The sequence below is a fragment of the Callithrix jacchus genome, chromosome 3 (assembly GCF_049354715.1).
Source record: "Callithrix jacchus isolate 240 chromosome 3, calJac240_pri, whole genome shotgun sequence".
In the NCBI taxonomy this organism is placed as follows: domain Eukaryota; kingdom Metazoa; phylum Chordata; class Mammalia; order Primates; family Cebidae; genus Callithrix; species Callithrix jacchus.
This window is the reverse complement of record NC_133504.1, coordinates 83,420,438-84,533,896: the sequence shown is the minus strand read 5'-3', so window position 1 is coordinate 84,533,896 and position 1,113,459 is coordinate 83,420,438. Positions and strand designations below refer to the sequence as shown.

The 1,113,459-nt window shown below is 37.3% G+C and overlaps 3 protein-coding genes, 2 long non-coding RNA genes, 2 other non-coding genes and 6 pseudogenes across 105 annotated transcripts; 9 read left to right on the top strand and 4 right to left on the bottom strand.

The window, feature by feature from the left end:
• The first annotated feature begins 32,915 nt into the window (after positions 1-32,915).
• Positions 32,916-33,402, top strand: LOC100896256 (oligosaccharyltransferase complex subunit OSTC pseudogene; annotated as a pseudogene).
• A 38,222-nt stretch (positions 33,403-71,624) lies between these two features.
• LOC118152467 (U6 spliceosomal RNA) lies at positions 71,625-71,731 on the top strand. The gene has a single exon (XR_004741229.1). It is a non-coding gene; the product is annotated as a U6 spliceosomal RNA (small nuclear RNA).
• A 20,351-nt stretch (positions 71,732-92,082) lies between these two features.
• Positions 92,083-93,090, top strand: LOC144581765 (small ribosomal subunit protein uS5 pseudogene; annotated as a pseudogene).
• A 48,261-nt stretch (positions 93,091-141,351) lies between these two features.
• On the top strand, positions 141,352-142,188 carry LOC100399393 (nuclear transport factor 2). The gene has a single exon (XM_002745458.7). The coding sequence runs from the start codon at positions 141,411-141,413 to the stop codon at positions 141,792-141,794; it is 384 nt and encodes a 127-aa protein (XP_002745504.2). The 5' UTR covers positions 141,352-141,410; the 3' UTR covers positions 141,795-142,188.
• A 20,972-nt stretch (positions 142,189-163,160) lies between these two features.
• Positions 163,161-752,219, top strand: ANK2 (ankyrin 2). 50 transcript variants are annotated; one of them, XM_078366618.1, is made up of 52 exons: positions 163,161-163,321; positions 241,467-241,526; positions 546,025-546,126; positions 566,044-566,142; positions 568,720-568,818; positions 595,769-595,867; positions 600,019-600,204; positions 600,620-600,643; positions 603,786-603,884; positions 605,409-605,507; positions 612,611-612,709; positions 618,892-619,089; positions 621,509-621,607; positions 621,772-621,870; positions 628,212-628,310; positions 639,589-639,786; positions 642,746-642,844; positions 643,353-643,451; positions 647,842-648,039; positions 653,023-653,121; positions 653,802-653,900; positions 658,382-658,480; positions 659,427-659,525; positions 668,539-668,611; positions 670,334-670,387; positions 677,220-677,364; positions 683,586-683,688; positions 684,399-684,502; positions 689,300-689,335; positions 695,731-695,955; positions 697,462-697,560; positions 698,542-698,696; positions 702,102-702,313; positions 702,813-703,017; positions 705,225-705,321; positions 708,702-708,930; positions 710,024-710,149; positions 713,814-713,936; positions 716,183-716,215; positions 718,147-718,168; positions 720,962-727,327; positions 728,853-728,927; positions 731,355-731,486; positions 733,334-733,477; positions 736,116-736,401; positions 738,084-738,375; positions 741,092-741,184; positions 741,670-741,753; positions 741,865-742,029; positions 743,311-743,493; positions 746,605-746,696; positions 749,951-752,219. In XM_078366618.1, the coding sequence occupies exons 2-52, from the start codon at positions 241,506-241,508 to the stop codon at positions 750,132-750,134; spliced, it is 12,549 nt and encodes a 4,182-aa protein (XP_078222744.1). In that variant the 5' UTR covers positions 163,161-163,321; positions 241,467-241,505; the 3' UTR covers positions 750,135-752,219. The 50 variants fall into 50 exon arrangements, with proteins under 50 accessions (XP_078222744.1, XP_078222747.1, XP_078222751.1 ...); XM_078366621.1 differs by lacking the exon at positions 670,334-670,387; XM_078366613.1 differs by lacking the exons at positions 163,161-163,321; positions 241,467-241,526 and adding an exon at positions 406,491-406,646.
• On the top strand, positions 171,292-172,534 carry LOC144581766 (transcription initiation factor TFIID subunit 4B pseudogene; annotated as a pseudogene).
• On the top strand, positions 216,189-217,556 carry LOC100399031 (developmentally-regulated GTP-binding protein 1 pseudogene; annotated as a pseudogene).
• On the bottom strand, positions 322,115-324,406 carry LOC144581767 (uncharacterized). Its single transcript, XR_013532984.1, has 3 exons — positions 324,271-324,406; positions 323,473-323,559; positions 322,115-322,251 (listed from the first exon to the last, which is right to left on the bottom strand). It is a non-coding gene; the product is annotated as an uncharacterized LOC144581767 (long non-coding RNA).
• LOC118152396 (uncharacterized) lies at positions 376,720-395,908 on the bottom strand. Its single transcript, XR_013532985.1, has 3 exons — positions 395,686-395,908; positions 384,602-384,713; positions 376,720-376,855 (listed from the first exon to the last, which is right to left on the bottom strand). It is a non-coding gene; the product is annotated as an uncharacterized LOC118152396 (long non-coding RNA).
• On the top strand, positions 434,071-434,721 carry LOC128931578 (small ribosomal subunit protein uS15-like; annotated as a pseudogene).
• A 31,998-nt stretch (positions 752,220-784,217) lies between the features above and the next one.
• LOC118152663 (U1 spliceosomal RNA) lies at positions 784,218-784,380 on the top strand. The gene has a single exon (XR_004741392.3). It is a non-coding gene; the product is annotated as a U1 spliceosomal RNA (small nuclear RNA).
• A 22,328-nt stretch (positions 784,381-806,708) lies between these two features.
• CAMK2D (calcium/calmodulin dependent protein kinase II delta) lies at positions 806,709-1,113,059 on the bottom strand. 50 transcript variants are annotated; one of them, XM_008992781.5, is made up of 23 exons: positions 1,112,242-1,112,635; positions 1,111,380-1,111,467; positions 1,109,704-1,109,798; positions 1,015,798-1,015,857; positions 957,539-957,593; positions 898,705-898,770; positions 895,440-895,512; positions 884,734-884,836; positions 878,057-878,140; positions 863,521-863,615; positions 860,932-861,054; positions 860,018-860,101; positions 859,515-859,557; positions 855,843-855,880; positions 854,412-854,444; positions 851,187-851,246; positions 849,145-849,186; positions 846,688-846,736; positions 819,785-819,860; positions 814,363-814,457; positions 811,589-811,817; positions 809,980-810,075; positions 806,709-808,802 (listed from the first exon to the last, which is right to left on the bottom strand). In XM_008992781.5, exons 1-22 carry the CDS (start codon positions 1,112,408-1,112,410, stop codon positions 810,009-810,011), a joined length of 1,827 nt encoding a protein of 608 aa, XP_008991029.1. In that variant the 5' UTR covers positions 1,112,411-1,112,635; the 3' UTR covers positions 806,709-808,802; positions 809,980-810,008. The 50 variants fall into 50 exon arrangements, with proteins under 50 accessions (XP_008991029.1, XP_078222706.1, XP_078222707.1 ...); XM_078366580.1 differs by lacking the exon at positions 895,440-895,512 and adding an exon at positions 894,430-894,502; XM_078366581.1 differs by lacking the exon at positions 895,440-895,512 and adding an exon at positions 894,430-894,502 and having other exon boundaries at positions 855,843-855,877.
• On the bottom strand, positions 867,823-868,539 carry LOC144581764 (small ribosomal subunit protein uS12 pseudogene; annotated as a pseudogene).
• Positions 1,113,060-1,113,459: the final 400 nt, after the last annotated feature.

The window sequence follows — 1,113,459 nt, the reverse complement described above, 5'->3', positions numbered from 1 at the left end:
ACTCGGGAGGCTGAGGCAGGAGAATTGCTTGAACCCAGAAGGCGGAGGTTGCGGTAAGCCGAGATCGCACCATTGCACTCCAGCCTGGGTAACAAGAGTGAAACTCTGTCTCAAAAAAAAAAAATCTTGGCTGGGCCTGGTGGCTCACGCTGATAATCCCAGGACTTTGGGAGGGCGGATCACTTGAGGTCAGGAGTTCGAGACCAGCTTGGCCAACACGGTGAAACCCTGTCTCCACTAAGAAAAATACAACGATTAGCCAGGTGTGGTGGTGCGACTATGTAATCCCAGCTACTCGGGAGACAAGAAGGAGAATGACTTCTTCTCACCCAGGTTGGAGACTGAGGCTGCAGTGAGCTGAGATTGCACCATTGCACTCCAGCCTGGGCAACAAAGTGAAACTCTCAAGATTTTATTTTTCTTTTAATCAGGATCTCATTCTGTCACCCAGGTTGGAGTGCAATGGCTCAATCACAGTTCACTGCAGCCTCTAACTTTTGGGCTCAAGCAATTCCCCTGCGTCAGCCTCCTGAGTAGCTGGGACTACAGCCAGGTGCCACCATGCCTGGCTAATTTTTAGTATTTTTGGTAGAGACGGTTTTGTCATGTTGACCAAGCTGGTCTCAAACTCCTGGTCTCAGGTGATCCTCCTGCCTCTGCCTCCCAAAGTGCTGGGATTACAGGCATGAACCACTGCTCCTGACCTGACACTCTGTCTCAAAAAAAAAAAAAAAAAAAAATATATATATATATATATATATATATATCAGTACATGCTATGTATATAAATGTTTTATGATATTTGTACATACGGATGGATCAATTATACATTTGTTATAATTATATACTTAGTCATTTACACATGTAAAAGCACAGAGCTAAAAATAAAAGTAACTAATCACCTTATGTTGCATAACATTTAATTAAGTCCTACAAAAAGCTACTGCATTGACAACTATCTTTTCAACTTCTCATTGAAGTAAATGATATATACTAAGAACTCTACAAAAAGTTTAGCAAAAATCTATGAACTTTTACAAAAGGAATGTACCAGGGTAACTACACTCAAATCAAGAAACAGATTACTGTATGCCAAAGAGGCACATCAGGAAAAAAAAGAAAAGAAAAGAAAGAAAAACATGTTAATAGCTGGGCAAGTTGGTAAATGACCATAATCTCAGCTACTCAGGATGCAGAGGCAGGAGAATTGCTTGAGACCAGGAGATTGAGACAAGCCTGGGCCACATAGCAAGATCTGGTCTCTTATTAAAAAAAAATAGCCAGACCAGATGCAGTGGCTCACACCTGTAATCCCAGCATTTGGGAGGCCAAGGCAAGTGGATCACCTACGGTCGGGAGTTCGAAATCAGCCTGACCAACATGGAGGAACCCTGTCTCTACTAAAAATGCAAAATTTGCCAGGCGTGGTGGTGCATGCCTGTAATCCCAGCTACTCAGGAGAATTGCTTGAGACCAGGAGATTGAGACAAGCCAGGGCATGAGATTCACTTCAACTGGGAGGTGGAGGCTATGGTAAACCAAGATTACACCACTGCACTCCAGCCTGGGCAACAAAAATGAAACTCTATCTAAAAAAAAAAAAAAATTAGCCAGATGTGGTGACACATGTCTGTAGTCCTGGCTACTTAGGAGGCCAAGACTGAAGGATTGCTTAGTCTAGGAGTTGGAGGTTGCAGTGAGCTGTGATGGTTCCACTGTACTCTAGGCTGGATGACAGAGTGAAACCCTGTCTCTGAAAAAAAAATTATATCAGCCTTGGAACTGATCAGAAAAATGTGATGGCCAGGCATGATGGCACATGCCTGTAGTATCCTACTCAGGAGGCTGAGGCAGGAGAATTGCTGGAGCTCAGAAGTTCAAGACTACCCTGGGCAATATAGTGAGAGTCTATCTTAAAAAACAAAAGCACACACAAATGGCCAGGCACAGTGGTTCACTCTTGTAATCACAGTACTTTGGGAGGCCAACGCGGGTGGATCACCTGGGGTCAGGAGTACAAGACCAGCCTGGCCAACATGGTAAAACCCCGTCTCTACTAAAAATACAAAAAACTAGCCAGTATGGTGGCAGGCACCTGTAATCCCAGCTACTCAGGAGGCTGAGGCAGGAGAATTGCTTGTACCCAGCAGATGGAGGTTGCAGTGAGCTGAGATAACACCATTGTACTTCCAGCCTGGGTAACAAGAGGAAACTCCACCTAAAAAAGAAAACAAAAGGGCCAGGCGCCGTGGCTCATGCCTGTAATCCCAGCAATTTGGGAGGGTGAGGTGGGCAGATCACCTAAGGTCAGGAGTTTGAAACCAGCCTGGCCAACATGGCGAAACCCCATCTCTTCTAAAAATACAAAAATTAGCCAGATACAGTGGCAGGCGTCTATAATCCCAGCTTCTCAGGAGGCTGAGGCAGGAGAATTGCTTGAACCAAGGAGGCAGAGGTTGCAGTGAGCCAAGATTACGCCATTGCACTCCAGCCTGGGCTTCAGAGCAAGACTCCATCTCAAAAAGAAAAAAAAAATACCCCACAAAGAAACATTATTATCAGCAACCCCTCCTTCAGTCATTTCCCAAGGGAGAACTCAACAGAATAAATTAGTTGGATCTGATTTGTGCTTTATATAAACAGAATCAAACAATTTAGATGATTTTTGGTGTCATTAGTTTGCTCATTACAATATTGTTCCTGAAAGGGAAAAAAAAAAAAAAAACACAAAATCCATAAAAAAAAGACAAATTACTTACATGATAGTATATTTATACAAGGAAATACAACACTCAGCAGTGGTTACAGTTGAAGTGGAGGCTGGATACAGTGGCTCATGCTTGTAATCCTAGCACTTTGGGAAGCTGAGGCAGATGGATCACGTAAGGTCAGGAGTTCAAGACCAGCCTGGCCAACACGGTGAACACTGTCTCTACTAAAAATAGAAAAACTAGCCAGGCTTGGTGGTGCATGCCTGTAATCATAGCTACTCTGGAAGCTGAGGCAGAAGAATCTCTTGAACCCGGGAGGTGGAGGCTGCAGTGAGCTGAGATTGCACCACTGCACTCCAGGCTAGGTCAAAGAGCAAAACTCTGTCAAAAAAAAAAAAAGGCCAGGCATGGTGGCTTATGCCTGTAATCCCACCACTTTGGGAGGCCAAAGTGGGCGGATCACCTGAGGTCAGGAGTTCAAGACCAGCTTGGCCAACATGGCGAAACCCTGTCTCTAACGAAAACAAAAATTAGCTGGGCCTGGTGATGGGCACCTGTAATCCCAGCTACTTGGGAGGCTGAGGCAGGAGAATCACTTGAACCTGGGAGGTGGAGGTTGCAGTGAGCTGAGATCGAACCACTACACTCCAGCTGGGCAACAAGAGTGAAACTCCATCTCAAAAAAAAACAAAAAGATTGAAGTGGAAAAAAAAAAGCTATTCCAATTCAGTACATATGGTATTAGCCTATCTAGGTAAACATATTAAAGAGAATAATCTCCTTTTAAGAAGCATATATCATATATGTGCTGTTATATACATTAAACATATTTTAGATTAGAATAATATAGGAAATTAGTGGTCCCTTTTTTTTCTTTCACCACATAAGATGTCCAAGTTGATAACAGTGGTTACTTTGTTGAAGAACTGAAGCAAAGATGGAGACTTCTTTCTAAATTTAGTATTTGTGTCCTGTTTGTGTATTTTAATAAAATGCATTACTTTTATTTAATGTATTTTAAGTAGAAAAATGGAAAGTTGAGGAATCTTTCAAATACAATCTTCATGTTTCATATGAAAGCCTTTGTTGACAACCACACAGTAAGACGTTGGCCCTTGAACTTAAGTTGCACTGTTGAAAAAATACATGAAAATTCTAGGAGAAATTGGCAAGCCACAAAAATTGTTCATTTTAGCTTAGAATCAGTCCATTTTTGCAGTCATCATTTTCGAGCCCTTAAAATAAAATTGGACTGGCAATTAGTATGCATATCTATTACTCAGGAAATCCAAACAGTTTTAAAAGAAAGGAATGAAAAAACAAATAGAAAAGAATGTTTGGGAGCGTTAGCTGCCATTACTAAGGAAACCAACTCTAATTGCCCTCTCTAGTTTAAAACACAAAGCCACAAAGTTTGATAAATAGTAAGAAAAAAAGGCTTAATGAAGGAATGAAAATATACTTTTAAATTATCTCAAGTACTAACAAAAGCATAAAAATATAATAACCTTAAAAATCTAGTTAGAAATTACTTTCCTTATTTCAATTACTCAACAAAAATTTATTGTAAAAAAAATTTATGAGCCGGGCGCGGTGGCTCTCCCCTGTAATCCTGGCACTTTGGGAGGCCAAGGTGGGTGGATCACCTGAGGTCAGGAGTTCAAGACCAGCCTGGCCATCATAGTGAAACCCCATCTTAAAGAAAAAAAAAAAGAAAAGAAAAAAATTTATTCTGAAAAAAAAAAACTAGAAAAAACATAAGAACAAAAAAGAAAAGCATCAAAATTCTATACATGCTGTAACAGTTTCATAACTTCCTTTGTTTACTGAGGGATACACTATAAAGATTTTTGTTTCAAAAAGCATTACCCCCTTGAAGTCAGGTTTTTAATTGGTAAAACAGAGATAATGTTAGCTACCATCTCTCTTGACAGACAGTAATCATTCAACTGCTAATCCACTGCACCTTTGTCTGTCTCTAAAATTGCATTCTTTTCGGTTTTGATTTTGTTTTTGAGACAGGGCCTCCCTCTGTCACTCGTGCTGGAGTGCAGTGACATGGTCATAGCTCACTGCAGCCTCAACTTCCTGGGGTCAAGCAATCCTCCCACTTCGGCCTCCCAAGTAGTTAGGACTTACAGGCACAAATGCCACCATGCCAGGATAATTTTTGAAAATTTTTGGCAGATTGGCTCTCCCTATATTGCCCAGGCTGGATGATGATGATTTGTAGAGATGGGCTCTTGCTTTGTTGCCCAGACTGGTCTTGAACTCCTGGCCTCAGCCTATCCTCTCACCTCAGCCTTCAAGAGTGCTGGGAATACAGTTCTGGGATTACAGCCTCTACCACGCCAGCCAGGCTGGGTTATTTTTAACAGGTGTTTAGTATGCCATTATAGGTATCCATCATAATTTATTTATTAATCCATTATTGCTTGACATTTCTTTTTTTTATTATTTTTTATTTTATTTTATTTCTTTATTTTTGAGACGGAATCTCATTCTGTCGCCCAGGCTGGAGTGCAATGGTGTGCTTTCCGCTCACCGCAACCTCCGCCTCCTGGGTTCAAGCAATTCTCCTGCCTCAGCCTACCAAGTAGCTGGGACTACAGGTCTGCACCACCACGCCTGACTAATTTTTGTATTTTTACGTAGAGACAGGGTTTCTCCATGTTGGTTAGGCTGGTCTTGAACCCCTGACCTCGTGATCTGCCTGCCTCAGCCTCCCAAAGTGCTGGGCTTAGAAGCGTGAGCCACCACACCCAGCTTATTTATTTACTTTTTTAGACAGGGTCTCACTCTGTCACCCAGGCTGGAGTATAGGGGTACAATCACACCTCACTGCAGCCTCAACCTCCTGGGCTCAAGTGATCCTCCTGCCTCAGCCTCCTGAATAGCTAGGACTTCAGGTGCCACCACCACCATGCCCAGATAATTTTTTGTAGAGATGGGGTTTTGTCATGTTGTCCAGGCTGGTCTCAAATTTTGGAGCTCAGGTAATATGCCTGCCTTGGCCTCTCAAAGTGCTACGATTACAGGTGTGAGCCACCACACCCAGCCTTATTTTAATTCTTAGAAGAGAATTAGCTATTTTTGATTACTGAAGAAATATCCATTTACATGCAATTGAGATATTGATTTCAAATTATTTCTATTTAGTGACATTGTCTTGCACTTTGTTAGTTCATCTTGAGGTACTACCAAAGAATGTATGCCAAAAGAGAGAATATATTTCTTTAAATTATTCTTTTTTTTTTTTTGAGATGGAGTCTCACATTGTTGCCCAGGCTGGAGTGCAGTGGCACAATCTCAGCTCACTGCAACCTCTGCCTCCCAGGTTCAAGCGATTCTCCTGCCTCGGCCTCCCAAGTAGCTGGGGTTACAGGCGCCTGCCACCACGCCTGGCGATATTTTTTTGTATTTTTAGGAGAAATAGGGTTTAAATATTTTGGCTAGGCTGGTCTCTAACTCCTGACCTCATGATCCGCCTGCCTCAGCTTCCGAACGTGCTGGGATTACAGGTGTGAGTCACTGTGCCTGGCCTCCTAAATTATTCTTTTAATCAGATTTTATCTAATTCAGATATCTTTCTCCATTAATCTTAACTTGAGGTTTGACATCTATAAAGTATCATAGAAGTGTATTAAATACCCGGGCGTGGTGGCTCAAGCCTGTAATCCCAGCACTTTGGGAGGCCGAGGCGGGTGGATCACCAGGTCAAGAGATCAAGACCATCCTGGTCAACATGGTGAAACCCCGTCTTTACTAAAAATACAAAAAATTAGCTGGGCATGGTGGCGCGTGCCTGTAATCCCAGCTACTCAGGAGGCTGAGGCAGGAGAATTGCCTGAACCCAGGAGGCGGAGGTTGTGGTGAGCCTAGATCGCACCATTGCACTCCAGCTTGGGTAACAAGAGCGAAACTCCATCTCAAAAAAAAAAAAAAGAAGAAGTATATTAAATATAGATTTAAGTTATTCTACTGAATATTTCTGATCATAGTATCTTGGTAGGATAATTAGAGTATCACATGATATTTATGACTCTGGATTTATAATCTAACCCTGCCACTTACCATTTAAACGTTTTTGGTAAGTTACTTTACCTTTCTACACTTCAGATTCCTCAACAGTAAAACAGGGATTTTGTTTGCTTTGTTTTGTTTGTTTTTGTTTTAGAGAGGGTCTCACTCTGTCACCCAGACTAGATTGAGGTGGTGCAATCATAGCTGACAGCAGCAACTAACTCCTGGCTCAAGTGATCCTCCCTCCTCAGCCTTCTGAGCAACTGGGACTACAGGCACGTGCCACCGCATCCCTGCTATTTTTTTAAATAGGGATTTGGATAATGTCTGGTTTTACAGAGTGTGCAGAGAATTAACTTAGTTAATAGGTATAATGTGCTTAGTACAATACGTGGCATGTAGCAAGTGCTTTGTTCATTGCTGTAACAATCAAAATTGAAGCTGGGAGTGCTGATACATGCCTGTAGGCCCAGCTACTGTGGAGGCTGAATCAGAAGAATTGATTGAGACCAGAAGTTTGAGGCTGTAGTCCTCAGTGATCGCATCTGTGAATACCCACTGCACTCCAGCCTGTGCAACAGAGCTTGATTGACCCTGTCTCAAAAAAATAATAAAAATAATTTTTTAAAAAGATTAGAGACCAGCTGGGTTGGCTCACATTGTAACCCCAGCACTTTGGGAGGCTGAGGTGGGCAGATTGCTTGAACTCAGGAGACCAGCCTGGGCAACATGGTGAAAATCCATCTCTACAAAGAAATTCAAAAATTAGCCAGATATGTTGGTGTGGACCTGTAGTCCTAGCTACTTGGAAGGCTGAGGCAGAAAGATTGCTTGATCCTGGGAGAGGAAGTTTGCAGTGAGCTGAGATCATGCCACTGCACTCCAGCCTAGGTGACAGAGTGAGACCCTGTCTCAAAAAAGCAAAAACAAAACAAAAACAGACAAACAAAAAACAGTTTCCATTAAGAACCAATAAAAGAAAAGGAGACAAACAAAACTCATAGTCTCAAATCTACATCAAACGTCAATTTAGGGCCAGACACAGTGGCTCACATCTGTAATCCCAGCGCTTTGGGAGGCCAACGTGGGCTTATCACGAGGTTAGGAATTCAAGACCAGCCAGGCCAACATGATGAAACACAATCTCTACTAAAAACGAATACAAAAATTAGCCGGGCATCGTGGTGGGCAGCTGTAGTCCCACCTACTCAGGAGGCTAAGGTGGCAGAATCACTTGAACTCGGGAGGCAGAGATTTCAGTAAGCCAAGACCAAGCCATTGCACTCCAAGATCATACCACTGCACTCCAGCAGGGGCGACAGAGCAAGACTCTATCTCCAAAAACGAAAAAAAAGTCAATTTAGAAAACTATAATATCTATAATATTGGATTAAAATATTAAATAATTATCATCCTTTATGCTTACTCTTGTGACTTAAATGGAAAATTAAAAATCGCTCTTCTCTCTTGAAACTGGAGAACCTGAGCATGGGCTAACTAGGTTAAACTTTTTCTTTTTTTTTTTTTTAGACAGAGTCTCTCTCTGTCACCCAGGCTGAAGTGCAGTGGTGTGATCTTGGCTCACAGCAACTTCCACCTCCTGGGTTCAAGTGATTCTCCTGCCTCAGCCTTCCTAGTAGCTGCGATTATAGGCACCCACCACCATGGCTGGCTCATTTTTGTGTTTTTAGTAGAAACAGGGTTTTACCATGTTGGCCAGGCTGGTCTCAAACTCTTGACAGCAGGGGATTCCCCCCAGCTCGGCCTCCCAAAGTACTGGGATTACAAGTGTGAGCCACTGTGTCCAGCCCTAGATTAGACATTTCTATTGATGTTTCCAAATGTTCCGATTCTTTCTGGAAAAGGAAGACTGCACTAGGAATAATCATAGAATCAAAACTCTCATGTTCAAGAAAGACATATGACCGTCATCTAGTAAATATTCCTTCTTGTTACAGATGAGAAACAGGTTGGGCACAGTGGCTCATTCCTGTTTACCCATTTTGAGAGCCTGAGATGGGAGGATCACTTGAGCCCAGGAGCTCGAGACCAGCCTGGACAACATGGCAAGACCCTGTCTCTACCCAGGCTGTACTCCAGCCTAGGTGACAGGGTGAGATGCTGTCTCAAAAAAAAAAAAAAGAAAGAAAGAAAGAAAAAGAAAAGAAACAGAGACTTAGAGATGTTCAGTTCACTTTCCTAAAGACATAGGACAAGCATAACAAGGAGAGTCATCCCAGGTGTTGGGTTAGGTGCTGAAGCCAGCAACAGGGGGAAATATCAAATAGTTAAATTTGTCCTGAGAAAATATGCCCTGCTGGAAAAATGTATTATTTAAACCCAACAGAGCCAATTTTTCCACCATTATTAGAGTGCTCTATATTTCTTTAGTTGGATGCCAATATGCATAAGGGTCATTTCAAACGAGAAACATGAATCTTTAAATCCTGCATCACACTCAAATATACTTTGATGTTCACACCTCCCCTCAAGAGGAGTCAGCCAGGCACAGTGGCTCACACCTGTAATCCCAGCACTTTGGGAGACTGAGGGTGACAGATCACCTGAGGTCAGGCATTCAAGACCAGCCAGGCCAACATGGTGAAACCCCATCTCTACTCAAAATACAAAATTGGGCAGGCATGGTGGCGCACACCTGTAGTCCTAGCTACTGGAGAGGCTGAGGCAGGAGAATCGCTTGAACCCGGGAGGCGGAGGTTGCAGTGAGCTAACTGCACTCCTGCCTGGCTGATAGAGTAAGACTCCATCTCAAAAAGTAAAAAAAGGAAATAAGAAAACTGAGGAGTCTAGGAAAAGCATATTCCCATTTACCCAATTAAGCAGACCTTCCCATACCAGCTAAACTACTATACTCTCCAGCCTACAATACCATCTCTTAAAAGAATAGCTTGAGCCCTTTTTTCTAAGTCTTTGTTCAAGACTTAGAAAGACCAAGCAACCGAGTGAAACCTCATGTCTACAAAATTAAATATTAAAAAATTAGCTGGGTGTGGTAGTGTGTGCCTGTAGTCCCAGCTCCCCAGGAGGCTGACACAGCAGGAATGAGCTATGAGCTATGATCACTGTACTGTAATCTAGCCTGGGTGACAGAGCAAGAGCCTGTCTCTAAAAACAATTAAATAAAAATAAATAAATAAATAAATATCATACTCTCTTTCCTTTCCTCCGCCCCCCCTTCCTTTTTTTCACTTCCTTTCTTCCTTTTCTTCCTCTCTGTTTTCTAAGCTTGTAAGGCTTTGCTTTTTTTTTTTGAGGCGTGGTCTTGCTCTATTGCCCAGGCGGTAGTCCAGTGGTGCAATCATAGCTCTCTGCAGCCTCAACCTCCTAGGTTCAAGTGATCCTCCCACCTCAGCCTCCTGAGTATCTGGGACTACAGGTGCATGTGACTACACTCAGATAATTTTTTTTAAAGAGTCATGGTCTCCCCATGTTGCCCAGGTTGGTCTCAAGCTCCTGAGCTCAAGCAATCCTCCAGCCTTGCCCTCTCAAAGTGCTGTGATTATGGTAAACGAGCACACCTATTTATCTTGTGACTCCAGCATAGTTGATCGGCTGACAGGACAACAAGAGGAATTGGAATAATGAGAACAGAGAGGAAAATACAAGACACATATGCATTTACTAGGGAGGGTACTACCTAGTGATTTTCTTTGGTTTTTATAATGTATGAAATCCTGACACTTCCCTTCTCAGCATCCCAATTACTTACTTCCCCAAACGTGTCCTCCTTTCCCAGTACTTAAGAGTTTAACCGCCGGGCGCTGTGGCTCACGCCTGTAATCCCAGCACTTTGGGAGGCCGAGGCGGGTGGATCACGAGGTCAAGAGATCGAGACCATCCTGGTCAACATGGTGAAACCCCGTCTCTACTAAAAATACAAAAAATTAGCTGGGCATGGTGGCGCGTGCCTGTAATCCCAGCTACTCAGGAGGCTGAGGCGGGAGAATTGCCTGAACCCAGGAGGCGGAGGTTGCGGTGAGCCGAGATTGCGCCATTGCACTCCAGCCTGGGTAACAAAAGCGAAACTCCGTCTCAAAAAAAAAAGAGTTTTAGCCAAAAAGTTAGTGCCGACTCTTAAACATTTTGAAGTAAATCCATGGGCTCTTGTTTTCAATACATTGCTTTTCTTAGCTCTTAAAGTTCTTGACAGGTTTGGAAAGATTTCACTCTGAAATCATTACTTCCTAGGCTATCAAGCCTTGGCAAAATTCCTGCACTGATTTGCCATCCATCAACTCTGCTCTTGATTTAAATTCACCATGATAGACCTGAATTATATGAACCCCAGAGTGAACAATTATGGCTCAATTATAGATGGATTTTTATGCATGTAGAATATTAAAATTAAAAAGAAAAAATAGAACTCAGTATTGGAAAGTATAGCATCACATTTCCTCTTTTATTTGATATCTTTGGCATATTTAAAATATTAAAAATTTTTAGAGCGGAAGGCAGCTTGATTACTGTCCCAGTTAAAGACAATGAAATGTGAAATTAGATGCAAGTTGCCTTAAATGAAGCTGACAGCAGATGCAAAAAATATAGCAAGCACGGACTTCACTGGTTTGACTAGGGTTAAGTCGTACTGCCATTATAGCTCAGTGCTAGTTGAGTGGGTTCAGAAACATGGTACAGAAATACAGTGTTAGGATTTGTTCAAGAAAATCTAAATTACTTTTGCATGATAGAAATTGGTGTGTCAGCCGGGTGCGGTGGCTCATGCCTGTAATCCTAGTACTTTGGGAGGCCAAGGTGGGTGGATCACAAGGTCAAGAGATTGAGACCATCCTGGCCAACACGGTGAAACCCCATCTCTACTAAAAATACAAAAATTAGCTGGGCTTGGTGGTATGCACCTGTAATCCCAGCTACTCAGTAGGCTGAGGCAGGAGAATCGCTTGAACCTGGGAAGTGGAAGTTGCAATGGGCTGAGATCACACCATTGCATGCCAGCCTCGCAACAGAGCAAGACTCTATCTCAAAAAAAAAAGAAAGAAAGAAAAGAAAAGAAATTGGTGTGTCAGCTGGGTGCAGTGGTTCACACCTGTAATCCCAGTACTTTGGGAGGCCCAGGCAGGTGGATCACTTGAGGTCAGGAGTTCAAGACCAGACTGGCCAACATGGTGAAACCTTGTCTCTACTAAAAATACAAAAATTAGCCAGATGTGGTGGCATGTGCCTGTAATCCCAGCTACTTGGGAGGCTGAGGCAGGAGAATCTCTTGAATCTGGGAGGTGGAGGTTGCAGTGAGCTGAGATCGTGTCACTGCACTCCAGCCTGGGTGACAGAGTGAGACTTCTTGTCAAAATAATAATAATAATTTGGTGTGGTGGCTGAGCCCAGTAGTTTACACTTGAAATCTCCAGCACTTTGGGAGGCCCAGGCAGGTGGGTTGCTTGAGCCAAGGAGTTCAAGACCAGCCTTGGAAACATGGTGAAACCCCATTTCTACTAAAAATCTAAAAATACAAAAATTAACAGGGCATGGTGGCATGTGCCTGTAGTCCCAGCTACTTAGGAGGCTAAGGTGAGAAGATGACCTGAGCCCGGGAAGTGGAAGCTGCAGTAAGCTGTCCCACCACCGCACTCCAGCCTACCTAGAAAAAAGGGATTTGATATGTCAAGGGCTATTTTCTAGCACAAATAATTTACATTAGGATTATTTTACAGTGGGCTGGGTGTGGTGGCTCACCCCTGTCATTCCAACACTTTGGAAGGTCAAGGCGGGCCGTTCGTGTGAGCTCAGGAGTTTGAGACCACCCTGGGCAATATTGTAAAACACTGTCCCTACTAAAATACAAAAAAGTTAGCTGGGCCTAGTGGCGTATGCCTATAGTCCCAACTACTCAGGAGGCTGGGGCACTATAATTGCTTGAGCCCGGGAGGCGGAGGTTGCAGTGAGCCGAGATCATGCCACTGCGTTCCAGCTTGGGCTACAGAGTGACATTCCGTCTCGAAAAAAAAGAAATTATTTTACACTGTGATGCTGGGTACACAGACAACAGAAGAAAGACATAACAGTGTAAATAATTATATCTTATTTACAAAACATTTTTTTTTGCTTTAAATAGCTTCTATTGCCCATAAAATAAACTCGTGGATCTTAGTTCTTACAGAATATTAATTTGGGATATCAGTTTTTATTTTTGTTTTTTTTTTTTTTCATATGATACTGTAGTTTTCATCACATCATTTTCTCATTTGTGAATATATTATTTCCCTGTGTACTGATTGTTGTATCTCTAGGCTTAGCGTTCTGGGCTTGCTGTCAACTCTCCAACCTCATTTTTTGTTATTCTCTAACATGACCTTCTTCTTAGGCCAAGTTAATTGGCAGATAGCACACAGCACATGACTAGCTACTTCCTTTCTTTAGGCCCTTAGAAAGATCTGAAATGGGGCCGGGCGCAGTGACTCACGCTTGTAATCTAGCACTTTGGGAGGCTGAGGCAGGCAGATCACCTGAGGTTAGGGGTTCGAGACCAGCCTGGCCTACATGGTCAAACGTCATCTCTACTAAAAATACAAAAATCAACCAAACAGTAATCCCAGTTATTCAGGAGGCTGAGACAGAAGAATTACTTGAACCTGGGAGGCGGAGGTTGCAGTGAGCCGAGATCATGCCACTGCACTCCAACTTGGGTGACAGAGAAAGACTCTGTCTCAAAAAAAAAAAAGAAAAAGAAAGACCTGAAATGGCTTTTGTACTCTCTGCCAATATGTATCCATCACTTCCTCCCAGTCTCAATCTAAAATTTAATTTTCTTCAGGGAGCCATCCCTTTCTGAACATTTCTTGACTTCCTATTCTCTGATCACTTAAGCTCTCTGATCACTTAAGCTCTCTGATCACTTAAGCTCTCTTTTTTTTTGAGACGGAGTTTTGCCCTTGTTACCCAGGCTGGAGTGCAGTGGCGCGATCTTGGCTCACCGCAACCTCCGCCTCCTGGGTTCAAGCAATTCTCTTGCCTCAGCCTCTCGAGTAGCTGGGACTACAGGTGAGCACCACCATGCCCAGCTAATTTTTTGTATTTTTAATAGAGACGGGGTTTCACCATGTTGACCAGGATGGTCTCGATCTCTTGACCTCGTGATCCACCCGCCTCGGCCTCCCAAAATGCTGGGATTATAGGCGTGAGCCACCAGGCCTGGACTCTCTGGTGCTTCTTTACGTAGTCCTTGTTAACTTCTTCAAGTGACTATTGTGTCTACAGAACTGAGACTGTTCCTTTATTTCTTTGCTATCTGAACTGAACTGAACACATAGTGGCACTCAATGCTGTCTTCAAGAGAAGATTCAGATGTTATTACCACTGCTTGTCATAAAAGTTATAATTTAGTTTTTTAATAAGCCACTGAGGCCAGGCCCAGTGACTCACACCTGTAATCCCAGCACTTTGAGAGACTGAGGTGGGCAGATCATGAGGTCAGGAGATTGAGACCACCCTGGCTAGCATGGCGAAACACTATCTCTACTAAAAGTACAAACAACTTAGCTGGGCATGGTGGCACACACCTGTTATCCCAGCTACTCGGGAGGCTGAGGCAGGAGAGTCACTTGAACCCAGGAGGCAGAGGTTGCAGTGAGCCGAGATCATGCCATTGCACTGCAGCCTGGGCGACAGAGTGAGACTCTGTCTCAAAAAAAAAAAAAAAAAAAAAGGCAAGCATATAGATAGACTGATAAAGCATAATAAACACAAAATAAAAATACCAAATATCACAAAACAGTACATATATACTGATTTCAACTCAGTAAAATATGTATTGTGTACAATTACTTTGTACCACGTAAATTGCACTAGAGATGAAGATGACTTTTCTCCTGTAAATTTGTTGGAATATAATAAAAATGAAAACATAAGAAATTAGTGACAAAAGTTACGAGTTCTGGTTCCTTGGTATATATATAGAAGTATATTCCTTCCCTTTCTCCCTTCCCTTCTTCCACAAGTCCACAAGAATCGATGAAGCATTTATTTTATTTTATTTTGTTTTGTTTTTTGCAACAAGGTATTGCTCTGTCACCCAGGCTGGAGTGCGGTGGCGCAATCACAGCTCACTGCAGCTTCAACCTCCCATGCTTAAGCAAGTCTCTTACTTCATCCTCCAGAGTAGCTGGGAGTACACAGGCATGTGCCACCACGCCTGGCTAATTTTTTAGTTTTTGTTTGTTTGTTAAGATAAGGGTCTCACTATGTTGCCCGGCTGATCTTGAACTCCTGGACGCAAGTTATCCTCCCAAAGTGCGGGATTATAAGCATGAGCCACTGTGCCCAGCTCTGAAGTACCTATTCTGTACAGGGCATCAGAGGTGGTGATCCATCACCAGGTGATTATTCTATGCTCTTTAATGCTGCAGAACCACTGCTCTAAGGCACAGAATACACTAGTTCAGTGGCTTTCAATTTTTAGCATGCATAAGAAAGACCTGGAGAGCTTGTTAAGCTTGTTGGGCTCTACCCCAGGAGTTTCTAATTCAATAGTTATGGGGTAGAATGAGCATTCCCAGCTCTAATAGGTTCCCAGGTGATGCTGATACACTGCAGATCAGTGAAAACTTTGTGAAAGAAATTATTGCATATTATTTGGCTGCTTCTACTTGCTTAAGCCCCACATCATATTCCCTTGTGAGCTAACCTATTGTCTTACTCCAATGTACCTCCCCTCTGTTTACACTTAATTTTTCTTCCTCTACAGCTTCTATGTAAAAAGACCACCATATTGTAAAAAGAATAACTTCCTGTCTAACTTATTTACACCAAGAGAGCTATAATTAAAAGTTTTCCAGAGCCAGGCACGATGGCTTATGCCTGTAATCCCAGCACTTTGGGAGGCCACGGCAGGCAGATCATCTGCGCTCAGGAGTTGGAGATCAGCCTGATCAACATGGCAAAACCTCATCTCTATTAAAAATACAAAAATTAGCCAGGCAGGGTGGTGGCTAAGTGTAATTCCAACTACTCGGGAGGCTGAGGCAGGAGAATTGCTTGAACCCCGGTAGGCGGAGGTTACAGTGAGCGGAGATCGCACTACTGCATTCCAGCCTGGGAGACAGAGCAAGACTCTGTCTCAAAAATAAAATAAAATAAAGTTTTCCAGAGCAATTTTTTAATGACTCTGCTTTATGTACTATCCAAGGTGAATGTTTAATCCTAGCATTGTGAGACTCTGCACCCACCTAAAGTGTTTAGTTTCACTATAGCTCTAGCCTCAAACTGCTTATCATTGACATGTAATCTCTTCTGATTTTATCCCTAACTTTGCAGTGATCTGAAAAAGCAAGAGGAGGCTTAACACCTTCCTTATGTTGTCTGAAAGGTTCTTGAAAATGGACTTTACAAAGACACAGAAACTATAGCAAAGGGTATGCACACTGGTTTGAGAGTGTGCGACCTATCAGAAGTGAGAAGAATGCTGTCACCACATGACAAATGTTCCTGCGGCAGCTGGGAAGACGTACATAGCTTCCAGTATGATACAGTATATTTTTGTCTGCAGTCACGTAGTCCCTGACTTTAAATATCCAGGTTGCTCTTTGAAAGGACAGTCCAAATACCAGATCATTTATGATTTCTATATTACATAAGCAATAGAGAATTACAAATCTGTTTCTTAAATTTTCCTATGTCAAGGTTGAAATCAGGAACAACATAATATGTTCCTCATTGATGGGATCTTATTTTGGCAGAGTTACACAGTCTTTATTTCTTACAGTATGATGTGTCTATATTTAGGTAGTTGTTCCTTTCTGGGCCCTTGAAGCAACTTTTTTGGCTTTGCTTCCCTTAAAGGAAAAGGAGAGCTCTATTAACATGAATGAGAACTGGCCACAAATGGGTTTTTAAAAAGCAATACAACTTCTGAGATGAGGTTTAGGTTTTCTTCAATTGCCAAAATTGATGCGGTATTGTTGCTGACCCAGTGAAGAAGGTTAGCCCTCTGCAAAATTATCAAAAAGACAAATTTGTCTTTAGACCTCTAGGACTTCTTTATTCTGAATCCTTCACCTCCTTGAGTGGTGTCATCCTGATTCTCATATCCCCCACATGATTGCATCTTTATAAAATACTTTCCTAAATCTTCCATTACAAGATAGAGGTATCATTCATTCATTCCTTCATTTAGCCAATATTTAATATGCAACTATCAGGGGCCAAGCATCAGTAACAAAATAATAGATCTACCCTCACTGAGCTTTTACTCTAGTGTTGGGAGATAGCAATAAATAGATGAATACATGTATATGTATTATTATATCAGATGATAATACAGGCTATGGAGAAAAATAAAAATCGAAAGGAACTTGTGATTGTGTAGGTTAATACTTAATAAACTCATATATATATATATATATATATATATATTAGTTCTGTCCCTCTAAGAGAGCTCTGACTAGTACAAACGGTAATGGGGGGCCAGGCACAGCGGCTCACGCATGTAATCCCAACACTTTGGGATGCCGAAGCAGGTGGATCACCTGAGGTCGGGAGTTCAAGACCAGCCTGACCAAAATGGAGAAACCTCATCTCTACTAAAAATACAAAAAAAATTAGCCAGGCATGGTGGTGCATCCTAGCTACTCAGGAGGCTGAGGCAGGAGAATTGCTTAAAACCGGGAGGTTGCAGTGAGTCAAGATCATGCCATTGCACTCCAGCCTGGGCAACAACAGTAAAACTCTGTCTCAAAAACAAAACAAACCCAAAGGTTAATGGGGGCCAGGTGCAATGGCTCACACCTGTAATCCCAGCACTTTGGAAGGCAGAGGCAGGTGGATCACCTGAGGTCAGCAGTTCAAGACCAGCCTGGCCAACATGGTGAAACCCCACCTTTACTAAAAATACAAAATATAAATATATATATATAATATTATATATAATAAATATATGTTATTAATATTATATTAATAATATTAATAATATATATAATATAATATATATTATTATAATATATAATATATATATCCAGGTGTGGTGGTCCATGCCTGTAATACCAGCTACTCAGGAGTCTGAGGCAGGAGAACGGCTTGAACCTGGGAGGTTGCAGTGAGCCGAGATTGCGCCACTGCACTCCAGTCTGGGCAACAGAGCAAGACTATCTCAAAAAACAACAACAATAACAACAAAATACAAAGCGTAATAGAGAGTTCAAAGGAATGGTGTGTGTGATGTTGCAAGTTTAACTACTTAACCTAGAGTCTGGTCTTGCTTAGAAGATAGCATTTGAGCAAAGACCTGAAGGAGGTAAGATAGAGAACTATTTGCAGTAAGATTTGAGAGAAGACTTTCAGGCCCAAGGATAGCAAGGGCAAAGGCCCTGAGGTGTGAGTGTGCCTTCTTTCCTGAGATGCAGTAAGGAGTTCAACATAGCTGGTGTGGCATGAACAAGAGAGTGGGTGGTAGATGAGGCCAGAGTCCTGGAGGTCAGATGATACAGGACCTTGGGGCTCACTGCAAAAAAAATTTATTTTGATTCTGAGGGAGATGAGAAATTACTGGAAGGTTTTCATCGGAATGACACGATCTAAAACAGCTTAAGGTATGGTCCTTTCCTGGACTGCAAAGTTGCAGAGATAAAATGATGACTATATTATTATGTTTAATATAATGATAATAGAAATAACCATCTTATATTGAACAATTAGTATGTGCAGGCTCTGTGCTTTTGTGTGTGTGTGAGCCAGAGTTTCTCTCTTATTGCCCAGGATATGCAATGGCATGATCTTAGCTCATCACAACCTCCGCCTCCCGTGTTCAAGTGATTCATCTGCCTCAGCCTCCAGAGTAGCTGGGATTATACGCATGTACCACCATGCCTGGCTAATTTTGTATTTTAATAGAGATGGGGTTTTTCCATGTTGGTCAGGCTGGTCCTGAACTCCCAACCTCAGGTGATCTGACCGCCTCGGCCTCCCAAAGTGCTGGAATTACAGGCGTGAGCCACTGTGCCCAGCTGGAATAAACATTTTACAAGGAGATTCTGAAACATAATTTCAGGGATAGGATGATACTTTTCCGCAGGGGATGTCTTTCTCCTGAATCATTTCACTTTCTCTCTTCCCCTGCCTACAGATAAGAACAGCCATGCAGTGCCCTGAATTTTGCTGGTGATGTGGGAGTTAAGCTACTCTTTACAGAAAGAGGTAATATAAGAAAAAGTTTTAGATTATGTTGTTCCAGAAATATTATTCTTTCTGTAAACCCATCATTAAAGAGGAAACCATCATTGCTAACTCACATTTTTTTAAAATGCTGTCCAATTTTAGCACTTCATATGCATTCAATGCTATGTGCATGTCTTGGATGAGAGTAATTCTTCCTCTTTTTTTCCCTTTCTAAATTCTTTGTTGGAACCAAGATTTATATTGAGAGTCTCTTGCCGGGTGCAGTGACTCACTCCTGTAATCCCAGCCCTTTGGGAGGCCAAGGTGGGTGGATCACAAAGTCAGGAGTTTGAGACCAGCCTGGAATGACCAGTAGTACCCAGACCCAGGAATTTTGCAGCATGCTGCCATAGAGCCTGCATGATTGAATTGACAGCAAAGTTATATCAGACTTGCATTAGTTTCTCTCTCTCTTTTTAAACTCATGTTTATTATGTGCTCATCTATTTAATTCAGTTGCAACAAATACCCATGAGACACCATTCTAGGTCTGATAAGAAACATGGGTTGGGCCAGGCAGGGTGGCTTACACCTGTAATCCCAGCACTTTGGGAGGATGAGGCGGGTGGATCATGAGGTCAGGAGATCAAGACCAGCCTGGCCAAGATGGTGAAACCCCGTTTCTACTAAAAATACCAAAATTAGCTGGGCACGGTGGCAGATGCCTATAATCTGAGCTACCCAGGAGGCTGAGGCAGGAGAATCTCTGGAACCGGGGGAAAGAGGTTGCACTGAGCTGAGATCATGCCACTGCACTCCAGCCTGGGTGAAAGAATGAGACTCTGTCTCTCACACACAGACACACACACACACACACACACACAGAAAAGAAACAAGGGTTTAAAAATCTATCTCCTTGGCACTGTATTAATCCTTTGGAATATATTATTTTATTTAACTTTTACAATTGGAGTTACATATTGTTAGCCCCATTTTGCCTAAGGAAATTGAAACTTCGAGAAGTAAAATTGTTTGATGAAATTCTTACAACTACTAAGTTGCAAAGTTAGGTGTAAGATTTCAAGTTTATCCAATGCTAAAGCTCATGTTATACCAGCACAAATGGTAACATTAAAAAAAAAAAAATCACAGCAAGAATCACAGAGAAAAAAAACAGAATTCAATATCAAGCATACAGTCTATACATAATTAAACTATTTAAATTGTGTATCACTGTGGCAGAGATCTCTTCAATCTTTTATTGAGGCAAAAATGTTGCCCAACACAAGAAAGCTCCCTAAGGCAATACTGATTACTAGCAATCCTAAGAAAGCAGCACTAGCTGGAATGTCTTGGGCATTTTTGTTGTAGGGTTAGTAGGAAGAGTGGGAGTTGAACCTCAGCATGTCTTAATGTGGGTCTCAAGGACAGGATGGAGGAGGGAGGTAAAGGGCAGGCACTTCTTGTTGGGCAGGGGTCCAGATGCAAGATGAGAAGCAACAGCAGCTGAGGACTGAGTAAGAAGACACATGTGCCTCTGAAACCTGTCCTCCCTCTTTAACCTTGACTTTCTTTTTTTTTTTTTTTTTTGAGTTTCGCTCTTGTTGCCCAGGCTGAAGTGCAATGGCTCACGGCAATCTCCGCCTCCCAGGTTCAAGAGATTTTCCTGCCTCATTCTCCCAAGTAGCTGGGATTATAGGCACACACCACCACACCCGGCTAATTTTGTATTTTTAGTAGAGATGTTTCTCCATGTTGGTCAGGCTGGTCTCGAACTCCCGACCTCAGGTAATCCACTCGCCTCGGCCTCCAAAGTGCTGGGATTACAGGTGTGAGCTACCATGCCCTACCAACCTTGAATTTATTTTTCTACTTTCTTTTACATTCAGTATCAACCTTCCCTCACTTTCTTTTCTGTCCCCTAAACTAAATAGATAAGGCTTCCTAAACCTCTCTGAGAAAAACATCACCAAGATATGAAATCTTAATTCAAGGATGCCACTTTTTTTTTCCCAAAATGAAAACTGTGAGTTCTCTCCATTTTGTTATGACAAGCAACATGAACAAGTAGAGGTGAAGTTCAAGGGACATATATCCATACATGTACATAAAAGAGAAAGGATATAAAACGGTATATGCTAGGTGTTAGTGTTTTTGCTTGGATTACAGCACTTAGATTTCTTTTTTTTTTTTTTTTTTGTCATTTTAAAACATTCTTAAGTAAACATATATTTCCTTTTTCATAATTATAAAAAATATTTTTAATTTTAAAATATGCATAAATGATTACTTACCAATATTGAAGGTGAAAAGCTAACAAATAAGTTGGAAAGGCTGTGTTAGGACAGATGCAGCGCCACGATATTATTACAGATGACCAAAACAATAGGTGAATAGCTAAGGAAAACCTGTAGAGGATCTGCTATGGAGACTTCTGCAAACCCACCTCAGCTCTTTGGGAAAGTCTTCATGGAGTGCTAAGGGAAGAGTAAGACATCCATTTAGCTTCCCAGATCAACTTAAACTCTGTGATGGATGGGTCAACAATAGTCAAAGATAGATCACATTAATATCCAAGTAAATTCCACAGAAAATGAATAGATGAAAGAAATTGGGTAAGAGAGTAAGTAAAACTGGCTCTCATCTGTTGTACGTGCAATGTGCTAGATGCTGTGCTAAGCACTCCATTACCGATCCTTAAACTGACTGCCAAGAAAGGTACCATTATCACCATCAGCATTCTTTTACAGCTGAGGATTTCTTTTATTTATTCATTTATTCGTTTATTCCATAGCATTTTTGCAATCATCAAAAAGATATGTTCATTAAAACTTTATGGAGAGAAAGATTAAATGAATAAGTCAGGATGCAAAATTGTATTTATAGTAGAAATACAAATAAGTTTTAAAAAACATAAAAATAACCTGAGCATTAAAAAATTACTGGAACGAGGGTGGGGCACGGTGGCTCACACCAGTAATCCCAGCACTTTGGGAGGCCGAGGCGGGCGAATCACAAGGTGAGAAGTTCGAGACCAGCCTGACTAACATGGAGAAACCCTATCTTCGCTAAAACAAAATACAAATTTAGCCAGGTGTGGGGGCACATACCTGTAATCCCAGCTAGTTGGGAGGCTGAGGCAGGAGAATCGCTTGAACCTGGGAGGCTGATGTTGCAGTCAGCTGAGATTGCACCATTGTACTCCAGCCTGGGCAACAAGAGCAAAACTCCATCTCAAAAAAAATTACTGGAACAAGATCCACCAGGAGTTTAGCAATCACTGTGATTGAGTGGTGGGACTGAGTAAACTGATTTCCAATTTTTATCTTTCTGTATTCCTAAGATTTTTAAGACTCATGTTATCTTAGAAGTAAAATGGCTGGGCGGAGTGGCCTGTGCCTGTAGTCCTAGCTATTTGGGAGACTGAGGTTGGAGGATCACTTCAGTCCAGGAGTTCTGGGCTGTAGTGCGCTATGCCCATCGGGTGTTCGCACTAAGTTCGGCATCAATATGGTGACCTCCCGGGAGCAGGGGACCACCAGCTTGCCTAAGAAGGGGTGAATCAGCACAGGTCAGAAGTGGAGCAGGTCAAAACTCCCGTGCTGATCAGTTGTGGGATCCTGCCTGTGAATAGCCACTGCACTCCAGCCTGGGCAACATAGTGAAGGAGGGGGAGGAGGAGAGGGGAGGGGGAGGGGGAGAAGAAAGAGAAAGAAAATGAACAGGACTGGGCATGGTGTCTCACATCACCTGAGGTCAGGAGTTCGAGATCAGCCTGACCAATATGGTGAAACTCTGTCTCTACTAAAAATACAAAATTAGTCAAGTGTGGTGGTGCATTCCTGTGGTTGCAGCTACTTGAGAGGCTGAGGCAGGAGATTTGCTTGAACCCAGAAGGCAGAGGTTGTAGTGAGCCGAGATCGTGCCATTGCACTCCAGCCTGGGCAGTAAGAGCGAAACTCCATCTCAAAATAAAAAAAATTTTTTTTTAAAAAAAGAAGTAAAATGAATAAAAAACGAAGGTAGTAAAATTTAGAAAATAACCACCGTAAAATAATTTGGGAAACACTGTTCTTGTGATATTTTTGACTGTAAATTTAAAAGCCTAGACTTCTTTTTTTTTGAGACAGAGTTTCACTCTCTTGTTGCCCAGACTGGAGTGTAGTGGCACAATCTCGACTCATTGCAAACTTCACCTCCCAGTTCAAGCAGTTCTCCAGCAGGCATGCATCACCATGCTTGGCTAATGTTGTATTTTTAGTAGAGATGGGGTTTCTCCATGTTGGTCAGGCTGGTCTCAAACTCCTGACCTCAGGTAATCTGCCTGTCTTGGCTTCCCAAAGTGCTGGGATTACAGGTGTGAGCCACTGCGCCCGGCCAAAAGCTTAGACTTCTATAGAATGTTTATGTTTACCAAGTTTTAGCTTAATTTTTATCTCAGTTTTATAAATATTGAATAGAGGGATATAATTTAAATGAATTTCAAGACATTAGATAACACATTTGTTACTTTTTTTTTTCCAGGCAGAGTCTTACTCTGTCACCCAGGCTGGAATGCAGTGGTGAGATCTCAACTTACTACAACCTCCCTATCCCAGGTTCAAGGGATTCTCCAGGCTCAGCCTCCCAAATAGCTGGGATTACAGGTGCCCACCACCATACCCAGCTAGTTTTTGTATGTTTAGTAGAGACAGCGTTTCACCATGTTGGCCAGGGCAGTCTGAAACTCCTCACCTTCGGTGATCCACCTGCCTTGGCTTGCCAAAGTGCTGGGATTACAGGTGTAATACCATGTTGACCTGATATTAGAATCCCAAAGAAGGAACACTCCTTCAGTGCTATTTATTTTACATTTTATCTTTAAAATTATTTGTATTTGTTTTTTATTTTTACTCTGCTAGTTATGATAAGGAAGAATTGGAAGAACCTGCAAGAGTAGTTAAATTGTGTTGCGTACACCCTGAATTAATAACCATTATAAAAATGAATTTTGAAATCCATGTAGACAAAAGGCAAAACTGAATATGCAATATGGACCATAGGTTATTCCCAATACTTTATTATGTAAAAGTAAGTATGCATCTTGCAAAGTGCTAGGAAAGGAATACACAAAAAAATAATATTAGGCTTAGAGAGGTATGATTATGGATTATTTTCCTCTTATTTTCTAAATCTGTTTTTTAAAAGTTTTTTTTTTAATAAATGTAATTTATAGCCGGGCATGGTGGCTCATGCCTGTAATTTCAGCACTTTGGGAGGCCGAGGTGGGTGGATCACCAGGTCAAGAGATCGAGACCATCCTGGTCAACATGGTGAAACCCCGTCTCAACTAAAAATACGAAAAATTAGCTGGGCACGGTGGCTTGTGCCTGTAATCCCAGCTACTCAGGAGGCTGAGGCGGGAGAATTGCCTGAACCCAGGAGGCGGACGTTGCGGTGAGCCGAGATCGTGCCATTGCACTCCAGCCTGGGTAACAAGAGTGAAACTCTGTCTCAAATAAATAAATAAATAAACAAACAAACAAACAAATAAATAAATGTAATTTATTTAAAAATTATAATTGAAACTTTTTTTTTTGAGACAGAATCTTGCTCTATTTCTTGGCTCACCACAACCTCCGCCTCCTGGGTTCAAGCGATTCTCCTGAGTTGCTGGGACTACAGGCACGAGCCACCATGCCCGGCTAATTTTTGTATTTTTAGTAGCAACAGCCATATCTTCTACAGCAGTACAGTAGCAATCTTGAGACAAAGTTAACCAGAGAGTTATTAAGAGAGCTGGCGAACTCGTTGGGCTAAGAATACTTTGGCAAAGGCAATGTAGGTTAAATTCAGTTATTTCTTCGGTTTCTCTAATCTAGGACCTTGATAGTTTATCCAAGGATGATCGTGTGCTAAGGAAACTAGCTCAAGGTACTCAGATTCACAGGCCATAAAGACATTTTGTTTATTTTTTAAAAAGTGACTCACTAGTTACTGAATATGTGTCCTATTTCCAGATCACTCCTTTCCCATTAACTAGATATCTGGGTAAGCAGCTTAATAAGACATTCAATAAGTTTATATTGACAATATGAGTAGATGATAAGTAATACATGATGTTTCCTTTTAAGGCTTTTACAGTCTCTTGGGGACCAACAGAACTCCCAAACAACTAATTGGAACATGCAGACAATGAAGGAAGCACAAAGACAAGGAAGTGAGAAGGATGTTCGCTGAGCACAGATGGGGAAGGGCAATTAGTTGATATTCAACTAACCCTTTAACCAGTCTACTCCAAAGAGCATGAATTTCTTGTGTGCCTCCAAATGCTGTACTAATGCCATTGCAATGTCACTATTTTTCATTTCAATGTACTTTTGCAGCATTTTTTTTAAGTTTAGACCTCTGGGTGCATTATCAGAGTGCCGATCACATCTAGAGGGGCAGAGCTATGTTGAGTCTGGAGCACTTTTATCTTTGGTAGCCCCTTCCCAATATAAAAACTGTATTCTATGACTGTGTTGGCATAAAGACAAATATGTTAACAGCATTTATAAAAGTATTTCCTCCAACTTAAAAGTCATGTTTTTCTTTTGATTTTAAAATAACTTAAAATATATTTGTGTGACCCCCAAGAGTACTGTGAGCCCTAGACACTGCCATCTGCACCTACTGGAAAAGTTAGCCCTGTATTGCCTATGTTAATCTTATCAGTAGCCAGTTCCTATGCAGGAAACTCTCTTATACACAGCTAACCGCACCTGCAGGTGTAGATTCCTATCAGTCTTAATCAAAGCGAATGACTCTTCTCCACCTTCAGATTGCTGAGTGCACGGTCACTTAAAGAAGGTTTAATGAATAGATGGATAGACAAAAGAAATTAGAAAAGAGAGTTAGTAAGATAAGCTCTCATCTGCTGTGCCTACTACGTACCAGATGCCATGCTAAGCACTCCGTTACTAATCCTCAAATTGACTGCCAAGAAAGATACCATTATTACCACCAACATCCTCCTTTTAAAGATGAGGAAACTAAAACTGGAAGAGGTTAAGTGACTTATCCAAATTCACACAGAGAACAATTGGTCAAGCTGGACTCCGACATGCTAGGAGAACCACAGTGAGAGATAAAAATATCAGATGCAGGCCCAGCGTGGTGGCTTCTGCCTGTAATCTCAGCATTTTGGGAGGCTGAGGCAGGCAGATCACAAGGTCAAGAGATCAAGGCCATCCTGGCCAACATGGTAAAACCCTGTCTCTACTAAAAACACAAAAATTAGCTGGGTGGGTTATCAAGCTGGGTGGATTATTAGCTGGGTGGTGCCTGTAATCCCGGCTACTCCGGAGGCTGGGACTTTTAGCCATGTTGGCCAGGCTGGTCTCAAACTCCTGGGCTCAAGTGATCCGCCTGCTAAGCCTCCCTAAGTGCTGGGATTGTAGACATGAGCCACCACACCCAGCCAAAATTTTGAAATTTTAACATATAATCCACTTTGAAATTCTTAACATATTCTTTCTATTTGTAATTTATGTATTATCGGCCAGGCACAGTGGCTCACCCCTATAACCCCAGCACTTTGGGAGGCCAAGGCAGGTGGATCACGAGATCAAGAGATCGAGACCATCCTGGCCAACATGGTGAAACCCCATCTCTACTAAAAATACAAAAATTAGGTGGGCATGGTGGAGCACGTCTGTAGTCCCAGCTACTTGGGAGGCTGAAGCAGGAGAACTGCCTGAATCCAGGAGGAGGAGGTTGCGGTGAGCCGAGATCATGCCATTGAACTCTAGCCTGGGTAACAAGAGTGAAACTCCTTCTCAAAAAAGAAAAAAAAAATTATGTATTGTCTAAGATATATGTAACATAATATAATTGGAATCATACTTCATATTCAGTTTTGTACCTGACCTTTTTTTTTTTGAGACAGAGTGAGACTCTGTCACCAGGCTAGAGTGCAGTGGCCCAAAATCAGTTCACTGCAACCTTCACCTCCCGGGTTCAAGGGACTATTTTGCCTCAGCCTCCTGAGTAGCTGGGACTATAGGCACATGCTACTACACCCAGCTAATTTTGTATTTTTAGTAGAGATGGGGTTTTACCATGTTGACCAGGCTAGTCTGGAACTCCTGACCTTGTGATCCACCCTCCTTGGTCTCCCAAAATGCTGAGATTGCAGGCATGAACCACTGCACCCACCCCTCAGTGGAGACTTTAAGTTTTCTTTATATTTTATTTTTATCTTAAAAACATCTTCAGTGGATAGTAAAATCAGAAAAAAATATTTTTGAAATATGTGCTTGTAAGATCCACTAGACTGAAAGTGGATCTGCTCTTATCAGCTCAGCATGTACCACATTTACTGGCATTCTGCTAGCATGCAGAAATACTGGATAAAGAAATATCTGAAAGAATAAATGAACAAATGAACAGATGAAATAAGATAGTCATGTGCATTCAGGCCACTTGGTTATCTTTTCCCCATGCCTCACATTCAATCCATCTTCAGATTCTGTCAGCCTTACCTTCATTTTTTTATTTTATAATTTTTAAATTTATATATTTTTTAAAGATGGGGTTTCACCATCATGGCCAGGCTGGTCTTGAACTCCTGCCCTCCGGTGATCCACCCACCTCGGCCTCCCAGAGTGCTAGGATTACAGGCGTGAGCCACTGTGCCCAGCAGTCTTGCCTTCATAAACAACACAAATCTGACCTTTCTCATCTTGAACACTGGTACCATTATAGTCTAAGCTACCATGCTTGCTCAACTGGACCACTGCAATAGAATCTGACTGGCACTGCTACTTCTATTTCTGCCGCCTCCAACTCTCCACAATAAAGCAGGTGGAGAATGACAGAACTTAATCACTCCTCCCTTCTAAAACCCCAAGTGACTTTCAATGTCAATCATAAGGAAGTCTAAAGTCCTTCTGATGGACCATCAGGCCTGTGTATCCACCCCCACCCCAGGCCCCTCTGACCTCATCTTCTACTGGATCACAGCACTCCAGCCACATTAGCTTTTTGCTCTTGCCTTAGGTTCTTTGCACCTGCTTGTTCTCTGCCTGGAATGCTCTTCCTCAAAATAACTGCAAGCCTTGCTCCATCACCTCATTTAGGTCCTGTGCAAATGTCAGCATAACAGAGAGGACTTCTTAGATTCTCCTATTAAAAATAGCACCATTCCCCGCCTTCACTCCCCTGTTATTCTCTGTCCTCTTACTCTGCTTTGTTTTTCTTCATAGCCCTTAAAACCACCTGATATGATGTATATTTATTTATTTTCTCATACCCCACTGGCCAGAATATAGGTTCCATTAAAGCAAGGGCTTTTCCTATTGTTTTCTTTTTCCTCTGCTATACATAAGATTAATTCCTTATAAAAGTAATTTTTTGAAAACTAAAACACAAATACTGTCAAAAGATTAATGATACGTTCTCCTCTCTGAATTATCTCAAAGATTCATAATAAGGACCTCCTATCTTCATGTCCTTCTTAACCTCAACTTGGAAAGCTGAAAGGTTCCAAAATGTCCAGTTGTTATAAAATAACGTGTTAAGCCTAGCTGCACTATGAGAATTACTGGAAATATGGTATAGAAGTTACCATAATGTACCTTACATACCAAATTATAAATATTTTAATTGTTACATTATTAAAATATTTTATTATATAGTTAGCATTAATTTATAATGCAGATATTTTAACCAGCTAAGCCACAGAGCCTATAATGCAGATATTTTAAGACCACCTGGTCCCAGTTCTGCCTCTGACACTAGCAGGTGACCTCAGGCAACTTGCTTAAACCAGCTCTGTCCCATGGAAGCATAATGTGAGACACATAAGTAATTAAAATTTTTCTAGTAACCAGGTTAAAGAAAGTGAAAAGAAACAGGTGAAATTAATTTTAATAACATATTTCACTTAAGCCAACATATTCAAAATATTTCAATATGTAATTAATGTAAACCAATGCTAATGATATAAAGTCTTTGAAATCTAGTTTGTGCTTTACACTTAGATCACAATTCAGACAAGCCACATTTTAAAATTAAATTAAATTTTATTTTTTTGAGACAGAGTCTTAGTCCATCATCCAGGCTGGAGTGTAGTGGTATGATCTTAGTGGTGTGATCTTGGCTCACTGCAACCTCTGCCTCTTGGGTTCAACTGATTCTCCTGCCACAGCCTCCTGAGTAGCTGATATTAAAGGCGCCCGCCACCACGCCCGGCTAGTTTTGTGCTTTTAGTAGAGATGGGGTTTCACCATGTTGGCCAGGCTGGTCTTGAACTCCTGACCTCAATGATTCACCAGCCTCGGGCTCCCAAAGTGCTGGGATTACAGGCATGAGCCACCATGCCCAACTCAGACAAGCTGCATTTCAAGAGTGCAATTGCTACATGAGCTAGTGGATATAACATTGGATAACATAGGTTCAAACTTCTTTCTCAGTTTTATTATCTGTTAAGTGTGTATAATAATAGTACCTGGCCAGGTGCAGTGGGTCATGCCTGCAATCTTAACACTTTGGGAGGCTGAGGTGGGCGGATCACCTGCAGTCAGAAGTTCGAGACTAGCTTGACCAACATGGAGAAACCCCGTCTCTACTAAAAATACAAAATTAGCCAGGCGTAGTGGTGGGCACCTGTAATGCCAGCTACTCAGGAGGCTGAGGCAGGAGAATCTCTTGAATCAGGGAGGCAGAGGTTGCAGTAAGCCAAGATCACACCATTGCACTCCAGCCTGGGCAACAAGAGCGAAACTCTGTCTCTAAATAAATAAATAAAAATATCTGTCAGCTGCGCGTGGTGGCACACACCTGTAATCCCAGCTACTGAGAAAGCTGAGGCAGGAGGATCACTTCAACCCAGGGGTTCAAGGCTTCAGTGAGCTATTATCTACCATGCCACTGTACTACAATCTGGATGACAGAGGCAGACCCCATCTCTTAAAAATACATATATATATGTAATAAATCAATTAATTAAGAAAATGCTATCTGTTTCATATGATTAAATTTGAAACAACAAAGTGCTTAGGATACACTCAGAATTTTATTTTTTTAAATTTTTTTTGAGATGGAGTTTCGCTCTTGTTACCCAGGCTGGAGTGCAATGGCGTGATCTTGGCTCACCGCAACCTCCACCTCCTGGGTTCAGGCAATTCTCCCACCTCAGCCTCCCAAGTAGCTGGGATTACAGGCGCATGCCACCATGCCCAGCTAATTTTTTTTTTTGTATTTTTAGTAGAGACGGGGTTTCACCATGTTGGCCAGGATGGTCTTGATCTCTTGACCTCGTGATCCACCCGCCTTGGCCTCCCAAAGTGCTGGGATTACAGGCTTGAGCCACTGTGCCCAGCCGATACACTCAGAATTTTAAAAGCAAAATGTTATTGGCCGGGCACGGTGGCTCATGCCTGTAATCCCAGCACTTTGGGAGGCCAAGAATGGTGGATCACCTGAGGTCAGGAGTTCGAGACCAGCCTGGCCAACACAGTGAAACCCGTCTCTACTGAAAATACAAAAGATTAGCCAGGCGCAGTGTATGTACCTGTAATCCCAGCTACTCAGGAGAGTATTGCTTGAACCCGGGAAGCAGAAGTTGGAGTGGGCTGACATTGCACCACTGCACTCCAGCCTGGGCGACAGAGGGAGACTCTGTCTCAAAAAAAAAAAAAAAAAGCAAAACGTTGTTAGTGGCTGGAGGAGCTCACTGGTCAGAGGCTGGGAACCACCCCATATCATTTCCTTAGCTTGCTTCATGCAGGAGGATAACTGAAGACGCTCTGCAAGAGTGACCTGCTGGTGTAGAGATGAGAACCTTGTCAGAGTAGAGGAGATCTCATGACAGGAGGATCAGCAAGGCTATAATCACAGGTCAGAAAAGGTCACACGGGCACTGATAGCATACATTTGAAAAAGATCGCAAGATTTGCCCAGTAAAACATTAATGATTTTGTTGAGAAGGTTAGCGTTCTCTCTTTAATTACTGATACATAACCCTCTTATTTTGGAGTAATTTCTGCAATAGAAAGTGCCAAATAAGCAACTGCTCTTCAATTATTATTATTATTTTTGAGATGGAGTCTCACTCTTTCATCCAGGCAGGAGTGCAGTGGCACAATCTTGGCTCACTGCAACCTTTGCTTCCCAGGTTCAAGCAATTCCCCTGCTTCAGCCTCCCGAGTAGCTGGGACTACAGACATGCACCACCATGCCCAACTAATCTTTGTATTTTTAGTAGAGATAAGGTTTTACCATGTTGGCCAGGATGAGCTCAATTTTTTGACCTTGTTATCTGCCCGCCTCAGCCTCCCAAAGTGCTGGGATTACAGGTGTGAGCCACCATGCCCAGCCACATTATTATCTTAATCTATTTCAAACAACTCAGTTAAAAAAGACAAAGTGTTTTTATGTCCATTTTTCAGATTAGGAACTCTATAGATTAAATCAAGGGAAAATAGCAAAGTTACCCAAAGGTCACACAAACAGGGCAGAACAAAGCTTTGGTTCTGGGTTCATCTGTTTCCTAAGCTCACATTATTTTCATTTACTAAAAACTGCCATAGATTATGCCAGATCTATCAAATAGATTTTAAAATGTGTTTTTTCATAATAGCATATCTTATCACTATTTCCTATATAGGTATACGTTCAAATATTAATTCTTCTTGTTGTGGATTTTATTTATTTATTATTTTTGAGACAGGGACTTGCTCTGTCACCCAGGCTTGAATGCACTGGTGCTCACTGCAACCTCAAACTCCCTGTTCAAGTGATCTTCCTGGTATAGCTGGGACTGCAGGCAAGCACCATCATGCCTGGCTAGTGTATTTTGTCTGTTTGTTTTTGTTTTTAATTTTAGTAGAGATGATGTCTTGCTATGTTGCCCAGGCTCATCTTAAAATCCTGGGCTCAAGCGATTCTCACACCTTGGTCTCCCAAAATGCTGGGATTACAGGTATGAGCCACTGTAAGCCTCAGCCTTTCATGAACTTTAGTTTTTAAAATGGTACTACATTTTACACACACACACACACACACACACACACACACCAGTTTTTGGTTTTTTTTCAGATAGAGTCTCTTTCTGTCTCCCAGGGTGGAGTGCAGTGGCACAATCTATTACCCCAACCTCCACCTCCCAGGTTCAAGTGATTCTCCTGCCTCAGCCTCCGGAGTAGCTGGGATTAAAGGCACCTGCTACCATACCTGGCTAATTACTTGACCATAAACTCCCTGGGTACAGATTCCATTTGAACACAGTATCGAATGGGTGAATGGTTAACAGATGGATGGATGGATGGAATCTTTTGATGGTAGCTGACAGGGTTCCTTACAAGCTCAAATTTTTTTTTTTTTTGACAGATTTTGATTTGTTGCCCAGGCTGGAATGCAGTGGCGCAATCCTGGCTCACTGCAACTTCTGCCTCCCAGGTTCAAGCAATTCTCTGCCTCAGCCTCCCGAGTAAATGGGATTACAGGCTCCCACCACCACACCCCGCTAATTTTTTTTGTATTTTTAGTAGAGACGAGGTTTCACCATCTTGACAAGTCTGATCTTGTATTCTTGACCTCGTGATCCACCCACCTCGGCCTTACAAAGTGCTGGGGTTCCAGGGGTGAGCCACCACACCTGGCCTTCCAAAATATTTTTATAGTAATCATTGTAGGTGGGGAGTCAACTGTTTTTCCTACTCAGAATACTTCTTTACTTCATGATTCTTTGGGCTCTAGACAAATGTGGTATTAATATATGAAATGTAGGCCAGGTGCGGTGGCTCACACTTGTAATCCACAGTTTGGGAGTCTGAGGAGGGTAGATCATGAGGTCAAGAGTTCGAGACCAGCCTGACCAACATGGTGAAACCCTGTCTCTACTAAAAATACAAAAATTTGCCAGGCATGGTGGCATGCACTTGTAATCCCAGCTACTCAGGAGGCTGAGGCAGGGAATTGCTTGAACCTGGGAGGCAGAGGTTGAGGTGAGCTGAGATGGTGCCATTGCACTCTAGCCTGGGCAAGAAGAGCAAAACTTTGTCTCAAAATAAATAAATAAATAAATAGCTTTCTGCTACCAACATGGAGACTTAGTACCGCATCCTGTTCTTAGTACTCAAATGTCCCAGCCTGAAGCTGAAGAAGCCACCCTGGCTGCACATGCCATTAGCCATGACTGTGTATGCTCTGGTGGTGGTGTCTTACTTCCTCATCACTGGAGGAATAATTTATGATGTTATTGTTGAACCTCCAAGTGTTGGCTGGTGAACATGGGCATCGGAGGCCAGTAGCTTTCTTGGCCTAGAGAGTAAATGGACAATATATTATAGAAGGACTTGCATCCAGCTTCCTGTTTACAATGGGAGGTTTAGGTTTCACAATCCTGGACCAGTCGGATGCACCAAATATCCCAAAACTCAATAAATTTCTTCTTCTATTCATTGGATTCCTCTGTGTCCTATTGAGTTTTTTCATGGCTAGAGTATTCATGAGAATGAAACTGCTGGGCTATCTGATGGGTTAGAGTGCCTTTGAGAAGAAATCAGTGGATACTGGATTTGCTCCTGTCAATAAAGTTTAAAGGCTGTACCAATCCTCTAATACGAAATATAGAAAAGAATGAAGAGCAGCAGTAAAAGAAATATACAGTGAAAATAGAGGAAGCATATAGACGCTTGGAGTAGGCCAGGCATGGTGGCTCACACCTATAATCCCAGCACTTGGGAGGCCGAGGCAGGTGGATCATGAGGTCAAGAGATCAAGACCATCCTGGTCAATGAGGTGAAACCCTGTCTCTACTAAAAATACAAAAATTAGCTGGGCATGGTGGTGCGCGCCTGTAGTCCCAGCTACTCAGGAGGCTGAGGCAGGAGAATTGCTTGAACCCAGGAAGTGGAGGTTGCGGTGAGCTGAGATTGTGCCATTGCACTCCAGTCTGGGTAACAACAGCGAAACTCGTCTCAAAAAAAAAAAAAAGAAGCTTGTAGTAGAACTTTTTCTTGGTATTAAAGAGACAAGTTGATAACAATATTTTTTTTTCCTGCTGACCTATTGCTATACCAACGATGTTGAGTAGCATTTTCTTTTCAGTTTTTCATTTCTTAAAACATACTCCATATTTACAATTATAATATCAAATAAAGTGATTATTTTTTTACAACCCCCTTAACATTTTTTGGAGATGACATTTTTTATTTTCAGAAATTAACATAAAATCAAGAATCAAGATTCCATAAGCTGAGAACTCTGGACAGCTGATCAGCTTTACCTATGCTGCTTTGCCTTTAACTAGAGTGTGTGATGATAGATTATTTCAGATATATATGCAAGACTATTTCCTGGATGTATAAAAGGAGCAGAAATAAATACTTTTTCTAATTAAAAATACATACATACATAAAAATAAGGCCAGGTGCAATGGTTTACGCCTATAATCCCAGCACTTTGGGAGGCTGAGGCTGGTGGATCATTTGAGGTCAGGAGTACGAGACCAGCCAGGCCAACATGGTGAAACCCCATCTCTACTGAAAATACAAAAATTAGCTAGGCATGGTGGTGGGCACTTGTAATCCCAGCTACTCAAGAGGCTGAGGATGGAGAATCACTTGAACCTGGGAGATGGAGTTTGCAGTGAGCCAAGATTGCGCCACTGCCCTCCAGCTTGGGTGACAGAGCGAGACTCTGTCTCATAAATAAATAAATAAATAAAACTGGTATTAGCCGGGTGTGGTGGCATGCAACTGTAATCTCAGCTACTTGTGAGGCTAAGGCAGGAGAATCACTTGAACCTGGGAGGCGGAGGTTGTGGTGAGTGGAGATTGCACCATTGCACTCCAGCCTGAGCAACAAGAGTGAAACTACGTCTCAAAAAAAAAAAGACTGATGCAGGTAGCCGCCCAGAAGAGGGCTTTTGAGCTGTGTTTCATGAAAGTAAGGGAAACATTTGAATAATAGGGAGCAGGATATTGGAAGGCAAAGTGGAGAGGAAGACTAAGATATATTCAGGGCCCTGTATGTAGTGCTGGAATTGCTGGTCATGAGGCAGGAGCCACAAGCTCGGACCACATTGTGAAGATTTTGTGTATTAAGCTGAAGAATTTGGATTTTCTTGAATCCATTATATCCAATTCAAGTATTTATTGAATACTTGGAGTAGGAGCGGTGTCACCTGGTTAAGACTTTTGTTTTAGAAAGATTATTCTAGAATAGATCATAGGATCAGAGTCAGAAAGACCACTCAGGAAGTCCCAGTCCATCTCTAAAATGAGGGTGGTGGGAGAAACGGGGGATAGAGAGAGTGTGAATAAAACAGTGGCAAATGTGAAGGCAGAGAAGGGAAGTACTACAAAAGATGTTGGTATGAGGAGAATTCAATGACTGTTGTGGGAAAGACTGGAGGGAGAGAAGGAGATTAGAATAATTCCTAAAATTCTAGATTTCATGTGAAAAAGCAGAGAAGCAGCTGAAGTTGGTTTTGGACACACTGAGTTTGAAATGCTTAATGGGCCTGAATAGTTGACTTTTGCAGTATGTTTTATCCTCATCCTGGTCTTTTAGCATTATTATTCTAAATTTGCATGGTTAAAAAAAAAAAAAAGCAGAGAGAAGGAAAGAAACTTCCTTTTTTTTTTCTTAAGACAGGGTTTCACCAGGTTGGTCAGGCTGGTCTTGAACTCCCGACCTCAGGTGATCCGCCCGCCTTGCCCTCCAAAGTGCTTGGATTACAGGTGTGAACCACTACGCCCGGCCAAGGACACAAACTAAAATGTTGAGTCCTTTCAAGGACACAAACTAAAATGTTGCTTGCATGTTAAACTGAGGAAAATATTAAAGTAATTATCTTAAAAGTTAACATGTAAAGTACTTTGAGCAGAAATAGGAAAATAATTGTTAAGTTTTGGGGCCTAGACATTGTTTTCTTTGTCACTGTATAAATTATTCTCCATTTCTCTCCTGTTCTCTCTGATCTATTTTTGCAAAGTCACATTTATGTGCCATCTGCAAACCAATGAAATTTGCTATTCAAATGTTTCTAGTTGCCTATAAATATTCTGCTCCCATTTACAGATCTTTAGATCATATTTTAATTTATAAAAATCATAAAGGGTCAAACATACATTTTTTCCATCTAAAAACCTATGTCTAACATTATTTCCTCTCCTCATAGTCTCTCCAAAAACTAATACTTTGAAAGAAAGACATTCTATCATATGGCAAAATACCTTTTTTTTTTTGGAGACCAGCTCTCGCTCTGTCACCGAGGCTAGGGTGCAGTGGCACGGTCATAGGTCACTGCAGCCTCGAACTCTGGGCTCAAGCAATTCTTCTGCCTTAGCCTCCTGAGAAGCTGGGATTACAAATGCAAGCCACTGCACTTAGCCCAGAATTTACATACACACATACACACACACACATATATATAGTGCTTCTAGGCTGGGTGCAGTGGTTCACACCTGTAATCCCAGTACTTTAGGGGCTGAGGCAGAAAGATAGTTTGAGCTCAGGAGTTTGAGACCAGCCTTGACAACACAGTGAAACCCTGTCGCCATCAGAAATACAAAAAATTAGCCAGGTGTGGTAGTATGTGCCTGTGGTTCCAGCTTCTTGGGAGGCTGAGGTGGGAGGATGGCTTGAGCCCAGGAGGTCCAGGCTATAGTGAGCCAAGATATGCCACTGTACTCCAGCCTGGGTGACAAGGTGGGACCATGCCTCAAAAAAAGGAAAAAAAAAACAAAAAACAGAAAAGCACTTCTTGACAGAGTATTATTTCCTTTTTCCAGAAGCTTCTTACAAAGCTGTTTCAACAACTGTGAGGTTCAAAGTGTCCTGAATTTGCAGTTTTCCTCATCCTTCCTTGTCCTTCACAGTTTCCTAACGCCTCTGAATAGGCAATATCATCTTAATCCACTAAGATAATTTTGTCCTGCAAAAGGAAGTTGTTCTAAACACCAGAGAGAGGCCATAAAAGAGTACTATACCCTTTTGACCTACTCAAATAGCTGGTTTGCACTTCGGCTCTTCATGTACCAGGCATGCTACCCTGGAGGAAATGGAAATTATTCCCATGGAGAAGAACCCAGAAGCTTCTTCTAGAGGTTTCATTAAATCTAGGATTACTGTTCTTGTCCCTTAAGGTCAATGTAAGTAGTGTTGACCAAATGATTAAATACATACAAGCACAGTGGTATTTCCTAACTTTACACATTTCCTATTGGAAAGACTGTCCTGGGCTTCACCCAGGGTCATATTCATAAAGTTACCATTACACAGCTGAATACAAAACTAGGCCTATATTTATTTCAATGCAATGTTTGACACTTAGAGTCACTTATATTTAGTTCTTTTTCTTTCTCTTTTTATTTATTTATTTATTTTAGAGATGGACTCTTGCCCAGGCTGGACTGCAGTGGCTATTCACAGGTGCCATCCCACTACTGATCAGCACGGGAGTTTTGATCTGCTCCGTTTCCGACCTTGGCGGGTTCCCCGCTTCTTAGGCAAGCTGGTGGTCCCTCCCTCCTGGGAGGTCACTATTTTGATGTCGAACTTAGTGCAGACACCCAATTAGGATAGCGTACTACAGCCCAGAACTCCTGGGCTCAAGCGATCCTCCCACCTCAGCCTCCGGAGTAGCTGGGACTACAGGCACATGCCACCGTGCCCGGTTATTTAGTTTCCTAAAATGTATTCTGGGCCAGGCACGGTGGCTCATGCCTGTGATCCCAGCACTTTGGGAGGCCAAGGCGAGTAGAGTGCCTGAGGTTGGGAGTTCAAGACCAAACTGACCAACATGGCGAAAACCCCGTCTCTACTAAAAATACAAAATTAGCTGGGCATGGTGGCACATGCCTGTAATCCCAGCTACTCAGGAGGCTGAGGCAGGAGAATCGCTTGAATCCGGGAGGCGGAGGCTGCAGTGAGTCGAGACCATACTATTGCACTCCAGTCTGAGCAACAAGAGCAAAACTCTGTCTCAAAAAAAAAAAAAAAGTATTGTGATAGAAGATGCTGTGGTGTCTGAGGTTAACACAGTAGCTGGGCGGATAGGCCTGGCTAAATTAGAATCTTCATACTAGACACCACAGCATCTTCTATCACAATAAGGAGAATCCTTGAGACCAGGAGGGCTGTAGTGTGCTATAATAATCAGGTGTCTGCACAAAGTTCAGCATCAATATGGTGACTTCCCGAGGTCAGGGGATAACCAGGTTACCTTGGTAGGAGTGAACAGGCCCAGGTTGGTAGGAAAGTAGGTCAAAACTTCCATGCTGATCAGTAGCGTGACTGTGCCTGTAAATAGCCATTGCACTCAGCTCGCGTAACATAGCAAGACTCATTTCTTAAAGAAAAAAAAAACAAATTCTAATTGATACTACTTTACAATAAAAAGGAATGAACCACTGATGCATGCAACAACTAGAATGAATCTCCAAGGAGTTTTGCTGAGCAAAGAAAGCCAATCTCAGAAGGTTACCTATTCTATGATTCCATTTATATAATATTTTTCCAGATATTACTTCGATAATTTAAAATTTTATTTTAAAAGCACATACACAAATATTCATCAATACATGGAATAGTATTGGAAGAATCATAAGAAGCTGGTAGAAACAGAAAACTTTGGGAAATTTGGCGATAAAATGGTAGAGATCAGAAGACTCATTTTTTACTGTATTCCTTTGTATCTTTTTGAATTCAGTACCATGTTAATTATCTATTTAAAAATAAATTTGGGCCATGAACGGTGGCCCATGCCTGTAATCCCAGAACTTTGGGAGGCTGACGCAGGTGGATCACCTGAGGTCAGCAGTTCAAGACTACCCTGGCCAACATGGAGAAACCCTATCTCTACTAAAGATAAAAAAAATTAGCTGTGCTTGGTGGTGCATTCCTGTAATCCCAGCTGCCAAGGAGGCTGAGGCAGGAGAATCACTTGAACCCAAAAGGCAGAGGTTGCAGTGAGCCGAGATTGTGCCACTGCACCCCAGCCTAAGTGACAGAGCAAGACTCTGTCTCAGATTAAAAAGAGAGAGAGAGAGAGAGAGAGAGAGAGAGAGGTAGGTGTCCTCCAAGTGCTAAGTTTTATCTAAGGGAGCATAGATCCTGTAGCTTCCATATGCTGCTCTAATCTCCTTAGTTTGGCTTAACATCCTTTGTGGCAAAAATGTATCCTGTGTTGTGATGAGACATGGAAGCTGGTGCCAGGTCCTCCATGGCGCTGCTGCTGTCTTCCCTGTCCTGTGTTCTTTCTGGAAAGTAAACTTGGTGCTGACTAAGCCTGTGGTATCTGTGAGCTTGAGTAAGTGGAACCTGAAATCCACTCTGGTGGTCTACATACAGCATGACAATAAACCAAAGGACTGCAACACTTAGCCAAAATAATAACAGGCCACTTACTCAATCATGAGGGAACATGAGAATACAAATATGATCTTTTATAAAAGAGTGATAGAATTTAGCTCTATTGTGCTATGGTTACTCATGTAATGAGCAAACCCTCTACAACACTTGTCAGCTACAGATTCCTAATAGCAAATAGGTGGCTATAGGGGAGAACGTCACACAAGAAAATTAGGAAAAATATATATAAAAATAAGTTTAGCAGAGTTATGGTTTATGGGCCAAACAGATTTCAGATTAATTTAATCAGGTTTTCTAATTTTTTTTTTTTTTTTTTTAGAGGCAGGGTTTTGCTATGTTGCCCAGGTTGAAGTGCAGTGCCTATTCACAGGCGTGATCCCACTACTTATCAGCACAGGAGTTTTGGCCTGCTCCGTTTCCAAGCTGGGCTGGTTCACTGCTCCTTAGGCAACCTGGTGGTCTTTTGATCCTGGGAGGTCACCATATTGATACGAAACGTAGTGCAGACACCTGATCAGCATAGCGCACTACAGCCCAGAACTCCTGGACTCAAGCAATCCTCCAACCTCAGCCTCCCGAGTAGCTGGGACTACAGGCACATGCCACCACGCCCGGCTCTAAATTTGTTTTTTACCTCTTTCCATTCAACAGAGCATAAATATTAAATGCTTATATAAAATAGATTTCATTTGAATGCTTTAAATATAAAATTTGAGCACAAAGCAATGCATTATGGTCTCATTAATAAATTAACAAAACATTGTAATGAAAAATTAACAGCTTCAAGTAAGTAGATAGTACTATACAAATGCTTGTCCAACAAATAGCATTCTAAACAGAGGAAGAAAAAGCGTTCAGTCTGGGTAACATGGCAAGACCCTGTCTTTACAAAAAATACAAAAATTAGCCAGGTATGGTGACAAGCACCTGTAGTCCAAGCTACTTATGAGACTGAAGTGGGAGGATCACTTGAACCCAGGAGGCAGAGGCTACAGTGAGCCAAAGATGGCCTACTGCACTCCAGCCTGGGCAACAGAGTGAGACCCTGTCAAGTAATTGATAACTCCACAAGACCATCTGATAGAATGATGATGGCACCTGGCAATTTGCAGAAAGCAACACTTCGCTCGGCGTACTGGCTCACTCCTGTAATCCAGTACTTTTGGAGACGAAGGCAGGTAGATCACCTGAGGTCGGGTGTTCCTGACCAGCCTTACCAACATGGAGAAACCCCATCTCTACTAAAAATACAAAATTAGCTGGGTGTGGTGGCACATGCCCGTAATCCCAGCTACCTAGGAGGCTGAGGCAGGAGAATCGCTTGAACCTGGGAGTCAGAGGTTGCGGTAAGCCAAGATTGTCCATTGCACTCCAGCCTGGGCAACAAGAGGAAATTCCATCTCAAAAAAAAAAAAAAAGAAAAAGAAAGAAAGCAACATTTATAACCCATTTTATCATTCCTAATTGAGCTGTCTGTGCTTTCACATGAGTTTTGAGCCTATTCGTCATCTTGTTCATCGTTCTTTCCAGTGTGGGGGATCTGGCAAACTCGTTCACCATATTGACGGTGGAGAACTTTTGCTTCATATCCTGGATTTCTGCTCTCATCTGTGACTCCTGCTCCGCATCCTTGCGCTGCACCCTGGACATAAAAGAGAAGGTTGAGAGTAGGATCTGAAGGACACTGTAACCAAACAGGAAGCTGAGCACCAGAAGCCACCCCCAGCTGTTAGCCTTGGTCCTGCCCATGTCAGACTCTCCTGGTGGTATAGGCACCATTACCTATGGTAGCTCCATGGGGATCATGTTGACAGCAACCTATATAGCAGTTCTGAAATGACAACATTTTAGAAATGGAGGACAAAGTGGATGCCAGAGTTTAAGGAGAACTGCTTATAAAAGGGCAACACAAGAGATCCCCTGATGCTGAAACTATTGTTTCAACTTGCCTGTGGTGGGTGAATACACGAATCTACGAAGGTGATAAACTTGTATGGAACTTAATACACATACATTCACAAGCAGGGACGAATAAAGATAAGCAACACTGGAAAAATCTGAAGAAAAATAGTGGATTGATCAACATAAATATCATGGTTTTGGTATTTTTTTTGAGACGGAGTTTCACTGTTGGTACCCAGACTGGAGTGCAATGGCACGATCTCGGCTCACCGCAATCTCCGCCTTCTGGGTTCAAGCAATTCTCCTGCCTCAGCCTCCCGAGTAGCTGGGACTAAAGGCGCGCATCACCATGCCTGGCTAATTTTTGTATTTTTAGTAGAGACGGAGTTTCACCTTGTTGACCAGGATGGTCTTGATCTCTTGACCTCGTGATCCACCCGCCTTGGCCTCCCAAAGTGCTGGGATTATAGGCGTGAGCCACCGGGCCCAGCAGATGTTTTGCTTTTTTTTTTGAGATGGAGTGTAACTCTGTTGCCCAAGATGGAGTGCAATGGCGTGATCTCAGCTCACTGCATCCTCTGCCTCTCGGGTTCAAGCAATTTTCCCACCTCAGCCTCCCGAGTACCTGGAATTACAGGTATGCACCACCATGCCTGGCTAATTTTGTATTTTTAGTAGAGACTGCGTTTCTCCATGCTGGTCAGGAACACCGCACCTCAAATGATCCACCCACCTTGGCCTCCCAAAGTGCTGGGATTACAGGTATGAGCCACCACGCCCAGCTTTTTTTTTTTTTTTTTTTTTTTTGAGGCAGGGTTTCTCTTCGTTGCCCAGGCTGGAGTGCAATGGTGTAATCATGGCTCACTGCAGCTTCCATCTCCTAGGCTCAAACAATCCTCTCACCTCAGCCTCCCGAATAGCTGGGACCACAGTGATATGACACCATGCCTGGCTAATTTAAAAAATTTTTTGTACAGACGGTTTTACTATGTTGCCCAGGCTCATCTTGAACTTCTGGGCTCAAGTGATCCTCCAGGCTTGGCCTTCCCAAGTGCTGGGATTACAGGTGTGAGCCACCATGTTTCATATAATATTTTAATTATTATATATTTGTTATATAAGGCTTTTGTAGGTATCAAATACTATAATAAAAGTGAAGTCAATTTACACATATTGATATGGAAACATGCTATATTGTAAAGTTAAAAAAAAGGGCCTTGTCAAGTAGCATGTATAATATAACCTCCAAAATACATTTGCCTTTGCAAATACATGTGCTAAGAATTTTGAAAGGATAAAAAAGAGGCCAGTTACGGTGGCTCACCCCTGTAATGCCAGCACTTTGGGAGGCCGAGGCAGGTGGATCATGAGGTCAGGAGACTGAGCCCATCCTGGCCAACATGGTGAAACCCTGTCTCTACTAAAAGCACAAAAATTAGCCAGGTGTGGTGGTGTGTGCCTGTAGTCCTAGCTACTCAGGAGACCAAGGCAGGAGAATTGCTTGAACCTGCAGGGGGTGAAGGTTGCAGTGAGCCAAGATCTCACCACTGCACTCCAGCCTGGATGACAGAGTGAGACTCCATCTCAAAAAAAAAAAAAACAAAAGAAAGAATGCAAAAGAAGCAGATTACAGTAGTTACCTCTGGGGTATAGGAGTACAGGACTAGAGAGTGAAGGACACTTATTTTTCACTTTAGATGTAATTATTTCTTTTCCTTCCTTCCTTCCTTCCTTCCTTCCTTCCTTCCTTCCTTCCTTCCTTCCTTCCTTCCTTCCTTCCTTCCTTCTTTCTTTTTTTTTTGAGACAGGGTCTTACTATGTTGCCCAGGCTGGAGTGCAGTGGCATGATCAGGGCTCATTGAAGCCTCAACCTTTCTGGGCTCAGGTGATGCCCCAACCTCAGCATCCTGATTAGCTGGGACTACAGGTGTGCACCACCACACCCAGCTAATTTTTGTATTTTTAGTAGGGATGGGATTTCTTCATGTTGCCCAGGCTGGTCGTGAACTCCTGGGTTCAAGCTCTCTGCCTGCCTTAGCCTCCCAAAGTGCTGGGATTATTGGCACGAGTTACTGTGCACAGCCCATTTTCTATTTAATTCTGTAATGTATGTATGCTTTTTACCATGAGTATGTACTACTTTTATAATTAAAAATTCTACAAAAAATATTCTAGTTTAATAGCAATCTAAAATCTTTTTCTTTTTTTTTTTTTTGAGATGGAGTCTTACTCTGTCGCACAGGTTAGAGTGCAATGGCAATCTCAGCTCACTGCAACCTCCGCCTCCCAGGTTCAAGCAATTCTCCTGCCTCAGTCAGCCTCCTAGGTAGCTGATATTACAGGCATGCTACACCATGTCCGGGTAATTTTTGTATTTTTAGTAGAGACGGGGTTTCACCATGTTGGTCAGGCTGGTTTCAAACTCCTGAACTCATGATCCACCCACCTCAGCCTCCCAAAGTGCTAGGATTACAGGCGTGAGCCACTGCACAAGGTACAATCTAAAATCTTAAAGGCAATAAGGTAGCCACATGTTGTCACCTAAAGACCAACGTGTTCTTCAAAATTTGGCTGCTCTATAAACTCTATCAGTTTGAAAAAGCCAAAAATGACAGAAAAGGGAGAAAAATAATTCTTTTTTTTTAATACTTATGTTAAAAAAATGCTCTTTTCATTTTTGGTGATTTCCTCAAATCATGAGCAATTATTATTTATTTCATGTCTATATTCACAGAACACATGCTGAGGTTATAAGCAAGCATATGATACCACCTCTGACTTGAAGATGTTAACAACATAGCTACTGGAAAATAGGGCAAATACATAAAAGATAAATAACTGTACACTATAAACTATTATGTGTATTATATAGGAACTACATAATATATTATATAAGCAATACAAAAGTATTATGTATATTATTTGGTAGATATAGACAGTAAGTATTCATAAATGATCATAGGATAAGGTAATAGCAAAAGTATAGGAAAATCCAATTGTGCTTTTAGTAGAAGACAGAATAAATTTGGGATTTTATTTCAGATTGAGTAGACTGATTCAGCTGAAAAAGGTTTATGTAGAGAAGAGAAAGGAAATAAAGTTGGAAAGAAAGGGTGAAGTGTTAATATGAAAAGTCTTGAATATCAACCACCTGTCAATCAGTCTATATTTAATATGAATAAAACTTGGATCAAGATTCCTTTAAGCTAGAATATCTAAATTTCAGTCTATTGATTTGTTTTGTGTAGCTGAAACTCCTACCCATTTAGTTTTAAGATTGTTTTGAACCTAATTTATATTGATTTAAAATGTTTATTTGGGAATGGGCCCAATTCTCTTTAGAGATTTATTACCCCTCTCGATTTTGCACAGATGTCAGTCAGGTGAAGAAGAGAGGTGAAGAGGTTCCAGGCAGATGGAACCCAGGATATGTAAGGCCAGAGTCACAGGCAAGACTGGCTTCTGAGGAAGGAGAACGGCAGGAACATAGCATGAATGAACAGCAGAAGGAAACCAGCTCAAAAGGCCAGTTATGGAAAAATTGGAAATGTCACCAAAGTGAGGCTTGGGTGGGGGCAACTAATAGCTTGAAACAATTTTATTATACAAACAATGGAACCAGTAATATTTGCTTAAAATATTTTGTCTGGGTGCGGTGTCTCACACCTGTAATCCCCACACTTTGGGAGGTGGAGGAGGGCAGATCACCTGAAGCCATAAGTTCAAGAAACCAGCCTGGCCAACATGGTGAAACCCCATCTCTACTCAAAAAAAAAAAAAAAAATTAGCCAGATGTGGTGGTGCATGCCTGTATCCCAGGTACTCGGGAGGCTGAGGCAGGAGAATCACTTCAACCCAGGAGGCTGAGGTTGCTGTGAGCCAAGATTATGCCTTTGAACTCTAGCCTGGACAATGTATCAAGATTCTGTCTCAAAAAAAAAAAAAAAAATTTAATTGAATGGCTGAATAACATTCTATTCTACATCCCAATATATGGAAGTTTCATAATGTATGTACTCAATCCTCTCTTTTAGAATATTTAGCTGATTTCCAGGTTATTGTTTATTTGTTTATGTTTTGTCTATTATAACCACTGCTACAGTGAAAATCTTTGCTAGGGTCCATAATCATTTTCAAAGGCAAAGAGTATGTACGTAAATCTGGGAACAATGGCTCACACCTGTAATCCCAGCACTTTGTGGGGCCCATGTGGGAGGATTTCTTGAGGCCAGGAGTTCAAGACCAGCCTGGGCAACATATCGAGATTCCAGCTCTACAAAAAGGAAAAAATTAGCCTGGTGCGGTGGCATACACCTGTGGTACTAGCAACTGGGAGGCCGAGGAAGGCAGATCCATTGAGCCCAGGAATTCAAGGCTACATTGTGCTATGATTGCTTCACTGTGCTTCAGCCTGGTTGACAGAGCCAGACCCTGTCTCTAAAAATAAAAAAAATTAAAAAAGAGTATGTACATTTTTAGGTTTTCTAATGTAGAGTGAAAAACTATCCTTCAGAGAGTTTGTGCCAATTTACATCCCTATTAACAATGTCTGAGTACCCTTTCTAAAGCTCTGGTGAGATTTTCATTACTTAAAAATCTCCATCAGGCCTGGTGGCTCACGCCTATAATCCCAGAATTTTGGGAGGCCGTGGCAGGCAGATCACCTGAGGTCAGGAGTTCAAGACCATCCTGGCTAACATTGTGAAATCCCGTCTCTACTAAAAATACAAAAATTAGCCAGGCATAGTGTCATGAGCCTGTAGCCCCAGCTACTCAGGAGGCTGAGATAATTGCTTGAACCCAGGAGGCGGAGAATGCAGTGAGCCGAGATTGCACCACTGCACTCCAGCTGGGTGACAGAGTGAGACTCCATCTCAAAAAAAAAAATTCTCCCGTTGGGCTGGGCCCAGTGGCTCACGCCCATAATCCCAGCACTTCGGAAAGCCAAGGTGAGTGAATCACTTGAGGTCTGGAGTTGGAGACCAGCCTGGCCAACATGGAGAAACCCCATCTATAAAATTATCTGAGCATAGTGGCACATGCCTATAATCCCAGCTACTCCGGAGGCTGAGGCAGAGGAATCGCTTGAACCCAGGAGGCAGAGGTTGCAGTGAGCCGAGATTGTGCCACTGCACTCCAGCCTAGGCAACAAGAGTGAAACTCTGTCTCAAACAAACTCCTGTTTAAACAGCCCTAATGGCTTTTTATTGCTTCGAGATAAAATCTGCATCCCTTTGCTTTGAAATAAAAGCCCTTCTGAATATTGATATACTTTTTGCATTAGGAAAGATATTTGTAAAACTGAGAGTTATTTAAATATTTAAAAGGCCAGGTGCAGTGGCTCACGCCTGTAATCCCAGCACTTTGGAGGCGGAGGCGGGCTGATGACCTGAGGTCAGGAGTTCAAGACCAGCCTGGCCAACACGGCGAAACTCGTCTCTACTAAAAATACAGAATTAGGTATAAAATACAGGTGGCGGGTGTCTATAATCCCAGCTACTTAAGAGGCTGAGGCAGAAGAATAACTTGAACTTGGGAGGTGGAGGTTGCGGTGAGCCAAGATCACGACACTGCACTCCAACCTGGGCAACAAGAGCAAAACTCTGTCTTTAATAATAATAATAATAATAATTAGCCAGGCACAGTGGCGGGTGCCTGTAATCCCAGCTACTAGGGATGCTGAGGCAGGAGAATGACTTGAACCCGGGAGGCTGAGTTTGCAGTGAGCTGAGACCTCGCTATTGCACTCCAGCCTAGACGACACGGTGAGACTCTGTCTCAAAAAAAAGAAAGAAGAAATGTTGAAAGACTATTCTACATATAACCATAAACATTTTTATTTGTTTTTTGAGACAGAGTCCATTCTGTTGCTGAGGCCCAAGTATAGTGGCAATGATCTCAGCTGATTGCAACTTTCATCTCCTGGGTTCGAGCGATTCTCCTGTCTCAGCCTTCAGAGTAGCTGAGACTACAAGTGAGTGCCACTATGCCTGGCCAATTCTTGTTGTTGTTGTTTTTTTTTTAAGACTGAGTCTCGCTGTTGTTATCCAGACTGGAGTGCAATGGCACGATCTCAGCTCACCACAACCTCCGCCTCCTGGGTTCAAGCAATTCTCCTGCCTCAGCCTCCCATGTAGCTGGGACTACAGGTGCTCACCACCATGCCGAGCTAATTTTTGTATTTTTTTTAGTAGAGATGGGGTTTCACCTTGTTGACCAGGATGGTCTCGATCTCTTGACCTCGTGATCCACCCGCCTCGGCCTCCCAAAGTGCTGGGATTAAAGGCGTGAGCCACTGCGCCCTGCCAATTCTTGTATTTTTAATAGAGATGGGGTTTCGCCATGTTGGACAGGCTGGTCTCCAACTCCTGACCTCAAGTGATCCACTCACCTCAGCTTTCCAAAGAGCTGGAATTGTGGGCGTGAGACACTGGGCCCAGCCCAACAGAAGAATTTTTTTTTTTCCAGTTGAAGCCTCACTCTGTCACCTATGTGGAGTGCAGTGGCGTGATTTCAGCTCACTGCATCCTCCGCCTCCATCCCATCCTCGGTTTGATCTCGGCTCACTGCATCAAGCAATTCTCCTATCTCAGCCTCCCAAATAGCTGGGACTACAGGTGCATGCCACTATGCCTGGCTAATTTTTGTATTTTTAGTAGAGACGGGTTTTGCCATGTTAGCCAGGCTGGTCTCAAACTTCTGACCTCAAGTGATCCACCTACCTTGGCCTCGCCGCAAGAGATTTTTTTTTTTTTTTTTTACAAAGAAAGTTACTCTGGCTGAATTATGCAGGGTATTCTAGGATAGGAAGAACTCTGTGGGGTCATTATTAAGAAACTGCCGGCTTGGCACGGTGGCTCACACCTGTAATCCCAGCACTTTGGGAGGCCGAGGCGGGTGGATCATGAGATCAAGAGATCGAGACCATCCTGGCCAACATGGTGAAACCTCGTCTCTACTAAAAATACAAAAAAATTAGCCTGGTGTGGTGACACGCACCTGTGGTCCCAGCTACTCGGGAGGCTGAGGCAGAAGAATCGCTTGAACCCAGGAGGCGGAGGTTGCAGTGAGCCTAGATTGTGCCACTGCACTCTAGCCTGTCAACAGAGCAAGATTCCGTCTCAAAAAAAAAAAAGAAAGAAAGAAACTGCAACAAAACACTGAAAGAGTGGCTAAAAGCCTGAACTAGGCCGAGCATGGTGGCTCATGCTTATAATCCCAGCACTCTGGGAGTCCGAGGCAGGTGGATCACTAGGTCAAGAGATAGAGACCATCCTGGTCAACATGGTGAAACCCATCTCTACTAAAAATACAAAACTTAGCTGGGCATACTGGTGCAGCCTATAGTTCCAGCTACTTGGGAGGCTGAGGTAGGAGACTTGCTTGAACCCAGGAGGTGGAGATTGCGGTGAGCCGAGATCGCACCATTGCACTCCAGCCTGGATAATAAGAGCGAAACTCCGTCTCAAAAGAAAAAAAAAAAAAGCCTGGACTAAAGCCAGGAATGTAGAAAAAAAAGAAGAATTAGGACACTACCGAATTAGAATTCACAGAGTGTGGTGAGTCATCATAGAACCTGAGAGATCTAGAGAGGTCTAGGTTGACACTACACTTTCTAGCTTGAGTGCTTTGGTTGATGGTAAAAGTCTTTAGGCTACGAATGAAGAGGATGGAGCAGGTTTTGATAATTTGTGTATGTGGATGCATAGGTAGGATAGATGATGGAGAAGGGTTGCATCGTATTTTAAATCGCTCATATTTTTTGGTACTGTCACTCAGGCTGGAGAGCAGTGGCACAATTTCAGCTCTCGGCAGCCTTGATCTCACCGGTTCAAGTGATCCTCCCACCTCAGACTCCCAAGTAGCTGGGACTACAGGTGTGTACCACCATGCCTGGCTAATTTTTGTATTTTTTGTAGAGATGATATTTTGTCATGTTGCCCAGGCTAGTCTTGAACTCCTTGCCTCATGCAATCCACCTGCCTCGGCCTTCAAAGTGCTGGGATTACAGGTGTAAGTCACTGTGTTCATCCCATTAGAGGATTTTTTTTTTTAAGATGGGGTTTTGTCATGTTGCCCAGGCTGGTCTTGAACTCCTGAGCTCAGGCAATCCACCCACCTTGGCCTCCCAAAGTGCTAGGATTACAGGTGTGAGCCACTGCGCCCAGCAGAGTTTTTTTTGTTTTGTTTTGTTTTTTAACTGAGTCTCACTCTGTCACCCAGGTTGGAGTGTAGTGGTGCGATCTCAGCTCACTGCAACCTCCATCTCCTGAGTTCAAGTGATTCTCCTGCCTTAGCCTCCAGAGTTGCTGGGATTACAGGCACCTGCCACCACGCCTGGCTAATTTTTGTATTTTTGGTAGAGAGTGGGTTTCACCATATTGGACGGGCTAACTCCTGACCTCAAGATCTGCCTGCCTCGGCCTCCCAAAGTGCTGGGATTACAGGCATGGCCATTGTGCTTGGCCCCCATTAGAGAATTTTAAGGAGAAATATGACATGAAAGGCTGTTAGAGAGGTAGTACATATCTAGCTTTATACATGCTTAGTCTGAGATGCTTCCTAGATTTCTAGGTGGAGATGGAGAGCAGTCAGTTGGCAAAAGGAGAAGCTGCAGGGCCAGACATCTGATTTGGGAGTTGTCAGCTATAGACAGTATTTAAAACAATGGGAATATGTGGGATTAGCTATGGAGTGAGCATAGACAGATAAAAGAGGTCCAAGTACTGGGATTGTGGATTTTAAAAAAGCAGCCCACGAGGCAGAAGGAAAACCAAAACAGTGTGTGGAGTCCTGCAAGTCAAGTGAAGAAATTTATGTCAAATAAATATTTTTGAAAATAGCCAGGTGCAGTGGCTCACACCTGTAATCCCAGCACTTTGGGAGGTTGAGGTGGGTGGATCACAAGGTCAAGAGATTGAGACCATCCTGGTCAACATGGTGAAACTCTGTCTCTACTAAAAATACAAAAAATTAGCTGGGCATGGTGGTGTGTGCCTGTTAATCCTAGCTACTCAGGAGGCTGAGGAAGGAGAATTGCCTGAACCCAGGAGACAGAGGTTGCGGTGAGCCGAGATCGCGCCATTGCACTCCAGCTTGGGTAACAAGAGCGAAACTCCGTCTCAAGAAAAATAAAAGAAAATAAGTCAGACAAGAACTGACTAAAATTGGCCAAAGCAACATAGATGGAACTGGAGATCATTATGTTAAGTGAAACAAGCCAGACATAGAAAGACAAGTATTGCATGTTCCCACCCATAAGTGGGAGTAGAATGGTAGACAATAGAGATTTTGAAGGGTGAGGGGTGGGAGGAGGCTAGAGGATGAGAAGTTATTTAATGGGTACAATGTATGTTATTTGGGTGATGGATACCCTAACAGCCCTGAATTGACCATTATGCAAATAACAAAATTGCACTTGTACCCTCATAAAGTTATACAAATAAAAAAAGAAATCTGCCTGGCAAGGTAGCTCAGGCCTGTAATCCCAGGACTTTGGGAGGTCGAGGTGGGCGGATCACCTGAGGTTGGGAATTCGAGACCAGCCTGACTAACATGGAGAAACGCCATCTCTACTAAAAAAAAAATACAAAATTAGTGGGGCTTGGTGGTGCATTCCTGTAATCCCAGCTACTCATGAGATAGAGCAGAAGCATGGAATTACAGAGGGATGGGGGTGTATGCTTATGGGAATAAGCCAGTAGAGAGGGAAAATAGATGGTAATGGAGAAAGTGAGAGCCGGAGGGAGACAGAAGAGGGAGAGTCCTTGTAAGAACGATGTCCACAAGTAAATTTGAGGAGATCTGATCAAGTGCCCAAGTGGAGGGCTCGGCCTTTCATAAGAGCATGCATAATTCATTCATAGAAGATAAGGGACATCGTTCAGGGTATGGGCAGATGAATATAATGGTGATGAAACTATGTGGAAGCTCTCTTTTGAATGCCTCTGTTTTCTTGGTGAAATAACAAGGTCATCAGTTGAGAATAAAGAATCCAGGGCAAGGGCTGTGGCCAAAGCCGGTGGACTGCTTGAGACCAGGAGTTCAAGACCAGCCTGGTCAACATGGTAAAACCACATCTCTACTAAAAATACAAAAATTAGCCAGGCATGGTCGCATGCACCTGTGATCCTAGCTACTCCAGAGGCTGAGGCACAAGAATTGCTTGAACCCAGGAGGCAGAGGCTACATTGAGCCTAGCTTGCTCCAATGCACTCCAGCCTGGACAACAGAGTGAGATCCTGTCTAGAAAAAGAAAAGAATTCAGGGGCAGCACTGGAAGTTTGAGGAAAGAGTTGTTAATGATTGGAAAGCAGGAGAATGAATTTATTAGGGAAACACGATAGGATTACTACACACCAACAAGGGCCCGCTTGAAATTAGTGTCCAGCTGCAGTGTGGCTCACGCCTATAATCTCAGCATTTTGGGAGGCTGAGACTGGTGGCTAATCTGTGGTCAGGAGTTTGAGACCACTCTGACTAACATGGAGAAACCTCGTCTCTACTAAAAATACAAAATTAGCTGGGCATGGTAGAGAATGCCTATAATCCCTTTCTACTCGGGAGGCTGAGGCAGGAGAATTGCTTGAATCCAAGAGGTGGAGGTTGCGGTGAACCGAGATCGCACCAGTGTACTCCAGCCTGGGTAACAAGAGCAAAATTCCATCTCAAGAAAAACAAAAAAACTAGTGTACAGCAACACTGAGAACTAACTTTCCAGGTATACATTTCATGGGTGCAGGCTTAGAGTAGATGGAAAACTGGATATAATTGAGATTTCATTTTGCCAGGTGAGTATGGCAGAGGGAAAAAGAGGCAAGTTGAAGAACATACAAGGCAATGGTTATAATAATATAATAGGCCTGGTGTGGTGGCTCAGGCCTGTAATCCCAGTACTTTGGGAGGCCGAGGTGGGCAGATCATGAGGTCAGGAGTTCAAGACCAGCCTGGCTAACATGATGAAATCCCATCTCTACTAAAATTACAAAAATTAGCTGGGAACCGGGAGTTCTCAGTGGAGCTGAGATCGCACCACTGCATTCCAGCCTGAGCTATGGAGTAAGACTCTGTCTAAAAAAAAAAACAAAAACAAAAACATATATATATATGGTGGTACATGGAATCCAAATCATGCAATGGAGTAGGGATAGTGTGAAGATAGTAGGGCTGAAGGGTTGGAGGTTTCTGTAGAATAACAGAATTATTGGAAAAGGGTAGTATAGGCAGTCAGTTAGAAACAAAGTGATCATCAGAGAATAGAATGCTTGATAGTGGGGTCATAGAGAGGGTACAAATATCAATAATGAAAAACCCTAAGGTATGAACATGGGAGTAGACAGTGAATATTTGAGGTGGGATGGAGGTCAAGGTCATTGCAGGTTAACAGGAGCGTTGTCTATGTGTATTTTTTTTTAATGGAATCTCACGCTGTCAACCAAGTTGGAGTGCAGGGGTGCAATCTGGGCTCACTGCAACTTCCACCTCCTGGGTTCAAGCCATTCTTCTCCCTCAGCCTCCCGAGTAGCTAAGATTATAGGCATGTACCACCATGCCTGGCTATTTTATTTTATTTTATTTTTTTAGAGATGGAGTCTCACTCTGTCACCCAGGCTGGAATGCAATGGCGCAGTTTTGGCTCACTGCAACCTCCACCTCCCAGATTCAAGCAATTCTTCTGCCTAAGCCTCCTGAGTAGCTGGGACTACAGACATGAGCCACCACACCCAGCTAATTTTTGTATTTTTAGTAGTGATGGGGTTTCACTATGTTTGCCAGCCTAGTCTCGAACTCCTGACCTCGTGATTCTCCCCCATCAGCCTCCCAAAGTGCTGAGATTATAGGCCTGAGCCACCGTGCCCAGCCCCAGTTTTTATATTTTTAATAGAGATGGAGTGTCACTATGTTGGTGGGCTGGTCTTGAACTGCTGACATCAAATGATCCAACTGCCTTGGCCTCTCAAAGTGCTGGGATTACAGATAGGCAGCCAGCTTATGTGGATTTTTAAAAAATTGACAAGAATTATGACAAGGATATTTCTGAAGAAAAAGAAAGTAAGGCTTTTAAGGTATTCAGGAAATGTAAATGTGTGCAACAAAAAGAAATTGGGGTGGTCTAGTATGATTTTCAAAGCAGTTGGAATTTTTAGGGGAGGAGGTAGGGACAAGAGTCTAGAGGTAGCAGTTACAAGCAAAGATGAAGCGCATCCCAGGGTCTGAGCGAGAAGGAGAGCTGTCGGAAGATAAACAGCCACTACCCAAGAGGACTACAGAGACCACTACAGTAGTCTCCATTTTGCGTAGTTTCCTGGTAAACCCAAATGGTGCCTTTCCTGGAGCACTCTTTACTGTTGTGGAAAGTGACAAGAGAGATTGAGAAGATGGGAGAGTCGCGATGGAGATATTCACTTGGAAGTTAGTAGAATAGATATCCCATATAAAGACATGGAATTGTATGAGATTGAAATGCAGTGAGATAGAGGAGAGCATGGGGACTAGGACTGACCCTTTTGATATTTCAAAGTTTAGAAGTCTAGAAGATAAGAAAGAGTCAGTAAAAGATGGGTGAAGAAGATGAGGAGAAGCAACCAGAAAGGTAAGAAGACAATTGAGAATGGTGTCTCAAGTCAATGATGGAAGCCGTTTTTCAAAAATGAAGGAGTGATTTTTTTTTTCTTTTTTGAGACAGGGTCTTATTTTGTTACCCAGGCTGGAGTGCAGTGGCACAATCATGGCTCATTGCAACCTCAAATTCCTGAGCTTAAGTGATCTTCCCACCACAGCCTCTGGAGTAGCTAGGGACTATAGGCATACACCACCACACCCTGCTTATTTAATTTTTTCTTTCTTTGTAAAGACTGGGTCTCACTATGCTGCCCAGCTGGTCTCCAACTCCTGGGCTCATGTGATCCTCCAATCCAACCTCTCAAAGTGCTGGGATTACAGTGCTGGGATTACTATACCAGGCCTCACCTGGCCTCCCCTCCCCTCCCCTCCCATCCCTTCTCTTCTTTTTCTCTTCCCTTCTCTTCTTTCTCTTTCTCCTTCCTTCCTTCCTTCCTTCCTTCCTTCCTTTCTTTCTTTCTTTCTTTCTTTCTTTCTTTCTTTCTCCTTCCTTCCTTTCTTTCTTTCTTTCTTTCTTTCTTTCTTTCTTTCTCCTTCCTTCCTTCCTTCCTTTCTTTCTTTCTTTCTTTCTCCTTTCTTTCTTTCTTTCTTTCTTTCTCCTTCCTTTCTTTCTTTCTTTCTTTCTTTCTTTCTTTCTTTCTTTCTCCTTCCTTCCTTCCTTCCTTCCTTCCTTCCTTCCTTCCTTCCTTCCTTCCTTTCTTTCTTTCTTTCTTTCTTTCTTTCTCCTTCCTTCCTTCCTTCCTTCCTTCCTTCCTTCCTTCCTTCCTTCCTTCCTTCCTTCCTTCCTTCCCTCTCTCTCTCTCTCTCTCTCTCTCTCTCTCTCTCTCTCTCTCTCTCTCTCTCTCTCTCTCACGCCAAAGGAGGATTTAGCCGCATGGAGGGCATTGGGAACCTTGCCAGGAGAAAGTTTGCTGATATAGGTGAAGGAAAGCCAGAATAGACTATGTTCAATAGAGAATGTAAGGAGAATAGGAAATATTGAAACTTTGTAAAGGCTCTTGCTGAAAAGAGATGTACAGAACTGGAACACTAGCTGAGGGAAAGGAGGCTGAGGTAAAGGAAAGTTTTGCTGTGTTTTGTTTTTGAAGGTAGGTGTATATTTCTATGGAAATCCATAAGAAAAGGAAACTGATGATGCATGAGAAAGGAAACAATCTCAGGAGGGTCATTTTATCTGCAAAAAACTGTGCGGTGGCTTACGCCTGTAATCCCAGCACTTTGGGAGGCTGAGGCGAGAGATCACCTCAGGTCGGGAGTTCGAGACCAGCCTGACCAACATGTTGAAACCCCGTCTCTACTTAAAATACAAAATTAGCCTGGTGTGGTGGCACATGCCTGTAATCCCAGCTACTCCGGAGGCTGAGGCAGGAGAATCGCTTGAACCCAGGAGGCAGAGGTTGCGGTGAGCAGGGATCGCGCCACTGCCCTCCAGCCTGGGCAATAAGAGTGAAACTCCGTGTGTGGGGGTCCATATATATACCATAATCCACCTCAATAGGACAGCTGAGCCAATGAAGAAAGACAGCAATCAGATTTGGAAGGTGGTTTGCAAATCCATGGAAGTTCTATACTCCCGGGAAACAGGGAGGCAAACAAGGTTGGCCCCTGTGCGGGATTTATGACTCCTGCCACAAGCCCTTGATCAAAGGTCTGCAAAACCTGGTCCGTCTTTTAAGTTGTTCACGGAGCTACAGAAGAGGTGCTCTCTGCCTTGGTGAGGGATGGGGCCAAGTCCCTACGCTGGACGGTAGCTTGAAGATGCTTTCTCATAGTGAAGAAGGTGGATAGATCCAAACCTCTCGAGGGAGGGGGAAACGCCCAACGCGTGAAGGACACACCGCTTGGGGCACGTCATCCACCAGCCCGCATCTGACGGGGGGTTGAGTTCCCGGTGGCATTCCATACCACGTTCACTCAGCAAATTAATTCACCCTTGTCAATAGGGAGCACTTGGCAGAACAAAGAATGTGTGCGCGTGGAGGCTAGAGGTGGGTGGGTAGGTGGGTGGGTGCCTGCAGAACGCCAAGGGGAGAGCGAGTGCGGAGAGGAAACGTGTGTATGGCATGAATGGAAAGAGCCGAGAGTGAGTGTGGAGATGGGCAGGGAAGAGCTGGACGCGCCCCAGCAGCCGGGGGCCTCCCGAGGGAACGTCCGCCAGTGATGCGGGAGCGCCCGCGGAGGAGCCTCCTTCTCCCCACCCACCTCCCGAACTCCGGCAGTCAGTGGTGCATATAGACATATTTCTGGGAGCTGTCCATGAGCTCATCGCTCTCCCGGCGAGAGCGGCAGCGGCGAGGAAAGCAGCCGCCTTTCTCCCGGCGCCGCAGCTAGAATAAGTCCGGCCGCTCGCAGTTCGACCACTCGCGCGGGGCGCGGCGCTGGGAAGAGGCAGCCGCCGCCCCGGCCCCGCGGCCAAGGTCGCGTCCCACCCGGCCCTCCGCTGCCCCGAGTCCGCCTGCCGGGATGTAGGTGGCGCGGGCAGGGACTCCGGGCGGGCGAGCGGAGGGCACAGCCGCCCCTTCCACTCTGCGGCGCAGGAGCCGCGGCGGGTCCGCGGGTCGCGGCGGCTGCAGAGACTCCGGGCTGGTCGCGGGGCGCGGGCCGCAGGCCCGACGCTGAGGAGACTGAGGAGACGCGGGAGACCCGGGCGTGACAGGAGGAAGAAACCCGGAGCCGCAGGAAGATGGCTTCTCCCACCTCCCCGGCCCCAGAAGGCGGGGCCTCCACCCCGCCGAACCCGCCGCGGATTCGTCAGGTGGGTGCACAAAGTGCGGGAGGGGCGCCGGCACCCCATTGTCCTCGCGCCCCTAAGGGAGGGGACCTCGCCCCCAATGCAGAGGCTCTCCAAGGAGCGGGGCCCAAGCGAGCCGACTTGGCTACATCGCCCGGCCCGGGACCATTCTCTAAACCTCTTTTCTCAGTCTGACTTCACACACAGACACACACGCAGACAGCCCTAGAAAAATACGCCTTCCAAAACCAGACGTGTAACTTCTGAACGCACACACTCAACTCACCCCGCAAACTCATCGCTTCCACCCCGCACAGAGGCACACACCCAGCTGTCACATGACCCACTGCAGAGCTATACCGTTATAAGAAACCAGGGTGCCCCTAGGGGGAATGCTACCCCAGACCCAAACTCCCTGAGGACCTTGAGAAGGATTGATTGCTGGAAGCATTTACTTCCACCCATAGGAGAGCAGGAACCTCGTCTAGAGATTACTCACCATTTCTCAACTTTCGGGTAGAGCTACACCCAGCAACTGCAGCCCTGTATCCTGCATTAGCCCTGTAGTACAGAAAACATGTGTTCCTGGTCTCTCCACGTCTATAGAGACACAAACAGCTTCCCCCGGCACTGCAAGGAGGAATGCACGTTTCTTTGACTGTTTGAATAAGCCTGTATTCTGTTTATATGGTAATATTAAAACAAGGGAGTACTCCATCTGGTTGTGATCTGTGATTTGGTATCTAGATTTTTTTTTCCTCCTGCTACCAACAGGAACTATAGCATTAGCACTTTAGGTTATCACAGTAGTAGCGATTGTGCACTTGCTGTGTTCAGGGTAGTGCATGAGTGTGATAATATGATCCATTGACTGCAAATAGGAAACCTCTTTACCGAAGAGAATTGGATTTCTATTTAGAAATAGGGTTAAAATTGGTTGATGAATACTATCTGTGCAGAAAAATAATGTCCAACAGAATGATCTTTCTCCCTGGCAGTGTGGAAATTTTTAAAAATAAAAGAGACTCCAGAATTTATAAAAAAACATGACAGTAAAATCAGTTGATGTCGAACAAAGTCACTTTTGAATTTTAATATGTGTAGGTACTGTTATTTTAGGGACAACCTTTGTTTATGGGTATTTTGTAATGCAATGAATAAAAAGTAGTGTGTATAATCTTTGTGGCAATCTGCGCCCCAAAGAAATTGTTAAAGTTTTAAATCCTTATAGAATCTAGGACTCTAATTTTATGACAATGCATTTTTAATTGCACTTGGAGGTATTCTTTTTTATTTATTTTATTTTGTGGAAGAATTGTGATAACAGATATCATTAAATCTGTATTTGTGATACACATTCAAGAATGAAGGTGAAAGTATTGTTATTTGCAATACAAGAGAAATCATTTTGAGCAAAAAATTATTTTTATATTTGTTTGGCTAAATATATACATATGTACACTTATAAATAAACACTGAGGAAGTAAAATTTGTTGTTATTAATAAATAGAATATGTGCACTCAAAAATTTCTATAAAATCTTATTCTATAAAGCACTTTTATTGATCTAGCAAATAGTATGTGTGAAAATAGTTATAGAAAAATTGTGCATGGAAGGTTATTGTTATTTTGCAGACGACACTATTTAGAGAAACTCATAATTAAAAGCTGTGTAAAATGACATAGTGCTGCAACATTCAAGTTATTGACTAATCTCCTCTGTTCAGGCTTTCATTTATATGACCTTACAGTAGCACTGTTTTAGTGATTGGTGCATTAATTTACATAGGATGTAGAAATAGGTTACGGGAATTATTGGTCCTTCTAGTCTACCTGATTCATCCAGTCAGGTGGAACAGAAGTACTGACAACCTCTGGCTGCAGAATCACCATTTGCTTGAAAGTGATTTTGAGCAAATTAGAAATAGAAAAACCAGAAGTGATAACTGTGTTGTTCTACTAAGTGGTGAAATGTTTTCGGCCCCATTCACATTGTATTTTAACTATGTCACTGTTTCTTGGACATGTTTTTCCATGTTCATTAATAATTCTTTTTCAAATCAATTCTGAATTAAATTGGAATTGTTTTACTCTTTCTGAACCATGGAAAAATTCAGAAAAAGCATAATTTTAAAAAGCACAGAAGTCCAAGGGAGTAAAAGATTTTAATGTGGATTTTAGCAACAAATCTACTGGTCATACTCTTATTTACATAATGGAAATTTAGAAATTAAAATATTTTAGAAAACCTTTTGGTGAATATAAACATAACTGGCAAATTACTAAATTTAACTACTAATTTCAATGAAAATAACCTGTGTGGGGATTCATTTATTCAACAAACATTTATTCAGCATAAAGTAATGTTTCGTGCTCTAAAGATAAAGAAATGAAAAGGACAAAAAACCCTACCCATTACAGGTGTAGAGATTTGAAGCCTCAAACTATTTAAAATTTGAATTACTTATAGGGTTTTTTTCCATGTTATTTAGACAAAATAGTTATTTATCAGCTTTTTGTTTTGATCATTCCTCTAATAATAAGCCTAAATAATATATAGTTTGTATGTACCTAAAATGTCACTGTGTGATTGATGTTTGCATTTATTTGCTATATTTCTGTTCTCATTTAATTTCATATGTTATTAGAATTACATATCATAAACTATATGTGTTATTTTTTACAATTTGATATTTTGAACGAAGATTTTTTAAAGCTTTTGGAAAATGCTGATGTAGCATGAAATATCTAAAGTGGGCCAGTACCTTCACACAGTGTTTTCAAAAGTGGGAAGGACAAGGACAAATGATCTTTAAATTCATTCTGTTAAAGGAGAGAAACCTTTATCAGTACGCCATCTTTTCAGGCTTCTTAGGCTTTAGGTATTTCCTTTTCTTCTTCTTCTTGTAAGAAAAGGGGTATTTTTATTTTATATCCAAGATAAAAAGTTACAGAAGCTTCACATACTTTTTCCAACTTGTAAGTCAAATTAGTTATTAAAATAGAGATTTTGTGAACATCAGCCCATGTTTATTCTTCATTCATTTTCTAACTTTGTTAAAGAGAAGATTAAGAAATGGTAGTTTTAGCCAGGCGCAGTGGCTCACGCCTATAATTCCAGTACTTTGGGAGGCCAAGGCGTGTGGATCACGAGTTCAAGAGATCGAGACCATCCAGGTCAACAAGGTGAAACCCTGTCTCTACTAAAAATACAAAAATTAGCTGGGCATGGTGGTATGCACCTGTAATGCCAGCCACTCGGGAGGCTGAGGCAGGAGAATTGCTTGAATCCAGGAGGCAGAGGTTGCGGTGAGCCAAGATTATGCCATTACACTCCAGCCTGGGTAACAAGAGCGAAACTCCGTCTCAAAAAAAAAAGAAATGGTAGTTTTGCAACTGAAATTTTAAATAGTTTGTCTGTATATGTCATATACATCAAAGGACCCATATGACACCTATGGCCATTTCCAGAGAATTTAAATCAAAGCTAAATGAGTACTTACTGAGATTGTGAAGTATAAGATAGGCAAGGCATGGTGGCTCATGCCTGTAATCCCAGCACTTGGGAGGCTGAGGTGGGCGGATCACCTGAGATCAGGAGTTCCAGACCAGCCTGGCCAACATGGTGAAACCCCACCTCTACTAAAAATACAAAAAGTAGCTCAGCAGGATGGCGGGTGCCTGTAATCCCAGGTACTCAGGAGGCTGAGGCAGGAGACTGGCTTGAACCCAGGAGGCAGAGGTTGCAGTGAGCCAAGATCATGCCATATCATGGGACTGATTCCTGTGAGACTTAGAAGAGGTGTAAGACAGTCTGTCATTGGTGCCAGAAAACTTCACTGTCATTCTCTTGTTTCTTCATCAGTCCTTCCCCGTGGTCTTTGGATAACGATGTCATTTCATTTATGGCAGCAAATTAGTTTTCCTTCTTTGTTTGCTGTGGAAATGTTGAGAAATCCCATGTGGTAATATTGAAATATTTACAATGAGCCAGGCATGGTGCTGAGTGAGGCATAGTTTTCACAACAGTCCTATGAAGGAGATGTTATTCCCATTTTCTAGACGAGAAACCATGCATTTAGAGAAACTAAGCTACATACCCAAGTTCATAGTTAATTAATTTGGAAATCAGTGATTTAAAATATGGTCTTAATGAGGCCTTACTTCACAATCACTGTTATTTACTGTCTTCCTCTTCTAATTTTCAGGCATTGTGACTATTAAAGGAGCTCCTCTGTTACTCCTAGTTATCTATAATTATTCTCATGGAGCTCTGCTTTGAATTACTTAGATTTAACTATAGTATTTACAGTAGAGTTCAAGTGATTTTCACTACTCAAATCAATCAGGAGAATAGCTTGAGCTGGGCATGGTGGCTCACACCTGTAACCCTAGCACTTTGGGAGGCTGAGGTGAGTGGATCACTTGAGGTTAGGAGTTCGAGACTAGCTTGGCCAACATGGTGAAACCCCATCTCTACTATGAATGCAAAAAAATTAGCTGAGCTTGATGGTGGGCACCTGCAATCCCAGCTACTCAGGAGGCTGAGGCAGGAGAATCGTTTGAACTTGGGAGGTGGAGGTGGCAGTGAGCCAATATTGTGTCAGTGTACTCTAGCCTGGGTGATGGGAGCAACACTACATCTCAAAAAAAAAAAAAAGAATAGCTTGAATTCCATTTTTTCTTCTGTATTCTCTTAAAAAATCTTTTTTTAGCATCTTGGTTGCTGAGAGGGGAGACTAAACCCTTCAGTTAGCTTTTGCTTCCACTGGGAGCTCCTCAATTCTTTCTGCTGTTTCTATGATGGTCTTGAGAAAAACAATTCTGAGAATGAACTGGGTTAATGGATAATCTTCTTGAACAGGCATATACATATATATATATACACACATATGTTTACATTTCATTTATTTATTTATTTATAAAGATGAGATTTCAATATGTTACCCAGGCTAGTCTCAAACTCCTCAGCTCCAGTGATCCTCCTGCCTCAGTCTCCCAAAGTGCTAAGATTACAGGCATGAGCCATTGCACCTGGCCAGGCTTACATTTTTAAAGGGTTTTTTCAGCTTTTTCTTTATTTTTTTGAGTCGGGGTCACTTGGTGCAATGGCTCACGCCTATAATCCTAGCACTTTGCGAGGCTGAGGCAGGAGGATCGTTTGAGCTGAGGAGTTTGAGATATTGGGGTTTTTTTTAGACAGGGTCTAAATATATATATTAGCACACCCCCCCACACACTTTTTTTTGAGACAGACTCTCACCTTGTCCTCCAGGCTAGAGGGCAGTGGTGCAGTCTCAGCTCACTGCAACCTCTGCCTCCTGAGTTCAAGCTATTCTCCTGCCTCAGCCTCCTGAGTAGCTGGGACTAAAGGCGTGTGCCACCATGTCCGGCTAATTTTTTTATTTTTAGTAGAAATGGGGTTTCACCATGTTGGCCAGGCTGGTCTGGAACTCCTAACCTCAGGTGATCCACCCATCTTAGCCTCCCAAAGTGCAGGGATTACAGGCATGAGCCACTGCTCCCAGCCAAGATGTTATATTTTACATTTTTATTTTTTATAAAAAGTATTTGAGGCTGGGTGCAGTGGCTCATGCCTGTAATCCCAGCACTTTGGGAGGCTGAGGTGGGCAGATCATGAGGAGTTCGAGACAATCCTGGCTAACATGATGAAACTATGTCTTTACTAAAAATACAAAATATTAGCCGGGAGTGGTGGTGGGCACTACTCGGGAGGCTGAGGCAGGAGAATCACTTGAACCTGGGAGGCAGAGGTTGCAGTGAGCCGAGATTGAGCCAGGGCACTCCAGCCTGAACAGCAGAGTGAGACTCCATCTCAAAAAAAAAAAAAAAGTACTTGAGTTACAGTACAGGATAATTTATGTTAGAAAGTGAAGGGATGAAAGTCAGAGGCAATAAATAAACATAGTTATATTTTGACATTAATTTAGGTTTTAAAATTTTGTTTTTTAATTTACATATAGAAAAATTTACTTTTTATATAGTTAAACACTTAGAGTCATATAACCGTCACCACAATCTAGGTAGAGAACAGTTCTATCTTCCTGAAAGAGTTCCTCATGCTAATCCCACTGTAGTCAAACAAAAGCTCTTTCCACTTTCAATTTCTGGTAGCTACTGATCTGTTCTCTGTCCATATAGTTTTGCCTTTAAGAATGTCAGCTAGGCCAGGCGCGGTGGCTCACACATATAATCCCAGTACTTTGGGAGGCCGAGGCGGGTGGATCACGAGGTCAAGAGATCGAGACCATCCTGGTCAACAAGGTGAAACCCTGTCTCTACTAAAAATACAAAAATTAGCTGAGCATGGTGGTACGTGCCTGTAGTCCCAGCTACTCGGGAGGCTGAGGCAGGAGAATTGCCTGAACCCAGGAAGCGGAGGTTGCAGTGAGTCGAGATAGTGCCATTGCACTCCAGTCTGGGTAAGAACAGGGAAACTCCGTCTCAAAAAAAAAAAAAAGAATGTCAGCTAAATTAAATCACCTAGACTATAACCATTTAACATTGATTTTTTCAATCAGTATAGTGCCTGTAAACAGGTACCTTGTGGCCGGGCATGGTGGCTCACGCCTATAATCCCAGCACTTTGGGAGGCCGAGGCAGGTGGATCATAAGGTCAAGAGATCGAGAGCATCCTGGTCAACATGGTGAAACCCTGTCTCTACTAAAAATACAAAAATTAGCTGAGCATGGTGGCGCGCGCCTGTAGTCCCAGCTACTCGGGAGGCTGAGGCAGGAGGATTGCTTGAACCCAGGAGGCGGAGGTTGTGGTGAGCCAACATCGTGCTATTGCACTCCAGCCTGGGTAACAAGAGCGAAACTCTGTCTCAAAAAAAAATCAAAAATAATAATAATAATAATAAAAACAGCTACCTCTAAGTTCTTGCATGTGTTAAAATTTTGTTCCTTTTTATTGTTGAATAGTATTTCATCATATAGGTGCACCACTGTTCAGCCGTTCACCAGATGAAGGACATTTGGGTTGTTTCCAGGTTGAGGCAGTGATGAATGAAGTTGCTGTTAAACATTTATATGGGTTTTTTGTGTGAACCATGTTTTTATTTTTATTTCTCTTGGGTGTACACATAGGAATATAATTACTGGGTCATATAGTAAGTATATCTTTAACTTAATAAGAAACTGTGAAACTATTTTCCAATATGACTGTGTTGCTTTTACATTCCTTCCAACAATGAATTAGAGTTCTCATTGCTCTGCATCCTTGCCAACATTTGATGTTGGCATTTTTGTTTTGTTTTGTTTTAGTCATTTTAATAGGGGTGTAGAGATACTTCTTTGTGGTTTTAATTTGTATTTCCCTAATGACTAATGATGCTGAACGTTTTAAATGTGCTTATTTGACATCCTTATATTTTATTTTATGTATTTATTTATTTACTTACTTATTTTTTTACTTTGAGACAGAGTCTCACTCTGTCACCCAGGCTGGAGTGCAGTGACACAATCTTGGCTCACTGCAACCTCTGATTCTTGGGTTCAAGCAATTATCCTCCCTCCCAGGTAGCTGGGATTACAGACACGTGCCACCACACCCAGCTAATTTTGTATTTTTAGTAGAGATGAGGTTTCACCATGTTGGTCAGGCTGGTCTTGAACTCCTGACCTCAGGTGATCTGCCTGCCTCAGACCCCCAAAATGCTGGGATTACAGGCATGAGCCACCACGCCTGGCTGAAAAGATTATGTTTTATCCATTAAATTGCCTTTTTATCTTTGTCAAAATTCAGTTGACATATTGACATGAGTCCATCTCTGGACTTTCTCTTCTGGGTTTCAATATTTTTAATTTTTTAGATTTTTTGTATGTATTATATAGATTTAGAAAATCTTAAGAGCATTAATATGCAATTTATCTTGGCTTTAAAATTTTTTGTTGTAGTTGTTTCTGAGATACAGTCTCTCTGTTGCCCAGGCTGGAGGGCAGTGGTTTGAGCTCAGCTCACTGCCATCTCCGCCTCCTGGGCTCAAGTAATCCTCCTGCCTCAGCCTCCCAAGTAGCTGGGACCAGCATGCACCACCATGCCTAGCTAATTTTTGTATTTTCAGTAGAGACTGGGTTTCGCCATGTTGGCCAGGCTGGTGTCAAACTCCTCACCTTGAGCAATCCACTCACCTCCCAAAGGCTGGGATTACAGGCATGAGCTACTGCACCGACTTAAAATACTTTTTATACAATTTCCCATCTAAACATCCTATGAATCTACAAGACAAGTACTCATTTCTGGAAGGAAGGCTATTTATGAAAGTGAAATGCAGCCAATAAAACCCTATCAGCCAGGCATGGTGGCTCAAGCCTATATTCTCAGCACTTCGGTAAGCCTAGGCGGGCGGATCACTGAGGTCGGGAGTTCAAGACTAGCCTGGCAAATGTGGTGAAACCACATCTCTACCAAAAATACAAAAAATTAGCCAGATGTGGTGGCAGCCTCCTGCAGTCCCAGCTACTCAGGAGGCTGAGGCAAGAGAATCACTTGAATCTGGGAAGCAGAGGTTGCAGTGAGCCCAGATTGTGCCACTGCACTTCAGGTGGGCAACAAGAGTAGAAAACTCTGTCTGAAAAAAAAAAAAAAGAAAACCTATTATCAAAAAATCAGATGGAAAAAAGACACAGTAATACGTGACATCTTCTTACAACCTACTTGATGAATACAGAGTTCCCAGAGGCTTTAAAAAAATTTTTTTTTTTTTAGACTGAGTCTTGCTCTGTCACCCAGGCTGGAGTGCAGTGGCTCAATCTCAGCTCACTGCAGCCTCTGCCTCCTGGGTTCAAGCAATTCTCCTGCCTCAGCCTCCCTAGTAGAAAAAAAAAATTTCTAAATCAGCTTTGTTGAATATGAGCAATAAGACAAGAAATAAATAGGGACTTTAAGCTTCATTCACTACAAAGTTTGGAGAAGTTTAGCATTTTATTTTTTTATATGGGCAGATTATGGTATATTGAGGAGCTAATTATCTATTTCCAGTGACATATATAGCCTTGAGTTTACTAGCCTATAAACTTAGTTTTTATTGCAAGGATATATAAACACAATTTCAGTTTTCTATTGATACATTATAAATCCCATCAAACATAGTGGCTTCAAACAACAATCATCATGTGTTTTGCTCATTAATCTGCAATTAGCCAGGACTTGTTGAGTATCTGAGGAATCAGCTGGGGTGACTAGAAGGCTGAAGGTGACTCCATGGCTGGGGCATGAATCATCTAAGATTTGCTCAGTCACACATCTGGTGACCAGTGCTACCTGAGGGTATCGGCTAGAACACCTATGTAAGTTCTTTCTGTGTGGATCTTGGCTTCCTTACAGCATGGTGATTGGGTTCCAACAGTAAAAGTCCCAAGAAATTGTGGCAGAAGTAAAAGGCATCTTTTTTTTGAGATGGAGTCTCGCTCTGTTGCCCAGGCTGGAGTGCAGTGGTGCGATCTGGGCTCACTGCAATCTCTGCCTCCCGGGTTCAAGAGAATCTCCTGTCTCAGCCTCCCAAGTAGCTGGGACTATAGGTGCATGCTACAATACCAGGCTAATTTTTTGTATTTTTAGTAGAGACAGAGTTTCATTGTGTTAGCCACGATGGTTTCCATCTTCTAATTAAAAAAATTTTTTTTTGAGACGGAGTCTCACTCTGTCACCCAGGCTGGTGTGCAGTGGCGAGATCTTGGCTCACTGTAACCTCCACCTCCCGGGTTCAAGAGATTCTCCTGCCTTAGCCTCCCAAGTAGCTGGGATTATAGGCACATGCAACCATGCCCGCCTAATATTTTGTCTTTTTAGTGGAGATGGGGTTTTCACCATGTTAGCCAGGATAGTCTGGATCTCTTGGCCTCATGATCCGCCCACCTCAGCCTCCCAAAGTGCTGGGATTACAGGCATGAGCCACCATGCCCGATGTAAAAGGCATCTTTAAGACCTAGTCTTAGAAATCACAAGTTTCTTTTGCCATACTCTTGGTGAGGCAGTCTTAGAGCTTCACCTAGATTCAGTGGGAAGAGACATACATCCCACAATTCCATAGGAGGGATGGATATTAGCATCACCTTGTAAAAATAGAATGTGGGAGGGATATTGGCCACCTTTGAAAATATGATCTACCACAGAGTGAGAACTAGGTTAACACAAATAAGCTGGTATCAAACAAGACTCAGCACATTATTTTTGTCATTGGATCAGGAGATAAGACAGATGTTATAAGAACTAGTTATGGCCGGTTGTGGTGGCTCATACTGGTAATCCCAGCACTTTGGAAGGCCGAGGTGGGTGGATCACGAGGTCAGGAGATCAAGACCATCCTGGTTAACATGGTGAAACTCCGTCTCTACTAAAAATGTAACAAAATTAGCTGAGTGTGGTGGGACTACATGCCTGTAGTCCCAGCTACTTGGGAAGCTAAGGCAGGAGAATCACTTGAACCCAGGAGGCAGAGGTTGCAGTGAGCCGAGATCATGCCACTGCACTCCAGCCTGGGTAACAGTGAGACTTCATCTCAAATAGAGAAAACTAATAATAATAATAATAATAATAATTACAGGCCAGGTGCAGTGGCTCATGCCTATAATCCCAGCACTTTTGGAGGGCGAGGCAGGCAGATCACAAGGTCAGGAGTTCGAGAATAGCCTGGCCAGTATGGTGAAACCTCGTCTCTACTAAAAATACAAAAATTAGCCAGGCATGTTGGTGGGTGCTTTTAGTCCCAGCTACTTGGGAGGCTGAGGCAGGAGAATTGCTTAAACCTGGGAGGTGGAGGTTGCAGTGAGCAGAGATCGGGCCACTGCACTCCAGCCTGGGCAACAGAGTGATACTCCCATCACAAGATAGATGGGCAGAACGATAGATAGATAGACAGATAGAAAATAAAATGCACAAAATGCATTTTGCTCAATACCTGGCAATTGATTAATACTAAATAATTTTAGCTATTGTTAAATGATAAATGCATAATAAATGTCAGCCTCTTCCTTTCCCCAAGGACAGCACTACAAGGAAGGATAGCCATTTGCCTGAGGATTAGACACAGAAGTCAGAAATCAGGCTTGTACAGCTCCCCTAGTTGCTATCCAAGTAACTCTGAGTAAATTATATAATCTTGCTAAACTTTAGTTTTATAATCTGTTAAATGGCAGTAACCATAATTCTCTCATAGGTTCATTATTATTTTTTCTTTCTTTTTTGTATATAGAGACAGGGTCTTGCTATGTTGACCAGGCAAGTCTCGAACTCCTGTTCTCAAGCAGTTTTCCCACCTTGAACTCCCAAAGTGCTGGGATTACAGGTGTAAATCACCACACTGGGCCTTATTGGTCCATTATTAATCTCTAATCATATAATGTTAGTGTAAGTGCTTTCTAAATAATAAAATATTATAGGTGTGTATGCTATCGTGAAAAAATATGTAATTTTTATTTCAATTGTTTATATATATATATATATATTTTTTTTTTTTTTCCTTTTTTTTTGAGACGGAGTTTCGCTCTTGTTACCCAGGCTGGAGTGCAATGGCGCGATCTCGGCTCACCGCAACCTCCGCCTCCTGGGTTCAGGCAATTCTCCTGCCTCAGCATCCTGAGTAGCTGGGATTACAGGCACGCACTATAATGCCCAGCTAATTTTTTGTATTTTTAGTAGAGTCGGGGTTTCACCATGTTGACCGGGATGGTCTCGATCTCTTGACCTCGTGATCCACCCACCTCGGCCTCCCAAAGTGCTGGGATTACAGGCTTGAACCACCGTGCCCGGCAATTATTTATATTGTAAACCCCTTGGTAAAGCTATTAGAATGAGACTAAATGTCCCTTATTCTAATAGTTTTTTTGATAGAGATGGGGTCTCACTATATAGCCCAGGCTGGAGTGCAGTGATGATTTATAGGCATAATCATAGTACACCACAGCCTTGAACTCCTGGGCTCAAGTGATCCTCCTGCCTCACCCTCCTGAGTAAATGGTACTATAGGCTGACAGCACTGTGCCTGGCCTCTAATAATCTGCAAACATGATTTTATTGTACTTTTTTTTTACATTGAAGAAGTTATGCAAGAATGTAGTAATGTCACATATTTATAGATGGATATGTGGGAAAAATAAACGTTACTCCAAAACAAAATGCTGCAAACCTCCCTCTCCCCCTTTGGTTTACATAAATGGGAGCCTATTATCCACATTGCTTTACATCATGGTTTTTTAATAATAATTGATTTTGGTAGGTCAGGCACAATGACTCATGCCTGTAATCCCAGCACTTTGGGAGGCAGAGGCGTGTGGATCACCTGAGGTTAAGAGTTTGAAACCAGCCTGGCCAACATGGTAAAATCCACTCGCTACTAAAAATACAAAAATTAGCTGGGCTTGGTGGTGTGTGCCTGTAGTCCCAGCTACTCAGGAGGCTGAGGCAGGAGAATTGCTTGAACCCAGGAGGCAGAGATTGCAGTGAGCCAAGATTGCTCCACTGCATTCAGCCTTGGTGACAGAGTAAGACTCCATCTCAAAATAATAATAATAATAATAATAATAAAATAATAAATGTTTAAACTCTGGACAAATCGCTTCATGCCATGCCCCTTTAGAATCTCTCTGTCTTCCAACCAGATTGCCTCCATTTAAGTCCCCTCTAAATAGAAATTCTGGAACTGGGCCGGGCTTAGTGGCTCATGCCTGTAATCCCAGCACTTTGGAAGGCCGTGGTAGGTGGATCACAAGGTCAGGAGTTCGAGACCAGCCTGGCCAATATGGCAAAACCCCATCTCTAGTCAAAAATACAAAAATTAGCTGGGCGTGGTGGTGGGTGCCTGTAGTCCCAACTACTCAGGAGGCTGAGGTAGATGAATCGCTTGAACCCAGGAGGCAGAGGTTGCAGTGAACCTAGATTGCACCACTGAACTCCAGCCTGGGCAGAGTGAGACTCCATCTCAAAAACAAAAAACAAACAAACAAACAAAAAAAAAAAAGAGAGAGAAATTCTGGAACTGTCATGCACGTGGGCTTTTTAATTGAAGAAATAATTTATTTTAAAGGCTGAACAGTAATAGATTTAGAATCATAGTTCTGTTAAGATACTTTGTGTGAAAGTAATTTTTAGAACACTCAGAAGAAAAATGAGTATTATGATGGACATTGCTTAACTGGTTTGGCTCATCTGTGCACCAGAACCTTGACTATTATCCAGATATTAGGCCAGATATTTTTTATGACAATACTTGGAAGAGGTTCTTCAATTTAGGACTTATGAAAGTAATAATGGAATTTGTAGGAAATAACATTCAAAGAATTCAAAGAATTTAAGCAGATCTCTGCAATTATTAATACTATCCCCTGGGGTTTGATATTATTAATACTATTCCCTGGGGTTTTGATATGCAATTCTGTGCCTCTTCACTAGGAAGTCTCAGTCCTGTCTGGATTGGATTTTCATTCTTCCAAATGTAGTCTGATCACATTCTGAATTCCATATTGTTCTTTTTCTGTGGTGTCTATTCTGAGGCTGCTAACCACCTTGTTTTAGGGCCATTGTCAGTATTTATACATTAATCTTACTTGCTGCTAATGTGATTACATTTAACTTAAAGTACTAAGTTTTTCATCTAATTTTGGGGGTGTTTTGATTTTCTCACTTTACAGTGTAAAACTTCCACAATTACATACCTGTTAGCCTGATAAAAACGTCTCTCTAGCCAGTGTCTTCTGTCTTGAATATGTGTATTTGGCCATCATCGTTGCTTAGTGAGCTGTGGGTGATGGGAAGGATATTTTAAATTACAGCTTCATAGGTCATTTCTTGATTAGAGTTTAGGCTGAAAACAGAACCCTTTGAGCCAAAGATCAGCACTTCTGTATCACACATGACAGAAGCAGATCCCTTGAAGATGTGCCCAAATTTAGAAAATTGGAGATGGAAGAGCAGTCCAACAAGAAGCATAAGAAGAATTAATCATGCTCCTTGAGAATGACATCGCACAGCCTGAAGAAACTGGAAGAAGCATGAAGACCTGGGTGATTGTCAAGTGCTACATATGAAATATATTTTTCCTTTTAATGAAATTAAGCAAATATTATTTTGTTTTACCTGAGCAGGTCTAAAAATAATTTTGTTCTTTTACATGCTTTATTTCACTAGACTAATATATAAGTTATTTATCTCAACAGTTTTCCTTATAATGAACGGTATCTTGCCAGGCACTTGGTATTAAAAGCCAGACTCCTGGAAATGCAGTTTTTCAGATCTATTAACCTTTATTCAACTCTTATCATAATAAATGTAGAAGGAGCATGTCATTCTTCTGCAGCATATTATCTAATATATAGTGGGCTTGTGTGATCTTTTTTCTGATTGTCCTAAAAGATGTGCTTATTAAACTATTTTTCTATAAGTTTTATGAATACTGAATTTCCCTTTTGCTATCTGTCTGCACTGTAATTTCATAAAATTATTTTGCCCTAGTTCATTTTGGAATTGAGCAAATCGAATAAACTCTTTCTGAGACTGGGTATAGCCTGGTTTAACTTATTTGCTGCCCAGTGTAATGACTGATAATAATGAACAGGAAGGAAAATGATAGATGCATGGTATTGTGATATTGCTTAAATTGTGTGAGCTTGTAGATTTCAGAGTAATCGATATATTTAATATATATTATAAGGACTAATTGATTCATAATGCCAGTTTATAAAGAAAAATGTTACTTTATGAGTTTTACCACTGAGCTAAACATAATATCTAACAAGCCAATGTGCTATTATCTATCCAAGATAGTTACCAAGTATTTGTATAGTTTTGCTAGAAGTGCTTATACAGTTTTTCTTTCTTTCTTTTTTTTTTGAGACGGAGTTTCGCTCTTGTTACCCAGGCTGGAGTGCAATGGCGCGATCTCGGCTCACTGCAACCTCCGCCTCCTGGGTTCAGGCAATTCTCCTGCCTCAGCCTCCCGAGTAGCTGGGATTACAGGCACGCGCCACCATGCCCAGCTAATTTTTTGTATCTTTTAGTAGAGACGGGGTCTCACCATGTTGAACAAGATGGTCTCGATCTCTTGACTCATGATCCACCCGCCTCGGCCTCCCAAAGTGCTGGGATTACAGGCTTGAGCCACCGCGCCCGGCCCGCTTATACAGTTTTTTAAGCAACAATGAATATTTTCGTGCTTGCTTCAGCAGCACATATACTAAAATTGAAACGATACAGAGAAGATTAGCATGGCCCCTGCGCAAGGATGACACGCAAATTCATGAAACATTCCATAATTTAAAAAAAAAGAATTTTTTTTAAGAAAATATATATTTATAAATATACAAAGCTAAAATGTACAAGAGTACTGGGGCTATTGACTAAATTAGACTTCTAATTGGTAAGAGACCTTGTATGCCAACTTAGAAAATCTTCTCTCTCTTTCTGATAAAAACTTGGATGATTATATAGCTGACTTAATTCTTTCATCTGAGAGTACAAAATGTTTTATGCATGAATGGCTCTTTTATAGACACCTTCTTCTTCAGTTATAAAAGAGAACCAGGAACACACATCGACTTCTAAACATTTGCATTTTCACATATTCCTGCCTTCTTCCTTCCTGTTTCAGAGGAAGAATTATCCTGACCTTGTGATCACATTCTCTCCTGCCTATTCTAGGACTTTGTTCTGTTTAGAAGGTATTGTTTTCCCCAATTCTTTTGTCTTCAATAGTTACAGAGATTGGGGCAAGGCTGAGCCTGACAGTGAAGTTAAGAAACCCAGTTGATGGGGAGACAAGGAGGCTTTAGCTGAGTATTTAGTAAATGGGTAGCCCTAATCTTACTAGTCGTCTTAAAATTTTTTTGTTCTCGAGATGGAGTCCTGCTCTGTCGCCCAGGCTGGAGTGCAGTGACGTGATCTCAGCTCACTGCAACCTCTGCTGCCCAGGTTCAACCTCTGCAAATTTCCTGCCTCAGCCTCCCGAGTAGCAGCTGGGATTATAGGTACTCACCATCACCTTAGCTAATTTTTGTTTTTTTTTTTTTAATGATGAGAGGTTTATAGGTTGCCCAGGCTGGTCTCAAAACACCTGACCTCTCCTCCTCATGCACCACGACAACTGGCCTGAGCCTGCAACTCCCATAATTTTTGTATTTTTAGTAGATACAGGGTTTCACCATGTTGGCCAGGCTGGTCTCATACTCCTGACCTCAAATGATCTGCCCGCCTCGGCCTCCCAAAGTGCTGGAATTACAGGCATAAGTCACTGGGCCTGGCCTACTTCTTAGCAGTTTTGATTCTGTTGACCATTTCCTCCTTCTTGAAGCTCTTCTTATTAGAACTATAGAGTACCATTCATATATTTAACAATTATGTTAAACTCCCTTTGAAATAAAGATGCTTGGCCAGGCGTGGTGGCTCAAGCCTGTAATCCCAGCACTTTAGGAGGCCGAGGCGGGTGGATCACGAGGTCAAGAGATTGAGACCATCCTGCTCGACATGGTGAAACCCCATCTCTACTAAAAATACAAAAAATTATTTGGGCATGGTGGCCCGTGCCTGTGGTCCCAGCTACTCAGGAGGCTGAGGCACGAGAATTGCCTGAACCCAGGAGGCAGTGAGCCGAGATCGCGCCATTGCACTTCAGCCTGGGTAATAAGAGCGAAACGCCGTCTCAAAAAAAAAAAAAGAACGTATAATTCAAAGCAGTAGGGGCCTCTGAGGGGAATTCAGCAATGGTCTCAAAGAGAAGCTGGTGCTTGAAGGAAGAGTAAGAGCTTACAACATGATTCAGACAGAAAGGGAATTTCAGAGGAAACAGGAATTGCAAAAGCATGGAAGTAGAAAGCATATGGAATTTTAGACATTTTAGGGAGTTATCAGAAGTTCTGAATGGCTGGAGCACAGTTTTGGGGGAGGTGGCAGGACATGAGACTGGTGGGTTAGTCAACAGCCAGATCCTCAAGAGCTATACTTATTATCATGACTTATTCATGGTTTTCCTACTAGTGTTCTTTATCATTCTCCTCCATCCCTTCCTCTTTCTTCACTTATTTAAACATTAATGTCAAGTAGGGTTCTACTTTCCATCTCTGACTTTCTTCCGACGTATTTATACTTCTTCCCAGACCAATGATCCACTCTTGTAGCTTTCATTACCATCATCTGTTGATGTCTCTTTAATCAGTGTCCTTAGTGTCAACCCCTCTGTTGACCTGGTACTTTCATCTGACTTCTATAAATCTCCTTTTTGTCTTGTGGATCCTTCAAACATAACATGGCTATAAAAGTCTCACTACTTGGTGCCTACCCTTGAGTGCTGTTTTTGGTTTCTTTTCCTCTCTCCATCTTTTCCCCAATCTTACTTTTTCTGTCCAAGTTCAGAACCACATTGGGTCTTATACGGACTATCTTATAATAGTGTCCTAATTGGTCTCACTCTCTGTAGTCTCTCCCATTTACAAACTCCCTTGTATATAACTAACACATCTGATCCTGTCATTTCCTAATGGAATCAGTTATAAATCTCCCTAATTGCTGCATTATGAGGTGTTGAGAGTAGAACAGGGCCCATCATATTGCCTGATATATAACAGGTGCTCAATGAATAATTTAATCTTTTAAAATTGAAATTAAAGTCTCACGTATGTGGACTAGATAGAAAGAAAACATAGAGTTTGGTTTTATAATGTGCTTTTAATAATTAACATATTTCAAAGCACTTGACTGTGTAACGCATAACTCAAATATTTCTTGCCTAGAGATTGTGTTGGCAAATGGAAAAGTCATTATGCATTAAAAGAAACCTTACATTGGCCATGACTATTAAAGGAACATCAAGGGCATAATGGCTCCATGATTCAGAAGTTGTGCCTAGCTGTTGTTGTTTTGAAAAATAGTATGGGATTATCTCAGTATTTGGGAAAATCCTCCCCTCCATCCCCACCAGCATCTACTGGCTTCTTTTATTATCTCACTGCAGGGAAGAAAATAGAAAATTTTCTATTTTAGAAAATAGAATCCCTGAATCTCCAAGGTTCAGAAGTCCATGTTTGCCAGCCTGTCTCAGCGTCGTGTACATGAAAGGTAGGCGAGAGGAAGGATGCTGAAGAAGGGGTGGGACAGAGATGGAGAATTCCTTTGTGATTCTTGGAAGGTGGGTTGCTATTGTGATAATGATAATGGAAACTCCTTTATCATCCTGGAGCCAATTAAAAGTTTGGCTACACTAGCCGTGCACTGTAGCTCACACCTGTAATTCCAGCATTTTGGGAGGCCGAGGTGGGCGGATCACTTGAGGTCAGGAGTTTGAGACCAGACTGGCCAACATGGTGAAACCGTGTCTCTACTAAAAATACAAAAAATTAGCGAGGTGTGGTGGTATGCACCTGTAGTACCAGCTAATCGGGAGGCTAAGGCAGGAAAATCGCTTGAACCAGGGAGGTGCAGGTTGTAGTGAACTGAGATTGCACCACAGCTCTCCACCCTGGGTGACAGAGCAAGACACTCTCTAAAAAAAAAAAAGGCGGGGCGCAATGGCTCAAGCCTGTAATCCCAGCACTTTGGGAGGCTGAGGCGGGTGGATCACCAGGTCAAGAGATTGAGACCATCCTGGTCAACATGGTGAAACCCTGTCTCTACTAAAAATACGAAAAATTAGCTGAGCATGGTGGTGTGTGCCTGTAATCCCAGCTACTCAGGAGGCTGAGGCAGGAGAATTGCCTGAACCCAGGAGGCAGAGGTTGCGGTGAGCCGAGATTGCATCATTGCACTCCTGCCTGGGTAACAAGAGTGAAACTCCGTTTCAAAAAAAAAAAAAAAAAAAAACAAGAAGCCATCCTGCAAACACTTCCTTTCTTCTAATTATTAGAACTTGGTCATGTGCTCACCCACAGAAGGCCATGTATGGTGACTCATGCGGTAGTCTCAGCTACTAGGGAAGCTGAGGCAGGATGATTGTTAGAGCCCAGAGTTTGAGGCTGCAGTGAGCCATGATCATACCACTGCACACCAGCCTGAGTCAAGAAAAAAAAAGGAAAGAAAAGAGAAAAAAGTTCTCTAGAAATGAAGAAAATAATGCTACATATTGAGGCTGGGCTCATTGCCATACAATGAAACTAAGTTTTGATTGGGATACACTAGAGAAATAGGTAGTCAGTCTACAACATCTGATACACCTACACAGCCGGAACCAGATTGAATCTTAGATCTCATGAAACTGGAATTAGGTTACTAGTTACTTGCCTCTGTTTACTGAATCTTATGTTCAGTTTCTTTACCTCAGTGAAAACTAGGAAAAGTAATTTTCAAGTTCCTTTCCTTGAACTCTTTGCTTCAAGTGATCCTCCCACTTCAGCCTCCTGAGTAGCTAAGATTACAGGTGCAAGCCACCACACCTGGCTCCTCAAGAACTTTTTAAAGTTAGCTGTCTCTTCAAGGACTTGCTATAAATTTCATGGTTAATGTTTGTATGGTTATCAAGTTCAGGAGACCTATTTGAACATCATGGTGAATACAGTTAATAACAATATATTGTACATTTGAAAATTGCTAGAAAAGTAGATTTTTTTTTTTGAGATGGAGTTTCGCTCTTGTTACCCAGGCTGGAGTGCAATGGTGTGATCTTGGCTCACTGCAGCCTCCGCCTCCTGGGTTCAAGTAATTCTCCTGCCTCAGCCTCCCAAGTAGCTGGGACTACAGGCGTGCACCACCATGCCCAACTAATTTTTTTGTATTTTTAGTAGAGACGGGGTTTCACCATGTTGACCAGGATGGTCTTGATCTCTTGACCTTGTGATCCACCTGCCTTGGCTCCCAAAGTGCTGGGATTATAGGCATGAGCCACCACTCCCAGCCTAGAAAAGTAGGTTTTTTCTTTTTTTTTTTTTTTTGAGATGCAGTTTCACTGTTGGTACCCAGACTGGAGTGCAATGGCACGATCTCGGCTCACCGCAACCTCTGCCTTCTGGGTTCAAGCAATTCTCCTGCCTCAGCCTCCCTAGTAACTGGGACTACAGGCGTGCACCACCATGCCCAGCTAATTTTTGTATTTTTAGTAGAGACGGGGTTTCACCTTGTTGACCAGGGTGGTCTCGATCTCTTGACCTCGTGATCCACCCGCCTCGGCCTCCCAAAGTGCTGGGATTATAGGCGTGAGCCACCGCTCCTGGCCGAAAAGTAGTCTTTAAAGTGTTCTTACCACATGTACACAACAGAATAAATAGGCTGGACACAGTGACTCATGCCTGTAATCCCAGCACTCTGGGAAGCTAAGGTGAGAGGATGGCTTGAAGCCAGGAATTCAAGACCAGCAGGGCAACATAGTGAGACACTGTCTCTAAGAAAAAAATGCTGGTGGTGTACACCATTGGTCCCAGCTACTTGGGAGACTGAGGTAGGAGGATTGCTTGATCCTGGGAGATTGAGGTGGTAGTGAGCCACAACTGCACCACTGTACTGCACTCCAGCCTGGGCAAGAGCAAGATCTCATCTCAAAAAAAAAAAAAAAAAAAAAAGGGTAAATATGTGAGGTAATGAACAAGTTAACTAATTTGATTTACCTAATTCACAGTATACACATATATGAAAACATCTTGTTTTACAACAGAAATATATACACTTTTTTCAATTAAAATAAGAAAATAAATAGAAATTTTGCCCCCCAAAATATATAATTAATAATGTCATTTACATGGGCATCAGTCACAAACTTATGATGTCTCTAGATTTCATCTAGAGGGAATCAAGGGTGGAAAAGTAGAGGCATTAGAGGAAACTGTCTGGAAGATACATTTGCATAGCAAACATGCTGTTTTAGTTAGATTTTATATATATATACTTTCTTTTTTTTTGAGACGGAGTCTGGTTCTGTCATCCAGGCTGGAGTGCAGTGACATGATCTTGGCTCACTGCAACCTCCGCCTTCCAGGTTCCAGCGATTCTCCTGCCTCAGCCTCCCAAGTAGCTGGGACTACAGGCATGCACCACCACACCCAGCTAATTGTTTTTGTACTTTTAGTAGAGACAGGGTTTCACCATATTGGCCAGGCTGGTCTTGAACTCCTGACCTCGTGATCCGCCCACCTCGGCCTTCCAAAGTGCTGGGATTACAGGTATGAGCCACCATGCCCAGCCTAGTTAGATTATATTTTATTTAGGGCCTCCTGGGGATAAGGGTACCACCGGGCATCACTATGAATTTAGTTATTTTGAAAATTGTAGGCCGGGCATGGTGGCTCACACCTGCAATCCGGGTACTTTGGGAGGCCAAGGCAGGTGGATCACCTGAGGGTGGGAGTTCAAGACCATCCTGACCAACATGGAGAAACCCCGTCTCTATTAAAACTACAAAATCAGGTGGGCATAGTGGTGCATGCCTGTAATCCCAGCTACTTGGGATGCTGATTTGGCAGGAGAATTGCTTGAACTTGCGAAGTGGAGGTTGCAGTGAACCAAGATTGCACCATTGCACTCCAGCCTGGGCAAGAAGAGTGAAATTCCATCTCAAAAAGAAAAGAAAAGAAAACTGTAGTGTATTATAGTGTATTTAAACATTTCAAAATCAGAGAAAATGCTGTCATATATATTATAATAAGCATATGCAGTGACTGGCTGGGCGCAGTGGCTCATGCCTGTAATCCCAGCACTTTGGGAGGCTGAGGTGGGTAGGTGTGGATCACTTGAGCCCAGAAGTTTGAGACCAGACTGAGCAACAAAATGAGACTCCTTCTCTACAAAAAATACAAAAATTAGCAGGGTGTGGTGGCACACGCCTGCAATCCCCAACTATTTCAGAGGCTGTGAGGTGGGAGGATTGCTTGAGCCTAGGAGTTTGAACCTGCAGTGAACCATGATTGTGCCGCTGCACTGCAGCCTGGGCAACAGAGACTTTGTCTCAAAAAAAAAAAAAAAAATATATATATATATATATATATATATATGTATAGTATATATATATATACACATATATACTATATATATAGTAACTGATATCGACATGTTTTGTATGCATATAACACTCATCAAGTGCAGAAACAAGGTCTTACTATGTTGCCCAGGCTAAAGGAATGCCTATGTGGCTGTTCACAGGCACAATTGTAGCACGCAATTATAGCCCTAGGGTCTCAAGTAGCTGGGACTACAAGTGTGCACCACCATGCCTGGCTCAGGCATTTTCACAAATATTTCATACGTTAGCCGGGAGCGGTGGCTCATGCCTGTAATCCCAACACTTTGGAAGGCCGAGGTAGGCAGATCACCTGAGGTTAGGGGTTCAAGACCAGCCTGATCAACATGGAGAAAACCTATCTCTACTAAAAATACAAAATTAGCCAGGCATGGTGGCACATGCCTGTAATCCCAGCTATTCGGGAGGCTGAGGCAGGAGAATTGCTTGAACCTGGGAGGCGGAGGTTGCAGTGAGTTGAGATTGTGCCGTTGCACTCCAGACTGGGCAACAAGAGCAAAACTCCATCTCAAAAAAAAAAAAAAAAACCATTTTATATGTTGTGGTATACATGTACAAGCTCACAACAGCAGGTAGTTAAAATATTAGAAATTCTATAAGCTAGTTGACTCATGTTGGTGGCTTGAAACCAGGTAGAAAATTGCTAAGTGCTATAAAGCTTTCTTATTTCCAAGTTGGTTAAACATTTACCAGCACACCATTGTGTGTATAGTCATTTACTCTTAAAATGACTATAAAATGGATACCATTAGTATTCTCATTTTGTAGATGTGGAAACTGACAGAGTAGGTATTTTTTTTTTCCCCCCGAGAGGGAGTTTCGCTGTTCTTACCCCGATTGTAGTGCAATGGCATGATCTTGGCTCACTGCAACCTCTACCTTCTGGGTTCAAGCAATTCTCCTGCCTCAGCTTCCCGAGTAGCTGGGACTACAGGTGCGCACCACCATGCCCAGCTAATTTTTGTATTTTTAGTAGAGACAGGGTTTCACCTTGTTGACCAGGATGGTCTCGATCTCTTGACCTCGTGATCCACCCACCTCGCCCTCCCAAAGTGCTGGGATTATAGGCGTGAGCCACCACGCCCCGCCTGGGATTTTGTTTTTTAAAGAAATGGGGTCTGGCTCTTTTGCCCAGACTGGAATGCAGTGGCATGATCATAGCTCATTGCAACCTGAAACTACTCAAACTACTGGGCCCAACCATCCTGCTACAGAGCAAGTCTCTGTCTCCAAAAAAGAAGAAGAAGAAGAAGAAAATTAATGGAAAAACTGAAGACAGAAACCAATTTTTTTTTTTTTTGAGATGGAGTCTCCCCTGTCTCCCAGGCTGGAGTGCAGTGGCACAATCTTGGCTCACTGCAACCTCTGCCTCCCGGGTTCAAATGATTCTCCTGCCTCACCCTCCCACGTATCTTGGATTACAGGCATCTACCACCATGCCCAGCTAATTTTTGTATTTTTAGTAGAGACGAGGTTTCACCATGTTGGCCAGGCTGGTCTCGAACTCCTGACCTCATGATCTGCCTTCCTCAGCCTCCTAAAGTGCTGGGATTACAGGCGTGAGCCACCACACCCCACTGATGGAGATCAATTATGTGATGTGGCGTGTGTGTAAAATATATATTTGCATCGTATATCTGTGGAAGGAAACAGAAGGAATAGTAACATTGATTTCCATTAGAAATGAAAAGTGTAAATTCAATTTTAAGCCTATTCACAGTCTCTCCTTAAGAGAAGAAGATGCCATATTTTCTAATCTTTTGGAGAAGGACCTGAGCTCCCTAGTTGGCTCACTGAATGGGACTTGACAAGCTGTGAAATATATTATCTTTAGCATGGTGAGTAGTGGGAGCATTTCTGCTATTCCCTCTTTCTAGTTAAATTCAGGACCGAAACGTATTCCTGGGATAGCTTAGAACCTTTCCTTTTCCTGTGTCCAGAATCATTAGTAGTCAAGAACTGCTTACTGGAGAAAGTATGCTGTGAGGAACCCTGTTAGGGGGGGTATAAAATCAATGAAAGGCAAGCTGCCTGCCACCAAGTAGCTGGAATCCCCAGATTGGTAAGATTGAGATGGGTTCCTCATCATTTTTCTTTAGGGATTTTAAGAAATGGTTCTCTTGCATTCTGATGCCAAGTATAATAACAATTTTTAATAACAATTTATATTAAATGTTTTCCCATTATCAAAAGATATTCATGCTTATTTTTAAAACAGAAATAAAAAATAATACAGAGACGAAGAAAAAAAGTATTTCATTGTTTTACTACCCCAAAATAACCACCATTTTTGGGAGACATTTATTTCCATTTTTACTTTTATAGTACTTTGTTAGCGTGTGTAGGAAGTAATCTGGGCATTTTGCCCAGTTTGGTTTAATTTTTGTTTATTTGTGAAGTGTCTTAGATTGCATTACACTTATTAGATCATTACTGTTATTAGCTGTTACTAATGATACATCATAATGTGATCTTGTCAATCTAAAATTGAAGCAATAAAAAGTTCATTCCCTAAAGCAATCTCACGTGTTGCCTCAATTATGAAGAAATGATGCACACTGGAAATATAACTCTGACTTCAGTGAATTTAAAATTCTGGCTGAGTAAGGTGGCTCATGCATGTAATCCCAGCACTTTGGGAGGCTGAGGCGGGTGGATCCTTTGAGCCCAGGAGTTCAAGTCCAGCTTGGGCAATATAGTGAAACCCTATCCCTACAAAAAAATACTGAGGTGAGAGGATCACTTGAGCCTGGGAGGCAGAGGTTGCAGTGAGCCGAGATTGTGCCACTGCACTCCAGGCTGGGTGACAGAGAGGGATTCTGTTTCTAAAATAAATTAAATAAAATATAAAATTCCCTGGATGTGGTTCTTTAAGCATTTCTTCTCTGTGTGCATTGCTTAAGTGTGAAATCAGACTGGGCTCCTTTCTATCCCCCAATACCGTGCAGCTTCTTCCACCTCCCAATTTTGCTTATCTCTTCATCTTCCTGTCTTTACCTGTCAACATTCATCATCTTCAAGGACTGCCACCCATCTTCCCACAAGGGGGCCTTCCTTGTCACACTGGTGTCATTCACATGACATCAATGAATCTCTCATTTCCCTAAAGCACTGAAGCACTACTCTGTACCATTCATGTAGTATGTATATTCTATTTCTTTTTTAAACTTGTGGTTAAAAAAATACAGAATTTATCAACAACAATTTCTAAGTGTACAGTTCAGTAGTATTAGATATAATCACATTTTTCTGCAACTAATCTCCAGAAACTTTTCATCGTGCAAAATTGAAACTGCGTACTCAATTAACAACTCTCCATTTCCTCCTCATCCCAGTCCATGGTAACCACTATTCCTTATATTTCCACGAATTTTTCTACATAAGGTGCCTCACATAAGTGAAATCATTTTTAGTATTTGCCTTTTTTGTGATTGTTTATTTTATATAGGCTGTTATACTTGTAGTCTACTTATATAGACTATAACTACATAGTCTAAGTTCCCAGAAGCCTACCTTCCCTTTTAGGTTTGAAAACAGAAATAAAGCCCATCTATGACAAATTAATCACTTTATTTTTATAATCCCTTGCTTAACCTAATAAACTAATAGCTGGCTGGGCATCGTGGCTCACACCTGTAATCCAAGCACTTTAGAGGCCAAGGCGGGCAATCACCTGAAGTCGGGAGTTCAAGACCAGCCTGACCAACATGGTGAAACCCCATCTTTATTTTAATAAATAAATAAATAAATAAAATAAACTAATAGCTGCTAAATTTATCTTAAATTTCAATTAAGAAATAGAATCATAAAGTTTTAGAGGATTTAACAAATCAATTCGCTAATATTACAAAAGAGGAAATTGAGTCCAGAGAATCAGGTATACGGAAGTATGCGGCAGATCACTTTTCATTCCCCTTCACGATGGCAAATTTCAGGCATCTACCACTCAGGAAAGAGGTTTTTTGTTAGAGAGGCTTTTCCTTGCTTTTTCCTATTTCAGTAGGTGCTACATATGTGTTTAGGTTAACACTCATTCTACAAATCCTTTTTAGAGGTAATATTTGTGACTGAATTATTCTTCTCTTAAACGCTGGTCGGGGCGCTGTCATGTCGTGAAATTGCTGCTTGCATCACTAGACCACTAGTCTTGAAGGAGCTCAGCTGGAGAGAAAGAGAAATGGAAATGGAGAGAAAGAGAAGTAGTGACAGTAATTCTCCCTTGAAGGAGCACAATTAAATTGTTCTGACAACTGGTTTTGGTAGTGGTAAGTAGTGGTGGTGGTGGTAGTGGTGGCTTTATTTTTAGAAAGGCCTTCTAGTGCTATTAAGACCTTGGGCTCTGAAGTTGCATGGTCTGAGTTCAAATATGGACTCTGAATCATGCTCAGTGTGTGACCTTGGACTGATTATTTCATCTCTCAGTTTTGTTGTCTATAAATTGGGGATAATATGGTAGCATATTGCTATTGTGAGAATTTAATTATTCACACAAAGTGCCAGGCACATAGTAAATAGTTCATATTTGCAAACATTAATTATTTTTCATAACTAAGAGAAAAGTGCTAACACCTTATAATGCTTGGTTTAATAACATATTAGACTCTTGTATGTTCAGGAAATATAGAAGTTCTCAATGTAAATCTGCTGCCTTTCATTGCATCAAATCTTTGCATATACATGCGCACAGAGCACATGGTTTATATTTTATTTCTATTAAATGTAAATATCCACATATCCTCTATCTCAGTTATCAGTTACTCTATAACAACCATTCCAGCCGGCACAGTGGCGCGTGCCTGTAGTCCCAGCTACTTGTGAGGCTGAGGTGAGAGGATCGCGTGAGCCCAGGAGTTCTGGGCTGTAGTGCCACTATGCCAATCAGGTGTCCTAACTAAGTTCGGCATTAATATGGTGACCTCCCGGGAACGGGGTACCACCAGGTTGCCTAAGGAGGGGTGAACTGGCCCAAGTCGGAAATGGAGCAGGTCAAAACTCCTGTGCTGATCAGTAGTGGGATCGTGCCTGTGAATAGCCACTGCACTCCAGCCTAGGCAACATAGCAAGACCCCATCTCTAAAAGAATAAATATTTTGTTCTAATAAAAAAAGTTAAAATTAAGAAAATGTTAAAGGCCGGGCGCGGTGGCTCAAGCCTGTAATCCCAGCACTTTGAGAGGCCGAGGCGGGTGGATCATGAGGTCAAGAGATCGAGACCATCCTGGTCAATGTGGTGAAACCCCGTCTCTACTAAAAATACAAAAAAAAAAATTAGCTGGGCATGGTGGCACGTGCCTGTGGTCCCAGCTGCTAGGGAGGCTGAGGCAGGAGAATTGCTTGAACCCAGGAGGCGGAGGTTGCAGTGAACCAAGATCGCACCATTGCACTCCAGCCTGTGTAACAAGAGCGAAACTCCGTCTCAAAAAAAAAAAAAACAAAAATTCCAATGTTCAGTGCCTTAAAACAATAGCAATCATTTATTTGCTCCTGATTCTGAGATTTGTTCAGGACTTGGCAGAGCAACTTGTCTTTGCTCCACGTGGCATCAGCTGGAGCAGCTTCACTGGGGCTGGATGATCCATTTCCAAGGTGGCCCATTCACATGACTGGTATGTTGGTGCTAGTTGTGTTTTATTTGTTTGTTTGTTTCTTTGTTTTGAGACAGAGTTTCGCTCTTATTGCCCAGGCTGGAGTGCAGTGGCATGATCTGGGCTCACCACAGCCTCTGCCTCCCAGGTTCAAGCAATTCTCCTGCCTCAGCCTCCCAAGTAGCTGGGATTACAGGCATGTGCCACAATGCCCAGCTAGGTGCTAGTTGTTATCTGGAAGTTTGATTGGAGAAGGGGTGCAGTTCTTGCTCAGGTGAGTTCCTCAGTTTTTGCTACCAGCTGGGTTCTCAGTTCTTTTACATGTGGCCTCACTATATAGATGACTTGGGCTTCTTTCTAGTTTGGTAGTTGAAGGAGTTGGACTATGTACATGATGAAACTGTCAAGGTTTCTTAAAACTTAGCCCTGGAGCTGGCACAGGGCAACTTCAGCTGTACTCTGTTGGTTGAAATGTATCAGATTTGCCAGGCGTGGTGACTCACACCTGTAATCCCAGCACTTCGGGATGCTGAAGCGGGCGGATCAGGAGGTCTGGCGATCGAGACCATCATGGCTAACATGGTGAAACCCTGTCTCTACTAAAAACACACATAAAAAATTAGCCAGGTGTGGTGGTACCCGCCTGTAGTCCCAGCTACTTGGGAGGCTGAGGCTGGAGAATTGCTTGAACCTGGGAGGCAGAGGTTGCAGTGAGCCAAGATTGAGCCACTGCACTCCAGATTGGGTGACTGAGCGAAACTCCATCTCAAAAAAAAGAAAGTATCTGATTTAGCCAAGCACGGTGGCTCATGCCTGTAATCTCAGCACTTTGGGAGGTCAAGGTGTGCAGATCACCTGAGATGGGTAGTTTGAGACCAGCCTGACTAACAAGGAGAAATCCTGTCCATAACAAAAATACAAAATTAGCCGGACATGGTGGGGCATGCCTATAATTCCAGCTACTCGGGAGGCTGAGGCAGGAGAATTGCTTGAACACAGGAGGTGGAGGTTGCAGTGAGCCGAGATCGTGCCATTGTACGTCTCAAAAAAAGAAAGTGTCATATTCAAATACGGACAGCACAAAAATGTAAATAGCAGATTTGTTTCATTGGGGTTCATCTTTTTTTTTTTTTTTTGAGACGGAGTTTCGCTCTTGTTACCCAGGCTGGAGTGCAATGGCGCCATCTTGGCTCACCGCAACCTCCGCCTCCTGGGTTCAGGCAATTCTCCTGCCTCAGCCTCCCGAGTAGCTGGGATTACAGTCACGCGTCACCATGCCCAGCTAACTTTTTGTATTTTTAGTAGAGACGGGGTTTCACCATGTTGACCAGGATGGTCTCGATCTCTTGACCTCGTGATCCACCGTCCTCAGCCTCCCAAAGTGCTGGGGTTACAGGCTTGAGCCACTGCACCCGGCCCATTGGGGTTCATCAATAGAACTACCACACCATTTATCTAACATAAGTATTTAGCAACCTTGATGTATAAGAGAATACTCTTGTATTAATTCCACAATTATTTATTGAGCATCTGTCCTGTGCCCAGGTTTACAGTAGGCACTGTGGATAAACAATTGAACAAGACATGTGGCCAGGTGTGGTGGTTCATGCCTATAATCCCAGCACTTTGGGAGGCCAAGGAGGGCGGATCACCTGAAGTCAGGAATTCGAAACCAGCCTGGCCAAGAGTGGAGAAACCCTGTCTCTACTAAAAAATTTCAAAAATGGCTGGGCGCGGTGGCTCACGCCTATAATCCCAGCACTTTGGGAGTCCGAGGCAGGTGGATCACGAGGTCAAGAGATCGAGACCATTCTGGTCAACAAGGTGAAACCCCGTCTCTACTACAAATACAAAAATTAGCTGGGCATGGTGGTGCATGCCTGTAGTCCCAGCTACTCGGGAGGCTGAGGCAGGAGAATTGCTTGAACCCAGGAGGCGGTGGTTGTGGTGAGCGGAGATGGTGCCATTGCACTCCAGCCTGGGTAACAAGAGCGAAACTCCATCTCAAAAAGAAAAATTTCAAAAACGGCTGGGCACGGTGGCTCACGCCTATAATCCCAGCACTTTGGGAGGCCGAGGCGGGTGGATCACGAGGTCAAGAGATCGAGACCATTCTGGTCAACAAGGTGAAACCCTGTCTCTACTAAAAATACAAAAATTAGCTGGGCATGGTGGTGCACGCCTGTAGTCTCAGCTACTCCGGAGGCTGAGGCAGGAGGCGGAGGTTGCGGTGAGCCGAGATGGTGCCATTGCACTCCAGCCTGGGTAACAACAGCGAAATTCCATCTAAAAAAAAAAATTTTTTTTTCAAAAATTAGCCAGGTGTGGTGGCGGGTGCCTGTAATCCCAGCTACTCAGGAGACTGAGGCAGGAGAATCGCTTGAACTCAGGAGGTGGAGGTTGCAGTAAGCCAAGATCATGCCACTACACTCTAGCCTGGGTGACAAGAGCAAAATTCCATCTGAAAAGCAAAACAAAACAAAAAAAAACAAGACATGCGAGCAAGATTCTTGCCCAAGTGGAGCATACATCAGGTAACTAAGCAAGTGATTTCAGTAGTTTCTTACTTAACAGGTGCTATGAGAGTAGTAAGGAGTATATGCTGCAGGTAGCTAGCAGGGGCCTTAACCTAGTCTGCAGGTTCAGGCGGGTTCTGAGTTGTTAGTTAAAAACTACATTCTAGCTCTTCCTCAGCTCTTCCTATGGAGGTGACAGCCATCTCCGCCTCAGCATCATGGCCACCCTCAGACCCCTTGTGAAGCCAAGCTCCTCAAAAAGAGAACTAAGAAGTTCATCTGGCACCAGTCAGACTCATATATCAAAATGAAGTGTAACTGGTGGAACCTAGAGGTATTGACAACAGGGTTCAAGGGCCAGATCTTGATGCCCAGCATTGGCTATGGGAGCAACAACAATGACAAAAAACTAAAACAAAGCACATGTTACCCAGTGGCTTCTGGAAGTTCCTGGTCCACAATGTCAAGGAGCTGGAAGTGCTGCTGATGTGCAACAAAGCTTACTGTGCTGAGATTGCTCACAGTGTTTCCTCCAAGAACCGCAAAGCCATCATGGAAAGTTCCGCTCAGCCGGCCATCAGTCACTAGCCCCAAAGCCAGGCTGCGCAGCGAAGAAAATGAATAGACAGCTCATGTGAATGTTTTGTGTTTAAATAAAATAGTTGTCCAGGAGCAGTGGCTCACGCCTGTAATTCCAGCATTTTGGGAAGCCGAGGCAGGCGGATCACTAGGTCAGGAGTTCGAGACCAGCCTGGCCAACATAGTGAATCCCTACCTCTAGTAAAAATACAAAATTAGCTGAGTGTGGTGACACATACCTGTAATCCCAACTACTTGGGAGGCTAAGGCAGGAGAGTCACTTGAACCTGGGAGGCAGGGGTTGCAGAGAGCCGAGAAGGCACCATTGCACTCCAGCCTGGGTGACAGAGCAAGACTGTCTCAAAAATAAAATACAATAAAAATAAAAATAAATAAAACTGTAAGGCCAGGCACGGGTGACTCACGCCTGTAATCCTAGCACTTTAGGAGGCCGAGGTGGGTGGATCACCTGAGGTCAGGAGTTCAAGACCAGCCTGGCCATCATGGTAAAATCCCATCTTAAAAAAAAAAAAAAAAAAAAAAAGCTGTAAAAATTAACAAAAAAACAAAGCTAAACAAACGAAAAACTCCTACATTCTAGAAGAGTTCAACGTAAGGAGAGAAGCAGAGTTAAAATAGGCAAGAAAAGTCTGGTTTGTCTGGCTATTTAATGGTTTGAAGCACTTAAGAGTGTGTCACCACTCATAGCTGGAATGAATGCTTTTAAAATATATTTTAGGCGCGGTGGCTCACGCCTATAATCCCAGTACTTTGGGAGGCCAAGTCGGGTGGATCATGAGGTCAAGAGATCAAGAGATCAAGACCAACATGGTGAAACCCAATCTCCACACACACACACACACAAAAAGGATATTTCTAGGCCAGGTGCGGTGGCTCACACCTGTAATCCCAGCACTTTGGGGGGCTGAGGCAGGCAGATCACGAGGTCAGGAGTTCAAGACCATCCTGGCCAACTTGGTGAAACCCCATCTCTACTAAAAATACAAAAATTAGTGGCCGGGCGTGGTGGCTCAAGCCCGTAATCCCAGCACTTTGGGAGGCCGAGGCAGGTGGATCATGAGGTCAAGAGATCAAGACCATCCTGGTCAACATGGTGAAACCCCATCTCTACTAAAAATACAAAAAAATTAGCTGGGCATGATGGCGCATGCCTGTAATCCCAGTTACTCAGGATGCTGAGGCAGGAGCATTGCCTGAACCCAGGAGGCGGAGGCTGCAGTGAGCCGAGATCCCGCCATTGCACTCCAGCCTGGGTAACAAGAGTGAAATTCCGTCTCAAAAAAAAAAAAAAAAAATACAAAAATTAGGTGGGCATGGTGGCGTATGCCTGTAGTCCCAGCTACCAAGGAGGAAAATCACTTGACCATGGGAGGGAGAGGTTGCGGTGAGCCAAGATTGCCCATTCCAGCCTTGGAGACAGAGCAAGACTCTGTCCTCCCAGAAACAAAAAGATATCTCAGCCCACCCACTTTATGCTGAGTTACCAATTTCCTGAGGTTCTCTTAGATGGAGGAAGGAGGAGCAATTTCCTCCTCCCTCCCCTGCTACCACTCTCTCTGTGCTCTTCAGCTTTGTCGGTGGAGAGCTAAGTTTAAATATTTAAATAAATAAATAATTTAAAGACCAAAACCAGCCTAGGAAACATGAGGAAAACCCATCTCTATTAAAAATACAAAAATTAGCCAGGCATGGTGATGCCAGTCTGTAGTCCCAGCTACTTGGAGGCTGAGGCAATAGGAGCTCTTGAGCCTGGGAGGTCAAGGCTGCAGTGAGCTGTGATCACGTCACTGCACTCTAGCCTGGGCAACAGAGCAGAACCCTGTCTCAATCGATCAGTCAATCAATCAATCAATAAGTTAAAAATAAAAAGCTTCGTTGCAGGCTGGTTCCTCTCGCCTATTTCCATTTCCAAATTCTCCACACCAACCTGGTCTTTTTCTAAATGTGGTTAGCTATTCGTATTTTAGTTAAGGTTCTGTTCTGATGAGGAAAATAAAAAAGAGGAAAAATAGAGAAAACTGACCATTACCAAAGAGTCAAAAGTGTTCTTTTTTTAAATTAGCATTCTTTCTTTCTTTCTTTAGAGACAAGGTCTTGTTCTGTCTCCCAGGCTGAACCAGTGATGTGTTCATAGCTCACCGTAACCTAGAACTCCTGGGCTCAAGCAATCCTCCTACTTCAGCCTCCAGAGTTTCTGGGACTACAGATGCATGCCATCTGTTCCTGGCTAACTTAATTTTTTTTTTGTATGGATATTATCATATATTACAACCACAGCCTCCCAAGTAGCTGGGACTACGGGTGCTCAACACCAGGCCTGGCTAGTTTTTGTACTTTTAGTAGAGATGGGGTTTTATCCTGTTGGCCAGCCTAGTCTTGAACTTTTGACTTCAAGTGATTCGCCTGCCTTGGCTTCCCAAAGTGCTGGGATTACAGGTGTGAGCCCCCATTCCTGGCAAAAGTATTATTCTCTGAATGGATATTATCATATATTACAACCACAGTTTTTCTAGCAACAACTGTTTATCGCGTGCTCCTATATGCAGAGATCCAGTTTTGCCTTCTTCACCCAGCCATAAAAATGCAGGAGAAAGAGATTAGGCTGGGCGCAGTGGTTCACGCTTGTAATCCCAGCACTTTGGGAGACTGAGGCGGGTGGATCACGAGGTCAGGAGATCGAGACCATCCTGGCCAACATGGTGAAGCCCCGTCTCTACTAAAATACAAAAAATAAGCCAGGCCTGATGGTGGGCACCTGTAGTCCCAGCTACTCAGGAGGCTGAGGCAGGGGGATCGCTTGGACCCGGGCAGCAGGTGAGCCAAGATTGTGCCACTACACTCTAGCTTGGCGACAGAGGAAGACTCTGTCTCAAAAAAAAAAAAAAAGAAGAAGAAAGAGATTAGGTCAACTCCCTTCATTTCAGTGAGCTGTTTCTACTAGGCTTTTCTTTACCCAGTAGGCTTTTTTTTTTTTTTTTTTTTAATTGAGACGGAGTTTCGCTGTTGTTATCCAGGCTGGAGTGCAATGGCGCGATCTCGGCTCACCACAATCTCCACCTCCTGGGTTCAGGCAATTCTCCTACCTCAGCCTCCTGAGTAGCTGGAATTACAGGTACGCACCACCATGCCTAGCTAATTTTTGTATTTTTAGTAGAGACAGGGTTTCACCATATTGACCAGGATGGTCTCGATCTCTTGACCTCATGATCCACCCGCCTCGGCCTCCCAAAGTGCTGGGATTACAGGTGTGAGCCACCGCGCATGGCCCCATTTTTTTTTTTTTTTTAAGACAGGTTTTCACCATGTTTGTCAGGCTGGTCTTGAACTCCTGACCTCAGGTGATCTGCCCGCCTTGGCCTCCAAAGTGCTTGGATTACAGGTGTGAGCCACCACGCCCAGCCCCCAACAGGCTTCTTTCCAGCAAGCCCAAGCATCCCTTCACTTGGCCCTCTCAGAGCACTTCCTTTTCCTCGAATAGCCATCCTGACCAAGGACAGCCTGCTCTGTCCATGCTGCCTCTTAGGGCTGGACCTGGGCAGTGTGGTCAGGATTGATGGGCCTACTTTAGCAGTAGGATGGCAGAGCAGTCAGTCTGTCACCATTATAATCAGTGCTCTCATGGCTTTGTCTATACAGATGTCTAGTTTAAGTGCTCCTTGTCAATTTTGTTTTGGGTATGACTATAACTTTTTGTCTGTTTTTGTTTCCACTTGGATTTCATTATACTTCCATTGAAATGACTGGTTTGTAAATCTGTAAAATTGTCATTGGGTTTCGGGGCAAGGTGTGGTGGCTCGTGCTTGTAATCCCAGCTACTGGGGAGGCTGAAGTGGGAGGATTGCTTGAGCTCAGGAGATAAAGACCAGTCTAGGCAACATAGTGATATCCTGTTTCTTAAAAACAAACAAACAAAGGGCCCGGTGCAGTGGCTCAAGCCTGTTATCCCAGCACTTTGGGAGGCTGAGGCGGGTGGATCACGAGATCAAGAGATCGAGACCATCCTGGTCAACATGCTGAAACCCCGTCTCTACTAAAAATACAAAAATTAGCTGGGCATGGTGGCGTGTGCCTGTAATCCCAGCTACTCAGGAGGCTGAGGTAGGAGAATCGCTTGAACCTGGGAGGCAGAGGTTGCAGTGAGCCAAGGTCATGCCACTGAACTGTAGCCTGGGTGACACAGTGAGACTCCATCTCAAATAAATAAATAAATATAAAATAAAATAAATAAATAAAATATATAAGTGCTACACAGACTTGGGAAAGGCTTCACAGAGGTGAAATTGACTGTGTTGGCACAGTGTCTTCAAACTTTTCACTGAATTCTCTCTCTCTCTCTCTCTCTGTGTGTGTGTGTGTGTGTGTGTGTGTGTGTGTGTTAGGAGGGCTATGGAGTTGGGTCAGTGGAGACATACCCTAGATAAAACTGGTTAAGGTGTGTTGTCAGAAGGGCCTTGTGTGCCTTGATAAGGAGGAGTTTGGGCATTATCTTTTAGACAATGGTTATTCATAATAGATTTGCAAATAGAGGGATTAATATAATTAGATTTACTGTTTTTTTTTTTTAAAAAAAAAAAGAACGTAAAACTAAAGCTGAAGAAAAGTCCCCTAAAATGAAATGCCAGATAGTCCAAAATTCCATTACAACCATTGATAGACTGGTTTTAGGGGATTTCAGTTCCTCATCCCACATCTTCTGAGCTCTATCAGGACTAAATCTGGTTGAGGCCCAAATGTTGACTCTGCTACTTTGCATGAAGAATATGGAATTTTAATCTTCCTCAGACTGTAAAAGCAAATCTTTTCCAGAGTAGCTCAATACAGTGCATAGGCAATGAAAGAGTTATGAGTGAAATAGCTTCTTCTACAGGCTAACCATTTTAATGGAGTTTTATGTAACCTTTCCTTTTTTGAAACACGAAAGCGTAGGCAGTTTCCTTTGGCTGATACCTGACAATTTCGTTATGGTAGAATCCTGAATAAGGCTTCTTCTCCGATAAAACACCAAATGGCGGATGACGCCGGTGCAGCGGGGCCGGGGTGGGAAAGGGGGGGGGGGCTGGTATGGGGAACCGCGGTGGCTTCCGCGGAGGTTTCGGCAGTGACATCTGGCCGTGGACGGGGCCGGGTAGAGGCCCCGGAGCTCGCGGAGGCAAAGCCAAGGATAAGGAGTAGATGCCTGTCACCAAGTTGGGCCGCCTGGTCAAAGACATGAAGATTAAATCTCTGGAGGAGATCTATCTTTTCTCTCTGCCCATCAAGGAATCTGAGATCATTGACTTTTTCCTGGGGGCCTCTCTCAAGGATGAGGTTTTGAAGATTATGCCGGTGCAGAAGCAGACCCGTGCTGGCCAGCGCACCAGGTTCAAGGCGTTTGTTGCTATTGGAGACTACAATGGTCACGTCGGTCTGGGTGTTAAGTGTTCCAAGGAGGTGGCCACTGCCATCCGTTGGGCCACCATCCTGGCCAAGCTCTCCATTGTCCCCGTGCGCAGAGGCTACTGGGGGAACAAGATTGGCAAGCCCCACACCGTCCCTTGCAAGGTGACAGGCCTCTGTGGTTCTGTGCTGGTGCGCCTCATCCCCGCTCCCAGGTGCACTGGCACGTCTCAGCACCTGTGTCCAAGAAGCTGCTTATGATGGCTGATATCGATGACTGCTACACCTCAGCTAGGGGCTGCACTGCCACCTTGGGCAACTTCGCCAAGGCCACCTTTGATGCCATCTCTAAGACTTATAGCTACCTGACCCTCGATCTCTGGAAGGAGACTGTATTCACCAAGTCTCCCTATCAGGAATTCACTGACCACCTTGTCAAGACCCACACCAGCGTCTCCGTGCAGAGGACCCAAGCTCCAGCTGTGGCTAAAACATAGGGTTTTTATACAAGAAAAATAAAGTGAATTAACATTGCAAAAAAAAAAAAAAAAAAGACTCCTGAATAACTTACTTTGTTCATTCTTTTAATGATTATTTACGCGTTTTCTTTCAGTTCTCCAATATTGTTTTTTTTTGTTGTTGTTTTTTGTTTTTTGAGATGGAGTCTCACTCTGTCTCCCAGGCTGGAGTGTAGTGGGGGGGTCTCAGCTCACTGCATCCTCCGCCTCCGCCTCCCAGGTTCAAGCAATTCTCCCACCTCCACCTCCTGAGTAGCTGGGATTACAGGCATGCACCACCACACCTGGCTAATTCTTTTCATTTTTAGGAGAGACAGGGTTTCACCATGTTGGCCAGGCTGGGCTTGAACTCCTGACTCCAGGTGATCCACCTGCCTAAGCCTCCCAAAGTGCTGAGATTACAGTCCCCGCACCTAGCCAGGATAAGATTTTAAAAGTAGAATTTCTAAATTATACTAGAGCATTTTGAATAATATATGTTGTCAAATTATCCTCTACAGTTTTGGCACAAATTTTATTCCTACTTACAGAATATGAGAGTCCCTGCTTTAGCAAATACTTGCCAACATTAAGCATTTTCTCTCATTTTTATCTTTGCCAGTATAATCGTCAAAAAACATTTCAGTGGGTTAACATGTTTGTCTTCATTTGTCATCAGGTTAAGCATATTTTTGTAAATTTATTAACCATTTATATTTCCTTATTTGTGAATGTCTATTGACAGTCTTTGTCATTTTCTAATGGTGCTTTGAGTTTTTGACTTGTAAACCCTTTCTCTCTATGTGTCATACGTGATCAAGTTATTTTTTCTCAGTTGGAATGTAATCTTTTCAATTCATTTATCATATTTTCCTTATTATTCATAAGCAGGTAGTCAATTTATCAGACTTTTTCTTCCTTCATTAGTTACTTCTTCCTTAATTCTAAAAGAAAAGTATTACATAATTCACTTATTATACAGGTCACAACACAAACGCATCAAACATAACTTCAGACATAAAAACTGTCATTCTTGGACCTGGTGCGGTGGCTCAAGCCTGTAATCCCAGCACTTTGGGAGGCTGAGGCAGGTGGATCACGAGGTCAAGAGATCGAGACCATCCCGGTCACCGTGGTGAAACCACATATCTACTAAAAATACAAAAAATTAGCTGGGTATGATGGCATGTGCCTGTAATCCCAGCTACATAGGAGGCAGAGGCAGGAGAACAGCCTGAACCCAGGAGGCGGAGGTTGTGGTGAGCTGGGATCGTGCCATTGCACTCCAGCCTGGGTAACAAGAGCGAAACTCCGTCTCAAAAAAAACAAAAAAAAAAACAAAAAACACTGTTGTTCTTTTTAAAATCTATTTTTATTTTCTTTTTAATTTTTATGGGAACATTGTAGGTGTATATATTTATGGAGTGCATGAGATATTTTGATATAGGCATGCAATGTGTAATAATCACATCAAGGTAAATGGGTATCCATCACCTCAAGCATTTATTCTTTTTTCGTGTTACAAACAATGCAATTATGCTAGTTTAGTTATTTCTAAATGTGCAATAACTTATTGTTGGCTGTAGTCACCCTGTTGGGCTGTCAAGTACTAGGTCTTATTCATTCTATCTAAATACATGTTTGTACCTATTAAACATTCCCACATCCTTCCCTTTTTTCCTGGCTGTCCTTCTGGGTCTCTGATAATCATTTTTTAGCCTATTTCTGTGAGTTCAACTGTTTTAAATCATTCTTTTCTCTTTTTTTCCTTTCTTTTGATAATCCTGTCCTCTCACTCATCTACCATCCGCTTACATCAGCCCTTTAAGGGAATGCACTATATTTTCAATTCTATAGTGGCTCTTAAAGAGATTTTGGAAGTTCTTAGATAGGATTACATATATTTAGGATGACAAATTAGCAAGTATGGCCAGCTTTTATTGATCATTAAAATGTATAAGAACCAAAACAATTGAAAAATTACATTAATCTTGAGTAATTTTCTAAATATATTTACAGAAAACACCATATATGTTTAATTTCATTTAAAACTGCTTTCTTAGTGCTTACATATGACACAAACAAAAAAAAGTTCAAATGTTGTTTGGATTGTGAGGGGTAGAGTTAACTTGGGGGTTAGAAAATGCCTTTTTACACATCAATTAATTTTCTGGATAAAGAATGTTGTCATTATTTTCCTGTATTGAAGTGATACAGATGATGTGCTCCTTAGCTTATCACATGCATTAGTGTCAAGTAATATTTGGTTTCATCTGAAGATTTGTAAAATAGAAACAAAAAGTGAACACATATTAATCTAAAGGATTTTCTTCAATTTAAAAACTTTAAAATAGTTTTGAATTATGTATTAACTTAAATCCTGCATAATATGAAAACTGGATGAAGCTTATTAAAATTATTCCTTGACATATTCAATGACAAAAAAAAGACATGCTTTTGTGATTTTTCTGTAATTACTTCAAATATATTCAAATATCTAATTTTAAGCAGTAACTTAGGCTATAACTGAGGTCACGCATTTACAAAATCTCCAAAACAAATATCAATTTGTATTATATCAGAAATTGAGCACAATTAACAATGATATCAGACTCACAGCAGCAGACCTTACCTTTGCATTTTTCTAAAAAAGAAGGGAGCAACACCAACCTTATCTTTTAAGGTTGAGGAATTCCTAACAGCGTAAGTCATAATGAAGAGTATCAACATCCAGAGGTGACACATTCTTCACCCAAAACTCTGTGGGGATTTTCAAAGTGAGAAATTCTTTTGTGTCTTTGAAACCAGGCAAATCAAAGGAATTTATTTTAATCTGGCTTAAGTCCAGGCCAGTAAGCGGCACTAATAAGGAACAAACACATTAGCACCAAAAGGAAATGATCATTAGAAAAGAAATCTTAATCTGTCCATAACCCACAGGGTGAGATCTCCAAAGCCTTGTCACTGGACTTTAAATGTAAAAACCACATTCAAATGTGTAAAATGAATGTACAAGAATATTTGCATGTGAAAATTGGTAGTTTATGTGCATAATTGGTTAGTTGAATACCTTTTGTTGGGAGCAGGGGGTGGAGTTCAGCTGGGAACTCTTGGGCCTCTGAAGAGGAAGAGAAAGGTTTTGTGTAAAAGCACTACATTTAAGAGTAGATTAATTTTTCAGATTGAAAGTTAAATATTAAGTTCTGACAATCAAGCAAGTTGATTCTGATCTGATTTATTTTAATGGTGGATCTCTAATTTCGGGGTTTTACTTTCTGGAACATCAAGAATATTGAGAATTAAAAGAAGGTGGGAAAGAAGGACAGGACAGGAATAACAGAAGACTTTCAATACCAGACTTTAACCCTCCAGTATCCTAGGGCTGGAAAAGAGAAATACTATGAGATAAAAGTTAGAATTTGGTAAAGATTTCTGAATATGTGATAACTGCTGGGGTTATCAAAATAATCCTAGAACAATGGGTTGATAGTTTTCTATTCTAGAGAGTTCCTTCGAATTTCATCAGATGTATATTTACTTTTTTCATTGATAAAAAGATTTGGCTATTATCCTAGAATATAATGAGTTCTACATTAGCTATCGAGATGTAGTAAAAGCTGTTTTCATACACTTTTTGTAAGGCATCCTCCAAGTGATTCAATATCTGCAGTGCATCAGGAAAATGTGGTGATTAATATTGTATGATGTGGAACACTAAGAGCTCTTCTTTCAAGGGGCTAACTTAGGCAAAAAACAGGGTTTTAAAATCTGGCACTGAACACCAAATCTGCCTATACAGACAAACACGCTTACCATGTAATAATTGTTACACAGAAAATTTAAATGGTCATGTCATTGTGGGTTTTATAGAGTAAATATGGCACAACTAAAAAATCAAATTCAAGGTCCTCAAGCAGTGGCAGATCTAGTTCAGTCTTGCTAGACTTGAGCCTGCTATGGAAATTTAGACAACATCCTCATAACAAAGCCTAATGCAACATATTTCTTATAGGAATGTGAGTGACCTGGTATCCTTAATTTTGGAGAGGTCTAGCTCAATGACAAATTATTTTCGCCTTAACCTGCTGCTTTTTTTCTAGTTGGCTTTATGTTTATCTTACCATTAACCTATAAGGCTATGCTAATTTTATGCACAGACACCACAGCCCTGTTTGACCTTATTTCCCTTCCTCTGACTCCTGCAGCCATTTTGCCTAAAGTTCCTCACAACATAATTTTGTGCTGGATGTGTTCTGAGAATGGATGAATCCAAGGTACTCAAATACATATTTTATGGTCCCCTGAGTCAAGGCAATTGAAAACCACTTGATTGGAGGACATTTTGAAACACACCCATGCTTTTAAAATGCTTTGAGTTATTGGAAACAAGAATTGCAGATATTCATCTTACTAAACAGCAGCTGGAGGTAGAGATTATCTTTTTTTTTTTTTTGAGACGGAGTTTCACTGTTGTTACCCACACTGGCGTGCAATGGCACAATCTCGGCTCACCGCAACCTCCGCTTCCTGGGTTCAAGCAATTCTCCTGCCTCAGCCTCCCAAGTAGCTGGGACTACAGGCATGCACCACCATGCCCAGCTAATTTTTGTATTTTTAGTAGAGACGGGGTTTCACCATTTTGACCAGGATGGTCTCGATCTCTTGACCTCGTGATCCACCCGCCTCGGCCTCCCAAAGTGCTGGGATTATAGGCGTGAGCCACCGCGCCCAGCCCGAGATTGTCTTTTAAAATGAAGTCAGTGGACTGACCGATGATTTCACTTTATTTATTTACTTTTTGGAGATGCAGTTTTGCTCTTGTCACCTAGACTGGAGTGTAATGGCGCAATCTCAGCTCACTGCAACTTCTGCCTCCCCGGTTCAAGCGATTCTCTTGCCTCGCCCTCCTAAGTAGCTGGGATTACAGGCATATGCCATCACTCCTGGCTAATTTTTGTATTATTAGTAGAGATGGGGTTTCACCATGTTAGCCAGGCTAGTCTTGAACTGCTGATCTCAGGTGATCCACTTCCCTCGGCCTCCCAAAATGTTGGGGTTACAGTCATGAGCCACTATGCCCGGCCTGACCTGTGATTTTAAATCATCTTTGATCAAGCATGCATTCTGCCTTGATACCTGTACCTTGAACGGTTATCACCATCTGAAATGTTACCAGTATCACTGGTAATGTATGGGAAGAAAAGGCTGAGTCTTTTTTTGTTTTTTTTTTTGAGATGGAGTTTCGCTTTTGTTACCCAGGCTGGAGTGCAATGGCACGATCTTGACTCACCACAACCTCTGCCACCTGGGTTCAGGCAATTCTCCTGCCTCAGCCTCCTGAGTAGCTGGGATTACAGGCACGCGCCACCGTGCCCAGCTAATTTTTTGTATTTTTAGTAGAGACGGGGTTTCACCATGTTGACCAGGATGGTCTTGATCTCTTGACCTCGTGATCCACCTGCCTCGGCCTCCCAAAGTGCTGGGATTACAGGCATGAGCCACCACGCCCGGCCAAGTCTGAGTCTTCAGAGTAACATGCATGTAGTGATTTCAAGTCTCTGGTGGGAGAAAATGTCTTGAATGACTTTGTACTTAGGCATAAAAATAGATCCATAGATATTAATAGCAAGCACTTGTTTATGGACCCAACTTTGGAATTTGAGGAGGAAAGTTATATTCAGAAAATGTATGGAAACTCGTGAGCTGTTTACTCCAAAATTTTTCAATGTCAGCAGTCACCATCCCTGGAGAGCTTATGAGAGAGATGGTCTCCTAACTGAATAGTTATTGGATTGAGAACAGTTATAGCAGTGTTTCCTAGGATTGCATCATGATGTTTGTGGAAAGTGATAATAATGAAGCAAATTTTAGACATTGAGATTTATCATAGAACATAAATGTTGCTACTTGTGGGATTATCTAGCTGTAGGTATCTTTTAACACATTTTCTTAAATTTTTTTTTTTTTTGAGACAGGGTCTCTGCTGTGAGGTTGGTGTGCATTGGTACAAACACGGCTCACTGGCTGGGCACAGTGGCTCAGGACCTTAATCTCAGCACTTTGGGAGGCTGAGGTGGGTGTATTGCTTGAACTCAGGAGTTTGAGACTAGCCTGGGCAACATGAGGAAACCTCATTTCCATGAGAGTCACTTGAACCCAGGAGGTGGAGGTTGTAGTGAGCCGAGATCGCCCCACTGTACTCCAGTCTGGGTGACAAAGTGAGACCCCATCTCAAAAAAAAATGTAATATTGTATTATTATTATTATTATTATTATTATACTTTAACTTCTGGGGTACATGTGTAGAACATGCAGGTTGGTTACATAGGTATACATGTATCATTATGGTTTACTGCATCCAACCCTCCATCATCTATCTACATTAGGTATTTCTCTTAATGTTATCCTTCCCCAATCCCCACACCCCCTGCTATCCCTCCCCTAGCCCCCTCACCCCCCAGATAGGCCCCGGTGTGTGATGTTTCCCTCCGTGTCCATGTGTTCTTATTGTTCAACACCCATTTATGAGTGAGAACATTTGGTGTTTGGTTTTCTATTCTTGTTGTAATATTATATCTTACATACATACATAGATTTGTGTATCTAAACAAATAATTACCATTGTGTTGCAATTGCCTGGAGTACAGTAGCATGCTGTACATGTTTGTAGGCTAGGAGCAATAGGCTATACTGTTACCAGGAAGGGGTCCTGATCCAGACTCAAGGGAGGGTTCTTGGATGTCATGCAAGAAAGAACGAGAGGTGAGTCCACAGAGAAACGTGAAAGCAAGTGTATTCAGAAAGTAAAGGAATAAGAGACTGGCTACTCCACAGGCAGAACAGAACCAAGGGCTGCTGGTTGCCTATTTTTATGGTTCTTTCTTTTTTTTTTTTTGAGACATGGTTTCACTCTGTTGCCCAGGCTGGGGTGCAGTGGCGAGATCTTGGCTCACTACGACCTCCACCTCCTGGATTCAAGCAATTCTCCTGCCTCAGCCTCCCGAGTAGCTGGGATTACAGGCACACACCACCATGCCCAACTAATTTTTGTATTTTTTAGTAGAGACGAGGTTTCACTATGTTGGCCAGGCTGGCCTCAAACTCTGACCTCAGGTGATCCACCTATCTTGGCCTTCCAAAGTGCTGGGATTACCAGCATGTCCCACCATGACCAGCCTAGAAGATTTGACAAAGTACAGAAACAGAACAAAGAAGGAAGCAGCCACCTCTCTGGTAGTTATTTAATGCCATCATCATAAGCCAGTTTTCCTGTTTCTCTATCTCTACATTCTTTCTGTTACATGGTACTGCTTCCAGTCCCCAAAAGCAACCTTAACCCCTCTCTCCAAGGAAATGTGGCAGTGTAAAATGTGACCATGCTTGCAATGTGAAGGAAAACTGCCAGCATTTACAGTGCCATGTACCCGTAGCAAGCAACCTGTGAAAGAGAAGAAACAGCTCTGAATTTTAAAAGTATGTAGCACAGCTAACAAAACCGGAAAGCAGAAGGTTGCAGTCCAGTCCTGGCTCAGCCATTAACTAACTAAAGGACTAAGCAAATATGTAAATCCATGAGGTTAGACTAAAAGGCGACTTAAGACCCTGCCAGTTTGATGATTCTAGAACTTTTTAGAACAGACTTTACTGAAGTTCAAAGAAAGAAGATATCATTGTGGGCAGGAAATGTCAGGGAAAACTGTGGAGGCCCTAAAGGATGAGAAGGATTAAGTAGCAGGGGGGACGGGATGGAACTGGAGGGGGTTAAAGGGGAAGCAGAAGGAAACAGCTTTAACCAAAACGTAGGAACAGGAATGCACCCAGAGATATGCTAAGGTGTAGAGGGAGTTCCCACCAGATGGCAGAGATCTTATCTCTAAGGTAGGAAGTGAGATCCAGCTGCATAAGGAATCCCAAAGGAGGTGTTAAAGACTTAAGAAGTGGGGGAAATTTTTGGACCATTTCTTATGGGGGATGTGGAGGATGTGCTGGAGTCTCAACAAGGGGTGCTGCAGCACAGCTGGGAAACCCTTTTAGTGAAGCCTGTGAAATGTTAGTGAGTTGATTTTATTATCAGTACAAAGGATAGGGAGAAAGTAGTTTACAGCATGCTCTGGTGTTTTTGCTAGAATCCCCAGGACTTATTAACCAAGGGTAAATGACCACTGAAACCAGTAATCCTTATACATACACATGGCACAACCTGATCCCTGCTCCCAGAAATTAGAGGGTTTTTTTGAGATGGAGTTTTGCCCTTGTTGCCCAGGCTGGAGTGCAATGATGCAATCTTGGCTCACTGCAATCTGCACCTCCCCGGTTCAAGCAATTCTCCTGTTTTAGCCTTCTGAGTAGCTGGGATTACAGGCATGTGCCACCACACCCAGCTACATTTTTGTATTTTTAGTAGACATGGGGTTTCTCCATGTTGGTCAGGCTGGTCTGGAACTGCCGACCTCAGGTGATCCGTCTGCCTTGGCCTCCCAAAGTGCTGGGATTATAGGGGTGAGCCACTGCCCTGCCATAGAGGTTTTTTGTTTTGTTTTGTTTTTTTCATGAAAAATTAAAGGGAGGAGGGAGCCCATATTCTACACCCAACCCTGTTAGGAGGCTCACACTGGGCTCCTTGTCCTCACTGGATTACCAACATCACTCTCTGCTCTTTACCATTTGCTTAAACTCCGTAAACCCTCCTGAGAAATGTGAGTGGACACCTGTGCAGGGCAAGCACTCCACTCAGCTGGTTCCTGGGCTGAAGAAGCAAGAGAACATTCTGGGGCATTAAATGTTAACCAGCAAGGGCCTCACTATTCTAGTTCAGTCCTTTCTCTCCTCCTCCCCAGTCTTTTGTTTGTTTGTTTGTTGTTTTTTAGAGACAGGGTCTGGCTCTGTCTCACAGGCTGGAGTGTAGCAGCAGAATCCCAGCTCACTGCAGCCTTGATTTAGTAGCTATGCCTACAGACATGCCACCAGGCCTGGTCTTTTTTTTTTTTTTTTTTTTTACTTTTTTGTTGAGACAGGCACCTGGTGATACTGCCCAGGCTGGTCTCAAGCAGTCTTTCCACTTCTGTGTCCTAAACTGCTGGGATCACAGGCCTGAATCACTGCACCTGGCTCTTCTCTCTTCACCTCTTTTTGTTTGTTTATTCGTTTGAGACTGAGTCTCTCTGAGTTACCCAGGCTGCAGTGCAGTGGTACTCGCTACAGCCTCCCACTTCTGGGCTCAAATGATCCTCCTGTCTCAGCCTCCTGAGTAGCTAAGACTACAGGCATTTGCCACCATGGCTGGCTAATTTTGGTATTTTTTGTAGAGAAGAGGTTTTGTCATGCTGCCCAGGCTGGTATCGAACTGCTGGGCTCAAGTGATTCTCCCACCTAAGCCTCCCAAAGTGCTGGGACCATAAGTGTGAACCACTGCGCTGGCCTCCCCCTCTTCCAAGCAACACCTACTGGCTATGACTGTCTCTGTCACCACCACCCTTGATTTCATGAATATGCTGTTCAGGAACCTTACAATGAGCCTGGTCTCTTGCTCTCCCCAGGTCTTCGTCCCATATTATTTTCCTCTAGCCCCAGGCCATTTCCTTGGGAGAGCACATCCGTGCCTTCCAAAGCCTCACCAAGGTGCTTCTCCAGGACTCAAAGAATGAGTCTTGCTTCATCTGCTGATATTTGAAAAATGTACAGACAGGTGGTAGAAAGTTTTGGAGAAATACCTAAACCCATGGATAATTACAGTTGAGCAGACCAGATAGCTGGATACACATACAGTCATGCATTGCTAGCAATAGGGATACATTATGGGAAATGCATCATAAGGCAATTTCATAATTGGGCAAACACCATAGAGTGTACCTACACAAACCTAGATGGTAGAGCCTACTACACACCCAAGCTACTTGTATTGTCAGAGGCATTTGAACCAGAGCAACTCATCTTGAGCAAGGGCTATATAAAATGAAGCTGAGACCTGCTGGTCTGCATTCCCAGGAGGTTAAGGCATTCCTAATCACAGAATGAATTAGGATAGAGGCACAAGATACAGGTCATAAAGATCGTGCTGATAAAACAGGTTGCAGTGAAGAAGTCGGCCAAAACCCACCAAAACCAAGATGGCCACGAGAATAACCTCTGGTCGTCCTCACTGCTACACTCCTACCAGCACCGTGACAGTTTACAAATGTCATGGCCACGTCAGGAAGTTGCCCTGTGTGATCTGAAAAGGGGAGGTGTGAATAATCCACCCCTTGTTAAGCATATAATCAAGAAATAACTGGCTGGGCCTGGTATCTCATCCCTTTAATTCCAGCACTTTGGGAGGCCAAAAAGGATGGATCACTTGATATTAGGAGTTTGAGACCAGCCTGGTCAACATAGTGAAACCCTATCTCTACTACACAAACAAAAATTAGCTGTTGTGGTGGCATATGCCTGTAGTCGCAGCTACTTGGGAGGCTGAGGCAGGAGAATCACTTGAACCCGGGAGGCATAGGTTGCAGTGAGCCGAGATCGTGCCACTGCACTCCAGCCTGAGCAACAAAGCAAGACTCTGTCTCAAAATAAATAAATAAAATTCTATTATTGCATGGGGATATATAAAACAGCTTTCCAGTTGTTCATAGGTTCTGTCTTCCACTAGACTGTGAACAGCTTGAGGACAAGACAATTACTATGGCATGTCCTCTGCCTGGCATAGTAATTAGTCCCCAGTTAATGTTGGTTCACCTGCATAAAATATTTGCACCAGATGACTTCTAACCATCCTTTCCAGTTCCTTTTTTTTTTTGAGACTGAGTTTCGCTCTTGTTACCCAGGCTGGAGTGCAATGGCGTGATCTCAGCTCACCGCAACCTCCGCCTCCTGGGTTCAGGCAATTCTCCTGCCTCAGCCTCCTGAGTAGCTGGGATTACAGGCATGCACCACCATGCCCAGCTAATTTTTTGTATTTTTAGTAGAGATGGGTTTTCACCATGTTGACTAGGATGGTCTTGATCTCTTGACCTCGTGATCCACCCGCCTCGGCCACCCAAAGTGCTAGGATTACAGGCTTGAGCCACCGCACTCAGCCCATCCTTTCCAGTTCTAACATCCTATGGTCAATCTGAAGCTTCTTATAAATCAAAAGCAGAGGTAGCTAACTGTTAGCTTGTGAGCTGAGTTGGATTCATATTGTTTTTGTTGTTTGTATTGTGATGACTTTTTTTTGGGGGGTGGGGGAGCGATGTATTATATTAAAAACTTTTAATGAGTTCCAGGGGCTAAAAGTCTTCATATTAAAGTATGGATTTCCAGCTTCTCTAAAAAAACAGGGTCCACTGAGCCTGCTTTCCCTCAGGCAACCATTGACTAGAGCACTCTCATGTGGCTGCCACCTGCACACTGGATTTAAGGCCCCTGTTGCCCAATCTCCAACCCACAGTGCATACTAAGTTTATAGTCCCTGCTCTAAAGCTGCCCAAGAAAACTTACTAGAAAGGGAGGCGGTAGAAGGGAGAGTGAGGGGGTCAGGTAAAGACAAGAGTGGAGATTAGGGGAGATGAAAGACTGAAACATCATAACAGTGGTCACCCCTAGACATAGAGACAGGGGAGGAGGGAGAAAGATGAAGACGTTTTACTTCTTTTTTTGAGATGGAGTTTCACTCTTGTTACCTAGGCTGGAGTGCAATGGCGTGATCTCGGCCTCCTGGGTTCAGGCAATTCTCCTGCCTCAGCCTCCTGAGTAGCTGGGATTACAGGCACATGCCACCATGCCCAGCTAATTTTTTGTATTTTTAGTAGAGACGGGGTTTCACCATTTTGACCAGGATGGTCTCGATCTCTTGACCTCATGATCCAACCACTTTGGCCTCCCAAAGTGCTGGGATTACAGGCTTGAGCCACCGCGCCCGGCCAACTTTTTGCTTCTTTACCTTAAACTCTTATATCCTAATAATTCACCAGTAGGGTAAATCCCAAATGAAAACTTAAAGGCATATCATCTTAGTAGCTAATATTTACTTTGCCAGGGTCTAAAGTCTGATGGTGGACCACTGTATGTGACCTGTGGCAAGAACAACTTCCTGCCCTGCTTCCTTACCTCAATCCTGCCCCCCTCCAAACCCCTGGGCCCCATCATTGATTTATTAACGAAACCAGATTAATTGTCCTGTCTCTGGATATGTCTCATTGCTTTCTTGTGTTGTTTAACTCTTCCACTGTCTTGCCACACATGTTTTTAAAGATTGAATTATGACCTTTCCAATGAAGTAATTAACTGGCTTCATGAAACTATCATGCCAATGCCAATAATGAAATGTTTTCTTTTTTTTCTTTCTTTTTTTTTTTTTTTGAGACAGAGTCTCACTCTGTTGGTAGGTGCCAGGCTGGAGTGCAGTGGCACAATCTTGGCTCACTGCAACCTCCACCTCCTGGGTTCAAGCAATTCTCCTGCCTCAGCCTCCCGAGTAGCTGGGACTACAGGCGCACACCACCATGCCCAGCTAATTTTTGTATTTTTTAGTAGAGACAGGGTTTCACCATGTTGGCCAGGATGGTCTCTATCTCTTGACCTCGTGAACTGCCCACCTCGGCCTCCCAAAGTGCTGGGATTACAGGCATGAGCCACCGCGCCCGGCCTACATCATCTGTCTTAACTAACTTTAATTGGACTGCAGTTCAGCAAATATGTGTAGATAACTTGCTGTATATAGACTATATGTTATTGATACCCAATAGCATTTGTTCATTCACTAAACCCTTTGACAAATACATACATCATTGAGCAATATTGCATGCTAGGCACAGGCACTGTGTAAATGCTGGAGTTGCTAAAAGAAAAAGTCATGATTTCTGTCCTCCTTTTGTCACAGTCTGTCAGATTTAAGCCCTTGACTAGGGATAGGATAGAGATGGTGGATTATTATGATTATTTTTAAGACGGGGTTTCACCATGTTGGTCAGACTGGTCTTGAACTCCTGACCTCAGGTGATCCACCCTCCTTGGCCTCCAAAGTGCTTGGATTACAGGCGTGAGCCACCACACCTGGCAAGATGGTGGATTTTATGGGAGGATTCAGATGTCATCATCTGAGTAGCTCATTCTTGAAATAGAGAGTGAGACATTCTTAGGAAAATAATATCTCATAATAATGGTAACTGCTGCTACGATTACTACCATTTGTTGAATACTCTCATTTCCCAGATGTATATATACGCTGCATATATGTGACCTCTAATCCCCATAACAATCTTGCATGTATAGGAGAGAAAAAGCAGTATTTTCACCTAACAAAATGGCTATAACAAAAGATACATTAACAAAAGAAAAGAATTGCCCTCTCAGTGGATCATGCACTTTGGGAGGTAAAGGAGGGCAGACCACTTGAGGTCAGGAGTTTGAGACCAGCCTGGCCAACATGGTGAAACCTCGTCTCCACTAAAAATACAGCATTTTTTCAGGTGTGGTGGTGCTCACCTGTAATCCCAGCTACTCAGGAGGCTGGGGTAGGAGAATTGATTAATCCTGGGAGGTGGAGGTTGCAGTGAGCCAAGATCAAGCCACTGCACTCCGGCCTGGATGACAGAGCAAGTTAGATCTTAAGAAATTTTTCTAGAACTCATGAGTGCCATCACTTAAAAAAAAAATGTGCTAACATCATCCTGTAATTCCTAAATTATATCATTTCATTGCTGACAGTTTACATTAGAGCTTTCCTGAGGTCTCTCAGCAACAACAGTGTCTTTTCTTTTCAGTAACTGTCTAATAGTAATAATGAGAGTCTACATTGAAAAATCACCACATGCTAGGCACAGGTGCAGGTATTTTACATGCATTAATTTATTTAATCTCATAAGAATCCTGTGAGGTGAGAGCTAATATCATCTCTGTTTTTATAGATTAGGAATTAGAAGCATAGAGAATTAGTTTAAAGAAGTTAACCTTTGGACTATCATTTATTTAATAAGTAATCCATGGTTTATGGATTATGAGTTCTTGTAAATTGAAATCATGGAACTTCTGACTCATGAATATCTTATACTTCTCTCTCTCTCTCTTTTTGTAGAAAGTGATTTATTTAAAGAGAGAGAAATAGGAGAAGGAGAGAGAAAGAAACAGCTAACTCTCACACTGAGTGAGAGAATCCAGAAAGATGGAATCCAGGAGAGGATAGCAGCTTCCACACTGACTGGAAAGGAATACAGAGAGATGGAGTTTAGGAGGGAAGACAGGCTTCCACGAGAGAATGTGGAAGGGGATTCCAGAGGGGAAATCCAGGAGAGAGAAAGATGGCTTCCACAAAGGGAGTGTTCATGGAAGGAGACCCAAACATGGAGTCCTATATTATACTTCTCTACACTTTGCCTGTGAGAGTTTAGGGTGAATGTTTTGTGTTTGTAGTCGTGGATTGAGAAGTAGTATATGCAAAGCAGAAAAGAAATGTAAAAGTCTTCTTAATTTTGGGTTGTAATCCTTCAAAGATGTATTTTTTTTTTTTTTTTTTTTTTTTTTTAATGAGACGGCGTTTCGCTCTTGTTACCCAGGCTGGAGTGCAATGGCGCGATCTCGGCTCACCGCAACCTCCGCCTCCTGGGTTCAGGCAATTCTCCTGCCTCAGCCTCCTGAGTAGCTGGGATTACAGGCACGCGCCACTGTGCCCAGCTAATTTTTTATATTTTTAGTAGAGACGGGGTTTCACTATGTTGACCAGGATGGTCTCGATCTGTTGACCTCGTGATCCACCCGCCTCGGCCTCCCAAAGTGCTGGGATTACAGGCTTGAGCCACCGCGCCCGGCCCAAAGATGTATTTTTTAGGTCTATTGTTCTCAGTCACGTATACATTCTAACATTAAATTAGAAAAATGAAATTATTTTTCTATAATCAATTTTACAATTTCTTCCTTTTTATTTTTATTAAGTGCTTCGTAATACACTCATAACCTTTCAGCTGGAGTAGATAAGCATAACTGAGTTATTTTTTCATCAATCAGGAAACAATTTCTGCAATTTGTTTTTTTTTTTTTTTTTTTTTTTTTTGAGAAGGAGTCTTGCTGTGTTGCCAGGCTGGAGTGCAGTGGATTAATCTTGGCTCACTGCAACCTCCATCTCCTGGATTCAAGCGATTCTCCTGCTTCAGCCTCCTGAGTAGCTGGGATTACAGGCGTGTGCCACCATGCACAGCGAATTTTTGCATTTTGAGTAGAGATGGAGTTTCGCCCTGTTGGTCAGGCTGGTCCTGAACTCCTGACCTTATGATCTGCCCACCTCCCAAAGTGCTGGGATTACAGGTGTGAGCCACCACACCCAGCAAATGTTTTCTAAATCAAATATTTTCTAAACCCTTTGACATATACTATAGTCATGACTCCACAGATTCGCTCCTTTCCATCAAACTCTGCTATTAGGAATACTGGCTCTTTTTTCCTTACCCCAATTAGTGAACCTGTGGATGTATGCAGTGGCCACTCTGGGGATGAACAACCTTGTGCCTGTGAGGGTGATTCTAGGGAGAATGTCAAACCACATAGCAGCATAGTTATCTAGTCCAGAAATCTTTTAGGACCTTTATAGGTGAGCTATCTTCCTATGGTCCTTTTTAGATTTGAAATACAAGCCTAAATATATTTTCTCTCGGGTTAAATGTTATTTCTTCCTAATTAGTTTTTCTATTTTTGATTTTCATTTAAAAAAAAAAAAAAACCTATGGATTAGGTCTACTATTAGAGCAGTCTTTACAAGATAGCTTTTTTTCTTTTTTTTAAGAGACAGCGTCCTGCTCTGTCACCCAGATTAGAGTGGAGCGCCATAATCATAGCTCACTGCAGCTTCATACTCATAGGCTCAAGTGATTCTCCTTCCTCAGCCTCCTTAGTAGCTTGGATTACAGTCACACACCACTGAGCCTGGTTAATTTATTTTATTTTTTGTAGAGACGGGGTCTGGCTTTGTTGCTCAGGCTGGTCTCAAACTCCTGGCTTCAAAGGATCCTCTTACCTCACCCTCCCAAAGTGCTGGGAGCTACCACGCTGGGCCCAAATCTTTCTAATTACCACATTTGAATAGCCATTTTCTTTACCTTCCTAGGAAGTGTTTTCAGACTATAAGAATAAAGACAGAAGTTGCATGAAAATAAGCATCCTTTTTGCTCTGTTCCTTGGTGGTAGATTCCATCTCAATAATGTTGAGAGGTAGGAGGGGTGAGTAAATTAGCATGTGAAAAGGAAGCCATTTTCTCTTTTACCCTCCACTTTTCTAATTTTATTTGCTTCAGTGGGATCACACCAGCATTCTCCTGTCATCTAGACTTGGATATATTTGATTAATAATGATTATTATGGCTATACACACTATAGAGGACTTGGTACTTTTCAAAGTGCTTCTTCATTTATATATATATTTTTTCCCTTTTTCCTTCATCTTCTCCATATCATCACCAAGTTCCTACTGATTCTGTAGCTAATAATGTCTTTTATATTCAACAACTTCATTTCAGTAGCTGACACTATAAAAATCACAGCATAGTGGGATCGGAAGGATCCTTAGAGACCACTTCATATGGGCTTCTCGTTTTATAAATGTAGAAACTGAGATTTAATGTGTTTCAGTAACTTTGGCAAGATTATAGTTAACCCCTTCTCCAGGTTCCTTGACCAGTACTTTCAAGGCCATAAATCAATGGCTGACTGACTGTTTGGTTTCACTCCCACCCACATGCCCACCCCAATTACATTCCATTCTGTATAGAGTTGGCAGAAAAATCTTTTTCAATTGCATATTATTAAAGGTGGGCTCTTTCCTCCAGACTTAATGGGACTTCTTATTTTCTGTTATATTAAATCAAAAGTCCTTTAAATGGGTTTGTTATGTGTTCCTTCTTTTTCTTTTTTTTTTTTCTTTTTTGAGACAGAGTCTTGCTCTGTCACCCAGGTTGGAGTGCAGTGGCACCATCTTGGCTCACTGCAACCTCCACCTCCCAGGTTCAAGTAATTCTCCTGCCTCAGCCTACCAAATAGCTGGGATTACAGGCATATGCCACTATGCCCAGCTAACTTTTGTATTTTTTTTAGTAGAGATGGGGTTTCACTATGTTGGCCAGGCTGGTCTCTGACTCTTGACCTTGTGATCCGCCCACCTCAGCCTCCTGAAGTGCTGGGATTACAGACATGAGCCACCGTGCTGGCCATGTGTTCCTTCTTTACAACACAAACGTGCATTTTAATAGTAAATTAAATACATTTGAATGTATGTTGTTTTTATAACGTACTGAAATTTTGGGCATACATAGTTTATTTACCCAGTATGCTTGAAATATCTTGAATTAGAAACTGTGCCATTTCTTTCGTAAGCGTTTCCATGGTGTCTTATATAGTGTTCTGAGTTGGTGCTCAATAAATAAAAATGAAGTTCTTTTCCAAGTTAAGTGCAAAGACAGTGCTTGGAAATAGTTATTTCAATCATAAATGCAAACACAATGTTTGTCATCTTTCTCTACTGTACTTGTACAGTTATCACACTCCAATTTTTACATGCAATTGCAGTTTTTTTCTCATGTCACTCCATTCTCCCATAAACTACTTGAAAGAAGGAACTGAGCCTCCAGTAGGTTCTGAATAGCATAGTAAGTTTTTTTCTTTTGAGACAGAGTCTCGATGTCACCCTAGCTGGAGTGCAGTGGTGTAATCTCAGCTCACTGCAACCTCCACCTCCCGGGTACAAGCAATTGTCCTGCCTCTGCCTCAGCTTTCCAAACAGCTGGGATTACAGGTGCTTGCTACCACACCTGGCTAATTTTTGAATTATTTTAGTAGAGACACAGCCTCACCATGCTGGCCAGGCTGGTCTCTAACTCCTGACCTCAGGCCATCTGCTGCCTCAGCCTCCCAAAATGCTAGAATTGCAGGTGGGAGCCACCGCGCCTGGCCCACAACAAATGTTTTCTGAATATTTGATTAAATAAATCATTGAAGCATAAATAGATGCAAGGAAACATGTTAAAGGAAAATTAGTAAGTTCAAATGTCTACTCTTAATAAAGCAAGGTAATTTGGTAAATCAGTAACCTCTATTTCAAAATTGCAATAAGACTTTATGATATGATTCTATTGATTTTTTTACGTTTTTGAGGTTTTGAAACATTTAGTGGCAATGTTTAAAAATCAGTTTAAAATATGAGTTAAAAAAGTATTGAAAATGTAAAGGCATGTGAAAGCTTTTCTTTTTCTTTTCTTTTCTTTTTTTTTTTTAGATGGAGTTTCGCTGTTGTTACCCAGACTGGAGTGCAATGGCACAATCTTGGCTCACTGCAACCTCTGCCTTCTGGGTTCAAGCAATTCTCCTGCCTCAGCCTCCTGAGTAGCTCGGACTACAGGCACGCACCACCATGCCCAGCTAATTTTTGTATTTTTAGTAGAGACGGGATTTCACCTCGTTGACCAGGATGGTCTCGATCTCTTGACCTCGTGATCCACCCGCCTCAGCCTCCCAAAGTGCTGGGATTATAGGCGTGAGCCACCTCGCCCGGCCATGTGAAAACTTTTCTAATTTTTTTTTTTTTTTTTTTTAAGACAAAGTCTCTCACCCAGGCTGGAGTGCAATCGCATGATCTCGGCTCACTGCAACCTCTGCCTCCTAGGTTCAAGAGATTCACCTGCTTCAGCCTCCAGAGTGGCTGGGAATACAGGCCTGCACCACCATATCTGGCTAATTTTTGTATTTTTAGTAGAGAGTGGGTTTCACCATGTTAACCAGGCTGGTCTCCAAGTCCAGACCTCAGGTGACCCACCAGCCTCGGCCTCCCAAAGCGTTGGGATTATGGGCATGAGCCACTGCGCCCGCCCCTAAATATTTTTGACACTATAACTTGCACTCTATTTTGTTTGTAATACTTTAATGTGTTTTGTGAAAACTATTTTTGTTTATGCTTCTGAGCTTCTGGTGCCCTCTAGTGGCATTTTTTTTTTTAGCGGAGTCTTGCTCTGTCACTAAGGCTGGAATGCATTGGCGCAATATTGGCTTACTGCATCCTCCACCTCCCAGGTTCAAGTAATTCTCCTACCTCAGCCTTCCAAGTAGTTGGGACTACAGGCACGCACCATGCCCGGCTAATTTCTGTATTTTTTTTTTTTCTAGTAGAGACCAGGTTTCACCATGTTGGTCAGGCTGGTCTCGAACTCCTGACCTCGTGATCCGCCTGCCTTGGCCTCCCAAACTGCTGGGATTACCGGTGTGAATCACCCTGCCCAGCCTAATTTATTGTCAAACCCTTGCGTTTGGAAAATGCTATTACTTGATATAATTGAATTCTTTTTTTTTTTTTTTTTTGTGACGGAGTCTTGCTCTATAGCCCAGGGTGAAGACAAGTGGCGCGATCTCAGCTCACTGCAACCTCCAACTCCCGGGGTCAAGTGATTCTCTTGCTTCACCCTCCCGAGTAGCTGGAAATACAGGCGTGTGCCACCACACCTAGCTAATTTTTGTATTTTTAGTAGCACCATGTTGGTCAGGATCGTATAGATCTTTTCACCTCGTGATTCTCCCGCCTCGGCCTTCTAAAGTGCTGGGATTACAGGCGTGAACCACTGTGCCTGGCCGATATAGTCGAATTCTATAGTCGGCATTTCACTGGAGGAAAATTAAACTTGTAAATGACGGGAAGAAAGTGCTAATTTGGATTAGTGTAATAACTCCTAGAAACACTGTTGCAATGTGTGATGAATAATAATTTAAGAAACAACAGTGGGGGGTGGGGCGCAGTGGCTCAAGCTTGTAATCCTAGCACTTTGGGAGGTTAAGGCGGGTGGATCACCTGAGGTCAGGAGTTTGAGACCAGCCTGGCCAAAATGGTGAAATCTTGTCTCTATTACAAATAAAAAAATTAGCCGGGCGTGGTGTCTGGCATCTGTAATCCTAGCTACACGGGAGACTGAGGCAGGAGAATTGCTTGAACCTGGGAGGCTGAAGTTTCAATGAGCCAATATGGCACAACTGCACTTCAACCTGGGCGACAGAGTCAGACTCTGTCTCAAAAATAAAAAAGAAATAAGAGCGGGGAATAGCTGGGCGAGGTGGCACGTGCCTGTACTCCCAGCTGTTCGGGAGGCTGAGGTGGGAGGATCCCTTGAGTCCAGGAGTTCTGGGCTGTATTGTGCTATGCCCATTGGGTGTCTGCACTAAGTTTGGCATCAATATGGTGACCTCCCAGGAGCAGGAGACCACCAGGTTGTCTAAAGAGGGGTAAACTGGCCCAGGTTGGAGATGGAGCAGGTCAAAACTCCCGTGCTGATCAGTAGTGGGATCGTGCCTGTGAATAGCCACTGCACTCCAGCCTGGGCAACATAGGGAGACCCCGTCTCTTAAAAAAAAAAAAAAAAAAGAGTCGGGTATAATTCCTGAGGTCTTAACCAATACAATTTGGAGATGAATGCCATGGAAATTTAACTAGGAAGCTAAGGGTATCAAATCAAGAGGACATCAAGAACATACAAACTGGAGTGATAGTTTACATAGTTTCTTTCATCTGGAGATTTTAGACAATTAGGAAATAACTGCCCTTGGGAGGGTGATCCTGCTGTATTCAAAAGATTAGTAAATGCAGTGGTATTTGCCGGGTCTCAGAAATCAGATTATAGAGATGCAAAGTATAACCTAACTCGTTAGTTTTCTTTTTTTTTTTGAGACAGCCTCTCACTCTGTCACCTAGGCTGGAGTACAGTCACGGCTCACCATAGCCTTGATCCCTTCAGGCCCAGGTGATTCTCCCATCCCAGCCTCCTGAGTAGCTGCAACTGTAGGCATGAGCCACCACATCTGGCTAATTTTTTTTTTTTTTTTTTGAGAGGGAGTCTTACTCTGTTGCCCATGCTGGAGTGCAGGGGCATGGTCTCTGCTCATTGCAACCTCCACCTCCCGGGTTCAAGCCATTCTCCTGCTTCAGCCTCCCGAGTTGCTGGGACTACAGGCATGTGCCACCATACTCGGTCAATTTTTGTATTTTTAGTAGAGATGGGGTTTCACTATGTTGACCAGGCTGGTCTCAAACTCCTGACTTCAGGTGATCCACCCGCCTTAGCCTCCCAATGTGCTGGGATTACAGGCTCGAACCATGCAGTCCCACCTAATTTCTTTTTTTGTCTCTCTCTTTTTTGAGACAGAATCTCATTCTGTTGCCCAGGCTGGAGTGCAGTGGTATGATCTTGGCTCACTGCAATCTCCACCTCCCGGGTTCAAACAATTCTCCTGCCTCAGCCTTCTTAGTAGCTGGGACTATAGGCATGTGCCACCACGCCCAGCTAATTTTTGCATTTTTAGTAGAGATGGGATTTCACTATGTTGGTCAGGCTGCTTTTGAACTCCTGACCTCAGGTGATCTGCCCTCCTTAGCCTCAAAAGTCAGCCCTGGGATTACAGGTGTGAGCCACCGCACCTGGCCAAAGTTTGATTCTTTTATGCTCAACACTCTTGCATTTACTGATCTCTTTTATTCTCAATGTTTTATTCACTATTTTTATGCGGAGTATTCAAAAATCTATGTTTCTAAGTACATTTCTTCCAAGGTCCATATACAGCATTTCCATAGGCTTATTTGGGAATGCTTCCTGGTTGTCCTATATCTCTCCTTGGATCTCTCACTCACACTTAAAGTTTAACATAATTCGCATATGTGCTCCTTTTGGGTTTCATGATTATTTTTTCTTTCACCATCCTTCCTTCCCATTGGCCTCTTTTCTATTCCCTGGTCTATCTCTCCTTCTGTTCTGATGGTTCTGTCTTTATACTACTTATTGCCTTTCCCTTTTATTTTGTAACTGGTCTCCTTGAAAAAATTTTTTTTAATTTTTAATTTTTTTTTTTAGCATTTCTAGTAGTTACATTTTGAGGAATTAGAAATGAAATATACTATACAGTAGTTTGATAATGGCTAACAATAGTTTAAGATTTGAATAAATAATTATTTTTTTAATATATATTTTATTGCGTTTTAGGTTTTGGGGTACATGTGAAGAACATGCAAGATTGTTGCATAGGTACATACATGGCAGTGTGGTTTGCTGCCTTCCTCCCCATCACCTATATCTGGCATTTCTCCCCATGTTTTCCCTCCCCAATTCCCCACCCTTCTCTGTCCCTCCTCTAGTTCCCCCCCTCAGACCCCAGCTTGTGATGCTTCCCTCCCTGTGTGCATGTGTTCTCATTGTTCAACATCCGCCTATGAGTGAGAACATGCGGTGTTTGATTTTCTGTTCTTGGGTCAGTTTGCTGAGAATGATGTTTCCAGGTTCATTTTTGTCCCTACAAAGGACACAAACTCATCGTTTTTTATGGCTGCATAGTATTCCATGGTGTATATGTGCCACATTTTCCCTGTCCAGTCTATCATCAATGGGCATTTGGATTAGTTCCAAGTCTTTGCTATTGTAAACAGTGCCGCAGTGAACATTCGTATGCATGTGTCCTTATAATAGAACAATTTGTAATCCTTTGGATATATACCCAGTAATAGGATTGCTGGGTCAAATGGTATTTCTATTTCTAGGTCCTTGAGGAATCGCCACACTGTCTTCCACAATGGTTAAACTAATTTACACTCCCACCAGCAGTGTAAAAGTGTTCCTATTTCTCCACATCCTCTCCAGTATCTGTTGTTTCCAGATTTTTTAATGATCGCCATTCTAACTGGCGTGAGGTGGTATCTCAATGTGGTTTTGATTTGCATCTCTCTGATGACCAGTGATGATGAGCATTTTTTCATATGTTTGTTAGCCTCATATATGTCTTCTTTTGTAAAGTCTCTGTTCATATCCTCTGCCCACTTTTGACTGAGGTTGTTTGTTTTTTTCTTGTAAATCTGTTTTAGTTCTTTGTAGATTCTGGATATTAGCCCTTTGTCAGATGGGTAGACTGCAAAAATGTTTTCCCATTCTGTTGGTTGCCGATTCACTCTAATGATTGTTTCTTCTGCTGTGCAGAAGCTCTGGAATTTAATTAGGCCCCATTTCTCTATTTTGGCTTTTGTCGCCAATGCTTTTGAAGCTCTGGAGTTTAATTAGGCCCCATTGCTCTATTTTGGCTTTTGTTGCCAATGCTTTTGGTGTTTTAGTCATAAAGTCCTTGCCTATGTCTATGTCCTGAATGGTTTTGCCTAGACTTTCTTCTAGGGCTTTTATGGTGTTAGGTCTTATGTTTAAATCTTTAATCCATCTGGAGTTAATTTTAGTGTAAGGTGTCAGGAAGGGGTCCAGTTTCTGCTTTCTGCGCATGGCTAGCCAGTTTTCCCAACACCATTTGTTAAACAGGGACTCCTTTCCCCTTTGCTTGTTTTGACAGGTTTATCAAAGATCAGATGGTTGTAGATGTGTGGCATTTCCTCCAGTGCCTCTGTTCTGTTTCATTGGTCTATATCTCTGTTTTACCAGTACCATGCTGTTTTGATTACTATAGCCTTGTGGTATAGTTCGAAGTCAGGTAGTGTGATGCCTCCAGCTTTGTTCTTTTTGCTTGGAGTTTTGGAGCTATGTGGGCTCTCTTTTGGTTCCATATGAAGTTTAAGGTGGCTTTTTCCAGTTCTGTGAAGAAGGTTATTGGTAGCTTCATGGGGATAGTGTTGAATCTATAAATTACTTTGGGTAGTATGGCTATTTTCACAATACAGATTCTTCCTAACCATGAGCATGGAACATTTCTCCATCTGTTTATGTCCTCTCTTATTATTTTTAATTTTTTAAATTTTGAGACAGAGTTTTACTCTTGTTGCCCAGGCTGGAGTGTGATCTCAGCTCACCACAACCTTCATCTCCCAGGTTTAAGCAATTCTCCTCTCTCAGCTTCCCAAGTAGCTGGGAGTATAGGCATGTGCCGCCATGTCCAGCTAATTTTGTATTTTGTATTTATTTATTTATTTATTTTTTTGAGATGGAGTTTCGCCTTGTTACACAGGCTGGACTGCAATGGCACGATCTCGGCTCACCGCAACCTCTGCCTCCTGGGTTCAGGCAGTTCTCCTGCTTCAGCCTCCTGAGTAGCAGGGATTACAGGCATGTGCCACCATGGCCAGCTAATTTTTTGTATTTTTAGTAGAGACGGAGTTTCACCATGTTGACCAGGATGGTCTTGATCTCTTGACCTTGTGATCCACCTGCCTCGGCCTCCCAACGTGCTGGGATTACAGGCTTGAGCCACTGCGCCTGGCCCATTTTTTAATTTTTTTTTTTATAAAGATGGAGTTTTACCATGTTGGTCAGGCTGGTCTTGAACTCCCGACCTACGGTGATCTGCCCGCCTTGGCCTCCAAAGTGCTTGGATTACAGGCGTGAGCCACCACGTCCGGCCGAATTTTGTATTTTTAGTAGAAATGGGGTTTCTCCATGTTGGTCAGGCTGGTCTCGAATTCCTGATCTCAGGTGATCTGCCCAACTTGGCCTCCCAAAGTGCTCAGATTACAGGCAGAGCCACTGCGCCTGGCCGTATTTTGCTTTCTGACCTTCTACAGAGAACCTGAAAGTCTAACTTAGTTTTTTCTAAAGGAACAGAATCAACTGGAGTGACTCCTGGGCCAATTCCCTGAGATGACCATTTTCTTTCTTTCTTTCTTTCCTTCCTTCCTTCCTTCCTTCCTTCCTTCCTTCCTTCCTTCCTTCCTTCCTTCCTTCCTTCCTTTCTTTCTTTCTTTCTTTTTTTTTTTTTTGAGGTGGAGTTTCTCTGTTGTTACCCAGACTGGAGTGCAATGGCACAATCTTGGCTCACCGCAACCTCCACCTCCTGGGTTCAAGCAATTCTCCTGCCTCCTGAGTAGCTGGGATTACAGGCAAGGTGCCACCATGCCCAGCTAATTTTTGTATTTTTAGTAGAGACAGCATTTCACCATGTTGACCAGGATGGTCTTGATCTCTTGACCTCGTGATCCACCCACCTCGGCCTCCCAAAGTGCTGGGATTATAGGCGTGAGCCACTGCGCCAGGCCTGAGATGACAATTTTCTAGATCTTTAATGGGGCTAAGGAATTTGTAGTTTAAAACTTGCTGGCTGAATTTATCCCAGATAGAGTTACCAACATTCTATTCTTTAAGCACTGGTCAGAGGCAACCTGTGGTGAAAAGTGCACTGAGTGTGGAGTCAGAAGGCCTCTCTTTATAATTTGCCAACATTGTTTATGAGCTCTGTGAACTTGGACCTTAATATCTTTGAGCCATGTCTGTAAATAGGGTGATAATAAATCATTTAAATCGGCTGGGTGCGGTGGCTCACGCCTGTAATCCCAGCAGTTTGGGAGTCCAAGGTGGGCAGATCACGAGGTCAGGAGTTAGAGACCAGCCTGGCCAGCATGGTGAAACCTCATCTCTACTAAAAACACAAAAATTAGCCAGGCATGGTAGTGTGCACCTGTAATCCCAGCTACCCGGGTGGCTGAGGCAGGAGAATCATTTGAACGCAGGAGGCCTGATCAACATGGTAAAACCCTGTCTCTACTAAAAATACAAAAAAATTAGACCAGGCACAGTGGCTCATGCCTGTAATTCCAGCACTTTGGGAGACCAAAGTGGGTGGATTACCTGAGGTCAGGAATTTGAGACCAGTCTGGCCAACATGGTGAAACCCCATCTAAAAAAAAAAATGCCAGATGTGGTGGTGGGGGCCTGTAGTCCCAGCTACTCGGGAGGCTGAGGCAGGAGAATCACTTGAACTCAGGAAGGAGAGGTTGCAATGAGCGGAGATCGTGCCTCTGCACTCCACCCTGGGTGACAGAGCAAGACTCTTTGTCTCAAAAACAAAAACAGAAAAACCAAAACCACTTCTTAAGTTTCCATTCCCGAAGGTTCTGATTTAATTCATCTGAAGTGGGGCCATACCATAATTTAAAAAACACTTCCCAATGCCCACATTGTTTCAATGTGTAACCATAGTTTAGAGTCATTGTTTTAAGGTGTCTCATGAGAAATTTGCTTTTTCCTTTCAAATTGATACTTACTAGAGTGATTGTCTTATTTTATCGGATTTTTACTTTTTACTTAACAATGCTGTTCCTTCTGCAGATTGTCTTTTTTTAAATCAAGATTTTATTAAGCACATTTATTAAGCACATAATATATGTCAGGCATTCTTTTAAGCACTTCATAAATATTAACTCAATCTTCTCAACAGTGTATGAAGTAATTCTTATCTCTACTGATGACATTGAGGTACTGAGATATTAAGCAACTTGACGTAATTGTTCATGTTGAATATTTAACTATACCTCTCAAAAAACACGAACATTTTTCTATGTAACTACATCAAAGAAAATTGACAATTTCTTAATATCATCTAAAATCTAGTCTGTGTTTAAACATCTTCAATTGTCCCTAAAATATCTTTACAGCTAAGTTGTTCAAATCAGGATCTAAGCAAAGTCCCATGTTGCTTTTGGTTGTTTTCTTAGGTCTCTTTTAATCTGAACAGTTTTCTTCCTCCTTTCCCCCCCACCCTCTTTTTTTTTTTTTTAGATGGATTTTTTTTTTTGCTCTTATTGCCCAGGCCGGAGTGCAATGGGGTGATCTCCGCTCACTCTGCCTCAAACAAAACAAAAACCCTTGCTTGCCTTTTACTTTCTAATGCTACATACCACCGTGTTCTGCCTTGTGGAACAACTTTCTCCCACCTTTAAAAAAAATTCCTGATTAGGACTTCTGACGCGTCTTTTAGATAGTATACGTCTGAGAGCTCTTAATTCTGTGTTGCCGTGGTCTTTCCCTTAACTTCGCTGTTCTACTTCAGCATAGTACTGCCCCCTAGAGGAACTTCTGAAAATTTGTAACAAAATTAGTTGTCTCAGTAACAGTGACTGGGGGCTGTACTGGCATATATTGACCAGAGGCCACACGTGGAATCATCCTCAACAACTAAGAATTAACTTACCTAAAATGCTAATAGTGCTGAGGTTGAGAAGACTATGCAGCAAATCATACTTAACTTACTCTCAGTGTGTCTGACACAATGTGATATCCCAGCACATAGTAGGTGCTTAATATTTGTTGCATAAATGAATGCAATTTGAAATTTGACTTTTGTAAAGCAGACTATTTTGCCACCACAATTTTTTTTTTTTTTTGAGACGGAGTTTCGCTCTTGTTACCCAGGCTGGAGTGCAATGGCGCCATCTCGGCTCACCGCAACCTCCGCCTCCTGGGTTCAGACAATTCTCCTGCCTCAGCCTCCTGAGTAGCTGGGATTACAGGCACACGCCACCATGCCCAGCTAATTTTTTGTATTTTTAGTAGAGACAGGGTTTCACCATGTTGACCAGGATGGTCTCAATCTCTTGACCTCATGATCCACCTGCTTCGGCCTCCCAAAGTGCTGGGATTACAGGCGTGAGCCACCGCACCCGGCTCTCCAGGTATTTCTTAAGGCCTACTTTTGGTATCAAGTTTATAGTAAAATAATTGAAGAGCAATTCAAGAGAGTATGAATCAAAATGCTAAATTTAATCTCCTAAAATGTGGTGCAGACAGTATGTTCCGCCGGGTGCAGTGGCTCACACTTATAATCCTAGCACTTTGGGAGACTGAGGTGGGCAGATCATTTGAAGTCAGGAGTTTGAGACCAGCCTAGGCAACCTGGTGAAACCCCATCTCTACTAAAAATACAAAAATTAGCCTGATGTAGTGGCGCATGTCTGTAGGCCCAGTTACTTGGGAGGCTGGAGCAGGAGAATTGCTTGAGCCCAGGAGGTCAAGGTTTCAGTGGCCAAGATTATGCCGCTGCACTCCAGCCTGGCATAGGGTGTCAGAGTGAGACCCTGTCTCAAATAAAATAAAATAAAACATGGAGCAGACAATACTCTAGCCCTCTTGACTTTGCCTATGGGGAAAGCGAATAGGCAGCAGGCAAATAATATTTATAGACAATGTTATCTCTCTGAATATATGTTATGAATATGTAGCTATTGTCATTAAAAATTAAATATTTATTTATAGTATTTTTGGCCATTGTTATTATCTTAATTTAGCAGATACCAAGAGTAACTCATTTTTAAACTTAAAAAGAACTTAATTTCCTCAAAAAGTCTGGGATTTCTGATTTAGGCAATCAAATATTCCTGTTAGAGAGATACCTTTTCCCATCTCTTTTATCCCCTCCCAACTCTGAAATACCTCCCCTTGCCTTTTACTGAAAGAAATCAGAGGAAGAAAAGAGTATGGCCAGAAAGGCAGATGAAGGAAAAAACAAAGGGTGAAGGAGACAGGAAGAGGGAAAGAAGAAGAAATATAGGAAGACAGAGTTGATATGCAAGATTTATTGAGTGGCTATTGTTTAATGGGAGGTCATGTGAGCATGTGGGGGTGTTTCCCTTTATATAGTGTCCTTTATGTCCATGCTGATATTACTCCATAATCAATAGGCAAATACATTTCAGTCCTCATCCTAATTGAACTCAGAAGCATTTGGTACTATTTTTCATGGTTTCTTGGAATTGTCTTTTTCTTTTTTTTTTTTGAGACAAGGTCTCACTCTGTCATCCAGGCTGGAGTGCAGTGGTGCTATCTTGGCTCACTACAACCCTCTGCCTCCTGTGCTCAAGAGATCTTCCATCTCAGCCTCCCAAGTAGCTAGGACTGCAGGTGAATACCACCATGCCCAGTTAATTTTTGTAGAGAGGGGTTTCACCATGCTGCTCAGGCTGGTCTCAAACTCCTGGGGCTCAAGCAATCTGCATGCTGAGGCCTCCCAAAATGGTAGGACTACAGGCACGAGCCACTGCACTTGGCTATTTTTTTAATATTATATGTTGTAATTTTATTTTCTCTTGCAGCAGGAGAGAATACCTGTTTTTCTACTTACCCTTTAAATGGTGTTTTCCAAAGTTCTGTTTTTTGCTCTTAACAACAACAACAAAAAACTCGTTCTTTGTATTCTCAGAAATCACTTTATACTGATGACTCATTTATATTGCCAGCCAAAAATTTTATTTGTATTCTAGAATTATTATTATTATTATTTTTTTTTGAGATGGAGTTTTACTCTTGGTGCCCAGGCTGGAGTGTGCAATGGCATGATCTTGGCTCACAGCAATCTTTGCTTCCTGGGTTCAAGTGATTCTCCTTCCTCAGCCTCTTGAGTAGCTGGGATGACAGACATGGGCCACCACGCCCAACTAATTTTGTATTTTTTATAGAGACAGGGTTCTCCATGTTGGTCACGCTAGTCTTGAACTCCCGACCTCAGGTGATCCACCCGCCTAAGCCTCCCAAAGTGCTGGGATTACAGATATGAACCACCATGCCCAGCCCTCATTGTTTTATTTTAAACCATCATTCACTACCTTTACATTTCAGTAGTGGTTTTCAGATTTAAGTGCATTAGGCTGGGTGTGGTGGCATCCAGCCAGGATGATGGAGTGAGGCCCTGTTTTATTATTAGTTTTAAAAACAGAAAAATATAAACAAGAACACAAAATTGGCCCATATTTCCTCTATCCAGATAACCCATACTGACATAAGAAAACAAAAGGCCAAAAACATGCATTTGGAAAATTCACATAGCATTGAAGGTGTAAAACAAAGTAATAAATAAAACTTCTCTCCTCCCACCTATGCCTAGTCTCTTTCCTAAAAGATTATCACCCTTACTACTTACTTTCCTGTGGTTTTACCTAGGTAATATTTTGGGAATGTACTTTTTTGGGGGAAAATCTCTCCCATTAATTATCATGGTTAGCTAGATTTGAGAGATGTTGTGCTAAGGAAATGAAGAGACACTTTCATGTGTTCAACTTGTGCCAAGACAGTTAGGCTACATTAGCCCAGCCCTTATGTGGTAATAGATACAATATGTATTTCTACTCCATAAGTATCCACCCAGTAAATCTTTATCTACCTAAGTAAATATATATATTTTTTCTTTTTGAGACAAACTCTCACTGTGTCACCCAGGCTGGAGTGCAGTGGCGAGATCTTGGCTTACTGTAACCTCCACCTCCCAGGTTTAAGCAATTCTTCTGCCTTAGCCTCCCAAAGTGTTGGTATTACAGGCTTGAGCCACCATGCCCAGCTGTAAATCTTTAATCTGCTAATTGGTGTAAGAGACAAAAATGAATCGCAGCCCTAGTCACGCTCTTAAGGAAGGATCTTCTATCCAGGTATTGTAAGATATAAATAACTAACAACTGCGTGGTGCGGTGGCTCCACCTGTAATCCCACCACTTTGGAAGGCCGTGGTGGTGGATTATGAGGTCAGGAGATTGAGACCATCCTGGCTAATATGGTGAAACCCCATCTCTACTAAAAATACAAAAATTAGCTGGGCGTGGTGACAGGCACCTGTAGTCCCAGCTACTCCAGAGGCTGAGGCAGGAGAATTGCTTGAACCCAGGAGGCAGAAGTTGCAGTGAGCTCTGATAGCACCACTGCACTCCAGCCTGGGTGACAGAGTGAGACTCCATCTCATAAATAAATAAATAACTACCATAAGCCTGGAAGAAATGAAACTCTCACAGAGGTTAAAGACATTGCCATAGGCAGCACAAAGAAGACTGATTTATGAGTTCTGGTAGGCAGGCAGCATTTGAGTTGTCTTTAAAGGATGGCGAGTAAAATGGTAAAGAAAGAAGGGTGGAAATGGGAGGCCAAGTTCAGTCCAAGGAATAGTGTGAGTCAAAGTGTGGACTGAGACCACCACATCATGGCAAGAGGCAGGGGATTAACAACTTACTGTCATATTAAAGATTTGGAACTGTTTATAGACAAGGGGAAATTTTGAAAGTTTCTGAGAAGAGATTTAACAGGACAAGACTGATGCTTTGAAAAATAATAATACTTGTGGGCAACAGGTTCACAGAGACTCAGGCCTCTGGAAAATAATTTTTAAAAACTCTCAGCATGAAATTTGTACTGATATTCAACACAGTCTCTCCACCAGTTTCCCCCCTTCTCGTGGGTTTTGTGCAGCAGGAGTGTGATGGATGCTTTTGTGTTTGGATCAACTGGAGGTGAAAAGGCCGGTTACTGATAATCTGCAGTATAGACAGTGAAAGAAAAAAGGAGAGTAGGGTGTAAAGAGATGATCCTAAGGTAGAATCAGAACTTGGTGAGCAGAGGGGGCCGGTAAGAGGATAAAACAATTAAAATAGACAATTCCTAAGATTTCACTGAAGGTGGTGGCTCATGCCTGTAATCCCAGCACTTTGGAAGGCCAAGGCGGGCGGATTGCTTGAGGTCAGAAGTTCAAGACCAGCCTGGCCAAAATGGTAAAACCCCATCTCTATTAAAAATACAAAAGTTAGCTAGATGTGGTGTCATGCACCTATAATCCCAGCTACTTGGGAGGCTGAGACAGGAGAATAGCTTGAACCCCAGAAGGTGGAGGTTGCAGTGAGCTGAGATCGGGCCACCACACTCCAGCCTGGGTGACAGAGCTAGAGACTCCATCTCCAAAATAAATAAATAAATAAATAAATAAATAAATAAATAAATAAATAAATTTCTAAGATTTCAGGCTAATAGACCAGGTGAGTGTTGGGTATTGTTAACTGAGAAGGGAAGGTAGGAAAAGGGACAGGTTGTAGGCTAGAGGTCGCTCAGGGAGTTTTGTAGGGAGATGGAAGTGTATCACTTTAATTTTGAGTTATGCTGGGGGTATTCAGATAGGAAGATTTAGCAGACATGGGAAATTAGGTCTGAAGCTCATAAAATTGGTTAGAGCCAGGCATATAGGTCTGAGTAGTTGCAAGCCTATAAGGACTGAAGTCTTGTAGGTGGAGGGGATTGCCTGAAGTCTGTGGTTTTGGTTTTCCACACTTTACCATGTGTAAGAATCTTCTGAGGGTCTGTTAAAACATGTTGCAGCCCTGCCACCCTTGAGTTTCTGATTCAGTCTGATTAGGGCTCAGTAATATGCATGTCTAACAAGTTCCCAGGTGATGATGATGCCATTGGTTTAAGGACTACGTTTTGAGAAGCACCAGCAAAGGGAACATGTAGTGAGAGAAGAGAACTAAGGGTAGGATTTGGGGGAGTGTTCTCGTTAAGAAGGAAGTGAAGGAAGAGGAAGTAGTGAGGGATACTGTAAGGGAAGAAAAACATTCCTTCCCTTTTTTTTTCTCCTAAGTTTCCAGCTGGGACCCCTGTAACAAAAGATTAGCAAGAGAAAACCATACAAATTTATTTAATAAAAACTTTACATGACATGAAAATTGTCACATAGAAGTGAATACCAAAAGAAGCAGAGTTGAATGCTTATTTACTGAATTGGACAAAGGGCAGTAAATTCTGAAAATGTGGCCCAGTGTGGTGGCTCACGCCTTTGTAATCCCAGCCCTTTGGGAGGCTGAGGTGGGTGGATCACCTGAAGTCAGGAGTTCGAGACCAGACTGATCAGCATGGAGAAACACCATCTGGACTAAAAATAAAAAATTAGCTGGGCATGGTGGCACATGCTTGTAATCCCAGCTACTTGGGAGGCTGAGGCAGGAGAATCACTTGAACTGGGAGGTAGAGTTTGCCATGAGCTGAGATTGCGCCATTGCACTCCAGACTGGGCAACAAGAGCGAAACTTCATTTCAAAAAAAAAAAAAAAAAAAAATCTGAAAATGTGACAAGACAAAAAGGCTTCGGCTAGGGCAATTCATGGTGGAAAAGTAGGAAGGTAAGAGTGAATTTGATAAAGTTTGTACAGATTTTTATCAGCCTTAACTCCCCATCTCTCTAATAAAAACATTATTTTCCTTCTGGAATAGAGAGGACATCTTCCATATGGGAATTTTATTTTCTGTGTTTAGGAAGAAAAAGGAAAGGTCAGAGTACCTTTCTTGCACTTGCTGTTTTTTAAGAGTCTTTAGCTCAAAATAGCCCTTGTACAAATTGGCATATTTTGGGGTGGCCATATTCCACTACTCTTCAACACTCACAGATTTGTCTTAGAGTACCCATCACATTGGAATAAAAATAGTTGCATATTAAATATGTACATTATGCAAATATATTTGCACATTAAGTAGGCACCTATCAGGGGAGCAGTTAGGAAGTTTCAGAAGAAAACTAGAGAAAGAGAGAATACCGTGAATTCCGTAAATTTGATCTTTCGTGAATCTCGTAAATTTGATCTTTCTTTTTTTTTTTTTTTGAGATGGAGTTTCACTCTTGTTACCCAGGCTGGAGTGCAATGGCGCGAACCTCCGCCTCCTGGGTTCAGGCAATTCTCCTGCCTCAGCCTCCCGAGTAGCTGGGATTACAGGCACGCGCCACCATGCCCACCTAATTTTTTGTATTTTTAGTAGAGACGGGGTTTCACGATGTTGACCAGGATGGTCTCGATCTCTTGACCTCGTGATCCACCCGCCTCGGCCTCCCAAAGTGCTGGGATTACAGGTGTAAGCCACCGCGCCCGGCCCAAATTTGATCTTTCTAGGAATCCCTCTCACTCCATTTAATCCCTGAATGGCTTTCGTCTGAGAGTCACCCATTTCACACAGCCCTCTCATTAACTGAGCAGCTTTTACTCATCCCTGAAACAAAAAAAGTCAAACCAAATTTATATTCTGAAATCTCCTGTGAGTTGTTCCTAAAAATTGAAAGGATTTTAATTTTTCAAACTATGAGAAAAATAAAAATAATATGGGTAACACAAATAACTCAGTGAATGTTGGCATAATATATTCTTCTTAATTTAGTTAAATTGTTTCCATACACAATTTTGTTTGGAACAGTGAGCTACAGCTGATGGGCGATATACATATGGAAGGTTTACATATGTAAAATCACAGAGGGGAAACGGCACCAAGTAAGTTTGTAAAAAGCCCTCCTAATAAAGATATTGAAAAATATTCAAGGCAGTTTTAAAAAAATACATTCGTAATCTTATATTTGATAAATAACCACCATGCAGATTTAGGTTTATTTTTTCTTCTTCATCTTCTTCTTTTTTTTTTTTTAGATGCAGTTTTCTCTGTCACTCTGGCTGGAGTGCAGTGGTGCAATTTCAGGTCACTGCAACCTCTGCCTCCTCCTGCATTCAAGCGATTCTCCTGCCTCAGCCTCTTGAGTAGCTGAGATTACAGGTGCCAGCCACTGCGCCCGGCTATTTTTTTGTATTTTTAGTAGAAACGGGGTTTCATTATGTTGGTCAGGCTGGTCTCGAGCTCCTGACCTCAAGTGATCCACCTGCCTCAGCCTCCCAAAGTGCTGGGATTACAGACATGAGCACCCTGCCAATCTGAGTGTTTTTATGCTGGGTTTGAAATAGCTGAGATTACGGGTGCCTACCGCCATGCCTGGCTAATTTTTGTATTTTTAGTAGAGACAGGGTTTCACCAAGTTGCCGAGGCTGGTCTTGAGCTCCTAGCATCAAGTGAGGACCTGCCTTGGCCTCCCAAAATGTTGGAATTACACATGTGAGCCACTGTGCCTGGCCAATCTGAGTGTGTTTTATTTTGTTTTTGTTTTGAGATGGACTTTCACTCTTGTTACCCAGGCTGATTGCAATGGTGCAATTTTGGCTCACTATAACCTCCACTTCCTGGGTTCAAGCGATTGTCCTGCCTCAGCCTCCCGAGTAGCTGAGATTACAGGCATATGCCACCTTGTCCGACTAATTTTGTGTTTTAGTAGAGACAATTTTCTCCATGTTGGTCAGGCTGGTCTCAAACTCCCGACCTCAGGTGATTCACCCACCTTGGCCTCCCAAAGTGCTGGGATTACAGGTATGAGCTACCATGCCTGGCCCCAATCTGAGTGTTTTAATGCTGGGTTTGATGAAGAGTGGAGATGTGGAGAAATATTATTGGTGGAACAAAGTGTATGATCTAATGGTTATAAACTGGGGGAACTTAGCAAGGCCTCTTTGTTCAGATTCCTTTTGGTGTCCCTGTGTTTTCAGAGATAAAGATGTTCCCCTCCTCTGGGTATAAGGAGGCATCTTATGACCTGCTTCAGAAGGCCACAAAATCCTCCCTGTACATACCATTTCTTGAACTCCTTCGGCCTGATATATTCAGGATGTCAAGGTACCATATTGTAGTCTGGAGTAGCTGGGATTACAGGCACAGCCAACACACCCTGGAAAATACTAAAAATAATTTTTTGTCTTTTCAGTAGAGATGGGGTTTTGCCATGTTGGCCGGGCTGGTCTCAAACTCCTGGCCTCAAGTGATCCACTCACCTCGGCCTCCCAAAGTGCTGGGATTACAGGCGTGAACCACTGCACCTGGCACTGAAATATGACTCTGATTAATTATCATTTGAACGAACATCTGTGGAGGATACAATGAAATCCATGTATAGCTAAGGGTTGGGGAGACCGGGATAGATAGAACACACAGTCCTTCTCCTTAAAGAGTTTGTCACCTCTAGCTGCTCTGAAGCAGGTAGGTTGATATCTGTGCCTTGCTTGCCCCTTGCAATAACAATGTAAATTTGAACCAATTTTTGACAAGGGGCACCAGCCTGCAATAGGATTGTTACCTAGATTTTTCGTGTTTGTGTTTAGGGGAATGTGGAATGAGGGAGTGGTTGTTAGATAACCACCCAGGACACCATTGGTTGCAACTGCTTTGTTTGTTTAATTTTTTTGTCTGGGGGAAATCGAATGTGTAGTAACTTCTGACTTCTCAACATCATCATTTACAGGCAGTACCAGTACTTTCCACTGATTTCTGACTTGCTGAGCTAGCTTAAACTACCTATTCTCCACATCACATTAGACCTCTAGGGAAATCTAATTTGCACCAAAATGGTCAGAAATTGAAGTTTGTCCCTGTGCAAGTTTACTATTAGATTGGTGCAAAAGCAACTTCTAAATATATTGTCAATCAATTTGAGTGATCCTGCAGTTCCTCTTTATTAGTGCTGTTTTCTGGGACTGTAGAGCCACTCTTTCGGTGAAGTTGTGATATATTTTTTAATGTACATCTTATATATGTGGGATAAGTAATTGTTTGGATAATTCTGCTTTTTAAAAAAGCCACTTTATTCTTATTAACAAAGAAATACATAGATTTCTCACTTTTTTTTTGAGACAGAGTCTTGCACTGTTGCTCGGGCTGGAGTGCAGTGGCACGATCTTGGCTCACTGCAACCTCTGCCTCCTGGGTTCAAGCGATTGTCTTGCCTCAGCCTCCCAAGTAGCTGGGATTACAGGCGCCCATCACCATGCCTGGCTAATTTTTTGTATTTTTGGTAGAGAAGGGGTTTCACTATGTTGGCCAGGCTGGTCTAGAACTCCTGACCTTAAGATCATTCTGCCTTGGCCTCCCAAGGTGCTGGCATTACAGGCGTGAGCCACCACACCTGGCGATTTCTCATTTTCTTCTTATTTACTTACACGATGATCTTAATTATACAAATGTATGAGAGGAATCCTCAGATATTACCACAGGATTTAACAGTTTCCTCAAAGTTCTGGAAAGTGGAGTACTCTAAATGTTTTATGGAAGCTTTATATGCACTTTAATTTCAGGCCTTTTTAATTGTTTTCTTGCCTTCACCTGAACATACCCTAAAGTAGGAGGAAAATAAAACCTTTATGATAGAGCGTGACATTCTGGTTTCCAAAAATATGATAGAGGAGTTTCTTGCAGGGCATTATTCTTTCTTTTCTCCCAGGAACTCTGCCAGCAGATGGCATTGTGCTCAGAGCCCCCTCCACTGCACTGTCAACAGAAGTCAGTGAGCGAGGCGCGGTGGCTCACGCCTGTAATCCCAGCACTTTGAGAGGCCAAGGTGGACGGATTACCTGAAGTTAGGAGTTCAAGACCAGCCGGGGAAACATGGTGAAACCCTGTCTGTACTACAAATACAAAAATTAGCCGAGCTGGTAGCATGCGCCTATAGTCCCAGCTACTTGGGAGGGTGGGTTGCAATGAGCCAGGATTGTGCCACTGCATTCCAGCCTTGGCGACAGTGAGACTCTGTCTCAAAAAACAAACAAAAAAGGTCAGTGAAAACTCTGCAGCAGTGGGAAAGCCCATTAGCCTCAGCAAAGCTGACAGGAAATGAATTTGCATGTGCATCTCCAGTCAAGGGCAATGCCATTAAGGTCTGCAAAACTACAATGTTCCAGACTAAAGATTTTTAAATTCTATTGCTGGCACACCAGTAAGACGCTTTTTTTTCAATTAGTCCAAGGGCTGGAAACCTAAGTACCAAAGGAGCAGTAGCTATGGTAGAAAACAAATATAATTATGAAAGAAACTAGTGAATTCTGAAGGTAATCTATATGTTGAGTTAGTTGTAGAATATAGGTAACTCTGTATAGTATAATATTAATGTATAATATGATTCATATATAGAACAATAGCATATAATTATTGGATTATTCTGTTCTCACACTACTATGAAGATACTACCAGAGACTGGGTAATTTATAAAGGAAAGAGGTTTAATTGACTCACAGTTAAATGTGGGGAGGCATCAGAAAACTTACAATCAGGCCGGGCGCGGTGGCTCAAGCCTGTAATCCCAGCACTTTGGGAGGCCGAGGCGGGTGGATCACGAGTTCAAGAGATCGAGACCATCCTGGTCAACATGGTGAAACCCTGTCTCTACTAAAAATACAAAAAATTAGCTGGGCATGGTGGCGCAGGAGGCGGAGGTTGTGGTGAGCCCAGATCGCACTCCAGCCTGGGTAACAAGAGCGAAACTCTGTCTCAAAAAAAAAAAAAAAAAAAAAAAAGAAAAGAAAAAAGAAAACTTACAATCATGGCAGAAGGGGAGAGAGAGCAAGTGTGTGAGGGAGGAAATGTTAAAGCACTCATAAAACCATGAGATCTTGTGAGAACGCACGCACTATAATGAGAACGCTATTGTGGACACTGCCCCCATGATCCAATCATCTTCCCCCAGGTTTTACAATCCCCCCCAGATTACAATTCAGGATGAAATTTGGGTGAGAACACAAAGCCTAACAGTATCAATTATTTAACTGTTTGTTATGACCACAAGTTGAACTCATTTTTAATTTTAAATAGTTTTTTTTTTTTTTTTTTTGAGACAGAGTTTCGCCCTTGTTACCCAGGCTGGAGTGCAATGGCACGATCTCGGCTCACCGCAACCTCCACCTCCTGGGTTCAGGCAGGAGCCTCAGCCTCCTGAGTAGCTGGGATTACAGGCACGCGCCACCATGCCCAGCTAATTTTTTGTATTTTTAGTAGAGACGGGGTTTCACCATGTTGACCTGGATGGTCTCGATCTCTTGACCTCGTGATCCACCTGCCTCGGCTTCCCAAAGTGCTTGGATTACAGGCTTGAGCCACTGTGCCGGCTAATTTTCAATAGTTTTTTAAAAAGCTATTATTATTTTTTGAGACGAGTTCTTACTCTCATCACTCAGGCTGGAGTGCAGTGGTGTGATCACAGCTCACTGCAACCTCCACCTCCTGGACTCAAGTGATTTTTGTGTCTCAGCCTCTCAAGTAGCTGGGACTGCAGGTGCATGTCGCCAAGTCTGTATAATTTTTTGTAGGAAAGGGTTTTATCATGTTGTCCAGGCTGGTCTCGAACTCTCGGACTCCTAGGCTCAAGGGATCTCTGCCTACCTTGGTCTTCCAAAGTTTTGGGACTGCAGGTGTGAGCCACCGTACCCAGATTATTTTCCTTAAAAAAAAAAAAATGCTATTTGGTAGTAATGCTACAAAAGATTGCATTGGCAAATTTTGTTTAATTCCTTTATTTCTTTAAGAAAATCTAGTATGTGCATGTGGTAAAAAGGTAAATATGTGCATATGGTAAAAACATATGGAAGAAGAGTAAAAAATAAAAAGTAAACTTTTATTTTTGAGACGAAGTCTCACTCTGTCACCCAGGCTGGAATGTAGTGGCACAATCTTGGCTCACTGCAACCTCTGTCTCCCAGGTTCAAGCAATTCTCATGCCTCAGCCTCCCAAATAGCTGGGATTATAGTCCCCTGCCACCATGCCCAGCTAATTTTTGTATTTTTAGTAGAGATGGTGTTTCACCATAGTGGCCAGGCTGGTCTCGAACTCCTGACCTCAGGTGATTTGCCCTCCTTGGCCTCCCAAACTGCTGGATTACAGGTATGAGCCACCATGCCTGGCTGAAAAGTAAACTTTCCCTATTGAATTTCCGACTTTCATTTCCATTGCCAATGGTAACTAATCATGATTTTTTTTTTTTTTTGAGACAGAGTCTCACTCTGTTGCCCAGACTGGAGTGCAGTGGTGCGATCTTGCTCACTGCAATCTTTGCCTCCTGGGTTCAAGTAGTTCTCCTGCCTTAGTCTCCAGAGTAGCTGGGACTACAGGCATGTGCCACCACACCCGGCTAATTTTTTGTATTTTTAGTACAGATGGGATTTCATTGTGTTAACCAGGATGGTCTCCATATCCTGATCTCGTGATCCACTTGCCTCAGACTCCCAAAGTGCTGGGGTTACAGGCATGAGCCACTGTGCCTGGCCACTAATTGTGTTTTACATATTCTTTCAGAAAGAAACAAAAAAAAAAGTTATCTCAAAACCAGAAATAAGTTCATATTCTTCATTATTTTAATGTTAATTAAAGATTGTTCAAACCATTATTATTATTATTATGATGGAGTTTTGCTCTTGTTGCCCAGGCTGGAGTGCAATAGCGCAATCTCGGCTCTCTGTAACCTCTGCCTCCCTGATTCAAGCGCTTCTCCTGACTCAGCCTCCTGAGCAGCTGGGATTACAGGCACACACCACCATGCCCTGCTAATTTTGTTTTTTTAATAGAGATGGGGTTTCTTCATGTTGGTCAGGCTGGTCTGGATCTCCCGATCTCAGGTAATTCGCCCACCTTGGATCTCCCAAAGTGCTGGGATTACAGGTGTGAGCCACCTCCCTTGGCCCCTAGGCAATTATTAATACTATGAAAGAGATTGTCAATCAATTGTAAAGTATGGCCCTACTTGTATCCTGATTTTTAAAAATAGTAAAAAATGCACAGGCTTTTTCCAGGTGCTGGGTACATAAATATGTTCATTTTATAAAAATTCATCAGCCAGGCGCGGTGGCTCAAGCCTGTAATCCCAGCACTTTGGGAGGCCGAGGCGGGTGGATCACGAGGTCAAGAGATCGAGACCATCCTGGTCAACATGGTGAAACCCCGTCTCTACTAAAAATACAAAAAATTAGCTGGGCATGGTGGCGCTTGCCTGTAATCCCAGCTACTCAGGAGGCTGAGGCAGGAGAATTGCCTGAACCCAGGAGGCGGAGGTTGTGGTGAGCGGAGATCGTGCCATTGCACTCCAGCCTGGGTAACAAGAGCGAAACTCCGTCTCAAAAAAAAAAAAAAAAAAAAAAACATCAAGCTGTCTACTTATAAATATTCAACATAAAGTTTCCTTATAAGTATTTATGACACAAGCAACAAACTTTAACAGTGACTATTTTTGATAATATTAAGAAATTGTTAATAAAGAGAAAATAAATTGTTAATTTTTAAAGTATGATGACAGTATTTGGGTTATGATTTTGTGGGTTTTTTTTTTTTTTTTTTGAGATGGAGTCTCACTCTGTTGCCCAGACTGGAGTGCAGTGGCGTGACCCCGGCTCCCTGCAACCTCTGCCTCCTGGTTTCAAGTGATTCTCCTGCCTCAGCTTCCTGGGAAGCTGGGACAAGAGACACCACCATACCCAGCTCATATTTGTATTTTTAGTAGAGACAGGGTTTCACCATATTGGCCAGGCTAGTCTTGAACTTCTAACCTCATGATCCTCCAGCCTTGACCTCCCAAAGTGCTAAGATTATAGGTGTGACTCACCATGCCCAGCCTGGGTTATGGTTTTTATAAGATATATATTGAAATGCGTATAGATAAAATCTAGGATTTTCTTTAAAATAATCTAATACTTGTTTCTGGAAAGGGGATGGGAATAGAAGTGAAACATAATTGGCCATGATTTGCTAATTGTGAAGGCAAAATGATTTGGGTTCATTATACTATTCTGTATACTTTTGTTTATGTCTCGTTATACTATTCCCTCTACTTTTGTTTATATTTATAGTTTTCCATAAGAAATTGAAACATATTTCCATAAAATATTTTCCAACCATACAAACAGCTATACAAATGGAATCAAATAGTGCTTACCCATGTGCCAGGCGCTCTTTAAGTCCTTTACATATGTCAACTTATTTGATCATTAGTATACTCCTGTGAGATATATATTATTTTTATCACCATGCTACAGGTAAAGAAACCAGATTAAATAACTTTCCGAGGATAACAGAATCAAAAAGTTTGTGGAGCCGCATGCATTCATGTGAAGACATGTGAATTCACCTCTTAGCTTAAGAAATACAACCTGAGGCCGGGCGCGGTGGCTCAAGCCTGTAATCCCAGCACTTTGGGAGGCCGAGGCGGGTGGATCACGAGGTCGAGAGATCGAGACCATCCTGGTCAACATGGTGAAACCCTGTCTCTACTAAAAATACAAAAAGTTAGCTGGACATGGTGGCGCGTGCCTGTAATCCCAGCTACTCAGGAGGCTGAGGCAGGAGAATTGCCTGAACCCAGGAGGCGGAGGTTGCAGTGAGCCGAGATCATGCCATTGCACTCCAGCCTGGGTAACAAGAGCGAAACTCCGTCTAAAAAAAAAAAAAAAAAAAAAAAAAGAAATAACACCTGAGCTGGGGGCGGTGGCTCACGCCTATAATGCCATCACTTGGGAGGCTGAGGCAGGCTGATTACAAGCTCAAGAGATTGAGACCATCCTGGCCAACATGGTGAAATCCAGTCTGTACTAAAAATACAAAAAAATTTAGCTGGGCGTGGTGGTGCGTCCCTGTAATCCCAGCTACTCAGGAGGCCGAGGCAGGAGAATTGCTTGAACCCAGGAGGTGGAGGTTGCAGTGAGCTGAGATCGCCTCACTGCCCTCCAGCCTGGCGACAGAGCAAGACTCCATCTCAGAAAGAAAAAGAAAAGAAAGAAAGAAAGAAAGAAAATGAAAGAAAGAAAGAAAGAAAGAGAACCTGTTTAACATAATGGAACACTACTTATATGTTGGTTGAAACATGAGACTGGTGGGGTTTTTTTTTTTTTTTTTTTTTAAGATGGGGTTTCACCATGTTGGTCAGGCTGGTCTTGAACTCTCGACCTCAGGTGATCCACCCGCCTTGGCCTCCAAAGTGCTTGGATTACAGGCGTGAGCCACCATGCCCAGCCAAGACTGGTGTTTTTGTAGATCATAAACATCGGCAGTGTCATATAGTTTAACCCAGTATCTCTTTCCAAGTATATCCTCCTCTAACTCCCCAGGTAACAACTCTCATTGTTCCCATGCATTTCTTTAAACTTGTACTTCATATGACCTAACAATAAATATAATTGTTTCTCATGTTTTAAAATTTCATGATAGTATACTATTAGCATTTTGGTGATTTGCTTTTTGTCTTCAACTTACGTTGTAAAATCTATGTTGATATATTTGAAAAACATGTTGTAGGCCGGGCACGGTTGCTCACGCCTATAATCCCAGCACTTTGGGAGGCCGAGGTGGGTGGATCACGAGGTCAAGAGATCGAGACCACCCTGGTCAACAAGGTGAAACCCCGTCTCTACTAAAAATACAAAAATTAGCTGGACATGGTGGTGTGCGCCTGTAGTCCCAGCTACTCGGGAGGCTGAGGCAGGAGAATTTCTTGAACCCAGGAGGCGGAGGTTGCGGTGAGCCGAGATCGTGCCATTGTACTCAACTCTGGGTAACAACAGTGAAACTCTGTCTCAAAAAAAAAAAACATGTTGTGGTATACTCATACTCTGGCAAAGCATACAATAGTGAAAATACATGAACTAAAGCTGAACTACGTATGGACTTAGTATCCATTCATGGTACGAGTAAACTAATTTATGTAACTAGCTACCTACTGATGGACATTTTGGTTGTTTCCCATCTTTTATTGTGATAAGCAATGCTTCTACAAATACATATGGCATACTTAAATGAGTATGTTAAAGCATAAACTCCTATCAGTGATGACAGTTTACATGCTTTTTTTTTTTTCTCATCACAGCCTGAATCTCTCAGGTTTAATCAATCCTCCCACTCAGCCCTCCGAGAAACTGGGACTACAGGCATGTGCCATCACCCCTGGCTAATTTTTAAAAACTTATTTTTTGTAAAGACAGGGTTTCACCATGTTGCCCAGGCTGGTCTTAAACTCCTGGGCTCAAGCAATCTGCCCACCTTAGCCTCCCAAAGTGCTGGGATTACAGACATGAGCCACCGTGTCTGGCCTTACAGTTTTAATTTAATGGATAAAAATGCAGTGCTAGGCCAGGCGTGGTGGCTCATGCCTGTAATCCCAGCACTTTAGGAAACCAAGGTGGGCGGATCACGAGGTCAAGAGATTGAGACCATCCTGGCCAACATGGTGAAACCCTGTCTCTACTAAAAAATACAAAAAATTAGCTGGGCATGGTGGGAAGCGCTTGTAGTCCCAGCTACTCAGGAGGCTGAGGCAGGAGAATCACTTGAACCCAGGAGGAGGAGGTTGCAGTGAGAGAAGATTGGGCTACTGCACTCCAGCCTGGCGACAGAGCAAGACTCCTTCTCAAAAAACAAAACAAAACAAAAATGCAGAGCTAATCATCTTATTTTGCTTTATGAACAAATTTGATTAGATTTTATTTTATCTCCCTGAAAAATTTCCAAATGGTGCTCACTAATTCTCATGAAAGATTCTCATTTGGTCTTACAGGAAAATATATTTCCTCTTAAAAGCAATTACAAGTGTGGATCAACAAAGCCAACAGTGCTTTGTGGTTGAGCTGGAAAATGTTTACTCAGTTTGATGGTGTGGCCAATAAAATAAAACAAGAGGAAAATATCAGAAGTATGGGAACAGAGGGAGTCTTTAAAATTATAATATATTATAGCAAGTCACTTTAATGTAGCTTTGGTGAAACAGCTGCTTGCTCTAGAGAAAAATCCGTTTGGAAGTTTGTGAGCTTGTAGGCTGTGAATGCAAATGATGGAAGAGTTTGTACATCTGGATTGTTGGTGGGAATACTTAACTTTTTCACTGCTTACTCTTGGTGCTTCTTTTGCTACCTCCCCTTGATCCTTAATATGTCTGCCTCTGTTGGATTATGAACAACCTTTCCAATGACCTTCAATAAATGGTTGAAGCTCTTGGCAGTGGTGGCTTTTTTTCTTTCTTTCTTTTTGTTTGTTTTTTTAAAGAGACAGGACCTTGCTCTGTTGCCCAGGCTGGAGTACAGTGGGTGCGATCATAGCTCACTCTAACCTTGAACTTCTGAGCTCTAGCGATCCTCCTGCCTCAGCCCCACAAAGTGCTGGGATTAGCTGTGAGCCACCAGGCCCTTGGTGTTGCTTTTTTTTTTTTTTTTTTTTTTTTTTGAGACAGAGTTTCTTGCTCTGTTGCCCAGGCTGGAGTGCAGCAGCGAGATCTTGGCTCACTGTAGCCTCTGCCTCCTTGGTTCCAGCGATTCTCATGCCTCAGCCTCCTGAGTAGCTGGGATTACAGGCATGTGCCACCATGCCCAGTACATTTTTGCATTTTTTTGTAGAGATGCGATTTTGCCATGTTGGCCAGGCTAGTCTCGAACTCCTGTCCTCAAGTGATCTGGTCACCTCAGCCTCCTAAAATGCTGGGAGAATGAGCCACTGCACCCAGCCTATTTTGAGATATCCTAGAAACTTTTTGTAATGTTGACCAAAACATTTTGGTTTACAAATCCATCATTCTACTTCCTGCTGACAGATTTGATGGAAAAAAAATGTGAAAAATACTCCCACAAAATTTTTCCTTCACTGAGTGTAAAAATAGATGACAATATGAGATGTGGGTGTAGATCTCCATCATTTTGTGTGAAAAAAAGATTGGGAGAGCATTGGCTTGTTATGTCAACTCACCATCAGAATTTTTTTTTCTTTTTTTTTGAGTTGGAGTCTTGCTCTATCACCAGACTAGAGTGGAGTGGTGCGATGTCAGCTCACTACAACCTCCACCTCTCAGGTTTAAGCAGTTCTCCTTCTTCAGCCTCCTGAGTAGCTGAGATTGTAGGTGCGCACTACCACGCTCAGCTAATTTTTGTATTTTTAGTAGAGACGGGGATTCACTATGTTGGTCAGGATGGTCTCTTTCTCCTGACCTTGTGATCCGCCCTCCTCAGCCTCCCAAAGAGCTGGGATTACAGGCATGAGCCATTGTGACCAGCTACCACCAGAATTTTTAATGCCTTTGGTCATCTGTGACAAATAAGTGTAAAATCAATTTTTTTTTTTTTTTTATGAGCCTCATTCTGTTGCACAGGTTGGAATGCAGTGGTATGATCCTGGCTCACTGCAGCCTCTACCTCCCAGGCTCAAGTGATTCTTGTGTCTCAGCCTCCATAGTAGCTGGGATTATAGACATGCACCTCTAGGCCTGGCTGATTTTTGTATCTTTAGTAGAGATGGGAATTTGCCATGTTGGCCAGGCTGGTCTCCAACTCCTGGCATCAAGTGATGCCAGATAAATTCTGGGATTACAGGTGTGAGCTATCACGCCTGGCCAAATTCAAACATTTTTCTTCACGTTGTTCAATTCACATATATATATCTTGCAAATTAATTTATTTCTATTTAGTCTGATAGGTACTGTTTCAGTTTTAAGTTTTATTAAATATCCAATGGCAAAATTAATGTAAGATTAGGTTAAAAAATAACTTCTCGACCTTTTGGCTAAGATCAAGCATAGATTAGATAAAAAAAGACAAAAATATATGGTTGACCTTCAAAATTCTTCACATATGAAGACCTCGAACTCTTTCAAAATTACCTTCTATTATCCCCTTGATAGAACCTCTCTTCAGGGTAGACTTGTGTATTCTTAAAACATGTTGCATCAGGCTTTTTTGTTTGCAAGGAAGAGATTCACTCAGATAATTTAGTAAATACCCAGGACCCAGGCTTTGTTGTCTGGTGTCTTCTTGGGGTGTTACTCTTTCTTTCTCCCTCTCATTCAACCCTCTCTGCATTCTCTACTATAAATTCTGGAGGGAGATAGTCTGGACTAATTTCCATTGCCACAGTGAGAAGAGTCCTTTGAGTAGGTCCACTCCATGGGTCAAGGCTCAGGCTGTGGAGGAGCTGCCCTTGGGTCAGGTCCACTCTGTTCCAATCAGTGGCCACTTCTGTGTGAAAAATGAGTAGCACCACTGTCATGGGTAGGTATTCAGTAAGAAGGAAGAGACTTTCTGTGTGACCCTGGGATTGTCATATCCAGACTATGTCTGAAGCACTTCACTTCCCTGCATTTGCTAGCACCTATTCTTTTGTCCATAGAGTGTTTTCCATAAATATACACGTATTCTGAACTTAGCTGAAATCCTAATGGGTTAGGCAAAGACTGTCTCAAATATTGCAGTCTCCTGACACCCTCCATATGTGATTATTATATGATTAATATCATTATATGATCATTAATGATTAGTGAGTCATTACTAAGCACATATTGTGTGCTACACAATTTTTTTTTTTTAGACGGAGTTTCGCTGTTGGTACCCAGACTGGAGTGCAATGGCACAATCTCGGCTCATCGCAACCTTTGCCTTCTGGGTTCATGCAATTCTCCTGCCTCAGCGTCCCGAGTAGCTGGGACTACAGGCGCACACCATCATGCCCAGCTAATTTTTGTATTTTTAGTAGAGACAGGGTTTCACCATGTTGGCCAGGATGGTCTTGATCTCTTGACCTCGTGATCCACCCGCCTCAGCCTCCCAAAGTGCTGGGATTATAGGTGTGAGCCACTGTGCCTGGCCTCCAATATTTTTTTTAATTATTAAAATTATATACTTCCTTATCTCAAATAGAGCATAAACTCTCTGAGGGCAGGGACCGTATTTTGTGTGTTTTTATTTCCGTTAAAGTGTTTAGGGCATGGATTCTATATAGTAGATTATGGTTTGGTGCCTTTTGCCAACTTAAAAAAAAATCACATCTGTTTCTAAGGAATAAGTAACATATACTTATTTGCAAGAAAACAATACTCTCATTAAGAAGTTGTTGTTCATAGAGAGTGCCCTTATACAATAATTATACTGTGGTGAAAGGGAAAGTTCAGAAAGGGCTCAGAAGGGATTTGAGGGAAAAATCTCCAAGTCTTAGATGAGCTGAAGCCTGAGGTTCTCAGCTTACTAGGAAATCCTTAAGTGTTAGAAGACTGGAAGTAAAGGTAGCTGGGAGAAAGGCATCCCAAATAAGAAGAGCAAAATGAAGTCTTAGCTAAAGAATTTTCAATGACTAGCTCGTTAGAAATTCTTAGAGAAAGAGCCCAGGGAACACCATCTAAATCAGCAGGTCGCATGGCTACCAGGGGCACAGTATGACTGAGACCATGAAGGTAAAGAAGGCCTTGGAAGAAAGGACTTTTATAACAGGCTGTAGGAGCACAAAACAAGCATATTCATATTTATTAACTTAAAATTGAATTTATTATGGAAAAGAGAAGAAACATGGACTAATAAGGATAATAGTGACCACTGATTGCTTTAAATCTGGCCAGTGATTTCTCTCAGAAATATGTAGTGTATATTCTCAAGTTCCTGTATATTCTAGTTCCTCTGTGCCCTTGATCTCTGTGTTAGGGACCACAGCAGTTGGAATAGGGGAAGATATGCTGCTAGAGAAGAAGAAAGAATAAGGGATGGGAGAGAACATGAACCAAAAGGTGGAAGACTTGAAGGCAAAACCTCTCTCTCTTTGCATCAGAGAAATGTGAAACTAAACCAAAATGAAACGTCACCTAAACCAAAATGAAATGCCACCTTATATTTGTTAGAATGGCTACTATTAAAATAAAAACAAAACCAAAAAAAACCCACACACCAGAAAATAACCAGTGTTGGTGAGAATGTGGAGAAACTGGAATCCTTGTTGGTGGGATTGTAAAGGAGAGCAACCACTATGCAAAAGAATATGGCGGTTCCTCAGAAAATTAAAAATAGAACTACCATATGATCCCCTAATTTCACTTCTGGGTTTACATACAAAATAATTGAAAGCATGGACTTGAATAGATAGCTGCATATCCATGTTCTTAGCAGGCACTATTCACAATAGCCAAGAAGTGGAAGCCACCCAAATGTCCATCTACATATGCGTAAGTAAGCAAAATGTGATATATACACACAATGGAATATTACTCAGCCTTATAATACTGTGACATGCTACAAATGTGCATAAACCTTGAGGACGTTATGTTGAATAAAATAAGTCCGTCAAAAAAGACAAATACTGTATGATTTCATTTATATGAGGTATCTAAAATGGTCAAATTTATAAAAACAGAAACTATAGTGGTTGCTAGGGCTAGTGGAAGCGGGAAAAGCCAAGTTATTAATGAATATAGAGTTTCAGCTTTGCAAGATGAAAAAGTTCTAGAGATCTGTTTCACAACAATGTGAAAACACCTTAGACTATTCAGTTGTACACTTAAAAATGGTTGATGGGCCGCTGCCGCCATCGTGCCAGCCCCTTGGGTCTCTGTGAGGCCGGGTGACGCTCCAGAATGGGAGACAAGCCAATTTGGGAGCAGATTGGATCCAGCTTCATTCAACATTATTACCAGTTATTTGATAATGATAGAACCCAACTAGGCGCAATTTACATTGACGCGTCATGCCTTACGTGGGAAGGACAACAGTTCCAGGGGAAAGCTGCCATTGTGGAGAAGTTGTCTAGCCTTCCATTCCAGAAAATCCAGCACAGCATCACGGCGCAGGACCATCAGCCCACGCCAGATAGCTGCATCATCAGCATGGTTGTGGGCCAGCTTAAGGCGAATGAAGACCCCATGATGGGGTTCCACCAGATGTTCCTATTAAAGAACATCAACGATGCTTGGGTTTGCACCAATGACATGTTCAGGCTCGCCCTGCACAACTTCGGCTGACCTTCTCTCAGCCAGGCACTCACGCTGTTTCCTCCTCCCTCCTCTTCCCAGTACTATTACCACTCCTCCAGATGCTCCAAATATCATGCACAAATGAGCAGGGCTGCGGCGGGAGTGGGCGCAGTGCGCTGCTGCCACCAAGGTGTTGTGCATGATGTTTGGACGCTAGACTAGTTGCATCTGACGGGAGAAGTTTGTGTTGTACCAGCGCATGCCTTGGAAAGACTTAAGTAATGCAAAAGGTTGTCCTTTTTTTTTTTTTAATCTACTGACAAGTTGCTCTAGTAACCCAAAGACGTGAAGGAGAAAGCAGCTGCCTCACCGCCCAGAAGTTGATTTGTTCAGATGTTTCAATGCCTCATGATACAATAAAACCACAAAAATTTTCTTAACAGTTAAAAAAAAAAAAAAAAAAAAATGGTTGATGGTAAGTTTTTTTTTTTTTTGAGACAGAGTCTTGCTCTGTCGCCAGGCGCCTCCAGGAGTGCAGTGGTGCAATCTTGGCTCACTGCAATCTCCGCCTCCTGGGTTCAAGCAATTCTCCTGCCTCAGCCTCCCGAGTAGCTGGGACTACAGGCGCACACCACCATGCCCAGCTAATTTTTGTATTTTTTAGTAGAGACGGGGTTTCACCATGTTGGCCAGGATGGTCTCGATCTCTTGACCTTGTGATCTGCCCACCTTGGCCTCCCAAAGTGCTGGGATTACAGGCATGAGCCACCATGCCCGGCCAATGCTAAGTTTTATGGTGTGTGTGTGTGTGTGTGTGTGTGTGTGTGTGTGTGTTACTATAATAAAAAAAATTTTCTCTTTGATTTTTAAGCAGCATTAGAGAGTTATCCAAGATGGTGAGAGCAAAGGATTCACTGAGGAGCTACCCAGATACCAAAGGATTAGATTTATTTTCTCTTCTATATAGTAGAGATAGCTGGCTATAGTGGACTACTTAATTTGTCATTGTGGAAAAAAGATAATAAATAAGAAGACTGACTTAGATATTTTTGGAAATAAGAAAGGTGATAAAATACTAAATTAACTTCTATTTATAAGAAGGAATTATAAAGGATTCTTTGTTTATTCAAATGACCTAGAGTCAATAAAAATAATCTATGCCTGATAATGTACTCATTTGTCTTATGAAATATCAGGGCTCCAACCAACTGATCTTAAAGTCTACATTGTTGATTTCTGAGCCTGATGACCAGATTTTTAGCCAAGTGAGGGGACTCACAAAAGGTCTTTCTTCCTAGTCAGGAGCCCTGTTAACTATTCTTTTTTTTTTTTGTAATGGAGGTTTGCTGTGTTGCCCAGGTTGGAGTGCAGTGATGTGATCTTGGCTCACTGCAGTGTCTGCCTCCTGGGTTCAAGCAATTCTCCTGCCTCAGCCTCCCAAGTAGATGGGATTACATGTGCATGTCAACATGCTGGCTAATTTTGTATTTTTAGTAGAGATGGGGTTTTACCATGTTGCCCAGGCTGGTGTCGAACTCCTGGGCTAAGCGATCCACCCACCTTGGCCTCCAAATTGCTGGGATTACAGGCGTGAACCATCACATCCTGCCCAACTGTTCCTTTCTTAAGGGGTTTCAAGGGTGGGCAGAAATAAAAAGTAGCTTTTCTTCTGGGAAATGTTACATGAGCACTAATTCAGGAAAGTACAATGTCCCTATATCATTCAGTCTTACAGACTATTCGAGCAGTCTTTCTAGCTCCCAATTTTAAAGAGGGTTTTGATAAATTTGAGCATGTCTAAGAAAAACAGTTCTCGAAGGATATGGGGAGAATTGTGAAAATATCTGCATCTCTTATTTGAAGAAGAATTCTATTGACAAGAGAAGTTAAAATTATTTCATGTGGCTTCAGAGGTTGGATTACTGGGTGGAGGCTGCAGGAAGTAGATAGCACATTAGAATAAGAACTTTCTAACATTTGAGAGTGGAATTGGACACCTTGTGAAGCAGAGAGGACCCTGTGTATGGAATCTTAAAGCAGAACCTGGGGAGCCATCTGTCAGGAATATTGTAGAGGGGATTCTCACACTAGGAGAGGATTGCCCAGATGACCTCAAAGTTTTCTTGAGTCTGAAGGAGCAACGTAAAGCTGTAGATTTTTGAGCAGCATATGTAGGGGTGCATATTCGTAAAAAAGGTTTCACATTTTTTTTTTTTGTAGAAAGTGATTTATTTAGTGAGAGAGAGAGAAAGAGGAGAAGGAGAGAGAAAGAAATAGCTAGCTTTCACACTGAGTGAGAGAATCCAGAAAGATGGAATGCAGGAGAGGAAAGCAGCTTCCACACTGAGTGGAACGAAATAGAGATAGATGGAGTTTAGGAGGAGAAGACAAGTTTCCACGAGGAAGTGTTCATGGAAGGAGACTCCAGAGGGAAAATCCAGGAGAGAGAGATGGCTTCCACAAAGGGAGTGTTAGTGGAAGGGGACCCAAACTTGGAGTCCCGGTTTCACCTTTCTCTAGGAGTGTCTTAAGAACCAAGATCACGGATGTCGGAAAATCAAGGTAGAGGTAAAGAAAACCTCTTACTTCTAAAGCAGCCTATACTTTGTTAGATAACAGAAGTGAAAATATTAAAAGCTACTTAGATAGAATTCCCAAATACTTTAATTTTTATGAGTAACAGAAATAAAGGGAATATATGTATATTTGTCATATTGTCGGTTCTTTAAAAGGCAAGTTCATAATAACATTGTAGATAGATTGTATGTTAATAGATGCTGGTAATTACTTTTACAGAACATAAACCACATTTTATTTTGTTCTTCAACACATCCTTATATTTAATTCCTTTTTTAGTAGGCAATGATGTAAATTTTGCATCAGGCAGGATATCAGAATTTGACCTGGTGACAATTAAACATTTGAAGGATTTGAAAGCATTCTTACTGTATAAATAGTATTGCTGTGGAATTTGAATCCTTTTAGTATTAAAAAGGATCCATAGTCTACAATGATCAGCTTGTTGATAACTGCACAATGGTTATTAGGGAAGGATGGTCGTAATTTTAGGTGGTTGGTGTTTACTGTGGGGCTCATAAAACAGGTACTTTATGCTAACTATGGCAGAAAAATATTCTGTCAGCTACAAGGTTTATAAGAAACTAATTTCATCTGATATAAGGTATGTAAAATATATGGGGATGCTACACATTCTATAATTTTTTTAACCTTCCCTGCTTAGTTGAGTTACTACTAACTTTCCATTTTTAGAAACATGGAAAAACATAGACCCTAAAGAAAGGAGAGAGAAAGAAAAGTTTTGTTCCAATATTAAAGAAGATGTGAATTTTATTTGCATGGTATGCTATTTCTTTTATTGTTGTTTTATTATAAAGCTGAAACATCCTTATTATAGCATGTTTTGGAAATGAGTGCATTATTTCAAGCCTCCCATCTGCTACTTCAAAACTACATTTCTTTTTTCTTTTTTGGATAATATAAACTTACAATTCCTTTTGATCCAAATTTTTAAAATAAAACCAGAAGAATGTGGTTTACTTTAAGGAGAATTTCAGGCCAGGCGCGGTGGCTCACGCCTGTAATCCCAGCACTTTGGGAGGCTGAGGCGGGTGGATCACGAGGTCAAGAGATCGAGACCATCCTGGTCAACATCGTGAAACCCCATCTCTACTAAAAATACGAAAAATTAGCTGGGCATGGTGGCATGTGCCTGTAATCCCAGCTATTCAGGAGGCTGAGGCAGGAGAATTGCCTGATCCCAGGAGGCGGAGGTTGCAGTGAGCCGAGATTGCGCCATTGCACTCCAGCCTGGGTAACAAGAGGGAAACTCTGTCAAAAAAAAAAAAAAAAGGGGGAATTTCAATTTATACTGTTAAAACTTAGAGATATTAAAAAAAACTTCAAATTAAATTTTTATATCTTGCAATGTCCTTGGTTAAATCATTTTATCAAAGAAATTAAAGCAACTCATAAATAAGTAAAATTAAGGTTTTTTAAAGCTCTGGCTTGACCATTATTGGATTGTTACATGTACCCTATGCATGTAACAGAATTGCACATACACACCATAAATTTGTACAAAAATATTTTTAAAAAGACAAATATAAACATGCTTCTTTAAGAAATTGAGGTTTTAAGGTTAAATTATTTATATGAAACTTCAGAATAATATTTATATTTTCAGAGAATTTAATGATATTAAGGCATATTAGTTATTAAATACTAATTTAGAAAAGTAGTAATAAGACAAGTAGATTTTATCATTGTTATTTACTTTGAAAGCCCCTTGTAAATAATTTATCTCATTATATCATTACATACTAACAATTAGATAGTAATTATTTTATATTTTGGTTTATCATATTACTGAATAGCCAAATGATAGAAACTTAAAGACTGAAATGTATTAAGATGATTTTGTTATATACTATCTTTCATAAATGAAAAAACTAAAGCTCAGATAGAAATACAATAATTTTATTTCTTTCCTTCTGTTTTTTTTTTTTTTTTTTTTGAGACAGGGTCTTACTCTGTCACCTGGGCTGGAATGCAGTGATGCAATCTGGACTCACTGCAACCTGCGTCCAGGGTTCAAGTGATTCTCTTACCTCAGCCTCCTGAGTAGCTGGGACCACAGGCATGTGCCACCACATCCAGCTAATTGTTTTGCATTTTTTTTTTTTTGGTAGAGATGGGGTTTCACCATGTTGCCCAGGCTAATCTCGAACTCCTGAACTCAAGTGATCTGCCTGCCTCAACCTCCCAAAGTGCTGGGATTATAGGTGTGAGCACTGCCCAGCCAAATCATTTTTTCCATTGAGTTGCAAGCAGCTCCTCAGCACCCCGTCATCACATTTTGTTTAGTTTATAGAGTAACTAATTGTTAACTTTACCCCCATCCAGTATGTCAGAAGACATATTTTATAATGCAAACACAGAACTCTGACGTGCTTTTCTAACAAAATGTGAATTTCATTCATAAGCTATAAAAGATTGTGAAAATCCTGTGGAAAGTTTTCATGCAGTTAATAGTTTATTTGCACAGATTTCTAACTTGGATGTCTTATAAAATTAGTTGATGTGTATTAAGATTTTATTTGTAAGGATTTGATGTCCTTAAAGTAGTATTTTGATAGATAAGTCTTCTTGTTTGGAATAAGAATCAGATCATTTGTTGGGAGATAATTGATTAAGTGACTAATAGAAGCAGAGTATGTAGCTATCTTATTTGTTTATTGCCTTGTCTATCCCTAGCTAATAAAGTAAAATTAATCCCATGATAAATACTCCTGGCAAAGCAATTTAAGTGTGATTAAGCCAACAAGGTCTAGTTTGCTTGTAGCAAAGTACAATATCTAAGCCTAAATTTATGCTTAGTGATTTTCAGGCATCAGGTTTAATTTCTTTCATCTATATGAGTTGGTTGCTCTGTTTTCTTTTTTGAGCCAAGAGAGGTGCTGAATGTAGAGCTAAAGAAGCACTTTCTTCTGCCACTCTTCCTTCTTTCCCTCCTCCACAAACTATTTTAGCAGGGAATCAGTATTAAGTGCTTTTGTCAAAGAGTAAACTTTCTGCCAGGAGTCTCATTTGCCTGCCAACATAAAAGTTTGGCTATAGATTTTTGATTTCAGGGTAACACTGCTCTTTCAAGGAGGACACAGTGACAGAAATGGACTCTAGGCAACTGTGAGCATAATAGAATAGAATGAGCTTAGGCTATAGAGTCAGAAAATAACTAAATTTGGCTTCTAGTCCAAAGATGATAACATATTTGTTATGAAAATCAAATGAGGTAATGAATGTCAAGCAACAATAGCAGTATCTGGTACATGCTGCATAATTTTTAATTCTCTCTCTTTTCTACTAATCTAACTTGACTTCTTTTGGATTCCTTTGGAAACTACACTTTGCAATAATAGAAGTGGGGACAGAGAGCACTGGACAACTCCAGAAGCCATCTTATCTGTGGATGTTATTTTCCAATAAATGTAGAAGAGAGATTGAGATTACCATTCTCCGTTGTGCTCCATCCCTAAGCCCCACTCTAACTGCAGTGTAAATCCAATTAAACTAGATTCCTAGGAGATTTGTGTTTGGTTATATTACTAGACAATATATTACTATATTGATATGACGATAACTTACCCTTCTTTCCAAGGAAAGGTAACCCAAGAGTGGCCCCAGTTGCTCCCAGAATCTCAGTGCTCAGGTAAAGTGTATAAATGAAAGATGACAAGGCCCACAGACCCCTAAAGTTAGAAAAATGTCAAGATCCAGGGACAGGATTAGAAAAGGGGAACTAGATTTTTTTTTTTTTTTTTCTGAGTTGGAGTCTTGCTCTGTCACCAGGCTGAAGTACAGTGGCATAATCTTGGCTCACTGCAACCTCTGTCTCCTGGATTCAGCCAGTTCTCCTGCTTCAGCCTCCTGAGTAGCTGGGATTACAGGCACCTGCCATCATGCCCAGCCCATCTTTCTTTTTTTTAATGATAACTAATATGTGTAAAGTTGTAGGTTAGTCCTAAATAACATGAATTCTGATGTACAACACATAACCTATCTCAGTTCCTAGCCTAAGATTCACTCACACAGAAGGTTCTTGTTGAAAGAATGAATAAGAATCTACACACCACATGCAACATTAATTACTTTTGTGTGTGTGTGACAGAGTCTTGCTCTGTTGCCAGGCTGGAGTGCAGTGGCATGATCTCGGCTCACGGCAACGGCAGCCTCCACCTTGAGCCCGGGTTCAAGCGATTCTCCTGCCTCAGCCTCCCAAGTAGCTGGGACTACAGGCGTGCGTCACCACGTCCAGCTAATTTTTGTATTTTTAGTAGAGACAGGGTTTCACCATGTTGGCCTGGATGGTCTTGATGTCTTGACAATGTGATCCTCCTGCTTGAGCCTCCCAAAGCGCTGGAATTACAGATGTGAGCCACCATGCCCAGCCAACATGAACTGCTAATAGAAAATGATCTAGGAAGCAATAGAATACAAATTATTCAGCCATCCATTCATTGGGTCGATGAAATGGAGTATATGCCATGCATGATGTTAATTATTAGGAGTTCAAATTTCAGCAAAATGTGGAGTCAAGACAAATGTGCTTCCTTCTCTCCAAGAGCTCATATTCTGGTCTCTCTCAAGGGAGGAAGGCTGAGTCAGCAGGATATGATAGGTCAATTAAAGTATCCTTTGAAAATACCTAACTCTTCCACTCTAAGGACTATATTTTTTTCTTTCTTTTTGTCTTTTTGTTTTTTTCCTTTTTGTGGAGAATGGGGTCTCACTATATTGCCCAGGCAGGTCGTGAATTCCTGGGCTCAAGAACACTATTTTTTTTTTTCAAGCCAGATTATGATCAGCAATGCTACTGTATTCTAGTTTTGCCAACCTGTACTTTCTTTTACAAATTAGTATATGTATATAGTATGTATGCCAGTGTAGTGAGATATAGTATAGATCTAGTGTGTGTGTGTGTGTGTGTATGTGTGTGTATGATATATTTATATTTCACAGGAATTTACTTCATATGATTCAGGCCCTCTCAAGTTCTGATAGTGAAATAAATCCTAACAGCTGTAAGGCATTCATTGCATGTGATCAGTTAAATTTTCTTTTTTTTTTTTTTAAGACGGAGTTTCGCTCTTGTTACCCAGGCTGGAGTGCAATGGCACGATCTTGGCTTACTGCAGCCTCTGCCTCCTGGATTCAGGCAATTCTCCTGCCTCAGCCTCCCGAGTAGCTGGGATTACAGGCACGCGCCGCCATGCCCAGCTAATTTTTTGTATTTTTAGTAGAGACGGGGTTTCACCATGTTGACCAGGATGGTCTTGATCTCTTGACCTCGTGATCCACCCGCCTCGGCCTCCCAAAGTGCTGGGATTACAGGCGTGAGCCACCGCGCCCGGCATTCAGTTAAAATTTCTTTGCATCTAGAATGGTACCATTATTTGCCATCCTTGGGAGAATTTAGAAATAGTCACTCAAATAATTTTTTGTGCTCTGTGTTCAGATGAAGAACCCCTTTTGAGAAAGTCAGCCTCGGTGGCTTTTCTCTTTCTCTCTCTCTCTCTCTCTCTCTCTCTCTCTCTCTCTCTCTCTCTCTCTCTCTCTCTCTCTCTCTCCTCTCTCTCTCTCTCTCTCTCTCTCTCTCTCTCTCTCTCTCTCTCTCTCTCTCTCTCTCTCTCTCTCTCTCTCTCTCTCTCTCTCTCTCTCTCTCTCTCTCTCTCTCTCTCTCTCTCTCTCTCTCTCTCTCTCTCCCTGTCTTTCTTTCTTTCTTTTATTTTTTTAGACGGAGTTTCGCTCTTGTTACCCAGGCTGGAGTGCAATGGTGCGATCTCGGCTCACTGCAACCTCCGCCTCCTGGGTTCAGGCAATTCTCCTGCCTCAGCCTCCTGAGTAGCTGGGATTACAGGCACGAGCCACCATGCCCAGCTAATTTTTTTTTTTTCTGTATTTTTAGTAGAGATGGGGTTTCACCATGTTGACCAGGATGGTCTCGATCTCTCGATCTCTCGACCTCGTGATCCACCCGCCTTGGCCTCCCAAAGTGCTGAGATTACAGGCGTGAGCCACCGCGCCCGGCCCTCTTTTTCTTTTTTTCTGAGATGGAGTTTCACTCTTGTTGCCCAGGCTGGAGTGCAATGGTATGATCTCGGCTCACTGCGACCACTAGCTCCCGGGTTCAAGTAATTCTCCTGTCACAGCCTCCTGAGTAGCTGGGACTGCAGGTGCCCACCACCACGCCCGGCTAATGTTTTGTATTTTTAGTAGAGATGGGGTTTCACCATGTTGGCCAGGCCTCCCAAACTGCTGGGATCACAGATGTGAGCCACTACACCCGGCTGGCTTCTCATTTTAAATGAAGTAATAAAATTGAGCTCCTGAACCTGCAACACTAAGAACTACCATAATGACAGAAATATGTAGGATATCAAAGGAGTCAGTTAGCTCTACAGTGACATTATTGCTTCTGCCTTCTTTGTGAATTCAGGATGAGGAGGGCATAGGTTGGCAAATGAATCACAGTCTGATTTCCTTCCTGTAGAGGTGGGGAGAATGGGCTTATTTTTCATGTGTGGGATTTATGTGTCTTGAATGCAAATTATTCCTTAATAGTCAACAAAATGCTGTAAAAATCATGCTATCAATTTGTTCATTACACTGAAGCTATGCACTGAACTGCCTTCTTGAAGATAAATACATACATGGTGCCTTGCTACTGAGGATCTGCATTACTCTTTCTACTTACTTAACTATTTATTGAGATCCTACCATGTCCCTCTTGCTGTGCTTGGTCCTGATAACATACAGATGAACTGATCCTGGTTTAGTGGTGGTGAGAGACAAGTGAACAGGCAATTATAATTGCTAAGTGTTAATAAATGATAGAGAAGGCACAGGATGCTGTGGTCACAAAAGAAGAGACCCGTAACTTAGACTAAGGGGATTAGAGCAAGGCTTCCTGACTGATAACTAAGTTAAAACCTATTAACTGAATGGGAGTCAGCTAAGTAAAAAAAAGAAAGGTCTTTCTCGGAGAAAACAGTACCCAGAGAGTTCCAGCATGGGTAAGCATGCAAACTTAGGAAAATAAAAAAAGATGAGTGTGGTTTGAGATAAGATTGCGAGGGTGAGAGATGAAGCAAAGAGATAGCAGGAACACTCTCAACTAGGATGTTATAAACCCTCTTCAGGACTCTATTTTGAGAGCAATGAAGATCCATTAAAGCACTTGAAGAAAGGTGTATCATAATGAAATTTATGTTCTGGAAAGGTAACTCTAGCTGCGGGGGAGGGTGAGGTGAAGGTCTGGGAGACCATTCATGATTTTTTTTGAGCAATCTAGTAATGAGAAAAATTTGCGTGATATTTTCCAGGATCTGGTGACTTTTGTTGATGTAGGATGTGGCAGAAAAGGGTCAATTCCTGGTTTCCGGCTTAGGCCATGAGATGAGATGGAGAAACAGGAGGAGTAGCAGGTTTCCCGAGGAAGATGACAAGTTCAATTTTAGGTGGTTTAGACTTGGGGTGTTTGTGCGTCAACCAAGGAGGCTTTCGGGGTGCAAAGTTTAGTGGGAGATTGGAGGAAGCTGTTGTTCATATTTTAATTGCTGCTCTTCTTGCCAATCCTCCCTTAGGGTGTCACTGTGGAATTAAGAATTTATGAATTAGAGATATTTCCTGTGGAATTGGATCCAAAAAAGTACAAAAGGAAAGAGCGTGCAGCTTGCTGCTTCTTGGAAGCTTAATGGGCTGAGGGTGCACTATTTTATCATTGTCCACCAGCGGCATAATGCTTGTTCCTTCCCATTGATTTAAGTAAATGTATTTAAATTTTATATATGCAAATTTACATATTCACAGATAAAGCCCTTGATGTATCTGTTGATGTGCTTATCTCTGAGAACTGGGATTAGGTGGAGGAGAGGGGAATTATTACTTTACATAACCTTATATTGCTATACTTGTTTTTGCACAAACCACTTACTTTTTTGAAAAACATAATTAAAATTATTAAGTGAATAATTGAGTATAAATTTTGAGCAAATTGGGTTGAAAAAAATAATTGAAGTGACAGGTAATGTAGACTTTTTTTTTGAAGAGCAATGTAGACAACATAGGAGTAAAAAAAAAAAATGATATGTCTCAAACTATATGGGGCAATCCTCCTGCCCATGATTCTTCCCCAGGTGGTATGTTAGGAATTGTGTGTAAATGATTTTTGTCATCCATTTGCTACCTCTTATTTATTCTCCTGTAGAAAGCACCCAACATTACATCTGTTATCAAGACTGATGCTCAGCTAGTACTCACTGGTAGGCCGCAGTGGTTTATTTATAGCCTATGTCTGTTATGATTGGTCTTATTACTGGCTGTTGTTATACCTGATGCTTTAGTGATTTATATTCTCTGACACCACTGATTTAGGAAGCTTTTCTTGACATCTGCCTCTTCCTTCATCTCCTTTCAAGTTACTCCAGTGTCCCCTGGAGAATATCTATCACAGTAGTAGATATCCAGTAGTAGTTATCTATTGTAGCATCTATAGTAGCCTGAATAATGGTCCTCAAAGATATCAGGTCCTAATTCCGAGAACCCTTAAATGTTATCTGATTTGGAAAAAGGTCTTTGCAATGTGATTAAGGATCTTGGTATGGCAAGATTATACTGGATTATTCAGATGAGCACTCAAAGTCCACTTAATAGTGATAGGCAAGTATCTTTATAGGAGGCAGGCAGAAGGGCAGTTTGACACAAGCACAAAAGAGAAGGCTAGGGAAAGGAGGAGTAGATCGTGATTTGAAAAGGGAGGCCTTGAAGACTGGAGTGATGGATGTGGCCACAAGTCAAAGAATGCTGGCTGTCACCAGAAGCTGGAAAAGGCGAGGAGCAGATTTCCCTCTAGAGCCTCTGGAGGAAACACAGTTCTGTCAACGCTTGATCTCAACCCAGTGAAACTGATTTCAGACTTTCTACTTGCAGAAATGTGAAAGCATAAATATTTCAAATATTGCATGGAACCTACTTATACTAAAAATATACTATTGTTTATTTCAAATGCAACAAGGCATTTGAATATACTTATATTTTATTTAGTAACCTTCTATAGAGACTATGTCTTAATAATCTCTGTATTGTTTAGCATGTTTGATAAGTGGATATTTATTGAATAAATAAAATGATAATTTTGCAGTTAAAAAGTATTTTTAATATCAAAATTTCCAAATAGTATAATAGAGAGAATAGTATAATGAAGCTCCTTATCTGCAAATAGTATAGTAGAAAGAATAGTATAATGAAGCCCCTTATATACATTGCAGCTTTTATAATCATTGACATGTGACCAATCTCACAGTTTTTTAAATTTTATTTTTGAGATGGAGTCTTGCTCTGTCACTCAGGCTGGAGTGCAGTGGCATGATCTCAGATCATCACAACCTTTGCCTCCTGGGTTCAAGCAATTCTCCTGCCTCAGCCTCCTTGTAGCTGGGACTACAGACGAGTGCCACCACACCTGGCTAATTTTTGTATTTTTAGTACAGACAGAGTTTCACCATATTAATGAGGCTGGACTTGAACTCCTGATCTCATGATCCACCCACCTCAACCTCCCAAAGTGTTTATGAGCATATGTACTAGTGTACAAAGAGACAGGGCTATGGTGGCAACAGCATTGCATTTCAAGATGATACCTCCTTCAATAAGAATTGAAGAAATCGAGAGTGATAAGCATTTGCATGTAGATAACAGGAGAGTAAAACACAATGTATCCCATTGAGGGGGGTTGTTATAGAATGCCAGGAAATATAGAGGACATGGATGATATTTTCTAAATATAAATTGCAACATGTGAGGTGGGAGGATTGCTTTAAGCCAAGAATTCAAGAGGACATGGATGATACTTTCCAAATATAAATGCAAATATAAATTGGAACATGTGAGGCAGGAGATTGTTTGAGGCCAGGACTCATCTGGGCAACACAGCAAGACCCTATTTCTACAAAAACAACAAACAAAAAACTAGCCAAGGCATGGTTGCACATGGAGGTTACCCTCCAGGGTATCTAGTCCTAGAGGCCAAGGCTGAAGGATTGCTTGAACCCAGGAGTCCAAGGCTGTTATGGGCCATGATTGTGCCACTGCATTCTAGCCTGGCCAAAGAATTGTGGCCCCTTCTCTAAAAAATAAAATAAAATAAAATTGCAACCTGGACACAGAAATTGGTAGATGTAACTTCTGGTAGCCTTGTACTGCTGAAAACAAAACATGTGATGAGCCCTCAACTAACTTTGCTGCCCATTTCACCTCTTAGAATGGTGAGGAACCAATCAGAACAGTTAATCAGAACTTTATTCTGTGCTAGTCACTTCTACATCTCCATCCTGGAATAGGTTGGAGGAAGGGTATGACCGAATCATCCCTGAATGTGAAGTAGCCACAGGAAAGAGGGCGGGGCTGAGTCAGATCACTGTTTGTAGGAAAATTAGGTCTCAAAAATTCAAATGAAAGACATGTCTAATTGCATCACGAGGATGTTGAAAGACAGGCAGGTGCCAGAGAAATGGGAAATTCTTTAAAAAATGAAATTTTGCAACTAAGCTTCAAACATTTTTACGAAGTGAGAGGAAACCAGAAGGCATTTGCAGCAGCTGTTATTGGTTGCCTACGTTTGTACCAGGTACCTTTGTTACCAGGTAACATGAAACAAATGGGCCAGGCCAACAAGTCAGTCAGCAGATCCTTTTTGGTGCTTGCTATGTACCAGGTGCTGATCTAGACCCTGGAGAGACTGTCATAAATAAGCTAGACAAGGGTTCGTTTCTTCAAGAGCCAATGTTCCTGGGGTGGTGTAAAACAACAAGGGCGTAGGGACTGTGACAAAGTAGATAGGCATGCAGATTTTTGTATCTTTATTTTTAAATTTTTAAACTTTTAATTATTATGGATACATAATAGGTGTATATATTTATGGAGTATATGTGATGTTTTGATACAGGCATACAATGTATAATAATCACATCAGAGTAACCCAGGTATTCATTACCTCAAGCATTCATCATTTCTTTGTGCTAGAAACATTCCAACATTTCTCTCTTTATTTTTAAATATTCCATAAATTATTGTTGATTATAGTAACCCTATTGTGTTATCAAAACTAGATCTTATTCATTCTCTCTAAATATATTTTTGTACCCATTAACCGTCTCCACATTCCACCCCCACCCCCACACACACTACCTTCCTAGCCTCTGGTAATGATCATTCTACTCTCCATTTAATTGTTTTAATTTTTACCTCCCACATATGAATGAGAACTTGTGAAATTTGTGTTTCTGTGCCTGGCTCATTTCACTTAACATAATGTTCTCCAGTTCCATCCATGTTCTGGCAAATGACAGGGTTTCATTCTTCTTATGCTGGAATACTACTCCGTTGTGTGTGTATATACTACATTTTCTTTATCCATTCATCCACTGATGAATACTTAGGTTGATTCCAAATCTTGGCTATTGTGAACAGTGCTGTGATAAACAGGCGAGTGCAGATATCTCTCTTCAATATACTGATTTCAGTAAATTTAGGTGCAGTGCTCCATGCCTATAACCCCAGAGCTTTGGGAGGCTGAGGCAGGGGGATTGCTTGAGCCCAGGAGTTTGAGACCAGCCTGGGCAACATGGCAAGACACCGTCTCTACAAAAAAACAAAACAAATAGCTGGGCATAGTGGCACATGCCTGTAGTCCCAGCTACTCAGGGAGGCTGAGGTGGGAGGATTACTTGGGTCTAGTGAGGCTGAGGCTGCAGTGAGCTGTGATGATGCCACTGTACTCCAGCCTACGTGACAGAGTGAGATCTTGTTTCAAAAACGAAAAAGAGAAAAATATGTATACTGATTTTCTTTCTTCTGGATATATACTTAGCAGTGAGGTTGCCGGGTCTTATGGCAGTTCTGTTTTTAGTTTTTTGAGGAATCCTCTTTTTTTTGTTTAAGAGTATGCTGGGAAAACAAAATGAGTCTTCAGGGGAATAAGCCGGCTTTTCCAACTGTTTCCAACTCTCTTCTGTGGGATAAAGCTGGTGTTTATTAGCACGGCTTCCAAGGCTCTCTCTGATGGAGCTCTCTTTTAACTACCTCTGTATCCTTATTCCCGCTGCTCTATAATCTTCCTTAAGTGGTGTAGAACTGCTTCTAGTCTCAACACACACTGTGCTGTGCTGCAACTCTGTTCCTGTCATTCTTCTTAGGGGCCTGCCTGTCTCCTATAATGGTTGCTATTAAAATACCTGAAACTCATTAAGTGTCAGTTGAATTGAACTGAATGAGACTTCATATTGTCCTTAAGGAACTAACAATCTGCTTGAGGAGACAAGCATGTATGGAGATACCTTCTCAGAAGTGCATTTAAGTCTCGTAATGAGTTCACAGTTTCAGGTTGTAAGGAAGGATATGTCAGAACAATAAAAATGGTCAGAACAGTTACTATTCTTTGAGGAGAGTAGGAGAATTGGCAAAGGTTCTTGGTGATGGTGAATTTTATCCATGTTTTTAGAAAGGGGGTAAAATTTGGATTTTTAAATTTTTTTTATTGCATTTTGGGTTTTGGGGTACATGTGAAGATTATGCAAGATAGTTGCATAGGTACACACGTGGCAGTGTGATTTGCTGCCTTCCTCCCCTTCACCTATATCCAGCATTTCTCCCCATGCTATCTCTCCCCAACTCCCCACCCCCTGCTGTACAATTCGGTTTCACATTGGTCCTCAGCAACGTTTAGACTGAATTTTAAAATAGGTGGTTTGTGAGTACTTAGATTAGGGAGAAATAATTGGTAGGAATAAGTTTGGGTGTACAAAGAGCAAATGAGATCAAAGAAACCTTGGTCTTTTCTTTCATAGGTCTCCTAGTTAATAAAGAAATGCTGAAGATCTACTATTTCAACCTGGCCTTGAGCAATCCCCCAGAAAGCAGCGTTTGGTTGCTTTGCTATAGGACTTGGCCCTTTGCTCTTTGTCAGACTGTGGGTGACACCAAAAGAAGACATGTTTATTAAATTTGCAGATGACTAAGTTTTAATGCTTTGAAAAATAGAATTGGGATTTATAATTAGGCTGAAATGATAACGCAACATTGAAAAGATGAAATTTTATCAGGATGCATATAACCATATATATACAAATAATTCAGCATTCATATGCTTATGTTCAAGAAAATGAAGGTCTATTTTAAGTACAGTCAGTGAGAAAGTTCTAGTGATTTTAGTTGACTGCAAGCTCAATGTGAGCCAATAGTGAGGAGTACTGCCAAGACATGGGGATACAAATCTACACTGCATTAATAACAGCTGAGCGTCCAGGGTAAGGGAAATAATCATCCCACTTCTTTGTGATTCTCAGACCACACACATTTGGATTCTTGAGTCCTTAGATCTGGGTTCCCTCTTTCAAGAGGAAATATTGACAAAGTGGAGCATATCTGGAAGTGGGTGAGCAGGATGATGAAAAGAGCAAAAATCATGTCAAATAGGAAATGGCTGAATAAAGTGGCAGCATAATAACTCTCTCCCATTATGTGAAAGAAGGAGTAATCAAACATTATGTCACTCCAGAGAGCAGAACTAAAACCAGTGTGGTTGGAGAATTTAAAGAAAGCAAATTATGATTTGCTTTCTTTAAATACAAAGAAGAATACAAAGAAGAAATACAAACTTCAGCTCTTAAAATTTAAGTGGGATTAAATATTAGTTGTCAGTATTCTAGAGATGATAATTCTTCCCCAATCAACTTTCATCAAAACTCAACGGAAAACCAAAAGACAAAAAGACCTGTGGTATTTTTGGGGGGTTGAAGGCAAATTCCAAAAATCACCTAGAAAAATAAATAGACAATAATGACCTGAAAATTAGAAAGAGAAAGTTGGTTCATTACTACATAGGCTATAATGATTAAATGAAAATGACACTGGTACAGACAAATCAATGGAATAGTTATCTCAGTGATAGACTCTGGTATATCAATAACTTAATAGAAAACAAAAGAGGCTGGGCACTGTGGCTCACGCCTGTAATCCCAGCTCTTTGGGAGGCAGAGGCGGGAGGATAGCTTAAGCCCAGGAGTTCGAGACCTGCCTAGACAATATAGCGAGACCCCGTTCTCCACAAAAAGAAAAAAAAACAAAAAGAAAAGAAAACAAAAGAAGAATAACAACTGGGAAATACAGAGAGACTCTTCATTTATTTACAGATAGAGTGTCACTCTGTTGTCCAGGCACTGCAACCTCCGTCCCCCAGATTCAAGTGATTTGCCTGCATCACCCTCCTGAGTAGCTGGGATGACAGATGTGTGCCACCATGCCTGGCTAATTTTTGTATTTTTAGTAGAGATGCCGTTTTGCCACTTTGGCCAGGCTGGTCTTGAACTCTTGAACTCACCTGATCCACTCACCTGAGCCTCCCAAAGTGCTGTGATTACAGGTGTGAATCACTGTGCCCGCCCAGAGAAACTAGTAAATTTTCTAGGACAATTCATTTGGTAGTTGGAGAAAGACAAAACACTCCCAAAAAAGCTTCCTAGTAATTTAAATGAAATGTTAAATGGTTAGAAATAAATAAATAAATAAAACCAGGCTGGGCAAGGTGGCTCATGCCTGTAATCCCAGCACTTTGGGAGGTCTATACAGTTTTATTAAAGGATGTTAGAGGCCATGATGAAGAATTAAATAAGATGAAAAATGACTGGAGAGTGTTTTTGTTTGTTTGTTTGAGACAAGGCATTGCTCTGTTACCCGGGCTGGAGTGCAATGGCACAATTATGGCTCATTGCAGCCTCCACCTCCCTGGGCTCAGGTGGTCCTCCCACCTCAGCCTCCTGAGTAGCTGAGACTACAGGCATGCGCCACCACTCCAGGCTAATTTTTAAATTTTTCGTAGAGATGGGATTCACCATGTTGCCCAGGCTGAGAGAGTTTTAAGTGAGAGAGGAAACACTCTGCTTGTGGTATGGAGGATAAGTAGAAGCTGTAGCTATAGAAATAGAAGCTGTACCTGGAAAAGTAGAAGCTGTCTGGGAGACAAAAGATGATAGTAGCCTGTGCTGGAGTTTAGAGGTAGTGACAGTCTTTTGAATATTAAACTTTTGTTAGCTCTATGGATTTTGGAAGGAACAATTTGTCAGTGAGGCCATATCTCCCACTTTACTTAGCTCCTATGGTAAGAAATAGTGGCAAAAATCACTGTATGGGGGTGCTAGTAGGTACCTGAACAGTGCTATTTTTAAATTGCCAGTTAATTTTAGCTAGAGAGGTCGGCAAAATTCCAGAAACTCCATACAAAAAAACAACCACTTTTTTTTTTTTTTTTTGCGATGGAGTCTCACTCTGTCACCCAGGCTGGAGTGTGGCAAGATCTTGGCTCACTGCAACCTCCACCTCCTAGGTTCAAGTGATTCTCTTGCCTCAGCCTTCTGACTAGCTGGGATTACAGGCACCTGCCATGCCTGGCTACTTTTTGTGTTTTTAGTAGAGATGGTTTTTTGTGTGTGTGTGTGTGAGACGGAGTTTCGCTCTTGCTACCCAGGCTGGAGTGCAATGGCGTGATCTTGGCTCAATGCAACCTCCGCCTCCTGGGTTCAGGCAATTCTCCTGCCTCAGACTCCTGAGTAGCTGGGATTACAGACATATGCCACCATGCCCAGCTAATTTTTTGTATTTTTTTAGTAGAGACGGGGTTTCGCCATGTTGACCAGGATGCTCTCAATCTCTTGACCTCGTGATCCACCTGCCTCGGCCTCCCAAAGTGCTGAGATTACAGCCTTGAGCCACCGCGCCTGGCCAGAGATGGGGTTTTACTATGTTGGCCAGGCTGGACTTGAACTCCTGACTTCAGGTGATCCACCTGCCTTGGCCTCCCAAAGTGCTGGGATTGCAGGTGTGAGCCATCGTGGCTGGGTAAGACACTTCTTCAGTAAAAAAAATATATATATAATTTTAGTTTTCCTTAGTTTAGTAATTAGCTGTTTTCAATAAAATAATCACAAAATAATGCAAACCCTTGGTTTTCATTAATTTTTTTGTTCCTTATGTTTAAAGTGAATTGTGCCATTTTCTTTATATGTGAATTAAGGCTATATCATTACTTGATATTATAATCAATATAATAGTATTCACATATTTTTGTTATAGATAACTTCAGTCTAATAGTTATATAATAAATAATATAATACATTTTTCATTTACTATATAATATTTAACTCATCTATTGCTTTGTGCCAAGTGTGTAATAGTTTCCCCTGAGGTGACCAGGATTCTTGTGACGGTAGAATTCAATAGAGATTCCACAGGCACTTGATTGCCGTTTGTTCTCATTGGAAATAGGCTATATAAAGAGTAAAACTGATCAAATCTCCTACTATTGTTATTACTGAAACAGAACATCTCTGATACCGGATGCATTGGTTTTTCACATCAAGAAATTCCCGAGTTTTCTGCAGATACCAACTGAGTGTCCTACGATTTAATTCAGTCTGACACTGACTACCCAGAGTTAATGCAGACACCACAGGTTAAGGGCTCAGTCCCACAAGACTGCCCCCAAGTTCAAATAAAAGTCACAGGTAGTGGGTACTCAGGTTACCTGCACTTTTGTCCAACTTGGCTACAAATTGCGGGTTCCCATGACTCCCTCCTTAGGTTTGGTAATTTGTTATAACAGCTCACAGCACACAGGGAAACACTTTACTCATTATTTCCAGTTTGTTGTAAAGAATATTATAAAGTACACAAATGAACAGCCAGATGCAAAGGCATGTAAGGTGAGGTCTGCAAGTGTCCAGAGTGCAGGAGCTTCTGTCCTGTGGTGTCAGATGTGAGCCACCATCCCAACATGTGGATACATTCACCAGCTGGAAGCTCTCTGAATCCTATTGTTAATGGTTTGATTTCTGGAGGTGCTGTTACATAGGTATGGTTGATTTAATCATTGGCCATTGGAGATTGACTCAATCCTCAGTCCTGCTCCTCTCGATGGAGGTGTGGTGGATCTGAAAGTTTAGATCCTCTAATTACATGGTTGGTTTCTCTGGCAAAGAGCTCCCATTCTGAAGCTACCTAGGCAGGCTCCTGCCCTCACCAAGAGTCACCTCATTAGCATAAACTCAGGTTTGGTTGAAAGGGCCTTATGAATAGCAAATTATGTTCATCTCACCTCATTATCTAGGAAATGGCTAGGGTTTTATAAGCTCTGCGCCAGAAACCAGGGATGAAAATCAATGTATGTATTTGTTTATATATCATAATTCACAGTTAATTATTTTACACTCACTATTTAATTGAACACCTATTATGTTCAAGTCACTGAAAATGCTACCAAAGTGCATATTAAATTGGTTTGTAATCTAGTTAGGGATATGCTGTTTCCACACAAATATCTGAAATATAGTTGATAGATCAAATACATGGAAAGTAATGCAGTTAAAGTAGACAAAGAAAATGAATTCTTGCCGGGCATGGTGGCTCACGCCTATAATCCCAGCACTTTGGGAGGCCAAAGTGAGCAGATCACTTGAGGTTAAGAGTTTGAGATCAGCCTGGCCAACATGGTGAAACCCTGTCTCTATTAAAAATACAAAAATTAGCCAGGCGTGGTGACACATGCCTGTAATCTCAGCTACTTGGGAGGTTGAGGCAGGAGAATTGCTTGAATCCTGGAGATAGAGGTTGCAGTGAGCCAAGATCATGCCACTGCAGTCCAGCCTGGGGGACAGAGCAAGACTGCTTCTCAAAAAAAAAAAAAAAAAAAAAAAAAAGTGAATTCTCCTCTCTGCTAGGGGAGCATTACATTTTTTGTAATTTTAGAATTTCATTTCTGGTCACAGCTGTCTAAGTGGGCTATAATTTTGCTTCATAAAGTCTTAATGATTTTGTTTATTCTTACCTTAAAGGTTTCATGTGTTAACATTTATCCTAATGGAATTAACATAAAACATGGTTTTGTTGCCAGCCTTTAGATTCAGTATTAGACACAGAACATTTTGTAAGGATCCTTGATAAGGCTCTTGCTTTCTTGTCTTATCACAGTAGTAGAATTAGAAACTCTGTGACAAATATCCAACCCCTCCACCATTTTGATAATCTCTTTTTGGACTAGTTACATGGTAGGTGATGGATAAATGATTACTGAATAAATGAATGTAAGCCTGAATGGATAGTTCTCACTTCCTATCTGCTTATCTGTCTAGATCTGTAAGTCTATTTCTGTTGGACTGTATGTGAATTTTCTTAAAATAGAATTATTGTATATTGCACTGAGTCTAATGGTTACCTCCCTGAGATTGTCCATGAACTAAACTCAGTAGTGACTAGCTTAAAACACACACACACACACACACACACACACACACCACCTACCAATATTTTATGACTTAAACATATATGTATGTGTGTATATATATGTGTATATATATAAACTCATATAAAAGCTGATCTACTGAAAGGTGGTGGGCTATGGTGGTGGTAGTGATTTATAGATGAAATCACTCCCACAACATTGGCATCTTGGCAGTAGCTCATTCCTCAGCTTCCCTGAACTAGGCAGGGAACTCCAGTTACTTCCCATATATCTGATACATTTAGGCTGCAACAAATTCAAGTGCTTTTCTTGCTTATTTTTTTCCTTCTTTTAGAACAGAAGAAACCACAAAAAAAAATATTTTGTGAGAAAACAACAGTTCCTTACTCTGTACCACCTGCTTAAATGCAAACCAAAGGCACCCAAATGATGCAACCCATGAGTGTGGAAGAGGCTGGCGGATGGGTTGTCACGTCTGGCTGATCTGATGTCAGAGCAGATCATGTGGTGCTCTGTGGGCAGCTGGGACTGGCCCGCCGAAAGCACATGGATTACAGTCTGAGGCTGTAATGGGAAAGTCGGTTCCTGGGCTGCTGTCTCATAGACATCAGCTTGCAGGGAAGCTGGGGGCTCTCCGACTTGCCCTGCTTCAGGGCCCCTCCTGCTGCGTGACTCACAGGCACATTGCAGAGAGAAGCTGCCGCTCCCAGTAAGTGCTTAAAGAAGGCTTTTATTCAGAGCATTTTGGAAGCGGGGAGGAAGTGTTTTTGTTGATAGGGGGTGCTGGAAGCCTTTGTAAAACCCCCTCCTTGGATCTGGGCTGGGCAGCGGCGCTTTCTATGCCATCCTGGAGTTCAAAGGCAGCACTGATGTGTAAATATTCCCAAGCCGTGATTTTGGTTTGTTCTCCATGTGATGTATTTTTCTGCTTTGCATTTTTCTATTTCTGTAATCATAGGGTAGATTTTTAAGATCTGGTTAAAGTGAATTGATTTTAGATTTCCAGCCCCAGAGTGGACTTGGTTTTCTCTGTATGATAAGCAGAGAGAGGGGCAAGAGGGTGGTGGCTCTTTTGGTCAGAATCATTGCTTGTGTTAAGACACTGGCTGTGTCTGAGCTGGAGAAAGTGGGTGCCACCCCTTCTCTGCATTGGGTGAGTAGGTGGTGTGAGAGAAAGCGGGGGTGAACCAGCAGTGAAGAGATTTGACTAGTTTTTGGTAAACAGCAGAGCTGTTAGTCTATTGCCTTTTTTTATGGTCAAAATTTATATTAGAGAGTGTCAGCTGGCAGAACAGGTGCTGGCAGTGGAAGAACGATGGAGTTCTTTCTCCCTTTCCCAGCTAGTCAATTGTCTTTCCTGCATCAAGAGCCCAATTAAGGAGTGGAGAGAAATGTGATAGATACAGATTCCTGAGTACTGTGTTTTGTTTTTGTTTGGTTGGTTTTTATTTTTTTATTCTTAACAAGCACCACATTCCCACAGTCATGAATCAGGAATGATTCTCAGCTCGACAGTGTCTTAGGTGTGGCCTTTTTGGAGAGCAAGGGAATAAATTCAATAACATCTTTTTGTTCCTTCTGGGCATATAACATTAAGTTTGTTTTAGAAACTGAAAATAAATGTGTGTGGTTGGAAGGAAAAATAAAGGGGAATTTATAAGAATGTATTGTTTATTTGCCCTGACATTTTTCTGTGAACACTTGATAGAGTTCTAGGTCAAGGTGTATGGTGTCCCTTTGGGGGATAATAGGCAAATAATTAGGCTATGTCTTTAGGCATTGGAAAATCTTTATTTTTTTTAAGGAATAGACCCTAGTCTTTTCTGTGAATTTCTGCACAAACCATACACTTTGGGGCCAAAGACTGATTCCAGAAATACTTAAGCATTGAAGAAACTTTTGGGTGAGAAAGATGATGGCATGAATGCAAAGAAAATATGCTTAGATGAGGTTTGTCCTATTTTTTTAGCCGTTTGCAGTAGATGGTTTAAGTCAGAGAACACCAAACAACAGAAGAGAGCATGCCCCACCCATAATGTTGTGAACACAGATGATTCCCCTCCCATTCTCTTCCACTGAACTGCATAAACTCTAGCGCAGAGACAGTTCTAATTCATCTTTTGAGCCCTGTATGTTACAGGTACAAGCCATATAAAATGAAGACGCAGAAAAATGGAAGATCCTCCAACCCCACCCTGCTTTCTCCTCCTTCCATATTGTTAAATGAAGCTGGATTTATCCTGGAAAGGGTCTCCGTCACTGCTCGTAATTTTGTTAGCCATTTCATGTAGGTTGAGCCCAGTGAGAGGAATTCAGAGATTCTCTTCTTGACCCAGCCCTCCCTCTCTGCCTAGACCACACCCCCTTTTTTGGCCACATGCCGAAAATTCTCTCTGAACGGCAGTGTGCTAAAATGATGCCCATTCTTGGGCACATGGATTCCTCGGTTACAAAACTGAAGCACCCTCATTTCTCTGCAGACACATATCTGTGAAGATACCCATTTGTGGGGGTTTTTAGAATTCCTTTTCTTTAAAAACGAACACAGTAATATGAAAAGAAATGGAAGAAAGTGATCCATTTTTCTATCTCACACAAGTCTATTTAATGCCCTGTATTCTCTTTCTGTCTTAATCATAACATTAGGCTGACTATGTTTAATGAAGAGAGGCTATCCACAATTCTCCAGATTTCTGCTTTTCAGGGAAATACCTATAGTTACAGACTTAGAGCAGGATCAGACCCTATTAGCACTGATAGTTCAAGCTGTATTTCACAGAGAGGAAAGCTGGCTAGAGTTATACATCTGATGAGTGACAGAGTTGGGACCAGAACCCAAATCACCTGACTCCCAGCCCAGTGCTCCTTCTGCAATCATGCAACCTAGGGAGAGAATATTTTCTTTAAAAATTAGGTGTTTTAAAAAAATTTCTGGTTCTTTTTTATTTTATTTATAATACTGTAGAATTATTAGCATAGTAAAATGACTGTAATTTCACTTTCTTTGCCTCTTTGCTGAAGAAGGTCTTGTAATAGATTGGAAAGTCTTTTTTTTTTTAATTAGAGGTAAGTTCTTGCTATGTTGTCTAAGCTGGACTCAACTCCTGGGCCAAGTAATCCTCCTGCCTTAGCCTTCCAAGTAGCTAGGATAACAGGCATGAGCCACTGTGCCCAGCTTTGCCTTTGTTTTTCTGTTTGTTTTTTTAGTTAGAGTCTCTCTTTGTTGTCCAGGTTGGAGTGCAGGGGCATGATCATAGCTCATGTAACCTTAAACTGGGGCTTAAACAATCCTTCAGCCTTGGACTTCTGAGTGGCTGGGGCTATAGGCGCATGCTGCTGTACGGGGATAATTAAAAAAATTTTTCGTAGAGATGAAGTCTTGCTATGTAGTCAGGGACAGTCTGAAACTCCTGGGCTCAAGTGATCCTACTGTGTTAGATTCCCCAGTAGCTGAGATTACAGGCATGCACCGTCATGTCTAGTTCAGATTGGAAAATCTTTACAAAGAAAATTAAGTTCTGTTTTCTTAGGAAAGTAGCATGTTTATATTCTTTGTGGGTCATGTGATGAGATTTCAAATACCTGATCGTTACAGTTTTCTAATCTTCGCTTTCTGAGAATGTAGACCACCCTACCTGGTGTTTTTTTTTTGAGACTGGGTCTCATTCTATCACCCAGGCTGGAGTGCAGTGGTGTGATGACAGCTCATGTAAATTGAACTCTTGAACTCAAGTGATCCCCTTACCTCAGACTCTCAAGTAGCTGGGCTTATAGGGAGCACCACTATGCTGTCTTCTACACTAATTAATAAGGGGGATTGTTGTTCAGTTATGACAAATCACATACCATGAGAACATTTAGAAGCTTCATTCTATTTGGGTGGTTTTCGGAGTCATATAATTTTTTTTTTTTCTTTGAGACAGGGTCTGTTTGTCACCCAGGCTGGAGTGCATTGGTGTGATCTTGGCTCAATGCCACCTTCACCTCCTGGGCTCAAGCCATCCTCCTACCTCAGCCCTCCAAGTACCTAGGACTACAGGTGCAGACCACCACACCCAGCTAACTTTTATATTTGTTGTAGACACAGGGTTTCACCATGTTACACAGGCTGGTCTTGAACTCCTGAGCTCAAATGATCCACCCATCTCAGCCTCCCAAAGTGCTGGGATTACAGACATGAGCCACTGTGCCTGACTAATGTTCTTTCTTTATACAGGCCTATTTATGGTGACATATTTAAAAACCATTTAAGGCCAGGTGCCATGGCTCATGCCTATAATCCCAGCACTTTGGGAGACTGAGGCGGGCAGATCACATGAGGTTGGGAGTTCAAGACCAGCCTGACCAACATGGAGAAACCCTGTCTCTACTAAAAAATGTAAAATTAGCTGGGTGTGTGGTGCATGCCTGTAATCCCAGCTACTTGTGAGGCTGAGGCAGGAGAATCATTTGAATGTGGGAGGCGGAGGCTGCAGTGAGCCAAGATCCCACCATTGCACTCCAACCTGGGCAACAAGAGTGAAACTCTGTCTCAAAAAAAACCCCAAAAAACCAACAAAACAAAACAAAAAACAAAACCATTTAAGGCTGGTTGTGGTAGGTAGCTCATGACTGTAAATCCCAGCACTTTGGGACACTGAGGCGAACAAGTCACTTGAGGTCAGGAGTTTAAGACCAGCCTGGCCAACATGACAAAACCCTGTCTCTAATAAAATTGCAAAAATTAGCTGGTCATGGTGGCATGCGCTTGTGGTCCCAGCTACTTGGAGGGCTTTGGTAGGAGGATAGCTTGAACCAGGGAAGCAGAGGTTGGAGTGAGCTGAGAATGCACCCTGCACTCTGGCCTGGGTGACAGAGTGTGACCCTGTTTCAAAGAAACTCCCCCCAAAAAACCAAACCAAACCAAACAAAAAACATTTAAAAGATGTTTAATTCAAAATAGAATTTCAGATTAATTTTTTCTCTCTTGAGATCAATGCTAGACCCACAAGAGATTTTCAAAAAATACTTGTTCATTGAATGATAGAACAAATATATAGAACATTGCAATTCTTGCTTATGAGAATAATGAGATTTAAAAGGTAATTCAACATTATGCTTTTCCATAATGTTATTAGAATGCCCATCTGTTAATTATTCAATCTTATTTTGGTAAGGATAAGACTCCCATGTATTTGCTTAACATAATGCAGATATAAATAAATGTCATAGATAATTCATCCATATTGATGCCATTTGTATAAGCAATAAGCACAAAATTAAATTGGGTGTTGCTTAATTATAATATTTGGAAATCTCAAAGTGAATAAAGAGAGCCTCTGATTATATCCTGGATATGCAGTAATCAGTTTCTACTGGTTGAGTGAGGGTATCTTTTCATGGTAGACATTAAACTCCAGTGACATGTTGGGAGAAATTAGTTCTGGTAGCTTTGAGTGGTTTCAAAAAGAATAATTGGAACACTGTTCTAAACAGCCCGCACTTTCTAGCTCAGAAACAAATGACTGCATGTGTGACATTTCTAAATGGTGACATCTTCAAGGAACCCTCTAAATGGTTACTTATTTTAAGCTTCAGGTTATGGAGGAAAGAAAAAATTGGGCAGGGGATATTAGTTGTTAATGGTCCTAATATGAACAGACAGAAACTCCAAATAAAGATATCATTTATTTAAAAAAGATGTAACTAAGAGGAAATAAAAAAAAAATGCAAAGTTCAGTACAGTGAATAGCTGCTGTACTCATTGTAAATTTCACTCTTTGAGGTCTTGGTGCCTTTAACCAATTCCATTAAGGCAGAAAGCACAAGCAAACATCTCTTGTTGTAAACAAAGCAACAAATTTCAGTTAATGCTAATGCGTTCACAGCCAGAGCCAAAAGTTTTTCAGGGTTATTATGACACACTGGGCTCTCAGCCCATCCATCTAAATGTCCAAAGTAGACTAAAGTTATGGATCAGCCCATTGTATATACCATCCTACATGAGAGCCAGATGCTACTGTTTACTGTGCTAGTGACTTAGCCAGATTCAATGTGAAATCTGAGATTACTGTTTGGGGTCCATGGAAGTTATAGATGAATTTTTCTGATCATGGATTTAGGCTTCTATACTTCAGTCTGTTTTGATTAATGCCCATTTTTTTTAAGTACAATCTTTTAAACCTAATTTATACCCTAAACTTTATGTGGAGAGTTTCCTTGTAAAAATTGTGTATTGTCTTTGCACCTTGGATGTGTTGTAGGTTTTCAGCATCTCTATCTCTCTTTCTCTCTCATCTCCCTCTCTCTATGTGTATATATATGTATATAGATATATAGATTTATTCTCTCTCTCTAGAAAATCTCTAAACAAAAAATCAAAACATTATATATATATATATATATATATATATATATATATATATATAGAGAGAGAGAGAGAGAGAGAGAGAGAGAGAGAGAGAGAGAGAGAGATAGGGTCTTGTTCTGTTACCCAGGCTGGAGTGCAGTGGTGTGATCATAGCTCACTGTACTCTCGAACTCCTGGCCTCAAGTGATCCTCTTGCCCCAGCCTCCTGGGTAACTAAGATTACAAGACTATAGGAGAGTGACAGGACTACAACCATGACCAGTTGATTTTTTGTTTTATTTTTGTGGAGACAGGGTGTTGCTATGTTGCCCAGGCTGGTTTTGAACTCCTGGCTTCAAGCAATCCTTTAGCCTTAGCTTCCCAAAGTGCTGGGATTACAGGTGTGAGCCATTGTACTCTATCTTTAGCCCTTTTTTTTTTTCTTTTTGAGATGAAGTCTTGCTCTGTTGCCCAGGCTGGAGTGCAGTGGCATGGTCTCAGATCACTGCAACCTCTGCCTCCTGGGTTCAAGCCATTATCCTGCCTCAGCCTCCCAGGTAGCTGGGACTACAGGCATGCGCCACCACACCCGGCTAGTTTTTGTAGATTTAGTAGTGATGGGATTTCACCAGGCTGGCCAGGCTGGTCTCAAACTCCTGACCTCAAGTGATCAGCCCATCTTGGCCTGCCAAGGTGCTGGGATTATACGTGTGAGCCATTGCACCCCACCTTTAGCATGTTTTTATTCTTTGTTTTGAGCATGGAAAAGAAGCCATGGAATTCTATTGCACAGCAACCACACTAGAAAATGTAATTATAATGCAGATTTTAAGAGGATTTGGTAAAAAACTGTTTCTGTACATATTGATTTAGAAAAAGACTATCTACTTTCCTCAGTTGGAAAGAAAATTTCATCCTTTAAGACCCAGTATTATCGGATTTTGTTGACATAGTTAGATCCCTTATCCCTTAACCCTATTGATATGGTTTATGTCCTTTTCATCTGATTAAACTGGTTTTTGAGGAAGTATTACAAGTAATGATAATACTATCAACAAGACTACTAATACTACAATAGCAACTGTTGTAGGGGAGGAAAGATTTCTTTTCCTCATCCATTGCTAAGTTCATGGCTGAGTCACCAATAACTAAAGACAGATTAACAAGAGAAAAGCATAAACCAAATTTATTTAATTAATATGTTTATATAACCTACGAGCCTTCAGAAATGAAGACCCAAAGAAACAGGTAAATTTGTACATTTTTGTGCTTAGGTTTGATGAAGGGCAGACAGTGGTGGAAAAGTATGATTGGACAAAGGAGGTATGATCTGATGTTAATAAACTGGGGGGCTTAGCTAGACCTGTGTGTTCAAATTTGTCTCTGTCCCTGTGCCTGTGGAGTCAAGCACATTCCTTTCCTCCAGATATAGGGTGGGCACCTTTCCATGAGAGCCTTATGACTTATTTTACAGGAAGGTCACAAAATTGTTTTTGGCTTACTTCAGGGGAGGAGGGCAAGAAAAGATCAGCAAGTAACTTTTCTGCTTCGACTACTTCCTCAAATGCCAAAGTGCCATATTTTGGGGTAGCATGTTCTAACACCATCACTACCAAACACTGAGCGCTTTCCATCTTCAGGACCCTGTTCTAATACTTCATTTATTTATGGACATTTCATAGATGGTAAGAAGAACTTGCCCCAAATGTGTGACTTGTCATTTGAGAATCCAGTCAGTCCAGACTTTCTAAGTCCCTATCTCATCACCTGTTCTTACTGTTTTGACTATAAATTTCTATAATATTGTGTGGTCTGTTTTGCTTCAGACTTCAAAACCACTTGTGACTGTACTAAACACAGTGACAGTGGTCTCACTGCAACCTGAAAAGGCAGTTGTCTCTGGAAGGTCAGTAAGTAACACTGTCCGGCAGTAACTTTTGGAGAAACTTCATGTGCAGCTATTTGTCTTCCATTTGTGAAACCACATCTGACAAACCTGTTATTGGCACTCCAATTCAAATCAAATTGCCCAGCTGGGCCTGTCCTTTCACAACCAGCTGGGATTCCACAGGTAGTTAAAGTTAAGCAACTAGTAGTTCAGCAGCCTTCAGGAGGCAATGGAAAACAAGTGGGCTGAGCATGGTGGCTCACGGCTGCAATCTCAGCACTTTGGAGGCCCAGGTGGGCGGATTACCTGAGGTCAGGAATTCGAGACCAGCCTGGCTAACGTGGGGAAACCCCCATTTCTACTAAAAATAAAAATTAGCTGGGCGTGGTGGTACACGCCTGTAATTCTAGCTACTAGAGAGGCAGGAGAATCACATGAACCTGAGAGGTGGAGGTTGCAGTGAGCCAAGATTGTGACATTGCACACCAGCTTGGGCAACAAGAGCAAAACACCATCTCAAAAAAAAAAAAAAAAGAAAAAGAAAGAAAAACAAGTGACCACACTTTCACATTCCCCAGCACTGACCATTCAGAAATTTGAACAGAAGAGGGATGCCAGTGAACACCATAATACCTACCAGTCAATTTCTTTCAGCTTCCATTCTAAAGCAAATTATTCTGGAAATAAAATTCTGTCACTTCAAGCATCTCCTACTCAGGAAAAATAAAATAAAGACAATGGAACCACAAGCTTCAGAGATGAAGATGACATCAATGATGTGACTACTATGGCAGGGGTCAACCTTAATGAAGAAAATGCCTGAATCTTAGCAACAAGCTCTGAACTGGTTGGCACATGCATTCAGTCATATAAAGATGAACCACTTCTTTTTATTGGAGATCTACAAAAGAGGATTTTAGACATTGGTAAAAAGCATGACATCACAGAGCTTGACTCTGATGCTGTGAGCTTGATCTCCCATATAACACAGGAACAATTACGAGGCCTTCTAGAAAAACTGAGTGCAATTGCTCAACATCAAATGACTACTTACAAGGCAAGTGAAAATTACATCCTGTGTAGTGATACCAGGTCACAGCTCAAATTTCTTGAAAAGCTGGATCAATTGGAAAAGCAGAGAAAGGATTTAGAAGAAAGAAAAATGTTTCTTAAGGCAGCCAAGAGTTCTTCTAATAAAGAAGATCCAGAACAGCTGAAATTAAAGCATAAAGCCAAAGAGTTACAACTGGAACTTGCACGGATACAGCATAGAGATGCTAGTCTCACAGCTCTTGCCGCTATTGGACCAAGGAAGAAAAGACCACTAGAATCTGAAAGTGAGGGCTTAAAAGACAACCTTCTTGCTTCTGGGACATGCAGCCTGACAGCCACCAAACAGTTGCTTTGTCCAAGAACCATGAAAATCTGCCTCAGAGACTTGATATTTTGTATGGAACAGGAACAGGAGATGAAGTATTCTTGAGCTCTATACCTGACCCTTCTGAAGTGGCCACTCTACTCTCCTTTCAGATCCTTGCTATTTACCACCAAAGAAGACACAAAAAGCATTGTTGCACTGTCCTAAAATTTCAGTTTCTGGAAAATAGTCACTAATATGAAAGAGCAAATACATGGAAAAACATTTCATGCTTATGGATAGGAAAAATCAATATTGTTAAAATGGCCATACTGCCCAAATCAATTTACAGATTCAATACTATTCCTAAGTGTCAACAATATTTTTTATAGAACCAAAAAAAGCTATTCTAAAATTTACAAGGAATAAAAAAAGCCCAAATAAACAAAGCAATCCTAAGCAAAAAGAGCAAAGCTGGGGGCATCACATCTGTCCAGTGCTGAGAGTAGAGTGTTGAAGTCTTCAACTATTACTGGATTAGAGTCTATTTCTCCCTTTATATCCAGGTGCTCCAGTGTTGGGTACATATATATTTACAATTACATTGATTATATCCTTAGGCCTAGTGTAGTGGCTGACGCCTATAATGCCAGCACTTTGGGAGGTCAAAGCAGAAGGATTGCCTTGAGAACAGGAGTTTGAGACTAGACTGGGCCACACAGTATGACCCCATCTCTTAAAAAAAAAAAAATGAAAGAAAGAAAGAAAGACCAAAGGACATGGAGGCACACTTCTCAAAAGAAGACATAGATGTGGCCAACAGGCATATGAAAAAAATTCTCAAAACTCATCATTAGAGAAATACAAATCAAAACCACAATGAGATACCATCTCATAATAGTTAGAAAGGCTGTTATTAAAAAGTCAAAAAATAACAGATGCTGGTGAGGTTGCAGAGAAAAGGGAACACTTTTACACTGCTGGTGGGAATGTAAACTAGGTCAGCCACTATGGAAAACAGTTTGAAGATTTCTCAGAGAACTTAAAACAGAGCTCCCCTTTGATATAGCAATCTCAGTACTGATTATATAACCAAAGAAACATAAATTGTTCTACCATAAAGTCACATACACACGTATGTTCATTGCAGTACTATTCACAATAGCAAAGGCATGGAATCTACCTAACTGCCCATCAACAGTGGACTGGGTAAATAAAATGTGGTTTATACACAACATGGAATACTATGCAGTCATGAAAATAATGAGATAATGTTCTTTGCAGCGATGTGGATGGAGCTGGAGGCTTGTCCTAAGTGAATTAACACAGTAACAGGAAACCAAATACCAGATGTTCTAATTTATAGGTGGAAGCTTAACATGGAGTACAAATACACATGGATGCAAAGAAGGAAATAGTAGACACTGGGGCCTACTTAAAGGTGGAGTGTAAAAGGAGAGTGAAGATTGATACTTATTGATTACTATGCTTATTACCTGGGTGACAAAATAATCTACACACTGAACCCCTGTAACATGCAATTTTTTTTGGAGACAGTCTCATTCTGTCACCCAGGCTAGAGTACAGTGCTACAATCTCAGGTGGCTGCCTCCCAGGTTCAAGCAATTCTCCTGCCTCAGCCTCCCGAGTAGCTAGGACTACAGGCGTGAACCAACAATGCCAGGCTAATTCTTGTATTTTCAGTAGAGACAGGGTTTCGCCATGTTGACCAGACTTGTCTCGAACTCCTGGCTTTAAGTGATCTGCCTGCCTCAGCCTCCCAAAGTGCTGTGATTACAGGCATGAGCCGCAGCACCACAGTTTACTTATATACCAAACCTGCACATGTACTTCTGAACCTAAAATAAAAGTTGGAAGAAAAAAGTAGATTTTGCATCATTTTACAGTCACAAATTTATTTTATTTTTCCCAGGAAAGATTATTGTTTCTTCATGTTATATACTCTATGCTTACTAAAACTTTGTTGATATGGATAAAAGGAGAGTCATTCCAATTGTTATTCATGGAGTAGTACTGCAGAATTTTAAATACCTCATCCTGATATTGTATGATATTCAATTTCAGAATAAACTAAGTCCTGTAAGAACATTTGGCCCAGATGTTACTAAAAATAATTGTTGCTCTAAAATTTCACACAGAGAATAGCATTCCATGGTCTTCTGCTGTTATGCACTGTTGCTTCATTTTTCCATTTCGGATTGAAAAGAAGAAATTCAAAAAAAATATTTTATTTTTTGAGACGCAGTTTTTGCTCTTCTTACCCAGGCTGGAATGCAATGGCGCGATCTTGGCTCACTACAACCTCTGTCTTCTGGGTTCAAGCAGTTCTCCTGCCTCAGCCTCCCGAGTAGCTGGGACTACAGGCGTGCGCCACCATGCCCAGCTAATTTTTGTATTTTTAGTAGAGGCGGGGTTTCACCATATTGACCAGGATGGTCTTGATCTCTTGACCTCGTGATCCACCCATCTCGGCCTCCCAAAGTGCTGGGATTATAGGCGTGAGCCACTGCGCCCGGCCAGAAAAATTATTTTAAAAGGATATATATATATTCTTGCTTCACAACCTCCAATATTCTGCTTCAGTTAAATCTAAATTGTTGTAAAGGGACAACTGTATACTTGTGTTTAAGCACTCATCAGTTTAAGTTATTTAGAATTTAAGTTGAAAGAGACAAATTCACATAAAGACAGCTAGCAGGTAGCATACTGTATGTTAGGATGTGGAGCTAGGACAAGTAGGTTGGAAGGACAGAAAGTGATCTGTAGCAACTGGATGGGAAGACTAGCTTCGTTTGGACATGGGACAGTTTGAAAGGTGGTCTTACTTTCAGTTCAATCCACAAGAGAAACAGAAAGAGGCTTAACTGTTCTGATAGTGAAGCAAATTCCCCAGAAGTTGTACTGAAGAAAGCCTTAGAATAAAGAATTATGTGAAGTTTTAAAACAGAGTTAGCCAAACATGAGGTTGCGGGTAAGGGGAGAAAATAACAGGCTGAAATGCCAATCTTTAGACCACAGTAGCTCTAAAATCTAGAGCACTAGAATATTGGATTGGACAGACAGCTGGCTAGAGATGTCTGATTTTAGAGATGTCAGGGCAATTTTGCAGGATAAATCTGATAGGTCAAAATTATAGTGGTTTAGGCAGTGACTACTCTCATTTACACTTAATGATTAGTTTTGAAGATACGTGATGCACTCAGGTGGCTGTATATTTTTTCTTTTAATTTATGAATGATTATGTTTTAAAATACATAATAGAGTGTCCGAAATTCAAAAGGTACAAAGGATAAATAAGTCTTTTTTCATCCCTGGTGCTCCAGTTCTCCTCCTCAGAGACAACTGCTATTTTTAATTCCATGTGTGTCTTCCAAGAATATTCTATGACTATATGTACAAATATATAACTTTTAAAACAAAAATTGTAACATATTACATATACTATTCTGTGCCTTTTTTTATTTAACGTCTTGAAGATTATTTGCTGTCAGTACATACAAAGTTGCCTTATGCTTTAAAGAAATGTTTTATTATGAAAAATGTACACAAAACTAGAATGCAAAATGGACCCCCAGGTATCCATTATCCAGTTCAATACTTATATAAATATTTTGACATTCTTACTATGCATTAGATGATATTAAAGAGTTATTAACTTTGTTAGGTGAGATAGTGGCTTGATGGTTATATTTAAAAAAATGTTCTTAGAGAAGCATGTTGAAATATTTATGACTGAAATGATAAGTTCCTTGATGTTTGAGATTTACTTTAAGATACACCAGAAGAAAAAAGTATGTGTGGAAGGAATAGCTTGAACCAAGATTGGCAAAATGTTGAAGCTAAGTGTATACAGATTTGTTATATAATTTTCTCTGCTATTGTGTATGTTAGAAAATTTCTATAATAAGAAATACATTTGCAAATCTGGTTCCATCTATAGCTTTCCCCTTTTTTGGAAGTATTTAAGAATGAATCCTAGATATTATGTAATTTTACCCATAAATACTTCTGTATGTATTTCTAATATTAAAAGGACTTAAAAAAACTACAAAGCCATTACCACATCTCAGAAAATTAACAATACTTGTTAGTATAATCCCATATCCAGTCCATTTTTCATTTGCTCTGATTTTCTCAAAAAATGTCTTTTTGCAGTTGCATTTTCTTTTAGAGTCAAATTAGGTCCACATATGGCATCTCTTAGGTCTTTCTTGATCTTTAATAATCCTTTTCCTTTAAAAAACAGACATTTATTTCTTTGAGAAACCGGCTTATCTGTTTGGTAGAATGCCACACCTTCTGGATTTGACTGGTTGTTTCCTCCAGGTGTGGTTCAACTTGTTCCTCTATCCATTGTATTTGAGTCTCAATTAGATTAGGGTTCAATATATTTACCAAGATTCCTTCATAGGGGGTGCTTGCTCTGCTCTTCCTGCTGTATCACCTCAGGAGGCCCATATGTCTCATGTTTCACTTTGAATGATGCTAAGATTTAGGAGAGGATTTGGCTGGTGTCAGCCTCATCTGCCATCAACATTTCACTTGATGTTTTTGGCATGCAGTCATTATTAATGATTGAGTCCATTATTCCATTAGGGATTACAAAATGATTTTTTAATTCTTGCATTCTATTTGTACTTGTTACTTGAAATTGTTCTACAAAGAAGTTTCCCTCATAACTATTTGATAAGCCTAAGTATACAGTTGCCCTATTCCTTTTAACAACCACAGAGCATTTTATTGTACTATAATTTAATTGATCATCTATTACTTAAAGTATTTGCTTTTTTGGTTTGTTTACATTTTTAATTATATTTTCTCTTATATATTTATAATGAATAATAAACTATATAACTTTATAGTTATATTTTAATGGAAAAATAATTATCAGACTTTTTCACTCTGTGTGTATGAATTTCATATAGATATAAGAGGCCAGATCTGTATTTTAATTCTTGGTTAATTACTTGTTTATTACATGATAATGGGCAAATTATTCCTCCTTTTTTCTTTCCTTTAATTTATTCTTTCTAAGCTTCATTTTCTTAATTGATATACAGAGAATAATATCCAATTTCTGGAGTGTTTTAAGAATTAAATAAAAAAATATCAAAATGCTTGGTAAAGTGCCTCACATAGATTAAGTGCTCAATAAAATAAACTTTCTGCCAAAATTTGAGGAATACATGAAATAGCACAAATTCTATTGGATAGGGCTTAGCAAACAGATGTTCAATAAATAGTGCCACTTTTCTCCATTTCTTAATTTTTCTCCAATCTGAGCAGTAATGACGATTCCTTTTTTTTCCTAGGCTGTTTTCAGGAGTAATAAATAAATAAACAGGGTCCCTGAGATTTTTGCTGTGAAAGGTCATTCTTTTGTTGGCCTTTATGGAGACATATCTGGAATTGCTGGGGTCACAGCTTTCTATCCTGGGAGGCTTATACAGTTTAGTTTTGTGTCCCCACCCAAATCTCATCTGGAATTGTAATCCTCACGTGTTGAAGCAGGGACCTGATGGGAGGTAATTGGATAATGGGGACAGTTTCCCCATGCTGTTCTCATGATAATGAGTGACTTCTCATGAGAGCTGATGGTTTTAAAGTATGGCATTTCCTTGCTCTCTCTCCGTCCTGCCACTTTGTGAAGAAAGTGTCTTGCTTCCCCTTCTGCCATAATTGTAAGTTTCCTGAGGCTTCCCCAGCCATACAGAACTATGAGTCAATTAAACCTCTTTTATTTATAAATTACCCAGTCTCAGGTAACATCTTTATAGAAGTGTGAGAATGGGCTAATACAGAGAATTGATACCAAGGCAGTGGGGCACTGCTATAATGATAACCTAAAAATGTGGAAGTGACTTTGGAACTGGGTAACAGGCAGAGTTTGAAAGAATTTAGAGGGCTCAGAAGAAGACAGGCAGAGAGGGAAGTTTGGAACTTCCTAGAGATGTGTTGAATGATTTTGGCCAAAATGCTGATAGTGATATGGACAAGAAGTCAGGCTGAGGTGATCTCGTATGAAGATGAGGAACATATTGGGAACTGGAGTAAAGGTCCCTCTTGCCATCCTTTAGCAAAGAGACTGGTGGCATCTTGTCCCTGCACTAAAGAGCTGTGAAACTTTGAACTTGAGAGAGATGATTTAGGGTATCCGGCAGAAGAAATTTCTAAGCAGCAAAGCATTCAAGAGGTGACCTGTTTTTTTCCTGAAAGTGCACAGTTATATGTGCTCACAAAGAGATGATTTGAAATTGGAACTTAGGTTTAAAGGGGAAACATAGCATAAAAGTTTGGAAAATTTGTTGCCTGACCATATGGTAGAAAAGGAAAACCAATTTTTGGGGGAGAAATTCAAGCTAGATGCATAAATTTGCATAAGTAATGAGGAGCCAAATGTTAATCACCAAGACAATAGGAAAAATGTCTTCAAGACATTTCAGAGACCTTTGAGGCAGCCCCTCCCATCACAGGTCCAGAGGCCTAGGAGGATAAAATGGTTTCATGGGCTAGGTCCAAGGCTGCTCTGCTCTGTGCAGCCTTTGTTTTGGCCAGTTTATCGCATTTGGAATGGGAACATTTACCTAATGCCTGTACCTTATTGTATCTTGGAAGTAACTAACTTGCTTTTGATTTTATAAGCTCTTAGGTGGAAGGGTCTTGCCTTGTTTCAGATGAGACTTTGGACTTGGACTTTTGAGTTAATGCTGGGATGAGTTAAGACTTTGAGGGACTGTTGGGAAGGCACGATTGGTTTTAAAATGTGAAAATGACATGAGATTTGGGAGAAGCCGGGGTGGAATAATATGGTTTGGCTCTGTGACCCCACCCAAATGTCATCTTGAATTGTAGGCCACACATGTTGAGGGAGGGGACTGGTGGGAGGTGGTTAGACCATGGGGGCAGTTTACCCTTGCTGTTCTTATGATGGTGACTGAGTTCTCATGAGACCTCATAAAGTGTGGCACTTCCTCATTCTCCTTCTCCTTCCCACCACCTCATGAAGAAAGTGCCTGCTTCCACTTCACTTTCTGCCATGATTGTAAGTTTCCCAAGGCCTCTGAAGCCATGCAGAACTGTGAGTCAATTAAACCTCTTTTATTTATAAATTATCCAGCCTTGGGTAGTATCTTTACAGCAGTGTGAAAACGGACTAATAGAGAGGCCTTGGTGCATACTGGGAAATGTCTGCTTTTCAGGGAGTCCCAATCTGGAAAGGACCAGGTGGAATGTAAACGGCACTTCATTTAATTCTGATTTGTGAAACTAGGGTGAACGTTCCTCTCCTTCTCTGTCTTGGCCTTCCTACCTCACACATGGTTTTCAATTCATTTTTAGGATTAGAAAGTTACGCTAATGGGCCAGTCATAGTGGCTCACGCCTATAATCCCAGCACTTTGGGAGGCCAAGGTGGGTGGGTCACCTGAGGTCAGGAGTTCAGTACCAGCCTGGCCAACATGGTGAAACCATGGCTCTACTAAAAATACAAAATATTAGGTGGGCGTGGTGGCACATGCCTGTAATCCCAGCTACTCAGGAGGCTGAGGCAGGAGAATAGCTTAAACCTGGGAGGCAGAGGTTGTTGTGAGCCAAAACTGTGTCACTGCACTCCAGCCTGGGTGACAGAGAGAGACTCCATCCTCCACGTCAAAAAAAAAAGTTATCCTGATAAAACTCTAAATCTGTATTACTTCTAGTACTCTGTCTAAACTCAATGTGGGAATTAAAATTAAATAGAATTATGAACAATTATTGTTTTCATGAAACAGTAATTTAGAATGAATAGCACTTGCTTTACTGTTGATATGCTAAGTTATCTTTTCTAGTAATTCACAAGAATTACTGTTTCTTCTGTACCTTTGATATTTCAGTTTCCCATAGGTTCTTCATCTTGGTAACATCTTAGGCCTTAGCGTTAGTCTTCAACTTTCCCCTACCAAAAATGGCCATTTTTTTCTCTTTCCTCTGTGGACTTCTCTTCTGTTCCTTTCTCTCCTCCCATAATCTTTCCCTTCTCAGAAGCACCATCTGTCCATGAAGACATTTTGCACCCCTCGTTTGGTAACACTTTGTCCACGTGATGGATAAAGCTAGCCTTTCTCAGCATTACCTCATTCCTTTTTCCTGTGTTTCTAGGTAATAGCTGACACACACTGTACTTTCATTCACAGGTCCCAGTTTTAAAATATACAGAAGGCAGAAAGGTTAAGTGATTTGAAAATATGTGCTGAAGATAATATAGAGTCAGCACGGCAGACTAGAAAAGAACAATTGGCTCTCTGATGCTCAGGATCAGGCTTTTTTTTTCCCCCCAATGAAATCTGCTGAAGGAGCATACACATATTTTAGTGACAGCCTGGAAAACAAGAGACATTTTTGGTCATTCTAGTGCATTCCTTCTGTCTATTTTGATGTACAGTTATTATGAATATGTGCTGAGTCTTTAAAGTGTAGATGATGCCAAATATTTTTACAAATTTGAATGGTTTTCCTAATGTATTAAGGTGTGGTTTGGATAAGATGAATGCTATTCTGTGTATTAATTCAGATTTGGAGCATTGAAAACTGTCACAAAATGGCACTGCTTTTCAAATAAAAGGTGAAGTGTGAAGTGAAGGAAGAACATCAAAGAACAAGGAAGCGGCTTATCTTTTCAATTGTTTTACAGACAATCCATGGCAAGCCAGTTCAGATTTCAATGACCAGCTTTAAGGCAATAATGATGCATGTCTGCTCTTCATCCTGGGTATAGAGATTTTTTGATTGAAGGATGACTTTAAAAAGAATTATAGGCCAGACGCAGTGGCTCACACCCGTAATCCCAGAACTTGGGAGGCTGAGGTGGGTGGATCACCTGAGGTCAAGAGTTCAAAACCAGCCTGGCCAATATGGTGAAACCCTGACTTTACTAAACATACAAAAATTAGCCTGGTGTGGTGGTGGGCACCTGTAATCCCAGCTACTCGGGAGGCTGAGACAGGAGAATCACTTGAACCAGGGAGGCAGAGGTTGCAGTGAGCCAAGATTGTACCACTGTACTCCAGCCTGGGCAACAAAGAGCTAAACTCTGTCTCGAAAGGAAAGAAAGAAAGAAAGAGAGAAAGAGAGAAAGAGAGAAAGAGAGAAAGAGAGAGAGAGAGAGAGAGAGAGAAAGAGAGAAAGAGAGAAAGAGAGAAAGAGAGAAAGAGAGAAAGAGAGAAAGAGAGAGAGAAAGAGAGAGAGAAAGAAAGAAAGAGAAAGAAAGAAAAGAAAGTAATTACATACAACAGTTGAAATTTTGCCTTGTACATTCCCTGTACTGCATTTCTCCTTCAAGGAAAACCTCTTAAAAATGCCTATTTGTAACCTTTCTTGGCCAGGTTTGCACTCTTCTGTATGTTGAGCTATGGCCTATTATTTTCACCCATGAGGGATAAATGTTTTCCTTCCTGTTGTCATTCATTTAATTGTAATTTATTAAGTAACTGCCACATTCTAGGTCTTGTGCTATTTGCTGGAGGTACAAAGATGAATAAGACATGGTCCTGGTTTGTGTCCTTCCTCTAAAAGCAGGCTTTAGATCAAACATCTCTGCTTGAATGAATAGGATTTCCCAGTGTGGTTTGTAGATCAACTGCATATTCAGCTACTGAATCAGAATCTTGGGATGGGCTTCGGAATCTGCATTTTCATCTGATGACTCTTCTGCACTGGCCTAGGACATGGTAGGAGTGAGGTGGTTAATAAGGAGATACAGTGATATGTGATACAGCGCATTCCTCAGAGAGAGCTTCCATTCGGCTTTAATATTTCTGGGAGTTTTCTCAGGCGGGGAACACTGCCTGGCTTGGAGTTTCCTTTGGAGGGGGCAGGCTGAAGTGCTACTGTAAATTCTGGAATGGTGCGAATTCTGTTCAGAAAATCAGTTCTGGATCAAGGGACAGATTCTGGGTTAGGTTGGGCGTGCTGGATGGATGGGGGGGATAAGGGCCAAGGGCTTATATACCCTGAGGGTCCATAATGTAGCCCCTGGGGTGTCCAAAGAGGAAAAATATAGCTGACAATTAATACCATTAGGATTCATGTAGCGAGGGAAGAAAGCAAAGGTAAAACAATGAGAATTAATACATGTACTATGTCTTAGATGCCTAGGTGCTATGCTAAGCACTTTACATAAATTGATTCACTCAATCCTAACAATAGTCCTATGAGGTGGGTCTAGTACTACCATCCTCATTTGACAGATAAGTTAACAGAGAAGTTAAGTAATTTGCTCAGGCATCCAGCAGAGGCCAGGATTCCAACCCAGGGAGTGTATGCAGAATGTGAGCTCATTCAGCTGCCTCTTTAGAAGCATCATCATTTAAAATGCAGAAAGTACAGCGAGGTTTAAACTTACACTTTCTACTGTTATAGTTGAGTATTCCTATCTTTCAGCTTTTCACCAAAATAATACCCTCCCTTCCCCATAGGCTACACAAAGAACACTTCTGGAAGTCCTGACAACCGCCCTCTTAAATGCCTTCAGGGCTGATTTCTGTTTTAGAGAAGAAATTACACTCTTCTTTCTGTCGTTACCTTGTAATCTAGATGCATATGAAAAGCCCCTTTTCAGCAGATCTGGTCCTTCTCTGCCTGAAGGGAAGACTGGATGCATTAGTTTTAGAGACAAAGCCACAACATCTTAGCCTTTAAGCAAGTGTGTGATACGAGGAAACTCACAGTGCATATTTAGAAGGCTGAACAACTTTTCAGTTTCTTTTTTAAAATTTTAATTTCAGCTTGGGTATCTGAAGGCTTTTATGTTGTATGTTCAGTAAATATGGGTCATTAATAACAAGTTTAAAACATGTTAACAAGGGAAAATACATTTGAGGTGGGACTTGAGTTCTTTTCAGGAGCTATGTAACATTATTACGTGTTGAAATGATGATAGACATCTGACTTGCAAACAGATCTGAAGGTGTATTGAATCAGAAGGAAACCTGTGAACCATAAGATGGCTCTCTCTTATTCTGTAGAATGAAGAGTAAGAGGCTGCCATTTCTTGGAAATTATTCCCAAATGGCCTGACAAGTTGGGCTTTATCCTGGCTTCCTTGTTTGGAGAATTACACCCACCCACAAGACATTATCTTACTGACTGAATCATTTTTAGGTATAGGTTTGGAGAATTACACTCACAAGACATTATCTTACTGACCGATTCATTCTTAGGTATAGGTTTGGAGAATTACACTCACAAGACATTATCTTACTGACCGATTCATTCTTAGGTATAGGTTTGCTCTATAAACTCTTATTCTTTCATTCAACAAACACCCTTGCCTAGCTGTGTCCTCACTTGTAGCCCTACCACAGGTCAAAGTTATTTCTAGGTATGGACGATACATAAAGTTCTCACAGGTCAGGAATGATTGTAGACCCCACTGAAAATCCAAAAACAAATTATTTTTATTAAAGTAATTATTTTTCCATTAAAAGTAATATATGCTTCTTTTTAAACAAATATAATAGAAGAAGACGTGTTTGAAGAGGTGAATGATCCTCATCCCAAACTCTTTTCTTTTTTTGAGATGGAGTCTCTCACTGTGTCACCCAGGCTGGAGTGCAGTGGTGCGATCTTGGCTCACTGCAACCTCTACCTCCCAGGTTCAAGCAATTCTCCTGCATCAACCTTCTGAGTAGCTGGGATTACAGGCGCCTGCCACCATGCCTGGCTAATTTTCGTATTTTTCATAGAGAGAGGGGGGTTTCACCATGTTGGTCAGGCTGGTCTCGAACTCCTGACCTCAGATGATCCACCCATCTTAGCCTCCCAAGTGCTGGGATTACAGATGTGAGCCACCATGCCCGGCCCAAATTATTTTCAATGTTGATAAATACCTGGTGTTTCTCTTACAATAACATTTTTGCTGAGGAAAGCAACAGTTTAAACCTCTGAAAAATAGAGTAACGATTAATAAGAGTTATTCCTTTACCTTAATCCAGTGGCTCCCAACCTTTTCAGCACCAGGGATGGGTTTCATGGAAGACAGTTTTTCCATAGACTAGGGGGTGGAGAATGGCTTTGGGATGAAATTGTTCCACCTCAGATCATCAGGCATTAGTTAGAGATTCTCATAAGGCAACCTAGATCCTTCGAATGTGCAGTAACAATAGGGTTTGTGCTCCTATGAGAATTTAATGCTGCCACTGATCTGACAGGAGGTGAAGCTCAGGCCTAAAGCTCGCTGGCCCATGGGCCACTAACTTCCTGCCGTGTGGCCCAGTTCCTATTGGACCAGGGGCTGGGGACTGGCAACCCCTGCCTTAATCTGTTAACCAATTTTATTAGTTTCCGGTTGCTGCTGTCATAAAGTTCTATTTAAGATAACACACATTTATTATCTTACAATGTAGAGCTCAGAAGTCCCACATGGGTTTCACTAGGCTGCAACTGAGGTGCCAGCAGGGCTGTGAGCTCTCTGAAAGCTCTAGGGAGAATCTGTTTTCTTGCCTTTTCCTCTAGTTGCTGGGGATAAGCATCTTCAAAGCACATCATACCATCTCTGGTTCTGTTATCATATCACCTTCTCCCTCTTTGACTGTCTTGCCCTTCTCATATAAGAAGCCTTGTATTATGTTGGGTCCACCTGGATAATCCAGGATGATGCCCTCATCTCAGAATGCTTAATTAAATCACATAAACAAAGTCCCTTTTGCCATATAAAATGACATTTATGGGTTCCAGGGATTAGGACGTGGATGTGGCATTATTTAGCCTTCACAGAGATGTACAACTCAGATTTGCTAAAAGATTTTGTGTAGAAGAAATTTACATTAAATTAGCAAGTCTCCCTCAACTCTCTTTTTCTGGTTTCATCCAAAATACCCAAAGCTCCATTAAGATTTCACATTTGATTTATCCGAGAACTCCCAACAATGGTATGAAGAGGTAGAACAACATTTTCCAAATGGAAACTCTAGTCACCCATGCAATGTTAAGAGATGTTCTGTGTTAAAAAGTGTTCTCTGATTTAGATAAGATTAAAAAACATTTCATGCACCATCCCACCCACCTTCGTCATAAATACAGATTAGCTTACGGGAAAGATACTTAGAATTCTTTCTATTGTCTTTGGTTCCCAAGTGCATTTTAAAATGAAATATTTTTTCCTTTTCTCTCTTTTTTAGAATGCTTATTGATTACCTCAAGCAATACCAGTGTATTATGTTTGAGAAATATTACCCTTCATGTATTATAGTTTTTCATTCTAAAACTTAATGCTACCCCCAAAAAATAAATATGAAAGGCATATTAAAGCTGATTCTAAGTATCTTGTAAATGACAGCTCTTCTAGTTAATCTTCCTTCTACCTATGCAGAACTTAGGTTTTTTTTTTGGACTTTAAAGCAACTGACTTTCAAAACCTAATACTACGAAAACCTGGTTTCTGTAAATAAATACTTCGAATAATATTATATGCCTACAACAATTTTGTGCTGGACAACACAAAATTGTTCTGAAAAGTAAGGTAATCTTTTGAATGTTTTTCAAGATGTGTGGAAAAATTTACTATTGTAAATAGTACCTCAAAATCACAGGACTGGAATATATCTTGAAAAGTTGTATTTACTATTTCCCTATTTTGAGAAGGTAAAGTGTTCCAGAATGGTACTTACTAACTTATATGATTTACCTGACAGCTCCTGACAATGTTGTGAAGAGGGCCTTAGCCTTCTCCCCTAGGTTCATGACTGGATTACCCTTAGAATAGGTTGGCAATGCAATCTTTGCCACATAAGACTTTCCTTGTACTTTCTTTTTTCCTTTCTTCTGATAACGATTGTATTTTATTATACATTATTACTTACATGTTATGGCTTATCTGCCCAAAGTAAAGCACTTGAGGCCAAGGGCCATAATTGTATCCTTCATGAGGCCTGGCTTTTCCCTTAGCAGGAACTGTGCCAATGTTTGCAAATGAGTGACTTAGGATGGAAATTTTAGCAATATGAGGCGTGTACTTCAATCATCATCAGTTCACCCATCCATTTACACTTTTTTCTACTTAAAATTTGAGAAACTCAAATATATTTAGAACAAGGAGAAAGCTAAATCAAAATAGATAAAATAACTAAGGCTAAAGAAAGATAAGATTGGGAAAGTAAAATGAATTTAGGAGTGAGCCTAGTTCTTAAAAATATATGCCATAAATTTTATGCATTTGTAGGGGGAGGACATTGTTTGGTGTTAACCTTAGTAGAGCCAGTGAAGAAAGCAACTGCTTATTTGATTTTTTAGTATCCATAAAATTATGATGTCAGTTGCTCACACGAATCGTAGCTATTCCTGGAACCAGAATCAATGAGAAATTCCTCTCATGGGATATCAGAAGGAGTTTGCTGTGTAATATAAGAAATAACATAATAATGTATTTAACTCATCCTAACATCAAGCACAGCAATGCATTTCAGAGGGAAATTTCTTATATCAGCCTTGGTTTATATGATAGCATCATCACTGTGATGATGTAACTTAAATAAGAAGCGCAGCTCTAGAAAGGGGTAGACATTGATTCATAAAATCCTACTATATGCTAACAAAATTGCAAAACAGTTATCAAATCTTTTTATTTTGCCAAAATCTATACTTAAAATATGAGCATAAAATTTCACTAGTGAGTAAATGAATGTGGAGTAATGCAACATATATTGCCTAATTATTAGAATAAATAAATTGTAATTAACTAGTATAATCAATTTTCTGAGGTCAGGGCTCAAATATTGATGAACCTTATGTACTTAGATGTTTTTTGCCTGTATATATAACTTAAGGATGCAGCAAATAGGACTAGTTATTAAACAACAGGGACAAAGTTAGTTAAATATAGAATAGATTTCTTACTTAGGTTGCAAGTTAAGTTCCTTTTCAGTAGAAGGAAACTGACTCTAGTGAGATTTCATAGATACCAATTATCCCAGAAAATGATAACTTAAGAGGAAGATGTGAGAATAGAAACCAGTTAATGAAGGGCAGGCATCTGGAGCCCTCTCCTGGGGATGGGAAAGTTGAATGGAAGTGTTCTAACTGCAGGAATGTGATAGATGGAAATCGTGTGTCTTCTGGGAAATTAACTGCCATTCACTTCTCTTCCTTTGTGTCTGTGTGGGTTTAACATTGCCATCACGTGGTACCACCAATATTAGTTTGGAAATACCTGTCAACGTACAAATATTTACTAAAAAAGAGTTTACAGAAATGTAGATTCTCAAGTTATTTATAATCTTGGTGATTTTCTTGGGATGTTGTCTTCATGTTGGTGGTTCTGGGGTAGGATCAAAACTTACCTTGACCTCCTTCCTTTTTTTCTTTTTTTTTTGTGTTTTGTTTTTGACCTCCTTCCTTATTTCAGGTGTTGTGACTGACGGTTGTGACCAGCCAGATCCACGACAGTAAATCCGCCCTCTTATTTGATTTCTAATTCCATTGTGTTACCATGGCTTTACTTTGCCCACACTTAGGAATTTGGACAAACCTGAGTATAAAATCATAAGCCTGACCCTCAAGATGTTTTTCTCCATTTCTTCTTTCTTCTTGAAACAGTAGTCTTTCCCAAACTGAGTCTGATTCTTTCCTTCCTATTAAATTTTTTTCTTTTTTCTTTTTCATTTTTTTGAGATAGGGTCTCACTTTGTCACTCAGGCTGGAGTGCAGTGGCACAATTATGGCTCACTGCAGCCTCCCTGACTCAGGAGATCCTCCCACCTCAGCCTCCTAAGTAGCTGGGATTACAAGGATCCCACCATACCTGGCTAATTACTTTTTGTAGTTTTTGTAGAGACAGGGTTTTGCTACCTTGCCCATGCTAGTCTCCAACTCTGGGCTCAAGTGGTCTGGCCTCGTTAGCCTCCCAAAGTGCTAGAATTATAGGTATGAGCCACTGCACCAAGCCCTATTAACTTTTAATAGGTCATTCCTCCACCCTACTGCTTCATTGACATTGTTCTGGCCAAAGTCATGAAATTCAATGGCTTCCTTTTTAACGTCCATCTTAGTTTCCTTTCACTCCATTTTGTATTTCCAAATGGGTCTTCCTTTTTGAAGCACTCCTCTCCTCTCTCTTGATCTCTTTTGTCTCTGTGTCTATCCCTTTCTTTTCTGTCTCATCAAAGTACCTCTGCTCACCTTTTAGACACTGGTTGTTTATTATTGTGCTATTAAGTTTCCTTTCTTCTTTTCCTGGGCAATCTCATTCATCCTCATGTTTCAATATATGTCAATGATCCCTGCAGCAGTCAGAGTGAGGCTAAGCTGCAGTAACAAAGAGGTCGATGGGTCGTTTTGCCTATGGGGTCATCAAAGAACTCAGTTTTCATCTCTCTTATTGCTCCACCATCCCTTAATGTGTTATCCTTATTTGCAAAATTCAGAGTAGTTCAACAGCATGTCTGCCTTCCAAAATCCAGGAAGCGAAGATCAACACTTCCCTCCTGAGGAAATGGTAAAGAACTTGTACACAACGGTTCTGCTGAAATTACATCAATGATAATATAATCACATGGCCATATGTAGCTTCAAGAGAGGCTGGGCAATAAGTGACCACATACTTTGTAAGAGCTGTGAGTATGATAACTTCAAGGAAGAAGAGGAGAAGGGATACAGGGACAAAATTATCGGTCTGTAGTCAAATACCTTCAGCCTCCACTCACTGATGCTCCAGGTCCGTAGATCGGGCTGCTTTGCAATGTCTTCCATGTGTCCTGCAAACACTGCATGTCAAAACAAAACAAAACAAAAACTCAACTGACCGTTTTCTTCTAAGTTTGCTGCTCTTATCACTTTCTCTGTCTCAGTGATATCATTACATGGTTGTTCAAACTAGAAATCTCAGTCATTCTTAATTGTTCTTTACATCTTACTCTCCACAGCAGATTTGTCACTGAGTTCTATTTAATGCTTGAATCCATCCTACTACCACTGTCTGTGTCTATCTAGAACCTAAAAATACTCTATCTTGTATTATTTCAGGAACTGGTCTTCAGCCCAAAAATGGTTTCCTTCGGTGACCTGTCCTCTACAGCTACCATATTTGTCTTTCTAAAATATATATGGGATGATCTCATTTTGAAGTATCTGTAATGACCTTCCATTTGCCACTGTGGATTTTCTTTAAGTATGATTTTTAGAAATTGACCTCCTTTCCCCCTTAAAATAAATCCTATCCAACCCCCTTTAATATATATATATAAAAAAATAAATGCAGAACTTCTTGTAAGGCATTGTTCTTAGAAGGTAGTTTGAAAATTGCTGCCTACAGAATTATAATTTAGGTTACTTGCTAGTAATTAGAAGGCCTATCACAGTTTAGTCCTGGCTGACTCTCCCAAACTTACTGTAGCCAGAATTCTCATCACCTTTCCTGCTCTAGTCACACCGCATTGTTTGCTTCTCTCACACATGGCTGGCACGTGTGAGTCTGTTAGTTCCTATTTTCTCAGTCACAAGTGGTGTGTGCACATCACTCACTGAGTACACAATGACTCACCTAAAAGAGCATGAGATTTGGAGCGAGGTAGACCTGGATTAAGAGCTCATCTCTGCCTTAGTTTCCTCATCAGAAAAATAATTATTTTATTTTATTTATTTATTTTTTTGAGATGGAGTCTCGCTCTGTCACCCAGGCTGGAGTGCAGTGGCATGCTCTCCGGTCACTGCAGCCTCTGCCTCCTAGGTTCAAGTGATTCTCCTGCCTCAGCCTTCTGAGGACCTGGGATTGCCAGCACATACCACCATGCCCAGCTAATTTTTTCTATTTTTAGTAGACACAGGATTTCACCATGTTGGCCAGGCTGGTCTCAAACTCCTGACCTCAGGTGATCCACTGAGCTTGGCCTCCCAAAGTGCTGGGATTACAGGTGTGAGCCACCACAAGCCATAAAAATGGGTTTAAAAAGAGAATCACATAAAGTACCGAGGCCATAGTGGAGCTTCAAAGTGTCAGTTCCTTCCTTCTCTTTCTGAAACATCACTTCTATCTGTAATTTTTGTGTGTGAGTAGAACAGGAAGAAAGAGTTTTCTCCAATTTGTGTTTTTATAGCATTTTATAATGCTTCTATCATATAAATTTTGTTATGTTTATTTATGTTTTTGTTTGTCTCACCTGCTGGACTTTGAGCACCTTGAAGGTAGGAGTCTTGACTTACTCACCTTTGATCCTTAGTGCCTAGCAAAAATAGATGTGGAATAAATGCCTATTAAATTGAATTGCATTGAATTGAATTGAAATAAATTTAAGTAGAAAAATAAATGTCAACCAATTTCCTTGGCTTTGACTCACCTTCCCCAAAAGACTGGAATAATAGTTTGACGAATGTGCTAGTGCTGCTTTGTAATAGAAAGGAGCAGTCTTCTGATTCTGAACATAAATAGCAACTGCTGGGCTGTGAAACAATCTGCAAAATTGCATTTATCCTGGAGTGTTTTGTTTTGGCATCAGTGGGATAGAATGTAGTTTCATAGTCCATGTTTATTGAACCATGTAAGGGATTTACAGGAGCATCTGTATGGAGGCCAGAGTTAAAGTGGGGCACTGTCCCAAAAAAGTGACATGTAAGACAAATTAATGTATTCAAGCATTCAGAATTGACAACATAATCTGCTATTTTTATAAAGGACAATTTGGCAGTAGGTGTAGGGTGTGTGTATATGTGACAAAACTGAGCTTAATATCCACTCCCCTCAATCCTCTTACAAATACCTCTTCTTTAAATTTCTATTTCTTTTAATGACATTACCAGTTTTTGTGTTATTCAAGTTTACAAGCTTGAAATCTTGAAATTATCTTTATTTTTTCTCATGTTCACTTCAATTAATGGTTGTCTAAGCCCAATGAATTCTATAGTAGTTCTCACATTCTTTCTCTCCCCAGCTCTCTTCACTGCACACACCTGGTTTATCACCCCTTTCTGAATTTCTATTTCTCCTTCTTCTTTGATATCTCTTATCTGTGGAGGCTGGTTAATATGCTGCCTCTAGTTTATAGTTCTTAAAGAAAATTAACATATGTCTAGTCATAGTTCTGTTCAGAATACATGGTTTCCTCATTGCTGTCCAGAAATGTCTAAATTTCTCTAAGATTTATCTTTAACTTACCTTTCCAGCTTCATCTTTTATTCATTTCTTCTAATCCTCATACGGATTTGATAGTTTAGTCAAACAGGGTTGTGATGGTTAATTTTACCTGTTAACCTGAGTGAGCTAAGGGATGCCCAGATAGCGGGTGAACATTATTTCTGGGTGTATCTGTGAGGGTGTTTCCAAAAGAGGTTAGCACTTGAATCAGTAGACTGAGTAAAGATCTGCCCTCACCAATATGGGCAGGCATCGTCTGATCTGGTGAGGACCTGAATAGAACAAAAAGATAGAGGAAGGGTGAATTCTCTTCTTGAACTGGGACATCTATCTTCTCCTATCCTTGCACATCAGAGCTCCTGGTCCTTGGGCCTTTGGGTTTCAAGATTTATACCAGTGGATCTCTCACCCCCACTTTCATTCTCAGGCCTTCAGCCTCAGACTGACAGTTACACACCATCAACTCCCCTGTTTCTCAGGCCTTTGAGTTGGACTCAAGGGTATCAATTTGCAGATGGCACAATGGTGGGACTTCGTGAACACTGTAATCATATGAACCAGTTTCCGTAAGAAATATCATCTATTGGCCGGGTGCGGTGGCTCAAGCCTGTAATCCAGCACTTTGGGAGGCTGAGGCGGGCAGATCATGAGGTCAAGAGATCAAGACCATCCTGGCCAACATGGTGAAACCCCGTCTCTACTAAAAATACAAAAATTAGCTGGGCCTGATCGCATGCGCCTGTAGTCCCAGCTACTCGGGAGGCTGAGGCAGGAGAATTGCTTGAACCTGGGAGGTGGAGGTTGCAGTGAGCCGAGATTGTGCCGCTGCACTCCAGCCTGGCACCTGGCGACAGAGTGAGACTCTGTCTCAAGAAATAAAAAGGAAGTTTATCTATCTATCATCTATCTATCTATCATCTATCTATCATCCATCTATCTATCTATCTATCTATCTATCTATCTATCTATCTATCTATCTATCTATCTATCTATCTATCTAGTCTATTTGCCCATCGATCCTTCCATTCATCCATCCATCTATCCACCCACCCACCCACCCATTCATCTATCTATCCATTGTATTAGTTCTGTTTCTCTGGAGAACCTTCACTAGTACATGGGTTAAGAGTTGTTGTTGTTGTTTTTCATTTTCTCATAGTGCCTCCAGTTTTTTGACATTGCCTGTGTTAGTCTTTTTGCTTCGGAGGCACGAGAATGCTTTAGTGGCTCTTTGGTCATTCATCTCTCCACATCTTCTGCTCATTTCTTTAGATTCATCCTTAGGAACTGTAGTTTCAACTCTGATGTATATGTTTATACTTCTGAAATCAGCAACACTGTGTATGATTTCATTACTTGAAGGACATTACTGAGATTTTAGAAAACAATTAAATAGCACTTGTCCTCCATACCTGAGGTCGGAACCAGCTGAGGGATAAACTAGGAGTAAGACAGATGAAGACCAAAATGCTGTCTTCATTAATAATGGCTGAAACCAGAAAATGTGGCTTAAAGTTGTGGAAACTGGACTTCCTAATACTGAAATTAGATAGGCCACTGTGAGACTTAAGGAAGGTGGGGGTAGAACAGAATGCACTCCTTGTTGGTAATTGCCATCCAAAGATAATGAGGAGAGGAAACCTTAGTGCTTTCCATGTCCAGCTTTTGCTCCCTAGTTCCCCAGTCAACCTCATGTGGGGAGGAATGAGCGAGGAGGTGGAGTGAGACCAAGGTGGAGACACTTCTGGACATCCCTCCACAAGGAGGAAGCTTTGGGAGTGGGAAGAGCATTTCTCCCATACTGTCTGTGGCTATCTCTTCCTGGATATCCCACTATCACCTCAAGTCCACACTCATCACATTCTCCTCAAAGCTACTTTCTTCTTCACCTGCTAGAACTTTGTGTCAATTTTGAGTCACCTTCCCTCATATGCCACAGAGCTGAATATTAAAGTACAATCATTACTTTTCTTTTTTTCCTTTTCTATTCTTTTTTTTTTTTTCTGGAGACGAAGTCTCGCTCTGTCACCCAGGCTGGAGTGCCATGGTGTGGTCTCAGTTCACTGCAACCTCTGCCTCCCGGGTTCAAGTGATTCTCCTGCTTCGGACCCCCCGAGTAGCTGGGACTATAGGCACATGCCACCACATCGGGCTAATTTTTGTATTTTTAGTAAAGACGAGGTTTCACTATGTTGGCCAGACAAATCTCGAACTCCTGACCTCGTGATCTACCCTCCTCGGCCTCCCAAAGTATTGGGATTACAGGCCTAAGCCACCACGCCTAGCCACGATTACTTTTCTTTAAAATGCTTCTTTTACTTGTCTTTTCTTCAACAGTGCTACCACGAACCTATGATGAGGCCTAAGCACCCTGAATAGGTTTTTCAAATCTGTCAGTGTTTTCCTTTGCTTCTAGTTTGCTTTCTAAAGAAGTTTGTTCATAAATCTGTTGTATTTTGGACTAGTCAGAAACCGGTATTTAAGTCTTCTTCCATTGCTCTATTAGAGGAATGGTATTATCCTTTTTACAACATTCCCCAACATGTAACAGCACTTTAGAAAAGATGATGGTTTTGGAGCACACCATGCTCGTTCCTATATGCACCTTTGCCCAGTGGACATTTTTGTCTGAAAAGCAAACCCTTGACTCTTCATATTCTTCATCTTCTAACTCAACTTCCAACCAGATGGCTCTCTGTGTACTCTAGATCACACCTCTGAGATTGTACTTGAAAGTCATTATTTAAAATTAGGAACTTGGTTGTTATCAAATTGCTTATGTTCCTTTTTAAAAAAATCTTTCCAACTTATTTTTCTGAAGGAATTCTTCTACTTTTTATGTCTGCCCGCCGATTCCCAACATTTCCAGTATAGGCTAAACTCATAGGAGATAATTAGTAAATTTTATGGATTGATCAATAGAGAATCTTAGGAGTGCATGAATTATTTGATAGACTTGAAGTTAAATATTTAGGGTAAGATGTGAGTCTTAAAAAACAACAAACATTTCTTCTATGTTTCCTAATCTAGGATTTCCATAAATTAACAGATGTTTACACATATCCTATTTAAAATTCTTCTGATGCATTCTTTGTTGGATAATAAGACCCCTTTCTTCAGTGAATCCCAAGTGAGAGTAATGGAATGGAATACTAAGAGGAAAAAAAATGTTCTCAAGATAACACATGGCCTTAATCAAGAACGCATCAGAAGAAATGTAGCAGGAATTTGGAGAAAAGAGAGACTATTGTCTAGGCTCATTGATTTTAAAAGAAAACATTTGGGCCGGATGTGGTGGCTCACGCCTGTAATCCCAGCACTTTGGGGGCCAAGGTGGGCGGATCACCTGAGGTTGGGAGTTCGAGACCAGTCTGACCAACATGGAGAAACCCCATCTCTACTACAAATACAAAACTAGCCAGGCATGGCGGCACTTGCCGTAATCCCACGTACTTGGAAGGCTGAGGCAGGAGAACTGCTTGAACCCAGCAGGTGGAGGTAGTGGTGAGCCAAGATAGTGCCATTGCTCTCCAGCTTGGGCAACAAGAGCAAAACTCCGTCTCAAAAAAAGAGAACATTTGGGTGCATGCAATATTTAAAATCACTTTGTGGACCTTTCTTGTTGGAAAATTTGTTGTTGATAGGGTTTTACTCTGTTGCCCAGGCTGGAGTGCAGTAGTGTGATCATGGCTCACTACAGCCTCAACTGCAAAAGTGTGCCACCATATCTGGCTAATTTTTTTTTTTTTTTTTTTTTGTAGAGACGAGGTCTTGCTATGTTGCCAGGTTGGTCTTGAACTTTTGGGCTTGAGTGATCCTCCTGTCTTGGCCTTCCAATGTTCTGTGATTCCAAGTGTGAGTCACCATGCCTAGTCTAAAATGTCCTTGATTTATTAAGACTCTTACTTGCCTCTTATATGTATAAAGGGAAGTTTATATGTATAAAAGGAAGTTTCCTTAAGGAAATTCTTAAAAAGAAGCTCTTGTCTTACCTATATCCACGCAATTGTTTCCTTTAAGTAAACACAGAACTTAAGAAAGGTTGATTTCCTAAGCTTTATTGTTCTTGAATTTCAGTTATTAAAAAATTAGCTAACCAGTTGAGCCTTCCATCTTTAAGTATTTGGGACAGTTGAGAATGGGGGAAATCGAGGAGAAATTGGAAATGTTTCTTAACTCACAAGATTTGAGAATTGTGGAGACAATGCCATTTCTAGGAATGGCCACAAGATGGTGTAGAAATAAATGCATACCTAAGTGTAATTCATTCATTCATTCAACAAACAAACATTTAATAATCTCCAACTACATGCTAGGAATAATGTTAGCATAAGAGTTACCGAAATGAGGAGGCTGAGGCAGGAGAATTGCCTGAGCCCAGGAGGCGGAGATTGCGGTGAGCCGAGATCGCACCATTGCACTCCAGCCTGGGTAACAAGACCGAAACTCCGTCTCAAAAAAAAAAAAATAATAATAATAATTAAAAAAATAAAAGAGTTACCGAAATGATTTATTTATAGTTCCTCTCCTCAAGAAGTTTAGATTCTAGTACAGGAAGGTGTAACTGTAAAAAAATAAGGACAATAGCATGTTATAGGGACTATGATAGAACTATATATGATGAGGAAACGGGACGCAAGGGAAGAAATGGGCACTTCTAGAGAGGAGGGGTGAGGAGTGTGGATTTGCAAAGAAACCACAGAAGAAATTGCTCCTAAACAGAATCTTATAAACTTGATAGGTAGTTACTAGAAAGAAAATTGTGTAGATTATAGGGTTGAAAGTTGTGGGGCTTAGAAATACAGAAGGGATCTTTTGGAGGAAAATACGCGAGTGAAGGACCAAAAATTGAAGAAGCAATCTGATATGTTTAAGGAACTCTAAGTAGTTTAATTTGATTAAGGTATATGGTAGAGGAGGAGACTGAAGAATGCAGGCCAGATAATGAAAGCCTGACATGCTGTGGTGATATGATAGCCTTGTTTTAGTGATATTACTTTGTAGGAGTATGGATGGTGGAGGGGAAGTAGGGACAGGAGCTGAGAGACTATTGTAGTCTCCAGGTGAGAGATGATGAGGGCTGGTACTATGAGAATGAGAGAAGGCTAAATCCACACAACTTAGTGATTAAATGGCTGTCTTGATGAGGAAGAGGTAGTATTCAAAGAAAGCATTCATTTTTCTAGCTAATGGGAAGGTGATAGATGATTGGCCAACATTGGAACTACAGGAGGAAAGTTGGCTTTAGGGGCAAAACATTATAATGAGTTCACAGTGGATATGTAGTTTGAGGGCTTGGCTGAGGACTGGTAATCCAAAGGTGGGAGCTGGGGTGAGGAAAGGGAATGGGAGAAACACTGTCCCAGAGAAAGCTCAGTGTGAAAGGAATGGAGTAGAATAGGAGGCAGGGTGGTATGATTTAATTTGGGTTATTTATATTTTTGTATTTTTTTTTGATTGGGCATTAGAGAATTAAGTTGAAGACTTGTAGTCAGACCACAAAACATTTTATTTAATATTTCTAAACATTAAGCTCCAAAGAGACACAATACAATTATTGACTTTTTGTTTAGTTTTTTAATCCTACAAATACATTGACAGGCTGTCAGTTCTCTGGGCATGGACCATGCACTTGGACTTGGCATGGATATATAATATTGGGCAAGCTAATTATTCTTTCCTCAGTTTCCTAAATTTAAATGGGGAAATTTATTTAGGGATCTTTATATATAAAAGAGAACTTCTCCCCATGAGCTATAAATTAATGGAGACAAAGGACTCAGGAAGCCAAATACTAACTTCGGTACTGAAAAATACTGGATGAGATTATGTAGATTAGATATGTAGAAACAGCAAGCATTCTAATATTCTTTCTCTGGATATAGAACTTGGGAAAGATAAATTACACTGTTAGTAGAAGTACTCTGTAACAAATGCCTGGAGCTGGGGCTATATATTACAGAAGGACTCACCTCTGGCCTTGTGCGGTTTATGATTCTTGGTGGGCTGCACTGCCTGCTGGGGTTACCTTGACAGCAGCTCTGCTGGCCCAGAGCTGTGTTCATCTGTAATCTTGCACGTCCACCAGCCTGCTCATGCTGGAGCGTTGACAACGCTTCTGCTGTATTGTCTTTGTGCATTGTAAACATCTGCTGAGATAACTTTCAGTTATGCTAAATTGCCTACCTGGGCAGCCTAATCTATAGCTATAGATTATGGTAGTACACTGACAACAAGTTGCATAGGTTTTTGAAAGATAACTTTTTTCTCTTATCCCCCCCAGTTGGCCCTATATTTTTAGAACACAATTTTGTAGAATACAGTCTTTTTTCCCCCTGAATATATATGTCAAGTTATAGCAGAAAACACCTGTAATAATAATTAACATGTATTGAGTACTTACTGTATGCCAGGTATTGTCCTAAGTGCATTACATATATTAACAACCCTATGAGTTAAGTATTAAAGTAGAGGTGCAGGAAGATTAAGTGACTTATGCAAAGTCCCATATCTAGAGAGTGGCAGAGCCAGTGTTCAGAATCTGGCAGGCTGGCTCCAGAGTCAATGTCTGGATACAGCTTGAGGTGATGGTACAGTGTTACCTGGAGTGTCCTCCCCTTTGGCGTTGGGCAGCTCACCTTTGGTCTTTATGTTCCTGCTGTCATTTTAATGGCCTTAGAAGAAACCTGAGGAGAGTGTCATATACTTCCATTTCTGGTACTTAATTTGTGTTTCATGAGCAGTGGTGAGTGAAGTTTAGGTGTGGATGCCCACCCAGGAGGTCAGTTAATTCGTGATCTGTGGACTTCTGTTTGGCTTGCTCATTTCTATTTGGACTCCACATAATCCCTATTATATCTTAGGACTTTACATTTTTTACTGTCATTTAGATATTTGATTTTCTTTGGACTATATCTAGTATTCTAAGTGAAATTACATCCTTGCACAACTTGTTTTTGTTAAGCTAAATCGTCCTGAGGATACTTTTTTAATAGTGAAAGTACAGCAATTTATTGCAAAGTGAAAGGACCTGCTCAAGGAAGTTTGGGAATGTAGGCACACTCAGGAGAGGAAGTCACACCTCAAGTATACTTTTAATAAAATAAATTTTATTCAAACCAACTGTTCCCAATATCTTACAGCTCTTTGCAGGCAAGCTATACTATTTTCTAATTTATCTGTGCCCTGAATGCTTCTTAAAAAGAATTTTTAAAAAGCATATTATTGGCTGGGCATGGTAGCTAACACCTGTAATCCCAGCACTTTGGGAGGCTGAGGTGGGCGGATCACTTCAGGTCGGGAGTTCGAGGCCAACCTGGCCAACATGGTGAAACCCTGTCATACTAGAAATACAAAGATTAGCTGGGCATGATGGGGCACACCTGTAATCCAGCTACTTGGGAGGCTAAGGCAAGGGAAATCACTTAAACTTGGGAGGTGGAGGTTGTAGTGAGCCAAGACCACACCACTGCACTGCAGCCTGAGTGAGACTTCATCTAAAAAAAAAAGTGTATTATTAAACTGTTACTCAGATACTTGCTAGAATGTTAAGGAAAGACTTTATTCAGGAGTTGGACTAGGTGTCACAACTATTACAATAGGGGAGAGAAATTGGGGTCAATTCCTAATATAGCAAAGCCAGTTGAAGATTTATAGCCAATGAGCAGAGTTGGAAAATTCCTGGTCGGGGGATTGTTGCAAAACCAAACTTAACAGGAACTTTGCGGAAGGCAGGGCAAGATAATCAAATATCAAGGATGGAGAGTGAAGAATTTGATCAGATATCAAGAGTGGGTGATTCTTTCTAAACTTACTTAGCAAGATTCTTGCTAAAACTGGGCTATGCAGGTCTGGCAAAGATGGAGACACAGATGAGGCTTAGTTGAGAAAAGAGATCAGGAGAGCCTGACTAAAGTTTAATTAAGAAGAGAGTCTTTGTCAGTAGGAGGAGAAAAAAAAGTTAAAAAAAAAAAAAAAAAAACTTGGCCGGGCGAGGTGGCTCACGTCTGTAATCCCAGCACTTTGGGAGGCTAAGGTAGGCGGATCATGAGGTCAGGAGTTCAATACCAGCCTGGCCAATATGGTGAAACCCCGTCTCTACTAAAAATACAAAAAGCTACCTGGGCGTGGTGGTGGACACCTGTAATCTCAGCTACTTGGGAGGCTGAGGCAGGAGAAATATTTGAGCCAGGAGGTGGAAGTTGCAGTGAGCCAAGATTGCACCATTGCACTCCAACCTTGGCAATAGGGCGAGACTCCGTCTCAAAACAAAACAAAACAAAGCAAAACAAACTTAAAAAGACCGTTAACAATAGCCATGTGGATGGAATTTAGTTCTCTAAGAAAGCTGAAATGGACAAAACTATTCCAAGACTTGCTGAGCATTCATAATTTTAAAAGTTAAGCAATATCAAGTCAGCAGTTTATGTAAGGTTGTTTACCTTCAGAGTCACCATAAACATGTTATGCCAAAAGTATTGTCTCTTTTAATGGCCCTAGCACCAAGGACAGGTGTTCACGAAGATTTGACGGGCATATCGAAAAACTACTGGGAAATACTCACCCATTATTTTCTTGTATATCATGTTTAAATTTACAAGAACATACTTGCCCAGAATTCAGCATCATGATATTCCAAGCCTTTCATACTTCTACAAGGCTCTAGTAGGGTTTAAAAAGAAATAACATGTTACTATGCTGTAATGATTCACCTCCTGCTGATGAGTCACCTCCTACTGATTAGAAACAGAATAACAGAATGCTACCAGTCTGAGTTGGCTGGGCTTGAAGTAGCATAAAATATGCAGAGGAGGGGTCTAGATACTAAAGGATCCAGTGCTCCTGAAATTTTAATGTGCATAATAATCAGATCACTCAAAATCTTCTTAACATGAAGGTTCTGATTCAGTGGGACTGATGTAGGACCTCGGATTTTGTATATCTAATGAGCTCCCAAGTGATGTTAATTTTGCTGGCCCTAGGACCACACTTTGAGTAGCAAGGACTTAACTCAATAGGAAGCAGAACTAAGTGCTCTTTTGAGCTCTTTATTTAATTCTCTCAACTAAAAGTAAGATTGAATAGTTACTAGTTTCAGAACACACACACACACACACACACACACACACACACACACACACACACACATTTTTTGTCACATTGTAAAGAAAACCAAAAATTTAAATTTATTACTCCCAGACCGTAGAAATGACTGTTGTTTCAAGGAAATTTAGTTCATTAAAGGTGTCACTGATTCATCAGTTCTAATATCCTTTGTAAAGAGGAAGCATTTTTCTGAGTATAAATGCCTAATAAGTGGCAATATTATTACTGACAATAACATTATAATTGGTAATATTACTGACAATATTTTTACTCACAAAAATAAGGTTAGTAAAAAATAGAACTATCATATATTGAGCACAGACTACTTGCTGGGCATTCTTCAAGGTGCTTCTTTTTTTTTTTTTTAATTTTTTATTGGATTTTAGGTTTTGGGGTACATGAGCAGAGCATGTAAGACAGTAGCGTAGGAACACACATGGCAGTGTGCTTTTCTTTCCTTCTCCCCTTCACCCACATTTGACATTTCTCCCCAGGCTATTCCTCCACCTCCCCCTCAAGGTGCTTCTTATACATTATCTTTATAAATCCTTACAGCAACCTTGCAAGGGATTATTATTATTATTAAATACATTTTGATTGATGTGTGAGAAAATCGTACTTCAGAGAGTTAAGGTATCTGTAATGATAGAAGAGAAATTCGAACTTGGGTTTCCAAAGTTGTGTCTGAGCTCTTAGAGCCAATTTGGTGGTAGTAATGGAAATAATATCAAAGGCCTTTATTTTCCCAGGGGGATTCTGTTCTTCACATTCTTTGTTCATGCATTGACTGAAACAAAGGGAAAGATAGGAGAGGAGACTGACTTGGCAAAATGATTCTGTCTAGGACTATTGCTGTGAGTGACATCTTTGAGGACAAAGATCGGTCAGAGACTATTTAACTCTCTTATTTTCTACCTTGAAAGTCTCCCTTTTCTTGACCTTCTTTTCACATTGTAGATAGCTATCCTTTTTTCTCTTTTTCTTTTTTGTCCAAGCTATTGACCATTCAACAACTGTCAGATTCTTTTGGAAAATATTCTCAGTAGCTTCTATTGGTTAATAGATGTCCTGGGGACCATGGGTCTCCTCCTATAAAACCTTTGTGAAACAAGTTTCAATGAAACAATAAAAGCAAGGTTTCAGACCAAGTTCTTCTGTACCTACAAACGTTTATTAGCAAGAAGTTCAGAAGAGTGATACAAACTTGTTCTTGGGGTTATCTCAATCTCTCTCTTTAGGCATTCCTCACTCTTCCTAGAACTTTTTATGAAAACCTGGCTCTAAGGCAGACACAAGAAAAGATGACATCAAAAGGAGACTTAACTGCCCTCAGTTAAACTAGTGTATGTAACCAACCACAGCACTCCCACTAATGATGCTGAGGTCTTTGGGAGTATATGATGAGCAATATGTCTAGCACAGGTTTAAACAGTCAATTGACTGTTCCTGGGCAAAGCAAAAGAGAGAACTTAGCTTTTTCCTTAGCTGCACTTTCTCAATTAATTATACTTTACATAAGATAATTATGACTGTTACAACATTTACATTAAAATACTATGTCTTTTAAATTCCTGGTATTCTTATTTGGTGCTTGTTCCAATACCTCCTTCTGGATTTGGGAAGGGTGAGTGGAGCTGAGCCCAGTGAGGCGCAAGTTTTATTGATCTACCTGGCTTCCAGTGCTGCCTCCTCTGTCCAGGAAGGCTCCAGCCCTTGGGGAGGAGAGCTGTCCCGTATCTAAGCTTTTACCCCTCCACTGTCTCTTTATTAGTGGCCAGCTTACATGGCTAGAAGTCAGAGAATTTAGTTCTGCTTCTTGAATTCTCTTTAATAGCTTCTGTGTGCAGCAGGCATGGGGGCAGCTGTGTTGCCATTTAGCTGTGACCAGCCTGCCTGGGCCACAGCCTTTTTCTAGGGCTCCCTCTCATGTGGCAGATTCCAAGTTAGATTGTTAAAGAGGGTTAGCACATAGAGATTTGTTTACTGAATTGATAAACTCTATTACCTGGAAAATGATAATACAAAGATGACATTTGAGTTGTTTACTAACTTGTCTTGGTTTCCATGATGTTTGTTTGCTTCCTAGCTCATGTGAACCCACTAGCTGATCACTGCTTTGCTAGCAATACAGTGTCCATTCTCTACTAGATAAGGGGTGTTGGTGCATCAGTTGGATGGTATGTACCAGAAAATCTGATAGTTGTAGTGAAAAGAGGATTCATGCCATTGTGTCATTATTACAATGTTCCTTCACTCAGAATAAAACATTTATTTGATTAAATGCCATTTACTGTGCTTCCTTTTCTAGTCAGTTTCTTACCACAGTCTTTGGAGCCAGATTTACCATTTAATGGGACCCAAGTTTTTATGGGAAGTTTAAAAAAAAAATCCTTTTTTTTTTTGAGAAGGAGTTTCATTCTGTTGCCTATGCTGGAGTGCAGTGGCGCAATTTCGGCTCATTGCAATCTCCGCCTCCTGGGTTCAAACGATTCTCCTATCTCAGCTTCATGAGTAGCTGGATTACAGGCACACGCCACCACGCCCAACTAATTTTTGTATTTTTAGTAGAGATGGTGGTCAGGCTGGTCTCAAACACCTGACCTCGTTATCTGCCCGCTTTTGAACACTAGAAAAAGTGGAAAAGATTATTTAACTGGATCCACCCTGCTACTTACTGGAAAAGACACTTGAACCCTGTGGGCTTTAAATTAAATATCTGGAAAAATGAAGCAGTTGGAAAAAATGATTACTAATATTTTTGGGTCTAAAATTGTATCACCACCTATTTTGCAAAGTAAAGAAATATTTACTAAATTAGAAGCTTGTTTAATTAGTGAGTTTAGTGAGAACGAGTGGAATATATTAAAAGTTAACATTTTAAAGTGGAAAGATTTTAATATTACTTTTTTTTCTTTTTGGTTGTAAGTCTTGCTTTTCAGGGTTGGGTGACTGGGGCTATTGTAATTTGGGGCCCTTAGCCATATGAGCTGCCAAAGGGTACAAAAGAATTGCTTCACTGTTAATGTTGCTGGACTTTTCTAAGGGTAAACAAACTTCCTTTGACATGTACAAGTTTCCAAAGCTGTGCTTTCCTCTGGGAAGGTAGTTAAAGCTAAAAGAAGCAAAGCTTTTAGATTTCATTCAATGAGTGAACATGAAAGCCAGCATAAATCTTAGAACTATGCTTTGCTGAGAGGCAAAGAATTGTCTCTACACTCTGATGTGGGGATATGCAGGAGGAGCCCAGGAGGTCCCTGTGAGGGTGCAAACCAATTAAGTAAGTCTTGAACTGAAATTGCTTTTTATCATCTGGGTGAGAAGCCACAGATTTAAAGAAAAGGGCTATTGTTTGACAAAGACCTAATTAGCTGGGCTACACTTAAGCGCCTGAGTTTTTATCTAATTAGAGAAAGGAAAGGTTGAAATTGCTTACGGGCTACTTCCCGGGTTGGAATTCCTAGGAATCTGGAATTTCAGAATTCATTTCTAAGGAATACAGAATTCTTCCTAAAGCCATGTGTATTGGACTAACAGTATTTTAGATTGAGACTCAAACTAAAAATGCAATCACTCTGATCTACTGAAGGTTGTCCTAAATATCTTCTTTACTACAGGCATGTTAGTACAAGTATGTTTTAGGCTTCTCAAGGACGTAGACTTTGGAGTAAATAACATGTGGGTTTAAAACTCAGCTGTCTAAAATCTCAGCTATACACCAAGTCACTCTTTGCTTTGAAGCAAGTTACTTGAGCTTATATATAAAATAGGGTATTTACAGAAGTATTGAGAGTATTAAATAAAATTTAGTGACACAGTTAGTGTCCCAAGGGACCTGAAAGGGCTCCTAACTCTTACATGGTATAATGCTTTAAAATGTGGCACTTTCTGTGTGACAATATTTTATGATAAACATGAATTGAGCTAATTTTTCTTTGTTGAAAAGAAACAGGCAAACAAAAATGTGGCTAGATAGAGGGAGAGAGAGAGAGATAAACAGAGAGAGTCACATTATGTGGGAAAACATAACTAGGAAGACTTTTCTTTATTCTTTAAAAGCGTCAAAAACTGGCAGTGAGTCCAAACCTTGGCTCATCGATTCAAATCTATAATGTGCCACTTACTGACTCTCTGGGGCAAGTTGTTCAACTTCTCTGCCTCAGTTTCCTCCTTTACAAATTGTGAAGATAGTAGTATTTCTAGGGTGGTTGTAAAAATGAAAGGGAAATAAAGGACATTAAAGAAAGTACTTAGCACGTACTCAGAGCCCAGTAAGTTAGTGCTCACCATTGCCTCCACCACTGTATTAAACTGCTGAGCATTCGATTTTAAAAATAGGAATAAAGAGCTTTAGCGCAGTAGTGTTTGACAGATTCAAGGTACAATATCTTTCTTTAAAGTAAATTTATTTCATTATTTTAGCATCTAAGTATTGCCCTTTGATTTGATAAAGAGATATAGATGGTTTATTCCATGAGAACAGTTCTAAGCTACACTTTTGCACATGTTAATCTTCTGTGTGAAGGCTGGACTTCATTCTTTGCAGAGTGTTCCTGAACAAGGTGGACCAGAGCTTTAATTTTTGGAATGTTAACAAGGGCAGCTGAATTCCAGAGTTCAAGTTGTTTTTAATGAGACTTTTTAAAAAAGCACAGAAAGGAAACTAGTGAAAAAGATGTTTATAGACTCTGGTTTGAATCCATATTTTTTCAGAAGGGTTCTCTTCATATTAGGTGGCAATAATATTAGTCAATCAAATACTCAAATGTGTGGTTTTATGATTTGTAATTGTATTGTTAGAGTAGTTTTTTTGCAATTATTTCATATCTTTGATTTAGAAAACATTTTTTAAGGCATGAGATAAATGTTTTCTGTACAAATGAAAAAATTAAGCTGGGTATGCATGTACCTGTATTCTCAGCTACTTGAGAGGATGAGGAGAGAGGATTGCTTGGAGTGCAGGAGTTTGAGTCCAGCCTGGGTAACATAGCAAGACTGTCTCTCTTAAAAAAAATGAATGCCAGATGTAGGTGATGGGGGGATGGAGGCAGCAAACCACATTGCCGTGTGTGTACCTATGCAACAATCCTGCATGATCTGCCCATGTACCCCAGGACCTAAAGTACAATTTAAAGAAATGAAATGAAAGCCGTTTATTCTAGAGGATTCAGGAAACTCCAGAGTTTGAATTTTCCTAGAAATACAGTCTTTATACATAAAATACGTTGTGCCTCCTAAGTGATGAAGTAAAGTATTTGAAATGTATTAAATGGTTTGCCATTTTATAATTTATTCTAATCTTTGCTTATGTTTCTTTCCAGAACAAAGGATTAGGAACCTACCTTATTTATTTCCCTCAAGCATGCTGTATTTTTTCTTTGAGAAAATGATTTTTAAGATATTCTAAGTTAGAGTCCGTGTGATATTTAATTTTAGGTTATAGTCAGTGTGACTGTAACAATGAAAATCTGAAGAGTCAATAGAGAAGAAGACTAGGAGAAACAGTGGCTATGTGTGGGTAGTAGAGATGTTGATAATTTAGTTTCATTTATCTTTCAAATATTCTTATTAAAACTTTAATAATTATGTATTACTCCTAAATTTAGAAGTCAATTTCTAATTCAGTGTAAGATGCAATAAACTCAATGGTTAGATTTCAGCATTATTCTAAAAATTACAAAACATTGGTTTTTAGCAATTCTTACAGAATTTTGTAGAAAGCAATTCTTACATCTAACTTTAGAGTATCTTTATTATTATTATTTTTAATGTAGTGATGACTAACAGGTCAATTCTATTTTGTGTATTGTGAGGAAAATAATGAAATGTTTGTGAACTAAAGAAGGTAAAAAAATTAAAAGATAAAACAGTATTATTAAAAGAATTACTTTGGGAGGCCGAGGTGGGTGGATCACGAGGTCAAGAGATCGAGACCATCCTGGTCAACATGGTGAAACCCCGTCTCTACTAAAAATACAAAAAAAATTAGCTGAGCATGGTGGCGCGTGCCTGTAATCCCCGCTACTCAGGAGGCTGAGGCAGGAGAATTGCCTGAGCCCAGGAGGTGGAGATTGCGGTGAGCCGAGATCGCGCCATTGCACTCCAGCCTGGGTAACAAGAGCGAAACTCCGTCTCAAAAAAAAAAGAATTACTGAGAGATAAAAGATGATACAGTCAGGAATTTCTGAGAGCCTTATGTCTAGGTGGAAATACATGCAACCAAAAAATTATCTAAATGTAGAGGTCATGGAAAGAAGAAGGAGATTAGGTAGGGTATTATAGAGAAGAGCCAAAAATTATTTGTAGAAGGAAGAAAACAGTTCAAAATTACATGGAAGGAACAAACTAAGGGTTAATGCACTAATACAATTGATTCATTTAGCATTCAAAACAGATTTCGTTCCACTGATTCTCAGTGCCATCTCTTATCACGATGACATTATAACATTTTGGAAAAGACTAGTAACCTTTTCATTAAGTGGTAAGGATTTTTTTTTTTTTTTTTTTTTGAGACAGAGTCTCACTCTGTCACCAGGCGCTAGGCAGTGACACGACTTCGGCTCACTGCAACCTCTGCCTCCCGGGTTCAAGCAATTCTCCTGCTCAGCCTCCCGAGTAGCTGGGACTACAGGTGTGCACCACCATGCCCAGCTAATTTTTGTATTTTTAGTAGAGACGGGCTTTCATTGTTAGCCAGACTGGTCTTGAACTCCTGACCTCAAGTGATCCACCCACCTCAGCCTCTCAAAATGCTGGGATTAAAGACATGAGCCACCTCACCTGGCCATATTATTTTTTAATAATAAAAAATTATATGCAGTCATCTCCAATGCTTGCACCTTTGGTATCATATCTAAGAAAACTTTGCCTAGTTCAGTTCATGGAGAGTTACACCTATGTCTTCATTTAAGAGTTTTGTAGTGTTAGTCATTGCATTTAGGTCTTTGATTCATTTTTCAGTATGCACAAAATGAATGACTCAAAGTATGATGTTAGTTGTAGGTTTTCCATAGATGCTCTTTAATTTTCAATATGGTGTGAATGAGAGATCTAAATTCACCTTTCTGCATGTGGATATTCAGTTGTCCCAACACTATTTCCTGGAAAGATTGTATTTACCTATTGAATACACTTGAAATTTTTTATTGAAAATCAAGTGACCACAGACACGAGTTTATTTCTGGACACTATTCCGCTTCTCTATGTGTTTATGCCAGTATCACACTAACCTGTAGTAAGTTTGAAATCAGGAAGTGTGGTTCTCCAACTTTGTTATTTTTCAAGATTGTTTTAGCTATTCTAGGTCCCTTACAATTCTATGTACATTTTAAGGATGAGCTTGTCTATTTCAGCAAAAGAGGCTTTGGAATTTTGATGGAGAATGTACTGAATTTGTAGATCATTTTGGCTAGTATTGCCAATACAATAGGAAATCTTCCAATACAAAAACATGGAATATCTTCCCATTTATTTAGGTCTTCACTGATTTTTTTCAATAGTACTGTGCAGTTTTCAGTGTACACCTTTAAAATTTATTCCTAATTTAAATATTTAATAAAATTATCAAAAATATTTGCCTTTGATGCTATCACAGATGAAATAGTTTTCTTAATTTCCATTTTGAGTTGTTTACTGCAAAGTGTTTAGGAATAGGACTGATATTTGTATATTGATCGTTTATACTGCAACCTTGCTGAATTTTTATTAGCTTTTAGTTTTTGTTTTTTAAAGGTGGATTCTTTAGTGTTTCCTTTGTAAAATATTGTGTTATTTGCAAAGGGAGATAGTTTTCTTTCTTCTTTCCCAATCTGAATGCCTTTTATTTTTTTTTCTTGCCAAATTGCCATTGCTAGAACCACCAGTACAAAGTTTAAAGGAAGTGGTGAGAGCAGAACACTCTTTTCTTTTTTTTGAAAACGTTCAGGCTTTCACCATTAAGTATGATGTTAGTTGTGGGTTTTTCATAGATACTCTTTATCAAGTCCAGGAATTTCCTTGCTGTTCTTAGCTTATTGAATGTTTTTACTATGAAAGAGTGGTAGATTTTGTTAAAAATTTTTCTGTATCTGTTGAGATAATTATGTAGTTTTTGTTTTTATTCTGTTGATATGGCATATTACATTAATTGATTTCTGTATATTAAACTGACCTTGTATTCCTGAGATAAACTCCACTAGGTCGTGATATAGAATCCTTTCTATGTACTACTGGATTTTGTTTGCTAGTATTTTGTTGAGGGATTTTGCATCTGTATTATTATTATTATTATTATTATTATTATTATTATTTGAGACAGAGGTCTCACTGTATTACCCAGGCTGCAGAGGTGCAATTGTAGCTCACTGTAGTCTTGACCTCCTGGGCTCAAGGGATCCTCCTGCCTTAGCCTCCTGAGTAACTGGGACCACAAGTGCACACCACCATGCCCCCACTAATTTTTAAATTTCTTTCGTAGAGACTGGTTTTGCCATGTTGCCTAGGTTGGGCTCAAGCAATCCTCCTGCCTTGGCCTCCTAAAGTCCTGTGACTATAAGTGTCAGCCAAGTTATCCAGTCTTGCATGTGTATTCTTAAGGGATACTGTTCTTTAGTTTTCTTTTTTGTAATTCTTTGTTTTGGTTTTAGTTTTAAGGTGATACAGATGTCATAGAATGAGTTTGGGAGTGTTCCTGTCTCTTCTATTTTTTGGGAGAGTTTCTCAGGAATCAGTGTTTTATCTTCTTTAAATATTTGGCAGAATTTACCAGTGAACCCATCTGGTCATGGCTTTTCTTAGTGTGAAGTTGTTGTTGTTGTTGTTGTTTTTAAATTACTGAATCAACTTCTTTAGTTGTTAGGCATGTATTCAGATTTTCTATTTCTTCTTTTATTTGATCAATTGTATCTTTCTAGGAAATTTTCTGTTTAATCTAGATTACCTTATTTGTCGAAATGCAATTGTTCATAGTTTGTACTTATAATCCATTTTTATTCCTTGTAAGATTGCTAGTAATGTTTACTCTTTCATTTCTGATTTGAGTAATTTGAATCTTCTCTCTTTTTTCTTGATTGATCGAAAATAAGAGTTTGTTAATTAGTTGACCTTTTCAAATAATTAACTTTTGGTTTTGTTGATTTTTTAAAAAATTCTCTATTTTGTTTATTTCTGCCTTAACATGTATTATTTCCTTCCTTCTGCTTGCTTGGGGCTTAGGTTTCTCTCCTTCTTCTCTTTTTATAAGTTGAGAGGTTAGGTTATTGATCTAAAACTTTTTTTTTTTAATAAAATAAGCATTTACCATTATAAGTGTCCCTCTGCTTTCACTGCATTTCTTAAGTTTTGGTATGTTATATTTTCATTTTAATTTACCTCAAAATATTATCAAATGTCCCTTATGACTTACTCTTTGACCCACTGGTTATTAGAGGTATTTTGTTTAATTTTCCCTTATTTTTTAATTCCCCAAATTTCCTTATGTTATTGGTTTCTAATGTTATTACACTTTGGTTGGAGAATATATTGTATATTATTTCATTACTTTTAAATTTATTAAATCTTGCTTTGTGGAATAATATCTGAGTGATCCTGGAGAATGTTCCATGTGTGAAAGTGATTTAAAAAATAAACAGTTGAGTAAGTTTCCAGTTTTAATTTTGAAGATGATACATATTGATAGATATAATTCATACACAAAAAAGCTCTTGGGGTTCTCGATAATAAATTTTTTTTTTCTTGAGTTTGGAGTCTCACACTGTTGCCTGGGCCAGATCGAAATAGGGCTATCTCGCCTCACTGCAACCTCCACCTCCCAGGTTCAAGAAATTCTCCTGCTTTAGCCTCCGATTTAGTAGCTGGGATTACAGGTGCCCACCACACCACCACGCCCAGCTAATCTTTTGTATTTTTAGTAGAAAAGAGATTTCACTACATTGTCCTTGCTGGTCTTGAACTCTTGACTTTGTGATCTGCCTGCCTTGGCCTTTCAAAGTCCTGGGAATACAGGTGTGAGCCACCATGCACGACCTCTAATTACTTTTAATTTCTGCTATAATCATTACAGCAAATGTGAGTTTTTTTGTTGTTGTTCATTTGTTTTAAGAGACAGAGTCTCACTCTTTGTTCAGGCTGGAGTGCAGTGGTGTGCTCATAGCTCACTGCAGTGTCGAATTCCTGGGCTCAAGCAATATTCCTGCCTCAGCCTCCCAGGTAGCTGAGGCCAGACGAATGCATCACCTTCCCTGGCTAATTTTTCAATTTTTTGTAGAGACAGAGTCTCACCATGTTTCCCAGGTTGATCTTAAACTCCTGGCCTCAAGTGATTATCCCACCTTGGCTTCCCAAATGGTTGGGATTACAAATGTGAGCTACCATGCCTGGTATATTTGGGATTGTATTTTCAATAGAACATTCAATGTCTTACCAACAGTTAAATATGTGTTTTGAATGAGTATAATCAACCCGTTTTCAATGCTTTTATTCAGATAAGTTTGTGGTTTGAATAAATAGAAAGTCAACATATATTCTGAGTACAAAACAGCTTCAAGGGATTCACTACAGTGATAATCACAGTACCTCTTCTTTAAAATAGGAACTCCTGCTTGGGATTTCTATATACTTTGGAATGTGAATTTAAATCAACGTAACTTTGCATATGTTGTGGGTGTATTTTGAGGTTACACAGTGGATTCCAGCAGAAAGCAGCTGGCACACTCAAAGTAGGATAAATTAAGGTGTTTTTATTTATGTAGGAAGTATTTTCAGAGGTAAAGAGGGTAGGAAACCGCAGGGATGGAAAAAGCAAAATAAGAAGTATGTGTGGAATGTAGGGCACAGGTATAGGCTCTAACTTTGAGATGGGATATACCCCTTCCTCTGACCCTGTAGGAAAGTGTTAAAAAACAGATGTAGAGATGGATATATTGCCATCAAAAGATGATGGGAAAGCATTTGCTGCTTGTCTGAGACTAGGCTAGAGCTCTTTCCCTGATTCTCACTGTTTGCCCAAGGCCTGTTACCTGGTATGGGAGAGAATGTATCCTCATCTTGTAGCCAAAGAAAAATTAATTTTTAGCACTGGAGAAAATTATTACACGTAATCCATGTGTCAGGTCTACACAGGGTTAATATTCACTTTCCTATGAACCTGCACATCAGATACCACACAGTGCAGATTCCAGGATCACTGAAGTACCCCTCTCTCCATTAGTGGAGATAATTTTTTGCACTGGATAGATAAAAAGTGCAGGCCAGGTGCGGTGGCTCACAACTGAAATCCCAGCACTTTGGGAGGCTGAGGCAGGTGGATCACCTGAGGTCAGTAGTTCAAGACCAGCTTAGGCAACATGGTGAAACCTTGTCTCTACTAAAATTACAAGTTATCTGGGTGCAGTGGCATGTGCCTATAATCTCAGATTCTCGGGAGGCTGAGGCAGGAGAATCTCTTGAGCCCAGGTGGCAGAGGTCGCTGTCAGCTGAGATTGCCCCATTGCACTCCAGCCTGGGTGATGGAGCGAGATTCTATCTCAAAGAAAAAAAATGCAGTGTAATTGTACTGAAAAACAACACAGAACTGCTTTCTCAACCCGTAAGTTTTAATAGCTTTATTTATTTATGTGTATTACATTTAATATATGGAATCTGATAAGTTTTGACATATGTACAACCACGAAACCATCACAACAATCAAGGTGGTGAACATATTATCCTGCTCTTTCTACCCAAGATAACTACTGATTGGCTTGTTATCGCTACAGATGGACTTGGATTTATTATGTTATATAAATGGAATTATTTATATAACACAAAATCTCCTTTTTTAATATAACTTCTTATACTCAACAAAATTATGTTTAGATTCTTCTGTGTAAAATATTAAAATACTAGTTACATTTAACATCCCACCCTTTCACCTGCTTTTGGTGAACATCCTTTCCAATTCTGTTCCGGTGTTAAGCATTCTTTTTCTTATCAAATTCTCTACCCGACGATCTCCTCTCCCTTCCTCTGAGAAGATGACTTTTCCCCCTTTAATTGAGATAAATAAGACCTTCGGAACAAAACTGTATTCTTTTCTCCCCAGCTTCACTTTTCCCCCTTTAGTTTCAGGGATTAGGTGTTCACCTGGGCTTTGTAGTTCTCATTTAATTCTTTCTCATTGCTATTTTACTTTATGATCTATTTCCTCTCCCTCTGTACTTTCAACCTCTTTCCCCATTGCCTCCTATTCCTAAGCCTGTATGATTTTTTCATTCTAAAAGTGTCAACACAATCAGAATGCCCATCACAATAATTAAAGGAGAATGTTCTGCTGTCTGCATATCAGTCTACTCTCTCTCATGCTTTCTCTCTTTTTGAGACAGCATCTCATTCTGTCATCCAGGCTGGAGTACTGTTGTATGATTATAGCTCACTGCAGCCTCAAACTCCAGGGCTCAAGTGATCCTCCCACCGCAGCCTCCGAAAATGCTGGGATTACAGGCATGACACACAGCACCTGGCCCCTTATCTCTCTTTTCTTGCTCAGTCAAGCTTCTCTGAAGTATGAGCTACAAAGGACAGGCTACAGAAATTTCAGAGCCCAGTACAGATGAAAATGAATGGTTACTTGTTCAGAAATTATTAAGAATTTCAAGACAGCAACCCCAGAGCATTAAACAACTCACTGGGGACTGGGGCCCTGTGTGACTGCATAGATTGCCCATCACAAAGCTGACTCAGAATCTGCACTCCTTTTTTCTATTTACGGAACTCCCATTCTCCTCTCACGCACTGTAGTCTGTCTTTTATCCCCATCTTAATGCTGGAGGTAAAAACTCCACCTTGGATTCTCCACCTAACTAAAATCGTTAAATATTTTTAAGTTCTTATAGTTACCTTTTTGCATTAACCTAATCTTCCCATATATTTCTCTCATCCATAATCATGTTTGCTAAAAACTTACTTGTTGAATGAATGAATGACCCGTCTTTGACTCTTGTTCATTGGATTCTCAATGTCCTATGTTAACACTTTACACCATATACCTTAGTTAGTTCCTCCAGGTTTACATGTAAGCTTGTGATTTTGGAACCTATATGTAAATTGATGACTTCAAACTCTGTATGTCTAGCTTTTTCCTTAACTTTAGACTCATATCATCTATCTATCTATCTATCTATCTATCTATCTATCTATCTATCTATCATCTATCTATCTATCATCTATCTATCTATTATCTCTGAGAAATCTTCATCTGGCTATCCAGTTGATACCTCAATCTCAGCATGTTCAAAACCAAACTCATTACCATCTCCTACTTGAAACTTTCTCTTTCCGTTGTGATTTATTTATTTATTTATTTATTTGTTGATGGACTTTTGCTCTTGTTGCCCAGGCTGGAGTGTAATGGTGTGATCTTGGCTCACTGCCACCTCTGTCTCCCAGGTTCAAGTGATTCTCCTATCTCAGCTTCCTGAGTAGCTGGGATAACAGGCACCCACCACCACACCCAGTTAATTTTTGTATTTTTAGTAGAATGGGGTTTCACCATCTTGGCCAGGCTGGTCTCAAGCTTCTGGCCTCAAGTGATCCAACTGCCTTGGCCTCTCCAAGTGCTGGGATTACAGGCATGAGCCACTGTGCCTGGCCCTGGTTCTTATTTTTAACCTCTATCTATCTATCTATCTATCTATCTATCTATCTATCTATCTATCTATCATCTGTCTATCTATCTATCTATCTATCTATCTATCAATCAATCAATCATCTATCTCTATCATCTATTGCCTCTGAGAAATCTTCAGCTGGCTAGGAAGGACTTCAAAATGCTAGGAAGGACTGATTGAGGAAAAATTTTATATTTTCTAACCAATGTAAGGAACTCAGGAAAAATAGCAAGTTTGACATAGAACTTCAAAGTTGAATACACTTTGAAAGATAAAAATCAGATAGAAGTTGTGTAAGATGAAATGCTGTTTTTTCTTCTGGAAAAAAGACTAGGGTTGGGTTGGAGTAACCAACTTCTAAATCATCTCCAATGATTCCCTCATATATAACCCTCATGTGAGTCTCCCCTCCATATTGAGTGGGACAGATTTGTGAACCTATAGGTTGTTGCTGAAAGAATGAGGTTTGACTTCAACTTCAAACTTTATGGTTCAGTCATAAATGATATTCTGGCTTCCATCCTTCTCTTGGACCACTAGCTCTGGAGCCAGCTGCCATGGTGTGTGACCTGCACACAGCTCTATGGAGAGGTCTATGTGTTGAGGAACTGAGGCTTCTAGGCAACGGCCCACGTGAGTGGCTCATCTTAGATGCAGATCATCTCTCCCAGGCAAGCCTTCAGATACTTGTAGTCCTGGCCTATGTGTGGATGGCAGTTTCCTGACCCCAATACAGAACCACCCAGCCACGCCACTCCTGAGTCCCTCATCCACAGAAACTGTGAAATAATAAATGTTTGGGTTTCTAAGCCATTACATTTTGGGATAATTCATTGCATAGTAATAAATAACTAATGCAGAGGGCTTTTCATTAGATAAATTTTTATATGTATTGAGTTTTGGAACTACATATCTACAGTTTGAGCCGTATATCTAAAAACAACCACAAAGGGAACTCTGAAAATAAAATCCTTTCCTAAATTCTCCAATGATTTCCCATTACATTCTTATTTAGAAGTCAATAAGAATTCTTTGCACTTATTTACCCAGTGTCTATGTGATCTGGCCCCAGCTTCCTTATTCTGTATCTCCTGCCAGGAGATGTTCATGCTGGTTTCCCTTGACTTCCATCAGTGGTCTGACATTTCTGAATTTCAGGACTGACAAAGATTAGTTCTTGAAGCAAAACTCTAGCTGCACACCATAAGAAAGCTTTTCAGCAAAAGTGATATGCCCTTCATATTTTTAACCCAGTAGGATACACACACACACATACACACACACATGTGCACATACACACTCTCATGCACAAACTCACACACATATTCATAGCTTTATAGAGGTAAAAGTAAACAGTACATAATTAACTTTACACTTTGACAAATTTAAAATAAAATTTGAAACCATAATTATGCTCAAAGTAATGAACAAATCTTTTATGCTTAAAAGTTTCCTCCAAGCCCTTTCATAATCTCTCCCTCCCTCTCACCTCATTCCAAACTAGTTATCTAGATAGATTATAGAGTACTTCCATCATTACAGAAAATTTATCCGAAAGTGATTATGTAATTCTTGTAAAGAATACCTTGTTTTGTTTGGTTGTAGTTAATATACCAGTTGTTACAAAGTCAATGAGCATTGGAACTAGTAGTACATGCAAACACTTCTATCTATTGATAGTTACTGATGACATCACTTTTGAGTCTTGGAGCTCTTTCTCCTGGCTCACCTGAGGTATATAAAGTTCATACTGTTGTACAGAGTGTGAAATGTCATCCTCTTCCTCTAGGAAACTAATTAGAAAAGTTAGCTTTAGAGGTGAAAAGAAAGATTATAGTCTCTGATTGAGGTAGAGGACAAAACAAAACAACAAAAACCCAACTTGCTCCTTCCATTTAATTAGCAGATAGAAGTTTATCCAGAACATCTTCTGTGTCCTCTTATCCTTTTTTCCTTTTCTTCTTTTCTCTGTTTGATTATTTAGACGAGGAATTGGTAGCTTCCTTATAAATCCCTCAGAGATGAATGGAATTAGGAAAGGTCTCATCTGGTCCCTTTCACCTTCACTAGAGTGAGAGGAAAATGGGGTGATAGAGTCTCTTCCTAGAGAATCCCTTGTTTCTTGTTACATAAATCTATTGTTAAAATTACATGTATATTTTGCCCGCGGGTGTGTGAAGAGAGACAGTCAGTGTGGAGGCCACAGGGTACTCGCCAGGATGAGCAGCACCTTAGCTAAGATAGCGGAGATAGAAGCTGAGATGGCTCGGACTCAAAAGAACAAGGCCACAGCACACCGCCTAGGGCTGCTTAAGGCTCGTCTTGCTAAGCTTCGTCGAGAACTCATTACTCCAAAGGGTGGTGGTGGTGGAGGTCCAGAAGAAGGTGTTGATGTGGCCAAGACAGGTGATGCTCGAATTGGATTTGCTGGTTTTCCATCTGTGGGGAAGTCAACATTGCTTAGTAACCTGGCAGGGGTGTATTCTGAGGTAGCAGCCTATGAATTCACTACTCTGACCACCGTGCCTGGTGTCATCAGATACAAAGGTGCCAAGATCCAGCTCCTGGATCTCCCAGGTATCATTGAAGGTGCCAAGGATGGGAAAGGTAGAGGTTGTCGAGTCATTGCAGTGGCCTGAACCTGTAACTTGATCCTGATTGTTTTGGATGTCCTGAAACCCTTGGGACATAAGAAGATAATTGAAAATGAACTGGAAGGCTTTGGCATTCGCTTGAACAGCAAACCCCCCAACATTGGCTTTAAGAAGAAGGACAAGGGAGGCATTAATCTCACTGATACTTGCCCCCAGAGTGAGCTGGATGCTGAAACTGTGAAAAGCATTCTGGCCGAATACAAGATTCATCATGCTGATGTGACTCTACGTAGCGATGCTACAGCTGATGACCTCATTGATGTGGTGGAAGGAAACAGAGTTTATATCCCCTGTATCTATGTGTTGACCAAATCTCCATTGAGGAATTGGATATCATCTATAAGGTGCCTCACTGTGTACCCATCTCTGCCCATCACCGTTGGAATTTTGATGACCTATTGGAAAAGATCTGGGACTATCTGAAACTAGTGAGAATTTACACCAAACCCAAAGGCCAGTTACCAGATTACACATCCCCAGTGGTGCTTCCTTACTCCAGGACCACAGTGGAGGATTTCTGCATGAAGATTCACAAAAATCTTATCAAAGAATTTAAATATGCTCTGGTCTGGGGTCTCTCTGTGAAACACAATTCTCAGAAAGTGGGTAAAGACCATACGTTGGAGGATGAGGATGTCATTCAAATTGTGAAGAAGTGAAACCTTCCCCCTTTCCCATCTCTGCCGGGCGAACCACAACAGCCTTCCCCATGATCAAGCACCCTATCCCAGTTCTTTCTGGCTTTGACAGTCACTGGATCAGGATCCAGGGGAGGGAGATGGAGGCACCCAAACTGGATCTTCATTTGTCTTACCTTGGTGTCACTGTGTATGCTGAACTGCATAAAAGACCTGGTAGGCTGGTCAGCTACATGCAGCTTATGTGTTATTGTCAGAATTTGTTTTGGGATGGGCTGAATGAGGAAGGGCATATACGGTGAGGCAGCTACAGAAGGGATCCTTGGGAACTTGGTCTTGAATGTGAAATGCATAAAAATATGATATGCGGCAAAAAAATTACATGTATAGATAAGCTAAAAGCAGAAAGTAGAAATGATGACTATACCTCTTACATGGAGATAACTGCTTAATATTTTAGCCTAAACTAATTCTCACTCTCTTTTGTATAAATGAAAATATACTACACATTTTAGTTCTTATGTTACTATATATCATAAACACGTTACCAAGTATCTTTTATAGAACAATTTAAAATAATTAGTGGACCTGGTGTGGTGGCTTATCCCTGTAATCCCAGCAATTTGGGATGCCAAGGTGGGCAGATCACTTGAGCTCAAGAGTTCGAGACCAGTCTGGGCAACATGGTGAAACCCCATCTCTACCAAAAATATAAAAATTAACCAGGCGTGGTGACAGGCGCTGTAGTCCCAGCTATTTGGGAGGCTGAGACTGGAGGATCACTTGAGCACAGGAGGTGGAGGTTGCAGTGAACTGAGACTGTGCCACTGCACTCCAGCTTGGGCAATAGAGTGAGACCCTGTCTCAAACAAACAAAAACTAATGGAATTGTATACTGTTACTTAGCTGTGTCAGCTGCTAACTATTCAAAGTCATTTTTTTCTAGAAGCTTTTGACCCTTGATTTTTTTTAAAAAAAGACACATTATTCAGCATCATGATCAGACTATCATATTTAGCAATCAACAGCATGGGTGCAAAAAACAAAAAACTACATTAAAACCCTTTGTTGGAATGCTTTACACTTTCCACAGAACAGAAACTAAAATACAATTAGTCACAAACACAGTCCTCAAGTTTTTTGCCCATACACATGAGCAATGTCTAAAACATGTCTTTTCTGTAGTAACTAGGCCCTGCCACCGCTGTGCTTGGCTGAGTTCACAAATTTGTTGTAACCTGTAGCTTCCCAGTCCCTTCTCTTGCTCTCCTCTCCTGTTAAGCTTAGTTTCCAGTAATTAAAATCTTCTGCCACTCCTGCAGCTACTGCTGCTACAGGAACCACCATAGCCACCTTGGTTTCTTAGTTTGGCAAAGTATTAGCCATCACCATAGGAGTCAGAGTCAGAGCTTCTGCCTCCAAAGTTTTATCCCTTCATGGGTCTGAAATTTGATTATTGTAATTGCCAGAATAATTGTAGCTTCCATCACCTCCAAGATTGCTTCCACTAACACCACAAAAGCTGCCTCTGACTCCATCATTATAGCTGTCATAGCTGCCACTCCCGCCATAGCCACTGCCCTGGTTTCCATAAACCCGTCCACCACTTTTATAGCCTCTGCTTCCTTCACAGTAGCCAGGGCTGCCTCCTTCGTCACCACTATCATTACCAACCATTATAGCCATGTCTACTGCCACCATATCCACCACCACTGCGGCTGCCACCAAAGCCATCACAACCACTAAAGTTTCCTCCACGACCAGAGTTGTCATTCCTACCAAACCCACCTCCACCAAAGTTTCCAGAACCACTTAGATTTCTTTGGCTGGATGAAGCACTAGTTATCTCTTCCATTGCCAGGACTTTCCTAACCTCATAATTGTGGCCATTCACAGATTCTAGTTCTGAATAACAGTCACATCCATGGAGTCATGCTTGTCAAAGGTAATAAAGGCAAAGCCCCTTTTCTTGCCACTGCCTCAGTCGGTCATGATTTCAATCACTTCAATTTTTCATACTGTTCAAAATAATCTCTTAGGCGATGTTCTCCAGTGGGCACCTGGTCTTTTGAGACTCTTCCCTTGAGACAGCTCTCTTTGGTTCCACAACTCTCCCATCACCTGTGTGGCCTTGCATTCATGGCTGCATCCACCTCCTCCACAGTGGCACAGATGACACACCCAGAGCCCCTGGAGTGCTTGGTGCTTGGATGGCTCCTTACCACACAATCTGTGAGCTTTCCCCACTGTTCAAAACGGCTCTTTAGGCTCTCATTGGTTGTTCAAAGCTCAGCCCTCCCATGAAGAGCTTCCACAGCTGTTCTGGCTCTTTAGGAGACTCTGACTTACACATGAAGGCCCAGAGAAGAGAGACTTTAACAAGGCTTCCTTGGCGGTGTCCATGGGCAGAAAGTGACCCTTGAATTTTTCTGTAGTTCTGTATTTAAGGACAAATATAGAGAAGTAATTCCTAGCAATGTTAGAGTCAAGATTGCCAGTTTACAAAAGGAGGAAAATTAAGTGCCTCTGGAGTAATTGAAATATTCAGCTGGGAGGAGTGGCACATGCTGGTAGTCACAGATACTTGGGAGGCTGAGGTGGGAGGATTGCTTAAGCCCAGAGTTTGAGTTCACTCCAAGCAACATAGGGACATCGTCTCTTTAAAAAAAAAACATTACCAGTTTAAGATGCATTCTTAAATTTTGAATTCCGAATGATGTTTACTAATTTGGAATGGATGGAAACCTGATCTTGGGGGTGGAATGTGCCAGCTGTTCAATGATTCAGAAAAATAAGCATGTTGGTTCAGGATCAGAATCAAAGGACACCATATCTAATTGAAACTTTTGGAAAATGTGTGTAGCCAGATGAATTATCCAAATTAAAATTAAGCCAAAGCACCAGGTTTAATGCATTAATAATAGAAATTTTTTTAAAAAAATGAAGCCAAAAACCTAGGTCCTGTTGATTTTATCACTTACTATAGGATGTAGTTTTAGGAACCCTGAGAATAGGAAAAATATTTCTGGATAAATTCCATAAAAATAACAGTGTCTTGTACAAAGAATAAAAGGCTTTATTAGCTTATAACAAAACATAGTGCAGTGCTCAGTATGTCATCGCTGGACTGGCCTATACCTCCTGTCCCCTGGAGAAGAAACTGAATGGCTATGATGTGCTCCATGTGGCTACTGGCCACTTTCTGGTTTACTTGACTAGTCTTTTTTTTTTTTTGAGATTGAGTTTCACTTTTTTGTCCAGGCTGGAGTGCAGTGGCATGATCTTGGCTCACTGCAACCTCTACTCCCTGGGTTTAAGTGATTCTCCTGCCTCAGTCTCCCAAATAGCTGGGATTATAGGCACCCACCACTACACCTGTTCAAATTTTGTATTTTTAGTAGAGATGGGGTTTCACCATGTTGGCCAGGCTGGTCTCAAACTCCTGACCTTGTGATCCACACACCTTGGCCTCCCAAAGTGCTAGGATTACAGGTGTGAGACACTGCACCAGCCAACTTGATCAGTCTTGTTCAAACCTGGGGAGTTGTATGTACAGATAGATAGTTATGATCATGTGTGCTTCTTCTCATTTATTATTATAATCATACAATTTAATTAAATATTATATGAGCATATGAAACATATTTGAAAAAAAGTTTTTTTTTAATATGAAAAATGGAATGCTTAGTAAAGGCGATAAAAGTGAATCAGGGTGGTTCAGAAAAAACTAAAGGATTAGAAGTTCTTTAAGGAATATGTATCCATACTGCCTATATTTAGCTTGGCATTTTCTCTTGTCTTCTTCGCCCCTCCACTTTAAGAAAGCTAAAATTAGGAATAGACTATTGATTGGGGTTGTGGATTTTGCAATGAAGAGTCCTTAGAACTCCATATTGAAGTCATGCAATCAAAGAAAGGCCATTGGCCTTTACTCGTGAATGAAAGGGTGAATAAATATACTTTTAATCAAAGTAAAATGTTTACATTATATATATATCATGTAATATAATATATATTATACATATATAAAAATCATATATATCATATACATATATAAGAATCATCATATATATATATAAAATCATCATAGATATTCGCATTTCTTAAATATATTCACATTTCTTATCTAAAACAATCAGGTCCAGGTGCTGGCTGGTAAACATATATATATATATGAGGATTCTTAATTCTTTCTCAGTTTACCAGCCAGCACCTGGACCTGATTGTTTTAGATAAGAAATGTAAACTCATACTATGAATATCTTAAAATAGAGACTTAAACAATTATTCAATAAGGCTTCAGCCAAATTTGGTCTCATAGCACAAATTCCTCTTGAGTGACTATGAAAATATGACTTAGATCAATCAATACTTTGTTAAGTAATTAAGAGGAACTTGAGATTATGATAAAAGATTTTCAAATAAGTGACAGATAACAAAATAAATTTGTATCTTTAAAATTTTTCCGTGTCTTTGTTATCCCCAACAAACTGGTCTACTTTGATTTAAATTATTCTACTTTTTGGCCTGTGGGTAATAGAACAGATCAGGAGTTTGATTATTTAGAGCTGGCAACTTTTTTGGTAAAGGGCTAGATAGTAAATATTTTTGTTTTGCGGATCTTGTGGTTGTTACTCAACGGCGCCCTTGTAGCTGATGTAGCCATAGACAATATGTAAACAAATCAGAATAGTTGTGTTCCAATAAAACTTTTTTATAGCTGTTAAAATTTGAATTTCATATATTTTTCATATGTCATGAAATATTATTCTCCTTTAGTTTTTTTTCAGACATTAAAAAGTATAAAATCCATTCTTAGCTCATAGTCTGTCCAAAAATATGTGGAAGGCTGCATTTGGCCTGCAGACCATTGTTTATCTCCCCTGCTGTAGCTCATTCTCCCTCTCCAGCGCTGCCTTTCTCATGACCCTATAATCTAGCTGCTTTTAGTGTCACAGAAACACAGTGTGTTCATATTTGCTTACACATATTTTGCTTATATTTTTTCCTGCTGGGAACATTTTCTGTTTTATTTTCTAATCCAAAATCAGCTTAATGTTTCTGTCTTTCATGATAATTTTTACAGCTTCACTAGCCCTCAGGTGTGTCCCTCGCCTCCAAATTCCTTTTAGTACCTTTGATCCTTTTTCATATGCTTAGTGTGAATTAATCTTGTATTATTTCCGATATGTGAGCTTTGATTCTTCTTTTGATTATAACTTCTTAGAACAGAAGCCACGTATATACTTCCTCTTATTTCTCTCAGATAGTGCTGGGCATATAGAAGTATTAACACTAGATTGACATGTTTGCTATCAAAAATTATATATTATTCTTTTATTAAGTTTTAAAGCATTTTTATTAGGGTCTTTGGTCTCAATACTTGCCTTTTGTTTCTCTGTGTCTTCACTTAATCTTTCCCCACTGCACTTCCTTCCCCATCCATAATCACGCTCATCTCTTTATTTAAAAACTAAATTAGCAGCACAACCTTCCGTTGAGACTGATATTCATCTATTCCTTACCATGTTTTTCTCTGAGATGGTATTTTTTGAACATCTAAAAGGAAGATATACACATGAGGTACGTCCTCACTTCTGTCCAGAAACACTTTCCTGCCCTAGCACATGGAAGCTGAGCCTGGCAGAGCTCAGTCTCACTGGGCTGAGGAGGCGGGGGTTAGAGTCTGAGTATGCTGAGGCAGCTGAAATTTGCAAGGCAGGTCCTTAGAGAGGATGCCAGTCACAGAAGTCCATTTGGGGACTTGCTATGAAACATCGTTTGCCAAAAGCTGACCTGCACATGTATAGCGCAAGACTCCTTGAAACCTAGGAAAAATTGCCAGCAGCAGGGTTGAGGGCTGAATGTGATACAGAGGTTGCGTTGTGCTGGGAGATGTTCAAGTTCGGGCTCAGCTAGAATATAAATACCACATTAGGTAACATAAGTGTTCTGTTGAGACACCAAAAAGGCCATATTCCAGAGTAAGAGCTATGCCTTATGTCTAAGTTTAAAACAAGTAGACTTACCCTAAACAAGAATGTAAAATTGATCCTGATGGAGCCAACGTGATCAACCAATAATTTAACTGCCTTCCAGAATGAAAGCTCAACATACTTTGAGGAAGTATATTGAGGAAGACCACATAATCCAGAATCCCTACAATGTATTACCCATAATATTCACGATACAATAACAAAATTACTAATCATGTGAAGAAGTGGAACAATGAGACCTATAATCACAAAAAAATGCAGTCAGTAGAAACAGAGCCCGAGATGACCTACATGTTGCCATCCCCCAGAAACCTGTTGTGCCTTCTCCCAATTTTTTGCTAATATTTAACACATTCTTCAAGATCTTATGCAAATGGTGTTTTGTTTTTCAAGAGGCTTCCCTGAATTCTTACAAAATAAAATAATTTCTCCTTTGACTTCTCGCTGGTTTATGTCTCTCCTGTGATACCTAATTATTTATAGTTACTGGCATGCATATTTTCTTTCCTTGGTTGAGGCCAAGGACTTGTATTTTCTTATCTTTTTTTTTTTTGAGATGGAGTCTTCCTCTGTTGCCCAGGCTGGAGTGCAATGGTGAGATCTTGGCTCACTGCAACCTCCGCCTCCCAGGTTCGAGATTCTCCTGCCTCAGCCTCCTGAGTAGCTGGGATTATAGGTGCGCATCACCACACCCAGCTAACTTTTTACATTTTTAGTAGAGATGTAAAAACTTCACTATGTTGGTCAGGTTAGTCTTGAACTCCTAACCTCGTGTTCTGCCTCCTCAGCCTCCCAAAGTGCTGGTATTACACCGCACCCAGCCCTTTTCTTATCTTTTTAAGTTACTAATGAATTTAGCCATCAAAGTCATGTACAGATGGTCCCCAAGTTAAACAATGCTTTGACTTATGATTTTTCAACTTTATGATGATGTGAAAGCTACACAGATTCAGTAGAAAACATACCTGAAATTTAAAATTTTGATATTTCCCCAACTGTAGGCTAATGTAAGGGTTCTGAGTTCTGAGCACGTTTAAGATTGGCAAGGCTAAGCTATGCTGTTTGGTAGGTTAGGTGTATTAAATGCATTTCTGACTTATGTTACTTTCAATTTATGATGTGTTTATCAGCATGTAATTTTATTGTAACTTGAGGAGCATCTGTAGTAAGCACTCAATAATTATTTTTGAATATATGAATAAAATATATGTTTTATATTTTCCTGTTGTTTTAAAACTATACTCTGCAATTTTTGTCTTTACTCATGTACAGATACATATGAGTAAAAAATCCTTCTTAATGTTAGTTTAGATTATGAGTTTCCATGGAGGCTCCATAAATTAGTAGACTAAAGAGATTGGTTGTCTTTCCTGTTTTACAAATAAAAAAGCAGTTGCTTATTGTTTTTATTCCAGAATATTAAATACAAATTTATTTGGGTCTATCTTCACTAGACTAAGGCCCATGAGGTCAGAGACATTGTTTAACATCCCCAGTATTTTCCATTATTGACACAGTAAATGCTCAATAAGCACTTATTAAATGTCTTACATTGACTCATATTTAGCCAAGTTTTGATATTTTACTATTTCATGATAATTGATTTTAAACCATTTTGAGTGCTTCAAGAAAAGCCTGCAGAGTTTTCCAATTATTTTTTTCATATATCATAGCTGTAGTAAAGGCCTATTAACCAAACTATATTTTAACAAAAGCTAAGATAGGTAGTCTTTTCCTTTATTTGTTAGTTTTTAAAAGATGGTTTTAGCTGTAGATTTTATTGCTATTTATATATATATCTTACTGACAGTATTGATAAGCTCCCTTTGACAACAATTCAGAAGTTTAAAAAAAGTCAGTTGATGTGTATACTTGTCTAGCTATATAGAAAGTGGAAATGGTTAATAGAATGTTTAATATAATCATATTTCAAAGTTAGAATGGACTATAGAGATTAATCACTATACACTATGAAAAATGACTTCAGAATACACTGATATTTTGTATAACTAATAAAAACTTTAAAAAAAATATATGAGGGAGATTTTTTTGCATTCTGAAAATAAGAAGCATTTTCGTATTAAAATATAATCAACATGAAAACATCTCTACGTCTGGCAAGTTTTAGTGAGATAAAGAGCTTGAAACAGCTCTGAAATTTTTTAATTTTGGTTTTTTTTTTTTTGGCTCTACATAGAGAGAGTCATGTCTATTTTACAACCTTCTATTCTCCTGCCATCTCCCCCAATAGAAACAACCTAGCAGTGCTCAAAATGACAAATCCAGCCTTTGTTTCACCAGATTATTTCAATCTGGCACTGGCACTACCGCTAGCTTGGTCTGATTATAGTTAATCCACTGCCTACAACATGACAAATGTTTTTGGTCCAAGTTGAATGGCAAAGTCTTTTCAAACAGGAAAAGCAGTTGTCAACTGTCATTATTGTGGTACCAACATGTATCATGTCAGGACAGCCAAACAAAGAAGAGGATGATTCAGAATGCTGACCCAAGTACACTGAACCTTGTTAACTCTGGTGGGTTTTCTGTAAGACTTGTTAATAGTGATAGAAAAAAGGAATCAGAGCACAAACCCATATTATATGGTTCCCTTTGACTGTATACACTTATCAACTAATATCAAGTGCTGAATTATAATTTCTAGTTTCCCTATAAATGACACATTTCTCCTTAAAAAATCTCAACTTATTTAAGTTTTCCTTAAACATTTCTCCTCTAGTTTGTTAAGCTTGTTTAGTAGAAACAATACCCACTTACAATACTTAAATTCTATGAGTGTTATAGCTGTTGGGGTCACTCATTCAAAAAAACAAACAAACAAAAAACAAAACCTTAAATTCTCTTGAACAGTGTGCTTACCATTCATCATCTCTTTTATGGGAGATACTGCTCTTTCTTCTCTTTGGGGTGAGTGATGCATGGTGTTTTCTATAATAGGCAGAATACTGTAGACTATTATATACACTTAGGGATGTGTGCTCCACATGGCCTGTACTGATCCTTCTGACTGCTAGCTAGCCCAGTAATTCTGCATCGGTACACTGCATAGACAAGAATAAGCATTTTCTCCACTTTGTTTTAGATGGCTCACTTTTTTTTTTTAGTACTTAAAATTTTTTTTCGATTCTTTTCCCTGTTTTTTTTGGGGGGGTGAGTTCCTGATTTTTTTTTTTTAAATGATGAATTATTTCTACTTTACAAAATTGATGTGAGGAATGAAATTTAAAACATGATGCTTTCTTTATTAGTAAAGCATGTCATGATCCAATAGGCTTATGCTGTCATTTCTCCTTGAAAAAAACTGAGTTTATGGTCTTTACTTCACATCCCAGCTGTTCGAGAATTGCTAAACCCATAGGGAGTTGCGTGAGTTATGTAATTGGCATGAATTATTTGAGTTTGAGGAAACACAATTACCACATAATGTTAGCCAGTGCTGGATGAATCTAAATTCAAGGACTCAGGGTTGCAGAGGTCTGTGGGACTGTGATGTTTTCTTTGTTGAGTGCAGTTGTAAATTTATTTCTTCTTTTTATAGCTTGTAAGTAAAAACTACACCATTTTTCAGCATTTTGCCTCATTACTGTCTAGCAAAGACATGCTATGAGGAGAGACTACTTAAATAAAAGATGAAGTAAACTATTAAACAGGCTTAGGAAATGTTAAACTAATAATGTTTAGGGCTTATAACACATTCAGACCCCTCCATTCTCTTTCACCTCTTTTCCTTCCATTATAAACAGTACAAGGAGGTACAAACATAACATTTCTTGCCAAATAGTTTTGCTCTTTCACAGTGGGAGAAAGGGAAAGAGCTTTCTTTATGTAGTTTGCTGCTCTGAGATTTCCTTTCCTCTTCCCTCAAGATGAGCTTTGAAACTTGGTCCCTCAGTCTTTGAAGCACCATTCTAGAATAAATTAAATAGTATTCAAGAGCATGTTGTGGTTCTGCTACTTCAACCTACATGAGTGGCCACTTACAATGATCAGATATTTGGGCTGTAGAATATTACATGGCCTTCAAGAAATGCACTATGAAGTAGATTCATTTTCGTACATAATTTCCAATGCAATAACTCTGAAGAATGAAGTTTGTAGCAGGAATTAATGATATGCATTTCTATTGGCTCTACAATGTTAGGCGCCTATCCAAAGACCGTTTAATCCTTCTCAGAACTCCTTTTCATTTACAGTAGAAAAGTGATGTATTGTGCAAGCCAAGGGAAACTGTGTTCCAAAGAACAACTAATCATCTATCTTTCTGAGTTTTTTTTATGTTCCAGGTGTAAAGTTACTGTTCCAGATATTTTCCTATGTAATATCATTTACTTTTTACCACAACACTGGATTTGGCGTTTTTAACTCTATTTAACAGATGAGATTTATTGAAATTCAGAGGTTATGTAACTTGCCTCATGCCACATAACTAACCAGTAGTAGATCCTGTTCTTAAATTAATATCCATGACTCCTCATCTTTTGTTTTTTCTTCCTTCCCATGCTCCCTTTGTGTCCCAGTGAGTACATTATAGAATTTGTTTATTTGCTTACAATAACATCTGTGAAATTAATAATCTTGTGCTATTTTCTATTCCATCCATGTCAAGTTATCATTTTTTTTATTGGAGACAGGGTGACAATATAATTTATTTTTCAAAGCAGGATGCTTTTGAGAGTTAAAAGGAGTGCTATTAATTATGCATGGAGAAAGCAAGCTTATATCAAAATTATCCAAGGCAAATTAGGATGTATAAATGCCCCAGTTATTTAAAAAGCTAGAGGTAATATAGCGTAGTACTAAGCTCTGGAGGCAAAGCTAAGTTCAAATCCTGATTCTAGTATTTACTAGCCATCTTATGTTGGTCAAAATGCCTCACCACCGTGCCTCAGTTTCCTCATATATAAAATAAAAATAGTATTATTAATACCACTTAATTGTATTTTAAATGAGGTTATACATGCATAGCAATAAAAAAGAGGAACCCCTTGATAAGTATTATCTATTATTACATGTGGAGAAAGAGTGATTTCTGTCATCATGCTTTGAGTAGTATCAAAAGACTTGCCTGAAGATAAATACAGCTTCATTTCTATAGTTGGTCCTTAGAATTAAAGCATTTGTTTTCTGACAGTATTACCTAATAAGTTCTCAATAAATATTTACTAAATGAATGAATAAGCTATCTCAGAGGAATAAAATGTACTAGCATCCATGGTTACAAGGATAATTTGTATTCCAAAAAGACATAAAAATATAAAGATGGGCTAGGTAAGTTTTGATGATAGCAGTGGGTGGGTGGGAATTGGGGTGGGAGAAATATTTAGCACCTGATGATCCTGGGAGGGCTGATTCACATGGGATGTGGGAGTTCTAGGTGGCGCTGGGCCAGTGAAACAGTTCTGGATTCCAGTGAGAAGGAAGGGATGGAAGTGGAAGAGGCCATTACACGAATGCTATCTATACAAACATTGTATTGGCATTATGTGCTAGAAAAGGGGAAATAGCCCTGGCATGGAGGGAACTGTTGCCCTTGGAATTAACTACCTTTATTAATCTTGGGTAAGTCCCTTGGGCAAGCAGCCCCAGCTGTTTCATTGGTAAACTATAAATATATCTACTTTATAGCGCTGTTGTGAGGATTAGAAAGAAGTAAGTGTCTGCATGTGTGTGTGTGCGTGTACATAATGTCTTGCTTATTATAGAAACTCAACAAATGATAGCTTCTATAATTATTAAGTATCATAACAATTACCCAACTCAGAATTTTGAAGAATTTTGAAATAAGTGTTTGAAAGCTCTTTATGAATATAAAATACTTTACAAAGATATGGACTTGCTATGAATGCTGACATTGTCCTATTTCCCAGCTCTAGATCTTGGATGCACTGCTATTAGAAAACAGCAGTGTTTCATATTCACATGGTCAGAGCTGTAAAGATTCAGAATCAATGTGACTGATATGCATGCTAAGGATATTGAAGTGAAACGTTAAAGCATAATTTTTCTTTTGTTCTTGTTATTAGTTTATCCTTTTTGAATCCTGAGCTCATAGGATATGGGATATTAGTTTGATGTATGCAAAACCAACTGGACTCCACATATTTTACTTCTTAAGCTGTTGCTTTTAGGATGGCCTTTAGGATGTGGAGTGAGTAAATCTTCATGCATTTGTACATTTTTAAAATATATTTTTTACAAGTCCATAATAGCAGATAATATATCCCCAAAATGGTTATTTCAACTATATTTCAGATAAGTAGTTCTTTTTTTTTGAGACAGAGTCTCGCTATCACCAGGCTGGAGTGCAGTGGCATGATTTTGACTCACTGCAATCTCCAACTCCCGGGTTCAAGCGATTCTCCTGCCTCAGCCTCCCGAGTAGCTGGGACTACAGGCACGTGCCACCATGCCCAGCTAATTTTTGTATTTTTAGTAGAGAGGGGGTCTCACCATGTTGGCCAAGATGGTCTCGATCTCTTGATCCACCTGCCTTGGCCTCCCAAAGTGCTGGGATTACAGGCGTGAGCCCCTGCGCCTGGCCGATAAATAGTTTTTTTAAAAGTTGTTTTTATGTTCTCTTAAGAATTCATTCTGATATTCTATCTCCAATCTTATAAACAATCTTGGGAATGTTAACTTCAATTTTCTCAGATGTAAAATGAAGATAATACTACTTCATATGGTTATTGACTAGATTAATATGATAAAGTGTATAAGGTATTTGGGAAAGTGTATAAAGTACACAGAATAATATGTTACTAAATCTACAACTTTTCATTATCATCAATTCTTATATAGAACAGCAACATAATCCGCATTCATTTGTAAAGTATCTTCATAATTTAAATTTTGAATGTTTTCAAAGTATAAAAATAATATATATGTATGTATACTACATATATATACTGTATACATATATATGTAACACCAAATACAAAAATTTTATGTTAATCAATAATTTTAATTTAGTTTCTTATGAGGAACTAAACATTTCTCTGGGTGTGCTGTAGAATGTTCCACAATTTCCTAAAAGCTGGGCCTAGAAAACGTGGTAAAATGCAAATACTCATAGATCCATGAATCCATGTCATTTTTTATTAGAAGCATGATGTTCTTTTGCATTGTCACCCCAGAACTCACTGCCCCAGTTTTTCCACCATCCCTCAGCTATTTCAGCTTGATCTTATAGGAACAGAAACAAAAGGGAAGTTTGTTATATTTTAACTATGATTTCTCTGAGTCACATCAATAAAACATGATTTAGAACAGCAGAGTTCATACATATGACAGGGTTGCAAGATCTGAAAGCCAGATTTAATGTACAATATTTCTGTTTTTCGCCCAGCCTTTTTTTCTAACTAATAAGTGGTAAAATTCCCAGTAATTTGCCAAATGCCTGACAGAGTTAATGAACTGGTGACATCAAGATGCTGGTGTATTAGACACATTTTGTGCAGAAATTTTGTAAGGCCTCTCCCAATGGAGATGCTTAGAGATGAAGCATCAATGTGCTGATAAATGGCCTAAGGGTAATTTAGTTATCCCAAATAGTGTTAAACATATTTTCCTAATGTAAAATTCTTAATGGAAACTTTTACTATGATAAACATTGAACCACTTAGAATTTTTGCTCTCATATTCCATTTGTCTGAAAAATACAGATGGCACCAAAAAAACCAGACATATTACCCTAATACCATAGTGGATGACATCAATATAGTGCTTAGGGAGAACTTGATACACTTATCGTAAAGCTTTTGAATCATTCCTTTCATAGACTTGAGTAGGTAAGCCTGTTTTCAATTTAAAAGAAACAATAATCATTCAAATCAGGATTTGCAGAAGGAATTTTCATTCATTAGTGACAATCAGGATTACTTTCCCCATGAATTTTACAATCTTTTAGGTGCCAAATACCATGGATTTCTCCTCAGAGTAGCAGAAATTTATCATTGTCTATTCTCTGGGGAATTAAATAGATTTTTTAATGCTTCATTAAAGTCACAATTTTGGTATTATGCTCAGATAGCCCCAGAGCTAGCAGATGCTGGCACTTCTGTATTTTTTTCTGATGAGTGATACAATCATGCCAAGAACACAAAGGAACACTTTTAATTCATAAGCAACTTTATTGCATAGTTTGGTTACTTTGAAAGTTGACCTAACATCCCACAAAATCTGTCCCCAAACTAGAGAATTTATTTTCCTGAGTATTTATAAATTCCAAAATCAAAATAAGAACAAAAGCAGCTCAAAAATAGTTTTCTTGGTTGACAGTAATGTCAGACAACTGGTCAACTCTGAGAGTATGTGTCAAAGTGCGAGCATTCAAACTGTCTGTGATTCAGCGTTGCTGCACTGTGGCCTCTACATTGCCCCAATTGTGTTGCATTTGTGAGTCAAACTCATTTTGTCTCAGCAAGCTGCATAATGAAAGCATTTGTTCTCATTCTCTCACCACCCGCCACCCTACTGCTTCAGTTCCAGGCCACTATGCCCAAAGTCTCTGACAGAGAAAAAGGAGCTCACTTTAGAAGACTTGGAAGGGTCAGCAGGATTGCTGGACTTGGAGCAAAGCTCTGATTTAATTTATGTCCATTGGTTATTTAGAGAGAGCTTAGCTGTCTGTACTTTGTTTTCCAGCCACAGGAGGAAGGAGCTACTGTATATATCTTTAAGAGCTGTTTCTTTTGCCATTTGTGATATAGACTATGGGCTGCAGGTTCTCTTTAGAACATAGTTGTTTATGCATTAGGGGCAAATTCTCAAGTATAAACATCAATTACTCCTACATTCAGTCTGTTGTTAAGCCCTTTGCTTTATTTAAGTAAGTAACAATTCTGAGAGGTAAAATCTGTGCACTGGAAACCAAATATAAACCATTTTTACCAGAACAAAAAAGAGAAGGGAGAAAAAAAGGATTGAGGAAGGTAGCATAAAACTTCTCAGCTTATTGAGATTTCCTTTTCCTTGTAGAAAGGACAGATAAATGTGTGAGTGCTGGTAATGCCTTTCTCAAGTAGAGAAAGACACCTTTGAGGTCTCATTCAGGACCTCGGATGCTAAGGAATGAGGTTAAAGAGATTTTGGTCAAGCTTTTACTGCTGCTATGTGGCTGGTTTGGATAAACATGGTAAATGCTAGGCTCACACTGCCTGTTCTTTTAGCTGTCATTTCTGCTGTCACCAACCTGAGACCTTCAGGGCTTCTCCCTTTATTCAGCCTTGGAACCATGGCCACAGGCACTTACCTGCTTATTCCAATGAATCACCACCCTCATAGTTAAGCTGTTCTTTAACCAAACCACTTAGCTCCCAGTGTGAAGATGCTCAACTTATGAACTATGTACAGATATGCTGATTGAAGTGAAGCCTCTGTATTAAAGGGAATGATAAGTCTTCAATCATGAATTACTTTCTTCTATTTTCCTTGTCCTGTGCACTCTCCCCTCTGCTTCCTTTCCAGCTGGTAATCTGACAAGTCATATTTCTCTTACAGCCAAGGTTAGAGAAGCTCTCTGAGCTGCTCCGATAACTGGTCACTGAGGAAGTGGCCAATTCTTTAAATTTTCATTCAGGCAAAACTAAAACCGTGCCTTTCTCCAAACACCTTACTGTATAGCTATAGCTTCTGGTCCTCCAGGACGAAAGTTGTTTCTCTTCCCTGAGTTCTCCTAGGTTTCTTGGGAGCCTGTGGTTCTTTGACCTAGTCTACCAATATTCCCTTTCTTTGTTCAGTATTTCTTGCTCATGTCTTCATCCTTGTTACTTTTTTCATTTTCCCCTTCTTCACAACAGGAGTTCAAATAGAAAACATCATCTGTCTCAAGCAGACAAGGTTATAAAGAAAAGCAACCGATTTTCTTTAACCTCTTAGGATCAGCCTTTTTATTTTTCACATTTCATAAGAGTATAAGAGGATTGCTGATCAGAAATTAGTTGGCCATTAAAATTTTCTCATCTGTGAAAATGAAGGGATTAAAACGGATAATCTCTTAAGGATCTTTTTAGCCCTAAAAATATCCTTGCACTGATGATGTTCTGTCTTCTTATCGGGGAGGCCAGATGGATGCTCAGCTCTCCATGCTGTGCATCTGCTTGGTCAGTGGCTTGAACATCTGTCTGGGACCTGTAATACCGAGACATTGCAATTCCCCTTCCTCACCGTTTCAGCTAGCAGCAACTGAATGCCTCTCCAGAAGGTGTCAGCACTCTTGTCTGTGGAAGAGCTTTTTATTCCCATTATCTCCAAGACTAATAAGAACTGGTTTCCTACATATTTCCTTTCTGAGACTGGGAAATCTATTTTGTGGTAGTGAATATGCATATTCTTCTTAAATATCTCAAAAAAAACCCCAGATTTACTATCAAATCACTATTTATAGAACATAAATCAAAATATAAATCAAAAAGGAGAGAAGATATTTAGACATTTTATCAAAGGAGAAGCCATCTTTCTTTTCTTAATAGACTTTATATTTTAGAACATTTATATGTTTATAGAAAAATTGAGCAAATAGTACAGAGTTCTGGGATGATCCTCTCCCCTTAGTTTCTTCTATTATTAACATTTTATATTAGCATGGTATATTTATTATAGTTAATAACAAATTATTATAAAAGTTATTATGTTATTGTTAAGTAAAGTTCATAATTTATTTAGATTTTTAAAGTTTTTAACCAAGTGCTCTTTTCTCTTCTAGTATAACATATTATATGTAGTCATGTTTTGTTAGTGTCCTCTTGACTATAACAGCTTAATAGGCTTTCTTTGTTTTTTACGCTCTTAGCAATTTTGAGGAGTGCTGGTTACGTACATTGCAGGATATCACTCTACTGAAATTTGTCTGATGATTTCTCATAATCAGACTGGGTTACATGTGTTGATCACAGAATAAAGTGCCATTTTCATCACCTCATATCAAGAGTAGCACTGTGAACCTGCAGTGCTGTTGATGTGGACTCTGGTCACTTGGCTGACATAGTATTTATAACATTTCTCCACTGAAGCCAACCATTTTTAAATGAGTGTTGACTATTCTTTCAAATAAAAATTCTAGATTCCATATTTGGAAATTAATTTGAAAATTAACTCAAGGAAAATACCTTGAAAATAATAAAAACAAATGAAACAGCCCATTTTTTTCTTTCTCCTATCTAATGCACATAGACCTAAATAACTAAGCTCATGACTTACTCAGACTTTTTCCAAGTGAAAGAACTTTTTTTTTGTAGTTGACACACCAGGAGATAAAAGAGGAGGAAGCAGAGGATGGTATTTTTCTCTGGGATGTGTCAGCTCCATGAAGAAATTGCTGTCCTACAGACACTGGTCGATGACCGTCAGTTCAGATATTTCATTCTGGCTGAGAGACATGAAAAGAAATGACCACCAAGGAGGGGATTTTCAGCATTTCTAACACCTTACTTAGGGAAGGCAAAGGCATTTCCTATCCCTTATGTGCTATTTTCTAGCTCAACTCTATCCAGGTTGATGGGGGCTGTGAAGCCTTTGTCCTATGGGTGTAGGCTCCTTGTTTTTATTTAAAAATAAGTGAAAGCAATAGTACAAAGGCTTGAATATTTTTATACATACTTTAATAGTAGTGAAAGCTAGGAAAATAACTTCTTTAACAAAATACAGATGTGACCTTTGTAATTAGGATTCCAAATACCAAAATTGGAGTTCAGAAAAAATGAGTTCCCTTTCAGTTAAACTGATTGCTGAAATGTGTGTATTTACATATTTTCTTAGTGGCATCCAAAATAATTTTAAACTATTTATAATTTTCTCATGTTGTTAGTTGTTATTTACATTATTACTAAGATGAATGTGCACATACAACTTCTTCTTTTTTCTCACTCTGGTCCCCTAAAAACACCATTGTCTTAGCCATTAGCATAGATGAGAGAATCCTAAACAAGGTTTCCTTTGTAGAATTGGGTACAACGTAGGTACCTAATAGAGTGAACCATTTTATTAATTCTAGAACTAAATTATAAGTAGTAGGAGAATTATATTACTTCTTCTACGTTTCTAATATCCATCACATCTTCTTCAGTTTCAATGCTAGTGTCTTAGTTTCCATCTTCATTTTCTTTGCTTTTTAGCAATCCATTAATAACCTTGTAGCCAGAGCAAGTTTTCTAAATATCAAACTTAATTATGTCCTTTGTCCATATCTGCACACCATAATGACTCTGGATTGCTGTCATCAGTTTTCCATCCTGCATCCCCTATATGATTATAAGATCTGTGAGTGCAGGAACAGTGTCTCATTCACCTTTGAACAACCCCCTGCACACTGTAGACTCAAAAACCACAGGCTGAGTGAATGAATGAATGATATAGCTATTTTGAGGGGTCATCTCTCTGTATAGACTAAAATTTTGATGTTGTTTTTGTCTTACTGGCCACATTTCATTAGGCTCTTAAAAAAGTCTTTTGTGGAAATTTTCAAATATGGGCCAAAGAAAGGAGAGTAATATAAGGAATCTTATGTATCCACTTAACTTCAAAATTTATCATCATTTTGCTAATTTTGTTCCATCTGTCTCCCACCCCACATTTTTTTTTTTTGTTTCGTCTTGCTGGAGTATTTTAAAGTGAACACCAGACATCATATCATTTTACCTGCAAATATTTTATTATGCCTCCAGCTAGTAAGACATTTAAAAAAAACCATATCCACCATGCCATTATTATACCTCTTTAAGATAATTTAATATCACATATCTAATATCCATATTTCCTTGATTATCTCAAACCTGCCTTTCAAAAAAATTGGTTTGTTGAAATTAGGATTGAAACATTGTCTGTATATTGCTTTTGTTGTGATGAAGCATTATTTAACCTTCACATGTTGGGGGTGTGATTTATATCAAAGATGGTAAGTGATGATCTGCATAAAGAATGTATTTCCTGATAGACTCTGGGGACTTTGAAGGGGTGGATGGGGAGCAGGAGGAGATAGATAAAATTTATCTATTGGGTACAATGTTCACTATTTGGGTGATGGACACACTAGAAGCCCAAACCTCACCATGTATCTATGTAACAAACCTGCACATGTACCCCCAAACCTATCATTTAAAAAAGAATGTCTTTCCACTTATCTTTCTCTCTATTCTGCCTAGACATTAAATAACATAAATGGATTTAGACGTTTACATGACGGAGCATTTTGGCTCACTCATATATTCATTCAATATTTATTGAGTGCCTACTTCATACTACTTCAGGCACTGCTCTAGGTGCAAGAGATTCACCATTAAAAAACAATCTCTCCCTCGTGGAGCTTACATTCTAATGGCTGGAGCCCCTTATATTAGTCCTAATCCTCTCTAGAGAGAAAAAAAAAAGAAGCTATCCAGTAAGCCGGGAGGATATGACTGATGCAAGTTTGGCGTTTGGGAGCTGGGATCTAATTATTAAGCCTTGTGGAATTTTCTAATTGTCTGTTCATTATTAGAATATTGTTTCCACTGTGGCTATTCCTTTCTTCCCCATCCAAGCCAGCCTGCCCACTTGCTAGATGAATCTCCCTAAAGTTCCATTTTGATTATATAATTCCCTTACTTAAAAATCCAAGGTATTACTCATCATCTATCAATAAAGATTGATAAATGCATAGCTTGACATTTAATACCTATAAAATCTGGCGCCAACCTGCACTTTAAATTTTACCTTTCTGTTATATTAACCCTACTCTGGACAATTGGTCTGTCTGTTGCCTCTTGAATTTACCTTGAGAAGTCCTGCTTTGTACATTTACTTAAGCCATTATTAATCCAACTTACACCTTCCTTCAAGTCTTCCACTTTCCTTCTTTCTCCTTCCCCCCAGTTTCCATTTCTATGCTGTCCTCTCAATTATGTCAAAACTCAGTTGAAGTTTCATCACCTCTGTGAACATTATCCTCCACCAAGTCCTTTAATGCCTGACCCACCAATATGCCATTTAGTTTACATTGCCTTGATTTATAAATCCAATGATGGATAAGACCAAGGCTTTATGAAGCAGGAAAACCTAGATTTGGTTTCCTTTTTTTTTTTGAGATGGGGTCTTGCTGTGTCACCCAGGCCAGAGTGCAGTGCCGCTACTCACTGCAACCTCTACCTTCCAGTTTCAAGGGAGTCTCCTGCCGCAGCCTCCTGAGTAGCTGGGGTTACAGGTGCCTGCCACCATGCCTGGTTAATTTTTGTATTTTAGTAGAGATGGAGTTTCACCATGTTGGCCAGGCTGGTCTTGAACTCCTGACCTCATGATCCACCTGCCTCAGCCTCCCAAAGTGCTGATAGGCGTGAGCCACCATACCCAGCCAAGATTTGGTTTTCATTCCTGCCATCAATTAGCAATATGGTGTTGGTCAAGAGCCTCACTTTCCTTGTCTACAGAATGTTGATAATAGGATGGTTTTCATGGAGTTGTTTAGAATACCAGTTGAGATAATGTATGTAGTCAATATAAGTTTTTGTATTTGGGAACACACTATAAGTTATAAGTTTTTATTATTATTTCTTTTGGTTTAATTATGTCATCTCCAACGAGATGGAAGTCACCTATATAATGCTTTATACACTGTTAACAGTGCATACCTTTTTGTAGGGAGGCATTTTTTTGGGGGATATTAGAGTGACCATATTTAGCCCCTGGGATTTCAACAATCATCTGTTCATCCAATTATGCAGATGTGGGTTTTTAGTAGTTGTGACTGGATAACTGTAAGTTATAAATGGAAACATACATTCCCGAAAATCGGAATGTGAGGGAAAGCAACTGTATCTATTACTTAGTGTTTTAGTAGCTGTTTAAGTTAGGAGAAAAAATATGAGGTTAAAATTAGTGAGTCTTCATCTTTATAGGAAGTTTTTAAATAAAGTTTAGGGAGGAAAGAGACATGGATAAACTGATGCTGAAAGTATCTGTCTAGTTAATATTTTATTTATTTATTTATTTATTTATTTGAGATGGAATTTCGCTTTTGTTACCCAGGCTGGAGTGCAATGGCACGATCTCGGCTCACCGCAACCTCCGCCTCCTGGCTTCAGGCAATTCTCCTGCCTCAGCCTCCTGAGTAGCTGGGATTACAGGCACGCGCCACCATGCCCAGCTAATTTTTTTGTATTTTTAGTAGAGACGGGGTTTCACCATGTTGACCAGGATGGTCTCGATCTTTTGACCTCGTGATCCACCCGCCTTGGCCTCCCAAAGTGCTGGGATTACAGGCTTGAGCCACCACGCCCGACCCTTTGTTTGTTACAAATGGTTTTCAGTGTTGTTTCTTTGCAATCTCAAAGCAAAATCTCTGCCTTAAAAGAAGGAAAAGGCTGGGTGCGGTGGCTGAGGCAGGTGAATCGCTTGATCCAGGCGGGTGGAGGTTGCGGAGCTGAGATTGTGCATGGCACTCCAGCCTGGATGAAAGAGCAAAACTGTGTCTCAAAAAAAAAAAGAGGAATTAAAAAAGGAGATGTAATATATTTCACAATGGAAAGCTATTTAACAGCCAGAGGCCAGGAGAATTAAATTGAATTGTGAATCTGAAGGCAGCCAGGAAAGTGCATTTTAAACTGAGCTAAGCACAAGACACTGCATCATTAAGAGAGGAGAGTTACAGACTCGCAGTGAAGAGGAGAGCACTTAAATTGCTCTTGAGTTTCTTGGAGAAGAATAAACATGTATGCAAAAGCCCAGGAACTGGTTTTTCAGTCTCAAAAGAAAATAATGTGTGTTCTGTCAGTGGAGCTGAGCATTCAAAGGCTCTACAGAACGGCCCAATAAGAGCTGGAAGCAAGGACTTTAAGCAGTAGCTTTTGTTTCATTGGCAGCCTCTTGATATTGGAACTAAAATTAAAAGTAGTTGAGTTCTAAATGTCAGATGGAACACTTTGCTCAGCATGCCGCGCACAACATTGATTTTCCTATGTTCCACATTGTTGTGTGAGATGTTGAATCAGTTTCCTGTTAGCACATTCACTAATATAAGAGCTGGAAAGCAACTTGGTCCACAATGGATATTCTGTGATGTTATTGTCTATATGCCTTGGACTTTAAATGGGCCAGGTTTTTGTGAACTTGTTTAATTCTTTTGATACCTGGAGGCTATGTTTTTCTCATTTCAATTTGATTGGCTTTTTTCATAGAAAGGTCTTATGAATGCTTAAATGTTGTCCTTTCTAAATTTGCACTAAGGTACAGAGAAGTTTGCTCACCACATAGAAAATGAACTATGTGAATTTTTTTTCAGAGAAGTATTATGCTAGTTATTTGATAACTGTTACTACATAGACAATTCAAAGCGAGTTTAAAAATAGTGGTTGTGGTTTAAGTGTCTGAATACCTGTATATAATTTTAATAGCTCCTATTAAGGTTTATGTGAATGTGGACACCACATCTGTTGAAACTATAATCTTTTAATCCAGACATAGGGTAGATTAAGTAAGATAAGAAGAAGAAAGAGAAACTGACTATTTCTGGGAGTTCAGACAGCCTCCTGGGAAACTGAAGAATGACATTACCTTGACTCCATCTATAATAGCTCGAAATAGTTCACAAGTGAGAGAATGAAAGCCCTCTGGACAAGAAAATCCAGGAATTGTTTCACATTGGGCTATGTTTTTCAAACTTTCAACTGCATCAAAATTATCTCGAAGGCTTGTTAAAACACATAGTATTGGGCAGTACTATTGAGGAACATGAAGTTTACCCTGCCCCTATGGCTCCCTTGTGGAGGATACTTGGTAATTATTGGTAGGTGGGTAACAGCTGCCTACTTGATGGATTTTTAAGTGATATAGAACAGCTGTGTATTAATAAGAATCACCTGTCTAAGAGCAACTAAATACTTAGATGAAAATCTGCTCGGGTCCTTCAGCCTGGAATGCCGTCAGCCTCTCAGCTGTTGGTTCCCCCGGATAGATCCACTCTGTTGTTCTATCTGGGTGTCTGCCTGTCAAATACTTTCAGCCTGCCTGGGTGGGAGTCTCCTGACAGAGCTGGTTCTTGGTACCCCACTCCCAGTTTCTCATTTGGAAGGTGGAGGCGGCGGGGCTGGAATTTGCATCTCTAACAAGTTTCCAGGTGATGCTCTTTCTGCTGGTCTAGGAACCACTGGCATAAGGCAATGATTTTTGCCTTATTTTCCTATACTTTGATATGCAGAGGGATCATCTTGGAGAGTTTGTAGAAAGTGTAGTCTTTAAAAATTATACTGAGGTGGGAGTCAACACTGAGGTTTCTGAAAAAGCACCCTTAGTGATTCTGCTATAATTGGTCCAGGGATCTTAAGCCATTGGATCATTTCTTACACTTAGTATTTGAGTCTTTCATGTTTTCATTACCATTCATAGGCTTGAATGTCAGTGAATGGCTATTAGAGTTCCAGTATGCTTTGAAGAGTAAGAGAAAATAACATAGAAGCATGGACACATGTTAGTGGCTTAATGACACCAGAGGTACAAAAAAATTAGAGCTGGATATATCCTGGCTCTGGCATTTACAATGCTGATCAAGTCATATTAACTTTACCATGCTTAGTTTTTCTTACCTGTAAAGGAGACTTAGTAATTCTTATTTTATGACATATCATGAAGGATAAATAGATACTATATATGAGATGGCTAGTGTAGCTTCTGATATATTGTAGCTGTTTAACAAATGGCAGTTATAAAAGGAAGAAGACGGAAAAGGCCACACTCATCTCTCATTTCTTAGTTTTTGTCATTGACTGTTAGGTAGGGAATGCTTACCCAATTTAATACTCTTTGGTCAGCAATTCCAGTCAGTGCTTTTCCATGCATTTAGACAGACTCCGAAAGTAAACATAATCTCAAGATTCTTATGAATCTACTTATGATTGGATGGACATTCTCATATTTTAAAAAATTGATTTCTCTTACATATTAATAGGCTATTTTTAATCTTTTATCACATTCTGTTTTGCCTACTTTACTGAACTCTTGAAATGTTCAAATATTTTTGCTTTGCTCTTTTGCATTTTTAATAGTGACTTTTTAAAATGAAGAACTCTGTCAGCACCTGCTACAAGCTTATTTTGATTTGAAACAAACTTTTTAATGATCAAGTGAAATGATTTCAAACTTCTAATATTTCCTCTTTTTTATTCTTTTAGGTAAGTAATGAAAAGAGACATGAAGAACTGATATTTCAGATGACCACCATGTTGCAAAAGGTACTTCTGGTATTTTAAATATTACTTTAAAGGAATCTTATAAAAAGACATGGAGGTTAGAATGTAACTAAGTACTATTATGGTAAAAACCATTTTTATGAAAACAGATTTAAAGATGTTATAGCATTAACAATTTTTAAATTATAAGGAGTGTAATGTACAATAAGACTTTCCTTTCTGTAGTTTAGGGAATTATTATCGGTATTAGTTGGGAATGAAAAGGTAAATAGATTGATTGTCTTTTCCTCAAGATATTCATTGCTGGAAAAAAGGGAGGAGGAGGAAAGAAATTTGAATGCAATAGACATGATAAACACATTGGGATTTGTTCACCAGAGTCCTCTATTTTCTCTAAGAGCTTAAGGGTTTGTTTTCTGTGATCACAACATTATCTTCATAATTACTTATGAAATTGATTGCCATAAGGTTGTCAATAAAGTGATTTGATTATAAATAATTCAAATAGATTGCGTCCATTTGGAGAATCCTCCAGATTCTACATTTAAATAAAGGGGAAGGAGGAAAGAAGGAATCATTTTACTTAAATGATAGAATGTAAAAATTCTTAGTCTGTTTATATCGCACACATGATTTGGGGAAATCTGCTAGTATGTTTTAGTCATGAATCTCATGTAGAAGAATTTGTTTCTTTTCTAGAAGGAATCTATGAAATATTGTGGAAATCATCTTATTTGGTTACAGAGGAAACAATTACTTGGTGAACTATTATATTAGTTGTATGATACCATTAACATTGACAATTATGCAAAGATCTGTGGTATTTCAGATGCAATAAATCATACATGATCCCTTTATACTAGATTAATAATTTAATCCAAGAACAGAAGATATGTGAGAATACTAAAAGAGGATATATCAACTTTTTAATAAAATTGCAATTTTTAAAGTATTTCTCATTTTGCTTAGAAATTTCCTCAAGGCCGTACAAAATTCAGGTCATGTACTATTAAAGATAAGATAAAAGGAGTGGAGAATATACCAAAAAGTTTATCCTCTTTGAACGATAATTATTTAACATAAATTTTCTATACTTCGTGGCTATTCTTTTGAGTGTTAAATGAGAATTAGACAATTTTATTAATGTTGATAATGATATGGCATTTATCAGTTTGGGCTATTTTCTTTTTCTTTTTGTTTTGTTTTTTGAGACAGGGTCTCTCTCTGTTCACCCAGGTTGGAGTGCAGTGGCACAATTATGGCTCACTGCAGCCTCTACCTCCCAGGCTCAAGTGAGCCTCCCACTGCAGCCTGCTGAGTAGCTGGAAGGACAGGCATGCACCACCGTGCCTGGCTAATTTTTAAATTTTTTGTAGAGATGGGTTCTTAGTATGTTGCCCAGGCTGATCTTGAGCTCCTGAGCTCAAATGATCTGCCCATCTCAGCCTCCCACAATGCTGGGATTATAGGCATGAGTCAATGTGCCCGACCATCTTGGGCTGTTTTTAGAAGGACAGATATTACTCTGCTTTATTATATAATTAGTATTATATAAATACATTCCAATACATTTTGCTTCCTTTGAGGTACCAGTGAAACTTCCAGGTCTAAAAAGCTAAGTCGGAAGTTGGCTAGATGCATCTTAGAAGCTCAGAGGAAAGACCTGAGATTATAGTGTGATAAAGGAGAACCAATTCCAGTTCTGGACAAAGAAGGGAAGAATAATGATTTGGTAGTGAGTGTCAAATGTTGCTGACAGGTCAATGAAGATGAACACATCAGCAAACCAACTGGAATTTTACATGTAAATGTCCTCAGTAACTTTGGCAAGGGAAGTTTTGGTGGAGAAACGGGGGCAGAAACCAGACCGGAGTGGTTTGAGGAGTAAATAAGGGAATGGAGTTAGCAAAAAATAGAGCTATTTGAAAATTTTATCAGGAAATAAAAGTGCAGAGAGTCCAGCATCTGGATAGGGAAGTTGGGATGAGACAGAGTCTTGAACATGTTTATTTTAGTGGAAACAGTGCAGGAGGAGAATGATTGGAGGTATGGGTTTCTGAAAAGGAAGGACGTGATGGAGGAGGTGGTCTAGGAATAGAGATTATCCATAGCTAGTGGGAAGGATGACATGCACATCAACACCGCTAAGGCAATCTCTGTAGGACACATACAGACACAGATAGGTTTGTAGATTTGGTAGGGAAAATTGAAGGAAGTATCAATAAAAAGTTTCTGTTTTCTCTGTAAAAAAGATGTGGCCAGAGTTGTTAGTGAGGATTTGAGGAAAAGAGTAAGGATTGAAATATTGTTTGTGGAGAGAGAGAGAGAGAGAGAGAGAGAGAGAGAGAGAGAGGGAGATATCAGTATTAGAGTAGGTAAGTATTAATGACTGAGAATTTGTAGTATCTTCAAACTCCTAAAATTTGTGTGTATTGTGTACATGAATATTACTTGCTAAAAATCAGAAATCAGATATAATCTGTTTTGAGGGAAGGTCTAAGAAAGATTCCACTCTTCTCTTCTTAGGCCCTCAGTTTTGGTGGCAAAATTTAGGAATGCTTTTTGACCTTGAAGAAAGGATTACTTTAACACTCCAAATGTATGTCCTGTTTGCCATGACTGAAGAGAGCCTGCTGTCCTTACCCAGGTGTCCTTGGGCTGGCACATTCTTTCTGTTCTGCTAAGCATTCTTTGGGTAGTACAGTAGAGTTAGACTGAAAGCGTTAAACAGGCCCTGAAGATGGAAGACTTCACTTTGCTGACTTTGAATTATAAGAAGTTTAATATGTTCATTTCACTAGAAACTCTAGATTTCTGCTTCCCATTTGACTTTTGGGAGTGTTTCTTGAGGGCTTAGGGATCTTTATAAGATGGAAGGAATCTTTTAGTTCAGGTATTTAAAATTTTTCTTTTTAGCTACAAAGCCATTTTGAAAAAAAATCTGCCATTAACAAAGAGAACTATTCTGATTGCAGTGGACATGGGGGAACCCACCCACTCATCCCTTTTCTTTCCCCTCCTCTTCATCCCACATTCAGGAAGTTCCCCTGAGACATCCTCATTGAATCTGGTGGCTCCACTGAACATTGTTTGAAAAGTACAGTTTTAGGTGATCAGAGCTGTATTGAATTTCATCAAAATATGTAGTTCTTAAGATAAATTAACTGTGGTTTGAGGATAATTTTTTTCTTTACAATTAAAATAGGTTAGTATCTACTTTAACCTAGAGCATAAATTCTTACATTGATACTTTTAGTGATATAGATACTAATTTTACCAAAAAAGGTAAAAAAAAAAAAAACCCACTACTGAATATATTACAAATCTGGGATTTGAAAAGCTAAGCACTCCTTTTACTTAATTTTGCTGATCAGGATTACCAAAGTTCATAAATGTGGATCCTTCACTAAGCTCATGAGTAGAACTGTTCTTCATTATCCTCGAAGGACAGACATATGGCTGTGGCAGGGAGGATTGACTGCCTTGGTCTTCAGCGGCCATGAAAGCATGTAGTATGAGTTACCAGTGTTGCTTTTCCATTAGGGTATGACTTTTTCTAGGGCTGAAAACATCCATAAAGTTGGAATTGAAGTTTTTAAGAAAACCACACTTTTATGTTGGAAAGTAGATATTGATAAGGTAGAAAAGCCAGTACAAGAAATGGTTAAAAGAGGGCTAAATTGGAGTATGGAGAACTTAGTAACAGAGTTATAAAGACAAATTAAAGAGGACAGTTTAACTAGAGTTGCTGTTAACAGTCACAGCAGTGCAATGAGGCGGATATTATAAACTTGGTTTTATATTTGATGAAATGGAGGCTCATACAGGTTAAGTAGCTTGTCAAACGCATACAAAAAATTACCAGCAAATGTGGCAGAGCCAAAATTCAGATCCAGATCACTTTATTTTAAGGCCAAAATGGGCTGGTAAAGTCAGACCCAACAAACAGACAGCTAGGATAAGACATAGTTAAGACTGGGAAGCAAGTTCAAAACTGTGAGAGACATAGCAAGAAAAGGGCTGGTCTTCAAAATTATAAATGCTACTCAAGTCAAATAACTCCAATGGCTCCCTGTGAAAAAAGTGGCCGTGAGAGACGAGTGAAAGTTTCTATCTTTAGAACCTGTTTCCTCTTTAGTCACTTCCTCACAATCTTCCCTCTAAATACTATAATGACTGGAGTACTGTCTCTGCAGGACTTGGGGCTCTTGTGCTTATTCCACCAAAAGCTGTTAATATTGAGGTTGGATGAGAAGGTCTCTGGCTGGCTGAGGACTCCCGGTGATGTCCTGACTTTGGAAGTCTGGCTCATTGATTGGGGTTGCGGGGCCTTGTCATTTCAAAATTCATTTCCTACTGAAGGCGAAGCAGCTCAGCCTGGCCTGTGTCCCTGCCATCATCTATTCTGTTGTATATCTCGGAATCACACATTAAAAACTGTATCTATCGGCACATGAAATCTTGTTCTAGTTATACAGAAGAAAGTCACAAAAGGAAATAAGAATAATTAAAATGGTTAAATACAAAATCATATGGACTAGATATAAAATTTTGTCTCAAGTTTTTAAAAGTTGTTTTCAAGGCCTGGGAGGACCACTGGGATAACTGGAAGAAAATAGTGAAAACTAAACTTTTTAGATACTGGAGAATAGAATACTTGCATTGACATGATTATTGATAAGTGTATATTTCTATTTGCATGTGACGCCAAAAATCTTTTGTATAGTTTAGTGGTGTTAATTTCCCATCTGTTTGTGTAAATTAGGTGTAATCTTTGAGCCATCTCCTGAAGTAATGGAAAAGTTACCCTTTGTTCTGGTCAATAATTGTAACATAATTTGCTAAATTTAGGTATCTGAAGCTTCGTATTTTCTGGAATTCTTTTTCCTGAAGAATATATATAATTGGGAGTAATGATAGAGTTAGGTTTGTTCATTGTAATCCATTTATTAAGTGTTTCTAATGATCAAATCAAATGGAAGCTTTCTAGTCTCTGTCTCATCTAAATTTAATAGATATATTATCCTTATATTACTGTAACTGTGTTTTATATGCAGTTCTTGTGACCAGAGAAAATAATTTTCTTTTGTTTCCTACTATTGTTTTTGTTTTGTTATGTTTTGTTTTGGGCTAAAGTGGTTTATAATCTACAGTAACACTTTTTTCTGTCCTTATATGAAAAAAGATGAAAATGAAAATAAATGGAACTACCATGGATTTTTCTGAAAGAATTTTGGGAAAAAAGTACTCATTCTGTGATGAGTGTTTCTATACCTTACCTGGAACCAAATAAGGCTTTTGTGGTCAGTCTATGTATAGCAGGGACTGTGTAGAAGGTATTGATATCTGATAAAAGTGAACAAAGTTCTAATGAGCTCATTCATTATTTGCTTTTTTCAAAGCAAGTATTTTTTTTCTTCCTTTCCCACAATTTCTCCATTTAATTCATACACATTAATTGTAATTCTAGAAATGCTAGTGATTCTTTATTATAGTTACTGTGATGGTCATAGAATTAATTAAGGGTACAACAGTACCATTTGTATCAATTATTATCAGCCATATTCTTTAGTGTTAAAAATTTTGCAAACAAATAAATAATAGAATAAGCATGTTTTTCTTGGGCAAATAGTACAGATTTTTTTTTCACAAGCTTATATGAATCACAGTGCTCTCCAATGTCTGCGTTTACATGCTTAGAGGCAAAACATCTAAAGAAACAGGATCTTAGCCTAATCAGTGAAGTAAATCTGAAAATACTGATCATGCTCTCCTCAGCATGAATCTGGCCCTCTTCATTTCGCTTTCATCAGCTGAGGCTGTTCAGTGGTGCAAAGAAAACATTGTAAAATGCTTACTGCTTTTAGAAGTGCTTCCGAGTTCTTTAAATAATGGTAAGGGTTGCGAATCTTATAGGAAGGACCTATCACAGAAAAGCTTTATTCAGTTGCACAGGGAATGGTGAACTCCCGTTACTGAGAGCTGCTCTGAAGAGAAATACTTATAAGAAAGGGGTACTGAAGTATTCATTATTTTAAAACTTAAAGAGAACAGTTGTGTGTTTCATTGCACATCTAAACCTAATATCTGTAAAGGGGGTCTGTGGCAGCCAGCAGAGGAGAAAGTACAATTCTGCAGATGGATAAAAAGAAACTGGGAATTCTCCAGCAAAATGGGCTGCACTTGGCAGATCTGCAGATATGCATATTTCTGCTCAGTACAATCAGGCAAACACAGAGACTTCCAGAGGAACTAATTATCTTTTGTCTTTTTTTTAACTTTAGAAAGAGAATAATATTTGGAAGACAACTATTAAAGGCAATGTTTAAAAAATGTTGACAGAGAATTGTATGTTTAGCCTTCTTTTAAAAAGTTTTTAATACCCATTTTTGCTCCCAAAATAATTTATCATAATTTGCAGAAGCTCAAACCATTTGGTTTATAATTTGAAGACTTTTATTATTTGCCATTTTCCTTTTTCTCTTTTTGTAATAAAGGGATATATCTCATTACATTGCCCAAGCTGGACTTGAACTTCTGGGCTCAAGAGATCCTCCCTCTTCAGCCTGTTGAATAGCTGGGACTACAGGTGCATGCCACCACACCTTGCTGCCATTATCAATCTATTTTTAAACAAACTCTATTGCTATGTTTTTTTCTTATTATGTTGTCATTGACGCTAGGGAGTGGTGAAAGTTGCTCTATATGATATATTTTGTCAGGTCATTCAGATAAAAAAAGAAAAAAGATATATACCTCAAATATTTAGAGAATTATTTGAGTTAGCTAGAAAAATAGTTTAAGTTTTTAAAATGAGTTAGCTAAAAGTACATCTATTTAATTATTGTGCTAATAATCATGTCTTCTTTGTTGTTAAAAAATGATTTGGCACTTTAGGGACGACAAGTGCAGTTCAAAACAAATTTTCCCCTTTCTGATGAATATTTTTAAAGTGACAAAAATTGGATAAAAGAGAAACCAGTTATGTGGGCCAGTTGTTTCCAAACATTCTTATTTTCTATAAAAAGATGACCAAACCCTGATATCCTGATAAAACTTACTGCTTTAGAAACCATTTATTCCCTTCTTCAAAATCTTCAAGCAAAATTTCACTCGTGTAATATTAAATTTAAGAAAAACTATCTAGTTGCCATTTTTTGAGTGGGATAAGGGGCAGTATATATTATGATTTTCCCATAGTTCCCATTTTCTCCCATAAAAAGTATTTTTCTTTTAAGTGGGGAATCCCAAAATAAAAACATATAATCCTAGATAAGTAAATGTGGAAAATATCACACAATTATGAGAGCTGGATAGAGAATAGCCCATACTATGGTTTCTAGAAGACCAAACTTGTGAGCAGCCTAATTTATTGTGATATTATTAGGAGGAAGTCAGCCATGTGACCAGAGTGAAGTAGAGATATGTATTTGTAAATTAAATAATTTCCAAATTCTAGTCCCAGCTACCTGAAAGGCTGAGGTGGGAGGATAGCTAGATCCCAGGAGTTCAAGTCAAGCCTGGACAACATAGTGAGACCATGTCTCTAAAATAAATAAATAAATATTAAAAAATAATTTCCAGGTTCTAGAAATGACTACATCTAGGAGAACATGATGCAATGAATGTTGGTGGGGTGGGGTGGGGAAAGCACTAGACTGAAAATCCCATGAAGTCTCTAAGGGTTTTTCCAAATTTATAATTTTATGGTATAATATGTCAATGATTAGAACAAAGTATACTACACAGGCTCAGGATGCCTATGTAACAGCAAAATAATTCATATGAGCTCAGGCGATACATTACAAAGTTCTTTGTATCTGTTGTTGCTGGAATCAATCCCATTCTAACCATCTATAGCATAGCACTGTATTAAACATTACTTGAATATTAAAATTTATATAAATGGCCAGTAATGGGTACTTAATTACCTTTCTGTAATGTAGAATTTTATGGCAAAATGAAGCTTATTGTAAAGAATTTTGACTAGTATAGCTATTTTTCCTGTTGAACATGTAGAGTCAATATTATCAGTCTCTCTGTGTTTCCTAGGCTCACCTCAAAGTCCTGGGCTCTAGCGATCCTACCACCTCAACCTTCTGTACACGGTATATTTTTATGTTAAAACAGTTGATTTTACTTTGTACTTTTACTTATTCTAAACTTTCTTAATATGGTGTTTCTGATCAGGATTAGTTTTTGAATAATACATTTTGAAACTGTATGTTCTTCCTCCCAACACCCCTTGAGACGAAGTCTCGGTCTGTCACCCAGGCTGGAGTGCAATGGTGTGATCTTGGCTGCAACCTCAGCCTCCCAGGTTCAAGTGATTCTCCTGCCTAAGCCTCCTGAGTAGCTGGAGGCGCCAACATCCATGCCTGGCTAATGTTTGTATTTTCAGTAGAGATGGGTTTTCACTATGTTAACCAGGCTGGTCTTGAACTCCTCCCTTGTGATCTGCCTGCCTTGGCCTCCCAAAGTGCTGGGATTACAGGCATGAGCTACTGTGCCTGGACGAAGCTATATGTTCTTGAATTTTGCTCAGTTAAGTTTTGGAATTTCTATATGAGTTTAACACCTTGAATTATCTGAATGGTTCAAAAATATCTTTATATCTTCTATTTCCCTCATCTGTACAAATTGACAGAGTGCCTCATCTATAAACTTGTTAGATATGTATCATAAAGTTGTACAGATGTACCTGTTTTTTTGTTCAGTAACTCAAAAGCCCTATTTGGAAGTCAGAGAAAAGTTATTACATAGTACATGGACCAGAGTTTGAAAGAGATCCAAACCTTATAAAAATGAGTCAATTTGCCATGGAATTTAGAGAAATACAGCATCTTTGAAATATTTTTTCTATATATATTTTTTAATAGTAGAGAACTTTTCATGGATATTTATCCTTTCTTTTTTTGACAGGAATATTTTGTTGAATAATAGTAACATCTATAATGCTTACTTCTTACTAAGGAACTCAGGCACATCACCTGTTGAGATAGATTTTTTCATTTTTTTGGGTAGATTTTTATTATCCTTATTTTGTGAAAGTGGAAACTGGGGCTTCTGTAACTTGTTTGGGTCGCATCAGTGGTGGTTCAACTAGACTTCAAATCCACCTGTCTGACCCCAAAACTCATGCTTTTAATCATGACATCAAACTGTAACTTATATATCTAAATACATCTTGGATACATCTATGTGTCCGAATATAAATTGTTTTATGTGAAGATTATAATGAAATGCCCATTTGTGTTACTGTTATTATATCAGTCATTTACAAAATTGGTGTAGAGTAAAATTAGGTGTGATTGGATATGGTATCTAAAGTGAACTAAAATGTGGCCAGGCATGGTGGTTCATGCCTGTAATCCCAGCACTTTGGGACGCCGAGGTAGGCATATCACTTGAGGCCAGGAGTTTGAGACCAGCCTGGCCAACATGGCAAGACCCCATCTCTACTAAAAATACAAAAAAATTAGCTGGACATGATGGCACATGCCCGTAATCCCAGTTACTCAGGAGGCTGAGGTAGAAGAATCACTTGAATGCAGAGGCAGAGGTTGCAGTGAGCTGAGATGGTGCCACTGCACTCTAGCCTGGGTGACAGAGCAAGACTCAGCTCAAAAAAAAAGTGAACTAGAATCTGATTTTCATCCTATTTGCTTACTTTTCTTTTTGTGATCTGAGAGAAAAAAAGGAACCAGTGCACGTGGTTTCACATTGGGAAGAAGTGACACCCACTATTTCGTAAAATTTAAAGCTAGACAGGCCTGGAAAGAGCTGATACTACCCCTGATTTTTCAGAATCAGTATCTTGTATCACAGTTGAAATGATTGTCAAAGGTATGAACACAATGTTTGTCTGTTGGGGGAAAAGTCTGTTGGGGATACCTGAGGGAATACGTGAATTTGAAGATGTGAAATTATATTTTTGGAAAGCTTAATACAGCAGAGTCTGATATAATGGCAAGTGACAGCTGCTTCTAGGGCTGAATCCCCATGAAGTCCCCACTTTCTTCTGAATAATTACTAGAAAATACATCTAGACTAAAGTGTATGACTAAAAATGAGGGCCTATATGTTCTTCTTTTCCCCAGATAATAAGGCTGTGAATTCTATTGAATTGAATTGAGTTACAGAAATTAGATTTCATGCCTTTCCTAGTTGTTATTGTTCTTTATACAGCTTACATATTTTCTATAGCAGGAACCTTTGTAATGTCGAGATCCTCAGGGATGCAAAGTTCATGATGGGAGCTCAGCAAATGTACTGGGATAGATAGATAAATGGTATTTGTGTACATCAAACTTGATCTAAAGACCACTTTATTGAGAACATGAGACCCAACAGAAAAGTAAGACTTTAAATAGACTTTTTTTAAAGGATAAGTTTCAATGAAAAGTATAAAATGGGCTCTATTTTAAATTTTAAAGACTGATAGCAAGATAGTATGAATTATTTTTACATTTGGCTGGACACAGTTAGTCCCAGCACTTTGGGAGGCTGAGTCTGGTGGATTGCTTGAGTCCAGGAGTTCAACATCAGCCTGGGCAATGAGGCAAATCCCTGTCTCTACAAAAAATATACAAAATGATTAGCTGGGCATAGTGGCATACACCTGTAGTCCCAGCTACTTGGAAGGCTGAGGTGGGAGGAACCCTTGGACTTGGAAGGATGAGGCTGCAGTGAGTTGAGATTGTGCCACTGCACTCCAACCTGGGCAACAGAGCAAGATTCTCTTTCAAAAAGAGAACATGAATTTGCTTAATATACTTACTGTAACAGTTGCCTATTATCCCAGAATTTTATACGCGGAACATAAAAAATTAATATATGCAAACATTTTTCCATTCCTGTGTAACTCTTTAGTGTTTTAAATTGTCAGATATTATTGATATTTAGATGCTGCATTGAGAAAAGCTGATGTGTGAGTTTCATTAAGATAAAAAGTTATTGTTAAACTACCCAGTAAAAATATATTTGTTTTATAGCTCAAATAGCATTGTTTACTTGTGAGTTTTGAATGTTACAATTCCTGAATTACTAAAGCAGCCACATGAATCTTGAGGATTTTTGTGTTCTGACATGGTTCTGATGAAGAAGTGGGCTAATATTAAGCCTAATGGTTTATGGATATAAGCAATAAAAATCTGCCTTTTTCAGTTATTGAAAGTTACTGCACTAAATGGACTATACTATAGCAACTGAGCAGGACTGTGAGCCTCCATGACAGAAAATAGGAGAATGTGGGGTTATTAATCAAAATCACCTTTAATGTGTATCACAATTCTATACCTAAACTACAGTTATGATCTGTAAAAACTTGAATAATCAGTGCATAAATAAAATTCCTGCCTTTAATTTATTAAATATTTAGGTATTTCAATGAAACATTTGTAATCTGTATATTTAGTAGCAGTTTGGATAGTGATGTTACTGTGAGTAAAAATGACAACTTTCTACCAAGACCTCATTCTCCTTATTGGCTGGGATTGAGTCACTTTCATATCTCCCATTCCTAGCACAAGGTTGGACACATTAAAAAAGTGAAAAGCAAACAACACCCCAAAACTCTGATACACATTTGTCAGATAAATGAATAAATAAGAATTTATGAGAATATCTTCAACTAGTATAATAGCATCACGATTTTCTCTTCAATGTATTTTAATAAGCAATTCAATGATCAAATTATGTATCTTCTTATTATATGTATACAAAATACTGTGGTAGGTACTTCAGTGGCATTAAGATGTCTTAAATAGGGCCCTGATTTTAAGGAACTTAGATTCATAAAGAAAATATATAGGGACAACTTAAATTCCAGTGCCATAAATGCTAAGGGAGCAGAGAGGCACAGCTTGAATGAAGACCAGTGGATACTCTGGAAATGAGGAAGAGCATGTGCAAAGGTAGGGGGATGTGTGAAACATGCAAATTCCAGAGCACCAAATCATTCTGGGGAGCTAGACCTCAGGGTTTATGGAAAAGATAGGTTTGAGTTGTGGTGTCCAAGAACCACGCAACTACTTTATGCTACCAACTTTCTGCTAAAGCGACAAGTACCACAATGAAAAAGAGCTTCTAACAGACTATTGATAACTGTCTTGGATCTAATTGGATCTAAAATGCATTCCTTTTTATATTACATCCTGGCCAATTCTACAGGCTTTTAATGCTCCCAACTTCCAATGTTGTTGCTTATTCTCCTATTTGAGATTTTGCTTTATAATTTTAGATTTGATGTCCTGAAGCAGTATTCTTATCCTCCACCACCAACACTGTTATAAGTGGTATTCCTGCTGCTGATACGAACTGTAGGACTACACTGGAGGTAAAATTGGAAAAAAGAAAAGGTGGAGCTCAGATCATGAGGGACCTTTATTCCATGTGTTACATGTTGAAAGTCTAAAGAGAAAGAAGTGACATTGACAATAAATCTCAACTGTTTGGTTATTAAGATATACTGTTAGATGACACATGTCCTGGGGATTTACCATGGTTCAGCATTGGATCCTTACTTTGTAGTCTCAGAAACTAGGTTTGTCAGTGCACTAAGAGGAAAGCCATCTCTTAGGGGTGATTTCACATTAAGTAACCTCACAGGAAGTGATGTATAAAATGGACTTTCATTGTATTGTCACATAAAATTTGAATAGTTGTGCCGAATGAATGTGATGTTCTGACTTTATGGGTCAAAAAAATTATGTGGGAACAAAATATTAACCCAAGAGGTTTTTACATAAGCATGAGACCAGAAGAAGGGGAAACAATGATATAATTTGATTGCTAATGGCATCAGACTCTTATCTCAAAGCACTACCTGCATGAAAAAGATTATCTGGCTACCAGGATTGGAGCGCTGGAGATTTGGGGCCTGCTCATTGCTTCCCTTGCTTGGACTGGCACTATCAACGTCTTTCTTCTCTGACTCTGCTTTACCTGTCCGTTCTTTATTTATGCTTTTAGTCAAAGCAGTCTTCTGAATAGTCACCTATTCAAAAGGTAAATGGGTTTTATTATATAGGCCATCTGATTTATCGGGAAAGCTGCCTGGAAAAGTCTTGAGAAGGGCTCTGAGCTCAGCCAAGCTCAAGGGACTAGCATGCTCCTGAGGTGGTGGTTGAGGTCTGCCCAGGCTCAGAGAGGATGGAATGAAGATAACTTGATGCATTTGCCATCCTTGCATAAATAATTCAGGTTATGAAATCACCCAAAAAAACATAAGTAGGATCAACAAGTTTTCATTTAGTGAAAAAAAAAAAGATCAGGTCACCTTCCCAGATTTGTCGTACCTACTCTCACTCTGAATGTCAGCTATTTGACAGTAGCGGGAGACATGGCGGGAACATCCAACTCCAGACGCTAGTTTTCTGTGATCGCCTTCACCATGGTGCTGCGTTTGTTGACTGAGTTAATATTATTTTTCCTGTTTGAAGAATAGAGAGGAGAATGATGCCACACTCTAACAAATAAAACTAAAAGCATGGCAGTAATATTAATGACACGATCTGCTGTCTTCTTAAGTGTTTTGAATGTTATTTGGCATATCAACAGAATGAAGAGTTTTGGATTGCAAATGCTTTTTTGTTTCGTTTGATTTTCATGCTATTTGCTTTCTGTTTTTGAAAATTTGTTGAAGATTTTCCATGACAGTTTGTTTTTCTAAATTCCCATTTGTTTGTTTGCTGGGCTGTTGTTTACTTGGCTACTTCTGGAACTTGGAATTCATGTTTGCATTTGATTATATCTGCATAATTGTTTGAGTCTATATATAGCTAATCAGGGGTGGTAATATGCTCTGCTTTAATTGAGCCCCCCAATTACTTCTGCTTTCTGTGGAATTTCTATTTTCTTTCACTTTTTAGTTAATAAAGATTTATTTATCATTTTTCATATGCAAATACCCCTTTTAGGCCTGACTAAAGTAGAACTTTCCTCAGCTTGGAAGAAATTTCTTAGTATACTAGAATATGCATATTGTGATTGTCTCCCAAACTTAGCTCCATATTGACAATTGGCAATAGCATCTTTTGTATTAGATGGATTTGCAGGTGATAGTGAAGACTTGTAGCAGTTATATGGAGCAGAGTATAGCATTAAAGCAATTTATTATTTTATAATTGAGCATTACTCAGCTTTCATCTCTTTATCACAGTTATTTTTATTTGTAAATGTTAACTGTGTTTTTAAGGTATATAAAAACAAGCATTATTTTAAATTAAAAACTCTATAGAAACTCACTCATTGATGGTCATTAATGTCGGTTGAAGTCCAACCTGTCAGGTAAGGAAATAAAACAATTAGTTTATTTTATGAAGGTCAATTGAATATAATTAATAAATATACTAATTTTCATGTGCATTTATTTTTAATGTGCCTAAGTATTAACAGTGTGAGATACATAGAACTTTCAGTATTCTCTTTATTTTTCTAACATAAATGAAATAAGTATATTACCACATTTATTTTTCTTAACAAAAACTAACAAGTAGAAAATTTATAAAACAGCATTTTATTCAAACTCCTGTCATAGAAAATAATCACTTCTTTGCTTTAATTTTACTAAATGTTTTGCTAATGTTTGCAAATGTAGCAAAGTGTGACGAAACTAAAGTTCCAGTTGAGAAATACGAAAGCAATCTTTAAGCACTTTATGTCTCCCATTAATGAAGATGGAACATCTTAATGTGAGAATAAATATCACTGTGATTAATCAGTCTGTCAGCCTAACTATGGCTTTTTTTCTTACAGCTATTAGTAATTTATTATATTTAGAGTTCAATAATTGATTTTACTTAGAGCTGAATAGTATTATAGAATTTTAGATTTCCTGGGAAGAGCCTTTTCAGATCATTTGGTCCAATGATATTATTTTAAGTACTGTAGGAGTAAAAGTTCTTTCTCTCTCCAATTACTGGCAAAATTAGGTCTAGAACTTGTGTCTCCCCCTGTAAGCCCTCTCTTTTTTACCACTCTATATTACCTCTGATTTGTATGGCATGTAATATCCACCAACCCTTTATAAGACACAAAGTCAATCTGCATTTGTAATATTTAAGAAGAAGACCCAGCTCATTCTTCTTTTTACCAATATTTGTAAAATATGTTGTGTGCTGGCAACAACTACTGAGATGGTTTCAGGGAGAGACGTGATCTCATGACATGAGAGTGGGAAATGTCAGTATATACTGCCTTCCTATAGCCAAAATAAATACATTTCCAATCAAAAAATCACTTAAGAAATAATGTTTCCACAATATTATACATTTATCAGATGATATGGAATGTAACACTAAAGAGACAAAGTGTATTTTATTTCTGTTTTAAAAATCTGAACTAAGTACAAAAGTCTTTAAGGATCTTTGATTGCTTAAACATATGCTTTACTTTTACTTATAAATAATATACATTGAACACTATTATTTTAAATTCTCTTGGATTTCCACAGGATTTACCATATTAGTTATAAATAGTGTGCAGTTCAGCATAGATAAGTCATTTATTTGCTTACTTTTCTTGTATAGTGCGTATTTCATACTGCTATCAAGGACGGTCTGTTCTATTCTTATTTAGTTGAACCCTCATATTCACTATACCATATTGCACACACATGTACTTGAGGATCAAGGATGTGCTCTTCTGCCTCACCTCCCACTTTATTGCTTTGAATGCCAAATAGAAAATAGTTAAATTTTACATTTAAAGTTAACCCTAAATTAAAGCTGTTGTATAGCTCATGGATCTCTGGTAAACTATTCAGGGAATTTTATTTATTTAAACACATCGTGTTATCAGAGTGTTTTTAATAGTGATTAGTCCAAATAAATAATTTTATATATTATTTTCATTTTCTTTTTTTTTTTTGAGACAGGGATTTGCCATGTTGCCCAGGCAGGTCTTGAATTCCTGAGCTCAAGCAATCCTCCTGCCTTGGCTTCCCAAATTGCTGGGATTATGGATGTGAGCCACCATGCCCGGCCAATTCCATGTATTATTTTCTTATGATAAATACTTTCTGCATTAGGTCTCTTTAGGTTTTTTGCTGTTACATAATCTGACACAAAGTTAAGTAGAAATCATTTTGAGGATTGTGAGGTAAAGAGATGGGATATTGCCATATTGCCCAGGCTAGAGTGCAGTTGCAATTTGCACAGTACAGCCTCCAACTCCTGGGCTCAAGCTATCCTCCTGCCTCAGCCTCCCAGCTAGGACTATAGACACATGCCACTGCACCTGGCTTCTAATTTTGATTAAAATTTTAATGGAGAATTTAAAATACCATTCTATGTTTTTTTTTTTGCATTATCCACCATTTTTTCCTGTGTTTAAATGTTTGCTATCATGGCTGCTGAGAAAAGTTTATTACTTTTTCATCGTCAAATGTCAAATAGCACGATATTCTATGGAAACTACTTAGAATTTATAGCAATTAAGCTTTAATTCAGTTGTCTTTGAATATGTCTGCTGGGAACTGCCATCTGACAGATACCAGATGGAACAGAACTCTGGTCTGAAAGTCCCAAGCTTCTCACGATGGTACCAGCTCCACTGCTGTTTAGCATTATGGCCTTGGACATCTGACTAACATTTTTGGACCTGTTTCCTGAGTTGTTAAATGAAGACATAGAACTGGAAAACTTCTATTTTTTTTTTATTGCATTTTAGGTATTGGGGTACATATGAAGAACATGCAAGATTGTTGCATAGGTACACACATGGCGCGTGATTTGCTGCCTTCTTCCCCTTCACCTATATGTAGGGGTACTCTAACTGGTAAATTGTAGGGCTACTCTAACTGGTCTTAGGTGTGCCACAGACACCAGTCTGTAGATCCTTTGGTTTCCTTTAACTGGAGATTTAGAGAGGGAAGACAGGCTCTTTCTTTCGGAGTTCTGAGGACAGAAAGCAATTTTTGAGGAGATCTGTATTGAGCTGCCCTTTACTTACCCTCATATTAACCCTCTGTAATTTTCTTAAGTGGTTGTTCAATCCTTTTCATGTAGCCCAAGAGTCCTAGATAGGGCTCATGGTGCCACATTCATCTGTGACTGGGTTTTTTACTATCCATGGGCCACATTTAACAAAATATTTGACAAGGAATATTTACCAACAATGAAATCCTGTTAATCTGATTTAGCCCAACTAGGCTGTATGTTGAAAACTTTTACCTTCAGCAGTGTTCTCAATACTCTGTAGAAAAAAAGAATGATACAAAGAAGTAAAAGACAGGGGATTTGATTTAAAGATATGGTGCATATTCAATAATGTAGTTCTGCTGGGAAATTTTTGAGATAGTAGCATAGACTGCTCAGCCTTGTGTGACAGAGTCGAAGATGGGGTAAATCAGTTATTTTGAGCAAAGGTTTTATGTAGAGCTTATTTGAATATGAAAAGGAAGACCCTAGAAGTTTGATGCAATAATCGATGTAGGCAATTCAATCTCAATATTGTATTTAACCTATTTAACTATTTTCAAAACCTGAAAAACAGCTTTAATTAAAAATGACTCTCTAATATTCCTTGTCACTGATAACAACCTAGCCGAACCCACGATACAGTAGAAGAGGAAACAAAATTTTTATTTTAGGTTATCACCTCTGTTTCTATTATTATAAAGGATAAGTAGTTTTTACTGTTTCTTAAAAAAAGGAAAGATAATATCTTACATAATGCTAAGATTTTCTTTTTCTAGCTACAAAGAATACCTTGAATTTATTATTAGACATGTGTAGATTTAAATGTCACAAGTTATGTACTTCCAAAATAGAGGTGCAGTTTCATTAGTCAGCATACTGTGGTGGACACATGATTCTATCTTTAACATTTTTATATTTTGACATTTAGTAGCACTAGATTCAAAGCTAATCCCATTCAGCACATAGCACTAAACTAGATATCAGTGAAATTAAATACAATTATATTCCAACACTTTAAAAATTGCTCTAAGGGATAAAATTGAGTTATTTTAAAATGTCTTTAATGCTGTTGCTTAATTGCCTTTTTCAAATATAGTGGTAAAACAATAGACCTAGTAGGGTGCTGTATGTAGTGGGTACTTAATCTGCCAACTAAAATGTTAAAGTCTAAACTTTGGAATTACTTTCAAAATGAGGCTGATTATTTTGAAATAAAATAATAAGAAAAATAAGAAAAGCTAAATGTTGCTGTATTTTTTTTTAAATGAGCACCTGCCTAATGAAATCCCTAAAATAACAAGCTCCAGTGATAGATAAATTTGGGGAAAAATAACATAAGCTAGATATTTTTGAAAAGAAAGAAAGATTATCTTTGCAAATATGAATTAGATATTGAGCAAAAAAATCATGACTGCTCTAAAATTAGAATGTTCATTTTAAGTATTCCCAAAGGGCCAAGTGTTGAAATTTGAACAGTGAAATGAACAAAATGGGAACTAAAACATTAACATTACGCAATGTCTTGAGTAAAGTTGTAAAAAATAGTATTGGTCACTTTTACTATGTTGTTAAGTTTTAGATATTGGAATAGAGAGGAAGGAGGAATTTGGAAAGGAATATAATAAAACGCCCAAATTCTTGGAATTTGATTCAAACCAAAAGGAAATAATCTCTGAAATTCAGTACAGATTTTAAAATAATAATTTTTCCAGTTGTGAAACACATTAGTCACACCTCTGTTTTAATGACTTGGAAGATTAATATATAAGTCCCAGTGTAAAAAATGAAGAATGATAGATAAAAATGATTTTAAAGTTAATTAAAAAGGTAAAGATATAATGACATTTGAAAACTAAGGGCTCTTTTAGATTTCTTGAAAAATCTCTAAAAGATGTGAGCTGTATATTCATGGCTATCACTTAATCTTAGATAAGCAGTACATATTCTGGCTATTGCTGGGTGAGAAAAACAGCTTTTTCAAAGTTGACTTATCAGTATTATGATAGCCCCATTTAGAAGACAACCAAATATTTAATAATAAGGAAATTGTTAAATTATGAAACGCCTATGAAATGAGATTTTATATAGTCATTTAAAAGTAGCTTTTAAAGAAATTGTAATGACAGGAAAAACATTCACGACTAATAATTTTAACATTTAAGATATAAAAGTCTATCCAACATGTTCTCAACTATATTACTTATATTCATAGAAAAAGCAAAAAAATACAGATATGATAGTAGTGTTTTTTATCTGAATACATGAAATTTTTCTTCATACTTTAATTTCCAGTTTTTCTTATAGTAAATATTTATTACCTTTTATAATTAGAAACTACATTTTTAAAAGCTTGCTGATTTCAAAGGTCACTGCAAATTACAGTAGTGAAAATAATCATTATTGAGTTGATGATAAAAGCTAGTTTTTTTTTTTTGCAACGTACAGGAAAGAAAAGAGCAAAGTATGCAAAAATAGCTAGGTTAACCAGAAATTGGTGTCAAATGCCTCAGTTCATCTCTTAAGTACAGCAGTAACTATCTTAGAAGAATAACATTCATCTGTTTTCTGTCTGCTATAGTACATTGCATACAAAATATGCATGTTTCCTTTTACCATTGATACAAAAGATATATCTGCATAATATAGATCCTATTGGCTATAGAAATTATGTCCTGAAAGAAAAATTTCACTTGGTTGAAAACCAGAATAGCTTCAATCTGCAGGTCCCTGCAAATATGAAACTTGGCATAGTCCTCCTAATTCCCAGTGATAGTGATAGTAAGTACGTCAAAGACATTTTTAATTAATAAAATCAAAATATATAAGTATACTATAAACATTTTGGGGCTACTGGAATGGAATAACCTTGGAAGAACTTTGGGAGATTATTCAGAAGAGTTAGTTGTTATAGAATTACTAAGTTTTTAAATTAAAGTTGTAGAGCATGAAATGAGTTTTTTCTTGGACTTCTCTGGCAATCAATTCATTCTCCAACAGTTGAATAGAACCATAGTCAGCAAAGGGAGAAAGCTTTAGTGGTCATGAAAAGAAAATTTGGTGATACTTTTCTTTTAATAGAATGTTTACAAGTAAAGTCAGGCATTAATAGTTTGTGTTCTAGATCTCTACAGAAAAATTTCAGAAATCACTTGCTTGAATATTTTATTTTTTAGTCAATAGTGTGTCCCACCTTGGGCTAAAGTGGGGTGAACCTATTAGAGTCATTTTAAAAGTACATGGACTTGGATTCTGTGTCTGGAGAATCTGATTCAATAGGTTTTCAGTAGTGTCAAGGAGACTGTAAACAAAACAAAGCAAAGCAAAACAAAACAACAGAACAGAAAGCCTCCTCTGGTCATTTTGTTGTGCAGTCCAAATTGAGAATAACTGGGCTGTATGTGCCAGCCATTGAGGATACAAAGAAATGAGTTATCAGGCAGATCCTCACATTGTTATTCTCTGAAGAGCAGCTCAGAGTCTGCTTTTTAAAATTGGTAAAATATTCCTTTTTCTAATAAAAAGTATATTTTCCTGTCATGAACTCTCCTCCCACATGTTGATGGTTTTTATGTCCATTTTCTGAGGTTCTACTATGCCAGGAATATAAGGGCAAAGAACAGGTCAGTGATTTTTTCAGTTATGTCAGTATAAATTGTCAAAGACCTGAAATGGGCAGAGGAAATCATTGGATGTCTGTTCACTGGCGTGCTTGGGTGTTGTCTAGCAGACCTCCAGGAATTATCTGATTCTATAAGGGTGTGTATATTTGATTCTCTTTCTAGGCTATTTTGTAACTTGTAGAGGTAGATATTAATTTGTAGAAAACTGATATTACAAATGAATCTTTTCCATAGAAATGCTAATACATTTTGCCAAGGAAAACTATAATTAATTTCTGTCCCAGAAAAAAGTAATCCCAAACATTATGTTTTATTGCTATGTAAGATACTAACCAGCTTTACATATATTAGCAAAATCATTTCAGTATTTAGCATATGTGGTTGTCCATATTATATTAGTCCATTCTTGCGCTGCTATAAGGACATACCTGAGACTGGTTAATTTATAAAGGAAAGAGATTTAATTGACTCACAGTTCCACAGGATTGGGGAGGCCTCAGGTAACTTACAATCATGGTGGAAGGTGAAGCAACACATGGCGGCAGGAAGGAGAAGAATGAGAGCTGAGGAAAGGGAAAGCCCCTTATAAAACCAGCAGATCTGGTGAGAAATTACTTACTATTACGAGTATAGCATGGGTGGAGGGGAGGGAACCACCTGGTTCCACCTTTGACATGTGGGAATTATTACAATTCAAGGTGAGATTTGGGTGGGGACACAGTCAAACTATATCACACATATATATATCAGATTCTCCTTTGAACCACTTTTGACATCTTACTGATCCTCTCATTGATTAATTAGCTACATAAAATTCTTTACTTATATCATCTTATATCGCTATGATAGCTATGATTTTACCATTTGAAAATGATGCGTTAGCAACTATAAATCCTTATGTGACTCAGATTTGCCTTTGGAATCGATTTTTCCATCAGGGATATTTCTATATCTGCTGCTTTTTAAAGTAGTGGCTGTTTTCTTACAGGTCACTGGATCTGGAGATAGGATATATATTCTCTTTGCTTATTGTTGCTTCTTTCAGAAGTTAAGATGACACATACACAGCCTTTCTCTGATATCACAACACTAAAAACCAGAAAACATTTGTACATCATCTGCCCTTGCTTTTTCTGAAAAATCTATTTTTTCAAATTTGTCAAGAAAAATTAAATATCTTGCAAGTCATTGGTTACATCATAGTCATTCTCATGTCTTTTACTAAACTATAGTCATAAACACCATTGCATTCACTGGAGAATCATTCTTTCCTATCACGGCAACAGGCAAAACATGTCAAAGTGATATGTAACTTGTATATATTTCTCTGACCTGTTGTGTGGAGATGTGACTTTGTTCCTGAAGCAATTCAAAGATATCCTCTCTTGCTTTCTAGACCAATAAACTTCCTCATACTAAATATTCAGAACAAGAAAAAGCTGTCTCTAGATACTGTCTGTACTTAAGAAGAACCCTGCTGTGCCGTTAGCCTATAAAATTTATAAGCACTTTTGGGTTTTCTAGCAGTCCAATAGGGTGATTCTATTAAAAAAAATAAAAAAGAAGCACATTTTTGGAATATGTCATAAAAAGAAACTTTTACCAAAGAGTAGAATCATCTGTGACAACCTGTTTATTTAAATTTTGGAATACTGATTATAAGTGTCTTTAAAAATATTACAAAGATAGAGAAAATAATACTACACTGGACTTCACATGAAAATGGTTGCTTTATTTTTTTTGAACTTGCTTTTGTAGTAACTATACTTGCCAGAAGAAGTCTTTCATTTTTTCTAAGCTGATAGAGTTAGAAAATGTCTTAAATAGAAAAATAATATGGTACTATAAAAATAGTATGGTACTATAAAAAAAGTATGGTACTGTGAGACATTTCCATTGTCAACCATAAAATTATACATTTTTCTTAAAAGATCTAAGGTGTCTAAGGTAGAATTTTTTGGCAATAGTAATTGTTACTGGCTGAATTGTGTCTTCTCTAAATTTCATTGAAGTTCTAACCCTTAGTACCTTAGAATGTGGCTGTACTTGATTATAGAATCTATAAAAGGGGTGATTAATTTAAAATGAAATCATTAGTGTGGGTCCTAATCCAATATGATTGGTGTCCTTCTAACAAGAGTAAGTTGAGACTCAGACACCCACAGGACAAAGACATACACACATATATGTAAGAAAGACCACATGAGGACACAGGGAAGAGACAGCCATCTGCAAGCCAAAGAGAGAGGCTTCAGAAGAAACCAGTCCTACTTGATATGGACCTTGAACTTTTAGCCTCCAGAATTGTGAGAAAATACTTCTGTTGTTTAGCCCACCCATCCCATCTTTAGATTTTCTTGTGATTTTTTTTTTTCTTTTTTTGGAGACAGAATCCTGCTCTGTACCCAGGCTGGAGTGCAGTGGTGTGATCTTGGCTCACTGCAACCTCTGCCTCCCGGTTTCAAGTGATTCTCCTGCCTCACCCTCCAAATAGCTGGGATTACAGGTGTGTGCCACCACGCCTGGCTAATTTTTGTAGTTTTTGTAGAGATGTTGGCCAGACTAGTCTTCAACTCCCAACCTCAGGTGATCCATCTGCCTCAGCCTCCCAAAGTCCTGGGATTACAGGCCACTGTGCCCGTCCTCTGTCTTTAGTTTTTTAAATTGAGTTCAGGTAGACTATGACAACCACCACTCAGATTAGTCTATAAATAGGTAAATTTGTACTTACCAGTTAAAATTTCTTTGACTCCTTTCTTTGGTCAAAGTCAACTTCTGCTTTTAGGAAGTCTATGATTTACACTACTATACTTCTCTTATTAGCTTGAAACTGATTGACATCTTATTTATTCATTAGGTAAGTATCTGTTCTAAAAAGGGATTGCAAAGAGAAAGGCAAATTGCCTTCAGGATTATGACCAAGTGAAGAAATGAAAAGAGCTTTCTGGCAGAGAATCTCCTGAACTTGTTGGCTTGCTGGGACAATTCTCCATCCATTTTGAGGATTCATTGTGTTATTGTGTTCATGTGCAGCACTGAATTAATCTTTCTTTTTTGCTTCTGTTGTGGCCAACATAGGTACTAGCCAGCTGGCCAGGCTTAGTTTTTCCTAAGAAATCTTCTATTTCTTGACCTCAGATGACTGGTCTCGAGGTGAATTCAAAGATAAATGAGGTCTGGATTACAATGAGCGATTGTTCTTGCATTCAGAGTCAGGCGCCTCCTCAGTTCTCATTCTCACGATCTGCACTGAAGACTCAGCCTTAGCACTGTCTCTCTGAGGACCACAAACCTGATGACGCCCCTCTCTGCATGAAAACAGGCATGTGACTTGTTTTCTTCCTAGAAAGTGGTAACCTATACAGATGTTGAAAGAAAAACAATCCTATGCCCAGATTATGAGTAGACATTGCCCAGTAGCAGACTGTGATAGGATCTCTGATTCATAAAGCACAGTCTCTTTGAGTGATTGTCTTGTCACTTGTGAAATAATAAACTTTTTGCTTCCAATTCCACATAATGGAGTTGGTGAATAGGCTGTGCCGAAAGGGTGGAGGAATGGAAGGAGGAAGATCTGATTAGAAATGAAAGCTCCCCTTTTTTATAGCCATTTTTCTCTCATTGAATATGTGTGGGTGTATCTGGTAGATCACGTCTATAATCCCGGCACATTTTGGGGGCCGAGGCAGGCAGATTCTTGGAGCCCAGAAGTTTGAGACTAGCCTGGGCAACATGGTGAGACCCTGTCTCTACAAAAAATACAAAAATTAGCCAGGTGTGGTGGCATACAACTGTAGTCCCAGCTACTTGGGAGGCTGAGGTGGGAGGATCACCTGAGCCTGGGGAGGTCAAGGCTATGGTACGCTGAGATCATGCCACTGCACTCCAGCCTGGGTGACAGAGCCAGACCCTGTCTCAAAAAAATAATAAAATAAAATACTAGAGTGTTGCTGAGGAGGGCTACCTGTACCCAGGCAGGGGAGTTATAGTATGAGGGGCACAGAGGAAAGGCTGGATTTGACGTAAATGATTAAAAAAAAAAAAAAGTAAGAATAAGACTTAGTGATGAGGCCGGTGCGGTGGCTTACACCTGTAATCCCAGCACTTTGGGAGGTGGAGGCAGGCAGATGATGAAATCCTGTCTCTACTAAAAGTGCAAAAAATTAGCCAGGCGTGGTGGTGCAAGCCCATAATCCCAGCTACTCGGGAGGCTGAGGCAGGAGAATCACTTGAACCCAGGAGGTGGAGGTTGCAGTGAGCCCATATTGCACCACTGCACTCCAGCCTGGGTGACAGAGCAAGATTCCATCTCCAGAAAAAAAAAAAAAACAAACTTAAAGGACAACAGACATTTACATATATGAAATGTCTCAGAGGAGAAAACAAATTAGCTAGGCCTTGAGAAGAACTACCAGAATTTGGTCACAACACAAGGTCACGGAGGCCTCAAGGTATCAGAGTTGTAGACAGGCAGGAACTCTGATGATTTCTAACAGTTCCTTCAGTCCTTTCCTCGCAGTGATGATAAGAGCTTTAAAACTCAGCTCTGCACATGGCTAGGGAGAAAGGCTGGGTACAGATGACAGGAGGGCATTTTGTGGGAAGTGGTTGAGCAGAGCAGGGTTGTGGAGACTGAAGTCTTAGTGGCTGGAAATAAGAGGCACCCTGCAAAAAAATCTTCTCCTCAATCCTATTTTATCACAGGCTCAAAGTGTAAATCTATGGTTTTTGAGAAGCTGTAGGTTTGCTAAAAACTAATGAAAAACTTGATTGGATACTACTTATTTTACATACAATTCAAAGGTCTTTTCTTTTCTTTTTTTGGCGGGGGAGGACAGTCTCACTCTTGCCCAGACTGGAGTGCAGTGGTGTGCTCTTGGCTCACTGCCACCTCCTCCTCCTGGGTTCAAGCGATTCTTATGTATCAGCCTCCTGAGTAGTGGAATTATAGGCATGTGCCACCACGCCTGGCTAATGTTTTTGTATTTTTAGTTGAGACAGGGTTTCGCCATGTTGGCCAGGGGTGTTTCAAAGATTTCAATCCTGATAAGTTCCATAAAGGCTCCTGCCCTCTTGAAGTGACTGTAGGTTGGTCTTGATGCTTGGAGAATCACGTGGTAACTCAAACAGTATCCTATGCTATTTGAAACAATCCAGATGTCTCTAACTATCTTGATAGGAATTACACATTTTAAACAGGTAGAGTTAATTTTCCCTTATAATTGAAAGCTGACATGAAATCAAACAATAAAACCTTATCATGACTCTAAAAAATTAAGAATTACTGTTTAATACAATGTAGGTACTGAATATTAAATTTAATCCCTATATTCATACTTAAAAGACAACATAGAATATTATAGTGTTTCTACTTTTAAGAACATGGACACAGGGAGGGGAACATCACACACTGGGGCCTGTTGGGCGGTGGGGGGCTAGGGAAGGGATAGCAGTGGGTGGGGGGATTGGGAAGGGATAGCATTAGGAGAAGTACCTAATGTAGATGATGGAGTGATGGATGCATTAAACCATCATGGCACGTGTATACCTATGTAACAAACCTGCACGTTCTGCACGTGTACCCCAGAACTTAAAGTATAATAATAATAAAAAAGAACTAGCTGTTTATCAGCAAGTATTAATTTGTTGTTTAATAAGGGCAAGAAACAGCCTCTAGACTGATGATAGTGATAAAAATGACATATTTGGGCTGGGTGTGGTGGCTCACGCCTGTAATTCCAGCAATTTGGGAGGCCGAGGTGGGCAGATCACGAGGTCAAGAGATGGAGACCATCCTGGCCAATATGGTGAAACCCCGTCTCTACTGAAAAATACAAAAGTTATCTGGGCGTAGTGGCATGTGCCTGTAGTCCCAGCTATTTGGAAGGCTGAGGCCAGAGAATTGCTTGAACCCAGAAGGTGGAGACTGCAGTGAGCTGAGATTGCACCACTGCCCCGAGATTGCGCCACTGCACTCCAGCCTGGCGCCTGGCAACAGAGTGAAACTCTGTCTCAAAAAAAAAATGTCATATTTGGCTGAAATGTTAAATGATCTTAAGGTACTTTAATTCTGCAGCTGTGACTTTGTTTTTTCCCTGTAAAGGGTATAAGTTTTAGTGTTAGTCCAAAGTTTAAGTTGTTGTAATCAGATTTAGTAAAATGTAAGGCCAATGAGAAAGAAAATCTTTATCTGAAAAATATTCCCCAGACTACTACATATAATTTCACTCTTCAAAGATCTCTTTCAATTAGTTTTTAAAATAGTTTAATAGCAGATAACATTAAAATTTCACTAATGTAAAATGAGTGAAATTAAAGGAGTCAACTTGATGTTACTTTTGAAATTCTATTTCTTTCTATAATATTCAGAATACTGTAAAAGTTAAATGAACCACCAAAATCAACTTTCCCTTTCTTCTTTGCCTCTGTTATCTGCCTTTTTCTTTTTGGTTATAATTTCCATGGTATAGCAGAAATAAGAATGAATCAGATGTTAAGGAGCATGTATCATGCATAAATTAATTGTAAAAAATGTTTGGATATAAGCAGGGAAATTTGGATATTAAGTGGGAATCAGTTGATACTAAGAAATTGTTAATTTTGTTAGCTGTCATACCAGTTCATGGTTATATAAACAAATGTACTTACATATATTTTAGAGACACACACTAAAGGATTTGTGATGAAAGCCAGGATGCCTGGAATTTGTTTCAAAATACTTTAGCAAAGTATTAAAAAATTAGGTGAAGCCAATGTTATTAACTGTTAAATCTAGGGAATGGAAATATAGGTGTTCACTTTACAAATCTCCCTCTGCTTTTGTATAGGTCTGAAATTTTTCAAAATAAAAAAATTAAACAAAAACAAAACCAGAGGTAGATATTCTGGTTTCTGACCCATATGCTGCAGTATTGGATATTATCACCTAAGTCTTCTGATTTTCAATTTTGTCAGTTTTAAAACTGAAGAGAAGCCACCCAACTGTGAGAATCAGATGGTCTAATTCATATGAAAGAACTCTGAAAAAAGTAGAAAGTGATTTTTAAAAATAAGGGGCAAATTATTAATGTAGACATAATCACCTAATCGTGTGCATTTTTTTTTGAGAAGCAAATTGCAAATTTGTGATAGATCAAAAGGAGACTGACTAAGAGGATGACCATCTGGAAACAACATAGTGTGAGAATGGTTAAAGATGCTTGGGAGACTGAGCCTAGAGAAAAGATTTGTGAAAGAGCTGGGGAAGTTGGAGCCTGTTAGTTGTTTTGAAATATTCAAGTTATGAAAATACACCTAGTGTAGTCCTGGAAGACAGAATTGTGACCAATTTAGGGGAGAATAAAGTAGAAGGTTTGGGTTCAGAATTTGGAAGAACTTCTTAACAGAAATTTTTGCAAGATAGAATTTAAATGTCTTGCATAAGACGATTTCCATAATTGACGGTTTCAGTGGAAGTAGCGAGCAACTGTAGAGCTGTCCTGAGGTGTTTCTGTCTTTGAGCTCGAGGCTGGATCCAGCTGAGCTTGAGAAACATTCCAGCTGTCTGTGGCTTCATGAGTCCCTGTTGCTCCATATCTTCCCACTTTTCATTTTATCCAGAACATTAGTCTCTTGACATTCTTTTCTTCTCCCTCCGGTCTCCTAATTCCTCTCTATTTGAATTTTTAGTCAACTTTTCTATACTTTCAACGTTCATCAATTCAGTGGTATTTAATAGATTTCACGACCACATTTTCTCTTTCAGCCCCATTCCCTCTCCTCAGTATTTATTGTATTTATTTCTTCCCATTTTGTTAAACACATGGTTACAGGATATAATTAATTTATAAGAACTGTTGAGCATTCTCTGAGTGTCAGGCAATATTTTTAGGCACTGGAGATTCACGACTGAAGAAAATAAACAAAATATCCTTGCTTTCCTGGTGTTTATATTCTAGTGGAAGGTGACAGAAAATGAAATATATGCTATGTATATGTGATGTATATATTGCATTTATGATAAGTTCTACAAAGAAAAATATAAGAGAGTGATGGGAATAGGAAGGACAGAGGAGGGGATATTCTTTATGTAAGACAGACAGGAAGGTCGTTCTGATTAGATGGTATTTGAGCAGAGATATGAAGGAAGGAAGAGAATAAACCCTAGATACTAGAGGAAAGAACCTTCCATATGTGTTTACGGTGGCTGGAGTAGGTAAGCAAGGAGGAACTTTGGGAACCAAAGTCAGAGAAAGTGTGTGTGTGTGTGTGTGTGTGTGTAGAGGGTGCAGTTGGGTGCTAGAACATATAGTGCTGTATAAGTTCTTGGCTTTACTCCTAGTGAGATGTGACATGATCCAAATTGTATTTTAAATATATTTTCTTTCATTCAGATTTACTGCTTTGAGAAGTGAAAGTTAAACAAAATCTCAGCGTAAAGCTGTGAAGGTAAATATACCTGGTTTATCTGAATCACTATTCTTTCAGTTCTTTTGATGGGGCAGGCAGGCATAGTGCGCAGTTCTGGGAGAAAGGTGTTTGAGCCAGGTACTTGCCTTTGAGATCGTCCTTCTGGTGTCTTGTCTTCTTAGTTATGTTATTTTCGAAGCACACAATAAGTGTAACAATGATCAAAACAAATCCCCTTTGAGAATCTTGCACAGTTAATACTGTGAAGAATATAAAAATAGGCCTAGCACTTTGGGAGGTTGAGGCTGGTGAGTCAGCTGAGCTCAGCAGTTTGAGACCACTCTGGCAACAAGGCAAAACCCCATCTCTATAAAAAATACAAAAATTATCTGGGTGCAGTGGCTCATGCCTGTAATCCCAGCACTTTGGGAGGCTGAGGCATGTGGATCACAAGGTCAGGAGTTCGAAGTAAGCCTGGCCAAGAAGTTGAAACCCTGTCTCTAGTAAAAATACAAAAATGAGCTGTGCTCGGTGGTAGGCACCTGTAGTCCCAGCTACTCAGGAGGCTGAGACAGAGAATTGCTTGAACCCAGGAGGCAGAGGTTGCAGTGAGCCGAGATTGCGCCATTGCATTCCATCCTGGGTGACAGAGAGAGACTCTGTCTCAAAAAACAAACAAAAATTAGCTGGGCATGGTGGCACATACCTGTAATCCCAGCTACTGGAAAGGCTGAAACAGGAGAATTGCTTGAACTTGGGAGGTAGAGGTTGCAGTGAGCCAAGATCGTGCCACTGCACTCCAACCTGGGCAAAAGAGTGAGACCCTGTCTCAAAAAAGAAATAAAGAAGAAAAGAACAACCAAGAATATAGAAATAGAAATAGACAATAAGACCCCTCAAAGAAATATACAATAAGACCCCTGTAACAATCATTCACAGCAGGAGATAAGGAAAGACATACAGAAATAAAAAATTTAAAATTGTAAAGCAACATCAGTGATGGAAAATAGAGAAAGCTAATCTTCCCTGGGACAGGTTAGTCTCAGAAAAACTGTTGCTAAGTTAATCTGTCACTGGTTCAAAATGACAGTCTGTCAGTGGCCACTGTCACCATCTATTCTTTTATCCTGGAGTATTGCTTTGTCTGTCTCTGAAATTATGTTAATTGAAAGTCTGTAATGGAAGAGCTTCAGTATTGTACAGAACCAAATGGCAGATGACTTGGGAAGCAAGTGTAAAGAGCTCATGGGAAGTAGCTCTTTACACTTCCCATGTAGAAACAATGATAACAGTAATAATATTTATTGAACACTTTCTATGTGCTAGATATTCTTTTAAGCATTACCCACTTTTAAACTCATTTTACTCTTGCAAACTTATGAGGTACTATTACTATTCCTATTTTACCAACATGGGGGTCAATAATCTATACAGACCATGTTCCAAACTACTCTACTAATAAAGTTTATTTACAATTTTATGTTTGTTTGTTTGTTTTTTGATACAAGGTTTCACTCTCTTGCCCAGGCTTTGGTGCAGTGTCATGAACATAGCTCATCTGCAGCCTCAATCTCCAGGGCTCAAGTGATCCTCCACCTCAGCCTTCCAAGTAGCTGGGACTACAGGCATGCACCATCATGCCTGGCTAATTTTCTTTAATTTTACTTTTCAGCAGAGACAAGGTCTCACTGTGTTGCCCAGGCTGGTCTTGAACTAAACTCAAGCAATCCTCCCACCTCCGCATTTCAAAGTGCTGAAATTAGAGACATGAGCCATCACAGCTGGCCTGTTTATAGTTTTTAAGGGATTTAAAATTTTTGTCTAGCAAATATATCTGAATTTGGTTCTGAAAGCTTACAAATATCTGAACAGGGGTTCGAGGGCTAGGTAAAATAGTGATAGGTGATAACAATCTCACCTATGAAGCCTCTTTTGGATGGCAGGCTCTATGTGGGAGCAGCTATGACAGTACGCAAGATATGTGAGTATAGAATTTTCTTTGTAAAACCACAATTATTGTTTTTTTTGGGGGGGCGGGGAGGGGGACAGAGCCTTGTTCTATCCTCCAGGCTGGAGTGTAGTGGTACCATCTTGGCTCACTGCAACCTCTGCCTCCAGGTTCAAGCGATTCCCATGCCTCAGCCTCCGGAGTAGATGGGATTACAGGTGCCTGCCACCACCTCCAGCTTATTTTTGTATTTTTAGTGGAGACGGGATTTTGCCATGTTGGCCAGGCTGGTCTCAAATTTCTGACCTCAGGTGATCTGCCCGCCTTGGCCTCCCAAAGAGCTGGGATTACAGGCGTGAGCCACCGTGCCCACCTTATTATCTTTTTTGACTTGGACATTTTTCGGTCTGATTAGTTTGGTTTCTTTGCCTAAAGCAGTTACATTCAATATTATTATTCTCTGAAGAAATTCCTATTCTTTAGGCCTAGCCTATGACGTTTTCAGTGATAGAACAGCCGCTCAAATAGCTCATGTAATGGATAGTGGGTTATAGAATGAGGTGGTCTTTAGAAAAGGTGGGCTTTGCAACTTATTAGCTGTCTTTGTGGACATGGGCAACTTATTCCATCTCTTTGTAACAGTTTCCCCGGCTGTGAATGAAAATAATAATAGAATCTAACTCACAGTGTTGCTATGAATATGAATGAAAATTTTAAAACACTTATAACAGTTCATGATACATTGTAGGCACTAAGTTAAAAAAGTTTAAAAATACTATTTACTCTATTCATGATCCCCCAAACCATGCATTTTCTCTTAGCCAAATCTCTTGTTAGAATCATGTAACTACATGTGTTCACAATAGCACTTTCACAGAGTTTAATCATTTCATCTTTATAAAACTCTCTCAGGAGAGTAAAGATATATTACTCTATGTTTTTCTAACGAGAAACTAAGGTTCAGGGTGATTTGGTGAGTTACCCCTGGTCACTCATCTTAACTGGATCAAAGGTGAACTGAAGCTAGGACTTGAACACATGTTGCTCGATTCATTCTCAGACTTCTTTTTCCCATCATTCTGCAGTATTTCTTTTCAGGAGTTCTGTTCATTCATGGTGAAGAGTCTATCCGCCACCGTATGTGTTGCAGTATGATTGAAATCATAGCTGAAGTGTCTTATGTAGAAGGTGGTATGTTCTTTTATCTAATATTTCTGTATGTTTTTTGTTTTCCCCAAAATGTATACTTAAGCTGTATTTTGGTCCCCAAAAATCAGGTTAAAAACAACATTAGGCCGGGCGCGGTGGCTCAAGCCTGTAATCCCAGCACTTTGGGAGGCCGAGGCGGGTGGATCACAAGGTCAAGAGATCAAGACCATCATGGTCAACATGGTGAAACCCCGTCTCTACTAAAAAATATACAAAAAATTAGCTGGGCATGGTGGCATATGTCTGTAATCCCAGCTACTCAGGAGTCTGAGGCAGGAGAATTGCCTGAAGCCAGGAGGCGGAGGTTGCAGTGAGCCGAGATCGCGCCATTGCACTCCAGCCTGGGTAACAAGGGCGAAACTCCGTCTCAAAAAACAAACAAACAAACAAAAAACAAACAAAAAACAACAACAAAAAAAAGAAAAGACAAGAAAAGAAAAAACAAAACGAAACAAAAAACAAAACAAAATTAAAGCAAACAAGAAGAATATATTCCAGTGTAAACAAGCTAAGTGACTTTTTATTCTGCTCAATGAGACAATGCCACCTAGTGGATTTCTTTTAGATAGCAGAGATAAGAAAGAAGAATTCGGGGAGGCATGAAGATAGGAATGAAAAATGCTGAAATAAATAGAGAGTAAAGAAAGCGGAGATTTAAGACATGGTCTCTTCACCATCTTAGAGGCTCTACTACCATTTTAACAGCTCATCACTGAGATATTACCCTAAGATGTAAGCTCCATGAAGGCAAAAATGTTTCTGTTCTGTTGACCAGTGTATCCCCAGAATCTAGAACAGTACCTGCCACATAGCAGAAACTCAATTAATACTTATTGGATTAATGTGAACGTTGATTTCTTATATTTAAAAAATATTATTTACATTTTTTCTTTTGCTGGAGATGTTTTATAAGCCATATGTGAAAACAAATTTGTCAGAGTTGGTTTACTTTTTTGTACCTTATAGTTTTGTCCCCTCACGCCTATTGTAAAGTTACTATGCTAATATTTTGTGAAACTTAAAATAAACATTTTATTTTAAAGCTATAATGGTTTGTGGAAATATTTTCATGGCTATTCTGTTAAATTTGCTTGCTTCTTAGAAATGAGAAAGCTAATAGACATATTAGTGAAGTCAAATTTAGAAGACACTATGAATTTTAAAAAGTATCACCAAGTTGTTTCCTTCCTTCCTTCCTTCCCTGTATTTATTTATTTATTTTTTTGAGATGGAGTTTCACTCTTTTTGCCCAGGCTGGAGTGCAGTGGCATGATCTTGGCTCACTGCAACCTCCGCCTCACAGGCTCAAGTGATTCTCCTGCCTCAGTCTCCTGAGTAGCTGGGATTACAGGCATGTGCTACCATGCCCGGCTAATTTTTTTGTATTCTTAGGAGAGACAGGGTTTCACCATGGTGGCCAGGCTGGTCTTAAACTCCTGACCTCGTGTAATCCACCTGCCTCGGCCTCTCGAAGTGCTGGGATTATAGCCATGAGCCACCATGCGCAGCCAGTTCATTTTTCAGGAGTTAAAATAAATACAATTTTATTTTAAAGTTGGACATACATTAAAATGACTCATAATTCAAGAAGTGCAAAAAGGCATCCTGTGAAAATTCTTTCTCCTTCTATCTGTCCTCTAGCTACCCAATGCCCTTCCTGGAAGCCACCAAGGTTATCGAAGCCACCAAGGTTATCTTTCCATGTGTTCTTCCTGAGATTTCTTAGGTGTTTTCTTGTTTATAAAATTGTAGCTATTATTATATGTAGCAACTATACAAATTTTACCTATCACTCTAAAGAACAAAATTTGATGTAAAACTTAGAGTTGTTTCAACTTGATTATGCTTTCAGTTATTAAGAAAAATGGCAATGTTTTTTGAATGAAAAATTCCATTTGGTATCCCTTTGATTGTATTTAAATGACAGTTCTTATTTTAGCTTTGTCCATTGGTTAAGTTAGTCTTATAATAAATTTATATTTGTATATAAATTATTCACACAGATTCCAAGTATGTTGGTTGACAGTTTTACTATGTCATAAACTTCCACCAAGTCATCTCGTGTTTTCAGTGCCTTAGTGATTTGCTGCAATCACTGCGGCAAGAGAGAAAAACACAGTTATGGCATTTTATTTTCGTATCAAATATTTATTTGCATGGTAGGGCAATTTTGGCTTAATTTCTTAATTTTGCTATTAAGAAAATGATAAAGAGAAGCCAGATACGTATTAATTTGACAAGTCATTCTTAAATACTCTTATAAGCCTAAAACTGTGCTGGGAACTGTAGAAATCACCTAATTAACTTAGAATATTTGTGGGACAAATTCTACCTAGGGACACACAATAAAAGGAGCTAGCAACATTAAAAAATTTGACTCTATCTGAGCACACACAGGGAAGATCTAATTATTAAAAAGCTTACAGACATGAGATCACATTCACTGCTTTATTTGGTTATAATGAGAAATGATGTTATTCGCATTCTTCAGACTCTCCCAAATGCCAGAGGTATTGTATAGAAAATTAGAATAGCCATCAATATCATGCTGTTGAATAACTGCTGTAGGATTTTACATAGCATATAAACATCTGAACCATAACTACAATGCTAGCTCAGTATTTACATTTTTAAACAAAATGAAGGAATCTATTGCAAATCTGTAAACTTTTTTTTGCATGAAAAATAATTTTTAGTTCAGACAGATTAAAGCACATTGATTTGTTCCTGAGGCATCTGTTTTCTCTTGATCAAAGTATAGCCAAACAGGGATTCTCATGTCAAAGAGTATGATTTATTTATGTTCTGAATCACAGCCCTTAATGCTCAGATGGCTTTTAAAAACAACATCAATGGGAGAAAGGGACAAATACTTTCAAGTTCCTCATGAGGTTGTTGATAAGATTCTGGCAATTGTTTAAAGTTGTTTAAAGTTGAGAAAACAAGAAAAATTGTGAAAAGAGTTTGGCTACTTTGGCATAAAAGTTACCAAATGCACCTTTAAGATGTTCATATTCTTTCTTTATACTGTACTCTATAAAATCATATGGGCAGAATAATAATTAGTAATATGAGAAAATGTTCATGTTATTTTGTTGCCAAAAAAGGATATAAAAAAGGATATTAACTATAGGAACCTAATTCAGTTTAAAAGATTTATATATCATTTTATAAAAGAAAGATATACAGGTCTATATGTGTATATAAATGTACATATTTATAAAAGAGATATATTATATAACAAGTTATATATTAAATATATAATATGTAATATACATATTAAAAAGAATATGAACTGTATGAACCTAATTCAGTTGAAAGGATATATTCTGTTTTGTATATATACACATATATCTTTTATAAATATATCTTTATACATAAAGATATATAAATATATACATAAAAGATATATAAGCTATATATAGCTAAAATATATTTAATAATACATATATATCTTTATAAATATATCTTTGTATATAAAAGGTTATATATAAATTAAATAATCTGTACACATACATAGATATATGTACACATATATATCTATTAAACTTCATATTACATATACATATATGTATATATATATTTTAATGTATGCACAGGGAAAAAATGAGAAGCTGCACATCAAAATTTTGTTAGAAGTTTGCTCTTTGCCTCAGTTTCTTCATTTAAAAAATGAACATAATAGGACCTACTTCATAAGGTTGTTATAAAGACTAAATATAATAATACTTATAAAGTATTAGAACAATAGCCGGCACAAATGGTAACTATTATTGTTCTTTTTATTTTTATATGTGTTTGATAGAACTTGATTTCATTGTTTCCTTATTTTCCTAATTTTCTATAATCAACATTATTTTTGTAATGGAGTTGTTTTAAAAACATATTATCTACATCTAGGATTCTTTAGTTCCCAAGCTCTGTTATCCAAATATTAGAAGGGTAGATAGGATCCTATCATTCTCCTTTGCAGGGCAAACTGATATTGTAATTAATTAATTATCTGAGGGTTGTCTTTTCCAGTAAGCTGGAAGCTCCACTGGGTGGCGCTGTATTGTCTTCCTGATTTTTCTTTCCTTTGTGCCTAATGTTTTTCCTGTTCCAAGACAGTGCTCAATAAATATTGGTGGCACGAATGAAAGATAAATATATGTTGAAAGCAATTGATAGTCACTTTGTATTTGTGGGTTAGTTTTATGTGTTATGTCTTTAAATGATATTATGCCCATTTTCTAGGTGAGAAAACTGGGCAAACTCACAACAAGCAAGGAGTGGGGTCAGGATTTGAACCCAGGTAGTCTTACTTAAAGTATACTGCCTCTTATGAGTAAAATGAGGATAAATGACCAAAGCAATACTGTATAAGGAATTACATCAATAATATTGGACGTGTGTGAAACATTTATTGGGATAAAAAATATAAAGCTAAGAGAAATGAAACAGTATGTGGCACCTTTAGCATGGTTTACAGTTGGGTTTGTGTGTGTACACATAACAGATGCTTTTCTAATAATTTTGCAAACAAATAATTTTTATTTATATCTACTTTAGTCATTTATTTTCTTATCTTTTTGTATTCATTTTTCTTCATAAAATATATTTTAAAAAATTTCCTCTATAACTTAGTCCTAATACTGCCTTTTTTAGAGGGAGGGGAGCTTTTAAACTTACTGGAATCTAAAGTATTACCAACATGACAAAGTGCTAAATGGAACTTAGTTTTACTTGCCCAACATATAAACGATTCAGCTGGTAACCATCAATCGCTTGCTTCTTCTCTGATACGAAAGCTGTGGTTAACAAGGTTGTGCTTCCACTCTTACTCCAGTTTTTCAGCCCTTAATCTTCCTTTTTCGTTCTCCCTACTTTTGTGAACAGGGACATGGCAGAGTCTAAATATGGTAAGGAACTTCTCACTCTGAAAACAGATTTAAGCAATGAGATGAGGCTTCAAGAGAGCTAATTCTTCTTACCCTAGACCGTAGGCGCTAATGTCTCAAATGTAAAACTTGGAAAGCAAGCGTATTCTCTGTGAGAACTCTCTCTTATAACAAACTAAGTTCTTTTGCTTCTTTCTTCCTTCCTTCCTTCCTTTTTTTCTTTTTCTTTTTTTTCTTGAGACAGAGTCTTGCTTTGTCTCCAGGCTGGAGTGCAGTGGCGCAATCTCGGCCCACTGCAACCTCTGTCTCCCGGGTTCAAGCCGTTCTCCTGCCTCAGCCTCTTGAGCAGCTGGAACCACGGGCGCGCCCCACCACACCCAGTTAATTTTTTTGTTTTTTTAGTAAAGTCGGGGTTTCACCATGTTGGCCAGGATGATCTTGATTTCTTGACCTCGTGATCCGCCCACCTCGGTCTCCCAAGGTGCTGAGATTACAGGCGTGAGCCACCGCGCCCCTCCTCTTTCTTCCTTTCTACCCTTCCTCTCTACCTCTCTCCATCCATCCCTTCTTTCTACTGCTTGCAAATCAAGGCAATCTCAATAAACAATTTACTCTAATGACTGAATAATTGCTGAAAAAAACTAGAATGTTTGGAGAATCAGATTTCTGTTGTTGTACTCTTTGCTGTTAATTTTCCCTGTGGCTATCGTGCCATAGCAGAGGAAGCCTGACTGTAAGTCATAAGGTCTGGATTTTAGTCCTAAACTCAATTTCTGTATGATTCTGTCTGCTTATCTTTAAAACAATTGCATTAGAAATCTAAGGACCCATTTAGCTCTAAACCCTTCTAAGTTTATTGTATATTTTACTACAGATGTGTGTGTGTGTACAGATGACAATGTCAAGATTAACGATGTTTCACAAAAATAACAGTAAAATCCAACCTACAATTTTTTTCTTCTTTCCCCTTTACCTTGTTTTGCTGTAAACATTTGGGGGATGGGGTAGGGGTAGTGGAAAGGGGAGATTACTGTGAGAGAATATAATTTAATTTATCTTCTGGCACTCTTGTTAACAATTTTTAATTAAGAAACCAGAGTTGGTATTCAGTAACAAGCTTTATGGATGCAAACTTAATTTGTATGACAGATGTAATTTAGATGACTTCAGACTAAACAAAATGGAGATGGTTTTTGGTGGCCCTTAATTAGAGAAGCCTGAGGTCTATTTTGCAGAATTTTTCAGTCCATTGAACTAATATTACTATCCAGCAAGGACTAAAAAACACATGTATAAAGGTTATCCACGTAGCAATCTGCCGTTAAATCCTTTCCTTTTACTGGACAAACCTTTCGCTTATTGTTCCAAGAGGGCCTGGCATGCATCCATTTATTATGGCTTTTTTCTAAGTCATAAATGATATATTGTGTTAGCTGCTTTGTACTATTCTCTTGTCTGTTTGTTCTCTATGATCTTACCCACAGACTATGGTACATGTATTTTCATTTCCAGTTAATAAACTGAAGAAGTGAATTTTGTAGTTGATAGACCTCTCAAACATAGTATTTTCTTTAACTTGGGTTAATCAAACTGTGCATTAATTAGGAATTTTTAAAAACATAAACAGTTTACTTCTTTCTGATCAGGATAATGGGAAATTACTATTAATAATGAATACATGTAAAAATGCTACAGTACATAAAAGGTATCCTTAACTTCAAGAGTTTAGGAGCTTATTAACCCCAATTTTGTCTTTTATGTCCATATTCTCCTCTGTCCCTTCTCCCTTCTTCATTGAGACCTCAAAATAGGTGGATATCTGGGGTTTGATGAACAGGCTAGTTGTATGTACATGAGAATTTGTAGGAAAAAAAACGAAAAGATTAGCTTGTTTGCAGTGAAGAGAGTTGAGTCAGATAACAATAAATATATGGCTTGTAGAGAACATAAGAGGGAATTTGAGATGGAACTAATCAGTGGACTAGTGAGGACGATACCTTACCTTTAAGAAAATATATGATCTAATTCAAGTAGCTCTCCCTGTGAGAGTTGTTTATCTTTTAGGAAAGAGTATCTTGCTGAAAAAGGCAGTGTTGTATTGAGAGCTGACTTTCTTAGACCAAGAGTGTGATAACCAAGAATTTATATGAGTTATTAGAAAATATTTAAGCAACTATGTATCAGTTAGAATGGGCTACATTGTGCTGTAGTAACAAATAACCCCTAACCTTAGTGGCTTACAATCATGAAGTGTATCTTTTCCTCATACCACATGTATCTTGGGTTGGCAGAGGCTCTGCTTCACATTGTCCTCCTTTTGGGTACAGCCTGACAGAGCCTCCACCATCTGGAATAACACTGCCTGGCCTGGCACTGGGAACAAACATAGCAAAATGTGTTTGAGTGTGAAAAACTTCTCCCTGGAAGTGATGCATGTTACTTCTGCTCACACTTCATTGGCCAAAGCAAGTGTAGGAAAGGGCTGCCCCATCTTGTGCCTAGAAGAAGGAGAACCAGAAATACTGGTGAATTGCACCTCTCAAAACCAAAATAATATTTCTTACTACCGTTTAGTATCAAGATTTTAAAGTAATAGTTAGGTAAGGAAAAATGAACATAGTGCCTTATGACAAAAATTATTTAATAAATCTCTGGGTCAGAGCTACCTTTTCTGATTGGTAACCACAAGCAGTCATTCTAAGAAGTGCGTTTGAGAGTGCATCCATACACATCAGTTTGAGGAACCCTGACAAAACCAAAAATATCCGTCAATTCCACATAATCACTGCAAAAAAGGCTTATTTTCTTTATCATTAGGTAAAATAATACAACATGAGTACCTTGGCAGACACAGGACACCACCCTTAGCAAGAATTCAGTTCAACAGACTCTAGTTTGAGAAATACAACAATATAGTCCTTATTTTGAGTGATGGTCTTATAATGCCCATTTTAACAGAAAAGGAGCTTTCCCAAGTTACACAGCTCAGAAGTGACAGAGGCTTGCCTAGAACCCATGTTTCTCTGATCTCAAAATGCATGCTCTCGTCCATATACTCCGCTACCTTGCAACAAGACTGGCACAGAGAAATCCCGGAACCCTGGTTGGTTCAGGAAACAGTGACTGGGAGAGAGTTAGTGCAGCTGAGTCAGCTGGACCCAGGGGAGGAGGCAATGATCTTGTCACTCTGTAGTAATCATGCTCATAATCTTAGTAGAACAAGGAAGTTGTTTTTAAATTAGTGATTTTCTGTTTTAAATTAGTGATTGGCTCCAGAAGCTCTGTTGCCTTTCCTGAACTTTGAGAGGGGCTTGTTGCTTTTCCTGGACTTTGAGAGGGGCTTGTTGCTTTTCCTGGGCTTTGAGAGGGGCTTGTTGCCTTTCCTGGGCTTTGAGAGGGGCTTGTTGCCTTTCCTGGGCCCTGAGAGGGGCTTGTTGCCTTTCCAGGGCCTTGAGAGGGGCTTGTTGCCTTTCCTGGGCCTTGAGAGGGGCTTGTTGCCTTTCCAGGGCCTTGAGAGGGGCTTGTTGCCTTTCCTGGGCCTTGAGAGGGGCTTGTTGCCTTTCCTGGGCCTTGAGAGGGGCTTGTTGCCTTTCCTGGGCCTTGAGAGGGGCTTGTTGCCTTTCCAGGGCCTTGAGAGGGGCTTGTTGCCTTTCCAGGGCCTTGAGAGGGGCTTGTTGCCTTTCCAGGGCCTTGAGAGGGGCTTGTTGCCTTTCCTGGGCCTTGAGAGGGGCTTCTTGCCTTTCCTGGGCTTTGAGAGGGGCTTGTTGCCTTTCCTGGGCTTTGAGAGGGGCTTGTTGCCTTTCCTGAGCTTTGAGAGGGGCTTGGTATGAGGCTGGGAAACAGGAATATGCCAGAAGACAAACACCAGAGCCTTTCCTGGAAACGAGCCCTTCCCAGCAGAGCCCAAATCCCCATGCCTGCCTGTTGGGGAGTGAGGGGTGGGGTCAGCTTTCAGGAGCTGGAGCGCTGGGGAGTGAGTGAGCTGTGATGCTGTTAGCCTGCCGCCTGTCCTAAGTGCGGCCCAAGTCAGAGCAGAGGTGCAGATGGTCAGGGCCTGTGAGGATTCTTGTAAATTGAAGACTGCCTATAATTTGATTAAGGCGCAGACAGCTAATGGATCTTTAAAGGAGTGTTTAAATCAAATTACCAAATGAGGAAGGTGGAACTTGGGGAGAATTAGAAGGCAAATGTGGTGGTGTTCTCATCAACCAGATGCAGCTGTCTGTGCACTATTTCTAACTTACAAATAAATTAATTTATACAGGAAACTGAGAGCATATCAGATCAGCTAATTTTGGAATTCATAACTGTAAAAATCGAATTTTCCTTAAAATTAACCACTAAACAGTGACAGGTACGATGCCAAGTACTTACACGGACAGTTATTTTGAATCCACATACATCCTTAGGAGATAGGTATGATTATTCTATTTCAGAGGTAAGCAGACTGAAACCTGAAGAGCTTATGTAATTTCCCCAAAGTTATAAAGCTAGGAAAGTAGTGGTGTTCTTCAAACATCTGCTTTCTTTTAAAATGTACTTCTTTAGAAGATTGTGCTCAGTGGATCAATGACTCTTTTGAGTTGAAGAATAACAGCTTTTCTTGAGATCCCTGCTACACCCATATTTTCTAGACAACCTTTGCCAGTTAACTCTGGTATGAAGCTGATGCAGAACCAGCGAATCAGTATTATTTTCTCTTGCACAATTAATTCTTGTGAGTGGGTATTGCATGCTTGTTGAGTCCATATTTTCTTCACATAATATTTTATGCTCTTTGGGGGTAGGAACCATAACTAAACACTTATTTAACCCCCATTATTCTTAATGTTGTGCTATTCAATTAATGACTGATTTTATGAAGTGTAGTTACTTTATGGTTAGGCATTTTATGTCACTCATTAAGAGATGACATATGACCAGCATTTTAATGAAAATACTTGCTTTGGGATCCTGCTGTCACCTAAGGTGTACTTACAATTTGTTCTGAGTGATGCCACAAAATGACTAGAGTTATTTGCCTATATTTCCATAAGCTTAAAATATGGAAAAGCAAAGCATTCAGGTATCTGGAACAAAGCTACAGGGGAAACAGGCAACTCAACTGAAGGTTATAAATTTACTATTTTCAGACAATTAGAAGATATATATTTAACACAGATGTTATATAATGAAGTTTAAAACATTAATATATAAAATGAAAATAAGTGGGTGCAGTTTTCGGTAACTACCCAGAAAGCAGGTGGGAAGCAGTGGAAAGCATGCAGGGCAAAGTCTGTCCTTTAGACGAGGTCACAGCCAGGCATTCTCACGAACAGCTATGTTACCTTCAGCAATTTATAGAATCACTTTGAAACTTATTTAAAAAAATTTATTTCATGTAGCATGCCATTTGTAACTGCAGGGTTCTTCTTAGGATTAAATGTGTAAAACATCTAGACCTGAGCATGCATGCAGTGAAGAATGATTACTACTACTATTATTGAAGCCCAACGCAGGCTGATTTGGTAAGTCAATAAATACAATGCAGATGCCATCTTTTCCATATTTCTGGAGAACAGACTTTGGCGAATAGGACAAACTTATGGTATTCAATAACCTATGACAAGTTTTAAAAGATTTCGTTCTGCTTAATGGTCTGAGCACTCTTCCCTCTTTGACCCTTGCCATTTTATAATATGCACTTCCTAATGTATACATGCAAACCTCAAGTATTAACTTTCTTCTTCATTTTTCTGGCCAAATTAGAAATAAGAGTAGGGAAAGATGGGAGATGGAGAAAAGTATTTGTAGGTTGTGGGTAATTTCTCACAGAGGATCAGGTCTATGCCACCTGTCATGGATACCTGGATGTTAGCAGTCTGTAAGGTTGCTTGAGGGGCTGGCAGCTGCCTTTGCCTAATTACAAAAAGTTAGCACTCTGGGGAAGCCATATGTATATATATGATTCCCAGTTATATCTTGAACATGTCTACTTTCTACCTATAGTTCCTTTGTGAGAATTGACTTAACATTTTAACTGTTTGGATTAAAGTTGAGCATGTTTTGATTTTTACGTTTGGATAATGAAAAGTAACAGAAATTGGTAATTAAAGCTGGATGGGCCCTGTTGAAGGAAGAGATAGACAGATCAATGAGCCAGAATAGAATCCAGAAGGAAATTCAATTATATCATAAATGAGTAATTGCCTTGATTCAATGAAGGATTTGCACACAGAAAACGTTTTATTTTCGCCCAATGCTTCATTCAAACAAGCTCTGCCATTTCGTTTTCCTGGCCCTGGCTATCATCTCAAGTCATCTTGTAGCTTTTACATCACTTTTTTTGGTAATCAAATGGTCCCATTTTCAGATATTAAAAAGTCTAGGCTGTATATATCAAAACGTTATTGTTATATCCAGTTTAAAGGCTTTGTCTTCTTTCAACTCAGGTCTGACTTATGATTGCCTCTGCCCTAAAATCTAAAAACATATTTTAGATTTTTAGACTTTTTTTTTTTTTTTGAGACAGAGTTTCACTCTTGTTACCCAGGCTGGAGTGCAATGGTGCGATCTCGGCTCACTGCAACGTCCACCTCCTGGGTTCAGGCAATTCTCCTGCCTCAGCCTCCTGAGTAGCTGGGATTACAGGCACGCGCCAGATTTTTAGACTTTCTAGGGTTGAGAGAATGAGGTTAATGAGTAGAGGGGGAGAGAGAGAGAGAGAGAGAGAGGCAAAGGCATTTTCACTTACTGCTTTCTGGTTATCAAATGTCCTCTTCATCTCAGGTCTTCAGATGCTGCCTCTTCTCTGATGCCACTGGAGTTATTTGAAGATCTGCCCTGGGATTTCTCCTGTTAACTTTCAGAGTCCCCCTCACTCTTGGGCTTTTGCCCTAGGAGGTACAACTCCAGCCATTTACTGTTGGGGTCCTTTTGCCCCAGCAGGCAGCAGCATTCTTGGGCTGCACCTGTCAAGTCAGGATGACAGAAGCCTAGATATCTGCTTGAATTGGTTTCCTGGTCTCATCTTGAAAGGAGGGACTGGTGTCTCCCCAGGAGACTAAAACTTGCAAACATCTCCAAAGTGGTTCAGTTAGTCCCTCCTTTTTCTACATGACTTCACTTAGGAAAAACACCAATAGAGCATTCTCTTCCTAAAATTTCCGGCAAAGAAACTGCCCTCTTAAGGAATCTATAAGCTTCTCTAGGTGTTTATAATATGTTCACTAGCTGAGTTTTGTACTCTTTTAATTACTGGGCAGTTAAGGGATCTGTTGCTTATTTTAGAAACTAATGTGGATGCTACTGACTTATTAACTCAGTTTGGGGCCTCAGCTTAAAATCTGAGCCAATACAAAAGAGTTCAATTCCACATTCTTTTTCAAGTGCAACCAAATATGTTAGGGAAAGATCTTTCTAAATGACATTGGTAGCATATCTTGCTAACCATTTGAAGCAAAAATAGTTGATCTCTATTTGAGTACCACACACAAAAAACAAATTTGAGATGGATTAAAGATTAAAATGAGAAAAGTGCTAGTAAAACCAGATATTGTCATCTTGGTCTGGAACAAGCCTTTCTGAATTTGATGGCAAAGCTAAGAAACAAAAAGGAAAAGAATATCCAGTTAGCATTTGGAGCAAGTAAAAATGTCCGCATGGCATGCACACAACACGAAAGACAGATTTTATAGTGGAGAAATGATTTGCAAAAAAGGGTTACTATTTTCAATATATAATGAGATATCATTAAGAAAAATATGAGAAAAATGAGGAAACTTAGAAATAGGCAACTCAAAAGAGAAGACATGCAATTAATCAATAAACATAAATATAACTACATGTTTAATCTTGCAAATAATTCACTTTTTGGTCTGCTTGGAATGCTTCCCCCCATTTTTTTTCACAATTTTTATAAACCTGATTACTTTTCACTAGGGTCTTCAGTCTAATGTCTCTCAAATCCATAATTCCATGCATCACTTCTTACCTGCCTCTCTCTATTTTGAATATAAACGTTCTGAGGTCAGATACCTAATCTATGCCTTTCCCCCCCCCCGCCCCCACCAGTGCATATTCAGTGATTGACCATAGTAGACTCTCAAATATTTGTTGCATAAATGGGGGAATAAATGAAGGAATTGATAGAAAGTAAATTGAAACAATTATGTAGAATATTTTCCTATTGTATTAAGAAACGTTAACAAATAAAAATACCGAGCATGAGTGTAATAGTGTATTCTTATTCTTGGAGGTAAAAATTAGCACAATATTTCTGTAGGAAAATTTGGCAAGTTGAATCAAATTTTAAAATGTGTACCTTCTGAGTAATTTAATGCTTGGAAGTTTATTCTATGAAAATTATTAAACAAATGTATAGAGATACATTTGGTTGTGTAACAAAGTATTATTTATGGTAGGGAAAAATTACTAGGAAATGAGATGTTCATTGATAATTAGGAAATTGGCATTTTGTAAAACATTCAAACAACCAAATATTACTTAGTTGTTAAAAATGATGGTATAGATCTGTATTTATTGACATAAAAAGGTATTTGTGATACAGGACAAAAAATTATACTAAGCGTGAGTTATTTTGAGAACTAGTTAGTATAAAAAAGGTTTTTAAAAAGATCATAATTTTCTTTTCCAATGTTATGTAATGAGTCAAATTAAAAGAAAAAAAAACAGATGAAGTAATTTCTTTGTAAATTCCTTTTCCTTCTCATTTGTTTTTCTGATTTTTTTATTCTTTCTCGTTACTGCCACCTAGTGGATGAGGATTAGTTTGCTTTTTTATTCAAGATAAAGTTTATTTTTTCCCCGAAGGTAGCTCTTTCCATCTAAGGATTAAAAAAAAAAAAAAAAAAAATCACCGGTGGTTTGCTAGTAAACGTTTCACACCCAGCTATCCAAAGACATTGTGTACGTAAGTATACATTCATAAACTAGTAAGCTTTACTTATAAAGGATGCACACAATTTATGTGAGGTAGTACATAGTTTATGAATAATAAGAAAACAGATAATACTCTTTATTTAAATTATAAAGAGCTACTCGATTACAACAAGCTGTTTTTGTTGCTTTTTGCTGAACTTCTGTATCTGTAGCAATCCTGTGGTTGCAGTTCAACCATGGTTTGACACATGGGGCTGTATGCCAATTATTAACCCTTTCCCAAATACCATCAAATCTGACGAGTGATCTACCGTTCGACTATTTCTCACCATGTGCAAATTATATTCATTAAACTCAAACTTCTTTTAGCTTTAGCACTGAATCAAACCCTTCTTTATAGTGCTTGTAAATTTCTGTTATGCAAATATTCCCACTATGGTTGATTTCAGTCTACCAATGTGAACACACAGAACCTGATTTGGGGACAGATGCACAGTAGCACTTCATTATGTAGTATTTTCACTTTACAGATGTGATAGACATAATAGCCTCAAAGCATAGATAACGGTAAAATGTAGTAAATGTAGCAAAATAAATATGGAGTGATGTTTAAAATGTATATTTAACTTTATTTTTAATATAACTTGTTTTATTGTAAGTTTATATAACAACTATTAAAACTGGCTTGCAAAATTGAAAAATTAACAGTTGCCTTTGACAATCTTGCATGAGCAAACTCCACACACCACTGAATATAGCTATTATCTTTGCTTTTTGTGTTGTCTTTATTGTTTGGGGAAGCTCCAGAGCCATGAAAGAGACCATTCTTTGAGTTCTAATTTGTATCTGAGCAGCATATTATGGCATGTTTTATTGTTATCTGCCATTACTACATTAAAAAAAAAAAAAACAGATGAAGTAATTTCTTTGTAAATTCCTTTTCCTTCTCATTTGTTTTTCTGATTTTTTTCTTCCTTCTTGTTACTGCCACCTAGTGGATGAGGATTAGTTTGCTTTTTTATTCAAGATAAAGTTTATTTTTTCCCCAAAGGTAGCTTTTTATTTTATCAAAATAAAGTTTATTTTTTCCCCAAACACACGTTAAGGAAGAGTACGATTACATCGTGGGATTACAAGGAAGAGTAATCCTACGATGTACTCGTACTCTTCCTTAACGTGTGTTTTAAGCCTTTGAGCATCTTGTTAAATAAAAGGATGAACATATAAAATATATATATGCAGAGTCCCAAATAACTGAGCAAAATTATCATACAATTACCTTGACTCTTGAGATACTTTTATAAAATAATCCTTTTACCTTTTAAGGTGCTTCCCCATATTGTCTCATTTGACCCTCCTACAAATCTGTAAGGGGCATATTATTATTTTCATCTTACAGGTTAGGAAATGGGGAGACAGAGAGGTAAAGTGACTTGACCAAGTCAAGAGAGATTAGGAGATTATATTAGTAATAACAGCAGCAACAGAATCACTACAGAAAATGTTGACAAAGTACCCAGGATATGCCAAGCACTATTCTAAATACACTGCAGTTATTGTTTCATTGAATCTCCTGAACAATGCCATACATCTCCACTTTTCAAGTAAGAAACCCAGACCAGAGAAACAGAGCAATTTGTTCAAAGTGGGGACACTGGGGTTCAAAGCCAGGTGTGTCTGATTCCAGAACCTAACTCCAAGAGGGGCTATAATCTCCTGACTCTCATTATTAATCTGGATTTCCACTATATCCTGCAATTCAGAGGTGCAGGTCTAGAAATGAAGTTTGATAGTTTATCTGTTCTTTAGGCAAGCATAATTTATAGCTTGAATATTATAAAAATAGTTCCAGAAAAATATCCTTATACACTACATTTTCCTGAAACGATATTGTCTTTCCTTTTTATTTCTCAAAATTTTTGTTATTTTTAGAGCCTATTGGGGATTTTTAGTGTCTTTCCTTTAAATGAACAGCGAAATTATGATGAGTGGCTCATGTACATTTTTTTCTCAATTTGTGGTAGAAAAATACTGACAGTGTAACTATGGTATTTCTAAAACATAGATACTGTTTTTTGTTTTTGTGTTTCTCACTGGGGACATACTATCTTTTTTTTCTTTCTCTAACACTTCCTTGACACTTTCTACCTACCTTCTCACCCCTAATCTTACCTCAGAGTCTTCTCATCCAACACTTAATGCATGAGAGTGTGAGCTCTAACTTTTTCATATATATAGGGAAAATCCACCATAACTATTCTCTTTTTCCTTTTTCTTTTTCTGAAATGGAGTCTCACTCTGTTACCCAGGCTGGAGTGCAGTGACATGCTCTCAGCTCACTGCAACCTCTGCCTCCTGGGTTTGAAGGATTCTCTGCTTCAGCCTCCCAAGTAGCTGGGATTACAGGCACATGCGACCATGCCCAGCTAACTTCTGAATTTTTAGTAGAGAAGTGGTTTTGCCATATAAGCCAGGCTGATCTTGAATTCCTGACCTCAGATAATCCACCTGCCTTAATCTCCCAAAGTGCTGGGATTACAGGTGTGAGCCACCACTCCTGGCCAACTATTCTTTTTAAAATTGTATATATTTAAGGTGTACAACATGCTTTTTTTGTTTTTTGTTTTTATATTTTAGGTTCAAGAGTACAGGTGCAGGTTTGTTATACAGATGAATTGCTTATCATGCAGGTTTGGTGCACTTATTATATCATCGCCCAGGTATTAAGTATAGTAGCTGATGGGTAATTTTCCGTCCTCTCCCTCCTCTCACCCTCCACCTTCAAGTAGGCCCTTGTAGCTGTTCCCATTTTTGTGTCCATGTGTTCTTAAACAACATGACATTTTGAGAAACATATATATGTAGTGAAATGATTACTACAGCCAACAAATGATCCTTTATCACTTTACATAGTTACCTTTTTTTCTTGTGGTAGGAACACCTAAAATCTAAGCTCTTCACACTTTCCATTATACAATAAAATATTATTGACTATAGTTCTCATGCTGTACATTATCTCTAGACTTACTCTTCCTACATAAGTGCAAACTAGTACCCTTTGACCAACATCTCCCCATTGCCCCCTCCACCCAGGCTCTGGTAACTACCGTTCTCTCTCCTTCTGTGTATTTGACTTTGTTTTAGATTTCACCTGAAAGTGAGATCATACAGTATCTTTCTTAATTTCTTTTTGTTCGGTCGTTTGTTTTTGAGAGGGAGTCTATTGCCCTGCAATCGCTTGAATGCCTCACTGCAACCTCCGCCTCCTGGGTTCAAGCGATTTTCCCGCTTCAGCCTCCCGAGTAGCTGGGTGTACAGGCACGCGCCACCACACCAGCTAATTTTTGTATTTTAAGTAGATACAGGGTTTCACCATGTTGGCCAGGATGGTCTTGATCCCCTGACCTCGTTATCTGCCCACCTCAGCCTCCCAAAATGCTGGGATTATTAGGTATGAGCCACCACACCTGGCCCATGCAGTATTTTTCTTTTCTGTGCCTGGTTTATTTCATTTAGCATAATGTCCACCAAATTTATCCATGGTTTTACAAATGGCAAGAGCTCGTTTTCAAAGGCCGAAAAACATTCCATTATATATATACCACAATTTCATTAAAAAAAATCGATTTAATGAAATCAATTAATCACCCTCATATGTCATAGAACACCAGAACTTATTCCTCCTATCTAACTAAAGCTTTGTACTCATTGACCAACCTCTCCCAGGCCCCTTCTCCTCCCTACCCAGCTCCTAGCCTCTGGTAACCCTTATTCTCTCTACTTCTAAGAAATCGACTTTTTAACTCATATAGGAGTGAGATCATATAGTGTTTGTTTTTCTGCGAAAGTAAAGCACAAAGTGTTTCAATTAACATCATATGCTTTAGGTTCATTCATGTTGCCACAAATGATGGAATTCCATTATGGCTGAATAGTATTCACACGTGTGTGTGTGTGTGTGTGTGTGTGTGTGTGTGTTTATGTATATATACACACATCATATTTTCTTTATCTATTCATCTCTAGATGGGCATTTAGGTTGATTCCATACTTGGCTATTGTGAATAGTGCTGCTATAAACATAGGAAGCAGATATATTTTTAACATAATGATTTCATTTTTTTGGATGTGTACTCAGTAATGGGATTGTTGGATTATATGGTAGTTTTGTTTTTGATTTTTCTGAGGAAACTCCATACTGTTTTCCACAATGATGTACTAATTTATGCTCTCACCAAAAGTGTAAGAGGTCTTTTCTCTGCATCCTCACCTACATTTATTTTTTGTCTTTTTGCTGATAGGTATTTTCTTTCTTTCTTTCTTTTTCTTTTGAGACCGAGTTTCACTCTTGTTACCCAGGCTGAAGTACAATGGCGTGGTCTCAGCTCACCACAACCTCCGCCTCCTGGGTTCAAGCAATTCTCCTGCCTCAGCCTCCCCAGTAGCTAGGATTACATGCATGCACCACCATGCCTGGGGAATGTTGTATTTTTGGTAGAGTTGGGGTTCTTCCATGTTGTTTAGGCTGGTCTCAAACTCCCAAGCTCAGGTGATCCTCCTGCCTTGGCCTCCCAACGTTCTGGGATAATAGGTGTGAGCCATCGCACCAAGCCAATGATAATTATTTTCTAACCGGGTAAAGTGATGTCTAATTTTGGTTTTGATTTGCATTTACCTGATGATTAGTGATGTTGAGATTTGTTTTTTCATGTAGTGTTGGCCATTTGTATATCTGCCTTTGAGAAATTATTATTCAGATCTTTGCCCATTTTGAAATCAGATGATGATGATAATGACTATTATTATTATTATTATTGTTATTTTGCTTTTGAGTTGTTTGAGTTGCTTATATATTCTGGATATTAACCCCTTATCAAAAGCATAATTTGCAAATACTTTCTCCCATTCTGTAGGTTGACTCTTCACTTTATTGATTGTGTCCTTTGCCATGAAGAAAAAAGTTGTTTAGTTTGACGTAATCCTATTTATGTATTTTTGCTTTTGTTGCCTGTGCTTTTCAGGTCTCATTAAATATTTTCTTGCCCAGTCCAAATTCATGAAGTGTTTCCCCTATGTTTTCTTCTAGTAGTTGCATAATTTCATGTCTTACAATTAAGTCTTTCATTCATTTGGAGTTGATTTTTGTTATTTGTGAGGGTAGGAGTCTAGTTTCATTCTTCTGCACACGTCACATTTGTTTATTCGTCCATTGACACTTAGGTTGTTTGTATATCTTGGTTATTCTGAGTAATATTGCAATGAAGTGAACATGGGTACAAATATCACTATGAGGCAGTGGTTTCATTTTCTTTGGATATATATGCAGAAGATAGATTGTTGGGTCCTATGGTAGTTCTATTTTTATACCATAACTATTCATTATAATAAATAATTAAAACAATTTCTCATAACAAACAAACTTCATCATGCCACGTTCTTGTGGAGTTTCAGTTGTTTATTCCTTTTGATCGAATGTGAGTTTTGTTTTGCTAATGTGCTAAATTTAATATTTTGCCACTTTGGGGATTTCATCTTTTTAAAGAAGTAGCCACCAAATTGTAGAATTTTATTACAGCTTCATTATCCTCAGCTATGCATATTTTCTATTTTGCATAATTCTAGAAAGAAGTTCTGTTTTCAGGTATTTGCTTCTGTGCAAGATGTACAGTCCAGAGTCTCTTACGACATTTGAAGGAGGGAGGTGCTAATGGCGAGGACAGGCCTGCCTGTTGTTCCTAAGCCTCCAGAGACTTCCAGTCCTTACTTGATTGTGGAAAGAATCCCATTATTTGTTTGTGGAGAGGATTACATATGTTTGGTTTGCATTAATTGAAGAGCCTTGCCATTAGCATTACTCATATGGGACTCTTTCAGATATATATTAATTTCCTTTTAAGGAAATTAAACTTTTGACATTCTCTAGAGGTCTAATTATTGACTGGCTCTTTCCTGACTCTCTACTCGGTCAGAGATAGTTCTTTTGCCTCGTTGGCACTAAACCTTTACACTTGAATTTTGACAAGGATTATTACCAAGCTTTTGGGGCTTTAATAAACATCTTATATACTGTGAAAATAAAGAAACCAGCCATAGGGATTTTATTGACATTATGCAAACATCCCAATTTTTCAGTTTTTTTAGGCAGTTGAAGTCACATTAACAGATTCTTTTTTTCTTATAAATGTAAAGACAGAAAACAAAGAATTTAGAATATGTGATAGACTGGTACTTTATAGACTCAGAAAAATGCGAAACTATTTCTGTTTATATTTTAAACTCAAACAAGATTTTAGTACCTAATGGCCATCACTATGTAAACAATTTAATCCCTTTTTCATAGAATTAAATTTGCCGGTGGATATTGGTGTCTTACCCTTGTATCCTTCTTTTTCTCCTCTCTCCATCCTTCATTTCTCTTCCCTCCTTCCCTCTCTTCCCTCCCTCCCCTTCCTTCTCTCCTTCCCCTTCCTCCCCTTCCTTCTCTCCTTCCCCTTCCTCCCCTTCTTCTTCTCCCTTCCCTTCCCTTTCGTCCCCTTCCTCTCCCCTTCTCTCCCCTCTCTTCCCCTCCCCTTCCCTTCCCCTCTTCCCCTCCTTTCCTCTCCCTTTCCTTCCCCTCCCCTCCCCTCCCTTTATTCTCTTCCTTCCTTTTCTTCCTTCCTTTCTAGCAGTTCAAGAACATGTCAGTCCTGGTATTAGTTCCCACTACGGAGTTAGCATGGCAAAAAGCACTTTCATTAAGTTATTTTCTGAACCAAGGCAAGATGTTATCTGGACTCTAGTTATATCATTTACTGTTTGTGGAAACAATGAGATAAGGTATTTAAGTTAAAGGGATTGTGCAGCAGAAATGTGACAGTTCATATCCATTACATAGTTCAAGTATAAGCACGCTACCAAAAACTCAAATTGTTAGGTGGTGGCTTTTGGGCTTCATTCAATAGAAAATAGCACTAGTTCTCTAGACTAGCAATTCCTGAGTTTTAATATCCATTGATTTCTTAATGGATTTAATTTTATTTCACCATTAACCAACACTTATTTCTAAATAAGTAAGAATAGCAAAATATAAATATCTCCTTTGACAAGGTTTTTTTAAACTAGAAAGATTTTGGTTTTAGAAATGGCAAAGTTCAGAGAATTATCTGGCAGTCTCTCCATTTTGTGATGATCATCATGCAGTATTATAAATGGAGTTGGATTGCTGATATAACTGTAAACTGGAAGAATACTTTTGGAAAATAATTTGGAAATATATATTCAAAGCATGAAAAAATATACAAACAATAATCAACATCTAGGAATCAGTTCTAGGGAAATAATGCCAAATTCGTAAAAAACTGTGTGACCAAATATGTGTATAATTGTAAAATATGTAAATCTTTGGCAAGAGGTGTCCAGTTACAGTAACTATGCTCACATTACAATTATGTTAACAAAAGAGGAAATAAAATGGAAATGACAATATAAGTGAAAAAAAGGATGAAAATTATCCTTTGATATAAATCACATAAAATTCATGAAAAACAAGCTACAGCTTAAACTATTTGCAGAATACAATAGTCAATATGCTAACAGTTGCTGTGATCTACATACTTTATATCTTTTTTCATTTAAAAAGATTATTACTTTTATAATGAAAATATGAAAAATAATAAGCTACATTCCTGACCAAAAACTAGACATCAAAGTAACCTACGCCTGATGATTGCATAAATCAGCTTTTACTTCTTGTATAATGAAAGATTATGCTCAAGGCAAAAGTTTTAATAGTGAAAGGACTAAAACCTTTGAGATTATATATTCTAAATTTCCATTTGACATGCAGATATAATAGCATTAATAGTAATGAAGACTAACACCTTAGTCTTTTAATTCTCAGTTCAAAATCTTTTAAACTGTAAAACATTTTATTGTTAAAAAAAGGTTCTTTAAAAAATGAATGTGAATTTATTGTGCACTTGATTGTTTAAAGAACTGTCAGATTATAGGTGATGGGGAGGAAGGCAGCAAATCACACTGCCATGTGTGTACCTATGCAACAATCTTGCGTGTTCTTCACATGTACCCCAAAACCTAAAATGCAATAAAGAAAAAAAAAGAACTGTCAGGGTATGCAGAAAGCCTGATACAATGGGATTCTAGTCTATAGTTTCATGAATGTTACTTATTGAAAACAAATATATGCTGAGCCTGGCACGGTGGCTCAAGTCTGTAATCCCAGCACTTTGGGAGGCCGAGGTGAGTGGATCACGATGTCAAAAGATCGAGACTATCCTGGTCAGCAAGGTGAAACCCCATCTCTACTAAAAATATAAAAAATTAGCTAGGCATGGTGGTGCATGCCTGTAATCCCAGCTACTCAGGAGGCTGAGGCAGGAGAATTGCCTGAACCCAGGAAGCGGAGGTTGCGGCGAGCCGAGATCGCACCATTGCACTCCAGCCTGGGTAACAAGAGCGAAACTCTGTCTCAAAAAAAAAAAAAAAAAAAAAAAAAAAAAAGAAAACAAATATGCTATATGTAGTAATATATATAAATTACATATTACTTTATATGTCAGTATATATTTATGTAATGTATAATATATAAAAATTATTTGTTACTATATATATTTATATATAAATTATATACTAGGAATAATAAATTATTATGCATATAATTACCAATATTTATGTACGAATCTTTGATAATTAGTAGGGTTTGGGTCAGGAGGTAAAATGAAGGACTAGTTCCCTATTTAGCAAACTTGGGTAGAAGTCATCTTGTTTTCTAAATACATTTTCTTATAGCAAGTATAGGGATTCATTCATTCACTTACATAATTCATGCTTATCAATCACCTGATATGTGCCAATTATTGTGCTTATTGCCAGGAAGTAATGGTAAACAAAAGCACAAAAAACATAAGTAATTTTTTTTCTACTCTTGCCCCTGAGGTGAGTCATCACGTTTTGTACAGTAGTCCCCTCTGATTCTTGGGAACACATTTCAAGACCCCCAGGGGACGCCTGAAACCTCAGATAGTACCAAGCAATTGCTATCAATTGGAACACATTTCTGTTTGTCTTTTACCTACAAACTTAATGTCTTTTTCATCTTAACTAAGCACTTACCGTGCATTATTGCTGTAACGTTTTACAATTTGAGGTATGACAGCAAAACTAGCACAAATTTCATTTTCCTTCTTCACAATTCCATGGACAGAACATTTGTGGATCTTAGCAATATCAGTATATGATTTTTTTTTCCTCCCGTAAGTCAAGAACTTGCGCCTTTTTACTTAAAGAAAGCACTTCGTGGTTTCTCTTTGCCACACCTGAATTGCCAGCATCACTACTCTTGTGCTTTGTGGCCACTATTAAGTAAAGTAAGGATGACTTGAGAAAAAGTACTGCCACATCCAACAGTCAATCTGATAATGGAGAAGGCTTCTGAGTGACTGATGGGCAGTCAGCATAGACATTGTGGATCTGCTGGGCAAAGGGACAGTTCATGTCCTGGGCAGCATGAGATTTCATCACACTACTCAAAATGGCACACAATTTAACACTTATGAATTATTTATTTCTTTCCATTTAATATTTTCAGAACTTTGGTTGATTGGTGGTAATAAATCACAGAAGTGAAACTTTGCATAAGGGAGACTACTGTAAATATTGGCCATCCCTAAAGTATTTGTTGGAAATGATCCCTAAGTCAGTACTCCCTGGGGTCCTGATGCAGAAACTGATGCTGAATGAAGAGAATAAAGTGGGTAAAGATGTTACGTGTTCTGGATATTAATTCAACTTAATGTAAGGTTAGGAAGGTAGGCACTACTTCTACTATGTATTATATGATTTTTTAATTCAACTGGTCTCTTAAATCACCATATTCCCTAAATTATCTGCACTATTGCAGATAATTGATCACATGTTGTATTTAAAACAATCTTGTTTTAAAGATTTAATACCACATGTGATCAGTTTTTTGTTACCCTTTTTGAGTTGATGCTACCTGAATGCCATGTTATGATACATTAAGATATGGACCAAGGAATAAACCAGTTTATTCCTTCTCAATGATAATGATTATCTTTTGAAATTTTAAATTAAAAAAATCTATTTTGGGGGTACAACAGCAGATTTCTTATATGTACATATTGTATAGTGGTATAAAGTCAGGGCTTTTAGTGTACCCACCAAATAGTAAACATTATATCCAATAGATAATAAAGGTTATCTTATTGGGAAAAAAGAGATTGAAAATGCAGAGTGGAATCTTAATCCCTAATGAAGCAGATTTTTTGAAAAAACAAAACAAAACAAAACAAAAACCAAAAAGACCAGGCTCCATTATAAGGTATGTTATTTTGTGAATGAAGCAGTCTCCGCCTGCTTTTTTCCTCTCTCCTGCAGATAAGAGGATGCTTCTTGGGCTTTAAAAATTATTTCTAAATTTCTAATGCTTTAATCAATGTTTACCTAATTGAATTTATGTATAGATTAAAAAGGGAAGGTTTGGGAACTTTGTGAATATATTATGGGAAACACTCACATGTGGATAGGTAGGTACATAATGGTTTATTTTACTCGAGATACTCTCTTCCTTTATTAATTGCCTTTTATGACCAGAATTCCTACCTCAAATGTATTAATATGTAGGAATACATGCATACTCAAATTTCCATGTTTATAAACAGTAGTGCTTCTATGAAAGTCTCGGCAGTAAGATCAAAGAGTGGAGGTACAGGAATTGAGGGCTAATAGTCCTCAGGAAGATTAAGAGAATTGTCAAGCCCAGCTCCAGACACTTGTTGGGCCAGGGGAGTACTTTTTGTCAGCCCAATTTGAGAAACTCCCTTCTTGAAATCTGCCCCAGAACTGTCCACAAATGACAAATGCTCCTGCAATCCAGAGGCCAAGGCTTAAGCTAATTGAATGTTAAGCAGCCGAAATAGCTTGAAACCAGAAAAACAAAGTGTGTAATGGAAACCCTGATGAGCCTGTCATTGTGGTGGTCTCCTTGGTGACAATGGTAATAAAAATAATAATTTATTTAAAATAGCCAAGGTAGAGACAAAAGTCTTTGTGTGTCCAAGCCAAACAACTCAGACATATGGCACCCCCCAGACTAACTTCTGATAAAACCATATTGTGATACCATAAAGCCCATCTGTGTCAGGAATATCGAGAGGTGCCATTAGGCTAGAGAACCTGCATATATTCATATATTGTCCACAGCCTCCTTTTGGGGTCCAGTGATCTATATGGGATGGTGCTAGATGAAATGTATGCAGGGTGAATTCTAAACCAGAGGTAGAGCAGCATTAGTGTCTGCCTTTTTTTAAAAAAATTATCTTTTGGTACTTAATTTCCAAAGCCACTCAAAATGACAAACGTAAATGATCTGATAATTTTACCAGATACATATAAAAAGTTTCTATTTTCTTACATAATTTTTCTGGCTCTCAAATATAATCACTGTTTTGTTTTTCTGTTGCTGTTTGTTTTTTTAAAGAACCAGAACAAGAACTTCCCTTATTTAAAATAAACTGTTAGTCTCAAGCTTTGGACATATCACAGTGTCCTGATTGATAGATTATATTTAATTGAACACCAAATTAAATTGATTTAAAGCAGATGAATACTACTCTCTTAATAAATTTATTCTTTAAAATGATAAATCAGTGATAATTCTTAACATTAACTACTATTGTTTTCCTCAACTACAGCATTTTCATAATAATAAGAGAATTTATTTTATATATTGACTTGCCAGGTTTCCTCATCTACCTTTCCCCTTTTTACCTTCATGACATCCCTATGAGAATATTGAGAGATAGCATCATTACTCCAATTTTACAGATAAAACTCAGGTTTAGGAAAGGTATTTGTTTTTTCATGAATCAGACACCTTACAAATAACCAGACTTGTAAGGTATTTGCAGACTCAATTTCCATGTCATTCTTGTGTAGCAATTTTAGTTTTTAAACTATATTATAAAATCTTTAGTTGATGTAAATGAAATAACTGCTTTTTTGTTTTAACTAGTGGGCTTAATAGAGACAAATATATTATAGACAAAATTCCATTATAAAAATGTCACTACAGAAGAGCTCAATAAGAAAAGCTATCTGCTTGTGCAGGCAGACAGCCTATCGAAAGTGTTTGATCTAGTCGCAATGAATTCTGTGGGAAGAAGCATCTCTGGATATAAAAAAAATCAACATAGCACAACTATTGAGTGTTACTATCATCATAGGTAGGAAAAGAACATAAGGTATGATTTTTTTTAGTTATGTGTAGAGTGACATTTATTGTTTCTAACTCAGAAATAACTACTAAATAGAATCTTAATTTCAAAATTGCCCAAACAAAGCTACATAAATAAAAATTCTGAATATAGGACAGAATTTTTGTCTGAAAGGAAAAGTGCATGTTTAATAAGTTCCTCATTTCTCTAGTTTGTTCTAAATACCTTAAATTAAAATGTATTATAGACCAGGCCTTGATTTAACTGTGCATACTGTGGTGTGAGAATGTCATTTGCTTTTTGTAGGCTATGACTTACATAAACAGAATAAAAGCATGCTACATTTCCCTCATCGTGTTTAGGACTGTTGGACCATGTGTCTATGGTCCACTTTTAGTTAGCAGTTTTCTCTCACTTTAAATTACTGTGTTGAAGATCTTCAGATCAAAATTACTAGTATGATTATAATGACCAGAGCTGAGTTTGTGAGAAGTCAAAATAATAACAGTGGTTCTCAACCCTGTCTGCCCATGACTTGAGGACCTCTAAAAATACTTGGATTCCAGAGATTCTAATTTAATTTTTTTGATTCTAGTATGATTTGTTTAATTTGTTTGAGATGGGGCCTGGGCCTAGGAATTTTTCCAAGTTTCCACAGGATCTACAATGTGCAAGTGGACTTAAGAACCACTAATCTAGTCTGTAGTCTTCAAACGTTGGTTAAGTTTGGATAATGGAAATTTATTTATCTTTATTTTTATTTATTTTTTGTCTTTGTTTTTGTTTTTCTAACTTATACTTTAGATAACGTGCAGGTTTGTTTTATGGATATATTGCAGTCAGGTGTGATCACAGTACTCAACTGGTAATTTTCAACACCTGCTTCCCTCTCTTTTTCCCACTAGTAGTCTGCAATGTCCATTGTTCCCATGTCTATGCCTATGAGTGCTCAATGTTTAGCTTCCACTTATAAGTAAAAACATACAGTAGTTGATTTTCTTTGCCTTTGTTGATTATGGACTCCAGCTTCATCCATGTTGCTACAGAGGACATGATGTTATTATTTATTTATTTTTTTGAGATTGAGTCTTTATCTGTCGCCAGACTGGATCTGGGCTCACTGGAACCTTGGCCTCCTGGGTTCAAGTGATTCTCCTGCCTCAGCCTCCCAAGTAGGTGGGACTACAGGCTCACGCCACCACACCTGGCTAATTTTTGTCACTTTTTAGTAGAGACGGGGTGTCACCATGTTGACCAGCATGGTCTCAATCTCTTGACCTTATGATCCACCCACCTTGGCCTCCCAAAGTGCTAGGATTACAGGTGTGAGCCACCGCTCCTGGCTGATACTATTCTTTTTTATAGCTGAGAACTATTACATGGTGTATATGTACCACATTTTCTTTATCCAATCCACTGCTGATGGGCACCTAGGTTGATTACATGTCTTTGCTATTGTGAATAGTGCAGCCATGAACATACAAGTGCATGTATCTTTTTTGTATAGTGATCTATTTTCCTTTGGATATGTATCCAGTAATGGGATTGCTGGGCCAAATATTAGCTCTGTTTTAGAAATCTCCAAATGGCTTTCCACAGTGGCTGAACTAATCAACTTTTCCATCAACAGTGCATATGTGTTCAGTGAGAATTTATTAAGAAAACATATGCTTAAGCCCCACCCCCAAACCTAGGAAGTCAGAATCCATAGGAAGAGAACTTTAGTATCTGTTTTTTAAAAAGCTTTTTAAGAATCATTGACTTATGGCAAGAGTAGAATGACATGATTTCACTAAACATTAATTAGAGTTAAATTTTAGTATGGAGCCATTCACCATGTGAGGGAAATTATTTTCTCTGGGAATCTCTAGTAGATTCCTGCCAATCATTTGTGTGATCAAGTGTTATATTTATTTATATCTCAGATTTTTTCAGCTAATACATGAATATTTCCTGATTATATACTTTTTCCATCACTTAATTTTTAAAATACTTAATACTAGTCAATTATTTAGAAGAAATATTTAAATAGATGGTGACATGTTCATTTAAATTCAGTTAGTTCTGACTCCATTTTCCTGGTGATACGGTTTAGCCTTCTAAGTGACTTCAAGCTGTGCCCTTCCCTGAAAGCAATATGAGAATGCATTTTTATATAATACTTTCTCTTTCAAAGCCAAGTGTATTTCCAAACACGTGTTGGTTTTTCTTGGTTGACTCTTTTAATTTTTAATGATCTTGATGATACTGAAGCCATTTGCACCTTTATAGCTATGTACAATCAAAAGCATCGTTTTATGGGAACTCAATCTATCTTATATATCTATTATTGCCTACCAACCTCTAATAGTCAAAGCAGCATAGCACCAAAGGTAATTACAGCTTTTAGGTTGAGCAGGTTTTGGTAAGATTACTTAGATTGTAGTCATTCTTGAAATTACAGAAATAATTTATTACTTCAAATTTTTGATAACCAAAAATAATCCATGGACCACAGCAGAGTAGCTTTTAGACAGCAGTGGATGTTTTGAGAAGCGGCAGGTTGCATTTTTTTCCCAAGTGAGTCACTATTTCTCTTCATGACATTTTTCAGTCTTGATGGGTACTTCTATAAAATGGGAATAATAAAGCATTTGCTAAGTTCTTACATAGTTCCTTCAAGGAAAAATATAGGTCACAATAACATTGATAAAATGCGGAGGCTGAACCAAGTCTCCATACGTTATTTGTAAGAAATGAAACAATTATAATTCAAAACATCTAACATTATTTTGAAATATGAAGTGGAAATTTAATAAAAATAACACCAGCATACTAAGGGAATTTCATTTTTTGTGACCCTTTAGGTCTTTATTCCTATTATTTACAGTAGCCAACTATTTGTACTTACTGATGTCTTTTAGCCACTTCTAGGATTGTATATAGTCATACATTATGTTAATGGTTACATTATATTATTACTCGATCATATCCCTATTGTTGAATTCTTATGTTATTTATAATAAAACATGACATTTTCCATTTTTACCACCCTTTTATTTCCAGATGATATTTCCTTTTTAAAATGTTTAAGATTTAAAAAAGTTTTGTGGGTATGTAGTTGGTGTATACATTTATGGGGCAAATGAAATACTTTGATACAGGCATGCCATAAGCAATAAACACATCATGAAAAGTGAGGTATCTATCCGCTCAGGCATTTATCTTTTGTGTTACAAACAATTTGAATGTACTCTTTTAGTTCTTTTAAAATATACAATTAAATTATTTTTTGTACCTATTAACTATTCCTACTTCCCCCACTCCCTCTCCCACTACCCTTTCCAGCTGCTGGTAACCATTCTTCTACTCTCTGCCTCCATGAAGTCAACTGTTTTGATTTTTAGCATCCACAAATAAGTGAGCACCTGCAAAGTTTGTCTTTCTGTATATATTTCATTTAATGTAATGATCTCCAGTTCCATCCATGTTGTTGCAAATGACTGAATCTCATTCTTTTTTTATGGCTGCATAGTACTCCTTTGAATATATATGCCACATTTTGTGTGTCTATTCATCTGTTGATTGACACTTAGGTTGATTCCAAATCTTGGCTATTGTAAACAGTACTGTAACAAACCTGGGAGTGCAGATAGCTCTTCAATATACTGGTTTCCTTTCTTTGGGGTATATAGATGACAGTGGGGTTGCCAGATCATATGGTAACTCTATTTTTAGTTTTTTGAGGAAACTCCAAGCTACTCTTCATATTGATTATATTAATTTACATTCCTGTCAGCAGTGAATTAGGGTTCCCTTTTCTCCACATCCTTGCTAGCATTTGTCATTGGCTCTCTTTTGGATAAAAGCCATTTTAACCTGGGAAAAGGAGATCTCATTGTAGCTTCGATTTGCATTTCTCTGATGGTTAGTGATGTTGCACACCTTTTCATATGCCTGTTGCCATTTGTATGTCTTTTTTTGAGAAATGTCTATTCAATTTAAAAATGAGATTGTTTGATTTTTTTCCCCTATAGAGTTGTTTGAGCTCCTTATATATTCTGGTTATTAATCTTTTGTAAGGTGAGTAGTTTGCAAATATTTTCTCCCATCCTATGGATTGTCTCCTCACTTTGTTGATTGTTTTTAACTTGATGTGATTCCTTTTGTCCATTTTAAATTTGGTTGCCTATACTTGTGGGACATTACTCAAGAAATTTTGCTCAGACCAATGTCCTGGACAGTTTCTCCAAGTTTTCTTATAGTAGTTTTGTAGTATGAGGTGAGATTTAAGCCTTTAATCTATTTTGAATTGATTTTCATATATGGCAAGAGATAGGGATCAAGTTTCATTCTTCTACATATTGATATCCAGTTTTCCCAGCACCGTTTATTAAAGAGACTGTCTTTTCTCTAATATATGTTCTTGGCACCTTTGTTGAAAAAGAGTTCAATGTGGGTTTATGAATTTGTTTTTGGGTTTTCTGTTCTAGATGATATTTCAAATCTCATTCTGACTAGTTATAGTATTCTAGTTATAGCAAACAATGTAATGCTATATTTTACATACATTTTATGTATTTTTATTATAAGAATACTTATAACCTGATTTTACAAAACCATAAAAGGATTTCTTAATAGAAACAAGCATTGTAGGAAATGAAAGAATTTTAATGATACTTTCCAATTTAGAAAAACTCAATTTTAACATATTTAATAGGACCATGTTTTCACATTAAGTGTAGAATTTAAAAAAATCTAAATCTATAAACATCTTCATTTATAGTAATTTAACTATCTGCATCAATTTGGATTCAAAATACTTTAGGAAGAAACTATGGCGTGTTTCCTTCTCTTGGTGCACACTTATACTATGAATCCAAATTACATTATAAATGTTTGGTTAAATTGATACCTTCTACCCTGTAAAAGATTATATGTCTCATTAAAAATATTGAAATATAGGAAAATAATTTTTATGCAATGTATGTATAACTTTTAATATTTATTTTTCCTTATAAAAGTAATTCATAATACTAGCAGAACATTTAGAAAATTATTTGCATTAATCATGGTAAATATTCTTAATGTTTTGTTTTTCTTTCCAGTTTTTCTCAAATGAATACGTGTGTGTGTGTGTGTGTATATATATACACATACTTTTTAAAAGTAAATTTATGGTCATATGTAAAAATTAATCTTTTAATTCTATAATAAGAGTTTCTTCATATTTGTAACTATTCCCAGAAAATATTCCTTTATCAGTGTTGCTTATTTTTCATTTTTAGTAATGTATGGTAAACATTTTGGTACCTAGAATAGATTTTTTGAGAATTAAAGATGTCTATATTTTGGTATCACTTTCAACCATAGTCATATGTAAGATTATGGATATAGAAAAGATATTCTACATAAGCCTTTTTAAAACCTATTAGGAAGTTGTTTTATAAATGGTAAAAAAAATCTTAATCTATGGCCTTTGATTGACAATGCATGAAATGCTGTAAAACCTTATTAAATATGGTATTACTCCTTCTGACCCTCTCCTTTCAGAATGGTCAAATCTCATTTTCAGCCTGAGCGAGCACTGTCAATAAATGTAAGAAAGCTTCATGAGGGCCTTGGGGGTAAGATGTCAAGCAAATTGCTGGTTCCTTGGGTATAAGAGTGATTTTGGGGTGTCCTTAAGACACATTAAGCAGTTCTGAGTAGTAGGAGAAATATATTCTCTATAAATAATTTAGAAATTTTCTCAGTTGAACCCTTGATAAAATAAGTCCTTATTAATTTTTAATCCTGAAGTAAGATGGTATTGTGCTGAGTTCCAAGTAAGGAAGTAAATGTGGTGTCATTTGCACCACCGAGGGGTACGCAGTTTGTGAACCTGTGTGTATGATCTTGGCTCCCTCTTGGCAGACATGAACACTGGATTAGCTCTTGTGCCTTCCTGGGGCTCAAAGCCAAAAGTCAAGATTAAACTAATCTAAATCTTTTCTTTTACAAGTGAGCAAAATGATGCTGAAGGAAGTTAAATTACTTTTCCAAGTTACATAATGGTGTGTCAGAGCTAAAACTTGCAGAGCCCAGTGTAATAACCTTTCCCTCACCACCATTCAGTTTAGGGCTTCAGAAGTCTTCTTCTACTGTTTGATGATCAAAATCGTAACTTAAATGATAAAAGTAGCCCATTATTAGCTGGCTTTTAGCTTTTAAAAAATCTGTGAAAAGGGTTACTGAAATGATGTATACTTTCCCAAAGGTGTGAAAACAAAGTTATCAGAGGTGTAGCAAAAATTTGTAGTAAGTCAAAAGCATTAAAAAATTTAATGTCTTCTTTAAAAAAATCCTGTCAAATCTGTATGTTTTTGATGTTATATCAATTTTTATTTTAGCTGTATCCTTCATTTTTAGCTCTTTAATCACACTCAGACAGATCTTGAATGCAAAATCGTTAGTGTGGGTGGCAGAAACAGAGAGATAGCAGCTTGCTTATTTTAATATTTAATCATTTCCCCTCTCAGCTTGAGCTGCAAAGACAAAAAACCTTGTGAATATATCAAGGAAGATTGTGGAATCCATTGTTCCTCATAAAGAAAAGTCTCCTGATTGACCCATTTCCTATACCATACTGACGTCTTTTTCCTGGTAGTTGATAGTTGATTACTTCCACTAGTTGGTAAAATTAGAAGATGATTTTTATGTCGTTTTCCCCTTTTTAATTCCAGAGAGGTTTGCCCACTCATAAAATATATAACTTTCAGAAACACCGAACTTTTTTCGATTGTTTATTCATTTGAAGGACTTTTCTATGAACCATTAATTATTAGTAGGTTTGTATAATTCTTGAACTGAGATCTGTATTACTTACTACTCAAGGTTTATAGAGGTGGTGGTACAGCTGAATAATGTTCAGATGCATTGATCTTCTCGGCAACAGACTTTACTTTCAGATGTTGGGTCAGTCTGGCTGGGACATCTGTCACCTCCCCATGGACAAGGCCCATCCAACCAGCTGGACAGTGCCATTTCCCATCTCATCTCTCCTATGTCACACCCTTGGCTGAAGATGATGGCCATCCCAGAGAAAAGAGCCAGTCTTTGGTTGAAGAATGGATTGTTCATGGAACCCTGGGACAGATTTTTTCTTTCAGTTGTCTCTGGTAAATTTATCCTGCCATCAAAATTAAGAACAAAGAGGTGAGGATGTAGAAATTTTGCAAAGGCACATTCCCTGTAGAATCATAGCTTTTTGCTTTTTTTCTCTCCCTTCTCTTTTCCCACATTGTGACTGCTGTTGCCCATAGCAACCACCATTATAACATTCACAGCAGCTTTTACTACAATATGAGGGAACCCCAAATTAGAAATTGTTTGCCTTTTCTATATAGGGACACAATTCTTCATTATTTAATGAGCTTGGCATAGGGTTAAATCATTAAACAGTCTGTTCTGGAGAATTCAATATTTTTACATGCCCTTTAGTTGTTCATTTCTCTACTAATACTGATTTCATTGATTGTTTATACCGTTTTAATTTGGTACTAGATTCCCTAGAGAAGCAGGGTCTTTTTGTGTCTTGACCTCAGATTCATCTTCAGAGTCTCAGTTCAGAATGACTCACTTCCTTAATAACCATTCCACATCAGAATTATTCAGATAGCCCTGTGTGTAGTCCAGTAACTATGCTGAGGGCTTTGTATACATTGTCTAATCCTCAACATAAGTTTGCAAGGTAGGTGTGATTACTTATATTCTACTGAGGAGAACACTAAGGCTCTAGGAGGTATTTTCCTAAGGCTTTATTTATAGTTAATAAATGATGGTATCTAAACCCTTCAGACTCCAGGCACTGGAGCTGTTTTCAAATCCACACTAACTCTGTTGATGAGAACTGCTTGCAATTCCACTTAGTTTTACAGCCCATAGATATACCCTGAACACTCTTTTTCCTGGATTTGCAACATCGCATTTCTCTTGAGGAAGAGTCTGCCATTTGCTGACTATCTATCTATAGGCATTCATTTAGGTTGGCCTAGTCTCAAATTCTCCCTTACTTCCAAATTTCTCTCTTAAATTCTTACCTTCTGCCTTCCTCTCTGATTTATGCCATTGCTTTTCCCCTGGGCTTTAATGTTGACACCTTATCCCGTTTTCTTTAAGCCTTCCCTGGAAGAAAATAAAGACCAGGGAGGAACAGAGTGGAAAGGGGAGGTTGTGTTCTGAGCTTGAGACCAATGCTCTGAAGCAGCAGAATAGGAACTGGATAGCATGGAGGAGAAAAACTCAAGCAAACAATATCTAGCCAGTTTTTAAAAATATTTTAGGACATCTCGTTTATAGAATACTTATTCTTACGTCTAACCCTACTTGTGTACTGTAGATTGAGCCGATATCTTATTGTTCTGTCCATGGAAGATATGGATAACAGTTATTCAGCAATCTCCTTTTACAGTTGATAATATATATATTATTTTCTCATATGTAAGCCGAGCTCTGTAAGAGTACTTCAGCCTCACTAGTGATAAGCATGAGAAGGTTAATATCTAATTCCAAACAGTTTTTGATGCAAGCCCCTGTCATATTGTTTAATATAACAATACTGCTAATCTATAGACATATAGTTTTTTTTTTTTTTTTTTTTGAGATTGAGTCTCACTCTATTGCCCAGGCTGGAGTGTAATGGTGTGATCTTGGCTCACTGCAACCTCCGCCTCCTGAGTTTAAGCAATTCTCCTGCCTCAGCCTCCTGAGTAGCTGGGATTACAGACCTGCCACCACACCAGGCTAATTTTTTTGCATTTTTAGTAGAGACAGAGTTTCATCATGTTGGCCATGCTGCTCTCAAACTCTGCCCTCCTTGGCCTCCCAAAGTGCTAGGGCATGAGCCACCATGGTTGGCAAGACATATAAATTTAAGAGTAATATATTTGTATGGTCCTTTCACATGCATCCTCATATATGTAATCTCATTTTAATTTATTTCTACATGACTTTATGCTACAGATGTTTCAGGGAAGCTTATAACTATATTTACATACATATTTCTCTATATGTAATGGTGGGAAGAGTGGGTAGATTTTGGTCAAAGGTACAAAATTTCAGTTAGAGAGAATGAAGAAGTTCAACGGATTTTGAACTTGGAGAATATGATGGTTATAGCCGGTAACAATGTATTGTATACTTGAAAATCAGGAAAATAGTAGATTTTAAGTGTTCCATCACAAAAATGATTAGTATGTGTGGTAATGCATATGCTAATTAGCTTGATTTAGCTATTCCACAATGCATAATATTTCAAAACTTTATGTTGTACATCATAAATATATACAATTTTTATTCATCAATTAAAAATTAATTTCAAATACAGATAATCCAATGGAAAAATATAAATGGGAAATACAAATCATGATTAGACAACATATCTTAAAATTTACTTTTATCAATTCTAAGCAAAAAGAACACAGCGGGGGGCATCACACTACCGGATTTCAAACTATACTACAAGGCTACAGTAATCAAAACAGCATGGTACTGGTACCAAAACAGAGATATAGACCAATGGAACAAAACAGAGGCACCGGAGGCAACACAACATACATACAACTATACAATCTATGATAAACCTGACAAAAACAAGCAATGGGGAAAGGATTCCATGTTTAACAAATGGTGTTGGGAAAACTGGCTAGCCGTGTGCAGAAAGCAGAAACTGGACCCCTTCCTGACACCTTACACCAAAATTAACTCCAGATGGATTAAACACTTAAACATAAGACCTGGCACCATAAAAACCCTAGAAGGAAATCTAGGCAAAACTATCCAGGACATAGGAGTAGGCAAGGACTTCATGAACAAAACACCAAAAGCATTGGCAACAAAAGCCAAAATAGACAAATGGGACCTAATGAAACTCCACAGCTTCTGCACGGCAAAAGAAACAGTCACTAGAGTGGATCGGCAACCAACAGAATGGGAAAAAATTTTCGCAGTCTACCCATCTGACAAAGGGCTGATATCCAGAATTTACAAAGAACTCAAACAGATTTATAGGAAAAAAACAAACAAGCCCATTCAAAAGTGGGCAAAGGATATGAACAGAAACTTTACGAAAGAAGACATATATGAGGCCAACAATCATATGAAAAAATGCTCATCGTCACTGGTCATCAGAGAGATGCAAATCAAAACCACATTGAGATACCATCTCACGCCAGTTAGAATGGCGATCATTAAAAAATCTGGAGACAACAGATGCTGGAGAGGATGTGGAGAAAAAGGAACACTTTTACACTGTTGGTGGGAGTGTAAATTAGTTCAAGCATTGTGGAAGACAGTGTGGCGATTCCTCAAGGCCTTAGAAATAGAAATTCCATTTGACCCAGCAATCCCATTACTGGGTATATATCCAAAAGACTATAAATCGTTCTACTATAAGGACACATGTACACGAATGTTCATTGCAGCACTGTTTACAATAGCAAAGACCTGGAATCAACCCAAATGCCCATTGATAATAGACTGGATTGGAAAAATGTGGCACATATACACCATGGAATATTATGCAGCAATCAGAAATGATGAGTTTGTGTCATTTGTAGGGACATGGATGAATCTGGAGAACATCATCCTCAGCAAACTGACACAAGAACAGAAAATGAAACACCGCATATTCTCACTCATAGGTGGGTGATGAAAAATGAGAACACATGGACACAGAAAGGGAGTACTAAACACTGGGGTCTATTGGGGGGAAAAGGGGAGGGCCAGTGGGAGGGGGAGGTGGGGAGGGATAGCCTGGGGAGAAATGCCAAATGTGGGTGAAGGGGAGAAGAAAAGCAAAGCACACTGCCATGTATGTACCTACGCAACTGTCTTGCATGCTCTGCTCATGTACCCCAAAACCTAAAATCCAATAAAAAATTAAAAAAAAAAAAAAAGAAAAGTCACACAGAGAAAAGAAACAGAAACAGATGAAACAGAAACTCACGCTTCAAGTACCTGATAACCTAGCAAATAAAAATAAAGGATGATACAAATCACAAAAAAAAAAAAAAAAATTTACTTTTAAAAGGGAAAACTCTGACTTATGAAAATTTAAAATGAACACGTCATGGATTTTATTGACTTTATTAACTGATGAGGGATACTTTTGCACTAACTTAGTAGTAGAAAAAAAGAAAAAAAAAAGAAAAAAAAAAGAAAAAAAAAGATGAAGGAACCAGCAAAATGTTAAACTGGTCCAAAGAGCATTTGATTTTTATTAGATTTATTGCAACTTATCATTGCTGAATTAGATATAAAATTGGTAAATGCCCAACAGAGCCATAAAGCATACCTTAGGTTCCACCAGACAGACTTTATTTGCATTTCTGCTGCACAAAATCTATAAGGTAACCTCTGTCCCAACTGAGTTGTAAACAGCCACTAAGTAGGAAGTCAACCCCAGCACTGCAGTAAAAGCACACCTAGTAATCTAGTTTGCCTGTTTCCAAGATTCAGATAGTTCTTCTGAGAAATAATACAAAACTGGTGTGAAGAACCAAGACCAGTGTGGAAGATGAACATAGGTACATAGGTTATAAGGTATATTGTAATTGCTGTGTTTGGAAAGTGTTGTAAATTTTCTGGCAGCCAAAGTGAATAGAATATATAAGAGGTTAGAAGTCTTGATGGTTGGAAAGAAGAAATACATCGGTTCCTTAAGGGAAGGAAAATTTTTTATTTTAAGAAAAAGACAAAGTTGCCTTGAGGACCTTCATATTAGGGGTGAAGGGTCAGGGGCTTGGAATTACACATGCCATGATCCTCAAAAACAGCCCCTGGCAGATGTAGTAACAGATTTCATAGAGCTATTTCCTCAGCATACCCCGTGATGAAAGACTCAGACGTAACATTAAAATATGCCCAGGGAAAATGGTGGAATGAGAAAAAAGTGAGCATAAGTTAATTATTTGACTTTAAGATGAACCTACTTGAACCATCTCCGGCAATTATTCACTATCGAAAAGATGTACAAGAATCACTCAAAGATTGGTGGACTCCTTTTACTATTCTACAAGGGTAGTGTTAAGGGAGGAGAAATGGTCTTGCCAGGGCAAGAAAAATAAATTGATATCTAAAGTGCATGTAGCATAATGCTTAGTATAAAGTCAGTGTTCAATAAACTATAGCAGCTATTGTGATCACTGTAATTATTATTTTTCATTTTACTTTACCTTCCGGGATACATGTGCAGAATATGTAGGTTTGTTACATAGGTATACATGCACCATGGTGGTTTGCTGAACCTATCAGCCCATCACTAGGTTTTAAGTCCCACATGTATTAGGTATTTGTCCTAATGCTCTCCTTCCCTTTGCCCCTCACCTGACATCACACACCCAACAGTCTTTGGTGTGTGATGTTCCCCTCCCTGTGTCCATATGATCACTGTAATTATTACTATTATTACAGAAACTTTTCTATGCTTCTTAGATATCTAAGTGTGGATGTCAGGTAGACTGAAGTTTAGAAGAGTGCCTGGGCCTGGTGATAAGTATTTGGGAGTTGTCGTACAGGTGTTATGTTAAGCTGTGGGAGGGCCTGGGTGAGAAGGGTTAAGAGGTGGCCATAGCCATAGGACAGGACAAATAGCAAGCATGGGATGTGATAGTAATCTAATACTCTTCCACAAATATAATTTCCTCAGTAAGACTTTTTCCAGAAAAAGACATCATTATTTGAAAAAGACACATGCACACACATTTATAGCAGCACAAATTGCAATTGCATAGCTATGGAACCAACTTAAGTGCCCATTGACCAATGAGTGGATAAAGAAAACAGGGTAGGCCAGGGGCGGTGGGCGGTGGCTCACGCCTGTAATCCCAGCACTTTGGGAGGCCGAGGCGGGTGGATCACAAGGTCAAGAGATCGAGACCATCCTGGTCAACATGGTGAAACCCCATCTCTACTAAAAATCCAAAAAATTAGCTGGGCATGGTGGCACGTGCCTGTAATCCCAGCTACTCAGGAGGCTGAGGCAGGAGAATTGCCTGAACCCAGGAGGCGGAGGTTGTGGTGAGCCGAGATCGCGCCATTGCGCTCCAGCCTGGGTAACAAGAGCGAAACTCCATCTCAAAAAAACAAACAAACAAAAAAGAAAACAGGGTATATATATATATATAAAATGGAATACTAAGACATAAAAATAAACTAAATATAATGTCTTTTGCAGCAACTTGGAAGGAACTGGAGTTCCTTATTCTAGGTGAAGTAACTCAGGAATGGAAAACCAAATAGTGTATGTTCTCACTTATGAGTGGGAGCTAAGCTATGAGGATGCAAAGGCATAGCAGTGACGTAATGGACTTTAGGGACTTGGGGGATGAGGTTCGGAGGAGAGTTAGGGATAAAAGACTACATAACAGGAACACTGTATACTGCTCAGGTGATAGGTGCTTTAAAATCTCAGACATCACCACTAAAGAACTTAACCATGTAACCAAAAATCACCTGTACTCCAAAAACTATTGAAATAAAAGAAATCATTTGCATTGTTAAAAAAAAAAAAAAGACTTTTTCCAGGGAAAATAGCCTTAACCTCAGAGACTGAAATGCATGTCTTTCATGATTTTATTTTGAAAATTAAAAAGATGCAGTTTAACTTACATAAAACTCTAGCAAATAGGTGTGACAGGGCATTTTTATCACTCTTTATAGTTGGCAAATTAAGATATACTTAATTTGATATAAAAGCAAAGTGATGTGCTCAAGATGTACATGTATGTGGCAAATGGCAGAGTTAAGTCTTTGCAGAACTTCTATTTCAGTGCTGTTCCATCTTATCTTTCCATCCCACTGTCTGTTCTCTCTTTACCAAGTTTAGTTGTGTTGCTTTTGATAAAGGATCCAAATGAACATGGTCACAGAGAGCTGGTAAGTTATTTTCTCAGATGCTAGCCTCTGCCTTCCTTCCCCGCCTGGCTTTCTATGCAAACTTAATGAGTACATTCTTTGTGCCATAATTTAGGATAGTGACTGAAATATTAAATATTGCAGATGCAAGGCTACTTCTAGATGTTTCTTCAGTCTAAATGGTCATACTTTGGGTGATGGGTTGTGTAAAGTAGTTGGTTCTCCATTAAGGAACTGAATTAAAACCTGAAACTTATTTCTTATGGGCCACTGCATTGTTGTTAGGGGTCAGTCACAGTCCATCTGACTGGATAGATGACCGAAAGTAAGAAATGTTTTATTACAACCCAAGAAAACCCTCAAACTACGCATTCTACAAGCTATCACACTAAAAAGCAAATCACTAAAAGGCATAATAATTAAAGCAGTGCCATACACTGACCTTGTCACTTGATTCTCTGAAACACATAAATTGTTTGCAGCATCAGTCAGCTTTTGATTTGTAGTATCTTTGAAAAACAATTTAAATTATGTATTGGAAAGAGGCCAGGAGACCCATCTGCTGAGAGTTTGTCTTTCTAAATTGGGTGCAGTGGGTAGTGCTGAGGGGAAATGACACACCTCTCTTATGAATATTTTCATGAACCTTCTCAGTCTCTAGAGAATCCACCCATGCACTGTTAAATTGTGTCATTTGTGGGAACACAATGACAAGGGCCTAAATTGGAAAGCAACACAGATTTAGCAAGAAAACGTTTTCCATTAAAAGGGGACCCTGCTAATTTCCTGTGTCCAATATAAAGAGTGAGCGGGATTGAAGAAACTACAGCAATCAAATGCTAACACAAAAGGCCTACTGTCTTTTGTTACTAAATTAACACAAATAGCTGATATTCCATTTAGATAATCACAGATCAAAAAATGGAATTGTGAGATATCTGTGCAGAGAGGGAAAAGAAAGTAAAAGGAAGAGACGACATAGATGAACCTGAACCAGAGCTGCTTCTCCTTTCATCTCCCCACTGGAAATCGACAATAGCAGTAGCATTTGGAATTTATTAAGTGCTTTCTATGCATCAGGAAATACATATGGATTGTCTGCTTTATCCTCAGGAAAATTATATTATTACACTTTGGAGGAAAGGCAATGAAGTTTAGAAAGATTAACAAATTGGTCTAAATTTCTCTAGCTAGTTTTTTTTTTTTTAACTTCATCATCATTTTATTAAGAGGAACAAATATCTATTGAGTCAAAAACGGGACCAAGGATATTTTTTTTTTCGAGACAGGGTCTCATTCTGTCACCCAGGTTGGAGTGCAGTGGCACGAGCTCAGCTCACTGCAGCCTTTGCCTCCCAGGCTCAAGGGATCCTTCCACCTCAGCCTCTTGAGAACCTAGCTAGTTTTTTATATGGAACTTGCATCCTTCATAGAAATGTTTTCTCTGTTTTTTTTTTTTTTTCTCTCCCACTCCTCATTTAGCTCCTATTTTTGCCCTGGGAAAAGAATACAAAAAGAAAAAAAGAAGTGAACATAGGTGTGGTCTATGCCTGTTTGAAAGTAGGGAAGAAGGATTATTGAAAGAAGAAGGAAAATGGCACAGAAAGGAATTTTTCAGGTTGTCTAAATTGACACTTTCATTTTCAAATAGGTAAACTATAGTTTCAGGATAATAAAGTAAAACATTTGGTGAGAAATAAATCTGGATTAGAAACTGTTACCCATTGTCAGCCTGGTACTTTTCATATATCACATGGCTTTTCTTCAAGTCTGCAAAATGTCCTTTTTCCCTTCTGAGAAAAATCTATTTCGGCACTTACCTATCTGATGTCATCTTTTGGTAAAGGAATATACTGCTTAGGAACTTCCATTTAGCTACTTGTATACTATGAGTATGTTCTATTGATGCTTATATCCACTTAGCAGAAATCATAATTTTCCTAAGTTCATAATGACTATTTCAAAAATTATTTATTTTTTGCTAGAGTGAATTTGAATATGCCATTGTTCCATCAAATAAAAATAATCTCTTCTGTACTTTCAGATTATCAAATATAGTTGAGGTATATATGAAAAGTCACTTGAAAGGAAAAAAATATTGGATCCTAAAAAACATTTTGGAAAATATTATATGCAACTTTAAATAATTTTTCACTGTTTGATGTATTCAATATTACAGAAAAATGGGTTTAATTAAACTGAAGGAAATAAATCGAGAGGGCTAACAGTTCTATCCAATGTCACCTAGGAATTGAAAGCAAATACCATCAACCATCTAATTTTTTTCCTTCTATAAATAATATACAGTAGGACTGGAAGCAAGTAATTTCCTTCTTGGAGTAATCCCTTCCCTTCCTTTCCTTGCACAAATGCTTCCCTTTAATGTTAACAATAATCAGGTAACAGATCTCAGGAGCAGTTCCTCTGTATTATCATGATCAGATATATCATTTAAAATATCAAATTAGAGTGCCAGTTCATTCATTTTAAGGGAATTCTTTAAAAGTGATAGATGGGTACCATCTATGGGTACGTTTGGATGTGACCAATCTGTGTCTGGCTTTAGTTAATCTTTAATTTGTTGTTATTCAGAAAGCCTCAGCTGCCTAAGTAGTTGCTCCCATCTTATCTTTAATTGGTATTATTTTCAATTTGAAAATTGAATATGCTCACACATGCTCTGCCATTTTTTTTCATATTATTTCATTTTTTTCCCTGCAATCCACACATTCTCTACATCTTCCTTTTGTGAGTATGCTGGTGTGAAGCAGCTTCAGTGACAAAGCAGCTTAGGAATTAAAAGAGTTTATCATAAATAGCCCTGGGTATTACTGGCTGTGGAAAAAAAATATGTATATATATTCCATGTATATATATGTACATATATAGATACACACACATGTGAAATATATACATATAGATATATATTCCACAGCCAGTAATATCTAGGGCTATTTATGATAATACATAAATTAAAAAAATTTTAAATTGCAAATATATATATATATTTTTTGAGATAAAGTCTCACTCTGTCACCCACACTGGAGTGCAGTGGTGTCATCTCGGCTCACTGCAGCCTCTGCCTCCCAGGTTCAAGCGATTCTCCTGCCTCAGCCTCCCAGTAGCTGGGATTAGAGGCATGCACCACCATGCCCAGCTAATTTCTGTATTCTTAGTAGAGATGGGGTTTCACTATGTTGGTCAAGCTGGTCTTGAACTTCTGACCAGGTGATCCGTCTGCCTCAGCCTTCTAAAGTACTGGGGTTATAGGTGTGAGCCACTGTGCCTGGCCTGGCTGTGGAATTTTTAGCTGACTACTTCTCTGAGAGGCACCTTCCTCATCTTCAATATGGGAATAATCATAGGCTGTTGCATTCAGTAGTATATAAGAACTGCTTAACTTTCAAATGAAATGTAAACTGATAATAGAAATGTAAGGTGATATTCATGCTGTACTTGCTTTTTTTTTTTCTAAAGACATCCATTCGAAAACAGAGAGGCTTGCATTTTTTTTCCTTCAAGAGAGCTCCCAAAACATTACCAATTAGTGCTGACTACTTCTTTTGTGACCCTACAATCTGCCTTTACAATTAAGTCTACCTCTTAGAATCTTTACCCACAATGCAGAGATGTATTTAAGTACATGTTTATATCCTCCTTGGACTCATTTCATTGAGAGCAGGTAGAAAGGGTGACCTCAGTTATCTTTGCATCCCTAGCATCGACGCCTGGGGTTTGTCAGCTGTAAATTCTTGTAAGTCCCCGTTGAACCAGATTTAATTCAGAAAACTAGAATGCAGGAATTCTGTGTTCCACTCTTTCATTTGTTTTTTTTTCCTTAAATGAAGTGGGTGTTTGCCTTTCTAAAAGAGTGGTTTATACTGGGCCACATGTTTACTGATTTTTATGGAAAGAGCAAATAGTAAGAAATAAATTGTATTCATATGACTTTCTTTTATCTTTACTGTAATCTTAAAAAAACAAGGAGATGATGTCAAATTGCTTGGCTGTTTTCTATGTGGAAAAAGAATTACTTTTCAGTTATTTATTATGAATTACCTTTTTTCTTTAAAGAATATACTTTTTAAAAATTAACAATAGCAGAGTACATTTTTATTTCAACAGGGTACAAACTAATCAGAAAGTACTTTGGGAAATTCAATTTTAAGAAATGTTTTATATGAATTTTAAGATATAAAGAAAATTGAAAAGTGAGTTTAAATTGAGTATAACGTCTTTCGTGAATTTAAGTGTGATTATTATTTCTAATATCTACCTTTACTCAATTCTTCATTAAACATTTAATAAGCATGAATGAATGAAATTTTGAATTTGTTTTTATTTTCATTTTAAACTTTAAGTTCTGGGATACATGTGCTGAACGTGCAGGTTGGTTGCATAGGTATACATGTGCCATGGTGATTTGCTGCACCCATCAACCCATCATCTAGGTTTTAAGTCCTGCATGCATTAGGTATTTTTCCTAATGCTTTCCCTCCCCTTTCCCTGACTCCCTGACAGACCCTGGTGTGTGATGCTCCCCTCTCTGTGTCCATGTGTTCTCAATGTTCAACTCCCACTTATGAGTGAGGCTATGCAGTGTTTGGTTTTCTGTTCCTGTGTTAGTTTGCTGAGGATGATGGTTTCCAGCTTCATCCATGTCCCTGGAATGAATTAATTTTTAAATAAGATTTAGGTGAAAAACAATTATTAATCTTTTTGAATTTGTTTTCTGGACCAGAAGCAGTGGCTCACGCCTGTAATCCTAGCCCTTTGGGAGGCCAAGGTGGGTGGATCACCTGAGGTCAGGATTTTGAGACCAGCCTGACCATCATGGTGAAACCCTGTCTCTACTAAAAACACAAAAAATACTGTTTTAAAATAAGCCTGGCATAGTGGTGGGCACCTGTAATCCCAGCTACCGGGGAGGCTGAGGCAGGAGAATCACTTGAACCTGGGAGGCGGAGGTTGCAGTTAGCTGAGTTCATGCCATTGCCCTCCAACCTGGGCGACAGAGTGAGACTCTGTCTCAAAAAGAAAAGTTTGTTTTCTGTTAGTTTCATTTAAAAATTTCCCTTCCTAGGAATTTTCAATGTAATTTTGTTCTACTTTTTTTTTTTGTATCATGGTAAGATACCCTTAATATAAAACTTCCCATTTTAATTATTTTTAAGTGTACAGTGGATTGGTTAAGTATATTCACATTGCTATGCAACCATCACAATCTAGAATTTTTTCATTTTCCCAAACTGAAACTGTATACATTAAACTGTAATTCCTCGTTTTCTGCTTTTCTTAGCCCCTGGCAACCACCATTCTCCTTTCCAACTCTCTGAATTGGGTTATTCTAGGTATATCACATAAGCAGAATCATAGGATTTGTCCTTTTGTGTCTGTCTGATTTCACTTAGTGTAGTGTTTTCAAGGTTCATCCACACTGTGGCATGTATCAGAATATCCTTCCTTTTTAAGGCTGAATAATATTCCACTGTATCTTTATGCCACATTTATCTATTTACCTCTCAGTGGGCATTTGGTTTGTTTCCATACCATTAAAGAATTTCCCAGTTATTTAATGCTTCTAAGCCTGTAATTTTACCAATTTGAAAATGCCTCAACAATGATGAATTTGACATAGTCATTTCACCTTTTTACTCTAAAGAGACCATAGCATGTGCTCAGGGTACTGATACTGGAGCCAACTGTGTGCTCGCATCTTGACTCTGTAGATCACTAACATGTGACTTTGAGTAGGTTATTTGGCTCTCAGGGACCAGGTGTCCATATTTTACCATAGAAGAAATAATAGCATAACAATGTCACAGGATTGTTTGGGTGTTTGTTTTCCAGCCGGAAGCCTCTGTGGCCAGTGGCACCTTTGCCTGTGTTTTGCTCAGGCCTGCTGGGCTCGTTCTGACTACTCAGCCCAGAAGGCTGTGCTCGGCTCGTGCTACCAGCCCAGATCCTATACCTGCCAAGGGCAAGCCAGGTGCAGAGCGGTGAGGGGTATGTGAGCGAGTGTGGGGTCCAGCCATTGTGCACAGCCAGGTGTGCAGGTAGCTACAAGTGCTGGTACAGGCGCCAGCTCCATGCCAGGCTGTGGCTGGGGCAGGTGTACCACAAACAGCCTCCACAGTGGGTACTGGGGAACACGGTGGTGCTTAAAAGCATAGAGATGCCAGGAACTGCAGAGCCCTGGTGTCACAGCCCTTGCTCAGAGCTCCTAGGTCTGGGCTCCTGAAGGGCTGCAGCTCTTCTCTCCTTCTCATCTCCTGCGACCTGGTGAGCAGGGTGTGAGCAGCCCTGTTCGTCTTATAGCGCTTTCAGATTCACCAAATGGTGGGTCCAAAATTCTTGTCTTGCATCTAGGAAGAATGAGGTACATGGACTACTGCAGGGTAAAGAAGGCAGGGAAGAGCTTCATTGAGCAACAGAACAGCTCTCAGGAGACCCAAAATGAATAATGCTTTCCACAGGCAGATTGTCCTGACAAGTCAAGGACATCCCAAGTGGGTAGCTCTTTCTAGAAGCTGGTAGTCCTGACATTCATGTGGGTCTGGCTGGATGTGATTCTGGCTGGGTCTGGTGGTTTTTATGGGCTCAGAAGGGAGGATGTACGTGCTGATTGGGTGGCCATGGGCAGGCTTGGGAAAAGTAGGATTAGTTCTTACTTTCTGTGGTAGATTCCTTCTGGAACTGGCAGCCTGGCCCCAGGCTTCAGGCCCTCCCTGGCTTGAAGGTGGGGTTTCTTTGGAAACCTGCCCCTTTCCATCCAGTAACCCATCTGCCTCCTGACATCAACATGTTGCCCACGCGCCCAGGCTGTTTGTGCCGAGGGACATCTGCAGGTCCAGGCAGAGCTGCCCTCAGCCACTCCCCCGGCCTCCCTTCTGCATTCGTCAGCTCCTGAAGCCTAGAGGGGGCTGAGGCATCAGGGGGCTGGCATGTCATTCCTGCCCCAAACACGCTCACACCTGGGTTGCAACAACACCTGGGCTTGGCGGTAACTTTGCTCCACACCGGATGGGATGCTGAGAGTGGGGATAGGCCCCGGGGAGGGGGAGCAGGCACTTCTCAGCCTGCAGGTGCAGGGGCTTCTCGGGTCCCCGAGAGCAGAATGCCTTTGTTCGGAGCTGTGGCTGGGTGGCTGTAGCTGCCACCGAGAGGGAGAGCATGGGCTCCCACTGCAAACTCGGTAGGGGATGGGGTTCCCGCCTGTTCCCCGCTCCCTCTGGCCCCATGGAATGTGCAACCCCAGCTGCACCTCCCCCGCTGCAGCCAGCGTTTTCATGGCGGCCACTCTGGACAGGCTGTCGCTGCCATCAACAATAGATAACTGTGAACGGCAGATGAAAGAAGGACTTCTTGTGAAAGAAGTATTGCAAATGAGGGCCCTTCTTAACTATGTTACCTCAATTCATTTTAACATACATGGACTGAATGTTCTAATCAAAATATTGTGTCAAGTGTGCTAGCAAATGCTAACAGGGCTGTAGTCTTTTTCTTTGGGGTGCTCAGGGCAGAATATATTTCTGTTATTAAAGCTGATTATAAAGTACGATTCTTAAATCGTGAGATTTTTAATTGAGAGAGATCATTCAGAATATAGGAAGTTGGGAAAGATTTCAGTGATCCCAATGGTAATGCTTACATGCCAGAAGCGAGCATATGCTTCATTTAATTCTTATGAAAAATATGTGTGGCAAATTGGAAGCTTATTATTGGCTGCTTAACACATGAGAGCAGTAAGGATTAGAGAGGTTGCCTAAGAGCTTACAGCTGATGAGAGGTAGAGTTGAGTTATAAACCAAGATCTGCCTGATAATAAGGCTTGTATACACTTGTGTTCACCATTTCACTACACCATGGCTCAGGGTGAAAGTATAAATGTTTGAGATGGATCTGGGAGGCGACGGAAGGAAGAGTGTGGAGGGAGAACATTTCAGCTAACAATGGGAGAGATGTGCTTAAATGAAGTGCACGCTCAAGGCTTCTCTGGCATGTGATTAAGGGAAGGATGAGTTGGACCAGTAATTTGGGCTTGAACTGCAGAGTAGAAATCTTAGGCATAATGCCAGTTTGTGTTTGACTTGGTAGGCAATGGCAAGATATCAGAGCTTGTATAGAAATGTCAGTTGCCTTCATGAAAACTAACCAGTGGAAATACAGGGGATGAAGAGGAGGAGGAGAGAAGCAGATTGAGAACGGTTAAGAGGCTATTTGGAGAGTTTATTTTATTTTATTTTATTTTATTTTGAGATGGAGTTTCGCTCTTGTTACCCAGGCTGGAGTGTAATGGCGCGATCTCGGCTCACCGCAACCGCTGCCTCCTGGCTTCAAGCAGTTCTCCTGCCTCAGCCTCCTGAGTAGCTGGGGTTACAGGCACGTGCCACCATGCCCGGCTAATTTTTTTGTATCTTTTTGTAGAGACGGGGTTTCACCATGTTGACCTGGATGGTCTCCATCTCTTGACCTCGTGATCCACTCGCCTCAGCCTCCCAAAGTGCTGGGATTACAGGCTTGAGCCACCGTGCCCAGCCTGTTTGGAGAGTTTATATGAGAAGATCTGGGTTAGGGCGATAACCTGGAATGAAAGAGACCTCGCAGAGGTGGAACCCATGGGATTTAGTACCTTCATGGATGAGAAATAAAGGAAAGAATGACAGACTGAAGTTTCAGGTTGAGAGGACTGGTAGGGTGATGGTTCTTTTAACAGGAGTAATAAAATGAGAAGGAGGAACTGGCTTGACAAGACGGTAGTGAATTCTGTACTGGCATTAGAGTATTGCAGTTAATCTTTTTGCTGATATACCTAAGGAAGAGACATAGGAGAATACCATCATTAGTGGAAAAGGAAAAAGATGCTGCAAAATTTGAAGGTCTAAAGGAAGTCTGGACTAGAGATAGGAATTTGGGAATGTGAAGTAATGCCTCTTTCTTTAAAATAAATCTCAAAATTCCAAGGTTAGGTGGGGGCCAGATTTTGTGACCCTAACTGTATTCATTCAACAGTCATAAAATACATCTTCCTGGGAGTGGGGGTGTGAAGGAGTTTCTGTCTCTCTCAGCAGTAGTCCGTATCAACGTAATGTTTATGGAAGCAGCGGAACTTTCATTTTGGTACAGGAACAGCAATGACCCTTCCCTTAATTCTTTCTCGTTCAATTGAGACAAGGTTTAAATGTTTCAAAAAAAAAAGCTTCAGCAAACTCAGCACTTCTCAGTGTGTTCTGAAAAACAGAGCTTTTTGGTCTGTGAATTTAAAAAAAGTTTGGAAATGCTGGAGTTAAAAGAAAAAAAGGTTTTTAAAATTATGAAAATAGTATTTTATTTTACTTTATTTTTACTGGACTTTTAGTTTTGAAATTATAAATGTTCACTGTCCATCTCTGAGAAGAAGCCATAGGCTACTAACCATTTGAGAGATTTTGAACTGGAGAGTAATTTTTTAAGATATTAAGCGTGGCCGATAATTTGGTTCACGATATATTGCTCTGTTCTAGGTTCAGTTGGCACCGGCTACAGGTATGTAGATATATTTTTTCCTAGCTCCTGGTCTCCCTCCATGTGATGGTCATCCAGGATCTCAGTTCTACCATCTTTTCTTCTTAAGATTTTTGAGCAAGACAGGTCAGTTCCTCTTTCTTCCCTAGCTGGGACCAATCTTGATTCTAGTCTATAGATCCACTTCTTTCTTGGGTCTTTGACCTGAAGGTTGACCTTAGCCTCTTCCTCATAATTATGATAAGGTAGTATTAATTTTGCAAGTTTTAATTGCATAATCATATCTCAATACAATGTAATCGTACAACTTTTGTTATGGACTAAATTCTGTCTCTTCAGAAACTTATATGTTGTAGTCCTAACTCTCAGTATCTCAGAATGTCACCTTAATTGGAGATAGGATCTTTATAGAGGTGTGTAAGTTAAAATGAGGCCTCCTCTAATCCAATACAGCTAGTGTTCATATGAGAGATTTGGATACAGAAATGCACAGAGGGAAGATGTTGTGGAGACACAGGGACAAGCTCACTTATGAGCTGAAGACCGAGGTCTGGCATAGATCCTTCTCTCCCAGCTCTCAGAAGAAACATGGATCCTGAACTTCTGGCTTTCAGAACTGTGAGAAAATACATTTCTGTCAGTTTAGTCATACTATGTGTGGTAGTTTGTTACAGCAGCCATAGCAAACTAGTACAGGCACAATATTTGTTTAGTGAGGAAGGATGAAGGGAAAAATCGGGGACTGTTACTTCTTACTTAGACTGAGCTGGGTGTCATCATAAAGGATATTTTTGAAGCCATACAAAAGGAAAAGGTCACTGAGGAAGAGATGACAGAAAGAGAAGAAAACTGGTCAAAGGAAGTAACTTCAATAAATATCTTTTTTGAGGAAAAGATAGAGGAAGAGACGGATGCAGGAGATGTGGTCATTGATGGGCCATAGTGTAAAATTCATGGGCTATGGAAGCTGAAGGGAGAAAAACGGTTCTAGTTAGAGGTGATTAATCTCCAGCATTAAATTTCAGGACATGCGTATCATCTTTGACAAATGCTGAAAAGTCAGATTATTTTATAGAATTATCAATACAAGGTAATCAGAAAGGCAGAGTAATCTAATTTGTATGAAGAATATGAATTTAGCCAATTCTGAAAATCTGCTAGGTAGCATAAGAAGATAATTGTTCTCAACAAATTATCTTACTAATTTTAAATTAGTAATTAAGATACTAATTTTAAAAACACATAGTTATTACTATGTTCTTGAAAACAGAATTGAGTTGACACAAGAAATTTAAAAACATTAAAGGCAAGCTAAGGGGGAACTTACAGTGCCTATGTCCAAGAGGAAAAGTTGAAGAGAACTAAGAAGAGACCTTTGAAGATTCAGAGAGGGTAGAGGGCACCGTGGGTGTGATCTGTGACTCTCATGTGTCCAATCAATCCCTGTTGGAAGCTGTGCCCTGTAGATGGGAAAAAAATGACATAAAAAGTAGTCAAAGTCAAAACTGTACTACTAAGAACATACTGTTTATACCTTTCAGTTAAGCGGTTCTAGAAAAATCTCATAATTTAGTATACATCTTGTGACTCCTCCTGGTGTTTCTAGAAAAAAGGAGAGATGAGAAAGCTGTTTTGTAATCTGTGCAGTAGAATGCATTCTTTCAACCTGTGTTATTGGTTACAGAACTGTTTTATGCTCTGTTTGAAGAATCCAACAATATACACCATGGCAACCAGTGCATCAGGCGAATACCCCATTTCAGCCACCCCAACAAGACTAATAATACAAATAGTAACTATTTTCATTTCTCTCATTAACTCTTAGCAGTATTTTTAGCCATCTTTAAATCCAAAATTCTCTTTTATTATCTTAAAGAAAAACTGTCATGCTGAATTTTAAAATAACATGCATTTCTGAATATAATAAGTAAACTTCCTCACCTTCTTACATATTTCATTGTATTTAGCATATTCGATTCTTTCTTATTTTCTAATTCATAAGTATGTTGTAAAATAATTATTTAGGTAGTGACAAAAATAAGTATGCTCCATTAGCATTTGGTGTATTAACATTATTAGGTTAAAAAAAAAGAAATGTGCTAGACAAAAAGAATTAAACTGCTTTTATAAGATTTATCTCTTGCTGTTTCCTTTTCTCTTTCTCCATATCCTGATAAATAAAATAGGAGGTAGGCTGAGATGGAACTGAGGTTGAGGAGAGTGGACAGCTGTCTTTCCCTTTTCCTTCCCTTCATCGCACTTACATGATTTAGTAGAAACTTCAGGATTTTTAGTTACTTTGGGGTCATCATTCAGCAACCCAATATTTTACTGTTAGTTGTATTAATTTAATGAAAACAGAGTCTGGTTAACAGAATTTATCTATGTTTTTAGCATTCTTGATAAAATAATAATGATGATAATTTGACATCCCATTGCCTAAAAGCAATTAAAAAAGTTCTAGACAAACTTTTGCCCAGAAGAGGCTCTGCCAATGTGGAATCATAACCAAAAGTTTCCTATGATATGTTCATACTGTGCTTAGAATTATAAAAATCTATTTATTTAATGCTTACATCAACTGTATAAAATGGAAATTAGTATCTTGTTTTTTCTTACTGTAGGGGGAGAGGATCAGGAGGTTTGGTCAGTGTCTTAGTTCATTTTCACGCTGCTGGTAAAGACATAACCAAGACTGGGCAATTTACAAAAGAAAGAGGGTTAATTGGACTTATAGTTCCACATGTCTGGGGAAGCCTCATTATCATGACGGAAGGCAAGGAGGAACAAGTCATGTCCTATATGGATGGCACCAGGCAAGGGAGAGAGAGCTTGTGTAGGAAAACTCCCCCTTATAATAACCATCAGATCTCATGAGATGTACTATCATGAGAGCAGCACAGGAAAGACCTGCCCCCATGATTCAATTACCTCCCACCGGGTCCCTCCCATATCACGTGGGAATTCAAGATGAGATTTGGGTAGAGACAGACAAACCATATTGGTCAGTATATAAGCAGTGGGGTAGAGATCTGAGCTATAATTCAAAGCCAAGGTCTTTCTTACTGATTCTGGATTCCTTTGTAAAAGAATAAAGATGGATTTTTTTTTTATCTTTATTTACCGACAGAAATTTACCCAATCATGAGAGGTTACTGTTTTCTAACGTGCTTTGCCGTTAAAGCTCATTCGAATGGTCAGAAGTGAGCTCATGCATCCAAACCTGGGGAACCATTTAGATCACCTTTGGACTGAGGCTGCTCAATTACATTACCAGTGTGTGTTGGAGCCAAGTGTAGTATTTGATAAACTGATCTCAGTGGACTAACTCCTTCTGTATGGCTCGAGTTCCTCTCTGCCTGGTTCAACATTTTGTTATAAAAAAGTTACAATATGCAGAAAAGTTGGAATAATTATATAGTGAATATTTATAAGTCCATCATCTAGGCTCTACAATTAAACTTTCATGTAGCCTACTTTAAAAATAATGGTGATGTCATTCAAAGCTGAACTGTACCTCTGTATCTGCTGCTATGAAGACAGATATATTTATATTTCTAACCTGTCTACTAAATTATATAAGGGCTTCCCTTAAAATATCCACTTTAAAAATACTATCCTATACCTAACCTAAACCACTGCAACTGAAATATAGTTCCAGGAATTACTCAGTTGAGTGTGTCAGCAAACTTGTCAGGTTTGATTCTCACAGGTAAAAGATTTGCATTACAATTGAATTACCATACGACACCCACTTACACCAACACATTATGAATGCTAGCTGTAAGTCTATTTGCTTCCCTACTTCTCTCATTTTTTTCTAAGGGTGTAAATTAGGCAGTGATAGCAGAAAGACTTCTACGGAAGTCTCTCTCATAGCAGTGTGTTTCCCTTCTGCATCTTTTTTGTGGGTTTTTACAGAAAGAGGCTGCTTCTTGTATTGAGCATAGTCCTTCTCCATATTTGTGAAGAGGTTCTCATCTGAAGACTTATGAGGGCATTAGTTACACCATAGGGACCTGGTTGGTTTCAGTGTTAGTTCTTTGAAGCTACTAGCTTCAGAGGACAATGTCCATATTTTAATTTAGTAATATGAAAGTCTGCCTTTAGTCTCCTTATTCAAGTTTTCAGGTAGACTTTCTGATTATGGTCCATGGTTTTCCCCTGGAGGACAGGATGTGGGACTGAAGATTCAGAGACAGTAGGCATTGATTAAAAATATATACTGTGGCAATGGACTTTGGGGACTTGGAGGAAAGGGTGGGAGGGGGTGAGGGATAAAAGACTATGCTTTGGGTACAGTGTATACTTCTCAGGTGATAGGTGCACCAAAATCTCAGAAATCACCACTAAAAAATTTATTCACGTAATCAAATACCACCTTTCCCCCCAAATCTATGGAAATAAAAAATAAAATTATGTATACATAATATAAATATAAAAATATAAAATTATATAAATTGTGATTCATACACAGATATACACTGTGGTCTAGGTTCGTAGAATCAGAGAATTCAAAATCCAGGTAAGTTCAGTTTAACTCTCTAGTTTTTATTGATAATTGAACTATATGATAAATTATAGCTTCTATATATGAATGGCCAAATTTTTTTCTAATTGAATATGTCATATCTGTATTTATCAGTGCCTTTTAACATTAAAGATATATTAGAAAGTTCATCTGTAGAAATATAAACTTATAGAAGTATTTGCAATGCTAGTTTTATATGAAGCCATGTGTTTTGGTAACCCACATGTACATAAAACTGGCAAATTCTAAAAACCCCAGAGGGCAGTCAGCTCAGGTTTTTTTTTTTTTTTTTTTTTTTTTTAACATTACTTCAGTTAGGGAACTGTTGATCATGGGAGAAGGAGCATAGGTACAGTAGAAATGGCTTTTGACTCCAGGGAAGAATCTTTCTGGTAACACTCAGTTTGGAAAGTCTTCAACACATCTGAGATGCCCTTTACACTGTGTGACTACAACAGATATCTTTGTAGGAGACATTTTTGTAGAAGGCAGTAGAGGAGTGTTTACTTCATAGGAGTTTTACTGCTACACATTTCCAGTATTTCATATTTATAAAATATCAAATGGGGGAAAATTACTAGAGAAATAACATAATTGGTAATTGAGTAGGTGTAGCAGTTTAGAGTGAACACTGAGTGCTTGCAGATGACAACACCGTGCAGTGTGCCACCTTCTGTGTTCACATTTCACTTAATTTTGACACCTTAGATAGATACTGACACACATGACATATATCAAATTCCATTTTTTACATATCATCTACTTCAGTGGTGTCTAATCTTTTTGCTTCCATAGGCCTCTGAAAAGAAGAATTGTCTTGGACCACACATAGATAGCTGATGAGCTAAAAAACACACAAAAACCCCCCACAAATTTCATAATGTAAGAAAGTTTATGAATTTGTTTTAGGCCACATTCAAAGCCATCCTGGGCTGCAGGTTGGACAATCCTGAGCTATCTAATAATTTCAAAATACTGCATGAGTCTGTATTCTCATCCTCCCATCTTGTTCTCATTAGACTGGCATTCAGGGCAGGTATCTGCATTCCTGGCTCAAATTTCCTCTACTCCAAAGCTTCCTCAGTGGGGACAAGGGATGGTGGTAAGTGGAATGGGCAGTGCTGGGCTGGAAGCAGGTAGCTGTGCAGCCTCGTGATGTTCTCTATCCTCAGCCTGGCTGGGAGATGTGGTCAGGAGACAAACAACAACCCTTCACTCTTTGCTTCAGAAACTAACCAGGTTCAGATTGGAGGCTGAATTCCTGACCTGCCTTTGTTAGAAGGGTCCCAGGTGGGAGATGGCAGGCCTTTGGGGGAAGAGAATGCTGGACTAATTGCTTGTGGTAGGACAAGGAAATGACCAACTGGCTTTCAAGTCAGCAATCCCCAGATACCCGTGAAGGTCATACCCACTAACAGTGTTGCTTGGCTCTGTGAGAGCAGTGTCAGAAAATATATAATTCAGGAGTTATTTTTTCCTTGTTTGATTTCTATAGAAACAACTATAACATATATGTCTATGGCCCAACTTTCAGACATTAAACTTTGTAACAATTTTTAGGAATATATTATGTACAAAATAGGGAATTTCCTGTATACCATTTCGGACCCCAGAACTGACAGTATATAGTTTCTGTATCTTGTAAGCATAAGATAAAGAAACAACAGGGGTGACTCAGATGCTAGAGCAGAGCTAGCGTGACAAGGAGAGAAATGGATTCCAAGTCAGAATAAAGTATGCACACTAACATTTCCTCAGTGCCCTGGTGAGAAGGGATCAGTGGTTTACACAAAACTGCAGTGATCATGGCTATGTAAGTGGGGCTGCTAGGGAAAAAAGAAATATTTTAGAAATTATTGAAGAAGCATAATTCCCCAGTTTTTTAATTGAGCTTCTACTATTCTAGCAACTGAGATGTAGCATTAAAGAAAACAGAAAACCCCTTGCTCTCTTAGCATTAACATAATACTGGAAATAAAGTATACTCGATGGGCCTTGTACTTGTTATTCTAGCGACCATGTTAGGGGCATCTCTTACAGGATGATGGCTGAAGTATCTTGAATGAGTGATCTACTTCTTACTTAAGTGGAATTATCATTGTTACTATGTTTCATTTCATTTCCCACTAGAGTGGGTTCTGAGGTGCGAAATAAAGAATGATCTAAGGAAATTAATGGGAAAAAAAAGGGTTGAGCTGAGAAGAAATGCAGAATGTATACGTTCTCTAAAGGGAGAGGATACAGTTTGCTACAAGCCAGTCAGATGTAGTCACTTCCAGTTCCCAGATTTGGGGATGGAGATGGGAGCATAGTACCTGGAGATATAGTGGTTGATAATTTGGAATATATCTTAGCACTCTTTTCTGTTAAATAGTAACACCTGAAATATGTACAATGCCTCATGACTTACAATCTTCTTTTACCTACTTTATCTTATTGGAACCTAGTAGTAATCCTTTAGGTAAATGGAAAAGGCAATTTTAGCTTATTTATGTGCATGAAGACAGGTAGACGGACTAGTAGAAAGAGTTTAGAGTTTTTATTCTACTCATAGCTTTTAACCAGGGCTCAATATGTAAGCTTTTCCTGAGTAACCTAAATGGTGAAAAAAAAATTCTGATGGTCTCCTAATAGCATGATGGGAGGACACAGATTTTCTGGGTATTTCAGGTCCAATGGGAATGATTCTGTTTTCTCTGTGCAGACAAATGCTTCTTTAATTTATGTGTAGATATATCTCTAAGTTGTGTTCTTGAAGCAGATAAAAACCAATGCCGGGACAGAGGTCTACACTTGATCTTAGCCAAAAGGTTGAGAAGCAATTCAGAGGTAATTCTAAAGATCTTGTTCTTCTCATATTTTAAACAAGAAAACTGAAACACAAAGTGGTTATTGGTTTACCACGCTGAAATTCTTAATGTAGAATTTATAATAATAATAATAATAATATAGCAGAAACTCATATAATTACTTCAGTAGGACAATTTAATAATATAGCAGAAACTCATATAATAACTTCAACAGGAAAATTACATTGTAACACTGATGAAAATGAAGTTTGTAGAAACAAACATATGATAAAACATGTGGTCCTACTGATTCATTGACTCCTCTTAGCCATAATATTTGTCTACCAAATTTCCTTTTATTTTTAGTGGTGTTTTACATTTATTGCAGCTAATTGATTCTGCAGAGGAAAATAATCCCTGGTGCCTCTGACAGGTGCAGCAGACTCATGCAGTGTGTTCTCATTCTACTTACATAAAGTAAATCTCTAGATTATCAGATGTTAAGAACACAGTGGGGCACATTTTAAATTTACAGTTTCAGAAAATATCCTGCAGCCTTATAGTGTATCTTGTCAACTCCCCCAAATGGTGGACAGTCATCAAAGGTCTTAAAAGAGGATGGCAGGAAGTCAGGGAGCTGAATGTTTAATCATAATATGTGGTATGTAAGCCAATCTGTAGTTGGCTTAGTGTTGTTCTGTGGGATAAGAAATGCGTCTAAACCAACAAATTGTAGGCAACATGCACACACATATTTTTTGACCTTGGACAGTTTGTGACTGTATCCCTTCTAAGATTAAATTAAGAAAATCAACATTTAATTCCATAGCTCAGTAGAAATTGCTGAGATTATGATATTGTAGCAAACTAAATTAATAATTAAAAAAATAATGCAGGTATTGGCTGGGCACAGTCACTCATGCCTGTAATCCTAATACTTTGGGAGGCTGAGGTGGGAAAATTGATTAAGGCCAGGAGTTCAAGACCAGCCTGAGAACATAGTGAGACCCTGTCTCTAAAAAAAAATTGAAATAATGGTGGCACGTTCCTGTAGTCTCAGCTACTAGTGAGGCTGAGGTGTTAGGGTAGCTTGAGCCCAAGAGTTTGAGGTTATAGTGAGCTGTGATTGTGCCACTGAACTTCAGTCTGGGTGACAGAGTGAGACCCTGTCTCAATAATAACAAAATAATAGTAATAATGCAGGCATTGAGCCAAAACAATAAATTGGAGTCTATTAAAAGGCTAACATGATCAGAGGCTCGAACTAATAGTCAAGGTATAAAACTCCCATCTCTCAGATATTATTATAGGTGACACTCATTCTGAGTCTATTCCCTAATTACTCCCAGGCACTTCTTTCCTGTTTATGTCCAGCATGTTTGTTAGAGGGTTTTTTTTTTTTAAAAAAAAAAAAACACCTGTCTTTGTGTATCTGAGAGTAACGTATCTATGTATGGGTATGTTTCAGAGACAGAGACTGAAATTCATCATCTCTCTAGCCCTCATCTAGATCAATATTTCATGTTTCCAAATGATAGGCATTTTTTAAAAAAGAGCAGATACCAATTTTGAGGAGTACATTAGACGAAGGGTATGACTCACTGCTTGTTCATGTAAATATTCTACCTTTATCCCAGGACAGAATATGCTCAGAACACCAGCATTCTCCTTTTCCCTCTTCACCACCCTCCATGTGCACGGTTGGTGTGATGGTCATTTTGATGTATCCATTTGGCTAAGCTACAGTCCCCAGTTATTCCGTTAAACTCTAGGTGTTGCTGTGAAAGTATTTTGTAGATGTGATTAAAGGAAGACTGCCTAACAAACTTCCAAATTGGAAATGACAACCAAATTTATTCTAATTTTCTTTCTTTGAAATCCTATCAAGAACCTTGTATTGGAGACCTTTATTGGTTCAATGACATTAAAAACCCTGTAGCACTCATTTGCTGCATTCATGTCTGTATTTGGGGTGCAAAAGCTTGGGTCTCCAAACTGAGCAATGTATTAGCTCAGACTTCCATAACAAAATATCATAGACATGGTGGCTTAAAAATCAGAAATTTATTTAATTCAAACAGGTAGTGTTTTTGCCGGTATAATCCCATCTGTATTCCTGGCTTCTATTGAGATGGCCGATTAAGTTCATGTGTTACACACACCATCTTTTTATCAAAAGGCTTTTCAGCCACACCCCTTCACAGCAAACTTTTCCATATTTTTTGCAATATGGATAGGCTGAGAGTTTACCAAGTCTTCAATTTCTGGTTCCTTTTGCTTAACAATTTCTTCTTTAACTGAACTCTTCCTTTCTCAGTTTACCAGAAGTGGTCAGGAAAATAAATTTGCTCCTTCCATACTTTGTTTAGAAATTCCTCAGGTAAACATCCAGATTCATCACCTGCAAGTTTTGCCTTCTGCAGAACACTAGAACACAGTTTACCCAAGTTTTTTTTTCACTATATAAAAAGGATTGTCTTCCTTCAGTTTTCATTAATATATTCTTCATTTCCATCTGAGACCTCAGCAGAATGGCCCTTAACATCTATATTTCTACATTTTGTTCATTATTTTGTACATTATTTTATGTATTCTCTGAGAAGATGGAAACTTTCTCTTTTTCTCTCCAACTTTCCCTCTTCTTTTATTCTGGGCTTTTGCCAGAATTGCATATAAAAATCCATATTTTTATTATGCACCTCAACAATCCTTTAGCTTCTACCCATTCATTACCTAGTTCCAAAGCTACTTCTACATTTTTTTTTTTGATTGAGACAGAGTTTCACTCTGTCACATGACAGAGTGCAGTGGCACAATCTCAGCTCACTGCAACCTCTGCCTCTTAAGTTCAAGCAATTCTCCTGCCTCAGCCTTCCAAGTAGCTGGGATTACAGGCATGAGTACCACACTCAGATAATTTTTGTATTTTTAGTAGAGATGGGGTTTCACCATGTTGGCCAGGTGGTCTCAAACTCCTGACCTTAAGTGATCCACATGCCTTGGCCTCCCAAAGTGCTGGGATTATAGGCGCGAGCCACCATGCCAGGCCTACTTCTACATTTTTAGGTATTTCTTGGCACCAAAATCTGTATTAGTCAGTTTAGGCTGCCATAACAAAATACCATAAACTGGGTAACCTACAAAAACAGAAATTTATTTCCCACAGTTCTGGAGAGTTTGAGTTTTGGGTACCAGTATGATGGGCTTCTGACAAGGGCTTTCCTTCTAGCTTCTCCCTGTGTTCTCACAGGGCAAAGAGAGGGATGACAAAAACAAGCCCTCTGGTGTCTCTTCTTATAAGGGTATGAATCTTATCAAGAGGGCTCCACCCTCATGATCTCCTTTAATCATCTTTCAAGGATTCCATCTCCAAATACCATCATATTGTGTATTAGGGCTTTAACATATGAATTTTGAGAGAAAACAGTTTAGTTCATACCAAGCATAAATGCTGGTGCTTATTTCTTAAAATTGGCATCTGTTCTTAAAATATTATATGTATAATTGCCAAAACGATTCAAATGTGTCATCTCTGAAAGTTTGAATTAGTTGGCCCCTTTCTTGATATTCTTCATTAATTTATTTAAAATATTTATAGTGTGGGGCCTGGCAAGGTGGCTTATGCCTGTAATTCTAGCACTTTGGGAGACTGAGGCGGGAGGATTGCTTGAGCCCACGAGTTCGAGATCAGCCTAGGTAACATAGGGAGACTTTGTCTCTACAAAAAATTAAAAAAAGCTGGGCAAGGTGGTGTGCCCATGTAGTCCCAGTTACTTAGGAGGTTGAGGTGGGAGGAATGCTTGAAGCTGAGAAGTCAAGGCTACAGTGAGCCATGTTTGTGCCACTGCACTCCAGCCTGGGTGACAAAGCAAGACCCTATCTCAAGAAAAGAAAAAATAGTACATGCCTTTTATATGTCGTAGATTATTGTGAGTGCTAGGAGCATTAAGAGAAATAAGATGACGGCTTCAGGTGCACGAAGCTTACGTTCTATTGACAACTGCGTTTGGTTTTTTTCTTTTTCTCTTTTTGAGCCAGGGACTCACTCTATCACCTAGACTTAAGTGCTGAGGCACCATGCCCGGCTAATTTTTGTATTTTTTAGTAAGACAGGGTTTCTCCATGTTGTCCAGGCTGGTCGTTAACTCTTGACCTCAAATGATCTGCCCTCTTTGGCCTCCCAAAGTGCTGGGATTGTAGGCATGAGCCACCATGCCCAGCCAACTTCTGCATTCTTTAGAGTATCCATTCACACAAACGTATTTTCTTTTTATTTATTTATTTATTTATTTATTTTTATTTTTTAATTTTTTATTGGATTATAGGTTTTGGGGTACATGAGCAGAGCATGCAAGACAGTTGCGTAGGTACACACATGGCAGTGTGCTTTGCTTGTCTTCTCCCCTTCACCCACATTTGGCATTTCTCCCCAGGCTATCCCTCCCCACCTCCCCCTCCCACTGGCCCTCCCCTTTTCCCCCCAATAGACCCCAGTGTTTAGTACTCCCCTCCCTGTGTCCATGTGTTCTCATTTTTCATCACCCACCTATGAGTGAGAATATGCGGTGTTTCATTTTCTGTTCTTGTGTCAGTTTGCTGAGGATGATGTTTTCCAGATTCATCCATGTCCCTACAAACGACACAAACTCATCATTTCTGATTGCTGCATAATATTCCATGGTGTATATGTGCCACATTTTTCCAATCCAGTCTATTATCAATGGGCATTTGGGTTGATTCCAGGTCTTTGCTATTGTAAACAGTGCTGCAATGAACATTCGTGTACATGTGTCCTTATAGTAGAACGATTTATAGTCTTTTGGATATATACCCAGTAATGGGATTGCTGGGTCAAATGGAATTTCTATTTCTAAGGCCTTGAGGAATCGCCACACCGTCTTCCACAATGGTTGAACTAATTTACACTCCCACCAACAGTGTAAAAGTGTTCCTTTTTCTCCACATCCTCTCCAGCATCTGTTGTCTCCAGATTTTTTAATGATCGCCATTCTAACTGGCGTGAGATGGTATCTCAATGTGGTTTTGATTTGCATCTCTCTGATGACCAGTGACGATGAGCATTTTTTCATATGATTGTTGGCCTCATATATGTCTTCTTTCGTAAAGTATCTGTTCATATCCTTTGCCCACTTTTGAATGGGCTTGTTTGTTTTTTTCCTGTAAATCTGCTTGAGTTGTTTGTAAATCCTGGATATCAGCCCTTTGTCAGATGGGTAGACTGCGAAAATTTTTTCCCATTCTGTTGGTTGCCGATCCACTCTAGTGACTGTTTCTTTTGCCGTGCAGAAGCTGTGGAGTTTCATTAGGTCCCATTTGTCTATTTTGGCTTTTGTTGCCAATGCTCTTGGTGTTTTGTTCATGAAGTCCTTGCCTACTCCTATGTCCTGGATAGTTTTGCCTAGATTTCCTTCTAGGGTTTTTATGGTGCCAGGTCTTATGTTTAAGTCTTTAATCCATCTGGAGTTAATTTTAGTGTAAGGTGTCAGGAAGGGTTCCAGTTTCTGCTTTCTGCACATGGCTAGCCAGTTTTCCCAACAGCATTTGTTAAACATGGAATCCTTGCCCCATTGCTTGTTTTTGTCAGGTTTATCAAAGATTGTATAGTTGTATGTATGTTGTGTTGCCTCCGGTGCCTCTGTTTTGTTCCATTGGTCTATATCTCTGTTTTGGTACCAGTACCATGCTGTTTTGATTACTGTAGCCTTGTAGTATAGTTTGAAATCTGGTAGTGTGATGCCCCCCGCTGTGTTCTTTTTGCTTAGAATTGACTTGGCTATGCGGGCTCTCTTTTGGTTCCATATGAAGTTCATGGTGGTTTTTTCCAGTTCTGTGAAGAAAGTCAATGGTAGCTTGATGGGGATAGCGTTGATTCTGTAAATTACTTTGGGCAGTATAGCCATTTTCACGATATTAATTCTTCCTAACCATGAACATGGAATGTTTCTCCATCTGTTTGTGTCCTCTCTGATTTCGTTGAGCAGTGGTTTGTAGTTCTCCTTGAAGAGGTCCCTTACGTTCCTTGTGAGTTGTATTCCAAGGTATTTTATTCTTTTTGTAGCAAATGCGAATGGCAGTTCGCTCTTGATTTGGCTTTCTTTAAGTCTGTTATTGGTGTAGACGAATGCTTGTGATTTTTGCACATTGATTTTATATCCTGAGACTTTGCTGAAGTTGTTTATCAGTTTCAGGAGTTTTTGGGCTGAGGCGATGGGGTCTTCTAGGTATACTATCATGTCGTCTGCAAATAGAGACAATTTGGCTTCCACCTTTCCTATTTGAATACCCTTTATTTCTTTTTCTTGCCTGATTGCTCTGGCTAGAACTTCCAGTACTATATTGAATAGGAGTGGTGAGAGAGGGCATCCTTGTCTAGTACCAGATTTCAAAGGGAATGCTTCCAGTTTTTGCCCATTCAGTATGATATTGGCTGTTGGTTTGTCATAAATAGCTTTTATTACTTTGAGATACGTTCCATCGATACTGAGTTTATTGAGGGTTTTTAGCATAAAGGGCTGTTGAATTTTGTCAAGTGCCTTCTCTGCGTCAATTGAGATAATCATGTGGTTTTTGTTTTTGGTTCTGTTTATGTGGTGAATTACGTTGATAGACTTGCGTATGTTGAACCAGCCTTGCATCCCTGGGATGAATCCTACTTGATCATGATGAATAAGGTTTTTGATTTGCTGTTGCAATCGGCTTGCCAATATTTTATTGAAGATTTTTGCATCTATGTTCATCATGGATATTGGCCTGAAGTTTTCTTTTCTCGTTGGGTCTCTGCCGGGTTTTGGTATCAGGATGATGTTGGTCTCATAAAATGATTTGGGAAGGAGTCCCTCTTTTTGGATTGTTTGAAATAGTTTTAGAAGGAATGGTACCAGCTCCTCCTTGTGTGTCTGGTAGAATTCTGCTGTGAACCCATCTGGACCTGGGCTTTTTTTGTGAGGTAGGCTCTTAATTGCTGCCTCAACTTCAGACCTTGTTATTGGTCTATTCATAGTTTCAGCTTCCTCCTGGTTTAGGCTTGGGAGGACACAGGAGTCCAGGAATTTATCCATTTCTTCCAGGTTTACTAGTTTATGTGCATAGAGTTGTTTGTAATATTCTCTGATGATGGTTTGAATTTCTGTGGAATCTGTGGTGATTTCCCCTTTATCATTTTTTATTGCATCTATTTGGTTGTTCTCTCTTTTCTTTTTAATCAATCTGGCTAGTGGTCTGTCTATTTTGTTGATCTTTTCAAAAAACCAGCTCTTGGATTTATTGATTTTTTGAAGGGTTTTTCGTGTCTCAATCTCCTTCAGCTCAGCTCTGATCTTAGTAATTTCTTGTCTTCTGCTGGGTTTTGAGTTTTTTTGATCTTGCTCCTCTAGCTCTTTCAATTTTGACGATAGGGTGTCAATTTTGGATCTCTCCATTCTCCTCATATGGGCACTTATTGCTATATACTTTCCTCTAGAGACTGCTTTAAATGTGTCCCAGAGGTTCTGGCACGTTGTGTCTTCGTTCTCATTGGTTTCGAAGAACTTCTTTATTTCTGCCTTCATTTCGTTGTTTACCCAGTCAACATTCAAGAGCCAGTTGTTCAGTTTCCATGAAACTGTGCGGTTCTGGGTCGGTTTCTGAATTCTGAGTTCTAACTTGATTGCACTATGGTCTGAGAGGCTGTTTGTTATGATTTCAGTTGTTTTGCATTTGTTGAGCAGTGCTTTACTTCCAATTATGTGGTCAATTTTAGAGTAGGTGTGATGTGGTGCTGAGAAGAATGTGTATTCTGTGGATTTGGGGTGGAGAGTTCTGTAAATGTCCACCAGGTTTGCTTGCTCCAGGTCTGAGTTCAAGCCCTGGGTATCCTTGTTGATTTTCTGTCTGGTTGATCTGTCTAGTATTGACAGTGGAGTGTTAAAGTCTCCCACTATTATTGTGTGGGAGTCTAAGTCCTTCTGTAAGTCATTAAGAACTTGCCTTATGTATCTGGGTGCTCCTGTGTTGGGTCCATATATGTTTAGGATCGTTAGCTCTTCTTGTTGTATCGATCCTTTTACCATTATGTAATGGCCTTCTTTGTCTCTTTTGATCTTTGTTGCTTTAAAGTCTATTTTATCAGAGATGAGAATTGCAACTCCTGCTTTTTTTTGCTTTCCATTAGCTTGGTAAATCTTCCTCCATCCCTTTATTTTGAGCCTTTGTGTATCCTTGCATGTGAGATGGGTTTCCTGGATACAGCACACTGATGGGTTTTGGATTTTTATCCAATTTGCCAGTCTGTGTCTTTTGATTGGTGCATTTAGTCCATTTACATTTAGGGTTAATATTGTTATGTGTGAATTTGATACTGCCATTTTGATGCTAAGTGGCTGTTTTGCCTGTTAGTTGTTGTAGATTCTTCATTATGTTGAAGCTCTTTAGCATTCAGTGTGATTTTGGAATGGCTGGTACTGATTGATCCTTTCTATGTGTAGTGCCTCTTTTAGGAGCTCTTGTAAAGCAGGCCTGGTGGTGACAAAATCTCTGAGTACTTGCTTGTTCGCAAAGGATTTTATTCTTCCTTCACTTCTGAAGCTCAGTTTGGCTGGATATGAAATTCTGGGTTGAAAGTTCTTTTCTTTAAGAATGTTGAATATTGGCCCCCACTCTCTTCTGGCTTGTAGTGTTTCTGCCGAGAGATCTGCTGTGAGTCTGATGGGCTTCCCTTTGTGGGTGACCCGACCTTTCTCTCTGGCTGCCCTTAGTATTCTCTCCTTTATTTCAACCCTGTTGAATCTGACGATTATGTGCCTTGGGGTTGCTCTTCTTGCGGAATATCTTTGTGGTGTTCTCTGTATTTCCTGCAATTGAGTGTTGGCTTGTCTTGCTAGGTGGGGGAAATTTTCCTGGATGATGTCCTGAAGAGTATTTTCCAGCTGGGATTCATTCTCTTCGTCCCCTTCTGGTACACCTATCAAACGTAGGTTAGGTCTTTTCACATAGTCCCACATTTCTTGGAGACTTTGTTCATTCCTTTTTGCGCTTTTTTCTCTGATCTTGGTTTCTCGTTTTATTTCATTGAGTTGGTCTTCGACTTCAGATATTCTTTCTTCTGCTTGGTCAATTCGGCTATTGAAACTTGTGTTTGCTTCGCGAAGTTCTCGTATTGTGTTTTTCAGCTCCTTTAATTCATTCATATTCCTCTCTAAGGTATCCATTCTTGTTATCATTTCCTCGAATCTTTTTTCAAATCTTTTTTCAAGGTTCTTAGTTTCTTTGCATTGATTTAATACATGATCTTTTAGCTCACAAAAGTTTCTCATTATCCATCTTCTGAAGTCTAATTCCGTCATTTCGTCACAGTCATTCTCCGTCCAGCTTTGTTCCCTTGCTGGTGAGGAGTTTTGGTCCTTTCTAGGAGGCGATGTGTTCTGGTTTTGGGTGTTTTCCTCCTTTTTGCGCTGGTTTCTTCCCATCTTTGTGGATTTGTCCGCTGGTCGTCTGCGTAGTTGCTGACTTTTCGTTTGGGTCTCTGAGTGGACACCCAGAATGTTGATGATGAAGTATTTCTGTTGCTTGGTTTTCCTTCTACCAGTCTAGCCCCTTCGCTGTACGACTGTTGAGGTTCGCTCCAGACCCTGCTTGTCTGGGGTGCACCTCTAGTAGCTGTGGCACAGCGAGGGATGCTATCAGTTTCTTTTTCTGCTCTCTTTGTCCCAGGATGATGCCTGCCTAATGACAGTCTTTTGGATATAGAGGGGTCAGGGAGCTGCTTGAGGAGACAGTTTGTACTTTATAGGGGTTTAATTGCTGAGCTGTGCACTCTGTTGTTCATTCAGGGCTGTTAGGCTGCTATGTTTGATTCTGCTGCAACACAGCTCATTAAACAACCCTTTTTTTTTTCTCAAATGCTCTGTGTTGAGGGGTTTGGGCTTTATTTTTGGATGTCCGATCAGGTGTCCTGCCCAGCTGGAAGGCAGACTAGCCACTGTTTGGCTGCCGAGGCTCCGCCCTGCTGTTGTGTGATTCGCGCTGTTCCTGCCGGCTCTGCTGTGGTCTCCGCCACGCCCTGCGGCGGAGTCTCTTCGTTGTAGCGTGTTGCCTCAGCAACGGCAGGCTGCGTCAGCAGTGGGCGTGTATCTCAGTAGGGACGGGTTGCCTCGGCAACGGCTGGCTGCGTCAGCAGTGGGCGTGTATCTCAGTTGGGGCGGGTTGCCTCGGCAACGGCTGGCTGCCTCAGCAGTGGGCGTGTATATCAGTTGGGGCAGGTTGCCTCCGTAGTGGTGGACGCCCCTCCCCCACAGAGCGTCTCGGACTGTCTGCCCGGGATAGTTTGAAATCGCGGTTTTGTTCGTCCCACTGGGTATCCCAAGCGATCTGTCCCTGCAATCCCCTGGGCTGGGCTACTGTGCAAGTCTCGTTCAGTCTCAAGTCCAGCCCTCTCAAGTCTCAGGTTGCCGGTTCAACAAGGCACCCGGACAAGCGCGCCCTGTGGGGATTGCTGGGTAGGGCCGGCCGCCGCCGCCCCGGCTGCCGGCTTTGCCAGGCAGACCTACTGCCTGGCGTCCCGTGCCTTTTTATACTTGGGAGTTTCCCCGTTCTGTGGGCAACAATGATCAGTCTGGAAATGCAGCACTGACTCACCGTTTGCGAATTCAACGCGGGCTCCAATCCTGGGTTGTTCTCACAGCGCCATCTTGAGTCCCCTCCCCCACAAACGTATTTTCATTTGACAGTTTAAAACATCTGTTATTGCTAGCAAGCAGGTTTGGATGCTGATGTTTGGATCTGAATGGAACACTACTATATTAATAACAGCAGATATTAATCCTGATTTTTTCTTTTATATGATATTTATATGTGTTTTCTTTGAAAGAAAGAAAGAGAAAGAGAAAGGGGGAGAGAGAACAGGAGTCTTGCTCTATTGCCCAGGCTGGAATGCAATCTAAACATAGGTATTAAAAACCTCTTTTATGCCGATTATTGTGCTTAACAGCAGAGACAGGAAGGAATAAGGGAAGAAAAAACAGCCAACCAATATTTCATTTAAGACTGTGAAATGCTATGCAAATGCTGAAGAGTGATTTACTTCCAATTATGTGGTCACTTTCAAAATAGGTGTAATGTGATACTGAGAAAAATGTATGTTCTGTGGACCTGGGGTGAAGAATTCTATAAATATTCACTGAGTTTACTTGTTTCAGGTCTGAGTTCAAATCATAGATGTCCCTGTTAATTTTCTATCTCATTGATCCGTCGAATATTGACAATGTGGTGTCAAAGTCTCCCGCTATTATTGTGCGGGAGTCCAAGTCTCTTTAAAAGTCATTAAGAAATTGTCTTATGTATCTGGGTGCTCCTATATTGGGTGCATATATATTTATGATCATTGACCCTGTTATTGCATTGATCCTTTTACCATTATGTTTTACCATTATGTAATGTCCTTCTTTGTTTCTTTTAGTCTTTGTTACTATTAAAGTCTATTTTGTCGGAAACGAAAGTTACAACTCCTGTTTATTTTTATTTTTATTTTTTGCTCTCCATTTGATTGATAAGTCTTCCACCAAACCTTTGTTTTGAGTCTTTGTGTGTCCTTGCTTATGAGATGGATCTGAATACAGCGTACCAATGGGTTTTGACTTTTTATTCAATTTGCCTGTCTGTGTCTTTGATTGGGGCATTTAACCCATTTAAATTTAGGATTAATATTGATATTTGTGAGTTTAATATTGTCGTTTAATGCACACTGGCCATTTTGCCCATTAGTTGATATATATTCTTCATTGTGGAGATGCTCTTTTCCTTTTGGTAAGTTTTTGGGATGACTGATACTGGTTGTTCCTTTCTGTGTATAGTGCTTCTTTCAGAAGCTCTTGTAAAGCAGGCCTGGTGGTGATGAAATCTCTGAGTCCTTGCTTGTTCATGAGAAATTTTATTTTTTCTTCATTTATGAAACTTAATTTGGCTAGATATGAGATTCTGGGTTGAAAATTCTTTACTTTGAGGATATTGAATATTGACCCCCCACTCCCTTCTAGTTTGTAGGGTTTTAGCTGAGAGATCTGCTGTGAGTCTGATAGGCTTCCCTTTATGGGTAACCTGACCTTTCTCTCTAGCTGCCCTTAGAATTTTCTCCTTTATTTCAACCCTGGTGAATCTAACTATTATGTGTCTTGGGGTTGCTCTACTTGAGGAATATCTTTGTTGTGTTCTCTGTATTACCTGGAGTTGAGTGTTGTCCTGACTTACTAGGTTAGGAAAGTTTTCCTGAATAATATGCTGAAGAATATTTTCCAGCTTGGATTCATTATCTTCATGACATTCAGGTACACCTATTAAATGTAAATTAGGTCTTTTCACATAGTCCCATATTTCTTGGAGACTTTGCTCATTCCTTTTTACTCTTTCTTCTCTAATCTTGTCTTCTCATTTCATTTCATTAAGTTGGTCTTCGAACTCTGATATCCTTTCTTCTGCTTGATCAATTTGACTGCTAAAACCTGGGCATACTTCGTGGAGTTCTTGTATTGTATTCTTCCGTTCCATTAATTCACTTATATTCCTCTCTAGATTGTCTATTCTCAATAGGATTTTGTCAAACCTTTTTTCAAGGTTCTTAGTTTCTTTACATTGGGCTAGAACATGTTCTTTTAACTCACAGAAGTTTCTTATTATCCACCTTCTGAAGCCTAATTCTGTTAATGGAATGCACTCGTTCTCCATCAGGCCTTGTTCCCTTGTTGATGAGGAACTGTGATCCTCTGTAGAGGGAGAGGCATTCTGATTTTGGGTATTCTCAGCCTTTTTACGCTGGTTTCTTCCCATCATTGTAAATTTATCCACCTGTTGTCTTTGTAATTGCTGACTTTCAAATTAGGTCTCTAAGTGCACGTCCAATTTGTTGATTCCCAGCACTGGAATCTGAGCAACTCACTTCCAGCAGTGTTAAGATTCATGGTGCTTTTATGCCCGGGAATCTCTGGTCTGGCTTCCTTCTTGAGTCCCTTTTTCAATCACCTGAATAGGCGACTCTGCCTTCCCAGAGCTCCAAACGTCGACCAAAATGGGACGCAGTCCCGTTTACTCTGCACCAAGAACCACCGCGCTGGCTACCATAGTCACACTGGTGACCCGTGGGGCTCCTCCGCTGGGAATCTCCTGGTCTGTGAGCTACAAAAATTCATCTGAAAGTGTGGCATCCTCTCATTCTTTGCACTTTCACTGGGAGCTACAATCCTGAGCTGCTAGTAATCAGCAATCTTGGATGTCTCTCCCTCATATGTTTATATTTTTAATTGTCAAAAGTTATATATATGGTGCACAACAGTCAACCGATTTTCCTCTAATTGTTTTGATATGATCTGGGAGACAGCAACATTTTTACCATTCTTTAACCTTTGAAGAAAGAACACTTCTATGTTTTTGGCATGCATTGCATTAAATGGATGGACACAATTCCTTCATTGGCAGATTCATAGCAACTAATAGCAAAAAGAAAAGTAATGTCATCTTTTACAAAATTTGAAGATTTCTATCTCAGGTAGGTCAACAATTCATAGGAGAATAAGCTAAAAAGTATTGTGGAAGTTTCCTGTACTAATTAAGTTGGCAGTACTCAGAATGTCAGTTTTTATGAGACAGTCTCTGGTAGTTTAAAAAGTTCACTGTAGTATAGACATCGAAATTTTAGATTTAAAAAAAAATTTCAACTTATATTTTAGATTCAGGGGGTACATACATGTGCAGGCTTGTTACATGGGTATTTTGTGTGATGCTGAGGTTTAGGATATGAATGATCCTTTCACTCAGGTTGTGAGCATAGTACCCAATAAGCAGTTTTTCAACCTTTTCTCCCCTTCTTTCATCCCCTCCAGTAGTCCCCAGTGTCGGTTCCCTTATTTATGTCCATGTGTACCCAGTGTTTAGCTCCCACTTATAAGTGAGAAAATTTGGTATTTGATTTTCTATTTCTGAGTTAATTTGCTTAGGATAATGGCTTCCAGCTGCAGCCATGCTGTGGCAAAGGACATGACTTCATTCTTTTTTTTATGGCTGCATAGTATTCCGTGGTGTATATGTACAACATTTTCTTTGTTCAATCCACCACTGATGGGCACCTAGGTTGATTCCATGTATCTGCTATCGTGAATAGTAGATTCACTGCGATGAACATATGTACAAGTGCATGTGTCTTTTTGTTAAACTGATTTGATTCCCTCTGGGTGTATATTCAGTAATGGGATTGCAAGGTCAAATGGTTGTTCTATGTTTAGTTCTTTGCAGTATCTTCAAACTCGTTTCCACAGTGGCTGCACTAATTTACATTCCGACTAGCAGTGTATAAGCATTCCCTTTTCTTTGTAGTCTTGCCAACATCTAATATTTTTTGAATTTTTAATCACAGCCATTCTGACTGGTGTGAGAAGGTTTCTCATTGTGGTTTTGCTTTGCATTTCTCTGACTAGCGGTGACGAATATTTTTACATATGTTTGTTCGTTGCTTGTATGTCTCCTTTTGAGAAATGTATTCATGTCGTTTGCTCTCTGTTTAATAGGGTTGTTTTTTGCTTGTTGAACTAAGTTTCTTATAGATTCTGGAAATTAGACCCTTGTCAGATGCATAATTTGTGAATATTTTCTCCCATTCTGTAGGTTGTTTACTCTGTTAATAGTTTCTCTTGCTGTGCAGAAGCTCTTTAGTCTAACTAGATCCCCCTTGTCAATTTTTGTTTTTGTTGCAGTTGCTTTTGGGGACTTAGTTGTAAATTATTTGCCAAGAACAATGTCCAGGAGGGTATTTCTTAGGTTTGCTTCTGAGATTTTTATAGTTTTAGATCTTACATTTAAGTCTTTAATCTATCTCAATTTCATTTTTGTATATGGTGATAGGTAGGGGGCCAGTTTCATTCTTTCTAGCAGACATCAGGTTTTGCTGTATAATTTGCTTTTATAGGATGTTGGTGAGTATTCCACATTCTTTGGAACTCTCATACATTGCTGTTGGGAATGTAAGTGGTATACGCACTTTGGAGAACAATTTAGCAGTTTCTTAAAATGTTAAACATGTACATACCATACATAGCTGTTCCACCATAGAGAAATGACAACATAAACCCATACAAAGACTTCAATGCAGATATTTATAGCAACTTTATTTGTAATAGCTTCAAACTGAAAACAATCCAAATGTCTATCAACTGGTGAATAGATAAAAAGGATAAATTATTAATACATGCAATAACATAGTTGGATCTCAAAATAATGATCTAGGTGAAGAAGCCAGACATAAAACAAATCTGTGTTATATAAAAAATTTTAGAAAATGCAAACTAATTCATAGTGGCTGAAAGCAAATCAATGAGTGCCTGGGAATAGGGATGGGAACAGGGAAGGACAGATTACAAAGGAGCATGAGGAAACTTGGGAGTGATAAATAGGTTAATTATCTAACTGTCATGATGGCTAATGTATAAATCATCAAATTGCACATTTTAAGTAGATGCAAATTTTTATAAATTAATTATATCCTAATCTAACTATATTTTAAAAGAAAAACATATTTACTCACTTTGCGCATAAAACATGTACTGTGCTTATAGAATGCAGTAGGAACAGCACTTTTTATTGTACCATTCACTTAACTTACATCATTATATTTAATTCATCTTAATTCACATAAATTGTATTTATTATTTATTTTTAATTCTTAATTTTTAAATTTTGTGGGTACTTGGTGTATATTTATGGAGTACATGTGATGTTTTGATATAGGCATGCAATGTGAAATAATCACATCATGAATAAGGTATCCATCCCCTTAAGCATTTGTCCTTTGAGTTACAAATAATCCAATTGCACTCTTTTCTTTATTTTAAAATATACAATTAAGTTATTATTGACTATAGTTACTTACCCTGTTGTGTCATCAAATAGTAGGCCTTATTCATTATTTCTAACTAATTTTTGTTCGCATTAACTATCTCTACTTCCAAGATCCCCAGCCCCCAACTTCCCTTCTCAGGGTCTGGTAACCATCCTTCTTCTATGTCCATGGTCCATGAGTTCAATTGACATAAGTTATAGAGTTCTCTCCTCATGCTTTTCCACTGTCTGTCTGGTATATCTTCACCAGTTAAGATTATGATGAAGTTTATTTTCCTGTATTTTTCAAACTGCACAGCCATCACTGCTCTGTGGATTTTTGTTTTTAGGCTTTTAATGTCACTCTATTTTTTTATTTGTCAATTAAAAAAATAGTGACATTAAAAGCCTAAAATCAGGTACACAACCTGATATTTCAAAATATGTATGTACTGTGGAATGGCTAAATCAGGCTAATTAACATATGTATTGCTTTATGTACTTATCAGTTTTGTGTGTGTGATGACAACACTTAAAACTTATTCTGTTAAGCAATTTTCAAATACACAATATGTTGTTATTAAGTAGAGTCACGATGTACAATAGATCTCTTAAATTTGTCAAATTTCTATCTGAACAAATCTGTGATCCCTCTTATTTCTATTCCTATCTGCTCCTCTTCCTCTCTCCCCCCAAAACCACTGATATGCAATATGCTTAACAAATATATAACAGTATCAACCGTCACTACACCCTGAAACTTTTCAGATGCAGAGGTGATGCCTCCATCAAATCCCTTTTGTATATTTTATTCCTGGTAGCTCATTTCTAGTTAAACACCTAAAAAAGACTTCACAGAACTTCCCTGTTTTGGAGACTGTACCAATTGTTCTTCTCTTCCAATATATATGTGTACACATATTTTGGCCATATTATCATTCATCTCATTAGTTAATTATTAGTTGACAAGTGAAAATTGTATGTGGTATACAACGTGGTGCGTATATGTATGTGTGTGTATATATATAATGGATATAATGTATAATGTATATATATATATAATGTGTGTGTATATATACAATGTGTGTGTGCGTATATATGTGTGTGTGTGTGTATATATAATGTGTGGAATTTTGGGCTATTTTTTCTAATTATGGCGTCAATTTCTCAAAACTTTACTGTAATTTGATGACTATTTTGTCCAATTACATAAGCACATGGAAAATTGTAACCCATAAAGAGCATCTTTTGAGCATGTACTCCTAAATGAGATGGTCTTAATTCCTCATATTTTATTTTCAAAAGCTGCTAGAATTATAAGAAGTCCATTAGTTCAGACTGATGTTAAGACAGAGTCCAACACACTGTGAATTTTTCGGAAATCTTAGATAACCCAGTGGCAATAAATAATTGCCATTTTCAAGGTACATTTGGCTGTTTTGCCATGGGCAAATGGACCCTTTCAAGCAGAAGTCAATTATATCTGCCTTTTGTAGGTATAATTTTCCCCTCACCCACTAGGCCCTTAGGGTACAATTCAAAAGAGATTTGGTGCCCAAAATGAGTGATCGTCATTAACAACTGTTAATACTTTGTATCATTTGCCAGAAGTGCTTGCTGCCTTTTCATTCAACCTCATCACATAGTAGCATCCATCATAATGCATTTGCTGGGGGTTTCCAGGATGACTTTTAGGTAGTAATGTTAGTGAATGGGAAGAAAACTGCTCAGAGAGCCTAGTTAGAGTTGACGCTGTATGTCTTACTTTATAATGACTGCTGCATGTTTGAAACATACTCAATGATCAGGTTTCTCAAATTGCATTATGCATAACTTTAGAGGTTCATGAGATATTAATAGGTGATTGGTTAAAAAATTAGAGTGTCATGGTTAAATAAATTTGGGAAAGTGTGTTAAATAAAGTTAAGCAGATTCATCTGCTGTGGGATTTCTGAGAACCTTCCATATGTCATTGTGAATCTGAATCTCTAAAATAAGCATATAGTACACAGCATTGCCTGAACATGTTTGATCACAGCACCATTTTAAAAAATTTAAAAATACCCAATTGCATCTTGCAGAAAATGAACACTCTTCTAAATTAATTTGGAGAAGTCTTTCTGTCTGTGCTCCCTTTTGTATATATTTTAATTGCAAATCAAAATGGGAGAGATTGGAAAAATAACTATAAATTTAGCAAGAATATCCCTGTCTCCATACTTGTATATGGATAATGTATAAACATATATTAAATATTACAACACATGTATTATACAAAATGCTACACATGTGTACTTTGTGCCCTTTTAAATATTAAAGTAAACCATTTCCTGTCATTGTTTCTTTCCAGTTTCCCTCTGCAATACAGACATATGCTAACAGGTAATTTCTTCATGATTGAGAATATTTTACCAATATTTAAAAAAAACTAAAATAATGGTAAGGAATGCAGTTTCAGAAGGGTAACTATGATATAATACTTCATTTTTGTGTATCACCTTACAGTTTGCCAAGCAATCTTGGATATATTATCTTACTTGAATCTCACAATCACCCTGCAGAGTAGACAAGCCAAGCATGAGCTCTTTTTACATTAAAGAAATGAAGATCAGAGAGATTAAATCACTTACTGAAGATTTCCACAGCCATAGGGGCACCACAAAACAGCCTGCCATTCTGCCTCTCACCTAACAGATAAAGGGAAGGAACAGAATTCCTGAATTGTATATATACTCTTGAAATTTTTTGTTCTTTTATAAGCTGTTTTGGTTTACTAAAATTTTAGAATACAAAATTAGTAGGCCATTTGTAGCAATATACTAATTCTCACCCCCCCCAGCACCCCCAGTCCTTTTCCTCCTCCTCCTCCTTAAAAAAAAAAAAAAGAAGAAGAAAGGCCCATATTCTCCATTTTCAGAATTCCAATCATAAAGGAAAGATTTTGGCCAAGGATTTTAAGTTTATTTGAACCTGGAATTGTCTTACTTTTCTCGGCAAGCATCATAGAAAAGTTTATTTCAGATGTGATATATAGAATGCCTTACAGATGACTGAACATCAGAGAGTTAAAGGGACTTGTTCAATAACACATAGTAAAGTTGTGGCAATTAAGAGTAACAGGGAGTAAAAAAACCTTTCCTCTATGCTCTTAAGTTCAGTGGCTAGGAGCCTACACATTTAACTCATGAAAGACAGATTAACACAAGAAAAGAAATACAAGTTTTATTTTATGTACACGGGAGTTCACATAAAATGACTCAAAGAGAAGAAGTAAATCCCACAGAAATTGTTAGCCTGCAATGCTCATATACCATTTTAACAAAGAGAAGGGGTTTGGCTTGGAGGTGTGATAAACTGTGAGAAAGTGACTGTGAAATATATGAGTGAAACTAATGGAAGACAAGAGTTATTTTAGTAAGGTTTGTTCATGCAGTATCATCTTGGTGCCAGCTGTCTGTCTCTGGTGATAAGAGTTGCTCTCTTCTTCCTGGTACAGAGAGAGGGACACCTTCACAAAGGGAAATTTATGCTACCTTCACACAGGGAAGTTGTATGTTCGGCTTTTAGGTGGGCAAGGGAGGGCAGAGAACTTTTCCTGCATCTCTTGCTTTCCAGCTGCCATCAGCTCAAAATAATTTTTATCCCAAAGTGTCATATTTTCGGGTGGCGTATCCGGATCCCCTTCACCAGTAAAATCTGGGATTCATACTTTATCGTCCAATGTTTCTCCCATTTTACTACACTGGCCAGTGTATTTATGGAGGAAGATAATCCAGTAAGTGAGTTGCAGGTTTTCCAGGGACACAGAATGGTATGAAAAAAATTATGAAAAATTTAGAAAAGTTGAACATGGTAGATACAGTTCAGTGTTGAGTAAACAAGGAAAACCAAATTTGTGCAGTTTTTGGTGAAAGAGTAGAGGCGAATCAGATCACCCACCAGCAATGTAACTCAAAACTGTCATTTCCTTCATGTGGATCCTTAGTCTTCATGACTGAATAATGGCATGAGGATTTTTGATTGTATTATTATTATCCTTGTACCCAAACCAACATCACTGTGAAGAAGAGTGTCACCAGATAATGGCTACTTCTTTGTCTATTTTCCTACCTGTTTGTGAATGACAGGAATAATTTCTACAAAAGTTTGAGCTTATGTCTGAGATAGTAGATATCAGATGCACGTTGAACAGTATTTTTCTTTCCCTTGCATTTTGTCACTTCCTTTCTCTTTTTCCTTAAAAAATAATGTGACACCGGGTGCAGTGGCTCACGCCTGTAATCCCAGCATTTTGGGAAGCTGAGTTGGGCAGATCACCTGAGGTCAGGAGTATGAGAACAGCCTGGCCAACATGGCGAAACCCCAGCTCTACTAAAACTACAACAATTAGCTGGGCATGGTGGCAGGAGGCTGAGGCAGGAGAATCGCTTGAATCTGGGAGATAGAGGTGGCAGTGAGCAGAGATTGTGCCACTGCACTCCAGCCTGGGTGACAAGAGCAAAGCTCTATGTCAAAAAAAAAAAAATAAAAAATAAATAGTGAAACTTTATGCTTGACTATTAAGAAAAATAATTTTATTATAAAGAAAAAAACAAATGATGAAGCAAAAACACCAAATGAAAGATTATGGTCAAATGGTCGACATATTCTTGAATATCCTGGGAATTTGTCAGATTAGTAAATATTTAACTTTGAATTTCCCTTCACTCCCCAAAATATTCAAACCATTTCAGTGTCTCCATATTTCTAATTAAGTGAAAATTATGTAAATATTATTTGGCTTTTGATTCTAGTGACCACTCATTCTTCATGAATTTTACACTGCTATGGATTCTGGGTGACCACTGAGTCAATTCCACTTACAGCGTTGGCCATTCCTTGGTCAGTATAACAAGGATTCCCTTCCATATGACAGTTGGGAGTTTGAATTTCTCTAAGCTTCTGTCTTCAGGCTTTTCCCCTCTTGCTCACATCCTGAGGTGAATGGTGATGAGACAAACCATCACAAAATGAGCATTTTGATTATGACAGCGAATCTCAACAGCCTCCAGATGCACATTTCCATGTAGTTATCTCTCCAGGACTGACTAGGCACATGCTCGAGCAAGAAAGCCTGAATCTTCCCTTTTATTTCCACATACGATTATCTAATGTCTTAAAAATTCCACCTCCTGCCGAGGCGGGTGGATCAAGAGATCGAGACCATTCTGGTCAACATGGTGAAACCCCGTCTCTACTAAAAATACAAAAAATTAGCTGGGCATGGTGGCGCGTGCCTGTAATCCCAGCTACTCGGGAGGCTGAGGCAGGAGAATTGCCTGAACCCAGGAGGCGGAGGTTGCGGTGAGCAGAGATCGCGCCATTGCACTCCAGCCTGGGTAACAAGAGCGAAACTCCGTCTCAAAAAAAAAAAAAAAAAAAAAAAAAAAAAAAAAAAATTCCACCTCCTAAGCATTGCTAATCCATTTCTTGATCTCCATCTATATTGCAGACCTGTGTCATGTCCTACCTTGAAAATTGAAATAGGGTTCTAATTTCCAGGCTAGCCCTTTCTGGAGCATTTTGGACCTCCTCTGTTAATAATCCTTCAATACCAATGGAGATAAAGTCTAAACACCTTGACAGCACATACAGCTCTCTTGTGAGTGGGTCGTTGCCCATGTCTTCAGTCTTATCTCCTCCTACTTCCTCTAAGATTCTAACATATTTGCTCGGGAAAATTATTTGAAATCTACCAAATCGTCTCTTTCTCTCAGGCCTCTGTAGCTCTGTATAGACTCTTGCCTATCTGATGTGGCTTTGCCCACTTTGTCTTTTTTTTTTTTTTTGAGATGGAGTTTCGCTCTTGTTACCCAGGCTGGAGTGCAATGGCGTGATCTCAGCTCACCGCAACCTCTGCCTCCTGGATTCAGGCAATTCTCCTGCCTTAGCCTCCTGAGTAGCTGGGATTACAGGCACGAGCCACCATGCCCAGCTAATTTTTTGTATTTTTAGTAGAGACGGGGTTTCACCATGTTGACCAGGATGGTCTCGATCTCTTTACCTCGTGATCCACTTTGTCTTTTGGGAGACGCTTATTCATCCTTCAGGTACCATTCTCTTGTGCAGTCATCTCTCGCAGCCTGTTTTTACAGATGTTATTAATGGCAGGTAACACATTATATTTTAGTGGTTTTAGAGACCTGTGTCTTTTATTGTAAAAGGTTGATCTCTTTGAGTATGAAAATCTTATCTTGTAATTCTTTATACCCCCAATGACAACAGCAACAGAAAAGGTAAAATGCATGAATATAAATAAAACAAGCAATGTGCGAGCTTTTATGAAACAATTTTTTATATAATTGCAAGGTCTCAAAAGAAGATATGAACAAATAGGCAAACCATGTTTATGCATAAGTAAATTCAATATCACATAAGGTTTTTTCCTAAGTTAATCGATATGTTTAACATGACCTCCCTGAGATATTATAGATTTCTTTTTTTTTTTTTTGAAGGCAGACAATACTGAAATTAAAAAAAAAGAATTAAAAATATATGAAAAAATACTGGCAAAGGATGTATGAGGGAAATGGCCTGGCTGAATATTTTTAATTACTATTAAATGTAGAATATAGTATGGAATATGAAAAGAGACAAATCAATAGAACAAAAGGGAAAGTCAATAAATAGACTGGATACATATGAAGATTGACTATATGATTAAAGTGACATTCCAAGTCTGTAGAGTCCAATAATTAGTGTAGGGTCTACTGGTCCATTTTGAAAAAATAATCCTGTATTACACCACAGTAAATGGCAGTGAATTGAATACTTAAATGTGAGAAATGAAAGCATAAGAGAAATATAGTCATGTGTCGCTTAACGACAGGGGTATGTTTTGACAAATGCTTCCTTAGAGTGTTCTTACACAAACCTAGATACTATATTGCCTACCACACACCCAGTCTATGTGGGATAGCCTGTTTCCTGTTTCACCTAGGCTACATACTTGTTCAGCATGTTGCTGTACTGAATATTGTAGCAGTCGTAACACAATGATCAGTGTTTATGTATCTAAACATGGAAAAGGTACAGTGAAAATACAATATAAAAGATAAACAGTGATACACCAGTATGGTGCACTAACCATGAGTGGAGCTTGCAGGACTGGAAGGCACTGTGGGTGAGTCAGTGAGTGAGTGGTGAGTGAATGTGAAGGCCTAGGTCATTATTGTCCACTACTGCAGACTTTATAAATACTGTGCACTTAGGCTACTACATTTATATTGAAAAGCTTTTCTTTCTTCAAAAGTAAGTTAACCCTAGCTTACTGTAACTTTTGACTTTATAAACTTTTTGTTTTTTTTAAACGTTTAGACTCTTTTGTAATAACACTTAGCTTAAAACAGACTAATTGTACAATTATACAAACATTTTCCTTTTTTTATATCCTAATTCTATAAGCTACGTTTTATTAAAAATTTTTTAAAAAAATTTGTGTGTGGGGAGTACATGTGCAGATCTTGCAGGATTGTTACATAGGTATACACATGCCATGGTGGTTTGCTGCCTTCATCCCCCTGTCACCTACATTAGGTGTTTCTCCTAACGTTATCCCTCCCCACTCTCTCTACCCTTTGCTATCCCTCCTCTAGCCCCCATCCTCCAACAGACCCCAGTGTTTGATGTTCACCTCCCTGTGTCCATGTGTTCTCATTGTTCAACACCTGCCTATAATTGAGAACATGTGGCATCTGGTTTTCTGTTCTTGCGTCAGTTTGCTGAGAATGATGGTTTCCAGATTCATCCATGTCCCTGCAAAGGACGGGAACTCATCCTTTTTTATGGCTGCATAGTATTCCATGGTGTATATGTGCCACATTTTCTTTATCCAGTCTATCTTTGATGGGTATTTGGGTTGGTTCTAAGTCTTTGCTATTGTAAATAGTGCCACAATGAACATACATGTGCATGTGTCTTCATATAGATTGATTTATAATCCTTTGGGTATATACCCAGTAATGGGACTGTTGGGTCAAATGGATTTTCTATTTCTAGATCCTTGAGGAATCTCCACACTTTCTTCCACAATGGTTGAACTAATTTACACTCCCACCAACAGTGTAAAAGTGTTCCTATTTCTCCATATCCTCTCCAGCATCTGTTGTCTCCAGATTTTTTAATGATCACCGTTCTAACTGGCGTGAGATGGTATCTCAGTGTAGTTTTGATTTGCATTTCTCCAATGACCAGTGATGAGCATTTTTTCATATGTTTGTTGGCCACATAAATGTCTTCTTTTGAAAAGTATGTGTTCGTATCTTTCACCCACTTTTTGATGGGGTTGTTTGTTTTTCTCCTGTAAATTTGTTTTGGTTCTTTTTAGATTCTGGATATTAGCCCTTTGTCAGATGGGTAGCTTGCAAAAATTTTTTCCCATTTTGTTGCTTGCTGGTTCACTCTAATGACTGCTTCTTTTGCTGTGCAGAAGCTCTTAAGTTTAATTAGATCCATTTGTCTATTTTGGCTTTTGTCGCCATTGCTTTTGATGTTTTACCCACAGTAGCCTTGCTGTACATAAGATCAGGATCATCAACATAGTTTCCTTCCACCTCCACATCTTGTCCTACTGGAAGGTCTTCAGGGGCAATAACACATATGGAGCTGTCATCTCCTATGATAACAACACCTTCTTCTAGAATACCTCCTGACAGACCTGTCTGAAGCTATTTCACAGTTAACTTCTTTTTCTATAAGTGATGGGGAATACTTAAAATAATAAAATGTATGGTGTAGTAAATACATAAACCAGTAAAATAGTAGTTTATTATCAAGTTTTATGTACTGTACCTAATTCTGTATGCTATTATTGATACAACTGGCAGTGCAGGTTTATCTACATCAGCACCACCACAAACACATGAGGAATGTGTTGTGCTGTGATATTATAGAAAGCTGTGACATCACAAGGTGATAGGAATTCTTCAGTTCCATTATAACCTTTAGGACCACTGCCATTTATGCAGTCTGCCATTGACTAAAATGTCATTATGTGGCACATGACTGTACTTTAGCCATAAGAAAATCTTTTTATAATTTTGAAGTGGGTAAAAGCTTTCTAACTAAGACATGAAAACAATAAACCATAAGAAAGAAGACTGACAAATTCAACTACATATAAATCAAGAATTTCTGCATGCAAAGATCAACATAAATAAATTTAAGAAATAATTGAGAAACCGGGGAGAAATATTTGCAACTTGTATCACAGATAGGTCTAATTTACCTAATATATAAAAAGCTTCCATTTCTTATAAACCTAAAAATAAAACTACTCTATGACCCAGCAATCCCACTTTCGGGTATGTATTTAAAGGGAAAAAAATCAGTATATCAAAGGGGTACCCAAGCTGCATATTTATTACAGCACTATTCACAATAGCAAAGACTTGGAATCAATCTAAGTGCCCATCAAGGAAAGAATGGATGAAGAAAATGTGATATATATTATTCAATAGAATACTACTCAGCCATAGAATGAGTATTTGCTATTTGCTGCAGCATAGACAGAACTGGAGGTCGTTAGGTTAAGTGAAATAAGCCAGGCACGAAAAGACAAATACCGCATGTCCTCACTCATATGGAGGAGCCAAAACAGTTGCTCTTGTGGACATAGAGAATAGAATAATAGATACCAGAGACTGTGAGGAGTGGGTAGCAGGGAGAGAGGAGGAAGAGAGGTTGGTTATGGGTACAAACATGTAGTTAGATAGAAGAAATACATGTTAATGTTTGATAGCAGACCAGGGTAATATGGTTTGAATGTGTGTCCCCTCCAAATCACATGTTGCAATGTGACCTGCAGTGTTGGAAGTGGGCCCAGTGGGAGGTGTTTGGGTCATGGGGGGCGGATCTCTCATGAATGTCTTGGTGCTATCCTCACAGTAATGAGTGAATTCTCACTTTATGAGTTCATGCAAGATTTGGTTGTTTAGAAGTGCGTGGCAACACCTCCTCTTCCCTCTTGCTTCCTCTTTCGCTACATGACATGCTGGCTCCCCTTCACCTTCCACTATGATTGTAAGCTTCCTGAGGCCCTCACCAGAAGCAGATGTGATGCCAGCACTATGCCTTGTGTACAGCCTGCAGAACAACTGTGAGCCAAATAAACTTTTTTTTTTTATCAATTACCATTCTTAGGTATTCCTTTATAGCAACACAGAATGGACTAACACATAGGGAGACTATTCTTAGCAATAATATTTTGTATATTTCAAAGTAACTAGAAGAAAGGACTTGAAATAATACAACACATAAAAATGATAAACAGTTGAGAAGGTGGATAGCCCAAACAGCCTGACTTGATCATTACACATTCAACATATGTAACAAACACACCAATATATTCCTATATTTCAATAAAAGGAGGGAAAGTCTCCCCCTTTAAATAAAGGAAAGACTGATGAACCAATAAATATAGGTAAAAGAGATGAGAAGATAGTTAACAGAAAAGGAAATGTAAGTGCCTCTTCAACATGTGAAAGGAGGCACAACTTCACTCAGAAGAGCAGAACAAGTTTAAATACATTGCGCTATCATTATTTATCTTTCAGATTTGCAAATATAAAAAGTCTTGGTAATAATTTTTGTTAGAAAATGTAGAGAAAGCATCTTTTCTCATAGACTGTTGATAGAGTATAAATGGGCACAGCATTTCTATAGGGCAATTTGGCATTATCTATTGAAGTTACAAATAATCATATTATTTGAGCCAGAAATTTTATATATTATTTAATTCACAGATTTATTTGTAAGTGGGTTAATATACTTAGAAATATCAACACAATTTTAAACTAAAATTTAAATGAACTTTTGCTAAAAACATGTTTATTTTAGCATCTTTTGGTCTAGTGTTATATTTTCCCTTTTCCTCCTGCCTCATGCTGGGGCAATGTATCTCCCTATATTTGGTTTCAAGCATGTAGAACTTTGTCATGAATCCATTATGAACCTGACTAACACGTTGCTCTGAAAATTTCATACTTAAAAATTGTTAACAATTAGCAGAAAATTTAGAACAAGGAAAATGTTTACTCTTCTTATCTTCTATTTTGAAAACAAAAGCTAACATTTTATCTCACCTGATAAATTAAATGGTCTTAAATCATCGATATGCCATCCACTGCTTTTCTAAAACACCGATATATTTTTTAAAAAATCAGTTATTTCTTTTTGGATACATACTTTGTTCAAATTGTATCTACTTATTTTACCTTATAATAAAAATGCTTAAAATATGTAATACGTGGAGCTTCGCAATTTGAGTATTTTGTGCAGCAGTTAGTATAAATATTTTGACCTTCATCTTGTCCTCTGAGGAAAAGAGTAAGCTTTCAGCTTTTCAGAATGGTGTTTCACACATATGGCCACATGCTGTGCTGTCCTGGAGAAGCAGGTGGCTAAGTGTGGTTCTGGTCACAGAGCGCCCAAAGATTTCTCCTTGCCTGACAAATACACTCAGAAACTGTGTATAATCAGCAGTTCCATTACAGGATACCCAAATACTATGTTCTAAGGGCATCAGTGTATGTTTTTTCCCATGTGCTTCATGGAAAGTGTTTTTATTCTTCCCATCTCAGAAGAAAACTATTACTTACAGAAGATAAACAGCTTCTGAAAGACTTTGAATCACATCACATGAAATTTAAGACTTTAATTGCTAAACAGTGAATATACATACAGAATTTATTGATGGTAAGGAAATTTGTACCTTAGACTACAATTAAGATTTAAAAACAGAAGCAAATAAAAGTGAATAAATAAGTCCATGTTATACAAGCACAGGCATAACTGACATTGAAACTAGTAATCATCTTCTCACTACTTGCCCTTGACTAGTCTTAACAAAAAACTAGTATTGGAGTGGATTGCAAACTTACTATGAAACAATTTGTATTGTATTGTGGTAGTGATATGGCAGCAAAAAGATGCAATATACAGAAATTGCAGAGTTTAGTGAACTCAAGCACACCAGTTCACCACCTCTGAAATCTTCCAGTTTCAACAACAGCACTGATTTTCCTCCTTGGAACCACCATCCTGTAGTGTGTTAATTCTTACATTATAGAGTAGTTTTACATGAAAAATGTGGTACCTACACCATTAACTTATTAAGCTTTTCCATTTTTTAACTAAGTGAAGTTTTCCTTTTGAATTACATTTTTAATGGAAATAAACTAGGGTTATAATTTCAGGATTTCCCAACTGCAGAGGACTGTAAACATTACATAAAGCTTTGTGTGCTACACTTTATTAGCTTTTAACGGCAGTTGAGTGGAGTTTATTGTACATAAGTCTTGCATTTGTAGTTAGAGTAAAGCCTCACATGATTGCCATCTGTTTGCTTTTTCAAGTGTAACTCTAGAATTTACTTCTGATATGCCAATAGAAATGTTATTTTAGTTTTAGTTCAACTGGAGGTTTTCTACAGGAAATTTAATTCTCCTACTTGGAAGAATATTTGTGACTCCTTATTATAAGACAATGGGCTAAAAGTTTGAAATTCACTTACATTAAATTAATATAAGATAAATGATGTAAGAATTTCAATCTAACTTACATTTGTACAAAGCTGGTGTTCCTGAAATAAGTCTTTGGTATGTGGTGTCAATATGTGAATGAAAAGAAATGAGGTGATTCTTCTGCAGAAAGGTAAAACATAAATGTATCCAAATACTGTTTGGAGGGCACAGGGGGAAAATGGTCATTTTCCATTTTGTATCATTAGTGGGATATTTTATTATTTAATAGCCCAGACGCTCCATTACTGAAAGAAAGCACAATGCTTGCTAATGGTAGGCAGATGAGGCTGTGATTCTGTATTCCATGTCTAGGTGGTGGATAGCAGCAGTCCAGTCCAGCTGTCCCACAGACTCAGCCTGGTCATTGGGGAAAAGGGCTCAGTGACCAGAGCTAACAAAGACAAGCAGGGAGATAAAGCAATAAAGCTTGCAGCTGCTCATCAGCTGCTTCACTCATGGGGTCTCAGAGAAAGAATTCAATTTGTCCTAAACAGCATGTTTTAAGTTACAATACAACACACCTATCCCCAGAATTATGTGTGGAAGGCTGTTGGGAACTGGTTCTTCCACCATTGAAACAAAGGTTTTAAATTATAAACATGCAGATAAAGGAGAAGACTGTTCTGTTTAGGTTTTTGTTCGTTGAGCTGCTTGTTTTGGGATGCTATTGAAATCAGAGCAAGAATTAACTGAAATGGATGTGGTATTAAGTAGATTCCTCAAAATGATGGCAAATTCATGCTATCCTTTAGTTTAAATATATTCTGAAAACTAAAGAGTGCCTAAGTGTTATGAAAACTGTTTAAAATATATATTTACTATTTAAAAATTTTATGTGTTCACTATATATTTTCTCATTCTCCATATCTTTTTAGTTGAAATACTTTTAAATTTATGGCAATGAGTCCAATTATTAATCTGAAAAATACATTAAATACAAAATAGAGTATGCAAAAAATGTGCAAACACCAGAAAATTTAAAGCCCTGAAATATATCTGGAGATTGAAGAAACATATATTGAGAATGTTGTTCATAAATGTAACTAATCTGCCTTTTAAAATTTTCTTATCCTCTATTTCTCGATCTTGAACATCCCGTGCTTGTAGAGACTTCAGTTGGGTCAGAGCACCCACAGGTCATATTCTCTGGCTCAGAGTTGGACCACTCCTGATGATAAGTGGCTTGGGAATAGATTTGGATTTCTTAGCATTTGACTGTATGTGTCTTCTGTAAAGTAATGCAGAGTAACTCAGTGCTGTGATAAATCAAGTTTGGAAATACTTAACTGTATATTTTAAAAGTGTTTTATCTCTATGGAGTAGGAATGTTCTTTTAATTCTTACCCTATCTTCATAAATAAATCCAAAGGTTTTTAGATTCTGTGTTTTCCAAGGCCCCATTGTTGAGAGAGTAGACACACACACACACACACACACACACACACACACGTTGTGTTTGTGGTACAATTTGCCACCATTTTGGTTTGGGAATTAGGAGGAAGTAGCAAATAAGAGAAAAATCCACACATGGCGAAGGGTGGAAAAATTTAAGAAAATTTGAAACCACTTCTGGGGCTAAATTTTATTTTTTGCTTTTTGCCTTTTACTTTTTATTTGCCTGGTTTCTCTTTTTGAGGGAACTGTGTTGTATGATTCTTATTTGAAGAAATTCTTGATATGAGTAAGATTGTATAATTTTGTAAATATAAGTACCCCGAGAGACGTGTTAGGTGTAATGTCAATCGATTTAATCACTATCCTCTTAAACATTGTTCTCTCCACTACAAAACCAATACATTCCCCTCATAGAACATTTCAAACATAGAGATGAGCCCAAAAGAAAAAAAAGTCACCTCTACTCCTACCAAAATGTTAACATTGGATTAAAAAATCTTTTAATGTACATATGTTTTAAAAAACTCATTTGTTTACTTATTCATCTATTTATTCATTCAACAAATATATACTGAGCATAGACTATGTACCTAATATTGCACTAGATGCTCAGAACACTGAAGTGAACAAGACAGGTAAGGTCCCTGCCCTCTGAGAACTTACATCCTAGTTAGGGAAAGCAGTTATTACATATGCAAATAAAGAAACAAATGAGACCATCAATGGTTGTGATAAGTGCTAGGAAGGAAATGAACAGCCTGGTGTGATGGAGACCATAAAGAGGAGTCCTCTTTAGACATGGTAGATGGAAACCAATTTAGGAGGAGATTTATAAATCCACACCTAAAGAGAGTGTTTCAGGTATAGAATGCAGGGTATACACAGTTTTTAACCTGCCTTTTCCCCCGCTAGATACATATGTCACAATTCTTCATATAAAACTCTTGTAGTAATAGTTTAGAATTTAGAATTTTTTGAGCCTTTGAAACATAATCATCTGTAATCAAATACATGAATACACCACTAGTGAAATGAGAATAACCCCACTGTGTGAGAAAATGACTAAAATAACCTCACTTCAGATTAGGTTTTGGTGTCAAAGAGTTCTGGTCAGATAAAGTTTTGCTGCTAAATAAGTTACACATAAATTTTGATTTTCTACATGTTATCTATGGATTTCAAGATCATGGAAAGGGGATGGTGGAGCAGTATTTCATAATACAAAACAGCATAATCAGTTTAGATAGTGTCACATTTTTACTGATCTATGCTGTTTCCATTTAGGTTATTCAGGTGAGATAAAATGTTTAAACTGGGCTAAATGTTTTTCTAGCCATATATTTGTGCACATTAGTGATCATTTTCCTAGGATATATATGTAGGGGAGGTGAAATTTTATCTCTGTCCTCTTAGAGTTTTTTGGGCCTGAGAATTAAATTGACTTAGGGCAGATTAACAGGAGAAAAGCATACAAATTTATTTAATGTGACTTTAATGTGACATGGGAGCTCTCCTAAGGAAATGAAGACCCAAAGAAGCAATTAGAGTTGAATGCTTATATACAGAATTGGGCAGAGAGTAATGGATTGTGAAAATGTGATAAGACAAAAGAGCTTGGCCTAGAGTAGTTTAATCATGAAAAAGTAACAGAAGATAAGGGATAGTTTAACAAGGTTGGTTTCCACAGATTTTTCTGGGTCTTGACTTCCTGTTTCTCGTGACAAGATGTCATTTTCCTTTTGGTATAGAGAGGATATCTTACATACGGGTATTTTATCTCCTGCTTTTAGGAATAAAAATGGGGAGGTCAGAGGATCCTTCTTGCACTTGCTGTTTTCTTAATGCCTTTAGCTTAAAATAATCCTTCATGCCAAAATGGCATATTTTGGGGTGGCATGGTCTGCCACCCTTCACATTCAATTGTTATATAAGAGATGTGCAAACCATTTTATGCATATTTCTTATGTAGAAATTTTATTTTATGTTAACGAAATAAGAGTACTCTCAGAAGGGTTTCCTAATTCTGTAGCTGAGTTGACGGTAATTATGCTCATAATGTTATGTCTGAGGCTCAAATTTTATCATGTTTAAAGGCAACAACAATAACAACAACAGTAACATGTTTTTTGGTCTTGGTTGTTTTTCACTTTTGCCTTTCCACAGAAACTGCATGTATATAGAGACTGGATTATTTACCACTAAAATGCAGCCATTTAGGGGAAGGAGGAGGAGGTAATTGGTTTTTATTCCCTATCAAAACAGAATGATTCAGGACCTGGGGTTATAGAAAAGCATCCTTTATTTAATTACAGAACCGTGGGCCATGTTGACAGATTTCTGAGTTGTAATTGTCTTTTCTGTGCCCTCATTGATTTGCTCATGCATCTGATCTTCATGATTAAAATCTGCCTGGGAATAACTCTAGAATCTAGTCTTCATAGCTTATCCTGTTGAGAATGTGATAGATCTTTCCTTTCAGAGAAGGAACTCAATCAGTCCCTCGTATCAAATCTGGTTTAAGCATTTGTGATATCAAGGCCACATGTCTGCTATGTACCCTCTTAATTAGCCATACCCTTTCTAAGGCTAGTGACTGCAGGTTTTCAAGTGATATGCCAGTTTTTATCAAAGCTTTAGAGTCAAAATGTCAAAACATTGCTGTTTGTTGCAAATGTATAATTTTGTCACTATATCTGTTAATTCAGCAGAAAAAATATGCAATTTAGGAAGAGTGTAAAATTTTAGCCATAACAATATAAAATTCAAGGATTCTGCCATTATTTACATGTACTCTAAGAGCCAAATGAAATCCTTCTGTAATTTCTAGCCATACAGATTCCACTTTTATATGTGTTTATTACATGCATACATGACATAGTCAAGGCCTGGGTGTGTTGTTTATGAGCACGCTATTCCATTGGATCTCATAGGCCTCTCATCCATAGATGTCTGTCACTGAGATCTGTGTATTTAGAAATTGGAATGTCAACATTATTCTTCTTAGAATAAGTGAAGGGGCTCTGTGGGCGTGAGTTGTGGCTGGTTGCTAAGAATATCAAATCAGGTTGCATTGCTATAGCAACAGTGTTGCTAGGACTTTAAAGTTTCCCTGCAATCAGTTGGAATTCATAAGTGAAAGACATTGTTTATCTCAGTGGTATTTTAAAGTGATCCCAGCTACCATAAGGCAGGAATCCCATACTTTGGAAAGGAATTGATAGCCCCAATGAACTCCACTCTAGTTTATGATTAGTTCAGAGCATGTAATCTACAGAAACAGGGTGGTAATTTAGCAGCCTATTTTTCCAGGTATTTTGATTCCATAGTCCCTGCCTAGTTAAATATCATTTCCATCTGACTCTTCCAAGGGTTCACAAGGTTGTCACACATTGATTATTTTGAAATGAAAAGTATCATTTCATATTTCTGTCACAGAGCAGATACTTGAGGACTCCAAAATATTATTATTGGTATTTATGTCTTTTCCAAAATGAAAATAGCTCTATTTTTCTAATTATAGTCATACTTCATACTTATAAAAAATGTAGGCACAAAGCAGATAGTTAAAAATCTTTGTGTTTTAGAAAGCACAAAGTAGATAGTTAAAAACTCCCAGAGTTACTTTTAACATCTTGTTGCAAACATTATGTATATCTATAGTTGTTAAATAAAGAGACATAAAACATATATGTGTTTCCCTGGCAGTGTGGTTTTCTTAAAGGTAACTTTACATTATATTTTTAAACTGCTATAAAACTATATTTATGTTTGGTCTATTGCGGTTTTGAATATTTTTTTCCACTCAAACATACACTCAAAACGTTGAAATGGTCAGGAGTTAGTCTTAAAGCCAAAAGCCTCTGTGTTTACTAAATATCTTTGTCCTATTCCAAAAAGTATTTAAAATATTTAGTTTAGGGATTTCATAAATCACCATCTTAGTGGAACTTAAAATCAGCATTTTTTTCTGGTTTTAGGCCCTAAACTTTTGAGTGAGGGAAAAAGGTTGTGCAACTGTTTCATTCCAATCTTGTATGTGGAATTTGATTCAATTTAAGGAATTAAAATAACTACATATTTTTAACAGGTTGAGTACTAGAGCCCAGAAAGTTGGTTTTAGGTTGGCTGAATATGGGTTTGCATCAGGCATGGACTAAAAGTAGCATTCCCTGTCTGTTGCATGTTATTTTATAGAGACCCAAAAATGAAATGAAAAATAAAACAGAAAATCTTTGAAGATTCCCTAGGATGGCTGGGTGATCAATAAAGATCAAGCCGCTCATAGACTAAAAGAGAAAAAAGCCAACATTTTTTGATAAGTATGGACTAGGCACTGTTGTAAGAGTTTCATTATTAACTCGTTTAAGCTTTATGATAACCATAAGAAGGTTCTGTGACTTACGATAACCCTAGGAGAAGTCTATTATTATTTCCCTTCTACAGGTAAAAACAATGAGGCAGAGTGAAGTTGAACAACTTGCCCAAGGTTGCTTGACTACCATGACTATTAAGTCTCAGAATCAAAGGTCAAACCCGGAATCTACCTCCAGAGCCAGCTCTTAAAACCACTGTGCTTTGTTCTGAAGGATACTATTTGGTTTGTTTAGGGTAAGCTTTTCTATTGGGTGTATTCATGGCCTATGATTTCATCCACAGCTTTGCTGGCCTGGAATCTTTTTTTTTTTTTGTCAGCTTACTTCGGGTGCACTATCTTTCTCAAACTCTATCTCCAAGTTATTGTAAAGATAGTGAAAAAGTATATATAAAGCATATAGTACTGTATCAGTCATATAGTATTCTTAATACATAGGAGCCAACACTCTCCTCATATTGGATTTGGGAGACATTGTCTCTATAGATGTGGATCATACAGCTTTTTTTTTTTTTTTTTTTTTTTTTTTAAGACGGAGTTTCGCTCTGGTTACCAGGCTGGAGTGCAATGGCGTGGTCTTGGCTCACCGCAACCTCTGCCTCCTGGGTTCAGGCAATTCTCCTGCCTCAGCCTCCTGAGTATCTGGGATTACAGGCATGCGCCACCATGCCCAGCTAATTTTGTATTTTTAGTAGAGACGGGGTTTCACCATGTTGACCAAGATGGTCTCAATCTCTTGACCTCGTGATCCACCCACCTCAGCCTCCCAAAGTGCTGGGATTACAGGCTTGAGCCACCGCGCTTGGCCTCATACAGCTTTTTATTTCTTGTTTACAGAGCAGGTTTAAAGACATTGTTAGAAATAGGCGGGGTGTGGTGGCTCATGCCTGCAATCCCAGCACTTTGGGAGGCCGAGGCGGGTGGATCACGAGGTCAAGAGATTGAGACCATCCTGGCCAACATGATAAAACCCCGTTCCTATTGAAAATACAATTATTAGCTGGGTGTGACAGTGCTCGTCTGTTGTCCCAGATATTTGGGAGATGGTGGCAGGAGAACCACTTGAACCCAGGAGGTGGAGGTGGCAGTGAGCTGTCCCAGCTATTTGGCAGTGAGCTGAGATTGCACCTCTGCACTTCACCCTGGGTGACAGAACAAGACTCTGCTCAAAAAAAAAAAAAAAAAAAAAAAAAGAAATAACCCTGGCACACAATAGTGTCAAACTTTGGGCAAATACCGAATCTCTTATAAGTCTTCATTTTCTCCCATCTGTGAGAAAATATAATAATACCTAATCTTCAAAGTTGTGATTAAGGATGAGAGTAGACTTAGAACTCTAAATAAATAGTAATGACATTTTTTAATAGTGCAACTAGTTGGAATTTCAAAGGATATTGCTTTCCTGACCACATATCCAAACTTTAAGAAATCTACCTCACAACCCTCTTTGCCCTGCCTACCGAATTTTCAAATGTTAAACTTATAATTTAATATGTTCATGAGGCCATTCAAAATATTAGTATTTGTTTTTCTTTTTGCTAACTATCCTTAATTCAACTTAATGAATAATGAAAAATGTATGGGTTGTAGGATGACATTGAAGCATGTTGCATTTTCCATGCAAAATTCATAATCTAATGATTATTGTTACATATGGTGCCATTTCACCAGGTAATTTAAAAGTATCATCAAAACCTTACAGATTTTGAATTCTCGGTTGTATATATTTTCTTTGTCGCATCATGTTTCTACTTACGTGAATTTTTGCTCATTTGTTTCCTGGAGAGTTGAATAAAATTCAGCATAAATTTAAGAGGCTTTGCTCAAGGTTTGTTGAATAGCAAATTGTACATTTGGGGAGACCAGAAAATGATTAATGAAGGAGATAATGATGTGGTCATTGAAAGGCAATACTGGCAAAACATGCATAAACATTTTTCAGAAAGAAAGATGTTAAACCATTTGAGATAATCATCAGAGCAAATTCTCATATGGCTTTTTTGTTTCCAAATGTTTTTCCTTGAGATAGGGTCTCACTCTGTTGCCTAGGCTGGGTACAGTGGCTTGTTCATAGCTTACTACAATCTCAAACTCTTCGGTTCAAGTCATGCTCCCATTTTGGCCTCCCAAAATGTTGGGATTACAGACATGAGCCACTGCACCTGGCCTGGTTTTTTTTTTCAAATTTCCTGGTAGAGGGCAAGTTTCCTGTCACTGGGGGGAAATAGGCAGAAACTGAAAAGGCCTTAGAGAGGTATAAACTTCAACTAATATGTGGCCCATAGAATCATTTATGGACACTTTCAATGCTCAGGAGACACAAACTCTTATAGTTTCTTCATCCACCAAGTTTCTGCTTGGCAGTTTGTGTCATATGTGCTAAATGTTGATGAAAGACAGTTTTGGTATAATGCAAAATCGTCACGTATTTCTGGCAAGTACCCTTTCCACTCTGAGTTCTCCTCTTCTCTGCTCCAGGGATGCTCTTCTGTATCACATTCTTCACTGAACCACAACCTTGGCTTTGCATGGGCTAAAAAGCTGATGAAGGCATTAGCTGATTGTGTAATACCTCTCTCTACCTCTTGTGACAAGAGTATTAACTAACCCATCTCCCCCAACATAAGACTTGTCCTTCTTTAAAGAGCTACCTTCAAGACACAAAGGAATGAAAATAGACAAGAGGAAAATGAACCCAAGGCAGGGGTGTAGAAAGGAAGCTTGATGCTGGTTTGTAGAGACGCATTCTACTAGAAAGCTGTAGAGAGCTACTGAGGACAAGAAGATGTGAAGAAGCCACTTTGCTGCTGCTGCCATCCTCTGCCCTTTGAGGCTGAGGAGCATGGGTTGTCCTTGACTGCCCTACCTCCCATCAACTTGGAGTGATTGAGAATTCACTTCTCCATACCCTGGCCTGAATCCCTTCTCTAGCAGGTGAAGGTGAGTTACCACTATCATCTACTATCCCCTTCACTTAATTTTTATGCAATATACACTTAGAAATGTGGTATGCCACTTGTAAAAATGTTACAAGCACCTACAATGAATAAACAGTTCTTCATTTAATTTAAACGTATTTCAAGAAGATTTGTAGCTAATCTTTGACTTATGTATATTGCTATATTTTCTGTGCAAGTGTTTGTCTTTGTGTTTTATTGAGTTACATATGAAAATTATTTTATATTCCTTGAGTATTTAGATGGCTTAATTTTCCCAAGAACATGTTTCACTTTCAAGAAATGTCTTGTGTGTGTAGAAACTCTGACTCGACCGCTTTTCTATTTTGTGAACGTTATGGTTAATGATATAAACTCTGCAGGATTTTTTTTAATTAAAAAAAAAGATGAAGTTCAGAGTGCTCCATGCATGTCTTTGATATTTTTTCTTTGAAGAAGAAGTTCTGCTAGACTGAAGTCTCTACTTTGGCCTGTCATAAATAGGAAAAGCTAAACCAGCATTGCAGAAATTAGAACTATCATACATTTTCTGCAGACTCTATAATTTAGCCAACTGACTCTCCCTTTGTCAAGTATGCTGCAACTATAAATCTTTTGGAAACCCATATTATTTGGGGTCTATCCAACCCTTGGATTTGCATCTATCATTAACATGCAGAATTTTGTATAGATTTTCTAACTCATTTTCAAGTGCACTTAAAACAACTGTTCCAGTTAAGTGCACTTGAAAATGGGTTAGAGAAACTTGGCGAGTGAAAGTAGAACTTCAGCTGCAGCATACAATTCTTATGAAAGTTTCTATTAAGTAGGAACTGTAAGCGCAATGGTATGTGATGCAATGGGATTCATACCAATTGCTCTGAAAAGCTTTTTCTCCTTACCTTTATTTTAGTGTCAAATAACCCATCAGACTTGATCCTCTGATATTGAAAACACTCATTTTCTGAATCATTAGATGTGGTGAGTGTAAGAGCAAAAGACTGCGGAAGCACTCCTTTTGCGGATTTAATGAGATACAAAAAAGAAACTTCAAAGTAATACGTGTGAAAGCAATGGGAATTCATCACAATTTTCAATTATATTTTCCTTGAAAATAACAAGATGAAATGTTTAGTGCATTAGATTTTTAAGGAGCTTTAGTTGTCAGTCAGTCTTGATGTCTGTGTGTTTAAACTGACAAACCACTGTTCTGTAGCCTGAGGCAACTGGCTGAAATTAATGACATAAAACACAGGCAACTTGACAGGAAGTCAAAGCTAGTGGTTGTGACTTGGAGAAAATTTGAAATTAAGTCTACTTTGGAGTAAAGGCTATATTTTGAGAGATATTAGTCTTTGACCATCAATCAAAACACCAGATTACAATTAAAATGCATGATTTTACTCATAGCAAAATATCCAAGGAACCATACTATAAAGAATCAATGGTCATACTCTCTTAAGAGAAAAGCCTATGTAAATGTAAGAAAAACTAAATCATTCTTACTATTTGACAGCTTGGTAGTTCAGAAATCTAGAGTTTAGACTTATGGTTAGCATACATTTGGACTTTTGCCAAATATGGTATGTGAGATGACTTTTCAGGGTATAGCCAGGATCAACCAAAAGTAAAACTCTAAAGAATATAGAGTTTTATATTCTGGCACCTGCATTCTAGCTCAGGAACCTGAGCATGGTGGGTGTTTCTCCATGTTGTTCTTGGTCATGCTTCAGCCATGGGATGTAACAACACCCTTCAGATCTTCTCGAAGGGCTAATTAGCACATGTTGTTGTTCTTTCACTTTTAATTTCTTGAGATCCGAATAAACAGACTTGACTTACTGCTTCTGAAAGGTTGCCAATTCTTGCAACAATATCAATTTCTTGTGTTAATTCTATAATTCTCTGTGATCATCTTTTATGCTTTTTATCTAACTTGACACATAAATCTAAGGTGAAGCTGAATCTCCTCAAATATTGCATTCCCTCCCCAAATTAACCATTTGAGGGGATCAACTATGCAACTTCCTTTTTTGAGCATTTATGACAGGATTTTAATGCTTTTATTTAAGGTTACAATAAAAGGGGTATGTACATACTTACATGTAAAGATACAGGTATGTTCAGGTTATATGTGTAAAAAGGCTAGTTAATAATCTGCCAGTGGCTTTTAACATTTTAAAATGTCCCATTAACATAATACAAATTTCTCAATATTTAACTAAAAGTTCTTACCAATTTTCCATCACTACACGTAGGATGAAATAGAAACACAGAGTGTGTTTTCTGACCACACTTGTAAATAGAATTGTGAACATAACTTTTTTTTGTATTTAAAGTTGCCCTAGGCATATATAAGTCAGTTCTTCTAGGCAAGATACTGTCAGTTAAATGTTCTTATTTAATTTTGGATAGCCTTTGATCATAGCGACAGAAATAAAATAGGTATAATAAAACACACACAAAATATTCCAGAAAAAATTGTATTTGTTTTTGATTATATATATATATATTTTTGGTTTATATTAGTTTTTAGATATTTTTGAAAGAATGGATTCAGTCTTTAAAAAATTAAGAGGTAACTGATTTGTGGGGTTAAGAATCATTTTGAGCCATTAAAAATACCTTCTGTATATAAGAAAATTATAAGAGTAATTAACAAAATTTCAGTACTTCCCAGAATCTGGTTTTGAAACTTTATTATGTTTTAGGGAAAAAGCTAGATTTTCACTATTTTTTAATGTATATATTTTTGACAGTCAAAGAATATTCTATACTTTTACTTGTGAATCAGTTCATTGTTGTTTGTTTTGTTCTTAGATATGGGGTTTTTCTCTGTTGCCCAAGGACAAAGTATATAGTGGTACAATCACAGCTCACTGCAGCCTTGAACTCCTGGTCTCAAGCTATCTTCCCACCTCAGTCTTTCTAGTAGCTGGGACTACAGGCAAATGCTTATGCCCAATGAATTTATTTTTTATTTTTATTCTTTGTAGAGACAGGGTCTTGCTGTGTTGTGCAGGCTGATCTCTAACTCCTGGGCTCAAGCTATCCCCCGCTTTGGCCTCTTCAAGTGTTGGGTTTATAGGCGTGAGCTATGGTGCCCAGCCTGAGGCAGTCTTAATGATAATTTTTTTTCTGATCAAAAGCTACTAAAACAAGAAAAGAGCTTAATAAATGTATTTGAAAAATAGAATAATATAGCAGTTCATTTAGAGAGTAAGAATATAAAATTGGGGTATTGCCCTGTGTTCAGGAAACAGAGAAAAGGAATGATTTTTCTTTCTTTTTAGTCTTTTTCACAGATATTTATTTGTTACAAGGCAGGAGCTACAGCATTAATTAATAAATAATAATAGCATGGAGCATATTCTTTGGAATGCAGTTCATGGCTTCTTGTCTGGGACAGTAGAACAGCTGTTTCTGCTAAATTACTGGAATGTGAGAAGCAGTGATTTAAACCCTTCAAAAGCACAGAGAGGGAAGGATTCTTTTTCCTCTCTCTTAAATTCCAATGAAAAGAAGCTTTTATACACAAAGAATTCAGAGCGCCCTATACTCTTCAAGCAACACATTTCTTCTCCCTTGTATATTCACAGCTTCATGGGTCTCTAATGATCAAGCTGAGAACAAGTTTGCCAAAATGACTGACCACTTATTCCAGTGATGGATCTAATATAGTCTCTTGCTTTCCATTCTTGTTTCAAGATGATATGGCTTTAAGTAAAAACTTTCCATATGTGTGTGTGTGTATATATGTGTGTGTATGTAATGTTGGGGCATAGGAACTTTATTTTGGGATATTGTGTTCTGAGCCCCAAGGAGCCTTATTTTGGGGTATCATGTGCTGAGCCCCAACACTGTCTATATAAGGAGAAATCTTTCTGAAACATATGTAAGTATTTATGATTCATTGAGATACTTTATTATGTATTTATGAAAACCTCTGTACTTCCCTATGTGTTTGTTAGTTAATTCATGTTACATATAGTTACATAGTTATTTCATGTTACAAAAGCCACAGCTTTTGAGGATCTTGGAATCTAAATGAAAAGAAGACACAGATGAAATTGTTTTAAGAATTAACTATGTTTTAAAATATTAACAATAACAAAAGTAATGCTTAAACAGCATAACACTAGGCTTCCCACTTTGAAGTTGGCAGTCCTTGGATGGCTTTCTTCATTGTCCATTTTCTCTTTTTAAAAACCTTTAGAGCCTTTAAATGTTTCCCCCATTTGTGTAATTTTATATTAATATGTAAGCCTTGACATAAAAAATTTGGGATTCTTTGGTGATTAGGGGTCTAGCAAGTTTGCATCTACGAAGCAGAGAGAGAGAGAGACAGAGAGAGAGAGAGAGAGAGAGAGCGAGCGAGAGAAAGCGAGCGAGAGAGAGAAAGCGAGAGAGAAAGCGAGCGAGAGAGAGTGTGTGTGTGTCCCTATCTCTCTCTCTCTGTTAAAAGGGAAAATAGGGAAAATTATCATTTGTCCAGTTAGTGTTTTAGTGTTGCTGGACATATGTATTTGATAATACAAACAAATGCATAGACTAGTATTTCTTAGCAAATTCAGCAACACAATTCCCATCTTTTATAAAATGCATCCTTTACCAGACTGCAAACTAAAAGGAAAAGCATTATTTCTACTAAAATCAATTCTGGTTTCCCTTCCTCAAATTGGACATTACTTATCTATATCATATTTGACTTTCAATTCCAGGATAATCACATTTTCTAACTGGACAGGGCTCTAGTTCAAACCCTTCACCTTTCACAGTGACTTAGAATAGTTTAGAGATTTGTCCACTGCCTCATTTTTGGTGAATCTAGCATCCTAGTCACATTCTATAGGCAGTTGATTATTGCCTGCCACTAGGAACTAGGTGTACATGGAATTTTAGGGTATATTTCCTTCATTTGGAGCTTATCATAATAGAGGATTTAGAAAGTGAAAATATAATTGCTACCTATTCTATTAATCTTACTGACATTCCAATTCACTTGTCTTGAGGAAATTAAGCCAGCCCATTTGGTGTCCTAAGAATCATGGACTATTTTTAGCAGAGACTTCATATCACCTTTCATTGACTGGATGATGCAATGATGAGACCTGAAATATTAGCCAAATTCCCATCATTGTGTTTTATCATCCTGATGAGAGCAGTGCTGTTGAATTTCAAGAGGTTAGCATAATCAATATTATGAAGTTATAGCAAAAGGGGAGATGTCTCTATTATTGAAGTTTTACAAAGGTATTAAATGTTTGGATTGATTTTTTTTTTAATTGCAAGTAACTCCGTGGAGTGTCTAATAGTCTGAAATAGGTTGAGTATGATCATGAACAGCTAATGCATGTGGGGCCTAATACCTAGGTGATGGGTTGATAGGTGTAGCCAACCACCATGGCACATGTTTACGTATGTAACAAACCTGCACATCCTGCACATGTATCCTGGAACTTGAAATAAAATATTTTAAAAATAGATTGTGTATGAATGAGAGGGAAAAGAGAAGTGAGCCAGTTCATAATTATGGGCTGAAGATTATGGGGAAATAGATCACATCTTAAATTTCACATTTTTTTCTGTATTTAAACATTAAGCCCTCATCTCATTTCACAAACTCCCCACCAATGATCTAACCCAGCAAGATTCTGTCCCTGCCTGGACAGCCCCAGCTACGTCAGCCCATCCATCTTCACCTTCCACCCTCCAGTTTATTCACCTTGGCTTCCTCATGCATATCATGCATGCTCTACCTTTGGGTCCTTGGTGCAGAGAGGTCTCCTCTGCCTGGAATGCTCTGTATAGACATGCTTGTGGCTAACTCTCTGAATCCTTTCAGGTCCCTGAACAAATATCATTTCTCAGAGGCATTGTGTCTGAACATGGCATCTAAGATAGCACCACCTCTGCCACCACTATCTGCTTATCATATGTTGCCAGTATGTCCACCGGCAACATTTTGTCTTCATTTATTTAATTGTTGTTTTCAGTTTGCATGTCCATGCATTACACCATAAGCTCTATGACAGCAGGGTCTTTGTTTCGTTCATCGTGACATCTCCAGCACCTACATCCATTCCTGGCACTTAGTGGATTCTTCATAAATAATTGAGAGATAATCAATGAATTTTCTTGATTTTTTTGATTTAATCGTAGCTATTTATAACCCTTTCTGTGGAAGACATGCACAGATGGGGGAAACACATTGCAGAACACATTCTTATTGGGGACCCCTCTACACTACAGGAAGATAATTTTGAAAGGGAACAGTGGAGGAAACAGATAAAGTCCCTTTCTTCATGGGGCTTACAAAATTTGTTTTGTGTGAAAGCCAGACTTCAATTTAAACCTTCTATTATAATAATGTTACACATATTCTAGTTTATTAGCAAAGTACATATGCTCATATTAGGCTTAAAGATACCAAGAAAGAATAAAAACCAAAAAGGAATATATAAATTCCTTGATTTGTGAACTGCATGACATTATATATTTACTAAAAGAGCATGCTCCTGCATCACAGAGGAGGGTTTACTAAGTATTAGAATATGTTAATATTTTGCTCTTAAAGATTGCCAGTATACTAGACGCTGACTCAGATATACACAGGTGATATAGCCTGTTATTGAATTTTAGGATCTTAGATTTATTTTTTCTCATTAAAAATATTCCCTCTCTAGTTTCTTAGTTTGTCAGTTTGACTGACAGGGACAAAAATTTTTAAAGGATACAAAAATTTTCCTTAATCTACAAAAATAAACACGTGAAACACTTATTTTATTTTTTAAATCCAAGACTCTCAAGGGAATACTCCTCATAACAAACTGTACCTGCCAGAAGTTTTGTAACTAAGCAATAGTCACATGGTCTGTGGCCAGCAGGATAATTGCACGGTACTTGAGGACAAATCATTCCCTTGTGTCTTTGTAATGACTGGATAGCTTGTTCCTTAAAGAGTCCAATGGCATTATGGAAATTTTAATACATTTTTATTTCCCACTTCCAAAGAGCATACAATGAATGCCATATATGAATTATTATTTGAGGCTAGAAGACAGCACAATTTAGGTTATTGGTTCTATGCATTTGTTAGTCATAAAATTTCAGGCCCTGTGATAGTGGTGAAAAGTAGAAAAAATGTTTTATTTAAATATTTATCTTTTCCATCACAGATTTTCTTTTAGATAAATAAAAAGAAGTCCATCGTTACATTTTATAACTACTTGTATTAATTTTTAAATGTAATATTTTAAATGTAAAACTTTTGGTAACTCTCTTTTTGTAGGATACCATTGATTTATTACTCTTGGAATTTTCTTTTCTACTATAATTGTAAAATAGCCGAAATTCTGAATATGATCATCTTTTTTCTCTAATTCTTATATCCATGATTCATATACAAAATTCTCCTTAAAGTCTTCTAACTAATATTGATCTTTTCTACCCTCTTGCCTCAATTTTCCTTAAACATAACAAAAATGCTCTATCTATAAACACCACCCTAAACATGCTGCTTTTTTGTTTTAAACAAGGTAACGTGTACAAAGTGGCTACTTTCTTAAATGATACCTCTCACCCAATAGTGCACAAACTGTGATGTAAAAATCGTGACATAGGAAAAAGGGTTGTATATGTGGACTTGGGAAATCGCCTGAGTGTCCCCATATTCCGTTTCTTTTCTGTTACTCCGTCTACACATTTATTTCTTGGTGGGCCCATCTCCACTTGTATTCTTTACTTTGCCCAAACAAATGTATATTTTTCTTTGTGCCTTATGGATAATCTCCAAATTCCTGGCACATAATGTTTCTTCTATTCAAAACCTTGCTAAAAATTAATCTCTGTGACACTTTCTAAGGCTTCTCTTCAATCATGCCTTCATTCCTTCAAAATGAATGCAACTCTGTCCATATGCAGTTGTAATTAGCTTTGTACATTATGTTTCTTGGCTTCTTGTGAATGGCTAATGAGTACCTCTCTCTTTTTCTCTGTGAAATTATAAATTTAAATTGCTAAGGAGATCTGAGGGTGGAGGGGAAGGGGGTCTCACTCTGATACCAGAAATCAGAAATCGTGTTGTGGAAAAGCAGCTTTTGAGAGATGTAGAGGTATGGGTAGTATAACTAATGTGGAGGTATGATCAGTATACCTGATAGCTATGTAACTTTAAGTAGTAGGCAATGATATAAAGGTGAACTTATGTAGATTATTTCACTTTCATGGGTGTTTTAATTTTCTGATTTATAAAATGTAAAACAAAAACAGCAGGTTAAGTAAATAAATGAAACTGGTTGAGCCCAAGACTTGCTTGGTTTCTTGGTCATTTTGCACTTGGCATGTGATAGACAAAGGGTACATGGTACATTATTTTCCTTCTTTACTATAAGGAAACAACATGAGTGCCATAATATGTAGTCATGGACACTTGAGATCCCACATGTGGAAAGTAAATGCCCTGTTTAAAGGGGACCACTGCAACTTAGCTCTACCTGTTGTTATGTAGGAATGGGAACACAATATTGCCAGATCCGAGTTTTCAGAAGTGAAAAGATCTTTATATGAAATCTCCTGACTTTTAAATGTGAATTCTAATATAACTCAAACCCAAACCATGTGGACTGAACTAAACACAATGAAGCCATGTCCAGCCCACAGATTGCTGGGATATATATCCTGAAGATAGATCATCTCTAAGATCCCTTTCTGCGCCAGGGAACTATAATTTTAAATTTCTTGATAACAGAAACTGTCTACTCTTTCCTCTTTGACTATATCAACAAAGCATTTTAACTGTAGATCAACAACTGGTCATCAGATATTTTTATCACATCAAAACTTTCATTGGATTGATTTTTTTGTAGGAAAATTTGACCTATAGAGGTATTTTCTGTGGACAAGGAGCATTGGAAATTGAGGACAGTCATTTATAAGAAAAGGCTCAAATGTTAAATGGGGAAACATAGAAAAGATTTAATAGCATGCACAGAAAATAGTTTGCAGTAGCTGGAGAGAATAGGATCATGTCTGTGAGTGCAGGATGATGAGTAATCAAGGAGAAGGGAGTTCTTCATAATAGTAGACTCTGCTGACTGGCCTTTTGAAGGGAAAAAATAAAACACGGGAAGAAGCAATTTGATTTGGCTAAGAGGTAGTTATTGGAAACCTTGGAAAGGGTGGCTTTTTCAGTAGTTGGGATGGAAGGCTGACTGAAGAAGGTTAAAGGGATTAGAGGTGAAAAATTGGAAGATCCAGAGGTATGCTGCTTTTCCAGGAGGTTGAACACAAAGGAAGAAGGGCTGGGGTGAGAGTGGAAGAATCCATCTGTTTCAGTGAAGGTGGTGTGCTGGATATGGGGAGCACCTGTGCATGGTTGAAGTTGGATGGTGATACATCCTCTTCATTGTCTTTGGTATCTTGGAAAGTAAGTGATGGTCTCCTCTTGACTTAGGTATTTTGCATGTGCAAACCCCTCTATGGTATGTGAATAAACATAAAATATTTTGACAGTTTTTGGGTGGGATGATCAATAAAGTTATGACTCATTATTTGTATATATTCAGAAGTTTAGTACCATCACTAACTCACAGCTTACAGAATATACACTATGTCTCCTAGAGTGAAAGTTACTCTAGGCTGGGCGCGGTGGTTCACGCCTATAATCCCAGCACTTTGGGAGGCCGAGGTGGGTGGATCACGAGGTCAAGAGATTGAGATCATCCTGGTCAACATGGTGAAACTCCGTCTCTACTAAAAATGCAAAAATTAGCTGGGCGTGGTGGCGTTCGCCTGTAGTCCCAGCTACTCGGAAGGCCGAGGCAGGAAAATTGCTTGAACCCAGGAGGCGGAGGTTGCGGTGAGCCTAGATCGCACCATCGCACTCCAGCCTGGGTAACAAGAGCGAAACTCCGTCTCAAAAAAAAAAAAAAAAAAGAAAGTCACTCTAGTTTGTAAGTATCTGTAGATCCCTGGGAACAAATCCTTAAAGGCAGGTTATGCTTCGATAAAGTTACTGTGGGGTCAGTCTGAGCCAAGAGTGTTGTGTGATTATCTTTGCTGATTGGTCAGAACCTGAGCACTGCCTGTTTACCTGCAGCCTTTCTACTGAGCTCAGTGTCTGTCTCCTTCCTGGGCCACCATGACTGGAGCTGAACCATATGTTTCTGCCCTGGAGACTGCAGCATGATATCACGTTGCCAAGAGCTAAGGAAGAGCTTATGTCCCCAGGCGTCTTACAGCTATTTCCTTTTATCCCTATTGAATGTTATGGCACACTTTCATGTTCACCAATTTAAAAATTCCTCTTGGCCTATTGTTTGCAGAAAATTAAACATAACTCCTTATTGGGAGGTATCTAAATAAATGGAAATACATAGAAATAGAAGTCTATTTGTTAAAGTTTTCTCAAAAACAAACTCATATAGAGGAATGAGACTAGTGACTTTATTTGGAAATGGTGATTTTGGATGAAATGATTGACTTTTTGTTTACAGTATGCTATCAGCTTGTTATGGAATATTGTGGCATAATTTTGTTTATGTTAAAAATAGCACAATAAGATGGTGTAGAATGTGGATTCCCCTGACTTGACCATTTATTTATTTCAAATATTCTTCTACTCCGGTAAAGCTATTAAAATAGATGACTGATGATAATCCATCAAACAAACATTTATTTAACACACACTGTGGATTTTGCCTTAGTGGCAATAGTAAACAATTTGCTTGTTCGCTTGTGTCTAGTAGGGGATGTGAGCAATTAAGCAACTGCAATAGGGTGCAGCAAGTACCATGATGAGGGAATATAAAATACTGTGAGAGCACAGAGTAGGCAAGCACCTGACCCAGTGGGACAGAGGCTACTCAGATGTAATGACCTTTAGGTTGAGACCTGGGGTGGGGATATAGAAGGTGGCCAAACAAATGTGGTTCTGAACAGAGGGGAAAACAGGTGAGACTGTCCAGAGGTCAGGATACCGCAAGTTAGGAAAATGGAGAGAACATTTGTTCTCTTTTGTTCATGCAACAAGCATATATTAAGCACCTATTTTGTGCCAGTGACTGTGCTAGGCACTGGAAATTATAAAACGCAAAGATGACTGTTTCATGATGTTTACTGTGTAGTCAGGAAGCTGACACACTAAATAATTGCAGGATGGTGTATGAGCACTACAACAGAGACATGCTCTAAGGACACAGTAGAACAAAGGAGGAAAAACCAATTATGTTTGGAGGCATGAAGGAAGGCTGGAGATGTATTTTGCAACAACTCAAGTAAAAGGGGTTCTTTTTTTGTTTAGGGGCCTAATTTATAAATTGACCTTGTCCCACTAAGATAACATGTTTGTTTTGAAGCAGGTTTTGGGATAAGAAACCTGAAATAAATGAGAAGAATGTTGCAGATAGAGTGTCTATCCGTTGTATTTGAGACAACAAAAAATGTATTATTTCCACAATGAGGAAAAATGATTCATTAACTCCCAGGTTGCAGGAAAGATACCCCAAAGACCATCTAATTCCATTATATATTGCTGTATGTGAACCTAACATACACTGTCTCCTCAGGTAGGAGATTGAAGTACTCAGTCAACTCAATTATTGTGTATTAATATAAGCTAATGTCTTGGAATAACATGTCACTATGTGTTCTGTTAGTGCAACTCAGCTTCTAAAGACCTGATTATATCTGGTGTCAACACAATGGAGTGGATTTAGAAGATTAAAATAAAAAGCTGGATTCAGATTAACTGGAAACACTCCAGGCACTTTTTAACATATACATAAGTGTGGATTGTGTATTACTTGTTATTCATTCTTAGATAAATAATATGAGGATTTTTTTTCTTTTTTTAGAAATGGGGCACTCTATCATCCAAGCTGGAGTGCAGTGGCATGATTACAGCTCACTACAGGCTTTAACTCCTGGGCTCAAGCAATCCTCCTGACTCAGCCTCCTGAGTAGCTAGAATTACAGGCACACACCACTCCACCCAGCTAATATTTAATTTTTATTTCTGTGGAGATAGGGTCTTGCTGTGTTGCCCATGCTGGTCTAAAGCGATCCTCCCATCTCACCCTCCCAGAGTGCTGGCATTGCAGGCATGAGCCACTGTGCCTAGATAGATTTGGGTATTTTAAAAAGATAATTATAAATGAATTGGGCAGGAGTTCTTTAAAAAACAGACCTTGAAGGCTTAAGAAACTACAGTAATTAGTGGGTCTGAGGCCCACCAAGATTCAGTGAGTTGCCGTGAGCTACTCAGTGCTTGCTCTCTGTCCACCTACGCCTCAGAATAACTGAGTTATCTTGACAGCCAAAAACACCACTCTCAAAATGGCCTGGTAGATTAAGGAGGTCCAGTTATGGAGATGTCTATTGACCTTTTCTTAAATTCTGTGAGGGAAATAATAAAACATGAATACCTGGTCATTTGGTTAACATCCATACAATTTTACATGATTTTCTCATTGTTCTATTTGACATTGGAATGTATAATCTGAATCTGCTTTACTTTTTAACTTACTTGCTAATGAGGTATAGTTTTCCACATGAAAGTTAATAATTATATTATCTAAAACAAAAATGTAAATTAAGAAATCTTGTGTACTACATGAATTATAAATACTATCAAAGGGCAACAAAATAATAGTGAATAGAAAGGTAATTTGAAAATGAAGCCTGTTTCATCTGTAAAACTAAAATAAAATCAGAGAAGAGTCAGTTGTTTATATAACATTAAAAATAATCAAATAATATTTTAGGGAAAGCTCAACCATTTAGAGAGTGGATCAGCTTATATGTGGCTCACTTGATATCTTCTTAAACAAGGTGGTCATCTGTAGCCTGGATGAACTGTTTAAGAAGGAGAATGTTTGACAAAAGAACCTACACAATTTTTCATAACTCAATTCCTTACTGATGAGATTTCAAATAACAGGATTGGTTTGGGGCTACCTGATTAAGAGTCTAGAATATGTCTGTCAGATTTGTCCTTGATGCTCAAATTAAGGTGAGATCTCAAAAAATAGAATTAAATTAAAGTAGTTTTAAAAGCAGAAAATAAAAATCCTACATAGAAAAGTATAATGCCTATTGTAACGTGAATATAGTATTGGACTCAGCACAAGGAATGAAGGAAAAAATGAGGAAAAAATCTGTTACAAGCTGAATATGAATCAGTAATTCACTGCTATTGTTTAAAAAATCATCTGCATCATGATGACTGTGGTTTATATTATTTCTATGTTTGTGAATGACTAAGGTACTTTAAAAACTAAAAGGTAAATTAAAGAATGCTAAAAAATAATCCAAATGATAGAAAATGAAGGAAAAGAAGGCCATATATGAGCACAGGTTTAGCAAATTAAAAAAGATGAGCTGAAAAATGACTTGTATAGACACTTTCAAGAATAGGAAAAGATTTTTAAATGAGGGGGATGTTGATCATTTCCTCTTTATATTGAGATGGAAGAAAAATGGGCTCGATGAAAGCAAAAAGACATTTTGGTGGACTATCAGAGTGATAAATATTATGAGAGACAAAGAGAATAGTAAAATTACCATCCTGGAAAGATTCACTAAGATAATGAATGGTCATTTTTCTTTAAGATTTAAGATACTGGCTTGCTTGAAAAATACTTAATAGCTGAATTGAATTGTCTGCCAGCTTTGTGACTCTAATTTGAAGTTTGCCAAAAACTCTTTAAAATATATTACAAATTTTAATTTAAAATAAACAGAAGAGCTATATAACATTAGTATCTATGAGACGCCTATTGAGATGCATTAGAAAAAATTATTTTTATAATAATTTATTAATTGGCTCAAAATTTTATTTTATTGCATTTATCTGGAGATATTTATCTTTCCCTGAACCATTCATTCATCTTGCCTTGGATCTATTTATTTAAGAACAGAGAGGATGCCTTGGGGACTGTTGCAGAATAATGGGCAGATGGACTGACTTCTTGCTTATTAGTAAGCGGGGATGATTTGACTCTAAACTTCTTCCTAAGGGATGGAGCCACTTAAAATGAGGTTTACTCAATCATGGAAGTATAATTAAAGTAAAGATATTATTTCATCTCCCTCCCTCCCACCCCATTTCTATTTTTTTGGTGTTCTTGTTTGACTTGATGATTTAGTGTTATCACTGATGAAACCTTAAGTAGACCAGTGGTTTGTTCTTTTGTTCTTTTGTTATCAGGGTGGGACAGATGTAACTGCAGCATTCAGCAGGAGGTAGCTAGGAGAAGCTTCTCATTAAAGAAGAATTGAGAAATCCCATCTGAACACACTTTCCCCTATTATTTAGTAAATGGAGAACACATGATGAATAAAACAAATTCTTAATATCAAATACAAGAGTATGCAAAACCTGCAGTAAACTCTCTGTGTGCTTTTCTTCTTTCTTTCCGTTGTTCTCTTTTCTAAAACAAGACATTTGTATTCACTTAAGTTGATCATAGTGTGTTGTTTTGAGGTAGTCATAATTAGACGTAATTACTGTGTGTTCAAGTTATAGCTTAACTCTTCGATGAGCTCAATCGAGTACCTTAGACATAAAGAACTTCTCAAACCAAAACATCCCCTAAATCCATGACAGGAGTGTTAATGCTATCACAAATGAATCAAAGCATTATTTTGACTCTAATTAACAATTGTACTTACTGTTCCACTCTAAGTCTGCACACACTATTTGAAAAATATATGCAACTCAAATCATAAGCCTGTTTGTTTTTTGAGGGAGAAAGAGATATCGAATGTTTTGAATTCATGTCTTCTTTTGTTGATCTGATTTCGGAATTGGTTTCTAATATAGAAAACCTGTTAGATGGCCTTGTCCCAGACCTGGGGCACAAACTGTGTGGAGAGTCAAAGAAGGGCGTGGGTTGAGTATACAGAATGTGAGGCAATGGATACTGTTTTGCCTCTGAGTCCTTTTACAGTGCGGGGTATTCTTCATTCCTACCTTCATGATTTTAACTGTTATTAGAGGGGGATTCCATGCTGAGAGTGTAAACCCTTAAATTTCCCAGTCTGGTACTGTTGGTGTTGGGACTCTGGAAATAGAGTCTCAGAAATGTTTTGTATAGTCCTTGCATCTTTCACTTAGTAATGAGTAAGGCTGTAACATGACTTCGAGATATTGCCAAAAAGCAGCTACTTCTATTATTCAAAGTCAGTGATACCAGTGAAAGAGCTAAAAATCACTTGAGAGAAAAGGAAAGTACTCTTTTACAATTAAATGACTTTAAAAAAATATATTATTCAAAGAGACAGTCACCCCGTAGTGTTTTCCTCCTAGGATAGCGCTCCTGGGCTGAGTTAGAACACTCACTGAAGTGTTTGTAGATGGATCTTTTCTGAAAATATCTGCTATGAAACTTTCAGTTGAAACATTCTTCTACCCAGGAAAGCCTAGACTTTTTCTGGAGAAATCCGATTTTGGAGTGAGTTTAAGAAGATCTCAGGTGACATTCACTGTATCGTAAAATAGCTTCCAGTATCAGGAAAAGCATGTGTGCCCATTTAGAATCACAAGCACTATTCCATTTGTCCACATTGGGCTAAGTTGGATTACACTTGAGAAAAATTAAGTGGTCTTTCCCCTGTATTTGCAAAACTACATATTACCTGGCCTTAGGAACCTAATAAATAGGGATCCAAGGAATACTATGTTGCCACCAATGTAGCATGGGATAACATCTCTATTTTGTGTTATATGAGGACAGAATGGCTGAGTGCCTACCAAACCGGGATTACAACCTCAGAAGTCAACTATAGTGTAACTTTCTTATTTTGGAAATTAAGACACTGAAATTCAGGAAAAGTGACTTGCCCATGGTTGTAATCCAATTAGTGGTGGATTAATAAAATCCCGGGAATAGGATATAAAAATGGAATGTAAAAATCCCAGGAATGGGATTATTATGTCCTATTTCTCCAATAAAGCAGAACAAAAGGCTCAAGGTCTGTAATGGCATGATAGGGGAAAAGTGCTCTCTAGGGAATTAAATCTAGGAAATACTCAAAACAAAACTCCTCGCACATCAAATGCTATGTTAATGTTATTATCACATGCCTAGTTATATTTTTCGAGAAAAGAGATTTATTTCTCTTACAATAGTTACAATTTGAGAAAGAAATTTGTGTATATGTATGAATATCTAAACTTCAAGCTTTGCCAGATGGAATTTGACACTTTTATTACTGCCCATATCCAATATTATAAAGAATCCCATCCATGTTTGCAACTCTTCATGATAAAAGACAAATAGACATTTTCCATTTAACTAATTTAACTGCCCATTTGTTACTGGCACCCACATGTTGACAACCTCCAGCAATCACCTGCCTTGATTCTCTCCTCCGTTGCCTCACTCCTACACCATAGATGCCTGGCTGTTTGAATTACAGGTAGAGCATTCTTAACTATCTTTAACAATGTGCCTTGGCTTGCTGGCTGAGCCTCCCTTGCCAGCCAGATCTCCAGACCCAGTGGGTAGATCTGCTCTTTTCTTGCTTGCTTCATTTTTCCGTGAGTATGTTGCCGTGCCCAGTTAGCTAGCAGAATAGAATGAGTAATTTTCTGGGAATTTCCTAAATAGTTCAAGAGGAAGAAGCTCTGACTCCCAGGAAGACCTGGGTTAAATATTGAAATAGGAAAACCTTGAAGATTATTTGAGATAGGAACCTTGATAGGAAAACCTTAAGGATGACAATTATATCAATAGGGGAAATCAAGGTAAGTTTTTACTGGGTCACAAATGTTCTTTAGATTGGCAAAAAGGAGGCATCTGCTGTTTGTTTGTATTTTGATTTAGCCTATAACTGGATGTAGTTTTTCAATTAAGCTAATAATAACTGAGTAATCTTGATTTATCTTTAATCTATTCAATTGATCAAGAAATACACACTGCCTGCTCTGTGACCAGCACTACTAGAAAGAAAATGGTGATGAGTAAAGACTGCAGCCAATATAAAGAAACCTCCTGGGAGTGGTTTTAACTTTCCTAGGTTTAAGCGAAAGTGGGAACACATTTTCAGTGAGAGGAGAGTACATTTTTATGCATGTCCTTGAGGGCAAGAATCATGTCTAAATTATCTTTGTATCTGTAAAAAGGAGAACAGAAGCTGACACTTAGCAGGTGCACAATAATGTTTGCTGAAGAAATATTGACAATCTTTCTGGTAAAATGTAGAGAATGAGCACATTACCTGATTCTTTCCCACTTAATGACGTTCTTCTCTTTTCTCCACTTCCTGGCTTATGCTGCTATAATGGGGAAATGCAGTTTGGTAACTCCACTGGAGTATGAAGTTCAATTTCCTACAGAAGAAATGTTTAAAACAACAGTTTAGACATTATTAATAGATACATTATTGTATTAATTATACTTAATTATTCATTAGGTATAATTGATATAATAATAATAGTTAGATATAATTTCAAACTGTTTTGCAGGGAACAAATGCTTTTGTGGGCTATCTAGGAACTCAAGTCATATATAATATAATTTCTAGGAACAAATCTTGTGTTCAATCTTTGAGAACCTCATCCTTTTTCTAAGTTGGATTGACATCTATTTTTATTTTTTAATTGGAGTTTCTGCTACTCCAGATGTTGTGAGTATGTGGAAGATATAACAGATACCAACAGTGGCTTTCACTGAGACTAAGATGATATGTAGCAAAAGGTTTCTTTCTTTTTCTTTTTTTTTTTTTGGTGTATGCTACAGCTGGGTTGGGAAGCAGGAGTTCTGGATTTATTCAGATGGAAAGAAAAGACAGATGGGTATTAAGCAGTTAATGAGAACTAGCTTGTGTAATTAATATAGACAAGAGGTGGCATAGTGATCAAAAGAGAAGGAAAGTTCAACATAGTTTGCCATTTATGGAAAAAGCCTCATGGTCAGTTTGGGACTTGAGGCAGGTAGGTTTTAGGGAGATGAAAGAAAATAGAACAGGAATTTTTTAATCTGGAGATTTTTCACCAGCCCAGGAAAATAGGATTTGATGATCCTTTTTTTTGGTCTTAACCTGTTTATGCTGCTATAACAAATGCTCCTCTTAGAAGCTCTGATAACTCTTCCTTAATAAAAATTTGATCATACTGTATTTTGATTTATCTATCCCTTTTGTAGATCTTCAAGTAAAATGCTTGAAGTCAGGAATGTGTAGATCAATTTGAGCAATAGTTGGAGATGTTTCAACTTTATTCTCAAGATGCTGAAGACAAAAAAGCTTTTTTTAAATGAAGAATAAAAATACAACTGTCTGGAAATAAGATTGGAGGAGGAAACATGAAGGCAGGGAGATGGCAAATCCTGTTGATTAAAATAATTCAGGTAGGAGAGAAAAAGGGGTGGAGCAATAGAGAATGAAAGGAATACCTAAGATTTATTTCCTAAGAAAACAAAATGTTTTATTTACTCTATGTAAGAAAGTGGAAAGAGGAGCGGGAAAAGTTACTAGAGGTTCAAACATAGTATATTTAAAAAATTTCTGTCCAAGTTAATGGGTAAAATGCCATAGCATTTGTACAACTGCCAAAACTGTTTTTCAGGTCTAAATAATTTACATCATTACTGTCAGCATTTCTTTGTTCTTCATTATTTTCCAACTGTATTTGTTGACCTTGAGAAAATTAGTTTCCATAGTCTCATATGTCTTCTAATGTCTGTGTTTTCTAGTGGAAAAGGAAAAGGGAATTGAAAACGAAGATAGATACATTACATTCTGTCTGATATTGAATCACTGGCCATTTAATCTCCTTAAACTCTCTTTGAGTCATTTTTTCCACTTTGAAATGTAGCTTCATAGATTCAAGGACTTTTAGTAGTTAAAAAAAAAAAAAGTAGAAAATTATCAGGAGTTTGGATGCCACATCCAGGGCTTGAAACAAACAAAAAAGAAAATTATCTGGGAGAAAAATTAGAGAATAATCACACGTTTGAAGAAATACAGAAACTGAGACCCAAGTAACTTATATAATTTGTTGCGAGCCATGTTGTTAGTTAATGACAGCATAGGGCTTAAAACCTGTATGTACTGACCTTCAGCCATTGCTTCTGATTGTATGCTATAGTGATTTGGGTAAGACTACAGATAATCTTCAAAATGTGTATAATTAAACTAACTGTTTATCTTACTAAACAGATATGTATGCCTGCAGGAAATTTAAAGGAAATCTCATATAGTTTCCACTTAAATTTAGACTGTGACAAAGGGCAAATTCACACTTTGCACCACAACAGCAAAATAACCTACGTTTTTTGAAACTTTCTGTTGAAGAAAAGCACTGCATGTTCTCACTCATAGGTGGGTGTTGAACAATGAGAACACATAGACACAGGGAGGGGAGCATAACACACTGGGGTCTGTTGCGGGGGACTAGGGAACGGACAGTGGGGGGTAGGGAGGTTGGGGAGGAATAACATGGGGAGAAATGTCAGCTATAGGTGACAGGGGGATGGAGGCAGCAAACCACATTGCCATGTATGTACCTATGCAACAATTCTGCATGATCTGCACATGTACCCCAGAATCTAAAGTACAGTAAAAAAATATATATATATATAAGAAACTTTCTGTTGAGATAATGTTCTGTAGATTTCTTGCATTTCTTTCTTTCTTTCTTTCTTTGAGACGAAGTCTTGCTCTGTCACCAGGCTGGAATGCAGTGACACGATGTCAGGTCACTGCAACCTCCACCTCCTGGGTTCAAGTGATTCTCCTGCTTTAGCATCCTGAGTACCTGGGACCACAGGCACATGCCACTACACTCAGCTAATTTTTGTATTTTTAGTAGAGATGGGGTTTCATCATGTTGGCCAGGATGGTCTCAATCTTTTGACCTCATGCCTGTAATCCCAGCACTTTGGGAGATCGAATCGGGATCACTGCCCGCCTTGGCCTCCCAAAGTGCTGGGATTACAGGCATGAGCCACCAGGTATTTCTGTATATCTTGCAAGTAGAGGCACTGACTGTCTTTGTTCTAAATTATTTTTTTCAAAGATGTTGGTATAGCAAGCAGCACAGAGAAGCAAAAGTCTGAGATGCTTACTAGCCAGTATAATAGATAAAGGTTCCTGCTGGAGCAAAGTACACACATGCTTATTGCCCACTATAAAAGATTCAGGCTTTCTAAATTCAGGGTTTCTTTCTGGTACACAGCTCGTTGAATGTGCAGACAGCTATCTAGCCTGTACACATTACTTTAATTGGGAGCAGAGAAACTGACACAAAAATGCTGATGCTAATGTTGCTTGCAGTGGTGTATATAAATATAGCTCTTTGTTTCTGACCCAGGAGTCTCATATCTTCTGCCACAATCTATGAGATTGTAGCAAACTAACTTGTTAGCTTGCAAGTAGGGTAAGATCTCAGCTCCTTCACGGTTTAACATTTTCTAGGCAAAGAGATTTATGAGCCCAGGAAATACTCTTATAATTGGTTAGGCATAAATAAAATTGGAAATGTTGTAAAGCAATGGATATAAATAAATATTTACTTAGATTTCTACAGTTTTAATTAGAACAGCTTAAGTGTGGCATTAATATTCTAGGGCCCAACTGATTAGATTTGGGAAATACTATTTCACTTAGTTGCTCTCATCAATTTCAATCTGTATAGCATTAAATGTATGATTATTGTTATACTCTAAATGTTTTTGCAAATTAACAGTCTGGTGAAAGTTTTTTTTTTTTGACACTTATGCAAGATAAACTGGCAAGCAGATACTATGTAGTAATTTGTATAGTCAATGTGACCAAAATAGAAGGATTGACCATGCTTTAGTTCCCAAGTTTTTTTGTGTAGGACTTGATGAAATTTCTTGAGGAGGATTGTTTTTCCTACTTGAATTTGGATACTCTCCAGGTCTGATTATCAGCATATTATCAAGGCCCAATGCACAATTTGTTCTTGGTAGTTAAGCAGATTAAATAATTAAAGTGGATATTTTCTGTTCTAGAGTTACTTCTAAGCCAGAAACATAAATAAGGCCTAAATAGAAGAGAACAAGGGAATTTGTCAGATATATAGGTTTTGTTAAGGACCAGCACAAATAATATCCAATATTTATGTAAATCAACTAAAGACGAAATTGTAGACTGTAGTAGCAGGTTGTTGACAAGTTAATAAATTTTCTTTCAACTCTATTATTGTCTAATCATTTTCCTATATAGGCTTTGAAGCTAACACACAAATATGTTTGTACTACACATGTCTCTTCTTAGACATTAGCTCAAATTAGTTCTAAGCTATGATATACTTTTGTTTAATTTTTAAGCTTGTTTTTTAATTATTTTTTTTTTGTATAGTAGAATTTTAGGCTGTTAGGAGGTCATATAGATGTTATATAGAAGAGGAGTGGCCAAGGAGAGTGCAAAGTGGGAGGCTAAAGAGAGAAAGTTCAAAAAAAGCTGCACGGCAGTTTAATATGAAAGAATTTCTGTAAATTGATTAGACAGTGGCTCACATTCAGGAAGTAAGATACATGAAACTCATCTTCAAAGATCAACAAAGACTTTGCTTTGAGAGGAAATAGTAGAGCCTGACCCAGTAATATATGATCGTTTCAGAAATTCACATTGCTAACTTGTTTTTTTTTTTTTTTTTATGAATAAAGGGAATGCAGAACACTGCAGTTGTGGCTGGCAGAGTCTGTCCTTTTGGGAAAAGACCCCCTAGTATGTATGTAAAGTCAGCCTGTCTACTTTCTCTCTCTCTGGCCTACTTTACTTGCTGGCCATCTGTGGCCTAGTACATTTTTTAAGATGACTCTCATTCTATATGCTCTTCTGCAGTGTGACCTTTCCACCTACCCCTCAGCAAGAGGTGGAGTCAATTTCTTCACCCCTTGAATCTGGAGGGGCCTGTAACTGCTTTTGACCAATAAAATATGGCAGAGCCTTTAATTGAATAGGCACTTGCCATTTCCTGGCCTCTAGGAAGTCAGCTGCAATAAAAGAACACAACTCTGCTCAGACTGCCATACAGTGAAAACCCAAGCCATGTGGAGAAGCCTTGAAGAATGAAATTCCACATGGGAAGGGAAAGAGAGAGTAACAAGCACCAAGAAACCAGGTATGTGAGTAAGGATGTCATTGGAGGAGTAGATCCTCCAGCCCGAGCTGCCCTAGCTGATGCCACACGGATCAGAATGAATCAGCCAGCTGAGACCTTCCTTAATCCCTGACACACAAATTTGTGAGCAAAATAAAATTATTTTAAGACAGTAAGTTTATGAGGTATTTTGTAAAGCAATTTACCATTGATAAAAAGTCAACAAATAACCTGGGGCCTACATATTTAAGTTCATTATAAATATAAATCATGTTTTAAAAGATATGTACCCATGGTAGTAATGGAATTTACAAGAGCACAAAGAATCCCAATGTTAGAAGGTAACTTAGAAATCTTATCCAGCTCCTACTTCTCAACAATAAGAAAATTGGAACACCTTTACTGGGTGTGGTGGCTCACGCCTGTAATCCCAGCCAAGGCAGGTGGATCACCTGAGGTCAGGAGTTTGAGACCAGCCTGGTCAACATGATGAAACGTACTACTCTACTAAAAATATAAAAAAATTAGCTAGGTGTTGTGGTGGGTGCCTGTAGTCCCAGCTATTCCGGAGGCTGAGGCAGAAGAATCGCTTGAACCTAGGAGGTGGAGGTTGCAGTGAGTCAAGATTGAGCCATTACACTACAGCCTGGGAGACAAGAGTGAGACTTTGTCTCAAAAAAAAAAAAAGAAAAAGAAGATTGGAATCCCCTCGGCTGTGAAATAGGTAATTAGAATACCACCATTAGGTCATTAGAATATCACCATTCCTGGTAATTAAAATACCAATAGGTAATTAGAATACCACCATTCCTGACTAAATGGTAGTTAGAAGTTAGAGAACACTAATAGGTAATAAAATCTTTCTGTTGACTTTTTTTTTCCTAAATGGAAAGAATTTAAGTGGTCCATCATTAATATTTAATTCACAGAGTGATAAGGTAGCAAACTGACTTCCTTTGCCAACCAGTTTTTATTATATCTATTTGTTTAAAGACTCCTTGAAGCTTTAATGTTCATATTATCATTGGTTTCCACTATTCTTGAGATCCTTTGGCAAAGGGTAACATTGTGAAAAACAGGCTCATCCCCAAGTTAATCCTTTTTTGCCTTCCTTTACTTCAATTTGGTTATAGTAGCTCCTGATCGTAACTTGGGGTATTTTGCAGCATTTTGCAAAACAGCAACGGCAACAACAAATTGTTTTCTCTTATTCAGCTCTCTACTTTTAATGTCTGAAACATCTGAAACATTTCTGCCTCGTGGATAATGATTTATGTATTTTTTTCTCACTCTTAGAGCACTGAGCAATTGCAGAGTCTATGTGTTTGCTGAGGAGGGAGGCTTCCTGAATTCATTTTAGCAGAAAGACACCCCACTAGAATATATTAACACTGGATTAGGAATAAGAAAACTGAGAATTTAGTTCAAAGTGCGTAACTGTATATGCAACCTTGAGTAGATAACATAGCCTAGGGAGTTCTAATTTTCTTACTTGTTGAGAGGTAGGAGCTGGATATGATGGCTTCTAAGTTACTGTCTAACACTGGGATTATTTGTGTTCTTGCAAATTCCATTACCACCATGGGTACATATTTTTAAAAATATGATTTACATTTATATTGAACTTAATTATGGAGACCCTATGTTATTTGTTGACTTTTTATCAATGTACCCAGACTTTTTCTTCATTGTTAAAAGAAAAAAAAATTGACGTAAGTGGTTTTTTAAACTGGTTTAAGATAGAAAACATTTACAGTAATAAAATTAAGTTGCACTGGAAAAATATATCTGCCAAGGACACAGTGTGCCCCAATGTGCTATTTATTTGCATTTACAGGAAAACCCAATTATAACAGCTATTTTCAAGAACTAATATCACTAGAGACTGAATGTATAGTAGAGCAAGCAGATGATAATGTGTCCTAAAAAACTGACCTAGCCAGGAACATGTACGTGGTGACTCACCCACATTTTGTTATTCTTCTGTGAAATTCTACATTTGATCTAAAATATTGTTGCTGATATTTATGTAAAATAAGACAGAATAAATCACTAGGCTAAATTTAATATTTGTCTCAGGTGAAGTGAGGTGCTAAAATTGTATGTCATGATTTCTAAAAGTTCTCTTTTTAGATTGGACAGGGTAAATTTTGCAACCAAATACCTCTTTGGTAAACCTTACACCATGGGACTGGTGTAAAGTGAAAACAAGCAGGTCTCTAACCAATTGCTGCTGCTGCTACTTTAAAATTCATCTCAGTGAAACCTTTATTGAGCTGGCTGCAATTCAGGAAGGACACACTCCATACTTACATCAGACACAAAGGTCTTTCCTTCCATAATCATTCCCTAAGGGGAGTAGTTGTTTAGTGGAGTCATTTCTCTGTGGTCTGTTACACCTTAAGCAAGAATATATGTCTCCTTAATTTCAAATCATAGCAGGTAAGATTTAAGCTGGCTTTTAAGTTCATCCGTGTGAAGATGACCATGGTGTAAAGGCTACTCAGTGGGTAGCCTGGGTCCTGTCTTACCTATGCTAACTAGTTGTGGTACCTTGGGAACAGTCCCTAATCTTTCTGGGTCTTGTTCTCTCCTTTGTCAAATGAAATGGATTTCACAAATTTTTCTTTGTGAGCCCTTCCCCATGTGAGACTTTCGTGATGATGAGGTCTCTTTCTGTTTAGGCAAGATGCCTTCTCACTGTCCTCTTCTTGTTTCTCATTTCCTCCAAGGACTTGTGAATATAACACTTTTAGTGGTGACAGACTAATGCATCTGTCCACCCCTCACCATCATCTCTCTCCAGGACTGCTGTTATAGACTCTTAGATACCTCTTGTCACATCCATTCTCTGCTTAGTTCCCATTCAGTAATTCTTTATAAGGAATGCTCTTTATAAAAACCTCAAATTTTATCATTTCACCTCTCTCCTTAAACTGTTAAATGGCTTTGATGGCTTTTAGGTCCAAATCCCAAATCCTCAACGTGGTCTATTGAGCTCTTTACTCCCTGCCATCTCTGGCACGTTCCCATGCCCCCACCATGTTTTAGTTTAAATGTGCTGAAATAAGCACAAATAATATACTTTTACCAAAGGACCACTGGTGATATCATGCTGAGGATGTTGCTGGGTGTGGCTTCTCAAATGTCTCCAGCTCTTCAGGAAAGATGTGCTCAATTTGATGGTCATGGAATTCTTCTTGCCTAGGCATAAGACTGCTTCTTCTATCTCTAAACATATTGCCCAAAACTTAAGAGGAAGTATGTTACATGGTTGCAAAATCTGCCCCGTTTTAGCCATATCACCAGTATATAACATCCTAGTTTTAGGGAAATATTTTCCATAGGCTAACAGGGCCATCTTACTACATGGTTCACAAGTTATATAATAATGATTAGGTATCACACATGGGTACTATATTAGTTTAGGCTGCTGTAACAGAACACTATAGACTGGGTAGCTTAAACAACAAATGCTTGTTTCTCATAGGGTTGAGGCCTGGGAAGTCTACGATCAAAGTGCAGGCAGAGTCAGTGTCTGGTGAGGACCCAGGCCCACTTCCTGGCTGGTAGATGACTGTCTTATCACTGTATCTTCACATGACTGAGAGAGAAATAATTTTTCTCCTGTTTCTCCTTAAGGTCACTAAACTTATTCCTGAGCAGTCCGCCCTTATGACCTAATCACTTCCTGTGATAAATGAATTTTATGTGTCAACTTGACTGGGTTAAGGAATACCCAGATAGCTGGTAAATGTTATTTCTGAGTGTGTCTGTGAAGATACTTCTTAGAAGAGATTAGCATTTGAATCAGTAGACTGAGTACAGAAGATTCACCCTCACCAATGTGGGCTGGCACCATCTACTCCATTGAGGGTCCAGATAGAACAAAAAGGGAGATGAAGGGTGAATTCTCTGTCTTCTTCAGTTGGGACATCCATCTCTTCCTGCCCTCAGACATCAGAGTTTCCAGTTCTAGGCCTTCTGACTCCAGGGCTTACACCAGCCCCTCCACTCTCACCCTGGTTCTTGGATTCTCAGGCCTTTGACCTCGCCTGAATTATACCACCAGCTTTCCTGTTTCTCCAGCTTGCAGATGTTTTATTGTGGGACTTCTCAGGCTCTGCAGTGGTGTGAGCCAATTTTCATAATAAATCCCCTCATCTATTTATCTCTATATATTCACTTTGTTCTATTTCTCTAGAGAAAGCTGACTAATACATCTCCCAAAGGTCCTGTCTTCCAATATCATCACATTGGGGACTTGAATTTCAACATGTGAATTTTGCAGGGACACAAACATTTGGTTCATAACAGATATACATGGGACATTGATAGTCTATGGATAAGCATGCTTGGTGATACTTTTAGGCCTATGATGGAGTCACTACTGCAGGCCTGGCTGGAAGCTACCATTCAACTATGTGGGCCTCATCTCAGTTCTGCCAATGTTACTTACGACCTTTTTCACCAGAGGGCATTCTCCATTGCTGCTGCTTTTGCTCAAATGATTCTTTAACTCTCACTTACACCTTCTTTTTCATTGAGGTAATTTCTGTTTACAATTCAAATCTTCTTAGTTTACAAGTCACTTTTTATCAGAAACTTTTCTTGTTCTTTTAAACTAGGTTGGGGGTCTCTGTTTCATGCTTCTGTAATACCCTTATCTCCTACAGAGGGTGTTACTGTATTTCTAGTTCTATGACCATCTAGCTTTAGATTGTAAGTTCTGTAAGGGAAAAGATTATCTAGTTCATGCCAAAGCCCCAGCAACTAGCATGGGGTCCAGCATATAGTAGTCAGTGACCCCCCAAAAATCTGTTTTATGAATAAAGGAATAAATAAATATAGAGGAGAAAGACATAATAGAGAGGAATTAAAGGATTTCAAGGAGGGAGAGGAAGTACTTCTTGCTGATGCCGATGGTGTAACTACTAAGAACTGGGAGAAATAAATGAAAAACGCCTCTTGCCTGGGCTATGATCCTCATTTTAGCTTCCAAGGAGGTGGAACTGTTAAATAGAGTCCTTTCAGGTCTTCTATGGAAAAGAAGTATAGGTTAACATTAGGACAGACACCTAGTAAATCAGGGAAGGCACTGTGGTAGAGCAGTCCTGAGGCCCAGAAATAGATCTGGCTCCAACTCTGTGTACACTCCTACAAATACAAGGTGCTTTAAAAAAATAGAGACAGGGTCTCACTATATTGCCCAGGCTGGTCTTGAAGTCATAAGCTACAGTGCCTGGTTGACCAGGGCTTTTTTATTGTGAATTTTGGGAAGCTGTATTTTTTCTTTGTTATCTTTATATTCCATATCTTTTCCTCACTGATAGCAAAAGTATAAAAAAGAAAGAAAAAAGAATTCTTAGAGAACCTCAAAAAAGTCATGTGTTTGTTTATAAGGCAGGCAAGCATTCTGTGTTTATATTCTCAGTGAGTCAAGAAGGGAGACCACCATGGTCAGAGCAATAACTTTTGGCAACAGAAAAGGAAACAAAGGATTTATTGAGGAAGAGAGGCAGGAGGAAAAGGAGAGTGGACAGAAGCTGCTCTGAAATTGTGATTCTATAGAATCTGGCAGGCATTCCTTTGAGCTACCCACCCCTAATAAACAATATTCCTCACCTCACCTCTTCTGATCTCCCTGTAATTCCCTGTGGTTCCCTTTCTTACCAGACCAGTGCCTTTAATCCAGGACATAGGATCAATTTTTAATAGCTAAGAATGTTAGTGCAATGAGAGTGCCAGTCATATAATAGACATTGTAAAGTGAAAATATAACTATGTATTAGCTTAAAAACAAGGGTAGATATGATCAGTTATCATAGGTTATTTTCATAAACAACACCATGATCTCAGTGATTAAACTCACATGAGAAAAAGTTACTTGTGTCCTAGAGGTTTAATAAAAAAAGGGAATAAGAGGGACTCTGCTCCACACAGTAATTCAGGGATTCAGCCTTTCCCCAGTCTTTACTCTTCTACCTTCTAGGTTTTGTCTGCCTGTGTTTTCAGCCAGCAGATGATTAGAGATTACTCATGGGAGGGTTTATTAACTAGTCTTGAAAGTAGCATACACTTCCACCTACATTCTACAGGTTAGAACTCAATCTCAATGCTGCAACCAACTATAGGGGAGAATGGAAAATACAATTGTACTAGTTTCCTAAGACTGCCATAGCAAAGCACTACAGACTGGGTAGCTTAAAATAACAGAACCATATTATCTCACAGTTATGAAGGCTAGAAGTGCAAAACCAAGGAGTCCTCAGGGCTATATTCCTTCTGGAGGCTCTAGAGAAGGATATTCTTCTGCCTTTTCTGAGCTTCTAGTGGTTGCTGGCAATCCGTGGCATCCCTGGCCTTGTAGCTACATCACTCCAATTTCTGCCTCTGTCATTGCATGGCCATCTTTTTTTTGTGTGTGTCTCTACATATAATTTTTTTCTCCTCTTATAAGGACACCTGGTCATTGGGTTAGCCCACCCTAGTCCATTATGACCTCATCTTAACAGGATGACATCTTCAAAGACCCTACTTCCAAATAAGGTCACATTTACAGGTGCTAGATATTAGGACTCGAACGTATCTTTTAGAGGGACACAGTTCAACCCACAACAGTGGTCTAGCTATGTGCCCCAAAGGGAAAGAAAAATGGTTTGGTGTCCCCTGTTGGATCTTTGACAAGTTGTTAAGATTTTCTGCTAGAAGTAATAGTGAGTGAGAAAGCCTTTCAAGGGCTTTGGAGAACTGAGATTTTTTTTTTTTAACATTGTTTCTGTGAAAAAATGTGTTTGTAACAACAGACAACTCTGACTCACAAATGGAAACAATCTACCTCTAAGACATAAAGACTTATGCTTCAGGAAACTTTACCCCACTCAAATAATGTTATGAATTTAAATAGTATGTTAGAGCTCATAATACTATTAACTCTAATGGTTTAATAAAATAGAATAGGCATATGAAAATTAGAATAATCACCTCTAAAACTCCGTGCCTATAAAATATGCTTAACATAAAACCAATAAAGACATCTTCATATTTCTACTGGGTCATTGTTATCTGACAGTGGTTTCTGCTCCTGGCATTTTCCATCTTAATCTTTGCCCATCTTACACTTTATTAAGTGGCTGCTTTTCACTGAAGCCAGCCATGATTTAATAAAAGAGCAACAGTCTTCAAATCTGAGGAACTTAAGCTCTATATCTTATTAACTTTCTTACTTTGGTCAAGTCACCAAACCCACTTTTTATTTCAGTTTTCTCACCTGTACTGCGACTGGCACTAATCTCTTGTATGGTTATGACAATCCCATAAAGTCACTTAGTACTTACTGAGTGTCTGTTATATGCTGGCACTCTTATAGGTGCTTGAAATATATCAATGAGAACAACAAAGATCTCTGTTCTTATGGAGCTTCCCTTCTAGGAACCAAAAGGGTTTTAGGAATTATAAAATGCAAATGTAAGGTATTATCATCATTGCCATTGTGTCTCCAGCAACTCAATTTTCTCAAATATCTGTAAAAATCTTATTTAAAATTATATCTAGTTATTAGATATCAGAAAGTACATAAAGAGAAAAAAAATCTAAGAAATAAAAAAATCATCTTTTAGATGTCTAACTAGCAGTAAAAACTTATAGTACATGCTGAAAATAATTCCTTATTGCATATAAAAATAGCTCCTAGACCCCTATTATATGCCATGCACTGTAGTAGGCTTCATATGGCATGCCAAGATAGATAGGAATCCTGCCCTCAAGGAGCTTAGAGTCCAGTTAGGGACATGCCCACTGGAAAATATACTATTAGGATAGAAAGTGAAGAATACTTGGCAGACAGGCACAAAGAAATTGATGGGAAGCTTTCAGAAAAAGAAAGTGACTGCAAAACATTTATAACATCTTGTTGATATTTTCTATATAGATACATTTTCCCTCTGATGTTGTAATCAACACAATAGTACCAGCAGCACCTGTTTAGCTACTGGTGGGGATTTTAATTTTATACAGAATGTAGATATTTACATCTATGTTATGCTGTGTAGTATTTGAGCAGTACTTTGACTCTGTACAGGAAGTGCATTGTATACAAATTTAAATAATATTTCAGAATGACACTGCTATGGCTTGAATGTTGACATCCCCTCCAAAATCATGTTGAAACTTAACCCCCGATGTGATGGTATTGGGGGATTGGGCCTTTAGGAGGTGATTAAGTCATGAGGATAGAGCCCTCATGAATGGGATAAGTGACCTTATAAAAGGGCTGGAGGGGTGTGCCTATAGTCCCAGCTACTCAGGAGGCTGAGGCAGGAGAATCACTTGAACCCAGGAGGCGGAGGTTGCAGTGAGCTGAGATTGCACCACTGCACTCCAGCCTGGGCGATAGTGAGACTCCGCCTCAAAAAAAAAGAAAAAAAAAAACCCCAAAAAACAAAAACTAAAAAACAAACCAAAAAAGGGCTGGAGGGAACAAGGTAGACACTTTTTGCTTTTCTTTCCTTCCACCATGTGAGGACAGTGTTTGCTATGACATCTGTGAAGCCGAGACCTGGCCCTTACCAGACACTGAGCCTGCTGGTGCCTTGATCTTAGTACTTCCCAGCCTCAGAACTGTGACAAATAAGTTTCTATTATTTATAAATTACCACATCTCAGGTATTTTGTTATAGGAGCAGCAACACGCTAAGATATACAACAAGCAGCCAGCAGGTTATAGCAAACTATCAAACTGAGCACTGTATGTTTGTCTGTTGACAGAGGAGGCATTGTTACAAAGGTTATCTGAACACAATCAGAAATTACTAATTCGTAAACTGTTGAAATGTGAAGTACATTATTTTCAATTTGCATTGCAGAGGTGCTGTAAAAGCAATGATTCTATTACTAATTGGGCTACCAAACCCATTGACTGAAAAACATGTTCAGACTTTAGTTGACAAAGAATAGTGTTAACAGCATCTCTCCCCTATTGATTCAGTTACTATGAAGGTCTTCCATTTTGCTTCTTTTCTTCTTTTCATAGTATAATAGTTTCCTCAACATTTTTGCCAAGAAGTTCCCATCTCAGGACCTTTGAACTGCTATTCTCTTTGCCTGTAATATTCTTCCTTCAGATAATTGCTTGGCTTGGTCCCTTCATTCAGATTTCTAAAGAGCATTCCTTTTTTTTTTAATGCAAAATAATTTTATTTTCCCCAACAACAATGAGGAAGCAGAATGGCGTTGTTTTACATTTTTACCAATATCTTTAATATCTGGCTTAAGAGAAGAGAGCTTGATTTTCATATCTGTTTCTGTACTCAGTCAGTTGAGTTGGTTGTGATGTCACAGTTCATATTGACTACACCCTACCCACCCATGGGACAATGATATTTATAATGCCAAGTAACATCTTGATATTCTTATCAAACAGTTTTGACCTTGAAGAGCCTCTGAAAAGGTTATGGCGACCTTGGCAGCCCCACTTTGAGAACCACTGGATAGCTCATCCTCCCCTTCCTGTCCTGTCCTATGCAAATCTCAATGTGGTTTTGATTTGCATCTCTCTGATGACCAGTGATGATGAGCATTTTTTCATATGATTGTTGGCCTCATATATGTTTTCTTTTGTAAAGTGTCTGTTCATATCCTTTGCCCACTTTTGAATGGGCTTGTTTGTTTTTGTCCTGTAAATCTGTTTAGTTCTTCATGGATTTTGGATACAAGCCCTTTGTCAGATGGGTAAACTGCAAAAATTTTTTCCCATTCTGTTGGTTGCCGATTCACTCTAGTGACTGTTTCTTTTGCCATGCAGAAGCTGGGGAGTTTGATTAGGTCCCATTTGTCTATTTTGGCTTTTGTTGCCAATGCTTTTGGTGTTTTGTTCATGAAGTCCCTGCCTACTCCTATGTCTGGGATGGTTTTGCCTAGATTTCCTTCTAGGGTTTTGATGGTGCCAGGTCTTATGTTTAAGTCTTTAATCCATCTGGACTTAATTTTAGTGTAAGGTGTCAGGAAGGGGTCCAGTTTCTGCTTTCTGCACATGGCTAGCCAGTTTTCCCAACACCATTTGTTAAACAGGGAATCCTTTCCCCATTGCTTGTTTTTCTCAGGTTTATCAAAGATTGTATGGTTGTAGATATGTTGTGTTGCCTCTGATGCCTCTGTTTTGTTCCATTGGTCTATATATTTGTTTTGGTACCAGCACCATGCTGTTTTGATTACTGTAGCCTTGTAGTATAGTTTGAAATCCGGTAGTGTGATGCCCCCCGCTGTGTTCTTTTTGCTTAGAATTGACTTGGCTATGCGGACTCTCTTTTGGTTCCATATGAAGTTCATGGTGGTTTTTTCCAGTTCTGTGAAGAAAGTCAATGGTAGCTTGATGGGGATAGTGTTGATTCTGTAAATTACTTTGGGCAGTATAGCCATTTTCACGATATTAATTCTTCCTAACCATGAACATGGAATGTTTCTCCATCTGTTTGTGTCCTCTCTGATTTCGTTGAGCAGTGGTTTGTAGTTCTCCTTGAAGAGGTCCCTTACGTTCCTTGTGAGTTGTATTCCAAGGTATTTTATTCTTTTTGTAGCAATTGTGAATGGCAGTTTGTTCTTGATTTGGCTTTCTTTAAGTCTGTTATTGGTGTAGAGGAACGCTTGTGATTTTTGCACATTGCTTTCATATCCTGAGACTTTGCTGAAGTTGCTTATCAGTTTCAGGAGTTTTTGGGCTGAGGCGATGGGGTCCTCTAGGTATACTATCATGTTGTCTGCAAATAGAGACAATTTGGCTTCCTCCTTTCCTATTTAAATACCCTTTATTTCTTTTTCTTGCCTGATTGCTTGGGCTAGAACTTCCAGTACTATATTGAATAGGAGTGGTGAAAGAGGGCATCCTTGTCTAGTGCCGGGTTTCAAAGGGAATGCTTCCAGTTTTTGCCCATTCAGTATGATATTGGCTGTTGGTTTGTCGTAAATAACTTTTATTACTTTGAGATACATTCGATCGATACTGAGTTTATTGAGGGTTTTTAGCATAAAGGGCTGTTGAATTTTGTCGAATGCCTTCTCTGCTTCAATTGAGATAATCATGTGGTTTTTGTTTTTGGTTCTGTTTATGTGGTGAATTACGTTTATAGACTTGCGTATGTTGAACCAGCCTTGCATCCCCGGGATGAATCCTACTTGATCATGATGGATAAGTTTTTTGATTTGCTGTTGCAATCGGCTTGCCAATATTTTATTGAAGATTTTTGCATCTATGTTCATCATGGATATTGGCCTGAAGTTTTCTTTTCTTGTTGGGTCTCTGCCGGGTTTTGGTATCAGGATGATATTGGTCTCATAAAATGATTTGGGAAGGATTCCCTCTTTTTGGATTATTTGGAATAGTTTCAGAAGGAATGGTACCAGCTCCTCTTTGTGTGTCTGGTAGAATTCAGCTGTGAACCCATCTGGACCTGGGCTGTTTTTGTATGGTAGGCTCTTAGTTGCTGCCTCAACTTCAGACCTTGTTATTGGTCTTTTCATAGTTTCAGCTTCCTCCTGGTTTAGGCTTGAGAGGACACAGGAGTCCAGGAATTTATCCATTTCTTCCAGGTTTACTAGTTTATGTGCATAGAGTTGTTTGTAATATTCTCTGATGATGGTTTGAATTTCTGTGGAATCTGTGGTGATTTCCCCTTTATCATTTTTTATTGCATCTATTTGGTTGTTCTCTCTTTTCTTTTTAATCAATCTGGCTAGTGGTCTATTTTGTTGATCTTTTTAAAAAACCAACTCTTGGATTTATTGATTTTTTGGAGAGTTTTTCGTGTCTCAATCTCCTTCAGTTCAGCTCTGATCTTAGTTATTTCTTGTCTTCTGCTGGGTTTTGAGTTTTTTTGATCTTGCTCCTCTAGCTCTTTCAATTTTGACGATAGGGTGTCAATTTTGGATCCCTCCATTCTTCTCATATGGGCACTTATTGCTATATATTTTCCTCTAGACACTGCTTTAAATGTGTCCCAGAGATTCTGGCATGTTGTGTCTTCGTTCTCATTGGTTTCGAAGAACTTCTTTATTTCTGCCTTCATTTCATTGTTTATCCAGTTAACATTCAAGAGCCAGTTGTTCAGTTTCCATGAAGCTGTGTGGTTCTGGGTTGGTTTCTGAATTCTGAGTTCTAACTTGATTGCACTATGGTCTGAGAGGCTGTTTGTTATGATTTCCATTGTTTTGCATTTGCTGAGGAGTGATTTACTTCCAATTATGTGGTCAATTTTTGAGTAGGTGTGATGTGGTGCTGAGAAGAATGTATATTCTGTGGATTTGGGGTGGAGAGTTTTGTAAATGTCTATCAGGTTTGCTTGCTCCAGGTCTGAGTTCAAGCGCTGGATATCCTTGTTGATTTTCTGTCTGTTTGATGTGTCTAATATTGACAGTGGTGTGTTAAAGTCTCCCACTATTATTGTGTGGGAGTCTAAGTCTCTTTGTAAGTCATTAAGAACTTGCCTTATGTATCTGGGTGCTCCTGTATTGGGTCCATATATGTTTAGGATCGTTAGCTCTTCTTGTTGTATCGATCCTTTTACCATTATGTAATGGCCTTCTTTGTCTCTTTTGATCTCTGTTGCTTTAAAGTCTATTTTATCAGAGATGAGAATTGCAACTCCTGCTTTTTTTTGCTCTCCGTTTGCTTGATAAATCTTCCTCCATCCCTTTATTTTGAGCCTTTGTGTATCCTTGCATGTGAGGTGGGTTTCCTGGATACAGCACACTGATGGGTTTTGGCTTTTTATCCAATTTGCCAGTCTGTGTCTTTTGATTGGTGCATTTAGTCCATTTACATTTAGGGTTAATATTGTTATGTGTGAATTTGATACTGCCATTTTGATGCTAGCTGGCTGATTTGCCCATTAGTTGTTGTAGATTCTTCGTTATGTTGATGCTCTTTAGCATTTAGTGTGATTTTGGAATGGCTGGTACTGGTTGTTCCTTTCTATGTGTAGTGCCTCTTTCATGAGCTCTTGTAAAGCAGGCCTGGTGGTGACAAAATCTCTGAGTACTTGCTTGTTTGCAAAGGATTTTATTTTTCCTTCACTTCTGAAGCTCAGTTTGGCTGGATATGAAATTCTGGGTTGAAAGTTCTTTTCTTTAAGGATGTTGAATATTGGCCCCCACTCTCTTCTGGCTTGTAGTGTTTCTGCCGAGAGATCTGCTGTGAGTCTGATGGGCTTCCCTTTGTGGGTGACCTGACTTTTCTCTCTGGCTACCCTTAGTATTTTCTCCTTTATTTCAACCTTGTTGAATCTGACGATTATGTGCCTTGGGGTTGCTCTTCTTGTGGAATATCTTTGTAGTGTTCTCTGTATTTCCTGCATTTGAGTGTTGGCCTGTCTTGCTAGGTGGGGGAAATTTTCCTGGATAATGTCCTGAAGAGTATTTTCCAGCTTGGATTCATTCTCTTTGTCACATTCAGGTACACCTATCAAACGTAGGTTAGGTCTCTTCACATAATCCCACATTTCTTGGAGACTTTGTTCATTCCTTTTTGCGCTTTTTTCTCTGATCTTGGTTTCTTGTTTTATTTCATTGAGGTGATCTTTGACTTCTGATATTCTTTCTTCTGCTTGGTCAATTCGGCTGTTAAAACTTGTGCATGCTTCGCGAAGTTCTCGTATTGTGTTTTTCAGTTCCTTTAATTCATTCATATTCCTCTCTAAGTTATCCATTCTTGTTATCATTTCCTCGAATCTTTTTTCATATCTTTTTTCAAGGTTCTTAGTTTCTTTGCATTGATTTAAAACATGTTCTTTTAGCTCACAAAAGTTTCTCATTATCCACCTTCTGAAGTCTAATTCCATCATTTCATCACCATCCAGCTTTGTTCCCTTGCTGGTGAGGAGTTTTGGTCCTTTCTAGGAGGCGAGGTGTTCTGGTTTCGGGTGTTTTCCTCCTTCTGCGCTGGTTTCTTCCCATCTTTGTGGATTTATCCACCTGTCATCTGTGTAGTTGCGGACTTTTTGATTGGGTCTCTAAGTGGACACCCAGATTGTTGATGATGAAGTATTTCTGTTACTTGATTTTCCTTCTACCAGTCTAGCCCCTCCACTGTATGACTGCTGAGGTCCACTCCAGGCCCTGCTTGTCTGGGATGCACCTATAGCAGCTGTGGAACAGTGAGGGATGCCACCAGTTTCTTTTTCTGTTATCTTTGTCCCAGAATGATGCCTGCCAAATGTCAGTCTTTTGGATATAGAGGGGTCAGGGAGCTGCTTGAGGAGACAGTCTGTACTTTATAGGAGCTCAAGTGCTGAGCTGTGATCTCTGTTGTTCATTCAGGGCTGTTAGGCTGCTACGTTTAATTCTGCTGCGGCAGAACGCATCAAAAAAACCCTTTTTTTCTCAGATGCTCTGTTTTGAGGGGGTTGGGGCTTTTTTTGTGAGTGTTCGTTGTGCTCTCCTGCCCAGCTAGGAGGCAGTCTAGTCACTATTTGCCTGCAGAGGCTCCGCCCTGCTGGTGTGAGGTCCACCCTGTTGCTGCAGGCTCTGCCCTGCTGCTGCGGTCTCCGCCCTGCTGCTAGGGGCTATGCCCTGCGGCAGAGTCTCCCTGTTGTAGTGGGTTGCCTCGGCAATGGCAGGCTGCATCAGCAATGGGCATGTACCTCAGTAGGGGCTGATTGCCTCAGTAATGGTGGACGCCCCACCCCCATGGAGCTGCACCATCCTGGGTTCAGCTGTGCCCTCAGGGAACCTCTCCACCCAGAGCATTTGGAATCACCGTTTTGTTGGTCCCACTGTGCTACCCCAAACGCTGTTTCCCTGGAATCTTCTGGGCTGGCTCACTGTCCAAGTCCCATTCAGTCTCAAGTTCAGCCCTCTCATTCTCAGATTGCCGGTTCAACAGGGCACCCGGACCAGTGCGCTTTGTGCGGAGCGCTGTGTAGTGCCGCTGCGCTACAGCGCCAGCTGCTGGCTACACTGGCTGCCGGCTGCGCCAGCCAAAGCCTCTGCCTGGTGTCCCGCGTCTCTTTTGTATTTGGGAATTTCCCCATTCTGTGGGCAACAAAGATCTGTCTGGAAATGCGGCCCTGATTCACCCTCTCTGCACATTCACCGAGAGCTTCAATCCTGGGTTGTTCTCACCGCGCCATCTTGAGTCCCCTCCGCCTGTTTTCTTTATCATGATAGCCGCTGTAGTTAGGGCAGTGTGCCTCTAGTGCTCAGTTCCTGGCACACGAGAGGCACTCAATAAATATTTATTGAGTAACTGAATCCAGTGTCCAAGCTGAGGCTACTCCCAAGAAAGGTCAAGAAAGGGGCACCTAGTGGGATGAGATGAGGGAATGAGTGAGGAGTTGGGTGAGCAGGTGTTAGGGGAGTAGGATGGCATGGGGATTTCAGTGGGGGCTCTGAAAACAGTGGGAGTTGGGCTTCTGGAGGCTTCTATAGAAGTTCTTTGGGGTTTTGTTTCAAAAAAACAGAACCTTTGTCTCTGACCTGGCTGTGTGGTCCAAGGTACCACTGAGGCCATGGTGAGAAAACAGCATTGGTGGGATGGGTCTGATGAAAGAGGAGGACGGTGGAGGGAGTGAGGGGCAGCAAAACAGGGTTGACTCTAGATGAGGATGTGGAGAGAGGCCTTTAGGTGGTAAGGCAGAGGGAAAGAGCGATCCTAAAAGCAATGGGGAAAAAAGGTGAATTTTTGTTGCTGCGTCTGATGGAAAGGTGAGTACTCAAATTCTGCAGTCATTTTCACATAAATATTTCTAAAGTTACACTTTTCAGAGTTAAAAACTGTCTATATTTGCAATAATAATAAGATCAGCAATAGTAACACATTTTCATAGGCACCTTCCAATTTCAAAGTGCATTTATATACACTCTCTAGTTGGTTTAATCCTTACTCTATTTTTACTTCTAAGTATGCAGTGTATTATACTTTATGTCCATTTTCTGGGAATAAGGGCAAGTGTTTAGAATATACATATGTACGTTTGTACAAAGTATATCAGGCTCTGGTTGCATCTGCAAGTTAGTATTTTTAAATATGCAAGTATGGCCACTTTAGTCAACAAGTGAATTTGGGTTTCTTGTTGTAAAAACAAACATTTTTTTTTAATCAAGAAGAATTCTGGAACTTGATAGTATATACCCCTTGAGAGGAGGGATTGTGTTCTATTCATCCATGGATATAATTAGGTTAATAAAAATTTTGAGATCAGTTATAAAATACTGTAACTCCATTAGTTTTTTTATGTTTGTATTACTGATAGTGTCTTATATATTTAACAAACCTTGATTAACTGCCATTAATGTGCCATGGATCATGCTTGGTTCTGGGAAATTCACTTCTCCCCCAACCTAGACACACATAGGCATCCCTGACATAAAGCTCTTGGCCTATCAAGAAAAGATGGCTAGGTATTTGTGCAGTTGTGTAGTACATCGTCACAGGTGCTCTGTCAGAAGCTTACATTGGAAAGAGGAGGCACAAGAGAAGAGAGTGGTCTAGGTTACCTGGAGGCTGGAGAAGCTGTTCTCAAGGCTTCATGACAGAAGTCATCCTTGAGCATAGTTTTAAAAGATTATATTTTAAACCAAGTGAATAACATCTGAAAATCATAGCTTTCTTATAGTCACTCTAGGATATTAATAGCCAATCCTTTTCCTTAAGTGGCTCTTGACCAGCTAAAATGTACCTCTTCAGGTTCAGAGACACATTTTAGAACGTTATAGTTTTCTCATTATGTATTGTATCTGTTCCATCTTGAAGTACCTGTAGGAAGAAATTGAGTGCAGGTTTTGTGTGTGCCTTGAGAGCTGATCCTATCAAGGGTGTGTCAGAAACCAACCAGCAGAGTCCCCAAATCACTCGAGTCCCTGGCGTTCTTTTTTCAAGGCTTTCTTCATTGTAGCCTGTTCCTGATGGTAATTGGTTGAATCAGATTTAACAATGCAGTCAGATAAACAGTTGTGGCAGCTGCTGCCATGGCAACGTCACCGTCCTTACCCTCCCAGTGCGCGCCCCTTCCCCACCCCTCCTCCTCCTCCTGCTTTCCTCCAGTAAGTGCATACTCGCTAGTGGTCTGTACAGGCGGCACGGTTTGATGGCAGAGATATTTTCTTTCCAAACAGTTCAAAATGATGAACGAAGATGCAGCTCAGAAAAGCGACAGTGGAGAGAAGTTCAATGGCAGTAGTCAGAGGAGAAAAAAACCCAAGAAGGTAAATCGCCAGAATTAGGAACATCTATGTATAAATATGTATGTGTGTGCATGTGTGAGTGTGTAATATCAGCGAGGCTATGGAAACCGTGGAGCATTATGAGTAACTGTAGACGATAACAGTGCCAAGCTTTGCTTTTTAAAGAGGCAGGTGCAAACTGCTGCTTTTTGAGAATAGTAGAGAAGCCATGGCTCATAATGGATACACTGACTGGAGCATGGTGAAGTGAATAGAGATAAGGTGTGTTCCGCATGTGGATTACTGAGGACTGTGACCACTGATGGGTACTTCTGGTGTTAACTGGGTAGAGAGAGAGAGTCATTTTATATTTAGAGTTTAAAAGGAATAGTGTGAAGCAAGGTGGATTGTGAAGCAAAAGGCAGATTTTTGGCTAGATGCGTTTGGTCTGTGATGATCCTGAGATGGCTAGACAGCAAATGCCTTTTGGTTTCATGCTAACTGTATTCCTCCTAAGGAGAAAAGACTGCTGTGACAGGAGAAATAGCCCCAGCATGATATTTCTTTGGCTTGCTTAGCTCCTCTGCAGTTCTCCCAGACATTGGTGCTCTTTCAATGATGAAGAAAAACAGCTAAATATATTATGGTGTGGGGGCTTTGGGGCACATAAAGCAGTTTGTAGGATTTCTTTCTGTGGCATACATTCCCACACCCTCGATTTTCATGGAAATGATAGCATCGAGAAACAGTGGGAAAAGATGCAAACTATTCAGCCCCACCCAATGCCAGCACTTCTTTCTTTATGGCCTGACTCCTGCTAAACTGTTGCAGCCTCGCAGAGCTTCCCTGAGCCTCACCTCTGAAAGAGATGCTTTATAAATTCTCCTAAAATGCATTTATTTCCTGGAGCAATAATATGGGCAGGATATTAGATATGATTCTAATGTAAATAAGCAGATTACAAAAATAATAAGCAAGAACAAATGAATGTTTTTCATTTTGCTAATGAAGTTGCATTGTGTTTCAAAATTCTAGATGTCTAGTGTACTAAATGTCTTATAATCTAAACATCCTAAGTAATTTGCAACCTCTGATATCTAAAAGATCATTGTATCAGCAAACAAGGGAGTAGTATATTTGTATGATATCATGCAATTTGATAAAAACAAGCATGTGACGATTTTTTAATCATAGCATAGAGATAGTGATGCAATCTGATAAAAGGCAAAAGGATAATTCAGGGCAGGCAGGAACATTGTAGAATGTCCTTTTCCTTTTGTACCTAAGCAGATCCAGATCCCCTAGACCTCAAAGGCATTTTTATAGAGTGTTAGCTAATTGACCAACATTAAAAAAAAGAAAAAGAAAATAGAGGGGAGAGAGAGAGAGAAAGCAAGAGGGGGAAAAAGAAAGAAAAAGGAATTTTTATTAAATTCACATTATCATTTTAAAATGTCTCTCTAAAGTCCTCGTGCTGCTTTAGAAACAATATACTGAAGACTATTTAAGGGGGTAGAGAATGAATCTTGACATTTTGAGCTCGGAGTGATGATACTAACTTCCCATGACCAAAGCCATTTTAAAGTATTTGAGGGGTAGAGACAACAAAGTCATCCTATATAATAACTATCATACCTTTAAGCTGAATTTTCTCAAACATATTTATATTAGGAGTAAGTCTTTATCCAAACTTACATCCAAAATGAAACAGCAAGTTTTGAATGTGTGTGTTAAAGCACCATGAATATTGAGTGTTAAAAGTAGTTTCACCTAAAAGAAATTGCTCTTGAAAAAAATGCCAATTACATAATAGATTGGGAGACAAACACATATAAACACACAAAACACACGTATCCCTCAGTTTGCCTGGTCAGTCAGACATAAGTGGGTCTGAATCTCAGTTCTACCCTTTAATTTTATGTGTTTAGAGCACATCATTTAATTTCATCCAGGGATTCATCTATAAAATGAGAATAATTATACATAGAGTATTTCGTGAGGATTAGAAAGAATGTATATATAATTCTTTGAACAGTATTTAAAACATATAGTCAATGGCAATAACTTTCAGGTGTTATTCTCTTAAATGGAATTTGTTTATTGCAATAAACCTTTGAAGAGAAAAATCTGTTTATACTTTCGAGAGAGGCAGAAATAACAGAATCCAATATTGGTGCTTTGCAAAGGTTAGTAGTCATTTTTCATAATGTCAAAAGTTATATGCTATAATTGGAAACTTTTTTACCTTATACAAATCATTGAAATTTACATAAATGTGCTTTAAGTCTTTATATTATTGGTTCACATCATTTTGCACAGTAGGAAACTTACAATTTCATATTTAAACACTAGACTGTTAATTGTGTCTTGATGAGGAAATTAGTAATAAAGAGATAAGCATCCCTAATAAGCGTAAAACCTGAGAAAGCAAAAATTGGAGTAAAGTCAATGTCACATCACTTCAATGCAATTGTTTGTTTTTCTATCAGAGGTTTACATTGAATCTGCTGTAGGATTCTACTTAAACATCTGGGATTATGGACCACCAACCTCACTATGTCCTGGGTGTAGATCCATCCTACTGAATCATATTCCTTGAAATCATGCCTCTATCTCTATCTAGTAAATGCATAACAGATGGGCTGTAATTTACTTGTTTATTCTGTACCTTCCAGAAGTAGCTCTTCTGAGGGACAGAGCTCAAGGGTCTTTTGCCACAAGACCTACAATGTGAGAAAATAAGCTCAAGGAGGAATTTGTTTATGTCAGAATTTTACTGAGTGTGTTGAGGATAGAAATTCTTTGAGCTTTACTTAAGAATGTCTATTTTGGCTTTAGTAAGTGAGCTTGTCAATGCTCCGCACTCAGAAACCACAAGGAGTACACTGGTGGTTGAACACGAAGGGTTTGTGACTCACTGCCACGAGGAGGATACAAATCATGGGAAACCGTGGGGCATCTCAGTAAGCGGGTGCCAGGAAGAATGCATAGGATACGGGCTTCAGTTGAGAAATTTGAAAGAGGGTTCAAGAGAGTGGTGACTCACTCTGGATGGGGTATTCTCAGAAAGCAGGAACAATTATACAATTGTGTATCCCAGTAAGTCTTATCTACAAGAGAAGAGGCTAGAGGGTTACTAAAGCTTTGGTTGTAAGGAAGCAGCAATCTCATCTGGCAAGAGAGGGAGATGTTTGGTATTTCGTGGCTTGGACAATGTCCTTGTTTTGTCTGTGTTCAGACATGATAAGGGAGTGGTGCTGTTTTGTTTTACTTTGTCATGGTCAGAGTGGCCTTGTCCGATGTTGATGCTTTGAGAAATTTTTTGGGTTCAACAGGAGAACACTGAGGCCTAGCTGATGGAACCAGGCCAGTTCCTGTGGATCAGTGGCTGCTTTTCTCATTCTTGAGCTTGAACACAAAGATACCTTTGGAGAGAGAAACACTTGTTTGTTATTGGATACATTTTAGTACCCAAAAAAATAAATGGTAGATAGTCATGTTGCTAAAGTAGTCATGAAAACCTTCAACTGATATTTCAATGAAGTTTTCTTAGGACCAAGATATTTCATACTAACAGATATTGCCCAAGGTGCAGATTTGGGATTGATGTTCTAGTGGTGGTTCAATGGCGAAGAAATAGGAGCGATTCTAATTCTCAGCTGGAATCCTGGACTAAAAAGAAGCATTGGGAGCTATATAAAATGTATCCCTGTAAGACAGCTTTGAGCCTATTATAAATCCTAGACAACTTTATAAAATCTTAGTTTTTTGGAGGCAGGGTCTCATTCTGTCACCCAGGCTGGAGTACAGTGGTACCATCATGGCTCACTGCAGCATCCACCTACCTGGCTCAAGTGATCCTCCTGCCTCAGCCTCCCAAGTAGCTGGGTCTACAGGCATGTGCCACCACAGCTGGCTATTTTTTTTTTCACTTTTTATAGAGACAGAGTCTCCCTAAGCTGCTCAGGCTGATCTTGAACTCCTGGTCTCAAGCGATCCTTCTCTCTCCTCCTCTCAAAGTGCTGGTTACAGGCTATAAAATATATTCCACTATTCCATTATTTTGACAGGTTAGATTAAAATAATCCAATGCCGTATTTAGGTGTGCAGCTCCACACACTTTCCAATTTTGTAGCAATAACATGGCAGTGGATTTGTACTAAAAGAGGCTGTAGGAGCTTTTGATAATTTACATAAATGGAAATGGGAATACCAAGCATCAATCACAGGTGACAGCTATCTGAAACCACTAGGCTTGTGAGTTCTTCTAAAACAAGTAAATATGTAAATGGTTTAGTAACTGTTTTCCTCATTTAGTGGAATAATAATATGAAGATAAAAATAAAATATAAGCACTATTATTTTCAACAGAGTAGTAGGATAAAATGGCTTTCTATGATACCTTATATTTATTGAAGATGCTTTGATCTGGATCACATAAATATTCATAAGCATTGCAAAATATATTGAAGGTATACACACACACACACACATTTAATCGCTGTTTACTTGCCACTGCCTAAATTGAGAGATGAGAGATGGAAGTGTTGCCAGATGTGTTGTTGAAATGTTGTACCATAGAAATGTGAATGAGTTACATATTTAAAGATTTATTTTTATAGCAGCCAAAGAAACTATGCCCTGTTCAGTGAAATCAGGTAGTAGATCCAACATTTAGGTGTCCAAATAGCATTGTAACCAATTAATTTTGAATTTAAACTTGATGACTTATCTAGTTCACTGGTGTCTAGAAATGCTTCCATGTATAATTTATCATGAATAATATCCCTATTTCTTCGGTCTTTCAAATAACTTACCATTTGCCCTTTATAAAATATCAACTTATAACCCAAAATAGCATGTGTTGCCTCAAGACAGTAATTCCCCATCACTGAAGGTATTTAAAATGACCATCTGTCAGGGATGATGGAAATTTTTATTGGAAAGAAAAATACCTTACAACCTGCTATTCTGTGATTTTCTTTCAATGTTTGCCTCTCTGTTCCTATTTACTCACCTTTATGATATTGGTTTTTTCACTGATAATTTCATGTCTTAGTAATAGCTGATTTGTCCTTTTCAGAGCAGGCTATTTCAAAGTGCTGTCTGTTGACCACAACTATCAGAATTACCTGGGTTACCTGCTAAAATAATTCACTTCTTAGGACCTACTTCAGACCTGCTGTATCAGAACTTTTGAGGATTTTTAACAGACTCCCAACTGTTTCTTATGCATACTCAAGTTTAGAAACAATGCCTTAGCCGGGTGCAGTGGCTTACACCCCAGCACTTTGCAAGGCTGAGGTGGGAGGATTGCTTGAGCTCAGGAATTTGAGACCAGCCTAGGCAACATAGTGAGACCCTGTATCTACAAAAAAGTAAAAATAAAAAATTAGTCAGGCATGGTGGCACATGCTAGCAGTCCCAGCTACTGCAGACAACTGGATACACCCCGCCTTGGAGGGTGAGGTCATAGTAAGCCATGATTTTACCACTGCACTTCAGCCTGGGTGATGGAGTGAGACTCTGTCTCAATAAATAGATAGACAGACAGACAGACAGATAGATAGACAGACAAAGAGAACCATTGCCTTAGATTGTGGTCAACAGTCATGAAGTTGAATCTTATAAAGAAGTAATCTTAGAAAGAAGAATCTTTTATTTTGATTAGATGTGTTAGTTTATTACTTGGCTCTCATGGTAACATTTGTTTAAGTCTAGATGGCAGCAGCAATGACACAAGAAAATAGAGAACATTCCTTTTTTATCTTACTCTTATGTGTGAAATCTATGCTTTACATATGCTATCTTATTTAATCTTCAGAATAACTCTTATTGAGTATTATTATCCCAGTTTCATAGAGGAGAAACTGGAGACTCAAGAGATTTAACATACAGATGATACCGAAGAGACCATAGACATTTTTCCTACTGGTCAATGACTGACATATTTATAGCCATTTCTCCCATGGAAACCAGGTGCTAAGGTAGTTTTCTGTGTCTCTTGCAAAGATTCTGTCATCTTCTGCTAAGATAGCCTCCTGCTTCTTTCTCCCAATGTTGCTGCCATCTCGCATCAGTCGATAACATTTCCAAAAATGCTCACTCTGATCTATGGGAATAACATGGGAAGATGACTTTCTTTCTTTCTTTTCCTTCCTTTCCTCCTTCCTTCCCTCCTTCCTTCCCTCCTTCCTTCCTTCCTTCCTTCCTTCCTTCCTTCCTTCCTTCCTTCCTTCCTTCCTTCCTTCCTTCCTTCCTTCCTTCTTTTCTTTTTTTTTTTTAAGATAAATTTTCACTCTTGTTGCCCAGGCTGGAGTGCAATGGCACTATCTCAGCTCATTGCAAACTTCGCCTCCCAGGTTCTAGCGATACTCCTGCCTCAGCCTCCCGAGTAGCTGGGATTATAGGCATGTGCCACCATGCCCAGCTAATTTTGTATTCTTAGTAGAGACAAGGTTTCTCCATGTTGGTCAGGCTGGTCTTGAACTCCCAACCTCAGGTGATCTGCCCGCCCTGGCCTTCCAAACTGTTGGGATTACAGGGATGAGTCACTGTGCTCAGCCGACTTCTTTCTTGGCTATCTACAATATTCTCCCAAACAGCATTCCTAAAAGAAGGGAAACTTCTTTTGCTTCCATTATATTTTGTGCTATGTTCTTGTAGATGTATCCATCAGTCTATGCAGACAACATATTGGACTTTGAAAATTCACAAAAATATAAGGAACAAAAATCAAGTAAACAGCTGCCTTCATGTGGCTTAGGCGTGTTAAATTAAGCCAGCATAAAAAGTTCATCCTACTTTCACCATTTTAGCTCTAATTATTCTTTTGAGAAAATTTTGTTAGAATGATATTCTCAGTAGTTGTTCTATTAAAGGTTCTTTTCTATATACTCTTTTCTGAAGTGTTGGAGGTTTCTTTTTCCTTCTTGATAAAGTTTCTAAAGAGACATTTGATTGCACATTAAAATAGACTTGAAATTTTAATCTGTATTTGTTTCTGTCTTGTCCTGATTCAGAGCATGCTAAATTATAAATATGCTTACAGCTTTATTTCTTTCTTGCTTGTATTCTGTTCTAATTCCTGTTGGAGGCAGAAACAAAAATCACTGCTTATTTTTATCTCATTGGACATTGGTCGGATACATCACAACAAATAAAGTTATCATTTCAATTTCCTTTTACTAGATAGAACAGAGATGGGATTGCTAACAAAGGAGACAATCTTTTTATAGAAAAAGTTTTTATTTTTATATACTTGAGACCAAATAAATATGATAGGGTATTACTTTTTCTTTGAAATTCATGCATATGTCTCAGCCCACAGGGAGGGTCATTTTGAAAAAGCTGCAGGGAGATGGGAAAATATGTTCTAGTTAATAATATACCACCATCTAGAGGGTGAGCATCTTCTTAGTCATGAGACCTGGTTTTTATTCATGTTTTTCTGTTAACTCGCAGACAACTATCATCTTCTTCCACACACTAATTTGTGTTTGTACTCATTAAGACAAAGACCTTGATTTCTAGCATATGCTTAATGAGCTTCAGTTTCTAAGAATCAGCTTGTTTTGCTCAGTTTAATTTAGGTGTTTCTTCTGAACACATAGGAAAGTTTCCCCAATTTGACAATTGGTATTGGTTTGCCGGGTGTATAGCACTGTGTTAGGTGCTATGACATGGAATTCACAATCTGAGCAGACATTTCTATCCAAGAAAAAAGTAATGAGCAATCTAGAGAAATATTCTAGATATACTCACACAAATTATAAGTGAAATGTTGTGCATTGCCAAGAAGAAACTCTACAGGAGTCTGGAGAAGGGCAAGTGATCAGTGTAATTTTGTTAAAAGAGTAAACCCTATGAGTAGGTGAACAGTAGTACAGAGCCCTAAGTTATGGCTAATGTGTGAGTATAAAGGAAGGGATATACATGCAATCTGGATGCGACAGCCTCAGGTATATAATTCCAAGTTACAGTAAAGATTAGGAAACTGTTGAACGATTTGTTGCAGTGGAGAGTCACAGCCATCGTGAGTGAACTCTGACATGGTTGTCCTTATGCTTTCAGCCTTGGTCAGCTCCAGCTTGCATTTTGGAACCATCTTGTTTTGATGACTGAGCCTCAGTCCTTCTCCTATTAGACGTATATCTTTAATCACTCATTTACCTATGAAGATTTGTCCCATATCTCTGTTTATAAATTATTTCTGCAATCAGTAGTAAGTTCCAATAAGTAAGCCTCCAAATTAACAAGACATCTGAATCTAGTAGGGACAATTTTTGGAAGTATCTAAATATTCAGCCTTCTGCGTTTACCTGAAAGAGATACTGGTATGGATAACCCAGGATTGCAATTATCTAGAACACTTATACAGGCACTCATAATACTTTGCATAGAAGCTAAAAACTGGTTTATTTCTTTGGGTTATTTTGTTGGTGATAATAATGTTACTATAACATTATGAAGGTAGTCCACTTTGCAGGCTGACTTTGAGTTTGCTCTGGATCTTCTGTTGGATTTTCAGATCCTTGAACAAGAAATTCAAGACTTTCCCCTCCTTTCCATTTCCTGACCTGGCCACTGGCTTCTGTGCAGTCTTCTTTGTCCATATTAACTGGCAAACAGAGTGACTCATGAGCAACAATCATTTCACTTCTGGCCACCTTTCACTTTCTGCTTAAAAAATAAGAATAATTATGGCTCCTGTCACTTCAAAGACACACATGGTTAAAGAGAAAGAAGTAAAGGGGTGTTTCAGAAGTAGAAAGAAGTAAAGGGGTGTTTCAGAAGTAAAACTATAGAAACAGAGCTATATGTTAGGGTCTGTGTTAATACTAAAAATGGGAAAATATTAAAAAGAAATTGTGAACCATTCTAGAATGTTTCACCCAGTGCTAGTAAGTGGTACCTTTTTAGAAGTATTTTAATGTAATAATATAATGGTTACTGTAATTCTAATCTTTGACAATATGCTTAACAATAAGTATTTGTATGTGGCAAATTAAGCCCATGTTAGGTGGGAGGTATTCTAGTTTTAAAAAAATATCTGAAAACTTAAAGAAATTCAAAACATTACGAGAATTATATATGGGAAATTTAGTATTCTCTATGTCAAGATTTTGGTCCTCTTTTTGTATAATGCTTATCTTTAAAGAATCCCTTTTTCAAAGGTTCTAAATCCTTGCCCAGAATTCAGAGTGTATGGTGGTGGGATGCCTTTCTTTCTTATTCTGTAGCACTGTCTTGTGGGTGCAGGGGGGTGTCATACACCCAATGGCAGTAATTTAAAGTGAGAATCAGGAAGGAAAAAAATTAGAAGTATAGATACTTTCCATTATTTAGTAGTTTAGAAATGCCATTAGAACTGCTAGAGATATTTGTGCTACTATTAAATTAACGTGAATGTCTGCCTTACTTTTGGACTGATGTAACAAAACTCACTTAGAGTGAGTTGTTTAAAAACAACATAAATTTATTTTTCACAGTTCTGGAAGCTAGGAAATTAAAGATCAAGCCATCCATTGATTTGGTGTGTGGTGTAGACCCATTTACTTTTTCACAGATGATGCCTTCTCTCTGTGTCCTCACATGGTGGAAAAGGCAAGGCAGCCTTCTGGGGTGTCTTTTATGTGGGCACTAATTCCATTCATGAAGACTCTGTCCTCATGGCCAAATCACCTTCCAAAGGCCCTACCTTCAAAAGCCATTGCATTGGTGATTAGGTTTCAACTTAGGAATTTGAGGAGGACACAAACACTCAGATTACATGTTCTGGATGTTATGTGTTCTCCCATTTAGTTAAGCTTTTATTAGATTGTGTACAACCTGGCATTCTTGTATGGTATTTTCTATAAAGTCGATGCAGCAAATCATTTCAGTGTTCTGTGAAGTAGGTCAAATTCAGAAGACTAGCCCTATGTATGAATTTGATCCATGGGTATGTTGTTGCCATGTACTATAGAACATATGTTTAATAATTGTCTCTGTGATTTAGTCTTGGCATGACCTACCACGTATTATCATTTGTGTAGAAAAGGTATTCAAAAGAGACTGTATAAGTAGCCTATAAACATCAGTTCTGTTCAGTGTGAAGAGGAAAGAGTTTTGTAATGGTACATATGGCATTGTTATAGTTCATTCCTCTGTCCCAATACTTTGTACTCAAAGTACAGAGATTGTACATTGAGAATTCAGACATTGGCAACCCTTTCCACATAGCCTATGGTTCATAGTAGGAACTACAAAAAACCTTAATGTGAATTAGCCATTTGTTTCCATAGTTTTAGATTACTCTAAAAAGAGTATATAAATAGCATTGATAAAATGTTCATGAGTAACACATTGTTATACTCGAAGACTCAGAATAAGTTCATATACTGAGGTTTGGGGATGAGTGGTAACTGGGTTTTGGTTTGCATGCTTAGCTATTTAGGACGTAGTGCTAATCTTACTACCATTATCCCACAAAAGCCAGTTATCTTCATTTGGCATCAAAGGCATACACTTCATACTTGACTGAAGAGAGTGGCTGATCAGACACAGCACAGGAGAGTACTGCCACGTGTGTGCACATCCATCGACATTACCAAACACACTATGATTTACTTATCTCCTAATGTGTGAAGGAATTCTGGTCATTTTTAGAAGGTCATATGAGGGGAAATGATACTAATGATAGTCAAATAAGGGTCTTCTGTGGCATTGTGATGAAATCTACCTCAACCAAAACTGTTTGAACAGATCATGTTTTGTTAAGTAAATGGAACAATTTATGTATAGAAAAATCCTTCATTAGAAAAAATACTTCATCCCATTGGAACAGCATTTTTTAATAATAATAATCATAATGAGTAGTTAATATTCATTGAAAGATTAGTATATATACATGCCAGTCTACATAGAGTTCTGCATAGTTTATCTAATTTTATCTTCACAATAACTTGATGGGTAGATAGTTTACGATTCCATATTAAAGACGAGACTGATGTCCAGAGAGGTTTAAAAAAAACTTTCCCTGCCTGAATCTACATAGCTCCTAAATGAGCTATCCCAGCTCAAACTGACCACTCTGCTTATCTCCAAATCCCTGTGCTATGTGAATGCAACAATGTTTTACACAATTAGGATTAAGAATTAAAGAAATAGAGGTTTTGTTTATGTCCCAAACTTGTTTCACTCATGCCTTTGCTGATTGGTCAATTGGTCAATAAATCTAAAAAGCTAACTTCTTTTCCAAATATGGTTTAAAACAGAAGTATAAATCAAAATTGGAAAAGTTGTTTTATATAGTTGTTGACTAAGATTATTAGCTTTCAAAATATTCAAGCCAGATGTGAATTCTCAGACTCAGCTGTGGAACACTGAAGAATGAAGCTTTATAGTTGGTATTTCCATCTGCACTTCAACTGTATTTGTCAAATGGCTGACACCCTTTGCATAGCCTCTCTAATATAAGGGGGAATTTGTTAGTGATTTCATGTTGCTTGTCCTAATTCAAAAGGTCACTAATCTATCATGTGCTCCATAATCTCATTACACAGCAGGGACCTCTTTCTAGTTGTTAAAGAACCAGTAGGACTGATTGGCCTGTTACATGGGGGCAATTAGGCATTTGTTTACTGGCCCATCTAGAAACTTGTGCATTAAACTATTTTTTGAATGGGTAGAGGTCTATTCCATCTGGAATCTTGGTATCTCTTACAGATGACCCTGTCCCAAGTGCCTTCCATGTTTGATTTGTGAGGATAGTTCTTGATCTCCAGCAACAGGTTATATGTGGTTGGGGAACTTAAACTTACTGTAACAAAATGACTTGATAGATAAAAAATTACTGTTGGAATAATTTTCTGAATCACTGGTCCTCATCCAGTGGAATGCTAAAATTCCTCCCCGATTGCTTTTTCACAGTAACAGTTTTAAGGGATGACTGTTTTTGGTAAACTTTATTTATACTTTGTCCAAATGAGGAGAATATTAGCTAAAGGAAGTATGTTTTCCCTTGCAGAGCAATTCATTTTTCTTTTCAAAAAGGCTACTTTTTGTAGGTTGCTTATATAACAGGATCAATAAATTTTAAAAATTACATACACTCATACTTACGTTATTGTGAGTTTTAGATATCAGACTCTCGGAAATAACTTACAAATTTTGTGTTTTTTTTTAAAAAAAGATAAACTGCCATAACCATACTCCAATTTATATTTGCAGTTTTGTACATTTTTTGACACAAAGACTTACATCACAATAGTGATTAATACTTATGCAGATATGGCTGGCTATGTCTTTCAGTATACCGAATGTTTATTGTATGTTAGAATGATCCCTTGCATCTTTTCAAGCACAGCTGTCTAGTGAACATTTATTGACTATTTGTCCAATATTTGAAGTATCTTCAACAATACTGCTGTTGTTTAATGGGCACAAAAAATAGTTAAAAAGAATGAATAGGATGTAGTATTAGCTAGTAAAACAGAATGACTATAGTAAAAATTAATTTAATTGTACATTTAAAAATAACTGAAAGAGTATAATTGTACTGTTCACAGCACAGAGGATAAATGCTTGAGGTGATGGATACCCTGTTTACCCTGATGTGTTATTACACATTGTTTTGTATCAAAATAGCTCATGTAACCCATAAACCTATACAACTACTATGTACTCACACAAATTAAAAATTAAAAAAAATTTAAAAAACAACTAAAAAAATAATATTGCTCCTGCCATAGTTTTACAATAAATTGTCCTCATTCTAAAAACCTAATGCCATCCCCTGTACAGGTTTTGCATTCTTGTCTTAAAGCTTGATTATTAGTTTAGAAGCCATAAATTAAATTTCCAAACATTCAAACAGGCTTCTTTCTTCCGAGGATAGATTTGACTATTTTTATCTTTGTATGACAGGATCTATGATGGCAGTTTTTTGTTCCAACTCAGGTGTCAAAGGTCATGTGGAGACCATCATGATATGACCTAGTTTATAATTCAAATATCATGTATGTTTCAGTTTAATATTTTAAAATGAAAGAAATATCAATGTGCATTTTAGAATTTTTACTGTTTGAATTGGTGTCTTAAGTTTATTTCAAGGTGACCAATGAACAATGGATTTGGATCTCATTAAATTCTTAAATTGTCTGGCTCTCTAGCTCTTTGTATATTTCTGTATGCCTACATATCACACTTTTTTTTTTTTTGAGATGTAGTTTCACTCTTGTTACCCAGGCTGGAGTGCAATGGCGCGATCTTGGCTCACCGCAACCTCCGCCTCCTGGGTTTAGGCAATTCTCCTGCCTCAGCCTCCCAGTAGCTGGGATTACAGGCACACGCCACCATGCCCAGCTAAGTTTTTGTATTTTTAGTAGAGACGGGGTTTCACCATGTTGACCAGGATGGTCTCGATCCCTTGACCTTGTGATCCACCCGCCTTGGCCTCCCAAACTGCTGGGATTACAGGCTTGAGCCATATCACACTTTTATGGTATATTCATGTAAGATATTTTCTGTACTATTTTGTACCATCCAGACGAGCCATATTTTAGGTCGAGCTTATTATATACTTTATGATTTGCAGAAGTAAACAGTTTTGAATAGTTCAATACACTCAAAATATATGGTTTCACATGGACCTCCTAGATCATTTTGACACAAATAATCATCACCAGAGTGATTAATACTTAGGCAGATATGGCTGGTTATGTCTTTCAGTATACTGAATGTTTATTTTATGTGAGAATGATCCCTTACATCTTTTCAAGCACAACTGTCTAGTAAATATTTATTGACTATTTGTCCAATAATTTAAGGCTATGTGGCTCTGATATTTAATAATAGGATTAATATGTTGCCTTTTCTGTCTACATTACTGTACTAATTTGATTATTTTCCCTAGGCCTATCATGATGACAAGGAATTATGTCTGCTGACCCTAAAATGACCTTGAGGAAATGAGGTGGTAATATCAATTTAGGTGACAGATGACAAGTATCTGTGTTATAGCTGACTAAAAATTCATGTTTCACAGTGTAATATCTACTTGGAATCTAACATTTTAAAACTGAATATGACATTTGGTAAAAATATATCCAGTAAAATATATATTCATATGAGTGTGTATGTATTTGAGCCCAATATTATCTTTGGATGTTGCTAAATAATGGAAAAAGTTGCCACCAAATTTGTTACATGTCTTAAATGATAGAATTTGGTTATTGTTTATTAAGGGCTCTCAAATCATACCTGCAGCCAGCATTGTAAATAAGAGAATATTTGATAACAATCATTATTAAAATAGAAAATTCTTGAAAAGGTAAATTTCGGCATTGCTTTTTCAGAAAACATATTGTACTCCTTGGGTCTGCTTTCTTCTCTGTGTCTAGTCAATGTCTGCATTTCTTTAATGATGTGCATTTGCCCTTTTCCATTATAAAAAGAATTGCTTTTTGCCACAATCAGAAAACATTTCGTATATTTTATGTGGCCATTTTCTCAGTTGGGGGAAGACAGAAACCAAATAAGCTGATAAATAGTAATATTCATCCATGATAATAGTAACAGATTATCTTAGTCTGCTGGCAGTTATAGGTAGGTATTTTTATACTTTATTTGAAAAATACTTGAGAATTAACAGCGAATGTGAAATTCAAACAGCTGAATTATGAAAAATGTTATTTTATCTCTTACAAATACATTTTTAAATTCTAAAATAATGAAACTGAACTTTTAGTGTGAATTTAGAAGTGAGGCTGAAAATAGATCTCAGGACTATTTTTAGTCGACTTTGTATAAATTCTTGCTAATTTTGAACTAAATAAATTAGAATTTATTTAGATTGCAATGGAAAAAACACTTTCCTGATTCTTTATTTCATTTGGTGTCTCAAACCCCACATTATTTGTGGAAAACTGATTTTAAAATAATGTTTTATTTTTGAGTTGACCTAAAACATCAAACTGAAATTTGATTTTTCCATAAACATAAAAGAACAGATTTGTTTTGTTTTTGAATAGATATGTAAAAATCACTTTCCTCCCAGTGGAGGGCATTTCTGGAAATTTTAGTGATACAGTCCAATTTAATTGCTGGATTGTTTACATGTGTTAAAGATCTCTAGCACTGATAGAGAAATTTTGCCTTATTAGTTTTTCTTTTTAGAAGTTTGAAGTCCTTTAAAATATAACATAAATAGATTTTGCTTCAAGTTTAAGAGCAGAAAAAGATCCCTTCCACCTACCTCATCATCTCTGTGTAGACTAAGCTCTCCCAAGAGCACTCTGTGTGACTTACCATGATGATAGGTTTTTGTGTCTGTTTTAATCGTATTTACCATATGCAGGTGCCAATTGTTCTGTGAGCATACACATAACAGCAGGTGGTGCCAGTCAGGATTCAGCCAGGATTAAGGAGGAGGGGCTCTGCATTCCACAGTGCACATAGCCACCTTTTGTCTTCCCATGACAGAAATCCCCTTCCCTCCCCACCTGCTAGCCCCACTTATCCATGTCGCTCTCAGTGCTTAATTTGTGGTGGTGTGCTTTGTGGCCTATGTAGTTCTTTGTGAAGTAAATTTTAACATTTATCTTAAGATCTTTGTCATGAAATGACAGTTAATTTTCTTGTTAGAAAATTTTGAAAAACTTCTAACAAAAATGTTAGAGTTGAAATTTAAACAAATGCAGCACCTCTCAAATTCTACAGGAACATAGAGATATCACCTATATGTGTATAATAAATATAATATTTTTGTGATTGCAAAATCAATATATATGTGAGTGCTCTCTTGTGTGTATGTGTGTATGCATGCAAGTGACTTTAATGTGTGATTCATGCTAATTTTATTTTTTAGAGCATAAACTTTTAGAGCTGAAAGTAGCTTGACATTTCCAAATCTAACTGTCTTATTCTATATAAAGAAATGGAGACCCAAAGAAGTCAAGCACCTTGGTACAGAGTTAGTGGCAGACATGGGCCTATAACTCATGCCACTTGATTCCTAGAACAGTGACTTTCCTATTTCTTACAGGTCATCTTAAAGAGCAGTCAAAATCTAGCAATGGGAGACAGAATTTAAGTGTTAATTCTGAGAGAGGTACAGCTTTAGAAATGCCCCTGATCTGCATGAAGGAGATTTGTGGTTAACTTGGAAGTGAGCACAAGCCATGCTTCTAACACCAAATGGGGTACTGAGTTTCTATCTACAAGGTTATTATGCAAAAGTCAATTTTCCAGTATTTACTAATCAATTGCTTGATGAGAACTTGTCACACCAGTGCTCCCAAACTAGGTCTCTCATTCAGGTATGATTTGTGCAAGGGGTACTATTTCACTGTAGTCTCTACTCTGGTGTCCCCAGGAAATTAGATGGCTTCACCTGGTTCAGATATATATTTTGTAATACTTTAAGGCCATCTTTAATTAGAACTACAAAACAAAACAAAAAAAAAGGTAGTTGCAATCAAAATATTATGAGAAAACAATATTTGGGTTTGTTGAACCATTAACACACATGTCCTATAAAGGTGCTTGGTTTGACAGTATGTGTGTAGTTTTATTTTTTAGTCTCTTCTACCTTGATTCAGGTACCTGCCTCCCTCCCCCAGCCCCCCAAAACACACACGCATGAGTATGAGCATGCTCTTAGTCCTCTTAAGTTTTTGCAAGCTGACCTGCAAGGGCTGGACTCATTCTGTAAGTGATTGAAGTTCAGTTACTATGGTACTCTTATTACAAAGGGTTACTGATGGGGTGCCTTTCATTCACTTATGTATTTATTCATTCTTAGCACATTTATTGAATGCCTTTTAATGACTGACACCATGCCAAATACAAGATACAAAAATGACAGAGACATATTCCTTGGTCTCAAGAAGTTCACAGTTTATAAGGGCAAACAAACACATAAATAGGGATTATTATATGAGATGAGAACTGCAATATAGAAACATGCATAGCCTGCCATAGGAGCACAGAAGAGGCTAGGCAAGAGCTCCTGCAAGCTATGATGACTGAGTTGAGCTTTAAAGAATAAATAGGAATGAGCCAGGCACAGGTGTAACAGAAGTACTTCTGAGAGAAAGTGGAGTCTGAGCCCCATCACAAGGTAGTGAAAGCAGCCCTGCACACCCAACCAGGAAGGGCAAACTGAGTAGAGCGTGAACTCTGGAGTGAGACCACCTGCTCTGCTCTATGCAAAGTGTGTGACTTCGGGCAAGTGACAGAGCTTCTCTGTGCCTCAGCTTCCTCACCTGTAAACACCGAAATAATTACAGGAAATTTTAATAGGGTTAATACAAAAATCCTAATAGGGTTTCTGGTAAAATTGTGAGCTAATATACATAAAGTGCTTAGAATAGGGCTTGGTGATGGTAAACATGTGAGTTTTTCGTTGCTGGCTTATGAAGTGAAAAACAAGCAGGACAGGTAAGAAATGATGCTGAAGGCATCAGCAGGAGTGAGATGACTGTATCTGTTGTTTATGAGTGTGGACTTTATGCTATGTAGCCAGAGGGAACCTTGAAGGTCTTCAAAAGGTGGGAAAACATGGCGAGATTTTTCATCACTCTGGAGACTGCAGATAATGAGAAAGTCTGGAGACAGATTTTACCCAGGGAACTGTAGTGCTGGGGAGACATGATATGAAAATGAACTAAAATGTAGTAGTATGTGTAGGGAGAAAAGGGAATTTAGTCTGGTTACCCAACTGAGTAGACATGGGAGTGAAATGGAGGGGTACAGGGGAAACAAGAGTCCAAGATATCACCTGGGTGTGTAGCAGTGGTGATTTGGTGGCTGGTGGTACTAGCAACTGCCTAGCTAATGGTAAAGCAGGAGCAAGTAGAGGGAAAGATACTAGGTTCAGATTTTCACATGTAGGTCCTGAAGTTCCTGATGGAAAAGTCCAGCAAGGATTTGATGTGTAACACTTGGGAGGAAGGTCAGGACAGATAGAGCTTTAGGAACCATCAGCATGATGAGGCTGAAATCATGAGTAATGAAATCCCTCATAGGTGGTGGACAGAGTCTTGGAGTGACATCTATAGTTACACAGAAAACTAAGAAGAGGTCTTCAGAATAGAGACAAAGAAGATAGAAGAGCTCCTGGGAGGACTGGAAAAAGCTCATGATTTTGGCCTCCAGATATGATTCCCTCACTCTCACACATGAATGCCAGGATTAGATTTTAAGACGTGTTCCTCTTAGGCTAAAGTTTACATATGTGGCCCCAAGCATGAGTCTAAGGTTGTCTAATGTTCCAAGGCTTCACCCCAGCCACATGGCCAAGGTAAAAGTAATTAGTCACATGTTTCTCTCTGGTTAGGTGGAACAAGCTTACTCTTGCTAATAGTGGTCACACAATCACTATGTTTCTGGAACCACTAAGGAATGCTAGTATTTTTCCTAAGCATGCTGTTATAAGTCTATTTATCTAGTTCCTGGGATCATTTGGGCAGCCATTCCCAAAGAAAGCCAAAACATATCATCTCTCTGTATGGCACTTTTATTCCTTTCTCATGAGTTTCCCCCTGAATGTTGGAAAGATGTGAGGCTGATTGCCATGTCTTTGCAACAATTATTATTGCCTTGATGTGCACATAAGTCTTTAAGTTTTCCCTGCCCTTAAGAGTGAATTTCTCCTACACAATGAAAGAATTGTGGAGATACACAAAAATTGAGACAATCGGTGTTTTCTAAATTAGATAGCTGCATATAAGTGGTGATATAAATTATGAAGATAATGACTTTGTTAATTTTAAATAATTTGGATACCAAAGTTTCTTGGAGGTTCTTTAAATGTATGTTACCCTTGTTTGCTTGTACCATTGAACATGTTGTGAATGTCATACAAACTTGCATCCCATACAAACTTTGGAAGATTTCAACTTTAAAACATATAATGAAGAGCAAATAAAAATATGTAACACCATTTCAATCCTTGATTAGAAAATTGTCCAGTGAAGCACTTAAATGTATTTTTTGGATTTCAGATGTAAAGTTGATATCATGTAAGAATAAAGAGAATGATTAGAAATGACCCATATGCTTGTATATTTGCATTACAGAGAGAAAAATGACATGGCTAAGAGTCAAATTGTAGACAATAAAGATAATAAACTGTCACTTTAGGGAAATAAAAAAGGTATGAAGTCAAATAAGAGATGTTAGACTGAACAGATTAAGGAAGTTAGAGCTGGGCATGGTGGCTCATGCCTGTAATCTCAGCACTTTGGGAGGCTGAGGCAGGAGGATCTCTTGAGCCTAGGAGGAGTTTGAGACCAGCCTGGGCAACATAATGAGACCCTCATCTCTACAAAAAGTTTTCAAAATTAGCTGAGTATACTATTACATGCCTATAGTCTTAGCTACTCAGGGAGCTGAAGTGGAAGGATTGCTTGAGCCTGGGAGATTGAGGCTGCAGTGAGCCATGACAGGGCCACTGCACTGGGCAACAGCAAGACCCTGTCAGGAAAGGAAAAGAGAAAAGAGAGGAAAGGAGAGGAGGGGAGTGGAGGAGAAAGGAAAGGAGGGAAAGAGAGTGGAGGGGAGGGGAGGGAAGGAGAGGGGGAGAAAGAAAGAAAGGAAGAAAGAGAAAGACAGAGAAAGAAAGACAAAAAAGAAAGAAGGAAAGACAGAGAAAGAAAGGAAAAAGCAAGCAAGCAAGAAAGCAAAAGTTAGAAATGAGGATCAAAGTCCTGGAAGTAAAAATTGAGTAAACACAGAAGAGATTCTGTAGAACAAGAAGAAATAAGAGACAGGCTGCTGGGGCAGGTAATCAGTGAGGAGAGGAGAATGCACAAGGTCAGAGAGAAATGAAGAAAAGAACATTTATGCCCTAATTAGTGAGCAATTTGTTATAAAACAACCTTGCCACCTGGAGAGTAAAATTTAAAAATTTATTGGCATCAAATCAGCCAAATTAGAGCAGGCTGTTTTCCAGGTCTCCAGCACAGGCTACAGTGGACAGTGTGCAATAGCAATCCTTGTCATAAAGGTGGAGAGAGAAAGAAGTGTACTTCAGGAAAGCATGGGCTAATCCAGTCAAAAAGATCGGCATAAGATCATGAGAGTTCCATGTTGCAATCAATCTTTTAAAAGGCAAAGAATGCCTTTTGCCTTTGGTACAGCTATCTGATATCTTAAATGCAGTATTTTGCTACTAGATGAAACTAAATAGGCCAAGAAAGAGCTTCTCATCTCTTTGTTGCACCATCATTTCTACTAAACTTTTCCATGAAAGGGTAATGTTTCTCTTTAACCTCAGGGGCACATGTGAGTCATTGCTCTTTCAGATTCTAACTGTCCAGTGACATCTCTAAATCACTGTTTGTACCTTTAACACACCTCCTATTCAGTCCTCCTTCTGGCCTCCCACAGGACTACATTACTGTATTCAACCTGCAGTGCTGCTCATGCTTGGCTCTAAGAAGCTCTTCCTTTCTTTCTGTTTTCTAGTCATAGGGGTTTTCAGCTTTACAATATGCTGTGAATTATCCTCCTCTGTGTTAACACTTGTGTTAACCTCATCCCAAGTCCTGTGGGATGTCCTGTTCAACCCACCATTTTGCCCATAGTTGGTCCACAATTGAGTCTTTATACCACTTGCCTATTTTGTTCCTGATCCTGCATGGACACTTCAGAGAATTGGTGCATAAACTCTCCTCTCCAAGTCTTTCTGTGCAGAGACATCACGTAGCCTCCTTCATTCATTTTTCTTGTTTCTTGGCATATTTTCCCTTCTTCTAGATGAAATTGATCAGCCTTTTTTTTTAAACTCTACTGAGATCTATTCCTAGAATTCCAACATTGTCCACTTTTATCATTTAAAGAAATCTCTGCATCATGAAACTATGAGTCCTAATTAGGAGGGTAGTGGTAATTTTCTAAGCAAAAATTACTTGGCATAATTTACTCTGGGATTAATAAATATAAATGCATTCTCCCATCTTTGAAATTTGTCTTCTGCTTATGACTAGACATGGCAACTCTGAGTTTGAATCCAAACAAAAATGTACTTGAATTTCCTGGTTTTGGTCCATCATAAAAGCAGTAAGTTTGACAGGAAGACAGCCTATCAGTTTGCCCTGCAAGTCTTATCAGTATTACTTTGGAACCAACCAATCAAACACTTTGTTTTGTTGGGTAGCAACTATTCCTGCTTGTTCAGCCCATGTTACATTTTCTTCCAACGAACATCCAGCCACCTCGTTCCCTTGTGTGACTCCCCCCCATTTCACTCGCAGTTGCCATTAAATGCACTCTGTCTTTTGAAAACACTTAAACACTAATTAAACTAATTTATGATATATGTCATCAATATCCCATTTTTGCCTTGGTCTTTTCTGTCCAAAACAATAAGCATAATTTGAAATGCTTGTGTTTAGTTGCTTAGTAAATCCTTAGTATCCATTATAACATCAAATCTTGATGACATTAATGGTGATGGATAAAGGAGAAAATTACACCCCAGAGAAGTTATGAATCAAGAATCTTTGGTTAGATTTACTTAGAACAAAGTAACAGACAAGATAAAGCCCTAAAAATGTCTGGGTTCATTTTAAATTGAGATGACAACCATCCCGTAGTCCTAAAATAATGACCGCTTCTAATATAGACTGCACATGATTTAATTGCTTCACATTGATTTAAAAACAAAACCTATATGCAATAGTTGCGGACAGAAGCTTAGACCTGATGCCTTTTCAGCCAGGATAGGGACAAGCACTGGTGTGTGTGACAGCAGGTTTCAAACCTCATTCAGCGGACAGGGTAGTAGGCCAGATAATAAGCAGCAATTAGAACTCGCTGTGATGAAAGCCATGGTACATATTGTTAGAGAGTGCTACAGAAACGCGCAGCAGTAGTTCTCTACTCAGACCAAGAGATCAGGCAGGGCTTCATAAACATCTTCATGTAGTGTGCCTTACTTGGGCTGTCACCTACCCGCAATGCCTAGATAATGCTTGCTTTTTTTTGAGGCTCAACTCAAATCCACCTTCTCCTCTTAAGTCAGAATTATTCTTTCCTTGATAAGCTATCGTGCACAGTGCTGTGTTCCCTACACACTACACTCAACCCCAGGAGGATTCATTGCTTCCTTTTAGTTGCGATAAGGGCTTTACAATCTGATCCAGGCTTAGTAGTACACCCTGACACTTTCCCATTTTGATTAAAATCTTCACCACAGGGCCAGAGAAATCAGACAGAAGGGCCAAGTACCTTGAGTTAGGTATGTTAGTTCCTTCTCATGCGGCTAATAAAGATAGACCTGAGACTGGATAATTTATAAAGAAAAAAGGTTTAATTAACTCACAGTTCCAAGTAGCTAGGGAGGCCTCAGGAAACTAATAATCATGGCTAAAGGGGAAGCAAACACATACTTCTTCACATGGCAGCAGGAGAGAGAAGGAGTGCCCCACGAAAAGGGGAAGACCCTTATAAAACCATCAGATCTCGTGAGAACTAGCTCACTATCAGGAGAACATGATGGGGGAAACTGCTCCCTTGATTCAATTATCTCCACGTGGTCCCCCCACGACACACCGGGTTTATGGAAACTACAATTCAAGATGAGATTTGGGTGGGGACGCAGTCAAACCACATCTAAAAACTCAGGCCTCCACTGTCTGTGTTTCTCTCGCAAGCACTTTTGCCATTACCCTATAGATTTAGGAATGGAACTCTGGCTTTGTGATAACTTCAGGGCTACCTGGTATGGCAAAAGGAGACAATAAAACCTGGTTTTTATAACAATTGTTATGTCCTCAAGCCAGATCTCCTTTCCAGGACATCTCCAGCATGCAGGGATGAATCAGAGACACAGACATAAAGAGTCACTTAAGCAAATCAGAGCAGCATATACAGTTGGAATTTGGGGTGGAGGGTGGAGAGGGGCACTGTTTTTTTGAATGCTACGAAGTTCAAATGCTAATCTGTTCTCTTCCTGCTGCACTGGGCTTTGTGATGTTCAAATAAACTGAGCATGACATAGTCTCAAAGTTGGAAGGAGTCTGCGACTATTTTCTTAGAGGCAGAGGTTTGAGTGAGGGACAGAGTGTAAGAGCACCTCATTTAATTGTGTAGGGAGGTTCTTAGAGTCGTTTGGGCAATAGCAATTCCTTATGCAATACTCAGCCACAATTTAAGTGTAATAAATTTTTACAACTGTTTTGATGACTTTTTTCCCTAAAATAGACAATTGCTTTTTTTCTTTTTTCTGTCTTGCCTCTCCAGCCAAGTGTTCAGACTGTATATGTTTAGACTGCTTATTGGTTGCTATAATTGTAGACTTTTGATATTGGAGTGTCCCTACTCAAATTGTTTTCATTACAAAATGTATAACAATTATGCCATTAGTAGACCTTCTTATCTTCTTGATTGTGTCACAAGGACAGTGTCTTTAGTTGTTGTTTTTTGTTTTTGTTTTTCATTTGTTTTTTTTTTCTTTTATTTCATTTTTGAGGTGAAGGCTTGCTCCATTACCTAGAGTGGAATGCAGTGGTGCAATCTTAGCTCACTGTAATCTCTGCCTCCCAGGTTCAAGTGATTCTCCTGCCTCAGCCTCATAAGTAGCTGGGATTACAAGTGCCTGCTACCATGCCTGGCTAGTTTGTGTACTTTTGGCAGAGACGGGGTTTCACCATGTTGGCCAGGCTGGTCTCGAACTCCTGACCTCAGGTGATCCATCTGCCTCCACCTTCCAATGTACTGGGATTATAGTAGTGAGTCACCATGCCTGGCTGAGGGACAGTGCCTTTTGATTCTTGGAGTTTTGCACAACACCTGGCACATAAATGCTGCTCAGTTAATGTATTTTAAAAATAATGACCTAAGGAGCTCTGATTATTGACTGGACATACGCAACTTAGACTTCTACTAAGTAAAAAAAAAAAAAAAAAAAAAAAAAAAGAATACTAGAATAGATGCATTGGGATTGTACAGCCAGGAGAAATCAATCTACATAGATTGTCTATGTGATTCAGGTAGAACTAGGATGCCAGCCTGAATTCCCAAGTATTCTGCAGAAGACTATATGCCAGAGGTAGAACAAAGCAAGAATGGCATTTTTTTTTCTACAATCAGCTTTTACAACAGCACCTCTCTTATTTCTATGGCAAGAATATCTCCTGGGTGCATTGCCAGGAGATTCTCCCTTAGAAATTAAAAAGTAGAAAGAATAGAAGGGAAAGAAGCAACCCATAGCTGTGTTTTCTGAAAACAGCTTGACTCTCCTGCTGATCATCGATGGCTGCCATGCCATGGAAACACCTCATCCGATGGTGCCCAGGCCGCCTCTACACAGCATGCTGGAAGCTTGTGATTAATTTTTTTTGACAGCAGGAAAAAGTATGCCCTATGTTAGATGCCAGCTGATTATTTCCAGTATGTTTGCTGCTGAAAATTCCATTAATGATTTGTAATATCCATTCAACTTGAAGAGAGGAGAAAAGTGCTTTTCTGAAAAAGGAAAAGTAAATTGGACTCACTCTTATGGAAAATCCTAATCTACAGAGTGAATGTTTGATGGCAGATGAGTTGAGGGAAATGTCAGCAATTTCAATTTTTTTTATGTGACAGATTTGCTCTATCACTGGTAATATATCATTAGAGAATGTGTTGTGAATAATAACATATTTTGATTGATGTGTTTTTATTTTCTTCCTGGTGTACAAATATGGCAACTTTTAATGTTCAACTTGATGTATATTTATTAATTGCCTACTATGTTCAAGACCCTCATTAAATATTGATTGAATTGAAATGAGCCCTGGGGGAACCTACCATCTAAGATAGCATTTCTCAACTGTGGCTCCACATTTGAATTCTCAGGGGAACTTGAAAAAAGTTCTGGGACCTCAGAAATTCTGACTTAATTGTTCTGGAGTGAGGTCTGTGGCCTCGGTATTTTTCCATAGGTCTCCTCATATGCATAACGTGTAGTTAGGTTTGAGAATAACTAGCCGATATAAAAGGAAGTGAAAAGGCAGTACATGGCCAAGTCCTTGTAGATGTACAAAGGACACTGTTTTAAAATCATTTATCTATTTGAAAAGTATGATAATTTAAAAGGAGAGGACATTACATTTTATCTAGGTAGCCAGAAGAAAACTCCATGAAAGAAGTAATATTTAAGTGGACTTTAAATATGTAAAATTTTGATCAGCAGAGATAGGTATCCAGGTAGAGGGTCAAAGGCCTGGATGAGAAAGAGGCCAGTTCTGTGAACACCCGGTGACTAACACATGGCTAGGAGAAAAGGAACGTTGATGGCTATTATTAAAGCACCACTGTGAATTTGTAATTTCAGCTAGCTATGAACTCAAATACAGTTATGAAGTAATGGGATATTTTAGCAACTTTTTTCTCATGCACTAAATGTTATTCCTAAAACAGCAGGGTTGAAAAATATGTTTATGGTAGAACAGACATAGATTGAAAAATGCACTTTAGTGTCTTGCTATTGGATTTTGTGGTCCTCAGATGGGCAGCATTGGCATCACCTCTACCTTGTTAGAAATGAAGCTAATGCAGGATCTTGGCCTCCACCCCAAACCTAATGAATCAAAGTCTGCATTTTAATAAGATCTTTGTATACACACTAAAGTCTGAGAAGCACCACTTTAGAATCTCGATTATTATTATATTATTAGCTGTAATTAACTGAGAAAAGTAGAGAAGTACACGTTTCAACAAATTGAATTTCTTCCTATCACTGTGAATGATGAATAGTGTCAATATGCAATAATCTTTTTTCTCTCTCTCTCTTTTTTTTTTCTTTTTTTGAGACCAAGTTTCACTCTGTCACCAGGCTGGAGTGCAGTGGTGTGATCTTGGCTCACTGCAACCTCTGTCTCCCGTGTTCAAGCAATTCTCTTGCCTCAGCTTCCCAAGTAGCTGGGTCTAAGGGTGTGCACCACCACACCCAGCTAATTTTTGTATTTTTAGTAGAGACGGGGTTTTACCATGTTGGCCAGGGTGGTCTCAATCACTCACCTTCTGATCTGCCCGCCTTGGCCTCCCAAAGTACTGGAATTACAGGTGTGAGCACCTTGCCCAGCCTAATTTTCTCTTTTAATCATATCTTTTTATATCTGTCACACTATATATTCCCATATAATAAATTACTTAATTGTGATTAATACATTTAAATATATGTGGCCTTGTGTTCTCTCCAGTTCCAGTCGTTATGTCTGAAAAGATAACATCTTTTCATTTTAGACCTTGGTAATGTTTTCTGTGCTTTTCAAAAGGATGTCCTCAATATCATCTATGAAAATGCATTGCAATCTCCCGTGTCTCTGCCGTCTCATTGCACACTGGTTTCAGTGGCAGATAGCAGATGGGAAATAAAGACCTGGGGCTGGAAACTCGTAGATTCCAGAGGAAACCTGAGGCACACAGGAAGCTGGTTTAGCTTGGGGTTGCAAGCATTATTTACCTCTTTAATCTGAATTAAACAAGTAGCAGTAAATAATGATTCAGAGAAGATTTGCTAAGTGGCAGAATATTTTATGGATGGCTATTTCCTTACAATGCCTCTCACCTAAGAAATGGCAGCCTATCAACAAATAATTATTAAAACATTCCTTTTTCCAAATAGTATTGGGTTTGGTTATCTGCTTAAATACCCTTAGGGTGATACTTAGCAACAAAAGCCTAGTATACTTTAGTTACAAAATCATTGGCTGTTCTCAAACTTTAGTGTGCAATGGAATATCCGTGGATGTTGCTCAGAATAGATACTCCAGACCCCAATGAGATTCTGATTCACTAGTTTAGGGTAAGGCTTAGGAATCTGTTGAAACAAACATTCCAGGAGATTTTGTTGTTGGTACTAAGAATGCTACATTTTGAGAAAACAAAAACAAAAAACACATTGCTGTAAGACAGGGGTATCCAGTCTTTTGGCTTCCCGGGGCTGCATTGTCTAGGGCCACATGTAAAATATACTAATACTAACGATAGCTGATGAGCTTAAAAATATCACCAAAAAAATCTCATAAGGTTTTAAGAAAGTTTACAAATTTGTGTTGGGCTCTCTTCAAATCCATCCTCAGCCACATGTGGCCTGTGGGCCAAGGGTTGGACAAGCTTGCTAAGGCATTATATTCTTAGGAATTTACTATTTCTTTTGGTATTAATATTATATAACCTAAAGACAATCACCAGACAAATACCTAAGCTTAGTAAACCTTTGATAGATCCACCAAGCTTTTTCAAGGAGATGATATTAGAAAATGATTTTGTATCCATTTTAGGATTTCATATTCTAAGCATTGATATATGTAATCTATTGGGCAAGGCACAGTGTAATGTCAACACTTTGAGGGGCTGAGGCGAGAGGAATACTTGAGCCCGGGAATTCGAGACCAGCCTGGGAAACATAACAAAACCCTGTCTCTATAAAAATACAAAAATGAGCCAGGCATGATGGCACACATCTGTGGTCCTAGCTACTCAGGCAGCGGAGACAGGAGGATCACTTGAGTCTGGGTGGTTGAGGCTGCAGTAAACTGTGATGGTACTATTGCACTCCAGCCTGGGCAACAGAGTGACATCCTGTTTCAATTAAAAAAAAGCCTTTTGCAGCCTGATCGCCACCATAATGGGTCGCATGCATTCTCCCAGGAAGGGCCTGTCCCAGTTGGCTTTGCCCTATCACCGTAGCGTCCCCACGTGGCTGAAGGTGACATCTGACAACATGAACGAGCAGATTTCCAAACTGGCCAAGAAGGGCCTGACTCCTTCACAAATCGGTGTGACCCTGGGAGACTCACAAGGTGCTGCACAACCATGTTTTGTGACAGGCAATAAAATCTTAAGAATTCTTAAGTCTAAGGGACTTGCTCCTGATCTCCCTGAAGATCTCTACCATTTAATTAACAAAGCAGTTGCTGTTTGAAAGCATCTTGAGAGGAACAGAAAGGATAAGGATGCTAAATTCTGTGTGATTCTGATAGAGAGCCAGATTCCTTCTTAGGCTTGGCATTATAAGACTAAGTGAGTCCTACCTCCCAATTGATACATAAATCAAGTTCTTAATGACCTACAAAGAGACTTAAACTCCCACACAATAATAGTGGGAGACTTTAACACTCCACTGTTAGACATATCAATGAGACAGAAAATTAACAAGGCTATCCAGGACTTGAACTCAGATCTGGACCAAGCAAGCCTAATAGACATTTACAGACACCTCACCCCAAATTCACAGAATATACATTCTTCTCAGCACCACATTGCACCTATTCTAAAATTGACCACATAATTGCAAGTAAATCACTCCTCAGCAAATGCAAAATAATGGAAATCATAACAGTCTCTCAGACCACAGTGCAATCAAATTAGAACTCAAGATTAAGAAACTAACTCAGAACCGCATAGCTTCATGGAAACTGAACAACTAGCTCTTGAATGTTGACTGGATAAACAATGAAATGAAGGCAGAAATAAAGATGTTCTTCGAAACCAACGAGAATGAAGATACAACATACCAGAATCTCTGGGACACATTTAAAGCAGTGTCTAGAGGAAAATATATAGCAATAAATGCCCACATGAGAAGCAAGGAGAGATCTAAAATCGATACCCTATCGTCAAAATTGAAAGAGCTAGAGGAGCAAGATCAAAAAAACTCAAAAGCTAGCAGAAGACAAGAAATAACTAAGATTAGAGCAGAACTGAAGGAGACAGAGACACAAAAAACCCTTGAAAAAATCAATTAATCCAGGAGCTGGTTTTTTGAAAAGATCACCAAAATAGACAGACTGCTAGCCAGATTAATAAAAAAGAAAAGAGAGAAGAATAAAATAGATGTAATAAAAAACGATACAGGGGGTATCATCACAGATTCCACAGAAATACAAGCTACCATCAGAGATTACTACAAACAACTCTATGCACATAAACCAGTAAACCTGGAAGAAATGGATAAATTCCTGGACACTTGCGCCCTCCCAAGCCTAAACCAGGAAGAAGCTGAAACCCTGAATAGACCAATAACAAGGGCTGAAGTTGAGGCAGCAAATTAATAGCCTACTACCCCAAAAAAAGCACAGGTCCAGATGGGTTGACAGCTGAATTCTACCAGACATACAAAGAGGAGCTGAAACCCCTCCTTCTGAACTATTCCAAACAATCCAAAAAGAGGGAATCCTTCCCAAATCATTTTATGAGACCAACATCATCCTGATACCAAAACCCAGCAGAGACTCAACAAAAAAGGAAAACTTCAGGCCAATATCCATGATGAACATAGATGCAGAAATCTTCAATAAAATACTGGCAAACCGATTGCAACAGCACATCAAAAAGCTTATCCATCACGATCAAGTAGGCCTCATCCCACGGATACAAGGCTGGTTTAACATATGCAAGTCTGTAAGCATAATCTACTGCATAAACAGAACCAAAGAAAAAAACCACATGCTTATCTCAGCAAATACAGAGAAGGCCTTCGACAAAATTCAACAGCACTTTGTGCTAAAAACTCTCAAAAAACTAGGTATCAACGGAATATATCTCAAAATAATAAAAGCTATTTACAACAAACCCACAGCCAGTATCATATTGAATGGGCAAAAACTGGAAGCATTCCCTTTGAAATCTGGCACTAGACAAGGATGCCCTCTCTCACCACTCCTATTCAATATAGTATTGGAAGTTCTAGCCAGAGCTGTCAGGCAAAAGAAAAAAAAAAAAAAAAAAAAAAAAAAAGAAAGAAAGAAAAAAGAAAGGGTATTCAATTAGGAAAGGAGGAAGTCAAATTGGTCCCATTTGCAGATGACATGATTGTATATTTAGAAGCCGCCATCATCTCAGCCCAAAACCTCCTAAAACTGATAAGCAACTTCAGCAAAGTCTCAGGATACAAAATCAGTGTGCAGAAATCACAAACATTCCTATACACCAATAACAGACTTAAAGAGTCAAATCAAGAATGAACTGCCATTCACAATTGCTACAAAGAGAGTAAAATACCTAGGAATACAACTAACAAAGGATGTAAAAGACTTCTTCAAGGAGAACTACAAACCACTGCTCAAGGAAATAAGAGAGGACACAAACAGATGGAGAAACATTCCATGCTCATGGTTAGGAAGAATCAGTATTATGAAAATGGCCATACTGCCCAAAGCAATTTATAGATTCAATGCTATCCCTAACAAGCTACTTATGACCCTCTTCACAGAACTGGAAAAAACCACCTTAAACTTCATATAGAAGCAAAAGAGAGCCTGCATAGCCAAGACAAATCTAAGCAAAAAGAACAAAGCCAGAGGCATCATGCTACCTGACTTCAAACTATACTACAAGTCTACAGTAATCAAAACAGCATGGTACTGGTACCAAAACAGAGATATACTCCAATGGAACAGAACACAGACCTCGGAGGCAACGCTACCCATCTACAACCATCTGATCTTTGAGAAACCTGTCAAAAACAAGCAATGGGGAAAGAATATCCTGTTTAATCAATGGTGTTGGGAAAGCTGGCTAGCAGCATGCAGAAAGCAGAAACTGGATCCTTTCCTGACACCTTACACTAAAATTAACTCCAGATGGATTAAAGACTTAAACATAAAACCTAACACCATAAAAACCCTAGAAGAAAACCTATGCAAAACCATTCAGGACATAGGCATAGGCAAGGACTTCATGACTAAAACACCAAAAGCATTGGCAACAAAAGCCAAAATAGACAAGTGGGATCTAATTAAACTCCAGAGCTCTGTATAGCAAAAGAAACAGTCATAGGAGTGAACCAGCAACCAACAGAATGGGAAAAAATTTTTGCAACCTACCCATCTGACAAAGGGCTAATATCCAGAATCTACAAAGAACTGAAACAGATTTACAAGAAAAAACAAACCCATTCAAAAGTGGGCAAAGTGCATAAACAGACACGTTTCAACAGAAGACATGTATGATGCCAACAAACATAAGAAAAAATGCGGCCAGGCGCGGTGGCTCAAGCCTCTAATCCCAGCACTTTGGGAGGCCGAGGTGGGTGGATCACGAGGTCAAGATATCGAGACTATCCTGGTCAACACGGTGAAACCCCATCTCTACTAAAGATACAAAAAATTAGCTGGGCATGGTGGCATGTGCCCATAATCCCAGCTACTCAGGAGGCTGAGGCAGGAGAATTGTCTGAACCCAGGAGGCGGAGGTTGCGGTGAGCCGAGATTGCGCCATTGCACTCCAGCCTGGGTAACAAGAGTGAAACTCCATCTCAAAAAAAAAAAAAATGCTCATCATCACTGGTCATTAGAGAGATGCAAATCAAAAGCACATTGAGATATCATCTCACACCAGTTAGATTGGCGATCATTAAAAAATCTGGAGACAACAGATGCTGGAGAGGATGTGGAGAAATAGGAACACTTTTACACTGTTGGTGGGAGTGGAAATTAGTCATACCATTGTGGAAGTCAGTGTGGTGATTCCTCAAGGACCTAGAAATAGAAATTCCAGTTGACCCAGCAATTCCATTACTGGGTATATATCCAAAGGATTATAAGTCATTCTGTTATAAAGACACATGCACGCGTATGTTCATTGTGGCACTGTTTACAATAGCAAAGACCTGGAAACAACCCAAATGCTCATCAATGATAGACTGGACAAGGAAAATATGTCACATATACACTACGGAATACTATGCAGTCATAAAAAATGATGAGTTCGTGTCCTTTGTAGGGACATGGATGAATCTGGAAACCATCATTCTCAGCAAACTGACACAAGAACAGAAAATCAAAATGCTGCATGTTCTCACTCATGGGTGGGTGTTGAACAATGAGAACACACAGACACAGGGAGGGGAGCATCATACACTGGGGTCTGTTGGAGGGGAATAGGGAGAGACAGTCGGTGGTATGGAGGTTGAGGGGGGATAACATGGGGAGAAATGCCAGATATAGGTGATGGATGGAGGCAGCAAACCACATTGGCACATGTGTACCTATGCTACAATCCTGCATGTTCTGCACATGTACCCCAGAACCTAAAGTGCAATTAATATATATATATATATGTATACATATTTAAAAAACAGTGGAAAAATAAGAGAGCTATATTACACAATCCATTAGATTTGATTAGTGACCATATCGCATTTTTGTAGGAAAAAATTCACTAACTGTACAGTTTTTACAAGAAACTTATGATAGAATCTGACTTTACTGGTGCTGTTGGTTTCTTAGCTACTTACCATTAAAGAAAGGAAAAAAAAAGAAGGAAAGAAGGAAGGAAAGAAGAAACGTGAAGAACAACTTATGTAAATAGATAATCATTGCAACGTTATTTATCAGCAGCAAAATAAAATTAACTCTCAAATCAAAGGAACATGGATAAACATATTTTGGCATATCCATAGGAGAGAAAAATGCAGTCATTTAAATTAATACTTTTCAAAATATTGAATATAGGAAGATTCTCACCATATCACGTTAGGAGAATAAACAAGATAAAGAAAGTTAATTTTAATAATGATAAAAGCATACACACAAAAAATTAAGTAGAAATACAACAAAATTTAAATTGGTCATATCTTGAATATTAAACTATACATGGTTTCAATTTTTTTCTTTCTAACTTTCTGTGTGGCCCAAAATATTTTCAGTGAGTTTCTGTGACTTTTGTAATAAGGTAAAAAAAAAATAAGGAGTATAATTTTTAAAATCTAGGTTGTTTTAAGAGTGGTTCAGCTAAAGAACAGGTGGATGGACTAAATGAACCTTTTTAACATCTCTTCAGTTCTAAGGACCATCTGCCTAGTCCTATTAACCAGTAACTACAGAAAGAAGTTAGATCCAATTAGTAAAGGCAGAAAGAAACGCTGCCTTTGTGAGTTCTGTTTCCCTGTGCATATCTGCCACCTTAAACTAATGGAGCTATTTATTGAGTTCAAGCTGTCCCCAAAGAAAGCTGCTTTTTACTTTGCTTCTGTGCAAATCTTGTTCACTTTATACAACCAGCTACAGAATCAAAGCCAGCAGCTGGCCATCCATGCTGCTGCACAGAATAATAGCCTGAGCCCAAGCTTCTGAAGAGCAGGTCTGCTTTGGTATCTTGAATGTATGCCTGCATAAAAAGCAGACACCACCCAGGATGGTTGTATCTGCTGCTTCTGCTCAGGCAGTAAATATGAAAATTAGAAAGCCAAAGCACAGCCAGGGCCACATCTCACTGGGTGCCCTTGGGAAACTCAATTGGACATCAGTTTATCTTTAAAGAGGAATCATAATGGTTTGCTCTGATTGTGCCCTGTAAAGTACATAAGTGGTTTATAAACTACAGTTTTAACATATTAGTTGTTAGGTGATCGTGTTCACATTTTTTGTGTAATTCCTTTTTCGAGTACATACATAATGATGCTAAAGAACAGTAAAATAGCAGCAGTCTTCCTGCCATGCTCAGGACTTATGCCATTTTGTAATATGATCTCAAAATGGATTGTAACGGGATGGCCCAGTGCTATTTATTATCACCACTTAAAGTGAACCCATATGCCAGTAGCATATTGAGCTAAGAAGCTGTGATGTCATTGGCAGAAGCAGCTCTTCCAGAAGGCAGAGTTGCTGAGGATTGTCTATGACATTATTCTATTAGCTTATTGGATGCTACTCATCAATAGTAGCCATGGTGACTGTCAGGGGAAATAAGGTCAAGTGAAGCAGTGAGTTGCTGGTGACTTAGGGGTTAGCACCTGTCAAAAATCATACATACAGATTATGATTTTTTTTTCCAAAATTAACCTGATTAATTTTGGAAAAATTAATAGGATTATCATCACTTATATTTTTTGCCCAAAAATGTTTATTAATTTTATAGTAGATAGCCCTTTTCCTTGTCAGGACAGAGTACTATTCAGGTATGAGCCCATCCTGCCATGCTTTCTTTCTTTTCACTAAATTAATAGATCTGTATTACTTTTTGAGGTAGGAGAAATATTGTTGATGTATTTCACAATGGACCCTGTTCTGATTCTCTTTTATCTTACTGATTAAACCTTCCTTGACTCTACTTGAGAGCATACTATGATTTTTTTTTTCCCTTGAGCCCAGTAAGCAAAAAGAGAAGAGGATAGGCACCATATTTTTGAGACCCTAAAAAACTAAGCTCCACTGTCCTATTAACAGTGGAAGCTTACTATCCAATGAGTAGTGGAATTTTGTTCAAGAGAGGGAATAATGGTAATGGTTGCTTTACAGAAAAGTCACTCTGGCCAGCTATGTGGGCTGTAGGCAGGGAGACGTGTGAGGAAGAAGTTATAATCCAGATGATAGTAGGAGATCTCTTCAACCAGGGCATTGGTATTCAGGGATGGGAGGAAGGATTCAATAAATATTTAGGAGGTAAAATCAACAGGTACAGATTGGATTTGAAAATGAATGCCAGGTTTCTAGGTTGGGTACATGGGGTGACACACCAAAGAAGTAGCTACCAATGTTCTCTGTCTACTTACAATCTACAAGAGAAAAGAAACATAAAAACAGCAAGTGCAATTTACTGAATAATTTCCATCTGCCAGGAATTATGCTTAACATTCTAGATGCCCTGTCTCATTGATTCTTCTCATCAGTCCTATGAGGTACTGTTATTATTGCCATTTTAAAGATGGGGAGACTGAGGTTAGGAAAGATGAAGAAAGGTGCTCAAGTTCACTCTTGTGTGGTAAACCCAAATCTGAAACCTCCCAGGTAGGCTGACTGCAGCGCCTCTGCTGCTCACTGCTTTGTAACGTTTACCCGTAAATACTCTGAACCAAATTTAAAAAAGAAGCCCTCTTAACCACTTAGAAGAACTAAATGACAGAGTATTTTACATTTAGCCATTCACATAAAAGTAATGCAAATTAGTAGTAATTTTCTTCTTAATCTCATATTTTAATATACAAATAAGATTTCTAATTCCCAAAGAGAGAATCTTAGAAGATAGTTTGAAAGATGAAAAGTTGAAGACTATTTCATTAAATACATTTATTTTTTATTATTATTTTAAAATATATATCTATTTTATTGCATTTTAGGTTCTGGTGTACATGTACAGAACATGCAGGATGGTTGCATAGGTACATACATGGCAATGTGGTTTGCTGCCTCCATCCCCATCATCTATATCTGGCATTTCTCCCCATGTTATTCCTCCCCAACTCCCTACTCCCCACTGTCCCTCTCCTAGTCACCCCCTTGCCCCACAGACCTCAGTGTGTGATGCTCCCCTCCCTGTGTCCATGTGTTCTCATTGTTCAACACCCACCTATGAGTGAGAACATGCAGTGTTTGATTTTCCGTTCTTGTGTCAGTTTGCTGAGAATGATGGTTTTCAGATTCATCCATGTCCCTACAAAGGATACAAACTCATCATTTTTTATGGCTACATAGTATTCCATGGTGTATATGTGCCACATTTTCCCTGTCCAGTCTATCATCGATGGGCATTTGGGCTGCTTCCAAGTCTTTGCTATTGTAAACAGGGCTGCAGTGAACATATTTGTGCATGTGTCCTTATAATAGAATGATTTATAATCCTTTGGATATATACCCAGTAATGGGATTGCTGGGTCAAATGGAATTTCTATTTCTAGGTCCTTGAGGAATTGCCACACTGTCTTCCACAATGGTATAACTAATTTACACTCTCACCAACAGTGTAAAAGTGTTCCTATTTCTCCACATCCTCTCCAGCATCTGTCGTTTCCAGATTTTTTAATGATCGCCATTCTAACTGGCATGAGGTGTGGATTTGATTTGCATTTCTCTAATGACCAGTGATGATGAGCATTTTTTCGTATGTTTGTTGGCATCATATATACCTTCTTTTGAAAAGTGTCTGTTCATATCCTTTGCCCACTTTTGAATCGGTTTGTTTGTTTTCTTCTTGTAAATCTGTTTTAGTTCTTCATGGATTTTGGATATAAGCCCTTTGTCAGATGGGTAGATTGCAAAATTTTTTTCCTGTTCTGTTGGTTGCTGATTCACTCTAATGATTGTTTCTTTTGCTGTGCAGAAGCTCTGGAGTTTAATTAGGTCCCATTTGTCTATTTTGGCTTTTGTTGCCAATGCTTTTGGTGTTTTAGTCATGAAGTCCTTGCCTATGCCTACGTTCTGAATGTTTTCACCTAGGTTTACTGCTAGGGTTTTTACGGTGGTAGGTCTTATGTTTAAGTCTTTAATCCATCTGGAGTTAATTTTAGTGTAAGGTGTCAGGAAAGGGTCCAGTTTCTGCTTTCTGCACACTGCTAGCCAGTTTTCTCAAAACCATTTATTAAACAGGGAATCCTTTCCCTATTGCTTGTTTGTGTCAGGTTTGTCAAAGATCAGATGTAAACCTATTTATTTTTTTTAAAAAAGGAAAATTGAAACCTAGAGAAGTAGACTTGCTCCCAAAATTCTTTTTTTTTTTTTTTTTTTTTGAGACGGAGTTTCTCTCTTGTTACCCAGGCTGGAGTGCAATGGCGTGATCTCGGCTCACCACAACCTCTGCCTCCTGGGTTCAAGCAATTCTGCCTCAGCCTCCCGAGTAGCTGGGACGACAGGCACGCGCAAGCATGCCCAGCCAATTTTTTTGGTACCAAAATTCTTATCATAAACATGTGGAAACTACGCAAGACCTTAAGGGTCCTGCCTCCTACCTCATGGTCCAATGCTCTTCATATTACTTTGTCCATATATTTAAGTAGAGTTAAGTGATTAAAGTTTGTACCTTTTCAGTGTAGTTGACTGACTCTTCTTGGAATCTATTTAGTGCTTTATTATAGATGCACTTCATTAGTCTCTACTATTTCCCGGATACTATTATGGCTTGATTGTGTCATTGCTCACTTAAACTCAAGATTCTAACCTATAGGAACTGGGAGCAATTTTCAGCATTTTGTGCTTTCTTGCTTCTGGCCATGTATTGTGAGCCTATCTTCAAGGTAATCCCCATACGTACTCATTCAGATAGAATTGCTTGTGAATTGTTCTTTAAACTTTTAATTTCAGCATCTTTAAATTGCACTTACTTGTATTCATGCTTGGTTCTCTCTTCTAAATTTTAAGTTATCTGAGGTCATAGTGCCTTAGTTGTCTTACTGCTTGGCACACTATGTGGCACATTGCAATAAATGTTATTAAGTAAATAAGCTTGGAAATAATTATAACTGATTTCTTTTTTAAACTTCTTTTGTTGATACCTGCTTTTCTTCTCATTTATCTGAATCAATGTGTCATTATGGAAGGTGAGCTTGTTGGAGGAAATAAACATTTCAATTGCACCTGGGCTCTCTTCTTACTATACTTTTTCCTCAGCATGCCACGATCACCTAAATTCAATAAAGCAAAAATAATGAAGCCTAATTAAAGGAGAAAACATAAAGTAGTTTATTAATTTAAATTAAGTAAGCCTGTTATCTCCCTGACATTCTTTTTTTTTTTTGAGATGGAGTCCTGCTCCATTGCCTAGGCTGGAGTGCCGCGGCACCATCTTGGCTTACTGCAGTCTCTGCCTCCTGGCTTCAAGCGATTCTCCTGCCTCAGCTACCCTAGTAGCTGGGACTAGAGGTGTGTTCCAGCAGGCCTGTCTAATTTTGTATTTTTGGTAGAGATAGGGTTTCACCATGTTGGCCAGGCTGGTCTCAAATTCCTGACCTAACATGATCCGCCTGTCTTGGCCTGCCACAGTTCTGGGATTACGGACGTGAGTCACCATGCCTGGCCCACCCTGACATTCTTAATGCCTTGATTCTGGAGGATGCAGTTCTTAGTAACCAAGCTGTGGCCCTCTGATGTCACTTTAGAGAATGATTAATATGTCACGTGGTTAGCTGGGCTCTGAGATGATCTCTGTAACAAAGCAGTCTACATTGTTCTCCCAAGGAAGAGATTTGTGTGTGACATATTGAAATGGAATTGGTTTTGTTTCGGTCTATTATTTCACAACCTGTACTTTCCATTGTGATTCTTTATCACTAGAAGATTTTAAAACTCAGAGACAATAAAATAGAATATAAAAACTCTGGGAAGCCTCCTAAATTGATTGATGAGAAAACAGTTTAGTTTGTCAAGTGCATTATCAGTAGACCTTATTTCCATATTAGGAGATGGAATGGAATATATACATTCCGTTCGAGAATATATACTCAATATAATGCATGAATATACACTCAAGGAAGTTTGTTGCATTCATTGCTGGCATGGCCTCCTCACTGTTTTTTCTAACTCTGCTATGTCACTTGTTGTTTGGTGGATCAGCAACTTACTGAGTTTGTGCTCTATACCTTTGTCCCTGTAGAACTGTGGTTTGGAATCAGGTTTCTTAGGACAGAAAATCATCGGAAGTTGTGAAAGAAGGTGAAACCCTGGATACACTGGAGAGGACATGGCATAATGGAGAGGAAGAGGATGGGCATAGGAAAAAGACACAGGAAAGCCCATTAGGGACAGTTTAGTAACCTCCACATTAATCTACTAGTCACAAGTGCACTGAGAATCCAAACAAAATTGTAAGAGGATATTTTAATCTATAAAATAAATGAAAAAACTATTTTCAAGTTTTTCAAAGACATTACTTACACAATATGTATTATTCTTATCAGACTCCAGAAATCTATCATTTTATGTATTTTAAAGAATAAAATTGCTTAAGAAAACTTCAATAGAGAGTTTTCAAGTTTTCACGAACACAGTCTATCTTTCCTTTAATTAATTCTGTTAATAAGATTTTTATGCACATAGGTATTACCACTTACCACCTTACGTTTTTAAACTCGGTGTTAACCATGCATAGGGAAGCTTCTTGCACACTGATGGTCTTTAATTTTGAAAGGAGTACCTCTCTAAATCATCATCAGTTTATTCAGAGACCTTAACTTCATTTTAGGCTGTCTTTGATCCCCAGCAAGAATGACTGGGAATTTTCTTCCAATTAATACAGCTGGCTACTGTTTAAATGAATTAATCAGTAATTCAACTATCTTGATTCTAGTAGTACGACATTAGGGACCATTTAGTAATAAAGTAAGAAGCTTAATACTTAATGGAAAGAAAGATCCATTTTTTAATGTGATAAATTTTATTGGGGAAAATTTTGCTACCATGGCAAGTATTCTTAGCAGACTCTTGCCTTGTTCCCCTGCTTTGGAATCAGAGTGTTTAGATGATATACCACAGATAGGGATTTGAAATGTAAAGACTGAATTTGCAAAGAGCTTAATTTAAATGCTTATATACACTGCCATTAGTATGGTGACTACATATTTTAAATGCTCCGTAAATATTTGTTAGAGAAATAATACATGAAAACACATTTTTCTTTTTCTTTTTTTTTCAGATGGAGCTTTGTGCTTGTCACCCAAGCTGGAGTGCAATGGTGCCATCTCAGCTCATTGCAATCTCCACTACCTGGGTTCAAGCGATTCTCCCGCATAAGCCTCCAGAGTAGCTGGGATTACAGGCACACACCACCACACGCAGCTAATTTTGTATTTTTAGGCAAGATGGGGTTTTACCATGTTTGCCAGGTTTGTCTTGAACTCCTGACCTCAGGTGTTTCATCCCTCTCAGCCTCCTAAAGTGCTGGGATTACAGGTGTGAGCCACCGCACCAGGCCATAAAAACATGTATTTTAATTAGTTCTGTTAATAAAATTGTACTGCGTATAGGTAATACTACTTACCAGCTTACATTTTTATTTTGGACTTGAATTGGAATGGTGTATATTTTCCATCTAAATATCCAGTAAGTGTGTACAATAACTCAAGCTTCATTTGGTATAAGAATGCCTTCCTGTTTCAAACTTGATTTTTTCCCTTCTTGTGTAGAGTGGGGTCTCACTATGTTGCCCAGGATAGTCTCAAACTCCTGGGATCAACCTTGTCTTCCTGCCCCTTCTTCCCTAAATTTTGGGATCACAGGTGTGAACCACCCAGCCCAGCCAAGAATGCCTTCTTGAATAGAATCACATTTTCAAATTTTTTAATCACTACAAATTTTACAAATTTATTTAACAGTTAGTTTTATATGCTTAATAATGAGATGTATAATTACTAAAACTAAATGAAACGTGTTTAGTTTTAATGCACAATTTTACCTTCGATTTTGTCAGCTAGATTTTTGCAAAACCAATTCAGCATCAATATTTGAAGCATATGTGAGGGTATCCCAATATTGTGGATAATAGCTTCACACTAGAATATTATAAAAGTGAAGAGAGAAAATGTGGCTTAAATAGTGTGATCAAATGCATCTGGCGAATATTACAAAGAAAAATGCCTTCTAAAATGTGTTTGTATTTTCTTCTTTATATTTTATATATCTAGTATTCATTTTTATGTTTCCTGAAAGAAAATATGTAAATTTTGCTATAAAATCAAGCCATCTTTGTAAAAGTGATCCTGCTTAAAATCGCAAAATCTGCCTGAGAGTAATTTATAAAGGTGTGAATGTATCTGGCAGCTTGGGTAAGCAGTCTGAGTTACTTCCTGATATATACATTTGGCTCTGTCTGGAGATGACTGTACATGTCTGTATAGTTTCTTTTGTTGTTTTATTTTAAGGGACAGGTTCTTGCTCCATTTCCTATGGTGGAGCACAGTGATGTGATCATAGCTCACTGTCGCCTTTATCTTCTGGGTTCAAGTGAGTCTTCTACCTTAGCCTCCCTGAGTAGCTGGGCCTACAGGTGCTCACCACCCTGCTTAGCTAAATTTTAAATTTTTTTGTAGAGATGGAGGGTCTTGCTATGTTGGTCTGAAACTCTTGGGCTCAAACGCTCCTCCCACTTTGGCCACCCAAAATGCTAGGATTACAGGCTTCAGTCAATGCACCTGGCTCTATAATTTCTGAATTCCTCCTGTGTTAGCAGAACTGGCTTGCATCTCGTCTTTATCTTCCTCCAGGTGCAAAATCCAGGCCCATCACTGATGCGTATCAGGAATGAGAGAGAGGGGTTACTATTTATTCCATTCAATGTGTAGTATATTAAGCCATCTGAGCCAATCAAAATCATGTGGGCGTTAAAGTTCAAAACTGCAACATAGATGCATTCATTTATAGTGACACTGTTGCTTAGGCAACAAGAAATCCGAATCTCTTATTAAACTAGCCAACAGCAAAAATTTAAAGGATTTTATTTTATATATCTGGTATTTTGAATCAATTAATTATAGGATTTTTTTTTTCTGAGAATGTCTTTCTAATAGACATTTAGTTTTTATACAAAGTTTGGGTGACATAAGAGTTATGGCTGATAGCTACTATAACATAGAAGCTTAAAGCTTCATGGCTTAGCACAAAACATGCTTAAATTTCTTTCACATAAAGTCTAGTGGAATAATGGTGGGGCGAGGGGTTAGGCTCTTGAATCTTTGATATGTCATTGTTTGGGGACTCGAGTTTATAAAGATGTGTTTAGAGAGCCATCTTGAAAGAGACTGCTTCTAACCATTGGCTTCTAAGGTCTCGTTAGCGGTTGACATCCAACTGGCCCACTGAGGAAGTGAGAATGTATGGGACGGTGCAGGAGATTTTCATAGGTCAGGCCTGAAAGTGACGTGCATCTCTTTTGCTTACATTCTGTAACCTGTTGTATGGTCAAACCAAATGCAGAAGGGGTAGGAAAATGAAGTCTTCTGAGGAGTAGTCATTTTCCAAAACAACACTTCTCTGTGAAAAGGCAGTGTGAATTTTTGGTGGACAGCTAGCTTCCTCTGCTATGGGAAGAGAGTGACTGTGATTACTGTATTCAAGCAGCAACTGAAAATTGTCAATGTAATGGTATTGAAAATAAAGTTCTTTTTAAAAATGGAAACTAAATCCATCACTGAATACATTTAGAACTTTGCTTTAGAACTAAAGGAGATGGTATAGCATTAAGTAGAGTCCCATTTAGATGATTAAGGAGATATTTTGGATTTCTGAAATTAAAAATAGTTTTTCCCCCTTTCTCCCTCTGGAAAGTAAAACATAGTTTTTCCCAAGGGAAAAAGGGAAGAAAGTATTTTTTACTTTTCAAGTAAAGATCTAAAATTCCCTCTTTCTGTAGTTGCTCAAATAAAACTGCTAAGCAAGATGATTTTCTTTGAACACATATGCAACACATTATCTTGTATTATAGTGATGACATATAAACATTCTATGATACCAAATTAAATTTCTGTAATTAAGGATAACAACATTCATATAGTATTTTACAAAGTACTTCCAAGTCCTTATGTCACTTTAGCCTCTCAATGAGCTTTTGAGAGGGACAGAACAGGTATTCTCAGCCCCTTTTTGGATAAGGAATATAAGACTATCGGTGTTTAAATGGCTAGTTTATTATTCTTTGGGTTATAATCCAAATAATCTGTGATTATTGTTCAGATTATAGTTCTCATTGTAATTCTGTAATGTTCTTTTCATTATCTGCAATGACTGGATGTACCTGGACACTAGAAAGAGCCATTTGTTTAGATTTTTCAGGTTGTACAATTTATAAAAATGCCCACAAATGCAGTTGATGGGAGAATCACCAAGGTGACTGAAATAATAGATCAGCATTACTGGTTTATTCACTTTGCTGGTACAGACATATTTTGTGTATTGGCTTTTAGGTATTTATGGAGCAGAATTCCAACAGTGGACAGATATTACGACTTTTTCTTTTAATCTACAAGGCATAAGCCATCAAAATTGTAGCTCCATTGGACTTCTAAATGAACCCAGAGCTTTTCTAATATATTTCTAAATGAACTCAGAGCTTTTCTAATACGTTTCTGAATGAACTAGAGTTTTTTTTTTACTATTCTTCAAAAATACTTTAATTTAGCAAACTTTTTGCCTTTGTATTCATTGCCTCTTTGTTGAGTTTTTATTGCCAAGAACTGTGTGGTACTGAGATAAAAGACAAAGTCCCTTTTCTCAAAAGGACTGTAGTCCCATGAGGGGAGACAGAGCAAGCAGAGGCTTTGTATAGTCTGATAAAGGGAATGAGAGAAGGATGGAGAGGAAACCCTACAAACCCAACAACTAGAAGTTGATGCAGCCTTGGGTGGAGAGAGAATGGGTTGCTGTAAAAGGTCTTCCAGAATGGGTGATGCTTGAATCAACTCTGGAAGGATGAGTGAGAGTTCGAGTGAACATGCAGTACATATTTTTTCAAAAAAGTGAAATACAAAGTGCAGTTACATTATTAATCTGTGATTTAAAAATCTGAAATAATACTAAAATATAATATCAACATCTTGGCTTTAGAAAAGGAATTGAAAGGACAGCTCAGTAGAGTGTCATAAACCTTCTTGGGAAAAAAGTCTGAATAGAAAATAAGTTGCTCTTGTAGCTTGTAATATGCCTAGATTAATAATTTAATAACTTGAATTTATTATGTGCTTCTTCACTTATTGTGACTTACACATGTTTTTTGATTCACACCTCTCTCTGTCCCTGTTCTACCTCTGGCTATACAACTTTAAATCAGTCCCACATCTGTTGTGATGCACTTATTATATGTTTTTATTTCCACGATTACTCATATTCTATCTCATCCCCTATGCCCAGTCTTCATCCTTCATAGATATCTGTGGCATTTACATTTCTGTAGGTCTTTTAAACTTATTTTTAAAATTCCCAGTGTCGGCATTTATTGCTTACCTAGAAGTCACCTATGGTTGCCCATTTGAATTTGTATTTTAAAGCATTTGGACAGGCCAAAGCATGTTAAACAAAAATAAGATATATCTAAGCGATAACTCTGTAAAAGTCTTCAACTATTTGAGGTGCCTGTTAGAGAGTGGCTTCTGTGAGGAAGCTGGCTGGGATTGTGTGCCAGCAAAGACCTAAGGATGGCCTGAGAAACTTGGAGGAAGGAACAACTTTCCTTCAGAGTTATTAAGCACTAAAACCAGTTAATATAAAGGTTTTAGAAAACCTTTATATAATTTTCTTTTAAAAGAAATAGATTTTTTTCTTCTGGAACAGTTCACTAGAAGCTCTGCATGTATCTAGAAGGGAAAGGGAGAAGATGAAAAAAATAGAGGACTTAGCGAGATCACTTTTTAATGTTGAGTCCCTGTATGCTGTATGTTAATTTACTGACAAACTATAGGAACTATAAGAGATTTTTTCCTTTTATATGACACAAAAGCTCGTCCAATGTTACATATTAACTGGTCATTGATCAGAAGAGTATAACAGAAATCATGTGTTTAATATAAATATTAAAATTGCCTCAGAACACATTTAGGAACCACTGCATCCTGTTAATATAGACACTGAATACACTTTGCCTGCCTTTGAAATGTAGCTGCCTCAGACGTTGATAAAAGGCGTTCATATCTGCAAGATTCCCTTTTTTTTTTTTTTGTACAATGAAATTTTTATCATAAAATCAACACAATTAAAAATTTGAAAAGAGGTTTGGCTCCCATATTACCTTAACAAAATCCCGTTTCTGTTCTAGTCTTTTATATTCACAGATATTTTTGTACAGTGGCAACACAATGAAAACATAGATCGTTCATTTTTTGACCACAGGTTGATTTAGTGGCTCCTCTCTGGCAGGCCCTATTCTAGGGCTGGAGACACTGCTGTGAATTAAACAAATCCCTGCCCTTGTGGCAGGTATATTCTAGTGGAAGTGGGTGGGGCTAGACAATTAACACATAAGCCAACAGGTCGATAATGTCAAGTAGAAAAAAAACCCACCTACGAAGAATACTGAAGCACAGAAAGGGATAGAGAGTAATGGGGTGGGAGTTGGGTGGTTAGGAAAGGCTCTCTTGAGCAGGGGATTTGACCTGAGTGAAGAGAAGGAGTTGCTTCTGTGACTGTCAGAGTAAGTCCACTTCTGACAGAGAAACAGCAAGTATATTAATGCCCGAGAAGGGAACTCACTTGGCATGCTGGAGGAGGAGTAGGGAGGCCAGTAAAGTCTAGAGCAAAGGGAGCAAGAAAGAGTGGTCAGAAATGAGGTCAGATATCAGCAGAGACCATCTGATAAGAACCACTGTGTATGGCAGGTATTATGTTGGGTGATTGGAATGCAAACATAACTAAAGCAGTTCTTAACTTCAAGAATCTTACATTCACATAGGCACATAGATTTATAAGCAAATAAGCAACGACAAATTGTGTTAGTTGCCATTGTAAAGAAAGGAATATAGTGCTGTGAGCAGTGTAACTAACTGCATCAGTGAGACAATGATGCTGAAATAGGATTTGAAGGATGAATACAAGTTTTCCAGGAAAAGAAGAGAAGAAAGAGTATTTCAAACAGAGATAGCAGCACATGGTAAAGTCAAGGAGTTGTGAAACATCCTGGCATGTTTTTGGTTTAGCAAAATGTTTAGTGCTATTAGACCTTGAAGTTATATCTATATTATTTAAATAATTATTTACTTTTAAAAAATGATAGGTTTCCTAGTTTCCTCATAGATACTGACCTTCCACAAATTCTAGAGTTATAGTAACTTTTTTAGGGACTATTTCTTGCTCATGTAATATTACTTTTCAGGAGATTTAATGTATTTTAAGTGGCTGTTATTGTTTAAAATTTATTCAATTCATTGTCTTGCAATTAGGCTGAAAAGTTTTAGAAATGAATTATAAATAAATTCTTGATTCTGAGCGTAAGTTTTCCCAATGTATTATTTTAACCTCTGAACCTCAAAAGATTTCATTTGAAACTGATTTTATTGGTTATCTTTTTGAAGATTGAAGGGTTTCTAGAATTCCTAGAACAGCCTGGTATCCTTTTTATAGGAAATAATAATCAATTAATAAATATTACTCACTGAATAGATTTAAGGCTGATAAATTGCCATGTCCCTTGATGCTTCTCATTAGAATCGGAAGTACCATGGTGAAACAATGTTATGGGAACCTCAGACTCTGGGGTTTTACAGAGGAGCAGGCAGTGCCTGGAGAGAGAGCATTGGGTCACTGGAAGTTTTCACAGGTGCCTTCCTGGCTATGCCGAGGTCCTTTTATTAGTGGCTAGCAACAGTCACAATTCATTTAGGAATGGGCAAGGGGACAAGCTGGACAGTTTTTAGCATTTTAGAATATACATGTCTATGCAAACAAAACATGAGCATCATCTTTGATTTTGAGACAGAACTTTAAAGTAGAAGTATTTACCTATATAAAGTGGACATTTTCAGAGCACACCATTACCAATAATTGGCCTCACATGTCTAAAAACTTGACTGTAGTCTTATTTTAATGGGGATTATATAACAAAGCTTCAAAACCTAGAATATGATTTTTTTTTTTTTACAAAATGTTATTTAGAAAAGGACATTTTATGTCTCCAAAAGACAGTAAAACAGAAATCAAATGACCTGAACCAGAAAGGAAATTAACATTTATCCATAGATGGTCCTTCGCATATGAATTCACTTAACTGTCACAATTGTTCCACAGACATAATTAGCACCGCATTTCTACAGATAAGTAAACTGAGGCTCGGAGAAGTTGAATGACAGGTCTGTGAATTGGAATCCAGGTCTTTATGGCTCCAGTGTCCCTCTTCACACTGCTTCTTCCTATAATGAGTCCCAGCTCTATTTAAACATATCATTTGATCTTTTTGAGCCATAGTTCTGCTCCAATTAATTATTACAGCATAACAAACCACCCCAACACTTAATGGTTTAAAAATGACAGTTTAAATTCTCTCATTCTCCAATGGGCTCAATTGGCTTTCTTACCTCGTGGTCTCAGGGAAATATTCCAAAAAAATGAAATGGAAGCTGTGAGGTCTCTTAGGACTTCTAGCCTCTAAAGTCATAGTTCATAGGGCCACTTCACCACATTCTATTAGTTGCAGGAAGTCACAAGACCAGCCCAGAAACAATGATGGGAAATATATTCTACCTCTTGATGGGAGGAACTGTAAACAGTCACTATTCTTTTCTTTGCTCTCTTTAATTTTTAACACATTTTGTTATGTTGTATTATTACCAAAGCACTGAAGAATTTTAGCAAGTGAAACTTTAGATCCTTTGCCTCTAAAATATGTCTCCTAATTTTGTTCTGTTTTACTATTGTGAAGAAGATATTTGAAAAGAAATGATGAGCATGAAGATGCTTTGAAAACCTATAAATAGAGCCATTTATGATCTAAGATGTTACTGTGATTTATGGAAGATGCTAGCATTTATTGTAGAAATGGGCTTTTCATCAATTAAAAAAGTAGTTGAAAAAGATATATGAAATAATCTCTAGTTCACAGGGCATATAATTTTTTTCCTCTAGACTTACAGAAACACTAACAGTTTTCTGAAATGCAATAATATGTGGCTTTTTTAAAGTAAGTGTTTTGTTGTTTGTGTGTGTAAAATCAAACAGTGAGTAAAAGTTGAATGGAGTTGGTTTTCCATTCTTTAGGTGGTTAATAGTACTAGAGCCAGATATCCTCATACAAAGAAGTCTGTGGAATCATATCTTGGGAATAGAATGGTTTTGACTAATGCAGAAATTCGTAACTCAAAAGACTTTCCCAAAGAATGAAGTTCCTCAGTTAAATATCTTTCTAGGAATCTTTCCAATTTTGAATATAGCTTGCATAAAAATCTCAAATCATTGATAAGCTATAATTTTATGAAACAAATTATTACTCAACTCCTTACTTTTCTCAAATCTAATTTCTTTTGCATCTCAAAATATTATTACAGCTTGCTAAAATGAGTTTTAAAATGGAAAACCTACATAGTGGCATGAAACAGATATCCTCCTGATGATTTCTTTTTTAAGGGATGGGTGAGTGAGACAGTAGAACTTTTCTTAGGCAGAGGTTCTTGAAAATTAATCCTGAGCTATATTGCTCTTAAATGGCCCAATAAGCTGACATTATAAAGATTAAAAGCTTTGAGTTTGTTCCTTTTTTGGAGTTGTTTTTACATATGCATATCTACTCACATGCATTCTCTACCGTGAAATCTGGGGATTAAAAAATACTTAGACCAAGCCACAGGCATATTCATTTAGCTCACATTATGTTTTAAAAATTGAGTTAATCGCCAAGATTTTAGTCAGACGATTTTATCTAAAAGTCTTAAATTGTAGCTTCGTTATAAAAGTCAGAATATCTGATGATATTGGACCAGCATTCCCACTTGAATATGTTTTGAAGGTGAATAGAAGTTACCTTCTTTAGATGGGGCACATATAACCTGGTTACCATCATTTCCACTTTCAATGCTTTTATAATCTGCCTGGTTGTCCTAGGCTTTTGAGTTTGAGACAATGACAGAATTTTGGCTGAAAGATTCAAACATGCCTCTGATGTTTGATAACAAAGACAATTTGGGGGCTACTTTTGGGCATATCAGTGCTACATCAGTGACAAAGGATGGAGACCCTCAAATGGATGGGTGCAAAGAGAAATTATGAACTTGAGAATTCCATCTGCCTCCTGATCAAGCTCTGAATAGCAGTGGTACAGATTCTGCCCATTTTGAACCATATCATAAAACCTGATTTTGGCAGTAATACTTCAGCACAGATTGCACCTGCTGCTTTAAAAATACTGCTTATCAGTCATTTTTATCATCCTATTGATATTGAGGCCAACACAGCCTAAAATTTTGACTTCCCTCAATGCTCTAAAAGCTATGAAGAAAGGAGGAAAATAACTGTAATCCCAAATGATCCTGAATTCTGAACTCAGGAATTCAGGCAAACTAACTAAATAGTACACCTTTCCTTTGAACAAATTTTGGATTGGCACAGTCTTTAAGAGATGTGATATTGGATCTGTATTTTGGTTAAAAATGTTGTGTTTATCATTATTATATTTTTTCCAGAGTAGTTATCATTGTCCTACCAATTAGAAATTTTAATATTGATTAACAGCCATAAAAAAGAATGAATTCATGTCCTTTGCAGGGATATGAAGCTAGAAAGTATCATTCTCAGCAAACTAGCACAGGAACTGAAAACCAAACACCACATGTTCTCATTCATAAGCAGTAGTTGAACAATGAGAACACATGGACACAGGGAAGGCAACACCACACACCAGGGCCTGTCTCAGGTTTGGGAGCTAGGGGAGGGATAGCATTAGGAGAAATACCTAATGTAGATGATGGGTACAGCAAACCACCATGGCATGTGTATAGCTATGTAACAAACCTGCACATTCTGCACATGTATCCCAGAACTTAAAGTATAATATAAAAACAAAACAGGCACGGCAAATTCCATTATGAAAAAAAGCAAAACTGTCCAAATATCGGCGGTTCTACTGTCTAAAACAGAGAAATGAAATACATCAACACTACAGAAAATTATCAAAATTAGTTTTTAATAACAGTAGCTAGCATTATGGCATGCTTATTATGTGTCATCCCTTTGAGATAGATATCCCCACTTTTAGATGAAAAAATTGAGGCATGGAAAGGGGATTAAATTTGTCTAAATTTGCAGAACATGAGGATTTGTTTAAAGATTATATGATGCTTTTTGATGCTAATAGTCTCGTTTTATAGATTAAACACTTTAAATCACTTTGCTCCACCCTCTCTGAGTTTGCTGTCTCTCAATTTGCCGCCATTGAATTTCACGAAGGTCTTTTTTAGACGTAAAAATGTGCAGGAGTCCAACGTTTATTGGGCTTTTGAGGACATTCTGTATAAAACATGAAGATTTATAATCATATGTATTGCAATAATAGACAAAACCAAAATTAATTAATATGAAGATTGGTGGAAACTGGGTATTCCTTATAAAACAAATTCATGTATTCCACTTTAAATGTAATTTTCTTCTCTTCTTAGATTGTTTGAATATAGCCAGTGTGTGTTCTCAAATTCACTTTTTAAATGTGGTAATGTACAAAGATGAAAATTAAGGTGAGACTATTTGGAATTTTTTACAATGGCATCTGGCCACAGAATTGCAATCCATACACTATATAACATAGCAAATATACATTATAGCACTTAATATAGTTCAGGCTTGCCTTTGCTTCTGACTCCAAGGACTGGAGTATATAAACACAAGGCAGATGAACTAGTGAGAAGTAACTTGGCATACAGACAGAAATAATGGTAGAAGTCCTTGTTAATTAAAATGTCCATGGACTAGCAGCATGGGCGTCACCCCAGAGCTTGTAAAAAGCAGATGCTCACACCCCAGCTCAGACCTATGGAAGCAGAATTTATATTCACATCAGCAGATTATTCCTACACACACTAATATCTGAGAAGCATTCGGTTAGAGAGATTGGATTCTGCCAGTCTCTGGCAATTAGCTGTTCATATTTGAATAAGTCACTTGCTATGCTCTTTGTATTTTAGTTTCTTCAATTTCTTGCTACTTACTACATGTTGATTTTGAGCAATTTAATTTTGTAATCCTCATTTAGTTATCTATAAAATAAGGACATTAATACCTACCTCATATTATTATAAGGATTAAATGGGATGAGTGTAAAGTGTATAGAATATTGTCCACATATAGTATGTGATGGTTATTTTAGTTATTTCTCTCATATACTATATAATCTTATTGATTACATGACAAGTGGAATTAGAAATTTCTTTCAAAATCCCCTATACAGACATATAGATATGCTTTTAAAATTTGAAAAATTAGAAAGAGATAAATTTTCCAAGAGTTAAAGAGCCTAGTGGGAAAAACACTGGAATGGGAATTGGACAGACTAAACTCTAGTCCCAATTCTTTTGACCTTGAGCCTGACATTTAACTTTTTTGATTTCATGGATATTATATAAGAATATAAAATGCCTTAAAATGCTTATAATGCAGTTTTATAGATTTATAGAACTGGCAATAACCAATTATTATGCATACATTATCTTTATGAGAATTTGTGATAGGGTGTTTAGGTGACACTATATTGGGTACTTGTAGAAGCTTCAGTAAATCTTTCAGATTACTAAATTACAGTTTAACCCACAAACATATGTCTTGATTTCTCATATCTAATCTGAAATCCATTATTTCTATAAGAAGTAATTTGTTTTTTATTTATTTTTATTCTATCTTATTTTTTTTTTTTTTTTTTTTTGAGATGGAGCCTTGTTCTGTCGCTCAGGCTGGAGTGCAGTGGTGCTATCTTGGCTCTCTGCAACCTCTGCCTCCCAGATGATTCTCCTGCCTCAGCCTCCAGGTAGCCAACTAATTTTTTTTTTTTTTTGAGACGGAGTTTCACTCTTATTACCCAGGCTGGAGTGCAATGGCACGATCTCGGCTCACCGCAACCTCCGCCTCCTGGGTTCAGGCAATTCTCCTGCCTCAGCCTCCTGAGTAGCTGGGATTACAGGCACGCGCCACCATGCCCAGCTAATTTTTTGTATTTTTAGTAGAGACAGGGTTTCACCATATTGTCCAGCCGGTCTCGAACTCCTGACCTCAAGTGATCTGCCCACCTTTGGCCTTCCGAAGTGCTGGGATTACAGGTGTGAGCCACCACACCCAGCTAATTTGGTTTCTGAAACTCTGTTCATTATGTAATAATTCCAACACATTTATTAAAGCTTCAAATAAAAGTTATCTCTCCTTCCTCTTTATGTCACATGTTCATCTAAGCGATATATTAGCTCTCTGCCTGAATCATTGCAGGTACACAACAGATCTTCACCAAATAAGACAGTAACTTCACCCTTTTTTTCTGCTCTTCATTAAATAATTGATTGAATTTTTTGCTTTCCTTTTATGTCAGCAGAGTCTGTAGCAAAATATCAACTCTATGATAACCAAGAACTTCTAGTCTGGAGCTCACTGTAACTCTTTTTTGCCTGAAAATCTGTCCCAAATTCATAGTTAATTTGGCTAGTGTTTAGGTTGGATTAGAGTCTATTATGAAACTTGTATAAATGAATACTCCTTCTTGGACCTTTTTTAATCTGCCGCTTTTGTTTCTCTTTCTCAATTATTAATGATAAATCTTCCCAGTGAACATGCAGCAAACCCATTGAATAAATATTTCAATTGAGTCAGATGTTGATGTGAATGCAAATTAAATTAGGCATTTTTCCTGCTTGTTTGAATATATCTGCAAATCATATCCCATTGAAGTGCTTTCGATGATTTTTAAAAAAGAGGTAAAATGATTTCTTAAAAACTGGGGAGTGCTGTTATGCTTAAGCATCAGATTCATAAATAAATAAAGACATTTCTTATCAACATATCTCTGAGACAAAGACTTCAGCCATTAGAGAAGAGACATTCTCAAGAGAACCATGTTCTTATAATTACAAATTTTGATACTTATCTGAAGGGGACATTTGATTATGGATTCAAAACAATTACATCCGGCACTAAGAGGACCAGAAGGAATTTTTGTGATGGAAAAGAGTGTACATCACATGTGTGTGTTTGTGTGTGTGTATGTGTGTGCATGTGCACACAAATGTGTGAATAAATATTAAAGCTGCAGTGGATTACAGTTATCTTTTTGTTAGCAGCTTTTGAAAGATGTAATTGGCATAGATATTTAGTGAACATATTTAGTGTAGTGTACAATTTGATAAATTCTGACTTATGTATAAACCATAAAGCCATCACTGCAATCAAGATAAAAAACGTATTTAGTTTTAAACATATTTGGTTATTGAAATGTCAGAACCAGATTTCATCACCAGCAAAAATTTTACTTTTTGTTGCACTTCAAAAAGTGAAGTTGGATTTGTGGACATTCATTTGTGTTTAGTCACAAAGCATTGTTTTTGTAACCGTAGTTAATGGTTTTTGTCATGTTTTTAAAAAAAATTTGGGTGTGGCTGGAATGCATGCTGTAGCATGACTGGCCTCCAGTGGTGTGTTTGAAGAATAGCATCACTGCGAAAATGAAAGCAACAGGTGAAATTTAAAAGAGAAGAGCAATTACACATCAGCTAAGATCTTCTGGCACAGTCTAATTGGCAGGGGCTGGTGAAATAGAACATTAGGACTTCAAAAATGGGAGGTGAGAACTATCTCCTTCCAATATTGGGATTCCCCAGTGGCAAGGAGTGCTTTGATCCTGAGTGATGCTTGAATGAAGTTATCGTTCAGAAATTTTTGATGGAGGAAACATCAAGGTTTATATTGATTTTTTTTTCTAGAGGAGACTTTTTTCAGGCTATATTTTTTCCACTGTGTTGATGCTTCAAAATATATCTTTATTATATTACCTTTATTCCTTTTGTGCTTTTTTCTTCTTACAGATTTTAATTTTGGTTATATACTCCAAGAACTCTAAAATTGTACCTGTATGTGTGAAAATTAATGCACATAAAATGTGCTACTGGTTTGGAGCCATTTTAATGATGAATTTGGGTGCCTGAGAGGTTTGCCTGTGATTTGTATCAGGCACGAAGGCAGCAAGTGTTTAGAACTTGAACAGCTATGTTCTGGCATGTTCTATCTCTTTTATTATTTCTTTCTATTATTCTGTTGTCATAATCACAAATTACATTATGAGGATTGGGGAGAGTCTAGGTTAGAATAAGTAAAACAGATGTACACCTTTCTGTTTATAAGTATATTAATAGTTCTTTTGCAAAAATAGAATTCTTTATCATATGAGAAGGAGAACTAGTTTCTTGTGTAAATACATTTGTAGTCTACATCTCACTGTCCTTGCATGCTCATAGTTTGTCTTCCTACAGTTTTTGTCCATGCATGTTTATAGTAGTTAACTGCAGGGTCCCATCTGTGCTAATGAGTCTGGTGAGCCATTTCACTGGCTGCCATGTGGTATCTGAGCACATCTTTCCTTTTATTTTATGTACCACTGCTCTATTACCAAGCTCCACTGGGGTACAAAAGTGCATATTGTCTGATTAGAACCCTTCTTCCCCATGGTGCTCTGATGTGGGGCTGCCAAAGTAGTGCAGCTGTGCCTCAGCGTCTTACAAAGTTCATCCTAATTCTTCCTATAGTTTTCAAATATGAGGAGCACTCAAAAGCTGACCAGTTCAGTGCCTGAGATAGCAGCCAGCTTTTCCTATTTTATGAAGGACATCTTGTCACTGCATGGATCTCCTTATGAATTACCCCTTCTGCATTTGAATGAGCTGTTTACAAAGGTCCCTCAGTCTCCTCATCAATCAGAATTAATTGATTTATTAAACAACTGATTAATCACTGGAACCAATGAAACCCCAACATCACAGTGACTTAGATAAGATAGAAGTTCATTTCTCTCCTACATAAATCCAGACATAGGTAACCTGAGGCTGGCATGGCACTTTAAGGGCTCAGGAAGCCAGGGTCCTTCTTTCTTCTTTGCCATCCTCACCACGAGGCTTCCACTTCACAGCCTGAGCTGATGGCTCAAGCTCTAACCATCATGTCCAGCAGAATTGCCAAAAGTGGGGAGGAATATTTATGCTTTATCTTTGAGGGCACTTTCAAAGTTGCAAAAAATTCTATTGGTCATTACATAGTTACATAACCACACTTGGCTTTAGATGAGACTAGGAAATGTAAGCTTCAGGGGCACATATGCAGCCATCTGCCCAACTATTACTATTAGTATTGTTGTTCTTGTCATTATTATTATTGTATCAAAGCAAGAAGGGAGGCTATCTATTGAAGAATAAGCCTTTAATGCTGTATGTAGAAACATACATTAAAAACCCCATTAGGTCAATTTTGCCACAATACTCATGCAAATAGGTCTCTGGAAGACTCACTCTACCAGTCCACTAGATTTGTCTAAGTCTGGGTTAAAATTCAAGCTAAGGCCTTACTAAACCTACCCCATTACATTTTGCTTCATTGTAAAATATCATATGCCTTGGGCAAAAGCAGTATTAATTGCTTCCAAAGCCATCAAGGGCTATTTTATTTGGACCTTGCTATGGCAAATATTATCACTCTTTCAATTCCAGCTTTGGGCTAAAATGTCTGGCATTTATACAGTTGTCCAGTGTCACTTTTCCTTTTTTATATCATTGGATTTTTTTAAAGTGAGTCACTCCTACTCTCTCTCTCTCTCCTATGCTGGAATAGTCTATATGATGTGATCTTTGCACCAGTTATGCCAGATAGTATGCTTGGATGACAAGTATTCACTCCCCTAAATTATTCCCACAAAAAGTATAGCTGATTTTTTTTTTTTTCTGATAGAGCTCTGTGCTAGAGTTAAGTTAACAGAACTCAGGCAGGTTGGTTATGGTTGTCTTCAGATCACTCAGCAACATAGTTCCTTTTTTCTGAGTAGCCATAGCTTATACTTTGTATGGTAGATTCTGGCTGCTTTGAGCTATTGTCTAAGAGTGGTAGATTCCAGTATGCAAATTGCACCCAACTTATACAGCTTGGGAATGTGTTTTCTTATCAAAGATTACTCTTTTTCCTAATCCAAGGGGAAAATAAATTAGGATGGACTAGTGTTAGATAAAAAGCAACTGTTTTTAGTACAGGTTCATTTAAGAAGCACTGTATAAATGAAAACTTTCCAATTTTGGCCCAGGGCTGACTCTGTTTGAAGGGCTATTAATTTTAGATATAATCAAGAGAAATTATAGGCCTAGATTTAGGAAAATAAGAATGCTGCAGATATTTGAACGCTGATAAATAAAATCTAACATATCTTAGTGGTTCATAAATGCGATTCATGTAATTTTGGACCAGCTATGTTTCAGAGTTTCTACTTTCTTCTTATATTTGTCTACTGAGTAAAATTTGTAGCATTGAATGAATTTTTGGAAAAGAAGAAAGATTAAAATTCATCAATCTAAGCTTTTATCTTAGAAAACTAGAGAAGAAAAAGAACAATATAAACCTAAAGCAAACAGAAGAAAAGAAATAAGAATTACAGCAGATATCAATGAAATTGAAAACAAAATAGAGTAAAATCAATGAAACCAGAAGCTGATTCTTTGAAAAGATCAATAAAGTTGATAAAACTTTAGTCAAACTAACAAAAAAAAATAAGAAAGAAAAGACAAATTATTAATATCAGAAATCAAAGAGGAATCATCATCGATTCCATGGATATTAAAAGAGCAATAAATAATATGCACAACAACTAAGAGGAAATAGAGTAATTCATTGAAAAAATACAATTTACCAAAACCTATAGAAAAAGAAGTAAGTAATCTGTAAGCCTGTACCTATGACAGAACTCAAATCAGTAATTAATAAGCTCCTAATAAAGAAAGCACCAGGCTCAAATGGTTTCATTGATTAATTCTACCAAACATTTAAGGAAGATATGGTAACAGTTCTCTACAATGTCTCCCCAAAAATGAAGAGAGAATACTTTCTCATTAATCCTGTGAAGCTGGTATAACCCTAATTCTAAAACCTGATAAAGACATGGCAAGAAAGGAAAACTACAGACCAATATCTGTCATGAAAATAGATGTAAAAATACTAAACAGAAAGATTTATATACCATTATCAAGTGAGATTTATTTGGTGTATACAAGGCTGGTTCACCATTCAAAAGTCAATTAAGGTAATTCTTCACATCAACAGGCTAAAGAAGAAAAGTCATATGATCATATAAGTGAAGGTAGAAAAAGTGTTAGACAAATCCAACACCCATTCCTCAAAAAATAAAAAGAATCACTAGAAAATTAGGAATTGAGGGGAACTTTCTTAACTTGGTAAATAACATTTATAAAAGGCTTATAGCAAATATCACACTTAATGGTGAGAAACTAGCTGTTTTTCCCCTAAGTTTGGGAACAAGCAAAAATGTTTTATCTTACTATTTATATTCTACATCACACTGGAAGCTTAGCTAATATAATAACACAAGAAGAAGAGGAAATAGATACATAAAATAAAAAAGATATATATATATATATATATATATATGAAATAAAAGATGTATATATAAAGAAAAAAGAAATAAAACTCTCTGTCCATGTAGAAAATCCCAAATGGTCAGCAACAACAATAACAAAGACCTTTTGGAACTAACATTGATGATAGTAGGATTGCAGGATATAAGGTTAATATACAAAAGTCAACTGATTTCCTATATACCATCAATGAGTAATTGGAATTTAAAAGCACAATACCATTTTCATTATCACCAAAAAAAAAAATGAAACACTTTGTAATTCTAACAAAACTATAATGAAATAAACCAAAGATAATCCAACTAAATTAAGAAATATTCCATGTTCATAGATAGGAAGACTCTATATTATTAAGACTTTACTTTTTTTAACTTGATCTATAGACTCAATACAATCCCAATCAAAATCCCAGCAAGTTGTCTTGTGAATATTGACAAACTGATTCTAAAGTTTATAATGGATAGGCAAAAGACTCAGAATAATAAACACCATATGGAAGAAAAATAACAGAGGACTGACACTACCCAACTTCAAGGCAATATAAAGCTGTAGTAATCAAGACAGTATGGTACTGGTAAAAGAATAAACACATAGATCAATGGAAAAGAAAAGAGAGCTTAGAATAGATACACACAAATACAGTGAACTGATTTTTGACAAAGACAAAAGGCAATTCAATGGAGAAATGATTGATAGTGTTTTCAACAAATGTCCTGGAATAACTGCATACACACCTGCAACAAAAAACAAATCTAGAGGCAGATGTTACACTTATAGCAAAAAGTGACTCAAAATAATTCAAGTTAAATGTAAAATGTAAAACTATAAAACTTCTAGAAGATAACATAGCAGAAAATCTAGGTGACCTTGGGTTTGATGATGAGTTTTTAGATATAGCACCAAAAGGCTAATTCAAGAGAACAAAAATTGACAAGTTGGGCTTTTTTAAAATGTAAAACTTCTGTTTTGCAAAAGACACAGTTAAAAGAATGGAAAGCCACAGACTAGGAGAAAAAATATCTTTGCAAATCACATATCTGATAAAGAAATTATATCCAAAATATACAAAGAACTGTTCAAACTCAACAATAACAAAACAAGCAATCAAATTTAAACTATGTAAGTGATCTGAACAGATCCCTTATCAAAGAAGATATACAGATGGCAAAAGAAGCCTATGAAGCAATGCCGGACATTCCATCTCATTAGAAAATTGCAAATTAAAACAAGATGTTGTTTTACACTACACACCTATTAGAATTACTAAATCCAAAACACTGACAATATTGAGTGCTGGCGAAGATGTGGAATAACAGAGACTCTCATTCATTGCTGTTAAGAATGCAAAATGGCACAGCCACTTGGAGAATCAATTTGGTAGTGTCTTAGCAAGGCTAAACACAGTCTTACCATACAATCTAGTGATCATTCTTCTAGGCGTTTACTCAAATGAGATGAAAACTTAGGTGCACACAGAAATCTGTGCTTGAATGTTTACAGCAGCTTTTTCAGAATTGTGAAAAATCAGATGCAATCAAGATATCCCTCAATAGCTGAATGGATAAATAAACTGTGGTATTACAGTTTACAATGGAATATTATTGAGGGACAAATGAACTATCAAGCCACAAAAAAATATAGAGCAGCTGTAAGTGCATATTGCTAAGTGAAGAAACAACCCTGAAAAGGCTACCATTTGATTCCAAGTATATAACAGTTTAGAAAAGGCAAAACTTTAGAGATAGCAAAAAGATCAGTGTTTGTCAGAATTTTTGTAGGGAGTAGGGGAAGTGATGAATAGATGAAGCACAGGGAATTTTTATGGTGGTGAAACTATTCTGTATGATTCTGTAATACTGTATGATCCTGACAAATACAAATACATGACACTACGTCTTTGTCCAAACTCATAGAACTCACAACATAAGGAATAAATTCTGATGCACACTATAGACCTTAATTAATTAAAAAACAGAACAAAATCAACAGCAAAAACATTTTCTAAATTACAGAGATTACTATTGATAACATGTTGATGTATCTTTTTCCAAATGTATATATATAAATGCATCATATTTACAGTTTTTTACATAAATGAATGAATTTGATATTTCCCCATACAGTGCCAAAAATCATGCTTTGACTAAATACAGAATAACTTTTTGCAGAGATATTATTTCTTCTAGCTGAGAAGGAAATATCCCTAATTTCTCTAGGAAATTCATTATGGATCCCAAGGGATGTGTGAAATTCTAGGCATTAGTGGTGTTAGCTGGACTCCAGAGCTATATAACTTTAGCATTTGTAATTATTAATATTCCTTCCAATGTTCTTAGGCAACAACAAATTTTTCATTCTTTCATACATCCATGCATTCATTCATCTATCCCAGAAAAAGTTACAGAGCTCATATAACATGTCGGTTAATGTTTTTTGATACCAGAAACTTATCTTAGTGGAGTTTATATCCCTATGGAGAGAAAAAAATGTAACAAATAAGAACCCAATTGCCTATATGACTAGAAGTTGTGATAGATGATATGAAAGAGGACACAGGCTTGTATAAGAGTTTTACAAGGAGATCTAGTTTGGCCTCAGTTGGGAATGTATTAAGGGAAGCTTCTATGACCAAGTTATACTGAAGTTGAGATTTGAAGGGTGAGTCAGATGCAAGAATGAAGCCAACATTCTAGTTAGAGATGGAAGTACACATGCAAATCTTGAGGTGCGAAAGACCCTGTTGGATGTAGGGACTGAAAGAAGGTCAGTGTCATTGCTGTATGTTGAAGAAAGAGAAGCAAAGAGGGTCCAGCTCCTGAAGGCTTTGGAATTGTTCCTCAGTATAGTGGGAATTTATTGGTATTTTTTGGGCATTGGCTAAGTGGAATCAATTCAGTAGTTTGACACTGTTGCACTGAGAAGAATGGTGGAGGGATGGAGTAGAGTAGGGGAGCTGATAGGATGTTATGGTTACAGACCTGGTGAGCAGCAGTGCTGGCTGGTGGCTGTGTGGGTGAAAAGAAAGTATACACGGAAGATATGTTTTGGTGGAAAAATTTATAAGACTCAGGAATAGATTGAATGTGGACAACTCCCAGATTTTCGTCTGGATACTAATGGGGAAGCCTGGAGAAAAAACACATTTTGGGGGAAAAATCCAAAAAGAGGATGCAAGACATCAAAGCAGACGTGTCAAATGGGCAGCTCAGAAGAGAGGCTAGAACGAGAGATAGAAACTTTGAATTGAGTGCAAATACGAGATTTACGATCATGAGAGCAGATGCTGCTGGTGAGAAGAATGTATAGGCTAAGAAGAGAGGAAGCCCCAGGACAGTTCTGAATCTGAGTTTTGGTAGAGAAGGAGGACACCTCAAAGAAGATTGAAACAAAGCCAAAAAGACTGAAAAGAACAAGAAAAAGTTGAGTGACAAAACTAAGAAAAGGGAGTTCCAAAAGAGGAAGGAATGGCCAACTGTGGAGTGTTGTTAAAAAGTCAGATAATATAAGGACTGTCAAATCTCTATGAGATCTGGCAACATGTAGGTCACTAGTAATTTAGTAAGATATTTCCTAGTATCTTAACCACATACATAGATGAAACTGAATTTCTAGATATCCTCCTCTTTATTGTTCTCCCCTTCTGTTCCAGGATTAACTTCATTTTCGGTTCCTCTTCACTTTCCCAAGTTATTTTCCTCTATCCATCTATTCTCCTCACTTTGGGCCAATAGCAAGTATAACACAGCGAGGAGAGGAGGTGGGGAAAAGAAAACATGACAAAAGTTAATGCAACATGGTATTTAATTGTGTGTATTCTTCACAGAGTTGCTTTTCCTCCTGGTATTTGCCTGAGTATTTCATTTACTTAGGAAAATCAGTATATTTTATTTTAAAATATTATCTGTTTCATCAAGCTCACATAAATGTAATCCTGTGTTGTCTACTGCTGATGTGATCAAATTATAAATAGAGTTTTCTTTGCAACTTAATTTGCTATAATCTTTAGCATAAAATGAAATTGTCCTTAATGTGGAATGCAAATACTAATGATATGGCTTATGTCATGATGACTTGAAACTTTTCATCTTCTTTCACTAATTTTGTTGTTTATAACATTCATATAAGAAAAGCCTTGGCATTAAATGCTAAGAAACAGATGCTTAGATGGCCAGGAATTGACTGGGTTTGATAGCCTTCATGATACAAAAACATCAACTGTTTTAAAAATAGTATTATCTAAGACTGATGATTTAAATGGAAAATGATTTTGAAATAAAGAAAAAGAAAGTCCGTGATGTTTGAATGGCAATTTTTGAAAGTAGTCAAAAGACTCTCCAGTATATATCATCATGAATTTATGACTAAATGACTAAAATAATTTAGAATTCTGCTTAGCACTAATCAAAATCCAGTTAAAATACTGCGTTGGTACTTTTGAAGCATGTAAGATCTCTGGAAGTGCATTGCTGAATATTATTTGTGCCTTTAATGCTTCATCAACATTTAGGAGTACAAGCTTTTATTGTCAGTGTTTTAAAAGTCAGCTATATAAAGTTGATAGAGTATACATATTAAATATATCCATTAGTCATTTTTCAGGAAATGGAATATATATATACACTGGAATACTTACTTAAATATAAAACAAGAGTAAGGGGTTTAAGCTTCAATGTATAATAAAATACTGATATTTGGGTTTTAGGATAAAAAAATATTAGCTGTGATTTTTGTCCCCTTTCTCCTTCATGCCTTTCATTCCTTCCCTCTGGAGGCAGACAAAATTCTGACTTAGGGTGTATTTTTAAAAATACCAAGGGTTGGCCGGGCGCAGTGGCTCACGCCTGTAATCCCAGCACTTTGGGAGGCCGAGGCGGGTGGATCACGAGGTCAAGAGATCGAGACCATCCTGGTCAACATGGTTAAACCCGTCTCTACTAAAGATACGAAAGATTAGCTGGGCACGGTGGCTGAGGCAGGAGAATTGCCTGAACCCTGGGGGCAGAGGTTGCGGTGAGCCGAGATCGCGCCATTGCACTCCAGCCTGGGTAACAAGAGTGAAACTCCGTCTCAAAAAACAAACAAACAAACAAACAAAAATACCAAGGGCCTCAGAAACCTGGAGTTTGATAAGTAATAGGAACAGGTTGAATGCTAAATCTACTTTGTCCATATTATCATTCTCCAGTTTTTTGTTCTTTTCAGTGGTGAACTAAGAATATAACTCCCACTTAATATTCCTGTTCCTTAAGTGAAATGCTACTGTCTTTTGTTCAAAAGTTAGATGCTGGGATTGCTGTTGTTGGTTTCTCTTTTCTTTCTTTACTTTTTAGATTTTGATGGAGACATGGTAGGAGGTCTGGGCTGGGAAATGAGATGAAAAAGAAAAGCAGTTGTCTTTATATAAAATAAAACCTTTTAAAAAACCGTATCACAGAAAGAGCTTTATAAATCTAGATAGTTGTTTTGAAGAAGGAAAGGGAATTGTGAAAAACATGTATAATTGGGAGGACTGGGCACAGTGGCTCACACCTTAATCCCAGCACTTTGGGAGGCTGAGGTGGGCAGATCACCTGAGGTTAGAAGTTTGAGACCAGCCTCACAATAATGAAACCCTGTCTCTACTAAAAATACAAAACATTAGCTAGGTGTGGTGGCACACATCTGTAGTGCCAGCTACTTGGAGGCTGAGGCACGAGAATTGTTTGAACCCAGGAGGCAGAGGTTGCAGTGAGCTAAGATTGTGCACTGCACTCCAGCCTTGGTGACAAAAAAACAATAACAAAGACAACAACAACAAAAACACATATAATTGTGGAAAAACTGAAAAAGAACACAGGATCATAAAAATATAGCAAATGAAATGAATAGGATTTAAAATTAGTGGCATAAGAAATAATGGGTAACAATAAAGAACATAATTTAGGTAATAGTATAGTATCTTGGGACCCCACCTGGAAGTATCTAATTATGGACAATAAGCAGCAGAAATAGGAATTAATTTAATTCAGCCCACTTGATGACTGGGGTAACCCTAGAAAATGGCTCCAGGAAATAGGTGATAATCCAATCAGATTGGGAGACTAATGTGCATGACAGGAGTACCCTAGCAGACAGGCAAAGCTGATTAGATATTCAGGAGGGGAGGAATTTTGTCGATTTAGTAAAATTATGAGCAGTTGGTCACAGGCAAGTTTTATGAGTAGATAGCTCTTCTGAAGTCTTAGGCATATTATAAACCTAGGTTGGAATTAAAATTTGACATCAACGTTTAAACCTTCTTATCTGAACTGAGATGCAGAAGTAAATTGGTTCTGTATTTTGGAGAATTGTAAAAGAATTGCTTAATCATTTAGAAAAATTTGGAAGTCAGTATCAAGTGGTGAGGATAGGAACCGTATCAGTTGATTTAGGAAGCAGCAGTGACAGAGGCCAGACATGTAACAAGAGAAAAGAGAAGGTGGAAGGAAAGTAAGAGACAGTTTTAATTGCTACAGCAGAAAGATGGGATTTTGAAAAGAATAGCTATATGAAATAAAATTAACCAAAAATTGATCCAAGATTATAAGATACGATTTCAAGACTCATTAATTTTACTATTGCTATCAAACACACATTAAATTGGTTTCCATTTGGGTATGCTGTAAGCATGAAGGTTCATTTGTGAAACAATTTCTTAGAGTATTGTTTTATGATCTCACACACTTCACAAACTGTGTTTGTACATTCAACTTAAAAGTTGAATAGTCTATGGTAATTCTGCCATCATGTTTGAAATTTTCTTACCTTAAACAAAAAACCCGATCATATTGAATTACTCAAATGTGTGTAAGACTAGATTTAACTGAATGTATACTGAATGTACACTGTGAGACTGCATAAACAAAAAAATTGGTTATACATATTTGATTTAATCTAGAATGAGGTTAAGAGAAATCCTTCACCCCATTAGAGATTTGGCAGAGAAGTATGCAACTGATAACTTATAAATATTTTGCTAATGCTCAAATTTTACTAGCTTTCTTTTAATTCATATTTTTACTCAAAATTATATAGCATTTAAATTTATAATTTGTATTCAGGTATTCTAGCTTACTGTTGTATGGTATAGCTTGACAGAAAGAACATTCTCTTCCTCTTCTACAAAATGAAAAAATATACACTAAACAAAAATATATACGCAGAAAGTGTTAAAGTAGTCTTCTAAACCAATGAAGACTTTCAATTCTCCAAATAGTACTTTAGAGCAACTGGATTTAATATCTTTCTTCCAGCAGAGGGCTACCAACCTCCATTAGTTTCTGTGAACACATATGAGAAAGAAATCTACATGGTTTATTTCAGTAGTTTTCAGATTGTTTTAAGCTGCAGATTATTTTCCTAAGATAGAGTTCTACAGTATGGAAGCAAGATACACTCTTTACTTTGATTTGAGAAGTGCCTCCAAGCTGCTTCTCCAGAAGGCCTAGCGAGGTGTGGAGAATAATTGAAACCCTCCACTCTGATTTACTCCAAATTACACTTTCACATTTAAAGTCAGCTCTTTTTGGGTTCACTCGTAATCCTTATGCTGACACCACATGGAAAATGTATAAGTGAAATGATACCCAAGTTACAAAAGTTCCTCTTCCTGGATTTTGTCTTCAATTCTAATTGTAGTTCCTACCATGTGGTTGTATGTGTTGCTCGTTTGTTTTTGTTTTGTTTTGTCTGGGAAGGGTGACATTTCATCTCCAATCTAATGAATGAGAAAGATGCTTATTCTGACAAATTTTCTTCACAATGTTTCATAGGTGTGCCAAACTGACAGATTGGTTGACTGTGTACTCTTATACTTTATTCCTGTATCTCAGCCAGTTTCTGCCCTTAACTAAAACTGGATTTTAAGGATCAATTATAGGAGTGAGAAATAGGTACATCTCCTGACGATTTATTAGTCTGCTTTGGTAATAAATCTATTTTTAAAAGAACCTATTACAGAGACTTCCATTTAGAATTATGCATACTTGATGTCAAATGGTGATTGTTCTTTGTTGTGGTTTTCCATTTGAAACAAAGCTTTCGTGAGGCATCCCTTTATTCTGATAAAGGCCTGGTCTAAATTTTTGATAATGAAGCCTATTAAGTAAAATGATTATAAATAGCTATCCTTCTATCAGGGTTAATAAATACTTTCTCATGTACACATGCTCACTGATTTGAAGACTCATTCCACAGTGTTCCAAGTTGTGCGTTTGATTTTTTTTTTTTTTTTTTTTTTTTTTAAGACAGAGTTTTGCTCTGTCACCCAGGCTGGAGTGCAGTAGCACAATCTCAGTTCACTGCAACCTCAGTTTCCTGGGTTCAAGCAACTCTCCTGCCTCAGCCTCCCGAATAGCTGGGATTACAGGCACATGCTACCATGCCCAGCTAATTTTTGTATTTTTAGTAGAGACAGTGTTTTGCCATGTTTGTCACACTGGTCTTGAACTCCGGATCTCAGGTGATCCACCTGCCTTGGCCTCCCAAAATGCTGTGATTACAGGTATGAGTCACTGTGCCCAGCCAGTGTTGGATATTATCATTACCAAATAGTCATAAAAAGTGTGACCTTATTAATGATGCTGACTATTCAAAGTGGTCAGCAGTCTCTTTGGACACATACTATCTTTGGGGGTGATTCTATCTTCCTTCCAGTCTTTCTATCATGTTTTGGTCTTGTAAATCTACTTTTACTCTCTTATGCTTTTATATTAATGTTTTGTTTTGTTTCAGAACAATAATCATAGTGGTTAACATTTATTGATCACTTACCAGACGTTTTACATATGTTATTTCGCTTGGTTATGTCAGGTAGATGTTATCTTCATTCATGTAAAATGAGACTGAAGCCCATAAAGACGAAGTAATGCGCCCAACATAGAACTCAAATTAGGATTCAAAAACCCAAACTTGTAACCCTCTACCACACAAAGAAGCTTTATTCCATAACACTATCAAGACCATTATTTGATCAGTTAATAAAAAAGATGGTTAAAGTGGAGAATCGTAAAAACTGATATATGAACAGTTTAAACATTTTATTTCAACTTGAAACATGTAAGTTAAAAATTCTTCTACCAATGATCAGATATAGAATCAAGACCTCTTATTTAGGTATATTTTATTTAAGAAGTTTCCAGAATTTGAGGTTTAGCTTTGTCTTTTTAAAAATAAACAATACCTACTTGTAGGTGTCTCACCTATATTCTCTGGTTTATTATCTCTTAAATGCAGTCAGTAATTACAGACACTTGGAAAACAATCTAGGTGTAGAACTTCTAAATATTTTCGAAGCTTCCTCCCCAATCTTTTTGATTTGTTTCAGTCATACCCATAATTCAATAGCAATATTTGTAGAAACTCCTCTTTATCCAATTCTTATAAAGCATTCATATTAATTTTCATAAAGTAACAATTTTTGGAACTCATATTTTTATTGGATAAGATTTGTTTAAATTATATAACTGCAATAGCAAGTTCAATGGGATCAAAAGATTTGGGATGAACATACTTGGCTCTTGATGAGCATATAACTTTACTAGTGGGAGAAGAATGTACACATATTATAGAATGGCTAGTAAGCTACGAGCTTTTAGTGTATGGGGGACATCAGTCAGCATTTATAGAGAAAATGGAAACATTTTCTTAAGTAAAGGTTTATTGAGAGAGCTACTCTGTTTTTCAAGAAATTAGGGGAGAGAGAATTTGCTACTTTTCTGTGAAGACATGGGACTGAAGCTACATCTGTCACAGGACTTGAAACAGAAAAAGTTCTACACATGTTTTTATTTTACAAAGTTAGTTGGGTTAAATATTGCCTAAAGTTTCTACCTGAACTGCCAAGTTTGGTTTTCATAAAAAACTTATAATTTGTGAAAACAATGTTATTTAAATTATTTCAGTTACATCTTATTTATCAGATTTTGGTGATGCTTTTGAATTCTCAAATGTTTAAAGTAGCAATTCTTTGTTAAGATTTATTACATCATTATCAAAGCTTCGTATTAAGAAAAGAGTATAGCTTTCTGCAGTCCTATAGTATATATTGTTTCTGCCATTTATTTGATGCTTATGGTTCTCATTTGCTAACATTTATAATCATCTGTTCTTTTGCAAAGTAGTATGTCTTGATGGAGAGGTAGAGGAGAAAAACAAAAAACACCCATGAAAGAAATCTGTACTCTAAGAATTCAGTTTGCTTAACTTCCCAACTAAGTGATACTACTTTGGGGAACCAGGACTGCTTCCCTCATACTCCATTCCTTTTGTTTCACAGTGCCTTGTTCACAGCTCCATTATTGAAGTCTTTATAGATCTGTTTCTCTCTTCTCTTGTTTCTGCTGTATGCCTGCGTGTCTTTGATTGTATCCTGGACACCATACTTAGAAAATTATTTAAGCAGATAATATCAGGCTAAGAATAAAAGTGACTCCTTCAGAGAAGAGATATATTTACTTCTGCTAGGTTTGTGGTCACAGGTGACTTGGGGAACATTTTAAACCAAGTCTGAAGCTTGAGTTTTGTTGTAAGTCTAGGCAATAAAACCCAGGTTATAAATCTGCCGAAGGACTGGTTATTTATTATTCTGCTCTTCGCCTTAGAATATTGCTTTATGAGGTCTCAGATGACTGTGGAGAGGGCTCCCTATTGGACTGTACACCTTGTGTAGATATTGGCCTTTGATATCTGCCCTCTTGCCTAGGAAGTTTTCAAAATAAAAGCTCAAGTTTGCAGGGAAATGTACTCAGGAAACAAAATCAATTTCCCTGCTTGTTTATCTTTCAGTGATTCCATTTTCCTTCAGTTTTGCCTAGCAATTCCTTGTTATCATCCCAGCAACTTGTTGCTTTTAAGAAGTTATTTATATTTTATCCAGTATTTCTAGTTTGTTTAGTAGTGTTTGTCTGAATACCTGGGTCCTATTAGCTGGAAATACTTGCTGTTCATACAGGTGCTTAGTGTTTTGGTTGTTGATCTGATTTAGAATTGAGATAAAGATCATGACACACAAAAAAGCTGAAACATGCTTTCCCTCTCAAAATGTGGTTTCTAAAGATGATTTTATTTAATTTTATGCTTTGGTTTTCATATTTATGGAATATGAGTTTGCACGAGTAGGTATAAAATGAAAAAGTGCTGGTCATGCTGGATTAGTCCATTCTCATGCTGCTAATAAATATATGCCAGAGACTGGATAATTTACAAAGGAAAGGGAGATTTAATGGACTCACAGTTCCACATAGCTGGGGAGGCCTCACAGTCATGGTGGAAGGCGAAGGAAGAGCAAAGGTGCCTATTACCTGGCGGCAGGCAAGAGAGTGTGTACAAGGGAACTGCCCTTTATAACCATGGGATCTTGTGAGACTTATTCACTATCATGAGAACGGCATGGGAGAAACTCACCCCGTCCCTCCCATGACACATGGAGATTATGGGAGCTACAATTCAAGATGAGATTTGAATGGGAAATTTTAAGATTAATCCCTGTGTCAAATCATATCACATGCCTAAAGCAAGAAACAAGGAATGCCTAGCAACAGATTTTATTTTCAGGTTAACTAAACAACAGGTGCAAGCATACTTATGTCTGTTGGTAAAGAAATGAAAATATCACAGAAGCTTTTTCAGAGGTGGGGAAAAAGAGTTAAATATGACAGCATCCAGAAGCAGTAATAATCCAGATGTTTACAACTTCATAAAAGTTGCCAAGTACCCATGGATGCAATAATCATTTTCACCAGGTGAAAAGTGACCAAATGGTAGCACTTCAATTTTCTGGTGCCAACAATGTAGTCACAGGAGGATTGTTTTTTGAGCGGTTGTTATTGAAACATGTTTTATAAGTATTATATATTTATTGTAGTATCCACTGTACAGGACTTTACTACCCATAGAATTGGCTGTTGAAATTGCTTAAAGTGTTTATTTTTTAACAATGAGGGCTTTGGGTTGGAAAGCAGGAGACCTGACACATTTATCATTGACTAAATGTTTGATCTACAGTTGATTTGGATATACTCTAAGATGACATTTTGCCATTTTTCTATTTTTATTTTTGAAAAATAAGAAAATGCTTTTTCTAGTTATTTATTGGCCAAGAATACTGAATTAAAAGGCTATACTTCATGGCCTACAAAAAGCATAGAATTATAGTCCAGTCATTTTAAATCACATTTATAGGCTTTTAGGCATTACTAATTTATATGTAAATACAAAATTATTTTGTGAAAATTTAAGACACACATGACTTACATTTAGAGTCACATAAAGAATAACAATTAAAAATAGTTTTGTCCTAATCGAGAAAAATCAATCTCTTTCTTTTGCAAATAGTCTAATTAAAATGTTCTATCAAACAATTTATCCAAATGATGCATCTAATTGACATTATGTAAACTTAAAACTTTCAAGCATTGATCAAACTTACTGATAAAATTGTTTCTCTTGAGATGCTAAAGCTGTTAACATATAATTTCTGAGAAAAAAATACAATTCTTAAAGAAAAATTTGAATTTCTTCATGGATAAAGGCACAATATAAATAAGCATACAAAATGTCCTCCTTGACCTTGCAGGTTAATGGGGTTGGGATTGAATTTTCATATTTCAACCACAATTCAGCGCTTGTATTTGACCAAAGTAAAAGGGCTAAGAGTATACCCAAAGCTTTTATGAAAAGCTGTTACCAACCAAAAGTGGAAGTTATATGTGTTTTAACCACAACAATAAATCGTTGGAGGAGTTAGATATTAATTATAGTGTTTTAATCCTTTAATAGACTATGAGGATTTCTTATTCAAAATCAGCATATTTTTTGGAAAGAAAAAACATGAGCAATATAATAAAACATCTTTTATGAGAAGAAAGCAGCCCTGAGAAGACATTTGAGGATAGATACCAGTTTGAAACTTGGACTAAGCATTTGAAGATTTTTGAAGCAGCTTTCTATCAAGATCTGAATATTAGTAATTGCAGTCATTGCAGATTGTACAAAGTGACTGAGATGTTCCAGGAAGGCTGAAAAGAATCGCTTCTATGGCTGGACTTTCATGTCCATGAGGACAAGGGTTTTGTCATTTTTGTAACCAGATGCCTTGTGCTTCATGACTGGCTCATAGCAGGCTTTTAGTAACTTTATTTAATAAGAAGATACAACCATAAATAGAAGCTGTTTGTGCTAATAAGATGGGAACAATGATAAAGTCTTTACTTTAAACAAAGGATATGTTTAAAGGCAAATTTTAAGACTAATCCCTAGGCTTTCAGTTTAAGATACTATTATAGTAAATTAAAAGAATGACTTTAACATCGTGGGGCTTTTCTGACTCTGGAATAAATTTATTTCCTTACTTTCTGTCAAAGAGAGCACAGAAGATAAATTTGATTAGGAAGCTCTAGTGAGGGGATATTTTTCATCAGAAGAGTTTTTCACCATTAGCAAATCCAGCCCGTTTACATGGGCAGACTCACAAGCTAGGCTGTTGCACACTCATTGCACACTCATCTTTATCCACTTGGGAATGACTGAATGAGGCTGGAAGGACACAGGGGGAGACCAGATGTGTATGAAATGTCTTTTGCTTCTGAACTGTGGCTTTTTCAATTTTTTCTTCTCTGCACTTTTCCCTTCCTCTGCTCACTGCAGTGTGGCTGCTACCTGTAATCCCCAGACTTCCTTTTTCATCATAAAGAGAGGTCTGTGGTGACAGAATGGCCACTATTTATGACCCACCCTTTGTGCAGCTCTATCTTCTTTATGTCAAGGGGCATCCAGAAGGTATCTTTTCATTCCTTGTCTGTTGGCCATTGCTACTAGCTAGAAATTTTCTGTGGAACTCCAGAAGCATTATGAGCTTGAGAGGCACACACTTGGGGCATCTTGAGACTGCTTCTGCATCACCTTCTCAGCCTATGAAAACTGCCTGTTTTGATTTGGAGCTGGAGTGTCCTTGCTTGCCTTCCTCAGGCAGGAGTAGAAGGCAGATACCCTTTGGGCATTCTCATTTTAACCAAATCATCTCCTTGTAGAAACATTCTTATCACAAGAAAGTAGGATATTATGAGCAAGCTCTGCTTTAGTAATTTTGCATTATCAAATTGGCTTTTGGGTTTGGTTTGAAGTAAAACAAATTGAGAGTGATATGCCATTAGACTCACTCATTCAATTTGCTTTTCCTTACCTTGATCACTCATTAGTCCCCCCAAACAGGGGAAGCCTCAACTATGGATTAATACCATGAACTTGATTATAATGATGAACTCTTGGCACATAGTTTAAACATAGCTCAAGTGAGCACATTCTTTTTTCTTTTTTCTCCCCCCTGATTAGGTGATGTTTTAACTGTCTTCGTAGTACATCTGCTTCTCTTTCCGCTCAACATCCACACCACATTTGTGGTAGAGTGACAATATATGCTGTTCAATTGCATAGCTGCTTCTCCTGGGCAGGGCTAGGGAAAGAGAAGGGGGAGATTAAGTTGCATATGGCTAGCTCAGTTGTTATTGAACGCTGCCTGACTGATGCCTGATGTCTGCAGAGGATTTTCTTTGGAATTTGATCAATGGAGAGCTGGACAGTGAGGACAGCAAATGGCCATTTTATCTCCTGTCTTTAAAATAAAATATGCCCTCTCTGAAGGGCAGTCTATGCTGGCTCTCAAGTTTAAATGTGAACGACAGTGTGCTCCTTACCTTTGAAGACAGAAACAGGCTTATCCCATTGATGGTCGCAATGCTTTGTGGAAGGAATCAGCTTTTGTTACAAGCTCAAAACTCAGCCAGAATTATATCTCTGCTGGAGGTTTGATGGGAAGAGCCTTTTAATGTGGTGCATGCATCATTTCAATGGCTGTGAGCTCCTGGGATTGGAACCTGGTGCCTTGTCTGTGCAGAGGTCAGCTGGTGAGTGTGTGCTACTCTCTTTCCTCAGAGAACTGATACCGATTATTTTCCATTCAAGTAGAAATCATAGGAAACTTTGTGCAACACAAGTCTACAAGAAGGAATGATTTTAGAAACATGAATTTCTCAACAGCTCACTAGTGAATAAGTTATTATAAAGAGGCAAAGTCATCGCTGTGTAGGAATGCTTAATCTGTCTGGCTTTCCTGAAAGGATTTTGCGCTACTATCTCCTATGGGAGCAGTCTGTTCCTTAATTAAGGAAAAGGGGAAAAAATCACATGCTAAGAACGGGCTTGTGATCAGTTTATTTATTTACAAATATTTATACTAATTGTCTGGGATTTCCCATTTTGTGATTTTAATACTGAGAGCCCTCAATAAGGGCTTTTGGAGTAGATTTCTTTTCCAAGGTGGGTTGATTTAAGAGCCCTGAACCTTGGCCCTCCTGCCCTTGTGAGCCATCCCAAGGAAAGAAACCTGGAAAAAATTATTTGCTGTCTAGTGTCCTTATCTATAAAAACATGGTGACTTTGCTTCTCTGTGTCACACCTAAAGGTATTATGAGAAAATGTAATCCAAGTAGTGAATTATTATTCTTAAAGATTTGGCAATCAGAGTGCTTTGTGCAATGTGTATGTCAATCTAACATCTAACGAACTCAAACCTGGTTCATTGCCTTAACTTTATGAGACAAAGATAAAAAGAGCTGTCATACTTGTTTATAACAAGTAAAAGAGTCTTAGAGACTAAGACTCTGTTAACCGTGTCCCAATTTTTTTTTTAGTTATTAAGTGGAAGTTTAAAAAATGTGTAATTTTCCTGGCATTAGAAAACAACATAATGAAGTTGATAACTGTTTGATTTTACAAGTCTATATTAAGCTCATTAAAAGCCAATGAAATAAAAGGTTTTTGTTGATAACAAGAACTCCTCACTTTCTTCTCTATCTGTGCTTATGATTTTTCACTCTCCTAATGAGATGTCTAGAAGGGTAGAGGATATTTTGATAGCATATAAGCAGGTTTTAAAGGGCAGTGAAAAAGTCTTGTGCCAGAAGAAACCAGAGTCACCCTTGCAACAGGGAAAACATTGCAGGAGGCTCAGCCACATTTCATTGGGTCTCATGCTATTAAGCTAAATGGACATCCATTAATCAAGTAAGACTTGCTTATTGCAAACATTTTTTAAAAAGTATTTAGAAGAAAAGAGAATGCCAGATGGCATTCAGAACACCCTGTGCTCCAGTCTTGCTGCTTTCCTGAACCACTTTCTTTCCTAATGACTGCTTTGACACCACAACAGCTGATTCTCCAGAGTGCTTCAGAGGAGAAAATGTTTGAAGTATGCTATGTCAGGTGGCAGGCAGTGACTCCCCTGGCCAAGCAGATAGAAGAATCCTCCCCACATTCACACATTATCTTCCCAGAAAGTCTGAAAGGCTATGTGTATTGCTATGTAAAAATGTAAAAGGCTTTTCAGACGAGGTAGTTTGAAGGGCTTAGATACAAATGAAGCTGGTTTCAATTAATTAATTTTTAACATGAATTTTCAGCTGTTCAGATCAGAGAAAGCTAATGCTCCCCATACGTGATAAAAACTGCTTCCTTTTCTCCCTTCCTCTACTGTCTGTAAGTTGACTGACCAACATATCAACAATCCAATGCTGATCTATGCCATGGTGACTATTGTTTCATTTGAGTGACTTTTGAATCAGATTAAGTGCTAGATTCTCTATACTACCGTGGAATGCATTTTGCTTGCTTATGGGATATTTTATTAATCTTACTGCTTCTGACTCAGTTTAGATAAAAGGAAAAATTGCAAATTATGTTGTATAAAACATAACATGTACCATCCACATTAGTATTTCCCCCCTAGAAGAGTTGCTCTCTTACTATCTGTATATAGTGCAAGAAATGAGACTTTACAGTCTTCATTTATGGAAGTAGTATGTCATAAGGGTTAGAATACAAAACATCATTTTCTAGGAGAGCACTTTTAATGGTAATTTACTCTTTTCCTAACAATAGCATATATATAGACTCAGACTATTTTGTTTTACTATCAATGATTACAGTAGGGAAAACCCTTCTCCTAAAATGCAACAGTTGTGTGTGTTGGGAAGGAATGTCCATAATCCTCTATATGCAATATAGTGGTATGATTCTGTCTCCAGCTAAGAGTGAATAATTAAGAAGTGAGTGCCATCCTTGGCATCCTATTGGACCTTGATAAAATTTTGGCAATATGTGTAATTGGAATACTGTAGAAAACTTCGTCTTGTTGAGTTAACAGCTTGTATCCTCTTTCCTCTTTCACTGAGCCTCCCTTTTGGGTGTATATATAGGAACATCCAGAAATACTAATCCTGCTTTTACATACAAGGTGGAGTACAGAAAAAAAAAAAAAAAGAAAAAGAAGGAAAGAATACTAATCCTGCTTTACTTCATCACATTGCTTTTCAAGTAAATTTGCAGGTGACAAAAGCCTTTGATAATAATGAGTACCTGTCTGCCCTCTTCGGGTGATGAAGAGTGGCTTTGGGTGGTGCCGGCTTTCCTCTTTCCCTGTCCTTCTCTCCCTCTTTTGAGCTCCCCCTTCTTTGTCCCAGGAAAACCTCACTGAACCCAGATTATACTGTGTGTTCACTGACAGCTCCTTTCTCTGCTTAATGCAGCTCCCTAATGCAGCCTCACGTGGATCTGTAAATGGCACAGTAGGACGCGGCTACTCCCAGCCCTTCCCAGACCTGCTCACCCCTGTATTGCCACGGTAGTGGCAAGTAACTCCAACTGTGCTCCTCTTCTCTCAAAACAGCAACGTCCATTCTTTACTTTAAATGAACCTTGGAGAAGGAAAGGACTGTGAGATGAAAAAGACAGGAATTCATGTCATGTGCTAAAGCAGAGCAGCCGTAGCAACGGCAGTAACAGCAGTAGCACGGCAGCAGCAGCAGCAGCAGCAGCAGAGTCCTTTAGCGAGACTGCACCATTTTCTTCTCACCCTGCATAGAGGTGTGGTTGGAAGCAGCAATAAGCTACCCACCCCCTAGCAGTTTCACAGAGGTGGCCTCTTCCTGGCTCCAGTTAGAAGACACAGACTGTCTGGAGGAGTCCCCAAAGACCGTTCCAATTGGTGATGTGTGTCTAAGGATGGCTTTTTCAACTAGTAGGATGCTTCTCTGCACTTGGAGCCACCCAACTGCTGAAAAGCTGGAAGTCTAGTGCTCCGCCTTCCCTGGGACCATTTCTGAGTGTGGGTGCACACCTATGCCTGTATGTGTGCAGGTGTGTGCTGCTGAAGGTCTCGGTTTGGGACCTTAGTTCCTTGTAGTCAATTGTGGGTGCTGCAGAGGCTGGAGCAAGATTATGACCTAGCCCGGGGGCGGAGTGGATTATCTTGTGAGTGTTCTGGCTGCCAGCCATTGCTCTGGTGGGGAAAATCACATCTCCATACAGCTCTAAAATCACCTGGATTGCTGGGGAGTGGAAACTGATCCTCTGCTCTGCTTCTGCTGATTTCCTCTGCAAAATGGCTCACGCTGCTGCTTCTATTAAAAAAGTTCGAGAGGCTGATCTGGATGAAAAGGAAAAAAATCTTGAGAGAGACAGAAAAAAACAACGGAAAATCCCCAGAGAACGTATGGAACGAAAAAGAAAGGTATGAGGAGCATCCTTTTAACCCTCTCTCTCTGCAGCTCTGTGTAGAACCATCAGCCTCAGAACTGGCAACTTCATCTCGCTTCCTTCCATCATTCCCCTGCACCATTTCCAAGCTCAGTTTGCAGCCTAGAGCTCATGCCTAAATTTGCTGCATTGGGAGGAGATGCTTGAGCAGGGTGAATTTCCTTTGCTTTGACCAAGCAAGGCAAAAAATGTCTCCACTTCATTTTTCTTTTTGGTGTCAATTATCTTTATTTAATCTCAAAGCTAGGTGCTTTATCTCTCCAGGCTACTCTGAGTACTGGGCATAGAGGAAGTAAAGGGCTGATTGATGGTTGGAGGGTTATTTTCCTCTTCTCGTTTCTCATCTCTACTACTGTATCTGTAGCAGTGTGCCTTCTTGCTGACTGTATATTTGATGTAGACCTCTAGTCAAGAATAAACTACAGATTTTATTTACTTTCTTTTTCCCTCTTGGAGGTTTACACCGTTCTATGTGAAGCTGCACTAAGAATATTGGTGCAGTGAGCTGTGTCTCTGCATTTTTTAAATTTTAATTTAATTTTTTGTTTTCAATCATTAATTCTTTAATTTTCTTTTCTGTATATGGCAATTAAGACAGGAAATGAAATGTTGATGCCATTTATGTTAAACTATTGTTTCTTCTCTTAAAATATTGTTTTCCTTTATAATAGAAATAATCTTACAACTTGATGCAACCAAAATACTCATTTAGTCAGTGATCGAGATCTATAAAGGAAGACCTCTGTAAATGTTTTGATTAACAAAGTAGGTCACTGAATAATTTCAGAAGATGATAAGTGGCATATTACATTAGCAGAGCATTAAAATACTGGTTTTTACACAAGCTGTTATTAAACATAACTCTGGGATTAGGGATGCAATGGGGATCCATATACTTAATAATCCATATGCTCAATGGACTCTTTTTTTCTTCCATAATTGATACGTTTACCTTTCAGTTTGGAGGATGTTGTCTTTGCCTTATTTTTAGAAAGACAGAACCCACATTGAGTTGAAATATTACTGCATAGGGATTCATTGCATTTCAGTTTACTACTTATCTCACCACCAGTTAGATCAAATGACTGTTATTAGGCTACAGAAATGAAATTAGCAGTATATAATGATTTCCCTTCTAAGGAAAACTTTACTACTGCTTGTCTGACCTTTAAAAGGCCTTGCTGTTTCAAGATTGCATTAATTCTTTTTTTTAGTATCAAAAGTATTATTAGCCATTTTGTGGAGGTTGACTTCCTTCTTGACAGTGACTGCAGTTCTGTTCCAAATCCTCTAAATGGAACATTATTGTATAAAGCAATTTTCTGTGATTATATCTTTTTTATCTTTTGTTCTCCAAAACACAGTATATGATTTCTTGGCTAGGGGCCCTTTCAGCATTCAGTTGTGACCTAGCAACTTTGCTTAGCTAGAGTACCAGGCGCACACCTGGAAAATCACTTGATCTCCCTCTGGTTTGTTTCTGTATCTAGTTGAATGTTTTTCCTTTTACAAACCTTGTTAAAATAGAAAAACTGTATTGTTAAAATAAAAGGTGCCAGTTGTTGAGAATCTCAGTTGCTTGGATGCTGCATTGCTTTAGCTTGAATCCAGAACCATAGGCGAGATCATTGGTTAGTAATGTGGTCATATGACAGGATCATCTGGTCTTCACATGTAGATGTCATATCTAATCTAGAACCAGAGAAAATTAGGAAAATAAAGGCATAGCTAGTATTTGTTTTTGTTCTTCTTTTTTCATATATACCTATTTCTCCTCCTCCCTTTTCTACTGCAGATATTTACACAGCACAACAAACTTACTTAATGAGTGGATGTGCTTTTTAGCTATATTACATTTATTTTCTAGATAGACAATCCCTCCCCCAAACTTGCCACACACACATACCCACTGACCCACTTTTCAAATTTTATTTAAGAGAAGAAAAATTTACCTCATCATCATATCTTCAAGTGTACCCCATACTGTAAGGTGTACATACCTTCATGATAGTTCATGAGGAAATTAAAAAAATGGTTGCCTATTAGTGGTGTTCTGGAATGCCATTTGCAGAAAGTAATTTTAAAATTATCTTCATTTATTTGCTGATGCCACTTTATAATCATAAGGGAAAACATGAGTTGTAGAGATGATTGAGTGCATCATTTTCATATTCATTTGTAATGCTCTTGCTAATAAAACTGTTTATTTGAAAAATTCAGTTGAAATCCACCCCAATGCAGATAAAAGCCTATTATGGGGCTTGAAAAAAAATAAGCTGATTGTGAAGGGTTTTTACCAAGGTAAAGATATCGAATATTAAAATTAATTAAGCAGTCCTATTTAATCTTCATTTTAATATTTTTTTGTAAACTTGCTGTTAGTTAAAAGAATCTTTGTATTATTATTTTGTACTCCATAAAACACTTAAAATTAATTTTAATTATTAGTAAACTTGAAACATGTTGCATACTTCACTATAACCCCTCTGCCAAGTTGCCAGTGGTGTGGTATTAAAACAATGTATACTAAGGGATCTAGTTTCAATCTCATTATAAGCAGAACTTATCTTAGAATAATATGTTTAGACTTCTTTGGGTTATACTCTAGTTAGCTAATATTTAAATATGGTATAGTATACACCAAATATCTATTGTATCTGTGTCATACTACATAGAGGTAGAATAAAACTAAACTAAGCTTTAAACAAATAGACAAAGATTAAGATGAATTAAAACAAGTTAATTTAATATGTTTGCTGAAGAGTACATTACTCTGGCATTTTACATAAATCAGAAGTTTCCTATTCTAGTTATTAGCATATATTAACAAGTCATTTCTTTGTATGTCCAGATTTCTAGTTTTTATGTTGGAATTTGAGAATTTAGAATTGAGGAGGATGCCAAGAAAAAGAAAAAAAGAAAAAGAAAATGGTTAAGTGACTTATCAGCATTCTCACAAATTTGTGAGACTTAGTGCTAGAAAGTGATTTCAAGTTTAATATTCTTTCCACAACCACATACTATTTCCCAACTGTATGTTTTTTAAATTGGAAAAATACATAATTTTTAGAGAATAAGTAAATTTTTTCTTTAAAGTAAATCGTATATTTATTTATTTTTAAACTTTTATTGTAAGTTCAGGGGTATATGTTCAGGAAGTGCAGGTTTGCTACATAGGTAAACGTGTATCATGGGGGTTTGTTGAACAGATTATATCATCACCCAGCTATTAAACCTAGTACCTGTTAGTGATTTTTCCTGATCCTCTCCCTTTTCCAAACCTCCAGCCTCCGATAAGCCCCAATGTGTGTTGTTCCCCTCTATGTGTCCATGTGTTCTCATCTTTTAGCTTATACATATAAGAATATAAAGCATATATTTAAATAATATTTCTTATTTAAATTTATAATCACCATAAATTTTCACATAAATCAATATATTTACCATTTCTCAGCACTGACGAACCATTGTCCAATCCATCATAATGTCTACAGAGCTCATTGGAAACATATGACTTAAAAGACAAATGTATGAATAGCTCTTAATGTCCTGATGCTTAGGAAATTCTTTTTAGTATTTTAATTTATACTATTAAAATGCCAGAGTTCATATTTTCTGAAAGAATATATACTATTATGTATTAAGTACCCATGTGGTCCTGTATCTGACACTTTACACACATTGTACCTTAATCCTGATAACAGTCCTATATATTTGCTCTTATTCTCTAGATTTCACAAGGAAATTGCTTTATCATGCACAAGTAGCATGTGGCAGAGTTGGGATTTGAATCCAGGTCTGTCTAGCTCTAAAGTTCATTGGAGAAAAAAATAATAAGATTTTGGTCTTGTACCTACACTGAATGTAGATTATAAGAAAATCACTTATTCCACCAATGCTTCAATTTCTTTACTTCTAAATACCTTCCTATAGCTGAAAGAAATTTAAATACTGTGACAATAAATTAAATGATGAATTTGAGGGGGAAATTATTTAAATTAGGATTGGGATTGTATCAAAATTACACCAAAATATTTCATGAGATTTCTTGGAAAATCAACTATAGAAGTCAACATTTGCTCTTTAAAATGATGTTAATTGCTGGCAATTATAGACTATGATATATGATCTTTTTTTGTTACAATTTTATCAGGACTTCAGGGTGTATTAGCATATCTACTTTTACTAAACTGAAAGGTGATTCTGCACGGAACTAAGTAGAAAGTAAAAGCCAGCTTCCTTCCAAGTTATTGTCATTGAATTCCACAGAAAAAGATTCTGAATAGTTATTTGCTCTTTAAAATGTACATAGTCATTAGTCTTGGTGAGAACAAGACTTTTTTCTAGGATAGCCTTTGGGGGAATCCCCCCACCACGTTCTTCTTGTTCATTTGGATTTAATTGATAGCAGTGATAATACTTATTGAATATATATAATGAAGTTGTCATCAAGTTGTAAGGGGACATGGAGAAATAAAGATATTTAAAAGTTAGGTTAGTATTTTTTTCTGAATTTAGTGTTTTATTTGCAAGTTGAGAGTGGAATGTATTCTGTAACTTTTCAGTTGTGTTATAAGAATGAGTTGAAGGGGAGCATCACGCACTGGTGTCTGTGGGGGGAAATAGGGGAGGGACAGCAGGGGGTGAGGAGTTGGGGAGAGATAGCATGGGGAGAAATGCCAGATATAGGTGATGGGGAGGAAGGCAGTAAATCACACTGCCATGTGTACCTATGCAACAATCTTGCATATTCTTCACATGTACCCCAAATCCTAAAATGAAATTAAAATAAAGGAAAAACAAAAAGCCGAAAAGAAAGAGTTGAAAGTGAACATGCAATATAGTGTAAAGCTGAGCATGCTTTCTTTGGTGGTCTGTAGGTGAAGCCTGTGGTGCAGAAGGAGATTGGGCAGCCAAGTCATCCCTCTCCTTTTTGAGACTTCTGCTTGGGCACTTAGCAGCCTGTTTCCAAAGGGAAGCCCAACTCTGGAAGTTGCAACACTTTGTCAAGAACCATGTATGCACAAAGATGTCTGGGCACCAAACCAAATACACTGTGATTAAAAATACAAATCACAACCAGAATAAGGACACTGTAGTTTGTATTACGTTCTAGAACTCTACAAACATGGGAAATCCCAGTCAACAATTTTTAAAACCTACATGGAATTGTCTTTACGTTAACTTCCCAGAACCCTTTCATCAGTATGTGAGTATTTCCAGAAACCACATTAACATAAAGTAGATTAGTGATGTCTTGAGCTTTTTCTGGACAGATGCCCTTCTTATGTCCTAGTGTCTATTTATTTGTGAAAATTCAAAATTTTGTTGATGCACTTTTCCCATTTTGAGTCTAAATAAATATGTTCAGTCATATCTATTTAAATGGGATAACCTCCATAGAATCACTATTATTATTATTATTTAAAACCTTGTATCTTTTTCTTTATCACTCCTCTGATTTCTTAGCTCAATTCACAAATCCTTTCTTGGCTAGAATCATTATCTTTAAATAGGTGACTTGCATTATTAATTACAATCTTCACCAGCACCGTAAAGCTGAGTTTTTATTCGTTTTTAATTATAAAAAACCTCTTCTGACCATTGAGTGGGTGACTAAATAATAGCTTAGGGTTACAGGCTGTCAAATTTGTGCAATTGTGGCAAAAGTAGTCCCAATTGTATAGCCTGCGGTGTATTTTAAGGAGACAGTTGAAAGAAAAAGAAAATCTTAATTGAAAAAAGCTAACATGAGTGACTTGATTTATTTTTGGAATCTAAAATCTCATACACACTCAATGTCATACTTTTTCCTATTTTATTTTATTACTCTTTGTTCATATAAATGTTTTCATCTTTAAAATATCAGAATTAATTCATTGGTTACCTTTATTATCAAACTTTTAATTTTATTAGTCCTCTTATTCACCAATTGATTAGAAATTATGATATTTACACTACATTTTAACATCATAATGAATTCAGAAAATGTTTTGCAGAAAGATTGTAAGAGTCAGTGAAAGTGTAAGGAAGTTGTCTTCTACTCATGCCATATTTAATGATCTACTTGTGTTTGTATTTTTCCATTATGACATTCTTTTTTATTGTATTTCTCAAAATAATTTCTTCTTTACAAAGAATATTGACTTTTAGTCTCAGTCTCAGAGACATTGTATACTAAAATAAAGAAGGCATTTCTCAAATTCTGGATTTCTGTATAAATTGCTAGTGAAGTCATCAGCTATTTGAGTGTGACCCTTTTGCTCCAAAGGCAAGCTATGCTTCTAAACATTTATTGTGGAAAGTCTTGCCAGAATCACCTGGTTCTATCCCATCCATAATAAGTCAGAATCTTGGGATAGATTGGAAGGGAAGAGAGACCATATATTCCAAATATTTTTGAAGCTCCCTTGGTGATTCCAACCAGGGTTGTAAATGACTAGAATAAACATTTCCATTCCCCCACCAACCCCTACTCTGCTCAATCAAAATTTTGAGCAATCATAGATTTACTTCTAATAATCAGTATGACGTATGACTCTAATTTTTCCATGTGTAGATAGGCGATACCCTGGCAACTTTCTGAAAGTTTACTAAGACTAATTGGTTTATGTAATAACCAATCAATTCTGAGCACAGAAAGGAGGAAACAAGTGTTTAAGAGATAAGTTGCAAGACTTCATGATCTTCAGTTTGACTAACTTGCCCTAATGGAATAATCTTCAGGAAAAGAGGTTGTGTGTGTCTGACTTTTATGTAACTAAGCTCAGAGAGGTGGAGAAGTAATCCAAGCTAAGTATTTGAAGGAAGACCACTACCCTGTGAATTAAAAATTATGTCTTAAACAGGTTGTGTTGTTTTGAAAGAGCTCAAGTTAGTGTCCTTGGGATTGAATTGGTGACTTAGCAGCCTTGGAGGCCTCAAACTTTTGGAGATGTCAACACTTCTAGGACTCCTAACACAAGTCAGCAACTACTTTTTGTGTTTTGTACTTGACTTTGATAGATCTTTTCAAAATTATGTGTAATATGACATGAATGTAGTGAGAAAGAAGGAATAAGTAATTCATAGATAAGTTATCTCCCCGAATTCTTCAGATATTCTCTTTCAATCCTTCTAACTCATCAACTTCTTACAGTGCCAAGATCTTTTGTTTATTCGGTTGGTTGGTTGCTTTGTTTCTGTTTTAGTTTTTTTGCATGAACACTTTATCAACTGCTTTGTCACTCTCTTTCTGGTTCACCACAGCTTTCAGAGCAACCAGAAAGTGATTCTTTACTCAGTTGAACAGAATTCTGAAGGTACTTTTTCAACATGTATTGTTGGAATTACTTCTTCTATATTCCTTTATTTCATTAGCAACTTTGCCAGGGAAAACTCTTTTTGCTCCCATTCCAGCTTAGCCTTTTTCTAGAGACATCTTTCACTGTATAACATGATTATGTGCCTTATCGTAAAGGAACACCTTAACAGAAAACAACATTAAGTAGTATTAAGGAAGAGAATATGTGGGCTGGCTGGGTGTGGGGGCTTATGCCTGTAATCCCAGCACTCTGGGAGGCTGAGACCTGAGGTTAGCTTGAAGCCAGGAGTTGAAGACCAGGCCATGCAGCATAGAGAGACCCCCATCTCTTAAAAAAACAAAACAAAAACAGGGCTATGACACTTATTATAAACGTGTATCTTCCAAAACCTAAAATGCAATAAAAATAAATAAATAAATAAAAAAAACATGTCTTAATCTAATCAATTTATTTGGTTAAGAATAATGGTGTTATTTTACATTAAACTATACCTCTTGGCTTCTTATATGTTTTTGCATAGAGACATTTTAATTACCAATTTTAACTCACTTATTTGTAGTTTGTAAAAAAAAAAATGGCTTTAATTAAGACTGAAAATGACCTCTCTTTGAGCATTTGAATGTAATTAATGATGGTTTCTCCAAAAGTTTATTTTTCAGGGAAAAAACTTAATCTCTAGGTTTTTTTTTTTCAAAAATAAATAATGATATGCTAGTAAACATGAATTCTAAGAATCTACTTTTATTATTATTATAAAGATTAAATATTATTTTTGCATTTGAAACCAAGTTTAGCCAATAACCCTTTCAAAATATTGATCAGGATAAGAGGTGGATGTGAGATCTAAGATGATGAAAAAACTGGCAACATACCAGAAAGCTGTTTACTAAGTTAATAATATTTATACAAAATTATCAGATACTTCTAAAGCTCCATGAAAACAAATTCAGGAGACCTATCCTTAATTCTGTCTACTGACTATAACCTTGGGTAAACAACTGACCTCAGTTTTTGCATCTATAAAATGATGCGGACCTGAGATGTTAGAATTCTTCCTGTTTTTATGATTCTGTGTCATTTTGATTTGTTTCTTTGCTTCCCTTTATTATTATAAATGTTTAAGACTGTTGGTAGAATTTCCAAGTTTTTTATTTAAGAAATTTTTTTTTGAGCTGACACTGTGTCCTAGACAGAGTACCTTTATTCAAGGAGCTCATAGGGTTATAGGAACTCTCACAAATAACAAGAATGAAATGTTATTTGCGCCATTATGTTAGAGTTGAGATTGTCTATTTTTGTTTATATGACGCAAATTTTCTTTAGTTGGTCTTACCTGGGAGATGGAATAATGGAAGGAAATAGTTCCTGTTGTGGTGCATGAAATTTTATGGAACTTATTAAGACAGGATATATATAAGACGAAGTCATCATATGAAGCTGTGTGGTTGTTTTGTATTTCAGATACTGATTTGAGCCATTTTGAAGGAAGAAGTTTATTGTGGTTTTCTGAGAACCAGTTTAATTTCTCCTGGAGAGGTTTATTCTCTCTTTTCTTTTAGGTACTCTGTACACTGGTAATACCACAAGTTAGAAATTCACAAAGAAATATCATCATTGTTTTATTAATCATTTTATAAAGATCTTATGGCAGTGATAGTATCTGCCTTTAAATTGCAGGGTGCTGTAATAAACAAGCGCCCACAGTAAATGCTCAAGCCTCAGCAATTCACAAGCCTTAGTGAACTGTACAGCTTAGTGAAAATAAATCTCCTGAGTTCTTCTAGAGGTAGTAGTACAAACTTCTTTATTTATGGCTCCTGCCTCAAACTGGGCCAGAATGCTTAATTAAACCATGTCACATCCTAACATGACTGAAACCAATAAAATGTAAGTGGAACAGGTTACCATGAAACAGTAACTCCTTTGAGAACAGAGGTTACTTAGGGAATGAGGAGCTTTTGTTCAGGGTGGTCACCTACAAAACATGGGGCTTCACTGTGGGCTCTGAAGGACAGGAATCAAAGCCTGGGTGTGGGTGGGAGAGAGAAAAGCCATCTGTGAAAGCACATGTTACCGTTACTGGGGAGAAGGGAGACGACAAAGGACCCAGTACCAGATGCCAGTTCTCTGACTACAAACACTTTATTGAATATAAGGGCCCTTGTATATAATATAAAGCACTCGTACCCAGTCTTTCAACACAAGGGGCAATATTTTAGAACTTTCAGCTTTCATTGTAGAAAACAGACCCAAAAGATAAAAGACTTTGTAATATGCTAATATGACAGATTTTTTGCCATTGAAGGAAACTTGATAATTAAGACCAATGCCCCTTAAACACTGTAACTGGCTTTCACACGGGAGCCCTCTGGGTTATGTATATTCTTTAGTAAGTTGTGTAAGAGCCTCTGAAACAATTTAGCCACTCTGGTGATCTTTAAAATTTTATAAAACTTTATTTTTGATCAGGACATTCAGATAATGACACTTCTTAGTTTTAATCACAGTTTTCACTTAGAATAAAACAGAAGCTCTTTTAAAGTGTGCTTGTTGTATTTCTCTTCTTTCATGTCTTAGATGGGTATTTCCCATGCTTCATTTTCCATCAGGCATCCTCCATATTTCCAAAGTGGGTTCAGATAACTCAGGATATTTCAGTCTCTTGGATGAAAGAATTATTCATTAAATAACTGCTATGAGCCAAATTTTAAATTGAGAGATAAAGATTATTTACTGAAAAAAAAATATTTTCTCTCAAGTAACTTCTCTTTTATAGATATTTAAGGTTAATGTCAATGGAAAAATTAGAGTACATAACTAGATTAGGTATCATATCTTGTAAATTTTTTTCTTTTTTTTAAGTACATAATACATATGGTACATGAGATGTTTTTATACAGGCATGTAATATGAAATAGCTTGTTGCTTTTTAAGAGAAGTTGTAGGCTGTGGATAGGAAGGGTTGGCTTAAGTGGAGACGAGTCTCAGAGGTCGAACATAGAAACTGGTGAACAGCTTGGCATGACCAAAGTGGAAGGAAGGTAGAGGTTGGAAATAAAGTTGGAGCACCTACAGAACAAAGAAGTAGCTGAACTCAGTGAAGCAAAAAATAAAAAGGAATAGAAGGTTCTCTGTGATGAAGAAAGATTACGAGGAGGAAACAAACTGTCAAGGTCACCCAGGAGACTATTATGGTAATCTAAGAGAGATGAACAGGGCAAGGATTGGAATGGTCATACCGGAAGAACAGCGGGGAGGAAAACAGGATGGTTATCAGCACTCAACTAGGAATAAAGAAAAAAGAGAAGAGTGAATAAAAATAACTTTAAGGTTATATATTTCAATGATATTAAAAATTGGTGGTCATCGACAGAAATACAAATCACATGTGAAAGTCAGATGGAAAGTAAAAACACCGTGCTTTATATGTGGTAAGTTTGAAGTGGTGGCAAATGATGTTTATTTTAGTTAATTGAAGATACCTTTTTATATAAAAAGCCAATAAATAAAAATGTAATCTTTCTCTTTGGGTATGTTAGAAAGAGTAAGACATTTAGAGTTTGGAGTCCTTAATTCAAATCTTAGCTCTACCAAATTCTGGATGTCTGATCCCTGGCCTCAGTTTTCTCATCTGTAAACTGAGTTAATAATGATAATTATATTTATGCACACACATATGAAACAGAGTAATTCTAAGGACTAAAATGAAAATGTTTTTGAAAGCACTATTTGTGTAGTAATATTACTTATTATAGCACCAGACAGTCCCCCTTTTTATGAGAGAGGACTAAAGGAAATACCCTTACTACTCAAAAGATTAAAAATGTCCATGAAAGTATCATATGAACTCGTTTTTTAAAAAATATGCACAGACAGATATAAAAACAAATACATGGAGTTGTGTGTTGTGTATATACATACATATAGTTCCTATCTCCTTTCACTTAGAGGGCCTAGAAGCAAGGAGCAAACCTAGCCTACATCTTGGTTTCCAAATAGAATTTTCCAACAGAAGAAAATATAACTTATTGGGAAAATGGCTGATTTGAGTAAGAACAGGCTCAGAAAAATATGGGGCATGTCACCCTGAAGCAGCTCCCAATGACTAAATACAGAGAAATGTGAGCAACAAAATAACTAATAAAAATAAATAATAACTCATAGAATAAAAGAAATATCCATGGGTCTATAGTAATAGAAATAAATAATTGAATAAATAAGTAAATAAATGGACAGACTTTTTTATAGTAGAATTTCATTCAATAAATCTAGAAGAAATATGGAAATTATAAGTAGCACAAAAGCAATCAGCAGTCTAGCTTGCGTTCAAACTATCAAAAATTGTATTAGCAAACTTTTCAATTTTAGAATTCTGTAAAAATTAACCTATTGTGTTTAAGTCATCATAGAGGAAAAAACTTGAGACACAATTGCCTTTTATAATTTAGAGTGACTTTTGCTGTCTCTTGAACTCCCAGGTGTATTTAGAAAAAAGATTATGTTATGGAATTGCCATTTTTACATTTTTATTCTAAAGATAAAATGGAATTACAAGTGCAGAACAGAATTTTTTTTTAAAACGTAAGTCTGTAAGTATTACATAAATAATTATTTGAGGAAATGGCACATGCAAGGAACTTCTATATAGTATATTAAGTGATATAACCAAACCAATCAGAACACTATTTTGTTCATGATAGTACTATTTTTCAAATATCTGAAGTTGATCTTTTTAACTCTATGTCTGCATGATACTGAATGTTGTACTTTTGGAGATATATGACATTGGCATTGATGCACTGCATTTTTTATTTTATCATTTTATTCTTGATTCTTTTTGAGTAAAATAAATTTAAAAGACCCTTTTTTGAGGTAATGGGTGGAAGTAGACTTTAAAAATTTTGTTGATGATATTAACTACATGATATTTAAAATAACAATTGCAACTGACATTCATTGACCACTTTCTATCTCCCTTCTAGTTTGCAAAATTATAACTTTATTTAGTTTGAATTAGTTAGATAACTGTCTCTTCTTTCACTTCTTTTTGCCATGAGCCTGTTCAGGTATCTGTATAATATACTGTTTCTGTTTCAGTGTTAATAATTTTTAACTGAGATCTACTATTTTCCACTTTGAACTAGGGTTGAGTAGGATGAAAACTAACTTTGTCTTTTATTGATCACTCTTGATTCTCTTAATAATTTCCATAAGCAGGCAGCTGCTCTTCACATACAGATAGCACTCTTAAAACTAACAAATCACTCCCTTGGTACCTCCTAAAAAGTCACTCCATTTCTCATTTTAATTAACGTTGCTACGGCATGCCCAAACTCAGTAAAATTTTTTCTTCCGTTTTCTTTGTCTTTAATATTGTCTTTAATATTTCACTTGTCTCTATCAATTTATCTTGGTAAATATTTATATATGTAGTATCTGTTCACTTTAGAAACTAAATTCTCAGTTTTAGTCAAGCATATAATGATACTGCAAGTTGAGCAAACTGTGACCAAAGAGCACGATAATTCCTGTATCAATGTTACATGCATGTTTTTTACATAACTAAGCAGTTTAGTGACAACTGAGTGTGTTTACCTGGGAGAACTTTAGGTATTTTCCCTAAGTCCATGTACTTTGAGGTCTTAATGTGCAAGATGAGAACATCTGGCCTGGAGCAGCCTAATGCCCCGATGACATAGGATCTGACAAGCTTGTTATGCACCTAATAACCATAGGTTTCTATATCACATCACCCTTGCCTAAGACACAATAGATACTCTACTGATTCTAAATATCCAATTACTATTTTTGTGTCCTAAACTTAAACTTCAAATTTGTCACAAATTAGTCGTCTGACTCAAACGTAACGAGAAGTTTTCTTAAGCAACGAATAGATTGTATCAATGCCAAAACAGTTATTTGAGAATGAAACAGAACCAGAGCTTTGAACACCTTGCTTATAGCTATTTTCAATTTTATAAATTAACAAGGAAAGTAAAGATATTGTGAAGAATGATATAAAAACATTTCTGGAAAAATATTTTTATCTTCCTTTGTACCATTTATATCTAAATGTTAATGCACAGTGTTTCAATCTTAAAATCATACAAATGTTTAAAAATGGTGACAGCTTTTAATGAATAGTTTTATTAACTACTAATCCTGCTGTTTTCAAATCAAATTTCTTAGTCTTTGGAAGGCTTGAAACTTTCCTCTGGGATACGTGACATCTACTTTAGGCTGGCAATCCTCTCTCATTACTCCTATCTGCACTGTTTTCCTTTCCCCTTTATCTAGAGCCTTGTTCACACTCAATGCCTATTGGTGGCATGTTTAGCTGCCCTGAAGCATAGCCTCTGTAACTTTCCTGTTCTCTTTCGGTTTGACTTTGATGAATGTCACTTAAGCTCCTAAAATGAGAAAACTGTACACACCAGTGGCCCAGGCATCTAAATTGTCCGGGAATAGGCTGCATTACTAAAATCTAGGTTCTACTCCTTGTTAGACATATCAGTGTTCCTATGGCTTATAAAACATTTGATCCCTGATATCGGTAAGTTTCTCTTGTTTGAAAGCTGCTAAAAAGCATGCACATCACTGGAATGCAAACATAAAACAAGTAGAAATGTGAAGCTCATTTAGACTTTTAAAAGCTGGTCTAAGTGATTGCGGCATGCCAAAGTACTTTATAGATTCCTAAATGGAGACAAACCTGTAAAACAGAACACCAAAGGCACAATTCTGTTGCAACAAGCAGTATATTGTAACGGAGTTTAAAGCCCCCTAACATTCCTGCACCCTAAAGCACAGTAGATTTAAATGGGATCTTTGTTATTCCACATATCCTAAAGAAGCAGTTTTTCTCTGTGTGAAACCACGTGGATTTTCATAGAAGATTCAGGGATAAAAACACATCTGGGCAAGATATAAGAGTGAAATGTATAGACAAAAGGATTAAGCGTTCAAAGGCTTCTTTCTTCTTTTTCCCCTTTCCCTCTTTGAACTCAATTATCATTTAGAGCCACAGAATGGATAGGTCAAGAGTTTGACCGAACAGAGTTGTAAAGTCAACTAGGAAAATATTTTATACCATATAAAAGAAAATATAGAATACTATTCTGAGATGTCACAACTATCAGACCATAGGGTGTAATCCAACTTGATTAGAGGTTTATTTTTTCTTATTTGCTCATTTTGGAGTAGATTCTTTGAGAATACTCATCCTTGGAATTGTTATGTTATGTATATGCATATATGTATGTATGTGGACATATTTATCTATATTCTATACAGATCTATTTATCAAAATGCATTTCCATTTTTATGTTTGAATAATGACTCTCCCTTCACTTTTTTCTCCCAGAGTTTTTAACATATTGAAGTTACAGTATTGCAGTTTTACTGTAGTACGTACTTCAAATGTACTTAAGGGAATGATCATTTGAAGATTTAGCTAAGGGATAGATTCTTTAAATAAATATGTGAAATTGATAGAAAGTTTTTTAGATTAAAGAGTACTGAAATTTAAAGTATAGACTTATTCCACAGAACTACTTTGTACCATCGAACTATACCATGTGGCATAATGGTAGCTTCTCACCCAGACAGAGTCCATGAGATGATGACATGACAGGAACATTTGGGATTTGACATTAGATCTGTGGGTTGAGTGAAGCGAACTGATCTAGAGTAGATCATACTGGGTCCTACAGGGTATCCAGGCATGATATCACATAGTTGCTTCATCCACAATGTATAAAACAGTCAACATTGGGGTTCTCACTCCAGCAGGGGGATACAGCAATGGGGAATTCCAGCAGCCATCAATACTTGGGAATTAAGCAAAGAGGGGCTGATCATTGGTTTTTGGCCATCATGATACTACCCGCTGATATTGATTATGGGACAAGGTTTCAGTGTTGGGAAAGAAAAATGCTGTGATGATTCTACCTTGGGAGATGTATTGCTGCACTTACAAACCTCTTTATGGCAGTCCTCCAGCTGGGGAGATGCACTAGAACTTTGGTCATCCAGGCTAAATTTACAAGCAAGAGTTAATCCTCTTCACTGACACCAGGAAAAGGAAAATGGAGTTATATTTTGAGGGCAACTTAATTTTTGGTTGTTTCTAGATATAGGTGAGGAAATAAGGACTGGCTCCTAAATGGTTAGTAAGGTAGGAGAACAGGAAAGCCTAGTTTTCTGAAGATAACTTCATTGTGAGTCAACATTAGATGGAAGTCAAAAAAAGTTTGACCTTTTATTCTGAAATTAGAGGTGAATGGAGATAACAGGTGAGATGTATCAAGGAATCCAGGCATGAGAAACAGATCCTGAGAAGAATAAGAGCATGTAGATTCTGTACTCGACCTTTTACAATGATTTATTATATTATTGAATTCTCACAATGGAGTAGATATTCTTAATTTCATTTTTTAGGGGAGGAAAATTATGTTTGAAAAGTTTTATTTATTTTTACCCCAAATTTTACGGGAAATAAATACCTTACGTGACAGACCTCAGATGCCAGATTCCAAAACCCATGCCTTTTCTCTAAGTCATGCTGGTCTGTGCCACCACATAATATCTGATTTGTAGTACTTTTAACTTAAATTATAGGACAGATAATAAACAAAACTTAGACCTATCTGATTCAAAAAGAGAAAAAAGAATTGAGTTGAGGAAAAATAATCATAGCTAGCTTCCTGTGCAATGCTATATGCCAGACACCGTCTTAAGTACTTAAGATGCAGCGACCTATTTAATCTTTTCACAACACCATGAGGTAGAAACAATTATAACTCACTTTTTTCAAATGGAAAAAGATTTAAGAAGGGAGGAAGAGGTAAGCCTTTAAACGACTTGAATCTGTGCTTCTCTAACTGACCTTATAATGCTATAAAAGAGAGTAGATGGGATGAAAAATAGGTATCACCAAGTTACGCAAAAATATTTCTAACCTTTTAAGTAACGGACACACAAAATGGGGGGGGAGTCTCTGAAGAATTATCATGTGGTTTACACTACAGCAAGGTCTCTAATAATAAGATCGCAGGAAGAAGAAGGACAGAAGAGCTAGAGTTATCAAGTGCTGAAACTGTCAATACTACGAGCATCTCCAGTGATCAAAATAGCACCAAGGCCAGTATCTAAGTCTTAGATGTCATCAAGAGGAATCTCTTATAACAGTGGAGGAGAGGTGAGGTAGATTCCGACCCAAAGTATCATATGATTGGCTAGTTTGGAGTTAGTTTATTAAACTGCAATGGAAGTAGCTCTAAAATTTCCTGAAAGTTGTTGTTTCTGTTTGTTTGTTTGTTTGTTTTCACTGCAAGCACAGACAGAACCCAAGGACAAAATTCAAAGTAAAATGATAAAGGAAGGCTACTGAGGTATTACTGATGACAAATATGAAAAGTTGGGCAGTGTATAGAGGTCTCTGAATGCCTCTTCTGCTCCGCTGAACAGTGAGGTCAAGGTATCTGGAAGACACCTTTATACTACAGGACAATTGATCCCCCCTTATCTTAGTGCGGAATAATAATAAACTAAACTATATCAGGTTCCAGAGCAAGGATAAAAAAACCTTCTACCTTATCAGAGATGGTTTTTGACACTTGATCTCCAGATCAGCTAAAATCGAATGTTATTAAAATAGAAAGGGCATATTTCAGTAAAATTGACATTTTAAAATGTCAGTGGTTAATGAACACCACAGTCTCTCTTATTGATAATTCTTTTTTTAGGGAGAATTTAGGGCAAAATTAAACTGTCATGACATACTTTTTGGTTTACTAAATATAACATGACCTTTGTATTTAGTAAAACTTGACAAAATCAAATTAGAACTTTGTGCCATGTGGTTTGAGTTATCAAAATATGAAGCCAGATAAAATTTAAAACCATAGAAACTTAAAAGTTGGAGATTCTAATTTTAGACACTAGAAGTGACATAACAGAATTTTTATGGTGCCCATTTCTTCAGGATGCACAGTTACTATAATTAGCATATATGTGAATTACCGATGTTTCATAGTGGCAAAGAATAAAGAGCTCCACCTGGATACTTGAATGGGCTGTTGGTCAAGAACACAGTAGAAAATGTACATCTTTCTATGAGTATTTATTGCAGGCTGATAACTGTGGGGTATTTTTGCGTTTATGAGATGCTATATTATTTGGTGGTTGTCTCTAAAAGGTTAGCATTTGCTTTGAAGGTAGGGCATGTTACAAGTAAAGATACTTATGAAAAATAAGTAAACTCTGGAGAGAGGGGAAGCAAGTGAGTGTCATAGATTAAAGGCCATGTCAGTAAAGTGATGGCCACACAGAGGTGATGGCTGTGAGGAGGATTAGATATCATGGTTAGGCAACATTCTTTGATGGATCCATCACTGGAAAAGGGGAACCAATAATGAAAGAAGGCAGAGAAGCTCTACAGGGTGAAAAGTGTGGAATGAAAGAAACTTCTCACTACATGTAATACCTTAGAGGCCAATGATGGCCAAACCGTAGAGCCCCTCCTCTCTCTCTCTCTCTCCCTCTGTGTGTGTGTGTGTGTACATTTATTATAAGAGTAATCCTTTTGGACCTCTAGAGAACAATAATTATATTTCTCTGACATTAGCAATGATTACTCTCCATATGTTTTATAGCCACATTGATGGATATCCTGAAATATCCATGCTGCAATCAACAGTCTTATTCTTACTTCCTGAACCATCTTCTGGTTTGTAACTACTAATGCTTTTGTGGCCATTGTCATTTTTGTTTTTTTCATTTCTTCTCATGCTCAGATGGCTACCAACAGATTTAGTGCCTGGACAAAAATCAAACATCTGAAAAATAATCATGTAAGAACTAACAGAATAGTAATGTGACCAGAACTAAATCACGTTTTTGTTTTGTTTTTTGAGATAGAGTTTCATTCTTGTTGCCCAGGCTGGAGTGCAATGGTGCAATCTCGGCTCACCACAAACTCCGCCTCCTGGGTTCAAGTGATTCTCCTGCCTCAGTCTCCCAAGTAGCCAGGATTACAAGCATGTGCCACCACGCCCAGCTAATTTTGTATTTTTAGTAGAGATGAGGTTTCTTTATGTTGGTCAGGCTGGTCTCAAACTCCCAACCTCAGGTGATCTGCCTGCCTTAACCTCCCAGAGTTCTGGAATTACAGGCATGAGCCACCGGGCAGATCCCAAAATCATGTTTAATGGTAGTTGGATAAATGGCTGCAGATTGTTATTCTCAGAGACTCATGAAGCATTTCTGTGAGTACATCAGTAATATTACACACTGGTCTCTTTTTATTTAAATGTTGTGCAGGATAAATAATTGTAGGAAGAATGAAATAAATGTTTGCCGAAACCACTCATTTTAAATATCTGAAGGAAGTTTCTTTTATTATTCATTTAGTCAGTAATCAATTATGAGTACCTGCTATATAGGGGCACTGTCAGGAGTACGAGGGGCAAACAGACAAAATATAGTGTCTGTTCATAAAAAGACATTTAAAATACAGGGGAACAATCACCATGATGGCTCTGTGTCCACAGAAGGCCCTAATCCTGTTGGCCAGGCAGGGCTTCCAAGAGGAGTCTTGTAAATGCTGAGAGGGAGGGAGGTGATCCTGGTGGGGAATAGTTATTAATAAAAGTCCAGAAGAAGTTTCAAGGGAGAGAAGACAAAGATGAGACTATGAAAACTGAAAGATGCTGGGAATGGTGGCTCATACCTGTAATCCGGCTCTTGAGTCCCGGAGTCTGAGACCATCCTGGGCAACATGGTGAAACTTGTCTCTACCAAAAATAGAAAAACTAGCCAGGTGTGGAGGTTCACTCTTGTAATCCCAGCTATTTGGGAGGCTAAGGTAGGAGAATCGCTTGAGCCTGGGGATATGGAAGTTGCAAGGAGCGCCACTGCACTCCAGCCTGGATGGCAGATCCAGACACTGTCTCAAAACAAATGAACAAACAAAAACCCAAAAACTAGGGGAAGAAAGATCAGCTCAGATAGGAGTCCATACTACATTATTAAGGATTTGGCTTTTTTTTTTTTTTTAAAAAAAAGAGGAGCTGGAGTGCAGTGGTGCAATCTCAGTTCACTGCAACCTCTATTTCCTGGGTTCAAGCAATTCTCCTGCCTCAACCTCTTGAGTAGCTGGCCCAGATGATTTTTGTATTTTTAGTAGAGTTGGGGTTTCCCCATATTGGCTAGGCTGGTCTCAAATTCCTGGCCTCAAATGATCTACCCAACTTGGCCTCCCAAAGTGCTGGGATTACAGGCATGAGCCACCATGCCCAGCCTAGATTTTCCCTTTGAAGGGAAGATTATAGGGAGTTCCTTGATTAGGTCTGAGCTTTGGAAAGATCTTTCTGGCTACAGTGTGTGACGAATAGGTTTAAACAGAGCAAAGCTCGAATCAGGAAACTCTTTAGGAGACAGTTATAATAATTCAGTCAGGAAATAAATTACCGACCTAAAATACTGGCAAAGGGATAGCAAAAAGTAGACCTTGCAGGACTAGGCATATGGGTACGGTAATGTCAAACACTTCAAGATTACCAGGGTGGGCAGCAAGGTGTGTAGGACTGCCAGTCACTCAGCCAGAGAAGATGGCCAGGAGCAGGTTTGAGAAGGGCATTGACTTAGGAAAGCACTGAGCATGTTTCAATGCTAAAGAACTAGTGGAAAAGAAAAACATCTTTTCTTAAAAATATTATTTAGCAACTGCTCTTAAAGGAAAAAACCCTTAATTTTTAGAGATATCGCTGCATTTCTTTTTAAATTTTAATTTTTAATTTTTTAATACAAAAATTAAGTCCACCCTGCCCTGGGCCAGGTCCACGCGCAGCACCTAGAGCACCAGGGCTATCTCTGCATTTTAAATCATATTTATATTCCTTTCTTCCTCTTTCCCTCTTCCTTCTTTCTTCCTTTCTTCTGGTAGAGAAGACTAATTTTATGTGAACCTCATAGTGTGATTTATAAACTTCTGACTGTGAAGATTAAACACACAGAAACATCAGCATGAGTGTATTTACTATAGTTTATTATTATACAGATGAGGGCACTAAAGTTCAAAATGACAGCTGATAGTGTCCCATCTAGTATTTATTTCTAGCAGCATGTAGCTAATAGCAGTGGTGCTCAGAGGACATAAGAACACATTAACATAATTTTAGAAGCATGAAATAACAGTATTGATTTTCTAATATTTTTATATTTCCAGAGGTTTTGATTGCTTATAAAGTGATTTTGTTTCTAAAAGAAAAGTAGGGCATAATTGAAAACTTGAGAATAATTCTCCCATTTTCCAAAGAGAACAAATTATGCATAATCAGGATATTTATTTCAGTATGAAGACTATATGAAGGATCATAACTGTTCTTTATGCTTTGAAGTGTATAGATACAATTACTCTAAAGAGATCCTGAAATAAAACCCAAATGAATGAAGTTGGACAATTAAATTGAAGTCCTTTTTTGAGCTCTAAGTTTTTGGTCTTTGAAATATAATTAATTTAGTCTATTTATCATTCCATAATTATAGTGCAACTGTTCTTGACTAAATGCACACACATCATACTGTTTAAAATAATAATAATACCATATTTTACAGTCACTCACTGAAGTCGGTGTGGCACAACTGGAAAAGCCTAATTGATTCCACGTTTTAACACAGTATAAGAATATCAGTTATCATCCTCATAATAAATCAGGTTTAATTGGTAATGCTAAAATAAATACTCAGATATGCTCCAGTTGAGCCAGCATTATATATTTAGTTTGAACTTAGGTTTGTTATTGACTGATGAATGCCTGGCTGCTGCCTGGAATATATTTTCAATGTCTGTGTCTCTTGCTTAATTTCAAATATCATGTGCATGTATTTTGTAGGGAAAGTAGGATTTTAAAATATTTTGAAACCAATAGATTAAAATATTTGAGTATAGGATTACACAGAACTGGGCTCTGTGTTACAGTTGAAGAAATCTTTTGGTAATGACAAATGTATCAAAACATTTAAATTCATGTGTTGTAGCCCAAAAAGTTTATGAAAAGCTGTTATTTCTCTAGAACCTCTAGGGTAAATATACAAACTGAACGTATAAATGTATGTAGCTAATGCCTGTGAACTTTCAAAGGAAAATACTGACCAAATAGTAATAGAAATTAGAAATAAGTAGTGGGAAAGTATAAATGAATATGTATTTGGTAGCTTTAGTCAGGATAAATGAATATTTATTTGGTAGCTCTAGTCATGAATAGTTCATTGGGGCTTAGTGGCAGCATTTGCTTAATAGTAAGATATTATTTGGGGGGGTTGATTATAAATTCTCATTGGTACAATACTCCCATTTATCTTGTCTAGATGCTCAAGCAGTGTGTCTAACTACCGTAGTGTGTGGGTCCTCTTTGATTGATAGGTCTGGACAACCATGGCATGCAACATATAGAACATAGCTGGGCAGCATTCTCCCCAGCCTACTATGAACAATCTCACCTCTTCTAAGACTGTTGTTCCTCTGGGGACCAGACTTTGCCCATTAACTGATCAATTCTCATGCTATGCACCATTCATTTTAAAATCACCTTAGCTGAATACTTTTCAGATTATCTCTATCAGCTGGTGCCAGATGGAAACTTACTAGAAGTGTTTATGAATTATACACTGACATAGGCTTCAAAAAATAGCTATTACAGCCAGATTGTAATGAAGCCTTCATCTTACTTTTTTATTTTGATCACTTGACTCTCTTCAAAAAGGCTGTGGGGAGCCCCTGCTTTAGTAGTTAACCAGTTTGGGGGGATTCTGTACATACATATTTGTCTTCAGAATAAGTAGAAGGGCACAATGGCTATATTGTTTTATTCACGTTGCATTTCAAAATCCAGTTCAATATGATGGAACATGGAATTAGTCAAATGGCCCCTTAGGCTTGTTTTGGCCACCCTACACTTCTGTCTTCATAGTCTCTTTAATGTCAGTCAGCGACATATATTGAGTGCCCACTTTGTGCTGGGCATTGTGTGGAGTAGCCTTCAGAGAGCTACACAAGTTGTTAGTACTGTTTATTAAAGAATGTCATCCTTTTTGTACCAGAAGTCAAGAGGCAGCAGTCCGGAATGAAAATAATAGCTGGAAGGAATGTAAAATTAAATTGGTTAATTGATGCTCGTGGGCATGGGAATAGCCTGGCAATATTCATTTTGATTAATCTGTGTAAACCATAAACAGTGAAAGTCATTTATATTGACCCCAATTAGAAAAGTTATGTCCATATAGGGAAATTTAGTGTAGATCCATAAGTTATGCAACAGTTTTCCTGATTGATTAGTTATAAACAGAGCCAATTTGTAAAAGTCATTATGTGTTTAACTTTTAGTCAAATAAACTGTATTGAATGTACCCAAACATGGAGGAAAAGAGCATGCTGCCTTGCTTATTGCACAGAATGTTCCAATTTTCTTTCCACAGGTCAGTAATTCCCAAAGACAGGAGAGCTTGTCCTTGGATTCACGTGACTATGTGGGCATCGAGAATTTTGCATGCAATAGGGATAACCAAACATTAATTTAATTAGATAAATGCATTTGAGTGGAACAATGAGTCTTGAATTATAGCTGCCATGATCAAAAAAGGGGAGAAGGGCAGATAGCAATTGAAGCAAATTTCTAAATTCAGCAAAGGTAACATAAATCTTACATATTAAGGATGATCTGAAAAATATGAATTGCTGACTAAATATCATGTTAAGATAGGTTGTTTTACCCATATGATAGTTTAGATTAAGAGAGACTCTACATGACCTTTTTAAATTCGTGTGGTATTCTTGAATAACCCTTGGAATTTGGAGGAGAAATAAATTGATTTCATAACTCTGAAACATTCTGATTTGCCACTTTAAAAACTCATGGTAATTTTTTTCAGTCTTTTTAATATGATAGCTCTTGCCCTTTAAGAGTAAGTTAATTGGGCTGGGCTCAGTGCCTCACACCTGTAATCCCAGCACTTTGGGAGGCCAAGACAGATGGATCACTTGAGGTCAGGAGTTCGAGACCAGCCTGACCAACATGGTGAAACACCATGTCTACTAAAAATACAAAATTAACCAGGCATGGTGCTGCACACCGGTAGTCCCAGGTACTTGGGAGGATGAGGCAAGAGAATCACTTGAACCTGGGAGGTGGAGGTTGCAGTGAGGCAAGATCCCACCGTTGCACTCTAGCCTGGACCAAAAAAAAAAAAAAAGAATAAATTAATCAAAACAGTTGAAGGAAAATAAGATTAGCTTACACAGTTGATTTGCAAAGACTTGTCTTACTGTCCTGCAAAGCCAAGTTTGAGAGAGTAAGAATATTTCCAGGTGAAAATTATTTTACAATTGTGACATGTAAAAGATGTGGCCGGGTGTAAGTGAGGCTAATACTCAGCAAAGGTGGAGTAAGAGTGAAACGGCCCTTGTCTTAAAAAAGAGCTCCTGGATATCAATAAAGAGTCTGTCATATGCCACAATGATGTTTTCATCCTCCTTATGAGTCTGCCAGGGAAACATTACCGAGCAAAGCCAGCCCATAGATTGAGAAATCATGATGTGAGATACCAAGTGATTCCTATCATTTTATTCCCCATGCAAATGGACTAAATAGATGGTCACCTTCAACTATGGCCTTGTCTTAGTGTTCAAATGTTACATATTCTGTGTCATAGAAGTGAAAAACTTCAGAGCTGGAAGGGATCTAGCAACCATAGAATCTAACTTTCTTATTTTAGAAGCAAGAAAATAGAAGCTCAGATTGATAAAGGTTACAAAAGTCCACACAGGTAAATTAGCAGTAGAAGCCAAACCTGGGATTAGTAAATCCTAATTAAGAGGTCTTTTCAAAACTTCGCTTCAGGAGCCGTGATCTCACCCTTTAGGTTAAATTATAGAACTGAGACAGTTATTTCTTCTCAAAGGTGTTAGTTTCCTGTTGGTTCTGTAATCATTACTTCTTATTTAAAAGGTGAAATTTAAAACTGCAGTGAATGATTTTTAGATTTGCTGTCATAGGGACTTCAGCAGCAACTTTCAGAAGATTAAAGCTGAGAAGTCAGCCTTTGTTCTCAGTCCTTAATCGCTTTTCTCTTATGATGGATTTGAAACACAGCAATACAGATGAAATAATAACAGTAAAAGTGCCTGGGAATTTAAGAAGATGTTGCAAATATGTCACGTCATGGAGGCTTTGAATTTCACTTTCTAAGTCATGTATCAAATTCAAGTATCCTACTCTAAGTGTGGTCAAACATCCAAATATTTGCTTTCTGAGTAATTTGCCCTAATGACTTTGAAGCATTTTTGAAGAACAGTGGTGACATTGTTCTGCCCTGGCAGAAAGCATATTCCTTGTCTGATGTCCACAGAGATCCCAACTGTCTACTGGCAGATTATTAAAGGACGGTGCTGCATAGTATTTGCTAACCCGTCCTTCAGTTTGACAAAATGTTATGTATATAGGTTGTCACATCACCCAAGCTTTTGTGCCAAACCCGTCTGGCAGCCACTCTTGGTTAACTACTGGAAGATAGAACTAGAAATGCTTTAACTTCTGAAGTAATGTCCTCTTCTGCAGACCTCTCTCGCTTTTATTTTTTATTAGACAGTTTCGGATCATTGGCAAAATTTGAAGTGATCACACATAGGAAGATGTTCATTGGAAAGACTGTTTTCGTGGCTATGATATTCTCCAGGTTCCAGGTTGATAATTTAAATCTGTTCAGCCAGAAAATAGGAAACTTCAGCCGTCACAGTCGGACCAGGTGTTTGTATTTGTCTTTCCTTGGCTCATCCCTGTTTGGCTTCAGCAGTGGGGTTCAGGGATCACTACATGGCATATTTGGGGCAGCCCTAATCATAGGAGTATGTATATTATATTGATCAAGCAGAAAGTTTCTTTATTGGGGAAAGCATGAGATGATTTCCCCGAGATGAAGAAAAAGGAAGAGGGGTAGAAGAAAACAAACAACTGTCATTTGAAGAAAGTGTCTTCCAACAGTTGCCAGCATGTTACTTTGTTGGTTCATACTCTCAGTGGCTTTTTCTTTCTTAACAAAGCATTGTCATTTCTTTTCTAGAAAAATTTACCCCAAATGGTGTTAACCATTTTTTCAAAGGCAAAAAGGAAGATTTATTGAAAATCTGGAAAAGAAATTAAATATTTGTCATACTTAAAGATGTTTAAAATTATTAAATATGTTTCTGTTAATGTACAAAAAAAAGTTTAGCTCAGTGTAATCCAGTTCAATATGGATATTATGAATTGCACCCCTATCTGTGGCTACCTTTTATTCATTTATCTCACAAACATTTAATACTAGTGTGCGTATTTAGGTATGTGAGAACATCGGTCAGAGAAAACAGGCATGTCTTGTAAAGAGTGAGAACTGATAGTAGTCGCAACCTTATCCAAAAGGATATTAACACAAATTAAGGGACTAACAAAGGTGTAATGAAGACTTGCAGGAGAAAGGAAAGCTTTAAATGAGCTTTGAAGGAGACAGTGAACATGGGTTGGTAGAGGAGGGGGAAGGCATGCTTGGCTGAAGAAATAAAATTAAAGTCATGGCGGTGGAATGGGTAATGTATTAATGAGACAGAAAGATGCCAGGAAACAATTCGGGCTGTTAAAGCAAGCAAAATTACTCATCTAGCACCTAGGGACATCTCCGTAATCTACTGTGGTTAAATATTCCTTTTCCATGTGTAACTACAGAGTTTCAGATCTCAGCTCCAGAATGAAGTGAGGAGACTAGAGATAATTTTTAGGATTTACAACCAGTGTTTTAAGTGGATATAATTCTTCTTTGAAGATTCTATTGAATGTTTTTAAAATTGTACAGTGATTCCAAAAGTAGGGGGAAAGTGCATCTCTTTCAACAGCTGGACAAATCTTGGTTGGCATTCTTTTTTGGGTTTACATTCTGAATTAAATTGTTCATATATATTCAAGAAGAGGCACCCATTATAAGACTTTGTGGACCACAGATCTTCTCCAGGTTCTAAGAACCTTATAGAAGAAGACAAAAAGAGTTTAAAGAACGTCTTTCTAAAAGAATTTGTAAATACACCATTAAGCATCATATGTTGCTTAATTCCTACAGTACATGGTTCAAATATGTGGAAAATTTGATGAGCAACTACCATATTATGATGAATCGTTAGTCTACATAAAATTATTCAGGCAACATGGAAGGCTTTACTTGATGCATCCCAGCCAACAGTGTAATTAATCTTGATACTGATTTTGAAGCAGCATCTTTGTGAACACTTTCACAACTTCAGCATTTATTTAAAAGGTTTAGATTATGCCCCTTTTGTAAATACTTTCATTTAAAACTTTAACATTTAAAAAAGGTTTAGATTATGCTCCTTTTAGCATGAATGGAGAAATATGCTCCCTTCCATCGTCATCATGATACTGTTGGTTCAGTCAGTAATTTTTAAAACATGGTTTTAAGAGATGTCTTCACCTGTAGGTGGGAAGTTAAAGTAATTTCACTGAATACTGGTGGCGCCTTTCAGAACTCTAAGGACAAGAACTTTATAATAAGCAAAATACTTAAGGCTCATAAACTCTGGAATGAAGAGTTATTCAAAACCATTGACAAGAAAGCAGCATGGGGCCCTGTGGAAAGCAACAATACGAAAATGTCCCCCTCAAATTTGTGTGTTTATGGCTTTATGAACTCAAGTCTGAAAAAAGTGTTTCAGGAATGTTATTTTTAATGTTTAAAAAAATAATGGCATGTTTTTTAGTTTTTATAAACAATGACACATTGGAAAGGTAAATTTTAATCTATTAAATATAATATGATTAGTTTCTGAATATCTTCCACATCCTGTTTTCCCCAAATAATTTCTTCCAATTCAATACTTTTTTTAGACATTTAATATTTAGTTTATAACATGTGGATGGATGATACAAAATCTAAGTCTGAACCCTGCATTGAGTAGTTTAAAATGATTTGCAAAATAAGCTATATAGACATGCAAATAACAAATGAGGAAGAATAGGACTAATATTCAAATAACTCATATATAATAGTTAATATTTACATTACTATGTTTTCATATGGTTTTATGCAATATATACTAGTTAAACTATGTAATATATAAAATCATATATCTATATAAATATGCGGTTTTAAAGGTATCTATAGTTTTGGAAGAAACTCTAATGGAGGAATGAAGCTTAATCCATATTAGTCCATCACAAAGCTTTGATTTTGATCATAATTAGATTCATCTAGCATATTCTAGTGTATATTTGCTATGCTCATCTCAGTGAGAAACAATTTCTCTCAAAAATTTGTAATATGATTTTAAAGATTGGATGGTGTGAAAGCCATCTTGATTATTGTTTGTAAAGTTAGGGAAACATTTTCAAAATACTAAAAATTAAAACAAATATAAATGAATCAGCATGTTTGCTCTTATGTGGCACAATCATGAATAATGACAAATTACATAATTATAAAAAACAAAACCAGTCAGGCGCGGTGGCTCACATCTGTAATCCCAGTACTTTGGGAGGCCAAGGTGAGTAGATCATGAGGTCAGGAGTTCGAGACCAGCCTGACCAACATGGTGAAACACCGTCTCTACTAAAAATACAAACATTAGCCGAGCATGGTGCCACGCACCTATAATCCCAGCTACTCGGGAGGCTGAGGCAGGAGAGTTGCTTGAACCTGGGAAGTGGAGGTTGCTGTGAGTCACGAGTATTCCATTGCACTCCAGCCTGGGCGACAGAGCGAGAGACTCCATCTCAAAAAAAAAAAATTTCTATATCAGTGTCAGATAAGCCATTTGATGGATATGTTTCCAATGAATATTACATGATAAAAGGATGCTAATAGGATGACTAACTGTTTTCTGTAACAATAATGAAAAAGATAGTGTACATAAGCCAAGTAGTTTCCACTTGGTTTAAGCAATTACAAAAATAATTTTTATCTGTTCTGCTGATAAAGCAGAGTCATTAAAATATTTAGTATTGTGTGACTAGAGAGACAGAGAAGAGGGAAATAAAAAGATTCAAAGGCTTTCATTGAGTAAGGCAAAAATTCTCATATGTAGAGACATTTTACCCAGCAGGGACTTAAGTCCATGTGTGAGGCAGGCTGCTTGCATGGTGAAAAACAAAACAACACCGCCCCCTCCCCTACTCTCTGTCTGCCTCACCCCCCTCACTCCATTGACATGCATAGCTGGCCTGGTAGGTGTAAAAATAGACTGGCAGCGCCTGCACTGGAAATGGTCACTGAATGCAGCCTGCAGTTGCCGGGGGTTTTGAGTTCTCTCTGACACCAGCAAGCCAGCCAGCAGATGGGGAGAACTGGTGAGGGGCGTGTAAGGGAACTGAGCAGAGGAACCAAGGATCATCTTGATGAATTGCCCACATTAGTGTACCCCTGGGAGCCCTGGACAGAGTGCAGAGGGCAAGGACGGGCCCACTGACAGCAGGAACTGTAGAGCTGAGATGGGGAATGCAGCCCTCTGCTCTTCTTGCCATGCGGATAAGAGCATAAGAGCACAAGGAAACATGCAGGAATTGGATAAAATCCCAGACTACTATGGCTGTAACAGTGAGGACGTCAAAGAACCTGGGGTGTGGGTAAGTTTTAGGCCACAAAGGAGGAGGAAGGGAGGATGGTGGCAAAGGAATCTACAGTAGACTTCATTGGTCAAGCGTCTAAACTTCCTGGAAGGAAGTTGACAGAATAAAACCAACGTGATCAAATCACCTGACTACCTCTGATCGAGTGGCATGCTCTTGCTTCCTCTTCGTGTTATGCAATGCCATATTTTTGTTTTTTCTTGGTTATCTTTAACTCTGAGCTGACAATTGGGAATGAGCAATGATGCTGTCTCTTTAATTTGGAATTTTGTCCAAAGGTGGACATATGTATTATTGTAGAGTAACTTTCAGGATTATTGCAGAGATTCACTTACCGTCAGGCTGTCAAATTCTTTTACCTATTTATTCATGTATGGTTCATTTCTCACTAAGTAGCAGAGCATTTTTGAAGCATATGCTCACTGAGTATTTCAGCTCCAGCCTAAAAAGGCATTTTCCTTCTAATATTTGACTAACTACAGTGAAGAGGTCCTTAAATACTACTCGTGTTGTGATAATAATAGTTTGTAAAAAGGCTTAAAAGTTAAGCAATTAAATATTTAAGTTGACTTTCAGATTTTAATTATTCATAGGCATGATGTGTTCCTTAAAATGGGTACAAAGGCTTATTGTGAGGGTTTTTTTTTTTTCCGGCCAGGAATCTCTGAAATATTTGGATTTTCATATTTGCTGGAGAATAAAGTTTATCTTTGATCTGTCAGATCCAGGAATTTGACCTTATTGTGAGTTATTTATTTACATAAGTATAAATGGCTGGTTGCATGGTTTGGCTGAAACTATGAAACTAAGATATGTAGGATTTCTGAGTAAGAGAAGCAGAGGCGTTTGTACTTGTTATGTACTTGCCTGATATTTCCAGGAGTGAGAACAAAGTCTGAGGTATAGGAGGTGGTGCCCTTGTTTCTTTAGCTTTTATTCTGACCTGGAACAATGTCATCATTTCTTAGCATGGAAACGCTGTCAGACCACAGTGAAACTAAAACCAAAACTAAGAATTTGTCAATAAACACAACATGTAGAGCAAATATTCGCAGTTGGCAGTGAACAGAAAGCCCTGTAGTGAAAAAGAGGACAGTAGTTCCGGCATGGAAGTCACCGCAGTCAAAAAAGAAGAAATAGAAAGGTGGGGAGGGAGGCAGTCCCAGGGAAGAAAGATAACCCACCATAACAACTGCACAGGCGAGGTTTGTAACCAGGAGCAGTCACGTTTCTTCTGGATTACGGTTTCCACTACCCACATCCACTCCAGAGAGCCACTCCGGAGTTCTCAGAACAGTCTCTTCTAATGCAGCTTTTTGAACTGAGGGAACAACAAGTAACCTTACTACTAGTTCAGGACCACAAAAATGAGTGTATTTTTAAAACCATACAATCTCATTTTTTTCTGAGTTAATTAACATAGCCTGTTAGTCATTGAATAAAATCCTCTGCTGAAGGTTTTATAGACGGGAGCTTATGATTGTTGTGACACTGGAAAGTTGTGGTAGAGGTGGAAGTGGACTTGTTTTGTTTTTTACCTTCAGAAGTCATATTCTGCCCAGAATTTTTCCACTTTGGCCATGGAGGAAAAAAAAGTTAATGTTTAACTTAATACCGAGCATGGCTTAAGCAAAAGATGTGGTTCAGTTAGTTTAAGTTGGACTTTATGCCTTCCAAGTGAGAATGTAAGCCTCGCAAGCATATGTTAGAGTTTTCCTCTGAAATGAGGTTGGCTTTTATGTTAATCCTTAAAGGACCGAAGATCTGCTGTTATCACAATTGGCTTGGCAGCTTCAAAAAGAGGAAGCATGCAGGAGAGGAGAGAGTTAAGGACAAAATTCAGCTGTTTTTAAATTTTTATTTAGTCCTGGTAATGCTTCTGAATTTTTAATCACAGAGGGGAAAACTGCATCATCCCATTATTTTTTCATTTTCATGTATGTAGATGACTGGTGGGCATATTCCAAGTTCACTTGTGAAAGAAGCAGCTCTCAGATATACCTTACAGACTTTGCCCTGGATCCTAGGGTAGCTTTGTCTCAGACACTAGTCAGAAAGGCCTTGCAGGGTCCAGGTAGGCTCTAGGGAGAAGGATTCTTGACCATGTTTTGGGAAAGTGCAATTTACAACAGCATAAAGAAAAATGTATTTTTATTTTATGTTCTTCTTTTGGCTTGTATTTTTGTTATGACCTCATTTATAAATTGCATATTGGTCTGCGGATACTCTATATTTTTCTTGCATTGACATTGTGTATTTTTATTGTGGTTTCTTTAGCATAACAAGTGAATTTGCTTTGCCCCAAGAGCAAAACCATAAATGTGATGATTTATTATAGACATTTTTTAGGTTACCTGTCTTAGCTAGCTGATTTTCAAATTATCACATCCTTCTCTTTTTACCAGTTTATTCTTAGAGATTTTTATTTTATTACTTCATTTGTTTTAACAATTTTTCCCTATTGTAGTAGAGAATTTCAGGTTTTTCATATGAGGTTTTTCATTATTCTGTACATGTTCTTATTACTTTAGACCATGAACCTGAATTCTGGTCTTATTATAAAAACAATTAAAAACTTTTCTGCTAGCTAACTCAAAATATAATAAGTCAATCAGAAAATATTTACTGAGCTAGGTATAGTTTTGAATGCTGGCCATTTAACGATGGCAAGACAGAGTTCCTGTGATATTGGGAGACAGCTTTCAGCATATATGGGGGGCTGAAGAAGCATGATGCCTAACTGAGAGAGGAATGTACTGGGCATATTCAAGGGACAGAAGGATGATTAGCATGATTGAAATGTAGTGATCAAAGAGGAGGATGGACGGCAACGAGATATGAGAGGCAAGCTTGGGCCTACTTGGCAAAAGTTAGATTTCTTTCTAAACGTAGTTGAGTCTTGGAAAAGGATTTGTGATTTCGTTAGAAGCACAGTGGGAAGCCTCTGGAGGGTTCTAGACCAGGATATGGTAGGACTTCACTTATTCTTTGAAGAAGATATCTCTCCCTTTCTCCCCATCTCTTCCTCTCTGGATCCTCCCCTCCCTTTCCTTGGTGAAGGATGAGTTGTGAGTACAGCAAGAGAAAAAGGGAGACCAGTTTAACAGGTTTCAAGGTTTGCACCCCTGAGGTGAGCAAGGAGGGAGGATTGGATTAGGATGTTAATGATGCAGGTGAGACTGTAATCAGATTCAGGATGTATTTTTGTTTTATTGAAGGATTTTGGGAGGATTATTAAAGAAATAGGGGTGTGTGTGCGTGAGAGTGAGTGAGATAATTTCTTATCTATGTAGAGTATCAGTATTTTAAAAGAGTTAAACTTTCCTTCAGTTTTGACCTCTAAAAGAATATAAATAAGAGAGTTTAAATGGTATAATAATGTCTTCTGTAACAGTTTTATAAAAGATAAGGACAATTTGTTCATATAGTTAGTTTTGATATTAACCTTAATAACCAGAAGTGTAATGGAAATCACTCTGGTAAAGCATTTCAAAAAATATAAAATGATGTAGAGATGGTTATGTAACTTTTAGATGATTTATTTAAAGATAAAGGCCTGGCATGGTGGCTCGCATTAGTAATCCCAGCACTTTGGGAGGCCAAGGCAGGCAGATCACTCAAGCCCAGGAGTTCAAAGTAAGCCTGGACATCATAGCAAGATGCTGTTTCTACAAAAATTAGCTGGGTGTGATGGGGCATGCTCATGGTCCCAGCTACTCAAGAGGCTAAGGTGGGAGGATCACCTGAGCCTGGGGAAGTGGAGCCTGCAGTGAGCTTTGATTATGCCACTGTACTACAGCTTGGGTGAGAGGGAGACCCTGTCTTGAAGGAAAAAAAAGAAAGAAAAAGAAAGAAAGACAGAGAGAGAGAAAGATTAAGAAATAAAGAACGATTAAATGAAAGAAAGAAAAATTGAAAGATTGAAAGAAGGGAAGACATGGCTTCTGTTCTTTAGGAACTTACCCACATGTAATCAATTAACTGTAAAAAGTAGTAGAGAATTCACTGGCTGCGTGAGTGATGAAATGAGCCACTATAGGATGCCCAAGAAGGAGGGGATCAGTGCCGGCCTCAGTGCTCTGGAAACACCTTGTGGACAGGGCTAATATTGAGCTGATATGGTGCAGATCAGCTATACTAGTTGTTTACAGTTTGAAGTGCTGTCACACATGCTAATTAAGTAGCTGTTACCATGAACCCACCAACCTGCCCCTTCTGAAGCTAGCAGGACCCCATCCTCAGGATTTCCCAGCCTACTCCCATCTTCTAAAGAAGCAAACAGAAGAATAATGCCTGCACAAGCAAGGGGCTTCCAGGACCACTCCCCTTTATTGCTGCAGCCAGTGTCCATTGGGAGTGGTTGGTGCCTGAGCTGAACTAGTTGTTAAATATTTTTAATATCCATCCTGCCAGTGGAGAAGGTGGTGCCTGAAGCTAACCTTGGAAGCAAAACACAATCTGGATTGCTGTTGAGAAGAAAGTACACTTGTGCCTTCAGTAAGCATGTATTGAGCCCAGCACGGGCCTACCAAGATGAGTAGGACATGCAACCTTGGCTTGAAGGGGTGTAATCCAGGGATAGAAAAAGCAGGACTTTTAAAATTGTGTTCCTGTGTCCTCAGAAAGTACAGGAGATTATTCAATACTTCAGGATGACAACTCAGCCTCAGAGGGTCGCAGAAAAGTTATGTCTTGAAGTATTATGGGAAGTTCACACACTCAGTCTTGGACTCATTAGAATGACTGGGAAGCAGTGGCTATAATACCATTTCTACTGGACATTTGTGGAACCCCCACAGTTTGGATGAGGAGCATAGGCTGAGATTATCAAGAGATTCATAAGCAAAGACTTAGAATTTGAATTATATACTAGGGAAAGGCCATTAACCAGAGGCTGTTGTAGTTTTCATATCATAAGCTCTATTCTCTTTGAAGTGCCTACTACCTAGTAGGTACTAAGTAAATATTTGTGGAAAAAAAATGAATGAATTAATGACGAGGAAATCACCCGAAGTAGCAAATCTATTTATGGGCATTTTCCCACTGCAGGTGACATGCCCCCAGATGAAACCAGAGGCTGTCAACATTGAAAAGGTGATGGAAGCACAAAAACACTGCTAAAAACACTAAAGACGTTGGTAACTAAGAAGTTTTAATTATACCCTTCTGCTCATAAAAAGAATGTACCCTTACTGCAATTGCACACATTACTGGTTGTTGTAGTTCATTTCTGTAGCTATAAAAGAATACCTGAAGGTGGGTAATTTGTAAAGAAAAGAGGTTTATTTGGATCACAGTTCTGCAAGCTGTACAAGGAGCATGGTGCCAGCATCTTCTTCTAGTGAGGGCATTGGGAAGCTTCCACTCATGGAGGAAAAGGAAGGATTGCTGGGGTGTACAGAAACCAGGGGGAGATGCCAGGCTCTTTTTAATGACCAGCCGTCAGGGAAACTCTTGCAGGAACGAATATAGCAGAAACTCACTCCTTATCCCCAAGACGGCATTAAGCCGTTAATGAGGGTCCATCCCCATGATCTAAACACCTTTTATTAGGCTCTGCCTCCAACACTGGGATCAAATTTCAACATAGGGTTTGCAGAGTCAAATATTCAAACCACAGCACTGGTATAAAATACATGTATAAAACATATTTACTCTAGAAAGTAGTATTTTCCTGATTTGTTATTCTCTATATCAAGTTGTACATAAAATACAATGGTTACATTTTAAAGATATTTGGTGAAGGTAGGGTGGGCACCATGGTTTACACCTGTAATCCCAGAAGTTTGGCAGGCTGCAGTGGGAGGATCACTTAAACCCAGGAGTTCAAGACCAACCTGGGCAACATGGTAAAACCCCACCTCTACAAAAAAAAAATTATGTGGGCATGCTGGCACACGCCTGTAATTCCAGCTACTAGCAGGGCTGAGGTGGGAGGATCTGGGAGGTGGAGATTGTAGTGAGTCAAGATTACACCACTGCGCACACCAGCCTGGGTGAGAGAGTGAGCGAGACTCTGTCTCCATTAAAAAACAAAAAGGATCAAAGGATTACATTGAAATGTTAAACATTATCTATTTATTTTTCTTACAATGAGGTATATCCAAACCAAATATTTATATTTACTTGAACTATGTAATAACTTTAAAATAATATCTCTTCTGCTATATTGAATAAGATTAGTTTCACTGTCCACATAGTGGCTTTTTCAAGGTCACTTGTATGATGATGGAGCTGGGAATACTTTGGGAAGAGAGTCCTCTTTTCAGCTGTATTTTGCTTCCTTCCCACACAGACATCTGCTGTGCCTCTTACTCACTTTTAGTTGCTGTTTTGGCTTTTATGCCCCTTCAGTCAAACTTTATTATGCCACCAGAAAGACTGACTTGTTTCCCGAATTCTTTATTTTTATTTAAGGGTTTCTCTGTGAAATCTTGGGCATATTATATTACATTTGATTGCCAAAATTTTGTGTTTCAGTTTTCAAAGGTTACCTTCATATTACATTTGTGTGGGCTTATGTGACTTTAGTAAAATTTTTTGTGTCCTTCTTTAATACTTGTTTATAAGGAATAAAAATATACTGGGCACAGTGGCTCATACCTGTAATTCCAGCACTTTGAGAGGCTGAGGCAGGAGGATGACTTGTGCCCAGGAGTTTGAGACTAACCTAGGCAACAGAGGGAGGTTCTGCTCTATAATTTTTTTTTAAAGTTTGGTGGTGTGCACCTGTGTACGCAATTATTTGGGAGGCTGAGCTGGGAGGAACACTTCAGCCTGGGAGACTGAGGCTGCAGTGAGCCCTGATTGCATCACTGCACTCCAGCTTAGGTGACAGAGCAAGATACAGTCTCTAAAAAATAGTAAAAATATTACAGTGATTATCAGAAGTATAATAATTTAAATCTGTGTGAAAGCCAGGTGTGTAATAGTAGAGACTGTAAATCAAAACTGTGTTTTTGATGAGTTTAAGTGTTGCTGACATACAGTTTCAATTTCAATTTTTTTTGTTCTCTTTACCTACCTCTGTCATCAGTGAGTTACAAAAGGAGGCTTTGAAGTAAATCTTAGATTCTACTTGACACTGTAGCAATTTCTATATTCTAGTACAGCAACTCTATTAAATAAACGCATTTTGTACTTAAATTGGATCTCTCACAAGTCACAAATAATATTTTTGAACTAGAGCTGAAGTATCTTTATATTTGCTACTTTTGTGTCATACCTTTTAGATTATTGGTTTTCTGAAGGATATTAGAAAGCATCTTCTAAGATATCTAGTAAAACAGAAGCAAACAAACATTTGTGAAAAGCTTTCCTTTTTGAAAACCACTGGTTGTTACATATGAATATTTTCCAAGATTTACAAAAGAAAAAGAGTATTTTTCACAACTAAAAGACATTTAACAATTTTATATTAGTAAGGTATATGTTTCACAAATTTATACATCTATAATACATAATTATTTCTTTAAAAATGGCTTATGATATTCACTTATGCATTCTTACAGCATACATTTTGACAGACTAGATGATTAATGATGATATAGGATAAAGTGTACTTAGGATTGTGTAATAAATACACAGTACGAAAGGTCTAGTTAATCCTTTATGTCAGCGCCTCCCAAATCGTATTCTGTGAACCACCACATCAGAAGAATCACCTGGCATGTTTTTAAATGAAATAGATTGCTGATCTTCACTCCAGACCTCCTGAATTAAAATCTCAGAGGTGACAGCCAAGAATATTTATTTAACAAGATGAAGCATGATCTCTAAGTAACCCTTAAGTGTGCTTAAATATGATAACCACTGCTTTATGTTGTAAGAGGCTGACTTTACTGAAGAGGCAGGGTTGAATATGTAACATCAGCACATAAGAGCATAAAAGAAACCCTTCACATTTTATTAAGCTTCTTTTTATCCAATTTAATAAAACACAGTATTGCCAAAATTCTATTTAGTGGCAATTAAAGTATGTGAGACCACATGGGACATGTGGGAGTGGAGGATGCTCTGCCAGCAAATGGGCCCTTCTGCATTTCTTATGCATCATCTTAAAAGTAAGAAAGTGTCTGTGCTGTATCACAATGGAGTTTTAAACAATAGCACTTAGAATCAATTTAAATTTTACTTCCAAAACCTAATAATTGCTGTGTATCTGTATAGAGTCCCTTTATTCATTGTTTAACCTTGTCAGTTTCCACGGAAAATCCAAGCACTAAGGTACTATAGGACAGTGTTATGAAAACGTGTCCCCCAATTTTTTAAAAGTTAGAATTTCATTCCACTGTTGAGCAGTCAGCTTGAACAGCAAGATGGTTCTGAATGATTTGATCCTTCCTTAGAACTGAAGGCTAGTACAGTATCTTGGCTGAATCCCACACTCCTGCCTAAAATGTCATGTAGCACATGCAAGATGATTAACAAAATTCTGCTGGTCTCATTAAAGTTCTTAATATATCGACTAATATGAAGTATATCAAATATTAGATACTCTACATATTTTAAGATTATATGTAAATTTGTAAATTAATTATTAAATGCACTTCTTGCAAGAAAGTAAATAATGAGTTCTATAAGTCTACATTTTTTTCTTCTTCCTTTGTAATATATGCATACACTGAAGAATCAGTATTTCCTTTGGTATTGACTTGTCATACCCACTAATCAGTTCTTTAAAGAATCAAGCAATAATCAGATGGACATGCCAACTGCCATTCTTATTTTAAATGAAACCCATGCAGTTACAGCTACATGCCAAAACCTACCCATGGGCGTTGTCAACTAAAGGACTGGTCTGCTTTCTGGCCCATCTTGGTCTTATCCACTCATCTGGCATTGGGACCAGATCTGTTCTACCCAGGATCACATAACTTAGAGGTGGAAAGCAAGAGGGGAATAAAAAGTCAAGACAGTAGACACATAAAATAAATATATGAATGTCTATAGCAAATTCCATATTATTATCAATAACAGCTATCATTTATTGAGCCCCATTACTTGCTAGATTCTGTAATGGTATATTACGTACCGTTTCATTTACTGCTGACATTAGCTTTGTGAGCCAAATATTAAAATATGCCTTTAATTAGATTTGTACTCTTCCAACACACTGTTCTCAGGGACTTACATGTATGACCTAATTTAATCCACATAATTCTATACATTTTATACACTAGGAAATTGAAGCTTTTTTGAGTTCAGTAATTTCCTCAAGGTCGCACAGCTCATAGCAAATGATAGAACCAGAATTAGAAAGACAGTTCTAAGCCCATTTTATAATGCTGGCTCTTTAAAGAAAGAGACACCTAACTAAAAAAGGAGGTGATGGAGAACTTTAAAGTGGGCTGTAAGATTTTCTACAATTGGAAAAAATTGCAGACGTTGAAAATTTCAAGTAAGATTGTCACTTATGCCTCACACCAAAATACATTTTAGGAAGTTTAAAAGTTTAAATTGCAGAAAAAAGAAACAATTTTTATTTAATAAGTCTATAAGAAAATGAGAAATATTTCATTGATTTCAGCATTGGAAAGCATAAAAGCAATGGAGTAAGAATCTAAAAGTGGAACTTCCTACTTTTAATTTCTATAACAAGCTTGAGAAAATTTTCAAAAACAATGACAAATTGTTACCCTTCTGAATAATATTTAAAAAATACTTTAGAAACTCTAAAATGGCAAAAAAAGTGAATAGACAAATCAAAGAAGAAAAAAATGTGATAGACAATAAATAAAACTGTTCAAAAATGAAAAAGGCAAATCAAACCACAATGATCTACTTATCAGCTAAGCAGAGCAATTTAAGACTGTGTTGAAATGGACTCTTCTGCAAACATTTGTAGTGTCTTTTCAGTTAGCAACTTTCTATGTGTACAGTGTGTGCCAAAAATCTATGTTCTTTGACACTGTTAGTCCACCATTAGGAATTTAAACAATGGACACAGTCAAGACAGGGACAAATAATTTTTATGGTAGCATTGTTTAAAATCATGATTATTAAAAGGCACCCGTTTTGTACAAATGATTGGGAAATGCTAAAAACAATGATAATTTATCCATGGACTATTATATGATATGTAAAATATCTCTTTAAACTTTTGAATGGCATAGGCTATACCAATTTTGTAATGCTTATTTTTAAAAGTAAAACACAGGATATTATCATTTCAACACCATGAAAGCATTACCTACACACACACTTATAGAGTACATGTAGAAAAATTTTATTTTTAAAAAATTAAAAATTTTTTGTGTGTGTGACAGTTTCACTTCCATAGGCCAGGCTGGAGTGCAGTGACATGATCACAACTCACTGCAACCTCTCCCTCCTGGGCTCAAGCGATTCTTCTCATGCCTCAGCCTCTCAAGTAGCTGGGGCTGCAGGCATGCACTACCACACCTGGGTAATTTTCTGTGTATTTTGTAGAGACAGGGTTTCACCATGTTGTCACTTAGAATTCCTGAGCTCAAATGATCTGCCCACCTTGGCCTCACAAAGTGCTGGGATTACAGGCATGAGCCACACGCCCAGCCTTAATGTAGAAAAATTCTTGAAGAAAACATATCAAAATATGCAGTGCTAAGTTTGATTAATGGGATTATGGTTGCTGGCCATAATTTTGTTTTATAGTCATTTTCAAATGTCCTATGTATAAAAATAATATATATTTTACATATATTATAAATATATGTGCATGTGCACATTTCATAGAACATTATATATGATAGATCATATATAATGAAATCATCATATATAAAAATATATGTGTGTGTGACACACAAACGGATTTGTCTGCTTCCATTATATAAAGGCTAGGGAAAGCTATATTTTACTTATATATCTGTTTTAAGAGAAGGAAGATTGCAAGAGCAAAAAAGGCATGAAAGGACATAGACACTTTGTAGTTTTATACAAATACTTTTATGAAATAAATATTTCTAGGATTCTTTAGGTTTTATACAAATTATTTTATTTAGTACTTCATGCTTTAATAATTATTCAGTCAATTTGGGGGAGAAAACTTATGGGTACATTTCTACTACTTAGTTTTCACTGTGAAAAGATTTAATGTTATCATTTCTTAAAGGTGTAATCAACATTTAAACAGCAGGTGTGGTGATTAATTAAGAACAGCTGAGAGAGGTTTCATTTATCCTGGAAGTGGTCCAGGTTTAAATCCCACTCAGGGAAATATGTCAATATGAACTAGTAACAGTCTACATGCTGTTTTAGAAACAGAGGGACAAATGTTGTCTTTGAAGCCTATTGTTGCTGTGAAGCTTAAAAAATTTTTTTCTTTGCATGTTAATCATGATAAGTTTGATAGAGATATTGCTCTAGATTCACTTGTTGGTATAGTATTGACACAATTCTGAAATTATATAACTGTGTCCTTAAAATTCACAGCTCTTCGGTTAGCAACATTTAAGAAAAGAAATCTTCGTGTTTTAGAGGTGGCAATGCTGCACGGTTCAAACTTTGGGCCCTGCCCCTAACAAAAAAAGAGAATTGAGCGTGGAGGGAGATCAGAACATGAGCTTTGAGCTAGGAATGTGGCTGCAGTAGCTTCACCCTGGGGCAGGAACCAGCAGCCACTCCTATACCTTAGTCAACAGTGGAAAGGTATTTAGCACCTTTGGGGGAACTTGGGGAAGTATTAATCAATGGTGGTAACGAATGGTGGTCTCTATGGTAAGACTCACTAGGTACCAATTTCAGCTCTGCCACTTCTTACCCCCAAATATACAGATGAATGATTTAACCTTATGATAAGGCCTCAGTTTTCTCAGTTAGGAGGCTTAAGGAGATTAAATGACATTATGAATGTGCTTGGCATATAATGAAGTTAGCTGTTAATGTTGTGGTAAAGGTAAAAGAACAAAATACATAAGGTGCAAGGTCATATTCATTCCCTCAAGGAGCTGATAGTCTAGTTGAATAGCCAGAGGGTATACACACAAAAGCAAATTGTGTATTGTAGAGTCTCTTGTTTAGATGGCTGACTTAAAAGAAAAAGCAAGTTTAGATGGCATGTAGAATCCTAATTTGATGTTATGTCAGTCCATATTGTATAAGAAAATATTTAAACATTTCAATGAGGAATCACTGAAGCTGCATAAACACGTATGAATCATGTAAAAATGAAGAATTGCCTTGCTTGCTCAATGCACCTTTGACATTGTCTTAAGTGTTTATCTTAAGACAAACCAGTATAAACCCAATCAAAACACATATAATTAATTCTTATAATTAATTTTCTTACTTGAAACCATAATGTTTGGTCAGACCAAGTATTTGTAATGACTACATTTTTAGTATGAAATTAATAGTTATATCTGTGAAAAGATATTATCAGTGGAGGAAACTCAATTACTAATATATCCTATGATTATAATATGTGAAAAAAATAAACCAAATAAAACTGGAGCATCTCCAGCTGAAGACAATTCTATCTTGTAGGAATGCCACAAGATTTAAGGTAGACCACATTACGTGATGGACTCCTCTTTTGAAAGTTGCCAATGAGAAATGGCACAAATTAAACACCTTTTATTTGACATTCTTAACGTCTTGTAGTTTCACAATCTTGCCCCTTAATTACTGAGACAATGATAGGCTGCTACCTTGTTTTTAGTCAAGGTTAGAGATGAGGTATCTACGGTGTTACTTTGGCATTTCAACAAAATTAAATTTGGTTAATGAATGAGGTCTTTCTGGGTACAGTTTACTGCTTTGTCCAAAAAAGTTTTATTATCTTTTCATATATCCCCAAATAATCTAACTCTTATTTAAGTAATTTTTGAAGTTCATTTTTTGAGTAATTAAAGCTAGCATAACCTGTATTTATATTACCTGTTGTCAGCTTTACATAAAAAAAGGTAAGGTAATGACCTCCCCAAGGTTCTGTTATCATAATAATCATCATTATTGGCTGATGTATTTTAGGAACTGAATTAGGTTTTGGCTATTCTAAGAATTGTAAGGCATGGTTTCTACCTTCAAGTGAATTAAAATTTTGTTCTGGAAATAGGGTATATGACTTCCTCTCTCTCCCTTTCTGTTTCCTTACAGACACACACACACACACACACACACACGCGTGTGCGCGTGTGCATTTATATTATGTTACAGATAGATATTTGTATAAAAATGTATATGTACAATGAAATATATAGGTTCCCTATGACTGAAGAGAGATACATTTCATATACATATCAAGTATAGAGAAAACAACCTCTCTCCTTTGTATGTTGGCCAGAATAATTTTGACATAACAATGATCTCTTTTATTTAGAAGGTTAAGTAATCTTACTGTAATTACAGGGGACATGAAAATATATTACTGCAGGTTTTCCATTAAAAAATACTGAGTAGTAATTCCTCTTTCATGGATAACTTATATAATAACTTAAGTTTATGTATTGCTTCATATAAAATCTTTTCCTCACAGAGAAGAGTAAAATTATACTTTCTTATTTCTTTTTTTTTTTTTTCCTTTTGTTGAGATGAAGTCTTGCTCTGTCATCCAGGTTGGAGTGCAGTGGTGCAATCTCGGCTCATGGCAACCTCTGCCTCCCAGGTTCAAGTGATTCTCCTGCCTCAGCCTCCTGTGTAGCTGGGATTATAGGCACCCACCACCAAGCCCAGCTAATTTTTGTACATATATATTAGTAGAGACAGGGTTTCACCACACTGGCCAGGCTGGTGTCAATCTCCTGACCTCAGGTGATCTGCCCACACTGGCCTCCCAAAATGCTGGGATTACAGCCATGAGCCACTGTACCTGGCCTATAATATATTTCTAAAAAAAGAATACTAGTGTTTCTATGTAGTTAGTATCAGCAAGATTCTAATTTCTTTCTGTATTTAATTTCTTTAGTAATGTCATAATTGTCATTTATCTGTTGAACAAATCAAATTTAGAGAATGTAGAGCTGCAGAGCCTGTCTAGTCAAGTGTATTGCCAAGTTCATTAGTTATCCATGACTTCAGCTGTAAGATAGTAATGATACAGATACACTTTACTCGTTAACCCTTAGAAAGAGTTAAGCATTATTAGGTTTTATTGTGGATATTTGATAGAATTACAAAGGAAACTTAAAAAAAAATAGAGACAAAGTCTCACTATGTTGTCCAGGCTGGTCTCAAACTCCAGGAGCAGCCTCTCAAAGTGCTAGGATATTAGGCATGAGCCACCACATCCAGTGAGTAAAGGAAACTTTGAAAAATAATTTTAATTTTAGGCAATGAGTTTCAGGTGAATTAATAAGATAGCAGAAACATATTTTGCTAATCAAGATTTGAAACCAAGTGTTAAAATTTAGTAAGTCGGGAAAAAAATTTACTTGATCCCCAGTTTTCACTAGTTTAATTCATGTCAGTCAATGCTGCTTGACATTCCTATTGGCCAATTTCAACCTGTCGAACATCTTCCCTTATATCTATTCTGTGTCAAGTACTGTGCTGGACAGGGGAAACAAAGTTGAGTAAGTCATGGACTATTTCTACCTCGGAGGGCCAGGCCAACTGGGGACATAGACATGTAAACAGATAAATCGGGGACCCCACTTGAGCCATGCACAACATCTAGCACAGTGCTATGCTTATACCTCACGGTCAAAACATATTCACAAATGACTGTGGTCCCAGCACTTTGGGAGGCCGAGGCGGGTGGATCACGAGGTCATGAGATCGAGACCATCCTGGTCAAAATGGTGAAACCCTGTCTCTACTAAAGATACAAAAAATTAGCTGGGCATGGTGGCACGTGCCTGTAATCCCAGCCACTTGGGAGGCTGAGGCAGGAGAATTGCCTGAACCCAGGAGGCAGAGGTTGCGGTGAGCCGAGATCGCGCCATTGCACTCCAGCCTGGGTAACAAGAGCAAAACTCCATCTCAAAAAAAAAAAAAAAACAACAAAAAAAACATATTCACAAATGATTGAATGTTCAGGATGTTGGGGACCCCAGAGTAAATGGACTTGGTCAAACTTGAGGATAGATTTAAAGCAGTGTCCGGAGGAACCTATCCTTGCCTCTGGGTAATAGACTCACAGGGCCCACTTAATACAAATTCCTTTAGAAGTCAAATAATAAAAGATAACTGGTAAAGAATTCTTTACTGTTTCTTAAACCTGGCTTAAGCCTGATTTTTCTTTTAAAAGATGATCTTGGGCATCTGGGCCAAAGATTAGTTCCATGAGATGAATTAACTAAACTTGCTTTTGTTTTTAGTTATGTTTAAACTGGAATTTTCTTACTTTTCAAAATTCTCTTTAGAGTTGATGCCAGTACTCTTACCCCAACAAAGCAAGAATTTGTTTTGAAAGCTGCCTCAGAAGAAGTTCAGATATTCTTTGAAATGCAGTAATAACTACAGGGATTTTTATTGACAGGGTTCCAACAGAAGAATTTTGTAGTATAAGCTAAGTTTTTTTTAAGGCAGGGCAAGCTACAAATACTTGATTTGCTCATCTTTTTTTCTACTCCATGTACTATGTACTATAATTAATCAAACACTTACATTTGAAGCCTATCCTATCTTTTACATTTTAGTCTAAAATTATGTAAATACTATAGCTTCCATAGAATTCAAGCTGAATAGCCCAAACATTCCTGACATTTATAGTTCATAGCACAATGGTAAATTTAGAAAGTTACAGCAGGTCACATCCAATGATGATAAAGCGGCATCTCAGTTGTGCCCTGGTCTTACGGGAAAAATGAGAAAATGTCAGCTGCATGATATTAGTATTCTGAGCTCATGAGAAAACTCCTGTACAAAATTTTGTTTCAGTCTCACGTGTCTGTGTGTGTGTATGTGTGTGTGTGCATGTGCGTGTATGCACTGCAATTTCTTATTTTATTCTCACTGCTTGGCATTTCATGAAAGATGTTGTTGATAGGTCAGCGTTATTCCCTTCCAGGGGCATTACAAGAGGTCCTTCCGTATTCCTAGGACATTCATGAGCAGAGATATAGGAAGGAGTGAAGCAAAGTCTAGTGTCTACAGAAAAACTGGGCCATCTCCCAGAGGCCACTCTACGGCTGCTATCTTTAGTCCATGCCTCTCTCTTGGACATTTTGGTGTTGCACTTTTAATTCCCTGCTCTACAGTGGCAGCACTTCAAGTTTAATCAGTTTAAAACCAAACTGTGTTCTTTTCTCCAATTTTAGGGTGTTCTAGTCCCCTAAATAATTGATCTTTATTGAAAGTGTCATGCATTATATGCAAAAGCTAGAGGTCCCCAACTTTTCCCTAGTTTCTTCTTTTCCATAAGCCTTCAAAGTCAATTTCCCCAAGTTTTGAAGCTTCCCCCCCCCCATATATGACAAATCCCTTCTTGTTTTCACATGTTTCTGATGACATTGCTTACCAGGACTACCAAATAGTATGCAGAATTTTCTCATGAATGCTATGTTTTTTTTTTAACTTTAAGCTCAGGGGTGCTAGTGCAGGTTTGTTATATAGGAACTTGTGACATGGGGGTTTATTGTACAGATTATTTCATCACTCAGGTATTAAGCCTGTTTTATCATTACTTATTTATCTTGATCCTCTCCCTCCTCCCATGCTCCACTCTCTAAAAGGCCCAAGTATGTGTTGTCCCCTTTATGTGTCCATGTGTTCTCACCATTTAACTCCCACGTGTAAGAAAACATGCGGTGTTTAGTTTTCTGTTCTTGTGTTAGTTTACTGAAGATAATGGCCTCCAGCTCCATCTATGTCCTTGCAAAGGACATGATATTGTTCTTTTTTATGGTTGCACAGCATTCCATCGTGTATATGTGCCACATTTTCTTTATGCAATCTATCATTGATGGGCATTTGGGTTGATTCCATGTCTTTTCTACTGTGAATAGTGCTGCAATGAACATACATGTGCGTGATACTGTATAATAGAATGATATCTATTCCTTTGGGTATATACCCAGTAATGGGATTGCTGGGTTGAATGGTATTTCTGTCTTTAGGTCTCTGTGGAATCCCCATACCATTTTCCACAATAGCTGAACTAATTTATACTCCCACCAAAAGTGTATAAACATTTCTTTTTATTCACAATCTTGCCAGCATCTGTTATTTTTTGATTTTTTAATAGCCATTCTGACTGGCATTATATAGTATCTTAGATCACTGCGGTTTTGATTTGCATTTCTCTAATGATCTCTGATCTTGAGCTTTTCTTCATATGATTGTTGGTTGCATGTATGTCTTCCTTTGAAAAGTGTGTTCATATCCTTTGCCTACTTTTTTATGGGCTAATTTGTTTTTTTCTTGTAAATTTGTCTAAGTTTATCATAGATGCTAGATATTAGACCTTTGTCAGATGCATAGTTTGCAAGTTTTCTCCCATTCTGTAGGTTGTCTGTTTACTTTGTTGAAAATTTCTTTTGGTGTGCAGAAGTTCTTTAGTTTAATTAGACTCATTTGTCAGTTTTTGCTTTTGTTGCAATTACTTTCAGCATCTTCATCATGACATTTTCATCTGTTCCTGTGTCCTGAATGGTATTGCCTATGTTGTCTTCCAGGGTTTATATAGTTTTGTGTTTTACATTTAAGTCTTTCATCCATCTGGAGTATATTTTTGTATATGCTGTAAGGAAGGGATCCATTTTCAATCTCCTGCATATGGCTAGCCAGTTATCTCAACATCATTCATCAAATAGGGACTTTTTTTCCCATTGATTGTTTTTGTCAGGTTTGTCAAAGATCAGATGGTTGTAGATATGCAGTCATATTTCTGGGTTCTCTATTCTGTTCCATTGGTCTATGTGTCTGTTTTTGTATCAGTACCATGCTGTGTTGATTACTGTATTCCTGTATTATAATTTGAAGTTGGGTAGAATGATGCCTCTAGCTTTGCTCTTTTTGCTTAGGATTGCCTTGAACAATGAGCTTTTACCCCTGCAACTCATCCTCCATCCTTAGCCTCATCACATACTAGAGTGATAATTTTGGACATTCTGATGGACATTCTGATCTTGCCTTTTCCGGTCTATTATTTATGGTGTAACACTCAAACTCCCTATTAGGACATACAAAATGTTAATGGTCAGGGCCCTAATTTACTTTTAGAATTTTACTTCTTTCCTGTTTCTAATATGATCTCTATAACTCATGTATACGGAATTTATAGTGTTTTCTATACTTTGTTCTTTCATGCCCTTATGACATTGCACTTGCTATTCCCTGGCTGGCTATGTTTTCCACCTGACTTACCAGCAGGAAACTTTATCAAGCACTGTATTGCAATATCTATTCTAAACGTAAATAGTAAAATAAGTTTGTAAAACAAATACACACCTATTGCTTAGACTACTGCCTCTACATGGATCTCCCTGGATCCACTTTTCCCACTTCTATTCATGATCCATCTTGTAGCTGAAGTTTTTTTTTTCTTTTTTAAGTTTTTAAAGTTTTTTTTTCAAGTTTTAAAAAATGAAAAAAAAAGCTTCAAAAATCATAAAATCTTTGGCAGGATGAATCATGTTTGTTTTGTTTCTTCTACATTCAATCCCTAGCATCTAACACAGTGCCTAGTACATAGTAGGTGCTGCAAAAGTATTTATTTTATTCTCAGCTAAATAACTAATTGTTAAGGACAGATTAAGTTATTTTAACTATTTATCATCATAACCTGCTGTTTATTTTCACTTGACAAATTGAAAACTATAATATTTTTTCATTATATTTATATATTTAGATAAATACAGCTAGATCCTTCTAGTAATTTAATCAAGTCAACTCAGTGAGTTAAACTGGAAAGCAATTTTCTTTTATACAATACACATATTACATATTCTTTAGTCTCTGACAAATTTTACATTAAAAAGATTCGTTGACACTGTTGTGCACCACTGGGCTGGCATGATGGGAGTGAGAAAAAAGATGCAAAATGCCTTTATATGTAACTTATTAGAATTGGAATTTTTCCTTCTAAAGTTCACCATTTGTGCTCAGTGTCCATGTAACTTGTTGCAAATATGCAAAAGATGCTAAAAGCTGTGCATCCTCATTTGTGACCCACATACTTTGGAGAATGGAATGAATGAATAAGTTCTCAAAAAGTATATACACATTAGAAAAATGGGCTTTTGGCATCTTACAGATGACAATGAAACTTTTAAAAAAATAAAAATCCCAGCTTTATGAAGATATATTTCACATATTATACAATTCACCAATTAAAGTGTATAATCCAATGATTTTTAGCATGTTCACAGAGTTGTGCAACCAACACCACAATCAATTTCATAACATCTTTGTCACTCCAAAAAGAAACTTGGTAATCGTCAGTAGTCATTCTCCATTTCTCTACCCACTCCCTCTTGTCTTCCCCATGACACCTTCTGGTCCCAGGCAATCACTTACCTACTTTTCATCTCTGTATTCTTGTCTATTCTGGACATTTTTTATATCAACAATAAACTTAAATAACAGTTTAATAAAAGGGACTAACACACTAATGATTTCTATAAACAGCATAATTTTCATGCCCAAATTCTTGATACCCAGTAAGAAGCAAGTTTTTCTATTTTAATTAGGAACTCCAAGGATGGCACAAACAGAATTGTTTGGTATATTATTCCCAGAAAATTAAAATATTGCCCTGGGACAAGAAATGATACTCACTGCTGTGTTATGTGGGAGGAGATGTTAATATTGCAGCACTTACGTTGTAAAAAAAGTAAAAATGGAAAAATTCGAGTTGAGTAACTGATGCATTGCTCTAAACTGGCCTTTGTTTTGAAAACAGGATAAATTAGTTCAGTGTTGCATTTAAGCAAGTAGAGTTAGGTCATCCCACTGTGGTTAAGCTATGATTAAGTGATATCTCCTAGGAAAAGCAATCACATATGTATGTATGATATATGTGTATATATACACATATGTACAGGTTTTTCATTTGTAACAGTCTAATATATATTAGTCTATATGTTATATATATTAGTCTAATATATATATATATATTAGACTGTTACAAATGAAAAACCTGTATTTCCATGTGCATCTTCATGGGGCCACACTAAGATCAACAGTGTGAGAAGATGTACCATGATAGAAAAACATATGCAAGTTCTTTTAAAATAGTGTCTGTACTCAAAGTAATTGTGAACCTTTTATTTTAAGAATCTCTTTTTTTGTTCAATCTTGAATAATTTAGTGCTAAACAAGTAATCTACTTTTTAGTGTGTGCAGCCCATGGGGTACGGTCAGCACCTCATCTGTGTTGTGTCATGAAGCCGATTCTGATTGAGTGATGTCTGCTTCAGAGCAGATGGTCTCTGAAGCTAAAGAAGAAGGAGACCAGTGGGGATAAAAATGTGGTGCCTACCTCAAGGGGGCAATAATAAATTAACACTGTAGGATGTGGATGTGTAGCCTAATGAAAAATTGATGAAAGATTTTTTTCATTTGGTTGGGTTCGTTTTTCATATCCTGACAGTTCTAAAAGCCTTGAAGGGAGGCTAAGACCTAATCCAGGTTCATTCATCCTAATCCTTAAGTATTGCAGTGGGACGAACTCTAATGTATCTTTTCTAAACGTTCAGTAATATTTTAACATGATGATTAGGGAATGAAAAGAGTTTTGTATAGAGAATATTTCTTAAAGAAAGAATTAAATAAACTGCTGTTACCAAATGATCTCAAAAGTTCCCTCTTTCTTCCCTCGACCCAAATGTTGTTATAGATGGTTGTAATTCACTTATAAAACCAAACTTTTATTTTTATGACCAGTGATGATCCAAAAGGAAATTCCTTTGGAAATTTGTGTACAATATGTAAAAACTCTATGAGCTCTTCCATGTTTGAGCTTATATTCATTTAAGGTATGTTGACTTTTAGATGCTGGCAGAACATTTTTACAGAGATATCTAGCTAATTGAAAATTGAGAAAGAGATTGGGTCTGTGATACAAATTATTTTAAAAATAATTTTTTCATTATTTTATACACAGTTAATAACAGTTGGAGATCCTAAAGCAATAATTGAGACCTATTTAGAATTCAATCACATATAGATGCTATGGTATTATTAAACACCCAATGTGGAGCTCTAAAATTTGATGATTTCTATTGTTGGCATGAAGAAGTACAGATTTCCATGTTACTTTGGTTATTAAAAGTATTAGGGCGAATTATCTGGAAACCATAATAGTCAACATGAGACTTGTATAATGTTTCACTTTCCTTTACATTGTCAGCATTGTGAACATAAAACAGTCAGCAGGACTTTGCGAATATATCTGGTCAACCAGTACGGTTAGGGGTGGTATGTGGAATTAAACTATGATGTTTTAAGATACCTCCACACCAGGAGGAACCAGTAACAAAAATGAGGGAATCATATTCTCCTAGTTCATGTTAGTCTCTTTAAGGAGGAATATTACTTTTTGCTACAGAGTTTAATAGCTAAAGAAATTAAGGTGCTTATCTAACTGAAGCAGTAATGTCTTAAATCTGTGTAACTGAGGCCTCTAAAACAGTATCTTATTTCTTGAAAAAATCTGAAGCATTAGGTATGTGTAGTTTTAACATGGACCTCAAACTGTTATTTAATCTGACATCTGACCTAAAGCACAATGTTTCCCCTATTACCCTGATTCTCTTAGCAGAAATTTGGAAATGTTGTGATACAAGTCACAAATATTTTCATCTACAAACTTACCATGTTCCTATTCAAATTCAGAAAATATTGGTATGTGTTCAGTAGTAGAACTTCTGAGTTCTGTAGGCATTTCAGAGTTATCATACCCGGAGTACAAGTAATCAAAACCTATTGATTTTGCTCTATACCAGAATTCTACATTTTAAATTCACCGTAAAGGAACTTAGGAAACTAACAAAATAATAAACACCTAAGAAGGTTTTCACCTGTCTTTGTTAAAGTTCCCATTTTAGTGAAAGTATCGGTTGCTTCCTTGTCATAAACATTTTAGTAACTGGCCTAGTTATAAAGGCATTTTATGAAACCAAACTAATATCCACACAACGAACTTACTTTTTAAGTCACACTTCTAATATGTCATGAAATACCAGCTACAAATTTCATATTTCTTCAGTTTAATAATTCTTCAAAAATGAACAAATATTTATGCTCATATATGTGTGTGTGTCTGCTTACATACATATATAAGCACTTTCTAACATTTTAAAAGCACTTAGAGAATGTGACGTATAAACAGTTATCAAAGAGATTTCATCAGAAATATCTTTTCTAGTTAACAACTTTTGTTTTTAATAGTTTAGGGTTTTTTGGACGTTTTTGGTAGTAATTGCTATTTACTAGAGGATAGCATTCCATTATTAATATTTTGATTCAATTTTCAGAAAAGTGAATGCCATAAAAAATGAGTGTTCAGAACTTTTAATGTATAAATTATCTCTGATAATTTACTTCACTTTTATTTATCCCAGAAAATTTTAACAACTGAGGTCTCTGAACCAGATCTGGTCTTCTTGAATTTGTAGTGACGATGTTGAAGAACAGGGGAGTAATACTATTTATACAATATATACCAAGTATAATAAAAGTGGAATAACCTTCACTAATGCTAAGTGAAGAGTATAATTCATGTATAATAAAATAGAATTATGTAATTTTTATAATTACAAAGCCTCATGAATATCAGAACAACTAATAAAAAATCCTCCAGAGTTTTATTCTTAGTAAGCATTCTTTTGAGCTAAAGAACAAAATTTTATGTATTTAGTAATCTGCATTGTCTCTTAGACTGTACCATAAATATATAATACAATTTTTATTAAAAACATGTAGGCCGGGCGGGGTGGCTCAAGCCTGTAATCCCAGCACTTTGGGAGGTGGAGGAGGGTGGATCACAAGGTCAAGGAATCGAGACCATCCTGGTCAACATGGTGAAACCCCGTCTCCACTAAAAAATATACAAAAAATTAGCTGGGCACGGTGGCACGTGCCTATAATCCCAGCTACTCAGGAGGTTGAGGCAGGAGAATTGCCTGAACCCAGGAGGCGGAGGTTGCGGTGAGCCGAGATCGAGCTATTGCACTCCAGCCTGGGTAACAAGCACGAAACTCAGTCTCAAAAAAAAAAAAAAAAAAAAAATATATATATATATATATATATATATTTCACTTAGCATTAGTGAAGGTTATTCCACTTTTATTATACTTGGTATATATATCATATAATATAGTCTACATTTAAAAATTGCCTCCAGTGTGGAGAAAAGGTAATGCTTTCGAATACTAATTTTTCAGTCTATTTACTTCTCTGTGATTTTGTCATCAGTTTACAAATTAGGAATAACTTATTTTTCAGGACTAACCTAGCTAATTTTTTAAAAAATACATTTTATTGCATTTTAGGTTTTGGGGTACATCTGCAGAACGTGCAGGATTGTTGCATAAGTACATGCATGGCAATGTGATTTGCTGCCTCCATCCCCATCAACTATATCTGACATTTCTCCCCATGTTATCCCTCTCCAACTTCCTAACTCCTGCTGTCCCTCCCCTAGTCCTCCCAAACACCCCAGTGTGTGATTCTCCCTACCCTGTGTCCATGTGTTCTCATTGTTCAATACCCACCTATGAGTGAGAACATGCAGTGTTTGATTTTCTGTTCTTGTGTCAGTTTGCTGAGAATGATGGTTTCCAGATTCATCTATGTCCCTACAAAGGGCATGAACTCATCATTTTTTATGGCTGCATAGTATTCCATGGTGTATATGTGCCACATTTTTCTTGTCCAGTCTATCATCAATGGGCATTTGGGTTGGTTCCAGGTCTTTGCTATTGTAAACAGTGCCGCATATGTGTGCATATGTCTTTATAATAGAACTCTCTCTCTCTCTCTCTCTCTCTCTATATATATATATATATACCCAGTAATGGGATTGCTAGGTCAAATGGAATTTCTATTTCTGGCTCCTTGAGGAATTGCCACACTGTTTTCCACAATGGTTGAACTAATTTACACTCCCACCAGCAGTGTGACAGTGTTCCTATTTCTCCACATCCTCTCCAGCATCTGTTGTCTCCAGATTTTTTAATGATCGCTATTCTAACTGGTGTGAGATGGTATCTCAATGTGGTTTTGATTTGCATTTCTCTAATGACCAGTGATGATGAGCATTTTTAAAATGTTTGTTGGCTTCATATATGTATTCTTTTGAAAAGTGTCTGTTTATGTCATTCACCCACTTTTGAATGGGTTTGTTTGTTTTTTTTTCTTGTAAATCTGCTTTAGTTCTTTGTAGATTCTGAATATTAGCCCTTTGTCAGATGGGTAGCTTGCAAAAATTTTTTCCCATTCTGTTGGTGGCTGATTCACTCTAATGATTGTTTCTTTTGCTGTGCAGAAGCTCTGGAGTTTAATTAGATCCCATTTGTCTATTTTGGCTTTTGTTGCCAGTGCTTTTGGTGTTTTAATCATGAAGTCCTTGCCTATACCTATGTCCTGAATGGTTTTGCTTAGGTTCCTTCTAAGGTTTATATGGTGTTAGGTCTTATGTTTAAGTCTTTAATCAATCTGGAGTTAATTTTAGTGTAAGGTGTCGGGAAGAGGTCCAGTTTCTGCTTTCTGCACATGGCTAGCCAGTTTTCCCAACCCCATTTATTAAACAGGGAATCTTCCTCATTGTTTGTTTTTGTCAGGTTTGTCAAAGATCAGATGGTTGTGGACATGTGGAGCTGGCTTTGGGGCATCTGTTCTGTTCCATTGTTATATATCTCTGTTGTGGTACCAGTACCATGCTGTTTTGATTACTGTAGCCTTGTAGTATAGTTTGAAGTCAGGTAGCATGATGCCTCCAGCTTTGTTCTTTTTGCTTAGGATTGTCTTGGCAGTGAGAGCTCTCTTTTGCTTCCATATGAAATTTAAGGTGTTTTTTTTCCAGTTCTGTAAAGAGGGTCATAGGTAGCTTGATGGGGATAGTGTTGAATTTATAAATTACTTTGGGCAGTATAGCCATTTTCACAATATTGATTCTTCCTAACCATGAGCATGGAATGTTTTTCCATCTGTTTGTGTCTTCTCTTATTTACTTGAGCAGTGATTTGTAGTTCTCCTTGAAGAGGTCCTTTACATCCTTTGTTAGTTATATTCCTGGGTATTTTATTCTCTTTTAGCAATTATGAATGGCAGTTTGTTCTTTATTTGGCTCTCTTGAAGTCTGTTACTGGTGTACAGGAATGCTTGTGATTTCTGCAGATTGATTTTGTAACCTGAGACTTTGCAAAAGTTGCTTATCAGTTTTAGGAGCTTTTGGGCTGAGATGATGGGGTCTCTAAATATACAATCATGTCGTCTGCAAATAGAGACAATTTGACGTCCTCCTTTCCTAAGTGAATATCCTTTATTTCTTTTTCTTGCCTGAATGCTCTGGCTAGAACTTTCAATACTATATTGAATAGGAGTGGTGAGAGAGGACATTCTTGTCTAGTCTCAGATTTCAAAGGGAATGCTTCCAGTTTTTGCCCGTTCAATGTGATATTGGCTGTTGGTTTGTTGTAAACAGCTTTTATTATTTTGAGATACATTCTGTCAATACCTAGTTTATTGAGAGTTTTTAGCACAAAGTGCTGTTGAATTTTGTCGAAGGCCTTCTCTGCATTTATTGAGATATTCATGTGGTTTTATCTTTGGTTTTGTTTATGTGGTGAATTACGTTTACAGACTTGCATATATTGAACCAGCCTTGCATCCCAGGGATGAAGCCCATTTAATCGTGATAGATAAGCTTTTTGATGTGCTATTGCAGTCAGTTTGCCTGTATTTTATTGAAGATTTCTTCTATGTTCCTCATGGATATTGACCTGAAGTTTTCTTTTTTTTGTTGAGTCTCTGCTGGGTTTTGCTATCAAGATGATGTTGGTCTCATAAAATGATTTGGGAGGATTCCCTCTTTTTGGATTGTTTGGAATAGTTTCAGAAGGAATGGTACCAGCTCCTTTTTGTATGTCTGGTAGAATTCGGCTGTGAACCCATCTGGAACTGGGCTTTTTTTGGTTGGTAGCCTATTAATTGCTTCCTCAACTTTGGTCCTTTTTATTGGTCTATTCAGGGTTTAAACTTCTTCCTGGTTTAGGCTTGGGAGGGTGCAAATGTTCAGATATTTATCTATTTCTTCCAGGTTTACTGGTTTGTGTGCATAGGATTGTTTGTAATAATCTCTGATGGTAGTTTGTATTTCTGTGGAATCTGTGGTGATATCCCCTTCATCGTTTTTTATTGCATCTATTTGATTCTTCTCTCTTTTCTTTTTTATTAATCTGGCTAGTGGTCTGTCTATATTGTTGATCTTTTCAAAAAACCAGCTCCTGGATTTATTGATTTTTTGAAGGGTTTTTTTTTTTTGTGTGTGTCTCTATCTCCTTCAGTTCTGCTCTGATCTTAGTTATTTCTTGTCTTCTGCTAGGTTTTGAGTTTTTTTTTTTTTTAATCTTACTCCTCTGGCTCTTTCAATTTTGATGATAGGGTGTTGATTTTAGATCTTTCCTTGCTTCTCATGTGGGCACTTATTGCTATAAATTTCCCTCTAGACACTGCTTTAAATGTGTCCCAGAGATTTTGGTATGTTGTGTCTTTATTCCCATTCATTTCGAAGAACATCTTTATTTCTGCCTTCATTTCATTGTTTATCCAGTCAGCTTCCCAAAGCCAGTTGTTCAGTTTCCATTAAGTTTTACAGTTCTGAGTTAGTTTCTTAATCCTGAGTTCTAATTTGATTGCACTGTGGTCTGAGAGACTGTTTTGATTTCTGTTCTTTTGCATTTGCTGAGCAGCGATTTACTTCCAATTATGTCATCAATTTTAGAGTAGGTGCAATGCGGTGCTGAGAAGAATGTATATTCTGTGGATTTGGGGTGGAGAGTTCTGTAAATGTCTATTAGATTTGCTTGGTCCAGATCTGAGTTCAAGTCCTGGATATCGTTGTTAATTTTCTGTCTGGCTGATCAGTCTAATATTGACAGTGGAGTGTTAAAGTCTCCCACTATTATTGTGTGGGAGTCTAAGTCTTTGTAGGTTGTTAAGAACTTGCTCTATGTGTCTGGGTGCTCCTGTATTGGGCGTGTACATATTTAGGAGAGTTAGCTCTTCTTGTTGCATTGATCCTTTTCCCATTATGTAATGCCCTTCTTTTCTCTTTTGATCTCTGTTGGTATAAAGTGTATTTATCAGAGACTAGGATTGCAACTCCCACTTTTTTTTTTTTTTTTTTTTGCTCTCCATTTGCTTGGTAAATCTTCCTACATCCCTTTGTTGTGAGCTTATGTGTATCCTTGCATGTGAGATGGGTTTCCTGGATACAGCACACCAATGGGTTTTGACTTTTATCCAGTTTGCCAATCTGTGTCTTTTGACTGGGGCATTTAGCCCATTTACATTTAAGGTTAATATTGTTGCATGTGAATTTAATCCTGCCATTTTGATGCTAGCTGGTTGTTTTGCCCATTAGTTGACACAGTTTCCTCATTGTGTCAATGCTCTTTACCATTTGGTACCTTGTTGAAGTGGGTGGTACTGGTTGTTCCTTTCTATGTTTAGTGCTTCTTTCAGGAGCTCTTGTAAGGTAGGCCTGGTGGTGACGAAATCTCTGAGCAATTGCTTGTTCTTAAAAGATTTATTTCTCCTTCACTTATGAAGCTTAGTTTGGTTGGATATGAAATTCTAGGTTGAAAGTTCTTTTCTTTAAGGATGTTGAATATTGGCCCTCCACTCTCTCTGGCTTGTAGGGTTTCTGCTAATAGATCTGCTATGAGTCTGACGGGCTTCCCTTTGTGAGTAACTCGACCTTTCTGTCTGGCTGCCCTTAGCATTTTTCTTTCATTTCCATGCTGGTGAATCTGACAATTATGTGCCTTGTGGTTCCTCTTCTTGAGGAATATCTTGTGGTGTTCTCTGTATTTCTGGACTTGAATATTGGCCTGCCTTGCTGTAACCTAGCTAATTTTTAAATTTTTTGTTGAGATGGGGTCTCACTCTGCTGTCTAGACTGGGGTCACTTTCCTTTTATTTTTTGAGATGATGTTGTGCCCTTGCCCAGGCTGGATTGTAATGGTGCAATTTTGGCTTACTGCAACCTCCACCGCCTGACTCAAGCAATTCTCCATCTAAGCCTCCCAAGTAGCTGGGATTAGTAGTATGCAACCACACTGGCTAATTTTGTCTTTTTGGTAGAGATGGGGTTTCACCATGTTAGCCAGGCTAGTCTCAAACTCCTGACTGCAAGCAATCCACCTGCCTCAGCCTCCCAAACTGCTGAGATTACAGGCGTGAGCCACGGCTCCCTGCTGGGTCACCATCTTTTAAAGTAAATATTTTACTTAATTATAGCACACATACAGAAAAATCCATAAATTATAATTGTTCATCTTGATATGTCTTAGAAAGTGTACATACCTGTTAAACTGCACCCAGAACTAGAAAGTAGAATTAGAACATCATCAGCAACCAAATCCCTTTCTGACTCTTTCCACAACTACTACTGATTTTTAGCACTATTTGTTCTGTCAGTTTTTGAACTTCATTTTGTCAGTTTCTGAACTCTAATAAATGAAATGAAAGACTTGTCCTTTTTTTGTGTCTGACCTTTTTTGCTTAGCATTATCTTTGTGAGATCTATTGATGGTGCATGTAGATATGGTTCATTCATTCCTGTTCCCACTGCTGTTTAATATTCCAGTTTTACTCTCTTTTAAAATGTAAGAATTTTGTAAAGGAATTCATGAATCTCAATATAATATCACAAAATAATCTTAATGCTTTGAAAGAGATGGAATTTGTTATGCTATAGGTGGTTCTTATTTTTCATGGTTGGTATCTTAGGGAAAGCGCTGATAAGTGATATAATTTATCTAGTGTGCTAACAAAAAATAATGTTAAAATGTAATACTAAGTTAAGAGAAAAATTGCTGTCTTTATAAAAGTGAAATTTCAAATCATCTCTTGCTTAAAATATTCAGGTAGAATTTATTTAGTTAGATGTTATTCTGATTCCAATTCTCAATTTTGTGTTATTAATTATCTTAAGCAACATTCAGAAGTAAAAATATAAACACTTAAGTTTACTCTACCTTCTCCCCGTAACTAAAGCATTTACAGAGTTCACTTTTATGTCCGAACCAATTTTCTTAACACACGGGCCATTGGATTAAGAACACTCTTTTGGGAAGAAGTTGCATTTACTCTCTCGAAGATTAGAGCACCTGTCAGTATTTTCATTTAGTAGCAATCTAAGGAGCTGTTGAAGGACACTGTAAATGTAGGTTAACCTACATGCTTGAGCCAGAGTGTACAAATTTATGATTTATAAATTGATGGCAGCTGAATAGAAATTGTCAAGTGGGATTTTGCAGTGTAAAGTGTTTTATATCACTTATGTGTTTTGACTGCAGGAAAGTGACTTGTGCAATTCTTTCTAAAAAATTCTAATATATCTAGCATGCAGTTCCTGGTTGCCCCCAGATTCTTGGTTTTTGACAAGATAGCAATAATGACATGAGCTATTGAAAGAGTTGAATTAATTAAACAATGGAGCAGTCCCTTGTTTGTACAGAAGTATAAATCTGTAAGTACAAGCACTCAGATATCACAAAGAAATTTCTCTGCAGCATCGTCATCACTGGAGACAGACCACACCCAGTTCTGATTCATTTTGTCCCTTGCACCTGTACATCTCCGTGTATTTTTAAGTGCTCTGGTATAGCTTAGGCCTGCTGGCCGCACAGTAATGTCAGGAACCTTCACATTTAAAAAAGGTCATGTGTGTGCCTTGATAATTTGATTTATTGTTGTGATTTTGCATTTTTCCCTCACAAGAAAAACCACCAATATAAAACAAATTCAGTAAGTGTCCTCTGCCTGTCACTGGGCGAAGCATGTTCGCATCATCATATTTTTCCTTAGCAATTCTATAAAGTACATTTACTTTTTGAGGCACACAATGACCCAAGATTAGACAAGTCACAATTTGCTAGACATGGATTTTAACTTATCCTACATTCCTAGGAAGAGACCTAGAAATTGTAAATGTCCCTTATTATTGTGGTATTCTTATTAAAGTTTTTCCCCTCAAGTGACATTACTGAGTTTTATTTATTTTGTACTGCTATAAAAATGCAGATCTCAGAGTAGGCAGGGAAATGACCCTGTTTTTACAAAGGAATGACTGCTTCCTAAGAAAATAAGAAGATTCCTCAAATTCCACAAGGAATATGTGCTTTACGTAAGGCTAACCAGTCAGCAAATATGTGTGTAGGGCACAACATAAGCTAAAGACTGTGACGGGAGGTGTTTGGTGCCACTCTTTTAAGGCTAGTAGGGGCTGCTGGTTGGGCCACCCTTTTAGAGAAGTGGTTCTCAAACTTGAATAGTCTATTGATTTCTTTTAAAGTATATTATAAAATTATGACCTCCAGTGTTATTTTTATTATAGTGTTAATGTAAATATTAAAAACATAAAACTCCTTAAATTCTTGTACCACTATAAAAAAGAAACTTTGACAAATTAGGTAAAACTTAGTTACATAAATTTTATAGTGTTATTCAAATAAAGGATGTAAATTTAATACAATGAATAGAAATGTCTAAAACTAAATTTGACATACTATGTTTAGTAATAAAAGATATAACCTCCAAGTTCTATATTTAATTTAATTAGTTTCTGATTTTGACTCCAATAAAAATGATATAAAGAACACCTTTTTTGTAAGTATGTTGTACAAACTATTCTTAATAACTTTAAGGTGTCAGTTCCTACTTCAGGCTAATAAGACTTAAAGCTATCAGAGAATAGCTTTAAAAGAATATAATCTTTGAACGCTCTCTTTATTTACTTGGATAGGAAATTACTATTGGGATAGAGTTGTGTATTCAAACCAATAAAAGCTAAAATTGAAAACTGAAAAAATGTTTCACTGTGGATTTTCTGTTACACTTACTGCTAATGATCAGTGCAAGTTGAACCATAGGACGATAGCATCTGAGCATATGTTAATACGCTGACTGCTGCTGCTCAGGCACTTTTGGCTCATCATGTCCTGCCATATATGATAAGCAGATTCTCTGATGATTCTTGTCTTTCTACTACAGCAAAACATTCTGTCTATATGTATCTGTATATCATTTGGACTTCACTTGTTATGCACTAAGTTATAAACTCAAAGGCATATGCTGAAATTATATGGTTATACTCACTTATAGGTTAGCCATGTAGACGACCTGGAATATGCTATTATTTTCTTTATTAGGTTATTATTGAAATGTAAACAGAGAACTAAAAACTTAAAAAACTTGTAGCAAGCTCATGGACCCCTGTGGGTACACCCCTAGAGCCTTTGGGACAGCACTCTTTTGGAATATAACATGGCTCTATGAATGCACATTCCTTCCTGCCTTTCAAGTCCACACTGCTGGGTGCTAAGAAAGTTGTTCTGTTTTTCTAACATTCAGACACAAGACAACATACAGAACTGTGTCAAGAAGAATTTAAAGGGAAATTTTTCTTTCTCGGCCTGAGATGTCACTCCAGGGTTATAAAGGGGGCAAGTTTTAATGACATCCATCTGTTGCAGATTAAAATAGGTGGGGCTCAGCATTGGAATTCCTTGTTCAGAGTTTGACTATGGGCAAAGTACAATTGGTTTTAGGATTTGAGTGTCCTAGGGACACAAAGCAGCAAGGCAGAGAGAGGATAGTCTTATATTTGTCTGAGACTTTCTCCCAAAGGAGCTGCTTTTGCCTCATTTTCTCTTTATTATGCTTTTATGTGTGAAATCTCCTGGTTGAGCAAAGAAAACCGTCTATTTTAAAGGCATGCTTTTCCTCCTGCTTATCCTTGATTTGAAAACTCTTGCTTTTATCATAATCAGTGGGAAACACAGGATGGCAAACACATTGCTGTATCTCTCTCCATGAATGTTTGAATCCTCTTTCATCTCTGTATTGATTGAAGATAACCAGGATAACCACTGTTTATCCAAAGCGCTTGTGTCAAGAGCTTTAATCACAGATTGACCTCATTGTAGGGTATGATGTGCATGTGTTTGTATGGAACGGGGAGAAGCATATTTCTATGCAAGTGTATACATTTGAGCTTCAATAATGTCAACATTCACACATAAATTTTAAAACCCTGTTTTATTTCTGTCCATGAAATTCACATTCTTGGACTATTTTATAATATTTCCATGTAATGCATTTTTTCACTGTGGGGGAAGCTAAATCCCTTACAGGATTCTAGAAGAATTCAACTTATACGAAGGTCTCCTATGACTCAACTGCTGAAGTGGTTCTTGGCAGGATGGCTCAGATATTACATTTCCATTTGACCCAGCCCCTTCAGAACACTGGACGCACTGTTTTCTAAAATTCTAAAGATTTTCTGTAACCTTGACATGCATCCACTTTTTAAAAGTCTGATTCAGGAAAGAGAAAACCAGTTATGAAAACTTTTTGTTATTCTATAACATCAAAAGCAATCCTCAATGTCATGTCCAATCCCCAGAGAAGGTTCAAAGACTGTCTATGACAAAGACCTCAGCAATACCCGAGGCCTCGCGAGACCATCATCAGCTGCTCTAGGCTTCTGCAGTGCTCTCTCTAGGTGTCTCTTCATCCCTTTGGGGTTAGGGTCTTCCTCTGGCTCCACCTGTTCACAGCATTCTTTTTTATAGGAACAGTAAAGCATCTTGATCTCTTGCTGAGTTTAATCATGTTAGGCATGTAGAGGGAGACAGACAATTGGCTTCTTAATGCAAAGCATCCTTTATCACCTGTTTGTTTTCTCATTCTCAAATGAATGTGTTTCTGAGTAGTTTGTCTCAGATTGGCTCTTAATTTTTCTAGGTTCATGTAGATGGGTGATAGCTGTGAGGGTAGGGAGGGTAGTCAAGAATTTCCTCTCCAGTCGAGGCACTTTATTTAGCAAGTGCCATGATTTACAGAGTAAATATGTAGACCAAAGGCATAACTGTGGTTAACATAGATGAAACAAACCTATAGCTCACAGGCCAGAAATCTGTAGTAATATCCACTGTGATATTTGAAGGTGTTGGATAGGATAGCAGATAAACACCTTCTGGATAGGATAGGAGATAAAACTTCCAGCTCTAAACTGATGAACATAAATTAAATTTTAGGTCTTCTACTAAATAAGTGTGTGTAAATATGTGACTTTGGAAATTTCTAAATATCTTTCCTCATTTATTAAATGGGCATAAGAATAGTTTTTTTCTCACAGTATTATTGTGTTTGTGATATAATACATGTGACTCCCTTAGCTCTGTTCCTGACCCACAGTAAACACTCAGTAAATGCTACCTATAAGCATTTCCTTTACGTACAACTTGGAAGCACTTTATAGGAATAGTCTCTAACATAATATATAGCACACAGATTTGTTTTGGAAAAACTTTATATAGAGGAATAATATGTTCATATTTTATACCTGTAACCTAATACGATTTAATTTCTGTGGTTTTATTGTAAAATTGATATTTCTTGTGAGATGTTAATTTAATACATAGTGTTATAATTCACTTTTAAGTGCTGTGACAACAAACCTGAAAGTAGGAAATCTTGGAATTTAGCATTTGCTGCAAACAGCAAAATAAATTTCACAGAATAGTCGTTTAAATATGAGTCACAGTTCAGTTACTATAGCATTGCAGATATTTGTGGGGCACTCTGCCATCGGCACAGCCTTCAGGAAGGATGAAGAGTGAAGAACAGTGTGATATTAATCATACAATGAAGCATTTCTAAAGAATCAGGGCATGAATTCCAGATGTATAGATTTCAGTCACACCTTTCAACTCTTAATAAATAATCTATCTCATTTATAAACATATATGCAACTTGGTATTTGGGTTAAAAGTGAGGTAATTTAGTTCTGTGGTTTTCAGTCTTCCCATGTGTAAATCATTTTAACAGTTTGCAAGTAATTCTATATTTGAAACTCCCAGAGAAAATACTTCCATTTCTATCTCTATATATCACCAGGGATCATAATAAATAGCTGATAGAGTGTGCCAAGAGGTTCCTGCCAAGTACATTTTTTGAGGGAGGGAGGCAGTGTAGCCTAGTGAGGAGAATGTTTGATTAAGTCATCAAACCTTCATCTCACTTACTAATAGGTAAATTATGTCTCTTTTTATGCTACCATTTACCATTTTCTCTTCAGTCAGATATTATATCACAAGAAAAATTATAACAGTTATGCAGGTGTCTTGGGATCTAGCAAAAGTTTGTCATCATTATTATGTTAAGGTTTAAAAGTCAGACTTCATAACCAAGCCAGAGGGGCAGCATGATTACAACTGTGCATCTGGAGCAGCTCTCTTTAGGACTTTTCACGGACAGAATTCAGCTGATTCTCCCAGCATTCGATTTTGAGAAGAGTGTGGGAAGATGAGAAACTTAAAAAGCAGTCACCCCATCCAGTGACCATCTTTACCAGAAGATTTTAGTCTGGTATTATGTCAGCTGGTTCAAATTTAATCATATTTTCCCAAAATCACTGGGATCACAAAATTTGCATCAGCCCAGTCCACACCTGCCAAGTAGTATTATCCCCTTTCTTCAAAGCACCCTCAGAGCTTTCTGTTATTCACTTATAATGAGAACAGATGATTGGCAAGTGACCCATACTCAGTGTCCTTCCTCAGAAGCATCTGAAAACCGACAGGAAAGAAAGAGAAAGAAAAAACAGTAGCTTTAATTTCTTTAGCTTTCTGATTCTTTTTTGACTCGACACTAAGCTCAGTATAAAGCTGCTAGAATCTTGAAGCTAAAATGAATAATAGCAGTATTTGAGGCTAGGATCAATACATCTTCAAATGTGGCTGAAGATTTTGAATAAAGCAGTAACAATTATTTCGATTTTAATGGTTCTTTTATACTCTAAAATACTGACTTTTAATGTACTTAACTCTCTAGAAATATTGTGAAGTTCCTACCTTATACAGTAAATGATTTTTCAATGTTTTAAACTCAGCATTATTGAAATCTTTCCAACTAAAGCTTTTCTGACTTCCGTGTAAACATTCTTGTCTTTCTGTATTTGATACATTTTTATTTCATCAATAGTTCACTAAAGTCTTTTCTTTTTCTCACAGTCTGACAGCAATGCAAGCTTTCTTCGTGCTGCCAGAGCAGGCAACCTGGACAAAGTTGTGGAATATCTGAAGGGGGGCATAGACATCAATACCTGCAATCAGGTAAGAAAGTGGCAGCTGGCTGTGTGTCGTATAATGAAGAAACACTCATTATATTCTCAGAGCCAAAAATTATTTGTGTCTTTATTAAAAATACTAAAATATCAGTGACTCAGACTCCTGAAGCCCTATTTTTGTCTCCTTACCAACTTTTCAAGCATCAGATGTTTAGAGCTAGTGTTGCTGAAAAAGTAGATAGGTCAGTTTTGTTTATGAAATGATCTGGGCCACCTTTAGTTGGAAATTTGACCAAAAATGATGTTTTACTTCTCATTTATCATCTAGTAATCTAGATCTTGGCTTCTTTCCTTCTCTACTATATGCACTTTACTCATGGGAAAGTAATTACAATTCAGTACAGAGAAATAAGAGGATAAAATTTTCTCCTTTTTAAAAATTTATTTATTTATTTATTTATTATTTTTAAATTTTCTCCTTATTAATTTTAAAATATGGCTTATAATGATAGTAATTTGAACATTATTGTAAATGAAGTATCTATTTCTAATGTTCATTCAATAAGGATTTTAGAGAATATTATATGCTTTGGTTATTATTTGGTACCAATATTGACACATTTGTGCTATTTTTGACTGAGATTTTTACATCATGAATTAAAGTGTCTAGTGGACTGCAATATTCACTTTAATGCTAAATGTTGTGTTGTATGTGTTGTGTGTGTGTTTGACAGAGACCTAACTCGGAAGTGAATAATTCTGACTAATTTTAAGTTAAAAGGCGGTAAATGTCATTACTGGATTCTAAATTATATGTAAATTCTTTTTTCTACATCCTGGTATATATTGAACCCAGTTATGTTTAACTTATAGGCCACTAAAATTAGTAAATCTTTCAAAAACAACTCTTCAAAACCTGAACCTGGTATCTTATCCTCAAACTTACTGTACTTCCAAATTCCTACCTGCTGATTTCCTCGGCAATGTGCCATTTCAACCCACCTGTTTCCCATTCCTCATCTTTCCCCCTCTCCAGCCATCACTTCTCTCTTTGTTCACCTTCTGCATCCAGATTACATGAGCTCGGATCACCTTGCAGTACTTAACAGAGTTGTCATAACAGCCTTCTTATTAGCTTCTGTCTTCAGTCTTGTCCACTCTGGTCAATTCTCCACACAATGCCTTGAGTGATAAATAAAAAATCAGATTACAACACTTACTTCCTCCCCATACTTTCTCTGGCTACCAATGCCCAGATTAGTGAGGTGGTCGTATCAAAATCATCTGCAGGCTTTGCAAAGGGTACAGGATTTCCCTCCTTCCACTTCAGTCACTGGCATAGAGAGCATTGTTACTGATGTCAGTATTTCTCGTATTTTAGGGGAATGTGTCTCTTATCCTGAAAGCATGTTGAGAGCTATTTGATGTTGGGAAAGGCATTCTGCTGTGGCCCTGAGAAGTCCTGCAGATACTTTCGGGAATAACAAGAATGAAAGACTTTAGGATTGCTTTTGATCTGGGCCATTTGTCAGGATGGTGCTTGCAGTGAGCAACCTTGAGGGCTTAGGCAATATCTCCCTCTGGATACAAAGCAGGCCTGTGTGAATCCCCCAAGGTCAGTGTTCTCCTTTAACACAAGGGATATGTACAGGCATCCGTCATTGTTTCTTTGCGTCAACCCTGTTAGACGTTAGGGGAAGGAGAGGATAGGGAACTGGTGTAAGCAACAGGCTAACACTTGGCCACTGCTTTTTCTGTGAATTACAGTGTCCTTTGTTTCTGACCCGGAAGACTTATGTTTTCTTCCAGCATCATGAAACAGTAATGGTTTGTCTTTTAACTTTTAGGTAAGATAAAATCCCAAGAACTTTACACAGTTCTTAACACAGACCTGTGGAACAAAGCCAAATTACTGTATCCCAATATGTAATGCCTTCATATGCTGCATTTGCATTCCTCCATCTTATTTTTCATTATCAATTTATCTGATATGGTTTTTTTGTGTTCTTCTGGACAAATAATTTGAACTTTAGATACATTAGTTACCTTAAGAAAGATAGAGCATTCAAACTTTCATATGGATATATGGACTTACTCTATAAAATGCCTATGAAGTTGAATATGAAATATTTAATACTTTTGAGGTACACTCAGGTTTCTTTAAGTAGTTTAAATGCACTCCCCAAATATCAGTTTATTAACTTTCTAAATTTACAATATGTTAGAGAATAAGCAATGAAACTTAGTTCATTTAGGTAAACTTATCATAAATAATGCCAAAAAAGAGAATCCAAGGAAAATAAAGCTCATTTCAAACCAAGTCTGCTTCACACTGAAGTATAACAAATATATTAATTGTATGAAAGGTCTTAGGGTTATTTTAAGAAAGAATAATCTCTCAATAGTAAATACTCAGTTCTTATCATACATATAGACCAACCTAACTTCTTGAGTTAGCTTTTTCTTATAGTGGCCAGCCATCCACGAACATGTCACTATAAAAGGCAAGAACATTTATTTCTGTGAGAAGGCAACATGATGTCACAAAGCCCATATAAAATTTAGAGACCACAGGTTCAAATTCAAGTTTTACCTCTACTTTTAAGAAGTCATTTCACTTCAGAAAGTGACACTTTTCTAACTTGTAAAACAGGATAAAAACAATACATTTGATGCTTGTATCCCTGGGGTTGCAATATAAGTTAGATTATTAAATATAAAAGGACTTTCTAAGATATATGTGTTCTAATTACAATTACTGTATATAATTCACCAGGAATTATACAAATTAAAATTGACTTACACCCCAAATAAAAGGTTGATTCTCCTCAATTCCCTCAAATCACCAAGTATAAAGTAAAGGCAAGGCCAGGTGTGGTGGCTCACACCTATAATCCCAGCACTTCAGGATTATAGTGGGAGGCTGAGGCAGGAGGATTTCTTGAGCCCAGGAGTTCCAGGCTGCAGTGAGATATGATTGTGCCACTGCACTTCAGCCTGGGTTGGTGACAGAGTAACCCTGACTCTCAAAAAATAAATAAATAAAACAGGCTACACCTGTAGTCCCAGCACTTTGGGAGGCCGAGAGGGGTGGTTTGCCTGAGGTCAGGAGTTCGAGACCAGTCTGGCTAACATAGTGAAACCCTGTCTCCATTAAAAATACAAAGAATTAGCCAGGCGTGGCGACATGCACCTGTAATCCCAGCTACTTTGGAGGCTGAGGCAGGGGAATTGCTTGAACCGGGGAGGTAGAGGTTGCAGTAAGCCAAAATCATGCCATTGCACTCCAGCCTGGGCGGCAGAGCGAGACTCCATCTCTAAACAAACAAACAAGCAAACAAACAAACAAACAAACAAAATCCTCAAAGTAAATGTGGTCTGATACTGGTTCTGTATTTTTATTAATACTACTCAAGACAGTATATTAATTAAAGATTAGGGAAATAAAGTGACTAATGTTACCTACTTAGCTACTGTGTATCAGACTTTGTGCTGGGGCTTTACATGTGATGATTGTTAATCGAGATGAAATATTGTGAGATAGGGATCAGCTCAAGTTTATGAATGTAGAAACTGGGCCCACAATGGTTAAGTGACATTCCCAGGGCCACAGGGATCTCAGTTTCCCATGTCTAAGCTTTTTCCTGCTAAAGGATATCTTTTTGTGTAGCTATTTGGAGCTGCCCTTCAAATTAATGCAGTAGTGGTCCTTCATCTTAAACCTCAAAACTTATTTTTTCATCTGCTACTGCTAATATAAAAGAACTTTATTCATAGGCAGTTACAGGATCTTTTAAGTCAAAGAGCACCACCACCAGGATTACTGCTAAAACTCAAATAAAATGTGGAACAGGAAATTATTTCCAAATACCCAGGAAAGTAAAAGAGGCAACTATTCAGCCAAACTATTGCTATTTCTAAATATGCAATATTTAAAGCTAATACAGCATATGAAAGAAGAAAAGAAAATGTATCCTCTATTTTGCTGCTAAGACTGAGTTTCTCGGGAGCATTACGACATGTAATATAGAAACCAGGACTTTCTGTACTCTGTTGTATTTCTCAATGAAAGGCAATCTGGGCTGCACCAGCTTTCCAAAAATATCACATGTGTTGGCGTGCTAAGATTCCTTAAACTGAAATTTGAATCAATGTTTTTTCTTTATAAAATTGGTCTCACAACTACCATGAGAAGTTTAAAATGTAATTCCAAATACTATTTTGCTTCTTAATTATTTAAATGATATGGAGAAAATTCATAAATTCAGCACAAGAAAACACTCTTAAAAGAATGTCAATTTTTCATTATTCTTTTTGAAATGATTACAAATAGGGTTGTTAACTTTTATTTTCTTTAAAAGATTAAACTAGTCATCTATTTACCATATTATTTCTTGTACATTCAGAAGAGAGAATACATGTTAGCATTCAATTTATTTAAGAAACTCATAAAGACTTATATTCTTGCCTATTACCTAGCATAATTTAATGCTGTTACAAACAAGATAAACATGCAGAGATTAAAAATTGAGTTTATAATATATTAATAAAAGTTTATAGCCAGTTACAAGCCAATAAAAACCCCAGAAGTTTCAGATACTTTTACCATGTATACAATTTACTGGTTTCACCGTAGTTACTTCAAAATGAAAGACTATCACTTAGCACTTATTTAATATATAATCCTAGATATGACACCAGTGATTAACAGGTTTTAAAATGCCCTGATTTTTGGTTTTGACCTTTTACTACTAGAGTGTAAAGGTGCAAAATTATCAGTTAAATCCTGTGTTTCCTTTTTCATAAGCAGAAGGCAAGGTTGAAGCACCATTTTCAAAACAATATTAATGTTCCTCAAATAGCAGACCTTTAACAAGAAGAAGATACACCCAACAATGACTTTAGCATATGCTCACCCAGTATGACTCAGACCATGAAGCATATTTGGAAGTCACATTAACAATGTGGATGCTGGAAACCGAATTCTAGTTTTTCCCACTTACTAGCTGAGTGATCCTGGGCAATCAACTTCTGCAGGCCTGAGTTTTCTCAGTTGCAGTAACCATAAGAGCACTGAAGTTTTAGGATTGTTCTGATGATTAAGTGAGATGTTTGCAAAATGCTTGGCAGAGCAATTACTCAATAAATACTAATGAAAATGATTCATATTATAATAATGTAATCTTTTCATATTGATTCTCAGCCTAAGCTTTAGCAAAAGTAGGACTGATTCTCACAAGCATGACAGAACATGAAAGGTATTGCCATAGCCTGTATCACCAAATAGGAAAAAAATTATGACTAGAAGCAATTTGGTAAAGTTACTGTTTATATGAGTTGCATTAAACTAAGATGTTTTTCTGGAACTAAAATCTTGTTAACAAATGCCATTTAGATTCATCTGGTTTAGGCTTCTTTTTAAAAATATTGAAAACAGTTCTATTAGCTTAGGACCTTATAAAAGCAACAAAAATGAATAGGAGAGAATTAAATTCATGAAATTAATAAACTATGAAATAAACTATATACAGTTTTCTAACCAGTTAAAGTATGCACAAATATATATGCAAAAATATAGCTTTATAGCCAAATGCTTATTACTGGCCCCTCATTTAGAAGAAGCAAAAGAAGATGTTTCCATCTGGTTCTTGATATGTGGTTTTGGATTCTGTACCATCCTGTAGTCTCTTTCAATGCATGAGTGCTGGTTCTTGCTCTATACGGGGTAGTGCTGATTCAGATTAGAATTGAGTAACACCTGTCTAATATTTTGAGTACTTATAATTTTCAGTTTCCTTGTTGATATTTGTTCAATGTAAAGTAAATCCAGTAGAGAGTTTTCATCAACTACTTGTCCCCAGCTCTAAGAAGTTTTGACCTATTTATAATTAGACAGGTTTATAAAGATTTTGAAATGTGACTTAGCTTCATGTAAATTATTTCTATGACTGTTTTCTTAAGTACTCTGTTAGAACGGTTTAGATTAGAACAGAATACTTTATATTTTGGAAATTCTCTTGAACACTCTCTTTCTATGGCTAAACAATATGGATTTTAATACCTGATTCCAAGCAGCCACTTGACTCTTCCTAGCTCATTTCAGATAGAGATCTCAGTAGAATCACAGCATTCTTTTCTGCCAGTCTGAACTCAGGTGCACTATTTGTTCATCTACTTATTCAAACTTGTATTGTGTGTTTACTCAGTGGCAGGCTCTGTCCTAGGTGCTGGGGATGGAGCAGCACAGAGAGACAAAAACTCTACTCTTATATAGCTCATAATCTACAACCTTAGAAGAGAAAAGGTAGTATGTGATATCGAGAAAAATACTGCATGGGAGGAGAGAGGAGTGGAATGGGAGCAGCGCATCACCTTAGATAGGATGGGCAAACGAAAATATGAAAAGTTGAACAAGGAGACCATGCACACTGTGGAAGGAGTGCATTTTAGGAGAAGACTTGACAGGTGAGAGAACCCTACAGAGGGAGCATGCTGGTATGTTCAAGGGCCAGCAAGGAAGCCAGCCTGCCTGGAGTAGAATGAGGGAGGGGAAGCGTAGGAGGAGGCTGGGGAGAGCAGAAAACAGCATCGGGTCATGTAAGGCCTTGTAGGCTATTTTGAGAACTTTGGCTTTAATTCTGAACGAGCAGAGAAGTGATTAGAGGGTTTTTAGTAGAGAAGTGACATATGCTGACAAGTCTTAATAGTAACGATCAGGCTGAAAGGGAGCAAGGGCAGAAGCAGAGAACACTTTTGTGATACTTTAGGTGAGAAGTGAGATGTTTTACAGTAGAGCAACAGACAGGAGAATTGGTGAGAAGAGGTCGGATTCTAGATACGTTTCAAAGGTACAGCTGATGTTGCTGATGGAGTTAATGTAGGATGAAGGCAAAAGAGGAATTCAACATGAGGGTTGAGGTCACAATGGAAAGAAAGAGCTGGAGTTTTATTAACTGAGATGCAGAAGACTGTGTGATGAGCAGGTTTCAGGGAATACTCAGCAGGCCAGTTTGGAACATGTTAAGTTTGATTTGTCTGTGTGATATCCAAGATATTGAGTAGGCAATTGGATATATGAGTTTTCTAGGGTCCAGAAAAAAGATTTAGGCCTGAAGTATACATTTTGGCACACCCAGTATATAGATAGTATTCAAAACAGTGATACTGTATGAAGTCACCAAAAGAGAGAGTGTTTATGAAAAATAGAATAGGTTCATGGGCTGAGCCCTGGAGTACTACAATATTTAGAGGTCAGGACGATGAGAGGACACCAAGGAGAATGGTAAAGTGTCTGGGGTTGTAGGAGGAAAACCTGAAGTGTGTGATTTCTTAGAAGCCAAGTGAAAAAATTATTTTATGGTGGATGAAATGATAAATTCTGTAAAATGCTGTTGATCCAATAAGCCAAGGAACTGAACAACAGCCTTAGTACTGTGATGGAAACTGGTGACTTTGATAAATGCAATTTTGATGGAGTGGAGTAGTGAGAGCTGGACTGGAACTCATTTAATACATGATGGGGAGACCAAGGCCTGGCTCTTTCTATCAGAGAAAGAAGAGAAAAATAAAGGTGACTAGAAGAGTAAGTGGAATCAAGAGAGGCTTTCTTTGCAATAGGAAAGAAATAATAGCTTTGCTTTGTTGAAAAAATCAACAAAAAAGGAAAAATCAATAATTTGAGAGAGAGAGAGAGAGAGAGAGAAAGAGAGAGAGAGAGAGATGAGAGAATTATTGGATGGTGTCCTTGAGTTGATGAGAAGGGGTGATGGAGCCTGGTGTACAAGTAGAGGGATTGGCTTTTGCTAGAATCACGGTAGTTCAGGTAAAGGAAAGGTAGTATATGGGCAGAGAGGCAGGAAGTAGTGTGAGTGCCATGCTGGGAGCTGAATGTGGAGCAGAAGTTCTAATTGCTTCTATTTTTTTCAGTGAAATATGAGTCTAGGTTATTAGCTGAGAGTAAAGATAGGAGAGGAGGGGATAGAGGTGGAGGAGGGAGAAGGCGTGAAATAATAATCCAGGAGAGTGGGAGAGATAGCAATTGAGGGTAAGACGGTATGATTGTCAGGCAGCATTAAGGGTCTGCTTGAGCATCATGATCAAGAATTTAAAGTGAGTCCAGGTGGCATATGTGTGTGTTCTTCTGCAGCTACATTAAGAAATGGGATCACATAAGGAGTTATATATAGCCAAGAATGTGGTTTAGCTAAACATGTATGGCAGAACTAGAGAAACACAAGGGAACTGAGGATGCATATAAGGGAATGAATAAAATAAAGATAAAGACTATGCACAGAATTCATGTCAAGTGAGGAGATAAGTCGGCACTGTGAAAAGATGAATAGCTCTAAGTATCAAGGATTGAAGGATTGCTGGAGTTGGATGAGTAGATTAGAAAGAGAGTAAGTGGTGCTCAAAGGGTTGGATGCTTAAAATTAAAATCCTAGGGGAAGTTTATAATTATTGGAAAGGAAAATGTCTAGCATGTGATTGTGGAAGTAAGTGGATAAGGTAGAGAAAAGGAAAATCATTGGCAGAGAGGAATTCAAGAACCTGAAAACCTGGAGTTTTGGAAAAATCACTTATGTATACGTAGGAGAAAGTGGCAATGAGCTAGAAGCTAAAATCTTCAAGGGACAAGGGATGGGATAAAGAGGATATGGGCTGAGACATCAGGAGGTTAAAAAAATGGGGGAGGAAAAATAGTTTAAAAGATCAATGAGAAGCAAGGCGCAAAATATGGCTCCCCCAAGTTCAATGATTAAAGGAATATGGCGGGGGGTGGTTTTAAGTATCTATCACGTGAGTAGACTTCAGGGAAGCAGTGTCTTTGGATTTCAATTAAAGCAAGAAGCTTAAAAGGGTTATTCAGGGAAAAGATTTAGCCCAGAGTTCTTGCTAACAACTACACTCATGCATTCTAAAGGATCAGTATGGGAGTTTTGGTAAATGGGAAGTGATAGGAGATAGAAATCATAGGAGACAGAATCAGAAAAGGAGGTATACAAAGGTGGAGAAGGATAAGATGTGCAGGGATGATGGTGGCGCTGGTGACTACTATTAACAGGGATAGAGAACATGATAAGTTTAGCCCAGACAGTCCCAAGCAGATAGTGATGGTGATATTGTAGAGACTGTTTGGAGCAAGAGTTGGGGGAATCTATCCAGGCGTCTGTAGAGTTCAGAAGTCCCATCTTGATTTTTGCTGTTGGAGACCAGCAGAGGGAAGATCTTAATCAAAATATGTACTCGCTGCAACTCTTCCAGTATGTACTACACAGGTGATGTGTGAGAGGAGGTGAAGCTGCCATTACTGCCTAATCATTTTTCTCCCATTATACTTTAACTTCTGGGATACAAGTGTGGAATGCACAGGTTTGTGACATAGGTATACATGTGCCATGGTGGTTTGCTGCACCCATCAACCCATCATCTACATTAGGTATTTCTCCTAATGCTATTCCTCCCCTAGGTCCCCACCCCTGGAAAGGCCCTGATGTGTGACGTTCCCCTCCCTGTGTCCATGTGTTCACATTGTTCAACTCCTACTTATGAGTGAGAACATGCAGTGTTTGACTTTCTGTTCCTGTGTTAGTTTGCTGAGAATGATAGTTTCCAGCTTCTCCCATGTTTCTGCAGAGGACATGAACTCATCCTTTTTATGGCTGCATAGTATTCCATGGTGTATATGTGCCATATTTTCTTTATCCAGTTTTTGAATTGGCTCCAAGTCTTTGCTGTTGTGAATAGTGCTGCAATAAACATACGTGTGCATGTATCTTTAGAGTAGAACGATTCATAATCTTTTGGGTATATACCCAGTAGTGGGATTATTGGGTCAAATGTACTTCTGGTTCTAGATCCCTGAGGAATTGCTACACTGTCTTCCACAATGGTTGAACTAAAAGTGTTCCTATTTCTCCACATCCTCTCCAGTATCAGTCATTTCCTGACGTTTTAATAATCACCTTTCTAACTGGCATGAGATGGTATCTCATTGTGGTTTTGATTTGCATTTCTCTAATGACTAGTGATGATGATCTTTTCTTCATATGTTTGTTGGCCACGTAAATGTCTTCTTTTGAGAATGTCTTCTTCTGTTCACATCCTTTGCTCACGTTTTGATGGAGTTTGTTTTTTTCTTTTAAATTTGCTTAAGTTCTTTGTATAGTTTGGATATTAGCCCTTTGTCAGATGGATAGATTGCAAAAAATTTTCTCCCATTCTGTAGATTGCCAGTTAACTCTGATATAGTTTCTTCTGCTGTGCAGAATCTCTTTAGTTTAATTAGATCCCATTTGTCAATTTTGGCTTTTGTTGCCATTGTTTTAGTTTTAGTCATGAAGATTTTGCCCACACCTATGTCCTGAATGGATTGCCTAGGTTTTCTTCTAGGGTATTTGTGGTTTTAGGTCTTTAATCCACCTTGAGTTAATTTTTGTATGAGGTGTAAGGAAGGGGTCCAGTTTCAGTTCTATGCATATGGCTAGTCAGTTTTCCCAACACCATTTATTAAATAGGGAAGGTGGAGCTTTAGCAGACTTAAACGTTCCTGCCTACTGGCTCTGAAGAGAGCAGTGGACCTCCCAGCACAGTGCTTGAGCTCTGCTAAGGGACAGACTGCCTCCTCAAGTGGGTCTCTGACCCCTGTGCCTCCTGACTAGGAGACACCTCTCAGCAGAGGTTGACAGACACCTCATACAGGAGAGCTCCAGCTGGCATCTGGCAGGTGTCCCTCTGGGATGAAGCTTCTAGAGGAAGGAACAGGCAGCAATCTTTGCTGTTCTGCAGCCTTCGCTGGTGATACCCTGAAAAACAGGGTCTGTAATGGACTTCCAGCAAAATCCAGCAGACCTGCAGCAGAGGGTCCTGACTGTTAGAAGAAAAGCTAACACACAGAAAGGAATAGCATCAACATCAAAAAAAGATGTCCACACAAAAACCCCATCCAGAGGTCACCAACATTAGAAACCAAAAGTAGATAAATCCATGAAGATGAGGAAAAGACAGCACAAAAGGGGTGAAAAAAGGATTTTAAACAGTCTTTGCCTCTCTCTCTCTCTCTCTCTCTCTCTGTGTATTGATGATTGTAAAGTAGTAAACAAATCCTATGATCCCTAGTTTTTTCAAGGCCTCTTCTCTTATGGAATACATAGAAAAGAAAAAGGAAACCTTGTTTTCAAATGGCAATTTATTCAAATTGGGGATTCTCTTCTTAGAAAAAAAGAACATTGTATAGAAGATAATTTGTCAGAATTAAGAAGTGGTTGTCAGAGGCTGGGTGCAGTGGCTCAAGCCTGTAATGCCAGCACTTTGGGAGGCTGAGGTGGGAAGATCACAAGGTCAGGAGTTTGAGACCAGCCTGGCCCGTATGGTAAATCACATCTCTACTAAAAATACAAAAATTAGCTGGGTGTGGTGGTAGCGTGGATCTGTAGTCCCAGCTACTCAGCTGAGGCAGGAGAATCACTTGAAAACTGGAGGTTGCAGTGAGTGGAGATTGTGTCGCTGCACTCCAGCCTGAGGAACAGAGCAAGACTCTGTCTAAAGAAGAAAGAGGAGGAGGAGGAGGAGGAGGAGGAGGAGGAGGAGGAGGAGGAGGAGGAGGAGGAGGAGGAGGAGGAAGAAGAAGAAGAAGAAAGAAGCAACAGCAGCAGCAGTAGTAGTAGTGGTTGAGTGGTTGTCAGATTGATGTGGGCATGATCAGAGCAACCTGTCTGTGAATGAACCTGCATATGTGTAAGTGTAAAGCCTCATGTACACAATTGTTTTTAGTCCCCATACTCAGTTCATTTTTTGCCTTTTTACTCAGAAATGAGAGGTCTTCAGGGTAGGATGAAAGAGACCCAGATGCAGATGAGTAAGAGCCCATAAAAGCATGCCTTGAGGCATAAAGACGCTTCCCCATTCCACCCCTACCCCAAACTGTCATTACTTAAAAAAAGAAAGCTCTTTTTGCAGGATGGGGTGGGCAGAGGGGACAGTCTGAAATGAATCTCTGCACCTTAGTGGGTATGCAGTCATTGCTGGAGTTGGTGAAGGCTGTTACTGCCTTTGGGAAAAAGAGAATTTGCAGTGTAATATCTCCTTTGAGAAATAAGGGAAGACAGCAATAGTGCCCATGGGAGGTAGAGGAGGGAAGCAGGCAGAGAAAACTGTTTATCAGAAAGTTGAGAATATAATTTCTCATCCAAAGTAACCATCAGAAATTTTTCAAGAGATGTGTTATTCAAGTTATCTTGGAATTTTGAGTTTGGACGCCAAACTAATGATGGTCACTTCAGCCCTTTTTAACAACTCTTTTTTTAGTGAAATTTTTATATGTTAAAGAAGGCACTAGTTTCTTATTAGCCAGTTCTGTCCCCAGCTAACAGTTTAGCAATATGGTGACAGGAAAGCAAGTCCCACAAACTGGGAATTTGGAACTTTAGCAACACAGGAAAATTGAGGAGTTTAGAAAGAAAAGCTCATAGATTATACAAATATAAATAGGGTTAAATTAAATTGACTGGGGAGGGAGGCTGTCACTGACATGAACCAATTTCAAAGAATGATTTATAAACTAGAATGTAAGCTTCAGTGTTGTGTAATGACAGGAGCATGGTGATGGAAAGAACAAGACCCAGGATTGACACATAATAGATGTCCAATTAATATTTGATAAATGAATGATTGACTGAGCACTGGACATTGGGTCAGCCACTGAAATAATTCTGAATCTCAAATTATCCATTCATGAAGTGGGAAATAATAATATAGAGTATATAAAATAATACTTACCTTTATTGCAAGCCTATTACATCCTCAGTACACTGTGTGTGTGTGTGTGTGTGTGTGTGTGTGTAATATTCACAACATAATTCTCTACATTAAAAGGAGATGATTGGGGCCTCAAGTGATACATATGAAAACCAATTGTGTTGTGCACACTGTTAGGAGACCAAATTATGGCTCTGATGGTTATATTTACATAGAATTTGGTTAACAAAGTTAGAGTAGCCACAGATGATTATTTCACCCACATGAGAGTAGCTGGATGCACAAATTCTGAACAAGTACTAACAAGTATATTCCTTTTGATTTTGGCTATAAATTTTCTTAATAAATTGTCATAATTTCTTTTAGATAATTTATAGTCCTATGGGACATAGGAAAGCTTCTAATACTTAGGAAGGTTCTAGTCACGCCTCCTTAAGCATCCGCTCTGCTTTCTAGATGGAAAGACCCACATATTATCAAGTTCTATTTACAAACCATCTCTTAAAGCAGTATCTCTTCCACTTATAGAGGGAAACTTCTTGTGGTATCCTAAGAAAATACATCTGTGTGCCTCAGTTTGAGAAAAAATGCATCGAAATTTGAATGTTTCCTTTAAGTGATTCCTTGACATCAACACAATCAGAAACATGACCAAGAACACAAAATTACTAAATGTTAAATAAATATGATTATCCAGATGGTCCAGAATATGCTTCTATTAGTGTTTTTTAGATTGGCACTAAAATAAACATGTAAAATTTAAAATTATCATAGAACTCTGAGTTCTTAATAACAAAGGCTATTTACAGTAAGTCCTTCCTTCAGAATCTAATTTCCTCTTGTATATGTTAACAGTAACCAATTTGGTCCTCCGAGAGTGAATGTTTCCTGATTGTATTTCCAAAAATGGATATATTTATACTTAAGTTTTGTTTTTTGTTTTTGTTTTTTGAGACAGAATCTTGCTCTGTCGCCAGGCTGCAGTGCATTGGCGCAATCTCGGCTCACTGCAGCCTCCGCCTTCTGGGTTCAAGTGGTTCTTCCACCTCAGCCTCCCAAGTAGCTGGGACCACAGGCGTGTGCCACCACGCCTGGCTAATTTTTTTGTATTTTTAGTAGAGACGGATTTTCACTGTGTTGGCCAGGATGGTCTCGATCTCCTGACCTCGTGATCCGCTCACCTCCGCCTCCCAAAGCGCTGGGATTACAGGCGTGAGCCACCGCGCCTGGCCTTATACTTGATTTGTTCATGTACTGGCTTGCAATTTGCTGACAAAATGTAAAGTACCTGGATGATTTAAGCAAACTCCTGTTTACTTTCATACTGCACATATTATTCATTAGCCCATTTATTGTACAAAGATTATTTAAATACATATTTTTTGTGCCATGTACTATTAGGTGTAGAGGTTACCAATATGAATAGAGTGTGACCATTTCCCATGAAAAGCTTTGTTGGGAAGATAAACAGGAAATAGACAAATGTATTAAATTGGTGAAAAGAACCAAATTTTATGATTGCTCAGAGGATAAAGTGACTAAGCCAGCTTGTGTGCCTCAGATGTATCTGAAATTGATACCAAATGTCATTTATACAAATCATTTTATAATGATGAAAAACAGAACACCAGGGTGTTATTTAGAAGATTCTGTGAGGCTTTTATTGTCTAGTGCTCCCTCCTCTCTCTCCCCACAGACCCCAGTATGCCAAATTTGGCTTATTTTTAATCAAAAAATGTGGAGAAGATCGGAAATCATTGTAATTCTCTAATAGTATTACCCAACTTTTATATGGAGACCTTGAAATATAGACTTGTCTTCTAGCACAAAGTTTAGCATACAATAAATAATCAACAAATGTTTTAGTATGTGAATACTTGAATTCAGTTACTATTTGTTGAATTGAAGCTATCCCTTTTTCTATTAATTTGAAAACTCTGTATCATGTGTACCCAAGTTTAATATTTTGTTCAAAACTGTTTCTTCACTTGTGCTTCATTAGAAGCAGGAGGATAAGGCACACACTGGAATCTGCTGCGGAGTTTCTTTAGTTCTAGTCTCCCTTCTTGCCTCCTTTCCTTGGAGGTCTTGCCACCTCTTTCTTCTCTAATTCCAGCCTCACCCTTGGTGTCCAGAGGCATGGTCATTTCTGGCTGTCTCACTACAGAATTCTCTTGTTTCATGATGTATACTCCTTCTCCTGCTTGCCAACCTTGATAAATTCTATGTTAGTGGGAGAAAGTTCAGGTTTTTAATGCCCTCTTTGAAGACGGGTTCAATGAAATGTTAAATGAGTCAGTGATAAACATGCAGAAATAGGACCTAGCCTTTTGGGTTGTATCTTTAAAAACTTCTAGAAATTAGACTCTCATTACTTGTCGTCTGATCTTAGAACCATAGAATTTTGTTACTGTAAAAAAAAAACTTAAGGGAGAAACCTTTCTAAACCCTTTCCTCCATTTGTACTCAGCATTTACTTTTTAAAAATTTATTTATTTATTTATTTATTTATTTTGAGGCAAGGTCTTGCTCTGTCACCCACGCTGGAGTGCAGCCTCAGCCTCCCACGTACCTGAGATTGCATGTGCACACCACTGAGTCCAGCTACATTTTTTTTTTTTTTTTCCTGTAGAGGCATGACTCTCTGGGTTGCCAAGGCTGGTCTCAAACTCCTGGGCTCAAGCAATCCTCCTGCCTCAGCCTCCTGAGGTGCTGTGGTTATAAGCATGAGCCACTGCACCTGCCTAGAATTCACTTTTAAATGCTAAATTTGGCATGGATTTGACACCATAACATTATGGAATTCACTTTAATAGTTTTTCTTTTCTAATTTTGATGTATTTGGACATTAAATCTAGAAACCTAAAAGAAGTAATTTTTAGAGACTGAGATATTTTCTATCAGAAAATAGAGCTAATGGGAAGTTGAGGTCTGAAGAAAGTAAAATAGAATTATAATGCAGAGGCCATTGATTTTTGTGTTGCAGAGGCCAGGGAGGGGTAAAGAGAAGGAGGTGTAAAAGTGCAGTGTCTGAGCCAGAATCACCAGGTGGTTCAAAACACATAATGTTCAGTTCAGTTATATGAATCAATGCAATTAAGTACTTAGAACAGAGGCTGAAACAGAAGAATAAAGTCTGATACATTTTAGCTATGATTTAAATGATTTGCTGCTCACTTTTAAATTTAATTTTTACATCACTTTAAACCATGACTGTTAAGTAGTTCAACTAATTTTTCTTCTTTGAGCCTTATATAAATATATTTTGTTTTTATACATGTTAGGCAAACTACTAACGAAGTAATTTACCTGTGTAATCTTATAAAAATTAACTTAACCAAAGAGATGGAGACCACATGAAAATGGCATTTACATAAGGAGAGTTGAGGCTGGGTGTGGTGGCTCATGCCTGTAATCCCAGCACTTTGGGAGGCCGAGGCAGGAGAATTGCCTGAACCCAGGAGGCGGAGGTTGCGGTGAGCCGAGATTGCACCATTGCACTCCAGCCTGGGTAACAAGAGCAAAACTCCGTCTCAAAAAAAATAATAAATAAATAAAATATACTGGAATATAATATACGTAAAATGTAAAATGTAGTAGTGATTCCTATGTTATTACATTTCTTATTCTTTTATTCATCAAATATTTATTTCTCAGCATTCATAACCTCTTCATTTTTCTTAATCTTAAAGATTAAAGACCAATTTTTACAGTTTTTTCTTCTCCCAGGCTAATTTGCTACCATATTCAGTGTCATTCTCTATATTTTAGGAATTGTATGATTAAAAAGCAAAACAAAACAGAACAAAAAAGCCCTTGCAGACAGGGAGAAAAGATCAGTGGCCAGAAAGGGACCTGCTATCCTGGGGCGCTGGATGGGAACCCACTATGGAGGACATGGACATCCTGATGTTGACTATATAATGTGACATCTTCAAAGCATTCTATTCCAAGTCTTTTCACTATGAAATGATCAATGACCTGAACTGCCAACTTCCAATTCTCATTGTAAACATTTTAAAATTAATGAAGGCTTAGTAAATACTGCATTAAAAAATTATTTGGGAATTCAAAAGAAACCCTTGAAGATCTGAGAGTAACTAACTAATAAAACAGATATCCTCTTGGATCACCTATAGTTGGATTTACTTTGTTAAATCAGAAACCTGTGGAGACCAGCCAAAGACACAGTCAGTTCAGTTAATCTGAGTCTGACAAAGATGGCACATTGTTTGCTTTGCTTTTCCTGATCTTCATAAAAACTAAATAAATCCTTAATTCCACCACAGCAAATAAATATGCTTGGTTTAGAGAAGCCGCCATGGAAGAGGTGGGAAAAGTGCAGATAAAAGATACATGGGTGTAAGAAGTGAGAACGGATAGGGAACATGTAAATTAATCATTTTCATTTTTAGTTAGATTTTTTTCTTCATTGTATAGATAATTCTTTGTGCCAATGTCATTTATACTAATGGCAGAGTAAAAACTGTAGAAATATTTCACAACTATTTGTGTAACACGTATGGCATGTATTTCGTCTTGGGAAGAGTTCTTGGCTTAGGGGAGTCTGTGACATGGAAGTGCATTCAGAGCAGTGGTGAGGGCCGCGAGGCCAAGTTTCACTTTCCTTTGCAATTACTGCCTTTGGATGTGCCCATTTTCTCTCTATCTCTTTCTAATGACCTCTTTCAAAAACTTTCAAAAACTCATATATTTTAATTGCCTTCTCCCAAATATTTACATTTTCATACAATTAAAGATGTTATATGAGTTAGTTGTACTCTTCTGATATGCAAAAGACTTAGACTGTGAGACCCTTAATTCAACATGTAACATATGCAAAACAGGGCAGCCAGATATCTGAAAATAAAATTATTGACAATATGTGCTACTGTGTTCAGTTGTTTAATAATAAGCATTTGGGGGCCAAATATGTATGGGGATAAAAATTGCATAATGTGTCCTTTACTTCTTTCTTAGAACCTAGCACTGAGAGCTGAGCACTTAGTGGGTACTTAGCAAATGCTATGGATTAACTAACGTTTGTATTAATTATGAATTTATAATAAGGTGAAAACACTTTAATGGATGATGATGCAAACATTTAACCTTCATGTAAGTTTAGCCGTATCTTCTTGAATCTGTTCCTCATCTTTTCCAAATGGATTCCTTTGTGGTTTTCCTGTATATATAAGAAATGCTCAAATGGTTTCATGAAAATTTTTATTGGCTATCTGTTCTACCTGGAATTTCAGCCACTTGCTTTATATGATCATAGACAAGGAATCAATGGGGAAAATATTTCATAAAATCAGCAAGAGAAATAGTGAATAGAGGTTATTATAAATCTGATTATGAGCAAAATGTTAAGGTATTGCTTTATAAAATTTGATAGAAGTGCTAAGCAAAAATGATAACTTTGTTCTGTAGGATTGATTAATGTGCATGTGGTTGTTTCAGAGTAGCATTATCATCTTATTTTTTAAATCTGTCTGGTACTTTTAGTCATTTTAATGATATTATATGGAAATAGCATTATTCTGAAGTGATGATATAAAAAATACCACGTCCTGAACTCACAGATCTGCAAAGCCCAGTATCTTTCTCACAATAAGAGTTCAACAAGTATTTGCTGATTGTTTCAAAAGGCTAAGTCTGTATTATTCTATCAACATTAACTTACATAAAGTCAATATCAATGACTTTTCAATAGCAGCTTGCTTTAGTTGTTTCCCATTTGGTATGCAGTATATATAAAATTGAGAGAGATTTAAATCATTGCTAGAAATGAGTCTATAACCTGACATAGTGAAACTGATAGATACATAGACCATCGCTGGAAGTGTATCTATACCTCGATACAGCTTCCCCCAATTATGTTAAAATTATTACCTCATAAATTAACATTTCAATAGAAGTCTATTAGACAGCACATCCCTGAACTACAAATCTGATCATATTACATATCATTGTCATGTCTTTTGCCTCTAAATTTGGAGGCCCTATCAAGAATATTAAGATTGTCTTGCTTCTCTGACTCTAGAATCATAAGATCATTTTACTGACTGATTTCAATTAAGTGGTCAGGAATTAAAAATTAAATATTATTATTATTACTATTAAATGTCACAATGTAAGAAGAAGGACAGTTTCTATAATCTTCAAATTTAGTACAACTTTTTCTTTTTTACATTTAGAGTATGATTACACTCATTCTTAGAAAAGTACTCTTCTATAACAGTCTATGTAATATAAATTATTCTGTTCCAATATCCAAAAACATTTATGATTAGCTTCTATGATTCTTTATGAAATAGCATTTTATAGCATTACTTGGGTCTATATGATATGTATAAAACAGTGTATTTCAATTTGCATGTGAAAAATGTTAAATTATTCAGTATCAATATTAGAATACCATCTGTATAAGACAAGTGGGCTACGGAAGCTAATAACTGGCACCATGTACCAGCTGTTAAATTGTCACTTTATTTGCATTGCTCTGTTTAAGCTTTAATACTGTGTCAGTTGAAGACTTTAATCTTTGTTTTGAAGATGAAGAAACTAATATTCTACTATTTTTCAGGTTTAATTAACTTAAGATTTTCCTCTTAAAAATTTGTTCTTGATTTTTAAAATTATATTAATTTTCTTCTAAGTTTTTTCCAATTGTTGGTCAGTATTTTTAGTAATAGAGTTGTTAGTTAGAATTAGTTATAATGTTAATCAAAGTATAACTGTTGTCTATAAATCCCAGGAGGTGGGGAGTACCTCTTCCTAAGTGTGAATAGCACTTAGCATAGTGCTGCTTTGAGATACAAAAGAACTGGAAAAATCTAAAGCTGTGCATGTTCCAGAAAGTGGACATAATTTCATTTTGTGTTGGTACAATAAATGATATGAAATTGTCCTCTTTAAGTCATTTGAAAAATGTAGAAATTTCTTAGTTTAAAAAAAAACTTTGTTGAAATGAAGTTGCCAAATTCATGTTTCTAATGAATACTTACTTTATTGCCTCTCTGAATCCAAAACACTGAAATTAGTCTCTCTTAAAATAATAGATTCAAGAATCTAATGCAAAAAGGAAAAAAAAAAAAAAGAAGAGATCGGAGTCTATCTATTCTCTGGGTTATATGCTTGAGTCGGATCAGGACACCGTTTCCCTCATTACTTCACTTATTAAAGGCTTGTTTGTTTCTTCTCTCAGAATGGACTCAATGCTCTCCATCTGGCTGCCAAGGAAGGCCATGTGGGGCTGGTGCAGGAACTGCTGGGAAGAGGGTCCTCTGTGGATTCTGCCACTAAGGTAATATTCATGCTGGTAGAATTTATTTTCCTTAGAAAAGAGAAAATTATTTAAAGCTTTTTATTTGTATTTATTTATTTTTCTAGACAAGGTCTCTTTCTGTTGCCCAGGCAGTAGGACAGTGGCACAATCACGGCTCACTGCAACCCCCACCTCTTGAGCTCAGGTGACCCTCCTACCTCAGCTGCCTGAGTAGCTGAGACTATAGGCATGCATCACCATGCCCAACTAACTAAAATTGTTTTTTTTTTAGTTTAGACAAGGTCTTGCTATTTTGCCTTCCTGGGCTCTAGCAATCCTCTTACCACAGCCTCCCAAAGTGGGATTTTGGTGTGAAACACCACACCTCGCCCACTTAAATCTTCTCTTTCCTCTTGCACATTTCAGAGGTTGGTTAGAACACCAAGATTCTTGACATGCAGAATTAAGATAGAAATCCTCTCCATTAAACTTTGCAGAATTTGAATTGTTTCATTTAAGTATTTATAGGACATGAGTCTGAAACATTTGCAAACCTGGTTTCTAATATTTTGTATTTCCCCCTTTGATTCACAAAGAGGACCAGATTAACACAATCCTTTATAGACAATAGCACCTGTTTTCCTAAGGTTAATTTATTTTTTCAAAATACACTGATGTGGGAAACTTCTGTATGGAAATGAACAAGTAATTTTTAATGTATTTATTAAGTTTGGTATGAGAATATGCAGAATCCTTTATACTCTACTAGAAAAGAGATTTGGGGTCATGGATTGAATTATTAGGGTAATGTTAGATTTTATCATCATAATGTGTTTGGTAAGGAAATTGGACTCAGTTTTAAAGAAATGCACAGGACACTTGGTAAACCGGAAACTGTTCCTTCTTGATGTTGCTTTTGCTGAAACATTTTTGAACTTGTTGAGTATTTATTTCATAAACAACAGGCATTAAAAAAATAATCAATTTTTGTCTTTGGAAGGTAAAGTTTTATTTGGAAAAATACAGTGCTAATCTGAGCCAAGCCTGCTGACCAAGCCTAGAACGTGATAACATGGGTGTGGAAGATGCAGAGAGAGAAGTCAGACACTTTGGTTTCTAGATGGGACATTAGTCTAATCTGGAGTAAACAAACAAACAAAAAAGGACAAGAATAAATTAGAAACATGACCAGTTAACCTGGATTTCTAACACCTCATGCATAACTCCCAAAGTGTGCACTGGTTCTGCTTATAGCATAGTAAATAGCAATTCTAGCAGACATTAAAAAACAAAAATTAACAACAGTCTGGCAATTCCACAGAAGTAAACATGTGAATTCTCTATATGAAATAAATTTCTTACGTCGAACTTAAAAAGAGAGTAAGTATTTTTATTAACATTTCTATCTGGCACATAAAATAAATTTTAAACAGATAAAGAATATCTGTCTGAAGCCCAGTGCACTGGCTCACGTGTATAATCCCAGCTACCTTGGAGCCTGTAGCTCAAGGAGCACTCAAGTAAGCCTAGGAGTTTGAGACTGCCACTGTACAACCTCACCAACATCTATTATTTTTTGTCTTTTTAGTAATAGCCATTCTGACTGGTGCGAGATGGTATATAGTTGCCCATGTTAATATAGTGTATTCATTAAGCCAATTATTTTTGCTTGCTTAAGTGTTTATTACTATTTTTGTTTTCCCTTTCTTCTAAACTCTACTGATATTTAAAAATTAGGTTTACTTTTAATCATAGATTAGCATTGTAGAATTTCCCAGAAAAAAAAATCTCATTTAAACAGAAGGAAACTGAGGCCATCCATATTAAGTGAGTGGCGAATGCTCCCACAGTGAGCGGGAGACAGAAAGAGAACTAGAGTCCAAATGTTATGGCTTGGAATCTACTGGTTTCTGTTTTTCTTTGTTGTTGTTGTTTTTTTTTCTTTTTGTTATTTTAATTACATAACAGGTAGTTTTAATCTCTTGGCCTTAATTTTATTTTCACAAAAGGTTTAAATTATTTTTCATTGGTGCTGGTGTTATGGATGATAAATTTCAATGTAGTAAATGGTAGAAAATTATTGTAATGTTTTGATTTATGTGAAATTTATTTGTTTTTATTTGCAACATATCCCCTAGTGCCCTAGTAGGCGCAAACACAAGTGTAAGCAGTTATTCTCTACCACTGAAAACTCCTAGGTTTCTTTGAAAAGTGAAAGAAACTCAATGCTTCAGTAAACTTTTTTTAAGTTAATATTTCTTTGCAGTGGGGTTCTTAAATTGCATGAATCTCATGAGATATTGACACACACAGATGTACACAAACACACCCTGCAAATTTTTGATACATTGAAAACTCAGTCATTCTGTGTTAACACTATATCAATATTGTGAAAATAGAAAAGGAAGATACTATATGAGGTGGCCAATTGTGTGTGTGTGTGTGTGTGTGTGTTTAATGGTAAAAAATAATCCCTTCATAAGTGGGCTACTATCTTGATAAAATAACAAATTTTAATCAGTCAAAGTGATTAGCAAAGTTGAAAATACCTGCACATTTTGATTTCTACAAAATCCAGAAACGTTGAACATTGTCTATTTTGTCTCTCCAAAACAGAAGGGAAATACTGCTCTCCACATTGCATCTTTGGCTGGACAAGCAGAAGTTGTCAAAGTTCTTGTTAAGGAAGGAGCCAATATTAATGCACAGTCTCAGGTATTACATTCAGATTTTCCCTAATGTACATATATTTAAATTGTAACAGTGTTGTGAAGTTGATTTAATGGGTTCAGCTAGATGTTCTTCTGATAAATTTATTATAAATACTTTGTTATTTATTTTAGCCAAATTATTTTATTAACTTCTATGATGAAATTAATTTTTCAACATATAATCTCCCTTTTCATGTAACTTAACACTTGACAAATGTGAGTCTATCATTGTCTATATTTTTCAAAAGAATATAAGGTTATTTTTTTCAGAATGACAGTGACATCTGTGAAATATGAATTATTCACACAAGTTTCATGTTACTCTATAAAAGTATTCTCTTTCCATAAATTTAAAATACTCTCAAAAGATTTGCATTTTAGGGGGAAATCTGCTGTAAGGTGGGAATCACACTACTTTGGTCACTTTACACCCCTAATGTTAGCTTTACTAATAATAAATAGGAAATGTGTGGTTTTAAAATGAAATTAAGAAAAAAATTAAATAATAATTATTTAATTAAAATTTTACTACAAGCTTGACACCCCCCCCCTTTTTTTTCCTGGTAGAAAAGGGGAGAAAATGTTTTGCCCAAAACTTTACTCTTGATATCTATCATATAGTGTATGCATGTAGGGATTGAGAAATATATCTTTATAATAAAATTCATTTTCTCTATTTTTAGGCTTTTCTCTTTTGCCTCTCTAATAACGCAGACTAAACCATGGAGGATATTAAGAAAATAAGCCAATTCTGTTCCATTTGTCTTTTGGGATAACCTCACCAGCTTGCATTTTAGTGGGAAAATGCAATTCTAAACTTTATAGGCCATTGTGTAGGAATACATATTAACTACATAGTTCATTCATTCATTACCTAGGCATGGCTCTAGTTCCATAGATGGCACAAGTTCTAGATCTAGAAAAAAAAATGCAGTGGTTAAATCAGCCCTATTTTCTTTGATTTTAGTTTTGGGAAAATCTGTTGAAATTCTGATGGGTACGACATATTTTTATCTTTGTAATATCATGCTATTTTAATTAGTTATATTTTTTCCCTTACAACTCAGACGTTTAGTTGGATACACATCATGCTTTAACATGTATTGAGAATATGCCTTAGTCTAAAACCCTTATTAGATGAAATTTTTATAATTTCGTACCATCTGTAAAGGACATCTGTATATTCTATAAAGTATAATAGCATTTTAAGCTTGGAGAGAAAGGTCCCTGCAGAAGCTACTGCTCCACCATAAGTGACTAAAAACTTTTCTTCTCTTTTCTAAACTTCATTTTATTTAGATTCGAGGGGTACATGTGCATGTTTGCTACATGGATATATTGTGTAATGGTGAGCTTTGGGCTTCTAGTGAACCCATCACCCAAATAGTGAACACTGTACCCAATAGGTAATTTTTCAACCTTCAGTCCTCTCCCTCCTCCCCACTTTTAGAGTCCCTAGTGTCTATTATTTCCATCTTTATGTCCATGTGAACTCATTGTTTAGCTCTTGCTTCTAAATGAGAGCATGCTATATTTGATTTTCTGTTTCAGAGTTATTTCACATAGAATAATGGCCCCCAGCTCCATCGATGTTGCTGCAAAGGATGTAATTTCATTCTCTTTTATAGTTGCCTAGTATTCCATGGTGTATATATACCACATTTTCTTTATCCAGTCAACCATTGATGAATGCTTAGGTTGATTCCTTGATTTTGCTATTGTGAATAACGCTGCAATAAACATGAGTGCAGGTGTCTTTTTGATATACCAATTTCTTTTCCTTTGGGTAGATACCCAGTAGTAGAATTGCTGGGTATAATGGTAGTTCTATTTTTAGTATTTTGAGCTATCCCAATACTGGAAAACCTTTCATTTTCAAGAGAACATCTTTTTTCTTTAGACAGAGGTTCTGCATTATAACCACCTGCATGGCTTGTTAAAACCCACGTTTCTAAGCTCCACCCTAGGGTTTCTGATTCGGTTCTGGAGTGGAACCTGAGAATTTTCACTTTTTACAAGTTCTCAGATGATGCTAATGCTGCTAGTCCAGGGACCACATTTGTGAACTACTGCTTTAGCAAATGTGAGTGAAAACTGGGTGTAAGATATTGCAGTAAGATTCACAAAGTATAGATTCAACTACATGACTGAATCAATAATGCACTTAATAAAGCATGGAAATGAAAGCCTGGTTAAATTCAGTTGTTCCTTGGAGAGTCTCCTGACTTTGACAGGAAATTCACCTATACATTGGTGCTGTTAAAATCTATGAAAATAACATATTTTCCTTTTCTCAAAATGACTAGTTGAACATAGTGATGTTCCAGAAGTTGACTAGTAGCAAATGCTGCAAGGTAAATGCTTGTTAAAGCTATGATACCAGTTATTACACAGTAGTTCTTAGAAATATATATGCTTTGGAGGCTTTTCGAGGAGAGCAAGCTAAAACTGTTTGTTTAATTATAATTTGCTTTCGGAGTCAATGAGGCTGTTCTTTATAAGGTGTAATCATGCCAAATTATAACAGATCTTAAAAGAAGGTTTGTATCATTATTAAGACATTAAAATAATTCTAGTTATAATTTATATTATTAACTCAATTTAAGATTTATATTCCAGGGAATTCTGACAAATACCTTCAAACTCATGTTCATATTATGAGAAAGTTTTAGAGTAAGAAAAATTAATGATCAAATTTTAGAATATTTTTCTAAAAGTTTTTCTAAGTCATTTGATAAGGACTATGACATCATTTCCTGTACTGAATGTATGTACCCAATATTAATAATGGACAAAAATTATTATCACTTAGAATATTTTATAATATAATGATTAAAATTAAAATACATGAATTTATATGAGGGTTGATTATTTTGCTCTGTATGTGAGCCAATCCACAAATTGATGGTTTCAGGGCCATTGAGAGCTGTTGTGATTTCCCCCACAGATATTATTCCTCTCGGTACTGTCTTAATGAAGATACAGGTTCCTTTATGTGACAATATTGGGTGTCAAGTGGATGGATGGGAGATATGCTCATGGCAGTTAAACAGTTTCTTCCTTTTGAGAACTAGAAAAACGACATAGGGATCCTGAATGTACAACATAATGTCTAAATTTGGTATTCAAGTGATACCTTCTTCCACATCTTTGTAAGAACATAATTTAAAGCATTGAGATGCAGAATAGTCTTATATTGTAGGAACATTGACAGCTGCATAGTACTATGCCTTTGGCAAACTTCCGAGTTATTTGGAAACAGACTGCTAAAATTACTTTTGAATTAAGAAGATAACAAATTTTTTGAAAAAACTTTCAAGGGATATATTTGGTAAAATTTTTGGAGAAGGTTATGGAGAAATACACACTTATGGATTTTTCTGCATTTTACATATAAACTATGAGATCCATGTGAGCCTTACTTCTACATGACACAGTGCCAATTTTGCTGAGAGTGTCCTTAGTTCATTAAGAGTTCCAGAACACCAGTAGGATCAACTTCAATACTTTAATTGGTATTGTGTAATTGATTTAGCAACAATGAACAAATGTTTATTTTTGTTTCTTTGTTCAACAGTGGTATCAGTGTGCTCTCTGCTGAGCCAGTTCTTAGCGTGATTTTAAGTATTGCTCCTGACCATGTAGCTCTCTTAGCTCTCTGGCTTGGTTCTTTGGTATCCTGGATTCAGTGGCCTGGAGGTCTCATCCATGGGGCTGGAATAATGGAGCTAGAGTCAAATTACAGAGTTGAGGAATGTTGTTTGCTTTGAAGATGATTTTTTGCTTTCTGAAAATACAGTCACTTTCAGAAAATCTTTACTAGGCATCTTATCCTCTAAATGATTCTACATAGGTGATGTTGGGGTGACGTCCATCTAAGCTGTATGGGACATTTGTTTGGTCGCTTTTATAACCTGTAAGTCTGTTAACTAGAGACACACTTTTAAAAAATTGTTCCAATTCTATGTTGTTATCAAAGAAACTCTACTTAGAAAAAAATTTTTAAATATTCTCAAAATTTAATGAGTTTCTTTAAATACTTGTAGCATTCTATGTTGACTTTTTACCTATTGATATTTGCCTGTCTCTGATTGCAAAAACAAAACAAGACAAAAAATCCATCTATAATTTCTCTAAGTTGGTAAACTTCTTGGGAGCAGGTAATTTTTCTCTCACTTTTTTTTATCGTTTCAGGATTTTGCATAATACCTTGCACATATATGACTGGAGGATGAATATATGCATGTATACTCTTTCTGCATAAGTCTTAGCTTTGTTGTGTATTTCAATAATTTCTAACAGTAGACATTAATATTAATACAAGTAACAACATTGGCTGCCAGGCATTGTCTCTAGTGTGTTGTGTACATCATCTCTTCTGATCTTCCTTTAGTTCGTCATTATTGAGGACAAATTAAGACTCACGTGGCTCATTTAATTGCCCACAGACTTCCTCCCCAGGCGACATTGCTTCTCATAGTTCCCGTAACAGTTTTACCTTCTCTACAGACCCCAAAGGATAATTTTTAAAATTCCTTTTTCTTCTCACTCAAATCCTGTTCAGGTCCAAATAAGCTGATTTTCTTAAAGTAGAATCCACGTAAAAGGTTTAAGATGGAATTTCTCATTTAATATTTTTTATGAACTCTAAGTTCCCTGCAAAATTGTTCAAAAAATTGATTCTGCTGTTACCGCCAAGGAAACCCGGCTTTAGAATTTCCCCTTATTATTTTCTTTACAAAAAAATTGATTTTTTGTTCTCAGATAATTTTTTCTTTAGATACTTATTATTAATATATTCTCTAAATATAAAAGCATTAAAATCAAAAGGGGCACTCTAATAAAGCAAATTATCTTAAAAATATCCATTTTTATTATTACAAAGCAAATTGGGTTATATAATGTATATTTTTACATGATAAAAAAGCTACACTGGATCCTACAATAGACACCGTCATCAAACATAGAAGCTAAGGAAAATTTTGGAAAATAGATGTGGTAAATTTCCCCATCTTTTAGGAAAACATGATTTTCTTTTAGAAGAAGGGAAGGACTAGAAGTTCTCATGAGGCTCCTCAAGAAGTTTGTGTCTGGGGAGGTCAATCTGCATTGGAGGGAATTCCAGTGTCACCAAACTACAGCCCACTAATCATATCCTGCATTCAGACCCTTGATTTTAAACTGTATTTTTATTTGTTTAATCTCATTCTACATTTATAATTATGTGACTCAACAATGAGTATTCTCATTTTGGACATGGAAAAATCTGAGGCAAAGATAGGGAAACCAAGGTCTTATAACAATTAGTGATGGAGCCACATACCTGTGATCACTGGTATGGACAAATTCCTTCCAAATAATCCTAGGCATACTTCACTCTTTTCCACTAAATTGTTTTACACCAACTACTTGCTCTAGGGAAGTCCAAAACCCTGCTTGTCTTGGCATTCAGCTGCTGTTATAAATAAGAGCCTTCTGCAAAGCTAGGCAACTAGTGAGTAAAGAGATTCAGATGTACTGAGAGGTTGTAATCACAACATGGGCATCATTCAATTATCCACCTCTTAGGCCGTTCTTTAATCAAACAAAATTTTTAACATGTCTAAGACTTAAATATAATTTCTGAAGTTGTTTGGTGATGTCCTTTTCAATTAGTTTTTCTTATCTATCTCTACATTCTTCTACTTGTTCTTCAAATTTCGTGTTTCTGTCCTCTCATAAGGACTCTAAAAGCAGATTTTTTTTCTTTTCACCTTATTTTAATGTCAAATGAATTCAAATAAGATGTTCTCACTTGGCATTTTTGATATAATATCTTACTGAAAATTGATTTCTACTTTTATTGTCTTTTTTTGCCTGTTTTGTTATTAATAATTTTTGTTCTTTCAGTCCTGAAAATTTTGTTTCAAAAGAAGGCTTTCATGCTATTAACTCAAACATGATTAGGTGATTGTTTTATTAGCTATTGGATTTTTACAGACCACAACTATTAATGCTAGTTGCAAGATTATATCACCATTGATTACACCCCCAGGTTTATGGGGGTGCATGTGCCCACTGTATGCAATGATAAATGACTTTTCAAGTGTGGCTTCCAATAGTTTTTTCTCCATTGGCCCTAACCCATTGTCACAGATAATGGAATTGAACTGTGAAGAGGAAGGAAACCCACACAGTTGGCCAGCATGCCCATTACCTTGAATTGCTTCCATATGGTCATAGAGCCATCTTTGGCTCTGAAAGGAAAACCTCATAATGGATTATTCTGTTCTATGTCATATGCACAGAGAAACACACACACACACACACACAGAGTGTATAAAATGGAATCCGTAGTCACAAGTTTTTTCAAACAGGTTTTATTTTCAGGGGTTTTCCCCAAAAACATATGCATATGGTTCTTTCTCTTTTTTAAAAATTTAATTTATTTTATTTTAAGTTCCGGGACACCTGTGCAGGACACGCAGGTTTGTTATGTAGGTAAACATGTGCCATGGTGGTTTGCTGCACCTATTAACTCGTCACGTAGGTATTAAGCCCAACATGCATTAGCTCTTTATCCTGATGCCCTCTCTCCCCCTGCCCCCTGACAGGCCCCAGTGTGTGTTATTCCCCTTCTTGTATCCATGTGTCCTCATTGTTCAGCTTCCACTTATAAGTGGGAACATGTGTTGTTTAGTTTTCTATTCGAGTGTTAGTCTGCTGAGGATATTAGCTTCCAGCTCCATCCATGTCCCTGCAAAGGACGTGATCTCATTCCTTTTTATAGCTGCATAGTATTCCATTCTTTAAAAGGGTCTTAATTTTTTTTCCATTGGGAGTATTCCTATTTGTAATACAAATCCTTTGAAGTTCAAATGAAGGCAGGTACTTGCATTTGACAAGGAATAAGAAAGAAGTCAAGACACTTGTGTTTTTGACTCTGAAAGTCAGGCCACTGGATGATTACAAGTTTGCAGGGGCATCTGTGTTCCTCGGCACTCCAAGTTAAAGGAAATATGCTTTTTCCAGTTCTCTATTCCTCAATATGCTTGGGAAACAGACAAGAATTGATGTCTTTAATATTTTGTCCAGGTCGGGCGTGGTGGCTCACACCTGTAACTCCAGCACTTTGGGAGACCAAGGTGGGCAGATCACTTGAGGTCAGGAGTTCAAAACCAGCCTGACCAACATGGTGAAACTGTGTCTCTACTAAAAATACAAAAATTAGCTGGGCTTGCTGGTGGGTGCCTGTAACCATAGCTACTCTAAAGGCTGAGGCAGGAGAATCACTTGAACCTGGGAGGCGGAGGTTGCAGTGAGCCAGAATTGTTCAACTGCACTCCAGCCTGGCCAACAGAGTGAGATTCTATCTCAAAAGAAATTGCCCCAAAAGACATCACTATCCTCTATTCCAGTAGAACTCCAACCTTAAAATTACTGGTCTACAAAGTGCACACACACATACACACACACTCACACATACACACACACACTGATACATTCTAAAAGACAATAATATTTTCATTTATAATAAAGTAATTTCTCAACTTTTGAAATAAAATTAATGCAATTATATTTTGCCTTTATCCTCATTTATCTGGGGACAGATGGTGTAGAAAGGCTAAATCCTGGTTGTCATTTTGTTCTGAAATTTGAATGAATAATGGAAGACATCATCACATCTAAAATCTCCGGTAGATGTCTCATTTATTTATCACTACACAGGCCTATCCAAGTCCAATGTGATTGCATTTTAAAGGAACTAAATTTGTAGTCAGTTAAGACTTGTAGGGAGAAAAGTAAATGGTCTTCAAGTTCTGCTAATAGAATTAGACTTGAAATTTTACATAAGAGTTACTTCTTTTTCTCACTCTCTAAGTAAAAATGAAGGATAAGCTACTCTAGCACTAAATGGTTAAAATAGTACTGTAGAATTCTGCCTCTTACCTCAAATCTTACAGCATTAATGTGTATATTCCACAACAACTAAGATGCTAGGTGAAAAACCATCAGGAACCAAAATGACAATCCTTTGAGGCAAGGATTACAAAGCCAAAAAAAAAAAAAAAGGTAAAACATGACACGAATTAAAACCTCCCAATAGAAACTGATTGGAAGTAATAATTCATGGACTCGCTCACTCAGCAGGTATTTGAGCATCCAATGTGTGCCCTCAAACATTTGCAGGGGTACAACGATGAAGTGGGCAGGGGGCATGGGGAAGAAGACCTAGAAAGTGATAACTGAACTGCTTTCACAAAAGAAAGTGTTAATGCACACATCAGGGGTCAGGGGATGACATGTGCTATGGGAAAATAAAATCATACATCCAAGAACCTAAAAGAAATGGGCCATCTGGAAACTGAAGCATCCAGGGGAAACACAGTGTATGAAATGAAGTCCAAAGAAGAAAGATCCTGCAAGACTTATGAGCCATATTAAGGTTTTCATTCTAAGACATGTATCCTAAACCCAATATGAGGCTGGCTTGGGGGTGGAACAAGCTCAGAATTCTGTTTTTGATTCTGAAAACATCACCCTGGTGTAGCTTGGAGAACAAGTTGAAGGAAGTCAGGGGCAATTCAAAGAAAATAATTTGGAGACTATTGCCATGATCTATTCCATATAAGAGGTGATGTTAGTTTGGAATGGAGTAGTGGTGGTCTGGGTGATGGAGGAAAGGGGACTGTTATAAGACTGATTAAGGACCAATTTCAGAGCACTCGATGATGATGGCCTATGGGAGGAGAGGAAAGGGATAGGGTCGAGAGATCTTTCCCTTGTCTAACAGTACAGATAGTAATGTAACACTAATATGTAACACTAATATAACAGTAGATAAAGACAAAGATTTGTCTGTTTTTTATTTTATTTTTTTGAGATGCAGTCTCACTCTGTCACCCAAGCTGGAGTGCAGTGGCATGATAATAGCTCACTGCAGCCTTAAACTCCCAGGCTCAAGCAACCCTCCCACCTCAGCTTTCTGAAAAGCTAGGCCTACAGGCACACACAAGCACGCTGAACTGATTTTTAAATTTTTTTGTAGAGACAGGGTCTTGATATCTTGCCTAGACTGGTCTTGAACCTCCTAGGTGGAGGTTCACCTCCACCTCCCAAAGTGCTGGGACTATAAGCATGAACCACTTTGTTTCTCGTTTCGTTTTTGGTTTTGGTGAGGAAAGTAAGAGATCATGAATAGCATTTGAACTGCTTGTTATACATTCCTAAAGGAAATGTAAGTGGTTATTACATCATTTGATGTAAGTGGTTATTAAAGCAATGGACTTGAATGAGACTGCCAGAGCAGTGCAGCCAGTGAAGGGGCAAAGGGCATACTTCCCCTTCATCCTCTGAAGGTTGGCTAAAAATCAACTAACAGGAAGGCAGATTAATAGGAGAAAAGGAAATCAAATGTATGAACGTACACGGGAGCCAGATGAAACTATAACAACTCAAAAAAACGGCCAGATGATTGACTCTTTTATAACATTTTGAGGATACAGGAAGAATAGGGGCTTGGAGGGAGCATGGCAAAACAAGTTATAGGAGGGAAGGAGGACGAGGTCTGCCTCGCAAAGGAGATCTTGCTATAAAGATGAAACCTCACAAGTAGGAGCCCTTGGAAAAAATAGATGGTGAATGTTTCTTTTAGACCTTTGAAGGTGCGAGACTCTCAGTTCATTTTTACTAGATCTGGACAAGGGAGGGCCCACAGAGAAAGCCTGGCTTCATCAATGCAGATTCGCTATAGATGCAAATCTTCCCTGCAAGACAGCTTTGCAGGACTACTTCTTTTTGCAGGCCCTCTGAACAGCCATCTCAAAATATGTCAAAGAAGGATATTTGTTATCCCTCCAAACTGGGGCTCACTCGCCCCGTGTAGTATATACCAGATATCCACACTGAGGTTTGCAGTGGGAGAAAGGAAGGTATTTATTGGCAAGGTGCCTACAAGAAGGATCAGGCAGCTCATACGACCTCCCTGATGGCTTGCAGATAAGGATTTTTAAAGGCAGGGGTAAATTTCAGAAAGCAGCAATTACAGGCAACATTGTAAAACAAAACCTGAAGGTGCCACATTGGTTTTGGCCTAAAAGGTTATGATATCTTGAAGCAGGTGACTTACAGGTCTTAGGTAGATTCAAAGATTTTTTGATTTGCAGTTGGGTAAGGAAGAAGAATTTGTTTAAAAATGTAGGGTCAGCAGAAAAGAATGTTAGCCTCGGTTCATGGTTGTGACTTTTTTCAGGCCCCTCAGGAGGAAATGTGAAACAAAGAATGTTGGCCAGAGTTCAGTGCCCAGTTCCCCCTTACCAGAGGCTTCTGTGCCAGTGGATCTATTTGGAAATGGGTGTGGGTTTCTGAGAAAGAACTCAGAGACATATGTTAAGATGTTAGCTTTTGTACCTGTAGGGGAACCCTTCATTTCGTGATTCTAGCTTCCTTAGCTGCTGTTTTAGGCTACTATTACCTTCTTTCTCATCAAGTTCCTTATTTACTTCTCAGGGCTAGCTACGTGTGTGGAATTTCCCTGGAAGAAACTCAAAATTTTCCTTTATTTCGATATGTGGGGGGCCTGCAGGTCTCTAAGAGGGGGTCCTTGCTTGCTCTATCTCATATTTTGGGTATAAAATATTTTGATTATCTTTACCAGATAGACGAGAGTTTATGTTTTCACATTGAAGAAAATAAGATGGAGAAAATTTGAGGCATATGTCAGAAAACCTGAAAAAAGTTATAATAATTGATCAAAGGACTTTGGGTCCTTAGTATAAAATGAGTGAAAGTAGCAGGCTTGCAAGAATTAAAATGAGAGCTAATCAAGTCCAGTTATATCAGCACTTGGTTTAAACCTGGACTGTCTTCAGTTTAGCAGTGGTTAGAAGCAAGAATCCAGAGTCAGATAAACTAAGATTTAAATCCTGCTTCCATCACTCACGAACCTTGTGACCTTTGGCGAGTTATTTACCATTTCTATGTTTCAATTTACTTATATTTAAAACAGGTAAAGAATAATTATAGTTCATAAAATTGAGTTTTTGTAAGGGTTGAAAGAATTATGTAAAACACTTAACACAATCCTTAGCACATAGGGGGCACTCTACGTTAGTTGCTGTTGTTATATTTATATTTTCATTGTTAGCTTCATGAGCATGGGAAGGCTATTATACTACCTTTGTGGGAAGCATGGGATCAGTTTTTGTTGATTCTTTAGGTCTTGAATTACTTTCCCTCCCTATGTATTAGATTTATTGATTCTTACAAACAAGAGGACAAGGAAATCTAAATTTGCATTCAAATAATTCAAATCTAAATTTGCATTCAAATAAAGAATATTAGAAAGAAGCAGAGGAGTGCAGTGGAGATAAGTATTGCTCAATGAAATCTATAAGGACGGTTAATAGAAACCTGGAAACTTAACTGGTGGAGAAGAGAGACAAAGAATAAACCAAATTCTGTACATTCAACTGTATCAAGATAAATCAGAGATTTGGAACTTCTGTTCACAGGCAATTATAATCTTTTTGACTAGGAAAGGATTCTTGCATCAACATGAGTACAAAGAATTCAGCTAATGATAATTTGTGCATTGTTCTTGTTCATAACTCACTAATATTTGACAATTGGACCAACTGCAGAGGCTTGAGAGGTGGCAGCTCTTTTCTTCTTTCTCGAAATGTGGCATTGATTAATAATTAAACAGCTTGCATTTTGGAGTAGGGCTCCATAGACAACATCATCTAAGATGGGCATTTTGGTATTTTTCCTATTTCCTCAAGTATTTTTTTAGAAAGATCTTAACCTTCTAGATTAGATTGTGCTTTGTATTTTGACCAAAAATTGGGGAAGCAATAAAATGTAGACAGTCTTTTAACTATTTTGAAGATAAGTTTTCTGTGGATAAATGCAAATTTTTTTGCTTAACTTGGGTAGTGTAAGCCTCTTACATCCTTCACATATTGTACTTTTAACTAAATCACTTCAATGTATAACTGGAAGACATTGTGTCCATAACACTTACTACAGGAATTTGAAATCCACAGGGTCAAGCGTCTTGCCCAAACTTGTGTCTTCTGATATCTGGTTAAATACTCCATATATTTTAACTATTTGTCTGTCGGTCTATCTATCTATCTATCATCTATCTATCTATCTGTATCTATCATCTCATTTATCAGACTGTCTTAACTTCACAAGTAACATGAATATATTCTTATTTTAAGCAATCAAAACAATGCAAAAGTATATGGAGAACAAACCTAATTCTCTCTTCCCAACTTTCAGCTACAATGACCTTTCTCAGAAGTATTTTTTTGTTAACTTTTTACAGTTCAATTCTCTATATTGTATTATCATGCTTTATAAACAATTGCATCTTTATTGTTCCTTAATGAAGTTTTCCAATTATGTATTTCTAAAATCCTGAAAAACCTGAGTGAATTTATTTGCAATATTTTATTCATGGTTTGCGTAGATGTCAGACACTGCTTTCTTCATTTTGTAAGGAGGAAACTGAGAGTTTAGGTAATACCCACGGACCAAAAGTGATTTGACTCACACCTCAAACATTGATTAATTACATAATCATTCTTGAAAGATGAAAATTAGACTCTTTGTTATATCTTAAGTTTTTAAAATCAAATTTGGTGCAATTACTGCTAACTGTTTTCAGATACTATTCTTTAGTATTTATTTCTTTTCTTAATTGAGAAAATATGCAAAGCCCAATAATTGACTAAACATGGTAAATATAAATTTGTATGCATGTACAACACAGTTAACTATAGCTATTAATACCTATCCAAGTGTAATAATTGGAATCCTCTGGTTATTTCTACTCCTTATTTGTGCTCTTAAAGCTGAAGGAGAAGTTTTTAAGACTTTAAAATGGCCAATGATCCCTTCCGACATTGCCTGAGGTAGGCAGCGTAGTGAAATGGATAGGAATGCAAACTCTGAAGCTTAATGGTCAAATCTCAGAGGTCACATCTCAGCTCTTCTGCTTTCTACTCATGTGACTGTGTCTTAGAGTTCTCATCTGTATTACGGGGATCATAATAACAGTGCCTTCAGCAAGTGGTTGTTGTGAGATTAATCCATGTTCGGCATTCAGAATAATGCCTGGCAATTTTCAGAACTCAATGACTGTTAGCATCATTGTTGCCAAATTCAGCACTAGTGCATGCAAGACCAGCCATTCTGTATGCCCGCTGCGGCCTTTTCTTGGCACAGTCAAGAACATAACAAAGTTTGTGTGACTGGCTTGTTTCACAACCTCCTTAGAATGCTGTCAATTTGAGTATATGAAATTACATTTGTCTAAGCACAGATGCCTATAGAGTTTTAAGTAATTTAATAGCTAAAACATTTATAGCATAGACATTGATTTCCTATGGACACTTGAAGCTTCAGGCTAATGGAAAAAAGAATGAGGATTGTCATCTTAGATAGTCTGGTTGGTGAAAACAGAAGTCCATCTAATAAAAGGTCTTTTAACCAAATATTATTTTTGAAAATCACTTTCAGAAGGCATTTCTCAATCTGGAAAATTCTAAATGGAACATCACAAACCTAAAATGTATTGTATTTACATTTGCTTGTGGCACAATAGTAAAATGATTTTTGAAGTATCTATAATATAATATATCCTAGTTAGAACAAGGTATCAGTGAGGCTAAAGTCACAAGTTTAAAAATGTGAAGAACCAACTTCAAATTGCTGTTTAAAAGATATCCAATGTTCTTGATTACATGGGCTAGATTTCTATAAATGTAAAGTTCCATGCAACACCTGCTATTTGGGCAAATACTGTTTGGGCAAAATAAGTCTATGTGGGCAATTATTATGTGGGCAGCTGTCTCAAATATAAGTCTTGAGAAGGGCTAATTGGTCATACTTTTATGGGTTAGTGTAGTGTTCATTATAATATAAATCTTTGATTCAATATTTTAATATTCAGATGATTCATAATACATGTAAATAATTTACATTGATTTAATATAAATTTTAATCTGCAAATATGCCCTCTGGAATCAGCCTGATATTCCTAGTTGGTTATTTTTTAAATGTTTTCATTAATTCCAGATTAAATAGATCACTAGATTAAATTGTAATAATTATTGAAAATTATCCAATTAGGAACATCAGGTTCCTTGCAGAAGAAATATTCCAAAAATGACTTCAAACATCAGTATTCTCATTAAAGCCAGTAACAAGAAAAAGATTTTTGTTTGTGATACTCTTTGACATTGCAATCAATCCCTAGCCAATGCCATGAAAAGAGAAAGAGAACTATGAATATAAATGGAAAAAGAAAACACAAAAATGTGGTGGTATACAGAAGTAATGATTATGTAAATAGAAAAATCTGGAAAAATCTACAAACCAATTATTAAAATATTTTTTACGTTCACTAGTTTATTAAGACCCCGCTGCTTACAAAATTCAATACCATGCATCACAGAGTTGTTCCGTCATGGTATTTGACTAAGATTTTCTTCAACCTAAAGGTTAATATAAGTTAATCTGTAAAAAAATTATTACTAAGAGTAATAAGCAGGAAGTTTTACAAATGAGCATGGTAGGTTAGGACTTTAAATATCCTATATAAAATTAGACTCGTGAGGCACAGTTTGAAGCGTCAGAGTATGCTTGCCTGACCAACTTCAACTATATTTTTTGTTCTTTTCAAATCATTGGGAAATTTTTGTTTAATAATTTTGAAAGGCCATGAAATCATATTACTGTGAAAGTCCATATCATTTCACTTAAAAAAAGTGGCCCTTTGTGGATTTGCAGGAATCAAAACACATGTGAACCAACAATGTTATCAAAAGACATTCATTAACTATTTGATTGTACAGAAGACTCTCCTGTATGTTGTCTGAACATAACTAGGTACAATCTTTTAAAACATACCCCTTAAGTATGTTATGTTTCAATAAAATGTTAACTTGAAGACACGAATAGCAGAAATATACATAATATAATAAAACCTTCACATTAAAATAAAAAATTACAAAGATGTATCTTGTCAGTGGAGAGCAAAATAAAGACATCACTAAGTGAGGTAACTGCAGGAGCAGGGCAAATCCCACTCTAGTTCTGAATAGGAGAGGAAAGGCAATCAAATATGTTTCATTAATCCAGGAATACTACTTGCAGAGATGTGACTTCATGCAAGGCTCTGTATTCCAGTGATTAAGAACTTCTATTCTATCACTATTTGTGTGACCTTGGGCTTATAACCTTTCAGTGACTCCATTCTCCATTTGCAAAGAAGGGATAGTAGTATTTACTATATAGGGTTGATATGGAGATTAAAAGGGTTAGTATGCTTATAGTGCTTAGAACAGTCCCTGGCATGTAATAAGTGCAGTATAAATGTTAGCCACTCTTCCAATTATTAGATATATTTGTATTAACTATTTAAGTTATTGGAGAAATAAATTAATTCGAGTTGAGAACAATATTGCCCCAAATGGCTAATTGTCCATTAAGACTGAGAGATTATTATTTTCTGGAGTGGGGAATGGAGAAAAGATTGTACAGATGTTTCATCTTTAGTATTTTCAGTGGCCTTTCTATTTGCTGACAATAACCAGACATGATATAATATCATGTTTTAAAAACATAGTGTTTGATGTTAGATGTGTTTTTAAAAGGTTTGGGGCAGCATTTTATTTTCTCAAGGACAGTTAAGTAGAAATAAAACTATTTGGTAGTTATTCATTTAAAAAAAGTTGGGAGGTATAATGCGTGAGAGAAGTAAAGAGTTATAGCTTATTCTGAGTAGTTTAATCTAGAAAGTAATTTAATCAACCTCACAATGATAGAACAATAACCAGTTAAGTTAATACTGTAACTTAGTGCAAAATAATTTCAGGTTTATGGGTTTTGCTCTGTTGGGGGAAAATAAAAGCACCCTACAGTGATTGTTATTGACTTAATTTTCTCAATGTCATAGGCCTATACAAAGTAGTCAGCATTTTTGCTTTTGGTTCTTTTCTCTTGCTTCTAAGTTACTAGGTCTTGTATTAAATTGCTCAATATACCTATTTTCATGCACTGGCCACATGCTGAGCGAATTATACTACATACTGAAGATCTGAATCTGTAATCTATGTTGTTAGACATAGATTGAAAGTTTAGAGAAGTTTCATTAAGGAAATGTATCAGGGAATTAATTTCTATCCAATTTCAATATTCAAATATTTATTAACTTTACACTAAAATTTCACCTCTGACATTTAGACATTTTTATTACTTTTATAACAAATTGGGTACAACTATAAAATTTAATTTTTATTATTTAAATAATTTATTATATATAAAAAATAAAGGCATTTATATATTGTTTTAAAATTGTATGTGATATAGTGAGAAGCACTTAATCTAAGAAAAGCTTAACATTTCTACTGAGAATTTAAGTAAAAATTAGCCTTATATGTACAAAATAATGAAAAAACTGTACTGCTATAATCTTATTTTGTGTTTTCCCCTCACACAGTAAAAAGTATTTTAAAATCTCATCACTTGCAAGAACAAATTTACTTTCTTACTGAAAATGAACCTGTTTTGTTGCAGTTTAACCTCATTCTTGATAACCTATTTGAAATTTTCCCCTCAGATGTGTCTTGGGGTCACTAAATAATATATTTTAGCCTAATAATAGTAAATTATGTTTTTTTACGATTATTTCTGTGATGTGATTTGTGATACGCTTCAGATTTCCTGGAAAATGCTTCCTTATAAACTAATGGCAGTGGTACAAATTGTATTTTGGTATATACCAAACTAGGATATACCAATTAGGATACCTTCAATTACAAATAAGAAAAACACCTCCTCATTAGATAAACAACAAAAAGGGGATTTTCTTGGCTTTCACAGATAAAATTTTCAAATTTCAAATGAGTTCTAAGATTGCCTCCTGTCCCTCCGGTGGCTCATTCATAACCAAGGACTCAGAATCTTTTCTCCTCTCCGCTATAATTTCTGCAGTGCCAGTTTATCTTTGTCTGGCTTTCCTTGTGGTCCTAGGATCAGAACCACACATTTTCTTGTTCGGCGTCAAAAGAAGGGAAACATGTCTGTCCTAGCTTTCCAAAAGAAAATTTGAGTTTGGTTGATTGGATCAGCTTAATTTTCTTTCCCAAACTTAAACCAGCATTACTGAGAGAATGTAATCTGCTGATTGGCTTAAATCATTTGATAACCTGTCTGGACCTAGAAGATAAGGAGAGAAGTTCAGCTTTATTGTAATTATGTGGGGGTGCCTAGGTACTCTAATGAAAAACCAGGATCCTTCCAAGAAAGAAGGAGGATTCTGGGTAGGCACCTACAAATACCCACTTCTATAGCTTGACTGTTCCATTTTTAAAAAGTCATACTTTTTCTGTTTTAAAACATTTTTATTTGTTTTCTTTTTAAATTTGTTTGCTTTCTCTATGACTTTTTTTTTTATTTCATTATACTTTTAAGTTCTGAGATACATGTGCAGAGCATGCAAGTTTGTTACAATCTGCACATTCTGCTTTCTCTATGATTTTTTAAATATTCATTTGCTTTCTCATTTTTTTCGTTTAAAAATCTAAAGACATAAACAATAGAATTATTCAGTCACAGCTTAAAGAATTTAGCAAGGCATTTACTCATTTTTGCAAAGTGAGACAGAGAGAAAAAAAATATTTTGGAGTTATGTAAGAGTAAATAAAACATCACTAGCCGTATCAACTTTTCTGTAGAATGAGGTGATGGTAATTCAGCTGTTAAATTTAAATGTTAAATAAAGGAGAAAAGCACAAAGCTAAGTCACCTATCATTGCAAGGAACTGAGGAAAATAAAGCTAAAAGTAAACTGTTAGTCAATCAACAGCTATTTATTGGGCACTTTCTATGTTCTCAGCACAATGCTGATTTCTGTGGAGGATTCCAATCGTGTAAAAGAAGAGGCTGCTTTCAAGAAGTGCATAGGCTACACACAAAGTCAAGATGAACACACAAGGAATAAAGGCAAACAACAGAAGATAGTATGTGATTTGGTACTAAATTGTATGGAACAGACTATGTACTAGAAAGGAAGACTTGGAATAGGCTATATTTTGTTAGCGGAAAACTCACAGAGGACTGGAGCCAGGCATTGACTCGTAGATAAGTTCTGCAGACAGAAAAATAAAAGGGAGGACTTTGCAGATGGGAAGATTAGTAACAACAATGTGAAGAGGTAGAATTGAGCATGGTGAGTGTAGAAATAGTGCCGAGACACGTTGGTCTGGAGCAACATCACAATACGTTTTTAAGGTTTGCCTTTATTATAACTTACTGAGTAAAATGGGACAAGGATATAAAAGGTCTTGATCTTCAGTTACTGTCTATGAAAACTAATCTCCAGGGCTGCGTGGGATGGCTCACATCTGTAATCCCAGCACATTGGGAGACCGAGGCAGGCGGATCACTTGAGGTCAGGAATTTGAGACCATCCTAGCTAACATGGTGAAACCACGTCTCTACTAAAAATACAAAAATTAGCAGGTGTGGTGGTGCAGGCCTGAAATCCCAGCTACTTAGGAGGCTGAGACAGAAGAATCGCTTGAACTTAGGAGGCAGAGGTTGCAGTGAGCCAAGATCATGCCACTGCACTCCAGTGTGGGGGACAGAGTGAGACTCCATCTCAAAGAAAAACAACAACAACAACAACAATAAAAAAACTGATATCCAGTCACGACAGTGTAGGTAAGTAGTTTGTTGACAATAGATTTTAGAAAGATTAGTTCAGGTTGATGCATAGGATGCACTAGAATGAGTAACTGGAAATATATAAAACAGTTTAAATGCTTTCTTGGTAATTTATCCATGAGAAGTTGAAAGCAGGGATCATGGTAGACCCAGAGGGGATATAGTATTTTCAATGGTCTTTCTGTTTGCTAGCAATAACCAGACATGATATAATACCATCAGTGGAATTTGCTGTTAAAACACATAGCAGAATAGTAGAGTTGAAAGAACATGAGATCACTTAAACATGGTTTTGAATCCCAGCTCGATGTTTTAAGTAGTGTGAAACTTAAGGCATGCTTCTTAATCTCTGTGAACACGAATTTCCTTGAGTCATATAAAGATACAGTATTTGTTTCACTGGACTGCTAGCATTAAATAACAAATGTAAAGTACTTCTCTCTTCTTACTTCTCTCTTTTTACTAACACCACCCAAATTTCTTACCCGCTGGAAATAAAAACTGGAAGAATTCCTATGCCTAACAAAATACTTGAACATTCTTCATCAAGCAGGTCATAGGAATTCCACAATGTCACAAGGCAGAGCTTCCCAGCTCATCCCTAGTGAATGGCTTAGATGAAAGCAGAAAAAGGTTAATCATCCAATTACTAGATAAAAGTACAAGTGTTCTCTGAAACTTTTTTTTTTTTTTGAAACAGGGTCTTGCTTTCTCGCTCAGGCTGGAATGCAGTAGTGCAATCTCGGCTCACTGCAACTTCTGCTTCCCTGGTTTGAGTGATTATCTTGCCTCAGCCTCCTGAGTCTGAGGCAGTTTGATTCTGGTTGAAAGGGCAGCTGTGGGAGTGAAAGGAGTACTGAGTTTGGATCCCTTTAGTGTTCAGATCTTGGTCTCACCACTTGGTGTGTCCTTGGGTGAATAACTATGAGCCACAGTCTCATTTGTAAAACGGGACTAATAGCATAGTTATGGAGCGAAAACAGGATGACACAGTAAACACTTGATAAAACTTAACCTTTCTAGAAAGATTTAGAGCATTAGTCATTTTAATCTCATTGGATAATTTAACTAATAACTAATCTTTTAATCATCCTTGCAGAGAGGAAGGTAGTTAAAATACCTTATGATGTCCTAACCCTGGCTAAGAATTATCAACTTCAGGTTATCTGAGAAAATGTATATGATAAGTTAATTAATAGGATGCCTTCTTAACTATTAATACTAAACAAGTATATAAGCATATCTTTTTCGTTATATGCTCCCCCAGAGTGCACAAAGTAGTCTTTATTTTTGTGACTATGATTAGTACCCATTGGATTTTTACATCCTTTGCAGCTGTGCATTCATAATATATTTAGGGAAATAATTGGAATCATTATGACCTTAAAGCTTGATGACAGTTTGGGGATGTTTTCCAACTTATCTCTGATAATGCTAATTCTGAGGAAGAAGAAGATGCACAGTATCTGGAATGGGAACTAGAGTAGTATTTTCCAATCATGCATCATCCATGAAATTACCTAAGATCTATCTTTAGCTGAGTGGTAGTATAATGAGTTGTAGTTTTCTATGTTATGGTTTGGCTAAGAGATCTTTGAAGTTTTTTTTAAATTTTAAGACCTGTAAGATTTATTTTCAAGATTCATTCTTGCATTGGCTTTTATCCATGCTAGTAATTTCTCTTACTGTTATTTCACTATTCACTAGACTCCAGTTTAAAGGACAAAATCCCCTAAGTGAAATATGTATCTGCACCAAAGACACTCATACTCCCCCTACAAACACCACATCTTTTGAGAGACAATGGAGCAAGAAGAGAAAAGAACAATAAAGAATATTCTACTTTCTCTATATCTGCCATCTTGATTTCATTTAGACCTCCTAATTTTCTCTCTGATCTGTGTGCATGGGCCAAAATATACCTTCTTCATGGAATTAATTGCTCAGTCTTTAGTGCTCTGATAGCATTTTATTCATGTTTCTCTTTTGGAAATTATAGTATGTCTGGAGCCTTAAATGACTATATATAGATGTATTCTGTGAATTGTCAAATTTTTTACTCTTGAGAACAGGAACAATATTGTATTCACGTTTGCCGCTTTCAGAACACCTAGCCCAGTGCCTAGGAATAATTTTTAGAACAAATCTGGTGCTATAAAGACTGTTCAAAATTGATAGTAATGCTGACCCTTAGTATTAAGGTAAAAGTAATTTTATACAATCACCCTTTTTAAGTCAACCAAGTGACGAATATTCACTTGCATAAAGTAAGAATAAAGTTATGTGTGCTGGCAAAATTAAGGCTGAAAAGTTAAGATTCTTTAAAATTAGTAATAATGACAATTCTTAGAATTGAAGTTCTTGTCCAAAACATTGATGTTAAACCATTCATTACTTTGTACATTGACAATAGTTTTTATCTGTATAATTTATTTGGAATAACATACAAATATCAATAAGTATACTGGTTTTAAAGATTTCCAAAAGCTTCATAAATCTACATCTGATATGTAAAAATATAAATATTAGCTCATGCACATTCAGTTTGTCAAGATAATCCAGTTCCCACAAGGAATTCTCACCAATGGTTAAAAGCTGATTACTGGTTTATTGTTATATTACTAAAGTAAATAGGAATATATTTATGTAAAAAGTGTTTGAATTCCCTAAAATATGGCATGATTTCTATATATGAAAAAAAGCATTATAGTTGTTTAATAAATCCAAGAACTATTATCAATGACTGATAAATAATACAGACTGCACTGCTGATCATTCTAATCATGAAGTGAAATATAAATAAATGAATAGTAAATTACACTTAAAAATACTAAAATCATATTAATATTGTAATTCTCACTTCTTGGGATTTTAACAAAAACTTGCTTTCCACTCTTCTGAATTATATTGTCTAGCCTCCGTTTTCCAGTGTATCCTCCCCATTCCTGGCCAAGTAATATCTTTAAAGAGCCAATGTGTCTGTGTCAAACCTCTCTACAAAAACCAATTTCTCCCAAGGCTTTCAGAATAAAATTCAGACTCCTCAGCAAGCAGACAGGGACTGATTCTTGCCTATCTCAGCCACTTCTCCCCACTAACAATGCATTATTTGTAAGCTTCCATATGCCCTCTTGAGTTGTTTCATCACATAGTGTTCCTTCTGCTTTAAATACCTTTCTGCTTCAGTGTCTTCAGTGTCTTCTAGCTGTCACCCCCAGTAACTTCCTTCAGATATCATTTCCTTATCCAGTTGAGTTCTGGGTCTTTCATCTGTGTTCTCTTTATGTCCAACACATAAGTTTTGTCTTGTTTTGTTTTTAAACTAATTATATGTGTGTTCACTAAACTGTAATACAGTAGTTTGCGAACTTGTCCATCTCAGTCTCTGGGCTGCGAATTCTTAAAACAGGAATCTTATCCTTTGTCTTTGAATCACTAAGGCTGAACACAATGCCTAGCAGTGAAAAGTCACCAAACGTATTTTTGTTGAGTAAATATAAATGAATAACAAATAATTCATAGTTTATTTGTATAAAGTTCAAAATTATACAAAAATGTATAATTTATACATTTCACAATATTTAATAACCAATTGCTAGAGACACCTGTTAGTCACACCAGAACTACCGTAACAACCAGTAATGCTCTCTGTACTCATTTCACCCACCCTGTATCAGCCCGGGCTATGGGTATCTTTGACTTTTTTATACCAAAAAAAGAGAAAATATGTATATTTTCATACCTACATGCAACCAGAGACTTTTTAGAAAAACATAGAGACATAACGTGTTGGAAAGCACCTGGATGCATGTACACTGAAGCCAATACAGTTGTGTTCTTAAGCTATTTATATGTGATGATAAATGCTTTCCTATAAAGTTTACAGTGGTGTTAGAGTGTTGCCATGCCTTGTCCTAATTATCCAGCGGCATAATTCACATTCCCCAGTGGGCTATTTTTTTGTTGTTAAATAGCAGTAAGTTAAGAGAGAATAATTTCCACATTTTAAAGACCTGTAGTAAATATTTATTGCCTTACTTCCATGTTTCGTAACAGTAAACAACTCTCCCTTCTCCCAACCAAAGCTTCCTTCATCTTTTATATACACTACTGCAAAGGGTGGTGCAGGAGCTGACTGACAACCTACTTCCATTCTTGTCTTCTAGCACCTCAAGCCAAGGCATCTGTTTTCACCAGAACGAACTTGCTAAAATGCAAATGTGATTATGGTACTCCCTACCAAAAACCATTCAACTTTTCTGCATTATCTATAACAAACTTTTCAAGGCAACTAAAAAAAATCTGCTTGCTTTTTTTTTTTTTTTTTTTTAAAAAAAGCTCATTTTTGGGCTTTGCAAATGGTGACTCCAATTCAATAGGAGCAGGGTGGTAGAGTGGTACTTAGGTGCTCTTAAAGTTCTTACAGGAGATTCTATCACACAGCCAGGCTGAGGAAAATTCAACCACAGGATGGAGTCCTAACACCATTACAGGGAAGAAGATTATTCAGAAACTGCCACCTGCCTGACACTTATTAGCTGCAAGACTTTGGCTTAATTATGTGGGTATTTGAGCCTCACCTGCCTCAGTTTGAATGCGGATAATAGTACAAATGTTGCAGCACTATTCTAAGTATTATATATAGTATTAGGTTATTTATCATCCAGACTACACTATTTAATGCATCCAAATGCACTATTAATAATTACTGTCATCCAAAAGCACTATTAATAATTACTCCAGGATACTATGATAAACTTGGCTGTCCCAGACAAACCAGGGTACTATAATTTGAGGAGATGTATTAAATGCATTTTGTACAGTGGATATAACAGAAGTTCAATAAGTCACCTTCATTTTTATCATTCTTCACATTTTCTCCTCTACTCTGCTGGAAGCTGTAGCACACCAAGGTCATGGCACAAGGCACACAAATAATGCTTGTGACATGCTCTAACCAAGATCCTGAGTGTTTGTCTATCACTACCTTTCTTTACATATACTTGATACTTTCTCCCTTGACTTGTTTTGTTTTTTATTTCTATAGATTTTTAGGGAAGAGGTGGTGTTTGGTTGCATGAACAAGTTTTTAGTGGTGATTTCTGAGATTTTGGTACACCCATCACCCGGGCAGTATACACTGCCCAATTTGTAGTCTTTATCCTTCAGCCCCCTTCCACCCTTTCCACCAAAGTCCCCAAAGTCCACTGTATCATTCTATACCTTTACATCCTCATATCTTAGCTCCCACTTATGAGTGAGAACATACGATGTTTAGTTTTCCATTTCTAAGTTTCTTCACTTAGAATAATGGTCTCCAATTCCATCCAGGTTGCTACGAATGCCATTATTTTGTTCCTTGTTTATGGCTGGATATTAGTCAATGGTGTGTGTGTGTGTATCACAGTTTTTTTATCTACTTGTTGATTGATGGGCATTTGGGGTGGCTCCATATGTTTGCAATTACAAATTATGCTGCTGTAAAGGTGTGTGCAAGTAACCTTTTCGTATAATTACTTCTTTTCCTTTAGGTAGATACCCAGCAGTCTCCCTTGATATTTTGTATAAGCCTTGATATTTCTTTCCTTTTTTTCCTCTACCACTTTAGCTCATCTCTTTTTAGGTCCCAGACAAGGAATGCAAAGAGGCCCCCTTGCAATACATTTTTTTAAAATTAAAAGCTACATATCAAGCTAAAATACTGTTAAGTATCTCCTACTTTGACAGATAAATCATGACAGGTCCAAAATTAGACTTCCTGGAATCCTTGGAGTTGCACACAGGACTTTGATGAGGGCAGTGCCAATCCTGGGGGCCTACAAACAGCCCATCTTCTACTCCTATCCCTGACGATCTGCGTGACAGGAACATCATATGTAAGGGTGTGGACACCTCAACCTGTACATATTCAAGCTCTGTTCATCTCCCACTTTTACCTTCCTTAGCAAACAACTCGAAGGGTGTGTATCATATATCTGTTGCTACTGTAACAAATTACTATAACACCAATGGCTTGAAACCACAAATTTATTCCTTTTTAGTTTTGGAAATTAGTCTTACAGGACTAAAACCAAGATGTTGGCATTGCTGTTTCATTCTGGAGGCTCTAGGTGAGAATTCCTTTCTTTGCCTTTCCCAGCTTCTAAAGCTGCATTCATGGATCATTGGCCCCTTCCTCCATCTCCAAAGCCAGCAGCATAGCATCTTCTCTCCTCTTTGACTTCTGTCTTGCTCTCGTAAAGACCCCAATGATTACATAGAGCCTGTTTGGATAATCCAGAATAATCCCTTCATCTCAATTTTTAAAAACATAATCACATCTAGAGTCCCCTTTGCCAAATTAGGTAGCATTTACAGGTTTCAGATATTAGGAGATATATGTGGGGGCCATCATTCTGCCTCCCAAAGGGTGTGCATACCAAAGAACACTTGAGAGCATGAACCTAAGGAAGAAGTGTGAGTGAGCACTGGAGCCACCCTTGGAAACACTTAGGCAGAGATTATGGTAATTGACAAGCTGTGGGGTCATGTGAGCATGTCCTCTTGGCCCTCAGGATTCTTTGCCCTGCTTAGCCAGAGGAGGTCCTCTAAAGCTGAGGACCCAGGGCAGGGTTCTTTCTTAGGGAGGGACCTCAGTACATCTCCTTTCTCCTGCTGATCTGGCAACCTCTGCCTGTTACCCATTCTCTTGATCTACCTACAAGACCCTGTCAGAGGAAAGCATGTTAGCAAATTGTTTTACTCTATTAAAAGTTCTTTTTCTCTTATTTTCATTCCTGCCTTTTGCTTGTCGTGAAAGAGCCCCATTACACACCCACTCATTGGTTTTTAACCATCCTCACTGGCTTTCCCTTCTTTTGAATCTCTAATTCTATCCTTCCGCCACCTCTTCAGTGTTCTTAAAATACACAAGATTTCACCTGCTTGTGTGTTTCTTTTTTAAACATGCTATCCAGCTAGCAAGTTATTCCGGAATCCTACAACATTGTTAATTAATTCCTCTGTTATTCTTTTTCAGTTCTAAATTTTCTTCCAGCATTTGAAGCCTGAAGATTTTCTTCTATAATCTAATTTAAAATCACTTTACTTGGTCTACTTGTATACTCTGTCTTTATATTTTGCTAGATGTTGGCTATTTAAAATAATGTTTCCAAACTTATATAATGTATATAGAAGAATTTTTATTTCCAAAAAAGTATCTTAAAAGATGTTTTCTCCTCTTTTAACTTTTTGAAAAATATCTGAACTTTGATCTATGTTTTTACAGATTCTCATTAATGCATGGAAAGTTTAAGGAATCATCTGTGATTAAGGTCTGACGTGGTTTTGAGAGCTAGGAATTATTTCACAAGAAGATTTTGTAGGTTTTTTCCTTAATGAAATATGATATATTCCTAAGGCTCTGATGAAAAGAACATTTGTCCATGTAAATTTGATTTTAAACTTATATAATTTCAGTGATTTTAAAAATCGATGAGTCTAATAATGTTACATTACAATAGTGTGTGCTCTGTTCGGGTGCATGTGTCTGTCTTATTTATCACTGCAGCTCAGCAATAGCCTTGCTACCAGTGTTCGTATTTTAGTAAATAACTGAGTAAACGAATGTGAGAATTAATGATAGAATTTCAAATGGCTTTAAAAAATGATATAAAGATATAAACCATGCTGCCTCAATCACAACGCTGAAATACAGACTTAAATTTTCAATCAAATTTGTAGTCTCTCCTAGCCTATTCTGCTATGAGTAATAAATTATTTCACTAAGGGTGCTAACTAAACTGTGTATATTCAAGGTAACCACGGTCTGTTTAAATAGTTTATGAATGGTAAGTACATCTCTATAAAATAGATGTTATTTTATAGAGATGCTATATATAGTGATAATTCCATATGTTATAGAATTATATAGATACTGAGATACCAACTATGCAAAAGACACTAAGATATCTTTAACACAGTGTTAGCTGATGAGAAATTGACTCTTTGGTACTGAAATGAAGACAAGAAATGAGGGAAATATTTCTCCCTTAGCCCCTTTTCCTCATTGCTTTAGGAATTGCATATGGGACTTGGTTCACTGCAAATTTCTATAGCTTTTTAATGGTAAATATGTGTCTAATTTTTTCAGTATGTAAATATTTTATATGGCTTCACTATATCGAATGTTTGCTTCCCAGTGTTCTCTATTTTACAAATGATTGAAGATGTCTTTTTTTATTGCTTGTCCTCAGAATGGCTTTACTCCTTTATACATGGCTGCCCAAGAGAATCACATTGATGTTGTAAAATATTTGCTGGAAAATGGAGCTAATCAGAGCACGGCTACAGAGGTAAGACTGTCAGCCCTAATGTCGTAAATTATTTGGTCTTAATGTCCATGTTTTTTATATCAGCCTGCAAATAATCTCCATTGCTTTGTCTAAAATATGCTAGGAACGTTCATGTTACTATTATAATCTCAACAGTGGCTGTGAACAAATGACTCAGGCTTGTGCACAGAGTAGTTCCACCCGTTTACGCCTTCATTGGGATTCATTTCTATTTATTGTTATATAAAATCAGGCTTCCATCAATTTTCCATCCTCTGATTTTTTGGAAGTTTTGTACCATTCTAAAGTTTGATTGCAGTAAATTCGACTCATCTCTTTTCACCAATATTTTATCTTTGTTAGGATCCAATATGATTTCTTAAAGGAACAATATTTTACCATCAGAAATAATTCATAAGTATCTGTGTTAAAACAGTTTTATGAAGAATGTCGCAGGAAAAACCACTGTACCTTATTGAAGCATGAATTATGACACATGGTTGTGTGACTGATTATGACAGCAACTGAACAGAATGTCCAGAATCAGTCTAGTTTTCAAAAGTTTCAGGAAATCTGGACATAAGAAGTGGGAGTGGGCAGGGACCCTTAGAACATCAGTTTTCTTTCCTAAGCATGCCCACCTAATAAGTAGAAACTGCTTTGTATTTTCCTTCTCATTTTTGCCTAGGCAGATTAAGGAGCAAGTTCAATGACTATCTAGGGCAGTGTTTTCAAGTGATGCTCCAGAAGCCCTTGTGCTTGGGGTCACTGGAAGGTTGGGAGTGAGTGACATTGAAGAGGAGAAGAAGAGAGCTCCTTGGAGACATGCCTTTCCTCACCTCTTTCAACCAGAGGATACTGGCGTGTTTTTTTTCTATTTCATATTTTGTGTCCCCACTGATAAAATTTCAAAACTCCTGGCCTGGAGTGAAAGATTTGGTAGATGCTTGTTACCCAGAAACTATTTTAAGATAATTTGTAATGTCTAATATGGCTTCCTTTCCGGATAATTAAGACTTTAGTACGTGAAATCCCTTATATGCTGTGTTAGAAGGAGAGGTCATTAAAATTTAATAAATGCCTTTCCAGTCCCTTTGGGAGAAAACTTTTTATGGAGCCAATTGCAACAACTTTCTGACAGCTTATTCTCGTTAGTTTTCTAAGGAAAAAAACCCAAGAATCACTATTAATGAGACTATGTTTCCTACTTATGTGACTGGAAAACACAACTACCCAGTATGAAATGTTTGTGAGTTCTCTATTCAATACACGCAGATCTTATAGTCTTGCCACTTGGATATGGTGTGATTTTTATAATTTGGGACTTTTTTCCCCCTCAGACACTTGTTCTATCCATGAGTAACATGTGAATATCTTCAGGCAGAGCTCAGGTAACAATATGAGACTGCATCTTTGCATCAGGGCCTCTGAAAAATATCTCAAAATAAGGAAATCTGGATTTGTTTTGTTTGGTTTTGAATTCTTTGAAAGCAGAATCATTTACCAGATGAAACCTTTTACTCTAGAGTGCTTTTATTTACCAAATAGACTTACTGTTTCTAGTGTAGGATTTAGGAAAACTTGGCTCACTGGCATTCCCAGCTGTCTCATGGCTCCTGGCTCCTTTGGTCTAGACCACTCACTGTAGCATTTCCCATTTGGTTCCAAAAATACCCTTTTATGAACATTGCATTGGTAGAGACCACATTACACTCTGTTCCCAGAAAGTTAAAATCTTCTCTGATTCCACAAAGAATGTGTCTTTTGCAAATAAATCATGTGAGGTTTTGAAATTTAGCTTAGGCACATTATATACCTATTATTTGTTTCATTTCATAAAATTGTTTAGATAACCAGTTACTTTTCTCTGATTGAATATGTAAACTTGATTGAACTCTCATTGCTTGCACTAATGGTTGTAAAAAAACACACATATGAATGAATCTTTAGATATTCCTTTTTAGTGTATCATTCTGTGAAAAAAAATGTTTTTACAGGGCTGTATGGTCGATTGCCATTTGATATCCTGTGTTATATTGCTAAATACCTTCTATAGTCTTACGTGCACATGTGTGACTATGCCTAAAGAAGGCACTTTCCCTGAACTGGTTGGTAGTTAATTTGCAAAAATTAATGACTAATCAAGACATTATGATCACTTTAAAACCAAGTGATTGTGAGATTATTCAATGTGGCAATGAAATTCATAACTGAGAAGAAATAATTAAAGTTTAAAAATTTTCCATAACTATAGCACTTAGCATTGGTAAATAAAATGTGAACAATGAAGCTACTGAACTTTAATATGGATTTCCTTTTAGTTGTGGTAATTGAACAAATCATTCCAAATGTTTAGCCTTATCCCATGAAGTACAGATTAAAATAAAATCTACATGGTGAAGATCCAAGGTTAAATTCTCAGAAGGGAGTTCTCAGTCTCTCCAGTACCATTTTTATATAGTATTTCTCTACTCTCTTCCTTCTTCCTAAACGCTACCAAAATTAAATGCCTAAAACTTTTTAATCTAAAACTTTCTAAATGCTACCAAAATTAAAGGCCTAAAATTCTGTTCTGTGAGCAAATGCCTCATCTCTAAGAAAAAATTAATTTCACACTCTTTTAATATAAACTACCACAGTGCTGCAGGAGGTAATACATTTAAATATGTATGTGATAATGAGTCTGTGCTTTTCTCATTCACAGAGCATTTAATTTGTGCCAAAGAAAGTTCTAAATTCAGGCTACTATTTTTCATCTTAAGATACTACATGCTTTACTCTTCCATTCTGTTAAGTATTTGTTGTATTTAAAATTCAGTTATTATTAAAAAATATTATTGCTGGTACTACGTACATAATACAATACACTGAGGAAATTTTTTTTTCTCAGTAGTCTACAACTTAAAAAAATTATTATTGGAAAAAAATTGAGTAGTTTAATTATAGTAAATTACCATCATCTCTAGAATGTAGTCCCAGGTTCAAGCGATTCTTCTGCCTCAGCTTCCCAAGTAGCTGGGATTACAGGCACAAGCTACCACGTCTAGCTACTTTTTTTTTTTTTTTTTTTTGGTATTTTTAGGGGAGATGGGTTTTCACCATGTTGTCCAGGCTCGTCTCAAACTCCTGACCTCAGGTGATCCACCCACCTCGGCCTCCCAAAGTGCTAGGATTACAGATGTGAACCACTGCACCCAACCTAGAATGCAAGTCTTTAAATTTACCTTACAATTGCCCTCATTTTTTTCTCTATGTGAATGGAAACTTGTAACTTTCAGACTTGTTTCCCAACTTTTGTGGATTAAGGGTGGTTTTTTCTTTCACATAAATAGAGCCAAAAATATATTACTTTTTTTATGTACTTGTCACCTTTCCAAGAACTGAATACTTGTTTCTAGAGAGAAAAAATGTAGCTATCCAAGTGTTCTAGCATGATTATCTACTGCTAAGTTTCCCCTACCTTTTCACTTTCCATGATACTATTTTTTAAGTTCTGTCTTTTTAAGTTTAGAATTGAAAAACAGTTTTTTTACATTATCTAGCACATGTAATTTTATATCTGAATTGTTTAAATAATATAAAATTTGATTATTAAGAGCATAATTAATAAATTAACCTAATTTGCCAAAGAGTTTTAGATCATATTGTTTCCTAAGCTTCCAAAATTGAATTGGTAATAGACAACTCTGTTCATAGGGGTTGTTTCCCTAACCATTCCGAGATATTTAGTAACCTGCTGAATCAATCATATATTTTACTTCCCTGTCTCGATTACCATATCTTTGATTCCCAGTCAGACTTGGTCTCCATTCTTTCTGCTCTTCCCACTTTTCTGCTTAACCTACAGAGGCATTATTTAGGATTCGTTCTCACTTTTATTTTTCAATTGCAATCATACATTTAAGCATATCCTGTATGTAGTATGTTTTGTTAAGGAATGCAGATGTTTTTTCAAAATGTATAGAATAAAAATTAGGAGAAGAGTCTGATTAAACTATTCCATAATATGATGAATAACTGGTTATACTCTGCTTCTAATCTTTCCAGTAATATTTTAACCTTTTGCTTGTCAATATTGATTATTAAAAATTAGAGCCATTATTGCTTAGAACTAAATCTCTAGCATCTGAAGATGTTAACAGACAATTTTTATCTTCTATTTTACTATTTAGGATGGCTTTACTCCTCTAGCTGTGGCACTCCAGCAAGGACACAACCAGGCAGTGGCCATCCTCCTGGAGAATGACACCAAAGGGAAAGTGAGGCTACCAGCTCTGCATATTGCTGCTAGGAAAGATGACACCAAATCTGCCGCGCTCCTGCTTCAGAATGACCACAATGCTGACGTACAATCCAAGGTAAAAGCTGAACACATTTGTGGAAAGGAACTCTTTGGCTGCCAGATTCCTCCTTGGGGATGATAAAGAAGTGGGCCATGGTGATAATGCAAAATTGTTTCTGGTCATAAAAAGAGATAAATGGACTTTCAGAGGTATTTCAAAAAGAAGGGGACCTCTAAAAAAATTAAATGCAAGATAATTTTTTTTTAAAGATGAGGTTGAGTTTTTTAGAAATCTGCTTATTCTGTTTATAGTCATAAATAATAGCATTATTTTAAAAAATTGTATTATGTAGTGCTTGGGGACATCTTTCAGTAGAATGCATTTTGACGTGTTGGAACAGTATACCCAATTGCAGTGAGCAGATTGACTATTTCCATAATTTTGCATTGTGTAATATCTTCCCTCTTTCTCCCAAACAACACTGCTTCAGATGATGGTGAATAGGACAACTGAGGTACAGTATTGTGGTTATACCAAAATTTACCTTTTCTTTATTTATTTTTAGGTTTTGCCCAGTTAGAATAAATGCTCACTAATTCCTACTAATGATTAGAAGTTCCATTAATGGGAAATTAATTTGGAAACGTTTCCCATCATGAAGGCAAACTGATAATTCAAAGATATTTAATGTAACATATATTTGAAGCATTATTTTTACCAGTAAAACTATTTGAATAGTTTATTAGAGCATGAAATTCAACTCTTTCTTAACATATATTTTAATAAGTGAGCTTTACTATTAACTTATTGCTGAGAAGAGATATAATTTTATTTCCTTAGTGAGAATTCTCAGGTTAGAGTTTTAAGGAAGTGAAAATTTGGGAGGTTTCTTTGGCACTGAGTTTTGTCTTTTTATCTAATTGCAGTTTCTCTTTTTTTTCTGTATGCTCCTTTTCTTTACCACATTTTAAATAATCAATGATGATATTGAGCATATCAAGAACAAACTAATTGCTTTTTCTTGTAAGTCTTAAAATATTTGTATAGGATCGTATATTTTCCACATTCCAAAATAAGTCACATCAATCAATGAGAACATTAAGTTCAGAAGCCTCTCAGTGTGGTGTGTTTCTATATGCATGTATTTAGTAGTCTCTCCTTGGCCATTGCTACAGAGAGACACTAACACAAGCATTGTTGAAGTATATTACACAAATTAACCTCTACTTCAAGACAAGTGACTATTTATTTAGGTCTATTATTGCTTTGCTGAGGGGATTCTTTAGACTATCATCTTGTTTGATGACTAGGTTGTGGACCTCTGAGCATTATCACAGAGTATACGTAAATTATTTGTGTTATTTCTTTTGTTCCATATCTTTGCGTGGAACTTAGGTCAGAGACAACAACAAAAAGCCCAGCTGTTTGGTGAACTTCTTCACAACTGGAACCATTCAATTTGATATCTTAATAACTGGTTTCATTACCTTTAATTTCTTAGATGCTTTTCGGTGATTATTTAAGATACATCTTTGAAAGCAATATTGGCTCTAAATACTGTGAAAGCAGAAGTTTAGGCAGATTTTTACTGAGTTATACATATTTCTTTGAAGACAATAGAGTAAAAAGAAGAGAAACCCCTTCATCAAATCCTGTAGAAATGTGAACTCTACCTCCCACTTCCATGTTAATCAGGGAAGGACTGATACCAGTTTTGTGCTGATCCAAGATTCACACCCTGGGTATCATTATGAATGATCAGTGAGGCTGTATTAGAAAATTAGGTAGCTTATTTTTGCAAATGATATTACTATATTTAAATACTTAGAAGATGATTCACTCAGAAGTCAATGTGTTTTTCTGAAACTAAATTGTAACATCAATAATAGACACACGCTCAGGATATGTCTGGGTGACAGGAAATATCAAGATAAAAATAAAACAAATTTAGTCAATTATTTCCTAAAATATAAAAATTTGACATTTTAAAAAATAACAGCCAGATTGAGACTGATTTTTTCCCTCCATTTTGACATGAATATTGATATGACGTAAATGTAAAATAGAAATTTCTTGACCACAATTAGGGTATTTGGATTAGTAGTTACTGTTCTAGTTTTGTGTCTTGCTTCTCTCTAACTAAGAAATCATTTGTAGCTAATGTTGCTATAGAAATAGCACAAATTTTCATTTCCTAAGATATCTGAATGCTTATTTAGGATGTTTTTAAAACAAAGTCAGCAAAGCCTATATATCTACTCAACAGAAATAAATGGTTGTAATTTTGAAAATATTTCTTAAAAACAATACAGTAAACATCATAGTTCATCTCAAGTAAATGAGAGCAGTATCAAGTAACCCAAAAATGGCAGAATAACAGTTTCTATTTTTCCCATAATCTTTTGTTAAGTGGTGAAAATTATGGACAGTAAGAAAAATTATCAGATCTTTTTGTACTTTAATAAGTTAATATGCTTCAAAAAAAGAGTTAATATGCTCCTATTGTGAAAATAGCAACAATTTTCAACTAAACTTTTCATTAGAAAAAGAAAGAAAAGGCAATTTTTTTTCATTTGATATTTTCAGAATTATTACATTTTGAGAGTAAACAGTTCTGTAATGCCCATGTAGGTGATTTAACCCGGTTGGTTAAACTACATTTTATTGTACTGATAAAATTTAATTCATATTCAGAATTGGAGTGAGCTGAACTTTTTTCTTTCTTTTATATTCCTATTGATGCCAAGTATATTGTTTAATTTTTGTTTTTTAATTATTTTATCACGATAACAACATAATCTTACTACACAGTTGTAAAATGGTATAGGAATATTATGACAGTGTAAATGACATGGAACAAATTCTATATCCTCTGTAAGAATGTTTCAACATATTTTCATGGTTCCAAAATTAGAATGCCAACCAATACTGCTTTTTTAAAACAAAAATAAGGGCCGGGCGTGGTGGCTCAAGACTGTAATCCCAGCACTTTGGGAGGCCGAGGTGGGTGGATCACGAGGCCAAGAGATCGAGACCATCCTGGTCAACATGGAAACCTGTCTCTACTAAAAGTACAAAAAATTAGCTGGGCACGGTGGCGCGTGCCTGTAATCCCAGCTACTCAGGAGGCTGAGGCAGGAGAATTGCCTGAACCCAGGAGGCAGAGGTTGCGGTGAGCCAAGATCACGCTATTGCACTCCAGCCTGGGTAACAAGAGCGAAACTCCGTCTAAAAAACAAAAAACAAACAAAAACCAATAACACTTGTTTTGAGTCTTTCTCTGAAAAGGCATTTTAAAAATTTTATTGATACATTAATTCTATGACTGAAACCTTATGTGTTTAATCATATTCTGGTTTTCTTTAATATGCAAAACCAACTTAAGAAACATTGTTTTGTACAAACAATGAATTTCATAAATAGATAAATATTTAAGGTAACTAAAAATAATGTTGCCAATAAATATAGGATATTTATTTACCTCTTTATATATTTAGTTATGTACCACCTTACAACATTAAGATTTAAGATCTTACTAAAGCATTTAGTATTGCTCATATATTAGGCAGACAGTTACCATGTGACTTTCTTCACTAATACAGTGACTGCAACAAAGAAAAGTGAAGCGCTATACTGACTCATATCTTTGCTTTCAGAGTGGTTTTACCCCTTTGCACATAGCTGCACACTATGGAAATGTCAACGTGGCAACTCTTCTTCTAAACCGGGGAGCTGCTGTGGACTTCACAGCCAGGGTATGGATTCAAATAGTTTCTCATTCTATAGCAGTAAATGAGTATTTTAACAAAGAAAAAAAAGACAAAACACCAATGCCTTTCTTAAAGGTTTTATTTCTTTTTCCTTACCTGGGTCTATGCTAGAAATATTAAATTTTCCATTTTTTTTCTTTAAATCACATGAAGTCATCTTGGCTTAAGCAGAAAATAAGAATGTTGTAAACTCATGCAGAAATCATTTCCAATAGTTAGGGAGGACATTAATTCTGACCAGTATGAATAGTTATATTTAACAATCATGCCATGAATCCTGGTAAGTCATGTTAATAAATAGTTAAACTCTTAAAATGTTAAGTATAAAATGTAGACGTAGCACGTCTTGTGGTGATTGTAGGGCACACAATTTGGTAGGGAATTGTTTTCAATGAATTGAGAGTTTGTTCACATGAAGTCTTACTAAAACACATAAAAGGTGTCATATTGTTACATGTTTAATGGTATGCTTTTATTAGAAAGAATTCACTTATATGATAGTTGTAATAAATCAGTATAGTTAATATACAGTTAGTGCAGAATATGAATATTCAAAAATTATAACACAAAAAATCAGGTACATATTCTTGCCTTAATGACATGTGATAGCCAATAAAATAAATAAATATAATTTGTATGCATAATGTTTTTGTACTAAGAAGTCATCTGCACTGAAACTATATTGTGCTATTTTCAAGCTGTTTTTCTTTCTGAATTATTCTGAAGGAGTTGTTTGTTTGTTGTTGTTGTTGTTGTTGTTGTTTAGAGACGGGGTCTGGCTCTGTTGCCCAGGGTGGAGTGCAGGGGCACGATCATGGCTCACTGAAGCCCTGAACCCATGGGCTCAAGTAATCCTCCTGACTCAGCCTCCTGAGTAGCTAAGGCCAAAGGCACACACTATATACCTGGCTAATTAAAAAAAAAAATTTTATTTTTGTAGCAACAAGGTCTTATTATGTTGCCCAGACTGGTCTCAAACTCCTGGCTTCAAGTAATCCTCTCACCTCAGCTTCCCAAAGTGCTGGGATTACAAGCACGAGCCACCATGCCCAATTTGAAGGAGATGTTTTTAAGAATCATTTTTATATTGAATATTAATATAAATATTTGTATCCTATTTTTAAGCATCATAAAACTTAGGATTCCAGACTCTAAGCACGTGGATGTTATAGAAAGACTTTACACTAGTGCTCTATCTTAGGTAGATTTTAATTTGTTGTTTCTACTACATTAAAATGTTCCCTTTGTCTCTTGACTGTAGCATGTACATTCAGTACTTATTTTCTAGTATTGACTAAGTTATGCAGTTTCATTCCATTTTTTGTTCTCTAATTGTTTTATGATTCATGTGTTTTTTTGTTCCTTAAAAATCAAAATCATAGAAAGAGTAGAAACTGTGGATCAAATTGCCACATAGGTCACAACCTCCTCTGTGGCCTTTAACACAAAGGCATCAGCATTATGCCCTATCATACCCAGCAGCTCTTGTTTGGTCTTTCTGTGATACAGAATGGAATCACTCCTCTGCATGTGGCTTCCAAAAGGGGAAATACAAACATGGTGAAGCTCCTACTGGATCGAGGTGGTCAGATCGATGCCAAAACTAGGGTGAGTGTCTCTGTTCTTTCAATTTTCTACCATTATTGTTTCTTTCAATCCTCATAGAAGGCACATCAAGACACCAGGTTGTAAACATAGTCATTTTGTTTTCAAGGAAATTGCTTTATTGGAATTGATTTAAATCTCATGCAGTATTTAAAGGGCTTATGTCATAAAGTGAAATTAATATTTGCTCATAAGCTCCCAGGGAAGCAAAATGTAGGCTGCTCAGCGAGATAGTTTTTCAAGTTTTTGCTTATTGATTTTCTGGGAACAAAGATCAAAGACTGGGCTTACACAACTCGGTTTGGGGTAGTTATAAGTATCAGGAACTCAAACTAATTACCTTACATTAAGCTTGAGAATGTGGCTTTTACAAAAAAAACATTTTAATACATATTTATAATCTTTTGCTTCTAACTATTCAATTCCTAATTCATTTTTCTTAAATGGCTATGCTATACTGACCTGCGCAGGCGATTTGCTGTTATGTAGAAAAACATACAGTTAGTATGCTAGACCTTTATTTATGTTATTTTGGTAGAAGTCATTTGTTTCAAATGTAAGTAAAATATCATTTCAAGTTTGCAATACACTGCAAATAGATAATAAGATAGGCAGTAGAGTGCAGTTGTTAAAAGTGCAGAATGAGGGCTAACTGCCTGATTTCAAATCCTACCTTTTACTGTTAATAAGTTACATTACATTGACAGTTTACTTACCTTCTCTGAACTTAGGCTAATAACACACTTACCTAATAAAGTTGTGTAAGAATTAACTCTTAGCTATATTATTTACCTTTTTTTTTTGAAAAAGTGGAGTAAATTACATAGCTCTTTATGATATTTGATAATATTACTGACATTATACAATATAAAGTTAATTACTGAAACATATAAGGAATATTTCAATATTAATTCTCTGGGGTAGATTTGGTTAATCACAGACTTTGACAAACTTCAAATATGCCTATAATCCAAATATGTTAATATGTGGTGTAAAAAGTCCTTGTTAATATGTGGTGTAAAAAGTCCATCAAAGATGACAAATAGAATATGTCTCTTAACGTATTTAACTTCGCTTTATTTAATTCTGAGACTTCATGTTTTTATAGTCCCAGCAGTAAAGATCAGATATAGTTTCCTTGTAAATCTGAAGACTAGCAAACACTTTTGTTTAATAAACTTTGTCATCTGTAAGCTTCCAGGATCTATACCAGCCCCAGACTATAAATTATCATTTTTAATGACCTCAGGAAACCTTGCTTTCTTAATCTCACTTCTCTAAAGCTTTTGACCCAGAATGGCTACATCACGTCACCTAGGAGAGGTTCGCATTCTGTCAAATCTTTGTTGCGATGTCCAGTGTCTTTGCATCAGAGTTTTACGTGGTATCTACTTTTTACTTAGTAGGCACGCCTTTTTCCTTACCATACTATGAGTATACAGAATTTAGAACAGTATGCGTTATGTTGCATGGTTTGCTTACCTATTTTTTATATTTAAAGGAGTGAGTTTTTGCACATTGCTATAGCATCATTACTAACAGCACCAATGCTAGTATAATTTTTTCCTATATGCTGCCTCTATGAGATAACTACTGGAAAGAAAGCATTTTGGAAATGCAAAAAATTTTTATCTTGGCCAATGTCTTAGGGATGCACATTGCTTTTATTAATGCTTTTTGGAATATTCATTCATTATTGAAGCAGTTGATTTTGTTCTTATTAATCACCGCAATAATTACTTAATAAAAGTACTCTAATTTGGGTGGCTTACAGACATTTGGGTATAAAATTAAAAAGTCTAACTCCAAATAGGCAGTGTATCTTCATAAAAAGAGTACTAATAAATGAAGAGTAATGGATTCTTACACTAGTTCTGTGATTAACTAATTATCCTTGAGCAAGTTAACAATCGAATGTAAGCCCTGGTTTCTTTTATGAAGGGAATATTTGGGTCATATTTTGTATAGTTCAGCCTTTAGATACAGCAAATAAATTAAATTTCATTCAAGGATTTAAAAAGAGTAAAATAGGTTTTCTAATTATGTACATTGTATAAACATTCCATTCATTTATTCCTTAAATAAATAACTATCGAGTTCCTTCTTGGTGCTGGGAACCCTGAAGATACAACAGACAAAAAGACAGACTAGGTCTCTAGACTCACAGAGATGCAAGTCAGCAGTTCAAGGAAATAACTTAACAGTCTTCTGATAAAAGTTTAATAATAGGTTCTTTTTTTAAAAAAATCTTGATTTGTAGCATTGTCTTTGCTGATTTCCATGGTATAAATCTTTCTACACTGGTCAGTTTAGAGTTAGCAATATGGTATCACTAAATGCAGACTTGGGATGAGGTGTGCAAAAACTGGCTCTCCTTATTTCATATGAGCTGGTTCCAGCATACCCCAGGATTAGGTACAATATTGAAAGGTTGCACTGAATTTTTTAGCACTAAACTTTCCCCAATAAGTTTATTTCTGTATATATTTTTGGAGACAGTAGTTTCACTCTGTTGCCCAGGCTGGAGTGCAGTAGCACAGTCTTGGCTCATTGCAACCTCTGCCTTCCATGTTCAAGTGATTCTTCTGCCTCAGCTTCCTGAGTAGCTGGGATTACAGGCACGCGTCACCATGCCCAGCTAATTTTTTTGTATTTTTAGTAGAGATGGGGTTTCACCATGTTGACCAGGATGATCTCGATCTCTTGACCTTGTGATCCACCCACCTCAGCCTCCCAAAGTTCTGGGATTACAGGCGTGAGCCACCGCGCCTGGCCTTCCCCAGTAAGTTTAAATACTTCTTCCTCTTTAAGCAGGAGGATTTTAAAAGCATTGCTAAGTTCTTTTCATTCTGGCTATCGCTAACAAACTTATATCCCTCTTACCAAATGCAAAATCAGGTAGGAGGTAAATACTGAAATCAAGGACTGTGTGCTGAAATTGGGAGACCAATTCTGGAACTATAATATTTGATTACTGAAATAAATGAATATGTTTTGCTTTTTCTTTTGCCTTTTGAAAACAGAGATATGTTTGCATAAAAAATAGAAAATAGGAAGACGTTTGTATTAGTTCTCATGCTGCTATGAAGAATTGCCTGAGACTGGGTAATTTATAAAGGAAAGAAGTTTAATTGACTCATACTTCTGCAAGTCTGGGGAGGCCTCTGGAAACTTACAATCATGGCAGAAGGGGAAATAAACATGTCCTTCTTCACATGGTGACAGGAGAGATAAATAAGTGCCCAGTGAAGGGGGATGCTCCTTATAAAACCATCCGCTCTCATGAGAACTAACTCACTATCATAAGAATAGCATGGGGGTAACTGCCCCCATTATTCAATTAGCTCCCACTGGGTCCCTCCCATGACACATGGGGATTATGGGAACTAGAATTCAAGATGAGATTCCGGTGGGGACACAGCCAAACCATATCACTGTTTAGTTTGTTTTTGACTATACTTTTAGATAATATAATAGAGCTTCTATATATGGAATGTTTTTGAAGTATTATGTTTTGATGTTTTTGTCATTGACATCTCAATTTCCCACTGCATTTAGATTAACCATAAATATTCTGAATTTAGTATGTTCTGTCAAGGATTTTCCTTTGATCTTCTCATTATTTTTCTTATTCATAAGGTTTTTATTATCTAGAGAATAGCAAGATCTATAGAGGCTTTTAGATAATTAAAAAATAACAAACAAATTTTACCCTCAGTTATTTCTTTGCTCTCACCACTATTTTGGCAATCATTGAGACATTTTCTATCTTGTTGGCATTCTCATCATTGACAACTATCTAATGTGAAACTCTAAGACATTTACACCAGAGCCTTTTGCTGGTATCTGAAAGACCTCATTTTAATGTGAAAACATAAATTTTATAGCTAGCTAAAAAAAATTATAAATTTAGGTTTCATTAAGGGCATTATTTTTTATTTTTAAGCTTATTTATTATTTAAATGTAGAGATACCCCATATAAGGATTATGTTTAAAATATTAAAAAACATATTTCAATGCAAACAATAAAAGGTAGGCAAAAACATTAAAGGATGATGAACAAAAAGCAACACATAGCGAAAAGGAGTCACCCTTGCTACTTGTTATTAGGTGTAATAATTAAAGCAATAACAATAATGGTTGTCATTTGTCATATGCATATGTTATTCTAGGCACCCTGCTATGTGCTCTACAAGTACCATCTTATTTTGTCTTCCTAACAGCTTATGAAGTGTGTATCATTTTCTTGTTGAAAACATATGGAGGTCTTCATTTAAGAAATGAGACTACCAAAGGGAAAAATGAGTTTCAATGGAGTTATGTAACTTGACCTAGGACACACAGCTTGGCAATCAGCAGAGCCTACCCATGTGAATACATAAACTTTAGGATACATTGTTGGAAGAATGACCTAAGCAGAGCATCAGGGAAAATATGAAAAGATAAACTAGATAAATGGCATTTCTACAATATTGGTTAATCTTCCTTTGTCAAAGTTGTCCACATCATGGTGTATAGTACATCAGTGTGATTGATTCTAGAGAAAACAAACAAACAAACAAAAAAAAACCAGAAAAAACACAAAGGGTCTCTGGAAGGGGGAAAAACCCATAACCTGCAACTATAAACTTAGGAATTTAAGTAAAAAGGTTGTAGAATACAAAACCTTGAAAATATTTTTTTTTGGCATTAAGTTGATAATGTGCTTTGTAGAAAATATTCAAAATCTAATAAAATTGAGCCTGTTGGATAACTTGAATTTGATGTCATTATTGACACATCTTATAAGGATAGACACTTTGCATCATTAAATGTAGGATTTATAACTAATTTAATCCATATTGTTCTTTCATGTTCTTGTGGGTATATTAAATGTTCTCCATAAAGCTCCTATTAGTACTCTGAGAGTATTTTGGAGGTTTCAACATGATTACACAAAGACTATTTCATGTAATTTGCAGAAAGCAATACATTACCTTTTCTAAAAGAGATGTGAAGCAGCATTCCCTCCTTCATTTTTCAAACAAGACTTGAAAGTTAAATAGGATAAAAGACATCATCTCCCCTCTATATATCATGAAGCTGAGCCTTGGGGAGATTCACCCATAGTTGCTGATATGAAATTCACTGCAGGAATCCATGGCTCCAAAGTCCATACACTGAACCATACATTGCATATGATGTCTGTGTTCACTATGTGGGATTTCTCAAAACTTAGATCTCCACAAAGCCCCCACCAAGAATATGTTTGAGAAACCATACTATATCTATTGTTATATAACTTATGTAGTAACTAATGCTCTAGTTCCATGACAGGGTGCTGTTATCAGGGTTCAAAAGTGTAATTATTATCATTTCACCAGCATAACTCTTAGCCTCCTGTCTGGCAAACTTTAAAATAATGTAACATCCCAACTGCAGTAAATACTTTTTTATGAGAAGGGAATCTTTTCAGGCTAATTCTTAGGTACCCAAAACTTCAAAAACTGTTTTGGTTATTCACTATCTTCCTAGTAGCTAAATGGATTTCACAAAGCAAAGAATCATTATCAGTCAAGGTCCTAGCCAAAAACAGAGGCCCAAATTCAATCATTTTATTAGAGATTATTGAAGGGTCTATTTATAATATGGTGTAGTCTGTTGGAAAGGGATAAGGGACAGTGTAGAATCCTAGGGGCTAGTAACAGCAGGACTCAGTACCACTGCTCGACCTAAAAAGCGAGAAGTAGAAGAGCCTCCCAGAACTTCAAAGGGGAGAATTGTGTGGCATGGCTGCTTTGGCAGGAGAGTAAACTTTGGCAAAGACACACAGCCAGATTTAGGAGATCCCTTGAAGTTCCTTTCATGTCTTGCTGCATTGGCTAAGCCCAACCGGAAACCAGAGGACAAGGCAGCTCACTGATGTCCCTAGAGCAGCTGGTCTGTTGGGACACAAAGCAGAGTCGAGAAGGGTAGTGCATGGGTCTGGAGGGGCAAACAGAAGACACCTAGCATAGAAATCCCAGCGTTGAGTCAGAAAGAGTGTTGCGATTCGGATAAACTATTTTTATTTGGAGTAAAGTATAGCCTGTAGAGATGGTCCTGGAATTAGAGACACAAACGAGAGGCCATTCGAGTTCTGGATAAATCAGATATTGCTGAAGTCCTCTTAACTACTCATCATCCATTCTCTGTGATTTCCCCAGCTTCTCCACTTCTGTCCTTGAGACAATCTTTTTTTCTTTTTCCTCCAGCCTCAAATCACCAGTAAATTTATATACTCAGTATTTCATTTTCTCTCCCCCTTTTTGCCCACTGTTACTTATGTTTTGCCTCTCATTTCCCACCTGCTCTGCTTTTTGCCCACGCCACCCTAAAGAGAAACAAAATGTAAAAGACAGTGAGCACTTGGGAATTGCTCTGGAATCAGAGGCTATCTCAGAAGCGTTAAGGTCAGAAAGTTTTATAAATAATGTAGCATACAGTTCTACCATATTTTATTTGATAAAGTTAGAGTCCTAGTTATTAATAATAAAGTTCCTCTTTGGGAATCAATTATGTGATTTTCAAAATGTTGAAATATATTTGTAAAAATATTTTAAATTGTCTAAGAAATGACTTCCTTTTTACAAGCATTAGGATGCATTTTAGGAAAATTTATGAAAGTGGTAACAATTCAAAGGAAAACATATGAAAAATTACACTAAGAAAAATTTTTAGGTCAAAGTGTGTTAGAACAAACAAAATGAAAACAGTATAACCTAATATAATCCCTGTTTTGGGGTCCAGTGTGTAGAGCTTTAAAGTTCAACAAATGCCACGTGCTCTGCTTTTCCGTCTTCTTGAATATGCAAACACATGACCAGAAGCCCGTTTCATTCCATTGACCCTCCACACAGGGGATATCCCTTGCTTTCTCCCTGTCTCTGTGTTGTTTGTCTTTCCCTTTCTCCTGCTCTCTGTCAAGATCTATTTCTGACTTGTTTTCTCTTTCACTCATCTTCTTTCATTGATTTACTGAGTGATCAGGATTGAATTTAGGAAACTCCCTCTTTATGGTTACAATAGATGCAATATAGATTTTTTTTAAGTGAACTGGGGCCCAATTCTTTAATTCTTTTGGCAGGATGGGCTGACACCACTTCACTGTGCGGCACGAAGTGGGCATGACCAAGTGGTGGAACTTCTGTTGGAACGGGGTGCTCCCTTGCTGGCAAGGACTAAGGTGAGTCATTATCAGTAAAATGGAATCCTAAGGAATTTTTAAGTCATTAAAATGATCTCTATTCTTTTTTAAATAGAAGCATCAGCCAAGCATTTTCTACTTATTTAATAATTGTGTGCTAGAAATAGGAATATATATCAAACTTTTTAAAATTATTAAAATAAACAGATATATAAATCGAGACGTATTGAATGTGTGCCTTAAGGGTTTTCTCTCTCTCTCTCTCTCTCTTTCTCTCTCTCTCTCTCTCTCTCTCTCTATATATATATATATATATATATTTTTTTTTTTTTTTTTTTTGAGATGGAGTTTCACTGCTGTTACCCAGGCTGGAGTGCAATGGCGCGATCTTGGCTCACCACAACCCCTGCCTCCTGGGTTCAGGCAATTCTCCTGCCTCACCCTCCTGAGTTGCTGGGATTACAGGCACGCGCCACCATGCCCAGCTAATTTTTTGTATTTTTAGTAGAGACGGGGTTTCACCATGTTGACCAGGATGGTCTCGATCTCTTGGCCTCGTGATCCACCCAATCGGCCTCCCAAAGTGCTGGATTACAGGCTTGAGCCACTGCGCCTGGCCTTTTTCTATATTTTTACCTGTTATTCTTACTCCAGATGAAAATTTGAATACATCTATATTTTAATTATAAATGAGAATATCTCTTAGATTCTGAATCTAGATTTTTATGATCCTCTCAGATGACTATGAAATATATATAAAATTATCTTTTAAAGCAGCACAATTAACAACATAAGTTGAATCTTTTTGCTCATCCAATCTCTGTCTCTTAGGCAATACTAATAAAAAATAATTTCTCAACAGTGGTATTGGTTGCTTATATTGAAGATTAGTAGAGGTGATTTGGAAAACACAAGTTGCAATAGGCCACCTACAAAGAGCTATTAAGAAAGCATATTTTCTTTATGACACAGTACATCTAGCATTTTTTTCTCTGATTTTATCAATATGCTCAAACACGGGGGAAGCACTTTTCCATATACATGAACACCACACTGTGAGTTGGTGTTGAAGATTTTCCATTATCAAATGTATTTTAAATGTTTTTATTGTTGTATAGTTCTCCATTATCCAAACTTAAATTGGGTTATCAGAAAATATTTTGAGACACGAATTGAAGATACTCATACAGAGCCAGTAAATGTGACACGCAGCAAACTTGGATCCTTAAATACAACAAAAATTTAGACAAAGAGCGCTTCTCATATTTTCTCCCTATTCCATTCCACCTCATGCCCCCTGCCCACACACACAGAGTTTATATCCACTAATGCTATTACTATGGTAAGCTGAAGAAACTAAGGCAACTGACACAAATATTTTTCAATTTATATATTTTAATTGAAATCATTTGAAACAAAACTAGTCCATATGTTTAAGATACATGTAGAACGAACTCAATTTGTAATGATGTACCCACATGCCATAAAAGAGTGGCTTCAAATCAGTAATATATGAAGAAGAGAAATAATTATCTGCGGCCGGGCGCAGTGGCTCAAGCCTGTAATCCCAGCACTTTGGGAGGGCGAGACGGGTGGATCACGAGGTCAAGAGATCGAGACCATCCTGGTCAACATGGTGAAACCCCGTCTCTACTAAAAATACAAAAAATTAGCTGGGCATGGTGGCGCGTGCCTGTAATCCCAGCTACTCGGGAGGCTGAGGCAGGAGAACTGCCTGAACCCAGGAGGCGGAGGTTGTGGTGAGCCGACATAGCGCCATTGCACTCCAGCCTGGGTAACAAGAGCGAAACTCCATCTCAAAAAAAACAAACAAAAAAGAAATAATTATCTGCATTATTTTCATTCTCATACTTGTACTGTGAATGTTGTATAAATTTGTCTTTAAAATGCAACAATTTGGGCTGGGTAATGCAGCCAGCCCAAATTATGGAAAGTTTTGTTAAAGAAACATTGAAATTTAAATGGAAATAACAAAATTTCAGATTAATCATGTTATAACCAATACCAAAACCAATATCAAGTTGAAAATAGGCAGATAGGCCTTCAAACCATAAAATAATCTTATCTGCAGAGTTTGCTTGTAATTGTCATATCACTAATGAAGCGGGTTACTTAGAAGGAATTTTTAAAATGTCCTCCCTGTAAAATCAAGTATCATTCATATGTAAGGATCCTGCATAAAGTGTCTCTGAGTGTACAGTTATATTCATGTATTCATGCATCGAACTATTACATAATGTTAAGATACATAGATACAATTTGCCAGGCAAGCGTTCTAGTCACTAAGGCACCATCAAGATGAATAATACACAATTTATAGCTGCAACAAGGTCAGAATTTAGTGGGCATGACAGAAAGGAGATAATTATAAAAATTAGAGGTATGTATAGGGTAAGAAACACAGAGAAGATGAACTAATCAGGTTAGAGTGAGGGGATACTGCTCTCTTGGGAGCAGAATAGGTGCCTAACGCTAGACTATTCCCCTCCCCTTCTGTATTAGTCTGTTTCATGCTGCTGACAAAGACATACTTGAGACTGGACAGTTTACAAAAAAGGAGGTCTAATGGACTCACAGTTCCACTTGGGGAGGAACTCACAATCATGAGGCTGAGGAGGCCTCACAATCATGGTGGAATGTGAAAGGCACATGTCACATGGCAGCAGACAAGAGAAGAGAATGAGAACCAAGCGAAAGGGGTTTCCCCTTATAAAACCAGCAGATCTTGTGAGACTTATTCACTACCACAACAACAGTATGGGGAAAACTACCATCATGGTTCAGTTATCTCCCACTGGGTGCCTTCCACAACACAAGAGAATTATGGGAGCTATAATTCAAGATGAGATTTGGGTGGGGACACAGCCAAACCATATTACCTTCCATAAAAGTCCTAGGTTTAAATCACCCATTCTTTCTCCTGAAGCAACCATCTAAGTGTCACCCCCTCAGACTTTGTAAATTCTAACTCTTTGCAAACTGTGACTCTTCATCACAACCTCTTCTTATTCTTTGTGACTTTAATGATCTTGATTAGAGCAGTAGATAATTCTTCTAGTTGGCCTCTCAGTTTGGTAACTGTACACCCTCTACAATTTCTGTGTCTAACTTCCCACATGCCAGCCCTCCTATGTTTCAGCTCACTTTCTTCAGAACCCAATTCCAGAAATTCTTTTATTCTGCTGGGACCTTCAGTCATAGTTCCACTGTTCCTCATTCACATCATCTCCTCACCTCTGCCTGACACAAATTCCATAGTCATTTATGCTACTCCCTCACATATTCATATTCCCTACATTTCACTCAATTAAATTCAACACACATTCATGCAACCAAATGTGGCTACAGGAAACACCCAGCCACACTAACTGTGCTCAGTTTAGATTCATGATCACTAACCTCAAGTCAGCTGGTAATGCTCCCTGACAATCACGCTCTATTTTCTAAGTCTATTCACTCTCACTTCCTACTATCTGACCATTCTATATTTTCTTCAAAGTTCTTTGAATTTTTCCTTGTCTTCATTTCCCACAACATGAGAGAATTTAAGCAATTGAAGAGAATTTCCAGAGATTCCCACCTTCATATCTATCCAATGGCATGACTTGGAGCCCATGTAGTCTACGTTCTCTCCTGTTACTGCCATCTGTGTGATTGCTTGGTCCTGCCTTTTTAACACACTTTCTTTATTTGCCTTTTGGGACATTACATTCTTTTGACTTTTCTTCTGTTTTCCTAGCTGCCGCTTCTTAGTCTCCTTTACTAGCTCCTCCTCATGTCTCCCATCTCTGAACCTTAAACCTCCAGAGCTCAGTTTTTGTATCTTTTCTCTATCTGCACTCACTTGCTACAAAATCTCATGCAGTTCTATCTTTAAATAGTATCTGTATGCTGGTGCCACACAAGTGTATATCTCCCGAATTCCATATGTAGATGTCAGCTCCCCATTGCCACTTGGATGTCTCCTGGGCATCTCAAATTTAGTAAGCTCAAAATTAAGCACTGGATATAATATCTGCGCCTCAACCTGATCTTCCTGTTATCTTTCTTGAGGTCAACCAATGGTCATCTCAGGCCAAACACCTCATGTCATGTTGGACTCTTCTTTCTTGCACTTTTCACATTTTGTCACCAAACACTGTGACCTCTTCCTTCAAAATGTATCATTAAGTCAGCAGCTTGCCAACAATCTCATTACTACCACTCTGGTCCAGGTCACAATCAACTCTACCTGGAGGACTGCAAGAGCCTCCTAATTGACTTCCTTCTTTGACATTTTGTCCATATAGTCTATTCTCAACACAGCAGCAAGAGTAATCCTATTGCCCTAAACCTTCCAACAGCACCCCGTCTCTGTGAATAAAAATCAAACCTGCCAGGTCTGTTACCACTCTGAATTCCTCCCCTTATCCATCATTCTCATTCACTCGCCTTAAACCACATTCTTCTCCTTACTGAATAGCAACATTGATCATGCCAGGTGTACTCCCAACACAATATGTTTGCACTTGCTTTTTCTCTGCCTCAAGTGTTTTTTTCCCCCAAATCAACAAGACTAGCTCTCTTACTTCCATCATGCCAAAACTCACCTTCTCAGTAAAGCCATTTCTGGATATCCTATCAAAATTGCACCCATGTACATAAACTCCCTTGGCCATTCTGTGCTTTAGTTTTCTGCTTTCCGTTGGTGGCCATCTAACACACTATATAGTTTAATTCTTACTATTTTTAAATTGTATGTCTGTCTTCAACACTAGAATGTAACCTCAATGAGGAGGGGGTTTCCTGTCTGTTGTGTTCTATTCTGTATTCACAGTACTTGAAAAGGGCTTGAGTAGGTGCTAAGTAAATATGTGTAAAATGAACAAAAGAGTAAATGATAAATATCTTATTTTTCACATAAATAACCTTCAAATAGGTAAAACAGCATCAATGAATGATAATTTTAAAAAGAAACAGGCAGCACTCTAGTCCAAACATCATTATCAAGGCTTGAGTTTCTTCTACATTTTGCCCTTGACAATTACCTTCCCCTCATTGTATAAACACCTTCTCATCAGTCTGTTCCTCATTTTCAAACTTATTTAATTAACTTCTAAATATGAAAGCAATAGTTATGAATGAAGATTATTTCAAAATATATAATTTGTGAGTCACATATACTCTACCACTCATCATCTACCAAATTAAGAATTCACGTATTTGTTTTTGTGACCCCTTACTGTTAAAATCACCTTTCTTGTTAAGAATATCATTCTGGAGGCCTTTTCTGGTATCTTATCCGATGCAATTTCTGCTTTGTTGAATGTAATGACTGCCAAACTGGATACTTGGCCAACAATCCTTTTTCTAGTGGCCATATTTGTGTTGGTTATTAAGAAATCCCATCTCTTTAATAGGCACTTTTTTTTAATTTAGTTTTTTCCTGAGTTTACATATTGTTTCCTGAAAGTTTGTTTAGCTTTTTAAAAATGGCAGTCTTACCTAGTCTGATGAACAGTGCATCGCCCTACTATCGTGTGTTCCTGCTGTTGACTTCATTTTAGAATTAAGGCTAACACTGTTTTGGTCCATATCAATGATGGAAAATTTGAATAGAATGAGAATAGATTATCCTCAAATTTAAAAGTTGTGAGGCCATCGGCACATGGCCCACATTCGCCTCACACTCTTCTAGCTCTTACCTACCTGTTTTCTTGAAGTCCAATTCAAGTATCCTTATACTATAGGAAAAAGGAATTGTAAAATTTCACAGCAACATGGATCTACATGATGATCAGTTTCCTTACTCACCCATTTCCCTCTGTATTTATAAGAAATGCAGGCAGAGAGATTAAATGAATGTAGACTTCTGTGCATGAAGTTGGATACAAATAACTTAAGCATCAGCTGTTATCTACTTTTCTGTATTTAATATTGTCCTAATAACTGTAAAATCAAGCTAAATTACCACACATACCATTCATGACAGACATACTAATTTGCCTTTTTGTCTATGGTAGCATAATTATGAAATTAAATGTTCTCTTAGTGTCCTTTTCTTCCAAATATAGTCTGCTGTATATTCTCATTTCAAATGGAAATTATTTTTTCCCCTGCCACTAACTGTGTTAGAGATCATCAATCAACTTTGCTGTATTTTGGAATTTGAAAATAATGAAAAAAAAATTGATGTTATTTTGTTTTGTTTTTATGTGCAGAATGGGTTGTCTCCACTACACATGGCTGCCCAGGGAGACCACGTGGAATGTGTGAAGCACCTGTTGCAACACAAGGCACCTGTTGATGATGTCACCCTAGACTACCTGACAGCCCTCCACGTTGCTGCACACTGTGGCCACTACCGTGTAACCAAACTCCTTTTGGACAAGAGAGCCAATCCAAACGCCAGAGCCCTGGTAAACTTGGTCCAGCCCACATTAACTGAATACAGATTGAGACAAGCAAACCCAAATTCATTGACCAACATGCATACACCAGCAATGCATGGTTACAGATATATAGTTAATCCTGCTAAATTTGTCACCCTTCACAATCAGCCTGTCTACTTCACACCTTCATAGTTTGCTAGCATATGCTGGTGAGCAAAGATGTATTTAAGAGAACACCAGTGTAACATTTCTGAAACAAGTGAGTTCCAGACAGATAGATATGAAACCTTAGGAGTGATAAGCAGTTTTAAATGGAAAATAGAAGTTGAAAAATAAGAAATTACAAAATAAATTCTAGATACCTCTAAAGTTAAAACATGAGTGTGAAAAGTTGAATTTATTAATCACTTTTTGGAAAAAATAATGGTGAATACATTTGACTATGTAAGAGTATAAAATGTAAGCCTATCAAGAGTTCACTTGAAAATTTTTCTTGTTGGCTTGATTTCTCAGCCACTGGCTAATAGAAAAGTTATGCCTAGTGTGTTACTGCTTCAGGAAGCGTTTTATATATACCATCTCAGGAATTGCCCAAGAGGAAATTCCAAGAGGCTGTCCCTAGAGCAGCTTTATGTCTTCCCGGTTCTAATAGTGAATAAATCTTCCTTGCTTCACTTATTTTCTAACAATAATCATTGGAAGTATTAGACATGTACTAATTTACGCCTCTTGTTTCCTAATTCTCAAACTAAAAGTAAATCTTTTTTCTATGTGTTTACATGGTTTGTGTCAGTTAAAATTGGTCTTCAGACAGTCAGTATTTAAGCTGAGAGACCATTATAGGAATCATCAAATACTAAATATGATTTCTATGAATTTTTTTTTCCATTGAAATCAATTTATTGATAATTATATGGGAAGTGAATGTATTTTCTGGGTTATGTACAATTATGTGAAAATATTTCTTTTCTCTAGGGAGTCAAAAACATTAATTTTCAATTGGATAGTGGTCAACAAGCTTATAAAATATCACAGTCTGTTAATCGCAAATATTTTAAGTGCTGCATGTGCATGTGGCTATTTATATCTGGCATGCTGTATAGCTCATAAACAGGGGAAATGACTTAACCAATTAATTATGTTTGTCACTCTATTGTGAAAAATAAGAAGTCATCAGCTTAAGTTAGACCATATGCTTTCCTGAGAACTGCTAGTTTGTAAAAATGTTGATTGATGATTGATCTGTGTTGGGACATGCAAAACTGTTAGCTGGCAGAACAGACATAACAAAAGAACAATCTTGAAATGAAAAAAAATATATAATACACAACAAGTAAGCACGCAGCCAGTTAACACATTTTTCTTCATTTGCCCCAATTTCTGGGCATTAGCTTAGTTCACCAAGTTAGAAAGTACCTGACAAACTTCTCCACATTTCTTTACCCCTAGAGCCACCTCCTTGCAGTTATCCCGGAAATTCTCCATACATTTCTGGAAACTATTCAGGAACGTAACAGTCATTTCTTTATACAATAAAATTTATTTGATTGGCATATATGTTATAAAAATGATAAGAAACATAGCTTCTGTATGTAAAAATGATCAGCATAATGATCTCTGCAGTCTTGAAATAGTCCTTTATAAAGAAAATAGTAGCGAAGTTGAAATATTTCCCCAAAGGCAATATATTCTTAGATTTTTAAGTAGATGAATAATTCTTATGCTCTGGGAAATGGCTCTTCAGAAGAATATATGCTTATCTTCAGTTCATCTTCAAGTAATTTCATAACCTGGACAATCAATATACCTTAAAACATTTTAGAACTTCTAAAACATAATTGCCTCTCTACTTTTCTTTCTTTCTTTTTTTTTTTTGAGACAGAGTCTCATTGTGTCGCCAGGCACCAGGCTGGAGTGCAGTGGCACAATCTCGGCTCACTGCAACCTCTGCCTCCCGGGTTCAAGCAACTTTCCTGCCTCTGCCTCTTGAGTAGCTGGGACTACAGGTGCACACCACCATGCCCAGCTAATTTTTGTATTTTTAGTAGAGACGAGGTTTCACCATGTTGGCCAGGATGGTCTTGATCTCTTGACCTCTTGATCCACCCACCTTGACCTCCCAAAGTGCTGGGATTACAGGCTTGAGCCACCATGCCCAGCCCTATTTTTCTTTCTTTAAAGAGAAGGACCATATATTTTTCTTCATTTTTGTTTTCTCTGTAACCACACAAACAGAATTATGTACAGGCTCACCACACATAAGCAAATTTCAGTGCCTATAGGAACATATCACCATTTTTCTTTCCAAATTCCAACATCTACAGGGAATCTAAGAAACGGTAACATTATGTGACAATGTAACATTATTGCCTGCAATGTGCCAGCATGGAGTTGTGTGAGAATTGTTTCTGCATGTTTTCAACTAACTTGATTGTCTTTTGCACAGAATGGTTTTACTCCACTGCACATTGCCTGCAAGAAAAACCGCATCAAAGTCATGGAACTGCTGGTGAAATATGGGGCTTCAATCCAAGCTATAACAGAGGTAGAAAAATGTTTTAGCTTGTCACAAAGCATTTCTTCTCTTACTCCTTCCTCCCTTTCCTTTTTCTCATCTTCTGTCCTCTTCACTCAAGTTTTATTTATCTGAAGAAGCCCCAAAGCCCCACTGGTGCAGAGGAGTAAAACTGCTGTTGCTTTGTTTCGCAGTCTGGCCTCACACCAATACATGTGGCTGCCTTCATGGGCCACTTGAACATTGTCCTCCTTCTGCTGCAGAACGGAGCCTCTCCAGATGTCACTAACATTGTGAGTATGGCTTGGGTCAGAATAACCCCAGAGAGGAAGAACGAGAGGAACAGAGAGTGTGGGTGTATGCACGTGTGTTTGCGTGTATGTCATCAAAGTAACCAAGCTTTGAGAAAGGCCCTTGTAATAACATATTGTTGAAATAATTGATAGAACTTCACTGCAAAGAACCTGGATAGGGTAAGAGGTGTTATAAAGTAAAATGGAAGCTATGAAGTGAGACAGCTTAAGATTCTGGGTGTAGGTGGATTGAACAAGCATCTTAAATACATTTTTTTAAAAACAAAATACATTTTAAAACTCCTCTGAAAGTGAATGGATAATTGGTTGGAATCGAATCCTAAGGGCTCAGTCTAGTTGCTTGAGGGTACTGTATTCCAGTAATGTTCACAAAAGCATCAGATCAGTACCATAATCAATCTTAACATAAACAATCAAGATTAACCAGAGATAGATCAGTATCAGCGACTTTTACTTGGTATCAAATTTTTCCTTCTTCAATGACACGGATTTCCCATTTCCTAACATTACTTTGATTTTTACTTTTGATTTGATCTGGTTTGCTATAGTGGAGGCTTCTTTTACCTGAAAGTTATACCACATATCCTACACTGAATGTTGGTCTTCAGACCACTTTCATTCAGTCAATAAATACTGAATATCTCAGAATTTTTCTACATAATCTAAATTAGAATTTTCACTTCTAATTTCTTTACATTTCTCTCATGTTCTTGGATTTTTGTCCCTTTATTTGGTCATTGTGACATAACAAATTATCAAATGCAAATTTTCTCCTGAGCAAGAAAAGTACTCTGCACAAGGTGCAGGCATGTATTTGAAGTTCCAGAAGGGCAGTAGAGTACTGAGATTCACAACAGAAATAACTCCCTCAGAATAAATGTGATTGCTTCTTATTAAAATGAGTTATGTTTTCAAAAGCAATTGATTGTCACTTGTTGCTAATTTTTGGTATCTCATTTCATTTAAGTTGTGAAAAGAATGTCCAATTTCACTTTTTATTTGTATTCCCCCTCATGTTTCTATTTCTCTGTATTTCACACACTGTTTCCACAGTGAAGTTTCTGATGGCTGGGAAAACCCATTTTGAGAATTAATTTAATTGATTTAAAAATCATTTAATACTCTCTCTTCATATTATTCAGTTATCAGAGCATAAAATAATTGAAGAATTTAAAGTCTGTGTTTATAAGTTTTCTTAATTATAGCTTATTGGTTCTAAGGTCATAATGTTATATGCTAATCTTTATTTACTCCATTAGGCATAAGAGTTAATTTCACACACAAAAAATGTGCTAATGTAAGTTTAATTTCTAGTTACTTCTTGGAACTTCAAAAGTAATCATCCCCTCTCCGCCCCCCCACTCTTTTTTTTTTGAGATGACCACTCTTCTTTCTTAAAAAAATTGAGACCTGAACAGACTTACATACAGGCCAATGACATTAAAACTAAAACAAAAAACAACAAGATCAAAAGAAAACAAACAACTAACCAAAAACCTCTGTGTTCTTGCCTGCCTTTTCCTTCTTTTTCTCCATCTTTTCTTATTTGCATTCCAATGCCTATAGCTCACTGGAGCAATAGTGACACTATGTTACAATATGTTATTACATTATAAGGATAACATGTACAAGAATATTCTGTGGATTGCTTGATTGCAATCCCCTAAATTAATAGCTTCCAGGGGAGATTTTTACAAAATTTTCAAAAAATAATCCATATAAAATGATTGTGGGATTTGTGGCCACTCTTACTTTGCTTCTTTACTGACCAAATCCAAATCTTCTGATGGTTATGGAATTGTAATATATTCCCTTCTATTTAAAAAAAGCTATATAGGGTACATATATATTTTCAAATAAAAATAAAATATTAATTGAAACAACAATTTTGACATGTTTTTCAACTTGTTGAAGACTCTCAAATTTGACAATTGCTATGTTGAACTTTAGCTTTCAACTGTTGGTCATTTAAAATTCTTCATTTTACCTGTTCATTTGTCCATTATATTATCCTTCCATCCAGGTCCCTCTAAAGATATTCTTGAGATGCACATGCCAATATAATCTCTATGTTTTCTAGTTGGTTTTGTGTAAAATACATCCTTCAGGAAGCAGATACTCTATTGATAGGGTTGCCAGGTAAAATATAGGACTCTCAGTTAAATTTAAATTTCAGATAAGCAATAAATTTTCGTATATGACTTGTGACAGTTAAGACATAGTAAAATAATTATTTGTTGTTTGTCTGAAATTAAAATTTAACTGGCTGTCTTTTACTTTCAATTTCTAAATCTGGCAATCCTACATTTAGAGGAATTTAACTTTCTCTAAGAATGGGATACCTGTGAAGTTGTGTTTTCTCAGAATATGGGGATATAGCTACTGGATCCAAAATTCTTTGCAAGTTGATTAAGAAACTGTATGAACACTGACTGCCTGCTTGCTGTGTCAGAGTTGGCCATTTCCTGACCCTAAAATACCCCACCCTTGGAGCCTTTGTGTGTTGCCTGAAATCATGTTGCATTTTTTAATGCAATGCTGTTTGTTGTGCTTTGATGCTTTTCAGCTTGATGAGCCCAAAGTGGAAGTCAATGTAGCCTGTCAGCAGAGTCAGTTTTAACAACTGAGAAGAGTGGCATGAAATTTAGTACCTGCTTTGGACATGAGCGTAGCCATTCTCTTGCTAGTTTTGTTTTTGTCTGAAAATTCACTCTAGTTTTGAGGTTTACCAGTAACTCAATAATCTACAGACTTTTTTTTTTTTAACTGAAAATCTCCTTTTCCAGAAGGAGATTTTCAGTTAAAAAAAAAAGATTAATATACTTTGAAATTGATTTTCAAAGATTGATACACTTTGAAACCTAGAATGCCGAACTGCCAGTTACGACACATCCATAATCCAAAGTATTTACCTACAACCACAGGAATAGAAAACCAAGCATTTTAACAACTATCGGGAATAGAATTCAAGGTCTTACAAAGTTTTATGTTCCTTCCTATGACAAATCAATGAACTAATGGTAAAGTCCACACATTAAATTATGCCTAAAAATTCCCCCAATCCTTAAATTTCAGATAAGGAAGACAAGGCTATTAAAAAATAGGGTGCCTGACAATCAAAACATGGAAGTTATTTATTAAAAATATATATCCTGGCCTTCATTTTCTCATTTATTCTTATATTAAACAATGGAAACAATGGTAATATTTATACAAAAAACACAGGGCAGTTTACAGTAAAAATCCATTATGCCAGAGGCATTAGATAAGAATTAAACAAGACCATTATTATAAAGTGGAGAGACCATATGTATGTTTATACATAATCTTTGTTTGAATATAAGCCATAGTCTTTTAGATCAGATTCTATATCTAACTAATCAATTTCAAGTATATAAAACCCATAAAAATAAGTACAAAATAAGGGTTTTAGAAATATTGACCAGTACTATAAACCTTTCAGATTTTGAAAGCCTCTTATTGATAAAGCTTGGCTTAAAAAATAAACATGATTTTGAAAACCTCTTATTGATAAAGCTTGGCTTAAAAAATAAATATGATTTTGAAAGCCTCTTATTGATAAAACTTGGCTTAAAAAATAAACCTGATGGGTGGGTATGGTAGAGGATGCCTGTAATCCCAGCTGCTTGGAAGGCTGAGGCAGAATAATCATTTGAACCCAGGAGGCAGAATTTGCAGTGAGCCAAGATTGTTCCACTGCACTCCAGCCTGGGGGACAGAGCAAGACTTTGCCTCTAACTAACTAAATAATAAATATGAATATTTGTCATTGAATAGGAATTCCTGGGACCTCTTTGACTTAATTTCCTGTAAGGAAATTTATTTTTATCTTCATTTCTACCAGAATTAATAAAACTGCTAGCCTTTTATCAGACCTAGAAATAAAGATTTGAGGGATTTTGTCTTTGTTTTCTGAGACAGGATCTTGCTCTGTCTCCCAAGCTGGAGTGCAGTGGACAAGATCATGGCTCACTGCAGCCTCAACCTCCTAGGCTCAGGCTATCCTCCTGCCTCAGCCTCCCATGTAGCTAGGACTACAGGCATGCACCACTATGCCTGGCAAATTTATTATTACATTTTTTTAGAGAAGATATCTTGCTATGTCTTCCAGACTGGTCTTGATCTCTTGGCGTCAAGCAATACTCCTGCCTTGGCCTCCCAAAGTGCTGGGATTACAGGCTTGAGCCACGATGCCTTGTCTTATTTTGTTTTGTTTGAATACCATTGGCCCTCTGTATCAGCAGCTTCTGTATCTGTATTTGAAAAAATCAAATATTTTCAAAAATATTTGAAAAAATCAAATATTTTCAAAAATATTTGAAAAAATAAAAATAAAAAAATACAATTAAAAAGTAACACAAGTTTTTTAAAAATACAGTATGACAACTAAATAGCATTAATATTATGTTAGGTTTTATAAGTAATGTAGAGCTGACTTATACAGGATTGTGTACATAGATTACACGCAAATACTACACCTTTTATATAAAGGACTTGACCATCCATGTATTTTGGTATTGGTGGGGGAAACGAAGAGCCTGGAACCAATCCCTCGCCAATACAGAGGGACAACTGTAGTTAGAAGACCTTAGCCTCATCTATTTAGAGCCAGGTTTTAAATGACATAGAACACAAGTTAGAAATCATGGTTGTCCATGGAGAAAAAATCTTGCCATACATCTAAAGTCTGAAGATAAATATAAGCATTCCAGTAATATGTCATTTTATAAAACAACATACTCCAGATATATTTACTTTACAAAAGTCTGAATCAGTCATCAGAAAATAAGCTCCTTAGAGGATAAATGAGTCATCAACAAAGAAGAGAATAATTATTAGAGTATTTAATTTAGTGCTTTCACAATCAATCATTTGACATGAATTTCTCATAACTTCAAAAGAAATGGGTCTCTAAAATACTGAAAAAAAATTAACTGTTATCTATATGCCAAATTAAAGTTCAGCTCAAAGTTTCTAGATTTAAGGGTTTGTTGTACAAGTAATCAGAATAAATTATTCACTGGAGTTTGTCAGAAATATTCAATCACCACAACAAACTTTAAAATCAATTTAGTTTATTTGGAATGGTTTACTTTACTTGGTTGAAATCAGCCTTATTTTCTAAACAGTTGTGGTAAATCAATCTGTAGTAATTTTTATTCCAATATCTTATTCTGTTATAACCATAAAATACTTGAGTGAATGAAACCCTGCCTTCTTTAGAACTACATATAGTTTTAAAATATGCTGATTTTTAAAAACCTCTCTTAGAGACAGTAGAGTAATAACCGGCTTCTTGATGAGAAAATTCTCTTAATCTAACCCTCATTCTTCATGCTGCACCTAAAGCTACCCTTTCCTGATAAGTGTGTCATATTTTGGTGTAGAACAAAGATACTTGAGGAATGATGAGTGGCCTACCTCAACAGGTAACACTGCTGACAGTCACTTTATTCATCTTCCAGTGGCTCTCTCCAATAACTGTCCATAATTAAATATGCTCATTAATCTTAAATAAGGGACCTCCTGGGCAAATCAAATTTTTTGTCTGAACAGTTTTTGTCTAGTCTCATAACACAAAGAAAACTCATATATAAAGTAATAGTTTATTTCAGAAATAAATTTTGAATCTTGAAAAGAAATGATTTATTTATGGTACAAGTGGTGTTAATTTGTTGCAATGTGTTGATCTTCAGCAACTAGAGTTTCTCACTGAAATAGATTCAAGTTGTGATCACATAGTTAGGTGAGACAATGGCAAATTTTAGGTTTGTAGGGTAAAGATAACTTTATCACCAAAATCAACTTAAAGGGATATTTGGCTGATTGTGAAGTTAACCCTCAGAGTATTCTGGATGTTTGGGGAAATTTACTAGTTTGTCATGGACTTAAAAAAAAATAAAATGAACATTTGTTTTATCTTTATAAAAATGGAAAAGAAAAATACAAAAATTAGCTAGGTGTGGTGGCGTGTGCCTGTAGTCCCAGCTACTTGGGAGGCTGAGGCAGGACAATCACTTGAACCCAGGCGGAGGAGGTTGCAGGGAACCGAGATGGTGCCATTGCACTTCAGCCTGGGCAACAATAGTGAAACTCCGTCTCAGGAAACAAAACAAAACAAAACAAAAATCAAAGAGAAAATACAAAGCTATATTTTCCTGACTAAATAATTATGCCTTGTCATGGGTTTCTTAAATCATTGGATATAGTGCTGAACGTCACAAAAAGGGACAACTTTATTCTTTACCACCCAGAGCAGTGGGTTAATTTGTGATTTAACGATCATTGTTCCCTGGCAGCGTGGTGAGACGGCACTACACATGGCAGCCCGAGCTGGGCAGGTGGAAGTGGTCCGATGCCTCCTGAGAAATGGTGCCCTTGTTGATGCCAGAGCCAGGGTAGGTGCTGGTATTCTGAGGTTCTCTTCTATTGCAGATTGTGACCCTCATCCTTAAGAGAGGGGGTTTCCCCTTCAGTTCTTTGATTTGGAAATACCATGGACTGTAAGTGAAAGGATCAATTCAATAGCAATTTTCCAGGAAAAAAAGAAACAGCAAATACACACAATGAAAAATGTACCCCAGTTTCAGAAACATTAACATTTGAAAAAATGTACAACTTACCCTCTAACAAATATGGCATTGACTAATATTTTAATACTTTTTTTAAATCTCAGGAAGTGCTTTCTCATATCTCTTTATTTTAATGAATTTTAAATTTAACCTATAGTATTTAGATGCTATACATATTAAAATTTATTTCTTACCACCTAAAGCAATCACATGTCCACAGTCATCCCTTACTAGTTACATTAAAGCAAGTTATTCTCAAAGTTTTAATGTTTTTCCTTCATCTGGCTGACTTCCCTCCTTTTATGATATTTACTTTTCTTGCTCTGATTTTACATATTTAGACATTCTGTATTTCCACTATTCCAGAATAGAATTTGGGCACTGAAGATTGCTTGATCAGACTTGTCCTGTTTTTAATAGCTTCTAATTCCCTCAAGAGTTGCTTTTTCCTTCTTTTTCTTTTTCTAAAATTTTACTTCCCAACTTATTTTCTCACCCCTCTTTATACTGAATATACCAGAATACACTGAATACACTATCAATATACTTTGTCTTCTATTTCCTTTTCCATGTTGTTTGGTTAACTTTTTTACGGCATCATTGAGATTCTCATGTTAAATAGTTTCTTCTTCAATATTTGATACCTAAGTTAGAACTCATTTCCGTCTGAGTTGTATCATTATAGCTCCATTTTAAATACAGTGCTATATTGGAATGAAAGCATCTGGCTATGGTCATATAAATTGTAAGTGATTTCAGGCAAGTCACTTCACTTCCAAGTCTTTTTTTTTTTTATTTATTATACTTTAAGTTCTGGGATATATGTGCAGAATGTGCAGGTTTGTTACATAGGTATCCAACTGCCATGGTGGTTTGCTGCACACATCAACCCGTCATCTACATTAGGTATTGCTCCTAATGCTACCTCTTCTACCTGCCCCCCACCCCTTGATAGGCCTCAGTGTGTGACAATCCCTTCTCTGTGTCCATGTGTTCTCATTGATCAATTCCCACTTATGATCTAGAACATGTGGTGTTTGGTTTTCTGTTCCTGGTTTGTTTGCTGAGAATGATGGTATCCAGTTTCATCCATGTCCCTGCAAAGGATATGAACTCATCCCTTTTTATGGCTGCAGGGTATTCCATGGGGTATATGTGCCACATTTTCTTTATCCAGTCCATCATTGATGGGCATTTGTGTTGGTTCCAAGTCTTTGCTATTGTGAACAGTGCTGCAGTAAACATATGGAAGCATTTCTTTTTCTTCATATCCTCTTCAGCATCTGTTGTTTCTTGACTTTTTAATGATTGACATTCTAAATGCCATAAGATAGTATGTCATTGTGGTTTTGATTTGCGTTTCTCTAATGGCAAGTGATGATGAGCTTTTTTTCATATTTGTTGGCCACATAAATGTCTTCTTTTGAGGAGTGTCTGTTCATATCCTTCACTCACTTTTTGAAGGAGTTATTTGTTTTTTTCTTGTAAATTTGTTTAAGTTCCTTACAGATTCTGGATATTAGCCCTTTGTCAGATGGATAGATTGCAAAAATTTTCTCCCATTCTGTAGGTTGCTTATTCACTCTGATATAGTTTCTTCTGCTGTGCAGAAGCTCTTCAGTTTAATTAGATCCGTTTATCAATTTTGGCTTTTGTTGCCATTGCTTTTGGTGTTTTAGTAATGAAGTCTTTGCCCATACCTATGTTTTGAATGGTATTGCCTAGGTTCACCTCTAGGGTTTTTATGGTTTTAGGTCGTACATTTAAGTCTTTAATCCATCTTGAGTTAATTTTCATATAAGGCATAAGGGAGGGGTTCAGTTTCAGTTTTCTGCATATGGCTAGCCAGTTTTCCCAATACCATTTATTAAATAGTATTTATTCTCACCATTGCTTGTTTTTGTCAGGGTTTTCAAAGACCAGATGGTTGTAGATGTGCGGCATTATTTCTGAGGCCTCTTTTCTGTTCCATTGGTCTATATATCTGTTTTGGTACCGTGGCTACAGTACCATGCTGTTTTGGTTACTGTAGCCTTGTAGTGTAGTTTGAAGTGAGGTAGTGTGATGCCTCTAGCTTTGTTCTTTTTGCTTAGGATTGTCTTGGCTATATGGCTCTTTCTTGGGTCCTTATAAAATTTAAAGTAGTTTTTTTCTAATTTTGTGAAGAGAGTCAATGGTAGTTTGATGGTGATAACATCAACTCTATAAATTACTTGGGGCAGTATGGCCATTTTCACGACATTAATTCTTCCTATCCATGAGTATGGAATGTTTTTCCATTTTTTTGTGTTGTCTCATATTTCACTGAGCAGTGGTTTGCAGTGCTCCTTGAAGAGGTCTTTCACATCCTTTATAAGTTGTATTCGTAGGTATTTTGTTCTCTTTGTAGCAATTGTTAATGGTAGTTCACTCATGATTTGGCTCTCTATTATTGGTATAGGAATGCTTGTGGTTTTTGCACATTGATTTTGTATCCTGAGATTTTGCTGAAGTTGCTTATCAGCTTACAGATATTTTGGGCTGAAATGATGAGGTTTTCTAAATATACAATCATGTTATCTGCAGACAGAGACAATTTGACTTTCTCTCTTCCTATTCAAATACACTTTATTTCTTCCTTTCTTCCTTTTTTCCTTCTTTTCTTCTTTTTCCTTCTTTCCCCTTCTTTTTCCTTCTTTCCTTTTCCTTCCTTCCTTCCCTCCCTCCCTCCTTCCTTCCCTCCTTCCTTTGTTCCCTCCCTCCCTCCCTCCCTCCCTCCCTCCCTCCCTCCCTCCCTCCCTCCCTCCCTTCCTTCCTTCCTTCCTTCCTTCCTTCCTTCCTTCCTTCCTTCCTTCCTTCCTTCCTTCCTTCTCTTTATTTTCTTTCTCTTGCCTGGTTGCCCTCACCAGAACTTCCAATACTATGTTGAATAGGAGTGGAAAAAGAGGGCATTCTTGTCTTGTGCCAGTTTTCAAAGAGAGTGCTTCCAGCTTTTGCTCATTCAGTATGATATTGAATGCCCATTCAGTATGATATTTAGTATGGGTTTGCCATAAATAGCTCTTGTTATTTTGAGATATGTTCCATCAATACCTAGTTTATTGAGAGTTTTTAGCATGAAAAGGTGTTGAATTTTATCAAAGACCTTTTCTGCATCTGTTGAATAATCATGTGGTTTTTGTCATTGATTCTGTTTATGTGATGGATTATGTTTATTGATTTGCATGTATTGAACCAGCCTTGCATCCCAGGAGTGAAGATGACTGGATTGTGGTGGATAAGCTTTTTGATGTGCTGATGGATTCAGTTTGTCAGTATTTTATTGAGGATTTTTACATCGATGCTCATCAGGGATATTAGCCTGAAATCTTTTTTCTTGTGTCTCTGCCGGGTTTTGGTATCAGGGTGATACTGGCCTCATAAAATGAGTTAGGGAAGAGTCCCTCTTTTTCTATTGTTTGGAATAGTTTCAGAAGGAAGGTGTCAGTTGCTCTTTGTACCTCTGGTAGAATTTGGCTGTGAATTTGCCTGGTTTCTGTGAATCTTGTTGATCTGTCTAATATTGACAGTGGGGTGTTACAGTCTCCCAGTATCATTATATGGAAGTCTAAGTCCCTTAATAGGTCTCTAAGAACTTACTTTATGAATCTGTGTGCTCCTGTATTGGATGCATATATATTTAGGATAGTTAGCTCTTTTTGTTGCATTTATCCCTTTACCATTATGTAATGCCCTTCTTTGTCTGTTTTTGATCTTTGTTTGTTTGAAGTCTGTTTTATCAGAGACTAGGATTGCAACCCCGGCTTTTTTTTGCTATCCATTTGCTTGGTATATATTCCTTCATCCCTTTAGTTTGAACCTATGTGTGAGTTTGCACATGAGATGGGTCTCCTGAATACAGCACACCAATGTGTCTTGACTCTTTCTCCAGTTTGCCAGTCTGTGTCTTTTCATTGGGGCATTTAAACCATTTACATTTAAGGTTAATACTGTTATGTATGAATTTGATCCTGTCATTATGATGCTATTTGGTTACTTTGCCCTTTAGTTGATGCAGTTTCTTCAGAGTGTCAATGGTCTTTATAATTTGGTATGTTTTTGCAGTGGTTGGTACTAGCTTTTCCTTTGCATATTTAATGCTTCCTTCAGGAGCTCTTATAAGGCAGGCCTGGTGGTGACAAAAATCTCTTAGCATTTGCTTGTCTGTAAAGAATTTTATTTCTCCTTCGCTTATGAAGCTCAGTTTGACTGGTTATGAAATTCTGGGTTGAAAATTATTTTCTTTAAGAATGTTGAATATTGGTCCCCATTCTTTTCTGGCTTATAGGGTTTCTGCAGAGAGATCCGCTGTTAGTCTGATGGGCTTCCCTTTGTGAGTAACGTGACCTTTCTCTCTGGCTGCCTTTAACATTTTTTCCTTCATTTCAACCTTGGTTGGATGAAATGATGAACCTGATGATTATGTGTCTTGGGGTTGCTTTTCTTGAGGAATATCTTTGTTGTATTCTCTGTGTTTCCTGAATTTGAGTGCTGGCCTGTCTTGCTAGGTTGGGGAAGTTTTCCTGGATAATATCCTGAAGAGTATTTTTCAGCTTGGTTCCATTCTTCCTGTCACTTTCAGGTACATCAAACAAACATGGATTTGGTCTTTTCAGATAGCCTCATACTTCTTGGAGGCTTTGTTCATTCCTTTTCATTCTTTTTTCTCTAATCTTGTCTTCACACTTCATTTCATTAAACTGATCTTTGCTCTCTGATATCCTTTCTTCCACTTGATTCATTAGGCTATTGGTATTTGTATATGTTTCACAAAGTTCTCATGCTTTGTTTTTCAGCTCCATCAGGTCATTTATTTTCTTCTCTAAACTGTTTATTCTAGTTAGCAATTCCTCTAACCTTTTTTCAGCGTTCTTACCTTCCTTGCATTGGGTTAGAACATGCTCCTTTAGCTCAGAGGAGTTTGTTATTACCTACCTTCTGAAGCCTGCTTCTGCCAATTCATCAAACTCATTCTCTGTCCAGTTTTCTTCCCTTGGTGGTGAGGAGTTGTGAGATCCTTTGAGGGAGAAGAGGCATTTTGGTTTTTGGAATTTTTAACCTTTTCGCGCTGGTTTTTCCTCATCTTTGTGGATTTATCTACCTTTGGTCTTTGATGTTGGTGACCTTTGGATAAGATTTCAGCAGGGATGTCCTTTTTGTTGATGTCGATGCTATTCCTTTGTTTGTTAGTTTTCCTTCTTACAGTCAGACCCCTCTGCTGCAGGTCTGCTGGAGTTTGCTGGAGGTCCACTTCAGACCCTGTTTGCCTGGGTATCACCACTGGAGGCTGCAGAACAGCAAAGATTACTGCCTGTTTCTTCCTCTGGAAGCTTTGTCCCAGAGGGGCACCCACCAGACATCAGCTGGAGCTCTCCTGTATGAGGTGTCTGTTGACCCCTGCTGGGAGTTGTCTCCCAGTCAGGAGGCACGGGGTTCAGCGACCAACTTGAGGAGGCAGTCTGTCCCTTAGAAGAGCTCAAGCACTGAGATATCTGCTGCTTTCTTCAGAGCCAGGAGACAGGCATGTTTAAGTCTGTTCAAGCTGTGCCCACAGCTGCCCCTTCCCCCAGGTGCTCTGTCCCAGGGAGATGGGAGTTTTATATATAAGTCCCTGACTGGGACTGCTGCCTTTCATTGAGAGATGCCCTGCCCAGAGAGGAGGAATCTAGAGAAGCAGTCTGGCTACAGTGGCTTTGCCATGCTGTGGAGGGCTCCACTCAGTTCGAACTTCCTTTACACTGTGAGGGAAAAACCACCTACTCAAGCCTCAGTAATGGCCAGCGTTCCTCCCCACACCAAGCTTGAGCATCCTAGGTTTTCATACTGCTGTGCTGGCAGCGAGAATTTCAAGCCAGTGGATCTGAGTTTGCTGGGCTCTATGGGAGTGTGATCTACTGAGGTAGACTGCTTGGCTCCTTGACTTCAGCCTCCTTTCCATGAGAGTGAATGGGTCTGTCTTGCTGGCATTCCAGGCACCACTGGGTATGAAAAAAAAAACTCCTGCAGCTAGCTCACTGTCTGCCCAAATGGCAGCCCAATTTTCGGCTTGAAACCCAGGACCCTGGCAATGTAGCCACCTGAGGGAATCTCCTGGTCTATGGGTTATGAAGACCATGGGAAAAGCGTAGTATCTGGGCCAGAATGCACCATTCCTCATGGCACAGTCCCTCACAGCTTCCCTTGGCTGGGGGAGGGAGTTGCCTGACCCTTTGGGCTTCCCAGCTTAGGTGACACCGCAGCCTGCTTCAGCTCACCCTCCGTGGTCTGTACCCACTGTCTAACTGGTCTCAATGAGATGAGCTGGGTACCTCAGTTGGAAATGCAGATATTGCCTGCCCTCTGCGTTGATCTTGCTGGGAGCTGCAGACTGGAGCTGTTCCTGTTTGGTCATCTGGCCAGCCTCTGGCCACTTCCGCGTACTTATCAGTAAAATAGAGTTGGACACAGAAACTCAAAACTCCTTTCCAGATTTTCTTAACGTTCTTTGATTCAATGAATTTCATAGACATTTTCTTGTAACAGGTTCCACAGATCTTCAGGCAGAATCCAGTGATACACAGACAGCCTTAACATTACTCTCGTTGACTTGGTTTTCATCTGCCTTGCTATCTGTTGTCCACATAGTGTCATTTATGTTCTTTGGTAATCATCATTGATCTATTATATTCTTATCTATTTAAAGCTTTATTCAGCCATGAGCTTACCCTGCCATAGTGTTTTCTGGTTTCCTTTTAAGGTTACATGTCATTCAGCTATTTAGTCAACCAGTGCACTCTGAGTGTCGTGAAATTTGACGCACGACACATCTGAGTTGCACATCTGAGTGACTGGAAATTGTGTTGATGATCCTGTAAATTTTTTGTGATTCATGTTTAATAATGAAAGGGTTTCCCATTTCTCTCTCCTAAAGTAAAACCCCTTAATGTTTTTCTATTATTCAAATTAAAATTTCTACTTTTAATGGAAATTTATTCATTTTAATATATCTCTGCCAAATTTTTCTGTATTGATATAATCCATTATTACAAACTTTTATCTTTTTGGATACCCTCTGAAGCCTATTCCTTAAAAGCACCACTGGCAACAGACTCTTTCCTTTCAAATATGAATTAATTAGCTAATTTTACACACAGATTTCATTAATTCTACTTTTTTTTACTTCTCATTTGCAACTACATTTTGTATCCTTGTCTACATATATAAATATCTAATTTCTTATTCCTTCTAATTTAAATATCAAATTTCAGATGTTACCTTTTTTTTTTTTCAGCTCTACCTCCCATTCATTCTAAGCTACAACTGAAATCTCTTCCCTATAGCATTTTCTATTGTGAAGCCGTGCTCCCTAAAGGTCAATATGTGTACAAATTACCTAGGGACCCTGCTAGAATGCATATTGTAATTCAGTTCTGCAGATCTAACAAACTCTCAGATGATGTCAGGAATCCTGATTTGGGGATTATGTTTCAAGCAGCAAGGAGTTAGGGTTTTCCTGTTCACAAGTCCTGTTTTAAGGTGTACTTTCACCATGAGGTTTTTATTGTCAATCCTTTTAATGTGTTCCTGGGACTCTTTGATTTAGTTAACATTTCAACAGTGCTTTAGAATTCATCAAGCATTTAAACACAAAGTATCTTATTTGATACCCAGAGCAATCCTGTGTTGTAGGGTGGCTTAGTGTCCTGAAATTCAAGATTGTGCTGATTAACTTGTGGTGACAGAATTAAGATAAGACAAACATTTCTCCTCTGATTCTGCATCTTTCTCCTAACTCTTTTTCCTAAAGGTCATTACCTCCCACTTCAGATGTAAAGAGAGCCCTTCTCTCTCCCATTGGAACAAATCACTGGTTTGTAATTAGTCATATTTTCTCCCTGAGCTTATGACTTGGGCTCCTATCCACTCACGTGGCCCATTTATGGGGTGGGGTAAGAAGACTGGCAGCCCTTCTAGAATCACAGGGAATATGGGATATCTAATTCCTCTAAATGAGGGAGGGCTGTCACAGAAGAAGGGTGCAGGGAGTATTGGACAGAAAAATGAGCACATATCTGCTATTTTACTTCTTGATTTTCCAGACATACACACACAACCACACACACTTTTGAAAACTTCCTCTCTAAACCTAGTAACATTGCCCTAGAATTCGCCCTCTTCCAAAGAAGAAATGGTAAAAAATTGTGCCCAGCTACTACATTGAGCTCCAAGGTCAAGATCACTGGGTAGTTCACAATCTTCTCAATCAGGTTTAGAAATAGTATCTCATGGGTATATAATCATGGGGCTAAGTCATATGTTTTGCCTATTCACAAAATATAACAAAAGAAAAACCATATATTCATAATAGTATCTGTAATTTTTTAAGTACATGCAGCACACTCTATTCACTAGTCCAGAGCATAAGACACATTTTGCTGGACAGACTGGAAAGCAGAGTCTACAGTGGCCTCCGTTCCTCTGTCAGCCAGTGTGTTTGCCCCCAGGTCCTGCTCTTAGGAAGGCCCTTCCTTGTCCAGTGTCCTCAATGGACACTACTGAGAGGGCCACCAGAGCCGGCCCATCTGGGAGCTGGTTTTGTTGGCACAATTACAAGGCTTGTCATTTGCTTTAGGGAATCATGCAATCTCAGGGGTCCTAGGCTTAAACTCGCCTGAAACTTAGCTCATTTAGAACTTTAGTTAGATACTAGGAGATGTGCTCTTAGGAACCCTATTAGCTAGTAACTAGTAAGAGAAATTTTTTCAAATCTCTGAACTTTATCATGCCAGTGTTGTTTTTCTCTCTTTGTAAAAAGGGTTGGAGCTCAGCAAGTCTCCAGAGTAAAATGATAGACTGCAGTGGCAAAGCAAAGCTCTTCTGCTTCTGGTCCAGGCTATATCAGATAAAATGCTTATGATGAGGGAATTGTTGCCTCTCATTGTTGGAAGAGGTCTAGGTAATCAGGCTTCCCCCATTTCTTTACCTTTTCCCATGAATCTTTTCTTCTGCACTTTCCCTATTCTTTGCCCTGGTTTGAATTATAATTACCCTGAGGCAGTAAATTCAACTTTCGGCAATTCAGCAGGGAAATAATTGGCCAATCCTAAAGGTCTTATATCCCTGGTTACAGGTTGAAATATTTTCTTTGCAAAATTTATATGTTCTTTCTTTTTCCACTTTCTGATGGAACTTTAACAAAAATGGAAAGAAGTAGGCAAGACATAAGCCTTATTTTTTGAAGAAGAACATTAATGCTATACAGTCTAAGAACCAAGGATCAATAGTTAATAATTAACCAATTACCTACCTACCTCCAGTCGATGATTGCCACTTCTCAGCACTGGATTAAAAAGTCATCATCACCCCAACTATCCCTCTTACTCATGGAAAATATATTTTAGAGCGTGTCACTTGCATTACCCATCCACCTCTATCTCTGCAGGGCAGAGATCTGAGAAGGGAACCCCAGAAACAAGTGTTCATCATAGCTATTCTCAAGTTCCTCGGTTTTTAAATTGTCTGTTTTACTAACCACTTATTTTTAGAAATAAAAATATGTTCATTTTAATTATAAATAAAAAATGTTTATTCTCCCTGCCCCTCTATTTTCTCCTCTGTATTTCAGAGAAATTTTATCTTCTAATGTGTTATCAGTCTCCTTTCCTACTAAGAGTCACTTTGCCCTGACAGGTCTCTTGGTGACCATCTTATCGTAGTATTTATTTCCAAAGACAGTATAGGCAGAAACATGTCTTTAGAGTCCAATGCCCGGAATTCAAGTTCTGTTTTAATAGCTGAGTAAACCTGGACAATCCTTGAGTACTCATTTAATTTTTCTTAATCTCAATCTGGAAAATGGTCTAATAATACATTTTAGGTTTTCCTTTTAACTCTATCAGGAGGATTAGGTCACATATGCATCATAAATAAAGAAAGCTGATCAACAGCAAATGTTCACAAAATTTCAATTCTAGTGCTAAAATAATCATATTACTATTATTTATTTATTTTCTACTACCTTGAAATTCATGCCGGACTATTTTATCTCTTACTATAACTCCCTCTATTTTTTCTTATAACTTTAAGATAATTTATAAGAAAACTTATCTTAAGTTTTTGGATAGATCTTCCTTCCTCTATCTACTTTTCTCCATTCATTCTTAGCCCTGGAAGTCAGCCCAGTTTTCCCTTCCTCACTTTTGTTATGACATGCCCTTGGGCAGTTGTAAAGATAATACCCTTTTTATCACTAAATTTACACTCAGTTTTCTTTTTATAAGACAGTGGTTTGGCCCGGTTCTCTAAACACTGAAAACATTATTTCCAACTACACATCAGAGTCAGGTGATTTTCTTGAGTCTCCTGGAACTTGTCCTTCCTGTCCCTTATACCTAGCTATATTGTCTATTTTTAAATGTAAAGCAGTTGGAAAATAGTTCATCCTATTTGCTTCTTGCCAGAGTCCCTTTCATTTTTTAAGTCCTGTATGCAAGTTCCAGAACTATCTGCAGCATTTTCTGAAACATCTTTTAAAACTAGATTACAATATCTTCTTTGTGCACTGTTTCTCCATGAAGAAAACGACCAGCGTTTGTATCCTTGGCTTGCTGAATGGAGTAAAATCAAAGATTTTCCAGCATCCCTTGTTCTTTTTCTCTTGATAGAGTTCCCAGAATAGATCCTGCCTTTAAGTGAAAACTCTTGGATGAAAATCTAGGTCTTAGGACTTTTGGACTAGATTTCCTTCTTATTCAAAACCATGAGTTAGTTTGTATTTAAACATAAGTGAGGCCTGAAGGCTTAATGAATTGAGAAATACTTTGGGATGCCCAGAAAGCAATGATCAAGTTCATGGAAGTACGTTCTTTTTAAAAATCGAAGGGAGACCTTGTGACCAATCAGGTCACAAATATAAAATTCCAAAATACAGGATTCCAAATATAGGATTCCAAAATATAAAATATGCCGTGGTCAAAGCAGTAATGATTTCCTTTTGGGTGGGGTTCCTAGAGATTCCAAGAAGACATCATGAAATAGATGAGTGAAACATATCACCAGTGAAGTTCTGTCTGCCTGGCACTAACTTTTTACTTGACTTGAGTTGTAGGAGGAACAGACACCTTTGCATATTGCCTCCCGCCTGGGTAAGACAGAAATTGTCCAGCTGCTTCTGCAACATATGGCTCATCCAGATGCAGCCACTACAAATGGGTACACACCACTGCACATCTCTGCCCGGGAGGGCCAGGTGGACGTGGCATCAGTCCTGTTGGAAGCAGGAGCAGCCCACTCCTTAGCTACCAAGGTAAGGAGAATGACATCATGACAACATGGACCAAGAGGATTCCTAAGTCATGGCCTTTCTGCTCTACCACATACAGAACCAAGAGGTAGATCTCCTTAGGCCTTGACTTACTTCTTGCTCTACATATTTAAGATTCATTCTCTAAATGATTTAAGGGAATTGTGAGATTCCATATATCTTCAGTAAAGAGTGTTGAATTTCATTCTAATTAATGCTGGTGTTGTTGCTAGGACAAGTATCTAGTACTCTAAGACGATTTTCATAAAGCAAGGACCACTTTTTCTTCTTTGCATTATAAAACCTATAATATATTCTGAACAAAAAGATAAATGGAATTCCTAAATACATTGAACTGGTAATACTAATGAGGAAGACGGTACTGTATTAGATGTATGTGTCGTGAGTTGTAGTACCAGATCGAAGCTCACTTTACTTAATCTTGCATTTTGCCAACCCTATCATTAGCCATCACTTACCTGACATTCTCATTCCCATATTAGTTTCCGATCTTTTGCCTGGATATTTGCAGTGCTTAAACAGAGCTGGGCTGGAAAATCACACCTCCTTAGTTATTAATGACACTGAACAAAGAATTTTACTTATGTTCCAAGTTTCATGACAGGGCAGAGCAATTTTTCCTATGCTTTATACATTCTATTTGACATTCATAATTTGGAGATGACTTAGAATAAAACATGAATATGCTCAGCTAATTGGAGCAAAATAAATAGAGCTAGTGCAAGTGGAATTGTCATGGGGCAAAATAATTCCCTCAAATGTAACAGTGATTCAGATTAATGAAAGGACAATTTCAATTCTCTCATACTAAGTAGGCATAGGGACTGCATCCAGGGAGAAGGAAGGTTGCAAATATAAACTGAGACAGTGATGTGGCTTCTGTCCTGTTATAAGTAGGAGGAGCCCACTAGCTGTTATGGCTTATCGGGTTGCCTCTTATGGCTTATCTGGTGGCCTATGGCTATAAAAAGTATTTTGATATAAGAAATTGATAATTATTGAAATTTTGCATGCTGAAAAGTTGAAAGGATTTTAAAAGTTCTTAAAAAACAGAAACTAAGCAACAAATGTGGTAATAACCTGAGAGACTAAGTGATTGTCCTATCAGAGGAAGGTATAAATCATCAAAATTAAGATACATAAAATATAGAAATAGAGAATAAAAAATAGTTTCTTTTCTTTCAAAGATTTTTAGTATTTAAAAAATATAACTAGATCCATGGTAAATTAGGGCAATAAAATAGAATAAAATGTTAAACAGCATTTTAAGAGTTAAACTGATGAGAGCTCAACAGTGGTTGATTCATCATTATTAAAGCCATGTAAGAGTTTCTAAATATTCAACTGACTAGGGCTCAAAGTGGTTGATTCATCATTATTAAAGTCATTTAAGTGTTTCTAAATATCAGAGGGTAAATAAGTCGTGGTGGGATTAACATAGAGGAAGAAGGTTGATGTATGTATGACTCAAGAGATGCCTTCTAACTTTGGTTTTGTTATTCTTCCGTATATTTTATGGAGTTTTGTCTAATAATTATTTCCAAATTTATAAGAGTTGGATCACTATTCTAGCAAGACTTTAAAGATAAGGAGTTTATTTTTCCTTCTTCATCATATAGTTTGTCTCAAAGAACTGCTTCATCCAGAGTATCACCCTCATCATTGAGTGGAGGGGGGAGAATTTTATGCTGGTTTATATGGACAATGCAAGAAGGAAGAAATACTTCCTACATTTGTCCCACATTTGGAAAAAGCCAGAAGATTCACTGTCTTCCAAGAATTTATTAATACCAAATGTTCAAAAAGAAGCAAAAAGAAAAACGTCATCTTATTTAAAAATAATTTGTCTGGAGACACTGAAAGGGGAATATTGCTTCTTGGGGGATATTCTGTGTTTATGATGGGGGCTTAAATGGTCCCAGGATAAGCCATAGCTTAGAGCACCTAATCCAGGCATATTTGCTGTGTGTTTTACAGGCCCTGGTCAGTGTTAGAATTTCCCTACTCTGACTGTAGTGCCAGAAGAACATGTGATTAAACTGTCTGGCCAAGAGGATGGATTTGAGATCATGGTGTAGGAACTGTGCCATCCTCAAGATCTTAGTCCACAGACTTATCTGTTTTTATAACACACTGCTAAGTACAGAGTAAGGCCATTGTTCAGGCATGCAAGACACTGAATGTACACATATCAACATGTGTAGGAGAGCAGCTTTCTAAAAAAAAGTTATAAAGTTTCAGTGTGTTTAAATGTCTGCTGTTAATCAGCTCAACATCATGCCAGAAGTAGAATGTATTGGTCTTTTAGACAGTTGTGAGTCTTCTTGGAAAAGCAATTGGTCTTTTAGACAGTTGTGAGTCTTCTGGGAAAGGGGACAAGTCAGAAAGGGAGTTACTTTTTAGTAGTGCACGTTTTTTGTTCTATAGACCATTTATCTTGCTGTTTCTGCTGAAACATGTCAACTAATTCACGGATACTTGTTTTTGCTATGGCTGCCAAAATATCCTAAAATTTAAATAAATTTGGAATTCAAGTGTTATAAAAAGGTTTAAAAGGAAGAGGAGAGTTGGAGAGAAGGCAGCTGTTGTTTCAATTCTATCAATTTTAGAGACAAGAAAAAGGCTTTTTTTTTTCCATTCACAAATTGGAGCCAGTTTACTGACACAAGTGGCTTTTAAAAATCCCAAACCTGTAAAGTCAGACTTCAGTCTCCAAGCCCTTAAAATAAAATTTATTTTGTGCAGTCTATCAAGCCAAACTTTTGCATGTTAAATTTCATTCTTTTCTTTGTCCTTGTTCATGGCTAACAGATTTAATGCTACCAATATTTTTTCCAAATGAAGAATCAGTATAGTTTCCTTAATATGTTAACAAATAAAAAGATTTTGTGAGGAGTTACACAAACAAATATGATTTTACATTTGTTTCTCACATTTTCAGAAGGGTTTTACTCCCCTGCATGTAGCAGCCAAGTATGGAAGCCTGGATGTGGCAAAACTTCTCTTGCAACGCCGTGCTGCCGCAGATTCTGCAGGGAAGGTAAAGATTTTCTATACCTTATATAACAGTTAAGGTGATAGATTAGGAAATCCTTAAAGACGTTTTTCTCACTTCTCTGAAAGGAATGTGAGAACAACTGATGAAACTATCCCAAATAGACATGGTGACGATGTCTATCCATGACCATCAATGTACACACTGATTCAGAAAGCATTTTTAACTGTGCCTCAAAGTCTTGTCACAACAGTGCCAGAGCATTTCTATATTAAGAAGAATTCCTGCGATGTTAATATAGTATTTCTTACATAGCAGTTTAGACCTTTGTATATTGTGACCATCAAGATGCTCTTTGCTGGTGATATGTTCAATCATTTTTAACTTTAGTTATGTTTTTAATATGAAAATTATTAGGGATTTGTTTATTCTTTTTTTTATTGACTATATTAATTCATTAACATGAACTTAATCAATATCCAAGCATCCTGGTAGCTTCAGGGCAGCTAACTCTTAATTTATTAATGCTGAAACTTAAACACACCCTTTACAGAATGGCCTTACCCCGCTCCATGTTGCTGCTCATTATGACAACCAGAAGGTGGCGCTGCTGTTACTGGAGAAGGGTGCTTCCCCTCATGCCACTGCCAAGGTGAGGACCACAGAAAAAGGGTGTAAGGATCACCTGAAAAGACATGAGAATTGCCATTTAAACACATGGTATAGTATAAGTGAGACTAGTCCTAGCAATAGTAGCTTTTGGTATTGACACCTTTTTTTTTTTCTTGTATTTCTACCAGTTGCATCTAGAAAACCTTTTAAGATTTTTAGAGTCAGCAGATATTAAGGGCATGTTCCTATAAACCAGTAGAGATGAATCTTATTGCTAACATTCTGTGTGTTAGAGAATGATGTCTGAATTTTGAGAAATGAGAAATAGGGTCACTAACATGTGTTCCCTTCTCTGCTATAAACCAAATGCTATGATAAAAAATGTCCTTTTATACTCTCATTCTTTCAGACTTCAAACTTCTATTTGTTTCTTTGTTTTTAAAAAATGTTTTACCTGTGTTAAATGTAGCTTGGATCCCTCTAAGTCCCTAGACTTGGGGATGGTGTGGTATGCCTTTTTTGTGTATATCTATACAGCACCAAATTCCAAAACTAAGACTTGTACTTATGGACAGGGCATTTCCCACCACTCTAGTTGGCACCTTATTACACTGAAAATATATATGAATGACATATAATACATAAAGTCCTTATTGTATCTTCTGTTCATTAATTCAGCAAAACTATTTTGAGAACACATCAGGGTTATTTTAAAAATATTGATTATGGCTGGGTGTGGTGGCTCACACCTGTAATCCCTGCACTTTGGGAGGCCGAGGTGAGTGGATCACGAGGTCAAGAGATGGAGACCATCCTGGCCAACCCTGTCTCTACTAAAAATACAAAAATTAGCTGGGTGTGGTGGTGCGGGTCTGTAGTCCCAGCTACTTGGGAGGCTGAGGCAGGAGAATCACTTGAACACAGGAGGCAGAGGTTGCAGTGAGCCAAGATTGCGCCACTGCACTCCAGCCTGGTGACAGAGCGAGACTCCGTTTCAAATATATATATATATATATATATATATATGGAAAAATATTTATGCTGTATTAGACAACAAAATAAAGCGACGGCCACCATTTATTTGCTAAACACCATGCCTAGCACTTTACAGGCAATATCTCATAATAATCCCATGAGACTTGTATTCTCATGATCTCCATTTTGTAGATGAGAAAGTGAGATTTAAGTAGGTTAATTTTCCAAAGGCATTTCTTAATATGAATATTAAGTGTTAGAGCTTCTACCTGTGTTTGACCTCAGGTAGACTGACATTAGAGCTGGTGCTCTTAACCACTAGATCCTTTGTGACCCAAAGCAATATAGAGAGATTTATTCCACTTTTATTATACAAATATATACATATATATACTCATGCCTATGTAAATTATGCATATTATAAACAAAAAATGGAATATATACATAAAATATGTTCTGTATAAATATATATTTTATATATAAAATGTTACATATAAATATATAACTTTATACACATACGTACATATACATCTACATATATTTACATCTTTTTGATGCCAATGAACAGTTTATAGTAAAGTACTCTAATTGTAAAAAGAGGGTGCCAAATTTTCAGTTATCCACACTGTTCTTATTTCTCTTTTTTCTACAACCTCATCAATTCTGCACATATTTTATGTCCTTCTTCAAACTAGAATATAAGCTACTTGAGGAGTATTTATATCATATTCATGTGCATATCCCTGAGGTGTTTAATACCATATTATGAGGGTCTCAATAAATTTGGATGAAAGAATGAAGATTGAGCAGCTATGGAATAAAAAAATACCTGCTCACTTAAGATGCCAGCATTTTTTTTTCATTAGCTACCCAGGATAAGCATTCTTAACATAGATAAAAAAGATTTCATCAGTACTCATGAGCACTTTCACTGAACTCTTGCAATGTGCAAAGAAAGGATTACAGTCACTCAATGGGAGGTAAAACTGTACAACATGTGTTTTCATTCCACAAGGGACTCTTAACCTACTTGCAAGAGAAGACCTAAATTATAAAATAACGTGTATGGTTTTCCTAAAGAGACAAACATAGCCTCGATCTCTAGCCTCTACCTTGTATGGTCTTTACTCTTAGGCATGCACATACTGAGTTCTGAAGATGATGTAAAGCATTTCTCTACTCCAGAGTCTACAGTAGGATGGCTGTTCTGGGAAGGCCTCTCTAGTGTCTTTCACTCACCTGCCCAGCCTGTCACTGAACATGAGCCTCTCAGCTTTGGGGCCCCTCCTAGGGGGCTCCAGGTGGTACGATCCCGCCGTGGTCTCCACCTTAGACTCTTTCTGCTCATTATAATGACCCCTCTCCTCAACACACACAGTCCTTTGACCACGAGAATTTGGATTCTTTCCACCAGAGTCCAGAACCTTCTCTTAGTCTTCCTTGGGAGTGCTGCAGTTATTTGAGTCCCAAAATATTTACTCTCTGTGGAGTCAAAGGGCCCTTTAGCTCTTGTAGGTTGAGTATCTACCAGACAAACCTCATCCATTGCCAGAATTGACACGTTCTTTGATAATCACTTACATTGTTTTGCTAAAACATCCCTTTACCTAACCTTGGCAGAGCCCATGCTATAGGAAGGGGGTAATTGAAACTAAAGAAACACATTGTAGCAAAAAGAAGTTAACTAAATTCATTTGGTCCACAAAAATCTATGTGTCTCCTTTTCAATAGAGCCTATGGACACAAATACAATATTCTAAAGCAATTAAAGCATGTAAGAGCTCTGATCAGACCCGGAAAAAGACTTCCAAGCTGAATTTCCTTCTGTTGCTTCAGGGAAAGAAAATATTTGTCAAAAATAAAAGATACTTATTCTTGCTTGGAGAAATGGGGACAGAGTAGATAATGTAGCATCCTGTGAGGATCAAGATTTGATGATGGCATATAAAGACATTTAGATTCTCAAAACGCCTTTTTATTTTTTGGTACACTTGGTAGCTAACATTAAGGAAATAGCATGACCTGAAAATGCCTCTCATGTATTGATTACAGGCTCCAGTCTGTAATCTCAGCACTTTGGGGGACCGAAGTCAGCAGAGCACTTGAGCTCATGAGTTTGGGACCAACCTGGAAACATGGCAAAACCTCATCTCTACGAAAAATACAAAGAAATTAGCCAGTCCTGGTGGCGTGTGCCTAGAGTCCTTGGTACTCAGGAGGCTGAGGTGGGGGATTGCTTGAGCCTGGGAGGTGCAGGTTGCAGGGACTGGGATGATACCACTTCACTCCAGTCTGGGCAAGGAAGCCATACCTTGTCCAAACAAACAAACAGACCTCTCATGGTAATCTCACAAGAAGCACTTGACCATTATCCTGTCTTCCCTTCAGCATGTCACTGAAGGGAAAAACCACCGTTAATGGCAAAGCCACTGTTTTGAATTTTAATTTGACTGGAAAATTCTACCAGATTTTTTAACGAAAAGGAAAGAAAATAATGTATACTGCAGACCTACAAATTGTTCCATATTTTTTTTTCTTTTAGCTAAGTATGGGGTTTAGAGTTCTGTTCTTGTAAGCAGAGCATGAGTTATTCTGGTGCTTTCCACAAACTCCCCCCCAAAATGAGTAGTCTCATATTTCTACTGTTGAAGCAGCAGGTTATGAAGAAGGGGAGATCTAGGATTTGGATGGACCACAAGATTAATATAAGCTAATTTTGTTGTTTAATATATTTTAAATTAGAACACAATCCATTAAAGACAAGGATTATGTCATGTTCACCATTGTATTCCCACACCTAACACACTGCTCGACATATGCTGGCACTCAGTAATATTTATTGAACCAGTTTAAAATACAATCCAATCAGAAGCATATTAGTTTGAGTATTATAGTAAGATAATAGACATAATGACGTTTTATTCAGTACTGTTATAACCATATCTGAAGTACAGCCTTGGTTCCAGGTAGCACACACAATTCAAGAACAATATTGACAAACTAGAATCAGCTCAGAACAGGTCATACTTATAGGGAGAGATCTAGAAATGGCACTTCCACCACGAATAGTTGAAGAAATAGAGAAAAGTAGCTTGGAAAAGAGAAGGCTAAAGGTAGATATGAAAACTATCCCCGGGTGTTTAAAGGATGGTCATGTAAAAGAGGAACCTGGGTTATTCTATGTTGCTCTCAGGAGAGAACCAATATTACAAGAAAAGAATTTTCAGCTTTGGTGCTTTGATGTTTCTGTCTTACAGTTAGTTGAATGGGGTGCCTTATGACTTTTATTGTAGAGATTTGGTTATTGTTGGATGGAAACATGATGAGTGAGAGTTTGGATTAACTGTAAACTCATTTTTAATTATTCTGTTGATTTGTGATTTTTATTTCCTTTAGAGACATATTAGAGCAACTGTTAATCTTACTCTATATGCATGTATTTTTGTTTTTTTTAGAATGGCTATACTCCGTTACATATTGCTGCCAAGAAGAATCAAATGCAGATAGCTTCCACACTCCTAAACTATGGAGCAGAGACAAACATTGTGACAAAGCAGGGAGTAACGCCACTCCATTTGGCCTCACAGGAGGGGCACACAGATATGGTTACCTTGCTTCTGGATAAGGGAGCCAATATCCACATGTCAACCAAGGTATTCTGGCCCTGCCTCTTGCTTCAATCACGAAGCAATCATGTTTTGAATGCATGCAGACAGGAACCAATCACAGATAATTTGGGACAAAAGGAGCAATGTGTTAAAAAGAAATGGGGATATCTTGCAGACACCAAGAACAGGAAGGGAATCAAGCTTTATGAGAGACTAGAAAACCATAAGGGAACAAGGGAGAGACTCTCTGTATGGCAACATTTTTGCTTCTTGACTTTTCTATGCAAGTCTCATTGATCTCTACAGCCCTGCTTTCTTTGCTTCTCCGTGTGTGTCTAAAGAGGCTGCCCTATAGCTCCCAATGTTAACATCACTATAATTGCTCCAGTGTCTGCTGCTCCTCATTCCAAATTTCAAATATATATAGAGAAAGAATGGTTCCATCTGGGGTTTAGCTTAAACAGCTACTTCTAAGCTGGCAGACCCATGTCTACCACCCAAGGCATTCTTTGGCCCTGCTGGGCATCAGAGGCCTCTGGATAGGAGGCGGGAAACTCAGTAAAATATATATATACTTTTTGAGTCAACATAAGCCTAGCTTGAGGTGTTTGGTGGTGGTGGTGAAAAAATCTTTTTTGTTTTTTTTAATAAGGCACATCAATCATTTTAGCCTTTCTCGAGGGACTGGCCTTTGTAGGCCTCCACATTAACTATAATAGAATGGCAGTCGAAACTATAGAGAAAAATATTCAAATTTAAAAACACATATTTTTACAAGTACATGTTTTCCAATAACTCTATCCAATCATCTACATATAGATCTATAGATCCACCTAACTTTCTGTCTTACACTTGTATGTGCTCTGCTATAGCCAGCTGCTGAGAAACACAGAATTGCAACCTGTATTTATTAAGTTAGTTTGTCATTTGATGTCTTGATGCTTTTTGTATTATGTTGTATGGACTTAGTGAAAATTAAGTTTCTTAGCTCTTTCCACAAATGTACAAATACCCTATGTTTTGTACATTTCACTGTTAATTGATACTTTTAAAATACCAGTGATAAGTTGGTCTTAATGACATTCGTAAGTAGGTTATGTAGCATGTATCCTTTAGGAAGCGCTATGAAACAGCAGGTTGCCTTGAATACTTCTGGATCTCAAAAGTGTTCCCGTACCTCCCCTGCCCTTACGTACTTTTCTGGCCTTTATAAAAAGTCCCCACAAACCCTTTTTTAAAGTATGTTGAGAGCAAATCATAGGGTTAGTCTTCCAAAGGATATTTCATTTTTACAAGAACGAACACCATAAAGCCTTATAGTGAAATTCATTGTATCAGATGGACAATCATTACAGTCCAGGGCATGGACTACTAAAGTCATATCATTCAGGTGGTCATTTACCTTGTTGGGGAAAATCTGATCATAAAGCATATAATATTTTATTTAATATTAGTGTGTGAAGGGGCATATGTTTATTAATAACAAATCTTCATTTGAAAATAAGCCAAAGAAATCCATAAACAAATTCAGCAGTATTTTGAGTAGGAGTAAAATTCCAGCTAGTTTATGAAACTGATCTTACAGTGCTTCTGATGGTATTATTTTTAATTTATAAAAATGACAGATATATATTGCAATCACTTCAGTATGCCCTCCTTTAAGGTTTTCTTCTAAATACATTACTTTCTTTGAGAGCATTTTAGCAGTTAACAAATATTTAATGAGTATTTTTGAGTTGCACACTTAGTAATGAAGAAAAACATTCAATTTTGAATCACAAAGTAACAGTGATTTCAGTATTACATTTGAGTGGTGTCCTAAACACATAGTGTATTTATCACTAAAGTAAAACTTTAGTAAGTTTTCTCAGATATATCTGAATAGTAATACAATATACAAAATTTTGCATATAAAACCTATAACCTTGCCTTTTGGATAGAATTATAAGATAATGCAACTGTAAAAATATCTCAGGCCAGGCGCGGTGGTCACGCCTGTAATCCCAGCACTTTGGGAGGCTGAGGCGGGTGGATCATGAGGTCAAGAGATCGAGACCATCCTGGTCAACATGGTGAAACCCCGTGTCTACTAAAAATACAAAAAGTTAGCTGGGCATGGTGGTGCGTGCCTATAATCCCAGCTACTTGGGAGGCTGAGGCAAGAGAACTGCCCGATCCCAGGAGGCAGAGGTTGCGGTGAGCCGAGATCGCACCATTGCACTCCAGCCTGGGTAACAAGAGCGAAACTCCGTCTCAAAAAAAAAAAAAAAAAAAAAAATCTCAGATAAAAACCAAAACTGATAAAAAATTTTCCCATTGCTTTTGAAGAGAAGATATATTCTTTATCTTTTTAAGGCCAACTGAAATCAATAGTTTTATACCCTCCAAATGATTATTTCTCATTATGGACTGTGATATAGAAATTATATTATATTCATTATCCAATCACCATCTGTAATAAAATAAAATAAAATAAAAAAGGTTAGTTGTTGAGTTTACCAGTGTATCTTAGGAAATTAGTTACTTTTTTTTGAAAAGAACTCCTTCAACACTTTCTATTTTCTTGATTTATTAGAAAATGTTTTTCCCCAGAAACCTTTCAAACAGTGTTTTTACTCTATTCTCACACAACCACATAATAATCATCAACACAGAAGACTTCTGTGACCAAATGTGGAGAGGTATTCCCCACATACCAAGCAGCACACACCAGCTGTGTATCTTCCAATTGAGTTCCAACACTGAACTGGAACTGGAAAGAGTGTTAGATCCCTTCAGTTCAGGGTTCAGTCCCCAATACTACCCTCTGCACAGACACTATCAGAAGTCTGGGCCTCTGAACTTCTGATCGACTGGCTTCAAGTTGGGGTTTCCAGAACACTCCCTTTGAGTTCCATTAATACACTGCAGTGGCTCACAGAACTCACAGAAATACTTACCTTTACCAGTTTCTTATAAAGGCTATTACAAAGGATGAAGCTGAAGAGACACATAGGGCAAGGAATGAGGGAGGGCGTACAGCTTCCATGTCCTTCCTGGGGGCACCACCCTCCACAAGGAAGCTCCATGTGTTCAGCTAACCAGAAATTCCCTGAACCCTGTCCTCTGGGATTTTATGGAAACTTCATGACATCGGCATTCATTCCCCCAAGGGTATTGGTTAGCACTCTCAGGAAGGTCTTATGACCCACAAATGCTGGGGGGAAGATTAGAGTCTAGCCTGGGGGAAGCGAAAGGAGGCTAGGAGAAGGTGGGAGATAGTTTGTTTCCTGAGGCTTGCCCCTGAGGCTAACACACAAGGTGTTGTGACAAAAGACTGTAACAAAGGGCTGTGGGAGTTATGAGATAGCTACTGTGGACAAAAACCTATATACACTGCAGGTTTACATTTTTGAGTTGGATATGCAAGTTTATCACAATAAACTGCAGAGATTTTATACTGGTTGTTAGTTTGGAATCTTGCATTGCAGAAAATCCATTCTGCAAATAGAGTAGAAAAAAGCACACACATTTAAAAGTCATCAAAAATGTCTTGATATTTGATGATCACTTCATGTAATGATCACTTCAATAATAGTTTTATGCAGACCATCTCTGTAAAAAGAAATATCCTGATATTAGTTATTTTAGAAAGGAGATACAAAACAATCTTGTTTTATCCTAATATTTCAGATTTTTTATACAATAGCATTATATAATATTTGTTAAGTGATGAAAACTTTAATAGAAAAAGGATATATGTCTTCTGTCTCACCCTGTGTTTTATGAAACTCAAAGTTGAGCTCACCTAGAGCTCTAAGGATTAAAAAGCCCCAGGCCCACGAGAAAAAAGCCTCCTCTCAAGTTGTAGAATGGGTTTTTCGCTGTAGGTTTCACTTCCATTTTTGGAATAAGGTCAGTGTTACTTTTTGATTTCCAGAAGTAGCACCGTGGTTGGAGATCATGAATTTTGAAGAATATGGCTTAGCTTTCTCAGCCCAAGTGCTAATGCAGGAGAGTGGACCTAAAATGCAGTGGTCAACAGGGGTGGTGGATTTTAATCAGTTGTGAACTGGGGAAGAGGTGCTGACTCAGAGCCCAGGTAGTCACCTCAGTCTATTGCTGCAGTCCAGGAAAAGCATAAATATACTAGGCATGTGAGCAATAGTGAAGGGAGAGAAATATATGGTATAAACAGATTGTAAGCTAGAATGTAAGCTCTATAAAGATGGAAATTTTGTTTACTGCTGTGTTCAAGTTCCTAGAATATGAACAGTTCATGACATATGAAACATACCCAAGAAAACACCTGTTAAATGTAAATGATGTAGTAAGGCCACCAGAGTGTGGCATTGACTGAATAAACCACTTTTCCCCTCCTTTCACCATGCCTTCCTTTTTAAATTAATTCATTACTGTACTTTAATTGCATATTCAAATAAACCAAATAATTACTTGGTGTACGTACACCAAACATATTGCATAAAACTTGGCAGTTTACAGTGCTATATAAATAATGGGGTTACTTTAAGTTAACCTTTAGAGGAATTTTGTGAAAAGCATATTCTCTTTGGGTGCTGGAGAAAGTTTTTCTGAACTCATTTCCTGTAACTGTCCATTTTTTTACACTGATGTGATATTTTGTTGATAAAATATGAATGATTATTCTGCTTATAAAATAGGTGTAATATTTGGTTGATCAGTTATTTAAATAAATAAGTTGGTACAGCAGGAGATCCAGATGGATTTGAAATAAATGTCATTTGAAAGCTTATTAGCTGAGCTATTTTAAAGCCTCGCATCATAATATAAGTACCCAACATAGAAAATAGAAAATCTAATTTGCCTGAAGTGTTGATTGACTTAGAGGATATGTCTTAGATGAAACATCAAAAATTTAGAGAGTTTGCCTTAAATATCAGAAGATGCGGTTTCTGGGAAGAGGTTATGAGTTTTCCAGGATTTTTTCAATATTTTATCATAATATTATAGATGATGCAATTTATTTTCTTCTTCAAATGTATCCCTTTGGTTCCATTCTTTTTGTAGAGTGGACTCACATCCTTACACCTTGCAGCCCAGGAAGATAAAGTGAATGTTGCTGATATTCTTACCAAGCATGGAGCTGATCAGGACGCTCATACAAAGGTAAAGCAAATCATTGTCAATAATGTGACAGATTCTGGCTGGGATGATTCCCAGTAGCCCCCATTTGGGTCACCCCATGTCCTGGGTCTTCCCTCCTCAAGAGTTCATTCTGAAGTATAAACTAATCATAACCCTCTCCTATCCACAAATCTATGGCGGTTCCCCATTTTTTTTGCTGGAATCAATTCCAATTGATAGCATGGGGTCAGGACCCTTTGCAGGAAGACTCCAATTGTGCAGACTTAATTCTACCCTCTCCCTTACTACTTTAGCTAGTTCACATGACTTGCTGTGTTCCTCATGTATTTGCTTGTCTCCATACCCTTGGTCTGGAAATGGGTTTTTCCCTCTCTATGCCATAAAATTCTTACCCATTCTTTAAGCCTGCTGTAGCTACATCTTTCCTGCATCTCCCATCAGAGTCATTCTGTATTTGCTGTTTTCAGATATTATTTATGCCTCTCTCTTAGTTCTTTGCAGATTAAGTCACCCATGTCTGATCTCTCTAGCCGATATGAAGTTCCTTGTGGTCAAGGGTTCATATATAATTTGCTAAATAATATCTTTAGTCAAACTGAATTCTCTGAACTCTGCCCAGTCTTTCTCCTCTACTACTCTTAATAACTAGAGTAGTAAAGTTTCTACTTTATCTATTTCTAACTTTTTATTATTATTTACAGCTTGGTTACACACCTTTAATCGTGGCCTGTCACTACGGAAATGTGAAAATGGTCAACTTTCTTCTGAAGCAGGGAGCAAATGTTAATGCAAAAACCAAGGTAAAATACTTGTAGTCATTTTCAATTCCTACAAGCAAAGAGGTTCAGCCATCTGGACGCCTCATTACTTAGCCAGAGCTACAAGTGTATTTTTTCCCCCTTTTTAGTTCGTCTAAAGTGATTTTGAAGAAGTGATGTAGTTTTGTAATTATTTGAGAATTTTCATTCTAATAACCTTTGACAGCCTTGCAGGTTAGCTTCAGAACTACATAAAGTTAAAGTAGCTGACATCGATTTAACAACTTACTGCAGGACACAATAGATGCCTGCTAGAACATCTTGATGTTCTGGCAGATTTCCTTTATATTGTTTCAGGGCCTTGCCCCCCCCGCCCCTGACTCCTTATCCTCTCATGAAGAAATACAGACCTGCAGCCTAGACTGCATGCTTTTCATTTTTAATGAACTCTGTCACATTCAGAACATCACGTGGTCACGCTCAGTGAAGCAATAATGTATAAGGCCCGGGCTGGAAGTTCTCAAGGATAATGCACAGCTGACTTGATCCCAACAGTTTCCCCAGTGGCATTCAAAAGGTCCTATTCAGCAAAGCAAGGCTGAAACGCAACACTTTACTTCAGTGAATTAAATTTGGTTCAAGGTGAAGAGAAGTGCAGACTATAACTATGGCCATTATGCATAATACAACTTGCTGCTCCAAGTTCTTTGGTCCAAAGAAATATTTATTTGTACTTTTTTTAAAGGTCATATATCAGAAATTTCTTTTTTTCATTTCTTTCTTTTCTTTTTCTTTTTTTTTTTTTTTTTTGCAGACAGAGTCTTACTCTGTTGCCCAGGCTGGAATGCAATGGGCAGTGGCATGATCAGAGCTCACTGCAGCCTAGAACCCGGGCTCAAGTGATTCTCTTCCCTCAGCACTGGCTAGGACTACAGGGGTACAACACCATGCCCACCTAAAACATTTAAAAATGAAACATTCAACATTTAAAAATGTTTTTGTAGAGATGAGGTTTCACCATGTGGCCCAGGCTAGTCTCGAACTCCTGGGTTCAAACGAAATTCTCCTGCCTTAACCTACCAGAGTACTGGGATTACAGTGTGAGCCACCAAGCCTGGCCCAGAAATTTCTAATTAGAGCTATTTGAGTGGGCTGAAGTAAACGAGTGTGAGCATATTCAGGACTTTCCAAAGCCATCATTCAAGATTCTATAAATTAAAAATATAAAGAAGTTTTCTAAGTCAGGTATTCTCTTAGAAGCTGAAACAAAGTCATTTCTACACATAAGTATGTTTATAGCTAATTTAAAACAAACTTATTTTTAAACTATAAATAATACTATTAACATTTAAGATTCAAACTTATAATCTTACTCTAGCAAGAATAGCTGCTGCCTAGTTTCTGATCAGTTTTTAAGTTCTCGTGAAATTGTGCTTTGAGACCTATTTAAAGCCTCTAATATGAATTCTCAGGCATTAGCTCCTAATGCCTTTTCTGCTGAGCCAGCTCTGATAGAAGGACTCCAGGGAAGACATTTTTTGTTGTAATCCAAGTGTTCTCTCGAAATGAACAAATGTAACAACACAGTGAGATGTTGGCAGGGCTTGAAAATGCCTGTCATATTTTTAAATGTTTCATTGTTGAAATGGTTATAATATTTAGAAGGCAAACACTATATTGTCTAGAGAATACCAATGGTCTCCCTGGAGTTTGATCTGCATTGAATGAAGATTTGATTGAAAGAAAAATCTCATTTTATCATTTCAGTTTTTTTGTTTTGTGTTTTTTAAGTAAACTGTTACTTGGACTGTTGCATTTCAAACCATGTATCTTCAGGGAAATAGACACAAACCTCAAAGGACAGTCTTTTAATGAACTCTTCAGATTTTTTTTTTTTTCATGTGAAAATGATATCTTTGAGAAAGGAATTGGGTTTTCTTCCTCAGATCTTATCTGTAGTTAAGCTGTAACTATATCGTAGTTGTAGCCACTAAAAATGGTTTTATTGCTTTAAAAATATAAACATATATATTAACTTAATTCCTAAACTCTCATGATATGGTATAAAATATTTGGAAAAAGGTACTTACTTTAGAAGACTATTTGTTGCTTAAGATTGGAAGAAAACCCTGTTACAGCAGCTTGGGGCAAACCAGACCTGGTTAAATATATATTTAATTGGTGAAGAGGGTTTAGAACAGCATATGAAAACATTGTCTTTATTAAAGATACTGTGAAGATTACAGAGCTCTTCAATGAGAAAAAAATAATAACCAAAACACCAAAGTGTTTGCTAAAATTTTCAAAGTTAGAAAAGAAAACATATTCGTGAACAACTTATCTGATCCTTCACCAAGCTTGAAATCTTGGCCATTCCCATTTTACAAATGAGGAAATTGGGGTTTAGAGAGGATTAGGGATTTGCAATTAATTGGTAGAACTGGGTCTAGAGCTTTTAGACACATGGGCCTATGACAGTAGATTAAGAGTCAACCAAATGTTTATGTAAACACTTGAATTGCTCCAGACTTACCTGGCAAATATACTCACTGGAGATTCCAGGTAAAGATTAGATTAAATCAGGGCTGGGGAACATATCTGTGGCCACAATGTCCACTGATCTATTGAGGGCGGGAATGTTGCTTTGGAATTACTAATTTACATATATTTATAGATCATTTAAATTTATTAATATGTCATAGGGGTATATTATTTTATTAATTTAAACACTAAGTTAATTAGCACATAGTGTGTAATTAGTAAATGCTTGTTGAATGAATTAACTTGGCTGATACTGAAGAGATGAACTAAATTCAGTGGATAAGACATTGTAAACACAAAGAATAGGAAGAATTTTTACGAAAAGAAGTATCACGTAGTGTATTCTCTTTAAATGTCCATGGATTATCTGATTTGGCAGCAGAGTCCCTGCAATAGCCAAAGGCTTCTTGGAGTCCCTGTAATTGATTTATATTTTCAGGTTTCCTGGGGCCATCCCATTGTAGGGATTTATAAGCAGATGTAACACTTCCAACATGACAGAACTGAGGAAGTGTCACACTTAGGGACACAGAGGTAGACCTTGACACATATGGGCATGTTCCTATGGGCAGAAAGAGTACAATGAATCTATAAAAGAAATCATGTAGCACCCACATATATAGTAGACAGAGCAAGAAAATACGTATGTTGGTCACAGGGCAGCAATGACATTGTATGAACGGGATATGTACACTTAAAAGCTTAGAGTATAAAAGGGCCATTTAGAACTTAGAGGCTGGGACAATTGGGCCTGAAACATGTAGATAAAATATTGTGAGTGGTGAGGCAGGTAGATTTTTTTTTTTTTTAATACTTTTAAGTTCTGAGATACATGTGCAGAACGTGCAGGTTTGTTACTTAGGTATATATGTACCATGGTGGTTTGCTGCACCCATCAACTTGTTATCTATATTAGGTATTTCTCCTAAGGCTCTCCCTCCCCTGGCCCCCCACCCCCCACAGGCCCTAGTGTGTGATGTTCCCCTCCCTGTGTCCATGTGTTCTCATTGTTCAACTCCCCACTTATGAGTGAGAACATGCAGTGTTTGGTTTTCTGTTCTAATTTAGTTTGCTGAGAATGCTGGTTTCTGGCTTCGTCCATGTCCCTGCAAAGGACATGAACTCATCCTTTTTATGGCTGCATAGTATTCGTTGGTATATATGTGCCACATTTTCTTTATTTAGGCTATCATTGATGGGCATTTAGGTTGGTTCCAAGTCTTTGCTATTGTGAACATTGCTGCAAAAAACATATGTGTGCATGTGTCTTTATAATAGAATGATTTATAATCCTTGGATTAAAAAAAATAGCCATTGTCTGATAACCATTGGCTGTCATGGTCTTCTGCATAGGATCTGAACCTCGACTGATGGTGGAGAAATTACTTAACTTTCTTATTTTCAGTTTCATCTTGTCTGAAATGAGGAGAAAAGCTGTTCTTGGAAAGGAATATAAAATTTAGATTTACTTTCAATGATTTAGAATCCCTAAAGCTAAGCTGAAGGTTAAGTATTAGGAGAGTCATGATGAACAGGCAGTGGTTTATATGACCTCTGCAGCCTTCATTTAAAAACAATTTTACTCTTACCTGTTTCCCAGGGAAGAAATCACAGGGGTCATGCTCTTTCTTATTTTAAATCTCTCCTTTCAGCTCACATCTGAGCAGAAGTCGATGGCACCCACCCCCTTCACCTTTTAAGGGAGCCCTTATTTTTACTGCTAACTGGTTAAAATGTGTTAATAGTTCTCATTTGGATTATGTGAATCTTGTTTCATCAGCTGCTCTCTTCTCTTTGTTTAGCAGACCATAAGGTGTGAGGGAGTGTTTGCTGTGAGAAATGGGTTGCTGATTATCTTGGGTTCCAAATAAAGCGTCCGTAATGGTTTCGTCGTAAATAAGACTATTCAAAATGAAGGCTAACCTAATTTTCTTCTCCCTCTGCAAATCGGGTGCTGGGCCCACCGCCACTGTCCTCCACAGAACGGCTACACGCCTTTGCACCAGGCCGCGCAGCAGGGCCACACGCACATCATCAACGTCCTGCTCCAGCATGGGGCCAAGCCCAACGCCACCACCGCGGTAAGGCAGACGCCACTGCCCCTCACCACGCTTTCTCCTTTTCCCTCCCTTGCCCTGGTGGCTTCCTGTCTGAGCTGAGTGAGGTCAGATTCACTCAGAGAGCCTTATTCCTTAAATAAGCCCCCTGGACTCTGGAAAGCCCCAGATTTTTAGGCAGGCTTTCCAGAAGTCACTGTGACTTCCCCAGAAGTGCTTGCCCTGGGAGGGAAAGCAGTCAGCCTGACTCGTTGGCTGTCTCTGGAGAGGGGGGCCCTCCTCTTGGGCTGTGGGAACGTGCTCTGCTTACAGCTGGCTCTCAGATGTGAGCACAAATTGACCCCCTGCCCCGCCCCCACCGCCTTCTTAAGGGAGCACAGTAAGGGAGCTTCTGGCTTAAACAAAGCTCATTGGGTTGTGGAGCCATTGAAATGTAAACTAAGCGGTGCAATTAAACAAACTGGGATCCCCGTGGCCTGGGCTGGATGCAGCCTGAATTGCTTGCTTGTGTTACTTTGCTGCATAGTGAGCTTCTGCACAGCTGTAGCTAAATATGTTACTGTGTTCCCTATGGTAACATCTTACCTGCAGCAGATGGCCTGACCTCTGTTGGGGGATAAGTGTACCTGGTACTTGCTAACAGGTTTGGAGGTGTCAAGAGGTACTTTCTTAAGCGCAATACGGTGTTTGTAGAAGATATTTGACAACCTTAGGGTTAAAGCGTCAAGTGCTTCTTATTAAAAAGAGCAAGCAGATGCAAGCTTGTTGTGTTACCATGGTGACCTGGGCTATAGTCTGAAGAAGTTACAAAGACAGATTTAGACGTAATGGTAAAAACTAGTGATTTTCCTAAGCTGTGCCTTGTTTTGGAAGGAAATGCTGGCTCATGCAGAGCAGCGGGTGATCTCATTGGCTCACATCGCAGTCCGCTCTCTCATTTCTCACTCTCTTTCTTTCACTCTCTCTTCAGAATGGCAACACTGCCTTGGCGATTGCTAAGCGTCTGGGCTACATCTCCGTGGTCGACACCCTGAAGGTTGTGACTGAGGAGGTCACCACCACCACCACAGTGAGTACAAGTGACTGATGATCTTCAGCCTTGTTGTCTTGGCTTTCAAGCTAAATACATGTACAGTACTTTTTCACTCACAAGATGTTTGGAGCTTTTAGTTTGGACTTCTTTTGTTGAGTGTATTGTGGCACATACATAGAAGTATGCAGAGGTAAATGAACTCACACAAGGAATACAGGGCTTTAGCTTCCTCTACTCAGCATTGATCCCTATACAATGTGTGAGTATAGTTTTATAATTAGTTCCTTTTTCTGTGACTGGCTTATTTTCTGGCTCCCCTGCCCTTTTCCTTTAGTTGTGTGTGACACCTACTGCTGGCAAAGCGGTAACACACTCTAGTGCAGACTTCTTCCCTTAGCCAGGAAGTCAGGCCAGCCTCTGGAAAGACCCTGGTCTTCCCAGCACCGTGCTCATAACTGGATCACATGGACTCCCAGTGAGAGCAATTCATCCTTATTTGCAACTTCTTTCTGATCATTATTTTTTAATTCAAAAAGAGAATAGCCTGTGCTTTGTAGGTAAATTATGCCTGTATCATGAAAAAGTATATATTTAAATTTTTTATTTTCTCTGTTTTGCATACAACTGCTGATTCTTCATGACAGATCTGTTATTATTATTACTGGCCTTTGCTAGAGAAACTATAGACGAGTAAAGACCATGATAATACTGGGTCCTAATGCTCCTGTACCATCAGTGGGAGCAAAGTTTAAAGGAGGCCTCCTGAGAGGGGGCTCCTACCTGAAAGTGGAAGTACTACTATATTTGCATTTATTCATTCACTAACTTTCTACTTTAAGCATGGATTAAAGAATGGCTCTTTGCTCTATCTTTGTAAAGTAGAAAAGTAGAGGAACAGCAAAACATGAGAAGTTCTTCAAAGACAGTAAGACCACAAATGAACAAATACATAATTCTGAAGGAGGTTCTAGTAAATGCTCCAAACTAAAAATTCATATGGAATTTGAAATGCTTGGTTCATTTGACAGATGTGAGGAAAAAGAAAGGAATTTTGTTCTTCAAGCTGACAGTAAGTTCCTGTTGACATACGTTGAAGTGATGGAATACAGTTGGTTTAACGTGCAATTTTAGGCAGAGTGGAGTATGATTTATTAATGAGCTGCAAGACACAAACTGAATTTAGACGGGGGAGAATAGCACTGCTTGTTTTCTGAGGCAGAATTTTAAAACCTTTGGCCAGTGCACCATAGTATTTTAAAAATTTAAAGTATGGCTTTAATAAATTATATAGGAGAAAAAGGTCTTGTCACTGCCTAGCACCATACTTGTAGGTCACTATATTTAACGGTTTTTTCCTTACTTTATGATTTCTTATGCCAGGAAAATCTTCATAGTAAGGATCTGCACATATATACCACTTTATTTTGATATCTTTTAAACAATGTGTACATCATAGTACGTGAAGCCTGTAGTGGCAAGATTGGCCAAGCACAACTGTTCTGCAATTAGAAGTCATGTTTTCTCTAAACTTTATTACCCTTTTCCTGTTCTGGGAATCTTTTATGTTTATTTTACCAAGTTATCACTAGATGGCAAGCTTGTATCTCTTGCTATCTTGTACCTACCTTGCTTCCATTCATTTCATTAACTGATTTGTTCGTTCATTATTTATTGGATGTAAAATATGTGCTAAGTGCCGAAGAGTTATCAGTGGTGAACGCCGGCAACTTCAGTGTAGTGAGAATGGAGAATGAGGCTCAGGCTTGGTAGGAAAATAAATTCATATTTTACTCAACAAAACGATTGAACTTATATGTCTGGTTTCAAAGACATCTCAGGTTTATAAATATTACTCAGGTTAATGACTTCAAACACAAAGATCTCTATTTAAAAAGAAGAGGAAATAAGCATTCTCTGGTTTGTCTCTGAATACTGTAATTGCTGTTTCTAAATAAGTTTTCAGTGTCCTTGTCAGAAATCAGATACAAGATCATCTCTCCACCACATCAAGCGCTGGGGAAGACAGGGACTTTTTGAACTCTCTGAGCTTTTTTCTTTTCTGGTAACTATTATTCTCTACATTCTGTAGCTGAGCATTGCTCCATCAAAAGTTGCTATACTTAGAATTCAAGTTTCTAGGTGAAAAGCCAATAAAAATAGAAAACATAACACCATTTCTGCTTTCAGTTAGGACACTAAGAAATCATTGTCACATGAACTGAACAAGTATCTCTTTTATCTAAATGGATAGTTTTAGTGGTTACGTTTCCATGCTGATCTCTCTTCATTGTCTGCTGCTCTTTGAATTGGTTTCTCTTATAATTGTGAGCTAAATTGTTTTGTGAAATGGAAGTTGGGAATAAGAATTGGAAGAATAGACTTCTTCTCTATGTCTATTTTGGGAGTCTTCTTACAATAAACTTCCTGTCTTTGGAAAGAGATTTTCAATAATTCTTTTTCCACATAATGTGTTATTAATGATATTAAAGACAGTAATATTTAAGTTGAAAAATATGTCAGGCATTAAGGGAAGATCTAAGGTTCAAATTTAGGTTGTTGGGTTTTAAAGCCCATGTTTTTAACCTTGCTGATATAACTGACTTCGGTTTTGCTGAAAGTAACTTAACAGGAATTTTATGAAAAAACTGTTTTCACCTGATTTTCAACAAAAAGAAAAACCACTTAACTGGTGCCTTTTATTGACTTTTGTGGGAGTATCATATTCAATATCATTTTTCAAAATCTATAGTCACTAAAAATGATTTGAAACTGTTGATGATCGCACAAGAGACACTTAATAGTTAAGTAAAATTGATAAAATTTAATGTTATTACCATTTAAATGCAACAGTTGAATTACACCTGTAGTACAACTGACACATTAATTCAACATGAACTGGATTTTTATGATGTGCATTATGAGCAACCATGTAGTCCTTTTGATTAAAGAAGGTTTCCTTTCCTAGTCCTCCTTTTGAGTTCTTTACTACAAAGTATGAATAAAGTTGGTAGACACCAGAGTAAGGCAGTCATTTGTAAAGGAAAAACCAGTTCTGTAGAAATTTCTGAGACATTTTGGAACTGTGGTCTGTTTCCTTAACCTTTGCTTTTCTAGCTTTACTTTGTGAGACGCAGCTGGGAGTATGAGACAGTTGAGCATTCTCCTTGGATTACAATCACTGTATGTCTGCCAGAATGGATATCAGAATGTTAGAGACACATTTCTGGTGACAGAAGCCAACAAGCCCAATCCACTAATGCAGGTTGGAAGAACTGTGGCATATGACTCATCCTTCTACTAATTGATCAACCATCATCAATTATTCCTATTATTTGTATAAAGTGTCACATTTTATGTTACATATAATTGATATACAGAGCATAAATCGCTGAATAGTAAAATAAAAATATTATATTTATATTATTATTATTTGAACATTAGAGAATATTTAAGTGAACTGCAGAAAATGTGAATATTCTAACTCCTAAATCTTATCTGATGCCATAAATCAGTTAACATGAAAATCAGAGGAGGAGCAGATAAAGAAGAGTTGTCTAATGCGTACAAAAGTACAGCTAGATAGAAGGAATAAGATCTAGTTTTAGGCAGCACAACAGGGCAACTATAGTTAACAAAAATGTATTGTATATTTCAACCTAACTGGAGGAATGGATTTGGACTGTCCCTAACACAAAGAAATGATAAATGTTTGAGGTGATGGATATTCCAATTACCTTGATTTGATTATTACACTTATGTTTACATCAAAATATCACTTGTACCCCATAAATATGTGCAACTATGTATCCATAAAGATTTAAAAAATTTAAAAATAGGAACCATAAAAATGGCAATGCAACAAATATTTGTAAAGTCATTTGACATCTTTTGAGGTAGAACCAAGATCTTTTCTGTAAATATAGTCCATCAATTATAAGTTATATTGCCATTCTTGCACAAACAACATCAATAATACATATTACATTGTGTGTGTGTGTGTGTGTATATATATATATGCTATATTATGTATATTTATATGATCTTTATGTGTTCTGGGTATCTCTCTCTCTCTCTTTCTTTCTTTCTTTCTTTCTCTCTCTCTCTCTCTCTCTTTCTTTCTTTCTTTTTTTTTTTTTTGAGACAGGATCTCATGCTGTTGCTCAGGCTGGAGTGCAGTGGTGCTATCATGGCTTACTGCAGCTCAGTTGATTCTCCCACCTCAGCCTCCAGAGTAGCTGAGACTACTTGGGAGTAGTAGGTGGGCATGTGCCCCACTCCCAGCTAATTTTTGTTTTGTTTTGTAGAGACAGGGTTTTGCCATGTTGTCCAGGCTGGTCTCAAACTCCTGGGCTCAAATGATCCACCTGGCTGGGCCTCCCAAAGTGCTAGGATTACAGGCATGAACCCAGCCCTGTGTATTTTCTTAAAGAGACTCACTTAGTGCAGAATCTTTTTAAACTTTTGACATGTTTTTTCAACCTGTGATAATTGTCTCAATTACATCTAGTTTGGTATTATTTTCAGTTACTCACCTTTGTTAAGACTAAAAAACATCTACCCTAGTTTTTCTAGAAAAAAACCCCGGTATTGGTATAATATTTAGTTTGGTTATCAAAGTTGTATTAATATATATGATTGGTATGAATATGTTTAGAAACAGAAACAAGTTTAGCTTGAACTCCACTGATGGAAGCGATGGGTATGGCCATTAAAAGGTAGCATCATAACCAAGATTACTCAGTGCGCTGTGGTGACTTAGTGAATATGTGATATAAATGCAATTGCTGGCCAGGGGGTTTGGCTGAATGAGGGTTGGCTAAGTGAAGATCAGTTAAGCACATATTTTCTTTTGCATAAAACAAATCCAGATATTGTCTACCATTTATAAAGCAGAAAGTTAAGAACTCTTAGTTTATTTCTACATTTTCCATATTATGATTAACAATATAAATTCATTATTAAATCTCTCATCCATCTACTATGTCTTATTTCTTTTGCCGTATTATCTGGTTTAATTATATTCCATTAAACTTGAACCTAGTATCCTACTCTTTTAACTTTTAAAGTAGTTTCTAATCTTGACCATAATATCTTAATTCTGTAGCAGGAGATATCCATGATCATTTTATTATAGCCTTGTTCTCTGTGTACATTATAGCTTTGTTCAGAGATAGTTGCATAAAACCATATTTATGTTTAAATAATCAAATTTTCAAAGGACATTTTGTTTAAAAGGAAAATACGTATTCATTTCTTGTTACATAAGTAGGATTTGTCATCCATTCAACAAATACTTGTTGATGGCCTTCTAAAGGTCAAATACTCTCTCATGTGTAGATGCTATTATATTTACCACATTGCATACAGAGGCCATTTTTAGTCTCTATACAGAAAAATATCCATGACCAATATGATCACAGTGTATTACTCTTTCTGTTGCTACATTTGTTTGCTGGTAATTCTGATAGCATTCAATGACCAAACTGAAGCAAATTATTATTTGCACTCTTCCAAGTACAAAGGAAATGTGGTCCCATTATCAGCACCTGAAAATAGAAACTGCGACTACCAGGCAATGAAACTTAATCATTTAAAAAGTATTTCCAGCAATTATTTTCAAACAGAGAAGCATATCCTTATTGAAATGTTTCTATGAAGGACAAATACTCTAAAACATTTCTGCAAAAATTAACTTTCTAATGTACTCGGATATAGTAGACAGCCTATCGCATTTTTAAATATTCCCAAAAAGTTGAATAAAGGTCAGGAGCAGTATCTCACACCTGTAATACCCATAATTTGAGAGGCCAAGGTCAGCCTGGTTCGAGACCAGCCTGGACAACATGGTGAAACCCTGTCTCTACTACAAATACCATAATGAGCCAGGCATGGTGGTGTGCACCTGTAATCCCAGCTACTCGGGAGGCTGAGGCAAGAGAATTGCTTGAACCTGGGAGGTGGAGGTTGCAATGAGCTGAGATCACACCATTGTACTCCCATTCTGAGCAATAAAAGCGAAATGCCATCTCAAAAAAAAAAAAAAAAAAAAAAGAAAAGAAAAGTTGAATAAGATGTCATAGTAGGGTAATCTCAATCTTATATTTTAAATGCAAATCATTTTCCTACATTTTGTACACTTTCCCTAATACAGGAAAATGAATCTCAAATTGAACTGTGCAATAAACCCACCTAAGGAACTTAAAAAAAAAATACCCTGATACCAATTATAGTTGGGCCTGATTCCCATGGATTTTGATTTAATTGATTCATGATGGGACCCAAGCAACAATATTTTTAAAATTATTCTAATAATTGTAATATGTAGCTATAATTGAATACCACTGATAAAGAACATGGGTTCTAATTTTTGTGTTAAATTTCTAAATTAAAATGTATAATATTAAAATAATAATCAAATTGTATAAGAGTCTTTCTGAGTTTGTTCATTCAACAAATACTTATCAACCACTACTGTTCTCCAGATTTTTGGATGGATACTTTTGTTTTTCCTGCAGCATTTACTTTCAGTGAATAAGACACAGAATAAAACCATTTAAATATCACTAGAAATATGCAGGCAAGCTGAATTTACAACCCTTGTCTCCAGTGGTGCTTTCATATAACCAGCAGGAGACTTCCTTTACTTTCTCTGTTTCTTCCTGTCTTTTAACTAAGATTCCATTCAAAAGACAATGCATTTCATCATGATGTGGATTTTTAATTTATTTTTTGCATAATTTGGTATCATCAAGTTTTTTGATACATTATTTGAAAAGCTTCTACTATGTTTTAGGTGCTGTGGAAACAATCTTTCTCTAAAATGACTCACAATCTCACATGGAGGCAGATAGGCAGAGGGGGCACACACAGTGTGTAGCGTATGACACAACACACATACTGCTCTAGGAGTACATAGCAGCAGATAAACAGAGTTAAACACAGACATTCACTGGGGAGGATCAGGGAATGTTTCTCCAGGAAAGTCACATCTAACCTAGCCAAGAGAAGAGGGGAAAGAAGATTTCTGGTAAACGAAAGAATATGTGTAAAGATTTAGAGGCATAAGAGAACATGACCTGTCAAAATAAAGGCAGTTTAACATGATCATAGCATAGAATGAGAGATGAGGCTTTGCTACATCTCCCTTTTTACTGAATCACAGAGCTCTTCTGAGCCAGTTTAATCAGTTTTCTGACGAAAATGAGCCGCCGAGAAGCTCATGCAGTATCACATTATGATCACTTCCCCTTAGCACACAGTATTATATATGTATATAGTCAGAGTTACTCAGTTGAATTTGATTAACCAGTTGAATTTCTTTGTAAATATATTTGAAGTTATCTACTGCTTTTGGAAAGAAATGAATTGATGATAGGTTTATGATAGCCATTCAAGTAATTCTGTAATGTTTGTGTCAAAGCCTAAAAAACTACACAACCTATTTTTTTGTACTTTGATGGCTTTAGTTGAAGATGTTACTTTTATGTCAAGGGATTCTTTTTTTTTTTTTAAGTTTCCTTGACAGCATCAATTCATGCACATATTTTCAATACAGAAACTGAAGGTGTGAATTTGAGACTCAATAGTCTTTAGATGATGCTGAAAATAATGAGATTTGGATTTTTATCCTTTTGGGTACTTGTGTCTTTTATTTATTTATTTTAGTTGGCAAATAAAAATTGTACATATTTATGGTATACAACATGATGTTCTGATATACACACACACACACACATTGTGGAATGGCTAAATCAAGCTAGTTAATGTATCTATTACCCCCACATACATTTCCATTTTTTGTGATGAGAGCACTTAAAATCTAGTCTCAGCAATTTTCAAGTATACAGTACCTTGTTATTAACTATAGTCTCCATGTTTTACAATAGATCTCTTGAATTTATTTATCCTCTCTTATTAAAATTTTGTATCTTTTAACCAACATCTCCCTAATGCTCCTCCCACTTCCTTTTCCAATGCCTGGTCACCATCAGGTGTCTATTCTCTGCTTCTGGGAGTTTTTTTAGATTCCACATATAGGTGAGATCATGCAGTATTTGTCTTTCTAGGTCTGGCTTATTCTGTTATTTAAACAAATTCTGGTATATCTTGTGTCTGAAATAGTGTCAAGCATGCAGTAGACATTCAAAATGTTTCATTTAAAAAGTCCAGAGGCTCTTCACTTTTAAGATGCATTTAATATTGAGTCCCAATAATCATAATAAATTATACTAGCAAATATTTATTGAGTACCAACATATGTCAAGCACTGTTTTTAGAGCTCTTGCATATATTACATCATTTAATCTTCATTTTATGAAGTACTTTTCTATCCTTTATTTATAGTCGAGGAAATTGAGGCACAGATAGGTTAGGGGACTTGCTGAGGCCTTATAGGTAATAAATGATGAAGTTAGAATTTGAACCCAGACAGCTAAACTCAGATCCTTGTCTCTTAACCTTACACTATACATCAGGAATGAAAGGTGGTGGATCTGACAACCATGAAGTGCTGTTGCATAAGGCAAATAAGCAACAAACCAGAACCTTAGCCCACTGAAATATTATAGAGATGATTTGATCCTCTGATCCCAGAAGAGACGTGTTATATTTTCTACCCAAATAGTTTCTGTCTTTCACATTATTTACATCTTCTTTTCTAATGGTTTTGCTTTTAATACATTGCATATGCTCATTGCTTCTTTTTAAAGCTTTTCTGGAAACATCATTTCAGAGAAACTTTGAAAACATCAATCTGCTTTCTCAATATAATTATTATCAATAACACCATTGCTAAGGAATTTATTTTTCAAATGAGAACTCAAAGAACTGTCTCATGTACAACTTCTCTGGCATAATTGATCATTTATCTTCACAAAAAACAAATGAGTTTTCATGAAAGCAAATTTCCAAAATATACACATGGAAAAGATGCAGTAGTCCCGGCTTGACGGCTTGCTGCTGCTATTGAGTATGGCCTCCTCTGTGATGCTTTTCATCTTTTGTTTACTTTTGGCTTCAACATGAACATTAATGATTTTTGTTTTTCCAGACGATTACAGAAAAACACAAACTAAATGTTCCTGAGACGATGACTGAGGTTCTCGATGTTTCTGATGAAGAGGGTAAGACTTCTATTCAACCTTCTACGACACCTGTCATGTTCTTACACAAGGGCAAGTCGTCCTTTGTTTCAGAGACCAAGTTGTGATATGGATGATAGAATGTTATAATTTAAAGTCACTTTTTCACCCTTGTTTCAATACATTTTACTTTTGCCATGGCAGCGGGGGCCAGGGAGCAATTCTGTCTGATTAGTATATATTTTTCTGATATTATCTCTTTTTCTGTGTGTGTGTGTGTGCATTTTTTTTTTTTGACAGAGTTTTACTCTGTTGCCCAGGCTAGAGTGCAGTGGTGTGATCTCTGGTCACTGCAACCTCTGACTCACTGGTTCAAGCGCTTTTCCTGCCTCAACCTCCTGAGTAACTCAGATTATAGGCATGCACCATCACACCCAGCTAATGTTTTGCATTTTTAGTAGAGATGGGGTTTCACCATGTTGGACAGGATAGTCTCAATCTCCTGACCTCATGGTCTACCTTCCTCAGCCTCCCAAAGTGCTGGCATTATAGGGCATGAAAAACCGTGCCCAGCCTCTTTTTCTGATTAGTATATTTTTTTCTGGTATTATCTCTTTTAACTAGCATTATAATTAGGTTATCAAATAATATGACTGGAAAAGGGGGAAAACTGTATTACAGCTATGTAATAACACAATTGTTATTAAAGTAGGTTTTAATTGTGTTAAAAATCTTTTTTTTTTAATTCAAATGCCTTTGAGTAAAGACTTTAAAGTATACTCCATCAATGAGTATTCTTCCTCAATTGAGAAACCTCTGTATTCTGGTTGGTTCATATGTACAGAATATATTTTAAGTACAGAGGAAAAGAGCCCAGAGAAAAAGAGAAGGTTTAAAAATAGTATAGCAGGAAGCAGTACAAATTCAACATATTAAGTATTAAGTCAGAAAATATTCCCCCTATAGTTTTAGAGCTGATAAAACATGGTCTAAGGCAATGGCTTCCTAAGTGCCGGGAATGCTGATGTTCTAGAAGGAGCAGTGGGGACTGCCGAGAGTGGGTGTGGGGCATCGTGCTAGAGCTGGAGGTGGGTCGGTAGGGTGTCTAGCTCCCTATCTCTACTTCAACTAGAGTAGCTGACTTTTCTAAATTTTATTCCTTGAATTTCCATGTAATATTCCATTCAGACAAAAAAAATCTACTAAAAAGTCATGAAAGCAGCATATAAGATTTGCAAGCATTTTTTACAAGAATATAGAAAAAAGAAAGAAAACACGCAACCAAATTTCAGTAGTGCAGCTATTGTTCCAATGCACATGATTGAAAAACTGCTTCCATACATGTATATGAAAAAATGTATGTTTGAAAAATTATTGCTGTTAAGAATGGCACTAGGTTTAATACCAATTGCTTTTACAGAGAAATATTAAAGATGATTCTTTAGGTTCTTCAAGATAGAATCCTAAGGTAAAACTTTACATTGAGATGTCCTTATTTAGAAAAAACTTGTTGAATCACCTATTGGTAATAGGTATTGAATTTTCTCATCTTTTATAAGAATTTATGACAAGAATGAACAAATGTTAGATCAAAGTATTTTTATGAGTAAATTCAAAGGGGTTCCCAAAGCTAACAGTTCCAAGTATTTAGTATAATTTTGTGTTCTATCTTAGTACTTGCCAACTGATTCTCAGCATTCCTGTATGCATCTTATATGCTTTTTGTGGGATCATCTTTCTTATCTTCACTTGTGTGTTGAACAGCTCTTAAACAGTTTGGTGACCACTTTATTGATGGGGAGGCACTTAGTGATTCAGGTACCATTAGAAGAAATTTTTGGAGTGAAAGCTTTTCTCTGCTTTTAATTTTTCTTAACTGGATAGAACAACTTGCTTAAATTTGTGTGCCTAATACTAATCTTTTTCTTTTGAAATAGCATGTGTAATATGAGTGGAATTGTGTATGTGTGCATTTGAGTATGTGGATTTTATTAACTTAGAAACTTAAAGTCATGAATTATTTATACTGCTAATGATTTTGTAGCTATTATTGAGACCTACTAACATAATTATATAATCTAGTGAACATTATAGATTTTTTTTTTTGCAATTAATATCTCTTCTTAGAATCTAAATTCAGAGAAAAGTAATTCTTTGGTCAGTTGACATTGAGCTAGCCTGAACATGATAATAACTAAGACCACTTGAAATGAATGCAGTTTATATTCTTGGTTGATGATATATTTTAGGTGTGATTAAAAATATATTAATAGTTGTAATGTGATTTTTAATATAGCTAAGAATAGAAATAAAGTAACATTTAAAAATTATTTAGGGTGAATTTGGCATATAAGGATAAATGAATAATGTAAGATATTTTATATAGTAAGAAGTTTCCAAAGTACACATGGTACCACTTTTGCAACTCTGTAAAATTTATAATGTATAAATTTAAATGTATAAATCAGATAAATTGAATAGTGATTATTTAATTTAAAAATAGCCCTTTATTTACAAAATAATTGCTGGATAATTCCATTAGTACATTTAAAGTATTTAATATTGAGTTTATTAAAAGAAAACCATTTATACAAAATAGCCTTTCAGATCTGCCTATTGCATTAAATGAGATGAGTTATAACATTCTGTAATTTTATTATTAAAAATATTATATATTAAATAATGTTGGTGATAGGAACTCTTGGTTCATGGAGAATATTGGTGAATGACCAAGATTTTGTGTTAAGAGAAGTACAGTTTTAGAAATAGCCGAAAACTTAATAACATTTCTTTCCCAGATGAAAATTCAAGTTGAATAATTTTCATGTAAAGGATTTATTTGAGTATTGATGAGTAACTTTTTCATGGAAAGAATTAGTATGAACGAAATTGGCTGGTTGACATTGCCAATGGCAACCTTTAAAGTTTTGGGAGGTTAATATGTTTTTATGAAACCTGATATCATCCACATGGACACAATGCAACATGTGTTTGAAGATTATTAGCTTATCCCTGTTTCCTCTACAGTCTATTGTTTATTAGTAGTAACAGTGTACTGATACCCAAAAAGAGTATTCAAACTTCTGCCATTAAGGATGGCACTATGTTTAATACTAATAACTTTTAAGGAGAAATATTAAAGATGTTTCTTTAGGTTCTTCAAGATAAAATCATAAGGTCAAACTTTACATTGAGATATCCTTACATTGAGATATCCTATCAAGCTAACTTGCTGTATACATATTAAAGTAGTCCATAATATCCACTCATGAATCCAATTAACAAATAGTGAATGTGATGTTATTGATGTTATTGTGTGGAACACTCTATAACTGGTGCACAGTGGAATCAAAGATGAGCATGAGGCATGCCTTTAGGAAGCCTATATGGAGAAATAATGTATAAATTAAAAGAGATACAATGGAAGGCACTATGTTATCCTTTTCATGTCCACTTGGGGAGATCAGAGATAGATATACCTAACACAGTCTCATTAACGTGCTGAGAGATGACAGATTAATAACAGGGTACATAGATTTTAGGGATTAGATAAGGAACAATATGGGAAAGTCTTGAGATAGGAAAGTACGAGAGAGAGAGACGCAGAGTGGAAACATCCTCCAGTCATTTGGTTTGCTGATGCATAAAAACATACCAGGCTCTGTTGTGGACTGTTTGAATTCTTAGCCGAAAAGTCTGGGAAACAGGATACCTTAAATATTTCAGTTAATGATTAAAACATTTAAACCTGTTTTTATAAAGATTTAACCAGCAGTGGTACACAGAAGGAGTTTATTGGGAAGAACCTGGAAAGAAGCAGAAATCTAAGAAAAGAGAAAGCATTTACTAAACCTCTATAATGCTAGGTACATGCCTCATTTAATCTTCATACCATTCCTGTGACACAGGCTGTGGATATCCTTCCACATTTTTTTTCAGGTAAGGAAAGACTTATTTTTGGAGAACAAGGCCTAGACACATTAAGTAGTTTGTTCAATGTCATGCAGCTATTAAGTGGTGGGTATGGAATTCAAACCTAGTATTGTAATAGCACAGCTATAATATAAATAACATCCTTTTGGAAGAATATGACAGTGAAATGCAAGGAAAAGACAGAACTGAGAATTCAGTCTAAGAGAATTATAGCATCCGGATCTAATGAAAGATGTGAAGGTAATCCTCTAAGTCTTTGTAGGATCATGAGTTGATCCCTGTCTTCACTGACTCAACTTCCCAGCCATAAATGATGAGGTGGGGTTCAGAGATTTTGGCATCTGTACAACCAAAATGCCTATAGAGATGTGACTCACTTATGCCTTATTCTCATGGATTCATGAATGGATGGCTTGTGCATACATCTCTGCAAGTACTCTGGAATGACATGTACTAGTAATCAAGAGAATGCCAAGCTGGCCAAGTGCTGGGATGAAATATAGAGGCACCTTCTCCACAACGTCTATTTTGAACACTTAACACTTAGAGGGGCTCTTCATCTCAGGTTTCAGTCCTTTTTCCCATATCTCAGCAGGAATAATATTTGCTTGAGAGGGAATGGGTTCCATAACATTTCAGAGAATCTTCCTCTTGCCAGCATCGTGAGGGATTGTCAGGAAGGGGAGCCATTCCACTTTTATTTTTTTTTGAGACAGAGTCTTGCTCTGTCACCCAGGCTGGAGTGCAGTGGGGTGATCTCAGCTCAGTGCAGCCTCCATCTCCCAGGTTCTTTTGCCTCAGCCTCCCGAGTAGCTGTGACTACATGTATGCGCCACTACACTAATTATTGTATTTTTAGTAGAGACTGGGTTTCACCGTGTTGGCCTTGCTGGTCTCGAATTCCTGACCTCAGACAATCCACCTGCCTCAGCCTCCCAATGTGCTGGGATTACAGGCATGAGCCACTGCTTCCGGCCACCATTCCACTTCGTTTAAGTTATTCCCATGCTATTGAGATCTGTGTCCTACGGGGGTTAAATACACCACTCACTATTGATGAGGAATCTTGTGGTTTCCAGATATCAAAACAATTGTACATAAAAAGCCCATAATACACTGATGCTTTACAGTTAGTAGAGAAGAGTTTTCACAAAATTGTTTGGAAACATTGGAAAATAAAACAAGAAAAAGCTAAGTCATAAACCTGGGAATCAGCATTCTGTTAAGTGCTGATTCCCACTTGAAGAAAAGAAAGTAAATAATGATTCTTTTAAAGCTGTCTGAGTTGTACAAAATTTTTTCCAAGTATACTGGCACTCTACTCAAACAAATAAGAGCTAAAGCTTTTAATCTGAATATTATTTTAAATAATCTTTTCTCCCCTCTTGGCTTAGGCAAGGAAGTAGTTGTGCTATTTGCTCATGTAGGGAATTTTCAAAGAGAACTACATTAGTAAAGGGGTGAGTAAAGAAGATGAGTTCTGCTGTGGACATGCTAAATCTGAGATGCTTATAGAAAATTTAGGTGGAAAAGACCAGAAGGCAATTGAAATATAAATGTAGAGTTCATGAGAGAGTGTCTGGGACCAATAGAAATCTGTGTTTAACTAGTGGACCTCTAAGTCCACATGATAATATGTGAAATAAAAAGAAAGGGCAGATGGAAAATAACATTTAAGAGAAGTAGAGACAGAAAAGAAAGACTCAAAGATGTAAGGGGAAGACCAGGAGAGATTTGTGTCAGAGAAGTTAAGAGGAATAGTTTTTCAAAGAAGAAATCACTTCTCAGCCACTGATTAATTGCGGAAATTAACAAGCTTCTGCTTGATAAGTTTGTCTGTTAACAAAGAGGAGTCAGAGTGAAATAAAGAAGGTCTAAGAATTAGGGAAAGAAGCTACCATATTTCAAAGATGGCAGAAATATGGATGTTTTATCCATGGATGGGGAAAGACATTCATAGAATCTGTAACAGAGGAGAGAAGGCTGAAGATGAAGGGCCTAGCAGACAAAGTATCTAGGAAGATGAGGGGGGATAAGTCTTTGGAGGCAGGGATGGGCCAGCTTTACACGAGCAGAAATCTTCTCACCCACTAAGGGAAGCAAGAATATGACCGTGTTATTTCAGGGGCTCATTAAATACATTTAAAGCTTTGATCTGTATGCAGAATTTTCTAGTTATATACCAACTTGGGTGATTTTTTTCAAAGTGATTTTTCAGATTCTGTTAGTTTCTACTTGCATTCACTTTCCACCTCTCACTGCAGATATATCGTACTGAATAGCGTGATTTATATGCAACTAACTATCTTTGAGATAAATTTTATATAGCACTGACAAGATTAGTCCCCAGAGAGGTGCCTTTCCAGCTAATGCCAACACTGGGATAGTATTAAGACACTGCTTTCAGCATTTAGGTCAGCATTTAGGGTCTTTGCTTCTTTGGATCATTTCTCTCTGAGACATAGTCAAGACATTGTCTATATATCTAGGGCCACCATAGGTGTATGTAAAATACTAAAAACTTACTTTTAATATCACTCAACCTAGCAGCTGCCTTAGGCAGATAGCATCATAACAAAACCATCAAAATGCGCAAAATAAAGGAGAATGTAAAGGACATTCATTCATGAACTCTCAGTGTAATCAGAGGTGATTTTTTTGGTTGTTGTTGTTGATGTTGTTGAGACAGGATCTCATTCTGTTGCCCAGGCTGGAGTGCAATGGTGCAATCATGGCTCACTGTAGCCTCTACCTCCTGGGCTCAAGCAATTCTCCCACTTTAGCCTCCCAAGTAGTTGGGAATATAGACACAAGCCACCATGACCAGATAATTGTTTTAAATTTTTAGTAGAGATGAGGTCTAGGTGTTGCCCAGGTTGGTTTTAAACTCATGAGCTGAAGTGATTCTCCTGCCTCACCCTCCCAAAGTTCTGGGATTACAGGTGTGAACCACTGTACCTGGCCAATCAGAGGTTTTTAATTTTTGGCTTATCATCAGAGTCATAAAATTTTGATATATTTTATTAAAAATATACTCTTCAAATGTTTTTCCATCTTCTAACAAGATTCTATTTACACAAGAGGGGAAGGCTGGGTTCCTATAATTCATCTGCATGTTCTACCTGATCAAACACTGTGCCTTGCTCCTTCAGATGTGGAGGCACTCCAGCTAGACTCTATTCTTTTATCTTTATCTTTCTCACCTTTTCTTTTTTCACCCTGAAAAACCTTCCTCACCTACTGAGGTATAACAAGAGTGAGACCGGGCACGGTGGCTCAAGCCTGTAATCCCAGCACTTTGGGAGGCTGAGGCGGGTGGATCACGAGGTCAAGAGATCGAGACCATCCTGGTCAACATGGTGAAACCCCGTCTCTACTAAAAATACAAAAAATTAGCTGGGCATGGTGGCGCGTGCCTGTAATCCCAGCTACTCGGGAGGCTGAGGCAGGAGAATTGCCTGAACCCAGGGGGCGGAGGTTGCGGTGAGCCGAGATTACGCCATTGCACTCCAGCCTGGGTAACAAGAGCTAAACTCCGTCTCAAAAAGAAAAAAAAAAAAGAATGAAAGATAGATGGGAGAAATAAGAAAACTTCAAATGTAGGTCCTATTTTATTAAGGAGTTTTGAGGATTTTTAAGAACCAAGAAGTTAAAGCTTATTTGAGTTATATTTATTTCCTGTGACCATCTTGGCTGCTGAGAGACAGCAGTGAGAACTGGCAAATTAGGAGAAGCAAGATGAAATGCAAAAGCAAACAGACTTTGAGGAAGGATGGGATGCCCGAAGCTGAGTAGTATTCAGAATATGGTGCTGGAATTTTTGGGAGTAATGATGGAGTAGGAGAGTGGAGAAATAAAGAGAGAGTATATAAGCAGACTTTTGCTTTTTATTATTATTATTTTGTATTTTTTGAGACGAGTCTCTCTCTGTTGCCCAGGCTGGAGTACAGTGACACAATCTTGGCTTACTACCTTCACCTCCTGAGTTCAAGCAATCCTCCCAAGTAGCTGGGACTACAGGCACATACAACTGTTACCAGCTAATTTTTGTATTTTTAGTAGAGACAGGGTTTCACCAGATTGGTCAGGTTGGTCTCAAGTTCCTGACCTCAGGTGATCCACCTGCCTCAGCCTCCCAAAGTGCTGGGGTTACAGGCGTGAGCCACTGTGCCCAGCCAACTTTTGGTTTTTAAAGAATCTTTTTGGCTTTTCGCACAAGGGATCCATAATGTGCAGCTTGCATTGTGCTTGTATTATGTGACAGATTCTGTATTCAACCATTCCCTTCACTTTATCATGAATAAGAATAGATGTAGTCTTCTGAAATGTTAATAAAACCCACATTTTTTACTGAAAGTAATGTAGGCTTAATCCTAAAGGAGACTATGCCTATATTTTGATAAATCTATAGTTAGAATTCATCTTAGAAGTTTTTTCTCTCAGAAGTAAACAACGAGGGGTATCCAAACTTAATATTAAAAGAATTAAAATTCAAATGATTGCTTTTTCTTGGCAAGTGGTAAGAAAATGAATCAAATCTTGTATCTCTAAGTTTTAACACTGTATAGTCGTTTGCTGGTGTTCTGTGTTCTGGTGTGCAGTGCAGTTTCATCCATGTCAAGGCAATGATGTTGGTGCATTTCACAATCATGATTATATTTTGTAGTTGATATTACATTCAACAAATAATCCTCCTTCTTCCTCTGATTGTTTCAAGGTGATGACACAATGACAGGAGATGGGGGAGAATACCTTAGGCCTGAGGACCTAAAAGAACTGGGTGATGACTCACTACCCAGCAGTCAGTTCCTGGATGGTATGAATTACCTGCGATACAGCTTGGAGGGAGGACGATCTGACAGGTATTTCATAAAGCTTATACTTGATATCAACCAGAAGTATCTGCAACATATTTTTATGATGATGAGACAAATGTAGATGCAATTATTGAGCACTTAATAGGTACCTTATTAATCTCAGAAGTTAGCATGCTATGTTATTCCATTCTCTAACAACTTGCCCATTTTAAAGAAAAGAAAACTAAGGCCTAGGAAGATAAAATAACTTGGCAAAATCAAACAACTAGTAAGAAGCAAACCCATCATAAATAAGAACTCTTATCGTTTAAATGTGGTGTTTTTAATCACTGGCCACTTTTTCCTCAAAAGGACAATTTTGCCTTACAGACATTCTCACTGAGTGGTATCACAGACACTTTGAATACTCTCCCACCCCCGCTTTTTTGTTAGTGACATATTTCTGTGGATAAAGTATGTTGTGAGGCTGAATTAAAAAGAAATACATTCAGAACAAACTATCTGGAACTGACTTTTTCATGAAAAAGAATCCAAACAGAATATCACGAGAGCCTGGATACAAGAGAAAATCAGAGCACAATCTGAGGGAGCCCAGCATTAATAGACAAATCTGGGAGGTTTATGTGATATTCTGAGATATGCGATCAGTGTTACTTTTTGTTATCATTAACTAGTACTACTGGCACTTGTTGTTTTTTGATGCAAGTTAGGTGATAACATTCTATGGTTCCTCATGGAAAGTGTGACTGATAAGGGAGGCCATGAGTATGGATGTCATAGCTAGGCACAGTGGCATGTACCTGTAGTCTCAGCTACTTGGAAGGCTGACGTTGGAGGATCACTTGAGCCCCAGAATTTAAGTGCAGCCTGGGCAGCTTAGCAAGACATTGTCTCTTAAGACAAAATAGAGTAAGTTTGTCCATGTAGTATAATGTGTTCTGCTGATCAATAATCTCAGGTTTACAGTTTTAAAGTTGGCTCCATTATAAGCTATTTTATGAATATCCAGCATACTTAGAGTCTAAGAAATAAATAGCTAAAAGAGTAATAGAGTCTAAGTGCATAATGAGCAAAACCAAACTTTTCTTGGGCTTTTTCCTTGAGCACCAATGCCCCCTTCCACTATCTTTTTTTTTTTTCTTTAGCTAGATAGACTTGCTACTTCATAGCCTAATGAGATGGGAAAGGGTATAGGCTAGTGGTACACATAGAGGGCCACCAAAGCCCTGAGGCTCTAGGTTACAGGAAAAGATGAAACCAACTGAGACCAAATGATGAGTAATAATGGCGAGGAAAGGTGTTGAGCAAAGGCTCGTAGGGTGTGTAAGAGAAAAGGGAGTGCAGTGTTGCTGGAGTGTAAGTGTGGAGGATCGGGAATTATATTTGCATAGTGGGTGGCTCCTTCTTCCAGTCAGAAAGAGGATGAATTTTAAAGGAGGCTTCCAAAGAGCTAAACCTGGAGATTGCAATCATTCTGAGAAGGAATTGTGCATGTATTAACTGTAGGTGCCGTGAGAGGACTTGCATTCTAACCTTGGTGAGAGTCATGGAGAGAATTTCAGAAATAAAACATTTGAAAGTTTTTTGAGACATGTGTAGGAGGCAAAACCAGTCAGATTTAATAATGAATTTCCTGAGTTAGGTGAAGAAGGGGAAGGAGATTAAATTGACACCTTGGCTTCAATAACTCAGATAAAGGGTGTTCACAGAAGGAGGAGCCCCTCTGGAGGTAGGAGTAGAAGGGACTGGTGTTCCATAAGCCCTCTTGATACATTGATAGATCTGTACCTTATACTCTGAGATTCTTAAAAGATTTCAAATTTGAATAGAATGTAATGTTTATGGCATTGCATAAATTGATGATAATCTGTAACTAGTAATATTACTGTCAACCATAAAGCTTCTATTTTTTGCATGATCTTCCTTATTAAGAATAAGTACTTGATTTGACCTATTTCTCTTCTTTCAAAGTACTTAGGTTGAGGAAGAATTTAGAATAATACTTTCTATGAAACAGGATGGATGGGTCAAATGCTTCTACTTAAATTCAATACTTTTCAGCACATAAGGTCAGGGGACATAAAACAAACAGACATACTGTGTTCTCCAGGTCTCCACTTGCATTTCTAGATCACCAGATGTATTCACCATTTCCAAATCAGAATTGCAGGCAGCATCTCATTTCCATGGTCTTATTCTTTTATTTTTAATTTTGCTTAGGCAATTCAATATAAGTTACCTGTTTTCAGTGACCATTTTTTCCTTTGCATTATGTCTTTATTTGAATTGCTTTCACTAGTACCATGCCCAGGTAGGTATTAACAGAGCATGGAAACAAGCCCTTCCTGGATTTATCCACATTTCCCTGCTCACCGCTCAACCTGTGTGTGTGTGTGTGTGTGTGTTGCTGGGGACGGGGGGTGCTTATATTCTAGAATTATGGATTTATTCTAAAATAAAGAGTTTTATATATTAAAATGAGTAACTAACTGAGCTAGAAGAGGTGGATATATGATTAAAATGAAAATCTGTGACATGACCCAGGTATGGCTTTGTTTCAACTATCACAGCTCCACCTTGTGGTTGATAACACATTAGCATGGCTTCCTCCAAACAACCCCAATTAGCCTATGTGTAGTTGGAGAAGACAGAAAAAATAGGCCGGGTGCAGTGGCTCAAGCCTGTAATCCCAGCACTTTGGGAGTCCGAGGTGGGTGGATCACGAGGTCGAGATATCGAGACCATCCTGGTCAACATGGTGAAACCCCGTCTCTACTAAAAAAATATAAAAAATTAGCTGGGCATGGTGGCGCGTGCCTGTAATCCCAGCTACTCAGGAGGCTGAGGCAGGAGAATTGCCTGAACCCAGGAGGCAGAGGTTGCGGTGAGCTGAGATCGTGCCATTGCACCCCAGACTGGGTAATAAGAGCGAAACTCCGTCTCAAAAAAAAAAAAAAAAAAAAAAAGAAAAAGAAAAAATAACCTGATACCTAAAATATACATAGATATGGAAGATTGCAAATGCATATAATTTAGTGCAAATTAAATACAAATATAACCAAGTTATGATTAGTTGGATTTTATGTCTGTTTTATTTTATTGTTGCTTCCAAATTAAAAATACTTTCCAAATTTAATATAAAATGCTAAATAACAATGAACCACAGAAACTTCTTCAGGTTTTAAAACAAATTCATTGAAAATTTTGGATTTCTACTTGTTCAATAAAGTTTGCAACTCCACTAATTGAATGTTTAATAAATATTACAGTTTAGCAAGATAGTAATTATTATACTTTTCAATAAAATTACACTTTCCTACCACCTATTTGTTCAGAAAACAGTTGTACCATAGTCCAATAAAAAGTATAAATTAAGACCATAACAAAACCGCTATCACATCCCCTAGCTGAACAGCAAATAAAACTTTACACTTCTATGGCTATGTTATTATACATTTATTAAGTTAATAGCAGAACCATTGACTTAATGAAAAATTGGTAACTGTATTGGAAAATATTTAAACTTGTTTTTAATGTCTGAAATCAGAGTGAACAGTTTCTGACCCAAGGACTTAAATTATTCCAGACCTTTGTTGTGCTGGTTATATGATTTTACTGAGAATAATTCTTCAGTTATATTATTTTAGAGAGGATATTCTTTTAGAGGGAATAATTTCTCTGCTGTTGGAATAGTCTGTTTTTATTTCATTTAAGTAGATTATATGACATCATTTTTTTCAAAAGCAGTTAGAAACTATACACATTGATTAAACAATCAATTAATATTCAGAAAGCAGTAAGTAGAGGAAGTTAAAGTAAAACTTAGAGAAAGGTAGACACTCCGATATATGATTTTGATTTATTCATTCTTGCTTCCTCTCTCTGTCCAACTTTTCTCACTTTCTGTGTATATATCCTCATATCGTTCTCTCTCTAATCAATTTTTTGTCGTCAGATATCACTTTGTTTCCTTCTTTCTCTTCTTATTGGGGTTTTAGGAAAGACAAAAATCACCAGCACTTCTCTGTTCCTCTCAGTACAAAACCAATTTAGAGAAAGACTCAGGTGTCAACTAAATGGATATCAAAATTTCACTTTTATGAATGATACGCTGATTGCAAAGTGTGGCTTTACTTTTGTAGCCCAATGGGCTCTTTAATAACACATTCCTGAAATAGACTTGTCTGCTTAGCCATAGTCACTCCCTGAGAGCGGTAATTGAGACTTCATTCATTCTTTCAAAGTTTAGACATTTGCAATCTGGGAGCCACATCACAAGGTTTTATTTGAGGTACCATTATTTACCATTCAGTTTGTTCTCATTCAAATTAAATTTCCATTTTCCCTTTTGAGACCAGTGTTTCTGCTATTCCAGAAGATGGTTGAGTCCATAGACAAGCCGTATTGGAAATAGAAGAGGTTGGCTCCTCTACTATTTTCCCTTCCTTGGCCAATTTCAAAACAAAATAAAAGTAAATAGAATTTAAGAGTTGCTGATCTAATGCACCTGGTACAAAACACATCCAAGTGAATCTTAGCTATCTTTGTCATTTACAGAAGGAAAAAACTCATCTATTCCACCAACTGAGACAGGCTTTTGCTGAGATTAACCTTTTTCCCGATAATTTAATTTCCCATCAAAAGCTAAATGTAAAACCAGTTGTAATACAAATAGCCTCCAATTGCTGGAGCTAAAACTCTTGTTGATGAAATTATTTAGGCTCTGTCAAGAGCCTCAATCTTCTCCAAGAGCCTAATAACATAAAATAGCTAATTCTCAAATTATATTTAGATTTTGTTTTATTATAAACACAGATTTATGTATGTGTAAACACATAGGATCAGACAATCAACTCCTTTTATTCATGTCACTTACCCTTTAAGACTCCTTTTTGGAATATACCTACATGTAAAGTAAGAAGGAGGAGGTCCTGGATTACTATGAATTACCTATAAAGTGATGACTCCATCAAAGACAATTGATGCTGGCTATATTGACATCTCATACATATGATAGCACATTGCTTACAAAATTAAATATACTGGCAAAATGCAGATAGTTTCTACTAATAAATATGCTAATTTAACATTCAGTCCATAATTCTATAGTGCTTCATTAACCAAACACCTACTAGCTAAAAGTAAATGAACGTTTGCTTCTATTGTGAAAGCTTGCATATCTCTTTTTTTCCCTTATGGGCTTTGGGCTAATATTTTGAACATAGATCTTTAATACTTGAACTATACTGTATAAAATATAGTTTATTTAAGTGATCAATCTATTCTTTGAGTTTACAAATTGATTTAAAAGGAATGAGTTTGCATCTATGCAAATGTCAAGTTTTACCTATTACATTTGAGTATGTAATTTAGAACTTCAAAATTCAGACCTTTCAAAAATGTAATGCATGGTTTATCAAGGCCTAAATCCCATTTTGAAGCAAAACCTCACTTTTGGTCCATGGCCATTGGCAATTTGTCTTTGTGCTGGCAGGTGTGTCTGTGTTCTGGGCTGGAGCTTAGAAACAGTTTCTTGTGCTCATGCATCTCATCACCACGGCAACCAACACTCTGGTGCTTCACTCACCACATACAGGACATGCACAGGGGACAGTGCTCTCGTTTGAAATAATAGCATTGTTGGAGTCACCAGAGACAAACAAGAGGAACTTCACTTCCGCAGGAAGCATGCTTCTGGCCACAGTCCATTTCACTCTGTACCTTCCAGGGGAATGCACCAACATTCAGTCATTCACAGTTCAAAGAGGAGGAGAAAGAGGCATGGAGAGAAAATGGAAACTAATGAGCGAAAATGAAACTGGGCTTTCATTTTGTTCTTCTCTCTGAGAGCTGTCTACTTTCCTCCTAATATTTTTCTTAGTTGCAGGGAGATTAACATTTAGCACAGATTTAAGCAATCTATCCTGGAATTATTTCCTGTGAGAATTTCTTGTCCTGGCAGTAATAAACTACAGTTGCTGGTTTCAAACATTTCTGGGAAGAAAATGAATCAGATTAGGAGTATCAAATTTTAACTTCTGGATTCCCTTGTGCTCTTGCCATTGAGCAGTAGGAACCTGTCAAAGGATGTGTTAGTTTAGCTGTTGAACAAAAAGGTAGGACAACACAGAGACTTGTGTCCCCCTGGAAGTTGCGCTGTTAGCTAATAGCACGCTTTTTTCACTCTCCTGCTCGGCTCATCATTTTGTCATCCCAACCCTACTACCGCTGTTGATATATGCCATGGCCTCCTGCCCACCTACCAGCCTTCGATCCTTCAGTTCCGACAGGTCTCACACTCTGAGCCATGCCTCCTACCTGAGGGACAGTGCTGTGATGGACGACTCCGTTGTGATTCCCAGTCACCAGGTACGTGACATTTTTTCTTCATGTCTTTGCTGTCTTGAGAGCTTTTTAACATTATCGGATGCTAGAAATGTCCTGAGAAAGTTTTTAATTCTCCCCAAAATCATTCTTAATTTGGTTGACAAGCTAGGATAAGAGATTTGAGGATTTTCCTAAAATGTGAAAAATGTTCATTAGATGTTTTCCAATGAGCAGCGTTTTTCTGAAAAAGCATACTGCTTATTTCTTCGGCTATACTGAATTCTTCTGTGGAGATTATATATACACATTATTTTTTAAACAAACATAAAATCTTCATTAAAGGAAAAAGAGAGGTGGGATGCATTTAAGGGATGAATGCTACAGGTTAAGTTGTATCTTTCAATATTTAAAATTGCTAGCTATGAGAAAGGCTTAAAGTTTATTGTGGAATATTTTAATTCTAGTTAGGATTTTATCACTTTTGGTAGATTGGGTACAGGGAAGTAGATGGGTACCTACTCTCTTCAAAGACAGTTACACAAATGTAATCTTATATAATCTATTTAATAATGCAATTTAAAAGAGAATGCATTTTAAAAGATTCATTGTAAATAATACATTGGTCTTATATTTTTTTAATGAAAATTTTCCTAGGTAAACACTTTCCAGTGACGCCACTTTTTACATTTCATTATATTTTACTTTAATTGAAGCAAAGTGTTTTTATTCAATCCAGTGTTCTTTGTGTTTAGGTGTCAGCTCTAGCCAAGGAGGCAGAAAGGAATTCTTATCGCCTAAGCTGGGGCACTGAGAACTTAGACAACGTGGCTCTTTCTTCTAGTCCTATTCATTCAGGGTGAGTAAATCAATATTATGTATCCTGATCAAGAGGTAAAAAGAGATGGGGGTGAAAGTAACAGCTTTGTCCAGTAGCTTTAGCTGGTGACTAGCTTTACAGTGGAGGTGCCCTTTGTTTAAACTTGTAAATAACATTGCTTTATCCAACATAAACTCTATATCTACAGCAACAAACCAACAAAAAAGGTTGAATTCAGCATTAAAAAACTATTCTTTTAAAACAACTCATAGAATGCATCAAACAGCTTGCTACCTAACTGGAACGTACTGGCCTTCCTACTATTCATGTACTATCTTTAAGACATCTTAAAAAGAGGAGCTGAATCATTTGATTTCCAGAAAGTTTCTATTTATTAGGATTAGCTGATTGGTTCAATGAAATAAATGCCTTTCTCAGATGTTAATGCATTTAAAATAATGTTACAGAAGTTTGAATCACACAAATGTATAGAGGAGTTTATATATTATTTGAAGTAGGGATATAAAGAAAAAGGGAAATTTGAATGCAACCAGTCAGGTTCTCAGTCATCTTCTTAAAGTCATTCAGAGCATGTACACACCAGTGTTGAAGCAATGCTGCCTGTTTTTATTAACTCATTAAAAAATAGGAGTTCGAGTCATACTTTCAAACATACTTAAAGTTGTTCTTAAGGTGTTCAGTTGTGTGGAGTATAAATTCCTTTAGGAGTTTTAAATTGTAAAACTCTTCCAATTTTTTCCTTACATATTAGTAGTTTCCAATAATATAGCAATATCATAATTATATATATAATTTCTATTTTTATTATTTTTAAAGCACTATTTATATTCTATATATCAGAATGCAGTCCTTTGGTTTTAATTATTATCCCAAAATTTCAATCCATAAATTTCAGAACTATTTTGAAAAGTAGATCCTTTCTTATTTTTATTATTCTAAAATATTCTCCTTTTAGGAAAGAGTTCAAGATGTTTTAGTTAAAAATTTTAGACTTCTTCAACTAATCTTCTACTAAGTAAAGGTTCATACAATAATATTAGTTACATACTTATTGAAAACAATCCTAATACTCTTTTCCTTGTTAAATAAGTAGAGGCTAGTTTCTGATGGAAGAGTTATTAATGAGAATAAAAAACACTTCATTCAAATTTACTTACTTTTTTTTTTAAAAAAAAGCTATAAATTACTCAAAAAGTATAACATTGCATTCTGCTAGTAAACTTCTTCACAATGATGAGTAAGAAGGAAAAGAGGCCTGGATGTAGAATATTGAAGGAACATAGATAAGACTCTAGAAACCTTAATAAGGTGTTTAAAATTCATATGCAGCCTACAAAGCGATGAGATGATTTTAGGTAAAATGTAATTGACTAATAATAACTGAATTTACAAAAGAGTAAGTGCATGGCAAAACTTCAGTTTTCAAAATGAATCACTTATATTTTAAAAAAGGAACTTTTGAAAGAGTTCTTTCATTACTGAAAAGTAGCAAAATAGTCTAAATACCTCAATTACACCTCACTTGTATACAACTAGATACTAAGTAATTATGGTGCATTACTTATAATGAACCAACAGCATCCAGTAATTACAGATGAATTACTTGTTAAGACAAAGATCTTTAAATTCATAGTCTTCAATAAGCCAGTTTTCCTATGAATCTTAAGCATTTAATACTGACTCTGAATAATTCTCAACTTTAGCTGTGCATTAGAATCACCTAGGAGCTTTAAAAAATACTAGTGTCCAGGCCTCAACCCAGATCAATTATTTTAGAATCTCTCCTTTGGGGGGCCTGGCACTGATACTGTCTACAAGCACCTATAGTACAGATGCTTTATATAAACTGTTAGGAAAAACTTTGCTTAATAAGGCTTTGGTTATTAGAGAGCTAGTTAATTAAGGTATACTTAGTTCTTGCAAATGTTCTTTACTTCTTCCATTCACTTAGGTATTCATTCTTCACACATTTGTGCAATTCTACAAAGTACCTGACATTGTGCCAGGTACTAAGGAAAATAGCTAAGTAAGATCTAGCCCCTGCCTTTAGAAAACACATTATATGTTTTTATTTAAAGTTAGAAGACACTGGATCTGTAAAGAGAGGGAAACATGGCGGTTAAAAGTGTGCTTTGGAGTCAGACCTATCAGGATTAAATCCTGACACTAATAGTCATATGTGACACCAGACACAAGTTATATAAAAATCTCTGAGTTTCAGTTTCCTTATCTATAAGATGAGTATTATATTATTGATCCCATAGGTGAACTTTAATAACTAAATGCTTTTTAAATAATTAGTACTAATAAGTGCTCAGTAGATTATAGCTATTAGTATTTGTACAGTCACCATACACATGTTCCAGATTTTCACAAATTGCATATCAGTTAAGCGAAATGTATTTTGACTCCTCTAAATGACGACATCAATATGGTTCACTTTTCAGTAGTAATGATTGACTTGCTGTTATTTTTAATTAGGGAAATTATTCTCTATTAGCGTCTCTAGTGTTTGAACAAGCACAATGCATTTGATGACTCTAATAGGATGGGTTATTGCTATTGAAAACTCAATGATTCTGGGTTTCCTGATATTTGAAAGCTACCATGATATTAATGTATATGAGTAACACTCATCATACCATGTCATGTAGCAAGATTTTTTGTAATTTTATTCATTATATACCAAGTTCCTAAATAGTAGCTTTTATTTATTTTTGGAGAAGTTAGTTTTTATTTAATTAATTGGGTGAATTCTTAAGCCACTTCAAGATCTACCCAAAATGTAAGAAAACACACACACACACATACACACACACTTTTTTTTTTGTGGAGATGAAGTCTTGCTCTGTCATCTAGATTGGAGTGTAGTGGCTGATCTCAGCTCACTGTAACTTCCAACTCCTGGGTTCAAGCGATTCTCCTGCCTCAGCCTCCCAAGTAGCTGGGACTACAGGCATGCACCACCATGCCCAGCTAACTTTGTATTTTTGGTAGAAACAGGGTTTTGACCTGTTGGCAAGGCTGGTCTCAAACTCCTGACCTCAGGTGATCTGCCCACCTTGGCCTTCCAAAGTGCTGGGATTACAGGTGTGAGCCACGGTGCCTAGCCAAAAAATAGATAATTTGATAGAAGTCATAATAAAGTTAGTTTTTTATTCACATGCCACTGATTTGTACATATAGTGTTCTCTTAAATGTAATAAAGTGATTTTAGTTGAATAGAAGACACTGTTTCTACCAATAAGCAGTATTGGTGATTTTATTTTACCTCTACGTTATGTTTCCAGTGACTAATGTTCATCAGTACAGGACAATAGGTATCAGTGATTTAAAAAATCTGTTCTGCTCAATAGACACAGCCAATATCTGTGAAAGAAAGACTAATATTTTCTGTTTATGTTAAATCATTGTCTTCTGATTCACAATGACTCTAATCAACACTCACTGCTAGTATCCCAGTCATGATCATAACAACAGTCTTGGACAAGAATTTTAATCTTACAAATCTTCATCATTTCATAAGTGCATTAGAAATTAGAAAATGCAAGACACAATTCCTAGCAGTAGCTAGCTTTGTAAATCATATTAAATGTTGTTGTTCCAAAGTCCTTTAGTTTTTGTAGTGTTTTAATTATAGTCAAATGACAACAATTAAATGTCAATTCATGATATTGTGCTACACAATATTACATTAACTAGGGGTCTATAAGGTGATCTTTTAAAAAACCTTTTTTTTCATAAAAGCATGTTGAAGGCAATTTTGTTGTTTACCTAAAATTGCTCCAAAAATAAAGTCTATTTTAAAAAACATCTTGAAGATGTTCTCTCAAACAGTGGGATATTTGGAATGCGAGGAAGTTGAGGTTCTCGTCTGACAACATTAATGTTTATCTAATATGTATGGCAGTTAGGTTAGTTGTTCATGTATTTCACAACACCCTAGACTTTTCTTTTAGCTACATAAAGGTGAATCTTTTAGATGAAGAAAATTGTTTCATAATAAGTAGCAAAACAAATGTTTTATAAGGTTGGATTTGTGCTCCATTAAGCATGCATACTTTTGTACGTCATTAGGGTTGAAAACACAAGAGAATCATGTAAAAACTTACAGAAGGTTTTACGGAAGAGCAGACTCATAGGTAGAAGAGGAGTGAAAGGTAGAACCATAATGTGGGATTAGATATTATGACCAGTGAGGAGGACAGCAATCTCTAAAGCAGGAAATGAAGTATTGACCAAGCCTTTGTTTGCATAGTTTGTTTTTGCTACAATCTTGTGGGTAATTGGTATTACCTACCCTGCCTTATATTTTATGCTACTGTTTGTCATTGAAGCTATACTTTAAAGTGTGCCCTCTCTTTTTGCATTTCTTCTGTTATAGATCAAAAGGTTATTATTATGATTTTTTAAAGTATTAAATGTCTAAAATGTTTTTGTGTCAAAACTATGTCTATCAAATCAGAGCCTTTATGTTTTTCATCATAATACCCCTTGATGTTTCCGTAGCTTCTTGGACACTCAGACTTTGTTAAGCACCATCACGACCCAGTGTTGACCAAGGTTACAAATCCATATCCAGTGATTTTATAACATCCCCAATTCCCTAAACTGGAAGTTGCCACGAAGCCCCCATACCTTGCTCTTCTCTCAGCATTTGAATAGAGCTATATCTCATTTGGATTCCATTTGTTTTCAATGAATACTGTATTGGTGTAAAAATATGTATTTCAGTTGAGAGTCACTTTTGATTTTCTTCCTTATATTTCACTTCATCCGTTCCTTCTCTGTGCTAAAGTATCTATTCTGTTGCAGCCGCGCCTCTCCATGTCTTGATCGTGACAACAGCAGGTGAACTTCTGCATAATTCTTTATCTGAACATGTTGCCTATCCTCTCCCCCTTTACCATCTCCTTCTGCGTATTCCTTGCCTCAGGATGCTTTAGTGTGAAGATACCTAGCCAAAGAGAGAGAAAGATTGATGTTCTCCAAATCATGGCTATTGCTGAATTCCCCTTTCTCTATGATGAGGAGAAAGTGGTCTTTTTAATTTCAGTGGAAATAAAGTGGGGCTGTCCCAGACTTAATGTGGTCCGCCTGTCTTGGTCCTGGGTCTCCACATCTCCAGCTTCCTTTGTGAGAAAAAGTGCTACATGGAGATGAAAAATGTTGTTCCCCACAGTCATGCAAATTGGTTGAGCTATTTTAAGGTTTTATTAAAGGTTATGATTTTAACTGGCACTTAGCAGAGGTTTTTTTTGGTTGTAGTTCTGGGTTTTATTTTAAATACTATATTCTAGGTGAGGCAAAGGCTGAAAGTGTATTAATAGTGCTTTTCCTTGCTAGTAAGTAGTGCTATAAATGCAACCTTTTGATATTTTAGAAATTGTATTATGGAATGACTCTAGTCAGTGTTCTAAAAATACCCATTATTCTGTTATTTATTTAAAGTTATTTTTAAAGGTTCTGATTAGACTGATAATTATAGTATTTTTTATTATACAGCCATTCAGTATGGTACTACAGATTGTCAGTCTACCAAAAAGACAGTTTGTATTTTTATTTTTGAAAACTTTTATATACATTCTTATACTTTTTCTCAAATGCATGCTATTGTCTTTCCATACACGACCACAGTGGTTGATAAAGAATTGTTTGGTGATTTTAACAAATTTGAACCACTTTTTTCAAAGCCATTCCAAGCAATTTTTCAGTTTGTAGAATTTCGAGGATTAGGAAAGAATTAAGGGAGTTAGAGAAGAGAAAGAGCTCATGTTATGGTTTTGCTCACCATGCCTCAGAAGTCAGATTTAATCTGAGGCCCTCTTGCTATGTATATGAGGATCACTGAAGCACTCTGATGATTTTTTTTTTCCTGTTCTTACAACTAACTCTGAATGCTGCAATCTCCTTCCCATTCCCATCCCATGGTCCTTGATGACTTAAAAATAAAACTAAAGGAGTAATAACTTTGGAGGTGGAGGATGTAGTCCTCAAAAGACTGGATCATGGTTTTCTGCTGCCTCCTCTGAAGCATGTACTGTTTAGTTAATCAAATTGTGTATTTGTAGGCAAATCATCCGCATAATAATGGTTGCTTTTGCTTTTATTCTTTTTAAATTGTGATAACATTGTATCTCACAATTTAGAAAACTTCAACAAGAGTTTCTACTTTGCATGATTGCTGAATTTCATTTGGAGAGTAAGAGATGCAATTAAAACTGAATGTTAAATGATATTTTTTGTCTGTTCAATCTTAAGTTGATGTTTAGTGCAGTGTGTGTACATAATTTCTGCAGAACAGCTGTTTTAAGAATTAAGCAAAAATAATATATATTTCTTGAAGTAATAGCAGTTTATTTTCCAATTAGGAATTTTTTCAGAGCAGCTGAAATATTTAAGTACGTTTCCTAGCCTACTTAATAGTAAACTGTGCATAGAATTGTAATACTGGAAGGCAACTTAGAGTCTATTTAGTAGAAGTCTCCCATTTTATGGATAAGAAAACTGAAACCTAAAGATGTTAAGTGACTTACCTGAGGTTACAACATTAATTCAAGACAGAGATATATCTAGATCCAGGGAAGAGTATGGTACTTGCTGCATTTTCCTGTGCTTTGTGATAATAGTATGTTTTATATTTTATTTAAGCAGTAAATTTGATAAACTAATACAAATTTCATTATCATATTAAATTACTTAGCATAGTTCCAGGTTCACTGTAGGTACTCAATAAAGGTTAGTTTCTCCATTTATTTTTCAAGTGGTGTATTGTATTATTTTTAAGATATTTAAAATATGTAAAATCCTATGAGTGTAGAGAAAGGAAAATGATGGGAACTATCATCTATTGAATTCTGTATGCTTTACCCACACAAGATTTAATTCTCACCATAACCTTAAGTGATAACAGTGTTATTTTTCATTGGCAGGTGAGGCTTCAATGTTAAAGCTCATAGATGACAGGCAGAGTCATCAATCCATATTACCACCTCCTCTAAACATAGTTAATTATATGTTTTTACTTTAATTATTTTCATCTTTAGATGTTTATAAGGATTGTCTTGTCCCATTTTAATCTCCTGCAAACATGAGAAAAATCATATTGATTCAGTCTATTCTAGTATGTGAACCACTCACCGCATGACTCATACCTTCTAACCTTTCACATTTTCCTGTGGTACATAGAAGTACATTTGCTTGCAATTTGTTTTTTGCTTATTTGCAGTTGTTTGCTACATGGTAGAATACCTGTCTCCTAACTCTACTACCTGTCCAAATAGTGGCACTTTTGGATATTCTGATATTTTTAATGAAAATGCTCAAATGCTTACCCAATTTTATATTATCAACTATTGGGATTAACATATGAGCATGCTGACTATTGTCAACAGACTTTTCGTAAGCACCTAGCGATAAATTTGAGTTATTTTTTCTATTCTTTCTTAAATAAAAGACTTCTTTCATTATGCAATTTTGTAAATTCAGCATTTTTATCATCTATTTGGCAATTACATTATTTGAGTCCAATTTGTTTATTTTCTTGCGGATTTATAAACATTTTTACTCATTTTGACTATTAATATTTAGCTTTTTTTATGTCTTCCAACATTTTTGTTTCTTTCTTGACATCTTTCTGTTTTACTTTTCTTCTCTCTCTTTTTCTCTTCTAAAGAAAATTTCCTCACTACAGCTTGGTGGGTTTTTTTTTTTTTTTTTTTTTTTTGGTTTGTGTTTCTTCCTTTAGTTACATGATAAAAACACAAAGTCTTGTTTTCTTTAAAAATTTAGTTTAGGCCAAGTATGGTGGCTCATACCTGTAATCCCAGCACTTTGGAAGTCCAAGGTAGGAGGATTGCTTAAGCCAAGGAGTTCAAAACCAGCCTGAGCAACATAGGGAAACCCCATCTCTGAAAAAAAAAAATCAGTCAGGTGTGATGATGCTGCCTGTATTCCTAGCTACTCAGGAGGCTGACTTGGGAGGATTACTTGAGCCCAGAAGGTTGAGGTTATAGGGTGCTATGACAGCACCATTAAACTCCAGCCTGGGTAATAGAGTGAGACCCTATCTTAAGGAAAAAAAATATTTTTTTCTCTGAATTATGCATATTGGGACCTTTAATTTTTTAGTTTGCTTTGGATTTTTGTGGAATACTTAAATATTACTTTCCAGATCTACCATGACACAGAGATACTTTTAGGTAAATTTATCTGCTTGCAGCTTCAGGCTTTAAGTGCTTTTATTTTGATTTTCCCATCTTTGGTCTTTCTTCATATAATCTTCACTTCTATTGAGATTGTTTATTTTGTTAAATTCAGACTTCTGGTTTTTGCTTACTTTCATTTTCTACTAATTCTCTCTCAGAGGAAATAAGTTTATTAGGTTTCTCCATTTACATTAGAGCAGGAATAAGATTGTAGAAGAATATTTAATGTTAAGAATAGTCGTTCCCAACTGCTTTCCTACATCTGAATATAGTGATTTGAATGACTTCTGACTGCTCTGATTGTCCAGAGACTAAAGAATTAAATTTTCTCCTTGTTACCCTTAGACATAAATATATACAGCTCCTCACATCTTGCCCTTTTCACTCTGCTGTACATTCGCTTACTCAACAGATATTTATTGACTACCTACTAAGCGCTCCATCCACATTGTGCTGGGATGGAATTAATATGGAGGACACAGGAATTAATATGGAGAAAATGCTCATTGTGTGGACTAGCCATTTCTCGGTGACCAGGCTGAACAATGATGAAACCATCGTGTGATGTCTGGGGCTCAGACCATGGACTTTTTGGCAGCAGCTGCTGTGTCTTTACTTTCTGTATCCTCAGTTCCTAGCAGGGCACTTGACACTTAATAGGAGGACAACAAATGTTGCATGAAAAGGAGCATAGAAATAGAAATATAGAGCAAGTGAGAACAAAAAGAGGGTTTCAAGAGAAACAGTCAGTGACACAATCAGGGCCAGTAATCTAACCTGTAGTTGCTTAAACAAGAACTTAGCTACTCCAATGCACTCTTTAGAGAATGGGCCACCAGAAGATACTCCACTTTTTCTATGAAGGCGCCACGTTATATAGGCCATAAGCCATCACTGCAATAAATGTAGTGGAGAGGTTATAGCTTACAACATGAGTGTGGAAATTTCTTAAATGCCTTCAAGGGTATAAACAGTACTGAGGATTGATAACATTAAGCAGATATAATAATTCCTTACTAGTTTGAGTTCCTGTCTGTGCACCAATGGAGGCAGTAACCAAAAGATGAAGAAAAAAAAGAGAAAATATTAATCTTATTTATCACTGAGTCAAAAATATTACTGAATTGGAAGCAGCACCAGTTGAAATATGTCACTTTTTGCTACCTGTTTTTACAAGAATCAACCCAAGTATCCTATTCAAATAAAAACAATAAAACGGAAAGGAAAACTTTATATCCATCTAGAAGTGTTACCAGTATTTTCATTCTTTTGAGCAACAAATAGTTCACGTAAAAGTCAAATAAAAAAGAAAATTTTAAAGAATTCATACCTGAAGACTAGTAATAAGAAAAGTGGCAAAGATTTCTCATTATGTTTTGATAAAGACTAGAAACGTCAGCACTTCAGTACTGAACTGTTGATTGTACTTGCCGGTTTTTACTCCTTCCTGAAAACGTAAGCGGGCTAGGTGTGAATGGCAGGTCTAGCCTGGCCCCTGCATGTGGGAAGGACTGTGCTGCCTCTTGTGGTCTCATCCTGCATGATGTGCTTCAGACAGGCACTCTGGGCTCATTCGCACCAATTTTGATTACTAGCCACAGGATTTTTGTTTAATAGCATGTTTAATGAGTTCTGTGTTCTGCTTTGAAGAAGATGCTAAGATATTTTTCTTCATTTATCTAAAAATAACATAAATGTTTTCTGCTTATATCCTTATAACTTGCTTTGATAAAATACTTTTCAAATGTTTTTAATGTTGTCATGGAGGCAATATCTAGGTGTGACAAATTCAGTTGGTTCTGTGCTGATCAAATTATAAGCAGAGCCATGATACACCTATATGTTGTTTTCCTCTTCCCATTTTGGTGTAAAGATCTTGCAAATGCAATGAAAATTGGAAAAGACACTAATGTGATTTGTGAAAGAGCGTACACACAGTTTGTATGTCTTTGTATATGTGTACACAATGCTTAGATTGCCGTGTTGTTCAATTTTTGCTCCTTGACACAGTAAGTGCCTGGGAGACTTTATTGAGAGATAATACTAACCAAATGACAAGCATTCAAATTAACCTGGATCAGGATCTGCTAAGACCATCCCAAAGGAAACAACTTCGAAGTTAAGACAAACCCTTTCTCTTGGTACACTTAAAATAAACAAACCAAGTCACTTCGGATTATAGTTCTCCTTTTTCATGAACAATTAGCCTAGCAGAAAAGGAGAAAAAATAATGGGGATTCTCTTGACATTTCTAAATTATAAGCTGTGATTTTTTACATTCAGTTGGTTATAATTTGAGGAAAATCATGATACAGATGATACAGATATCCTCCACTAGCATGAGCCCAGGGTTTCCCACTCCTGAAATTTCACTCAAAAAATGTTGTGTGGAGGGCTCTAGTTGTTTCCTATCCACCTGCTCTTTGTTTCAATTAGAATGGTATGGCAGAGAGATTCCTCCTTAATAAGTAAAAAAGTACATTTTAACCAGCAAATTGGTTCAGTTCAAAACCTTTAATTATTTTGCTTTTCTCCTCCTTTAGGATATAATCAGTTAAAAATCTACATCCTGGGTAAGATGATTTTGGAACAGGATGCAGAAAAACTGCAGTTTGGTCTTTTCACTCTATCCTTGTATTATTTCAACATGTAGATATTTTAGGACATACAAGTAAGGAAGCAGAAGTCTTTGCATTTATAACAAAAGGAAACTTGTCAACTGTTCTTTATGTAATTTCATTCAATTTTCTTTTAAAATTCATTAGACTTATTTTGAATTTACAGTTTATATTTTCAGCAAAAATTAGAATTCTTCTTTACAGATTAAAATAATATAAAAATTAAAACAACAACAAAACAGAATTAAAGGCATTGGTATAAAGTAAAATCACTTTTAAAAACAAACATTTTGCCACCGTGCATTTAAATTAAAAAAAGAGAGATTTTGAGAACAAAGCATTATGAAAAACAACTTGACAAAGCTTGTTCATCCGCTCCCAATATTTCAAAGCATATCTAATCTTCTATTTTAATTTTCAGTTTCCTGGTTAGTTTTATGGTGGATGCCCGAGGTGGTGCTATGCGAGGATGCAGACACAATGGGCTCCGAATCATTATTCCACCTCGGAAATGCACTGCTCCAACACGAGTCACCTGCCGGCTGGTCAAACGCCATAGACTGGCAACAATGCCTCCAATGGTGGAAGGGGAAGGCCTGGCCAGTCGCCTGATCGAAGTTGGACCTTCTGGTGCTCAGTTCCTTGGGTAAGGGTTTCTGATAAACCTCCCATTTAGTCACCGATGAGCTTGTGTCCTCCACATGAAATCTCTAAGATGGAATGGAAAAAGGTACGTCAAACCATTTTGAAAACGGATTGGCGCCAATGACATTTTTAAAATTGGAAGTAGCACCTCAATGCTTGACTCCACTTACACGCCTCTTACTTTAAGGCACTAATGAGTTAAGCATTCAGGTTGAATACCACCTATTCTTTTTGGATGTAATAATAGCTGCCAGACCCCCAATGTGAATAACCATATTTTAGCCAATGGTAGGTATTTTTTTTTCATCTGAGAATTAAGTAATAAAGTAACAAAGAAAAAAATTCTACTGTGTTCCAAACATAAATGTAAATTCTTATGTAGTTATGAAACAGAATCATTATCTTTACTTTGGAAAGCAATGTTACCTTTATAGAATACCTACAATTTTAATCAATGTGGGTTTTTTTTCTGCTATCGAAATTGCTACATTGAGCCTTATCATTACATTGGTTGTCTATTTAATCACAGTTTATATCAGGACAAATACATCAAGACTTAACTTCTGCCATGCTCATTTTGGCAATTTTGAACAGAATTTAGCATTTCTTCTTTCTTCTGTTTGTTTGTATGGCTGCTATTATATTAAGTGGCATTTCAACGTGCCAGGAAATGAATAGCTACAGCGGAAATTAACAAAAGGATGAAATTTTGTAGGGGGACAAGTTTCAAAATATTTTGAAACAAATCAATTGTATTTAAGTCTTGGTGCTTGAAATACTGGGAGAAAATCCTAATAATCGTGAACTGTTTTACGTTGCTGATGTCATACTGGGAAGAGGATTTCTTGCTTTAGAACTCAGGAAATGTTCTAAAGCTTTGTAATTTGGACCAAGCTATTAGCAGATTGCTCCAAATTATATGCACACCCAAAAAGGGGTGTGTTTGTATTTCCCAATTATAGCAACCACCTCTCATGTCCTCCAATCAGACAGACCAGAGCTTTAGAAGGAGCCTGTGAAGTTCTGGGTTGCATCAGAAAATGCCATTATGGTTGGAGTAATTCCCCAATGGTTCTTTTCCTATTCTGTGTCAGACCCTTCTCCCCTCATGCTCAGGTAGTTTAGGCTTTTCAATAATCTTCAGCTCTGTTGGGGAATATTCATGAAAACATCTGGCCTCCGTACAGGGCAGAGTTTTCATCATATTCCCAACAGCTTGTCTTTCTTGTGGAGCATTTTTTCCCCCTTTTTGGCTAGTGCCCTGGCGGTGAACCTAATTAGGGACAGACCAGACAGCTAAGTGCTCTCCTTGCACAGACGCGCCTCCATTGTACACTCTGGGTCTTCTGTTCCTTGCTCTTTGTGACCAATGGAGGGGGCAGAACCAAACGCAGTGTGAAACCAAAGTTCACCCTGTGGATCAGCTGGTGATGCTGGGGTTCTGTGGAAAACAATACCTGAAGCTTACCTATGTTCTTTCTTTCACTGCTGCTTTGGATGTACTCAGTAAACTTCACCTGCCAACGGCTCCTCCCCCACTTAATGAGGGAGAAAGTTTGGTCAGCCGCATTCTTCAGCTGGGGCCTCCTGGAACCAAATTCCTTGGGTAGGAGTGACTTAAAACAAATTGATGGCTGCTGGCCCCCCATTCTTCTCCTTCTTCTGCAATATGATTTCTCTTTTTGTCATTGTGCCCATGACATGTCCCTCTCTATTATTTAAATTCTGTACAACCTATCTTTAGTGGACCATTTCTGACCCTTGTGGTATGTGACTTTTATTTTTGAGTGATGTTTTTATATCTTTCCCCTTAAAGTGCTGTGACCTTCATTTTCGTTTAAGCATGAGATCTGCCTAGTTGTACTATGTGCTAGTTATGATGTTGTTATGATGAATTTGGAGTCTGTATCAAAGCAACCTGGACCCAAAAATCAAAACCCTGTATATATTTTGAGAACGAATGTGACCTAAAAGTAATAGGGCAGTGCATGTTCCGGATCCTGTATGTAATAGGCATTGAACACAATTGGGCTGTCTGCTGAGGGCCTCAATTAGGACCACACTGTGTACACATGCCTATTGTTTCCTTGAATGAAGAAAATATAACCAAAAACCACGAGTGCATGGCTCTTTAGTTCACAAGTAGTCGATTTTCTGACATCTCCTCATTTATGGCACATCAAATTATGCAATGTGTAAGCCATTTTCCTCTTAAACCATTTCGTCATCTTGCACCTTGTCGAAAATGTTTTAGGAGATTGGCAGACATCATAGATATGCATGTACATTTCTTTTGGTTAAATGTGTTCTACTTACATTTATCAAAGGAGAAGTTCCAGAATGCCACATGCACTCACAGGGAAACATTATTTGGCTTAAGGTAGCAGCATGTACCTAAGGATTGGTGCCCTGAGGTGGAGTGCTACTATGTGACCATCTGCTAGCCAGTGGGCTCCAAAGGATGGCCCACTATGTCCCTATCCCCAGACAAAGAAGAATTCCAGGTCACTTTGCCACAGAGTCGAGGTGCTTGTCTTGCTGGTGGTTAGCAGCTGTCCACACTGAATGTTCTGCATTGCTGTGTCAGGCCTGTGATCGTGGAGATCCCTCACTTTGCGGCCCTTCGAGGAAAGGAAAGGGAACTGGTGGTCCTGCGCAGTGAGAATGGGGACAGCTGGAAAGAACATTTCTGTGACTACACTGAAGATGAATTAAATGAAATTCTTAATGGCATGGATGAAGGTACTTTCAGATTAAGGGTTTTAAAAGAAATCTAAACTGGAAGCATGAAAATGATTCATTTCTTTCTTATGACCTAGGGGTGTATGCGTGTGTGTGTGTGTGTGTGTGTGTGTGTGTGTGTGTGTGTCATTTGTGGTATTTGACTACAGCAGCAGTCTGCTTGGCTCCTGCAGTGATGAGTTGGAATGCACAATACTTTTGCTTAATCTTACTCCTGTTACATTCTGAAAAATAAAAGCCTTTAATATAGCAAACATCTCATTAAAGAGATGCAGCATGCTTCCATTTTTAGTGGAAATTTTTTGAACTGAAAATGAGATAGAGTACCTATTGTTGTTTCATAATGAATGAACTGATACTGGATAATAAATCCTTGATTTAAAAACATGACTAACTTGAAACATTAGATATTTAAGATACTGATAAAAAGTGTTAATTTATTCTGTTGGAAAACATACATCTACCCATAACTAGTACAATGTAGAATACTATAATTTTTTTCACTTTCTATTATTAAGGGGGTAGGAAAATTAAGTTCATTCAAATTTCTAACTATAATTCAGACAGGGAGTTAGCCAGGGTTGAATCGCATACATACACACACATACGCATCTAGTTTAGGAACTTAGTTTTCCATTAGAATTTTAATCTCTGTAAATCTCAACTCTGTCTTGGGCCAGACAAGGTTGTAATATGTCAGTATGACAAGAGGAAAGCAGCTCTTCCTTAGGTCTCCATAGTTTGCACAGAGAAAAAGTCCTAGTCCTAATAGTAGAATTCAGATTCAACTTTAAGTACACAAATAGAGGAATTTTTTTGCCTACATGCCAAGAGCTACATGCCAAGTTTTGTATACAGCTATACATGCCAAGAGTAAGTATAGCTGTTTATCAAGTTCTTGAGGCTTCTGGCACTAGTTTCAGGTATGGCTCATGAATAGGAAAGCGTAGCTGAACCATAGCTTCTTTACCATTTCTTTCTGCATCTTACCAAGGTTTCAATAAGAATAGAGACCAGGCTTATCTTATCCAAGGGGTGGATGGAGGAAGAAATTATTCCCTCTAGATGTATAAGTCAATATCTTCTAAGCAAAGTAAAAAGATCAGGGTTTTTATTAATAAAAATTGTTCCCTGAAATATTTAGCTGCTTCTACTTCTTGGAACCATTTATTTTACTGGCACTTAGGTTTAGGATATTTTTCTCTGAGACATTTACCTATCAATAACACTGCCAGTAAACACTGGTATCTTGTCCTTGGATGGGGACCCACTCTTTAACTTTCTATTAATACCTACGTAAAAAGCTTGTTATTAAACAAATAATCAGATTGTGTATGTCTGGAAATTTAAAAAATAAATATAGGCTAATATGTGCCAGTGCATCAGTTTCCAGTCACATGTGATCAGATCCTGGGACTTCTTACTTTTACTGTCCAGCTCTGCCCAATAGTCAAGAAAAACATAGTTGCTGTTCCTGCCTCTATAATGAATCGTAAATTGATTTCCATACATGAACACCTTTCCGCCACCTCTTAAAATTCAGTCATCCACGTAGTTCAAATTTTCGACATTTAAAACTAGTCTGATTTTTTTGTATTGCCCTGAGTATCTGCACTAATGCAATGTAAAGAGCCCATGATCCCATTCTGTTGTTGTTAAACGATATATTTGGAAAGTTAATGGTGTCAGGGGAATATTGAAAACCCTGAATTAATAATCACTGATTTTTAAAATATCCACACTAAGTGTCTCAGACACACCCCTTACACTGGAGTAAACAGATAAACATAAATCTTACTCTTCCAAGACAGATTTTATTCCTGCACTATTCCCCTGAGAACCCAAAGGGCTGTGTTACTTCTCAAAATCACAATAACTTGGCTTTGAGCTAACTTTGAAATTTGTAAAGAAAAAGAGTCCAGTAGCACTTTGGGAAGTTAAGGCCTCCTTTGGCTTTGCTTTGGAGAGATGATGACATGCTTGGTATTCCATTTGGATAATCAGGAAACCTCCCTAGTCCATCCATATTGCATCAGAGTGGGATTACAACCCTGGAAGAGTCCACTGCCAGAAGAATAGTTGCTTTCCTTGGGTTTCCAAAGCTTTTAGATTTTCTGGATCAAGTAACCCACTTCTTAAAACCAGAGATCAGGAGTTCGAGACCAGCCTGGCCAACATGGTGAAACCCCATCTCTATTAAAAATAGAAAAAATTAGCTAGGCTTGGTGGTAGGCACCTGTAGTCCCAGCTACTTGGGAAGCTGAGACAGGAGAATCGCTTGAACCCAGGAGGCAGAGGCTGCAGTGAGTCAAGACTGCGCCACTGCACTCAGAGCCTGGGCTGCAGAGCAAGACTCTGTCTCAAAATAAAAATAAAAAGGAAAAGGAAAAGAAAGGTTAATCCTTCCAAATATGGGGGTAGGATGAGTAGAGCTTGTTTGATGTTGAAGTTGGTAAGGAGGGAGTAGCCTGAGACACTAGCATTGCAAACTTCCCTGGAGGTTTCCAGTAGCACTACTGTTCTTAAAAGAGTTTTGTTTTAACTTCATCTGCTTTGTTAACATCCAGTCCAATTGAGGTGATCTCAGAGGCATGTTCAGGACACCTAGCATTGGGAAGGCCACCTGCCCAGGTGGTTGAAAAGAAAATTGGTCTGACAGCCTGTTGTCTTTTGTCTTCATGTAATGTTTTTTGTTTGTTTTAAAGGACTAATGTTTATTACAGTGTTAAAAGTGTAATATACTAAGTGTATAGAATAAAAGTGCAATAACAAAAGAAAATGACTTTGGCACACACTTCAGTCTTTATCCTCTCTCCTTTCTTGCCCTAGCTTTTTCCATAATATTGTTACCGTGTTGTGTGCATTTTGAAGAGACGCGACTCTGGGTTAATCTTCGTTAATGTAATTTTGAAGGATTGGGTTTGGTTTTATAGAATATTCTGTACACTTGTTGGGAAACATAAATACCAGATGTGCTGTATAATAAAGATCACATTAATGTTTAAAAAAAAAAAAGAGTCCAGAAACAACTTCCTCTTCATTACATGAACCAGGAATAGAACAGATTCATTTCATCCCATATTTGCCCTCATCCCCTCATTTCAAAAGTGGCCCTGCAATGCTGCATCTAGAACTAAATGATCTTTCTCAGTGACCTGGAAAGGCCTGGTTTTCACAGAGAAAGGAAACATGCAAGCTAAATGCTGGCAGATCTTAAAAGATTGCATTTTTTTCCCCTGGTGTTGTTAGGATAGCCTTGTTTTAAAATTTTCCTGTTGTTTCCAAAAAAAGGGGGAGGTTTGCTGGCACTTCTGTTTATTATTAACCATGCCAATGAGTTGGCTAGAATGCTTTCAATAGGAAATCTTTGCTGTATGAATGAAGGTGGGTTATTTCTTGTCTTAGTACTAGATAGCCCAGAAGACCTAGAAAAGAAACGAATCTGCCGCATCATCACCCGAGACTTCCCACAGTACTTTGCAGTGGTGTCTCGTATCAAACAGGACAGCAACCTGATTGGCCCAGAGGGAGGTGTGCTGAGCAGCACAGTGGTGCCCCAGGTGCAGGCCGTCTTCCCAGAGGGAGCACTCACCAAGCGGATCCGCGTAGGCCTGCAGGTATGCCCATGTTAGATGCAAATGATCCTAACAGGATGGTATTCTACGATTAAAAATTGGCTTTGTCAAGGACTCTTACATTTCCAATCCTACCAAAAAGGAAGGTATCATTAATAGTATAGCTAAAGTCAAATTCTTATTTATTGGTTATTAATATATTTAAAAATTCAACTTATATTTGGAGGATTAACCAAAATTAATCTCCAGCTATAAATGTTTTCCTCTTTTTTAAAAAAAAAGAAAACAAATTAGCTTTCAAATGAGAAATAAATTGTTAAAGAATCAGATTATTCTTGGTAAGCAAACCCTGCCATCAGAGATCATAGATCTTATGAGTTCTTAATAATAGCACTGAATTCATAATTACCATAGTTGAAGTCCACCAAACTTATTTGTAAGATAAAAAATAATACTTTGGGTAAGAAATTTGAAATTAAATATAATGATTCATTCTTTATTTAAAAAATATATATATATATATATTTTTTACTTTGAAAAGGCTCAACCTATGCACAGTGAGCTGGTTAAGAAGATCCTAGGCAACAAAGCTACCTTCAGCCCCATAGTCACTTTGGAACCTAGAAGAAGAAAATTCCACAAACCAATTACCATGACCATTCCTGTCCCCAAAGCTTCAAGTGATGTCATGTTGAATGGATTTGGGGGAGATGCACCAACCTTAAGATTACTATGTAGCATAACAGGTGAGTCACATATGACTATGTTAGTAGAGAGTTCTGAAAAAAGAAACTTAGATCATTGTAAATATTAAATTACCTTTGTCATAAGATGTCTGCAGGGTCACATGCATTAATTCAGGGAATGCATTTTAATTAACTAGGGAATTGAAAGGTGAAAGGAAATAACTATTATTTACTAAATAAAGTCTGTATGTGAAATTGTTAGATAGTTTATATGCATTGTCATTCTAATTTCCACAGTAACCCTGTGAGGAAACTTTAACCCCATTTTACTGAAAAGGAAACCATGGTTGAAAGAAGTTCTGTAAGTTGCCTGAGTTACACTATAAATATTTGGTGGTGTCGCGATTCGAAACCACACCCATATGTCTCCAAAGTTCAGGCCTCGAGCCTTCATTGAAGAGATCAATACATCTGCTAGAAAAGAAAAAATAGTAATATCTTGAGTAATTATACCCAATAGTTCAAACCAAACTGTTATGTCATGGAATTGGTTATGTCTTTATTGTTGATCTATTGAACTAACTTTAGATAAACAACTTAAAGGTTTTAAGATTCACTGATTTTTGGCAATTGTTTAGTAGCTTTCACACAGCTACCAAACTCTCCAAAGACACTCCCAGTAAGCTGGTGGTCTCTTTAAAACAATGCTGCCACAAATAGTGAGGCAAAAAAATTCACAGGAATAATCTGTTTTAGGGCTAAATAATTTGATAATTTCTCTATCAATAATTACATGGTGTTGGCATTCAGTAAATATTAGTTCTATTATTAGAAGGAGCAGTAATCATCCCTGGATGTTTTGGTATTGAGGGGAGCTCCAATAAAGGGATTCTCTTGTGTCTCTTGGTCTCTCTGTTTTTCTCAACTTGAAGAACATTGTTAAAATTATTTTTTCACTTCTTTTTCATATCGGCAGAATGTCCACCTTCAATTTGTTTTCTTTAATTCTCCCCTTCTTACTAATATGTTTCCTTTAGTTATGACATAGAACCATGAGATTATTCCATAAGTTTAATAATAAGACAAAATTTAAAAATATATAGGCTATAATGAATAGTATGAATCATATGCTTCACTTATGATTTCTTTCCCAATTGCTCATTTTTGGTTATTACTATTATTTCTGGGTATCTTTCCCATAACTTCTGCCCCATAGGTATATGATTAACCTTCTATAATGTGCAGTATAATGTCATGGATATAAAACAAGTGAGACTGAAGAATGTCTGTGATACGCCCTGCCTTTATAATGATCAAATGAAGATACTATAGGGGCCTAGACACCATCTACTCTCTTTATTCCAGTCCAATGTTTTTAGACAGGTTCTCATAAACATTTCTTAAATTTACTAAAATTATTTTGAAAATTAACAAAGAATTTTATGAATTAATTGTTTAAATACCTAAACATTTGAGGTTTTGTATTTTGTTGTGTCACACAGTTATGCTGAGTATGTATTTTAAAGTCCTACTAGAATAAACTTTCATAAACTTTTGTTGATAACTTGTTCTCTTCTTTAAGAAACTTCACAGTCAAGACTTTTATTCATTTCAAACATCTATTCCTCCTACAGCCTTTGACATAAAATTTTGTCTTTGTCTATGTCATCTTAATTTCTCAGTAGAAATTAAAGAGAGGTGTCACCATCAGCCTTCACGGTAATTTTTTCAGTGACAGGGGCCATCCTTTGACATTCATTTATTTTTTCATTTACCTTGTAATATTTATTGCGCTCTTACTATTTTACAAACATTTTTTTGGCCAAACTTCCATTGCACATTGAAAGGAATTTTTTGAAAGCAATTGCATAAAATATGCAGTTTGGGAACAAAATAATGTTTAGATTGTTTATTATTTTAAAGAAGCGTTCAGCTCCTTATTTGCTCAAAGGATATTTTAAAATAATCAACTGTATACAATTCAACATTTTCTTCAGAGCCTAGCAACAGAATATCAGGCAGAGAACAGAAGGCTTAATAAACAGTTATTCAAATAACTACCCTAAAACTTAGTTGCTTGAGAGGTAGTCTGCTGTTTGTTTTCAGTGTGTCATTTTTCAGCATGTGGGTTTTAGTCATTCTTTTTCCAGTGTGTCATTTTGAGGGGTGGGTGGGCTGGTGAACACAGACAGAACCACAAAGACTTTATTTTAGGATCTAGAGTCTGGAGTTTTGCCTGATTTTTTTCAACAATCATATTATTTCAGGTGGAACCACCCCTGCTCAATGGGAGGATATTACAGGAACTACGCCATTAACATTTGTCAATGAATGTGTTTCCTTTACAACGAACGTGTCTGCCAGGTATCCTTATACAGCACGGAAAAGCCCGCTATGATATTTACCCCTCAAAAAAAGCCTGCCTTTTGTTTTGTTTAATTTTGTTTCTTTATTGTTTAAAGGTTTTTTTTTTTTGTTTCATTTTAAATATGGTCTGCTTTTGCTTTTATATATTAAACTAGATCTGTCAGCAAATGGAATAGTGATAATACAGTAACAAAGTACTACCAATCTGATTAAAATCTAAGGAAGAGGAGTGAGTGATTGTCTGCTTTGCCTGTGTGATTCTGACTTAGTCCATAGCAGCCACTGCTGATTTTTCCACTTCCAAAGGCCTTAGGAATGATAATTTTCTGTTGTCAGCAAAATAGCCCAAACCACTTTTCCAACAGAATGATAACAGTACAAATCTCACTGTGGTTTGCCTAAAAGGCTTAGAGGCTTCAGTGGCTCTTATACACATTTCTTATTTATGTATTAGAGATCTTTAAAATGCTGAAGTTATCTAGTTTTATTTCTTATGCGTATTCAATTTATTAATGTTAGTTCTCATTTGTTTGGTCTTTAATTGATTGCTAAACATTTTTCCCTCTCTTTAACTTGATATTATAACAACTTTGTGACTTAAGTAGGGCAAGAGACATTATGTCCATTTTACAGATGAGAAAACTGAAGTTGAGAGTAATTAAAACTTACATTCCCTTTTTGGGGTGGGAGAGAAAAGATAAAAGTGAGTGAATAGCTAAGTAATGGCATAGCAATAGTTGGGTGCTGTGGCACATGTTTATAGTTCCGGCCACCCAGAGCCTCAACTATTGAGTCTACAATTCTGTATTTTGATGTGTTTTGCCAAGTGAGCAAAACATGTTCTGAATAAGAGGTATAGACCAGGGGGACTAAAAGTATGAGAAGAGGGTGTTCGAATTGGGATAGCTAAAGAGGGTATCTAAGAAGAGGTGACTTGAGACATATGTTGGAACCTAATTGGCAGATAAAAGTGAAAAAGAGAATAGCATGAGCAAAGATGCAAAGACGGAATGCAGAAGGTATATTGGGGGATGGCAACAATTATCCATGTAGTCTGTAATTAAAAAATAATGCTTGAGGCTGGACCTGGTGGCTCATTCCTGTAATCCCAGCACTTTGGGAGGTGAAGGCAGTGGATCGCTTTAGCCCAGGAGTTCGAGACCAGCTTGGGCAACATAGTGAAACCCTGTCTCTAAAGAAAAAAATATAAAAATTAGGTGGGCGTGGTGGCAAACAACTGTAGTCCTAGGAACCAGGGAGGCTGAGGCAGGAGATCTCTTGAGCCCAGAGAGGTCGAGGCTGCAGTGAGTCATGGTTACATCACTGCACTCCAGCAGTGACAGAGACCTTGTCTCAAAAACAAAACAAAATAAAACAACAACAAAAAACAAACAAAATGCAGGACTGTTGGTTGGCAGCATTTTATAAAAGGTCTTAGAGGGTAGATTAAGAAGTGATAAATCACCATAAATATATACAATTCTTATTTGACAATTAGAAAATTACCAAAAGCCCCTGGACCTTCATGAAAATAAAAATACTATAAAAGAATAAGACTGGGCATGGTGGCTCATGCCTGTAATCCCAGCGCTTTGGGAGGCTGAGGCAGGTGGATCACGAAGTCAGGAGAACTAGACCATCATAGCTAACATGGTGAAACCCTATCTCTACTAAAAATACAAAAAAAATTAGCTGGGTGTGGTGGCATGCGCCTGTAGTCCCAGCTACTTGGGGAGGCTGAGGCAGGAGAATCGCTAGAACCTAGAAGATAGAGGTTGCAGTGAGCCGAGATCACACTAGTGCACTCCAGCCTGGGTGACAGAAGGAGACTCCTTCTCAAAAACTAAATATAAACAAAAATAAAAACAGTTGCATTTAAAATGTCAGCTATTTTGTGAGAGCATGTAAAAAATAAAAAATAAAATAAAACTAATTAAAATATCAAAAAAGTGAGAAGGAATTAATATGTTATTGTACTAATAATTTAACCCCCAAACAATTGAAGAAACAGTGAACAGAGTAAGAGGAAGGTAACTGAGTGCTCGCCATGAGCTGGGAACTATGCTGAGCCTTAGAAACATTCTGCTAATTGAAATAAGCCAGACATAAAAGGACTAATATTGCAAGAGTCCACCTGTTGGAGGTACCTAGAATAGGCAACTTTATAGAGACAAACAAGTTTAATAGAGATTTACAGGGGGAAGTAAGGGGGAAATAGAGAGTTATTTTTTAAGGGGTACAGTTTCTGTTTGGGGTGATGAAGTTCTGGAAATGGATACTGGTGATGGTTGCACAATACTGTCAATGTATTTAATGCTACTCAATTGTACACTTAGAATTAGTTAAAATGGTAGATTTTATGTTATGTATATTTTAGCACAGTAAGAAAAAAAAGAGGTGGGTCAGGAACTTGAAAGAGAGGGTAAGAGAATAAGAAAATTTCATGACTTTAAGATGCAGAAATTTAAAAACAAAAAAAATTCAGTAATGATAATTTTAGATTATGGGAAATGAGTCAGGGGAAGGAGATTAATCCTTGGAGAAATGTTCCAAAGCATGAGAATATAGATTAAACCTTTGGAAGTATAAAATAACAAAATGAAAATATTTCCATCTGATGACATCTACTTTCTTTGTGAAGTTAGCTCTCTTAGGGCCTGTGGTGAGGGGTGAAGCTCAAGGAGTGTCATAAGATTCAGTAATGTTACTATAGTGAACAAAAAATTGCCAGTCAATGTTACAGACTTAGCCAACGCTGGAAATCATAGTCATTAAAGCCAGGAATTTCTTCTATGAATTATATTCAGCAATACTTAGGAGTTCTGGAGCAGGTTTTTAAAAATGGTTGGGTTGATTCTGCTTTGGTGATTAGAGAGTTCCTTGGAAAAGAATAACCAGGGGAGGAAAAGCCAGGTAGATTTTGTTGAAAAGAGTTTCAGGATAATTAAATGATGGCTAGGGAGCGGGATTGAGCAAAATAGAAACCCATGCAGCGAGATACTTGTCTTATGTCGGCTATTGAGCTCACTCCACTGAAAGATTCTAAAACACTAAAGATAGAGTTCAGAAAACTGAATATTCAGAAGAGTTTCCAAAAAAGAAAATTAGAAATACAATATTTAATAGTTCATCCTGAGAACCTGATATCTTTCTCTCTTCTCTTCACTCCTTTCTGCCTTCCCATCTATCCTCTTACCTTTATTTTTGTGCCTGTCTTGCTTTTTCTTTCCTTTGGCTTTCTCTCAGTATCTCCCTCTCTCACTTCCTTTTTTCCAAGAAGCATTTGTTGACTACTTTGATCATATTGAAGGAACTGATTTTATTTTTCAAGCGGCATATTTTGAACTTTAGATAACTGACTTTATTTCTTTTAATAGGTTCTGGCTGATAGACTGTCGGCAGATCCAGGAATCTGTTACTTTTGCATCACAAGTATATAGAGAAATTATCTGCGTACCTTATATGGCCAAGTTTGTAGTGTTTGCCAAGTCACATGACCCCATCGAAGCCAGGTTGAGATGTTTCTGCATGACTGATGATAAAGTGGATAAGACCCTTGAACAACAAGAAAATTTTGCTGAGGTGGCCAGGAGCAGGGATGTGGAGGTACTGTGCCAAAAATAATAATAATAATTTATGCCATGTTGTTATACCTGTATTAATAGATTACATTTAAATATCACTTAATAAGTAGAATCATTAAAAAGTGAAAGACCAGTTCATATCTTGATCAATTAGAAGGTCAGTACCCCAAATCTGCCAATTTTAGCCATTTTGGACCTATCCAATAGGAATGATCTGTGCATGTGAGTAGGTAAGATGATTTCTTTAAAGATTATTTAGGGAAAAATTATAAGTTATTAATAAACTCAAAGTATGTAAGTGACTATAGTAGTTTAGATGTTTTTAGCTTTCCTTGTTGTCTTTATTTTTTAATAGTAATTAAAACACCCTGGGAAGTATATCCTTTTGCATAAATGTTGAAGTAGGATGTCTAGTGCTTTTCTACATTACTTTTCCTCATTGCAGAATTTTCCATCAGTATAGATCTTTGGGTGTTGAAGTCCAGTAACCTGACTCATTGTGATGTCAAAAGTTGCCCAAGTAGGCTGGGCGTGGTGGCTCGTGCCTGTAATCCCAGCACTTTGGGAGGCCAAGGTGGGTGGATCACCTGAGGTCAGCAGTTCGAGACCAGCCTGGCCAACATAGTGAAACCCCATCTCTACCAAAAATACAAAATTAGCTGGGCATGGGGGCAGATGCCTGTAATCCCAGCTACTCAGGAGGCTGAGGCAGGAGAATAGCTTGAACTGGGAAGGTGGAGGTTGAAGTGAGCTGAGATCACAGCACTGCACTCCAGCCCGAGTGACAGAGCAAGACTCCATCTCAAAAAAAAAATTACCCAAGCATAAGTTTAAATTTAGGATTTAAATGCATTTTGGGTTTGTGGATAATGGGATACAGTTTTTACAATGAGATCATCAAATGCTACCATGCATTGAAGATTCCCATTACTAGTAAGAAGAAAGAGTGCTGGACATGTTGTGCCAAAGATAAGACAGAATGTCAGTTGGCAATTTAAAGATTGCTGTATGTGTATTTTAAGAATTTGAAATGCCAAGTAGTACTACCACTTCTTTGTGTAAACAAGAAGTTATAATTGCAGCACCTTTATTGTTATTTCTCTGTTTTCACTCAGGTATTAGAAGGAAAACCCATCTATGTTGATTGTTTTGGCAACCTGGTACCATTAACTAAAAGTGGCCAGCATCATATATTCAGTTTTTTTGCCTTCAAAGAAAATAGACTTCCTTTATTTGTCAAGGTAATATATACATGGAATTTTGTGATGCATTTTATTCAAGATCAGGGAAAAATTTGACTTCCTTTAGTAATAGAAAATTTTTGCTTCTCAGTCATTTTCAGAGTTTTCTTTTTAACCATATTTACAACATTTTACAGCCTTGGGAAACCAATTATTTTTAGTTCTGAGGTTCAAAGTCAACCTGAATTTTTATAGACTATGTTTAAGGATGAGAACAGGACAAATAATAGCCAACTTATTAGTTAGGACCAGTGACCACTCTTTTCCAAATTTGAAGGAAAGTCTGTCTTACTATTATAACTCTTAAATATTTACACTTAGCTTTAAAAATACATGTGAACTTCACAAGTATGGAGATCAAGACTTCTAAGTGGCAACTTTTCATAATAAAACCTCTCAAAAGACCCAGCATCTCCTTCAGCTAATAAGAAATTATCTCAGATAGAGATATAGACTTGATATATTTTCATAAATTCACTCAATAAAAAGCATCCACATATTCTCACTTATAAGTGAGAGTTAAACAATGAGAACAGATGAACACAGGGAGGGGAACATCACACACTGGGACCTATCAAGGGGTGAGGGGCTAAGGGAGGGATAGCATTAGGAGAAATACCTAATGTGGATGATGGGGTGATGGATGCAGCAAACCACTATGGTACATGTATAACTGTGTAACAAACTTTCATGTTCTACACATGTACCCCAGAACTTAAATTATAATTAAAAAATAAATAAATAAACAGCATGGAGGCACGTCTGTGCACCAGGTATTTGTCGGCTCTTTTTAGAAATATTAATCTAAGTTAGGGATTTGAGGTGATATATACACGTTTCATTTTTGATTCCAATCTAAAAGGGACCACAAATGAATGAATAAGAGATTCAGGAAATAAAAAGAAGGCAATAATTCTACTCTGCTTTGTTTTCCAAGCTCATTTTCCTTTTTGTTTTTCACAATTTATCTTACTAATCTAGAGGTCCTAACACTCAGTCCTCTCAAGTATAGGCTGGTTTTTGTAGGTTTGTTTCCAGTCCCTTTTCACCTATTCATCTCCAACTGTTCATCAGCAGTGACTCCTTTGATTATTTTAACCCCTTATTATTTTTCAAAACATGTATCTGGAAACCTCTTATTAAGTTTTCCAAAGATCTCTACTGAGTCTCTCTTATTGTGCCACTTCTGGTTCAATTGCTTTGCCTGATTGATGATAGATTTTTTATTTTTTATTTTTTTATCATTCTTTAAGGTCTGGGGTACATGTGCAGATTGTGCAGGATTATTACATAGGTATACACATGCCACAGTGGTTTGCTGCCTCCTTCCCCACCATCATCTGTATTAGGTATTTCTGCTAATGTTATCCCTCCCCTATCCCCCACACCCTGCTATCCCTCTCTTAGCCCCCCAACCCCAACAGGCCTTGGTGTGTGATGTTCCCCTCCCTGTGTCCATGTGTTCTCATTGTTCAACACCCACTTATGAGTGAGGACATCTATTTGGTTTTCTGTTCTTGTGTCAGTGTGTTGAGAATGATGGTTTCCAGCTTCATTCATGTCCCTGCAAAGGACATGAACTTATCCTTTGTTATGGCTGCATAGTATTCCATGGTACATATGTGCCACATTTTCTTTATCTCGTCTGTCATTGATGGGCATTTGGGTTGGTTCCATGTCTTTGCCATTGTAAACAGTGCCACAATGAACATACGTGTGCATGTGTCTTTATAATAGAACGATTTATAATCCTTTGGGTATATACCCAGTAATGGGATTGGTGGGTCAAGTGGTATTTCTATATCTAGATCCTTGAGGAATCACCACACTATCTTCCACAATGGTTGAACTAATTTACACTCCCACCAACTGTGTAAAAGTGCTCCTATTTCTCCACATCCTCTCCAGCATCTCTTGTCTCCAGATTTTTTAATGATCATCATTCTAACTGGTGAGAGATGGTGATTGATGACAGATTCTTACAGATCTCCACATTAAGCAGTAACTGCTCAGGGGTAATGAATCTATTTAACACAGACAGCTGTATAATTAAGCTAATGTTTGATATTGCTGGTGTGCAGAATCATTCCACAAACAACCCAATACAAAAATGACCAAAGTGCTTAAGTAAACATTCTCCAAAGAAAATATACAGATGGTCAATAAGCACATGAAGAGATGTTCAACAGTGAAGGGAAATGCAGATCAAAACCACGAAGAGGTACCACTGAATACGCATTAGGATGGCTATTATTAAAACAAACAGAAGAAAATAAACAAATGTTGGGAAGGAAGTGGACAAATTGGGACCCTAATGCACTGCTGGTGGAAATGTAAAATAGTGCAGCCACTTTGGAAAACACTACAGTTTTTCCTCAAAAAGTTAAATATAAGATTAGCATAGACTCAATTACTTGCATATCAATGTTCTTAGCAGTAGCCAAAATGTCCACAAACAGAATGTGGTATACACATGCAATGGAATACTATTCAGCCTTTGAAAGGAAGGAAGTTCTGATTTATGCTACAATATGGTAAATGAAATAAGCTAGACACAAAAGAACAAATATTATATGATCTCACTTATATGAGGTACCTAGGGTAGTCAAATTCATAAAGACAGAAAGTATTTTTTTAATTTATTTTTTTGACCTCTCCTTGTAGTGAGATAATGACAGAAAGTAGAAGAGTGGTTGCTAGGGACAGGAGAAGGGGGACTTGAGGAATTATTGTTTAATAGATAGAAAATTTCAGTTGGGAAGATTAACAAGTTCTAAAGATGGAAGGTAGTGATGATTAGACAGCAATGTGAAGGTACTTAATGCCACTGAACTGGACACCTAAAAATGATTAAAATGATAAGTTTTACATTACATATATTTTATCACAATTTTTAAAAAAAGGAATGAAATTCTGACACAGGATGCAATATGGACTTGGAAAACATTATGCTGAGTAAAATAAGCCAAACAAAAAAGGGTAACTACTGTATGGCTCCGTTTTTACCTGTACCTAGAATAGGCAAACATATAGAGACAGAAAGTAGAATAGAGGTTATTAGGGGCTGGGCAAGAGGGAATGGGGAGCTATTGCTCAGTGGGCACAGATGAAAACATTCTGGATAGAAATAATGATTATACAACTCTGTGAATGTGCTTAATGCCACTGAATTTTATACCTCAAAATAGTAAAAATGGTAAATCGTATGTTATCTATATTTTACCATAATTATTTAAAAAGCTAAGTTCTGAAGATCTAATGTATAGCATTAAACTACAGTTAATTATATGTAATATATTACATACTTGAAATGTACTAAGAGTGATCTCAAGTGTTCTCATCACAAAAAAGAAGGGTGAGGTGATTGATATGTTAATCAGTTGCTACGATAATCATTTCACAATGTATACATATATCAAATAATCATATTTTATACCTTAAATTTATGCATTTTTTTGTCAACAGTACTTAAATAAAACTAAAAAAGAAAGCTGAATGATTTTTAAAAAGGCTTTCCAGATGGTAAGGAAAAGAGAAAGAGGAAATCTTTGAGTTCTTACCTAGCATCAGCAGATGAATTTTACTTTCTCTTTAAAGCATCATCTATTAAAGTAAATGCTGCATGTCAAATATGCATGAATCACGTATGTCTTTCTTGTTCAAGGTACGCGATACAACTCAGGAACCTTGCGGACGACTATCATTTATGAAGGAGCCAAAATCCACAAGAGGCCTGGTGCATCAAGCTATTTGCAACTTAAATATCACCTTGCCGATTTATACAAAGGTATTGTAAAATCTGCTGTAGTGCAATTCAGCTAGTGTAGGAATTGAGATTTAAATCTTGTATTAGGTCAGTGCAAAAGTAATAGCAAAAACAGCAATTATTTTGCACTGACTTAATAAAATGAGTATAAACAAAGACTGAATGCAAGCACATGTAATAATCACGTTTGATTCTCTGTCAAATTTACAATTTCCACTTAAGAAAAAAAGCAGTGCCACCTGATTTTATGTTAAATGCACTTTGATGCAAAAATTCTATTAATATTGGACATGGAAGTGAGAAAATTGGGCTTCAGATTTAACTTTTTGAAGAAATTTTTAAAACAAATTGGCTTTTCTTTTGTTTTAAACAAAAAAAAATTGTTTTTATGTGCTTTCCTGAGACCATACTAGCGCATTTGGCCTTACCAAAATACTAGAGTTCAACTTCTGTTTACTACCAGTTCACAGGGGCCTTACATATTATTAAATTCAGAGGCGCCTTATGATATTTTATTTTTTCTAAATGATTTCCTAAGGATCTTACAACTTATCATGTTTTAGGAGTATATAAACTGGTGTGATGGTGCACAGCTGTACTCATAGCTACTCAGGAGGCTGAGGTGAGAGGATCACTTGAACCCAGGAGTTCAAGGGCAGCTTAGGCAAAATAACTTGTGTAACATATTAGAATAAAAAAATAGTATAAATAGTTGATTAGTTAAAAATATTTGCCATGTTATGAAGAGTAAATTTAAAACATTGCTGAAAAGAAAAAATTTCACTAATTTCTGACCCCAAGTCTACCTACAGGAATTACTTTCTTTTCGAACCTCTTTCCATCATGTAATTTATTAAATAGTCTGATTAAGTCAAATAAGACAACTAAATTAATTAAATGTTGTGGATAACTTATGTTTCATTCTTTTAAAGTTTTTAAACCGATATTTCTTTTGAGTTGGAAGCTCTCACATGTCAATCTGTAGGTGGATGCAGAAGTTGTCAGTGTCTATATGACAGGTTGGGAAGAGTGATGAGTGGTGGCTGCAGAAACCTGGAGGAGAAGTAGGCATATATTTAACATCCCAAATCTTGACATCACAAAACAAAAATGTCCTATAGTTCTTTTTCTCCACCACAATTATTAAATTTTGTATTTGCTTAACTAATTATTCTTATAAATAGAGATCAACCATATAGAGAAAAGGTCATCGTTTTAGGTTTGACATTGTAAATTTTTATTAAATGAATAAAACAAAATATTATTTATGTATGTAAATATACATGTAATTCCAAAAACTGAAATATAGAAATGGGTATGTTGACCCAGATGAGCATAATTTCATTGTATTCTGATGGTGCAGAATGTATTTGGGGTTTGTATTGCTGATTAGTAGAATCACTGGAGGCAGTACGCCAAATAAGAACCACAAAGAAATACGTACTGCTGTGGGTAAGCCACCTAAGTGTTATAGAAAGATGACTGATATTTGGCTGATTTCAGTGAGCTTTCAGTGTGTTCTAAAGAAAGCATTAATTCTATTATTACATTTTATTTCTAAGTCAACACATAGCAGACACAGCTACTAAGGCTGTGATGGTCCAGCTATTTTGTAACTGAAAAAGAAAAAAATGCCAGACATTGTACATTGAAAATATACCTTAGAATTTAGTACCTCTTGGCTGGGCACTATGGCTCACACCTACAATCCTAGCACTTTGGGAGACCAAGGCAGGAGGATTGCTCAAGTCCAGAAGTTCAAGACCAGCCTGAGCAACATAGCAACACCCTGCCTCTAATAAAGAAAAGAAAAGAAAAAAAAGAATTTAGTAGCTCTTTGTTATAATAATGTTTCTAAATATTGCCTGTGTATTGAAAATTTTTCACCATATGCTTATTTGTAGCTTTTAAGATTTTCAACCAATTTCTATAATGACTGGGATATTATCATCAGTATTTCTAAAGACAAATGCCATCCAGTTCATTTAAGGTCAGACTTCCAGACTGCTGTGGTGATCTAGTATCTGAAATTAGTATATTTATAATATTGGTTCTTTTGTCTCTTAAATCTATAAATTTGTATTTAAGTCAATCCTCTTTTCTGCCTTTCTTCTGTAAACTGTTAGTAAGAAGAAAACAGTATGCTGACCATATGCTTGCCTGTTGATGCTCGTTGAATGTTTATTTGCCCTTTCCTTTTCTTCTAAATACTTTCTACTCTTCCCTCTCTCTTTTTTCCATCTTGCATGGCATCTTGGGGCGGAAAGGAATCAGAGTCAGATCAAGAACAGGAGGAAGAGGTAATTTTATGACAGTGTCACTTGTTAACAGCTGTGTCATTGATATAACCACTAACTAATAAGAGCACATAGTTAGCCTCTGTTCTTAGAAGGGGTAGGCAGTTCTTCTTAGTAATTAGAGGGGCACAATTTTACTTAATCTCTCTAAGCCTGTTTTCTCATCTTGTGGACTAACTTAAGAGAATAGTAAAATTTCACTGTAAATTGTTGCCATGTCTCTAAATTTCTCCACCGACTATTAAGAACTAAACCATCATCTCAGGGGTTCTTAGTCTGAAGACATCTAGTGGTTGAAACTCTTTTTATACTAAGACATTATAAATGTCTAAATTTTTAATTAATTAATTTTTAGTTAAACATCTTAGTACATTTTTAATGTAGTAATAGATAATTTGCCTTTTCAACTTCTATATCTTCACAAACTACAGAGGAGTCTTCCAGAGGCTATACTACATGTGATGATATCGCCACTCTGGCAGTTAATGGAATGTATGCTTGCATACTCCTAGGTTCTAGCATTTTCTCAGCTTTCATTTGTAATACAGATATATATTTATACGTGTCACACACCATTAGAAGTTTTTCAGGCTCAGTAATTTTTAGGAGTGCAAGGAGGCCCTAAGACCAAAGAGTTTAATAAGCACTGAGACCAAAAAGCTTTAAGAAGCATATAGTCAATTCCTTAGACTATAATATCATAATGCAGAACTATACTACTACTACTACTTTCTTATAAAGTGGGATCTTTACTAAGTGTTGCACATGACTCATCAATATTGGTTTCTCACAACCACCAATGAGGTGTCTATTATTAAATATTACATTACAGATGAAGAAAGCAAATCTTAGAGAGGTTACCTGGAATAAATAGCCGTATGAATTATACCTGCTTCAATATTTAAAGCAATGTGTTGGTCTCCCTTATAAAGATCTGAAAATGCTCATAATAGAAGTGAAAAACATAATTGGAAAACTTAATGTATTTGTTTCTAAGATAGATGCATATTAGCTATATGTAAATGTTTTCAAATATAGTTTTCTTTTTTTAATGTTATTCTAATGCATTCAAAATAAAAAAATATAAAGAAAAATATAATAAATACCCTTGTACCCACCAGCTTAAAATGCAAGGCCTTACCAGTTTAGAAGATGATCCTGGATTCATTTTTTTTCCCCTGATATCTTGGCAATGGTGCAGGCTGAGAGGGGTGATTATAAACGCACTGTCCTGCTGTACATAGCCATATACACAACTGACTTAAGACTGAAGTCATTCTTTCCCTCAACCGCACAAATACTCTTGGTTTCATATACTCAATTTCCTTCCTGTGCTCAGTGACCCTACTACCACAGCTGTTAAAAATGAAAGGAAAGCCATCTTTGTCATGTTCACAAATCACTTTTTCTATTAGATAATTTTCCTACTGAATACTTTTTAGAACTATTCAGAGCAATAGATCCATTTTATATCCTTTTCAGGATCTGGAATGCTGGCTTATTATTAATGATAATGAAACTACTTCTATAGAACATATCATCCTGGCATTGCTGTTTGTCATTATTTCCCTTTTCTCCACTAACTTAATGGATACTGATTATTGAATACTGACTTCACCCTTTTTCTGATCTATTCCCTAATAAATATGTGTTTTAATATCAAAACTAGCCTGGGTCAGATCTTCCCAGTATTAACATGTTAGAAAGGACTTTCTACCTGTAGTGTGTAGAAAACAGAATTTTTTTTTTTTTCAAAATCAGGATAAGAATCATGGAGACTCTCAGGAAAAACTGTAGCAAAAATACTCTGACCTTCCTATAGCTATGATGTCGCCCCACATTTATAATTATGAATAGGAGCTTTTTGTGCACACCAGGGGCTATGAGCTAAGGCAGTATTTGTAACCATTCAATTTATGTATGTTTTCTTTCAGATCGATATGACATCAGAAAAAAGTAAGAATTTAAATAAAATTGAGTTTGTTTTAAAGCTGCCTACCATAAAAAGAAGCATGAATTAAAATGCAAGCTAGTTGCTATTACTAACCACTCTAGTAATTAAATTTTTGTATTATCTTTATTAATCATTAATTATAAAAGCAGCTTGGCCAGTTAAATTACAAATATACCTAATTTGTGAGCTATTTAGCAGTAAAATGCAATGATTATTCATCTAAGCATTCACTTTCTTTTGACATCCTTGTTAACCCTGGTATTGCTGTTATGCTTGTTTAGAAACCCACCCTACCGTTTTGTCCATTTGTTAGCATAACATTGTCATCTCATTATTTTTTAAGCACTGACATGACAGTATCACTTTTTATGTAATGCAATAGTGATTTCTGTAGAAAGCTAATTATTTTTGTAGGAGACACTTGCAAAAGTGATACTGTCTAATAGCTTTTAGCTGATGCTAACTCCATCCAACACCTGCCTCCCCCACCCCTCCTTTGCACTTTTTACTGTGGTGAAGTGTAACCAACATCTTTAGGGCTGAGGTCTAACAGACTTCTGTGAAAACTTTCTGGAAAAAATGAAAACAAAAACAAAGAGCAAAGAATGCAAAAATTAAAACTCCCTGGTAAAATTACTAATCACAACAGCATTTTATTATAGGGCTAATTTTAAATAATGATGCAAATCCCAAACCTGATCTAGTAGAGAGAGAACTGGTTTTTACAGACCTCAAAAGAGCTATCTTAGAGCTCATTTCAGGTTTGTAATATCCAATTGATATTTTAGTTTGTTGGACTATTTCTAATGACTCTCTGGCTTCTTGTGGAAACTCCAGTTGAATTTTACAGATTTCTGTTTTTGTGCCTCAAATGCTTTTTAAAAATCTGATTTTTAAAGTTTATTGATTTTAAGATCAATAAACTTTATTTCAGAGTTTATTTTGATTTACTGTATTTCAAGTGTATTCCCAAAAGGAGAAAACATAGAACCATGTTTAATATGGTCATCTGGCCCTATACAATGATCTGAGGGCTTTTTTTAAAGTCCTAAGACAACGTAATTTACTACCAAGTTACTGAAGTTGCTTTGAATGAGGCTTACCCTCAGGTTAAATCATTATTCAGATCTGGAATATTTGAGATTCTGGATGTTTTCATTGAAAACATCATTCAAAACAATTGAAAAAAATTGTATTGGTATAAATTATATTAATATATTTATATCTGTGAATTCACATACTGTATCTCAACAAATACAGATTCTCCCAAGAGAAAGCACTTTTGTTTATATGACATATTACATTGCCTTAATTGATTCCTTTTTTAAGTGATTTTACTGTATTCTCTTACTTTCTTCTTCAGAACTACTCCATTTATTTAACTGGCCCCTTACTTTGCTCCTCTGATACAAACTAGTAAGAATTAAAAATTAATTCATCCATCTGACTCAATTGTTAACAAAAAAAAGAAAGAAAGAAAGAAAAAAAAAATGTTACCATGTTGCTATAATGCCGTGGATTTTCCTGAATGATTTCTAGGTGTTTTGAGTGTTTCAAAAGTTTCAAATACAGACTTATGTTTGCTTTTACTTTAAAGATAATCATTAAATAATCTTCATCTAAGTGTAAACTAATCTCTAAAGAAGGGCTCTGTGGAAGGGACTCTCACCTGAAGTCTTTTTATGAGTACCTTTTAAAACAGTTTACTGAGTTTTCTTTCTTACCTTTAATAGGTGTAAGACCCCATAACCTAAGCCTCAAATATACCACCTTCAGCAGCGTATGCCTGGATTTGTAGGGAAATAAGTTCACTTCACCACAGTAACGTTTTACATATCTGTTCTAAATTCCTGCCATCCTCCTGCCCATGTGTTTCAGCAAGGCCGGCTCTCCCAGCAGTTTTACTCCACCATTGCTTTGCATGGAAATAACTTGGCTTACATAAACTGTGCGTGTGTCCTGTGTGACTGTCTCTGACTTGGGTTGCCATGCATCACATTTTAACTTTGGACTCACATATAAGTTTAATCACAATTGTTGTTTCTGTTGTTTCTCTTTCCTTTCCTTTATTTCCCTCCTTGGTCTGTCCATTCTGTGTCTAAACAAGGAGGTTGCTCCAAGGAAAGGACCATGCCTTGTAGTACCAAACTGTTTGTTTCATTGTTAGGTGTGAATTTCCCTTAGATGAAATGCCGGTTTGCAGCTGATTCAGATATATTTTATATAGTCTTTGTATATTGGTAGAACTAAACATACAGAATTTTAGATTTTTATATGATTAATAATGTATATACATCATTAGATGTGACTCTGAGCTTGCTACTACTGGCTTTCTCCTAGAGGAAATCAACTTTCTGCAATTTCTAATGCTTTTTTTCTTATTTTTTCCCCATGGTTGTTTTTTGTTTTTCAACATCGATCTGTAACATCTGAACAATCTTGAGATACCTTTGTGTAATTTCACTGTGTTCTTTGTTTTGATATGTAAATGGGTTTTTCGTGTGTATGTGTGTCTTGTTTTAGCTTTGTTGTATGTGTGGATGTGCTACAAGTGAGAAAAATTAAGCAAGTTATTTCCTGCTCATTTTTCCTTTTCAGTTTTGTTTTTTTTTTTTTCCGTTAGCCTTGCTTTGCTCTTGTACCCCGAGGCCTTGTGGATCTACCATTCCCAGCTCGTTTTGTTGCCCCTCCCACCACAACAGGAAAAGACGCTGTGTCGTTTCAGTCCTGATTACATTTGCCAATATCTTTTTTGATTTCCATTTTACTTTCAATGTTTTTCATTCACATCAAAGATGATGAGACAGAATCTACAGAAACATCTGTCCTGAAAAGTCACCTGGTTAATGAAGTTCCTGTCCTAGCAAGTCCGGACTTGCTCTCTGAAGTTTCTGAGATGAAACAAGATTTGATCAAAATGACCGCCATCTTGACCACAGATGTGTCTGATAAGGCAGGTTCTATTAAAGTGAAGGAGCTGGTGAAGGCTGCTGAGGAAGAGCCAGGAGAGCCTTTTGAAATCGTTGAAAGAGTTAAAGAGGACTTAGAGAAAGTGAATGAAATCCTGAGAAGTGGAACGTGCACCAGAGATGAAGGCAGTGTGCAGCGCTCTCGGTCTGAGCGAGGATTAGTGGAAGAGGAATGGGTTATTGTCAGTGATGAGGAAATAGAAGAGGCTAAGCAAAAAGCACCTTTAGAAATCACTGAATATCCATGTGTAGAAGTTAGAGTAGATAAAGAGATCAAAGGAAAAGTAGAGAAAGACTCAAGTGGGCTAGTGAACTACCTTACTGACGATCTGAATTCCTATGTGCCTCTTCCCAAAGAGCAGCCACAGACAGTTCAAGATAAGGCAGGGAAGAAAAGTGAGGCTCTGTCTGTTGGCAGGAGCTCTGAAAAGGAAGGGAAAGACAAACCCCCAGATGAGACACAGAGTACACAGAAACACAAACCAAGCTTGGGAATAAAGAAGCCAGTGAGAAGGAAATTAAAAGAAAAGCAGAAACAAAAAGAGGAAGGTTTACAAGCTAGTGCAGAGAAAGCTGAACTTAAAAAAGGTAGTTCAGAAGAGTCATTAGATGAAGACCCAGGTTTAGCCCCTGAACCTCTTCCCACTGCCAAGGCCACATCTCCTTTGATAGAAGAAACTCCCATTGGTTCCATAAAGGATAAAGTAAAGGCCCTTCAGAAGCGAGTGGAAGATGAACAGAAAGGTCGAAGCAAGTTGCCCATCAGAGTCAAAGGCAAGGAGGACGTGCCAAAAAAAACCACCCATAGGACACATCCAGCTGCGTCACCCTCTCTAAAGTCAGAGAGACATGCACCAGGGTCTCCGTCCTCTAAAACAGAAAGACACTCTGCTCTTTCCTCTTCTGCAAAAACTGAAAGGCACCCTCCAGTATCACCATCAAGTAAAACTGAGAAACACTCACCTGTGTCACCCTCTGCAAAAATGGAAAGACATTCACCTGTGTCATCGTCGAGTAAAGCTGAGAAACACTCACCTGTATCACCCTCGACAAAAACTGAAAGGCACTCCCCTGTATCATCTACAAAAACAGAAAGACACCCACCTATTTCACCTTCAGGCAAAGCAGACAAACGTCCACCTGTATCACCCTCTGGAAGAACAGAGAAACACCCACCAGTATCCCCTGGGAGAACAGAAAAACGCTTGCCTGTTTCACCCTCTGGAAGAATAGACAAGCACCCACCTGTATCAACCACTGGGAAAACCGAGAAGCACCTGCCTGTGTCACCTTCTGGCAAAACAGAAAAGCAACCACCTGTATCCCCCACTTCAAAAACAGAGAGGATCGAGGAAACCATGTCTGTTCGGGAGTTGATGAAGGCTTTTCAGTCAGGTCAGGACCCTTCTAAACATAAAACTGGACTCTTTGAGCACAAATCAGCAAAACAAAAGCAGCCACAAGAGAAAGGTAAAGTTCGGGTAGAAAAAGAAAAGGGGCCAATATTAACCCAGAGAGAAACACAGAAAACAGAGAATCAGACCATCAAACGAGGTCAGAGACTCCCGGTAACGGGCGTAACAGAATCCAAAAGAGGAGTTCGTGCTTCCTCCATAGGGATTAAGAAAGAAGATGCAGTCACAGAAAAGGAGAAAAGTCTCAGCCACAAAATACCTGAACCTGTTCAGTCAGCACCTGAAGAAGAAAGCCACAGAGAGAGCAAAGTCCCCAAAGAAAAGATGGCCGATGAGCAGGGAGATATGGATCTCCAGATCAGCCCAGATAGGAAAACCTCCACTGACTTCTCTGCAGTCATTAAGCAAGAGTTGGAAGACAATGACAAATACCAACAATTCCGACTGAGTGAGGAGACGGAAAAGGCACAGCTTCACTTAGACCAAGTACTCACTAGTCCTTTCAACACGACATTTCCCCTCGACTACATGAAAGATGAGTTCCTTCCAGCTCTGTCTTTACAGAGCGGTGCTTTAGATGGCAGTTCTGAAAGCCTAAAGAACGAGGGGGTAGCAGGCTCTCCGTGTGGCAGCCTGATGGAGGGGACCCCTCAGATTAGTTCAGAAGAAAGCTATAAGCATGAGGGCCTAGCAGAGACCCCCGAGACGAGCCCAGAAAGCCTTTCTTTCTCACCAAAGAAAAGTGAGGAGCAAATTGGGGAAACGAAGGAAACCACCAAAGTAGAAACCACCACAGAAATTCATACAGAAAAAGAGCATTCTGCCACCAAAGACATTACTGGTGAGAAAAGTGAGGAGCAAATTGGGGAAACGAAGGAAACCACCAAAGTAGAAACCACCACAGAAATTTATACAGAAAAAGAGCATTCCGCCACCAAAGACATTACTGGTGGCTCTGAAGAGCAAGGTGCCACAGTCACTGAGGGCTCAGAGACTTCTACTGAGGGTTTTCAGAAAGAGGCCACTCTAGAGTCTCCCAAAGACACAGGTCCCAAAAGAGAAGATGATTGCACAGGCAGCTGTAGCGTAGCATTAGTAAAAGAGACACCCACGGGACTGACTGAGGAGGCAGCCTGTGATGAGAGTCAATGTACCTTTGGTAGTTCAGCCTACAAGACACAAACTGATAGTGAGGCTCAGGAATCCACAGCCACGTTGGAGGAGACAAAGGCCTCGCTGCTGCCTGAGGCTTCTGTAAAGACAGATACAGGAACTGAATCAAAGCCTCAGGGAGTCATTAGAAGTCCCCAAGGGTTAGAACTTGCACTCCCTAGCCGAGATAGTGAAGTCCTCAGCGCTGTGGCTGATGACTCATTAGCTGTGAGCCACAAAGACTCTCTGGAAGCCAGCCCTGTGCTAGAAGATAACTCCTCACACAAAACCCCTGATTCTCTGGAACCAAGTCCTCTGAAAGAATCCCCTTGCCGTGACTCTCTGGAAAGCAGCCCCGTTGAACCAAAGATGAAGGCTGGAATTTTTCCAGGTCACTTTCCTCTTGCTGCAGCTGTTGCCAAAACAGAACTCTTGATGGAAGTGGCCTCTGTGCGGTCCCGGCTACTCCGAGACCCTGACGGCAGTGCTGAGGATGACAGTCTTGAGCAGACATCCCTCATGGAGAGCTCAGGGAAGAGCCCCCTTTCTCCCGACACCCCCAGCTCTGAGGAAGTCAGCTATGAGGTTACACCCAAAACCACAGATATAAGTACACCAAAACCAGCTGTGATTCATGAATGTGCAGAGGAGGATGATTCAGAAAATGGGGAGAAAAAGAGGTTCACACCTGAAGAGGAGATGTTTAAAATGGTAACCAAAATCAAAACGTTTGATGAACTTGAACAGGAAGCAAAGCAGAAAAGGGACTACAAAAAAGAACCCAAACAAGAAGAATCTTCTTCATCCTCTGACCCAGATGCTGACTGTTCAGCAGATGTGGATGAACCAAAACATATAGGCAGTGAGGAGGATGAAAGTTGTGTCCCTGTATCAGTAACTTCAGAGAGCAGGAAGGTGTCTTCCTCCTCAGAAAGTGAACCTGAGTTGACACAGCTAAAAAAAGGTGCTGACTCGGGTCTCTTACCAGAACCAGTGATTCGAGTTCAACCTCCTTCTCCACTTCCATCCAGCATGGACTCCAATTCTAGTCCAGAAGAAGTACAGTTCCAGCCTATCGTTTCCAAACAATATACTTTCAAGATGAGTGAAGACATTCAGGAAGAGCCAGGCAAATCAGAAGAAGAAAGAGATTCTGAATCCCATTTAGCTGAAGACAGTCATGCAGTTTCCACCGAGGGTGCAGACAGGTCTTATGATAAGCTAAACAGAGACACTGATCAGCCAAAAACCTGTGATGGCCATGGATGTGAGGCCATGAGTCCTAGCAGCTCAGCTGCTCCTGTCTCTTCAGGTCTGCAGAGTCCAGCTGGTGATGATGTTGATGAACAGCCAGTCATCTGTAAAGAATCATTAGCTCTCCAAGGCACTCATGAAAAAGACACAGAAGGAAAAGAACATGATGTTTCTACAGCAGAATCTCCACGAGTAGATTGCCCCAGTGAAAGCTTTTCATCTTCATCCTCTTTCCCTCATTGTTTGGTATCCGAAGGAAAAGAACTGGATGAAGACATATCTGCCACATCTTCTACTCAAAAAACAGAGGTCACAAAAACTGGTGAAACATTTGAGAGCTTAACAAAGGACTGCCCCACTCAAGACTCATCCATTACTACTCAAACAGATAGATTTTCCATGGATGTTCCCACGTCCGACCTAGCCGAGACTGATGAAATCTATGATCCCCGAATTACTAGCCCTTATGAAAATGTCCCTTCCCAATCTTTTTTCTCTAGTGAAGAAAGCAAAACCCAAACAGATGCAGATCACCCCACAAATTTTCACTCTTCTGAAGTGTATTCTGTTACCATCACATCCTCTGCTGAAGACATTGTAGTGGCAAGCTCCTCTGGTGGAACTGTTTTAAGCAAAGAATCTAATTTTGAGAGCCAGGGCCTAAAAACGGAATCCCAACAAGAAAGTACCTTGTGGGAAATCCAATCAGACAGTGCCTCGTCATCTCTCAAACCTTCTCTGTCAGCTACAACAGAAGTTGTTGGTGAACAAATTAGCAAAGTCATCATCACAAAAACTGATGTGGATTCTGATTCCTGGAGTGAAATTCGGGAAGACGACGAAGCCTTTGAGGCTCGTGTGAAAGAGGAAGAACAAAAGATATTTGGCTTGATGGTAGACAGACAATCACAGGGTACCACCCCTGACACCACTCCTGCTAGGACCCCAACTGAAGAGGGGACCCCAACAAGTGAGCAAAACCCATTTCTGTTTCAGGAAGGAAAATTGTTTGAAATGACCCGAAGTGGTGCCATCGATATGACCAAAAGGTCCTATGCAGATGAAAGTTTTCACTTTTTCCAAATTGGTCAAGAATCCAGAGAAGAGACAGCCTCTGAAGATGTGAAGGAAGAGGCTGCTGGGGCTGAGCCGTTACAGCTGGAGACATCAGTTGAGTCACTAGTGCTTTCAGAATCAAAAGAAACAGTGGATGATGAAGCAGACTTACTTCCAGATGACCTGAGTGAGGAAGTAGAGGAAATACCTGCTTCAGATGCTCAATTTAACTCCCAAATGGGGATTTCAGCCTCCACTGAAACATTGACAAAAGAAACTGTTAGTGTAGTTTCTTTTGTCAAGGACCGCTCCACCATGCAAATGGGTGATACACCTCCTCTTTCTGATGTAAAGCAGATATCCTGCCCTGACTCTTCTGAACCAGTGGTACAAGCCCAGTTAGATTTTTCTACAATCACCAGGTCTGTTTATTCAGATAAGGGTGATGCCTCTCCTGATTCTTCCCCAGAAGAACAGAAATCAGTGATTGAAATTCCTACTGCACCAATGGAGAATGTGCCTTCTACTGAAAGCAAATCCAAAATTCCTGTAAGGACTATGCCCACTTCCACCCCAGCACTTCCATCTGCAGAGTATGAGAATTCACTCTCTGAAGATTTTCTATCCAGCATAGATGAGGAAAATAAGGAGGACGAAGCAAAACCGAAGTCCAAACTCCCTGTCAAGGTACCCCTCCAAAGAGTCGAACAGCAGCTCTCAGATCTAGATACCTCTGTCCAGAAGACAGTGGATCCTCAGGGACAGGACATGACGAGCATCACACCAGATGATAGGAGCAAATCTGAATCCGATGCCAGTTCTTTGGACTCAAAGATCATATACCCAGAAAAAACCAGAAGTTACACTGAGACAGAAACAGAGAACAGAGAGAGGGCAGAGGAACTTGAGTTAGAATCAGAAGAAGGGGCCACACGACCAAAGATACTTGCCTCCCGATTGCCAGTTAAGAGCAGAAGCACCACATCTTCCTGCAGGGGGGGCATGAGCCCCACAAAAGAAAGTAAGGAACATTTCTTTGACCTTTACAGAAATTCCATAGAATTCTTTGAGGAAATTAGTGATGAGGCTTCCAAGTTAGTGGATAGGCTGACACAGTCAGAGAGGGAGCAGGAACTAGTTTCAGACGATGAAAGTAGTAGTGCCCTGGAAGTTTCAGTAATTGAAAATCTGCCACCTGTTGAGACCGAGCACTCAGTTCCTGAGGACATCTTTGACACAAGGCCCATTTGGGATGAGTCTATTGAGACTCTGATTGAACGCATCCCTGATGAAAATGGCCATGATCATGCTGAAGGTATTTGCCAGCCACTGGGATTCCCTGTGCTACGCATGTCATAAAATTGATATAGTTTCTCTGTATGTTTGTTTTATTTGATGATTTGTGTCTCATTTTCTTTAAGCTTTCTGTAGTGGCTAATGTGTTTGTGTAAGCCCTTTGTGTTTTGTGCTTTCTTTGTATACTCTTGTCTAAGAAAACAATCTCAAGATTGAGTAATGAGAATGCTTATGGAAAACATAAACATAATAACCAGGCAACAGTGATCTTGCCTTTCTTTAGCCTCTGCACGTAATAAGGCCATGCGAGCTTTGAGTTTTGTTGTTCTGAAGTCCCAAGCTTAGACTCAAATTAAACACTTTTGCACATGAATATATTGGATTTTGTTTCATAGCATAAAGATACATTGCTTTTCTTCTTACCTTTGCATACTTTAAAATAATTTGTACTTACAATTGTAATCATTAGGAAGCCATTTGCTTGAGATGATTTCACATAACATGAAATTCTAATTGTTGTGGATCTGTTTTTGATTCAAAAAGGTTGGATTTCAGATACCATTGGTAAATACTTTAAGCAAACAAACCTAAGGTAAAAATATTCTTTTCATTTATGTGGTAGATGAATGGAGAATGTATTCAAATTAGATGCAGCAGACAACAAAAACTCAAACTTTGCAGTTTGACTGTGAGGAGATAATGGCTCTTTGAGTTATAAAAAAGGAAACCATAGATGGCTTTGAAAAGTAGCCTGTGTTCTTCCAATATCTCTACAATGAAGACTGTTATTCCTAAATTTGGGTTATGCAAAATTTCCTATACCATGGTGTAAAATGCTGCCCATCAATCAGTGGGAGTTAAAATAAATGGGAAAATTATAGTTTATAGGAGTAAGTAGTATATAAGCTTAATAGCAAGCAAACAGAAACTTTGTCCAAAAGACATGTATGCATACAAATACAATATACACATATAAATGCATGTGCTTTTGTCCTTGTTTTCCAAGGTCACCAGGACCAAGGCAAATATTGTTTCTGGCCATACTAATCAGGATGGTCTGATCAACTCATAAGCGAGATCTCTCGTGACTCTCTGATGTGATTCCTTTCAGACATGACCTGGAAATGATCTATCCCTCCACAAGCAATAATAGGAGGTCCTAGCCAATTGCTCCACTTCTGCATCCCATTTATGATTTCTCTGGTGTTTCATAAACAAGATTGTGATATTCTGGTGGGCAGTATTCTCTCTGATAATTTAAAAGAAAAGTTGTAAGACTACTGGAAATCAGCAACTTATATAATTATGTCTAGTAACTAGTCTTGATTAAAGAGATATGGAAGCAGATGGTTTTCATGATTCATATTAGATCTATTCCCCATTCCACCCGGGAAATCAGACACACAGTATGATCTGAAATGTAATATACAGTTTGTGCTTTCAAGTATTTGGAGAAGTGACTTCCTTTCTTTGAATGAATCAGTACTGTGGTTCCTCTTCTGTCATAGACAACCTTTGGCCATTCTGTTTTTGACCTTCTCCAGATCCACAGGATGAGCAGGAACGGATCGAGGAAAGGCTGGCTTATATTGCTGATCACCTTGGCTTCAGCTGGACAGGTAAAAAGAATGTAACCCAGTGTTCCAATAAAACCTGACATAGATGCATCAGTCAAGTGTCATTAACAACATAAAAGGTACCACCACCCCTTTCTTGAGAAAGAATATATGAAAAGAACAAACTAAGAACTAGAAAACCTGGGCTCTGCATCAGTTAATGGTGTAGCCCAGGGCAGGCCTTTGGTCATCTCTGAAATTTAGAATCATAATACTTTCTATTTGAAGATTTAGAGAACATAGCAACCTTCAGGAACCTTCTTTGGCAGTTGTAGAGATCTAAATTGGGGAAGATATCAATTTTAGATATAATTATTATCAAATTTAATGTGAAATTTAACCAGGGCTACTTCTTTTAGATACCTTATGTCAAAAATCTTCATAGTAAACAACAACAAAATTTGCTTTGGCTAAGTGTTAAAACACACATGAATGAGATATTTTACCAATATTTTTGAGAAATGAGAGTGTTTAAGTATAGAAATTTTATGTTAATAATTTATTTTAAAAAGTGAAATCTAAAATTAATATACTTTATTTATAAATTATGAATTGTAGGTTTTAAAAAACTATACTTTTTCATCTACCTGTGACTTAACCTATTAAAGCAGGATTGTCAGTCTGGTTTTATTTTTTTAAGTCTTTTTTTTTTTAATATCACTGTGACTACTTCAAAGAGACAAACATTATAAAGTAATATTCTTCTCCTTTCAATTTCTTAGATTTGGTGATGAATATGAGCCCGTAATACTCATAAAGATAACTAATAATTTAGAGTAGATGACTGGAAACAGGAGGAATAGCCATTTTCTCACTTTTAATGATTTTAAAGTACTCCTTACTTACTGATCAAACTTAATTAATTCAGGGATTTAGGGGAGACAGTGGTGCCAAGCTATCCCTGATTGACTTACTAGATAACATTCAGAAGTATTTCTTTTGCTCTTTACATATGTTTGTACTCATACTTACAAATTAAATGCAATATGTATATATTCAGTAAAAATTCAAACCTACCACCATATAGAATGACATAAAATGAAAAGTAAATATGGCTCTCACACCTTCTTCTGTCTTCTAGCCTTGTGCCTCAGAGGTAACTGCTAATACTTTCTCATGCTTTCAGAAAAAATATACAATGCCTATATTTATGCCTGTTATTTAAAAGTAGGAAAAATATTTACTGAATAATATTCCTCATAAATAGTTTGTTAACATAGAGATATTTATTTCATTCTTTTAAGGGGCTATTTAATTCCACTATATGGAAGTTCTATAATTTTATCGATGGCCTTTGTTGACGGGCTTTAGGTGGTTTCCTGGTAATGGCAAAAAGTAATCTTGTGCATTGGTATATTTTTGTGAGCATATCTTTAGGGTATATTCTTAGAAGTAGAATTGCGGGAAAAAAGATACATATATTTTTAATTTTGAAAGATATTGTCAAATTCCTTCAAAAGAAGTCACCCCATTTACACACCTACACACACATACACACACCCCATAATGTATAAGCATCCATATGTAATAGTTTGTTTATTGTTTTGTTTGTTTTGTTTTATAGAGAGAGGATCTTGCTCTATTGCTAGGTCAGAGTGCAGTGGCTCATTCATAGCTCACCATAACTTCAAACTCCCAGGCTCAAGTGATCCTCTGGCCCCAGACTCCTGAGTTGCTAGGAGCTCAGGCAAACACTACGACACACAGCTAATTTTTTAAAATTATTTTTTGTAGACATGGGGTCTCACTATGTGGCCCAGGCTGGTCTTTAGCTTCTGAACTCAAGCAACGCCTACTACGTCAGCCTCCTTAAAGCTCTAAGATTACAGGCATGAGCTACTGGGGCCCACCCAATCCATACAGAATGTTAATAGAATTCAAAGGAAGACTTTGTGTCTTCTTCCCCGGATCAATTAATGTTTCCTCCACCTCTTGTTCACATGACATCAAATCAAATAAAGGAATTTATCCAACCACCATAATATAGCTACAACTAGTATTTATCAAAGTATCCAGAAAAAGGATTTATAATACTCAAAGTATCACTCATGTTAAAGGGAATTTTTTTTCTCTTGTTATCGGTCATTTATTTTCCATTATCTTGCTTAAAAGTATAAGCAAGTATTAATGATCTCATTTGCATTTTGGAATCAAATAGGCCTGCTTTATACATATCTTATCATCACTACCTCACACTTACTATTTTCAGTATGCAGTGATCAATTCTATACCCAGTTTTAGGGGAAAAAAATCCACACTTAATACTGGAAGAAAAAAAGCATGTAAGAGTCACTTCTAATATGTAGAAATAAAAGAACCCAAATACTCACCGCAATATAAAGAACACATTGTTTACAAAATCACAAAGCAAGTTGTAGAGACTAGAACTTTGATGTTAATGTGTTTACAAAGTAGTATTTTATCTTCTAGAATTAGCAAGAGAACTGGATTTCACTGAGGAGCAAATTCATCAAATTCGAATTGAAAATCCCAACTCTCTTCAAGACCAGAGTCATGCACTGCTGAAGTACTGGTTAGAGAGGGATGGGAAACATGCTACAGGTAAGTGGGGAACTATCTGTATATTGCGCTAAAGTTGGACATGTCTTGCTCAACAACTGCATTTTGCAGATTCAGTGAAATAGTAAAGTAACAAATGCCATTAATTGAAGTGTAACAAGTCATTGAGTAATATAATTTTGTTCAATGTCATTTCCTTATAACGTTGATGAGAAAAAAGAATCAGTTCCCAGCAAGGCCACTGTTTGTGTATAGTTTTTGTATCCTCTCCATGTTTGTGTGGCTGTTTCCTCAGTACTCCAGTTTCCTCCCACATCCCAAAGATGTGCACATTAATTTCACTGATGTTTCTACATTGTCCCAGTCTGAACGGGTGTGGATGCGTGTGAATGCACCCTACAATGGAATGGCATCCTCTCCCAGGTTGGTTCCCATGCAAAGTGCTCTGAGCTGCTAGGTTAAGTTCCAGCCACTTGAGACCTTGAACTGAGTAAGGGGATTGAGAAAAGAATGAATGAATGAATGAATGAATACAAATTATTGTCAAATAAAAATGTGTACAGTGTATGATAATTATACAAGTGCATGAAATAAATGATGCCTTAGGAAAGTGCTCAGCAAGCCCACCATATTTGTTATTGTTTGTTTATAAACAGCATGGTGGGAGGAGATGCTCCTTACATTTTTCACTTTGTGAAGACTTATTCCTTGATTGAATCCCACCACCACTATGACCACCATCACTCACTGGTTCCTCAAAAACTGAATAATTATCTTATTTATATTTATTAATCTTTCTTAAATGTATGTGTAACTCATTTTCACTTCAGTGTTTAGTATTAAAAGTGTTTGGGGGCCGGGCCCGGTGGATCATGAGGTCAAAATCGAGACCATCCTGGTCAACATGGTGAAACCCCGTCTCTACTAAAAATACAAAAAATTAGCTGGGCATGGTGGCGCGTGCCTGTAATCCCAGCTACTCAGGAGGCTTAGGCAGGAGAATTGCCTGAACCCAGGAGGCGGAGGTTGCGGTGAGCCGAGATCGTGCCATTGCACTCCAGCCTAGGTAACAAGAGCGAAACTCCGTCTCAAAAAAAAAAAAAAAAAAAAGTGTTTGGGATTTTATTTAGAAAATTGACAGTGTTTTGTGACCAGAACATTGTTTTCTAAGAACCTACCAATGATGAGTGAGAACTTAGTGAACTACTCTAAGAAAATGAGAATGAGTTACTGTCACTTCTAAAGTATGCATATTGCATAAAGACTCTTAAATGATATGTGTATGAACAGCATTAAATGTAAGAAATTATAACAGCCCTCACTTCTAACTGTAATGTTACTCAAGCCCCAATATTTTTAAACTACTGATAAGTGTACACAATTGCTCTGTTTAGCATTGTTTCTTGGTAGTGCATTAACCTCAGTTTCTGCTTCCTTTACTCATAAATAACATCCAGTCTACATTTATCATTCCTTCTCTTTACATTATTCTAAGTAGAAGTGTCAGATTTAGCAAATAAAAACAGAACAACACCTAGTTGAATTCAAGTTTCAGGTGATCAGAAAATACATTTTTAGCATAAGCATGTCCCATGTAATATTTGGGGCATATTTATACTAAAGAAGTATTTGTTTTTGATCTGCAATTCGGGTATGGCAGGTGTCCTGTATGTTATCTGACAATTCTATGTTTAGGACTTGTGCCCCTGCTGTGCCACCTTTTTTGTACATATCTCTTTTGTCTGTTTGCTTATTTGTACAAAGACATTTAATTAGGCTTTGATTGTTTCCTGTACAGATAGCAAAAATTTAGTAAGGTAGTTGAGTGAAAAAGTTTTTTAAAGGAGTACCTCTCAGTTGTAATAAATGCTCTTTCTCTAATATGTCAGATACCAACCTCATTGAATGTCTCACCAAGATCAACCGAATGGATATTGTTCATCTCATGGAGACCAACACAGAACCTCTTCAGGAGCGCATCAGTCATAGTTATGCAGAAATTGAACAGACCATTACACTGGATCATAGTGAAGGTCAAACTTTGTGTGTCTGTGTGTGTGTGTGTGTGTGTTGTGTCTGTGTGTGGTTAATTGAGGCACTGGACATACTCTCTTTTTTGTTCAGAAGGTAGACCGTGACATATGGTGATCATACGCTCTTTTTCTTGCTACCCTGAGGCTTTTCTCCCTGTTTTATAGAACCCTCTCACCTCTGCTTCATGCTTGTTCTTTGTTACTTCACAGATGACAGAATGATCCATTGAATCCCCTTTCCTCAATTCCATGGTGGCACTTCTTACACTTACATTTTTTATTCTACGTTAGCCACGCATTTCTAGGCACACAACTAGGATTATATCACTACCCATGACTGTACATTTCCTCTTTTATTTCTGTGCCAACAGTTCTTCAGACCTGCGGGGACCTCCAGCCTTTGGCTGTACCACATTTTCAGTATCAAAGTTTCCCTAACCTATTCTCATTCATTTGTGGTCTCTAACACTATTTTTTTCTCTCTCTTTTATCTCTATTTTACGTGTTCTCTTCTTCCTTCAAACCTCCAGTTTTGTCTCTTTTCTTTATTTATTCCCAGCCGATGACCACACTTCATATTTCTTAGAAAATATAGGAGTAATCAGAAGCAAATGTGTATATTTTTCCAGCACAAATCTACCAACATGAGTGTATCTCAATGCATATACTTGCTCTACATGCCATCCTATTAAAATGGACAAAATTTCCTCACTTTGCTAAAACCATCACCTCTTGTTTTATACTAGATTTCATCTCCTTTTACCCAATCAGGGACTCTATTCCTGCAAGTATCCATTTTGGCTTCCTTCCACTAGACTGTACCCAACAGCATTAAACCATGCTTTAATAGATACCATCTTTAAAAACAAAACAAAGCAAATAACTCCTTTTACCCCATATGTTCCCCTGGTATTGTTGCTGTTACTCTATCCACTTTATAGGAAACCTCTGAAAAGAACAGTCGAAATTTCCTGTCTCTGCCTCCTTTCTTCCCATTCCCTCTAGAACTCTCTCTATATTTCACTCTAGTCCATCTTTTAAAATTCACCTGTTTTTTCCTCATTGTCAAATTTAGCAGGAAGCTCTCAGTCTTCAACTTACTTTGCCTCTGAGTAACATTTGGCATGAATATTGAAGCCTTTCTTCTTAAAACCCTTTCTCTACTTAATTTTTATGACATTCTTGCTTCGCTTCTTCTTTGTCTTTTTTTCTACTTTACTGGGTGTTTCTCCTGAGTCTTTCCTTCTGTGTCAGCTTACTTCTCGTGGATGTAAATGATGATGTATCTGAGTGTTGAACAAAAGCCTCATGGCTTTTCCCCGTCTCCCACCACTCTGCTTGTCTCACTGCTCCTTCATGCCTGGCCTCCTTGCCATTCCTGGAACACCCTCCGCATTCTCCTGTTTCCGGGCCCTGGTATTTTCTTCTCTCTCCACCCTAACGTGTTCTTTCCTCAGATCAACATATATCTTTTTCTCTCACTTTATTGAGGTCACTGCTCAAATATCACCTCCTAAGCGGAGCCTTTCCTGACAAGTCTATTTAAAAAACTGATGGCCGGGCGCCGTGGCTCAAGCTTGTAATCCCAGCACTTTGGGAGGCCGAGGCGGGTGGATCACGAGGTCGAAATCGAGACCATCCTGGTCAGCATGGTGAAACCCCGTCTCTACTAAAAATACAAAAAATCAGCTGGGCATGGTGGCGCGTGCCTGTAATCCCAGCTACTCAGGAGGCTGAGGCAGGAGAATTGCCTGAACCCAGGAGGCGGAGCTTGTAGTGAGCGGAGATCGCGCCATTGCACTCCAACCTGGGTAACAAGAGCGAAACTCCGTCTCAAAACAACAACAACAACAAAACAAAAAACAAACAAACAAACAAAAAAACTGGCCCCATTTATCCTCTACCTTTATCCTGGTTTAGTTTTCTCCCAATATTTATCATAAAAATAAATCTGCAGAAATGCAAGTTCAGTGAGGACAGAAGCTTTTTCTGTCTTGTTCACTGCTGTATGTGAAGCATTTAAGCAGCACATACTACAGAGTTGATGCTCAAAATGTCTCTGTTGAATAAATGAATAAATAGATGAATGCCAATCACTCCTCTGCTAAACATCTTTCAATGACTCCTCATTTCCTTGAATATGATAAAATTCCTTAGCCTGTCATAAGAGACTCTACATAAAACAAGTACTATCCTCATAGTGTTAGAGTGAGGATTAATCAAGTTAATACTTGCAGTGCATTTGGAACGGTGCCTATTAGCCATTATTTATTATGATTATTAACTGTCACTCTTCTTACTCTTTAGATTCTATGCTTTGACTATATCAGTCAATTCCTGCTTACCATTAGGTCTCCTTAGCATGTAACACACTCTGCATTTCCTTTCCAAATCCTAAGCCCGTGTTAGGTGCTCCCACACTCATTGACTGGCACCTATGGCCCAGTTGCTCTGCATTGGAATTGACTCTTACTTGTCTGGACTCTTCTATACAATCAGCATCTTGAAGGTGGACACGGTGTCTTCTTCATCTTTATAATCCATGGGCTATCTCAGGATGTAGACAAGTAGTTACTTAATAAATATTCATTCAATATAGGTAAGCTTCAACTAAATACTTAAATCATTCTCCCTTTAGGGTTCTCGGTACTTCAGGAGGAGTTATGCACTGCACAGCACAAGCAGAAAGAGGAGCAAGCTGTTTCTAAAGAAAGCGAGACCTGCGATCACCCTCCTATTGTCTCAGAGGAAGACATTTCTGTTGGTTATTCCACATTTCAGGATGGCATCCCCAAAACTGAAGGGGACAGCCCAGCCACAGCACTCTTTCCCCAAACTCACAAGGAGCAAGTTCAACAGGATTTCTCAGGGAAAATGCAAGACCTGCCTGAAGAGTCATCTCTGGAATATCAGCAGGAATATTTGTGAGTTTCCAAAGAAAGCCTGTCAAATGTAATTCCATAGATACAGGCTAATGTGGGTGCCAGGCATATATAAGCGTAACTGGTTTTTAAATAATTTTAAAATGACCCTATCCATCAAAAGTGCCAGAGCTAAAGGGGGAAAAAAGCATTAATATGTAAGAGACATAATTGTGACAGTGTCGTGTGGCACAGACATACAATAACCAACTTCCAGAGCTGTGACTTTTAACAAGTCCTTAAGTGCTTTAAATATTCATTTCCACATCTATAAAGTATAGTAATAATACATACCTGAGTCATCTCACAGGGTCAAAAGTGTAGTGTATCTATGACAGCATCATCTAAACTGTAAAATCCCCTGTAGATGACACAGCCATGACTTGTAATATTGCTGCACCTCGTTTACTCTGTAGTGCTTCAGTTGTGGAGCTCATGGTGCCATTGCTGGTTGGGAGTATGAGCAGTGATGATGGAGGTACCACAGCCAATGGTGCATTTCAACCAAACTATGAGGGGACTAATCATCAAAGTGTAAATGCAATGCAAACTAGCCACATAGAATGAAAGACTATTAAAATGAGGTGAGATAGAGTTGGGGTGGGAATAAAGAGAAGTCTTCTGAAGAGTTTCTGGCTAAAGGAAACTGCAGAGCTGAATTCTCCTCAAATTTAAGTTCTGGCCTTTATGGAAGCCAAAGAGAAAGAGTTGTTTAATTGACACTGATGGTGCAGAAAAAGAAAACAAATCATGAGAAAGGCCAACATATCCCTCACCCTGAAGTCTGAGAATAGGGTGTCATGAGATTGTATCAAAGCATTCCCTTGTCATTTGGTGAGTTTTGTGGTCACTGACATGAGAAGAGATTGAAATGCATAATGAAATTATCTCTTCTTCCACTAAGCCACCCTTGCCCCATCATCCTATAGGCTTTAAGGGTGAGCATAAAGAAAATATAAGAAAGAAGGAGAAGGACCAAGAAAAAGACAGGAAGAAGAGGAGAAGATAACAGAGACATTTGAGGCATTTAATATCTATGGAGTGACAAAAATTGCACTAAATACCAAAAGAAGGCATAGAAGAGGCAAAGAATCTTCTTATTTAGTAGTTGAGATTATTCAAGGTTACACTGGAGTAACTCCAGACTGTATCAATGAAAAAAGTTTTCATGTCAACAGATGCCTCCATTATTAAACAAAACAGTTTTTTCAGAGGTACTGTAAGAATTTCCTTGTATTTGTAGTTATGAAAACTATATTAACATGGAGATTTATTTAATTCTGCCAAATTTTGATTCTTGCTTCAAAAGCCTTATTATCTAAAAATCTTTACGTAAAACTCCTCACATCCGCAATATCACCTTGAGTTAGAAAAGATGAAACTATAACTCTACATTGTAGAGGCTGGGTAACTGTAATATATTTTAGGATAATTTTTATCTTTAGAATAATACATTACTCTCTGCCAATGCTAGATCAATGAACTATGACTCTATATCTTGTCATATTATTTTTCTTCAAATGTCCTTTCTTGGCAAAATGTACAAAAACGATTTTGACTGTCAGACTGTTTTGACTCTCATAGACTATGGAAAAACCAGTTCCATCTTGCCTAGTGATTTCCTTGTTTGAGCAGGAGATGACATGCAAATGTGCCTGAAGTATCATTTGGCTTTTTTATTCCAGTGTGACAAGTCCAGGAACAGAAGCGTCAGAGACTCAGAAACCTACGGCAGTACCCGACTCTCCCAGCAAGACACCTGAGGAAGTTAGCACCCCTCCTGAGGAGGAGAGGCTGTATCTTCAGACCCCAACATCCAGTGAGCGGGGAGGCTCTCCCATCATACAAGAACCTGACGAGCCCTCAGAGCACAGAGAGGAGAGTTCTCCACGGAAAACCAGCCTCGTAATAGTGGAGTCTGCCGATAACCAGCTAGAGACCTGTGAAAGAGTTGACGAAGATGCAGCTTTTGAAAAGGTAAGATGTTCCTCTCCACTTTCTCACCCACCCACCGTAACAAAGCTACAAATCTTCCTCCAGTTTCCATTTTTCCGACGTTTTATTTTTTTCACTTCAAACCAAAAAAGTTAACAAAATGAATTAACTTGGCACATGGAAACCCTCAACCCCTTTTAAAATCTGAGAGCCCAGGAATCTAGAAGAAATGGTGCCATTTCAGGGCTAGCGATTTGACCATAAGCCCTGATTTTATCACATGGGAAACTTTTGCTAAGAAAAGTAAACATGGTGGTGACACAGCATATCTGGAGGAGCTTTTTAAAATTAGTAAATTTAGGCACGAAAGCTGGCGGCAGAGATTCACAGTGCCAGGTAAGTCTGCCATGAGATGTGCTGGGACCAGCCGGCTTGTAGGATTTCTGGGCTGTCAGGTGATGAGCACACATACTGTGAATATTGGGTGGGGTTTAGTTGCCAAAATAAATTTTTCTTATTAGAGGCAAGATGATTTCCAAGTCAGATTTTTTTTAAGATTTATTTTAGGAATGACTGAGAAAAAGAACATTGTGCCTAAACTTACTGCAGTTTCTGAAAGTGCAAATGCCTGTCAGTGGCATGAGGGTGCATCACAGCACCTTCTCATTAGGTGAGTTTTAAAATTGTGAAGAGGGGTGGGGATGATGTGAAGAAATTCATCAACCATTTATTCTCAAAATGTGGGCTATATAGTTCACATATCTCAGAATTGATTGGAGAGCTTGATCCCTCCTCAGAAATCCTGAATTAGAATGAATCCCAGGGTGAGGAGAGAGAGAGAGAATTTGCCTTTTCAGTAACTCCTCAGAGGATTCTCAGCCACAAAGAAGTATGAGAATCTGTTTGAACTAAACTTAATTTAATATAAATTAAATTATATATTGTTTTTCCTTTTAAAAAGTAGTAGAATTCAAAAATGTTTTCTATTTCAAAGTGTTTTTAGAGCATTAATATAAAGCTTAGTAGTAAAAGAAGAGTTAAATGATTGAAATTTTGGGAGGAAAATAAAGTGAAACAGCATATCTTTGGGCTGAAAAAACACATTTGTTTTTGCTCACTGTAAGAATGAGACCTGCTGCTGGGAATTATCTGAAATCATAACTAAAATTAGGAAAGATCCAGGCAGATGACAACTGTGTCCTGATTTTGGCAGTTTTCTTAAATAATAAATTCATCCCATGAATGATTTTCTATTCCAAGTTTGCTTCTGCACAGAATTACTCATATCTCAAATTCTTGGCTTCAATGAATACTAGTAAAAATGTTTCATACATGTTATCTGGGCTAAAAGCTACCAAATTTAGCCTATGAGTCCACAGACTCAGTGAAGTTAGACTTGAAACAATTATCTGGATAATACATATGTTTAATCTGTACAAAATAAATACATTTTTATAAGTCATTCTGAATTTCACATCATTTATACAGGCCTGTTCAACTTACTCTTGATGAGTATTCAGGCATTTCTCTTAAGTTTCCCATGTTGACCCATATTTCTCATAACCCTAAATTGGGCATTCAATTTTTTTTTTGAGATGGAGTTTTGCTCTTGTTACCCAGGCTGGAGTGCAATGGCGCTATCTCAGCTCACCGCAACCTCCACCTCCTAGGTTCAGGCAATTCTCCTGCCTCAGTCTCCCGAGTAGGTGGAATTACAGGCACGCGCCACCATGCCCAGCTAATTTTTTTTTTTTTGTATTTTTAGTAAAGACGGGGTTTCACCATGTTGACCAGGATGGTCTCGATCTCTTGACCTCGTGATCCACCCCCCTCGGCCTCCCAAAGTACTGGGATTACAGGCGTGAGCCACCGTGCCTGGCCAATTTTAATCACTTTTCTTGCCAACCATATTCCTAGGTAGTAGACTCCTGATTATATTTAAAATATAATTTGGTTTGGAATTTACATGTCTTCCTTTAGCAGAGATAAATATAAATATATAAGTTGAGTTTTTCAATATGTTAAGTAAACCTACTTGAGCTTTCTCTTTTTTAAAAACAAAATTTCATTAGGAAACAATAATTTGATATATGACTCCTAAAATAATGTGTGCTAAGCTAAAATTATGTTCTTTGCTTTATCTCTGGCTTTTGGCCAGAGCCCTAAAATACTATTGACCACTTTATCTCAACTTCTCTGCAAAATTAGTCTAATGTTATTCATCATCTGTCTTTTTTCATGCCAGGGAGATGCACTATTGGTTAGATAATAGCTACAGGAAATGTTTATTTCCTGCAAGAAGTTCTTCTAGAAACGGGATATTCCTGTACCTTTGGGTTAATAAGTCCAAGCCTGAACACAAGTGTCAGTGGCTTATACATGTTTACTCAGCTACTAAGGGTCTATGTTTACAGTCAGCTTTTTTAAAATAGGAGTTTAAGTAAAAGAAGTCATGTGAGCAAGCTGCTTGTTTTTTGGAGAGATTTTGACAGATGGGTTCTCCAGCAGCTCTCAGAAGTCCAGATTTTTTTTTCATTCATTGGACCAAAAAAAAAAAAAAAAATGGCAAAAGAAACCAAAACACTGTATTTTTGTTGAAGTCTGAGACCAGCACACACTTGTTTTCACCTCTACCAACTTGTCCACCAAAGCCTCCATGAGTAAAAATTTCATAATACAATGTAAGCAAAAGAAGAAACCGGTAGTGAAGTCATTCCTTAGCATATTAAGCAAAACAATGCTTCCATGCTTCCACCAGGAGCTAACAGAGGAATTAGGGGAGCTGGAGTCCAGCTCAGATGAGGAGGCGATGGTAACTACCAGGGTTGTCCGCCGGCGAGTGATTATTCAGGTACCCGCTGTTAAATTACTGCACGTCAGCGACCGTTCTGTCCCCATACCCTTAGAGAGTGATCAGCCTGGATCCATGAAGGCTTGGCATGTTCCTTAGGTAGTGCATGGCCATTCAAAAGCAGATCCCTTAACTCTCCTCAGTTCTGTTTGTAAAGAAATGCAGTGGTCATGATATTTGCAGCCTTCCTCCAAGAGAGCCACCAAGCAAGAGCAAGATTTGGCTTCTTCACTTCCACCCGCCTCACCTCTCGCTTACCTATTTTTGTTGAAGTTTTGTCTAACTTTGGACAGATTCTCCTAAGCATGTTTTTACCCACCTGCATTTTACTTTTAAACAAACTAGTTGCCAGGATTTTGTATTTCAGCAATGCTTCTCAACATCGCCTTTGATTTTCTAACATTCCTCGTATTATAAGCACTTGGGAGTAGTTCCTCAGAATTGGTGCCAAACAGCACAGTGACCCTTTTCTCCCAACTGTTTAGGGAGACGATATGCCTGAAATACCCCCAGAAACAGTCACAGAAGAAGAATACATTGATGAACACGGACACACCGTGGTAAAGAAGGTATTGTCTAGAATACCCTAACAGGGTTGATTATAAACTTCATGTTTAAAATTTATCAATTCTATGATACTGCCACACAAAAATAAGATACACAAACAAAATACATTTCAGGTTACTAGGAAAATCATTAGGCGGTATGTATCCTCTGAAGGCACAGAGAAGGAAGAGATTATGGTGCAGGGAATGCCACAGGAACCTGTCAACATCGAGGAAGGGGATGGCTATTCCAAAGTTATAAAGCGTGTTGTATTGAAGAGTGACACCAAGCAGTCAGAGGTGAGACAACCTGATTCTCTAAAACCCATTCAACGGAGAGGACCAAACTAGAGCTCAAAAAAGATGAATGAGATTGTTTATTCATATTGGCCTCACTTCTCCCTTTTATAGGTAGTTTTCTTTTAGTTGGACATTCACTTTTTTTTTTTTTTCATGATTCTATGTGATTTTAAGACAGCCATCAGGGAGACTTCTAGACATTATACTTGTTGTTTTTGTTTGTCCTTTTTAAAAATCTCTACTCTTTATTTAATTAATGATTGACCATGGCAGACATCCAAAAGTCAGATTTTGAAGGATTATAATTCTATTTGTTGGGCAATCAGTATGTTGTGGAGAGACCATATAAAAATGCACTGTGGTGTTTGTGTTGAGTTGGCACACGAGCCATCTGAAAGTCACTCCAGATAAATATTTGAGATTTCTGCATTGCAGAGTTACTAAAATAAGGATCTATAATTCTTTATCTTTTTTTTTTTGAGATGGAGTCTCACTGTCACCCAGGCAGAAGTGCAGTGGTGCGATCCCAGTTCACTGCAGCCTCCACCTCCCAGGTTCAAGCAATTCTCCTGCCTTAGGCTTCCAATAGCTGGGATTACAGTCATCCACCACCATTCCCGGCTATTTTTTGTATTTTTAGTAGAGATAGCATTTCACCATGATGGTCAGGCTGGTCTCAAACTCCTGATCGCAAATGATCCACCTGCCTCAGTCTCCCAAATTGCTGGAATTACAGGCATGAGCCATTGCATCTGCAGAGTTATATTTTTATTTATTTCTGTTTTACTTCCCTCTTTCAGGAATGTATTTACTTCTTTTGACAAATAGTTTGTGAAACTCTCATTTTCCATTCCTTCGCATCCTCAAAATTTTATATTATGCACATGAGAATTCTCTAGAAATCTACTTTTCAGTTTCTCACACCTTTTAGATTTCCTCCTTTGAGGGCTAATTTTATCTTCGTAATACCAAAAGAAATTATTTGAACATGAGAAAAGAGAGTTTCTTTGCATATTATTATGTCTGTATTACAGTTTCTTATTGACAAAACTGATAACTCTTTGTTCAAATGACTAATTAAGGTTGCTTTGGTGTTGTGAAGAAACAGTCATGATGTAGATATTACCAATAGATTATAGTTTGTTTTTTTCTAACTCTGCTTCCCATTGCTGTTTTCTGGAAACGTTGTATTTTTGTCCTTTTTTTTTAAACATAGAAAAAATTCATCATAGTTATGTTTGGCAGTCAGACATTGTCTATTGTGTGTCCTTCATTCATTAGGTCACTTTGTGTGAGCCCAACGTTTTGTCCAGTACCTCACAATTTCAGTCTGAGCCAGTGGAAGGCCGTAGAGTCAGCAAAGTTGTTAAAACAACTGTGGTACGTGGAGAGAGGATGGAGAAACATCTGGGGGATTCTAGTTTAGCCACTGATCTTCCTTCAGCCAAAGATGACTTTGAAGAGGTATAGAAGCATCATCATTTTGTCTTTGTATGTGTGTGTGTTTTATGTTGCTTTGCATTTGAAAAGAAAATTGCTTGTCACTGTGTCATTCCATACATGAATTCATGGAAAGGTGTGAAATAATTCAAGAGGGTAGAACTCCTGTTGTAATAACTTGCAGAGTAACATTTCCTCAAACTATGGTGTTCCTTGGTGTCACCTTAACAGCTTTTAAAAATTCAGATAACCAGGATTTGTTTCTGCTGAATCAGACTCAGAATCTCAGGAGCTGTGGTATGATTATAAATCTTATTTAAAAGTTGCATAAATGTCTTGCACTGCCGATTAATAAGGGAAAGAAATAAAGACACTGCAAATTGTATTTTTAGCCAGTCTTTTCAAATATCATCTGTGATTGATATTAAAGAAAATTCAGATATATTCCATGTCCATAATTTTTAAAAGCATTTACAACTATTTAAGTTCTGGTTTCCAACAGTTAGAAAATGGGTCCACAATAACAGATCCACAAACTGTTACTAAAATCCCAAAATTCTGAAAACCAAAACAAATTTTGTAAGTTAATTTGGAAATGAAACTTGAAATAAATTGGCATAGAGCTATTATGACACAAAGTTCTTTTATTCCACTTAGAATGAATGTTTTGATGATATAAAAGTGGGTTTGGTTACAGGATGTCATCTTTACCTCCACTGGGGTGTCAGTATTATATAGTACAGTCATGCATCACTTAACCCATTTATGCCAGAGGTTGCAATTTTTTAAAGTTTTGCATGAGTAGAAAATCAGACATTGGTGATGAACTTGAGCAGTAGGATGTAAATAACTCTCACATGCCCAGCTTTCACTAGGCATATGTGGGTTTGAATAACAAGGATATGTGCTAGGAAATGCATCATTAGGCAACTTTGTCATTGTGTGAACATCGTAGAGTGTCCTTACACAAACCTAGATGGTATCGCCTACTACACACCTAGGGTATATGGTATAACCTATTGCTCCTGGGCTGTGAACCTGCACATGTTACTGAGCTGAATACTGTAGGCAATTATAACACAATGGTAAGTATTTCCCCATCTAAAAATGGAACAGATACGGTAAACATACAAAATAAAAATTAAAAATGTCCTCCCGGAATAGTGTACTTACCATGGATGGAGCTTGCAGGACTGGAAGTTGCTCTGGGTGAGTCAGTGAGTGAGTGAGTGGTGAGTGAAGGTGAAAGCCTAGGACATTGCTGTACACTACTGTGGACTTTATCAACACTGTACACTTAGGCTATGCTGAATTTTTTAAAAATTTCCTTTAATTAAAAAAAATCTTTCTGTAATAACAAATTAACTTCAGCTTACTGTAACTCTTTGACTATAAGCTTCCACATTTGTCTTAACTTTTGACTCTTTTGTAATAACACAGGTTAAAATGCAAACACGTTGTGAAGGTGCACGAATAAATGGTTTTTCTTTATATCGTTATATAAACTTTTTCCTGTTTTTAATTTTTTAAATTTATTATTTGTTTTTACTTTTTAAGATTTTTTTGCCAAAAACAAAAGACCTAAACATATACATTAGCCTAGGCCTTCACAAGATGAGAATTTTCAATCTCACTGTCTTCCTCCTCTGCATATTGTGCCACTGGAAGGTCATCATGAGCAATAATGCACAGAGCTGTCATCTCCTAAGAAAACAATTCCTTCTTCTGCAATACCTCCTGAAGGACCTGTCTGAGGCTCCTTGATAATTAACTGTCTTTTAATAAAGAATTACACTCTAAAATAGTGATAAAGAAAGTATCACTTTTATAGTACTTGATAATAATAAGTGACTAACTGATTTATGTATTTACTATACGTAGTAAATTTATTTACCATACATAAACCAGTAATGTGGTCATTTGTTAACATTATCAAGTATTATGTACCCTACATAACTGTATGTGCTATGCTTCTATATGATTAGCAGCTTAGTAAGTTTATCTGCACCAGCATCACCACACACATCTGAGTAATACATTGCACCACGAAGTTAGAACAGCTATAGCATCATTAGGTGATAGGAATTTTTTTAGCCCCATTATAATCTTATGGAATTATGCAGCCCATTCTTAATCAAAATGTCATTATGTGGCATGTGACTGCATATGCATTATATTACCTTGCTAAAATCCAAAAGGGACAAAAAAAAAAAAATCTAAATTGTTGAAACATATCTGGCCCCAGAGTTTTGACTAAGGGCTCCTGGGTTGTGCAAACATCTACAAAGTACTTTTGCTACTGGAACATTTTCACACTAAGTGCTATGTGTATTTCACACTAAACACTATATTCTACTATACCCATAATATATATTGAAATTACATGTTAAATCACTGGAGTATTAAAAGCAAACCTTTTTAAATACTTTCAGTTTTCAAATTTTGACAACTAGCAATCTTGAATGATCAAAAGATGAATTATCTGAGTTACATTGTTGGGCCTTGTTTGCTTGTTTTTGCCTCTGGTCATTATATTTATTGTTAAAATTTTCACTGTGAAAGGAGTAGGGTGAAGCAAGGAGGAAATTGAAGGTCAATCCAGCCGGGCGCGGTGGCTCAAGCCTGTAATCCCAGCACTTTGGGAGGCCAAGGTGGGTGGATCACGAGGTCAAGAGATCGAGACCATCCTGGTCAACATGGTGAAACCCCATCTCTACTAAAAATCCAAAAAATTAGCTGGGCATGGTGGCACGTGCCTGTAATTCCAGCTACTCAGGAGGCTGAGGCAGGAGAATTGCCTGATCCTAGGAGGCGGAGGTTGCGGTGAGCCGAGATAGCGCCATTGCACTCCAGCCTGGGTAACAAGAACGAAACTCCGACTCAAAAAGAAAGAAAGTCAATCCATATGGATATTAGCAGCTTTTGTAAAGTAAAGTAACAAATTTCTCTCACAAATGAGAGCAATCGAAAGGACTTGTTAAATAAAACTCCAAACTTAGATCTGCTTCTAGGAATTGTATTTATTTATCCTTTCAAGTATCTTTTCATACTGACTATGAGTAAAGCAAAGCAATAGATGGTTTGAAAGTCTGTGGTTTATGACGAGTTTTTTCTTTTCTTTTCTTCTTACTTCAGGCTTTGAGTTACACTGGTAGCCACATGAAAATCCACTTACCCAGTTTAGTAGAGAATGAGATCCTGAAAGAGGATGGATCAATAATTAAAAGGTTTGGGTTAGCATGGGGTGATGCTTTGCCAACTAACACCATAAAAATTTTCCAATATTAAGAAAAGAAGGGGAGAATTCCTACGTAGGCCCTTAAGCCCACGGAGAACTGGCTACTCTCCTGCATTATAAGGCTTTGGTCAAGTAATGGACCCATCAGTGTATTATCCCTGAAGTATCCTCGTGATACTTTAAACATAACACTACGTCATAGCAAGAATCAGACTTGAGTTTACACAGTCTGACTCCCTGGGTTTTAGCAAGTCATCAACTTAGTTAAAGCCAGACTTTGGATATGCATTCAGAGAGTATAGGAAGAATAATCTAATCAATGGGACACAAATTAATTTTGTGACCAGCTATATTTAGCTCAATCTTAGTAAATCATTACTTTGAATGATATGTGCTTTCTTTTAACAGCTGTTTTATGATTCTGCATGTGAGTGGCAAATAACATATGCACGAATTTGATACCCATGAAACAAATGTACCTAGCCATGCTGAAACCTGGGGCTTTAATGAGTTAAGCAAGTGTCGTGAAAGCAGTAAGCAGCACATTTTTATGCTTATACAAGGGGGCTGACTGCGAGGCACGCTGGTCTGCCCCAGTCTCTGTCATAGATTTGATGTATAAACTTGGGCACTGTTCCATAGATCTACTCTCTAATAGCACTGTAAGTATTAAGATTAATAAAATGTGCTCAGCTTCTCAGTGAAAAGACACAATGGAAATCCAAGTTACCATTGTGCTTTTCACTTCATTGAAAAGGAGAGATTGTCATTCAGAGTATGCTACAAAACTATTTTAAGCCTTTAGAACATAATAATTAGAGCAGCAAAATTAAAGGTTCTGTCACAATTCCACCCTCCAATAAAATGGGAAAACAGCAGCAGCTAGGAATTTAAAAGAGTGTAATTACTCTCTCAGAACTTTAAAAATGCTACATGAATTAAGAATAAAATGCCTTTTAAACATCTCAACTTTTAAGTCTTTATTCAGTTATTCAGATGAAACCACATAATTCATGCATGTCCCAATATCATGGGCTCTTCAAACTGGAATAGATTTAGAGACCAATTAATTCAAAGTTCTCAATTACAGCTGGTGAATTTGAAACCAGAAATATAGACAATTCCATACAGTTCCATAGCTAGTTCCTTATGTATGCTAGTTAGTTGCGGAACTCTATTTGTGACGTACAATGCTTTATATTATACATTGTTGAAGACATCACATCCATGTGCATATTCAGAAGCACATTGGCTTACATTTGCCTGCACAAAATATCATGAAATGTCCTATAATGGAGGCTTAACCCCTGGTATCAGTGCTATAAAGGCTTCTACTAGCTCTTTGCAGAAATAGTCAGAAATGTGCCTTTCTGAAGAAAAAAAATATTTAGAAAAACATAACCTAATTTCAATCATTGGAATCAAATTTGACCTTTTCATCAGCAAGAACAAACTTGAGTTTGCTTCCAGATGCAGAACAATTCATATAGCATTAACGAAAAAGGGAGAGTAGGAGAACAGGAGGGAAGAAGGAAACAATGATATCCAAAAGAAAGCTGAAAGTATTTTGGCTGAAGTAAGTTATTTTTTTAAGAGTTAGGATGATAGTCACAAAATCACAGAGGTATTGGAAGGCGGCAAAACTTCCAGCTTCTGAGCACTGGGAACCTGTAAGGAAAATGCTGGGTAAAGCTCCAAAAACTGATCACTTCCTACGGATGCTTTAAGTGAAGATTCATGGTAAATGGTTATGGACTCAGGCTCTAGGAATCTTTGGCTCTTGGCCCCACTGCATGCTAACTGTTATTTTTTATTTGGACTATTGCTTAAATTCTCTACGGTTCAATTCCCTTACTTCTTATAATAATAGTGTCTGGCACATAAAACAGATTCATCAAATATTTGTGGAATGAAGATCTGCATTTAGAAGTATATAGTGAAAAGCGCCGCTCTGCTTATAGAGTAGCCATTCTTTATTCATTTACTTTCCTAGTAAGCTCGCCTTTACTTTACTCTAAAAACAACAAACAATCAAACAAAACAAAACAAAAAAGAAGTATATAGTGAAAAGAACTGAGAATGAGCAAATCATAATTATTTTTAAGTACCGTTACTGGACAATATTAGTATAACTTAAAATTATACAACTATATAAAAGTTATATCTCTGGCTGAATGTGGTTACTCACACCTGTAATCCCAACACTTTGGGAGGCCAAGGGGGACAGATCACCTGAGCTTAGGAGTTTGAGACCAGCCTGGTCAACATGACAAAACCCTGTCTCTACTAAAACCACAAAAAATTTTCTGGGCATGATGGCACATGCCTATAATCCCAGCTACTCAGGAGGCTGAGGCCAGAGAATTGCTTGAACCTGGGAGGCGGAGGTTGCAGTGAGCTGAGATCGCGCCATTGCACTCCAACCCGACAGAGTGGGACTCTGTCTCAAAAAAAAAGAGGGTTATAGTTCCTTTTCTCAAGTAACCACCAGTCTTGTAAGGGAAGCAAGTAAGCAACAGACTGTTAAATGGCAAGAAATACACAAAATGAGCAACATCTGTGAGGCTCTGAGAATACAGAGGAAGCAGTTGTCTCTCAATGGCTTTTCTCTTTTTCCCTTCCTCCCTCACCATCTCCAGATGGTAAAGTTAGAGACCTGAGCAGACCTTCATCTTTTGTTAGCAGCCACCTTCTTATATATTGATAGACGAATATTTTAGTTTTTAAAGACCTATGTCTCATAAAAATCTCTCTGAAAACATAATTTTGGGAGGTTTGGGTCAGGGTGTGACTGTAAGGTTTAAGCTGGCAGCTAAGGTGTTTCAAATAAATTAAAAACTATTTTTTTTTAGCCTCTCAGTGGGTACTTGTTGTACTACTTCAGAATGAACCAAACTCTATTAAGTCAGGGCTACGTGATCAAAACATGAATGATTTTGTGGTTAGTTTTTGAGAGGATCATATTAAAGCATGGTTTCATTTATCTGGAATTTTTCTTTAAGATTTAAAGGATACTCCTTGTTCCAAAACACACTTTTTAAATCTCATGAATCGTTTTAGGGAGGGGAGCCATGTTTATAAGAAAGACATAAAAATATATCTATAGTTTGTTATGCTAATACTTTGGTGTGAAAACACCTAAAGGTAAGACAATAAATACTCAGTGCAATGGCCACCTTCATACCTAACAGCTGTCCTCTAACAGTGAAAAGAGCATAATTCTCTTTATCTGCTTTTCTCCAGGACAACAATGAGTAAAGCCAGTACACAGAAGAGGGCTGTGGTGAAGGACCAGCATGGAAAACGCATTGACTTGGAGCACCTGGAGGATGTACCAGAAGCACTAGACCAGGACGACCTCCAGCGCGATCTCCAGCAGCTCCTTCGGCATTTCTGCAAGGAGGACTTGAAGCAAGAGGCCAAATGAGGGGCTGCCCAGTTCTCACACCAGAAACCACACATTCACTCAATATGCAGCTTCCTGTTTCAGTAGAGGAGTGACCTAACTGGCCTAATTAATGGGATACCGCGACATTTCCAATGTTAGCAAATATATGGCATTTTGTTTTAGTTTTCCCCCATCCTCTTTAACTATAAAGCTAATTTGTGACCAAAGATGGCATCCTTCATATTGGATGCTGTATCCACTACTTTGTTGTGTCTGTGCTAACCTGGGAACTGGCCACCTCCATTGTTCTTTGCTTCTGCACAAGATCCATGAAAATCCATTGATCAGAAGAACTTCACCTGCAGACCTCTTCAAGTGACATTATATAGGAATCCTTCCAAGGGATATCTATGTAAAATGTATATAGCTGAAATGCTCAGATGAACAATACATTAAAATTAAAACCACTGCCTATTATAACTACACTGGGCATCGGAATAAAAGGCCTCTAGAAATTGCTGAACAATGGTTAATTAAGATATTGCTAACACAATCGAGTGATAATACAGTTTTACTGCAAAAGAAGCACTTCAGACCTAATCATGTCCTTAGAACTTCCAGAGTAGCCACTGCTCCCAGCTAAAGGTGGGTTAATAGCCTTGAAGAACTGTCCTGAGAAGTTACTGCTGGTGCTGGCTAGCCATGACTTAGGACTCTCCAACAGCCACTCCGAGGCAGGGGAGAAGGGAGCAGAGGGCACACAGAGTGAAACCATGGGGAATTCAGTTGCTAGCAGCCACATTGTGTGGCATTCTAGCATCTTCAGGTCTTTAGATTTTGGAAAAGTTGGCAGGGTATTTTAAAAGCTATAACTACTGTAGTTTTCCAGTTTTCATTGCTGCTTTAGCAAACCACGCTGTCTTACTGGTGGTACTTACTTCTGGCCACTGCACTGTAGATAATTCATTGGAAACAAGATTTACCCACTACGTAAAAGGTTAAACTCCTTCAGTATGTTGGAGTGGTGTCTTTTTCTTTTTCTTTTTTTCAGGTTGATATCTTCTCTAATACCTGCATGTGACATTTAAAAATCAAAACCATGGTCTAACCCCTCTTCTAATCACATTAATGGTTTCCATTCTTTTTACCCTGAGTGAGCACTTTTCACTTTCCAGCTAGGTCTGTTTTTCAGCTTGCAGAAGAGATTGAGAAATCCTTGAAAAATTGGTTCTGGTTAAAATTTTTGGTTTATTTATTTGAAATCCACACTCCCTTGGAAACTCTTAAGTGCATTTGTGCACTTCTGTTTGTTTGTCTCAAAGAAGGGACTATAACAGTCTGAGTGATTTCCGTGTCCTCTTCCTTATTCCTCTAGTGGTTGAAGCTGTGTAGCATTTTAACATATATATATTCACAAATATATTCATATAAACAGTATACATTTTGAATCAGTCATTTGTTAAAGAAAAGTATATTCAATGACGATTAAATTTAAATAAAAAAGGACAGAGTCTATCCTCCAGGGTTGAACATTTTCCAATTATCTGGTCTTTTCCTGTTGTGCAAAAATGACTCATTGCTCTGAATGTCAAAAACAAATGCGACAAACAATGGCACTTCATCATTTAAAGTAATGTTGCCAAGAGAAAAAAATTTCCTGGGAGGAAGGTTTCCCACAAGCCAAATCTCCTAAGCCTCAAATGCTAGCACTTTCTGGCAGTCGGATAGGAAATCAAACATTCTTTGGCAGCCAAAATGAGAGAGGCCGATGGTGAAATTTTTTGAGACACCCTATGGCCTTCTTGTCAAAACCTTCACTGGAGCTCAAGAAACGCATTTCTGTTGTGTTATTTGCAGTGCAGATGATGTCTGTGTAACAACATAATGGTTATTCACCTTTTTTGATTTTGATTTTTGCTGTGTTATCAAAAACTTGAATACTGTGAGAAGAAGTGAATTTTCAGTTGACGAATCAGCATCTTGTTCCCATGGTGATAACACTAATTGAATATATCTATGAGGGCATGTATTAGTTAATGGGAAAAAAATACAACACTAACAATACATAGCTGCAATGTGTACAATGGCTGATTTAATTAAATAAAATGTACAAGTGTTAAATGTGGCATCAGTGATTTGTTCTTCTTTATCACAAATCTGTGATTTCAGGAGAATAAGAGGTTATTAAAAAGATGAGCTAGACTTGAAACCAACAGAAAGACACAAATTGCTTTTTTTCTTATGGTTTTTATTTAGTTATTGAATATGCTATATAACGGAACTGGATTAAGACCTGGGATAGATAGATTTTGCCTCTGCCCTCAAGAAATTTTCATTGTTCTTGTTATGCAAAAGGAGAAAATAAGGATTTTAGTTTTGGATCACTACTAAATGAAAAAAAATAGGAATTTGGGGACTTGTAGGAAATGAGAAAGGGTAAGTGGGATTGGCAGCAATGCAAGGCTGGTTTGGTCCTCTCCCATGAGGACATGGCTGTCACTAAACACCTTCTGCCTTTGGGAACAGCAGTTGGCTCTGGAGTTTTATTTCTTAGAGCCTGAGAATTTAAAATTAAATGAATAATTAATATAAATAAAGACAGGGCAAGACTAGGCAAAATCAAAATCAATTGTGTTTGGAGAGTTTTCTTTCATTTCTTGAAAAATCCCTTTACTGCTGCTATAACATTTTTTACAGTAAAAACAAAACAAAAAAGACGTAATTTAGAAATTGAGTAGGTTTGATCTAAATCTTATCTAGTATGAGACAGGAAGCTCACTGGATCTGATTTCTATCCCTGCTTGATTTATAGGTCTTCTGAAAGTTAAATACCAATTATGCTTGACATTTTCCACAGAAAACAGTTAAAGTCAAAAATAATTCTAAAGTAGGAGTGTCTGTGTGATCATCTCTTTCCCTCTCATTTGTTTAATGTGCTGTACTTTATACTTACAGGAATTCTGGGCTTGTGTTACTTTGGGTTTGATTAAGGAGATCAAAGCATCAGAGAAGATTCAATGTCTTCTCAAGTTTAATTATTTGCTGCGCAAAACCCATTTTTGTAAAAGAACTTCAGTGACTCACATGCCGTGTTACAGAAATATATTTAAAGGTAGGGTGGGGGAAACTTTCAGACTGAGAGAAGATTATGCAGAACTCATAAATCACTTGAATTAGTCATAAAGAGATGTAAGTGACATATAAGCACACGGAAACAGGCCGAATTGAATTTGAAATTAGTTTGCTTGTAGAGTCACTTGATTTATGTCAGCACGGAGAATCTGGAGGTGGGCAAGTTGTCAGGCAAATGAATAAATCAGATAAAGAGAAGTGAAACATAGGTCTAGTGAGAATCAAAATCACTACGAGGTTTTCCTGAATAACAGAATAAAGATGAACTGCTTGCTTTCATCATGCTTTAAAAGAAAATCTTTCAAAGTCTATGTCTTCGATTGCCACCTCTGCTTAAAAACTATATGCTCCTTTCTTCAGTTAAGATATGATTTCTCTTTCTAATTTAATTGAAGCTAGAATTACAATCATAGAATGAATCACCAAAGTAAATATGTGATACAATTTCATCTCACTGTAATAGAACATTTAAGAAAATGTTTTAGCTATCCTTGGAGCAGGGGTGGGAGCAGGGGTGGGAGCAGGGGTGTCCTGCACAGAAATTAAAATACTCCTATTGGGTTATACTCAGGCTTTCTGGGAAAACCAAAAGTACTCCCTTGTTTTAAATTAGCACCACAGGATGGAGTAAATAGTGGATGTGAATAGACTTTGGGTGGACTTATCATGTATGGTAAACAGACATTTGACAGTGGTACTTGTAATAACTCAAGATATGTCTTCAGTCACCAGAGATGTTCAGTGGTTATGTTCATAAGGTGTTTCTAAGAGGCAATATGACAAATTGGGTAAGTTGTGATCTTACAGTAAGACCTGGATTGGAATCAGTTTAGCTATGTCTAGCCCCCTTGTGTGACTTTGTGAAGTTTCCCCACTGGATGACAATTTCCTCATCAGTAAAATAAGAGATACTGCTACTAGCCTTGGATGCAACTCACTGTTCCAGGCAGGGAAGGGCAGCCAGCCCTGGCCGGCCTGTCTTTCACTCCTTACTGTAGAAGAGCCCCTGTCGCCCAAGTGTCCTTGATGTCCATTCATTGTGGACCTCTATTTATGACCCTCTGCCTCTTTGTGTAGGAGTCAGGCTCAGGGTGAGTGTTAAAGGCATTAACTTACCCTCTAGGTTAGAAAATACAGTTAATCTTTTCCTATTTGGGAATCACAAGGGTGTTGTCAGTTAAGACCTTTGATTCACTTCCTATTCTGAGGAAGGATTCTTCAGGATCTCTTTCTGTTTCCTCAGCAGCTCCTGTATTAGAGTTTTCTAGAAGGACAGAACTAATAGGATATATATATATATATATATATATATATATATCCTATTATTCCCATATTATATTCCCATATATATATATATATATGGGAATTTCTTAAGGATTTTTAACTCACATGATCCCAAGGTCCCACTATAGGCCATCTGCAAGCTGAGGAGTAAGGAAGCCACTCTGAGTCCCAAAGCTAAAGAACTTAGGGTCCAATGTTCGAGGGTGGGAAGCATCCAGTGTGGGAGAATGACGTAGGCTGGGAAGCTAAGCCAGTCTAGTCTTTTCACATTTTTCTGCCTGCTTTATATACTGGCTGTGCTGGCAGCTGATTAGATGGTGCCCACCAGATTAAGGGTGGGTCTGCCTTCCCCGCCCTCTGACTCAAATGTTAATCTCCTTTGGCAACATCCTCACAGACACACCCAGGATCAATATTTTGCATCCTTCAATCAAGTTGACACTCAATATAAATCATCACTCAGTTCTGGTTTCCATTCCTTTTTCTCCCACCCCCACTTGCTATTTTGAGGTTTCTTTTTTTTTCCCCCCCTTGTCTATCAAAACTGACTACAGAATTGGATAGAGACCATTGTGGGCAGGGCCTCAGCTTGATTGGAGGTGGCTATGGATGCCTCAGCTGTCTTTGCGATGTGCAGAAACAATTATGAATGAATTATAATTGGATCTGCAAAAAAATACACATTGTACCAGTTTTTCCTGGGTGTTGATCAGAACTCAGCCTTCATCTAGGCTGTGCTACAGAATTTACATGGCACTAGTATAGCAGCAACTTCTGGATGAAAGGTGCCTTGTGTGAATTTTTCAAGTGACTCACAAATAGGTGATGCCTTACAGCCTTAGAGAAACACCATAACATACCCTCTCTCCCCACAGAGTCGGGGGACAATTTAGTCTATTGTTCTAACATTCCAGTTTGTGTTCAGATTAATGTAGTAGTTTCCTAGGGCTGCCATAACAAAATCGCACAAACCAGATGATTTAATCAACAGAAAATCATTTTCTCACAGTTCTGGAAGCTAAAAGTCTAAGATTGAAATACGGGCAGGACTTTTTCCCTTAGGTCGCTCTCTGGCTTACAGACGGCCACCTCGCTGTCCTCACATGGACTTTTCTATGTGTGCCCACATCCTTTATGTCTCTCTGTATGTCCATTTTCTGCATTTTATAAGGATGCCAATTATATTGAATTACGGCTAATTTTTTTTTAAATTTTTTATTGGATTTTAGGTTTTGGGGGACATAAGCAGATCATGCAAGACAGTTGCGTAGGTACACACATGGCAGTGTGCTTTGCTTTCCTCTTCCCCTTCACCCACGTTTGGCATTTCTCCCCAGGCTATCCCTCCCCACCTCCCCCTCCCACTGGCCCTCCCCTTTTCTCCCCAATAGACCCCAGTGTTTAGTACTCCCCTTTCTGTGTCCATGTGTTCTCATTTTTCATCACCCGCCTATGAGCCTTATTTAACTTAATCACCTTTTTGAAGACCCCTGTCTCGTCTGTGGCCATACCACCCTGAAAGTGCCTGATCTCGTCTGAAGACCCATCTCCAAATGCAGTCACATTCTGAAGTAGTGGGTGTTAGGGGCTTTGACACAAATTTTGAGGAGGAGAGGACACAATTCATCCCATAACAATTGGGTTTAATCCAAAATAAACAGATCCCTCTAGGTATTTTAAGAAGGAAGGGATCTAATGCAGGGGATTAGAAACTCACCCTAATGTCAGGACTGCCGCAACAATGAAGGCAGGTGTAAACCAAAAGGGATCTGAGACAGGCCGAACTCAGTTTAGTTAATTTTGCCAAAATTGAGGACATACCTGGGAGGTAGGTCGGAGCCTTCTTCGAAAATAATTTTGAGGGCTTCGGTATTTAAAGGGGAAAGGCAGGCTGGAGAGGGAAAAGGGAGGGTATGGTTACACCACTAAATTCACCTGCTGCAAGAGAAAAGGAACAGGCAGGGGAATACTCAAATGTCTATTCATTTGGCACTCAGTGATTGGCGCTTTACATGGAGTAGCTACCCACAGGGATATTTAACATTTTATCTGTAGCTATCTGCTTAGAAACAAAAGGAAAGTCTGTGTCTTGCTTGACCCAGCTTTCAGTTTAACTCTTTTCCTTGTGGCATAGTGAATTGGGGTCCCAAGTTTTTATTTTCTTTTCACACAGGGAAGCTACTACTGCTTTGAAGAAATCCACCAATACAGAAATCAGAAATCCAAGCTGCCACTGAAGGACTCAGATTCATGTAGCAGCAAAGCGTATGTTTCCTAGGAGATTGCCCAGATATGGCTGCAAAAACAGTCCGGGTGTCTTCTGCCAGAGTCCACACCCCTCTCCCCAGCTGCCCCTAAAGGAATAATTATTTTCCTTCTCTTTCCTTTTCAAATCTTGGGCAAACAACTTTCATTGGGAAAATCAAATACATAACCTCACTAGAAAAGGATTCCAAAAAATGTATCCTTGAGGTTCTTCCCCCAATATGCAGGGAAGGATATCGAATAGGGCCAAAATGATGCTCAGCTGCTAACAATCAACCACAGTGGCTGAGCCACAGAATAACAGTCTTCATCCATCCATTAATGCATGCATTCAAGATCTATATTTTAAATATTGAGCTAAGTGCTCAGGGCCAACATGATTCCAGTGGATCACATTTGCTGAGTTTTCACTATTGCCAGTTACTAGTCAAAGCACTTCTTTCATCTCCATCATAATCCTATGAAACAGATCCAGGTGAGGAAACTGAGGGGAAAAGAATTTGAATAACACACCCCAAATCATGGGGATAGAAAATGACAAAGCTGGGATAAGAAGTCAAGCAAATGGCACCAACAATAAACAACACTCCATCTTTGAAAAGCACAGACCCTGCCCTTAGAATTTATAATCTTGCAGCAGAGGCGTATTAAACTGATTATTTAACAATTAATTAAAAATTAATTTTCTTCTGGAAAAATATCTTTCTACAAAGAAACAGCCCTTGTTCAGTAACTTTGTCATTACTATTCTGAAAAATCTCTTTCTCGCTTCTCAAGCCCATTTTTCTTCCTTATCTGCTTCACATTTGACAGCTGTACTTGACTCTGTTTATAAGAAGGTAGATGCCCATGGAAGGTTATATTAAGGTTCTACAGAGAAACAGAACCAATAGTGTGTATGTGCCTGTGTGGGTGCATGCATGCGTGTGTGTGCGTGCGTGTGTGTGTGTGTGTAGGCACATAAATATAAAGAGATTTATTGTAAGGAATTGTTCCATGTGATGATGGAGGTTAAGAAGTCCCAAGACCTGCAGTCAGCAAGCTGGAGAGCCAGGAGAGCTGATACAGTTTCATTCTGAAGGCTGGCTTGAGAACCAAGAAGAGCCAATGTTTCCATTTGAGTCTGAAGGCAGGAAGAACTAATATCACAGCTGAATGGCAGTTAAGCAGACTTTCTTTTATTTTCTTTTTGTTGTTCTATTTAGGCTTCAATTGATTGGATGAGGCAAACCTGGATTAGGGAGGACTTTACGCAGTTTTACCCATTCTTATGTTAATCTCATCTACAAACACACTCATAGACATACCCAGAATAGGGTTTAACCCAATATCTGGGCACCCCATGGCCCAGTCAAGTTAACACATAAAGTAATTATCACAAGAGTCTTTTCTATTACTACCTCCAAAATTGTCGATATTTACATGAACCCTACTATTCACTGTTCTCACAGAGAGTGCTCTCTTGTCTCCTGGATTTATGGCCTGTGTCCTTGCTATGGTCTAAATATCATGTTCAAAATTTGTATGTTAAAATCCTCACTCTTGCAAGGTGATGGTATTAGGAAGTGGGACCTTTGGAAGGTGATTCATATATGGAAATCCTCAACCCCCAATGTGATGGCATTAAGAGGTAGGGCCTTTGGAAGGGCTTCACCTTCATGATTGGGATTGGTGCCCTTATAAGAGAGATCCCAGAGAGCTAGCTAATTACTTCTGCCATCTGAGAACACAGTGAGAAGGTGCCATCCATGAACCAGAAAGTGGGCCCTCACCAGACACCAAGTCTGCTGGCATCTTGACTTCGGATTTCACAGTCTCCATAACCATGAGAAATAAATTTCTATGTTTATAAGCTGTCTAGTTTGTGGCATTTTGTTACAGCATCCCAAATGGACAGACATTCCTGCTGTCCCTCCCCTGTCTCCTGTGGCCTTGCTCCGTCGTGGTGTGCTCACTAATGATGCTCTCCACCGGCTTTCTCTCCCAGCCTATGAGCACAGCTCATGGGAAAATACATTTATCTCCAAATCCCGGCTTTACTCCTAACTAATGCTCTTTCTCTCTTTTTCTCTCTCTTTTCCATTTTTTTTTCTATATATGCTTTCCTAGTTTTTCATTACTCAATCCTCCTACAGTGTGGCTTCAAAAAAACCCGAATAGTAAACATGTTAGAAACTTTAGAAACCATGAGATATGGCTAAACAGAGGTCAGAAGAAAACTAAAAGCCTCAAACTCGGGTTCTAATTCCTGTACTGAGAATGGCCAGACAGGAAAATAATACTGACATAGAACATCAGGAGAGGGCTGGCCTATGGCAAACTTGAGAGAACATGCCACATATTATATATGCTGAAGAAATCTTCAATTGATGAAGGCTTTAATTTAGAAAATAAAAATATGAAAATGCAAAATATATCTAAGAGTTGCATTGTGAAATAATAATATTGATAATGCCTAGCAACATCATCAAGAGGTAAAAGCAAAAGTAGAATTATGCACTGTTAAAAGAAAGAATGCAGGCTGAGTGCTGTGGCTCATGCCTATAATCCCAGCACTTTGGGAAGCCGAGGTAGGAGGACTGCTTGAGCCCAGAAATTAAGTTAGACCAGCCTGGACAACGTGGTGAAACCCCATCTCTACAAAAATATTTAGAAATTAGTGAAGTGTTGGGATGCGTATCTGTGGTCCCAGCTGCTTGGAAGGCTGAGGCAGGATTGCTTCAGCTCAGGAAATTGAGGGTGCAGTGAGTTAAGCTATGATCATACCACTGCACTCCAGCCTGGGTGACAGAGTGAGACTGTGTCTCAATTTAAAAAAAAAGGGGGGGAAATAGAGAGGAAATAATAGATAATAGTTAAAAAAAACTTACCTTAATTTTTAATGTAAGTAAATACAAAACTTCAATAAAAGAGATGATTTTTAGATGGTAATTACTAATATCTGCCACAGAAGAGATAATAAAAGTAAACCCCATTAACCATAAATAATCTGAGAGTATGAGCAGATATTTAACCCCACAAGAAAGAATGAGATCTGGGTACGATCACAGTGGATTCTCTTAAACTTCAAACACACAGATAATTTTAATACTGAAACCATTAGAGAGCCCCAGGAGAAAAATTTCTAGTATGTATTATTTTAACAAAGGAAGTGTATCACTGGTACCCAAACTGGGCAAATTACATCAAAAGAATCTCAAAATAACACAACAAAAATTCTTAGACCAATTTCACTAAGGAATCCCTTTACAAAATTTACAAATAAAATAAAATATATTTGAGAATGCGTTTTAAAATCAAACTATAAACAAATATTTTCATTACAAGCAAAAATAGTTCATTAGTAACAGCGATCAATGAAATTCCTCACATTCGAAGGTTAAAGAAGATAAAAGCACTGTCAACCATTTGGTCCCTCTTATCAACTTGTCATAGAAAATGTGTAACTTGCCCTAACACACACATACACACACAATCTCCAAATTAAAAATAAAAATGAAGGGGATTTCATATATCATTTATAATAGAGATTCAAACCTTAGTTATACATTTAGAAAGAGCCTATTTAAAAATGTCTGAAGTTTGCTGGGCCTGGTGGTGGCTCACACCTATATATAATCTCAGCACTTTGGGAGACTGAGGCTGGTGTATCCTTTGAGGTCAGGAGTTCCAGACCAGCCTGGCCAACATGGTGAAACCCTGTCTCTACTAATAAAAAAATACAAATTTAGCTGGGCGTGGTGGCACGTGCCTGTAATCCCAGCTACTTGGGAGGCTGAGGCAGGAGAATTGCTTGAACCTGGGAGGCAGAGGTTGCAGTGAGCTGCAAGTGTACCACTGCACTCCAGCCTGGGGGAACAGAGAGAGACTCCATCTCAATCAATCAATCAATCAATCAATAAGTTTTTAAAGATCTTACTTCCAGAAATGGATGGGCTTGCACTATCTTATATATAGGCATATAACGTTTTAAATACGTCAACTCCTTCTTATTTCTTAATTTAATATGATCACCATAAAATTGCTTATATTTTAATTTGAGTTGATAGGAAGAAAAAAAAGCATGTGAATTAATCAAGAAGATTCTATGAAAAAGAATTAGAAAAAAGTGTTAGAAAAAAAGGAGTGTGGTCACCTGACTCGGTAGCCCTACTGGATATTAACATATATTTTAAGCCACTGTTTGTAAAACAGTTTAGTACTAGAGTAGCAAGAGACAGTAAGAGCAATGAAATAGAATGGGGAATCCAGAGAGAAAATGGAAATTTGGCACATAATAAATAGAGCATTTCAAATGAAGTGGAGACACTATAGTGTTAGGTCAAATGGCTAATAATTCAGGGCAGGAAAGAAAGCTGAATCCCTATGTGTTACCTTCACCAAAATCCTTTATAGATACCTCAATTATTTACATGTAAAATTTTATTTAAAAGAAACTGTAAAAGTAATAAAAGAAAGCTTAGGCAAATGGTTTATTACCTTTGGTTAGGAAGATCTTTGTAGGCAAGAAAAAAATCATGGGTAGAAAAGAATAATACATTTGACTATATAAATGTTTTAACTTTCCATGCAGAGAGAATATTATATGCTAAATTAAAAGATAAATGGAAAAGCACAAATTTACTGAACAAAAAAGTCTCATATGCCAACAACTTAACAGAAAAACAAATAATATGAACAAGCTGAATACATAAGCACACAAAGACATTCAATGATTTGTTTACCTGGGAAAATATCCCAGTCTCACCGATAACTAAAGAAATCATAAACCAAAACAACAAGATGCAGCTTTTAACCTATCAATTTGGAAACAATTACAATTTTTATAATTGTAATTATAAAAATTTTCCACTCAAGGGCTAGCCCAAGAGTGGAAAAACTGGGCACTCATATGCCAGTGGGAATGAAAAATAATGCACAAAGATAGCACCTTTGAGAATTAAGTATTTACAGACTCCTTTGATTCAACGATTCTACCTTAGGGAATTTATTGATCATCTCCATGCAAAAGGAAGATAACTTTTAAAAATCATGGTAAAATATTCAAATTTTATATTTATAACAGGATGCATAATGGAACATACATAGCTCTTATCTTCAAGATATTTCTTGGGCCAGGCATGATGACTCACTCCTGTTATCCTAGCACTTTGGGAGGCCAAGGCAGGCGGATCACTTGAGGTCAGGAATTTGAGACCAGCCTGACCAACTTGATGGAACCCCGTTTCTACTAAAAATATAAAAATTAGCTGGTCATGATGTTGCACACCTGTAATCCCAGCTACTCGGGAGGCTGAGGCATGAGAATTGCTTGAACCTGGAAGGCAGAGGTAGTGAACTGAGATCACACCACTGCACTCCAGCCTGGGCGACAGAGCGACTCAAAGAATTTTTTTAAAAAAGAAGATATGTCTTATATGAATAAGTAAGGTCCAGAGGAGGTGGCAGAGCACATGCCCACATTTGTGTAAAATGTAATTTATATGTGTTTTTGTAAACGTGTGGATTTATTCATAGTTGTTTTCCAGGTCTCTATAAAAAGGGAGACTCATCAAGTACTTTGTAGTTCCCTCGCCCCTTCCCCGCCCCACCCCCGCCTCCCCCTCTCCTCTCCTTCCCCCCCTCCCCTCTTCCACTCCCCTCTCTTCCTTGCCTCATTTCTTCAGTGGCGCGATCTCCGCTAACTGCAACCTCCGCCTCCCGGGTTCAAGCCATTCTCCTGCCTCAGCCTCCCCAGTAGCTGGGACTACAGGCGCGCGCCACTACGCCCGGCTAATTTTTGTATTTTTTAGTAGAGACGGGGTTTCACCATGTTGGCCAGGATGATCTTGATCTATTGATCTCTTAATCTGGCCACCTCGGCCTCCCAAAGTGCTGGGATTACAGGTGTGAGCCACGGCGCCCGGCCTCTTTCTTCTTTATCTTTTCTTTAATTATATGTATTTGAAGGAGGGGTAGATGATCTAGTTATTATAAATGATCAAATACAAGCAGACATAGATACTGGCAGTGAAATGTTGTTAACATATAACCAACACTTTGGTTTTAAACAATTGAAGACGTGAGTTAAACAGGAAAGCTGTATATATTCAAAAAGAGGAGCAATACCTTACAAGGTTTTTTAGGGGAAAATGCAACTATTTGTAAATATAAATAATAAAAACACCTAGTAGTTTTGACTTTCACTGCATTATAGAGACAATATATACAGACTTCGTAACATGCCTGGTGAGCCTTCTGCAAATAAATGGCTCCTGTGCTATTACGTCATTTCTTATTGTACTGAAGATAATTTCCCAAATCTGCCACTAGAGGGCAGTAGACAATCAGTCATTTGTCTTAGGAGTGGCTGCCACACTAGACTGGAACTCTCCCATCTCCCCGGCTTTGTAATTGCTGAACTTTTCTACATCACAGTTTCGCCTGTAAAATGTAGAGGGGTTGTGGACTGGCTGACTCTAAAACCTTTGCCAGCCCTAAAAGGCTGTGATTTTTACACATAGTTGTATTCTCATAGTGACCGTTAAGTTAAAGTTGACCTATGTCGAAGTTCAGCCATTAAACAAAAACTAAGCTCAGACATGTTTAGATACTATTCCTTCTTTCAAACATCGCTAACAGGTCTTGAAAGCCTCTTTGAGCCAAATATTGTTCTAAGCACTTTGCTGGCATTGTCATTTACACACCACTCCTGTTGAGGTAAGTGCGGTTCTGGTGACCACTTTGCAGATGAGATTGGTGATAGACACCGAGGTAAAGTAACTTGTCCAAGGTCTCACAGTTAGAAAGGTAGGTCCAGAATGGTAGGGTCATATTTGTAACTGCTCCATTACACTAGGAACTCTTAGTGCAATGAAAGGCAATAAAATGTCTAAGAAAACGGTAGTAATTGCATCTGGCTGGCAATTCAGTTTTGCCCTTATAGAAAATGACTTTCTTGAGAGCTTTGAGGGTACATAATCACATAATTGCATCCTGAACCTTGTTACTTAAGTAATATTTTCTTACCATAAAAGCAAATAATAATTTACAACGGCTGCTGATCCCTGGGCTAATCTCCATCAGCCTCCTTCTCCATCCCCCACCTCCCAAACCCCACAGGCAGCCTCAGGCAGCCCCCCCTCCACAGCTGTCTCCTGCTCCGCTGCAGTTCTCACACCTGCTCCCTGAAGTGTTTCTTCCCCATCCCTTGTGAAGCTCTTCCAAGAAACACCCGAGTGTGACCTCCTCACAGGTTTCCTTGTCTCTACAAGGTAGTCTAAGGTGCTCTTTCTTGCATCTCTCTACTTTAGCAACAATCTCATTGTAGGATATATACTTTGTTGTTTTCCCAACCAGAATTAAGCTCCTTTAGGTCAGATCCTTTCTCTGTTTTCATCTTTTTACCCTAAGATACAAAGACTTTCCAAACCTTTGCTTTGAGGTCTTTTAACCCATCTGCCTTTTACATAGATTACTTCTTTTTCTTGCCAATGACTTTAATGGTTTTGGATAACTTCAAATAATTCTCTGACAGGTTTGTTTAACTGTTTGCAAAGACAATTCGTTTGTCATCTTTTAAGTCATTTTTCCCAGGTACTTTTGGGTGCCGAAAACTTTATTAACCATCTTTAGGTACAGCCAGGTGATTCTGAGAGCTAGAATTAGATCTTAATTGCAAAGGGATAGGATTGCCAGAACCAATGCTGTGTGGGTGAGTCTTGATATCTACTGGGTCATTAACAGATGATGTGAAAGTAGAGAAATAGCTATTTATTAATATATATATTTTTAAGACGTGGTCTTGTTCTGTTGCCCAGGCTAGAATGCAGTAGCACAATCATGGCTCATTGCAGCCTTGACATCCTGGGCTTAAGTGATCCTCCCACCTCACTCAGCCTCCTGAGTAGCTTAAACTAGAGGCATACACTACCATTCTTGGCTTTTTTTTTTGGTAGAGATGGGGTTTCAGTTGGCCTTGAATTCCTGGAGTCAAGCAATCTGTGAGCCACCATGCCTGGCCTACTTATCAATTTTTGAATAAATAATTAAAGTCACATAACTTTTATGTAGAAACACCTTGTCTAAGCCAGGAATCACTGAATTGAAAACATTCTTGCTGGTGCTAAAATTTTTGCTTCTTTTCACAGGTGCTCGGGATTCAAGTTAATATTATGCCTTGGTGTTAATCACTGAAGGTCCCTCTAGGGTCAGTTCTGCTGGCTTTTTTTCTGGTTTCAAACCAGTCTTTGGATCTGCCTCCAACCTTTGGTGCTTTTTTTGTAAAATGTCTTACTAAAATGGATGCCCTTCTATTCACCAAGATATATAGCATCAATTCTCAAAATACTTAAACCCTCATAATTTTCTACATGTAGAAATGCCTCCTTGGCCTATGGTTTGATAGCATCTTATCCCACCTCCTCTTAATCCTTTTATCTCTCTCAACATAAATTTATTCCTCTTTGACTAAAAAATATGATTCAACTTTTTCTAGCCTAAATGGAAACAACCTTCAGTAGGATTTGGTATTTCCCTGAAGTGCATTCCATTTCTTTCTCCATTCATGCCAGGATTTTCAACTAACATTCCTGGTTAGTGGGGAGGACTTGGAGAAATGAGAAAGTGCAGGAGGAAAACCAGAGAGGAGAGAGCAGGTAAGGCACATTCTGGGAAGTTTTGCTGCTGGAGGAAGTTAGTTTTGGTGAATGATCCAGTTTTGGGTAAATCTGAAAAGATTTCTTGAAAACTTAAATTATGAAAATTCTTGAATGCCAAGCTTTGGTGTTGGATGTTATGTGCTTGCCATGTACAACCACAGCAGAAATGTGCTCAGGAAAGCGCTGGGTGGAACCGATTTGAAGGGTTCAGACAGGAGACACAGAAGCTGCAGTGTGGCCTAGGAAGAAGGCCCCAACCGACCCTGAAAAGAAAGTGAAAAGCCTGATGTTGTTATTAAGATGAAACCTCTTGAAAATAAGATTATTGGAAAACAGATTGAAATTTACCAAGGACAGGGTTTATTAAAATACCAGAAGCTGTAACTGGTATTTAGAAATGTGTTTATACATGGGCATTACACACAGTTGAAAATTTTTAATGAGTGTTACTAGGTGTGAGGTGAATGCTATTTTGCAAAGAGAGATACATATAAGAACAAATAGGCATAATCAATGCTTTCAAAAAATGAAGTGAGGGGCATTCAGAGTCACAGGGTTGCCTTCACTGCCGTGTGTGTGTGTGGTGTGTAGAAGAGAGAGAAAGAGAGAGAGAGAGAGAGATGTGTGTGTGTGTGTGTATGTAGAAGAGAAAGAAAGAGAGAGAGAGATTTGACCAGGGCCCCTGGCCCATCCCCTTCTCCTCCCTTTGGCTCTCCAGAGTCCTTGCGCTGGGTGCTGGCTCACCAGCACACTGTTGGGGGCAGCCTCTCCTCGCGGTGTCCTTATATTGAGTCCTTCGTTGGCCAGCTCAGGAACAGTCACCCTGAGCTGCCTCGTCCACTTCACTCTTGTGCATTCTTGACCTATAATTATCTGTAAGCTCAGGCCATACCAAAGTAGACCTGCTTCTTTTCTTTGCTCTGCCACCACAGATCATTTGGGACTCCTCTGGCCTGAGTCAGACTATCTCAATTTCCCAAATCCTAGAGGACATGCGCCTATCTTTGCATGTGGCCTCCTCAAAGTTCTGCAGGCTTAGCTGGGGGCAAGAAGGAGAAATTAACAGGACATTAGCAATCTCTGCAAAGTACTCCACACCACCAGGCCCGGCTCTACCCTTACCTTCCCCTTTTTACTAAATTCTTCCAATGTGATTGATGAGTTAGGGTTGTCAGACTGGTTTCACAAACTCTTAGCCTGTCCTGCAAGGGGGGATGGCTAATAAGCACCTAGAGTCCTTAACCTTAAGGGCTCCACAAAAACTTCAGACTCTGAGTCAACAGGAAAGTATTATTTAGCATCTGATGTACACCTCCACCACCACATACAATACACTCTCACGCACACACACCCACCCCTACACATATACACACACAGCTACACATATATACACATACACGCATCTACACATATACATATACACACACATGCACACATTTACACATATGCATATATACATACCTGCACATATGTACACCCCCATGTATGTGTATGTACACACAGACATACACATACACACAAAAACATATACATACACACACATCTATGCATACACACACCTACACATATATATACATGCACACATACATCCCTATCCATACACACATATGCACATACACACACACCCCACGCATACCACATGTACACATATACACAAATATGCATATATGTTCCTGCAGGCATACACATACATATACATACACACACCCATGTATACACATACAATCCACATATAAACACACACATACACACACACACACAGACAGAAGAAGAGCTAGACGAACAGCATTCATCTTTAAGCATGACACTTAGGCGTTTTCTTTGTGTATTTTAGTATTTTCCAAGTTTTATCTCTTGAAAATATATTACTTGTACAAGTAACAACATAGTAAATATTTCAAAATATAACAAAATATAAGTAAAATACATTTGTATAACACATCTGATATGGTTTGGCTCTGTGTTCCCACCCAAACCTCATCTTGAATTATGCTCCCATAATTCCCATGTGTTGTGGGAGGGACCCAGTGGGAGATAATTTGAATTATAGGGGCAGTTTCCCCCATACTGTTTTTGTGGTAGTGATGAGTCTCATGAGATCTGATGGTTTTGTCAGGAGTTTCTACGTTTGCATCTTCCTCATTTTCTCTTGCTGCCACCAAGTAAGAAGTGCCTTTCACCTCCCGCCATGATTTTGACTCCTCCCCAGCCATGTGGAACTGTAAGTCCAGCTAAATCTCCGTTTCTTCCCAGTCTCAGGTATGTCTTTATCAAGGGTGTGAAAACAGATTAATACAGTAAATTGCTACCAGTAGAGCAGGGTGTTGCTGAAAAGATACCTGAAAATGTGGAAGTGACATGCAGAGGTTAGAACAGTTTGGAGGGCTCAGCAGAAGACAGGAAAATGTGGGAAAATGTGGAACCTCCTAGAGACTTGTTGAATGGCTTTGACAAAAATGCCAATAGTGATATCAACAATAAAGTCCAGGCTGAGGTGGTCTCAGAGGGACAAGAGGAACTTTTTGGGAACTGGAGCAAAGGTGACTCTTGTTAGGTTTTAGAAAAGAGACTGGTGGCATTTTGCCCCTGCCCTAGAGATTTGTGGAACTTGGCAGCTTCCATGTGGTATTGAGCCTTTGGGTGCACAGAAGACAAGAATTTAGATTTGGGAACCTCCGCCTAGATTTCAGAAGATGTATGGAAATGCCTGGATGTCCAGGCAAAAGTTTGCTGCAGGTGCGGTGCCCTTATGGAGAACCTTTGCTAGGACAGTGCAGAAGGGACAAGTGGGTTCAGACCCCTCCACACAGACTTCCTACTGGGTACTGCCTAGTGGAGCTATGAGAGGAGGGCCACCATCCTGCAGACCCTAGAATGATAATCCTTGCACCGTGCACTGGGAAAAGCTGCAAACACTAATACCAGCCTGGGAAAGCAGCTGGGAGGGAGACTGTACCCTGCAAAGCCACAGGGACGGAGCTGCCTGAGACTATGGGAACATAGCTCTTGAATCAGTGTAACCTGGATGTGAGACATGGAGTCAAAAGAGATCACTTTGGAGCTTTAGAATTGACTGCCTCACTGGATTTCAGACTTGTGCGGGTCCCATAACCCCTTTGTTTTGGCCATTTTCTCCAATTTGGGACAGCTGTATTTAACCAACACCTGTACCCCCATTGTATCTAGGAAGTAACTTGCTTGCTTCTGATTTTACAGGTTTGTAGGTAGAAGGGGCTTGCCTTGTCTCGGATGTGACTTTGGACTGTGAACTTTCAGGTTAATGCTGAAATGAGTTAAGACTTTGGGGGATTGGTTTTGAAATGTGAGGACATGAGATTTGGAGGGACCAGGGGCAGAATGACATGGTTTGGCTGTGTCCCCACCCAAATCTCATCTTGAACTGTACTTGCATAATTCCCATGTGTTGTGGGAGGGACTGAGTGGGAGATAATTTGAATCAAGGGGGCAGTTTCTCTACCACTGTTCTCAAGGTAGTGACCAAGTCTCACAAGATCTGATGGGTTTCTGCAATTTGCATTTCTCTCATTTTCTCTTGCCACTGCCATGTAAGAAATGCCTTTTGCCTCCTGCCATGATTCCTAGGCCTCTACAGCCATTTGGAACTGTAAATCCAATTAAACCTCTTTTTCTTTCCAGTCTTGGGTATGTCTTTATCAGCAGCATGAAAACAGATTAATACAACATCTTATGCTTTAGTCTAATAAAACTTCTTAGAGACTACTTTCTCCCTAAATGACCCATTAGATCCATCTCTGTTTGTGAAACTTTATAGTTTTGTTCTTTATCTTGCAAAAATACTTACTAATTTGTACATTAAAATCAGTAAAATATGTATACATTTTAAATTAGCATATCTTAAAAAGGAGACCTTACAAGTGTGCCAATTTACATTTGTTTGAAGTTCAATTTGGGGCATTATATTGCATTAGAAATTGTTTTGGTTCACAAATACTTACTTGGAAAATCTGATTGGCTAGGGTGAGGTGGCTCACATCTGTAATCCCCACAGTTTGGGAGGCTGAGGCAGGCAGATCATCTGAGGTCAGGAGTTTGAGACCAGCCTGGCGAACATGTTTAAACCCCATCTCTACTAAAGATACAAAAATTAACCGGGCATGGTGGTGAGCACCTGTAATCCCAGCTACTCAGGAGGCTGAGGCAGGATAATTGCTTGAACTTGGGAGGTGGAAGTTGCAGTGAGCTGAGATTGCGCCACTGCACTACAGCCTGGGCAACATAGTGAGACCCATCTCAAAAAAAAAAAAAAAGAAAGAAAATCTAATTAATGCATGAATATTTTTCTTTGCCTCCATATAACTACAACATAACCCCTGAATCACATACTAACAAAATCTGTGAATCATGCATCAACAGAATTTCTTTCCTATTACAAGACTGAGGGTTCTGAATATCATCACAATTTTGATTTGATGTATCACAGTTCCACCTTGTCATGGCTTGTGAAATTCGCCCAATGGTGACCCTGAATTTGATCAACAAAAAAACTGAATGAATAATTAAAAGTTATATTGAAATTTTCACTTTCAAAAAAAAAATTGAAAACAATTTTTATAAACCAAATCTGAACCTGAGTATATGTATAAGGATGTTAATATTCTTTCTTTTTATATATGTTTTCTATTCCTGTGACAGATTGCCAACGTGAATAGTCTTTCTTAATTATCTATTCTAGTTACTGTGGGGTTTGACAGTGATAATGGATCACATGGCCTATTCTATGAGTTCTGAACCAAATGGAAAAAAAGATTTAGGAGTATCAGCTTCATTTTCCTAAATAAAAATTGGATTAGGCATTGATTTAAAACCAAAATTGGGATCCCTACTCTTTCCCCACTTCTTTGTACTGACTTTCCTACCCATGCCAAGAGCTCCTCTCTTTGGCAGTGTGAGGAATAAAAATATAAATATCATGCTTACTACCAAACACATTTGAAATCTTTCTTCCTGTTGCTAAAAATGAAGGACTCTAGACAAAATGAGGCAATCGGTGGATCGCCTCTCTCAGTGCCTGTGGTGCTTATTTCAATAGTGCTTTGGTAAGAATTTATTTCCTTTTTCAGATTAAATGAGTGGAATTAATGACCATCAAAATGAAGGCAGTGGATCATGAGGATTTTTAAAATAAGAATTCAGTTTCAGGAGGACAGCACAACAATGTTTGTTAGTCTTCCTGTTTGGCTTCGGAATGAATAACGTAAACAGATCATATGCCATCATCCCCTTCCCTATCGAAGGAAGATCTAGTAACTGAGCTATCCCTGAAACAACCTGAGTCCTGCAACAAATGGAGACTGATGAATAGAGGCCTTATTTGTTTCTGGCCCAGATTTCTCAGTAATGGTCCAAGATTTTATGCAGAGAACAAAGATTTGGTGTTGATCCAGGGTTTTGTAGTAGGAGCCAATGTGAATCAAAAAACTAAGAGCTGAGGAGAGTTCAGTGGTCCCTCATTGTTAGGGAAGAAGGATGGGAGAGAAGGTGAGGAAGAAGGCATCTCTATTCTACCCCTCTACCATAGCTCGTGCTCTCCTGCAGCCCCAGCTCCTGCAGTAAAGGAGTTTGGCTCAGCCTTCTGAACTCAAACCTCCTAGAATATGGACAATCCCAGGTGTGCATGTGGAGTTAAAGTTCCATCTGAAAGGAAAAATAATTCATCTATGCCCCCAGAAATTTCCTAATGCCTAGCACATAGTGAGTGTTCAATAAATGCTATTCTACTAAGCTGAAATAGTTCTACTAAACTAAAATGAAATAGTTTAGATTGACCAGCAAATCCCAGATTAGTCCAAAAGATCAAAACTTCTTTGGAAGCAGGTACAAAACTGAAAAGTATCCACGATCACTTTGTCCAGTAGGATCTAATAGCCATGGTGACCCAGAGCTTGATTACCAGATGTGAGCTCCACCTCACTCTGTGGGAAGCCCAGCTGTCAGCATTGAAGGTCTGTTAACCCCTGGAGGAGAAAGGACATCATGTACATTTGCCGGCACATGGTGGGTGCCCAGACCATAGAGTGGAACTCCCAGAAACATGCCCCAGAGAACAGCAAGCACCCATGGGAGCTGTTTCCTCAGTGAGGATGAGAGAGAAGTCAACCTTCCATCCATATAAATATGAAGATGGAATTTGGCCTTATTAAGTCTGTTATCATTCATGCAAAGTTGTGAAACCTATAAAGGTCACTCTTGCCCAGTCTTTTGGGGTCCTGGTCTCTTCTTCTGCTTTCATATATTCCTCCCTTTCCACGTCTTCTTCCTGACACGCGCCATAATCAGTTTTCAGTAAATGTCTGATTGAATCATCTAAGAACAAATGACTAAGAAAGCATAATGTTTTATGTATCTCAGATAGATTTGTCTTTCATTGGGGATGAACAAAGAAAAAAAGCCTTAATTCAAAGGAGCATATTTTCCAAAGTGAAATTTAGGGCCGGGTGTTAGTTAGGACAGGCTAAACTGTCATCCTAATGATTCAAACACAATAGAATTTTATTTCTCATGCACCTAACAATCCAGCGTGGATGTTTGAGTTATTGGACAGATTTCCTTCATGTGGTCATTCAGAGCCCCTCTGGTGAGGCCTCTGGTTATATGCAGCCAGCAGTGGAGGGGAAGGAGAATATGGAGGCCTAGCTGCTCTCTTGAGAACTCTGGTCTGGAAGAAGCATAACCACCTGGGCTGATCATTCACCGAGAGAACTTAATCACGTGGCCTCCCCCTTTGCCAGTTGCTGTTGTATTATTCTGGAAGTAAATGAATATAGATTTTGGCAGACAACCAACAGTCTCAGCCCAAATTACCAGCCCAGAGTGTGGAGATTTGTTGCTTGGGAGGGGTACAGACAAAGAGGAAGGTGATCTTCTTCCTAATGTGCCTTAAACCGTGTCCTGTAGCTCATCAGCACCTCCACCTGAGCCGAAGCCCAGTGCTGTTGATGCAATGAATTCTCAGAAGTTTTCAAATTTACTGACATCATTTTAATTCTCTGTGTCTCTGCCTAGGTTTGTAACAGTAGAAAAGTACAATGTGGACTTGAATATCCACATTGTGGCCAGTAGGTCCTCGAGAGCCAGCTCCTCCAGGCTCCAAGGAGACCCTGAACTCAGGAGTAAATCACCAATGCCCTGGGACAGGAAGGTGCAGCTCGATCCCACTCACTAATTCAAAGCCTTTGCTTTGCTGGGGATCATCCAGGTGACTGGTTTCTCCTTTCCCTGGGTTTCTTCTTTTTTCCCTTGTCAGTTGCACTGCTGATCAGTACCTGAACCAGGTGGTGATGAGAAGGAGCTAGAGATGATGAAATAAACATCAGCTTGGTAATTACTTCTTAAGCCTGATGAAAATAGAATTGACCGGTTGCAGCTGAAATGTATTTAAGAATGTGTATAATCATCCTTTATTTCCTCCTGGTCTCATAAGTACTGATACTTGAGAGGTGTCTGGGATATTATGCAATGTTCTAAATTTATCACATATTCATGTTAAGAGTTTAATGCATTTTTCTCAGTATAATGTGTAACCAGAAATAATTGCAACAGTGAAGATTTATTGAAAGATTATGTGTCAGGTATGATCCTAAATGCTTTAGGGTACATGGTTTCATTAAATTCTCACTACAACCCTGGGTGGTAGATACTTTTATTACCCCTGTTTCATAGTCAAGAAAATTGGGGCATGAAGGGGCTTCTTAACTCCCCAAGTGTGCATACCTATTCAGCGGCGAAGCGGCAAGGCAATGCTCAGTCAGAGCCCAGGAATTGAAGCTTTGTACTGTTCATCCACACTATTCCACGAGCAAACTCTAAATGTTCATTTCTAAAGAAAATTGGTGCACGTATTTTTTTTTTTTTTTGAGAAAGGGAATTAATCTGTGAAGTTCTTCTTGCCTCCATAGGATTAGAATGGAATGAAGTATCTAGCCAGGAGTAAAGAATTCCATTGTACGTTGCCGACTCAGACATTAAAGCAATTCTCCCTGGACGGTCTTCACCAAATGACTGGGCAACAAAATATCATGGAGTTTAGACCACCCGTGTACCCCCAGCCTACTATAAGGGGAGAAGAAAGCTAGCAACGAATGAAAATGGAAGCAGGGCCGGGCGCGGTGGCTCACGCCTATAATCCCAGCACTTTGGGAGGTTGAGGCGGGTAGATCATGAGGTCAAGAGATCGAGACCATCCTGGTCAACAAGGTGAAACCTCTTCTCTACTAAAAATACAAAAATTAGCTGGGCATGGTGGTGCGCGCCTGTAGTCCCAGCTACTCGGGAGGCTGAGGCAGGAGAATTGCTTGAACCCAGGAGGTGGAGGTTGCAGTGAGCTGAGATTGTGCCATTGCACTCCAGTCTGGGTAACAACAGCGAAACTCCATCTCAAAAAAAAAAAAAAAAAAAAAAAAAGAAAAGAAAATGGAAGCAGAGGGAGGAAGATATACCATCACCCCTGTCCCCCATACAGAGGCAGAATACATGCTGCTTGTGCCATGGCTATTGAATTAGTTTATGAAGAACATCTCCTGTGAGGTTAAAGAGCAACTGTGAGCTGCCATCACATGTACCAAATCCTCTTCTGCCCTTTCTGTTCTGTAACTCAACAAATGGTAAACATTTCTCTAGCAAGTGCCAAAGAAGGGAGCAGTAAGTACCGAGCAGGCATCTTGGGTCACCTGGGGACACATCAATAGCTGTGCCTAATGAAAATATCAGAAATCCCAATTAAGCACCAGAGAGTTCCCTTGAGCAATCACTGATGGGGCAGTGACTTCTGTATGGCCTCAGCAATGCAGAGCACCTACAAAAGGGCTCATTAGCTACAGGAAGCTTCTTTCACTGTTCAACTGCACCTCCAGCTCAGAAACCCAAAACTCTTGGCTGGTAGCTCTGTCAGCAGCTCAGGGAAATCTTTCCTTTCAGTTCATAATGTTTGGCAACCTCTGCAGTCACCTGTGAAGAAAGTAAAAATCCACAGTAAGATGCAGCCAACTCACCCGCTCATAATCACTCCAGGCATGCGCACTGTTTACTGCTGTCCCGTTCTAAGCATCGCAAAGCAATTTTGAGAATGTCTCTCTCTACTCAAATACAGATTTTTTTTGGTGTTTTTTTACTCTTCAGAGATTGCCCTTTTGTGTGTTTTTAATACCCAAAACTAATGTATCACACTGTCACTATTTGTTTTGGCACATTTGATTTGCCCTGCAGAGATCTTTTATGATATGTTTTCCTAGATATATAAATTAATTCCATTCATAATGAGTGACTACAGAGTTGGCTGCAAAGCAAACTTTCAATCACACAAGTGCCTCTTTCCTTCATTTAATGTCTTTATCGCCTACAATGTGCCTGGCACTCTTTTAGGTCCTGAAAATAGAGCAACCAAGAAGAGGCAGAGATACCTCCCCTTACAGAAAGGCGAAACCTTCATTAAAAAAATGAATAAAATATGTAACAATGAAGAGGATAAACAAATCCTCTTTTTTTATTGAGGTGAACAAATCAAGGAAGTGTGATAGGAACTAGAGCAGAGGGGTGGGCTTGTAGTTTTGAACCAAGTGGGCAGGAAAGCCTCACCAAAGTGATTCTTGGCAGAGACCCAAAGGGGGCAAGATAGATAGGCTTGCAGCCACCTAGCCATGGGCTAGGAGAGTGGCTGAGGGAAGACAGGCCCGAGTGTGGGGATTTGCATCCAGGCGATTCCTTTTGATCCTGGTGTTGCAAAGGGACACGGCTGTATAGTAACTGGCCGTACTTCTGACTAAAACCTGTATCATTAACTAACTGGTTTGAGAGAATAAAATGTTGTGAAGAACTCATTTGGTCTTAAATGACTATGTTTGTACAAACAGATCTGACTGTTTTATTGTAGAACATTGAATCTGGAGAAGACAAAATAAGCTATGTTTTATCAAGTAGCTGATTTAACTGTTTCTTTTCAGAGTGATTATTTTTATTTATTTATTTATTTTGAGATGGAGTCTTGCTCTGTCACCCAGGCTGGAGTGCAGTGGTGTGATTTCGGCTCACCGCAACCTCCACCTCCTGGTTCAAGCAATTCTCGTCTTCCAGGTAACTGGGATTACAGCACATGCCATCACGCCTAGCTAATTTTTATATTGTTTTGTAGAGACAGGGTTTCACCATGTTGGCCAGGCTGGTCTTGAACTCTTGACCTCAGGTGATCTGCCCACCTCAGTGTCCCAAAGTGCCAGGATTACAGGTGTGAGCCACCGTGCCTGGCTTGGAGCAATTATTTTTTTTAAGTAACAGAAAAGTTTACTCATACACAGAAAAATTCAAGAAGGTATGAGGAGGAACTGATCAAATAAACTCAGGTAAAAGTCTCCCTTTGATGGCAAACAAATCTGGCTTGATTTTCTAGCTTTTATCAGTCAAATACATCTAATAATTTGAAAGCATTTCATTTTTAAGCCTGAAATGATCCACATCCCTGACTCTGCTGTTATTAATTGAGAATATACCTCAACAGCTTTGTGTGTATATAGAAGCAAAAATTCTGGTCTTCCCTTTCATATCTCAATAACCCCATTGGGAAATCCTTTGGTGCTTATGCAATCATTACCCTCTTCTCAAATGTAAGAAGCTGTAGGTGAAGGAAAGGGTAAGAAAACAAGGATACTATAACCCTTTAGCAGATTTTGTTCAACGATGACACTGCCAAAAGCCCAGAGAGAGTAGATGAGCATCCCCTGAGTCTATTCTATTTGTTCTATGTGGGGGGACCCCACTCTGCTCTGAGTCTGTAATGAGCATATCACACTGTCAGATTATTTGAATATCAGTACAGTTTCTGCATTCAGCAAGAGTTTAGAAACCTTTTCAAAGTGGACACAATGATTAATTTAATCTTCAGAGGTCAAAGGCTGGTTCTATCATTTTGAGTATGTGACAGCACAAGGAAAGCCAAAGGAATGAGCTCTGGGAGCTCTGGCACTGCCCAGAAGGTTCCAGACCGGCCTTTACACTAGGATGAGGACTGACCTTGGAGGTGCTCCTCTGCAGAAGAATCTGGTCATTTAAAGCCACAGAGGCGAGGACTTACCAGGCATTTTAAACCTCTGATTTCAACATTGCTGGGTCCCACCTCAGAATTTGTCTTCTTTCCATTTTCCTTTTCTAAAAGCACATTTAGCAATTGTTCTTGGTTTAGGACAATAACACTGAAATCTTTGTGGAGACTTCAGGAATCCGTCAGGATTTTCAGGGTCTTCATACTTTCCACTGGTTTTGCATTTTTTCTTTGTTTCCATATGTTTGTTTGCTTTCAGTTCAAACTCCATTGTGTGTCTTGTCAGCTAAATGGGTTATCTCTATCTAGCGTGTAGTTCTTAATGATTCTCTGTGGCATACTTTCCATTTCTCAGTCCCTGATCACCAGAAGCTAATAACAGTAGAACTCTAAACAAATAAAACACTATTTCCAAGGGACCATTTCTGCCAGCATTTGATTATTTTTGTATTGTGCAAGGTTGTTGCCTAGGAGGATTTTGTTTTCTGTAACCAGACTTTCTATGGTTTCTTGATTTCATAGATGGTAAAAAAGAAAGCAGTTTTGGGTTATATGTAGAAAAATTATCTTTAAAGTCCCCAGTTAAATAGCATATAATTTCCTGTAAAATTCTTGTTGTGAATCACAGAAGAGTCTTTTAACAGAATTAATCACAGGTGCTTTAATGTGAAGTTTATGATAAAGAACGTTTTATGAGCTAAGTACTGTGCTCTAGGGTCCATTTAAGTTCAGTGGGTGAACTAATCATAATGATATGAATTGAGCCTACTGAAAATGATTTTCCCAATCTGTTTATTTACTGAGAAAAGTTTCTAGCAACGGACAATGACTTTCAACCTGTGGAGATATATTTGATTGGACCCCATGGAACACCTATTTTTGCAGGTCAGAAATGCTGAAATATCAGCAACTTCATAGGGTTAAAATAGTATACTAACACTGATAGGAGAAATTAAGGAGAAAAAATACAATAACCTAGACTCATGGAAAGACCTATGGAAGAGAAGGGATGTGTAAAAATAAAATCGGGCAGTTGAGCAACCAGGGGCTAATTCTCCATTCTGAGTGCTCTTTTGCCTGTGTTCAAAATTTAATAATGTCTTGCTTTTGTGGAACATATTTTATTTATTAGAGACAGGGTCTGATTCAGTTGTGAAGGCTGGAGTGCAGTGGTGCAATTTTGGCTCACTGCAACGTCAATCTCCTGGGCTCAAGTGATCCTTCCACCTCAGCCTCCTGAGTACCTGGACTAGAGATGTGCTACCACACCCAGCTAATTTTTTATTTTAGCAAAGATAGGGTAAGGTTATGTTGCCCATGCTGGTCTCAAACTCCTGCGATCAAGCAATCCTCCTGCCTCAGCCTCCCAAAGTGCTAAGATTACAGGCATGAGCCACCACCCTGACCGAGCATTTATAACGAGCTAGGCAGTATGCTAACTGCTCTCTCTCTCTCTGGCCTATATATGCTGTCTAAAGAGACATTCTTCATACAATCAATTTCCATGAGGTATTTAAATCTTCATTTTCTTGGAAAAGTGAATTGAGGTTTCCAGACTTAAAATAACTTTCTCAACTTCAGGCAACATTCAAATCTAGTTTTGTCTGATTCTAAGATTTCTGCCCTGAATTGTGATGCCACTTTATCTTGTAAACAGAAAGCATGAGAAAGCCTTGGTGCTCACTGTTGTTATTAATGTCATGAGAGAATTTGTACCAATGAGCAAATTCAACAATGTTTCTCTTTTTCTGGCTTCTTCAAGGTTTTGCCTCTTCCTTTATATTTCAGTGCTTTAAACCACCAGGTGTCAAAGTTACCAGATTTTAAATGAAATCATTCCATTTCCTGTTATACCTAAAAGCTTAGACTCTTGTTTTATTTACAGTTAGACTCTCAGTTATAAAGGCCATATTTTCTTTCTCTACCAAAGTTGCATCAAAGGTAGAAAATGGCTCAACTGCAAGCCCCATGGATGGGTAAGATGAAGCATTAAGATACTAACGGGATAAGAGAGTTTTCCTTCCCTTTTCGTGGTGGGGTTGAGAAAATGTCTTATTGTCTTCTTTCAGTGTCCAGGTGCATTAGGCACATTTTAGGAGATGGTGAATGATAAATTCTGCCAAATCATCAGATTGCTCTTCCAACTTTCATCTGATTCGCATTTTAGCAAATAAATAAAAATACAGATATGGTATAAGAAGAGAAACAGTGTGGAAACAAGTAGAGAAAAGTTTCTTTAAAATATTTATAGGTTTTTAGTCTGGGTGCAGTGTCTCATGCCTGTAATCCCAGCACTTTGGGAGGCTGAGGTCGATCATGAGGTCAAGAGATCGCGACCATCCTGGCCAACATGGTGAAACTCCGTCTCTACTTAAAATACAAAAATTAGCTAGGCGTGGTGGTGGGCATCTGTAATCCCAGCTACTTGGGAGGGTGACGCAGGAGAATAGCCTGACCCTGGGAGGCAGAGGTTGCAGTGAGTGGAGATCGTGCCACTGCACTCTAGCCTGGCGACAGAGTAAGACTCTCTCAAAAAAAAAAAAAAAAAAAAAAAAAAAAAAAAGAAAGAAAGAAAGAAAAAGATATTTATAGTTTTTGAACAAATCTATATGTAGTTCCAAATGTAACTTCAGTTGTGAAGGGTTAGATACAGAATCTTAATGGATGTGAGAATGCTTTTAACCCACAACACATACCTCTCCTTCCTGTTTCTAAACCTGCCCTTCGCCTTGGACATTTTATATTTGGGAGCTTAGATTTAAAAAAAAAATCTCTTTCCATCAAATCCTTCTAGAGCAAATCTAGCAAAACATAGGGTGGAGACACTGGGAACTGGCTGGGCTGCCAGGTGAATTCCAGTTTGGACCCAACATCACTACAAAAACTTGGAATTTCCTAGAAGCATTAGAAGAAACTAGCTCTACTTTTCCAGGAGGTTAGTTTATTGATTCATTATCCACTTTAGGTCAAGCAGTTTGCCAAGAGCTGTGGATACACAGATGATTTTGACATAATTCCTAGCCCTCAAGGAGAAGTGAGAATGAGATTCAGACAAGTGAACTGTCCATGATGTGGTGCTTGATAAGGGCTATGATGGGATGAAGGGAGCGTGGGGTGCTAGGCTTCACCAAAGGCAGGCAGAGGAAGTGTCTGCTGGCAGCATGAAAATTAAGGCTCTATCTATGCTGGAAAATTAAGGCTCTGTCTATGCTGAAAAGCCTAGTGGGGGCTGGCATTTCTCAGTTTTCCTTGCCTAGTAGGTGAAAATTTATTTAGCTAGGGTACAATGCTTCTGGCCCTAATGAGGTACTTCCCTTCATGGGCAGTATTTTTGTGATCGGTAAAATAAATGCATCTTCCTCAATTGATATCAGGCAAATGCGAAGAGAGGAGACAGGGTGATGGGCCACAGAGATGGAGAAATGAGTCTGTCTTTCTACATACAAGTGCTTTTTCATCTATGTGTTGTTAGCCATAGAAAAAATAGCGATCCATAAGACCCGTTTTAATAAAGGAATTGCAGGCATCAAAGAAAAGAGGGTGTTTTCTGGGCTTGTTAAGAATTGAAGCTCATCTCTACCATTCAGGAAGAAAATCCATCAGGCTTTTATTGTTCTCAGTGCCTAATGGACTACATGAAACTCAATTTATGTACAGCAAGTTGGACATTAGAAGTACTTAGCAGGCAATTAACATTAGCAGCCAACAACCAGAGTTGGTTAAATACCTACTGGCCTGAGGCAATCCTCACTAGTGATATAAGTTATTCTTAAAAGGAATCAGCTCCCATCCTCTTGGTTATGTTTCTTAAAATTGGATTCAAGGATCAGCTGTATCAGAACCATAGAGGGTACTTGTTACAAATACAGGTTCTCAGGTCCCTCTTCCAGATCTTGATTCAGAATCTCTTTAAGTAATGACACTATACATGCATTTCTTTTTTCTTTTCTTTTCTTTCCTTTTCTGAGATGGAGTCTCACTCTGTTGTCCAGGCTAGAGTGCAGTGGCATGAGCTCGGCTCCTTGCAACCTTTGCCTCCTAGGTTCAAGTGATCCTGTATCAGTCTCTTGAGTAGCTGGGATTACTGGGATTACAGGCATGTGCCACCATGCCCAGCTAATTTGTGTATTTTTAGTAGAGACGGGGTTTTGCCATGTTGGCCAGGCTGGTCTCGAACCTCTGAGTGATTTACCTGCATTGGCCTCTCAAAGTGCTAGGATTACAGGCATGAACCACCACAACCGTCCCTACAAATGCATTTTAAAAAATAAATTTCTCAATGATTTTTATGGATGCCACAGTTTGGGGAACACTCCTATGGCAATTTACAATCTTAGAATGCAATCTGGCACAGACATACACATAAAGCGAGAATATGCGGAGGGAAATATAAAGAACACATTTAATTCATGGTAATAAATGTAGATTGAAAGAGAAGAAATAACACTCATGACATTGCAGTCCCAGAAACCATTAAAACACAATTCGATTTTTCTTGCTAAAAAGTACCAACCACAGAGATGCTAATTGCTGACTAGTCCTAGATCCAGGAGTTTTAGATCAATTTTCTAGTGGTTTTACCTGGCTCTTGTACTACATATATCTTGCTAGGGGTAAGTTCAGGGACTACTTCAGAAGCACCAGTGGCACCTTGGCCTAAATATATATTTCAAACCAGAACAAATTTTATTCTACAATAATAGCCAGGATCCGGGATGAGGGGTCATTCTATCTCAGCCAGGAAAAAATGCACAAATTTTATCAGCAGCTTTACAGGCCATTTTCTCAATTGTCCAAGCCTCGGTTAACAGACTTGCAGATTTAGAATCCCACCTCTCCTTGGCCGCTATTCATCTCATCACAGATGCTGATGTCTCTCTTCTTCTCAGCCCCTTCCCTCTTCCATGAGTTTAAGGGCCATCTATTCCTAGAAGTCCCTGCTAAACAAGTAACTGAAGGTTTTAATCCACAATGGCTAAAGCTAATTTGATGAATGAGATAATTGAAAGACAAAAAAAAAGAAGGCTTAAAAGTCTGCATCAAGTTCTTAGATACATTGTATAAAAAAAAGAAAGAGAGTGATGGGGAAAGGGTAAGAAAGAGGAGAGGAGAGAGAATTATGCAAATATGAAAAGAAAGCAGGATTGTGTGACTGGAAACCTCAGGTGGCAGGTATAATTCTTAAAAGGTCAAACTTGGAGAGGGAGACATTGTGACCAGTGATTTAGAATCTCATTGCCTCTTTTCCTTCTTGTTATGGATTGAAGTGTGTCCCCCAAATGAGAATAAAATCCTAACCCCCAGAAACTGTGAGCATGATCTTATTTTGAAATAAGGACTTTGCCAGTGATCAAATTAAGATGAGGTCATTAGGGTGGGAATTTATCTGTCTGGTGTCCTTATTAAAAAAGGAAAATTTGGACACAGAAATAGACATGGATAAAGGAAAGACATGAAACGACACAGGAGAAAGCCATCTACAGCCAACGAGTGCCTGAGGCTGCTGGGAACTCGGAGAGACCTCACAGACCTCAAGAGAAGCCACCATCCAGCACTTGACTTTGCACTCTAGCCACTCAAGAGCTGTGAGACAATGCACTTCCCTTGTTTAAGGCATCCAGTTTGTGGCACTTTGTTATGGCAGCCCAGAGGAAAACACATTTCTTGAAAATTATATTTAAGAATTAAAAAGAACAAATCAGAATGCTGTCAAGATAGAAAACTCTGCTCTGCATGACTGAATTTTCTAAACATGTTTTGTTTTTGTAATGAATTGATAGAAAGAGTGGGCACATAAATGTGATAGACTGGGTCATAACTCAAAAAGTTGAAGTCAAATTTTCTGATAAACAATGAAAATAAATACATGATTATCATATATTAAATAATAGGGCCAAAATACAAAAGCCCGGGGTCTTGTTGTTCTCAGGCAGCTTGGTGTGGACCAAGGGAGCTGAGGGCTCTTAAAACTGGCACAACCTCCTCTTTTTCAATTGAGGAAACTGAGACACAGAATAAATTACTTGGACAAAAAATAGCTTTTAGCTTATAAAAGCAATTACATCGGCTATATGAACAGAAGCTTGACTGACCAAAACTTATTCCACATACTTTATTACACAATGTAATTGACTCAGAGACAGGCAACTTTGCCAATATGGTTTCCAAATCAGCCTAGGAGGCAAGGGCATTATGTTTCTTCCGTGAGACTGTCAGGTACAGTGAATAGCTGCATGTCATGTTTACTCACCTGAAAGGAGAAGGGTGATGATTATTGTCACCTTCATTACATTACTTTTTGTTTTGTTGTGTTTTAAATATTTTATGCCCATAGGTTATTGGGGAACAGGTGGTGTTTGGTTACATGAGTATGTTTTTTAGTGGTGGTTTGTGAGATTTTGGTCACCCATCACCTGAGCAGTATACATTGTACCCAATTTGTAGTCTTTGATCCCTCCACCCCTTTCCACCCTTTCCCCCTGGGTCCTCAAAGTCCATTGTGTCATTCTTATGCCTTTTCATCCTCCTAGCTTAGGTCTCACTTATGAGTGAAAACATATGATGTTTGGTTTTCCATTCCTGAGTTACTTCACTTAGAATAATAGTCTCCAATCTCATTCAGGTCACTGCAAATGCCATTAATTCATTCCTGTTTATGGCTGAGTAGTATTCCATCATATATATATATATATATATATATATACACCACAGTTTTTTTATCCACTAATTGATAGATAAATCTATAAATGGTGGGCATTTGGGTTGGTTCCACGTTTTTGCAATTGCCAATTTTGCTGCTATAAACGTGTGTGCAAGTATCTTTTTCATATAACAACTTCTTTCCTCTGAGTAGATACCTAGTAGTGGGGTTGCTGGATCAAATGGTAGTTCAACTCTTAGTTCTTTAAGGAATCTCCACACTGTTTTTCATAGTAGTTGCACTAGTTTACATTCTCTCCAGCAGTGTAGATGTGTATCCTGTTCACTGCATCCATGCCAACATCTATTAATTTTTATTATGGCCATTCTTGCAGGAGTAAGGTGGTATCACATTGTGGTTTTGATTTGCATTTCCCTGATCATTAGTGCTATTGAGCATTTTTTCGTGATTGTTGGCCATTTTTATATCTTCTTTTGAGAATTGCCCATTCATGTCCTTAGCTCACTTTTTGACAGGATTGTTTGTTTATTCTTGCCAATTTGTTTGTTTGTTGTAGATTCTGGATATTAGTCCTTTGTCAGATGTATAGATTGTGAAGATTTTCTCCCACTTCGTGGGTTTTCTGCTTATACCACTGACTGTTCCTTTGCCATGCAAAAGTTATTTAGTTTAATGAAGTCCCAGCTATTTTTGTTTTAGTCCTTTGTCAGATGTATAGATTGTGAAGATTTTCTCCACACTAACTTCAGAATCAGTATGGTGTCCTCCCAGGAGCTGAGGACTACCAGAGGAGGGAACCAGTCAAGGTCAAAAATGAAGAAGGTCAAATCTCTTGTTCTCATCAGTAATGGAATCACCCCTGTGCATAGCCACTCACTCTAGCCTGGGAAACATAACAGGACCCTGTCTCAAAAATAATAATAATAATAATAATAATAATGAGAAAACATTAAAAGCATCCAAAGGAGTAGGAAAAATACATTATATACACAAGAATAAAGAAAAAAGTGACAGCAGATTTGGAAATAATCCATGCCAGAAGATATTTGATCAGCAAAGAATTGAAGAATACTATACTTACCTGTCAGGGGAGGTACCATGATCACGAAGATGGTTTTACCGGAGCAAGTCTTATCTAGTGCACTCTGGATGTGCTGACCCCTGCAATTTCATCAAATGTGGGAAACTTGATTGCATATTTTTGGTAGTGGGGAATTGCATTTGCACTTTACCCTGGGTTGGGGGTGGGGCGAAGAAGAACACTAGAAATGGTAAATAAGAGGGTAAAAATAAAATACATTTTTTCTTATTTTGAGTCTCTTTAAAAAATAATTGGCTGTTTAAAACATATTTAAAATGATATATAATGGAGTTCATGGGGGTGGTAGAAATAAAATGCATAACAGCAATAGTACAAAGGCTCATGGGTGGTAGCGGTGGGGGCAGTGGTGAAAGGAAGTTTACTGTACCCGAAGTGGTATCAGATTACTAGGAGGTGGATTATGATAAGCTAAAGATATATACTATAAATCTAAAGATATAGGTATATATACTGTGTGTATATCTTTAGATGTATACTCTATACTATAATGATACATACTATAAAGATGTATACTAAAGGTACAGATAAAGATGATTTTTCAGAGCAGCAATATTTATAGTAGCCAAAGAATGGAAAGAATTAAGATAGTCATCAATTGATTAGTAAATAAACAAAAGGTGATATATCTAAACAATGGAATATTACCAGTCACAAAAAAGAATGAAGTACTGATACATACTGCAATATAGATAAACCTTGAAAACATTATGCTCAGTGAAAGAAACCTGACAGAAAAAGACATGTCTTGAGTGAATTAATTTATATAAAATGTCCAGAATAGGCAAATCCATAGAGACAAAAATCAGATTACAGGTTTCCAAAGTATGGTGGGAGAGGGGGAAAGGGAGATTAAGGGTTTTAAATATTCTAGGACAGTCTTTTCTAACTTCAGATCTATACCATTATTTCTTAAGAAAGTTTTCTAACTACTAATTTTAAGGCACAGATCTTAAGCAAGAAAGTTTAACTGACAGGTTCAAATACAAGATTACCTAAAGCTTCTTATAAGTGAGAATGAGAATTTGAGCCCTAGAATGATGGTATGGAAATAGCAAAATAAAATAAAATACAAAAAAGCAAATTACAGAAAAATGCATACAGCCCACCAATTCTGAAAATGGAAAAAATTACCAGACAATATTATACATTGTTAATGAACACATTTGAATGCATGTGGGAATATAAAAATTGAATTAGGAGGATACACAGACTCATGGAAGTGGAGAATAGGACTAGAAAAGGTGGTCAGATGGAATTTTAACTTTTCTATTTATTTTATTTATTTTGTTTAAAATGGACAAAGAAAAATACATCTTTCAGGGTATATACTCACGTAATCCTCACAGCAAGCCTATGAGATGGCACTCTTATTATCCCATATGAGAGATGAGACAGAAACCTATAGAGTGAAGGAAGAGCATAAGAACACACCCAGGGTTACACAGCCAGTGATGATAAGCCTGGAGGCTGCTCCCAGATTTAGACTCATTCTTACTTTATTTTGAAATATTGAATTATTTATTTTATCATGAAGACATTTTCTGTAAAAGAAAGCAGGGAAATGGTATAGTAACTGAAGGAATTGGTGCCAAGAATGGTGTGTTTTTTGTTTGTTGCTTGTTTTGAAACAGTAGAGCATGCAGTATGTTTTAAAGCTGATGGAAATGATCCTTAAGAACAGCAGAAAGTGGCTGGGTGCAGTGGCTTACACCTGTAATCCCAGCACTTTGGGAGGCCAAGGTGGGTGGATTGCTTGAGGTCAGGAGTTCAAGACCAGCCAACATGGTGAAATCCCATCTCTGCTAAAAATACAACAATTAGCTGGGCATGGTGGCACACACCTGTAATCCCAGCTACTAGGGAGGCTGAGGCAGGAGAATTGCTTCAACCTGAGAGGTGGAGGTTGCAGTGAGCTGAGATCATGCCACTGCACTCCAGTCTGGGTGACAGAGGGAGAATTCGTCTCAAAAAAAAAAAAAAAAAAAATTATGACACTGGAGTGGGAGGGGACAATTTCAGGAGCAGAATCCTTAAGGGGAGATGGGATGCAGTGCCCCAGAGGAAGAGGTATCTTAGAAGGAAAAACTGGAAGACCTTCCATTTAACAGGTAGAAGGTGGGAAACTATAATTTTCTACAAACAGGAAAGTAGGTTTTCAGATGGACAATGTGAAACAGAAAGTAAAGTCTTCAGCTTACTATGAGGAGAGAGGACATTGGACTGGGCTTTTGAAGAGATGGTAGAGATAAGAAATGTAGTTAGGGATGGAGACAGAGAAGAATTAGCAGGCTAAGGAAATGTAAGCAGATTGATAGGAAGTTCTGAAGGCCCACTAGAATTTTTAGTTACAAATTTTAAAATAAGACAAGTCAGCATAGTGGAATATTTTTCTCCTGCCATGATCAACTGTGTGGGTGCTGGTATTGAACATGTCAATCGTTGAATTTAGTCAGGTTAGGCAAAGCAATTATTCAAGAGTACAAATGAGTGTTAAATTTTGAAATATTAATCAATGTTTGCTAGCTGGACTGAAGAGAAGATTCAGGTAGATGGAACCAAATATGCAAAGCTATGAAAGAGTAAAATGTTATAGAGTATTCAGAAAACTACATGTAGGTCCATGTTGTTGGAACAAAAAATTAACATGCAGGAAGGGTGTCAGGAGACAATTCTCTACAGATACCGGTGGCCTAGTGTTTTCTGCTGGCAGGTAAATCTACTAAAATATCAGATAGAAAAAGGACTGCAGTGTCATATATGGCAAGAATATTGAAATTTACAGAGAGAACTATTGAAAATTTTTAATTAGAAGGATGATATGGCTAGTTTTGTGTTGTAGCGAGATTACCCTGGCAGCAGTGCAGCTATGTGGAGTCTATACTGGAGTTGTGAAAGATTACACATGTGGATACTGTGATAAGCAAAGTAATGGCCCTTCAAGGATATCAAATTTCCTTCAAGGATATCAAAGGCCTTCAAGGATCCTAATACCCAGAACCTGGGCATGAGTACTATACATGGCCAAACGGATTTTGCATATGTGATTAAGTTAAGGATCTTGGGATGGGTGGATTACCTGGGCAGGCCTAGTGTAGTGTGGTTTTATATCAGATAGAAAACGATTGCAGTGTCATATATGGTAAGAATATATAAGTCATTGATTTGGGGAATTTATTTTCATCCAAAAAAATTGGTATTGCATCTGGGACACTATTTTAATAGAATGCTAAAATATGTGTCATGGTTGAGTAGATAAAATTGATGTAAGATGTTGGAAAGACAGGGAGTCGTGCTATTCAGTGGCAATAAACTTGAAAAGTCTTGGCTGACAATAATAAAGAAGTACTTGCCAAACTTGTAGCTCTAAGTTGGAATGTTTGTGTTAGCTTGTTACTGGCCATATTTAGCAAGTTATTCAAAGAAAGATGACCTTAGACATGAATTGATGCACGTGCCAGCAAAAATGAAAGGGAATAGACAGAATCCAGCTATTTGGGATTTCTCACAATTGGAAAATCCACATGATTCTAGAACTCAAACATGAATAGATAAAATTGAACAAAATTGAATAAAGTTGAACAACAACAAAAAAAATCCTTTACTCTTCTCAATTAAACAGAGTGACTCAGTCCTGGAACAAAATTTAGATTAAGGGTATTTCCTTCCCACCTCAACCTACTGTTTCAAATAAATTTAAGACAAGCACTTTTAAGTTAAGAGAAAGGCATGGGGCAAGAAAGTGAAGAAATAAAGCAGGCCTGAGAATGATAGGATAAAACTGTAAAGTTTTGGCATATGTAACTGCCTGGAAACAACAAGAAGAGGAACCTACTACGTTTTTAAAGAAGTTAAATTGCCAAAGAGCCCACAATTCTGAGCAAAAATGCAGTTGAATCTTTAAGCATTATCCTCAAATCCCACAGCTTGAACAAACAAAAACCTCAACAGAACCAAAGGGCATTCTCTAATGCTCACTCCACATATGGCCATGGAGGATACTGAGCAAGGAAGAACCACCTAGGTGTGCAGCCGGGGTCACAGAGAACCATGGGCTACTAGATTCCTACCACAGAGCTAGTTCAATATCTAATCAAGAATAATTTCAACTTTGCCAAGGACTGATGACTACTGTGTGACTCTCATTCTCCCCCTCCATCATTGCATTTCCCAAATGTCACCAGATAACTAGTTAATAAAGCAAAACTAAAATGTTTAGACCTTACATCAGTAAGAGAAAATATCACCTTGATGGAGGCTTAGCAGTGTCTCAGAAGGGAGAAATTAGAAGTGGAATATTTCTAGGGTTTCAGAGTCTGGGATCCATCGGTTTAAGGCAAGGTCAAGATGGAGAACCATTTGAGACAAATGTACTTAGGGCAAAGTACTATGTGACGTAATAGTTTAGGAATGGCTGACGCAATTGAAAGAAAGGTCTTGAACCAAAGACTTTATAAGTAAGTTGTTTTTATGGGCGAGTCATTTACCCAAGTGAGCAGACTATTGTGTTTGGGGGAAAAAATGATCTGTGGAAATTTCCTGAGGCAAACTGTGATGTTATTTCTTGATTTACAGACTTGTCCTTCCTAGTCAAAATTTTGCTGGAACAAGCAACCAATTGTGGTTTGCAATATTTACCTAAATCATATTGACATATAAGGCATAAATTCTCATTCTTCTAGCTATCCTGTTCCTGTCCATCCATGACAGGGGGGTCAGAGGTGCCTCTTAACTCAAATGTTGCCAACTTGTGAGGAGCCACATTCAAGCCTGGCGGAGAGAACTGCTCATGACCTAGAAATCTAGGATTATTAAGATGTAGCGATTGGAGGGACCATCTTACATAATCCAGTCCTACATGGCTTCTTGGAAAGAAAGAAGCTATACTGGGTTTAGAAAGAAGTTTGCACACAAATAATGACTGCCCAGTTGAGTAGATGTGCAAGAAACACTTCGTGGTCCACTTACATGGTGGACTATGTAAGATCACTAAAACTGTGTGCTTCCCCTCTGTTGAAAAGAATTATCACTGAGAATCAGCTGCCCACCCAGAGACCATGTTTCTCAGCTTTCTGTGTGACCAGGTGGAGCCTTGAGATAGTTTTCAACAATGTTACTATGATATGAGTGGAGATGATGTGGGTCACTTTCAGACCTAGAATCTGTAAAATAGGTGTGCATTCTCCATGTTCTCTTTCTCCATTTGGCACAGAAAGCAGAGTATTTTGGAACTCTAGAAAAGACAAAAACACAAATGGAAGAAGCCCAAATACTTGAATCCACACAAGGAATGTTGTTTGCAGAATAGAGATGCCCACATTGTTTGCTACGTGCAAGAGAAATAAACTTCTGTTGGGTTAAGTCACTGAGAGTTGGAAGCATATTTAGAATAGTAGGTAGCAGTATCCTAGCTAATGCATGGGGATATCATAAAATGTAAACTATATAATATGAATTCATAGAGTGACATTTGATATATTAATTGGAAAAGCAATTCAAAGACATTTGTAATCATGTTATTTTTTGTAATAACAAAAAAGCATCTATATAAATGGAAGAAACAAGAAAAAAATCCATTAAATCTTCATTAATAAAAATGTATGAATATTGTGGTTACCGATAATTTCTATCTTACTATTTATGATTTTTTTGAATTTTCTAAATGCTCTATACTTAATATGAATTACTTCTGACATAAGAAAATTAAGAATTTTTAAAAGATATCACAATTGACAACTTTCTCCAGATTTGGGCTTGAAGATCTTTGCTCAAAAAGCCACTTCTTAGGTCACTTTTTCCCCAAATAATAGTGTCCAGTAGGTAACATCATTACAAACTTTACTAAAGCAAAGTTTAAGAAGTGTAAGGGCAAAACAACAGCTTTTCAGACATGAGTGAATTAATACTGTGACTCCTAATTAAGAACCATCATTTGGGTAAGAAATTGGTTCCTGAAATCATCTGGGACCAGAGGGTAGTTGCTGGCAGCCAGATCTTTCTCCCCAGAGAAATGCTTAAGTGTCATCCAATTCTGACTACCTGTGAAAACTTGCTTCCTATCACCATGGCAGCAAGGCTGATTGTCTTGATTAAAAAGGTTTTTACTCTCAATCCCATGAGGGTAAAATCAGCACTTTCAGACGCAGATGAGTCATTGCTTTTGGCCTCATTAATGTGGTGGAGCTCTTCTGTCTGCTAACAAAAAACATTTAACCAAATGAGTAAAATGATACAGCCAAGCAGTGAGAACTCCCACAAGCAATTCCAAAGCCTAACTTTGCAGTGGAAGTGGAGAAGGTGAGCTTTTTAGCAAAACAACAGAACAAAACAAAAATCAGCTATAGAAAAATACATTAACCCTTAAATGTGCATGTTCTTCAAAGAGCCAAAACTATCTGGTCGTTAAAAGATTAATTAAAGTATATACAGTGCATAGAAAACTAAAGCAGTATTCCATTTAGTCTTGTAGAACAAACATTGTTATGATGAAGATTGCCTGGTTCTCAAGAACCTTGTGGCCTTTTCACAAGATAATTGGAGACAGAGGGGAGTGTCTGACTTCCTGATGCTGAAACAGAAGTTGAGTAGACAGGAAATAGAAACCCTAGTGAACAGTTTTGCCTGGTGAGGAGCCAATTAGGCAGTTGAAAATATTCTGGAAACAACCGTGTGGCTTTTGAAGCCGTAGACAGGTTTTATTAAGAGAAAGAACATAAAAGAGATTGAGATGGACCAGAGAGAGAAAATGCAATTGTTCAAGTCAAATTTGACTGTGAAAGTAAGGATTCACAATCAAATTTTCCCAGGCAGACATACACCCCATGCCCCCCACCACAAACACACATCACTGCATGGAAAATGCAGCATACAAATTAGAATTTCTTTTTCTCCTCTTCCCCCTAAATATACATTAGGCAGACTTCAGGACAAAGAGCTAATGAAGCAATAGTTTTTTTGGTAAAGATGACACTGTAAAATTTCACAATTTTTAATACAGCGACTCTGCCAATATTCTTATATGAACACTCTTGCTCAATATTCTGGCTCCAAAGAGAGCATCTTTGGAATGGAGCAAGATGATGGCAGCGTGGTTCTTCAGTGGGTTGAAAGGAAAGGCTCATAACTTGTCAGTAAGAGTTACAAAAGCTAAGAGAACCTTTAGAAAGCAGAGTGAACACATCTTGTTATTTAAAACATTACAATGTATATAAGTTTGGTGATCAGACAGCAAAACAGAGGAAAGCACTGAGAGCTGAAATACACAGCTACAAGTGCAGTTGGGGAGCAGCTCGGGGGTGTCCTGAGGTCAAAGGCACACTGTAGATGGATTACAGTAAGTGAGTCCTCAGCTGCTCTGAGCAAAAGTGGTCATGATTTCTCAGACACAGCCTGGACAAAATCCAACAAAGTAAACAAAATAGATTCAGGCTCGAGAGACCACTAATGAAATGGGGTTACTGAAAAAGAAAATACCCAAATGTGAATTGTAAACTAAACAATTGCAGGAAATAAAGAGGCAGTGGCCATGTTTAGTCTGAAATGTGCTGGTCAATTGAATTCACATTTCCTAAAACAGTCTGATTTTGCTTGGGTTGGATGGATGCTTGATTTTCCACAGAATAGAGCATGGTAGTATTCAGTAATAAAGGGCACACTAACACTGCAAGATTGATGGCAAAAGACTTGTGGAAGTTGTAAGAATGTCTTTTTAAAAATCCGTGATGCATAATATCTACTAACAGCTGTTGCACATTGTCCATGCTAAGGGCTTACTAGTTTTTTTTCTGATTTTTCTGGGACATCTACCCTACCTAGGGAATCTAAACAGGTCTCTCTAGCTCAGTTCAGCAGTCTCTCTGTCTCTGTCTGTCTCTCTCTCTCTCTCTCTCTCTCTCTCTCTCTCACACACACACACACACACACACACACACACACACACACACACACACAGTTTCTCTGTCTCTAAATTTACCTTAAATAAGGGCTTCAGAAGAGAAGAATTGTTCAGATTAAATTGTGGTTATTGAGTTTATTTCATATTCCATTTGTTCAAAGATGAAGGCAAGAAACTCCTCATTCATGAGATACATATAGATAGTACATTAATAACGAATTATTTAAAATCTTCATTTTACTTATTCAAAAGTTGAACTGTATAAGCCTATAGTAACACAGGACAAAGAATTCGAGACAAGTTCAGGTCACAGGATTCAAAGATTTGGACAATCAAGTAGTATTGAATTCCTATGTTGTCAAAGATTATTCCATAGGATGGTAAATGAGTAACAAAAAATTCTCAGATTTATCCTTTGAATTTTCCAGGTTCTTTTACCAACCTTGGATCACGTTTGTCATATTGTGATTAAGATGTGTGAAAATATGCTTTTCTGAAATCTCTCATATCTACTTTCCACCAAGGGCCATAAAATGCCACTATTCTGAATGTCTCAGTTTTAAGGTTTTAAAGCAATCCTGGAAACAATTGATTAGATATAAGGACTCATGATCATCGTCATCAAGTGGCTAATCCTTCCCCAACATCATCCTCATCCAGGAGTCTTCTAGACTGGATTACCAGTAAGGCAAGAATAAATTAGGGGCACAAGATGTTCATTAGGATCAACATGTGTGAAGAAAAGGGGAAGAAGCAGAACTTGATATAGGAAGAAGCTGAACTGCAGTGAAGTCAACAAACCTTGGCTAACCCAATCAGAAGCTCTCAACCAAGCATGGCTCATCAGAGTGTCGCACAACAAATTGAAATGGCTTCAGACTTCTCTGGTCCGTCATGCTTTGTGGGCTGCCCCAGAAAGGGCATGGCCTTGATTCTCTGCAGCTGAGGCAGACTTTGAAGAAGCTGACAGCTGGAGGTTGTTTGCATATCACACTCACCTCAAGGTGAAAGCAAGGCTTTGTTTGAAGGAGATTTGGGCCATGCTTCTTCTTTATCAAAGGAGCTTTTAAAATTTCCTTTTAAAAACAGTCCATTCATATATCCATGCAAAAACTTTCACATGAATGTTTAAAGCAGCATTACAGATAAGATCCAGAAAGTGGGAACAACCCAAATGTCCATTAGCTGATGAGAGAATAAATAAAACGTGTATCCATACAATGGAAAAATATTTGGTAATAAAAATAAATGAAATATTGATGGGTGCTGCAACATGGGTGAACCCTGAAAGCATAATGCTAAACGAAAGAAGCCAGTTACAATCATACATCATACTGTATGATTCTATTTATATAAATAGCAAGTCTATAGAGAAAATAGATGAGTTGTGGTTGCCTAGGACTGGGGTGAGGTTGGAGTGGGAACTGTCTGCTATTAGATAAGGAGTTTCTTTTGGGAATGATGAAAGTATTCTAAAGTTAGTGGTGATGCACAACCTTGTAAATATAAAACCATGGAAATGCTCTTTTTAAATGGGTGAATTTTACTGTATGTGAAGCAGATGTCAATAAAGCTTTTTTAAAGTCACCACTAAAGTATGGTAGGCAAATGTGCTTCCTGCTTTCCTCTGAACATGTTCCGATAACCATTACCATCATGATCATTATCATTGTCAGCAACATTATCATCATCATTAATATTTATTAGGCCCCTGTACCAGACACTCTATTAAAAGTGCTTTGCATACATTATCTCATTCTATAGCAACTGACTTTTGTTATTCTCATTCCATGTACAACTGAGGTTAGAGAGAATTGGGAAATTAGCCTAGGACTAAAGAGTGAGTGATGTCGAAAGTATGATTTAATCTCTTTTTCTGATTTCAGATTTGCTCAAAACTTTAATATCTATGTTTTAGAAATAGATCAAAATACTGTGTTAATTTAGTGGCACTGTCCTAAAATTAACCCCAATATGATATGATGGTTTTGTATTTTACATGCCCTCTCCTCTATGAAGTTTAAGAGAGCATAAGTCACATCTCCAAATTTTGCATTGCATTTTCATATGGGCAATTAAGTTTAAATTTATTTCTCTATTTCTGGAAGCAATTAATGCCCCCACTCATAAAATCATTATTTACTGAAATCTAGAGAAATCTGAAGAGAATCGGGCAGTGGTACAGTGTTTTCTATTGAAAGACATTACATTTTCTTTCACTTTTTCTGAGTGGGGGGAGGTTTTGAGACAGAGTTTCACTCTGTCACCCAGGCTGAAGTGCTGTGGCACAATCTTGGCTCACTGTAACCTCTGCCGACTGGGTTCAAGCAATTCTTTTGCCTCAGCATCCCAAGCAGCTGGAATTAAGGCATGGGTCACCACACCCAGCTAATTGTTGTGTTTTTAGTAGAGACTGGGTTTCACCATGTTGGCCAGGCTGGTCTCAAACTCCTGGCCTCAGGTGATCACCTGCCTCGGCCTCCCAAAGCGCTGGGATTATAGGTGTGAGCCATGCACCCGGCCAATATTACGTTTTCTTTGAAGGTTGTTATGACCAATTGTAGGCAACCAATACACTGAGAATGGAGTGACAGCAATGTGTGTGGGGTACTGAATTGTCAAAAATTGTAGACGGGTAACTTTTGGTTTGTTTTTATTGACAGTTGTAAACTTCTTGAGGCATGGGAGCATTCCTTATACCAAATTTTATCTGACAGAAAGTAAGACTGCAAACAAATGACCTCAGGGGACACAGCCTCAAAAAATGTGCCCTGGCCAGATTGCTAACAGTATTCACTCAAGCGCAATTTTAACCTGTTGTAGTTCAGAATCCATTTTTGGTGGATGTGCTTTACCCTGGAGTGAAGGAGGATTGTTTTTCAAATAAAATAGCTGTTTGATGATAGAAATTGCTTTCTAATGATTTCTCAGATAGAAGTAAATACAAATAAAGGTAAAGATTTGACGTTACTGTCACCAAGGAAAAAAAGACAAATTACAAATATCATAAATGCAAGCGAGAGCATCACTACTGGTCACATGAGCATTGAAAGTGTAATAAAGGAAAACCATGAACAGCTCTATGCAGGCAACTTTGATAACTTAGAGAAAATAGACTAATTTGAAAGACACAAACCACCAAAACTCACACAAGGAAAAGTAGAGAATCGACATAGGCCTGTATCTATTAAATAAATTGTATCAATAATTAGTTACCTTAAAAAAAAAAAAGATGGTGGCTTACACCTGTAGTCCCAGCACTTTGGGAGGCAGAAGCAAGCAGATCACCTGAGGTCAGAAGTTCAAGACCAGACTGGCCAACATGGTGAAACCCTGTCTCTACTAAAAATGTAAAATTAGCCGGGTGTGGTGGCAAGCACCTGTAGTACCAGCTACTCAGGAGGCTGAGGCAGGAGAATTGCTTGAACCTGGGAGGTTGCAGTGAGCTGAAATTGCATCATTGCACTCCAGCCTGAGCGACAGAGTGAGACTCCATCTCAAAAACAAAACAAAAAACAAAAACCACCAGGACGATTGTTTCCCTGATATTCTACCAAACATTTAAAGAAGAAATAATACAAATTATCTACAATTTATTCCAGAAAATAGCACATTTTATGAGGCCAGGATTACCTTAAGACCTAAACCAAATAAAGATACTGTAAGGAAAACTATATACCAATATTTCTCATGACAATAGATGAAAAAATTCTGAAAAGAATCTTAGAAAATTGAATCCAAAAAGTATAAAAAATACTTTTTAGATACACAAATACATATATTCTTGAATATTTATATTTAATATGCTCAATGTTTTTGCTACCTTCTTCACAATATATGAAATATAATTATAATAACTTTTTGATGTCTTTGCCTACTAATTCTATCATCTGTGTCCTCTCTGGATCTGTTTCTTTTATTCGTTTTTCTCCTGTCATGGTTCATGCCTGATGATCTTTTATTGGATGCCTGCCATAGTAAATTTTACCTTATTTGCTGCTGGGCACTTTATACTCCTGTAAATTGTTCTTAAATTTTTTTCTGGGACTCAGTTAAGCCACATGTGAACAGTCTGATCTTTTTTGAGACTTGTTTTTAGTATTATTATGTGGAATTGGAGAAGCCTTTAGTTCAGGGCTGATAGTCTCCCACTACGGGGACAATACCTTTTTGAGTACTGCATCCCTTGCCCAGTGAATGACAAGGATTTTTTTTCTCTGGCTGATGAGAGCACAAACTATTCCTGGGCTTATGTGAGCCACAGGAATCTTTCTAGTTAATCCTTTCAGTTGTATTTTTCCCTAGCCTCGCTAATCAGTACTCAGTTGAAGGCTAAAGGAGAATCCTCTCCTAATCTCCACAGCATTCTCCATGCAGTTCTCTTCTTTCTGGCACATTGTCCCATGAATTGTAGCTGCTTTGACCTCCCTGTTCTCCCACCTCTATCTCTTCAACTTGAAGACTTGGCTAAGAATGCCTGGATTTTACCCGCCCTGTGCTGTAGGCTGGAAGTCCTTTGCCCTGTATGCTGAAGCAATTGCCAGGCTCACCCTGTTTCTTCCCATCTCTGAGAGATCACTGTCCTGTGGTGCCTGATCTCCCATGTCTGAAAGCCATTATTTTATAGATTTCGTCTGTTTTTAAAGTTATTTCAGGCAGAAGAATAAATTCAGTCCCTGGTACTTCATCTTGGCCAACTGAAATAATTTTAGGTCCTTAATTTCTTCTTCACCTCTTCCCCCATCCTCCAAATGCTATAGTCATATTGTCAATTACTATGCTTGGTGATTGTTTCTCCATTTCTGTTTCTGTCCAAATATATTTTTCATCTTTTTCTATTCATCAGTGCTTACTTGTAACTTGTTCTTATTCTACATTTAATTATCTATTTAACATCCAAATCACTGTTTATGGCCCATCATCAGAAATGTATTGGAGGAGGGTGGATTCCAAATGGTCTGTCCACTGATTGTGAAGACTTCAGGTACATTATTACATTTCTGATTAGTTACTCTATGCCTCTTTATTATGTTATCTAGCACAGAATTTCTTTTTTTCTTTGAGACAGAGTTGCTGTCACCCAGGCTATAGTGCAGTGGTGTGGTCTCAGCTCACTGCAACCTTTGCTTCCCAGATTCAAGCAATTCTCCTACCTCAGCTACCCAAGTAGCTGGGATTACAGGTGCCTGCCATCACGCTCAGCTAATTTTTTTTTGTATTGTTAGTAGACATAGGGTTTCACCATGTTGGCCAAGATGGTCTCGAACTCCTGACCTTAAGTGATCTACCCTCCTCAGCTTCCCAAAGTGCTGGGATTACACAAGTGAGCCACCATGCCTGGTCCACAGAAGTTCGTAAAGTGTAATTCAAGAACATCCTGGGGTCCCTGAGACATTTTCAAGGATTGCAAGAGGTTAAAACTATTTTCATTATAATACTAAAACCTTAACTTCCTGTTCATTCTTATTCATTCACGTGTGTACAGTGTTTTCCAGAGGCTTTTTAATGTGTGGTGAGGCTGGACATGGTGGCTCACACCTGTAATTCCAGCACTTGGAGAGGCCGAGGTGGGTGGATTGCTTGAGCTCCGGAGTTCAAGATCAGCCTGGGGAACATGGCAAAATTCCATCTTACACAAGATACAAAAATTAGCTGGGTGTGGTGATGGTGCCTGCCTGTAGTCTCAGCTACTGAGGAGGTTGAGGTGAGAGGATCACCTGAGCCCAAGGAGGTCAAGTTTGCAGCGAACCACAATTGAGCCATTGTACTCCAGCCTGGGCCACAGAGTGAGACCCTGTCTTAAATAAAAAAAAATGTGGTGACATCATTCCTCTGAGAGCTAATGGACAATGTACTTGAATATTTTTGTGTTTTAAAACGTTTTTAGTTTTCATTTTTAAAAAAATGGCAAATATCAATAAATACAACCTACACAGATAAAAGCTGGATGAGGTTACGAATTACATGTAAGAGTGTAAAGTGGTCCTGGGACGAAACTGCTCTAGGTTTCAAAAATTCACTCTGTTTCTATTCCGGTTTTTAAATTGACAATGGCTATTCCATTTCTTGGGATTTCTCACTTACAAAATTAACTTTCAGATTTGGATAGCATCTGTAAGCTACCCATTTATCTGGGCTTCTGAAAATGAGGCATTTCTTTTCCTTTTTCTTTTATTTTTTGTATATCTGCTAATACCAGTATAACAAAAATAACAGCTAAGGGGGAGGTATAAAGGAAAATGGGTCGTCCTGCAGTCTCATGTCATTTTCTCTGATCTGTACAGTAGTTCTGAAACTGATAATTTAGGCTGAGTAATTCTATCAGGACTTTCTATGCTTGTCGAGGGCACTCCATAGCCCAAATAATAGTGAAGAGCAATCTAAATGATATCTAAGAAATGAGTGTGTCTCTCTTATAGGTTGAAGTGAAGTGAAGAAACAACAACCAAATGAAAACAGCAGTGTCAACAGCAAGGCCCATCCATGCACAGGATGGTCTGAAGAAGAATGTAATAGGTATAAAGAACAAGTTGAGGACAGCGTCTAAGAACTAAGGCTCGGAATAGCAAAATTGTTCTGCAATTTCTCTCCTGTGTACTGCTTTGCCCTTGTTGCCTAAGCCAAGCATGCTGGCTTTAAAAAGCTGTAAATGCCAGGACAGTGCAAAGGACACTGGACATGAAATGAGGAAACCTGGATTTGAGACACAATTTCGCCACTAAGTTAGCTTGGGCATGTAATTTTATCTTTCTGGTAATTTCTGCAGTATAAATCATGACTGTTTTTGGAAGTTAAAATGGAATGGATGACTCAGTATTTTTGCCTCTGGCAATTTCCCTAAGGAAATAATCAAATGTCTGTGCAAAAATTATTAGCTACAAGAATGCTCATTGCTTATTGTTGATAGCACAAAAATAAGAAAAAAGTACACATTCAACCACAGGTGATTAATTAAATAAACTTTATGTCATTTAGATAAGTATATTTGAGTGACTAGCCATAATGAAAGCATATTTTTTGTAATAAATTTTGTTTATTGTTTATCATATGCTGGTAAGTGAAAAAGTAAGTTACACAAGAGAATGTATAGTATGATCTTGTATTTGCTATATTTATGTAATTGAGAGAATAGAACATCCCCTTTTCCTTTATGCAGATGAAGAATGATATGAACAAAAGGTACTCAGTATTTCAAAATCTCTCTTATAAAATCATCGTTAAAGGTATACAGTGCTTTATAGTTTTTCTGGTAAGCTTGAAGGGAAAGTAGAAAAGAAACCAAATGTACTAAAAATGAGAGCGGACATTGGCGATCATGAGGCAGCCAGAAAAGTTTTTTTGTGGATGAGAAACACAATGATGGGATTAACCTGAAAGAGAAATATGCTTGAAGTTTCGCGTTGCTGAGACCTGGAGCTTCTAAACTCTCATTCCCTCCGTCCCTCATTTCCTTTTCACATTTTTCTGCCAAGTGGCATTATAACATCAGCGTACAGATCACACTGAGCAAGGCCCAAGATGCTTCTCCAGCCGCAATGTCTCAACCCTGAGAATGGCTCCTGGGGAATGAGTAATAAATCGGATGGCTAAGTGCGACTTGTTCCAAATGTAGAGTGTCTTTACTTGGACCAGTTTTAAGAAGGAGTTTTGTTGGCTAAAGCATGAATCTCTCAGAAGGCAGTAGAGCCAAATTAGAAACTAGATATGATCCCAAGTGAAATCTTCCGGGAAAGGGGCTCTCTCCTTCTGGGAACATTTTTCATCATAGTGCCCGTAACACAGTGGATCTTTAATCAATGTTTCCTTTCATTCTTATCTCCTGCCTGCAAGGAAGTTCTGTTTAATTTTGATTTTCATCTCTACTTGCCAGCCAAATGCCTCTTTGCTGTTCTAAAGTGCCTCTTTTTCCATATCTCGTCATATGTACCTACATATACAGATGTGTATACATTGAGTTTTCCTTCTTTTAGTAAAATGAGCCAATCAATTTGCTTATGAACTGAAAGAGGGAAATTCAGGAATGTAAACTTGTCATTTTAAAAATTAGCCCTTGGAGCCCTATGCCTTAGAGGAAGTTCTTCCCTCACAGTATGAACAATAAATCTACTTCTTTTGTTTGGGGGTGAAAGGGTGCTCATGGAATGATTAAAAGAGCAAACAAGAGAGGAAAGTAAACTCTGAAAATTAATGCTTTTTAAGGCTTTGGTGATTAACCAACTCCATCTTTAGCAGAATGTGTCTCTGAGTCACCTATGATGAGCAATGATATCGACAAAAAGAAGCATTATACACGTAACACCACCTAATCACAAATCACTTAGCTAAACACTTCTTCCCACATAACAGCAAACTGTTTCTTCAGACCTTGGAGGAACAGGTTCTGTGGGTGAACTAGCTGCTTATTGTTTTGTTCACTTTGCCAGGCAGAATGAAGTGGGTGGATTGTGAATACAATCATTGATGTTTACTTGGTTGCTAGTTCCCCCACACACTCACTTTCCTATTTTACTTAAAGTAATAAAAAAGAAAAGCAGAACTGAAGAAAATTGATCACTACATGTAGTTTCAGATGCTAAGCAGTCTTTTCATTTTTTTTTAAATTGCCATTGAATTTAAGGCAGAGCGAAGACGGTATCACCCAAAGTTGGTATGGAGCACTTATGGCTTAATGAACCCTTCTTCCAACTGGAATTCCTACAAGAAATTTAACTGAGTGAGATGTTTCGTTCCTTATTCCCGAAGCATTATGTGATGAAAAATTATCCAGCACTGGCTGGGCACATCAGGAAGCTACAGCAAGAGCAAATACAACAGCAGATGAGGTTTAAAGTTTGGAGAAAATAACAATTCCTTTCTTCATATTTTATTTTTTCACAACTCTCATAATATCCATAGAATAACAACCTTAAAGGGGACAATACAAACGTAATTTGTTCTGACTTTTCCTGATTCCAGTGAGTCCCTAAACTCTTTCTTGAAAAAAGCAACACAATCCAGTCTCTCCCCAGGGATCCACCCTTCCCTGAACACCCATGGTCTAAAAAACGGTAGCTCATACCTAGCTGAGGGTTAGGTTCTTATTAGTCTAAGCCCAATAGGGTGTGGCATGTGATCCAGTTCTGGGCCAACTGGGCACTAGAAAATATTTCCTTGCTGAGGATGGGTCAGGGGATGGAGAAGAGAGCAAGAGCTTCTCTTCCAGTGGGTCTGTCCTGTCTGGAGGTGACACAAGGAACCAAGTCGTGCATTTTGGGACCCTGAGTTCGCTTAATCTGGAGGATAAAGTTTACTCTCTTGCAAGGGCAGTTAAAAAATGGAAAGAACCTGGGTCCATTTCTTATGTTGTTGAAGTCACTGAAATAAACAGCCAAAGCTGATTCATCTATCTCTTGTTGAAGTAATGTGTTTTCCTTATTATTTAAGGTGCTTGAAATCTAATTTCTGTTTCTTACAGCTTAAGAGATTCTAAATGTGTGCAATGATGGCTAAAAGTTCTTTAGATACAGTAGAATTTTTCTTTTCTTTTTTTTTCTTTTTCATTTGATTATTACATAAGCAATTTACAGCTTTTGGGATTACTCTGAGACAAATCATACATATGCTGGGAGCCTCAGGTTTTTCATCTGTAAAGCAAGAGAGCAATTCATTTATTTATTCAGCCACAAATATTTATTAAGCACCTATTATGTTCCATATACTTCTAGGAGTTGGGAATACAACAGTGAACAAAAGAGATAAAAATCCCTGCTCTCACTGTGTGTGTAATTTAGGGGAGGAGACAACTGATAAATAACGTAAATAAAATGAGGAAAGCAGTATGTTAAATAGTAAGTGGCAAGGTGAAGAAAATCAGGGGAGGAAGATACAAAGTGTCCGGTGGGAGAGGGAGTATGAAATTTTAGATAGGATTATTAGTGAAGGCTTGACCAAAAAGGGGACTTTATTTAGTAACAAAATAAGAAAGTGAAGGAGCCAGCCTCTTGCCTCTTGCCCTTCTGAGGAAGCATATTTCTAGCACAGTAAACAGCACGTATTAAGGTCACAAGACAGGAGCATCGCTGGCATGTTCACAGAAGAGGAAGGGGAGAAAGTCATGGGGAGAGGGGCATCAGGTAGGGCCTCAAAGGCCGCTAGAGGGACTTATTTGTCTCTTACTTTAAGTGAAAGCAGAAACTATCCGATGACTTTTAGCAGAGAAGTGACATGCTTTGACATATTTTAACAAGTTGATTCAGGCTGCTGCTTTGAGAATAGACAGAGAAGAGCAGAAACCAAGAGAACTGTTACAAGAATATTTCAGTAATATAGGTAAAATGATGATGATTTGATACAGGGAGGCAGCTGACAGTATCATGAGAAGTGGTCATATTCTGGTTAGGTTTTGAAGAGATTTCAAATAGAGAGGAATTAAGAATGGCGCCAAGATTTCTGGTCTGATCAATGGAAGAATTAAGTTGCCCATCCTTGAGATATGAAAAGAATTGTAAAAGAGGGTTTTGGTACAGACTATCAAGAGCTCAGTTTATGACATGTTAATTCAGCATGCTTATTAGATATATAATGTAGTTTCCAATAGGCAGCCGAATATATGTTTGGAGTTTAGGGGAATGATCTAAGCTGGAGATATATGTTTGAGAATCATTAAAATATTTTGAAGCCATTGCAATTAGATGCAATTACCCTGGGAGGGAATGACGATGAGTTCCAAAATTTAACAGTAAAGCTGGACATGGTGGCATGTGCCTATAGTCCCAGCTACTGAGGAAGCTGAGGTGGAAGGGTCACTGGAGCCCAGTTCAAGCCTAGCCTAAGCAACATAGCAAGACCTTGTCTCAAAAACAAACAGGCAAAGCAGAAAAAAAGTAACAAAAACAAAAAACCTTCCAAATTTAAAAGTCAGGTTGATGAAAGGGATCAGTCAGAGACTGGGAAGGCGCATCTATAAGGGTGGGAGGAAAATTAAGCAAATGTATCGTTTGAACGATAAGAGAGGAATGTTTAAAGACTGAGACAGTGAACAACTGTGCCAAATGCTGCTGAAATGAAGTAAAAATGAGGACAGAAAATGGATCCTTAGATTTAACAACATGGTAGTCATTGGTGACTCTGAGAACTGTTTTGTGGAGTGGTAAGGGCAACTGGAATGGGTTTAAGAGAGAATGGGAGGAGAGAAATTTCAGACAGCAATTTAGGGAAGCCTTTCAAGAAATCAGGCTGTAAAGCAATGGGGTACTAGTGGATACATATAGTGTGGAGGAAATTATTTATAATGACAAGGCAAGGCGAGGAGAGTTGCTAGAGCAATACCTATGAGCAGGTATGAGGGGAATGGGATATGGTGCACAGAGGTGGTGGCCTTTGTCAGGTACACGACCTATTTATGAACAGTAATAAAAGAGATAGCAGGGTGCATACACAGAGATGCAGAGATTACTTCATTTCTTGTGGTGAAATAGGAAGCGAGGTCCTCACCTGAGTGAGGATAGGGGGAGAAATGTTGGAGGTGGGAAAAGTAAGTGAAGTCTGAAATAGTTGATAGAAGAATGGAAGAGAGAATGGATTAGGGACATACGATTTTTGGGCAGCCTCTGGGGTTTATTTGAGGGAGGTGAATGGCCATGAATATATAACAAGAACTGGCAGCATAGGGACACGTTCTTCCAGCTACATTCAGCCGTAGGATTACAAGCATGGCCCAAGCAGATAAGATGATGTGTCCATGGTTGTGGGTTTCCAGCAGTGTGAGAAATTCCAAGGAGCAAGTGAGTTAGGTTCTACTAGACTTGTAAAGAGCTAACTTAGGTTAAGCCCAGACTAGTAATTGAGTCAGGCCATAGCACAAATCATTACATCCCAAAGCAGTTTCCACGCATCTGGTTATCGATAGAGTGTTACTAGACTTTGTGTATTTCACAATTTGTCCTGGTCCTGCCTATAGACTCAGCAATAAAAACTACCCAACAGTTCTTGGCCATTCAAGACTTTGAGAATAGAACAAAATAAACTTATTTTACTGTAAAATACCTGCAATCTTCCTTTAATAAATTAAATAGTACAATAGAAAAACTTTGTGCTTTGTGTTTATTTTTGTGGACCTCAGTTTTCTTCTTAAAACGAAGTAAAAATAGTGCCAAGCTTTTTAGTAGCAGAGGCCTAGCAGGAAGACATGTTTTCTTCCATAAGTAGTACGGTTTTGGGGAAGCCGAGAACAATCCCTCTACAACTAATGCCCATGCCTGTTCGCTGGGGCCTGAGGTGCCAACATAAGTGTTCTTTGGCTTTAAGAAAGGGGTCAAAGCTGGCCAGGCACAGTGGCTCATGCCTGTGATCCCAGCTCTTTGGGAGACCAAGCAGGCAGATCACTTGAGCTCAGGAGTTTGAGACCAGCCTGGCCAACATGGTAAAATACTATCACTAATAAAAATACAAAAATTAGCTGGGTGTGGTGGAGCACACCTGTAATCTCAGTTACTCAGGAGGTTGAGGCATAAGGCTTGAACCCGGGAGGAGGAGGTTGCAGTGAGCTAAGATCATGCCACTGCACTCCAGGCTGGGTAACAGAGTGAGACTGTCTCAAATCAATGAATGAATGAATGAATGAATGAATGAATCAATCAATCAATCAAAGGAAAACAGGAAAAAAGAAAGGGGTCAAAGTGTTCAGTATCCACAGGAGCAGCAGCAAACTCATGGGGTAGGCATGAAGCACTGTGCCTGGTGGGGATGGGGGCATGCCTGCTCCCCGCTGAAAGAGGTGTTGCTGTAGTGAACACAGAAACAGTGGGGCAAAACTTACACTTTTTCAAATTAATTAAGCCAGAAATCATGACTTTTACATAACCCATCCAATTCTTAAATGTTGGTGACATTAAAAAAAAACATAAAAACACTTTTTATGGACAAAACAGTAATTTTTTTTCCTGTTATAAAGCCTTCGGAGTACAATTGCTGCTTAATGTGTTATCATCTTTTCCTACTCCAGTCTGCAGGAGAACATTCCAGCTCTCTTCTGAGAATGGGTTTTGTCTGAGAGAAAAGTAGGAATGCTGTAAATGCTTCCTGCTGCTTTCTCAGGCCAGGGTGGTTTATGACGGCTGTTGTTCAGCTCATGGACACATGGTCTAGTATGCTGATCTTCATTGGAAACTTTTTGTACATTCCCACCTTTAAGAAATCTGATAAATCACACAGCCATGAAAAGTTCATAGAAGTCAGAATTTTATTCAATGAAATTACTCCAAAGCTGTGTCATCTGTTTACCCTTAATTTAATTATAATTTTTTACATAAAGATCAGAAATTTGAGCTGCTCAAGATTAATATTCCTTGAAAATTTCCTTAGAATATACTGATTTACTACTACATTTCATTTTTCCTACTTTCAGCTAGGTGACCACTTCATTTGGTGTCTCTCAGCCTCCTGCTGAGACATTTGAATCCAAATATATCCTCAGCAGTAACAGTAAAACTACATAAAGAGAGCAGTCCAACAGCAAAACAAGAGTTATATACCTTCCCGAATAAAGAAGTAATAACAATAGAAAATTAGTATCAGTGATGAGAATAGTCATACTGCTGCCATTAATATCTATCGAATATCATTCTAGTTACTCTCTATCCATTAATCATCACAATATCTTTATTAAATTGGTATGTTTATTCTCATTTTACAAATATGGAAACTGAGGTTCAGAGGGAAGAGGTACCTTGCTCAGAGCATCAAGACAATGGTGAGAGAACCCATAATTAAATCCAGGACTATCTGAGTATACCTCGAGGCTTCTGTTATCAATCGGGGTTGGCCTCAATTCAACAACTATTTATCAATGATATCTCCACACCTGCCCCTGGTTTGGGTTTAGGAATACAATGATGAATACACAGTTTGTGCTAATAGAGACCTTATACTGCAGTAGTGGAGACACAAATAGAAATATAGTTTTAAAACAATGTGGTTGGCCAGAGAGGTAAATACAATGTACTATGCAAGTATTGAGAGGGAAGCCCAGAATAGGGGCCTGGGAAGGTTTGCTGCAGAGCATGATGCTCTATGCTGAATCTTAGGAAAGAGTAAGAAGCAGGGAAAAGAAGTAGGGGAAGACTAATTTATTCTAGGTTAGAAACATAAACAACATGAACAGCATAAACAGGCAAGTGAGAAAGTGTGATGCTTTTAGCAAATCAAAAAAAGCTGAACATCCACCCATACTCAAGTTCAAGCTGGGGAGCAGCAGGAGCTGGAGTGCTTGCCTATACACCAGGAATGATAACACCAAAGTGTTACAAGGTCAGGTTTGTGTTAAAAAATAGCAGCCATATGAAAGCTGGATTGAAGTGTACAGTGTAGAGAAGCTTTTAGGAATCTTAGTTGTTAACTACCTTGTTCTCAGCAACATTTTCCCAGAAGACACCATTGTTTTGCTCATAGAAAACAATTCACTTGCCATTCTCACCAAGTGCAAATTGTTATGTACTAAATGAGATCAGAGTAGGACACACTGACCTTGACAGTGGCCAGCACCATGCATGCATAAATACAGTACCTCTTCTGAAGAAATAAAGATGGACTCACTGTCAGCAGAAATCACAAATTTATTAACTCTTAAATATATCAATCCGTCATTTACCATTATGGCAAGAAATATATACAGTGTCCCATGGTAAACTGCAGTGTTTCAAAATGATAGAAGATAATAAATGTGTAATTCAATTGTGGCGGAGAGAACAAATCACAATTTCCTCACATCTTAGTGCGGAAGACAAACTTGATCTACAGTAATACTTCAACACCACATGCTAAGTTAAAAGTGTAAAAAAAACCACTCTACACCTATTTTTTCCTTTAAATACATGTATGCCACGTATAGCTGCTTCACAAAAAGGTAAAAGTAATTAAAAAGGGAAAAATGGGGCCATTATTTTTTCACAGATCTCATTGGCAGGTTAACATGGCTCAATATATTTACTGTATATATTTATTTTAAATATATATTGTTTTAAATTGTGTAATAATTACCAGAAAAGCTTCAACCCATCTACCCATACATCCACTAGCAATAATATCTAAGATGATTAGTAATCAACACAGAAAGGTGAGATGAGAGAAAAAGGAAGGGTCGTTTTTGTTGTTTTGTTTTTCTTTTGCTTCTGCTTTAAAAATAGGCATCTGAGGACTATGAATTACTATCATTAAAATAACGATGATGGAGATTCCATGCACTGTAAAACATTTCTGGGAAGAGAAAAAAAATCACAGGAATTGAATCAACAAAGGAAAAATCAGAAGCAGAAAGAAAACCGAGGACATTTCCCTTTTTGTTTTAAACTGGAAAATCCTAACTCCTTGAAGGAAGATAATGATACTCTGACTCAAGAGAGAAGCTAAAAAAGCACAAGTCACAAAGAACAAGTTCAAAACACTTATGAGAATGGCAAACATTTGTAAGCCTCTCTAACTCTAGAAAACTAGCTAGTGATGATGCAGAAGTGACCCTCTCATTCCTCAAGACGGAGGTGAGTGTGTTCACATAAAACTCCCTCTGCTATCAACTTGGCATCCTCCTGGCAACTGTCTTCAATCAGTAAGACACTGCAGTCACAGGAGGAAATTTCTTTTATCTTAAGTTTAAACAATTCTAATTCCTCTGACATATTTAGGATACCTAAGTCCAAACAAGAGCTTAAGCAGAATTATAGACCTTTAAAATCTTGACAACATTTTTTGTGGGCCCTGAAGAAGACCAAAAGTGCTAGTTTAGCTACCTTCAAAAGACCTTTATTTCCCTTTTACCTTCCATATGCAAATTTCCCTTTCATTCTTTTCTCACACACTACTAGCCTGCCTACCCAAGAAAAGGAAAAGGAAAAAAAGTAAGAAAAGAATGCAACAAAAGAAAAATAAAAAAGGAAGCAAATAAAAGGAACAAAGAAACAGGATAAAGAAAAGAGACTGAAGATTTAAGAAAAAAAATTCAATTCAGCAAATTCACCAAAACAATGTGAATATATCCTAAAGTGATTAAACTCAGAAATGATGTGCATTTTTCCAGTTTACACAGTTTGAGCAAAAACAGCATAGCTTTATGTGGTAGCAAACCAACTGATTCTTGCTTCTACTTTCATAAGTGATTTTGCCCACATATCAACCCACTTTAATTGTTAAACAGCAAAACTTTCAATGAAAAATCATTCATTTTAACCAGGATCACACCAGAAAAATGAAGGTATATATATATTTTTTACCATTTTTTAAAAACAAAAACAAGCCAAAATAGATTAACAGCAAAGAGTTCTAAAAAATTTACATTTCTCTTACAAACCGTCATTCAGAGAACAATAGTTCTTAAGTCTGTTAAATCTTGGCATTAACAGAGAAACTTGATGAAGAGTTGTACTTGGAATATCGTGAATTTTTTTTTGTCTAATCTCCCCCTATTGTTTGCCAACAGTAATTTAAGTTTGCATGGAACATCCCCGTAGTTGAAGTGTAAACAATGTATAGGAAGGAATATATGATAAGATGATGCATCACATATGCATTACACGTAGGACCTTCACAACTTCATGCACTCAGAAACATGCATGAAGAGGAGGAGAGGACGGCCCAGGGTCACCATCCAGGTGCCTTGAGAACAGAGAATGCAGAAGTGGCACTGTTGATATTTAGCTGAAAGGAGAAAGGGGGAGGAAGAAATAAATTATATTGTTTTACAAAATATCAAGAGGTTTTGCCATAGATTTGACTAGGCCACAGTTTTATAACTTGGCTAATGAATAGACTGAAAACACTATGTAGAAGAGATGTTTGCTTGTGATCATTACAAGAAAAAATATACAATGTTACACAAAGACAATATTAAAGTAGAAAATCAGTAATAATTATTTTTTCACACAAAGCTAAGGTAAAAATAAAGAGACAGAGACACAGGCTTCAATCATATTATTAAATCTAACTATGTATCTTAAGCATTCCTGTTTACTGGACAAATTAGTAAATGAATATAATCCTTTTGTTGAAGTAGACTCCTCCTTAGCTTTTGTTTTTAGTATCAGATTCCTTGGGAAATTGAACTTAGAAGTCAGTTTGACAAGAAATATAGTCTCAAAAGTGGAGAGAACATGAGTCCTCTCTTTAATTGGAGCTCTCCTTTGTTGAAAGCATCAGAGCACTATTTGCTAAAAGCTCTGAAAAGGTTTAGTTCTTTGAATGAGGCAAATATTCACAACAGCACCATACATATCTGAATACTTGTAACCCAAATCTAACAAACAAATAGTTAAAAACAACAACAAAAACATGAAGTTAATTACAGTCAACTTTCAATTATCCTCTGGAATTATCCACTTGGTGAGTTCTAAATTTCAGCTTGACTTCCTGGTGTGGCCTGTCCTCATGGTCAAGTACCATTATATTCAGTCAGACACAGCAAATTGACTTACACATTGCCACAGCCAGCTGCTTATAGGAACTGCAACCTTCTGAAAGAATGGTTAATACACCAAAGGATCCTAAAGCTTAGTATAAATTAAGTCTGGATAATTGAGAGTTATCTGAATTGACCCAGACATAATTTACATTTGATGTGAAAACTTCAGGATTCTAATGTGACACAATCCACATGTTGGAAAAAATTCTTTTCAGTGTTTATTAGGATTATGCTACCAAATGGGGCGGAAGGTTAGACTCAAGAGCTCATGCAAAATTGCTATGAATTGTCAAAGATCTTGTATGTTTTTCATTGAATATTATGCAAGAGAAAATATCTTCAAAGGGAAGAAAAACAGCCATGCAGCTTTTTATTCAGCTCCAATCACAAAGTATCACGGAGCAGGATGCTACTTACAAGACCCATATGTGAATGGTTTTCAGGCCTTAGATGTTTTGCCACAAAGAGGTGCCTCCTGAGAAGTTTTCTTTCCCATTTGGAATACAGGGTGGCCTATTAAGAGAAGCCCCATTTAAGCCACCTGGCATAAAATGAAGTCATCTTGAATAGGCTCTATCCCATAAACACTTCAGGGGATTGCAAAAAAACCCAACCCCCGGTACTGTATGAATGTAATCCCTTCTATATTAATCGGCAATCAATTTGTGCTGTACCCCTTTGGGGTTAAAAAAAACCACAAAAAAATTCTTGTCTTCATTATATTCATATTCCTTTTGTGTTTTTCTCTTAATTGCATAGCTATTGTTTTTGGAATAAATTCCAGCCTATTGCTTGGTTTGTTTTTTGTCCCTGTTGACTCACTTTTTACAAATCCAACAGTGATATATAATTATTAAGGCTACACAGAGGGTCTCTGGAAACCACTGTGGTATGTTATGAAACTAAGAAATCGTGATGGATTCTATGGAGTGAGTTGAATGCCTGTTTGTATGAACCCCCATTCCACATCCCAAATATTAACAGGTGATCCTGGGGAGAGAATTTGGAAAGAGATCAACAGTGGACCAAACTTCTACACCGAGTTTAAATGCTTCTTGTTTTCATCTCACTCCACTTTACCAATAAACCTATTTTTAATTATTCCTCTTTACTCTAGTTGTAACCAGACTTCCTTACCAATAATGTTCTATCATATTAAACTAAATCCTGATAGTGTACTTTTATTTCTGATGCTCATTTAGCTTGGACTATCCTCCTTTGTTTTTTCTATATTTCTATGTCTCTACATTTTACTCATCATTTAAGACTTTGCCCAAAACTCTAGCTATACACAAAGTGTACTTCCAAACTGTTATGAACAGTTTGCTACACTGTTCGTTAATTTTACTGTATTCTGAAGTTGATTATAAGCTTTATTATATCAATTTTTTTCTTTGGAATCGATGATTAGCTAAATGAGAATACATGTTATTTGAAAGCAATATCTTTTACTTTGTGTTGAATCTGGCACAGGTAAAGCACCTAAGAAATTCACAGTAATGTACCTAATCACTGACTGGAAAAGTGAACAAGATATCTGAGGTAGAATGGTGAGGTGAGAAAGACATTGCAATACCTAACAATTGCCTTTTAAATGCTGACTCTGTAATTTTTTCCTAATATCTGTAATTGAGCCCCAGGGGATCATCTATGAAATGAAACTTCTGATAATATATTAGCCATTTTAGAAAGTCCTTTCTATGCTTTCCTCTGATATCCCCTTCCTCTGATAATTGAGTAAATGAAGTCACAAATACATTGCCTTATGATATGAATCCCCTGGATTTAACCCTGTGAGATTTTGATACGGTAGTCTCTAGTCCTATCTAAACTTATCATATACTGCTCTATAGCAAGTTTCAACCCACAAATGGCTGATCTAATTGATCTTTCCAGAGAATCTTAAACTTTTCCCATGAAGGCATTTATTTCCATCAGTGTAACCAACCACTAGCATTAAATAACATATTAACATAGTAGAAGGAGCTGACCATGGTGTGGTAACAAAGAAGATAGAAGTATTTACTTGATGGGTACTGTTGGTGACCCCGAGCGATGAAAATGAACATTCTGCCACTTTCCATCCCGGCGGTGCCACACACGAGTCTCTTCTGACTGCATTGTCTTTGGCATTCCACTGCCATCCATGTACTGAGTGAGCCTAATATATGCTATGCAGGCGGCATCATCCCCTACCAGATGTACATGAGGGTTTAGAATAATAGTGTGGATTGGTTTATTGCTTTTGGACAAAGCTGAAAGAGAAAAACATGAAAAGCAAAATTTAGTTCCTATGTAAAGGAAACTAAAACCAGTCATAACTTCAGGTAGGACCAATAAATGAAATGCCATTAGGTAATGAATCTACTATTTGCACTAATCAGGTGCTGGGCACGGTACAAAACAACAAGATCAAAAGTGGACACAGTCTTGATTTTATCTGATTTCCTTTACAGGCAATTTATATGCTCCTCTGGAAATTCTGATTTGGTGAAAAAGCTGTAGAGATATATTAATTTATAACGGAAAGTAGTTAGAAACATAAATCCCAATATGAATAGAGGTGAAGAAGGCCTGGCCCAGGTGTGCCAAGCAGTTCCTATCTTTTCCAGAAATGAACTGCTGGGACAGTTGACCCAGGATTTTGTGGTGGTGTTTGTTTTTGTTAGCTGGTGAACTATGTGGGACAAGGGAAATACATCAAGTTTCAGGTATGGACATCACTGTCTCCATATTAAGGCTGGTGGTAGCCTTTGTAAAACCTATGAACTTGTTTCTCATCTCATCCTCTGACTCCTCCACATACTAGAGTTCATTCCATAATAGTCCACTTGTGATCATTTGATAAACATTCAAATTGTGTTGGCACATAGCCTGATTCTGATCTTCTAGCTCTTTCCTTTGACTCAGTAGCCCTCACTGGGCTCCAGCCTCTGGTGTTTTGACAGTAGCTACTAATTCTAATTATTCAATCACCAAGAGATGTGAGGATGATTTAGTGCACATTACTTATTGATGCTGTTCCTTTCTTAGATCACTAGAAAAGGTTGAATTGTTTTTAGTTGCTATCCAAACATGATTTCCATTCTCAGAAAATATCTATTCAAATTACATGAAATATTATTAGAGTCACCTAAATACCCCATTATGGAGAATATAAATTTATGGAACATGATGTATGTATGTGTATATTAGTGTCATGCTGAAAAAGGTTAAAATGTTAATGGGTTAATTCTTTCATTGGGATCAGATGGTGTTGATAGAGAGTCAGCTGGAGGAAACATGAGATGCTATCAGAGTGCTGGAATATAGGGAATGTGACATTTACTAAAACTTCATTAAGAGAATTTATCAAATAGTTCTTTTTGTTTGTTTGTAAATGCCTAATGCATACAAGAAAACGTAACTCATTCAACACATCTTAACTTGAAAATCCATGCCACGGCAGACATTCTTAACAAAGCTTATAATTATTGAAAGAGGTGATTATCCTAGTCAGTACTACAATACATCTCATCTTTAATTCAAAAAGATCTCTGCAACAGAAATAAATTCACTTTATGCAATATGCAACACAGTATGATGTCTAATGTCATTAGGTAAAAGGAAAAAGAGAAGGACAAAGGGAATTCCTGGGTTACACTTTTCTTGATGACCTGACCAAGGATTTCTGCAGGATGAACTCCATTTGTCACCTTCTTTGGAAATGTCTCTTTCTTCTGAAACTACAAGAAGTCTTAAAATTTGAATTGAAAAATTTATCTCACTATTCATCTTCATTTTCATTTTACTTTGAAAATAAGCATCACATATGCTTGAAAGCCCTCTTCTATGTTGACTATTTTGGCATGCTGTGGTTTAAAAAAATTTTTTTCTCCTATTTTTTCTTTTCCTTATTTTTATAATTTGAGGCAGGGTCTCATTTGGTCATCCAGGCTGGACTACAGAAGCATGATCATAGCTCATTGCAACTTCAGCTTCTTGAGCTCAAAGTGATCCTCCCATCTCAGCTTCCCAAGTAGCTGGGACTAAAGGTGCTTGTTATAATGCCTGGCTTCTGTGTAGAGATGGGGTCTCATTCTGTTGCTCATACTGGTCTTGGATTTCTGGCCTCAAGCTTTCCACTCACGTCAGCCTCCTAAACTATTGGGATTACAGGCATGAACCACTGGTTCCTGTCTAATTTTTTTAATATATAGTTTTATGAAAAGTTAAAATAACATTTTTTTGGTAATTTTTTTATAGCTTATATTATTAACTGAGACTTGCATGAAGTGTATTCCAATCAACATTCTTTTTTTTTTTTTGAGACAAAGTTTCACTCTTGTTGCTCGTCTCATGATCTTGGCTCCTTGCAACTTCTGCCTCATAGGTTCAAGCGATTCTCATGTATCAGCCTCCCAAGTAGCTGAGATTACAGGTGTGCGCCACCATGCCCGGCTAATTTTGTATTTTTAGTAGAGATGGGGTTTCACCATGTTCATGAGGCTGGTCTTGAACTCCTGGCCTCAACTGATTCACCTGCCTTGGGTTCCCAAAGTGCTGGGATTGCAGGCATGAGCCACTGTGCCTGGCAAGCATTAATTTTTATATAAATATATTTTTCAAAACACACCAAAACTGTAAGCCAAGCCTGACATATTATGTTTTTTCAATTTTGAATATAAAAAAAATTGTATGGTTTTAAATGCTGGATGAAGGTAAAAACTCTTATTGTAGAAAAGAGCCAGAGAATCTGCAAATTTGGGAAAAATTCAGTGGTTGAAAAAGGGCTTGTTATAAAATTAGGTATACATGTACCATTTTCAAAGTAGAATCGGTGAAAATCCATCCCTTCCACTAAATTACCCAAAGCTTCAGGTTCAAAAGCAGTAAGGCCTGGGTCACAGATTTTTCTGTAAAAGAAAAATAATAAAAACAACCAATTAATAGGTGCTTTAATGTGTTTTGTTGTTTCACGTGTAAACATTCTTATTCATCAGTCACTGAAGGGAACAGTCTCTAAAAACACTTAAATATAAAGTTCTATGACAAATCTTAGCAAGATGTGTTGAGGAGCAGACTCTAAAAAGACATTTTGCAGAGAACTCTGATAGGAACAAACTAATTTAACCAGCTCAAGCAGATGATAATATACAATATTTTAGGACACCCCTTTTTACAATTTCTGCTTTTTTTTTTAATTTTTAAGGTGAATTTTCCAGTTCTTTACACTTGATTGAGGTTTATTATTTTTTTTAAAATGCTCTCCAGATCCTATAGTCCAAGTTTAAGACACTCTCCAAATCCTATAAACCTATCTTTGGTTCTGAAATTATATACTTCTGGAATAATTTTTTTTTTTTGAGATGGGGTCTCGGCTCTGTTGCCCAGGCTGGGGTGTAGTGGTGCAATCATGGCTCACTGTAGCCTCGACCTTTCATACTCAAACAATCCTCCTTCCTCAGCTTCCCCAGTAGTTGGGACTATTGGTGCACAATATCACACTAGGTTAATTTATTTTTACTTTTAGTAGAGATGGGGTTTCCTTATGTTGTTCAGGCTGGTCTCGAACTTCTAGGCACAAGTGATTCTCCCACCTTGACCTCCCAAAATGTGGTATTACAGGGGTGGGCCACCGTGCTTAGCCCTGGAATAATTTTTTTATGGACCACGTCTTCTGCATTCATGTCAAACATGTATATTACAATTGGCTTGAAGTAAAATATCACCCCCTAAACTTCCTGGCAATGTCCATTAGAGTTATGCAGCTTGTGTTTAAGTTTATTTTACTTTTAAAATGAAATCAGTAGGAGGTTCAAATGCACATATTGGTTTTCTTTCTTAATTCTAAAAGTATGATTCAATAAAAGGGTACACAATTTTAAATATTCAGAAAAAATGAATGAGCTTTCTTTGGAGAAATTTATTTAATCCGTAAAGAATTGTTGAACACCTACTATGTAGCAGATACTCTTCAAAACAAGCAATTATAATATAATAATCAATATTAGAATAGATAGAAATGCAAAGCACTCAAAAACAGATTACTAATAGATGGTGAAGAGGAAAGGTTTAAGAGAGGAAGAAAATGTGAGCTGGGCTTTGAAGAATGAGTAGGAGTTTTCCAGGTGTGTGGGAGGTGGTGGGCAGTGGGAAGGCAGCAAGTGCAATGGTCTGCTGCTGTGAAAATGCAAGTACATTTGGAAAATGATGACTGGTTGTTTGATATGGAAATCAGGGTCACTGTTACGTGTGTAAGGCCCCTGGAAATGTAGAGAAGAAAATATTTCCTTTGGGCCTATGGTGATCAGTGTAGGCTTCTCAGAGATGGTGACAAGATCTGGATTTGAAGAATGAGTGGGAGTTCACAAGTTGGATCAAATGGAGTACAAATCAAAGGATTTCGGACTATTTATTAATTTGCCCCAAATGGTAAGACAGTGGATAGGGACACATATAATTTCATAGAGAAATTCCCCATTTGGGGGACAAAATTTCTCAAATGTTCAATAGAAATACAAATTTCTAAGGTCTAACTCACTCTAATTCCTCAAAGTGCAGTACTGTTTATAGAATGTGGAACTGGTGTTATTTAAAGAATATTTTTAAAAAGTAGAAATCCCCTTTCTGTGTCCATGTGTTCTATTGGGGGGAAAAGGGGAGGGCCAGTGGGAGGGGGAGGTGGGGAGGGATAGCCTGGGGAGAAATGCCAAATGTGGGTGAAGGGGAGAAGAAAAGCAAAGCACACTGCCATGTGTGTACCTACGCAACTGTCTTGCATGCTCTGCTCATGTACCCCAAAACCTATAATCCAATAAAAAATTAAAAAAAAAAAAAGTAGAAATCGCAGTGGATATCCCTTGTACCTTAAAGATGGTGGGGGCAAGGATTACAGCCTTCACTTCAGACTGCCTACTGGGCAGGCATTCTTAAGCTTAAAATCAAATATATATAGTCTCTTTCTAAGAAGCAAAATGGGAAGAACAGTGTTCCTATGGTAACAAGAATTTATTCTGCCAGGGGCTATTACTTCCTCTATAAATATGGTTTTTAGTTGTCATTATCAGTGAACCAAAATTTCTTACTAGCTTACATCAGTACTAACATAATTTGGGAATAACTGTGCCATGATGGATCTTTTTACCCAGCCATGAAAAGTCAATATATTTGAAAATCTATCTGTCTATCTATCTATGTATCTATGTATCTATCTGTCTATCTATCTATCTATCTATCTATCTATCTATCTATCTATCTATCATCTATCTACCTATCTATCATCCATCCACCCTATAAAAGTCTTTGGATTAATGAAAGATTCATAAAGCTGCCACGTGACATGTGGGTGTGTGTGATCTGAACAGGTGTTCTAAGGACCAGTTGACAGGGCTACACCAGTACATTCTACCATCCCAAAAGCTCTCAAATGGAAGCCCTGTTGGATTAGCTCTAGCTGGAAGGTACAAAATTAGGCCAGATTATAGGTCTCCATAGGCAAAGATATTAGTCAACTGATGTGATCCCAAGGTTTAGCATTATTTAAAACACCCTATTTTAAACTGTCTAAGAAAATAGAAAATACATACTTTTGTCTCGCTACAATTGTTCCCTATATAAAAATAGTATCTGTCTATATAAAATTTAGAAAGAATAGAAAAGAAACAGGAAAAACTTAGAAAAAAATTCATACAATTTTACCTCTCAGAGGCAAATTCTTTTTAACTTTTTAACAACAGCAAATACAAACTTTTTATCCTTCCACAAAAAAGATTTTTTAAAAGAGAATATTTTTATTCTTTGGAGAATCATATGTATCTAACAAAGATATAACAGCAATAAAGATTTTTAAAAAGCAGGTTCTATGGCACAGCTATAAACAATTGCTTAATAAGAAATCATTGTCTCTGAAAACAGACTGTTTTTCTTAACTCCATTTTTTAAAACTATTTCTTTTATTCCAAGTATGCCTTATTAGGTCATTATAAAGAAGTGATACACTCAAACACATGCATATGGATCTGTTTATACACATAGGCACACACATTTAATTTATAAGAAGCTCCTGATTTAGATTCATTCTTACATTTAGCTAATCTCTTCCATATTTTATATTTGGTATTTATTTATAACTAAAGATAAAAGTAATACTTGCTTATGTAAAACTTGGGAAGAATTAAAAAGCAGGAAAAAAATTCACACATAATTTTACCTCTCAGAGGCAACTTGTTTTTTTTTCTTTTTAAAACTTAATTTGGCATATTTCATTCCACTTTTAATATTTTTTACTTCTGTAGTTGGAATAATTATGTACATACTTTTTTATGCCCTGCTTAATATTCAGTAAAAACATCATAAATATTTTTCCAGATCACTAGAAACTCAACATAAACACTGTACCAAGATGACTTAATGGTAACTGTACTGTTGGGCATATACATTGTTTCTAATTTTTCACTATTATGAATTTTGCTTCAGTATATATTTTCATTCACAAATTTTTGTTCATGTTTTACATAAAACATTTATACTCATGTTAAATTCTTATAAGTAAAATTAGAGTATTACAGTAAAATGAAACTTTATAAAAGCTTTCAGGTATATAACAGATTATATAACAAAATATATTATTAATTCCCCCATCCCTGTTGCCAACACTATCTTGAAACACTATCTTTATGTTTCATCCATGGTGTAGGAAAGTCACCACTGTCCTGCAGTATCTGTACCTTGCTGGCTGTCGGCAGAGTTTATATCTCTGCTAATTTTATAGGCAGAAGAGACTCTTGCATTCAAGTTTGCATATACTTAATTAGTAAACATAAACATGCCTTTATTAGTTCACTTGTCATTTATATTTCCTCCTCTGATAATAGATCATGTCCTTTACCTATTTTTCTACTTTTCAATCATATTCACACAATATAAAAAATGAACTCTTGATACATATTTTGCAAATGTTTTTCTAAGTTTGTTTGTCTCTTACATTTATTTTGGATTTTTAATTAAAGTATACATGTTTTACCTATTTAGGTATAGTCATATCATGTTCTCATTTACAATTATTTCTTCAGCTTTTGGATCTGTCTAGCCAGAGATCAGATTCAATCTCTGTTTTGCATTTAAGCCTTTCACTGGAGTGGAACTCATTCATTGCATGGTGTAAGAAGGCCCTATTTAAATTGAATGCTTTATTTTTACTTCAGCAAAGTAGTTTCTTTCATAGTTTCTATGATTCAGGAGTTTATAAACTTTAAATAAAGCATAAATTTTAAATAACCATTCTTCAAGTAACGTTTTCCTTGAGATACAAACATATAAAAGAGATGCAGATAAAGTTGAGCTGTACTGGTTGAAGAGAAGGCTGTCTCAGGTCACCTCCTAATCTCCTTCTCTGCCCCAGAACTTCTGCAGAACTGCAAGGGGAGACATTTCTAAAGCTGAAATGCACGTTTTATGTCCTTTCCTATTTTTGTGTGTTTTTGTTCACATGAATTGCTCTGCCTAGAATGCCCTTTTCTCATCTGAACTTGTGTGTGTGTGATGTGTGATGTGGAAGTGGTTATACATCTTCATATTTACAAAGAAATCTCCACTTGTTGGATCAGAAGTCAATTCTATCTGTGAAATCCTTTTTCCTTCCTTCCTTCCTTCCTTCCTTCCTTCCTTCCTTCCTTCCTTCCTTCCTTCCTTCCTTCCTTCCTTCCTTCTCTCTCTCTCTCTCTCTCTCTCTCTCTCTCTCTCTCTCTCTCTCTCTCTTTCTTTCTTTCTTTCTTTTTGAGACATGGTCTCACTCTGTCATCCCGGCTAGAGTGCAGAGATGTGATGATGTTTCACTGCAGCCTCGACCTCCTGGGCTTAGGTGATCCTCCTGCCTCAGCTTCCCAAATATGTAGGACTACAGGTGTGTACCACTAAGCCTGACTAATTTGTAAATGTTTTGTAGATGGGTCTTGTTTTGTCACCCAGGTTGGTCTTGAACTCTTGGGCTCAAGCAATCCTCCCACCTTGGCCTCTCAAAGTACTGGGATTACAGGTGTGAGCCACTGTGCCTGGCTTCTGAGATTTTAAATAAATTTGTATCTCCTAAGGGCACTTAGTCACTTATACCATGAAATAAAACTATTGCTGACATATCAAACCTTGAATTAAATATATGTGAATTCATATATGTTGAAGAATGCATTCATATGAAGAATACATTTCCATATGTATGAGAGCAAGGTAAACATCTGCTACTCACGTGTAGGCTTCAAAGTCCCCATTGTTGATAGCTTCAATCAGTTGTTCAGTGACTTTGATAATCTCTTGCTTTCGTGCTAAAGGCAAAAATATAGCTGGGTGAGAATAAAAGACAAAGTCTTATAAAATATTCCTTTTTATTTTTATTTTTTGAGATAGGGTCTCACTCTGTTGCCCAGGCTGGAATGCAAGTGTGATCACGATTCCCTGCAGCCTTGACCTCCTGGGCTCAAGTGATCTTCCCACCTCCGCCTCCCAAAGTGCTGGGATTACAGGTATGAATCACTGTGCCCAGCCAAAATCTGAATTAAACATCACTCTCAGGTAACCCCTGAGAGTTATATATTTATATATATATATATTTATATATATTTATGTTTGAAAAGTTACTGCTATTTTCCATTTGTTTGAAAACAAGTCACCTGAAGGATCAAGGCTATGTTTTTAAACATTAGTTTTTACTACCTTAAACAACTTGCTTGGATTAGTAAACATATTTTGATTCATAGTTAACAAATGCTGTTAAAAACAATAATCTTAACAAGTATCATTGTAAGCATGTATGTCTATCTTCAGAGTGAAGATGATATCTTGCATTGAGATATTGAACTTTATATAATTATTTGCATTTTCTCACTATTCTGCTCAACTAACCCTACAAGAGGATGCTGAGATGCTGACACTGTGATTGGCCTTCGTATTTAGACAAATGGCCTTTAGTAAACTCTACAAACTGAAGAAGTGACATATGAATCAATACTGTAGATGTAGACAGATAATCAGATGAAAGCCTCCAGGTATAGCGGTCAACCCAACACCAATCATGATTTGTTTTTATTCCTAGCCCATAATTGGTAAAATTATTAATAGTTGGTTTGGCTCAAAACAAATTCAAATCAGTGAATTTGTTTCTACTGACATCTGCCTCAAGTGTTCTTTCTCTTTTTTGAATGCCTGCAGCATCTGTATCACTCACTTGGCAATTATGTATATGCTATCTCTTGATACCTTCTTCAGTTCAAAATGCATTATTATTTGTTTTAAACTGTTATTAAACTTTTGGAACTGTGTAATGTGTCTTCCTCATTAACTTAAAGCTCCCTGAGGGCAAAGCCCATTTTATTTTCTTGTATAGCCTAAAAAGCTTTGTTTAATGTCTTTTATGGAATAGATGCTTAACATTTGTGAATTTAATCAATTGAATCTAATAACAACCTTTTGTCAATGTCAGAACACTGTTGTCTTACTTATAAAATTACTGCATGAAATATTTTAGAAATCAAATTTTACTGGATTTTGTTTTACGAATATTGTGATATTCCCTTAAAATCACTGAAGATGGGAAGTGTTACTTCCCATCTTATCTTACTGAGGTAGTGAGGCTGCTATTGATCATGGAAAAAGCTGACCTCTGATTTTTGTTCTTTATTAAATAAAGGTACTAGTTTGTATTTTTCAATGAATCTGATCTTCATTAAGCAGATTTTAACCATATGCTTAAATGCTTACTTTCACTTTGAAACTTCAGGTTACCTAGGTGATGAAATTATTTAAAAATAAATTTTCTATAAACTGAATTTTCTTCATAGAGACTATATGAGACTATATCATAACAAATACAAGTAATAAGCTATCTTATAAAATGTGATTAAGTTAGTCCATAAAATGGTTGCTAACAATGTCAAGGTCCATAATATTAAAAAATCACTATATGGGTTAGAATTTGTATTCAATTATATAATTACTTTTCATTTATATAAGGTAACATAGCTCCTACAGAAGTCTAAAACATTTCTTGCTCTTGCTCATTTGATTGATGACTATCAATAATACATTCAACAGCAAAACATACTGACAGAGTGGTACCATGGCACAATTCTGTAATAATGATGCTGCCAGTGACACATTTTAGCTGAATTCAGTTAGGCAATAGGTGATTCATCCATCTGTGGCCTCAACAGTATGAACATTTGGCAAAAGCTAATGATAGCTGACCCATGCTGGAATATAAAGAACACGTTTGCGGAGGATTTCAGAAAATGAGATTGTAAAATTGTGGCCACCAAAACTTCCTTCTCACATGAAATCCTCATTTCAAACTAACAGATTTTTTTTTTTTTTGTTATGTAGCTGATATGTAGCTGATAGGAAAAACTACAGTTTAGAAACATGGACAATTTTTAAAAACTAACAAAAAATAAGAAAGAGATGAACATCAGATCATTGTCCTTTGTGGGGCTTCGTTAGGGTAAGCCTCAGTTTATAGAGTATGAAAAGTTTAGGATCACTTCCTGAAGTTTCTGAAAGTCTCTGCACTGCCTCATAAGCATAATAGGGAATTAGAACCATTGGATGTACACACATTCACTCTTCAATATTTTGCATGCCACAACTGGCTTAAGGTTTGTCTTGCATAAACAAAGAAATACAAATTGCCTTCTCTCTTACTTCTCATGCTTAGAAATGATGGTGCTTTTACCGGCAGGACAACAAATGGGAATTAGCCAGGATGCTTCTGTGCTGTATCATCATAGAAACAACGTGACTCTTTTGGCTTAGGAGGGGCTTGGAACTCAGGCATCTGTAGGGTGCTTATTTCCTCGGGGCAAAGGAACTTCAGTGAGTCAGAGGCGGCACATGACAGCTGACTCTTTAAAGGAAAGCAGAAGGCTGGAAATGAATCATTTGTATATAGTAGTCAGCTTGTGGTTGGAACTGTTGTCACAAGCCCAGCGTCTGACCTAGAGGCAGAGTGAGGGTTTGGTGCTAGCTCACTCCACTCCCAATCAGCAGTGAGATTAAGGAACAGTTACTGTGCCAAGGGTTTGGACAGACAAGTTGTGTGGAGAGGGGTTCCACTCTCATTTGACCTTCCCTCTTCCTGAACGCTAAGTAATAACTATTCCAAAAGTCAAAGCGGGAAGAGCTTGTGACAAGGTTTATATTATACCATGATAAATGGAGAATGTACCAGTAAGGTGTTACCTGAATACCAGAAGCTTCTTACACTCCACAGCTAGCCATTTAATCACAGGAAGCTGTTTACCTACTAAGTTTATTTCTAGAATTGAAGTGCTCAAGCCTATACTCACAGGACACAAAGTACTTTCTGAGGATTTCTAGATTCTTAGGAAAAGGAAAAAGAAAATCAAGTGGGAGAGATGTTCCAGGTTCTGAGTAGAATTACTTTCCAGGCAATTATGCAAAAAGAATTGAAAACATTTTCACTTTCAAATTCATATATTTTTGGCTTGTGTTCTAAGAGGCCTGGAAGAGTAAGATAAGGGTGTGAATGATCCCAGTGTTCGAAAACAAAATAAAACCCAGAACTGAGAGTAATTACATAAGAGAACAACTTACAGATTTACATTTCCTCAAACTTCATTAGATTTGGTTACTACAACAATACTCAGGTATGAAGTCATTATTTCTTGGTTTAACAGATAAATAAAGGGATTATAGGTATTTCCCAAAGGTCTGGAATTTGCTGATCACTCTTTCTCACCCTCTTGTCTTAGAATACTCTCCTTTTACTTAACTCTTTTGTGTTTCTACATGTTCTCATTCTCATTTGCTGTTATCCTTTTCTACCTGGATATTAAATGCCTCAACTCCTTCTAAAGACTGAATTTGAGCCCTCTCCTTATCTCATGCTGCAACCCTAATGTTCTGTGCACACTAGTCTTTTAAATTGTCATCTACATTCCAATGATTCCCAAATGGTTAACCTCCTTCCTAGACTTTTCCTTCCCATCTATGTGTCAAGGCCCATTTTTGAGCCTCTATTTGGGTATTTCAAATGTAACTCAAACCCAGCTTACCCTGAACTGAACTTAAGAACTTCCACCAGTACATGCCTGCTTGCTTTCCCATGGAGCCGCATTCTGGTGAATGGCAACACAATATATCAGTTGCATAAGCCAGAAAGAAACCTGAGGATCATGTTTGACTCCCTAAACCCAGCACCGTAATCCAATCCATTGAGTTCTGTTGAATTTGCCTTCCTCTTCTTTTTCACTTCTTTTCCTTTTCACCCCCACTCTGGGTACAAGCACCCATCATTTCTTGTCCAGGTGGTAACAGCCCCTATTGGGTGTTTCTGCAACCAATTTTGCTCTTCACTATTCTGTTCTCTACAATGCAACCACCTCTCTTTCTCCCTCTCCATTTTTAATGCCCATCTCTTCAGATAACCTTCTATTTGAACTCTTCTAAAACCTTCTCTCTGCTCTCAGGATAGGTATCTGAAGAGAGACTACATAACCTTGCATAATCTGGACTCTACCGATCTCATCAGACTCATTCAAAGACTCCTTCACTTTACCCTCTCCATTCCACCCTTATTCTCTGGTTTTACCAATTCAAAATGGACACGCTGCCTCCTATTACCAGCCCTTCATAGGTCCTGTCTTCTCTTCTTAGAAAACTGCCCCCCATTTTGCTCCTACTTCTTTGATCAGATCTCAACTATTATTTCTTCAAAAATGCCTTCCCTGACCCTCATGTTAGTCGGGTCCCTGAGATGTTATGAATTCATACATAGCTGACACCTACTTTTTAAAAATACTTATATTTACATACTTATTTGCATGTAACTGATTAATCAGTTTTCTTTATTACTCCTATAAGGCACAGGTACTGCACCATTCCAACTCCAGCAGATAAACATAGTACATGGCATACAGGAAATGTTCCGTAAGCATTTCAATGAATGGTAGGTCCAGAACAAACTCAATTGGTTTCTGATTCCCAGTCCAATGACCTTTTTTAAATATATGATGCTACATTATTTGGTGATAACCTGAGAGCCTTTAAGAAATATAAAATTGACAAATGGAAACAATTTAAGTATAAAGTAGCATGTCTTATTGTTTATTGATAATGAAAGAAAAATACTTTCAACTTGTCTAAAACTGATCTTTGAACTCATTTCTCTTCCTGTCTTACTCATTTTTGCTATTGAAACCACAATTTTGCCAGTCTCCCAACTCAAAACCTTGGGTTTCTTGTGGACTCAATTCTTTCCTCTGTTTCCACATCCAATCCTCCATGGATCATTATTTTTCCTGAGCACTAATGATGATGTTTCCCAGGGTTCATCCTTAGCCTCTTAATTATTTTATTTGCTTACCCTTGGCAATCTCATTCTCTCCTCTGGCTCTGACCACATGCTGAAGACTGCCAACTCCCTATCTCTGAGACTTTAAATCTTTCTAGACTCCATGCTCATATTTCTAACTGCATTCTAAACATCTACAGTTGTCCCGGAATTTCAGACCCAGGGTTCCCAAAATGAACCTCAGCTAGTTTTCTCACAAACTCTGTTGCTTCTCTGGAATTTCTCATCTTGGATAGTGGCATCATAATCTACTCAGTTGCCCAAACTGGAAGCCTTGCTATTTTCTTTCCTTTTTACTACTCACAGATCATCAGCCATTCTACATTCTTCCAACTCTTTCTCAGAGCCATTTCTTCTCTAGAGGCACTGCCACTGCTGATTCAGGTTCTTGGAAGTTCCTGACCCTTCCTGCTCCCAGGTCTCCCACACCGGCCTCTCTCACTCCTCAATGTTGCAGAATCACCACTCTATAAAACAGAGCTGGTATTGCCTTTAAGGTTTTCAGTGTCCCTCCTCTCACGGTCTAGAAGTTGAAGCACAAAATTCTCGGTTTTAAAGATCTTCTTACTTTGTACTTTTCCAGCTTTATTTCCTGACACTTTTTGTCCTCCAGGGATTTTATATATTTGCCAGCGACACCAAAGGGCTCACTTTTCCTCAACTAATCCTGGCTTTTTAAAACTCCATAGTTTCCTCCCATTTTTCCTTGTGCCAGAAACTCTCCTTCTTCTGCCTGAAAATCTCTTTCAATACCTTGCTCAAGTGTCACTTTCTCTGTATTGCCATTCCTGAGTGCCTCAGACCCAGCTATTTCATATTTTGATCTTACTGCATCATCACAGGATGTTCATATATCCAACTAGAACCTGACTACTTTACACCCTGAACACCTAGTACTGAGTTGATGTCTGCAAATGCATGCATGTATGAATAAATAAATATCAACATATAGTTAGACAACATATAGAAAATACTGTTTATTTTAAAACATGAGATAAATGCCAAGTATGTAGACAATGATCATGTATGGTAGCAGTCTGTATGTGGCGGTGCTGAAAAGGCACCTTGGATACTTCAGAGTCTGCATCAGGACCATAGTACATGAGGCTACAGTATTTCAGATGCTGGAATAGCAGCAGATTTAATCTTAAAAGTCTAGTAAGAAAAACTAGATATTTCTAGTCAATGTTTACATTTAATATTTCTTTTCAAGAGGGTTGAGTACAAAGAAATCCTAGTATTTAAGCTTGAGCTTTTCAGTTGTTTAGATTTTGGATTAATCAGTTTATTGAAGTGAAACTACTTGATGATAAGTCCTATTGAGAGGTCTGGCTCAATACAATGAAACTTATACCACAAAATAAACTGAATTTATACCTGCAAATGTATCTTCACTGGGATGTTTGCAGAATGTCATATTTTGAAATCTTTTAGTGAATTGTGCCTAAAAAGCACATAACCAATGATCAGAAGTGGTGCAATTAAAAGTGTTTAGCTTTTTTGGGGTGTATCATCTTAAGTTAACAATTCTATTAATTTGCTTTCTCAAGTTGTCTAGTTCTATTCAATTGAAACTCTTCTGTCTACATTTCTCACAGGTTATTGGGTACTTGGCTGCCAGAGACTTGAAGGACAAGGAGGTTAAGTGACTTGCTCAAGTCATCCAGCAAATTTAGAGGTTGTGCCAGGGTTAGAGCATTATTTGGCTAAGGTTCCCCTCCGCTGTTTAATTCACGGATCTATGTTCCTCTCCAGCCCACAGTGCTTACTTCAATATTTTGAAATAATAAACTTAAATGAACCACCTAAACGTCTTTGAACTTACTCTGGTAAGGTGATTGACTAAGTTACTGGACTAAGGGTGTAATTAATTATTACATCAGTTTCACACAAGTGAGTGCCCCATGGTTTTACTGTCTTTTTCCATGCTGCCATTAACAAAGTTAACCCTTGGGAGTAGTTACTATTTTAGGCAAATATACAAATGACATTCTTGATAGTTTTATAGAAAAAGGTACCTATCAACTCAGCTATGTTTGGCATTCCCTGTGCAATTAGCAGCTTGTTTCTCAATGGCTTTATTTTTACTTCACTAGACTGATACAGTAGTTAATGTCAAGGAGAGTGATTTCCATAATTTTGGCTTTGAAAATCAAACATATCACAGATTCTAAAGTTGACTGATTTAATATCTGTAATATTTTATTCAAATATAAGACCTGGCAAATTTCTATTCAAGAATGCTTTCAAGAATTTACTGTAAACCTTTTTTATCCAAAAGTCACCTGTTGAATAACATCAACTTTTCAGCCCTTTAATTACAACAGGCTTTCACGATTGAAAAATAATCTTTTCAAAATTAAAAAATTTATTAATAAATAAATAATTTAAACCACCTTTGAACTTTGATATATAATATAGAGTAGAACAAAATGATAGTTAATTGGGGAAGAAGTAATATCAGTCTTAGCCCTGTTAAATTGCTATGGCCTAATAATAAATAATTAACAAATATTTACGAGCAGAAAGATCTAACATTGGGATCACTTAGAATAAGTGCAAATAGGTCTATATTGTTTTTAAGTTTGCAAGGATATTATTAGGTTACAGAAAAATATGGTCATGTTATTCCTAAAATTACCTTTGATCTGAAAAGGAAATAAAATATTTACTATTAAAAAAATAAGGGAGATTTAAAGTATTTATAAAGAATTTCATTAAAAAATGACTTAAATAAATGTTTTAGAATCCAAAGAAACTATCTATGGTTACACAGAACATTTGCTTATGTGAAAGAATTCACCCTAGCCACATTAAAGTAATTGGGTAACTATTCTGCCACCCCCAGCTGACTTGCAGAAGCTAGAAATAGCACAGCATTGTGAATACCATTGAGTATTTCAAGTATTAAGATGTTCCATGAATCAGATAGGTGTGGTACCATTTCCAGTTAAGAGTTGATGACATGGAAGAAAAAGATTTTAAAAAGCTGGTCAAAGACTTACGTTATCTGCTTGGATTTAAGATTATTCAAGTTTACACATTTGCATGATCAGAGAACTCCTAAGCATTCTCTAGGGGTATCTCTTCTTTCCACTGTGTAACCAAGGTGATGGCCATAGTTATTTTCTTCAAAGAAAAAAATTCAGAGTTGGAAAAGAGACAATGAGGTCAATTAGACTTAAAGTTTAAAAATATTTGGAAAGTTCTTTTTTCCTTTTTTTTTTTTTTTGGTCATGAAAGCAATCCAGTTGCCCCTAGGTACTGTAATGATTTCAACTAACTCTGCTAATCAAAATGAAGCATGTATCTTTCAGGTCAAGAGTTATCAAAGTGTTAATGTTCTGTCCACCCTTCAGCAGTGTAAAAAATAGCCAGAAGTATAAAAAATGAGAATGGTTAAAATCCTGTACAGCCATGACAGTAGGTTTTAATTTGTTTCAACGATTTCAATTGCTATTGTTTAGCTTACAATTTAGTTTCTTTTCAATAACTGATTTCATCCCTTTATGAAAAGTATACTATTTAAATTTTGTAAGAAATAGAATTTAGTTGATTCCTGGGTAAGTTTATTTATAACCACATTTTCCTGAGTAATTCAACTGATAAATTTGTGAGTGTTTTCTTGGATCAAGAAGGCAGAAAGAGCTGAAGAGCATGTCCTCTCTGCCAAATAAGCATCAGATTCCTTTGCTGGCTTTGAAAAAAAAATTAAACGAAATTCCATAATATCAACTGAACTGTGATGTCCTTGAATTTGTTTTTTGAGAAAGAACTAGGCTGACTATATTAAGAATACTCAAAAATGTTACTCTGCATCCATAATTATTGAATTCCATGCAATCTTTTTAAAGGTATTTTCTCCCCATCTCCTTGCTAGTGCAGGCTGTCAGTCATATTTCAGTGTTTCTCACACCAGTGTTGCCTCAATGGGGTAGAAGCTAAGCAGTTTTCCTAACTAACAGTCTATGGATATTTCAACCATAAGAATGTTATTTCACTTCTTTTTGTTAAATACTTCTTATCTTACTTTGGCTCAGGAAGTCTCTTCTCCTGGAAGAGACTTTTAAGATAACAAAGCAGATATTTTACTATTCAAGAATAAGCAGCAGCATCTCCTGTCATTGTACTTCCATGTTTTTTAGCTTATTCTTATTTTCAGCAGCTGCAAAAATATTAGCTTGTGCTTTCATTACAAGGTCCATCATTATCCAGTCCATAGCTTCCTGAATCAATAAAAGATAATCCGACTTTGCAGATTATCTTCAGTGAAGTGGGAAGAAGAAAGTCCAATTTACAAAACATATGGGAAAATCAGTCTCCTCCCATGAATTGTTTAAAACTCCTAAAGCATCTATAATTAATAGTAAACAGGGAATAACTGGAAAAAAGTTTATAAGACAAAATAATTAAGAAATATTTTTCTAATTTGAAAAATTATGAAAAAACGATAGAACCTCTTGGTATGTCCAGAGTATATTGCATTCCTCTATGGCATGGTAGATCAAGAGGCCAGGGCTCAATGTAATATGTATGCCTATATGACCAACATTGATGATTACTGTAGCTTTCTCAGATGTCAGCCCACTGGACTGAAAAGGCACAGCAGCAGTTAGTCTGTGTAAATTTACAATAGTCTGTCAAAACTTGCAAGACTTACTTAGGTTTGGAGAAAAATTATTTATACTTCCCATTTTTACCACACACACATTCACATAGTGATGTTAAAACTGTGTTTGCAAAAATTATGACAATGAGAGAAATCTGACATAACTGATTTCATCTTACTTTTAAGCTCACAAGCTAACTGCCCTTGCTCATTCCTGAGTATAGACCAACCAAGCCAGCTAGGGGAGAAATTTACTTTACAGTTTAACTTTAAAGCAAGGATGATTATAGCCCTTTCCCAAAACTATGCCCGCCTCCTTGTTCAGGACTGAAACTACCTTCATAAAACTAATAAAAGGCTACAAGGTTAGAATTATGGTAGAGCCTTGAATTTGCTAAGATCTATGAATAGTTAAGAAATAACCAGTTATTGTTCCCTAGTTTGCTTACTGATCAGGAGTCATGTAGCTGGAGGTCACAGGATTTGTAACTTCTTCAATTACTTCTAATACATAACATTACGATTGTAAAACCTAAGATTGGCCTTTGAGATATTTTTCAGACTTTTGCATTCTGGTGAACCAACTGATGCCACCCAGAATTGTGACTCATACAAAGGAACTGACTCAACCGATCCTACAACCCTCACCCAGAAACTAACTCAGCACATGAAAACAGTTCTGACACTCCTATGATTTCATCCCCACCCAATCAGCAGCACCCTTTCACTAGCCACCAGTCTGCCAAATTGTCCCTAACAACCCTGGCCTTCAAGTTCTCAGAGAGGCAGATTTCAGAAACACGTCCTGTCTTCCTGCTTGGATGCCTTGTGATAATTAAACTGTTTCTCTACTGCAACATCACTGTCTCCGTGTATTGGCCTTATCTGTACAGCAGATGAAAAGAATCCATTGGCTTTACCCATATGAACTCCTATAACTCCTCCAATGTCCTCATCCATTTGAAAGCAGTGATAAGACTCCTAGGCCCAAGAGTCATTTCTGTGATTAGTTACTACATTGGTTAAAGCTTTATTTGGGAAGATGAAAATATCCTATCACACCAGAAATTACTAAATGACTCACAGTAACACATGCTTTTTGATAAAGGATACCTCACATTGGTACTGTATAATCAGCTTAACTCTGGGATATCCATTTCTAAATTCAGCTTAGATAATTAATTAAAAAGTTATTGTTGACATATTGGGGCCCAATCGGCCAGGTGCAGTGGCTCACACCTGTAATCTCAGTACTTTGGGAGGCCAAGGTGGGTGGATCATTTGAGGTAAGGAGTTTGAGACCAGCCTGGCCAACATGGTGAAACCTCGTCTCTACTAAAAATATAAAAATTAGCCAGGCTTGGTGGGTGCCTGTAATCCCAGCTACTCAGGAGGCTGAGGCTGGAGTATCACTTGAACCTAGAGGCAGAGGTTGCAGTGAACTGAGATCACGCCCCTGCACTCCAGCCTGGGTGAGAAAGCAAGACTTCATCTAAAAAAAAAAATTGGGGCTGAATTTTACAGGTCTAGTAAAGGTGTTCTTAATTTAACCAATGCAATTGTAGTTAAAAATTAAATTTATGAGCCATATATTTCAGAACCAACAATATTATTCTCATTTATTCTAACATGTATTATAAATGTAAATTGCCACAAATTATCAATGTATTATAAAATATAATGTATAGTAAATACATATTTGTATGAATATATTACTTTTCCTCTATTTGTTGAATTCAAAAGATGAACATCTTCAAAGATACTGTTCAAGTTACTTAATAAATAATTAATATTCCACACTCTGGAAATTTGCATTTATATTATATAACTGAAATTAAGACAATAGTAAGAATTTTACATGGCAAATATCCTGGAGGTAACATGAAGGAAGGTACTGACTTGGAAATTTCAGAGAGCATGACTACTGGGAATGACTACAAAAGTTATTATCTCTGGCACTTGCATAGGCAGATTACAACCACATAGCACTCACTGAAGTCAGGTTAATTTAAATAACCCAGGTAATGAAAATCCTCAATAACTCATGACACTGCTCCTTTTACAAAATTCTAGTACAGATTTTAAGAATACCAACTCAGGTAGAGACATTTACACATATCCCAAATAAATGTGTTTTTGTTTGTTTTATTCTCAGTGACAGGTAAACACATTTCATGTGAATTAATTATTCATATTTTTAAATAGTCCTAAGTTCCTTCTTAGGCTTCCGTTTTCTTGTAAAGATTATGAGTGAAGAACTTATATTTCTTGAAGAGAGATTTAAATATACAATCTTATATGCTCACAGTCTTCCTACATTGGTCAAAATACCACTTAAAAAATCACAGCAGTCTTTTGGAAGTAAGTTATTTTTTCTGTCATTATAGACCATTAAACTTTCCAGATGTATTTCTTTACTATTTAGGGATATGTTTACATTTTTGTGTAGCTTAACTTTGTGTAATGTGATACAATGTTTAATCAGAATACTATAATTCTGTGTGAAGTGGTGTAGGTATGGAGTAAAAATACTCTGTTTAAAATACTGCCCCAAGATGTTATTTTCCCCAGTTGAAAACATTTCCTAATTCAAATTGTAAAAAAAATGACATTTGGATCAGGATTTCTTTTTCTTTCTTTTTAAATTCGAAAACACATAATGGCATGGGTTTTTGTCTATTACCCCAACTTTTCCTGAAATCCAAATTCTCTCCATAACATTTACCATCTGTGTTTTGCTAGACAGACATGCGGTAAATAACCACATGCAGTGATGTTAATAAAGAAAGCAATGATCCTGTACACAGTCAATTCAGAAACAAATCATAGGTCTTTCACAATTAATCTGTTAACTTCTATCAAGATAGTTAGTTTCTTTTGAGGAAACACTGAACAGGGTAATCACAATTTCTAAAAGGGACATTATATGTTATTGTTTTTGAGATATTTTGCTTGAGAAGTGTTTAAATAATTTTGCATAAATATGCTCCTTTTTAGATTCACATTTTACTTTTGTGAGAAACAGTCTTCATATTTTTCTTTTCCTCCCAGAAGTGATAATCAAGACACAGGCAAAATTGAGCCAATTTTTCTTAACTGTTGAACACATCCAGAAAAAAAAGGATCAGTTCAAATGAGGAAAGACTTTGAGTTATTACTTAAAATATGCTTAATAGATACAAAATATATCTCAACTCAAAATTAACTTAATGTAAAAACCTCATAACTAATTCATTAATCTATTAAGCACCTTTTATATGATACTATGGAGGCAAAAATTAGTGAATTAAAATACTGTTTAAAATTCATTATGTCAATGAGAACGAAGACACAACATACCAGAATCTCTGGGACACAATTAAACCAGTCTCTAGAGGAAAATATATAGCAATAAATGCCCACATGGGAAGCAAGGAAAGATCTAAAATCGACACTCTATCATCAAAATTGAAAGAGCTAGAGGAGCAAGATCAAAGAAACTCAAAACCTAGCAGAAGACAAGAAATAACTAAGATATGAGCAGAACTGAAGGAGATAGAGACATAAAAAACCCTTCAAAAATCAATAAATCCAGGAGGTGGTTTTTTGAAAAGATCAATGAAATAGACCACTAGCCAGATTAATAAAAAAGAAAAGAGAGAAGAATTAAATAGATGCAACAAAAAAAGATAAAGGGGATATCACCACAGATTCCACAGAAATACAAACCACCATCAGAGATTAATACAAACAACTCTATGCATATGAACCAGTAAACCTGGAAGAAATGGACAAATTCCTGGATGTTTGCATCCGCCCAAGCCTAGACCAGGAAGAAGTCAAAACCCTGAATAGACCAATAACAAGGACTGAAGTTGAGGCAGCAATTAAGAGCCTACCCACCAAAAAAAGCCCAGGTCCAGATGGCTTCATAGCCGAATTCTACCCAACATAAAAAAAGGAGCTGGTACCACTCCTTCTGAAACTATTCCAAATGATCCAAAAAGAGGGAATCCTTCCCAAATCTTTTTATGAGACCAACATCATCCTGATACTAGAACGTGGAAGAGACTCAACAAGAAAAGAAAACTTCAGGCAAACATCCATGATGAACACAGATGCAAAAGTCTTCAATAAAGTACTGACAAACCGATTGCAACAGCACATCAAAAAGCTTATTTGTTATGATCAAGTAGGCTTCATCCTGGGAATGCAAGGCTGGTTCAACATACGCAAGGCTATGAACGTAATCCACCACATAAACAGAACCAAAGACAAAAACCACACGATTATCTCAATTGATGCAGAGAAGGCCTTTGACAAAATTCAACAGCCCTTTATGCTAAAAACTCTCAATAAACTAGGTATTGATGGAACATATCTCAAAATAATAAAAGCTATTTATGACAAACCAACAGCCAATATCATACTGAATGGGGAAAAACTAGAAGCATTCTCTTTGAAATTTGGCACTAGACCAGGATGCCCTCTCTCACCATTTCAATTCAATATAGTATTGGAAGTTCTAGCCAGAGAAATCAGTCAAGAAAAATAAATAAAGGGTATTCAATTAGGAAAGGAGGTAGTCAAATTGTCTATATTTGCAGACAACAGGATTGTATATTTAGGAGACCCCATTTAATTGTCTCAGCCCAAAATCTCCTGAAACTGATAAGCAACTTCAGCAAAGTCTCAGGATACAAAATCAGTGTGCAAAAATCACAAGCATTCCTGTGCACCAATAACAGACTTAAAGAGAGCCAAATCAAGAATGAACTGCCATTCACAATTGCTACAAAGAGAATAAAATACCTAGGAATAAAACTAACAAAGAATATAAAGGACCTCTTCAAGGAGAACTACAAGTGTCTGCTCAAGGAAATAAGAGAGGAGAAACAGATGGAGAAACATTCCATGCTCATGGTTAGAAAGAATCAATATTGTGAAAATGGCCATACTGACCAAAGTAATTTATAGATACAATGGTATCCGCATCAAGCTACCAATGACCTTCTTCACAGAACTGGAAAAAACTACCTTAAACTTCATATGGAACCAAAAGAGAGTCCACATAGCCAAGTCAATTCTAAGCAAAAAGAACAAACCTGGAGGCATCATACTACCTGACTTCAAACTATACTACAAGGCTACAGTAATCAAAACAGCATAGTACTGGTACCAAAACAGAGATATAGACCAATGGAACAGAACAGAGGCCTTGGAGGCAATGCCACACATCTAGAACCATCCGATCGTTGACAAATCTGACAAAAACAAGCAATGGGGAAAGGATTCCCTGTTTAATAAATGGCATTGGGAAAACTGGCTAGCCGTGTGCAGAAAGAAGAAACTGGACCCCTTCCTGACACCTTACACTAAAATTAACTCCAGATGGATTAAAGACTTAAACATAAGACCCAACACCATAAAAACCCTAGAAGAAAACCTAGGCAAAACCATTCAGGACATAGGCAGAGGCAAGGACTTCATGACTAATACACCAAAAGCATTGGCAACAAAAGTCAAAATAGACAAATGGGACCTAATTAAACTCCAGAGCTTCTGCACAGCAAAAGAAACAATCATTAGAGTGAACCTGCAACCAACAGAATGGGAAAAAAATTTTGCAATCCAACCATCTGAGAAAGGGCTAATATCCAGAATCTATAAAGAACTAAAACAGATTTACAAGAAAAAAACAAACAACCCCATTCAAAAGTGGGCGAAGGATATGAACAGACACTTTACAAAAGAAGACATATATGAGGCCAATAAACATACGAAAAATGTTCACCATCACTGGTCATTAGAGAAATGCAAATTAAAACTACATTGAGATACCATCTCACACCAGTTGGAATGGCAATCATTAAAAAATCTGGAGAGAACAGATGCTGGAGAGGATGTGGAGAAATAGGAACACTTTTACACTGTTTGTGGGAGTGTCAATTAGTTCAACCATTGTGGAAGACAGTGTGGCGATTCCTCAAGGACCTAGAAATAGAAATTCCATTTTGCCCAGCAATCCTATTACTGGGTATATATCCAAAGAATTATAAATCATTCTATTATAAGGACACATGCACATGAATGTTCACTGCAGCCCTGTTTACAATAGCAAAGACTTGGAACCAACCCAAATGCCCATCGATGATAGAATGGACAGGGAAAATGTGGCACATATACACTATGCAGCCATAAAAAAACAATGAGTTCATGTCCTGTGTAGGGACATGGATGAACCTGGAAACCATCATTCTCAGCAAACTGACACAAGAACAGAAAATCAAACACCGTATTTTCTCACTCATAGGCGGGTGTTGAAGAATGAGAACACATGGACACAGGGAGGGGAGATCACACACTGGGGTCTGTCAGGGGAATTAGGTGAGTGACAGTGAGGGGTGGGGAGTTGGGGAGGGATAACATGGGGAGAAATGTCAGATATAGATGATGGGGAGGAAGGCAGCAAACCACATTGCCATGTATGTACCTATGCAACCATCTTGCATATTCTTCACATGTACCCCAAAACCTAAAATGCAATAAAATATATATTTTAAAAAAATTCATTATGAGTTAAAAGAACACTGCCACTTTCATAAACACTTGAAAAACACCATCATTTTCTATTTTAATGAAAAAATGAACTTGTTTTCTGCACTTGGGCAGCTTTATGTAGTTTGGGCATTTATGTATATAGGTTGGCTGGATGTAGGTCTTAAAATTTATAGATATTTACCTACTTATCTAAAATAAATGTTTCAGAAAATAGAAACAATGATGTTCAAAAAAACACACACAGTTCTCTTTGGATTTATGGACTTTTAAATCATGGGCTAGGAATTACACTAGGCATTTAATAAATAGTGTCACTATTCAACATAAGCATGCTCTACTATTGCTATTATTATTGTTAGGTTGAGCCATATGAAATTATTACTTTCGTAGGTAAAAAATGATTGGGTAGTGACATATTATTATCACCAATGTGTATATGACTCAGAATAGTTTACATGAGCAGTCAGAATGCATATTCAATAAAAATCTGGGCTGGTATATTTGACACCAAACCACATGCTCCATTCCAATAGAAAAAAAAGATCATATGACTTAATGCTATGATTTGAATATATGTGTGCCTACAAAGTTCATGTTGGAACTTAATACCCAGTGTTGATGGTATTAAGAGATGGGGCCTTTGAGAGGTTATTAGGATGGGACTAGTGCCCTTAAAACAGGGCTTGAGGGCCACATGCAGTGGCTTACACCTGTAATCCCAGCACTTTGGGAGGCCAAGGCAGACAGATCACTTGAGGTCAGGAGTTTGAAAATAGCTTGGCCACCATGGTGAAACTACGTCTCTACCAAAAATACAAAAATTACCTGGGTCTGGTGGCAGGTGCCTGTAATCCCAGCTACTCGGGAATCTAAGGCAGGAGAATTGCTTGAACCCAAGAGGTGGAGGTTGCAGTGAGCCAAGATCATGCCACTGCACTCCAGCCTGGGTGACAGAGTGAGACTCTGCTTCAAAAAACCAAAAAAGGATTGAGGGAACTGGCCAGTCCCTTCCATTCCTTCTGCCATTCGAGGACACAGCAAGAGGTGCCATTTTGAAGGCAGAGAGCAAGCGTTCACCAGACGTCGAGTCTGCTGGCACCTTGATCTTAGACTTTGTAGCCTCCAAAACTCTGAAAAATCAATTTCTACTATTTATAAGTTACCCAGTCTGTGGTATTTTGTTTAGCATCACAAATGGACTATGACTTTTAAAACATGCATTTTCTGTGTTTTTAACTCCTAAATTATGGAGGGAGAGTAATCCTACATACAAAAACCCATGCGGAAACAAAAGTTGTGAGCAGAACACAACTTCAAGAGAATTCCCATTATTTTAGTAGCAGCTAGGACATGGCATGGTTGGTATCCACTATGCTTCCTTCCTCTACCAATTAAATATTTATTATTCCTACTTTTGCCCAACAACTATTCTAGATACTGTGGATATGGCAATAAGCAAAACAGACAAAAATCTCTGCTCTACAGAAACTTACATTTTAGTAGGGGGAAGAGGAACAGGAAACAAATAAGTAAAACAAATATTTTAGATGATAAATACAAGGAGGAAAGTAAAACAGAAGAATGGAAAGTGCTGGATTTGGAGGGATGTTATTTTTCATTTGATTTTATTTTTTGAGACAAAGTCTCACTCTGTTTCGCAGGCTGGAGTGCAGTGGTCCTATCTTGGTTCACTGCCACCTCTGTCTTTCAAGTTGCAGCAATTCTTGTGCCTTAGCCTGTGAGTAGTGGTGATTACAGGCATGCACCACTACACCTGGCTTATTTTTGTATTTTTAGTAGAGATGGGTTTTTGCCATATTGGCCAGGCTGGTCTAGAATTCCTGGCCTCAAGTGATCTGCCTGCCTCCCAAAGTGCTAGGATTATAGGTGTGAGCCACTGTGCCCGGTCTGGAGGGATGTAATTTCAAATAGGGTAGTCAAAGATCTCACTGACAGGGTAACATCTGAAAACATTTGGTCAGAGACTTAAAAAGAGAAAGGGCAGTAAGCCACATGGAAATGTGTATCAGGACATAGCAGGCATGGAATAGTAAGTGCAAAGGCACCGCAGCAGGAACCTGCTTGATACACTTCAGAAATAGTGTTCCTGATGCACACATAATAGGACATAGAGTAAGATGGCAAGGCAAGGCATGTCTGAAGGGGCCCTGGTCATGGAAGGCCTTTAATGGATTCTGATGGCTTTGACGGCCACTAGGGAATACACAGCAAGAGCAGCACATGATCTGATATATTTCAAAAGTGTAACTCTGACTACTCTGTTGAGAATAGACTGTAAGCAGAAGCAGGTCGATGGCTAAGAAGCTATGTCAATAATGTTAGCAAAAGATGAATATATCTTATATCAGAGTGATGGCAATGGAGCCGGTAAGCAGTAGTCAATTCCAAAAAAAGTGTATACTCTGAAGGAGAAACTAGTAGGATATTCTGAGAGATTGCCTTGGGGTATAAACAAAACTAAGGAGACAAAGGAAAAGAAATTAAGGACAAAAGACAAAGAAACACTAAGGATGATGATGCAGGAGTGTTAAAAGCTCTAGAATATAACATAGTCATATCAATTCAGTTTTCATAGATGCATTTGAACACAAACATTAAAAATGGTTGAGACATACTATACAGGAGTAATGCAATTAGTAATGCAGTAATGCAGACCGCACTGATAGTACTACGGAAGTGAGGAGAAATTAAAGAAAAATGTTCTTTAGGGGTATCCATGTGCACTGACATTTAAAAAACATAATTTAATCTATAACTTATGTAAAATAAAATAGTTGTATAGAGAGGTTTTATATTTGTTTTAAGAAAAACACAATTGAGTAGTCTGGAAATGTCTGAACATAGTTTGGTGGTTATTTTTTTTGAGACAGTCTTACTCTGTCACCCAGGCTGGAGTGCAGTGGCATGATCTTGACTCACTGCAACCTCCGCCTTCTGGGTTCAAGCAATTCTCCTGACTCAGCATCCCGAGCATCTGGGATTACCCACCATCATGCCCAGCTAATTTTTGTATTTTTGTAGAAACAGGGTTTCACCATGTTGGCCAGGCTGGTCTTGAATTCTTGACCTCAGGTGATGTGCCCACCTTGGCCTCCCAAAGTGCTGGGATTACAGGTGTGAACCACAGTGCCCAGCCTATAGTTTTTAAATTTTGTTCTAATCTAAAGAGAAGAAATCAACTGTCCAAAGGTATTCGCATATTGCAAAGAATTTCCTTTGAGTACTGACATATCCACATATATGTAATCAGTAGGATAATACAGCTTTGGCAGAGAAGTTGGTTTTACCACAGTAAAATAAATCATAGCAATCCTGATACCTAAATCAGCCTCTTTGTACTAAATATGTTGCTCACTTTCATATGATGGATTGGCACATTCTGCTCAACAACATTGGCCAAGGGAAAAATGTTACACTATTCCATTTTAAAAGAAATAAAGACAGACTACCTAATTCACTGAGTTTTAAGAGCAAGACATTTTATCCATTCATGTACTCTGGAAGAAACTTTATTTAACATATAACAAAATTTTAATGCAAAGAATAGCCATTCACTGGGGAAATGCACTCGGAGATATAATTTCATTGAAGAAGATACTATAAGACTAAAATCTCCCTTAGGGAAAACTAAGCCTTTTTAGCCTCAGTCTATTTTACTATATTTCAGCACATAGAAGGTGCTCAATCTTTTTTTTTTTTAACAAATGAATCCAAATATTTCAAATAGAGGTCTTTTTTGTTAGGCATTACATATGTTACATGCATCTGAAGCATTCTGTATTTGTTCACATATGATGGCAGCTATATCCTTGTTTCTTTCTTTCTTTTTTTGAGATGGAGTTTCCCTGTTGTCACCCAGGCTGGAGTGCAATGGTGTAATCTTGGCTAAATTCAACCTCTGCCTCCTGGGTTCAAGCAATTCTCCTGGCTCAGCCTCCCAAGTAGATGGGATTACAAGAGCATGTGTTACCATGCCCGGCTTACTTTTGTATTTTCAGTAGAGATGGGGTTTCACCATGTTGGCCAAGCTGGTCTTGAATTCCTGACCTCAGGTGATATGCTGGCCTCAGTCACCCACTGTGCTGAGCGGGCCATGTTTCTTTTTTTAATGGACAGATTAATATTATTTCTTGTTTTAGCTATTGCACTCCATCCCGGATGACAGAGAGAGACCTGTCTCTAAAAAATAAAAAATGAGAAAAACATAAGTTTATTTATTTTCTTATAAACCAAAGGCAGAAATACATAAGTGAACTGATATGGAAGTTGAAAGAAAAATCCTAATTTTTATTTAAATAAAAAGGGGGGCATCTATGAGAAAATTTGTTTTCTATACAAACAATAATTGGTTAAATCAAGTAAACAGAGTCACTTTATGGATAGTTTACTAAGAATCTGAATTTTGTGTTTGGTAGGGAAGACACTGAGAGACTCACGAAATCTGCGGGACATTTAGAAACAAAGAATTTAATTATAGACTTGTTGAAAATTACACATTTTACTGAAAAAGTTAAGACCTTTCTCTATGTGCCCATTCTATCCAAACTTCCCTTCCTTTCCCACTCCCATCCTGGGTCCTGGGTCCTGGGTCCACTGTGATATTCACAAACCTCATTCCCTCCACCTAGCCAAGGAATTTACTAACCTCATGTCTAATTTCTAAAGAGCAATTTACAGACCTTTTTCTTATACATGACTAGCTTAAAAATGCCTCTCTCTCTCTCCCTAAGAATGAGTCTAGATCTCTAATTCCTGTCAAAGCGCTTGGTCTTCTCTGAAAGGAGGCCATTAGGGCTAGCAGAGTTCCAGATCTTTGCTTATAGCTACATAGCTGCAATCTTCTGAGTCCCTTCTTTATTGTATTTCTTGATTTTACAAGCTTGTTATACAGATGAAATCAGGTTTAAAACAAAGCCCTAAAACACAGTGTAAAAAGTTTTACAAATACAATGGTACAGCTTTTTGTATATAGACACAAGACACCAATTGGCTCTATTTATTAGAACTAACTCCACAAAAACTAACAGATAACCTGCTGTTATCAGTCAAGTCAACACATTCCTTTATGGCCTTAGAGCTAAACTTTTATAAATAGCAATGGTTTTAAGCTTCTTGGGGTCTCTTTACAAAAGATAAGCTATTATCCTGAATTATGTTTCATCTTTTCCTCATTATTTAGGACCTCACACCTGATCCCAGTAGGAAAAGATGATGATTCCTGCAGACGTAAGATTAGATTGTGCTACCTAACTTGGAAGTCTTCATGTTTGATAGAAAACCTCTCTGGCAAGTGCCTTTGCTACTAACATTTCTGGTTGAAAGCATAATCCTAGCTCCTGTTAAAGCACAATCCATTGGTTATATGACTTAATCTCTCTAGGCTTCAGAATGTTCTTCTGAAAGATTGGGTTAATATGATGTATTTAATAGATGGAGTTTTTATCAGGATAATGTAAGGTAAAGTCTTTGGCTAGTCTGTGATCATTTTTATCTCAAGGGTAAGTCTTTGGTAGCAACTATGAGCCTTGTTTATTAGCTATTTTTCCCCACTAAAACTTTCATGAAAGTTAAAATCCTATCTATGTTGTTGCCTGTGCATATTTAGTGCTTTTAACAGGGCTTGGTACCCAATAGTCCCTCAGTAAATATTTGCTAAAAGTGTAACTTACTAAATAAATGTAAAAATGAACAGGAAATTTCTTCATTCCTACTCGTCCTTTATCGTTAGCCCCCAAATTCGATCTAGACTCATTCATCCTAAAAAATGAATAAAACAAAGCTCAACTCTCCCTTGACTGTGTATCTCCCTTTAGACATAGTCTTTAAACTGGTCTTATCATCTTTAGTCTTGTTGCTGTCAAATGCCTATGCCACAGAATTGCCGGAGTGTTCTACCTATGGAGATCTTACCACATCTTTCCTCTGCTTAACACTTTCGATATTCCTAAGGAGCTTGGTACATTATCTTGCAGAATCATCTTTGTCTATGATGTATGTCTCTCATCTCTTAATATCAGATCAGCTCAAGCTTGTTCATATAACTCAATGCTCCCATGACTAGCTCCTTCCTTCCTCTGAAGTTTCATCTGCTACCACTCTCCAACTTGCATTTCACTCCAATAATATCCTGACTGCCTTCAGTACTTCAGACATATCACGCTTTGTTTCTGTGTCTTCTGTTGGGAATATTTCTCCTCTCCCACCTTCTTCACCTGGTTAATAGTACCTTACCCTTTAAAGCTAAGTTCAGGAGTTATCTTTGAGAAGTCCATATCTTCACCAGAATGACCCTTGGTGAAGAGATAGGAAGATTTAAAGAGTGAATGAACCCTCTCTGACTAGGCCAGCTTTCTGTAAACTCATTCAGAAGAAAGTCACAAAAAGAGAGACTCAGTAGTTTCTCCTTTGATTTTTTTTAAGAGACAGAGTCTCACTCTGTCATCCAGGCTAGAGTGAATGCCTCAGCCTCTCAAGTAGGTGGGACTACAGGTGTGTGCCACCATGCCTAACTAATTTTTCTAAATTCTTCTTTTTGTAGAAATGGGGTCTTGCTATATTGCCCAGGCTGGTCCAAACTCATGGCCTTAAAATATCCTTCTGCCTCAGCCTCCAAAAATGTAGAGATTACAGGTGTGAGCCACCATGCTCAGGTGATTATAATCTTTTCTTACCTCAAAACTATTAAGAAAACCCAAGAATTCAGTTTTAATATATTACAGAACTTTGGAAAAGTCACAGCAAAGATATTGACAGAAAATGTGTGCCATTACATCTGTTCAATACATTTATTGCATTATTACCTTATGGCCCAAAATACCTCCAAGTAGAAGAATATTAAGCCTGAATCTTTGGCATGTTTATACTGTCCTTATACCCAATCTCTGCTTCCTAATACTACTTATGTGACAGCCAATGCTGTTAAATTGATTTTTTTTGTATAACAACAACACTTGGAAATATTTAGAAAAGCCACCTTGTTGAGTTTCCCTCCCTGGACTGACTATAACTATTGTGGTTTAATTAAGTGCTATTGATCACAATTCACTCTCTATAGATTTATGCTAGAATACAGTCACCGTAATCCATTCAGAATTAGCCCAGTCCATTTGAAACTCTCTCAATCATTTGTGTCTTTGCCTACAACATTATTATGCAGAATCATCTTTGTTTTCTAAATCTTCTAGAGTCTAGTTAGAATACTATAATTGTGGGCATTCATAAAATATTTGTTGCACTAAACTGAAAAATGAAAATATCACTGTTTCAGATATAAAAAATAAAAATTCTTTATTTCTACAGTCTCTTTCATTAAGCTCTTCACTGAATATTGCCTTCTCTGCTTTTAGTTGCTAATGTCTTACTTTTTCATGTATTATATTAGCCTGAAATAAAATTACCTGTAACCTGGTAGAATATTAAAATTGAACAGGACAAAGATTAATTTCTAAAATACCTTAGATCTAATTTCTTCTGACCAAATCAAGGGAGTTACAGCAGAAGTCCATAGTAGAAAAAAAAATAGGGCCATTCCACTTACAAAAAGAATCATGATACAGACATATAACTTTACATAATTTATAGATATATTTACTGGTATAAGATAATACAAACTCAGCAAAGGAGACATTATTTCACTCAAGTAATTATTTAGTCTAATAAATAATTTCAGAATTACATAAAATTCACAGTTAATGAAAACATAGAAAATAACTAGGATTTAACTTCTATATAGAAATGAATAAGTTCAAATATTAATTTAATTTTAGATATGAAAGAAATTTTGTATGGAAACTTTAGCAACATAAAATAGAACCTCATAATAATTCTCACTGAAATGTGCTTAAAGTAGTAATTTTATCGTCCTGTAGTGCTACTGATAACATTTTGGATATTCAGATTAGTGGACACCATTTTTTTCCCCAATTTTAATAAGATTTCCTAAAACTTGCAGCAACATAGTTTCTTTCAACTTTTAATTAAATGTCTTTCTATGACTACTTGAATAGTTTATATTAATATCTAATTGTTTTATAATAATATGTATTACCTTAGAATGTGCCATTTTATATATTTTAAAAAGTAGATGAGATCTTATAACAATCTATTAATAGTATTGCATCATAGTAAAGTAGAAAAAGTTTAAAAGTCTGTATTATTGATTTCAATATCTAAATTCTGCTGTTATGAGGAAACATGAGCCACAGGGAAGTTATGCAACTTGCTCAAAGCAAGTTAGATAAAGGTTAGGACTAGAAACAGTATAGATTTCAGATTCAAATCAGATTCTCGCTGACATTTTATATTTTACATCAGTTAAAAAAAGTGATAAAGCCATAATCTGAAAAAATAAAGAAGACAGGAGTAATATTTTAAAATATAAACATAACCTTAAATTTAGTAGCTTATGAAATTGAACCATTTTTATAAGGTAATAGGAAAAACAGATATGTGAACAAAAACAAGGAAGTTTTATACTCAACATTTATGTAACTATATTATAAAGTAAATTATATGTCTTAAAGGTTTCTGATATCATTCAATATTAAAAGGGCTAGTCTCCAAAAGGCTGTCTGCGTCTTACAGAGAACACAAATGAGTCCTAATGAGCTATATCTATGGCTTTTTGGCCAGACCCACACCAGTAAAATTAAGCAGAAACTTAAATAATATACTTATTAAGGAAATGAACCAAAGCACTTTGGGCTAAATTATCTACTGGACATTTATTTCCTTTGATCTCAATATGATGCTGAATTTCTCTAATATTTGTTGTATATAGAGACAACATAACTATAAATACAAGTACTATCTCAATTTGTGAAATCTCAGAGGCAAGATGAAACCCATATTAATGTTATGATTTGAATTGAAGAACTGCTTTCTAAGAAATGACATTATTTCATTTTATCAAAAAGAAATTACAAACTACAGGGTAATGCTGACGGGAACTCTGTTTATGCATTAATATTTACACAGATTAACAGCAGTGATCCTGAACCAATACTTAGTACAGTCAAGTGTCAAATTCAGGTGAGAAAGATCACGTATTAAAACCATTATCATATCACTTGGCAGATGAACTGCATATAGTGAGGTGCCGGTATTCTACTAATTTTATTTATTTATTTAAAGATTTAGTTTCTCCAGTGGACAATAAACAGATTTTCTTTGTCTTGCTCATGGGAAGAATGTAAAAGTTCATATGAAACATTTAGCTTAGCTTAAAGAAGCTAATGAGCCTAAAACACTTAGAAAGATAATGCTTCCTGAATCACTGGTAAAGCTAAATGGCATATCTATTTATTTGGCTAAAAAAAAAGAATATTTTTATCTAATATGACTGGTATCAATGATTCATAAAACTACTTCAGTTCAAATTTTAGCTTAAGTGCAAAGAGTGAGATGAATAGACCTACTAAATAAAATTCTTGACACAGCTATCTACCTTTCCACTGTAAAAAATAATGGCTGACTACCTCTAGCAGAGTTAGGTCAGTGTGCTTAGTTGTATAAATAGAGTACACTTTAACAGCATTAGCTGTTCTATTCAAACAAAAAGGAAAAAAGTCAGCAGAGTTGACTGGCAGGTTGTGATCTACAGCCATTTTTATTTCCTAAATTGACTGTATGTCTCCTTGACCTGAGAATTTCCAAGTCCTTTATTCTGTAACATGAATACAACTTTTCAAGATTTTATCGTATTAATGCTACCTTTAGAATTAAAGCTTACGTTGATACTATTAGGTAAGTAATCTTTTCAGATAGGTTTAATTAATTTATGGATCACTGCTCTCAATTCATATTTTTTCCTTTAATATTTCTATTTCAAATATCCCACTGTTACTGCTCTTTGTCAGCATGTCTTCTAGACAATTGGTCTATAGAGATTGTAGTTACATACAATAAATTACAAAAATAACATAAAACTGCAAATGCAATTTATATAAAAGTAATGCTTCTAAAACAGTGATGTGGTCAAAGAGGTGAGCTAACTGCAAACGTGTGCTCAGTATGTGTGTGCAGGGGCAGTAAGAAGACGTCTGTAAAAACACTGCCAATGACTCATACATGTAGCTAAAAGAACCTTGGTAACCAAAGTGAATGGAGGTCAAGAATATCTTTGGAATGTACACAAAAAACTAGGATAAAAAGGTGGCCAAATACAAAATTCTGTTGATACTTATTTGAGATGACTAAATGTTAAAAAGTTATTTTTATACTGTATCCTTGAATATAAATTGTTTTCCAGATAGCTTTTATGAATGTACCCAATGTGTATACATTTTATATTACTTTTTGACTGACAAATTTACAATTTATGTTTCTATAACTAGTAACCCATTATTAGTTGTCATTACTGCAATGTGCTAGAATACATATCTACAGTTTCAAATATACAAAAGAATATGTGAGAAAATGACAAAATCAACATACATCTTGAAATAATTATTTAGTCATAAAATCTTTTTTATTCATGAATAAAATATTTTTGTGTTTTAGCATAGGCCTACTTCCTAAACTTATTAGTTATTTGAAGCACATTTTTGATATATATATACAGATATATATGAAGCTTTCTCTGAGTTAGGATTTTCCATTTCTGGTTAAATCATACCTTTCACATCTTCATCCTCAATTGTTGTATTTGAACTCTCAGTTGACTCCTGATGAGAAGAAAACACATTTTTAGGTTGCATGCAATGAAAGCTTGATTTCGTCTTTAAAAATTGGCTAGTAACATACATATCATGCAAAATTTTTCAGCAGGCTATGTGCATATGCTGACATGCAAATGGACAAAAACATTAAGTGGTTTTTAACAGAAACAAAATGTCTGATGCTGCAAACATTTCAAACAGGGAGTACTCTGGTTGCCTAATCTCCAAACCTGTATAAATCCAGGTGATTTATGGGACCAGAAGAAGTATGCAGTTTATTTTAAAAACTGTGTAAGGATGTCTTTGTGTTACAGTGCCCTATAAGGTGTGCGTTTTCTGTGTGTTTACAAGCAATTGAATATACTAGCTGCATGAATTTGAAACTTAGAACAATTTTTTATTTCCAATTAATCAATAAAGAGTACCTTATTTTTGTCAGGCACTATGTTAAGGCCTATGCCTTACTCCTTTATAGGAAGAGAAAGCATTTCACCACATCATTTGATGAAGAACTAAGGGGATTAAGCTGAGATATGCTGAAAGTACTTTTGAGAAGAATTTTCATGTCTGTCATCAGCACAGTGGAATTATAATGAATAATTTACTTTTGATGACAATTAGATGTTTTTTCATTCTCTACAATATTAGAAACTGGCTGTTATTGATAAGAAACCTACTTCCATAATAAAAAGACAAAGCTCTTTCTTTGTAAAACTACAAATTAGCTGGAAAATTGTCAAGCACACTTAAAAGTACACTGTAACTGCCAAAATTAAGATATATTTCTTAAAATGGTATGATAAATGTGTTTATTAATAATGTATGGATAAAAAATATTCTAGCAAATAGATTTTGCAATATTGATAAGAAAGACATAGTTTTCTACTTGGAATGATTTAATGCTAGAATCAAAAATAACTGGAAACCGACTTCCAATCAATAGCTCAATAATGCAAAACACATTCTGGAAAATAATGCAAACACCAGTCAGTGTCATTTTAGAGATTCAATATTCAAAAAAGTGATCAATTTATGTAAACATCATATACAATAATTAAACCACGAGAAAAACTAATTAAAAGATGTACCCAGAGTCTCCATACACACAAAACCAAAGAAAGCAGTCTTCATGCATTTCTTATTGTGACCTCGTATTCAAATTTAAACTGAGAACGAAGGTAAATTCATGCACTGTAAAATTAAACTAATTCATGTAAGCAAGAAATATCATGCAGGAACTCTTACAAATAATATAGCTAGAATTACTGAAGTGTCCATTCCAGCTGTTACACTCTGCATGTCATTTGCTAATGCTATTAAAAAAATTGTTCTCAAATGTTATGGTCCTAACTATCTCAAGGCTTTTTGGGACTTAGATCATTTTCAGTGTCATAACTATAAAATAAATCTTATATTAAAGAACATAACACTTCATGTTTTTTATTTTAATGGCTTTAATGTTGATCAACTAAATGTTAACCAGAGAGAAAATGTGTTTTCTAAGTCTGAGGATAAAATGTGCTTTCTAAGTCTTAAACACCATTGATAGGAGTATGGCGAAGATCCATGACTATACCTAATATTGGAGAAAAGTTTAGTACAGTATATTTTTCTCCCCTTGGAGACATAATAATGTACAAAAAGTAATAAATCGGACACATGGAATACATTCAGAAAAGGTCTTTTATCCTATAGACATGTATGCTAGTGCTGTTATTTAGTTAACATGCTATACAAATAATTTAAAATGTATAGAAAACATTTAGTCTTCTTTCAGTATCAGTAGTTAAACTCCTGTTACTGGAATGTATACTACTCAACGACAAACATATTTCACAAAAAGTGAAACTCACTTATTGTCTTCAAATTCATGCCACACAACAACAACGACAACGACAACATCATCATCACCAACAGGGAATTAAGAAACAAACAAACAAAAGAACCCACAAAAACCACTCTGACAATGGAATAGAATAAAACTCAGATGTAACACTAAATTTAAAAAAAAATCTATGAAGTCAAGTTGATATTTTTGAAGACAATGGAATGATGTAGCCAGAAATTCTACAATATCATGCACAATATATCCACAGTACAAAGCACAAAGTCATGGGGAAAAAGTGACCAAATGGAATTGCTTAGACACACAGTCATCTTGACATAAAGACTTCCTTCATGTTCAGCCTGACTTTTATTGACTCATGGTAACATTTGTTTCTCTTTCAAATGTCATTCATTTTTATTTGCAAGAAGTATGTCCATAGTTCTAAACAAATTAGGCCCAAAAGGAAGTGTGGTAGAAAATGGCTAGAATTTTCTTTCCTATTTTTAGATAATGAATTAATTTTTTGAATATTTGATGAGATGTATAGTCTTGTTAAAGCAAGATGATGTTGATTCTTTCTGAATACCTTGTTTCCATCAGGGTTGTGGATTACAGTAGTTTGGGGCTCCTGAGTGAGAACAAAATAGAGAAAGAAACAGTTCGCATTGGTAAGTACATTCTTTCTAGTGTGAGGGACAGAGCAGAGTGAGCCAGCTGACAAAACAAAATAGTGACAAGAGCTAAAGCGATGTTAACTGCTGTCAGAGTTGTAGCTGACAATATCTCTGATGAAAGATCTCCCTGGCGAGCCCATGAGATAGGAACCTCCCTACCCAGAAGCAGCATGCAAAAGACCTTATTCTTCATCAGCATTCAAACAAGGCTTTGATAGAGACCTAAAGAGGCACTCACTGTTTCACCTAATCCTATGCTTTCCTTTCTTCTTTAATGAGTGGTCTGTGAATGCTTGTATCATAGAGAACTGGCCAAGAATAGTGGAGTTAAAACTCCGAGATGATTTCAACTTCTCGAAGAAGATATTTTTTAGTTGCATTGCTTTGAAAATTGATTATGGTATCATTAATATGTAACTGAATACCCTTGTAAAATCTAAAACCACTGGACAACACTTTAAAAAAAAAAGACTATACTAAAGAATCCATTTCAAAAGTCCATAAAAAATTTTAAGGAACATTTTGAAAAGTTTACTTAAAGGGTTCTAGAACTAATCATGTAATCGCTGTAATTTAAGGCAGATTGCTGTCGAATCCTGTGTTGATTCATATCTAAAAGAAAACTTCTACTTTATGGACCACATACACAGGATATTTTTGGCTATAAAGTCATGCTTTTCCATGAAGAAAATATTTGTTTTTCTATTGTTTTCTCTTAGAAAGCGAAGAAATATTCCCAAGTGGAGAATAACACTCAAATAACTGATGTAAAAAAAAGATTCAATATGCATACATCAGCGACATGCTCAGCACTTTCATTATGTGATATCTTGGCAATGGGGAGGTACTGCAACCCACTGGGAGTTCTCAACCATGGGCACTCCCACACCACTATAGTCTACACTGCTGTAATATTAAGAGAGAACATATTAACTGCTTCCATTCTCCATTTCCCTTGGCTACAGCTGTGGTCAACATTGATATTTACTAGTAATCTGCTATCTTGATGTGTCCTTCCTTTAAATGTTTTTAAATGGAGTCCCACAGTTAATCCAAGTAAAATAATTCCCTAACATTTTAAAATTTATTTAAAATAACAGTATGAGAAAAGCAAATAATAGGAAAAGTTTCTGAAAATCATATATCAAAATATGAAATAGTTTAGGGAAAATGTTATGGAACTCAGAGAGCATTGAATGCCAGTATTCAAATTCTGAATTTTAACCTAATACCATCCAAAGTGTTAGACTAATTTAATCATAAATTGTGTGGATTTGATTGAGATAGACATAACTGGTTTCTGCTGATAATTCAAAGTTCTATTCTTTGCAATTTCATTCTCTGGATTAAAGTGAAACAGTGAAAATTTAATTTAAATCACAATAAACAAAAAGCTCTAAATTATCCAGTGCCTCTTTATCTCAGAAAGTGAAATCTTACCAGGCCCTGTTGTATTTTAATAAGAGGGAAATGAGAACTCTGAATAAGGTCTACTTTTATGCTGTCTAGCAACAATCCCATTAGCTCTTCTTGATGTCAGCATTTGCAACATGAAAAGAAGAAACCATTGTCTGTATAATCTAGAACTATCATCATCAGAAGAGCTAAGAGCAACCAAAGCGCTGTATTTTGAATGCAGCATGCAACAATTCCAACTACAGAGATCACAGCTATCAGTACAATGTTCAACAATGAAATGAGATAATCTCATGTTAGACCACACTGCTTGACGACTAACTTAACCAAAAAAACCCCAAAAGAATGAACTTGTCATATTGTAGAAAGCAAAAAAACAAAAACAAAAACAAAAAACAAAAAACCCCCACAAAACCCAACACCCCACGAAATAAAATATTTATATATATGTATATATATTGTGAAAGCAAATGAGAGAAACCACAAAAAAAGTAAAAAAAAAAGAACTTAAGAAGGGTTACAAAGAGTCCAGGTATACCAGCGCCGGGGTAGGAATATTTTCTTTGGGGCTGGTTACCACGTTGGCTTTGTTGTTTATCTGTGGGTATGCAGAAAATAGAAACAGAGATGCCTTAAACCCCTTGGTAGCCAATGTTTCTACATGCAGCATGTCTACATGGAGATGTAGACACAAAGATAAAGAGCCACTGAAGATGAACGTGAAAGACATGGTAATGACTGACAGGAATGATGATCGCTAGTCTCCGATGGTCACAGACAGGCTGGACCATGTCCGTGATGGTGCAATGAGAAAACAGATGTGGCTGCTGTTGCTGTGCCACCTTAGCAAACAAAGAGCTGCTTCAGTGGAGCTCAACTTAGGTTTCAGAGTATGAAATGAATATAACAATTCTCATACTCTTCAAGCTGGATTCTGTTTCCAAGCTTCCAACTGTTCACTGTTATATTCCTTTTTTCCCCGTTTTATTCTTTAACCTGAAGTCACACATAGACCATCTTTCTCTGGTGAGCCATTATTACTTTTTTAGGAAGTATCCAATTAAAATTTAGATCTTCTGATACAATGCTGATGTCACAATAGCTTTTAAAAATGGTAAGTGTAGATCTCCTTTAAAAATTATATCTTCAATTATTAGTGGGGAAATCAAACTTTTTATGTTGAATGAAAAAGGACTTTAATTTTTACAGTTGTGTAAGAGGAAAATACTACATTTGCTGTCAAAGTGTTACTACTATCATTGCAGAATATATTTGGTAATATCATTCCCTTGCTTTAACATAACCAGGCTTGACTTTAAAGAAGATATGACTACCACTGTGGAGGCTGTGTGGTAAAAGCAACTCAGAGGATCAAAGAGTATTCTAATGGTCCACAGAGAAGACTCTTTGTAGACAAGTGGCAACAAGAAACTACAACTGAGTCGGGGCACTAAGAATCAAAGACCAAAAACTAATAATCAACATTCTTTTAAACTCATGCATGACAACTTACATTATGGTTATCAAAAAAAATGTTAGGTAACATTCATTTTCTTACACTATATTATGTAGGTACTGTATTATTTTTTAAAGGAATACATCTCAGTGATTTTAATATAAATATACCTAAGGACTTAAAGAGAAACATACACTGTATAAAATAAATGAGTATCAAATGGGTATTTACAGGTGATGACACCAGTTTAATTGTTTGGGTTTTCTGGGAAGTCTATACTTGATACCTATATATCCTGTCAAAACTAGTATTGAGAGGAAGATAGAAGGCAACATAAATTAATTTAAATGTGTAATATTTTTGCTTTCTTTTCATCCCTATTTGTGTTTACTGGTATTGTTATTTTTACAATTAAGTTGTAACACTGTGCTGTGTGACCTGCAGGAAAGGATGAGAAAGCATCTAAACTTTCCTCTACTGGAAAATTCTGTAAATGTTGTCATCAATATATATTCTGCAGATAGTCAAAACATTTTTTTTCTTTAAATCAAAGTGCACAGAATTTTACATGATATTTGTACAAGAGCCAAAAAGAGATAAGAGGTAATAAAGTCTATTAAAGAGGGATCAAAATTCAGTACTTATATTAGTACAGGGTATGTAAGAAAAGGGGAGGGATGCACACACAAATAATTTTCTATTCAGAAAGCATATTGGGCAAAACATAGCTGGCTTCCTGTCAAATGAACGGGGCACTTATGGTTAATGCACCACATGTATTTAATATCCAATATTTAGTTTATATCAGTGAATGCAAATGAAAGAAACATTCTGAGATACATTTATTTCTGTTTTGAGATATGATACTTGTTTTTTTTTTTTCTAGGATGTGGTTGCCAATAACTACTTTATTTTAGTGAAAATGTCCCACATGTACACCTATGCACACTAACTTATCTGTACAAGTGCACATGTGCCCCCCACCCACGCACACACCTACACACATTCACACATAGATACACAGCATACACACACCATCATCTCTTCCAGATGAAGGCCATTCCGTCTGGGTAAGCCATTCTTTATTGTTAGGTATGGGAAACACGAGTTAAATGAATATGTGCCTCAACCACACTTTTGGTCATGTTTAATGTGCAGTTAAAAACTTTTTTGTTAATGTAAAGATTAATTTAATGATTTATTTCCTATGGAAAATATTTTGGAGGTATTTATAATATTAATTTATTGAAAAAGGAGAATTTCTAAGCAAAAGGCTAGAAGCAGTTCTTTTTAAAGAGTCAAATATCAAGTACGGGTTCAGCCATAGATTTCTTTAAAAAAACTTTTTTTTGAGATGGGGTTTCACTCTTGTTGCCCAGGCTGGAGTGCAATGGAGAGATCTTGGCTCACTGAAATCTCCGCCTTCTGGGTTCAAGCAATTCTCCTGCTTCAGCCTGCCGAATAGCTGGGATTACAGGTATGGCCACCATGCCCAGCTAATTTGTTTCTTTTTTTTTTTTTAGTAGAAATGGGGTTTTACCATGTTGGCCAGGCTAGTCTTGAACTCTTGAACTCAGGTGATCCATCTGCCTCAACCTCTCAAAGTGTTGGGATTGCAGGTGTGAGACACCATTCCCAGACCATAGATGTCTTTAACCATACAAGAACTCTGGTACTTTTGTGTGATACAATTATTTTATATTAATAGAAGCAGAGTATTTTTCTTTTTTTAAAAAATGTGAATCACATAATCAAATCAGGTAATTGTATGATGCACTGAATTACTTTTATGAGGCATGGGCAAGATATTCCTATTTCTCAGGTGTTGAGTTTATTGTTTTGAGGTTAATAAATATTTCTTTTTAAGGTACTTAACTAGGATTAGTACATTGTAAGATCACATTTACACCTTTATAAACTCCATGGTGAATATATTATGATGTCCTATAAATCACACCTATTTTAGCAACCATGAAGAACATTTAAAAAATAATCATATAGTATTTTTTTTTACTTTATCATTATACATAAATTCTGTTATGGTATTTCTAATTTCAAAGAGAAAATTGCACTTTGTCTTTGTAAAAGGGCAAACTTGTTAATATAACTTTTTACATGGTTAATAAATTCAACTTCAGAGAAAAACAATATAGTATGTAAGAGGAGTACCGTGTTTTGATACTTGATTAACACTGACCTGTAATGGTCCTACACCCTTTCCACTTACACTATCATAGGTAAATAAGACTTTTATTCCTAAATGTGAATTTTCACAGGAGGAGAAATCTGGCAGATAGAGATCCTCACCATCATCTGAACACTCGAACTGGACTTCCTTTTCTGAATTGACCAGTCAAAGAGAAAGGAAAAGAAAAAAATATGACCGGTTGAATTTAGAGTATCAAAGCATGGAGTACAGAATAATTTTGTTTTTAAAGAGGAACTATAAGTTGAATGGAAGAAAAAAGTTGTAGAAATGTTTTCTACGTAAAAATAGTAATAAAAATAAATATCTCAATAGGAACTGTGAACTCTCCAACACTGAATGGTAAAGGAAAGCCCAGGAGAAGAAAATATTTGGAAAATATAAGATACCACATTTCTACTATTGCAACATTGGGAAAAAGGCAGTCATCAACTATCATTATTAAAATCTAAATGGAATAAACAAATCAAAATGAAGACAAAATTGCAGGTTGAGGAAAGCAATTGGTAAATGGAAATGGCATCACAAAGGAAATCACAAATGCATAATCATCAGTGCTCTGGAAATTTCCAAGTTGCACACAGACAGATGGTAAAGAAATGACTGAATGACTGAACACGAACATTTAAAGTGACAAATGATTTTCTATGTTATGTTTTCAATGTGAACTGACCACCTGACTTTGGGTCAAATTCAAATGTTAGAAAATTAATTAATTCTCAAGAATGTTGAAGTGTTGATGAAGAATGTATGGCATCTGCCTTTGGAAGAGAAAGAAAAGGATTAAAGAAATAAAACATTTAGGTGGTACTCTGAAAATATAACAAACATCATTATGCACATATGAGGTTACATTCCAACAAGAATAAATTCCCTTGAAACAAAATACAATCAGTAGGAAAGAAAGGGAATTATTTTGTTTAGAAAGCTGGAAAGTAAAAATATCCTGCTGTTACTTTTCTTGCAAGATTTTTGTAACAAATTTGTTCAAAACATTCATCTTGAATATATCTCAACACCTTATGATAGAAACACAGACATAATTAAAACAGGAATAATTATGACCTTCATAAAAACTGCCCAACCACATTATTTTAGTCATCTGACATTCTATTTTCCATACCCCAATGTGAGTATTTTTCAGGCTATACACTTCAGCGTCCTTCACATATGCAGCATAATTATTTGGAAAAGCATTTGGTTTTTACAGACTTTTATGTCACCATGTTAGTTTGGAACTGTAGTAAATCAGAGAGAATTTAGACATTCAATTTCTACAGGAACTCTGTATTGTATAACAATATTATTTTTTCATGATGATTTCATATATAACCCAATAGAAGAAATACAGCTTTTCTTAGTATAAATGTTAGTCATCTTTGTATATTAAATCATTTCTATTTCAACCTGCAACTTTTATCAGAAACAACAAAAAAATAGAACTTGCAAAGACTTAGGAATCATATTTAACATTTAAAGATTATCCAGCATCTGAAAGTCAGAAATGGATTAGGGGCATCTGTTTAACTTACCTTTACTCCATCTGGCTTCTTCAACAAACTCTTGGCTGCTGTAAAATGAGAGTAAAATCAGTTTAGTGAGTTATGCATAGAAACCCACAGCCAGGCAACAGAGCAGTCAGGTTATTGTCTCCTTCTACCACCTTTGCTGAGTTATGGCCAACATATGGCAAGTTATCAAAGTCACACTGATGAGCACGAGCTTACAGAACATTGAAACACAGTATCACTTTTCTTGGTTTGCCACAGCAAATTTAGAACTAAAGAGTAGTTCATTGTATAGAATTGAATACTTTGCCAGTTGTGTTTATCGGACTTTATTTCACTGTTGGTTGAGAAAAGGATACTGGAACTTTAACTGGACTATCCTTTTGTAATCCAGAAAGTTGATTTCAGTCTTTGAACATCAGCTGACAGATTGTATTACATGTTCATTCACACCACATGTATGGTGACCATGTCAGTTCTGCCATTTAAGCCCCTCTTTTTAGAGGTTGAAAACTCATTTGTAAAATTTGCTCTGGCTAAATAACATCTTCATTATATTCTTGAAGTCAGACAATTTGGTTTTACAAAAAATATTACTATGTAAATAAAATGGCATATTATTGGCCTAGAGCAAATTTTTAAAATGTTTAGCATATGATATTTAAAAAAATGGCACTATGTATTTTTTTATACTTTAAAATCAGAATACAAACAAAAGCCTTTACAATGAAAAAGTAAAAATAAAATTTGAGACAACATAAAAAAAATCTTCAACTAAATTAGAGAAATCCTAAAGCATATGGTCTTATATAAAACATTTTTCTTGGGGGGGAGCTTTTAACATTCCTTCTGTTACTAAACTTCTTGAGTATGTTAAAAGGTGAAGCAATCCTTTCAAAAAATCTACTAATGAACGTGTATATACACAGTGAACAGATAATATAACTGTCAATGACAATTAGTACACCAAGAATAGAACATTCACAAATATGAAGGACATGATATACACTTATACTTTCATTTAATATTAATTATATATACTTATTTAAGTGTATCAGAATAGAATTTGGCTTCAAAAATGGAAATACCTAGCTAGAACAGAACTTCATGAACACGTAATTTACTGACGTTCATTGATTTGGGGCATTATTTCAGTATCGTATTGGCATACTTATAAATTTACTTAAAAGATACAAAAATGTTAATTTCATTTAGTCTTTAGCAACAAAGCTATTAATTTATTATTAATTGAGATTGCAAGAAATAGTTGCCTTAGCTATTATATTGTTTGCCTGGAGCTAAAAAGCAATAGTAAATCAATCCTGTGGCAGTTAATAGGTTAGAAAGCAAACTCAGAATAATTGAAATTGCAATAGCAAGCAAAGAGAAGACAATGATTCAGGGTAAGCAGGGATTTGGCCTGGGAGATGCAGAAATGTCCCTTTTGGTTACTATTCACCTTACCTCACAAGAAATACATTCCACATAAAGGGAGAAAAGGAAAAATAAAAACAACTTTATAACCATATACTTATGGACAAATTACTTTAAAGAGTATGCCTGGCAATGAAGTAGAATGAATAAAATATTGAAAACTAAAATGCAGTATCAAGTACAAGATGTTGTAACTGGGTCTAATGTTATTCAGTTGATTTTGAAGTGATGGAGAAAAAAAAATTGCTCTTTCATGCTAAGACATTCAGAAACAATATAAAATCACATATTAGTCATGAATTTTTAGTTTACAGGATGATGAAAAGGAAACTGTGAGGTAAACAGAAAGCTTCTATATATGGGTACATACATTAATCAAGGCCCAATTTATGTCCAAGATTGTATTTAACACTTTGACAAAATGTACAATTTTAAATCTGAAGATTTTTAAAAGTTTGGGTTAGGTTGACATTAACAATTTATACTACATAAATCATCCTACCTTTTAATGATTCACTAATTATTGGAGCACAGTGAAATTTATTTGAATATAGTATATATGAATTAATATTTAATGAGATGGCATTGAACTCACCCATATAACTGTCAACCATACTAATCAACTGTTTATGAAACAGGTAACTTGACAAAGGCAGCAACAAGGTTTTATTACACTAAACAAATTGGACAAAATACATACAACGGACCAACACAGTCCCTTAATTTGTAGCATTATTCATTGTACTACTGTGGTTGTTTAACAGCCTTTGAAAGGCCTCTTATGGTTTCCCACTAATTGTAACTAAATGCAAAGGTGGGGGAGGAAAATGACCGCCTAGTACAGTTGTAAATAATAAGCAGAAGTTGGTTGAAGAACACTTAGCAATGATATGATGGATTATTATCAGGTAACACTATAACACCCAGGCTAAGTATGTAGCAGAAAATAAAGAATTGAAAAAACAGCTGGATAATTTGGTGCTGCAGATCACTGTTATGTAAACAATACACAAACTAAAGTGGTAGTATTTTTGGCACTAACGCTTAACAAGTGTTCCAAGTCTAAAGGGCCAAAGGTTACCAAGTGCAGCTTAAATGCTGCTCCAGTCCTTCCCCCCACATAAGACTGCTTAGCATTGAACGAGATTTGACTTTTGGGAACATGGTCCTTTGAGATAATCTATCAAAGAAGAAGGTTGCAAAACTCAAGTAATTTCTTTGAGTAATATATACTTTATCTCAATTTTTAGAGAGTGACTCTTACAATAAAGAAATGGTTTGGTTTCTTTCTTTCTTTTTTTTTTTTTGTTGAGATGGAGTTTCACTCTTGTTGCCCAGGCTGGAGTGTAATGGTGCAATCTCAGCTCACCTCAACCTCTGCCTCCCAGGTTCAAGCGATTCTCCTGCCTCAGCCTCCTGGGTAGCTGAAAGTACAGGCATGTGCCACCATGCCTGGCTAATTTTGTATTTTTAGTAGAGACAGGGCTTCTCCATGTTGGTCAGGCTGGTCTTGAACTCCTGACCTCAGGTGATCCGCCTGCCTCGGCCTCCCAAAGTGCGGGGATTACAAGTGTGAGCCACCATGCCCAGCCTTGGTTTGCTTTCTTTTAGCTTATTATTTAACAAACTTATTTTAACCATGGAATCATTTTGAGGAAGAATTTATTATGCACTGATAATACTGTATGTAAGATGCTCTGTAAATTCTTGGGTTAGATACCTTTGACAGTTGTAATCATTCTTATAGCATGCCAAGGAACTACTATACTTTTGAATGAACTTAGGTCTAAGAGAACTGGTTCCTCAATAATGGTCTTCTTTTAAAAATCTTGCATACTGGAATTCCCTATGAAAATGAGACCAAAAATAACTTATTCATAGTTATTACTTTATGAAATATCAATAGTAAATTCTAGGTGTGAAATGCTGAGATTGCAAATGAGGGAGTATTCATTTCCACAACTTGTACACACCCCAGCATTTGACAGATGAGGCTAGTTCTGCACCAGCACTGACTGGTGGCCAGAGCTGCCAGAAGCACTCTTGTGAGGGGTGCAGTCACAGAGGCTCTGTGGCAGACAGCTCCCAGGCAGACTGCTAATGGCAGCCACAGGTGTAGAAGGAATCTGTGCCACACATTTGCCACCCCTGAACAATGAGGTTTTTCTAATTATTAGATTTTTTAAATTCCATAGACAAAAAAACAGAGACTACTTAAAAAGAACACCAAAGGATAAGAAGTAGAGTAATCAATGCATGTACCTGAGAAATTCCTTGTAGCCAGCATAGTTGTTAAGATGGCACCCTGTCAAAAAAATTAGAACACAGAAGTCAATGTTGCCTATGCAAACCCTGGACCTAACAAATATACCGTCTTTGATAACAAAGCTTTTACTGGCCCTACTTTCAGTTAGGGGATTTTTGATTGTTTGTTTTTGTTTTTTGGTTTCCTGAGAGTCAAAGGCCTTTGTCTTTCATGATGCTGGGACCGCCCTCATGTGCGGGCCAGATTCTCATTATCAAATTGCACAGCTGTTTTCCATTGAAGAAAGGACCCACAGCATGTGTTGCCAGAATGATTTGAGCTTTTCATCATAGTTTTGATTCTGGTATATATTCCATTTTCCCAAGACCCAAAAAAAGAATAATGAGAGTATTGAGGTCTACATAACTGAAAGTCTTTGCTAGAAGTTATTTTCCTCATATAGTATTTCACTTCTCAGTCTGCCAAATCTACTTCCCCATAAAAATGTAAAATTTCTTACCTTTAGTTTTCTTCTAGCATTAAATTTCTTCAAGCAGTCTACAGTTTCCTGTCTGTGCATCATGGAAGCAACAGTAGAACGTTGCTAGAAGAGGAGGAAAAAAAGTGACTTAATTGAGAATATGTAAAACATGCTAAATATAATATCCCTGACTTCATCAAATCTTTATTAATGGTGCTGCACCCTGCATGATCAACTTCTAAGTATTCAATGGCCAAACTTACCTAAAAATAAAATTTCAGTTTTGCCAAGATTACTTGTGACTGAGATGCAACATTGATGTACAGAAAATACAGAAATCAATATTAATAATTTCTCAAATTGTCTTTATTTCAGTGTATTCATCACATTTTGACTGGACTACCTTTCATTTACTTAGTGCCATATTTGTTCCCTTAGCAACTGACACATTAGGAAATTTACTGAAGTTTCCAGATCCCCCTCAAATTTCACACTATTTTTCTTAATATTTTAAAAATACATTCAGACTATTATGACCATTCTTTTATGCCACTAAAACTACTCTCAGCCACCAAACTTCATACTTGTTTCTAAAGTTGCCTAATGACAAATAATTGAACTTTGTTAAATCTTTTCTTCTGGGACACATTTAATTTTGGTGTTATTTTCTTAGCCTCATTCATGAGTATTGTCAATAATTGATATGGAGTATACTCATTCCTTTGCTACTGCAAGCAATGTTTATTTAGCAATCTAGGCTATTCAAAATTTGCTATTGAAAACTGCATTTTTGCCATCATACAATTCATTTGCTTAAACACCTTGAGTCAAAAATTCATTCTTTCTGAGTTTCCTCTTTTTTTTTGCAAAATTATTTTAAATCCATAAACAATATATTAAAGGAGAGCTTATTTTTCATTTTAGCTCTTGAAGTTTTGGGAAATTTTACTTACACAGATCCATGGGTGTTTGAGTGCCTCTGAGGCTGTGATACGTTTGGCAGGGTTGATAGTAAGCATTTTATTGATGAGGTCTTTGGCTTCAGGAGTCACCGTGTCCCATTCCGGTGATGGAAACTTCAAAATTATAAATTTATAAAAAGTTTTAAAAACAGACACACAATCAAACAGGGCAGCATCAACTACATGAATCATTCCCTCAAGCAGTGAATTTCTTCATAAATTTACTTTTATATAAGTGAAATTGTATTTAAAATAAATAAAACCATTTAGACCTATTCTCCCCATCTATGCAGAAAACTACATATATTAAAGAGTATCTGATAAAGGACGACATATGTACTAAGCTGCTTGTCACATATAGTAAATATATTTTTTAAATTCAGAAGAAAAGAACTTAAGAATCTTCTGTTCTTCTCAAAGTATCTCTGCTTTGATCTGAAAATGACATTTTATACAATCTTTCTCACAAATGTTTGCAAAACTTAATAAAAGCAAAGAGGTTTGCCACATGTAGCAATGTCATCATGATATTATGCCAAGGTTCAAAATGAGGTATTATATACTTTCACAACTCATAAGCAGTAATAGCAGAGGTAATAAAACAGCTTCAATTGCTGTGCCAAAACTGACCCATTAATCATGGCTACTTGGAGTGCTGTAGTGGGAAGAATCTGAGACCTAAGGAGCTTCAGCAAGGTTTCATTTTAACCCATTAAGAAGTTTAATCTGCCCAATTATGAATTTCACCAAAGTATATGAAAGTAATCAAATCTGATAACTTCCCATTTTTTTTACATTAAAACTATATAAAAATGCTACTTTCCTTTTCCTTTCTTTATGTTATTTTTTGTACTGATAATCATTAATCTTACTTTTATATGATTAGCATATTTAGTAGAAATACGATCCTTCAATGGTTAAGGGGAATTTACTTAGTTAGTTGCAAAATGATGGAATATTAGGTTATTTTCCAATTCATGAATTTGTATAGACAATCTTGAAAAACAAAGCCATTGTCACTGTGTCATGGAATTAAATCAGTCTACTTTTAGTAGTTTTAAAATGGGGAATTTGTGACACATTGGCAAAATAAAACATGAGAAAAATGATATCGACTCTAATACCTGTACTTTTTGCTAGTTTAACAATGGTCATTTTTTAAATTTCTGAAGCTTATCTTTGGAAGTTGTAAAAGCTTTCTAGCTATAAGGAACTACTAAAGAAACACACAAGGATGTTTCTTAATGTTGTACAGGTCTTCTGATAGCAAATGAGGGGTAGGTTCAGCCTGAAGAAAGGTGAACCTTTTCCTCGGTTTTCTAATTCTCATGAAAGCACTCCTTTAGCTTTACCAAGCAGTGCATTTGCAGGGCTGTGTCTGCCCAGAGAGGAGCTGGTTCTAGTCTGTAAACATGGTCAATGTGCTAGCTGTGGCCATGTAAATAATAATTTGTTTCAATTACTAGTCTGGGAATAATGGAATGCTTCAAAATTCAAATAATATACATTTTAAATTCTTGCTAACTGACACACACATCTATCTAAATACAAAATTTTATCAGAAATGGATTGAAGAGTTCATGAGACATGATAGAATACAGACATTTTATATTTTCTCTTCTCACTTTCACATTGCACTTTCAACTTGTGCACAAAAGGTGAACCTAGTATTGCTACTCTGTAGTTACTCTACTTAATAACACATGGAAAGCATGCCCAGACCCTGCACACGGATTTCCAAAGGGCTGTATGAGGGGAAACCAGAGGAAGTGGTAAATCATATTTATAAGAATATGCATCAAAGGAGAGCAAATGATATCATAAACACAAAGTTAAGCCATAAAGAGAAGTAGATAAAGCCTTCTGCCTTCCTCTTCAGATTCTGAACTTAATTCATGTGTGTGTGTGTGTGTATACATATATGTATATATATGTGTGTATATGAATGTGTGTATATATACACACACATATATACATATATACACACACATTCACTATATATATATACACACACACATTCAATATATATTTTCTATTTTCAAACATTCTAATTATAAATTAAATATATTAGAATCATGACTTTCAAATTTTTCAAAAAAGCTTGCATAGTAGCCCATTACATAAACAGTACAAAAATAAAAACAAAAAAAAACCCAGAAACTGGTATAGTGGGATAATGTTCTATTTGATGTAGGATCACTATAAAATACTGTTGGTATATATTTGAAAATTATGTGACAGATATTTGAGAATATAATTCAACTAAATAGGCAACAATCATTTCTATAGCAGAAATATTTTAATTTTCATGTCTTCAAAATGTGCTAAGATCCAAATATTTTGAAAAAGTCCTTTAGAGACTTCACATTGTTTTTCTTTCAACCTAAGGAGCTAGTGAGCTAAAAGGAAACATAAAGTGAACACATATGCTGTATTTCTTTTTCTCTTTCTGTAAGAGAGAGGAAAATAATAAGAGAAAATGATCAAAATTGTGGTTAAAAGAACAATGCAAAATCTGACTCTTGGTCAAGAAACAAAAACAAATCTTCATCTAAAGTGACATAAATAGTTATTACATACATCATAAGCTCCAGCCTTGATCTGCTGATAGAGTCTGTGTTGGTCTTCATCCCAGAAGGGTGGATACCCCACCAGTAGAATATAGAGAATGACACCTGGAGGAGATTACAATGTTAACATAATTTAAGTCAAATAGACAATAATAAATTAAATGTGGCTGATTCACAATGATATTAAGCCACAATCATTAAAACAGAGAAAACGGGATTGTAGGAAAACTTCAGAGAGACGTGTTATATTCTACTCTAGAGCAGTCTTGGGCAGGTGAATGCTTTTCCTCCTACGCTCAAGAACTCTGACACCAAGAATTCTAAAGAGGCATGGTAGGGTAGCTCTAAAGATGAAACATACCTGTCATTTAGGGTGACATTCTTTGGCCTTCCTGAACTCTTGTCTATATAGGGTCTCCCTGAATTCTTATCTACATAGAGACTATGATTTTAGTCACTGTGAGGTTGAAGTTTAAAAACCAAACATGTTATCTATTTCTTCACAGTTGTTTTGATGGTAATTGGGACATTTTGTTGAGTGATGGTGTCCTGGTTATAAACTCACCTTCTAAATAGCCAGAATCCCTGCAAGTGTGGATACCACATAGAGACAAAACCCTTTTCTTTTCAGTAATATTAGTTTTCAAAATTTTCAAATTCTCAGTCAAACAGCTAAAGCAACAATACTACAGAAGAATATACATTCTGGGAGAGGAAAAAGGAAAAGAAGGGCAAAATTGCACAGAAAATTCAAAGTAATAAACAGTTGGCTGTAATACAATTTGCTAAATTTTTCACAAACTTGTAATTATTTGCAAGTTAATTAACATCTAATTTAACTTTTAAAGTTAAAAAAAGTTCTGTGTTCACAGTTTTAAAATCTCCCTTAAATCATATCTGCTGTCTAAATGTCTGAGATTGTTTTTTTACAATGGTTTTCTCTGTCATCAAATATTTCTCCTGCCACTTTTCAAGTATTTTGTTATCCTACTTAAGGCCTTTGGTTTCTTTCCTAGCTCATTATTCTGGAGGAAGACAGTCATTCCTCTGACCTCTTCTGTTTGCTTTTCTCTTGCTATGTTTCCTTTACCCTGGGAAACCTGAGAAAGAAGAGTAAGACAGGTGACACTTTGCCAGGTGTACTCTGAGACTTATTTTTTTTCCCTTATCCAAGGTGGTCTCTTGATCTCTGTACCAAGGAGACCTAACCCTGATCCTGTCCACCAGTCTGGACATCTCTATACAATAAACACTGTTGCACTGAAATATTTTTTAAGCAATGGTTTAATTATCATATAATTTTACAACCTGCTTCAGGAAGATACAGTTCATGAGCATATTTTTCAAGTTATGTGAATCAATACAAGGATAAAAAATTTTAAACAACATTCTTAAGGAAAAAAAAAAAGACTATGAAGAAAATCACAATATACTGGTACCTCACCTTCATGACAAAAAATTAACTTTTCCATGCGTCTAATGAAAATGATGATAGTAATGATAATCATGAGTGTCTGTGCTTGTGTTCTCAGGATGCAAGTAGAAAAAAAGCTGTACCTGAGTACTTGTAACCCTCAGGTATATACGGTTCAATGAGGTTAAGAAGAAACTTTGCTTTGCAACAGTGATAGCTCCCATTGAACATTTTCCTAATACACATCTGGAGTTAGACTGCTATAAAATTATAAAACAGTCTCACAACTGAGACATTCAGCATTCACAACATAGGCTGTTTGTCCTTATGAACTATGTCTGCAGTTGACCGTTGCTGTGGTGCTTCTCTGGGAAGAGGAAGCTCACAGTGGCTCATTCCATAAGAAAAGCAGCCAACATGTAAATAGTTATTTGATGGAGGAGTGTCTACAAAAACATGTACTTTAAATAAAATAATAGCATAAATGTGAAGATTTAAAAAAAACACTTTCAGGCCCAAAGATATATATAAAAATAATAATAATAATAAACTATTATGGTACTATTGACTAGCTTGATGTGCAATTGTCAATGCCTATTTAAATAAACTGTTTTGTAAGTTTACTTCGACTTGATTATTAAACAAGCATCTAAGACCTTTTTGAGTTATGCTCTTTTGTAGTTCTATTTTCTGAATGCATAGAACAAGTATGAGACTCATGGCATAAGGATAATGTAATATTAATACATTTTATTATAGATAACATGTATTGAGAGTTATGTGTGCTTTAATGCATTATCTCATTTACTCCTTATACGATGCTATGAGGTAGATATTGTTATTATCTGCATTATATTATAGATGAAGAAACAGGCCGAGAGGTTTAGTAACTGTTTCAACCATAAGCAGGACAGACATAATGATGCTCTAAACATTCCCTGCAGCCGTTTTTTCTTTATCTATGAACTTTAGTAGGAATGGTAACTTCAAATTTAAAACTTTGTGTTGTCTAACTGAGAGACGTTGACTTAATAGCAAAATGGCCATTTGGTCCTATCTTAAATGTTCCTTGCAGCTACTTTTTCCTTTAGCTAGGTCCTCTAAACAGTTATTTTAAAAGTGTTGTTCCAGGCTGGGCGTGGTGGCTCATACCTGTAATCCAAGCACTTTGGGAGGCCAAGACGGATGGATCACCTGAGGTCAGGAGTTCAAGACCAGTCTGGCCAACATGGTGAAACCCCGTTTGTACTAAAAATGCAAAAAAATTAATTGAGATGATGGCACATGCCTACATTCTCAATTACTCGGGAAGCTGAGGCAGGAGAATCACTTGAACCCAGGAGGCGGAGGTTGCAGTGAGCCAAGATCATGCCACTGCATTTTACCAGCCTGGGTGACAGCCAGACTCTGTCTCAGAAAATAAAAATAAAAATAAAATGAAATAAAATAGGAGCATTTGTTGTTCTAGTGAGAGTTCTTGTCTCACAAGTAAGCCCAATTTACCTTTTTCTTATAAAACTAATATTTTACCTTTTTTTCTATGTCAGAGAAAAAAGAAAGGAAAAAAAAAAAAAAACACCCCCAGGTCTTTTTCTATGCCCATATAACTAAAGTACTAAATTCATTAAAAGCCAATGAAGAAGTCTTTTTTGTTTTTTTACAAGAACACTTCAGGGGTGATGATGTGACTTCTAAATGTTGGGTGTCTCTTATGACATTGGCAGCCTTTGGTGATCACTGCCTACATAATTTTACTGGGGTTGCAAAATAATGATGGGTAGGCATGGTGGCTCACACTTGCAATATCCCAGCACTTTGAGAGGCTGATGTTGGCTATCACTTGAGCCCAGGAGTTCAAGACCAGCCTCATTGACCTAACAAAAGATCCTGTCTCTTCAAAAAATTGAAAAACTTAGCTGTGTGTGGTGGAATGCACAGCTAATCTCAGCTACTTGGGAGGGTGAGGCGTGGGGATCATTTGAGCCCAGGAGTTCAAGGCTGCAGTGAGCCATGATCACATCACTGCATTCCAGCCTGGGTGACAGAGTGAGACTCGCAAACAAACAAAAACAAAATGATGATACTCTAATTATATCATGCCTTCTTTAGACTAAGAAAATTTTACTCCTTATCCAGTTGGTTGGCCTAAGATAAAGTTCACATAGGAAAGACAGATTAATTATTTTTTTATTTTCCTCTCTACTAGCCAGTTTTTAAAACAATGCATTGGCTCCCTAACATCCCCTAAAGGTTAGGACTTCTGTTGAATTTTGATTATCATTACCAACTCCCGGATTTAAACTTACTTGATATATTTCAATCTATTACTGTTATTTTTCTTATTGATTCTCAATTGCCCCATCTTTGGCCAGTGCCAGCCTCCTTCAGGTGGCTCCTAAATCTGTTAATGTAAACTTGTGGTCCATAATAGTTTCCTTTGTGGTATGACAAGATGCTCCTGGATTATTTTGCTTTTTTCCTGCTCCAAGCTTGAAATCAGCTGCTACTACAAAAAGTTTTGGTTCCTTTTAATGGTAAATATTATCTAGAGACCAAGATTAAGCACTTTCATGTGCTCTCTTGGAGCTACAGGTTTCTTTGAAAACAGGAAAATGACTAGATATTCTGATGATATTAAACAATAATTATTACAAATTTTATTAAATATTAAATTTATTAAAAATTTAAAACTAATGTTACTGTCACATTTAGAGTCCTTTTCTTTTAGAGATATACTTTAAAATACTTACAGCTGTACTGATACAATGTTTGAATTTGGTTAAGATAATATTGGAGTGGGGAATGAAAGGGTAGAAATAGATGAAATAAGATTAGCCATCAGTTCATTATATTATTTTCTCCTTTTTAATGTTTCACATTTTCCATGACAAAAAGTTAAAACTATTTTTCATAGAGTTGGTTCCATATAAAGATAGATATTAAAACTAATTTTCATTATCTTTTTTTTGGCATATGAAAATTTATTACTACAGTGTTTTCGCCATTAAAATTTATGATCTTGGTCTTTCCTTCTTGCTTTTGTATAGGGCCAAAAGAGAGACACTGGCTACTTTGACAACTTTAAGGCAGACTCCACAAATATCACCAACAGCATGACCTCTGCGACCAAATCCAGCACCCAGAACTTCATCGTTTTCCTCAATAAAGTTCAAGCAACCATCATTGGGTACAAAGGCTGTAATTTTCTTGCCATTCTTAATCAGCTGGACCCTGACACATTTCCTAATGGCAGAATTTGGCTGCTTGGCTTCAACTCCCACTTTTTCTAGCACGATTGCTTTTGCATGAGAAGCACCTCCAAAAGGGTTAGCCTTCAGGGCTGTGCCCAGATGGGCTTTCTTTTACTGTTTATCATGCCACTTCTGGTCTTGTCAGTGGCTATGGAGCTTCCTAGCAGTATGAAGTTCATGACACTTGCCCATCCTGCCGGCATCACAGGCCTGAGCCTTCATTATCTTAGGTATATATCTGTGCTTGGGACATGCTAGAGATGTCCAGTTAATAAGAGTTTTGAGAAGCACTGATTACAATTAGGTAGAAAGACAACATCATCAAGAACATTCAAAATTGATTTTAATAGAAATTAATGTTAAAAAAGTTGTTAAACTTACAATCATGTTAATGCTATTCTTAGAAAAGGAGATATGAAGAAGGAATGCTAGACAACTCTGAGAACATAATGGGAAGTTAATGGAAAAATCTAAGACAGTTACTGAGAATTCTCAGTAAACAAAGGGGTACATTATACGCTTACAAGCAAAATGCATGTGGAATTTGGAAATACACAATTAATTACATGAGTGGTAAGTATGGCTCTCTCTTACCTTATAGTAATACCATTAATGGAAAATCATCATACATTTCAAATAGAGAAAGTGCTCAACTAACACTCTGTGACCTAAATGGCCAACAGCGGGTAGAACAAATAGCCAGAAGATCAATGCCAGCAAGATAGGAAGGCATGTTGCAGAGGATGGAAACTATCTATGCCATGTAGTAGGAGTGGCAAACTGACAGGCCTTCTGGCAGCAGGCAGAAATAAAGGCCTGCACCTGTACTGTATATGGGGTGGGGTGGTTACCAGGGGCACAGCTGTGTTCATGTGTCTGACAGATACAACTAGTATTTAAGAGCAAGAGCATTGCATCACCTGTTTGTTATTTTAGAGAAGCTTGAAACAGGTATTTTTTATATAAATTACCTGCTAATAAATTATAAAGATAAATAATTAATGTCAACACTCCTAAGAATAAAATGTCCACATATCTGGCTAAGACAGCAGACTACCTGTGATGGACTGAATGTTTGTACGGCTATCAAAATTCATATGTTGACATCCAAATCCCAATAAGATAGTATTTGGAGATGGGGCCTTTGGGAGATAATTAGTTCATGAGGATGAGCCCCCATGAACAGGAATAGCACCTTTTAGAAAGAGGGCAGTTAGCTAGCTAGCACTCTCACTACCATGTGAGGATACAACAAGAAGCTGGCATTCTGTAACCTTGAAAAGGGACATCACCAAAACCTGACCTGATCATGATGGTACTCTGATCACAGACATAGCTTCCAGAACTACAAGAGAGAAATGTAGTTGTTTATAATCCACACAGTCTATGCAACTTTGTTACAGCAGCCTGAACTAAGACTTCATCTGTTTGCAACCTCTGCCATATCCTGTAATAATCCTAAAAACTGCTCTCCTAAAGAAATTTGCAATTAGCTAGGGTAGGGTTGCTTAGCGTTGGTGTTGCATCAGCATCACCTGGAGAGTTTGTTAAAATGCAAATTCCTGAGCCTTCTCTCATTGAATGTGTTTTTTTAAACTACTGTAAAAAAATACCTAACATTAAACTGAAATACATGACATTGAACTGTACATAAAAAAGGCCCTGTACAGTGGCTCACACTTGCAATCCCAGCACTTTGGGAGGCAAAAGTGGGCAGATTGCTTGAGCTTAGGAGTTTGCAACCAGCCTGGGCAACATGGCAAAACCCTGTTTCTACAAAAAGTAAAAAATTAGCCAGGTGTGGTGGTGTGCATCTGTAGTACCTGCTACAGGGGAGACTAAGGTAGGAGGATAACTTGAGCCCGGGAGGCAGAGGTTGCAGTGATCCAACATAGTGCCACTGCACTCCAGCTTGGGCAACAGAGCCAGACCCTGTCCCAATAAATAGATATATAAATAGTACATAAAACAGTGTTTTAAAGTCAAGGTCTCACTCTTTTTCACCCAGGCTGGAGTGTAGTGGCAGGATCATGGCTCACTGAAGCCTCAACTTCCCTGGTTCAAGTGATCTTCCTCTCCTCAGTCTCTCAAGCAGAGTAGCTAGAACTACGGGTGTGTGCTACCTAGGACTACAGGCGTGTGCTACATGCCAGGCTAATTTTTTCTATTTTTGTAGGGGTAGGATCACACTTTATGTTGCCTAAACTGGTCTACAACTCCTGGGCTCAAGTGATTCTCCCACCTTGCCTTCCAAAGTGCTGGGATTACAGGTGTCAGCCACCATACCCAGCCAGAGGTACAATTTTTAAGTGAACAGTTTGGTAGTACTAAGTATACCTACACTGTCATGAAACAGATCTTTAGTCTTTTTTCATTTTTCAACACTGAAACTCTATATACAATGAAACACTAATATTCCCTCTCTCCTCAATTCTTGGTAATCACCTTTCTACTTTCCATTTTCTATGAATGTGACTGTTTTAATATTTCATATGAGTAGAATCATATAGTATTTGTGCTTTTGTAACTGGCTTATTTTGCTTAGCATAATGTCCTTGGGGTTCATCCATGTTGTAGCATGTGACAGAATTTCCTTCTTTTTTAAGGTTGTATAATATACAATTATATGCATAAACCACATTTTGTTTAAGCTATCTATCTGTCAGTGGACATTTGGGTTGCTCCACCTCTTGGTTGCTATGAATAGTGCTGCTATGAACATAGGTGTACAAATATTTCTTCAAGGCGCTGCTTTCAGTTTTTTCAGATACATAACTAGAAGTGGGATTGCTAGATCCTGTGACCCCAGAGAATCTGATACAATGGTCCTGAGGTAGGTTTTAGGTCACTCTGAATCATGTGGTTTATGGTTCACAGTTTGAAAAATACCAAGTTGGGGAAACCAGACATAGTAAATGGAGAGAAATTTAAGACAGTGTATAAGTTCAGAATAAGAGAATGTTGGTAAAGACTATGATTGGGAGTAAGGCTACATTAACTGAAGACTGTTGGAGATGTGGGTAATAATGGAAGAGGGCAGAAAGCCTTCTAATTTGGAGCCTATCTGTGATTGGCCAAGTATAAGGTAATCCCAGGACTGGTTATAGCAACAGAATGTCCAGTAGGCTTGGGATTTCAAAATGATTAAAGTACCTGATAATGACTTATCCCAGCTGAATATGAAAAGGCAAAATCCCAGAAAACCTATCATTGCTGAACCTAAATTCACCACACAAGAAAAGAAGAAACATATTCCATAAAATTCTCAAGGTTTATTCAAAGTCAAGGTATATTCTGTGATAGTCACCAATTTATTATCACTCATGACTGTTGAGATTGATATCTAAGTAGGGTAGAAAAGTAGCAAGACAACACATATGTACATAGGGTGAAGAGAAACCTGTATTTATAGGCTTGTATTTATTTATTTATTTTTAGGCCAAATTGTAGAAGAAACTCTGTTAGAAATTAGTGATCCAGTGACATCTACAAACATTTCCTCATTGCATTAGGAAATTATGGAAGCAGTTATACAAACAATTAAGTCATAAAAATCAATTTACTGCTGTTAATGGCAGAACACAAAGCTATGTTCTTGCTTCATTAATGTTTATTATTTGCTTCTCAGTAATTGGCTGGTTGCTTCCAAGGAGAGAGTACAGGTCAGACCATACTCTGTGTGAGCTCACAAAAGCAAGGTAATGTTGGTATTTGAGATTTCCTGTATGCAGATAATTGCATGATTCTAATGAAAATAGTGTACAGGCTTGTTTTAGTCATTATACCAACCCCATGCTTCACTCTGCTCTGCTGTAATGAGGGTTCAGAGCTTGATTCACATAGAAGGGTAGAAATTCTGCTAAATGGCTTGCTATGCATTTCTTTTGTTTTCTGAGTAGTGTCATTTTTTGCCACTTAACTCAGTGTCTACTCTTGGAAATTAGTCACTATTTAATTGGCAAGAGAGAGCGCAAATGAATGGCTGAAAAAGAGTTTCTCTCAGGATAAGCCACAACCTAAAAGCAACTAAATAGTGTGTCCCTTACTATGGTGGTTATTATAATGGCAATGAGGAAGGCTACAGGCTATATAATCTTACAAATAAAGTGAATTAATGTTACTTTCATATCACATGAGTAAGGTGATATATAATAAAATGGTAAAACAATTCCAAACCCCACAACAATGACCAAGAAATGTAACCAAAGAATATATTATAATGTTCCTAGTGGGAGTAATTTCCCCCAAATATGTAATACTAGAACATTTAAAACATCTTCATAGCTGTGTGCTCCTAAGTGCATTTCTAGACAAAGGCTCCACACAGTCTCTAAAGAAATGGAAATTGGTGGCACATACATGCTCCAACTGGGGTATGGCTCATTTCAAAGGAATTTGGCTGTTTGCATAGCATCATGTGAAGAAAGGATAGAATACAGCAAGGTGAAAGGTGGCAAAATTAGGGTTAAAAATCCGTGAGATGCCTTATGGCTATACATTTCCAAAGAGTTATTCTTGGTATCTCTGTGTATGTGTGTGTGTGTGCGTGCACATGTGCATATGTATCCATATAGTATCTATCTAATATTTGCTTAACAGCTAAAAAAAGTTATATAATTCGGAAAACAAAGATGGAAACTACTCTCTACCTATCCTTCTTCTCTCTTCCAGCCAAGAAAGTTAGAGCTTCTACCTTATAAGTTCTCTCACATTTCACAGATATGAAATATCACTATTATAAGATACTCCATTATTTTAAAAGGTCAGATATATGAACTATATTACAGAAATGTACTCAGAGAAGCCAGGAACCAAGTAAACTCAAATTTACCAAAGTAATATTAAAATTGAACATGGTGTGTTTTGTGAGCATAAGACAGTGAATCCAACTTCTGATACCATAGGTTATTAAAAATGCAGTTTGCCTGTGTTTACCACACATTCGCTAAAGCAGAGGACTCACGCAGGATCTGAGCATTTTGATATAAAGGCATACGTTGTTTCATTGTGCTTTTTTTTTTAAACTGTACTTTGCAGATATTGCATTTTTTACAAACTGAAGGTTTATGGTAATCCTGGCTTGAGGAAGTCTGTGGTGCCATTTTCCCAACAACTTGGGATCAATTCATGTATCTGTGTCATTTTGGTGAGTATTGTAAATATTTCATGGAAGGAAGAGTTAATTAATGTGGCAAACTTCATTGTTGTCTTATTTTCAGAAAAAATCACAGCTACCCCAACCTTCAGCGACCACTATCCTGATAAGTCAACAGACATCAACACTGAGGCAAGACCCATCACCAGCAAAAATAATGCAACTTGCTGAAGGCTCAGATGATGATGGTATTTTAGCAACATAGTTTTTTTTTTTTTTTTTTTTTTCTGTATAGCTGGATCATCCTAGGTCACCAAGGCTGGTCTCAAACTCTTGGGTTCAAGGGAATCCTCCTGCCTTGGCCTCCCGAAATGCAAGGATTATAGGCATGAGTCGCCATGCCTGGCCATTTTAAAGTATTTTTTAGGTAAGGTATGTGCATTTTAGACATAATACTATTGTATACTTAATAGATTATACTATAGTGTAAACATAACTTCTGTATATACTGGGAAACTAAACAATTTGTGTGACTCACTTTATTTTGATATTTGTTCTATTGTGAGACTAGAAATTAAACTTAAAATATCTCTGAGGTGGCCAGGCACGGTGGATCACGCCTATAATCCCAGCACTTTGGGAGGCTGAGATGGGTGAATCATGAGGTCAAGAGATCGAGACCACCCTGGTCAACATGGTGAAACCTTGTCTCTACTAAAAATACAAAAATTAGCTGGGCATGGTGGCGCATGCCTATAGTCCCAGCTACTCGGGAGGCTGAAACAGGAAATTGCTTGAACCCAGAAAGTGGAGGTTGTGGTGAGCCGAGATCGCGCCATTGCACTCCAGCCTGGGTAACAAGAGCAAAAATCCATCTCAAAAAAAAAAAAAAAAATTTCTGAGGTATGCCTGTATATGTTTCATCATTGATTTTCCTGCTCAGCCAGAGAAGAGTCCCTAGTATAAATTATTAGCTTTTGGGGTTTCTTTTTAATGAATCTGATATTCTTCAACACCAATAAAACTTATACATTATAAAAAAACGTTTTAAAATTTTTAAAAATCTTATTTTTTTTTGATTGTCAAATCATGATTGAATACATTTATGGGCTCTAATATGATGTTTTGATATGTACAGATTTATGATTGGCATGATTAAATAGAGCTAACTCACATATCTGTCACCTCACTTGTCTATTCTTTTTTTATGGTGACACATTTGAAACATGAAGAAATGTTTTTGATATGAGAACAAATGGATAATTTATTTAAATTCTTTGCTAGAGTGAAATGTTATTCAGAAGCTGTGAAATCTGTTCATAATAACACCTTTTATAGAATAAAAGAAGATAAAATAATTTAGGAGTTAAGAAAGAAAGAAGAGAGAGGGAGAAAGAGAATTTGGTATTCAGGTCATTAGATGAGGGCTGATTCTGCCAATAATCACACCAATAATACTGAGTTATATAACACACTTTGTTTTTTAAGTCTACTATAATGCTATATATCAGTTATCTAGAAACTTCATTTATAAAGAAAGACTTTATATAATAATGGCAATGATAACTATCACTTATTGTATTTAAAAAATCCTCTCTGCAGTCCCATGAGGCAAGAACTTTGATGATCTCCATTTCTAAGAGGTAACTGAGACAAAGGGATTAAGTCATACAGCAAGTGAACTGAGAAGTTAAGTGTGTTCTCTCTCTCTCTTTTTTTTTTTTTTTTTTTTGAGATGGAGTCTTGCTCTGTCATCCAGGCTGAAGTGCAGTGGCATGATCTCTGCTCACTGTAATGCCGCCTCATGGGTTCAAGCAATTCTTCTGCCTCAGCCTCCCAAGTAACTGGGACTACAGGTGTGCGCCACCATGCCTGGCTACTTTTTGTATTTTTAGTAGAGACAGAGTTTTACCATATTGGCCAGGATGGTCTCAAACTCTTGACCTCGTGATCCACCTGTCTCAGCCTCCCAAAGTGCTGTGATTACAGGTGTGAGCCACTGTGCCTGGCCTAAGTGTGTTCCCTTAACCATTATACATACTGGTTGCCTATGAAGTAGATGGGAGAGATGAAGGAAAAAAAGTGGAAAATAGGAAGGAAATTAGGAAAACAAGGAGAGATAAAGACAAAGGCAGAGGAGGCTGGAAAAGGCCTTTTGATGAAGTTGGCAAAGAAATAGTATGAAATTTCCCTTATGCTGAGTCCTGCTTCCCCTGGTAACTGATTACTGTATGACATACTATCCCTTTGGTGTTCAAGGTCCAAGTGCGGCATTTTAGCTATAATCCCCCATCTTTACAAAAATATAGCTCTATCATATTTTAAAAACATTTCAAAAAATAGGATTGTATCCTTCACAAAACCTATCTGTATCTGCCCGAGTCTCAGGCCACTCTGTTGCTTTTAAAATTCATCAGCAGAAACAGATCTATGTATGCTGGGAGCTGATTTATTGCAAGGAAAATATCAGAGTTATCTGCCATTAACATTTAGATTTGAACAAAGATATTTTGTGACAATGCTCTAATTCAAAGGCATTTTAGAGCTCATGCTTTAGAGTTCATGCTTAGAAGATTCTCTCAGGTAGGCAGGAGGAAGACAGAGCTTGGGGCATTCCTAAGATCTTACCCGTTAATTAAGTAGCAATTGTCAAATGTCTTCCTTTAAAGTGCACTGCATTTGACCCACCTACAATTCAATGAGGATTATATATTCCTATTTTACAGGTAAAGAAGCCAACTCAGATATATTAAAGCGACTGGATTAGTAGGTACAAAGTAAAGACTCGACCCCAGGAGTTGAGACTAAAAATATAGTCCCCTACTTCACCACTGCCTTCCCAGGCATGGAGGTAACTCTGAAAGCCCAAGATCCAATCAGTTTAAGATCAAACATCAAGTTGTTGCCAAACAGGTTAAGCTGACAAGAAATATAGTGAGGAATAATCTATCACTATAAAGTAGTCATGATGAATTTATTAACTTTTTAAACTAAAACCAAGTCTAAATATTGTTTTCAGAATCAAGGAAAGTTTTTTAAATCAACTTTTTCCAGGCTTGCTGACAAACATCAAAGGCATTAAATCTGTCTGCAGCATACTAAAGTCAAATTATGATAGCTGGGTAAATATCTACTTGCAGAGGCGTAGCAATGACATAGTGTCAGGGATTTAGGTGATTACTTTATGTTGATAATCTTAGTAGGGTAATACTGCAGTATCCTTTCAGTCTTTCCTGTATTCAAAGTATATGTTGAAACATAAAAATTCCATTATAAAAACTGTGGGTGGAAATCCTCCTCATTATACATCTTTGGGCCTGTACAGGATACTTTTTTGATTTGAGGTGGCTGATAGAAGCCTAAATAAGACTTTTGTCTCCATAGGACAGTCAATTTCATTATTTTCTGATATTTATTAGTTTACTATTAATCTGTCAAGTGTCTTAGGCAAACCTAATATTGATTGGAAGGACTGGTTAGATACATTGAGAAAATAGCAGCATAAATGCATAACTGCTAGGAGCAACGCTCCACACTCCTGTTACCAAAGTGTTCTAGGAAACAGCAGCATTAGCCTCATCTGAGAATTTGTTAAAAAGGTAAATGTTTCCACCCTAGATATACTGAATCAGAAACATAGCATTAAACACCTCTCCACGTGATCTTATTGCAGGTTTGAGAACTTCTACTCTAAGTTGATCACTAGAGTATCATCTTTCATTTTAAAAGATATTACAGGTTGAGTATCCCTCATCCAAAATGCTAAGGACCAGAAATGTTTCAGATTTTGTAGTATTTATACATATATAAATCAAGGATGAGACCCAGGTCTAAACATGAAATTCATTTATTTTTTATACACATCTAAACACATAACCTGAAGGTGATTCTATAAAATATTTTAAATAATTTTGTGCATGAGACAAAGTTTTGACCATGTTTGACTGCAACCCATCACATGAGGTCAGGTGCAGCCTTTTCCACATGTGGCAATTGCGTTGGCATTCAAAAAGTTTTGGATTTTGGAAGTATTTTAAATTGCAGATTTTTTGATTAGGAATCGTCAAATTATATTTTAAATCATAAAAATTGTGGTTGTTACAGACAATATTTGTGCCCCTTGCAAAATGCATGTGTTAAAATCCTAACTCCTGATATGATGGAAGGAAGGAAAGTGAGGACTTTGATAAGATGGAGGCCTCATGGGTGGGATTAAGCTCTTATAAAAGAGATTGTGGGAGCCCTCTCTCCCTTTCTGCCATGTGAAGGCACAAAGAGAAGATAGCTCTACAAAACTAAAAACAGTATCTAACCAGACACTGAATCCACTGGTACCTTGATTTTGAATTTCCCAGCCTTCACAACTGTGAGAAATAAATTTTTTGTGGCTGGGTATGCTGGCTCACACCTGTAATCCCAGCAATTTGAGAGGCTGAGGCAGGTGAATCACTTGAGGCAGGAGTTCAAGACCAGCCTGGCCATCATGGTAAAACCCTGTCTCTACTAAAAACATAAAAATTAGCCAGGCATGATGGTGTGCACCTGTAATCCCAGCTACTTGAGGCAAGAGAGTCGTTTAAACCCAGGAGGGAGAGGTTGCAGTGAGCCAACATTGTGCCACTGCACTCCACCCTGGGAGAAAGACCAGACTCCACCTCTAAATAAATAAATAAATAACATATTTTTGTTATTTAACCCACTTGGCCTATGACAGATTGTTATAACAGACCAAATGGACTAAGACACTAGCATATCACAAAATTTGCTTCAAAATACAATTGCTTACCACATGCCCACATATCCACTGGTTTTCCATAAGGATCTTTACGTAAAACTTCTGGAGAAAGATATCCAGGTGTGCCAGCAAAACCTAGGGAAAAGAAATATTAATGAGTCACAGTTGATTTGACAAAACAATATGAAATGGAAAACTAAGAAAGAAAATTTTGGAGGGCTTATTTAACTGATATGTTTTTCAAGATACAGCAAGGTTCTCAAAGCACTAAATAGTGTAGACTTTCTCTTTATAGAAAAATCAACATGAGTTTGTCCTGTCCTGTAGCTCGTTTGAAAAAAAATACATCTTTTTTCCAGATATGAGGGCCAATCTACCGTGCTGCAAAGTCACTGTGTATACTTAAGGCCACTTTTGGTTAGCAATTCTTATTGTCCTTTATGTATATGATAGTTAAAACTACACCTGAAAAGAAATATGGAGAACTCACCAGGAGAAGAGGTAATTCCAAAATATATCAAAGAGTTCACTCTGTACTAATAAATAATCAGTATGTACTTGTAACTGGCAACTAAAGAGACGATGCAGACATATTCAGATGAATCACTATTGAACAAGCATCAACTAGACATTTAAGAAGGAGATGTCGTGAGAAAAACTAGATGGTGAAAGAAAACTTCATGTTATATATATTGGTATAGAATTCAATAAACTACACTTAAAACAATTTATAGCTAGAATCTAGAGTAAAATATTTATTTCTGAAAACAACACTTTTTAAAATAAAAATATTTACTTGAAACATACTAAAATAACTATCCTCATTTGGAAGTTTTCTTTAAAAGCACAAATACACTTTAAAAAACATCTTTTTAAAAGTATATATAATAGAATTTCTCCAACCACAGATCATTGATGAAACACACTGTATACTTATTGAAATGTGAAGTGCCCAAGAGAGGAGCTTTCTTCCCCTCATTTCTGTGACAAATTTATACTTTTTAAGTACAAACAACGTGCAAAGATGTATTAAAAAGACAATATATACAATTGAGTTACTTTTCTGAACAAATTAGAAAATGAGGAATAAAACTTCCCAATCTTTTTTTTTCTATTACTATTCTTTTTTTTCTGTTTTTTTTGGGGGAAGATTGGATAGACAATGAGAAGGAATGCCAAGAAAAGACCTGTATGTTATAATTTAACCTTCAAATGCACCCTGGGTAATCCACCTGTACCTCAAACTTGACTTGAAAAGAAATAGTTGGTTGGTAGTTGTGAGGTAAAGTGAATTACTGAGCAATAATAGTGGTTCACTGCCAAAAGCTTGAAGATTTCCTCAAAGAGTGATAAGCAGTCTGTCAATTTCAAGGCAGAGATGGGTACAACTGTTAAAGAGTTTGTCAGTGCTTCTGTCCTCTCCACTCTCACTGTCCTTCTCTAACTCCTCTATAGAGTTGACAGGCACTGAAACTCCAATCAGAAGCCGATTGCTAAAATCCAGATTAAATCCAGTGTCCTCAGTGTGCACTTTCAGATCCTCTATCATCTGGTTTCCCTTCATTCATTCAACATGAATTCATTCTCCTTCTGAGCCCTTGACCTGACTAATCCTTTTAAAGTCTTTTAAAAATGGACTTCTCATTGTCATCCTTGATACTACTTTTACTGTTCCTTGAATCCTCTGTATTTTTTCTCTACCTGTTTTCTAACAGAGAGTGGCTCTAAGTTATTTCCACTTAGAACTCTCCTTAGCTACTTACAGTTCTCAATGATCCCTTCTCACCCTGAATTTCAATCATTCTTTTCTATACAATCTGTACTCTGCTGTCTAAATCAATAAACCCTTAATAATTTATGATTTCAATAACTTAGAATATATGGCCAGAAATGGGAAATGTTCACAATATTTCTCCTAAGCTTCCCTAAGATAAGGAAGTGAGTAAGAAATGAAAAGATCATTTAAAATGTAAATTATTACAAGCCTTTTCTGAAGACTAAAATTCTAAGAGAACACCATCATGCTCATTCTTACTAAGTTACAACCATCAGTAGGGTCCTTATTCCAAGAATAGTGAAGCATGTATCTAAATGCACGGACATGAGGAAACAATGCGCAGTACAATGTGACCTCATAAATATAGACATGGGGGGTACAACAGATAAGGCCTTCTTTGTGGGAAATTAAACTTGCAGAATCTAGGGTTATCATAATATATTCCATCAAAAGAAAAAGTAATGAGAGCTTGCTTTTTTTAGGAAGAGCATATGTTTCTTACTTTGAAAAATCAATAGGAATATAAAAATAGATAACAAAAAGAAAAGAGAATTACTATTAGAAATGTATCCATTGTCACTTAATGGAAAGAACCTTAATAACTTAAAAAAGAGACATAACAGCAACCAAGCAAAGTAATTCTTCCATGAACCAAGATCTTGGTAGTTATCTTTTTTTTCCTAGCAGCAACAAAAATGCTAGAAATGTATTGCAAATAATATGTCCAGTTCCATAAAACAAACAACATATCTGAATATTTCTTTTTGGTAACCATCTTATCAAGTGTATTGACAGGGTGTTTACTTCTATTTTTGGCCAGTATTCCCACAGACCCAGACTAGAAAGTGAAAAGTAAATATGGGAAAGAACAAACATGTTTGGATTTGAAAAACAATTTTTTGGCTGGGCATGGTGGCTTGTGACTGTAATCCCAGTACTTTGGGAGGCTGAGGTGGGCAGATCACCTGAGGTCAGAAGTTGGAGACAAGCCTGGCCAACATGGTGAACCCCATATCTACTAAAAATAAGAAAAATATTAGCTGGGTGTGGCAGTCGGCAACTGTAATCCCAGCTTTTCGGGAGGCTGAGGCAGGAGAATTGCTTTAACCCAGGAGATGGAGGTTACAATGAGCCAATATGATGCCACTGCACTTCTGCTTGGGTGACAGAGTGAGACTCAATCCCCCCCAAAAAAGACAATGTTTTAAAAAGAGAAAACACAATAAACATCTTCCATAAGATTTGTATTATCTATTATGTTGTTTTGTATATATATTATATTTTCTCTTATTTGTAATAAACCTTGTATATTTATTAAAATAACATGATGCAAAAGCCTGAAGCTCTGGGGTATTTCACATAATGAAAAAAGAGTCCTGCTCTTTATAAAAATTAAAATAACAAATCTTTTTCTCCCTAAACACTGATATTACATTTTAAAAGGTAAAATTAGTCAGTCAAAATATATGGGACTATAATGGCAGATAATAATGAATAAACATCAAAACACGTCATTCATTATTAAAACATGTCTTTACTTTTAATACTTAAAATATATCTGGCAGTTCATCTGAAAGAAATGTAGAACACCACATGCCTCCTTTTCCCTCAGGTTACCATGAAGATTTGCTTGAACTTGAGAAAAGAAACAGAGAAAAGAAGTATATTCTCTGAAGTTTAGATACTATGTTTTTCTATACTTCTAAAATACTGAATTTCCCTAGAACTTAGGATGTTGCTTCTTTTAAAAGTTATTACTCTAATATGTACCTTAACAATAACTTAATTGTTGATACTTATCAAGTGGAAATTTCATTGCTGAGCTGTCATTACTTCTTTGGGATGAGGTTGTTTTTAGAAATCAGAAACAATTTGAAAATCTCTGCACTTTTATTTGAATACTACTGCTTTTACTGAACCGATATTCAGTCTTCTACTCACTGATTCACTAAATGACTTTCACTGAATATGCAAAGAACTATGTCATTGTTTCATACCAAGACAGTTTTGAAAACTTATTGAACATCTTTTATAGCTCACTCAGGTTCCTATAGACTACGTCACTCAATCTTATAACAGTTCTGTGAAGAAGTGTTTATTATCCCATTTACAAAGAGGATAGTGATCTCACAGATTTAAAGGGACTTGCTCAAAATCATATAGCTGTTAAGAATCAGAGCCAAGATATAAATTCATAAATTCTGATTCAAATAGTAGAATTTTCCCACTACATCTAGCCTTGTTCTCAAACTATATGTGACCTAGCAGAGGAGATAAAACAGCAAGCTCAAAAACAGAAGAGATTTAAGGAGCTTGACTCCAGCATTCTTGTAATCACCAAACATAGCTGCTGAAGTTAATTTGAGCCTCAGAACTCATAACAAAGGCTTCTGTCTTACTCCTGACATCCAGTCATCACCTTATACTAATTTCTGGCAATTATATTCTTGGGCCTAAGTCCCCATTTTTGTATCTTGCCTCATACCCCAAGTCTTTCATGAAGTGGAGGGGGGGGGTCCTGCTTTGCTCTACACAGGACTTGAGTCCTGTCTTTGAACCCAGTGTCTGGGACTTTCATGTTTTCTAAATGGATTCTCTTAGAGTTCCTATTTCCTGTCTGCTCTGTGTGTTATTTGGAACTTGCTTGCTCCTACATCCTCCCTAGTCAAAGCTATCATCATGCATAATTTGAACAATTGCCTTAGCCTAACTGGGTCCTTGCTTTCAGATTAACTATCCTTAAGTCATCTTCTTCATTTTTTAATTTTTATTTTGAGACAGAGTCTCATTCTGTCACCCAGGCTGGAGTGCAGTGGCATGATCTTGGCTCACTATACCTCAGCCTCCCAGAATCAAGTGATTCTCCTGCCTCAGACTCCCAAGTAGCTGGAATTACAGGTACCCACCACTATGCCCAGATAATTTTTTGTAATTTTAGTAGAGATGGTTTCATCATGTTGGCCAGACTGGTCTCAAACCCCTGATCTGGTGATTTGCCCTCCTTGGCCTCCCAAAGTGCTGGGATTATAGGCGTGAACCACTGCGCCTGGCCCATCTTCTATACTTCTACTGAAATCATTATTATATAACATACACCCTTATGTCCCTCTCTTCTAAAAATGTTTTACCGGATCCCAAAACCTCTAAGGCGAAATCCAAACCCTTCAAAAAACCATAAAATCCTTTCCTGCCTCATTAAGTACTACTTACCCCAGTATACTTTAGCTATATCAAACTTCTTGTTTTATTGAAACAGAAAAAATCGTTTCATGCCTCTGAGCCTTTCCATGTGCAGATCCCTCTGTCTGGAATGCCTTAATCTCATTGCATGATGGTGAACAAAGTGCCATCTATCCCCTAGGCAATCATAGTAGTAAAGGCAACTAATTATTGAACCTCTCTCCAGAGGCAGGTTTTTGTACTTCCTGTCTTGTGTTCCCACAGCACCTCATACATTCCTATGTTAAGATACTCCCATCCTGAATGGTAAATAGTTAGTTATTGATACAAAAGCCTCAGATCCTCGAGGGTCAGGACTTCCTATTTAATACATGTATATTCAGTATTTGCTTTGCCCATCTCTGTGATAGCCTCACTACTTCTGGTTCAACCTGTAACTCCTGTTACAATATATTTTTTCTATGTTAACTAACTATACTCTTTTCCAGGATACAGAGATCATCCAAATCTCTAATTTACAGACCTAATCTAGTCCTACCTTCTTTCAGTTTGCAGATAATGGGAACAAGCTTATTAAAATGTTAAAATATTACAAACCAAATGATAAATTTGGAAGTATTAAGTTCTTTTGGGATTGGATGGTAAAAAAACAATGTAAAAGGTAATATTAAACATAGAACGGACTTCAAACAAGAATAACTGTCACTACTACAGAAACAGGACAGGCAGCAGAAACCGGGGTCCCACATTAGGCTGCCAGGAAGGCTTGGCACACCATCCACTCCCAGTAACAGCTGGGGCAGCTAAGAGAGATGTGGAGAATCCTGGAAGCTATATGTACATCTTGGGAGATGTGTAAGTTGGGGATACACAGAAGCATTTGCATAAAAACAAAAGAAATTGCATGTTTTTAGTCCTCTTTCTACTTGTTGTTGTTGCTCAGAGGAAAAGAAATCAGGAGTGAAGGACATTTAAAAAATTAACCTCAACACACTGAAAGTCAGAAGAGAAGTAAGACAGGCTTGGGGAAGGTTATATTTTAAAACTCTAAATGAGAAGTGGGTTGGATATTGGGAAATGGCAGAAAGAGCTATAAGAAAATTAATAGGTAAAATAATTTATTCAGGCTGAACATTAAAACAAAACATAAGTTTGGTTAGAAATACTTTAAATTAATTTAGAGTTAATTTCTTCCTTAATTGTAAAGAAGCAGTAATTTCATCATCTAAAAATTTCCAAATTATCGGAATATTTGAGAGGAAACTGGCATGTTGAAGAAATATGAAATAACTAAGTTGAAATACACATATACATATATGCTTCATAATTTTGAAACAATCTTTAATTCATAAATAAATTATCATATGTGAAATATCCTGTGTTTCTTGAGCATCTAATATTTACATAGCAGTTTTTGGCCTCATGTGAGGTTGTATGTAAACAATCAACTTTCTTTCAAATAAAAAAAGTACTCTCTGAATGTTGTAATCTTCTAATTAATTCTTACTACATAATCTACTTTCTCACCCATCCTTTGAGAAAAAAGTATATGTCTTGTTGTTCTCCCATTATTTTCCCTTAAATTATTTCTAGATTATACACCCTTTCATGTCAATAAAATTAAGTGCTTATAAAAGTACAATATCCTAAAATTAGTCAAATCATTGTTAGGATGAACATTTCCATTTTATTTTGGCTAGGAAGTGGGATTAGGAGCCAGAAGTTGGAAGCCAGAAGACTACAGGTAGCATGAAGGAGAGGCCCTACTCACCAAACCACGCCTGCTGGTCGCCTTGAACTTCTATGGCTAAGCCAAAGTCTGCCAATTTCACAGCTGCTCCCTTGGATTTGCTAGCTAAAAGCAAATTCTCAGGCTTTATTTAGAAAGAAAGAAAAAAAAGAGACTGAAGTGAGAACCTATTTTAAGAGACTATTCAAAACTTAGCAACATTTTATAGGATTAGGGGGAAAAAAATTCATGCACTGTCATCTCTCCCGGAGACTGCCATTCCTAAATCCCAGGGAAAATGCAGTTAGAAAATGATTAAACATTATCATGTGTGCAGGTTTTAGACAGATGCATAACTGTTCTAGAGAGATACTGGGTAGAAGAGAGAATACACTTGGAGAGGGATCAAAGAATGAGAGCACCTGTCTTGACCTGCTCACATGTTTCCAAGGACCGCTCAGGATTCAGACTTGGCCATGGACATTGACTTAGAAGCCTGACAGAACACAGACATTTTCAGCAGAAGGAAACTTGGCAAAATAATAACAAGAGTTGGACCAATCTACAGACATTTGGCAAATGAAACTGTGCAAATTAAATCCTAGTTAACTTCAAGAGTTTGGACCCAAATGTAGTGATTTTGATTCCTCAATGTTTCCAAACAATTTTGGTAGAAATTTTGGATACTCACTCTGAATTATGTATTAAAATTACTGTCTTTAAGAATCTGTTTATTCTTAAAGACAGAAAGAGTATAATACTATTTGCCAAATGTTATAGTCAGCTTTTTTTCTTTATAAGCCAGCTTTTTAAACATAATTTACATTTCTTCAACCTATGAAATAGATTCAGAGCATTACTTATATATTTATTCTTCCATCTCAGAATACTATGAGAAAGATATATTTTTATTTTCTTGGGTATTTATCATTATGCAAGGGCTGATAACTCAGTCTTGGTATAAGGTTGTGTCTATACCACTGTTTCCCAACCAATACATCAAGACACATTAGTACTTTGAGAATAAGCACCAGGGCTCAGTCTTCAATTTCCATGAATCTCCTTTGTGGATTTTAAGAAATGAAGATGGTCAGGAAAAGGAGGCTGATTAATATATACAGTTAAGGATATACAACCCCAAACTTGATAAATATATTGGGTGAGAATGTATATGGGAGAGTGGTTCAAAGTCTTCCTATTTGGGGACAAAACCCAGCGAATTTAGAGGTGTGTCTCAGACTGAAAGTAGTTGGGAAACAATGGACTCTACAAGTGCCAAAACGATTGTCTGAAAATCTAAAATTCAGTCAATCAAATTCATTTTGTTTATATGTTAATAAACAATGTTATGCTTTAAAAATCAAATTGGCTACATTTTTCTTACTAAATCAGTCAATTCTGTTGGTTGTTTTGACCTTGTGTAAACACAGCCTAAACCAGTATCTAACTTATTAATTAAGCCAGCCATGCAAATTAGCAAAGACCCATAACTGGAACTTGGAAGAAATTATGTTAAATCTAAAAGAAATTAGAGTGTTGGTGAGTAAGTTTTAATCAAGTACCAGATTTCTTCAGGCTATAGTTGCTCACTGCCATCAGATTCATTACTATTACGATGCTTGGTAAATGTGAGAAAACTTTTCTAATTTTGTGGGCTGATAGGTATTTTTAACCACCTCAACACTAAATACATAATTTAATTTGGAGTATGGGATGAAGATATCTCAAGAATATAAAATACTTTCATGCTGAAATTACTTTTAGTGAAACCAAACATTTGAAATTATTTGCAACTGTGTAGTATATTTATCAGTATACTACAGTATCTACATCAATATACTACAGTATCTACTTATGTTAAATTATTTTCATTTGACATTTCATTTTTGTAACTAAGGTTTATGATCTACCACATTCATGTAGTTTCTAATTTGATCAAGAAGTTAAGTTTCAGCTATTATTGTGGAATAATTAACTTGGAAAAACCACATCAAACTGTAAGCAATAGTTGATTCTAATTCTTTCTTCACTTTCAAAAGCATTGGCATGTCAGAGATTTCTGTTAATACACATCTGTCCTAATTTGTCAACCACAGACTCACTCAAAAAAAGTTTCAACTACTTTAGAAATCAAATTTTAGGTATTTGAAGTCAAGTGCTAAGTTTGTTGAGCAACTGTCAACGTCACTGGTAAATAAACTTTTAAAAAATTGAGTGTGTTTTTACTCTTATCACTAAATGAAAAAGTTGCTGGGCAGGTCTGTGTGCATTATGCCTGAAGCACCAAGTGTGCTGATTCAGAAGAAATAAACATCTTGGAGTTTTATCATGTATGACCTCTGAATGACTGGGGTAAATATTCATAACTAAAGAAGACCTCACTGTAGGAACTTTGTGAGTCATCCAGAAAATAGTAAATCCATCTGGACCAGAGTTGCACCTTATACTTATGAAGACTGTTCAGCTGCAGTTATGTACAGGAATAGGCAGGGCTATTTGAAGGTGACTGTAGATTTAACAATTGAGAGACTAACATGATTTCATGTTTATGTATATTTTTAGGCAAACCTAAAATACAGAATTATATAATGAAAATTAAAAAATTAGGATGATTACTAAAATTTAGGATCTAAAATGAAATTATATAATGAAAACTAAAAAGTTTAGGATGATGAGCTTACGGGATTATTTACTTTTTAATATTTCATCACGAGATTGCTTTAAAGAGCAGCTTTAATGAAACATAAAGAATAATCACACAAGTTTGATTTCTATATAACTCTGGTATATATTAGTTTAAATAATCCTCCTACTATGTTCTGTAAGAGTGTGGGAGGCTTAATCACTAAGACTTTCTAAAGCAACATTTTAATCAGGACAAGCACATTTATTCTAATATTCTTGAATCACTACCACTCATATAGCTTTCAAGTTAAAAATATATTGTACTACAAATTTTATTGGCAAGGTTAGTTTAAATTCTGAACGCCTACAGAAAGGAAGATAATTTGCAGATATAGTCCACCCAATGTGAAAAGGTAGAATTTCTCATCTAATTAATGATTACCTCCTTAGAAAAGACCACTACTATACAATTATTTGCTATTACTCCACTATTTTGATTTTCTGACACGAATCAGACAGGTAAGATCAGAAACCCAGTTATTGGAAAATAACTATATTTTCCAATATAGTTAGCTGACTGGAGCACAGCACTGTGAGGGAAACAGGCAGGGTGATGATCTAGAAAGAATGTGAAGATCTGGGTTCATGTCCTGGCTCTGGCTGTTATTACCTATGTGGACTTGGGCAACTCACAGATGCCTGGAGTTAATTAATTAGTTCCTTAATCTCTCAAATGAACATTATAAGGGTACTAAATTATATCTCATAATGGTTTCTATGGAATGATAAAATCACACTGGGTTTTATCACAGGAGCTCTGTCCTCTGTGATGACAACATACACATTAGTGATTAGCTATTACATTCCAGTGCAGCCGGCCATTTCACTGTGGAGAACATTTAATATTTATAACTTGAGGAATGTCTTTATTAATGATGCCAACTTAATGGAATCTATTATGTTAGTCTTTAGATATTGAGAGGATCTCTAGATCCTTTTCTACGTCTAGAAAATCCCTTTCTAGGTTGGTTTTTAAATAGAGTGTACAGACATTCTTACACATAGGTTCCTTCCCCACCCCCATTGCTTCCTAATGATGCAGGATTTTCCATGACATCTGGTCTCAGTGTCAACAACCATTTATAGCATATCAGCTGTAATGAGCAGCAACTGTTTGCAAGTTTTGTTCTGTACTTTCATATGAATACAATGGCAACTTCTTTCATCATGTTTCAAGGTTTTCTTGAAACTGTTCAAATGCCTGAAAGTACAGGCAGGTTGTTGGAATCACTTTCAGAACCGGAAGAGACTTGGGAGATAAAGTAACTCAAACCTTTCAGTTTCTACATGAGGTAGGGAGGCCCAAAAAGATGAAGCCGAGACTTGAAGTTAGATTTTCTAATTCATTCCTTTTAAAGATGTGATACTAAAGAAATGCCTCCAATTGTATAAAAACAGTTATTTTTAAAAGGTAGTCTATTCAGTAGATGTTTTTAGAAGAATTTGAAGCACTCAAAAATATTTACTACCCATATCTAAAACTTATGAAAAAAACATAGTTTTAACCTTGCTTCACCAATTATCACGATCTTTATTAAGAAACTGATTTGGCAAAGGCAACCACCTTAAGCATTAACCACATTAGGCTTCTATTTGTGCACATATGTGATAACCATCTAAAAGATTCAACCATTAGAAATATATAAGTAAAATCCTGTGTGTTTTACTTGTTTTTAAATTTTTGAATATTATGAAAAGAGCAAATTACTAATTTTATAATTCTATATTATTTAATTCTTACATTCCTTTGGGTATTACTTTTTAAGGAGTAAAAATTGTCTTTTAAAGTTTCTTTCCTTAATTGGAGAATCTCACTCTTTTAACAGAAAACCATTCTCTGCTTTGGTGTGTTTCTGTCACTTATCTTTTGCCAAAGAAGGTGCAAATGAAGCTCCCCCAAATAAACTATATTTCTTTAGTTTTACATGAATTGAGAAGCTTGAATATCAGGCTCACTGTCTCATTTATATATATGGTACAAGTGATTTTAGCTTTTATTTTTGTAAGAAATTAATGCCTGAATTCATCTACTTAGCACAAGGAGTTTCCAGCAGATGTATAAGCTGTAAGTTTGCAATTAGGAAGTACTCTTTCTATTCATAAGAATCATTCTGTATTCCATTCCTGTTTATTCATTTACTTCTACATTGTCAGCACACACTGTTGGGTAGACTGAAAGAACCACAGTGTAACTCCAGTGGGATAGTGCAATTACCTACAGCTTCTCCACTGCCTGACAAACACTAGGCACTCAATAAAGAAACACTGGAATGATTAAATAAATTATTAAATTTATCAAATACACACTTAGTTTCAAAAATATCAAAACACACACACACAGATGATGCACTCCTTAAACTTTTATCTAAACATGGCTCTGAGAAAAGTATCATACTTGCGATTTTATAATTATTCAAAATATAAATTTCACAGGCTGACATATCTACTAACTACCCACAGTTAACAAGAATTTACTAAATACTTCTCATCTCTCCCCTTCCCTGAAAACTAATTCCTTTGTATCATGGTCATAAATTTCATTTATTTTTATGAAAATCTCCAAATTCTCTTCATTAAAATTGCCCCCCACCCCCCATATCCATCTATCCATCCAGTGACTTTTCCATTAAATAATGTTGTTCTTCTGATTAGGGGATAATCCTAAAGGCAGCATTCTCTGCTGAGGCAATTCATAGGGTGTTAATTTGTTGCTAAAAGATTCAGCAGTGTGCATAAAGTCTCCTATCCAGATTGCTGTCCATGAAGTAGTTTAGTAACCATTTCTGATACATTTGAACTGCAGAAATGTTATTACTTTGCTTGAAATATAGTTATTTGAAAAAGCAGAGCTGTATAACTATCTCCTTTTATTTATTCTGTCAACTGAGTCATAGAAATTGTATTCTCTAAGTTCTTAAATGAGGAAACATATCTGATCTGACATTCCTTCATTTCTTGTAACATTAAAAATTGTCCTTTGTTACTGCAACATCTCTTTGACCTAATATTTTCCTGAATGCAGTACTTGTCTGATGTAATTCCTTCTTTCTGGGAAGAACATCATCAATACACTGTTCACATAGGTGTATATATTAAACTTTTTTTTGTAGGGATGGGAGTCTTGTTATGTTGTACAGGCTGGTCTCAAACTCCAGGCCTCAAGTACTTCCCCTTCCTCGGTCTCCCAAAGTGCTGGGATTACAGGCATGAGCCACTGCACCTGACCTACATACGTATTTTTAAATGATCCTTAATTCAATGGCCAGCAGGGCCTCATGCACACAGGTCTGTTCTTGTTTTGCTCAGTAACGTATGCTCACATTTAAAATGGTGCCTTATTAGCTGCTGAAGAAATATTTGATGAATATATGTTCTTCTCTTTTTTTATTTGAACTTTCAACCACCAATTCACAAATATCCAACACCGAGTTACAGCATTGGCTCCTTATAAAGTATCTGCATTTTTAAGCACCCAATACTAATTGTCTTGATGTGGCAATTACTAATTAAATGTGGCAAATGCATTTTATTATTCTTTGTCTCATTTTTCAAAGGCTGTGGTCAATGCTACCTTACTGATTTTCTAAATGAAAAGATTTTACTTCATATACCAGTCTACTGCCAAATTATGGTGCCCCCCACTCTACATGATATCTTATTTTCCTTATTCCTAATGATACAGATTTTATTTACCTCTGGAAAACCCATAAGCAGGACTATTTTAACCTTTTGATTCACTAACTTAGATTAGAACCATTTTCCCAAATAATTCTGAATGCTGCTAGCAAAATTATTTTCCTGTTATTGTTTTGACCCATTCTTTGGTCTCTAAAGGCTTTTAATTCATCCAACTAACTAAATTGAGAAGTAGTAGTGAGTAAGCATGCAGACTTGGAATCAAATTTCTTTGGCACAAATCATAGCTTACTAGGTGAGTTATCTTAAGTTCTTTCACTTATGGTTGTTAAATTTTTCTTTATGTACCACTGAGATGATCAGAGTGCCTTTCTCATGAAGTTGTTCTGAAAATTTGTATGATAACACAGTGCAGGGTACAAGGTAATTGCTTGATAAATGGCATATTTTTCCATTTTGATTAGTAAGAGCCTGACTTGATCTAAATGCTCCCAAAGACTACAGTCCTATCCCTGAACCGTACTGTACTGTATATCACCACCACTAGATCCCCCTAATATTATCTAGGTCTATGTTAATTGGCCTGCCACTGGATGCACCTTAGACAAAAGGCTGTGGTCCATGTATCTACTAGGTTTTGCCTGGTGCTGACAGATGGACCTTCTTGATGCTGATATCCCACCACCTGACTCTTCTCCTATTGCTTGTTTCAGGAACATCCTGAAATTGCCTGTTGTACCTTAGCCTTGTTTATAGGTCCTCTTAACTTCCCACTGTGTAATGAGACCCAATAAGCACCAGTTATTCAACTAAATAGTGATCTTTATTCTAAAGATATACTTATCTTCTTTGCGTTATTCAAATATTAATGAACACTTAACCTATTTTATTTAATGCTGCCTTTTATATTATAGATATACTTTTGGTTGACCTTCATCATTTCTAAATTGAAGGAATATGCCACAGGTATTGGCCAGGTATAAGGTCCTATGTTAGGTACTGTGGAGTATCGCATTACGTTAAACAGCTATCGTTCCAGAGGGCTTATATACAAATTGTACAGCACTTATATGCTCATAGATGCTTTTGATCATTATAAATATTATATTTACTTCGTTTCTTTTTCTCACTGATGTAGACAAACTATGTGCATCAAACATTTCAATCGCGCATCATCAATTAACATATTAATTAGTGTATGAACACAAACATACATGGCACAGGAATAATAAAGGCAACTTTTTGCTTAAAGCATGGTAATAAGAAATTTCAGCAGTTGGTCTTTTTAACTTTACTATATGAGTAAAACTGCCAACACAAGCAATATATTTATCAGAGTATACATCATGTGATAAAAAGGCACAAAAGAAAGCCAGGGATTTGATACTTTCAAGGGGTGCATCGATTGCCTCCAGTGCACATGTTTTGAACTCTCTCAGTGTGTTTATGGAATGGCCTACTGAAGCAAGCACTGAGAGCCAGACTCAACTGAAATCCAGCCAAGTCAGCAATTTGACAGAAACTAGGGCGACAACTACAGAAATTATAAAAAGCTCTCTCAGAAGTTCATTTCTGTTGTCTCCCAGAATCAGAATAAGAATGGAAAGCAAAAGTACTTTCTCTGCTTTAAAGAAATCTGAGGAGGAATGCTGCAAGTTATTTCTTTTGGTGGTAAGCCTCCCTAAAAATCATCTGCTGAAGTTTTATTAGTGATTTTAGCTCATATGTCAGATAATATATTTTTCTTCACAGCCCATGTTATACTAAAGTTCCAGTCTTTGAAGGGCTCACCTGAGTCCAGATGCTTAGAGAAGTCCTATATTATGATTTCACAAAATATAACTTTAAAGCCATGGAAGAGAATTCACATTTTTTAAATACTTGGCTTTTAAAGTACACTTGTGGTTATATAACATGGAGTAGAATGTTTCAAATAGTAAATTTATGGAAGAATCTGAAAAAGTTGCACAAATAATGTGCATGTTCACGTATGTTCACTTAAAAGGAAAGTGGTGCTGCGGGTTCTGAGAAGTAACAAAAGGGGCTCTGTCTGTACATGGCCAGTAAAGAATTTTTGAGGTGACTGTAAAACACATGAATTTGTAAAGAAATACACTGTTTTGCTTTATCCTAATGGGTACATTTGGTAAGTGTTAGCAGATATACAGTCCAATCTTGGCTTTTCAGAAGAAAATGCCCTTACCCATACCTTTGCCTTTGATATTTAAAACTCTCAGTATTAAACGAAATCAAAAGAAGATTGCAGAAAACTAAGGCAAAGTTTTGCTTATAAATCATATCTTCATGTAATTGGTTTAGCAATACAATCTTCCAGAATATTGAGAGACTAGAAATACGGATTTATAATATTTTATAACAAGAAAAGTCTACACATGAGAAATAAGTTTAGTTCCTCTCACTAAACACAGTTTTAGACATTCTAAATCATGCTTTGCCATCTTTGTCCTAATGCCTAGAAAATGCTGAGTTTGAAAGAATCAAAACCATATAGTGCTCACGTTTGCTATTTTACTCATCCAGTAGTTTTTCATTTAAATTTCTCGGCCTTCACTATTTTTTTGAAATTCGACAGGTAAAACTACAGTGCTGGGAGATGCAGACAGAAAATTAATGAAAAAGTACTCTCCTTGTGAACTACTTCATTTCTAAATGATCTAAAAATTCTTTGTCCTCCAGGGTATCAGAAGCTGAGTGGAGTCTTAAAGGTATCAGTAGGCTTTCAAATGAAAATTCATATATAGGGATATACATATCTATTTGCTACACAAATATTATTTGATGATTACATTTGTTTTGATTTTTTTACATCTGTAGTTTTAGAAGATACTAATATCTTGGCTTTGAGGAATATAAACAAATAAAAACTAAGGGGCCTCAGTGTCCTCAGAATTTCTAGGACTACTGTTAAGGGAAAGAGAACGTCAGAATTCAAAACAGGGTTCTTTAACACACAATTGTTTAGGTTAAAACTTTGCCTAATAACTTTACTTCTACTCACTTTGTAATTTTACTGTTTATATAATACTGGGCATATATCATATGAATATAAAATGTTTGATCAATGTCCACAGAACAAGTTTAAAGAAGAGATCATCAAGCCCTACTGAAAGTCACATTAAATGCTATATCCATCCTTATGAGGACAGAAATAAAGCATCCTACTTATTGGTAATGTTAGAAAGTTATTTCTATCTGGATAAATCAAGATTTATATGTCTCAAGTGTGTGTTAGATGTGAAATAAGAGAGATTGTGGTGAAGGAAAGTTCCTGAGTAATATCCTGGAATAAGTCCACACAACTTTATTGCTCATATTTTTGCCTTTACAGGCATAATTGCAGCTGAACAGTCATAAGGAACTGTGTGGTGGTTTATCTTCTCCAACGGCATTACTCACCTTCAGGTCCCGATGGACCACGCCCATCTGATGGCAGTGTAGCACAGCCTCCAGGATCTGCTGAATGCAATGACTGCATGCAAACACCAGGGGGCGTGTGTTAGTTCCAAGCTTACACTCACTGTCTGTATACCCTCAGAGAGACTGGGTTAAAGTGCAGAGCTAGCAGACAACTGGGGTTGTATTGTACCACCTTCAGTCACGTAAACATATTGCTCAAGTAGAGTGACTACTACCTCAGAACAATCAGATCTTGCCAGATGTGAGCCAGAATGTGGATCCATTTGTTCTAGAAAAATCCATTTTGAAAATATTTCATGTCATTCAGGAGCTCATTTCCTGGTTACAAATTCTTCCAGGAAATAAACTGGAACACAAAAATAATGTGTATAGCTGTTGTGTTCTGCCTCCACCCCATCACATAAACTGTTTCTCTTTTCTCTCCCATTTTTCCAGTACTGTTTTAAAAGCTGTCACATTAACATCCACAGTACCATTAAGGTTAAATTAAGATACCTAATGAATTTTTGATAAATCATTAACTTCTGGTGCTTTAATTTAGCTGGCAATTATTATCTCTTGCCTAAGGGTTCATCAGACTCAAATGGAGCAATGCGTAACCAGTTGTTCTGCTACAGCAACCCATGATCTCAGAACAGAAGTGGTGTTTAAATCTACAGGCGGACATACATCACAGGCCAAGTTTATCTCCAGGCAAATGCTGGGCAATTCAAGAAAGCCTGCCCCCAAACCCCTTTTGGTAGTTTACTTGCTTGGAAGCGTAACAGGTTGTATTCTTTAGTACTTTTCCCTTTTTGCTATGATGTATATTTAGCCTGTAGATGAGCAAACTGGAAGAGGCATCATGCATTATCATTTCATCATTTACTCATTTTAGAATAAAGTTGGGAAAGGCAAGGGAACCATTTTAAATACCCACCCTCTGCCCTTTCCCCAGAAAAAAAAAATAAAACTGCTTTGATTCAGATTTATTGACTCCATATACTGACCTTCAGGTCCCTGTGAACTATGCCATTTAGGTGACAATGATTTACACTTTCTAGAATCTGCTGTATACAATGACTGCAAAGATACAAGGGCAGAATGGAAGGGAGAACATTTTAAAGGCACATAATCACATTGAATATGAAATAAAATGAAAGTTCCAACGAAACAAACAAACAAAAATTATATTTCTTCATATTTTTTTTAGCTTTACATGGGAATCGAATAATGCTGAATAAAGCTAATTTTGGTTCTAACAAAAATGACAACCAACAGTGAATTTGTGACATGTTCAGACAAAACAATTTGAGCTGTGTTGTTTTCTTTGTAAGTACACAAATTAAGTTATATGTATAAGAAGGTAAAATTTCCATACTCAGAAAGAAAAGTTTATAAAAAAGTCCCATAATGTTCTGGGAAAATTCTTCAGAGATATACAATTTCCAGTTATTTCTTATACACATCTAAACTGTTTAAAATCTGAGGTCACAATTAAACAGGTGTTGAAACAAGAGGGTAAACACAGATGAAGTGGTAGGTGAAACAAGGGTAAAAAAAAAAATGGAGGGACACATTTACCATTTCGCCTTAGAAGCGTTGCTTTTTGTAAAGTATATAACAGGAAAATGAATGCGAGTCTCCAACAATAAAGGGAGAATTTAAAGTAAACCCATAAATAAAATAAACCCCTTTTTATTATAAGTTTACTTTGTGGAAGAGCTAGGGAGCTTTCAAAGAATAAATAAATACAAATTTAAAATACCCTGGAGTGCTGGTAATTGTTAACACTTTTTCATATACTTCAGTGTATGAAAACACTTCTTACATTTCAGTGAAGAAAAACTTTTTTTTTTTGCTTAGTACTATATCAAAATGCCTATTTTATGGTATTCTTATTAAAGGTTCAATGATGTCAAACGGACAGCTAATTAGAGAGGAGAAATCCTTGTTTGGCACCTATAAGGCCCCATGAGCTGTCATCTGACATATAATAACGTAGAACATATCACACTGATGAATTCTGTATAAGTTCACTGTACAATTCAAATGCAAGTATGATGTCCTGAACTACATTTATTCATTGAAAGATGAAGCAATTTAGTAAGAACATTTTCAACCATTTAATATATAAAATAATATTATTCTAAAGAAAAAATTTGAATTCAAAAACAATCACCATCTGATTTATTACAATGTAAATATTTTAAAAATGGATTATGATAATGATTTTTCTAGCTGACTTATTAACAATACTACTAAAAGGGTCTCATATTCATTGCTGTTGACTACATTGCTTATTTGAGTATTGGCCATTATTTTTAAACCATAGGAATCTTTTTTCTTTTACAATAATATTCATTTTCCACTACTCTTTAGGAATATTTCTCTTATGGTTCTCAAACAACAATAATAAATTATTAAATATTGGGAATAACAGAAGATAAAGAAGTAAACAATAATACATATTTAATGAACTTCACTATTTTTTACTAGTGAGAATGGATTCAATTCTTAAGTTCTTGAGAACTAGTAAAAAAAGTTTTACAATTTTTTTGACAAATCAAATAGCCTCTTTTGAGACAGGGTCTCACTCTGTGGCCCAGGCTGGGGTGCAATGGCATGATCTCTGCAGCCTCCACTCCCAGGTTGAAGTGATTCTCCAGCCTCAGCTTCCCAAGGTTCTGAGATTAGAGGAGTGGGTTACCACATCTGGTGGAGAAATAGCCTCTTTATGCTTTTAGTTAAAAGGGAATGTTTCTTCTCTAATTTCGTCTGAGACCTATCCTAAAAAATATGTTAGGGCTCTTTAGCACTAAAAATGTTCTCTATTTTAATTTCATCCTGCATTTTTCAAACCAAGTAACAGCCTGCTTAACATAACTTCAAAAGACAAAATAAAAGAATACCCTAGTTTAGTACCTTGATTAAAAATATTACTGTTTCTTGGTGAATAGCCAAATAGCTAATTCCAAAGCTTCCCTGAGGCCCCTTTCAGGACCCTAATGTGAGGATTTGGGGTAAACTGAGCAAGTGATGATTCACTCATCATAGTATAAATCACATATACTTTCTACTTGACTTTGGCCATAAAAATTCCATTAAACAATTAGAGTGTAGTCATGTACAGATAGATTCACAAAATGGCATAAACAGTGCATTAAACCAAGAAGAAAAATTAGAAACTTAGAATTGTGCCTCTGAGTGCAAGGAGGGGCTGAGAACCTCAATATCAGCTGGACATCTGTTGAGGATCAGTCTACAATGGGATTAGCAAGCCTTGGGAATCTCTGATGACGTTGGGGAGTGGGGGCAGAGTCAATAACTGAATTTTCCTAACATCTCATTTACATGCTAATAATGAGCCAATCACTCTTGATCAGATTTTTAAAAATAAATGACAGTTACAGAATATATGTAAGTACACAGGAAAATTAACACCATGCAGTCTAAGTAATAGCTAAGCAAGTGGTTAATGTTACTCCACTCCAAAAACATTGCCTTGGGTAGCCTAGGAAGTTTCAAATTAGACAAAAATCGTAGCCAACTTTTTAACTTTTGTAAAGATTGTGTCAATGAACAAGATGAAAAAATTACTCTTGAACTCTCTTAAATATCTGAATAAATATTTTTCACTCAGAGGTCTAAGGGTTTTAATAAAATTACCAGAGTTAACTAGCTAATAATGGTTCCTTAAAGAGACCACTGAGACTTTTTTCAGTCTGTTTCTGTCTTCTGACTAGATATTCATTATTCAGTGGAACTTTCTGTGATGATAAAAATGTTCTATATCTGGTCTGGCCAATTGGTAGCTAATAGACACTTGTGGGTACTAAGCAGTTGGTTACACCAATCACATGGTTAGATCAACTGAGAAATAAATTTTTAACTTCATTTAATCTTAATTAATTGAAATTGCAATAGCCACATGTGACTACTGGCTACCACTGGGCAACCTATAATCTACCTAGGGATTAAAGGATTTCAATCGTTGATCTCTGATCTTTACTAAAAATATATTGCTTTAGCAGAAGTCATTCCAATTAGGTGGGGTATTTTGGTTTGTTTTTTCTTCTTGTTTTTAATAATATGTGATCTAACTGCAGATGCTAGATAAAAATATAGACCAGATTCATATAGGTTTTCTTCCCTAAAAATCATCCAGGAGACCCTTAAAACATTTTTGTACAAACATGCATTTGTAAAGAAATATGCTGGAAAAATATTATTTGAATGTTGATTCTTGTATCTTGCCCAGGGCAAGTCACTTACCTGGCATCAGCTTCACTGTAGTATTCCCTTGCCACTATGTCTTCAAAGAGTTCACCTCCAGTAACTCTGGGGAGATAGAAAAGATAATCACATTTAAAAAGAAGAAAAAAATAAGCATCAATAGATTTGCAAATGTGTTCATATAGATTTTTTTCTTAGATTATTTAAAAAATTATCAAAACATTTTAAAACATGAGACATTGTTTATAAGTCAAATCTGTATTACATTAAACATTTAAATCTTTTCTATTTGTCTATTATTAGACATAAGGTCAATTTTCTGTATGCCATAAATATATTCAGCAATATCTTTTACAGAAAATGTTTTTTTTTTTTCAATTCTTCAAATGTTAATTAGTATCTGACAAAATTTTGGCAGAGTTTAGAAACATTTTCTGAACAAAAAAAGACTATACACATCACGGCCATGAGTATGAGTTTGCAGGCTGCATCTTTCTGTGTAACCTTTTGCTATTTTTGCGTGTGTGCATCTTTAAACATACTGTTTTTTCCCCTTGAAAACACACACATAAAAATGCATACTTTTCCCACAAAAGTGGGATCACATACTATATGTAAATAACTAAGCTAATGGTATTTTTCATTTTACATTAAATTATGGCACCATGTTATATCAGAAGCATTTTCTCCTAGTTTAATGTAATATGGCAATGAACAGATATATGCGTGTGTGTACATATAGGCGTGCACACAGTATGTGCATATTAGAGGGTATTTCTAAAGAGAAATTCTTATGAGTAAAATTACTGGGTAAAAGATTACCCACATTTAAAGTTTGGTCAAGCAGACAAGGCAGGTCATCCAAAATGGTTGCACCCCCAATATTGTGAAGGTGCCCATAGACCCAAATTATGACAATAATAGTTACTATTAATAAATAAAAACACCATTCTAATTGTGGAAAATTCATGTTAATTCAAATTTCTTGGTTACTAGTGAGGTAGACCATTTTCTCATTTATCAACCATTTCTTCCTCTGCTATGATCTGGCTTGATTTTAAAAGGACATTTTATCCTTGGGGTTCAACCTTATAAGAACTAAGATTTGCTGAGTTCTTACAATAAACCACACAGTGTACTAAGAATTATATTAACTCATAAATCCCCACAATTGCCCTGTGAGCAATTGCCCTCTCAGTTTATTGATGAGAAAATGAAGGCCCAGAGAATTTAAGTAACTTTCCCAATATCACACAGCCTTTAGTGGCACAGGCAGGCCATCCACTCCACAGCTCATGCTGTCAACCACTCCATAGTGCAGACTTTCCAATAATGACATTGCCAGTCTTTCTAGTTTAGAAGCCATGAGTCATTTGGAAAAGCATCAAGTAGAGGTATAGAGCTTCATGTATAAACACTATAGAGTGAGATAAAAGGATGCTAAATTAGTTTTTCTTTTTGTTCACTTGTTTGCTCTTTTGCTTTATTAACTTTGGACATCATCAAAGATCGTATGTTTTAGAGAGAGCCAGTTAGTATTCTATTCCTTATTCTCCTTTCCAAAGGAAAAAATGGGATACTAAAATTTGTAAATATGTCTGAACAGTTATGCAACTTCTGCCCCTCTTAATTGCATTCAGGATATTTCAAAGTACTTTAATGTGAATCATTATTTCCAATTCCATTATTTTTACATATAAAATGTTTACCTAAAATTATCATACAAAGCTTGATATAGGTATGTTCTGAAAATCATGGTTACACGTACATAATTCCATTTAGTAACATGATTATTTTTCCAATTAGAATCTATAATGCAATCACACAATGTGCCTTACATAAATTACAATGAAAATTAATTAGACGTAAACACTTTCAACAAATCTTTATCTATATGGTGATGATAACAATTTTGTGAGATTTCTTTCTTTGAATATGACTAATGTATTATAGATATATACTCATATTTATCCTTGCTTTTGACCATAAGTACCTAGAAAACCTGCATGTACTACAGACAATTTTGGATTATTAAAATGTTTAATAAACATTGATTAAAATCAAATGACATTAACAAACTTGCTGCTATTTATAGGCTCCTTAAACATGTTATTTGCCGTATGAGAAATACCAGATCTTGGATCACTGGGCTCTTGACTTCCTGATCTTTGTTATGTTAGCATCTAAGCTAGCATTAATATGTATTTGCTTAATTATTGACTCTTGAAGTAATGATTAAATAAATTAACCCAGTTAGAAAATCATGCTATCCATTTCATTTACTGTAAGTCTGGACTTTATATGAGCTTAAAAAAAATCATGCACATATTCAAGTTTAGCTATCCATGGCAATAGGTTTTACTTTCTAAGGGGTTCGTATTTAAAGGAGAATACTGAAAAGTCAGGAAGAGCAGCATTCTGGTAGTTTTCAATGAATTATAGTAGCTTTAAACAAATTTGAGGGATGTAGAATTTTATGCTGAGTTTTGGATTATATAGTTAAGTGTGTCTGACAACATTCTCTCTCCTCTTCTAGCATTAATTCTTCCCATTATTTAAAAACATCTTTACACAAATGAAATCATTTTATCATTTCTTCTATATGTATGTATGATAAATGTCTGAAAAGAAAAAAATTGTAATTATAATAAAATTCAATGTCGCGAAGAGAAGCTACTGAATTTTCTAACTTTAACATATTTCTATACTCACATTATTAACAGAACACAAAATTAAGCTATAGTTATTACATATTTTTGAAACTTTTAGTGTGCCATGTGAAATTTCATATAATGTACAAATTAAATCAGTCTCATGAATAAACTGTTAGAATAATTAACTAATTAGAGATTTTGTGAATAAATTGATGTCAGAGTTCTTCTATGATATGAAACATATCAATTATAAATCTGGAGCATTAATTATCATTTATGAATCTCAAGAACATTAGGAAAAAGAAAAGATAACTCTAGAACATGAAAAGATGAGACTACATATCAGAAAGGTTTGTGTTGTTGTTGTTGTTATTTATAGTGATGCTGATTCACACTGTTACCCTGTATAATGAATTGTTCTTTTGTTTCTAGTGTATAATTTGTAACTTACATCAGAAACATTCCAAAGTATTTTCATCAACAATATAACATTTATAAAATTTCATCAGTAATATATCTTTGTCCATGAGGCTGAGCAGCAAGTAGAGTCAGCTTTAAAAAATAAAATGGTGCCACATTAACCCAAGAAATAGCACTGACTTGGAGATTAAAAGCAGTGCTCAAGGTGGTGGGGGAAAGCCAGGAACCTCAGGCTGGAGCTGATGGAAAACAGGAACCAAGAGTGGCACCTAGCTAACGCACAAGGAGGAAGCAATCTTGCTAAGGTAGGACTGGGACTCCCTCCTGGAAAAGGAGTAATTTAACCTGGGAAATGAATTTAAAGCTGAAGAACAAACCTAGTGAGATGAGACGACTAGACCTGAAATCCAAGCCTCTGGGCAGAGGTAACAGAGGTTCATCAAGCAGTTAAACAAAGAATCACTACCATCAGATTTTTGTTTGTTTGTCAAAAAACATATCTGTGCTGCCTTGAATTTAAGCAATTTGTATGTCTTCATTTAGTGATGAAGGCAGAAGTTGTAATGCTGACAGATTCATCTGTGTCACCTGCATGGTCATCCAACATACTATCTTTCACTTGTTGAACAAACAATAACAATAACAACAAATATTCATTGGGTGCTTACTATGTGTGCAACTACCTGAATATTTGTGCCCCCTCCCCAATTAATCAGTTAAAATCCTAACTCCCAAAGTGCTGATATTAGGATGCCAGGCCTGTGGGAAGTAATTGGGTCATGAGGGTGGAGCCCTTATTTGGTGCCCTTATCAAAGTGACTCCAGAGAGCTCTCTCCTCTCTTTTCTCCATGTAGAGATACAAGGAAAAGTCAGTAGCTTGCAATCCAGGAAACAGCCCTCACCAGAACCAGACCATGCTGGCACGCTGATCTCAGACTTCCAGCCTTCAGGACTGTGAGAAATAAAGGTCTGTTTTTCAAGCCACTCAGGCTATGGTATTCTGTTAAGCAGCCCGAAAAGACTAAGAAAATGTGCCAAGACCAAGTGCTTGCTGTTCGAAGTGCTCTATAGGTTGTAACACAGCAACTCTATGAAGTAGATACTAGTGCTATTTCTGTTTTACAGACAAGGAAACCAAAGTAATGGAGATTAAGGACATTTCCCAAGAACACACACAAGAGAAAGGAAAAGAACTAGTTTTCTTTGTTGTGTATGCTTCCCTACTAGCTTGCCCTTTGGACACAATTTGGGAGCAGAGAAGGGTAAGACAAGGGGCTTGGAACAGCTCAAAGGATCATGCTAAAAGACTGGGAATAATACAGACATAAGGAATTCCTACTTATATGGCCTTTAAACATTGATTAAAGTCAGACAGTTTGACTACTGGTGAGGGTAGGAGAGTAGTCTCTGGTCAGTGTGAAGCTGATGAAGGCTTATTAGTAGGAGTGTTACTGGCTGTCTCGGCTGGATAATTCTACATTATGAGTGTGCAGTTGTCCGTATATGGCAAGACTGTCAGCACCAGGTCCTGTTCTAGGTGTAGCAGCTCTACCTTGTCAATGTGCCAACCAGTGTGCCAACTCCATTCATTCCTTGTTACCCCAGGGGCTCCCTAAGAACCCCTGAAGAGAACCACAGGTCTAAATGAACAAAGTCAGTGGGGATACAATGAAAAATGTAGGTCTCCTTAGCACCATGTTCTAAGATATAAAGTAAATCAAGCCAGCCACTGGCGTAAGGGTCTGTCAGGCTGAGCACATGAATGATGATGGGGCATTGTGTCTTCAGCACCTTACACAGTGCTGGCACACAGAAAGAGCTTAATAAATGTTTTCTGAGGGGATAAATTATTACGTAAATAAATGAGCAAATGAAACTATAAGCATCCGTTCACGATTTTCTGGTTTGACCTGTATTTGAGCTAGTACCTGAGGGTAAAGAGGCCTAACCACCTTTTATATTATGTATCTACTGATCTCTAACTAACTCTTGCTGATTATATCTCCAAAACAGAACTTGAATCAAGAGTTCTGTCTCCACTACAATGTCACCAGCCTAAGTCTCTGCTATCTCTCACAGGTACCACTGCAATAACCCCTAACGGGTCCCATTTTCTATCTTGCCCCCCTGTTGTCAGCTCTCCAAACAACAGCTTTAAATGTACATCCAATTTTGTCAAATGCCTGCATGAAGCTCTTAAACAGCTGTACACTGATTTTTCTGGCCAACTCCTGACATGACCTTCATGTCTCTGCTTAATTTGGACCCCACCTATCTCCCAATTGAGTCCCCTCTCTGTCTTGCTCTAGTTGTAATGGCCTTCCTCCAGTTCCTCAAGCATAGCAAGCTCCTTCCTGCCCCAGGTCTCTCTTCCAGGAATTCCCAAGAACATTCATGGAGAAGCAGAATGTCAAATTTGAAATTGGTCTTTCTGCAGTGTCTGTGAGGTGAGAGTCACTTATAGTATCCTTTCTATGTCCTTATGGAAATCTTAATATTGAATTTAGGACTGTGCAGGCTGTGTTTTGGAGACTAGCACTTATGTTTTATCACAGTAGTTATCTTTTTGACTTGAGCCTTGTTTACTGAGATTACCTCTTCAGAACCGTATAATTTGTAATTGCATAGTTTTGTACCAGTCCTACCCTTAGCTCCCCAAAATCCAACTTGGGACATACATGTATCTTATGAACATTGATGAGTTGATATAATAATGCGTTCAACTCTTTGGAAGACATAACAGCTAATACCAGAGTACCTGTACAGATATAAAACAAATTTTAAAAATAGAAAAACACTGATAATCCACTCAGGTATACTAGTGAGTGTCCTGTTGGGACATTAGGCTTCTCTGCCAAGCATGACGTTTGGTTCCTGAGATATAGGGTCCTTGGAGTTGAACCTAGGCCTGGACCTAAAGATGCATGACATTCTTTTGTAGGTGAGGAATCTGGCTGAAGAGAGTTGGTTACACATCAGACCCAGAGTTGGGCAGCAATAATCTCCCATTAAAGTAGTGAGACAAAAGGAGAAATAACACTCTCAGGTAACTCACAATGTAGTTAAACCATATGTATAAATACTCAATTTTCATAATCACCATTTAACTTTCTGCTTCATCTATCCAAGCTAACTGAATAACCACGTCACATATTTATTTATTTATGTAGAGAAGGAGTCTTGCTCTGTCACCCAGGCTGGAGTACCATGGCATGATCTCTGCTTACCACAACCTCTGTCTCCTGGGTTCAAGCGATTCTCCAGCTTCAGCCTCCAGAATAGTTGGGATTACAGGTTTGTGCCACCACACCTGGCTAATTTTTTGTATTTTCAGTAGAGAAAGGGTTTCACCATGTTGGCCAGGCTGGTCTTGAACTTCGACCTTGTGATCCCCTGTCTCAGCCGTCAAAGTGCTAGGATTACCAGCGTGAGCCACCGCGGCTGGCCCTAAGTCACATTTTTCAAAGTTAATTTTCACATATGTATAGTAAGCATTTTAATTACCAAAGTCATTAATCTTTACTTGGCTCCAATATATTTAGTCATTTGCTATCAATAATTTTTATTATTGTCACAATATTTTTAGCAATTTGCTATCGTTAAATACAGTTAGGCCTCTGTATATAAGGATTCCACAATGGCAGATTCAACCAACTAAGGATAAAAAATACGGTATTCAAAAATAAACAAATAGCAATAAAAATGTTAAAAATTTTTTTTGTTTTTTTTAAAACAAAGTTATTTTGTTAAAAATGTTAAAAAAATTTTTGTTTGGAGTTGGCACACTGGTTGGCAACAGAAAAATGTGCATAAGTTATAGGCAAATACAGTATTAAGTCATTTTATATCAAGAACTTCAGCATCTGCAGATTTTATTTTCTGAGCGGGGCCCTGGAATCAACCCTCTGTGGATAGTGAGGAACAACTGCAATGTATACACAAACACACACACAGTTATATGTATATGTATATGTAATTTCACTTATAAAATACTGATTTTGCTGGGCATGGTAGCCCATGCCTATACTCCCTGCACTTTAGGGAGGTTGAGATTGGAGAATTGCTTGAGCCCAGGAGCTCAAGACCAGCCTAGGTAACATAGTGAGGGCCTGCCAGGTGGGGTGGTATGAACCTGTAGTTCCAGATACACAGGAAGCTGAAGTGGGAGGATTGCTTGAGCCTGGGAGGTTGAGGCTGCAGAGAGCCATGATCATGCCACTGCACTCCAGCCTAGATGACAGAATGAGACAGGGTCTCAAAAATAAATAAATAATAAAATCAAATACTTATTTGAAGAGGTGAATGGAAGATTTCTAATATATCAGACATTTTAAAAGATATCTGACCTGTATACTCTACTGTGCATTAAAAAAAAAAGAAATCACTGTATATGGTTTTACAAACACCACAAATATTCTAAAGAGTAACAATAATAATTACAAAATATGGTTTTAAAAGAGTAGAGAAGTCCATCTAATTAGAAACAATTTGAGAACACAGAGTAATTATGTATTAGCTATTGAAATTCAGTAAGCCTATTGCTGAATAAAAGATACATTAAAATCTCTATACCTATACTATCTCTTGTCATTCACTAGACTAAGTTTCAAACAATAAATATGGACATGACTGTTTTTATTTATCTATATGTTAAAATCGTTGCCATTAAAAAATCCCTTATATTATCACATTTTTTGCTTATATTTTGTTATTTTTTATGTTTGGGTAACTCTTAGAGAAAAATGATAATCACTTTAAAAAATATCTGCCGTTGGCCCACTGATGAAAGTTCCTGAGTATCATCACCTGATAAGCTACATATTATTCATGCCACATGTACTGAAATGGCCTTCCAGGATTAGGCTGAACCTTCCTGTGCAGGTAAGTTTTCCCTGTTAACGTCAAGGCAACTGCCTTTGACTGAAAATATCACCACCGTTAAATTTTTTTTCACATGCTAATTGGGATGAAACAGTTTCTGTATATCAGTAAGTCACCTCAAAGTTAGCTTTGAACATCATAAAAATGAGCCTTTGTTTAGCCACAAAATGTGTAGATCATGTTATGAAAGCAGGAAAGCTACTGTACAGAATGTGTAAATTGATAACCCAAAGTTCAGATTCTAACATATTTAATCACCAATACTCCAAAAAAAATCCTGAAATAGAGGTGACAGATGAGTGAAGCTGCTGATTTGTTGATATACCACTATAAGACAACAGGTTTTCCAGGTCTGGGACACTGGGGGTTTCAAAGATGTCAGACAAGAAGACATTCTACAATTTATCTGTCTTCAGTACTCAGAAGACCAACAGATCCTCTGCTGGAGAGGATATACTGTTACTGTTTATCCCTGTGAGTGTGCAGATGTTTACAAAGGAAGGGCTAAATCTACAGGTGACTGCAAGCTATTGAAATGGTCCTTCGTGTTTTGAGGATACCAGGACATCCCCTACCAAGTTCTCCAGTGGACTCGTTTGTTTGCATAGCAATTTTTTTCCTAATAACACAAATAACAACTTCATGGAGAGTTAAGCTTGCTATCTATAGGTCAGTGTCATAGACTAATTCTACAAATATTACTCAACTGTATTCCTATGTGTGAGCTTTGCCCATGCTAATGGATAGGACTATGAAGAATCAAGTTGTAAGTTCTATCATCAAGCATCTAGTCTAGTGGGGAAAACAGAAATGTAAATAAAATATTATGTTCCTGTAGAACACTTTAACTAAAGCATAGGTCTATTTTTAAAGCCACAATCTTTAAGAGCTAGCAAATCCTAGACTCGGGAATCATCCCATTGAGAAAGGAAATATGTATACCTGTAAGTAAAAAAGTTTCACTCAATGCTCACGTTTTTGGCATGATGAAAGGAAGAAGAATTAGCACAAATGGGACATATGTGGACTCTATCTGTGTAAACTCACTGATGAATACACAGTAACATCCACACTAGAGCATTACACCAATCGGTGCCCCATGCCAGCCAGGAAGGCTGGGAGTCCTGTTGCATCTTGTCATTTATTGCAGCTTATGAAGAATTCTTGCTATTTCCCCTATTTCCTATGCTTCCTAGAGGGCTCCACACCACAACTATATAGATTCAGGAAGTTACTCTGTACAAAAGAAAAGCAAAAAGTGAAGAGGAAATAGTCTCATAAAGACTAAGAGTAAGAGAGGAGAGAATAATGAATCTTTCTGTGGGTCAGAGAAACTTTCACAGAGGAGGTGCTATCCAAGGAGGACCTTACATAAATGAGATAAATGAGGAAGAGTTGGTCAGGAAGAATGTGGGAAACGAGCACCTAGGAAGAAACAGGAGTTCAACTGGAAAGAGGAGTGAAAAAAGGAACAAAAGAGTTGGAAACGGCAATCTCAATCTCCCCGTATTTGTTCTCTAACTTTCCTCTCACCTCTCACAACATTCAGGATATATTTTATTACTACAGGGACTTACAAGCCAGGTGTGGTGGCTCAGGCTTATAATCTCAGCATTTTGAGAGGCCGAGGCAGGAGAATTACTTGAGTCCAGGAATTCGAGACCAACCTGGGCAACATAGTGAGACCCCTTATCTATAAAACATTAAAAAATTAGCTGGATGTGCCTAAGCATGCCAGTAGTCTCAGCTACCCAAGAGGCTTAGGCAGAAGGATTGCTTGAGCCCAGAGGGTAGAGGCTGCAGTGAGCTATTATCATGCCACTGTACTCCAGCCTGGGATACAGTGCTACACCCTGTCTCTTAAAAACAAACAAAAAGGCTTATGAAAGCTACCTTCTCGCAAATGTGCTCAACATTCTTTTTTGTATATGCTAGTGATTGTGCTTTTACAATGAAAACTAGCAGCTCATTTTTAGTTACATAACATTTTCCCATTTATCTGAATAAAGGCTTAAGTCAATCTAGACTTTTTAAAAAAAGATAATGCTAGATTAATCTCCACACAGGCTTAACAGAAACAATGCTTTCTGAAGGGATGTTTAAGATAGTAATATAATTTTTTAAAAATATCAAGAGTTATTATCTGTTTTATTCCCAATCTTTCGATTTTGTCAATAGCTAAGAAGTGACTTAGTAATTGTTTCTACGTTTAACATTCATTCTCACAAGTTCTTCATGCTTCAGTTTGAGTGTTGTGTTTCCATGTACTGCACATATCATCAGACAACAGATTTATCTTTAATGGCATTTTAGTTGGGTCTCTGGGATATTACTGAATGGTTTATTGCATGTGTGCATGCATACACATGTACACACAAGCATACACACCCACTTAGTAAGTGTAAAAAAATAAGCTTGATTTGCTCTAGTAATTTTAGCTGACTCCTTACTGGATATAAAATGTTCAATGAATTAAAAAAATAAGCATCACAATAAAACTGCATTATTTGATTTAATTTGAAAAGAGAGGACTAGTCTGAAGAGCCACATTTCCAAATTATGGAAAATTTTTCTAAGGAAATGAAAATACATATCTTTTAAGTAAAAGGTGGTAACATCTTATTTGACTCCTTTACAAATTAGAAATTCTGCCAGAGCTCCATTAAGAAACAGCTAAGCAGAGGCATGCTACATGCAAATTATTGTGTTAAGTAATTATCTGAAATCTTATTTATGCTCACTTTCTTAGCACATTGCCTATTTAGAATAAAGAGATTGAACTCTGTCTAGATCATTCATATTATTGTCAATTTAAAAATTATTCACTTATTTATTTGTGTGTTACTTATACTACATTATCTTCTTAAAGAGATTTGAGACAACTTATCATCTGTCAAATTATCTAAATTATCAAATTTCCCCATGTGATCTCTAGGGGCATGCTTTTGTTTATTTTCAGGATAATATATGAAAGAAGAAGCAACAGATTTATACTTAATTGCTGCCTACAAAGATCTATACAACCTTACATTGCTTCCATTTTTAATAATTGTGACAGTTCAGTAAGACAAATGTGCTTGATTTTAATAATCAGTTGTTCATTGAATAAAAAATATTGGTTGCTTATTTATGTGCAAGTATTAGGCAACCAATTTACCGAAACTTGGTTTAATAGTTTGGTTCAATAAATTATTTTTAAAAAACAGATTATTAGGTTCATTTGTATATATGGCTTTATTTAATTCCTGCAAAATTACAAATTCTTTTTTCTCACTTAGTAGTAGCTTTGTCACTATTCAACAATATGACTAGATGATCTTTTGTCATGTACTTAAAAACAAAATGCATTCTGGTTGAGTACAGTGGCTCACACCTGTAATTCCAGCTCTTTGGGAGACCAAGGTAGGCAGATCACCAGCAGTCAGGAGTTTGAGACCAGCCTGGCCAACATGGTGAAAATCTGTCTCTACTAAAAATACAAAAATTAGCTGGGCATGGTGGTGGGTTCCTGTAATCTCCACTGCTTGGGAGGCTGAGGCAAGAGAATTGCTTGAACCTGGGAGGTAGAGGTTGCAGCAAGCTGAGATCACATCATTGCACTCCAGCCTGGGTGACAAGAGCAAAACTCCATTTCAAAATAAAATAAAATGAAATGCATTCTTACACACATAATAAACACAATATTTGTAGGCATCATTGCTGACAAATGTTAAGTTACTACAATGCAAACCAGGCTGCAAATAATGGCAAATGGAAAGCGTACACAGACACTCTGGATCTGGGTACTTAAAGACTAATGTGTGGGATTTCTTTCACTGAGAGCTTTCTTTCACTTTGTCTCTCATAAGATCCTCACTTTGGTTCTTCCTGTATTTTCTTTCTCCTTTCCCTCTGTCAGGTTCTATAGGGTAGGGGGTGCTACCAAGGTATTAAACCATTTTGCTGGACCCTAAGAAGAAAACACGAGGACATTTCAGTGTTTTCAACTCTAAGATAGTTGTTGGATGGGTAGTTTGGTGGATGGTGCCATCCCACAGATTTCTAATGTTGGAAAAGAAAAGGTGATTTTCTTAGAGGTACCTCTTGGGATCTCTGGGAGGAGAAGTGATGACACAACACAATTCTTTTTAGTTGATCACCTGGAGACTATTTACTCACATTTTTCAAGTCTGGAGTGTATCTGTACTCAACTATTGTGTTAAAGAACAGTACAAATAAACAGCTTCAGCACAGTATCCTATTCCACCCAAATATACTTCATGTCAAGATTTATGTTTCACGTAAGCAAATTTTAATGGTAGGAATATTTAAGAAAAGGGGGAGGGGGAACTTAGTGACACATATTACAGACCGTGGTTACTGTTGAAAGTAGCTAACCCAGAATTAAAAATCTCCGTAGAGAATCTGAAATGGAGACTTTTTTTTTTTTTTTTTTGAGACAGAGTTTCGCTCTTGTTACCCAGGCTGGAGTGCAATGGCACAATCATGGCTCACCGTAACCTCCGCCTCCTGGGTTCAGGCAATTCTCCTGCCTCAGCCTCCTGAGTAGCTAGGATTACAGGCACGTGCCACCATGCCCAGCTAATTTTTTGTATTTTTAGTAGAGATGGGGTTTCACCATGTTGACCAGGATAGTCTCGATCTGTTGACCTCGTGATCCACCTGCCTCGGCCTCCCAAAGTGCTAGGATTACAGGCATGAGCCACCATGCCTGGCCCTGAAATAGAGATTCTTGATGGAGATAACTAGCTTCTTTTAAGCTCCAATTTGTGAATAATAAGTATCTACTTTTCCATTTATAAAATGTCTCCTACATAAAGAGTTCTTTATACTGAAGCAATTTGACTAGGTTCATTTACATACATATACTTAAAGCTCAATTTCAAGGTGTCAGTGACCTCCCTCTTGGAAAGTTAACACTGATAGGCCTAGAGTACACAGTTTCGGGTCCTTACCATGACATGCATGAACCTCCATAACCTGGTACACACTTACTGTAGCTTTTTAGTTCCACACCAATTACCTTGAACTTTGGTGAGCTGCATATTTAACCATGCATTTTTAATGCAATTCCTTGTTGGTAATGCCTAGCTAGGTAATCTTGATTTAATCTTCCTTGAGCTTATACATTCTTTAAGAAAGAGCCCATGTTTCCTCCAGAAATACTTCTCTGAAATCCACCCACTGTGCTTTCACAGCATACTGTGTTTGTTTGATTTAATTTCACATCGAGACCATCTGCTTATATACCCATATCTCCTATGAAACCTCAAGATAGGGAAAGGCAACGACCATGTCTTACTCATTTTTGGTATCCCTTGAACCTAACATGAGCCTAACATATTGCCTGAGACATATTAGTAGCTCAATCAACATTAGTTGAATTAAACAGTGTGTGAAAGGGAAGATGCAATACAAAATTAGTTAAAACAGAGACATGGAACTGTGGATATTTTTTATTATAATATTTTCTTTTAAAAGGAGGACTTAAAATTCCTATTTTTCCCATCATTTGAACATTTATTCTTTTAACAATGATATACCAAATGTCTGTGTACTAGAGCCTATATTCAACAATGAATATGATAGTCCCTAAATATTTTAAAAGCCCAGAAAATACAAAATGCAATAGGACATCACCAGATATAACAGATATCCATGTGATACATAAAGAATATCAATTCAAATTTTCAAAGCACAAATGCTTGGCTATTACTACAAATACGTCAGTTGAAACATTAAATGAAAGCAGTTAAGACAGTTCAAAGGGTCTTCAAAAAAAAAAAAAATTGAACCACAGGATGTGGTCAATCTCCAATCAGACCACAAATATCTTGCCATGAAGTCACTAGCTGCAGATAATTCTATGATTAGAAATGTTTTCAGCCAGCACCAGTGTATTGGTTTGTAAAAGAGAACAGACTAGGTATGGGGTCAGTGATTAGAAGTGAACCTGGGTGGCCATGATTGTATAAATTTATCCATTACAACAAATTAAAGAGTGCTTATTCAAAGGGCTGTACAATACTTTTCTATTTTGGTTGCCAAATTCTTAGAAGAGTTGCTTTTTCACACAGAAGTCACATAAAAGGCTGGACATGGTGGCTCATGCCTGTAATCCCAGCACTTTGGGAGCCTGAGGTAGTTGGATTACTTGAGGCCAGGAATTCAAGAACATCCTGCCCCACATGGTGAAAGCCCATCTCTACCAAAAATACAAAAATCAGCCAGGTGTGGTGGCACATGCCTGTAATCTCAGCTACTCAGGAGGCTGAGGCAGGACAATCGATTGACCCCAGGAGCCGAAGGTTGCAGTGAGCTGATGTGCCACTGCACTCCAGCCTGGGGGACATAGCAAGATTCTGTCTCGAAGAAAAAAAAAGTCACACGAAAAATGAATAATGGAATGCACATGTGCAAGACAAGATGCCATAGATCGTGTATGATCTTTGCCACCCAGATGACAGAATCACCTTAATTTGAGGTTTAAGTCACTTTTGAAATGGAGAAAAGACAGAAAAGTAGGATAAATTCCTTTCCCTAGCCTTTTCTGAGCTTGAGTCTACTTTCCTACAGAACAGAAAAAAAAAAAATTTAGCAGTGGCTATTAATGAGTTCAAATGCATTTTTGGAAGATTTTGTGGTGTTATTTGACATTCTAAAATACCAATCAGAATTTCTACATATTTTCATCATTTTAAAATGTTTTACTTTCTATTATTTATTCTGTGAAGTTATTTTTTTTTCTTTTCAATATTACCTTCAGTTGCCACTAACAAAAGGAGAGTTTCATGCTAAAGAGGGAAGGCTGAAGAGAAGAAAGGTCTCTCTCTTTTTCACTATGGAAAGTAGCAAAAGAGATTGTCTTTTAGTTCTAGTAATACCGGCCCAGTCCAAAGAGCAGGAATCCCCTTCTTTTAAAGCCACGTATTTTCCTAACACTCTGAATGTTCAATTCTTTGTGCATCTGCAATTCTTGTGTACAGTTCAGTCATTTTTAAAATTCCAATTTACCATTTGAAGATGAAACATAAGTTTTCTCCTCTACTACTGTCATTTTTTCTTTGACTCCTCCAGTATCTGTTTACCTCCACTTCCATTCTGCTCTCCTATAATATCTTGCCACACTGAAGCAAGAGAGAGCTTTGTAAAATGAAATCAGATTATTTCATATGTCTAACCTTTAAACCCTTCAACGCCTTCCCAGAACACACAGTATAATATCTAAATTCCTCTTCCTGGCCAACAAGGCCTTTGAGCTCAGGCCCATACCTATCTCACGTGTAATTTTATGTCCCTGAACCCTAGTCCTTCGGATGTTTCATGCCACACTGGCCTTTGTTCTGCTCCTCACTGAAGCCACATTTTCTCAGGGCTGTACTCATTGTTCACACTAAGTGGAATCTCTACTCTTCTCAACATTTAGGTTTCTACTCCTGAAACATCCTAGCCACCATTCCCAATCACCCTGTAAATTAGCCATCAGCCCCTAGTTACTCACCAAATATCACCCTGTTTTCTTCACAGCACTAGAACTAAAATGATTTGGTGGGTTTATTTACTCATTATCCACCCACCCCTCCCTCAACTACTACAATGTCAGTTTTGTCTTGTCCATCACTGTATTCCAGGGCTTGGCAGAGTATATGCATATAGCAGGCATGCAATAAATGTCTACTGATTGAATTAGTTAAAAAATAATCAGATGCAATAACACTGAGATCAAACAACCGAAAAGGCAGACCAGAGCCAATGAATGAACATTATACATGTTCAGACCCCACACATAACAACTGACGTCTTTTTTCTTTTCTCTTCCTTTCTCTCTTTCTTGATGGAGTCTCACTTTGTCACCCAGGCTGGAGTGTAGTGGTGTGATCTCGGCTCACTGTAACCTCAGCCTCCTGGGTTTTCCTTTTCTGTCTTTCTTTTCTCTCTCAGACCCCACAGGTAACAACTGAGATCTTTTTTTCTTTTCTCTTTCTCCCTCCCTCCCTCCCTCCCTCCCTCCCTCTCTCCCTCCCTCTCTGCCTGCCTGCCTCCCTCCCTCCCTCCGTCCCTTCCTTCCTTCCTTTTTTTTCTTTCTTTCCTGATGGAGTCTCATTTTGTTGCCCAGGCTGGAGTGCAGTGGTGTGATATCAGCTCACTGTAACCTCTGCCTCGTGGGTTCTCCTTTTCTCTCTTTCTTTTCGAGTCTCACTTTGTCGCCCAGGCTGGAGTGCAGTGATGCAATCTCGGCTCACTGTAACCTCTGCCTCCTGTGTTCAAGCAATTCTCCTGCCTCAGTCTCCCCAGCAGCTGGGATTACAGGCACCCACCACCATGCCTGACTAATTTTTGTATTTTTGGTAGAGATGGGGTTTCACTTTGTTGGCCAGGCTGCTCTTGTACTTCTGACCTCAAGTGATCCGCCTGCTGTGGCCTCCCAAAGTGCAGGGATAACAGGTGTGAGCCACTGCACCTGGTCAACTGAGATCTTTTGATCTGACATCTATTACCCTGTTATACAGGGGAACATCTCAGATCCCCAAGTAAAATTTTACATTTCTATACTTTATAATTCTTACAAGACTATATAAAATAGTCTATGCTTTTTCAGGTATCTCAAAGCAAATATGGATGAAATCTGAAATTGGTTAAAATGACAAGCTTAGAAGTCAGTCACCTTGTGTTAGAACTATGGCTTCAACAATTAGCTATTTAGCAGTGTGACTCAAGTGTGAAGTGATACTTTATTATAGTCTTAATTTGCATTTTCCTGATGATTAGTTGAATTGAACATTTTTTCATATACCTGCTGGCCATTTGTATGTCTGCTGTTGACAAATGTCTATTCAGATCCTTTGTCCATTTTTTATTCAGGTTATTTGTTTTATTACTGCTGAGTTGTTTGTTTCTTGTATATTTTGCATATTAACCCATTATCAGATATATGGTTTGCAAATATATTCTTTCACCCTCTAGGCTGTCTCTTCACTCTGTTGATTGTATCACTTCACACTTGATAGAACAACTACTATCAAAAACATAAAAGATAAGTAGTGAGACTGTGGAGAAAAAAGGGAATCCTGGTACACTGCTAGTGGGAATGTAAATTACTACAGCCATTATGAAAAATAGTGTGACAGCACCTCAATAATTTAAAAAATAGGGCTACCATATAATCCAGTAATTCTACTACTGGGTATATATTCAAAGCATATGAAATCCATATGTTGAAGAGATGTCTTCACTTCCATACTCACTGTAGCATAAAAATTGCCAAGAAATCAACCAAAGTGTCTATCAACAGATGTGTGGATAAAGTTAATATGGCATACAAACACAATGGAATACTATTCAGCCTTTAAAATGAAGGGAATCTTGTTATTTGTAACAACATCAATGACCCTAGAGGATACTATGCTAAAAGAAAAAATCCAGGCACAGAAAGATAAATACTGCATGATCTAACTTATAATGTGTAGCATAAAAAAGTCAAACTCAGGTAGGCTCAGTGACTTACACCTGTAGTCCTAGTATTTTGGGAGGCTGAGGCAGGTGGATCACCTGAGGTGAGGAGTTCAAGACCAGCCTGGCCAAAATGACAAAACTCCGGCTCTACTAAAAAATACAAAAAATTAGCTGGACGTGGTGGCAGATGCCTGTAATCCTAGCTACTGGGGAGGCTAAACCAGAAGAATTGCTTGAACCTGGGAGGCAGAGCTTGCAGTGAGCCAAGATCATGCCACTGTCCTCCAGCCTGGATGACAGAGCAAGACGCCATCTCAAAAAAGAAAAAAATAAATAAAAAGAAAGAAAATGCAAACTCAGAAGCAGAGAGTAAAATGGCAGTTACTGGAGGCTAGAGGTTTGAAGGGTTGGGGAGTATTGATAAAGGACACAAAATGTTAGGAGAGTAAGTTCAAGAGATCTATTGCACATATGTAATATAGTAAGTAACGATATATTGTATACTTGAAAACTGCTGCACAGTAGATTTTAAATGTTCTCACCATCACACACAAAATTAGTTTGGTAAAGTAATGCATATAACAAATGCATTACATAAATAGCTTGATTTAGCCATTCCACAATGTATACATATACTGAAACACCATTTTATGCACCATAAATATATATAATTTTGTCAATTGGAAAATAAAACTTTACAATTTTAAAAAAAGCACAGTCCTGAACAGACAGAAAATTCCCTCCTCATGCATGTAATACATATGCCTATTTCTTTTCCATAACATTTTTATTTTTTTGAGACATAATCTCATTCTGTCATCTAGCCTGGAGTGCTGTGGCGCAATCTCGGCTCACTGCAACCTTTACCTTCCAGGTTCAACGATTCTCCTGTTTCAACCTCCTGAGTAGTTGGTTTCACATGTATGCACCACCATGTATGGCTAATTTTTGTATTTTTAGTAGAGACAGGGTTTTGCCATGTTAGTCAGGCTGGTCGTGAACTCCTGATTTTGTGATCCACCCACCTCAGCCTCCCAAAGTGCTGGAATTACAGGCATGAACCACCATGCCTGGTCCTTCTTTTCCATAACTTTACTGTTTGAAGTAAAACAATTCCCACAATTTCAAAATAGCTGATGTAACTTGCTGACATCACCAGGTGCACTTTAAACTTCTCTTTGGATGAATCATCCCTATTGCAAACTTAAAGCTGTACTAGTAAGGAATACATAAGTTTCCATCTGTTTCTCTCCCTATGGGACCCTAAAATATAAAATTATAAAATATAAGTCTATGATATCTCATTCTGCAATCAATTAATTTTAAGATAATGTTATCACTGTTTCCATGAAAAGATTTTAAGCAATTATTGCAGTATAAAAGACAAAATAGGCTGGGTGTAGTGGTTCATGCCTGTAATCCCTGCACTTTGGGAGGCTGAGGCAGATGGATCACCTGAGGTCAGGAGTTCGAGACCAGCCTAGCCAACAAGGTGAAACCCCGTCTCTACTAAAAATAAAAAAAAATTAACTGGGTATGGTGGTGTGTGCCTGTAGTCCCAGCTACTGGGGAGGCTGGGGCAGGAGAATTGCTTGAACCCAGGAAGCAGAGGTTGCAGTGAGTAGAGATGGTGCCACTGCACTCCAGCCTAGGTGACACAGCAAGATTATCTAAAATAATAATAATGATAACAATAAAAGTTTGAGGTGATTTATGAGAAGTGATGCTATCAATTAGGTAAAGTGTGTTTATATTTAAAGCGGCACCTATAAGTATAGAGAAGAAATGAATAGGGAATGTGAAGATGAGTACAATCTAGAAAGGATGCAATAATAGGCCTTAGATATTCTGAGTAGTGGTTGACATCCACAGAATCCTCATCAAACTTAGATTGAATTCTTGCTCTACCATTTATGGTTCTTACGCAGGGTAACTTAAGCAAGCAAGAACTTGCTTAAGAAAGACTCTCTTAAGCAGGTTAACCTCTGTAGTCCTCATTTTTTAAATAAAAAGACTAATAGTTGTTTTGTGTTTACATCTAATCAAACTTACAACGTATTCAGCAAAATACTTGGCAGGCATTAAGAGCTCAATAATTTTGTCTATTTTTATCATGATAATGATAGAAAACCTTGGGCTTTTAATGTGTCTACTATTATGTCACCTTTATGTTTGAAGGTAATGCAGTATGAATAGAAATTTGCAACAAAAAGTCTATGTATAAAATGGAGAGAATGAATGTGTGAAGAAACGACTTTAAAAGAACACCATACCTTGTTCTACATAAAAATACAGAAAACTTTCAGAGCTTTCATCTGAGATATAATTTATCCCAATTGTCCTATTAATAGAGACATTGTGACCCAGAGAAGACAGTACATATAAGATCACATAAATAGGCTACACATTTATAGTAAGCAAATTTATTAAACCTCAATGTTGCAAACTTTCACAATCTTTTGGAGTGTGAGGTCAGATTACTGCAATAAGAAGTATACAATGTAAATTCTTAAACTGCCTGAGATCCTCAACAAGAAAAGTTATAAATGAATATTCATGCTTAATAATTATAACACATACTTCATAACATAAGAATTTATCTTCCATCACTAGGTTCTTCCATCACTATTAATACTTTTTTGGTATCCAATACTACATCTTTGTGTCCACACATTTTTCTCATTATGTTTGTTCTTTTCTTTGCTAAATACCAATCAGCTGCTTGGAGACAACATTTCTTAAATGGTTCAAAAGAACTAATACACCTGAGACTTGGTTGTCTGAAAAATTAGCCTCATCCTTAATGGGAGATACACTCTCACAGCTGAAGAGCTGACTTGGAAGTATCAAGGTTCCTCAATTCCAATTGTGTGACTTTATGCCCTGAGGATGTTTGACTTAATAGTGGACATTTAAAGTAATGAGTAAGATTTATGAAGTGCCAACTTTACCGGTCACTTTATAAACATTGTTTCATCTAATCTTTGTAAACACTTTATGAAGGAAATAATATCTTCATTTTAGAAATGAAAAACATGACACTTGATGCAGGTAAGCTGCAGAAAAATCACAAAGCTAGAAAGTGGCTAATCTAAGACATATAAATGGATTGACTTTATATACCAACGATCTTGACCACAATGCTTACTGCATCCTACAAAAGCAACACACTAAATACAGCATAGTTTTTAACCTATTTATAGGTATTGATTTTTTATAGTAGCTTGTATTTATATATAATATATATATATTTTTGAGACAGAGTCTCACTCTTTCACCAGGCGCCAGGCTAGAGTGCAGTGGCACAATCTCGACTCACTGCAATCTCCACCTCCTGGGTTCAAGCAATTCTCCTGTCTCAGCCTCCCGAGTGGCTGGGACTACAGGCACATGCCACCATGCCCAGCTAATTTTTCTATTTTTAGTAGAGACTGGGTTTCACCATGTTGGCCAGGATGGTCTCGATCTCTTGACCTTGTGATCCGCCCACCTTGGCCTCCCAAAGTGCTGAGATTACAGGCTTGAGCCACCATGCCCAGCCTATATATAATATTTATTTTATGCCAACCATATGGTAATATCTTTGATACCCCCATAAAAAAAACAATAAAAAGGAAAGAACTGCAAGTTCTAAAATGGAACAGAGACACTGTAAGATAGCGACAGACATTCATGTCAAAAGCTTGGGCTAATGCCAAAAATAAGATTTCAGTGTCTGAAAAGAGAAATAAAAAAGTAATCATCAATCAAAGTTCTAACCATAAACAAGTTTTCTATAAATTTTTGCTCAAATATTGGGAGGAAATTTGATTTTGGAAAAGAGGACAAGTGAAGAAGACTCCACGGAGTTAGCTACAGGTAATTTGTCTTCGAGGGTTAGGCTGACTTTGACAATAACCTGTCCTGCATCCCTCCCGCTCCATGTGAAAGACTCTGGGTTTCAAAGGAATCACATGCCCAGTGACAGTGCACAGATACCGATTCCTTATTCCCTGCCACCTGTCTTGTTTCCCTCATGTTTCCTAAGAAAAACATATTTATAGAAACTTCTAGGTCAGGTTGCTTCAAAGTTGCCTTGGAGATAATGCCAGTCACACAAACAAAAGATTTCAGAGTAAAATCTTTAAGAAAATAAAAAAGAAAAAAATATTTGCACTTTAATATAAATGAGCAAAGATAACAAATTGTTCAGGAGATTTAGCCCCTGAGTACAAGGAATTCTAACTTCAAAAAGGCTTACATTAACAAGAAAGGGAAATAATTTAAAACTTGCTATTATATTAATATGCTTTCTTTTATTAAGGTTATTCTTTTCAGAAGTGAGTTCAAAATTGTTAATAGTTCATCATCTAAGTTAACAGAGAATAAGACAATTCAATTTGTAAAGTTTCACATTAAAAAAAAAAAACTAGAGGCTGGGTGTGGTGGCTCATGCCTGTCTGGAATCCCAGCACTTTGTGAGGCTGAGGTGGGCGGATCACGAGGTCAGGAGTTCAAGACCAGACTGGCCAACATAGTGAAACCCTGTCTCTCCTAAAAATTACAAAAATTAGCAGGGCATGGTAGCTCGTGCCTATAATACCAGCTACTTGGGAGGCTGAGGTAGGAGAATTGCTTGAACATGGACCCTGGGAGGCGGAGGTTGCAGTGAGGTGAGATTGCACCACTGCACTCCAGCTTGGGCTACAAAGCAAGACTCCATCTCAAAAAAACAAAAAAACAGAAAAACTAGAAACTACATGAAGCTAGACTAATGAAATATCATTATTTTTCTCAATAATATGCACTAGTAGAAATGAGAAAAAATAAATTATGTGATTTTAATGTTTTAAATATTATTTGTGAATAGGTTAGTTTTCGATCTTTTTCTATAAAATCTCCCTATAACTAGCTGTCTATCTCAGAGTCTAGTTATCTATATATATTATATTCTTTCAGTGTGAGACACGAGTTTCATAAATGCAATTAACACAACACAGACTGCACTAGAGAAGTGTGAAAACCATTTTGGAACAATAAATTCAATTAACTTAAAAAATATACTCTCAAAAAACTTCAAGAGCCAACATCAATCTTGTTTATGTAGAGAGACATGTTGCGCCTAATTCCTGAAAGATTATTTTACTTGATGATGGGTAAAAACCTGGAACACAAAAACAATTTTCATAGAAAAATTGGAAGAGTTTCACTATTTTTAAAAAATATGGTTATGCCAAACTTCCAGAGTTTATGCCTTCTTCTTCTTTACCAGGATAGCTTACTAAACCAGACTAAACTGTTTAAACAGAGCTCATTTACATAAGAATTGTGTTAATAAAAATGTTGAGGAAAGGGAAAAGTACCTGGAAACATATCATTAGCTAACAAAGATTGATTTACCTTCAATCATTATTTTACATTAAAAGCCCTCTGAGACTATTTAAAAGATTCAAGAAATAAGTTAAAGGGGGCCTAATCTCATACACAGGAAAGTATGCTTAACATATTTACTGATGGCAATTTTAATTTGGTACACTGGAATGAGATTTTTATTTAAAAAAAAAAAAAACCCAAAACACAAAGGATATAAACAGACACTTTTCAAAAGAACATACATGCAGCCAACAATTATATGAAAAAAAGCTCAATATCACTGATAATTAGAGAAATGCAAATCAAAACTATGATGAGATACCATCTCACATCAGTCAGAATGGCTATTATTAAAAAGTCAAAAAATAACAGGTGCTGAGAAGACTGGGGAGAAAGAGGAGCCCTCATACACTGTTGGTGGGAGTGTAAATTAGTTCAATCATTAGAAAAGCAGTATGGTGATTTCTTAAAGAGCTAAAAGCAGAATTATCATTTGACCCAGGAATAACTTACTGGGTATATACTCAGAGGAATATAAAGCATTCTATCATAAAGACACATGCATCTAAATGTTCACTGAAGCACTGTTCACAATAGCAAATACACATGAAATCAACCTAAATGCCCATCAATAACAGACTGGATAAAGAAAATCTGGTACATATACACCATGGAATACTATGCAGCCATAAAAAAGGATAAAATAATGTCTTTTGCAGGAACATGAATGGAGCTGGAGGTTATCATCCTTAGCAAACTTATGCAGAAACAGAAAACTCAACATCACATGTTCTCACTTATAAGTGGGAGCTAAAAGATACGAACTTATGAACACAAAGAATGAAGCAACAGATACTGGGGTCTACTTGAGGAGGGAGGGTGGAAGGAGGAAGAGGAGAGGAAAAGATAACTATTGACTACTGGGCTTAACACATTGGTGATGTAATAATATGTACAACAAATCCCAATGATGTGTTTATCTATGTAACAAATCTCCAAATGTAACCGCAAACCTAAAATAAAAATTGAAAAAAAAACTTCAAACAACAAAACACACATATGCGTGTATATGCACAAATACACACCATCTCTAAGTCAATAGATTTCATATCAAGAACTGGATTGCTCGTTTCATTTGTTTTTTGAGGTAATCTTTTAAAAATGAAATTATTCAGAAGCTACAATTATGTTTCTGATTTTCTTGAGCATTTAGTACTGATGCTCTCCTTTCAGGAACAAACATGACATATGAAAGTTTTAAAAAATCGTCAACCATTTCTTCAACTAAACTCAGCCCACATGGCCTACTCTGGATATTCCAATAAAGCACACTATGTCTGTTGAGAATCTGCAGGTGAAGAGGCAAGGAAATATAAAACACATGGGTGCAACAGTGAATTGAATAATGAATACAAGTATAACTTTCAGGCACTGTATAGTAAGGCAACCAGAAGACTCCAGGTAACAAATAGAGAGGCTTTATAAAACTACCTCCATACATTTTCCAATGCACACCTTGAATTGATGTAAATTCACACTTACTATATCCTCCTTTCCTCCGACCTAAAAGAAAGAAGGCTTCCTCCTTGAAGATCAAAGTCTCCATTTCTTATCTTTCTTGCTTCTCTTCTGAGTTTTACCCTTTTGTTCTCCCTGACTCCCCCAACTTTTTCATGGCTTTTCACTATCTACTTCTTCACTGGCTTCTTCTAATCTGCTTATAAATCTCTCCCATCAATATCTCTGTCTACCCTCATTCTCTCTACATCTATTACTCTCTTACCTTTTAACTATCTTCAGTAGATGTTTCATGGACATCCTGCAGACATTTCAAATTATGCAAAATATATTCTTTTTTTCGAGACAGAGTCTCGCTCTTGTCACCCAGGCTGGAGTGCAGTGGCAAGATCTTGGCTCACTGCAACCTCTGCCTCTTGGGTTCAAGCAATTCTCTTGCCTCAGCCTCCCTAAAAAATATTCATTTTAATCTACATTCTCATATCACACCTCCTACCCCGGCGCCAATTATGCTAAATCCTTAGCTCCACTTTCAATTCCTCACTGTTGCAGCCAATGGTTTACCACCTTCTGCAGCATTCTGCCTCCAATATACTCCTGAAATACTTCCCTCTTCTTCATTCCCTATCCCACAGAGTTCAGTGTTTCACCATGTCTCACATAAATTACTAGACAGCCTCCTAATCAATCTTCCAAGTCACTTCTCCTTTCTGCAGATATATTCTTTACATTGCTGTCATGGTTATTGTTCTAAAATGCAGTGCAATTGGGGCATTTCTCTGATCAAAAGTATATTTGATTCCATAAATAGCATCTGAATAAATTATAAGGTTTTAGAGCTCAGAAAGGACTACTGAAATAATCTATTCTAGCACAGAATAGTGGGATAACCTTTCGAAGGTCATCAGCCACTAAAAAAAGGGCTAGTATTAGAACCCAAAGGCCCGATTCCTCACCGCATTAGGCAAAGCTTATTTCCAAGTTTGAGTTTCAGTTTACAAATTGAGATAACTTCTTTTTCACTTTTAATGCTATGCAATCATTAAATATTCTTTTCAACCATATGTCTACATTATAAGGAAGTTGTGAAGTAAGATATGCCTCAGATCTTAGTAAGATTTTGACAAAAGTGCTTCACTGGACAGATATTGAGAACAACATTTTTCTCTGTTGATGTTAGTGGGCAAAAATGCTAGGCATATTTGCCCACTCTCAAACTCTGTTAAATGTTAAATATGTGTTCAAAATGGCTAGAGAACACACAAGCAAAAACATTAATCCAATAGGCAGCAGAAAGACCCTGTCACTACTGAATTTGAGAACTCCAGGAAGGTTTTATAAGTCCAGTTTTACAAGCCCAGGGTAAGTCTTCCTTTATCTGCAGCATATGGTATGACACACAGGTGAAATCAGTTGAAGAAAAAAATGAACAGAGCATCTGTGCACTCATTTTTTCAAGTTTTAACAGCCAATTAGGCTTTCTACAGTAATATTTATAGCTCCACAAAACTCAGGTAATAAATGTAATCACTTTTCCCCTCTGGAGAACGTAGGCTGTTAAACTACAGAAGTGAGGGGGTTTATTCTACTCATTTGCTGTCTTAAGAAACTTAAAAAGAAGGGTAATTGTTTATTTCAAGATTGCCATCCACTCAGTGGACAGAAAGAGAATAGAAGAACTAATAATATGCGCCTGTATGATAAACTGCAGTGTTTCATGCAACAACATGTAAAACAATTAGAGAAACACCTCATTTACTTGGTATCATTAGGGATGGGGCTATTTGCTTAAAATTATTTTTCAAACAAAAGCTCCTTTAAGCTACAAAACATTACTTAATTTTGATGGCTATATAAAAATATACTTTAAATTTCTCTAATTCCTTAATTTAAATATATAAAATATAATTTTCTTAATGACTTAGGATCATAATTATGATTATAGAATTCTGTGTTATGTACAGTTTTTGGTGCTTAAGAACTACAGAGGTGAGTAGAAATATTTGTCCCCTCACCAAGTCCTCTCAAACCACAATGTTTTTCTAGCTCTTCTTTCTTTGTTGGGTTTTTTTCCCCTTTCATTTAAACCCTCAGGCAGTCAGCTCTTTATCCTTCTTGTTACTGCAATTAGTGTATCTACATCTTTGTCTTTTTTGTTCTGTTTCTCCCCTTTAATTTCTAGTTTCTCATTTCCTAAATGCTTGGATATTCAATTACAAAACCTGTTAAAATACATGAAAGCCAATATGTTCTGATGAAGGGCCTGAGATTATTCATGGAATAAAGTTCATGAGCCTTGGTGAATAAATTTGTTGACAAATATTTCAGTTATGTAAAGTGTTTTTGTTGTTTGTTTATTGACTTCCTAGTAAGTAGGAATTTGCAGCACAAACTATATTGTTGATTTTTAAAAGAGAAGCCTCACATATTTTTTATAAGTATCTTCTAGCTAAAGTAAGAAAATACCTGAATATCAATTATTAAACTCTTCTAGTATATGTATTTAGACAGAGGTTCTTACTCTGTCAGCCAGGCTGGAGTGCAGTGACAAGATCATAGCTCACTGCATCCTCGAGCTCCTAGTCTCAAGCAACCCTCTCACCTCAGCCTCCTGAATAGCTGGGACTATAGAAATGAACTGCCACACCTGGACCCTTATAATATTTGTTATTTTTGATATTTTAAAACATACATAAAAGACTGAAAATCTATATTCACAGATCTCCAGGGTTTAGTCCTGTTAACTTATGGGCACATTTGCTTCCAATCTGTTTTGCCAACCCCCACCTTTTTGAAAAGTGAGAATTATTTTAATAAAAATAAGATAATCTCAGTATAGAGAACTAAAACAGTGAAGAATAGTACAAAACTGAAAGCAAAAAGAAGAAAAAACTATCTTAAATACAAACCAGGAATAGTCATCAATATTAGAAGAACATCAAACCAGATAATAATCCAGAAGAGTGTGTGTGTGTGTATATATATGTATGCCCACACGTGAGCACATAGAAGGGTACACAGATGACAGAAACATAGACATTTAAAAAACAAACTCATCCTGCATGACCTGCACATGTACCCCAGAAGCTAAAGTACAATAAAAAAGGTAAAAAAAACCCCATATGATCATTAATCTTAATTTACTGAGCATTAAGTTAAATTTAATTTAAAATTAATAGAAAAAAACAAAGTGAATCTTAAAAATAAATACCTTTTCACTGCAGTATATTTCTCAAAAGATTACTCTACATTTTTTAAAAAGAGAATTTTTGGAAAAAAATTAAAAGGCTAGAATAATTTGTTAACTATGTGTTTTAATTTAGATTGTATCAACTAACTTGCTGCCTTCAACAAAAGATGAAGACACTAGTATTCTCATGCACCCTTGTAATTCCCTTCCCTCACTTCCCTATTTTTGTTAATTATAATTGTGAAACTGTCTAGATTTACACATTCACATTCTCTTGGTTTCCTAATTTTCAGAATTGTTTAGTATTCCTTTCATTTCGAAGAGGATTAAATGCTCATAGCCAATCCTTTTACCACAGGTTTTTCATTAATAAATTCTTTACTTTCATTGATTTGTATTTTGGTTTTTGTTAGTTCTCCTTCCCATCCCCCCAGTAAGAATCTAATATATTTTTTACTCTTGTTTTTTTTTTTTTCACATTTGAGAATTTTTACAGCTGTGATTTCTCTTAGATACTATCTTCCTGCCTGGCTGCATAAAGAATTCTTTCCATAATCTCAAAAGTTTATCAGCTTAACTAGAACATCTCTCAGATTCATGTTCTGATTCAAAATTTCCTGGAATATGTTCTGTTCTTTTAATATATAGATTCAACCTTTCTTCATTTTGTAAAAGTTCTCTTGAGTTACATATGTTGTTCCATATTTTGGGTTCTATATCCAATAACACAAATTACCCTTATGTTGAATTAGTTTTAGCTGTGTTCCACAGCTATTAGATTCTCTAAAACTCCATTCTCCCCTCCTTCATCCATATATACTATACTGATCATGTCTTCTCACTGTCACTAATTACATAATCAGTGCTGTTTATCAAATACCTTGTATTTTGTCTGTTACTTACTAGTTCAATAATGATGTTAGCTTGACCTTCAATTTGTTTTCTTATATATACGATATGTCTTTTATTTTCTAAGCTTTGAGTGCACTCTTTACGGAATATGCGTTCTTACTAAGTTGTTCTTTCATGTGACACAACCGTGAGATTTTCTTTGGCTCATTTTTTTTCCCTTTGGGTTCTTTGTATACTATGTTCATGTCTTTATTTAGCTCTAATAGGCTCATATGATTATTTCATAAATGTGCCATGACATGTTTTTTCCCTATGTTCCATGTGTTTGGACATTTCAGATAAGACTGTATTTGCTCTGAAAGAGTGCACCTGATTTAAGTTTTTCCCCTCCATAAATAAGACCATATTCTTTTCCACCACTGTGAGCCACTCATGGAATGCTGGCAGTTCCACAATCCTACCATCCTTCTCTACCTTGAAAGACTGATGGGAAAAGATAGTTGCAGAATTTGGCTACGTATTGGTATTGTGTTTTTGTTAGAATAGCTGAGCTCTACTCCAAAAGCAGATTAAATTAGATGCTTTGTACCAGGGTTGAACACACTTCATTGAAGAAAGATACTGTTCTCAAGGAAGAGTGTCTTCACATTTTGGATCACTTTCCCAATGATGAAATGCCTATTCAATCCTTTGATAGTCAACCCCTTTGTCCATATTTCCCCTTTTATTCAAGTATCCTAAGACTCTGTTTTAAATTATTGTTGGCCAGAAGAGAAAAAAAAAATGACTCAGTAAGAATGTCTCTCTACGTATTTGGTTATTTGTGAGAACTGTCAGGATTGGGTCAACTCAGTGGTATAGCTCTAGAATCACAGAGGAAGTTAATGACCAAGCCACACTATGCCTCTCTGTTACAGCTCAGAATTGTTTGTTTTTTATACTGGAGACAAGTTTTTCAAGTATATTGCTTTAAGTTATGCCTCATTCCCTATTTGTTCATATCAGTTCAAAAAGAAAATGTTTTAGCTAGTTTTGCTCATTTCATAGGTATGGGGAAAAGATGGCCATTGGATTTTATGTTACAATTTATATACAGCACCCTAAACCAGAAATTTTACTCAAGTTTGTAAATAGTTTTTCATGGAGCTAAAGAGATACTTTAACAATACATAGATGTATCCAAAGCTTGCTCTTCTCGTTTCTTTCCCCAAATACTTACAAAGTTTCAAAATTATCAAAAGATTTTAACTGAGAAGTTTAGGAGTAAAAAAAAAACTGTGCCTTCTAACACAGTAAAGAACAATTTGAAGAGGTGTGTCCTGTCCTTTGGCAGAAAACAGCATTGAGCTACTGTCTGTTACCACTGCTACACAATCAAATTCTTCAGTAAAACTGAGTACATTTGGAGAATGACAAACCATTAAAAAATATGCTAAAAAATAAAAACTCCCCTCTTCCAAAAAGCAGAGACTATCTCTTAATTTTAACTCTGGAATAAATGGAAAAAAAGAAAACTGTGCAAATCAGGAGACAGCCTGAGTGATACGTACCAGCCACTTACATTATCTCCTCTCCTAAAACAGACGTAACAAAAGGCCAGTTTAAAATCTATATTCCATTGAATGTTTGTGGAGACTATGCTATAAAGAGGAATCTTTCTGTGAGAAGAAATGGCTAGACAGGTGCTATGTGAGAGCTGAGTCTTTTCCTAGAATTGTTGCTTCTCTTCCAGGTTCAGCTGCTCCTTCTCTCTGGAATTACAACACCCACTCTTAAAGTAACATGATGCTCTTTCTTTTACTTTCCTTAAGCAAGTTTTCCCTTAGCATGTTAAATGGTTTGGATATTTGTCCTCACCAAATCTCATGTTGAAATGTGAACGCTACTGCTGTAGATGGGTCACAGTGGGAGGTGTTTGGGTTATGGGGGCGGATCCCTCTGCCCACTGCCCTGCCACTACAGTGACTGAGTTCTTACTCTGTTAGTTCACAAAAGAGCTGGTTGTTAAAAGAGCCTGTCACTTCCTCCCCTCTCTCTTGTTCCCGCTCTCGCCATGTGACTCTGCCTGTTTTTCCTTCACCTTACACTATGATTGGAAGCTTCCTGAACCCTTCACCAGAATCAGATGCCAGCACTATGCTTCTTGCACAGTCTACAGAACCATGGGCCAAAATAAACCTTTTTTCTTTATAAATTATCCAGCCTCAGGTGTTCCTTTACAGCAATGCAAAACAGACTAACCCAGCATGCTAAAAAGAGCCTGCTATTTTAAAACAACTTTATTAGAAACCAGAAAAAGAATTATTAAAACATTTACTGAAAATTCAGCCACTGTTTGAAAAAGTCAGCTTTCCAAATACAGGTTTCCCATTCCAAGACTTCCAGTTGATAGTACAGAAGAGTTTTTCTTCAACGAACAGTTTCATATCCTACCCACATGTAAGGCCACATTTGGCCTGGGAGGCTACTTACATAGCTATGTGGTTTCCTTTCCTACTGGGTCCCAGATTTTACAATGAAAGATACTATCTCATTTTTTCAAAACAAAAGTGTAATCTGCCATTCATTTTCTTCTATTTTAAAGCCAAATACCATGACCTTATTAATAAAGCTCTTTCAAACTTTGACATACTTAATCAATTAAAAAGCAATAGAAAATGACATGTTTGATATGCATGAATAACTTAACACTCCTCGGTTGGTTCACTAACTTTTGGGATATTCTGTTATGCCACAGTTGCTGAGTGTTCTCAAATACATAGTTTATACTTCCACACGAACCTAAACAGAAATGATCTTCCATATTGTATTCATTAAAGTGCTATTATCAACCTTTTAAATATAGCATAAAGATAATGTTATTCATTTAGTAATGATTTAGTAGTGATTCAATAAGATGTACCACATTTTCTTAAGCATAGCTATAATTGTCTTTCTAGTTACACAAGATATTCAGAAAACTAACTGAAAATCTCCAAATTATCTCATGATTTCTTCATTAGCTGTAACATATATATACTTTTTGTTGCATATACTCTTTGATGTGATTAAGAGATAAAACTCAGAAATAGGTCTGTTTGGTATCAAATTCAGGTGTGAAAACTTACTACTCTAGAGCTACAGCTAACTGTATTAACTCACAAAGGCTTATCTGTAAAATCACGATAATAATAGCAACTACTTAATAAATTATCAGGATTAAATAAAATAATGTATTCAGGGCTCTGAGTGCAGTGGCTACTACATATTTAAGCACTTAATTCAAGTTGGCTATAATTATTTTTAAAAAAGCTATGTGACAATATACAGAAGGGAGTGACCTTTCAGTTTTTTAAAAATATACTAGTCATAAAAAATGCAGTGTGAGGTGGGACTGGGGAAGGGAGAATATGAGAAAAAAACAGCTAATGCATGCTGGGCTTAATAGGTGATGGGTTAATATGTGCAGCAAACCACTGTGGCACACGTCTAGCTATGTAACAAACACGCACATCCTGCACGCGTATCCCAGAACTAAAAAGAAAAATAAAAAATCAGTGTAAAAGTAGAGATAAAATAATTTTCTCACAAAGAGAATCATTTTATTAATATAAGGAGGTAGCATCAATAATTGTTATCCTGTTTAACCTTTTCTATGCCGAAATAACTGTCTGGGAAGGAAGAACAAAAAGAAAGACCAAGTAAGGTGTCAAATTATTCCTTAGAGGGAACTTGATTATTTTCTTTTTCTTCAAAAGGTCTGAAATTTTCAGGTGAAACTGAGCTCATAGAAATAGCCCAGACTTCTTTAAGATTCTGTTCTTCCTTCCGACTACCACAGCCTTCTACTTTAGGAATAAAAGAGGTGGTGATAGCAAAACTTTGATATTAGCCTGTGATTTGGGATTAAGAACATTAAATGTCATTGGGTAATTTTCCTGTATTTTCATGAAAATTGGAACTCACGCAAGCCATATTAAGTAAAAGTAGATCAATAGGGGAAAGTCAGAGAATTCTATTACCAGTTCAGCAAGGCCTCTGAGAATCTAGAAAATCATCAAAGTACTATGCTTATCACTCTTTCCATGAAGAGACAGGGACTCTGGCTCAATGATTCTCTGTCCGCCTGCTCAATTCTTCTTCCTTCTGATTGGCTCCTTTTGCATAACTCATTTTTGCAACTCCCCATAACTCTCACTTGACCATGGCTTTTAGAGAGTATATTTTGACCCTGGCCCCAAATCTCCAAGACTTTAGAACTTTGGTCTGTCTTGATTTCACAACCAGGTTGACCAGTTAGATGTTTACAATCAATCCAATAAACTGTCTGGGTCAGAATCATGTGACACACAGGGTGGCCCATTCTGGGGTATGTGAAGGATTTGTTCTTCATGAATACGATAGGGGTAGAAAGGAAATTTACATACAAACCATAAGACAAATAAAAGCATTTAAATCTAGTACGCATGTTTCTATTTAGCAGAGCTATCTGTTTAACCTGAATTTACTGAGGTACAATTTACATACTCCAAAATCCACTCTTTTTAGTGTACAGTTCTATGAGTTTCAACAAACACATATCATCATGTAACCATCATATAACCAAGATAAAGGATGTTTCCATCACTAACTCGTATCTAAAAATTCGGAAAAGTGTATATACCTTAAGTATCCCTCCTTTCATTATAAAGAAGTGAGCTGATAAGCTGCTTTTATTGAGGAACTTCTTTTTTTTGAAAAAAATCTGCCTTTAAGAGGTAACATAAAGATTATGTATATTGATACTGAGACCTGAGTATTTTTACTCATGGCCTATTTCAACCTGTTATTTAAATAAATATTAAAGGGACTACTTTGAGCTAGAACTTCATGAAACACATAATGTATAAGGGCTCAGGTGAAGCATCTCTGTATAGTATATACAGTAGACATTTATTGTTATGAGCTTTAGACAGTATCTGAATTTAGACCACAGCTTGGCGATAGACACTCTCCTGTGGCATTCTGCCAGTGGAGGGGTGGAAATGCTTGGGAGATAATCAAAGGTCACAGCTTTATTTAACACTGTCACACACCAAATCGGAAGATAGGCATTCCCTATTGGGGCAGAGACAGTCTGTCCTCCCGTGACTGCTCAGCTCTTCAGTGGAGTCAAATCCTGCCTTTAAAAGGTGGGGCTCACCAAGTGGCCTAAAACAGGTCTCATCTTTCATCAAGGGCTTCTAATTTTAAATTGCTGCCATGCTAAATTTTATCTTGAGTGTTGCCCTCAGTCTCCACCCAGTTTGTTGAGATGTACCACTGGTTTTAAACAAGAATTTCCCAGGGCTTGAATTCCAACGTGCATTGTTTAGCAAATTGCCTTCATAGGGCACAGAGAAATGCAAGTTAATTAAGAATTTGAATAAAAGCCTCAATTATCAGTGTTGGATGTATTTCATGTGGTATTCTGAAGCTAGCCTACAAAAATATAAATCTCTGCTGATATCACTCTCTGCAATAATAGAATCCACTAAGCAGAGATTAAAAACAAAACCAATAATTGCCTAGGATAAAAGGTTAAAGTTCCAATTTAAATGCTGCTTAGAAATGTAGCAGCCTTATGAGTTGCAACCTGTACTCAACTGGGAAAATTGGGTAATAGCACATGTTATGAAACTCAACTAAAGTATGCGGCAGCAGGATTTCTCCAGATAACTTTCCCAGAACCAACATATCTGTAGTAATACTGACAGCAGGAAAAATCTGGCTGATTATTGCTGTTTAAAGCACTTACAGTTTGAAATGAGACCCCTTCAAATTAAAATTTCTTGTTTAACTCATATAAAGTTAAACTTAAAAAAATACAAGGGTGACTGGGTGCGGTGGCTCATGCCTGTAATCCCAGCACTTTGGGAGGCTGAGGTGGGTGGGTCACAAGGTCAAGAGATTGAGACCATCTTGGCCAACATGGTGAAACTCTGTCTCTACTAAAAGTACAAAAATTATCTGGGCATGGTGGCATGCGCCTGTAGTCCCAGCTACTCGGGAGGTGAGGCAGGAGAATTGCTTGAATCTGGGAGGCAGAGGTTGTAGTGAGCTGAGATCGTGCCACTGCACTCCAGTATGGCAACAGAGAGAGACTTCTCTCAAAAAAAAAAAAAAAAAAAAAAAGCTACGAAATAAAATGTGCTCACAAAGATGTAGTTATTTAATTAGTACATACAACGCACTACATGCCATCTTTTTCTGTGTTATGGAATTCAGTGTCTTTCATGTAGATTAACCTCACCTGCACATGCATTTTATTCCCATTGTGGACTAAGGCACCAGTGTCTCTGTGTTCAGTGCAGATAGACTGAAATGCCTGAATCAAAGCCACCATTTACTGAAGCCTTTACTCTGTAGTAAAGGGTTCACATATCTATAGAGCTCAGAAAAACGCAAGCTGCTTGTTCATAAAGCTTAATCATTAGCTGGGGTATGGAGAAATCTGATTCTTGCATTTACATGATAAAATCCCAACATAATGTAAGAGTATGCCTGGGTATCTGAAGTTATTTCTAACAGTCTTTCCATTGTCAGTAGAAAGGTGTTTCTTATCTACAGAATGTGGGTCAAGAGTTGCTGCACTGAGTGGCTGTGAATTCTGGGATCCATTGTTTTCAGCATTAGGGTTAGGTTGTACAAAAATCTCTGGGGACTAGAGGGTGGAAATGGTGAGTGACTGCAAAGTGTGAGTGTTCTTGGGGTGATTACCATAAACAAAAATACAAAAGGGATAATGAAGTGAGTCCAGATGGGTTCAAAACCTGAAGGCTGTGTGAGTTGTAGAATGTGAAGCATGAGCTGGAGATGTTTCTGAGTTTCTCTTTTGACTCATGATGAGGAGAGAAAACACAGGACAGGCAGGCCTTCCTGGTTTATACAGGAAGAAGAGAGGTTTCTTGGCAGGTTATAGGGTAGCTCTCAAAACCAAAAGGTGAGCCTGAGGAAGCAGGCTCAGCAGTCAGGAACCAGAGAGGCTGCCCGGTTTCAGGTGGTAGGAACCCATGTGTCTCTTTCAGGCATCTCCACTAGTCAAAGCTCTCTCCTATTTTCAGTCCTTTAGTTACTGGCTCAGGTTACAAATTCCAGAGAAGAGGGTGTACCTCACAGGCTTAGTTCAGGTTTTATGCTCACCGCTTAGATAAGGGAGAAAAAGATACCCGTGGCAGACCCACCAGGCTACACATAATGAGAAAAAGTTGGTCCTATAGTTAAATTGCAGTGGTTTTCAAAAGAATAGAATAACTAAGCAACGAAGTAAAAGATATTCATGATGCCTATCTTTTATCTTAAAAAAAAAAGGTTTCTGGTTCTTTATGTAGTTTTGCCTAATGACCCATTAAAAACTGAAGGGCTTGCTCATATTCACAGATCCCTGCTGAAGCTGGGAACCAGAGGGCTGAGTCACTCTCCCCTGCTGTTTATCCGGGTCCCACCCCAGCTTGCTGTCCTTTCTCATCATCTCACTTTGGGCCAAATGTAACTAGAGACTTCACAGCTTATTTTTAGTAGCTGTTAGATAAACACGATGTGTTCAATTCCTTAATTAATAGTCTCCACAATTTTTCCACTAGAGGAGAGGAGACAAAACAGGTGAAATTTTTTACCTCTGTGCATTAAATTATCTATAGATAAAATAAGACCAGGCACTGTCTGAATTTCAAATTCAGCAAAGATTAATCAATTAATTAATTAACAAAAAAGACAACATGTTGGTATAATCAATGTGAGGAATTTCAGATTTGCAATTGAACTTCTAAAGTGATTTCTTTCCCTAGACTTCACTAGTTGTCCTTCCCCAGCCTCATGTGTGTGCACATACACAAACATACATGCATATACATATATACATATGTATGTATATGCATAAACATATTTGTATACACATGTATTTTGTATACAAGAAAACATAATATACAGAGTAATTCACAGATGTTATCTGATTTCATAAAATTGCATGCTACTTTATGCATCTTTATTCTTTTTCACCTCTGAATCAGAAAGCCATATGATCAGAGAAAAACTCAGTTTCTCTGATAATGATGAATTAAATATGCAAGATTTTAAATTCACAGTATAGATTAGAATGCAGAACTTAATGCCAGAGAAATAAAAGCACTTTTTAAAAATGCAGGTCCAGTTTTATAAAGATAACTTTTAAATATTGCTTCCAGTATTAAACTGGAAGTACCTGTGTTTAAGAAAAGAGCATTAAATCACATGTATATGTCTTGCCACTATTCCCCCAGGCTATCCCTTTTGGCCACATTATTTCCTTTCCTTCGAAGGCAGTTTTGCTCTTGGCTTGAATCCTGGCTGACTTCTCTTTTTGTCTGACTGTAGTGGACCTATGTCATTTATTTATTTTTTGTTTCACTTTCTTCCTTTAGTAAACTACTCTCCTACTTTTGGTCCATGTGTCCTGTACTGTTTCCAGCTCCAGAGGCTAGCATGTAACTCCCTTGGTTTGAGTAATTTGTTCAAGGATGAACTATGCAACTGAATTTCATAGAGTTGTTGGAATTAACTGGCAAAAGGCTGTCTTTGCAATGATGCTTGTTGCTGTAAGAATGATGTAAGCCTGGAACTGCTAGTGGCCACCATATTGGGTAAATGTGCCTGACAATAAAGTAGAAAAGAGGACATGGGACCAGCTGAACTTGGGCCACCATTAGGCAACATTTGAAACCAGGTCAACTCAATCATTTTTTTCAATTATTTGAGAAAACAAGTTAACTTTCTAGCCAAAGCTATTTCGAATTGCTGTCCCTTGCAATATAAAGAGTCCTGAAGAATGCACTAAATTTTACATGTTATTGTGTACCACTTTTCAGCAGAACACCCCGACATCAATCTACCATGTGATTCCAGCTACAAACGTTTTGTTCACATTTCTTTTCTCAACAGAATAACCTAGGATGCAAGGCTCCACTCAGTTCTGTTACCAAAACACCTTCTGATTATGCTTTGGTCCAAACAGAATCAAGATAAGCCTAGGGTTTATCTCTGTATTTAAGAAACAAACCCACTACATTACTCTTGATTGAGAGCCTATAACATCCAGAAGCTTACGGAAAAGCCTCTATCTACGAACATTTGCTGGCTATGGCAATAAAGAGACAAAACTGATGTTCTGTTAGCTCCATGTTCAGGGCATGCAGGTAAAAGAACAGGTCCATGGAACAAGGAAGAAAGACAAAAGATAGTTTGAATAAAAATAAGACTTCAGAAAGTCTCTTGTTAACTTTTGTATTAAGGGAGGACATAAAAACAAACCATTCAGAACTAAATATAAGCATGTAATACCCCATCATCTAAGTTTTGCTAAAGAGTAAATATAAAGCAATATTTTACAGTTGTTCATAGGACTATTTTCAATGTCAGGCAAATCTAAGTTTATATCCTAGCACAACCACTTACTCTGTGACCTTAGGCAAAGCAAATAAACTCCCCTGCCTCAATTTCCTCTGTAAAGAAGAATTAGAATAATACTATACACCTTATGGAGTTACTGTCAATGAGACAATATGTATATGCTAAACTTTCCTGCCTCAATTTCATCTGTAAAGAAGAATTAGAATAATACTATACACCTTATGGAGTTACTGTCAATGAGAGAATATGTATATGCTAAACTCTCCTGCCTCAATTTCATCTGTAAAGAAGAATTAGAATAATACTATATACCTTATGGAGTTATTGTCAATGAGACAATATGTATATGCTAAACTCTCCTGCCTCAATTTCATCTGTAAAGAAGAATTAGAATAATACTATACACCTTATGCAGTTACTGTCAATGAGACAATATGTATATGCTTGTCAGTTTGAGAAGGAGGAGTTCACGGTAAGTACTTAATTATCAAGGCCAGACATTCCTTTATAAAAACCAAATGACTTTCAAATAATTTCATGTGCTGATGAAGGCAATTCAATAATATGCACCTGAGGCAAATTTCATTTGAAACTATGGCTTTTTATTCTTAGGTTTTATTTTCATAGTTTAGGCTTTCCAGCATAGACATCATCCCAGTCTCTAAAACTCTCTTTACACCATAACACTCAAAAAGAAGAGCAAGGTCTTTATTCTTAATTCTTTTTTGCTTTGTTTAGGAAGAGATTACCTGAACAACTAAAGAGAACTGAAGTATTGAGGCTGCCAACAAGAGAAATAGTTAATATTGAAACACAAAGTCATAGAAACTATGCTTTAAATCTAAGTGTATATGGAAAAAGTGTTCTTCCTTCTCCAGACTATTAGTAACTGTCATTTATAAAGTTTTCCGAACTCTGGGCATAAATTTTAAGGTCTTTATATTGCAATTCCTATGGCATTAGGCTGTCTATCATCATTCCACTCTAGTCACAGTCCCCAAGTGTTTTGGGTTTCACAATTATCAGCTAGGCATGCCCTTAGAAAAAGACTGTATCATCAATAATACCAGGACAAGAAGCCAAATATGATGATGTTGTCATCCACATCAGTAGGTTTCTTTGTTCAAGCAAGAGCAGGCAGAAAATAATTCTTTCTGCCCATGAAAATGCCCCATTTGGGTCAACATTTCTGAAAAGGGTTGAATAGTTTTCAGATTCCAAAATAAGAGATTAAAAAAGCAAACAAAAGAGTCTTTCTTTCCAGGGACTCCAATGAAGAATGCTACCACTGAGATTAAGCCATGCATATACATTGCATGTTTCAGTCTTGGCACCTTATGGGTTTGAGAAAGAAAATGACAGGAATGACTTCAATTGTTTAAATGATTATAGCCTCAGGCTCCCAGGGTAATTGAATATCCTACTTTACTTGCCGGCTAAAAACAAGTAACCAAATGTTTTTAAGAAAAAGACAAGGAAAATGGTACATACTGATACTTCAAATAATTAAGCACTATAACAATAAAGAAAAATCAGTATTTGAATTTAAGTACATCATAAATACCATGTGTGACATTACATCTATTTAGACCTTATAGGCATAATTATTTTCATTTCTTAAAACGTATCATGATGTCTCATATTGCTTAAAAGTAGACATTTGGCTAAACAAAATCTCTAGTATTAGTACTGACCCAAAATCAACTTCTATGATTTTGAGCATACTAACTACTACTTAGGCAATAGCTGGCACTGAGGCACCATTGTGTAACCAAAGTAACAAGTAGATGAAGAAAAACCTAAAACATTCACTTACAACACTCTAAACCCTTTGCAAAACAAGGCTGTATCCTTTCCTGAAGTTTTTTCATGTGTTCTGCAAAAATATTTACTGAACATATGCTAGGTGCTCTAGGCACTGGGGATAACACCAATCAAAAGAGAAAAAAGTCTCTGCGTTCATTAATGAAGTTAACATTATAGTTGGTAATACAGAAAATTAACCAGATAAATTAGTTAATGGTAGTTTAGCAGTGACAAGTGTCAAAGAAAGAAAAGAAAGAAAGAAAGAAAGAAAGGAAGGAAGGAAGGAAGGAAGGAAGGAAGGAAGGAAGGAAGGAAGGAAGGAAGGAAGGAGAAAGAAAGAAAGAAAGAAAGAAAGAAAGAAAGAAAGAAAGAAAGAAAGAAAGAAAGAAAGAAAGAAAGACAAAGGCAAGGAAGGAATTAAGAAGAGTTGGTGAAGAAAGCAGAGCAACTTTTAGATTGGGTGGGCAGGGAAGGCCTTTGTGAGCCAAGCCCCGAGAGGAGAGCAGGGGGAGACCATGCAAGTTTCTGGGAGAGAAACACTCAGGGCCAAGGAAAGAGGAAGTGCAAATGCCTTGAGATGCAATATGCCCAGCATGTCCCAGGCTGTGAGGCAGGCAGTACAGCTGGAGCTGAGTGAGTCAGAAGGAGGGTAGTAGGCAATGTGGCAATAGAGTGTTTTGAGCAGAGGAATGGCATGCTTCTGGAGTTTGATAGGATCTCTCCGGCTGCTGTGTTGAGAGCAGACTATAGGAAGGTGAGCGTAGAAAGAGGGAAACTAGTTGGGATACTTTTACAGTGATCCAGGAAAGAGATGACAATGGTTCTGGCCAATGTGGTGCTATGGAGATTTAAAATATATTCAAATTCTGAATATATTAGATTCAAGTTCTGAGCATATTTTGAATCCAGGGCCAAGGAAACAAGAAGTGCAAATGTCTTGAGTTGGGATATGCCTAGTATGTGCCAGGCTCTAAGTAAGGCAGTGTTGCTGGAGCTGAGTGAAGTATATTCAGTTTTTGAATGTATTTTGAATCTGATGAGTCAAATATGGTAAGTAAGATAAGTGAGCAATGAGTCAATAAGTATTCCAAGGTTTTTGGACTGAGCGCCTGAAAAGACAGAGTTGCCACTAAGAGGAGCCAAGTTTGACCTTAGAGAAACGAGAACTGTTTTAGACATATTAAATTTGAGATGCCACTTGCAAGTAGAGATAGTGAGTAGGCAACAGAATGTGCAAGTCTGAAGTTTGGGTAGAGATCTGAGTAGCAGTTGTAAATGTGGATAGCATTAGCTTAGAGATGGAATTTAAAGCCATGATACTGGATGAGATTCTTAGGAAGCAAATATAGGCAAAAAATGCATGATGCCCAAGGACCAAGCCCTAGTAGTACTTCAACACTTAGATGTCTGGGAGATGGGGAAGAATCAGCAAAGAAGATATAAAAGGGTGGAAGGAAATTACCTCTATGGTATGGCCAAATTCCTCTATAATATTTTGAATATATTCGTGTTAATGAGATTACATGAATATTCAAAACACTTCAAATATCTTGAAGAGAGGCACAAAATCTTATTCCTTTTGGGCTTCAGGGACCAGCATTGTGCCAATTACATAAAAAACACTAACTGTATTTGTTGAATGAATAAGTGAATGGATAAATAAATGCAGGATCTTAAGGATTCACTTCAGCACAATGAATATTTACCAAGCATCTTCTAGTTCCAGGAACTGAGCAAGGCACTGAGAAAACAAATATACATAGAGACCTATCTGATAGGGAAGACAGACAGGTTAATTTGATAGTACACTGGTTTAATTTCTTGCTAAGAGAAATATCAGGCAATTAAACAGAAATATTTCATGCATAGATGAAAAAAAGTATGTTATTTAGGGGAATGATGGAGCTCCTTTAAAATAAATTTCTAAAATCTGATTTCTCATTCTTCTTTTTAGCAAGTTATATAAGAAATTACAGTAAAAGTCAATGGATAATCATGATTCAAGATAATACATTTTCTATACATAAAACTTTTAATAAACTCATCTGTCAATACACTAAAACAGCAAAGATGAACAAGATCATAAATTATAATTTTCTTCCAATTCTATGTTGAAAGCTTTTTTTGAGACTGCAATAAAAGTTCTGATTAATTTTAGTTTACTGATTTGTAATTCAAAACTTATAAACTTCAAAAGTATTTATGAAGAATAAAATTAATATTTCTCTTTCAAATACTTCTTAAAACAAAAGTAACATCTCACTTAAAACAACTGGGGCAGAATAACTCTGCCCAGTTAGATCTTTGCCCTCACTACCTCACAGAATTGACACACATCACACAATATGAGTGTATATTAGGTAAAATCCATGTATACATCAAGAATGAAATACATGAAATTTCAGTTAATGTATGCTCAATAACTGCTTCTACTTTTTACTTGTTTAAAATATGAAATAATAAGTCATTTATTCAACAGATGTTTGTTGAGTGCCTGCCTGGGATGTTTTAGCGCTGTTTATATCCTTGCTTTAGATCGTAAAGGGAAGGAAGGTCTTCTCTCAAAATCTGCTTGTTTGTCAAGTCACATACTTTCCTGGGACCTACTGCCATTTTCTTTCCTATTTTAGAGGTTTTATTTATTTTATTTACATAGTCAAAATTCAAAAACGAAGGGAACTAGTACCTATTTCTGAGTCTGCTAAATGTCTATTAATATAATGTCATTGTGTTAACTTCTCAATAACATAGCTATCAGCTAGTCAAACCATTATGAGAGATAAAATCTTCTTTTCTCTTATCAGATTATTGTAGTTATTTAGAAATGAAATGTTCTAAACAGACAGAAGCCTTTGAGAGAAGAGGTTCAGGCCCCATTAATCATGATATCTCTTACTGTTACCACTTTACTCTCTAAACTTTCCACTTTTATTCATCCCCACTGCATTGCTTGGTTCCAAAAACTAGCATCTCTCAGTAGGATGCCAGTGTTCTCCAACTTGTAGTTAGAATGATTTCTCTAAATGTTTATCTCATCAGGTCACTACGCTTAACTCTATTTTTAAAAATCAGGATCAAGATTTAATGCAAGAAATGATAAAACTGGAAGATGCTTTAGAAATTGACCCCAGCTGGTTTCTTCAATCCTGAGGGCCTTACCGTGCTCTCCTTTCACCCTTAAATGTAATAGCTCATCCACACTAAACTCTATATTTCTACAATTTTCCTAGTGTCTCTCCTCTGGTCCTTTGCACATGTTGTTCCTCTTGGTATTGCAGGGAGGAACTAGAATCTGTGACTAAGTGAATTCTACTCAGTGTAGAGTCTCTTGTGTCTTTCCATTCCCCAGCTCATTAGACACCATTTCCTTCTGGAAGCTCACCTTGTCTTAGGGCTCACCATAATTGTTTCTTGTCTCTATGAGGCTGTAAGCTCCTTGTGGACAGATATGTCTTATTTATGGGTTTAGCTCTAGTATTTAGCAAAGTTCTTTGCACAAAATTAGTACTTAGTAAGTATTCATTGTATGAATGTGTTAAAATAGCAAATCTATTTGCAAAGAATGTCTAAAGTACCAAAGCGGTGGGGGGTGGTGGTGGTTGTGCTTAACTGCAAGCCAGCAGCAGAATTTGCCAAGTTTGGGTGTCGCAAGTAGAAGTGAAAAGTAAGCAGGGATTAAGTGGGAGTTGGGCTTCCTGCCTGCAAAGTCCAGGCTGGGAGATGAAATGGATGAGCGCATGGCAGAAAATATCATCACATACTGAAGAGGCTGACTGCTAAACTTAGTCTAACATCTTTAAATTGTAACTTTTCCAGATTCTCTTTCATAGCAGAATGTCACTGACAGTCCACAGACACTGTCTCCAAAATGACAGTTAATCGTGAAGATAGCAAATTCTAGCCTTTTTCAAGGAGAACCATCTGACCCAGAAGCTGAAAAGAATTTACTTAAGAAGACAGCAATTTTTTAATAAAAATCCATGATTTTACATTTAATTAACTTTTTGAGAAAATTGCGCTTTCAAAATCTAGTTGAACAAAAGAGGAAGTAAATCTAATGACTCCACATCAAATTCCAATGGAGTATGATTTTTTTAAAGTTTTAGTTTTTTTTTTTTCTGAGAAACATCAAATTACTTATTTTATCAGTCTTGCCTACCTGTAATATGTAAGAAACACTTAGGTGAAACTAATAATCTTAAATGTCTTAAAAGCGTAAATTTCTAGTCTTGATTTCTGACTTCCAGCTAATGAATTACTATACCTTGCTTGTATTTTCAAATCCAAACAATTTAGTAATTTATAATTGGATTTTTATAAAATTTGACATTTATTTATTTGTTTATAACAGAGTCTCTTGCTCTGTTGCCCAGGCTGGAGTACAGTGGCATGATCTCAGCTTACTGCAGTGTCCACCTCCTGGGTACAAGTGATTCTCCTGCCTCAACCTCCCGAGTAGCTGGAATTACAGGTGTGCCACTATGCCTAGATAATTTTGTATTTTTAACAAGGATGGGGTTTTGTCATGTTGGCTAGGCTGTTCTCCCACTCCTGGCCTTAAGTGATCTGCCCACCTTGACCTCCCAAAGTGTTGGAATTACAGGTGTAAGCCACTGTGCCTAGCCTACATTTAACATTTTAAAGAAAGCATTGTGAGGACTTCTGGTTTCTGGTATGGCATGTAAGGAGCTTAGAAGTCCATCATTCTGTAATTAGAACAAGTAAAACACTGAATAAACTGAAAATTAACACTCTTCTTAGTTCTGCATAGAAGTGAGGTTACAGTGCAAACTGCTACCCCTAAAATTGGAGAGTAAGACAGGTGGATAGGGTGTGGATAGGGTGTCACAATTTATCAGAGCAGAAATCTATGAGCAGAAACCTCCTCAGAACTATCATGAGATAGGAAAACGTAAACTTTAGCTGATGAATTGCTGAAGGCTCAGTGTGGACAGATCTGAAAAATAAAAACTTTAGGGGACCCAACTTTAAGGGGATCCCCACACTTTTGTGAGTTTTACTTCCAAGAGCTGTATCAGATCCTCACAGTGAATACCAGGAGAAAAATCTCTTTCTGCTTCTGGCAGGAGGAAGAGAAAAGAAACAAGTTTAAAATGTGGCAGAGAATGGTGTTTGTCTTAACAAGGTCTGCCCTCAGGAAAAAACTACTTTAGTACAGCCCATCCTGCTGGGGTTTTATCAGTATCACAAAATCTAGGGAAACAGAAATCCCCAACTCTACCCAGCTGTACCCTTGAGCACCAGTGTAGATCACAGTCTAGAGGTACAGGCTTATGAAAAGACTGAGAATTAAATATAGGACTACAGAAAGCTTCTTCTTTCCCCATACCTTACCACTATATAATTGAAGGTTTATTTACCAGAGTTGTGCTTTTTTTTTTTTCTTTTTTCTTCCTAACCTAGTGTATTAGTCCATTCTCACATTGCTATAAAGAAAAACCTGAGACTGGGTAATTCATAAGAAAAGAAGCTTACTTGGCTCTTCTTCAGGCTGCACAAGAAGTATGGCAGCATTTTCTTCTGGGGAGACCTCAGGGAGCTTTTACTCATGGCAGAAAGCAAAGTGGAAACAGGAACTACAGGTGGTGAAAGCAGGAACAAGAGAGAGAAGGAGGAGGGCTATACACATTTAAATAAACAGATCTCATGAGAACTCACTCCCTATCATGAGGACAGTACCAAAAGGATGATGCTAAACCATTCATGAGAATATACCCCACCCCAATCCAATCACCTCCCATCAGGCCCCACCTCCAGCATTAGAGATTACAGTTCAACATAAGATCTGGTGGGGACACAAATACAAACCATATCACCAAGTATAACATGCTCGCCTTTCAATAAATTACAAGGCATACTAAAAGGCAAAAGCACAGTTTGAAGAGACTGAACAAGTATCAGAACCAGAGTCAAAAATGACAAATGTATTGGAATCATCAGACCAGAATTTTTTTTTAACTATGAATCATATATTAAGGGCTTAAATGGAAAAAATAGACATCATGCAAGAACAGGTGGAAGATGTAAACAGAGAGATGAATATTCTAAGAAACAACCTAACAGAAGTGCTATCTTGATGGTCAAAAACACTAAAACAGAAAAATGGAGAATGTCTTTGACAGGGCTGCAGAAAGAATCTCTGAGCCTGAAGATATGAAAATAGAAACTTCTAAAGCTGAAGAGCCAAGGGAAAAAAAAACTGATAAAAAAAGAAAACAAAGAATATGTAAGACAACTTAGATTGTGGGATAATGACAAAAGGTGTAAATATGTGTAATCTGTGTAATGGGGATAGTGGAAGGAGAAAAAAAAAGAGAAAGGAATTGTAACAATATTTAAAGCAATAATGACTGATAACTTCCTGAAATAATTATTGTGAGACAGCAGTAACAGTTTGACAGTTTTCTCAGATACAGGAAATTTCAAGAACACAATAGGATAAATAATAAAAAACAATCCCCAGGAATACCACATTCAAACTTCAGAAAAACAAAGGAAAAGTAATTCTTATCCTTATATCTTCTTATCTTTATAAAGATAAGAATTACATCTGAATTCTCAGCAACTAGGCAAGGAAGAAGAGCATGGAATGAAACAAAGTGTTAAGAAGAAAACAAAACTAAAAAACCCTAGAACTCTATCCTGTGAGATTATCCTTTAAATGTGAGAAATACATACTTTCTCTGACAGACAAAAGGAGAGAATTTGTAGACCTGCCTTTCAAGAAATGTTAAACAAAATTCTTCAAAAGAAGGAAAATTACAAAGATTGGAAACTCAGATCTGCATCCAGAAAGAGCATTAAAGTAGGAATAAGTGAAGATAACAAAAACTATTTTTCTTATTCTAAGTTGATCTAATAGGTAACAGTTTGTCCAAAGTAATAATGGCAACAATTTATTCAATTATATATGCATGTGTGTGTGTGTGTGTGCGTGCATACTTATGTAAAAGTGAAATAAATAATAGCAGTGATACAAGGAACAAGAGAGAATAAGTAACATTTAGTCATTAGAAGGTACTGGAACTACCCATGAAGTAGTACAGGATATATTGTGGGTTCAGTTCCACACCATCACAGTAAAGCAAATATTATAATAAAATGAGTCACAGTTTTATTTCCCAGTACATATAAAGTTATGTTTGCACTATACTGTGATCTATTAAATGTGCAATAGCATTATCTCTAAAAACAATGTGACATACCATAATTTAAAAATACTACTAAAAATGCTAAGGATCATCTAAGACTTTAGTGAGTTGTAGCCTTTTTGCTGGTGGAGGCTCTTGCCTTAATGTTGATGGTGCTGTCTGATGGGGTGGCTGTTGTAGTTTCTTAAAATAAGGCAACAATGAAGTTTGACTCTTTTTCATGAAATATTTCTCTGTAGCATGTGATGCTGTTTGAAAACATTTTACCCATAGTAGAACTTCTTTTGAAATTGGAGTCAATCCTCTGAAACCCTGTTGCTTTGTTATCAATTAACTTTATGTAATATTCTAAATCCTTTGTTGTCATTCAACAATGTTCAGAGTATTTTCAGTAGGAGTAGATTCTATCTCAAGATACCACTTTATTTGCTCTTTGATAAAAAGCAACTCCTCATCTATGAAAGTTTTATGCAGAGATAAAAATTACATTATCAATATATTGACAATACATTGATAATTACATCAATGCATTCACATTTGCAGATTCTGCTTCCAATTCTAGTTTTCTTGCTATTTCCACATCTGCAGTTATATATTCCACTGGAAGTTTCAAACACCTCAAAATTATCCATGAGAACTGGAATCAACCTCTTCCAAACTCCTGTTAATGCTGTTATTTTTATCTCCTCCTATGAATAAGTAATGTTCTTAAATGGCATCAAGAATGGTAAATCCTTTCCAGAAGGCTGTCAATTTACTTTGTTCAGATCAATCGAAGGAATGACTAACGCAGCTATCACCTTACAAAATGTATTAATTAAATAATAATACTTAAAGTCAAAATGACTCATTGACTTGAAGAATGGATGTTCTGTTAGTAGGCTTGAAAGCAACAATTATCCCTTTGCACATCTCTATCAGAGCTCTTGGGCAACTAAGTCAATTGTCAGTGCATAGTAATATTTGAAAGAAATCATTTTTCTCCACTCCAGGCAGTAGATCTCAATGTTAGGCTTAAAATATTCAGTAAACCATGGTGCAAACAGATGTGCTGTCATCTAGGCTTTATTCTTATATTTACTGAGCACAGGCAGAGTAGATTTGGCATCTGTCTTAAGGGTCCTAGAATTTTTGAAACGGTAAATGAGCATTCACTTCTCCTTAAAGTCATCAGCTGCATTAACCCCTCACAAGAAAGTTAACCTGTACTTTAAAGCTGTCCTTTAAAACTTCTTGTCTCTAGCTATTAAAGTCCTAGATAGCATTTTCTTCCAATGGAAGACTGTTTCATCTACGTTTAAAATCTGTTGTTTAGCGCACAAACCTTCATCACCTATATTTGCTAGGTCTTTTGGATAAGTTGTTGCAGCTTCTCTAGCACTTGCTGCTTCATCTTGTACTTTTTTGTTATGGAGATGGATTCTTTCCTTAAACCTCAGGAAAGAACCCCTGCTAGCTTTCCACTCATTCTTCTGCAGCTTCCTCCCCACTCTCAGCCTTCACAGAATTGAAGAAAGTTAGGGCCTTGTTCTGGATTAGGCTTTGGCTTAAGGAAACTTTATAACTGTTTGATCATCTATCTGGACCAATAAAGCTTTCTCCTTATCAGCAATAAGGTTGTTTTGCTGTCTTATCATTTGATTGCTATCTGGAATAGCACTCGCACTTACCTTCAAGAACTTTTCCCTTGTATTTACAACTAGGCTAACTGGTGCATAGGTCTAGCTTTCAGCCACTGCTTTTGATATCCCTTCCTCACTAACCTTAATTCTTTCTAGGTTTTGATTTAAAGTGAGAGATGTGTGACTCTTCCGTTCACTTCAGTCACTTGAGCACCCAGAGGCCAGTGAAAAGTTATTTATTGGTTTAATTTCAACATCTTTGTGTCTCAGGCAATAGGAAGGCCTGAGGAAGGGGAAGGAATGGGAGAATGGCCAGTGAGGGCAGTCGGAGCACACACAACTGATCTACAGATTCAATGAAATCCCAATCAAAATCTCAGCAAGTTGTTTTTGGATATATACCAACCAATCTAAAGTTCATATGAAAAGACAAAAGGCCCAGAATGGTCAAGAAAATACTGAAGGAAAAGAACAAAGATAGAGGACTGACACCACTCAACATCGAGGCTCACCATAAAGCTACAGCAATCAGGACACTGTGCTATTAGCAAAAGAACAAAGAGATCAATGGTACAAAACAAATCTTTGAATACAGAAATACACCCACATAAGTATAATCAACTGATCTTTGACAAAAGAGCAGAGGTAATATACTAGTAAAAACAAAACAAACATTCTTTAATAAATTGTGCTGAAACAACTGAACATTCACATGCAAAAAAATGAATTTAGACACAGATCTTACACTCTTCCCAAAAACTACCTCAAAATAGATCACAGATCTATGTTTTACATAAAACACAAAACTCTAAAACTTTCCAGAAAACACAGGAGACTATTTAGATGATCTTAGGTAAGCTGATGCCTTTTTAGATATAAGACCAAAGGCATAATCCTTGAAAGAAACAAGCTGATAAGGTAAACTTCATTAAACTTAAAAATTTCCACTCTACAAATGAGACTGTTGAGAGAATAAGAAAAGCCACAGACAGAAAGAAAACATTTCTAAAAGACACATCTGATAAAGCTTTTGTTATCCAAAATATACGAATAACTCTTCGTTCATTTGTTTGTTTGTTTTGAGATGGAGTCTCACTCTGTCACCTACGCTGGAGAGTAATGACGTGAACTTAGCTCACTGCAACCTCTGTCTCCCCGGTTCAAACAATTCTCTTGCCTCAATCTGTCGAGTAGCTGGGATTACAGGCACGCACCATCATGCCCAGCTAATTTTTGTATTTTAGTAGAGATGGGATTTCACTATGTTGGTCAGGCTGGTCTCAAACTCTTGACGTCAAGTGGTCTGCCTGCCTCAGCCTTTTGAAGTGTTGGGAATATACAAATAATCCTCAAAGCTTAACAAGAAAATAATGTAATAAAAAAAAATGGATGAAAGACCTGGACAGACACCTCACCACAGAAGATGTGCAGATGGTAAGCAAGCATATGAGAAGATGTTAATCGTTGTATGTCATTAGAAAATTTCAAATAATAACAATGGACTATCACTGCATACCTGTTAAAATGCTCAATATCAAGAACACTGATAACATCAAATGCTGGTGAGAATATGGAACAACAGGAACTCCCATTTAATGTTGGTGTAAATGCAAAATGGTATAGCCACTTAAGAAGACTGGCAGTGTTTTATAAAACTAAATATACACTTACCATATGATTCATCAGCAGCATATTTAGGTATTTACCCAAAGAAGTTGAAAACTTATGCAGAATCCTATACATGGATGTTTATAGCAGCTTTATTCATAATTGCTAAAATTTAAAAGCTGCCAAAATGTCCTTCATTGGGTGAGTCAATAAACTCACCAGACAACAAAATATTATTCCACAATAAAAGGAAATACACTATAAAGCCATGAAAATAAATGGAAGAAACCTAAATGTGTACAGCTGATTCTTGAACAACATGAGCACCAAGCCCCCAACAGTTGAAAACCCTTGTATAACTTTTGATTCCCCACAATTTTAACTTCTGAACTGGAAGCCTGAAGGATAACAGAGTTGATTAACACATATTTTATATGTTACATGTATTATATACTGTATTCTTACAATAAAGTAAGTTAGGGAAAAGAAAATGTTACTAAGAAAAATCATAAGAGATAATAAATTTACACTCATTAAGTGACAGTGGATCATTATAAAGGTCTTCATCCTCATCATCTTCATATTCAGAAGGCTGAAGAGGGGGAGGAAGATAGATTCGTCTTGCTGTCTCAGGAGTGGCAAAGGTAGAAGAAAATCCATGTATAAGTGGACCTGTACAGTTCAAACCTATGTTTTCAAGTGCTGACTTTATTACTAAGTGGAAGAAATTAATCTAAAAGGCTATCTACTGTATAATTCTAACTATATAATAATATTCTGGAAAAGGTAACGCTATGGAGATAGTAAAAGATTAGTGATTGTCAGGAGTTAGGGAGTAAGGAGGACAGAACAGGCAGAAGACAGAAGATTTTTAGGGCAATGTAACTATTCTGTATGATCCTACAATTATTATTACAGAACATTATACATTTAAAAAAAAACCCATAGAATGTAAAACATAGAGTGAACCCTAGTATAAATTAAGGACTCTAGGTGATAATCATGTACCAAAGTAGGTGTACACAGTAGTATAATGTACTACTGTAACTAATGTACTAATGCTGGGTGGGGATTTTGATAGTGAAGGAGATTGTGCACTTGTAGAGATAAGGGTATATGGAAACTTTCTGTATTTCCATTCATTTTGGCTGTAAACTTGAAGTTGGTCTAAAAGATAAACTTTATTAAAAGTTTAAAAAGAATCGTCAAAGTTTCAAAAAGTCCTATATTCCACAATATTTTCTCTCACTTCATGAAGATGAATATAATAAATATGGAAGTGATATAACACCAAGAAATCCAGATTTATATTCAAAAGGGCAAAAATAATAATAATTACCATTATTATCTTAAATTGAGACATGGTCTTGCTGTCAACTAGACTGCAGTGGCACAATCTTGGCACAATCAGCCTTGATCAGCTGGGCTCAAGTGATCTCTCACCTCAGCCTCTCAAGTAGCTGGGACTTCAGGTGCATGCTACCACACCTGTCTACTTTGTAAAAATGTTTTTGCAGAGATGAGGTCTCACTGTGTTGCCCAGGCTGATCTTATGGTCTTAGGCTTAAGAAATCCTCCTGCCTCAACTTCCTAAAGTGCAGGGATTACAGGCATGAGCCACAGAATTAATGGATGATATAGATATATTAAGAAGAAATCCTTATTCTCATCAAAGAATAAAAATTACTGAAGTGAACAAATAAAATAGAAAGAGGCTCTCTGGAATTTATGACAATTATCCCTGACAAAAAATTCTGATATCAAATAATATTGATCACAAAGAAGCTTCCTCCTTCTGTAGGTTGTAACTAAAGAGACCTTAGCAGACAAGCTTATATCTTATCCCACACAAACTGAAAGTGCTCATGAACATAGAGGAAACATGACGTGTGGGTAGAAGGATTTAGTTTGCCCCTGTGGAACCCCATAATAGAGAAAAGTTAAACTGGTATTTTGCCTTCCACTCAGGAAAGAATCAAAAGTATATGACAGAGTATCCCTTTCTATTAAAAGGACAGAATGTTATAACCACTTAAAATGTTATTCCTTAAAATATATAATAAAATCATTGTTTTATTCATTTTTCAATTAAAAGAACACTATTCAGATGTGTCCTTTCATGAGGCAAACAAAACAAAACAAAACAAAACAAACACACACTAAAGTTGTTAATATAACTACTGGGAAACCAGTATTTTTCCCACATGAGACACACACAAATTCTAGATTCATGGGTTTTCACTATAAGGAACATTAAATTTTATTTAAAAATAGCCCAGATGTTTAGTATATTTACAGCATCAGGGTTTGTTATTTAAAATGTCTTGCATTTTGTGTAGATTCACTGTTTCTTCTTCTTTCTTTTTTTTTTCATTTTTAAAAGACAGGTTCTTGCTCTGTCGCCTAGAGTGCAGTGGCATGATCACAGCTCACTGTAGCCTCGAACTCCTGGGCTCAAGTGATTCTCGGCCTCAGCTGCCCTCGTAGGTAAGACTACAGGCATGAGCCATCACCACTGGCTAATTGTTTAAAAAATTGTGTAGACATAGACTCTTGTTATGTTGCCCAGGCTTATCTTGAATTACTGGGCTCAAGAGTTCTCCTGCCTCAGTCTCCCAAAGTACACCTGATTAGAGGTGTGAGCCACTGTGCCCAGCTGTTTCTTAAATATAAATTACCACCACAAAACAAAATTCATAGACTCAGCTATGTTCTATAAAGTATTTTCAAAGGGATTAAACTATTTTAGTTCTTTTTTTTATTCCTACCAACACCTTACTTCAGTGACTTCTAACTTGGCTAAGCTGTGTCTAAACCAAGTCCATCTTTGCTTCAAGCTATTCCATCTTTGCTTCAAGCTGTCTACACAGAACAATATCACAGCACATGGTGTACTATACTGTAATTATTGATTTTTTTGTTTTTTAGTCTTTTGAACAAGTATTCACTCAACAAACACATAATACTGATTTTCTCTGACATACAGCTCCTGAAATATATGTTGCTAATGAAGGGTAACAAAATATGCCATTCCAAAATATGCCACTTGTAAAAATTCTTTTTTGCTGAGGGCAATTGCAAAGAAGCAGGTAAGAAAAAGTTCTTTGCTTTCCCTCTATTTGCCTAAAACCAGGCCATAAATGTGAAGACTATTCTTTCCTGCCCTCTCTCCAGGGAGGGCAGAAGTCAGTGACAACCTCCAGCCTAAGCCTGGAGCCTGCACCAGAGGAATCCACATAAGAAACTTTACTAAAACTAGCCATTATCTATCATTAATTATCCTTATATACTAACCTTCACACAGTTAGCTGTGCCTATAGACTCAAAGTCCTTTCCTTTGTTTTGACTCTTCTCTAAGAATGTATTATTCTTTTAAGATGATATATAAGCCAAAGTTCTAACCACCCCTTTGAGTTACTCATCTCTGAGTGCTTCCATATAAATGCATAATACACATGTTAATAAACTTCTGTTTTTTTCTTCTTAATCTGTCTCCTGTCAATTTAATTTACATGATCCCAGACAATGAACCTAAAATGAGTAGAGAGAAGACAACTTCTCAATGCTAACACATATTTTCAGGTGACTGCCTGTGTTAAAGCCTTATTTATCATTTGCCCTAGAAATGAACTTGATCTGTGATCCGCCTTATCTGCTTAAGGCCAAAGTCTCTGCCTGAAGGTCTCTCCCTTGGGAACTACAATCTAGCTCTATTTCTTCACTTTCTCATCTTATCTCAGATAAATTGGAATCTCTATAAACTTAGCCCCTGCTTATTCTCCAGAGCTATTGAGGTATACCTAGAAACCCTGCTAGGCACAAACCCTGGAAAAGATTATTTAAAAAGAATCAGGGCAGTTCATTATTTGCTGTGAAGATGACTTTGCTTTCATAAAAGCCTTTCCCACTTATTCCTGCGTCTATTTGCAAAAGAGACTACTGATGCCTTATAGTTGAAAATGGTTAGATATCTGAATAAAAATATACAAATTTAAAGCAAGAAGAGGCTGGGAATGGTAGAGAGACCTGTAGTCTCAGCACTTGGGGAAGCTGAGAAGGAAGGACAGCTTCAGACCAGAAGTTTGAGACCAGCCTGGACAGCATTACAAGACACATCTCTACAATAAAATAAAATTTAGAGAGAAAAAAAAGAAGAAATTTTTTTTCCATAGAACTCATGTGCTCCTTTGTTTTGCTTTTTAGAAAGTAAAAACGATTTCATTAGAAGAAGACTCAATGCACCTATAAAAATAGAACTTTCATTAGATTCTGAATAGCTAACATTCCACAGAAAATATGCACAAGTACCACAATGCCAAAACTATGATCAAAAGGAGGAACACAAGGAACATCTCTTCTTTGGGAATTCAAGTAGTTATTTTATATTGGAACTGATTGGGTAAATGGCTGCAATTTTTCACATGAGTATTTCATTGATATCTTTAAGATATCAATGTATATTTCTTAACTTTATTTAAAATGTGCATTTTTCTAAAGCTGTTTACTTTTCCTATTCATAGATCACATAATTATGAGAAATTAGACACTTACATCTGTTATGCTCTCTTTTCAGTTATTGAAAATATATACTTTTAACCATGGTTTTTCAATTGTTCTAATGCTGGACTGTGTTTAACTGATTTATTAATCTCATTTACTGGTAGATCATTTCACGATAAATGCTCCTCTTAAACTTTAAATACTAAAGAATAATAAAATAGAATTTGAGCCCTTCATTCTAGAAGCAGAAGCTCAGTTGTCTATTGCAGCATATTTCAAATTTCTATGGGTTGCACGTAAACTTTCACCCGCTTCACGTTGGTTTCAGAGATATTAATAACCCAAACAAATATGATTGACACAGACATGATCCACTTTAGTTAAAAAGTTTATTTTGCTTTCATGTGAACTACTTTCTTTATGTTCTTCATGAATTATTGTGCTGAATTTCTAAAAAATGATACAAAAAAATAAACTATGTGATTCTTATCATGCCTTTAATTTAATAAGGAATATGGAATCTATAAATTTTAAAGTGTAGAGAAAACTGGCATAGTAGAAGGATTTGACCTAACACTGAAGTGGTTCTTGCAGCAGAAGGAGATCAAAATATATCATCCCCAAATATGCCACTTTGGCAAAAGGATTACTTTGAGCTAAAGCTAAGTGAGAATCAACAGGTGTAGAAAGAATTACCTTCCCTCCCTTATCTGCCTAAAAGCAGGGTATAAATTTCCCTTTGAGGAAGATGCTCCCTTTTCCTGATAACAGTGAGAAAGACAGACTCATCATAGAAGACAGGGAGTCGACAGCAGATGAGTTCGCATAAACAGATCTTACTAAAATAGCCCTTACCTTCCATTAGTTCCTTCATATATTTACTAATCACTTTCCATAAGTCAATTCTCCATTATCTCTTGAAGCCCAGATTCTCCTTCCTTTGTTAAAAGGGTATAAAAGCCCAAGCCTACTGCTTCTTTGAGTTTCACTTCTTTTCTGTGAACTGTCATGCACATAAACATTAATAAAAATTGTATGCCTTTTCTCTTGTTAATCTCTCTCTTGTTAGTTAAATTCTCATACCCCAGGCACAGAACCTAAAAGACTAGAAAAAAAGTGTTACCTCCCTGACTGAGCTATAATCAAACTCAATTCAGAATGATATTACTTAAGTAATGAGAACTAACAGAAGTGTTAGCATAAAGGACATATCTCAGTTTATAATATCATACTTTATCTACAAAACAAAGGAGATCTGACAAATTAAATCTATTGATAAATGCCAACAGATCTGATGCTTAAAAAAATATGGTATGTGTATTTCTCCCACTAAATATAGAAAAAAAAAATCCCTGTGTTTCAATAACCTCACCCAGCAGTAAGGAGACACCGCCCAGGCATATTAGTGGAGGCTGCGTGGGGAATCTGGACTTCAACTCCCTTCAGTCAGTAATAAGATGGCACCTTCTTACACTGGTATCAGAGAAGGTCTGCTAAAGAGAGGAGTTAATTAAATCTAGGGTATTATAAAATAATACCCAAATGTTCAGGATATAATCCAAAAATCACTCATTGTATCAGGATCCAGGAAAATCTCAATTTGACTGAGCAGATAATCAACAGGCAGCAATACCAAGATAACAATGCTGTCAGTATTATCTGATATGGATTTTTAATCCGCTTATTAAAAAAATGCTTCAGTGAGCACTTATAAACATACTGGAAACAAACAAAAGGGAATCTTGGGAAAAAAATAGAGGCTATAAAGAAGAAAAGGAAACTGGAGAACTGAAAAATACAACTGACAAAAAACTCAGTGGATGAGCTCAACAGCAGAATTAAAAAAAAAAACAAAAACAGAGGACAGAATTAGACAATCAGACTTGAAGATGGAACAATAATAAATTATGCAAACTAAACAACAGAAGGACAACAGACTAGGGGAAAACAGTAACAATGAAAAACAGAGTCCAGGGACCACTTAGACTCTAAAAAGAGATCCAACATTCATGTCATGATAGTTCCAAAAGGAATGGAGAAAGAAAGTGGGGCTAAAAAGGTACTCAAAGAAACAATGTCCAAAAGTTTCCCAAGTTTGGCAGACAACATACATATTCGAGAGGCTAACTGAACCCCAAATAAGTAAACTCCAAGAAATCCAAGCCAAGCAAGATACATCACAGACACCTGAAAAAAACAATGCAAAGGAAAACAACAACAACAAAAAACTTTAAAGCAGCCAGAGAGAAATTATACCTTATCTTTAGGGGAAGAACAATTAAATGACAAGGATGTCTCATCAAAAACCAAGGAATCCAGAAGGAAGTGGCACAACACTGAAAGAACTCTCAACCTGGAATTTTATATCAGGCAAAATATCATTGAGGAATAAAGCAGAAATCAAGACAAGCTCAGAAAAAGGAAAACTAAGAATTTGTTGCTCGCATACCTACCCTAAAAGAATGGCTAAAGAAAGCTCAAGAAAGAAAATCATAAAAGAAGGGATGTGAACATTGGGAAGGAAGAAAAAACAATGGAAGAGGTAAAAACAAGAGCTGAGAAAGGACTGAAGAGGAAGGACTATCAGAACAACATAAAGCTATATGAAACTACGGCCACATAAGCAAGCCATGGACGGACTGGGTCTGTGGAGAGGAGCTTGTGCAGTAGGACTGTGCATGAGTAGAGCTTTAGCGTCTATTCTAAATATGGCAGACATGTTTGGCTGCCTACCCCAAAGACAAAACTTTCACTTTTTCTTAATAACAAAATCACAATTTTCTTCTGGACTAGGTATCACATGATTCGGAGGAGGCCAGTTCCCTCATGAGATCCATCAACTAAATTATGGTTTGTTAATGCCAGTTATAATTTCATTCCCTTAACAAATACCTGGTTTAGTGTGGGCTTGAGAAGCAGTTTCAGTTAAGGATTCTTGAACAGATATCTTCTGAGAGGCTCTTGAGAAAGATATCTCCATGAATAAAAACTTATGCAATAGAATTTCAACTCCTCTTTTTCTGCCTTTGAAAGTCACTGTGATAACTGAAAATGTGGCAGTCGACTTCAGACCATAAGGGGAACCCAAACATGAAGACAAACCCACATACTACTAAAAACAGACAGATGGAAAGAACGTGCTTTCTTAATGACATCATGGAAGTATTGAATTAACCAAACTTAGTATTATCCTATCTTCAAACTCATATTATGTGAAATAATTTTTTAAATCTTTCCGAAAACCCTTTGTGGCATCACACTAAATGCTAGATAGTAGTCTATTATATGAATATACTATAATTATGAAATTATTTCTCTATAATTGGATTCTTAAGTTGGTTTCTTTCTTTTCCTTTTTCCTCCCTTATAAAAGATGATGCAATGAACATCTTTTGGCATAAAATTTTAACTGAATTTAGGGTATATTTTTCATGGAATGTGTTCTGAGAAGTAAAATTACTAAGTCAAAGTGATACAAACATTTTTAAACTCCCTTTGATGAGCACAGTAGCACCAAATTGATTTCCAGGAAGTATGTTCTTATTAAACTCCTACCAAACATATGTGTGGCCTGCTTTACTATATCCCTGCCAAGAGTCATTATTCTCCCTTCATTCTTGCTGACTGCTCCTCACTTTAAAAGTCTTGAATAGTTTAAATCAATTTTGGTAATCCAAGTTTCTTCTTTGAGTCTTCTTTTTTCATTAAGATAATAAATTATACATAATAAAAATTAAATGGAAAATTTTGCTATGTCAAACATTTTGCTACAAGCCAAAACTGAGAACCACTTATGGCATCACAACAGACAACAGAAAGCAAAATAACTGTTTCATTTAGGTTAAGATTACTTCAAATTAAGCTTAATTTAAATTTTAAATAAAACAATGCTGAGTAGTATTCTCTTTTCAAAAGAAGAGTTGAATGTTACCTGAAGAACATTAAGAAACACTGTAGCAGTCAGTAATTTGGACTGAACAATAAGAAAAATTATTAATTCAAAATGGTCTCCCAGGGAAAATGTGGCACATATACACCATGAAATATTATGCAGCCATCAAAAACAATGAGTTCGTGTCCTTTGTAGGGACATGGATGAACCTGGAAACCATCATTCTCAGCAAACTGACACAAGAGCAGAAAATCAAACACTGCATGTTCTCACTCATAGGTGGGTGTTGAACAATGAGAACACATGGACACAGGGAGGGGAGCACTACACACTGGGGTCTGTTGGGGGGAAATAGGGGAAGGACAGCAGGGGGTGGGGAGTTGGGGAGAGATACCATGGGGAGAAATGCCAGATATAGGTGATGGGGAGGAAGGCAGCAAATCACACTGCCACATGTGTACCTATGCAACAATCTTGCATGCTCTTCACATGTACCCCCAAACCTAAAATGCAATAAAAAATGGTCCTCAATTAGATTGCAAAAATAAATGAATACAGAGTATATACTTACAAATCAAACACCAAGTAGTGAAAACCCTCTTCTGATATGCTATCATGAAGTCGCACTAGAAAAAAATAAGAGAAGAAAAAATATGTTAGACTTTTTCTGGTGATCAATGTTAAACCAGACGTCACATAAGCATCTGTCTCCTAACTAGAAATGTTTGCATCACATTTTATTTTTGCCTTTGATAAGTCCATATCCTTTACAACATAGCTTGGGTTCAGATAGACCTAAGGTTTGGGTTCTGGTTCTAAAAATTGGTAACTATGTGATCTTAAAAAAAGTGCTTAACTTGTAATGACATTAGTACCTATGCTTTATAAATGGTTGAGATTAAATGAAATAAAAATAAATCCACAAATTTTCAGGTGAATACTAAACAAATGTTGAGGATCATTATACTATATATATCATATACTCAAAGTTACCAGGTTCTGACAATTCTTCCACTTCCTTGCCATTCCCTTTGCTATCATCTTAGTCCAAGTACTCACCAACTCATGCTTGGTCACTACAATAGACAGTAAGGGGAATAATTCCAAATCTAGAAAATGGTTTCCCTGACTGTGTTCTCCATTTTGTCCAAGAAGTTCTAGGTGGCACTCCCTGGTCAACCTGGTAAAACACAGGTTTTTGTTATGTTACTTATTTACTCAGGTCACCCAAATCCACTGACCAACTAATTAGCCCAAAATGTACAGCTAGAACTTTTGCTAAAATAATCTACTAGTTTCTCAATATTACTTTAAAATTTCCAATGAGCTAGACTTTAACTGATAACTCTAAACTAAATCACATGTGTAGACTTACATACAACCTACTGCCCCTGCTGTTTAGTTCTGCATAAGCCCCAAACCTTGTCCCAGTTATCCTTCATAAATAGTAAATTCATTTTTTGGGTTATTTATTTGTTTTTATTTTTTTACTTTTATTTTAGCTTCAGGGATACATGTGCAGGTCTGCCACATAGGTAAACTCATTGCACAAAGGGCTGATGGACAGATTATTTTGTCACCCAGGTACTGAGCCTAGTACCCATTAGTTATTCTTTCTGCTCCTCTCCCTCTTCCCACCTTCCAACCTCTAGTAGCCCCAGTGAACTCTTTCTACGTATCTAAATCACTGCAAGTGGTGGCTTGACCTTCATTAGAAGCAAAAGGAGGCAGGGAAAGCAACAAAATTTTAGGACACAACTACTTTTACAAAAGTCACCACAAAATAATAATAATTTTCTACTGCAACCTGTTATGTTTCCCATGCACTAATGACCACCACGTGGAAAATGTGAATTTATAAGAACATTTAGGGTATCACACAAACAAAAATTATTTATAGAGGGAGACTGTAGTACCCATTCAACACCCAAGCTCATAGACTTAAGATCATCTCCATGCTTTATCATCTAATTTCTTCCCCTTTGGAGCTCATTCCTGGCCTCTTATTAAAATCTTTTCTGAATCCCTCTCTACATAGGTTATAGTAAAATGTGAATTTTCTACTGTTATTAACATGAGGAGGAGGCCTATACTGTAGGCAACTAAGAACGCAGCCAACAGTTCAGTCTAAGACCCTCTACTTAGCTCCTGAGTGCGTGAGATGTAAACACACTGCAATACCTCCACCCTGCCACCCTTATCTTATTTGTTTGTCAGGGTCACCTTTGAGTTCATTCACACAGCATATTTTATGTTTATTTACTACCTTTCCCTTCTTCAGTATATAGAGTCTCCTCAACAATACTCCCAAACAGGAACAATATTTTATAAGTCTTGTATCCCACACAGAGATCTGGCCCATAGTAGATGGTCTTTCATCAAAATTGTTTTGAACATTTACTATAGAAATTTTCACCGAGGATCAATACATATATTATATATACACATAACACATACAAACACACACACACACATACATAAATAAAATAAAATGATTGGTACAGAAGCAATTCTTCCGCCACTTTAATGGTGTGAAAGATATTCTCCAAGTTGCCAGTATCAGAAACGCTTGTTACCTTTGCTTAAAATTATGCTGTTGAAGAAAATAGTTTGGTTTGATGATGTGTCTTTTAATGACCATTTAGTAGAGTAATAAAAGCTGGGTCATGGACAGTAGCTCACTGGCTTTCTTGAATGACAGTTTCAAAAATATCTCACTTAGCAGCTATAACACAGTATATATTGAAATGAGCTTAAATAATGGCATGGCTTCTTAAATAACTCATACAATTATTCTGAAAAATAAGATGAAGTCCCATGTTATCAAAGTTACACTGAAAAGTAAAGTCTACAATGTGAGCAGGAGAAAATCGCCATTACTTTCTTCCACTGTCTGAAGGTAAAAGCTTCAGGTACAGGTGGGATGTCAGGTGTCCAGATCAAAGAGGTGTACAGCTGAACAGAGGAGGATATTTCAAGCACAACTGGAAAGTAGTAATAATTTTTGACTACCCTGGGAATAATATTTTCTTTTCTTTTTTTCTTTTTTTTTTTTTTTGACGGAGTTTCGCTCTTGTTACCCAGGCGGGAGTGCAATGGCGGGATCTTGGCTCACCGCAACCTCCTTCTCCTGGGTTCCAGCAATTCTCCTGCCTCAGCCTCCTGAGTAGCTGAGATTACAGGCACGCACCACCATGCCAAGCTAATTTTTTGTATTTTTAGTAGAGACGGGGTTTCACCATGTTGACCAGGATGGTCTTGATCTGTTGACCTCGTGATCCACCCGCCTTGGCCTCCCAAAGTGCTGGGATTACAGGCGTGAGCCACCGCGCCCGGCCATTAATATTTTCTTAGAATGATTACCACTAGCTTATTAATATTAAATATCATCATTCAGAAATTATTTTTTGAACAAGTCAAGAGTTGTTCAGATACAAGCCTGATAATCAAACATACAATACAAAAGCACTTAATCAGCTAACATGTGATAAAGGTTTGAGACAAATAATTTAGCCAAGTTTACTTCTTTTTCATCACCCAATTCCAAAATAACCTCTAATATATCTAACCAGCCACTTGACCATGTGATATTATGAATGTGTTATTGATGTAGCAGAAAAAAAATCAGCATCATGTTTACTGGATTAATACATACTTTCTTCCTTTCTTTCTTCCTTCCTTCCTTATGTCCCTCCCTACCTCTTTCTACTTGCTTATTTTAAATAATTAATTCAAAAATCAGAATTACATGAAATTGTCATGATCTTCACTTACTATATTAACAAAATCAGATAATATAGTCTTCAAAGAGATATTCCACATATTTACAATCACTGTGAGGATGGGTTTGTTTCCTTTAAAACTTTTTAACTCTTCAACTTTTATTCTCAGAGTTGATGGTATGTCTATATAGTCTGGAAGATAGCATTTTAGTCGTAGACATCCTCTATTTCCGTTCAAGCCTATTCTGTTGGTCAAAAGTTTCCTTCATCTCCTATCCTTTTTTTCCTTCATAACAGATTCTCAAGAAATGAAATCGTGATTACTTTTACAAAATGTTACATTAATTATTCCCTATAAATAACTGTCAATGCATTTTCACCCGAAAGGAATAACACAACATTCTGTTCATCACAGCTGTTAGCTCAAGATTGACAGCGTGGCTGGACTTGACAGCACTGGGCATGCTGCATTTTGAAGCATACTGCACCTTATTCTTTCTATGACTGCTCTGTTATTGCCATAAGCTTCACATATGAGTCCATGCAATTAGCCTAATGGCAGTTATCTCTATGATGTTTTTAGAGAGAAATTTTAAAGAGATAATGAGAAAAACATTTGAGAAAACAGGTTGTAATACATTTTGGCAGTCATTCTTTTTGAAGTTTGGTCAAAGGAAAAATTAAGTATATGAATAAATGAATTTTTACAACCCAAAACAGCACAACAGTTATCATCTGGAATAGAATTTTAGATTCTAGAACTTTAAGTATGGAATTTATAAGGGGGATAAAACCTTCTGAGGCTAAAAATAGTTCCAAAGATTAGTTGACCCATGACCTTATTCTTTTCCTTTCTTCCCTGCATGTATTATCACATTTGAATGATCACAGGATCACTGCTTTCTCTTCCTGTCCTTTGTTCTTGCATTATTTCATTGCAGTTTCTAGCTAAATATTAGCTCCATGAGGAAGGGGTCAAATCAACCATTGTCCTTGTATGATCTGAGAAATTTTAATTGAATATGCTAGAAGTTTTCTATGTATTTTAATTCTTCATTTCACTTAAGGGGTTAAAAGATATAATAAAACTTATAGTTCTTACTGTCAGACACAATGCAAATAATTTTTGCAAGAGTTATTGTATTTAATATATGCAAGCACCACAAGGACACTTTGCCATAAGCTTTTGCAAATGAATGTTCACAGGCTTAGAGGCATGGAAGAAGCTTCCAGGTAAACAGCCAGTAATCAGCCAGGCGAGGACCAGAATGTAGAGCTGGATGATTCTAAAGTTGTTCTTACTGAGAATACTATGGGGGTTCCCTAAAACCTTTTGTCAACAAACTACTTGCCAAATACCTGGTGGCATATGAACTGGTTTGTCAGGGTGAAATAATATTCAAAAGAGAGAAAGAAAAAATTATTATGATGACTAGAGAAAGAAAAATAGTAACAAGTAAGTAACACACAATTTCCACAGAAAAAGAAAACCATTTTGAGTGTAGGTTTAAAATGGGATGCTATAATTTGAGGGTATAGAGATAGCCAGATGATGTCTAGGACATGAGGCCACATTTGTCTCTCTATACAGTTCATAAAGCCCCAGAAAATTATTTTTCCACTTCAAATTAGGAATATGAGAATTTCCAGTGACTCAGCTGTTTTATCTGACAAAACATTTAATGTACCAAAAATGGTAGTAAGTTGAAGAATCTGAAAGCTTACCCAGCATATAAAATATCATAAATTTAAATTATTTTCATTTCCAATTATGAACACTTTCACATCATGAACATTATGATAACACGGGCAAAAAGGGGTGTGTGTGTGTGTGTGTGTGTGTGTGTGTGTGTATGTGTATGCGTGCTCATGTGAGGGAAAGAGAGAGAGGAAATGAAAATAAATGGGCAAGGGAGAAGAGGGAAAAGAGAAGGAAATTAAACTCCAAGTAGAAGCCATGTGAATGGTGATTAGGTACATCTTATCCATTTTGATGACATATTAGAAACACTTCTGTCAAAAGAAAAGGAATATATTATTTTATAGAGACTTATCTTGTATAAAAGGCTAAAAGGATATAAAGTCAATGTTTTCAATTTCAGTACTACTTCCTTTCTTCTCCATTTCTTAACAACAGTAACCCCCACAAAAAAATAAAACTAAGGTTGTGAATTACAATTTTCATCTGAAATTATTTATACAAATATTATTTGGTTCAAATTATACTGATTCTTACTCTGCCATACAACCCAAACTCACTGTTGTTTTTCACTAAAATTTTTTATGGAGACGGGGCAGTCAATTACATTGGTGGACCCCAGTGGAGTACATCTATCAATATTCATGTCCTTGGTACAGTCCCCTTCCACATTGCTTCTGGGCTTGGCTATGTGATTTGCTTTAGTGATTAGCATGTGTGATGAAAGCAAAACCTTAATAAGCTCTCTGCATTGGAGCTCTACTCTTGGAAACCACTTGCTGTGCTAAAAGAAAAGATCAGGTTAGACTGATAGACAAGAAGCTAAGTGGAGAGAAACCTCCGAGGATGAGAGATAATCTTGACATTCTGCTACTAGCAGAGCTCATAGCTGAATGCAACTGTATGAATGACCTCAGTTACACCATGTGAGTAGAGCAGCCAACTGACTGAACCAAGTCAACTCAAAGAATCACCACAAATAATAAAATGATGTTATTTTAAGCCACTAAATCTGGGGAGAGGATTGTTACCTAACAATAGATAAATAAACAGAAAAGACTTAATCTACAATGTGTGAATGACCACATTGCCTTCAAATAAATTTTCCAGTATCATATGCAAATATAGCAGATAAAAACAATGAGTCTGACCTCAGAAAACAAGAAAGAATTAGTAAAAATGTCTAAATCTGAACATGGTAGGGCAATGCTGCCAATATTATCATAATGCTAATAGAGTAATTAATACAGAACAGATTGTATTATATCCTCGTAATCACTGTTTGTCAGCTCTGAGAAATAGTCCTGGTTATTAATGAGGCAGAATTTGCATTTTTAGCTTTGCTATGTTACAAAGATTGAGGTAGTTGGATTTGGTTCACATACTGGGATGCAAAAATGGCAGCTTGTAAGTCAGATCCTTTTTATATTCCCATCAGTAGTTAACTATAATTCACAGCTACAACAAGCACTAGCCAAGTTAGGCCATTCAACACGCCAAGCCTTCCTCAAAAGAGGGAAGCCTACATTCAGTTTATTTGTAAATTAAAAATAATAAATATATGCATATATTTATTCATTGTATATCTATATACATTTTTTTCAATATTACATAAAAATGTAAAATACACACAATAGTATTAGAACATTTTAACAGTCAAATTACATCATTCTGGCGAGAAATTTCAGCTCAACTATTACTCTCCTGGCTTTATTTATGACAAAGCTGCTCACTTCTAGAGAGAAAACTTTTCAAATAGAAAACACAAAAGCACTGAAAACTAAGTTCAAAATCAAACTAACACTTCTAGAAAAGTGAAGGCAAATCTGCCTATATGTTTTTCTAAAAAGTATTTCCTATAACACAAGTAACACAGTTAATAAAATGACACCATTTGTTTTTAATTTTCCTTGTATAAAATATATTAACTTGAGTACATTAGAAAAATACATGCTGTTCCTTTTTGAAATGTAGATGTTCATTTTTAAAATAATGAATAGAAATATAGACAGATATAGATACATATTTTTATATTGTTATTAAGGTCAAGAGTCTATATAACATTTATAATTTGACTTATTTTACTTGTTTTACTGTGACACTTTAACATTTGAACACAAAAAATTTGTGAGTTTGATTAGCTGGCTAAGGCAAACAAACTGGTCAGGCTTAGAAGCCACAGTCTGTTCTAATTTTAGCTATTTGAACACATAAAGTTACATAAGGATCGTGTAGTTTTGAAAAATTATTTAGCAATATGCTCCATTAATAAATGCCTAATAAGTGATTATTCATTACTCAAAAGTTAAAATTAAATTCTATATCAGAAATTGAAAAATTATTATAGTAAAATTTCAGATACTTTTCCTGTAGTGACAAAAAAAATCTACTTTGTAACTTAAGATCAACTAGACATTAAATTCTATTTCAAAGCAATTCACTGCTTACACTTAAGAATAGGAATGAATATTAAGTACTTTATAAAATGATCAAATATAATTAGTATATGAAAACTTGATAGGGAACACCATCCATATTACTTTAAAAAGTATTTTAAAAGTACACACAGAAAGTCACTGGATCCCAAGATAAGTTGTGAAGGTCAAAGCAGATCAACTCTGGTGACTATGGTCTCCATTCTTACTCCCGATTCTCACCCCACTCCTGATTCAAGATTAAAAGCCAAGTTTAGATTATCTTCAATATTTACAGAATCAGAATAGTATAATAATATTCAGTACTGACTAGGAGAACTCATTATGCGTTTTATAAGCCAGCACTGATTACAAGCCTAGATTATCCAACTGTGTTTCTGATGGGTCAAAATAATTATTACTTGGGAGAATTTTAACCTGGGTAGAAATTAGAAAGTGTGAGATATGATCAGTAACTGTTGACTGTATGAGTATCAGCCACACTGATTATATGTCACCACAAACAGCATGAAAGAACAATCAGTTCTTCTGCTTGAAAAAAAAAGTCATTAATTGCTAAATATAGAAGCTCAGAGAAGATTAAAACAATAAAAAAGTAAATAGGTAATTCATTTAATACCTTGTCCTGCACATTTTTAATAAAAATATAAATGTAAGGGGAAATTAATAGACTCAGTAATATCTGCAAATGTTGTTTTCTTCAAAAAGTCATTAGAAATTATCTTGTTGTATATTTTAATTGAATAATTCCATTCTGCTTATTATGTTTTCTAAAAAGGTAATTCTATTTCTTGGAAAAGTTGATATGCATTTCAAGAGTATTGAACCCATACTCATTTATATAGAAAAATCTTCCTTCCCTCTTTCAATTTTGCATTAATATCATTTATGTATTTTAATCAGTGATTTCAACTTTTTCTTTTCTTCTTGCCTTATGTTTTTGTTATTCCATCTTCCATTATGTATTACAAGTTAATCAGTGATCTCTCATCAATATCGTTAGCGATTAGGAATATTTAAAAAGGGCCGGGGGCGGTGGCTCAAGCCTGTAACCCAGTACTTTGGGAGGCTGAGGCAGGCAGATCACTTGAGGTGAAGAGTTTGAAACTAGTAACATGGATCACTTGAGGTCAGGTCTCACCAGCAACATGGTGAGGCCCTGCCTCCACTAAAAATACAAAAAATCAGCTGGGTGTGGTAACTCATGTCTGTAATCCCAGCTACTAATGAGGTTGAGGCAGGAGAATCACTTGAACCAGGGCGGTGGAGGTTGCAGTGATCCGAGAAATCACCACTGCACTCCAGCCAGGGCAACAAAGCAATACTGTGTCTTCAAAAAAAAAAAGAAGTCAGGCACAGTGGCTCACACCTGCAATCCCAGCACTTTAGGAGGTTGAAGCAGGCAGATCACCTGGGGTCTGGAGTTCAAGACCAGCCTGACCAATATGGAGAAACCCTGTCTCTACTAAAAATATAGAATTAGCCAGGTGTGGTGGCACATGCCTGTAATCCCAGCTATTTGAGAGGCTGAGGCAGGAGAATCACTTGAACCCAGGAGGTGGAGGTTGCAGTGATTGTGCCATTGCACTCCAGCCTGGGCAAGGAGTGAAACTCAGTCTCAATAAAAGAATATTCAAAAAGTTAAAGAGATGGCTTTACTTATCTTACTGTACTCTCTGAAACTTATCAGAAATTTTGGGGAGTATGGGAGAAGTAAGGGAAGACAGACAATATATGGAAAAGTAAAGTATTCCTGAGATGGCAAATACCTTGCTGATGAAGAAATGACTTCTGTAATAAAAAACAGAACAATTTTTTTTTTTGTTCTTAATTTGAAACTGGGTCTTCCTATGTTGCTAAGGCTGGCCTCTTGATCTCCTGGCTCAGGTAATCTTCCTACCTCACCCTTGAGAATAGCTGGGATTACACAAACACCACCACACCTGGCTAGAAGAAACAATTTTAAAAGATAAAAAATAACAATAAAATCAAACATGGTGAAGTGTGTTGCACATTAAAGGTAACTATCATGTTGTGAAACTTTTGCTTGGGACACACACACACACACACACACACACACACACACACACATAATGTACACTGGACCATTATATAAAATATTTTTTATACTCTAGGTCACAGTAAGTAATACTTGATAAGCACTGAATTAGATGATCCTTCAACTTCGAAGATCCTATAAGACCCTTTCTAAGTTTTTACATTTCTCCATTCCTGGATGATTATGGCTAATAAACAGTATGGAAAATAAACAAGGCAGTTATTACCAATATAAAGCTGAACATGATTCTCTAAGACTTTTCCCTCTTCAACACTCTAACAAGTTAAAGTTTAAAACATACTTCATTTTATTTTGAAATTTTAAAATCAATAACTAGAGAGAAAACACAGAACATTTATCTTGCCAAATTAAAAATATGCTCTTCAAAAAATTAACTGAGCAGATGAGTTCCTTTTCTAACACTAGCCCGTGGAGAATAGTGAATGGAAAACCTTACTAGGTCATCTCTTTGTAGCTTACTACCATATTATCTTAATACTTGCAACTGTATTTTCCCTAGAGACTCACTAGCTCAAATGGTCTCATCTTTCAATTCCCTTTTTTGAAAATTCATTTATTGCATTTTTCCAAAGTTGATATGTCATATAAGCAGGAAATCTGTGAGTTTAAAATCCTAATACATGTTAAGAAATGCAGTGTAACTGGCTTGTAAACATGTTATATTATTATACTATCCAATAACATTTGTCTCTATATATCTATTTTTATGATGAAAGCACTTAAATCAGTTTATTTCTCCTGTATAATATTCATAAAGGCAGTACATACAAAACATGTTCTGTAATCTTAGGCTCACTATCTGGGAAAAGCATGGGAGTTATTTATAAACTTACTCATGAATTAGATGCCATTGGAATAATGAAGAATACTAGCAATATAGCCACAGGCACTGTGACACCAGTCTGCATCTATCAGGCACCTAATGTATTTTTATCTAAGCCTTCAATAGAACAGTTAGTTCAGCTTAGGTCAATGTTTTGCTTTATGTTTTGTTTTGTTTTTTACTTTTTTTTGTGAGACGGAGTTTCACTCTATTGCCCAGGCTTGAGTGCAATGGTACTATCTCAGCTCACTGCAACACTCACCTCCCAGGTTCAAATGATTCTCCTGCTTCAGCCTCCTGAGTAGCTGGGATTACAGGCATGTACCACCATGCCCGGCTAATTTTTGTATTTTTAATAGAGATGGGGTTTCACCATGTTGGTCAGGCTGGTCTCGAACTCCTGACTTTGTGATCCACCCACCTCAGCCTCCCAAAGGGCTGGGATTACAGGCATGAGCCACTGTGTCCGGCCTGATGTTTTTAAAGTAAAGAATAATTGTATATTTATCACGAAATCAAGAAAGTTATAATGAATGATAGACATCTCAAATGTGTGATGCATTTGCTTATCTCATAGATATCTCAAACCAAATAAGCTTAAAGAAGTCGTGATCTTCCCCCTAAAACCTGATTTATCCATGGTCTTCCATCTTTCCAGTTGCTCATAAAAACCCCACTGTAATTATTGACCCTTTCTCTGAAAGCAAAATCTAATCTGAAAGCAAATTCTTCAAAATATAATAGGGCGAGATGGAATATACATACATACATGGAGAGAATCTGACCACTTTCACCTCCTCCACTGTTACAAGCCTGATCTATGCAAATCCAGTAGCCTTCTGTCTCATTTCTGTCTCACTACTTTTACCATGGCAGCCAGAACAATCCTGTTAAAACTTAAATATGATTACTGTCCTGTTTGGAATCCTCCAATGGCTCTTATCTACTGTCTCTGAGTAAAAGCCCAAATTCCATTCATGGCCTAAAAGGTCCCTCTCTCCCCTACCCCCATTATCCCCCTAACCTCTCCTACTGCTCACCCCGGCCCACTGTGCTCCAACCACATTGATATCCTTGGTGCTTCTGGAGAACTCTAGGCAAGCTCCTGTCTCAGAGCTTTTGCACTTACGTTCCTCTGCCTGGAATTCTTTCTCCTAATATTCACATGGCTTACTACCTCATCTCTTTTAAGTCCCTAGGCAACTTTTCAGAGTACTCGCTTTTGTAAACAGTTTTTTGTATTGTCTATGGCTGTATCAAGCTAGGACTGCATTGTTTAACAATTGCAACAAAGACATGTCCAGAAAACTGAAAATACAAATGCCTTTACAGAAAAAGTCTGTTGACCCCTGAAGTAGAAGGTAAGACTGCTGAAAGAGAATATAGGCTCTGAGAGGCCAGAGTGTGGCATGTATAATCTATGTGGCTAATTAAAGACATGAAGAATGATGGTGGAGGTGGAAAGGAGAGAACATAGTTAGTCAGTTACTATATAACACAACCAATAATAGGAATTACCAAGAGAATGGTAGAAAATTGCTGCACTAAGAATGTAGGATGTTATAATCTGAGAAAGTGTGTCTCAAAGACAGAGTTGGTAAAGGATGGAGACGGGGGATGTTGTGGGAGGAGGTGTTAACTATGATTGTACAAAAGCAATGAAGATTCAAGAAAACACCTGTCCTTTCCCTGGTTCTGTGGTCTGTGAAGGCCCAAGAAAACTGCCAACACCTACAGGTAAAGAAGATAAAGCAGCTCCCTCAGGAGAGTCAGACTGCAGTCAGCACAAGAAGAAACGAACAGAGATTATTAGAGACTAGGGGGCAGTCTGCAAATATTATGATACCAGATTTATTACTGTACAATTAAAAAGAAAAGAAAACTAATGAAAAGTGTAAAAAGTTGGCAACTTTCTAACAGTCTAGGTATTAACCCAACAATTATTCAAATTGCTTAAGATTCATACTTGGTTAACTTTCATCTTTTTTAGAAGAGAGGTTTATTTTATTATTATTATTTTTTTTTGGACACACCGTCTCGCCACTAAATCAATACTCTTTATCCACTGATAAACTGATTTCAGCAAACAACATATTTTTCTGATTTTCTTTTTTTTTTCTAAATTAACTTGCTATTGAGAAAGTTTAACAAATTGTTTAACCTGAAAGACAAATTTCCTGGTAAACGACCATTTAACATCGCTGGTGCCCTTGCCTCAAATCCATTACTGACAAGGCAGTCATCCTTTCAAAAACAAATCTGATTATATCACACTTGACCAATATAAAATTTGTTGACCCTTTCTGTTAACTTTATGCTTCAGAGCAAACTTCTTAACATGACCCATTTATCATGTGTCATCCAAACTGGGACACTCTGAAAGAGAGTGATTAATTTTTATACCAGTAAACCAGGACAGCCCCTAGAAAAGAGGTTAGTATGGCCATCCCACCCACAAGTCCCTACCTCTCCAAATTCCTTCACATTCTCCCTCATTCTTTCCCCTCTCACTCCTTTTAGCAGGCATCTTTGCTAAGAAAAAAATAATACAGCTGGGTGTAGTGGCTTATTTGCTTGTAATCCCAATGCTTTGGGAGGCTGAGGCAAAAGAATCGCTTGAGCCCAGGTGCTGGAGGCCAGCTTGGGCCACAAAGTGAGGCCCCATCTCTACAAAAATTTTTTTTTTAAAAAACCAGACATGGGGGTTGCATGCTTGCCTTTGATTCCAGCTAAATGGGAGGCTGAAGAAGGAAGATCGTTTGAGCTCAGGAGGTGAGGCTGCAGTAAGCCGTGTTTGCACCATTACACTCCAACCTGGGTAACAATGAAACCCTGCCTCAAAAATTATAAATATATATTTCCATATTCAAAACCTGCAAATAGCCAAAAGAACAAATACATGTCCATTGAATGACATGATAAAACACTGTCTGACTCACCTGAGGATTATCTAATTCCCTAGAATAGGCATCTTTATTTTGTTTTATTATTTGCTGTTGATTAGGCTTTAATCAAGAGCCAAATTGGGATAGCAGAGTGTTTTTATATACTCCCTGAGCATAAGAATGATTTCAACATATTCAAGGAACTATCAAAAACAAAAAACTAAGCAAAACAAACAAACAAGGAAACAATAATGAAGGCTACACAACAGAGAACTTATATGGCCCATAAAGCCTCAAAAATTACTCTGTTACCAAAAACGTTTTCCAAATTCTGGATTAAGAAAACTGTTGACACTGCAAGTGATTCTCAAAAGTTATAGTCTTGTTGTCTGTAAAGCAATAACCAGTTTAGTTTTACGGCAATTACATCTTAGCATTCTTCTCTTTCAGGGACTATGAATATTTATGTTATTCCTACACTTTTTTTGAACTAGCCTGCCATCGTGCTAGTGCTCTCAATAATCAAGTATTTTATAACAAGTATTCTATATAAAATAAAATCTAAAATATTTTGTAAATAATAATAATGATTACAGATTAATGATCAATGATCTATCATGATAGATCATGATGATATCAATCATAAATGTCTCTATATACATATATATGTGTATGTGTGTGTATACACACACACAGACACACAGACATATAAACACTTAAAGCATGTGTCACTTAACTACAGAGACACATGCTGAGAAGTGTTGTTAGGTGATATTGCAAGCATCAAAGTGTAGCTATACCTAGATGGTATAGCCTACTACATACCTAGTCTATATGGTAGTCTACAGCTCCTACACCACAAACCTGCATAGTATATTACTGTACTGAATAGTGTAAGCAACAACTGTTAACATAATGGTAAGCACCTGCTTATCTGAGCAGAGAAAAGATAACAGTAAAAATACGGTATTATAATCTTATCTGACCACCATTAATACAGGCAGTCTGTTGATAACTGAAACATTGTTATGTGATGACTGTGTGTGTGTGTGTTATATGTTTTAATTAGTGAATATATCATGTATATGAATGTACCATGATCTATATAATCAGTTCTCTGTGGAAGGACATTTGAATTGTCTTCAGTCTCTTGTTCTTCAGTCCTATCACTCTCACTCACCCTCAACGAGCTTCTCATTGTTTAGTAAATACATATACATCACCAAGACAGGACATCTTCTTTGGTCCAGAAGTATTTAACTGAGAATCTGTTGTTTCCAACCTCTGAGACCCTTTTCTAGAATGCTACCTACTACAGTCCCTACCATAGAAGCCCTAACCTTCATGCTCAAATGCCAGCTGCTCACAGTTCATGGTTCAATGTAGACTCTCCTTCTATTTTTCTATAGTTACTGGAGTCTCACTTCTAGTAAATTTAAGGAAATAGGAGACTCAGTCAATCTTGAATAAGTTTAACCATCTTGGAAGTAGCACATCTTAAGATTTGATATGTAACAGGTAAAGAAAATAAAAATTATGCCAAATTTCCATCCACAGCCAAGATATACCATGGAAAGACATTTTGAATATACCTTTTACATAAAATAAACAAACCTGAATCTTTTCAATCACCTTAAAGCATGCTTGGTATAAGACAATATTTTTGCTATTTGGTAAAAAAGTAGACAAATGGAAAATAAATATTTGCTGCTGTACTTACATGCCTTAATCATTACAATGAACATTCTTGCTCACTTGGCAGGAAAGCTGGGCATATTCCTTTGCTCTGACTTTATAAATATTAAGTAACTTTCTGTTCTTAACTTACTTTCCTATGTGAACTTTCATATAAGTGAAACAACACATGAGGAGTAAACATAGTAGTACCCTAAAAGGAACTGTGGTCTGTAAAACATGGTGGTGTATTTCTGGTTTCTGCAATTACTGTGGCGAGCATATTCTGGCATACATAAGAAACTGCAATGAAGGAATGCATGGATTGTGGTATCAGTGTCTATCAGTGGGTTGATTTAGGCTCAGTCAGTCTCCTGAACCAAACCATCTCTGGTGAATGATAAGCCCAGTTTTGTAATTATAAAATAAATGGAAAGTCCAAAATTTGGACATATGGTAACCTATAATCAACAAATAGGCACCATAATAATTGCAGAGAAAGTTGACTTTCAACTGTATATGAAATTTAACATGGTTTTAGCTATAATAATACTTTCCAACCTGGCACTGTCCTGAAGTTTTGTGTATGTCCTTGGTAGAAGAAGTTTTCTCTTCTTTCTGACCAAGTACATGGAATCAGGAGGAAGAGACCACCTGCCTAGTCAGCCAGATGTCTGTTGATCAATGGAGCAGATACAGGAGGTAGCAGCAGGATCAGACTTATCTCCTAGTTACATGTACATACCATCTTTAATCCGTGGAATGTCAAAGACAGGGAGCAGACACCTAGTAAATAGTTGTTGGTGACAAATTTCTTATTCTTCCAGTGAATATTTATTGAGTCATATACTAGGCAAAGTACTATAGGTACAAAGAATAAAGTACAGAATGAAATAATGTGCCTGACCTCACAAAGCTTATATGCAAATGTGAGAAGACTGATCAATATTAAATAAATAGGCAAATATATACATAGGAGAGTGATAAGGGCTCTGAAAAACAATAAAGCAGGATAGGAAGGAAGTGAGTACCAGGAGAAGGAAAATAAAGCTATTTGGGGAAAGCATCACCAATAAGATGTATTTTAAGAAGACATCAGAAGGAAATGAATAGCATGGAGTCACGGAGATGCCTCAGGAAGATCATATGGAAGACAGGCTAAAGCAAATACTAAGATCCTATGAAAGACTTCACTTGGCCAATTTGGAAACAGTGTGTCTATGGAATAGTGAACAGGGGAGGAGGTAGTAGACCTCACATGACATCAGAGGTGTGACTGAGTATCATGAGTGTGAGTATGAGGGGTTATACAGAGCCTTAGAGTAAGCCATTATTAAAGGCTTTGGCCTTCCTCTGAGCTAGATGGGAATTCACTGTAGGATTCTGAGGAGAGGATGATATGTTCTGCTTGTTTTAAGAACACAACTGTGACTGATATGTTGAAAATACACTGTAAGGAAGCAAAGGTAGAAACATAGAAACATGCATGTAAAAAGTCAGGTGGAAGATAACAGTTTAAAACCAGGGTGCTGACACTGAAGGTGCAATGAGATTAGATTCTGAATACATTTTGAAAGAGCTGACAGGAACTGCTGACAGAGTGGGATGTGAGAGGAGAGGAATAATGAATGATGTCAACGTTCTCAGTAACTGGTATACTGGAATACATGAAGATGGAGGTGTAACAGGTTGAAAAGATGGAAGTAAATTGGAAATGCCAAATGTATCATCTAATGGAAAAATAAGAGAAAGGAATTCATTCTTTAGTGGATGAAATCTACTCTTGGCCTACTTGATCATGGCACTTTAAAATTAGGTATCAGAATACTGCATATTGTATTTGAGAGCAAGAGACCTGAAGTTACATGAATGTCTTGTACTATTGTTATTATTACATGATTTTCATTATTAAATTATATTAAAGGAAATTATTAAGGAAATGAAATAAATCCTTTCATACTAGGCAGTTATTTTACCATGTGGGACAATAAGCTTTCAGAGAATGGATAGCTCAAGGAGGAATAGAAGCACTTCACTGGATCAGGAAGTGTTGCTTCAGGCCCTGACTACCAATAGCTTGTTCTCCAGTCTTGGCAAAGTAGACCTTGGATCTGAGCCTCCATTCCTCACAGGCAAATAGAGGGCTTCAGTTAGATGGGTCTCTGCTGTTTTCTTCAATGGAACAATCCACCATCATCTAATTTTAAACAACACTTCTCATAATGTTGGCTATACAAATGAAGAATTAAGATTTTTCATGGAGATTTGTAAAAATGTCTTTAAATAATAGGTCTGTTTTATCCAGGAATAAAGCAGCAAATTATTACATGTAAACTTTCCATTATTTTCCTTTAATCATCAACTGCCTTATGATGCTCCTTGAGGTGAAAAATAAGATATTTACCTTTGAAAATAAGATATTATCCCATTAATGAATGCTTGTGTCTCTATATAGAAATGTGTTCCTTTAAAAGTGAAGGTAAATTTGACTCTTTCAATTTATATCATTTTCCCATTATATTTCACTGTAATAAATTTTGGACTGCTTAACACAGACAATTCATATTATCTGCAGTAGTTGTGTTCTATAAAGTCATCATGAATATTGAATGAGCAATATATTAAACCACTGTTCCTGGGGGAAATACAGCATTATTTTTCTGTAAGCTCCTAGTCACAACATTTCTGCCAACTAATCAATACATAACCTAGTTTTATGTGTGTTTCTGTTTAAAGAGATCTTAATTGATACACATTGTTGATTCATTGACATTGAACCCACATCAAAAGGTACTATAACTCATGCATGAATGAAGCCTTATCTAACATACAGATATTTTCCATAAGGCACATCACAACCTTCTTGAGCTCAAAAACTGTAGACAGCACTGAAGCTTTATATTTGGGGGCCATTTTAAATAGGAAAATTGCCAAGGAAAAGCACCAAAACATGGCATTACATAGATGGTGAAAAGGGCATTTGCTTAGTGTTATAAAAGCTTAAACAAGAAGGTAAAGTGTGGCCTTATTAGACCTTAGCTGGGTACACCCATGCACACAATGTGACACAAACATCTTGCTGTTCCGCATGTCTGTGGAGGTCCATGGGTCACCACAAAAGGGCAACAAGTACAGATGGGATTATGAAAAAAATTTTCTAAGAGCAGGTAAACTCACAGTTACAGGAACTGCAAATAATGAAGATCAACTGTATTTATTTCTTATCAACTGATTTTGGCTCTTAGCCCTTTAATTGTATTTATCTGCTCTTTAGAACTACTATCAAGATATCATTGATTAATAAACACAAATACTTAATGGTCAATGAGGAAATCAAATCTATGTGGTTAATCATTCATGAAATTTTTAATAAATCAATTACTACATAATCAATCTACTTTATACATTTGCATTTTGTAGATATGATCTTTCTACATATTTAATATTGTGTGAATTATAAACACTATTAAAAGAGTATCTACAAATTATGACACTGTGTTAGAGACTACATTAGCAAATTACACTACAGTTTATAACCTACTATAAGATTGGCTTCCATTCAGGAAAAGAAAAAAAAGAAAAATAAGACATACAGCCTTGTTAATTATAAAAAGCAATCTTTAATATTAATATAAACCCTGATTAACACTAATGTGAAAATTATATTTGAAAATGAACAGTAAAATCAGAAGTCTGGGTGACCTTTCTTCTGGATTCCTGCCTCGAAACAGTGAAGTTTGATGTGATGTTGATATCTATCACACTCTCTGATCCTCTCAAAGGACTTATCTTTCCTGGTACAAAGCCTCTGGGCATTAAAATTATTCATCATTTCATGACATATTTGGGGCTGCTTGGCAAGAACAACTCTCTGAAGATGATGCACGTAAATAAAAAGGATGTAAAAGAAAGTCTTGTATTATGCAATGAAAAATGAAAAGAAATGCCTTCTTGCTGGTAAAGGTGATTTTTTCCCCTTTAAGGACAATAAAATCATAGAAAATAAGATTATATGAGTATCATCTTGGAAAAGTTTCTATTTTTAATATCTCCTAAACAAAAAATGCTTTTGAACTAAGTTGAAGGTTTGGCTGAACAATCTGCAAACAGGAAAAAGAGCTGCTGTACGGTCATCTTGCTTCAAGTTGCCAGTAATACAAAGCCAAACTACATCCAACAATGCCAAGCCCAGGTGGAAGAACACTGCCACCAACTTAAATAAGTATTTAGTTCTAGAATTGAACACAATGTCTACCACAGTAAAATATGTATAAATAACTCAGCAGTACACTGGAATTTAGGGACTAATGCTTTTTATCTGGAATATACTTCTTCAATTATATAATTCATTAAACACACACACACACACACACACACACACAATGTGGAAGAAACTGTGCTATCAGGCTGAATAGAACTACCCATTGGACAGAGCCTCAGAAAAGCTTTTAGAAACTACTAATGTAATTAATTCATCTGAATAAATAAGTTTGTATCAAAATCCTAGAAGCTAAGGTAATAACAATTTCTGAATAACCATTTTTGCCATTTTTTGTCAATTTTGAAAACCAAAACTACATTCAAAAAATTTTTAATAATTTTTTAAGGAAAAATGGCATTAATTGACAAAAGGTAAATTTCTGGTCTTTAAACTTTTTAAAATAAGAAATCTTTCAGTAAATATTACATTCTACATAGTGACTCAATGCACATATAAACAAATAATATATATATATAAATACATAACTAAAACATAAGTTACATAAAACAATACTTAACCTTACTACATGTAATATACTCTGACATTTAATGAAATTTATGTCACCACATTTAGTGGTCATTAATGGGTCATAATGAACAGTTTGAAAAAATCTAGACAACAATATTTGTTATACCTCTTCCAGTGGGGGGCCTAACTGCTAGTAGTAAATTGACTTAGCAGTGAAAAAAAAATTTTATGTCTTCTTAAGTTCCTTAGATGATAATACATGTCAAATAAATTTACTTTTGTCAATTGAATCATGTTCTTGACAAAAAAAAAAATAGGAACGGAGGGAAACATAAATTCTCCCTTCTATTATTTTATTTTGATAGCTTTCAAATCAAACTTTGGGCAAACTTACAAGCAGGAAATGACATGCAATTCACAATGTTTTAAAAATAAAAACTCTTCAGTGGAGATTTAGGATATTGATTAAGAAGGGAAATTTAATTTAGCAGTATGATGAATCAGGCTCATATTATCCACAGACCAGGGAATTCAGATATAAATTCAACATTTTACTTAGGTTCACTTGTATCTTTCTTCCTATTCACATCTAATTCAAATCACTAAACTATAATATCCATTTGTTGGTAGCAAGAAAATGAATGCATAGTTATTTTCAACGGAAAGAACTATTTAAATATAGTTGAGTTGTTTAGGCATGGAGGACAAAGCATAAAATAAAACAATTTTTAGAAATGGCTCGAGAAACATTATCAATGAATGTTTCATAACACTATTGATCAGAGGTTTTGCAGATGCATATTCATGGTTAGTTTTCTACTTTGTTCATTCACTCATTCTCACTAAAATTAATGAGTTATTAGAGATGGGGTATGTGGTCTTTGTGAAAAATCACTTGCACATTTGTTCAGTCAGGGTTCTTAGGATTATTGACTCAAACACTTGAGTACACTCCATCAATTCTAAGAAATGTAGTAAACCAATATTGAGTAGCTTCCAGAATAGGTGGAAGGGCTTAGGAATAAGTTTCCAGAAAAAAAAAAAAAGTCCCCCAAGACTAAGCTCTAAAACTAGCCTGATGGAAAAACAGCGGCCACCACCTCTGTTGCAATTAATATCAATAATATATGCCAACTGCCAATGCCACCAGGACCAATGTCACTTTTGTATCAAAATTAAATGTTATATTGCTCATTCCCCAAACCAGAGCCCTCTACCACCACATTCACTCAGAAAAATGTAAAGTCTGTGTAAAATCTGCCTTCTGACATTGATCAATCTCCAAATGAAGTACGGCAAACATCTGTTAGATTGGACAAGTCTACAAGCCTAGTGGCGTGCCTGCATCCTAGCTGTAAGAAAGGCTAGAAATTTGACTTTGACTTCTAAGCTGCTAAGACATAACTCATAGTGTTGTAATTTCATGAATTTAGAATGTCTACTCAAATATTATGTGATACGGCAATTGTCTACCATATTGGCAGTTTGTTTAACATATAATGGATCATAACATATTAAAAAAAATCAAATCCCAGAATTTCAAAAGTGACAGAGACTTTAGAAAATTACAATCCAGTCCCTCTGTTGTACAAATGGAGTCCAGGGGGTATTTATTTAAAACAGAACCACAAATGGTATTCTAAAGCCCATGACGGTCTTTTATATTTGGCTATTCAAAAAAATCACCTCTTCTTATCTCCCATCACTAGTGCTGTTTGTTAGCAGCAGAGAATGGCTCAGCTGAAAAATGTAGACTGAGCACGGTGGCTGATGCTTGTAATCCTAGCACTCTGGGAGGCCGAGGAAGGAGGACTACTTGAGCCCAGGAGTTTCAGACCAGCCTGGGCAACATGGCAAAACCTCGTCTCCTTTTTTTTTTTTGATTAAAATAAAAATAAAATGAAGAAAATGTAGAGAATTATTATGTTGAAGGTAGGACATTTGATAATTTTAAACATCATCCAGACAGGCTGCAGTTGACATCTCCAATATTCAATGAACATTCCCTTTAACTGTGAGAATCTGCTAGCCAGTGATTTTATGGTATTTCCCATTAGATGGAGGGCTTCTGGAACACCTCTATTCCTCCCTACACACCAACATACAAAACACTAAGTCATATGCTTCAGAGGGGTGACCCAGACCAAAATCAAAGCATTAACTGGGTAAATATTGTCATTGGCATCTATTTGCTTTTCATTAGGTTGGAATTGAACTAGAGCTTCAGGGAGATCAATGAGCATAGGTGCAGTGGTAAAAATGTGGCACCATGAACCTGCCTGCAACTAGCAACAGAATCTGAAAATTAATTCAGAAAGTAGATACATATCAACACTGAGTGAAGAGACAAGTGTTCTGGATGATGACCATGCTTTCCTACTATGATGGTGAACCTAAGGTGTCCTTATAGAGTTTATACACACTTGAAAGTTTTGAAGGAAAATGTAAGAGAATAGGGAATCCAATGATGAAACAATGTACATACAAGCCTGCTTTGGTGGGTTGAAACACTATTATGTAGCATTGGGAAGATAATAGGCATATGTATTTATGATCCACTCTCAGGAGCTTTGGGTTAAGGAGTTACAGACTAACAATACTTGCTATCACTTATTATCTAATCAAATCTATATGATCTGATCTAAGTGGAAACATTCTCCAAATTCAAAATGATAAATTATCAAACTTCTCACAAATTCCCTTTCATTCTATATGTGTGTGTGTATTATTATTATTCTTTTTTGAGATGGAGTTTTGCTCTTGTCCAGGCTGGAGTGCAATGTCACAATCTTGGTTCACTGTAACCTCCGTCTCCTGAGTTTAAGTGATTCTCCTGCCTCAGTCTCCCAAATAGCTGGGATTGCAGGCATGCATCACCACTCCCAGCTAATTTTGTATTTTTAGTAGAAATAAGGTTTTACCATGTTGGTCAATCTGGTCTCGAATTCCTGACCTCAGGTGATCCACCCGCTTCAGCCTTCCAAAGTGCTTGAATTGAATTACAGACATGAGCCACCATGCCCAGCCAGTATAAGTGTATTGTTTGATCACGCTACTGCACTCCAGACTGGGAGATATCCCATATCACCCATATAGAGATGGAAAAAAACTCCATATAGAGATGGGAGTCAGCCAGGCTGGAGTGCAGTAGCTCAGTTAAAAAAAAAAAAGGGAGGCAGACAGAGCCAATAATGTTCATATGACTTGTAAGTCATTGTCCTGTAATAGTATTACATATAATGTAGCATAACATAGTAAATGTTACCCTGTTAAATCTTGGTTTCAAAATCTATAGACACTGAAAGGTGCTTTCAGGGAAAAACAGAACAGAATGTGAGCAGTTTCAGATCCAATACTTAAGTCCTTGTCACCTTGAACTGAATCTCGAGGTGCTAAAAAGCATCATAAAATAATGTTCAATGCACATTTCCCTAGGATTGAGAAACAATCTGTTCCTAGGCATAGAGTCGATCTTATGGCTTTCACAAGGTAATTGGTTTCATTAACTATCTAGTTTAAATGAAGAAATAGTTGTTTTCTCATCCAAAGGCAAAAATCAAGATAATCTCAATATAAAGCTATAAAGTAAATTCTACTGAAGAACATATTAGGAAATTTGCAAGCAAATCAATATGAGGAAACTAAATGTAGGCATTAAAGGGCCTATATGTGAAGAGTCTTCATGGGTTGTGAGATTATCTATGTATAAAAATACATTTTAAAAAACATTATCTACCTATCCATTTATCTGTCTCTGCCATTTGTATGCACAATAACCAAAAGATAATTCCCATTGCAGGTAATTTTTGGTTACTTCCACTCAAAGGCTACTTCACCATGGAGTTACCACAATTCCTTGGTTTTCTTCAAAAAGGTATTAATATTTTCAAAGGACATGATTCAGACAGCTTAATACAAAAAACAACGTCAATACAGGGAAGAAAAAAAAATAGCAACATAGAGTGCAACAGAACACCAAGTCCAATACCAGCAGTCACTGCTCCAAATAACGTAATTTGTAAATCAATTAAAAGCTGCAATCACAGAGATCAGACACTCATTCACGTTACCAAACATAATCAAATTACACTTCCAGGGGGAATTAGTGTCACAGTATATTTGGTCATTGCTGAAATTGCCATTTCCAATAGGATAAACAAATAACCCCAGACTTCCATAGCTGTTACTGAGATAGTACAGAAGTGACTGCCGGCTCCACGGGTAGAATGCCTGGCATGCAGTACTAGCTCAGCCACTTAAGGGGTAACTGTGGGCAAAGTGCTTAGCATCTCTGCCTTCTTTCCCCTAATTTGTAAAAATGTACATAATATAATGTGCCTAGTTCAGGAGGTTACTGTGATTGCTAAACAAGACAATCCATCAGAGTGTTTAGCATCATGCCTGGCATGAGACTTACATTTGATAAATCTTTAGTAGTTGTTATAATTTGAAGAATTAGGTTCACAAACTTACAGCCACATAATACTTGGAAACGGCAAGATTATTGTGCAGGTTTTATTGAAAATATTTCTGGAGAATGTCTTTACTTGCTTTTAAAATACAAACAGCACAAATAGACAGCATAGTCCAATCTATAGTACAGTCCCACGAGACACTGAAAATCATTTTCCAACCTTCCAGACTGTTGTTCACAAAAGAGCAGCCTTTCAGGTTTTCCTGTTCCTTCCTCCCTATTCTGATCCTCCACAGCTGTCCATATTTTCATTTACATGTTTTAGGGAATAGACAGTTTTGAATCATTCATAGCCTTGTCCACTGCTAGGTTCTGACATATTTATTCAGGCTTGTCTGGAAAACTGGAAAATGTATCAACTTTATGGAGCGATTCAGAGATCTCTTCAGCAAGAATTCTTTCAAAGCAAAGGGAGAACTGGGTAAATAATACTGACCTACCAATAAAATGAAGAGTATGGTATTTTATCTATCTCTTTGGCGGGGAGAGAAAAGTTGGTAAGAAAAATCCATAATTTAAGGAGGAACGGGGAAAAGCATTATTGAGCATAAAAGGACACCAAGTCCAATGCTGGCAGTCACAGCTTCAATGAATGTCATTTGTAAATCAATTACAAGCTGCATTCACAAAAATAAGATATTCGGCGTCTACTTCCCTCAAAATTCCATATGATACTGAGGTACAATTAGCACTATAGCATTTTGTTTCTACATATTAATTTGACATCTATTTCTTGGGCACCAATTCTGTGCTAGGAGACTTTCTAGGTACTGGGGAATCAGAAGTAAATGAAACAGTCATGAAATAAACCACATGGACTTGAGGGATCCAAGACGGCCAAATAGGAACAGCTCTGGAGTATAGTCCCTAGCAAGAACAATGCAGAGGGTGAGGGATCACTGCATTTCCAAATGAGTAATTACTGCCTACAGACCAGGAGATTCCTGGGCTGAAAAGCACTACGAGTTTTCAGCATAGCTGTTTTTCGGCTGGCGCAGCAGATCTCCACACAAACTCACACAAATCTGGGCAGCCATCTCAACCGGCACCTGAAACAACCATTAACTGAGAAAAAGGGAGCTGAAATAGGAAGCCAGGTAATCTGGCTTGGTGGTTCCCACCCCAACAAAGACCAGCAATCTGAAATGCTCTGTATTGAGAGTTTCACAGCAAGCTCAGCTGGACCTGGGACAGTTCAGCTTTGTGTGGGGAAGGGTGTCTGCCATTACCCTACTGAGGCAGTTCACCATTAGTGAGGTAGTTCACCATTACCAAGGCAGCCTGCCATTACCAAGGCAATCCACCATTACTGAGACAGTCCACCATTACAGAGGCAGTCCACCATTACCAAGGCAGTTTGCCATTACTGAGGCAGTCTGCCATTACCAAAGCAGTCTGCCATTACTGAGGCAGTCTGCCATTACTGAGGCAGTCCACCATTACTGAGGTAGACTGTCATTACTAAGGCAGTTCTAACTATAACTCTATAAACAAACCACAAGGAAGTTTACACAGCAGCTGGGCAGAGCCCATGGCAGTGCGGCAATGCCTCTGTTGGCAGACTGTGACTAGGCTACCTCCCTGCTTGGCAGAGCATCTCTGAAAAAAGGCAGTATTATGTCAGAAACTTATAAATAAAGCCCCACCTTCCCAGGAAAAATAACCTGGGAAAAAAGGTGGCTATTAGTTCTGCTGCAACAGAATTAAACGTACCTACCCAGCAGTGCTAAACCAAACAATGGAGCTCACAGCTCAGCACTTGAGCTCCTATAAGAGATCAGACTGCCTCCTCAGGCAGCTCCCTGACCCCCATATATCCAAAGAGACACCTCACAAAGGAGAGCTCAGGCTGACATCTGATGGGTATCCTTCTGAGATGAAGATAACAGAAGAAGAAACTGGCAGAAACCTTATTGTTCTGCAGCCACTGCAGGTGATCCCCAGGCCAGCAGGGTCTGGAGGGGACCTCCAGCAGTCCTACAGCAGAGGGACCTGACTGTTAGAAGGAAAACCAAAAAACAGAAAGAAGTAACTTCATCATCAGCAAGAAGGATGTCCACTCAGAGACCCCATCCAAAAGTCACCAACTACAAAGACCACAGGTAGATAAATCCACAAAAATGGGAAAAAAACAGTACAAAACGATGAAAACACCCAAAACCAGAATGCCTCTTCTCCTCCAAGGGAACACAACTCCTCACCAGCAAGGGAACAATGAGGAGGAAAATGAGTGTGATGAATTGACAGAAACAGGCTTCAGGAAGTGGGTAATAACAAACTTCTCTGAGGTAGAAGAACGTGTCCTACCCCAATGCAAAGAAACAGAACACTGAAAAAAGGTTTGGTGAAATGCAATGAGAATAAACATCTTAGAGAAGAATATAAATGACTTAATGGAGCTGAAAAACACAACAAGAGAACTTCATGAAGCATATACGAGTTTTAATGGCTGAATCCACCAAGCAGAAGAAAGGATATCAGAGATTGAAGATCAACTCAAATAAAACAAAAAGGCAAAATAAGAGAAAAAAGAGTGAAAAGAAATGAACAAAGCCTACAAGAAATATGGGATTATGTGAAAAGACCTAATCTACATTTGATAGGTGTACTTGAATGTGACTGAGAGAATGAATCCAACCTGGAAAACACTCTTCAGGATATTATCCAGTGGAACTTCCCCAACGTAAAAAGGCAGGCTAATATTCAAGTAAAAGAAATGCAGAGACCACCACAAAGATATACCTCAAGAAGAGCAACCCACAGGCACATAATCATTAGATTCACCAGGGTTGAAATGAAGGAAAAAAATGCTAAGGGCAGTCAGAGAGAAAGGTCGGGTCACCCACAAAGGGAAGCCATCAGACGCACAGTGGATCTTTCTGCAGAAACCCTGCAAGCCAGAAGAGAGTGGGGCCAATATTCAACAACTTTAAAGAAAAGAACTTTCAACCTAGAATTTCATATCCAGCCAAACTAAGCTTCATAAGTGAAGGAGAAATAAAATCCTTTACTAACAAGCAATGCTAAGAGATTTCATCACCACCAAGGCTGCCTTATGAGAGCTCCTGAGACAAGTACTAAACATAGGAAGGAACAACCAGTAACAGCCACTCCGAAAATGTACCAAATGGTAAAAAGCATCAACACAATGAATAAACTGTGTTTACTAATGGGCAAAACAACCAGCTAGCAACAAAATGGCAGGATCAAATTCACACATAACAATATCAACCTTAAATGTAAATGGGCTATAAATGCCCCAATCAAAAGACATAGACTGGCAAATTGGATAAAACGTTAAAACCCATTGGTGTGCTGTATTTAGGAAATCCATCTCACATGCAAGGACACACATAGGCTCAAAATAAAGGGATGAAGGAAGATTTACCAAGCAAATGGAGAGCAAAAAAAAAAGCAGCAGTTGCAATCCTAGTCTCTGATAAAAGAGACTTTAAACCAACAAAGATCAAAAAACAAAGAAGGGCACTACATAATGGTCTAAGATCAATGTAACAAAAAGAGTTAACAATCCTAAATATATATGTATCCAATACAGGAGCACCCAGATACATAAAGCAAGTATCTTTAAACCAACAAAGAGACTTAGACTCCTACACAATAACAGCGGGAGATTTTAACACTCCACTGTCAATATTAGACAGATCAATGAGACAGAAAATTAACAAGGATATCCAGGACTTTAACTCAGATCTCGACCAAGCAAATGTAATAGACATCTATGGAACTCTCCACCGCAAATCCATTCTTACACCACATCACACCTACTCTAAAACTGACCACATAATTGGAAGTAAATCATTCCTCAGCAAATGCAAAAGAATGGAAATCATAACAAACAGTCTCTCAGACCACAGTGCAATCAAATTAGAACTCAGGATTAAGAAACTAACTCAGCACTGCAAAACTTCATGGAAACTGAACAACTGGCTCTTGAATGTTGACCAAATAAACACTGAAATGAAGGCAGAAAATAAGATGTTCTTTGAAACCAGTGAGAATGAAGATACAGTGTACCAGAATCTCTGGGACACATTTAAAGCAGTGCCTAGAGGTAAATGTGTAGCAATAAATGCCCACATGAGATGCAAGGAAAGATCTAAAATCGGCACCCTATCATCAAAATTCAAAGGGCTAGAGGAGCAGGATCAGAAAAACTCAAAAGCTAGCAGAAGACAAGAAATAACTAAGATCAGAGCAGAACTGAAGGAGATAGAGACAAAAAAAAATCCTTAAAAAAATCAATAAATCCAGGATCTGGTTTTTTGAAAAGATCAATAAAATAGACCTCTAGCCAGATTAATAAAAAAGAAAAGAGAGAAGAATCAAATAGATGCAATAAAAAACGATAAAGGGGATATCACCACCGATTCCACAGAAATACAAACTACCATCAGAGATTACTACAAACAACTCTATGCACATAAACCAGTAAATCTGGAAGAAATGGATAAATTCCTGGACACTTCCACCCTCCTAAGCCTAAACCAGGAAGAAGTTGAAACCCTGAATAGGCCAATAACAAGGGCTGAAATTGAGGCAGCAATTAATAGCCTACCAATCTAAAAAAAGCCCAAGTCCAGATGGGTTCACAGCTGAATTCTACGAGACATAAATAGAGGAGCTTGTACCCCTCCTTCTGAAACTATTCCAAACAATCCAAAAAGAGGGAATCCTTCCCAAATCATTTTATGAGAGCAACATCATCCTGATAGCAAAACCCAACAGAGACTCAACAAAAAAAGAAACTTCAGGTCAATATTGATGATGAACATAGATGCAAAAATTTTCAATGAAATACCAGTAAACCGACTGCACCAGCACATCAAAAAGCTTATCGATCACAATCAAGTAGGCTTCATCCCAGGGATGCAAGGCTGGCTCAACATACACAAGTCTATAAATGTGATCCAATACATAAACAGAACCAAAGACAAAAACCACATGATTATCTCAATAAATGCAGAGAAGGCCTTTGATAAAATTCAACAGCCCTTTATGCTAAAAACCCTCAATAAACTAGGTACTGATGGAACATATCTCAAAATAATAAAAGCTGTTTATGACAAACCCACAGCCAGTATCATACTGAATGGGCAAAAACTGGAAGCATTCCCTTTGAAATTTGGCACTAGACAAGGATGCCCTCTCTTATCACTCCTATTCAATATAGTATTGGAAGTTCTAGCCAGAGCAATCAGGCAAGAAAAAGAAATAAAGGATATTCAATTAGGAAAGGAGGAAGTAAAATATTTAGAAGACCCCATCATCTCAACCCAAAATCTCCTTAAACTGATAAGCAACTTCAGCAAAGTCTCAGGATACAAAACCAATGTGCAGAAATCACAAGCATTCCTATACACCAATAACAGACTTAAAGGGCACCAAATCAAGAATGAACTGCCATTCACAATTACTACAAAGAGAATAAAATACCTAGGAATAAAACTAACCAAGGATATAAAGGACCTCTTCAAGGAGAACTACAAACGCCTGCTCAAGGAAATAAGAGAGGACACAAACAGATGGAAAAACATTCCATGCTCATGGTTAGGAAGAATCAATATTGTGAAAACAGCCATACTGACCAAAGTAATTTACAGATTCAATGCTCTCCCCATCAAACTACCTATGACCATCTTCACGGAACTGGAACAAACTACCTTAAGCTTCATATGGAACCAAAAGAGAGCCCACATAGCCAAGTCAATTCTAAGCAAAAAGAACAAAGCTGGAGGCATCATGCTACCTGACTTCAAACTATCCTATAAGGCTACAGTAATCAAAACAGCATGGTACTGGTACCAAAACAGAGATATAGCCCAATAGAACAGAACAGAGTTCTCAGAGGCAACGCCACACATCTACAACCATCTGATCTTTGACAAACCTGACAAAAACAAACAATGGGGAAAGGATTCCATGTATAATAAATGATGTTGGGAAAACTGGCTAGCCGTGTGCAGAAAGCAGAAACTGGACCCCTTCCTGACACCTTACACTAAAATTAACTCCAGATGGATTAAAGATTTAAACATAAGACCTAACACTATCAAAACCCTAGAAGAAAATCTAGGCAAAACCATTCAGGGCATAGGAATAGGCAAGGACTTCATGACTAAAACATCAAAATTATTGGCAACAAAAGCCAAAATAGAAAAATGGAAACTAATTAAACTCAAGAGCTTCTGTACAGCAAAAGAAGCAATCATTAGAGTGAACTGGCAACCATCAGAATGGGAAAAAAGTTTTGCAAGCTACCCATCTGACAAAGGGCTAATATCCAGAATCTATAAAGAACTAAAACAGATTTACAAGAAAAAAACAAATAACCCCATTCAAAAGTGGGCGAAGGACATGAACAGACTTTTCAAAAGAAGACATTTATGAGGCCAACAAACATTAAAAAATGCTCATCATCACTGGTCATCAAATCAAAACTACAGGATACCATCTCATGCCAGTTAGAATGGCGATCATTAAAAAATCTGGAGACAACAGATGCTGGAGAGGATGTGGAGAAATAGGAACACTTTTACACTGTTGGTGGGAGTGTAAATTAGTTCAACCATTGTGGAAGACACTGTGCTGATTCCTCAAGGACCTAGAAATAGAAATTCCATTTGACCCAGCAATCCCATTCCTAGGTATATATCCAAAGGATTATAAATTGTTCTATTATAAAGACACATGCACAGGTATGTTCATTGCAGCACTGTTTACAATAGCAAAGACGTGGAACCAACCCAACTGTCCATTGATGATAGACTGGACAAGGAAAATGTGGTGCATATACACCATGGAATACTATGCAGCCATAAAAACTGATGAGTCTGGGTCCTTTGTAGTGACATGGATGAATCTGGAAACCATCATTCTCAGCAAACTGACACAAGAACAGAAAATCAAATACCGCATGTTTTCACTCACAGGTGGGTGTTGAACAATGAGAACACATGGACACAGGGAGGGGAGCATCACACACTGGGGTCTGTTGGAGGGGAATAGGGGAGGGACAGTGGGGGGCAGGGTACTGGGGAGGGATAACATGGGGAGTAATGCCAGATATAGGGGACGGGGGGATGGAGGCAGCAAACCACATTGCCATGTATGTACCTATGCAACAATTCTGCATGTTCTGCACATGCACCCCAGAACTTAAAGTGCAATATATATATATATAACTGAATGTCTTAAAATTTATATATATTCTTTTTTTGAGGTGAAATAAATCTAGAACGTTGCTATTTATTTAAAAAAGTAAGTGGTATAGACCTTTCTTTCAAACTTTAGAAAACCAGAATTACTAAATCTTACATAGTTAGTCAAAGGGCAACACTGTTTAGAAGGATTTAAAACATTATGATTTTGGGGCATTTGAATATTTAAATAGGAAAAAAGCAAAAAAAAAAAAACACACACACACACACATGGAATTTATATTACCATCTATCTCTGAATGCTGCCAAGGCATTCTCCCCAGATCTGCCCAGAACACAGCTATCAAGGACCTGAGTGTATAGGATCTTTGGATGCCTAGAAGACCAGACTCTCTTTACCTAAAAGATGCATTACCTAGCCTTGTACTTATCCTCACAAAATAGTATACCTGCTCAACCCTGAAATATCAGAGCAAGACAGAAATGTAATTTTTGTCCTATGAGAGCTTATCAACAAAAATGAGGAATTAGCAAGTCACTTGGTGTTATAGGCAAATATTTATATAAAGTTATAATTGATCACTAATGTGTATGAGAAAGCACTTTTTGCTGGGTTTTTATAATCTGACCCACGAGAAAGAACTAATCGAAATCATTATTTCCTTTGATAACCACTTATAATTTCTCTTGGTAAATAAGGTGTCCAAGTGCACAAACATTTCTGGATGTAGCTTAGAGTCTAAATCCAAAATAGATATTGTGATATTATTATAATGATTTGACCACTTTTTATTAAGAATACAAAGCAAGATAAGGGCTCTCCAAGCTCTAAAATCCTACAATTTGGATGGGAAATTGTACTACAATTAATGGGCACTCTAACAGATCTTTTACGTATAGAATTTCTAATCCTTCTAACAATGTGAAGTAGTCTTATTTCCAGCTTTACAGATTTATTTTCAGAAAAAGGAAGGGACAGAAGATTATTTCGGCCAAAACAGATAGTACAATGGAGAATCCAGGACTCAAATACGAGTCCATTATACCTGAAAGCCAGTACCTTCACAAATATGTTAGTATTTAATACTAACTTAAATACTTGTATTTAATGTGAATAAGGGAGTGAAGAAATATACTGGTGGAGAAAATAAATATGCCCTGCTTATGCTTTCTAGTTAGTGCCTTTTTGGTGTTAACGGGTAATCTGCACTTATGGTATATTGTTAAGTTTGTGGTTCATCTGTAAAGGTTGAATGACCAACATAGAAATAAATGTTTTAGCAAATGCAAGTGCATATTGGACTGATAGCCTGCTGATAGGGAACAGTACAGCTATGCCTATGATTAAAGCAAGCATCTGCTTTGATTGGTTCGCTCTCAGGTCATACTGGTTGTCAAATATTTTAAATACCATTCCTGGTTGCATGCTGTCAACCTCTGATTTTATATTTCCAACCCTGACCTCTCCACCAGATCCCAGACTCATAGCCAATGATTTCTTTGGCATCTCCAACTCAGAAATCTAATAGGCATTTTAAAATTAATGTTCCAATAACAAATCCTTTCATCTTCCCATCGCAACATTCTATCTTACTCCCAGCTGTGCCCATCTCCACGGAGACAACTCTATCCTCACAGTTTCTCAGGATTTACCCTTGACTTCTCTCTGTTTATAACTCACATCTAATCCACCAGTACATTCAACTCTACTTTCAAAGCACAACCTGCATCTGACCACAGTGTTCCATCTGCATTGCTGCCACCCCAATTCAAGCCACCAAATTACTGCAACTGTCTCCTAGCAGCCTCTGCTTTGGCCCTTGAAGTCCTCTCGCAGCATAGTAGTCACAGTGATAGTCTTCAAACAAAGTCAGATCAGCTCACTCCTCTCTTCAGAACTTGCTGAAGGCTTCCTATTTTTAATAATCTACTTGGACTTCCATAACAAAACACCATTAGGGTGGTGGCTTACACAGCAGACATTTATTTCTCACACTTCTTGAGGCTGGGAAGTCTAAGATCAAGGTACAGGCAAATTTGGTTTCAGTGAAGACTTGCTTCCTGGCTTGCAGATGGCCCCCCTTGTCACTGTGAACTCAAAATAGTGGAGAGCTCACTCTAGTCTCTTCCTCTTGTTATAAAAACACTCATGCTATCAAGAGGGTCCCACCTTCATGATCTCATCTAAATCTAATTACCTCTCAAAGGCCCTATCTCCAAATACCCTTGCACTGGGGATTAGAACTTCAACATACGAATTGAAGAGATAGGCACAAATATTCAGTCCACAAGAATCTCACTCAGATGGAAAGTAAAGGTCTTCACCATGACCTAGGACCCCTGCCCCTTCTCCTCTATGGTGGCATTCCTTATGACTTCCAGTCCCCTCACTCCACACTGCACTATGCTGCATGGCCTGGAAGCTGCTCCCATTCACGCCAGACCACCCCCATCTCACTACCCCTTAGAAGCTCCTCCCTGAGGTGTCTGCATGGCCTGGAAGCTGCTCCCATTCACGCCAGACCACCCTCATCTCACTACCCCTTAGAAGCTCCTCCCTGAGGTGTCTGCATGGCCTGGAAGCTGCTCCCATTCATGCCAGACCACCCCCATCTCACTACCCCTTAGAAGCTCCTCCCTGAGGTGTCTGCATGGCCTGGAAGCTGCTCCCATTCATGCCAGACCACCCCCATCTCACTACCCCTTAGAAGCTCCTCCCTGAGGTGTCTGCAAGGCCTGTTCCCTCACTTGCTTCCACAGTTGGCCCACTTCCCATAATCTGACCACAATCTGACCATAACCTGACAGGCTTTATTTATTTGTTTATTCATAGCCCCTGTTCCCAGAATAGAAGCAGTATAAGGGCAAAGAATTTTGTCAGCTTTGTTTACTGGTGTCTTACAGGTGTGCAAGTTTTGATAAATGGATGAATAAGTGTATGAGGCCAATTTTGAGGGCCAAGCATAATTCTAAATATACAATGGTTTTCCTGCAATTCTCAAAATAATTATTTATCCAAAATGGAACATATTCCCCTAATGTTTCATTTTGTTTCTTGAAATAATGTAAAACAAAATATGTCAAATGGAATAAGAAGGTTGAGTGAGAACAAGTCTAGGAGGGAGTTATTTAAAGTCCCATTAGCAAGTTTCATAAACTTATAAGTCCTTATCTTTCTTCTTGTGGTCTCATTTGTATTTGGTTTCAGAAGTTCTCATTAAGGAAGCTAAATGTAATCTTCTGTTTTGGTTTGGGCACATATTCAAAAATTTTTAGAGCAAGAAAATAATAATCCAACTATTCAGGAGATTTCCTTGAAATCTGTCATGTATAGATTTACTGTGGTATAAACTTGGATTTGAATTTCCATAAAATATCTACCTAAGAAGACATAATCTCAATTTTTTTTCCTAGAAATAATAAAACTATAAAATTGTACATTTTTTTAATCCATAGGTTGGTTCCCAGGCCTTTACCATGCAGAGAGAGGTTGCCTGGACATACCAGAGTTGAAATGCTTTTGAAATAATAATAAATACTAAATCTTTATACAAGTACTCAAGGTTTCAGAACCAATTTCCAGGATTTGACACCAGTTTGTGGACCAAAAGCAAGAAAGAATAGCAGCCTTTTCTATGCCCAACCTTAACTAAACATACAGCTCTTCATCCTCTCTCTCCCAAATATGGTATTACACATCCACTCATCTCTCAGTGCCTTCCAGTTTGTAGGTTTAGAGCTGACTCCCTTGATCTCTCCTTTAAATTCTGACTCCTTTCTGAAGCTAAGAGCTAACAGTACACTCAAATAATTCTGTGTATTTACCTATGCATAATACAAAGAAGCTAATTCAGGTGAAGAAAAGGGAAGGCTAATTGGGACAATGAGGTTAAAAACTGGAGCTTGAACAGGAACACAGAAACAGCTCTGACTAGAAAGACAGGTGTGTGTGTGTGTGTGTGTGTGTGTGTGTGTGTGTGTGTGTGTCAGAGAGACAGAGACAGAGAGACAGAGAGAAAATTTGAGAGTGAGAACCCTGGAGCACAGAAGAAAAATGAGGTAGATGTTTGGAGAATTATTAGCCTGTGAACAATAAGACAGGTAGGCAGGAAGTATATTATCTTCTTTTCTGAGGTGTGTTTCCTACAGAGAGTATCTCCCTTGGGGATAGGTTAGATACTTACAAGATGCAAAACACAATGTGCCCTCAGTTCTGCCAGGTACACATTTAAGAGAACAGTTTGAACTTAGAGGTAGAATGTAGTTGAACCACTTTATAACCTTAGTAAAGCAGGTTTAAGTAAATAATAGAGGAATTTTACTCTCAGCAAACAGGGACCTGTTTCTCTAATGTGAACTCATTAGGGCTATGCTCCTATTCAGCTTTCCTGCAAGCAACTCTAGATAAAGTGCTACTCAAATATCCCCCAAATCTTTCCCCAACTTAAGTCAGCCACCAGAAAAAAACATAACTTAGAGAAACAGAGACAGTCCAAAGACATGTTAGGAGGCTGATGCAGGACTGCTTGAGCCCAGGAATTTGATTCTACAATGAACTATGATCTCTTCACTGTACTCCAACCTGGGCAACAGAGAAAAACCCTGTCTCTTAAGGCAAAAAAGTAAAAGAAAAAAAAAAACTGCATTGCACATTGTGAAAGCAGTGCATATGAACAGGCATGATTATTATACCATACTCTGTGCTCGATCTAATGACAACTTGTGTGCTAGGCCCTGAAGACAAAATGTGAATGAGGTCCCCAAGACCAAATGACTTTTTGGAGGAAATAAGGATATGTAAAGAAGTAATGTGGTATCAGAGCCACTACTACTAGCCTGCATAAGGCCACTGTGCAAATTAGAAAAGGAAGCCCTGCACCGCTGACTCACCCCTTCAGCCAGGCACCTTTGTATACTTCAACATTCACCCTAATACCAATGTGGGTGTCAGGGAAGGCTTGGGGGTGATGTCAGAAATGAGGCTTAAAGAGAAAGGAGGAGATCAGCCAGACAAAGTGCGAGGGAGAAGAAGAGCATCTCCTACCAGGAGAATGTAAGTGAAAAGTATCAAGAGAAGATGGAAAAATTAGCAATTGCAGTTTTGAGGAGGTGGTCTGTATGTCTGGAGAGTAGCGAACAAATAGGGGAACTCAAAATGTAAAGGGCTTTGCAATGTCAGGATTTTAGAATTTAGCCTGAGGAATTAGACATGGGAGGATTTAGAGAAGAGTGACAAATCCCAGTTGCATTTTTTAAAAACCCTGTTCTTCATAGCAAAGGGAAGAATTCAGAAGAGGGAAGGCTTATTAACGCATGTGAGTTAAGAAGAAGGGGATAGAGTTAAAAGTCATTAAGAAAGCTGAAGTGAGAACTGCTAAGTTGGCAAGGGAAGGAGACGTGGAGACGTAGAGAGGATGACACCAGATTTCTAGCTTGGGCAAGGCTTATAGCAGGGAACAAGGCTACAAGCAGAGGAGTAGGTCTGGGTAGGGGCTGGGTGGGGAAAGGGTGGAAACAAGTTCCATTTTATGCACAGTATGATTACTAAGGTACCAGAATAACATCCAAGTGAATATTCCACTAGCTAGTAGAAAACATGTCTGGAGAGAAACGTTAAAGCCTCTAAAATAGATTTGGGAATTTCTAGAATATTAATGAGATGCCCTGGGGAGGCTTAAGAGGTGGGCAGAAGGGAAATTCATGAGGGAGACTAGGAATGAATGGTTGGAGATAAAGAAGAAATCAGGAAAATACTTACGTTATAAAAACCAAAGGAGGTAAGTCATATGGTTTCCTTGGCCATGTGGTTTTCCTATTACAAGACAGACTCAATCCCCATCCTCCGAGAGCTTACTATCTATCAGAAAAGACAGATGATTAAGTAAATAGTCCTAACAAAACCTAAGTAAGAATTATAATGGGAAAGGTATGGAGCATTCAACTACAGAGAGACATCAAGTAAGACCAGAACAAGAAGTTCCATTTGACTTAGTAATAAGGAGGTGATAATAATCATTATGAGATCAATTTCTTTGGAACCCATAGCAGAAGCCTGAAAGCAGAGGATTAGAAAATAAATAAGCATTAAGGAAATGACAATAGAGTGCTTGTCTTTCAGAAACTGTTCAACAAGAAAGGAATGAGGGAGAAATTACTTATGCAGCTAATTGTCTGTTGACAAGTTTTAAAAGGTAGAAGGATAATTATCTGGCATTGTCCATAGACAGATTCATTTCAACTTTCATAATTTGGAGACAACATTGTTCCTTCCTTTCTAAATCTTATCCTTCCAGATATTTAAATGTGTTCAATGCTCTGCAGAAAATATTCCACAGACAATATGAGCCTCTCTCCTTATATCTCCAATTTGAGCACTTAATTACATGCTTCTTTGAACAGCTGAGTATTTTCATGTGTAAATGTCCTAACTTCCCTTACAAGAAGAAAGCCCCTTACATGTCAGCAGTGTTGGGTATCATGTTTTTCACGCTTTATTTAAATAAAAATTGATACAGCTGCACAGAGAGCTCTCACAGCTTTAAGCAGATGAGGAAGTGAAGAACCGAAGGCTTGCAGAGTAGAAACATGAACTTTGGAATCAAACAAATGTATTTGAATTCTGGTTCCACCCTTCATAAACTAAGCAACCTCAGTCAAATGAATAAATCTACTTGAAACTGAGCTTTCACAGAGCGCATAGAAAATGCTAATATTTTTTGAACTCAGTCAAAAAAAATTGACATATTAGTTAAACCTGCAGAGTAGTTGGGAAAATTAAATAAGATAGTTACATGAAATGTTTAGATACAATAGGTTGCAGGTTGGCACTATCTAAGGATCTTTCTGTCTCACAGATTTTATTCTCTTGACCTGGTACAAAAGTGATAAAGATGAAGGGAGCCCAGAGATCTGCAGAGCTGAACAGAAAGTTCCTGGCTCAAAGCTTTACTGGGAATTTAGTTTTCTAAAACATTATCACTAGAACAATGGTTTTTTTAAAAAATAAATTGTGGTTTTGAAAACATGTATCACAATCACCAGGATGCTTGATTTAAAAAATAAGTCAATAAATAAAATAAGCAAACAAAAATGAAAAAGTGGTAGATTCCTAGAGCTCACTCCAGGTCAGTCTGTAATGCTAAAACTCAAGAATATACCATTTTATCAAGGGAATCTCTAATATAGAAGAATGCTTCAGAACCAGTTTATAAAAGTCAAACTCACCCCGGATACATTTTGCCAGTTATCGTATTCCAAAAACAGGAAACAAGTTTGGTCTTCAGACTTCCCTGGATATATTAATCATTAATTATGACTTCAATTCAGGCTGGGCTATGTAGAGTCATTTTTATCTCAAGGCAGCTATAAGCTATCATCTTAGTAAAGTGAAAAACTGAGGGACAGGTGGGATGATTCCAGAACTACTCCTTTTCAGGGTTAGAGAAAATCAAGGCACATCTGATCATTATCAGAATCTCCACTCACCTCCATTCCCTGTCTCTCACATTCCTCATACATACAAGTGTTCATCAAAGTGGACGGATGGACATGGTCAGGCTGAATTAAGCTCAAAATGATACCAAATTGACAGGGGAGTGAAGCTGTCAAAAAAAAAGCTCTCCTCCCTTTTTTGGGCAACAATATCTATCTAGGCTAAAGACTTATTTTCTTTTTCATAAAGAGATGGCAAAAGCATGCTTCTCCCTTCCTAAGGCTGTCTGGCTAGGTTAGAATAAGAGACATTTTTTTTTTTTTGAGACTGAGTCTCACTCTGTCGCCCAGGCTAGAGTGCGGTGGCACGGTCTCGGCTCATTGCAACCTCCGCCTCCCAGGTTCAAGTGATTTTTCTGCCTCAACCTCCTGAGGAGCTGGGATTACAGGTGCCTGGCCACCATGCCTGCCTAATTTTTGTATTTTTAGTAGAGACAGGGTTTCACCGTGTTCGTCAGGCTGGTCTCGAACTCCTGACCTTGTGATTCACCAGCCTCAGCCTCCCAAAGTACTGGGATTACAGTTGTGAGCCACCACAGAACATTCTTTATACTTTCCTTCATTCATAGAGCCTTGGAAAACTTCATGACTCCCAATACAAGTGCAGGATCCCATTGATCTCTAATAAAAAGGATCGTGCATTTGGCAGGACTATACTCATGACAACATCATGGACTGTATAGCGTATAGAATAGTTCAAGCTCCTTTTTGTTGACTGGCTGATACAGAGTAGAAGATTCATGTAATAAAATATCATTTGTTGGAATTCATATTTATTCATTTCTTCATGCCTATTTCTTAATTTCTTTACTCAGCAAGCTCCTAGCCTTTCAAATCCCGAAGTTACTAGGTCACTCATTGATATAACCATTTGAATATCATGTGATATGAAAACACTATATGAACTATTTCCATATTCTCAAAGTACTTTTCAAAAAATAATGTTACCTGTAAAAATGAAACTCTGTTAAGATTCTCTAGTAATAGAAAGATACTAAGGCAGTAAATTTTTCATTAACAACTTAATAAAATCAAGCACAATTTGTGTTGAGCTAAGCTGTGATCCACTTACAGTGTGATCATTAAAGTCTTTGGTTTGCAAAATGAACATAGGAGTTGTCTTAGTCCCTTTAGTGTTATTATAACAAAATACCTGAAGCTGCACAATTTATAAAGAAAAGAGGCTGATTTCACTCACAGTTCTGCAGGCTGGGAACTTCAAGAAGCACAGCACTAGCACTGGCTCAGCTTCTGCTGAGGACCTTTGCGTTGTGTCGTAACATGGCAGAACGTCAAAGGGGAAGCAGACACCAGTGAAAGGGTCAAATACAAAGGGCAACCCACTCTGTGGGACTGAATCCATTCCTGAGAGAACTAATCCAGTCTCCAAAGAAGGAGAACTTACACGACTAGAAAGGCACCAAACTGGCCCCCAGGGCAAGGGCAAAGCTTTCATGATCCAAAGCCTCCCATTAGGCCCACTCTCATAAAGTTTCTACCCCCCAAACTTGATGCACTGGAAACTATGGTTCCAATAAGAGTTTGGGCAGGGTCAATCCACATCCAAATCATAGTAGGAACCATGTCAAACTATTATATATAAAATAAAAGAAAGATAATACAATTCAAAATGAAGAATTAGAAAATGGGAAGAGCTGAACGATATTACTAAATCATTTAAAAATAGATATGTAACAAAAGAAGAGCAGAAATTATCTCTGTCCTATAAACCAAGATTAGAAATTAAACAATCAAAATACCAAATTTTTAAATCCACAAAACTAAAAATCTTTCTGAGAAGACAAGTGACATTATATTTCTTCAATCTATATTCATTCAAATACATGCTAAAAGTATGATTTCAACAGAAACGGATAACTCTGCCTTCAGGATATAAGATACAAACATGATAAAAACAAAACAAAACAAAAAAGTCCAACAAAGGCAGAAGCACTAGTGTAGAGAGGTGGGAGGCTACAAGGTCAAGGCCAGAGGCAAGTATCATAGGTTCAGGTCAGAAACAGGGCTGTCTGTGAAGTCATATCTGGGTGCTCATGTACCCAAACTTGAAGTATATAGAACAAATAGTCCTGGGCCCAACGAAAGCAAGTTAAAAAACAAGAGCTAAGTCAGCTTATCAATCAGCAGTCATAAGAACAGGGTCTGGACTGTGTTCATCGTTTTTGGAGGCCAGGGGATTCTAATTCCTGCAGACAGAAAGTGAGAATTGTTCTCTATTTTGGCAGCTCAGTCTACATCTATCTACAAAAGTAAGTGAATGAGAGTAGGTCAGTATCTCCCACGCTTAGCAGCGGAAACCATCAGACTTTCCTCCCACTGACCATCTTGATAATCTGCTGGATTTGGCTCCTTGCCTTGATGCCATTTGCTTATTTCCCTTTCCAGGGGAAATTTCTATTATATCTGATAAAGGCCAACAAGTTCAGAGCTGTATCACCCTCTCTGAGTAAAATCATACTACTCCTCAGTGTCACGTTGCTCCATTCAAATTAAACTGGACAGAGTGTTTAAGGGGACTCAGGCCAGCTTTACAAGTGAAAAACAGGTCCAAAGAATAAAGTAACTCTCCTCATGAGAGATTTGCAAATCAAGATGAATATAATATGCTTTTCTGTACTCTCAGAAAAAGGGTCTTAAATTACATCAAAATTACATCATTCTAGTTTATTCTTATTATTGTTGGAAGGGGTTTGTGCAATTAAGAAAGGCAAGCTCACAACTGAAGATATTTTAACTTTGACTTTGTAAAAGGTGCAGACCCTGGTGTACTCAGGGTGTTTTGAGAGAGATGGGGAAGGGGATGGGTTCAAAAAGAAAAAGACCTCAATAACACCAGAAGAAACAGAAAAAATAACATCCTGTTAGATTCCTGGCTTAGACGGTTGTTAATCTACCAAACAAAGACAAAGTTGGCCTATATCATACATGGGACAAAAGTTTAAAAATATGAGCAAAAGTCAAGAGTCAAAATTATTCTAGAAGTAGCACTTTGTGTGTAAATTCAAAGGTAATCTGAAACAGATAATCAGTTCCCAAGGAAAAAGAATAATGGAAAGCCTGCAGTAGTCTCAGCTTAAGTCCAAAATTCATTGGTTACCTAGGTGTGGTAGTTGGCAAATGAAGGCACTAAGAGGTAGGCAGCCATTATCCAGAACTTTATCATGAGGCAAGAAATCTAGTTAATGGACAACTGAGAAGGTAGGTAACAGTAAGATCAACAGCAAGACTGAAACAAAACCAAGTAACAGGGGTAAGGCTTTTGGTATCACATTAGACCTAGAATCGAGAGCAGAGCTAAACCAGAGAGCAGAGCTAAACCAGAAATCAGAGCTGAAATGACCCTATCTTCCAGAATTAGAGAAATTCAGAAGTGGGAAGCAAAGCAGGCCATCACTGTACCCAGATATTTTAGCTTCTCCCTTCTAGGATTGAGAATCTACAAAGTGGCCAGGAGACACAAATAAAGCTGTTTGCCAGATCAAAAAAAAGCATTAGGGAGTTCAGCAGACTTCCAAAGTTCAAGTAACCCACAAAATAAAGTCACCTCACTGTAGAGCAGGCCAAAATCAGCTCACTACCTATTTTTGAACAGCCTGTACTGAGAATGTTTTTTATGTTTTGAAATGAATTTTTTAAACTCAAAGAATAATATTTTATGGCAAGTAAAAATTAAATGCAATGCAGATTTTAGTGTCCATAAGTAAAGGTTTATTGGAACATAGCCACGGCTATTCATTTATGGAGTTTCTGTGGCTGCTTTTGTGCTACAATGGCAAGGAGATAGCATGGCCAGCATAGCCCAAAATATTTACTATTGGGTGCTTTACAGAAAAGTTTGTCAGTCTTTGTTCCAGGACAGAGCTCCCAAGTGATTTCTTTCTTTTCTGACTACTGTAGTTTGGTAATTTCATTTGAAAAGCAGCATTTTGCTTGGAAGGGTAGAGTAGTCAAATTAAGGGCTATCCTAGAATGAAGTTTATCCAACCTTTTCTGAAAGGCAAGGTAATCTAGCAAGGAGAAAGAAAAATTCCATGACATTTATTGATAGTACTGTTCTGCTTTCTTAAGTATCATCAAAATGCTTCCCAGGAAGGTGAGGAAGCAGCTAGCAGTTTTAGGTGGCTGCCAGATAAAAAGAGACAGTGAATTCCTCACAGTCCTAACAAAGATGATTCAAATTCTGCAGGGTGTATGAGAAACACATCAAAGATCACCAAAAGGGTCTGGGCCTACCTTCCAGCCAGCAGACTAGGAATTTCAGAATATGATAAGGAGATCTTAAGAAAGGTCAGGCAGTAAAAAAGAGGTATGCTGACACATGTGGTTTGTTGACCTAGCAAGTTAGGGGGAAGTCAAGTGTCTCCTCTCCTGTTTTACAATCTTTGTTTAGGTGTGGGCCAGGCCAGGGCCATTGATAGTCATTTTAGCCAGAAGGAAAGCAAAAGCCTGCAGATGAACTTAAATAAAACAGCTGTGCCATAATTTAAAATTTATGCTTTTCTCCTATAGAAACATTTGTTCCTCTATCTAAACTTTAACTTAATAAAAATATATGTACCAATGCATTGTTTAATTCCTATAACCTTTCTTTATTGAGCACAGACTCTATGGCAGGTGCTTTTTTAGGTATAATAATAAACAAGAAAAGTCCATGCCCTCATAAAGTTTTACACACTAGTGGGTAGAAAATAATCAAATCAACAAATAAATACACAAAATCTTGATAAGTGCAACAGAGATAAACAAAGCAAGAAGGATGCTAGGGAGTGCTGGGTGGGGCATGAGAGAGGAAGGCTGCTCTTTCACACAGAGCTGTCAGGGCAAGCCTCCCCTCTTAGATGAGCAAAGGCCGGCAGAAAGTGAGCCAGCATGTCTCTCTGCTGTATCCTCAGAAAGAACTACAGGCAAAGGCCTGCAGCAGGAAGAACATGCAAAGAAATGCAAGGAGCCCAGGGGTTGGAGCTGAGCAACTGAGGAGGAGAGAAAGAGCAGAAGAATGGGAAGTTGAGAAGGGAGAGAGGATGTTTATTGTGGAAGGGCTTGCATGCCATAGTGAGGCCTCCCCTTGTCCTCTGAGTGCAGTGGGAAGCCACTAATTAGTTTCTGAGCAGAGCAGAGACATGGTCAGACTTGCAGTAGACAGAGTAAGTCTGTTAAAATTAAATAGGATATTGTCACTTTACTGTTTAAACATTAAAACCTTCTCAAATGAAAAACAAATAACTGCATCATAAACATCCAGCCTATTTATTGTCTCAAAAAATAATATTTTCTAGTTTACAGAAAAATCTCATAATAACCTTACATAATTTTAAAACAATTTCATTGGAAGGTGTTTTGCAATTATTACACCATAGTAACACATCACTGATTCAGATTAACTGGGGATAAAACCTGTAAAAAATAGTTAAAAGACTAAATTATTCTATTTTATTTAAATAGGCTTCATTACCTTTTGTGTGTGAAGGAACAACCTTGCCAAGTTTGCCTAATAAAATTTGTTTTGATGAACAGATTTATAAGGATTGTAATTAGCATATGTCAGCATCATACTATGCTACCTTGGCTTTGCTTACACTGCAATTTCTATGCTTCAATTTAATTAGATACTTATAAATTGTTTCAAAAGTAGTTTGTTTTCTTTACTAGACTTGTCCTTTACTTAAGAAGATGGACTGCCTACTTTTGTTATATGTATAAGAAAACTGCATGGCTCCAGAACTAAATCAAGTAAGGCTGGCTATTTGTCTTTTTGTTATTACTGTCCTCTTTAAGTCACTGAGTTCCTCAATATTAGAACTATGGCATTTTGGACCAGATAATTCATTATTGTGAGGGGCTCTTCTGTACACTGTAGGATGCTTAGCAGCCTCCATTCAGGAGATGCCAGAATGGCTCCCACAATTGTGACAATCAAAACTGTCTCCACACATTGCCAAATGTCTCCAGAAGAAAGAGAGAGTAGAGGGGGTAAAATCATCCCAGGTTGAAAACTGTTATTTTAAGTGAATGATCTTCTATCTTTCTGTGGGGGAAAAATGGTTCCATCTCTTTTTTCTCATCCATATTATGAATATATTCTTAGAAAATGACCGGAAGATGTAATTTAATTTTGAAAGGCAGATTTATAAAAGAAATATCAAAAGAAAAGGTCACTGGAATAATCAACACACATGAGAATGACATTTGAAAACCATGTTTTATCAGAGTTCTCTTGGACAGTTCCTTACAAATAAGCTTAAATGCAAATTTGACACTATCAACTTTTAAATGAGAAATTATTTGGAAGAGGGCGACTGGCAGAAGGAAAATAATGATCTTCAAAATAGTAACTTTATAGTTTTAGTAAAAGTAAGCCTGTAGGTAAAATTTATAGTCTTTCTACTTTTCTAAGAGTCTAAATTGATATAACCCTATTAGGAATCAGGATAGTTAAATAATTATTATAAAAAGAAGTCTATACTGCATTTCTGTACATCCCAAAGTATTTTTCCCCAAATATAATTTGGCTGTTTTCTATATTAAAGGTTTTAAAATATATTCAGAATGAAAGTAATCTAAGAAAATGGCTGTTGTTATTGTCCCTTAAAAAAGTCCTATTTTTACAAATAAATGTTTCATCCCTCTGTCTATGGCCCCCTTAGTAATATACTGCTGGCACATTCATACACTCTCACTATCCCATAAATATAGATGACTCAAAACATATATTCACACTCTCTAGAGCTCTATGTGGTAACCCATATGCAAGTCAGATGGAATATATACAAATTAAAGTAGTTGAGCCAACAAAAGATGCATGTTTGGGAAAGGCACAAGGGATCAGTAAGAAGTGAGCTTTACTTTAGCAGACAGAACTGGGGTAAAAAACACCCTAGAAATAAGTACTCAACCAGAGTTAGGTGCTGATAGAGGTGCTACAGATGTTATGTTGCTTTTTGAAAAGATACTTTGAGAACCCAACTTGACTGCTTTTGACTTAGCAGCATTCAGTCTTAAAGAAGAATGACCACAGTCACTACCAAATATTTCCATCCTAAAGAGGATTCCCACATGGTAAGAAGCTTATAACTTCTGCCAAAAAGTGAAAGATCAGGGGTTTGGGTAGTGGCATTTCTATTTCTTGTCTTCCTTTTTGTCCATAGTATCCCATAATGGACATTTTCCAATCCTTTAAAAAAATATTTTAAAATTAGTGAAATTTCTCATTTTTCCCAACTTTTTTTTCCTCCTTTGTTCCCTATTGTCAGTTAAAGGGATCGACATCTCTAGTCACGCAAACTAGAAACCACAGAGAAACCTCTAGCCCATCTTCCTCAAGTTAACTGCTGCTAAAGATCTGATTCCACAGCAACATCTTTGGTAGCTTTGCCCCGCTGCCATCCCTGTTCCCATTGCTATGGTTGAGAAACTCATCACGTCTTACACCTACATTCATTCCAGAGGCTTTCAGATGCTCTTTCAATACCAACTTTTCCTGATACCACATAATTATGCTTATTACTTCTAAATCTGTCCTGAAAACTGATCTAATCATGAGTCGACTAAATAGATTTTAAATTAATTATTTATTTCCTCCAGATTAAAAATCAAATTCCTTCCCAGGCTCTCCACTATTATTCTCAACTTTTATGTCTGACACACACATAATACTCTAATCATTACAGGTTTTCAGTCATTCAACTGCAACAAAGACTTTTAACTCTGATTTTGTTTCTTTTGTGAGTCTGTCTTTATATAATGCTCTTCAGTCCAATCCCTACTCCGTTAATGGCAAAATTCTGTTCACCATCCAATATATTTCAGTTAAGATTCTTAGTTTGTATGTTGGTGCTCCCATGGTACCTTATTAACAATTTCATCATAGTAAATAATCACACTGTATTTCAGTTGCATACATATTTGTCCTCTAAAATTGTGAACCCTTTTTTGGTCAAGGAGTATGTCTCATTCATCTTCATAGTCTATTAATACTTTAGTTACAACAGAGTTAGCACACAATCAAGCTTAATACTAATCATTAGAAATAGAAGACAACAGGCTGGGTGTGGTGACCCACACCTGTAATCCCTGCCCTTTGGGAGGACAAGGTGGGTGGATCACCTGACCTCAGGAGCTCAAGACCAGCCTGGCCAACATTGTAAAACCACACTTCTACTAAAAATACAAAAATTAGCTGGGTGTGGTGGCACATGCATATAATCCCAACTATTTGGGAGGCTGAGGCAGGAGAATAGTTGGAACCCGGGAGGCAGAGGTTGCAGTGTGCCAAGATTGTACCACTGCACTCCAGCCTGGGTGACAAAACAAGACCTCATCTCAAAAAAAAAGAAGAAAAATAGAAATAGAAAACAACTTTCTAATTACGTATAGTTTTATTTTTCTCATCTTTCATTTTACCTTTACCCAGACTGATATAATTTTCTTTAATTTTGACATAAATGTGGACATAAAAGTAATCTAATATTTGTTTAAGAAATTAGAGGGTTGGGTATGTTGGCTCACACCTGTAACCCAAGCACTTTCGGCAGCCAAGGCAGGTGAATCCTCTAAGGTCAGGAATTCAAGATCAGCCTGGCCAACATGGTAAAACTCTGTCTCTACTAAAAATATAAAAATTAGCTGGGTGTAGTGGTGCATGCCTATAATCCCAGCTACTCAGGGGACTGAAGCAGGAGAATTGCTTGAACCCAGGAGGCAGAGGTTGCAGGGAGCTGAGATCCTGTCACTGCATTCTAGCCTGGGTGAAAATAGCAAAACTCTGTCTCAAAAAAAAAAAAGAAAAGAAATTAGAGAAAAAAAAATGGGTGAAAAGGAATTAAATTAACATATTTCCTTATTATATTTTTTCAAAAGGTTTTGAGAAACATTTTCAGAGCTAATCAAAATATAAAAAGATGTTCATCACTTCAATTTGAAAGTGAGCATTTTTCTCTTAATGAAAAATAGGTAAGACAAAGTATAGTATGTTTTTTGATAAATATCGAACACAAATTCATCTGAATGTGCAAAATTACCAATGCCCATGGAAATAATAGTTATGGATGTCCCAAGGAAACTGTTTACAAAATATAAGATTCTACACATATATTAGTAAGTAATATCATTTTCTAAACAGAGCAAATGAAAGAAAAGTCATCTTACACTTCAAAATAATGTGCTCACGAAAAATACTATCTCATCTTCTTTGGTGAACAACTTTGTGTGCTACAGAATTTTTTCCTCTTATTCTATGCATTTGGTTAATATACACAATAAGCCCATCAGTAAAAACTGAAAGTAATCTTTGGAGACAGAATTATAAAAACTACTGAACTTCAATAGTGGGAGCAAAATCTTCTGTCATTTCGCAGAATATGTTATAAATCACTACTGAAGTAAAAAACATGAAAGAATATTTTAAGAGAATTCAAGTCATAGCACTGTTTACTTTCCTTCAACATAGACCATCATTAGCCTTCTAAGCTTAATCATTAACAAAATTAATAAGTTATTTCAAACAATAACCTGACATCATCATAAATCCATGGTGAGTTTATTGGAGCTAGGGATAATTTTGTTAAACTGAGCACTATAAATCAACTTGTGAAAGCAAACACTTCTACCTATGATGTATCTTTAAAGAAAACAAATTCCTACATTCAAATGTGTAAATAATAAGAATATGAAGCTATCTTTTCTAATGTGGCAAATTCCTCCCAAAGTAAACTGCAACTAGCATTATAAAGTGACAGAAAGAAATGCTATAATTGAACTCTAAATTACACTTTCAAAAGTCATCTTAAACCCCTAAATTAGTATTCCTCTTTATACTTTAAGTAAGTTATAAGCAATGATTACTTTTAAAAAATTGAGGGCTTATCCAGTGTAAGAATTCATCATTACTATCTGGTCCTGATGATTTCTTTTTCTACAATGTAAACCATAGTTTTAAAATGTTTTGTCATATATTGTATAAATTATATTAATTACTATTGTTTCCTTAGCCTTCATTGTTTTCTGATAATTATTTTATTCATTTTTCTGATCAATAAGAGAGAAAAGTAAAAGACTATCTTGTACAGCAAGTATATAATTAAGTAAGGGCCAAATGTAACCACTTAAAAGATGTAAAAGATAAGTCAGATTTTTTACCAGGATATTAAAAATTGTCATTAAAATATAGTTAGTTCTATAATATCTGTATTTTCTGTAAGCATTTGAATAATAATGTCATGGTAATATTTCCCTCTGGAACAAGGACTGATAATAAATACTAAAATTATGTAATTTCTCCAAGCAAGGACTTTTTAGTCAATCTTTATAAAATTTTAAAATTATTTTCTCCACTTATTAAAGAATAGTGTGACCAGTCCAGAGTTATACAGCAGTGAGAGCAATACAGTCCAGTGTTGAAGAGCACAGATTGTCATGCCAGAATACGCAGGTTTGGATTCCAACCCCACCATTTACTAACTGCCTGACCTTGATGAAACTGTATAACCTCTTTAGGCTTTAGATTCCTTGCCTGTAGAATGGAGACAAGAATGATATTTTTTTGTTATGAGAATTAAAATAATTAATGCATGGAAAACACTTAGACCAGGGCCTGATAACACAGTTAATAGTTTTATCATTAGTTCTAGTGGTGAAGTTCTTTTTCCAATCTAATTTCTTTCTAATTCAGTATACTTCACATCTTAATACAAGCACTTACCATAGGCAAGTTTATTTATTATCAATGCTACTAGAATATAGGGAAAAGAGGAATAATATTTAAGTGATCAAAAGATGTCATCTGTTCCCCAGTTCTCTTCCAGGCTCCCTAGCTACATGAATTATTCTTCCCCATGGTGAGAAAAGGGAGTGGAGGTGGGATTCTGCACAACTCAGGCCCCAACAGAACAAAGTGCTCTTCATGCTTCGGATTATTTTTCTTTCAAATATCAGTTTACAGCACACTTCTAAGCTGAAGAAATTCTTATAAACTTCCAATACCCTGTTAGGGGATTCTACCCTAACAGGGTAGTGGAAATTTGAATGTAGTGTATACAGGGCAAGATGGAAATAAAATAGGCTTAGTAGAACAAATCAGAACTATTTTAGTAAATATTATGTGTTGACAGATCAAAGTGTCATATATGCACTATAAGTAAGTCTAAAATGCAGATTATCCTTCATTTGTAATAGAAGGACCCTTTTTCTCCAGTTTTATGTATAAATCTACTTACTTCTAAAATAACTTAGTTAAGTGGCTTTTTCATTGATATATGGAAAAAAAGTATTTACAAAGAAACCAGTAACAAATGTACTCAGATTCAAATTCACTAATGGAAAAGATTTTAAAGTATTACTTTCAATATACAACTTCTATATACATATTTTATCTTTTAGTAAAATAAATATTTACTTAAAAAGATGATAAATTTAACTTTCTGTCAAGAATTATAAAGAATACATCACAGGCACAATATTGTATAAACAAAGAAAAGAAAGCTAAAAGGGATAATTAGAATTTTTGAAAATATTTATTCGAAAGGAAAAATATAGCCCTGCACTGGTTCTCACATTTATTAAAAAAGAATAATTAATTCTGCAGAATATATTCTAAGGAGCAATTTGGCCTTCTCATGAAACAATCATGATAAAGAACTGAGATTTAATCAAATAAGGTAAATATAAAATAAGATAATTAGCTTTTTACTACTAAATAGTATTAAAATACTTTTTATCTGTTGGACAGTCACTAGCAAATGTAGTTAACAAGAAAAATTACCTATTTTTTATTTGATTACAAATTATTGTAATTATTAGGCAGAACCATCAATAAAGGCGAGAGAGAGGTCAGAAAAAATCTGCAAGTGTCGCTTTCTAGAATGTTGCTCAATTTCTGATACCACGAAAAAAGACCATTAACTGTCTTTCATAAAACTATTATTAACTTTGTTTCTCAGCAAATCAATTAATATTTACTCTGTATTAACTCTATTCTCGTTTCCTATGTGATTTTCTTTCAAAGGGTTCAAAAACTGGAATGTTGCAGCAATAAACACAAAAGGCAATTTACTCATTTAGAAATAAATACTGGGCATATTTAAGAGGAATATTTAGTAAGCTTAACCTGTACAATGTGATTGTATTGGTTCCTCACAGAACCTGAGGAACCTAGAAGACAGCTGCATGCAGAGAGAGAGACAAAAAAGAAACATTTGTGGTTAAAATCATCTGTTAAAGACAAAAGAACAAACAAAAAATGACAGTTAATTTCATTTCACAAAAATTTGAGGAATACTATTTGAGCCAAAAATTTATTGCAAAGACCAGGGAGATCTAAGATTGTGGTTAAAATATTACTTTTACAGGATTACATCATACCTTCAAGGTCAGTAAAAATAAGAAACACTACATGCTAAATGAAGTAATATACAGGTTGTGTGGTTTTCATCTCTTTTTAGATCTGAGTATGACCTTGGACATATTACTTTACTATTAAAACCTTCCAATTGTAGAATCTAGGTTGATCTTAGGTAATTCCTAAGAGCCCTTCCAGTTAAAAATTTTTTTTTTTATTTTGCCCAGGATGGAGTGTAGTGGTGTGATCGCCACTCACTGCAACCTCCACCTCCCAGGTTCAAGCAGTTCTCCTGCCTCAGCCTTCCGAGTAGATGGGAGTACAGGTACCTACCAGCACGCCTGGCTAATTTTTTGTATTTTTAGTAGAGACTGGGTTTCACTATGTTGGCCAGGCTGGTCTTGAACTCCTGACCTTGTGACTGCCCACCTTGGCCTCCCAGAGTGCCGGGATTAGAGGCATCAACCACTGCATCTGGCCCAGTTTTAAATTTTAGAAAAAAATTTTTTTTATAGATCTTAAATGCCTTTATTACTCATAGAAATGGGAAACCTGCTTTTATAGAAAGCAAAGGTGGCTGGACTCAATGGCTCATGCCTGTAATCCCAGCACTTTGGGAGGCCAAGGCAGTGGATCATGAGATCAGGAGATGGAGATCATCTTGGCCAACATGGTGAAACCCTATCTCTACTAAAAATACAAAAAAATTAGCTGGGTATGGTGGCACATGCCTGTGGTCCCAGCTACTCAGGAGGCTGAAGAAGGAGAATTGCTTGAATCCAGGAGGTGGAGGTTGCAGTAAGCCAAGATCACACCACTGCACTCCAGCCTGGAGACACAGCAAGACTCTCTAAAAACAAAAAAAAAAAAAAAGAAAAGAAAGGCTCTTATATATTCTTTAATCTCCACCTATCAGCATATGAAATTTTATGTACTATTATATATGTCAAACAATCAAATCTCTTTAAGTTGAGCATCTTTCTGAAATATAACTGGTTCTCTACCAGGTCTAATATATACAGTAGGTAGCTATAACTTATTCTCTCTAAAATACAAAAGGCTTTCTCTTCCTGTATTAGTATTGAACAGTTTTTAGCAATGTTTACCTTATATGAGAGGAGGAATTGATTTGAACCAAAAACAACCTCAAAACTCTCCTCAAAAGGGAACAAAAACACTGCTTTTTCAACCTTGCTGCTTCAAGTTAGGTTCCCTAACCATCACCATCTCTTTACAGAGGCAATCAACAATTTAGATTTGGCAATATCATTAAAGAACTGTGACTTTGGACAAATCACATACATCTGGAAAATTTTAGTTTTCCCAAATATTAAAACAAAAAATTAGAGTTTATGCTAGATAATGTATAAGATCTGCTATTGCAATACAATGATTCTGAGTATGTATAATACATATCATATATACTATATAACATATATATCATATACAATGTATATGATACTTAAAAGTTTCTGAAATCTATTGCCCATTGTTGAATATACACATCTCAGAAACATATTATTACATGCTAAGAAATGAATTAATTTGTTACTACTTGGTAAGCAGTATTCCATAATAATCTACTCAACTGTTTATTTAGAATAATCATCTTACAAAGTATACTAACTCCTCCCCAAAATAAGAGGTATTATCTAATTCTCTCTACTGATTCTTGGAAGGAAATAAAAGGCAAATATTTTCTCTGCTTTACAAAGAGAGGAACTAGAACTTTAGTGAGTGGATGGGATTGTGTAGCAGATCACAGAGCAGGCCAGTGTCAGAGGGAGAATAAACTGTGGCCCAATGACTCTATAGAGCTTTCCATTAATACTATGTCTCTCATTTTCTGTTACACCTTATAATATGTGAGTGAGTGTGTTTATGTGTTTTGGGTAGTGGGTAGGAAAGCCAATAGAGAGGAGGTAATCATTAAGCTATGATGTGATTTCAAAGGTTAATTCATTCACTGCATTAGGAATTCCAGGGTAACACTAAAGCCTAGATTCAAAAGGTTACATACATAGCTCTTCCATTTGCTCTCTAGCTACTGAAGTTCATTAAGCCATATTATAATGGTAAAAGCTTACCTTATAAAGATGGTGTTAATCTACAAATATAAATGTTGCTTCAAACGTTCAAAAAATTATTTTGCTCTTTCTAAAGTCCACACAATGTGTAAATGAAAGTCGTTAGGGAATGGAATAACCCAGCAACAGAATTCATCATCCTATCAACTGCAAAGTTGTCTCAAATATTGATCTTTTCCTAAATAAAGGCCCATACACGAATATCTTCTCCCCAGGGACATTAAATAACTCAGATCAAAGTTCTCAATATTTTTTCTTTTCATTCCCTGGCCCAGTTGTTTTGGACTTCTATAGCTGAATTAGATGAATGTGGTTTTTGAAACCTGTTTTCCTACTTTCTCTTTATTTGGGCTTCACCATAGGTTTCAATAAATCCCTCAAATCAAAGGCCAAGAATAAAAAGTTTAAATATCAAATAATTTTGAGAATTTGGCTATTATCTCAAATATTTTATTTCAATACCAGAAAGGTATTTTTCTCTTACTTGTTTGATACATATGTTGACATATAGCTCAGAATTTCCGGCTTACAAAAAATTTGTTACTACCTCAAAGAAAAACAAGCTCGCTTTATTAAAATAAAAGGTGAACAGAGTGATCAAATATTAACTAACCTAAGCAGAAAGTAAGATGTTCTCCCCAAATTCCTTCAACATCTTATTGTTACCTATAATCTTTCCAGTTTGAGATTCAAACAAAAATTGCCTGGCTAGAGCAGAGTAAAGACGGAGCTTCTTTAAAAATGGGCTGTACTCTCAAATTTGTTGAGCCAGAAGATGCATCGTACTTTCCTGGATTGTGTGGACCACGCCAAAGAGAGAACCAGCCTGGTGCTGTTTAAATTCTTACCCAAAGGGATTTAGTTGAGGTGTACCAGACTGGTAAGAGTAGATTCTGACATCCTGATTGAGCACTATTATCCCTGATTGTGCTCATGTGACTAGAAAACCATTTTACACACAGCAGACACAGCAAAACAGATTATGATACACTCTTGCTTAAAATCCTACTATTGCTTTCCCATTGCATGTATAATGAAACCCAAACTCCCTAATCTGGTTAAAGAAATCCTACATGGTTAAACACCTACACCATGTCACTCTCCTCCCCCCATGGCTCAGTCACTCTCTTCCCCACATGGCAGTCCAACTACTGGTTGCCCCTTTTCCTCTAGCCAAGAAAGCTCTCTGTGTCTGAAACTTTCTCTCTATTTCAATGATGGCTTCTACATGTCATTTAGATATCAGTTTAAATGTGACCTCCATAGATACATCTTGCCTAACAAGCCACTCTAAAGCAGTGACCAAGATGTTCTCCCTAAGGAAACATTAGGCAAATTCCTCTTTTCAACTAGATTTCATCCTTGGATGTCCCTAACCTTCCTAAGCCAGTCTAAATGAAGAACCCTACTAAGTGATTTCACAATTTTGATATATGATCAAGGTCTTCATCTTCGATCCTTAATATTTAAGCCCTTCGCCTGCCTTTAGCAAGAATCTTGTTAGTCCAGTTCAGCAAGAATCTCCCTATCCTTGACTTCTCTTAAAAATCTTCCATCCACTGATCCCTTCACTCTGCTCCTTGATTATAAATCTCCAGCTGCCGTTGCTGTGTTTGGAATGAGGTTCAGTCCTTTCCCTGATTACAATAGTACAAAATAAAATTTGTATCATCTTTAACTGGTGTCTGGCTCTGTTTGTTTTTGATAGTAACCACCTAGTTCCCTGGTATCAAATTACCCTATTTTAATTCCCTGCATAGAGTTAATCTTATGGCATTATTATGGTGCTTTATTTGTTTATACACTAGGATGCAAGGCTTTGGGAAACGAGGGACATTGTCTCTCTTGATCACTGTTTCACGTGACCAAGACATGCAGATAGCCTAGAACAAAGCTTGAAATTGGCTACACACTCAAGAAATTTTGTTGGGTGAGACCATTTTCATGGTAGATCTAAAGGAGTATGAAAATGCACACAAGAGAATCCTGAAAATTAGTATATACATAAGATTAATTATAAAAAGGCAAAAATGAATAAATCAAATATTAAAAGTTGATCCCTCAGGTTTCTTCTTTATATAATGTTGTATTTTCCAAATTTTCCACGATTACTTTTAAAATCAGAAAAACATAAAAAATAACACACAAAAAAGTGGTTTAATGAATCACCATTTTTAGTTGGTTTCAAATGTGTTTCTTAGGGAGAAACCTTTTACTTGCTGCAAGTTTTCAAGATTATTGATTCTGTGCCAAGAAAAAGACATATACAAATATAAAAATGAAACAAGCACATTTTCACAGAGGAAAAAATTGTCAAAAATAGTTATTTCCTTCCTTACAGTTCTAAAACCTAGCAGATCTTAAAACCAAGCCAATAATAAAATAGAGAAAACGGTGAAGAGGATAAGAGTCTGATATTACTTAGATGTCACATTACCTGTGTCAGGGAAACCAAGCACAAATGCTGTTTTCCCTGTGTAATCTGATTCACTCATGAGTGTGTGCTAGTGATTCATGTGGTGCTGTTAACTAGTGCAATGATCTTGACAGGAACTGCAGTACTCTGCTCACAACCCTGTGGGTCTCTACCCTCCACCGCACTTGCAGATGTTCACTTGCGGCATTTGTTTTTAAAACACTTTTCCTTTGTTGGCTGCTGTTTACTATTTTATGACAGTCACTGTTGTTATTGATGTTGTTTTAAAATCGTTCTTTACATGACTAAACACAACACCGTCAGATTATATGGCATGGAGATTCATCAATTAAGGTAAGATAAAATGAAAAAGAACTCATCCCTATTTCTCTCATTAGATAAAAAGCTTTGATGGAATCTACTTACTGGTCTTAGAGCCCTTATGCAGGCCGTTTGTTCTCTCTTCCTACAATGTTTTTTTTTTTTTTTTTCACCTTCTCAGTGAAATGGACCTGACCAACTATTTAAAACTGAAATAACTCAACACTCTGTATTTCCCTGCTCTGCTTCCTATTATTCCTCAACAGTTATCACAGTCTCATATCCAATACTGTGTTTACTGTCTCCCCCAAAAAATACAAGCTCCATGAGGCAGGGATATTGGTCTGTTTTGCTCCTACTATACAACTTGCTAAGTGAGTGAATGATACAGGTGAATTTGTTAGTGTTATACTTTTTGAGATTATGTCTCATAAGTTTAATCCATCTATGATTTATACCCTGAGGAAAAGGAACACTTGAAACCTCTTTTGTGGTTAGAAATGGGTCCTAGATTCAAGGACCTAGAGTTGCCACAGTTCCTTTTGTACTACTGAAATCTTAAAAGATAGGAGAAAATCTCCAATGAGGTAACCAAGGAGTTATGACATTTGGCTGAGATGGATCCCAGAAAAAATATGTATACTGTGTCAAAATGTGTTAATAATTCTGCCTAGGTCACAAAAGTTTAGAACTTTCCCCAGCATACTTTCTCTTTTTATAAGTTTAGTCTGTATGTAGTATCAAAAAGAAAAGAGCTCTTGTTTTAGTTTGGCAGTTTTTTGAATGCTTGACTTTGGTCTCCCAGAGGAAATGGAGGAAACTAGTTTCATTATCCACTCTGTTATTGGCAGTCTTAGCAAACTAATACAGCCAATCAAGAAATGCCATACATTTTTGTCAGAGTGAAATGCTTGTAAAGAAGTAGATTTATACTTCAGAGTTGTTTTGTTCTCTCCTCAAAACAGAAGGTTCCTTTTAGTCAGCTGCCAGTATGTTAATACTTCAGATTTACCCCACAGTATCCATTTGCTTAAGACCCTAAGACACACCCACTAAGTGCAGGAGGATACTAAAAACATCAAAGCAGGAATATAAATTGAATGCTCCTACACATAAAAATAAAACACCTATAAAGTTTTCAGTGAAAGATTTTGCGAATTCTACATCACTGTTATCCCTTTTCTTACTACTTCTAGATCAGAAATATCTAGGTTAATAATAAAATTGAGGAAGCTGGGACAGTAATATTTTCCCAAAATAATCAAACCTATTATCACAGAATCTAGTTTACACATATTTTTGGATTTACTTTTTCTTTCCTGTGTATTTCTTCTTTGTTTCTTATTTTCATCACTTTAAAAATTTTTGAAAACATTTGTGCTATTTTATAATTCGTGAGGGATAAATACCATAAAGTCATCTTACTATTTCTCAAACCAAATCAATGACTACAACATAAACTTTTTTATTTTTGAAGACAAGGTCTCATTCTGTCACCCAATGTCTGAAGTGCATGACTCACTACATCCTTAACCCCTGGGCTCAAGCAATCCTTCCACCTCAGCCTCTCTAGTAGATGGGACCACACATGCACACTACCATGCCCCACTAACTTTTTTAATAGTTTGTAGAGATGTGGTCATGCATGTTGCCCAGGCTGGTCTTAAACTCCTGGGTTCAAGTGATTTTCCTGCCTCAGCCCTCCAAAGTGCTGGAATGATAGGCATGAGCCACTGTGCCTGGCCTAAAGCAAACTTTTTACAGGATATGTGGAACGTAATTTAGCTGACTAAAGTAATGATATAAATCCTGTCTTTCCATACTTCAGAAGCAGTAGCTGAGTAATTGTTAATGACACATAAAAGTGCTATTCAAATAAGACCCGTTATTATTTTTTAAAGTGTTAGTTTATACATAATCACTACCTTTTGAAAACAATATATATAACTTTTCAAAAACTTGTCATACTTGCTTTGTTTTTACTTTCACAACTATTTTCCCAAGTAGGTAAAGGATTATCATTTTCATTTTATACAACTCTACAGAAAGGACATTGAACTGATTAACATAGCAGACTCCAAAATATGTGGTTAAAATAAACCTAATGTCATCAGGGATTACCTAAATTTACTTATTCTTTAATTACACTCAGGTTTTCTACTGGTTGATATACAGTCAACTTTCAGCACAACAAGAAACATACACTATTAATTTAGTATTTTTATGAGTTTCCACAAACTAAGATTAGTTTAATTTTTCCCATTTCCACTTCAAAGATTATATCAAAAAACAAACAACAAACATAGGAAAACTTTTAAGAATCAAAGGTAACCAAGATTGAAAGTTAGGAACCTATTTTATAAAAGCTATAAATATTATAGATTATCAAATTAACATTTTTATTGTGGTATATAAAATAAAATTTTAAATTAACATTTAAAAAATATTAAAAATATGTTCTCACCAATATTAGGGTGTTTCAAAAGACGGCAGATTCTAGCTTCTCTTTCCAGTTTCTGATGATCTGTTTAAAAAAAAAAACTGAATAAGGCAAAAATAACAAAACACAATAAACAGCATAACAAAATCACATAAGGCCTTTGCATTTACTCATCCTTTGATTTCGTTTTGAAACAAGAATAATTCAAATTTAGAATTAAGTGAATAGCACATAGTTCAATATCGAATTTTATTTTTCATTGACTTGATGTTTGACAGAGCGTAGTATAAAATAGTGCTAAATTTAGTCTTGGGGAAAATAGCAGAAATGACACAAAACAATACCAATCTTTCTCATCTTTACATTAAGTACTTTACATTAAGTATTTTTTTACTTTTTTTAAAAATTTTTTTTTAATTTTTTTGAGACAGATTCTCGCTCTGTCACCAGGCTGGAGTGCAGTAGCACAATCTCAGCTCACTGCAACCTCTGTCTCCTGGGTTCAAGCGATTCTTCCGCCTCAACCTTCCAAGGAGCTGGGACCACAGGCACGTGCCACCACGCCTGGCTAATTTTTGCATTTTTAGTAGAGATGGGGTTTCACCATGTTGGCCAGGATGGTCTTGATCTCCTGACTTCATGATCTGCCCACCTTGGCCTCCCAAAGTGCTGGGATTACAGGCGTGAGCCACCACACCTGGCCAAGAATGTATTGTTATAATAACTTTAATCCAATATAGACATACCAATTTAGAGCAGAGGATGCATATATGGAAATTGGATTGCTAATAAAGTAAGTGCTAAGTCAGGTTATTGTAGTTTATCTCTAATGGAGAAGTGTTATCAGTTCAGTCATATGTTCTCAGCCACTCTTCTTACAACTGTTGGTTCAACTTCCTAGGTATATGATACTCTTCCTAATATCAAAGATTTCCCAAAATCCCTAATTCCTTGCTTATCTTCACCTTTCTATGTTTCTCTAACCATTTCTTTGGAGAAACATGTGTCTTAACGTGTGTATTAAGAATTATCTTAATTCTTACACAAGAAGAAACTTCTAAGAATAATTTTAATATTCTTCTTTGATTTTTTTGATAGAGGTACACATACATATAAATATAATCAAAATCATTCACCAACACACAAAATAAATGGTAGAGAGAGACAAAAACATGGTAGAAACACATGTTGCTGATACATGTAGCAGTGTATAGAGGTCATTAGTTGAAACACATGTTGCAGTGTATAGTGGTCATTAGTTGAAAACTTATACACAGAAAACTGATTTAAATTTTACAACAACCCTCTAAGATTGCCAATATTATTATCCCTATTTTAAAATACAAATTCTAATAGTTTAACACCACTGTCTTGATTAATGCAAAGCCTCCAGCAATTTCATCCTATTTCTTTTGCATTATAATGTAACACATGTCAACACATGTAAAAATGTCAACACTTTTAAAAATAAAAGACAAATAATGTTTTAGTTTTAATTTGGATATAGTTTTGACCTGATGATCCCCTACGAGAGTTTCAGGCACTCCCAGGATCTGCAGATACACTCTTTGAGGACCACTGGTGTATTCTATAATTAACTGTTGTATATAATGTTGATTTTTCTGGTCATTTAAAAAAATATTTTAAACACATACAGTGCTATTAATAGCTCAAAGTGTCAAAAAACAGTGTCTCCATAAATCAGCACAGCATTAGATAGACTCTAATAGTATATCTCCATTATATCTGGATTCCCAAACACAAAGACAGATACTCTCTGGACCTACCATTATCTATAACTATACCGACTTCTATAAATATAATTTCTTCAAACTCCCTTAACAAGTCCTTATTCTTAAGACAAACTACTTCTAACTTATTTAGAAGTACACAGAAAATACAAAAAGTTAAGGTAGATTTTGAAAATGCCTCTAACAGCAATATCATGAATAAATACTGCAAAGTGTTTCATGTAAAGTATATGAAAGAGGCTGGGCACAGTGGCTCACGCCTATAATCCCAGCACTTTGGAAGGCCAAGGCAGGTGGATTGCTTGCAGCCAGGAGTTTAAGACAAGCCTGTCCAACATAGCGAAATCTCATCTCTACTAAAAAAATATGAAAATTATCCAGGTGTGGTAGCGGGCACCTATAATTCCAGCTACTCAGGAGGCTGAGGCACAAGAATCACTTGAACCCAGGAGATGGAGGTTGCAGTCAGCCAAGAACACAACACTGCACTCCAACCTGGGCAACAGAGGGAGTCTCCATCTCAAAATAATAATAAAGTATATGAAAGACATATGTGAACAAAGATTAGAATTTTGTTATGGAGACAGGGACATGCAAACATACATGCTAAACTGTGATTACTATATATATATATATGGTTTTATATATATAGTAATTTATATATATATAAATCATCTGAAAAATAATTATATTAAAATAAAGAATAAAAAGTGAAAAATCTTTACAGACAGTAAGTTCTACAGAGCTTTTGCTATAGAGATAAACATAATTATAGAACTTTATATAGCCTATTGTGTGGGCTCATCTGTTGTTTCCCTGTAAAATGCATATAAAGCCATCCTAATCTTCAGATCCCAGAGAATGTGACTGTATTTGGAGATGGAATGTTTAAAGAGGTGACTGAGCTAAAATGAGGTCATTATTGTGGGCTCTAATCTAACATAACTGGTGTCCATATATGAAGAGGGTACTGGTGCACTGACAGGTGCAGAAGGAAGATCATGTGAAGACACAGGGAGAAGACAGGCATCTACAAGGCAAGGAGAAAAGCCTCAGAAGAAATCAATGCTTCTGACATCTTTATCTTAGACTTCTGAGCCTCTGGAATTGTGAGAAAATAAATTTGTCACAATTGGTTGTTTAAGTAACCTAGGCTGTGGTACTCTGTTGTAGTAGCTCTATCAAACTAATACACCGAATGTATCAGTTTTCTATTGTTATGTGTCCAACACCACAAAGGCAGAAGCTTAAAACAACACACATGTATAAACTCACAGTTTCTGTGGGTCGTGAACCTGGGTATAGCTTAACTGGGCCCTTTGCTTTAAGGTCTCTCACAACGCTGCAATCAAGGTGTCAGCCATGGCTGGGGTCTCATCTAAAGTCTTGGCTGAGGAAGGATCTGCTTCTAAGCTTGCATAATTGTTGGCAGTACTCAGTTCTTACAGGACTTGTTGAGGTGAGGGTCTCAGTTCCTACCTGGCTGTTGGCTGGAGGATGCTCTCAGTTCCTTGCATGTGCCAATATGGCAACATGTTTCATCAAAGCCACCGAAGGAAGGAGTATCGAAAGCAAAAGGGAATGTCATTATCTTATCTAACCTAATCACAGAAGTTATATCCTATCATGGTTTCCATATTCAATTGGTTAGAAAAAAAAGCTAGGCTGGCTCAATTTTAATGTACAAGGGCATGAACACCAGGAGGCAGGATTATTAGGACATCTTAGAATTTCTCTGCCACAGTAGACCTTTTTTTTTACTCTTGTCACCCAGGCTGGAGTATAATGGCGCAATCTCGGCTCACAGCAACCTTCGCCTCCCAGGTTCAAGCAATTCTCCTGCCTCACCCTCCCTAGTAGCTAGGATTACAGGCGCCTGCCACCATGCCCAGCTAACTTTTGTATTTTTGGTAGAGACAGGGTTTCACCGTGTTGGCCAGGCTGGTTTCGAACTCCTGACCCCAAAGTGCTGGGATTATGGGAGTGGGCCACAGCGCCCGGCCCACAGTAGACTTTATAACAACAGTACTGATGGGCTTTCTCTGACAAGCAGCTTCACTTACCTTTTCTTTCATATAATCACATAACTTAGTGATCTTCTATGAATCATAGGCATTCTGCATTCTACTCCTGGGACATGTTTTGACATCCCAAACATGATGATATAACTAAATTCTAGTTTCCATTAAAACTAGAAATTAACAATAATGAAAATGCATATCACCTGGTATGTTTCACATTCAACATCAAGTTCGCAACTTTACTTTTAGAGAGAGTAGGTAGGTGAGGAGTGATTAAATACCTATTACAGTATTGCCAAAAAGCACATTTCTGTATTTATCCTGCTGAAGAGATGGATTACTTTTAAAGTCTCCTCTACTTTTAATTTCATCAGAAACAAAAATTATACATCCTACCTTATTATTCCCAGCTCTGATAACTATAGTGGTACGAGGCACAGACAGATTATAAAAGGCAAGACAGCCATAATACTGTTTGGCACCATTTGAAGATGTTCCTTTATTATCCACAGGCCCTGAAGCTAATGGAACCAGCCTCATTTATCATTTAATATTTATTAAAGTACTTGAACTATAATAGTTTGGCTTTATTACTCCTTTGAAGCTCAAGTCCATACTCTTATTGAATCAAAATATAACTCTTCAGGCTGTAATCTTGTCAGGTCTGATAAGGTATATACTGTTAGTAATATATGGTTGAAGACCTGCCATATAAGCAATGCCTTAAGGAAAATGCATCATCATTCGGTTTTGACATGAAGTCAGTGGGGGAATAATATTATCAACAGAGAAACTTCTGGATTTTAAAACATTTCTCAAGAATTTTGGTGAAGTGTTGTTATAATATTTCTTCCTAGCTGAGATACTATTTTAACTTACAAAATATTTTATTTCAGATGAGGTGGAAAATGTGAATTCAGACCAAATGAAGTAAATCCTTGACTCCTGTTCCAAATCAAATTTTAATCTTTATGCAAAAGAATAATTCTGATCACAAATGGAAATTAAAGTACTAGCTTTGATTTACTTTCACAGAGCAATAGAAATAGCACTAAAGCTACATAAAGTAACAGTATATCTAGTCTGGCAATATTAGGGAATAAGCTCTTATCAATAAACAAATTTCAAAAGTACTTATTTATTCCTCCAAATACCCAGGTTTAAACTATTAACCTTGTTGGGGGATTGGAGGGAGATCTAACAGTCATTGCTTTCTTACATGAATGACATATATAAAAGAATTTAATCTTTCTTGACATCACTGAGTCCTCATTATTAACATTAATTATTACTCTGCTGTAATCCAGTGAAATCCTCAGAAGCTACAGAGGTGTGAAAACCCATAGCTACCTGCACCACCTACAAATGCCAAGGGAGAGGTCTGGGCAAAAGGAGGAGTTGCCTTCTGTTATAATCGGCCAGTTACTACCCCTTTGTGTACACACACACACACATACACACACGCAAGCACACACAGGCAAACACACACAGAAATATAAACATAAAACCTAAGGAAGGCCTGAGTTTGCCATGACCAAAAAGGTTTAGCTCTTCTAGTCCTTCCTCCCCACAAAGACAATCCCACTCCCAAAATAATCTTTTATCAAAATTACGGAGGAGTTGCTCATGGGTGCATGAAAACTTGAATGTTTAAAATCCAGCTCTATCTCTAATTTTTACCCTGCTGGCCTTTCAGCTTGTCAGCTTAAGCTGCTGAGCTGCTGTGTTCCCTATTCTTATCTCCTTAGTCCTTACCTTTCCTGGCCTTATCCTCCAGTTTGAGATCAATGCCTCAGATCTATTTTTGAGGGCAGGTTAATCTTGCCTCTCTGGCTTCCTTACTACAACCAGCCCAACTCAATTCTTAAAATTTTCACATTTGTTTCATTTCCAAGAAACTACAGTCCTGAGTAAGAGATATTCTACTTGCCCCTCTGGAAGAAACCTGGCTATTTATTCTCAGAAGGGGGAAGATAAAACTAAATTTACCTAAACTATTTGAAGCTTTATACTGTTGCATCTGCTTATTACATTTTTTAAAATCTCTTCATGAGTTTTTGCTGTCAGCTCTTAGTGCTGTGAATATCTCCAGTACATAAAACTGTTTCAGGTGCACATAATAGGCATTAAATAAATGTTTGTTGACTGAATAAATAAAGGATGGATGCCCCTTCTTTTTTTCACAATTGCTGTGAATGAAGAACCAGGGAAAACAAAGCCATAAAAATATAATCATAAATAACCTGGAAGTGAGAACCCAGAGATCCTCTCTTAAAGAAAGATGCACTTTTTAGTGTGTGGATTCTGGAGCACTGTAATGTAGCTACTCAGATGCCTTATTCCGGGAGGTTTTGGAATTATGTTCTGAATGCATTTCTCTTGTTAGAGAAATTGTGTCTCACTAAATGAGGCATTCCTCTGGAAAGAATATAGAATCCATCCATTTAAGTAGGTCACATTTAAAAACAGACTGCAAGGTAGAAGTTGCTAAGGAAAGGGCCATTTCACTACAAAACCTGAATAGGATGTATGTGAATTTAAAGCTGTCATATTCATTTAACAACAAATTTTAAAAATTCATAATAAAATATTACAAAACTATGCCATGTCATCATGTCATAAATTTGAATTTTTAACTATTTGACCTAGAATCTTTTTGACATTAGAGATCAGTTACTCCCTATTACTTCTGCTGCCTACTGTGCCCTGGAAGAATCAGTAAGATCCTACTATATAGGATGATGTGCTTTTCATGGCAAAGTAGAATAAGACATAGATGCTGAAAGTTCCTACATCTTAATTTAGAACGAAAGTTTCTATATCTTAATTTAGAAGTGAAACCTTTTTAAAGTCCATTCTGTGTAGGAAGCTCATACAAACATAGATTACAAATTATGATGTGAGTACAACCTTGATTCGATATGGACTGGAAACCATGGCTTCTTTGTGAAGAAGCTCCACCCGATCATTTGAAAAAAAAAAAATTACATGAAGAAAGAATCAGGCCTCTACTTCATTTTATATTCTTTCTGCAGTTTCATCTGTGGAGGAAAATGGAATTTTCAACTGACTCCAGGGGAATAAAACCTATAATGAAGATCCCTAATTTTGTAGAACACTAGACACATTGTAAGATACAAGCCAGAGAAATGGAAAGACCTCTGGCTTCAGACTGGAGCAGACAAGAAATGCTATCCTGAGTCAACCGCTAACTACTAGCTAGGTGTCCAAGTTACCTGACCTTTTGAAAGCTCCTTCCATAACACAGGCATAGAATATCTAGCACAAGTCCTGCATCTGGAACAAAAGAGGTCCTCAAAAAATTACAGTATCATCATTATTATTGCTAAAGATGTATCCAACTTTAAAATAACTAAATTCCTAAAATCTACATTAAAAATTATATTGAGTCCATCAAAAATTATTTATTTTACATGTACCCTAACATATTATAAAAATAACTGTTTTTCATAAAATCATATGATTATGCCATCCAGGTCACTGATAACAGAAATAGTGGGAGAACCACTGGTATTTATGTTCAGAAGGAGACAAATTCAATACAGTAAAACACAAACTAAAACTCACAATTATTCAGTTTTATGGTATATGCTAAACATCTCAAAAATAAATATTATAGAAAAAAACTCTTGAGTGTAAAATTTGTAAATAAAATTGTACAGTTTTATATACAAACTTACTGTATTATTTTATTAATCCATTTTGCATATCTGAAACATATCTCTTCTGGTTAATAGTTTATCATAAAATTGTTTAAGAGGGAGCTACTCTATATTCTCTTTCCCAGGACTGTAAAGGAATAAATAATAAAATTTGATGGCACCATTCTTACATTATCCTACAGAATAAATTATTTTCCCTCTTCCACTACAATAATGGCATCCATTCAGAGATACAACATTTTGCCTGTTATAAAAATATAATGCTTTATACGAAGTTATGAAAATTTAAAGCAAAATATACATTTTATAGGGCTCTTGTTCAGTTGCAATTTAGGTCAGGATACAACTTATTGCAGCCCTTTTAAAATTATAAACTATAGTGAATCCTAATTTATACAAAATATTTTTATATAAATGTTTATTTAATATCTGATATATAGAATATCTACATAGCTATTAAGAAGGAGATGGGCACACTCTGCTAAGATCTAATAAAGTTTTAACAGAGCCTCTTAGTAAGCCTTATACTACTTCTAGGTGACAGGCTAAGGGGAATTTGAATTCAGCTTTTATCCTTTGGGAGGGGAGGAATGGGAACATAATTGTGTAGAACAGGGTATGATGCAGGAGGTATAGTGTTGAATGGAGACTACAGCTGAACTGCAGATTTCCTTTGGATGATCAAGGTAGGAGATGGGCAGGAAACCTTGATTATACCCCTTGTAGCTCTACCTGACATTAGCTATCTCCTCTAAGTTCTCATAGCTTCTGTGATAGTGTTGCTGTCTTCCTCTCACGAGAGTGCCTCTGTCTGCCTGTGTGTTTGTTGTTTTGCTAACATAGCTACATCACTCATTACATGTTCCAAGATATGGAACTTTTCTTATGAAGGTCACCACAGGATTTAGGCAGGAGGAGTAAACCAGGAAGCATAAGAAGAGGAGAATGGTATGCAGAATAGCCAGACAGCCAGGAGATGTCCCTTCAGGAGAAAGAGGATCCAAGCCGTACTCAGTATGTCAGAGTCAAAGCCTGTCCAAAGGAGGAAATGAAAACCTTCCAGATGGCATAAAGACACAAGGTATCAGACAGAGTTCACACAGAATGAATGATCACTTAAATAGTACCATTTAAAACTATTATGTCTGTCAATAGTATCACTTAAAATTATTATGTATCAACTGATTGTTAATATGGTAAAAAACAAGCCCTTATATAAACCACTACTTATAAGGATTTTAGTTGGTACATACTAAGAATTAAAGGCTTAAATTTATCTATATCTTTAATTGTATATCAACAATTTAATTCATATAAAATTATTCAAATTATACTATTATAGAGGACTAATGAGATAAATTTGTCATAATATATTAATTCTACCCTTGGTCGACAATCAAATAGTATTCTTCCTTAGTTGTAATTTTGCTTTTGAGAAATTTGCTGCACAATTCCATTTTCACTTTTAGGCATAACAGAGCTAAGTTACTTGAGACACTTTCTATTAAAATCCTTCAAGCTTTGGCTATCTAGAGATTAGAAGGACCCAGAATGGAAACAAGGCATACTAAAGATAAACATAATCCACCCTTAACCATCTTTTTTAGTGGCCCCACTGATTTTTACAGGCAATTGCATAGTAACACAAGAGAACATTTACTTCAGGGATTTTGCTTTTCTTTCTTTTGTTTTCTCATTGTGGTATGATAAACATATTTTGCTATTCTTAAGTATTGCTTCCTAAGAATTAAGTACACAAGTTTATTCAAAACTGAAAAGTATAAAATATTTATATGGTTTTCCACAGGAAAAATTTCCTTAGGTAGTTTAATACTAACACATTAAAAATATAGATAAAAGAATAACTTTGGATAACAGTTTAGAAGAATAAAGGGCATGAAGTGTAAAAGAACATAGATTTTTTTATGGTTCCTTTAAAGCATCTGGAATATACAGTTATTCATTTTTCTGTGACTAAGTTCTCCTGAAGAGATAACTGTGAAGCTAAAACAGCTTAGGCTTCCGGGCCCTTCATATGCACAGACTCCTGAAAGGACCTTAGCAATGTTTACAGGATCATACGTTTTCATAAAAGTTGCAAAACATGATATCTTAACAGTAATCAGTTATGGTCATTGTCATTATTTCTTTCCACTCTCCTTTTTCCTTCATCACACTTTTTTTTGTGTTGGCGACACTGGAACAAGCATGAACATTTTTGAGATCTAACAAAGGGGAAGTTGAGCTGCACTGAATATACATTTAGTTTAGGTTTAATAAAACATATTTACCTGGTTTGCAGTCACTTCTATGTTGAGGTATGCTATTGCTAGCCATCCCAACATAGGGATGTTTTGGGAATACTCCCACCTCCCAGTCTGCAATGAGATAACGATGTTACACCCCAGAGGAGGTATCATCATATAAACTAGAATTACAGATCACCCTGCAAGTGTGTGCGCAGAGGAGGAAAAATGTTTTTACTATTTTTCTGGAATTTGTTATACTTTGTGGTATTTGTCAGTTTTTAAAATTATAATTTCTTATGACTATTTCAACCTAAATACATATTCTCTTTTGAGTTTAATATTTTATTTGTAATCTTTTCTTTTTCTTAGGACCTCCCAGATTGCATACATGTGAGGTGCTGCTAAGCCTGAATGCATGTTCCTCATTATGCTTATGAAAAAAAGTAGAAGATGAGAATGTATTGTTTAAATTCTAAACATAAAAAAGACTTACATATTAAAATACCTCGGATAATTTATAAAATTAACTTTCTTCTTTAAGTGAATAGAAATTCATTTATACTGCTAAAACGAATCATTAAAATCCCATACATAGCTTATATTACATTAGTCATGAGTGACCCACCATAGTAAAATAATCACTAAGTTGAAAGTCAAGGTAAAGAAATTAGCTTCCAGTACAGACCCTGCCAGGAATGGCAAAAAAGCAAACCTTATACGTGTGTAAAGTTATATTTATTCCTTTCTATCCTATGAAGATACTATAAATTTTAGATACTGTATCTTTATTTTTAAGGGAAAAAGTTCTTAGACATACTACTTAACACGTTTGTAATTAATCTTTTATTAAGCAAATACAAGGAAACTGATAGCTGTTTTGGAAGATGAAGTAACATGTTATGGTCTAAGTACTTGCAAACTAATAATTAAGCTAGTAATTATACGGATATCCTTTGAATGGAAGAAAGAAAATGAAGTTATCATTTATTGAACTACACTCCCCAAGTTAAAAAATTTAAGACACTTAAAGTCTTCTCTCTACATATTTGAATTCCACATTCCTTGTTTACCACATTTGTTTTTATTTCTTATACATGCACGCACACACACACACACACACACATAAATGAGGTTTAATGCAGTCACCTAAATGAAAAAATACTACTGAGTCAAGATATTAAAAGGAAACTCTCTATCCCACATACCTCGAAAATATGTACAACTATGACATCAATTAAAAATACAAAAATATGAAATTTTCTCGGTTTTAGCTGAGGCGTTGAAGGCGAAAAGCAAAATAATTCTCAGATACAGGTGCCAAATCAGAACTTGCCGAGGGTTTATTTGAAGCAATTCTGTCATCATGAGCCCACCGTTCGCTTTCGGCTCTCCAAGAGAAGGTAATGAGACCCCCAGAGAGGACTACTTTGGATAGAGTGGTCAGAACATTCTGAACCACCTCCTACCTCACACCACAAAAGAGCTTACTCAAGGGTACCAAATTGGAAGGGAAGGAGTATCTCTGAAAGAAGTGTTAAAAAAAAGTACATCTCCTGGAGTTAGAGAAAAATAACTACAACCTATTTTTAAATCTGACTTTAAAAGCATGAAATTGTAGCTGGCTAGCTTTCCTGGAATTGCAAAGCCTGGTGGACTCTGTTGTGATCAGGCTATGCTTCCACCAATGGCAAGAAAAAGATGCACCTTTCCCATGGACAGGATACAGACCCACAGGAGGAATGATCTCACAAGGGACAATGCCCAAAAGGACCACCTGGCTAGGCAATGTAATCCCCAAAGAGGGGTATAATACTAGAAACCCAGGAGCTGCGAAGACAGCTAAAAACATTCAGCCAGGGGCAGCATGACTATCATCAGGGGAACTATCCCCTGAGGTTCCTAAAAGGAATTATCCAAAGAGTAAGTCAGCAATCGTGCCTCTAACAGAGGGTAGCAGTGCAGGTTGGAACTGCACCAGTGACTCAGACTTGCCCAGTTCCTTACAGCTCTTCTCTAAGGGCCTTAAAGGCAGCCAGTGAATGGAAGAGGAAGTCAGGTGACAAAGAGTATCAGTGCCACACACTGCCTGGACCAAAGAGGCTGTCAAGCCTGAAACAGGCCAACCTGAGGAAAGATGTCTTTAATGATTACTTTTAGAATCCTGAAATGAGACTGTTCTTGTGACTAAAAGGCATTGCAAAGCTCTGAGATCTAACTAAGACTTCATAAATGGCTGAAATGAATATATTCAGTGGGTTTCAGGATGCTGAAGAGGAATAAAGCAGCTCCCACTTGCATCCCACTAAAGCTAGATGGTTAGAATTCTGATTACAGTATTTTAATAAAGTAGTTATAAATTATAAATATTTAACAGATACAAAACCATCTAGTGTCTGAATTTACTGAATATCAATGCCTTTACAGCACTTCCCTCTGCTTTCACAGTTTCATGTCCAGTTCCATTTGGAAGCAGAGCTAGGAAAAACAGACTAGGTAGTTTATACTAGAGGGTTGTTAAATATGCTTGCATACGTTATAATCACCTAAAATTTGTCTAGATAACCTACATTTCAGGAGTGTGTCATCTTATTGATTCTGATATTGAAATTACGATACATCTGAAATGCAGAATAAAATTCCCCAGACTGAACAGAGTGATATTCTTAATTCATCATCATTCTAAGTGTCATCTTTGATCATTCATTGGGAAGGAACATTTACCGTTTACCTAGAATGCTCTGTCTCAAGCAAGTACTGCATCATTTAGAACATGAATTTGGCATTGCCATGACATTACAAGTGGGTCAGGTCTAAAGCTAGAGCTTATTGCAACCCTGCCTGGCTTGATGCCCACAGTTTACAAGGAAGAATATTAAATGCCACTTAAATTGGCTGTGGTTTCTTTTATTCTGAAAGAGGAAGATTCCTCTATGTGACAAACTTTAAAACTGGCAGACAAAAACCTGTCCAGGCTAGACAGTTAATTTCCTCTCCCATGTGAAATTAACAGAACTACTGCCCACCTGCTAAATGTCTGTTTGCAGAGTGATAGTGAAAACAATTTCTGACTTGTGTTAATCCACAGATATTCTCAGAGCTTAAAGAAGGCTTTCTAACAAATGGAAAGGGGGCCAGGGAAGCCCCAGGTACTTGGTGGGTTTTTTGTATCACAGTTAAAGAAATCAATGGCTACCTCCCCAAGAGAATAAACAACCGAGGCACTAAGGAGGAACTTCTACTATTTGTGCCTTAAAACTTGAGACTCTAGGAATTCTGCCAAGTGACCTGGAAATAAGGGACTGTGACCAAAAGCCTCTGAAGAAAGCATCAGGTATTAGCTTCTTGCAGTAGAATCAAACATACTGCTAATATCCATGCATTCATATTCCATCTTTGACAAGTCACCTATCTTCTACAGAATCAATCTTTTTCTTTTCATATAGCCTAATTCCTGACTTTTTCCCTACCCTTGTTTTACCTTTTCCTCTTACCTTAATATTGTTTAAAAATCTTATTGTAAAAAATGATAGATTCTCATTGAAAAACAGATATATTTCAGCTTAAATAAATTAATTTGATGTAAAACTACTCCACTACCTAGATATACAACTATTTACATTTTGATGAGTGTCTTGCCGGTCTTTTCCTATGCATATATATAGCATATTGCTCTTGTCTTTAAAATCATAACTTACATGCTTTCATAAGCTGATTAAATCCCTTAGCCAATTATTGGTACAGTGAGATTGCTTGCTGGCCAGATAAACAAATGAAGAACAATAAAAATTTACAAACTTGAATGGAGGTGTAGACAGAGGAAGATCCTTTCCAGACAAGATGTATCCCCATCATATCAGACAATGCCCGTCAGTGCAATTTCTGTCAAAAGGATCTAACTCATTGGCTTCTCAAAAAGTTGGCATAAATAGTAAAGTTCCCATGGAATCAGAGGAAAAGTAATCATTCTGATTAAAAAGTTCACCTCTGAAAGAAAATAAACATGTGATTACTATGTAATTCCAGCAGATTCAAAGGTAATTGTAGTCAGAGCAGTAAAATTCCATGTAAAGTTTATAAAATTTATACACTTGCATAACATTAAAAACAATAACACCTTCCATCTAAAAGAGCTGCACTATTTCCTTCATTCATAATTTATCACTATGCTTTATTCATCAACAGCTACCACTTGTCTTTGGGTATGCCAAGATATGTACAGCTTCTACCCAAGTGATTATGACACAATTCCTATCATCTTGGAATATGCAAGCCAGATGAAAAGATTCTTTTAGTTCAGATTTTGATGTATCTGTATAATGGCCAAAATATAATGAACAATTGGGAAAATATAACATTGAAAATCTAGAAACTTTATCTCTATCATACAAACCATTCAAATCTTATGAAATGTTTGTTAGGCACACTAAGTGGTCCTCTCTCTCCACCACCATTCAATCTTCTTTATGTATTAAAGACTTGGCATCTATCCAGTTTTCTACTTCATTGAAAGTCTGCCAACATTCTGGGCTATTTCAACGGACACAAGAATGACTGGTGTAACCCTCAGCCTCTCAGTTCCTTGACCTCCCTGTCTCCAGTAGTCTTCATTTCCACTTGATTTCAGTCATCACTCTTGCAGTCATTCCTTGAAACTTGATCATCCTCCTCCAGAATCAGAGAGTTAAAAATTGCAGGTGCTGACCATAAACTGCTCATTTTCTAGATTGTTCAGTGTCTCCTAGAGTGACTTTTTTTTTCAAACTATCAGAAATACCAGTCCACTGACTCCTGAAATATTCTCAATCCAAAAGTCTCTTTATTTACTTTGCTCCACATAACTCTATGCACTCTTTGACTCATTCATACTGGCCTTCTTTGAGTTTTTCAAATGTGCCATTGAAGAAGTTAAAAATATGCTGTTCTGGCATAATGACCATTGTAATTTAAAGAGACTTGAAAAACAGCAGGTAGAAGATCATTCTAACCTCCTTTCTGTTTCTTAAAAGCAGGGACTGTGAAAGGTGCTCTCCCTATACTAGATGGAAAGCAACATTCTTATCATCAAGGATGGAAAATCGAGCCAAAGAAAATTCTGTACAGACCTTGCTAAAATAGCTCTTGTCATGAATTTGCATGTCAGTCGGGGGGAAACAGGGGAGGGACAGCGAGGGGTGGGAAGTTGGGGAGAGACAGCATTCGGAGAAATGCCAGATATAGGTGATGGGGAGGAAGGCAGCAAATCACACTGCCATGTGTGTACCTAAGCAACAATCTTGCATGTTCTTCACATGTACCCCCAAACCTAAAATGCAATTAAAAAAATAATGAACAAGTGACAATAAATGAATAAATAAATAAATAATAGCTCTTGTCTCTTAAGCCTCTCCACATAATTTAGTTGCTTTTTCACAACTTACTATTCTTTGTCCAATTCAGTCTATAACTGATTCACTCTAATTACTTCCTTGAGTCTTCATTTCTTCATGAAGGCTCCCACTGCTGTGTAAAAGTTACATTAAATATATTTGCGTGCTTTTCTCCTGTTGTTCTGTCCTATGTGGATTTAATTCTTTGACCTAGCCAGAAAGAACCCTAAAGGCAAAGAGCTAAAATTCAGCCTTGTTTCCATACATTATTAGGTTGCCTTCAAAACCTTTGTGTATGCTATCCTGGCTGCTGAAATACTAATCACTCCTGTCTGATTTATATCTATCTACTCATTCTTTATATCCTAAAGCAAGTATCTTTCCTTCAAGGAAGCCAGTCCCAATATAGTCAAACTCCTTATCATTGGCTCCTGTACATAGCACAAATTCAACCTCTATATTATACTTGACTCTTTTGTGATTTCTATTTAGTTGCTTATGAAGCAACTAAATAGAAATCACAATATTAAAAAGAGTTTTTTATATGCTCAATCTCTAACAAAATAAGGCCCAAGACATCAGGATCTATGTTAACTTTTTTTTGTTTCACCATTTTATACCAGCTCCTTAGACAGTGCATGGCACCTAGCAAATACTCATATATATTTATTAAATGCATTCAGAATAAAGAGGAAGAAGGGGTATCAACAGGAAAGTGAAAGCAACAGAATAGAGATGATTGATCCAACTTGGCTTACTTGCTTCTTAAAGGAACTTGCTTGTCTTACTTCCTTCAGACATAAGAATAATCTGTCAATCATCTAGAGCCTGCTCTAAGAGTCAGGAGATACAATACTATCTGAATAAGAAGGCCCATGTCAGTACTGGCCCTTGGATAAGAACTGGATAGATTTTAGAAAACTCAGTGCTTACTGGATTTAAAAAAATGGGATTATTTATTAGGTTATCAGAAATCTCATATATGTGATATATACAATATAATCTGAATGACAGGCATTGAATTAAGGAGATAAATTAATCAATTAAAAATAATCCTGTGTATACAGAGGGAAAAAAGTGGCTTTTCATGGAAACAGAATACATATAAATCTAAAGGTGATATTGTACTGGTGTTAAGTGGAAAATATGCATAGGATAGCATCAAGTAGTATCCTGAGAAAGCTTCAGAGATAAGCAAAACTCTCTTAAAACAGCTATGCAATAATAACTACTTGATAAAATAACTGTCATGAAAATAAAGGTTTTTAAAGCTATCGATGGTAACATCTCATATAACTGGAATATTTTATAATTTGATAGTTCTGGTCAGCTAAAAATCAGTCTGGCTGTGGGTTAAATGAAAAATACCCTTTCTGTAAGAGCTGTCATTAGAAATCTTCATAAGCTAGGTTAACTCAAGCTCTCTTTTTAATAAGAATAGTCCATGAAGAAGCTGCTATTAGGAGACAGGCTAAGCCACATAGTAGAAAGAAGCTGAGCAGTAGAGAAAGATGGATCTGGGAGCTCTTCAGCAGGCTCTAGAGGGACCTTGGGCAATGGACCCAACCTTACTGATATCAATTTCTTCAGCTGTAAGACATGAAATTATCATGCCCTAGGATCCTTGAAAGACCTCAAAGCCTTTTAGGCATCTATACTCTTCACGACATCAGTGGGTTAGACTAAGACCTTTTCTGTTTCTGTGATTCTATAGTTGGTTCTGTGATCCTTTTTTTTTCAGTTTTAAAATTTTAGTTGACACATATTATAATAATCGGGGCATCAAATGATATTTTGATACATGCATACAATGTATAATGATCAAATCAGTGTAATTAGCATATACATCACCATCACATAAACACGTGTTATTTGTTTATGTTGGGAACAGACAAAATCCTCTCTTTTAGCTTTTTGAAAATATATAACAAATTATTAACTATAGTTACCCTACAGTGCTGTAGAAGACTAGAACTTAAATCTGACTATCTGTGGTTCCATGATTCTTAAAGGTCTAAGTGAAACAAAGTAAATCCAGTCCATTATTTATTTAAGTATTAAATACAAAGACAGAAAATTGCATATTTTTTAATGAGTATATTGCACAATGATCTTTCATAAAATTATCACTCCCATGTGACTAACACACAGATAAAAAAAATAGATCTGGGTGCCATTCAGTACCCAGAAGCCTCTCCTACTCCCAGCCCCTAACCAGAACAACCACTATTCTGATTTCTAATAGCAGAGATTTGGCTTGTTTTTATATAATACTTTATGTAATAGGAATATGTACTGTGCCTTGGATTTATTTTATCCCCGGAACACATTCAACTCATATAATGCTGCTCTGGGGTTCTAGTACAGCAATGTTGTTAAGCACTGCAAAATTAAGATGAATGAATGGAAAGGTTAAAAAACAAATAAGGAAGTATGAAAGGTTGTTAATGCTAAAGAATTAATTAAACGTTCGAAGGCTTGTTGTAACAGATATAATTAACTCTGTGACCACAGCATAAATAAACAGTGTACAAAGTCAAAAGCAGTAGGTTTACTAATACATATAAGTCAAAATTTAGCCTCTTATCCTCTTCTCTAACACATGTGGTTGTTTTTTAAGTATTTGCCTCTCCCCAGCCATTTTCTTTTCTTTCTTAATTCTTCCCTAGATGTCCATTATATATTCTAGTCATATATTCTCCAGCCTCTGCTTTTCTATCCTGATTTTAAAAATCAAATAACATGTAAAAGAAACCCACAGAAAGAGTAAGTCATATACCTTAACCATGGGTAGAGAAAAAGCAAACTTTTTAAAAAGCTAAATTGAGTTTTGACAACTCTGATTTCAGAACATAAAATAATTTTAAGCAAAATCTCTAAATGTAAACTGAAAATTAAAGAACAAATAAAGAAATACTAGCCCTCCATTACAATAGGACATCTAATTTGGAAATGCTCAGCATACAACTTACTTTATTAGATCAACTTCATAGCTGGTGTCAGACTTAATCTTTTTTTTAAGACAAAGATAACCAAATCTAAACATTTAAGAAAGAATAAGAAAAAAAAAGAAAGGAAGAAAGGAGTACAGGGAACGAAGGCATCTCACAATGATTTATTTGAAGACCAGTTACAGAACATTTACCTATAGTGACTGAACCTTTCTTCTTGGGCATGCTTTGTTTCAATATGTAAATATGATTTCCAAAGTAATAAACTATAGAATATGAAACAAGCCCATTTTAAAGAAGTCTAGTAATTTGTGGCTTGAGGATTTCCCTTCTACTAGTCCTTTTTCACATTATTATTATTTTTCTTTTTTTTAAATAGAGACAGGATCTTGCTACATTGCCCAAGCTGGTCAAAAACTTTTTTCACATTATTTAAGTTCTCGTCATTGTTCAGATTCTATGGAAGCAAATGCTAAGATGGCTTATAGGGTGTAAGATATTTATATGAAAACCTGTAAGGTTTTATCATATCTTTAAAGGAAAGGAGAAGGAAGGGAGATCAGGAAGCATGAGAAGCAACCATGAGACAAACCTAAAGTCCCAATCAGTGGAGAGCTCTGGAACGAACACTGTTCATCAGAGTTATCTAGTGCTGGGCTCTTAACTTGGTCATCAGATATGAGGTGCCACCAGAGGGAGATGACTTTGGGAGGACCAGCTCTGTGTAGCTGATGCTGACCCTGACTGTTGGAGGCTCTGCTGACTGCCTTTCTCAGAGAGGCATCTGATTGGCCTATCTCTATGTCTATCATAGTTTTTTCATAGGACATGAACTTAAAGAAGTTTAATAGGTTCAAGAAGCTGAGTGGGACAAACAAACAAAAAGATATAAATTAGAGCAACTCTAGGATAAGTTCCCCTTAGGAATTATCTGGCTATGACTGCTGCCTTGATAGATGAAGACACTGAGGCACAGAGAGGAGGAAATCTACCTAGTCATATAGAACAAATGTTCTTTGTGTCATGGAAAAGCCTGTCCTTGGCCTGAATGTGGGTGACTCCCATTAGGATATGGAATGATGGCACCATCCGCTGCAAGGACTAAAGACAAATGAAAGCCTTTTAATAATAGGTCTGATTTATGAATGCCTTTCTCTGGGGCAGCACTGGGAACATGGCTAACATGGGCTAATTAATCTTCACTGTCTCCCTGTGAGATAGGTAGGGCTCAAAGAGCATTCCCCTAAAGCAGGAGTCAGAAAGAATGAAGTACAAAAGGATTTCTGTAATTTTCCTATAATCATTCATTAAATTACAAAGTACTAGAAGACCCAGATATTTCATAGCTTCCTGTTGACTACATTTACTGAAGCAAATGTTATATTTTACTAATAATCATATTTAAGCTATATTTCTTTCCCCTTTATTCTTCCTATGATGTGCAATACTTCTGTATAAAAAGTGAAAAATGAGATGCACTGTATGATACAGTTTGGCTGTGTCCCCACACAAATCTAATCTTGAATTATAGTTCCCATAATCCCCATATGTCAGGAGAGGAACCTGGTGGGAAGTAACTGAGTCACAGGGGTGGTTACTCCCATGCTGTCATGATAGTGAGTGAGATCTCAGGAGATCTGATGGTTTAATAAAGGGTTTTTTCCTCCTTTGCTCAACACTTCTCTCTCCTTCCACCATGTAAAGAAGGATGTGTTTGCTTCCCCTTCCACTATGATTATAAGTTTCCTGAGGCCTCCCCAGCAATGTGTAACTGTGAGTCAATTAAACCTCTTTATAAATTACCCAGTCTTGGGCAGTTCTTTATAGCAGCATGAGAATGGACTAATACACTGTATATTCTTCATTTTCAGTGCAAAGATAGTAACATGGCCAGTCCCAAGAAAACATTCACTAATCACAGAAAACATCAAGATTATTTTGAGTAACAAAATCTCACCTCAAATTTTATTCTAAGTTGGTTCTATACTATAAAAATAAGTGATCCCACATTCAGAAGCAAAAATCATGAATAAATACATCCAGATAACCCACTATTTAATCATACTCTCCACTGAGATTAAATGACAACTTAAATATGAATATCTTATTTAGATGACTTCGGTTTAACATATGCCAAAAAACATACTCAATTAAAAAAAAGCCCTTTTCCATTCCATTTTGTCATATGGTTAGTTTGTAATTCTAGTTTGCTGGTTTCTCCAGCACAAGGATATCTGTACTCAAGATTGATATTCTCTACCCAAATATACTAAAAAAAGCATGGGATACAGAAGCAGTGTACCCGAGTTTAAATTCTATTCTGCCTCTCCTTTCTGGGGAATTGCTAAGTTTCATTTTCCATGCATATATGATAAAAGACAATAATGCTTTACAGGTAACAGCAAGAATTAAATCAGATTACATATGTTAAACCTTGCATCACAGAATAAGAGCTAAATGTTTTAGCTATTTTGATATAAGAGAAAGAGCAATCCTTAGTTTTAAACAATTTTCAAACATAAACTTCTTTAAAAGAGAAGGTATATGAGAAATTTATAAAAATGTATTTTTATATAAGAAAAATAAATTTCTCATATAAATTTATAATTTCATATTTTATTTTATAAAAATATCACTCAGATTTTTATAAATTAAAATTTAAAATATAGCTTCATTTATTTTCTCAAATTTCAGATTATCATTCATTTCTGTGAATTTTCAAAATTTATGATTACTTTTTTCTTCTTTTGAATTTGAATCTTTCATTTATTTCAGTACCATTCAGACTTCAACATCTTGTTCAAGACTGAAAAAAATTATAATGCAATTATGAGTGGGCCATTTCCTCCTTCTTTCTCCTCTACTCCAACTTAAGTACCTAGAATCTTCATATAATCTCCATCTTTCTCACCTCATTTTACTAAAATTATGCAAAAAATTATAATTTAATATTTATCTCATTTAAAATTAGGAATTATATCATCTTAGCATTTGGTTCAGTAAACACAAGTATTTCTTTACAATGACTATTATTCTAAGCAAATATTTTAAATAAAATATTTTTCAATTAAAGTCAAAAGTAGTCATCAAAATTTTGCTGGATGAAATAAGGACTAAAGTACATGGGGCCCTATGACTATAAGAAACCCATCTGCATTCACTGCTTTACTTAGAGAAATAAAAGACTCTTAGTTTCACCATGTTCAATCATCTGCTAGTTGCTCTAAATACACTTGAGTCACATGATCTATAATACCACAAACCAAAAACGAAGGTATTTGGAAATTAGTCAATGCTCATCCAACATATGAAAACTGCCTTTCTAAGTTAAAGTGAAGAGTGAATAGAAATCTAAGGAGCAAAATTTTAAAACACAACTAATATGTGTTATTTTTACCCTATATGACATTTAATTGATGATCTCAACTCCAGGTAATAGGCTATGTGCACTTATTTTTCTCCACCCACCTCTTATCGTACACAGACAAAAACTATCTCAAGTGGGTATAATGGTCCTGTTTCAAGCATTTCAAAATCCTCCACCACCTGCACAGGAAACTGTGACTGAAAACTAGACAGGGCACCACAGAGCAGCACAAAGGACACAGGAGCTTATGTGGCTGAGAGGCAAATCTGGTTACTAGACAGTTGACTGAAATCAGCAGAGGGGACATGATACTCACAGTGAAGGGCACATGCCACTTTTTCTTGTCAGTAAAAGCTTGCAGCCAGATTTTCTTGACTTTACCTTTTTGCAGTTCTAGAGGGCAAACTGATTCAACCCTGAACTCAAAATACTGACAGCATTTCCCAAGTGCCATCTATGAGTCAGGCACCAAGCTAGGTGTGCTGAGGATACAAGGATGAAGGGAAAATCTCTGACATCAAGAAGGCTTGCAGGCCAAAGGAAAAAAAAAAAAACCAAACAGATAAATAAACACCACCATACAATGAGAGAAGCACCAAAACCAGAGTTACTTATTAAGTGCTATGGGAACACAGATGAGAGAAAATACAATTTTACAACAAATGCGTAAAAGAGGTGAAGACTGTTCTGGGCTTTGAAGAATAAATCGGGGTTTTCTGGTTAGAAAAAGATGAAGTAAACTTCAGACAAAAGGAACAGCATAATTAACATCATAGAGTCAGAAAAATACTTGGAAGATTTAGAGAACAGCAACAGTTTGATATACTTGCCTGTGGACAACAACCTCAAATGTGAGCCAGGGAGAACCATAAAGAGCTAACAAATTAATACCGTGCTAATATGCTAAGACTTTCTGCTGCAGGAAATAAGGGCTTCAATCAGCACTATGAGGAACCAGATTCTCTGTGCAACACAATATAATAGTTAAGTATACAGATTTTAGAGTTATACTGTCTGGATTCAGACTGACTTTATCACTTAGGATTGTTTGTAACCTAGGGCAAACTTTTTTAACCTCTCTGTGCCTCAGTTTCTTCTTCTGTAAAATGAGGATGTTAACAGCACTTACTTCATGGAATTGTTGAGAGATATATATATATATAAAGTTAGAACAGTGCTTGCCATATAGGAAGCAACACAAAAGTGCTGGCTATCAATGCTATTTTTGAAAAGCAGGATTGATGATATTGTGGAGTACACAATGGAACCAGAGAATGAATGTTGACAGGAAGGGATTTCAGTTAAGAAGCTATGAAAATTGTATCTATAAAAGTTAAATGAATCTGTGAGTGCATTTCTTTGTAGAGATATCTATATTGCATAGCCATGCATCATATAAATTAACACATCCTACAAAAATATATTTACATAAAAAGGCAGACAGATGTATGTATGCATGTGTGTGTATCTCTGACTCTCTTAGGAAAACTCATAGATATACCCTAATACAAGATATAAAAGCAAATATACTCCCAACTGACAACCCTGTAGGTACTGTATGTTTAATTACAATTTCAAATTTAGTAAGTTGGAAGGTAAATGACTGAAGAGAATGATTGCTTTTTTAACAAGGGAAGAAGATGACTATGCAGCTGCTCAGAAACAGCATCTAGTCACACTCTCGGAGACTGAGGTCAGCAGGAAAAGAGGATGCATACTATGTCCCACCTCACCTTTCTGCCCAGAATGTCTCAGTTACTGGAAAATCTTCAAAAATTTTTATCAAAAGATCCATTTAAAATCGTGAAATCTGACTTCTCAGAAAAATAGTATTACTCTTGTCTAGAAATAACATTTAGGCCTCAAAGTACTATACTGTCATTACTTCTAAAAATAAATGGAGCAAATCCAAGTCTTGAGGTCAGTTTCAAATAATGTGCTGCAGCAATGATACAAGCAACATGCCCACTCTGTCCCACTGGAGGCAGTGCATTCCCTGAGGTCCTGAGAGCACAAGCCTGCTGCTCCTCATCTCTTTCTGGAAAGAGCTGGCAGCAAATGACCAGACAGGCCTCTAAGGCAGAAGAGACTGAGGAAAGTCCTTCTCTCTTTGTTGATTCTCTTTAGTAAGGCACCTGGAGAGAGTAACCCAATGATAGGAGGGAGTCATCAAATCCAGCAGCCTCTCTAGATGGCAGCTCAATTCTTCTCCTAGCATCCTCTAAATGATTTTCTAAGACCACCATCATGTGTAAGAATGCTTGATACCAACTTACATCATGTGAACAGATACAAATGACATATTTCAAACTTTTTTTTTTTGAGACAGGGTCTCACTCTGTCACCCAGGGTGGAGTGCAGTGGTGTAATCTCTGCTCACTGCAGTCTCTGCATCCCAGGGTTCAAGAAATCCTCCCACCTCAAGCCTCCCAAGTAGTTGGGACTACAGGCATGCACCACAACACTCGGCTCATTTTCATATTTTTTGATAGAGATGAGGTTTCATCATGTTGCCCAGGCTGTTCTTGAACTCCTGACCTCAAGTGATCTGCCCAACTCAGCCTTCCAAAGAACTGGGATTACAGACATGAGCCACTGCACTTGGCCACATTTCAGACTTTAAATACGAAACACATGAGCCCATGAAAGGTAATAAATTAGGTCTATAAATTATGAAAAATTAAAGAAAAACAAAATTAGGTAATATTACAAGAAGCAATAAGTAGAGACATTTTAATTGGGATGTGTGAGTATGTGTGTGTGTGTATGCATGTACCTATTGTAATTTTTAGTTTTAATTTTATGTCAATGTAATTAATATAACTGATGCTATAATATAATCAGTGCCATTTCTGAGAAATAGGGCTGATGATATTGTGGAGTATGGAACTAGAGAATGAAAGTCTACAAGCAAGGGCCAGGAGCGGTGGCTCACATCTGTAATCCAAGCACTTTGGGAGGCCAAGGTCGGTGGATCACTTGAGGTCAGGAGTTTGAGACCAGCCTGACCAACATGGTGAAAACTTATCTCTACTAAAAATATTTTAAAAATCAGCTGGGTATGGTAGCGCGTGACTGTAATCCCAGCTACTCAGGAGGCTGAGGCAGGAGAACTGCTTGAACCTGGGTGGCAAAGGTTGCAGTGAGCTGAGAATGCACTACTGCACTCCAACCTGGGTGACAGTGAGACTCTGTCTCAAAAAAAAAGTGATAATAAATGAATAATGAATAAATGTCATATCACCAAAACGTACTTGATTCTAAGCAAGATCTCTGCTACTAAAATTTAATTTTTATCTTGAAAGATATGGGAAAAATATATCTGCATAGAAAGGTGTCCTCCACTACCTTTGTAGTAGTGTCAGTATCTGTACATTTTCTTAGTTCTCAGTAAAAATACCTAAATATTGCTTACATATCTGAAAAGGTACAGAGACATACCTGTGTTCCCAAGTTTTCTCTTACAAACATAAAGGAAGTAACTTTTTACTTGTCCTTTTTGCTAGCAACAAAACACTCAAAATATTCAGTAAGGTATATTTCCAATTGCCATAATAATTCAAACATTTCTTTAAGATCTCTAATCGTAAGAGATAATTTTTATTCTATCTTTGATGCATTAACCTTAAATTTAAGAAGGAAGCACACAACTTATTCTGGAATAACTTTCTTTCTGGAGCAAACAAATTTTGGAAATTCATTCTATAAACATTGTGAGCCACAACCCAAGCATCTGGAGTCTTACAATACTCTCAATATATTTTTAATACGATCATTGAGAAAAAAGCCATCAGCCTTTATTACTCAATGATAGCCATTCTCATCCATGTTGATTAGTGTGAGATTTTACACCAAGCTTTCATGAGTTTTAAGACAAACTTATTGAGCACCTTTTTTATAATGCAGGTACATACATACACACACACACACACCCCAAATTGCTCAATTTTAAAATAAAGATATATATTTAAAATAATATAGGTAGAAGAGAATAAAAAAATATAGCTCCAAAATATAAAACTCCAGATTAATGGATAGAAGTTTCCCAGGAAGGGAAAAAAATCAACTATGTATACAATTAAATGCCTGCAAAATTCACCTGAAAACCAGCCAGGAGCACATTCATTCTCTTCTTTGAATTTATATGATTGTGACCTTTCTGAATCTAAGCACGAAAAATTATTAACCTTCTTCTCCCTTCCTCATTTGAAAAAAAAAATAATTTCAAAAGTCCTTATGTTAGATTTCCATTTATGTGCTACTGAAGTGGAGGAAAATAAATTTTCAAGTTTGTGGTAACTTTTTTATATGTTCCCAAGTAAAAACCCTAGCAATACAATATTCATACAAAATGGGTGATGGGATGTTTTCTAACTTACTAACCATCAATTGGCTTTACATGTCATTTTCTGCGGCTGGTGTGGTAACAAACCATCTTCTTAAGGGCAAGCCAGGTCATCAATCAAATCCAATTCAAATGGCTTAAACAACTAGCATGCAAACACTGACAGGCTAAAACTCAAAGCCTTTTATTATGAGCACTAGTGACTGAAATGGACCAATGGATATTGCCCTCCAACTCAAAATTAACAAGTCAGACAAAGGGTAGTAATTTGGTTTGCTACATTAAAGGAGCAAGTTTGTCTTGTGACTAAACAAGGAAACTTTCTAGCTCTAAAAGCTTTTATTTGGCACATGCTTCATACGAAATAAGAAATTCAAGAATTCCTTGGACACCCAACCACTAGCTGAAAGTGGGGAGCTTCTGACTGTTCTTGTCAGTAACATAAAAGCAGCCAAATACAAATGGACTACTTTTATTCTCCTTTGTCCTGCCTGATGAAATATTAAATCATCAGGCACCCTACCTGTCTCCTACATTCCTCTTGGTTCAATCATCACAGAAAATCTTGTGCAAACATTATAATTTTAAGATACTTCTCTGTTACAAAATGATATGTGAATAAAAACTAATAAAGCAGTATATAGAATAACACTTACATTTGCAAATTGAAACATAAGCATAGAGAGAGAAATAAAAGTCACTAGGTAGATCAGGCTCAGCAAAATAAAAGTATTTAATTCCCTTAATTACTAAATAATGAATGATTTTCCATGGTTCCTAAATCTGAAAAGGCCTTCCAGAAAATTCTGAACTCCAATATAATCTATCAAAACTATACCTACTATAAAACAATACAAAATTATTGCTATCGAAAAACAGCATGAAACAAACTAATGGATCTCACCTTAACATTATATATCTGCCAAACATGTGTCCTTCACAAGGAGGTTTGTGTGTTCCCCAAATTTCATCTGGTACTAACCTCATTCAAAAGGGCTTAGAAGCTTTAGTGGGAGGGAGGGTGCATTCACCTTTCTAACTATGCCAGATCTTTAAATATGTGAGAATAAAATAGCTTTCTACCATTTTTCAGTTAAATGACATGCTCTCTGTTACATGTACTTGACATCAGAAATGGCATAGTAACCTTCATCTACTTACAAAATTATCACCTTCATACATGTTTCTAAAATTTGTGTGTCTAGCCTGACCTCTGTTCCGATTTCTAAACATTTCCAGCTGCCAGAGGTCCATCTCCAGATGGCTGTCCTATAAGGCACTTCAGAAGGACCCTCCACAGAACAGAACTCATCCTCTTCTAGTTCCTACTGCCCCAACAGATTTCCTCACCTTTAACTCTTTGCTTTCCTTCCTCCATGTATTCAGTCACAGAATTGTCAACTTCCTGACTCTGTAATATCACTCAAATCCATCTCATCTTTGCTTTCCAGCTTCGACTAACCTAGGCCACCTCATTATTGCTCTTGTCCAAAAAGCTAAGAGATATTTTTAGTGTCTTCAGTCTCTCTCAAAATCAATCCTATACCCCAAAAATGATCATTGAAGAAAAAAGAGCAAAAACAGATTAATATACAAAGAAGATGCCAAAAAAAAAAGGAAAGAACACATTTTCAAATAATGGTTAAAAGGATAAATTAGAAAAAAAGACAAGATTATTTTTCCAATAAATTCCTACTCTTCTCAGTCTCTCAAGAAGCTGACCTCCTCCAGCCTTACCCTGAGCATGAACAAAGCTGTTTGATGCTGAAAACAAGAGAACTCCCCAGTTACATTTGTTCCTACAAATCTCCACTCCAGAGTCTGTTTCATGCAGTACCCAACCTAAGATTCAAGGTCAGTAAGTTCCTATTAAACTAGCTACTCCCTATCTCTCCAGCCTTATCTTTCTACTTTCCCTTTTGCTCATTATACTCCAGATACATTAGTGCCCTTTCTTTGCCTCCATCCTGTCCTTCTTATACTTTCAGGAACTTTGCACTTCCTTTTTTCCCTGGCTTAAATATTCTCCCCTTGTTTTTTCCATGGTTAGCTCCTTCTCAGCATTCAGGCCTCTGCTCAAATGTTACCAATTCACCTTCACTTACTGTTCTTTCTGAAGCAGCCCCACTATCATTTTGTTAATCTGAATCATATAATCTTTGTTATTTCCTTCATGGCACTTACCACAATCTGAAATTATCACATTTTTATTTGACAACTTGTATAAAATAAATCTGTTCTCATGCCCTACCATTTGAACATTCGCACTAGTACACTAACTTCTTGAAGGCAGGGAACATGTTGTCTTGTTTATTACTGTTTCTTCAAAGTCGAGAAAAGTGCCAGACACATAATGAGCACTCAATAAATATTTTTTGAACATATAACCAAGGAACTAGGTAAGAATTAACATTAAGTTTGAACACCACTATATGTTATGGTGGGCAAATAGGTGAAATGAGAGAACCTCCATGTAAAAATGACAAAATGAAGCCAAATCAGGCATGATAACAAGAACAAAAAGTAGTTAAAACAAAGAAAAGAACAAAACCTTGCAAATCTCAAAATATGATGACCAAGGAAAACAACAGAAGATTCTCAAGAAATTTAACACGACTGTAATTCACCTCCAATGCAAACCTACCTCTGTTTCTGAATTCATACTAATGAAGGTGTTGGTAACATTGTGATGGAAGAACACAAGGTCACAGGTCTATAACCTCTACTACTCAGACCAATAATGCATCTCATCTGAATTCCAATATTATCTAAGAAAAAATAATCTATGATGCCTATATTATTGCATATTTCCCAACTTTCTTATCTTTTTACCACGTATCATGACGATCAGACTTCTCTCCCATTTAAAAATATTAATGTTGAGCAATTTCCAGGTCAGTCCTAGGCAAGTTTTAATTTTAATTAATGTATTCACACATATTCATTGACTTCATTATGCACTGTACTATTTGCTAGATTTATAAGCTACTGTGAGACTAAACTCAAGAATAACTGTTCTGTATATATTAGTTTCCACACAGTTTGGGGCCAGTTGTCTTCTCTTTCTGAACACTTATCTTGATAACAGTAACAGATCAGACAGGAAATATGGAAGAGATTGTTTACGAATGCCCTGAGACCCAAAATGCTTAGAAATAAACTAAGATTAATTTATTGGACTAAAGAAGTAATTACAAACAGAGTAAGACTTCCAATTATCTTGGGACTTACAACATAGAATATTCCTTAATAGAACACTCTGGATCTATAACATCCAGAATCCATGACAGCAAGTCAGCATCATCACTGTCATAAAAAAAGATACTAAAGGGTAGAACACCCTCAATTAAAATTAAAAAGGCATAGGGCACCTATTACACTACTTCGACTGAAAAATTACAAAACTGAAAACTCTACCTTGTTTGCATGGAGTCTTAGATGTAACTAAGTACCATGTTTGGTCTATCAGTAGTTTAGAACATGAAGGAATATACTTTAGAAGATTACAGGCTAGGCATGGTGACTTATGCCTATAATCCCAGCACTTTGGGAGGCCAAAGCAAGTGGATTACGAGGTCAGGAGTTCAAGACCAGCCGGGCCAAGATGGTGAAACCCCATCTCTACTAAAAATTACAAGAAATTAGCTGGGCATGGTGGCATGCATCTGTAATCCCAGCTACTCAGGAGGCTGAGGCAGGAGAATTACTTGAACCCAGGTGGTGGAAGTTGTGGTAAGCTGAGATCATGCCACTACAATCCAGCCTGGGTGACAGAGCGAGACTCCGTCTCAGAAAAAAAAAAAAAGAGGATTATAGCTACCTGTGCCTCCTGAACTGGAAAACTAGCTGGAAAGAAGTGCACGGGCTAATGGAGAGAATAGAGGTAATGCTATCCGGCTGAGTAGATTTTCCTGAGCTACAATCATTCTATGGATATATCTATATCTGAAAGGAGCTAATGGGTCAGGGACATGGTGGCTCATGCCTGTAATCCCAGCATTTTGGGAGGCCACGGTGGGTGGATCACTTGAGGTCAGGAGTTCAAGACCAACTTGACCCATACTGTGAAAACCCATCTCTACTAAAAGTACAAAGATTAGCTGAGTATTGTGGTGGATGCCTGTAATCTCAGCTACTCGGAGGCTGAGGCAGAAGAGTCACTTGAGCCTGGGAGGCAGAGGTTGCAATGAGCCAAGATCATGCCGCTGCACTCCAGCCTGGGTGACAGAGCAAGACTCTGTCACAAATAAATAAATAAATAAATAAATAAATAAATAAATAAATAAATAAATAAATAAAAATAAAAAGAGTAAATGTTTCTGAATGATTGGGGAAATCTCAAACACATTGGCCACACTATTTAAATGGGTGGTGAGGGAAACTGGCCAAATTATGCAATGAATCTTCTGTGAAGTGAGGCCAATGAATATAATTCTGTGTTGTGCTTTAATAAAATTTTCTTCCTGTTCTTGAGAAAAAGACAAAGAAAAATAGCAATACATGAGAAAAATAAAGTCAACCATGAAACAATTATGTAAGCAAGAATTAAAATACTGTTGAGGAAACCACTGAATAATTTAAGAGTCCTTGCTAAGTGCCTCAATCTTCAACCTCTTGTTCCCTAAGAAAAGATGATCTCTAGTACTCAAGGTCCTTTCATAAATTCCAGGTGCCTTGTGTCTGCAGAAGAGTTCTCGATTGACCATATTTCTTCCATTACTAAATCAAAATACCAATTCAACCCTATATAAGGAGAACGCAAACAGTTATCCTTAGAACACCTGATAAAATATATTTAAAATAAGTAACATCAATTTGATATCATTCACTACATTAAAATATGGCCATAATTTTCTAAGTTGGTGAAAATTTTGAGTAATATTAAATTTTGATGATTTACATTTACATGGTACCATTGTAATTCCTGTTGCCCTAAATATTCATAGAAAACATACATGCACAAAATATTTGGGACCAGGGATTATATATACATATATATTATATATAAGACATATACAGTGAATATATATACATATATATGATATATACATGCACAAAATATTTGGGAATAAGGAATATATATACATATATGTATATATATTCAGTGTATACGTCTGTGTATCTATCAATCTATCTATCTATCTTGATATAGTCCCTGGATATAAGTGCATAAATTTTACATTATTCTTAGATATTATCTCCATTGACTATCATTTAAAACAAATCTTTTCAAGTTCTATTAATATAATTTGGGATTTCCCCTCTGGAGTCCCCTTCCACACATTTTCTTGTGGAAGCTTTCTCTCTCCCTCTCCTTCTTCTCTTTCTCTACATAAATAAATCACTTTCTGCAAACACTGTTTGGGATCCAGTATTTACGAGCATACTGCACCGTGGTCTCCTCTCCCATTCTTGGGTGAATGATAGACCAAGAACCTGGAGAAATGTCTCTCAGGGGAGCCAAACCCAAAACCCCAACATTTGGCAAGCCAGCCAGGAGAAGAAGACTTCAAATCATGGGTGCCAATCTTCCCAAGATCAAGTCCCTATTAAAGTGTATACTGGAAAAGTAGGACCAATTTGACACACGAACTTTGAAAAAGAAGGGGCTCATTTTCCTCTGCTGAACAGCATGGACAGATTACCCCCTGCCGAGTAGAAAAACCTGGCCTGCAAAGGGATGTATAGATTATGATACTATTCTACAATTAGACCTGTATTGTAAAAGCGAGGGTAAATGGTTTGAGGTCCCCTATGCAACTTTTCTTTTCCCTAAGGAATAAGCCTCAGCTCTGTTGGGCCTGTACCCCTCCTCAGAACTACCTCCATATGTGGGACTCCCTGTGGCAACTACCTCCACCAGTGTCAACCAGGGCTCCTCAGCCCCTGTACCCCAACAGGAGCCAGGAAGCGCCGAAATGGCCAGAGCACCTCAGGCTACCCAGATGCCCCAACTCTGCCCCTTACAGGTAGCAGGAGGAGAAGTGGGCCAGACCAAAATAACTCTAGAACTCAGATTATCCTTTTCATAGTGGAAGGGGTACCTGCCTCTTTCTAGGAAAATGCTGCTATTTTGTAAAGCTGTTAAGTGTTGTTTTAAACCTAAAAAACTCAGGAATCACACATATAAACACAGGGCTAAAAACCTTCAGGAAACAGTATCATAAAGCTTGTTTAACAACTGATTGTCCTGGCTCTATTCTCTCCTAGGCCTGTTTATAACCATTCTATGTCTGTTGGCCTCTGGGCCTTTCATCTTTAACGACCTTGTCACATCATTTCTTCTAGAACCATAAGGTCACAAATAATCCTGCCACTGAAACGCCAAATGTCCTTGGCTTGTGGGCTCCGTCACGGATCTCAGGATTAACCTGTACCCAGAAAGGCTCCCCTCTGGAGGAAACAACTGCAGGGCCCCTTCTACACCCCATTTCAGTAGGAAGTAGTTAAAGAGCGATCAATGCCCATGTTCCAACAGAAGTTGAACTTTCCTGTTCAGAGTGGGGAAAGAGGGAATGTGTTCTCTTTCTGGGTCCACAAGGGTCGTAGTTTTAAGGGCAAGAACTTCCCAGTGCCATGCCCCCCTCCGACGCCTCTCCATCCGGGAGATTTAACGGCTTCTATTTTAATTTTCAGGGTCGTGGGAAAGGGTCAAAAGTCAATTACTCCAGAGGAAGTTTAAGGGAACTCTTCATTGGCCAGGGAACCTGGAGAAGGTGGGAATTCCTCCTAGGTTAAAAGTCCCTGTCTCCCTCATCTGGACTGATTTCCCCTCTGGGGTCCCCTTCTACACACTGTCTTGCAGAAGCTTTCTCTCTTCCTCTCCTTTTTCTCTTTCTCTACCTAAATAAATCACTTTCTGAAAAAAAAACTTTGCAGAACTGCTTCTAATAATTTTCATAAAGACACAGGTTCATGAAAGGTTTTACTTTTACTTCCTAATTTAGGCAAAAACCCACAATAAATCATTTATGTTCCCTCTGACCTACAGGAGATGTGAAAAATAAATAAAACAAGTCTACAGTAGGTACTAGAAGCTGGTACTAAGCAAACATTTCTGAGGGATACCGTCTACAGAATCCAAGGCAAGGAAGTATTCTGAGTAAGGAGTCATGAGAAAACCAATCCTAAAATAATCTCTTCAAGCAGCAGTCTTGGCCTGTGTGGCTTCATTACATTGTCAGAAGCAACATTTGTACAGTTTATGAGCTCCAAAGCTCCCATAAAAAATTCCTAGGAGACCAGCCTGGAAGTCAAGAAAGCCAAAGAAGGCCTTAGCTAGTTCTGCTAAACTCCAAAATGCTAACAGATTTTTTTTTGAGAGTTTATTAGCATAATATATTTACAATATTGCCTTTTATTAGTAGCTTCAGTTAAGACCTTGCTAAAGATTAGCTAATTCACTTGCCAAGAACCAAAATACTCCTCGAGTTCTAATCCTCATAGACAAAAGGGAAACATCAAGTAAAGGCAGCAAGTTGTCAGAGAAGAATGAACTAATGCTCCGTTTCCCTTCTCGATGTGTCTAATTGTTTCTCATATTCCCTGCATTCCAAATGGGATGGAAATGTTTGTTCTTTGAAAGGTTAGTAGGGATTTCTCAGATATTTTTGCTCAGAACTTAGTAACCTAAAAGATCTGCTGTGAAATATGGCTATCACTAAATAAAATATAAAACAATATTTTACTATCAATAAAAATGTTTTCATTTGTCTAGATAAAAACTGGAGATTACAGAAATATTTTTTACTTTTTTATACTATCTAAATAATATTTTCTAATTTTCATGTCTATCAAGATGAACCCAAATAGGAAGACATATCTGCCACAAACATTCTATAAGCATCCCAAAGCTAAATGAAAATAAGTTTTAATATATCTACTCTCCCTCACTTATTTATGCTAGAGTAGCATTACCAAACTAAAACCAAAATACTCCTCCTCTATATACAATCATCTCATGTTGTTAGTCTTTAAAAACCTCATATGAAAATAAAAGATGAATTCATTATCCGTATCAGCTAACCAGTTTATATGCGGGTAGGTGGATTAATACAGAGGTGTAAGAATCAGCCGATTTGCTCAGAGAATGGAAATACCATATGATATCATCTGACCTCAAACGTTAGGAGTTTCCTGACCCCTAGATCAATGGAGCATGAAGATACATTAAAGACTTCAGGAAAAGGAAGATCTAGTTTCTTATCCACTGCTGATTTATTAATGAAGCATTAATACAAACTCATTAATGCTTTCAGCTCTTGTAATGAAGCTGCCCTTTAAGTGCCACCAATATGTTTATGTTTTGAGAAGTTAATAATCAAGAAAAAAAGGCATCCTATAAATCACTAAAAAATGATCTATCTATTTCTCAAAAAAATAGCTATCTCTATGAATAAAAAAGGCAAGATCGTAGTTTGCAAGAGGCTCTTATTTGAGGAATGTGGGTCACATGTTCATTAACTTTAGTGAGAAGTAGGAGGCAGGCTTGACTGGAACATTGCCCAAGGTTATCACCAAAACCTGCGGGGTATTGGGCAGATATGAGGGACAGATCCCCTCTGCCGTGCACTCTATCTTACTCTGTGCTTCATCCCATCCATATATGATAAAAAGAAAGTAATTTATAAGAACATTGTCAAAAATGTCAAAAGATCAATTTTAATAAGCTTTTCCTTATAAGTCACACCATACAACGTAAGGCACAATTCAATGGTATCTTATATTGTGCTCTAATTGGTTTACTATGTGAGACCAGGCCCTCTACTAATTGGTAAATGTTTTGAGGCCAGAAACTTTTAGCAATATTTCTCTTATATCATTCGCAGTGCAGGCACACAGTGTTCTGTGTTTATAGATTGATTCATGAATTATTAGCATACGGTTGATGGAAAAAATAAATACTGCTAACAGAAGGAACATGAAAATAAGTTTCCAACTTTCTGTTTAGAAGATGACTTGATCATAACCTAATAGTCACCAAGGAGATGCTGTCACCTCACTACAATAAGTATTTACTCGGATTACATCACAAGGTGAGAAAAGAAAAGTAGAATGTTCCTCCACATCTCCCAATCTGGATGATAACTGATAATACTAACTTCCACTTTGGAATTTGTGGGATGGAAGGATGTGTGAGAAGAGTAAGTAAAATAAAGAAAAATAAACTAAGGGGGGAAAAGGTATGACAGAAGAAATGTTAAAATAATTGTCTATTCAGTCTTAATGATTCAAATACTATATATTGACAAGCCTGAATTTACATCTCCAAACTTGAGCTCCCTATTCCTCCCCTGAATTCTAGACTACATCCAAGGATCAACTCTCTATCTCCATTTGAATGTCTAAAAGGCATATCAAATTTAACATGTCCAAATTTAGCTCTTGTTCCTTCCCTCCAAACCTATTGTTCCAGCAACTTTCTCCATCTCAGTGAATGACAACTCCATCTTGCTAAATTGCATGGGCCAAAAACCTTATCTTTGGGGCCATTCTTTCCCTCACATCCCGTTTTCAATTTGTCAGTAGCTCCTATGGGGTCTGCTTTCAAAATATAATCAGAATACAACTACTTCTCACCACCTCCCCTACAACCACCCAGGTCCAAGACAGCACTGTCTTACCTGGATCACTTCAACAACCTCCTAATTTGTCTCCCTGCTTCTGTCTTTGCTTTCCTGCAGTTTACTTTCAAACAAGCAGCCAGATTGACCCCATTGCCTCCTAAGGCATATAACATTATCCTGACACACAAAACCTTCCACACAGTCCCCAAAGCTCACAGCATAAATGACACAGTTCTTGCTATGATCTGCAATGTGGTGTATGAGCTGTGCCCCTGCTCCTGGCCTTATCTTCTATTAGTCTCCCTCTGACTCACTGCTCTAAACACACTGGTCTCCTTGTTGTTCTTTGAGCATATTATGTATGCTACTAACTCAGGACCTTTGCACCTCCTGACACCTCTGCTTAGGAAGCACTTGCCACGGATATCCACACGGCTAGTCCTTTACCTCATTCAAAACTTTTCTCAAATGCACCATACTAAATGAGGTCTTTGCTAAGACATCATGTTTAAAATTGCAATGTGCACTCCTTGACAGACAGACACACACACACACACACTCAGTCCCCTTCCCTTGCTGCATTCTTCTCCACAGCCCTATTACCATCTTACATACTTCTAGTTTATTTATGACTAAAATGTAAGCTCCATGGAGTCAGGCATTTTCTTCTGTTTTGACCCCTGCTATATCACCAGGACCCAGAATGGTGCCTAAAACATACAGCAATCAATAATTATTTGTTAATAAGTTAGTGGATCCATTAAGAAGCAAGAGAGATGAATTAAAGTCTCTATATAAAAAAATCATCCAAAATCAATCTTCAGTGGTCTCCCTTGCCTTCTCAAGGGCTGTTATTACCCACCTTCTAATATTTATTAATAATAGCTGTTAGGTAAGTGTATCTGTGGGGGCCAGGAGCAGCTCTTGCTTTCTCATCTTCATCACAGATGAGAAAATATACACAGAAGCAACACAGTAATAACTGCTAGCATTTGAATGCTTACAATATGCCAGGCACTGTTTTAAGCACTTCAATAGATTATTCAGTCCTTACATGAATTCCAAAAGGCAGCCTTCTATTTCACTCTTTTCCAGAGGAGGAAACTGAACTGCAGAGACTTTAAGAAAGCTTCACAAAGCTAGGAAGTAAAAGAATTAGAATTCTAATTCAGGTCATCTCTCCAGAGGTCATGTTCATAACCCCTGCATCTAATGGAAAGATGGTCCCATTATGGAGTACAGAAAAGATAATGCATGAGAACATTTTAAGGTAGTATGAAAAGCAGCAAAATAAGAAATAACACTTTGATATACAAAGAAACACAATGTCCCTTAATGTCCAAGGAGTCTTGATTTGGTACAGGAAACAGTCGTACTAGAATAGGGTCTCACTATAGGTACACTAACTCTGGTCTCAAGGTTTTGAAGAAAGAAGGAAAGGCAAAAATCTACATATGAAAACATATAAAAGAGCATGGAGACCAAAAATAATGTATTCATTCACTCATTTATTCACTAGCCATTTTAAGCCTCTTATGCTATAGGTACCGGGGCATTAAGAACCAATAGATAATTCCCTGTGCTTAAGGAGTTCAACTCCTCATATAGGTAGTTACAGAAGAATGACCAAGAAACCCAATCCTAAATAGATGCAGTTTGTTGGCAGAGTGGAGGAAGAGCTTAACAGACAAAAAGGGAAGAGGTTGTGGAGATTTTTAAAGAACGAGGAGTTTGAATTTGAATGTAAAAATATATTAATTATAACTTTCTGAGGTACACAATAAATATTTGTTGAATGGAGGAACTGCTATTCTAAAACACTTTCAAGGGCCTGGCCTACAATCTATTTTCTTCTTTCTGTACTTGGGTAACTATTGCAACAGAGGAAATCATTTGCCAGCATCTCTCAACTCACCAATGATCTTGGAAAATATGAGGAGTCTTTTTACTATACTAAGCCAGTTCTTAGGAGAAATGACTCATATAATACCTCTCTGTTTTAAGATACCTAAAAAAATTCTAAAGCACAGAAATTTTTTTTCCTCTGAAATGACTCCCTCAAATAGAAGTCCTTGGAATTAATCAAAGAGCCCCCTTTCCTCCTTGAATTAAACTCATAAGAACAATTGCAGAAGTCATGGTGTTTAAAAGAACCCAGCTTCTTTCTTTATGCTCACACAACTAGCCAGCCATAATGTTTACTCTTCTGGTTCACATGAGATAAATCATTTAAAAACGGCAATACAGATGTTCCTCATCTTATTATGGGGTTACATGCCAATAAAGCAATCAGAAGTTGAAAGTATTGTTAAGTTGAGAATGCATTTAATACATTTAACTTACTGAACATCACAGCTTAGCCTACCTTAAAACATGCTCAGAAAAGTTTCATTAGCCTACAGTTGGGAAAATCATCTAGCACGAAGTCTATTTAATTATAAAGTACTGAATATCTCATGTAACTTATTGGACACTTTACTAAAAGTGAAAAACAAAATGGTTGTATGGTTAATCAAATTGTAGTTTCTATTGAATGTGCATCGCTTTTGCACCATAATAAAGCTGAAAAATCGTTAAGTCAAACCATGATGGGTACCATCTGTATTCCATATCAATGCTCTTATTTGATCCTTTCCTCATACACTGACTTGGACATATAACCAAAGATCCCTCTGTGCCTCAAATTCATCATCCATAAAATGGGGATCTCAATAGATGTACCTCATACAGTTTCTGTGATTATTTAATGAGGAAAAGCACATGCCACATGTATACAATAGTGCCTGGCCCATTTTAAGTATGCAATAAAATGTTAGCTATCCTCATTATTAATATCTGACACACTTTTATCTTCTAGTGGTTTGTATTTTAATTTAAAATATTTTACAAATCTATTTACTGCTAAAGCAATTCAAACCGTAGAGAAGAGAAAAAGTAAACAAGACAATCCCTTCGACTCCACCCCTGCATCCTTTAATCTCATTCTCCAAAGGTATTACCATCTGTATGTCTTTCCAAACATATTTTGTGATAGGTATATGACATGTTAAATGAAAGAACCTAATTACAGAACAGTTTACAGAGTGTGATCCAATTTACATATATTAACAAATAGGTATATAGCTATGTTACCTGTCATAAAACATGTCTGAAAAGACATGCAGACAGTAATTTCACTTTGGAGAATAAAATTAAGGAAGCCAGTGGTAGAGAAGAGGAGATTTTCATGTTTACTTTTCCTACACTTTTGGGATTATGCTTGGATAATAAAGTCTAGAAGTATGCCTGCTGGAGCAATGGTTATATCTGTATTTCCATTGGATAGATATTGCCAAATTGACTAGATGAAATAATGTTTCTCAGTGGTTTTCCATCAACTTGAGAACACATATAATGTGATCCCTGGGCTTATCTACTGGCAAAGGCAGCTAAAAGGGATTGACTGAGGAACCAACCTGAACAGAGTACGGAAGATGTTAGCTGGAACATAGTTAGCGATGGTATATCTGTCATAAACCATGGAATTAAAGTCAAAGCCATCATGAAAAATGCTACTTTTGTTTTGTTTATCTGATAGCTTTTTATTTTGTTTAATGTCTATGACACCACTCACATACCTGAACTACTAAGGCTTTACATTTCCAGACAATGTATTCTCAGAAAAAAATTGACATATTTAAGTGCTATTGATTCCTTTTAACATTATGCTATGAATACTTAAGTACATAATCTAAGGTTACTAAGAGGTCGGCTCTCACAGAACGTCATCTAGAGGTTCTTGAAGACAAATGACACTTTCACATTTCTACTCCCTCCACTCTGCCCCACTTTCTAGTGTCCCTCCATGCCTTATCAGTGATTTACATGATCTATAATCATTTTCTGCCCATTATCAAAAAAATAATCAGATCAGAGTTATGGGAAATAAAAAACAGCCCCACATCAAAATGACAAGACAAAACACATTTGGGAACTCCAATATTGTTTAGATTTATATATATATAGTTTATTTTGAATGTTGAGACCAAATCGTCCTAATGCAAACCGAAATAAAGAAACTCACTCCTATGCATCTGCATTCATTATGATATAAACAGGTCTTAACTTGTATTTTGATAAACCAAGGCACCAACTTTTAAAAATCAATTTATGAGCAAGAGACAATCATTCCCTTGGAAAACTACCAGGTACTTGGATAATGCAAATGTTCCTTGGGAATTATGAGTCATGTTAAGAAGCTAGTTCTACTACTTGTTTATTTCACTTCAAATGACTATGTACTGAAGCATCCTACATTCCTGCTTGTCTATAATATCTCCATCTGGTACTTTTTGAATATCAAATTTTACTAAATTGTTTCTGTGTAAACATAAGTATGTAATCTCCAATGGGTAACTAAACTAAATTTATTTCAGAAGTACTGATCAAAGCCAGTCAAGATTGAGGCTACTTTTTATAAAGGAACCAAAGAAAACCTGCTAACTTTAAAGAAGCAACCATTTCCCTGCCCTGTAGGATTATTTTTAATAAGCTCATAATTGTATGTTGTCCATCTATACTTTGGTCAGTAACATTTAAGCTCTTCCACCAATTCAAAATAAAGACCAAGGAGGGATAAATTCTTTCGGGTTGAGAAAAATCACCACACACTGACAAAATATTTATTTCTTGTAACAGTGATAAGAAAGTAGGCTATTTTAACTCCTACTAGCTCTGTGTACATGATTCTAAAAGGTAGTCTTGTGCCACACTTCCCAACCTTGTTAACAAAGGGCCCTCCTCCTTAGCTTTAAATAGCAATATCCAATGACCAACTCCTTCAAACTAAGAAACAACAACAAAAATAAAAACACATTCCTCCAAACCAGAGTAACATAAAACTACGAAGGAAACACACACAGGAGGTCCCAGGTAAACTGCTTCAGCTACCTCTCCAGGATGACCTCATAATTCAGTATCCCTCCTCCTGATGCTGCTGTGGGCAACTCTGTTTCCTCTGCAGAAAAGGAAAAGAAAGTGGTCACAGCTAACTGGCAAGAATAGGCTCAGCTGTGTCTGCTGGTATCTGAAAAAACTGAAGTAGGCAAAATGCCAAGTTGCTCTTTAGATGAGCCTAGGACGCCCTAGAAGGGCACCCTTCCTATCCTCTTCAGGAATAGACTAAGGGAAAGGAACCTGATCTAGCCTTCAGGAAAGATCGAAAATGGTCCATCACCAGAGTAATTTCAAATTCTCAAATTTCCACTAATAAGGTTTTAGTTAAACAATGTATTCAACTATCACTTTCTCATGATGCATGAAATCAGGCACTGATAAAAAAAAATTAGCAGAGAAATGGACATATTTTTCTTTAACAATTTCTGTTCCATATAATCCCATTTCTCTTTACTAGATTAATTCTTCTAAAGCATTGTTTTCTTTATATCACATCCCTGCTCCAAAAGCTTCCTGCTCTCCCCAGAATAAAGTCCTTTGGGTGCTCTTACAGCTTATCATTTCAAATGTAGACACTGTGTGTCATTCAAGTCATTAATTTCACTCACCTCAGAAAGGACTTCTCTTTATTTTTTCCCTCTGTTTCTTTGTTTACTTAACTCTCAACAAATGGAATGCTATTCACCTTTTTGCCCATTGAAGGTTGGATTCTCCCAGTAATAGCAGACTCTGAGATGGAGTGTGGTGTGCTAAATGTAGATTAGAGAATTCTCTTGGGATCAGAACCTCAGTAAAGAAGCGAAAGGATGAAGAATTGAGCAGGGAGAGAAGCCTGGTCCAAGGAAAATCGGCCAACACCTTAAGGAGTTGTGGAGCTTAAATGGCCTCTCAGAGTCGTCCCACATTAGCTAAAATAATGAGGCCTTTACACCTCCCCTGCCATTCGTCACTGATTACGGGCCATCCTGGGAAGCTTACGATCTTGGAAAAGGTGGCTCTTTACAAAGCAGCTGAGATAGTAAATGGTTGTTGTTGTTGGTTTTTTGAAACAGGGTCTCACTCTGTCGTCTAGCCTGATATGGCTACCTACATTTTGTTTGTTTGTTTTTAGAACCAGGTACTACTGCATGTGGCAAAATGATAGCTTCTTAAATCTCAAATACCTGAAAAGCTTTTTCCTTGTTTTTGTGCATTCACATTTTGCGGTTCTCCAGAAAATATGATTGATATAAAGTAGCCTCAGAGCACAGTATTACTCTTAAAAAGAACCACAGAGCCTTCTTTCCCCAGAGTGTTTATCCGGAAGTCAGAGGAATACTAAGTGAAATACATTTCCTATAAAGATATAATATTATCATTTCCATCAGTTTCCCTCTCAATAATCTAACAAGCTCCTTAGAGTTTAAGTCCTTAACTATTCTAGAATGAAAATAAGATAATCTGCAATGTTTTTTTCCTTTGTGACTACTGAAATTTCATTATTATAAGCTATTTGATTGTACTTGGATATTGTGGCATATTTTACTAACTGTAAAAAACTGACTTTACTGTTATAATGAAAGAACAAGAGAAAATTAATTTTCCTGAGTAGCAATTTGTTTTATTATCCCAAATTGATCTTACTTAAAGCAAGTCTATAATTATATTTAATTCTTATTAGAAATATGTATATTGTAATGTATACTAATAAAGAATAAATACACATTTAAATCCCTTTAGTACTGTGGAACATCATCCTAATTTACTTGACATTTTCTAAGAAAGGTTACGAATTTGGGAAGGAAGTAAGAAGGCAGAGTGATTGCATTCACTCTTGAAAAATTTCATAGAACCTATAGATCCACAGAAAAATTAAGATTTTCATACACACTATAAAGCCCACCATAAGTCCACAAAAGTTCATTTATTCTAGGTTAAGAATCCTTTCACTAAAAACTAGATCAAATTTATCAGTGAAAAATAAAGCACTGAAATTAAATGACCAAGAAGGTATTATTAACGAGGCTTCTACACTTCTGCAAGTTATACTACGCAAGAACAAGTGGCCCAAATAAAGTAAGAATTGTCTATAAGTTAGAAAAAGGGTAAACAACTATCGCAGTTAAAAAAAAAAAAAATGAAGAGTAGATATCTTTGGCACTCAGTTGCTATTAACATGGTATATCTGATTAGAGATCAGGGTGGTTTCTAGAAATATCTCTTCCCCATAAAAAGTGGTAGATGGAGCCCAGCACTCCCTCCTTCAAAAGCTTGTTTAGATGCTTCAGAGTCTCTCATTTCTGCATTCAGCAGGTATATATTCCACACTGCAACCACCTACACACAGGGGACCAGCCAAAGGCCTTTGCATTTGCTTTTAAAAGGTAGCCAGTGTCTGGCCTTTAAGTAGGAGACAATGTAAGGTAGTTGGTCTTGAAAAGTTTTTAGTTCTGAACTAAGGGATGGGTGTATGAAAACATTCTATACTATCTTTTCAGCTTTCTCATAAATGTAGAATTGTTACAAAATAAAAATTTTCACAAATGTGCTCTTCTGAGAGACTACTCGGAGGTAGCTTTTGCTTTCTCCATAGATCTGCATAGACGGGAGACTGTATTTTCTTAAAAATTGATAGAGAATGAAATTTAATGGGAAGAATAATAAGCCTCCACAACATTTTAAAAGGGAGTTGGGAATTACACATCAAGAATGCAAAGAAGAAAACCATTCTATCAATCTCACTGAAGTCTTCTAAAACAGAAGAACCTTGGCATAGTTGTGAGGAAGAGCTCCAAAAACCTGTAACACCATATAACTCTCTGCCATGTGGTTGGGGCGGGAGAAGAGAAAAACAGGCAGTATGTCTCATGTTAAGATCAAGGATAAAGACAGAAAATTGGTCTTCATGAGTAAAGGAGATGCTAGTTGAATGATAAAGTAGTTAAGAAATTTTGAAGTACTTTTCCAATAGTTGCACTGAGCCACAAATTCTCCTTTATACGAAATGGCTAATTTTAGAACCACATGTTACAGAGAGAAGCTAATGTCTATCAAGGACTGAATTAATATTATTAATCCAATGATGAATGTCCTCTCAAGTACTATATAGCACTTACTGAATGAACATAAACTTTTAATTAAATTTAAGAAGCATGTGTGAAAAACTCAAATTCTAAATCTATAAATGTATAATACTGTAAGGGACAAAATGAAAAGTGGTAAGTCCACTAATACTGTTTAAGTCAGGTGAAAATAGGACATTCCCTAGCTAAAATAAAAATGATAACTTGACCCCTTGTCTAGAACTAAAATGAAAAATTACTGGCATAACATGGGGTAACGAAATGATAAAATTTAAAACTGATAAAGGTTCTATGCTAGTACCTCCTAAAAAACAATGAGATTTTGTAAACTATAAAGGTTCTGAAGTGAAAAGGAAAAGTGGCTCACTATTTTAACAAAATATGTACATTTTGGAGTGAGGTTTAAAGGATGGCACAGCTACAGCTTTGCCTACTATTTAGTACTATTTTAACATTATCTTAGTAAAATAAGTAATGTAATAAATGGCAAGCTTATTAAATTCCCATCAGCAAATAAAATAGATACAAAGAAATAACTGGTGGATTAGAAGAGTATTTAAAATGGGGTTAGTGTATTAGAAAACTCACATGTAATTAATGAAACGATTACAACCACTGCATTATCAACTATTCATGCATAAGTTATTTTCCATTGTATAGAAAGAAAACATTGTTAACAACACAATCACTTTGAACACATTAAAATCCTTTAAAAGGTTTTTTTCCACATCAAAATACCCTTCAGACTTACGCAAGTCTTTCCTGTCAGTTTTCAAAATAGTATGTTCTGAAATACAAGGCACAGCATACAAGGTAAGGGCTGGCCACATCCAAGAATGGAAATGCAGCAGAAAAAAAAACACACCTTGTACCACAGCAGACCTACAGGTGAAATATGATAGCAAGCCACCATTCTTGCTGGGTTTTAAGCAAGCACATTACTGGGGTTCACAAATAGAAAATTAGTTTAGAAACCCTGAGGTAAGCTTCTTATTTTACTCTTCACTGCTTGACTCATGCTGGCTATCAATGCCCAGTTGTGATCTCCACATCTGAAAGGGAATGCAGAGAAATAAAAAGGAAGGAAGCCCACACAGATGATGAAAGGGTTGGAAAAGAAGAAAGATCAAAGGATAGAAGGAGTCAGCCTGTGAAGAAAAACCTGAGGGAATGCTTTATAATGTTCTAGAAATATATGGGTTATTATATTGGGAATGGTAACCAGCTGTTCTCCATCTCTATTCAGGACAAACCAGAAGAAAATGGCTTAACTCAAGGCAATGACATATTTGGGTTACTAAGGAAAATTGTGGAATCTTTTCTAGAATTATTTAAACTAGACAGATATTTAATGTACCCAGGCTGGCTAAGGAACAGGATTGAGAACTATAATCTGATTTTCAAGATCCTTTTTAACTCCAATTTCTGCATATTCTTTATCAAGACAGATATACTAAAATACATACAGAGAACTATTAGATATTATTGAATACAGTCAATTACTCCTAATGATAGCGGGGGATGCAATGAAAATTGCTGTAGATCAAACTATAATGTGAGGCAATGGGTAAGATTTTTAACCTCAAAATGCCTCAGCTCTCTAGTGGCATTGTCTGTAGAAGGGGATTATAACAGTATCTACCTAAATGCTGTGATAATAAAAATGAGATAATCAGCATAAGGGATCTGATACCAATTGTCTGTCATACTAGAGGCTCAATGTTAGTTCCTTTGCATTCCCTGGTGAATGTGATACATGAGATTTTGAATTTTCCAAAAGGAATGGAAATATAATACCATGAAACTTCCTTGAATTTTTGCTTATATTCTTCACACAACTGAAAAGTGGGAAAGTACTGACTGTCGTGAACCACTTAAAAAGTGAGTCATGATGACTAGTAACACAAATGTGGAACTCTCTTGGATGACCACAATTTGCTTATAACACAGAAGCATGGTGATATTCAAAATAAAGTTCAGAGCTGTGAACATCAGGGAAGGTAGAGAGAATGGGATGTGAAATTATAGACTGGAGAAAGGATCTTTTTTTATGGTTGGTACACTTATACTTTCCCACTTTTCAGTTGTGTGAATAAAGTTGTGCTATAAAGAGAGAAAATTATTTTTCCATTTAGTTTTTAAGAATAAATCACTCTATCACCTGTAAAATAATTACATTCTCTCAAAATCCTCTCAATTCTTTGAGTATCCACATTATAATCTAGTTTTTCCTGCAGACAAATTTAACTTATAATCCAAAATAAATGTTTTTCTCAATTCCAGAGAAATTAAGATTATCTTTTTATATGATTTAAGAGTATTATGTATTTTAACTGAAATACATTAATATTCACTGAATTATAACAGAACCAAAACTGAAAAAAAAGTGTTTAAAAATACTTGTCCCACATCTTCCAATTAAATTACAACACAAGATAAATAGAAAAAATTAGTAGAGAAGGGAAGGTTGTTTTTAACATATGGGTATATGTACCAATAAGATGAAAGGTACAGGATGGAATGATTTAAATATTTTGGGGGCTGATTGGCTGAATGTAAGTAGGCTGTACCAGAGAATTACTGCGGTCTTACAATTTTCCAAATTACTTATGTCCCTGGTTCCAAAGAGTCAGAAATACCAAATGCATAGGGTTAGTATATAAACAAACACCATTCCAATCTGCTCTGCTTTCAAGGAGGCTTTTACATGTGGAGTGAACAGTTAAAAACCATGAGATGGACATATCTATATCTATCTATCTATCTATCTATCTATCTATCTATCTATCTATCTATCTATCTATCTATCCGTCTATCTATCTATCTATATCTCTCTATATATATCTCACAGCTTTTAACTGTTATCTGGGAGCATTAATATTCAGTCTGAAGTTTAACTTCAGAAATAAACAGGAGTTAAGTAGGTAGAACTCCCTTTTCATTTATGAGCAAAAGCAGCTCCAAGTTTTAGGTTGGCATTATTTTTAATTTAATGCCAGGCAGTGGGTTGGGGGACTGGCAAATCTGCACTTTTGTCCTTAATTTCATTTATTTCCATGGTTTGATTCTGTTATGAGAGACAAAACAGAGAAGTAAATTAGGATATTTGGAAGGAAACTATTAAAAGCTCCAATCTTTCTGGGTTCACCAGAATCTGAGAACTACAAATTTTCTTATATTTAAGGATATTTAAAAACTAGGGTACTTTGACAAGACTTGTCAAACGCTCTCAATGACATATATGTAGATGATAGCAGGTTAAGTCATATTTATGTCCTAGAGTATAGGACCTCAGCTGGAAACTCATCACTAACCAGCCCAGTGAAAAAGGGCAATTGTGGAATTTAGAGGATATTCACATCAGGTTTCTGGACCAAATTCAAGATATGCGAACTGTCTATTATGACTAGAAGAACAAATGCCAAGGTACTAAAATTATTAATATAGAGACATTCTGAGCTCCTAGGACTATTTGAGACCATGTATTTCGAACCCCTGACAAAGAAATAAACTACTTTGCTCTTTGGCACTCACCTGGAATTACTGTTCAAAACACACAACATCAGTCACAGGTATTAATCAATTATTCCTTTTCCTTTTATTCAGGAAAGATTGAAAATAAAGGGATAATAATTAGGGGATAATTATTTAGATTGATACAGCAAAGTAATGTCTGTATTAAACTTTAGACAAGTCTTAGATCTTGTCTGTGGCTGCAGTTCCATCCTACAGACTATTTCTATTGATATATTGCTGCTGTCTCAGCTGTTGCTGCCACTACAACTTCAGCAGCTAGGCAATACCAGAAATGGAAGGTGAGTTTGTGCTATTTTCAGAGAAAATAAAGAATCAAAGACTGCTGATTTAAGGTATACCAAGTTCATACTGAAAAATGGGAAACTGCTTTAATAAGCCCTCAGGGTATCGACCAAGTACACAGCTTCCAGAGTAACAGATCAAATGTTTCCCTAATGCATGTCTTTTCTGGACTAATTCTAGAATGTGCTCTACATAATAAATACTTTCTAGCTCAAACTTTTTGAAATCTGAATCCTGTAGAATTGCCACAAAGTTGTGTTATCTTGTTTTAACTTTTAACACCTAGACATATGTAAAAGAGCTTTTAGGTTGAATAAAATTCGCTGACTTTTAGATTTCAATGAATTTACAAAAAATATCAATTTATTATATTTTATTAAATATAAAAATATTATTTCTCTATATTAGTGAACATATATACTCTATATATCATCTATTATGTTTCATTATATTATCTATCATATATACTTAAAGTTGAAAATATATTAGCCTATATCTATGCACAGTTTAGAAGTTCCCAACTTATCCTTTGCAATTCATTCTTAAAATACTAACGTGCACACAGATAATGCCACTAAATCTCTTTACCCAAACTGTATCAATCAAAACTGTAATAAGCTTTAAAAAGAAAATAATACTGAGGAATAAATTCAAAATCTATATGAAAAGCTAAAATATCTATTTGTATAGATGTGAACATATTTCTATTTAGGAGGTTGTGCCTGTTTGAGCTAAAGGAGACTTTTAAATGAGCTGATAAAAGTTTGGCCTCAGAGCAACTGCAAATGTAAATTGAAATAATACAATATTACTGGTTTACATTGAAATGGTTATTCTGAAAAGAGCCCTATCAGCATGGAACTAGACTTTATGTTGACCTATAAAAATAAATGATCTAGGAATTTACTTATGATGACTATCACAGAGAAATAGACCCTCTAGTTAACTTATTGAAAAACCTATCACAGGGCCTTCACTAACTCTCCCTGGTAACGTCTCAGCTTAGACTTCAATCTATACTTAGAAAGAATATCTGAATACAAAATATTTTTCAGGGTGATAAAGTTGTGTGATTTCTAATTTGTCTCTAATTTATAATTTAAAAAATAACACTACCATTTTCACTAAATATACTTGTTCTCTCACTTTATTTTCCAAGGTAAAAAGAAAAAACATGGGGTGCCTAAGTAGAGCAGATACTTAATAGGGGATAGAACTGAGAGGTTTCATGAAGGCCCTTGTCTAAACATGTACTCCCACCCACCACTCTAATGAAGGAAGCCTTACTTAAACTTCCACATTTAGAAATTCATTATTTTAGTGTAAGTCATTGAACTTCCTTAAAATGTAAGCATCATTTGGAGACAAAATTCATTATGTATCCTGAGTCCCTTATACTTTCAAGTATGTGAATGTATCATTTACTGATGCAGACGCCAATCTCTAAGGGATAGAGGCAAGCTTGAGAAAAGCCTGGAATAGCCAAGAATTAACTTTGACCTACTCAAAACTGTGTCTAAGAATGACCCAGGAAGACCATGGTTGTTTATTGTTATTTTAAATTTCTCATATCTTTAGAGTAAGGTTCAAGTTCATACATTATTTATAGAGTTATGCTTTAAAGTTGATGGGGAATAGTGTTTCCCAAGCTGGATGCTAAACTGGCTACTGTACAAATATACTTCTATTTAAAGACTTTAACTGTTCCTGGCCCACTTAAATATAACAAATCAGCAAAAGCTATATACCATTACTTCATTCACCTCAAATTACATAATTTGAAATGTTCAAGGGACATTCATCTTCAAGGCACCAGCGATAGTGATCAACTGAAAACGGCTTCTCTTCTATGTTTATTTCTGAAACTATAAAAAGTTTGTTTATTGTATCTGCACCATTTATTCAGTGGTCCATGTTTCTACTAATTTATGAGACCACCTTTGAGAAACATCAAGTTTCCACATATGTGGATCCATTTTCAGCGCTCTCTTCTATTCTACCATATCAATATGTTTCCTTTTCCCTGTACCAATAACACATTCTTTTATTTACCACAAGTAAGTCTGGGCATCTGGCAGGACAATTAACAATCAATTCCCCCTCTTCTCACTCCATTCTTCTTTTTAAAAATTACCTTTGCTATTTTTGGGCCCTTTATTACTCCACATGAATCAGTTTATCTACTGAAAGAGTTCAGGATGGCACGCCAAAATACACCATTTGACATGTTGATTATTTTGAGCTAAAGGCACCTGAAAAACAGCAGGTGGAAGAGATTCATTCGAACTTTCCCTTTTCTTCATAAAACAGGAATTGAAACTCCCATATCTTCCTTACCCCAGGAGAGAAATATTCTCATCACAAGAGGAGGTGAGTTGAGGCTGAAAGAAATCTGTACAAAGCTTCTGAAACTAACCCCTCTCTTCGTAGTTACTTTTCCACAATTGCCACTCTTTGTTCCACATAGTATATAAGCACTTAGAGCTAGTCATTTATTTGGGTCTTCATTTTTTTGTGTGAGAGCATCTTATTTACAAGAACATGTAAACAAAACGTGTATGTTTTCTTCTCTTGATCTGTCTTATATCAGTACTAGCTGTAGACTGTAGGGGATTAGAGAAAAATTTTACCTTCCCTACATTATCAGGCTCTATGAAAACCCTGATGGTATTGTGTAACTAAAATTTTATTGAATTTATAAATTAATTCAGGGAGACATCATCTTAAACATATTGACACTTATCCATTCATGCAGACATGGCTTTCAATAATACTTTAAAATTTTCTTCATAAAAGACTGTCTACACCTTTATTAGATTTCTTCTCAATTACTTTACATTCTTTTATGTAATTTCTACATGGTCTCTTTTAAAAGTTATCCTTTGTAATTATATGGTTAGGTTAATAGAAACACTTAATTTTTTTTATTGATCTTGCATCTAGCAACGTTTGTTGATACTAAAGGTTGCTCTGTACATTCTCTGGGACCCCTGCAAATACTGATAATTTTGTTTCTTCCTTTCCAGTCTAGAAACCTTTTAACAGTGAGCATTCTTCTCTTATTCCTTACTTGAAAGAAATTGTTTCTAGGCTTCATTTTTAAATATTACTTTTTAGAGTTTTTCGTAGGTACTGTTTATTAAGTGGTATTCTTTTTATTCTCATATGCTACAATTTTATATCATAAAGGCTGTTCAATTTTATCAAGTTATTTCTACCAATATTTTTTAAACTTTGAATATAAATTAGGTTCATCAGTAACTAGAAAGTATATATTAATATATAGTTAGGTTTTTAGGTAACATTCCTCAATTTCTTTTTTTTTTTGGAGACGGAGTTTCGCTCTTGTTATCCATGCTGGAGTGCAATGGCGCGATCTCGGCTCACTGCAACCTCCGCCTCCTGGGTTCAGCCAATTCTCCTGCCTCAGCCTCCTGAGTAGCTGGGATTACAGGCACGCACCACCGTGCCCAGCTAATTTTTTTGTATTTTTAGTAGAGACGGGGTTTCACCATGTTGACCAGGATGGTCTTTATCTCTTGACCTCGTGATTCACCTGCCTCGGCCTCCCAAAGTGCTGGGATTACAGGCGTGAGCCACGGCGCCCGGCCTCATTTCTCAATTTCTATGGAGCGTTCTCATCTTTCTAGATGTTACAGGTGGTTTCCAAGATTAAGTCAGTTTGGGAAACGCTATGAACTATATACCTCCTTCTTAGCAATTCACAATATATATATTAGGTATTGACTATGAGATATCCTATAGTGAAACAGTATAAAGATGATGGTGTAACAAAAAGTTTTTCAAATTCACTTGATCAAATAATTTCTCTTTTCTCAGAACAATTTATTGGTATTTCCAGGGTACTACCATTCCATAAATCACTGATTAACAGACCTTGTTTTGGAGTAATTTCAAGAGTCATAAAAATTTATTACACATATAGAGAGCCATTACTCTCTTTACTTTCTCTGAAAAGCCTAACACCACAAACAGAGGAAAAAGTCCTATTTGTGCCACATCACAGGAGACTGAAGTCACTGAAGAATTTGCTCCTCAGTTTACTTCAGCTCCAAGTCTTTTAAGTATGTATTTTCACCAACTTTCTCTGCAATTGCTCCATTTCAGTAATCTGCTGACACTGGTAAAAAAAATAATTAAGAACAAATTTTCTAAGAATCATAGATATGGATCACAACTCGATATGCTGTACTAGTTAAATTTAGTCTACAATTTCTATCAAGCCCCCCAGCTTTTACTAATCAATGTGTTGACTGTCATGACAACATTGTACAAAAAACAAATGTAAAGAGCCAAGTATCATTCTACTTTACATTAGAAGAAAGTAATGTGTTACTTGATTGACATTTTCTTGTCATTTGATGAATTTTAAATCACAAGCCTGGGCTCAGCATGGTGGCTCATGCCTGTAATCCCAGCACTTTGGGAGGCCAATGCAGGCAGATCACTTCAGGATACTGAAGTGGACTTTGAGACCAGTCTTGCCAACATGGAAAAACCCTGTCTCTACAAAAAATACAAAAATTAGCCAGGTGTGCTGGTACACACCTGTAATCCCAGCTACTCTGGAGGCTGAGGCAGGAGATCGCTTAAACCTGAGAGGTGAAGGTTGCAGTGAGCTAAGATAGTGCCCCTGTATTCCAGCCTGGGTGACAGTGTGAGACTCTGTCATATATATATATATATATATATATATATATATATATATATATATGACACACAAGCCTGTAGAACTCATCTCTAACCTGAAATATTTCCTTTCATATACTTAATAAAATTACTGCATAAAAGTAATAACATCTAGCAAAGTAACTTAGTGATATAAAGGAGGACACATGGTAATGAGCAGAACATTTAGTTTTATGTGTTTCTAAAACTGAATCCCTACAAATTCATGTTTGGTACCACTTAGGAATATTTTGCACACCAAAAGAATAGCAACCAAAAAATACAGTTATGAATACAAAATTGAACAAGTGAATAGAACTCTTCGTGTTCCAATTATTTTCATTTAGTACTTGGAATTAAACCTTTGAAGGAATTCCTTTAAAAGATTACATCTTCCTGACCTATTTTACCTTTTCTAAGTTTTAAAGGTGATCAGGTTCAAATAAATATTCTAGTGTTTTGCTAAATAAGCCAAGGGGATATTTTTTTTCTGTCCCTCTCAGGACAGCAATTTCTGTCACAAATAAAGAGGGAAAGGTAGATGTCTCAAAGAGCAATAAATTTTAATTTGTGAGTAGTTTATTTTTTCCAGAATTGTCTGATCTTTTCTATTTGTTTACAAAATCAATTAGAAATAGTGTCAATAGCCAAAGAAAATGCTTATTAAAAAATTAAGAGAAAAATCTTACTTGCTGAAAAACTTTCTTTGCTGGTATCTACCCAATATGAGTTTTTTAAATGTAGATAATTAAGTAAGATTTATAGGAACATTTTAGATAATCTCATATAATAAATTTTTATTGCATGCTCACGATTAAAATCTTAAAATATTCCAGGACTTGGTACTGCCTGAAGCTTGAGTTATAAATATATAACTCAATTGTACTTTTATTAGTGCATGAGCAAAAGAAAAAGAAAAGAAAATCTTTATCTCCAAAAGTGAACGTTAAGGTAAAGCCAAATGCCGTTTTGTGAATACCACTTGAAATGATTCTACTAAATCTCTATTTTTCCAGTTTTTTAAATTACAAAGTTGGTGGAGAGAGTTGAATTTTCATTCCTAAAATCTTTGATTACTGGAGAGAGGATTGTTCATATGCTTAATTCTTTTTATATCTTTCATAATAGTCTAGTTAAATAATTAAACCTTAAAGCTATACTTACAGAATTATATTAATATAACTATATTAAATTTATACTCAGACTGCTGACCTCAATCATAATATAGACTTAAGAGTATAACCCACTATATCACAGTTATTTATATTGTTAACCCTTAGATATATCATGCCCTTGAGTCTCCATTAACTTTTTTCACAACAGTGTTCAATAAAATTAATACTGTTAAGTGGCACAAGGAGAAGACTTAAATTTTTAAAGCAAATCTGTGGGAATTATTTTTCAAGTAGAATAAAAACAAAATGTATATAAATACTATAACTGGGGCCGGGCGCGGTGGCTCACGCCTGTAATCCCAGCACTTTGGGAGGCCGAGGCGGTGGATCACGAGGTCAAGAGATCGAGACCATCCTGGTCAACATGGTGAAACCCTGTCTCTACTAAAAATACAAAAAATTAGCTGGGCATGGTGGCACATGCCTGTAATCCCAGCTACTCGGGAGGCTGAGGCAGGAGAATTGCCTGAACCTGGGAGGCGGAGGTTGCGGTGAGCCGAGATCGCGCCATTGCACTCCAGCCTGGGTAACAAGAGCGAAACTCCGTCTCAAAAATAAATAAATAAATAAATACTATAACTGCCCCATGGGTTCTCTTTGCCTGATGCCTAGACAGAGCAAATCTACCAAGACAGGGAAACTGAAATAGAGAAAGAGTTTAATTCATGCAGAGCCAGCTATATTTGTATTATTACTCAAATCAGTCTTATTTGAGTTGTATTATTACTCAATAATGAAGACCAGAGTTCTATTATTACTCAAATTAGTCTTCCCCAAAACTTGTGGATTGGGTTTTTAAGGATAATTTGATAGTTAGGGCATCAGAAAGTCGAGAGTGCTGATTGGTCAGGTCAGAGATTAAATAATAGGAAGTTGAAGCTGTACTCTTGTACTGAGTCAATTCCTGGATGGTGGCCTCAAGAGTAGATGAGCCAGTTTGTCAATCTGAGTGGTCCCAGATGATCCATCCAGTACAGGGTCTGCAAAAGATCTCAAACAATGATCTTAGATTTTATAATAGTGATGTTATCACCAGGAGCAATTTGGGGAGGCTTAGAATCTTGCAGCCTCCAACTGTGTGACTCCTAAACCATAATTTCTAATCTTATGGCTAATTTGTTAGTCCTGCAAAGGCAGTCTAGTCCCTAGGCAGGAAAGGGTTTTGTTTGGGAAAGGGTTGTTTTTATCATTGTTTCACAGCTAAACTATAAACTAAGTTCCTTCAAAGGTTAGTTTGGCCTATGCCCAGGAATGAACAAGGACAGCTTGGAAGTTAGAAGCAAGATGGAGTCAGTTAGGTCCAATCTTTTTCACTGCAATATTTTTCTCTGTTATAATTTTCACAAAGGTGTTTCAAGAAAATATTGTCAAACAAAAGCATATAAGATTTAATATTCTAAACAAAAGCATATAGTGACAAATTCTTTGAGAAAGAAAATTAACTACTACTAAATATTAAGAAAATCCAGTTAAAATCTCAATTAAAAATGAATAAAATAAACAGATAACAACTTAACAAACAATATGCTAATTTCTATTCTCAAGCAAAAAATGGAGTGATAACAAAGTAAATACAAGATAAACATAAACTGTTTATGAACAATTTATGTGATTATTTATATAGCTTCACATGTTTGTCATCTTGAAATTTTCCTTTGTCTTACATCCTTTATTCCTGTTAAATAAAATTTATGGGAAGCCTTTGATTTGGGCTGAGATCCTATACTAGGTCCCAATAGAACAGACCAAACCAAAATGGAGTCCCTCATACTAAAGTCCAGAAATCAGGAGAGACGTGATGGCCAAATTCCCAAATAGGACAGTTCTAGCCAACATGGTAAGTCCCCTCTGCTTAACTCAGTAATCTGAAGTAACCTCATATTACCCAATCTGCTTTTTGTATTATGCTGTTTCTCTGTTTTTGCTCAAGTTATCTTATAAAAACTGACCATTCTACCATGCCCTTCAGAGCAACTTTTCTGAATTTTTCAGTGAGAAGCTACCCAATTCATGAATTGCTCATAAAAGCCAATTGGATCTTTAAACTAAATTTGTTGAAAACTTGTCTTTTCACAATCCTCAAAGCACTACTTTGAAATAAAATGGAAATAAACACAATTGGTAGTTAACTAGCTAAATACATGTGATTCACAAAATGTTATCAAGCTAACTAAAAATTTAAAACTTCCTTGTGGGATGGGAAAGGAATAAACTTGTAAGATCCCTGTTCTCAATTTTAACATCTAGTTCAAATCCCAAGTTTAGTCACATTTTATTATATGAGATCCCAAACTAAATAAAAGAAAAATGAAGCCAAGTACCTACTCAAAGTGCTGATCTATATGGGATCTAAAACATCACCTACAGCGTAACCCAATAGAAAGATATAGAACCCAGGGAGATTACAGAACTCATAAGAAGCTGGAAAGAATACTTAGATAAGTAGCTTAAAGTCAGAGATTAAAACCCTTCAGGCTTTTGGTAACCATAGGTGACTGATTAGAATAATACTAAATTATATTCTAAGGATCACAGAGATTTTAACTGTAAAATTTTGGTTTGGACAACAGAGTTGCAAAAGTAAAGGCAAAGCTACGTTGCTCATGAAAGCAGATGACAAGCTGAGTTGCTATCAGCAGTTCTCAGATAATATTAATAGTTCGAATGTCTAACATTTGAAGGGGCCACAAATCATTAGTCTATTTGGGGATGTTCACACGTCTTGTACCTCCAACAACTCAGTGATAGGAACCAAATTTGAGTTGCATTTTAAAAGTACATCTCTAATCAAATACTGATTTTTGGTAGAGATAACCAACAATCACATTCACACACACACACACACACACTTAGAAAAACACGCTTTCTAATAGATTTAGCAATTCAGATTCAACACATCCCACTACTGAGAACAGTAAACATACTGAGAATATTAAGAAATAGGAATGCATCAAAATTGTCTTCAAAAGACTGGCGATTTGAATCTGATATTGGCCATCTAGAAATGCTAAAAAGTATCCTCAAATTTAAAAATAAAAAGCTATATCAAGTTAACCAGAAATGGGTTATTGTCTGATCAGATTAATTCAGCTGCCAATGAAAGGGCATGTTTAGATGCAAAAGCAAAAAATAATAATTTTAACAACAGAAATCATAATAACAGCAAAAAAAAATCCCACTATCCTTTCAAGCAGAAACAAGTTATCCCAGCAAATACCTTGACTTCAAAATAACTTAGCATATTCTCAATATGAAATTCTATGACAGAAAAATTATCACATATAGCATACTCTGTTTCATCCAATCAGATATGATGTCCAATTGTATTACTGGTCCATATTTTATTGAATATGCTCATTATTACGATATACTAAGTACAAGTGAATATTTTGTTTCTGGCCTACTCACCCAGAAACAAATGTTAAGATGGAACTGGGTTCCATATACAAGGAGAAAAAGGCTAAAGTACACACAAAAACCACATTTCCAAATTTCACTTAGGTAAATATAAAAGAATTACCCATGCTTACTCATTTTAATGCTACTTCTATAAATATCAGTACTAAGCAGTCAGGAAGGAAAAAACCCAGGTTCTGCATCTAAGGAGCTCATTAGAGATAATCATCTGCAGCAGGTTGTCACAAAATAAGAGGGATGAATTTTCAATTAATTACCAGTAATAAGAGAGTGGAAAGGTGACTTCTGAATAAAACTCTACAGATCAAGTAGAGATATTAAAGTGATATTCAAGAAATAGCAAATAAAGCTTTTCATACAAACATTAGATTTACTCTTCTAATTTAGCTACCTAAATATAATTCTCACTCACTGTTCCCTAAAAGGCAGGGAGGGCATATTATTAAAAACACTTTACCCAGGAACCTGAGGACTAGTAAATTCTACAACAAATTGTGTCACTAATACAATATGTAACTTTGTCTAAGTCACATCTCCAGACTTTCTTTTTGTAAGCTGGAAAATGAGAGTGTGGCAGTAAATGAATACCAAGGTTCATGTGGGGACCCACTTGGGACTCCATGGTTGATATAAATTTTATTTTAAGCAGAAGACACCTGAGATTCAACAGGTAGATAAGCCTCCTCAGAGTTTCTCTTATCTGAATAAAAGCAAAGACTTCTAAGAAATAAGGACTGCCATAACTTATCGCTTTGGGGTGGATTCTAATCCCAGCAGGAAGTCCATGAGTAAATTTATCATAAATCCTCTCTTTGCGTGCATTTTCTGGCCTTAAGAAGATAAAAAGACCACTTGTACCTGTATAGTCAAACATTGTAAAAAACATTATCTTGTTTGTTCACCTAAAAGAACCCACTTGTTTTTCTTAAATAAACCTATTTGTTCTTCCCACAGGAGCCTTTTCTCCCACTCCCTTTCCCTTACTAAGAATGTAAGCCCCAAATTCTAATGGCCCCTTTAAGTTACTCATCACTTAGCACTCCCATGTGTTTGTAATGTTGCATGCATAAATAAATTTATTTTTCTCTTATTAATCTACCTATTGTCAATTTAATTCACAGGTCTCCATGTACAAACTTAGTAGAGAAAAAGTTTTTCTTTCCCTACACTAAACCTTCCAACATTCCTCCAAATGTCTCAAATTCTAAACAAAAACTAAAACATAAAAATAGCCAATCAATTTATTCATCTTCATGATCCCAAATAACTTAAAAGAGCAAGTTGTTTGAAAATTAAATTGATTAAATTGACCTCTAATTTGATATATCATATGGAATTGCACAGTGTATTAGAAAGTTTACTAAAGCAGTAAAAGACCGAAAGTCTCACTAATCAAAAGTTATTGCTAGGTCTCAAAAATGCTCCTTTTACCTGCCCAGATTCAGAAACTGAAAAATAAAACAATAGAGTGGCTGACTGAGGCCAAAATAATACTTATTTAGACAATATTAAAGGACACGGCTCTTTATACACAAGCAATGTGCTTTCTTAATACTGAACCCTAGAATTATGCAGCTTCTTAATGTGAACATATAGCTTGTTATTCAACTGGGGTACTCAAGGGAGTGAAATATGGTGCTATGAATACTCATACTGAGGATGGCATCAAGTGTAAGTGTCCTGGGCAAAACAAGATACACAGTCATCCAGCCAGAACCCAGCTTTCCTTCTGCAGAGTTGAAATCTGTTCCTCTAGACTATGGAGCCCAATCAGCGCTCCTTACAGTTAACCCTTTTCCAAAACCCCTTGCCCGGTACATTCTTCCCAAATTTATCAATCACATTAAGCTATTTAACCTTCACTAAGGCATAGTTGAAGGGGAAGTGAAGTGGGGGGGGGGTCGCTAATTGCACTAATTAAGATCCCTTTACCTTGAAGGAAATATTTAAAATGGGGAAGAATTTTTTTCCTAACAACTTCGTAATTTATTATTTCTGAACTGGTCCCTCACATACAAAATGAAAATAACACATATAATTGCTTTATTACTTTATTAATCATTAAGTTTACAGTGTCTAAACACAAGCTTACTGAATATTATTTCATGCACATCTTCACCAAAAAATTTTTTTGTTGTTTTTTTGAGACAGAATCTCACTCTGTCACCTAGGCTGGAGTGTAATGGCATAATCTTGGCTCATTGCAACCTCCGCCTCCCAGGTTCAAGCAATTCTTGGGCCTTTGCTTCCCAAGTAGCTGGAACTACAAGTGTGTGTCACCATGCTTGGCTGATTTATTTTATTTTTAGTAGATATGGGGTTTTGCCATGTTGGCCAGGCTGGTCTCGAACTTCTGGCCTCAAGTGATCTGCCCACCTTGGCCACCCAGAGTGCTGGGATTACAGGCATGAGTCACTGTACCTGGCCATTTTACCAAAAATAATTGTAACTACTTTTTCTACAAAATAAAATAAATCAGTGAGGTTTCATGCTATCCTCCTTACCTGAATCGGGCTAACTGGCCAATGTTGAAAATTCTGATCAATTAAAATTTCAAAACCCTGCACAAAAATTGTGTATACACACACACACACATACATACACATACACATATATATTTTCTATATATATATATATATATATGAGCAAAATTATACAAATTGAAATTACACATTTCTAGTAACTGTGACATTACTTACGACAAAAGACATAGGTAGCATTCAGGCAACATATAAAGAATAGGGTAGAAAAACAGTGAATGATACTAATTTACGGGATTGTTATTAAGGTTAGAGTACTTTTTAGAAACCTTCTATTTCTGTAATTAATATTTATTTTTTTATGAAAAGAACAAATTTTATTAATTTTCTTTTCTATACCTACCAGGGTAAGACTTTTTCTTATATAACATATTGATGTTATATTATGTATTATGATAATAAAATTTCTAATGTTAAATTAGATTTGCATTCCTGAGATTAACACTACTTAATATGTTATTTCATGTGCTCTTACTTTAGATTCTGTGTTTATTCATGTGAACTGTTTATATTTTGGAATAAAGACAGTTCCTTCATAAAATGAAACAGGAATGTTTCTACTTTTCATATGTTTTGAATTACTTTATATAATATAAAAATGTGGGCTTTGACAACAAAATAAAAATACAAATTTGTTTTGTTAATGAAGTCTTAAAACCACACTTTTTTCTTTTTTTGATTATCGGCATATTGTTTTACTAGTTATTGTGTCCTTTTCACCCTGAAAATTACGTTTGGAATTGAGAATTATACTTTGCTTAATACATAAATGTATAAAATATTCATTCATAACAGTTCATCTTTTTTCTCTTTATTATTACATTCTGCTTTCATTTTCAATTATCATTAATCTATTAAAAATATGTAAGAAATATTAATATATTCATTAAAAATTTACCGGGCATTTACCGCAGGCCAAGCACTTCTAGACTCTAGACATAAAGGAATTCACTACATCAAATGAAAATAAACTATGTAAGAATTATGAAGATTGTGGGAGGAAGGGTCTCAGATTGAGTAGCATTAAAACCATGTGTGTATATATATATATATCTATGTATACACATTAGAAATTCATGCTAAAAAAGATGAATGCCCACATAATTCTGGAAAGATACAGTTTACCACTAACAGATAAGCAGTAACTATTTTTGCAGAGTGGAAACAGGGTGTGAAAAAGAATATTTTCGATTTTAATTTTGTAACTCTAGCCTACCGAATTTTATTAATGAAGATAAATTACTCCTAATAATATAAATTATACTTTAAAATGTGAATGCACACTCTGTTCTATGTCAAATTTACTTTGCTTATAAAGGAACAAGTCCCTCTGGCCTTTCTAAGCCAGTAATGTAAGGTAAAACTGTCTTGCCCTAAATAGTTCACAAATAGCTTCTAGTTGCTGCTAATAAGTTTAATCTGCTTACAACAAATCACTTTTAAATGTATTGTCAACAAACCTAAGTATATTTAAATGTATTATCAACAAACACTAAAATATATTTCAGTGTTAATGTAATAACAGTAACATAACACTAAAATATATTTTATTGTTAATGTAATAACAAATGCCATGGTCTGTAAATTAACTTCTGCAAATGGATTTAGAAAAAAAAATTACTGAGTTTCATTCTTCTAAGTTGCAACAGTATCAAGTCCGGTAAAAGTAAAAATATTCTTTATGTAAAATGAACACTAAATTTATATATACACATGCCATCTAAGCAAGTAAACCATACCACATACATATACACACATGTGTATATGTATGAGTGTGTGTGTGTGTGTGTGTGTGTATATGCTTAGAAAATAGAAATCAAAGCCAAATTAATATTTATGAAAAGTGGTGCTTCTGCAAGATATTTGAATACTATGGTCAATAACAGCATTCTAAAGTGAGAGCACAGAGATGAAACAAGTTAAAAAACTGCACCTGCTCCCAGAACTTGTCATGGATCTAGATAAAGATGAAAAGATATAATTTATTGAGATCCTTCTTTATGTCAACCAATGTGCTCAGCACTTGTCATAGATTTCCTGCTATAATCCTCTGAGGGAAATATCATATTACTCCTCCAAAATTAAGTATTGAAGATGAATGTTCTGAACCCTATTGACTTATTACCATTGGAAAATTCAAGACTCAAAAACTATTATTTTCATGAGTTTTGTTGTACACATTTCCCCTAGACTTAGAAAATGCAGCTCTATTCACGACTTTAAAGCACTTTCTGACTGCCTCCACATAAGATTGCTTGTTTTGCTTGAGTTTTTTTGTGTTTTTTTGAGTTGAGGTCTCACTTTGTTACTCAGGCTGGGGTGCAGTGGTACAATCCTGGCTCACAGCAGCCTCAGACTCCTGGGCTCAAGTGATCCTCTTGCTTCAGCCAACCGAGTAGCTGGGGCTACAGGCACACATTACCATGCCTGGCTAATTTTTGTATACATATATTTTTTTGTCAAGATGGGGTCTCACTATGCTGCCCAGGATGGTCTTGAACTCCCTGGGCCTCAAGCAATCCTGCCACCTCAGCCTCTCAAAGTGCTTGGATTATAGGTGTGAGCCACCATGCCTGGCCAAGACTGCTTATTTTCTATGTGGTGTTTTATGAGAATGCTAGTGATCACATATCAGCTTATTAGGGAATTGAATTACACTATGAGAGATCACACTTTCACTAGTACAGAAAATATTCTACTAGTCAAAGGACTGCACAGTTTTTTTGGAAAGCAATCTTTTTTGGAAACCCAATATAGTTCTGAGTTTTAACTGCTCCTCTTAATATAAGGAAGTATAGCTCACTTGCTTTCACCTGAGATACTCTCTCTTAACACCAAATGCATATTTTCTGAGAATAGATGTTTAAATAGAATTTAAAAGAGAGAGGATACCCTATGTTTGCTGAAGGTAATTGATCAAATAGTCTTTGCTCATGAATTCTTTCTTGTATATCATTCTGGGCTATGAAATAAATGGAGAGATAATACCATGTATGTATATTGAAAGACTCCATATTAATAGGTTCATTCTCACAAAATTAATCTAGAGATTCAATACCATTCACACAAACATCAGGACAGGTTATTTTTTAAAGAAAGACAACTGTCTGTAAATTTATATGAAAATGAAAGAAGCTCAGATAGATAAAACTAGCTTGAAAAAGAACAAAATTAATTACCTGATTAAGCAACAGTAAACAAGATGATGTGATACTGCCATGAGGATACATAAATTTATAAGTACAGGGTTCAGAAACTCACTCACACACACAGAGCCAATTAATTTGACAAAGGTACCAAAGCAATTCAATAGGGAACAATGATGCTGGAATAACTGGACAAACATGAAAAATAAAAAAGAACTTTGCCCTTTAACTCATATTATATGCAAAAATAAATTCTAAATAAATCAAAGACTGAAATCTAAAGCTAAAGTAAATCTTCTAGAAAAAAACACGAGAGGAATTCTTTGTGACTATGAAACAGGCAAAGATTACTTAGGAAAGAGAAAGCAGTAACTATGAAAGACAAAACAGACTGGACTCCAGTCAATATTTCTACTCATCAAAAGACACACTGCTAGAGAAACAAATAGGCAAACCACAGTCTGGGAGAAATACTTACAATACATATATCTGACAAGAATTTGTATCTGGAATATATAAGGAATTCTTAGAAATCAGCAATAAAAATTCAAATAATATACATTTTTAAAGGGCAAAAGTCCTAAATATTTCAAAAGAAAAGGTATACAAATGGCCAATAAACACATTAAAAGGTACCCAACATCATTTGTCTTTAGGGAAATGCAAATTAAAACAACAATGAGATGCCAGTTCACACCCACTAGAATGGCTAAAATAAAGACTGACAATATCAAATGTTGGTATCGATGCAGAGCAACTGCAATTCCCCTACATTGCTGGTAGGAAATTGAAATGGTACAACCACTTCAGAGAACTGTTTGGCAGCTTCTTAAAAAGGCAAACATACATCTTACCTCATGGTCCATCAATTTTACTCCAAAGTATTTATCCAATAGAAATGAAAACATATTCTAGTATATAAATGCTCATAGCTGTTTATTCATAAAATTGCCAAGAACTGGAAACAATCTAAATTTAATAAAATATTACTACTACTCAGCTATAAGAAAGAATAAGCAATAAGTAACAACACAGAAGAGACCTCAAAAATTATGGATTGTTTTATTCCATTCACTTGAAGTCCGAGAAAAGGCAAAACTAACATATGGTGATAGAAACCAGATAGTAGTCTGTAGAGTAGAAGGATGTTGGGGGAAAACTGACCAGAAGGAGCATGAAAGAACCTTCTGTAGTGCTAGAAACATTCTGTTTTTAGTTTGGAGAGGTAGTTACATATGTGTGATGCAACTGCGAAAATCCACTGAATACATTAAGATCTGTGCATTTTATCATATATAAGCAGTTTCTCAATAAAAGATATGTAGTTTTTTTTAAGGTTTGAGCTGTGGTATCAGAAACAACTGGGTTCAAATTCTGATACATAATTTTTTTATCTTTGTTACCTTGGGAAGTTCCTTAACTTCTCAGTCCCCTGGTTTTCTTATTTTCAACATGGAAATAGTAACAGCACCTATGTCACAGGATTTTTGTGAAGATCAAACAAGATAATGGATAGGAAACACTACAGTGCAAGAGAGTCTACTCAGAAAACCTTCATTATTATTAATTCATTATTAATAAAAGTCTTCCAAAGAATGTTCCTAATACAATCACAGCTAAGTACACATGCAATTCTCTATCTAAAACTAATTTCTTGCCACAATAGTTTACAACAAAAAGTCTCTTATGGAACTGTAGTTACTATTTTTAAAAAGTGCTATTTGTAAAATTTCTTTTAAAGGACAATGGAAAGGCACAGAATTAAATTATCAGTTACAATAACTATAGATTATATATTTAAAAACAACCTCCTATCTAAGTCATCATCATTGTCTCTTTCCTGCATGATTTCAAGTCTCCTAACTAGTCCCACAGTTCTTACATCTTTCCTTAGCCTATTACCCTAGGGAAGCCAGAACAATTTCTTTTTATAAACATGATTTTGATCATGTTATGCCCTGCTTAAATTTGGCTGGCCATGCTCTTAAGAAAAAAATCCACATTTCTTACATGACCCAGAGGACCTTCTAAGACATAGCTCTTGTTTACCAGTGTGCATCAACTACACTGGCCCTTTCTTTCATCCTTCCAGCATGCCAAATTCTGTCTAATTTCCTGACCTTTGCACTTGCCATTTCTTATGCCTCACCTGCTCTTGCCTGGCTGCTCCTCTTCTCTTGGACCTAATTCTTAGTGAAACTTTTCCTTTCACCCTATCCAAAGCTGGTCTTTCTGAATCAATTTCTATTACATCACCTTGATAGCACTTTATCTTTGCTACACTAAAAGTTTGTGTCCGCTCAAAATTGATGTTAAATCCTGACACCCAGTGTGATGGTGCTTAGAGTTGGGGACTTTGGGAGGTGATTAGGTCATGAAGGCAGAGCTCTCATGAGTGGAATTAGTGTCCTTATAAAAGAGGCCCCAGAGAACTCCCTTGCCCTTTTCACCACATGGAAACACAGAGAAAATATATCTCTCTATAAACAAAAAAGGAGGCCCTGACCGGATACCAAATCTACCAGAGACTTCACCTTGGACTTTCCAGTCTCCAGAGCTGTGAGAAATAAATTGCCTCTGTTTATGAGCCACCCAGTGTATGGCATTCTGTTACAACAGCTTGAAGAGACTAAGACATCTGTATTAACACCCATACACATCTTAGATGTATGTTTTTTTGTCCATTTCCCATCACTAGATCATAAGCTTTATAAAGACAGAAACTCTTGTTCACCTGGTTTCCTCAGTTCCTAAGAAACAGTAAGTGTTCAACAAAGTTGTTATATTAATTAATGAATTCACAAGATTGACTACAATTCTTTAACTTTTCAGGTGACATTAACAGCAAATTCACTTCAACAACATACTTACTGTCAACATTTTTTTCTAAGTTCCTCATTTTATGGTTCTGTTCACTTCTTATTTTCATGTCTTTTGTTTCAATAGTAGCTTTTTCAAAGTGATATGATGAATTAAAATGAGAGTAGTAAGGATAGAAAGTCTCCTAAGACTAAATAATTTTATATACATAGCAGAGAGATTTTCCTGTATTTTAGAGATATTTAACTATGGAACTCATAAATACTATTAGCCACATACAATATAAAAACATTTGCTGTAGGTAGAAAGATATCTTCTACCAAACTGAAACATACACATATTGTTAGAGAAACATTTACCCTCAATATCAGGCAAGAATTAAACTACAAAGGAACCAAAACCATATCCTTCACATAGCCAAGCCTGTGACTGAGATATTTTCCGACATACAACACCACATTTTTTACTTCAATTTATGAAACTTTAGGGCCTTATAATTCCTTCATCTGGCTATAGGAAAGAATGAAAGTGTTTCTATTTAAATCACTTCCCTCACAGCAACTTTCTTCTACTCGCTCATTGGTTCAACTCACTGACTTAACTCTCTTTCTGCAGAGTGAATATATGACTTGACTTTTTCTACCCTTTTTTATTTTTATATCACCTGTGCACACAATGTACCACGTACCACATTTTACAACTTTTTTCACCAACTTATACAACAGCTATACGACTCACCACTGAACTAGTACAGTCTTGTAACCAGAAACACAAAGTCACTTATTTAGCAGTTACTTGGCATCGCATATTTTGAATGGCTTACTTAAAAAATAAAACTCATATAACCCTCATATTTAAGTCATTCATTTCAACCTTCATCAACTGAATATTTTCAATAAGCGCTAGTGAAAAGCCAAACTGAGTGACTAGCATTTCTACCTCTCTCCCATAAATCTGCTCTTTCACTAAAGCAACACCAAAAAGCAAAGATATGCCACAAAGTTAAAACACAGATAATGGATATAAAATAGAACTAAGGACTAGGAGACCTAAGAAAGTCAATGACCGCAGGCCATTCATTTAATAACTCTGTATATCAACACTCCCAGGTCTAAAAAGGCACTCACCAAATCTTCCCTAATAATTTCTCAGGCTTTCTAAAGAAATAAAATCATAATTGTAAAAATAATGTCGAAAAGTTTGATACTAGTCAAATGATGCTGCTATTATTGAGTTTCTGAAGAATTAAAAATTGATAGTGTAATAGATGAATCTATTTTCATAAGCACAATATAACATTATCCCTATTAAACAAGTTTTTCTATTATTTTATTTCCTGATGATGAAAAAGGCATTTCAAAGTAGAAAAGATAATCTAAGCCAGGGTTATTGCTCTTTTTATATGGCCCTCTCTCATAAACTTCATTCCTCTTTGTTACATCGATAGCCATATAGAGAAGTAATATGATTATAGGGCCACAGGAAACAGACCTGGTTCTATGTTAAATACTCTCTGGGTGATGTGAGGTGGGTCATTTCATTCCTTTGGGCCCAGGTTTCTCATTTTTAAGATTAGTCAACTAGATTCCAGCAGGTGTCTAGACTCTTGGGACATAAGCATCCTTTTTTTCTTCTTCTTTTTCCTTTTTTTTTTTTTTAAAGACGGGGGCTTGCTGTGTTGCCCAGGCTAGAAGGCAGTGTTGTGATCCTAGCTCAATGTTGCCTCAAACTTCTGGGCTGAAGTGATCCTCCCACCTCAGCCTTCCAAGTAGCTGGGACTACAGGTATGTGTCAGTATGCCCATTTTTTAAATTTTTTGTAGAGACAGGATCTCCCTATGTTGTCCAGAATAGTCTCAAACTCCTGCCCTCAAGTGATCTTCCTGCATGGGCCTCCCAAAATGCTAGGATTACAGGTGCAAGCCACCGTGCCCCACCCAGCACTCCGTTTCAATGTCAAAACACTTGCATTGCCACACAACAGCAGCGGTGTTTCTAACATTGTCGGCTGAGCTATTATGAATTCACTAAAACTTTTAACAAACTTGACTTTAATCAAAATAAAATTAATTCACTACAGTATCAATTACATGATAATTCACACATTTTTACCCATTTTAATCAGTGTGCATGAATTCAAGACTTCTAGGAATAATTCAATGACGAGAGTCCTACACTTACAATTTAGGTACTTTATAACTACAGCAACTTTATCTTTGAAGTGTGACTTTTCACACATTATTCAAATAAAAGGAGCTAAATATGAGTTTTCTGCAGCTCCTCTGACTGAGTCCTTGAAAAGTTCATGCCTACTCATTTAGTGCTAATAGTTATCTCATCTTCATCTATTATGCAGTGTATCCTATCAATATATATATATATATATATGTATATGCTTTACTAGAAGCACTATACAATATAAATGAAAAAGACTTCAGAGCAGTTATTTCGTAATTTCCAAATGATTTCAAATGAACACAGGGTAAAAATTAATTTAACCATGTAATGAATATGAAGTAAAAAGAGTTTTTGTAGGACAGCTTTAACAAAAAGTTGGCCCCTGGAGAAGTTTTGAGGGGAAAGATGAGGTAGATTAGTGGAGAGCCGGAGGTGTAAGAGTTGTATGTGCAGACAGAGACCGAAATGATAAAGCAATGTGCTTTGTGACCAACGGTGATATTTGGCAAACCAGAAACAGCAACAAAAGAACCATTTAATGTGGCTTCTGAAATGATTTCAAAAGAAATCTTTTGAATACTTCCTAAGTTCCTGTAATAACATTTGCCTTGCATTTATTAAAGGAGTCTTGGTCCTCAGTGTCTTTACTCCTGAGTAAGCATTTTTACTTTAGTTAGTTTTAAAATGTCTAGGCTTGAACACCACAAATGAAAGATAAAAGAGTAACTAGATGCCATCTAATTTAAAAAACTGTTCTCAGCAAGTGTAAATCCTTTTTTAATTGCTAAACTGAACATCTGGGTTTTTTCTTTACTTCCTTTCAGCCTGTGACTTAAGTGAGTTAAATATCTTCAAACAAAGGGAAAAGTCAAATTATCAGGCAAAAGTATTAATCCAAATTAAATACCAATAATGTTGAAATTATCAGAAATTAATTTACCCTTCTATTGATGCTTTGATATCATTCTAAAAGCAGTGCTATGAAAAAAGATATAGTTACTTAACATGTTTTAATACAAAAATAAAAATCCATTTCATTTTTTAATTACAGAAACATAGACTCTGTTCAAGCATGCAGCTTTTAAATTCTAAAATTACATAAATGCATTTTCTTCATAAGTAAACTGTGATACATATACCTAATTATAATGAACCCCTTTATAAAGTGATTACTTGACATTTGACTTTTAAAATACATACACAAACTAACTTTGCTTATGACTCAACCATTAGTAAGCCAAAGGGTAGGCCAAATATATACAAATGAGAGAAGAAGTTTTCATTCTGCCTTTAAGTTAAACCAAAAAAAAAATGTTATTTTTAAGGAAAACATTATTTACATTTTTAAATATGAGAAGGATTCTCACCTGAGTTCTGTAATAATATGAAAGAGAGAAATTTTGTTTAAAATACTCTTGTTGAAAAATATTTTTTTAAATAATGGGGATGGTTGATGTGTTTTAGCTTTGAACTGAGGGCAAAAAATAAAATCTGTGCACATGGAATCCATAAGAAACACAGAAGATCCAGAGTAATTTAAAAGCTTTGTTCTGAATGTTGGTTACAAGAGATTAGTTCAGTTGTTTCAACTTATGATTTTTCTTCTTAGCTCTTTCTAAAATAAAATATTAAATGGGAATGAAAAACCCTGTGATGATTTTCATTTGATCTAGTTCAAAGTGTACAAATGGAAAGATAGGTCATAAAAATATTTTGCAAACCACAACTTATACAAATTTACAAAATAATATTCTATTACATTCTAAGGTAGCAAAATTTGTATGTTGTTCTTTTACATTTCTATAGTAATTTTTTCGATTTATCCACTTCAAAAATAATTTTTCAAATAGATGACATATATACAGATTACTTAACAAGCATGCAAATCAAATAGTTCAAATTGTTCGGTGTTACCTATTGACAATAAGAGAGTGGGAAGTCCAAGCACTAATGTCTAAGCAGTTTCCCTATTTCAAGAACTAGCTGATAGCCTAGGTATACTAGTTATTAAAATGACAACACTTTCATAATCAAAATACAACAAATTTGAAAAGCTAATGGGAAAACATTTTACCATGATCATATTTATCCAAATGCAATATAGGCCTTCATATTTTCACAAAGTAAAAACCAAAGGAAAAAATAAAATATGACCATTCCACTTAATCTTCTAAACTGTCTCAAAAAAATTTTTAAACCGGTTTTACTCCCAACAACTTTAGGAAAATGGGGGGAAAAAGAAGTAGAAAAATTGACCCAAACCAACTAGAATATTTTACTATCTTACATGGTAAACTTCTAAATTTATAATCACTAAATTAGTAAAACAGATTTTGACAATGATCTAAGACATTTTAAAAAAGTAAAACACACACACACACAAAACACAATAAAAATTTTTGCCTGTCCAAGAAACTATAACACCAGTAACATGTAAGATATCAGAGTAATACATAGAAAACATATATAAAATTCTGCCTTTAAAAAACTTGTACAGGCAAGATGTGATAGCTCATGACTATAATACTAGCATGTTTGGATTTGGTAGGCCAAGGTGGGCGGATCACTTGAGCTCATGAATTCGAGACCAGCCTGGCCAAAATTGCAAAATCTTCTCTACAAAAATAAAATAATAATACAAAAACTAGCTGGGAATGGTGGTGTGCACCTGTAGTCCCAGCTATACAGGAGGCTCAGGCAAGAGGATTGCTTGAGCTCATGAGGATGAGGTTGCAGAGAGCTGAGATTGCACCACTGCACTCCAATCTGAGTGACAGAGTGAGACACTGCTTCAAAAAACAAACAACAACAAAAAATTTGTACAATATGCAACTATGTATAACTTACAGAGATCAATAAAGTATATACAGTGCTTTATAATTTAGTGTTTTCATAATAAATCACTTGATTCTTACAATAAATAACAGAGATGCACAGGAGGATTATTATTCTATCTCAAGTAATAACATGAAGTTCAAAAAAATTAAAACACACTGTAGTAATTTAAAGAACAGAAATTTTGTAAGAAACAATAAGGTTGCTCAGAAATTTTTACATTTAATGTGAACAATTTGAAAGAAAGGAAAAACAAAAAGGAGACTAGAGTAGCCAGATAAAAGCCAAATAGCATTAAAGTATATTTATGTAAATATATTATCATTGTCACCTTTGCAAATGGTAACAAAAAATAAGATTTCCATAACTCTCTACGAAATAAAGTACTTAATACTTTGAACATCAGATAAAATAAAAATGGGAATATTCTTTTGTTTGTCCTCTTGATTAGGGCATCAGAGACACTTAAAAAGGCTCCACCATCTTTATATGACTACTCAGCAAGTAAATACAGATGGGAAATATTTACAAAGAAGTATGTAATCTACAACCCATATTAAATCTGAAACCTAAGACCTATACTTTCAATAGAAATAACCACCTGACTCACCACTAGAATTAAAAAAAAAAAAGTTCCATCCACTGATGGCTTTTTAAAAAAAACTTTTTTTTTTTAAGAAAAAGTTCCATCCACATCCCCACAATTATATAAAAGTTTATTTGATATTACTGCCATCTTTGAATAATAAACCTAGAGACAGTGGAGCTATATATAATCTGATCACTTGGACAGATGGGCCCTTAAAAATACAAAAACAAAAACTAATAAAATACAGACCTCAAGCAGAGGGTTTCTCAAGGCTTTTGTTTCCATTCATAATTGTAATTTTACTTCAAAATATTCACATAAAATCAGATCTTCCAAGATATCCAACTTACTCCAATGTAATTTTTAGATGGTATTCTTCAATGATGATATATTTTGAATAGAGTTTTACTTTATCTAGTGTTAGACACTGAGTGTACAAAGAAACATATTAACCCCTATAGCCTTCATCTAGTTAATCCCAGAAACCAAAGCTGTGCATATCATAACTCAATATTTAAAATATACTAATATAGAAGGGCAACTTATTGGAAAAGTTAATCAGCTGGATTCCATCAAAGTTTGTTTCTGTTTTGTTGTATTGTTTTAAATCAAGTGAAACACAGGAAGCAGCAAATAATGCAATGGTATGTATTCCACATTAATATCTTTCTAAATTAGTACTCATCAAGTTCAATGAAGTTTGCAAATTTCCTGCAAGTATAGGACATTGACAGCACTCCATATCACAGGGCATTTCATATGTGAAAAAATAACAAACACTGTGGTCTTTTATTCATATTAAAACTAATATGATAAAACTAGTTACATGAAAAATAATTATAAAAAATAGTTGAAAGGTTAAATAAAAAAGTGTATATTACAAAGCTAAAAGTTTTAAAAGGCAAAAATATCCCCTTGTTTCCTTGTGATTCATTGAATCACATTCTCATACACTAAAAAGTCAAAATGTAAATGACAGTTTAGAACTGGCAATGTCCAGTTCATCAGAATATCCAATATGTGCATTATAAAGAATTCCATCTTTCCTTTCAGGTAAATAAATATGCATCATGATGCATACTCCAACATCTCTATTTATGTAACAGAATATTCAAAGTAAGCAGTTGACAACATAATATAAAATTTGGGGGTAAAATGATCTCACACTTTCCTGTGTACAATAAAAAAATCAAAATGATAAACTATAACACTGATATCCTTTCTTTCTTTTCCTTTCATCCAATTAGCATGTTCAATTTAATAATCATATATACCTTTGTAAAGATAACTCTTAAAAATCCTGACTGTTAAAAAATGCCAAAAGACAGATACAATCTAAGTGTTCATCAACAGATGAATGAATAGACTGTGCTGTATACATAAAATTAACTATTATTCAGCCTTAAAGAGAAATAAAATTCTGATACATGCTACAATATGGATAAACCTTGAAGATATGCTAAGTAAAACAAGCCAGACAGAAAAAGACAGTAGTGTATGCTTCCACCTACATGAGGTACCCAGAGTAGCCAAATTCACAGAGACAGAAAGTGAAAGGGGAGTTGCCAGGAACTGAGGTGAAAGAAGAATAGGGAGATATTACTTAATGAGTATGGAGTTCTAGAGAAAGAAGACGAAAAATTTCTAGAGATAGATATTGATGACAGCTGCAAGACAATGTGAATATACTTAATGCCACTGAATTGTACACTTAAAAACAGTTAAAATGGTAATTTTATGTTACAATTCTTTTTCTATAACATAAAAAATCTTTATTAACTGCATCTATCCTTTGCTGTCCTTTATATTTTCATTAAGGCATAATAGCATTTTTATAATGCTTTAGTAAACATTTCATATAATCTGGTTGTGAATAATTATCTTTAAAGACAGCATTTATTTATACTAATAAGTAAAATTGAAACTAGATCCAAAACAAAACATCAAGCTCTCAAGTGAATGAGAATACACATTGGGAAAGAGTGAAGAGATGTCATTTGGGACAATGAATTTAGGCAAGATCTAGAACCACTCATTTTTAATTTTTAATTTGTTCTCTCCATCTGGAAAGTCATGGTCACATGGCATATATGTGCCTAAGACAATGTGCCTTCAGCTTATTATTTCTCACAACCTGAAAATAGACTTTTTCAAATCACAGTAAGTTAACCAAATTGCCTAAGGTCATTTTGTTAATGTTAGAAATCAAAGTTTCCAATTCTCTATAAAAGAAGTGATAAATCACAACTTTTATATAGCACAACTCCACAAGAATGAGTGCAGAATCTAAATGTGTTCTTTGAAAACAACTATTATTAGAAAAAATTGATAGATGAAATAATAAACTCCTATCTGTAAAATCACTATACTTAGTTCTCTGATGGTTCTGCCTAAAGAAGACCTAAATATTACACAAGATGGTCTGTAAATGTTCCTGTCCAATCCATCGCTCACAAATAACTGTTTCATGTGGCTGTTTAAATATACCCATATGAAAACCCACAAGGGAGAAAGAATGTGTGGGAAAGTTAGGCAGTCTCATATTTCCAGTAGACTTACCAACCTAATTTTTTTTAAATGAAAATAGGATATTGCACAATGAGTGAATGCAAAAAAATTTTTTAATGTGTTATTATCCTTTTTAGTGGATTCTGGCAAAACATAATTGGTACTTTTCATGGTTTATATATATATATATAAACATACGGCCATATACTAAATATGTTGCTGAAAATATAATAAAATAATATTAGTAGATATTCATCATTCAAATTTTAAGGGAAATTTTCCCAATATGAATTTTCCCATGTCACTGAAAGTTTTTTGGGAAGAGTTAACACTGAAAGGTTTTACAAGGCTATTAATCCAGCCTAGTTTTAAAAATTAATCGAAGCATTTTATGAATTGTGTAAAGTGGGGAACAGTATTTACTAACTCACTTGGAAATACACCTCAAATTTTAAATATATACAAAAATAAATAATCCATCCCTAAAATGGGGTTTTGATTTGTAAAAATAATTAACTGTAAATTCAAATATTCCTTCAAAAAATGCAACTTTCTTTGTTCTTTTCCATTCCTTACTCTTCATAGTGCTTAGAACCACAGTGTAAATGGAAATACTTCATAGATGTGTTAATCTTGTTTTGTCAGGCAGGTCAAGAAAATACAATGCTGCAAAATAACTGAAATTCAACATTAAACTTTACCTGGAAAGAATGGCAGGGTATTGCATTATTAGGCCTTCAATGAATTCTAAATTTACTCTTCAATTTAAAAGATTGAAATGGAAACTTCTCACTGGCCATCAAACTAACCCAGGTTTTACCGAAAGACAATTACAATCTACTTCTCAGTCCCTCATCCCCTATAAATCCCCAGCACAGCTTCCTACCCCAAAAGCAAAAGCCTAGCAAATTTTATGCCAGTGTCAATAGGCTGTGGGCATCTGCCACAGTCCAGCAAGTAATAAGCAAAAACAGGCACTCGCCAACAAAAGGGAAACGGGAAGGGATGGATCCAGTATAAGATTTATGAAACTTTCCACTCAATTAAAAGAAAAATAGCCATCCATATCAACAGTCTAACAAAAGTCTATAGTACAAATAAAACTCCCATGCCAAATTCTTTCTAGTAATAATTGACATGAGTAAAGAGATCATCCAGTAATAGGTTTGATGGTGTCTTTGACATGAAATATGTGTTTCTTTCAACTCCAGGCACAGCTAATTTTAAATCATGGTTAAATAAAAACTTTCCTACATGATATCATAATACCTCTTCTCATTCACAAAGCGAAAATGGTCATAATTTACTTTCTTATTCTGAAACTCAACTCCCATGTCCTGTTTTTTCAACTTTTATTTTAGATTCAGAGGTTAAATGTGCAAGTCTGTTACAAAGATACATTGTGTGATGCTGAGGTTTGGGTATGATTGAACCCATCACCCAGGTACTAAGCATGTACCCAATAAGCAGTTTTGTAGCCCTTGACTCCTTCTGTCCCTCTTCACTCCATTTCTTTTTCACATTTCAAAATATCTAAACTATTGCAAGTTTCTTGGCTATTAATTATATGCACATGTGTTATAATGCAAATTGATCTATTTAGTAATAATTCATTCCTATATTATGCTATAGAGTACTATCTCATAAACTATTTCCTTTGTATTTCTTGAATATGTGTATGTACAGTATTTCCTCCATTCCTAGGTATATAACGAAGAGAAATAAAAACTTAATGTCTATACAAAAAACTTGAACATAAATGTCCACAGCAGCATTACTCAGAACAGACAAAAATGTAAACAACCCAAATGTCCTTCAGCTGATGAACTGATACCCATATAGTGAAATATTATTTAACAATAAAACATGCTATACTATGGATGCACCTTGAAAGTATCATGCTAAGTGAAAGAAGGCAGTCAGAAAATAAAAAACTACACACTGTATGATGCCACTTATATGAAATGTTCAGAATAAAATCTATAGAGACAGAAAGTAGATGAGTGGTTGCCTGGGTTTGAGGAAGAGGAGGAGAGGTGAGAATGATGAATAATTGCTAATAAGTAAGATGTAACAAATCTCATATTTAAGTCAAAAGCTAGACTCTTGATTTCTCACACCAATCTTAGTATACTCTACTTTTCCCCTTCTCAGTTACGGCATCACCACTGAAGAGTTGGTTTGACTATCTACTACAAGATGACTACTAGATTTGGTAGTAGATCAAGTAGTCACATCTCCTTACTTTCCCTCACACCTCACAACCTTTCCATCACCAAGTCCTAAATTTCCTTCTTCCAAAATCTGTCCTTCTCACTATTTCTACAGCTACCTTCACATATCCCACAGACTGCAAGAGTCTCCTAACTAGAGTAGTCTGCTCTTAATTCAGTTTGCTTTCTGATTTTTCATCTACCTGCAGTCAGCCACAGTCCAAATTCTGAAATTAACAATTCATAAGTTGTAAATTGGGTGCCAATCTGAGAATCATGATAAAATCTTGTAACACCCAACTCTGTCTAGCCCCGGATGTGAATCATCCATTTGTCCAGTGGATCCACGATCCAGTTGTTTATGCTACCTCCCTGTCAGTTACTTAGCAGCATCTTGGTTATCATAGACTGCTGCAGTATCACAGTGCTTGTGTTCAAGTAACCCATATTTTACTTAATAATGGTCCCAAAGTGCAAGAATAGTGATACTGGCAATTGGGATATGCCAAAGAGAAGCCGTGAAGCAAAGAAAGCTCTGCTTCCTTTTAGCAAAACGGTGAAAGTTCTCCCCTTAATAAAGAAAAAAAATTTGTATGCTAAGATATATGATAAGAATAAATTTTCTATCTGTGAAATTGTGAAGAAGAAAAAAGAAATCATGTAGTTTAGCTCTTGCACTTCAAACTGCAAAAGTTACATGAACAGCATGTAATAACTTTTATTACAATATATTATTATAATTGTTCTATTTAGTGGTACTTGTTAATCTCTTACTGTGACTAATTTATAAATTAAACATTATCATATTTATGTTATGTATAGGAAAAATATAGTATATATAGAGTTTCATACAATCTGTAATTTCAGACATCCACTAGGGGTCTTGGAACATATCCTCCATAAAGGGAGAATACTATAGCCTTGCTTTCACTCACACTTCCTTATAATGTTTTCTCCATATGGCAGCCAGAGGGAGATTTTTTAAAACAAAATCCTGGCCAGGCTCAGTGGCTCACGCCTACAATCCCAGCACTTTGGGAGGCCGAGGTGGGTGGATCATGAGATCAAGAGATCGAGACCATCCTGGTCAACATGGTGAAACCCCGTCTCTACTAAAAATACAAAAAATTAGCTGGGCATGGTGGCGCGTGCCTGTAATCCCAGCTACCCAGGAGGCTGGCAGGAGAATTGCCTGAACCCAGGAGGTGGAGGTAGCGGTGAGCTGAGATCGCGCCATTGCACTCCAGCCTGGGTAACAAGAGGGAAACTCCATCTCAAAAAAAAAAAAAAAAAAAAATCCTATCACATTACTTCCCTGTTCCATATCTTCAAATGGCTTATCAGTGCATTTAAAATAAGATCCAAATTCCTTAACTTGGCTAAAAGACTCTACACAATCCATCACCTGCCTACCTGCCAACATCATTATATACTTCTCTCTTCCTTGCTAATTACACTCCAGCCACATTGACTTTCTATCTGCCCATGTGCAAGCTCACTGTCATCTTGGTCCTTTGGCCTGGAATGTTCTTCCTTCATATTTTCTCATGGTTTGCTTCTTCTCATCATTAAAGCCTCAGCTCAAATGCTTCATTCTCAGCTCTATCTAAACTCCACTGAGGTCATTATTTAATTTATAGTCCTGCTATATTTTCTTCATAGCACTGCATGGTATTTATCTAAATGCCTTTTCCCATGTCTCTCTTCTTAACCCTGTTCATCCATCTACTCCCAGAATCAAGAACTGTGCCTGCACATAGCAGTTGCTCAATAAGTATTTGTTGACTAGATAAGTAAATAAATGAACAAATAAATGATGACTGATAAAATGGGGGCAATGTAAGACATGAGAGCCCCTGAGAACTAGAGAAACAAAGTCCAAGGGTTACAAAATTTACAAAGTCCAAGGGTTACAGCATTAAAAACAGCAATTTTTTCCTTATTAGTTAAAAGCTAATAACCAAGGAAGGTACAAAGAAGATCCCTTCCGGAACCTTGAAATCTGAACTCAAGAAACTGTTTTGTTTGTGAGAAATAGGGTGGTAGAGAAGGGAAAAGTAGTAACAGCAGTAGGAGAAGGAATGGGCAAAAGAATAAGAAAAGTGGAAAAAATATTTTACATAAAAAGACAAAACGATATCAAACACATTCTAATCATACCTACCTTAATAACAATTCTTGAGTTCACTGCTTTTCTCAGGGAGCAAAGTAAGCCTTTGCAGTGAACTTGGGAAAGCAAATTTTAAAAAGAGACAGACTTTTTAAAAAAAAAAAAAGTATAAAGATTTCCCAATGCTTTTGGGAAACATACCAAACCAAAAGCCCCAATCATCACAGCCATTGAACCAGAGACACGTAGATAGGAATGTAAGCAAGGCATAAGAAATAGAATATTCATGATGATGAACCATATTCAACTTTGATAATATGACACCCAGGATCAACCAACTTATGTTTTCATAGAATGTACTATCTATTTCTGATCTATGATAATTTTTCTCTATAAATAGTACTTTCCCATTGATAAAAACTATGTACAACCCTGAGCCATCAAAAGCTGCCTGCTATTTGAATGAATTGAATAGTAAGAAGGGAAATTTGGAGCGTAAATTAAAGATTTCCCAGGTTTCACTTTCAGGTAGAAAAAGAAATATGTTACTAAACATTCCAAAACAACTTCATTCTGGCAGTTACTCCTAGAGAATACAATTTTCTTTTCAATTTTCTATTTTCCTTCTTTTTTTTAAATTGCATTTTAGGTTTTGGGGTACATGTGAAGAACATGCAAGACTGTTGCATAGGTACACACATGGCAGTGTGATTTGCTGCCTTCCTCCCCATCACCTATACCTGGCATTTCTCCCCATGCTATCTCTCCCTGACTCCCCAACCCCCACTGTCCCTCCCCATTTCCCCCCAACAGACCCCAGTGTGTGATGCTCCCCTCCCTGTGTCGATGTGTTCTCATTGTTCAACACCCACCTGTGAGTGAGAAGATGCGGTGTTTGATTTTCTGTTCTTGTGTCAGTTTGCTGAGAATGATCAATTTTCTATTTTCTAACTGTCTCACTCACCTCATCTCTCTGCTAGATGCAACTCGGAAGGAACATAATAGAATGACAACAACAAGTGTTTTGCTATTAGCTAATTTGGGTTTACATTCTATTTGCACTATGCTTACCAGCCAGGTGAATTAAGAAAAATTAATGTAAACAAAAGATACCTTTCTCCTTAAATCTTTTAAAACTGCCAGAATGTCTGCAGTCTCACCTTGTTGAGCTGCAGGTTCTGCGAGCCGTTTTTGGATACTTTGGTGCTCGATTCAAGGCCTGTATCTGCTAATGATTCAGGTTGTTACCACTATAGCACAATGCTTTTTTGGATGTCTCCTTTTTACAGTCTCCAAAGACCATCTGACTTCTCAACCCCACTTCTATTTCTCTTCTCAGCAGAACTATAACTGCCCTCTTCTCCACTGCAAAACCTTTCAGTATGTGCTGTTTTCTCAAATTCCTGCTGCCCTGAGGAAAAAGAATGCATTTTCCCCTAACTAATCTCTTGTTCTTACTCATGCTCACAACCTCAACTCTGCACAATAAATACTGCCGTCTTTCCTTATATTATCAGTCCTTCTCTTCCTTACTTACTCTTTTTCCTCGTCTTCCAAATAAGCTCTGGTTTCATTTATCCCCAAAGTTAATTCCCTTGACCTGACAAATTCCTGGAATTATTCCCAAATCTCTTTTTTCTTCCCTATTTTCTTAAACAAGCAAGCTTTTGCATGTTGTCTCCATGTGTTCCTTAATCCCAAGAAACTCATTAATTCTCTATACTTCAGTAAACATTAAATACCTATTATATTGTATGCCCTCTTTTCATCCATTAAAATGGCAACAACACTATCCTAGGCCCTCTTTTCTTTCCTTTCTATACTCTCCTTTGTTATCTTATCCACTAGCACAGCTTCTACTATCTTCTCTGTGCAAATGAATCACAAAATTGATTATCATAGCAGCAAAATTGATTATCTTAGTTTTATAGATAAGAAAACCAAGGCTTGGCAGGGTCAAAAGAACTTGTACATGGTAGAGCCAGTTCTTCAATCCTGGCAATCTGATTTCATAGCCAATGCTTGCAACATATACAGTACATTGCATGGTCTCCAGAGGTACTTTCTCAAGGACCACACCCAATTTTCAAAGGTCTTTTTGATAATTCAACTTGAATATATTGTGTATACCTCAAACACATGTCAATTAATTATCAAAATCAGTTCTTGATTCTCACTTCTCAATTTGCTACATGAAAGCTAATTCTCCTGATTTGACTCAACTTTGAAACGGCAGTCCTCTTGATGTCCTCTGCCTCATCCCTTACTATCTTAAGGTTTCAGAATCTCAGTTTCTCTCATACTCTAGGCCAATCCATCCTATTCATTCACTGCTACCAAGTAACATTATAGAGGCTGTCTTTAATGTGTCTCTGGTATACTGAAGAGTACATTCTCAATTTGGTAAACAACTTTTATGTGTTTTTAACCCTTTCTTTCCTGATTTCCCAGATTGTCTATCCTTTACCCATATAAACACTTTTGTTTCTTCCCCAAACATTAGCTACTTTGCTACATTCCTCTTGGTCCTTCTTTCGTACTTCTATGTACAACTTCTGCTTCCTCAATGTTACCTTTCTTGCTTCTACCATTAAATGTCACTACTAGGTTACACTGAATTCTCATTGTACTCTCCTCTGATACTGAAGATACATATATATCTTCTCCATAATTATCTATGTGTATCTCTTATTCATCAAACCAGTTTTAAAGTTTTGGGTGGAAACTGGTCATATGTTATTATCTTCATGCCCCCATAGCTTACTTTGGACAGGCATAATACAAATAAATTGTTCTCTTCTAATATCATTTAGATAAAACACTAACTTTGCTTTCTTTCCTCATTAATAGTAGATAGAGTCTGTCACATTCCTCGATATTAATGTTAGGCTTCCAAAGGTATTTGAAGAAAATAAGTGATATACAGTTTATTTCTTGGGGATAAAGTAGGATATAAAATGTTTTAAAGATAGAATATTTTTATAGGACTAGGGTTTCTGACCCAGAACGCTGGCCAAATTCCAATCCAGGTAGTTGACTCCTGTTTCCCTAATCCTTCCCAGATGTCAGCTGGATAATGCTGAATCTTCCATTCTCTGGCCCAGGAAGGAATATGATGTACCCTACAAAACAGCTGCAACATGCCACACAGGGATGGCAGGCCTTACAGCACTGGGCACAGGAGTCACTGAATGTCCCTTACCCACACTCCAGAAGTACTATGGAACTCAATTAGGAAATGTCTGAAGGTCCTTCAATGAAAAATGCTAAATAAGCCTTAGTGTGTTACAATAATTTTCCAAAGACTCATTTCTGATGCCCTTTCCCTCCTTCATCACCTAAGCTTGTTACAGAAGGGCTGAATAAATCATCTGCATGCAGGGTGAAGGAGAAAGTATCCTCTCAAAGCTAAGTGCTATTTTTAAAATTGACCTTGTGTGTGTTCACTGTATATTTCTAATAACGGTATTTCTAAATATAGATTTATTTGGTTTAGATTATTTCAAAACATATACCATAAAACCTTCTATCTATTTTAAAGTTTGTAGAAGGTCAGATAATATTAACTCCATTTCTATAAATCATTATTATTTAAAAAATAATCTCAGTGATCCTTTAGCCACCCCTGTTCATGCCTCAGAGCCTCTTTATTATTTTGTGTTATTGGGAGATATGGACATTATGATTATCAGCACTAAATGGAGGATACAGTATTGCAGGTAACCCAATAATTGGTTCTCTGTCAATATAAGACAGTATATATTTTTTCCTTTCAGACGTTTTAAAAGATAACAATTAAATCTTGTTTTCCCTTTTCCTGATTGCACAGACGCATTGGGTAAAGGCGGCAAAATCAACCCAAATAATTTTTTCCAAAAAAACTTCAAAAATTACAGAAAAGTGGGCTCAAACTTATCTATAGGAGGTAAATAGTTCTTCTTGACAGCTTTTCTTATTATCATTAGGATGAAAAATGACCTGAACTCAGGAGATCTACATTTAGAAAACAGGAGTGACTCTGATACTAAAATTGGACTTGAGGTCTGGAATTAGGGTTTTCCCCAACCTGGTTTCTAATGATTATACCAACCGAGCCACTATTTTTGAAGTCAATAGGCTTTCTATTCTACTCCCAAAGTTCCGAAATCAGCTCAAAAGAAAAAACAAAAAAAAAACTACCATTAATAATATATATATTTTGGGTAAAACAATGATCTTTTTTCCCCCTTTAAACTAGAAGGCAGGCAGTCCTCAATACTAATAAAACCAGCAAGATCTCACATATTAATTTTTTTTTCTTTTACTGTTGCTAAAATCCTTCTAAATACAGGGGAAAAATTGCATGGCTGGGTCTTGCTAGAGAGGCTAAATATTTAAACTGAAATTGTCTTCTAAGTGAGTGGAAGATTATTTCATTATTTAAATCATGGGAATAAAGAAGTGATTATCTTCCTATTACCAGCTTATGCTAAATTATAAACTATATCACAAAATTAATCTAACAGAATTTTTAACTTTTCTTTTTTTAAAAAAAATGCAATAGAAAGTGTATGCAAATCTTACTGCTAAAAGTTCAAGGTCCTCAAATGTGTATTCATTAATCATAAGATTATGTCACTTGGGAATCATTTTATTCCTTCATGCATTCAATAAATATCTGTGCTGGGTACCAAGCACTATTCTTGACATTGGGCATTCAAGCAGTAAATAATGCTTGACATTGGGCATTAAAGCAGCAAATCATTTTTAGATATCTTAGTTTTGGTTTTGAACAGAAACCTATGCACTTTTTCAAAACAGTCATTAATCCATATTGTAACTATAGGAACTATCTTTTCTTATTTATAAATACAAATAGAATTGTCTAGTGTACTTTTAAAATATTAGTTGATTATAAACAATTTCTAATTACCCTCGGTCCTTTATTTTCTACTTAGTCACTGTTAATTTTTTGTATTGTTCCAAGCTCACTAAAACAAAATGTGAGGTAGATAAGAGATTATTCCTCTCTTATCAGCTGTTCATTTCAAATAACTCAGTGTTGTAAAATTTCACTATCTGCCTTATATAATAACCTCCAACAGATCTTGCCATACTTAGTGATTCATTGGAAGAAAAAACTCCCATTATATTCACCCGTTTTTACATGCTTTCATGTAACTCTATACCTGGTAAGTGGATCACCAAGAGTTAGAAAGTGCTTATCTCAAGTTCAGTCTTTATTAGTACTTTCCAATTTTCTAGCTTCTCATGAGTATTTTTCCATCATATCCTTTGAACTTTTTTTTCCTACTTAACTTTCAGCTCAAAACTGCTACTTCTAGAAATCCAGTTCAAACATTAGCTCCTCTAGGAAGTTTTCCTTGACCTCTCATCAAGGCAACAGTTATCTCCTATACCTCAGAAGCCAGTAAACACTCCCATTGTTAAGATTTATCAACTTGAATGGTAATTTTACTTAACTTTATATCTGTTCACCTTGAGAGGAGGGATCTTTGCCCTTTATACCTTCATTTATCCAGCACCTAGCAGGACCAAAACATGGTGAGTAAGCCTTTCTTGTTAAATTGAAATGGAAATTTAGAATCATGTTCCTTACAATTCAATTTCTCACTCGCATACTTTGTCATTGGTGGAAATATACAACATTTACAGAAAATAATTAGCCAACAAAAATTTTGATGATATTTAATCCTCGAACCCATTAATTCTTCTCTATGAATGTTTCCTAAGAAATCAGTGAGAACTATAAAAAAGTTATACAAAAGAATGTGTATAGTAGTGCCAGTCATCACAGCAAAAAGCAAACATAAAAATAAAAAATACTAGGAATACCAAGATAATTAATTGGTGTTCTAGTCACTTAGTGAAGTATAATTCATTTATTAAGAATTCAAAAGATTTGTAGCAACTTAGGGAAATTTTATAATTTTAAGTAAAAAAGCAGGACACAAAATTGTAATATTTTAGACAAGTATTCTGAAGAAAAAGAAAGTGACAAAATGTTAACAATGCTGGTTTGGAGAAAATGAACTACAAATGTGCTTTCCCTCTTTCTATTTTTCCATATTTCCCCATATTCTGTAATTAGAACATATATGTTTTATGATACTAATATTTCTAAATGTATTTATGTAAAACTGTAATAAATAAAGATTTACTTCAGAGGTATGTCAGAAGTTTAGAATTCTCTCTATACCTAATAAATATTAATATTTAGTATTAAAGCACATAAAATTCACTTTACCAAAGTAATAAAGTATTCATCATGGATACAATTTCTACAAAACTGCCAAAATGTACACCTGAACATCCCCAAATCACTATTACTACTATGATTAAAGCCTTTAAGTCACCATTTAAAAATATGATAGGAATATTTTATGAAAAGAATATTTTCTCATATGTAATAGCTACAAAACGTAATATATAGTAGTAATAGAATATATATTTGAAAAATATCTCTAATTTAGTATATATATTAGCACTGTAAAGCTATGGAATTATAAGTACTCCAGCCCAGTGTCTTGCAACATATGACACAGAAAATTTCCTGGAGGAGGGAACACAATTAAGTGCTTTTCAATACGGATTCTGTTTAAAGATCCTTCCAATACAGAAACAAGTACGCTCCCCCTCACCAAATTTCTCAACTGACAGGCACAGCAGTTGAAATAGCTGGCCTCTAACTGCCTTTACTAAAAAAATCAAATATCCTCAAGCAAATAATATCTATGATGTGTATATCTAAAACTCTAAAATGTCACCATACTGCTTAAAAATGAGCTTTGTCAAAAAATAAATAAAAACGTTAAGTAATCAGTTACCTCTGTAGAATGGATCAAAATTTTTTAAAACTCAAATATGTTAAAATAATGCAATAATGACATGAGTCTAGCATTATTATTAAAGTCGTGCTGATGGATACACAGACCATGAAAATGTTAGCACTCATTAATGAGCCAGTTTATAACACATGGTTTAAAAAAAAAGCAGCAATAAGAATTTGCAAGAAGTTGCTAAAAAAAAAAATACTGAATTACACAAAACTCCTTCCAATAAAGCAGAATTTGTCATGATGAAATGTATGATATAATTTGTGAATTAGAAATTAACATGGATTTACTGTATGCCATTAGACATGAAGTCTCAGTCAATTTTCATTTACTTTACTAGTCATATGTTTCTTTGAGCATATCTATTTAAGATACAGAATCTTATTTGCTCATGTATTCATTTGTCCACTTATTCAACAAACATTTACAAGTATCTGCAATATTGTAATTACTGTGCCAGGCACAGACTGAAAGATAAACTAAGAAACATCGCCAAATGCCTGAAGGCCACAACATATATGGCTACAATACAACGGGAGAAATCTGGCAAGCTCCATTAAGATATGAAAGATCTATTGAAAGGACAAAGAAGAAGACAACAATCTCTCTGGCTAGAAAAAGTAAGGAGAGGTGGGAGAGAAAGTTAGAGACACCATGGAGGAGCAGCACCTGAACTGGATCTTAATGGAGAGAGTACTGCAACAGTACTAGATGTACTCACTCCATCAGGAAGATGGATCAGCAACTTTCATCCCTCCCTGTGACAGGCTGCTTATTCCCTTCTTTAGCAGGCTCACCTAACTCATTCAAAATACAACCTCACACATCAATATTCTCAGGAAATCTGTCAGACCAACCTCTCTAAGCTTGTTTCTGCATGGTCTCAAAGGCCCTGTGCATGTGTCTATCACAGGACTTTCACAAACTCTACTAAGTGCCAGGCTGTCATCCACACTCATAAGCCACAAAATACTTGAGGACAGAATGTCTGTCTTTCACCTCTGTATCTCTAAAACTTATCAAGTTGCCCAGCACAGCAGGTACTAGAAGATCTAATGATGAACTGAATAAATGAATAAAAATGTGGCAGCTATCAGCTACCAAACCCATTTAGGAAGCAATCTGAAAGAAAGAAGCAGCCAGGCACAGTGACTCATGCCTGTAATCCCAGGATTTTGGGAGCCTGAGATGAAGGGATTGCTTTATAAGCAGGACTTTAACACCAATCAGCCTGGAGAACACAGAGAGATCCCATCTTTACAAAAAATAAACATAAACAATTACCCAGGCATGGTGCCTCATGACTGTATTTCCAGCTACTCAGGAGGCTGAGGCAGGAGGATCATTTGAGCCCAGGCACTGGAAGCTGCAGTGAGCTAGGTTCTCACAAATGCATTCCAGCCTGGGTGACAGAGAAACCCTGTCTCAAACAAAACAAAACAAAACAAAGAGTTGAAGCGAAAAGAAAAGGGAGCTCAAGTCATCCTCAGCAAACTGACACAAGAACAGAAAATGAAACACCGCATATTCTCACTCATAGGCGGGTGATGAAAAATGAGAACACATGGACACAGAAAGGGGAGTACTAAACACTGGGGTCTATTGGGGGGAGAAGGGGAGGGCCAGTGGGAGGGGGAGGTGGGGAGGGATAGCCTGGGGAGAAATGCCAAATGTGGGTGAAGGGGAGAAGGAAAGAAAAGCACACTGCCATGTTCCTACGCAACTGTCTTGCATGCTCTGCTCATGTACCCCAAAACCTAAAATCCAATAAAAAATTAAAAAAATATATATATATAAAAAAAAAGAAAAGGGAGCTCAAATTGGAATGGTGAAAAATAAGGAAGACATGAAAAAGGTGTTGACATGGTAAGAAAAAGAAAAAAATCAGGCACGCATAAAAGCCTAGGAAAATTACTGTGCCATTCACAGAGGGAGAAAGTCAGTGAGTCCACTGGAAACACGTTGAGTTTGGCGCTGTATTACTAACAAATACCCCTCAGCAAAAATTCAGATTATCCAGAACACTGCCTCCAAAAAACGCAAGTATTTATTTCCTCACCAAAACATCAAATTTTAATTTAAACACTAATAGCATAATGGGGCATATCTCAACTATCCACCATTTCTTATAAAACAGAATAAAATTTTGATACATTTTCACTTATTATATTTATATATAATAAAAGTTACTTTTACATGTTATTCATGCTTTATTTCAATGCATATACATTATCACTAATAAAATTTCATAAAAAAGACATAGGAAGAAAATAATTTCCTGCTACTAAAATATTCCAAATAAATTAAACATTGCCTGTACTTTAAAAGACAGGATAAAATTATACACTAATATATGAGAAGTAATGTGTTTTATTCCATAAGTTGATACATATACCACATAAAATAAAATACAATTTACCTAGAAAATAGGTACATAGGTTTATTCCATTAATGACTGATTGGTCCACTGAGATCAGCCAGTTAATTAAAAAACCCCAGGGTGTGAAGAAACAAAAAGAGTTTCTCTCCTAAAAAAAGTTAGAGATAGTGATTAGCTCTCAGAGAGATATAAAGGATGGGAATCAACAAGAAGCACACGGGTAGTTCCAAAAGTAGGGAGAATGCTCTAGTTATTGGGTGGAGGCTTATTGGGTGCTTGATTATTGTTATAAAATTAAATATATATGGTATAACTACATATATCAAATTTTATGCAAAATAAGTTTAAAATTCCTAAAATTAGCAATCAATTTAACTAAAGTAGGAAACCTTTCATAAAACAAGTAACTGTACTTAAATATTATATCACAATACATTCCCATGTATCTTTATACTACTTGCTGCACCTAAGTTATTTTTCCAACAAATACAGGACTTGACAATTTTATGTCTTTCTTTAAATTGCCAAATTTGTAAGAATTTGCCACATACAGCAATGCTGTTCAAAAGGAAACTACAAAACAACAAAAATTTGTCTTCCATTCTTCACTGGTTAAACGAGATGAACCAGAAGAATAGAAGGCTTTCTGAATAGGTTTCTCTGGGCTTTGGTTAAGGGCTGAGTTTTGTTTGCAGTAACAACTGAATTATTTAGAAGTAATCCTAGAAACTTATTGTATAGTGAGATATTTTAAATCAGTTAATAAATTAAGTTTACCAAAATACTTAACTCCTCTTTAATCATTTTCCTACTATTTTATAATAGTAACATTTTTCACTATATTGTTTTCCTTCCAGAAGATAGCATGGAGGGATTGTCCGAAACTTCACTTTGATCTTATGTTACCGTAGCTTTTAAAAGACTACCTTCTCTCAAAAGTTGAAACTCTAAATGTATTTTCCCAAAGAAATACTCAATTCCCTACACTGCAATGGGAAGATAAAATGTAAGGCATAGTGCTTTCTATGAAGGACTCTGAAGTTTGTAAGATCAGTCAAGCACACACAGGTAAATACAAAAGGTTAAGATAAGTTCTCTGTAATGGCAATCAATGGAAAGTGACAGTGGAAAGAGTCAGACTTTACAGCTAGAGAAAACTGGATTGAAATTGTGACTCTATTACTTATTAATTTTGAGCCCTTATACAAGAGCCACAGTTTCCTTTCATAAAATGGACATAATATTGTTTTAGGAGGCTGCAATGTGGATTAAATAAAACAAAGTATCTTGTAAATATATATCTATTGTCTCATAGAAAGGGTTCTTAAAATAATGGCTATTAATATTTATATTTTTCTAAATTATTGTTAATGATGAAAATGGTATTATCGATTTTGGTAGTAATAAACACAGTTCTAAGCAGTTAAAATGAGGCCATAACAACCGAAAAGGGGTTCAGGTAATAAAAAAATCAATGATGTCATTGTGTCATTGTGTATAATTATAATGACAGTTAAGAGAGTTAAAATCAAACAAACTTAACAAAAAAGCTACCCTCTCTCCTCTTCAAACCTACCAGTTTCCCTGTGCTAGAGTAAGAGAAGTTATGGCAGATGAAAGGTCTATGGTTTCTCTTCAAGTATTGCTATATGTCCCTTAACTGGAATTAGAGGAATTGTGTCACTTAAGAAATAGCCTACTTCATTTAAAAAGATTTTTTTCTAAAAATAACTGTACACTGATAATTACAACAAATTTACGACATGAAAAACATAACATTTTATTATAATCAGACACTTCAACTACTTTGAGCAACTTTCCCAAATTGTTTATTTAGACTTTTTTTTTCAGTGGTGGGGGGTAGTACTTGAGCCCCATTTACATTACTGCTTTCAAAATTTCTTTAAATCAATACTATATGAAAGCCTTTCTTTATTTCCCTGGGAAGAAATAATCTTTTCCTTCTTTAAAAGCCCATAGTACTTTATTCATGCTAGAATTGTAACACCATTTTGTCTTCTAGGATGTCTGTTGGTGTAGTTAGCCTTTATGTTTCCTAACACTGACAAAAACATAAAATAAAGTCATGTGAATATGCTTAATGATCTATAAAGTGATTTGAAATATAAAAATATGTTTTAGAGTTAAAATATTACTGATACTCCATTTAATGCATTGCAGTATAGTTTACTAAAAATACTATTGTAACTTAAAATCTTTAACAGTCTCTATATAAGTAATCATTAATTGTCATTGCCAATGATTTATTAAAACATTGCATACATTATACCCCAATAAACAGGGAAAGACTGATGTTTAAAGCCCTAGAGATACTACTATAAGTTAACCTCAGTATAAGCACAAGGAAAATACTTTAAAAATAAATTAAATTCTAGTTAACAAAAAAGTTAGATGCCCAAGAAAAGCCCAGCACATATGAGATTTCTAGTAATTCATAATTATTACCATTAAAAAGATCCATAAATGGTGATTTACTACTATATTTTAATTTTTATATTCAGTTTATTCAACATTTCAATGGAAATGGGAAGTATTAATCTAGTCGTCTAAACAAAGTTCTCACACAATCAGGTAGACGTTTACACTAGTTATTAATATCACAGTACCTGACAACCACATTCTTTATTGTTTTCCTTGTTTAATGAAATACAGAAAAGACTTCCTGTATTTCATTAAACAAGGAAAACAATATTTACATTTTTTAAATTATTTGTACCTCCTAACTAGTTTTGAATAGCAGTAAATGTTTTTATACAACAAAAGAAGAAAACAAATGTTTAATATCAAAACCTATGAAGGAATGTAAATACAACTAAACATAACTAAAGGATACAAAATAGTGACAATGTCACATGCCACTTTTGGGTCCATAACTGAAGAGTTGTAGAGATTCCATGCACAAAAATAAAAACGATTTCCTAATTTTTTTCTTAAAACTGTAGTTCTTGCCAACAAAACTTCAAATTTTAATTTGTTCACAAATTGTTCTAATTTGCCAAATTAATAATGTATAATCAGAACTTAATCCATTGATATAGTCTTAGTTCTACTTCCAATTCAAGACAAGGAACCAAAAGTTGAGAAACTACAGTACTTTCTTGACCGTCTGTATGCCAAAAATAAAAGTAGCAAGAATTAGTTTTTAACATCCCTTTTATAACATAAAAAAGGTTGCATAGGGATATATATACATACAATATTTAGATTTTATAGGTGAGGCCTTATTTTGTATACATGGTCAAGTAATTTTATAAAGTCTTGATTAATGTACTAATAACACCAATTTAGGAATTAATAAAACTAGTAAAATCAAAGAATATCAAAATGACTTAACTGGTTAAGCCTGAAGTTTTACAGAAATATAAAATGAAACTCCTTTTAACTTTAGCAATGGAATAGAGGTAAAATACACTTGTAATAACTTATTATTCAAGCCTATACTGTAATATAGTTTACAAGAACAGTGACTGGGGTACATCAGACTTTATATTACAGTAAGTGGTTTCTAACGATCAAGAAATACACTGGAAGATGAATGTCAAGAAGCCATTACTTCCACATAAAATATTTTACAACGAGGAGGCTTTGAAATGCAAAGTAAATCACATGTACTATTTCTGAAGATATCTGCCACCAGAACCATCAATCCACTGGAGTCTCAACTGCAATCTCAGCTCTTCTTGGACTTTATATAATTTGACAACAGTGTACAGTTCTAAACATGTGTAAATATACAGAATATCAAACAGCAGAGAAAACTGGCTTTTGCTAAGTACTAACCTAACTGTGTTTGGGATAAAAACGATGTAATTTCTAATTCTCATGGAGAAAATATAAGCAAAAATTCTACTGCCACTATTCAACATTTACTAAGCATGCCCTCAATGCCCAACTAACAAAAACTTATTAAAAGGTAGAAATTACATATAAAATATCAGATGCTTGAGCTGCTTCTATACTACTTCTTATTTTCAAAATAAGCCAAATTATATGAGATGAGTATATTCATCTACCTGGTCAGTATAGCATAATGAATGTTCTATGTACACACATGGTAACACAAAAGGTAAGAAATCCTTCAATTGACTCAGAGTTCCCTGAATATGGTATGTATGACTAACAGCTGAGAGGAAATACAACTGAAACTGTCTACTGAAAATCTATTAAAATCTAAACACAGAAAAATGCCTGGCTGACAGTATAGTTGGATGTGCAAATTTATGTAGGAATGTAGCCAAATTTTTGGCAATTCCCTCATGGTCTTAGATTTATTAACAATAGCCCTTTCTTTCTCAGTTGTAATGTCATATTTAAAGAACATTAGTTGAGTTGGAGGACGTGCCTGGTCTTTAAAACAAAGAGGCTAAAGGCTTGGATATACAAAGGCATGGAATTTCAAATACAAACAAAAATTTACACAAAAAAAGTATGTTCTACAAAAGCTGACATATGCAGCTCTCAAAAATCAGTACCTCAGAAAAGCTAAGCATACTGTTTTGCATTTCATTCTACATTTGCCTTTGAATACATTCACTATTTTTTAAAATTTTCTGCAAAAATGGTTTATTTGGATCATTATTTCCTCTGAAATGGCTTATTAAAATAATTCATATGTTAACACATATGCTCTTAATATACTACTTCACAGATTTATTTTCAGTATTTGCTTGTTCTTAGGAGTAAATTAAGTACTTAACTCCTACAAGTCATTTAACAACCACATTTGATTCTAGTTACTCTGTCCTGAGCCCCTTCTACGCTCTCAATTCTGTGGACTGCTATATCAAAAAACCGAGCATGGTATTTTTTTCTTCAAGAGTTTATAATTCAATATGAGGTTAAACAAATGTATGCATTCAAAGGCACAAATATTCTATAAGCAGCTCTAATTAGTATGACAATATAAAATAAAATTAATTGACCATTTTGAAGGAAAAGTAATTTTTCAGGTGAACAATAATGAGAGGTAAAATTGACACAATACTTTGCAGTTTACTTTGCACAATTCTCATTAATTTCCCTGCATCCTCAGAATACCCCATGAGACTCCATGAGTATGATTTCCCATTTTATTGATGAAGAACCTGATATCCAGAAAAGGGAAGAGACTAAACCAAATTTACACCCTACTTCTCACAGCTAAATCAAAGCTGCCATTGGACCTATAAGTTCTTCCATAAAAGTAATCCAACTGGATCATTATAACAACTCTATTATATAATAATAGCAGCTAATATTCATTGACTGCATACTATGGGGCAGGTGCTATTCTATGCTATGTTAATTTATTCACTCCACACAAAATCCTAGGAGGAAGGGTTCTGTTATTACTCCCATTTTACAGATGAAGAAACTGAGGCTCAGAGAAAATAGGTAACTTGCCCAAGATCACACAGCCAGTAGGCATGAGCATCATAAGTTAAACTCAGAGCCTCTGGTTGCAGCATTAATAATGTTCTTCACCACCAGCTTACTCTTAGGTAAGTTAATATACAGCAGGTTAAGAAACTTGCCCAAAGTCACAAGGAAAAATAAACTGCAGGGAAACAGCAAGAAGATTATCTCCTAACTTTTCACCCTAGTTCTTTTTCTAAATGTAGACTAATTAAAATCATTAAATCCAGAAGGGGCAAAAAGCTTTGGGACATGTAGGTGGTTCTTCGAAGCAGAATATGAGCAGGTAAGGACCACTGATGGAGTAGCAAGGAGAAAAGATTCCATCAGGCCAAAGAGGACTTCTTCTCCACAGATTCAAGGGAAAAGAGAGTGTGATCAGGGATAAGTATATTTGTTATTCTGATTTAGGGAGGACGAATTCAGATGAGTGGAGATGGAAGGCTCTAGTTAAGAAAGTTAGTAAAAGTGAAGCACTACACAGATTTCTTTTGAAAGGAACATCACTAAAAGACTTGGAATACGTATCGTAATGCTTTCAAAAGAAATGATACCCCCACCATAGCTGAAAGTAAAAGGAACACCACTAAAAGACTTGGAATAGGTATCGTAATGCTTTCAAAAGAAATGATACCCCTACCATAGCTGAAAGTACCTAGCACACAGAAGGAAATAATAGAACCACTGAAGACCCTAACTACACATTTTCATTTTTTTAAATTAAGATGTCATGTATAGTTTAGCAATTTCTTTTCATTGTTAAAACCTTCCTGTGGAGTAGAGACTAAGAGAACATAATTAACATAATATCATTTTCATTTTTTTTCATACCATGATTCTATGGTGCTGGTTACTTTACAGATCTTCCTCAGAATCACGTCAAAATCGGATGAAGGAAACTAAAACTATATTCCATGTGAATGGATAAACTAAAATACCAACCTAAACCTAAGTGCATGTTAAAAGTAGAATTTGCAATAAATATGGAAAAACTAATCATGGCAGAGACCAAAAGCAATGATGCCAGGATTTTGGTAAGAATCACTTTTGAAAAGACATATAATGAGGAAAACTAACCTTAATGGAATTTCTTCTCTCATTACTTAAAAATAAACCAGGTCACTGAGATGAGCTTACACTATGGTATTTTGTTCATTTTAATTTCATTAAACCATAAATTCCCATGGAAATACCTTAGACACGTGCCCACAATAATTGGAATTCCTAACATTTCAGCATAAGTACTTTTGCATGAATTCAACAAAATAAAAAGAATGCAGTGAGAGCCCTCCAAGTTTGTTACTAATGTCAACAGCTATTTTACGAGTATGAATTATCTCTGCACCTATAAACTGCACGTGTAAAATACATTACATGAGTCTGTGTGAAACCTTAATGCGGAAGACCAAGTAAAGGTCTGAGCTGCACACAGGAACATCAAAATAAAACTAAACTTCCTAGAACATAGCAATCATAAATTTTTTCTTCCCTAAGCTATTACTGTTAAATATACCTTGATAAATTAAGTTCAAGTGTAACTACAATTGAAATATATGATTCAACTGAGCTATGACCTATTTTCCTCTCAAAAGCAAAAGGGAATTATGACAGTTGTGAGACTTACATTTTTCCATTTCATGGTCCTTCTAAAAGTTAATTTATTCTAGAACTATAAGCAAAGTACACTTAAGTGACACATATTTGCTTTAAAATAGTTATTCATGCCATTGCTCATAGGACAGATACAATTTTAATAGCAATGCATCAAATAATAATTATATCTGTCCATTTATTTTTAAACTGTGCAGACCAAGAGGGATTCAGGAAGGAAATAATCTCAATATGTAATATGATACCTAAGTCTAAAATTCTGTTATAATTACATGATATATTTACATACAACATAACCTATAATCAACATCACAAATACAAAATTAACCAATATATGTGGTTGAAAATACCCACCCCTAGCAGAAAGCTTTTTGGTGTTGATAATTTTGGCAGCATATTCTTGTCCAGTAGGAATTTTCATACATCTTCTCACCACTGAGAATGCCCCCCTGGAAACCAATAATTAGCAGGTCATTAATATAACAGATATAATATTCCATTAAAAATGTATAAAATCTGAGCATTTTAATGTATTTTAGTGTGTTGTCAGTGAAGTACAGTGATATCCAGTAAATGAACAATTCTTCCTGGAAACCCATACTTTCTTTAATGTTGAAGAATAAAAGTAAATTTCATTTCACTGGGAGCACACATTATTAATCAACAAAATGAAAGGAACTGCCAATTATGACCGTTCTTGTTTGCACATGAAATCTGAAAATATTTTACAGTTCACACTCACAGCACCAAATGCTCTGAGAAAAACCCTGCCCAGAATAGAGCAGAGGAGGAGCCGCAAAAATATCTGCTGCCTACTTGTTTTGGTAGGAAACAAAAATTAATGTGGTTCCAAATAAGTCAACATGGCGATTATTTTCAGTAAAATATAAATCTTGAGCACATTAGTGTGGTTTAACGAGTCTTGGTATAGTGATTTCTCTATGCCTTGTTTTGCTCTGGGGGAAGGGAGATATTTGAATTAAGCTGCTCTTCCGACATATTCTCCATGTTTTAACAGCAGACAATATATACATATATAATTTTCATTACCTTTAAAAAATATTTACCTTTCCTTTAATTACAGTATAAACCAACAACATACATATAAACGCACTCCTTTTATAAAAGTAACAGTCGAAATTAGTGAAAGAGAAATTGGGTTTGGGTTCGACGCTACAAAAATCAGCATTCTCGGCTTGGCCCCTAGGTTCCTTTGCACAAGTCCTCAGTAGGGTCTCCTGTCTCCTTCCCTAACACCTCCAAATAGTTCTGCCAGTCAAGTGAAGGAGTGGCTTTACACAATGCTAGGCTACTCTTAAGAGCGCTCTCAGTCACCAGAGGGCTTTTCCGCTGCCTATATAAATAAATCCTAGAGAATGCAAAGATGCACACGCAATTCCTAGGAAGAATGATGGTGAGCGAGTAATCTGGTGCAAAGAATAACAGTGGCTATAGGGCAAGGGGCTGGTCCTGTTGGGTGGCCCTTTTCCTGGACAGAACAACTACTGGATGCGAAATAGACTCTATGCCAAGTAGAACTTTCGGCATCAATAAATATGGCACCGTCTGAGGCTGTGAGTTCTCATCAGTAGGTGGGTCATACAGCCCACACACCGGCTAACCAGGAGGCATCCCTATTTACAGAAAACATGATCTATGTTGCATTTTACATGGGTTCTAATTTCCTCTCCAAACACATATTACACACAGGCGCGCGCGCACACTTCTCAGGATGACAGCTACAACTGCAGAGATCGTAAATTCACCAAGTCTCTCAGTGCAGGAGGGTGGGGGAGCGGGAGAAGGTGGGCTAGGGACTATTAAAATGAGCCATAGTCAGGGTAAGGATCCTACCCCTTCTGTGCTCCCTCCCCTCACTAAGCACCTTCCCCAGAGCTGACAAACCAGGGGCCCTCCTCCCACTCCTCTCCCAAACTCCCTCGCCCCACAACGGAGGCCCGTGGGTCTGGGCAACGCGACCCGCCCTCAGCTGGAAAGGGGACGTGCAGATGCCGAGCAAAGGCGCTTACTTTCCAAGCTCCTCGAAAAGCTGATACTCGTCCGTGAACCTGGTGCAGGTTGTGGTCGAAGCCATCCTCGGTCCGGACTGTGCCCTGGCTGAGAGTGCGACGGGGGAGAAGAGAGCAGACACGCGGCTAACCCCGGGACTGGCCCCGCGGCGCTGTCACCCAGGGCCGCCCTTACTTTCCTAGTCCGAAAGTAGCTCGCCCGCGAGGGAGTGTGCGCAGGGGCGGGGCGGGAGGAGAGATGACCAGAAAGGGTGGCGTGGGGTCTCCTCCCCACGGTCCGCCGATCCTCCGCCTCCTCCTGCGGGCCTTCTCCACTGGACGGTCCACCAGCCCCTTTTCCTTCCAGTCCCTGTCCCCAAATGCAGGGGGTAAAGTACTCAAGAAGAGGGGGCCGGGATATGGAAAAACAGCCGGGCACGGGGCGAGTGGCGAGCGGTTGCGAAACGATCCGCACTGGGGCAGGAGGGGCAGAAGCGAGGGGAGGGAGTCCGAGGGGGCGGAGGGGGAGTGCAGCAGGGCCGAGGCCGTGGAGCCCGGAGCGGACAGCCGGAGCCCAGCGGCAGCTGTCAGCAAGCTCAGGCGCGGAGCGCGCCGGAGCTCGGGAGAGCGTGCGCGCCCAGGACCGGCTTCCCGTCAGTGGGCAGCAGCGGCTCCGGCGAAGCCAAGCACCTTGGCGGCCTCGCGCTGCTCACGAGCCCGCGCGGCTTCAAGACGGCGCGGCAAGAGAAACAGCGCTCGGCTCGGGCGAAGCCTCCTCTGCCGTCCCCAGGCCTCCGTCTCCTCCCCCGGCGCCTCCTCCCGCCGCTCCCTCCGCCTGCCAGCACCCCTCACAGGCGAAGCCCCCTCCTCGCTGGTACCACACCTCCCTCTAGCGACTCCAAGCCTGTCCCTTCGTGGATCTCTCGCTCTCCCTCCTTCGGTCGCACACACGAGCACACCCGTCTAGGGAGAAACCAGGTGGATGGAGGAGGATGTGCGGGGGAGAAGCCTGGAGGTTTGGGTGAATGAGGCGAGACGTCACAGTTGCCCATTTCAACCCGCTCCCAGAAGCCTCCTCAATCTGGGACTGACTGAGTATAAAGATGCGGGGCAACTCGAGCACGGCCCGAGGCCGCCGCCCAGGGTCATGGAAGCTCACGCCCCTGTTTTGGGCGCTAGGCAGCAGGGACTTCTCCAGGCCAGCTACCGGGCCACGACCCTCGGCGTGGCCGAGTAAGGGAGAGCAACGGCTTCTCCGCGCCGCTCAGTGTTGACACAGCGGGGACCGGATGTGGGCAGTACCTTGCTCTCAGAGAAGGTCCCAACCCTTCCCACAGCCTCCGGCGACTGTCGGGGCGCAACTCTGCCTCAGCAGCGTTCACTGCGTCGCCCGCTCCCCAGCGCCGGGCGCAGGTTTTCTCCCTCCCCCGCAGCCCCTTCTGCAAGGAGCAGTGACGGCCCTGAGCCACATTTCACTTAAGATTTGACTGCCACCTCCAGGCCCACCTCCCCCGCTGTTTTCCAGGATGGTGGCTGAGACCCTGGCAGTCCCCAAAGGTCTTTGCTTTGGGTGTGAACGTTAAAAGAACGAAAGCAAAAACTCCGCCACTCAACCACACCTTCTCTTCCCTTCCCTTCTGAGTAACTCCCCAGTAACCTCAGTAAGTTCTGATAGTAAGACGGGTTCTCGCGAGATTTCCCACTCTGGCTGACGGGGCGAGGTAGTAGGAAGGTTGGGTGTCGGTCACGCGACTCGGTGGGGGCTGACGTAATTCACATCACGTGAACATGTCTAGCCTGTTTCGCTTTGCAAAGGGAAAAGGAAAAGAAGAGGTTGTGTGTGCTTTGCTTTCGGCCAGATAGTGGCAATTGAGTGCACTCCGTAAATGGCTATCTGAAAAACCACTTAGCAGTTCAAGAATGTGTCCTTCCCTTTAGCATATCTGCCATTGTTTTAAGTAGGAGGGAAAAAAGTATGCATTACGTTTAAAGTAGATAAGTTATTGCCGATTGCTAGAACAACTTCTGGGCCCTCTCTCCAGTTCTCTTTAATAAAACTATGCAGTTACAAATTTAGATGCAGACCGAAAACAGCGTTATG

Excerpts from the sequence above, each read along its gene's own strand:
- LOC100399393 (XM_002745458.7), top strand. The coding sequence starts at position 141,411 with ATGGGAGACAAGCCAATTTGGGAGCAGATTGGATCCAGCTTCATTCAA.
- ANK2 (XM_078366612.1), top strand. The coding sequence starts at position 481,793 with ATGGCTCACGCTGCTGCTTCTATTAAAAAAGTTCGAGAGGCTGATCTG. Across the intron at positions 684,503-689,299 it reads TCTAGTCCTATTCATTCAGG|CCGCGCCTCTCCATGTCTTG; the intron begins GTGAGTAAATCA and ends ATTCTGTTGCAG. Across the intron at positions 716,216-718,146 it reads ATCAAGAACAGGAGGAAGAG|ATCGATATGACATCAGAAAA; the intron begins GTAATTTTATGA and ends GTTTTCTTTCAG.
- CAMK2D (XM_008992781.5), bottom strand. The coding sequence starts at position 1,112,410 with ATGGGCAACTGTGACGTCTCGCCTCATTCACCCAAACCTCCAGGCTTC. Across the intron at positions 957,594-1,015,797 it reads TTTGAAACACCCTAATATTG|TGCGACTTCATGATAGCATA; the intron begins GTGAGAACATAT and ends ATTTTTTTCTAG. Across the intron at positions 849,187-851,186 it reads ATATTCCTACCCCGGCGCTG|GAGCCCCAAACTACTGTAAT; the intron begins GTATACCTGGAC and ends GTTCTCACTCAG.